The 1,127,452-nt window shown below is 43.2% G+C and overlaps 29 protein-coding genes, 1 long non-coding RNA gene and 5 pseudogenes across 96 annotated transcripts; 21 read left to right on the top strand and 14 right to left on the bottom strand.

Moving 5' to 3' along the window:
- Positions 1–15,057: 15,057 nt before the first annotated feature.
- Positions 15,058–24,993, top strand: FUS (FUS RNA binding protein). 2 transcript variants are annotated; one of them, XM_082600660.1, is made up of 15 exons: positions 15,058–15,134; positions 16,693–16,717; positions 16,810–16,964; positions 17,714–17,855; positions 18,020–18,198; positions 18,416–18,623; positions 20,221–20,255; positions 21,767–21,799; positions 22,588–22,691; positions 23,040–23,169; positions 23,415–23,516; positions 23,678–23,801; positions 24,136–24,236; positions 24,353–24,500; positions 24,793–24,993. In XM_082600660.1, exons 1-15 carry the CDS (start codon positions 15,122–15,124, stop codon positions 24,830–24,832), a joined length of 1,539 nt encoding a protein of 512 aa, XP_082456786.1. In that variant the 5' UTR covers positions 15,058–15,121; the 3' UTR covers positions 24,833–24,993. The 2 variants fall into 2 exon arrangements, with proteins under 2 accessions (XP_082456786.1, XP_082456785.1); XM_082600659.1 differs by having other exon boundaries at positions 17,711–17,855.
- Positions 24,994–31,122: 6,129 nt separating this feature from the next.
- Positions 31,123–32,614, bottom strand: LOC309816798 (apoptosis-associated speck-like protein containing a CARD). Its single transcript, XM_082644570.1, has 3 exons — positions 32,177–32,614; positions 31,893–31,949; positions 31,123–31,515 (listed from the first exon to the last, which is right to left on the bottom strand). The coding sequence occupies exons 1-3, from the start codon at positions 32,448–32,450 to the stop codon at positions 31,259–31,261; spliced, it is 588 nt and encodes a 195-aa protein (XP_082500696.1). The 5' UTR covers positions 32,451–32,614; the 3' UTR covers positions 31,123–31,258.
- Positions 32,615–40,444: 7,830 nt separating this feature from the next.
- Positions 40,445–47,274, top strand: TRIM72 (tripartite motif containing 72; the record flags this gene model as incomplete). Its single annotated transcript, XM_082644760.1, has 6 exons — positions 40,445–40,834; positions 43,516–43,611; positions 43,700–43,930; positions 44,748–44,770; positions 45,664–45,782; positions 46,697–47,274. The coding sequence occupies 6 exons, from the start codon at positions 40,445–40,447 to the stop codon at positions 47,272–47,274; spliced, it is 1,437 nt and encodes a 478-aa protein (XP_082500886.1).
- Positions 47,275–72,270: 24,996 nt separating this feature from the next.
- LOC309816737 (small ribosomal subunit protein eS26-like) lies at positions 72,271–74,860 on the bottom strand (annotated as a pseudogene). Its single transcript has 2 exons — positions 74,427–74,860; positions 72,271–72,385 (listed from the first exon to the last, which is right to left on the bottom strand). The product of its transcript is annotated as a small ribosomal subunit protein eS26-like (transcript).
- Positions 74,861–78,930: 4,070 nt separating this feature from the next.
- ITGAM (integrin subunit alpha M) lies at positions 78,931–118,173 on the top strand (the record flags this gene model as incomplete). The annotated part of the gene is made up of 30 exons (XM_082643912.1): positions 78,931–78,958; positions 81,191–81,296; positions 84,070–84,173; positions 84,479–84,549; positions 84,696–84,813; positions 90,629–90,759; positions 91,208–91,353; positions 92,137–92,290; positions 93,306–93,456; positions 94,441–94,514; positions 97,907–98,036; positions 98,307–98,449; positions 103,958–104,098; positions 104,187–104,396; positions 108,080–108,210; positions 108,759–108,922; positions 111,021–111,175; positions 111,272–111,403; positions 111,576–111,649; positions 111,882–112,023; positions 112,119–112,241; positions 113,272–113,351; positions 114,221–114,304; positions 114,650–114,725; positions 115,358–115,465; positions 115,665–115,748; positions 115,907–116,020; positions 116,106–116,207; positions 116,423–116,533; positions 117,204–118,173. The coding sequence occupies 30 exons, from the start codon at positions 78,931–78,933 to the stop codon at positions 117,273–117,275; spliced, it is 3,459 nt and encodes a 1,152-aa protein (XP_082500038.1). The 3' UTR covers positions 117,276–118,173.
- Positions 118,174–142,846: 24,673 nt separating this feature from the next.
- On the top strand, positions 142,847–159,985 carry ITGAX (integrin subunit alpha X). The gene is made up of 30 exons (XM_082643911.1): positions 142,847–142,944; positions 143,525–143,627; positions 144,102–144,205; positions 144,495–144,565; positions 144,718–144,832; positions 146,260–146,390; positions 146,522–146,667; positions 146,915–147,068; positions 147,371–147,521; positions 147,715–147,788; positions 147,951–148,080; positions 148,191–148,333; positions 148,484–148,624; positions 148,713–148,922; positions 151,113–151,243; positions 151,376–151,533; positions 151,675–151,829; positions 152,544–152,675; positions 152,764–152,837; positions 153,055–153,196; positions 156,040–156,156; positions 156,251–156,330; positions 156,421–156,504; positions 157,793–157,871; positions 157,982–158,089; positions 158,200–158,283; positions 158,487–158,600; positions 158,723–158,824; positions 159,084–159,194; positions 159,741–159,985. Exons 1-30 carry the CDS (start codon positions 142,884–142,886, stop codon positions 159,837–159,839), a joined length of 3,504 nt encoding a protein of 1,167 aa, XP_082500037.1. The 5' UTR covers positions 142,847–142,883; the 3' UTR covers positions 159,840–159,985.
- Positions 159,986–187,106: 27,121 nt separating this feature from the next.
- LOC309816429 (integrin alpha-D-like) lies at positions 187,107–216,158 on the top strand. Of its 6 annotated transcripts, none has more exons than XM_082643907.1 (30): positions 187,107–187,211; positions 191,827–191,932; positions 193,916–194,019; positions 194,155–194,225; positions 194,351–194,465; positions 197,648–197,778; positions 198,764–198,909; positions 201,595–201,748; positions 201,848–201,998; positions 202,202–202,275; positions 203,563–203,692; positions 203,803–203,945; positions 204,096–204,236; positions 204,325–204,534; positions 205,212–205,342; positions 205,462–205,619; positions 206,619–206,773; positions 207,035–207,166; positions 208,530–208,603; positions 208,839–208,980; positions 210,798–210,911; positions 211,023–211,102; positions 211,211–211,294; positions 213,889–213,967; positions 214,127–214,234; positions 214,341–214,418; positions 214,615–214,728; positions 214,851–214,952; positions 215,216–215,326; positions 215,789–216,158. In XM_082643907.1, exons 1-30 carry the CDS (start codon positions 187,109–187,111, stop codon positions 215,900–215,902), a joined length of 3,555 nt encoding a protein of 1,184 aa, XP_082500033.1. In that variant the 5' UTR covers positions 187,107–187,108; the 3' UTR covers positions 215,903–216,158. The 6 variants fall into 6 exon arrangements, with proteins under 6 accessions (XP_082500033.1, XP_082500031.1, XP_082500035.1 ...); XM_082643908.1 differs by lacking the exon at positions 187,107–187,211 and adding an exon at positions 189,962–190,048; XM_082643905.1 differs by having other exon boundaries at positions 201,595–201,998.
- Positions 216,159–217,082: 924 nt separating this feature from the next.
- Positions 217,083–224,410, bottom strand: COX6A2 (cytochrome c oxidase subunit 6A2). Of its 3 annotated transcripts, none has more exons than XM_082643916.1 (3): positions 224,169–224,410; positions 217,322–217,536; positions 217,083–217,237 (listed from the first exon to the last, which is right to left on the bottom strand). In XM_082643916.1, the coding sequence occupies exons 1-3, from the start codon at positions 224,200–224,202 to the stop codon at positions 217,154–217,156; spliced, it is 333 nt and encodes a 110-aa protein (XP_082500042.1). In that variant the 5' UTR covers positions 224,203–224,410; the 3' UTR covers positions 217,083–217,153. The 3 variants fall into 3 exon arrangements, with proteins under 3 accessions (XP_082500042.1, XP_082500043.1, XP_082500044.1); XM_082643917.1 differs by having other exon boundaries at positions 217,322–217,458; XM_082643918.1 differs by lacking the exon at positions 224,169–224,410 and adding an exon at positions 217,608–217,959 and having other exon boundaries at positions 217,322–217,458.
- Positions 224,411–231,690: 7,280 nt separating this feature from the next.
- Positions 231,691–239,034, top strand: ARMC5 (armadillo repeat containing 5). The gene is made up of 6 exons (XM_082600658.1): positions 231,691–232,675; positions 234,506–234,613; positions 234,712–235,498; positions 236,545–237,053; positions 237,724–237,856; positions 237,960–239,034. Exons 1-6 carry the CDS (start codon positions 232,201–232,203, stop codon positions 238,777–238,779), a joined length of 2,832 nt encoding a protein of 943 aa, XP_082456784.1. The 5' UTR covers positions 231,691–232,200; the 3' UTR covers positions 238,780–239,034.
- Positions 239,035–241,614: 2,580 nt separating this feature from the next.
- On the top strand, positions 241,615–247,600 carry TGFB1I1 (transforming growth factor beta 1 induced transcript 1; the record flags this gene model as incomplete). Of its 4 annotated transcripts, none has more annotated exons than XM_082645162.1 (11): positions 241,615–241,732; positions 243,118–243,218; positions 243,387–243,439; positions 243,534–243,676; positions 243,843–243,930; positions 244,047–244,152; positions 244,270–244,464; positions 245,255–245,428; positions 245,697–245,778; positions 246,078–246,226; positions 246,466–247,600. In XM_082645162.1, the coding sequence occupies 11 exons, from the start codon at positions 241,615–241,617 to the stop codon at positions 246,730–246,732; spliced, it is 1,476 nt and encodes a 491-aa protein (XP_082501288.1). In that variant the 3' UTR covers positions 246,733–247,600. The 4 variants fall into 4 exon arrangements, with proteins under 4 accessions (XP_082501288.1, XP_082501289.1, XP_082501291.1 ...); XM_082645163.1 differs by having other exon boundaries at positions 241,657–241,732; positions 243,057–243,218; XM_082645165.1 differs by lacking the exon at positions 241,615–241,732 and adding an exon at positions 241,968–242,100.
- Positions 247,601–250,367: 2,767 nt separating this feature from the next.
- On the top strand, positions 250,368–257,026 carry SLC5A2 (solute carrier family 5 member 2). Its single transcript, XM_082645181.1, has 12 exons — positions 250,368–250,546; positions 251,083–251,154; positions 251,231–251,335; positions 252,426–252,590; positions 252,901–253,006; positions 253,712–253,792; positions 253,944–254,173; positions 254,489–254,624; positions 254,858–254,965; positions 255,092–255,242; positions 255,363–255,822; positions 256,583–257,026. The coding sequence occupies exons 1-12, from the start codon at positions 250,421–250,423 to the stop codon at positions 257,012–257,014; spliced, it is 2,172 nt and encodes a 723-aa protein (XP_082501307.1). The 5' UTR covers positions 250,368–250,420; the 3' UTR covers positions 257,015–257,026.
- Positions 252,510–254,522, bottom strand: LOC309817150. 2 transcript variants are annotated; one of them, XR_014296094.1, is made up of 5 exons: positions 254,449–254,522; positions 254,140–254,319; positions 253,698–253,804; positions 252,876–252,997; positions 252,510–252,661 (listed from the first exon to the last, which is right to left on the bottom strand). It is a non-coding gene; the product is annotated as an uncharacterized lncRNA (long non-coding RNA). The 2 variants fall into 2 exon arrangements; XR_014296093.1 differs by having other exon boundaries at positions 252,510–252,997.
- On the bottom strand, positions 257,026–270,990 carry RUSF1 (RUS family member 1). Of its 4 annotated transcripts, none has more exons than XM_082645166.1 (13): positions 270,676–270,990; positions 270,352–270,466; positions 266,135–266,180; positions 264,471–264,503; positions 264,283–264,388; positions 261,947–262,048; positions 259,748–259,818; positions 259,484–259,668; positions 259,345–259,402; positions 258,893–258,963; positions 258,075–258,218; positions 257,888–257,965; positions 257,026–257,406 (listed from the first exon to the last, which is right to left on the bottom strand). In XM_082645166.1, the coding sequence occupies exons 1-13, from the start codon at positions 270,973–270,975 to the stop codon at positions 257,309–257,311; spliced, it is 1,407 nt and encodes a 468-aa protein (XP_082501292.1). In that variant the 5' UTR covers positions 270,976–270,990; the 3' UTR covers positions 257,026–257,308. The 4 variants fall into 4 exon arrangements, 3 of the variants coding, with proteins under 3 accessions (XP_082501292.1, XP_082501293.1, XP_082501294.1); XR_014296092.1 differs by lacking the exon at positions 257,026–257,406 and adding an exon at positions 258,347–258,461; XM_082645168.1 differs by lacking the exon at positions 270,352–270,466 and having other exon boundaries at positions 257,028–257,406; positions 270,676–270,800.
- On the top strand, positions 266,979–278,171 carry AHSP (alpha hemoglobin stabilizing protein). 11 transcript variants are annotated; one of them, XM_082645177.1, is made up of 4 exons: positions 271,064–271,239; positions 277,185–277,281; positions 277,485–277,563; positions 277,810–278,171. In XM_082645177.1, the coding sequence occupies exons 3-4, from the start codon at positions 277,489–277,491 to the stop codon at positions 278,011–278,013; spliced, it is 279 nt and encodes a 92-aa protein (XP_082501303.1). In that variant the 5' UTR covers positions 271,064–271,239; positions 277,185–277,281; positions 277,485–277,488; the 3' UTR covers positions 278,014–278,171. The 11 variants fall into 11 exon arrangements, with proteins under 11 accessions (XP_082501296.1, XP_082501303.1, XP_082501300.1 ...); XM_082645174.1 differs by having other exon boundaries at positions 277,133–277,281; XM_082645175.1 differs by having other exon boundaries at positions 271,064–271,322; positions 277,133–277,281.
- A 9,070-nt stretch (positions 278,172–287,241) lies between these two features.
- Positions 287,242–856,000, bottom strand: SEPTIN14 (septin 14; the record flags this gene model as incomplete). Of its 2 annotated transcripts, XM_082645135.1 has the most annotated exons (10): positions 287,242–287,270; positions 296,151–296,319; positions 302,177–302,309; positions 305,365–305,533; positions 306,817–306,913; positions 312,683–312,844; positions 316,837–317,023; positions 322,307–322,502; positions 322,887–323,007; positions 332,421–332,483. In XM_082645135.1, 10 exons carry the CDS (start codon positions 332,472–332,474, stop codon positions 287,242–287,244), a joined length of 1,317 nt encoding a protein of 438 aa, XP_082501261.1. The 2 variants fall into 2 exon arrangements, with proteins under 2 accessions (XP_082501261.1, XP_082501260.1); XM_082645134.1 differs by lacking the exons at positions 287,242–287,270; positions 332,421–332,483 and adding an exon at positions 855,839–856,000 and having other exon boundaries at positions 296,140–296,319.
- On the top strand, positions 335,055–378,975 carry LOC309817503 (small ribosomal subunit protein uS17m). Of its 7 annotated transcripts, XM_082645864.1 has the most exons (7): positions 335,297–335,415; positions 345,417–345,913; positions 346,508–346,593; positions 358,312–358,438; positions 358,766–358,858; positions 376,374–376,513; positions 378,547–378,975. In XM_082645864.1, exons 3-7 carry the CDS (start codon positions 346,510–346,512, stop codon positions 378,814–378,816), a joined length of 714 nt encoding a protein of 237 aa, XP_082501990.1. In that variant the 5' UTR covers positions 335,297–335,415; positions 345,417–345,913; positions 346,508–346,509; the 3' UTR covers positions 378,817–378,975. The 7 variants fall into 7 exon arrangements, with proteins under 7 accessions (XP_082501988.1, XP_082501987.1, XP_082501986.1 ...); XM_082645862.1 differs by lacking the exons at positions 335,297–335,415; positions 376,374–376,513; positions 378,547–378,975 and adding exons at positions 335,055–335,095; positions 362,621–364,873; XM_082645861.1 differs by lacking the exons at positions 376,374–376,513; positions 378,547–378,975 and adding an exon at positions 362,621–364,873 and having other exon boundaries at positions 335,234–335,415; positions 345,486–345,913.
- NIPSNAP2 (nipsnap homolog 2) lies at positions 382,495–410,094 on the top strand. Of its 2 annotated transcripts, XM_082643430.1 has the most exons (10): positions 382,500–382,649; positions 392,757–392,896; positions 392,979–393,024; positions 396,107–396,201; positions 396,537–396,607; positions 397,541–397,681; positions 398,542–398,573; positions 403,445–403,539; positions 407,678–407,761; positions 408,938–410,094. In XM_082643430.1, exons 1-10 carry the CDS (start codon positions 382,558–382,560, stop codon positions 409,000–409,002), a joined length of 861 nt encoding a protein of 286 aa, XP_082499556.1. In that variant the 5' UTR covers positions 382,500–382,557; the 3' UTR covers positions 409,003–410,094. The 2 variants fall into 2 exon arrangements, with proteins under 2 accessions (XP_082499557.1, XP_082499556.1); XM_082643431.1 differs by lacking the exons at positions 392,979–393,024; positions 396,537–396,607 and having other exon boundaries at positions 382,495–382,649.
- Positions 413,264–440,341, bottom strand: PSPH (phosphoserine phosphatase). Of its 2 annotated transcripts, XM_082644681.1 has the most exons (7): positions 440,070–440,341; positions 433,980–434,034; positions 418,931–419,089; positions 417,902–418,036; positions 417,287–417,432; positions 416,133–416,281; positions 413,264–413,761 (listed from the first exon to the last, which is right to left on the bottom strand). In XM_082644681.1, the coding sequence occupies exons 3-7, from the start codon at positions 419,068–419,070 to the stop codon at positions 413,654–413,656; spliced, it is 678 nt and encodes a 225-aa protein (XP_082500807.1). In that variant the 5' UTR covers positions 419,071–419,089; positions 433,980–434,034; positions 440,070–440,341; the 3' UTR covers positions 413,264–413,653. The 2 variants fall into 2 exon arrangements, with proteins under 2 accessions (XP_082500807.1, XP_082500808.1); XM_082644682.1 differs by lacking the exon at positions 433,980–434,034.
- CCT6A (chaperonin containing TCP1 subunit 6A) lies at positions 460,713–471,210 on the top strand. Its single transcript, XM_082645160.1, has 14 exons — positions 460,713–460,937; positions 461,395–461,458; positions 462,883–463,017; positions 463,877–464,050; positions 464,802–464,905; positions 465,515–465,625; positions 465,858–466,017; positions 466,105–466,187; positions 467,312–467,408; positions 468,005–468,152; positions 468,574–468,707; positions 469,255–469,357; positions 470,543–470,615; positions 470,867–471,210. Exons 1-14 carry the CDS (start codon positions 460,801–460,803, stop codon positions 470,937–470,939), a joined length of 1,596 nt encoding a protein of 531 aa, XP_082501286.1. The 5' UTR covers positions 460,713–460,800; the 3' UTR covers positions 470,940–471,210.
- SUMF2 (sulfatase modifying factor 2) lies at positions 472,310–486,480 on the top strand. The gene is given in 10 exon segments (XM_082645158.1): positions 472,310–472,344; positions 472,346–472,479; positions 476,085–476,241; positions 479,402–479,516; positions 479,950–479,994; positions 480,360–480,510; positions 481,743–481,798; positions 483,965–484,049; positions 484,230–484,374; positions 485,637–486,480. Coding segments are annotated over 10 exon segments (981 nt in total). The 5' UTR covers positions 472,310–472,336; the 3' UTR covers positions 485,722–486,480.
- Positions 486,610–497,295, bottom strand: PHKG1 (phosphorylase kinase catalytic subunit gamma 1). The gene is made up of 10 exons (XM_082645136.1): positions 494,883–497,295; positions 492,600–492,691; positions 491,948–492,126; positions 491,458–491,512; positions 488,944–489,009; positions 488,504–488,667; positions 488,033–488,123; positions 487,744–487,897; positions 487,473–487,598; positions 486,610–487,089 (listed from the first exon to the last, which is right to left on the bottom strand). The coding sequence occupies exons 2-10, from the start codon at positions 492,680–492,682 to the stop codon at positions 486,844–486,846; spliced, it is 1,164 nt and encodes a 387-aa protein (XP_082501262.1). The 5' UTR covers positions 492,683–492,691; positions 494,883–497,295; the 3' UTR covers positions 486,610–486,843.
- On the bottom strand, positions 497,376–503,307 carry CHCHD2 (coiled-coil-helix-coiled-coil-helix domain containing 2). Its single transcript, XM_082645151.1, has 4 exons — positions 503,154–503,307; positions 500,354–500,603; positions 498,916–499,066; positions 497,376–497,673 (listed from the first exon to the last, which is right to left on the bottom strand). Exons 1-4 carry the CDS (start codon positions 503,201–503,203, stop codon positions 497,663–497,665), a joined length of 462 nt encoding a protein of 153 aa, XP_082501277.1. The 5' UTR covers positions 503,204–503,307; the 3' UTR covers positions 497,376–497,662.
- Positions 507,073–509,413, bottom strand: NUPR2 (nuclear protein 2, transcriptional regulator; the record flags this gene model as incomplete). The annotated part of the gene is given in 2 exon segments (XM_082645159.1): positions 507,073–509,224; positions 509,227–509,413. Coding segments are annotated over 2 exon segments (294 nt in total). The 3' UTR covers positions 507,073–509,117.
- Positions 560,255–560,962, top strand: LOC309817210 (large ribosomal subunit protein uL22-like; annotated as a pseudogene). The gene has a single exon. The product of its transcript is annotated as a large ribosomal subunit protein uL22-like (transcript).
- Positions 566,359–624,826, top strand: VKORC1L1 (vitamin K epoxide reductase complex subunit 1 like 1). Of its 2 annotated transcripts, XM_082645149.1 has the most exons (3): positions 566,364–566,600; positions 619,387–619,496; positions 623,299–624,826. In XM_082645149.1, the coding sequence occupies exons 1-3, from the start codon at positions 566,407–566,409 to the stop codon at positions 623,523–623,525; spliced, it is 531 nt and encodes a 176-aa protein (XP_082501275.1). In that variant the 5' UTR covers positions 566,364–566,406; the 3' UTR covers positions 623,526–624,826. The 2 variants fall into 2 exon arrangements, with proteins under 2 accessions (XP_082501276.1, XP_082501275.1); XM_082645150.1 differs by lacking the exon at positions 619,387–619,496 and having other exon boundaries at positions 566,359–566,600.
- Positions 629,062–643,752, bottom strand: GUSB (glucuronidase beta). 2 transcript variants are annotated; one of them, XM_082645126.1, is made up of 12 exons: positions 643,505–643,752; positions 641,864–642,049; positions 641,386–641,567; positions 641,084–641,226; positions 640,476–640,663; positions 639,617–639,769; positions 639,201–639,379; positions 638,972–639,118; positions 636,704–636,788; positions 634,520–634,696; positions 631,274–631,409; positions 629,062–629,443 (listed from the first exon to the last, which is right to left on the bottom strand). In XM_082645126.1, the coding sequence occupies exons 1-12, from the start codon at positions 643,715–643,717 to the stop codon at positions 629,274–629,276; spliced, it is 1,959 nt and encodes a 652-aa protein (XP_082501252.1). In that variant the 5' UTR covers positions 643,718–643,752; the 3' UTR covers positions 629,062–629,273. The 2 variants fall into 2 exon arrangements, with proteins under 2 accessions (XP_082501252.1, XP_082501253.1); XM_082645127.1 differs by lacking the exons at positions 641,084–641,226; positions 641,386–641,567; positions 643,505–643,752 and having other exon boundaries at positions 641,864–642,043.
- On the top strand, positions 644,128–728,108 carry CRCP (CGRP receptor component). Of its 6 annotated transcripts, none has more exons than XM_082645152.1 (6): positions 644,128–644,167; positions 693,888–693,924; positions 699,009–699,107; positions 701,661–701,755; positions 720,952–721,009; positions 726,075–728,108. In XM_082645152.1, the coding sequence occupies exons 1-6, from the start codon at positions 644,151–644,153 to the stop codon at positions 726,222–726,224; spliced, it is 456 nt and encodes a 151-aa protein (XP_082501278.1). In that variant the 5' UTR covers positions 644,128–644,150; the 3' UTR covers positions 726,225–728,108. The 6 variants fall into 6 exon arrangements, with proteins under 6 accessions (XP_082501278.1, XP_082501281.1, XP_082501279.1 ...); XM_082645153.1 differs by lacking the exon at positions 644,128–644,167 and adding an exon at positions 685,185–685,295; XM_082645154.1 differs by lacking the exon at positions 644,128–644,167 and adding an exon at positions 693,070–693,088.
- ASL (argininosuccinate lyase) lies at positions 665,059–674,789 on the bottom strand. Of its 5 annotated transcripts, none has more exons than XM_082645131.1 (17): positions 674,641–674,789; positions 674,366–674,420; positions 671,073–671,183; positions 670,671–670,754; positions 670,353–670,409; positions 670,109–670,206; positions 668,575–668,652; positions 668,410–668,487; positions 667,961–668,013; positions 667,532–667,594; positions 667,228–667,342; positions 667,001–667,085; positions 666,829–666,888; positions 666,505–666,588; positions 665,621–665,701; positions 665,351–665,457; positions 665,059–665,264 (listed from the first exon to the last, which is right to left on the bottom strand). In XM_082645131.1, exons 2-17 carry the CDS (start codon positions 674,375–674,377, stop codon positions 665,120–665,122), a joined length of 1,311 nt encoding a protein of 436 aa, XP_082501257.1. In that variant the 5' UTR covers positions 674,378–674,420; positions 674,641–674,789; the 3' UTR covers positions 665,059–665,119. The 5 variants fall into 5 exon arrangements, with proteins under 5 accessions (XP_082501257.1, XP_082501256.1, XP_082501259.1 ...); XM_082645130.1 differs by having other exon boundaries at positions 671,073–671,267; positions 674,641–674,788; XM_082645133.1 differs by having other exon boundaries at positions 671,073–671,267; positions 674,366–674,521; positions 674,641–674,687.
- Positions 713,684–714,515, top strand: LOC309816253 (DAZ-associated protein 2-like; annotated as a pseudogene). Its single transcript has 2 exons — positions 713,684–713,946; positions 714,043–714,515. The product of its transcript is annotated as a DAZ-associated protein 2-like (transcript).
- TPST1 (tyrosylprotein sulfotransferase 1) lies at positions 763,309–899,563 on the top strand. 7 transcript variants are annotated; one of them, XM_082645139.1, is made up of 8 exons: positions 775,993–776,244; positions 801,583–801,713; positions 809,640–809,757; positions 812,972–813,917; positions 838,467–838,665; positions 893,239–893,289; positions 896,452–896,498; positions 899,005–899,563. In XM_082645139.1, exons 4-7 carry the CDS (start codon positions 813,073–813,075, stop codon positions 896,467–896,469), a joined length of 1,113 nt encoding a protein of 370 aa, XP_082501265.1. In that variant the 5' UTR covers positions 775,993–776,244; positions 801,583–801,713; positions 809,640–809,757; positions 812,972–813,072; the 3' UTR covers positions 896,470–896,498; positions 899,005–899,563. The 7 variants fall into 7 exon arrangements, with proteins under 7 accessions (XP_082501264.1, XP_082501269.1, XP_082501265.1 ...); XM_082645140.1 differs by lacking the exon at positions 801,583–801,713; XM_082645141.1 differs by lacking the exon at positions 809,640–809,757.
- Positions 782,701–784,139, bottom strand: LOC309816950 (beta-1,4-galactosyltransferase 4-like; annotated as a pseudogene). The gene has a single exon. The product of its transcript is annotated as a beta-1,4-galactosyltransferase 4-like (transcript).
- An 8,824-nt stretch (positions 899,564–908,387) lies between the features above and the next one.
- On the top strand, positions 908,388–919,117 carry KCTD7 (potassium channel tetramerization domain containing 7). 2 transcript variants are annotated; one of them, XM_082645147.1, is made up of 5 exons: positions 908,388–908,730; positions 911,148–911,317; positions 914,656–914,834; positions 915,271–915,643; positions 917,366–919,117. In XM_082645147.1, coding segments are annotated over exons 1-5 (867 nt in total). In that variant the 5' UTR covers positions 908,388–908,586; the 3' UTR covers positions 917,367–919,117. The 2 variants fall into 2 exon arrangements, with proteins under 2 accessions (XP_082501273.1, XP_082501272.1); XM_082645146.1 differs by having other exon boundaries at positions 915,271–919,117.
- A 9,604-nt stretch (positions 919,118–928,721) lies between these two features.
- On the top strand, positions 928,722–929,114 carry LOC309816920 (large ribosomal subunit protein eL31-like; the record flags this gene model as incomplete). Its single annotated transcript, XM_082644759.1, has 1 exon — positions 928,722–929,114. The coding sequence occupies exon 1, from the start codon at positions 928,743–928,745 to the stop codon at positions 929,112–929,114; it is 372 nt and encodes a 123-aa protein (XP_082500885.1). The 5' UTR covers positions 928,722–928,742.
- Positions 929,115–932,814: 3,700 nt separating this feature from the next.
- LOC309817127 (rab5 GDP/GTP exchange factor) lies at positions 932,815–1,051,322 on the top strand. 10 transcript variants are annotated; one of them, XM_082645119.1, is made up of 14 exons: positions 932,815–932,900; positions 960,292–960,477; positions 963,034–963,200; positions 976,791–976,957; positions 986,121–986,202; positions 987,095–987,227; positions 988,495–988,586; positions 993,331–993,587; positions 1,039,255–1,039,431; positions 1,043,125–1,043,410; positions 1,045,106–1,045,256; positions 1,046,331–1,046,514; positions 1,047,911–1,048,054; positions 1,048,594–1,051,322. In XM_082645119.1, the coding sequence occupies exons 2-14, from the start codon at positions 960,299–960,301 to the stop codon at positions 1,048,612–1,048,614; spliced, it is 2,040 nt and encodes a 679-aa protein (XP_082501245.1). In that variant the 5' UTR covers positions 932,815–932,900; positions 960,292–960,298; the 3' UTR covers positions 1,048,615–1,051,322. The 10 variants fall into 10 exon arrangements, with proteins under 10 accessions (XP_082501245.1, XP_082501241.1, XP_082501243.1 ...); XM_082645115.1 differs by having other exon boundaries at positions 976,788–976,957; XM_082645117.1 differs by having other exon boundaries at positions 932,815–932,905; positions 976,788–976,957.
- A 5,850-nt stretch (positions 1,051,323–1,057,172) lies between these two features.
- On the bottom strand, positions 1,057,173–1,110,289 carry LOC309816736 (chromobox protein homolog 1-like; annotated as a pseudogene). Its single transcript has 2 exons — positions 1,110,206–1,110,289; positions 1,057,173–1,057,841 (listed from the first exon to the last, which is right to left on the bottom strand). The product of its transcript is annotated as a chromobox protein homolog 1-like (transcript).
- Between the last annotated feature and the right edge of the window lie 17,163 nt (positions 1,110,290–1,127,452).

The following is a 1,127,452-nucleotide window of genomic DNA, read 5'->3' as shown; positions in this document are numbered from 1 at the left end:
CGGGGAACGAACCCGTGTGCCCTGCATTGGCAGGCGGACCCTCAACCACTGCGCCACCAGGAAAGCCCACTCCTGGACATTTTAAACTGCCTAATGGATCATTTGAAATCTGGTAAATGGATTTCATACAACTTCCTCCATCTTATAGGTATAAATGTTTTAGTCATGGTCTACACGTTTTCACACTGGACTAAAGCCTTCCCTTGTAGATAGGTTACTGCCTCTTCTGTGGCTAAAATCCTTTTAGAAAAAACTATCCCTACTTGGGGAACTCCTTTTGTGTTTCATAGTGATAAAGGAACCCATTTTACTTGCCACATACTTCAACAAGTCTGTGCTGTTTGGCCCGTTTTACAAAACTTTCACTGTACATGCCACCCTCGACCAGGGATTGAACCCACGGATGGCCTTTGGCAGTGAAAGCATGGAGTCCTAACCACTGGACTGACTGACAGGGAATTCCCTCGATCCTCTTGTTTACTTGAACACATTAATGGCATTATTAAGACTCAATTGGTAAAGTTTATAGAGACCCTCCAAATACCTTGGTCAAAAGCACTGCTGTTGGTCTTTCTAAATCTCAGATCCACCCATTTTTGGAACCCATGAATCTTATCCTTTGAGATAGTCACAGGTCATCCAATGCACTTGTCTCTTGATTCTTTTGACCCACAACTGATAAAAGGAGAGATACTCCAATATTTCAAAGGCATAATTGCTTGTATTAAAAATAGTCATGCTGGACTTCCCTGGTGGCACACTGGTTAAGAATCTGCCTGCTAATGCAGGGGACACTGGTTCGAGCCTTGGTCTGGGAAGATCCCACATGCCGCGGAGCAACTAAGCCCATGCACCACAACTACTGAGCCTGTGCTCTAGAGCCCGTGAGCCACAACTACTGAGCCCGAGTGCCATAACCACTGAAGCCCACGCGCCTAGAGCCCGTGCTCCACAAGAGAAGACACCACAATGAGAAGCCCACGCACCATAATGAAGAGTAGCCCCTGCTCTCAGCAACTAGAGAAAGCCCATGCAGCAACGAAGACCCAATGCAGCCAAAAAAGAAATAAATAAAGAGAAAGAAAAAAAAGAGAAAAGTGTTTAAAGAAATAATAATAATCATACTTTGGTAGAGCAATCTTTTCACAGTGTGCCCTTGGGAGATGAAGACCTTAAACATGACATCTTGCAACCTGGTGATTTAGTCTATTGGAAAAGACACCTTCAGAAGAACTCTCTTCAACCTCACTGGAGAGGCCCCTATCAGGTTCTGCTAACCAGCCGTTGGGTTGTCAAACTCCAAGGCATAGACCCTTGGATTCATGTGACACACCTAAAGGAAGCACTGAACCCTGACTGGACCTGCACATTATCTGGTGTCCTGAAAGTAAAGAGTTCCTAGAACTGAAAGAGACAACATCTGATAAGACAGCTTTCCCAAGATATCCAGACCAGGCCTGTTGGATGTTTGTCACCAAACTGTTGATGACGACATAATGTTTCAGATGATCTCCAATGTCTATGATCTTGATGACAGGTGGACTTGAGATTGAAAGTGACTGAGAGTTCTCCCTCCTTTCCCTCCTTGTTACCCAGATGTGACCTCAACAGGTTTCCAATCTGTGTACATTCCCTCTGACAAGAGACACTATACCCAGGAAAGGTCCTTCCTGGTGTTGTGGGACAAAAAGCTGTTGAAACTAGAAAACCTGACTCTTGATCAGTGATGCATTCAGAGAAAACAACTGGATCAAAAGGAGGAACTGTAAAAAAAAAACTTAATAAAGAGAAGCCTCAATTAAATAGAGTTGGAAGACCAGAAGGGAAGCTCCATACCCTGGGACCATAGTAGAGTCTAACAGGAAGAAGAAAATTCCTCTTCTTTCCTGGCAAGGACTCAGCCAATGAAAAGCCATATACTCTCTGTTTATTATAGCCCTCCCACCTTTCTTTTCCCCTCTATAAAAGAGTTCTCCTTCTTTTGCTATGTGGGGACTTGCATGTGGCTTGCCATGGTTGCAGACTCTGAATTACAATTCTCTACTGATCCCGAATAAATTCATCTTTGCTGGAGAAATATCTGGCAGTCTATTTGTTTTAGGTCAACACCCTGCTCTCTGAAAGCAGAGCATTCTTATGAAACTTTTCGTAAGCCAAAATGGCGTAAAGCAAAGAAGCAATTACTTCAGAATACATCTTGCTAACGGTTGCACGAAATAAATCCAGAGAAAGCACAGATGCTCCCAGACGTAGTTCAAAGCTAAGGGAGCTTGATGTTGAAATGTTGAGTGTAGTTCCCAAGGAAGGAGCTTGGTGGTGCCACTCTCGCTGCTTGGGGTGGACATAGCTTGCTCACAGCAAACACTGAACACTATTTTCACTTTTTTTTTTGGTAAAAGCAGAAACCCTCTTTGTATATCTTTCAGTTAGCAAAAACAGTTATTAAAGTAGGTCTTTCGTAAAAGTGAGTGGCATAAAGTGAACTTTCGAACAGAAGGAAAGATATACAAAGGTCATTAACTACACGTGGCTATTAATATTAAAATGCATTCAGATTAAATAGAATTTAAAATTCAGTTCTTTAGTTGCACTAACCACATTTCAAAGCCTCCATAGCCACATGGGGTTAGCGTCTGCCACACTGGACAGGACAGATACAGAACATTTCCATCATTGCAGAAAATCCCGTTGTATACCTGCTGTTCTATATTGTTTGTTCAGCTTCCAGTAGCACTTCCTCCTATCTGCTCCTCTGATCCACAGGAGTGAGGCCTTAGCTGATATTAACTCAAATTAAAAAATCATTTTCCCCTGCTTAAAAGTCTTCCGTGGCTACTCAAGTCTCTTATAATAAAACCAAACTCCTCAGTATGGCCCACAATGCCTGGGGACACAGGTCCCTGACTGCTTTTTTCAATCTCATCCTATCAGCCATTTTGAAAGGCACAACCTCACCTCCCTGGCCAGTTCTTAGTCTAGGAGAATTGATTCAAGCTGGGCCAATCAGGGTGTTAGTAGGGATGGTGGTCTGTTGGTGACCCTGACTGGCCCTGCTCTCGAACGGATTGGTATTTGTCATAGTTTTCTACAGAGGGCACCTGACCCAGTTGGTTAAAACAAGTCCCATTGCTCATTGGTAGGGAAAGAGTCTTCAGTTAGCTCCAGTCAGAGGGTCTGGCATACAAGGTCAGTCTAAAGCCACACCTGTTTATTAGCTTCAGCTGGTTGAGATGAAGTACAATATCCGGTTTTGATATCTCTTAGGCAAGTGTTACTGTAGATGCAAATCTTCCTTTTTTTTTTTTTTTTTTTTTTTTTTTTCTTTTTTTTGCGGTATGCGGGCCTCTCACTGTTGTGGCCTCTCCCGTTGCGGAGCACAGGCTCCGGACGCGCAGGCCCAGCGGCCGTGGCTCACGGGCCCAGCTGCTCCGCGGCATATGGGATCCTCCCAGACCGGGGCACGAACCCGTATCCCCTGCATCGGCAGGCGGACTCTCAACCACTGCGCCACCAGGGAGGCCCCCAAATCTTCCTTTTTAAGAGATACACCCTAAGTATATTTCCTGCCTGACTCAGTACACTATTCGTGATGCTAGTGGGAGAGCAGACCAAAACAAAAATGAGAGGGGAAGATTGTCACAGCCACTCCTCTCCTTCTTTCTTGCTAACTGGATCCCAATTTTGTTCAGCCATTGGGTGGGCAGCAATATGTCCAGCGATGTAGGACCCCTACCTCCTGCCCAGGGGGTGCATGAGGATGGGTCTCAGCCACTTGGGGGCAACACTGCTCCTCTTCACCGGTGATTGGTTCAGTTCTAACTCAGGGAAACTCTGCTGGAGCTTCTGTGAAAGACTTTCTTCCACTATTTAAAAGAAAAGTTCCGGGGACTTCCCTGGAGGTCCTGTGGTTAAGGCTCTGTGCTTCCACTGTAGGGGGCACGGGTTTGATCCCTGATCAGGGAACTAAGATCCTTCATGCCCTGCTGTGTGGCCAAAAAAGAAATAAAAAGAAAAATCTCTTCAAGGAGAAAGGATCCTCTTCCCATGGCAGGATTGTACTTCCTGGGCCCCTAGAGCCATGTGACTAGTTTTGGCCAATGAGCTCTGAGTGGAAATGCCATGTTGTTGGTTCACCAACTGGCCCCACAAACAAAGGGCAAAGAGAGGTCGAAGAAAGAAACAGACCACTCCAGACTCCAGATTGGTAGGTGGCAGGTGTAATAAGCAAGGGAACTTACATACGAGGCTTGTCTTGGGCGGCCACAGATGAGTAGATCTCCACATCTGTCAGCCAGAATCTTAGAAGTTTATATAGAGGCCTTAACTGGGTTTAGTCATGTATACTGTCCAGATGGTCTCAGCAACACCATACTCTCTCAAGGCTACCTCCTTGTAATAGCTCCCACTGTGGGAACAATGGGAAGAGAGTACATTCCAAGGACGGGGGTGGGTGTGGGTGAGGAGCCTCCAAAAGACTGGGTCCAGCTTTCTGACGTCAACTGGTGGTCACTTCCTCTCCATGACCTCCTCCAACACATGTGCAACTACCAGGCCAGAATTTTAATGCTGGGACCTTCTAGCACTGGCTTTCCGCCCTTGCCCCAGTAATGAGCAATGTTTCAGCTTGGCCCCAGAATGAGAATGATGTAGAGCAGAGCCCTCAGTCAGCCCTCAGTGGACATGAAGCATAAGCAAGACATAAACCTATGTGTGTTAAGCTCCTGAGATACTGGGGTTATTACCACAGCATGATAATTTAGCACAGCAGTTCTCAAAGTGAGGTTTGGGGACCTCTGTGTGCTCCCAAACCCTTTCGGAGGGTCTGCAAGATCAAAACTATTTTCATGATAATACTAAAAGGTTATTTGCTTTTTCACTCTCTGGAGTTTTCCAGAGACTACGTAACATGTGATGATGTTATCTCTCCGATGGCTAATGAAATGTGTTCTTGTGTGTTCTTGTGTTTTAAAAAATTATCAGTTTTAATTTCCAATACAGTAAATATAGATAGATATAACCTACATAAAGAAAAGCTTTTGGGGGTTCCTTTCTTCTTCCTTTCTTTGTTTTCATACCCATACACATTTCCCCCAAATATTTGTTTTATGACATGTATTATTACACAAAGTATACATTTAAATTATAGTGCTATGCAGAGCTTTAGCTTTCATTCATAGGGGTGTATCCTTGCCCATCCATCTGGGCTCCAAGAGTACTGATATAATTTTCAGAGGAGACGGCCAGCAGGGCTGTTGAAGCAGTGTGGGGGTTCTGCTCTGCTGCTCCCGTTCGGCTCCTTGTGCAGGTTCCAACGGTGTTCCTAGCCAGCTCATCAGACACTTATGGCCATAAGGTCCCCCAGCATGCCAACTGGAGTTCTTGCTGTTGGAATCTATTTTTATATTATCCCATTTATAAAATCACAGGCTCTCCTGTTACAGGAAGTTCCTTGTCATTTCTTTCCCGGTGTTGCTGGGGGGTACTTACATCACTGGGGTTTTTTTGTTTGTTTGTTTTTAGAGGGTTTTTTGGCTGCACTGGGTCTTCATTGTGGGCTTCTCTCTAGTTGTGGCACTTGGGTTTAGTTGCCCCACGGCATGTGGGATCTTAGTCCCCGGATTCTTAACCACTGAACCACAAGGGAAGTCCCTCATTGTGGGTATTTTTTTTAAATTTAATTAATTAATTAATTTTTGGCTGTGTTGGGTCTTCATTGCTGCGCGCGGGCTTTCTCTAGTTGTGGCGAGAGGGGGCTACTCCTCATTGTGGTGCGCGGGCTTCTCATTACAGTGGCTTCTCTTGTGTTTTTTGTTTTTGTTTTTTTTTTGTGGTACGTGGGCTTCTCACTGTTGTGGCCTCTCCCGTTGCGGAGCACAGGCTCCGGACGCGCAGGCACAGCAGCCATGGCTCATGGGCTCAGCCGCTCCGCGGCATGTGGGATCTTCCCGGACCGGGGCACGAACCCGTGTCCCCTGCATCCGCAGGCGGACTCTCAACCACTGCGCCACCAGGGAAGCTCTCAGTGGCTTCTCTTGTTGCGGAGCGGGGGCTCCAGGCTCGTGGGCTTCAGTAGCTATGGCTGAAAGGCTCCAGAGTGCAGGCTCAGTAGCTGTGGCACACAGGCTTAGTTGCTCCGCGGCATGTGGGATCTTCCTGGACCAGGGCTCGAACCCGTGTCTCCTGCATCGGCAGGCGGATTCTTAACCACTGCTCCACCAGGGAAGCCCCTCGTTGTGTTTTATTTTACCATTTCTATGTAATGATTCTCCAGTTTTCCCACACTTTTCAACATCAGAATATGTTTCAGCACATGCTTTATCTTTAGGTCTGTGCCCATTTGCCCTCTGGCCTTTTTTTTTTTTTCTTTTTGGCCACACAGCAGGGTTTGTGGGATCTTAGTTCCCCAACCAGGGATCAAACCCACGCCCCCTGGAGTGGAAGCAAGAAGTCTTAACCACTGGACCACCAGGGAGGTCCCCCTCCGGCCTCTTTTTGAAAGGTATAGTGTTTCCAGGGAACAGAGATTAAAAATTAAAGGTCCATTCCTTAGAAATTTTAGAGGCTAAAGTAAAAGTCTGAATTATTGAGAACTAATAGTTAAAGTAGGTCCTGCACAACTATTTGCTTTTTGTAATCCAGTTGACCCTTGAACATCACGGCAGGGTTAGGGCGCTGACCTTCCACTTGTAATTTATGGTCGGCTCTCTGTACACGTGGTTCCTCTGTATACGAGGTCTCTCCATATCCATGGTTCCAAAACCTGACCATTCAACCAGCCGCAGATCGTGTAGAACTACAGTATGTATTTATTGGAAAAAAGACAAAAACCAAAAACTGCTTGTAAGTGCACCTGCAGTTCAAACCTGTGTTGTTCAAGGGACAACTGTAATTAAAAACTTAGGCTAGGGCTTCCCTGGTGGCGCAGTGGTTGAGAGTCTGCCTGCCGATGCAGGGGACGCAGGTTCGTGCCCTGGTTCGGGAAGATCCCACATGCCGCGGAGCGGCTGGGCCCGTGAGCCATGGCCGCTGAGCCTGTGCGTCTGGAGCCTGTGCTCCGCAGCGGGAGTGGCCACAACAGTGAGAGGCCCACGTACCGCAAAAAAAAAAAACAAAAAAAACTTAGGCTAAAGCTGGAACAAGGGTATCCTAGATCATCCTGAAGTTTTCCTGATAAATTCCAATTACTCTGTGGTACTTGAATATATTCAAATGCTTATTACATTCTATAGGTAACACTGCTGAATAAGAGTTCTAGAAATGAATTCAAGATGACACAGGAAAACTCTCACCCAGAGAGTTTATTTGAACCATCACTGCAAATACTACTTGCTGTCTTGCACTAGTAAAAGGAAGTTCTGAAATAGACAAGCCCTGGTGAATTACAACCTCATAACTCCACTATAATTAGATACATTTTGATATGATTATCAGCAAATTTCCACACAATTTTGGTACTGGTTCAGAGGGTTTTTCCTACTGTCATAGAAAAAGTAGCAGACAATTACGTTGAGCACAGCTACATTATTTTTCCCTGTGGACAATAATAAACTATGCCTGTATCTCCAGTTTTACACTCAATGGTGGTTAGGTTTCTGGATGACGGAACGATGTGTTTCTTCTACTGCAGAGAAGAAATACATCTCCACCTAAAAATTACTAAAGCCAAATTTACCCATAATGTCTTCTTATTTCAGTAAGGACCATCAGGTAAGAAAACCCCTGAGGACTTCCCTGCTGGTGCAGTGGTTAAGAATCCTCCTGTCAATGCAGGGGACATGGGTTCGATCCCTGGTCTGGGAAGATCCCACATGCCGTGGAGCAACTAAGCCCGTGCGCCACAAAGACTGAGCCTGTGCTCTAGAGCCTGTGAGCCACAACTACTGAGCCCACGCACCACAACTACTGAAGCCTGCACGCCTAGAGCCCGTGCTCTGCAACAAGAGATGCCACCACATTTAGCAGCCTGTGCACCGCAACAAAGAGTAGCCCCAACTCGACGCAACTAGAGAAAACCCACGCACAGCAAAGAAGACCCAACACAGCTAAAAATAAATAAATTAAAAAAAAAGAAAACCCCTGAAATGAGAAGCAAATCTCTCAGTTTTACTATGCCATGTTTTTCACACTTTTTTTTTTTTTAAGCAACACTTTCCTAAGTTGTTTCATATGAAGCTTTCACTAAAAAAAGGAGTTGCGGGACTTCCCTGGTGGTGCAGTGGTTAAGAATCCGTCTGCCAACGCAGCAGACACGGACTTGAGCCCTGGTCTGGGAAGATCCCACATGCTGCGGAGCAACTAAGCCTGTGTGCCACAACTACCGAGCCCACGCACGACAACTACTGAAGCCTGCACGCCTAGAGCCCGTGCTCTGCAACAAGAGAAGCCACCACAATGAGAAGCCTGTGCACCACAAAGAAGAGTAGCCCCTGCTCGCCACAACTACAGAAAGCCTGCGTGCAGAGGAGGAGTTGCTAAGTTCTCTGGTTTCTGATCAGCTAAGAGGCAGGAGCCTTAGGGCAAAATTCTTAAAAAGAAAAAAAGCCCTCAAAAGCTGTTCAGTTGGAAGCAGAATTCATTGCAGTTTGGCTAGGCTCATCTTGGTGACCCACTAGATCTGAAGACATAGCTTGAAAAAATAATAGTGTAAAATATCTCACTGATTCGCTTTATTTCTTAAAATGTGGCCTAGAAAAATTAAAACTACGTAAGTGGATCTTAAGGCTCTAGATAGTTCCTTTGGACATTCATTAGAAACAATTTTTTATATGTGTAGTTTTCATTTTAGGCGCCCCACAAAGAAAGTAAGGAGAACTTTTCTCTTACTTGTATCTTCCTGTCGAAATATGCAAATGAATTTGAACAAAATATATTTGGCATGTTCAGGTCTTTGCATAAACAACTCAAGCATAAAGTTTTTTTCAGATTTTTTGCTTATTTCTCAGGAAGCCCCTGTATTGCTACCTTTTCTCAGCCCTCCTCTTTTTTCCTTTGTCTGTAGAGTGAGACACCCTCCCTGACAGGCAATGATGTGGAAATGCCACCAGAGCCTTTCAGGTTTCATTTTCATGAACCGGGTACCGGTATTTGGGGCTGGCCAGTTTGTTCCCCTGGGACCTCTAACCCATTTGGAAATGGATGTGCCATTATGACAGGACAGTTGTGCCCTTTGGTGTCACCATGACCACCAAACTCCTCGCCCGTCCTTTCTGTCTCCTGGCTCTGCCTCCTAGGAGGCTTTCTGCCATTCTTGCTCAGACCCAGTGAACTGTGTGGCCCTTTTCTAGCCGGTCCAAGCAGGTTTTCTCTTAGCACAGCCCAGTGAGCTGCCCAGTATTTACTTTCCCAGTTCCGTTTATCATGACAACTTCCCACAGAGACACAGAAACTGAGTTAACCACCAGCCCCCTCAGCCAGTGGCACTTCCTGTCCTGGGCGCTGCCCAAGGAAATAATAAAGCAATTATTTCTTACTTGAAGCTGTGCATCTTGAAGGACGGGTGAGAGAGAAAAGGACATTTATTCATGCAGTTGTGTTCCAGGCCCAGTTACAGGTGATTTGCAGATGGAAATATCGTTTGATATTCACCTTAGACCTACAAGGTCGCTTTCTTTTATTCTTATTTTGACTTATCGGAAATAGCAGAGTTGTCTTACACCTCAGGGCCTCTGCTTAGGTTGGTATGGGTTTTGTCCCGCAGAAAACTGGTCTCCAAGATGCAAATAGGGGCTGAGTGAAATTCAGCTCCTGCTCTATTCGCTAATCCTTGGGCCCTGCTTGGGCCGTATTGGCCTGGAGGAAGGGATGTCTTCCCAAGTCACACAAAGACACACTGCAGGCTAGAATTGCCCAGGTCTGGCCCAAAGCCCCACTCCATCCCTCTCAAAGTTCCTGAGAAGAGGGATGTTGCCTGCTCTTCCCCATGAGCCCTGTAGGCAGGGACCCAGCCACAGTGTCTGGAGGACAGGCCCTTGGTCAAGCTGGTTCCTCCTTCCTTGGTTCACGCCATTCTTGGGCTGACAGATGCCTTGTTCGTCTTGTAGACTCCCAGCTGCAAAGTCATCACGTCTATTATAGGGAAGGCTGATCCATTCCACTGCTCACTGTGAAACTAATCAAACTTCTTTGGTCCCACCCTACAACATCCTCTTACCACCTACTGCTATGGCACTCTGTAAGAGTCAATTTCTTTTTGGTCAATATACATTCATGGTAAAAAATTCAAATATAAAGGAGGATCCAGGGAAAAGTGAGTTTCCTTCATACACTCAATTCCAAGTTTCTCAGACTCCTTCCCCAGAAATAACCACTGTTACTAGTTTTTTTCTTCTTCCAGAGATATTTTATGCATAAACAAACATATATATATATATATATATATATATATATATATATATATATATATATATACATCTCAGTAACTCTCCCCCCTCACTTTAAAACCTAAATAATAGCATATTACACACATATTGTCCAGTACCTTGCTCCTTCCTCCCATTAATAATAGAGATTAGATAGTCTTTATATCTGTGCATTTAGATTCACCTCATTAAAAAAAATCTCATGGTGTCTGTACACTTAGACCTATCTAATTTTCTTAATCTCATGGTATAGCTGTATCACAGTGGTTCTCAATCTAGGGTGACTCTGTACCCCCTCCCCCTCCAGCCAGGAGACAACTTTGGTTATTACAACTGGGGGTGGTTACCAACATCCAATATGGGTAGAGGCCAGGAATGCTGCTAAATATCCTATAATACACAGAACAGTCCCCCACAGCAAAGAATTATCTGGCCTAAAATGTCAATAGTGCCGAGACCGAGAGATTTTGCTGTATAATAACTCAGTTAACCAGATCCCCTATTGATAGGCACTTAGGTGGTTTCTAATATTTTGATATATAGGCAGTGCTGCAATGACAATGGTATAAATTGGAGTTCTCAGTTGCAGACGATATAATCTATTTTAGTTTAAGCAGAAAGGGATTATAAGGTGGTGACTAAGTTTTTGAGAAGGTTAAGAGTCAAGTTTGGATGCTTCCCAGCCAATAATAGATACCAGGCGGAGGGTCCAACACCACCACAGAAAATTTCTAGTGGAAATTCCAGCGCTGTTGCCTCATGCCATTGATATTAGTGATGCTAAGGATGTTATAACCTGCACAAGAGCCACCCCTGATGGACCAGAGGCTTGGGCTGCTATGCTGGCCAGAACAGCTGAATGTACCACAAATGACTGCTGCCTCCAATCCTGCGTGATGCATCTGCTGGACAAAATTGGGCTGGAGATGATCAAGAGACAGGCGTGGAACTCAGGAGCATCACGGCTGGACCTACACATCAGGGAGCTGAAGGCACGATGTGGATGAGATTCTCCAGAGCCAATTTTTAACTTGGAGTCTTTGCTAGGGGTCTGAGAATAGCATCAGGGGGGTCACAGATCTGGACAGGAAAGAGTACATTTAAATTTTTACTAACCTCCAATTGACATTTAGCATTTTTCTCAATAGGCTGTCTATAGGCAACAAACCACAGCAGTGTCTGGGTCTTTGACACCAACAGAAATCTCAGAAATGTTCATATCACATTGCAGCTGTTGCAGGTATCTTAAAACATTTTTTACATTCCATTCTACTTCAAAATTCAGATATTATGCTATCAGGTCTGTATATTTGATCATGAAGATGTTTTTAAGAAATATTTTGATAACTGTTTTCATTTAATTGGTTTCCTTTGTATTCTTACAATGTTTGTTTTATGCATTTAAAAATATTCTAAGAAGGGATCCACAGAATTCACTAGACTCTGGCACAAAAAGAGATTAAGAACCTCTCATCTGGAACTAATCACAAACTCAACCGCCTCCAAGGGCCAGGTAGAGGCCTGAAAACCAGGACCTGCTTTGGTTTCTTACGTTTGAAGGGAAGAAATATTTTCCCTTGCTTTTAATTCCACTCTAAGAACAACTACGTTAAACACTTGGTATAAATGGCAATTGACTCTGGTTTCCATGTCAGGAATACTAGGAAGTAATGGAGACTCTGGTCAGTTGCAAGCACATGCCCCAGCAGCTTCTTGTCCCAGCTGACACTTGCCCTGCAGGAAAGTGGGCCCTGGATGGCCAGAGCCTCCAGTTTTCAAGAAAAGCCAGAAGTTTGGATTTTTCTCTATTTTTAGTGTTGGCAAATGGTTAAAAAAAATTAAAAACAACATGTAGGCTACAGACAACCTGTCTGTGGGCTGCGTTTCACACCAGACTGCAGTTGGGGCTTTTGAGTCTCGAGGAAGAAGCAAAGGAGGCTGAAGACAGAACTCTGGAGAGCACTGCTATCTGCAGGGGGAGCAGAGAAGGAGAATGCAGGGAAGGAGCTAAATGGACAGTGGGAAAGGGGGGAGGGCCCGGAGCAGGGATGCCAAGTAAGGAGACTTTTAAGGAGTGAGAGGCCCCCGTGTTTCGTGAGTCAGGAGAGGTCCACTGAGAGAGATAAGCCTGGAGAAACAGTCACTTGAGGTAGCCTTTCAGAAGTCACAGTCTGAGCCTATTACTCCCTGCCATGCTGCTGCATGAATGCCCTTCCCCACCTACGCCTTTGACTTTGCCATTCCGTCTGCCTGTTACACCGTATCCTCTGCTGCTTGGTGAACTCCTACTTATCCTGTAAGGCCTGGCTTCAATGTCACCACCTCTTTTTCCTCTTCTGTGGTTGTCTACCTGATGGATGACTTGCTCTCCCAGAAGAGTTTCCACAGTCCTTGATTCCATGTTACAGCACTTACCACATTTGATTCAAATACACTTTGGGGGCTTCCCTTGTGGCGCAGTGGTTGAGAGTCCGCCTGCCGATCCAGGGGACGCGGGTTTGTGTCCCGGTCCGGGAAGATCCCACATGCCGCGGAGCGGCTGGGCCTGTGAGCCATGGCCGCTGAGCCTGCGCGTCTGGAGCCTGTGCTCCGCAATGGGAGAGGCCACAACAGTGAGAGGCCCGTGTACCACACACACAAAAAAAAACAAACAAAAAACAAATACACTTTGGGGTTTGTGGGTCTTACCCACATCTTGCCCACTGGCTATAAGGTCCAGTGGCTCAGGGACTGGATTTTTTTATCCTCTTCTCTCTACGTCTGCCCCAGGCTTGGTACATATTATGCAGTGCTCAAGCGATGTTTGCTGAAGCACAGGGGTTAAGAGCAGGAACTCTGAGCCAGGCTGCCTGGGTTGGGAACCTGGCTTTGCCACTTTCTGTGTAGGCCTGGGCACAGCTTTTTACCTTTCCATGCCTTTTTGTTCATCTGTAAAATGTAATCCTCATGTCAACATTTTATTGTGAATAATAAAATTAAACAAGCTATACTTACAGCACTCAGAACACTGCCTGATACTTAGTAAGCCTTATCAAAGTGTTATTATAAATATGTTATATATAAATATTATTATTATTATATGTTAGCTTTGTTATTAAATTGCTTCATCTATTTTGTACACTAATGCATCCTCAGTACCCTGGACAGTCCCTGGAACACTGTAGGTACTTAATAAATATTTGTAGAATCAATGAATGAATGAGTGATGGACTTCCCTCTGTTTGCCCTCACTCCAGTGTCACACTGCCCTCCCAGTGGGAGTGGGGTGGGTGACAGGGTGTTCAAGGGCCATTAGGGCCTAAGTCACGAATTTAGTAGAAGTTTGTGGGCATAGCCCACAATTATTTCTCTAGGAAAACGTGTCTAACCTACAAAGGAAGTTCTGGAACCCACGTCACAGGTAAGCTGGGAAGGAAAATCTGCATGGCACATGTACCAGGAATAACCTCCTTTGTCTTGTTTTATTCGATACTTTCAAATTTCCTTCTCTAGGCAAGGCTGATTAGAGTGCAAGTTGCAAGTTAATTTGAATTTCACTTTTTGTCCTTGCTCTTATAGGGGGTGAAAAGGCTTCAGCACACTTTAAAGTGTTCACATAACCAACATAAGGAGTGTTTTGCAGCCACACAGACCTGGATTCAAATCAGGACCCCTGACCCTTAGCTGTTCTATAATCATGGATTGCACTCAGCCTGAGTCTCATTTTTCTTACTTGTAAAATGGAGATAGCTTTACTTTCTTCATAAGACTGTAATGGGAAAACAATTAATTGTGCATTTTGAAACCACTTCAGCTCTATACAAATATCAGTTATTATTGGATCTCCACATTGGTTCCTCGGTAGGGTTTCAGGAGAATAAAGAGTAGCCCTTTATTAATAAAAAAGGCTGGGAAATCCCTGATCTAATCTCAGTGCTCTTTGAGATCCGGAGGGTTTGGGCTTTCCATTCCAAGAGAGAGTCAAGCCAAGCTACTCACGGGCCAAGCCGTGAGGGTGTGGGTGGGCGATCAGTGCTTGACCAGACTAGGACCCAAGGGTCCGGGGTAAACTCCATGCTTTCTTTCATGGCAAACGTCACAATCTACAAACCCTGGTAAGGACTTCAGGAGACTCAAGCCTGAAAGACGATGAGTGAATACCTAGACGCAGGGAGAGGGTCGGTGGAGGAACACTAGAGCCAGAGAGGGAGGAACACTAGAGCCAGAGGAGGGAGGCTGGCGCCGGAGGGAAGATGCATTTGATGCAGTGTAAGGGGAATGGAGCGCTGGAGGTCTCCATCCTGAGCGAAAGTGAGGCCCAGTGAAAGGGGCCAGCCTGAGGAATTTCGGTTCCCGCCCCTCGACTCCCGGCTTTGACTACAGTTCCGCCCGCAACCGCCCTGGGCCCCTCGCCCCGCCCCCAGAGGGTAATTGGGCCGTACCATTATGCCATCATAGGGGTGGGGTGAATCGTGGGCTTAGTCCTGCAAAGCAAATTTAACTTCTTTGTCAGAAAAACAGAGGATTATATGTATTATTTGCAAGGTTCTTAGTTAATACGCTTCCTTTCTGCCTGCTAGGGTCCTCTATACTCCCTGAATAGTGGCAGGAGTAGGCCACGATTCCCCCTTTCCTTTCCGCAGTTGGTGCGTTCCCCCGGCATGCGTAGGCGGGGAGGCGTACATAAACCTCGACGCAGGAGGCGGGGCTGCTCAGTCCTCGAGGCGTCGGTGTTGTGGTGTTGGAATCTCGTTGATCGTCGGCCTGTGCGCGCGTGCGCGGACATGGCCTCAAACGGTATGTAAGGGCGCGAGGCGGCGGTGGCGCGCCGGCTCCAGGCCTCGTTCCCTCCCAGTCGGGCTTTTGTTTTTCGGTGGGACCTGGGCGGCGATCGCGTGTAGGGTCTTCTCGCAGCACTGGCGGGAAGCAGCGGAGAGGGGTGGAAGGGGGAGGCCGATGTCGCCATCTTGTTTCGCTCCTCTGGCGCCTGGCGTGGGGCGGGAGGTCTTCCCTTCGCAGCCCCTATCCTTGAGGTGAGGGTTGGGAGGGACACTTCTTGGTGATTGGAAACGTGAGGCATGGATGGAAATGCCCGGTCCCTGTAGCCTTTTCTCCTCCTCGTCCCCAGCCTCGCGCTCGGGCCCGCTTTGTCGCAGTGCTGCATCCGGGCATTCGGAGCGCGCACGCGCTCTGCTGGCCCCTCCCCCCTTTCTGGCGGCGCGAACCCCCCCCTCCCGCCTCGTGTCGGCCCTGCTTTTTGTCGCGAGACCCTTCGCTGGAGGCTCCGCGGCGCGCGTCCGGTTTGGGCCTCGCCCCGGGGGTCCCTCGGGAAGGGGCGGGACCGCCTTGTTCCCGCCTCGCTTGCCACGCGGGCGGGGGCGGAGGCTTGGGCGCGCTTAACGGCTGGGGGTGGTCCAACGGACTTGGGGACCCGGCCCGAGGCTTTTCCCGCCTAAATTTCCTCTCTCGGAGGTGGGAACCGAAAGGAACGGCCGCCCGAGGCCACACCTTCTCCCGGTCCTTTTGCCCTTTTCTGCGGGAGGAAGCGCCTCGTTTCCTGTACCGGCGAGACGAGTGGATCTGGCCAGTGCGTCTAACATGTGGCGTTTTAAAAGCGCTTTCTCTTCCTTCGGTTCTCCGAGTCTCCCCACAGCCCCGAGGCAGGCAAGGAGGAGATAAGAAAACGCACTCGTGGGGAGCCACAGGGCTGGGGACTTGAGTACCAGTCGACTTGCCTCCCGAGGCGACCGCTCTTTGATGGTGATCTCTGTTGTTTGGGATCAAAGAGCGCTCTTCTCTTGGTTGGCTAGCTTTGCATTAAAAGCCTCCCGTTTCCAGTCTCCAAGATTGGGCAAAGGGTGAAGAGCGGCCTCTTAGGAGACATTCTTGTTTTTCGGATTGAAAAAGTGGAGGCTACGTTCCGAACAATTATGCCTCTGGCTTGAATTAAAACCTGTTCTGCTGAAGCAGCTGTGTGACTTTAGCTTGACTCTTGGTGGTATCTTCGTCTTCGAGCGGGTGTGAGAAGGAAATGTGTGTAAATTTGTGCAGCTCCTGACATCGATTGAAGTTGCAGAAAATTGTAGCTGTTCACCAAGACTCTTGCTTTTTCCAATACTTAAGGCTTCTTGGTCTCTGTAGAAATTCGCTGTTTTTTTTTTTGCTTTTCTTTATTGTAAGAAAACTTGACTACGGTCTGCCAGATTGCTTCTCTCAACTAGGGTTTCATGTGGGAATTTATGCCTCGTTGACTTTCCTCTCTGGGGGCTCCAAAGCTAGCTTGAGTTAAGACTTTTCGCTCTAGTCTACTTTTAGGGATGGTTGAAGGTAATATAATTGTGTTTTTGTTTTTTAGACTATACTCAACAAGCAACCCAAAGGTGAGTGTCATTTCTGGGCTTCCAAAGTTTGTAAAGGGCAAGGGTGGCTAAGGTGTTTTTTTTCTGAGAGCACGGTTTGTCTTTTTCTCCAGTTATGGGGCCTACCCAACCCAGCCTGGGCAGGGCTATTCCCAGCAGAGCAGTCAGCCCTATGGACAGCAGAGTTACAGTGGCTACGGCCAGTCAGCGGACACTTCAGGCTACAGCCAGAGCAGCTATGGTAGTTCTTACGGACAGACCCAGAACAGTGAGTCTCTTTTAGTGGATCACCCCACCTCTTCCTGCTCTTTCTGAATGTTGCTTTTTTTAAACCTAAGCAGTGCTGAAATGTTTGCTTTAACCAGTCTATGACCCTTAAAGCACTTTAGCATTTGAGTCCTTTCAAACAAAAATACTTAATTGGTTTGTAATTGTTTCCTATTATTTTCTTTGACTTCTTACTTTTCCATTTATGTTGCACTTTTCCCCATTTCCCCTAAGAATGAAAGTGAAATGGGAGGGCGGAGCGGGGGGAGTATTGCCTAAAGGGAGAAAACTTTTAGGTACTTAAAGGGAGAAAATGACTTCCTTGAAGATGTTTGAAGTCAGACTGCTGTATATCACATGATACACCAGGAGGTGGAATTTGCCCTGAGGTCCTGAAGTGTAAATAATATGGGGTTGTCTTATTTGTACTGCACACTTAAAGGGCAGGTTAAAATGCTGTTAATTAATAGGGATCTCTTGGGCTGTGATTAGTGGTGGTCCTCGAGGCTGGCTTTGGTGTGGGTGGGATGAGATTGGAATTCTGAAGTTGGTAGACGTTGGAATATTAAGCTTTAAGGTAAAAGAGAAAGGTAATCTCTGACTGTGAGTTGCAAGATTTCCAAGCATCTTCAAAGAGGCTGACTTTTTTAAGTATGGGAAGCATTAGGTGGTATATAATGTTTTCTTCAACCTATTCCCTGCCTTTTCTCTTTGATCATAGTTTTTGTGACTTCCTTTTTCTTTTAGCAGGCTATGGCACACAGTCAACTCCCCAGGGATATGGCTCAACTGGTGGCTATGGCAGTAGCCAAAGTTCTCAGTCGTCTTACGGGCAGCAGTCCTCATACCCTGGCTATGGCCAGCAGCCAGCTCCTAGCAGCACCTCGGGAAGGTAAGGAGTTGTGGGGAGAGGGGAGAGGTAGATTAGGGGTGCATGAGTGAGCATGAGGACTAACGGGGGTGGCCTCTGTTGGGTACAGAGAATGGGATGTACTGAAAGTGAAAGAAGGTTTTGGACATGCTGGCATTATGATTCTGCTTTTTCCTTTTCCGTAGTTACAGTAGCAGTTCTCAGAGCAGCGGCTATGGGCAGCCCCAGAGCGGGGGCTATGGCCAACAGTCTGGCTATGGTGGACAGCAGCAAAGCTATGGACAGCAAAGCTATAATCCCCCTCAGGGCTATGGGCAGCAGAACCAGTACAACAGCAGCAGTGGAGGTGGAGGGGGTGGTGGAGGTGAGATGTGTTCAGCTTTGTCTCGTACCTGCTTTTTGTAAAGGAATTGTATCCTGCTCGACCCGTTCCCTAAAAGGGTTCTTGAAAATGTTGGGCTTTTGTTTCTTAGCTTCATTTTAATTTTTATTGTAATTTATCACCTGGTGTAGTTGAACTGCTTTATGCCACCTCGCAGTCTGTTTTGTGTTTTTTAAAGGCATCCTTTCTTTCCTGACAGGTAATTACGGCCAAGATCAGTCCTCCATGAGTGGTAGTGGTGGCGGCGGTTATGGCAATCAGGACCAGAGTGGTGGCGGCGGCTACGGGGGAGGCCAGCAAGACCGTGGGGGCCGTGGCCGGGGCGGTGGCGGTGGTTACAGCCGCAGCAGTGGTGGCTATGAACCCAGAGGTCGTGGAGGCGGCCGTGGAGGCAGAGGCGGCATGGGGTAGGTGTCTTGTGAGCCAGGGAGTAACATGAGTGAGCAGTGTGGAGGGTTGCATGAATCTCCCTTGAAGCCTAGTCCCTTAGTGCATGGTTAGTCTTATTCTAGGGATTTGTGAGGGCTTTGATTTAGGAGCATTGACTGTTTCTTCTTCATACATCCCCATTTTATTTTTGTGAGAACTTGGGAGCCTGAAGTTCTACCCACACCTCTGTATAGAGATTTGAGTACTGACACTTTTATTTCTGAAGAAAAAGAAACATGGGTGTATATGGATTGGAGTCATTGATATCCTAGGCAAGAAAAATGGAAGTAAAGGCTTCTTTGTCTGCAAGGGAAACCGATGATCCCACTCCTGGTAATAGGGAAACTTGTTACTTGTATTCCCACGTGTCCTCTGAGGAAGTTGTAAATGGTTAACCTGACTTGAGCTTCCAGGAATTGGCTACTCTCTCTCTGTATTCTGTAGTCATTTGAATCCACGAGCACTCATTTGACTGACAGTAATGATTTTGTGTGTGACTTGGTTCATGGGGCTATCTGAAGTGTGCAGACCTTTTGGACAAAATACAGTACGCTTGACAGTGGTATCCCACCTATTTGCTCCACTGTCCCCCTTCCTCTGGTTACTTGCCCAACTGGACCTTCTTTCCTCCCCTTCCCGCTGAAGTTGAAGTAAAACCTTAGATTTGATGTTAAAGCATTTGTCAAATCTGTTGGTAAATATGATTTGAAGGACCCTACTCTGTCTCCCTTGAGAGGGGAGGAATGTCAGTGTGTTACTCCTTTTTGGGGAAAAGTAGGTTTTTTAAAAAGAGTTTGTGTATGGTAAGTATTCAGAGGTGGGTGGGGGCAATCTCAAAAACCGTACAAAATAAGGAAAACTCTGTTGTGTGCGTGTGTTTAATGCAAAACTTTAAAAAGAAAAACAACTGTTAATGTGACTGTTAACTTGCTCTGCATTTTATGTGCCACAGGTATGAAAGGTGACATTGCAAAATACTCCGCTCTTCTCACAGTGTAGAAGGGGTGACCCCGGGGGTGGGGAGAGATCAAAAACAGCTCAGTAGTTAGGGTAGGGCTTAGTTAAGTTTGTCTCGCTTTAAGGGGAAATTGCCTTTGGTTTTGACTTTTTATGGAACGGGGTTGGGTCTGCTTGCTGCTTTCAAAGCAAAAAACCACAAAAATGTGTTCAGGGCTACCCCAGCCTGGTGTGAAATGTCTTCTGGGTAAATCGGGGGTAGGGTTTTTAAACCAACTACTGGGTTGTCATCCAGTCGCGACAAGAGGAAAAAACATCTGCTACGTCGGAAGAACGACCAAGGAAAATGGGTCTTTTTTTTTTCCAGAGGAAATAGATATATAACCTTTTAAAGCAAAATCCTTAAAAATTGTGTCTGAGAAATTGCACACGTGTGTGTGACATGCTCAAAGGTCAGACAAGGGGTGGTCAGGAAGGGGAATGTATTTTAGTAGCCATTTGTATTACCATTTTCCCAAAACACCTACCCATGTTTGGGGAATGTTGAACAAAATCAAAAACTGCCCTTTTGTAGCCGTTGGAAGCTTCATGTCCTTTCTTCTAACTTGTCTTCTCCAGCGGAAGTGACCGTGGTGGCTTCAATAAATTTGGTGGTAAGTGAACAGAGTTTCCAAAATTCCCAACTCCCAGCAATGCTTTGTCTGATTGTTCATTTGCAGATGTCTTAGCGTGTTTTAAGTGTCAAAGGTTTTGGAGTGTCCAGAACCACCTCCAGAAAGGGGTGGGGTAGAATGCCACCTGCTGCCAGATGTGTGCTAACCTGGAGGCAGGCAGGGGTAAGACTCAGCAGGCATCTGGTACCAATTCGGTTTGACCCAGGTTAAATAAGAGGTGTTTAAGTAGGCCTCTGACAAGAGTGTTGCCACACCCGGCACTTAGTGAGCACCGTAATGAGAAACTGGAGAGTGTGCTGGACCACGTGGGGCCCACTTGGCTTTAGGATCCTTTTGATCAGTGTGTCCGAGGTTAGTGTGTGTGAGTGAGTGTGTGTGTGTGTGTATGTATGTATGTGTATGTAAATATTTCCAAATGTTTTAATTCTGGACGAGGGATGTGAACTATTGCCCTGCCCTGAGGATGGTGAAGTTGGTATATATTTATATATTAAATACTGAATGGTGTCAATGCGATTCTACATACACGCATTTAAACTCAATTCAGGTGGGCAAATAGAAACTAGCTCTGGGAAGGAAGGTGTGGACTACTTCCAAGAAAGGTTGGGAGTATGTGTGGCTCATGGGAAATAACCAGGTCTTAAACAGCACAAACTGAATTCATGGAAAAATGGCAAATTTGAGAAGTCTCCCAGTAAGCTGGAACTTTTCTGGTTTGGTTAACTAACAAAAGGTTTCTTGATTTGTCTCAACATTTAAAGCCAAAGGCTTGGGTTCATGATTTAGGTGTCATTGAGTGTGGGTACAATATTTATGATGAATTCAGATAAACTTTGGTCAAAGATGGTCTCTGGAAAAAAAATAGAGGCTGCATTATGGAAATAAGATTTCTGGTCTGTTCCCTGGGACATGCTTAAAAAATACAATAGCTGTTATGTATGATTTTTATTTTCATGTGGTTTTGGGGGAAACAAACATGGTTTTAAGAATGGTTTCTAAAGATGAAATTAAAAATTGTTCTACAAGGGATAAGTGTCTTTGGTGTTAAAGTTTGGAGAAACTGTATGGATGCATATCACATTGCTGGTGGTGAGCCCATTTCTCTCTGGGGTGAGAGAACAGGGCCAAGCTATGAGTTGGTTTGTTAACTTCAAGGGGTCTCCCTCCTGGCCCTCCCAGTCTGTGCTGAGGACATTTCCCAGCCTGAGCTGGGGGAGGCAGCATTTTCTGAAGTGTGGCGTTGTCCCTGTGGGGACTCAAGTTACATACAGATCTTAAGAAAAGGGGCCTCTGTCTTCCCCAGACCTGCCTAGGATTTTTCTCTGGGCAGGCAACCCAGGACAGGGTTTGGAGTGAGGCTGTGAGCACTTAACCTGATATTTTGCATAAGTTTGGATTTGGTGTGTATTTTTCTCCTTGTCTTTCTCAGCCTGTTGACTAACGGCTCCTCTTTCCTTGTTTTTTTTGTTTTTTTTTTCATGTCACTTAAGGCCCTCGGGACCAAGGATCACGTCATGACTCTGGTAAGTCCAGAGGTGGCATGAAGGAATGGCTCAAGTGGTATCAGGACTTTTCCTGGATGTCCTTTGAAACTTAAAGGGATCTGAAGAACAGGGGTAGAGAAGAAGGAAAATGTGGGGAAGGGAGTTCAGGTGTAGCTATACTTAATAGTGATTTATAAATGAGCCATGTATCAGAAATACCTGATGTGGTGATTTCCTCTCCCAGCAATTTAATAGGTCCGGGAGGAACCCGAGAATTTGCATTTCTAACAAGTTTTAGGAGATGCTGATGTATCTGTGTGTGGACCATAATCCTGAACTGCTGCTTCAGTTAAAGCAGTGGCTTTTAAAAATGGGGATCGTAACCAAATTATTGAACGAAAAAGACACAGAAAGGGAAGCACTTAGTGTATTTTTTGTTTTAATTATGTTTATATACTGGATTTTAGTGTAAAATAGGTTTCTTAACTTGGGGGTCTTAACATTGACAAACAACTGGTGTACATACTGTGTGGTTGGGCAGTTAACTCCTGAGCCCTGGTTTCTTTAGTGAGTATCAACATGTTTCAAAGGGTAGTTGTAAAATTAAGTTTAAATTTGTGAAGTGGCTGGCATACTGGTACTCAGATAATAAAATAGAAGGGATGGGGATTTCTTTTGTCTGACCTAAATCAAAGTATATTGCTTGCTTTAGAATTTTTTTTCTTTGAAAGCGAAATAGCAAGTGTTAAAGTTATTAAGAGTCACTGACTTGTTTTACCTTTGCTTCTCTCTTCAAATTCATGTTTCTGTCTGCGTTTGACAAGCAGAACAGGATAATTCAGACAACAACACCATCTTCGTTCAAGGCCTGGGCGAGAATGTTACAATTGAGTCTGTAGCTGATTACTTCAAGCAGATTGGTATCATTAAGGTACTTGTGGAGCAGAGTGGGTGCTTTCTATCAGTGCTGCAGGCTTTTGGATTTCACACCTTAGTGAAAAAAAAGTCTTAATGGTTGCCTGCTTAATTTGTTGAGGAAAGAACATTAGCCTTTGCCATTTTCTAAAGGGAATCACATTTTAACACAAAAGAGGCACAATTTATAAAAAAGGGAGTGTCTAAAACTTATTTGTAGTCTATAATCTTTACTTTCATCTTTTAATATTGAAGTGAGAAACAGTTATAGTTGATGGCTTTAATTCAAGTTACATGAAATAGAAAGGTATGGTTATGATAGTGCTGTCTTAAGACTGATGTTATCTCACGTTGATTTCTTCAGACAAATAAGAAAACAGGACAGCCCATGATTAATCTGTACACAGACAGGGAAACGGGCAAGCTGAAGGGAGAGGCAACAGTATCATTTGATGACCCACCTTCTGCTAAAGCAGCTATTGACTGGTTTGATGGTATGTATGAGGAGGCTGGCAGGGGTGGGGCACAGGGCAACCAGCTTTGGGAAACGGCCTGTGTTTTGAGGATTTCTGTGAGTCTTCCAACGCTCCCTATAATGGTGTGGTCTTATTTTTTCTTACGTTTCATGAGATTGTAAACATTTATAAGAAGACGGAGTCCACTCTTGATTGTACCAAGTGTGTTTTTGGACCCACAGGTCTTAATAAAAAGTCTCCTTATACCTCCTTTATTTCTTTAGGTAAAGAATTCTCTGGGAATCCTATCAAGGTCTCATTTGCTACTCGGCGAGCAGACTTCAATCGGGGTGGTGGCAATGGTCGTGGAGGCCGAGGACGAGGAGGTGAGGAGCTACTTCTGCTGGCGTAAGAGGTGATGGGGAGAGAAGGGAGGGAGGGTGGATGGGGAGAGAAGGGAGGGAGGGTGGTAAGGGTTTACATGGGAGAGAAGGTTAGGTTAAGCAAACTTGGAAGCGGAGCAGACCTGTTATTGTGTCTACACTAGGACCCATGGGCCGTGGAGGCTATGGAGGTGGTGGCAGTGGTGGCGGTGGCCGAGGAGGATTCCCCAGTGGCGGTGGTGGCGGTGGAGGACAGCAGCGAGCTGGGGACTGGAAGTGTCCTAATCCGTGAGTGAAACTTCTTTAATTCTTTTCTCAGCCGTCTTACACGTGTGCCCTTTGGTACTATGGTAGAGCTTGTGTTTTCCGACTAATAGATATCAAAGGTACACTTTGACAGGCTTGGCCAGGAGTCACCTAGGTGACGTAGCTCTAGAGGGAAAGGTATTGGACTGGGTTCAATAGCCTGCAGTTTTTGTCTGGCTCGCTCCTGAGAAACAAGCCCTTTTGCTTTTCCGAGGCCTCATTTTCCTCACGTATCCGTAAGGTAACTGGAGTGTTCGTAATTCTAGGTCTTGTCTTACCGCCCCCCGGCCCTGACTAATTGTCTTATTTTTCTCAGTACGTGTGAGAACATGAACTTCTCTTGGAGGAATGAATGCAACCAATGTAAGGCCCCTAAACCAGATGGCCCAGGAGGGGGACCAGGAGGCTCTCATATGGGTAAGGAAGAGGCAGAGCTGGTGATAAGGAGTTGGGATCAAAAAGGAGGCTAGAGGGAAGGTAGGAAGAATTTGGGTGATGTGATATGGGGATATATCATATTTCTTTTTTCCTAGGGGGAAACTATGGAGATGATCGTCGTGGTGGCAGAGGAGGCTATGATCGGGGCGGCTACCGAGGCCGAGGCGGGGACCGTGGGGGCTTCCGAGGGGGCCGGGGTGGTGGGGACAGAGGTGGCTTTGGCCCTGGCAAGATGGACTCCAGGTAAGTAAGACTCTAAATTGAAAGTAGAACAGTTGAACAGAGGTCATGGGATTGCAAGGTTTTGGGACAGTGGTTTCATTTTGAGGGCTAGGTTGGAAAGCTGAGACTGTAACCATAGTGGGTAGGGAAGGAAGATTATGTGGGAGAGCTAATCTGTAGACTCCCATATACTCTATACCTAGGGAGATAGGAGCTATTTCTTGGGGTTGGGTAGCAGGGGCAGATAGAATTTCGGGGGTGGGGTGGGTAGAGAGGTTGGTAACTCAGACCTAATGGATACTCTTTCTTGCAGGGGTGAGCACAGACAGGATCGCAGGGAGAGGCCGTATTAGCCTGGCTCCTGAAGTTCTGGAGCAGCTTTCTTCCTGTACCCAGTGTTACCCTCATTATTTTGTAACCTTCCAACTCCTGATCACCCACGGTTTTTTTGTGTCGGACTATGTAATTGTAACCATATCTCTGGTTCCCATTAAAAACCATCATTTTAGTTAAATTTTCTTCCTCTTCCCCCTCTTCACTGTCCTGGAGTGTTGATGTCCAGGTCAAGAATGTGGGGAGTTTTCCTCTTTCAGATCAACCTGCCTTGTGGGAACTGGAATAATTTGTTTGTTCCCACTTAGCAGGAACTGGAATAAAGTGTTTGATACTTGTTTCAGGGAGAAAAGGTCAAGTGTATCCTTGAAAGTAGAGATTAAACTTTTCTGTTATGGTAAAAACTAGATGAATGAAAGGGGTAAATGAGAAACATGTGGTGTGTTGGCCCAGAATTGTCCAACCATTTGGAAGTTTTTCTTTTACCATGTTTATTCACATGCTGGTTTTAGTGAGTTTATTATTTACAGTAGTTCTGTTCTTTTTTTAAGGCCTCTTGGCTCTTCTGGCACTTTTCTGAGTGGGGCTCAAACAAATTAGGTTGCTTTGGGGGTGGTATTCAAGCTTGATCATGATTGGAGCACATAGTTATTAGCCAGTTGGGTGTTTTGCAGGAAGAAGAGTAACTGAGCACCTACTTAATGGCAGGTGTTCCGTGGCCTTGCTCACTTCATGCCCAGTGCATGGGTGATGTGGCTCTCATTTCTCAGGAAATGGTCGACCCCAGGATGGAGTCCCTGTCTTCTCACTTCATTTTCATTTCTTGGCATTTCGTTCTGAAGTCATTGTTCTGAAGGGGACAGACTCCTATCCCAAACGTTGTTTGCGTAGGCCTTAAGAGGATGCTAAATCTTAGGGAAAGAGACTTGGGAAGGAGAGGAGATGGTAAAGGGGGGAAGGTTAGCTGGGAAAGTAAGGTAGAGGCAGTTCTTTATATTTCAGGGTGACCTGCCCCATTAGTTTTCCCGAAGATGGGACTTCGGTAGGTAGGGAGACAGTGGTCTAGCTGGGTCATGTTTACATCCTGCCTATACCCAGAGGGCTAAGGTCATTGATAATTTTGAGAAAGGCAAAGGTTGGGGCCGATAAGTTGAAACCTCAGACTCCAGTGCCCGTCAACCTTACATGCCTTTCCTGACCCCAAAAATCCCCCCCCCACCTTTTTTCCAGCTCAAACTGAGTTTAGAAAACTTTCCCGTCCCTGCCAAGCAGTTCAATTTTAGTTATACAGAACTGAAAATTATAGCCAACAGCAACAGGCTTCTTTGCTGTCAGAAGCACAGCTCGTAGAGCGCCTGGGACCCTAGTGGGAAGTGCTTTTTCTCTTGGTTTAAAATTGTCAAGCATGCTGTAAGTGTTCTCTTCTTAAGAGTTGTTTCGTCTTCCAATCTCTGGTGACTTGAGACGGAAGCTGTGGCTTTGTCAAAAGGAATAGCTGCTTTATCCTCCCTACTGTGTGGAGGTGCTCTACCAAGAGTAGGTGGAGAATGGCTGAGCTTCTCCAGGCAGTGCTTTCCTTTGGCTTACTGAGCTTGGTACACTTGAGAAACCCTCAGAATTAGAGCCAAGGATATGGCATTGTTTCTCCCCCTGGTGTGTTCAACTACCTCTGCTGTTCTTGATCTGCTTTCTTGACAGTGATGCTTGGTTTGAATGGCGCTAACCATGTCTCTGAGAAGTTATACTTGTATGTGCTTCACCTGGTAGGGTTCTGGTGTTAGGGTTTGGTTGTGGTTCCTTCATCCCTACTGCTAGCGGTGAAGGAGGTTGAAGCTCTGGGTGAGACCCAGTTACTGACTGGGACTGTTAGTATTTAGTTCTTGTCCTTTAAAGGGCTTCAGTGATTGACCTTACTCTTAAGTAAAAGAAAATAGAGTCCCAAGTGTCTAGTGGGTAGATCCAGTTTGGGGTCCTTTTCCAGGAGAAAAGAATGGATGATGACAACTAGCAACAGGGAATGTTGTTGGTTCTGGTGCCAGCTTATCCATTGGCGAGAAAATAGGAGTGAGACCTCAAAGGGGTTGGACTTTGGGCCCTCTGCTGCATTCTCTTGTAAGCACTAGGCCAGTGATAACCAGTCATATTTCTCTGATGAGGATCTTAGGCTAGTCCTTAGAGATCTAAAGAATACATTATTACTGAGTTTTGGAAAATGGCCTGCAGTCTGGAAGCACTTAGGCGCTTGGCTTTTTTGAATTGGGACAGGCTAACTAGAGAGAAGTGAGGAGGGTAGGTTGTGGTGGGGAGAAGTGTGCTGTGGGTCTGTTTGCTTCCACTGATTTAGTTCTCAGGCTTTTCACCTTTTCCCCATCACATGCTGGATTTCAGTAACTTGGATATAGGGCTGAGGTTCAGTCAGTGCTGGGTCCAGCTCCTGTGAGACTCAACACATTAACATCTTTATTTAGGTATGTTGCTTCCCACTTCCAGTCTCCTGTCAGTCTTCCACCAGGGGTTTTGTAACCAGGTCTCACTCCCTCTAGTCTGTGAGAGGCTCAGCTCAGTGTGAGGTCCCATCTGCAGCCATTCCTCTCCAGTCTTTCCAGACTCCCTTTTCTGCCTTTGGGCCCTCCAATACTTAGCCTCTCTCCTTTCATCTTTAACTTTTTATTTTGAAATAATTCAGAGCTAGGAGGTTTTCACAAAAAGTATCTTGTTCACCTTCCCATGCAGACGGTAATCTTCATGGTGCTGGGCGTTTTAAGAAACGAGGAAGTAGTGTCAAGTGGATCTTGCCAGCAGGTTTGACTTTTGGGCTTGTAGAAATTGTTTGGCCCTCAATCCTATGGTGTTAGCGGTTAGAGCTTTAAGAGACCATTGAATTTAAAATTCCTAAGTATTTTTGAGGGAGGAACAGAAGTATGTCAGAGGAGTTTGGGTCTGGGAATAGTGCTCTGTGGATGGATTGTGCTCTCTCAGCTCCTTGGATTGTTTTGGGATTGTAGTGCTAGCATGAAGGGCTCCTTTAACATGAAGGATAATTGAGAGCCACCGGTGCGGGGATTGGAGACAGGGAGCTTGGACTATGGGGTCGAAGATAGGGGATTCCTTGTGTGTAGTGGGGAACTGAGCTTTAGGCCATTCCCAGTAGAGAATGCCAAGAAGGGTGGGGTGGGTATGGGAAGAAGAAACTGAAGGGAAGCAGGAGCCAGGCTTTCCAGGTAGCATTCTGCACGCGCACCTCAGGGTGGCAGTGTTGCACAATTGCACTGATTCCTTGTAGCTGTTCCGTGCAGGATCCTTAGGGCCTCACTGCAGCCTGCTTGAGGTAAGAACCTGTCAGATTTAGCTTGATGGCTGTTCTTTTTTCTCTCCCCTCTTGAATCAGAATTTGAGGGGAAGCGGGCCCATCCTGTGTATTCTTTGCCTGAGTGAAAAGGCAGATCCCTCTGAGAAGGCTTCTGCGAACTGTCACAGGCTGACTGAGGTGGCGGAGGCACATCCTCTTGCAGTGCGTAATCGCTTGGCAGTGCGGTTAGCACGTAGGTTCTAACTCGGTGTGAGGTCCTGGTGGGGTGCTGTCGCCTCTCTGGCGACGCTCTGAAGTTCTGCAGAGACTCCTTTTCTGCTTAATTCCCCCCATCATGTCTGGAAAGGGGAACTCGGTTTTGTACAAAACTGTCCATGTAGACAGTTGAAGCCAGGAGCTAAGAAAACGGTCACTTGTGGAAGGCTGGCTTCTGCATGTGGGTTTTTTTTTCTAATTAGCACAGGCCCAGCAAACATTGCCTGTTGATACGCTTTTTTTTTTTTTTTCCAGTTTTGTGATGCTTAGAGGTTTGAGCAGAAAATGTTGATTGTTTCAGACTGAGGAGCCTAAGCCATTGAGCAGCTAGGAACAGGAACATCCTGGAGATCACTGTGGACACCAGTGTGTGCTCGCTGTGGGCCAGTTGATGTTAGGTGATGAGCTGTGTCCTGTTACCCCTACTTTATAGATGGGATGCTGAGGTACAAACTGGCCTTAAGTCTCATAACTGGTGAGTGAGGTGGAGCAGGGATTTTGAATCTGTCCTTTGGCTGCAGAAGTGTGTCCCTTAACCAGTACGCTGTGGCTGGTAGAATTCTGAACCTCACCCTTCTCCCCCACTCCCCCACCAGATAAAAAGGAAAAGTAAAGCCCCCAAGAAGTCTTACAACTTAGGGGAGCTGTTTCTTAGAACGGTGTCTTTTGCCTCAGGCCGGCACTAGTTTTTGTAGCTGCTCCGTTTGAGCATCTGCTGTGCAAGGAAGTGTTATGGCTCCATCTCATGAGAAGCATTAGGTTCCTATGAAGTGCAAAAAAGAATCCTCTGTTAAGACAGTAGACATACACAGTAACTGCTGTTGTTATTTTTCACTTGAAAGGCACTGTACAGAGGTTGAAAAGATGTCTTTATGGGGATCTAATGGGAGAGTCCTGTGTGAAAATAGGTGTGTCAATGTGGTTTGCTCTACCACAGGGACAGTAGGTGAAAGTGCCACTGGAGCCCAGAGGAAGGCCCTCTCCGGGCAATGCTAGGACAGCTGGGTTTCAGGGTATCCAGAGTCGGGGGATCAGCGTGCGGTAGGGCAGGGGGTGTAAGTAGTGTTGAGATCTGGTATGTGAAGAGGAAGGTAGGAGAGGTTGGATGGGGTTTTTCAGGGTTAGGCTGGAAGCGGGGCTTAGGTGTGCCAGTATTAGAAGGGAGTCCATTTCCATCATCAGTTTTCAATACTCAGGCCCTTGAAGGTGGTTGACTAGAAGCGGGGAGATCAGGAGGCCTGCTGTGGTAAGACATGAAGGCATACGCCAGATGAGGGCAGTGAAGTTGAAAAGGAAGGTGTTTGGATGTAAGTTGGAAGACTGACTATGGGCCTTACGGGCCTTATGGAACATGCTGGTGTTTCTTGTTTTCTGGTTAGGCTGCTGCTGTTGCCATATGTCGAGATACGGGGAGAGTAAAAGGAAGACAACTTCAGTTTGGGAAATGGCAAGTTCCTTCAGAACATAAGTGAGCAAACACATCTCAGGGATTGATTAAGTCTTGGTTTATAAGATTTAAGAAGACTTGGTAGAAAAGGGCTGAGGGTAGAATGGGGAGCATCATTTATTTTATGGGGTATTTGGCTAAAGAAGATGAGCCCACGGGATCCTGAGTGAGTGGGCTGATTCCCACTTTTGGGGAAGCTCAGCTTTCCTCCTGGAGTCCTAAATGGCATTAGGAGCAGTCCCATGTACAGTGGTCATTAGCTTAGCTTTTTGGTAGCTTCCTCCTGCAGTAAACAACTTGTTTTCTCCTGTTGCTCTGGTGATCTGGTCATCAGAATAGGGAAGTGTTAGACTGTGTGGGGTGGGCGGAGGGGGATAAACACTGCATCTGTCAGTTGTGTCTAGGGAGGGTGTTCCAAGTGAAGCCTTCATACAGCTTTTTCATTCTGCGCTGGTCTGTTGTGAATGGCACACTTTGTACCCTCATATCTGGATCGCCGAGTCTGATGATCTGACTCCTAAGGATAGGATATCTGGCCTCCTTGGGGCCTGCCTGTTGCTTTGCATCCACCCCCTGCAGGCCAGAAAGAATTTGGGTGCAAAGTGTACTCAGGATGTGGTCCTAGAATCTGGTTCCCTAACAGCCTCTGGAAAGGCTCCCTAAGTGCTGTTTTGTGGAAATAAATACTCCTATTTTCTTTTGTGGGCACAATTTCATCAAGAGAGGGAACAGCTACTAGAGCTCATTTCCTGAAGTTGCTTTTGTGGTTGGCATGTTTTCTGGGCAGAGTGTAACCTATAACCTCTTGGAGCGGGTGGGAGGGAGCAGAGGGAGGAGTGACGCCTGCTGGTGTCCGTGCCAGAAGGAGCCCTAGGGACACTCGGTGGTTTGTGCTCTTTCCTGCTTAGATGGTACTCTTGTCACTTCCCCTGAAAATTGCTCTCATTTTGCAATTTTTTTTCCTATGAAAAAGCGAAAGAGAAGCTTGGCAGAGAGTCTGTTTCTAAATGCATCTGTCAAGTCTGGCCCCCCACAGTTCCAGGCCCTTTGTACATATTTCTATTTTAATTTTTAGACCTTGACCACAAGGCTAACTTGTGTTCACAGGTCTCAAGGGCAGACCCTCTGGGGGTGGCGTTAAGGGAGCCACCAAATGGTGAGTGAGGGGCCATTCCATGGTGACTTAGGCAGGAAGGATGAAGTGTTTGGGGAGCCTGCTGCCCCAGGAACAGGCAGAGACTAGAGCTTCATCTGAGCCGCTGCGGCGCTTGGATATGTAGCTCAGCTCTGCATGAGCTTCCAGGCTGGAAGTAGGAAGACCAAGTACAAGCTGGTTTTTCACATATTATGTATATTAAAAAAAACCAGACACTCCAGGTAAGTTGGCTGGGACAGCCTGGGGTTGTCTGTGGGACCGCTGCCGGGGAAGATGCCTCAGCTCTGCTCTAGGTCGACCACCAGGTAGGGCTGGGTGTCCCTCAGGGCCTGGAGGAGCAGATCCTTGCAGGTCAGGTTCCAGGCTGGAGCAAAGCTGAAGAGCTTCCTCATCTTGGTAGGATTGGTGCGCTCCGCCCGCACTGCCTGGTACTGCTCCTCTGTCAGGACCTTCCCGTAGAGGGCGTCCAGCACCCCGTCCACGTCTGTGACCCGCGCAATGAGGGCCGCCCGATGCTGCTCCACAAAGTGCAGTGCTGGGGCGGGAGGGAGAGGAGATGAGCTGGGACCAGGGTGGGTGCTGGAGCCTGGCCCTCTTGAACACTAGGTTTTCTTTAGAAATTGCCCTGAATGCAACCCTAAGCGGTGGGGCTCAAGGTGGGCATGGCATGCCACCATGGCATGCCACCAGGACTCTACCTATAGTGGGATGAGTTTAACTTTGTCTCCCTTTCTCCTCCCAACCAGGCTCAGTCCCAGGAGGTGTGTGAGTAGGTGGGTGGGAAGGGTTGGCCTAGCTTTGTGCTCTTTGGGTGCTCCTGGCCTTGGGACAAGAGATAGGCTGTGCAGGGGTACGGTGGGGCGGGGCTGGTGAGGTGCCCAGGTAGGTGAGGTTGGGCGTTGAAGGCTTTACCTGGCTTGGCTGCTGTCTGGGGAGGGGCCTTGATCCCAGCTGGCGTGGTTCCGGGGCCTGTAAGAAAATGTTAAGTGGTGTCTCCCAAGTGTTTCTGGGGACAGGGGTCTCTTGGTCCGGAAGCCAAGGTCAGTACCAGGCGCGGGAAGCCTCCCCAGCAGGAGGATTTTATTAAACGGTAGGAGAAACAGGAAGCGGAAGCTCCGGGAGAGGCGAACTTTGGGGTTGGGAGAAGGGTGTAGAGGGGATACTGGTCTGGACCTGTGTGGAGGGGGCGCACTCACCCTTGCGCAAGGTCTCCTGCAGCTGCTCCGCCACCTCCTGCATGCCGATGCTGCACAGCACGAGTACCGTGAGCTCGGCACCATATGCCTCCAGATAGTAGCTGACGAGCTTGTCGGTGAGGTCCACAGCATCCATGGGCAGCAGCGTCCCCCGTGGGATGCGTGCATAGCCTTCGCGCAGCGACACTGAAAGCAGCTTCATCTTGAACTTCTTGAACTCGTCAGCGGTCAGGTTCTCCAGCGCATCCAGGATGGCATCACGCGTGCACCCCATGGCTCCTGGGGTCCTCTGCCGCAGCCGCCGCTTCAGCTCACTCGGGCTGTCTGCCAAGCAGGAAGTCTGCTCTGGGGCGGGGCCTGGAGCTCCCTGCCTTCACTCCTGTCCCTGCCTCAGAGCTTTGCTCTTGGGTGTTAGGCTCCTGACTACTGCGTTCCTTCCCTTTCTCTCCTGGCCATCGGGGGGCGCCCAGATTGCATCCTTTGGCTGGTCTACCCAGGAGGTGGGACCCAGGAGACCCGGTGGAAAAGGGCTCGTGGGTGGTGCCTGCCTCTCCAGACTTGGACTAGGTAGCACAGATCAGGAACCTGGTTTATTGGAGCGCTAAGGCTTAGAATCGTGGAATTTTGGAACCCTGAAATCTCCATGTTTCCTTAAACCTTAGCATCCTCTCTCCCTGTCATAGAATCAGAATCATAGAATCCTAACAGCCATGTAGCTCCCCAAATTCCACGGGTAGAGAGAACTGTGTGCTTTCTCCAAGCCTCAGTTTCCTTATCTATGAAATGGGGATAATAACACTCATTCACTTAGTAAATATTCCAGCATAACATGGGCTACCTGATGGTGCCTGAAACCTTGCCAAATGCTTCCTGGGAGAGCCAGGGTTTGGTCCCGCAGGAACTGAATTTCTTGGGAAGTGATGACAAGAGACACTTGAAATGGTTGAGAAAATTCTTGACTGGAGGGAAAGTCATGGGAAGAGCTATTCTGGGGCCAGGGGGCTTGACCCAGAAGAGCAGATGAAAGGTGGCTTGGGTTGGTGTAGGTTGGAGTGGGATGCTGTGGGTTGGCGTTGGAGGCCAAGCTGTGCCCAGAATCCTTAACTTGCCCTTAACATGGCTGGGAAGGCCCTGCTGGTCTGCCCCTGTGGACCTTGCCAGCCTTGTCTTGCACCACACCCTGACCACACTCCATCTCGGGAGTTCCAACCACACTGGCCTCTCAGTTCCTCAAATGTGCCAGGCTCCTTTGCTTCTCCAAGTCTTTGCACATGCTATTCCCTCAACCTGGAGCTCTCTTCCCTCACTCTTTGCCTGACAAACTCTCAAGACTTTAGGTCTTCAGTTAAATGCTACTTCCTCTGGGAGACCAGGTTTAGAATCCCTCCAGTTCAAAACACTTGCTACTGATTTGTAGCTCTCATAGCAATTGTGACTAAATTGTAACTGAGTATGTTTAGGCACCCACCTCCCCACTAAAACATGAGCTCTGAGGGCAGGGACCTTGTCTGGTTCATTGCTGAATCTCCAGCATCAAGAGTGCCTGGGACATAGTAGGTACTCAGTGAAGATTTGCTGAATAAAGGAATGACTGAGGTTGTGTTACCTGCAACATGTGTTCAAGAGCTTCCAGCAGAGTAGCAGGGCCCTGCTCCCCATCTGTGTGCGAGTTGCTGCACACAGGCTGGGTAGTACTATGTGCCAACATCCTTACCATGGGTGGCACTTGTGGCCCAGCAGCTAGTGTTCCCTGGCTCATGGCTGTTTATTATTGTGTCTCTTCACTGGTCTTCGTCCTTGCAGAATCTCCATGTCATTTTGTGCACTGTGGCCAGAAGACTACATCTTCCTAGCCCACACATTGATGCTGTCCCTCCCCTGCTTGAAAACCTCCTGTGACCCCTCAGTGCCCCCAGAATCAAGTCTAAGCTCCTTGGCTTGGCCTTTAAGTCCCTTGCCAACTTCCTCGGCAGCACCTTCTACCCTGTGAGCCTCTGGACCTCTGCACGTGCAGCACCTGATCTCTGCTTGGCCTCTCTTCCCTCCTGGTCTGCTTGATGAGTTCCTGCCTGTCCTCCAACATGCATCAGGAGTCACTTTTTCTAAGAAATAAAAAAAATTGAGCTCCTATGTATAGGCTGTGATCCTTCACATGTGTTATTTCTAACCCTTACAACAGTCCCTTTGGGATAGGGAATAGTAGCCCTGTTGTACAAGTGAGAAGGTTGGGCTCAGAGAGGTTGAAGGACTTGCCCAAGGTCATATAGCTGAGGGATCATGCAGGTTGTCTGGTTAGCTTCTGAGTCTGGCCGCTATCTACTCTTCCCAGTTGGCTTTTCTGTCCTCTCTGTGCAAAATGAATTATTCCTTGGCCATGTCGGCTGGATGCCCCTATCATGCCTTTCTCACAGTGTTGATCACACAGTGTGTCTGGTCACTCTGCTTTCCTCACCAGGCTGAGGACCCTTTCAGGTCCACAGCACCCAGCACAGGGCTTGGCATAGATCCAGCCTTGATAAGCTTTCATGAAATGACAAAAGGTCTAGAATCATAGAAACCTGCTCTTTTCACATTTGTTGGAATCTTAGAAGCTGTGGGTGTTTTATCCATGGAATTTAAAAAGCGATTGTCTGATTCAAACCGCACCCCCCAAAAGAGCAGGGATCCCCTTGGCCATACATATGGCCATTTGACTGCATCTCTTGAATTCTTGTTTGGATGGGGTGGCCTTGGCTTTATGTAAAACCAACGTAACACATCTCAACTGAACTTTTGGGGCTGCAGGAAATTGCACCTTGGGGAGTGTGTGTCATGACTAGGAGGTCTCCTCACACCTGGCTTCATGGAAGCGGGGGAGCTGAGGATGTGTGTCGTGGTGTGACACGGTGCCCCTTCCCTTGTTCCTGCTTATCACCACCCAGGGCCCTTCCTCTTGGCCAGCTTGCCCCTGGCACCTGGCGCAGTCTCATTCTTGCTCACACACATTCAGACTGAGACACAGAAGATCTGGCTGAGATTTTTCGCCTGACGTGCCTCAGAGCACACACTAGCACTTCGGTGTGATGTCACAGGGAGCCAAGGGACAAGGGGCTGGAAGTGCAGGAGCGTCCTCTATTAGCAGTGGAAGCCTCACTCCTGCAGTGATTTCAAGCTGGAGGTCAGAGAGCACAAGTGACACCTTGTCAGGTGGACATGCTCTATTGAGCCCACTGTAGACTCTCAACTCAGAAGGAGAATCTATTTGATTCTCAAAAGATGTATTAGGGCTTCCCTGGTGGCGCAGTGGTTGAGAGTCCGCCTGCCGATGCAGGGGACACGGGTTCGTGCCCCGGTCCGGGAGGATCCCACATGCCGCGGAGCGGCTAGGCCCGTGAGCCATGGCCGCTGAGCCTGCGTGCCCGGAGCCTGTGCTCCACAGCGGGAGAGGCCACAGCAGTGAGAGGCCTGCATACCGCAAAAAAAAAAAAAAAAAAAAGATGTATTAACTATATATAAAATAGATAAACAACAAGGACCTACTGTATAGCACAGGGAACTATATTCAATATCTTGTAATAAATACCTATAATGGAAAAGAATTGGAAAAAGAATATATATATACACACACATGTATAACTGAATCGCTTTGCTGTACACCTGAAACATTGTAAATCAACTATACTTCAATAAAAAATAAAAATTTACAAATCAAAAAAAGATGTACTAAGGACCTACTAGATGCCCAACCTCATGATAAGTGATGTGGGAGACTAATAATAGTAACAACAGCTTCCATTTTTTCAAATTTACTGTTCCAGGCACTGTGCTAAGCACTTAACATGCATAATCTCAATTCTCCCAACAACCCCATGAGGTAAGTGTGTCTATCCTACCTCACAGAGGAGGAAACTGAAGTTTTCAAAAATTCCTCTGGAAGACTGCACTGGTAGTACACGAGGAAATACAGACGGAGCCACCTGGCTCCTGGGCCCAAATTCCAACCTACGTCCTCAAAGTCCCACTCTCTGTCTTCAGAAATTGACAAATTGCTTGGAGAGATAATGTATATGGAAATGTATGCCTCCTCCAGACTGTCCGAATACACCCTTAGGAGGGCAGATGTTGCAGTACTAGGAATGATAACGTTAACTTCCTCCTCTTTGCAGAGTGCTCAAGAAACTTACAAAGCACATTCAGAAGACTGTGAAATAGTGGGAAAAACCGGAGATGAGGGGTATCAGACCCACTCAGGTTTGATTCCCAGACCCTCTACCTCTTAGCTGTGTGACTCAGGGCGGTCACAGCCCTTTTCTGGGGTCTGCACTCGCCAGCCCATAGGGAATGAATGCTCTGAGAAGGACAGTGGCTTCTCTAGGGTACCCCAGGGAGGTAGACTCAGAGCCAGCTCGTTCTTGGAGACTGCAGGGCGGTTTCCCCCTGCGGAGGTGGGGAATAGGAGCCCTGGGCAACTCTCTGGGAAGCCGTGGTAATCTCTTCTCCCTGGGCCCCCCTTTTCTGGGGGAAGTACTCCGAGTTCTGAGCTTTGACTCCTTGCAGGAAAGAACCTCCGGGTCTCCCCTCGGGCCCACCTTCTTGCCCCCTGGACTAGGCCAGACCAGTTGTTGGTGGTAAGATGCTTCCTGGGTGTGATCCGACACCTCTACCCCCCCCCCCAAAAAAAGTAACTGATTGCTGGAGCCAGATTGCACCTCCTGGGGTCAGAAGACCATAGACTGCCAGGACATTGGGCAAGTCATTTAATCTCTTTATGCCTCATGGCTTCCTGTTAAGATAGGAAAAATGATGGGGTTGTTATGAGGTTATAAATGAGGTTATGAGGTTATAAATGGATTGAGAATTGTGAAGTGCTTGGAACAGGGCTGACACAGAGTAGGTGCTTTTGTCATTGTTAAAGATTCTTAGCTTCAGTTTCCTGTGAAGTGGGGATGATGTTATTGACCTTACAGGGCTGTAGGGAAGGTTCGTTGGAACAATTAGTAGTAATAATTGTAATAATATCAATATCAACATTTATTGAACATTTTCTATGGGCCTGGTATTGTTCTAAAAGCTTTCTATGAATTAGCTTGTTGAATCTTCATAACGATCCGATAGTCTCGATAATAATCCTGACATGATCCCCATTTTCCAGATGAGAAAATCAGGTTGATCAAGGTCACACGACGAGGAAAGAGCAGTCAAGATTTGAGCCTAGTGGTGGCAGTCACTGCTTCCGAAGTCCTTGGGTGCCAGCATGCTGTCCTTGCTGTTTACTTAGTATATTATCTAGTTTCATCCTCATAACAACCCTACAGGGATGGTATTATTATCCTACTTATCCTTACATTGTAGCTGAAGATGCTGCAGCCCAAAAGGGTAGGTGATTTTCTGGGGGCACCCAGCATGAGTTTGTGACACCAGCATTCAGATCCTGCATCTGCAGGGGCCCCGATCGGGGGATTTCTGGCTTCTCTTTGCATTTATCTAACACAAGGAGTTCTCACCTCCCATGGCACTTATCACTCCAGCCGTTGGGAAGCTCTCCCTTAGGACAGGCTGAAATCTGCCCCCTCTGAGTTCTGGGCCTCAGCAATACTAGTCCTCACCTCCTCCTCCCCTGGACATGGTTTTGGGCCCCTTCTTGTCCTCCACCCTGCTGTAGATGATCTATGTCCCTTTCATGGGTCAGAGGTCAGATCTGGCCCATCTACAGAAAGGGATTGAGTTGAGTGTCACCTCCCTTTCCTGGGCACCCACTCCTAGTGACCAAAACCTTCAGCCCTAGCCTGGTAGGGGTGGAAACTCCAGGTGAGATCTACATTCAGGATGTTGACTTTTTGAATGGAAATGAAGTGGCTAGTGGTTTCAGAGACCAGCTCCAGATGTGCTCTCATCCCCACCTGCCTCCTGTTTGAGGAAGTGGAACTTCTCTGGATTTCTCAGGGTTCTGGTAAAAAGCCCTACCTTCCCGAGGCTCTTCATATAACCAGAATCCTTCATATAACCAGGATTAATTGCTCTAATCCAAAAGAATGATAAAACCTCACTTATCTCTTCCCGAGAGGCCCAAATCATTACAGCCCGAACAAAGTTCCTAGGTTAAGACCCCAAGGTGCCAGGAAGCCTGGAGCAGCTCCCTCAGCTGGCCAGCATGAAACATGCAAGAACTTCAAGTGTTCAAGAAGGAATGAGCCCCAGAACTCAGAGACAAGTCATAAAAGCAGAGGTGTGCTAGGAGCTATCCGACTCCTGGGGAGATTTATTTACTTGCCAAAACGTTGGAGTAAGAAGATCTTTAAGGGGGGCTTCCCTGCTGGTCCAGTGGTTAAGACTCCACACTTCCATTGCAGGGGCCACGGGTTCGATTCCTGGTCAGGAGCTAAGATCCCTCATGCTGCAAGGCGTGGCCAAAAAAAAAAAAAAAAAAAGAAAGACTTTTAAGGAGGGAAGGGGGACAGCTGCTTCCTTCTCCTTTATAAGCAGGGAAAATAATTCTCCCTTGATTCTCACCTATGGGGTGTCTGGCTACTCTCATGGGACAATTGACCTGGCTCTTGTCGAAGCTCAGACTAACAGAGACGGAGAGTGGTCGAGGGAGAAATGAACAAATCCAGGAAAAGGCTGAGAGGCCAGAAGAGAAGGACAGAGTGAGTCTCTGTGTTTATTCATTCACTAAGTATTTACTGAGCACCTGCTGTGTGCCAAAGACTTTGTTCAAAGTTGGAGATGAGCAGTGAACAAAATTTATATTCTGGTATAAACAGACAAGAAACCAACAAGTAAAATATATCATGTGTCCGATCGTGATAAATGTTATGGAGAAAAATAAAAAGGGGAAGGGAGATGTGAGATTTAAAATCAGGGAGGTAGGAAAAGCCCCACTGAAAAAGTGACATGAGGTAAAGATCTGAGGGAGGAGGGGGAGGCAGCTACGCAATAACTGGGGTTTGAAAGAGTGTTCCAGGCAGAGGGGAGAGAAATGCAAAGGCCGAGGCGGGAGTGAGCAGAGGGAGAGGTGAGTGATGACTAGCGTGTGAGGACTTTGGTTTTTAAATTGAGATTTGAAGGATAAGCCTTGAGGCTCTCGGCTGCAGGCTCTGGATCTAGTTCATTCATTTATTCAGCTGTCCCTCTATCACCCATTTTCCAAGCACTTAGGGAGGCCCACTTTGCCCAATAGCTTGTGCTGAGCACTGGAGACACCAACAGGGAAAAGGCTCTCCCCTCAGCCCTGCAGGAAGAAAAACTTTCAGGGTTGGGGGAGGTTCTATTCTCCCGCATGTGGAAATAATACTGCTGGTGTGACTTTGGAGAGCCTTAAGCCTGGGGAATAAGTGGGTGACAAGCTGGGGAGGGGCCACGGGCAGGGAACGGGGGAGGCTGGAGAGTGCGGAGGTCGGGGTGAGGGAGAAAGGGGAGACTCCCTTCAATCATGTTTCTGTCTTTTCCGTGGTATGAGAGGCCCTGTCTCTGCTGGCTCTGAGCTCTGGCTCCAGGCTGGGCAGGGGAGAGGACAGTGGGATGGGCCAGGACAGGTGGCCTTGACATGTGATGCTTGTCCGCTGACCGCTCAGTCCTCACTTTTAGAACGGTTTCCAGAAGTGATGGAAGGGGATGGGCAGGGCAGCTAAATATAGTCCTGGGGCCAGAGCTCAGCCTGGGAGGGTCTGTCTGCTATTCAATGCGGGCCCATCACCCGTGGTGTCCCTTGTCCTCGGTCTGAGCTCGGTGCTTCCTTTTCACCTGTCTTCAGACACAGCTCTGACCCACCTACAGTTAGGCCTGACCTTGACTGGGCCTCTTGCGAGTCTCTTTTTGTCCAAGATCTCCAACCAGACCTGTGAGTCCTGCGGGTCCTGCCGGCCTGGGGATATGGGGGAGGGGAGGGCTGCGGGCCCTGGAGAGGTGAGAGGAGGGGAGGGGGGAGGGGCGCTGGAGAATCTGGGGTTGGGGCTGAGGCCTGGGGCTAAATCGGGGGAAGGACAGTGGGTAAGACCGTGTTTGCAACCCAGCCTCGTGTTTAGGAACTGGGATTGAGACCGGGTCCCTGATAGGGGCTATTTGGGGGGCCGGGGCTGAGAACCGCAGTTGAGGCTGCCTTTGGGACTGAGAGGGGGTCCCCTTCCCTCCCTTGGCCGGAACCAGAGTCCCTTCCTGTTTGAGATGAGAGGCCTCTATAGGCTGGGGCTCCTCCCTGCGGGGCTGCCAACTCGGCCTGGGGCTGCGGCTGGCCCGGGATTGTGGCTCCGCTGAGCCTCCCTGACCGACACCTCCTTACCCAGGCCCGCAATGTCGGCTGCACCCGGCCTCCTGCACCAGGAGCTGTCCTGCCCTCTGTGCCTGCAGCTGTTCGACGCGCCCGTGACAGCCGAGTGCGGCCACAGCTTCTGCCGCGCCTGCCTGGGCCGCGTGGCAGGGGAGCCGGCGGCGGACGGCACGGTGCTCTGCCCGAGCTGTCAGGCACCCACGCGGCCGCAGGCGCTCAGCACCAACCTGCAGCTGGCGCGCCTGGTGGAGGGGCTGGCGCAGGTGCCACAGGGCCACTGCGAAGAGCACCTAGACCCGCTGAGCATCTACTGCGAGCAGGACCGCGTGCTCGTGTGCGGCGTGTGCGCCTCCCTCGGTTCGCATCGCGGCCACCGCCTGCTGCCCGCCGCCGAAGCCCATGCGCGCCTCAAGGTGCGGGGGCGGGCGGCCTCCGGTGGGGGGCGGGGGCGGATAGGGTTGTTGGACGGGTCGGGGCCTGGCCGATCGGGCCTCTTGAGCTTTAGGGCCCGGGGCGCCTGGAGTTGCCGGGTACGCGGGCGGGGCGGGGCGGCTAGGGAATAGGGGGGCTGATGAGCTGAAGGCGGAGCTTGGCGGAGACCCGAGCCTTGAAGAGGCGCTCGGAGACCGGCCTCGGCGGGATAGGCGCGCCAGCTGGAGCGCGCCGGAGATGCGGGGAACTCAGCCACAGGGCGGAGTCTGCGGAGCCGGGGGCTGAGCGAGGACTGAGTCGGTGCCCGCGGCCCAGGCGCGCAGGCTCTGCTGCTGGGCACAGGCCCGGGTAAGAGGGGCGGGGCTGGCCGGGGGGGCGTGGTGCTGGGCGGGGCGGGCACACAGCTGCTGGGCGGTGGCCCCCCCGCGCCCCTGGAGCAGCCGAGCTTGTGCGGGCCTGACCGTCACCAGATGTGGCCTAATCCAAGGGGACCCGGGAGGCCAAGGCACGCCTGGGTACGCACCTCTGTGCACAGGCCCAGGCTGGCACCAAGACCCAAGTCCAGGCTGTTACTGTGATTGGAGCTGGAAGTTCCGAACGCTTCCAGAGCCCACACACAGTTGTGGGCCCCGAGGTTGGCGCTCTCCATGGAAGCCCAGCAAAGACACGCAGACATTGGCAAATGGGGACACAGGCACACGCTGGCTCAGCTGTCATACGTATGGCAAATCACACGCATGCAGCTACAGGAGGGTTTATGTATACACAGGCCCAAGGAGGTCTGTCATGAAGCATTTATAGGGTTGTTGGAAGAATAAACGACAGGTGCAGGGGCGGGAGGAGGCGGGGTCTTGGAGGCATGGAGCGGTGCTCCGTCTCCGTCTCCGCGGTGCAGAAGCTGCCACCGTGTTCTCCTCGCGCTGCTGTTTTGGGGGGTGGGGGGTGGGTAATCTTTGCCCACAAACATCAGCGTTGCAATGCACTTCTCCTTGGTCTCCAGACTCCTAGAGGGGGTAGACCCCGCCCTGAGGCTGGTATTCGAGGGCCCCAGTCTCCCCCAGGGGCCCAACTTCACCGTACCTCCGGCTTCAGACTTGCACAGTCCAGCTCGGTGCTGGCTGGTGGTCCCTAACCCAGTGCAGGAGCCTCCTCCACCCAGGAGCCCTCCCTACCCAGACTCATCTCTGCTGATAACCACAGAACTCCTATCCTTATCCATCTTTATCTGCGAAGAGAGAACAGAGTCCGTGAAATGGGACAGGGCACCAGGCAGCCCAGGAGCCTCGAGGGGGCAGGTGGGGTGGGATATAGTCTGCCAGGGTCTGTACCACCCCAACCCTAAGCCGCAGGGAGGGGCTGGCTGGAGGTCTGAAATGGGGATCCCTGGAAGGAGCCTGAAGGAGGAGCGGGGCAGGAAGCCTGGGGTGGGACTGAATACCTGGGTCCTTGGGGAGGAAGAGGGGCTGGGTCCAGAGACCATGTGCCAGACCCAAGTATGGTTGAATGGGATCTGCCGGGTGAGGGGGACACTCACAACCCCCTGAAGCCGTACTGCCTCCTCCTGCACGCCTCGGAGTAGGAGACAAGCCTGTCGGTAAGATCCACCACACACCACGTCATGGAGCACTGCTCCTCACACCTCCTAACTGCGGGATGTTCTGAAGGTCTCTGTGCAGCCCCCAGCTTCTAGGGTGGCATTGTGCTTGGTCCCCATGGCTCAGCCTTTCTGCCCATGAACCTCGGACGGCTGAGAGCCACCAGGCCCACCCTGTCCTGCAGCAGGCAGGGCTGTGGCCCTGCAGGACGTCTGGGGCAGGAGACTGACCTGGCGGCTGGCCACGGGAGCCCATTGTCCAATTCCTGTGGGGATTCATCAGCAAACAGTGCCTAGAGGGTCTCCCAGCTTCCTTTAGGGGGAGGTGGGAAGGAGGCTGCCAATTTGTCACAATCAGAGGTGAGGTGGGGATGACTGTTCCCATTCTGCAGAAGAGCAAACTGAGGTTGGAAGCCATGGAGGCATGGCTGCTTCCAGGGCCGTGCACCTCCCAGCAAACAGTGGCTTTGGCTGGAGGTATAGGAACTCCCCTACACCTGCATTTCAGGAATCACAAACTGACAGACCTAGAGTAGGAGCTGACCCACAGATATGTTTGGTTCATCCATGCAGAAGACATTTTTATTAAAATGTCTACCCCTAGAGCCCACCGGTGTGCAGGCAGGCTGATTAGGGTGTTTTGCTAAGGTTCTGCTTTTAGGTATAGGGTGAAGGCCAGGAATAGGAGGAGGCTGCATTTCTTCTTTACACATCCTCTGCTCACCGGGGAAACCTGCTGTGTGCAAAGCCCCTGCCCCCCAGTGGAGGAGACCAAACCACATTTGTGATTATCATCCTCACAAATACCTGTGCTGCGGGGTTGTCTGCTGAGGGGATGGAATCAGGGAAAGAAGGCAAGGCTAGGGAGGACTTACCTAGCCAGACAACAGGAGGGTGAAGCATTCTAGACCTCAGAACCAGTACCGGCAAGGGCTTGAGACCAGTGAGTGTGTATGGTAAGATGCCAGCCTGGCTGGAAGAGAAGCTGGCGCTGAGGCTGAGCCAGAGGGAGCAGGTTAAGTGGGGGAGGTGGGCAGCAACATCACTTCTTTATGTCTCACCCCCCAGACGCAGCTCCCACAGCAGAAGCTGCAGCTGCAGGAGGCGTGTATGCGGAAGGAGAAGAGTGTGGCCGTGCTGGAGCATCAGCTGGTGGAGGTGGAGGTGAGGGGTTCCGCACAGCAGAGCCCGGGGACTGGGGGTCTAGGCTGGGGGTTCCCAGCCAAATGTTTTTGTCTGTCTGTCCCCACAGGAGACAGTGCGTCAGTTCCGGGGGGCCGTGGGAGAGCAGCTGGGCAAGATGCGGTTGTTCCTGGCTGCACTGGAGGGCTCCTTGGACCGCGAAGCTGAACGTGTACGGGGTGAGGCAGGGGTAGCCTTGCGGCGGGAGCTGGGGAGCCTGAACTCTTACCTGGAGCAGCTGCGGCAGATGGAGAAGGTGCTGGAGGAGGTGGCAGACAAGCCACAGACTGAGTTCCTCATGGTGAGCACTGGATGGCTTTCCTCTCTGCCCCTCAGCCAGGGTTCAGGTCTCAGAGACCTCATTCCATTGTCAGGGAGGGACCCTGAGGTCCAGAGAGGGGCAGGAGCAAGCCAGGGTCACACACTGAGGAGGGGTGCACCCCAAGATGGCCATTATGGTTGTTTAAGTTGGACACTGCACGAGGACACTATATCTAAGTGGGCACCATTCATATCATAGACATTGTAGGTCTGCATATTTATTAGGACAATTTTTTTACCAGGTGGAATTAGTTTCTTGAGGAAGGGGGTACTTTATTCTTTTTTAAATTAAAAAAATTATTTGTATTTATTTTATTTTGGGCTGGGTTGGGTCTTCGTTGCTTACATGTGGGCTTTCTCTAGTTGTGGCGAGCGGGGGCTACTGTTCATTATGGTGCGCGGGCTTCTCATTGCGGTGGCTTCTCTTGTTGCTCTAGGCATGCGGGCTCAGGAGTTGTGGCTCACAGGCTCTAGAGCGCAGGCTTAGTGGTTGTGGCACACGGGCTTAGTTGCTCTGCGGCATGTGGGATCTTCCCGGACCAGGGCTTGAACCCGTGTCCCCTGCATTGGCAGGCAGATTCTTAACCACTGGGACACCAGGGAAGTCCCAGGAGGGTACTTTTTTCTAATTCACACAGAGGTAAAGGGCTAAGGGTGACCTTGAATTCTGGGTTTCTTTTGTCTTCTCTGATTCTTCCTGGTCCCACACTCAGCATTTCTGTGGTCCACCCCGCCCTCAGAAGTCTCCAGTGTCCCCACTGCCTGCTCAGCTCCATTCTCTTTTTCTCTCTTTCCAGAAATACTGCCTGGTGACCAGCAGGTGAGATCAGCCTGGCCCTGCCCCCTTTCCCACTTTGCCCTTGTCTGCCAGGGACACTGGCTGGCTCACCCTCTACTCCCATTCAGTCCATTGCGATTCCCCTGCACTTTGTGTGGATGTAGAAAAGAACCCAACCTGTCCTTCTCCTCAGGGACCTTCCAGACTGGTCCTGGAGACAGACAGGGACACAGGACACAGGAATCACTCAGTGCTGCTGTGGAGGGGAGGGGGTGGCCAGGGCAGGTTTTCCGGAGGTGTGCATTGTAGAGCTGGATGCTGAAGGAGTGAACAGGAGTTGGCTAGGTTAAAGAGTTGGTGGAAGAGCATTGCAGGCAGAGGGAACAGCAGTGCAAACTGCTAAGAGGGAGGGAAGATGAAGCTGGTGAGGCAGGAGGGGCCCAACTGTGAAGGGCGGAGGAGCTGGACCTTATCCTAACAGGAGGCTTTAAAAAAATTCTAGTAAAATATTCATAACATAAAATTTACCATTTTAACCTTTTTTTTGTTTGTTTTTGGTGCGGCTTGCGAGATCTTAGTTTCCTGACCAGGGATCGGCAGTGAAAGCACAGAATCCTAACCACAGGACCGCCAGGGAATCCCCCATTTTAACCATTTTTAGTGTCATTTTAAGTTCAGTGTCATTAAGTACATTCATATTGTTGTGTAACCATCACCGCCATCCATCTCCACAACTTTTTCATCTTCCCCAACTGAAACACCAACAGAGGAGTTTTAAGCCAGGATGTGATGCGGTGGGGCTGGTGTGGGGGGGACCCTGGAACTCCACCACAGCATGCGTCCTCCTCTCTTCTGGGTACTCCCGCTTGCCCTCCCCCCACCCCGTGCCTTCTCCAGGAAGTCCCTTCGCACACACCTCCCCCACCTCCTCCCAGGCTGCAGAAGATCCTGGCAGAGTCACCACCACCTGCCCGTCTGGACATCCAGCTGCCCGTCATCTCAGATGACTTCAAATTCCAGGTGTGGAGGAAGATGTTCCGAGCTCTCATGCCAGGTACTGGGAGGGTCTCGCTCTGGGTTTGCGTTTGTAACTGTGTGGTTGATGGGAGGCTCCGGCCACATACAGAGAGGCCTCCCAATCCCAGCTGGGGAGGTCATCCAAGAAGGGCCCACTGCCCCTTTCCCTCGGGGTTTCCCTGCACCTTCATAACCTGTGCTCAGAGAAGGATCTGAAAGGGCGTGGGGTTTTCAGGTGGGTGACTGACATGGTGAGGACACTGCTCACTGAAAGGATGTTGCTGCCGGCAGCAGGGGAGGCTGGGGCCCGGGTTTGAGCCCTGAATGATCCTTGGCCCGTCCCTGCCCCTGTTGGCCAGTGGAGATGATGATCCCTGCTAACTGGGGGCTGAGGACCTGCAGAGATGGAACCCTGCGGTCAGACACTGACTCTGGCCTGCGGCTGGGGAGGCCCAAGGGCTCAGCCTCCTCTCCCCAATAGCTAAAGCACATTGGGGTGCTGCAGGTTACAGAGCTCCAGGACACGTACACAAGGCTGGTGCAGCCCTCACTGGTGGGAATGGAGGGACCTCCATTTTATCCAAGAGAAGACTAAGGCCCAGAGACTGGATCAAGACTGAGGTCACACAGTGGGGTGAGGTAGGGACTGGCCTAGGACCAGGCTTCCTGACCATCTCCTGCTCTGGGGCCTTAGACGGCCAGTGACATGCCTTGTATAGACTTAATCCTGCCCACAACCCTGGAAGGAGGCAATTATGGCCCCGTTTTACAGCTGAACAATCTGAAGGCCTGAGAGGTGTGGTCTTTGGCCCCCACCAGTAAGCAGAGAGGGGCTCACTTCCCAGAGATGCCGGGAGGATTAGAGGAGACGAAGCTGGTCCACAGGTGGGTGGGCAGAAGGCTCGCGGGAGCCACACCCGCAGGGCCTGACCCTCCTCCCTCCGGTGGCAGCGCTGCAGGAGCTGACCTTTGACCCGAGCACGGCCCACCCAAGCCTGGTGCTGTGTGCCTCGGGCCGCCGCGTGGAGTGCTCGGAGCAGAAGGCGCCGCCGGCCGGAGAGGACCCGCGCCAGTTCGACAAAGCCGTGGCGGTAGTGGCGCACCAGCTGCTCTCCGAGGGCGAGCACTACTGGGAGGTGGAGGTGGGCGACAAGCCGCGCTGGGCGCTGGGCGTGATCGCGGCCACGGCCGGTCGCCGCGGCCGGCTGCAAGCAGTGCCCTCGCAGGGGCTCTGGCTGCTCGGGCTGCGCGAAGGCAAGATCCTGGAGGCTCACGTCGAGGCTAAGGAGCCCCGCGCCCTGCGCACCCCCGAGAGGAGGCCGACGCGCATCGGGATCTACCTGAGCTTCTGCGATGGCGTCCTCTCCTTCTACGACGCCAGCGACCCCGACGCGCTCGAGCTGCTCTTCGCCTTCCACGAGCGCCTTCCCGGGCCTGTGTACCCCTTCTTCGACGTGTGCTGGCACGACAAGGGCAAGAACACTCAGCCGCTGCTGCTCGTGGGGCCCGACGGCGGCGGCGAGGCCTGAGCCGCCTGCCGGGTTTGGGGAGGGGTGCGGGGCCCTGCCGGCCTGGAAGGAGAGACGAGTCGGTTTGCCGGGCTTGAAGGCAGGGCGGAGGGGGTTGGGGACCGGGGACTCCAAGCGTTCTGAGAACTTTGGGGTTGGCATGAACAGGGGACTGCCAGCCAGGGGTTGGGGTGGTGGTGGGAAAGGGAGATCTGAAGTCAGGTCAGTGGGGGAACTCCACTTGGGGAACCAGGAAAGCCCAAGGGTTCTGGGAAGAAACAGATTGAGGAAGCGTCAGGTGGCTTGGGGAGAATTGCATGGAGGAGCTGGAGAACTCTGTAGAGCAGCGGTCCCCAACCTTTTTGGCACCAGGGACCGGTTTCGTGGAAGACAATTTTTCCACGGATGGAGGTTGGGGGCGGGGGTGTGGGGGATGGTTCAGGCGGTAATGCCAGCGATGGGGAGCGATGGGGAGCGATGGGGAGTGCAGATGAAGCTTCGGCTGGCTTGGCCGCAGCTCACCTCCTGCTGTGCCGCCCCGGTTCCTAACAGGCCACAGACTGCCACCGGTCCGTGGCCCTGGGGGTTGGGGAGCCCTGATGTAGAGTAAGGAGCCCCTGCAGCCTCATACTCTGCTCCCCCTTGGGGGCCTCCACTGCCAGGGTCCAGACTCACTGTAGCAAGAGGCCTTCCACTTGGTGATTCCCCAACTGGAGCATGCGTCAATATCACCTTTTCAAAACACCTAACCGTTCTGGTTCAGTGCGCCAGGGCAGGTCAAAAATGTGCCTTTCTAACAAGTCCGCAGGGGGCGCTGATGCTACAGGTCACAAGCAGGATCACACCTGAAGCATCGCTGACTTAGCCATTCTTCTGTTCAGTCAGCTCTCTGTTATAGAGTCAGTTATCACATAGCTATCAGCTATGAGGCATAGAAAACCCCAAACATATTCCTCCATGAAACAGCTGTTTAAAAACTGCCAGAGGGCTTCCCTGGTGGCACAGTGGTTAAGAATCCACCTGCCAATGCAGGGGACACGGGTTCGAGCCCTGGTCCGGGAAGATCCCACATGCTGCGGAGCAACTAAGCCTGTGCGCCACAACTACTGAGCCTGCGCTCTAGAGCCTGTGAGCCAGAACTACTGAGCCCGCATGCCTAGAGCCTGTGCTCTGCCACAAGAGAAGCCACTGCAATGAGAAGCCCGCGCACCGCAACGTAGAGTAGCCCCTGCTCGCTGCAACTAGAGGAAGCCTGCGCTCAGCAACGAAGACCCAACGCAGCCAAAAATAAAAAACAAACAAATAAATAAATTAATTAAAAAAATAAAAATAAAAACTGCCAGAGCCTATGCTGGGTGAATAAACTGACTCCCAATTTTTTGCCCTTTGTCTCTGGAATATGTTCACTGAGTGTCTAGACATGGAGGAGATCCCCCAAGTTGCCAACCGAGAGAAAGAGCCTGAAGCTAGCCCTGCCCTGGGCCCTGCTATTTGTGGAGGATAGAAGCTCCCACCTCATCACACCCCCCAACCCCCAGTTGCCTCCTCAAAAGCCAACTTTTGTTTTTTAACTCAAAGCCCTGTTTCTTGGGTTTTGGAGTAACTGCTGAAGCCAAGAGTGGGAGTCCCTCCTCCCTGGAGGGAGAGGCTTTTGGGGACTCAGGCAGGTGGGACAGGTGGCTGTTGCCTCTCTCATCCTAAGGGAGGGTGAAGGCCTGCGGCCATTCATTGTCACCAGTGGGCCTGCTGCTGCTGTGTGAAAAGGCCTGGGGCCCCCTGGCAACTGTGGGAATTTTCTGGAGGTGGGGGGAGAGGAAGGTGGGCAGGGTAAGAAAGGCCTCAAGACCTGGCTGGGGGTGCACTCCTGGCTGCGTCTCACAGAGGAAGGCCTCCTGGGCCCCTGGCTCTGGGACACAGAAGAGAGGATTCATGTGAGAAGCTCTTTCATGCTAGAAAATAAAACCATAAAGTAAAGGGATTCTTTGGTTGTCAAATCCAGCAGCATGAATAAACACGATTATATTCTGACTCCTTCCTCACTGAATCTGTGTGAAGAGATGAATGACCTACTGCTAGGCAGTATCCTCTCATGGCCAGCCCAGCCTTCAGTCTTGACCCATCAAATCTTTTTAAAAACCCAAATGTGGTCATGTGATTGAGTTGCTCAAAACTTTCAAGGACTCCTAGTTTCCTGCAGGAAGAAGCCCCCAGTCTTTGGCTTGGCCGCCCACGCGCGCCGCTGGGCTTGTGGGATCTTAGTTCCCTGACCAGGGATTGAACCTGAGCCCTTGGCCGTGAAAGTGGAGTCCTAACCACTGGACCGCCAGGGAATCCCCCCTCCAGCCTCATCTTGTGCCTTGTGTACACACACGCCTACACTCTGGCCCTACTGAGCTCTTGGGGTCCCTGTACACCCCATATTATGCAAGTCTTCACTAGGAATGGCTTTTCCTTCCCCCACTCATCCTACAAGTTTCTCCAGAAACACATTTCTTAGCTTCTCTTGATCCCAGCACCTCTTTACAATGTGCAACCACTGCACTGAATCCCCATCATGGGTGCCTGGGGAGGGCTGGAGGCTCTTGGGCCCAAGAGCCTCCAGCCCTTTTCTAGGAAATGGGTGCTCTGAGACACAGATGCCAAGACAGGATGAAATGTGCAAGGATTTTTTCTGAGGGAAGACGCCTGTGAGAGAGAAAATGGGGCCGTCAGATTGTGATGCCCATCTGACCCCGAGTGAAGGAGAGAGGGAAGGTTGGGTGGATGTGTCCTTGACTGTTGTGGGGACTCCTCCAGAGAGCTGCCCCCGTGAGGGGCCCTGGGTGTCCCTGAGCCTTTGTGTCCCTGCCATGCTCGAGGGAGCAGACTGCGGGGACTGGGCACAGACGCGGGGATAGGTCTCATGGCTCTTCAGCGGCTGCCCTCAGCCATTTGCTCCACGAGTTGGAGTTACAGCGGGCCATTTTCTTTTGTTGGAATTACAGTGGGAAACTTCCTTTTCACAGCCTTCACAGGTTCTTTGTGTGCAAAGTTAGCCTGGCTTGGCTGTGTGCACTGAGAGAAATGACCCAGTGACCTTCCCCATGGCTGACTGAGTGAGAGATGGAGTCCCTGAGCCAAAGGCAGTCGTGATGGGACGAGTGTGTGGGAAACTCTGCCTGATCCTTGTTGGATGGAGGTCATCTGGTTCAGCCAGAATCTCCCTGGGGCTGGAGGAAGGGGAAATGGGAACAGAGATGTGGATCCCTCCAGCAAAGGATCAGAATCTCCTCCTTTAGTATTAATACTTCCCCTTCGTAGACACTCTGGGAACCCATCGCAACTGGCTGCAGAGAGGTTTGCTCTGCCTCCTGACTTCTGTGTGTCCAAGAACAAACTGGCACCTGCCAGGGTCATGCTACACTGTGGGCAAAAACATTTACTGAGAGCTCATTTTGTGTCAATAACATTGTATTCAATATTTCATTTATTTCATTTATCCTCATAACCCTAGGTCTCATGACAACTGACATCTCACTAGGCTGCCAGGCTCGGTTGCCTCTTCCCTGGGGTTCGAGTATCCCTGGGAACATGATGGTCTGACCCTGAAGGATGTACCACAGGTGCATGGTATGTCCTGGAGCCTCACCTTTATGCCAAGATCCTTCTTTTTCTTGATAATGGCGGTGGTGGTGGGAAAGTTGTGTTATTCAACCAATATGTAAACATTGAAAACATCATGTTCGTATCAAAAGAAACATGGAGTACAGAATTTGCACAGATTTTTGAGATTAAACAAGAGATGTACACAAAGTTTCGCACTGGTGCTGGCTGTTTGGATCTAGACTTTCAGACCCTCAAGGATATGAGTTCTTAAAATTATTCTAAAAATTAAAAAATATAAAAATAATGCATGAATATACTTAATAATATTTTACAAGGGGAAAGTTCTCTGCCCATGTTTTCAAATCCTAATTTCTTCTCTTCCTTCCTCATCAGAAATGATCCCTGTTGTCAGTTTGGTGAGTAGTTTTCCAGGATTTTCTGTACGTATATGTGTCCCACAGATAATATTGATATATAATACAGTGTTTTTCTTTCTGTATAAGTGGTGTCATACTCTATATGAGTATGACATATTATTCTACATATTCTGCAACATCCTTTTTTCAATTCAGTCATACAGTCAGGAGATCTGTCCATGTTACTATATAAAATGTACCTTCTCCTTTTTGATTGTGGTGTAGTAGTCCACTGTGTGAATGTGTCATAGCTTACTTTATCATTCCCTGATTGGTTGGTATCTGTTTCTAACCTTTGTTATTACAAACAATGCTGCAGTTAACATCTGTGGATGTGCCTCTGTGTGCACATGTGCAAGGGTTTCTTCTCTAGGGTAGGTACTGAGTAGTGGAGTTTCTGAGTCCCAGCATGAGCGTCTTAAAAATTTTAATGGTGTCACCATTAAATTATGGACTTGAAGAAACAGTGGTGGAGTGGAAGGATTGCATGGACATGAAGTGGTTAAAACTTCAAAGCTGTTGGACTTGAAGGATTACATCAGGAAACTATCTTTTATCATTGGTTTCAGCCATGCTCTGGAGGACTGTATAGCTTTTGGGTCATTCTCAGCTATCAGAACAGTCATTCTGATATCATTTTCAGGTGTGAGAATGTCCAGTCCAGCATAATTCAAAATTTCAACATCACTGTCAATTTAAAGCGACCACTTTCCACTTCAATGGAAAAGGGGGTGGGGATGAGTTTTTCACTCTCCTCTCAATCCCCTTCTTTCCCCCAAACCCTCCCCACCCTTGCTCTGCTGGCTCCTTCAAGGTTCAGGTTACTTAGAGGAAAAAGAGGCAGAGTGACATATGATTGGTGGTGGCTCTAATCTGGGACCCCTGTCATGACGGGCATCCAAATACTGCTGCTTTCATGGGAGGCGTTGTTGGGTTCTTCAGAGGTGATGTAAGCAGACACTCTTGGGCTCTCCTGTGACAACCCCTCACCTCCTACCCTGCGTCCCTGCGCCACACTCCTGCAGTGGTTACACTACTGCTGGGTCCCTTTGCCAAGGCAGGTGGGCAGCTGCCCCAGGCAGGGACCTATCACACCTTGAGCCCAGTTACTTTTGTCCGCATTCACTTGGCCTAGGGCTTCTCACCTAAAGATAAGGACGTGATCCTATCTCTCTCCTTGCCTAACCATCTTGGGCTGCTCCTGTATACTCTGTCCTCCCTTTAGAGTCCTCCAGATGGGAAGCCAGCATCAGTCTCCAAGTCCATGTAGGTCTCCAAGCCCAGGCGACATGTGTCAGGTTCTCCTAAGAACTTCTCACCAGCCTTCATCTTTCCAGTTCCTGCAGCCCAGGGCGGGAGAGATACCTCCAATCTCCGTGAAGGCTTCTTTTGGGAAACCCTGTCACTTGCTTCTGGGTGTGAGGAACCCTCTTTGGGGACAGGAGGGGAAACCCCACAGCTCTCTAGTCCATCCAGGTGGGTGATGTGGGTGGAATTTGTGGGGCTGGACCTGATCTCTCACTAGGAAGTCCCGAAAGGTATGTCTGCAGCTCTCTTTAGAATATGGGGCAGTGATCATGTACTGTCCTCAGCTTTGGGACTTTAAATAAAAATTGTCTCTCTCAGTTTATACTCCAAACAGTGCCAATATGAGAATATAGTTTCCCTAAATCTTCTCCAGCACTCAATATTAGCAAACTCAAATTCTTTTTTCTCGCAAGAGGGAAGGGATATGGGAACAGATGTATATGTATAACTGATTCACTTTGTTATAAAGCAGAAACTAATAAAAAAATTCTTTTTTCTTTTTGCCAATGTAGTAAGAAATTAATAAATAGTATCCTACTGTTCTTTTTTAAAATTTTTATTGGAGTAGAGTTGATTTACAATGCTGTTGGCTTCAGGTGTCCCACTGTTATTTTAATTTACATATTTTTCATTACATGTATTTATAGACCAGTTATTTTTCCTCTTCTAAAAATTACCTGTGCATATCACTTGCTCCTTTTTCCTAATGAGTTATAGTGGTTCTTTATAAATTCTGCGTACATATCCTTTGCCAATTACATACATATGTTGCGAGTTTTTTCTCCTAATCAGACAGTTTGTCTTTTGTTTTTGGAATTCTATGCCTTGTGGGTTCTAGAGAAAAAGTTTTTGAAAAGCTCAGGCCTGAGTGTCTTTTGCATGGGTATTTTTGTGCCCTCAGGGTACCTGAACAAGGATAGGCACTTCTCTTTAAGCTGTGAGTTCCTTCGAGCAGGAGAGGGCTTCTAACTCTTGAGCATGTGCTCTATGTATCAACACTCCCACTACTCTGCCTGATAGGAAAATTCCTTGTCCCTAAGTGGAGTTTGAACCTTAAACCCTAACTTCTTCAGAACCTCCCAGTTTCAAAGCAACCACACCTTACATAGGTAGTGCTTTAGGATTGTACCAAGCGCTTTCGAATTTATAATCTTATCTGATCCTCTTGGAGGGTTGGGGGAGAATGGAAATTATGTTTCCATCTTATTGGAGAAAAGTGTGTTTCTCATGACAACTGACTGATGGTGCCAGGCTTGGAGCCCAAGTCTGTTTCTCTCCAAATCTTGACCTTTCTTGACTTCGTCTTCCACACAGTCATTATTTAATCCTCAGCTTAAAAGAGATCTGAAGAAGTTGCTGGGGGGATATGACAGGTACCTTGAGATCCTCAGAAGGAATGCTGTGTTAGTGAAATTGAAGGTAATCATAGCCAACCTAAGTTGTTACTGATTTTCAGGCTTTTTCCTGAGAATAGAGCCTGAGCAAAGAATTTAAAAAGGCTGGGTAGAGCTGGGGGTTTCAGGAAAGGACTCAAGAGCCAGGAAACCCCCTGTTCAGTTGCCCAAGGCCTGGCTGAATGGATAGAAACAGCTTCCTCTGTGTAAATGCATGTTCTTTTCCTTCAAACCATCATAAAACTTTGTGAACCAAATAGTGTACTATATAATGTCGAAGAGTTTTTAATGAAATGGGACTTACTCACGATTTAAGTGAGAGACAACAAAGTGTCATATCAAACTATATATCCACCATGCTTGTAATTATGAGAAAAAATTTCTCTGAAACAAAGACAAAAGCAATGCCGAAACATGTCACCCATGGGATTCCTGGTGATTTAACTTTTCTTCTTTCTATTTCTCTGCCGTCTCCCCATTTTTGGCAGTGAGTGGGTGCCATCATACATGTCCACAAGATGGAGGGATGAGGACTCAGAGAGAGATGTCTCATGGGACCACACTCAAGTGTGCTGTTAGGTGGGGACCATCAGTGTTATTTTCTTTTTCAAACCAGTGAGGATACTGATGCTTAGAGGAGGTAACAAAAGTAGGAAGTGGCAAAGCTGGTTCGGTCTAACTCACAACTGGTTTACACCTCAAGCCCATGAGGTAAATTTTGTCTCTGGAAGGGATGTTCTCCAACAATAACTTGATGGTTTTACTGGAACAGTCATTCATCAGTGACTCACACACGAGAATGTTATTCTCTTTTTGATACACCTATAATCCTGCTGATTCAGTCTAGGAGAAGGTCCGCATTTGGGACTCTTAGCACCTTTCGGACACTTACTCATCTTTGTAACAGAGAAAGATATTTGTCTCAGGTTCAGACCCTATAATAAGCAAAGTCTTGCAGGAATTTAATTTTCTTTTGTATTCATTACATTTATTTTTACCATTACCTTCTATTTATAAGCAAGTAATACTGACTTCTATCTATGGTTTTGATATATAACATTAACTTTAAAAATACATGTATTGGGACTTCCCTGGTGGTGCAGTGGTTGAGAATCTGCCTGCCAATGGAGGGGACATGGGTTCGAGCCCTGGTCTGGGAAGATCCCACATGCCACGGAGTAACTAAGCCCGGGTGCCACAACTACTGAGCCTGCGCTCTAGAGCCCGTGAGCCACAACTACTGAGCCCACGTGCCACAACTACTGAAGACCGCGTGCCTAGAGCCCGTGCTCCACAACGAGAAGCCACCACAATGAGAAGCCCGCACACTGCAACGAAGAGTAGCCCCTGCTCTCCACAACTAGAGAAAGCCTGTGCATAGCAACGAAGACCCAACGCAGTCAAAAACAAAAATAAATAAATAAATGAAAAAAGAAATACATGTATTAGTATAGCATAGGAAATATAGCCAATATTTTATAATAACTATAAATGGAGTATAATCTTTAAAAATTGCTGTACTCTTGAAACTTACATGAGATTGTACATCAACTATGCCTCAATAAAAAATTGAAAAAATACATGTGTTAGAGAAAACACACACACGTGCACACACACGCTTGTATAGTCCTAGATTATCTCGGGAAAGACATACAAGAAACTGGTCCCGTGGCTCTCGGAGGTTGGGGGCAGGGCTGGGAGGGAAACTTCACTGTGTACGTTATTGAATCTTTTGAATTTTGAACAATATGAATGTATTATCTATTAAAAATATAATTTTTATTTTTAAAATAAAAACTAACATGGAAAAAGAAAATTTAAGTGAAAAAGAGAGTCTATTAAAATATGTGAAGTAAATACTACAGGTGGCAATGTGACAAATATGAAAAGGGCATGTAGCTTTTGGCAAAAATTGTAAAGATGATACGTGAATGAATGAAGTCTGGGAAACAGTCCTTAAAGGATTTGAGGTATTTTGGCAAGTTCTCTTTCAAGTGGAGGAGGCCATGTCCGTGGTGATGACCAGGCGTCAGGAGGCTGGGGGTGGGGTGGGCAGGGTGTCTCCTCTCTGGGTCTCAGTTTCCTCATCTGTAGTGGGAAGGGACTGCTCTAAAGAATTCTCTGAGATCCCATGGTCTTAGTTTGGGTTCCCCCAGAAGCAGACCTTAAGACAAAGATCCCAGGGAAAGCGGGGTTATTTATAAGGTGCAGGAACCGGCCCCCTCCAGGGTGTGGGGAAGTGAGGTAGGGAAGGTGGGCTCTGAAGCAGGTCTGCACTGTGGCGAGCGGAGCTTCCTCCCCTGAGAAGCAGTCGCCTCACCCCACCTGAGGGGGAAGATCTGGACACTAGACACGACTGGCTCTTGTCAGCCACAGGTAGACGGTGGCTCCAAGGCGGGGGGTTCATTCCTCTGCACTTCTAGCCTGCTTTCACAAGGGCAAGGTCACTTTCTGAGGCTTCAGAGAAAGCCCTCAGGTGGGGAGAAGCAGCTGCAGTGGGGGGAAGGCCTGAAGCACAGAGAGGTGTGAGGCCCAAGGGACCAGCCGCCAGCCGGTGTCAGTCACACCCTCTGACTGGCTTAGAGTCTCTGATCTCAGATGGCTTCCTGAGGTAAATATGGAGGCAGCGGGAGGGCTTCTAGAGGATTCTCAGTTCCTGGATGTGGGCAAGAGAGAAGGGAAGTGGCAGGGGGACAAGTGGAACTGACCTGGGAGGGACACAGCAGCGAAGCAGGTCCCCTGGCTGTTCCTTGGGGCTGACTCACCCCTGCTGTGAGGACCTAGTCATCCTCTCTGGCCCTGCCTGCTCCTCTGGGCCCGGGAGCAACATCCAGGCCTGGAGAAGGGAGTGTGGAGGTGGCTTCATGCACCACTAGACCTGGCACTGGATCTTCATGTACTGAAGGCAGAATGGATTTCCCAAGAATGACTAGGGGCTAGGCCCGGATGACTGGGTTTCTGGGAGGGGAAGGGAGACTGAGGGGCAGATGCTGGGTGTGGGGATGTGGGGAATGGGCTCAGCACTGGTTATCCAAGACTGAGGAAGCGGGAAAGAATGGAGGCCAGACCAGGGGTCCTGGAAGAGGGAGGGGTGGGAACAGGGAGGCGGGGCCCTGGGGGAGGTTGTGATGGGGTGAGGTTTCTCTGCTCTTCCGGGGGCGCTGGAAGCCTGTTGCCAGAGACACCTGTCATGTTTTGCCTCTCTGCCCAGTACTCAGCCAGCCTTCCTTTCTTAATAGGAGCTTCAGCAACGATTTGGCCAAATTGCTAATTTTACGGGTGAGGAAACTGAACCAGCCACAGGAATTAGTCACAGGAACTAGCAGAACAAAGACAGGAGATCTCTTTCCCCACTCCTACTTCAGAAACCTTTTTGAGACAGCACTCCCACTTTGGAAGTGTAAGATCCCCAGTAGAGAAACCATATAATTAATTAATTAATTAATTTATTTATTTTTGGCCATGCCATGTGGGTTGTGGGATCTCAGTTCTCTGACCAGGCATCAAACCCATGCCCCCTGCAATGGAAGTGCAGAGTCCTAACCACTGGACAGCCAAGGAATTCCCTGAAATCATATATTTAACAAAATATATATTTTACTTTTTTAAATTGAAGTATATTGATTTACAATATTATATTAGCTTCAGGTGTACAACATAGTGATTCAATATTTTTATAGATTTTGCTCCATTTAAAGTTATTACAAAATAATGGCTATATTTCCTTGTGCTGTACAATATACCCTTGTTGCTTATCTATTTTATACATAGTAGTTTATATTTCTTAATCCTGAACCCCTATCTTGCCCCTTCCCACTTCCCTCTCCCTGTTGGTAACCACTAGTTTGTTCTCTGTATCTGTGAGTCCCATATACTTTTCTTAAACCTCAGGTGCACAAAATCGGATTATGCATAACACTTCATTGGTCCACTATCATCAAATGGTCTATGTATATCCCTCTTGTCTTCTGTTACCTATTTATTAAAAAATCTGAGCACCTGTGAATCCAGCGCCTGACCCAACGCATGGATTATTTCTAAGAACTTCCTCACAGACAGGCTTCTGCCCTGTCCCAGCCCCAGCCTGCTTCTCAGAGGGGACCACTAGCCTGGATTTGTGTTTTCATTTTTCTGCTTTTCCTTCTTTTAATTATCACAGATGTCTTTAGTTTCATCTTACTTGCTTCTGAAGTGTATAAAAGAAGCATGAAAATATTTTGTTTTCTGGGACTGGCTTGTTTATTAAAAATTTTCTTGTTATGGAAATTTCAAACCCACAAAACAGAGAGAAGCAGAATACCATGGACCTCTATATACCCAGCAGCCACCTTCAACGATTATCAAGGTTTTGCCACACTTGCTTCATCTATCATGTTTTTCTTTCTCTTTTCCTGCAAATCTTAGACATCTTATCATTTCACTGAAGCCCTTCCTACTGCTGATATAAATTTGCAGAGCACGAAGTAAAAAGCCACCTTTTCACATTAGGAGACATAAATTTGTAAAAATAACTTGAATAAAAACTACAATTCGGGTGTCAAAAATTGTACTTGTGCATTTAATCACTTGTACGTACATCAATACTCATTTCTTAAAACTGTTGACATTTTCTTACATAACTATATTACTATTATCACACCTAACAAAAATCAACACCGATTCCTTATTACCATGTAATACCAGGGACCTGCTAATTTGACTTTACATTGTTTTACTAGGACTCATCCAGGGTGTTCCACTGGCTGTAAAATATTCTATTTATCCCTTGTATCTGTCCATTCTCTTACTGTTGGGCATTGGCTCGTTTCCAGTTTTTAGTCATTGTGACTAGTATGGGTGTGAATATTCTTTCATACATCTCCTGGCATATATGTGCTGAATTTGTTCTGAAAAATACCTAAAAGTGGAATTGCTGGGTAAGTGGAAACCTGGGTTCTCCAATTTTCACACTAACCAGCAGTGATTAGAGATTCTGTGGACCTCTCTAATACTTGGATGTCTGTACTGGGTTGTAAAGTAAAATTCAATTTTTTACTGTGTTGACATTCAGAAAAGTTTGAACAACCCTTGGTTTAAAGAGTCAAATAGTTATACAATGTTTGTTACAGAAAACCTGCCGTTCCTTTATCTTTCTCCGCTTCACCCTGCCCCTTTCCCCCCCCCCCACTGGCATTCACTTTCCTTAATTTTGGTATTCATCTTCATAACTCTAAGTAACATGCTTATAATGCTGCTTCTTAAATTTTAGGCATTATTTATTAGGCCTTCCTACTACGGAAGATTTTTTTTTTTATCTCCTTCTCTTTTTCCTCCATCCTCCCAATATAGTTAAATCTTTATTTTTGATTAAATCAATATTCTGGCTTTATATTATGATGACTATGTATATGCTATTCATGGCAGAACCATATAGTGTATTTTGATTTCTTTTTTTCTCTCTTTTTAAAAAAAATATTTATTTATTTATTTGGCTGCTCCCACACAGGATCTTCATTGTGGCCTTCAAACTCTTAGCGTGTGTGGGATCTAGTTCTCTGACCAGGGATGGAACCGGGGCCCCCTGTGCTGGGAGCGTGGAGTCAGCCACTGGACCACCAGGGAAGTCCTTCTTTTTCTCTCTTGCATAGCTTTTTGTTTTCTCTATAATGAATACTTGTCTTTTTCTCTTTCTTGGTTCTCTTTGTGGTTATCCCTAATTCAGTCGCCAGCCTCTCTGCCAGGTGTCTAAATCTGCTCTAGGTACATCCAGACACACCACGGGTTCCATCCAGTTCCTTATCTGTCCATCTTACCTCCTATCGCCCTGTCATCTGTGGCCACAGTCCCCAAGGCCATCACCCCTCCCTCTTCCTGTTATGGAGACCACACCTATCTTTTTTCTGTTTTTTTGTTTTGAACTCACTCTTCAAGCTGCAGCAGCTTGGTTTCCACATGCCGCATGCTTCTGCAGCGGCCTTTTTGTGTTTGTGCTGCTAAACCCAATGGACAATCTTCTGTTTGCATCTTTACACCTCAGCAGCCTTTCACGGGCTGACGTCTGACTTCCTCGAAGCAGTGTCCTCACTCTTGCTTATCATCTGTCTCTGCCTTGATTTTAGTTCTCCCAGAAGCAGATCCTGAGACAAGGACTCCGAGTATGAGGGAGGTGCAGGGATCACTGGCAGAGGGGTGGGGAGGGAAGGAAGCCAATAAAGAGCACATTTAAAATTTTTATTTTATTTTATTTTATTTTTTGGCTGCGCCATGCTGGCTTGCCAGATCTTAGTTCCCCGACCAGGGATCAAACCCAGGCCCTGGCAATGAAAGCACGGAGTCCTAACCACTGGACCACCAGGGAATTCCCTATTTTATTTTATTTTAATTAATTTTACCTTATTTTTTTTATTGAGGTACAGTTGATTTACAATATTATATTCGTTACAGGTGTACAACATAGTGCTTCAAAATTTTTACAGGTTATACTCCATTTATAGTCATTATAATTGGTTATTTCCCCTGTGCTGTACAATATATCCCTGTGGCTTCTTTACTTTACACATAGTAATGTATACAGTTTATACCTCGTAATCCCCTACCCTCTATTTTGCCTCTACCCCTTCCCTCTCCACAGTGGTAACCACTAGTTTGTTCTCCATATTCCTGAGTCTATTTCTTTTCTGTTATATCCACTACTTTGTTTCATTTTTTAGATTCCAGAAAAGGTACATTTTTAAAAAAATTAAGAAAAAAATTTTTTGGCTGCCATGGGTCTTTGCTGCTGCACACAAAGTTGCTGTGCAACTTTCTCTAGTTGCAGGGAACGGGGGCTACTCTTTGCTGAGGTGTGCGGGCTTCTCATTGAGGTGACTTCTCTTTGTTGCAGAGCACAGGCTCTAGGCATGCAGGCTTCAGTAGTTGTGGCACGTGGGCTCAGTAGTTGTGGCTCGTGGGCTCAGTAGTTGTGGCTTGCGGGCTCTAGAGCGCAGGCTCTGTAGTTGTGGTGCACGGGCTTAGTTGCTCCACGGCATGTGGGATCTTCCTGGACCAGGGCTTGAACCTGTGTCTCCTGAATTGGCAGGCAGATTCTTTTTTTTTTTTTTTTTTTTTTTTGCGGTACGCGGGCCTCTCACTGCTGTGGCCTCTCCCGTTGCGGATCACAGGCTCCGGACGTGCAGGCTCAGCGGCCATGGCTCACGGGCCCAGTCGCTCCGTGGCATATGGGATCTTCCCGGACCGGAGCTCGAACCCATGTCCCCTGCATCGGCAGGTAGACGCTCAACCACTGCGCCACCAGGGAAGCCCGACAGGCAGATTCTTAACCATTCTGCCACCAGGGAAGTTCCAGGTGCATTTTTTTTCATTTTTCCCCCAGTTTTTTTTTTTTTTTGCCTTATGCGGGCCTCCCACTGTTGTGGCCTCTCCCGATGCGGAGCACAGGCTCCGGATGCGCAGGCTCAGAAGCCATGGCTCACAGGCCCAGCCGCTCCGTGGCATGTGGGATCTTCCTGAACCAGGGCACGAACCTGCGTCCGCTGCATCGGCAGGCGGACTCTCAACCACTGCGCCACCAGGGAAGCCCTTTCCCCCAGTTTTATTGAGGTATAATTGATAAATAAAAATTATATATGTTTACAGGGTACAATATGGTGCTTTGATATATGTATACATTGTGAAATGATTAACCAGATTCAAGATAATTAACACATCCATCATCTCATATAGTCATCTTTTTTTTTTTTGTGGTGAGAACGTTTTAAGATCTACTCTCTTAGCAAATTTCAAGTATACAAGATCGTTTTATTAGCTGCAACTACCACACTGTACACAAAATCTCCAGCACTTAGTTATCTTGCATAATTGAAACTTTGTACAAAGGGCAGTACATTAAGCCAGTCACCTTAGTGAGTGACTGGACCTTAATCCAGAGGGAAAACTCCAGGAAATGATGAAAAACACATACCTCAGAATTATCCCACCTAAGGTGTGAGGGAGATGGGATACTAATATACTAACTTCCTAAAGTAATTGGTTGAAAGCTGCTTTGGAGATGGGGTGGGTATTGATTTTTCTGCACTTCTAGCTTATGGGGTGTGGGCCTAGCAGCCATCTGGGTTGACCTGTAGGGTCTGAGGGTGTTAGGATCTGAGGGATTTGAGGGCAGGATGCTGACAGTGTCTGCTACACTCCCCAAATAGAATGTAAGGTCCATGAGGGCAGGAGCTTCATGTGTTTTGCTTATTTCTAGATCTTCAAGGCCTGGCACATAATAGTTGCTTAATACATAGTATTTTGATGACTAAATGAATGAGTGAAGAATTCATGGATTCAATTGCAAGGGTCTAGCAAGAGACTAAGCAAACTACAGTAGTAGATACTGTGGAAGCTAAATACTTCAGGTAAACGAGCCTCATTTTGTATGGAAAAGGGAAAGCGAGGAGTACCCTGATAGTAGTTAAGAGAAACTTGAGAACAATTCAGTTTAGCAAAATCGTGGAATTCAAATGAAATGACACAAAATCACTGGGTCATTAATAATGCCACCGAGCAGCTGGATACTCAGCTTTCGAGACCCCCTTGGTTTTGTTCTGTGATATGATACATTGACTATTGCTTGAGTTGGGATCTCTATTAACTTGTAGCCCAAAGCATCCCAACAGATATAAACTCTGTTGTAAAAACTTGGTATATAATTACATGACTTTTATGTGCCTCAGTTTCTTCATCTGCAAGATGGGGATAATAATATCTCGTAGTATTTCTATGAAGATTAGATGAGTTAACACATGCAAAGCACTTAGAGCTGTGCCTGGCACAGGGCAAATGCTCATACAATGTCAATTGTTGTTAGTGTTTTATTGTTATTACTTTAAAATATAATATGTTATTATACTGTGCATTAACTATTTGTTCTAAGTTCTTACAATATTCAATTTTCAAAATTAGGCATTTTTAGTTGTATTTTTGATATTTTCTATTTTTCACATTAATGTAGCACGATCAGAGAATATGGCATGTATCGTTTCTGCCTTTTTTTTTTGCCATGCCTCAAGGCTTGTGGGATTTTATTTCCCCAACCAGGGATTGAACCCAGGCCATGGCAGTGAAAGCACCAAGTCCTAACCACTGACTGGACCACCAGGGAATTCCCCATTTCTGCCTTCATGTGGCATAAAATTGGAATGGTTTTCACAAAATGTGCTTTAGTGCTTAAAAAACTATATCCTTTTTTTTTTTTTTGCGGTACACGGGCCTCTCACTGCTGTGGCCTTTCCCGTTGCGGAGTGCAGGCTCAGCAGCCATGGCTCACGGGCCCAGCCGCTCCGCGGCATGTGGGATCTTCCCGGACCGGGGCACGAACCCGTGTCCCCTGCATCAGCAGGCAGACTCTCAACACTGCGCCACCAGGGAAGCCCTATATCCTATTTCTGAAAGTTAATCTTCCACATATATCTATTAATGCTACCTTATTAGTTGTTTTGTTCAGATCCATCACTTAAATCCTATATCTAGAACTGAATCTGAATTTGTTCTCCATTTCTACTTTCTAATGTTTCCAAGATGCACCTCTCCCTCCTGTGTTCTAACTGGACATGATTCCAGCCTTTTCTCAAATTCCAGTTTGTTTCTAGACTCAGTGCTTTACCTCTGAGACCTTTCTACTCTCTACCCTCAAAATAACCTTCATTATAAAGATTCTGGAAAAAGACACCCAGTCCATGGCTTTTCTATCCCCACTGATGGGCTCCCTTTTAAACCCCACTTCCTCTTGCTCTGTCTGTGAGCAGGAAGTGTCTGAAACCAGATGTTCCTCTTTTCTGGACACTGTCAAATCCAGCCTCCTTCCGTTCCCTGACCATGGCCTTGACACTCAGCTTTTGGCCACATGATTGCTCCAGTTTTCTGTTGCAATGGTCCTTACACTTTTCTATCAGCAGAGTAATTTTTTGAGAGTAAAAACCACTATGGAACCACCTACTATAGCTTACCTAGGCTTCATTGGCACATTTATGACCAGGAAAAGGAGTTTTTCAATGTGAACTAAGGAGCTGGGAGCGAGACCTGTCCTGCAATAATATCTTTGGTTTGTCTCTCCATTATTTCCTTCTTTGCTCCCCAGTGGAAGTCATTTTTTGTCTTGCCCAGAGCTGAACTTTCCGTTACTTATTTATTCAATTGGTATTTGCTAAGCTCCCTTAACATGGCATGTACCATGCTCAGTCCTGGGAATATAAATTTGGATAATTCAAAATTGTTGCCTTCACAGACTCACAGATATAGAGAACAAACTAGTGGTTACCAGTGGGGAGAAGGGGGAGGGGTGATATAAGAGTAGGGGAGTGGGAGGTACAAACTACTGGGTATAAGACAGGCTCTAAGGATGAATTGTGCAACACAGGGAATATAGCCAGCATTTTGTAGTGACTGTAAATGAAGTGTAACCTTTAAAGATTGTATAAAAAATAAAAATTAAAAAATTGCCTTCAATAAACAATAGTGGAAAAAATAACCTCTTAAACACTTAATGAGATCCCAATGTGAGGACTCTTAATAGAGCTGCATGGAAGACAGCCTGGGTCTGAGTAGGAAAATCAAAGCAGGCAGGAGTTTCTAAGGATGACAAAGAGAAGCAGAAGAAAGGCATTCTAGACATGTTCAATAGCAGGTTGAACTAGTTATCTAAAGCTTCATAACAAATGACCCCAGACTTAGTGGCTTAAAATAACAGTAATCATTGTTGGTGGAAATGCAAAATGTACAGTCACTTTGTAAGACAGTTTGGCAATTTCTTACAAAACTAAACATACTCTTACTGCATTAATCCAGCAACCGTGCACCTTGGTGTTCACCCAAAGGAGCTGAAAACTTACGTCCACACAAAACCCTGCACGTGGATATTTACAGCAGTTTTATTCATCATTGCCAAAACTTGGAAGCCCTGGACTGCCTTTTAGAAACTGTCTGTGTCATATATCTACTTGGATATTCTTCCACTTTGTAAAACAAAATCTCTGAATCGGTTGGGATACTTTTGGTTACAAATGAAAAATTCAACTCAAAATGACTTAAGCAATGAAAAGAATTCATTGACTCATACAGCTGGAAAGTCCAGAGGTAGAGAGGATTTCAGCTGTGGTTTGATCCAGAGTTTCACATTTTCAAGAGGGATCTGGCTCTGTTTCTGTGATGTGTTGGTTCATCCTCAGGTGGACTTTCTCCACAATAGCAAAAATGGCTCCAGTGAGTCCAAGTTTTATATTACACTGGAAAGAGCAAAAGCATCTTTTTCCTCAGATCCACTTTGATTGGTCTGGTTTAGATCACATGCCCATACTTAAATCCATCACTGAAGTCAAGGGTCTGGAATATACAAATTGGCTTAGTTTAGTCCACATGCTCCACCCTCAGAGCTGGGGGTGAAGTCAGTTTTCCCCAAATGACATGGTCCTTCAAATGGGAATTGAAAGTTGCTGAGAAGAGGGAAATTGGACGCAGGGAGGAAACTGCAAGTGTTCAACACAAAATCAAAACTGTGATGTGGTTCATCTAAACAACAGTCACTGAGCCCCAGTCAAAGATAATATTGGGCCCTGGGATAGAGCCATGAATTTGACACAATCCCAGCTCTCAAGTGAAGCAGAGTCTATTATTCCCTGAGAACATAAACTCTCTGAGGGTGGGGATTTTTTTCCTTTCTTGTTCACGTGTATATCTTTAGAGCCCAGAACAGCACCTGGCACATAATAGGCATTCAGTAAATATCTGTTGAATGGATAGTCTGGGGGAAAGATAGATGTATATGTAATTCACCATACAATATAAGGTCCATTTCTGGCTCTAGGGACTTCGAGAGGATGGGGCTGTGATCTACTCTCTTACTCTTCCTGCTTTCCTCTTCCCTCTTCTGATTGTAGCTCCTCCAGGGTGAGAGACTGGGAGGAAAGAATTGGAGAGAGAACAGAGGGCTCCTCATGTGCCTGGCTGCCTATTGGCTGTCGGAGGTGCCCCTAATCTCACTCGTGTGCGGCTGGGTCCATCTCCTGCTCGTGGTCCTCAGGATCTGAGGTTCAAGGTGTTCCTGGGGGTGATATTTAGCTTTACCATGGCCCCCTTCTCTGCTGAGGAGCCCCTTGGAGGGGGTAATGCCTGCCTTCCTCGGCCTCTCCAGGCCTACCCATTCTCTAACCCTCGTTCCTTCATTTAGAACCACTAAGTCCCGTTTCTCCCTGTTTCTTGATCTTATTTAAGCCACACAAAACTTTTCTGGAGGAAAGCTCTTATACATGCAGCCTTTCTTTGAACCCCAAGGCCTGTAAAACCCTGAATATGGAGGCCCGGAAGCTGGATGTGACAATAATGATACAGCATCAGATCAAGGATCAAGGTTACTTTGTCAAACTGGAGACGTTTCATCCAGAGGATGTTTAGTGTCGTGGCAATAATAATGTGGCAGAGAGAGCTAGTTGTCTCCTAGTATCTGTCTTCCTCTTTTTTCTTTACTAATTCAACTCCAAATTTTAGCCATGCACATGGCTACTTAGAATAAAGACTATGTTTCCCAGGTTTCTTTGCCGCTGTGTGTGGTCATGTGACTAAGTGCTGGTCAATGAGATGGGAGTGGAAATGATATGTGTAATTTTTGGGTCACACTCTTAAAGGAAAGAGTCACATCCACATTCTTTATTTTTCCTGCCAGCTGGAGGGTGGACATGGCGGTGGGCCATCTTTGATGGGCTGGATGAGAACAGTACCTTGGGATGACAGAGCACCTTGCTAGAAGGAGTCGGGCTTTCCAACACTGTGGAGCCTCTCTACCTCCCTGGACTGTCAGCAGGACAGTCTGGCTTAAGCCCCTAAGATTTTGGGTCCTATGACAGCAGCTGAACCTCACCCTCGACTAATACAAATTACCATTTGTTGGGCACATCCTATATGCCAGCCACTGTGCTAAGCTTTTCCACATACATTATTTAATTTAATCCTTACTAGTTTTTGATTGTTGTTAAGTAGTGCATCAGTTAGGGCATTCTGGGCAAAAATAACAGAAACAGACTCTAGCTAACAAGTAAAAAATGGAATTTACTGGAAGGAAATAGAGTGGCTTAAAGAATGGAAGAGAGGGTTGAAAGACACAGAGAGGACAGAAACTATGTCTTTGGAGGTCCTGTCAAGAGAGAAATAAACCAAATATTAGTTTTCTACCCTTGCATCACTGTGTGCTCAAAATTCAAATTAAATGTAGAGTCCACTTTGCCTAGCTTTGGGCAAGAGGCTACTCATTTAGTTAAGAAAAGGTAAGGCACCTTAACTTACCTTGATTTATTGCCTCACCAGGACTGTATACAATGGTGGGGAGGTAGTTGGCCAACAGGAAATTGACTGTTATTAGTAAAAGAAGGAGGGAATGAATGCTGAGTGGCCTAAAAACAACCAACGTCCACTATTGTTAAGTAACATGATTTCTAATTATATTATAAGGAAAATGAGGCTCAGAGAAGTGAGTTAACTTGCCCAAAGTCATACAGCTAGAAGAAAGCAGAGCTAGTAACTGAACCAAGGTCAACTGCCATACTCTTAACCATGATGCCATGTGGCTTCCAGTGATTGACTCTGACCAAGTACCTTTATGTTTCACTTTCCACAGAGCACTTCTGTGCCCAGTTGGCTTTCTGCTGACTGATGCTGCTTTGAAGAGGGTATAAGGATGGATCTAATGGGATCCCTTTTCCCTGTTGATTCTTGGACCTATTTGGCCACAAATTGGGGGCACGCTTTAACTTCAAGTTTAAAAAACTTGAAGTTGGGATTGTTGGAAAATCACGGACACCTGGTTGTCACTCCTACAAACTGCTTCACCCTCCACACCACCCACAGGTTGCAAGTGGTTCAGACAGCGATCAGTGGGCCTCTGGTGTATGAACACCTTCCTCTCTTCTTGTGCTTCGGGAAGAACAAACCCCTAATTGCCTGGATCCTTGAAATCCACCCACTTCTCACATATTAATCGTGAGAAGAACTGCTGTAATCCCTGCAGGGTTGATTATCTGCAAGGGATAGAGACCTGCCTGAATTTCTGCAAGAAAATGGGGGCTTGGTGTGAAGATACATGGGGCTCAGGTGTGAGGATGTGTGTTCTGGGGGACTAAGCAGCCCCAGAACCAGGCTGCTCTTCACCCCTCTCTCAGAGGCTGTGCCGCTCCCTCACATCTCTGCTCCTCTCTGTGAATAGACTCCAATTCCCTTTTTGTTACCTCTACTCCTTTGAAATTTAGTTTGCCCAAGGCATCACTTCGGCATTCTGGAAGGGGGGAGGGGGGAGAAGGGAACATCGACGGTCAAGGAGGGGCGGTGTCAGCCCTCTGTCCATCAAGGCTTTCCTTTACATCTCATTGGTCAGAATGGGCTCACATGACCATTCCTCGCTGTGAGACAGGTTGGGAAAACCTGTAAACAGCTTTTCCAGTCCCTATTGGGAGACAGACAGAATAGTGAGTGGAGGTGGAAGTCAGACCAACCTGCCCCGGGGGTGTTGAGACAAAAATTTATAAAATGGCTTGAAACTATAAAGCTTTCTGCAAACATTGGCTTCAAAATAGAATGCATGTTGTACCACCCATTTGGAGAGTCATTTGGCAGTGAGTAGGAAGGGTCCCAAAGTGTGAATCATCTTGGCCCCAGTCATTTCATCTTAAAAATTCTATCTGGGGACTTCCCTGGTGGCCCAGTGGGTAAGACTCTGCGTTCCTGATGCAGGGGGCCCAGGTTTGATCCCTGGTGGGGGAAATAGATCCCACATGCGTGCTGCAACTAAGAGTCCGCATGCCACAACTAAGAGCCCCCATGCTGCAACAAAGATCCCGTGTGCTGCAACGAAGATCCTGTGTGCCGCAACTAAGACCCAGCGCAGCCAAAATAAATATAAAATGTTTTAAAAAATTATATTTGAAGAAAAGAATTGCAAAGAGCTCTGTGTAGAAAGTTGTTTAATGAAGTATTGCCTAAAATAGTCAAACACTAAAATTTCTCAACTTAATGGAATATTTTATACCATTAGAATAAGCCCTGTAGAGCTTGCGATGAACATACACACACTACTATATATAAGATAGATAACCAACAAGGACCTACTGTATAGCACAGGGAACTCTATCAATATTCTGTGATAACCTATATGAGAAAAGAATCTAAAAAAGAATGAATATATGTATATGTATAACTGAATCACTTTGCTGTACACCTGAAACTAATACAACATTGTAAATCAACTATACCCTAATAAAATTTTAAAAATAAAGTCTTGGAAAGCTACATGAAATATTTGTGCTAAAACGTTATATGACAAAACCATAGTACAGAATCAAACCTATCCTATCATGACAAGTTTGTAAATAGTATCTGTGCAGAAAAGCTGATATATTATGGTTGCGGGACTCTGTGTTGTTTTTTCTTGTTTTCTTTAGTATTGTCATAATACTGTTTGCATAGTTCATACAATTGGGAGAAAGAAATACAATTACAGTGGCTTCCTAGGCCTGCCCCAACTTCTTAGGGGTTGAACAGTCAGATATCTTAGGACACATCAGACTCACACTCCAGAAGAACCTGCCTTGTGGGGTTGGGGAGAGGCGGTTGCCCTTTTACATGTGCCTCTATCCCCCTCACCCCAGAAGCAAAATAATCTGCTCAAAAGAGCTTCTGGTTCTTCTCCTCCCCTGACAGAAGCACAACTTCCTTCCCGTTCTATTCCAGGAGTTAGTAGTTTTCTCCTCTGTTCTGCTCAGGTCAGGTCCTGAGCTACTTCTGCTTTCAAGGATTGGAAGCAGGAGGAAGTATTTCAGGGGTGGTGGCAGTGCACGTCTGACCCTGCCTTGCGAGTGACCTCTGGCCAACCATGTTCTTAGTGTGATTTTGGTGGAAACGCCCAAGACGCCCATCAAGCCTGTGGTAGGAATTTTTCTCTGATCTGCCTGACGTTTGGCTCCCTGCTTGGACAACTGAGAGAGTAGGTGAAAAAGTCTAGAATGCTTCCAACTGAGTGACAGGCAACTCTGATGCCAATATACCATTTATGTGTCATTAGGGCCATGCCAACCATATCATGGTCAGCCCAAGACACAGTGGGTCAAATAATTATAGCTAATGTTGACTGAATATTCACTACGTGCACTCTGACATCTATTATCTCATTTAACCATCACAACAACCCCAAGGGGTGAGTACTATTATTACCATCATTTCCCAGTTGAGGACAATGGGGTCTAGAGAGTAACTTGCTCAAGGTCTCAGGCTTATAGAGCTAGGATTTTAACCCCCCAAGTCTGGCCCCAGGCATCAAAGGCTTAACCAGATTGTTGAGGATGACATTCAAGTGGAACTTTCCTTGGCAATTCAGTGTAATGGAAAAACAAAATTTTGTTGTTGGTACTTCCCAGAACCTTCTTAGGAGGATCGATCCTGTGAGGTAACTGCCTTTGAATGTGGTACATCAGGCAAATTGGAAGGGTTTAGACAGAGGTAAGTTGTCTGGCTAGGTGAGGGAAAAGAGATTTGGAGAGATGGGTCTGAGAGATTGTGTTGGGGAGAGAGGAGCCTTGATCCTGGGTGCTGCATGGGGCAACAGGAGATGGAGACTCTGCTACCTTCTTTCTCTTGAGAGCAAAGCCAGAAAAGTTTGGGAGAAGAAACACGGCAGAGAGGATTTGTAAGGCTGAGCATGGAGAGTCATTTGATAGCAAACCCACTTGTTTGAAGGAGGTGAGAGAGTGACCCATGCAAAGATCTGGGGGAAAAATACTCCAATCAGAGGGAAGAGCCGATGTGCTGGCCTTGAAGAACTGCAAGGAGGCCAGTGTGGCTGGAGTGGGGGGAACAAGGGCTCAGAGAGAAGGAGATGAGCTCAGAGAGGCAAGGGTGGAGGCTGGGACGACAGATCATGCAGGGCCTGGTAGGTTATGGCAAGACTGGCTTGGACTCTCAGCGAGGTGAGGAGACTTTGTAAGCTTTTGAGCAGAGGAATAATATATGCCTTGCGTTTTGAAAGGCTCCCTCTGGCTACGATGTTGAAAACTGACTTTGTGTTGTTGGGGGGAAATAGAGAAGCAGTGGGGCACAGACAAGGTCTAAGGCTCCATTCCAGGTGGGACAATGGTGGCTTCCACAATTTTGGTAACTGTGGAGTTGGTAAGGAAGGGTCATATTTTTGGACATATTTGAAGGCAGAGCCGTAGGATTTCCTTATGACTTTCACTCTGAGTGACTGGAAGTGTTACTGACCAGGGTTTTTGGCCTTCCCCAATCAACTGAAATTGAGAAGAGGCCAGTGAGGAACTTCAGGCAAGTTTGTATTGGGGTTCCTGCAGCTGTAGGAGGGGGCAAAAACAAGTAACAGGTTTCCTTGCTCGCTCCCTGAGGGGGGCGGGGATGAGACAGCTCCTTGTATGGGGTGAGGGTAGGGGTGTGTCTGGGGGTTGGGCTGGAGGCGTGGCCTAGATGGTTTGCCCACCCCTTAGGTGGTGTTGAGTGCAGGGGGCATGCGCAGTACCCTGTTTTAGCTCCCTTTTCTTCAGAAGTGGCAGTTGCGTTTGTGGTTTTTTTTGGTCTTTTTGTATCTTTTGTCCAGAATTTGCCCCAACAGCGCATGCATGCAGTTATAGCCCCTTACAGTTTCTTTGTATTTTGTTGCTCAAGGAGACATTTGTCCGGATGCAAGCATTATAGCACTGCAGCAAAGAGTCCCAGGCCCCAGCCTGTCTCACAAGGACACTACTGCCACTGATTGAAAGTGGGGGAATAGCACCGCCATGGTGCCCCCAGCCACCTGGCACTACCACACGTGCCACACAGGCAAAGGCTTGAACCACAGCTCGTCTGAGTTTCAGCAGAACGTCTGTGACCTTTCTGGAACAGAGGATGAGGAGCTGCTTGGGGGCCACCCCCTATTCGCCTCCTACGTCCCTTAGAAGGGTCTCAGGAGTCATGACTCATGTCCCAGGTTCTGACTGTGTATGCGGCTTTCTGCCTCACTCACTGCCCCCTGCCCCCCAAAAGAGCTCCAGATTAAAACTGCTGTGTCTCTTAGTCTAGGATATACCCTCTCTTTTTTGATACCGTCCTTTTTGATGTGTAGGATGACTATGGAAGGATTGGTTTTGCTGTCTATGTAAGTAATAAACTGTATGAACCTAACGGTGGCTCATTGTAACTTTACCAGTGGAATCAGTCGTGTCTTGGCCTAGCCTTGTCTCATGCACTTGAGGCTGAGATGGGCCCAGATGTGGGGAGCATGATTGGGAGTGATCAGGAGTTCAGGTCTAGACATACTTGGTTTGTGGAGCTTGTCAGACATGGGGCGAGCCATTGGCTATCCGAGTCTGGAGCTCAGGAGAGGTCTGGGATGGAGACAGAAACCGAGGATCATCAACATATGGGTGATGTTTATAGCCCTGAGCCCACCTAAGGACAGGAGTAGATAAAAAAAGAGGCCCAAGGACTGAGCTCTGGAATCCTCCTTACCAGGTTGGGGAGAAAAGGAGGGATTGGCCAAAGAACCTCGACGGAGAGATGGAGGTGAAGGAGAAACAGGTGAGTGAGGGTCCTTGGAAGCCAATATACAAATTAATCCCAGGAAGGAGCGGGCAAATGTGAAAAGCTGCTGCGGAATCCCTTAAGATGAAGATTGCAAACCAATTCTTGGAGTTAACCATTTATCCTTGGTGACAGTGATGAAAAGTTTTGGTGAAGTGGAGGCTGGGGTGGGGCAAAGGCTGGAATGGAATGGGTTCAAGGGAGCGTGGGAAGGGCAGACCTGGGCACAGCAAATACAGACAACTGTTCTGGAATCTGCTTTGCAAAAGGGACGCAAAAAAATGGGGCAGTGGTTGGTGGGGGAAGTGGGATCAGATAACGTTTGTTTGATTTTTCATTAAAAGAAATATATTAATTCCGGTGGGAATATCAGATTTTTGTATATACCAGTATTGGTTTTATGTATTTGGTTTTATGTATTTATTCCAGAACCAACACCTTACCTTTGCTTATCTGACTTTAAGGTAGTGCTGTGATATGGCATGTCTGGCTGTGGAATGGAGTTATGTAATAAGGTATGCTTCATAGTTTTCTAGGCTATTCTTGTGTGTTTTCTCCTCTAGGTGATTTTTAGAATCAGCTTGTCAAATTCAATAATAATCCTATTGGGTGAGGTTACACTGAATTACTGAGTAATCTGACGGAGAACTGATATCTTTATAATGTTAAGCCTTGTCCCCCATGAATATGCCATCTCTCTCTATTCTTTTATGTCCTTCAGGAAAGACTAATAGCTTAAAAAATAAATAGTTCATACATATTTCATGTTACATTTATGCTTACGTGTTTTATAGCTTTTTGGTGCTACGAATGGTGTTTTTCCTATTATATTTTCTAATCAGGAAATTAGTCTTAGCTGAACAAGAAATGGATTACATTTTTTTTTTTTTTTTTTTTTTTGCGGTACGCGGGCTTCTCACTGCTGTGGCCTCTCCCGTTGAGGAGCACAGGCTCCAGACGCGCAGGCTCAGCGGCCATGGCTCACGGGCCCAGCCTCTCCGCAGCACGTGGGATCCTCCCGGACCGGGGCACGAACCCGTGTCCCCCGCATCGGCAGGCGGACTCTCAACCACTGCGCCACCAGGGAAGCCCATGGATTACATTTTTATATGTTGATCTTGCTGAATAAGATTAGTTCTAACAAGTTATCACTTAATGGTCTTGGGTTTTCATACTTTCTGCAAATGATGACTTTTTTGCCCATTGAATCTGCCTCAAGTAGGAAATAGGGTTATGATTGGATGTTCCTGCTGCCCATCATTTTTGCCCTTGGGGAGGAAACAAAAGTTTCTTCTCTTTGAAGTGGTTTTCCACAGAGTTGGGCTGTGGGTTCTGGTTACCGTAATTTACTCAGATTCAGAAAGAAGATAATTGCACCGGGGTGATACGTAACACTGGAAACTTGCATTATACTGACTTGGGTAGAAAACAGATGGGCAATAAAAAAAAAATTGACAAATATAGGAAAGTAAAATTTCCTTCTAAAAGCTTATTTTAAACTCTTTTCAGTAAATGGAACTGGAAAATTATTTGTTCATATGGACAAAAATGAAACTGGATTCCCTGTTTCACACTGCACACAAAAAATTCAACAGTACACAAAGTAAGAAGTTAAATAACGGAAGGAAAAGAAGTATTTGAGAAGAATATATAGGTGAAAAAAAATTTTTCTAACTCTGGAGATTTATTAAAGAAGTTACAGAAAAGACTAATAATAAATTTGGCCACATGAAACAAAAGAACTTCTGCACAAGAAAGATGATAATTAGAATTAATAATAGCATCTAACTCATAGTTTGAGCACGAGTATCAGAAGAGATTATGTCTGTGAAAGGGACCTGTAAATCACTAAGCAAATGGTGGGTTTTTTTAAAAGTATAATTTCCGTTTTATTGTCTTTCCAGGGGACCGTATTTCTTCAGTCTTTAAGGACTTAGCTCCTTCCATGGGCTTTGGTGGAGGTCGTGGCGCAGCACCAGCAGGTCTCAATCGGGGTGGAGGTGTTCGGTCCTTCCGGGCTTCCCGAGAACGACTCCTGCCTACCTTGCTGTGAACGGCACAACTCACGCAGTAATGCAGTTTCACATACAGCTTGGGAAACACATAGGACAGTTCGCGCCAGGAGCTCACTCACCGTCGAAAACACTCGCTTCGGAAATGTCCCTGACGGCTGCGGCCTCTACGATGTTCCAAATGACGAACTTCTTAATGGCCTTATCCTCGGGGCACGCATCGGGCACAGCTGGTGCAGCGAATAGGCTGCACGTGGCCGCGCCCCTTTTTGGCACGACCATTATTCCTTCTTTTCCTGGTCGTCTTGGAAGCGAGGAGGCGAGAGAGCATAGTGGTTGTTTTTAACCTGACCCAGCAAAGCGCCTTATGCTCTATTTAGATTGATTTGATGTTAGGAACACTGGTTCACTCAAATTATTTCAAGTTTTGAAGATTTTGTAGTTAAGATTCCATGATAGGCATCATAAACGGATGGGTTCTTGACACCTTGGTTCCTACAAGCTTCACGCAACCTGCTCCTGCAAAGCTTGCCATGGAATTGCAGTTAGTGAGGGGTTGGTAGCTGCTACAGCGCTAAGAGCTGAAATACACAGAAATTAACCACAGGTCTTTTTTTTTTTTTTTTTTTTTTTGGTGCATTATAGACTCAGAGCTCTTAAATAGTTACATCAGAGAGATCCTTCTGGTACAATTGCTATCTAGTTGGGGAGGAAGGATTCTTGGTGCTTGCTACCCTGCCCTCTTTCCAGAATTCTCTCTCTGAGGGAGGGGCGGGGGGGATCTCTCTTATGAACCAGGCACTCTTCTGTGCACTGAAAATAGAGTGATGAGCAAGACAGACAAGAATCTCTGCTCTCTGGAGCTTATAGACTCTAGCTGGGGAGTCAGACAATAGATAGATTAATAAATATGTAATATAATTTCATGTAATAGTGAGTGCTATGAAAAAATATCTGAGTATCTGTAGCAGACACTGCAATTGCTCCATTCACGTCCCATCAGTGTTTATCATTCTCATGCAAGCTGGCCAGGTTTCCAGCTGCCAGTACCTGCCTGCCTGAGGGCTCTCTCTGGCTTCTGGAGCCTTCTCTGCCTGGGTGCAGGGCAAATTGGATGCACCAGAGAAGTAAGGCTTTCCCGGAGAGCAGCCCTCCACTGATAGCTGATGTGAGTTGTGGATAAATACCTAGCCCCCTCTCCTCTCAGGTGGATAACTCTGAGGCATGTTTTACCCTGGATTTCAGAGTTCCTCAGTGTATTGAGCTCCAATCATCCACAGCAGTAACTTGTTCCATCTCACAGCTTTTATGGGCTCACTTCTGCACCAGTGTTTCCTGGATTACCTCTCAAATAAATTACTTCCCCTTGTCTCAGTGTTCATGTACAGGGAAACCCAAGCTAAGCTTTCGTCAAGAGTAGGGGTAGGGGATAGATGGGAGCTTATAGCTAGGTGCCCACCTGTGGTTACCTGGTCAGGTGCACACCATAGGGTGGGTCATTAAGAAAGGCTCTGGGGGTTGGACAATCTTTCTGAGATATTGCCTATGCCTTTAAAGTGGGCCCTTGGCCACTGCTAAGGGCACAGAGGGGCCGTGATATCCGAGCAACTTCCTGTGGTGATCAGAGTGTGAAAGTTTTTTTTATCAAAAATAAACCCAGCTTATTTATTTATTTATTTTTGCATTCATTCTTTTTTATTAAAAAAATATTTATTTATTTATTTGGTTGCGCCGGGTCTTAGTTGCAGCACGTGGGCTCCTTAGTTGTGGCATGCGAACTCTTAGTTGCAACATGCATGTGGGATCTAGTTCCCTGACCAGGGATCGAATGCAGGCCCCCTCCATTGGGAGTGCGGAGTCTTAAGCACTGTGCCACCAAGGAAGTCCCACCAGCTTATTTATTAAAATATGTCCTCACACCCTGGTTGGTAGCTCCTCATCCTGATCCAATGGTCTTATTTCTTTTTCCTCAGCCTCCTTTCCTGCTAGCAAGAATGGGCCCTTTGTTGTTTAAATTACTTTTTGGTGTTTTCCTTTTCTTTCTGATTATAAACGTCACTCTTTTTTTTTTTTTGTATAAAAGTTTTAAGTACACAAATATATATAGAAGAAAATTTAAATCACCCTGTGGCAGATTAAAGTTGATCACAAATTCTTTGACACGCCTCCCACTGAGAGGTGATATCTTTGTCCCCCTCTCTTAGAATGTGGTCGAGCTCTGTGACTGCTTGACCACTAGAATATAGTAGAAGTGACTCTGTGACTGTTTCCAGATCAACACCTTAAGAGACTGGGAACTTTCAATTCTTATCTCTTGGAATATTTGCTCTTGAAGTCTAACCACTATGCTGTGAGTAGCCCAAGCCACATAGAGAGGCCACATGGAGGTCCTCCAGCTGTAACCGAGCTCCTGGCCTGCTGATGGCACCAACTTCCAGCCACGGGAGTGATCTGTTTTGAAAGTCCAGCTGAGCTGAGTCTTCAAGGACTCCAGCCCCAGTCACGATCTGACTGCAGCCATCTGAGATTCCCTAGTGAGAACTGCTGAGGCTAGACAATCCACAGCACCATGACACAATGAGAAGTTGCTGTTTTAGACTTGTGGTTGCCAAGGGAGAGGGGATATGGGGGAGGGATGAACTGGGAACTTGAGATCAGCAGATGCAAACTATTCTGTATATGTATAACTGAATTACTTTGTTGTACACCAGAAACTAACACAACATTGTAAATCAACTACACTTCAATAAAATAAATTAAAAAAAAAGAAGTCGCCGTTTTATTTGGAGTAGTTTGCTCTGCAGCAATAGAGTAGAACAGACCCATTGTCCTATGATCCAGCGACCACCACTATTAACATTTTGGTTTTCCTACACATATGTATTTTTAAAGAGGTAATTTTAAAACAAAATGTTCAGAATTTTAATGGAATTTTTTTCAGAACGCACACATTTCTTTGCTCTGGTTATTAAGAAAGCAGAACTAAGGGCAAGAGAAAATATGTTGGAGAGAGAATGAAAAATGATTGGCTTGGGGAATCACACTAGCAGACACACACAAGTATGGTGTCTTTTTTTTTTTTTTACGCAGGCCTCTCACTGCTGTGGCCTCTCCCGTTGTGGAGCACAGGCTCCAGATGCGCAGGCTCAGCGGCCATGGCTCACGGGCCCAGCCGCTCAGCTGCATGTGGGATCTTCCCAGACCGGGGCACGAACCCGTGTCCCCTGCATCGGCAGGCTGACTCTCAACTGCTGTGCCACCAGGGAAGGCCGCTCCTGTGTCTTTGAAAACAGCTTGTGCAGACATCTTTGACTGTACTTCTCAGATATTTCTTAGGATAAATTCTTGGAAGTGAAAATTCCAGGGCAAAAGAGTTGGAGGCTTTTTTTTTTTTTTGGCTGCGTTGGGTCTTTGTTGCTGTGTGCGGGCTTTCTCTGGTTGCAGCGAGCGGGGCCTACTCTTTGTTGCAGTGCGTGGGCTTCTCATTGCGGTGGCTTCTCTTGCTGTGGAGCACGGGCTCTAGGCCATGGGCTTCAGTAGTTGTGGAGTGCAGGCTTAGTGGCTCCGCGGCATGAGGGATCTTCCTGGACCAGGGCTCGAACCCGTGTCGCCTGCATTGTCAGGCGGCTTCTTAACCACTGCGCCACCAGGGAAGTCCTGAGGCTGTTTTTTTGTTTTTTTGTTTTTTTTAAAGCAAAATAATATGAAAAAAGCACCACGTAGAGGACTTCCCTCGTGGTGCAGTGGTTAAGAATCCCCCTGACAATGCAGGTGACATGGGTTCGAGTCCTGGCCCAGGAAGATCCCACATACTGTGGAGCCACTAAGCCCGGCGCCACAACTACTGAAGTCTGCGCACCTAGAGCCTGTGCTCCGCAACAAGAGAAGCCACCTCACTGAGAAGTCTGCGTGCCACAGTGAAGACCCAATGCAGCCAAAAATAAATACATAAATAAATAAATTTATATAAGAAAAAAGCACCGGGTTTCTCTGTACCTGAGTTGACCTTACTGATGGCCACACAGGAGGATAGCTCTAGCTGACAGGTATTCCCACTTCCCTGGGCAGGAGGGAAGGACATTTTGCAAAGCGTGCTTTCAGGGAGACATGTTCTGGGGGGCAGGTCATAAGTCTGTGCTTTGCTGTTCATAATGTTTCTAGAAGCAGGTGGGCAAACAAAGCCACCTATGGGTTAGTGACCCTGATGGTTTGGGCCGGGAGGCTGGGTAGAGGGGGCAGGTCTGGCAGGGCTGTGTGCTCACTGAGCCTCCGTCCTCTTCCTTTGAGTCTCTGACAGACCTCTACCTCCTACTTCCCTTTTCCGGTCCTTCCTGGCTTTGGTGGCTACCTTGAAGTGGCTCAGTGGTGCCTGCAGTCTCACGGCTCCTGCTCTCTCCAGCTATGACTCACAGAGTCCTTCTACTAACAGGTGTGCCAGGAGTTGGGGGGCCCTCAGAGTGAGGAGGAGGGGAGTTTTTGGGTTTGTGAGTTTGTGGAGAGAAAGGGTACAGAATATTTAGGAGTTAGGCTGGGAGAGACAAAGGGGATTGGGGGAAGGTTAAGGGATTCAAGAAGCAGAGTAGAGCTAGACCTAGATGGGATGAGCAGAGAAGCTTGGATAAATGACTCAATTCATGGTCTATGCAAGGGGGTTTGGCTGGTCCTTTCTTCACAGAGGAGGAAACTGAGACCCCGAGAGGTGAAATGACACGTCTAAGTGTGCACAGCAGGTCTTGGCTTCTCTTCTTGGAGTGTTTCTTCTTGGATTCCACCTCACCTCCTCCTATTGGTCTCCTCTTTTCCAAGGACTCAGGTGTAAATGTTTGTTGAATGACTGACTGATCAAAATGATTCAAGTTTTTTTCCTTTGTGTCTGTGTTTTGTGGACTAAGAGCCAGAGAAGGGAAAGAAATGCTTGAAAGTTGCATAGGAAGAAAATTACCTAACTGAGCCTTTAGGAACTTGATTGTTGGGCAAATCAGTGGGGTGGGAACCCAGGGAGGGGTTCAGAGAGGGGCTGAATGCACCTGTTGATGGAAATAATCAATAAACAAGAAAAGAGTTTTCTTTGAGCCAAACTGAGGACTATAACTCAGGAGACAGCCTCTCAGAGAACTCTGAGGAACTGCTCCGGAGAAACATGGTTTTCAGCACAGTTCTATATCTTGTCAGAACAAAGAACATCAAACAAGTCAGGGATATGTTCCTTTAAGGTTAAAAACAAAACAAACAACAGATCAGCATGTACACAGCCAGTCAGTATGGCCTTGGCACCTGGGAGTCTTATCATCAAAGGAGTAGCAGCGCTGGCGTCCTGGGAAGGGAGGCGTTTAATCTTTATTTTTAACATGGACGTTCTTTACTTCTGGACAATGCACCCTTTTCTTTAATTATTAAAATAGTTGTACGATGTATGTTTGAGAGGCTACACACAGGCTGTTTTACTTAGCATAAAATTCAAGCTAAATCATGTATAAGCCAGAATGACTTCCCCATAGCTCAATATGTGAAAATTTCTTCCATTACACCCTGTTGGTGGTTCTTAGGCCAGGAGTCAGCAAACTGTCCTCTGTGGGCATAAGATGAGGGCTCCACCATGTGTTTTTGTACAACCTGGAGCCATAGGTCCCAGATGAACATTTATAATCGATTCATGACAGGGAACACTAACTTTGAGTCATTTTGAACACTAACTTTGAATGGCGTGCAATGTTATTTCTCCTAAAGAATTCCAGTTGTCTCATCAGTAACTTGTATTACAAAAAAAATTGTACTCAATTATTATATTTTGAATTTCCTTCATGAAAAATTTGTAGACATGCATTTCCTCTTTTCTTATATAGGTACGTACATAATAGACTCCATTTGCCTCTTGGTCCACAAAGCCTAAAATATTTACTATCTTGCCCTTTATAGAAAAAGTGTGGCGACCTCTCTCCAGGCTGGGATGTGGGAGGCACCCATGTCCATGCTGGGTTAGGGTGAATCCCAACAGGAAGATGCTTGGGGCAGGAGGGAAGGCTGATTTCTTTTATTTTTTAAAAAAATAAATTTATTTATTTATTTATTTATTTAGGGCTGCGTCGCGTCCTCGTTGCTGCGAGCTTTCTCTAGTTGCGGCCAGCGGGGGATACTCTTTGTTGTGGTGTGCAGGCTTCTCATTGTGGTGGCGTCTCTTGTTGCGGAGCATGGGCTCTAGGCACGCGGGCTCAGTAGTTGTGGCTTGCGGGCTCTAGAGTGCAGGCTCAGTAGTTGTGGCGCATGGGCTTAGTTGCTCTGCGGCATGTGGGATCTTCCTGGACCAGGGCTTAAACCCATGTCCCCTGCATTGGCAGGTGGATTCTTAACCACTGCTCCACCAGGGAAGTCTCCAGGCTGCTTTCTTTTTTTTTTCTTTTTTTTGCGGTACACGGGCCTCTCACTGCTGTGGCCTCTCTCATTGCGGAGCACAGGCTCCGGATGCGCAGGCTCAGTGGCCATGGCTCACGGGCCCAGCCGCTCCGTGGCATGTGCGATCTTCCCAGCCCGGGGCACGAACCCGTGTCCCCTGCATCGGCAGGCAGACTCTCAACCACTGTGCCACCAGGGAAGCCCCCCAGGTTGCTTTCTTAACTGTCTCCTTCTGTCCTCCTGACTCCCGCCCTCCTTGTTTTCCCTGCAGCCTTGGCCTTATGTCACGGGTTCAACCTGGACACGGAAAAAGCAGTCATCTTCCAAAACAATGCAAGGGGCTTCGGGCAGAGTGTGGTCCAGCTTGAGGGATCCCGGTAAGGGCCACAGGGGGACTCCCTGCTCACACACTTTCCCTCCAAGACTTAACATACCTTAAAAAAAATCACAATTTCCTTGATTTGTTTTTTTTCTTAATTTATCAGAGTTCTACATTCAAAAGATACAAGAGTGTGATAGTAAGAAAGTCTCTTCCTCAAACCCTTCCCCCAATTCCCTCCCTAGCAGGGTCCTTGTTGAATGGTTTCTCATATGTTCTTTCGGAGAGATTCTACAGTGCATAAACCTCCACATCATCCTGCACACAATTTGTAGTATACATTATACTCAAACTACAACCTGCTGCCTATTTTTGTAAATACATTTTATTGACACTTGGCTACCCCTACTCCCCACCTGTCATTTATTATTATTTTTTTTATTATTTTCCAATACTTAAAAACATTTTACTGCAGTATAGTTGATTCACAATGTTGCATTAGTTTCAGATGTATAGCAAAGTGATTCAGTTATTCATATACATATATTCATTCTTTTTCAGATTCTTTTCCCATATAGGTTATTACAGAAAATTGAGTAGAGTTCCCTGTGCTATACAGTAGGTCCTTGTTGGTTATCTGTTTTATATATAGCAGTGTGTGTGTGTTAATCCCAAGCTCCTAATTTATCTCTCCCCCTCTCATTTCCCCTTTGGTAACCATAAGTTTGTTTTTGAAATCTGTGAGTCTGTTTCTGTTTCGTAAATAAGTTCATTTACATCATTTTTCTCTGTGTGACTTACTTCACTTAGTATGATGATCTCTAGTCATTTATTTTTTAGGGCAGTTTTGGAGCTATAGTAGCAGAACAGAGAGGCTGGGACAGAGACTCTATGGCCTGCAAAGCCTAAAATATTTACTTTTACAGAAATAATATTTATGGAAATAATGTTACTTTTCTAAAAGAAAGTTTGCTGGCCTCTGCTCTATACTGTCCTTTGCATTTTATTTTTTTAGAGTTTGCTGATTTTACCAAATAAATGAAAAAAGAGCTTGCTTGTTCTTTTTAATGCTTACATCATATTCCATTATTTGGAAGTACTGTAATTTACATTTATATTACATTTAAATCTATTTTTAAAATTTATTTATTTATTTATTTATTTATTTAGGCTGCGCTGGGTCTTAGTTGCGGCACACAGGATTTTCGTTGCGGCATGTTTAGTTGCGGCATGCAGGATGTGGGCTCTTAGTTGCAGCATGTGGGATCTAGTTCCCCTACCAGGGATTGAACCCGGGACCCCTGAATCGGGAGTTCAGAGTCTTACCCACTGGACCACCAGGGAAGTCCCCAAATCTCCTCTTAATGGACATTAGATTGTTTCCAAACTTTTGCTATATGAACAATGTTGGCATTTTTTACATGTGCAAGTATATTTTGGAAGTAAATTCCTAGAACTAGGATTGCTAGATCCAAGGGTACATGTGCATATGTAATTTTAATAGATTTTTCCAAATTACCCTCTATGAGGGTGGCAACAATTTGCACTCACACCAGAAGTTTATGCAAACACCTACTTCCCCACCCACTTGCCAACCCAAAGTGTTAGCAAACTTATGATCTTTGTAAATTGAACAGGTGAGAAACGGTCTCTCAATTTAGTTTTAAATTGCATTTCTTTTTTTAAAAAAAAAATTAATTAATTAATTTATGGCCATGTGGGGTCTTCTCATTGTGGTGGTCTCTGTTGCTATGGAGCACGGGCTCTAGGCACGCAGGCTTCCGTAGCTGTGGCTCGAAGCCTCTAGAGTGTAGGCTCAGTAGTTTTGGTGCACGGGCTTAGTTGCTCTGCGGCATGGGGGATCTTCCCAGACCAGGGCTCGAACCCACGTCTCCTGCGTTGGCAGGCGAATTCTTAACCACTGCGCCACCAGGGAAGCCCTGCGTTTCTTTTTTAAGGAGAGATTTATTTCCTTTTCTGTGAGCATTTTTTTTCTTATCTGTTGCCCATTTTTCTCTTGGTTTGTTTTTTTTTTCCTTACTGGTTTGTGGCAGCTCTGACTATACTGAGGAAAGTAGTCTGGGGTATGAGTTGCTCATCTCCCTCCCCCCGTTTATCGTTTGTTTTCTGACTTTGCTTTTGGTAGTTGATCAGATACAGAAATTTATTTAAAATGACTGTGGAGTTGAATGTATTCACTTTAAAATGACCTCTGGGTATTATGTCATTCTTAGAGAGGCCTTTCTCACTCCAAGATTAAACATTTTCCCATTTTTGGACTGTACATAGATTAACTCATTTAATCCTGATAATAACCTTGAGGTAGGTACTGCTATTATCCATATTTTAGAGATGAGAAAATTGAAGCACAATAAGGTAATTAATTGACTTGCCCAAGGTCACACAGGAAGTAAGGGTGGGACTAAATTTTAATTTCAGGCAGTAAAACTCCAAGGCCTCTATTCCTGTCCTCTATGCAATATTGCATCCCTGCCTGAATGGGGAAGTGATTCCAAGTTGGGAAGGTAGACTGTCTACCTTCAATGTTTGGCCTTCAGGATTTGGAAGTTCTTGAATTTACTGAAATGACCCCTGGGAATTCAAATGACTGGTTTAGGAGAATATTCACAATAAACAATCAGCGGTTAAAAAAAATTCCCATGTTTTTCTTTGCTGAATCTTCTTCCTGTTTCTGGGAGTTAGGGAATCCCTGTGAGGTTGGCTCCCCTACTTTTATTTTGGGTGGCGGAACTTCCACGGTCTCCTTCTCTCCCCAGATGTCATAGCATTCTCTTGTCCCTGTGGTGAGCTGTTCCCACCTCTCCCCCCAGGCTGGTGGTTGGAGCCCCCCAGGAGATAAAGGCTGCTAACCAGACGGGCGGCCTCTACCAGTGCGACTGCAGCATGGGCAAGTGTGAACCCATCCCCCTGCAGGGTAAGTCACTGCCCCTCGCTGGGACCTAGGGCTAGGGTTCCACCTCTGCACACATATTGACTTGCCAGACGTTGCCTTTGTCTTGGGATCTGTGATGGGGGCCCAGGGAGCCAGCTCCCTGGCCTCTGAGCTGTATGCAGGCACCCTCGGACACCCCTCTGTGTCCCTTTCCATGACCTACGTGCCTCCTTGAACCCCTCACACCTCCATGTCTCCCTGGTTGAGGTTCCTGTCCATCCCCTGTCCAGCTCTTATACAGTCCCGTCCATCCCCGAGGGTGACCATGTATATATCTGTCCCCTCAGTCCCCCCGGAGGCTGTGAACATGTCCCTGGGCCTGTCTCTGGCGTTCGCCACCAAACCTTTCCGGCTGCTGGTGAGTTGCGTTGGGTCATGGGAGTGTCCCAAGGGAAGGAATTGGGGGCCTAAGACTGCTGGGGCTGGGGTCTTGTTGGGTGGAGGTGCTGGGGTGAAAGGACAGGAAGCAGGGACAGCCCCTCCCACCTGTTCCCTGCCCCCTAGGCCTGTGGCCCCACCGTGCACCAAATCTGCAAGGAGAACACCTATGTGAACGGCTTCTGCTTCCTGTTTGAATCCAACCTACTGCTGCAATCCAGAAGGCTCCCAGAGGCCCTCAGAGGTGGGTACAGACGAGCAGCATGAGACTGGAGGGAGCTGGCAGGACTGGGCTGAGGGGCTCATAGTATGGGGGTTTATTTAAAAGTCTTGGTGCAGAAGCGTGAGGGAACTGGGTTCCAATGCAGAGAGGGGCTCTGGAGAGGTGCTAGGATCTTGCACTTTGAGGAAAGTCCTGATATAGCCACCCATCTTTGTGAGACAATGTCTCAACCATTGTCCTTAGAGTTAGTGCCTGGACTCAGCCTGGCCATAGTGCCTGACCGTAGCCTTTGAGGCTCTAGCTGGTGTGGCCCTTGTCCACCTCTCCAACTTCTTTCTCAACTCTTCTATCTTAGTCACTGTGTTCCAGCTGCCTTTCTTCTCCAAGAACCACACCAAGCTGTCCCTGCCTCAAGGGCTTTGCACTTACTATTCCTTCAGCCTGGCACGCTCTTTCCCCAGATCTCAGCTGACAACCTATTACTGTCATCTCAGCTCAAATGTTAACTCTTCAGAGAGACCTTCCCTGAGTGGCTCTTCTAATCATTTCCACCATCACGTCCTACCACATTGCCCTGCTTTGCCCTATTCATACCTATATATCCATATTTTACTTTTTTTTTTTTTGCGGTACGCGGGCCTCTCACTGTTGTGGCCTCTCCCATTGCGGAGCACAGGCTCCAGACGCGCAGGCTCAGCAGCCATGGCTCACGGGCCCAGCCACTCCACGGCATGCGGGATCTTCCCAGACTGGGGCACGAACCCGTGTCCCCTGCATCGGCAGGCGGACTCTCAACCACTGCGCCACCAGGGAAGCCCTTTACTTATTTCTTAAATGTCCTTTCTTCTGGGATGTAGGCTCTGTGATAGCCAGAGATTTTGTCGAGCTTGTTCACTTGCTGCTTGACAAATTGCCCCTGAACTTAGCAGCCAAAAACAAGAAACATTAATTATCTTACAGTTTCTGTGAATCAGGAATCTGGACACAGCCTAGTTGGGGATCTCTGTCTCATGGTCTCTCAAGAGCTTGAGGTTGTCAAACCAGGGGTGTGGTCTCATCTGAAGGCTTGACTAGGGGAAGATCCACATCCAAGCTCACTTACAAGATGGTTGGACTGAGGGCCTCAGTCCACACTGGCTGCTGGCTCCTGCTTCCCTCACTTGCTTGTCCCATGGGCTTCCCCACAGAACAGCTCACAACATGGCAGCTGGCTGCCCTCAGGGTGAGTGAACAAGGCAGTGAGAGAGTAAGAGAGTAAGAACCCAAGATGGAAGTCACAGTCTTTTATAATCTAATCTCAGAAGACTTCTGCCATATTGTATTCTTTGGGAGTGAGTCAAAAAGTCCAGCTCACAGGGAGGATGTAGAGAAAAGGGAACCCTCTTACACTGTTGGTAGGAATGTAATTTGGTACAGCTACTATGGAGAACAGTATGGAGGTTCCTTAAAAAACCAAAAATAGAGCTACCATATGATTCGGCAATCCCACTCCTGGGCATATATCTGGAAAAGACAAAAACCCTAATTCAAAAAGACACATGGACCCCTGTGTTCATAGCAGCACTATTTATAATAGCCAAGACATGGAAGCAACCTAAGTGTCCACCAACAGAAGAATGGATAAAGAAGATGTGAGATATATATATACACACACACATAAACAGAAACAACGGAATACTACTCAACCACAGAAAAGAATGAAATAATGTTATTTGCTGCAACATGGATGGACCTAGAGAATATCACACTAAGTGAAGTAAGTCAGAGAAAGATAAATATTACATGGTATTACTTATATGTGGAATCTGAAAAATAATATAAATGAACCTATATGCAAAACAAAAACAGACTTACAGACATAGAAAACAAATTTATGGTTACCAAAGAGGAAAGGGAAGTGGGAGGGATAAATTAGGAGTCTGGGATTAACAGATACACACTACTACATATAAAATAGATAAGCAACAAGGATTCACTGTATAACACAGCAGACAACATTCAATATCTTGTAATAACCTAAAATGGAAAATAATCTGAAAAATATACTTGAATCACTTTACTGTACACCAGAAACTAACACAGTATTGTCAATCAACTATACTTCAGTAAAAATAAATAAACAAAAACTCCAGCCCACAATCAAGATGAGGAGATTATGCAAGGGTGTTAACTCTATCAGGAGGTGAGAATCTTGGGGACCATCTTGGTGGCTCCTTACCCTTGTTCCCCAAACATCTGTTGATTGAAAGAGAGTTAGTGAATGAATGTTTTTATCCAGCTGATTTCTTTCTTTCTTTTTTTTTTGTGGCTGTGTTGGGTCTTCATTGCTGCACGTGGGCTTTCTCTAGTTGCAGCGAGTGGGGGCTACTCTTTGTTGCAGTGCGCGGGCTTCTCAGTGCCGTGGCTTCTCTTGTTGCGGAGCATGGGCTGTGGTTGTTGAAGCACGCAGGCTCAGTATCTGTGGCACGTGGGTTCCAGGGCGCACGGGCTTCAGTAGTTGTTGCACGCGGGCTCAGTAGTTGTGGCACATGAGCTTAGTTGCTCTGTGGCATGTGGGATCTTCTTGGACCAGGGCTCGAACCCATGTCCCCTGCATTGGCAGGAGGATTCTTAACCACTGCGCCACCAGGGAAGTCCCATATCCAGCTGATTTCTGACACCGATTTCTTCAACTGCTTGGCCATCTTTTTGCTTGTTTCCAAGTTGGTTCTGGAACCAAGGGCAGATATGTCTTCCTTTTACAGTTTTTTTTCTTTTCTCAAGTTCCTTTGAACTTCATTCTCAACCAATAACCTTCCCTCCTTCTTCACAGAATAAACCAAGGCTGCCAGGTGTAAACTCCCGCCACATCCTCCTTCTCCTTGTCCAGATTTCCTCAATGGCACCTCTCTTGGCAGCATCTCACTGGTTTTAGAGGAAGACCTGTCCTTTCCATGAGTAATTTTTCCATCTGGGCTTTTGAGGCTCTCTCGCATCACCACCTCTGGGGTTCACATCTTTAATCACTTGCTCTCTCCAGGAACCTAAATCCCACCCCCTCCTTTGAATGTAAACCTGCTCATGCTACCCATAACTTAAAAACAATCAACCACTCAAACTGATAGCAATGAAAATAACCTTCCCTTCCCCAGTCTCCTCTCCATCTCCTGCCCTCTCTCCTTCCCTTCATCACCAACCTTCTTGGAAGGGATCTCTCTCCTTGCCTCCTTTGCCCCCATGCTGTGATCCTTCGCCCTTTGACATCTGGCTCCTGCCCACCCATCATATAGACCTTGCTGTTGCCAGTGGCATCTGTGACCCTCTAAAGGCCAAATCTCTATTCTGTCCTCATGTTCTCTGACTTTTCCAATATGACCTGCAGATCACCTCTTCCTTCCCCCAGCACCTTGGCTTCAGACACCTCTCCTCTCCTCTCTTCTCTTTCTCTTACTTGTGCCCCTACTGAGGGCTTCTACGAAGCTCCAGCTCCAAGCTGTCTTCCTCGGCCTCCCCTGCCGACCTAAGGGCACCTGATTACAGCTTCTGTTCTTGCCCATGTGCTCTTCGTGTCTGACTGCATCCAATTCTGTGGCTTCAGCTCCCACCCCCACGTTTCTCTCTTCAGTCCTCACTCTTTTTTTTTTTTGCGGTATGTGGGCCTCGCGCTGTTGTGGCCTCTTCTGTTGCAGAGCACAGGCTCTGGACATGCAGGCTCAGCGGCCATGGCTCAGGGGTCCAGCCGCTCCGCGGCATGTGGGATCTTCCCGGACCGGGGCACGAACCCGTGTCCTCTGCATCGGCAGGCGGGCTCTCAACCACTGCGCCACCAGGGAAGCCCCGAGTCCTCACTCTTAAGCGTTCCAGACTCTTCTTTTTGAAAACATTTTCATTTCCTTAAAAATAGACAAAACATGCACTCGGTTCAAAGTTCAAAAGGCACTAAGTGATATACTATAAAAACCTCTCCTTCTTGGGTCTCTGAGCCTCCTCTTTCCTTCCTGAGAGGCAGCTACTGTTACCAGCGTCTCATGGCTTCTTCTGGAGGTACTCCATGTACCAATATTTACTGACATAGGCGTCTGCATACTTCACTTTGTGCCACAAAAGGTAGCGTGCTCTACACACTGGATTGTACCTTGATTCTTTGCACTTAGTGTACCTTTGAGATTTTCAAGAAAATTTCTGGCTTATCTTCCCTGTTTATTTTCTATATAAATGTTAGAATCTGTTTGTCTATTTTTTAAAAAGCCAATACTTTTTCTGGATAATTTTATCTTATTTTTTCACTGATGATACAGTAAAATTGACCTTTCTTTCCCTTGTAGTGTACAATTCCATTAATTTAAAGACATGCTTAGATTTGTGTAAAGAGCAACATGAACAGGATATGAAAGAATTCTTTTACCTACTAAAAAATCCTTTGTGCTGGGCTTCCCTGGTGGCGCAGTGGTTGAGAGTCCACCTGCCGATGCAAGGGACATGGGTTCGTGCCCCGGTCCGGGAAGATCCCACATGCCGCAGAGCGGCTGGGCCCGTGAGCCATGGCCACTGAGCCTGTGTGTCCGGAGCCTGTGCTCCACAACGGGAGAGGCCACAACAGTGAGAAGCCCGTGTACAGCAAAGAAAAAAAAAATTTGTGCTATCCCTTTCTACACTGGACCCTTGAAAAATGGCCAGTTTAAACTGCGTGGGTCCACCTATGTGTGGATTTCTTCCTCACTAAATTCATGCTGCAGTACTACTGGTTCTGAGGTTGGTTGAATCCGCAGATGCAGAATTGCGGATATGGAATTGCGGATACGAAGGGCAGACTGTGAAGTTATACACGGATTTTTAACTGCATGGAGAGTGGGGACCCCTCATCCTTGCGTTGCTCAAGGGTCAACTGTATTTATTTTTTAATATTAAAAATTTTTTTTTGCGGTACACGGGCCTCTCACTGTTGTGGCCTCTCCCGTTGCGGAGCACAGGCTCCGGACGCGCAGGCTCAGCGGCCATGGCTCTCGGGCCCAGCCGCTCCGCGGTATGTGGGATCTTCCCGGACCAGGGCATGAACCCGTGTCCCCTGCACCAGCAGGTGGACTCTCAACCACTGCGCCACCAGGGCAGCCCGGGTCAACTGTATTTAGAAAGGGACTAATTATAAAGGTGTGGCAGGGTCTAAAGAAGCTACAAGGGAAGGTCCAGGAAACCAGGGTGAACAACAGTGGAGCTATTGCCACCCTAGGCTGATGGGACAAGGAGAGGCAGAAATCCCCAGAATCTGGAAGGACAGGGAGTCATGGGAGTGGGCCTCCTTGAGAGGAGCACTGATCTGTTGAGGGACACGGTTGGCCCAAAGCAACCTTGCAGGAAGGGAGCTGAGGGACATACTCTGATCTCACCCTCTTCCCTCCCTCCAGTCTCCTGTTGAGGCTCCTAATTGGGCAAACACAGCTAGAAGCCAGAGGTTGAAAGAGCCCTGTTGACACGTCCCATGTGGGCTGAGCTCCGGGCAAAGTGGGGAATGGTAGAAAGTGGATTTGGGGCTGGGGCAGAATGGGGGGCTGGAGGGAGGACATCCAGCATACGTTTATACCCACTGTTCCTTTTTTCCCCTGTAACTTATTTCTCCCTTCGTATTTTTGGCAAATTATCTCCTATTCTTCATGAGGTAGCTCTGGTAGCACTGTTTTCCCTGACTGCCTTGAGCAGAATGAACCATATTTTTCCATACCACTCTGTCTCATGTTTTTATTTAGCTAGGCACATGGGTTGCATCTTGTTTACCTTTCATTCTCATTGCTCAGCAGAGAGCTGACATGCAAAAAATGAACCCTGAGTCTCTTGTAATCAATTCCTTTTCCTTTTTCCCCAGGGTGCCCTCAGCAAGACAGTGACATTGTTTTTTTGATTGATGGCTCTGGTAGCATTAACCCGACAGACTTTCAGCGGATGAAGAACTTTGTCTCAACTGTGATGAGTCAATTTGAAAAGTCCAAAACCTTGGTAAGGGTCAGTGGGTAGGTTAGGGAACAGCTTGCCTAAGGCTGGCAAATACGTGGCAACCAGGCTGCCACGTTCCTGTCCTGCTTCTATTAGAGATGTTGCCAACTTGCCAGTTGATCATCATTTTCTTTCATGATTTGCTTTCTTGCTCTGTCTGGAAGTGGCCTCAGCCTTCCTCCAGCCCCCTGTAAAGCAGGCAGACTAATTGGTAGGGGTTGGCGTGGGACATGAAACCCACATGTCATCTCTGGCTGAGTTCTAGTGCTGGGAAGTGGGAGCTGATGGCCGATCTCTGTCCTGGTGAGGCAGAAGGACTCACCAGGGGGCAGGGCAGAATTTGGAGGAATTTGGAGACTCGAGTGTTTCAAGATTTATGGAGAGCTTGCTGAGATGGTTAAGGGGGAGGAGGGACATCTTCTCCAGTGTGATACCAGGTGCCCGTTCCCAGTTCTCTTTGATGCAGTACTCTGAAGAATTTCAGACTCATTTCACCTTCAACGATTTCAAGAGAGACCCTTCCCCGGAATTGCTGGTGAAGCCAATAATACAGCTGTTGGGGTGGACACACACGGCCACAGCGATCCGCAAAGTTGTGTAAGCTCCTCCCTCTTTGCTTAGGATGGAAGGAGGAGGTTTTATTTTTCTTTGAGCTTTGCAGGAAGAGGGGAGGTGTTCAGACAGGGCTGGAGTAGAGGGTATTTCCGGTGGAGGGGTGAGTAAATGTGTGGAGGAGGGACTGCGCCTGGTATGGTCATGACATACAAGTCGTGAGTAAAGGTGGGATTAAGGGGGCTGGGAGGGAAGGGAAGGCTAGAGAGAGGCTAGAAAGATCAGTTGAGGCCAGGTCACCAAGGCAACTGAAAAGCCAGTGGATCCATCGAAGGTTTTAGCAGTGGGGAGACGTAACCATATTTTGTTTTAGAAAGTTCACTCTGATCTCTGTGTGCGTGTGTGTATGTGTGTGTGTGTGTGTGTGTGTGTGTGTGTGTCTGTGTAGAGGCAAGGGTGGGGATTAGGACAAAAGTGCAGGAAGATACGCTGGAGAACCATTGCCTCACATCAGGAGAGGTTTGATGAAGGCACAATTAAACTTATTAATTTTTTTTTTAATTTAGAAGGAATAATACTCACTTAAAAAAAATCAATCTATGCCAAAGTATATAATGGCAATGAAGGTTTCCTTCCCTCTACTCTTTCCCGTTCTCCTGCTACCCTTCCAGATCTTGGGGCAGCTACATCTCAGTGTTTGTCCCAGGAGAACCCAAGTGCCTCCTAGACAGAGCCCAGTTGCATCTGTAACTGCTGACGTTCCTTCCCTAGCATCAAGCGTATCTCTGTTGGCTCGAATTTGACATTTCCCTCCTCTACCCTGGACAGAAGAGAACTGTTTCACAGCAGAAATGGAGCCCGGGAGAATGCCCTTAAGATCCTGGTTGTCATCACAGATGGAGAAAAGTATGGCGATCCTTTGGACTACAAGGATGTCATCCCTGAAGCAGATAGAAAGGGGGTCATTCGCTACGTCATTGGGGTAGGAAATGTGGCTCTCCGGCCTGATGCTTCTGTAGAGGGTTCTACTTGGATACACCCTCCTTCGATTTTGCAAACATCAATAAAATCAAAGTGGGACAAGGCTCATCTCTGCTAGCCCATATGTTCACAACAGTGAACTATTGTCATAATAATGCTATGTAACAAACTATCCCAACATTCAGTGGCTTAAAACAGTAAGTGAGTCTGTGCATCAGCCGGGCAATTTTTCTGGTCCTAGCTGGACTCCCTCATGCATCTGCAGGTTGGTTGGCAGCTCTGATGATCTTGGCTGGGCTCTTTCCATTTCTGAGGGTTGCCATCGATATCTGTTTGCCGGGCTGGAACGACCAGGGTAACTTGGCTCTTCTGTTCCCTGTGTCTCATCCTCCAGTGGGCTAGCCTGGGCGTGTCCTCATGGTGAAGGCAGAGGAACAAAAGAGCAAGTGGAAATGTTGCAAGCACTTTTTCCAGCCTCTGTTTTTATCACATGTGATAATGTCCGTGGGCTAAAGCAGTACACATGGTTGAGCCCAGAGACAATGAGCAGAACGGAACACTCTGCCACGAAGAGGAGGGCAGAGCACAGCTTTGGGGAAAGGCCTTGGCTACAGGAAGGGGCAAAGGGTTGGGAACATCAGTGTCCTCAAACTACTACAGTATCTTGCATGACATAGAAAGAGGTATCATCACGGGTCTCTGGCTTGGCAAGTAGGAAACACCTTCATATGAAGGAGAAAGCCCCCCTTGCTCTGAAGAGAGGTCAGCCCCACACCAGGAGGTATGACACAGCAAATGAACCAAAGGCTGGATTTCAGCCCCAATTTCTCCCTTGACAGAATGTAGAGTGTACAACCTGCTCTACCGTACCTGACAGCTCTGTCCCAGGGGCCTTCTGGTGCATTCCTTCCTTGGACAGATATTATTTCAGATTCTTTTCCTGCAGAATTTTCTTTGCTGGAGGAGAGTGCTACCCCCAGAAAGTGTCTGATTCAGCCTCTGTTTTTTGGTAACAGGTGGGAGATGCCTTCTTCAGTAACAAATCTCGAAAAGAGCTTGATACCATCGCATCCAAGCCGTCTCGTGATCACGTGTTCCAGGTGAATAACTTTGAAGCTCTGAAGACCATTCAGAACCAGCTTCAGGAAAAGATCTTTGCGATTGAGGGTGAGCTAAGGTTTTGTAGTCCTGGAGCAGCTCCAAAGGCAGCTCCTTATCCCCAAACACGTACTTCCCTGTAGAAACAAGAACCTCCTAGCCCTTGGTACCCTGAGCCTCAGCATCAACTCCCTTCTTCTTCCATTTCCCAGCAACTCTGGCCTCTCTTGCTCAATTACTTTGAAATGGAAGGATCTAGACTTTTCTCTCTAATTTTTCAGTCTTGGCTATAGGTTGAAAAATTAGAGGGTAGGGGAGTCAAATCCCTCATGGTATTTTCCCCCAAATTTGGATGTGTTGCCAACATTTGTCTCTTTGGTTCACTGCTGTATCCCCAGTGCCTAGAATAATGCCTAGTACATAAAGGGTGTTCAATAAGTGATTGTTGAATAAAAGAATTTAAAAGTTGGGAGAAGGTTCATGTACAGTCTGGATTTATGATTTCTCTTGAAAATTTGGAAGATTAGACACCTGTAGGACCATATTCCCGCTTGGCAAAAAGTAGTTGGAGCCAAATAGCCACCACCACTTTAAAAGGGGCATATGGCTAGATAAGCAATAAACATATAAATTGTAGCCATTATCTTTTCTTTTTTCCGATTTATTCATTTATTTTTTTGGCCATGCCATGAAGCATGCGGATCTTAGTTCCCCAACCAGGGACCGAACCCGTACCCCCTGCAGTGGAAGTGCGGAGTCTTAACCACTGGACCACCAGGGAAGTCCCTGCACTATCTTGTAACAACCTATAATGGAGTATAATCTGCAAAAATACTGAATCACGATGCTGTACACCTGAAACTAACATTAATATTGTAAATTAACTATGCTTCAATAAAAAAAGGAAAGCATAACAGAGGACATATAAGAAAAACGGGGGTGCACGTGGCTTCCGTCTGAGCCTCCTTTTGTCTGGCCACCATAGCACTGAGTTTCCAACCCCCGTTCTAGGCTCCTCTACTTTCTTTAATGTAAACGTTTTTCTCCTCACAGGTACGCACACAGGAAGTACCAGCTCCTTTGAGTATGAGATGTCTCAGGAAGGCTTCAGTGCTGTCTTCACCTCCGTAAGTGGTCTTTTGTTTAACTGGGGTGGGGGCAAGATGAAGAGGGAGAAGAGCTTCAAAGGTTTGGGGGCTCATCTCTGTGACAGGTGTTTGTTGGGCGGCACCTCTTTGATGGGCAGCGGTGGTCCCTTCTCTCTTCCTTGTCAATCCTGTTCTTTTGTTTTTTTTGTATATAGTCACCTTTATTATAATTCACGAGTACATTAGAAACTGACATGGATCTCTTTATTAAGACATGTAGATTCTCATGGGCTTCTGCTTTCCACTTTTAAGAAAATCCAGTTTACTTGAGAATGGCCAAGATCTTAGTATCAGTACATCAAGTTTCCACCTCATAGGAAACTTGAAAGGGTCTCTTGGGACTCCCAGGTCACTGTACTGTCCACAGACCTGCCCACACTCAAGTGTCTTCTGGAATTCCTTCTAAATTTCAAAAGGCAACTGGGCAAGAGAACACTATTACTCTGCTGGTTTTTAAGGTGCAATTCCAGGGTTAAACATTGTGCCGAAACTTAACATTTTCAAATTGCCCAGGCTTATCTTCCAAAAATAGTGTATTACTCACTTTACTAATCTCCCTGCCCAATAAAGCCCCCCAAAGCATTGTTAACTGCACAAGTCAGGCAAGGCACCTCTTCTCTCCCCGAATCAAATTATTTGGAATCCCAAACGAATGCTAGCACCCGAAGCGCATGACAATCAATCCTATTCTTTTTTTTTTTTTTTTTTTTTTTTTTTGCGGTACGCGGGCCTCTCACTGTTGTGGCCTCTCCCATTGTGGAACACAGGTTCCGGACGCGCAGGCTCAGCGGCCATGGCTCACGGGCCCAGCCGCTCCACGGCATGTGGGATCTTCCCGGACCAGGGCACGAACCTGTGTCCCCTGCATCGGCAGGCAGACTCTCAACCACTGCGCCACCAGGGAAGCCCAATCCTGTTCTTTTTATTTTTAAAAATTGAGATATAATGGACATATAACATGATCATAGCCTCAGGTGCACAACATAGTGATTTAATATATGTATATAGCATTGCAAAATGATCACCACAATAAGTCTAGTTAACATCCATCACCTTACACAGTTACACAATTTTTTTTCTTGTGATGAGAACTTTAAGATTTATTCTCTTAGCAACTTTCAAATATACAATACACTATTATTAACTGTAGTTACCATGCTGTACATTACACCACCAGGATTTATTTATTTTATGACTGGAAGTTCGTACTTTTTTTTTTTTAACATCTTTATTGGAGTATAATTGCTTTACAATGGTGTGGTAGTTTCTGCTTTATAACAAAGTAAATCAGTCATACATATACATATATCCCCGTATCTCCCCCCTCTTGCGTCTCCCTCCCACCCTCCCTATCCCACCCCTCTAGGTGGTCACAAAGCACCAAGCTGATCTCCCTGTGCTGTGCGGCTTCTTCCCACTAGCTATCTATTTTACATTTGGTAGTGTACATATGACCATGCCACTCTCTCACTTCGTCCCAGCTTACCCTTCCCTCTCCCCGTGTCCTCAGGTCCATTCTCTACTTCTGTGTCTTTATTCCTGTCCTGCCCCTAGGTTCTTCATAACCATTAAAAAAATTTTTTTGTAGATTCCATATATATGTGTCAGCATACAGTATTTGTCTTTCTCTTTCTGACTTACTTCACTCTGTATGACAGACTCTAGGTCCATCCACCTCACTATAAACAACTCAATTTTGTTTGAAGTTTGTACTTTTTGACCACTTTCACCCATTTTGCACACCACCCACCAATGCCTTTAGCAATCACCAGTCTGTTCTCTGTATGTATAAGTTTGTTATTTTTAACTTCACATATAAGCAAGATCATGCACTGTTTGACTTTCTCCGATTTATTTCACTCAGCATAATCCTCCAGGTCCATCCATGTTGTCACAAATGGCAGGATTTCCTTCTTTTTAATTGCTGAATAATATTCCATTGTGTACATATACACCACATTTTCTTTATTTGTTCATCCATTGATGAACACTTAGGTTGCCTCCATGTCTTGGCTATTGTAAAAAATGCTGCAATTATCATGGGGTTGCATATAACTCTTCAGGTTAGTGTTTTCATTTCTTTTGGATATTTACCCAGAAGTGTAATTGCTGGATCACACTGTAGTTTTATTTTTAAAGTTTTGAGGAACCCCCATACTCTTTTCCATAGTGGCTTCACCAATTACATTTCCACCAACAGTGTACAAGGGTTCCCTTTTCTATACATCCTTAACAACACTTATTTCTTCTCTTATGATGACAGACATCTAACAGGTGTGAGGTGATACCTCATCGTGGTTTTGATTTGCATTTCCTTGATGATTAGTGATGTTGAGCACTTTTTTCATGCACCTCTTGGCCATCTGTATGTCTTCTTTGGAAAAATGTCTTTTCGGATCCTCTTCCCATTTAAAAATCAGGTTTTAAAACAAACTTTTGAGTTGTATGAGTTCTTTATATATTTTGGATATTAACCCCTTATTGGATATATGATTTGCAAATATTTTCTCCTGCTCTGTAGGTTACCTTTTCATTTTGTTGATGATTTCCTTTGCTATGTAGAAGCTTTTTAGTTGATGTAGTCCCACTGCTTATTTTGTTTTTGGTGTTAAATCTAAAAAATCATCGCCAGGACAAATGTCAAGATTACTACCTACGTTTTCTTCTTAGAGTTTTATGGTTTCATGTCTTTTTTTTTTTTTTTTTTTGTGATACGCGGGCCTCTCCCAGTGCAGAGCACAGGCTCCGGACGCGCAGGCTCAGTGGCCATGGCTCACGGGCCTAGCTGCTCCGCGGCATGTGGGATCCTCCCAGACCGGGGCATGAACCCGTGTCCCCTGCATTGGCAGGCAGACTCTCAACCACTGCACCACCAGGGAAGCCCCTGGTTTCATGTCTTATGTTCAAGTCTTTAATCCATTTTGAATTAATTTTTGTGACTAGTGTAAGATAGTGGTCCAGTTTCATTCTTTTGCATGTGGCTGTCTAATTTTCCCAACACCATTTATTGAAGAGACTGTCCTTTTGCCATTGTATATTATTCTCTCCTTTGTTGTATATTGATTTACCATATATGCATGGGTTTATTTCAGGAGTTTCTGTTCTGTTCCATCGATCTACATGTCTGTTTTTATGCCAATACCATACTGTTTTGATAACTATAGTTTTGCAATATAGTTTGAAACCAGGAAGTGTGATGCCTCCAGCTTTGTTCTTTCTCAAAATTGCTTTGATTATTTGGGGACTTTTGTGTTCCATACAAATTTTAAGATTGTTTGTTCTATTTCAGTGAAAAAAATGCCATTGGGATTTTTGATAGGGATAACACTGAAGCTCTAGATTTCTCAATCCTGTTCTACCTTCTTGCCCAGGATGGTCCCCTTTTGGGTGCTGTGGGAAGCTTTGACTGGGCTGGAGGAGCCTTTCTGCATATGTCAAAGGATAAAGTCACCTTCATCAACACAACCAGGGTAGATTCAGACATGAATGATGCTTACCTGGGTAAGTAGAGAGGGCGGGGTTACTTTAAGAAGGGGTCAGGATATGGCATAACTCAACTAGTTTAGATGTCCTTGGATCTTTCATAAGCTCTTGGGATAGGTTTAAAGACAGAAATTTCAAACCTTCATTTTAATTATGTTAACAAAGAGGAATATAGTGCAGGATCCAATTACCCCAAGCTCCCAAGCATGGGGCTGCCCCACTGCCCCTGCTCAAGGGATAGTCCTGTTGGAGGGGGCAGTGCTTTTCCTCTTAGTTCATCATCTTCAGGTTATGCTGCTGAAGCCATCTTGCGGAACCGGGTGCAAAGCCTGCTTCTGGGGGCGCCTCGATATCAGCACATCGGCCTGGTGGTGATATTCAAAAAGGATGCAGGTGCTTGGGAGAAAAACGCTGAAATCAAGGGCAGCCAGGTGAGTGCAGAGTGTGTGGGGCATGGATGTGCCAACAGAGGCACCCTGGGGGCTGAGGGCTTCTGGGATGGGCATCATCAGATCCCAAGTGTGGCAGAGCTTTGTAAAGCAAAGGGCTTTAAGCTGGAGAGTCATGGGACCCACTTTGCATTTGAGAATGTTGTGTCCTCACTTTTCTAATAACGGTAAATAACAACACTTGACCTGTACAGAGCTCTCTACAAGTCTACCTGTACACAAAGCTGGCATTTGACCAGTCCATAACCAGTATAGACATATTAGTTATTAAAATATTGAAATAATTCTATATCTGTCAATAAATAGCTATTTCCTTGAGACATCCTTCCCCCCTGCACCTGCCATACACTCTGGCCCCTCCCCCCAATACTCTTTGAACTTCCCCATGATCCAGCAACTATGAAGTCAGACAGGGAACCTCAGGGGACCTCTAGGACCCACTCCAGCTTAGCCCATGGTTGGTGCCTGAGAAGTCCCAGGAATTCAATATTTTGAATATCACCCCTGCAAAAGCTGTTTTTTAAAATCCTCAAGAAAGTATCAGCAAACAGAATCCAACAATCTATAAAAAAGATAGTACATTGTGACCAGTTGTGGTTTAACCCAGGAATGATGCAGGGCTTGTTCAACAGTGTTGAAGAAATGGACAAGCTGATTCTAAAGTTCATATGACAATGCAAGAGACCCAGAATAGCCAAAATAATCTTGAAAAAGAAGAACTAAGTTGGAGGATTCACACTTCCCAATTTTGAAACTTACTACAAAGTTACAGTAATCAAGACACGGTGGTACCAGCATAAGGATAGACCAGTGGAATAGAACTGAGAGTCTAGAAATAAACCCATACATCTATGGTCAATTGATTTTCAGAAAAGGTGCTGGGTCAACTGGATGTCCACAGGCAAAAGAATAAATTTGGACCCTTACCTCACAATGTGCAAAAATTAATTCAAAATAGATCAAAGACCTAAATGTAAGAACTAAAGCTATAAGTCTCTTAGAGGGATTCATAGGTGAATTTTTGTAACTTTAGATTTGGCAACGATTGTTTAGATATGACACTACAAGCACAAGCAACCAAAGATAAAATAGATTAGTTGGACTTCATTAAATTAAAAACTTTTGAGCAGCAAAGGACACTATCAAGAAAATGAAAAGAATGGGAGAAACTATTTACAAATCATATATCTGATAAAGGTCTAGTATTTAGAATATATGAAGAACTTTTACAATTCAACAATAAAAAGCCAACCTCATGTAAAAATGGGCAAAGGATTTGAATAGATATTTCTCCAGATAAGATATATAAATGACCAATAAGCACATGAAAAGATGTTCAACTTTATTCATCATTAGGGCAATACAAGTCAAAACCACAATAGAGATACCACTAGAATGGCTATTTAAAGAAAAAAATGAAAAATAACTCATGTTGGTGAGGATGTGGAGAAATTAGAACCCTCCTACATTGCTGGTGGGAATGTAAAATAATACAGCCCTTATGGAACACAATTTGACAGTTCCTCAAAAAGTTAAATATATATTTATCATATGACTCAGAAGTTTCACTCCTAGATATATACCCTTTTCCAGAATGAAAATAGTTGTTCAAACAAAAACTTATATGTGAATGTTCATAGCAGCATTATGCATAATAGTCAAAAGGTAGAAAGAACCTAAGTGTTCATTAACTTATGAATAGATAAACAAAATGGGGTATATCCATACAGTGGAATACTATTTAGCCATAGAAAGAGTGAAGTGTTGATACATGCTACAACATGGATAAACTTTGTAAATTTTATGCTACATGAAAATAGCCAGTCACAAAAGGACACATATTATATGATTTAATTCGTCTGAAATGTCTAGAGTAGACAAACCCACAGTCAGAAAGTAGATTAGTGGTTGCCAGGGTATGGTGGGGGGTGGATTGGGAGTGACTTCTAACAGTTACAGGGCTTCTTTCTGGGGTGATGGAAATGTTTTGGAATTAGTGGTGATGGTTACATAACATTGTGAATATACTAGAACCCACTAAATTTTATACTTTAAAACAATGAATTTTATGTAATGTAAATTTTATCTCAATTTAAAAGAGCCATTCTGAAAAAAAAATTAATGTAATTCACCATAACAACAGACTAGAGAAGAAAAACGTAATAATATTAACAGATACAGAGAAAGAATTTGACAAAATCCATTCTTTCATGATGTTTTCTTCTCAGCAAACTAGGAATTAAAGGGAACTTCCTCAACCTGAGAAAGAACATTTACAAAACATCTACAGCTAGCATCATATTTAAAAGTAAAAGAGAATTTTTTTCTCCTAAAATTGGAAACAAGGCAAGAAAATCCACTCTTACCACTCCTATACAACATCATACTGGAAGACATAGCTGGTGCAATAAGACAAGAAGAGAAAAGAAAAAAGAGCATGTGGAGTGGAAAGGAAAAAATAAAGCTGTCTCTATTTGGGGATGACATGATTGTTTGCATGGAAAATCCCAAAGAATCTACAAAAAAGCTATATAACTTATTTCAGTGAGTTCTCAGGATACAAGATCAATATGTAAAAATCAGTTGTATTTCTATACTAACAATGAACATTTGGAAATTTAAATTTAAAGAAAAAGGACCATTTATTTTTTTTTTATTTTTATTTTTTTTTTATTTTTGCGGTACGCGGGCCTCTCACTGCTGTGGCCTCCCCCGTTGCGGAGCACAGGCTCCGGACGCGCAGGCCCAGCGGCCATGGCTCACGGGCCCAGCCGCTCCGTGGCATATGGGATCCTCCCAGACCGGGGCACGAACCCGTATCCCCTGCATCGGCAGGCGGACTCTCAACCACTGCGCCACCAGGGAGGCCCAGGACCATTTATTAATACAATAGCACCAAAGACCATGAAATACTTAGGTATAAATCTAACAAAATGTGTACAACATCTTTATACTGAAAACTACAAAATGCTAATGAGAGAAATCAAAGCCCTAAATAAACGGAGAAATATACTGTATTCATGGACTGGAAGACTCAATACTGTTAAGATGTCACTTTTCCTCAAGTTGATCTATAGACTCAACACAATGCCAATCAAAATCCTATTTTATTTTGTAAAACTGACAAGCTAATTCTAAGATTTATGTGGAAAATCAAAGAAAGTAGAATATCCAAAACAGTTTTGAAAAGGATCTTATGTGAATACCATTAGGTATTTAGCGGAAGGTTCATACACTATGTGATTTTAAGGCTTTCTATAAAGTTACAGTAAGCAGGACAGCGTGGCATTGACAAAAGGATAGACATGAAGATCAGTGGAACAGAATAGGCCTGAAGTATAAGCCTGACACATATTGATTTTCAATAAAGGCACAAAGACAATTCAATGGAGAGTTCAATGGTGCTGGAACAATTGAACATCCATGGTAACAAAACAAAACAAAATCCTTACCCATATCTTGTCAATTCAACCATGTTAAGATTAATTTAAATCGATCATAGAGCTAAATGTAAAATATAAAACTACTATACTTGTAGGAGAAAACATAGGATAAAATTTTGTGACCTTGTGTTAGGCAAAGAATTCTTAGATATAACACTAAAAGCATGGTCCATAAAGAAAAAAATTGATAACTAAGATTTCAAAAAAATGGAAAGTTTTGCTCTGTTCATTAAGAGAATGAACAGATAAGCTACGGACTGGGAGAAAATATTTGCAAATTTTACTTCTTTTTAAAAAAATTACATATCTGACAAAGGATTAATCCAGAATATATAAAGGATTTCAAAACTCAAGAATAAGAAGTCAAACAATCCAATTCAAAAATAAGCAGAGTATTTGAACAGACACTTCACCAAAGAAGATATGTAAATGGCAAATAATCACATGAAAACATGTCCCATGTCATTAAATCATTACGGAAATGCAAATTAAAACCACAACGAGATTGCACACCGATTAGTATGGTTAACATAAAAAAGGAAGTAAATTGGCAATATCAAGTTCTGGTGAGGATGTATAGCAACTAAAACTCTCAGACATTGCTGTTGGAATGGAAAATGGCATGGCCTCTTTGGAAAAGTTTTCAGTATCTTACAAAGTTCAACATGCAGTTGCCATAACACTCAGATATTTACCCAGGAGAAATAAAAATAGACGTTCACTGGAAAACCTGTATATGAATGTTTCTAGTAGCTCTATTCGTAACTGCCAAAAGTTAGAAACAACCTGAATATCCCTCAACTGGGGAACGGATAAACAAACTGTGGTACATCCATACAATGGAATACTAGTCAGAAATAAAAGGGAACAGATTACTGATACATGCAAAAACTTGGATGAATCCTAAATGCTTACTCTAGTTGAAAGAAGCCAGACCCAAAAGGCTACATACTGTATGGTTCCATTTATATAACATTCTGGAAAAGGCAAAACTATAGGGTCAAAAAACAGATCAGTGGTTGTCAGGGGCTGGTGACTGAGGGAAGAGGTTGATTATAGCATAAGGAAATATTTTGGGGGTGATGAAACTGTTCTGAATCTTGACCATCGTGGCAGTTACATGAATTTATGTGTTTGTCAAAACTCATAAAACTACACTAAAAAGTCTGAATTTTTTTGTATGGAAATTATACCCCAATAAACTTGACCTAAAAACAAAAAAATCCTGTTGACTTTAGGATGAAGCTTAAATGCCTTTACTGGACCATTGGGAGGCCTCCCTCAGTGGTATGTGGGGCAGAAGTCAGACTGTAGTGAGTCATGTCTTGACGTCCTCTGCACTTTCCTTCCTAGAACTTGCCCCAGAAGTTTGAAATTTCCATATACATCTCCCTTTTATCTGTTACTATTCCCCTCCATTCCACCCTGCTGCACCTAGAGCCTTGGAAGGCACTGTCTCCACTACCCAGCCTCACGCTTAGCAAATAGCAAACCCTTGTTTATTGAATGAAAGAATGACTAAATGGATGATTCCTATGGATGAATTCTACCTATTTACATTGAACATATTTTGGTGTTTTTTTGAACATACTTTTAAAATTCTTTTTAAAGGTAGACATTATTTCTCAATATCATGCAAAAAAATTCCTGTGGCAATAGTTGTTTTTCATCTAAGCCAGTTGATTCCTTGTTAGCCAGACTGCCAAATCTGACTTACCTCCCTAAAGACTTGCAATATATTGAAAGGATATCCTGTCTGGTCTTCCAGGCTTTTCTGTCTGTATTTTCAAATCCAACTTCTTTGCTACCTTAATCATCTCCCTGGAACACCATTTGGGGTAGATCCTCACCCACTACCTGTCAACTCTATCATATACTCCTCTAACTGGCAGTACATTCAAACAAGGGTTGATCATGAAACAGAGAGGATCACATCCGCTCCAAAGGGTTTTCCTCAGCAGGCATGATTTTTCTTCACAGGGAGAAAAATCCCCGTGCTCTGCTTTAGGTGGAAAGAGGTATGTGATCTTGGCCTTATCTCTTTCAGATCGGCTCCTACTTTGGGGCCTCCCTCAGCTCCGTGGACGTGGACAGAGATGGCAGCTCCGACCTGGTCCTCATCGGGGCCCCCCATTACTATGAGCAGAGCCGGGGGGGCCAGGTGTCCGTGTGCCCCTTTCCCCGGGGGGTGAGTTGTTGATGAGACCCGGGCTGGGCGGGGTCTGGGTGTGGAGGGGTCACCTGGGATGGGACCTGACACTGTTTTTGTTCTGCAGAGGGCTAAGTGGCAGTGTGGTGCTGTCCTGCGAGGGGAGCAAGGCCACCTCTGGGCCCGCTTTGGGGCAGCTCTGACGGTGCTGGGGGATGTGAATGGGGACAGGTTGACGGATGTGGCCATCGGGGCCCCAGGAGAGCAGGAGAACCAGGGTGCTGTCTACCTGTTTCATGGAACCTCGGGACTGGGCATCAGCCCCGCCCACAGCCAGGTGAGGCCCAGTCACTGTCTTTGTTACAACTGTAGCCTCTTTGCCAATCTGTCCCTTTCTAATTCAATGTTCCGACAGCTGCCAGATCAGTTCTCCCAGTAGTCCTTTTTGGAAGCTTCAAAAATAATACATACTTCACAGAAAAGATTCATTCTTACCACAACTAGAGGAGGTGCACAGGGCCATCATCACTCCCACTTTACAGGTGAGAAGATGAAGGCTCAGAGGTGATGAATGGTGAGCTGGAAGTGTTAGGATGTAGACATTCCTTTCCTCCTAATCTCAGTCTTGGTAGGATGACCAGCAGACCTGGTTTGCCCAGGTCTGTCCGGGTTTTAGCACTGAAAGTCTCACAGCTCAGGAAGCCCTATGGTTCGTCACCCTTCCAGGACTGCATGCTTCATGGGCTTGTGACTTGTGCAGTTACACGGGGCTCCCCTCAGAACGGCACTGTGCTTAGATTAAGGCTCTGCTCTGGCCATCCTGAAACTCTTAATAACTTTTGAATAAGGAGTCCTACATTTTTTTCTCCCCACTCAGTCCTGCAAATTATGTAGCTGATCCTGATGGTTGGTCACTTGAAATGTGGGTCACCACAACTGGTTTCCTCTCTAAACTGGCTCCCTGTTTCCTGCTGGATGAAGTCCACTGTCTGGAGGGACCCCACGGTCTGGCAGTCTCCCATCACAGCCTGCCGAGGCCGTCCAGTCTGCTGGCTTCTGGTCTCTGTTTTTTTTCCAGCCTCACATTTTTTTTCTGTCCTTTCTCTCTCTGTCTCCTCATCACTCCTGCCAAATCCCTCACCCTAGAGGTTCAACCCTACTCACACATCAAAATCACCTGTAGGTCTTAAAAAACAGGTGCCTGGGCCCTGCCAGTAGGGGTTCTGATTTAATTGGTCTGGGGTCAGGGCCCCAGGCATCAGTAGGGTTTTTTCAACATTTTATTTAGAAAATTTTCAAAGTTACTGCAAAGTTGAAAGAATTGTCCAGTGGACATCCATATATTTATGAGCTAAAATCTACGATGAATATTTTACTAGATTCACTTTATCACATCTCCATCCTTGTATTCATCCTTTTTCTACCTGTCCATCAAGTTCATCGTTATTTTTTCTAATGCAATTCAAAGTAATTTGCAACACCAGTCCAACTTCACCCCTAAATACCTCAGCATGTATATCATTAACTAGAATTCAAAATATTCAAATATGTTTACTGTTATTTTTAAGATAAAATGTACAGACAGGAAAAGCACAAATCTTTAGCCAGTCAAAGAATTTTTTTTTTTTTGCGGTACGAGGGCCTCTCACTGTTGTGGCCTCTCCCGTTGCGGAGCACAGGCTCCGGACACGCAAGCCCAGTGGCCATGGCTCACGGGCCCAGCCGCTCCGCTGCATGTGGGATCTTCCCGGACCGGGGCACGAACTCGCGTCTCCTGCATCGGCAGGCGGACTCTCAACCACTGCGCCACCAGGGAAGCCCAAGAATTTTGAAAAATATAATCCGCAATCCTATCAAGATGCTGAACATAATTATCACCTTAGAAAGTTCCCTCCCGCCCCCATCCAGTCAATTTCTGACCAAACTCTCTCCCAGAGGAAGCTACTGTTCCAATTATTTTCCACCACAGATTAGTTTTGCCCATTCTAGTGTATGGAATAGTACACTACATAGGTCCTAGTATTTTTCACACGCTCTTTAGTTGCAGCCCGGGCTAAGCACTACTGCCTTACGTTCTTCCCTCTGTGTCACGGAGCCTCTTTCCACAATTGTGTGAATACTATAATGTGCCTCTTTTCATTGGCACCTGTTGTTTCTCTGTGTAAATGGGATTTGAAGGCTCTGGTTTTACTTCATTTTTATTACAAAAGCTTTACATGCTTGTACAAATTTAAAAATCTAAAGTAAACAGTACCGCAGGTTCAGACATTTGGTGTATGTGCTTGGCTTAGGAGCCAGCGGGGCGAAGCTACCGTCTGTGGGATTATGACTGAACGCCTCTAAGTCAGAATCCCGCCCAGGCGGAACGATGCGGCAGCGCCGCGGAAGCCTCGGTTGACCTCGGATAGCCGGTCCCCCGCCGGTCCCCCGCCGGCCCCGCCGGCGCGCCGCCGCCCGCGTCCCCCTGGGGCGCGGCGCGGCGCGCCCCGCTGCGCGTCGGGACCGGGGTCCGGCGCGGAGAGCCCTTCGTCCTGGGACACGCGGTGAGGCCGGAAAGGCGGCCGCTCCCTCGCCCGCCACGCACCGCACGTTCGTGGGGAACCTGGTGCTAAACCATTCGTAGACGACCTGCTTCTGGGTCGGGGTTTCGTACGTAGCAGAGCAGCTCCCTCGCTGCGATCTATTGAAAGTCAGCCCTCGACACAAGGGTTTGTAAAATAATAAGAAAAAAAGAAGAAGAAAAAAAGCCAACAGTGCAAGTCTTAACACCCTCCCCTTATCTGCACCTGGAAAGGAAAACAAGGTAAGGGGAGGGTCCACACACCCACCCTCACCCACACCTACATACCTGCTCTCACCCACCCACATCCCCCATATACCCACTCCCACCCCACAGACTTTGGAATTAAAAACAAATGCAAAAAGGGTCATGCAATACTATTGCTCTACTGTTTGCATTTTTTACTTGCTCTTTTCCTGTGACTGGGGCTAGGGTGATCAGTATGCGGACGAGCAAAACTGCCGTGGCGCCTCCCAACTACCGTTATTATATAATTTCAAAACAAAGTATCCTTCCAACAGAATACGCTAACTTTTTCTCAGAAAAATTTGCAGTGTAATGTACGTGCAGTAAACACACAAATCTCAAGTGATGAATTTTCCTATCTGTGAACTCGAGTAAGCACCACCCAGATTAAGATATAGCACATTTCCAACATCCCGCACTTCCTCATTCTTCTTTCTAGTCGATAAATTCACTTAAAAAAAATGGCAGTAAAATATCCATGACCTAAAACTCACCATCTTAACCATTTTTATGTGTACACTTCAGCAGCATTAAGTACGTGACAAAATCACTTTTAAAATTTCTTAATATATTTGGCTGTTATCCTTTCAGTGTTACTTTTGCACGTAGATTAAAGAGTCAAAATTGTTCTTAACAGCTTATTATAAAAAGCAACAATTTCCCCACCCACACTGTGATTTCCTCTTCATTTTCCCTCCCCTGAGGAAACCACTTTCAGCTCTTTCAATGATTCTCCATACTTCCCAAGGGCACAGTTATTTTGCTGCTTCTTGATTTTTGTTTTCGCATTGACTTCCCACTATGGGAGGTGACGACTGAGCTCTCTTTCAGGACCCTCTTGCCACATATTCATACGCTTCCCATCCCCCCCATTCCTTAAATTTATATGATAATTTTGGTTAGATCTATGTTCAGTGTTTGCATTTTCCTGGCCATGTAGAAGAGATTCAACTGAGTCAAATAGTATACTATATCACTTCTTTTCTGTGATACTTTTTGTTTTCCCTGGAAAACCCAGTAATTGATGGACACTTTGGGTATCATCTCAAGGTTGTGGTCTAAAGCTTAATAGTTACCCTAATTCCTTGAGAAGGTGTGGGAGATATGACTGAGTAGAGCCCAGGCAATCTCTCCTTGGGTCATCCCAGGAGACTGAGTTACACTCTTCCCTGTTCTTTCCCACCCCTTTCTCTCCTCCTCTTTTCTACCCTCAGCGGATCACAGGCTCCCAGTTCTCTCCGAGGCTCCAGTATTTTGGGCAGTCACTGAGCGGGGGCCAGGACCTCACAGCGGATGGACTGGTGGACCTGGCTGTAGGGGCTCAGGGGCACGTGCTGCTGCTCAGGTGAGAGCACACCAGGTATCTTCTTTTTCGTTTTTTTTTTAACATATGTACTTCTTTTTAATATTTTTTTTTAAAATTATTTATTTATTTATTTTGGCTGCATTAGGCCTTCGTTGCTGCTCGGGCTTCCTCTAGTTGCAGCAAGCAGGGGTTACTCTTCATTGCAGCGTGCGAGCTTCTCATGGCGGTGGCTTATCTTGTTGCGGAGCACAGGCTCAAGGCATGCGGGTTTCAGTATTTGCAGCACGCGGACTCAGTAGTTGTGGCTTGTGGGCTCTAGGCGTGCAGGCTTCAGTAGTTGTAGCACGTGAGCTCAGTAGTTGTGGCTCACAAGCTCTAGAGCGCAGGCTCAGTAGTTGTGGTGTACGGGCTTAGTTGCTCCGTGGCATGTGGGATCTTCCCAGACCAGGGCTCGAACCCGTGTTCCCTGCCTCGGCAGGCAGATTCTCAACCACTGCGCCACCAGGGAAGTCCCCCGGGTATCTTCTTTTTAAGGAGTGGCTTTGCTGTATGAAGACCCCTGAGGGCCCTCTGTTGTCCCCCCACAGGTCCCAGCCAGTGCTGAAAGTTGAGGTGACCATGGAGTTCACACCCCGGGAAGTGGCAAGGGATGTGTATGAGTGTCGTGAGCGGGTGGTGAAAGGCCAGATCGCTGGGGAGGTCAGAGTCTGCCTCCATGCCCGCAAGAACACACGGGACAGGCTGAAAGAAAGTGAGGCTGGGTGGGAAGGTCTCGAGAGGTTAAATGACTGGGGACATGCATGGGTGGCCCAGAGTAAAGTTCTCACAGGCTCCGATAGCCTTCTTCAAGCTTGGGTGGAATGAGCAGGTGGTTCCCCTGCTGGGGGGTGGGTGGGGAGCTCAGCAAACACCCCTAAAGAAGTAAGCATGTGGCACTCCTTTACACTCTCAGTTCTCCAGAGAATGAAGGGTCCCATCCCTGAGAACTAACCAGGTCTTTTTTTTTAAACTGAGAGATGACTCGTTTAAAGGGGAGGTTGAGTTGATGAAGCTAAACACAAACTCACAAAGCATTCAGATATGCATTTTATCACAACTAACTTGACTTCCTTCCTTGTCTCTATTCTCAAAGAGTGGCATTGTGCTTGGGGTGAGGAAGAGTAATGGTGGTTCTAGAGGGAAACAAGGGGAGAGGATAAAATTGGTTTCTAGCAGTAATCTTACCAGACTGAGGAGATAGCAGTCAGAGTTTGGGGCAGCCAGCATGGCTAGAAATTGAGAGAAAAGCCTTGGAGACTAGAGAATTACAGAGAAGATGTCCTAAAATCTACATAGAAATTTCCTGTAAGTCATTGGCTGACTTCTAAGCCATGCATGTCCAGATCAATACTCTTAGAAACTCAGTGGAAGACAACAACTGGAGAGCTCAAGAGTTGAACAGAGATCTAGGAAGCTGAGATTTGAGAGGGACCTTAAAAAACACCTTGCTCCTTCTACTGGGACAATGTCCATTGAAACCAGCAAACCAAGAGAAACAATAGACAATAGAAATAGACCCATAGGTGATTCAGCAATTAGAATTATCAGATAGGAATTTAAAAGATAAGTAAAATTAATATCTTCAAGAAAAAACAGGAAATGATGGAGAACTTCAAAGAAAACCTGGAATTCATGAAATAGAGTTAAATAGAAACACTAGCACTGAAAAATACACTGAATGAAACTGAGAATTCAATAGATAGATTTAATAGTGGATTAGAAGCAGAACAAACAGATATATACTACTATATATAAAATAGATAAACCGCAAGGATTTACTGTATAGCACAGGGAACTATATTCAATATCTCATATAACCTATAATGGAAAAGAATCTGAAAAAATATATGTACAACTGAATCACTTTGCTGTACACCTGAAACTAACACAATATTGTAAATCAACTATACTTATATTTTAAAAAAGTAGAACAGAGAATTAGTGAACTGGAAGGTAAGTAAATTGCAAGTATCCAGATGAACACACAGAGAGAAAAAAGGATGAAAAATAAACCATAGGAGACATATGGGGCATGGTGAAAGATCTAATAAACATGTAATTGGAATTCCAAAAGGAAGGGGGAGAGAGAGAGAGAGAGAGAGAAGCAACAGTTAAACCTAAATGGGAAAAGAATGTGAAAAAGAATAGAAACATGTATATGTATAATTGAATCACTTTGCTGTGCACCTGAAACTAACGCAACACTGTTAATCAACTGTACTCCAATATAAAATAAGAATTTAAAAAAAAAGAAATGGTGGTAAAGAATTTTCTAAAATTGATGAAAAACATCAAGATTCTCTACCAAATTAGGAACTTCCCTGACCATCTGGTTGTTAAGACTCCCTGCTTCCAATGCAGGGGGCGTGGGTTTGATCCATGGTTGGGGAACTAAAATCCCATATACCATGTGGCCAAAAAATAAATAAATAAATAAGATTCTCTACCAAATCAAAGCAAGATAACATTAGACATTGTACCATCCCAAGGCACAAACTGCTGAAGACCAAAGACAGAAAAAAAGTTAAAAGCAGCCAGAAAAAATATACTTAATTTTCCAGTATGTGACAGAATAGTTACTATTTATTGAGCAGTTACTGTGTGGCAGGCACTATGCTAAATGCTCTGTAGGCACTATTTCATTTTTACTATTGGGAAGGTCCAATTATTATCTTCAATTTAAAAATAAGGAATTGAGGCCCTGAGAGAGGTCAGCTAACATGTCCAAATTCAGATAGCTGGGCCTCCACCTCCTGCCAGTCTGACTCCAAACCCAGGCTCCTCACCACCATTCTGCCCTGGCCCTTCAGGAGAGACCCAGAGCATCATCACATATGACCTGGCTCTGGACCCAGGTTGCCCACATTCCCAGGCCATCTTTGATGAGACAAAGAACAACACTCTCAGACATATAGTGACGTTGGGGCTGAGTCAGAAATGTGAGACCCTGAAACTCCGGTTACTGGTGAGCAGAGGGTGACCATACTCCTGGGTCCTCCAAGCATGGGGTGGGCTTGGGATGCTGAGGAGGGCAGACCACCAAACCCCCACTGTCTCTCAGAATTGTGTAGAGGACTCAGTGACCCCCATTGCCCTGCACCTCAACTTCTCTCTGGTGGGGAAACCCTCGTCCTCTTCTGGGAACCTCCGGCCAGTGCTGGCTATAGATGCTCCGACACTCTTCACAGCCTCGGTGAGTCTGGGAGTTGGGGTACAGCAGAGGTGTGGAAGGGACCAGAGGCCAAGGTTGTTGAAGCTCATTTTATTTCATTTCACATAATTTTATTTCAAGATTTCATTTTATTGTTTCATTTCACATCTTTTCATGATTTCCTTTCATTTTTCTCATACTCTGTTTTTGGCAGTTTCCCTTTGAGAAGAATTGTGGCAATGACAACATTTGCCAGGATGACCTCAGCATCACCTTCAGTTTTATGAGGTGAGTTTCCTGTCCTCATTTTTACCCCCAGACCTGCACCATGACCTGCTGCTCTGTTCTTCTCCTGGCCCCCAAGGGAGCCCGGCACAGAGCAGCTGCCTCAGAGGTGTGTTTCTGTGGCTGCCTCGTGCACTGTCTCCTCTCCCCGAGCGTCCGCGCCTCCTTCCTGCCAGAGCAGACTCGCTGCAGGAAAGCCCTCAGCATCTCATGGCCTGGCTTGTTCCCACCACAGCCTGGACACCCTGGTGGTAGGTGGTTCCCGGGACTTAAACGTGACGCTGACTGTGAGAAACCAGGGCGAGGACTCCTACAGAACACAGGTCACCTTCTTCTACCCATCTGGCTTGTCCTATCGGAGGGTGTCAGGAGCCCAGGTAGCCAAACCCTTCTCAGGCTCCATCTGATTTTGCGTTCCCTGCCCCCATGGCTGGTGTTTGACATCATCACCTCTGCCTCCTTTGCCTTCCAGAACCAGCGCTCACAGCGGTCCTGGCACCTGACCTGTGAGTCTGATGTCTCCACTGAAGGGTCTGGGAACTTGAAGAGCACCAGCTGCAGCATAAACCACCCCATCTTCCCATACAACTCAGAGGTCAGGCTGCTGGCTCCTCCTCCCTTCTTCTCCACTGTCTTCCTCTGATTTATTCCCTAGTTTTTCTTCTTCTTCTTTCCTCCTCCTCCTCCTCCTCCTCTTCTTCTTCTTCTTCTTCCTCTTCTTCTTCTTTTTCTCCTTCCCCTTCTCCTCCTTCTTCTTTTGCTATTTCTCCTTCTTCTCCTTCTCCTCCTCCTTCTTCTTCGCTGCACTGCATGGCTTGTGGGATCTTAGTTTCCTCGCTAGATATTGAACCTGTGCCCTCAGCAGTGAAAATGCATGGAGTCCTAACCAATGGACCGCCAGGGAATTCCCTTCTTTTTTTTTTTTTTGCGGTACGCGGTCCCCTCACTGTTGTGGCCTCTCCCGTTGCGGAGTACAGGCTTCGGATGTGCAGGCTCAGCGGCCATGGCTCACGGGCCCAGCCGCTCCGCAGCATGTGGGATACTTCCGGACCGGGGCACGAACCCGTGTCCCCTGCATCGGCAGGCGGACTCTCAACCACTGCGCCACCCGGGAAGCCCCCCTTCTTTTTTTTTAAAGTAGATGTTTCTTTTTTTTTGAAAAACAGCTTATTGAGATAAAATTCATCTACCACACAATTCACCCACTTCAAGTATACAATCCAGTGGCTTTTGCAATGTTCACAGTGTTGTGCTTCCATCACCATGATCAATGTTATTTTATTACCCGAAGAAAAGACCCTGCTCCCCTCAGCCATCAGCCCGTGTCATCCCATCTCTCCCAGCCCTAGGCAACCAATAATCTATCTGCTGTCTTGAGATTCACCTATTCTGGATATTTCCTATAAATGGAATCATATAATAGGATTGCTTCTTCGACTGAGCATCATGCTTTCAAGGATCATCCGTGTTGCAGGATGTATTAATACTCAGATTCTTTTTACTGCTGAATAATATTCTGTTGTACGGATGTGCCACATTTTATTTACCCATTCTTTAGCTGATGGACATTTGGGTTGTTCCTTCTCTCTTACTCTTGTCACTGTCTCTTCTTTCTCCAACTCCAGATCACCATCAATATCACATTTGATGTGAACCCTGATGCTTTCTTTGGAAACAAACTACTTCTCAAGGCCAATGTGACCAGGTGCGCTATGCCTGGCCTCCTCCATTTTGAGGCCCCAGCCCCCGGCCCCCTTGCTCAGGGTGGACCATTGCCCTCTTCCCACTGGTTCTCCCTTCAGCTCATTTGTTTACTCAACAAACACCAACTGAGCACCCACGACGTGCCAGGCATGTCCCCCTGTGCTGGTGGGACAGTGATGGACAATACAGCTGTGATTCTTACCCTCACAGAGGTTATAATTTAGGGGCAAAGATAGACAGGAAAGCCGATGATTATGATACAGTATGAAATGAATGATGTCCAGTCTTCTTGGGAGATTGGTGTTCAGAGAAGACTATACATTCAGGCTGTGAGTTAGCCAAGCAAAGGCATGAATTGAGGCTGGGCATGAAGACAGTGAGAAGGAAGTGTGGACCAAGCAAAGCCCGGAGACTGCAAAGGTCAGGCTGAGTTTGAGCACAGGAGGCAGGATTGAAGGAGTTGGTTAGATATGGGCCATGTCATGAAATGATCGATGAGTGCTCTTAGGGAATTTGCAGTTTAACTTGGGAGTGACGTGATCACCTTTGCATGCTAGAAAGATCACTCTCCAGGAGTGGGGGGGATTGGGGTGGGAGTCATTTTGAATTCAGGGGACCAGTGAGAAGAAGGCACTCTTCTGCAGGCATCCATCCTGGTGAGTAGGAATGGGCCTGGGCTACACACGGGCAGCCCTGGTCTTTCCTACAATCTCTGTTTCCTCTGTTGGATTTAGAGGACAGCGTTTAGGATGTTGAGAAGACAGGACTTGGTGGTTGGTTGGTGATGGAGGGTGAGGGAGAGGAAGAAGGAGAAGGAAAGGCTGATTTTCAATTCTCAAGAGCTGACCAGAATTCTCTGTTTCCCTTCAGTGAGAACAACATAACTGGGAACAACAAAACCGAATTCCAGCTGCAGCTGCCTGTGAAATATGCTGTCTACATGGTGGTCACCAGGTACTGGCTGCTGGGGCTTTTAGTTCTGCCTTCACCACTGGGCTGGACATGGCGCATTGAGTATCTGTGTGCACGAGTCTGTGCACGTGTGCCTGTGAGTGAGTCTGAGGATATGTGTGTGCATATGTGTGTCTGTACATGCATGTGTATGTGTGTGTGTGAGGGGCCCAAACTGGCACATGCTGCAGGTCCCACCCACACTGCCCCTGCACACCATCCCGCTCGCACCCTCTCAGGGCTGCGTTACCTGCGTGCCTGTTCACCCATTTACACACTTAGCCCAAGACCCCCTCCCAGGACTCCCCTGATGTTCTGTCACCTCCTGCCCCTTCTTTCTCCCATCAGCCTTGAGGTCTCGACCAAACATCTCAGCTTCACAACCTCAGAGAAGACCAGCCACACTATAGAGCATCAGTATCAGGTGGGGAGCTGAGAAGGAGCCTGGGGAGGGAAATCGAGATGATGGGAACACAGAAAGAATGATAGGAGGGACGTCCCGGGCGGTCCAGTGGTTAAGACTTCACCTTCCAATGCAGTGGGCATGGGTTTGATCCTTGGTCGGGGAACTAGGATCCCGCATGCTGCGTGGCCAAAAAAATATGATGGGAAACATGCATGAGGTGCCTGCTTTGGGTCAGGCTCTGTTCTAAGCTTGCTGCGAATCCACACACACCACCACGTGCATCCATATGTGTATACACACATGTATGTAATTAACTCATTTTATCTTCGTAATGACCCTGTGATGGAGGTACTGTTGTCTCCCCCAGTTTATAGACGAAGAAACTGGGGCTCAGAGAGGCTAACAGAACATGCCCACAGTCTCACCCCTAGTGAGTGGAAGAGCCACTGCTTCCAACCAGCCTGTCTGGCTCTGGAATGGGTGTTTAACCCCTGTGCTCTCCTGTCTCTCAGAAAGCATCAAGAGGCAGGATGCTTGGGTCTGTGAGGCCTGATTCGGTCCTGGGCTGTCGGGAGTGGGGAGCCTGATTCTAGTTGCTGGTGGGGGCAGAAAGGCCAGAACCCTGATATCTGTCCCTCCCCCCTACACAGTTCAACAACCTGGGCGGGAGGAAGCTCCCCATCAGTGTGGTCTTCTTGGTCCCCATCCAGCTGAATCAGGTGACTGTGTGGGACCAGCTCCACGTCACCTTCTCCCAGGTAAGCACAGCTGGGCCTGAGGATTGGGCCCAACTCCTCTCTCCACAGCCCTGGTCTTTCCTAAAGTCACTTCTGTTTCCTCTGTTGGGTTTTGGAGCCATTTCTGACCCTCTCCTGGATCTTGGTTTTCTCACCTCCTGGAGGGTGGACCCAGGAGCCCTCGCTTCAATCCGGCCTCACAGTGTCCCTCTTTCCTCAGAACCTCTCCAGTAGATGCCACACCAACAAGAGTGACCCTCGTCACTCTGACTTCCTGGAGGAGCTTAAGAAGACCCCACTGCTGGTGAGACTAAGCCCAGCCTCAGCCTCAGGGCCACACGCAGAGTCCGCACTGCCCCCTCACCTGGGCCCAGTACCGGCTCTCAACTGCCGGCTGAGTGCATGGGATGTGGCCTGCATCCAGCTTTCCTGCTCACCTCTCTCCGCTCCTCCCTTCCCCAGAACTGCTCCATCGCTGTCTGCCAGAGAATCCAGTGTGACATCCCGTCCTTTGGCGTCCAGGAAGAATTCAAGGTCACCCTCAAGGGCAACCTCTCATTTGACTGGTACATCAAGGTATGTGGGCGCCTGAGGCTCGGCTGGGCACAGACGAGATCCTCCAGGGCCAATGGGTCCAACTCCCATCCTTTCTCTCCCACAGACTTTGCATAACCACCTTCAGATTGTGAGCACTGCGGAGATCTTGTTTGATGATTCGGAGTTTGCCCTGCTCCCAGGACAGGGCGCGTTTGTGAGGGCCCAGGTATCTGTCTCGGACACAGAGGGACCGCTGGAGGCAGGAGAGGACGCTGGGCTTGTGGGAGAGAGGGGGCCGGGAGGAGGAGTGAGGGCTGGGGTTGGTGGGCACAGGGGATTTAGTCATGGGGTTTGGGGAGCACACAAGGTCTGACTGGGGAACCCCCAGAAATCCAGAGTCTTTCCCCCCTGATGCCCCGCCCCCTCCTCTCCCTGCTCCAGACAGAGACCAAGGTGGAGCCTTACGAAGTACATAACCCTGTCCCGCTGATCGTGGGCAGCTCGGCTGGGGGGCTGGTGCTCCTGGCCCTCATCACCGGCGGCCTGTACAAGGTAACTCCCCCGGGGCCCTCTTCCTGCCCCTCCCCTCCCCCCACCCCCACGGCTTCTCACTCAGCAGCGCCTTCCTGGGTTCAGCTCCCAGCTGTGCCTCGGGCAGCTCAAAGAGCCTCAGTTTCTTCAGCTGTTAAAATGAGACTATAAATACCCATTCTGTGGAGCTCTTTGGGTTCATATCTCTAGAGCACTTAGAATAGTCTCTGGTACAGAGTAAACACTATATAAAGAGTACTTATTATGGGCTTCCCTGGTGGCACAGTGGTTGAGAGTCCGCCTGCCGATGCAGGGGACACAGGTTCGTGCACCGGTCCGGGAAGATCCCACATGCCGCGGAGCAGCTGGGCCCGTGAGCCATGGCTGCTGAGCCTGCACGTCCGGAGCCTGTGCTCCGCAACGGGAGAGGCCACAACAGTGAGAGGCCCGTGTACCGCAAAGAAAAAAAAAAAAAAGAGTACCTATTATTATATTTTAGATTTCTTTCCCTCTTTTCTTTCTCAATAGTGATGCCATCCCCCTCCTTGTCCCACTTTCCCCAGATCTATTCTGCACTCCACCACGTTATTCTTTGCATCTCTTGGTCCCGCCATCTCCCAGCCTGGCCTGCATGGCCTTCACTCGCCCTCCTGGCCTTCGTGCCCTTACTCCCCTGCCTCTGCCTCCACAGCTTGGCTTCTTCAAACGACAGTACAAGGACATGATAACTGAAGCTGGCCCTGAAACCGCCCCCCCACAGTAACAGCAGCTCCTTCCCCACTCCTTGCTGAGTGGCCTCCCCTGCAGCAAACAGGATGTGGTTGGACCGAAGAGCGAGTGGGTCCCCAGGCTGCTGGACGGACACATCTGTTGGGAGACCAGGGCGGTGATGTCTCACTCAGGAGCAACCTGCTTGGGTTTCCATTCCTATGTGTGTGTGTGTGTGTGTGCGTGCACATGTGCACGAGTGTGAACTGTGTGTGTGGCTCAGATCTCTCTTGCATGAGGACAAGTGCCTTCGGCACAAATCTCAGGCAGAAGGGAGTTGCTTGGGCTTCCTTGTGTGTGGGTGGAGGTGCCATTGGTTCTTCCTCGGGGACAGAGGTGATGGCAGCTCTTGTGGGCAAACACAAAGGGAAGTGCAAGAAATCCTCCCCCAGCTATAGGAAGTGAGACCTCCTTTCGTGGGTGAGCCCTCAGGCCAGCAGGAGCCCATGCAGCTGGGCCTGAGACTACCCGGACAAGCCAGCAGGAACCTGTGCAACCCATTCCACACTAGAGCTGATGTGTTCAGTGCGCAATGGTGCACCTCCCTTTATGTATTCACTTTATTATTTTAATGCTACTTTTACTTTTTGAATGGACGAACAGGTCTGTAGTATCAAAATCAAAAGACACGCAAGGGTGTGTGATGAAGTTTCCCTTCCATCCTGGTCTGCCAGCCATTTAGGTCTCTTGTAAAGGGTAGTCCAGGTTATGCGTTTGGGGGTTTCCTTCACAAAGATTCTAGGCATATGCAAACACACACAAATATACACACACACAAGCTTTTTTACTCAAATGTCAGCATGCGTTGTTTATACTGTTCTGCATCTTGCTTTTTTCATTAATATGGCTCAGACATTGTTTTATATCAAGACATAAAGTACTTTTTCATTCTTTTATATAGTGCACCATGTTCCACTGTGTGGGTGGTTCCTAACGTCCTTAACAGTCTCCCTCTGACATATTATTTCCAACTTCTCGCAATGACAAACAATGGTGAATTAATAAATTGAATATAGGTCATTTTTGCATATGTGTAAGACAATTTATAGGATACGTTCCCGGAAGTCTGAATTCTGCCAGAAGCAACCCCAAGAGAAGAATTTGAGTGAAAGAAACTTATTTAAGAGAGACTCCAGGAAATACCAGTGGGGGAGGGACGTGAGCTGGGGAGGGAAAGGCAGCCAGTAAAGGGTATATTATCAACAGAGGGACCATTATGAGCTCGTGGAGTGTAACCCCACTGGGGAGGTCTGGGACGCAAAATAGAACACACACCTTGACAAATCCCACCCGAGCAGAGAAGGAGCTGGCGCATGGATACACCAATTCCACATAGTTATTGGCTGAGGGTTGCTCTTCGTGGGGAAGGAAGTGCTAATTCCCTGGCACCTCTGGGCCGGCCCTGAATGTAGGCAGAGAGGCTCTGGTGGCCAGAGAAAGATCTACAGATGCTGCCAGTTGGAAGTCTGCCAGGTGAGCATAGCCCCTGGCAAGGCCCACAGGGGTCCGGGCAGGGTACCAACAGCATTTTCTATGAAGAGTGTGTACAGATGAAGTTTTGATAGCTGTTTCTAGGTAGCCCTCCCTCCTCTGGGGCGTTCTCCCACTGCCCATCACCCAACCTTTGCCAGTGCAGTACCCACGACTCTGCCCTTAGCACCCATCCTAATGCTCACATCAGTCCTTCTAAGTGGCCATCTCTTGCTATTTACTGATGTCTGAATTTCACTTATGAGGAAGCTGAGACTTAGAGAGATCATCTCAATTGCCTGAGGTCATACAGATAAAGAGGAGATGGAGCTGGGATTCAAACCTGTTTCTGTCTGGCTCCAAAGCTTTTCTCTTTTACTATCCCAGTGGCCTCAGAGGAATGGCCTGCAGCAAGCACGAGGGAGGTTAGCGGGGAGAGAGTGGCTGTTGTTTAGCTGTTATAATATCAGGTGAACCATATGAAATCGCTGACACGTTTGTTGACAAAAATGGCAACTGCATGCAGTTCACTGAGATACAAGAAAATCATAGCTTAGATGGACATCTGCTCCAGATGTGATAGGAAGGAAGGTAGGTGAGGGAAGTGTCCTAGGGGAGATGACCCCTGACTCAAGTAGTGGCAAGAGTCTTCCAGTCAGAGGGCAACACAGGTGGGGCTAGAAGAGTGGGCAGGATCTTGGGCATATGTGCTCTGTAAACTAGAGTGAGGAGTTTGAGTTTTATTCAAAGCACAATTAGATGTCATCAAAGGATGACTGATAAGACAATGGCCCTTTGTATCTTTGGGGGTGTTGCAACACATGTCACTTGAAATTGTTTTACACTATTTCTTCTTCTGACTTCAAAATCCATTAAAAATCCATTTTCTTCTTCCTTAAGTTGAAAGACAAAAGACCTCAAGATCTCCAGATGTCCTTAACTGACCCAGAAAGGAGAGGGCCTCTCTACCTGCAGGCACCTGGATTGGCAGTCAAGACTCAGAGTCCACATCGGGCTCTTTGCACTGGAAACTTGTGTTGAATTCAGTCAGATAGGAGCTTTATGATAGGTTAAAAAGTAAATTATTTCTAGTGACAAATTACCCTAGCATGATCACAAAGTTACTAATAAACAGGGCCATAAATCTCTGGTGAGAAGCAGATAAACTCAGGAAAGTCTGTCCTTGTTTTTACTTTTTGGGGTTCAGAATAAACAAATCTCTGCAGTCTCCACCCTTCTTTTCTTACTTAGTAATAGGTTCTTATCAGGGACACTGTGGAAGATTGTTATATTGTTATATTAATAGTTATGACCCTCGATGAATTGTGTCTCCCTGCATCCCACTCCCTTGCAATGTGGCATTGCTGCTGCTCCCATCAAGTGGTAGCGTCTTCCTCTCTACCCTCTGGAATCTGGGCTGCTCTTGTGCTTTGCTTTGACCAATAGAATGTGGTAGAAATGCTACTGTGCAAGTTCCTGGGCCTAGACCATCAGAAGCACTGCAGCTTCTGTGCTCACCCTCTCAGACTCCTGAGACCACTGTGCTGAGACCAAGCTAGCCTATTGGAGAATGAGACAACTGAGGCCCTCAGCTGACAGCCAGCACAACCGCATGCATGAGGCCATATTGGACCTTCCAGCCCAGTCCAACCATCCAACAACTGCGGCCACAGGCAAGTCCAACAAAAGAACTGCCCAGATTGTCACTTCCCAGAACTGTGAGAAATCATAAATTGTGGATGTTTCAATCCACTGTGTTTTGGAGTGGCTGGTTATGATGCAATGGATAACTAATACAGCCAAACAATGAAAGAACACTTCCCATTTTCCTTTGTGGCTAGGTGTGGCCATGTAGCTAGATTCTGGTGAACGGGATGTGGGTAGAGTGAGGGAACAACTTTGGAGTCAGGTCCTTTGAGAGAAGGAGTAGGCTCCATTTCTCCTTGCCATCTTTTCACCAGCTGGAGTGTGAATGTTCTGGTGCACCATTTTTTCTTTTTTCAATTTTCTTTTTTTTAAAACATCTTTATCGGAGTGTAATTGCTTTACAATGGTGTGTTAGTTTCTTCTTTATAACAAAGTGAATCAGCTATACATATACATATATCCCCATATCTCTTCCTTCTTGCGTCTCCCTCCCTCCCACCCCTCTAGGTGGTCACAAAGCACAAAGCTGATCTCCCTGTGCTATGTGGCTTCTTCCCACTAGCTATTGGTTTTACATTTGGTAGTGTATATATGTAAATGCCACTCTCTCACTTTGTCCCAGCTTACCCTTCCCCGTCCCCATGTCCTCAAGTCCATTCTCTAGTAGGTCTGCATCTTTATTCCCATCCTGCCCCTACGTTCTTCATGACCATTTCTTTTTTTTTTTTAGATTCCATATATATGTGTTAGCATACAGTATTTGTTTTTCTCTTTCTGACTTACTTCACTCTGTATGACAGACTCTAGATCCACCACCTCACTGCAAATAACTCAATTTCGTTTCCTTTTATGGCTGAGCAATATTCTACTGGATATATGTGCCACATCTTCTTTATCCATTCATCTGTCGATGGACACTTCGGTTGCATCCATGTCCTGGCTATCGTAAATAGAGCTGCAATGAATATTGAGGTACACGACTCTTTTTGAATTATGGTTTTCTCAGGGTATATGCCCAAGAGTGGGATTGCTGGGTCATATGGTAGTTCTATTTTTAGATTTTTAAGGACCCTCCATATTGTTCTCCATAGTGGCTGTATCAATTTACATTCCCACCAACAGTGCAAGAGGGTTCCCTTTTATCCACACCCTCTCCAGCATTTATTGTTTGTAGATTTTTTGATGATGGCCATTCTGACTGGTGTGAGGTGGTATCTCATGGTAGTTTTGATTTGCATTTTTCTAATGATTAGTGATGTTGAGCATTCTTTCATGTGTTTGTTGGCAATCTGTATATCTTCTTTGGAGAAATGTCTATTTAGGTCTTCTGCCCATTTTTGGATTGGGTTGTTTGTTTTTTTGATATTGAGCTGCTTGTAAATTTTGGAGATTAATCCTTTGTCTGTTGCTTCATTCGCAAACATTTTCTCCCGTTCTAAGGGTTGTCTTTTCGTCTTGTTTATGGTTTCCTTTGCTGTGCAAAAGCTTTGAAGTTTCATTAGGTCCCATTTGTTTATTTTTGTTTTTATTTCCATTTCTGTAGGAGGTGGGTCAAAAAGGATCTTGCTGTGATTTATGTTGTAGAGTGTTCTGCCTATGTTTTCCTCTAAGAGTTTGATAATGTCTGACCTTATATTTAGGTCTTTAATCCATTTTGAGTTTATTTTTGTGTATGGTGTTAGGGAGTGCTCTAATTTTATTCTTTTACATGTAGCTGTCCAGTTTTCCCAGCACCACTTATTGAAGAGGCTGTCTTTTCTGCATTGTAATTTCTTGCCTCCTTTATCAAAGATAAGGTGACCATATGTGTGTGGGTTTATCTCTGGGCTTTCTATCCTGTTCCTTTGATCTATATTTCTGTTTTTGTGCCAGTACTATACTGTCTTGATTACTGTAGCTTTGTAGTATAGTCTGAAGTCAGGGAGCCTGATTCCTCCAGCTCTGTTTTTCTTTCTCAAGATTGCTTTGGTTATTCGGGGTCTTTTGTGTTTCCATACAACTTGTGAAATTTTTGGTTCTAGTTCTGTGAAAAATGCCGGTGGTAGTTTGATAGGGATTGCATTGAATCTGTAGATTGCTTTGGGTAGTATAGTCATTTTCACAATGTTGATTCTTCCAATCCAAGAACATGGTATGTCTCTCCATCTGTTTGTATCATCTTTAATTTATTTCATCAGTGTCTTATAGTTTTCTGCATACAGGTCTTTTGTCTCCTTAGGTAGGTTTATTCCTAGGTATTTTATTCTTTTTGTTGCAGTGGTAAATGGGAGTGTTTTCTTAATTTCTCTTTCAGATTTTTCCTCATTAGTATATAGGAATGAAAGGAATTTCTGTGCGTTAATTTTGTATCCTGCTACTCTACTGAATTCATTGATTAGCTCTAGTAGTTTTTCTGGTAACATCTTTAGGGTTCTCTATGTATAGTATCATGTTATCAGCAAACAGTGACAGTTTTACTTCTTCCTTTCTGATTTGGATTCCTTTTATTTCTTTTTCTTCTCTGATTACTGTAGCTAAAACTTCCAAACTATGTTGAATAATAGTGGTGAGAGTGGGCAACCTTTTCATGTTCCTGATCTTAGTGGAATTGGTTTCAGTTTTTCACCATTGAGGAGAATGTTGGCTGTGTGTTTGTCATATATGGCCTTTATTATGTTGAGGTAAGTTCCCTCTATGCCTACTTTCTGGAGGGTTTTTATCATAAATGGGTGTTGAATTTTTTTGAAAGCTTTTTCTGCATCTATTGAGATAATCATATGGTTTTTATTCTTCAATTTGGTAATATGGTGTATCACATTGCTTGATTTGTGTATATCGAAGAAGCCTTGCATTCCTGGGATAAACCCCACTTGATCATGGTGTATGATCCTCTTAACGTGCTGTTGGATTCTGTTTGCTAGTAATGTGTTGAGAGTTTTTGCATGTATGTTCATCAGTAATATTGGCCTGTAGTTTTCTTTCTTTGTGACATCTTTGTTTGGTTTCGGTATAAGGGTGATGGTGGCCTCATAGAATGAGTTTGGAAGTGTTCCTCCCTCTGCTATATTTTGGAAGAGTTTGAGAAGGATAGGTGTTAGCTCTTCTCTGAATGTTTGATAGAATTCGCCTGTGAAGCCATCTTGTCCTAGGCTTCTGTTTGTTGGAAGATTTTTAATCACAGTTTCAATTTCAGTTCTTGTGATGGTCTGTTTATATTTTCTATTTCTTCCTGGTTCATTCTTGGAAGGTTGTAGTTTTCTAAAAATTTGTCCATTTCTTCCAGGTTGTCCATTTTATTGGCATATAGTTGCTTGTAATAATCTCTCATGAGCCTTTGTATTTCTGCAGTGTCAGTTGTTATTTCTCCTTTTTCATTTCTAAACCTATTGATTTGAGTCTTCTCCCTTTTTTTCTTGATGAGTCTGGCTAATGGTTTATCAATTTTGTTTCTCTTCTCAAAGAACCAGCTTTTAGTTTTATTGATCTTTGCTATTGTTTCCTTCATTTCTTTTTCATTTATTTCTGATCTGATCTTTATGATTTCTTTCCTTCTGCTAACTTTGGGGATTTTTTGTTCTTCTTTCTCTAATTGCTTTAGGTATAAAGTTAGGTTGTTTATTTGAGATGTTTCTTGAGGTAGAATTGTATTGCTATAAACTTCCCTCTTAGAACTGCTTTTGCTGCATCCCATAGGCTTTGGGTCGTCGTGTTTTCATTGTCATCTGTTTCTAGGTATTTTTTTATTTCCTCTTTGATTTATTCAGTGATCTCTTGGTTATTAAGTAGTGTATTGTTTAGCCCCCATGTGTTTGTATTTTTTACAGATTTTTTTCCTGTGATTGATATCTAGTCTCATAGCGTTGTGGTCGGAAAAGATACTTGATACAATTTCAATTTTCTTAAATTTACCAAGGCTTGACTTGTGACCCAAGATATGATCTATCCTGGAGAATGTTCCATGAGCACTTGAGAAGAAAGTGTATTCTGTTGTTTTTGGATGGAATGTCCTATAAATATCAACTAAGTCCATCTTGTTTAATGTATCATGTAAGCTTTGTGTTTCCTTATTTATTTTCATTTTGGATGATCTGTCCATTGGTGAAAGTGGGGTGTTAAAGTCCCCTACTATGATCGTGTTACTGTTGATTTCCCTTTTTATGGCTGTTAGCATTTGTCTTATGTATTGAGGTGCTCTTATGTTGGGTATAAATATTTACAATTGTTATATCTTCTTCTTGGATTGATCCCTTGATCATTATGTAGTGTCCTCCTTGTCTCTTGTAACACTCTTTATTTTAAAGTCTATTTTATCTGATATGAGCATTGCTACTCCAGCTTTCTTTTGATTTCCATTTGCATGGAATATCTTTTTCCATCCCCTCACTTTCAGTCTGTATGTGTCCCTAGGTCTGAAGTGGGTCTCTTGTAGACAGCATATATATGGATCTTGTTTTTGTATCCATTCAGCCAGTCTATATCTTTTGGTTGGAGCATTTAATCCATTTACATTTAAGGTAATTATCAATATGTATGTTCCTATTACCATTTTCTTAATTGTTTTGGGTTTGTTATTGTAGGTCTTTTCCTTCTCTTGTGTTTCCTGCCTAGAGAAGTTCCTCTAGCATTTGCTGTAAAGCTGGTTTGGTGGTGCTGAATTCTCTTAGCTTTTGCTTGTCTGTAAAGGTTTTAATCTCTCTGTCTAATCTGAATGAGATCCTTGCTGGGTAGAGTAATCTTGGTTGTAGGTTTTTCCCTTTCATTGCTTTAAATACACCCTGCCCCTCCCTTCTGGCTTTCAGAGTTTCTGCTGAAAGATCAGCTGTTAACCTTATGGGGATTCCTTTGTATGTTATTTGTTGTTTTTCCCTTGCTGCTTTTAATATTTTTTCTTCGTATTTAATTTTTGATAGTTTGATTAATATGTGTCTTGGCATGTTTCTCCTTGGATTTATCCTGTATAGGACTCTCTGTGCTTCCTGGACTTGAGTAACTATTTGCTTTCCCATATCAGGGAAGTTTTCAACTATAATCTCTTCAAATATTTTCTCAGTCCCTTTCTTTCTCTCTTCTTCTTCTGGGACCCCTATAATTCGAATGTTGGTGTGTTTAATGTTGTCCCAGAGGTCTCTGAGACTGTCCTCAATTCTGTTCATTCTTTTTCTTTATTCTTCTCTGCAGTAGTTATTTCCACTATTTTATCTTCTAGCTCACTTATCCGTTCTTCTGCCTCAGTTATTCTGCTATTGATCCCTTCTAGAGAATTTTTGATTTCATTTATTGTGTTGTTCATCATTGTTTGTTTGCTCTTTAGTTCTTCTAGGTCCTTGTTAAATGTTTGTTGCATTTTCTCCATTCTATTTCCAAGATTTTGGATCATCTTTACTATCATTATTCTGAATTCTTTTTCAGGTAGACTGCCTATTTCCTCTTCATTTGTTTGGTCTGGTGGGTTTTTACCTTGCTCCTTCATCTGCTGTGTGTTTCTCTGTCTTCTCATTTTGCTTAACTTACTGTGTTTGGAGTGTCCTTTTCGCAGGCTGCAGGTTCATAGTTCCCGTTATTTTTGGTGTCTGTCCCCAGTGGCTAAGGTTGGTTCAGTGGGTTGTGTAGGCTTCCTGGTGGATAGGACTAGTGCCTGTGCTCTGGTGGATGAGGCTGGATCTTGTCTTTCTGGTGGGCAGGTCTGCATCCGGTGGTGTGTTTTGGGGTGCCTGTGACTTTATTATGATTTTAAGCAGCCTTTCTGCTAATGGGTGGGGTTGTGTTCCTGTCTTGCTAGTTGTTTGGCATAGGGCACTGTTGTTGTTTGGCACTGTAGCTTGCTGGTCGTTGAGTGGAGCTGGGTCTTGGTGTTGAGATGGAGATCTCTGGGAAATTTTCGCTGTTTGATATTATGTGGAGCTGGGAGGTCTCTGGTGGACCATTGTCCTGAACTTGGCTCTCCCACCTCAGAGGCACAGGCCTGGTGCCCGGCCGAAGCACCAAGACCCTGTCTTCCACATGGCTCAGAAAAAAAGGGAGAAAAAAAAAGAAGGAAAGAAAATATAAAATAAAATAAAGTTATTAAAATAAGAAATAATTATTAAAAATTTTTTAAAAATTTTAGAAGTAATAAAAAAGAGAAAGAAAGAAGAGAGCAACCAAACCAAAAAACAAATCCACCAATGATAACAAGCACTAAAAACTATACTAATAAAACAAAAAACCAAATAAACGGACAGACAGAACCGTAGGACAAATGGTAAAAGCAAAGCTATACAGACAAAATCACACACAGAAGCATACACGTACACACTCACAAAAAGAGAAAAAGGAAAAAATATATATATATTGTTGCTCCCAAAGTCCACCCCCTCAATTTGGGATGATTCGTTGTCTCTTCAGGTATTCCACAGATGAGGGTACATCAAGTTGATTGTGGAGATTTAATCCGCTGCTCCTGAGGTTGCTGGGAGAGATTTCCCATTCTCTTCTTTGTTCTCACAGCTCCCGGGGTTCAGCTTTAGATTTGGCCCCCCCTCTGCGTGTAGGTCGCCCGAGGGCGTCTGTTCTTCGCTCAGACAGGACGCGGTTAAAGGAGCAGCTGATTCGGGGGCTCTGGCTCACTCAGGCCAGGGGTAGGGAGGGGTACGGATGCCGGACGAGCCTGCGGCGGCAGAGGCCGGCGTGACATTGCACTAGCCTGAAGCGTGCCATGCGTTCTCCTGGGGAAGTTGTCCCTGGATCACGGGATCCTGGCAGTGGCGGGCTGCACAGGCTCCCTGAAGGTGAGGTGTGGAGAGTGACCTGTGCTTGCACATGGGCTTCTTGGTGGCGGCAGCAGCAGCCTTAGCCTCTCATGCCCATCTCTGGGGTCCGCGCTGATAGCCGCGGCTCGCGCCCGTCTCTGGAGCTCCTTTAAGCGGTGCTCTGAATCCCCTCTCCTCGTGCACCAGGAAACAAAGAGGGAAGAAAAAGTCTCTTTCCTCTTCGGCAGCTCCAGACTTTTTCCCGGACTCCCTCCCGGCTAGCCGTGGCGCACTATCCCCCTTCAGGTTGTGTTCACGCCGCCAACCCCAGTCCTCTCCCTGGGATCTGACCTCTGAAGCGAGCCTCAGCTCCCAGCCCCCGCCCGCCCCGGCGGGGGAGCAGACAAGCCTCTTGGGCTGGTGAGCGCTGGTTGGCACCGATCCTCTGTGCGGGAATCTCTCCTCTTTGCCCTCCGCACTCCTGTTGCTGCGCTCTCCTCCATGGCCCCGAAGCTCCCCCCGTCCGCCACCCGCAGTCTCTGCTCGAGAAGGGGCTTCTAGTGTGTGGAAACCTTTCTTCCTTCACAGCTCCCTCCCACTGGTAGGTCCCGTCCCTATTCTTTTGTCTCTGTTTTTTCTTTTTTCTTTTGCCCTACCCAGGTACGTGGGGAGTTTCTTTCCTTTTGGGAGGTCTGAGGTCTTCTGCCAGAGTTCAGTAGGTGTTCTGTAGGAGTTGTTCCACATGTAGATGTATTTCTGATGTATTTGTGGGGAGGAAGGTGATTGCCACTTCCTACTCTTCTGCCATTTTCTGGTGCACCATTTTCGACCTTGCAGATGAGGACAACACCCAAGAATGCCAGAGGGAGACAGAATGAACCTGGGTTCCAACTCTGTAGAACTGCCATATTAGCCCTGGACTCCATATTCTCATACTGTCATAGGAGAGAGAAATGAACACTGATCTTGCCTGAGCCTCTGATACAGCAGCTGCCCCTGTATTGTAACTGATAGCACTACCTTCCCAAAGGTTCTGTTTTCCACTTGATCCAAGAAATTAAACTTGTGAAGGCTTCTTGAAGATGTTGCTACCCCAGTTTTAGCATTTCGGTCTAGCATTTCCTTCTCATCACAGCTCATGATATGGCTGGCACCCAACATGGAGGGGCTAGAGTATTCCCATCTATCCATCCTTGTGACAGGCCTCAGTTATGCTTTGTAGGACCTTCCTGATGAGCCCACTTGGTTTGGTCTCCAAGGATTTATCCTCAACTTCTGAGAGCACCAGGGGAGGGTCCTATCTCTTGATCCCTTCCCTCCTGGTGGCAGAATGACCTAGTAGAGAAATTAACTGATCTGTTTCCCCTGTAGATGCATGAGAAAGGTACTGGGAGGGTATTTCCCCTCCCTCTCTCTTGAGAGATGACCCAGAGATGTGTGTCCTGATGGTGTCCTTTCCCCAGGGAAAGCACAGGCTTTTGTTGTTGTTCTTGTTAAATCCTTATCTCTTAACCACTTACAGAAAAAAGAGATTTCTAACTGGCAACCCTGGGGCCAAAAACAGCCCTCAGGTTTTATTTAGCCCCCATGGTTTTATTTGTTCATTTTTAAAAATCAATAATTAAATTTAATGTTATCCATTATTTTCTATTTTACAACATTTAATCTGAAAAAAATTTTTTTATTGGGGTATAGTTATTTTACAATGCTGTGCTAGTTTCTACTGTACAGTGAAGTGGAGTTCCCTGAGCTATACAGCAGGTTCTTATTAGTTATCTATTTTATACATATATGTGTATATATGTCAATCCCAATCTCCCAATTCATCCCACTCCCTATTTTTGATTAGTTGCTGACATTAGAAAATGGAGAGGTTTCTGAGGGAAATCCTGTCTTGTTTCTCATGAAAAATGGGGGCGTTTGGCGGAATGAGGCTGCAACTTGCCATAGCCAGCCTGTTGGGTAGGACACGGCTCCCCAGCTCACTCCATATAGGACTTGTGCCTCGGAGGCCAGAGCCTATGGTATTTAAGGTGAGCTTTGAGGCCCTGTGTGTACTGGCCCCTGCCAACCTCTGCAGCTCACCTGTTCCTGCCCTTCCCTCTCAACCTCATATTTCTCAAATGCACCATATTTAGGGTGACCAGCTAGGACCTTTTGAAAATGAAAGAGAATGTGATTAGGAATTACACTGGGATTGAGGCTTAAACATGACCTGTTGGGACAGATCTGGATACACTGGTGATCCCCCTATACTCTCTCTCACATCCTGGTCTTTGCCCATGCTGTACCCTCTGACCAGACTCACTTCCTCTCCTCCTTCACTTGACTCTTGTCTTAGCTTGAGTGTCACTTCCTCCAGATCCTCCTGACTCCCTGGCTGAGAAAAGCTGCACTTCTCACATGCTGTCACAGTAACCTGTGTTTTTTCTTTTTCTTTTCTTTTCTTTTCTTTTTAACATCTTTATTGGAGTATAATTGCTTCACAATGGTGTGCTAGTTTCTGCTCTATAACAAAGTGAATCAGCTATACATATACATATATCCCCGTATCTCCTCCCTCTTGCCCTCCCACCCTCGCTATCCCACCCCTCTAGGTGGTCACAAAGCACCGAGCTGATCTCCCTGTGCTATGCGGCTGCTTCCCACTAGCTATCTATTTTACATTTGGTAGTATGTATATGTCAGTGCTACTCTCTCACTTCGTCCCAGCTTACCCTGTAACCTGTGTTTTTTCCTCTGGACACTGTACCTTCCTGGAGGTACAGGAACACCTAGGGCAATATCTGGAACACAGAACAAACAATTGCTAAATATATGTATTGAGTAAATGAATGAACAAGTGTGGATTGCCCAGCTTCCTGTTCTTGTGCTCTCTACCAGAAGACAGAGCTGTCAAAAAATCAGTTTCTCTATATACATCCCAACGCATTTCTTTAGGACCATATGGTATCTGACTATATGTGATTACTTCACATTTTCTAAATTCTGAGAGGCTGAATATACAAATGGACAGTGGGTAGACACAGAACTCTGACCCACAATCTGCAGGAACCAGCTCAAAAAACCGACCCATCATCTAGAGTAACCAGCTCAGGAAGCCAGCCTGCTACCTATAAGTCAAACTTATAGAAAGTCAGACCACTATCTCTAGCAGCTGGTCCAGGAAGCCAAACAATAACCCCTGTAATAATCGGCTCAAAATGACCAAGGTTTGATTAATAACTGACAGCTCCCCTAATTTTTGGCCCTGCTTCCAACTTAGGACCAACTGGGACAGGGATGGGAACTAACTGCATCTTCTGTACAAAGAGACCCGTTCCCTTGCCCGAGATCATCGCTGCCTTTCTTCGTTCATGCACTAGGTATTGATGGGGTGCTTCCTATGTGTCAGGTGTTGTGCTGGGTGCTGGGGATAGAGGGGCTAGAAGGACACAGTCCCTACATTGAAGAGGTCTATAGCACTCCCCCCAATCCTTGTCACATCAAGTCATTCCTTTTTTTTTTTTTCTTCTCCAAGTGTCTCCTTCTGAGACTCACCAAAGCAGAACTAATCACTTCCTGCAGGTCACTCTGCTGTCTAGTAAAACATCTATTCAAACGCATGAGAATATTTTCTCCCAGTAGGGTATGATCTCCTTGAAGGCTGGCCCCCTTTGCTGCATGTCTTGCTTCCCCAGCAGCTGGCCTACAGCCCTGGATCAGGTGAGCAGCTCCTATGTATGGGATGAATGGTTGAGTGAAATAAAGCTACCCAAGCAGCAGGGCGGGTAGAGAGGGGGGAAGTAAGATCGTCAGCATCATGGTTAAGACTCCAGCACCTTGAAACCTATCCTCACGTAGTACTAGCTGGGCAAACAGAGGCAAATGACTCAACTTCTCTGTGCCTCAATTATGCATCTGTAAAATGGGATAATAGCTGCCCCCTTCCCCTAGGGCTGTTGTGAGGATTCAATGAGCTAATAGACGTAAAGTGCACAGTGACATAAATAACCCCAGTTGAAAATCGCACAGAGGACCTAAATACACATTTTTTCAAAGAAGACATAGAGATGGACTACTGATGTATGAAAAGATATTCAACATCATTAATAATCAGAAAATGCAAATCAAAATCACAATGAGATATCACCTCACACCTGTCAGAATGGCTATTACCAAAAAGAAAACAAATAACAAGTGTTAGTGAGGATGTGGAGAAAAGGGAACCCTTGTGTCCTGTTGGTGGGAATGTAATTGGTATAGCTGTTTGGACAATGGTATGGAGGTCCCTCAAAAAATTAAAACAGAACTACTAGCTGATCCAGCAATTTCACTTCTGGGTATTTATCTGAAGAAAACAAAAACCACTAATTCAAAAAAAATACATGCATCCCTATGTTCATTGCAGCATTATTTACAATAGCCAAGATATGGAAGCAACCTCAGTGTCCATCAACAAATAAATGGATAAACATGTGGTATATATATATATATATATATATATATATATATATATATATACACACAAAGGAATACTATTCAGCCATAAAAAATAATGAAACCTTGCAATTTGTGACAACATGGGTGGACCTAGAGGGTATTATGTTAAGTGAAATAAGTCAGACAAAGACAAATACTTTGTGATTTCACTTATATGTGGAACCTAAAAAGCAAAACAAATGAACAAACATAACTCAACAGAAACAGAGTCATAGATACAGAGGATAAACATGTGGTTGCCAGAGGGGAGGGGGATGGAGGAAAGAGAGAAATAGGGAGGGAGGTTAAGAGGTTAAGAGGTGCAAATTTCCACTTGCAAAGTAAATGAGTCATGGTTATGAAATGTACAGCATGGGCAATATAATCAATAACCTTGTAATATCTTTGTACAGTGACAGATGACAACTAGACTCATCATGGTGAAATGTATAGAAATATCAAATCACTATGTTGTGTACCAGGATCTAACATAGTATTGTAGGTCAATTAGACTTCAAAAACAATTAGATAAATTCATAGAAAAAGAGATCAGATTTGTGGTTACTAGAGGCAGGGGTTGGGGGCAGGGGTACCTAGATGAAGGTGGTCAAAAGGTACAAACTTCCAGTTATAGGGATGTAATGTACAACATGATAAATATAATTAACACCATTGTATGTTATAAATGAAAGTTATTAAGAGGATAAATCCTAAGAGTTCTCATCACAAGGAAAAAACTTTTTTTTCTATTTCTTTAATGTTGTACCTATGAGAGATGATAGATGTTCGCTAACCCTATTATAGTCCTTATTTCATGATGTATGTAAGTCAAATCATTTGGTTGTATGTCTTAAACTTACACAGTGCTGTAGGTCAATCATATCTCACTAAAACTGGAAAAAAATAAAGTGCACAGTGACATAAATGTTAGGATTATCACAGCTCCTTTGTTCTGCCAGTAAGATGTTATTACACTATGCCTGCTTCTCCCTTCCATGTCCCGACCTTCCCAAGCATTGGCTAAAATTCTCCAGCGCCCTCAAATCATCCATCACACCAGAACTCCATGCCCAGGGATCCAGGAGTGTAGGGAGAACCAGATGCTTTTGGAGAGAAGCATCTTCCTGAGTACCTATGCCTGTGTGTGTTTCTACACAATAGAATTCAAATAAATTCTGTTTTGAGAAAATTTGGGGGCGAGGTAGGAAACTGTCCTTTGAAGACAGAGAAGTGAGATGTTGCTCGTAGTAGGAGGAAGGGCAGAAACTTTAGGGAAAATCCATTCAGGCCCTGTGGGTGAGCATGGGGTGGAAATACATGAGAAATCCGAGGGTTTCTGCCCACTAGATTTCTGTTCTCTTCTTTCCATGGAAAAGAAACAACCTGGGAGACAGATCCCAAATTATTCAGTTCCACTTAGTTCAGGCAAACCAGACCTGAATTAAAACAACTTTTGTCCTGGCTTCTCCACCACCCCAACCCTGCCCCAGTATGTGGCAGATCAGATGCAACCTCCTCCTGCCCCACTGTCCTTCTGGAATCCTCTTCAGCACCTCTGAGCTCAAGAACAGAGTAGAAACTTACTGAGTCAGGAATGCCAGCAGTGAGAAAGGATGACTGTTCTCCAAATCTCCCCAGAACCTCCCTCTGTCCTTGACCTCTTGCTCCAGGCTAGGGGTGCCAGGTGGACAAAACTGGATGTGGACTCCCTCTTACTAGAACACCAGAATCAGAACTAGCTGCTGGACAATCAACAGGAAGACACTGGAACTCACCAAAAAGATACCCCACATCCAAAGACAAAGGAGAAGCCACAGTGAGATGGTAGGAGGGGCACAATCACAGTAAAATCAAATCCCATAACTGCTGGGTGGGTGACTCACAGACTGGAGGACACTTATACAACAGAAGTCCACCCACTGGATTGAAGGTTCTGAGCCCCATATCAGGTTCCCAACCTGGGGGTCTGGCAACGGGAGGAGGAATTCCTAGAGAATCAGACTTTGAAGGCTAGTGGGATTTGACTGCAGGACTTCGACAGGACTGGGGGAAACACAGACTCCACTCCTGGAGGGCACACACAAAGTAGTGTGCGCATTGGGACCCAGGGGAAGGAGCAGTGACCCCAGGGGAGACTGGAACAGACCTACCTGCTAGTGTTGGAGGGTCTCCTGCAGAGGCGAGTGGTGGCTGTGGCTCACCGTGGGGACAAGGACACTGGCAGCAGAAGTTCTGGGAAGTACTCCTTGGCGTGAGCCTTCCCAGAGTCTGTCATTAGCCCCACCAAGGAGCCCAGGTAGGTTCCAGTGTTGGGTTGCCTCAGGCCAAACAACCAACAGGGAGAGAACCCAGCCCCACCCATCAGCAGTCAAGCGGATTAAAGTTTTACTGAGCTCTGCCCACCAGAGTAACAGTCAGCTCTACCCACCACCAGTCCCTCCCATCAGGAAACTTGAACAAACCTCTTACATAGCCTCATCCACCAGAGGGCAGACAGAAGCAAGAAGAAATACAATCCTGCAGCCTGTGGAACAGGAACCACATTCACAGAAAGATAGACAAGATGAAAAGGCAGAGGGATAGGTACCAGATGAAGGAACAAGATAAAACCCCAGAAAAACAACTAAAGGAAGTGGAGATAGGCAACCTTCTAGAAAAAGAATTCAAATAATGATAGTGAAGATGATCCAGGACCTTGGAAAAAGAATGGAGGCAAAGATCGAGAAGATGCAAGAAATGTTTAACAAAGACCTAGACGATTTAAAGAATAAATAAACAGAGATGAACAATACAATAACTGAAATGAAAACTACACTAGAAGGAATCAATAGCAGAATAACTGAGGCAGAAGAACGGATAAGTGACCTGGAAGACAGAATGGTGGAATTCACTGCTGTGGAACAGAATAAAGAAAAAAGAATGAAAAGAAATGAAGACAGCCTAAGAGACCTCTGGGACAACATTAAACACAACAACATTCGCATTATAGGGGTCCCAGAAGGAGAAGAGAGAGAGAAAGGACCCAAGAAAATATTTGAAGAGATTATAGTCGAAAACTTCCCTAACATAGGAAAGGAAATAGCCACCTAAGTCCAGGAAGTGCAGAAAATCCCATACAGGATAAACCCAAGGAGAAACACGCTGAGACACATAGTAATCAAATAGGCAAAAATTAAAGACAAAGAAAAATTATTGAAAGCAGCAAGGGAAAAACAACAAATAACATACAAGGGAACTCCCATAAGGTCAACAGCTGATTTCTCAGCAGAAACTCTACAAGCCAGAAGGGAGTGGCATGATATACTTAAAGTGATGAAAGGGAAGAACCTACAACCAAGATTATTTTACCCAGCAAGGATCTCATTCAGATTCAATGGAGAAATCAAAAGCTTTACAGACAAGCAAAAATTAAGAGAGTTCAGCACCACCAAACCAGCTCTACAACAAATGCTAAAGGAACTTCTCTAAGTGGGAAACACAAGAGAAGAAAAGGACTTACAAAAACAAACCCGAAACAATTAAGAAAATGGTCATAGGAACATACATACTGATAATTACCTTAAATGTGAATGGATTAAATGCTCCAACCAAAAGACACAGTCTTGCTGAATGGATACAAAAACAAGACTCATCTATACGCTGTCTACAAGAGACCCACTTCAGACCTAGGGACACATACAGACTGAAAGTGAGGGGATGGAAAAAGATATTCCATGCAGATGGAAATCAAAAGAAAGCTGGAGTAGCAATACTCATATCAGATAAAATAGACTTTAAAATAAAGAATGTTACAAGAGACAAGGAAGGACACTACATAATGATCAAGGGATCAATCCAAGAAGAAGATATAACAATTATAAATATATATGCACCCAACCTAGGAGCACCTCAATACATAAGGCAACTGCTAACAGCTATAAAATAGGAAATTGACAGTAACACAATAATAGTGGGGGACTTTAACACCTCACTTACACCAATGGACAGATCATCCAGACAGAAAATTAATGAGGAAACACAAGCTTTAAATGACATAATAGACCAGATAGATTTAATTGATATTTATAGGACATTCCATCCAAAACCAGCAGATTACACTTTCTTCTCAAGTGCGCTTGGGACATTCTCCAGGATAGATCACATCTTGGGTCAGAGATCAAGCCTCAGTAAATTTAAGAAAATTGAAATCATATAAAGCATCTTTTCTGACCACAACGCTTTGAGATTAGAAATGAATTACAAGGAAAAAAAACGTAAAAAACACAAACACGTGGAGGCTAAACACTATGTTACTAAATAACCGAGAGATCACTGAAGAAATCAAAGAGGAAATAAAAAAATACCTAGAGACATATGACAATGAAAGCACGACGATGCAAAACCTATGGGATGCAGCAAAAGCAGTTCTAAGAGGGAAGTTTATAGCTATACAAGCCTACCTCAAGAAACAAGAAAAGTCTCAAATAAACAATCTAACCTTACATCTAAAGGAACTAGAGAAAGAACAACAAACAAAACGCAAAGTGAGCAGAAGGAAAGAAATCATAAAGATCAGAGCAGAAATAAATGAAATAGAAACAAAGAAAACAATAACAAAGATCAGTAAAACTAAAAGCTGGTTCTTTGAGAAGATAAACAAAATTGATAAACCATTGGCCAGGCTCATCAAGAAAAAGAGGGAGAGGACTCAAATCAATAAAATTAGAAATGAAAAAGGAGAAGTTACAACAGATACCACAGAAATACAAAGCATCCTAAGAGACTACTACAAGCAACTCTATGCCAATAAAATGGACAACCTGGAAGAAGTGGACAAATTCTTAGAAAGGTATAAACTTCCAAGACTGAACCAGGAAGAAATAGAAAATATGAACAGACCAATCACAAGCAATGAAATTGAAGCTGTGATTAAAAATCTTCCAACAAACAAAAGTCCAGGACCGGGCTTCCCTGGTGGCACAGTGGTTGAGAATCTGCCTGCTAATGCAGGGGACATGGGTTCGAGCCCTGGTCTGGTAGGATCCCACACGCTGCGGAGCGACTGGGCCCATGAGCCACAACTGCTGAGCCTGCGCATCTGGAGCCTGTGCTCCGCAACAGGAGAGGCCACGACAGTGAGAGGCCTGCGCACCACGATGAGGAGTGGCCCCCGTTTGCCACAACTAGAGAGGGCCTTTGCACAGAAATGAAGACCCAACACAGCCAAAAATAAAAATAAATAAATTAAAAGAAGGCTCAACATTAAAAAAAAAAAAAAAAAAGTCCAGGACCAGATGGCTTCACAGGTGAATTTTATCAAACATTTAGAGAAGAGCTAACACCCATCCTTCTCAAACTCTTCCGAAAATTGCAGAGGAAGGAACACTCCCAAATTCATTCTATGAGGCCACCAAAACCAGACAAAGATACTACAAAAAAAGAAAATTACAGACCAATATCACTGATGAATATAGATGCAAAAATCCTCAACAAAATACTAGCAAACAGAATCCAACAACACATTAAAAGGATCATACACCATGATCAAGTGGGATTTATCCCAGGGATGCAAGGATTCTTCAATATATGCACATCAATCAATGTGATAAACCATATTAACAAATTGAAGAATAAAAACCATATGATCATCTCAATAGATGCAGAAAAAGGTTTTGACAAAATTCAACACCCATTTATCATAAAAACTCTCCAGAAAGTGGGCATAGAGGCAATCTACCTCAACATAATAAAGGCCATATACGACAAACCTACAGCAAACATCATTCTCAATGGTGAAAAACTGAAAGCATTTCCTCTAAGATCAGGAACAAGACAAGGATGTCCACTCTCACCACTATTATTCAACATAGTTTTGGAAGTCCTAGCCACAGCAATCAGAGAAGAAAAAGAAATAAAAGGAATACAAATTGGAAAAGAAGAAGTAAAACTGTCACTGTTTGCAGATGACATGATACTATACATAGAGAATCCTAAAAATGCCACCAGAAAATTACTAGAGCTAATCAATGAATTTGGTAAAGTTGAAGGATACAAAATTAATGCACAGAAATCTCTTGCATTCCTATACACTAATGATGAAAAATCTGAAAGAGAAATTAAGCAAACACTCCCATTTACCACTGCAACAAAAAGAATAAAATACCTAGGAATAAACTTACCTAAGGAGACAAAAGACCTGTATGCAGAAAACTATAAGACACTGATGAAAGAAATTAAAGATGATACCAACAGATGGAGAGATATACCATGTTCTTGGATTGGAAGAATCAATATTGTGAAAATGACTATACTACCCAAAGCAATCTACAGATTCAATGAAATCCTTATCAAATTACCAATGGCATTTTTTACGGAACTAGAACAAAAAGTCTTAAAATTTGTATGGAGACAAAAAAGACCCTGAATAGCCAAAACAGTCTTGAGGGAAAAAAACGGAGCTGGAGGAATCAGACTCCCTGACTTCAGACTATACTACAGAGCTACAGTAATCAGGACAATATGGTACCGACACAAAAACAGAAACATAGATCAATGGAACAAGATAGAAAGCCCAGAGATAAACCCATGCACCTATGGTCAACTAATCTATGACAAAGGAGGCAAGGATATACAATGGAGAAAAGACAGTCCCTTCAATAAGTGGTGCTGGGAAAACTGGACAGCTACATGTAAAAGAATGAAATTAGAACACTCCCTAACACCATACACAAAAATAAACTCAAAATGGATTAGAGACCTAAATGTAAGACCGGACACTATAAAACTCTTAGAGGAAAACATAGGAAAGACACTCTTTGACATAAATCACCGCAAGATCTTTTGTGATCCACCTCTTAGTGTAATGGAAATAAAAACAAAAGTAAACAAATGTGACCTAATGAAACTTCAAAGCTTTTGCACTGCAAAAGAACCATAAACAGGACAAAAAGACAACCCTCAGAATGGGAGAAAATATTTGCAAACGAATCAACAGACAAAGGATTAATCTCCAAAGTATATAAACAGCTCATGCAGCTCAATATTAAAAAAACAAACAACCCAATCCAAAAATGGGCAGAAGACCTAAATAGACATTTCTCCAAAGAAGACATACAGATGGCCAAGAAGCACATGAAAATCTGCTCAACATCACTAATTATTAGAGAAATGCAAATCAAACCTACCATGAGGTATTACCTCACACCAGTTAGAATGGGCATCATCAGAAAATCTACAGACAACAAATGCTGGAGAGGGTGTGGAGAAAAGGGAACCCTCTTGCACTGTTGGTGGGAATGTAAATTGATACAGCCACTATGGAGACAGTGTGGAGGTTCCTTAAAAAACTAAAAATAGAACTACCGTATGACCCAGCAATCCCACTACTGGGCATATACCCAGAGAAAACCATAATTCAAAAAGACACATGCACCCCAATGTTCATTGCAGCACTATTTACAACAGTCAGGTCATGGAAGCAACCTAAATACACATCAACACATGAATGGATAAAGAAGGTGTAGTACATATCAATAGAATATTACTCAGCCATAAAAAAGAACGAAATTGGGTCATTTGTAGAGACGTGGATGGATCTAGAGACTGTCATGCAGAGTGAAGTAAGTCAGAAAGAGAAAAACAAATATCGTATATTAACGCATGTATGTGGAACCCAGAAAAATTGTACAGATGAACCGGTTTGCAGGGCAGAAATTGAGACACAGATGTAGAGAACAAACATATGGATACCAAGGTGGGAAAGTGGCGGGGGGTGGCGGTGGTGGTGGTGTGATGAATTGGGCAATTGGGATTGACATGTATACACTGATGTATATAAAATTGATGACTAATAAGGACCTGCTGTATAAAAAAAATAAATAAAATTCAAAAATTAAAAAAAAAAGCTGGATGTGACTGACTCATGATCCCACTGGGCTGAGAAGATGAGTAACTGGGGTGTCCACCCCTTCCTTGCTTATATCATGCCCTTCAATTGCCATCTTTTTCTGGAAATATCAAAGTCATGATTCACTGAAATAGGTTTTAGACACCCTAAGGTCTTGGCTGGAGCCTCACTGTCCTCATCTGTAAAATGAGTGCGCTGAATTAAGAACCCATCCTGTTCTACACTTTTACGATCCAAGTTATCCTTGCCAAAGGCAAGGTGCCTTACAGTGACTTTTCTCTGAAGCATCATGGAAGTACGTTGGGCAGCTTGAGAGAAGAAATGAAGTCTTACTGGTCAAGGATTCTTATCTTGTCCATCCTCACTCATCCAGGGTGGAAACCAAGTCTAAGAAAAGAGAGCGAAGGAAAGGCCAGGTTCAAGGTCCTTCGAAGGCTGGTGGTCTCTCGACCTGTCCACAACACCAGCCCTGAGTCTCCCAGACTTCTGGTTTAAATCATTTCTGGTTGTCTTTTATCCTCTCCAGGATCTGGGCCACTTCTCCTTTCTCTTTATTGGGTTTTTCTGTCACCATTTCCTTCTTGGAATTGAACCCCTGCACCCTCGCTCTCTCCCTCTCTCAAATTTTCTTCATCGCCAAGAATTCCAGGGCCTTTATCCAGCCATGTTGTGTCTGAGGTCTCCTCAGGGCTGCTTCCCTCCGGGTGACATCGCTACTCCCATCCCTGTCCCCTCCTCCTCCCCCACTGCCCTGGCACAGCCCACTCCAGGGTCACCAATGGCCTCTGTAGCCAGATCCAGAGACTTCCTCATTTCTTACTTCACTCAGTGTCACTTGACAGCAGCCTGTGATGTTGTTCACACTCCTTCTCTACACGCTGCCTTTGCACTGTGCCCTTCTCTCTCCTTTGTGGACACTTTCTTTCCCCACCTTCTTGAGCCCCTATTCTGTGGCCATCATTGGCGTTTCCTTGGGACCCAGCCCAGGCCCATTTTTCTCCTTCCTCTTCACACTCCCATCAGGATCTCATCCAGCACTTCTGCCGATGGTTTCAGAACTCATCTCCAGCCCAGACTTTTCTCCTGAGATCCAGCCCTGCACACCCTTCAGAATGTGGAGGCTTCCCCCGTTGGGAAGCGCACTTACCTAATACAATAATCATCATAGCATAGTAAGGATAATAGCCAATAATAAAAGCTCTTAAATATTCTTTCGAGCATTTTCACACTTACAAACTCAACTGTCCCAGCAAAAATAGGAGGTGTGTTTTTTTTGTTTGTTTGTTTTTGCGGTACGCGGGCCTCTCACCTCCGCGACCTCTCCCGTCGCGGAGCACAGGCTCGGGACGCGCAGGGTCAGCGGCCATGGCTCACGGGCCTAGCCGCTCCGCAGCATGCGGAATCCTCCCGGACCGGGGCACGAACTCGTGTCTCCTGCATCGGCAGGCAGACTCCCAACCACTGCGCCACCAGGGAAGCCCAGGAGGTGTGTATTTTTATTATCACCCCATTTTGCAGAGGAGGAAACAGGCAGAGGGGTCGGAAGAGCCCACGTTTTTTTTTTAACTTTTAAAATTTTTATTTTTTAAAGTTTGTATTTTTATCAAAGTTATACATAGGCACAGTCAAATTATTTTACAAGCTTTGCTATGAAAAATATCAGGCCCTTATCCTTTCCCTCCATGGGAGCAGTGGTTTTCAATGAAAGAGCCCAAATACTTTTTTTAAAATTAAATTAAATTTATTTTTATTTTTATTATTTTAAAAAAAATTTAGTGGAGTATAGTTGATTTACAATGTTGTGTTAGTTTCTGTACAGAAAAGTGAATCTGTTATACATATACATATATCCACTCTTTAAAATTATTTTCCCATATAAGTCATTACAGAGTATTGAGAAGAGTTCCCTGTGCTATAAAATAGGTCCTTATTAGTTATCTGTTTTATATATATAGTGTGTATATGTCAATCCCAATCTCCGAATTTATCCCTCCCCACCCTCCTTTCCCCCATGGTAACCATTAGTTTGTTTTCTATATCTCTGACTCTATTTCTGTTTTGTGAATAAGTTCATTTGTACCATTTTTTTAGATCCACATATAAACGATATCATATATATAATATTTGTGTTTCTCTGTCTGACTTACTTCAGGTCCATCCATGTTGCTGAAGATGACATTATTTTGTTCTTTTTTATGAGCCCAAACTCTTAAACACCATGTTTTGGTTTCCTCAACACCAAAGTTGCCCTAGCCCACCACCCGTCCCTCCTCCAGTACCCTCCAGCTCAGGAACCATCACCACTGTCCATGCCTTAGGGACAAGTCAGCCTTCAGTTCATCCCCATGGCCACCAGCTCACCCACAGGCCCCCATCACCTCTCTCCTCAATGATCTGTCTCCAGCTAGCTCCCAAGGAAACTGTGCCCTACACAGCCCCTCTTTCTAGCTTTCTGAAACATAAAATTGAAGATCTCAGTCTTCATAATTTGCTTCTATGCTTCCCTCTGTCCTCAAGATAAAATCAACAGGCCTTAAGGGGGCTTTCTGGGCCTGGGGCCTGCTTCCCCTTCCCTCCTCCCCCACTGACCTCATCTCTTGTCACTTCCTACCTCCCACTGTCTGGTTTCTATCACTGATTTCCTAAGAGGCCCTCCTGCCTCTTCCACAGTTGGCCAACCCTTCTGAAATATGCTCCCCTCTAGTCAGTTGCCTTCAAGACTTAGATCAAGTGTCACCTCTTCAGTGAAGCCCTCCTGGAAATCCACATGCTTCCAAACTGGGTAAGATACCTTGTGACCGATGAGTACTGTCTCCTTTCACAGCAATGTCTTGCTGTTTACATATTTTTCTTCTTCACTGACCCCACGGCTGGGGCCTTGTGGCTTGTGTTTTCTCCCTCTGCTAACAGAGGGCTTGCATAATCAGCCTCAGATTAGACTTGCTGAATAAATGAAGAACAAATGAGCAAATACTCACTCTGTACCCCCTCCTAGGGTCCAGCTACTTGACTCCTGGGCCCAGAGGTTTCCAGGTCCAAAAAGGAGGGTTCCTACCAGAGTTTCTCTTTGGGCCTTGACCCCACCTTGGCATCTACCCCTTCCCCTCCCCAGGTTAACTGAAGTTTCAAGGTCAAGGGGAAACATTTGCCAGTACAATGAGGGAACCTGGAGAGGTAGGGCAGGGCAGGAGATTTGCATCCACCCGAGCCTAGGGTGGGGAGACAAAGAGAAGCAAGTCATGTCATCTCTGGACACAGAGCGTGTGGGCTGCCTGGCCCCTTTCTTTTCCTATTTTAGTTGCATTCTCCGCCCTCCACCTCTGAGTCATGCTGACAACTTCCCTCCCTACCTCCGGCCTCCTGTGACCCTCTCTGCTTACTTGCTTTCTTGGCACCTTGGTCCAGCTGTTTCCCTGGTGGCTCAGATGCTCCGATGCCCATGTCTGATCTTCCAGTCATGACCAGGACCAGGATTTTCCTCCTCCTGTCGATGGGTAAGCTGAGAGTCACGATGAAGGGGGAGGAGGGGATGGGGGTCCAGGTAGGGAGAGAGCTGAGAACGCATGCTTTGAACTCAGACATTAGGGGAGGGATCTGGAGTTATACCGGGTTTGGGATCTGGAGTTTGTGGGGGTTGAGAGGGTACTGAACCAATTTTAGGGAAGTTCAAGAGATTCTGGAAGAGAGGCCGGTTGCCTGGACAATCCAAACGTTTTTCAAGTAGGCAGAATGAGTCAATCTTATACTCTGTCCACTGCATCCATTTGTCCCCAGGTTTTCCTGGATTCTTCCTCATAGGAGCCCAGGGAGAGGGTTGGGGAAGGAGTGTCTTTAGAGCTTGGGTGTTGCTCTGTGGAAATGAAGAACTGAAATTTGCTAACAGACCAGTGGGTGAACAGCTATTTCTGGACCATCTGAAGGAGAGAAGCAGGGCTGAGCCTGGGGGTCCAGAAGACCAGGAGATGCTGGGGCATTGCACCTGGAGGGGACAGTTGCGGGGTAGGCTGGGGGCCAGGGAGATGGAGCAGAAGGGAGAACCTTCACCAAAGTGTGTCTCCTCCCCCTCCTCCCCAGCCCTGGCTTCCTCTTTCTGCTTCAACTTGGACATAGACCAGCCAACAATCTTCCATGTGAACAGCGCTGGGTTTGGATACAGCGTGGTCCAGTATGCCAACTGGTGAGGACTGTGTGGTGTCTGGCGTTTGGCTCTCAACTACTCCTCCCCTGTCCCTCCCCACATCCCTCTCTTTATTCACAAACTCTCCTCTGTCTGCCATGGCAATTCCCGCCAAGGCTATGAAGAGTTGGACTGAAAGAAGGACCATCTTGCCATCTCGAGGACCCCAGCTAACTTTATTTATTTCTTAAGCAATTATGAAGTGCCAGGCACCCTTTCGTGGGCACTGATTCCATCCTCACAGCAACCTTATGCTGTAGGAATCCATCACTCAACAAATGTTTATTGAGCATCTATTACTAAATGTCTCAGGAGCCAGGCGTACACCAGAGCATAAAAGGGACAAAAATCTCTCCCGTGTGGAATTTAAATTGTTATTAATCTCCACTTTACAGATGAGGAAACTGAGGCTCAGAGAGGCAGTCTGGCTCTGGCATCCACACTCTTAGCTGCTGTGTTCTTTTCTCCCCCTAGGCTGGTGGTTGGAGCCCCCCAGGAGATAAAGGCTGCCAATCAAACGGGCGGCCTCTACCAGTGCGACTACAGCATGGGCAAGTGTGAACCCATCCTCCTGCCGGGTGAGTCACTGCCCCCGGCTGAGACCCAAGTCCAGTCTCCCATGCTCTGGGGGCCTGTGGAGAGCACAGGATACCTACTTCTTGGCTTCAGCTCTGTCTGCAGACCCTTACCCTCAGACAGGCTTCCTGACCCACTCAGAGTCTCCCTTCTCAACACACCCCTGTACCCCCATACCTCCATCAAGACCTGAGAGCCCCCTTCACCTGTCAGACCCCTAATCTCCCAGAGATGAGGTGTTCCCTGCCTCCTCTGTCCTGAGGGTGACCATGCACACATCTGTACCTTCAGTGCCTCCAGAGGCTGTGAACATGTCCCTGGGCCTGTCCATGGTGGCCACCACCAGCCCCTTTCGGCTGCTGGTGAGTTGCCCTGGGTCATGGGAGCATCCTGAGGGAAAGAGTGGGGACCTGGGGCTGCTGGTGCTGGGGGTCTCGTGAAGGGTGAAGGTGCTGGGATGGGAGGGTGGGACAGAAGCAGGGCAACCCCTCCCACCAGGCCCCTCTGTCCACAGGCCTGTGGCCCTACCGTGCACCATGCATGCAGGGAGAACATGCACTTGACCGGGTTTTGCTTCCTGCTGGTCTCCCCGTCCCGGCAGGCCCAGAGGATCCCGGCTGCCCTGCAGGGTGAGTGTTTGGGGCCACTGAGTCCTTCAAGGTACCTATACACCTCTGGTTTGCAGTGGAGCCAGAGACACCCCAAAGTGGATAAAAAAGAGGGATCCAGAAAAAAAATTTACTGGATGGTATTGTGATTCCGAACATGGGCTGGAGGGGTCACCGCCTGCTTTTACACCTGCCCCATCATTGTCCCACCGCAGGACCTTTCCTAGGACCTTTCCCTCTCTGAGCTTCAGTTTCTTCATCTGCCTGTGGGATAATATCACACCCAACTGAGAGTAACATACAGTGATCCTCGGCCAGGGTCTGGTACAGGGCCTGGCATGTGGTGAGGGCTCAGTTAATGCCAGCTGCAAGAATTTTTAGAGTGAAGGGCGTTTATTTTCACACAATGCACCCTGCAGTATAGCCAATTAGTTCACGCAGCAGGTTGGGAAAGGGTGAGGTGGGTGCAGGCAGTCTGAGCAGTGTATATGTATGTGTGTGTACGAGTATATGTGTATGTGTGTATGTATGTGTATGTGCATGAGTGTGTGATGTATGTATACATGTATATGTGTGTGTTGTGTTATGTATGTGTGTGTGTAGTGTATGTGTATATGTGTATGTGTGTATATGTATATATGTGTGTGTGTGTGCATGTTGAGGCACAGGGCCCGGCCTCCCTGGTGCTGACAGGGAAGGGGGATGAGGATGTGGAACAGTGAGCTTTTCAGACTCCCCGCCCCTGGAACCGGGGCAGGCCGAGGCCCCTCCCTGGTTTCACATTCACACTCAGGCCGTTGGAGAGACTGACGTCTGGGGCCCTGAATGGGGTGCCCCTCCCAGCACCTCCTAGGTTCTAGATTCATCCACAGGTGCCTGGGCTACCATCAGGACACCCCTCTCTCTGATGGGAAGCCTTGGGGGCAGAAGGGGGCAGCTGGGAGCTAGATAGGAATCTCCCTGAGCAAGCCAAGCCAGGAGAGCTTCCGCTTCTGAGGACAGATTCTTCACTCACTCTGAGGACAGCATAGGACCAGTGTGCCACTGTTGCCAGGGATGACATTAAAAATATTTAACACAAGTACAGTTTGGCTCTGACCAACTGGGGGTGTACCGGGCCAGGGGCTGGAACAAGGTCCTTTTAGTGCTGGATGGTGGGCATGTTGGGGGAGAAGGTGGGGTAGGGTCAGGGGGCGGGGCACGGACAGCTGAGGAAGAAGGAGGGGCCCCCAGCCTCTCACCATCTGGATTGGAGGAATTGTTACTTTTTTATCAACCAGGTGTGAGCAGCTGAATCACAGATATGTCCTCTTTAGAGGCTTCAGGAGACCAAAGGGCCTTGCTCTAGGCAGGAATTAGGGCAGCCCCTGGGAGGGTGGGTTCTCGTGGCCAGGAGGCCTGGGCTTTGGGAGTGTCCCTCGGGGGACTGGTGCCACCTCCTTCTCCAGAGTGCCCGAGGCAGGAGCAGGATATTGCCTTCCTGATCGACGGTTCAGGCAGCATCTCCTCCACCGATTTTGCCAAAATGCTGAAATTCGTGAAGGTTATGATGAGCCAGTTCCAGAGTCCCAGCTCCCAGGTGTGCTCTCAGGGGAGGGAAGGAAAGGGTGCAGCCGCCCCATCGCCCTCCCCTCCCCAGGGGAAGCTTGTGGGAGGAACCCCAGGGTTCTGGTGCCTTGGCCCGGCCCCCAGCCCTGTGTGGTTCTCCAGTTCTCCCTGGTGCAGTTCTCCCACAAGTTCCAGGTGCACTTCACTTTCAAAGCTTTCGCAACCAGCTCAAACCCACTAAGCCTGCTGAACTCCGTACAGAAGCTGAATGGGTTCACGTACACGGCCACAGCCATCAGGAGGGTCACGTGAGTCCTGCCTCCTCCCAGGTCTTCGCCCAAAGCATCTGGGTCTTCCTTTGGGCCGCATCTGTCTCCAAGAGGAAGGGAGAGATGGGTACTGGAGTTCAGCCTGTGGTCTCCTCACCAAGCCGGGGGCCTCTGGGTGGGACGGGGGCATCACAGAGGAAGTGGCATCTCCTTGTTCTCACAAAGGCATCAGAGGCTAAGCAGCAGCTCTGTTCACTGGCCTCTGGACCCTCATCTTCTCTTACAGAGAACAGCTGTTCAGTGCCTTATATGGGGCCCGAAAAGATGCCTCCAAAATCCTCATCGTCATCACTGATGGGCGGAAAGAAAATGACCCTCTGGATTACAAGGATGTCATTCCCGGTGCTGAGGCTGCTGGCATCATCCGCTATGCAATTGGGGTAGGATGTGGGGATGCCCTCCCACTGCCTCCTCCCCTCTCATCCTCTTAAGCCACCTTCCCTTTCAAGGACAGAAACCCCAGCTCTCTCAGCTTCTACTTCAGGATGAAAACTCTGTTTCAGCCTGGGGTATCCTCATCCTTTCCCTAAGCTCCTTGATGAGGCTGTCTGTGCCTCATTTTTCTTGCCTGTACACTGGGTGTAATAATATTAACCTTGCAGGGTTATTGGAGGGTCCCAGCATCCAGCAGGCATATTATAGTTATGATTATTTTCACTGAATTGGTGTTTGCTGGGGACAGGTGGGATTGGCTTTTCAAAATATACATTCCTGGCAAGAATTAAAGGACATCGCATCGAAGCCCTCCCATGAACATATATTTAGAGTGGAGAACTTTGATGCTTTGAGAGACATTCAAAACCAACTGAAAGAGAAGATCTTTGCCATTGAGGGTAAGTCAGAGATGGCACTACTCACTTCAGAAACCCTCACCCATAAATGTTTTTCCTTCTAGAACCTGGACCCCTATGTCATGGGCCAGTCTTTCCCTTTGGGTATTAGTCTCCAACATGAGATCTTCTTAAAGCTGAGATCCTGGCAAAGCCTGTCTTTCCCATGGATCCTAGGTGTCATGCCTTTCCCCAGGTACGCAGACCATAAGCAGCGGTTCCTTCGAACTGGAGATGTCCCAGGAGGGCTTCAGTGCTGTGTTCATGCCTGTGAGTGGGGCCCCTTTCAGGCCACTGATGTAGGGTGGGGCAGAGATGGGCGGAGAGAAGGCAAGAGTGAGTATCAGGCGAGTGGGTGGAACCATTGGCAGCCATTGTTTTGGAATAGGCTATCTTCTTCTTCCCACCTGTTCTGGAATCCTTTCCTCCCAGGATGGACCAGTTCTGGGGGCTGTGGGGAGCTTCAGCTGGTCTGGAGGTGCCTTCCTGTACCCCCTAAATAGGAGCCCCACCTTCATCAACATGTCTCAGGAGCACGCGGACATGAGTGACTCTTACCTGGGTGAGGCAAGGCTGTGGTCGGAGGGCCGGGCGGGAGACGGGCTGCCTGGGAAGAGCAGGGGCCCGTGGGTGGGGAGTGGGAGCCTCTGTGCTGAGGCCTGGTCCCCTCAGGTTACTCCACAGAGCTGGCCATTTGGAAGGGGGTACACAGCCTGGTCCTGGGGGCCCCCCGCCATCAGCACACTGGGAAGGTTGTCATCTTCATCCAGGTGTCCGGGCAATGGAGGCCGAAGGCTGAAGTCACAGGGACACAGGTTGGGTGTGGAGGAGGCTCTCCAGGGGCAGAGAGGGAGATGAAGGGGATGCGGGGCCCAGCAGGGAGGGGCTGATATCTGGGGGGAGGTGGGACCTGGCCCAGAGCGGGTGCAGGGGTAGGCAGGATGACTCCACGCTCTGCCCTCCAGATCGGCTCCTACTTCGGGGCCTCCCTCAGCTCCGTGGACGTGGACAGAGATGGCAGCTCCGACCTGGTCCTCATCGGGGCCCCCCATTACTATGAGCAGAGCCGGGGGGGCCAGGTGTCCGTGTGCCCCTTTCCCCGCGGGGTGAGTGGCTGATGAGACCCGGGCTGGGTGGGGTCTGGGTGTGGAGGGGTCGCCTGGGGTGGGACCTGACACTGTTTTTGTTCTGCAGAGGGCTAAGTGGCAGTGTGGTGCTGTCCTGCGAGGGGAGCAAGGCCACCCTTGGGGCCGCTTTGGGGCAGCTCTGACGGTTCTGGGGGATGTGAACGGGGACAGGCTGACGGACGTGGCCATCGGGGCTCCGGGAGAGCAGGAGAACCGGGGTGCTGTCTACCTGTTTCATGGAACCTTGGGACTGGGGATCAGCCCCGCCCACAGCCAGGTGAGGCCCAGTCACTGTCGGTGGCCGTTGCCACAGCAACCTCCTCCAGGCTTTTCCCTGTCTTTGACACTGCTGCCTGGAAAATTCTTTTTTCCCTTATCTCTTTTGTCCAGCACTGAGCACCTAGTAGACAGCAAGCAAAATCTGTGGAATTTGAGAAATGGAAACATTGATACGTTCCCTGCTTTACATGGTGACTTGATACTTGAGTGGGTTCTCCACCCAAGCCTTTTAGTCCCCCAGTAGTTTTACACTGTACACAGGCCAGGCATTAGCAAACACATTTTAGAGATGAAATCTGGGGCATGGAGAAGATAAGTGCCTTGACTTGTCCAAGGTTTATAGTGGATCAAGAATGATGATGAGGGAGGTTCCAACCTCCTGACTCTAACCCAATGCTCCATCTCTTGGAGCCTCCCTTTGCCAGTCAGTTTAGTTCTGGTGGCCTCAGTCTGCCTGTCCACTCACCCCTTCATCTCCCTGGATGCCATGACTTTATTCTCTCCTGCCATCAGTAATCCTGCCCAATGCCCATAGGCAGGAGCCTTTCACCCAAGGGGGCAGGGTTCCCTGAGAAGGGAGGGCTGCTTCCCCTGGCAAAAGTTAAGGAAGCCCCAATTAAAAAATAAGGAAAGGATCTGAAAAGACTTTTCTTCAAAGATGATGTACAAAGGACGAATACGCACATGAAAAGATGTTCAACATCATTAGTTACCAGTCATCAGGAAATCAAAACCACTTCACATCCACTAGGATGGCTAGAATCAGACAGACAGATGACAAGTGTTGGTGAGGGTGTGGAATATCTGGCACTCTCATCCACTGCTGGTGGGAATGTAAAATGATGCAGCTACTTTGGAAAACAGCTCCTCAAAAGGTTAAACACAGAGTTACTGTATGACCTGGCAGTTCCACCCAAGAGAATTAAAAACATGACCACACCAAAAAAGTTATACGTGATTGTTTATATTAGCATTATTTATAATAACCAAAAGGTGGAAATAACCCAAATGCCCATCAACTGATGGAACAGATAAATAAAATGTGGTATACCCATACAATGGAATATTATTCAGCCATGAAAGGAACGAAACACTGACACATGCTACAATATGGATGAACCTTGAAAACACTATGCTAAGTGAAAGAAGCCAGACCCAAAGGACCACATATTGTATGATTCTATTTACACGAAATGTCCAGAATAGGTAAATCCATAACGACAGAAAGTAGATTAGTGGTTGTCAGGGGCTGGGGTGTAGAGGAAAATGAGGGGCATGGGGATGACATGGTGGTGAGATAAGTTCTCCTGCACACAAGGCTGTCTGGCTGTGTTTGTACTATTTCTACCCCCTCTTCCTTTGTAACTGGTAAATTTCTCTTTCATTTTATTATTACTACTCTCAATGTCTGCCAGTCCCATCAGTGCCCAGAGATTTAAAGGGTATATTCTTAAAGGGACTGGTCGTTACAGGAGCCATGGAAATAAAAGGGGAGGGACCCACAGGGCAGGTGGTCCAGGAGCGTAGAATCTGCATATGGGTGCAGCCCCTCCCCATCCCGACCTGGTCCCACCTTGTCTTCTGAAGAGACAGGGTGGCTACAGAGAGCAAAAGGGGGTCTTGGGCATGAGGTCAGAGAGTCTGATTTCAAGTCTGGAATTGGCCTCTTAAAGGTCCTATGGCCTTGGCACCATCTGCAATGTGGAGGGTAGGGCTGGAGCTTTGATACTCATAATAGTAAGTTACTGACTAGTGACCATACGTCAGGTGTGGTTCTAAGAACTCCGTGAATTAATTCATTTAATTCTCTGAGGTGTTATTATCCCAGCTGAGGGATGAGGAAACAGGCACAGAAAGACTGACTCCTGACCTAAGGTCCCATGGCTCATAAGTGAAGGAGCCAAAATCAAAACCCAAGACTAACTAGCTGAGTGAGTGAACAAAACTCAGGTCACCAGGCCAGTCTTTCCATCTCCACTTCTTCATTTACGTTCTAGAAACTTTCCCTTGTCTCTAGTCACCATTTTCCCATCCCCACCTCTCTCTTTAGGCACTTCTTGGAGATGTCTTTTTACCGCTCACCCCTTCGTTCTGTCTCCCATACCCCCAGCTCCCTGCTCCTCTCGTTCTTCTGTCCAACTTGTTTCCATCACCCCCCAACCTGACTTGCCTCTTCCTCTCTGGCCAGCGGATCACAGGCGCCCAGTTCTCCCCCAGCCTCCAGTATTTTGGGCAGTCGCTGAGCGGGGGTCAGGACCTCACCATGGATGGACTGGTGGACTTGGCTGTGGGGGCCTGGGGGTACGCACTGCTGCTCAGGTGAGAACAGCCTTCCCCAGACACTGCCCGGATGGTCCTGGGTCTGCCTAGGACACCAGCCTCCCTACCTGCCCTCACAGGTTGTCCTCCCAGAACCAAGGGCCTGTCCTCAGCTCAGTGTTCTGCCCGCAGGACCAGACCTGTGCTTAGGGTGTGGGCAAACATGCACATCACACCTCCAGAGATCACCAGGTCTGTGTATGAGTGCCACCAGCAGCCGGCATTTGCCCAGTCTCTGGGTGAGGCCATTGTCTGCCTTCGTGTGTCTCAAAGTCCCAAGAACCGGTTGGGTGAGTTATTTCCCCTCTGACCAGAATGCCCTGACCCTGGGAGTCTCCAAGCCCAGGACTCCTGTCTCCTACCTTGCCCCTTGCCCAGCTGGGAGGTTCCTCACTCTTTCAGCCTTTTCTATCCCCTGCTTTCCCCTACAGCTAACCTCCAAAGCGTTGTGACCTTTGACTTAACCCTTGACCCTGGCCGCCTGAGTCCTCGTGCTGTCTTCGAGGAGACAAGGACTCGGAATCTGACTCGTGTTCTAGACCTGGGGCTGACACAGCACTGCGAGCCTGTGAGGTTGCTCCTGCCGGTGAGGGGACCTCAGAGTCCTGGGAATAGAGGAAATTCTGAGGCTGGCAGGGGGCTGGGCAGGGAAAGAATGGGTGTGTTCTGGTCCTCGCTCCGCCCCAGCATGGCACACGGAATGCAGGAGGTACTTGAGGTACTTGACACATGTTGGTGGAATGAGTGAGTGAATGGATGGATGAGGTTGGCTGCATCTGCCAGAGGCTACATGGCTGGATTTCAGGAAAAAGAGTACGGCTGCTTCGGAGAGCCATGGGACGATGGGGATGGGATTCTTTTATCCAACTCCTCCTCTGAGACAGGCCCTGTCCTTGTCACCAGGGACACCGCAGTGGACAAAACAATCATGGCCAGGGGGAGCTCTGTGAGAAGATCAAAAGTGATCAGATTCCTAAATAATAGATGTCAGGTAGTGATGAAGGCTATGAAGAGAGATAAAGCTGGGGAGAGGACAGAGAGGGTGTTGGGAGGTCACCGGGAGCAGTTTGGGGAGACCCTGAGTAGAGTGAGTGAGCCTGTGGGAGGCTGCGGGAAGGATGTTCAAGACCAAGGACAACCACAGCAGGGGTTCTGCATGCAAAATCCTATGGATGAGCATTTATGGGGGGTGGATAGGTACCACTGTTACTCCATTTTATGGATGAGGAGACGGGACCCAGCTAGTAGCTGCGACGGTACTTTTCTTAACCAACTTCTCCCTCCAATGTCCGTTCGCCAGGCCTGTGTGGAGGACTCGGTGACCCCCATCATCTTGCGTCTCAACTTCTCCCTAGTGGGCAAGCCTATCTCTGGCTCTGGAAACCTCCAGCCTATGCTGGCAGTGGATGCCCAGAGATACTTCATGACCTCTGTGAGTCCTGGTGCTGGGCTCTTCCAGAGAGGGTGGAGGGCGTGGACTCCAGATTTTGGGGAAAACCCTGCTTTCCCTTCACTCTCAGCTCCCCTTTGAGAAGAACTGTGGTGCTGATCATGTCTGCCAGGACGACCTCGGCATCTCCTTTGGGGTCTCAGGGTGAGCGTCCAGCCCCTCAGACCTCCCCTGGTCCCCCAGCCCCCTTCCTGGAACTCGGAACTCCTGCCCCTGGCTCTCCCTAACATCTCTACCCAGTGCTCTGGACCCAGACATCCTGTCCCCATCTCTCCCCCGCTTTCCTACTCTGTGTTTCATCCCCACACCATTTCCAGCCTCAGTCACAGAATCACCTCCTCCCCTCTACCCCAACACCCAGCTTGAAGTCCCTGATTGTGGGGAGTAACCTGGAGCTGAACTTGGAAGTGAGAGTGTGGAATGATGGCGAGGACTCCTATGGAACCACAATCACCTTCTTCTACCCGCCGGGGCTATCTTATCGACGTGTGGCAGGGGGCCAGGTATTGTCCTCTCTGGGGAAGGAAAGGCTGATGGCGGGGGATCAGCAGAGACTCCTGTGCTGGGTTCAAGGCTCAGGCAGGGCTTCCATTGTTTAACAGCCTCTTGTAAGCCAAGAGGGCTGGGCTGATCGTGGTTTGATGGATGTGGTTGTGTTGGCTGGGGCATGCATTGGCTCATTCTGTGTTCAGCTCTGGGCTTGGCATTTTAAGAGTGACCGTTAGGAATGAGTTCCCAGGAGGCTGCTAATGTGAAGAGAGCAAGGACCCTGCCTTACATTTCTTTGTATTCCACATCATATCAATATTCCTCTTTTAAAGGAAAACATATCTCGGCCTTCAAATACTTTATTTTATTTTATTTTTTTAACATCTTTATTGGAGTATAATTGCTTTACAGTGGTGAGTTAGTTTCTGCTTTATAACAAAGTGAATCAGTTATACATATACATATATCCCCATATCTCCTCCCTCTTGCTTCTCCCTCCCACCCTCCCTATCCCAGCCCTCTAGGTGGTCACAAAGCACCGAGCTGGTCTCCCTGTGCTATGCAGCTGATTCCTGCTACCTATCTATTTTAAAATTTGTAACATATATATAAGTCCATGCCACTCTTTCACTTCGTCCCAGCTTACCCTTCCCCCTCTCTGTGTCCTCAAGTCCATTCCCTACATCTGCGTCTTTATTCCTGTCCTGCCTCTAGGTTCTTCATAAGCATTTTTTGTTTTTTTAGATTCCATATATATGTGTTAGCATACGGTATTTGTTTTTCTCTTTCTGACTTACTTCAGTCTGTATGACAGACTCTACATCCATCCACCTCACTGCAAATAACTCAATTTTGTTTCTTTTTATGGCTGAGTAATATTCCATTGTATATATGTGCCACATCTTCTTATCCATTCATCTGTTGATGGACACTTAGATTGCATCCATGTCCTAGCTATCGTAAATAGAGCTGCAATGAACATTGTGGTACACGACTCTTTTTGAATTATGGTTTTCTCAGGGTGTATGCCCAGTAGTGGGATTGCTGGGTCATATGGTAGTTCTATTTTTAGTTTTTAAGGAACCTCCATACCGTTCTCCATAGTGGCTGTATCAATTTACATTCCCACCAACAGTGCAAGAGGGTTCCCTTTTATCCACACCCTCTCCAGCATTTATTGTTTGTAGATTTTTTGATGATTCGGCCTTCAAATACTTTAAAACACTGTTCTGGGGAATTCCCTGGTGGTCCAGTGGTTAGGACTTGGTGCTCTCACTGCCGTGGCCCGGGTTCAATCCCTGGCTGGGAAACTAAGATCCCTCAAGCTGTGCAGCGTGGAAAATATAAAATAAAATTAAATAAAAAGTAAGTAAAATAAAATAAAATACTGCTCTGTAGAAAAAGGAGTTGGATTTATTGGTTACTCTAGATCAGAGCTTGGCATACTTTATCTATAAAGGGCTAGATAGTAAATATTTCAGCTTTGTGGGCCACAGAGTGTCTTCACATCTTCTCAGCTCTGCTGATGTAAGGTGAAAGCAGCCATTGACAATATGTGTATGAATGAGCATGGCTGTGTGCCAATAAAACTTTATTTATAAAAGTTGGTGCTGGGCTGTCATATAGCAATCCCTGTTCTAGAAGACAGAACTAGGACCACAGGGAGTCAAAGAGAAACAGATTTTTAACAAAAATTTTATTATGAAAAATTATGTTAAACATTTACAAAAGAAGAGGGTAGTTCAACAAACCTCCCCCAAAATTATCACCCAGATTCAACAATGATCAACATTTCACCACATTTATGTCACCTGTTTTTTTTTCCCTTTACTCAAATATTTTAAAACCAATCCCAGACATCCTGTCATCACACACCTTCCTATTTCACTGTTATGGACAGTAGGGACAACTTACGTGACCCCATAGCCATTATCACACCCAATGAAATGAATGATGCCTTGGTATTTAGACCATAATCAAATTTCCTTTATCGTCTCAAAAATATTTTTTGACTGGTTTATTTGAACGAACATCTTAACTAGGTCTGCACATAATGTTTGGTTGGTCTCCCATGTCTCTCTTAAGCTAGTCTTCCCCATGGGAGCATATTTTGATCAATGCATGAAGAAATACACTAGGAATGGCAAACTCCAGCTGTGTGAGGGGTGAACATCCTATCACTGGAGGTACTTCTAGACACATCAACCAGATGCCATGTGTGGACCATTGTTGGATAATGTGTTTAAAAATGAACTGTAATGTAACATTTTTGGAGACCATCTAGGAAGACAGAGCACGACCTGGATATTAGCTGATCTTAGGGATCAGCTTTTGTTGAGTATGATTTGTTGAGTCTTGTCTTATGTTAAAAAATACCCTTGTCTGTTGGTGATACACACTGAAGTCTTTCAAGATGAAAGTATGTGATGTTAGGAATATGCTTTAAATTGATCAGGAAAAGAAAAAAAGAAAAAGAGAGTGGAGAACAGCTGAATAAAACAAGAGTAGAAAAATGTTGGTAATTTAAGCTGTGTGATGGGGACTTGAGGTAGATTTACCTAGTCTCTCCACTTTTGAGTATATTTGAAATTTTCATAGTACAACCTTTTAAAAAGAACCATAAATAAAAAAGAAGAAAAGCAATTATACTCCAATAAAGATTTTTTTTAAAAAAGGAAGAAATGCTAATCAATCTGGGATTTCTACATTAGGAAGAAGTTTGACCAGATAGTGTTTAAAGATTTTTTTAAAGAAATATAACCTTAAGGTAGATTCCAGGAAACTGTGAGTACTTTATGGAGTCTCGTTGGAACACTAGCAAATGCTCACTGGCCTTGGTTCACCTGTGCTTCCTTAGAACCAGCTGCAGTCACGTGCCCTGCGCCTGACCTGTGACAGTGCCCCCACCGGGAGCCAGGGCACCCTCAGCACCACCTGTAGCACCAACCACCTCATCTTCCACGAGGGCGCCCAGGTGAGCCTTGCTTCTGCACCCCCTACTCCCCTACCCACCCCCCGTCCTACTCCTCGGTGACCTCCCCCCTACCCCATTCCTACCTCTTCCTCAGATCACCTTCAGGGCCACCTTTGACGTCTCCCCCATGGCCATGCTGGGAGACCGGCTGCTTCTTGCAGCCAATGTGAGCAGGTGAGCTGGGCCAGGCCCAGGGCAGTGCTACCTCCCACTCAGCTTCCTCCTCTGGGGAACTTGCCAGCTGGGATCCTCCTCCTTTTCCAGTGAAAATAACACCCCCAAGATGAGCAAGACCACCTTCCGGCTGGAACTCCCGGTGAAGTACGCCGTGTACACCATGATCAGCAGGTGCCACGCCACGACCTCCAAGGGCTCCTCCTCCATCACTCTGTGGGGCTCGGGGAATTCTCACTCTGCAGCAGCTGAACATCTGTGATATTTAAGTTTTATCACCACCTTCTCAATCGGTAGACGACACTGTTAGCAGCACTTACTAATCAATCATCGAGTGTTTATTGTGGGTTATTGATGACAATAGTAATTGTGATATTATTATCATTTAACAGAGGCTTCAGTTCTCAGAAGCCTTTCTTAAAAGCCTCAAAATCGTCCCGGGTTCCCTAAGACATACGAGATGTGACCCTGTTTTCAAGGTTCTTACAGCCTTATTGGGGAGCAAGGTTATCCTGATTCAAGGAAGAATCTCATCAGGGGCCTCCCTGTGGTTCTGTCTCCTGAGGCTACCTGAGTTTTCAAGGGGGCGAGGGGACGCTAGGGTCTCCTGTCAGGGGAGGCTTCAGCTAAACATTGAAGTGTCCATGGCATTGCGCTTAAGCCTTGGCATCTGGGCGGGACAATTCCTCACCACAAGGAACAGATTTACACTCTGCAGGGCTTTTAGAACCACCCCTCCCCTTTTTCCCAGTCTCCTTTGGGAAGGACGGGGGAAATGACCTGCTGGCTGCAGGGACTGGGGATCAGGGAAAAGCTGGATGAAAGGAAAAGGGCTTAAATGCTGCCCAAGGAGGGGTACACACGGTGTTTGACACTAAGGAGTCAAGCCAAGAGCTTGAGCAGATACCTTCAACAAATACCTTCCTAGCATCTACTATGTTCCAGGCACAGTGCTGTGGTTACTTTCCATAAATTCATTTGTCATTCAACAAAGGTTTATTGAGCCCCTATTATGTGTAATCAACACCAGACGTAAGCCCCTGCCTTTGTGAGATCCACACACTCATGGTGTGAAACAGGCCCACATGGCTTAGCTTGGGTACCTTCCCCTGCTAGTTCTACCCACGGGCCTCCTTGGATTACCTCCTTCTGCCCAGGGTTTCACACTCTCCTTCACACCTGCACACTGGGGGCTCTCAGCAGCCCAGGCACCTGCCAGCTTGGAGCTTGCTTGCTGGTGTGAGCACCGGGGTTATCACACCTGCTTGCAGGGGACCCACAAGCAGGACATGCCATGCCTAGGTGTGTGTGACTCTACACGTGTATTCTACAGTTGTGATTCTGTGGGCCGGGGCACTCTGAGCGGCCCCCAGGACAAGGCTGGGGTGTTTGAGAGCCTCCAGAGCCTCCTTAGGAGGCCCTAACGGAACTTCCCATCCGCCCACGCCTCCTCTCCCCTCAGCCATGAACAATCCACCAAGTACCTCAACTTCTCAGCCTCCGAGAAGGAGGAAAGCAGCGAGGCTCAGCACAGATACCAGGCAGGTGACGGTGACTCAGGAGCGTGGGCTGGGGCAGGGGCCCAGGAGCCAGAGATTCGGGAGGGATGTGGGGCTCAGCATGATCTTTGCCCTCACTGTCCTCCATGCAGGTGAACAACCTGGGACAGAGGGACCTGCCTGTCAGCATTGACTTCTCAGTGCCCGTGGAACTGAACCGGTTGACCGTGTGGAAGGATATGGAAGTCCTCCACCCTCAGGTACTCAAAGACTGTATGGCTTCTCCACTAATGTGCTCTCCCTGGATTCCTTGGTCCTCATGAATCCCTGATGACCCCATCACATGCTTTCTCCCTGTGCGTTTTCCTAGAACCCATCCATTCAGTGCTCTTCAGAGAGAACAGTGCCCACAGAGTCTGACTTCCTGACCCACTTTCAGAAGAAGCCTGTCCTGGTGAGAGGGCTCTGGGATGTTCCCCACTGGAAGCTACACTTCAGAGGAATTTAATTCAGGGATGCATGTTACATTAGATGGATGTCTGCTGAACAGCCTGCTTGAGCTCAGATGTGGCTGCTCCCCTCAAATCAGACAGTTGAATGCTGTCTTCTACCTTCAAACTCACCTTTCTCTGGCCTGATGCCACTTCTCTTCCCCAGGACTGCTCCATTGCTGACTGCCTGAGGTTCCACTGTGACATCCACTCCTTCGGCATCCAGGAGGAACTTGACTTCATCCTGAAAGGCAATCTCAGCTTCGGCTGGGTCAGCCAGGTGTGTCCCCTCCCAGACTCAGGTGGGGCCTGATGTATCTGTGCCCACCTCAAGCCAGGGCATTTCTCTAACCCCGAGCCCTCCCCAGAGCTAGTTCTCAGCCTTCCCCTTCTCTTTTGCAGACACTGCAGAAGAAGGTGTTGGTTGTGAGTGTAGCTGAAATCATTTTCAACAGATCCGTGTATTCCCAGCTTCCAGGACAGGAGGCATTTTTGAGAGCCCAGGTAGTGGCCATGTGGTAGGCAGTGACCAGGCTGGTCAGAGAGCTAAATCTGTGATGCTGAGTGCGGGGCTTGCAAGCCTGGAGAGAGGAAGGATGGAGGTCCCTGGGCAGGACAATTGTCCCTTAGCCTATGAATCCTTCTCTATCTCACTTCTTGGAGCAGAACCTGATGAAGAAGGGGAGGGAGTTAAAGGGGACCTGGGAGGAGTCTGGGATAGCAAGAGTCCTGATACTTTCTGATGGGGTCATCTCCACTCCAGATGGAGCTGGTGCTGGAGAAGTATGAGGTCTACAACCCCACCCCCATTATTGTGGGCAGCTCTGTGGGAGGACTGCTGCTGCTGGCTCTCATCACAGCCATACTGTACAAGGTGAGTATTTTCATCCCACTCCTGACACCGCCAGCATTTGGTCCCACACTTTCTACAGTGTAAGAAAGACTCACCACGGAGTCAGGCACACATTCTTCCTAAGTCACTGCATGTGAGAGATCCCTTCCCACCTGTGACATAACCAGTCCCCAGTTGACCCCATGTCCTTCTATATGATTCTCAAGCCTCCTCTAATCTGTCTCCATTTCTTTTTCACTCTTCTCCACCTCTTTACATGTTTCCCTTAAACACAAATTAGAACATGAGAGCACAGCCTTGGATTTGATGTTGACACCACCACTGATTCTTTCCTTGACCATTGGCATGTGCTTGGTCCATGCTCGGTCTCAGCTTCTCATTCTGAAGGTGGTTCTACCCAGCTCACAGAACTGTGGCAAAGTCTAAATGACACAATTTATATAAAGTTCCTAGTGCAGTGCTGGAACATAGGGGGGTTCCAGAAATGGTGCTTGCTCCCCCTCCCCATCATCTCTTTTCCTCTCTTCCACTGGACTTCCTGATTTTCTTCTCCTTCCTCCCCAACAGGTTGGCTTCTTCAAACGTCAGTACAAAGAAATGATGGAGGGAGCAAATGGACAGACTGCTCCAGAAAATGGGACAGGAGACCCCCAAGTTGCCCAGTAAGAAACTACCTCCTGCTCTCCTTTGGACCTGCTCTCCCCTGAGAGGTTCCCTGGCCTTCTTACTTTCACCCAAGTCAGACCTGTTGGGGAAGAACATTCCATCTGAGGGAGGCTGGCATCAGGCTGCTTTCTCTCTTTGGGAGGATGCAGTGTGTTTGCACAAAGCACCTAGCCTGGGAAGGGCCATTGGTCTTGTCAAGGCTCCAACTGGAAATCCCAGGACAGGATCCCTGACATGCCTCTCCTGAGGACTTGACTTGGAATTTCTACCTAGAAATAGATGGACAATAGCCTCAGGTTCCAGTCTCCCTTCCTCCACTAACCACCGATGGTCTTCCTAAAATACAGTTCTGAACCAGGCTCTCATCCTCATCCATCTTCAGTGGCTTCCCATTACTCGCAGTGTAACTTCTGAACTCTTCAGCTTGTGAACTAATACACAGATGTTTCTTAAAAACCCTGGGATGTATTGAATGGAACATTGTCTGCATATGGTTAGTGATTGGAGAGCACTTTGAAGTCCTCTATCAGAGATGTGCTGCCCCCAATAAGGTCATTCTTATTATTATGCCACCCATCTCAGCATAACGCTCAAAGTGGTGCCTGGTGCTGACCTGGGAGTCAACACACAGCAGGCCATTCCCTGCCCCGGAGAGATCCCACTACTGCCACAACCGAGGTGCCTGGGCCACGTGGACATTTTAGTTAGAAAAGCAGAAGGGGAGGCAGTTAATCATGTGACTTGAGGTGACATGGTCAACTGTATCCCCTTCTGTCCCAAAACTATCTCCCCCATCCATCATAGTGTCCAAAACCCTTTAGGATTTGGAAGCTTTGGGAACTCAGAAGGACCAATTTTGATGAAATTGTCTCAAGCTGGGCTCCATTTAGACTTTATGAGGATTGGGCTTTAGAGTATTATTTCTCAAAAGGTGCTCCACGAACCTCTGGCGGTCTCCAATGGTCTCCTAAGTGCTATGTTTTAGAGGGAAAAAAAAGCAGGAAACAGTTTTAAACCCACACATCTCACACATCTGAACCTGGTGACTTTCACGAAATCCTGTTATACCCTTAATAATTGTGTTCCTAAAGCTTGTCCCTGGACTCCAAGGACTTCAGGGGGCTCTTGACTAACATGCAGGCAATGGGTGCTATTTTTACATACTTTTCCTTCATGTTTTATTGCTTCCCTGCATTATATTTACATTTTTTCAGGATTGCTATCTAATTGTATTCTATCTCCAAATCAAAAAAAGGATCAATGGCTCAAAAATTATTCATTGAAGCATAAAAGTTTGATTAAATCAATAAAACATAATTGCTGCAACTTAGAATAATGTCATCAAAATCAGTACTGAACGAGTTTCTAGTGCACATTGAGTATAAGGATGCATGAACGCTGGGATGAGTGATTATGAGCCAAAAAATTAAAATCTATCTAGAAAATATACCATCTGAAAATTGGATTTTATTGGGTCAGGTATCTGTTTGTTCCTAGGCTGTTGTCCATTATGAAACTTTGTCAAATCATACCATGAAACTATCAAAGCTTTTGTGTCATTTTCAAACAAAGTATAATGACCTCTCACATAAAGCAACAGAGGTTACTTAGAATGACTGCAACATATCACTTTCCCATCTAAAATCAATTAATTTTATCATTGAAGACAGAGAAGACAGAAAAACTCCAGTGGCATAAATCAAAGTTGCTTTGATAGCAAAAGCATGTGCAAGTCACATAATTTCCAAGAAGCTTACAGAGCCAGCAGTGAGGTTAATGTCTCCACAGAAGATTGCTTTTTGCTGCAAGTAACAGGAACACACAGAGTACATAAAGGCATATAAAAGGCCTTCACACAAGAGGTCTGGTAGACCCCTGGCCACTGAGTCTCAAGATCAATTTGCCTTCACGTGGGAGGGGCAACAGTGAACCTTTCTAGTGCTCCCCAAGTCTACCTGCACAGCCCCGCCGTATGTCACGGGATGGTAGCCCGAGACCTGTTCCTGTTCTCCTTCCCCACGTTAGTAAAACGGGCCCATTGCACTGATGATAGAATATTAACATAGGAAGACTTGCCTCTGCTCAGGACACTCTGCAGACTTTGCTGGAACATGTGTGAGGGAGAGGATGGGTGGTGATCCCACAGAGAATTCAAGGCCCAGGCACTGCTGTAAAGTTCTGGGGACTCCTTTGTTGGGGTAAGGGGCACACCGTCCCAGAAGCTGTGATGGATGAGGTGCGAGCCTATCCAACCCCTAAGAATGGGAAGGAAGCACAAGTGTCTGTAGGATTTGGGGTTTGGAGGACTTGTATTCCTCACCCTGCACAGTGCCTTCGTCCCTTACACTGCCTGATAAAGGAAGGGCACGTGTGGTACTGAGGATCAGAGCAACAAGCCACCTTTGAGAAGGCAAGACACTAGTGAAGCAGGTTAAAGTTCTAGGCATCCCCCAAGCAGGACTACCATTGGAGTTAGATGCGTCTGTGACTCTGGGAGGTATGAGTTTGGCACAGTCTCAGAGACAACAGGAGGGAGTACCCCTAGGATTTTGGTCCCAGTTCTAGAAGGGTGTAGAAACCCAATAAACCTGCATATAGCACGAGCTCCTAGCTGTGCACACAGCGCTCGTCCAAGTGGAGTCTCTCGTGAAGGAACAGCAATCATGGTAAGAATCTCCCTTCCTATTGAGGGGCAGGTTGACAACATGTGTCACCGACCCACCTCTGCCTGGTGCTAACTCTCACGCTGACAAAAGGGCTCGCCCGTCTGCAGCAGAGGGACACCCTGTCCTCCAAATTCTCCTGCCCCTAATCCTGCCCCTGTGGCCTGTAAGGAGGGAGTGGGGGAGATGCCTGCTGATGCCTGGTATACAGATGGGTCTGGCTGGGGTGACCCATCTACAGGGACTGCAGTTCAGCCCAACACTGACACCATCTGGAGGGAAACAGGAATGAACCACAGCTACCAGTGGGCTGAACTCAAGAGGGGTTTGCCTGGTGATCAGTCATGAGCTCTGGCCGTTAACGCTTTGCGCTTACAGTTGGGCTGCTCTAAAGGGATTAACCTTACAGCTTAGAAAATGGGAAGCTGAGGGGCGAATGATCATAAATAAGCACTTGTGGGGTCAGGATATGTGGAAAGACATTTGGGTTTACCTGCAAGAGCCTGAGTCATGAGTCAGTCCTCACTGTCCTCCATGTCCCGGCTCAGAGGGCGCCAACACCCTTGGCAACGAGGAAGCTGATGCTGTAGCCCGGATGTGAGCCCTAACAACGAACCCTTCAGTTATGGTGCCCGAGTGGGACGGTACATTGCCAAGGATGCTGGATTGCCCTTGAAATACAGTGACTTGGCTAATGCAGTAACAGCATGTCCTGTAGGTTCTAAACAGTAACCAGGGCAACTGCCAAAGGAGTCTGGGGCCATCCACTGGAGTTTCCAACTGGTGAGGGATTGGCAAATTGAGTATATTGGCCGGCTCCCTCTGAGTGAGGGCTCTAAACATGGCTTGGTTTGTGTGGACACTGCGTCTGGTCTGACTCAAGCTTTCACCTGTTGCCGCACAAACCAGGCTGCAGTTAGGGCATCAGAGAAGCTGAGTACCATGGCCAGGTACCCTCCCTCATCGTGTAGACAGTGATGGGGGTCACATTTCAACGGTCATGAAATGCAAGACTGGGTAAAGGAACATGACATTGAATGGAGGTTCCCTCTCCCCTATAAGCCGCAGGCAGCAGCATTGGTAGAAAGGAAGAATGAAATATTAAAGCAGCAGATTAAATTACTAACAGGTAGGGGCTTCCCTGGTGGCACAGTGGTTGAGAGTCCGCCTGCCGATGCAGGGGACATGGGTTCGTGCCCCAGTCTGGGAGGATCCCACATGCCGCAGAGCGGCTGGGCCCGTGAGCCATGGCTGCTGAGCCTGCGTGTCTGGAGCCTGTGCTCCGCAACGGGAGAGGCCACAACAGTGAGAGGCCCACGTACCGCAAAAAAAAAAAAAAAAAAAAAAAAAAAGAAAATTACCATCAGGTAAAACCACCTTGGCTGAGTGGACTAAAGTACTGTCCCAGCCTTTAATACGTTTGGATGACAACCAGTAGGGTCTGTTGCCCCATTTGCCAGACTGGGGACCCCCTGCCGAGACACCCAATGCCTTAAAGGTATGGAAGTCATGAGAGACAGACATTGCCGTGGATCAACATGCTGTGCTGCTGAGAACACCAAGCCCCATCACGCCTGGAAAGGTGTTATCTACGGGAATTTGTGATGGGATGTCCCACTGGGATGGATAGATTACTTCTCCACTGAATCCCATTGTCCTGCTGTAAGCCGGACCGGTTGAAATGCGCTCTACCTGGAATGGAACATGCACCATTGAAAGAGGGGAGAAGGTGGGGTCCTGGTCCAGCATATCCCACCCCCAGTCCATCTCCTCACGCCTGACAGTCTGCCTCCCTGGAAGCGCAACCAGGTCAAGTTCCTAAAGCTGCAGCCACATTAACATCCAAGAGTCAGGCCACAGGTGTAGTTCATATAGAAGGGGAAGACCTCCCCATACAAGTTCCTACTATGTACCTGTCTTTTTGACGTTAGACTTCTGCTGCTCCTGTGGTGTCCGGTCATGGATGGGCACCTGATGGAGATACCTTTCTACGGTGGGCCCACTTGATGTCCGGCAAAGGAATCAATCCTTCTGTTGGGTATGTGGGCAGCTGCCCCTCTCATCTTGTCAGGACTAGCGTGGTGGGTATCACCACTCCAGGGAGGAGATTGGAAGTCTCTAAAGAAGTACATTAAGGAAAAACAAGCTGAGACTAGTACTCTTTTTCTCTTTTTCTTGAAGTATTGTTGATTTACAATATTGTGTTAGTTTCAGGTGTACAGCAAAATGATTCAGCTATATATATATATTTTTTCAGATTCTTTTCCATTATAGGTTATTACAAGATATTGAATATAGTTCCCTGAGCTATACAGTAAATCCTTGTTGTTTTTCTATTTTACTTATAGTGGTGTGTATCTGTTAATCCCAAACTCCTAATTTATCCCTCCCCCTCCTCTTTCCCCTTTGGTCACCAAAAGTTTGTTTTCTTTGTCTGTGAGTCTGTTTCTATTTTGTAAATAAATTCACTTGTATTTTTTTTAGATTCCATATATAAGTGATATCATATAATATTTGTAGGGCTAGAACTCTTAATTCATCTGATATCACCAATATGATCCAGAACTGTGGCCTGTGGCACCCATGATCAATAGCACTGGGTAAGAGTACTCTTTTTCTGTCAAACTACAGAGGCAGCCCATCAAACTGCTGGCAGGAAGGGTCCTAAAAATACCACCATCAGAGCCATAGGTGGCTGCACTCAGATTTGGGATGGGTTCATGTGGGGCACCCTGGGTTGTGGGCATTTGAGCATCTGGGCAACTCTATGTTGGGAACAGAAAAATCACTCTAAAAAGAATCAACCCAAGTGTACCCTGGGACATGGGATGGATATCACTGGAACTGTGTGGTCATTCTGTCACATGAAAGGATAGCGATTGGTTTGGCACTGACAGGTCACACCCCCCAGATACTTGTTAGGTGGCCCTGAACAGGACCTAGTGGTTGTGTGGCTCATATCCTTGGCCATGTGGTTGGGTTGCTGCACCCTGGGTTTTCCTGAGCCCAGGGAAGAATCCACCCACAGTAACAAGAACTGCCAACCTCTCTCTCCTCAAGGCCAGATGGGCACATTCTGTTTTCCCCTGGTACGATCATTTGGCCTCCATCTTTGTCCCCTCCACTGGCCTGAAAGACATCACAGCACACATAGAAGCCCTTACTAAGTTCACCCAGCAAGACTGTGATGACAGCCGGCAAAGCCTGTCCTTACTGAACACTGAAATGTGTCTAGTGAGAAAAGCCATCCTACAAAAGAGGATGGCCTTGGACGTTATTGCTGCCTCGCAAGGAGGCACAGGATGTTGTGTGTTCACACCTGATGAGTCAGCTAATGGACCATCTTTATTAAACCACATGAGGACACAAGTGATTGCCTTGAGTGATCCAACCCCAGCCTAGGGGCTTAATAAATCAATGATTTAGATCATGGGACTCTAGGTGGGAAAAATTGTTACTTATTTTGAGAATCATTATCTTGATCTGTGTTTTCTCTTGCATGTGCCTCTATGGCTGTTGTGGCATCTGCCTCCAGTGCAACCAGACAGCCGCCCAACAAACCACCTCCACGCTAGTGACACCCCTTGCTGACCACTCAGAACTGATTGTGGAAGAGGGGGCCGGGTGAGACTGTAACACCTGGTCATGAAGGGTGGGGTGTTGGAGGAGGTCACCAAGAGGATGTGACAGCTGGTTGACCCACGAGCTGGACCCCCTCCTCTATTCTTGTAGTGTACTCTCTGCCCACAGTTCCCACAGTGGGAGCCATTTCAACGACGCAGCCTTGAGAGAGTACAGTGTTGTTGAGACCATCCAGACAGTATACATGACTAAACCCAGTTTAAGGCCTCTGAATAAACTTTTAAGATTCTGGCGGGCAGGTGTGGAGATCTACTCATCTTGTGGCCCCCCAAGGCAAGCCTCGTACGTAAGTTCCCTTGCTTGTTATACTTGCCACCTGCCAATCTGGGGTGGTCTGCCTCTTTCTTCTGTCTCTCCTTGTCCTCCATGTACAGGGCCAGTGTCAGGTTTTAGCTCTTGAGATTGCAAACAAGTTTCTCCTCACATCTTTATGTATCAGGGAGATAAATCTTTGCCATAGATCCTCAGATGATGCCCCCTTAGATCTCACTGACCAGGATTGAGTCAAATTCCATCCCTTCTTGCAAAAATATGGATAGACTTTGAGGGTATTGGGCTTAGTAAAATAAGTCAGACAGAGAAAGACAAATACTGTATGATATCACTTATATGTGGAATCTAAAAAATAAACTAGTGAATGTAACAAAAAGGACTTACAGATATAGAGAACAAACTAGTGGTTACCCATGGGGAGAAGGAAGGGGAAGGGGCAATACAGGCGTAGGGGATTAAGAGGTACAAACTATTATGCATAAAATAAATAAGCTACGGGACTTCCCTGGTGGTCCAGTGGTTAAGAATCCGCCTTCCAATGTAGGGGACGAGGGTTCGATCCCTGGTCAGGGAACTAAGATCCCACATGCCACGGGGCAACTAAGCCCACGTGCCCCAACTACTAAGCCCGAGCGCTCTGGAGCCCGTGAGCCACAACTAGAGAGAAGTCTGTGTGTCACAACGAAGAGCCTGAAGGCTGCAATGAAAGATCCTGTGTGCTGCAACTAAGACCTGATGCAGCCAAATAAATAAATAAATATTTTAAAAATAAAATAAAATAAGCTACAAGGATGTATTGTAGCACAGGGAATATAGCCAATATTTTATAACTATAAATAGAGTATAACCTTTAAAAATTTGAATCACTATATTGCACACTTGTATCTTATATAATACTGTACATTAACTATACTTCAATTAAAAAAATTCCATCCCCTGACTACATGGGACACTGAGAAAAGGAATATCTGCCTTTTGCAGGCTTAGTGATAGATATAGCTGTGCCAGCCAGGCACAAGGTGGCATGGCTGGTGGCTATTGGGTAGGCTTCACCCCCAGTGTCTGGCAAATGTTATGCTTGAAGAATAAGCTGTGGGCAAAACTTTTATCAAAGAACACTTGCACGTGGTGTAATGTCAAAGGCATGCAGTGAAGTAGCAATGACTAACTCTTGTGTGGCCAAGAAAACATATCACTTTACACTTGGATGAACTCACTGATGTGGCAAGTCTGAATCAGCCCTGGGTTTTTTTTTTTTTAAATAAATTTATTTATTTTTGGTTGCGTTGGGTCTTTGTTGCTGCGCACGGACTTTCTCTAGTTGCAGAGAAAGGGGGCTACTCTTCGTTGCGGTGCGCGGGCTTCTCATCGCGGTGGCTTCTCTTGCTGCAGAGCACTGGCTCTAGGCACGCGGGCTTCAGTAGCTGTGGCGCACGGGCTTAGTTGCTCCACAGCATGTGGGATCTTCCCAGACCAGGGCTTGAACCCATGTTCCCTGCATTGGTAGGCGGATTCTTAACCACTGCGCCACCAGGGAAGTGCAGCCGCAAGCTTTTTGGCAGTGCATTTATGGGAGAGAAGTCCTTGATAAATTTTTGTTTATCGCTGAAAACCTGAGTAACAGAAAATGAGATTTGGTTGTTTGTAATTAAAGTTCATCCTGTGAGTGACAGAAAAAGGGGTAGGATCACTCCTGATGGAGTGCTGGCTGGAAGAGGCTGGTCTACCTACACTTGATTCGCAGAGAACGGGGCCAGTTAACAAGTCGCCTTTCAACCTTGATTCAGTGCTGAAGGAAAAAGAGAGAATTGTGAATCTGACCAAATCATGGCCACTGGGTGTTCATCTTTACAGTGCTGTGTGGAGAGATGGGTAATTATTTCATATTAAAGTAACGTCAGGGAGAAATACAGTCACTTGAGATTTTATTATTACTTTAAGTCGTGGTAAAATGCGTGTAAGGTAAATTTTACCCTCTGTTTTTAAGTGTAAAGTTCAGTACTGTCAAGTGCTTTCCCTCCTCTGTGCAGCCATCACCACCATCCGTCTCTAGAACTCTTTTCATCCTGCACAGTCAAACTTCTATACCCAACAACAACTCCCCATACCCCGCCACTCCCCAGCCTCTGGCAACCACCATTTTACTTTCTATAGCTGTGAATTTGACTACTCTAGGCACCTCCCATAAGTGGAGTCAAAACAGTGTTTGTTTTTTTGTGATTGGCTTATCTCACTTAGCATAATGTACTTGAGCTTCACCCATGTAGCCGCTGTCAGAATTTCTTTCCTTTTTAAGGCTGAATAATATTCCATTATATATATATCTCATTTTATTTATCCATCGATGGACATTTTTGGCTATTGTGAATAATACTGCTAGAAATATGGGTGTACAAATATCTCGAGATCCTGCTTTCAGTATATAGCCAGAAGTAGAATTGCTAGGTCATATGGTGATTCTGTTTTAATTATTTGAGGAACCACCATAGTGTTTCCATAGCAGTTGCACCATTTTACATATTTACCAACAGTGCCAGTGGTTCCAATTTCTCCATACCCTTGCCAACACGTGTTATTTTATGTTTTTTATGTGGGGTTCTTTTTTTTTTTTTTTTTTTTTTTTTTTTTGCTGTACACGGGCCTCTCACTGTTGTGGCCTCTCCTGTTGTGGAGCACAGGCTCCGGACGCGCAGGCTCAGCAGCCACGGCTCACGGGCCCAGCCGCTCCGCGGCATGTGGGATCTTCCCGAACTGGGGCACGAACCCATGTCCCCTGCATCGGCAGGCAGACTCTCAACCACTGCGCCACCAGGGAAGCCCTGTGGGGTTCTTTTTTAGATAATATACATCCTAAAGAGTGTGAGGTGGTATCTCATTCTGGTGTTGCTTTGCCTTTCGCTAACTATTAGTGATGTTGAGCATCTTTTCATAAGCTTGTTAGCTATTTGTATATCTTTGTATATACATGTCCTTTGTCTATTTTTAAATGGGGTTTTTCTGTTGTTGTTGATGAGTTGTAAGAGTTCTTTGTGTATTCTGGATATTCCCTCTTTATCAGATATACATTTGCAAATGTTTTCTCCCATTCTATCTTTTCACTCTGTTGACTGTGTCCTTTGATGCACAGAAGTTAATTTCGATGTGGTTCAGTTTATCTATTTTTCTCTTGTTTTTTTTTTTTTTTTTTTTTTTTTTTATTAGTTTCTGCTTTATAACAAAGTGAATCAGTCATACACATACATCTGTTCCCACATCCCTTCCCTCATGCATCTCCCTCCCTCCCACCCTCCCCATCCCACCCCTCCAGGCGGTCACAAAGCACCGAGCTGATCTCCCCGTGCCATGCGGCCGCTTCCCACCATCTATCTACCCCACGTTTGGTAGTGTATATATGTCCATGCCTCTCTTTCGCTTTGTCACAGCTTACCCTTCCCCCTCCCCATGTCCTCAAGTCCATTCTCAAGTAGGTCTGTGTCTTTATTCCCGTTTTACCCCTAGGTTCTTCATGCCATTTTTTTTTAAAATTCCGTATATGTGTGTTAGCATACGGTATTTGTCTTTCTCTTTCTGACTTACTTCACTCTGTATGACAGACTCTAGGTCTAGCCACCTCATTACAAATAGCTCAGTTTCGTTTCTTTTTATGGCTGAGTAATATTCCATTGTATATATGTGCCACATCTTCTTTATCCATTCATCCGATGATGGACACTTAGGTTGTTTCCAGCTCCGGGCTATTGTGAATAGAGCTGCAATGAACATTTTGGTACATGTCTCTTTTTGAATTATGGTTTTCTCAGGGTATATGCCTAGTAGTGGGATTGCTGGGTCATATGGTAGTTCTATTTGTAGTTTTTTAAGGAACCTCCATACTGTTCTCCATAGTGGCTGTACCAATTCACATTCCCACCAGCAGTGCAAGAGTGTTCCCTTTTCTCCACACCCTCTCCAGCATTTATTGTTTCTAGATTTCTTGATGATGGCCATTCTGACTGGTGTGAGATGATATCTCATTGTAGTTTTGATTTGCATTTCTCTGATGATTAATGATGTTGAGCATTCTTTCATGTGTTTGTTGGCAGTCTGTATATCTTCTTTGGAGAAATGCCTATTTAAGTCTTCTGCCCATTTTTGGATTGGGTTGTTTGTTTTTTTGCTATTGAGCTGCATGAGCTGTTTATAAATTTTGGAGATTAATCCTTTGTCAGTTGCTTCATTTGCAAATATTTTCTCCCATTCTGAGGGTTGTCTTTTGGTCTTGTTTATGGTTTCCTTTGCTGTGCAAAAGCTTTGAAGTTTCATTAGGTCCCATTTGTTTATCTTTGTTTTTATTTCCATTTCTCTAGGAGGTGGGTCCAAAAGGATCTTGCTGTGATTTATGTCATAGAGTGTTCTACCTATGTTTTCCTCTAAGAGTTTGATAGTTTCTGGCCTTACATTTAAGTCTTTAATCCATTTTGAGCTTATTTTTGTGTATGGTGTTAGGGAATGATCTAATCTCAGACTTTTACATGTCCTTGTCCAGTTTTCCCAGCACCACTTATTGAAGAGGCTGTCCTTTCTCCACTGTACATTCCTGCCTCCTTTATCAAAGATAAGTTGGCCATATGTGCATGGGTTTATCTCTGGGCTTTCTATCCTGATCCACTGATCTATCTTTCTGTTTTTATGCCAGTACCACACTGTCTTAATTACTGTAGCTTTGTAGTATAGTCTGAAGTCAGGGAGCCTGATTCCTCCAGCTCCGTTTTTCGTTCTCAAGATTGCTTTGGCTATTCGGGGTCTTTTGTTTTTCCAAACAAATTTTGAAATTTTTTGTTCTAGTTCTGTGAAAAATGCCAGTGGTAGTTTGATAGGGATTGCATTGAATCTGTAGATTGCTTTGGGTAGTACAGTCATTTTCACAATATTGATTCTTCCAATCCAGGAGCATGGTATATCTCTCCATCTATTTGTATCTTCTTTAATTTCTTTCATCAGTGTCTTATAATTTTCTGCATACAGGTCTTTTGTCTCCTTAGGTAGGTTTATTCCTAGATATTTTATTCTTTTTGTTGCAATGGTAAATGGGAGTGTTTTCTTGATTTCATTTTCAGATTTTTCATCATTAGTGTACAGGAATGCCAGAGATTTCTGTACATTAATTTTGTATCCTGCTACTTTACCAAATTCATTGATTAGCTCTAGTAGTTTTTCGGTAGCATCTTTAGGATTCTCTATGTACAGTATCATGTCATCTGCAAACAGTGAGAGCTTTACTTCTTCTTTTCCGATTTGGATTCCTTTTATTTCCTTTTCTTCTCTGATTGCTGTGGCTAAAACTTCCAAAACTATGTTGAATAAGAGTGGTGAGAGTGGGCAACCTTGTCTTGTTCCTGATCTTAGTGGAAATGGTTTCAGTTTTTCACCATTGAGGACAATGTTGGCTGTGGGTTTGTCATATATGGCCTTTATTATGTTGAGGAAAGATCCCTCTATGCCTACTTTCTGCAGGGTTTTTATCATAAATGGGTGTTGAATTTTGTCGAAAGCTTTCTCTGCATCTATTGAGATGATCATATGGTTTTTCTCCTTCAACTTGTTAATATGGTGTATCACATTGATTGATTTGCGTATATTGAAGAATCCTTGCATTCCTGGAATAAACCCCACTTGATCATGGTGTATGATCCTTTTAATATGCTGTTGGATTCTGTTTGCTAGTATTTTATTGAGGATTTTTGCATCTATGTTCATCAGTGATATTGGCCTGTAGTTTTCTTTCTTTGTGACATCCTTGCCTGGTTTTGGTATCAAGGTGATGGTGGCCTCGTAGAATGAGTTTGGGAGTGTTCCTTCCTCTGATATTGTTTGGAAGAGTTTGAGAAGGATAGGTGTTAGCTCTTCTCTAAATGTTTGATAGAATTCGCCTGTGAAGCCATCTGGTCCTGGGCTTTTGTTTGATGGAAGATTTTTAATCACAGTTTCAATTTCAGTGCTTGTGATTGGTCTATTCATATTTTCTATTTCTTCCTGAGTCAGTCTTGGCAGGTTGTGCATTTCTAAGAATTTGTCCATTTCTTCCAGGTTGTCCTATTTTTCTCTTGTTAATATGCTTCCAGTGTCATATCCATGAAATCATTGCAAGATCCAATTTCATGAACTTTTCATGAATCCAGTTTCCCCTATTTTTCTTGTAAGGGTTTTATAATTTAGCTCTTACGTTTAGGTCTTTGATACATTTTGAGTTAATTTTTGTGTATGGTAAGGGTATATGGTAAGGGTTCAACCTCACTCTTTTGCATGTAGAGATCCAGTTTTCCCAACTTTATGCTTCTTTTTAATCTCAAGCAACCACTGATTTTCTTTTTGTCCTTATATGTTAGTTTTGCATTTTTAAAAGATTTTCTGTAAATGGAATCATACAGGATCTGCTAATTTTTGTTAGGCTTCTTTCTCTCAGGATAATGATTTTGAGATTCACCCATATTGTTGTGGGTACCAATACTTCATTCCTTTTTATTGTAGAGTAGCATTACATTGTAATTCCATGGGATTTTTAAATGGCTAATGAGACAAAGCATTTTTATCAGACTCTGATGATGACCATAAACCCAGTTTTAAAATTTCAAGTAGTTTGTTCAAGTTTCACATGTCAGCAATATATTATTTAGTATCTTAAGTAGCTTAAACCTGTCTAAGGCCAAAATATCACAATTTTCAAGGTGAAGGAAAAGCCACTGGAATTTCTTAAGACCAAATTGTGTTACGAACTTTTGTGTTTGCCCCGACTTCAAGATGTTCTTTACTCATCAGAGAAAAACAAATAACAAATAATATAGTGGTAGGCATGATTCAAAACTACATCTTAACGCTGTAGCAGAGCACAGAGTCTGAGGAAATGCAATCAAAGACAGAGCTAGGAATCCATGTGCTACTCTTCCTAAATCCCAGCACTCAAGCTCCCCTCTTTGGAATGTTCATCAACTTAGCACCTGATGAAACTCTAAAAGTCATCTGAGAGGGACTTCCCTGGTGATCCAGTGGGTAAGACTCCACACTCCCAATGTAGGGGACCCAGGTTCAATCCCTGGTTGGGGAACTAGATCCCAAGTGTTGCAACTAAGACCCGGCACAGCCAAAATAAATAAATAAATAATAAAATAAAAATAAAAATCATCTGAGATACTTTTTCATGACTTTAGGTGTTCATGTTTTAGCTGGAAATCTAGAATTATCATGCACAGCTGTCAACACATGCAGCCATTCTATTGACCTATAGTTTCGAATTAGGATTTTCTTGTTCAATCAAAATAAATAGGAGAAAGAAGAAAAAACCCACCGGATGTGGAAATTAAGCTGTGGGGACCTGTGTTCATGCCTCTGTTACTGAGGCAAGCCCAGATCATTCTGGTGAAAGGTTGCAAAAATTTCCTCCCTCACACTGATTTGAAGAGAATATTAAATGTGTTGTTTAATTATTTTTTTCAGCCCTGGGGGCTCTTTATTGAAACAACTCACAGCACAGTATTTGAGACAGAGAGCATTGGCTGGCCGAATCCCAGGAGGCTGAGAAATTAAGGTTCCAGCACCCATCTCTGCCCTGCTGGGGAGGATTCCTCCATGAAGGCAACCAGGCCTAAGCAGCCCCGGGCTGGAGGGTGGGTGGTCCATACGTAGAGTCAATAAGAGCACTAGGGATCAGTGGCCCTGCAGCACTGCCCTAGGCTGGGCCCCCAAAGTTCGACAGCTCCACAGCTCCATGCATGGGGGGGCAGGTGCACCCTTGTTTAATTATTTTTTAAGTATAGCTTTGATGGTTCTGAGCACCCCAGTTCGAATGGTGTGTGTGCATGTGTGTGCGTGTGTGTGTGTGTGTGTGTGTGTGTGTGTGGTTTTCCATATCACCAAGCAATTCTCGGACACCAGCTGGGTGTCCTGCAATTTAACTCAATTCTGACACTACCCAGAGAGAGCATCAGATTCCACAGGTGAAGGGCTCAGTCCTACAAGTCTGCTCCTCGCCATCACTTCAGACACGGATTGCAAATCCAGGCAATCACCTGTGCGTCTGACCAGCTGGCTCTAGATTAGACGGTCCCACCATACCCCCCGCCTTAGGTTTGCTTAATTTTGCTAGGGTGGCTCACAGAATTCAGAGAAACATTTTACTCACTGGATTACTGGTTTAATATAAAAGGATGTAACTCAGCAACAGCCACATGGAAGAGAGGGCAAGGTTTGGGGAAAGGGTACAGGGTTCGACCTCTCTGAGTGCATCAGTCTACCCAAATCTCCAAGTGTTCAACCCGGATGCTCTCCAAATTCCGTCCTTTTGAATTTTTATAGAGGCTTCATTACAGGGGCATGTAGATTAAATCATTGGCCAGTGGCGATTGAACTCAATCTCCAGCCCCTCTCCCCTCTCGGTGGGGCTGAAAATTCCAACCCTGTAATCACTTGGTTCACTCTACTGGCAACCAGCTCCCATCCTTAGATGCTTTCCAAAAGTCCTCATTAACATAACAAAAGATACCTTTACCACTCACATCACTGAATTCCAAGAGTTTTAGAAGCTCTGTGCCAGGGGCCATGACCAAATATATATTTCTTATTGTAAATCATAATATCGCAGTCCAACCGCTGGTCTTCCAACATGGCTCTCTTATAGTAAAACAACCAGAAAAGTCAGAAGTACTGGTATATTACTAGAATCCCTATTAATAACTATCAGCTACTGATAATGATCCAGTCCATCGTCCTATGATACGAAAAAGCCTATCAGGATAAGGCCACTCAGGTTTTCAGGCTTCCATTTAATATTGTGAGGCTCCAAAAGCAGAAGTGGAGTCAGCAATATGTGACTTCACCCTTTCAGGCCTTTGGTATAATTGAGCTAAGAGACAACATCATCTCTTGCTCTGAGCCCCTTTGGAGGTGTTAATGTAATATTAGATTTTCCTTGTTACATAACCCATTTATTCATGCCTTTACCCGGAACTACTATTTTGCCTTCTCTCCTTTTATACCCAAACTTTTCCACCTTTGGAAGAGACATTAAGTTTGGCCACTGTGCTGGTCTAGATTGCAGGCAGCAGCACTGGTGTAGAAAATGCCTCCCCTTCAATCCACTTCTATTCAGAAAACATAAGGTCACACAGGCGCAGAACTGGTGGGCTATCTTTACCACCAGGCAATATAGTTGTATTTATTGTTAGCCCCAATTTTGTCAGATGGGGTGAAGGTATGTCCTGCCCCATCAGGCCCTTAGGAATTCCAACATAAAGGGTAAAAACACAGTCAGAGTTTCTTGCTTAGGAATCACCCCCATTTCCTGCCTTTGAAGTTGCAGCCCTGGCCTTATAACCACTGCATCAAGAAGGGGAGGAAAGAAAAAAAAGTTGAAGTGATGCAAGGAAGAGAGAATAACAGCACCTTCCCTAACCTCCCTTCCCCAAATCTGAAACCAAGCAGGATCCTGGGGGGCCTTCCCAAGTACAAAAGCCCCTCTGAGTCCCTCATTTCTTGTTTGTAGAAAGAAAGCTTTCATCTCCTAAGATTTCCCTGAGCTTCAAAGAGCAGACTCAAGCAGTTGCTAATTAGGGAAGTGAGGGAATGCAGCTACAAAGGAAAAGTAGTCAAGCAAGAAAAGTAACGATAGCTTAAACAATAGTTCAGTGATAATACAGAGTCCTAGTTCCTCCTCAAGGAACATACATAATGATCTGATACATGTCTTTGCGTTGTTCTGCAGAAACTAAGACCCTTACCCAGGTGGAGGATGCTAACTACATGCTGACTACAAGCACGTAGATCCCACACTGGCTGCAACCAGAAGGTTGATGATTAAGATTTCAGAAACATCACCCTGTTACCTCACCACCAACCAATCAGAAGAAAGTGCAGGAGCTGCACCCCTCACGCCAAGTGTTACCTTTAAAAACCCTTCCCTGAGGGGCTTCCCTGGTGGCGCAGTGGTTGGGAGTCTGCCTGCCGATGCAGGGGACACAGGTTCGTGCCCTGGTCTGGGAGGATCCCACATGCCGCGGAGCAACTGGGCCCGTGAGCCAAAATTACTGAGCCTGTGCGTCTGGAGCCTATGCTCCGCAACAAGAGAGGCCGCGATGGTGAGAGGCCTGCGCACCGCGATGAAGAGTGGCCCCCGCTCTCCACAACTAGAGAAAGCCCTCGCACAGAAACGAAGACCCAACACAGCCAAAAATAAAAATAAATAAATAAAGCAAACTGTCAACAAGTAAAAATAAACACTAAAAAAAAAAATAAAAAATAAAAACCCTTCCCTGAAAGCCACTGGGGAGCTCAGGTCTTTTGAGCATGAGCTGCCCATTCTCCTTGCTTGGTGCCCTGCAATATTCCTTCACCATAACCAGTAGACTGGCTTTGCTGTGTAGCGGGTGAGCAGACTCAAGTTCAGTTCTGTAACAGATCCACCAAAAAAACGGAGAAATCTAACTAGTGGGAACAATCTTTTAGCCCCACTCGTTTTTGTGTTGGATGTGAGTACTCACTTGTGAAGGCATGTAAGCCAGCTTTTCATGCCTTTATCCCCACCCCCACTCTGTTTTAGACAACCAATGCTTTAACTGTCAGTTCCAATTCTCTATCAAACTAGTACTCCAAGGAGGATATCTCTCTGCCCATTGTTGGACATTATAGGCTCTTGAGTGAGTTCCTTGGTCTGAAGAAATGATGGTTAGCCATCCATATTAGTATAATATCTTCTCTTCCAGTTCTTTCGTCATGCTCTAAGCATTTGCATCTACCACCAAGTAAGCAAAGCCCATTCCAGAGTCAGTGTCTATTCCTGTCAGGATCCATCTGCAGCCCCCAGGGCTACGAGAATCAGTCTAGCTGTGTTCAGGGCCTTCCCACCAGGGAATCTGCAGTCTCTAACCACCTGCAGTCTCTGTCTCTTTTGCTGGAAGACAGTACAGTTCTTATTGACATTTTGTACCTTAGAGAGTGTGATTAAAAGGAGACAATGGTTCCCAAATGGAGTAACTTTTGTTAGGTTCCCATGTCAGCAAACCAAGACTTAATACATAACTAATTACAGTTTCAATCTTCCCCAGGAATGCGACCTTTAGCCAGCAAACCTGGAATTTCCTGGGCAGCACAAGGAAGAAATCTGCTGATAAACTCCTTCCATTCCCGCTTAGAAGGAGGACCTTGCCTAAAAGAATGCTTACTTTGCTGATAATTTCCTTTTTTCTGTTCCCTCTCTGCCTTTAAAGACCTTTGCTTTTCTGCAGGTTGATGGAGCTCCTTTCTATTGCTAGATGAGATGCTGCCCAATTCATGAATCATTTTATAAAGCCAATTAGATCTTTAAAATTTACTTGTTTGGGGCTTCCCTGGTGGCGCAGTGGTTGAGGGTCCGCCTGCCGATGCAAGGGATATGTGTTCGAGCCCTGGTCTGGGAAGATCCCACATGCGGCGGAGCGGCTGGGCCCGTGAGCCATGGCCGCTGGGCCTGCACGTCCGGAGCCTGTGCTCTGCAACGGGAGAAGCCACAACAGTGAGAGGCCCGTGTACCGAAAAAAAAAAAATTTACTTGTTTGAATTTTTGTTATTGAACAGGTGCAAAAGGAACACGTCTAGATTCAGCCCATCTCTGCATTGCTGCAGTGCCCCCATGTCCCCTCATTTCTGGACCCAAGGGGCCATCTCAAGAGAGCATGTGGGGGGACTTTCCTGGCAGAGCAGTGGTTAAGAATCCACCTGCCAGTGCAGGGGATATGTGTTCGAGCCCTGGTCTGGGAAGATCCCACATGCTGCGCAGCAACTAAACCTGTGCGCCACAACTACTGAGCCTGTGCTCTAGAGCCTGCGTGCCACAACTACTGAAGCCTGCGTGCCTAGAGCCTGTGCTCTGCAACAAGAGAAGCCACCGCGATAAGAAGCCCGTGCGCTGCAACGAAGGGTAGCCCATGCTGGCCGCAACAAGAGAAAGTCCAAGCACAGCAACAAAGACCCAGTGCAGCCATAAATAAATAAATAAATTTATTTATTTAAAAAAAGAAAAAGAGAGAGCATGTGGGAATGTCTGCTTGTTAATTCCAGTCACTTTCCAAACCTGGAAGGGAGTTCTGATGGGCGTAGACATGTCCTAATTTAATGCACTCCTCCGATTTCCATAGGGTTGCGCCCCTTATGTGCATCCCTTTAATAGGTCAGGTTTCCATTAACCTCCCACCTGACCAAATGGACTGGGCATTGGCCACTGCCCATGAGTCATTAAAAACCCAAACGTAGGGGCTTTTACCACTGTTCAACTCTTCCATCACTGCTAGGAAAACAGCATGCAATTCAGCACACCAGGCTGATCTCTTTTTACCTCCTTCAATCAGATCGGTGGCCTTCCAATCAGAATGTTGTCCATTTACCTTGGAACTGCCATCTACAAACCAAGTAGCTCTTTGTCTGTCAGTGGAGAGTTGTTTATAGGGCACTGACCAAGTGACAATAGAATCTATCAACTCCTCACACAGTTCCAGAATCAGTCTTAGGGGGGAAAAGGCTCCCTGCTGGTATCTATGTCCTCCTTGCATTCTCCCCAAAATAAGACCCTATATAAGCAATTTCCATTTTACTATGGAACTCTTCTGGGCACCGCCATCTTCATTAGATTGTTTCAACTCTCTAGTCCTAAGTCCCAGTAGGCATTGCTCATAGACTTTTGCCATGTATCCCAGCCTCTGCTCCATGCAGGGCTATCTCACATAAGGTTATCACAGGGAGAATTTGTCCCCACCAACACTCCAGCTTCTATTCTACAATGTGTGAGCTCAGGGAATCTTCCTGATTCCCATTTAGCATGTCCAATTAGCATTGCTTGAAGGGCGGATTTACATGCCTTCTGTTTTACACAATACTAGGTAGGGGAAATATTCCCCTGTGAGAGTAGATGTCCACCCCCGTAATACAACCAAGTAAAAGAAATACAACCACTATAAAGACTGTTGGAACATATCAATCTTCCTACAAACTTTTACCTTACATTTCTAGCTGTAGCCTCCATTAGGACTTCATCCAGAGGTTTTGGTTTGCAATACTGGGTAGGGGAAGTGTTCCACAGCCAAAGATAATATCCATTCCCATAAAAGGAGACACAAATTCTTTATGTATAGCCTGTTTAAGCATTCCAACTTTCATAATCCTATCAATCATTACATGTTTACATTCTCTCGATCTAATTGTTGCCCATGTAGGGGCTTCACCTATAGGTGTGGCTTCTGTATCAAGGAGTCCTGGAAACTTTTCTCGACCCTCTGACCACTTTGCCCACTCTTGTGTCAAAGTATTTTGGTCACCAGTGAGGGACTGAAGCAAGGCGCTTTTGTCAGTCTTTAACCTGATTAATCTAACCACTGTCCCAAACGATGACTGGTTAGGTTTCTCATTGTAATTTCTGCATTCTGACCTTTACTTTTCTTTTTTTTTCTTTCATTATTTAGAGAATACTTTATTAGTTTCTGTAATCAAACCCATGTAGATAAGACGTTACCTATTTAATACAGTGCATTAGCCCTGTACAAATGGAAAAAATTATGTTTAATGTTTCTAGACAAATATAGCTGCTGACTTTTTCAATTTCTCCAAAATCATCTAAAAATTTCCCTCCTGCTGGGACGGGTCTCATGACTCTCCCCTTTCTGTTTCCTCTTTGTTTTGCTCCTATCAATATTTGCTTATTCACCTTATTTCTTAATAACCATTTAAAAATTTCCACTCTGTTGGGAAGTCCTTTGAGTCTCCCCTTGGCCTCTTTGCATTCTCTTGTTAATTAACTTAATGTTTTTATTACCATCTGTGAAACTGAGTTCTCCTAAAACCAAGTTCCCTTACTGAGTTCATGATTAAACCCTTTATGCAAAACTTTATTCCCCTTCTTGTCCCCTCTAACCTCAATTCTGTGTTAACTGAACACTAGCCAACCAGAGTCAGATGACTAAAATTTTGCTGTTGTCGATAAAGTCGTTAATGTACTAAAATTGCTCTTATAGATATCATCATTAATGTACAAACTCAGGTTGTTTCTTCAGGGTAAGATAAGATCACAGACTCCCAAGTCATGGACCACCTGGTCAGAGAATCGTACACCAGAGACATCTTGACTTCCAAAACTATGATTAAGAAATGTCATAAGAAATGATTAATCCCAGCCTCTTTGTTCCTCACCTTAAAAAAACCCCCAAAAACCTTTAGTTCAAAGATCAAGTTGGAGTGGATCTGAGGCTTGTCTCCCATTCCCTTTCTTGGCACCCTGCAATAAATCCTTACCCTACTGCAAATGCCTGCTGTCACAGTTTGGCTCTCTGCGCTGTGGGTACATGAGCCCTTTGCTTGGTTACATCTGTAAGACCTATGAGGGGAAGCTGAGTCAGGAAATTCGATAAAGCTTCCTGCACTGTTTTTTGGTTTTGCAACAATAGGGTTATATGGGGTGCCTTTGTGAAAGGGGACCCATTAACCACAGCATTTACCATGTCCCCTGGGTAATGGGCATATTCATCAGGTAAATATCTCAGTCATCACAAAGCCTGTCCCACATGGCTTACATATGAAGCATATCAGCTGCTTCATTTGGGGTGTTCCACTTGGCATTCATAGGGGGTGATGGGCAATCTCCCTTCTCAGGGTTAATGGATGTTTTCTCCAGTCCACCAGGCTGGCTAAGCCCTCAGGAATAACCTCGTGTGTGTCTGGATCACATATAGCCATCTGTGATTGTTCTATAGTGAGCTGTGTGTCCTGTATCAACCCAAACATGCTCTTCTACTCTGCAGCACTCAACCAGAGACCAGTCCCCAAATTAATTACTCTCACAATCCATTTTGGTAAAGTTTCCTCAGGAAGCTGATAATATCAATTCACAAAATGAAACAACTCCTTCACACTCTACTCCCTGGTTTTAATAGTTGCTTGGTTTTGCCCTTCCTTCACATTGACTACCTTCTTCATGATCAGGGATCTTAGAGGTACTTTCTGTTGTCCCTTGTCTAAAAAATTTTTTTTCAACTGAATAAATTTTATTATTTATTTATTTATTTGGCTGCACCAGGTCTTAGTTGCAGCACACAGGATCTTGTTCCCTGACCAGGGATTGAACCTGGGCCCCCAGGGTTGGGAGTGCAGAGTCTTAACCACTGGACCACCAGGGAAGTCCCTCAACTGAATAAGTTTTAAAGATCTAATTGTCTTTACTGAACCATTCATGATTTGGGCAACATCCCATCTAGCAAGTAGAGAGGAGCTCTGAGGAGCTGTACTAAAAGGAAGGCTTTTCTAGGCAGAGAGTGGATTATGTCGTCTTCCTCTGGGGGATGGGAAGGGCCCATGTGGCACTTCACTGGTGCTGACCAGAAAATTCCAGACCGACTGGTTAAAACCACACTCCTGGGAAATGTTGAAACTGCAATTAGGTTAGGTGTTAAGTCTTGGTTTGCGGATGTGGGGCTTAGCACAAGCGACTCCACTTTGGGCCTATTGTTCCTTTTTAATGATTCTCCCCTTTTGATCAGACTCTATGCTTAGCTGAAAGATGTGATAAAAATTTTAAGGCATTAGTGCCACTCTCAGCTACTGCTCTGAAGTTCTCCAATTTTTGTCAGTCCTTTGTGTAGTGTCCATAGGTCATAACAGTTTTGCTTAATCCCTGTGATATTTACAGGTCACAGCTTCAAGTTTACAATCTTTAAGTCAGTCATTCTCTTTCTTCTTTTTTAGTTGTCTCAGTCTTAGGGAGATCATTTGCTTGGTGGTTAGCAGCTGTAACCATGCATTTAAAGCTTTTGAGAGAATACAATGCACCTCGGAGAGTGTTAAGATTATAAATAAGCAGGACAATCCCCAGTGTCTGGAGTGCACTTTGGACTATGGTTCCTAAGACCCAAACCAATCAAAGTCAAATAAGTCAAAGATGACCCTGCTGAAGGAGTCATCTTTTTAAGCCAAGTGGCTTGCTCAGTGATCTTATGTAATTTAGTGTCAACTTTCCCAGAAGTGTCAATCCAGGTGCAACAGGTGGTGTTGGCCATGGAACACATACTTCATTCCTCAGCTAAAAGGTAATCAAGGGCTACCCTATTATCAAGAACAACTTTGGGGAAAAAAACCCTCTACAACTTTGGCCAGAGAGTATAAGGATTTTTGTTGGGCAGCTATTGCTATTGCAGCAGATTCTGTAATATTTTCAATAGTTAAGGAGAGGTTCCTCATTTGCACTTATGCATAACCAGGGAAGTAGAAATCTAGTAAAGGGAGATAATTTTGAATCATGAATGCCTCCTGATAATTTCCATTTGAATCTATGGCTCAGAACTGGAAACGTGACAGTTATGAAGGCCAACAAAATGTTAGGGGTATGTAGACAATTATTTTTAATTCAATTTTTAATTTTTTATGACCCTTGTTTTGTGTCCTTTTCTTTGCATAAAGCCTGGATGCAAAGTTCTCCAAGCTTGTGTTGTTAACCAGAGACAGGGAAAGGGACCAGGGGTTCTCTAGCATAATGGACAGATCAGAGTTTTTGATGACAAATCCAGCAGTCTGAAATGTTACCCCCCATTTAGCAATGGCCTGGGAGATACAGATGGGATCTTAGTTCCCCAACCAGGGATCGACCCTGCGCCCCCTGCAGTGAATGCACAGAATCTTAACTACTGGACCACCAGGGAATTCCCCGGGCCTGTTGTTCTTAACATCCTGCACAATTTTTTCCTTGAGGTATGTCTTTGAGGCTAGTGGCCGTAGCTCAGACTCACCTAAATCTGAGGTTGGTTTAGCATCAAGGCCCAACCCACACTTTCTTTTAATTTCATTTTATCTATTATGGATAATAATCATCAAGGGACTGTATGTTTAGCATGCTTATTATTTTGCATTTCCTTGTAGATTCAATAGCCAACTCCCTGGGAGTCGGGCTACTATTATTTCTAAACTTTATTTAGTAAATTTTACCTTTAGTAATAGATTGCAGCATAGTTGTAGTTTCATAGGATGAATGCCATCCAGGGATCAAGGGTTTGTCTTTCCTTGCCCTTTTACCTTTTTCTTCTTAAACCGCCTGTTGCCATGAGCCAGGGCCTTTCTAGCATACCCCACTCCTGACACCAATTAATGATGTTGAACATCCCAATTCCAAGCAATGGATTGTGTTTGAGATTTTCCCCACCACCAAGGAATTTTCTGACACCAGCTGGGTGTCCTACAGTTCAACTCAATTCCGACACTATCTATCTGGAGATAGCATCAGATCCCACAGGTTAAGGGCACAGTTCTACAAGACCGCCTCCCACCCCCACTTCAGACACCGACTGCAAGCCCAGGTTATCACCTGTGCTTCTGACTGTCTATTGATTGGAGGTTTCAACGACACCTTTCCTTTGGTTCCATTAATTTGCTCCAGCTCACAGAACTCAGAGAAACATTTTACTTACTAGATTGCCAGTTTATTATAAAAGGATAGAACTCAGAGACAGGTAGATGGAAGAGATGTAAGGTGTGGGGAAAGGACATGACTTTTCTGAAAGGGCCACTCTGCTCTCCAAACCCCATCCATTTGGGGTTTTATGGAGGCTTAATTACATAGGCATCATTTTTGAAATTAATTTTTATTGGAGTATAGTTGCTTTACAATGTTGTGTTAGTTTTTGCTGTACAGCAAAGTGAATCAGTTATACATATACATATATCCCCTCTTATTTATTTATTTATTTTCCCCCTCTTTTTTAGATTTCCTTCCCATTTAGGTCACCACAGAGCGCTGAGTAGAGTTCCCTGTGCTATACATTAGGTTCTCATTTGTTATCTATTTTATACATAGTATCAATAGTGTATATATGTCAATCCCAATCTCCCAATTCATCCCATCCCCCCTTTCCACCCTTGGTAACCATGATTGATTAAATCATGGCCATTAGTGATTGGACTCAATCTCCAGCCCTTCTCCCCCTCAAGAGGTTGAAGGGTGGGGCTGAAAGTGCCAAACCCCTAATCACGTGGTTGGCTCTCCTGGCCACCAGCCCCCATATTTGGTTGCTTTCCAAAAGTAAAACTGTCACTGTTTGCAGATGACATGATACTATACATAGAGAATCCTAAAGATGCTACCAGAAAACTAATAGAGCTAATCAATGAATTTGGTAAAGTAGCAGGATACAAAATTAATGCACAGAAATCTCTGGCATTCCTATATACTAATGATGAAAAATCTGAAAGTGAAATCAAGGAAACACTCCCATTTACCATTGCAACAAAAAGAATAAAATATCTAGGAATAAACCTACCTAAGGAGACAAAAGACCTGTATGCAGAAAATTATAAGACACTGATGAAAGAAATTAAAGATGATACAAATAGATGGAGAGATGTACCATGTTCTTGGACTGGAAGAATCAACATTGTGAATATGACTCTACTACCCAAAGCAATCTACAGATTCAATGCAATCCCTATCAAACTACCACCGGCATTTTTCACAGAACTAGAGCAAAAAATTTCGCAATTTGTATGGAAACACAAAAGACCCCGAATAGCCAAAGCAATCTTGAGAACGAAAAATGGAGCTGGAGGAATCAGGCTCCCTGACTTCAGACTATACTACAAAGCTACAGTAATCAAGACAGTATGGTACTGGCACAAAAACAGAAAGATAGATCAATGGAACAGGATAGAAAGCCCAGAGTTAAACCCACGGACATATGGTCACCTTATCTTTGATAAAGGAGGCAGGAATGTACAGTGGAGAAAGGACAGTCTCTTCAATAAGTGGTGCTGGGAAAACTGGATAGGGACATGTAAAAGTATGAGATTAGATCACTCCCTAACACCATACACAAAAATAAGCTCAAAATGGATTAAAGACCTAAATGTAAGGCCAGACACTATCAAACTCTTAGAGGAAAACATAGGCAGAACACTCTATGACATAAATCACAGCAAGATCCTTTTTGACCCACCTCCTAGAGAAATGGAAATAAAGACAAAAATAAACACATGGGACCTAATGAAACTTAAAAGCTTTTGCACAGCAAAGGAAACCATAAACAAGACCAAAAGACAACCCTCAGAATGGGAGAAAATATTTGCAAATGAAGCAACTGACAAAGGATTAATCTCCAAAATTTATAAGCAGCTCAGGCAGCTCAATAACAAAAAAACAAACAACCCAATCCAAAAATGGGCAGAAGACCTAAATAGACATTTCTCCACAGAAGATAAACAGACTGCCAACAAACACATGAAAGGATGCTCAACATCTTTACTCATTAGAGAAATGCAAATCAAAACTACAATGAGATATCATCTCACACCAGTCAGAATGGCCATCATCAAGAAATCTAGAAACAATAAATGCTGGAGAGGGTGTGGAAAAAAAGGAACACTCTTGCACTGCTGGTGGGAATGTGAATTGGTACAGGCACTATGGAGAACGGTATGGAGGTTCCTTAAAAAACTACAAATAGAACTACCATATGACCCAGCAATCCCACTACTGGGCATATACCCTGAGAAAACCATAATTCAAAAAGAGACATGTACCAAAATGTTCATAGCAGCCCTATTTACAATAGCCCGGAGATGGAAACAACCTAAGTGTCCATCATCGGATGAATGGGTAAAGAAGATGTGGCACATATATACAATGGAATATTACTCAGCCATAAAAAGAAATGAAATTGAGCTATTTGTAATGAGGTGGATGGACCTAGAGTCTGTCATACAGAGTGAAGTAAGTCAGAAAGAGAAAGACAAATACTGTATGCTGACACATATATATGGAATTTAAGAAAAAAAAATGTCATGAAGAACATAGGGGTAAAACAGGAATACAGACACAGACCTACTAGAGAATGGACTTGAGGATATGGGGAGGGGGAAGGGTAAGCTGTGACAAAGTGAAAGAGCGGTATGGACATATATACACTACCAAACGTAAGGTAGATAGCTAGTGGGAAGCAGCCGCATAGCACAGGGAGATCAGGTCGGTGCTTTGTGACCGCCTGGAGGGGTGGGATAGGGAGGGTAGGAGGGAGACGCAAAAGGGAGGGGATATGAGAACATATGTATATGTATAACTGATTAAATTTGTTATAAAGCAAAAAATAAAAAAAATAAAATAATAATAAATAAAAAATAAATTAAAAAAAAAAAAAAAAGAGGTTGAAGGGTGGGGCTGAAAGTGCCAAACCCCTAATCACGTGGTTGGCTCTCCTGGCCACCAGCCCCCATATTTAGTTGCTTTCCAAAAGTTGCCTCATTAACATAATTACCTTTATCTCTCACTATCTTGGTATCTTCAACATCCTGCCTGGCAGAAAGACACTTTCATGGCAACACGTGGTTTTCACAAATATTTGAATATCTTTTTGCCATTCGCCCTTAGTGTTCTTCAAAAATGAGTGGAAAACAAAAAACTTGTGTGGATACAAGTGATAATACAACTGAGGCAAAGTTGGAAATTTTACAGTTGCTGAAACAGCCAAAAGTTAGTTAGCCTCAAGCCTTGCTTGTGAAGAGAAGTCCGAAAGTAAAGATTACGTATAAAATGTGATATCATTCAAGAGTGTTTCTAAAAGATGAGGTGTGGTGAAGATGGAGAAAATGAAGAGAGCTTTAAATTTTTGGATTAAGGAGAATCGTCAAAAAATCATCTTTGTGGTTCCAAACACAGAGGGAAGTTCCCAGATGCACAGAACTGATGACGGGGTACTCTTTGCTACTGACCCCTTAGAACAAGAGGAAGAAAGCTATTGCTCAACTTGGCCTCGACAGTCTTTGCAGGAAGTAGGTAAGTCAGCCTCAAAGTCAGCAATCACAATCTTCAGCTGCATTCCCTACTGGGTATCACCAGATGCCCTTCTCAGAGTCTAATTTCTTCTGTCTGTTAAATGTCAGCTCAAGTAAATGAAGCTAAAATTTTTGTTTAGAAAACTATTTCATATTGTCTATGCAGGAGTCCCCGTATCTGTGGGGGATGTTTTCCAAGACCCCCAGTGGACGCCTGAAACCTCGGATGGTTCTGAGTCCTATATATGTTTTTTTTCTATACTTACATAAGTATGATAAAGTTTAAATTGTAAATTAGGCCCAGTAAGAGATTAACAACATTTCTCCCTACTATATAGATGGGACCTCATCAACCTTTTCCCCCAGAGTTTATGTGGGTCTCTTTCCTAAAACTGGACAAAATGTTAGATTTTTAATCTTTGGTAATATGATGTTACAGAGAAATTGCTTTTCTTCTGTTATTGTTCAGCTCAGTCATCTTCATATATGCTAATCCTCACTAGTCACTTGTGTTATTTCATTTGGAATATCAATGTCTTTGTTACTGGTTCTAAGAACTCATTTATGACTAAGGATGTTAACCATTTATCATGCAATGTAAATGAAATATCATATTTTATTGCCATCAAAAAAGAGAGATTAACAACAGTAACTAATAATAAAATAGAACAATCTTAACAGTTTACTGTAATAAAAGTTATGTGAATGTGGTCTCTCTCTCTCTCTCTCTCTCAGAATCTTATTATTAAAATTTAATGCCTTTTTCCCCAGTGATTAATGTTTACTGTGATGTAATTTATCCCACAAAAAATGAATGTAATCTCTTTATTGTGGCTTATACTTTTCATCTTCATGATTATTTTTGTACCATTTTAATGCTTTGTCTTAGGGTAGCAGAACTTACATTCTTTGTTTGCACTTATCAATTTCTTACCTTTAAGCTCTTCAGAGTCATTTTATTTGAAACCTAGCTTTTATAAAGAAAATATAGTTGGAAAAAAATGTAAATGCCTTTTCCATCTTAACTAAGCACTTAACACACCCTGTGGCTGTAACTTTTGCAGTTGGCGGTGCAACGGCAAAACTAACACAAATTTCTTTTTCCTTCTTCACAATTTCTTATTGTAGATCTTAGCAGCCTCAGCATACGATTTGTTTTCTTTCCTTAGTCAGTCGAGAACTTTCACCTTTTCACTTAAAGGAAGCACTTTACAGCTTCCCTTTGGCACATCTGAATTGCCAGTGTCACTGCTCTTGCATTGGGGCCATTATTAAGTAAAATAAAGGTCACTTGAACACAAGCACTGGAATACCTCAACAGTCAACCTGATAACTGAGCCGGCTACTAAGTGACTAACAGGCAAGATACACTGGACAAAGCGATGCTTCATGTCCTGCGTGGGCTGGATTAGATGGTGGGAGAGCCCGTCACGTTACTCAGAAAGGTACACAATTTAAAACATATGAATTATTTCTGAAAGTTTTTATTTCATATTTTCGTGGAAATCAAAACCAAGGGTGGGGGGGACCACTGTGCTTGACATTGAATCTACATTTTAAGTGTTTCAAATGCCTGTCACATATATATTTAACATAGTATGCCATAGTTAGGGATTTTTGTCACAAATTCTAGCTTTCTAAGTCTATTCCTTGGCTTTTATACGTTGGACCTTTTTTCATGCTTTTGAGAGACATTCATTTATGCATAACTGTGGAATATTTAAAACACACAGATATGGTTACCAAAGGGGAAAGGGGGGAAAGCGATAAATTAGGAGTTTGGGATTAACATATACACCCTACTATATATAAAGTAGATAACCAACAAGGACCTACTGTATAGCACAGGGAACTATAGCCACTATTTTGTAATAACCTATAAGGGAAAAGAATCTGAAAAAATATATGTATATGTATAACTGAATCACTTTGCTGTACACCTGAAACTAACACAACATTGTAAGTCAACTATACTTCAAACACATGCACACACACACACACACATACACAGAAAATTACAGAGAATAAATAACAACCACCCATTTATTTACCCTTCCCCGATTTAACAAGTGTTAAAATATTAAGTGTGTTGAATGTTAAATTTAACACTTTACAAGTTCCCTCCCTGCCAGAGGCCATCACTCTTCTGCTTTCTACCTTCGCAGATTAATTTCACCTGTTCATATGAAAGGACTCATATATTATGCAATCTGGTGCCTGGCGTCTTTCACTTATGACAAAGTTGAAATTCATCCATGTTCTTACCCCTATCTGTAGTCTGTTCTCTTTTATTGCTGACTGGTAAGTTCAGTGTATGAATTTACCAGCTTGGTTGTCCATTCTTTAAACAACACGCTCACCCATGCCCTGCCCCCAACAAGTGCCCTCTGAGGCGGTGGTGTGCTCCTGTCCAGGTTCATGTCTACACAGTGAGGCCTCTCCACCTCTCTGTTCTGCCCCTTCCTCTCATATGCAGCCTGACTCCTGAGGCCCCAGAGAGCTAGCAGGACCCTGGGCATCAAGTAGGTCTCAAGGGCTGGGGGAGGGTAGTCTTCTGGGATAGCCAGGCCCTGGAGAAGGAAGTCAGACCCCCGGAGGTGGTGGTGGTGGGAGAGTATGGGGGCTTTTCACCAAGGTGCCTTTGGCCTCTGGCCCCTGACTCTCTATAATTAACCAAGTACTTCCTCACTGAGCCTTCCTCCTGCCACGTCAAGCCCTGAGTCATTATTTTAACTCTCCCTGAGACTCGGAGCACCCTTCAGTGCTCTGCTGCCCGGCCCTCTTTTTCTCTGATGCGCTGCTCGGGGATGGCCTTTGGAGTTGTGCTGCTCCTGGCTGGTGAGTGGGGTTCCTCAAGGCTGGGAGAAGCCCTGTGGTGGGGTCTTGTTCAGCTCTCAGGAGGAGCTGAGGGAAGGGGAGAGGCCTGGTATCCAGTCTGGCTTGGAGGGAGGAATGGCCTGAAATCTGGGGAGGGGCGGGAGCTGAGCAAAGCTGAGGGAAGTGGGCTCATGAGTTACGCTTGGGTGGAGGATGAGCTGCTCTCCACCTTTCCCATGGCCCCCCTCCCTCCCGTGCGGGCCCTGGAGTGGGTGCTGTGAGTGAAGGGAGTCTGCCCCAGCGCCCCTGGGAGGGGAAGCCATGAGGCAGCGGAAGACTTTGGACAGCACCTCCTTGGCCCTGCATGTCCCCCAAGTCTTGATTTCAGGCAGGCTGTCCCACTGCTGCCAAGAGAACAGTCCAGAAGTTGACAACAGTATCAGGACCACATTCGTGTGTCATTTAAAAAATCACTTGGGTGTCAGTTGAAAATCAGATTTCACCCCCAAATCCTGATTTCCAGCTTTTCTTGAGAAATGAGAAGGTCTGGCTGCTCTGGGTACCTGAGCCTGGGAATGACTACCCCACTTGATTCCCTGGTGCTCATACCACCATCCCCAACTTCACTCTTTGATGTCACCTGCCCGGCTTCTGAGGCACCTGGGTCTGAGTGCCTTGGTATCCTGTTACTTGTCAGATCACAGGGGCCACTTTCAGGAACAGAATCACCCTTTGTGAGGAAGACATAGGATGTGAGGCTCCCCTGCGTGTGACTGCAGCAGGGTCCCAGCATCCTAAACATCTAGCCTCTTCCCAGAACCCCAGGGTTCAGGTGTCTGGACCCTCCCTGTCACTGCCTGGCCTGGTGCCTGACCTCCTTAAAGCTTCCCTACTCTTGGGGTTGGAGTCAACTCCTCAATCCAGAGACAGCTGGGCCTTCTAGGAGGAATGGGGAGGAATGGGGAGGGCTTTTTCCAAACCACCCCCCCCGCCGCAATTGCTTGCAGGAAAAAGCTCTTGAAATGTAGGGGGTCTTCCCTGAGGCTTTCTAGCTTAGCCTTTGGGAAGGGGGACGTTGATGAGTCAAGGTTGGTGAGAGTGAATTAGATTCCTGGCTGTGCCAGTGACTTGCTGTGCAGTTCCGGGTCAGTCATCAAATACTAAAGTCACCTGCTAAGGGCCAGGCACTGTCCCAGGCACCAAGACAAGAGAGATGTAGTAGTCCTTGCCCTCCTAGAGCCTGGCACCAGGGACGGGGACATGGAGAACACATAATGACAAATAATTAATCTCAGAATTCTAAGTCTGTTCCCCAATCTGGATCTTAGGGTCTCTGCGTAACGAGAAGATGGGGCACGACAGTTTTTAAGTGGATGACCTGGGGGCAGTCCCAATATCCCTGGTGTAATTATTAATGGTGCCCCTTCCACTCTCAGAAGATCCCAGTTTAGACAGTAAATGTACGGTCACTTTATCTTTAAAGAACATTCCTGACCTAAGCTATCAGGAGGTGACTGGCCTAATTTCAGATTGTGGATGTATTTGAAGTGTCTATGAGGGGACATTTCTCTGGATGGTTGCCCGTTGCACTGTGCTTTGACTATTTTTGACGGAGGGTGAGAGATGGGAACCACACAGAAGGCAACCAGGAAACAAAGAAGGAAAGAATGCCCTTCTCCCGGGCAGGTGGGGAACCAAGGCTATGTGGGGTGGGTATCAAGACCCCAAGCAGTCAGGGGTCCAGAGGAGAAGGGGCTTCTCTGACTGTCCCTTTCACCACCCCTTCCTGAATTCCTCAGTCCTGGCTTCTTATCATGGATTCAACTTGGATGTGGAGGAGCCCATGGTCTTCCAAGAGGATGGAGCCAGCTTTGGGCAGAGCGTGGTCCAGTTTGGCAGATCTAGGTAGGCTCCGCCCACTTCCCCAGCTCCACCCCCTTGGCCTGCAGGCAGGTGGCTGCATGTGGCAGCCCAGGAGGTTCCCTGGAGGAAGGGCAGCATGGGCGAGAAGCCTGTACATGACACCACTGACTACTGACCCCTGGCATGAGCTGGGCAAGGACAGGGTCAGCCGTGCCCAGCCTGCCCAGTCCTTAAGGGTCTGTGCTGGCCCTATGAGGATCCCCGTGCATGAAGGAGTGTGACACCAAATAGCAAATAGGAAACACCAGGACAGGCAGAGAGGGAGGCACTGCAGAAGAAAGGGGGAAAAACTTTCCAAGAACAAGAGACCCCGCATTTTTATTTTGCACTGGGACCAGCAAATTATGTACCTGCCCTGCCTCCAGAAGTGCACATTCTTGGGTCCCAGAGACAGGGACCCAAGGAGTTGAAGTCACAGTGTGATGCAAGCATAACCAGAGTCTGGGAGGCAGAAAAAGGGAGACCTCAAACCCAGGAGGGAATTCCAGGAAGACTTCACAGAGGAGGTGGCATTGGCAATGAGCCTGAGAGCACAGGACAGTTCACTTGGCCAAGAGGGAGCACACAGAAGTCACTGAGTTCTAAATGTACATCCCTCCTCCTTCCTCACCCTGCTGGCAGGCTGGGAATGTGGAAGCAAGTGCCAGGCGCCAGAGTTTTATTTTTTCTTTGTTCGTTTGTGTTGAAATATAACACAGAGACTGAAATGCACAAATCCAAAATCCAACTCAATGAATTTTTCTTATGTGTGTACCCAGGTAAACACCACCTAGATCAAGATGTAGAACCTCTCCAGGCCCCTCTCGCCTGGGTTCCCTTGGGACTCTCCTGATCACACAACACTGAACAAATCCAGAGAGAACCTCTGTCCCACTTACCATCACCACCAATTTGTGTTGGGGCCCTATGTTTTTTTTTTAAAAAATGAATATAAAACTCTTGATTGACCGCTGTTCACCAGTATTTACAGTAAAGTAAATCATATATATTGGATGATATTCTGATTGCTACAAAGTTACTGTTTTTCCTCGTTTCTGCTGAGTTGTTACCCAAATACGAGAAGAGTGAGCCCACGTCTAAGGAATGAGGTGAAGAAAAACATGCAGATAAATAGTCTAAGACTAAAAGTTTATTCACGCATTTGTGCCAGCAGGTCCCAAACGGCTACATCTCCAGCCATCTGATTCAGTTTCATCCTCAAGCCTTAGACAAACAGGAATTTCAGGTTTCCATAAAGAAATGGCTCTCTAGAAGGAATCTTTAAATGACAATTTAACAAGACTTGCTTGGCTAATTAGTTAAAGTACACTAGTATTTGTCTAGTTTCCTCATCTGAGTAGCGAGGTTGTTGGTAGTGAGAACATTTTTCCAAATTAAAAAATTCTCTCCTTTCAAGGAATTTTGCAAATAAATGGTTGCATTTATATGACTGCAGATATAGATGTGGCTTCTGATACAGCTGCTTAAAATGGTCCAATTTAAATTGTTTATCTTATATTTAAATTGTCCAATTAATTACAGAATTATCTATTTGGTTTCAAAAGCTTCGGGACATTTTTCCATTTTTTCTATTTGAGGCGACCTATTGGGTGGCTCAGAATGATGGCTCCTAGGAAAAAAATTGCACTGACCTGTGGTTAGGAAATGCTGTTTTTGTTCTGAATAGTATTATTTTGGGTGAATGTTAAAACACACACACACACACAACCCCCCAAACCATTTGTATACACAAACACACATATATTTATGTATACACACACACATACACAAACAAATAAACAAAAAGCCCAGCACGGCCTTTCAGCATACGTGGGTTAGACTCGGGCCCTGATTTTTAATAGCCTCACACGTGGCAGAAGCCAAGAGCTCCCCTCATGAAGTCTCACTTCCCCATGACACTTCTTCACCCGAAGCGCCTTGTGCCCCAACCCCTCCTGTGACTGTCTGTCCTGGTTGTGCCTCCAGACTCGTGGTGGGAGCCCCCCTGGAGGTGGTCGCAGTCAACAAAACAGGACGTTTGTACGACTGCCTGGCTGCCACCGGCTTGTGTCAGCCCATCTTGCTGAATAGTGAGTGACTCGCCCCAGGAATCAGGGCCTTCAACCCTCCTACACCAGACCGCCCCCTCCTCAGCCTCCTGCTCAGACTGTCCCCCCAAACGAGGGTGTGCCCTTGAGTGTGACCCTGTGTGTCTGACCTCTCAGCACCCCCAGAGGCCGTGAACACGTCCTTGGGCCTGTCCCTGGTGGCCTCCACCGATCTCTCCTGGCTGCTGGTGAGTGTTTCTGGGTGCCAGGAGGGTCTCAAGGGAAGAACAGGGGCCAGAGGAGGCTGGGGCTAGGCGAGAAGGAGGGGAACTGTTCTGGGGGCCCCCTCGCTCACACAGGCCTCTGTCCCCAGGCCTGCGGCCCGACCATGCACAGAGCCTGTGGGGAGAACATGTATGCAAAAGGCGTTTGCCTCCTGCTGGGCTCCCACCTGCAGATCATCCAGACAGTCCCCGCCACCCTGCCAGGTAGGGATAGCAGTTCCGTGTGGAGCACGTGCTGGCACTGCTCATGCGTGCAGAGCATGAAGCCTGGGTCTCGGCCTCTTGGGCCTCCTGTGTGCAGGCCCCTTCCCAGAGGCCTCGGCAAGCACAGGAGGGGCTGGGAGCATGGTCTGGCCTGGCAGGAGGGGTAGCTCATGGCAGGAGCCCTAAGCCAGCCAAGCAGTAATGGCTCTGATGGGGCAGGAGGGAGTCCAGCTCTTGCAGGAGGCATGAGGGCCCTACATTTGCCAACAGGTACAGGGATGCCTCCTGGTTTCCAGAGGAAGGGCCTTGGGGGGGTGAAAATGTGTGGTGAGGACGATAGATCCAAGAATCCAAGAGGGAAGCAGTCCTGGGTCATTCACTGCTGAACTGCCAGGACCCCCCCAGACTCACTCTTCCCCTTCCAAGGGGAGCAAATGACCCGGCCATGGGGAGTGTGAGGCACAGTTTTGCAGCACTGATGTCATCCACAGAGAATGGTGACTGGAGGCCCTGCCGTGGCTTCTCTCTGAAAGTCTGTCTTTACAAGTTCATCTTCTGTGTCCTTGGGCAAGTGGCTTCTTTCCCTGGGCCTTAGTTTCCTCATTGGTAAAATGGAGCTTAATAATCGAGGTGGCTATTAGGATTAAAAAATTTAATACACATAAAGTGCTTAGACTCCTTTCTGGCACATGTATGTGATCGCCATTATGACTGATTTTCTAGCTGAAGACCATGTATTCCGTCTAGGAGGAAGATACAGATAAACTGCCCCATCTTGGCATCAGAGAGAATAATGGGCCCCAAATGAGATCCAGGGACCACTCAAGGCATGATTTAGACCAGAGAAACCATGATGCCAGCCTTGGTGGGCTTTTAGCAGAAAGTAAAACAGCAGCAGAAAGAGCCCCCAGACCAAATTGTGAGAGCAGAGTCTATAGAGGGGACAGAGAGAGTGGAAAAGACTCTTGTGGGTACCATACCCCATCTGGGATGTCTGTGCAGCCAGACATTTACTAGATGGTAAATGTCTTTTCCTAGATGTTTCTGGGGCTCATGAGGTGGGATGCCTGATCAAAATGGGACACAGATGTGTAAAACTGGTCCAGACGAGGCAGGTTTAAATAGATTTGGCAGGACTGTGTGCCAGGCAGTACTGCGTACTGGGTTCCGGGTGTGCATCACCTTATAGCATCCTCTCAAGATCCCTGTGGAGGCCAGGATGATCCCCATTTTATAGAGAAAACTGAGGCTCAGAGAGGTGAGTTTCCACTTTAGGAAGTGGCGGAGCCCAGAGCTTGAGCCAACCTTGCCTGATTGGCTCAGTTCTTTTTCAGAAGGCCATTCAGCTACAGCCAGCTGCCTGCTTTGGGAAGCCCAGTGGATGCAATAAAAGAAGCAAGAAACAGAAGTAACATTGCGAGGGTGCTGGCCCCAGGCCTAGTCTGAGAGAGCATGTGAGGGTGGTTTTGTGATGCAGCTAAAAATGTGGGCCCAAGTACAAGACGTGGTGGCAGGGAACGCCAGCTGCTGGGGACAGATCAAGGGTGAGAAGGGGAGCACCTGAGGGCTTCTCAGCCTGTTGTGTCGGTGGCTGGATTTCCTGGTCTTCAAGGAAGCAGGGAGGGAAGTGATCTTCCATTTCTTCTGGGCATTGGTGATGTTGGTTGAGTAGGGGGGATGGGTGAGGAGTGAGGAGATGGGAGAAGGCATTTTTGCTTCAGTGCCCTGAGGCAGGGTACCACGGCTCAGCATCACACCTCAGAGCTGTGGTGGTCTGATCTCCCAGCACCCTGGGACCAACACAGGATGTGGGGTGCCGGTGGAGGCATCAACCGGGTTTTGCATGCAGGCCACAAGCCCCTACGTAAGTCTGGGGACAACCTGAAATGTTTTATTTGTTCATTTACGTATGATGTGTCTTTCCATTATGGTGTGGACTCCACAAGGGCAGGGACGAGATCTTTTTTAAAGCTATGGTCTTTAATCAGACTTCCCCAGAGATAGACTCTGAGGCTCACCTGGGAATGTTCTCGGGAGCAACCCTTATGAGAGTGTGAGGGAAGCAGGACTTGGCAGATGGAGAGGATGCACTGTGAGAGGCCTCAGCTGCCCCACGGAGAGCTCAGAGCATGGCCGGATATGTGTTGCCCGCAGGAGCAGGAGGTGACCTTGGGCAAGGCACCTCCCTTTTTTTTTTTTTTTTTTGTGGTAGGCGGGCCTCTCAGCGTTGTGGTCCCTCCTGCTGCAGAGCACAGGCTCCGGACGTGCAGGCTCAGTGGCCATGGCTCACGGGCCTAGCCGCTCTGCGGCATGTGGGATCTTCCCGGACCGGGGCACGAACCTGTGTCCCCTGCATCGGCAGGCGAACTCTCAACCACTGTGCCACCAGGGAAGCCCCAGCACCTCGCTTTTGAGTCGGGTGACACTTAGGGAGGAACTCTGCTGGGAGCCATCAACAGCCAACTTCCTGCAGCTGGGAATGAGCACCTCCATCCTGATGGGGGACAGGTCTTGGTGGCACACCTTAGCACCCGCTGCAGGTGTGTCCTTGGGCCTAGAACAATGCCTGGCATGTGGTGATGATGGTGATAACAGCTACCACTTATGGGGTGCCAGGCCCTGTCTTAAGTACTTTATGTACATATTCATTCTTTTTATCTTTGCAATAATCCCATGTGGTAGGCACTACTATTACCCATTTTACAGATGGGGAAAACTGAAGCCCAGTGAAGTTATGTAACTTGCCTGCATTCACCACTAAGAGGTGGGCAGAGGTGGGATTCGAGCCCAGGCATGCTGGCTCCAGGATGCACATTCTGAACCACTTCGCTAAATTGCCTTCCACTGTGCCCCACAGTATCCCTGGTGGTGTATTCAATAAATATTTGTTGACTAAATGAGTGAGGAACCCACCCGGGCCCCACCCTCTACTTCTTCCTCCCCTTTTGTAGGCCTTGTGGAAGGAGGGGAGCAACAGGGATTCTGCTGAAGGGAGAAGGGGCTTGGGCAACAGATTTGGACCTCCTCAGTGGAGGGTGTCAGAAACTGGGTGGGCCAGGGGGCCTTGGCATCCCTACGCCAAGGATGGCCCCCTGGCTCTGTGGAGCAGAAAGGGTTTCTGGATCCCAGGAAGTGGCTGGGACCTGCCCATGCATTTCTGATTCCTCCCTCTCTCTCTGCAGAGTGTCCAAATCAAGAGATAGACGTTGTTTTCCTGATTGATGGCTCTGGCAGCATTGACCGAAATGACTTTAAACGGATGAAGAACTTTGTCAGAGCTGTGATGGACCAGTTCAAGGGCACTGACACACTGGTGAAGGCTGGGCCCCTGAGGCCTGGGGATTGGGATCAGGGAGGGTCTACCTTTGGGAAGGCCAACCTGGGAGGGGGCCTGGCATCGCTGGGGGCTGGCTCAGTGGACTTGTGCCATGAGGAGGCCAGGGTCCAAGGTCAAGGTATGGTCCCAGTGCAGGGCTGATTTGAGCCCTAACCTGAGGAGGTACCCGCATCACATGTACTATGTCCCCACATGCCACAGGAAATACAATGTTTTTGCCGTTTAAATACATTGAAAGGATTATCAAATAATCTTACTGTGAAATTTGACTGAAGGTAACTTGGTCAAATGATGATTTCTTTATTATGTTTTCCATGTAACTCACAATTTCTTTATCTTATTTTATTTCCCAGTAATCAGTGTGTGTGTGTGTGTGTACATATATATATATATATATATATATATATATATATATATATATATAAATTCTTGAGAAGCAAGGAAATATAACCTACAAATTGATTTCATTATTATAAATTTTTTAAAAAAAATCTAAGTTTAACAAATATTGCGGTTGGCAAGGCTATTCTTTGTAAACTATGAAAGAAACATTATTTGGTTTTGATTTTCCAGTTTTCTTTTGGGGCCATTTATTTTGTTCTGGGTCTCAGTATATATTTGTCGGGCCTCAAAACCACATGGAACATGGTTTGTAAATACAAAATTATTCCAAAATAAAAAACTTCTTAAAAAACAACTCCTGAGGGCCTCCCTGGTGGCGCAGTGGTTGAGAGTCCGCCTGCCGATGCAGGGGATACGGGTTCGTGCCCCGGTCTGGGAGGATCCCATATGCCGCGGAGCGGCTGGGCCCGTGGGCCATGGCCGCTGGGCCTGCGCGTCCGGAGCCTGTGCTCCGCAGCGGGGGGGGCCGCGGCAGTGAGAGGCCCGCATACCACAAAAAAAAAAAAAAAAAGAAAAAAACAACTCCTGAGCCCCAGGGCCCTCTTCTTGGCCTTCACAGTTCTCGCTGATGCAATACTCAAACCTTCTGAGGACCCACTTCACCTTCAGCCAATTTCAGACCAGCCGGAGCCCTCAGAGCCTGGTGGATCCCATCGTCCAACTGAGTGGCCTGACGTTCACAGCCACAGGCATCCAGACAGTGGTGTAAGCTCCGCCCCATGCTGCCTGTGAATGACCTGCTACCTCACTGCTACCACCTGCTGGGTCTGCACAGCCCTTCTTAGAGGCTGAGGGAGGCTCTGGGGAAAGGGGCTCACAGGGGAGCGAGGGGGCTGCTGGCAGAGTCCTCCCTGGAGTGTTTCTGGTCCAATCGCTCATTGTGATCCCCTGATCTAGGGCGGGACTCCTCTGCAGCATGTTTCCCCTTTGCCTGGCTTTGGCTTGGCTGGACCCTGAGCCCACCTGGGCTTTGCTTCTCGGTTCCCATCCTGGCTCTCCGCTAGCTACCTGGGCCACCCTTGGAGTTACTGACTCTTTCTAAGTCTCAGGAAACTGTCCAATGAGGAAAAACTCACAACTTGGTTATAAGGATTAAGCGAGATAACATGAGTGAGGTGTTTCCGCACAAGAAGTGCGAGAGAAATGGTTGGGGATTTTCTCCAAAAAACGGTGCAGCTCCTCTTTACCTTCCTGGAAGGGACTCAGGAATTATTGCCAAGTGTCTTCTTTGTGCCTTTCTCTCCACTTAGCTCCCTTCATCCCTTCATCCTCTCATCCCTCATCCATTCAAGTCTCTATGTACCATGTGCCTGCCCAGCACTGGGGGCTAGGTGGTCCAGGAAGAAAATGGCTTAGGTGGTGGGACCACAGTGGAATGTGTGGTTCCCATGGGAAAACACTGGGTAGAATGTCTGGGATCCTTGACTTCCTGCACACCCTTGGGCACTAGGCCTGGGGATGGTGCTGGAGAAATATTGAAAAAGGGATGATCTGTCCAAAGGCACTCTCTTTACTTTTGGGTGGCTTTTCTGCCTTGAACACTGACCTGTTGGGACTGGACAACCAGGAAGAAAACCTCTGTCCCTTGAGTTGAAAGTCACACAGGAGGGGCATCTTTCCCAGTCCCTAAAGCTCCTCCCAGCAGTGGGCGATGGGGTGGTTCTCATCAACATCCATCCTCTCCCATCACCTCCCTGCTCCCTAGAGCCAAGCCCAGCTCTGCCACTGACTGGGTTGTTGCTGTGTTTTTGTTTTTTTTTCCTTTTAGAAGTTTCATTACAAAAAAGACAAAAAGGCAATAACACTAAGGAAAGTTTTGGAAAAAAAAAAAAGAAGCATTACCTACAGTTTCTCTAGCCAACCATCTCACAGTATTTTGGCAACAAGGAAGAATAAGTACAAATGAATAAATAAGTCCTACTCTCAAAAAGCACAGTGTCGGGCTTCCCTGGTGGCGTGGTGGTTGAGAGTCCGCCTGCCAATGCAGGGGACACGAGTTCGTGCCCCGGTCCGGGAGGATCTCACATGCCGCAGAGCGGCTGGGCCCGTGAGCCATGGCCGCTGAGCCTGCGCGTCCGGAGCCTGTGCTCTGCAATGGGAGAGGCCACAGCAGTGAGAGGCCCGCGTACCGCAAAAAAAAAAAAAAAAAAAAAAAAAAAAAGCACAGTGTCATTTCCATCCTTGTCTTTATTTAGACATATTTTATATAGTCACAATCAGGGCAGAAACTATTTTCATACTGCCATTTTTTTCCATCTGTTACATAAACCTGTTCCATGCTTCTTTACAGCTTTTATTGTTTTCCTTTGAAATGGCTGTGTAGTTTTCCACCAAGGGGCTGGGTCATGATTTGCTAAACCCCTTCCCTAACACGGGACACTTAGGTTGCTTCAGTATTATATTTGGCATGTGTATGTTATTTGGTGCATATGTGTGTGTGTGTGTGTTTATTCTGAGTTTGTAGAACTGCATGAACATATATGTTACATTTTAAATCATTTTAATCATTTAATCATATGTTTAATTTTTAATCATTTGTAATAGCTACCATAGAATTAATGCTTACCTATAGGCCAGTCACTGTTGGAAAAGCTTCACCTCATTTGACCCTCAGAATAACCTGATACTATTTGTCTCAGTTATTTACTGCTGCCTGACAAACCACTCCCAAATTTAGTGGCTTAAACAACACCCCTTTTGTTACTACTTTTCATGATCCTGGGGCTCAGCTTTTCTCAGGTGGGGTCTCTCATGTGGCTGTGGCCATGTGGCATCTGAGGCTGGACTATGAGAGCTTCATTCACATGGCTGCTGCCTTGGCAGGATTGGCTGGAAGGCTGGGCTCAGCTGGGATGGCTGGGCCTCTCTCTTCATGTGACTGCTCCATGGGGTGCCTCTAACAGGTTGACTAGACTTCTCTCATGGCGGCTCAGGGCTCCGCAAAGTGCAAAAGCTACCAAGGTTTCTTAGGCCCATAACTGGCACAGGGTCACTTCTGCTGCATGCTGCTGATTAAAGGGAGTCACAGGCCAGGTTCAATACGGGAAAGGAACCAGGTGTGGCTCACTGGGGGCCATCTTTGGAGACCAGCTATGGCACAATTATTGCTCTCATCTTGCATGGAGAGAAGCAAAGGCACAGAGAGGTGAAGTACCTTGCCTTGTTGCCTCCTGGGAATGAGGTTCTGTAGTGGATGGAACTTTAGCAACAAGGAATATGAGTACCTTTGTTCTCAGTCTCACTAATTATTGTCAGTATGTATCCATGTCTTAACATACCTGAGTCTCAGGGTGCCAGGACTCCCCAGTCTTTCCAGAGGAGCTTCTAGTGCTGCAAATGATTTCTTCCCAGAATCTCAGTAGAGTCACCCCCCCTTTTCTTCCTCGATAGGAAAGAACTATTTCACAGTAAGAATGGGGCCCGTAAAACTGCCAAGAAGATCCTCATTGTCATCACAGATGGGCAGAAATATAAAGACCCCCTGAAATACAGCGATGTCATCCCCCAGGCAGACAGAGCCAACATCATCCGCTATGCCATTGGGGTATGTCCCCTTCCTCATGGCTCCCCCAGACTCAGCCTGCACCTCCCCCAGGCAGAAGGGCTGGCGGGCTCCTCCTCCTCAGCTGCCTCTCTGCCACAGGTGGGAGATGCTTTCCAGGATCCCACTGCCAGGCAGGAGCTGAACATCATTGGCTCAGTGCCTTCGGAGGACCACGTGTTCAAGGTGGACAACTTTGTGGCACTCAGCAGCATCCAGAAGCAGCTGCAGGAGAAGATCTTTGCAGTCGAGGGTAAATGGGAAGTGACCTTGGGTCTCGGAATTGAAAGAGTCGCGATCCAGTTGTGCCCCTCAGTCCTGAAGGTTCATCCCGGCTCATAGCTCACCCAAAATTGTTCCCCAGAACCCAAGCCCCAGACCTCATTCTCCTCTTTCTGCTCTGAATCTTCATGGTTTCAAGGTCTCCGGGAGCCTGACTGACCTGTTTCCCCACAGGAACGCAGTCAAAGAAAAGTAGCTCCTTCCAGCACGAGATGTCTCAAGAAGGCTTCAGTTCCATCCTCACAACGGTGAGTGGAGTGTGTGCTTGATTAACGAGTATCAGGCACCAGCCCTGTGTTGGGAGCTGGGAACCAGAATAAACAAGAACGCAGACCTTGTCCTCAAGCTCACCACCTAGTCCAGGAGAGACACACAGGCAGTGTATGTAGGTACAGAGAACAGGATAGGGGAGGTTCCTGCTCTCCTGGATCGCATAACTAGTGGGAGGAGGTGACAAACAACAAACAAATGAAAGACTTTCAGATTGTGCTAAGCATTGGGATAGAGAAAGAGAGGTGTCAGAGGAGGCCTAAGGAGTAACAGCTGAAGCTGAATGTTGAGAAAGGGCGAGGCCTGGAAACATACGGTGACAGATTGCTCCAGGTAGAGGAAAAAGCAAGTGCAAAGGTCCTGAGTCAGGAACAAGGTTACTGCACTAGAGAGATAGAAGGGCCAGCACAGCTGGAGCAGAGTGAGCTAGGGGCAGCATGGAGAGAGGGTGGGAGAGATGGGAAAGACCAGCCCATGCAGACCAAAGAAGTGACAATATAGACACACAATTGTCTGAAAGTAGATGTGTGTTCAAAATATCCAGAGGGATTTGCTTCAGAATAACTTTGAGGGCAATTGAGGGGGACGTAGACGTGGAACAAGGTTTGTCATGAGTTAATCACTGACGCTGGGTCACGGGTTCTTATGGGTTCATTATACATTTCTTTCGACTTTTGTATATGTCCTAAATTAGCCATAATCAAAAGTTTGAAAAGGCAATAAGCATTCAGAGGAGGAAATGCCAATCGCTTCCTGAGGGAGCCAAGGAAGACCTCGCAGAGGTGGCTTAGAGGTTGACTCTTCCAGAGAGATGAGCTGCGTCCCAGAAAGAGGAGAGAGGAGTGTCCAGGCCAGAGGCTTGGTGTATTTTGGAACAGAGTGTCACTCCACAGGCTCGATTGGGAAGGATCCTAAATGCCACCCTCAGGTGCTTGGGGACAGTGAGCCACCTTGGTTTGTCAGCAGGATGGTGGCTGCACGTTTGGGTTGGAAGAAACCCAACTCTGGGGCAGTAGATGAAACAGAGGAAAGCAAGCTAGGAGGCAGGAAGGGCAGTGGGTGAGAGGCGCTGGGGTGACCGTGATGGCGGCAGTGGGGACGGACTGAGAGATGTAGGAATCAGGGACATGGAGGCTGCTGGTGAGAGCTAGGGGAGAGCAAAGAGAATTCCACATGATGGGTGGAACCATTGGCAGCCATTGCTTCGGAATAGGCTATCCTCTTCTTCTTCCCACCTGCTCAGCCCTGGAATCCTTTCCTCCCAGGATGGACCAGTCCTGGGGGCTGTGGGGAGCTTCAGCTGGTCTGGAGGTGCCTTCCTGTACCCCCCAAATAGGAGCCCCACCTTCATCAACATGTCTCAGGAGCACGCGGACATGAGTGACTCTTACCTGGGTGAGGCAAGGCTGTGGTCGGAGGGCCGGGCGGGAGACGGGCTGCCTGGGAAGAGCAGGGGCCCGTGGGTGGGGAGTGGAAGCCTCTGTGCTGAGGCCTGGTCCCCCTAGGTTACTCCACAGAGCTGGCCGTTTGGAAGGGGGTACACAGCCTGGTCCTGGGGGCCCCCCGCCATCAGCACACTGGGAAGGTTGTCATCTTCACCCAGGTGTCCGGGCAATGGAGGCCGAAGGCTGAAGTCACAGGGACACAGGTTGGGTGTGGAGGAGGCTCTCCAGGGGCAGAGAGGGAGATGAAGGGGATGCGGGGCCCAGCAGGGAGGGGCTGATATCTGGGGGGAGGCGGGACCTGGCCCAGAGCGGGTGCAGGGGTAGGCAGGATGACTCCACGCTCTGCCCTCCAGATCGGCTCCTACTTCGGGGCCTCCCTCAGCTCCGTGGACGTGGACAGAGATGGCAGCTCCGACCTGGTCCTCATCGGGGCCCCCCATTACTATGAGCAGAGCCGGGGGGGCCAGGTGTCCGTGTGCCCCTTTCCCCGCGGGGTGAGTGGCTGATGAGACCCGGGCTGGGTGGGGTCTGGGTGTGGAGGGGTCGCCTGGGGTGGGACCTGACACTGTTTTTGTTCTGCAGAGGGCTAAGTGGCAGTGTGGTGCTGTCCTGCGAGGGGAGCAAGGCCACCCTTGGGGCCGCTTTGGGGCAGCTCTGACGGTTCTGGGGGATGTGAACGGGGACAGGCTGACGGACGTGGCCATCGGGGCCCCGGGAGAGCAGGAGAACCGGGGTGCTGTCTACCTGTTTCACGGAACCTTGGGACTGGGGATCAGCCCCGCCCACAGCCAGGTGAGGCCCCTCTGCCTTCAGCCTCTTCTGTTCACCTCCTCCCCCCTGTTGTCAATTCACCTGATGCCGCCACCTGTCACTGGCCTCGGCAGTGACCATTCCCTTCCTCCTTTTAGTGGTTTAATTCCCCCAGGCCCAGCTAAGCACAAATTCTCTTTTCTCTCCTTTGACTCCAGACTTCAAACTGTGTGGGCAGCTTAGTAGTTAAGAGAGCACAGGCCCCAGGTCAAATGTCTGACCAGCCCTGTGAGCTGCGTGGCCTCAGGCAAGTGACCGATTTAGCCTCTGTGAGCCTTGGTTTCCTTCTATGAAAGGATGAGCAAATTCTATTGGCTTCTTGTAAAGATAACTCAGTGAGAGCACTAAGCATTCCATTCCTCAAATATTTATGAATGAACATACGTAATTTATGAATCAACGTGTAAACGATGAATAAATGAATCTATTATGCTCCCATCATTACGCTTTGATTTTGTCATTAACCTGCACCTCGTGGTCCTCATTGGACCAAAAGTGTTCCCCTCTCTGCCTGTGGACTGTGGGGTCCTCACTTTGCTTGCTCTCCACTCCTCCCCGCTCTTCAACTTCTCTACTCAGTGTCCTTTCCAAATCTTTCTTCTCCAACCTTTCCAATCCCCTTTCCTTGACTTGCACTTCTTTTGTCCTTCCCTGGCCAGCGGATTGCAGGCTCCCAGCTCTCCCCCAGGCTCCAATATTTCGGGCGTTCACTGAGCGGAGGTCAGGACCTCACCCAGGATGGACTGGTGGACCTGGCCATTGGGGCCCAGGGACACGCGCTGCTGCTCAGGTGACAACTCCCTTACTCCCCCCTTGCCTGCCCCTTGTGTCTGATTCACTAAGCTGCCCCCTCCCTTGTTCTCCTTCTGGGGGCCAGAGGCCCATCCTCAGCCCCTCATGCACCCTCAGGAGCTTGCCGGTGCTGAATGTGGAGGTGGCTATGAGATTCACGCCGCCGGAGGTGACAAAGTCTGTGTACCAGTGCTGGGAAGAGCTGCCCACCGCCCTGGAAGCTGGGGACGCCACAGTCTGTCTTACTATCCACAAAAGCTCACAGGACCAGCTAGGTGAGTTTCCTCCTGGTAGACCCAGACCCTCACTGTCCCCGAGAGGCCCCCAGCCCTATATCCTCAGGACGGAATGAGCTCAGGAACCCAAATCTCACCTCCATGTCCACCCAGCTATCCTCCTCCCTCTCTCTTCCCACACCCGGGCCTCTAGGTTCTGTCTCCAGGACACATCTGAGGTCTGCCCTCTCCACCGCCTTCCTCAAGGACATGGCTTCTCCTTCCCACCCACTCTGAGATGTGCCCAGGGCTATTCTTGCACGCCCCCTCCACTCTCCACAGGGAACTACAGCGATTGGTCCTAAACACTGCTTAACACCCCTCAACCACCCCCTTCTTGCATTTATAAAGACCAGAAGTTTTGCCCACAATGACCCTATGATTTGGTCCCTCTCTGCCTTTCTAGCCTCACCTTGTCCCCTTCCCCACTACGCCATACACATTTTTTTTTTTTTTTGGCCTGGCCACGTGGCTTGCAGGATCTCACTTCCCCCATCAGGGGTTGAACCCAGGCCCTCAGCAGAGAAAGTGCAGAGTCCTAACCACTGGACCTCCAGGGAACTCCTTTTTAATTAATGTGCCAACCTCCCTCTCCCTTCTGGTCTTAGCCACTATTCCCAGAGTCTGGGATTTTCCCCTCCCTGCTTTTCACCTGACTCCTGTTCATCCTCCAGGTCGGAGCTCAGACAAGGCCCATCCAGGAAAAGCATCTCTGACCCCCAGTCTGAGTTAACAAGCCCTCCTGGGTACCACTGAGGATCCCACCCTTGCATGGATCTCGCTGTGATGTTATGTCCTACGTACTGGTCTCTGTTTCTAGGCTGTGAGCTTATGAGGACAGGGACCATAATTCTCCTCCTTCCCCACATGTATCCCCAGCACCTGGTACAGTTCATGGCCCACAGAAAGTGCTCAGCAAGTCTTTATTGCATGAAACAATGAAAACAGAACATTTGCGCTTCTCTCACTTTCTGTCTTCCGTTCCCCCTTCTGCTTCAGGTGACGTCCGAAGCTCTGTCGTGTACGATCTGGCATTGGACCCAGGTCGTCTGATTTCTCGTGCCATTTTTGGTGAGACCAAGAACTGGACTTTGACCCGAAGAAAAACCCTAGGGCTGGGAGAGCACTGTGACACCATGAAGCTGCTTCTACCAGTGAGGACGTTGGGTTCTGGGAAAGGGAGAGGGAGGAAGGAGCCCAAGGCTAGCCTCTGGCATCTCCACTCCCTGCTGAGTGAGATGGGAAGGGTGGGAGCCTGCAGCTGGAGAGGGGAAAGTTGGGCCTGGGGAACCTGGCTCCACAGCGTGGATGGGGTGCTGTCTGGACAGCGGGGCATGGATGCAGTGGAGGAGAAGCTCGAGTAGTAGTAGCAAGTAAGGAGGAGAGCGAGTTCTTGAATGCCCCTTCTCCCTCAGGACTGTGTGGAGGACATGGCGAACCCCATCATCCTGCGACTCAACTTCTCCCTGGTTGGGGAGCCCATCTCCTCATCTCAGAACCTACGCCCTGTGCTGGCTGTGGACTCGCAGGACCGCTTCACTGCTTCTGTGAGTCTTCCAATGAAGTCCCGGGGATGTGCTGACTTTCACTGTGTCTCCATGTGCTTAAGAGCCTATGGTGGCTCCCAGCAACCACTTCAAATCTAAAATGCTTCCACCCAGTTCCCACAGTCCTGCCCAGCTTGGATTCCTACACACATCCCAGCTGGTTATCCACTTCACCCCAACATAAACTCTCTGGTTCTCATTCTGCAGACCCTTCCCAACTTTTCTCATTTCTATCTCTGTGCCTTTGTCCATGTCATCTTCCTTCCTTCCTTCCTTCCTTCCTTCCTTCCTTCCTCCCTTCCTTCCTTCCATCCCTTCCTTCCTTCCCTTCTTTCCTTCCCTCCCTTCCTTCCTTCCTTCCTTCCCTTCCTTCCTTCCTTCCTTCCCTTCCTTCATTCCCTTCCTTCCTTCTTTCCCTCCTTCTTTCCTTCCTTCCTTCCTTCCTTCCCTTCCTTCCTTCCCTTCCTTCCTTCCCTTCCTTCCTTCTTTCCCTCCTTCCTCCCTTCCTTCCTTCCCTTCCTTCCTTCTTTCCCTCCTTCCTTCCTCCCTTCCTTCCTTCCTTCCCTTCCTTCCTTCTTTCCCTCCTTCCTTCTTTCCTTCCCTTCCTTCCCTCCTCCCTTCCTTCCTTCTTTCCTTCCTTCCTTCCATTTTCACATTACAATTCCCTTATTCTTTCAGAGGAGGCACTGTCAAGTGATCATAGGTACCTGGAACTGCTCATAGCATTCCTAGTAAGGGCACATAATAAACAGATTAAGACACTGTTTGGCAGTTGATTTTTATATCCTTCCCGCATGCCATATTTCTTCTTTGGAAAACATTGCCTTCTCCCCACCTCAAAGATCTCCTCTAGTCCCCAAAGCCCCAGTCTGATCTCCCTCTCTTTTGAACACTACACTCAGCATCTGTCACCTCTTCTCTGGCCTCCTGTTGTGTCATGGTGATGTCATGCCAAATATCAGGTGAGTGGACTCATAGCAATCTGTGTCTACTTCTGTGGCTCCTTTGGTATTGAAGGTTCCTTGAGTGCAAGAACCATGTCTAATTCACCTGTAGTTCCCACCTTTCCTGACCCAGAACCTGTCCCATTATTGACAATCTATAATGTTTGTTGAATGGTTGTTCCAGTGTGAGTTGGATTTGACTCCTCAGCTAAGCTTTCTGTTCCTTGAAGCCAAGGATCTTGTCTTATCTTCCCCTTATATTCTAACTGCCCCTCCCTCATTACCCTACTTGCCAGTGTTTAGCACAGGTGCTGGGTGCAGGGTGGGTGCTAATACTCAGTGTCGATGAGTGCTCCTAATGAGGGGATTGGAGATGGATTAAGACATGGATGGGAAGAGAATATACTGTTTTGCTGCAGCTCCCCTTTGAGAAGAACTGTGGGCAAGATCACCTCTGTGAAGGGGACCTGAGTGTCAGCCTCAGCTTCTCAGGGTGAGTGAGCTCTATCTACTTTCATAGCCAGACACTCAAGCTTTTGGGTCTCCCATCCTCATAGGATAAGAAGTCCTTATGTTTCCCTTTGGCTCTCCTTCTAACAAAGAAATGCTTTTGATTGGAAGGTTATCAGCCTGTAGCTCGTGAGTTCCCACAGCCCTGCCCCTGCCCCTGATTCAATTCCAATCTACTTCCTTGAGTCTCTGTCCCACTCCTGTCCTTCCTCGTTCAGCCTGCAGACCCTGGTGGTGGGGAGCTCCCTGGAGCTCAATGTGACAGTGACCGTGTGGAATGAGGGTGAGGATTCCTATGGAACTGTGGTCAGCTTCTACTATCCAGCAGGGCTGTCCTATCGACGAGTGTTAAGAATCCAGGTAAACAGCTGCCTTGGGCCCTAGTGGCTGGGACCTTTCTCCTGCTCTGGGTCATAATAGATTCCTCTTAATTTCTTCTATAATGAAATATAAACACACACACACACAAGTGCATAAGGCACATGTATAGCTTAGTGACTAACTATTAAGCAAAAGTCTATGCAGTTAGCATCCAGGTCAAGAAATAAAGCACTGCTAGCACCTCCAGAAGCCCTTTCGCTATGTGCCTTTGCTCATCCTAATCTCACGCTCTTCCCAAAGGTAATCACTATTCTGACTTTGCAACGATCAGTTCCTTGTATTTCTTTATACTTTTACCACCCATAAATACACCTCTAGATAATACTGTTGGGTTTTGCCAATATTTGAACTTTATATGAATGGAGACATGTTGTATGCTCCTTTTTTCCCGCAAGTTTTAAATTATAGTTGATTTACAATCTTATATTAGTTTCAGGTGTACGACATAGGGATTCAATATTTTATACATTATACTCCATTTAAAATTATTATAAAATATCGGCTATATTCCCTGTGCTGTATAATATATCCTTGTATGTTATTTATTTTATACACAGTAGTTTGTACCTCTTAAACCACGACCTGTATCTTGCTCCTGCCCCCCTTCTTCTCCCCACTGGTAACCACTAGTTTATTCTCTAGATCTGTGAGTCTGTTTCTGTTTTGTTATATTCATTCATTTGTTTCATTTTTTAGATTCCAAATATAAGTGATAACAATGTTGTATGTTTTGTGTCTTTCTTCTTTTCTTCAATATTATGCTTGTGAAATTCATCCATGTTGTTGCTTGTGGCTATGGAATATTTTCACTGCTATTTAGAATCCCTTTGCATGACTAAATCACAATTTATTTACCCATTCGATGATCGATGGTCATTTGAGTTGTTTTGATTTTGGCCATGACTATTCTTGAACATGTATCCTGGTGCCCCTACACATAATATTTGGAAAGTATATACCACATGTGGAATTGTTGGATCATTGGCTGTGTGTATCTTCGATTTTACTAAGTAAAGCCAAACCATTTTCACCTATTTACACTTCCATCAGCAACGTATGAGAGTTCCTGTGGCTTTACATCTACCCCAACACTTGGCATTGTCAGACTTTTAAATTTTTGTTGATCTGGTGGGTGAGTAACGATATTTCTTGCAGTTTTAATTTGTATTTCTCTAATGAGGTTGAGCAACTCTTCATTTGGACTTCTTGGTTGTTTGGATTTCTTCTTTTAGGAAGTGCCTGTCCAACTCTTTTTCTTATTTTTCTACTGAGTTGTCCATTTTTTCTCATTGAGTTGTAAGATCTCTTTGCATATTCTGGTTACTCGTCCTCTTCCAGTTATATGTGTTCAAATATCTTTTCCATTCCTACTGCTTGTCTTTTCAGTCTCTTTATAGCATCTTTTAATAAATAGATGGTCTAAATTTGGTTGTGGTTGCTTTTTGTCAAAATTTTCCTTTGTATTTGTGTTTTATGTGTGTATCATGTTTAAGAAATATATCCCTACTCCAAGGTTATATATAAAGACATTCCCTTATATTATCTTCTAAAATATTTCTAATTTTGCCTTTTCACATTTGAGTCTTTAATTCAGTCAGGATTTATTCTAATGTATGGAGTGAGGTAGGGATCCAGTATTTGTTTATTTGTTTATTTTGTATGGGCCAATTTTCTCAGGACCATTTACTGAAAACTTGTCATTTCCCCTACTGCTTTGCAATGCCACCACTCTTATACATCAAGCCCATATATACATGTGGGTAAATTTTTAAAAATTCATTCTCCTCCTCTGGAAGCAACCCCATCAGCGTCCCTTGCACCTGGCATGTGAGGCAGTGCCCACTGGGAATGAGGGCCTGAGGAGCAGCAGCTGTAGCATCAACCACCCCATCTTCCAAGAGGGCACTAAGGTCAGAGCTTCCCCCAATCCTCATCACTCCTCTCCCTCGTCCTGGCCCATTTCCTTCCCTCACTCCACCATGGCCTTCCCTATCCCCAACCCTTCTTTCTTCCTCCCTCAGGCCACCTTCATAGTCACATTTGATGTCTCCTACAAGGCCACCCTGGGAGACAAGTTGCTTTTGAGGGCCAATGCAAGCAGGTGAGCCCTGGCCACATATGGCGTGTCCCTCCCTCTTCTTTTTCATGCCCCAGCCAGAAACTCCTCTCCTGGATTCCTTCCCAACCAGTCACCCCTCTCTTCCTCCAGTGAAAATAATAAGCCTACATCCAACAACACTACCTTCCAGCTGGAGCTCCCAGTGAAATATGCTGTCTACACAGTGATCAGCAGGTACTTAATCCCTGGCCCTCCCCTTGGACCTTCCTCCAAGCCTAGTACCTCCCCCTGCAGGCCAGCCTGCTCTTTTGAGGATGGGTATCTAAGCTAGCCACTCTGATTCCCCACATGGCGATTCTTGTGGCCAGCCATATATTTATACCATAGCACCATATCCCACAATTCTTGGTTCTTCTCTGACGAACTGACCTGCTGGTGGGACACACATACCTTGTCACCACTGTGTATCCTCTTCTCTCTCTCCAAGATACAGGCTTCCTTTAACATGAAGCCAATTCCAGCCTTTGTGCTAAACACGAATACGCTGAATTGAAGCTACTAGATTAAGACTGAGGCTTTTCTGAGCACTCTGAAGTGGGGAGCTTGTGCCCAACAGGATATGGTCTGTCACCACACAGAGTGAAGAGAAGGTCAGGTTTTCATAAAAGTCAGAGGAGAGCAGAGATGTGAGAAACTGTTGGGACGGTTTTTAAGAGCCCAGGGCTCAGCAGGCTACAGGAAAGGCAAGTGTAGGGCTGCTGCTCTGGGTTCTAAAGGTTGGGGAAGGGGCCAGGCTGGGAGCAGGACAAGGAGCCCCACCCACCTGGCTAAATTCCAGAGTCTTTAGAGTTGATCAAAAGCTTATAATATTGCCATGGGACAGAGTTTGCTGCTGCTGCTGCTGTGCTAATTTTTAGGGGAACTAGAGAGGGGGTTCAGGCAGTGTCATTGCCCTTCCAAATTCCATGTGTGAATTTCCCCTTCTATCCATGGGAAAACACTGAAATTTACAATAAGAGCTTACAGTCATACGACATGCCAGGCCTTGTTTTAAGCACTTTACAGGTATTTACATTTATTTAACCACTCTATTAGCTCTGTGATATTGTAAATTTATTTATTTATTTTTGGCTGTGTTGGGTCTTCGTTGCTGCACACGGGCTCCCTCTAGTTGCGGCGAGCGGGGGCTACTCTTTGTTGCAGAGCGCGGGCTTCTTATTGCGGTGGCTTCTAATGTTGCGGAGCACAGGGCCCAGGCACGCGGGCTTCAGTAGCTGTGGCACGTGGGCTCAGTAGTGGTGGCTCGCAGGCTCTAGAGCGCTGGCTCAGTAGTTGTGGTGCACGGGCTTAACTGCTCCGCGGCATGTGGGATCCTCCTGGACCAGGGCTCGAACCCGTGTCCCCTGCACTGGCAGGCGGATTCTTAACCACTGCACCACCAGGGAAGCCCCAATATAGTTATTGTTATACACCTTTTTGCCAACAAGGAAGTCCAGAGGTTTTTACCCCTGTCATTCAGCTGGTAAGTGGCAGAACAAGGAATCAAACCCAGGTGGTTTGGCTCCAGAGCTGTGCCCATGGCCATATACTACATGCTTCTCCAAGGATTGGAGAAGCTGAGTGATTTACTCAAATTTGAAAAGAGGTTTAGAACTGGAAGATTTTAAGGTGGGAAAACTGAAGCAGAGAGAGAAAGGGGTAGGATGGGGAGCAGCGAGGAAGGCTAGTATACTAAGTGGAAAAATAGATTTTAATATTCATGGCACTGTTACAAACCTCATCACAAGTCTGTTACAGGCATTATTGTTAGCATCTCCGTTTTCAAGAGGAAAGAACTACAGGGGCCCAGAGAGGTTAAGGAATTTGCCTTAAGTTACTCAGGTAGGAAGCGGTGGACCTGAGATGTGAACCCAGGTGGTCTGGCCTATATGCTTAATCACCAAGCTGACAATCACATTGGTGGGAAAACTGCGGGGCCCATGGAGTTTCTGTAGGGCTGGCCTGGCTTCTGTACACTAGTTACTGGTGAAACCTGCAGGTCCCTCTGCTTGTTTGCCTGATTCCACTGAGCCCTTAGATGTTAAACCCTGGGAAGACAGGGATTATGGCTTATTAACAGTTGAATCTCTAGAGTCAAGCACACAGCCTGGCAGATGATGAATGTTGACTAAAGGAGGCCATGGATGGATGGACGGATGGATGGATGGATGGAAAGAAAGCCACCTGCAGCCTGGGACATTTATGTCCACTCTGTGGGCTTGTGTCCACACACCATCTTTCCTCCCAATTACTTAACTGTCCCAGGAGAGCTGGATCTATTTTCTTCATTCCCATTATGGAAGGGCTTGCACCCCATCTCCAGGCCTTGGTTCCCTCAAGTCCCCTTAGGTTTATTTGCTCTGGCAGCTGCCTCTGCAAGCATTACGGGAGGCCAACCGTGTACCTAGTAGAGAAAGCAATGGGAACGGCTTTTTCCCATGGGAAATGTTCAGACATCATGAGAGGTCATGTTCAAGTTGGGACTTTAAGTGAAAATTTCCAGAAGGGGAGTGGGTAAGGACATTCCAAGCAGGAAAAAAAAGAGCTTGAGCAAAGTCATGGGGAGAGGAAAGGGCCGGGGTCTCAAGGGACAAGCTAGCAGTTCTGCGGGACGAGGGAAAAGGCCACGAAGGAGAGGAGCTGAAGCTGAGGCTGCAAAGTCACAGGGGGACCATCATCTCTCCCCTGGGTCATCTGCTGGGCCCAACAGAGGCCTCAGCAGCAGGCTGGTGTGCAACTGAGGATGGTCCCAGGTGTGTTTTTCACCAACAAGCCCTCTCTCTCTCCAGGCAGGAAGAATCCACCAAGTACTTCAAATTTTCAGCTTCTGACCAGAAGAGCAGAAAAGAAGCCGAGCATCGATATCGTGTGAGAGGCCAGGGAATATCCACGTCTGTCCCCCCAATGTGAACATAGGAAGCTGGTGGGCAAGGATGGAGAGGAGTCGAGGGCTGAAGCCAGGAAAGGGGGAGGGGGATTTGGGATGCTCCAGGGACCACAGTAATGTTTTGTCTCTATTTTCTGCAGGTGAATAACCTGAGTCAGAGAGATCTGGCCATCAGCATTCATTTCTGGGTCCCAGTCCTGCTGAAAGGTGTGGCTGTGTGGGACGTGGCTATGGTGGCCCCTTCACAGGTGCCTGCCTGCCTTCTGTCACTCTCCAGGGTCTGATCGCACAGTGCCTCACACCCTCTCACCAGTGGACTGTGGATCATTCTATGGCATTCCTCTCTCTTCCTAGAGTCTCCCCTGTGTGTCAGAGAGGGAACCTCCCCAGCAACCTGACTTCCAGACCCAGATTCCAAGCAGTCTCGTGCTGGTGAGAAAGATCCCATCACCATAGAACGAGCTAGGAGCTGGGGGATCCAGGGAAATGTACTGTTAGCTGTATCACCATGTTTACGTTCTGTGATTGTCCATCTATTCCCCACCCCAAATATGATAGATTTCATTTTCTCTTGTGGTTCCTCCTTAAGTGAAGACCCTCCTCAGTTTCATTCCTCTCCTGTCCCCAGGACTGCTCCATTGCTGACTGCCTGAGGTTCCGCTGTGACATCCCCTCCTTCCACGTCCAGGAGGAACTTGACTTTATTCTGAAGGGCAACCTCAGCTTTGGTTGGGCCAGCCAGGTGTGTCCCTTCCCAGACTCAGGTGGGGCCTGATGTGTCTGTGCTCACCTCAAGCCAGGGTGTTTCTCTAACCCCGAGCCCTCCCCAGAGCTAGTTCCCAGCCCTCCCCTTCTTTTTTGCAGACTTTGCAGAAGAAGACATTGGTCGTGAGTGTGGCTGAAATCATTTTCAACAGATCCGTGTATTCCCAGCTTCAAGGACAGGAGGCATTTTTGAGAGCCCAGGTAGTGACCATGTGGTAGGCAGTGACCAGGCTGATCAGAGGGCTCCTGATGCTAAATCTGTGATGCTGGGTGGGGGGCTTGCAAGCCTGGAGGGAGGAAGGATGGAGGTCCCTAGGCAGGCAACTGTTCCTAAGCCCATGAGTGCTTCTGTATCTCACCCCTTGGAGCAGAGCCTGATGAAGAAAGGGAGGGAGTTAAAGATTGGGAACCTGGGAGGAGTCTGGAACAGCAAGAGGCCTGATACTTTCTGATCCCCAAATCAGGTGGAGATGGTGCTAGAAGAGTATGAGGTCTATAACCCCATCCCCCTCATTGTGGGCAGCTCTGTGGGAGGACTGCTGCTGCTGGCTTTCATCACAGCTGCACTGTACAAGGTGAGTGCTTTCATCTCACTCTTGACACCACCAGCATCCAGCCCTGGCCCTCCCACAGACAGGATGGTATAGCAGGAAGAACTCAGACAGTGAAGTCAGGCAAGTCCGGGTACACATTTTGGCTCTTACTTGCTGTATAGTGTCAGGCAAGTTGCTCAACCTCTCTGAGGCTCTTTCATCATTTTCGAAATGAAATAATGCCTACATCATAGAGTGACTGAAATGAGACAAACATGAGGCCAGGGTATGCAGAATCTTTGCTTTTCTGCTATGGATGATGTGTACAGCTACTGAGCTGGGCACAGAGAAGACACTCAGTATGTGATATATGTTGTTCACATAAGTGTTCTGGCACACAAATACAAGTCAGTTTGGTTTCCTTCTTCTGTCTCAGCTTCTTCCTACTCCCAACTTCCTACCCTGCCCTCTGATCCAGATTTTCTGATTTATTTCCCCTCATAGTGTGGCTTCTTCAAACGTCAATACAAAGAAATGATGGGTGACAACACTGAAGACAGTGCCACATTCAATGGGGAGTATCTCAGCTGTGAGGCCCCCAATCAGCCTTTGTCCTAAGAATCCACTTTCCCATTTATCTCCACCCCCATGGGCTGACTTCCATGGGAATAACTTCCGTGTAGATCTGGACTGGCCTGAGCAACTTGCCAGGTGCTAAGTCATCTTCCCAAGGCATTGAAAGGTTTTTATATTTTTACATATCTACCAGAATTCTTCAGTGATGACCCACTTTTTACAGAAGCGGGCATGATGCCAGCATGAATTCTCATATGTATAATAACTGTCACATTAAATGAGGATGTTTATAACACAATTTCCTTGTATGAAAGAGCTCTAATCTAGGGACCTGAATGCTGTTCTAGTAAGGGGGGAGGGGTGGCTTGTGGGTACAGAAAATGTTCTCTCTTTCTCAGGTGACTGGGGCCTGTGAGCATCTTTTCTTAATGGTGCTGTGAGTAGTTTTAGGAGAGGAGGGCAAAATAAGCTCTCTCTCTCTCTCTCCCTGTGTGTGTGTGTGTGTGTGTGTGTGTGTGTGTGTGTGTGTGTGTTGGTCATGGGTTTCAGCTTAGGCATCAGGCTCCTTGGCAATGGCAAGTGAGCTGACTGTCCTAGGAGGTGAATGAAATGTCCAGAGCTTGTCTGAACCAACATCCCCTGTGAATGGGGTCCCCCAAAACTAGGAGAACCAGGCTTCCAGAAAGGGAGCATCTAATTTCCCCCAACTAATACAGAAGACCCATTAAAGGTGGTCATAGAGAATGACCAAAATATTCCAAATCCAGAATTAGGTCATGAAGATCTACACAGAGGGCTGTAGATCCTGTGTTTGAAATCACAATTGTCTCTAGACAGCGGGAAATCACAGAGGCCCTGAATGTGTGTCAGGAAAAGAGTGGTACCTCAGGATCTGCAGCCCTGAGTCTCCACCGGGCCTCCGACGAGCTGCCTGAATTTAAGTCACTTAATCTCTGAGAATCTCAAATTCCTCCTCTGGAGAAGGTGGAACCAAACTTAGATCTTGTTCCCAGAGTTACTGTGAGAAGTCAGTGAATGTTAAAGCCCTTTACAGCCTACAGCCCTAATTATTAATAGGTGAGAGGGGAGGGGCCCTCTCCTACCTGTCCATCGAGACTGTTCCCTCGAGTCCCTCCCAAGTCAAGGTCTCCGGAAGAGCACGTGGAGCGCCCACTGCACTTTGCGCGCGAGCCCAGCTCTAGCCATGGACGCCCCGCCCCTTGGTCCCCACGGAGCCCGCGGCCACACGCAGCTTCCACACTTTTATTGTGTCTGGGGGCATCGGCCAAGAACTCAAGGCTTTTCGTAGCCCGTGGGCAGAGGGTTGACCCGGGGATTGTGGAAAAGAGTGTGGTTGCCGTCTCCCCAGGAGTAGGGCTGTGGAGAGAGGGAGGGGGGAGTGAGGCGTCAGCCTGGGGGTCCCCCGCACCCCCTCGCTCGCGCCCGCGCGGGCCAGTGTACCTTGGTGCGGATCCGGAGGTGATGGTAGGGGATGAACTCTGGGCGCTCACGGTGGCCCGAGTGGAGCCAGGAGTTGAGGGTGCAGAGGGCCACGCTCGGGAGCGCCAGCGCGAAGGTCAGGAGGCGCCAGGTGCGGGCTGCAGCGGGGAAAGGCAGGGCTGAGAGAGAGACGGACTGGGCGGGAGGGGGCGGCGTCGCCAGGACCCTGGAACGTCCTAGAGGCAGGAGTGGGGGACAGATGGACAAGGTCAGGAAGCCGCAGGGTCAGGCCCTGGCTGCAACTCACCTCCTGTCCCTCCATGGTCTCCCTTGGCTGCACTGGCCAAGCCGCGACCCAAGGACCCCAGAGACAAAGCCATGTCGGTGAGAGAAGCTGGGGACAACGGCACCGTCCTTTCCTTCTCCTTCACTGAGGCCTCGGTTCTCCCCCCCTCTGTTCCCGCCAATCACCTGTTGAGTCTGTAATGTGGGTGGCTATTTTTAGGGGGTTTCTATATTTAAAACGAGGCCTGCCTGGCTGGAGGTCTTTCTCTCCAGACAGCTGCTGTACTGTGCCTCTTATTTTGGTAAGGGGACATTTAAAATACAATATGCCATTCTTTTTATAGTTGTGGGGCACTATTTTGTTCAATACTCTATTCCCAGTGGCTGGCACACAGTAGGCCTTTAATAAATATTTGTAGAATGAATTGTGTCCTTTTGAATCTCAGGTTTTTTCAGGTGTAAACTGTATAATAATTTGTACCTTAAATGATCTTTATGAAGTTTAGGTAAAGCAACAGAGGATTGTGCCAGCCTAGAGTCTGGCACGTAACAGGAGCTCAGTATGTGTATTGGTCACAGTTCTTTGCAAAGAGCAGAACTCCCTTTAACTAGCTTTAAAAAGATATGCAATTGTGAATCTTAGGTAGCTCGCAGGATCTCTGGTACCGCCAGAAACAAACCATTCTGTGGGCCAGCTGTGCAGAGACAGTTCACACTGCTGGACACTGAGTGCCAAAAACTTCATCAATGCTGCCATGGAAAGTGTCACCAAAATTTAATCAGTAGTCAATCTAAGAAAGACATAGGGACTTCCCTGGTGGTCCAGTGGGTAAGACTCCCCGCTCCCAATGCAGAGGGCCCAGGTTCGACCACTGGTCAGGGAACTAGATCCCGCATGCATGCTGCCACTGAGAGCCTGCATGCCACAACTAAGACCTGGAGCAGCCTAAATAAATAAATTAATAAATAGATTAATTAATTAATTTTTTAAAAAGGAAATGGAAAATATAATTGGAGGCAACCTGAGGGTTATAACCGGGGAGACAGTCTTTCAGAAAGCTCTGAGGATTGTTCCACCTGTTAGAGGTCGAGATACAGTTATGTAAGTTTTTGAGACAAAGGGTTATACATCAATGTAACCTACTGACAGTTTACATACTCCAACAAGGCATGTAGTGGGCTATTGTGACCCCTTACAGGATTGAGAAAGGAATGTTATCTCCAAGGAATTACCTTGCTGGCACCAGGAGGAAATTGCTTTTTTTTGGGGGGGTGGAGGGGAGCGAGTAGGCATTCCTGTGTCTTCTAAGGGTATCTAGTTAATGTATAAGGCAGATACACAATGCACACTAAAGGGGAGGGGGTAGTGGCTCAAAAGGGCAGAGAATTTTATGCTTAAAAATTTCCTTGTCCTGCCTTAAAAATTTTATTTCATCAAAAGCTAGATTCTTCCACCCTCATCCCCTCTTGAAAATGGATTCTTTATGAAACTTGCATCCTTCAGTCACTCTCTTCTCGATCAAAGCATCATGTGGGCACCAACTGGCAACACCTAGGTCATTGCCTGTGCCATAGCTTTGAGAAAGGCTGGGAAATCTACTTCAGGCTTCTGCCTTCAGGAGGTAGGAATTGTGTCTTGGAGAAAATGTAGGATGAGTATTCCAAAGATGCTGGACAGCCACAAACTTGACAAGTGTCTACTGCTAAGTATGTTATTTCAGTCTGAAAAATCAGACTACTTGGAGGAAAAAGAAGAAAGCATATGCAGGGCTGTGTGAACCCTAGAGGCTCTAGAAAACTGCAAGACAGGGCAGGGCTGACATCTGCCTTGTCCGTGGTTCTGTCCTCAACACCAGCACAGAACCTGGCATGAAGTGAGTGTTCTAAAAAGGTGTATTTAATGAATGTTTGGACCGTGTTACTTTGGATAACGCTATAGAAACACCTTTTCAGAACTACAGTCCAACAGGATGCCCCCAGCTTTGATCAAGAGCTGATGTACCTGATATGAATTTAATATATAAAAGAAAAATAAGTTTTATGTTTTGATACCTAATCTAAATATATGAAAGAAAAATGAGGAAGGTATATTTTCAAGAAGGGGCTCCATACCTGTTCCTCCTGATGGGTCTAAACTGGTTCTACATGTCTTTTTTCAGCTTTTTGTTTTGTTTTGTTTTTAGTAACCTTGTTGAACAGTTAAATGTTATATGGTGCTGCTAAATTATTCCCACGCCCTCACTGAGCTATAACAGAATTCTTCCTACAGTTGTTTTTTCCCAGTTGTATTTTGGAATTGCTGCTGAGAAGATGGGACCTTATTCCAGTTAAACTTACTTGGCTTCTTTGTCCACACACAGTCCCCTCAAACCCCCTCCCTACTGAATGATTATGGCTCTTGGAGAAAACAAAAATGAAGGGGGTATTTTTACCTGAAAAGGTTCTAGGTGCCCCTCTCTCCACTCACTTTTGCTGGTCATCACCAAACAATTCCTTGGGGATTCCCATCCCTTAGCCTCAGCTTGGAAGTTCCCACTAAGAGCTGGTACTTGGTCGATGGCCCGAGGGTTGCCAGCATCCTCTGCTGCTGTTGCCCTCTTGTGGCACACCTGCCCAAGTACCCCTCCTGCTGAAAATCTGATAAGCCCATATTGATAAATGTATACACTGGCATAACCACCAACACAATCAAGATAGAGAACATTTCCATCACCCCTCAAAGTTCTTTCAGGCCCCTGTGCAGTCGGCCACTCCCTCTCCCACCCAGCCCCAGATAATCACTGATATCTGCTTTCTGCCCCTATAAACTAGTTTTGCCTATTGTAAATTTTCATCTAAATGTAATTGCATATTATGTATTCTTTTGTGTCTGGCTTCTCTTGTCTAACATCATTTTGAGATTCAAAAGGAACAATTTCTCCTCTCTCCTGTCCCTCAAATCTCACAATTTACAGAAGGATTTAGGGAGGTAGTAGGCAAAGGTATGTTACTGAAATCCTTATATCCTTGGTATGGACAAGCATAATATTAAGTGATGTCTCAACATCAGTGATTAATAAATTATTTCCCTTGTGTTTTATAAAAATTATTTTAAAATTATTTGTTGGTCTTCCCAACAATGTGCTATTAGCGTAAAAAAAAATGTGGAGTTCGATGAGAACTCAAACAGCATAGAAGAGCCTCAGAGCATCCCGCATCCCGTTTCCAGGCTTGCTACCTAAGTCCTTTTTTTCTTTTTACTTATTATTCTTATCTTTTCATGTGTACACGTGTTCTCTTTTTATTTTTTATTTTTTTAATTTTTGGCTGTGAGGCTTGTGGGATCTTAATTCCCCAACCAGGGATTGAACGGGGTACCTTGGCAGTGAGAGCACGGAGTCCTAACCACCAGGGAATTCCCCTACCCAAGTCCTTGACTCCGCTGTTTCCCCCTAGCTCTGCACCTCCAACTGCACCTGTCTCTTCAGGCACCACATCCTTTTTGTTCTACTTCAGAAAGATTTCTCAACTCCATCCTCTCCTCTCTGTTGCCAGTTCTACTGCCTTAAGTGCAAATCCTTGTCATCATTTGCCTGGATTATTGCAAAAGACTCCTTATCAGCCTCCCCTGCTTCCAGTCCCTGCATTCTGGTTTATCATCCATATAATCCACCAGTGATAGTTCTCCCTTAAGCCCCAGACTCCAGCATTAAATCTGATGTCACTCCCCTGCTTCAAAGCACCTGTGCCTAAATGCCACCCACAACATGGCCTACAGAAGAGAGTTCAAATGCTTCAGCACGGACAGCAGAGCTTCTCAGCCTGGCTTTGCCCCACCTCTGCAGCTTTACTCGCCATGGCCTTTCACACCTCTGTGCTTTTGTACTTGTTTTACTTCCAACTGCCCAGAATACCCTTCCCGCTTTCCTGTCGCCTAAAGTTGTCCTACTTATCACGTGAGCCCCAGCTCCAATGAAAGCTTTCCCAAACTCTCCTATCACACTTGGTGTGGTGACTGCTGCAGCGGCATTGAGAACCATCACGAACGTCTGGTCACATGTCTGAATCCCCAGTAGACTGAGCTCCGTGAGAGCAGAGGCTCTGGCCTAGTGCCTGACACAGTAGGCACTCAATAAATGGCAACTGAATCAAGGAACCACTTCCGGCTGCTCAGGTTTGTTTATGCTAAGACTCAGATTCTTTTATCTTTGTTGCCCTCCCAAGTTACAATGTGGACACACTTGGAAAGTTAACCAAAGGGACCATGAAAGTGACCACACCCAATCTAAGTCTGCCCAGTCACTTTGCCTGCCAGTCAATGAGATCATGGTTATTTCTATAGCAATAACAGAGAAAAGCAACTAAACACAATGCTGTTTACTTGGGTCCAGTGCATTTCATCTACGCATCTGTACTAATGAGATTATCTGTTCTAAGAATTTCCGCACGTTGATTAAACCTCACGACAACTAACCAAGAGAGGGACTATCACCCCATTTTACAGATGAATAAACTGAGGCACCAAAGGGTCTTAACCTTGCCAGTGCTCATCCATACGATAAGTGGCAGAACCAGGACCCAAATGGTCTGGCTCAAGAGAGCTTCCTGCTAATTTCTCTGCTATAATGCTTATTTCATTAGGACAATTTTGAAAAAGAAACTACCTTTCCTCCATAATCCCACCGCTTCTAAGAATAATATCATCATGTTTGCATGTTTCTTCAGGCTTTGCCAACATGCCTACATATTCTGACTACTCTACAGTCATAGTTTAGCTACTGAACAAGAGAAAACTACTCCAAGCAAAAGATGAGTCTAGGGCCTCCCTGGTGGCGCAGTGGTTGGGAGTCCGCCTGCCGATGCAGGGGATGCGGGTTCGTGCCCCGGTCTGGGAGGATCCCATGTGCCGCGGAGCGGCTGGGCCCGTGAGCCATGGCCGCTGGGCCTGCGCGTCCGGAGCCTGTGCTCCGCAACGGGAGAGGCCACAGCAGTGAGAGGCCCGCGTACCGAAAAAAAAAAAAAAAAAAAAAAAAAAAAAAGATGAGTCTAATTTTGCTTTCCGAAAAGAATTTGTGCATTCTTTTTTTACTTGTGAACATTTTCTGGCTCGTTCATATTCTTTCATAAGGATATTTTAATGGCTACATCCAATTTTTATTTAAAATCCCACATTTTATTCATTTCTTTTATTATTGGAATGTCATTACTACAGAAAATGCTGTCATGAGCATGTTCAGGCCATGCACAGAGCTTATTTTTTTTGAATCTCTTGTGTAGAAATCATCCTCAGGAGTGCAGCTGATGCCCTATGTAAGAAAAGGCCTTTGGCCTTCATAAAGTAGATGCTCTTCTGAAAGTCTGAATGGCCACAGTTCAATTTGCTAGTGTCTGAGACTGAGCCAAGCCTGATGACCGTGGCCCATTCATGGTCTTGGGGGCCCTAGGAAAACCACAGCAGTTCTGGCAATGCTCTCTGAGTCAGCTGGGACACAGTCAGTGCAGTCAGCCCTTGTGACAATTGAAAGTGCCACAGGTTGCCAGAAACTTCGGCCTTGTTAGCCACCATAATCCATCACTCTCTCTGTGACTATCATAGCTCTCCCCTCCTACATTCACTGTCTAGCCTGGGCTTTCCTTACCTCTTCCTGGGATTATTGTGTTTCCTACTTGGCCTTTCTTCCAACTGCCTTACATAAGGCTGTCAGATACGTTTCTTACTGTAGGGCAGAGCTTCCTTTTTCCACAGCCTGGGACACATAGAAAATGTTAACAATGATTTGTGCAGCACACTGGGATGAAGGGTTGAGGCTACTCCCAGCTGGAGGTGCCTGGCCTAGTGCTTCTGGCCATCCCAGGCCCCACCCATCTGTCCTAGGGGTTAAAGCAGTGGTCTCAACCCTGGCTGCACACTAGAATTAACCAGAAGTTTTACAAAATTCTTTTGCCTAGGCTGTACCCCAGAGTAATAACAATAATGTACAGCCAAGGTTGAGAAACTTTGAACTAAAGGGATATCTCAGGTTATTCTCAGTAACCTCCACAGGTTACTCCTTCCTTCACTGCAGTGTTTCCCTTCTGAGCAATGGGTCCAGGGTATCAATAGACTAAGATCGAGTCCTGAACTTGGGTGTGTGCAGCTCTCAGTAGCTGGACTCAGTGTCACATGATGATAAAATTTAACTTAACCAAACCGTCTAAGCCTACATGATTGTGTCCGGGCTGGGGGTACACAGTGGCCTAGTGGAAAGCTGAGAAAGCTGAACCTGACAGAAGGCGGGTGCGCGGGGTGGGGTAGGGTGGTGAAGGCAGAACGCAGCGGACACCTTGGGAACAGTAGTAGAGGCCCGGATTTTAAGGCGGGAGAGGCTGTGGTTGCTTAAGGGAGTTAATAGAATAACTGGACTCCAAGAAGAGAATGGAGGGTGGAAAGCTGAAAAGGGCAGTGGAGGTGCTCGTCCCGCCCTTTCTACCCCGGATAACACCCGTGTGCTTTCGGGGCTCATGGGGCGCCGCATCAAAGGGGCTCGGCGGAGACGTGTGTTCAGAAACCCCAAGCTCTAGGTGGAGGCGGCGGGCCGGGCTGCTGCCCATCGCCAGCTCTTACCCACTGAGACCCCGCACCTGCGTGTCTCCTGCATGACACACCCGGGGTGCAGCCGAGACGGGGCCGGTCGCCCCCACTCTCCGGAGAGAGCCAGACCCCAGCTCCGGGAAGGCCATCCGTGGCGTGGCAGAGGGTCCAATCCCGAGAGGGCTGACCCCCGAAGGAAGGCTGAGAGAAAGCGGCAGCGGCGGCGCCTGGCTCCGCTGCGAGGGACGCAGCCAAGCCTCCACGGCTGGCAGCCTCCGCGGCGCCTTCTGGGAAATGTAGTCCCCGCAAGGGGCCGAGGCCCGAATGCGGAGGGTCCCGGGCATCCTTACTCAACTTCCGGCAGGGGGCGCTCCACGCCCCCGCCGCCCTGCTTGCTTCTCCTCCCCCAAACCCGCCCCACCTGTCCCCAGGCCCTCCCAAGATGGTCCCGAACAGGTCAGAGCAGTGAGCACACCATAAAGAGCCACCGAGGAACCACATCCCAGTCCCTAACTAGAATGTGAGAGGAAGTAGCCGGCTGGGGCGCCCGGGCGAGCGAGCCCTGGTGGAGGTGACCTGGCCTTACGTGGTGTGGTGGCACCTAAAACCTCTCGCTAAGGAAAGACCGAGAGTGAGGAGCTGGCCTCTGGCAGAGAATTTAAGGGAACGCCCCCAAACTCAGTAATCAAGAGGAGACATTGTAACGCGATATTTCAAAAAATCAAAATGAATGCAAAAAATTCATGATGAACAAAATATCAAAATATCGAAGATTTAAATAAAGACAAGCATCAACCCTGTATTTTCTCCACCCTGCCTCATTCACCTCACCCTAATCATGGCCCTGGTTCCAATAAAACTTTATTTACAAAAGCAGGTGGCTGGCACAGGTGGTAGCTTTCTGATTTAAAAGTATATATAGGGGGACTTCCCTGGTGGTCCAGTGGTAAAGAATCCACCTTGCAATGTAGGGGACAAGGGTTGGATCCCTGGTCAGGGAACTAAGATCCCGCATGCCGCGGGGCAACTAAGCTCACGTGCCTCAACTAGAGCCCGGGTGCAGCAACTACAGAGCCCATGCGCTCTAGAACCCGCGCAACACAACTACAGAAGACCTGTGCACTGCAACTAGAGAGAAGCCCGCGCACCGTAAGGAAAGATCCCGCATGCCTCAACAAAGATCCCACGTGCCACAACTAAGACCCAACGCAGCCAAAAATAAATCAAATTAAAGAAGTAAATAATAAATAAACCTTTTAAAAATATATATACGCATAGATGTATCATTTATCTTGATTGCGAGTATTTTCATGCTCCCTTAAATTTTGCACTAGAGGCTGGTGCCTCGCTCATCTAACCCTAGTGCCCCTCTGCCAAGTCCCCTCAGCTTTGGGAGCCACATATCTGCCCTGGCACCCAGAAGTGGACTACATCTGGAAAGGACCCTGATTTTGGTCTAAGTTCAGCCACCAGCTGCCTGAGTGACCTTGGGCCAGTCAGGCTCCACCTTGCCCTCTGTTGACCCCCAGAGCTGTGTCTTCCCAGAAGGGGCAACTTTTTCTTCACATGGTGTCATATAAGCTAGAGGAGACTTGGATCATAGCTGCAAACCGGGGATTAGGAAGCTGCTTCATTGCCTCTAACCTGCTTCTTGACACCCACAAGGCTGAAGATTAGACACTGCAACACTGCAACAGAAAACCCCCATGCCTCCTCTACCTTACTGGTCATCAGGAAAACAGCAGCAAGAAAGTGGCCCATTTCATTCACACCTTCTAAATCTCATGCAAGGACATCGGAAGAACCTAATATGCAAGGGAAGCTAAGAAACGTAGTGTTTAGTTTTCCAACAACTACAGTCCAGAGAGCCTCTTTAGAAGGAAGTGAGAATAGATTCTGGGTGTCAAATGACATCCCAAACTATGGGAAAGCCAAGTTTCAATGCAGGTATAAACCCGTGCTGGCAAACATGCACCCTACACATAGCAGAATCATAAACTCTTTGAGGGAAAGCTCTGCGAGGGGCCCTGAAAACCATCTTATCCTATCTGCTTATTTTACAGCTGAAGAAACTGAGGCCCAGAGAAAGGAAGTGATTGGGGAGTGGGGGTGGGCAAAGAGTGGTATGAAGACGCTGGCACGGGTGAGCTGGAAGAAGAACCTGCAGAAAACTTCTTGGTGCCCAAAGAGTTTCTAAATTTACAAAGATTGTACTGAGGTTTGAATGCATTGAGCCTAATTCAGATCCAGGAGGATGCTGGCCATTAAGAGATGTAAGCATTTTTCCAGGTCATGAAAAACAAAGAAATTGTCCTAAAATACTAAAGAATTTTTCTAGATTAAAAGAGACTAAAGAACCATGAAAACTAAATGCAATATGCGCATCTAGTTAGGATTATATCCTGGACCATAATTTTTTTCCTTATGCTATAAAGGCTATTAGTGGAATAATTGGTGAAACTGTAATAAAGTCTGTTCATTAGATGACAGTACTGGATCATTGATAATTTCCTTGTTTTTAGAAAATCCACATTAAAGTATTTAGAAAGAGAGAGAGAGAGATTGAGAGAGAGAGATGAGCATTTTGAACTGGCAGGAAATAAGAACAGAAGAAGAAATAACAGAAAGGGATCCTGAATCCCAGGGAAGAGAAGCTGCGAATCACCCAGGCAGTGTGATCAGAGCTTCCTCAAGGTGTTCTGCGCCTGCCCCATGTGGGATGCTGGGGACTCAACAGGGACAATGCAGAGTCCCTGTCCCCCTGGAATATGTCTAGGGAAGGGAGGGAGGGAGGGACTTTGGCTTGGGGCAGGGGGGATGCTGTTCCGGCATCCCCAGTGCACCTCTCAAAGCACCTGCCAGCCACTGTTGAGCTTCTGGGTGGGTGGGACTCCAGCTGCCAGCCCGTGGCTACACCCACTGCCCAGCACCAGCCTCTGTACCGCCCACCAGGCTCAGAGGAGGAACCAGGCTCCCAGGACTGGGTGAGATCAGACAGAACTGGATGGAGTCCAAGCTCATGTCCAGAAGCCAGGGCCAGCCCAGGGGAGACAGTATTACTGACGCCCCCTCCCTCCGAGCCCACCGGGGCCTTAGCGTTTATAGAGCACCTCCACACATGCTTGCTTCCCAAAATAGCCCTGCGAGGGGTGTCTGCCAGGGACTGTCTCCCTGAGGCTCACAGGGCCCAATACTCGGCCCTCTGACCAAGGCACACAGGGGTTTGCCTGGCCTTGCTGAACCCGTAAGCTCTGCCCCTACTCCCTGGCACATACGGAAAGGAGCTTCAGTATTAGAGGGTGATATCTGGGGTCAGGAAAGCAGGTCCGGTCTGTCAGCTGGGCTGGGGGCTGGGGAGGAAAATGGCTGGTGGGGGGCAGGAAGGGGTGAGGGAAAAGAGAAACTGCCTCCACTGCATGGGTCTTTCTCACCCATGAGAGGGTAGGTTGGGGATGGTCACCCCCAAACGCCTTTCTGTAGCTGTTAGGTAAGTAATTCAAATGAAACTTGCTGAGTCAGGGACACACCAGGGAGCAGTGGGGACTGGCCATGTCCGGGGCAGCCACTACTCAGCCCTGTCAACACGTTGTTGCTGGAAAGCTCCAGTGTCGCAGAATTTTCTGATCCTCTCCCCTCTCTCCTCCCCCAGGACAGCAAACTAGATTGTGATGTGAAATCTCCCAATTTAAATGTTGGTTCATGGGACTTCCCTGGCGGTCCGGTGGTTAGGACTCCGCACTTTCACTGCTGAGGGCATGGGTTCGATCCCTGACTGGGGAACCGAGATCCCACAAGACGCCGGCAAAAAAAAAAAAAAAAGTGGCTCAATAGTGTAAACACACACACACACACACACACACACACAGAGTGAAGGCCAAAGCAAACATGTTCGCTGCCTCTGGCCTAAGCACTGGCCACACACTTGGAGAGTGAGGCTGCCTCTTTCCCAGCTCAGGGCACAGTGAATGCCAGATAAACCCCTGTTGGATTAAGCCCATCCTTCCTGTTTCCAAGGACTGGCCTGCCTCCCTGCTTTGGGCAGGACCTGTCTCTACAGCTGAGAGGAGATGGGGCACATGGCTATTTACCTTAACGTGAGAAATTAGCTTCCAGTTGACTGAAAGGGATTTTGCAAACAAATCCTCCTCCCATGCCCACCTCTGCCATGTACCTAACGTCCATCTGCAGTTACAATTTTGCAGAGAACGCAATCCAGCTTTGAGGAAACTGAGGCCCCAAGGTCACCAGTAAGAGTAAACAGGACCTGATCATAACAACTATTTATTGAATGCCTACTACGGATGCACCTGGCTCAGGCCTCCAACTCAGTCACTGGCTTGTGCTATTTTGAGATGCCATTGATGGGGAATATGCCAGAACCCATCTGTTCATCACAGACCCAGCTTGAGGAGACAAGTGGCATCCATTAGATGTCACCTTCATGAAGCCTCTTAGACTTACTCCAGGTGATGCCCTTTCTCCAGTGCCAGCATCGAGCCTGAGTCCATCTCCTTCACGACACCAAACTACTCCAGAACTGGGGCTGTCTCACTCATTTCTGTAACCTTTGGGAGAAGCCAGGAAGCACGCTGGCGTGATGACTGTGGGACGACACCACCGGTGACAGGGTGACAGACTTGAGGAAGAGCAGGGAACTGAGGACTGCCGAGTCCTTTCCTTGACGAGTCCTTTCATCATCCCTATTTTACAGATGAAGAGACTGAAGCTCAGAAGAGGCAGACCTGTCCAAGGTCACGCAGTCACAAAGAGAGAAGCCTGGACACTCTGTGCTAGAAGCTGAGAGAGGAGTTACCTCACATCCCTCCCCTTTGGCCCCTCTTCCCCGTGGATACGGTTCTAGATGCACCAAGCCTGATGAGAGACAAGATTTGGGGACAGGGCACCAGATGCATGAGGCTCATGGTCCCATGGGGTGGGCATTAGGCCTCCCCCAACCTCATAAGGGCTACATTCTGTGCCTCTCCCAGGTACACAGCCAGCTACGAGGGGGAGAGCAGGGCCTCACAGCTTAGACTCTGCTCTGGGCACACATTGTGTAGTGCTTCGGGAAGCCTCCCTCTGGCTCCCATATACTATAAGTTTTACCCATAGAAACACATTTGTTTACGGAGGCAGCCCGCCCCAGCGCCCTGGAAAAATGACCATGTCCAGTCCCCAGTGTCCGGGCACAAGTGAATCTTCACATTTTCTCCTCTGTTGAGGGATCAGAGAAAAAGCCTGGGGAACCTGCGAGGGAAGAGGCTAAAGAGGAGGAAGGGGCAGATGACCAACCTCAGGCCTTCTGCCCTTGCCTAGAAATGTCACCGCCCCCCCCCCAAACTAAACAGACAGGCCTCCCGGTCCTCTGCTTTGGCCCTGGGCCCCACCAGCTTCACCCTGTAAAGACAGCTCTCTTCCAAAGGGGTCACACACCCCAGAGCTCACCTAATGGTCCCAAATTCAAACTCTGATCCTTCTGCTAGAACACAGCCTGCCTTATGGTCCCCTCTGGAGGTGAGGACCTCCCCGACCCCCTCTTCCCCTACTGCGTTCCTCACGGGGGCTTGCCTGGCGTTGAGCCCCATTCCTCTGGGCTGAGCTAACTGTTGCTCTTGGTGTGAGTAGCTCCATCACTCCCTAGGCCTGTGAAGGGACACACCTAGGCTGCCAAAGGTGTTCTGCATCTTAAAGCAGCTGGGCCAGCTCTTGCCGTCCCCAAACTCTCCCTCCAGCTGGAATCCCATCTCAAGGGCCTCAGAGAACAGGCCTAAGCCCACTTTTCTGTTCTGATTCCTCCAGCCTGGGGTTCCCTGATTCAGCCCACTAATCAGCATCCCTAGAGGAGCAGAAGTGAGGTTTGCTGAGAAATGCTGGGCCCCTCAGGCTCCTTAAGGACTGGACCAAAGTCAGAGCTGAAGTCTGGGCTGCAACTTAAGCCAGGGATATTGGCAGGGGCTGCGCCCCTGGAGCGTCCGCTGGTACTGGCCCAGGTTGGAGCTGCGGGCGAAGGCCTTGCCACGCTGCAGGCAGAGGCTTCTCACCGCTGTGCGCCACCTGGTGGATGAGCAGGTGGGAGCTCCGGCGGAAGCTCTTGCCACACTCGCCGCAAGCATAAGGCTTCCGGCCCGTGTGAGTGTGTTGGTGCCGCGGCAGATGTGAACTGTCTCCAAAACTCTTGCTGCAGCTGGGGCACTTATAGGGCTTCTCGCCTGTGTGCGAGCGTTGGTGTTTAAGGAGCTTGGCGCTGTGGGAGAAGGATTTGCCACATTCTGGGCAGGCATGGGGTCGTTCACCCATGTGAACGCGCTGGTGCTCGGTGAACTGGGTGCGCTCACTGAAACCACGACCACACTCAGGACACTTGAAGGGCCGCTCTCCACTGTGGGTGCGCTGGTGCCGTAGGCAGTCCGAGCTGTTGGTGAAGTTCTCGCCACGCTCACAGCAACTGCAGGGCTTCTCCCCAGTGTGTGATCGCTGGTGCTTGAGCAGAAAAGAGCTGCGCCCAAAGCTGTCACCACACCAGGCACAGCGGTAGGGCTTCTGGCCCCTGTGTGAGCGCTGGTACTGCGCCAGGTTGGAGCTCAGGCTGAAGCGCTTGCCGCAGTCCCCACAGCGGTAGGGCTTCTCGCCCGTGTGCGTGCGCTGGTGCTGGATCAGGTTGGAGCTAACGCTGAAAGTCTTACCACACTCAGCGCAGGTGTAAGACTTCTCACCCGTGTGCACCCGCTGGTGTTTAACCAGGTCCGAGTTGCGGCCAAAAGCCTCCCCGCACTCCAGACATTTGTGGGGCCGGAGGCCTGAGTGGGAGCGACGGTGTTGGATGAGGTTGGAGCTCATCCAAGTTTGGATGAGGCTGAAGCAATGGCCACACTCAGGACAGGGGTATGGTTTCTCTCCAGCGTGTACCCGGTGGTGCTTAACCAGATCTGAGCCAAGTCGGAAGCTTTTGCTACACTCCGGGCAGCAGTAGGGCTTGTCGCCCTCATGGCTGCTTTGGTGGTGAATGAGGTCAGGGAGGTAGGCTGCGGACAGTCCACACTCCTGGCACTCGAAGGCTCTGGGGACTGCAGGATAGTTGGTCTTGGCAGGGGCTTCCTCCTCCCCAGGGCCAGAGACTGACCTACGTAGGTACTGCAGGCCCATCATCATTTCCCGGGCGGCCGGCTGCCCCGGCCACACCAGGAAGGACCGCTTGGGTGGAACAACTCCACAATCGAGGGCGGACCTCGGGACTCCCTGGGATCCTGACGACCGGTTCCCCCGCTTCTCGGCCCCGTCGGAGTCCTCCCTTGCCGTTTCTGGAGCCACCGACTCCAGAGCGGTAAGAACGTACCATTTCTTAGATACCAACCACTGAGCTCACAAGCACAACCACCACAGCTGGGGACACTCTGGACCCAGGGATTCAGCATCGGAAACGGAAATGTCCACCAGCCCGTACAGTTCTAGGAAGTGGCAGCGAACGGTCTCGGTAGGTTTAACCCTCTCATTCACCTGGCGGAGCAAGTGCTCCCATCTGCAGCCGCTGTCAGGAACCTGATACTTTCCGCTTGGCTCGGGGTTCTCAGTCCGTCAGCGCGGACTTCGGTACCCCGGCCACCAATGGGGGTCGGCGAAGCGAGCCTGAAGGAAAAGGCTGTTGCTGCCAAGGACACGCTGGGGGCAGAGTAGACAAGTCACCTGGAGAAGCACTGTACTGAGACTCCATGATCGGATGTCTGGGTTCTCCAGAGGCACCGGCCCACCCGAGTCCCTTGAGAGAGCTTCCCATCCATCCTAAGCTAGGCGTCTTAAACTTGGCGCGGACTACATATCCCAGCATGCGCCGCACGCGCCTCTGGGGCTCGCACTACGATTAGATAACCACTACTCTCAACATGCCTTCTGCAACTGTGCAAGCCAGAGCACCGGGATCGAGAACTACAACTTCCGACTTGCATGACAACTGCGGCGGCGCTATTTAAAAAGCGTCAGAGAGGAGGTGCCTGGCCACGTCCCGCTCTTCCAGTTCCGCTCCCTAGGATGAGCTGCGAGGAGAGGGGCGGAGCCTTAGGCCTGAGCCAAGATGGCGGCTGCGAAGCTAAGCCCCGCGGACTCGCTCTCATTCTGCCTCGCGCAGCTCACGGCGGCGGCCGGGGAGGGTCTAGGTGGGGGAAAGGACACAGCTACCAACGAGACACCCTTGGGCCGTGCGCTCTTAGCCCTCCGTACGCGCCACGTCAAGGCAGCTGGGGGAATCGAGCGCTTCCGGGCACGCGGCGGGCTCCGCCCCCTTCTCGTGCTGCTAAGGCGAGCGGCTGCAGCGGGTCCCGCCCCGTCCCAGGCTGGCCCAGGCTCCGCCCCCTCGTCGGTCGAGTCAGCGGCTTCTGGCCCCGCCCCTTCTCCGGGCCCCGCCCCCTCTGCTGCGTCGTCATCGACGCCCTCGCCACCAGCGCGCCTGCGCAAGACGCTGGACTTGGCGCTCAGCATCCTAGCCAACTGCTGTACGGAAGGGGAGTGCCGGGCTGAAGTGCGCAGACTCGGAGGCATCATCCCTTTGGGTAAGTGCTCCGCCCCCATTTCCTAGAAGGATTCTACCCACACCTCTGTCTGTGTCTGGGCCTGGGCGGAGTCTTGAGTTCTTTGTGTTGTAGCCTGGAATATCGTGCTTTCTGACGGCGCAGCGCCCGCAGCTCTCATGATGTCATGACCCGTGACGTCACTGCTCTCTCTATAAATTATACCCTAGCCCTCTTAGATCAGATGCCAATTACCTGGGTATTGGTTGTGGAGCACCTCTCTCGCATCTGGGCTGGTGGAGGCCAAAGGGTTATTTGATGACTCTCAAATGATTCTTACTCTCCATTTATGTTCATAGCAGGCACTCAGTGCCTACTGTGTCCAGCCTTGTGCAGGGCTCTGAAATCCCATTTGATGAGCTGGGGGTCAGAAAGTGTAGTGGTTGAGAATGTGGGCTCTGCAGTCACCTAGACCCATCCGAGGCTAGGATTGTAAAATGGAGTAATAGCTACCTCAAAAGACTGGAATAGGGAGAAAATGAAATACAAAGATAGAACGCAGATATCTAAGTCTGGGTACTTCTAGTTATTAAAAATTAGCACAGTGAGAACAAATCCTGGGAATTCCCTGGCGTCCAGTGGTTAGGACTCGGCACTTTCACTCCTGGGGCCTGGGTTCTGATCCCTGGTCGGGGAACTAAGATTCTGCAAGCCTTGTGGCACAGCCAGAAAAAAAAAGAACAAATTCTAAGCCAATATTTTATAACTATAAATGGAGTGTAACCTTTAAAATTTGTGAATCACTGTATTGTACACCTGAAACTTATTTAATATTGTACATTAACTACACTTCAATTTTTTAAAAAAGAACAAATCCTAACAAAAGATAGCAAGCTTTTCTGTTTACCAGCTAAATTGGCGCCTTCTAGTGGCAATGTTATGAACACAGTTTACACTTCATTGCCAGCTATGAAATTATGCCTATTTTGATGAAATCTTAATTTTTTTTTTTTTTTTTTTTTTTTTGCGGTACGCGGGCCTCTCACTGTTGTGGCCTCTCCCGTTGTCGAGCACAGGCTCCACGGCCATGGCTCACGGGCCCAGCCTCTCCGCGGCACGTGGGATCCTCCCGGACCGGGGCATGAACCTGCATCCCCTGTATCAGCAGGCGGACTCTCAACCACTGCGCCACCAGGGAAGCCCAAAATCTTAATTTTTTTGATAAAATAAAACATTAATATATTTTAAATTTTCATTGACAAGAGACCTGGCACGTTAATAAGTCCTCAATAAATATAAGTTTTGTTGTTAGTGTATAACCCCTATCATTCATTCACTGTTTTGTATTTTAAATATCTCCTGAACCCATCCACTTCTTTGCCTTCTTCCATCACGTGCCCAGAGACTGTGCTGGGCTGTGCTGGTAGCTGACTTGGGTCAAGCTGTCTTCTCACTATTGCAACAGCCTCCATGTTGCTCCCCCTGCCTTATTCTTTCCCCCTGTAATCCATTCTCCCCATGGCTGCCAGATTTCATCATGTCACTTCCATTCTTAAAACCCTGTGTGGCTCCCAGTGCCCTCACATTCAAGTCCTGAGCCCTTGGCCTGATCAAGGCCCTTGATGAAGTCATAGCATAAACACTAGATCTCACCTCTGGGCCTTTGCAAAGATTACTTCGAAACCTGAAATGCCCTGTAACACTCCCATCCACCATCCTTCTAGCAAATACCTACCTGTCTAACCTTCCAGACCCCACGGTGTTAGGCCTATTCTGGAGGCCTTCCCTGACTCTCTCAGGCCATGCTCTTGAGGTGATTAATGAGAGAGACAAGAAGGGGTAGAAACCTCAAGAGGCCAAACCCTCTTGCAGTGACTATTCTTCAGTGTGTGAAGACAGACAGCATCCAGAACCGAACAGCCCGTGCTCTGGGGAACTTAGCCATGGAACCTGAGAGCTGTGGGGACATCCACTCTGCTGGTGAGCAGGCTCTGAGGGTGGAGCCACCTAGGGCTTGGGGGTGGGAGAAGGGCTTGGGTGTCTGTCCTCGCTCACCTTCTGTCTTCTTCCCTCTCTAGGTGCTGTTCCCCTGCTTGTTGAGGGCCTGACAGCCTGCCAGGACTCACAGTGCCGCCAGAGTGTGGTTCGTGCCCTCCGCAACCTGGCGGACTCACCCCAGCACCGCCTGGCCCTGGCAAAGCAGGGAGTGGTGCGCCCGCTGGCCGAGCTTCTGGCCGCTGCCCCAGACCCTGCGCTGACCTTGGCCTTAGTCCGTGCCCTCCTGGAGCTGAGTCGAGGCTGCTCCCGGGCCTGTGCTGAGCAGCTAAGTCTGGGTGGAGGACTAGGCCCACTGGTCAGCCTGGCCTCCCACCCCAAAAGAGCAGTGCGTGAGGCAGCCATCCTGATCCTTGCCAATCTGTGCGCCCAGGGCCTGGTAAGGCCTGCGCTGGGCAATGCTGGTGGTGTGGAGGTGCTACTAGGTGAACTCCAGCGGCGCCGGGGCCCCAGCGGGGCTAGCCCAGCCTCCCAGCAGCCCCTGGTGCGGGCCGTGTGTCTGCTGTGCCGGGAGGCTATCAACCGGGCCCGACTGCGGGATGCTGGTGGTTTGGAGCTGCTGATGGGCCTGCTGCGGGATCCTCGCGCCAGCGCCTGGCACCCTCGTGTTGTGGCAGCCCTCGTGGGCTTCCTCTATGACACTGGGGCCCTGGGCCGGCTGCAGGCTCTGGGACTTGTACCTCTCCTGGCTGGGCAACTATGTGGTGAGGCTGGTGATGAGGAAGAAGAGGGAAGAGAAGCTGCTTCCTGGGACTTCCCTGAGGAGAGGACTCCTGAGCGGGCAGAGGCCGGAAGCTTCCAAAGCCTCAGGTGAGTTCCCCCTTGATGCTGTGGGGTAGAGTCTTTTCACTACCCTCACTCTCCGCCCATTCTGTCTCGGTGAGACTTTTATTGACTCTGATTCCTAATTCCTTGTTCTCACTGAACATGACCACTTTCCAGTCCCCATTAAATACACCTCTTCTCCCTTGGGGCCACCTTTGACCTTGGCTCCACCCCAGCACCTCTGAACTTTGGGGCCCAGACAGGTTCCCTGGAAGGTAGTATGTGCACTGGTTCTGATGATACCTTCTGGCATCTAAGTTCTTATTCTGGTACCACCACCTACAAGCTGAGTCATCTCAGGAAAGTTAATTAACTTCTCTGAGCATCGGATTCCGTGTTAGTAGAACGAAGAATAATACATACCTACCCCATAGAGTTGTTGTAAAGATCAAATGAGGGTACTTTACACCTTACCTGGCACTAAGCAGCGCTCAGTAAACGTCAGCCTTCTGTGAACTCCTGACCTCATTTCCCACTGCTTTCCTGGTGCCCACTGTACTCTTACACACTGGCCTTCTAGCTAGTTTTTGGACCTGGCAGATAAGTACCATCTCAGGGCCTCTTTGGTTATTGTTCCCTGTGCCTAGGGCACTCTTCCTCCAAGATGCCTTGATGAGATCTCACCCTCATCAGCACCCAATTTTAAAATGTCAGCTCTCCCCTCCCGTGGCTCTTTTCTGTTCCCTTTTACTTTGCTCCATATGCATCACTTCACACCACACTAACTGCACGCTAACATACCTTGTGGTTTCTTATTTTGTTATCTGTTTCTCCTCACTAGAATATAGACTCCAGGAGGCAGGACCTTTTGCTCACTGCTTCTCCCCAGCACCTGAAACGGGGCTTAGCACACAATAGGCATCAGTAATTGCTGAATGAGCTGGGGTTTACCCCTACCTCCCTTTTTCCCTGACCCCCGCTCGGGCCCACCCTCTCTCCTGGCCTCTGTCACCTCTTTTTGCACAACCCATCTTTTGGCCCTGCCCCCTCCCCTCGGCTCTGGGTTCCATTCTCTCTTTCTCCCTCGGCAGGTCCTGGCTGATCTCCGAGGGCTATGCTGCAGGCCCGGGAGACATCTCTCCCGACTGGTCCCCAGAGCGCTGTCCGCCGCCGCCAGAGCCGGCCAGTCGGGCCAGCCCCTCCCTGGGCCCGACCTCGCTGCGGACGCCCCGCGCCCTGCGCCCACCCAGCCGCAGCCCAGCCGCCACTGCCCCCGAGGAGCCCTGGGGCCATGAGGGGCCAGCGCTGCTGCTGCTGTCGCGCTTCTCCCAGGCTCCCGACCCCAGCGGGGCGCTGGTGACCGGCCAGGCCCTGTGCGGCCTGCTGGCCTACGTGACGGGCGCGCCGGGCTCGCCGAGCCCCCGCGCGCTGCGCATCCTGGCGCGGCTCACCTGCAACCCCGCCTGCCTCGAGGCCTTCGTGCGCAGCTACGGGGCGGCGCTGCTGCGCGCCTGGCTCGTGCTCGGCGTCGCCCCCGACGACTGGCCCGCGCTGCGCGCCCGGCCCGCTCGCCGCAGCCAGCACCAGCACCGGGAGCTGGGTGGGTCTCTCTGCCCACGTGTGAGGCCACGCGCCCCTGCATGCCTTCCATGCGCCCGCCCTGCAGCTCACCCGCTGTCTCACTGCCCTCCTCCACCCACTGCCCACCGTTTGGACAACCTCAGCCCCTAGGTGGTGGCGGGGAGGGACTCCCTTCTGCTCCACTGTCCCCCACACGAAGAGTTCTTCAGCCTCTGCCTGAGCCTTGGGGCCCAGAGACCCCAGCACTGGGCTTGGCCTGAACAGCTTAGAATTGTGCCTGTCTTCGTCTCCTTACCCAGTGTCTTCTTGGTTCCGCATTGTCCGGACTCCTGCACTGTCCTTGACTACCACTGGGCCCACTGATGGTGAACCCAGGTTCAGGCACCATGTCCTCCCAGGCCCCACCACCCCTTCCAGCCCTGCCAGGGACTGCCCGGGCTTCTGTGCCCTGTTTCAGTCCTTGAGGGCCCAGACTCACTCCCTGACCATCTCACTCCCCGTTCTTGCCCTTGACCTCCAGTTCCTAGTGTCCAGACCCCGTCCCTCCAGGGCCTTCAGTCATCCCCCTCTTCCTTGCCCCGGGGTTGTTCGCCCCCGTTCCTTTCGGGGACCCAGAGGCCTGTTTTGCCCATCCCACCGCCATCTTGGATACCAGCTCCCAGCCTGACCTGCTTTGCCCACCCCGGCAGGTGAGATGCTGCTGCAGAACCTGACCGTGCAGGCCGAATCGCCCTTTGGAGTGGGTGCCCTCACTCACCTGCTGCTCTCTGGGAGCCCTGAGGACCGCGTGGCCTGCGCAGTCACCCTGCCCTTCATCTGTCGGTGAGGGAGGCGTGGGTCCCTCGCAGGGGTGGGGGGAGCAAGGTTGCTGTTCCCCAGCCCCGCCCTTTCCCACCTTCTGAAAGGTTCTCTTTTCTCCCCGAAGGAAGCCCTCTCTGTGGCGCCGGCTGCTTCTGGACCAGGGTGGCCTCCGTCTCCTCCTCTCAGCGCTCACTCGGCCAGCTCCACACCCGCTCTTCCTCTTCTTTGCCGCGGACTCCCTTTCCTGCCTCCAAGGCCTGGTGTCTCCCAGTGTGAGCCCGGCCCTCCTACCTGCGATTCCCTTGGACCTGGACCCGCCCTCCCCTTGCCTCTATGAGCCTCTGCTGGGCCCCGACCCCACGCCGGCCCCTGACCTCCACTTCCTGCTGGACTCAGGCCTCCGGCTCCCTGCCCAGCGAGCGGCCTCAGCCACCGCCTCCCCCTTTTTTCGGGCCCTGCTAGCTGGCAGCTTTGCCGAAGCCCACATGGACCTAGTGCCACTGCGGGGCCTGTCACCCAGCGCAGCCAGGCCTGTCCTGCATTACTTGCACGGCTGCCGGGGCTGCGGAGCTGCCCTGGGGCCCGTCCCTCCGCCGGGCCAGCCCCTGCTGGGCTCAGAGGCTGAGGAAGCCCTGGAAGCTGCTGGCCGTTTCCTGCTGCCTGGGCTGGAGGAGGAGCTGGAAGAAGCCGTGGGCCGCATCCACCTGGGACCCCAAGGCGGCCCAGAGTCAGTGGGTGAGGTCTTCCGCCTGGGCCGGCCCCGGCTGGCTGCCCACTGCGCTCGCTGGACCCTGGGGCCGGGGCAGTGCCCACGGAAGCGGGCCCTGGCCCTGGTGGGGCTTGTGGAGGCAGCAGGCGACGAGGCGGGGCCCCTAACTGAGGCCTTCCTGGCTGTGGTGATGGGGGTAGAATTGGGGAGCGAGGGTCCCAGCCTAGACGGTTGATGTCCCCTGGGAGGAGACCCGAGGATGAGTTGGCTGTGAGGAGTTCTCCCTCAGAGCGGCACAGGAGGAGGCCGAGCAGAAGGGGTCCCCGTCAAGGACCAACGACAGGGTGGACCGAGACCCCAGGATGATGATCTGAAGGCTCAGGAGTGAGAAGCCAAGGCGAGGCATGGGGGCCACAAGATGGAGGGCCGCCCAGGCCCCCAGGCACTTGGCCTGGCTCAGCTTTCTGGAGTTGGAATTAAACACTTCGGAGTTGGCTACCCCTGTTGTGTGGTGTCTCTGCTTACCTTCCTGTGGTAGTACCCCAACCCCTTCACCCATCAAGTAGGGTCCTGTCCCAGTTTCTGTGTCTCAATACAGGCCACCCTTGGCGTACAGGAGTTGTTTTCTAAATTTTTTATTTATTTTTGGCTGCATTTGGTCTTCGTTGATGTTCGCGGACTTTCTCTAGTTGCGGCGAGCAGGGGGCTACTCTTTGTTGTGCGCGGGCTTCTCATTGTGGTGGCTTCTCTTGTTGCGGAGCACGGGCTCTAGGCGCGCAGGCTTCAGTAGTTGTGGCACGTGGGCTCAGAAGTTGTGGCTTGCGGGCTCTAGAGTGCAGGCTCGGTAGTTGTGGCGCACGGGTCTAGTTGCTCCGCGGCATGTGGAATCTTCCCGGACCAGGGCTCAAACCCGTGTCCCCTGCATTGGCAGGCGGATTCTTAACCACTGCGCCACCAGGGAAGCCCAGGAGTTTAGTAAGTAATTATGCGCTGGTTCCTGGAGCCCTGGGATATGGTTGAGTTCCCAGGCTTCTGAGGATGTGGTTTTAGGCCCCAGGGGAAGCCTGCTTCCTGCTGAGGCTACTTCATTGCTCAGATAGCCACCCAGCTGGACACAGACGTTGATCAGGACTAAGAGGGTTGTGCTGAGGGGATGTGAGTGTGGGGATGTACATCCAAGACCTTGGCATTATGGTTTCCTCAGTTCCCTTCACCCATCGTGGGTCTTTAGTCTCTGGATCCATTTTCATCTCTTGGGCCAACTGTCCTGCCATTTTTCTGAGGGAAGACCTACTGTGTTCTTCAAGCCCCTGAGGCCCTTAGTCATGCCCAGAGGGACCTGGAGCCCTAGGCTGGCATTCAGGTGAGGAAAGGGCTTGCATTGCTTTGGTCATCCAGGCAGAGTCTCCATAATCTGGCTCCCAGATCACTGGCCACTTAGGTGGCAGCCTGACTTTGAGGACAGTGTCTGGACTGGGCCTGTCAACTAGCTTCTGGGGAGCTAAGGTTGCCCCTTGCTGCCTCTGTGCCTCAGGGAGTGTCCAGGTCTCTGTTCTCAGGCTGTGCCTTAAAACCACCCAGAGAGGGCTTCCCTGGTGGCGCAATGGTTGAGAGTCCACCTGCCGATGCAGGGGACACAGGTTCGTGACCCGGTCCGGGAAGATCCCATATGCCGCGGAGCGGCTGGGCCCGTGAGCCATGGCCACTGAGCCTGCGCGTCTGGAGCCTGTGCTCCGCAATGGGAGAGGCCACAACAGTGAGAGGCCTGCGTGCCGGAAAAAACAAAACAAAACAAAACACCCAGCTGCTTTTTTTTCCCACTAATGTATTATATAAATGTTTATGTAAGGATCTGTTCATTTCACTCTCTGGCTTTTTTTTTCTTTTTTCTTTTTCTTTCTTTCTTTTTTTTTTTTTTTTGTGACACGCGGCATGTGGGATCTGCATGCAGTATCTTAGTTCCCTGACCAGGGATCCAACCCATGCCCTCTGCAGTGGAAGCATGGAGTCCTAACCACTGGACTGCCAGGGAAGTCTGCAGAGAGCTTTTTAAAAATACTGATGCCTGGGCCCTTTCTGACTGAATTGGACTGAGGGGAGGGTGACTTGGGCATCAGTATTTTGAAAAAAGCTCCCAGGTTCTGATTTACTGCTGGGTTGAGGAACCCCCTGCCCCCATTCCAGTGCTCACATCTGGACTCAGGTCTGGGTTGAGACCCACAGTCCAGTGGCTGCAGCCACACCTGTTGGGTCTGTCCACACCTATCTCTAGAGTTTCTCGTTTCCGACTTGATTTCTCAGGGTCTCAGTCCAGGGAAGGCCTCTTGTTCCTTTGTGGCTGGAGTCTGTGTCTTGCTTTCTTCTCTATGTTCAGCAGTATCTTGAGAAAGGGCTCTTTGGGGACAGGTGTGGCTCATCTCAGTGCTGGGGACGGCTGGCTGGGGTCTGGCTGCCTGGGAGTGTTTCCCCTGAGTCTGTGTGGGGCTTGGGCCTTGGTTTCTGTTTACCTGTGTCTGTATGTCTGTTTCCAACACTATGGCTTAGAGTCTGTGGGTGGGTTCATTGTGTCTCTCTGTCCCTGAGAGATTTCTTTGCATCTAGTTTGCGTGCCCTTTGGGATCTCTCTTTATGTCATTGTCACGGTCTCTAAGGGAAGGTCTCTGAACCTGGGATCTGACTGATCCTTAGAACATCACTCCCACCTCCAACCCCAAAACTCTGTCTGGAGCAGGCTCCCAGGAACAGCCTGGGTGGGAGGGGAGCTCTGTCTAGGACTCAGTTTTGGGGTGGCGGTGGGCTTGGGGGCCTCAGTCTGTGTCTGAGGGTCTCACAGGCAGAGGATCCCCAGCTTAGTCTGCAAGAGCCACTTTCTTACTTTGGCTCTGGCCGCCGGGGGCTCCCTGCAGCTGAGGCCAAGGCTGGGGTGTGGCCGTCTCCGCAGCAAGCAAGCAGGCTGGGCCTGAGTGGGACGGGGCCCCGGGCCCTCCCTCCCTTTCAGGCCCCCACCCCGGGTTCTCCCGTTCATTGCCCCCCCCCCCAGCCCTATCCCAGCGGGTCCCGGCTTCCTTACATGGTCACGGCTGAGCCTCCAGCTCCCGGACGTCCCCCCGCCCCCCGCCCCCACCGGACACGGCCCCCGCCCTGCTCGCCCCGCGCGGTCTGCCCGCGCCCCGTCATGGAGGACCTGGGTGAGTGGGGCCCGGGTCCCCTTGTCCCCAGTCCCTCCCCACCGCCCGGACCCGCTTCCCCATCCTGGCGCCCCCTCGCACTCCCGGCATCTTTCCATCCCTGTCTCCTGTCTTCTCGCTTCTGGTCTCTGCCGGCGCCTCCTTTCCGACTCCACGTCCCCCTTCCTGCCTCTCCCTTCCTGCCTTTGCCAGACTGGCTGCTTCCTCCCTTCTTCCCTCGCTCCACTCCTCCATCACTGGCTGCGGACGGATGGGCAGGGAGGCGCAGCGCCTGTCGGCGCCTGGGCTCAGGAGCTCTGGGAAGGGAGGAGTTAAAGGCACCTTGGGTCCAGGGACTGGGAAAGTAGACGGGAAGGGAGGAGTTAAAGGCACCTTGGGTCCAGGGACTGGGAAAGTAGACGGGAAGGGAGAATATGACATCAAGTTCTGGAGAAGAAAATGGGCTTGCCCTAGGGTTTTGGGAAGGAAAGAGTTAAGGGCCCTTAAGTATGGTAGGGGTCAGGTCCTTGGGGCAGAAAGTATAATAGATGAGTGCCAAGATGCCAGGGAGAGGTTAAGTGTTCCACCAAGGCGCTCAGAGATGCAGAGTAAAGGGGCAGGGACTTCTAAATTCTGGAAGGTAATGAGTTCAAAGGGTTCGGATCTGGGGATGGAGGGTGGGGGGCAGGGGAAGGGGGCGGCGTGTGTGTGTGTGTCTGTCTGTCTGTCTGTCAGTCGGTCTTGGGGCAGGAAAGAGCACCCAGGCATCTCATCCTCCCTGTCTGTTAGAACTGGGGCTGGAAGGCTCTGCCCTTCGTGGGAGAGAACAGGTTCCAGCACCCTGCAGTAGGGGGTGCTGCTCAGCTGGGGTAACGCGCACTGGTACGGTGAAGAATAAGCCAATCAGAAAGCAGGTCCCAGCAGACTCACCAATGAGGTGCATAGGGTGGAGCCCAGTGGCGTCTGGAGGTGGGCCAGAGCTGGGAGGGGTCTCTTTAGGTGTAGGGGGTGTGGCAGAAAGAGCATCCAATCAAAAAGCTGGTGTCAGGCATACAGCCAACTGAGCAATTTGGGGTGAAGCCAAATTTGGCTCCAGTAAAAAGCCACTTTTGACTGCATTACGGAAGATTCGGAGAATAAAAGAATCAGGTAGCTGAATTTGTATATGAATCTCAGGATGAGCCATGTGGGATGTTCTGATCATAAATAGTCCTTGCTGCCCTTCCACATCTCTGCCTTGGTCTGGCTTTGTGTTTCTTCTGATACTTGACCTCTGCTCCTAATACTGGCTTCCGTCCTCCTCAAACACTGCCCACTTAGAACACTTGTTCTCTGATCTCTTAAGGCCCTGTCTCTGCCTTAACCTTGACCTCCCAACCTCTCACCCTGACGGCCTCTCCCTGCAGATGCCCTGCTCTCTGACCTGGAGACCACAACCTCTCACATGCCAAGGTCAGCGGCTCTAAAAGAGCGGCCCCCAGAGCCCCTCACGTCTCCTTTGACACAGGTGAGATCAGATGCTGGGGACTGGGGCAACCACTAGGGCCAGGTTTGGCAGGGGCAAAGGGAATCTAGGCCTGAGTGGGTACGGTACAGAACAGGCAAGTACAGTACTGTACTTTACAATACAGTAAAGTACAGGCCTATCATCCCACACATATGTCCTTCTCTATAGATGGGGTCCGGGGAATCTTCAGGAGCCTCCGGGGACAAGGATCATCTGTACAGGTGAGGGGGCTGGGTACTGGGGGATGGGGGAGCCAATTGAGACTCAGGCTTGTATTCCCCACCCATGAACCCAGTCCCCCACCCTGTTTCCCAGCACGGTATGCAAGCCTCGGTCCCCGAAGCCTGCGGCCCCTGCAGCCCCTCCATTCTCCTCTTCCTGTGGTGTCTTGGGCACGGGTCTCTGTGAGCTAGACCGGTTGCTTCAGGAACTTAATGCTACTCAGTTCAACATCACAGGTACCAGGGTTACTGGGGCAGGGCTTGATGGGATGGGGGGCAGGGCAGGGCAGACACTAAGTGGGTATAGACTTCCCAGAGTAGCAGCTAAAGGGATACAAACCTTAACTGGGAAGGAGGCTAGAGCATGGCCCCATGTCCAGTGCCCTTTCTATCCTCTCTGCAGATGAAATAATGTCTCAGTTCCCATCTAGCAAGGAGACTGCAGGGGAGCAGAAGGAAGACCAATCTGAGGACAAGAAAAGGCCCAGCCCGTGAGTTTGGCATAGTTGGCAGGGCTGGGAGAGGGGTGATCAGTCCTGGATGCCTGAGTTACAGGAGGAAGCGTTACTCTGAGGCTCTAAGCTGACACAAGTTGTGTTCTTCACAGCCCTCCTAGTCCATCCCCTGTTCTTCCAAAACCTTCGGCCACCTCAGCCACCCTGGAGCTAGATAGGCTGATGGCCTCACTCTCTGACTTCCGTGTCCAGAATCATGTGAGTCACTCAAGGAGTGAGGGGTGGGCCAGTGTGGATTTGTGGCTCTCAACCCATTTTAGACCCTCCCACATTTGCTGCCTTGCTGACTCAACTCTCCTGTCCTCTCTGCTGCAGCTTCCGGCCTCTGGGCCAACCCAGCCACCAGTGCCAAGCTCCGTGAATGAGGGCTCCCCCTCCCCACCAGGGCCCGCTGGCAAAGGCAGCCTAGACACCATGCTGGGGCTGCTTCAGTCTGACCTCAGCCGCCGAGGTGTACCCACCCAAGCCAAGGGCCTCTGTGGCTCCTGCAATAAACCCATTGCTGGGCAAGTAAGTGGAGCCCTGCGAATAAGGGAGTAGAGACCCACAGACCCATCTTTACTGAGAGTCAGTGGGTATTATTGTTGTTCATATTTTACGGATGAGGAAACTGAAGCTCCAAGTCACACAGCAAGTAAGTGGCAGAGTAAGAATTCCAATCCAATTATTATTCTGGTCCTACTGTGTGCCAGGCTCTATGCTGGCTCCTTTACAAACCCCCATCTCAATTAATCTTCACAAAAGCCTCATTGGCTCCACCCACCAGTCTGGTTCAGGAGCTCCGGTCCTTGGCTTACCGACTGAGCAGATGTTACTGGCAACAGTGCCCAGTGGTTGACCTAGTTCCTCCTGCTAGATAAAGCACCCTACTGCCATCCTAGAATTTCCAATCTCAGCAAAGCAGGGTGGCATTATGATTTTCATGGGCCCTAAGCACTTTCACCTTCATGGGCCCCTTCTTCCATTAATAAAATATATTAAAAATTGCATTTTATCACTGTGTTGGTATAAAGATGAATATATTAGTATTATATATGAAGTCATTCTTCTCCTAGCTCATTTTTTCTTCTAATTTTAAAAGAAACTACAACATTTTTGTGTGTTCCTAAAGTATGCTGGGCCCTAGGCACTGTGCTGGAAGACGGGTTGAGTCTCCATCACTTACAGACTGAGTGACTTGAACGTTAGATTCTTCATCCTGATTGCTCAGAGATAAGATTCGAAATGTGCTACCTTGACTCACTGGGCACATGGCAGCCCGAGGGCCACTCTGACCCAGGCTTCACCCCCCAACTCGCAGGTGGTGACGGCACTTGGCCGTGCTTGGCACCCTGAGCACTTCGTTTGCGGTGGCTGTTCCACAGCTCTGGGAGGCAGCAGCTTCTTCGAGAAGGATGGGGCTCCCTTCTGTCCCGAGTGCTACTTCGAGCGCTTCTCCCCACGATGTGGCCTCTGCAATCAACCCATCCGACACGTGAGCCCCGCCTCTGTCTCACCCAGGCGCCTGTGGGATGGGCCTCATCCACTTACACTTCTCCCATCCCGACGCCCACCCCAGCCCCGTCCCTCGTTCTCGTCCACGGCCCTTTAGACTTCGCCCTCTCTCTTTGATTCCCAAGTTCCTGCTTAGGTCTCCCACACCTTACACTCATACTTCAACCCACTCACCTAGGTTCAGGGCGGAAGAGGCAGGGGAGTAGAAGTTGAGGGCCACACTGAGTGTTCCCTTTTATTCCCCGCAGAAGATGGTTACTGCCTTGGGCACCCACTGGCACCCGGAGCATTTCTGCTGCGTCAGTTGCGGGGAGCCCTTCGGAGATGAGGGTGAGAGCTTGACTCCCACCTTGAAAGCCGCGGGTCCCCTCGACATCCCTCCCTGCTCTCTTTGGGCCAGCGCACTACGACCTCCGAAGTCCTCGGGGCCGCGAATTTTCCCCTGCTCTCTCCTGGCTTCAACCTGTCCCACCTGTGTGTTCCCATCCCATCCGTTTCCGCTCTGCCCCGCCCCAGACCCCATCCCTCTCCGCCTACCGCCTCCCCTGGCCCCATAGCCTCAGATCTTGTGGGGCTCCTGGTGCCACCTCGCACTCTTTTCCTTCCTCCTACTCGGTTCCCGCTCCTAGGTTTCCACGAGCGGGAGGGCCGCCCCTACTGCCGCCGAGACTTCCTGCAGCTCTTCGCCCCGCGCTGCCAGGGCTGCCAAGGCCCCATTCTGGATAACTACATCTCGGCGCTCAGCGCACTCTGGCACCCAGACTGTTTTGTCTGCAGGGTGAGTGGCTGGGGGGCGGGGCCTGGGAGGGACAGGCCAGCGCGGGGTGGGACTAGGAGCCTGGGGCGGGGCGATTATTCAGAGCAGGGTCCTGGGGAGGCGAGGCTTCGCCTTTGAGGGCGGTGCGAGGGGCTGCGGGGGGGTCTTGGGACGGGGGGACGGGTTATTCAGCTCGTAAGGCAAGTTATTTCGTCTGGAGATCGGCGCTGACCCATCCTTTCGCGGTTGCCCTTCCCCAGGAATGCTTCGCGCCCTTCTCGGGAGGCAGCTTTTTTGAGCACGAGGGCCGTCCGCTGTGCGAGAACCATTTCCACGCGCGGCGCGGGTCGCTGTGCGCCACGTGTGGCCTCCCGGTGACCGGCCGATGCGTGTCGGCCCTGGGCCGCCGCTTCCATCCGGACCACTTCACCTGCACCTTCTGCCTGCGCCCGCTCACCAAGGGCTCCTTCCAGGAGCGCGCGGGCAAGCCCTACTGCCAGCCCTGCTTCCTCAAGCTCTTCGGCTGACCGCCTGCCGGGCTCGCCCCTTTGGGAGAGCGCGGCCCCCAAAACCTCGCCCTTCCCGAAAAGACCGGGCTCTCCAGACCCCAAGGCCTTGCTCTTAGAGCGTGGGGCTCCCCCAGCCCAGCTCCGTGAGGCCCCACCCCCTGGAGGGACCGGCCCCGAAGGTGCTGTACGTTCTCCATGGGCGAGTTCAGAAAAAGCCCCGCCGATCCTAAGGCCACGCGCCCCACGAAGTGGGTCGTACACTGGCAAGCGATCCCGCGTGAGCCCTTCACTTTATTCCCAGCCTTGAGGGAGCCCCCCGACTGGAGGAGGGCCCTTGCAATTCCCACGAATCCGAGGCCAGGCCAGGATGTCCCTCTCCCCGCCCCTCACTGCTCAGTGCACTTTTTTCTACCTACATAAACACACATTCCACGTCACACAGGTGCTGTGTCTCTGCGCGGGAGTGCCTCGCCGCGACGCCCCGCCCTTATACTGGCTCCAGCCAGTGATACGTTCTAGGCCACCGCCCTGTGGCGGGAGCCGGACCTTCAGACTCAGCCCTTGCAGGCTGTCCTTCACCTGTCAGATGCGCCTGAGGCTGGAAAAGCTGGCCACCTGCGCAGCATTGTACAGATGGTGACGAGCCGGGACGGGAGCTCAAGCAGGACCCACCAAACCTTCCCGTCCCCAGCCCCCCATCCTTTAGTTCCTTATATCCTCGAAATAAGCACTTAATCTGTACCCCTCCCACTCCCTTCCACCTTGCCACCTTGGCTGGTTTCCAGATTTTTCCCCCTCCTTAAAAGACCCTCAGAGATGGGGCTCCATTCAAGTGCCAATTTATGCCCACCCTTTGGATCTGGGCATTAAATTACAGCTTCCCTCATACGGGTATTGACTCATAACAGCTCCGCTAGGCAGAGGATGACACTTGGGGTGGTCAGGGCAGTGACTGAGGGAAGCGCTGGGGGCTGTAAGAGCCAGAAGGAGGCTTCTAACTCAGATTGGAAGTCAAGGAGGGCTTCCTGGAGGAGGTGACACCTAAGCCTAGCCCCAGCAGAGAAGGGTGGGGCCAGGGGTTCTTAAGTATGGAGAAGTTCAGGCTCCATCTGAATCCCTAAACCCCAGAAGCCTTTCTAAGCCTGGTAGCTTAGACTCTGAAGTTCCCTAGGGAGGGGGCCTGGACTCCTGGGTCCTAACTACAGGGACCTTTGAGGTTGGAAACAATGGATTCTCAGAGGCCCTTCCAGCTCAAGGAGGCGCTAACAGCCAAGGAGAACATGTGTGGGCAAGAGACAAAGGTGAGGTTCTCTGTCTTGGCCTCGGGCAGAACCCCCAGATCCTTTCCTCTCTGAGGCTCCACCCCCTGGGTCTTCCTAGGCCTCCTGCTCTTCCTCTTCCACAAATTCTCCCTGGGGAATGCTGTCCATCCCTTGGCTTGTAACCACCACCAAGTCTTGAGCCATTCATTTACCAAGTGTTTACTGAGCACGTGCTGTCCTAGGCTCCATGCCAGGTGCTGGGGAGACCATAGGGAACATGTTCCTTGGCCTCACAGAGTAGTAGGGGAGACAGAGGAAAAACAAACACACAGTGACAAGCGTGATGAAGTAATGGGGACTTCCTTGATGGCCTAGGTAAAGCTGGCCCTTCCCTCTAGTTTCCACCCACAGCACCTCCCTAGTCCCTCACTTATCGCTATTGCAAATAGGTGTTTGTTTGTTGCTTGTTTATTTCTGAAATGAAGGCAAGCTCCTGGGAGTTTGTTTGTCAGATGACATGTTTGTTTTGCTGACCGTTATCTGTCCAGTGTCTAGGATGCTGTCTAGCATGTGGTAAGTGCTCCATAAATGTTTGCTAATGAAGGAAGGAATGAGGAAGGAAGGAAAGGAGCGAAGGCTAGAAGGAAAAAATAGAGAACTAAGTTAGTGAAGGTGGGGAAGGGAGTACTTGAACCAGACTGTCAGAGAAGGCCTCTGTGAATATGTACATTGAGACTTTGAAGGTTGAGGAAAGAGCCAGCCAGGCAAAGAGCCTGAGGAGAGCATCCCAGGCAGAGGAAACAGCAAATGCAAAGGCCAGATGGTAGGGAAGAGCTTGGCATATTGGAAGAAAGAAAAGAAGGCCAGTGTGGTTGATTAGAGCGAGCAAGGGAGAGAGTAGTTGGAGATGAGGTCAAAGAGGAACTACGTGCCACATCACGAAGGGCTTTGCAGGCCCCCGCGAGGGCACATAGATTTGATTTTAAGTGCCCGTAACCCCAACGTGTCCTCTGATGCTTGCCCCTGGATTTCTCCCAGGCCCTTCAAATTCATCACCCACTGAAGCAGACACTGTGGGTGCCCTGCCCATATCCACCTGGCCCATCTGGGAAGTCGTATGCAGACACTTCCCAGACACGCAGTCTCCCCAGCTGCTCCCTGAGTTTCTGTCTAAGGGTGCTCTCTGGAGGAGGGCCTGGGGTGGGTGGGGGAGGTTCCGTAACCTCCAGCCAGTTAGAGACAGGGATTGGTGAATGAATACCCCAGCTTTCTGGCCCCTTGGGGGTCAGTTCTGAGGTGAGTTCTCCACAGTGTCTCAGAGGGTCCCCACTAGGATTGTCACAGTGGTAACCTTTCAATCAACACGTGCTTTATTGGCTTTTCTCCTTTCTTTGTCTCTCTTCCCCACTCCTTACTGGGATCGGCTCCCCAATATAGTCCTTGCACCCCAATTCTCATCGTAGAGTCTGCTTTTGAAGGGACCAAAATGAAGGCATTCCTTAAATAACTCATCACATTCCCCTAAAATATTGTTCTCCGTTCCCCATCTCCAGCATGAACCCAGTTCCCATAATCAGACATCCAAGTCTGGTCAGTTTTTCTAGAAAGGCAGAGGTATGGATATTTATCCAGCCCCTCCCTTCTTGCATCCAGCCCTGTGCTGAGCAATGGGACTCCAGGGATGAATCAGATAATTTCCTGCTCTTGGGGAGTCTTTGGTCAACTGGGGAGACAGACCTGGACCCAGGCAAGGTCCATGCCATGTGCTCAGAACGGTGTCAGGAAAGTCCAAGAAGTTTTTCCCAAAGAGATTCCATGGGCTGGGCACTAAAGGCTGAGTAGGAGCTGACCATTTGAGAGGCAGGGAGGCATTCTAGGCAGAAGGCACAGGTTATACAAAAGTTTGGGGGTATGAGAATACAGGGGCTGGGTTGGGCAAGGGAACGGGAAGGAAATATGATTTCACTCTGGGTTTGGTATGGAGGAGTAAGGGGGAGGGCGGGCAGGGGTCGGGGCATCAGGCTGAGAAGCTGCTGCCTCCTCCTGGGTGTGATGGGGAGCTATGGAGCCTTCCTAAGCAGGGGAGTGACACTGTCAGATTTGGGTTTGAAAATGATCCCTCTGGCTTAATCAGAATCAGGGGGCTGGCTCAGCCGGGATCCCTAGGTCAGGGCTGAAGGGTAGGCATTTTTAGCAGGTGAAAGAAGTGATTTTGAGCCTGGAGCTCTGGGGAAGGGGTGGGGCTAAGGCCCAGGAAGGGGAGTGCCCTTGAATTTGAAAGTGTCCAGCTTCGCAGGACCAGCCTGCAGCCTCGATGAGAACTGATTCAGCTAAACAAAGCCAGGGAGGGGGGACTTGTCGGCTCATTGCCCCGGGGGTAACCATTAATCCTTCCCTGGGGGGAATCCAGGGGCTGGTGTCCTGAGGGGCAGATCCTGGGCAGAATGGAGGAACACACAGAGGCAGGCTCAGCACCAGGGCTGGGGGAACAGAGGGCCCTAATTGACAACCCTGCCGACATCCTGGTCATTGCGGCTTATTTCCTGCTGGTCATTGGTGTCGGCTTGTGGGTGAGAAGTTGGGGGATGCTGCTGGGGGCCCGCTTTTGGAGCCTGGGGGAAAAGTCTCGGACAGTCCCGATGTGTGGTAGGGGAAGGATGCCTGGATCTTTTGAGGGAGAAACCCAGGGTGGGGGGCAGGTAAGTCTTTTGCTAGCCCCAGGGTGGCCCAGCCCACACGCATGCATGCCTTGTCTGTCCACCTTTGGATTGGACTAGTTGAGGGGTTGATGGATCTTCATCGGGACAGCATTCTAAATGAGATCTCTTCTACATAATGGCTGGCTGACCAGAAACCCAAATCCAGGGGCCCCAGGAAAGTGCGGCCGAATGCAGCCACACTCAGGCTTGGGGAACCAGACCCTAGGTTAGGGTCTGGGTAGATCTGGGTGCCTGGGAGGAGGCTGGGGGTGCAGGTATGAACCGTCAGGGGAGCCATGCGCTGGTTAATCTTCAGCCTGAAACAAGGCTGAGGAATGTGTTGAGGAGGCTAATGAGGTCCAAAGATGTGCCCCAAACCCAGGCCTCTCCCCACTCCCGTCCCCCAGTCCATGTGCAGAACCAACAGAGGCACCGTTGGCGGCTACTTCCTGGCGGGACGAAGCATGGCGTGGTGGCCGGTGAGAGAGACTGGGCTATGGAGTGGGCGGAGGCCTAGGGAAGCAGCCTGGCTCACCCCAACCTCTGGCCACCCAGGTCGGGGCCTCTCTCTTCGCCAGCAACATCGGCAGTGGCCACTTCGTGGGCCTGGCAGGGACGGGCGCAGCAAGCGGCCTGGCTGTGGCTGGATTTGAGTGGAATGTGAGCGCCCCATTTTGCCAATAACCCCCACCTCCCCGTGGGAACCCCTGGAAGGGTCACACCTGGAGAGAGACTCCAGGCGGGAGAGGTGGGGATGTGAGACCAGAGGTGGGACTTCCCAGCTGTGAGGTAGGGTTGGCCTTCGAGGGAGGCTCACGCAGCCAGCTTGGAGGCAGAGGCATGTGGGAGATACCACGTTCAGGGCAGGGGTGAGCCTGGACCAGCCACACCCTCTGTGGCCTTGATTTTACTCCTCTCTGAAGTGGGATGAACAGTCTCAAGGATAGTGGAGTGCTTCTTCTGATGCCCTCTGAATCTGTGGCCTGTGAGGATCACTAGGCTAAATGAAAGCCCCTTGCAGAAGTGGGCAGGAGACGAAACTCTGGGACTGAGGCTCGCCTCGGAGGGTTGGGAAAATCAGGGCTTTGAGCTCAGGGCCTCCTGGAGGAGGAGGCCTCTGAGCTGAGCCTTGAGGGACAGAAGGTTTGGGTGGGTGGAGAGGAGAGGGAAGGCAGAGGTTGGGGGTCAGCCTGAGGGTTCTGTGCTTGGATTCAGGTGTGTGTGTTGGGGGGAGGACGAGGAGGATAGGGATCATCTTGGAGGGATGGCCAGGGGTCATGGCCTGGCAGGGCAAGAAGGGCTCTAGCTAAGGGCCCAGCAAAGTATCAAGACCTTGTCCCTGGGCCTCCCTGGTGGCGCAGTGGTTGAGAGTCCGCCTGCCGATGCAGGGGATGCGGGTTCGTGCCCCGGTCTGGGAGGATCCCATGTGCCGCGGAGCGGCTGGGCCCGTGGGCCATGGCCGCTGGGCCTGCGCGTCCGGAGCCTGTGCTCCGCAACGGGAGAGGCCACAACAGTGAGAGGCCCGCATACCGCAAAAAAAAAAAAAAAAAAAAAAAAAAGACCTTGTCCCTAATGACCAGGGCCCAGGGACATCTGCATCTGTGTCCTCTGGGCCCCTCCTGCAACCTTGCCTTGGAGTAGCACTTTTCACCAAGAGAAGAAGGTTCCTCAGACCCATCAGGGGCGAGGACGCACTCATGGCAGGATCTCCCACAGGGAGTGACCCTCAGCTGTCGCGCTGTGCCCGCAGGCGCTGTTCGTGGTGCTGCTACTTGGCTGGCTCTTCGTGCCCGTGTACCTGACCGCGGGCGTCATTACAATGCCGCAGTACCTGCGCAAGCGCTTTGGCGGCCGTCGAATCCGCCTCTACTTGTCCGTGCTCTCGCTTTTTCTGTACATCTTCACCAAGATTTCGGTGCGCACGCACGGGGAGCTGGTCGGGACCCTGGTAGGGTGGGATCACCCAGTGGAGGTCTCTGGAAAGCCCTGGATGGGGCGGGACCAAGGAGCAATGGCTGTAAGAACCGTGATGGAGGCAGGGCCTGGAAGGAATAGGCTTCTGGGGCGACAACCATAGTGAGAGGTATCTGGGAAGACCAGGGCATCAAAAAATGAGGGAACCTTTGAGGCGTGGCCATGTAGGGTCATGATCTGGGCAGGAAGTGGACCTGGGTCCCCACCCTGGCCCCTGGGTCCTGACCTGCATGCTTGCTCCTCCCACCAAGGTGGACATGTTCTCCGGGGCGGTATTCATTCAACAGGCTCTGGGCTGGAACATCTATGCCTCCGTCATCGCGCTTCTGGGCATCACCATGATCTACACTGTGACAGGTGGCAGGTGGCGGGGGCTTAGGGAAGGGAGCATGGATCTGTGGGCGGGGCCTAGGGGAGTCACCAAAGGAAAGTGGGCTGGAGAAGTTCTTAAGTGTGATGTGATCCAAGCAGGAGAAGGACCTAAATCTTTGGAAAGCAAACTACTCCCCCCCTCCACATTCCTTGGATTTGGTCTGGAGGTTCAGAGATCTGAGCCCGTCCTGGGCCTAGGCAAAAAGGAAGATTTAACAGCTCTTGAACACCTGGGAAGGGAGAGCCAACTTGGCCAGACTCCAAAGCTCACCAAACCCAGTGCAGGTTGGAGGATTCTGGGGTGGTGCCCGAGGCCTGACGCTGGAGCAGTGTGGGTGGGGCCTGGTACCAAGGCCGGCTTGAGGGGCCCATCCCTTCGAATGGGATGAGAATCGGACCTTAGAGAATCACCTCCTCCTATCACACAGAAGAGAAAACTGGGGCTGAGAAGAGGGCCTGTAGTGGAAGTCCTGCACGTGGGCACCTGGCATTAGTGGAGCCTAAAACTCAGCCCCACTGTGCTCACACAGCCCTGCCTCCTGAAGCCGGAGTGCATGAGCCCAGGGAATGGGCCATCCTTTTGAAATTTGCCCTCCAGGAAAGGGGAGCCCTTTTCCAATTCGCACAAAGACACTGTATGTACTAGTGGCAGCCTGTCTGGGCTGTCTCCACTGACCCAGGCCATTGCAGGAGGGCTGGCAGCGCTGATGTACACGGATACGGTGCAGACCTTCGTCATTCTCGCGGGTGCCTTCGTCCTCATGGGTTACGGTACGGGCTCAGCTGATGGGGGAGGGGCGCAGAGGTCACAGTTCGCAGATCTCTCCACCTGGGAGCAGGGACATCGCGCGTCTGCGGCATGTGGGTCCTAGGGAGGGCCTTGTCGCGGGCACCATGTCCCCTAACTGCTTTGCCCTCACAGCCTTCCATGAGGTGGGCGGGTATTCGGGGCTTTTCGACAAATACCTGGGGGCAATGACGGCCCTGACGGTGTCCGAGGATCCGGCGGTGGGCAACATCTCCAGCTCCTGCTATCGACCCCGGCCCGACTCCTACCATCTGCTCCGGGACCCTGTGACGGGGGACCTGCCGTGGCCTGCGCTGCTTCTGGGGCTTACCATTGTCTCAAGCTGGTACTGGTGCAGCGACCAGGTGCGGGGTCAGGGCCTGGGCGGGGAGCGAGGCTAGGGCAGAACTGGAACCGCGGTGGGCGGAGCTGAGATGGGTGGAGCCTGAACCCATCTGGGACGCCAGGTGGAAGGCGTGGTCCGAGGGAGCGGGAAGCCCGCCAGTTAGAGCTAAAACAGATGGAGCCAGATCCGAGTCAGGGTCTGCGCTTGGAGCTGAATTGCCCGCTTCGATGAGCCAGCCGCGGGGTCTGGAGTAGCGCGGCGAGTTGAGGCAAGGCGGGGGGCGGGGCGGGGTACCCGGGACTGGACGCAAGTAGTCGAACGCCTCTCGTCGCAGGTCATAGTGCAGCGCTGCCTGGCTGGGAAAAATCTGACCCACATCAAGGCGGGCTGCATCCTTTGCGGCTACTTGAAGCTGATGCCCATGTTCCTCATGGTCATGCCGGGCATGATCAGCCGCATTCTTTACCCGGGTAACGTCAGCAACCCCGCCCCGACCGAGAGTCCTGTGCTCCATGCAGCCCCTTTCCTGTGCAAGGATACAAGTGCCTGTCTCCCATTTCCATTCCCGTCCTAAGATCTGGGCCACCCAGTCCCACCTCCCACCCGGGGGTCCCATCTCTCCTCCACTGGGATTCCCCATCCCCACTTCTGGGGAAGTTCCAGACCCGGTGCCGCCCTAGCCGCGTCGTGCCCTTCCCCGCAGACGAGGTGGCGTGCGTGGTGCCAGAGGTGTGTAAGCGCGTGTGTGGCACCGAGGTGGGGTGCTCCAACATCGCCTACCCGCGGCTCGTCGTGAAGCTCATGCCCAACGGTGAGGGCGGGCCCCCGGGTTGCCCCGCTGCCCACAGGCGCCAGTGGGAGGAGTCACCCCTCGCCCAGTCCGCACCCTCCCGGGACCCCCTCGTGGGCCCAGACTCACGGCTCCGTCGGCCCGCAGGTCTGCGCGGACTCATGCTGGCGGTCATGCTGGCAGCGCTCATGTCCTCGCTGGCCTCGATCTTTAACAGCAGCAGCACGCTTTTCACCATGGACATCTACACGCGCCTGCGGCCCCGCGCGGGCGACCGCGAGTTGCTGCTAGTAGGACGGTGGGCCTGGGTTTTCCATCTCCTGCCCCACGAATCAGCCCCGGGTGGGGGCAGGGAGCACTCGGAGGGACAGGGGGAGACGGGGCCTGGCCGTCCTGACCTGATGGCCGTCCACCGCAGGCTCTGGGTGGTGTTCATCGTGGCCGTGTCGGTGGCCTGGCTTCCCGTGGTGCAGGCGGCGCAGGGCGGGCAGCTCTTTGATTACATCCAGTCGGTCTCCAGCTACCTGGCGCCGCCGGTGTCGGCCGTCTTCGTGCTGGCGCTCTTCGTGCCCCGCGTCAATGAGAAGGTGAGTGTGTGTGTTCATTGGGAGGTCGGGGCCGGACTTGGAAACCCGAGGCTGATGCGCTCTCTGGCCCCGCAGGGCGCCTTCTGGGGACTGATCGGGGGCCTGCTGATGGGTCTGGCACGCCTGGTTCCCGAGTTCTCCTTTGGCTCGGGCAGCTGCGTGCGCCCCTCGGCGTGCCCCGCGCTCCTCTGCCGCGTGCACTACCTCTACTTCGCCATCGTGCTCTTCGTCTGCTCCGGCCTCCTCACCCTCGTGGTCTCGCTGTGCACACCGCCCATCCCGCGCAAGCACGTAAGTGCGGGCCTCTGGACCCGGCACCAAACGTGGGCCGCTGCGGGCCCTCTCCAACAGCAGTCAGCCAGCCTGCTTCCCAGAACTCCCAGTGGGTAGCACCTGAATTTCTACACCAAGGCTTGGTGAGGGCAGGCTGAGAGTCCAGTCTGAAGCTTCATTTGCAAAGCAAGTACAATGTTTTTATTTAAATCACATTTATTTGAGGTGCTTTGGAGGTGGCTTGAAGAAGACTGTGGGGGAGGTTAAAGCCCCCCAGAGTCTTGGCCTGATTGGTGGCAGAGAGGGACAGAGTACGACCCTGAAAGCCCAAAAAGGGTTTGGTCTTGTGCTGTGGCAAGGCAGGTGCCCCAGGGCAGAGCTGATTTGGGGGAGGACAAAAGAGGTAGGCCCAGAAGGATGGACAGGACCCCACAGGTGGAGAAGAGGAAAGGCAGCAGGAGGGAACCCTGTGAGCAAACACCCACAGGAAGGAACACTGTTAGCAGGGCTGTAAGACTAAAGTACTACAATCTGAGTGTAGACAGGGTGATGAAGCAGAGGGCTGAGCAGGGCCAAGAGCTTTAAACACCCAGCTGAGGAGCTTGGGTTTAGCCTGAGGGCAAAGGGCAGCGATGGAAGGTCATCCTGGAGTGAGCCTGGGCGGGTGTGCAGGCTGGACAGAGGGAGGTAAAGGGAGTGCCGGTGTGGACGGGGGACCTCCAGGTTCAGGGTGGGGGAACGGCACTCCCACTTGGTCCCTGCTCCCACCCTTCCCCAGCTCCACCGCCTGGTTTTCAGTCTCCGGTACAGCAAGGAGGAGCGGGAGGACCTGGATGCTGAGGAGCTAGAAGGTCCAGCCTCAGCCCCTGTACAGAACGGGCGCCCTGAGCACGCGGTGGAGATGGAGGGTAAGGCACTGCCTGGGGAGCTGGGGTGGGGGAGCTGGGGGAGCAGACTAACTGTACGGCCGCAATTTCTCCCAGAGCCCCCGTCCCCAGCACCAGGCCTGTTCCGCCAGTGCCTGCTCTGGTTCTGTGGAATGAGCAGGGGTGGGGCAGGCAGTCCCCCACGCCCTACCCAGGAGGAGATGGCTGCCGCAGCCAGGAGACTGGAGGACATCAGTGAGGACCCAAGCTGGGCCCGCGTGGTCAACCTCAATGCCCTGCTCATGATGGCCGTGGCCACGTTCCTCTGGGGCTTTTACGCCTGAGGTCAACTGTGTCAGGCGCCATGAGCCACAGCCTTGCAGCGAGTGGGGGTGGGGAGCCTGCAGTGGTAAGAAGGGCCTGGGGCAGGAGAGTGCGGGGGAAGGCCCTGGTACCCCTTCTCTCCACTTTGTCTCTGCCTGGGGCCCAGTCCATCTGATTGGTAGTCACTTCCTTGGCCAACTGGTCACATCGCTGCCCCTAAGCAAAAATAAAGCTGCCTTTTCCAGGTCCTGCTGTGGCTAAAGTGTCCTTGCTCCAGGCTCCTGTCCTGGGACCTGGGCCTCTGGCTGGGCTGCTCACAAGAGCTTCTTTTCTGGACACAGGAGCCATGTGGCCCTCCACTCATCCACCTCTAGCTGGTGATTCTCAGTCCTCCAGCCCGCATCCTGCAGTCCTGGGGAGAGGGCATAGGGATACTGCTGGGGAGGAGACTCTGGGCTGACCCTGGGGAGGGGGAAGGAGCAGCACAGGCTGGGTGTACTGCTCAGGTTCCCCTTGCCTCTGCTGGGTCATCTCTGGCATAAAATGAGCCTAAAACCTCATCTGGTTGCAGCAAGAATTCATTGAGCAGCACATGAAAAAGGACCAGAATGGAGTAGGTGCTAAATGAAAGAGCATCATCAGTAATTTGTGAGCCTTACCCCACCCCCCGCCCACCATTCTCCAATGCCAACTGGGATTCCATAGTCTGTCAACACTGACAGCACCTCAGAGACCATCCTAACCTCCCCATTCTGCAGACAGGGAAACTGAGGTCCAGACTTGAGATCACAGAGAGAAACCCAGGTCTTCCACCCTCTAGGTGAAGGGGTGGGGATGGGGGCAGGCAGGGCCTCTGGGAGAAGGCCTAGGAACCATGAAGCAGAGGATATTACCTTTCAAGAACTTTGGAAATAGCTTGTCCAACACTCGGTGGGTCTCCCTGACGATGACGCAGCTCTCTTTCTCAGGACCTGGAGTGGGTGAAGAACCAGAAGCTCTTGGGTTCCCCAAGCCAAACAGGGTCCTTCCTCTCTCCACCCCGCTTTGAGTCAGGAGCAGCCTAGATTGTGAGGTGCTTACCAGCCCGTACTCGATTCCTCAGTCCCTCCAGCTCTCCTGGGAGGGGTCCATCTCCCTGCAGGGCTCCAAGCACCAGTCCGTGAGTGGCAGCCCTTAGAATGGTCTCAGGGCCTACCATCTGGCTCAGGACAACCTGTACCTGGTCTGGAGAGACCCAGGGACAGACTGGTACCAGGGAAGGGCCACCTCCCCAAACACTCTCAGGCCTACCAGCCTGTTTCATCCCTGTCTGGCCCAAAGGTCTTGGCCTGGCATGAAAGGTCATCTCTCACCCTTTCCTTTCCAACTTCATCTCATGTTGCTCCCCAGTGCTGCGGCCAAGTAATTTCCAAAATACAACTTCAGAGCAGCTCCCTGAGGTGGGTTTATTTTGCACGTCTTTAATGGCTAGTGAGAATAAGCAGCTTTTAACACAGGACCAGCAGACCAGTAAACGTTAGTACATGTTTCCTCAAGAGGTGACCCTGGATAGGAGAGGAAAGTGGTTCCTCAGGGATAAACAAAGGTCTTACTCTTATCTGAGTGTGCTGCAATGTACAAAGTGCTTTTACATAGTCACCTTATTTGATCCTCATAAAAACCCTGCAGCTAATAAGGCAGGTATTGTTAGCGCCATTTTACAGAGTGGTAAAGGGAACTTCACTGGGGCGTGTAGCTATAATCTGAATGCATCCAATCTTAGTCTAGAGCTCCCTTCAGGACACTAGGCAGACTCCAAACTGTCCAGCGCGTGTCCAGGGCTTGGGGCCCTGGGGCTGGAGGAATGAGAGGCTGAGCCCAGGAGGGTGTCTGAAGCTGGGGGAACGCGGCACACTTACTTTGTGACGGGTCCCAGCGAAGGAGGTAGGGTTCTTGGTGCCCCTCAACCAGCTTTTGCAGCTCAAAGACACTGAAGGAGAGAAGAGCGTGCAGTGGGAGAGGAGAAGACAAAGGCAGCAGTGACCACCCAGTCAACTGCAGAGCCACCTAACTGTTAACCCTAACTGTCCTGCACCTCCTTGCCATCCATCCCTCAGCCGTTACCCCTCCCCCGCATCAACCCTTCCTTTCTTCCTGCATCCAACAAATATAAGATCCCTTATATCTACTTCATGTTATACACCTGCTGCCCTCAAGCACCCACACTGACCCCCAAGTCTGTTCGGTGGAAATAGAGAACCAGAGAGGTGGGGCTTGGTTGGTTGGGGGAGGCCAGTGTATGATCAGAACAGGGAGCCCGTGTGGGGAGGGGGTGACCGTGGTGATGGGTGGGAGACGCTGGGCCACTCACCTGGAAGTCACACGGTGTAGGGGGACCCCCAGGGATAGAGACAGAGATGGCCAGAAACCTGTGGGAAGCTGGAGTCAGGAGGCCCAGGCAGGGGGAGACTAGGAGACATAGGAAACTTGAAACCGAGGGGCTGGCTTACCTGTCCACAGCGGCTCCATCTGATTGGCTGAAGCAGGGCCAAGTACCTCTCCCCGCTGAAGGAAGTGCTTCAGGACCAGCCAGAGCCGGCCTTCGTTCAAGGTCTCTATGACAAGGGCCCGGACTGCCCGGTAGTTGGCATAGATGTGGAGGGCAGTGAGGAAGAAGAAGCAGCCAAGGCTTAAGCTGGGGTGACAGAGTGAGGTGGTCAATGGGAGCAGAGGCCCAGCGGGGCGCCTCCTCCCCGCCCTTGGTCCCGGCTTACCTAGGGCAATCTGACACCAGGGGAAGCATCAAGAGGCTGACCAGGAGCCCTGCCAGGCTTACCAGCGTCTCCTGGAAAATGGCAGAGGGGATGGGAGCTGGAGGGCTCCCCTCCAGGCCAGAAAGAATACCCCTGAGTGCCTTTCACCTCACCCCACCCTGCCCCAGACACTCCCTACACTGATAAGGGTGCCTAGGAAATTTTTAACGCTTTTGATGAGTGAGCTGTCATTTAAGATACCAGCTGCTTCTCTGCCCAGGTAGGTGCAATGCCCTTGGAATGCCTGTGGAACATGCCTTCTTTGTTTTGCAAGAGTCAAAGTGTAGCCCTACACTCAGGCAAGTAAATGTCCACAGAGTAAAACTATGTTATTTGGTGGTTTAAAAAAAAAAAAAAGGGAATTCCCTGGCAGTCCAGTGGTTAGGACTCTGCACTTCCACTGCAGGGGGCATGGGTTCGATCCCTGGTCGGGGAACTAAGATCCTGCAAACCATGCAGCATGGCCAAAACAAACAAAAAACCCCGAAAAACAGAAAAACAAAAAAAAGGTCCATCCGCCCAGTAACCAGCAGATACTTTTGCAAAGGGGTCAAGGAACCACCCAGGAAGAAAAGCACAAGATCCAAACTTCCCTTGAGAATCAATATTATCAGACCCTCCTGATGGCCCGAGATGGCCTGACTGAGCTTACCCTAGGGGAGAAGACCCCTGGCCACCGCCCCCCAACTCATCATGAGAGAGGAGGAGTCTGGACTGGTGTCCCTGACTACGCGGTTCCCCGGGAGAGTTGGTTCTGGCACAGAGGGGGCCTGAGACTGCAGCTCTTCTTACCCAGTCGTCCTGGCAAAGGGGTGGGCCGTGGAAATAAAGGCTGTGGGTGTGACAGTAAACTGGGGATCAGGGGCCTTGGGAGCTCAGGGGCAGAGGGACCTCCCCTCCCCAGGTGGGAACAGTCATTTCCAGCAGCCACATCAAGTGGCAGCAAAGCAACATCAGCAGAAAGCAGGGGCCTGGTCTGGGGCTGAGCACGTGTCTCATTGCCCCAGTGATGTTACTGCCTCCATGAATTGAGGAAGCCCTGGGGCCTTGGAAAATGCATCTGGGGGTGGAAGGGGCTGGGGGTTGGAAAGAGGGCAGGTGAGACAGCGGGCACGGGGCTGGTTGTACTTATTTCCCCTCCCTAACAACCTGTGGAAGCGATAATGGGGAAGAACTCATCCAACCATTTCCGGGGAGAAGGGATGTGCCCAAAGGGACCCAGGGAGACTCAACCATTCGGTGCCTTTTTTCCCCTCATCTGTAGAGTGGCAACAAAGAACGCCCCTGCATGAGACCACTGTAAGGATTTAATGAGTTCATACACATGAAATAGTTGGCACATGGTCAACGTTTAAAAAACATTAGCTTGTGTTAATATTATTGAAAGGAGTTAGTCAATTTTTTAATGAAATTCTATTTAATAAAACAATATAAGAGAAGGCCAGAAAGTAGGACTGCAGAGAACAGAGGTTTCTAAATTGCTTCAGTGTCAAAGAAAACCATCACACTTGTGACCACCCTGGGCCTCACTTTCCCCATCTGTAAAAGAGAGATAATAACAGTATCCACCTTAGAGGGCTGCTGTGAGAGGTAAACAATGCAGTGCACATAGGCACTTAGCACCGGGGTACGGAGGGTGGCGATACCTGAAGGGTTCAGCCTAAGGGTGCCTCCACCTCCACGTCAGGCTCCTTTGGTCAGGTGAGGGCTGGGCCGGAAGGGCTTTGCTAAACTGCCCAGCGGAGGCCTCTGCAGTGACTCTGGCCTCCTCACATGCTAAGCACTTTCTGACTTGCCAGGCACTTTAACATGTGGGGCTTCATGGGGGAACATGCACCTCCCAGGGTGGGTCTCTGCCTAGAGAGGGCGAGGTCCAGGGCAAGGGCTCCCTCTTGGCCTCACGGGCAGCAGGCAGGGGCTGAGATGACCAGCTTGGACTTGTTGCCGCCAGAGCCTGAGCCCGAGCCCTCACACTGACTACCTATCCTAAGAGTCAGAGCAGGGAGAAGCTACATTTCCTCCCACCTGTCTCCCACCCTGCCCCGCAGGAGCACTCAGGTGCTTCTCTTCATATGCCCAAATCGTGGCTTGGTCTCATGTCTGCCCCCCGCCCCGTACATCCGCGCTCCCCCCACCATCCCTCCAATTCTGGCTGCTCACCTGGCTGCCGTCCTTGGCTGACACATCGGCCATGTTGTTTCTCCGGGCCTGATGCATGGTCAGTGCGGCCCGAGTGGCCCCACCAGCCACGCCCACAATGCACTGGGTGGGTAAAGGGAAGAGTGAAAGTCAGAGTGGCCATAACCTGCTGCAACACAGGAGTTTCTGTGGGTGAGCAAAATAAATGGCTCAAACCAGTTTAAGAAAACTAGGCCTTAGGCCACCCTGAAGCAAAACCCTGAATGCCGTCCTTGGTCTCCTGTTCTCACCCCGCATTTCCACTAGGCCCACCTCCCCTGTCTTGCTCCAGGAGAAAACTGAAGGTCTGCCTGTCACACCACCCTGTGGACCCAGCCCCAAGGAAACTCACTTTCTCCCCGCAAGGTGGAGGCCCACAGACCATTCTTAGCCCAGAACCTCCCCAGCCTCCAACTTCTGCTTTGGCTGCACCCTCCCCCTTGCAGAGCCAAGTCTGGTTTCCAACTTGGTGCTTACATTCTGCCTGCCTGGAACTAACTCCACTCTCTTCCTGCCCCAGTCAAGGCCTAGCCAAGCCTTCCAGGACAGTTCAAAACCCACACCAGTGGCCCTGACCTCCTAGGGCTCTCCCTCTGAGATGGGAGAGCTCATCGATTAGGGTCACTGACTTCGTTCATGTTTATCAAATCTCTTTTAGATGTCAGATACAGATTTAGGTGCTGTGAGGGACTTCAGTACAACCCCTGCCCTCATGAAGCTTATAAATCATCAGATAGTAAACAAATAAACTAGTTGTTACATAGGCAGTGTTTGTTTGAAGGTAAGAGGAATGTGGATCAAAATGAGGCTGGAGTTATGGGCGGGGACCTGATCACATAGAACTTACCAAGCCTTGTAAGGTCTTTATACCAAAAGCAATGGGCACAGGGAAGGGACCTGATTTGATTTCCACTCTATTAAGGACTATGGGGTTGCTCTGAGAAGGGCTGAAGAGGGGTGAGAATAGACACAGGGAGATGACCTAGGAAATAACTGTGCTTTTTCAGCAGCAAGGAATCACCAGGTGACATGGGGATGGAGGCGTGAAAGGACTGGAGAGATTTAAGAGGGCAAATAACAGACATGAATGGAGGTTTAGCTGAGGGTGACAGGTAAAGGGGGAGGAGATGAAGGCATGGATGACAACCAGGCTTCTGGTTGGTGTACCTCAGGGATGGAGGTGCTGGAACTCTGGGGAGGGGCGGGAAGGTGGGGAAGGGGAAGTTCATGGCCCTGTTCGAGTCCCTTATTCGACAGATGAAGAGACTGAGGCCCCCAAGGCGGAGCTTAGTGCAGAATTTAGGCAGAGGTCACAATCCTTGGTTTCTCTGTGGTCTCCTGCCCTGGAGGGGGAGGGGGTGCTCATGGCCTTTAGTGCCTGGGCCAGGGAAGCTCAGAGGCCTCCACCACAAAGAACTGTTCCTAAAATCCTAAATATCAGTAGTGCCCAGCAGAGAAACATAAGTGATTTTGAACAGGTAGATGGGCCTTTAAGATGGGCCTTACATATCTTCTTAAGACTCTTTACTCTGTGCCAGGTACTTAACCCTGTGGGGAAGACAGGCTGAGCTCTTTACCGAACCTTGCTAGGCCTCAGTTTCCTCATCTGGATGAGGCCAACTTGAAGGAATCATGAGGTCAGCAGCCTGGCAGAGAAGAACTTGGATTCACCCCAATTGCCCCTTCAGCCTTGCTGTCCGGTCTGTGCTCTGTCTTGCCACTGGACCTTGACCTGCACTGTTCTTTCTGCTCAGAATGCCCACGCTGTACCTCACACTCAAACTTCAGGACCCAGCCCCAGGGAAGAGCTTCCTGCATCCCTGGACCAGGCCAGATTCCCTGCTGAACCCTCCTGCAGCCCCCTACACTTCTCATCTGGAATACCTATAGCTATCACTCGATAAATATTTAACTATGTGTGGCTTTCTTTCAAAGATGGGAGGGCCTGTATTCTGTGCCGAACATGCAGTAGGCACCCTAAATATTTTACTGAAAGAATGAAAGGTAGCCAGGGAGCTGGTCCCAAGATGTTGACACTGGACCACCCTTACTCTCTTTCAGCTCAGAGCTCCCTCACCAGTCCCGTGGCTCGAGACACTGCCTTAGACTGACCCTCTGAGGCTCTGGAGGCTGTCTGGCTGGAGGAGGATCAGAATACATGGCTGAGTCCCAGAAGAAACAGCTGAACTTCTTCACTCTTCTAGAAATGCCTTGAACACTGGGCCCAGGCTGGGATCCCCTGTGGGCCCCAAGTGAGCCCGCACACAGCACCACCAGGGCAGGTATCTTGGGTACAGGGGTGCCCCAGAGGTGGGTACCTTGGCCAGGTTGCTGATGCAGATGGTCATGGTGAAACAGATGGGGAATATGGGAGCCATAATCTCGAGGAACATGGCTACATCATTGAGGATGTCGGCAAAAAGCCTGGGGGAAGGGATAAGAGGTCAGAGGTCAGAGACCTTCATACTAGAAGACTCCCCTCCCCTCAGTTCCAGCCCCTTCTCACCTCCACTGCTTGGCATTACAGTCCATTTTGCTCCTGTGGGGGAGGAGAGGTTGGTTTGCAATTTGGATTTAAGGAGAAAACACAGCCTGTGGGCAGTGCAGGCCATTCCTATGCCTTGGTAAGGTCCGAAGGGCTCAGGAAAACCCACACCCCAGCCAGACATCTGTCCCCACACCCTGTCACTGCTGCCTAAAATGCCATTAGCTGGGAGGACCTTCAGTGGTCACTCATATTTCCCCCTTACTAACCCATGAGGCACCAAAGGAAAAAACTGATTGCCTTGTGGCTGCTCCCCACCCTTGGGTCCTCCTGGGAGAGAGGCCATCCCTGGGTTCCTCTGCCAACTCCCCTCCTCTTCCTTCTGCTTCATAGAAGGTACCCAGCAAGAAGTCCACATATTCTAAAAACAATACATTTAGTGTAAACACTACCCTGCATGTTACAGACAACTAGCCCAGAGAGGGATATGACTTCCCTCGGATCAAATGGGAGTGGGGGGAAAAGGCCAAAAGAGCCAGGCTCTGACATCCAGCCTAGGATATCTCTATTACACGATGCCACAGATGGTTCCCTCCTCTGCAGGCCGAGTGACACCCTGGCCCTTGCACAAACCCCCAGGGACTACTTCTCCAAGATCCCAGTGGCAGGAGATGCTGCAGCCCCCTGCCCAGCTCAGAATTTGCAGCATTAGCCCTGACCCTTAATTTGAAATCTCCTAGAGGGAAAGGGAGCATTCTTGGACGGGGCATGGGACGCACATGGGGAACTCCTGATGGAACGAATATATGGCAAAGGCAGGACTAGAACACGTGGGCCTGGTCTTGGGCTCTGCCTGATGCCACAGAAAGACCACAGGCTTTAGGTTCAAATCCCATCTCACCAGTTACAAGCTGTGTGACTTGGTCTGCTTCACATCTGGAAAAGGTACACATTCAATCCTACTCTACACAGTTATTACAAGGATTGGAGAGGATACACAGAGAGCTGGTGAGGCCCAGTTAGGGTTAGTAATTGCAGCTGGTGTTTACTGAACACTTATTATGTGCTAAGCACTTTACATAGCTCACTGCACCTCACAACCACGACTGATGGCAGATACTAACTCACTCCTGAGGTCACCCAGTATTGACTCAAGGAGGAAGCAGGCAGCACGACACCCTCAGTCCCTTCTAGATAAATGGTGATGTGGATCCCAGGTCGGACAGGGATCCTGATGACCTACCCAAGCCCACTCCCCACTCAGCTTAGCAGAGTCCAACCAAGTATCTAAGCTGCCACAGAAGCCTCTGGAGTAAAGGTATTCCTTCTGGGCTAAGCACTGTCCCATCCAAGCTTCTCTTTTAACAAGCCAGCAGAGGATGCTCAGAGCCTGTGGCTCCCTGTGTTTTTCCATGATGGGCAGCAGAGGGGCAAATCGGTGCTTTTAAAGGCAGATCTCATCCTGGCAATGGCTCTGTGGCTTCACTGCTTGGTGACCCTGGGCAAGTCACCTGTACTGGGTACTCACTAAAGACTCCTTAGCTCTGATATACCTGCTAAATCTCCCCACCCCTGGAGACTGGTAGGAAAGAGGGGGAGCTGAAAATACAGCCAGGGCTGAGAAAGACATGACTCCTGTCTAGGGAGAGTGGCTAGAAGTCTGCAGATCGGGAAGAAAAACTCACCCCATCCACCAGGCAAAGATGATGCGGCCCAGCATGCCAGTTGAATCTGGGGGAGAGAGGCATCGGTAAGGAACAAGCAAGAGCCTTGGGGGCTGTAGGGCCTGGCAGAGCCTGGCACTGAGATGGCTTTCCACCTTGGATTGCTGCCCTTGGGAGCTCAGTCTGGTATGATAAGTTCTAGACAGACGTAGCTGCATTATGGGGTCAGAAGTGCCTAAACTTAGCAGTCCCTCAGCATGTACCCCCAGAGAACTAGGTACCCATGCACACCAAGAGACACGGACCAGAAATATTCTTTGCAGCATTGTTTATAACAGCAAAAAACTGGGAATGATGCAAATGCTCATCAACAGGAGAATGCATAAACAAATTCTAGTACATTTACTCAGGGGCATACTAGACAGCAGTGAAAATCTAATGGACCACAATTACCCACATCAGCATGGATGAATCCTAGTATTATCATCCTGCATGAAAAAGTAAGTCATGATGACTACATACAGCACAGTATACTCTTCATAAAGCTCGAAAACGACTGAGACTAAACAATATAGGGTTTGGGTATATATATCTATATGGTAAAACTATTTTTTTAAAAAGCAGGAAATTCTGTGTGGAAAGTTCAGAGGTTATTGTTGATATTCTAGCTCTTAGGTTGCGCAGTGGGTTCACAGGTGGTCATCAGAGTATAAATAAATAAAAAGGATTTGAACTGCAGGTTGGTGACAAGCGAGCTGGGAGTGTGGGGCAGAGGGAGAGGCCTCCTCAGACTAGGGAGAGTCAGAGAGGTCTCTGGAACCCACTAGACCTTCACTTGCACGACAAGTGCTTCTTGGCTACCCACTGCCGTGAGGCCTGGGGGTACCACAGTGAGCCAGAGTCATGGTTCCAGGCTCAAAAGCCAGTGTAAAAGCAGACAGCAGCCACTACGAAAAACACAGATTTAGACCAAGGGTCAGTTAACGGTGGTCTGTGGGCTTCTACGCAGTTTTTGTAAATAGTTTTACTGGAACACAGCTGTGCCATTTGTCTCCAGACTGTCTATGGCTTTTTTCATAACACAATGGCAAAATCAAGTTGCTGCAAGTGAAACTGTACAGCCTGCAAAGTGTAAAATCTTTACAGTCTGGTCCTTTACAGAAAGTTTGCCAACCACTGATTTAGACCCTACCTTACGCTGAGAGTAGTACTCATTAAGCCCAGCAGGGGGATCACAAAGAAGGACTGTTCTAGAATCAAACTGAGAAGGCCTCACACTGTGGGCACTGGGAAGGACAGGCAGAGCGGGCAGAGGACCCTTAGCTTGTTTGAGCTTGAGGGAAGGGACCCTTAAGTGGGGGACTGCAAGAAGGAGAACTAGGTTGTGGGCAGGAGGGATGAGAATGTCCCACGACATATAAAGGTGGTGACATGGGCCAGCCTTCCTCATTCTCCTCTTGCCAAGGCGGCCATCCTTGGGCATTGACCCCTTCGAGCTAGACATCTTTACCCAGCCTTGGACTTGAAGGAGACCGCTAAGCACTCTGGCAGAAACCTGAAATACCCATGTCTTTCAATCGTCACAACAATCCTACGAGCTTAAGGGCTCATCCCCTTTCGAAGATGAAGCAACTGAAGCTCGAAGATTGATAAACGAAAATGGGGCATTTTACAAGAAAATCTGGATTTACAGCTTTCCGAGAATCTGAAGACACGGCAGCACCAGGCCTGCTTCCCCTTACTGCTCCAGTTGGCTGGGGCTGAGCAGCAGCTGCCTCATTCAGAGGCGTGTGTATAACACATTTCCCATCCGGCCTGCTCAGCTTCTCTATTTCTGTCCCCTCTGTCCCTGGAAGTTATACTCCCCAGGGTGACTTTAGAAGCCTCCTCCCGCTGTCATTCACCCACACTCTTCCTTTCAAGTACTTTTAATTCTACACAAAATTTTCATTGTTCAAGATTTTTGTATTAGATCATTTTAGTGACTCTGAACATGGCAAGGTTACTTTTACTGGTTGAGAGCTCACAGAGCCAGACTATTTTTCTACCCTCCGACTGCAAAGTCTTTGCCAATCAGGTATGTATGTCCTTCACACAAGAAAGGGGCCTACTCTAGTTTTCATCGGAGACAGTCTGCAGGGCCCTTGTCAGAATCTGGAGGTTGGCAGTAGGATGCAGTGACATACATCCTCCCTATTAGCTGAAAGTCAACACTGTCCACTAGCCCAGGAAACTTAATTCCCACCTGCTCCTCTCTGCCTCACTTACAACTGGCCATGCTGTAAGATCTAAAAATTTTGAATTCTAGTAAGGGATCAACTGTCCATAAATTGTACTCGGCTCCACTCTGAAATCCTAACTGGCCAAGGAGTGGGTGGTTAAGGGTGGGATACAGGAGTCAGTGGGCCTGGGTCCAAATCCTGGCCCTGTGTGACCTTAGGCAAGTTACTAAACCTCTCTGTGCCTCAGCTTCCCTCTCTGAAAAAGGTACTTATAAAGGCATCTACCTAATATGGCTGCTGCAGAGATTAAGTTACATATTACATGTCAAAATGTCTGGCATACACTCAGCTGGCAAAATATTGGCTGCTAGTATTATTCCTATTGCTAGTTATGACCATTAACAACATGTTCTATTAAGAGATCTGTAACTAAAAGTGACCACATCAAAAAATTCCAAGGGAGTGTCTTATATAAATCTCTGCATACAAATTTCCCATGTTTGATGGAAACAAGTTTTTAATATCCTTTTAATTAAGGGGGTTTCCTTTAATATCAACAACAGGCTTTAAAGTAAGAGGATATTTTTCCACACCTTAAAATGGTCTTATTTTTTTAATAACTCACCTGAGCTGAAGACATACATAAGCAACATGTTGGTGATAAGACTAGGGTGCTTAGAAATGACATGGAACTACTGACCCAAGCTCCCACTGCATTCCAAACAATTAACCAATAGGAGAGGAATGGAAAAGATCCAAATTAAGCACAGTGTGGTGGTATGAAAATGTACTCTGGAACTAAACCTCCTGGGTTCACATCCGTGACCCTGGGCAAGTTACCGTGCTGTGCCTCAGTTTTCCCATCTATAAAATGGAGATAATGACAATACCCATCTCAGAACTATTGTGAAGACTGAGTCAGGACATTTAAAGACCGGTACACAGTAAGTACTGTTCAAGGAACTATTATTATTAAAAGAAGAGACAACTAGGACAAGAGGCACAGATCACCACCACTTCTCCACTGATATGCAGTCTCAGAGAAAGAGCTTCTTTCCAGCAGTGACTCACATGTGGACAGTATGCTCATCTTAATGGTAAGGGTATAAGCAGGAGCCTCCAGATTCTCCAAAAGGTCCACGGAGGCTCACCAGAGCTGTGGCCAGGCTGATGCTAGGTGCAGAATGAGCCTTACCTTGGGTCTGATTTAAACCGCCACTGGGAACAACAGTGAAAGACAAAGGATGGTGGAGAGAGCCATTGGCCCTCCTGATGTGGGCAGTTTCCCTTTTCTTCTCTACTTCACCGTCTAGGTAGCACGGTACCAAACTGTATCTTTTTCCCCCCGCCCCCTTTAGCGGTTTTTCAAAAAGCGGTACACATTCAACAGATAGTTACTACAGTTATTATCCATGGCATCATCTAGTATCCCAGAGAATATAAAATGCCTTTCACCCTTCCCCAAACCTCCTCTCTGCCACTCAGGACCTATTACAAAACTGTTTCTGTCTAGAATTAACTAATTTCCCACACCCAGGGCAGTTGGCAGTTTTATTCAATAACCAAACTCTTAGGCAGTCCTCCACAGATTAGGAGTAAAGGGGAGGGGACGGTTTACTTAGGGATCTGGGCTCCAGATGATTAAGGGACACTGCACAGTACATATGGGGAACGGAGTGCAGCTACCAAGGCTAGTGGGCGGGATGAGGGTGTTCCCGCCATGGGTTACTAGTCAGTCGTCAATAAAGCCAATACAAATCTTTAAAATTTACTCAGTTGAATTTTGTTTTTTAACGAGGTACAAGGCACTCTTCTAGGAAGTGGGGAGGCTTGGCTCCCGGATCTAATCAGACAGGAATGCAGAAATAAACATACTCATCAGAGCCCAGAGCTAGATACCAAAACACTGGGAGAAGGGGAAAGGAGGGGCTGGGCTTCCCAGCCGAAGGAAAAAGTGGACAGAGAAATGGCAGAGCTGAGAGGAGCGATCGGTGAGACTCCAGGGGTCCAGCTCACCTTTCACGAGCCAGGTGGCCGTGGCAGCTGAAACAGACGCTTTTGCGTTCCCTACCCCTATGCCCAGCAAGACTGCGTGGGTGGCCAGGGAACCCGAGAGGCTGGAAGCAAAGGCCTGGAGAAGAAAAGAAGTGGGGTGAGGAGTGGGCGCAGGAGCATGGAGGTCTAAGACCTGTTATCAGCTCTCCTGGGTGTGTGGCCTGGGACGTGTCACAGCTCGGCTCTGGCCTCAGTGTCCAGTCTGTAAGCGGGGAGGGAGAGGTGGCGCGCTGTCTCCCCTACCCCGGGTACATGTCGCTCCCTTCCCCAGTCGGCCGGGCTGACCTGCACGGAATCCCACAGCTGGTAGGGCAGATAGTCCGGGCTGACGCTATCGGGGAAGCCCTGAGGTAGGAAGACAGCCAGGAGCCGGGAAAGAGGTGGACTGGCCGTCCCGGGAGCCACCTTTTCGCCCCCATCTCGTCCTCCGGGTTTCGCTGTGAAGGCCCCGGAGAACCCCCACCAGCGCCGCCCCCAGGCCTCCCACTGCAGGCTCCCGTCGGCGGCGGCGCGGCAGCCCCGGGCCGTCCCGGAGCCGAACTGCTCGGAGCACAGTGGGGCCTCACTCCTGGCGACATATGCCATCCTGGATTCCTCTCTTTAGTTCCGCGGGAAGAGAAACGTGGCCGGAAGACGCGTCCTGCTCGGCTACGGCGGCTGCAGAGGGGCATTATTCCTTCGAGAAAGGGCCTCCTGCCTCCGCGTACTCTTCCATCCAGCCCAGGAACCAGATGGTTCCTTTCCGACCTCCCGGCCCCGCCTCGACCCCTCGGGGCTGGTCCCGGTCCTGGTTCTTTGTAGCATCTTGTGTGGGGCCGCGAGAGCCCTTTGGCCCGCCAAGCCCTGAAGGTACCTGCTTTGCTGTGACCCACGACTTTACAGTTATGGGGAGAAGGGAAGAGGGCGTCCCTAGGGAATCGTGTTGAGACCCGGTGCGGCCACAGAATTTTTCGCTGTGTGGCTTTGGGCAACTCAGTGTCCCTCTCTGGTCCTCAGGTGGCTTCTTTGCTGTGAGGCCAGGGCCTGTATTTTACTCCTATTCTATCCCCGGTACCCAACACATAGTAGGTGCGTAAAAGAGATAATATTTATGAATGAATGCATGCATGATGAGAAGTTGGACCAGATGATCCCTGAGGCCCTGTAAAGCTTCCCTTTTTGTTTGTTTGTGGTTTTTTGGGGTTTTGTTTTCCTTCTGGGCGTCTCTGGCCCTCCACTAGAAATTTTCTGCCCTTCAGCTTTTCCTGACCAGAAGAGTATTATTTCTGAAAGGATCCTAAGAACATTTGAGGAACAAGAAAATCAAGGGATTGTAGTGAATAGTGTCAGCAAATAGGAGAAATAGGCAAGAAGTTCTTCTGTGTTTATTGGGGGAGAGGGTCTATGAAATTGGGGGAAAAGTCTAAAGACAGTGTTTCCCTCCAAACTCACCTCTTTTTCTCTTTCCCTCTCTTCTCTCCCTTTCTCCTTCCCATCTAGTGCAATGTACTTGCCTTCAAAATAGAAATTTGCTAAAAGCGTTCTCTTTTCTTCAGAAAATAAAATATCCTGGTTCCTTAGCCCAGCATTCTTGGACCCTCACAGTTTGATTCCCTGCTTGAAACTTCTGATTCTCCCTAACTATCATCTTTCTCTTGGACCTCAGCCTGGAATGCTTTTCCACCTCACCTCACCTTACCTAAAAGCTAGACAGAGTCTCTGAGGCTGAGGTAGACCCAGGGCATTTGATTTTTTGTTTGTTTGGTTGGTTCCTGTGAGAGTGAAAAATTGAAGGGATACAAACATGTGATATTTTAAATGTTAGCTTCTGTGGGTATATTGAACTGAGACTAACCTCCAGGAATGAATTCCACCAGAGGGCCTTAGTTTGGATGCATGTTCTGTCACTTAGTATCTGTGAGACCTTGGGCAAGTTTCTCACCACTCTGTCCTTCAGTTTCCTCACCTGTAAAAGGGGAATAATACTAGTACCTACCATATAGGGTTGGGATGAGGATTAAATGAGTCATATGTGTAAAGCTCTTAAACTATGTTTGGTACATAGTACAGGCTATTTAAGTGTTGACCATTATTTGGAGTTAATGTCAAGTATTCAAATGTGAGGACCGTTGCTCCACAGGGCCCTCATGACCAGCACTACTCTATGACATATTGTCCAAACCAGGATTTTTTTTTTGGCTGCGCGGCACAGCTTGCGGGATCTTAGTTCCCGGACCAGGGCTTGATTGAACCGGGCGCCATGGCAGTGAAAGCACCGAATCCTAACCACTGGACCGCCAGGGAATTCCCCAAATCAGGATTTTTGAGAGTGTCTTTAGAGGAGGCACCGTTAGTAATCACATCGGGCTAACAGACTGGAGCCATCCTGGGCAAACTGAGAAATCCGGTCACACTATTTACCAACCCTCTAGGCTTTACTGACCATCTTTGTCCACATGGACCTCTCCCTGCTCAGAGACCATGGCAACCCTTGTTCACTGTAGAACTCATTTAACGCTTAGCATATGCTTTCTGGAGCCAGTTTGTACTTGCTTTTATTAGGTATCTAAGTCCTGTCTTCCCAAGTGGACTATAAGTGCCTGACAAGGACTCATACACTTCTCTGCAACCCCAGTGTCCAGATCAGTGGCTTGACAAAGAGATGAGGGATGCTTCCTCTTCCCCTACCCCATGAGACTTCTTGACAGCCTGCATTCAGCAGTATAGTAAGCACCAGGCAGAACACTCCAAGCTGCTCATCTCCTTGACTTTATCCTCACTGATCTCTCCACTTCCACAGCTACCCGCTTATGGTCTACTCCCTACACAGCTTAAAACTCCCCGGCTCAAAACCTCTCAGCAGCTTCCTGTTACTTTTATGGAAGAGGATTGCAATATTCTCCTCCAAACCCTTCAATGACTTTCCTTCATATTTGAAAATAAAACATGAACTTCTTGTCATGGCCCATGAAGCTCTGTAGATTGGGCCCTGCTCCATCTTTCAGACTTCACCCCTTACGGTTCATCCTCTCACTCCCCACACTAGAACATAAGCTCCCAGAGAAGGGGAACTTTGTCTTTGGCACTGATGCATTCCCAGGGCCTGGCACAAGGCAGGTGCCAAATACCTATTTGTGGAATGAATGAATTTATTTTCTCAATAACCCTCATAGGTATTATTTCACTCCTCCTTTAAACAAAGAAACTGGGGTTTGCATGTGTGAAGTGACTTCATCAAGGTGACAGAGCTGAAAAGTGGCAAAAACATTCATTCTCCTATTCATTCAACAGATATTTAGTGAGAAGCTGCTACTCTTCTAGGCCCTGAGGCAGGTGTCCAATTTGAGGCTAATGGTTTCAGAACTATACCATCTTGTTTCTTTCTTTTTAATTTTGTATTCTTGTTAAGTATTATAAAAAATAATGGAAGGATACATTCTAGCTGTAAAATAATTCAAACAATAATATAGATGGAGAAGGTCAAATTCTCCCTTGACATTTATCCCTCTTTCCATTTTTCAACAAATACCAGTCAATGCCCAGAAGTAAACATTGTTTACCATGAGAGAGAGAGAGACAGAGACAGAGAGAGAAGTATAATTTTACATTTAATCCCCTCTCCCATACTCGCAGCCTGAGGTAGCCTGCTCTAATTATAGTTCATTTAACGTTGTCTTTGAGATCTTTTCCTATCAGCACATATGTAGCTACCTCATTTATTTTAAAAGGTGCATGTCATGCCATGGTATGAATGTGCCATAGTTTATTCTATAAAGATTCCCCATATTGCTTTTTTCCTTATTACAAATAGGTATGATAAATTCCTTGTACAGGCCTTTCTGTATATTGAATATGAATATTTCTTTAAAATGAGTCCAAAGCAGAATTGTTGGGCTGAAGGGTATGTGTATTTTAATTTGAACAAGTATTGTCAAACTATCCCTCTAAAAAGCTTTACCAATTTACACTCCTACTAACAGTATATAAGAATGCTTGTCATAGTCAAGATATGTATTCCCATTATCTAAAAAATTCTCTTGGGCACCTGTGCATTTTAATGTCCACTCTTGTATTCTGATCGCAGATAACCCCTGATGTGCTTTCTGTCACTATAGATTATTTTTGCTTATTCTAGAATTTCATAGAAGTGGAATTATACTGTATATGGTCTTTCATGCTTGGCTTCTTTTGCTCAGCCTAATGATTTTGAGATTCTTCCATGTTGTCATGAGTACCATTAGTCTGTTTCTTTTTATTGCTGAGTAGTATTCCATTGTATGAATATACCACAGTTTGTATATGCACTCACTGGTTATTAGACATTTGGGTTGTTTCCAGTTTGGGGTTATTATGAATAAAGTTGCTATGAACATTTGCATTTGCATGTAAGTATTTTTGTAGACGTGTATGGACTCCACCTAGGAGTGGAATTGACAGGTCATGTGGTAAGTGTATGCTGAACTTTATGAGAAATTGCCAAATTGTTTTTTCAGACATTGTATTTTACCTTCCCACTGGCAATGTATGAGATTTCTAGTTGTCCTATATCCTTACCAACACTTAATCAGTCTTTTTAACTTGCAGTCGCTGTAGTGGGGATGTCGTGGTATCACATTATAGCTTCCATCTGCATTTTTCTGATGAGTAATAATGTTGAACATCTCTTCATGTGCTAATTGGCTATTTGTATACCTTCTTTGTGAAGTGCCAGTTCCAATCTTTTGGCCATTTAAAAAAACTGGGTTGTCTTATTATTGAACTATTAAGAGTTTGTTTTAAATTCTGTATACATTTTTTAAGGGCTTTAAATGCTTGGCTTTTAAAAATTATTTATTTATTTATTAATTTTTAAATTTATGGCTGTGTTGGGTCTTCGTTTCTGCGCAAGGGCTTTCTCTAGTTGTGGCAAGCGGGGGCCACTCTTCATCGTGGTGCGCGGGCCTCTCACTATCACGGCCTCTCTTGTTGCACACAACAGGCTCCAGACGCGCAGGCTCAGTAGCTGTGGCACACGGGCCTAGTTGCTCCACGGCATGTGGGATCTTCCCAGACCAGGGCTCAAACCCGTGTCCCCTGCATTAGCAGGCAGATTCTCAACCACTGCACCACCGGGGAAGCCCTGTATACATTTTTTTTTTGGTCAGGTTGTATTGCAATTATTTCTCCTAGTGGTAACAAATACTTTCTACCCTAAATAAATGAAAACACATTTACACAAAAATCTGTACACAAATATTTACAGCAGCTCTATTCATACTTGCCAATAACTGCAAACAATCCAGATGTCCTCCAGTGGGTCAATGAATAAACAAATGGTAGTGCATCCATACGATGCACACTTAGCAATGGAAAGGAACAACTCACTTCTACTTGAAACTTGGATGGAGCTTAAGGGCATTATTCTGAATGAAAGAAGCCAGTCTCAAAGGTTAGATGTTGTATGACTCCATCATAGGACATCCTCAAAAACACTGAACTGTAGTGATGGGGAACAGATCAGTGGTTGGCAGGATTTAGGGATGAGAGTGGGGGTGACTACAAAGGGGTAGCACGAAGGAGTTTTGGGGCAACGGAAATGTTCTGTATCCTGATTGTGGTAGTAGTTACATGAATCTACGTATTAAAATCCAAACATCGTACACCAAAAGGACGTTAATTTGCTGTGTATTAATTAAGATAATGCTATAAACAAAAAAGCAGAGCAATAAGCCATGAGTGTATAGGTGCCTGGTTTTTGAATGGAGGAAGATGTGACAGGAGATACACACATCTTGAATGCTGGTTGCTTTGTCGGGGGAGGGAGCAACAATGATCCACTTTTCAGTGTGAATTTTTATAATGTTTCACTTATTTCAGTTATTATATGGTGATTTTGAAATTTGAAAAAATCTATTAAAAATGGAAAACAGGGCTTCCCTGGTGGCGCAGTGGTTGGGAGTCCGCCTGCCGATGCAGGGGACGCGGGTTCGTGCCCCGGTCTGGGAGGATCCCACGTGCCACGGAGCAGCTGGGCCTGTGAGCCATGGCCGCTGAACCTGCGCGTCCGGGGCCTGTGCTCCGCAACGGGAGGGGCCACGGCAGTGAGAGGCCCACGTACCAAAATAAATAAACAAATAAATAAATAAAAATGGAAAACATTAGGAAAATATTTTTTAAAAAGAAAAAAAGTATTTTTGCTTTGTTAAGTACCTGATGATATGTTAGAGAATAAGACACGTGTCTCCATTCCTGTGGAACTCAGCCTAGTAGAGTCCAGTCCCCCCATCTTACAGAAGGCTCATCTGCAAAATATGACTATTATTGGAATTTGCCTAACAAGAGTTTTCATAAGAATAAATACTTATTTATTTATTTATTTTTTGGCCACGCCATGTGGCTTGCAGGATCTGTTTCCTGATCAGGGATTGAACCCAGGTCATGGCAGTGAAAGCCCTGAATCCTAACCACTAGACCACCAGGAAACTCCCAAGAATAAATACCTTAATACCTGCTTGAAACTGTGCCTGGCACAAATGATGACTGTAATGTTAGCTGCTGTTAATATATCACCTATGAATTGGGAGAATAATTGCCACCACTCGTTAGGATGATTTTAAAAGTGCCTTTCTTGTAACAGGGCATCTAACAGTTACTGTTAGTTTCGTTAGCATTTGGAGCCTGGATTCTGGGATGTAGGGGAGAGGGCATGGCTCTATCCCTGGTTTGGTTTTCTGTGTCTCCCCACTTATCTGTTCTCTTGGCTTTGCTATCTTTCTAATTTCAGGGAAGCCTCTCCCTCCTTCCCCTCCCCTGGTTGACCTATCACCCTCCCTCAGGACCTAAATGCAGGGCGTTTCCCTCTTTGGCTGACACTGGACTCCTTGTCTACATCTAGCTTGGCACAGAGGGACATCCAGACCCTGAAAAGTGTGGGTGAGACGTCTATACATAGCACTGTTGGACCTGACAGTGAGCCAACCTGGGGGAAATGTGATCTCAGAGCAGGGCAGGGTTTGAAAGGTGGTGGAGGGGAGGTGACCCTGCAGGGCCCCAGGGATGCTTAAGGGGACTGAGGAGATTGGGGGAAATACCCTGGGAGAAAAAGATACTTAAATACCATCTCTTTCTCTAATCAGGCAGATGGCCCTTCTTCAAACCAACAAGGATCTCATTGCTACAGGAATGAAGGAATTTAACATTCTGCTAAATCAGCAGGTAAGTCTGTGCTCTGTTTCAGAGGACAGGCCTGGAGCGTTGGGAGGTGGGCGAGAACAGAGCAGGGAGAATAATTTGGAGCTGGGAGGGTAATGGTTGAGTTGATGGAAACAACTGGAGACAGGTAATACAAATCAGAGAAAAGAGGATGTCAGAGTTGGTGGTTATTCCTGAATCACATGGCCGAGCGTGGTCTCCCTTGCCAAATCCTGACCTCCCCTATCCCAATCCCACCACCACCCCCAGGTCTTCTCTGATCCTGCTGTCCCTGAAGAAGACATGATGACTGTGGTGAATGACTGGGTGAACTTCTACATCAGCTATTATAGGCAGCAGATGGTGGGGGAGCAGCAAGAGCAGGACGTGGCTGTGCAGGAACTTCGGCAAGAGCTGGATACTCTGTGTGCCTCTTTCCTGGACAAATATAGGAACTTCCTGAAGTCCTTGTGAGCACCCGATCACAGGCTGCCTTCCTCCTAGCCGGGAGACTCGGGCTTGTCTGAGACCCTTAAATGCTGCCTCTGTGTTCTTCAAGGCCTCAGGCTCTGCCTTTATGGTGTTACTGCACCCTGACACCTCAATAAAGACCAGTACTTGTTTTGATGGTTTTCCTGGCTCTGTGGTTCTTCTTTGTTTTCCATCACTGCCTCGTGGAGACAGTTGGTCCCTTTTCCCTCACCCTGCTTCCTAGATATGATCTCGGAGATCTAATTCCTTAGAGCAGAGGTTTGCAGCCTTAAGTAACCCCTGGGCAGCACTAAAATAGCCTGAAGGAGGGGCCAGCCGGCAGAGCCTAAAGAATAAGTGCTGAGGGACAGGGGAAGGGCTCGTAGACAAAATGGGGGAGATAGAGGCTCTCCAGAAACTGTGGCCCTATGACATGCTGTCTAGAAGACAGTTGTTGAAATCTCCCAGTCTTGTTTATCCTTCACTAGGTGGAATCAAGAGTCCTCCCGGCTCAATTTTCCAATCCCCTGCCCTCGGCCCCAGCTTGAACAACGTTATAGGCTCTTTTAACTCTGAAGACGACCACAGAACACCTCCTGGGAGTACCGCTTGATTTAGAGTTGGAAGGGGTCTTGGGAACTATTCAGCACCACCCTTATTTTTCAGACGGGAAAACCTTGGGCTCTATCACCTCTCAGCCCCAGATCCCAGGCTTGGGAAGCGAAGATTCCTGCCAGCCGTCCCTGCCGACCCAACTTTCTCCTGTCACTCCCCGGACTAGACCCCCTTTCACTACGACCTCCAGACCCTAGGCCTCCTTATTTTAGGGCTTTAGGGTGGAACAAGGGCCGGGCCAGGCTCTCGAGCTTTTAAAAATTGAAATAAAGGTATTAGGGAGAATGAGGAAGGGTCCGCTGTCGACCCTTACCTAAAACCTCGGGGCGCGGGGCAGGAGGGGCGGGGCTCGGGGACAGGGCGCACCAATCAGATGCTGTGCTCGGCGCGCGCCGGGAGAGGGAATGCGGAGTTCTCCTGTTGACTCTCTCTACCGCGTTGGAGAGAGGATAGAGAAGGGGTGTTTTCTCATTCCCACCTACAACGAGCCTTCATTTCGGATCTGTGCACTCCCACCTGCGACTTTTGGTTTTTGGGGCCTCTGTAGTCCAGTTCAACGTCCAAAGGGAATGAGCTAGGTAACCCCAGCCATCCTTTCAAACGTGGGGTATGTGGAGGCCCCTTGCAAGAGAGTAGAGGCCTCCAGGTAACTAGGTAGCGAGCACCTCTACGGTGTGACTGGTGGCCCAGGCTGAGGCCAAGGCCCTCCCACTGCGCCCATCAGAAAGTCTCAGCCCGTTAATGGGGACCCAGGGCCTGCTCAGAGGGGATAGTAGTCAATAGCGTCACTTGTGCAAAAAGACCCAGACTGCTGTGCGTGGATAGAGAGAGAGACAGAGGTACCACATGAAAAAAATATTAGATTAACCCCATTGCTGCTGGAAGCATAGCTGAAAAGTATGGTCAGAAGCCACTTCTTTCCTTGTGTTTTTTATCCCCTGCTGCCGCCAAGAGCAAAGATTAATTTAAAGGCAAAGATGGAGTCCCTGTAAACTCACTTGTCCTCATTTACACCTTCCTTTTCTTTTCCAGTGCAGCAATTAAAAGTAAGTATAAAGCATGGTGATTTGGAGTTGCTTTGTGTGTGTCGGAATCACTGGTAAATTGTTGGCTGAGAGCAGTTCCTCCCCTTGCACTGTGAAAACACACTGAGTGCTTAAAGAGATTAGACCGAGAAATAATTTAATATCTTTTCTCTTAAAAAAAAATAAGAAGAAGAAGCCATTTTGGCTCCATTAATGAAGGTAAACTTTCTATAAATTTGGAACTATCTAGCCTTGAAGCTGTAAGCCAACCGTTTCTCAATGTCTAAATTCCATTCCAACCATTCCATTAACTGTATGAAATTGAGAAGTTGCAAAACATTTTTTAGGCCAGAAATCTGTTAAATTGCACTGCATGTTCTTGAATTCCTACCATCCAAGCATCTGGCAGTAAATCTACAAAGAAGTAAAATTTGGAATATTTTGATTTTTCAGAGTTAGTGGTATGAATTATCTGGATCTGATGGTCCATAATAATACAATTAAAATTACTGGGCCAGTGAGTACCCCAAATCCATTACTGTTCCCACAGAAAAATTAACCAGACAGGAAGAATAATGCTCCTTTTACTTTGACAGCAGTACTTGAATTCATACTAGAAATAAGATTGTAAACAAAAGGTGAAACATTACAGCCATAACCCTGCCCTTATCTCACCCTGACATTGACTCTGCCCCTAGAGCTGTGAACTTGAACCTCACCTTTAATTTCACCCTGACTTTGACACTTATCCACTCTCACTTGACCTTGATTCTGACCATGACAAACACCCTTACCCTCCCACTGACCCTGACCTTCACACTGACATTATCTCTCATTCTTACTCTTACACTGATCCTGATGCTGAACTAGACCCTGAACTTTATCTGACCCAACTTTTCACCCTGACCTTGATTCTGACTTCTACTCTGACCCTGACTGACAGACATATCCTGTCCTAGACACTGACTCTGAAGTTGACTTTGACCCTGATACACATAAGCACCCTGCCCCTAAACCTGACTCTGACCCTCATGTCTGACTTATATTCTGACCCTTAACCTCACATAGTACATAACTCTGAACCTCACCCTGACCCTGAAAGTTATAAGGACTCTCACCCTGACCCTCACCCTGAGTCTGCTCTTGATGCTAATCCTAACTGATTCTAAACCTCACCCTGACCCTGAACTACTTACTCACACTGATCCTGACTATTACACTGGCATGACACTCAACCTGACACTGACCCCAATTGTGACTTCATTATGGCCCTGCCCTACTCTGATGTTGATCCTACCCTGACCCTCACCACATCCCCGATTTTCACATTGCCATTGAATCTCTGTCACCCTGACCCTTACTTGACATTCACACTGGACTTGACTGTCACACTCATCCTCACCTGACCCTGACCTTGACCCTCAGTTTGACCTAAACACTGATTATAACCATCACTCTGACCCTGAAGTGTATACTCACTCTCATCTTGACTCTGACTCTCACTCTCATTCTGACACCACCTCTGTTCAATACCTGAATCTCACCTTGTTACTCACTCTTACCTTGTGTCTGACTGTGACACTCACCCTGACTTTGATCCTGATACTCATTTAAACACTCTATCTCATTCTCACTCTGACTCTGATTCTGTACCTGACCCTGACTCTCACTCTCATCTTTACCTTCAATTTCATCTTTACCCTGCCCCTGCCCCTAACATTGATGCTAACCCTACACCAGCACTCAACTTGACCCTCACCCTGGCCCTGAATCTCAGCCTCACCACGACTCTCATCATGACCATAAACCTGACCCTTACCTCACCCTGACCCTGACTCTTATACTCACTCTCCATTTACCCTGACTTGACCATTACCTTCTCCCTGAGCCTGACCTCACTCTGACTCTTCAGTGACCCTTACACATACCTTCACTATGCCCTTGACACTGCCTTGAATCTGAAACTTATGCTTTACCTGAACCAGACTATCACCCTGACACTACCCTTCCCTCACCCTGGCCCGGGTTGGCACCGCACCCTGATCCTGACCCTGATCCTGGTGCTGAAACTGACCTTGACCTCTTCCTGATCATGACTCTGAACATTTGCCTCACACCCCTGACTGTTCTTCCTGACTCTGACACTAACCCCGGTTCTGACCCTCACAATGACACTCAATCTGACCTTGAGCGTGACCCTTACCTTCATCAAGACCCAGGAATTAGCATTGGTGTCACCCTGAACCTGACACTGATCTTTACCTTTAAATTTACCTGATTCTGACCTCTCTCCCTTTGCCTCCTGACCAACTGTGGTGCTTCTCCATGCGGCCTGTGTGGCGTGACATGCCCCTCCTCTTGGGAACTGTCACAAACTATCTTTTCAATGATAGCTGTCTACTGATCTGTTGGCCTCCCCATATTTAAATAATAATAAAACCTACATTTAAAAACATGCTCATCCTCACCCTCTACATGACCATCTCCCCAAATAGATTCTGATGTCCTTGTTCCCCTGAGCCTTGCCTGAAATTGACCCTCAAGCTGACTTTGACCTTACCCTGAGCCTGACCCTGATGATCTTCCCACACTGAAAGCAGCCTGACCTTAATCCTGATTATGAAGCTGACCCTGCCCCAGACACTATTGTCATATTAACTCTGAACTTTTACTCACCCTCACTTTGACCCTGACCCTGAACCTAGCCTTTACTTTTACCAGAAGCCTGTTGCTCACTCCATACTTATCCTGACCCTGGTCCTCACCCTGCCCTCAGCCTTGTCTATTCCTTGATATGACCCTCACTCTGAGGCTGACCCTGAACTTAACACTTATCTTGACGTTGACCCTGACATTGACCCTCGCCATAACCCTTATCTTGACCCTCACCCTGACCATAAATTTGATTTACTTACCCTCATGCTGAATCTGACCCTAGGGTGACTTTTGACTTAGATTCTCACCCTGACACCAAACATGATACAGAGCTAATTCTGTCCCTGACACTGAGTATGACCTTTACCCTGAAGCTTACCCTAGCTCTGACACTGATGCAATGTGGTCACCAATTTTGCTTATCATCATCACCTTAACCTAGAACCTGCCCCTCATGCTGACCTTGACCATCACCCTGATGCTGACACTCAACCTGACTCTGATATCAACCTCACCTTGACCTACAACCTATCCTAATGCTAATCCCTCACTCTGACCCTTGCCCTCACTTCATTGCTAACCTTCACACTGACATTTAACCTGACTCTGACCTCATCCCAAAGTTCTCCTGAACCATGACCCTGACCCTGAACCTCATTTTCACACCCATCTTGACCCTAATTCTCACCTTGACTCTCACCCTGACACTATAACTGATGCTGAAACTCATCCTCATTCTGACCTTTACTTGATCCTCACACTCAGCTTACCATGATCCTGATCATGACTCTCAACCTTAATCTAACTCTGACCATCACCCTGACTTTGACCTTACCCTCACCCTGTCCCTGTGACTCTCATCTTAACTCCCATCCTGACTCTGACCTTCAAGCTGACCCCAACCCTTGCACAGACTATGACTCTGAACCTAACATTAACCATGACTGTGATCCTGGTGCTCAACCTGACTCTGGCCCTGGTGCTCACACAAATACTGATTCTGATTTTCACCCTCAAAATGACTCTGAACTGGTCCCACACACTGTCTCTGACCCTGATCATGACCATCACACTGACCCGGGCCCTTATGATGTTGACAATCAACCTGACCCTGACTGTGACCCTGACCCTGATCCTGAACCAAACCCTCACTCTACAATGAATCTCATCGTTATCTTGACCTTCACTTAATGCTTACCCTGACCCTGAGACTCACAGCCACCCTAATCTTGACCATGACCCTTACCCTTAGTTCTGTTCTAACACTACTCAGACCCTGATAATCATCAAGACCAAGATGTCCTTCAGCAGGTGAATGGATAAATAAACTATTATATCCATACAATGGAATATTGTTTGGTGGTTTAAAGAAAATGAGCTGTCAAACCATGAAAATACATGGCAGAACCTTAAATAGGTATTGCTAAGTGAAAAAAGCCAATCTGAAAAGGCTACATACTGCATGAGTCTAATTATGTGACATTCTGGGAAAGGTAAAACTATAGAAACAGTAAAAAGGTCCGTGGTTGTCAGGAAGGAAATGAGAGTCAAAGAGGTTAACTAGATGAAGCACAGGGGATATTTTTTTAGGGTGATAAACCTATTCTGTATGCTACTGTTATGATGAAGACATGCAGTTTTTGAAAATTCATAGAACTTTACAGCAAGAAGAGTGAAACTTAAGTATGCAAATTTAAAGAAAAATAATTTGGCTATGTTTGAAGGATCCCAGGAGGGAATGCAGAATGTGACATGAGAGTCAAACTATTACAAATGTACAAGACAACCTCACTGTAGGGATGGGGGAATGAAATGTACTAACCTAAGTGACTTTGGAAATGATGGAATTGATAAGGCTAAGCCAGAAATAACTGCACACAAACACTGTGCTTTAGCTGATAAAGTTATTTCTCACAGATGTACTAGTTAATAATTCTGATACTGCTGTACATACACATTAGAATTGAACAATGAAGTAAATAGATTGTGGATGATGGCAGCTGGGTTTCTCAATGTTGGAGTGGGAATTTAGGGATAAGCAAGGGGGGAAGTTTAGAATAATCTATGTAGTAATGGATTAGAGTTAGAAATATCAGCAGGGATAGACTTGTAGGAGTGATATCAGCATATGGCCAGTGGGGTAAGTTGCTCCTCTTTTCTCTCCCACTTTTTAAACAACTAATTAGACATCCATAACTGAACAAAAGTGCCTCTGCACGTTATATCAAGGAAGCCAGGAGGTTTCTAGCCCACCTGTGTACCTGAAAATAAACAAACAGGACCTCAGTAAGGGCTGTAGATCCAAGGGAGTCAGCAAACCTGCTCCACCTCCACTAGTCACAGCGGGGCAGGGGATGGAGGGGAGGAGAGCCTGGCGATTGCCAAACTGGGAAGAGACCAAGTGACCCTCTAGGAGAGAGAGAATTTGTGGAAGTCTAGCCTGTCTGAGGGGGATTTTAGCATGCCATTGGAACAAGGTGAGGATGAGTTTGGAGGGGAGAAGGAGAAACTTGCCAAGGTGGCCCATCTCCCCAGGTGATACTAACAAGGGACTGAGCTTTTGGCAGCAGTGGTGGTGACTCCTCCAACAGAGGAGGTGGAAAGCCATGACCCCTCCCATGGAGTTGGTGGAAAGTGGAAGTGATGAGTGACTGGTCCAGTATCCCAGTTATGCGAATTGCAACCGGAGAAACCCATTTCTCTCCAGCAGCAACCAGATTCCTGAGGAGGGACCTCCATGACTGAGGGGAGAGAGGAAAAAGAGAAAGAAAGAGATAAGAATATCAAGGGGCATTAAAGCTTCATTTCCTGCTATCTGCTTCAGGACTTCAGCAGGAAGTCTGCCCACAAACCTGCTGGAGAACCTCACTCAAGGAAACACCCACCAACTGTGGGCACTCCAAGAACCCCAAGTGCTAAACCCATACCTCTTTCTACTCTGCTGTCGCCTCCCAAGTGCATCTGCCAGAATGAGCCCTAGTTCACACAGAGGGTGCTCAGATAACAGGCCAAGGTTTGGGGTCGGGGAGGGGGGGGGAGTGCAAGGGAGAAAATACAAACTTGAGCTATAGCACCACCTTCTGGAGTACAAAAGAAAGGATTCTAATAGCCGGCCTGGTGAATTGTAAGAGCCAAAGAAGGCATAAAAGCTTACTTAGTTAAGGTTTCTGCTACTTATAATGTGAAAGCAGAAGTGTGTACCTATAAACACTATTTAAAAATCAAAGAAATATGATGGACTTAGAGATTATCATACTAAGTGAAGTAAGTCAGACAGAGAAAGACAAATATTATGATATCACTTATATGTGGAATCTAAAAAATAGTGCAAGTGAACTTATTTACAAAACAGAAACAGACTCACAGACATAGAAAACATACTTATGGTTACCCAAGGGGAAGCAGGGGGAGGGATAAATTGGTAGTATGGGATTAACAGATGCACACTACCATATATAAAATAAACAACAAAGTTTTACTGCACAGCACATACAGTATATTGAACTATATTCAGTATCTTGTAACAACCTATAATGGAAAAGAATTTTAAAAGAATATCAATATCTACATATGTATAAGCAAATCAACTTGCTATATACCTGAAACTAACAAAAAATCAAGGAAATAGGTCATCATAAAAAGAAAACGATAATTTTCCAGCAGCTGAACACAAAGGCATGGAATATTGCAATCTAACTGATCAAGAATCCAAAATCTCTGTTACAAAGACATTCAATGAGCCACAAGAAAACTCAGAAGGACAACTCAATGAACACAGGAATAAAACTAATGAACAGAAAGAGTTCTTTACAAAAGAAATGGAAATTATTAAAAACTTGGATAAATGTATTTGATAATCATTATGCCAGTGAATCTGGTAGACAGTGTGGACATGGGCTTGAAGAAGAGAATAGAATCTTAACGAGGAAAATCAAACCCTATGACCATGAGATACTAGCATTTCAAAGCCTATGTTTTCAGGGAGAGCAAATAAGTCAGTGATATACAATGAATATTGGGCATAAAAGTGAAAAAACTGTAGTCTCCGATTCTTCTGTGTTATAAAATTATATAAATTGTCTTGGTTGCCAAGTTAGTTTTTCCATAGGAGTTGTGTAACTCATGGCTATTCTTTTAGTAAAATCAAACAAAAATTAGTGTGATTGGGCTTCCCTGGTGGCGCAGTGGTTGAGAATCTGCCTGCCAATGCAGGGGACACGGGTTCGAGCCCTGGTCTGGGAGGATCCCACATGCCGCGGAGCGGCTGGACCCGTGAGCCACAACTACTGAGCCTGTGTGTCTGGAGCCTGTGCTCCGCAGCAGGAGAGGCCGCGATAGTGAGAGGCCCGCGAACCGAGATGAAGAGTGGCCCCTGCTCGCCGCAACTAGAGAAAGCCCTCGCAAAGAAACGAAGACCCAACACAGCCAAAAATAATAAATAAATAAATAAATAAAAGAAGTTAGCAAGCTTATTTAAAAAAAAAATTAGTGTGATCTACATCACTTGAGAATAAATTATTTTTAAGAAATCTAAGTAGTCCCATGAGATAAATGAGAATTGCCAAATATTTTAAGTCCAAGGTTGGGAATAAATTTGAGAGAATATGAGAATGACAGGGGAAATAACCCTGTTCATTGTCAGGGCAGAAAGCTTAATAAAGTGAGCTGTATAAATTGTAGAGAGAAGTTGAAATCAAAGAAATAGAAACTCTAGCAATAAAAAAGTAGCAAGTCCTACTTCCACACTCTGATAAAATAATTGGAAATTCTGGTTCACAGGCTTTGATCCTTGCAATCATGTGTACTTCTTCAGCCCTAGGACAATTGGTCTTTTATAGTTTCCTTCCCAAAGAGTCTTTTCAAAGCTGTTTTTATATGTCTTTGTTCTTCAAACTGTAGATGAAGGGTTTTGGCATGGACATGACCACAGTTTACATCACCAAGGCTGTTGCACTTGAATGTGAGCTGTGTGGAGAAGCAGAGCTTAAGTACATTCATAGACACATACAGTAAAATAAGGAGACAACTGAGAGGTAAGATGGACAGATGGACAAGGCTTTATGCTTTCCCTGAAATTATGAGATTCTGTGTATGGAGGAAACTCTTTTAGAATATAAATAAAGAACATCAGCCACAGGAACACCGCCCAGCAGTGCAGCTGCAAAATGTATCATCATGTTATTAAGAAAGTTGACAGAACAAGCAAGTTGGACCACTTGACTGAGCTCACAGAAAAAGTGGGGATATCCAAGTCTGCATAGAAGAACAGCCCCAACATTACCAAGCTCTGTAGCAAGGAATTCATGACACTCATGACCCAGGACACAAGAACCATCAGTCCCCAGAGCTGGGGGTTCATGGTGATGGTGTAGCATAGCGGGTGAGAGATGGTTACAAAGTGCTCATAAGCTACCACAACCAGGAGAAAGTTGTCCAATCCTGCAAACAGTAGGAAACAATATATCTTCCTGCTGCAGATTTCAAGGGTTATAACTTTGCTGTGTGTCTGGATGTTCTGCATCATCTTTGGGATCCTGGTGGAGGTGAAACAGAAATCTGCAAAGGACACATTGGAGAAGAAGGACAGGTTGGTTGGGTGTGTGGAGGTGGGAGTCTGAGCTGATGGCCAGGATGATGAGCAGATTTTCAGACACAGTGATCATGTACATGGAGAGGAAAAGCCAAAATGTGAGGGCCTGGAATTCTGGTTACTCTAAAAATCATAGAAGAAATTCTATAATTCCTGTAAGGTTCCCTGGTTCCATGTAGTGTAAGTGACTACAAGAAGTGAGAAAAACATCAGTAACATGTTTAATTTTCACCTACATTTACATTTTGCAGTCAAGAAATTGATTAATTTCAACAAATTGTCTATGGATCTTGTCCCCTCTCTAGGATTCCTTGTACCATCTCTGTTTATGAATTTTTGTCCTACTTTCAGCTTTTTCCCAAGATGTTATGTGTCTTGCAATTTTTTTTTTTTTTTTTTTTTTGTAGTACGCGGGCCTCTCACTGTTGTGGCCTCTCCCATTGCGGAGCACAGGCTCCAGACGCGCAGGCTCAGTGGCCATGGCTCACAGGCCTAGCCGCTCTGCGGCATGTGGGATCTTCCCGGACCGGGGCACGAACCCGTGTCCCCTGCATCGGCAGGCAGACTCTCAACCGCTGTGCCGCCAGGGAAGCCCGTGTCTTACAATTTTTATGTGAAATTCTTTCATGCATTTGAGGAATATTAATTGAGTGATAACTCAATTTTCCAATAACTATCTAGGCCATGAATATAGGGCACTGAAAAACAAAACTCTCTACAATCCAATGATAGAGAAAGAATATAAGGAAATAAAAAATCATGTAACATGTCAGATGGTGAGCGGCGCTGTGATGAAAAATAATCAGTCATAAAGGAGACAGTAGACAGGGAGTGTGATTTTTTTTTTACTGAGTGTTTAGGTAACACCAGCAAACAAGGTGACATTTGAGCACAGATTGCAAGGAAGACAGGGTTGGATCCAGGAAGTTATCTGAAGTGTGTGCCTAAGTGCAGGAATGGCCAGTGCAATAGCTCCAAGAAATGTGCTTGTTTCAGAAGAATCAAGGCTTCAAAGGAACCAGGTATGTCAGAGAGGTATGAGCAAGAAGGAGCACAATAGAAACAGTGTCAGAAAAATTTGAGGAACCAGGTGGTTTCCCTGCTGCTGCTGAAGCTAAGCTAGAGAAGGTCCCTCATCCGCCCCATGTTCCTCTTCCACATTATTAATTTTGTTGCAAGGACATCCTCTAAATTGATTGCCTCCTTAGTACCATCTGTTGGTTTATTTCTGGTCTCTGTAATGTAAAAGTCACCTTGGAATTATGAGGCCACGTACCCTGCCTTTAGGAATGTTCTCACTTCACAAGGTACACAAGCACCCAAACACACACATACACACACACACAGAGAGATTGGACCATGGTCTCTTAGGCTGTTGCTACCATACCTTTCCCATTCCCAGCCTCATTGATTAGGCTAGGAGTAAATACAACTCACATCAGCCACAGATATTATCTTGCCTCTAAAGAATGTAGAAATGGTACCCAGAATTCCCAATTTAAAAGCATCTTATGACAAATAAATCTGGGCTTCCATATTGGTATGGCCATTTTCTGTCATGTACTAAAATTACATAAATAAATATATATATAACAGCTTATAGTTATAATGATGGATATCATTATCATAATTATATCATTATCAATTTGATGTTTCTCAGTGGGGACAGGATGTAGAAATTCTTTTACTATCATCTTGCTGACATCACCCTAAGAAAGTCCTCTGCTTCCTCTATTGTCTGTACATTTTAAATACTTTCAGTTTATTTTATGTCATTATACTGTAATAAATTAATCAAAAGGAAAAAAATGAAATGATGCATGACGCGCCATAGGGTTTTTTTTTTACTTTTTCTTTTTTACTTTTATTTTTTTGTTTGTTTGGGTTTTTTTCTCTCTGTCACCATAGGATCTTGATCACAGGGATCTGAGTCGCATTGAATAGGTGTGTAACGTGTCTTCTAACTGGGAAAAAGGAAATTGTTATTTATGGCTATATGTAAAATGGAATTAAATGAAGGCAATTTACATTTTAAAAACTCACTTTTTTTTCTTTTGGGATTTCCCTGGTGGCACAGTGGTTAAGAATCCACCTGCCAATGCAGGGGACACGGGTTCGAGTCCTGGTCGGGGAAGATCCCCGTGCCGTGGAGCAACTAAGCCCCTCCACTACAACTACTGAGCCTGCGCTCTAGAGCCTGCAAGCTACAAGTACTGAGCCCACGTGCCACAACTACTGAAGCCCGGATGCCTAGAACCCGTGCTCCACAACAAAGAGAAGCCACTGCAATAAGAAGCCCGCGCACCACAACAAAGGGTAGTCCCAGCTCGCTGCAACTAGAGAAAGCCCACGCGAAGCAATGAAGGCCCAACGCAGCCAAAAATAAATAAATAGGACTTCCCTGGTGACGCAGTGGTTAAGAATCTGCCTGCCCAACCATATAACTGGTCCTGATCACTCAGCAACTAAGTGGCAGAGCTGACTGTGACCGCCTGGAGGGGTGGAATAGGGAGGGTGGGAGGGAGGGAGACGCAAGAGGGAAGGGATATGGGAACAGATGTATATGTATAACTGATTCACTTCGTTATAAAGCAGAAACTAAAAAAAAAAAAAAAAAAAAGTGGCAGAGCTGAGATGAGAAATCAGCCCATCTGGTTCCAGATTCTATGCTCTTAAACAGAAATACTGATGCAGAGAGTATGATTAAGGATTTATCAGTCAGCGCTCCCTGGCATGACGTGCGTGGGTAACACTTATTGATCGTTTAATCTGCATCAGGCACCGTCACATGACATTTTGTGACTTGTACCTTTCCATTGATAAATGGGATTTGCATGTACCAGGAACCTTGCATCCTCACCACAGCCCTATGAGTTATGAGGGTTACAATCCTGTTATTTTGATGCTCCCTGTTTCAGAGATAAGGAAACTGAAACACAAGAAAGTTAAGCCCAAAGGCTCTGTGATATGCAGCAGCATAAGACATGAACATCATAAGAAATGTAACAGAGGATCAACAGGGCCTGGGAGGAGAGGAAGCTCGGACTGGACCCCAGTGAAACCGCTTCCTTGGCTGTGCATTTACACTGTATCTTTAGAGGGATGGAACTGGGGGTGTGGGAGGGCTCTGTGCAGAGCTCAGTTAGAGCTGTGTGTCTATTTGTGTTTGTGCTAGTGGTTGCATCGGTGAGGTCCTTCTGTTATCTCTATATGGTCCCTTCCGGTATTGTGATCAATGTTTGGACAGGGAGAACTGGACCACTGCAGTCAGGGTTCTGTTGACCCAAGAGGCAGGCCCGATGAGCACATCACCCCCGTGATGTGTTAACGAGTCTAATATTTGTGGGCATGCCTTGTGTTTCATGTGCTGAGGTATATTGATATAATCACAAGCACACATGAACACGTAAGTGAGTATGTGGACAATACTCGGACGTGAGTGAAACGAGCACACAGACACCTAGGTTAGAGTTCCACATCTTCCATCTATGAATTAATTGTAAGACTTCGGGCAATTTTTTAATTCTCTCTGAAGCTCAGGTTTCTCCTCTGTAAAAGAATACCTCTCTCACAGGACTGCTATAGTCAATGTATTTGAAACTTTATAAATCAAAAAACTTGATTCAAGAATGTAAGTTATTATATGTATGACTGATTCACTTTGCTGTACAGCAGAAACTAACACAACATTGTAAATCAACTATACCCCAATAACAATTAAAACTTTTAAAAAAGAATATAAGTTATTCACAGGGAACTCTGCTCAATACTCATGATAACCTATATGGGAAAAGAATCTGAAAAAGAGCAGATACATGTATATATATAACTGATTCACTTTGCTGTACACCTGAAACTAACACAACATTGTAAACCAACTATACTCCAATATAAAATAAAAAATGTTTTAAAAGGATGTAAGTTATTGTATGTATATATATATATATATATATATATATATGTACAACATGCATACTATAATGGCCTCATTGAAATTTTTATCTTGTTACCTCTGTCTGTCACAAACTGCAAGTGAGATTTCTCCATCTCTCTTTGTCCGCTCCTGGAAGCATATTCATCTAGGAATGAGGTTAATGCTATGCTTTGGAGGATGTTTGCATTATTTTTGACCCTTAGGAACAGCGTGCTCTTGTGAAAAGGCATCAAATAGTACAGACGTTTGCAGCCTTGAATAGGAGATCTTCCAAACGCCGCCTCTACCGGACTGACCTGTTTGTGACCACCTAGAGGGGTGGGATAGGGAGGGTGGGAGGGAGGGAAACGCAAGAGAGAAGAGATATGGGAACATATGTATAACTGGTTCACTTTGTTATAAAGCAGAAACTAACACGCCATTGTAAAGCAATTATACTCCAATAAAGATGTTAAAAAAAAAAAAAGAATCTGCCTGCCAATGCAGGGGACACGGGTTCAAGCCCTGGTCCAGGAAGATCCCACATGCTGCGGAGCAACTAAGCCCATGAACCACAACTACTGAGTCTGCGCTCTAGAGCCCACGAGCCACAACTACTGAGCCCATGTGCCACAACAACTGAAGCACATGCCTAGAGCCTGTGCTCCACAAGAGAAGCCACCGCAATGAGAAGCCCACACACCGCAACAAAGAGCAGCCCCCGCTAGCCACAACTAGAGGAAGACCACGCACAGCAACAAAGACCCAATGCAGCCCAAAATATATTAATTAATTAATTAATTAATTAAAAAAATTGGACAGCCATATGCAAAAGAATGAACATGGACACCTACCTTACACAGTACACCAATCCCACTCAAAATGGATAAAGACTTGAATGTAAGACCTGAAACCAAAGAACTCCTAGGAGGAAACAAAGGCAATAAGCTCTTTGATATCGGTCATGGTGGTGATTTTTTGGATATGACACCAAAAGAAAGGTAACAAAAGCAAAAATAAACAAGTGGGCCAACATCAAACTAAAAAGCTTCTGCACAGCAAAGGAAACCATCAACAAAATGAAAGACATCCTACTGAATGGATGAAAATATTTGCAAATTATGTATCTGATAAAGGGCTAATGTCCAAAATACATAAAGAACTCATACAGCTCCATATTAAAAACAAAGGAAAACAAAAAACCAATCTTATTAAGAAATGGACAGAGAAACTGAATTGACAGTTTTCCAAAGAAAACATACAAATGGCCAACAAGCACATGAAAAAGTGCTCAATATCACTAATCATAAGGGAAATGCAAATCAAAATCACATTTAGATATCACTTCATGCCTGTGAAAATGTCTATCATCCCAAAGAGAAGGGATAACAAGTGTCAGTGAAGATGGAACCCTTGTGTATTGTTGCTGGGAATGGAAGTTTGTATAGCCACTATGGAAAAAAAAATATGGATGTTTCTCAAAAAATTAAAATTAGAACGACCATGTGACCCAGCAACCATACTTCTGGGTATATATTCCTATGTTAGTTGCAGCATTATTCACGATAGGCAAGATATAAATACAACTTCAGGGTATGTCAACTGATGAATGAATAAAGAAGTGTAGAATACTATTCAACCACAAGAAAGAAGGAAATCCTGCCATTTGCAACAATTTGGATGAAACTTGAGGACATTATGCTAAGTGGAATAAGTCAGACAGAGGAAGGTAAATACTTTATGATATCACTTATATGTGGAATCTAAAAACGCCAAATTCAAGAAACAGAGAATGGTGGTTACCAGAAGCCAGGGTTGGGGAAAATGGGGAATTATCAGTCAAAAGGTACAAACTGTTAGCTATAAAGTTAACAAGTTTTGTACAGTAATCTAATGTACAGCATGGTGATTATAGTTGATAATACCATATTATATACTTGAATGTTGCTAAGAAAATAGGTCTTAAATGTTCTCACCACAAAGATATGGTAAGTACCTGACAGTAAGAAGGTGTGTTAGCTAATGCTATGTTGGTAATAATTTTGCAATATATAAATGTATCAAATCAACACATTGTACATCTTAAACTTATGCAATGTTCTATGTCTATCTCAATAAAACTGGAAACAAAAGATAGATTGAACTGTATCTATTTCTAACATTGAGAATGAGATAATGAAGCCCCCTGTCACCACTTCTACTCAACGTTGTACTAAAAGTCATAGTCAATTAAGTAAGGCAAGAAAATAAAAGACATAAAATTTGGAAAAGTAAATGGCTTTCACTCAGATACCAAATAATCATGTAGCTAGGAAATCCAAATAAATCTACCAAAAAAGCTATTACAACTTATTAGTGAATTTAACAAGTGTTAGAAGGGTTACAGAATACAAGATAAATGTACAAAAATCATTGGAATGTGCATTACTAGCCATGATCAAGTAGAAACTGAAATTTAAATTAATATCAAAAAAAATCTAGCAAATAAAAACTCTAAGGAAAAGTAAAGTATACTTATAAGTTTTTAGTAATGCTGACTTATTAAAACTTTCTGTGCTATATAAATCTGGAACCTCTGTTTAACAGGAAAGTGGATCTGAAAGAGAAAAATAATTTTATTCATATAGTTAAAAGCTATATAGGAAACAAATACTATTTTATAAAACCATTATTTAATGAGCAAATGTATGCTTTATAAACTACTAAATCATAACTTGTTTTATACCTTTGGAAAAGAAGTGGAAAGAAAAACCATATAGTTTATTTAGGGTGAATCTTTCCTTTCTCTAAAAGAAACTATGGACTATCACATTATTACCTAAAGGGTCCATTCTCAAATGCAACCAATGCACTTTTACAAGGCTAACGTTATTGTTTTTTATATGTGTAACAACATTGGTGAGTCAAATTTTAATAACACTGGATTATGTTGAGAGAATGAGAAGATGAAAATCCCTTAGCTGTATAATTCACCAGCATGTGGAAAAGCAATAATAAGTTATACTAATTGTTTATCTTCTAAAAGTCAATGATCTAAATTAAGTTATCCATGCATATAATATAGCTAATGTACTATTATTGTTTTCTTTTATTCAATGAACAATTACCACCATGTGCCAGGCACTGTTCTAGGCCTAGGGATGAATTCATCAGTGAACAAAACAAAGATCCTGGTCCTTGTAGAGTTTCCATTAAAAGTTCACATAGTAGACTTCATTCTTCCCCCAAATGATAAAATCATAAGGTGACTTAATAACATATATAAAAATCATTGTGGATATACCTCTCTTTCCCTGTATTTTTCCAAAAAAAACTTTCAAGAAGTAAAGATATTATAAATCAGATTATATTTTCTCAAATATTTTGAAGCAAAATCACAATACCCTGATACCCTGAAAAAAATATGCTGCCTTTGAAATGAATGCAGTAATAAAATTACAACAGAAGAAAAATTTATTCTTTTAGGGACATGAGAAAAATTCCATGAACTATGCCAGATGTAGCTGGAGTAAATACATACAGACTCTCAACGGTAGTACTTTCGTAGAATGAGTCACGGTGAGTCAGCCACACACATAGGTGAACTGACATTGTAAATGCGGAAAATCAGGATATATAGTCAGAAGGAAAATTTTGAAATGGCAAAAAAAAGTCCACTTTATTTGATAACTTTAGTTTTAACATATACCCCAAATATGTAAGGTGTAATATTATCATCCAAATGTTACTCTTGGTTTCCCACTGTTTTCTGGCTCTCCCTAACTTTTCAAGATTTATTCCAATATTAGTTTTACAAGGTATAACATAAAAGCCTAAGAGTTCCAATCAGAAACAATATTTTATTTAATAAAAACTACCAAGAAATTATTATCAGTAGAATTTGTTAAGAAATATCAGCATAAGAATTAGCCTTTTATAACATAATATTTTATGCCAACAAATCCCCTACTTCTATTTAGATATGAAATAGTATATATACGCTTGATCCCTTGGAGCCACAGGTAGGGCTATGGTAAAAAAATTTCAACAGCTAATCACTTTTTACACTGTGCTATATAATGCTTTGATTTTCTTTCATTTTAGCAAATATTTATTGAGTGATAATTCTGTGCTACTCTTGTTCTAAACACTGAGGACAGAACATTTAACAAGATGGTCAAGGTACCTACTCCCAAGGAGTTCACATTCTAGTTGGAGAAAGTATACAATAAGCAAACAGATTTTAAAACTTAGTATAATTTTAATCAGAATTAGTGCTATGAGAAAAATCTCACCGGAAGATGGGATTGAGAGTGATAGGGCTCTATGACACACAGAATGGTAAGAGAGGATTATTTCTTACTATCTTTGTCCTTCCTTATATTGGTACACCCCTGAGTCTGCACTGTTCCAGAGGCAGCCTTCATTTTATAAAAATCTATTATTTCTTCTTCCAATTGTCTTCTCTCCTTCTCAAGTTTCATTGTCTCCTCTTGTTGGACCCTCTTAAGATGCTCAAACTTGTCCTGTAGCTGTGAAACAAATCTGCAGTTGTGACACAAAGCACGCTATGGTGGCACATCCCCAAGAACATGTTTCTTTTTTTCTGGTTACAAACATACACTAATCATCAGAGTAGCACTTGATCTTAATAACAGTTTAAAAAATTATCTCTGCTGGAGTCATATTGCTCGTAATTACATTTTCAGACCTGAGAAGCAAATGAGCATCTAGATACAATGGCAAGAAGAATGATTGCAAAGGCTGGGGATGTGGGAGTGTGGTATTTATAAATGATGACAAAATCATTGAGAAAACTTTTTACTTAAAGATGGGAGGTTGAAGGTAGAAATCAGAGAAAGCTAAACTTTATCTTAATACATAAACATTTCAAATGTTAACTACTCTGGTGAGAAACTGGAACTTTTCCTGCAAATCAGGTTCAGGGTAAGGATGTCCCCCCTCACTACTCCTTTTCAACATTGTACTGGAAGTACTTGCTAATGCAATAAAGTAAGAGAAGAAAAATAAAATGTATACAGATTGGGAAGAAAGACATAAAACTGTCATTGTTTGCAGATAACATAATCATCTATGTAGCAAATCCAAAAGAACTGACAAAAAAACTCCTGGAACTAATTAGTGATTATAGCAAGGTTGCAAGATATAAGGTTATTATATAAAAGTTAATTGCTTTCCTACATACCAGCAGTGAACAAGTGGAATTTGAAGTAAAAAATGCAATAACAATTGCATTAACCCCCCCAATGAAATACGTAGGTATAAATCTAATAAATACGTACAAGATCCATATGAAGAAAACAACAAAACCTTGATGAAAAAAATTAGAGAAGAACAAAATAAATAACTATTTCATGTTTGTGTATAGGAAGACTCAATATTGTCAAGTTGTCAGTTCTTCCCAACTTGACCTACAGATTCATTGCAATCCTAATCAAAATCCCAGCAAGTTATTTTATAGATATTGACAAACTGATTCTAAAGGTTTTATGGCAAAATAAAAGACCCAGAATAACCAACACAATATTGAAGGAGAAGAATAAACTTGAAGAACTGATGCTACCTGATTTACTGACTATAGTAACCTGACTAAAACTACAGTAATCACGATAGTGTGATATTCGTGAAAAAAATAGAAAAATAGATCAATGCAACAAAATAGAGAGCCTAGAAATAGATGCAAATATATTTAGTAAATTGATCTTTGACAAAGGAGCATAGGTAGTACAAGGAGGAAAGATAGTCTCTTCAACAACTTGTGCTGAAACAACTGAACATTCACATGAAAAAAAAAAACCTCAAAGAATCTAGACACAAACCTTCACAAAAATTAAGCTCAAATGGATTATAAGTCTAAATGAGGGAACAGAAAAAGTATTCTATGCAAATGGAAATGAAAAGACAGCTGGTGTAGCAATACTTATATCAGCCAAAATAGGCTTTAAATCAAAGACTGTAACAAAAGACAAAGAAGGACATTACATAATGATAAAGGGATCAGTTCATCAAGAAGATATAAATTGTAAATACAGATGCACCCAACATAGGAACACCCAAATACATAAAGCAACTATTAACAAACTTAAAGGAAGAAATTGACAGTAGCATAATCATATTAAGGGACTTTAACAATGCACTCACATCAATGGACAGATTATCCAGACAGAAAACCAATAAGGAAACATTGGTCTCAAATGACACACACACACACACACACACACACACACACACTTACATATATATAGAATACTCTGTCCAAGAGCAGCAGAAATATGCATTCTTTTCAAGTACACATGGAACTTTCTCTAGAATAGACACATGCAGACCACAAAAGAAGTCTCAATAAATTTAGAAGAGTGAAATCATATCAAGCCTCTTTTCTAACCACAGCACTATGAGCTAGAAATCAACTATAAGAAAAATACTGTAAAAAACACAAACATGTGGAGGCCAAACAATATGCTGCTAAACAACCAATGGGTCATGGAAGAAACAAAGAGGAAATTTAAAAATACCTGGAGATAAATGAAAACAGAAACACATTTTTCCAAAATCTGTGGGATACAGCAAAAACAGTGCTGTGAGGGAAGTTTATAGCAATACAAGCATACCTCAGGAAACAAGAAAAATATCTAGTATAAACAACTTAACATTACACATAAACAAATTAGAAAAGAAGAACTAACAAAACCCAAAGTTAGCAGAAGGAAATAAATCATAAAGGTTGAAGCAGAAATAAATGAAATAGAGGCTTAAAAAAGAGAAAAGATCAATGAAACTAAGAGCTGGTTGTTTCAAAAGATAAACAAAATAGATAAACCTTTAGCTAGACTCATAAGAAAAAAAGAGAGAGCCCAAGTAAAATCAGAAATGAAAAAAGAGAAGTTACAAATGATACCACAGAAATACAAAGGATCATAAGAGATTAATATGAAAAAATATATGCCAATAAAATGGGCAACCTAGAGGAAATGAATAAATTTCTAGAAATGTACAATTTCCCAAGACTGAATCAGGAAGAAATTAAAAATATGAACAAATTACCAGTAGTAAAATTGAATCAGTAATTTTAAAACTCCCAACAAACAAAAGTCCAGGACCAGATAATTTGACAGGTGAATTCTACTAAACATTTAAAGAAGAGATAATGCCTATCCTTCTCAAACTATTCCAAAAAGCTGAAGAGGAAGGAATACTTCTGAACTCATTCTACAAGGCCAGCATTACACTGATACCAAAACCAGACAAAGAAACCACACACAAAAAATATTACAGGCCAATATCACTAATGAACATAGATGCAAAAATCCTCAACAACATATTGGTAAATCAAATTCAACAATACATCAAAAGGATCATATACCATGATCAAGCAGGATTTATCCCAGGGATGCAAGGATGATTCAATACTCACAGATCAAACAATGTGATATATACTATATTAACAAAATTGAAGAATAAAATCATATGATCATATCAATAGATGCAGGAAAAGCTTTTGACAAAATTCCACATCAATTTATGATAACAACTCTCAACAAAGTGGGTATAGATGGAACATAATAACCTCAACATAATAAAGGCCATATATGACAAACCTACAACCAACATGGTACTCAGTTGTGAAGAGCTGAAAGTATTTCCTCTAAGATCAAGAACAAAGCAAGGATGTCCACTCCCACCACATCTATTCAACATAGTATTGGAAGTCCTAGCCAGAACAATCAGACAAGAAAAAGAAATAAAAGCCATCTAAATTAGCAAGGAAGAAGTAAAACTGTCACTGTTTGCAGAGGACATGACACTATATAGAAAATCCTAAAGATGTCACCAAAAAACTGTTAGAACTAGTAAATGAATTCAGTCAAGTTGCAGAATACAAAATTAATATACAGAAATGTGCTGCAATTCTATACACTAACAAGGAACTATCAGAAAGAGGAATTAAGAAAACAAACCCATTACAATTGCAAAAAAACAATAAAATACCTAGAAATAAATCTAACCAAGGACATAAAAGACTTGTACTTGGAAAACAATGAAAGAAATTGAAATGACACAAATAACTGGAAATATATACTGTCATCGTGGATTGAAAAAATTATTCGTATAATAACTACAATATAAAAGGCCATCTACAGATTCAATGTTATCCCTATCAAAGTACCAATGGCATTTTTCACTGAACTAGAACAAATAATTCTAAAGTTTGTATGGAAACACAAAAGACCACAAATAGCCAAAACAATCTTGAGAAAGAAGAACTAAGCTGGAGGTCTCTCCATCCCTGATTTCAAACTATATACTACATAGCTACAGCAATCAAAACATATGGTACTGGCACCAAAACACACAAACCAGTGGAACAGAAAAGAGAGACCAGAAATAAACCCACACTTAATACGGTCAACTAATCTACAACAAAGGAGGCAAGAATGTACATGAGGGAAAGACAGCCTCTTCAATAAATGATGTTGGGAAAACTGGACAGCTACATGCAAAGGAATCAAACTGGACTACTTCCTGATGCCATATACAAAAATAAACTCAAATTGGATTAAAGATATAACTGTAAGGTCTGAAACCACAAAACTCTAGAAAAAACATAGGCAGTAAGCTCTTTGACATCGGTCTTATCAATTTTTTTGGATATGTCTCCTCAGGGAAGGGAAACAAATGCAAAAATAAACAAATAGGACTGCATCAAACTGAAAAGCTTTTGCACAGTGAAGGAAGTTATTAACAAAATGAAAAGGCAGCCTATTGAACAGGAGAAGACATTTTTAAACAATATATCTAATAAGGGGTTAATAATCAAAATATATAAAGAATGCATACAACTCAACATAAAAAAAAAACCCACAAACAACCCAATTACAAAATGAGCAGAGGAACTACACAGACATTTTTCCAAAGAAGATATGGAGATGACCAACAGGTACATGAGAAAATGCTCAACATCGCTGATCATCAGGGAAATGCGAATCAAGTTCACAATTAGATATCTCTTCACACCCTTCAAAATGGCTATTATCAAAAAGATAACACTTTGGCAAGGATGTGGAGAAAAGGCAACACTTGTGCAGAATTAGTGGGAATGTAAATTGATACGGTCACTATGGAAAATAGGATGAAGCTTCCTCAAAAAATTAAAAATAGAACAACAGTACGATCCAGTAATTCCACTTCTGGGTATTTTTCTGAAGAAAACAAAAACACCAAGTTGAAAAAATATATGCACCTCTATGTTCATTGCAACATTATTTACAATAGCCAAGATATGGAAGCAACATAAGTGTCCATCAATAGATGAATGGATAAATAAGATGTGGTATATATATATATACAATGGAACATTAGCCATAAAAAAGAATGAAATTTTGCCTTTTGTGACAACATGGATGGACCTGGAGGGTATTATGCTAAGTGAAATAAGTCAGATAGAGAAAGATAAATGCCATATGATTTCACTTATACACGGAATCTAAAAAACAATTCAAATGAACAAACATAATAAAACAGAAACAGACTCATAGATACAGAGAACAAACAGGTGGTTGCCAGAGAAGAGTGGCATTAGAGGATGAGTGAAATAGGTGAAGGAGATTAACGGATACAAACTTCCAGTTATAAAATAATGTAATGGGCATGTAATGTACAGCATAAGGAATATAGTGAATAATATTGTAAAACCTTGCATGGTGACAGATGGTAACTGGGACATCATGGTGATCTTTTTGTAATGTATAAAAATATTCAGGGGTTTCCCTGGTGGCGCAGTGGTTAAGAATCTGCCTGCCAATGCAGGGGACACGGGTTTGAGCCCTGGTCCAGGAAGATCCCACACGCCGCGGAGCAACTAAGCCCATGTGCCACAACTACTGAGCCTGCGTGCCGCAACTACTGAAGCCCGTACACCTAGAGCCCGTGCTCCACAACGAGAAGCCACAACAATGGGAAGCCCACGCACCACAACAAAGAGTAGCCCCTGCTCGCTGCAACTAGAGAAAACCCGTGTGCAGCAACGAAGACCCAACACAGCCAAAAATAAAAATAATAAAATAAAATAAATTAATTTAAAAAAATCAATCACTGTTGTATACCTGAAACTGATATAATATTGTAAGTCAAATTATACTTCAGTTTAAAAAATAAAAAAAGTAAATTCTCCAAATGCTCTAGAAAAAAATAAGATTACAGATGGAAAATTTTTAAAGGCTGTATCCAAAACCTATATGGTAAATAGCTACTTTTTGAAGAATAGCAAGTATCCTCCAACAAAATCATCTAAACTCTCGAGATGAAAACCTCCAACTTAATAGGACACTTAAACTTGAATACAAATTATATCAAACTAGCAGGACTTGCCTTTTTTTCAGCTTCTTTAAATGCTTTTTCTTTCTCCTTTACTCTCTGCATAAACTTCTGTTTCAACTCTTCTTCTTCCCTCTGACATTGATCCAAGAAATCCTGCCTTTTGGCTTCATAGATCTCTTGAAAACTGAAAAGAAATTTGTGTTACTTTTATAGTAAAATGTTAATATAAATAAACATGTAAACATATATATTGTTTATTAATATAAGTAGCTCATACAACTCAACAACAAAAAAACCAAACAGGGCTTCTCTGGTGGCGTGGTTGTTGAGAGTCTGCCTGCCGATGCAGGGGACACGGGTTCGTGCCCCGGGCCGGGAGGATCCCGCATGCCGCAGAGCGGCTGGGCCTGTGGGCCATGGCCGCTGAGCCTGCGCTCCACAACGGGAGAGGCCACAGCAGTGAGAGGCCCGCGTACTGCAAAAAGGGGGGAAAAAAAAAACCAAACAACCCAATCGAAAAACAGGCAGAAGACCTAAACAGTCATTTCTCCAAAAGAAGATATACAGATGGCCAACAGGCACATGAAAAGATGCTCAGCATCCCTAATTATTAGAGAAATGCAAATCAAAACTTCAATGAGGTACCACCTCACACCGGTCAAAATACCTATCATTAAAAAAATCTACAGGGCCTCCCTGGTGGCGCAGTGGTTGAGAGTCCGCCTGCCGATACAGGGGACACGGGTTCGTGCCCTGGTCCGGAAGGATCCCACATGCCATGGAGCGGCTGGGCCTGTGAGCCATGGCTGCTGAGCCTGCGCGTCCGGAGCCTGTGCTCCGCAACGGGAGAGGCCACAACAGTGAGAGGCCCACGTACCGAAAAAAAAAAAAAAAGAAAGAAATCTACAAATAACAAAGGCTGGGGAGGGTATGGGGAAAAGCGTACCCTCCTACACTGTTGGTGGGAAAGTAAATTGGTACAGCCACTATGGAAAACAGTATGGACGTGCCTCAAAAAACTGAAAATAGTGTTGCTATATGATCCAGCAATCCCACTTCTGAGCATATATCCAGACAAAACTATAATTCAAAAGGATACATGCACCCTTGTGTTCATAACAGCACTATTCACAAGAGCCAAGACATGGAAACAACCTAAATGTTCATTAACAGAAGAATGGATAAAGAAGAGGTAGTATATATATACAATGGAATACTACTCAGCCATAAAAAATAATGAAATAATGCCATTTGCAGCAACATGGGTGGACCTAGAAATTATCATACTAAGTGAAGTAAGTCAAAAAGAGAAAGACAAATACCATATGGTATCACTTATATGTGGAATCTAAAGTATGACACAAATGAACTTATGAAATAGAAACAGACTCCCAGACATAGAGAACAGACTTGTGGTTGCCAAGGGGGAGGGGGGAGAGGAGGGATGGACTGGGAGTTTGGGATTAGCAGATGCAAACTATTATATATAGAATGGATAAACAACAGGGTCCTACTGTATAGTACAGGGAACTATATTCAGTAACCTGTGATAAACCATAATGGAAAAGAATATGAAAAAGAATATATCTATATCTATATATATATCTGAATCACTTTGCTATATAGCAGAAATTAACACAACATTGTAAATCAACTATACTTCAATAAAATACATATATATATTGTTATGTCACATATAAGGACATTTACCAATATTCTCTCATGTATAGAAATGAAAATTTCTATATCATGAGACGTAAAAAAGTGAGGTGCCATATTGAATATAAGTATAGAGAGTGTATATATAGTAAGTACTCACATTTTGAAACACTTAAATTATGTTTTGTTTCTCCTACCACTTTTTATTATATCACACTTCTTCACATCTTTTGACAACAAAATTTGGGGAAACATCTAATTTATGAGGTTCTCAAAATAATTAAAATAAGACCAGGCGTCTTTCAAAATATGATGCATTTAAGATAGCCAGTTCAATTCTGGTTGCCTTCAAAGTACTGTAACTAATATAACTGGATTTTTCTACACTGTCATCCTTCTGCAGTACAAATCCTATTCCTCCTCAATATAGCTAAGTACACCTACTCTCAAACTATTTTCACTTGACTTCCATTGAAACTGAGTCCGCCGAAAACCTAGTTCCTCTGCCAAGTTTATGATTGAGCTCTCCATCCAAAATGTTATTCCTTTTCTTGTCCAACACCTGTTCCCCACAAGACTGAGGAATATCAAAGAAAAGGGGAGATTGAAACCGAGTGGGATGTTGTGGGAACCTCCCAGGCATAAAAGCCTTTCCGTGTACCCCATTTCTTGTTTGTGGGAAAAAGGCTTTCTGCCTCCTAGACCTTCCCTGAGTTCCAAAGGGCAGATTCAAACAGTTACTGGGAGGAGAGTGAGGGAAGGCAGAAAGAAACAATAGTGCAGCATGGGGTCCTGGACCTGGTTCCTCCTGGGGCAAAGGCGGGAGTGTGTGTATGACAATCTGATACAGATCTCTTGAGTTCTTCTACAGGAACTAACGTGCCTACCCAGGTGGAGGATGATAATTTCACGCTGAGCACAAGCATGTAGACCCAGACTGGTAGGAACCAGAAGGCTGATGACTGAACATCACCCTGTTACCTCACCATCAACCAATCAGAGGAGGGTTACACACCCTACAGCCCTCCCCCACAAATTTTGCCTATAAAAACTTCTTCCCTGAAACCCATCAGAGAGTTCAGGTCTTTTGAGGATGAACCCATTCTCCTTGCAAGGTCCTTGCGATAAACCTTTCTCTGCTCCAAACTCCAATGTTTCGGTTTGTTTGGCCTCACTGTGTGTCATGCACATGAACTTGGATTCGACAACGCCATGACATTACACTGCTGCTTTTCCTCTTTCCTCCATCCAATCCTCAATATCCTTTTCAATATCCTTTGCCATCTTATACCAATTTTTACTAATATTTGCACATCTCTTTCCTGAGCTTCTGTTCCATATAAAATCTACTTTTTCTTTTGGATACACATTTCAGCACATACACATATTGGATGCATATAAACGAGCCCTTGCATTATGTTGCTCCTACTAACTCTCCATCTAAGTCTGAAGATGATGAAAAACCACAAAATTTAGGATGTGAGAAGTACAGCTATTCTCATTCCAAAATAATCATATCTCATCGTTGTAGGGGATTTCTAAGTCACCCGTCATCTTGTTTGAGCGAGATCTCCACTCACCTAACTGGCTGGTTGTCTGGACCCACATCAGTAAATCCCATTTTCTGAAGTTTGCTGCACCTATAACGTTCATAGTGCCAAGTGTGGGTTTGTTCTTTCAAGTCTTCCATGTTTGTATAAAGAAGAACATCCCGGAGCTTAACAAAGTCACAGTGATTTTCATTTTCCACTAGGCAGAAAAATAATAAAGCCACAATGCTTATTATCAATCCCTATCACTTTCTAAGTATTCTTGAATGAGCCAAGAGATCGTTCAGATTAATAGCTATAATTCTTTTAACCACGTAACTATGGTTATATGGTACATACCAATTATAGGTAGAGTTTATTTATAGACCAGGAAATTTGCTTGAAATTTATTAGCCAAAGAATAAATAGGAAACACTGAAATAACATGTAATATTAGTAGATGGCATAAACTTTCATTAATAATTATGTTAGTATTTTTCAAATGAATATGCTCAAGGTATTTTACAGAGCACTAAAAAAGAATATAATATAATTTCACTAAAGTAAATAATTTTATTAAAGTAAATCCTGCTAACATAAAGGTCTTAACAACTATGCATGATTTAGTTATTAAACTATATTTATACACCATATTTATGAGAATGAATTAGTCAATTTTCAAAATCACTCAATAAATTCACATGGCTCTCTACTGTGTTTGTCATATCCCAAAGACTGAGCACAATACTTTGTGCATTGTGTATGATATTGTAACCAAATGTAATATTCATTAAAATATGTTGTTTTTAAGTACGTTTCATAAATTTAAAAATTTGTAATATATTAACTGAAAATAACATTTGGAAACTAGTCTCCAATAATTAGTATCACAAGTATACGAATCAGACAGTAAATGACTGCTATTACACTATCCTAACTCATCATGATGCTAGATAACTAATATAAATGTCTAGGTATAATTTATCCCAAAATGAATTGTATTACTTTATTTTTAAAACGTTTTTCCATCCCTTTTTATAGTGACCACTTTAAAATGCTTTATAAATTAGGTAGCAATTAACTTATATAACATGTTTCAAGTACCAATATTTATGCTTCTGTGTTGTTCAGAGTTCTTTTGTTCAAAGAACTTCCCAACATTCTTAATGTGATGGTTTATGCATAGAGAGATAATCTGCATATGGCAGATGGGGGAAATGAGGAGGTTCTGCTCAGTTTCTGAATTTTTGCCTAAAGCACCATCCAGAAAACTCCCGTGAGAATAGATTACAATCAAAATAAGCATTATCTTAAATGAAACAGAATCTGTGCTCCTTATCAGTAACTATTAATTTGCTGTTTAGCGAGAGTTACCAATATTGACTCAAGGTAAAATATTTTGTTTTATATATTTATAGTTATATTTTATATAATTTTTATAATTATATATATATTTAAGCATAATCATTCCAGAGCAAGTCTGTGCATCTTTGTTACATTTACCTTGTAAAACTCCCCAAGGGTACTGACGTCCTCTGACCATTCTTTTTCCAACTTTCACTTCATCCATACTTCCTACTACAGCAAAAGGTAAGAGTCCCTAGAAAGTAAGTACAATTTTAATCATGTTTCCTTATACCAATATGACTTACTCTGTTAATCTTATTTCTGTTATGGAAACAACAGAGACAATAATATCATCATAAGTTTATTCAAACAAGTGATTTATCCAGCCTCAGATTTTATGACTTCACAGTAAATATGTGCAAATTAATTTCTGTAAGCACTTGTGCGAGATCATACACACAATTGAAAACTACCTACTGAGTACAGCCTAAAGCAAGGCATTGAACCGTGGGGAATACAAAGAAAACAGTTTTTGGTAGACATATATTTTTTCTCACATTACCTTTACCCTGAAACACAATAAGCAAATCACTTTTAACTCCAGTATAAAAGCTAAAAGACAAAATTAAGAAAACTCTAATAATTAGTTAATTGAAATATAACATAAAGCATATTAATAAATACTACTATATAGAAAATGGAAAAGAAAATTTAAAAAGAAAAAAAGGAATGCAAATCAGAAAGGAATAAGTAAAACTATCTGTTCTCAGATGATATTTTTAAAAATATTTTTTAATTGGGATATAATTGACATATTATATTAGTTTCTGATGTACAACATAATGATTTGGTACTTGTATATATCGTAAAATGACCACCACAGTAAGTCTAGTTAACATCCATCACCACACAGTTACAATTTTTTTTCTTGTGATGAGATCTTTTTGAATCTACTCTCTTAGCAACTTTCAAATATACAATACAGTACTATTAACTACAGTCACTATGTTGTACACCACATCCCCAGGACTTATTTATTTTATAACTGAAAGTTATACGACACAAATGTACATATCTATGAAACAGAAACAGACTCACAGACATAGAGAACAGACTTGTGGTTGCCGGGAGGTGGGGATTGGGGGAGAGAAGGAATGGGAGTTTGGGATTAGCAGATACAAACTAGTATATATAGGATGGATAAACAACAAGATCTTACTGTATAGCACAGGGAACTATATTCAATATCCTGTGATAAACCATAATGGAAAAGAACATGGAAAAGAATATTTATATATATATACAACTGAATCACTTTGCTGTACAGCAGAAATTAACACAACATTGTAGATCAACTATGTTTCAATAAAGTATAAAACAAAATAAAATAAACTATTTGGGGTTAAAAAAAAGAACGGTAACTGATTTCTGTATGTTAATCTTGTAACCTTCTACCTTGCTGAATTCATTTATCAGTTCTAGTAGTTTTTGTGTGGAGTCTTTAGGGTTTTATATATATAGTATCATGTCACCTGCATATAATGACAATTTTACCTATTCCTTACTAATTTGAATACCTTTTATTTCTTTTTCCTGTCTGATTGCTGTGGCTAGAACATCCAATACTATGTTGAATAGAAGTGGTGAAAGTGCGCATCCTTGTCTCGTTCCAGATTTTAGCAGGAAGGCTTTAGCTTCTCACTGTTGAGTAGTATATTGGCTGTGGGCCTGTCATAAATACCTTTTTTGTGTGTGGTACGCAGGCCTCTCACTGTTGTGGTCTCTCCCGCTGCGGGAGCACAGGCTCCGGACGCGCAGGCTCAGGGGCCATGGCTCATGGGCCCAGCCGCTCCGTGGCATGTGGGATCTTCCCAGACTGGGTCATAAACCTGTGTCCCCTGCATTGGCAAGCAGACTCTCAACCACTGCACCACCAGGGAAGCCCAAATAGCTTTTATTATGTTGAGATACGTTCCCTCTATACCCACTTTCATAAGGGTTTTTATCATGAATGGATGTTGAATTTTATCAAATGCTTTTTTCTGCATCTATTGAGATGATCATATGGTTTTGTATGGTGTACATGGTGTATCACATTGATTGATATGCTTATGTTGAACCATCTTTGTGACCCTGGTCATGGAAAGCTTGTTTTTTAAAAAGGTAAACAAAACTGACAAGCCTTTAGCCAGGCTGATTAAAAAAAAGAGAGAGAGAGGACCCAAATAAACAAAATAATAAGTGAAAGAGGGGAAATTACAATGAATATTACAGAAATTAAAATATCATAAGAGAATACTATGAATAATTATAAGCCAATAAATTGGACAACCTAGAAAAAATGGATAAATTCCTAGAAAAATATAATCTCCCAAAACTGAACCAGGAAGAAATATATAATCTGAACAGACCAATATTTAGTAGTGAAATTGAATCAGTAATCAGAAAACTCCTAGCAAACAAAAATCCAGGACCAGACAGCCTCATATGGGAATTCTACTAAACATATAAAGAAGAGCTAATACCTATCTTTCTCAAGCTACTCCAAAAAACTGAAGAAGAGGGAACACTCCCAAATTCATTCTATGACTCTACCATTACCCTGATACTAAAACCAAAGACACAGCAAAAAAAAAAAAAGAAAGAAAGAAAGAAAGAAAGAAAATGATAGGTACAAAAATCCTCAACAAAATATTAGGAAACCAAATTCAACAATACATAAGAAGAATCATAAACCATGATCAAGTCTGATTTATTCCAGGGATGCAAGGATGGCTCAATATCTGCAAATCAATCAGTGTGACACACCATATTAACAAATCAAAGAATAAAATCTCATCTGCATCTCAGTAACTGTAGAAAACGCATTTGACAAAATTCAACATTCATTCATGATGAAAGCTCTCATTGGTGTTGGTGTAGAGGGAACACATCTCAACATAATAGATGCCATTTATGACAAACCCACAGGTAAAATCATACTTAATGTTGAAAACTGAAAGCTTTTCCTCTAAAATCAATAACAAGACAAGGATGCCCACTGTCACCACTTCTATTTAACATAATATTGGAAGTCCTAGCCACAGCAGTCAGAGAACAAAAATAAATAAAAGGCATCCAAATTGGAAGGGAAGAAGTAAAACTGTCAGTATTTGCAGATGACATGATACTATATACAGAAAACTTTTAAGCCTCTACCAAAAAACTACTGGAACTAATAAATGAATTCAATAAAGTTGCATAAAAAGGTTAATATAGGGCTTCCCTGGTGGCTCAGTGGTTCGGAGTCCGCCTGCCGATGCAGGGGACGCGGGTTCGTGCCCCGGTCTGGGAGGATCCCACATGCTGCGGAGCAGCTGGGCCCATGAGCCATGGCCACTGGGCCTGTGCGTCTGGAGCCTGTGCTCCGCGGCGGTGAGAGGCCTGCGTACCGCAAAAAAAAAAAGGTTAATATACAGATTTCTGTTGCTTTTCTCTACACTAATAATGAACTATCAAAAGAGAAAGCAAGAAAACAATCTTGTTTAAAATCACATCAAAATGAATAAAATACCTAGAATTGGCTTAAAAGAGGAGGTGAAAGGCCTATACTCTGAAAAATATAAGACGTTGGTGAAGGAATATGAAGATGACACCAATTAGCGAAAAAAATATACCACGATCATGGGTTGGAAGAATTAATAATATTAAAATGTCCATACTACCCAAGATAACCCATAGGTTTAATGCAACCCCTATCAAAATACACATGACATTTTCCACAGAACCAGAATAAATAATAATAAAATTCTATGGTACCACAAAAGTCCTTGAATAGCCAAAGTGATCTTGAAAAAAAAGAACAAAACTGGAGGTATCACACTCCCTGACTTCAGACTATACTATAAAACTATAGTGTCAAAATAGTATGGTACTAGCACAAAGACAGACATCTTGATCAACGGAACAAAACAGAGAGCCCAGTTATAAAACTACACACATATGGCCAATTTATCTATGACAAAGGAGAGAAAAATATACAATGCTGAAAAGACACTCTCTTCAATAAGTGGTGCTGGGATAACTACATGATAAATACACAGCTACATGTAAAGGAATGAAATTAGAACCTTTTCTCATAAGATATACAAAAATAAACACAAAATTGATTAAAGACCTAAATGTAAGACCAGAAACCATAAAACTCCTAAAAGAGAACATAGAACACTCTTTGACATAAGTGGTCACAATATTTTTTTGGATCTTTCCCCTCAGGCAGAGGATACAAAAGCAAAAAAAAAATATCCGGAGCCTGTGCTCCGCAACACGAGAGGCCACAACAGTGAGAGGCCCGTGTAATGCAAAAAATAATAATAATAATAAAGCAAAAAAAATAAACAAATGGGATCTAATTTAATTTAAAACCTTTTGCACATCAGAGGAAACCATCAACAAAACGAAAAGACAACCTACTGAATTAAAAAAATATTTGCAAATGATATATCTAATAAGGGGTTAATACCTAAAATATATAAACAGCTCATACAACTCAACATCAAAAAAAAGCAAACAACCCAATTTTTAAAAAGGGCAGAAGACCTCAATAGACATTTTTTCAAAGAAGACATGCAGATGGCCAACAGGCACATGAAAAGATGCTCAACATCACTAATCATCAGGGAAATGCAAATCAAAACCACAATGAGATACCACCTCACATCCATTAATATAAACTATTATTAAAAAAAACAGAAAGTAACAAGTGTTGGTATGAATGTGGATAAATTGGAATCCTTGTACACTTTTGGTGGGAATGTAAAATAGTGCAGCCACTATGGAAAACAGTATGGTGGTTCCTCAAGAAATTAAACGTAGAATTACCATACAATCCAGCAATTCCACTTCTTGGCATTACCCAAGGGAATTGAAAGCAGGGACTCAAATAAATATTTGTACAGGTATAAAAGGGCAAATATTACATATTTCCATCTACGAGAAGTACTTTGAGTAGTCAAATTCATAGGGCTGAGGGAAAGAGTAATGGGGAATTATTGTTTATTACAGAGCTTCAGTTTTTGAAGATGAAAAGAGTTCTATGGATATAGATGATAGTAGCACAACATTGTGAACGTATAATGCCACTCAGCTGTAAGCTTTAAAAGGTTTAAGATGGTAAATTTCAGGTTATGTGTATTTTACCACAATTTTAAAACCTCTTAGAAGAAAACTTATAAGTAAATCTTTATTACCTTGGATTTGACAAAACATTCTTAGATATGACATCAAAAGCACAAGTAACAATAAAAATAAATAAACTGGACTTCATCAATATTGAAAAGTTTGTGTTTCAAAGCACACCAAAAATAAAATGGAAAGACCAACAGATTGGGAGAAATATTTGCAAATCATGTATCTCATAAGCAACTTGTATCCAGAATATATAAAGAACTCTTACAACTCAATAATAAAAAGACAAAAGCTCAATTAAAAATAGACAAAGGGTCTGAGTAAATTTTTCTCTTGGGAAGACATATTAATAGCCAATAAAAACATGAAAAGACCAAATATTATATAATTCCATTCATATGACATGTCCAGACAGAGAAATCTGAAGAGAAAGAAGTTGATTAGTGGTTTCCTAGCGTTGGTGGAGAGGAGGGCTGACAGGTAGTAGGTGAGAAAGCTGAAGAGTATGGGATTTCTTTTTGAGAAATAAAAATGTCCTAAATTTCGTTGTGGTGATGGTTGCACACATTGTGAATAGACTAAAACTCACTAAATTGTATATTCTAATGGGTGAGTCACATGGTATGTGAACTATATCTCAATAAAATGCTTTTTAAAAGAATTGATTATCAGCAAACATTTTTCAAAATCAAGAAAGTGAAACATTTTCCCACACTGGCTTTTGGGGGAAAAAAATCTTATTTATAGTATCATTGTCAGATACAAGTGACACTATATTACTAATATTGTTATTTATAAATTATACTTTCATTCCCACCTGTCAAATAGAACTGATATTCAGTAGTTAGAAGCTTACATTCATTGAGGTGTTCACGTGCGTGGTAGCTTCATCATCTGTTGGGAGCTGGTATATCTGGATGCCATTACTAATCAATTCACTCATTATCTTACACTTAAATTTCTGTAAATCTTTTTTAGAAATTGTATCTGCTTTGGCAATCAGTGGTATAATGTTCACCTATTAAGAAAGAAGCAAACAAAATCTCACCATTGAAGATTTGTTATTAATTTGTTATATTTACAGTCAAAACCTCAATCTCTGACAATAAATTTTTGTAACTAGATAATCACTGGCTGTCATGACTTCTTCACAGAATTACTTTCCAAAATCATCAGTACTTTTGAAGATTAATCTTTAATCAGAATTCAGGTTTAGAAATCTCAATTTTCTTTCTCTTTTCAAACTTTCTTACACTTCTGACACATCTGGAGTTAGCAAAATGTAAGTAGCAAAATGAAGTATGATCAATTTGATTTCATTATCAATTTGATTTCTTTTTTTTTTTTTTTTTTTTTGTGGTACGCGGGCCTCTCGCTGTTGTGGCCTCTCTCGTTGCGGAGCACAGGCTCCAGACGCGCAGGCTCAGCGGCCATGGCTCACGGGCCCAGCCGCTCCGCGGCATGTGGGACCTTCCCGGACCGGGGCACGAACCCGTGTCCCCTGCATTGGCAGGCGGACTCTCAACCACTGCGCCACCAGGGAAGCCCTCAATTTGATTTCTTATTCAACTGAGTATTAAAAAGTCAGAAGAGACCTTTCATCAAAATTATAGAACAGATCAACTTTGTCCTTCTACCTGTCATTCATTTGCATCATCTTCTCCATAAATCCATCTTAATCACTGTCCCATTTTCTAGGTAGAATCTTGTTCTACCTAGATGACCTTGCAGGTAGATCTGCTTGTGTTTTCCAAAGACCACCTAAAAATAGTAGACTTCTTTTTTTCCTATACTTTAAAAGCTGAGTGTGTATATATGTGTGTATAGCACCTTGCTAACAAAAAAGTCCATTTGTAAGTTGTAAAAAGAAATGATTTCACATTGCATATTTGAAGTTGAAATTTTATACATAAAATTTTCTTCCTAGCTCTACAATATGATCATTCCTTCTCAATGAACTTACATCTTAATAATTAAACTTTGTAGAAAATAACAATATAAAATTCCAAAATATGTTTTATTACTGTTAAAATAAATCATTACTGTTAAATCATAGCTACACAACGTTAAGTTCTGTGATCTAGTAGAAATGCATAAAAGTCAGTTTTAGGTCTATTGCTTTTGTTTTAGGTTCCTCAAAGTACTATTTTTTTTTTTTTTTTTTTTTTTTGCAGTATGCGGGCCTCTCACTGTTGTGGCCTCTCTCGTTGCGGAGCACAGGCTCCGGAAGCGCAGGCTCAGCGGCCATGGCTCACAGGCCCAGCCGCTCCGCGGTATGTGGGATCTTCCTGGACCGGGGCACGAACCAGTGTCCCCTGCATCGGCAGGCAGACTCTCAACCACTGCGCCACCAGGGAAGCCCCTCAAAGTACATTTTTTAAAAATCCTGTGAAAATCTAGGGCTTCAATATTATAACGTAGATGTTCAAAATTTTGTCTAATTTTAAAATCTTGAATAATAGCTTCCATAGTAAAAAGCAGACAACTGCTATGGTAGATTCAAGACTAACATAAATGTCTTGGGTTGTATTAGTGAGAAAGCTGGGAAAAGATATCCTCCAGTGATAGTAAATCATTAACACATGAGAAATGAAAACACTTCATGTCAATAATTCCTCAGGTGTTCATATTTAAGGAACAAAAGTCACTTATTGCAAGGAGAGCTGAGAAACCTGTAAGAGAAGACAACAGACAGACACACACCCTTGCCCAACCCTTTATGCAATGGTCTTTGCAAAAATTAGTAACTTCCAGTATCTGGAAATGACTTGATGATTACAGCTGCCCATAAAATTAAAAATAAAACTGTGTGTCCTTGAGTATTGAATATAGTACTAATCGAGAAATTGAGACAGCTCTTAATTTTAACTAGAAATCTAACTTCTTTCAACTACTTGGTGACTTAGATTAAGTACAGCATTTCTTTCCAGTTTGAACAATACGTAGCAAAGGTCAGGCCTTCTTTGTTAAAGGGAATGCAATTTTAGAACTCTTCCTCCCTTCAACTGAGTAAAGTTGAAGACAGCATGTTTTACCAGGGCTGAATGCAGAAAAGAATCTCGTGACATGACAAGTTCTTTCATATGTATATTTGCTCTCTGTTGGAAAAAAAAATCATATATATTCTGAATTTTCTCTGACAGAATCAGTAGCCAGGATCATGAAATCTTCATGTTTCACACCATCAGTGGTACCAGGTAAACGTTAATGGCATTATTTTATAGTACTCTAGAGTAAATTCTATTTCAAAGCTACAGGTAAATGACCATGATCTGAATTATGATTTAATCACAAACCCCTAAATTAAAAAAATTTTTTTTTTAAGTTTTTAAAATTTTTATTTTAGATTGGAGCATAGTTGATTAACAATGTTGTGTTTATTTCTGGTGTACAGAAAAGTGATTCACTTATACACATACATGTATCTATTCTTTTTCAAATTCTTTTCCCATTTAGGTAATTACAGAATATTGAGCAGAGTTCCCTGTGCTATACAGTAGGTCCTTGTTGGTTATCTATTTTAAATATAGCAGTGTGTACATGTCAATCCCAGACTCCCAATCTATCCCTCCTCCCAACCCTTCTCCTCTGGTAACCATAAATTCTGTTCTCTAAGTCTGTTTGTTTCTATTTTGTAAGTTCATTTGTATCAATTTTTTTTTAGATTCTGCATAGAAGTGATATCATATGATATTTGCCTTTCTCTGTCTGACTTACTTCACTTAGCATGATAAATTTTAAATTTTATTAAATTTTTTAAAACCTGTGTCTCATTTTCCTAACTGATACACATTCTATTTAAATTTCTCTGGAAAGGAAGAAAGGTTGAAATGTATCAAATGCTCTTATGGGCTGAATATGTCTCCCCCTTCTCCCTCACACATATCTTAAAGCCCTAAATCCCAGTATCTCACAAAGTATTTGGAGATAGAACCTTTAAAGAGGCGATTAAGTCAAAATAAGGCCATGAAGATAGGCCCTAATCCAAGCCCACTGGTGCCCTCATAAAAAGGGGAAACTTGGACACACAGAGACATCAGCTGTGTGTACAAAGGAAAGATCATGTGAGGACGCAGTGAGAAAGTGGCAATCTGCCACCTAAAAAGAGGTTTCAGAAAAAATGAAACTTGATGGATGGTGGGGGGTGGCCCCGTGGCGCGGGGGGATCGGTTCGGTGCTTTGTGGCCGCCTGGAGGGGTGGGATGGGGAGGGTGGGAGGGAGGGAGACGCAGGAGGGAGGGTATGTGGGAACAGATGTATATGTATGACTGATTCACTTTGTTGTAAAGCAGAGACTAATAATAAAAATTAAAAAAAGAAAAAACAAAACAACAAAAAAAATAAAGAGTAGATGCAATTCCCCTGAATGGAGTGAGAAAAGAAGAAACCCTAAACTGAGATTTCAATAATTAGGATGTGACTTTAGGGAAAAGAGACTGCAAAGAAGATGGAGAGGTAGGAAAACTAGAAGAGTGTGGCACCGTGAAAGCTGAGTGAAGTGTTTCAAAAGGGAAAGTTGATCATGTGGTCAAGAAAACTATGAATATACAGAATCCACTGTGTGCAGTTTCATTGTCTACATTAGCACGTTAGTGATTTTAATGAGATCACTTTCAGTGGAGGGGTGTGGGAGAAGCCACAATGTGGTGGCTAAGGATTGAGCAGGAAGCCAAAACTTGCCACAAGGATGGATGGCAACAGTACAAGGCGGGCTTAGAATATGGGGAAGATAAAAAAAGAAAAAATGAAACTTGGCGACACCTTGATCTTGAACTTATAGCCTCCAGAATTGTGGGAAAATTAAGTTCTGTTGTTTAAACCACTAAGTCTGTGGTATTTTGCAATGGAATCCCTAGGAAATGAACACAAATGCTTTAAAGATTAACAAAAAAAGTGATATATATACATATTACAAAATAACAAGTTCTCTGTGTGCAAATGCCTTCAAGATTTGTATTATTTCACAATAAGTATCAAATCTTGATAGGTTGAGAGATTTACCAAACGCACCTTCCTGTCAATGTTCTTCATGGTTAATAGATCAAGGGGTTTCAGAGAATGTCCTGTAGGTGAAATGAAGTAAAGGCACACGTGGATACGGGAATCATGGTAGTCAACAAAGGAACGCTTAATTTTCAATTCTTCTTGAAGATAGGACTCAAATTGAGCATCTATGTAGTCAACTATTGGCTGGTAGCTGAAAAAATGATTATTTAAACATTTAGCATAACAGATTAATATCATCTGATGTCTGCATTTTTACCATTTAATATCTAGTTAATATGTGTACTCACTAGTTTGCCACAGTGATAAAATGTGCATAACATGTCCTTACAAAGATAACAGCTACAAAGCAATAAAAAGTCCTCTTGTTTATAGAAAAGGAAAAATGACCTATCAGTTCAATGAAGTTCAAATCAGAAAACAAATTTTTTATATGTATACATATGTATAAGTGCAAAGAACCAAGAATGCTCAAGACATACTGAAAAAAAATGAAGGAGATATATTCTTCATATATCAGGTCTTACTATGTATGAAGTAAAATAATTAATACAGGATGGTATCAGCACAAGGATAAATAGACTAAAGCACTAGAGAATTTTTGGATGTGACAGAACTGCTCTATGTCACAACTAAGATGGTGGGTATAAACTCTATGCATTTTTTAAAACCTACAGAAATATACACCACAAAAATTGAGTCTTACTGTATGTAAATTTTAAAAGAGTGCCATCAGCATCATGACAGTGAATACGTCTCTCCTTTTGCCCCCTAAAAAGATGATTGCTCTCATTCTTACAACAAACAACAAGGATTTACTTGTTGTTTGCACAGGTAACTATATTCAATATCTTATAATAACCTATAATGGAAAAGAATCTGAAAAAAATATGTATATAACTGAATCACCTTGCTGTACACTTGAAACTAACACAGTATTGTAAATCAACTATACTTCAATTAAAAAAAAAGAAAAGAAAAAAGCTGGGCAAAGTGAAAAATCAATGACTTTTCTTGAATCCATCAGAGAAATAAAGTCATAGAACAAGAAACTTACTGAAAATCTAGAGGCAAAGAGAGGTGTACAGGGAAAAACAGTAACTGATCATTTGCTTACCTGAGATACATGTCAATGAAAACTATATATCCCAGTAAAAACATTAAGCTAGGAATTTTTAACTGTTAAAATCCAAGAGTGGGCTAGCCTGAGAGCATAAAACACTTCAGGAACCATATTAGGGAATCATAGAGAAGATCAGGGAAAATCCTGAGAAATTTTCCCCAAGATGCTGGCGAGGGAAAGGCCACAGCAGTCAATGCTGAAACTTCAAACAGACCTATCTTCCAAAGGAATAAGTCTTAACCTTCAGGGATAAAGGCTTCAAAACTGCAGCCTGAGGGCACTAGTAGAAAGCCACTGAAGATTAGGGAGAGGAACACAGGCAAAAAACAAAAACAAAACAAAAAACTCTACCCACAAGGGAGGCACAGAAATATGTGGTAGGCCAAACATTATATATGTAGGAGGAGAAATAATGCTTATGAAGACCACACCCTTGATAAACAGATTCTTAACAACTAGCTAACATTAAATTTTAGTTAGAAAAATAGACAATGACTGATGAAGCCCCAATGATGTGAGGTAGATACTGTTCCATGAATTATACAGAAAAGAAAAATTGGGCTGAAAGAAGTCAAGTAGATCTTGAACAAAATGGTGGACCGGGAAGCCCCAAGCTCTCACTCCTCCACAAAAAAATTAAAAAACATCCAAAAACTACTTGAATTAACTTTAACAGAGCTCTTGAAAATAGTCAAAGATTTATAGGCACCAAATAAATGCCCAATCAAGAAAAAGCCACCTTCAAATAGTAAAAAAGTTTTGTGGCATTTCTTATTTGCCCTTGTTTCACCACCTCCTTGTCATGGACGTGGTCTTGGCATTACAGAAGTGACAGCCCAAATCACAGTTTCCTCCCTCACACTGGGGGGAGCAGAGCAGACCTTATTTTCAAATTGTTTAGCACTTATGTTCTAACCAGTGGAGCTACCTGAAAGACAAATCAGAGAAGAAAATAGGGACATTACTACTGATAATACAGAAATAAAAAGGATTATTAGAGAATACAATGAACAATTATATGCCAACAAATTGGATTACCTATATGAAATGAATAAATTTCTGGAAATATACAACTGATCAAAACTGACTCATGCGGGCTTCCCTGGTAGCGCAGTGGTTAAGAATCTGCCTGCCAATGCAGGGGACATGGGTTTGAGCCCTGGTCCAGGAAGATCCCACATTCCATGGAGCAACTAAGCCCGTGCACCACAACTACTGAGCCTGCACTCTAGAGCCCGGGAGCCACAACGACTGAGCTCACGTGCTACAACTACTGAAGCCCACACACATAGAGCCTGTGCTCTGCAACAAGAGAAGCCACGGCAATGAGAAGCCCGTGCACCGCAATGAAGAGTAGCCCTCACTCGCTGCAGCTAGAGAAAGCCTGTGCACAGCAACAAAGACCCAATGCAGCCAAAAATAAATAAATAAAATAAATTTTTTTAATTAAAAAAAACCTGACTCATGAAAAAATAGAAAATCTGAATATATCTATAACTACTATAGGTATTGAATCTGTAATTTTTAAATTCTACATAAATAAAATTCCATGACAGATGGCTTTGTTGGTGAATTCTACCAAACATATAAAGAAGAATTAACAGCAAACTCCTCTAAAAATTGATGAGGAGGGACTATGTCCTGACTCATGCTATGAGGCCAGCATTATCCTGATGCCAGAGTCATACTAAAACACTAAAAGAAAAGAAAATACACCAATATACACCAATATCCCTCATGAATATTAATGCAAAAATCCCCTATTAAATATTAGCAAAGGAAATTCATCAGTACAGTAAAAGGAATATCACCACAAATAAGTGGGATTTATTCCTAAAATGCAAGGATGTTTCAACATATGAACATCAATCAATGTAATACATCACATTCATAGAATGAAAGGGAAAAAAACAGATGATCATCTCAATAATTGCAAAAAAAGACATTTGACATAAGTCAATACCATTTCATGATAGAAGAAAACACTTAATAAACTAGGAATAAAAGTAACCTTTCTCAACATGATAGAAAACTATATATGAAAACCCCACAGCTAAAATCGTACTCTATTGCAGAGTCTGAAAGACTTTCCCCTAAGATTAGGAACAAGTCAAGTATGCCTACTTGTGCCACTTCAATTCAACATAGTATTGGAGGACCCAGCAAGAGCAGTTAGGAAGAAAAAGAAATGAAATCCAAATTGGCAAAGAAGAATTATCTTTGTTCATGGATGACATGAAAGCAATTTCATTTATAGTAGCATCAAAGAGAATAAAATACTTAGGAATCAAATTAACCAGAGGTGAAAGATTTGTACACTGAAAACTATAAAACATTAATGAAAGAATTTAAAGAAGACACAAGTAAATGGAAAGAAATAGCATGTTCAAGGAGATTTAATATTGTTAAAATGTCCATAATACTCAAAGCAATCTACAGATTCAATGCTATCCCTATCAAATCCCAGTGGCTTTTTTTTAATATAGAAATAGAAAAAACAGTTCTAAAACTCATATGAAAACACAAAAGACCAGAGATTCTGAAGGTGATGAATAGAACAACTGAACTAAAAATCCACTAGAGGGATCCAAGAATGACTTGATGAGGCAGAAGAAAGAATCAGCAAACTCAGACAGGTTATTTAAAATTGCCCAGTCAGAGGAGCAAAAAGAAAAAAAAGACTGAAACAGGGTGAAGAAAGCCTTAAGAAATTATGGGACTCCATCAAGCAACAAGCAAACCAACGTGCCTATCATGAGAGTCCTAGAAGAAGAGAGAGAGAGAAATGGGCAGTAAGCTTATTTAAAGAAGTAATTGCTGAAAACTTCCCATATCTGGGAAAGGGAAATGGAAGAGAAGATTGAAGAAACTCAGAAGACCCCAAAATAAGATGAACCCTAAGAAGTAGCCACCAAGACACAATATATTCAAACTGTCAAAAGTCAAGGACAAAAAGTAAATTTTGAAAGCAGCAAATCATGTATAAGGGAGCCCCCATAAGACTATGAGCTGATTTCTCAGGATAAAATTTGCAGGCCAGAAAAGAATGGGATAATATATTCAAAGTGACAAAAAGAAAAAACACGCCAACAAAGAATATTATACCCAACATAACTGCCCTTCCAAAATGAAGGGAAAACAAAAACTTTCCCAAATAAATACTGAGGAAGTTCATCACCACTAAATCTGCCTTAAAAGAAATGCCACTAGATCTGCCTGAAAAGAAATGCTAAAGGGAGTTCTTCAAGTTGAAACAAAAGGACACTAAACAGTAACACAAAAGCACACAAGCATATGAAACTCACTGGTAAAGGTAAATATATAGACAAATAGAGAATACTGTAATACTGTAATTAAAATGGTATGTAAATCACTTTTACCTGTAGCACAAAAGTTAAAAGAAAAAGAGTATTACAAATAACTATAAATACAAAAATCTTTTAATGGATACACAACATAAAAATATGTAAAGTTTGGGGCTTCCCTGGTGGCGCAGTGGTTGAGAGTCCACCTGCCGATGCAGGGGACACAGGTTCGTGCCCCAGTCCTGGAAGATCCCACATGCCGCAGAGCGGCTGGGCCCGTGAGCCATGGCCGCTGAGCCTGCGTGTCCGGAGCCTGTGCTCCGCAACGGGAGAGGCCCCAACAGTGAGAGGCCCTCATACAGCAAAAAAAAAAAAAAGAAAAAAAATATGTAAAGTTTGATATCAAAACAAAGTGAAGGACAGGTAAAAGGGTAAAATTTTTGCATGTGATTGAAGTTGTTATCAGCTTAAAGTAGACTGTTATAACTGTAAGATGCTTTATGGAAGCCTCATAATAACCACACAGAAAATACCTATTAAAGGTAAACAAAAGAAAAAGAGAAAGGAATCAAACATATTAGTACAAAAATCAACAAAATACAAAGAAGTTAAAAAGAAAGAGGAGAAGAGAAATAAAAGAACTACAAGATAGACACAAAACATTTAACAAAATAACAATATAAGTCATTCCCTATCAATAATTACTTATATGTATTACTATATACTATATATAATAGTTACTTGAATGGAGTAAACTCTCCAATCAAAAGACATAGAGTGGTTGAATGGATTTATAAAAAAAATCCAACTGCATGCCATCTATTACAGTAGACCCATTTTATTATTTTTTAATTGAAATATAGTTGATTTACAATGTTGTGTTAATTTCTGCTGTACAGCAAAGTGACTCCATTATATATATATATGTACATGTATATATACATATATATATATATTCTAAAAGACTATTACTTTTTAATACATGGAGAAAGAAAGTAAGTTCCTTGAAATTAGAATAATTTTTAAATTAAAATAAAAAACCACTCACCTGGCTTCCTTGTTTATTTGATCACCATACCCCACTGTTTTCACAACAGTTAAATTCAATTGAATATTGCTTTCCTGAAGTTCATATGTCTGAATTTTAAGTCCAACATTTGGGTAAAAATGTGAGGATTTTTTGTCTTTCAAATTAGTATTGAACAGTGTGTCGATCAATGTTGATTTTCCAATCCCAGTTTCCCCTGTATAAACATAGATACATCATAGGGGCATAAGATGTCTGAGAAGAAGTAACACCCTGACCCTCTAGGAAGGTTTAAAGGGTCCCAAACACTTTAAAGACAACTGAACTAAATATCCTTGAAAGTATACATGCTACTCTTGACTCCCTCCATCATTACATAATATAGAAAGATAATATACACAAAGCTATATCAGATTTTGAAGAGCACTGAAACACTTAAAGAAAAAAATGTCTAAGTAACATGACTAAGAAGATACAAACCAATACAAACATGAAGACGTAGTCTTAAATTAACAGCACCAGTGTTATGCTGCTTAAGATAAGTTGAAATGAGCATTTAGGAAAATTAGGAAATAATTCATGTGAGGGGTTTGGCACTTACCCACACAGAGAATATTAAAAATGAACCCTTGTTGAACAGATTTGTTCACCAGTTGATGAGGCAAACAATCAAAACCAAAATGACCAACCATAGTTAAGCAACGGATATTATCTTCTTTTTGCTTAGAGAAAAAAACAAAAATACATTAATTAGAATAGAAAATATCATTTGAAAATATGACTATAATAATATGTCAAAGAAATGGAATTGATTATCATTTGATCATCATACCTCAGATAAGATGCAAATGAAGTAAATTTGTGAGAAGAGAAATCTTTATCCAGACACACAGATTTTTGTCATCATTTTTATAAATAGTGACTCTATCTCTGAATCACACTCAAACTATGTTTCTAAATTTAAAGTAGGAAATTAAAGAAATACCACAAGAAAGCCTAGTGTGTTACTATACAATAATAAAATATTTTTATAGAAAAAAAGGAAACAACATTCTTTCACTCTGTTTCAGTGTGGTACTATATTCAGGAAACCCAATATATGTTAATATATGTAAGGAAATCAAAGTTAATTTGAATTTTTTAAAAAGCACCTAAAAACTTAGACTCCAAATTTGTTATATGCCCGCTGAGAACTTGTGTTATATCAAATTGTTAAAGGAATCCATTGCTAATAATACCAACCTAGAAAACTAGAAATCCAACAATATTATACATAAATTTACCAACTGATTATTTTTAAAAGGTGGAAAAATAATTCAAAGAATGCTTAACAATCTACACTAATTTCACCCCTAGAAATCTCTCCCAAACAACTAGAAAATTTCACAAATGCTTTATGCAGAAAAGTGTTCACTGTAGTTATCTAACATCCAAATATATGACTCCCTGAAATAGAATATCCAAGTAAATGATAATGTATTTTTTCACGCACACAATGGGGCATTCTTAAGTCATTTTTAAAGATATTTATGAAAAATGCTTTAATAAATTGAAAAATACATGAAAATATTAAGTTAAAAAAGTAAAGTGTGAAATTGTGTGTACACTCGTAGCTTTTGGTGATAGAGTAACTTATAGCATTTTATCTTTCCTTACATCAATTAGAAACAACTGTTTGGGGAGTTCCCTGGTGGCCTAGTGGTTAGGATTCCGGGCTTTCATGCCCGTGGCCCAGGTTCAATCCCTGGTCGGGGAACTAAGATCCCTCAATCCACATGGTGCGGCCAAAAAAAAAAAAAAAAAAAAGACTGTTTGAAGGCACTGGGAGGGAAAGAAAAGGATGCAGAAACAAGAATAAATCACGCTGGAAATAAGGTTAGCATAAGAGGTGAAACTAGGTTTATCCATATATTCCCTTGAAGTGACTCCCCAGTAAATGAGAAACTTGGGAAGCAGAGCTCAAGCAGAGTGACAATCTTGAGCTGGGAAGTCTAAGGTCAGAAGTTGGGCTGCCAAAATACTGGGATATTGAGAAAGAAATGCTGGAAGAGCAAGCATTGGGGAGATCCAAATCTGCAAACTTTATTTTTATTTTTTATTTTTTTTTGCGGTACGCGGGCCTCTCACTGTGGTGGCCTCTCCCGTTGCGGAGCACAGGCTCCGGACGCGAAGGCTCAGCGGCCATGGCTCACGGGCCCAGCCGCTCCGCGGCATGTGGGATCTTCCCGGACCGGGGCACGAACCCGTGTACCCCTGCATCGGCAGGCAGATTCTCAACCACTGCGCCACCAGGGAAGCCCTCAAATCTGCAAACTTTAGAACACTTGGCTGAGTCTAACTCTGCACGTGCAGACAAGACTACAAAGAGCTCAGTGGCAATGGAGAGAAGAGTTCGCATTCCAAAAGTGCTAAGCTGGCATTTCAGCAGTGGTCCTGGGAAGACCCAAGGAGACAGAGTTTGGAGTTTACATTTCTTCCAAGATAGATAAGTTTGGTCAACACTTTAGATAAACATTTTGGACTTTTTATTTAAATTTGTAAAAGGACTTGCTATAGGATTTAGGATTATGTTCTAAGTCAAAGGGTTACTCCCAAGTCAAAGGGTATAACTAAGATAAACCCATCTTTTTTTTTTTTTTTTTTTTTCCGGTACATGGTCCTCTCACTGTTGTGGCCTTTCCCATTGTGAAGCACAGGCTCCGGACGCGCAGGCTCAGCGGCCATGGCTCACGGACCCAGCCGCTTCGCGGCATGTGGGATCTTCCCGGACCGGAGCATGAACCCGTGTCCCCTGCATCGGCAGGTGGACTCTCAACCACTGTGCCACCAGGGAAGCCCAGATAAATCCATCTTTACAAAGAGTATCATGACTCAACAGGGTCCAAATGACTTGCCAATAATCTAACTGCCTGCTAAAACAAAATTCAATACTCTTTAGAGAAATATAATAATAGAATTCAGACTTTCTACAATACCATCCACAATGCTCAATGCATAATCAAAATTACTAGATTTGAAGAAGCAGAAAAAAGTCTGTCTCATAGCCAAGGAACAACACAATCAATAGAAATACCCAAACAATGAGGATATTGGAATTGGCAGACAAATACTATAACTATTATGAACATGTATAAGAATCTACAGAAAAAATGAGTTTAGTGGATGAAGTGATAGGTAATTTTAGATACACGAAAGATGATGATCTAGGAGTCAAAGCATACCACCAAAAAAGTCATCAAATCACAAAGGAAGACAGCAAGATAACAAGTAAAGAACAAAGCAATTACAAAACAATCAGAAATAATTAACAAAATGGCAATAGTAAGTCCTTACCTATCAATAATTGTTTTAAAGGTAAGTGAATTCATTCTCCAATAAAAGATCATAGAAGGTTGAATGGATTTTAAAAAATCAAATGATATGCTGCCTACATGAGAATAACTTTAAGAACACAATAGACTGAGAGTAAAGGGATGGAGAAAGATATTTCAAGCAAATGGTTACCAAAATAAAGCAAAGGCAGCTATACCTATTTCAGACAAGATAGACTAGGTTATAATTATAAAGAGGACAACCTATCGAGAAGATGTATTTATTATAAATATGCACTCAGTACCTAAATATGTAAAGCGAATACTAGCAGAACTAAAAGGAGAAAGAAATAGCAATGCAATAGTAGCTGGGGACTTGAATACCCCACTCTCAACAATGATACATCATCCAGATGGAGAACCAATAAGGAAACAGCAGATGTGAACAATGCAATAGACTGAATGGGCCTAATAGGCATATACAGAAAGTTCCATCTAACAGCTGCCTACTACACATTTTTCTCAGGTGCACACAGAATATTTTCTAAGGTAGATCATATATTAAGCCACAAAACAAGTCTTGATTAATTCAAAATGATAGAAATAATATCAAGTATCATAATGATATGTAAGACATTTACACTGAAAACTACAAAAGAATGATAAGAGCGATTAAGATTGAACTAAATAAATGGAAATATATATTATGTTTACACATTGGAAAAACCATTAATATTAAGATGTTCTTTCACCCCATATATATTCAAATGCAATTTTAAAAGCACAGGAGAATCTGTTTAAATGGCACCTACTGGCCAAATGTTGCATATTTGAGCATCAAAATTATTAACTCTGAGATTACTGTTCTTCATATTCCAATTTCATGTTCATTTCTACATGCCTACCCCTTCCTGAATCACCCTGATATGGGACTCTTAATTGAGTTCAGTAGTAAGAGTAAAATAGGTTTACTATATCATGTTTTTAGCATAACTATTTTGAATAGTGTGGTCAAAAATATGAAATTATTAAAAATTTTTTCTTAACAAAGAAAACATAGAGTTGGTAGTCCTAAATAAGAATATGCTTCAAAGATTTTTTTAAAAACACTCTTTGCATAGAAAATAAAATTATGCTATTTCTTTTCCCATAAGCATTATAATATTATAGGCACAATGATATAAGAAAACATTTGTATTAATAGTTTCACTATGATTAGTATTAGAATTAATTTAATCCTCTTATGTTAAAATAAGGGATTAAGATCCAAACAGTTTACATGATTTACCCAAAGACAGAGTTCAATACACTTTGAGCTCTTTGAGATAGAATTTTATTCATTTTATATCATTAACTCCCAGCTCACAGTAGGCTTTCAATAGCTTTTGGTTGAATTAGTGCATGCTAAATGAAGAGTAAATGATAGGGATAGGAGCCTACCAGGGTCCTATCTGGTCTCAACCAAGAATCCAGGAATCAACCAAGAATTAATTAGTAAAAATTCCATGGGGATTTTATGTTTAAAGAGAGTGTATTTAGCAATACTAAACTGAAAATACAATCAAATAAGAAATAATAAAAATTTCAATTTGTAACTACTTGTGCTCTTAGAAGACAGTGTTTATATATGGTGGTAAATTTTGAGTTCTCTACTCAAAAGAGAACATTCTGACCCACATAATCTGAAGATTATAGGTAACAATAAAAGATTTGGACACTCTACTGTCCTCTCTGTCCTAGACTCCCCTGTGGCAGGCTTCTCTCATTTTAAAAAATGTAGCTTAGGGAGGTACCAGATCAAAGTGCTTTGTGTGTCCATAGAACAAAATATAGCCCATTTTCTTATCAGGAACAGACCAGAAACCTTGGCCTCATGAACACTGAGTTTTCACCCACAGAGCAAATATCGATAGAACAAGAAGGGGTTTCCATAGAATCATCACTATTACTTAACAAATGTCTTCTGATGGGCCAAAAGTTCTTTCTTATAATATTTACTTTTATAAAATTCCAATATAATCTATGTAGAGAACTTAAATATTTCAGATTCTACTAATTTGGAATTTGTGATCTTTCAAGTCTCGTTCTTGAATTCACCTTTGCATCATCCACAAACAAAGCACAAATAAAGCAAATTAAGAAATAAACAAGGTAGATATATAAAAATATATGAACCTACTATTAAAAGGATTATTTCACATGCATTCACATGAAACTGAAATGCAAATCATACATTATTTTAATCCCTCATGATAGCAAGAACACACAGACTACATCTAGCAAATGGGATACTGTACATAAAGTTATAGTCTGTAAATTTATAAAAGGACTCTACAAGCTCTGACAAGCCCTGATGTTTACCCTGCATTCACTGAACTTTTTTTTCCAGTGGTATGGGGAAAGGTAGCTGAATAAGAAAAGGCACTAGTCATTGTGAGCCTTTGGGACAGTCACTGGTGCCTGTTTTCTCTTCTGTAAAATGAGAACACTTGATCAGGACAGCTTAAAATTTTTTCACACTCTGATGTTCTATAAGTCAAAGAGTCTTATTTATGAAGAGCCTACAATTTCAATGAGAATAAAAGCCATGAAGAAAAAGTTAAAATATCTATTAATATCATACTAAGTACCAAAATTACAGAAAAGTCAAAAAATAATATAGGAATTTGGAAGAAGGATAGATGACTGTGGCATAGAGTAGTTAAAAATAATTTTAAAAGATGGCAGATTGGCTCTTGAAGACAGGATAAGATTTGTATGAAGGAGGGAGGTATTATGAACAAGAGGCAAAAAAAGGACCCCAACAATAGAGAGTTTTAAATATGAGGCTAAGGAATATGGATTTTATCTAAATGGTAATGGGCAGTGGCTAGAGGTCTGAGCCAGAGAATAGTAGAAGGAAGAAGCATTTCAAAAAGATGAATAAGGCACTAGCATGACAGTGGCCTGGAGAGCAAACTAGAGCCAGAAGATGAGTTGTGAAGCCCCTTCCCTTATAAAAGTGAGTGTTCTGTTGGTGGGAATGTAAATTGATACAGCCACTATGGAGAACAGTATGGAGGTTCCTTAAAAAAACTAAAAATAGAATGACCATATGATCCAGCAATCCCACTACTGGGCATATACCCAGAGAAAACCATAATTCAAAAAGACACATGCACCCCAATGTTCATTGCAGCACTATTTACAATAGCCAGGGCATGGAAGCAACCTAAATGCCCATCAACAGACGAATGGATAAAGAAGATGTGGTACATATATACAATGGAATATTACTAAGCCATAAAAAGGAACGAAATTGGGTCATTTGTAGAGACGTGGATGAATCTAGAGACTGTCATACAGAGTGAAGTAAGTCAGAAAGAGAAAAACAAATATCGTATATTAACGCATATATGTGGAACCTAGAAAAATGGTACAGATGAACCAGTTTGCAGGGCAGAAATTCAGATACAGATGTAGAGAACAAACGTATGGATACCAAGGGGGGAAAGTGGCGGGGTGGGGGTGGTGGTGTGATGAATTGGGAGATTGGGATTGACATGTATACACTAAGATGTATACAATAGATAACTAATAATAACCTGCTGTATAAAAAATTAATAAAATAAAATTCAAAAAAATAACTAAAAATAGAACTACCTTATGACTCAGCAATCCCACTACTGGGCATATACCCTGAGAAAACCATAATTCAAAGAGTCAGGTACCACAATGTTCATAGCAGCCCTATTTACAATAGCCAGGACATGGAAGCAACCTAAGTGTCCATCAACAGATGAATGGATAAAGAAGATGTGACACATATATACAATGGAATATTACTCAGCCATAAAAAGAAATGAAATTGAGCTACTTGTAATGAGGTGGATAGACCTAGAGTATGTCATACAGAGTGAAGTAAGTCAGAAAGAGAAAAATAAATACCATATGCTAATTACATATATATGGAATCTAAAAAAAAAAGGTTCTGATGAACCCCTAGGGGCAGGACAGGAATAAAGACGCAGACGTAGAGAATGGACTTGAGGACACGGGGAGGGGGAAGGGTAAACTGGGATAAAGTGAGAGAGTGGCATGGACATATATACACTACCAAATGTAAAATAGATAGCTAGTGGGAAGCAGCTGCATAGCACAGGGAATCAGCTCCGTGCTTTGTGACCACCTAGAGGGGTGGGATAGGGAGGGTGAGAGGGAGGCTCAAGAAGGAGGGGATATGGGGACATACGTATACATATAGCTGATTCACTTTGTTGTACAGCAGAAACTAACACAACATTGTAAAGCAATTATACTCCCATAAAGATGTAAAAAAAAAAAAAGAACAGAGCTATTAAAAAGAATTAGGTTGATCAGTATGGGCTGATATGAAAAGTTGTCCAAAGATTAGATTAGTTATTGCCTATAAAGAGCTAGGTTGAGAGGCCTGTTATCTCTTTCTATTGTTTGAAATTTTCTTTTAATAATGTTATTTTTAATTTCAAAAAGGAGAATAAATTAAGTTGCCAGTTGTAAAGGTTCAAAAAAAGTTTGGAAGACAACTTGCTAAATGGTTTGTAGCAAGCATTTATATATCAGATTAAAGTTCGACTAATTGGCCTTTGGGATCCGCCTATTCTAAAATTTTATGATTTTAATGTCATGTAAACAGAGGAGCATTCACCATGATTTAATGCATCAGAGGGCCCAAAGGTAATATGGGATGGGCATAAGTCTGTGGTTTAGTCACTGAGATAGGACTCTGACAGTAGTTTTGTCACCAGCAAAGCCCACTGGGGTCCCTGGGGAAAATATGATGGAATCTAGGTGATCGGATAAGGTCTAACCTCTTCTTTTGTGCTTAGTCTAATCTCACTTGCCTTAAGGGGGCCAAGCTCAGAGCCCCTACACCTAACGTGTGGGATTAGAGTTCCCAGCTCAGAACCACTGCACTCAGGACTTCCCTGGTGGCACAGTGGTTAAGAATCCACTTGCCAATGCAGGGGAACATGGGTTCAAGCCCTGGTCTGGGAAGATCCCACATGCCGTGGAGCAACTAAGGCCATGTGCCATAACTACTGAGTCTGCGCTCTAGAGCCCACAAGCCACAACTACTGAGCCGACGTGCCAAGAGTAGCCCCTGCTCGCTGCAACTCAGAGAAAGCCTGTGTGCAGCAATCAAGACCCAACGCAGCCAAAAATAAATTAATTAATTAACAACAACAAAAAGAACTGCTGCACTCAACACCTCAACTTGGCGCTCCATATGGAGAAGCGCTGTGCATGACACCTCAATTCAAGATGATGACAGTGAACCGTGTGCAGAGATGCTGCTGCACCCGGCACTGCAGTCACCCTCCAAGAACGCCGCCCCTCTCTCCGCTGCCAAGAACGCTATAAAGCGAGCCCGTCAACAGCTTGTTCAGGAGAGCGAGGACTCTAGAGCGAGAGCTCACACCTCTCCATTCTTTGATCAAAGAATAAAGCTTTCCTTTGCTTCTGAACCAAACTGGCTCTCATTCTATTGGCTCCAATAACACCAGGCAGGAGGACTCTTGTTGGAGCCCGAATCAAAAGGGTCAGTAACAATAAGATAAGGTCTAACCTTTTCTTTCACGCTAAGTCGTTTCACTTGCCTACAGGGGGCCGTGTGCAGAGGCCTGCACCTAACACCTCGGATTAAAGTTCCCAGCACAGAACCGCTGGGCCCAACACCCCAACTTGGCATACCGTGTGGAGAAGCCCTGCGAGCAACACTTCAACTCAAGATAGAGGTGGGGTGCCGTGAGCGCCCACGAGAACTCTGCCCCTCCCTCCGCAGGCTGGAACCCTACGAAGCAGCCTGCCCACAGCCTGTCCGCAGAGTGTTCACTTTAGAGCTCGAGCTCACACCTCTCCATTCTTTAATCAAAGACTAAACTTTCCTTTGCTCCTGAGCCGCACTCAGTCTCACTCCACTGGCACGAGTGACCCCAGGCAGGAGAACCCTTGTGGGGACCCGACTTGGAAGGGTCAGTAATAGTTTCAGAAAAGCAACGAAGATGAAAGTTAGATCAAATGTGATTTTTAAAGTGTGGCTGATAGAAAAATAAAGGTGGAATAAGCCATTCACTTCAGAAAAGTTACTGAGAAAGAGAAGAGAAAAAATATGATCGTTTGATGGTTCAAACGAAGATACAGAAAACCATGCATGATTGGAGGAAAACACCGAAAAAAGAGCCATTAGTTATTAAGTCATAAACAAACACTACTTAACATAGCTCAATATTCATGTATCTGTTCAGGTATCTATTTTGGTCAAAAATAGTTCTAAAACTCAGTTTTCACCCATTCAGATATGCTACTCTCTCTTTTAGGGTAAAATTGTATGTGAATTACTATGTTTTCCCTAGTACAGAGACGCATCTTAAAATGGAACTTGGTTCAATCTCCCACTCAGTAAAGTAATAAAAAAGCAGCCACCCAGCCACTTCCTAAAATAACTTCATTTAAAAGTTTTTTATTATCAGTATCTAAAGGTCCACAAACATATGCATCAAAGTAGCAATATTTTCCTCACCTACTGGGAGGTTCTGGAATTTTCATTTGTTATTCTTTGGTGTTAAATAGGAATAGTCTTTTGTACTACTAAAAATGTCTGCAGATGCAAGAAACATGCATCAGTTATTTAAACGATCATTGATATTTAACTCCAATCAGTATAAAAGTTAATTCATGTCCAAACATAACAAACATAAGCCTTTACCATCTAGGTCTATATCAGTTTATTGAGTCAATATTTTGAAGCTACACAATTTTGTTAAGGACAAAAAGGAGAATTCTCTTTGAAAGATATACTCAACTATATCTTCATCATCGGATATTTGTGTGGACATACGCATTGGTTTTTCTGCCATGTCAGACTGAAGGAGCTGAAAACAAAGAAACAAAACCCTTTAAAAGATTACTTTAAAAGGCTACATTCCTACAATATAATTTAGATCAATAAGGGAGCCTAATATAGACATCATCCCTGGTTTTGGCTTTCAGTCCACACTGTTAACCTGTTTTCAATTGTGGCTGCTTTGCTAGACAGGCTTCTATATAATAAATAATACTCAACTTATAATGTACAGTAATACATTTAATCATAAACATACAAAAAGCATCTAAAGAAAGGTAAACTCCCTTTTGAAATCAAAAGGACAAAGAGCATTGTTCTTCTTTAAAGAACTCTCTGGGCATGAGAAACGGAAACAGGGAATTTTGCTTTTCTTTTTCACTTTTTCTTTAGTGAATTATAGTTGATTTACAATAGTATATTAGTTTTAAGTGTACAACTAATAGTATATTGCTTTCAGTGATTCAATATTTTTATAAATTATACTCCATTTAAAGTTATTACAAAATAATGTCTATATTTCCCTGTGCTGTACAATATATCTCTGCTGCTTATTTATTTTATAGGTAGTTGTTTGTGGCTCTTAATCCTGTACTCCTATATCACCCCCTTTCCTTCTTAAAAAGTGCTAAAAGAACCAGGAAGACACTTATAATTACTTAACTTTCCAGAGTAGCTTATCAGGGGAGGCTCGGGTGTTAGAGTGTACTTATTGAAGGAGAATTGCGAAAGCAGAGCTTCTAAAAATCTAAATGACTCTCTTAGACAAGGAACTAAATTAATGATAGTTGTCATTTATGAAGCATTGTGCTGAGTGCTGATGTGCTTTATCTCCTTTAGTTCTCATAATAGATATGAGATACACATATTTTCATTGCCACATACTAAAAGAGAAAATTTAGAATAAAAAAAATTAAGTAACTTACTTGCTCAAGATTTCAGCTATGCGGCAGACACAGGTCTGAACTGACTCCAACGCTGGTGTTCTTTCTACTGTCCCCAGTTCTGGACCAAATATTCACTGTATTTGCAACAGTTTGGAACAAGGGAGGAGAGGTACAAGAGAGCAAGCTGTGCTGATTTCCAAGCAACACTGCCTGAGAAGGACATGCTACCCTACTTTTGAGTATAACACAAAGATACTGAGACTATGAGGCATGTTTTAAAGGGAAATATTGTATATAAGCATAACAAAGAGGAAAGCAAACAGAATTAAAGAATGGCTCTGTACCATGGTCTTTTCACTTGATATATCCTGAGGATTATTCCACTTTAGTATATAGATTTACCTCATTTTTTCCCTAATGGTAAATAGTGTTTTCTAATACAGGTAGTGTTTTGTTCTATGGTATGGTTTACTCTAGTCTAGTATATATGAAGGTTCTATATTATTTAGTAGAACAATAACGGTGGGTATCGGCAGTGATTTCCGAGCTTTAATTGCAATCCAACAGTAAACACTTAAACCACTGAAAAAGGGTTATTTCTTAACTTCTTATACTTATCTTACCTCAGAATTTGAAGTAAATTACTATAAACTTAAGAGACTTGTGTTTCAGTTAGGCAGATGAAAAAAATTCTAGCGATCTAATGTACAGCATGGTGACTACAATTAACAATACTGTATTTTATACTTGAAATTTGCTAAGAGTAGATCTTAAGCATTCTCTTCCCCTCAACACACACACACACACACACGCGCGCGCGCGCGCACACAGTGGTAACTATGTGAGGTGATGGATATGTTAGCTTGATTGTGGTAATCATTTCACAATGTATATGTATATCAAAATATCACATTATGCACCTTAAATATATACAACTTCTATTTGTCAATTATATCTCAGTAACTCTGGAAAAAAGAGAGGAATTTTTAAAAACTAAGAGTATCTCTGTGTGACTGCTGACTTTTTGGCAAGTCTGCAGAAGACGGTGTGAAAACTAGAGATACAAGTTATCTTTTTTTTTTTTTTTTTTGCCGTCCGCGGGCCTCTCACTGTTGTGGCCTCTCCCGTTGGGGAGCACAGGCTCCGGACATACAGGCTCAGCGGCCATGGCTCACGGGCCTAGCCGGTCCGCAGCACGTGGGATCTTCCCAGACTGGGGCACGAACCCGTGTCCCCTGCATTGGCAGGCGGACTTTCAACCACTGCGCCACCAGGGAAGCCCCTGAATTATTTTTTGTATGTGGTGTAAGGCTAGGGTCCAATTTTATTCTTTTGCATGTGCATATCCAGTTGTTCCAACACTATTTGTTGAAAAGTCTCTCCTTTCCCCATTGAATGCTAGCATTAACACATGAACATTTGCAACCGATTTTGGTGAATCCCAATTAAGCAAAATGTTCCCCTTAAAAGAATTCCATTAGTCTCATCAGTAGACCTGTATTATATACTATATATATTCAATCATTATTATTGTATTTTTAGTTTCGTCAATATAAAATTCGGGAGGGGGCCGGTATTTCAGGACTGAGGAGAGCGACGGCTTGTGTGGTCACCTAGAGGACCAAGCAGCGACCCACGCGGGAGCCTCTGATTGGCAGGGGCTATAAGGGGTCCTCGGCCCTCTGGGAAGGCGCAGTTCTGCGAGTTCCGGGAGCGGGAGGTCCGGGCCCCCGGGGTCAGCGCGTCCCTGGTGAGAAGCAGACCCGGGAAAGCGGGTGGGAGTTCCGAGCCCTGCATATGGGAAGCGGTCGGCCCTGGGCGCCGCCGGCGCATGCGTATCGCAGAGCCGAAGCCAGCGCGGCGCGGCCGCCATTGCTTGGAGGCTTTCGTCAGAACCCGGCTGGCGCCGGCGGCTGGTCCAGCCCCAGGGGCCCCGTCATTGGGCGTCATTGGCTCAGGCATCAGGGCCCTCATCACCCTCTCCCGCCTGGGTCCGGACGGGCGGCGGCGGCGGCGGTGTCGTCGTCAGGGGGCGGAGCCGGCCTGGGCGCCCTTTGTCTGTGGAGGCGGGTGAGTGCGGCCCCCGCGGGCGAGGGGGCAGGGCGGGCGGCAGCCCGGGGGTCCCGGGTCGCGGACGCCGCCCCTCCGGTCGACTCGGAGCCCCCCAGCGGCGCCCTTAGACTTCTTGGATACCCTGTGCCCCTTTGATAGGAAGGCCTCCGCATTCCAAGATTGCAAACCTATTTTCCTCTAATATCTTATGCAATTTATTTTGGTATAGGCGTGGGTGGGTATCATTTTTGGAAAGTTTTCCCCATCTCAAGAGTATTAAAACGTTCACCTTTATTTTCTTGTAATACTTTTAAAGGATTTTTTACATAGCTTTTTTTTTTTTTTTTTTTTTTTACATTTTAACCTACTGGGTATTAATTTTGTGATAACGTGTTAGATAGGAATATGCCTTTTTCCCCGGTGGTCTTGCCATCATCTGTTTTCCCACTGAATTGAAATGACGCTTTTATTCTATTCTACAGGCGTGTGTATACTCGGATCTGTTTCTAGACTGTTTCACGGCCCTCACAGTTTCTGCACTGATACCATTTTGTTTTAATATGTGGCAGAGCAGATCCCCCTAATTGTGTCTTTTAGCATAATGAGCTTTCTGTGTCTTTTAGTTATTTTGAATTGTGGGAAACGTAAAAGGTACAAAAGTTACCATTTTCTAAGAGACAGAGTTGACCATGGCACTTAGTAGGTGCTCTTATTAAATGGAGAATTTGTTGAAAGTCACTCTATTGCTGAAAACTTTTATATGCTTCCCTGCTGCCATCAGGATAATGTTTTAGTTTCTTAGCAGTGCCCTCAAAGCCCTTTGACATTAATATTGCATACTGCTTGACCTTCCACCCTTGCACTTTATGCTGTAGCCCTACCAAACCACCCAAACAGGACACAAAACCCTCTGGGGAAAATTCATTAATTTAATGATATCAAAATTTAAAGTTTTTGTATTTGAATAGAACAAAGGGCTAAAAATTAGAGATTTGAAGAAAATATTTGCAACATGTGTTAGAGAAAGTGCCTATAATATGTAAAGAGACTTGTTGAAAAAGAAAAGAGAAAAAAGAAAAGTGGGCAAAGGATATGCACAGGCAATTTATAGAAAATACAGGAAACCAATGAAAAAAGTGCTTGACTTAATAAGTAACCATAGAATGCAAATGAAGACAGATATTTTTCACCCAGTGGACTGGCAAAATATAAAAATATTGGTGATACAAAGTGTTGATGAAAGTGCAGGGGTGAAGGGCACCGGTTGTACAGTTGAGGAAGTATTTTGGGTGGCAATTTGACTACATTTACCAAGATGTTAAATGAGCTCACTCTGTGGTTCAGAAATTCTATTCTAAGATCTGTCCTGCAGAAATACTTGCACAGGTGCACAGGGAAGTATGTACAAAGATGTTTATTACAATATTGTTTGTAATTTGAGAAATAGGTACAGCTTAAATGTTCACTCTGGATATGGTTAAACATATTGTGATAGACCCATACAGTGGAATATTGTGCTGCTATAAAATAGAATAAGATAGTTTATTATGTAGTTTATTGTGAAGTTAACACACAAAGAAAGATCTCTAAGACATTTAGTGAATAAAGGATGTTGCAGAACATTGAATATAGTATGGTGTGCATTATGTTAAGTATGTATGTGGTTATATTATGTATGTTCATAAATACACAGAAAAGGATGCAAACCAAGTGACTGACAATGAGTTACCTCCAGGGAGGGAAGTAGAGTAGAAGAGAAGTTGGAAGGCACACATATTTTACTCTGTGTACACCCATGTTTTGCATACTCATGTTTTTATGTAGAATGTGTAAAAAAAAAAAAAAAAAAACCTTGTTAACGTGTATAACCTGTGTAAGGAAAACAAAACAAAACAAAAACCCTCACACGCACTTAGAACCTGTACAGAGAAAAAAAAACCCAGGTTTTATAAGGTAAAATTTAAAAATATTAGCTCTTTTCAGAAAGCAGCAAAAATTAGAGACAAATGATAAAGTGAAGACTATATTTGTTATCTATGTTATGACAGGGGAGTTACTGGTTACTATCTGTGTTCAGAGGCCCCCAAACCATACTGAGGTTCAGTGATGTTCTAGAAGTACTCACGGAACTCAGCAAAACTGTTATACTCCCAGTAAGATGAGTATTACAGTAAAAGGATGCAGATTAAAATCAGCAATGAAAAAAAAGCATGTAAGGCAGGGTCCAGGAGCGACCAAGTGCAAGCTTCCAGTTGTCCTCTCTCAATGGACTTGTGCAAGTAGTCCTTAATTCTCCGCACAATGATGTGTGGCCATATGTATGCAGTACTGCCAACCAGAAAAGCTCATTCAAACCTTGGTGTCCAGAGTATTCATTGGAAGTTGGTCATATAAGCATGGCTGCCCATCCATTTTGCTGACCTCCAGTCTCCAGCTCCTCCAGTGGGCAAGCTGATACCACATGGCCCAAGGTTCCCACCATAAATCCCATTGTTAGCATAAACTTTTTGACCTGTCCCAAGACCTCAGGTAAACAGAGACACTCTTAACAGACAGGATGTTTCAGGGGCTTATAGGTTATCCACCAGGAGCCAGGCCAGAGTCAAACCTTTCCTTGGAATATGCAGAGTTTGGACCATTCAGACCTGCTCATTTAATCCTTTATTGCAGACTGTGTAATAAAGGACTCTTACAAATCAATAAGAAAAAGACAATATGGTAGAAAAGTGGACAATTGACACAAAAGGGTAATTTATAAAAGAAAAAATATAAAAGTTAAAAATCCTACCTTACATGTTATCTAAGAATTGCATATTAAAGCAGCAGTTAAATACTATTTGTGTATTAGATTTAAAAAGAATAATACCTAACATTGGCTAATGGTCACTATCATATATTGCTGAATATGTAAAATGATACACCTTCCTGAACACCTTTTGCCTTCCTTTTTACCCAGCAGTTCCTCTGCTAGGAATTTATCCTAAGGAAATAGTCAGGCAAAATTATGCCAAAACTGTATGTTTGCTGTTGTCTGTAACAGCAGAGAAAGAAGGAGAGAGAGAGGCCTAAATGTCTATTAATAATAAACTTGTTAAATAAACTTTAGGTATCGCATGCAATGGAATATACTATGAACCTATTTTTTTTACAACTTTATTGGAGTATAATTGCTTCACAATGGTGTGTTAGTTTCTGCTTTATAACAAAGTGAATCAGTTATACATATACATCTGTTCCCATATCCCTTCCCTCTTGCGTCTCCCTCCCTCCCACTCTCCCTATCCCACCACTCCAGGCGGTCACAAAGCACCAATCTGATCTCCCTGTGCTATGCCGCTGCTTCCCACTAGCTGTCTACCTTACGTTTGGTAGTGTATATATGTCCATGCCTCTCTCTCGCTTTGTCACAGCTTACCCTTCCCCCTCCCCATATCCTCAAGTCCATTCTCAAGCAGGTCTGTGTCTTTATTCCTGTTTTACCCCTATGTTCTTCATGACATTTTTTCCCTTAAATTCCATATATATGTGTTAGCATACGGTATTTGTCTTTCTCTTTCTGACTTACTTCACTCTGTATGACAGACTCTAGGTCTATCCACCTCATTACAAATAGCTATGAGCCTATTTTTTTAATGAATATTTAGATTTTTGTTTTCTACCATGAAGTGATGTATACAATATTATCAATTAAAATCCAGGTTTCAAAAAAGAAATAACATGCCATATTATAATGTGCATGAGTGTGTGTGTGTGTTTGTGAAGGAAAAGCCTGAAAGGCTATATCCCGAAAAAGTAATTGGTTATCTCTGGGTGATGACATTATAGGTGATTTTTTTTCTGCTTTTCTGTATTTACTAAAATTTTCATTTTAATATTTGTCAGAAAATAAAGTGAAGGTGTTTCCACAGTAGAGAAGAGGTGTGGAGAAATATCTCTCTGGCTGCAGTGTGAAGAAAATGTTGGACTAAAGTCAAGGACCAGTTAGATGGGTGTGGCAGTAATCAAAGTGAGAGATGATACCTGAATAAAGGTAGTGGAAGTGAAGATGGAACACTCACTACGTGTTTAAGGAGGGAAATTTACCAGGATTTGACGTTTGATAGGGGAATGAGACTAAGGGAAAGAAAGAGAGGTCAGGAATGGCACTCAGGTTTCAGGTTTGGTAGCGCTATTCATTGAGACAGGGAATATGATAGAGTAAGAGTAATATGTAAAATATATAAATACTGCTAACTAAGTGCTAATATGATCTAACTGTTCACAAATATTTAATCCCTTAAGCCTCACAACAAACCCACGAGGTAGGTGGGGATGTCCAGTAAGAGTGTATGTGGTTATATAGGTCAAAAAAGATGATCAATGAAACCGTAGCAATGGGTGAAGCCACCTGAGAGTAAATAGACTACATTCAGCCCTTTGTATTTTCGGCTTCCATATTTATATATTCAACCAACTGCAGATGGAAAATATTTGGGGAAAAAATTCCAGGAAGTTCCAAATAGCAAAACTTGAATTTGCCATGTGCAGGCAACTGTTTATGTAGCATTTATACTATATTAGGTATTATAAGTAATGTCATCTAGAGATGATTTAAAGTATACAGGAGGATATGTATAGTTTATGTATAAATACTACACAGCATATTATATAAAGCATTTGAGCATCCTCAGATTTTGGTATCTGCAGTGGATTCTGGAACCAGTCCCCCAGGGATACCAGGGGACGGCTGTAAAAATAGAAGAGAATGAATACAAACACTAACAAATAAACGTAACTGTAGTACAAATGAATGACATAACCTCACTGAAGGAAGTGGCAAAGAAAAAACTGACCTAAGTAACTTTAGGAACCACTATCTTGACTGTATACTCTAAGGTTAAAGACAAAGAGAACTCTACATACATGCTGTAATCAAGCTAGTAAATGTGTTTCTCACAAGGGTATGAGTTAGTAATTCTGAAACTACTTTGTGTGTATACCAGAATTGAACAAATAAGTAAATATATTGTAGATAATGAGAGCCAACAATTTTTCACTGTTGAAGAAAGAAGTTACCAATGAGAAAAGGAAGAAGACCAAAATGAGCCCTGGGGTATCGGATTGGAATCAGAGGTGTCAGTGTGAACTCATGGTATTTAATATATAGACAAACACAATGGAAGTATGTATATGTATGGTTGATATGCATACATATATACTTCGTAGCTCAGTCTCCTGGAGGGCCTAGAAGCAATGATACACCAGTAGCAAGCAGCACACCTGGTACCCAGATTTTTGTGTCTAAACACTTTCCCAATAAATGGAACCAGGGCTCTTTGGAGAACTGGCTGATTCCAGGGATGGTCAGGGAAAATACAAGAGCCTAGAACATCTTATGGTGCCAGGAAGTGTTCAAAATAGCTGAGCTGGTCAGAATAACACAGGAGCCTCCTAATGGCCACAGCTGGAACAGTTTGTATAATAAAATAATTATGTTTTGTATTTTAACTCATAGAATAAAACAAACATCCATAAATCCATGCAGATATAAATAAATTAGAGCCAAGGAACAGCTTTTCCTTTTGGAAAAATTCCAATTAATAATTAGTAGGAAAGAGGGAAATAGAGAAATCACCATTAAGCAAACACCATATTAATAATTGTTGCAGTGGTGAAACCTGGTAAACACCACCTTAACCAGGTGATAATGGTCAATGTTATCATTCATAAGATATACCTACATCATAAGCCCATTCATATTATGCACTAAGAGAGACACAACATCACTTCTGTGTCATTCTTGCTAAAAATCTTAACTTCATTCCAACCCTGAGAAAACATCAGACAAACCCAAATTGAGGGACATTCTACAAAATAATTCATTAGTACTCTTCAAAAGTATCAAGCTCATGAAAGAAAACCTGGGGAGCTGTTACAGATTGGAGGAGACTCAGGAAAAATAAAAACTAAATGCCATGTGGGATCCTGGATCAGAAAATATTAGTGGAAAAACTGGTGAAATTTGAATAATTTGAATTAATAATATTGTTAAATTCCTGGTATTGATCATTGTACCATGGTTATGTAAAATATTAATATTAGGACAAGTAGGGTAAATGGTATTTAAGAACTGTGTACTACTTTTGCAGCTTTACTGTAAGTCTAAAATTGGTTCAAAATAGAAAGTTAAAAAATAAAAAAATAGGGCTTCCCTAGTGGCGCAGTGGTTGAGAGTCCACCTGCCGATGCAGGGGACACGGGTTCATGCTCCGGTCCGGGAAGATCCCACATGCCGCGGAGCGGCTGGGCCCGTGAGCCATGGCCACTGAGCCTGCGCGTCCGGAGCCTGTGCACCGCAACGGGAGAGGCCACAACAGTGGGAGGCCCGCGTACCGCAAAAAAGTTAAAAATTAGGGCTTCCCTGGTGGCGCAGTGGTTGAGAGTCCGCCTGCCGATGCAGGGGACACGGGTTCGTGCCCCGGTGCGGGAAGATCCCACATGCCGCGGAGCGGCTGGGCCCGTGAGCCATGGCCGCTGAGCCTGTGTGTCGTCTGGAGCCTGTGCTCCGCAACGGGAGAGGCCACAACAGTGAGAGGCCCGCGTACCAAGAAAAAAAAAAAAAAGTTAAAAATTAAAAAAAATAAAAAATAAAAAAATAGAAGAGCAAACACCAGAACCCTTTCATTTACTCATTTAGCAAATATTTGATACATATCTACTATGAATCACATACCGGGCCTTGAAATTAGAATAGTTAAGCAAGACAGAACAGATTCCTGCCTTCATAGAGGTTAACATCACACAGTAGTGAGGTATAAATAAAGATGAATAACTGTACAATAATTACAACAATAAAAAGTGCTACCTAAAGAAGGAAGGTGTGAACAAGAGGGCCTCACTTCGTCCGTGATGTCAAAATCTTACTTGATTTAAGCTGAGACCTGAAGGAAGCATAGGTATTGCTAGGGGAGGGGGTGAGGGTGGATCCCACACATGGCACATTTAAACACCTAAAAGCAGGATGCTGTGTATGAACCCTCAAAAGCAAACAGCAGAGTGGCTTGAGAGGGAACAGGAAGCAGGTCGTAGGTTTCTTTATGGCTTTGTACTCCAGCCTAAGGAAGCTGCTGAAGAATTTCAAGTGAGGGACTGATAGAGTCAGGTTCAAATCTTTTCAAGGTCCCTTCACTTCAAGTGTGGAGAGAGTGAGAGTAGATTTTGGAAAATCCTAAGGAACAACAATATGTGAATGGTAGGCAGAGGAAAAGGGATTAGAACATAGCCCACTGAAGTAAGGCAAGACACAGCTGTCAGCAGTACCAGATACCATCAGAGCTCAAGAAAGCAAGAAGTAATGAGGTCCATTGCATGAACTACAAAAGAGAGTTTGGTGTTCTTGACCATAGCAATTTCAGGGGAGTGCTGATGGCAGAACAGAAGCAAGATTACAGAGAATTGAAAAATAAATGGGTAATGAAGTAGAGACAAGTATCGACAACCCTTTGAAGAGTTGTAGCCTTGAATAAGGAAAGAATGGTAGTTGCAAAGGGGTGTAAAAGCCAGTGAAAAATTTTAATGTTGGGAGAGACATTAAATGATTTTAAATGATGATAGGAAGGAGTCAATAGAAGTGAAAGATAAAGTTGGAGATCTAGGAATGAGAAGATAGGTGCTAGATTCGTGCCTGTAGGGAGGCTGGAGAGAGGACTGATTCCAGGGAAGAAATACTTTGTAATGCAAATTCTTGGGCCAATAATATCTCCAGAGGTGCTATTTCATGAGATCTAGGATAGGACCAGTGAGTCTGCTTTTCAACAAGTACCATGATTCAAGTGATCTTCAGACCACACTTTGATAAACACTGCTCTTTTGTCTATTTTCCCTGCATCTATTAAACCATTACTCCTGCCTTCATTTTCTTCCCCATCTAGTCTAGAACCTAGGTCTCCCGATTCACAGTCTAGTGTTGTGTAAGGTAAGAAAGATTTCAGAAGTGGTTCAGTCCTAGAAGTGCGTGACTGAAGTAGAATGATGGTGAGAATCATTGGGATTGAGGGTGTGAAGGAAACGAAAGGCTCTGATAGTTGTCCTGAGTTCTTGCTTGCGTCAGAATCACTTGTGGGGCATTTAAAAAATATGTGGATGCCAGAATTCTTCTCAACAGATTCTGATTTAGTAGCTCTTGGGTAGAGCCTTGCCATATAAATATATATGCCATATATATATATATATATATATATATATATATATATATATATATATACACACATACATCTGGCCCTATATATATGCATCTGTAGTGTCATTTTAAATCTGGGCAGAGTCTAATGCACAGCCCAGATTGAGAACCATTTTGTTCTCAATTTATTACTTTCCCAGCCATCATGGTTACTTGTTTGAAAAAGACTGGCAATTCTGCAGTCTCTCTCTCTGGAAAGCTCCACCCGTTTGTTGTATGAGAAATTGCACAGTTTGTAGGTCAGGAGTGGTTCTCTTTTTTTGTTCTTTCCAATATAGGAATTAAAAAGGAAATTATGAAAAGAAGAGGATCAGATTTTTTTTAAAGGAAAAGGGAGAAAACAAATAGCAAAAAGGACTTTAGTGTATACTAGAAAGAGCCCAGGGCTGAATCAGAAGACCTAAGTGTTCTAGAACCACCTCTTTCACTTAGCTCTGTGATTAGAGCTTCATTAAGCCAAGAATTCATTAAACTCAGAATCCTTCATTAAACCAAGGAACTGAGAACTAAAGCAGCATTTCCAAAGGTGTATTTTAAGGAACCCTAGTCCCATCAGATGCCGTAAAAAGTATTCTCAGGGGACTTCCCTGGTGGCACAGTGGTTGAGACTCTGCGCTCCCAATGCAGGGGGCAGGGGTTCAATCCCTGGTCAGGGAACTAGATCCCATATGCATGCCGCAACTTAGAGTTCGCATGCCACAACTAAGGAGCCCATGGACTGCAACTAAGAAGTCCACCTGCCACAACTAAGACAGCGCAACCAAATAAAGAAGTAAATAAATATTTTTTTAAAAAGTATTCTCAAACTAGCTATATTTGTATACAATGTATAATATATTTGAAATGTTCCTCATTGCCTTGGGTTCACACATATAAAGGAGAAACCCTGTCCACTAACATGGTTAGTGTTGTTTTCATCGTTGTGAATAAATAGTTTTCAGGTGATTGGGTTTGAAACCTCAGGACATCCTTGTAGATTCTACCTGACTCTTCAGACCATAGGACCTTTTTAGAGCTTTTGCTTGGTGAAACAAGGACCTGGTTCTTAAAGTGCTTTTAAATTACTCTTGAAAGTTCTGCCTCTTAGTCAACTGGTTGTAAAATGTTATAATTGTGCCATGTCTTGGCTTGAATGGCTTCCTTATCTAACAGGGCTACTCCATTGGAACTGCAGTTTTCTCTTTTTCTTCTCAGAAATGACTTCATTCTTCATTTCTGTCAATAGTTTTTGTTTTTTTTTTTTTTTGCGGTACGCGGGCCTCTCAGTGTTGTGGCCCCTCCTGTTGCGGAGCACAGGCTCCGGAAGCAGCGGCCATGGCTCACGGGCCCAGCTGCTCCGTGGCATGTGGAATCTTCCCGGACCGGGGCACGAACCCATGTCCCCTGCATCGGCAGGCGGACTCTCAACCACTGCGCCACCAGGGAAGCCCCTGTCAATAGTTTTTGAGAAAAGTTTTTCAGGTCAACTTTTGTGAGCAGAGAACAAATGTATTCTCTCCTGATTATTAGCAGGTCAGTACATTTCACTCTGTTGTTGGTATTGGTGAAACACCTGTTTTTTCTTCTTTCTGAGGAGAAAACTCTATCTGAAAGTCTTCCTCTGGTCAAGGACCACATGTTTTCTGTTCTGAGAAGAAGGTGGGAGAGGACTGAGGCTAAGTTTGTTGTAGTTGATGCATCTGTACATCTCTGCTCTTTGTAATCTGGGAAATTCTAAAAATGCTTTTTGCTTGTTTTAAAGAATTCCACATCCTATGGTGCTCTATCTTTATGAATGAATAGTTTGTATGTCTCTTTATAGACTCCCTAGGTCCCTAGGTGACTGACACTGCTGGATTTCTTCTGCTGACTCTGGTGCATCTCATTACAGTTGCTCAGCCTGAAACTGCTCAACCAGGAGGCAAATTTGAATATCATAGTGAAGTCTGCACATGAAGGATTGATGCCTTTAGGGAGAAAAACGAATTTAATAGCCACTTTCAGGAACCTCTGCATCTCAACTCTGCATGAACAAGGCAAGATTCTGAGAGTGGCTGCTCCTGGGAAGCAGAAGTCATTCTCATGGATATCCACTGGCTCCTGACCCTCTCATGAGTTGAGGCACCTTTAATACCTGGGAGTGGCTGTTTCCTATAAGGCACTGGGACAAATCAGCCTTCAGGGGCTGACAAGGATACTGAAGCTGCTAGTACTGGTGTATCTCCTGACTGTCATGCTAGAAGTGAACAAGGCTTTGGGGACATTACAACTTAAGAACTGCAAAGAGGTGTAGTCATCCTGGTGGAGGACTGAATCCAGGTACTCAAAAAGGAAAGCGAACATTCTGAAAAATGAAAAGAGTGAAATCTCACTTCTATATTAGAAGGGTCATCTTAAAGAGAGTAGAGATGTCTGGAGTTTGAGGTTAGGGATGAGTTTATCCCCTTAAAGGGTAAGAATAGGCCCTTAATGTATGTTCTCTGCATCACCTCATCTCAGTGGTTCTCATTTCCCACTTAGAATCACTTGGAGACTTCAGAATTTAAAATGCTGTTGCCCAGGATCACCCTAGACCATTAAATCCAAATCTCTGGGAATAGGGGCTAAGCACTGGCATCGTTTTAAAATTCCCCAAGTGTGTAGCTAGGGCTGAAAACCAGTGAGCACCTTTGAGCTTCCCATATGTCACAACAAGTGGAGTTATACTACAGAGGAGAGAAAGTCCTGCATTATGTTCCTCAATGTGATAGAGGAACAAGAATGTCACAGTTAAGTCACCCAGCCTTTAGGCTTATGTCTTAGAGGGCTTCTCTCTAAACCGTTTGCCATCCTAATCCAAAACAAAAGGTCCAAGATTTAGGTTCAGCCTTAATGTCATACGTTGACAGGATTCTTCTTTTCTCTTTTTCCCAGTAATGCCTTCTCAGAATGCTGTACTTTCCCAGGAGGGAAACATGGAGAAGGAAATGAATGTTGGATCACAGGTACAGCGGTCTCAGGTAAGTTCAGTTTTACTCTCCTCTGAAATGCTATTATAGTTCTCAGAATGCGGGCACTTTTATTTTTCAATTTTCAGAAGTACTAAGCCCCCAAAATCCAGAGCACTTGAGACTCTTGTGACAGATGCTGATCTCTACAGGATGTTTCCCACTCTCCTTACATGCCCCTTTATAGCTCTTCTCTCCTTCAGCATTTTTACCAGATCATGGACTCATGTCTGAGCTAGATGTTGTAAAGGTAACACAAGAAGCCATAGGCTGTGTTTTAATCACCCTTCCCTTAAATAGCTCACTAGAATTCACACAACATTTGCCACTCTGTCTGCAAACAATGAATGATGCCCAAGTCACTGTGACTGCTTGAAGGTAACAGGACTATTAATGTACCTGAGAACATCTGCTGCCACAAGTTAATATTTATCAAGAATCTGTTGTATCTCTTCCAAAACCTGTTTAAACCAGTTGTTACAATTTGATTAAGTATGATGTAAACCTCTATGAGGTATAAATATGATAAGTTGTTTCTATGAAAACTAGTTGAATGCTTTGGAAAGACTCAGTAAATACCAGTCACCTTTTAAAATATTGCTGTCAAATTAGGTGTGAGCAAAACTGTAAAACATTGAAGGAAAATCCTAAAAATCTCAGAGGGTTCTATACCAGTATTATTTCCTAAGAGTCATTTGCTTGTTCTGATTTAATGAAACAGGAAGTGATACATTTTGGATATGGACACTCAATCATTAAAATCATTCTCATATCAAAAGATAAGGGAATAAATGTACACTTATATATTTTAAATTTAAATGTTTAAATCTTTGAGATATTGTTTATGGATCTCCACTTTAACCAGCTGGTACATACCAGATACCAGTCTCGATTGCTTCAGAAAGGAGGACTTCTGTTGTTCCATGTTGTTATGAGATAATCATTATCCACAGGTAGCAAACTCATTGGAGGAGATTTTTTAAAGCCTACATCACACAATTAATATTCAGAAAAGTGTAATGTTAGGTTCTTCTCTGAATGTCAAAGACAACAAATACAGCAGGTGCTCAGAGAGGAGAGAAGTCCAATTAAGACTGGAGTGGCGGGGGCTTCTCTGGTGGCTCAGTGGTTGAGAATCCGCCTGCCAGTTCAGGGGACATGGGTTCGAGCTCTGGTCCGGGAAGATCCCACATGCTGCGGAGCAGCTAAGCCCATGGGCCACAACAACTGAGCCTGTGCTCTAGAGCCCACGAGCCACAACTACTGAGCCCACGTGCCACAACTACTGAAGCCCACACGCCTAGAGCCTGTGCTCCCCAACAAGAGAAGCCACTGCAATGAGAAGCCCACACACCGCAACGAAGAGTAGTCCCCGCTCGCCACAACTAGAGAAAGCCCGTGCGCAGCAATGAAGACCCAACGCAGCCATAAATAAATAAATAAGACTGGAGGGGGCCAGGACTTCCCTGGTGGTCCAGTGGTAAAGAATCCGCCTTCCAATGCATGGGGCGCAGGTTCAATCCCTGGTCAGGGAACTAAGATACCACATGCCGCAGGGCAGTGAAGCCCGCACACCACAATTACTGAACCCCCGGGCACCTCAACTAGAGAGCCCACGTACTGCAAACTACAGAGCCCCTGTGCCCTGGACCCCACGTGCCACAACTAGAGGAAGAAAACCTGCACGCCACAACTAGAGAGGAGCCTGCACGCTGTAACTAGAGAGAAGCCCGCATGCCGCAATGAAGAGCCTGCGCACCACAACTAAGACCTGATGCAGCCAAAAAAATAAAAATAAATTAAAAAAAAAAGAAAAGGCAAAAGAAGAATGGAGGGGCGAGGAAAGACTTCATGAGGAAAAGAGAGTTTGAATTTGTGCTGATATCAGGTAGTATTTGGACATGAGAGAAGACAGGAAATAGAACTTGAGCAAGAGCAGGGACCATAAGGAGACCGTCTGCCGAGCTTTAGCATTTATTTGGTACATCAGTGCTTTGGGTTGCAAGGAATAGATTCATTCAGTTTACTCTTAATTGTAAGGCTCCCCACAGACAGGGATAGAAAGACATTGAGAACTAAGGTAGCGTATCTGCTTCTTGGCATTCTAGCCAGAGGAGTTTGCTTTAATTTTCCAGAACCATTTACTTTGTTCAGAAGAAAGATGATTCATTCATTCAACAAGTATTTTTTGAGCAGTTGCTATGTGCCAGAAATTGGGCATCAGAACTACATCAGTGAGCAAAACAGACATGGTCCTAAACCCAAGTTGTTTAGCAGAGACAGACATTCAGCACATATACTAAGGAATTGCAAATTGAGATGTTTATTATACATAATAAGAATAAGGCATTGTGAATATGCATTAGGGAATCAGGGAAGAACTTTCTGGGGAAGCGAAATTTAAGGTGGGATGTGAAGGAGAATATAGGAGTTATAAAAAGTAAGTAGACCATCTCTACAACCTCATAGCAACATCTGTTCACAGGTTGCAACCCAGTTGAACTGCTCTATATCTGGACACCAGGGCACTGGAAAGAATAAGAAATTTGTATCTGCTTATATTTACACGAAGAAACTCTAGAAGAATACATAAAATACTGATAATAGCGATTATCTGTGGGAATGGAGGTGGGGACCAGGTCAGTTGTACCAGGAATGTGAGACCTTTTTTGAACCGTATAAATACACCTGTTCAAAAATATTTTAGGGCTTCCCTGGTGGCGCAAGGGTTAAGAATCCGCCTGCCGATGCAGGGGACAGGGTTTCGAGCCCTGGTCCAGGAAGATCCCACATGCTGCAGAGCAACTAAGCCCATGCGCCACAACTACTGAGCCTGCACTCTAGAGCCTGCGAGCCACAACTACTGAGCCCACGTGCCACAACTACTGAAGTCTGCGTGCCTAGAGCCCATGCTCTGCAATGAGAGAAGCCACCGCAGTGAGAAGCCCGTGCACCGCAACAAAGAGTAGCCTCTGCTTGTTGCAACTAGAGAAAGACTGCGTGCTGCAACGAGGACCCAACGCAGCCATAAATAAATAAATAAATAAAATTTATTTTAAAATTTTTTTAAAATTATAAACAATGTACCAGAGAAAACTAAATTGGATATAATGAAGCTTGATGACAGCTTCTGAGGTCAATAAAAAAGCAGATTTGGGGGAAAAAAAGTAAATGGAAAAGAGCATTTTAGGCATGTGCTAAACATCATGTACAAAATCTATGGGTATATTTGAGAAATCAAAAGAAGGCCTCTGTTGTTGGAGTGGACGGAGAGGGGGACTTGGAATAAGCTTGGAGAAGTATGCAGGGGCTACGTATACAGGGCTTTATGACCATAATAAGAAGTTCACTTTTTATTCTAAGTGCAGTGGAAAGCCTTTGAGTAAATTTAAGCAAGGTAGTAACATAATAAGTAACTGAATTCTACTTTAGACATCACCCTGGTGCGTGCTAGATAGTAAGTTCATTTGTGAAAGGCAAGAAAGGAAAGGGGAGAGATCCCTTAGGAAGCTATTGCAGTATTCTAGATGATAGAAAGTAATACCTTAAAATTAGAAGATGGAGAAAAATAGGTGGACTTGAGTGCTTTGCTCTGGGAAACAGTAGAGATTAGCGAGAGGGGTAAAGACAAAGGAAAAAAAAAGATGACTTCAAAAAATGTAGCCCACGTAGAGAATGGACTTGAGGACACGGGGAGGGGGAAGGGTAAGCTGGGACGAAGTGAGAGAGTGGCATGGACATATACACACTACCAAATATAAAATAGATAGCTAGTGGGAAGCAGCCGCATAGCACAGGGAGATCAGCTCAGTGCTTTGTGACCACCTAGAGGGGTGGGATAGGGAGCGTGGGAGGGAGACGCAAGAGGGAGGAGATACGGGGATATATGTATGTGTATAGCTGATTCACTTTGTTATAAAGCAGAAACTAACACACCATTGTAAAGCAATTATACTCCAATAAAGATGTTAAAAAAAAAAAAAGATGTAGTCCAGGAAATAGCAGGGTAATGGTAGATCAGACCATGTCAGTCCTTTTCTCAAAACGCATGGCTCCTGCTTCACTCAGAGTAAAATCCAAAGTCCTTATGATGGCCTAAACAGTCCTACAGAATCTGGACCTGTTACCTCTCTGACTTCATCGTTTACTTCTCCCCCTTGCTCATTCCACTCTAGCTACCCTGGCCTCATCTTCCTTGATCATGCCACACACACTCTTGCCTTTGCACTGTTAACTTTTCAAGTCTTTTCTCCATTGTCACCTCTTCAATTATATCTTCCCTGACCACCTTATATAAAATTGCAACTGCCTCACCTCGACATTCTCAAACCCTCTTCCTCTACTCCTTTTATCTGCTAACACACTATGTAATTTACCTAGTTATCATGTTTATCTTCTACTTCCTCTGCTAGAGTTTCATAAAGGAAGAGAATTTTAGTCTCTTGTTCACTAGTATATCTCAAGCACTATAGTTGGCATGTAGGAAGCACTGAATAAATATCTGTTGAACAAATAGGAATTTAGCATATAATATAGGTCCATCTCAAACCAGTGGTGAAAAGATGGTTTATTCAATAATTGATGGTATTTCTGTGGAGCCACCTGGAAAAAGGTAAAGTTGAATCCATACCCCATACTTTACATCAGAATAGTCTTCAAATTGATCAAATATTTAAATGTGAAAAATTAAGCCATAGAAGTTACACAAGAATAAAATGGGGGAATTCCTTTATAGCGTTCACTGAGTAAAGACTTTCTAATTACAACTGAGAATCCAGAAGCCATAAAAGAAAAAATTGATGGGTTCAACTCTTTAAAAATACCCAAAAATCTGTATGAGAAAAGAAAACTGTAAGCAAAGTAAAAAGACATGTCAAATTTGGAAAAATATTTTTGCTACTCAAATTGTAGTGGGGTAATCTTTCTAATAATAATAGTAGTCTTTATAATAATAATAAAACACTCCTCTAAATCAGGTAAGAGATTAGGAGTCCAATTGAAAAACAACATAAAAAGACAATTCACAGGAAAGAAAATTCAAATGCATCTTAAACACAGGAAAAATGTTTATCTGTACTCATAAGAAGAGGAAATTTAAATTAAAACTAGAGAAAGCTTGACATTTTATCACCAAGCTTTGTATTTCCTATGGGGTTGATATTTTCCACAAGCTTGATAACATACTTTCTTGGCAAAGCTTTGGGAAAACAGACACTCTCTTACATTGCTAATGTGAGTGTGTGGCAGATTGCATTTCCAGAAAAATAACCAAATATCTGCCATCCAAAATGCTTTCTATACAATGACTTTGACATTCATCCCATCAAGAGACATCGAGGTCAGTGTTCCCTCCATTGAATCTGTGTAAGCTTGTGACCGGTAGAAGTGAAACTATGTGACTTTCAAGACAGGTCATAAGAGGCAGTAAGACTTCCACTTCATTCTCTCATGATGCTTGGTCTAAATCCAGCCACCTTGCCACAGACACACACACACACACACAAATCCAAACAGCTCATGGAGAAACCTACATGGAGAGGAACCAAGGCCCACAGACCTGGCTGAGCTCTCACCTGAGAGCCAGTACCAACTTGCCAGCCATGTGAGTGAGCCATCTTGAAAGTAGACCACAGGGCTTCCCTGGTGGCGCAGTGGTTGAGAGTCCGCCTGACGATGCAGGGGACACGGGTTCGTACCCCAGTAAGGGAGGATCCCACATGCCATGGAGTGGCTGGGCCCGTGAGCCATGGCCGCTGAGCCAGCGCGTCCGGAGCCTGTGCTCCGCAATGGGAGAGGCCACAACAGTGAGAGGCCCAATTAGCTAAAAAAAAAAAGAAAGTAGACCACAGTCAAGCCCTCCCAGCTGATGCCATGTAGATCAGAGGCAAGCTGTCCCCACTAAGTTATGCCCAGATTACAGATTTGTGAGCAAAATCAATGATAGTTGCTGTTTTAATCCCCCAAGTTTTGAGGTGGTTTATTATGCAGCGATAGATAAATAACTGATACAGGTTTTGTTACCTGGAAGTGATGTGCTACCAAAACAAACATAGAACATGTGGCATCGGCTTTGCAGCAGAGCCAGTTGAACAAAGGGCAGAAGATGGAAAGGAAAAGATTATTAGTAGAATCATAACGGCCTCAAGGAGAGTTAGTGGAGGCCTATGGGACCTTTCACAGGGCTTAAAAGATAATAAGGAAAATCTTACTATGAGCTGGAGGAAAGGGGAAGCTTGAGGAAGGAATTTTGGTCAACACTGTCACCTTCAGTAACAAGGAAAATAGGAAATGTACTTAATGGACTCAATGATTTACTTAAGGAGATTTACAGGTAGAAGATTAAAAGTGCCAACTGGCAGCTTCTGGCTGCCTAAAGTAAAATGCTAGAGGAAAAAGAAGATAAAAAAAGAACTTAAATATACAAGAACCAGACATGAAAATATGCTCAACATTGCTAATCATCAGTGAAATGCAAATCAAAACCACAATGAGATATCACCTCACACTTGTCAGAATGGCTGCCATCAAAAAGAACACAAATAACTGTTTTGGCAAGGATGTGGAGAAAAGGGAACCCTCATGCAGTGTTGGTGGGAATGTAAATTGGTGCAGCCACTGTGGAGAACAGTATGGAGCTCTCTCAAAAAACTAAAAATAGAACGACCACATGACCCAGCAATTCCACTCCTGAGTATATATCCAAAAAAATCTAAAACACTAATTTGAAAAGATACATGCACCCCAATGATCAGAGTGGCATTTACAATTACCAAGATATGGAAGCAACCTCAGTGTCCATCAACAGATGAATGGATAAAGATGTGGTGTGTGTGTGTATATATATATATATGTATATATATATATACACATATATATATACAACAAAATACTACTCAGTCATAAAAAGGAATGAAATTTTGCCATTTGCAGCAACATGGATGAACTTGGAGGGCATTATGCTAAATGACATAAGTCAGAGAAAGACAAATACTGTATGATATCACTTACACGTGTAATCTAAAAAACACAACAAACTAGTGAATAAAACAAAAAAAGCCGACTTGCAGATACAGAGAACAAACTAGTGGGGAGAGGGAAGCGGAGAGGGGCAATACAATTGGTAGGGGATTAAGAGGTACAAGCTATCATGTACAAAATAAGCTACAAGGGTATACAACACAGGGAATATAGCCAGTATTTTATAATAACTATAAATGGAGTATAACCTTTAAATTTGTGAATCACTGTACTCTGTACCTGTAACATATAATATTGTACATAAAAAATATTTCAATTTTTAAAAAAGTCTAAAAAATAAATATAAAGGAGCCAGGAATTACTGAGCTTGAAAAGAAAACTATTTGTCATTCACATCTCTCAACATGTGCCCAGCTCAGCTACATTTTAGAATTGCTATGAGTTGCTGTGTACTTGAATGGGAGTGTCTTAGTGGTTATTTCTATGCCTTTCCCACCACTTCAAGTTTGTGAAGGATAGAGGGTGGGGCCAGATAACTAGTTCTTTAGCTCACAGAAGGAAAAATAGGGAGAAAGCTTTCAAGGAACTGTACCTGAGGAACTGTGCTCAAAGATCCTCGTCTTCATGTGGACCTGATATAGGTGACAAGATCCTGGACTTCACACTGACGCTCTAACGGGATGAAACATGGGGGTCTTGAGGAAGATGAGTGTATTTTGCATGTGGGAGGGATGTGAATGTTTACATTCAGAGGGTAGACAGTAGCAGATTGTATTTCTGAAAATGGCACAATTTCTCCCATTCCATAGGCTCCTCATATACTATGATTTAAGTACTCTTTCTGTCAAGAGATGTGGGAGTGTGTTCCTTCCCCTTGGATCTGGGCAGGCCTGTGACTGTGGTGGAACTGAAGCTATGTGACTCTCTCTCTCTCTTTTTTTTTTTTTTAATTTTTATTGGAGTCTAGTTGATTTACAATGTTGTGTTAGTTTCTGCTGTACAGCAAAGTGAATCAGTTATACATACACATATATCACCTCTTTTTTTAGTGAAGCTATGTGACTCTTGAGGCTGGATGATGAAAGCTGGTTCTCTTGGGAGTTTTGCATTTGGGGTCCAGCTACCATGCCGTGAGGAAGCCCAAGCAGCCTGTGGAGAGGCCCGTATGGAGAGAACCTGAGGCCCCTGGTTGAGCTCACAGCTGACAGCCAGCACCAACTTGCCAGCCACATGAATGAGCCTCTTAAAAGTGAATCCTACAGCCCAAAGTTGAGCCGCCCCAACTGAAACAAAATGGAACAAAGATGAGCTAGTCTCACTGAGTCCTGCGCATGTTACAGATTCTGTGAGCAAAATAAATGATTGTTGTTGTTTTGAGGCACTAAATTTGGGGGTGGTTTGTTATACAGCAATAGATAATTACAGAACTGATACAACCCCTGTGGAGGTCAGTTTGACAATATATATCAAAATTGCAGATTCATATGCTCTTTTGGATTCTAGAGGTAGACTTACATGCAATTGCAGAATAATATACATAAAAGATAATTCATTACATCATGATTTGTAGTAGCAAAAGAGTAGAAGGCAGCTAAAATGTCTGTTAATAGCCTAGTTAAATAAATTGTGGAACATTCACACTGTCCCATCCAGCTATAAAAAAGAATGAGGAAAATATCTATGAATTGATGTGGAGGGATTTCCAGGATAAGCTGTTCAGTGAAAAAATATCAAAGCGCAAAAGAGTATCTGTAAAATGCTACTTTTGTGTAAGAAAGAAGAGGACATAAAAATATGCATATAGGGACTTCCCTGGTTGCGCAGTGGATAAACTCCGCACTCCCAATGCAGGGGGCCCGGGTTTGATCCCTGGTCAGGCAACTCGATCCCACATGCATGCTGCAACTAAGAGTTCACGTGCCGCAACTAAGGAGCCCACGAGCCACAACTAAGGAGCCCACCTGCTGCAACTAAGATCCGGCGCAAACAAATAAATATTTTTAAAATATGCATATAGATCTATTTGCTTGTTTGAGCAAAAAGAGACATTGGAAGGGTAAACTTGAGTCTAATGAGTTTGGTTACTTGTAGGGCTTATATGGGACTGGGGTGAAAAAGAGGGAATGGAGCGGGGTGGTATGGGAGGAGGGCTTAAAATTGAATACAAACAGAAACAAGTGAACCAAACTGTACTTCAAATTACTGATATAACCACACTGAAAAGGAGTTAACTTTTGAACCTAAATAGTTATTTATACTCTATGTCCTCAGGCTAAAAGCAAAACAGTTCTAAATAGTGAACTCTCATTTTTAGGCTTGTTTTGCACTGAGGCATGTGTTAGCAATACTGAAACCACTTTCTTTACATTCTAGGATTGAGCAAATAAGTAAATTCATTGTGCATAATAGGAGTCAGGTTTCTCATGGTCAGAGAAGGGAATTAGAGATATGAAAAGAGAGGAGGATGGAATGAACCTTGCCATGTTGGATTAGAATTAGAGGTGTCAGTGTGGACTCATGGGTTTTAATACATATAACTAAATACAGAATTGGGTATGGAGTTGTGTGTATATACATACATCATTATGTATATTCCTCTCTTTCCCAGGTGCGACCCCTGAGAGGGCCTAGAAGCAGTAATACTCCAGTAGCATTGAACACATCTAGTGCCCAGATATTGGTGTCCAAGTGCCATTCTCCATTAAAAGGAACCAGACATAGCCACTCAGTATTTGACCAACAGAGCAGAACATGACAGACTGTGACCCTGTAGATCTTCTAGTGGGAAGCAGAGCTGCTCAGTATTTGACCATTAGAAGGAATCAGGGATCCTTTGAGAAATGGCTGATTCCAGGTTTGGAGCAGGAAAAGCACAACATGAGCCTTGAAAGAACATCTTTCTATCCCCAAAAGTAGAGTACTCAAAGAATGATAGGTACATTTCAAAAGAACAAAGAAGCCAGTTTGAAGGGGCTTCTTCTGGCTAAATCTAGGACCATCTAGGAGCATTTTTAAAATAGTGATAGTAAATGATTATAACTTATAGAATAAAATAAGTAAGTAAATCCACCTCATATAAATTAATGAATAAATAGGAAGGGAAACTTCTTCAGCACAGTAGAAAGCCAACTAATAATGTACAAAGAGTGTTGGCATTAAAAAAGCACCATGAAAATTGCAGTTGGTTCAGGCAAGTATTATCAGTGAAAGCCAAAATGAGTGGGTGAAAGTTTGAGGAGGAACAAAGTAGCTCCCCCACAAGAAACTTAGTAATTACAGGATTCAATAGTAATCTTCCAGGGGAAATTACTGGTAGGTAACCACCTTAACCAAATTATCAAAGTTAACATTGCCAGTAATGGAACTAGTCAACAATGCGTACAATTCACTGAGAAGAACCCAGCATCGCTCCTGAACTATTCCTGCCATAAATGCATAGTGTGAATCTACTCATGATGAGACATTAGACAAGCCCAAATTGAGGTTTATTCTACAAAATAACTAGCCTGTGTTTTCAAAATGTCAGTGTTAGGAAATACAAAGAAGGGCTGAGGAACTGTTGCAGATTCAAGAAGGCAAAAGATACAAGACAACCAAAAATCTTGATTTTTGTTATAAAGGACATTATTAGGACATTTAGTGAAATCTGAATAAGTATATAGCTTAGACAACAGCACTGTATCGATGTTAATTTCCTGGTTTTGATCATTCTACTGTTGTTACTAAGAGGATTCCTTGTATTTAGGAAATAAACAAATTTTTTAGGGGTAAAGGGGCATCACCTCTGCAACTTATGCTTTTTTTTTAATAGATTTATTTATTTTTATTTATTTATTTTTGGCCACGTTGGGTCTTCGTTTCTGCTCGCAGGCTTTCTCTAGTTGCCGCGAGCGGGAACTACTCTTCATTGCGGTGCGCCGGCTTCTCATTGGGTGGCTTCTCTTGTTGCAGAGCACGGGCTCTATGAGCATGGGCTTTAGTAGTTGTGGCACGCAGGCTCAGTAGTTGTGGCTCACGGGCTCTAGAGCGCAGGCTCAGTTAGTTGCGGCGCACGGGCTTAGTTGCTCCGCAGCATGTGGGATCTTCCCAGAACAGGGCTCAAACCCATGTCCCCTGCATTGGCAGGTGGATTCTTAACCACTGCGCCACCAGGGAAGTCCCTCTGCAACTTACTCTTAAACAGTCCAGGAAAATTATAGAAAGAAAAAGGGAGAGGATGGGCTTTTTCTTTTACTGATCCCAACATGCATCACGTGCCTTCTACTCTCAACCTATATGCCCTTGTTGCCTTTTTTTTTTTTCTTTTTAAACACACTGGAATATTCTCTCTCCTCTTCTGTCTAAAGCTTAAAAATCTGTTAAGGATGTACACATGATCCACCAACTTGATACCTACTTTCACTATTTCAACATATCCTGAATTCTTTCAATTCTGAAATCTTAATAGCATGAATTTTCCATGTAGCTTTTTAATTGTTTAGATGATATGGAGAGTTTCCTCCGCAGCAGGTTGTAAAAAGCCTAAAAGCAAGCATTATCTCATGCATGTTTTTATACCTGTCTTGAAAGGTGATAGAAGATAGAATTGTTGCTTCTAAAATTTTGCCCTGGATTACTCAGAGCCCTGAAGACTTTCAGCACAACTGTTTAGACATCCTAACCTTTGTCTACTGCAGCACCTTTGCCTCTTCCCCTAAGGGCCCCTGTAAAAAAAAGTTTTCTGGCTGAGCAAGGATGTACTTGGTGTTTCAGGAATCACTGACATTCCAGGACGTGGCTGTGGACTTCACCAGAGAGGAGTGGGACCAGCTATACCCTGCTCAGAAGAACCTCTACCGAGACGTGATGCTGGAGAACTATAGGAACCTGGTTGCACTGGGTAAGAATGGCATCCCTGTAAGACTGGAACTCATTCTACATGGCTTTCTTTCCTTTAGTAGTGAAAACCTTCAAAGCTTTTGTGTATATAGTTCAGGCCAGGATGGAAGAATGCTAATCAGTTTTGGAGACAGAAACCTCTGTTTTTTGCTTTCCTCTCAGATAAAAGGTCCTGATTTTGAGATGGGTAGTTTTAGTTTGCTGCCTCTGAAGCCTCCCCTTTCCAAATCCAGAGGCCCTAAAGATTAAACAGGTTGGAAATGAGTTCTGAGAGAGATTTTTGTTCCCAGTTTAAAATTCTAAGATACGCATTTTTTCCCATGAATAGGGCATCAACTTTATAAGCCAGAGGTGATCACTCAGTTGGAGCAGGAGGAGCAGTGGATGATGGAGAGAGACAGCCCACCAGACACTCATCCAGGTGAGAAGCGAGCATTTATGTGTTTGCAACTCAGTGAAGGAAAATAGTCGCTTTTGAAATACTTAACTGAGTGTGTTACAAACATCTGCCTCTGGGATTTAAAGAGGCATGCTTCTTAAAAATTCAGTTCATATTTGACATTTTTCCAAAGTGGAAATGACTCTCTTTTTTTCTGATTAAACAGATAATATATACTTATTATTTAAAAAACTTACACAACACAAATTTATTTTGAAGGTGTTAGTTTGGATGTCCATAAATACCTTGATGTTGCAAATCTCCATGACGCATTTTCTTTCTCTTCTTTATTCATACATCCTCTCCGTATTCTTTAAATCTTTTTCTTCTCCATATCAAAAATCCTCTGCCATTTTTACCCATTTTTCATTCTTTTTTTTTTATTATTAAACACGTTAAACTTGTCTAAAACCCATAGCCTCAGTTCTAATTCTCTAGCTCACCTTTGTGATGTGACAAAGGTGTCCTACCAGTGTTACTAAAATTGTTTTCTTGGAGATTACCACTGACTTCCTTCCAGTCAAATCCAGTGACTAAAAAACTACAGTTATTGTCTCCTATGATTGTGTTGCATTTAACTGTGCAGACTTGACTTTATTGAAAGTCCACTCTGGCTTGTGATACACACCATTCTTGCCTCTTCTGGCCTCTCCCCTGTCTCTCTACCTGCTCCTTTAAATACCTTCTCTCCCTCCTTATTCTTCTAAAGGCATATATTCTTATGGACTTGGTGTTCACTCTGTAGTATCGTGCTTTTAAGTGGCCTTTCTATGTTCATTTTCCCATTTCTACATTTCTAGCCTCAGTATTTCACCCACTTTCTCTTCCTAGATTTTAGATTATATTTGTGTTTATGAATGTCATGCTATCACCCTTTTTTTTGGCTTCATTGGGTCTTCGTTGCTGCGCACGGGCTTTCTCTAGTTGCAGTGAGCGGGGGCTACTCTCCGTTGCGGTGCGCGGCCTTCTCATTGCGGTGGCTTCTCTTGTTGTGGAGCACGGGCTCTAGGCACGTGGGCTTCAGTAGTTGAGGTGCACGGGCTCAGTAGTTGTGGCTCACAGGCTCTAGAGCACAGGCTTCAGTAGTTGTGGTGCATGGGCTTAGTTGCTCCATGGCATGAGGGATCTTCCTGGACCAGGGCTCGAACTTGCGTCCCCTGCATTGGCAGGCGGATTCTTAACCACTGTGCCACCAGGGAAGCCCCTGTATAATGCTTGATGAGGGTGTTCATCCTTAGCAGTGCCCACCCTCCTCTTAAGAGCAGTTGCAGTCATGTCTCCTAACATAGGGGCTCGGGTTAGGTGAGGAGCTGGAGCAAAGAGACTAGAGTTTGTTTTTCAAAACTGCTTTAAAGCCCAAGATAATCATTGTCTCCATCTGGAGTCTAGACCCTGTCCCCTGGCGTCTTGCCGGGTGGCAACCCTTTGGTTGAAGATCTGATGTGCCTTGAGGGTGTCTACCATGGGGGAGCAGTACCTGTACATTTCATGCACTGTCACTCCTCCTGGTATGTTGATCAGGCTGCCCTGTTTCCAGGGATCAATGAAAGTTCTGGAAGATAGGCCTTAGGCAGTGAATGCCCTGAAATCTACTCCTAGGCTGTAGGAGCCTAGAGCACCACATTTACCTGTGGTTCCAGGAGCCAGGTCGGCAGCCTGTGGATTTTGATGCTAAGAGAACAGAAAAGACAGTGTTCTGAGCTCCAGCCAATTATTCCAACTATTTTAGAGCCAAAGTCCCTGAGCAGACAAAAGCATTTTATTTGAAAATAAAGTGGTCCAGTTGATAATTCGGTTGAAATGATAAACTGGTTTAAAATGAATCTTTTAAATCACATTTTTTCCACATATAATTTAATTCTTGACCAGAGTAAGTTTATTTTCTGACTTGGACTTTTTTTTCTTTTTAAAATTTCTATTGCATGTTCAGCCAACTAACTCTTCATGTTGTGCTGTTTGTGATAAGAATAAGCCCGAAGTAATTAAATGTGAATTGACTTTGGCACATCCATAAAATTGGATATTTTACAGTCCTTTAAAAATTATGTGGAAATGTATTTGATGACATGGAAGTGTGTTCATGATATGCAATAATGTAAGAAAGCAAAATACAAAACAGTATTATGGTATAATTCTATTTTATTTTCCCAGGACAGTTGCTGGCATAATTATTTATTAATGTTGCCTCTTTTGCTGTCAAGTGTCCTTGACCATAAGCATATGTGCCAGCTTCAAGGGGACCACTCGTACAGCTCTGTATATACCTCCCCTGTGGGTAGAAGACCAGGACTAGTGCATGATTCATGTCTGAGAAAGCTAAAGCAGCATAAGGCCTGAGAACAGCTGACTCTGACTAAGGAAATGGCTTTGATGGGTGAGCCAGGAGAAGCTGCTGAGTTAGGATCAGTCTGTGCTACCCAAGTTTTCTTGGGACAAGGTATTATGAGTGTTTTTCATGAGTCAGCCAACATGATCTTGGATCTCGTCCAATAGGGTTCATTCATGCCCTAAGGCTGGTCCCAAGGGATTACCCAAAATAGAAATATATCTATCCTAGATCATGGAAATGACTGGAGAGAGAGGGGTCTAGCTAGAACCTTCCAAGAGTCATAAAAGTTCCCAAAAGTGAGTCTGTTTTAAACATCCACCAAGCTGAGAATGTGAAGCTACCGTACAAAAACTGGCCTATCTCTTGATCTCTATTCCCTCCACACAGTTGCTACCCTCCAACTCTTGTTAGAAGGGAATTAAACAAGAGTTAGTGAGTGAAGGAAGAAGTGTGTAGGGAAATAGTTAAGGGGAGAAAGAAGCAGAGTAGAAGCAGGGAAAAGACTAGCAGGGAAGGAGTAGATGGGGGGAGAGGCAGGGAGAGAGGAGGAATATTGACTCTGTAACAGCCCAGGGAAGGGGAGAGGGATTAATTTTGAAGTTTTGAATACTGTACATGGCTGAACACTTTAATTACTGAATAGAGACTGTGTTTGCAACTTAATGTAACAGTAGGAGTATTTGTTACCTAATAATTAAAGGAAGAGCATGGGTCCTTCCCAAATCTTCATACAGAAGCAGAGGAAATAAAGTTTAAAGAAGCAGTGGGAGACTGAAATGAAATTTTGTTTTTACTACAATCCATGTGTCATGCTTGTTCAAAATATGGTTACATTTATATTTATGTGAATATAGGAGAAAGCTGGCAAGAGAGGCTCCAAACTTAACAATGATTACATTTAGGGGGTGGAATTCTTACTTTGTACATTGGATATGTTACTATAAGCAAGTATTAGTTTTATCATTTTAAACAAAAGTTTAAAAATCAGAAGAAATACTTTTAAAATAAACCAGTAGTTGGCATTATAATAGAATAATCCACAGGTGAGATTTAGAAGGTCTTGGACTTGGACCTGTCTTCTCTAAGTAGTCTTTTCTCTGTCTCCCACCTCTGAACACAGACCTTACCCTGATATTTCTTATTCTTTTTTCCATTTCCTTTCGACTATGTAAGCTCCTGATTGATCTCTTCTTTTTATGATTACCACACATATTTTAAAATTTCCACCTACTCGCTGCTTCTCGTCATCCTTCTATAGTCTTTCCCCTGTTACATGGCCATATTTCAAAACTTTTAATGCCACATTTGCCTTGTCTGCATTATTGTCAGTTTCATTTGGTAATTCACTATGCAATAATTTCTTTTACAAAACAGAGAATACTGAAAAGTGTTTATATGTTCTGAATTTCTTTTAGATGGGGAGAATAGTCCAGAAATAAAAAAATCAAACCAGAATATTTCTGATGAAAATAAAACCTGTGACATGATAATGGAGAGATTAACAGGAGACAGTTTCTGGTACTCCATCTTAGGTGGACTCTGGGATTTTGATTACCAGTTAGAATCTAACCAAGAAAACCAGCAGAGACATTTAGGACAAGTATCTTTGACCCACAAAAAGATCACACAGGAGAGAAGCCTTGAATGTAATAGATTTGGGGAAAACTATAATCTGAACTCAAACCTTGTTATGCATCAGAGAATTCCTTCAATTAAAATACCCCTTAATTCTGACACACAAGGAAATAGCATCAAGCATAATTCAGACTTGACTTACTATCAGGGAAACTATGTAAGAGAGAATCCTTATGAATATAATGAGTGTGGAAAAATCTTCAATCAACATATTCTTCTTACTACTCATATTCATACTGAGGGGAAACCCAGTGAATGTGGGAAGGCCTTCAGCCAAAACTCATCTCTTACTCAACCTCAGATAGTCCTCACAGGAGAGAAGCCCTATAAGTGTGATGAATGTGGAAAAAGATTCAGCCAGAGGATACATCTTATTCAACATCAGAGAATTCACACAGGAGAAAAACCTTTTATATGCAATGAATGTGGAAAAGCCTTCCGTCAACATTCATCCTTTACTCAACATCTGAGAATTCATACTGGAGAGAAGCCCTATAAATGTAATCAGTGTGGTAAAGCCTTTAGCCGTATCACATCCCTTACGGAACATCATAGACTTCATACTGGAGAGAAACCTTATGAATGTAGTTTTTGTGGGAAAGCCTTCAGCCAAAGGACACATCTTAATCAGCATGAGAGGACTCATACAGGAGAGAAACCTTATAAATGTAATGAATGTGAAAAAGCCTTCAGCCAGAGTGCACACCTTAATCAACATAGGAAAATCCATACTCGGAAGAAATTATGTGAATATAATAAATGTGAGAAAACCTTAAGCCACAGTCCTTCACTTACTCCTCAGCACATAACTCAGAATTTTTAGCTTTGTCCTGGTGGGGGTGGGGGTGGGGTAAGGGACTCATATGAATATACAAATGTAGGAAAATTTTGGTCAGACCTTTTCATCCCATGCAATATCATATTATTCATAGTGGGGAGAAAGGTTATAGATAAACTTTTAATGTGTAGAAGCCAAATAAATTTAGACCTTAAACTAGTAGCATATTATATTCCCAGGAGAGGTTATAAATAGTGAAAGTAATTTATTTTATAAACAAGATTATATGAGGAGTCATGTTCCAAAACTTTTCTTAATGACAAGAAATCCTGTAGGCAATAACCTATGATTATTCCCCTGTGATTTTTATAGCATAAAGTTTTTAAATTATATAAACATTGATTAATCAAGGCAATGATATCGTATAACCAGTCACATAAACTTGAAATAAACAGAAAAGAGCAATATTTCTTAAACTTCAGTCATTTGTATGCATCCTTTACAGATTTTACCATATTCAGTGTTTACTTAATATTTTCCTTTAAAGAGACTCAGAATTTTTGGCCTTGTCCTAGGAAATATTATTTATGGAAATTGTGAGTTCTGTATGCTAATTATATTCTAATTTCCATCAAAATAAATATATAACTTTGAAATTGAAAATATTCATTGGTGTACCACCTAAGTCTTCTGACCATTTTTTGAGAAGCCATGTGATGGCATGGATTATGGATGGATAACGGCAGGAGGATATGGCAGTATTATGTTATTTTTTAGGAATCCTTGCATTATTTTCATCAAACAGGTCCTAGGATCTTTAAGAAGAGTCTTGGAGGAGACTGAGGGTCATATTGATGAACTTTGAAAAGTGATTCAGAGAAGTCTACTTTTCTATCATGTTATTCTAGTTTTAAAGTTCCCTGTAGCAAACATAGATTTTTGAACTAAAATTGTCATTTCTGTTATTATTGCAGATTTGAATAGAGAGGAGGTTTATTTTATAATGACAGGGGCTTTATAAGAATCCCTACACTTCCCTGCACCACTGTGGAAGATGGAAGTAGGGTACCGTACCAGAGGATGAGTGGTGGTGCCACACTGAGGCTAAGAACCAGGGAAGAGCCTTACTGGCTTATATAAACAACTAAGGAAGTGTTACTAATTGGCTTATTAATTAATTTTATTTACTGAAATATATTTATGTACCACCTTTTTCCAAAAAGAATTTAAGGTGTTTTAATTTGATTTTTATGATTACTGCCTTGTTTGACAGAAATCACTTTTTGACATTACAAAGCATCGTAAATATAAACTGTCACAAGCCATGAATAGCTGCAACTAGGAGGCTGCTTCTGTTTCTTGGCTTTCTGTTTTTCTCTCGGTCTTCTCAGGCACAGCTGAAGAAGCCATGAGGCTAAGTAAGAATGCACTCCCCTTGCTTTCTCACCTTCCTTCTAACATATCTCCCAGCTCAAGACTTGCCATTTTTTTTTCCCTGTGAAGGACTAGATATCACAGGCCTTAAGTGAAAGCTGGAATGATTTAAATTTTTTAAAAAATTAAAGCACTAAAAACCAAGAAAGTAATGAAATGAATTCATTTCACCATGGAAATTAAACTTTTCAAAGTACATTTATGTCCCATGCATCAGTGGATGAAATAGTTAATAAAACCCCAAGTTACTGTAGTCATGGAGGATTTCTAATAGTATTTTGTGTTCAAATATCTGTGAAATGGAGATCCATTGTCAAGACAGCTAAGTTCTGGAAGTGTCTCTTCACCAAAAGGATCTACACTGAACATTTATTTAGCCTAAGGAGGCAGAGTATAGAGCACTCAGGTTTCAGGAAGAGGGAGTGAGCCGAGGCGAGGCCTCCAATAGCAGAGGTATGTATGAAAAGAAATAATGGGTAATTACCATTGGTGAAGCCTTTGATCAAAGTTTAAGTTTGCAACTGGAGTTGGGGGGAAAAACCTGAATAATCCACAAAGAGTGCTAAGGGCTTCAATACAAGGCAGTGTATCTCAGCACAGGGGAAGAAGGAGAGCAGTATGGGATTTTTCAGGAGAGGATCAGCAGAATTTGGACAATTTCAGAAAAGAGGAGTCGGGACTGAAGAAGACCAGTTGGCCATGGATTTTCAGCAATTCTTCATAAATAGGAATTATAAAATTAGAAGCCTATTATATATCCTTAGGGTCATAAGTGATTATGCTTATGTTAACTGTACAGTAAACTATGTCATTCTGGTGTGAATTCATTCTCATGTCCTTTGTTGTCTTCAACATGTTCCAAGATAAGTGAATCCTAAGTATATTTATTACATCAAAATTCAAGGAAGCCATAGGAGTAGTACTCATTCAGAAACCTGTTGTTACGATTTATTTCTGTCTAGGAGAGCAAGATATTACCCTTTTACATATATTAATTCATTTGGTCCATCCAACCAGGTGTTGTTGCCTTTCTTTTATGAAAAGAGATACTTAAGCTTAGACATAATAATAAGTGATTTATTATTCAGGGTTTCTTGGACTGAAATGTCACTAGAACATGGATCATGTTACTCCTAATCCAGTGGATACAAACAGTGCCTGGAACAGTGTGTTATAGCACTCTGAAAACATTTGATGACTATATTAAAATTAATAAAATGAGAGATCGCTGCTCAACACCAAAATTCATATGACTCTTTCTCTGAACCTCAGAGTATAAAAGGATTACCATGTTGATAGATTCTCTTATGTCCAAAGGGCTTAAGGGTTGGAGAAAAATACTCATCTGGATTTTGATTAATGTTCAATTTATTAATTTAAGGAACGAACTGACATTCTTTAAGCAGCCAACATTCCTCTAATTATTCATAGATGTGCAAATAATAAATAAAAACTTAAGAATTTCTAAAATTAGATGTCCCTATTCTTTTAAACACTGATCAGACTTAAACACATGTAAACATTTCATTAAAATCACAAACCTAGGGCTTCCCTGGTGGCGCAGTGGTTGAGAGTCCGCCTGCCGATGCAGGGGACGTGGGTTCGTGCCCCGGTCCGGGAGGATCCCACATGCCGCGGAGCGGCTGGGCCCGTGAGCCATGGCCGCTGAGCCTGCGCATCCGGAGCCTGTGCTCCGCAGCGGGAGAGGCCACAGCAGTGAGAGGCCCACGTACTGCAAAAAAAAAAAAAAAAAAATCACAAACCTAGGGCTCCCCTGGTGACACAGTGGTTAAGAATCTGCCTGCCAATGCAGGGGACATGGGTTCGAGCCCTGGTCCAGGAAGATCCCACATGCTGCAGAGCAACTAAGCCTGTGTGCCACAACTACTGAGCCTGCACTGTAGAGCCCGTGAGCCACAACTACTGAACCTGCGTGCCACAACTACTGAGGCCCACGTGCCTAGAGCCTGTGCTCCATGACAAGAGAAGCCACTGCAATGAGAAGCCTGTGCACCGCAGCAAAGAGTAGCCCCTGCTCGCCACAACTAAAGAAAGCCCACGTGCAGCAACGAAGACCCAACACAGCCAACAATGAATAAATTTTTTTTTAATTTCAAATTTTATTAAGTGCCTTAAACACATTAAGAAACAGGTAAGAAGTACCCAGATTATAAAAATAATTCTACCGAAACTAGTTATAAAAATGTTAACTCTGGGCTTCCCTGGTGGCACAGTGGTTAAGAATCCGCCTGCCAGTGCAAGGGACACAGGTTCGAGCCCTGGTCCGGGAAGATCCCACATGCCGCGGAGCAACTAAGCCTGTACTCCACAACTACTGAGCCTGCACTCTAGAGCCCGTGAGCCACAACTATTGAAGCCCGCGTGCCACAACTACTGAAGCCCACGTGCCTAGAGCCCATGCTCCGCAACAAGAGATGCCACCACAATGAGAAGCCCGCGCACCGCAACAAAGAGTAGACCCCGCTCGCTGCAACTAGAGAAAGCCCACGTGCAGCAGTGAAGACCCAACACAGCCAAAAATAATAAGATAAATAAATTTATAAAAAAATAAAGTTAACTCCATGGACTTGATGTTTTTATCCTTATTTGAATATTTTCCCAGGGTTCCAATTTTCATATGTTCCTAGGTTTACATTTTTCTACCAGGTACTATTTGTATACCCTCCTCGGGTTTTAGTAATCTTATTCAACCCAAAATAAGAATAATACTGTAACAGACAAATTAAGTTGAAATTTATGGGTTAGCAACTGTCTGATCTTTAGTTAGGCCATCCATAAAACCTAGTTGCACAGACCAAATATTCTTTGGTCTCCTTTTATAACAAAATATCACTTGTTATGTCATGGGACATTTTAAGACCTTCCTTTTATATAGATTGTAAATTTTTGACACTTGAACTTTCCCAAAACCATCTGGCCCATTGGCCTGTCATTATGGTATGGTGATCTCGCTGGCTAGCATTATTTAAAGCTTTTATGTGCATCATTAGGATAATTAATGAGGCTATCCAGCTCCTTCCAGAAGAATGCAAGTTTTGTTGTCAGTTTTCCTCTATAGAACATTTGGCTACTTCATCATTTTGCAACATGCTGCAACCAACTTTCTGCTTTTTTACTGTATGTGACCGTTAGAGGTGATTAACTGTTGAACCATCTTTCTGCTTGGTCTGAGTGACTGTCCAGTTCTTCCTATTTCTTGATATGGTTCAACATTTTCCAGGATTATCTGGCTTGCCCAACACCCCTTTGTTTCTTCTTAACTGATTAAACAGGAACAAATACATATATACACATACATGCATGTATATATACGTATATATGTACATATGCACATACTTAGCAAGAAATATATATATTACTTTTTAAGATCAGTATTGAATTATACATACCATGTTACAATCATCCTTTTATGACTTTTAACACACTTGACTTGAGCATCATTATGAACACTTGGCCTCTTATATAACAAGCAGTTCCAATTAACCATTTTTTTAAATGCTCAAATTGTGAGAATTTGGCCAGTGGAAGCTGCATTAAGCTAGCTTCTTTTAACTCTTAGCAATTTATCTGTTATCTGTAAACACTTTCTCATTTTTGGAAGTAAGGTGGTCCAAACCCATTCCAAAATTTTCACTGCTCCAAGACGTGAGTATACTGTCTTTTTTTTGGCCACACTCAGCATGTGGGATACCAGTTCCCCAGCCAAGATCGAACCTTCACCCCATGCAGTGGAAGCATGGACTCTTAACCACTAGACTGCTGGGCAACTCCCAAGATGTGAGAATAGATTCCTCCTCCCCCTCCTGCCCAAAGAGTTTTAGATTCTTTTAGTACAGAGTAGTAGAAAAGACCAAAATTGGGGCACTAGAGATGTCTGTGACCATTGAGAGTGAGCAAAAGTTCTGTTGCTACTACAGCCACTGCTATCAGGACACTTTTTAGACTTTATAGAAAACCTTCAAAACTCCACCAAAAGCTATTAGAACTAATAAATGAATTCAGTAAAGTTGCAGGATACAAGATTAATATACAGAAATCTGTTGCATTTCTGTACACTAATAATGATCTATCAGAAAGAGAAATCAAGAAAATAATCCCATTTACAATCATATCAAAAAGAATAAACTACATAGGGAATAAATTTAACCAAGGAAGTGAAATACCTATACTCTGAAAACTATAAGATACTCATGAAGGAAATTGAAGATGTTACAGATAAATGGAAAGACGCCCCGTGTTCATGGATTGGAAGAATTCATATTGTTAAAACGTCCATACTACCTGCAGAAAACTATAAGAAGACACTGATGAAAGAAATTAAAGTTGATACAAATAGATGGAGAGATATACCATGTTCTTGGATTGGAAGAATCAACATTGTGAAAATGACTATACTACCCAAAGCAATCTACAGATTCAGTGCAATGCCTATCAAACTACCACTGGCATTTTTCACAGAGCTAGAACGAAAAATTTCACAATTTGTATGGAAACACAAAAGACCCTGAAGAGCCAAAGCAATCTTGAGAAAGAAAAACGGAGCTGGAGTAATCAGGCTCCCTGACTTCAGGCAATGCTACAAAGCTACAGTAATCAAGACAGTATGGTACTGGCACAAAAACAGAAATATAGATCAATGGAACAGGATAGAAAGCCCAGAGATAAACCCACGCACATATGGTCACCTTATTTTTGATAAAGGAGGCAAGAATATACAGTGGAGAAAAGACAGCCTCTTCAATAAGTGGTGCTGGGAAAACTGGACAGCTACACATAAAAGAATGAAATTAGCACACTCCTTAACACCATACACAAAAATAAACTCAAAATGGATTAAAGACCTAAATGTAAGGCCAGAAACTATCAAACTCTTAGAGAAAAACATAGGCAAAACACTCTTTGACGTAAATCTCAGCAAGATCCTTTTTGACCCACCTCCTAGAGAAATGGAAATAAAAACAAAAATAAACAAATGGGACCTAATGAAACTTAAAAGCTTTTGTACAGCAAAGGAAACCATAAGACGAAAAGACAGTCCTCAGAATGGGAGAAAATATTTGCAAATGAGGCAACTGACAAAGGATTAATCTCCAAAATTTACAAGCAGCTCATGCAGCTCAATAACAAAAAAACAACCTAATCCAAAAATGGGCAGAAGACCTAAATAGACATTTCTCCAAAGAAGATATACAGATTGCCAACAAACACATGAAAGAATGCTCAACGTCATTAATCATTAGAGAAATGCAAATCAAAACTACAATGAGATACCATCTCACACCAGTCAGAATGGCCATCATCAAAAAATCTACAAACAATAAATGCTGGAGAGGGTGTGGAGAAAAGGGAACTCTCTTGCACTGTTGGTGGGAATGTAAATTGATACAGCTACTATGGAGAACAGTATGGAGATTCCTTAAAAAACTAAAAATAGAACTACCATACGACCCAGCAATCCCACTACTGGGCATATACCCTGAGAAAACCATATGTACCACAATATTCATTGCAGCTCTATTTACAATAGCCAGGACATGGAAGCAACCTAAGTGTCCATCGACAGATGAATGGATAAAGAAGATGTGGCACATATATAGAATGGAATATTACTCAGCCATAAAAAGAAAATTGAGTTATTTGTAGTGAGGTGGATGGACCTAGAGTCTGTCATACAGAGTGAAGTAAGTCAGAAAGAGAAAAACAAATACCATATGCTAACACATATATATGGAATCTTAAAAAAAAAATCATGAAGAACCTAGGGGAAGGACGGGAATAAAGACGCAGACCTACTAGAGAACGGACTTGAGGATACCAGGAGGGGGAAGGGTAAGCTGGGAGAAAGTGAGAGAGTGACATGGACATATATACACTACCAAATGTAAAATAGATAGCTAGTGGGAAGCAGCCGCATAGCACAGGGAGATCAGCTCAGTGCTTTGTGTCCAACTAGAGGGGTGGGATAGGGAGGGTGGTGGGGAGGGAGTCGCAAGAGGGAAGAGATATGGGATATATATATATGTATAGCTGATTCACTTTGTTATAAAGCAGAAACTAATACACCATTGTAAAGCAATTATACTCCAATAAAGATGTTAATAAATAAGTAAGTAAATAAATAAAATGTCCATTCTACCCAAAGCAATCTACAGATTTAATGCAATTCTTGTCAAAATACCCATGACATTTTTCACAGAACTAGAACAAATAATTCTAAAGTTTGTAGGGAACCCAAAAGACCCTGAATAACCAAAGCAATCTTGAGAAAATAGAACAAACCCAGAGATATCAGTCTCCCTGACTCTAGGCTACAAAGCTACAGTATGAAACAGTATGGTCCTGGCACAAAAACAAACATACTGAGAAATGGAACAGAATAGAGAGCCCAGAAATAAACCCACACGGTATAGTCAATTAATCTATGACAAATGTGGCAAGAATGTACAACGGAGAAAAGATGGTTTATTCAGGAAGTGGTGCTGGCAAAGCTGGACAGCCACATAGAAAAGAATAAAAGTAGGTAATTTTCTCACACCATAAAAGCAAATAAACTGGAAATTATTAAAGACCTAAATGTAAGACCTGAAACCATAAAACACCTAGAAGGAAATATAGGCAGAACACTCTTGGACGTAGGTCTTAGAGATATTTTTTTGGATCTGTCTCTGCAGGCAAACGAAATGAAAGCAAAAATAAACTAATGGGACAAAATTAAACTTAAAAGCTTTTGCACAGCATAGGAAACCATCAACAAAATGAAAAGGCAGGTGCCCATGGACAGATGAATGGGTACAGAAGATGTGGTGTATATATATATATATATATATATATATATATATATACACAATAGAATACTACTCAGCCTTAAAAAGAATGAAATATTGCCATTGCAGTAACATGGATGGACCCAGAGATTAACATACTAAGTGAAGTAAGACAGAAAAACAAATACCATATGATATCACTTATATGTGGAACCTAAAAAATTGATACAAATGAACTTATTTACAAAACAGAAACAGACTCACAGACATAGAAAAAAAACCTACAGTTGCTAAAGGGGAAAGAGGGAGGGGAGGAATAAATTAGCACTTTGGGATTAACATATACACACTACTATATATAAAATAGGTAATCAACAAGGACCTACTGTTTAGCACAGGGAACTCTACTCAATATCTTGTAATAACCTATAATTTAAAAGAATGTGAAAAAGAATCTGAATCACGTTGCTGTACACCAGAAACTAACACAACATTGTAAATCAACTATACTTCAATTTAAAAAATTTGACAACACATTAAAAGAATCAAAAAACATGATCAAGTGAAATTTATCCCTGGGATGCAAGAATGGCTCAACATACACAAATCAATAAATGTTATATACCACATTAATAGAATGAAAGATAAAAATCATATGATCCTCTCAATGGATGCAGAAAAAAAATTGACAATCCTGTCATGATTTTTTAAAAATCAACAAATTGGGCATAAAAGGATATCCTAAAGATATCTGCATTCCTATGTTTATTGTAGCATTATTCACAAAAGCCAAGATATGGAAATAACCTTAGTAGTGTCTGATGAATGAATAAGGAAATGTCATATATATATATATATATATATACAAAATATTATATATATTTTTACATTATATATATGTGTATATAGTATATAAATACAAAGTGCCATCTCTATATATGTATATACAAAATACCATAGACTGAGTGACTTATAAAAACAGAAATTAATTGCTTACAGTTCTGGAGGCTGGGAAATCCAAGATCAAGGTGCCAAAAGATCTGTGTTTATTAAGGGCCCACTTCCTGGTTCATAGACAGTGCCTTTTTGCTGTGACCTCACATGGTAGAAGGGAGCAAGGGAGTTTTCTTGGAGTCCTTTTGTAAAAGAGATTGAATCCCATTAATGAGGGCAAAGCCTAATCACTTCCTCAAAGCCCCATCTCCTAATACCTTCACAGTGGAGGTTAGGATTCAAGATAAGAAATTTGGAAGGACACAGACATTCATACCATAGCAGTGACCGTGAGGAGAAATGGATGAGAAGGATGGGTTGGGAGGCAGGGGGTGGAGGGGGAGAGAGAGGGAGATTGAATATGAGAATGAATAATGTGTATATGGGTTATGGGTTAGGGGACTGGATGGCTGACCAAGAAGCTTATCAAATGTGGGGAGGTTTTACTCCTTTCCAAAAGCATGTGATTCATGTCTTACACCATGGATGATTGCATGTTGTTTTCCATTTTCTAAGTGCTGACTTCTTTATAGGTTAAATTTTTGTGGGTGCAAGCAGCCGACATTGACTCTGGTTGTATAGTCTCTTCAGGACATCTCCCTCAGGATGCAGTAGCTCCAGTCACCTTCCATCCTCCAATCAGAGCACTCAAGATTCATATTCCTGGAAGGTAATTTGATTGGTTCAGCTTGGGCCTAGTGCTAAACGAAGATGGAGGACTTTGATTGGCAGACCCATTGAGGCTACAGACACAGGAATTCACAAAGGCAAATCAAGGTGTTTTTACCACAGCAGACAAACAGGACACTAAGGGGTGATAGGACTCAATCGGATCCCCCCAAATGGTATAAAGATTCCCTTAAACTGAGGACATTGAAGATACAGCAGATGCAGAAAAAAAGCCTTTTCAGAGTGTCCCTTATCTGACTAAAGGCAGAGCTTTCTTTTTTTTTCTAAAGACAATAGCTATTTTTTTAATATATATATTTTAAAATATTTATTTATTTTGGCTGTGCCAGGTCTTAGTTGAGGCATGTGGACTCCTTAGTTGAAGAAAGTGGGATCTAGTTCCCTGACCACGGATCGAACCCGGGCCCTCTGCACTGGGAGCAAGGAGTCTTACCCACCGGACCACCAGGGAAGGCCCTAAAGGCAGAGCTTTCTAAGAGTGAAGTTGCTGTAAATTCTCTCTCGGGAGATTCCAGCTAGGAAGGAGACCAACAAACCACTGGCACCAGGATGAGAAATTGTACAGACAAACATTATCACAAACTGTTATACTTTCCATTGTTCTCATAAAAGCCCATTTGCCTTTCCTAAAAGTCCACTTGTTTTCCCAGAGGCCCTTTCTCCCTCCTTCCTTTCCCCTATTAAGTTGGTATATAATCTCCTATTTCTAGTTGTCCAGGAGTCTCTTCATCTGCTCCTGCATGCATGTGTAAATAAACCTTGTCTTTTCCCCTGGTAATCTATTATCAGTTCATCCACAGCCCCACCATCAACACTCAAACCTAAGTTAGTAGAGGGAAAGTTTTCCTCCCAATGAGGGTTGGAAAAAATCAGCAGATGTTTTTTCTACCTTCGATGGTGTGAAATTATTTGATTTGCATTTAAAAAAATCATTCTGGGGGGACTTCCCTGGTGGTCCAGTGGTAAAGAATCCACCTTACAATGCAGGGGACGCAAGTTCAATCCCTGGTCAGGGAGCTAAGATCCCACGTGCCACGGGGCAACTAAGCCTGCACACCACAACTACTGAGCTCAGCACCTCAACTAGAGCCCACATGCCTGAAACTACAGAGCCTGTGTGCACTGGAGCCTGCGTGCCACAACTAGAGAGGAGAAAACCCGCACGCCACAACTAGAGAGATGCCCACGCTGCAACGAAAGATCCTGCATGCCTCAGTGAAGATCCAGCATGCCGCAACTAAGCCCCGACACAGCCAAAAATAAATTAAATAAATAAATAATAAATCTTTTTAAAAAATCACTCTGGGTATGTCATTGGTTTTATTAACAAGAGAAGTTGTAAGCTTGCTTGTAAAAGAAAGGAATTTAAGTTCATAGCTAGAGGGAAATATGATACCCCAGAAAAGTTTTTGCTCATATGAAATAATGCATATAAAGTTATTACCACTTTCATTGAAAATTAGCTCCCATTTCTGAAATTTCAAACATCTCACACTCTCCCCACCACCATCTCTCCTTTTAAATTCACTTACTAAGTGTGCCCTTGGCCTTAATTCTTTATCTGAATTCACACTTCAATCTAATGACACCACCACTTTTTTTTTTTTAACCCTCCATTAGCTCCCTCCTAGTCTAGCAATTCCCTAACAAGAGCCTAATACGTTCCCAGCCTTCCTTCTAACTGAGAAGGCGTCAGCAGCAGCCGACATATATATGTACCCACACCGGACTTCTCTCCATCTCACAGATATTGAAAATTAACACCTAAAGTCATACTAGACATAAAAATCTCCCGAACTTTATCTTAAATACAACTGCTGGGGGTGGAAACGCTTAAACATTTCAGTCTCAGCATTTGGCAGCGTCCAATGTTTCAATGTTTGATGAATGAACTAAGTTCCTTTGATTTGGAAGGCCTTGTCCAATGCCTGGGAGCCCAACAGAAAAAGAGGGAAACTAAGTGGAACGGATAAAGGAAAGGCCGAATCCCAACGCTCCAGCCGCCGTGCAGGTGAGGAAAACAGAGGTCTCCAGTTAAGCTACAGCCCGCGGCTCCTTTTAAGGGGGAGTGGGCGGAGCCCTGACTTTAACCCCGCCCAGGACTGCGGGGACTCGCGGCCAATGAGAGGGCGGTCCGGGGTGGAGCGACGCGACGCCATCACGCTCGGGCCGGCGCTCCGCAGGGCGTGCGCCGGAACAGTGGACGCTGTAGGTGACCGCCGCCGGGCTTCGCAGTAGAAGTGGGGTGGATTCCGGAGACCGAAGCGCCGCGTCGTGGGAGCCCTCCAGGCGAGTCGAGTCGAGTCGAGTCACCCGACCTCGGGGTTTTAGGGGCGAAGGGATCAATCACCCCCAACCTTCCTCAGGCTGGGCGGCATGGACTCACTATTAATTGATCTCGAAAGCAATGCCAAGTCAAGGTCTCCGGTGGAGAGGACACCACGGCCTCACCGCGTCGGCCTTTCGTGCCCCAAGTAGCCAGGCTGTGAGCGTCTGGGGAGAGGCAGCCCAGCGGGATGGAAAGCAATAGGGACGCCAGCAAAGGCCAGTGTTTATTCGCGCTGTCGGGCACCTTATAGGTTAAATCTTCAAAGTACTCCTGTGAGTAAGCCCTGTTGTTATTCCCATTTTGCAGAGGGGGAAACTGAGGCTTAGGTTAAAATTACAGCTTTGTAAACAGCATAAAGATGGGAGATTGAGTAGTTAAGGAAATAATGAAACGTTTAAGCAACTCTAAAGCGGTGATTCCAGAGGGCCAACAAAAGCTGTTTCTGAACTGGGGCAGTTCTCGTGACAAAATTCATTTGGTGAGTCACAACCATCAGAATATTGAACTTTGGAATTTGTTTACAGGTGACCAAAGACACACAATGTCAATAGTTCGTTCATCTGTCCATGCCAAATGGGTCGTGGGGAAGGTGATTGGGACAGCAATGCAAAAAACTGCTAAAGTGAGAGTGACCAGACTTGTTCTGGATCCCTATTTATTAAAGGTAAGGAACATCTCTATTTTCAGATGGCATTGATAAATCACCAACATGTTCTGGGTCCTGAGAAGAAAAACACTCCCCTGTCAGTAAAGGTGCATTGAGCATCTGCTGCACACCAGACACTGTGCTGGTCTGAGGGTGTAACAAAGTGAATTAATCATGGTTCACACTCACATTTTAGAGACACATAGAGTTAATTTCAATTCAGTCTGATAACTGCTATAGTCATTCTATGTGCAAAGTACTGCGGGAGCAGAAGACTCCTCGTTCTTCCTTCCCAGGTTGCTGAGGAGAACATTCTTGATTATATAAGACATACGAGCTGAAGCTCCAAAAGGATTTTATCCAGAGGACCAGTTGTGGGGCAGGAGGAGTTGGGGGAGTCATTCCAGCCATGATGAATAGTTTGTGGAAATTCTTTTAGCCATGTATTTACCTAAAACAAATAGACTGCTAGTTATTTCGGCAGCAAAAATGGGTTTATTCGGGATCAGCAGAGAATTGCAATTCAGGGTCTGCAACATGGTGAGCCACGTGCAAAGCCCCCACAAACGTGCGGTGACCGGGGAGGAGAGTGCTTTTACAGAGGGGAAAGGAAGTTGGGAGGGGATGGTAAACAAAGAGTCCATGACTCTTGACTGGCTGAGTTGTTGCCGGGAAAGAAGAGCATGTCTTTCTTCCTGTTGAGCTCTGCTATCATCACAGGGTGTGAGAGCTTCCCCTTCTGGTCTCCTGACTCTGTTTAATTGAGGTTTCTGTTTATTAATTCCTTACACATGAAAGGGCATGACATTCTAACTGGAGCAGCAAGTGGTTCGGCAATGTTGAGCCCAGAGCTTGGCACTAAGTAGGCGCTGTTGTTGAATGAACACGAGAAGGATTGGAGCTGGAGTGTGAAGGGTCTTTTATGTTGTGTTTTGGATTTCATCCTATAAGCAAAGGAGACAGAGATAGGGATGAGGACTGGAGGTAAGGAAATGGGTAAGGAGGTTATTGCAGATGTCTAGGATGGAAATGATAAAGAACTGAACAGTCCTGGGAGCAGTGAGGATGGAGTGGAAAAAGATTTCAGGAAAGAAGGGACAGCGTCCTTGATTTGGTAGATGCGCAAGGGAGGGAGGAGGAAGTGCCAAGGATATTTCTGCATTCAAGGTTGGGCACACTGGTGGGCACAAATGCTGTTTGTTATCTAGGATCAGAAACACAGGAGCCTTTTCAGGGTCTTGTGATGCTGGGGAGATCCCAGGCGGGAGAAAGATCTCATTGTCCTCCTAGCCCTTCGACTCTCCCTCGAAGCCTCTCAATGAAATGGTTTGATCCCAAAGCAAAAACAAAAACAAAACCACAGGAGCAAGCTGAAGAGTGAAGCATGATCATTGGCCTTAGAATCAGAGGGCCTTAGTTTGAGTACTGGCGGTTGGTTACTAGCCATGCACATTACTTAACCTCCTTGAGCTTGTTTTTCTCATCTGTTAAATGGGACTGCCTGCTGTGGCAGGGTTGTCTTGAGGAATAGGTGGTTCTAGTTCTCATCTGTGGCTTGTTTGCAATACTTTGAGTGAGGCATGAAGCTAAGTGCTTTATGAACATTATAATGTTTCATTCTCTTGATAACTTTAGAGGTGCAGGTATTGGAGCCTCATTTTATGGTGGGAAAAAATACCTGAGCTTGGAGTAATTAAGTGACTTGTCCCAAATCACACAGCTAGTGGTGAGATAGTGTGTTTTTAGGCTGGAGAGAAGGCTCTACTGGGAAGGAAGAGTTTAAATATTGTAGAAGAGAATGGTAATTGATAGAGCGAGGGTACTGCAGGAAATAAGCAGGAGAGCTCCAAACAAGATCAGTTCTGGAAAAGTCATTGCCGTTTTCCAGAAATTAAGCAGCTAATTTTTGTATTGGAAGTCTGCATAAGTATGTTATCTATTTTTTTCCCCAAGTTCCAGCTTGTTTTCTGCGCATTCCTTTTTCAGATTTTGTACTGCATTGCCAGGTCATGGATGGGAACTACTGATTTGTTTCCTCCTTCTCTCAACAGTATTTTAATAAGCGAAAAACCTACTTTGCCCACGATGCTCTCCAGCAGTGCACCGTTGGAGATATTGTGCTTCTCAAAGCTCTACCTGTCCCGAAAACAAAGCACGTGAAGCATGAACTGGCTGAGATAATTTTCAAAGTTGGACAAGTCATAGATCCAGTGACCGGAAAGCGCTGTGCAGGAACCACCTACCTGGAGAGTCCAGTCAGTCTGGAAACCACCCACCTAAGCAAAAACCTGGAAGAACTCGATCCGTCTTCAACGCAGTGAAGGAGGATTGGAAAATGGAGCCAAAAGGGAAGGATTTCTAAGTTTGCTTTATGGAAAAATTTTTATAAGTTTCCTCACAAACCGTCCAGTTTCTCTTCTGGTATTTATGAACTAGCTAAAAGTAAACGAAGTAAAGGCCTTGTTATAATTTCTCATAAAGGTTTACAGTCATGTTTCAAATTTCCTTCTCAGCAAACATACTTCCCTGTTACACTAAGTGTGCCTAGCAGTGGGCTGCATTGTTTTGTAAGCTCACTGTTTTAGAAGGTGGTTTTTTGTTTTTGTTTTCATTCAAAGGAATCTGGAATTTATCTTAGAACTTTTATTTTGGGAGAAGAAAACCTTTTGATATCATAAACAGACAAGACCACATTAAGTGTATATTTATTTTTGATACTATATATTCGAAATTAAGTTTTTCTCTGATTTAACCAATTCCAAATGGAAACAGTTAACATGCTGGGGTCAGACTTTATCAGATTAAAGTCTGTATTAATAAGAATGTTGACACGTAGAAAATAAAACTAAAATTATGTCACTTTTCTCCTGTATCCTAGGCTAGATTAAATAGGAATGAGTTCTTAAAATCTGATACACTGATGAAGTTGTAGAATTTCTCACACATGCATTTGAGTTGGAGAGTTTCAGAGTTTTATTGCTGTTCATTGATAAACTGTGATAACTTAGATTTTGACCTGATGAAACACTGAGCTATATATTTCAGTTTTCTGGCTCCCAGAAGGGACTTGGGAGTATATTTCAACCTCAACAAATACATCAGTATTTGAGTAATAACCACAGGCACTGCCCCCTCCTCAGGGCTTATAATCTCTTGGGCAGGTACACACAAGTATCTTCATGACAAACACAGAAACACGTGGGTGGGGGAGAAATTGATGTAACCTTCCAGAAAAAAATGAGAGAATGCTAGAACTGAATCTTAAAGGAAGAGTCTCCAGGTTAGTGCGTGAGGCATTTGGAAAGGGCATTCCAGGCAGAGGAAGGGGGTGTAAAGTCCTCGAAGGATGAGAGAAAGGACTGTAACCAAGGGGTTTTGGAAGCGGTGAGCACTGCTGGGACATTGAACAAGAGTGGAACTCGAGTAGAGAAATAGGCAGGAATTGTAAGTGGTGGTGGGTTGTTTAATGTTTTAAAGAGTGATATAACTAGATTCACATTTCTGTAAAGTAATAGCATCTGTGTCAGGAATAGACTGGAATGGGAAGGATTGGAGGTCGGGAGACAGTGACCTGTTCAAAGATTGGTCCTAAGACATAAACTGAGTTGGGCAGGGAAGATGAAAAGAAAATAGATGATGTTCCGAAGTAAAACTCTCAGGGAGGATGAACCGAAGGGAGGCATCTTAGACTGTCTGCCAAGGGGGTGGCTATGTGGTACCGGTTATCCTGGAGGGGACAGGACACCTGTCCAAGCCATCTCTAAAAGCTCAAATATTTTAAAGGCTTACCTATACTCTTAATGTATCATTTTTATCTTAACATAGATACTTTTCCTGAAAATCTTGGTGTAAAAATTATCCTCCAGGAAGATGCCCCATGTTTATCCTATGACATTGTAACCTAAGCCACACACCTGTGAAATAAGAGTATCTCCTTTCCCCCAGTAAAAAGCACTGGGTTAATGGAACTTCAGAGCAAAATGATAGTGGAGAAAAAAGTGCAGAATGAGTGGCCTAATACTAAACACAAAAGCCAGGTCAGCAAAGAAATGCCTTCCAAGTTAACATTTCAGGAAAATAGACTTGAAAGCATCTGTCTCCTGAAATAGAGCTGAGAAATTGGGGAATATGTAAGAAAGTCACAGTGACACCACTGGCTTGAAGAGGCTCTGCCTCCCACAGTGCAGGATGTGGACATGTCCTTTCCACCGTGGAGAGAACTCTAGCTTCCCATTTGCGTCTGTGCAGCCTCTATGGCCTCACAAAGTGTAAGCCAGTTGAGATCAGGAGCTGGCCTGATCAACAGCCTCTGGCTTCCTTTCCACCAGATGCCTCTCCCTGGTGTGGGGCAGATCCTTGTTTCCCTTCCTCCATCCACAGGATCCACTTCCGTTCTCCCTGATGGCTCCTTGCCATATTAACAGGTTGAAACATTGCCCTAGTCAGAGAAACTCCTGCACCCCTGGAGCCCCCTCCCCCTTCCTTCGCCTCCAAAGATTACCAGCTTCAGAGAACCCCTCAGTCCGCAAGCCCAGTTCCTGCCCCCAGCCCTCCCAGCAGAGACCTCCCAGCTCCCCAGTCCTGAGTGCCGTGGTCCGAACGTGGGTTGGAAAAGAATTTCCAGACACGAGGCAGAATGTAAGGAAGACAGAATTTATTAGAGGGAATGGTCGCTGCCAGAACAGGGGCCGACTTCCTAGTAGTCTGGGACAGCCGAGCCGGAACATGTGCTATTGATCAGTTTTTATAGCCAAAAAACAAAGGAATGGTCCGAGGTGAAAACTTCGTTTGCCGATTGGTCGGGCACATATACCTTCCTTCTCTAGGGTGGGAGTGGGACAGGCCAGATGCCTTTCCTTATTTGGGACAGGTCCTGTTGCCCAGGTGGGCGTCGCCCAGGTGGGCTCAGGAATTTTGTAACCATCGCAACATGGGGGGGAGGGCGAGTAAGTCTGGTAAGGGTTCCTAAGGGGTGTAACGCTGACACTTTTTCAGGTAGGGTCGTACTTTGCCCTTGAAGCACCTTTGTCCTTGGAGCGCCACACAGGATTCACACTGGCCTTGAAACGCTCCCTTTGGTGGCTGGGGAGCTCCTCCCTGTTTCTCTCCCTTTTCTAACTGTCCAGCTCACTTTCTGCGGGCCTTGTCTTGGTTGCGGTTTCATGAGTACATTTGTGGCTCTTTTATCTTGCCACAGGATACATTTCCCCCCAACAGTGCCATCCTGACCTACTCCCTTCTTTAAGCTGTTTCCTTGGCCAGGCGGAGTTGTCCTCCCTCCTTACACGAGTCAACTCTTTCCCTTGGGACTGTGCTATTGTGCCAGCTCCCCAGGGTCTATCCTCCACTTCCCAGGCACCACCGGTTACATGCTCTCCCGTCCGTGTTCCCTCCCTTCTCTCCATTTCAACACTTGACACTCCAGTCATTTCACATCCAGCCCCACCAGACTGGGACGGCTCGAGGGCGAGCATGGGGCCCAGCCCACCGGTGCTGAAATCAACGGGAACAATAGAGTTTGGAGACCACGAGAGAACCTGAGTGTGCGTCCATCCAGAATGCTTCTATTACAGCGTAATTTATTTTTGAAAAGGCAATATATTTACACGGAGCAAAATCCAAAGGGGTATTCGGGGAGCCCGCCCCCCCGCCCCCAGCTTCGCACCCCAGGTCCTGGATTCCCCTAGGAACCGTGTTACTCTCCCCTTGTGGATCTCTCCACGTGCATTCAAGCCTTGCCCTTGTTCCTTTGGCGCACCCTGTGTTACGCACCGAGCTCCTTTCGCTGGAGCTTAAAGTTTCAAAATAGGTTCTTCTCCAGCTCCCCTTTCTCGCGGCTCGCAGCTGCGGGACCTCAGCGCCAGCACGCACTGCGGACGCGACCGCAGCGGGCCCCGCTCCCCCTGGCGGCCGCGCCCCGCACTGCAGAGGTAGCACGCCCGCCCCGCCCTGCCCCGCCCCCGCCTCGGCTGGCCCGGCCGGGGGAGGGGTCGCGGCGGCGGCGGCGGCGGCGGCGGCGTCAACGGCGGCCCGGGCGGTGGGAGCTGAGGCGCCGGAGCAAGATGGCGGCGCGAGTGCTGCGCGCCGGCGGAGCGGCCTCGGCCGGCAGCTTTCTGCGGCGGGCCGGCCCCTGCAGCCTCCAGCCCGGGCTCTGGTGAGCAGCGCCGCCCTTTCCGGGAGCGGCCGGGGAGGGGCCGCCGCGGGGCGGAGGGCACGGGTCCCCGGCAAGAGTCTACGCCCCGGCCCGGCCGCGCTCCCACTGGGCAGGGCCTCCCGGACTGCGGGGCGGCGGGACCGAGGCCTCGGTCGGCGCAGCTGGGCGAGTCGGAGCCTCGGCGGGGTCGGAGTGCCTGCCCGCCGGGCCGGCCGGGCTCAAGGTCACGGTGGGAACGACGCTCGGCGCCGAAGCCACGTCCGCGCGCTGAGCCTGCCCGGCCTGCGGGACCCTGACCCGGCGCGACCCGGAGCGGTGGCAGGGCGGCGGGCGCATGCCTGAGGCCGCAGGCCCTGAAGTTGCGGCCGCCTGAGAACACTGCTTGCCCGCGCAAAGCCTCAGTGCTTGATTCCGCAAATGGCAGTTGAGATAACCCTCACCTCCTGGGTTGTTGTGAGGAAGAAATAAAATACCGCATCGTCCCCGGTGAGCCCTCAGGTGGAGGTCGGGGGAGTAGTGAAGAGGTGTCAGCCCTAAGAACAGTCGTTGACTTGCATTTAAAAGTAGATAGCGAATCAAAAAGTATGTACAGTTATCAGCACTAAGGGGACGTTGTCTTCATGTTTAAACTTTTTCTTTTTTTCTAACCTCATTGGATTAAATATTTAGTTTTCAGAATCCATCCCTGAGATAGCCATGTCCCATTTTCCAAATCGAAAAACCAAATCCCATACTAACTTACACGTCGATTTGCTTCTTCGTTTTCTTTACGTTGGGTAACTTAAATTTTCTCTTTTTGTTTGTGTTTAATTAAATAGTGAGCCTATAGAAAATACAGTTGGCACTTAAAAATGGAGGCGGGAGGGAACTACCTGTTTGTTAAACTCTTAATATGGGCCAGCTTTGTACTGATACGGCTTATTTAATGTAATCCTAGTAGCACTCTTAAGGAGTATGTAATAGGATCTGCATTTTAGAGATGAGAAGGAACCTAAAGGGCTTGAGACACGTGGCTGGAAAAGGCATTTGAACCCAAGTTTGTGAGGCTTGAGGCCCAGTGCCCTTCCTAGGACTCATGCTCAACTTGTGTTTCAAAATTTGATATTTATGTTTCCAAGTTGGTTAACAAATCACCCTCCTTTTATTTTTATTCTGTTATTAAGTATCTACTGTAGCTTTATTTTTTCACACAGGTGATAAAAGCCCATGAAATTGATATTTTCTTCTTTTCACAAAAGACAGCTGAGAATGAAGGTGTTCCCCTAAAGTGCCCAAGGTCACTTGAAGCTAATAAACTAGAGATTTGGGCCCGGGTGTGCCCGGTACCCCCACTTCCTGCTGGGGCCAAATGCTCTTGACACTGGCGTCTTTGTCTCTATACAAGGTCCCCTGTACCTACTGACAACTCACTCCTTCCTGAGCTCTAGTCTGCTTTAACTGTAGGTGTTCTTTAGGACTCAGTCTGGACCCAGCTAACTCATTGATTCTATCAGATATTGAATGTATATGATGTCGTTGAAGCCCTATGGACCTGAGCATAATAGCCATGGTCACTCTCCCCAGGAAGCCATGGCAGAGGTGAAATCCCACGTAGACTTACAGATTGAGGTAGGTGACATGGGAGAATCAGGGAACCTCCCTGCATGAGGTCATGGAAGGCCTCTCCGAGAAGGTGGCATTAAGCTGAGACCTGCAGGGTCAGTGGGCATGAAAGCCGTGAACGGGAGGAGTCAGGCATGCTGGGAAACCCGAGAAAAATCTAAGAGCAGGAGTAAAGGGAAGATGGAGAACAGGTGGCGAGCAGCAGGGGCCCGATAATTCCAGGCCTTACAAGCCATTGAGAGAGCTTGGATTTTACTCTGAGAGCCTTGGAAGACGTTTAAAGGTATACACTTTAGTGTGACATGATCTGATCTACGTTTTCAAAAGATCAGGCTGACTGAAAAGGGGACAGTCAGGATGATGGCCAACTAGGCAGATGCTGGTGCCATTTACCAAGACTCATTTGTTCCAAAGGTGAGAGTGCCCACCACGTGCCAGGTGCTGTTGGGAAGCATCAGTGAACACAGGATGCTTGCTAGTCATTCAGAGGAGGAGGAACAGGTGCAGGGTGGGGAGAGGGCGGATCCAGGGCAGTTTTGAACCCGGTGAAATTGGAGATGTCTGTGGGCTACTCGAATAGAAAGACCCAGTAGGCAGTTGGCTTATTGGACCTATATGACTCCTCCAAGGAGATGTCTGGACAGCATTTGAGAGTTGTCAGCATACAGGAATGCAAAATGTTAATAGATCCATTTGTTTCAGTATACTATATTGTATTTGATTGAAATTTTTCATAATAAAATGCTTTTTTAAACTATAGGAATGGATGAGATTGCTTGAGGAGTGTGGATAGAGAAAGAGCTGAGAAGCAGACCCTGGACTGTATGGATATTTACAGGCTGGATATAGGAAGGAGAGGCAGCAAGGGAGCTGGAAGGGGCAGCTGTGAGGTCATTATGGGTCAGTGCCTGGGGGCGGTATTTCAAAGAGGGAGAGTGGTTCAGCTGTGCCAGATGCTGCCAGAAGGTTAAGATGACGGAAGAAAACTGCACTTAACGACAGAGGTGTGGTGAGTGACTTTGCAAGAGTGGTTCCAGAGGGACGGAGGACACGTTCCCGGGAGGCTGATTTGCCAAGCACATCTTTGCTCAGTGCCAGGCCCTCTGCTCAGCTGTTTACTGAGCACTGCACCAGTGTACCCCAGGTGCTGGAAACGACCACGTACCCAGAATTTAACTCATCTTCCTCCTGCAAAGCCTCCTTGCTCCTCCTGGGCTCTCTCTCCCCAGCCGTGGAACATCTTGCATTTAGTGGTCCCGGCCAGAAACCAGGTCTTCCCCAAGCCCTTCCCCGCCTGCTCCCACCCATTGGTCAGTTGCCATATCTGTTAGTTCTGCCTCCAGCACGTCTTGACTGTGCCTCTGCATCACCACTCGGCTGGATTCCTATCAAGAGTGTAGACTTGAAGCCATTGGTGAGGGGGACAGTTAGAGAATTCCCCAGAACAAATGAGCAGGACATTTTCCTACTAGAAAGATCTCTGACATGAACCCTGACTGGATCCTAGTCCCTCTTCCTTTCCACCCCACCTCCACCAAGAAAAAATCCATAAAAAACATTTTAGGGACAATTGGGGACATTTTAAGATGGAGTGGATATTAGATATTATAGAATTATTATTTTCCTTAGATGTGATATTTATTATTAGTGACGTGGTTTGTCCTTGATCTTAGGAGATGTGTGCTGAAGTATTTAGGGATGGTGTATCATGATGTCTGCACTCTGGTTTCATATGGTTTGGTAAAAATGAAAAAGCAAAATATATATAAACAGTAAAAATTATAAAACGTTCATTTTTCATCTAGATACAGGGCATAGTGGTCTTTGTTATACTGTTCTTTCATCTCTGAAGTTTTTCAAAATGAAAGGTTGGGGAACCGCTGTCTCTAGCAGCAGTGGAGAAGACATTTACTGGGCTTGGCTGTGGGGCGGGGGAGGGGAGTCCCATGGCTCCCGCTTTAAGGCAAGACTCTTCTTAGGGTGGGCCCTTCGGCCTCCGCCCCTCCCCCTCGCCTCTGCCGTATTCACATTCCCCTGGCTCTGGCAGCTAGAGTTCTGCTTCCGAGAAAGTCCTTCCTCCTGTGGGCAGCAACCTGACAAACTGCTCCTCATCTTCCAGGCCCTCAGCTCAACAGGTGCCTCTTCAGGGGGCTGGTCCACGTCTCCCTCAGGCTGACCTAGACCCCACTCCCTCTGCCCCAGCCCACCACGCCCACCACCTGTGTCTCCACGGAGGGGCCCTTCTTCCCCTGGGCTGTGATCACGTTTGTCCGTCTGCTTCCACCAGCAAACCGAGCTCTGTGAAGTCAGGCCCAGACTTATTCCTCTTCGTAGCCTCAGCCTGGCCCAGTGCCTGGCACGTGCAGGGCACAGTCCGTGCATATTTGGTGATAGATGACCAGAGCTCCTTGCCTCATCCTGTGGTCTCTGTGTTAAATGTATTTCCCTTCTGTAATTTGCCCCGACAAACCAAAACACCATCTTCCACACCTAATCAGTATCCGTGTCTTCTCCTCTTCACCTCGGGAGTATCTTTTGAATTTAATCCATCCCCTTCATCTCTCCTGCCATCATCTTAACCCAGGACCATCCTTTGGTCCATCCAGTGAGTATCAGATGCCTTCGGTGTGCCGGTACTGCTGGGCTGGGCAGCCCGCCAGGAGCCCAGGAGCCATGCTACCTGCCTTTCTTGCTTAGTCCACCCACCACACCACTGCCGGGCTGCTTTTTACACCCGGATCTTTTCTGAAAACTTGCTAGCATTGCCCCGTCTACAGGATAAGGTCCAGCTGATAGGCTTGGTGCACGGGAGCCCAGCCCCCCCGGCCCGCTTGCCCTCCCGTGGTTCCTCTCACTGTCCTCCCACACCGTTCTCTTGCCTTCCTGAACGCTTTGCTGTTCCAGAAACATGCCACACAGCTTCACGACTCCATGCCCCAGGACACGTTGTTCCCTTTGACTGGGATTATCACTGGCTTTGTCCCCTGTCTTGCTTGTCCTCCAAGACAGAGCTAGAATGTCTCCACTGGAGTCCCTATCACTCCTTGCAGGCCAAGGCCAAGACGGTTCATCCCCTTGAGTTCCCACAGTGCATGTGAGTCCACAGTGTCTGTGACTGCTCTGGCTGTTTACTGATAGGTTTTTCGCATGACTGTGGGCAGGCTAGGCATCTGTTCATCTTTGTATCCATTGAGCCAGGCACATAATGCTTACTCTATTAGAATCTAGTGTTTTGTAGGATGTGCTGCCCCCTACCTCACCCTCTGTAAAGTGCCACCCAACACATATGTTATAAAGACAGCTGATTGCAGTGTTTATCACTCTTGGTAAAGCACCCTGGCCCAGCCCAGGTCTTATCACCCTGACAGCTGTTGGCATGGCTGCTTCTATCCCTTTCCGTGATTCAGCTTGGACAGTGAGATGGACTGGGCTCATGAAGCAGTTTTGGTCACCTGCCAGCTGAAAGATTTCAGAGTTCGACAGTCAGTTGGGGCTATGCTGCGCCACACTGTTTTTCATTTGTCAAGACAGTTGCTACCTAACTTTGACAAGTAAGCAGCACTCAGGTTCTTGTGTGTGTCCCGTGATGTTGACTACTTCTTAGGTTAATCTTTAGCTTACAAAGTGGTGTCATATCCCTTACCTCATCTTACCCATCCTAAAGTAAATCCCTTTGGTATTAAAATCTGGAACGAATGCTCACTTGGGGAGGTTTGTGTGGAGGAGGCATCCCTTATTAGTGAAAATATTTTGAACTTTACAGTTAGATCTGGGTTCATATTTTTATCTTGCTGCTTCTTAGCTCAGGTTGTGTAATAACCCCTGTGAGCCAATCCTTAAAATGCAATAATACCTAGCTTGCTAGATTGTTCCGGGGATGAAATGAGAAGACAGGAACAAACTGCCTAGTTCAGTGCCTAACAGGAAGTGTATGCTTATTAGCTTGTAATCCCCTTAAATTCTAAGGAGGAAGGGAAGAATTACTTTGGAATTTTTTTCCCTTCCAGATTTAGTCTGTCAATAATTCTTTATTATGCTCTCTTATTTTATAAAGTATTAAATGCCATAGGAATTAAATATCAATATGAGTGCACATGGTATACGCTTGTCTATGCACTTCTGGAAGGATTCATTAAGAACTATTAGTAGTGGTTGCTTTGGTGAGTATTTCTTAATGAAATTCCTTAGTGCTGATATTTTTAGAAACTTCCATTGTACCCATTTCCTAGTTCATAATTGTTATTCCTAAAAAAAAAAAAAAAAGAACTATACAAAGTCCCGTTAAAAATATCTTAAAACTGGCCTTCCCTGGTGGTGCAGTGGTTGAGAGTCTGCCTGCCGATGCAGGGGACGCAGGTTCGTGCCCTGGTTTGGGAAGATCCCACATGCCGCGGAGCGGCTGGGCCCATGAGCCATGGCCGCTGAGCCTGTGCGTCTGGAGCCTGTGCTCCGCAACGGGAGAGGCCACAACAGTGAGAGGCCCAAAAAAAATCTTAAAACTTTCTACTTTGCATATCACTAATTTTATATGCTTGACATTTCGCTTCGTGATATTATTTAAGCAAATATCCCAAAACATGGTGTGTTTAAAATACTTTAAACACGGGAATTCCCTGGTGGTCCAATGGTTAGGACTTGGTACTTTCACTGGCGAGGGCCTGGGGTTCAATCCCTGGTCAGGGAACTAAGATCCCACAAGCCACGTGGCACAGCTAAAAAAAATAAAATGAAATACTTTAAACGAATTGACAAAAATGTTTTTATTTTTATTGAAGTAAATTTTACCATGATTCATTTGGAGAATTGCCTTCTTCAGAATTAGTTTATTTATATAATCAAAGAGTGGGGACTTCCCTGGTGGCGCAGTGGTTAAGAATCCACCTGCCAATGCAGGGGACACGGATTCGAGGCCTGGTCTGGGAAGATCCCACATGCTGCGGAGCAAATAAGCCCATGCGCCACAACTACTGAGCCTGTGCTCTGAAGCCCGCGTGCCTAGAGCCCGTGCTCTGCAGCAAGAGAAGTCGCTGCAATGAGAAGCCTGTGCACCACAACGAAGAGTAGCCTCCGCTCACCACAGCTAGAGAAAGCCTGCGTGAAGCAACAAAGACCGAATGCAGCCATAAATAAATAAATAAATATGGAAAGAAAAAAAAAGTGAATTGAAAACAGAGACAAATACCATATGATTTTGGTTTCTGCTAAAGAGCTAATAGTTTTTATATATAATTTCTTTTAATTTTAAAAGTTTTTTTAAGTAGTTTTTAAAACAGTTTTTAAATCTCACCATTAATCAGGTGCTGTCCTAAGTGCTTTAAGCATATTTAGTAGAAGTTAAACATGTACTTAAAAATATACAAGAGTAGGGCTTCCCTGGTGGCACGGTGGTTGAGAGTCCGCCTGCCGATGCAGGGGACATGGGTTCATGTCCCGGTCCGGGAAGATCCCACATGCCGCAGAGCGGCTGGGCCCGTGAGCCATGGCCGCTGAGCCCGCGTGTCCAGAGCCTGTGCTCTGCAACAGGAGAGGCCACAACAGTGAGAGGCCCGCGTACCGCAAAAAAAAAAAAAAAATATATATATATATATATATATATATATATATATACACAAGAGTAAAATAAAAAAACATAGTCAATACAGATATTATATGGGGAAAGATGTGTGTCTCCTCTATTTTAACTCTCCATCCTTCCTTCAGGGATACCACCATTAACACTTTTCTTAATTCTAAGGCATTTTAACATATAATAAAAGCAAAATGGAAGAATTTCCAACTTCTTTTTACAAGTGCCGCTTAGGACTATATATTTTTGTCCTATGCACTAATAAGAAAAATTGCATGTACTGGTATTAACTTGTTATTTTGCTTATTTAACATGAGCTTGCTGCTTTTTAATCTTAAAAGATTTGAAAAAATGCTTTTCTGTTTCTTGATCATTACTGTATTTATAGAAAACATTTTATTGTTAATTTTATATTTGTATATTTTGTTTATATATTTGTAAGCTCCATCGGTCAAAAAAAATCTTTTTATCTGGTTTCTAGCTATTTGTGATAATATCCTATGAATTGGTTTTTTAAATTTAAAACAGTCATATGGAGTGAAAAGTGTTCTGTAATGTTTGTTCATTAAAGCAGCAAGTCGATTTTTTTTAAGAAAAAAAGGAAAAGGCTGCCAATGTAACCCATGAAATTTAGAGTTCTGTTTTTTCTAAAGCACCATAGTTGAATAAGAATAGGAATTTATATTCATGTGGAATCCACACGTTCATCTCGTGAGGCATTGGGGAATCTGCATGTCATGCAAGTTTTTCTTGCCTCTTGTTTAAACTCCCCTTCCTCAACACCTGGGGTCACTCTCTTTTCCTCTTATATTTGCTTTATGGTATCTGTGCCCTTAAACAGGTCTGCTAAACAGATTGAAAATGGTCTGTAGGAAATCATCTAGTGTTTACAAGAGATCCCCCCAGAAAAGGCTCACACTGGCCTGTCAGTAGCCAGACCTTGTTTTGAAGCACTGGATAAGATCTGAGTGTTTGTATTGGTCATTTGGAATCCCAGCACATTACTGCCCTTGGCATGATCTAGCAAAGGTCAGAAAAGATCATTTATGTGTACATGAATTAAAGATCAAAACAATAAAGAGTATGCCGTGATAGCCCCAGCCAGAGAGGATGGTCATCCACATAAAGGCGATCGTGCAGAAAGAATGGGCACAGACTCAAACGACTACATTCTCTATGATTCCATATATGAGACATTCTGCAAAAGGCAAACTATAGAGACATAGAACAGATCAGTGGTTGCTAGGAGTTGGGAGAAGGGTTGATTACAAAAGGAGGAATTTGAGGGAGTGAAGGGACTGTTCCCTATCTTAACCGTGGTGGTGGTTACATGGCTTTATGCATTTGTCAAAACTCACAACTGTATGTCCAAAAAAGAGTAATTTTACTGTGCATGAATTAAAGTGGAGAAGATGAAGGGACGCGATTTGTCATTTGATTATGGTTGTGTGAAGTTAGGAAGAGGGTGAGTCTCAGCCAGGCTTTAATTTTTAAAATCTTGTTCTCAGGTTATATATACCTATATACCTTACCCATAAAGGAGTTTCTAAACATGCACTTTAGATATTTTAGCTAATTTTAGGTATAAAAATAATATATGTATATGGAAAATTCTCAAAGAGTCCAGAAGGTTATACAACGAAAAGGAAAACTCTCTCCTCCCATCCCAAGCCCACTCACAGTCCCCAGATGTCCTCACTATTAGCAGTTCACTTTGTGTGTGTATTTGTGGTACTGTTCTGGGCCTGCTTTTCCATGTAACTCATCTCAGCGATACCAACATATCAGTGCGTGTAGATCTACCTCATTCCTTGTATTCATTGCATTCTATTCTGATTTTGGCTCTACCTTGATTTATTTGACCAGTCCCCATTAATGGGTTCCAAATTGCCTGTACCAGGAACAAACTGGAAACAAGGTAGTAAGGAATGCTTGCACGCATTCAGCTGTGTGCACTTGTCTAAATATAGCTGCCCGTGGGACATACTACAAGTGCAACTCAGGCCGAAAGGCCTAAGCAGTTTTAATTTTGCTATAGATAATGTCACACTGCCCTCTAGGGAGGTCACACAAATTTGCGATCCCACCAGCAAGCATATGGGAATTAAACATGCACTTAAAATTTCACGGGTAAAGTGTAGTTTGTTCCTTAAGTCAAATCTATCCTCACTTCCTGACAGCATGGATAGTAGGAGTTCAGTTATAAGATGAAAATAAGCAAATTATTTATATGTTAATGAAGTCTGTATTCTTAGGTTTTTGTGAGTTAAAAATCTTGATTCTAAGGTTAGTTTAGTTTAGGGGTAAAATCGTTTTTTTAATGAAAGAATTCATTTCACTTTCTCTGTATATTCCTTTTCACATTCTTTTGTTGTGGTAAAGTACATATAACATAAAATTTGCCATTTTTAAGTGTACAGTTCAGTGGCGTTAAGTACGTTCGCATTGTTGTACAAGCTTCACCACCATCCCTCTCCAGAGCCTTTTCATCTTCTCCAGCTGAAGCTCTGTACCCATTAAGTAGTAACTCCCCATTCTCCCCTCCCCTCTGCCCCTGGCAACCACCATTGTACTTTCTTTCTCTGTGAATTTGACTATTCTAGGTTTCCTTGTATTTTTTTTCTATGTTGAAAATTTCCTTGGAGGAAGGAAGAACACATGGTGGAACTCAACAGAGATACACATGAGAACTCTCCTAGGAGTGCCGAAGTTACTTCTCTCACACTTGGCTCCTGCGTTCAGAGTGCACGCTGGTGACATGGAAAGTGGACATGTGGTATCCCAGGTTCTAGAACAGTGCCTAGATGGTGTGCTCAAGGCGTGTTTGCTGAATGGATTGATGAATTTATGAAAACAGTGTACTACACGACACAACCTAAAGACCCTGAGATCTTCATACCTCTGATTAAACTCAGATTTTTGCATTTGTTATTCCATAGGAAATTGGCGTCTTCCAATATCAGACCTCGAGAGGACAGCTGGTTAAAATCCTTATTTGTCCGGAAAGTTGATCCAAGGAAAGATGCTCACTCTAATCTCCTAGCCAAAAAGGAAACAAGCAGTCTGTACAAATTACAGTGTGAGTCATAGGTTTGCTATCTTCATAGTTGACTTTTTTACCTTTGTCCATAAGTTTATCGTTGAATTTTCTTTTGTTTCAGTTCACAATGTTAAACCGGAATGCCTAGAAGCATACAACAAAATTTGGTGTGTATACCAAACTATCCTTTACTTGGGGAAAAATAATGATTTTAATATTTGTCAGTTGCGCTAACCCTTGATAGCAGAGCGAGATCTTTCACACCTCTTCTTAGAGCTGAACATGGAGAGGCTCTTAAGTTGAGCTCTGTTGGGCATTACCAAGGGTGTTTTGATTTTAAGCGCTCGTTCAGCTAACTCCTTACATAGGCTATCAGACTTTGGAATGTTACCAGACTCTTCAGGTTGGAAGGGACCTTGCAAGGCGGTCTAGCCCAGCTGCTCATCCAGTGCTTGAGTCCTTTCTGCAGCCCTTCCTGACGCTATGCTTAAATACATTTCATACGCTCCATTTCTGGACAGCTCTGAGTGTTAGGAGTTAGAATTCACATCCCTGGGACCTCCACTGTGTCCAGTTTTACTCCTGAGTAATATTGCCACGTGAGAGCCCTGTATGGATTTCAGTAGAGCTGCCATTTCTTCCCAGGTCTTCCATCCACCAGGATTCAGGCCCCTTCAGCAGATTCTCATATGACATGAAACCCATATATTCTTATAGAATTTGTAAACTTTAAGACCAAAGAGAATTAAGTGCATTAGTTCTTAACAGAAATAGCATTTTAATGATCAGTTGTCCACAGATATAATTTGAAAGCTTTTTTTTAACCTTTCATATCTGCTGCTTTCATGAGAAAGCAAATGATTTTGTTGCCAGAATCAGCATAACTTTCAGAAGCAAAACATCTTTTGTTGTTTTTTTTTTGGAGGTGGTTCATGAAATATAACATTAGTGTTGAGTTTCTTGCTCACCTCAGCACAGTTCTCTTTATTTTAGAAGTGCCCTAAAAACAAAAAAAATGCTTTTTTCTAATTCTCTTCTCATAAAATGAAATTTTTCTGTATGCTGATATTTCCCTGGATTATCTTTCCTGTCCTGTTTTTGTTTTTGTTTTTTTTTTCACTTCATCTCCTGTCTCAGATTCCTGGCTATCTATTCATGTTCTCACTTCAAACTCAATGTGTAGAATTACCCTGCTCTTCCAGTTTCTCCATGTGTGACACTCACCATGGTTTTATTTGACTCTTGCCTTAGTTTTACATGGTTAGCCAGTCACGAAGGGCTGTGTGTTCTTCATTTGACGTGTGTTTTGCTCCTCTTTGCTTGTTTCCCTCTCCGGGCCTGTTGAGACCCATTTCCAAGCAGCCCTTTCTGACTGCCTTCCTGGGTTTGAAGCTGCACCTGTACCTTCACCCCACCCTGCAGTCCATTACCCCAAAGTTTGTCACATTGATCTGCTTGAGTTCTGTTTTCTCCTTCATCATGTTTGTTTTTCTTTTCTCTGAAACTCTCAGCAGCTCCCTGTTTCCAGCCTGGTTTTTAGGGGCCCAGATAATGAGGTTCTTCCCAGCTCATCAAGTTCAGAGTACAAGTACTACCTACCTTACAGCCCCCATTCACCTGGGTCATCTGTGCAGGCTTCCATCTGCCACACTAGCTCCAGTGCTGGGTTGTTTACTTCCTGCTCATGTCATGTGGCAAAAAGAAAACCCAATTCCATTTCCCTGATATAATCTGTCTTTCTCCACCCCCGATTTCCATCAATCCCATGTGATTTCTGAACATTCATGGGTCATACATCAGATACATTTAATATCTGATCTCAATTTTAAAAGTAAATGCTACCCTTCAAAAAATCACGTGGGGGCTTCCCTGGTGGCGCAGTGGTTGAGAGTCCGCCTGCCGATGCAGGGGACACGGGTTCGTGCCCCAGTCTCGGAAGATCCCACATGCCACGGAGTGGCTGGGCCCGTGAGCCATGGCCGCTGAGCCTGCGTGTCCGGAGCCTGTGCTCTGCAACGGGAGAGGCCACAACAGTGAGAGGCCCGCGTACTACCAAAAAAAAAAAAAAAAAAAAAAAAATTACGTGATTTGGTCATTGTACTGGGTCTTAAAGACATTTGAGTTTTCAGTTAGACATAAGACCATTCAGAGATTTTCTCTGTTAACTAGTCATATCCACCCAGTCCTAGTGCTTCAACATCGGGTGGTGATCACTAGCTTAATATCACTCGACGTCAGCAGATAATCAGAACAGGTTCCATTTCTGACCCTTGATAGCTTTTTGCATCCATTGTTGGATCTGTATGGCACTTTTTCATCGTAATTTTTCTATTCAAAAAGTGTGCAAATTTTAGCTTTTCTCTTGGTATGATGCAGTTATGCCTCTTCCCTTTGCCTTTCCCTGTCCGTCAGAATCTGTAATGTGGGAAGGTTTCCGTGGAACCAGGCTCTGACACCTCTGTTAAATTAATACACTGCCAGGACCATGCGCGATCAATAGCGACAAACTGGGCGGTGTGTCCAGCGTGCCCAGCGTGGGATTAGGTGCGATACCTTTCAAATCCCCTCAGCTGGTTGAATTGAGTAGAAACTAATTTATGCCTCATGTCGTCTCTTTCATTGGGATTCTTCTGCCCCTTTGATGCCCTTCGGGATTGTTGGCGTCAGGGTTGCTTCCAGACTGTGTTGTGTCCCGGCTCCGTCGTCTTCCTTAAAGCCCACTCGTTCTCTGCTGCTGCTTCCTGTGCCTCCTGGGCCGCTCCTGTCATCTGCCCCATCCTCCACATGACCTTCTTCCCTTTCTTCTCCCGCGTTCTTTTTCTACTATTCCCATTTCTCTCATTCTTCCCATCTTTGGAACCAGCAAAAGTTAGCTTTCATACGCATCACCGTTCCTAAGTATATACTTCTTTTTTTTTTTTTTCCTGAAACAGCAAATAATAGACTCAGTTCCTGGAATTTTTGGACCTTTGGCTCTTCTTTATCATTTTTATCAATATACTTGAGTTACTTACCACTGTTCTAGATAGCTGGGTTATCAGTCACCTAAGCTTCTGATAAGTGGGACATGAGAGCACAACAGAATTCAGCCAGAAGGCTAATTCTGTGTGTCTTTTTATCATAAACATATTCTGAGGTCAGTTGTCAGAACACAGAGTAGATGACCTTTTCCTGTTACTGATCATGTGTTGTCCACCTGGTGTAATTTTGGTCGTTGTTTAATTAGTGTTGCTCTTTCTTCTCTTTAAGTCAAGAGGTGTTGCCAAAGATTCATGAAGATAAACATTACCCTTGTACTTTGGTGGGGACTTGGAACACGTGGTATGGCGAGCAGGATCAAGCTGGTAGGAAGCAGAAGACTTTGGAATAAACACTTGTTCCTTAAGCCTTTACTGTCATTATTTAAATGATTTTTAACATAATGCTTGTTTTTATAAGCAAAGCTTTCCAAGTCTCAGTCTAGTTTTATGGTTAAAGTAGTTTCTCCAGTAAATCACTGCAAAAACTCCTTTTTGATCATTTTTCATGTTTGAATCTATTATTGAAACTTTATGGTGTAACTTGAGCCAACACACGTTACAGTTTTGTGCTGTGTTAACACCATGCGTATCTAGAATATTTTCAAGGTAAGAGTATCATGAAACTCTAAATGTATGTTCTCGTTTAAAATATATTTCAGTTCACCTCTGGAGGTATGAAGGCGGTTATCCAGTCCTCACAGAGGTCATGAATAAACTCAGAGAAAATCAGGTAATGATTTTTGAAAAAGACTAATGATGTAGTAGATGTTAGTACAGAATTAAATGACTCTTTTCTGTCATGGTTTTGGTTAGTAAACTGTTAGTTTTCTGTAGTAAAAATTTTATTATTTGGACTCTTGAGGTTGTATTTAAACATAGAGTAACCAGTTGTAATACTACTAAAATAATAGTTCTTACTGTAAAAGTCAGTTGTACTTTGATAAGCTGGAACTTTGAAACCGGTAAGTCAGTCTGGGTTACCTGACACATATCTGCTTCAGCAACTGACAACCACATATTCTTCATTTTGGGCCGACTTTGCTATCCTCCCCCTCCCTTCACGAAGAGGTGTGTGTTAATGGAGAATATTCTACCAGCCATACATTATTAGGAAAGAAAACCTTTTGTGTAGACTCCCCGTCCATATATAAATGACTTTTTTATTTTATTTTATTTTTTTTTTGCCTCGCTGCGAGGCTTGTGGGATCTTAGTTCCCAATCAGGGATTGAACCCGCACCCTCAGCAGTAAAAGCACGGAGTCCTAACCACTGGACTGCCAGGGAATTCCCAATATAAATGGCTTTTTGATTATCTGTTATTTTGAGGTGTCCATGTCACCTGTCTCAATATGCTGTCAAACAGAAGAACCTAAAATCATAGGAAATTAAATTAGTTTACTTTGTCATTTAAATAATTAGGATGACTATGTAGTTTGATATCTAAACTTGGACACTTTTGAGAGTGAAAGGGAATACTAATAGTCATTATGCTGGTTCAACAAGATGTAAACTGGGACTGTCTCAGGCCAACTGGACCCTATTTATAATAGTATTCTATTGTGAGAGGAACATAAATGTTGCTAAAGTGGGTTTATATATAAATCTTCTAATATTTATGATATAAATATTAGAAGATTTCATGAGCACCTTTGTTCACTCAAAGGAATTTGCGGAATTCCGTAAGGCGAGAAGCAACATGCTTCTCTCGAGGAAGAATCAGCTGCTATTGGAGTTCAGTTTCTGGAATGAACCTGTCCCACGGTCAGGACCGAATATATATGAACTCAGATCTTACCAGCTCCGAGTAAGTACTGAAATAGGAGTTAACTGTCCCCTTGTTCTTCTGTGCAGAAGGACACGCACCCCTGATGCTGAGTGGACAGCAGACACTGAGCGAATGTTCTGTGATGTGTGTTTGGCTCGTTTTCTCCCCTGTCCAGTTCTTCTCTTGTTTCCTTTTTTTAAACCTTCCTTCTTTCTCCTTCTTTCTCTTTGCTAAGCTCATTTGTTTTTTATAGCCTTACACATAAGAGGAAAGACCTAACATGCAGGACCAGCTACATTATATAGCATCTATTGTCCTTGAACTAGAGCAACTAATAAGCATGTGACTATTGAATACATTATCCAGCACTGTAAGACAAAAGGGGAATAATATTTGTACGACTTTCTAGATATTTCCCTACTTAGGTGACCACTAAAAAGAAAGGCCCAGGTGGCAACATAGTTAAAGTGAAAAAGTATCAGTAGATCTTGGTGGTCTAATACTCAGTATTATACTGGAAAAAAAACAAGTGATGTCCCTGTTAGGTTTACTTAATTTGAATTATTTAAAAATTTCACAATAAAGTCTGAATAGGTACCAACAATTTAATCATCGTGGGCCTAACTATGGTTTTCATGACTATAATTGGATGACTTAATTAACTCTCACTTTGTGTGTATGTTGTCTTCTTAGATGAAGCCACAGAACATTACTTCCACTGTGGGATAGGTATGAACACAGTGAATAATACTATTTTGTTACATTTTTTTTTATCTGTTAGATCTCACATTATTAAAAGTTAATTTTTAAGTTAGTCTTGTCATTTGATGTGTTTTATACTGTTAGTTCCATATTTCTTCACAGAAGAACTAACAAACCAAATCCAAATCTCTTTTCAGCCAGGAACTATGATTGAATGGGGCAATTACTGGTGAGTATTTTACCAAATGATGAGTTTGTTAAGTCTTATAAATAGATTCTTTTAGGCCATAGTGTTACTTCTAGAAATAAAATATGGGGTTAGTGCCATGATTTGATACTAGACTGTTGTTTTGTTTGATATATTTGTATTACGAAATTTTTCAAACATTTACAAAACTAGAGAGAATAATACCACAGGTCTCCCTTCCATACCCATTACTTAGCTTCAGTAATTATCAACATGTGGCCAGTCTTGTGTAGGTCTAAATCCCCCAACCCAGAGTATTTGGAAGTAAATCTCAGACAACATAAAATTTCATCTATAAATATTTTAGTATATATCTCCAAGAGATAAGGACATTTTTTTTTTTTTTTTTGCGGTACGCGGGCCTCTCACTGTTGTGGCCTCTCCTGTTGCAGAGCACAGGCTCCGGACACGCAGGCTCAGCGGCCATGGCTCACGGGCCCAGTCGCTCCACGGCATGTGGGATCTTCCCAGACCGGGGCACGAACCCGTGTCCCCTGCATCGGCAGGTGGACTCTCAACCACTGCGCCACCAGGGAATCCCAAGGACATTTTTTTAAAGAAAAACAAAACCCCCCAAGTGTCACATGAAGTTATTTCATATTCTTCTTGGATGTTATCTTTTCTGAAATGTTGCTTTTGTCACATAAACAGAGCACCACAATGATACAATTGCTTCTTTTTTTTTCTTCTTAGTTTAGCAAAATATGAATTTTTCTTCAAACTGATCTATAGATTCAACAGAATCCCAATCAAAATCCCAGCAGGCTTTAGAAATGCAAGGGACCCAAAATAGCTAAAACAACCTTGAAAAAGAGGAACAAAGTTGCGGGACTCACGGTTCTCAATTTCAAAACTGACTGCAAAGCTAGAATAATCAAGACAGTATGGTACTGGCATACAGACAGGCATATAGATCAATGGGATAGAATTGAAAGACAATAAATAAATTCTCACGCATATGAGCAATTGGTTTTTGACAAATGTACCAAAGCAATTCAATGGGGATAGATAATCTCATCACAGGGTCCTCAGACAACTGGGTATCCTTGCAAAAAGATGAATTTAGACCCCTGCCTCACACTGTATACAAAAACTAACCGAAAATGAATTGTAGACCTAGATGTGAGAGCTAAAATACAACACTTTCAGAAGAAGACATAAGGGAAAATCTTCGTGACCTAGGGTTAGGCAAAGAGTTCTTACATAAACACCAAAATCACAATCCACAAAAGAAAAGAAATGGTAAATTATAATTCATCAAAATTAAAAGCTTTTGTAATTCAAAGGATACAGTTTTACAAATTAAAAGATGGGTCACAGACTGGGAGAAAATTTTGCAAATCACATATCTGATAAAGGACTTGTATCCTGAATATATGAAGAAATCATACAACTCAATCACAAGAAGATAAATAACCCAATTAAAAAATGGGCAAAGGACTTGAATAGACAGTTCTCCAAAGATACACAAATAGCCAAAAAACATATGAAAAGATGGTCAGCATCACTAATCATAAGATAAATGCAAATCAAAACCACAGTTACTTTCCATTCATCTCACACCGTTTAAGAAGGCCATTATCAAAAGAACAGAAAATAACAAGTGTTGGCAAGACAGAGAAATTGGAACCCTTGTGTACTGTAGGTAGGAATATAAAATGGGGCGGTCATCATGGAAAACAGTACAGAGGTTCTTCAAAACATTGAAAATAGCATTACTCTCTGACCCAGCAGCCCTACTTCTGGGTATATATTCAAAATTCAAAGCAGCATCTCAAAGAGATGTTTGCACACCCATGTTCATCACAGCATTATTCACAGTAGGTAAGAGGTGGAAGCAACCCAAATATCCATCAACAGATGAATGGATAAAAATGTGGCATATATATAATGGAATATTAATGCAGCCTTTAAAGAAGGAAATCCTGCCACTTGCAGAGTGAACCTTGAGAACATTATGCTAAGCAAAATAAGCCAGTCACGAAAGGACAAATACTGTATGATTCCACTAATACAAAGTTTCTAAAGTAGTCAAAACCGTAGACACAGAAAATGAAAAGGTGGTTGCCAGGGGCTAGGTGCAGGGGAGTTCGTGTTTAGTGAGTATAATTTCAGTTTTGCAAGATGAAAATGTTCTGGCGATCTGCTGCACAACAATGTGAATAGGCTTGGCCCTACTGGCCTGCACAGTTCAAAATGGTTGAGATAAATTTAATGTTAGGTGCTTTTTACCACAATAAAAAATAAAATCATAAATTTGAAAAAAAAATTTAATGGGCAAAGAATCTGAATAGACATTTCTTCAGAGGAGCTCTATGAATGCCTAAAAAGGACGTGAAAAGCTGCTCAACATCCTTAGTCAGTATGGAAATGCAAAGTAAAACCACAGTGAGATAGTACTTCATACCCACTAGGATGACTATAATTAAAAAGACAGAATAACGTGTTGATGAGGTTGTCAATGAATTGGTACCTTTACTCATTCCTGGTGAGAATGTAAAATGGTACAGCCACTTTGGAAAAGGAAAACAATGACTTTTTACTTACTTTCAATTTATGTATATTCTCTTTTTTTCAGTTATACAATTTCTTGCTTTGGGCTAGATAATTTCTAAGATCTACCTCCAAAAACCAGTTCTGGGGTCTTTTTTTCTCATCCTTTCTTCTAGGTCATCAAAGGCTAAATGATGCACGGTAGAATTCCTTTTCGTTCGAAAGCGACGAAATACATATTTGATTGTATACTGGTATTGTAGACGTCAGTTTATTAGGGAATTGGGGGTAGGGTTGGTGCCATAAGTGTAGTAATTTAGTTGCCCACAGAACAGGATCACCCAGTTCTGTGTTTCCGTATTACTCACTGAGACTTGCCCACCGTGGAATCCACAAGGGAGGAACTGAGGTTATTCTTCAGTTATTTTAAAAATTATTTGTAAAGCCAGTTCAGCATTCAGTTTGTATTTTGGCACGTAGGTAACTAAGGTGGTGACCTCCTCTTCACTACATGCTTCTGATTATTTCCAGGCTAAGGCAAGTTATGTTTTCTTTGCCTACTGAGAAAGTGAATGAGAAAAATTCAGAAGGAAAGGAACAGTCCTGAATATTTATCACTATCAGTGAAACTGAGGGTTTTCCCCCTTAGGGTTAGATTGCACATGAAAGTGATTTGCTTAATTTCAATAATTTACAAATCAGATTTGTAATTTTTGTGAAGACTATGATCACTTCACGCTACATGTAAGGTTAAAGAAATTAACATCGCTTGGAGGTAGCCCGTGGGGGCAATAGCCTGAGATCCCTCCTTTTCCCCTAAAGAACCTGAAAGCATGGATCACCTTCGTGGAGTTGAGCACGTGGTGAATGAGAGCCAAGATGTACAAAGTGACCTTGAGGACACTGGCTTCCTCACTCCCACCACAGGCTGCCCTTGCTCTGATTTCCACACCCCCCTTTGAGATGTTCTAATTCAGTTACTATGAAGTTTGCCTCTAAGAAGAGAATGTGCTGGTCAAGCCGGCTCACTTATCTTGTCTCTCACTTTGGATATTAGTGGATTGAATCCTTGTCCATAGTCTCCAGCTCTTTTAAATGAATTAGAATGAATCCATCTTCCCAAGTCCTGTCCACTCTGGGACCCTAATATGACTGAGACATCAGGCCAAGCCTGGGCAGTGTTGACTGGGTAACTGGGGTGTGGAGTCTCTTGAGAGAGTCTGTCTGTGACCTTCCTACATCACTTGAAGCTGCTTCCTTCATTTTCAACTTTGATTCTAGAAAACTGCTTTAAGAAAATACATACATTTTAAAAACTTGTTTAGGATTTCAAGTGCATCACTAAATATAAAAATAAAGTACTGGTGCAGACACAAAAGAAGGTGTTTAAAAAGCTGATACCTTTTGCAGCAGAGAATCTTAAAAAGCAAAGTTTAAGGCAAGTGCCAATTTTTAACCAATTTAATCACAATTTCATGTTATACACATAGACACGTGTACCCACACATGATGCATACATAATGAATGCCATTTGGTACTCATTTTCCTAACGGTTTGCTCAGGTAAGTGGGGAGAAAAGGAGGCAGCTTCAGTGTTGGCAGTGACAGTGAACTGCCAGGAAGCTCACGTCCATGGTTCTTCCATATGCTGTCTGAGGGGTCGCAGAATTCGACACCCGCCCTCGGCCGTAGATCACAGAGCTTGCGGGTTTCTCAGAGTTCACGGTGTGCATCTGCTTTGTAGGTGTGGTGCACTTCCTTCCTCTCTGTTTTAAGCCCCGTTCTCGAGGCAGGGTCCCTGTCTCCCTTGGAGTACAGTGCCTGTGGCACCGTGGGGTTCTCGGATCGAGAATTCCCTCACTTTCTCTCAGTGTGTTCTTGGAAAGCAGCTTTTTTTAAGTTGACAGGTCCTAGCCTACCCTCTGCCAGTTTTCTAGACTTTACGTTAAGAATCAGCAGTGCAACCACATATCCTCACGTTGTTGTTTTTATTTTTTATTTTTATTTATTTATTTATTTTGGCTGTGCCGGTCTTAGTTGCGGCATGTGGACTCTTTAGTTGTGGCACGCATGCAGGATCTAGTTCCCCAACCAGGGATCGAACCTGGGCCCCCTGCATTGGGAACGTGGAGTCTTACCTACTGGACCACCAGGGAAGTCCCATGTTGTTTTTATTTTAATAGTTACGAATTACTGTCCACTTTTCACAAAAATGACTGCTGTAGCTACAGAAAGGTACATCTTATGTACATTAAAATAACTTTCGAATGCATTCTGAACAACTTGCACTGAGGATGGAGGGAACTCACTGATACTTTTTAACATACCTGATTCAATATCTGAACGTTTTTTTTCTTATAGGGCTCGTGCAATTCGCTTCAGACAGGACAGTAATGAAGCAGTTGGAGGATTCTTCTCCCAGATTGGGCAGCTATATATGGTGCATCATCTTTGGGGTATGTTTTTTGCCCTTCATTTTTGTATTCCTGGGATTTCAGAGTTCATTACTAACTAACTTGTCCTAGGCAGTAAATCGTATCTCAAGTCAGGAACCTTAAACACTGCAGCTGAGCCAAATGTCCCAGATGGAACATAGGTGCTGGGCTACCTGGAACAAGAGGTCAATAGTGAAGGGTCCACAGATGTGCGGCACGTCAGTGCGCTGGTGAAAGTGAGAGTGGGGCGAGAGGTGAGGCAGCAGCCCCGGGCGAGGGGAGGTGACAGAGCTGCCCCCCGGCTCCCTCAAGGACGGTCCTGCTTTCCATGCAGAGGAGGTGCCCACACGCGCGCCCACCCCCTGCCTTGGGTCTGACTCTACTGTCCCAGAGGCCCTTCTCTTGCCTTTTCCATCCCTGCCCACTGTGGTTTGGCACCACCTTTGGTGTCTTTCAGGGCCTGACTCAGATGTTCCCCTTTGTCCCCAAGGGAATGTCGCTGTCCCCTGAGCCCCCAGAGCCCAGTACTGTGTGTGTGGTCACAGTCATGGCTGTTTGTGTCTGTCTCCCTGCTGAACAGGAACCAGGTCTCAGCAGTAGCTTGGTTCATTCTGGGCACATTTGTAAATGGTTATTAAAGAGATGAAAAGCATGACTTTTTCCAAACCTTATTAATTTGCTGAGGTGTTGGTTTGCCCTGTTTGGTCCACCAAGTGCTGCGGAGTCACGTGCCTGCTGGGTTAGCAGGAGGCTCAGAGATGGGTGACAGGTCTGCTGAGCGGGAAAGCAAACCTGAGTGACAGGCCACCAGGCCGTGCACGGTGAGTGACGCAGGGAGTTCCAGTTGGGGTCCTCCGTGTTAGGAGTGTATATCGGGATATAAAGGGATACAACGCTATGAATTGGGGGAAAAGCAATGAAAGGTGAAATACGAGCTAGACTTCAGCATCTAGATGGGACTGACAGGTAGAGGTGGGAAGGAGGGGCTGGAACAGCAATGGAGACACGGGAAATTATAAAAAGTGCTCAGGAAACTACAGATAGTGCCGACGGGCTAAACAGTAAGATACCTGCTGGGGACCTGGGTCTAAATGGGTGAGGTGAGGCAAGAAAAGTCATTTTCACATTGTGCCCCTGGAACCTTTCCCTGAAACCCTCCGTGTCTAGGGAGGAGACCCCACTCCAAGCCCCTGCCAGCCACTGCTCACCTCAGCCACACACACTGGGCTTCCCCGGCATTTAAAAGATTGAAACCTGCACCAAATGATTATAGAGGCCACCAGTAACCCTCAGCTCCCGGAATGTCAGGGGCAGTGGTGTTCCTGGGAGCTGTTTTCTAGCCAGCTGAGATTTGACCTCCTAAGGTTCAGAGTTTTCAAATGAAATAGATTTGCAAACAGATCTTTAAAAGATGTGTTCTGTGTCCCTGCCTTTCGATTATACTAAGTGTAATTTAACCTTTATGGGTTCAAGGTGGGAGTGAAGTCATTTTTATCATTATTTTTTAGTGCATGATTTGTCCAGAGGATATAAACTGAAAAGACAGACCCCTCCCCTTCCCCAGCCTGGAGGGGCCTCTGAGGGCGGCCTCTGTAGTGAGCGAGCACGGAGACGGATGGGTCAGGACCCACGTGCTTTGGCGCACAGGCAGAGGTCAGGCACATGTCTACTCTGAGGCCCTGCCCTTCTCCACCTTCCTTTTTGTCTCGAGTCTGTGTCCCCAATGTCCACTGCCCACTTCCTACTTTATAGGAAAAAGTCTTTGAGATGTGCAGAGATGAATTCTCAGTTGTCTGCCCCCAAACCTTACCCTCACTTTTCCATCTTTTTTAGAGAAAGAGAACCAACATTTATCAAGCACCTCCAGTGTGTTGGTTATTTATGCACCAGTCCCTTTAATCCTTACAGCCACACACCACAAATGAGATACCTGTGACTCACGGGTGGTGAATAAATCACCCAGGACTCACAGCTGTTCAGGAGCTGAGCCAGGCTCAGACGTCGCCAAGTCTGGCTTCAAAGCAGGTCTTCCCCCCAGCACAGCCCCCCTTCCTGTTACCCTTGCACGTGATGCCATCCCTCCCCCACCTCCTCAAGGCCTCGCTGCAGCCACGGCTCCCCCACCACCCCATCTGTGGCTTCCTTCCCTTAGTATATGAATGGGCTCAGTGCCTCCCATCTTTAAAAGCCTCCCCAAACCCAAAGGTGCATTGACAGATGAACAAAATGTGGTTTGTTCAAATTCATAGAAACAGAATGTAGAGTAAAGCGTATTGGGTTGGGAGAAGAGGGGAATGGGAAGATATTGTTCAATGGATAATGGTGGCACAACATGAATGTACTTAATGCCACTGAACTACACATTTAAAAATAGTTAAAATAGTAAATTTTGTTATGTATATTTTACCCCCCCCCATTTTTTTTTTAATTAAGAAAATTTGTAAAAGAACACAGGCCTCTCCAACCTGTGTTCCCTGCGGGGGGGGGCGGGGGGGGCGAGGGGTCACCACATGGTACCTTAGGTGTACACCCGACCCCGGTGAGGACACTGCTGCTTGTCACATGAATGTTAACTGTTTTCCTCCAGGTGGTGAGAGGTAAAAGATTTTGTTTTCCTTCTATTTTTCAGCATCTTCAATATTTTATGTAATAAATTTATGCTCCATTACTAGTGGAGGCAACTTTTGTCTTTAGATGGTCAAATTGCCAGGCCTGCAAGGTTAGGTCTTCTCATAGGGAGAAGGAAGCCCCAAAACAGAAACTAGAACTGAGGAGGGAGCCCCGGGTGATCTCTTAGTCACGACTGACACCGTGTCCAGATGCCTAGGAGGCATTTCCCTGGTCACTGGTTGGAAGGATCTGGCCTGGATTGGGAATCAGAGACCAAGGCACCTGGGTGAGATATCCGAATTGTACCCCCAAGGACTCTGACCCTTGGCCCGTGCTCTTCCCTCCACCTGGAGCGCCTTTCCCTCCCGTTCCCGCGTGTCGATGATGAAATGGCCTTTTCAACCTGAAGACCCACTTGGTCAGATCACAGCTTCCAGGCAGCTCTCCCTGGTCATCTGTGTTCTCCCTGTTGAGTCTCTTTGTTCTCCACTACCTTGAATACAGTCTCACCCAGATCACTGTAGTGCTTTATAAATGCTGAGAAAAATGGAATTTAATATTGCTTATCCGTAGTCTGACAGTGTGTGGTTACAGATTTAACATGTGTTGAGGAAGTTCACTTGGTTTGTAAAGGCACGTCTTGAATCCGCTAGACTGTGAGTCTTGAGAGCGGGTGGTTTTGCATCTCCCACGAGGCCTAACAGTTGCTTAGAATAGCCAGCTCAGTCATTCCATTTTAGTACTGAGTTCCCAAAGTATAGGCGGTCCCTGACTTACGACGGCTCAACTTAGAATTTTCCAACTTTACGATGGTGCAAAAGTGATCCACATTTAGTAGAAACTCTACTTCACATTTTGAATTTTGCTCTTTTCCCGGGTTTTCGATACATTCTCTCGTGATGCTGGGCAGTGGCAGCCGCAGCTCCCAGTCAGCTACACGATCACGAGGGTGAACAACCAATACACTTAAAACTATTCTGTTTTTTACTTTTAGTGCAGTATTCAGTAAGTTACATGAGATATTCAACACTTTATTATGAAATAGGCTCTGCGTCAGATGATTTTGCCCAACTGTAGGCTAATGTGAGTGTTCTGAGCACGTTTAAGCTAAGCTAGGCTAAGCTAGGATATTCCAGTAGGTTAGGTGTATTTTGAATGCATTTTCGACTTACAATATTTTTGGCTTACAATGGGTTTATTGGGATGTAACCCCATCATAAGTTGAGGAAGGTCTGTAGGGTCTTTGAGAAAACGAGGAGTGCAGCAGAATCAACACTTAATGGATACACAGTTGACCCTTGAACAACACAGGTTTGAACTGCTGGGGTCCACTTATATGCAGATCTTTTTCAGTAAATACACACAGTACTATATGACCTATGGTTGGTCAAATCCAACGGTACAGAACCATGGATACAGAGGGCCGGCTATGGGAGTTGAGCCCCTGTGGATTTCGGTATTCACAGCGGATCCTGGAACCAGTCTCCCACTGTACTAGTGGAATTATGTTTGGTTTAAGTCTTAATTCTTCTGTGTGGCTATTTTTAAGCTTACAAGGATCTTCAGACCAGGGAAGATATACGGAATGCAGCATGGCATAAACACGGCTGGGAAGAACTGGTATATTATACAGGTAATATCTTAATAGGCATAAAACATTTCATTCTTCTCATCTCATTGTTTTAATGTTCTTTCACCCTGAAGCTAATATGTATTTAAAAAAAAAGTAGTACGTTGCTCTAGGATCATGAATTGTAAGGTTGAGGGAATGGAGAAATAGTCATATTTTTCTTTGACAGTTACAGGACATTTTTTCAATAGAGAATATTCATTCTTTCAAGTATATATGTTGTCTGGTACAGTTCTCAGATCTTCATGTGTTGTAAATTTTACATCATTACCCTTTTGTACATTTCTGTATTCTCTGAAAATTATACAAATAAATTTTTTTCTAAGCTTTTCCTTTCTCATCAAAATTGTCCATTCCCCAAAGCATTACAATTTAATACAGCAATTAAAAAGTAATTTTGAAAATTAATTTGGTATTTAGACTTTCCATATGTACATGTGTATGCATGTGTACATGTGTATGCATGTGTACATGTGTATGCATGTGTACATGTGTACACCTATATATGTACTCTCTCTCTCTCTCTCTCTCTCTCTCTCTCTCTCTCTCTCTCTCTCTCTCTCTCTCTGAAATCCAAAACAACCAGGCTGAATACCACCCAATGACACCAATGCAGGTACCACCTATGTTGCACGTCAGGTACATTTAAGCCCATATCCTACCAGGAAGATCAACGAGTAATGTGTTCTGGAAAATAACTATTATCTTGTCTTTTAATTCAAAAGAATCATATAACTGTATGTGGCTTTGCTGTTCCTTCTTACATTTCCATCAGTTCCCAAAGATGCGTTTTACTTGGCGCTGATAGTTCTACAAGCACAGTGTATGTGTTCCTTACACAGGATACAGTCAAATTGTTTGATGTTATATAAATTTTAATTCAGTTGAAAGAACCTTCTGAGAAAGCACCATTTTTCTCACAATATGGACTTTCCTAATTTCCTACAAATGAAAGACATTTCTGACAGAATGTTGCAATATCATCTTATAGGATGTCAGCTGATCTGTCATTGGCTTGTGTATTTCTTCCCCTGAGATCAGTCCTAAATATTCCAGTACTCTATTCTGATTTCAAGCAGCATGTCTTCTGAATATTCTTAGCAACCTATTTGTTAATGTATATTTACTGCAGTCTGTTTAGAAAAGCACGAGCCTAGTAATCTTGATCTTTGTTTTCAGTCCCACTTATTCAGGAAATGGAATCCAGAATCATGATCCCACAGAAGAGTTCACCCCTCCAGTAAAGCTACGTAGAATTTCGATGTGCCTACATAAATTTATGTGACAAGTACTTGTCATAAATTAATTTGAACTGTGTATCAAGTGAAAAAGAAACACTGAAGTGTAAACTGCTGTATATAGCTTGTAAGAGACCTCTTTTCTTTAAAGTTTACAAAATCACAAGAAAGTCAACTATTACAGTTTGGCTGATTGTAGCAGTGCTCTGTAGTCCTCTGAAACATCCCTGTATTTGTCACATATACCTTACAGTACCGGGCCACCTCTCCCCACCCTCCAGGAAAAGAGGGCCCAAATTAAAATTGGAATCATCTCCAAATAAGAATCCAACCATGGGAAAAAGTTAGCCGTTTCTTTATAAAAAGGAAATCTGTTTTATAATTACAGATTTTTAGACAAATTTCTTGTATCAGGAAGAAATATAAATTTTGTCATGTTTCTGTAGCATTTTTCTGAGTCTCAGACTAGGAACAAATTATAAGTGTACCAAATACCTGCAAATGTTTTTCTTCACTCTCATTTTTAATGTCAGCATAATAAACAGTGTGTCATTACTGAGCTGGAAGTGGTTGATTGGTAATTCAGTCTCCACATTGTGTATCGTGATATCTTTATATGAGAGGAAAAAATGGCTTGAACCTGTGTATCATATGTGACTTTGAAATGAACACCTTGAATAGCACTAATTTTTATTTGTAATATTTTTCTATAACAAAACGAGTAGCACTAGGAAAAGAGGTTTTATTTTGTAAACAATCATCTGTGACCTCAGACATTCTCTGGTTAATATTTTAGTAAGCTCACAGACGATTTTTCCAAGATCATGTATGAGGGGTGGTGCATGTTGAGATTTAAATTGGCATAAAGCTGCATACTTTGTCTAGCTCTGATTTAGTTTTTTAATATAGTGTGCCAATTTTGTGACTGTAATCATGTGAAAATCCTGTTGAAATGAAAAATTATGTCTGATGCCCAGATCAAAGAATTTATGTTAAAATAAAGTGTGAATAAAAATCTCATATCAAATGTCAAGCTTTTACATGTGAATGGTTTTCTCCAAGAACATATAAAAGTCAATAAAATCCTCTTAATTTTCACATATTACATGTTTGCAATCTTTTTTTAATGACTGGTGCTGAGAATGACCCTGTCACCCTTGAAAGGTAGCTTGTCCCAGTTCAATGGGCATATGTGCGTCTACAGAGTAAAATATTAAATAGGCTCATCAGCCGCTCCTTATGGCCACTCGGTAGGTGTTATGAGGAATGGGTGTTTGGGTACCAGCGCAGGATGGCCTGATGTTTGGGGGCTGGGGCTGCCAGTGGAAGAACAGGCTGTGCTCCTTCAGGGGGTACTTACCCTCCTGGGTGTTGAGTTCCTTAACCTATAAAATGGGGAGGTTGAATCCAATAGCCTTTAAGGTCCCTTCAGCTCTGAATTTCTGTAACTGGCTCTTCATGGTGGCACAGGAAGCAGTGGGAGAGAGAGGGTATAGCAAGCTCTGGCACAGAAAACCTGCAGTTTAGCACCAGCTACTCTACTGATTAGATGCTCAGAGCATGTTTGCAGCATGTGAATGAAAACTATATGAAACTGCTTTCTAAACTACTTAAAGAAAAATGGTAGAATTACCATTAAAGGTAATCTAGCTATTCAGAACTGAAAAAAAAAATTGCTGGGAACAGGGAATTTTCACTTACAAAATTGCATGGACTTGTAAATGAAACAAACCCTGCAGAGGTCAGGAATGTTCTATCATACACTGGTGTATTCAGGTCCAGAGAAACAGAACCAATAGGATATCTAGATATAGATATATTTAGGGGGGGTGAGGAAGGAAGGACTGGGAGTTTGGGATTAGCAGAGGCAAACTATTATATATAGGATGGCTAAACAACCAGGTCCTATTGTGTAGCACAGGGAACTATATTCAACATCCTGTGACAAACCATAATGAAAAGAATATGAAAAAGAATATATATATATATATATATGTATAACTGAGTCACTCTGCTGTACAGAAGAAATTAACACAACATTGTAAATCAACTACACTTCAATAAATTTTTTTTAAGATATATTTAAGAGGAGATTTATTATAGGAATTGGCTCATGCCATTCTGGAAGCCAAGAAGTCCCACAGTCTGTTGTCTGCCAGCTGGAGAACCAAGAAACCCAATGGTAAGATTCTGTCCAAGTCCAAAGGCCTGAGAATCAGGGGGAACTGATGGTGTAACTCCCAGCCCGAGGTCAAAGGCCCAAGAACCAGATGCTCCAGTATCAGAGCAAAAGGTGGGCATCCTACCTCAAAGAGAGTGAATTTGCCCTTCCTTCACCTTTTTGTTCCATTCATGTCCCTGACGATGGGGTGATGTCCACCCACATTGGGGAGGGTAATGCGCTTTACCCAGTCTATTGAATCACATGCTAATCTCTTCCAGGAAAACCCTCACAGACACACCCAAAAATAAGGTTTTACCATCTGAGCATCCCTTAGGCCAGTCAAGTTGACACATAAAATTAACCATCACACTGGGCTCAAGAGCTTCCCCAAACTGCCTCATCCACCTGACTCCCCATCCACGGGGCATTCAATATCTCGTGAGTCCAGGATTAGAAAAGCATGAAAGAGGTTAGCACAGTTCTTGGGACATTTCAAACTCACCCCTCCGACACAACAAAGAAGAGACTGTGCCTGCTTCTTTTGTGCAGCTTGTGAGAGCTGGGCAGCCTGGGGGCCGGAGGAGGGGCTGTATAATTGGTATAAAAGGTTCTCTGTGGGTGTCATGATTCCACAGCAGATCAGACTCCTCTGAGCCAAATTCAGCACGCACCCCCCCTGTTCAGGCTGCTGCCCAGTGGAGGGCAGGCTCTGAAGGCCTGGCAGTTAGAACGGACGGCACAGCGTGGTGGCTTTTGACTCTATGACCCTCAGAATCCTTATGATCAGGTTCAGAAAACTTGGGGAGTGATCTGACCACAAGTCACACTGCTTCTTTTCACATTTTCCAAGGTGTTTTCACATGTTCCTCATGTGATTCTCATAGCCCTGAGGTCAGATATCACTGCCCTATTTTTAACAGACAGGAAGCAAGCACATAGAAGTTAACCTGCCCACCTGGCTTGCTCCAGCTTATGCACACAGGGTGGTAGCAGAGGCAGAAACAGTTTGAAGCACCGTTCACAGGCCTGGCATGCCTGGCCCTGCCCAGTTTGCACCTCTGAGAGTGCCAACACCACAAAACAGCTTCGAAGAGAGCTGCCAGCAAGCACTCACAATTATGAAACAACTGCCTTGCTGTCTGGGGTATCGGTTAAAGGTTGCCAAACTTATTTCATGGCTCTCCTACAGAAACTTTGATCTGGAAGGAAGCTTGATTCATCTGATTTGATTATTTGGCTAAATAATTATCTGACAATTTGGCCAAATTTGATTATTTGGTTAAATTATAAATTTTTCAAATAACTCCCAATGTTAAACCCTTCCGGCCTTTTCTACTTAATTATCCAATAGTATCCACTCACGGTCTGCCTCTTCCTAAACCTGTGTCTCTGTCTTCTCCCCCGCTTTCCCATCAGGGAGAGAATATAATCTCCTACTTTCAAAGCATGTTCTGAAATGTCCCTTTCAAGGCGCTACTCAGAATAAACATGAACCTGGGCTTTCAGGCCCTCCCAAGCCCTCTGTAAGAAAGAAATGGTTCATATATGTTCTGAGGAGTTATTTCTTAATCCATTTAAGGGAAAACACTGATCTTCATTTGGGGCGAGTAAAACTTGTTTTCAGTTTTCCTAGTTCATGTGATAATCAAATATCCATTTTTTAAGGTCAGTACTTTTGTTTAAGGCGCCATAGTTATCTTTTTTAAAAAATCTTTGTAACATTCCCTATACAACAAATACCAAGAGGTAGTAAAAGCACTTCCATCCCTCTGGCCCAGCGCTTCCCTCAGTGGCGGGGGCTGAGTGGTGGATTCACTGTGACAAGCACTCTGCCCTGTGCTCAGGAGGGTCTCGACTCCTTGGTTCCTTGCCCAGAGGTCGTTTCTACTCAAACACTTAAATACTTGAATTACTGGATACTGAAATACATGATAGGCAGAATTAAAAATTCTACAAATCGGGAATTTTCTGGCGGTCCAGTGGTTAGGACTCAGTGCTTTCACTGCTGAGTACCTGAGTTCAATCCCTGGTCAGGGAACTAAGATCCCATAAGCTGCGTGGTGTGGCTCAAAAGAAAAAAAAAAAAATTCTACAAATCTGCTCTGATATGTGGATAAACTTTTATTTATATATAAAGGGAAAACCAATTTCACTTAAAGCTGCCTAATCCATATTTCCAATAATGAAGGTGTTTAATTTACTATCCACCTTCAAAAGCCTTCAAATAAAATATAGCTAGGAAAATACATAAAGAATTCAAATTATAAAACTCTCCAGGTAATTAAATGGTCATAATAATTCCAGAACTACAGTTAAAAAAAAAAAAGAACCACAATGTTCTATGAGCCCTAACTATAGTTTACTTGGAAGTACAGATAATCAGTACTATTTATATATTAAGTTCTAATATGCAATTGGAAGCAAACAGTATCAAACTGTATAACTTTTAAAAAAATTAACCTGAAGTTGTTATGAACTGTATAAAAACTGATCTTATTCTTCCAGTTCTCCCAAAAGCTCTACAAAATCAGTGATGTACCATTCCGAGTTGTCCTTTACTTGTTGCCTGATCACATTTCCTCCAAATCCAATGAAAACATCCTAAGAAGAGAACAAAAGGGAAATAGTTTAAAAGAGAGAGAGAAAGATACAGCAGCAGCCTAGGGCAGTAAGTGTTGTTTAAAAGAATAAACTCTGTGCAAAGAGAGGTGAGCCCAGCCTCACCTGGGGCACCTCCCTCCCCCAGCTCCCCGGGAGCCTCCCCTCATCCTGCCCCAAGAATGAATGAGTCTGACCACCACTGCTGCAGATGCATTCAGCTGGACATTGTGGGCTTCAGGAGAACTGAAGCCCTCTTAAAACCAAGACAATTGCTTACAAAAATAAAACCACACCAGGTGGTAAACATCTGAGTTCTAAACTAGGTGGCAATCACATCCAGGCCAGACAATTTCAGAGAAAGAAGATCAAAGAGAAGCCTGTGGTGCCGTGGAAATGCCCGAGGCCTGGAATCAGGACCAGAGCAGGTATCTCCCGGCTGGGCTGGCGTCCTGGGTGAAACTGAGGGACCTCCCTCCCAGGAGGGCATGTTATTCCGGGCTGAAGGAGATGACAACCCCAGAGTATGTTAGCAGCACTCTATTTTTCACTGGTAGAATTATTTAAAGTTACATTGTTTCATTAATATCTGCTCAGTGACACCTTCTTTTAGTCAATTATCTTTTTAAATGGTATTTTCTCTTTTTCTGCCAGCCTACAGACACAATATACACTAATTTAGAAGTACAAAATTCTCTTACTTGACCTTTGTCTTCATTTTTATTTTCATACCAAACAAGGTGGGGGGGGGAATAACTAGATGCTTCCCTTCTAGTTAAATTTAGCCTCCTCCTAACTGAGCTCCCTGCCTCTGCTGCAGCCCTTTCTGCATGCCAGCACCAACTCAGCTGTCCTAACACACTGACTTGTTCCTTCTCGGTCCAGAAGCCTTCCAGGGCTTCCCAGGACCCAAAGGTAACACCGGAGTGCCTGGTACGTGGGGTCTTCTTCTCTTGCTGAAGAGAAAGCTCACTCGCGCCTAGGACCATGCTAGTACAACCTTACTGTGCTCTGCTGCTTCCCCTCCCTCTAGAAATTCCACACACACACACACCCCGCCAAGTCCTGCCAGGCCTCCACATGGAGGCTGCTAACTGTCCTTTAGGGCACAGATTCCTCTGACCACCTTCCAGGGCTACACACCTGCATGCACACCACTTTCTCTTGGTTCAGTCAGGCTGTATCATTTTCTGACTGGTAAGGTCATCTGGAATTTGTAACTTTGCTCTTTCTGGACACCGGGATTGGGGGCCCCCTGAGAGAACCCTGTATTTTATGCCTTGCTATTCAACTAGCCCGGCGTTCACTACTTAGTCGACCCCAACATCAGCTACAAATCATCTAAGAATGTGTTATCTCGAACTGACTCAAGTAGTGTTAGAAGGATCCCAAAAGATTCTTTAACCACGAATGCTTAATCATTGACAGAGAAAGATGCTATTTTTAGATCTCAGGAAACTAGGTAGTAAAACGTTCACCACTATATTTTTGGTTCAGTTTTTCTTTTTTTTTTTTTTTTTTTTTTTTTTTCCTTTTTGCGGTATGCGGGCCTCTCACTGCTGTGGCCTCTCCCGCCGCGGAGCACAGGCTCCGGACGCGCAGGCCCAGCGGCCATGGCTCACGGGCCCAGCCGCTCCGCGGCACATGGGATCCTCCCAGACTGGGGCACGAACCCGCATCCCCCGCATCGGCAGGCGGACTCTCAACCACTGCGCCACCAGGGAGGCCCCAGTTTTTCTTAAGTTAGAACAAGACAATATAGTCAAAGTCCTACGTGAAATGGACATGTGATAAGTTAAGATATTGGCTTAACTTAAGATAAGTTAAGATATTGGCTATATAGCGCTTGTTTCCTGCTAGTCTCAGAAAACAATGTTAATTCAGAATAATAAAATTCCTTAATATGGGTGTGGTATCAAACCTCCCTGAGCCTCACTTCCCTGATCAGTAAAAAGGAGAAGATAATACTTTTACCTCACAGGGCTGTTATGAGGATTAAATGAGATAACGTATGAGGAAATAGTTTATCAAAAATAAAACATTAAAATTTTGGTTATAGTAATAAGAGCTGCATTATTTGTGGAAATGAAGCCAAACCTTGTTGAGCATATACTTGGGCTAAGAGGTGGCAGCCATCCTGCAGGGACAGGGGTCTTTGAAAGTTTTAAAAGGTTTTTAAGTTCCTTATTTGCAACCCTCCTTGGGTTTGCAAAAAGTCAATTGATATATTGAGATTGAATTTGTTTTATTTATTTTGGCTTTTTATTTTAGGCTGATAAAGGTTTTTGTTTAACTCTCACAAATTGTACTGAGTTCTAAGTCAGCTGTCAACAGTAAAAGTACAAACGCAAAAAAATTAGTACACAATACATACAGCAGGAGGACAGGCTTCCATGTCTGTAGCTCCATCTCCAATCATGACTATTTTCTTAAAATGAAATTTTTCCTTTAAAAGTTTAATAACTTTTCCTTTCCCACCAGATTCGGCTGTTGGCTGCATCTCATCAAAACCTGCATATTCACCTTAAAAGAGCCATTAAAACAGTGTTAAAGATCCACAGGATTGTATCAGTAGGGCCAGCCTTTTGCATAGATGATAGCCTCACCTTCAAGTCACTCACAAAGCTAAAAACAGCCTTCAGTAAAGTGACACAGCCTGGACTTCCACACTTATTCCTCAGAATGAACAAGCTTTGCTTTTAAATTACAAATACCTCTTGTCAAGGTTACTCCTTTAGATGATAAACATCTTGGGGTAAATTAATTTTATCCTCTAAGCTTCCAGTGTCATAATTCTCAAAACTTGTTGAGGTGGCAGAACACCATGAAACAGTAATATATTAATTTAAAACATGTTGATATACAATTTCATCTAAGAGGAGATTCCAATTTATATTTGATGGATTATTTCCATTCTTACAGTAATTACCACACTTATTCTCTAATTTTTTTTAATGATTTCTATCTATAGACCCTTAAAAAGTGTTCTATTAACACATTTAATTTTTTTTAATTAATATTATTTGGTTTTAAGAATGTCAGCCATCCCTTGACATAACTGGAGACATCTTGAGATGACAGAAAACTACAGCTGTGGCTCTGTGATGGTCCAGAGAGGGGCCAGGAGGTGCCTCCAAAGGCAGCTAAAGTGCAGCCACTTGTTCACAAATTAACTCTCCTTCCTGAATCTAAATTGATTCAGATACATGAGAGCTTTCATAGAACTGAAATATGATGCATAACAAAATAAGTCATGAGGGTTACATAGGAACTAACATTTTACTAAGTACAGACATTTATATACAGATAGATGATTATATGGATACTGAAGGTAGGAGAGATGATGACCTAAGTTTATTTTGCAGGGCAAACGATACCAAGGTGCAAAAGACATCAGTAAAGTGAACCCTTTACCTCAACATTTAACTCTGATGCCACCTTGCTTGAGTTGCATTCCAATAGACATTACCTAAGATATTGAATACTAAAACAGATAAGAAGGAGAAAATGTTACTATTAAAGACTTACCATTAAAGTAGAATTTCAGCCTGTTGGCAAATACATTGGTTGATGGGATGTTGAGCTTTGAAGCAACATGCTCCACAATGCTCCTAAAGCCTCCAGATATTAGAAAAACCTGAACATTTCGCTCCTGTAGGCGACTTACTAGCTCCCTGAAAAAATAAAAACAAAAAACATATAAAATACCAAATGCTGATTAATATAAAAGAGAAAACATGAAACATGAAAAGGAAACTCAAATATATTTTTTTCTCCAAATACATTTGCCCAAGGTACATCAGACAAGGTATACTGCCTAATGAATTAATGTTTTATATATGCTTTTCTAAAAGCACTTAGAAATTAGTGGGTGGGGCTTAACTGCTTTAGGAAACCATTCCACAACTCTGTTCTGCCCATGGACCCAGAAACACAAGAAGAAGAGGAGGCTTAGGCTCCCCGTGGGGAGAGAGGGAGGGCAGACGTGGGCAGGACCAACTAGCAGACAAGACCATATACAAGTACCGAAGGAACCACAAAGAAGGGAGCTCTAAAGTAATGGTGAGATACCCTCAGGAGGACATGCCCCCAAATGCACGTGCTGATAGGGAGACAGTGTACCCAGACCGGGGAGCCCCTTACCTTATGCCGGGGGTCAGGTGTGGTGGGTGCTCTGCTATGAGCCTTTGCACCTGTTCCCTGGAGGGCTGGATCAGAGCTAAGCGCTCTGTGAGGGCAGCCTTGAAAGGCACTGCCCCGCCCATGGCTCGCCGTGTCCTAGGAGGAAGACCCAAAACTCAGGCCAGCAAAGTGCTGTCTTCGAAGTTTACACGCCTACCCTCCCCCGCTCCTCACAAGGTCCATGCATGAGGAAGGTGCCCCACCATACAACAGACGTGGTACATGGCCATGGGAGTGAGTGAGGCCTGGGATAAACTATTGAGGGTTTGCTTGAGAATCGCATTAATATTTTGAAGCCAAAATAGCCTAAGTCTATTTTGCAGAGCAAATGAGACCAAGGCGCAAAAGACATCAGTAAAGAGAGTCCTTTATCCTTTGCATCCACAAATACACCATCCAGTGAGCTAAGAAAACCACATATACTATCCACAGGTACCTGCCTTGGAAGCTGTGAGTGTTTGTAAACCAAGAAAGAAACCAAAGGCCCTGTACTCTTGCATCAAAGGAAGCTGAACATGAAATGGTCCATGACCTAGTGACTGCAGGTGGCACAGGGAGGGCAGGAGGGAGGGAGGGACTCTCACCCAGGCATCCATGGAGAGACTCTGAACCATAACTAGCTTTCTAACAAACCACTAAGGCCACACTTTCAACCATGACACAAAGCACTGGACCCCTGGAGACCCCCCAGGTCATCTTCTTTGGTTACTTATCGTCATCATTCCCCTGACCAAGCCAAGAGTATGTCATCCATATTTGTTTGTCAGAGGCAACCATATATTTTTTTGCCATAAATATTTGTATAAAGGGATGGTTGGATGATGTACACTACCAAATTCAGCTCTCAGTGATGGAGGAAAAAGCCTAGTGCCCATGTTTCATAGGCAGGGACTAAGATCAGGGAATTGTGGCTCTGGTCCTGCATGTCATCCAAAAGCCACTCTTCTTTTGCAATTATCATTTCGTAAGGTGAATAAATACTGTTCCTACATTTCTGACACAGCATCCTCAACTCCACAGAGTTTGGCCAGCTCATCAATTCCTTCTTCTCTGATGACTGTGCTGTCAACATCAAAGCACACTGCATCAGCTGAACAGAAAAGTTTCCTCAACTCTGAATGGGAGACCATCCTGGGAAGAATTTTCCTCCTACAACAGAAAAAGATAAATATAGATAAAGACATAAAATATAGTCATAAAAAGGTCTAATTTTGCCTACGACTGTCAATATATTTTAATTTGTATCAAAGTCATTGTAGCCCATATAAGCATGTCCTCATGGAATCATTCTTTTTTTTTTTTTTAACACAAATTAAGCATCTTCTAAATGTCAGGCTCTGGGGTTACAAAGATTAGCGGGACCCAAACTCTGCTCCCAAGAATTGTCTAGTGAAGGTACCAACTTATAAATATATCTGATGTTCAACCAATATTCAAGGACTTTTGACCTAACAGAGCAATAAGGCAAGGGCTACAATGGAAATGTGCATAAGATACCGTGAGCACACAGAGGAAATGTTGAACCTTGTCTATGAAACAGGGCTTCCAAGAAGTAGAGGCATTAAGCTGAATCTTGCAGAGTAAGTGGCCCTCTGAGTGGGTTCTCAAAGGGCAGGGTATCAATTTGGGGTGTGCTGGGAATTAGCAGGGAGGGAGACAGCAGCAAGGAGAGAGGGTAATGTTGGCGGAGGGAAGAGCAAGGGCAAAGGCAATGCAGCAGAAGGATGGATGACGTGCTGGAAGCTGCCCAACAGTCCAGTCCAGCTGCCAGGCAGTGCACGGGGAGTTAGTGTGGGCCGGGCTCAGGAGTTTGGATTTTAACTTCTAGCTAATGGGAAACCTTGCTTTCCACCTCAGAAGAGAAGTCAGAGCTACACACACACGTGTTAGTCTCTGGTGCAGAGGTGGTAACTGAAGTCACAGCCTGATGGAAGTCACCAGGGAGAGTGGAAAAAGGGAGAAAGAAGAGGCCTGAGGACAGAGCGCAGGAACGGGACATTCAAGTCAGGAGCCTGAGAAGGAAAATGAGAGGGAAAGGTCACGGGAAGAAACTCTGGGAGACCACAGTGCTGCAGAAGCTATGGAGGATAGTTTCAAAAGAATTTTGGGTATTTCTTTCTTTCTTTTTTTTTTTTTTTTTTAAGAAAATCACTGGACTAGAATCATGGACGTGAACTAGATCCTAGAGGTCACCCAGACCACTCACCCATCAAAGAGACTAATATGTCATGTACAACGCCACACGGACAATGCAAATCAGCATAAACAGTGGCTGAAAACAGACTCAAAGGAGTCTGGCCAACCCACTTTGTAACTGATTTCAAACCAATGCATTTGGGGCTTCCCTGGTGGTGCAGTGGTTGAGAGTCTGCCTGCCGATGCAGGGGACACGGGTTCGTGCCCCGGTCCGGGAAGATCCCACGTGCCGTGGAGCGGCTGGGCCCGTGAGCCATGGCAGCTGAGCCTGCGTGTGCAGAGCCTGTGCTCCACAACGGGAGAGGCCACAACGGTGAGAGGCCCGCGTACCACAAAAAAAAAAAGAGAAACCACGACAGTGAGAAGCCTGCGCACCGCAACAAAGAGTAGCCCCCACTCACCACAACTAGAGAAAGCCCACACAAAGCTATGAAGACCCAACACAGCCACAAATAAAAAAATAAATAAATAAATAAATAATAAATAAATAAATCCCCCCAAAAAAACCCCAATGCATTTGGCAGAATGATCTGGTTCAAAGTTGACCTGGAAAAAAAAATCTTTTAAGCCAGGGGTCAGCAAACTACAGCCAGTAGGCCAAATCCAGCCTGCCACTTATCTTTGTACAGCCTACGAAGAATGACTTTTTTACCTTTTAAGTAGCGGGAAAAAATAGAAGAATAATATTTTGTGAAACATGAAAATTACATAAAATTCAAAATTCAGTGTCCAAAATCAAGTGTTATTGGAACACAGCCATGTTCATCGTTTATGTGCCTATAGCAGCTTCCCCACTACAACAGACAAGTTGAGTAGCTGCATCAGAGACTGTACAGCCTGCAAAGTCTGGGATATTTACTATCTGGCCCTTTACCAAAAAAAATTGTTGATCCTTGTTTGACCCCTTACAAGAGAGTACTCCAAACAGGAAATGTGAGTTTCATTAGAGACCCAATAAAAATAGGCAAGGGAGGGTAAATTAATGAATCCAGTTAGATAATAGGATCTTAAACTCTGCACTAACATTATCAACCTAAATGTGAATGTCTCCATTCAACAGAAAACTATTCTTAAAAAACATGAATACTAAACACATCTGCTCCTGGTTATCAACAATTTGTTTTTTCCCCCAGCATCATGCTCTTGTTCAAGCTCATCTCTCAACTTAGAGGACTGACTTCCTAGGTTCACAGATCATCAGCTCTTTGAGGCTAAGCTCCTTTGCTGATTGGTTCTCTTCTGTTCTCTTAATGTTGCAATGGCCCATGGTCCGTCCTTGGTCTTCTCTACCTATACTCACTCCCTAGATGAATTAATTCATCCAGGCTCATGGCTTTAAATGCTGTCTCTATGACAGTAACTCCCAAATGTACACCTGCAGCTCAGTTTTCTCTCCCAAACTCTAAACTCCAACTACCTACCTGACTTCCACTCAGATGTTTGGTAAACATCCCAAACTTAACATGTCCCAAACTGAACTCCCGCTCTTCCCTCCCCCCAGAAAACTGTCATTCTTGCAGCCTTCCTTCTCTCCCTTGATGGCAACTCCATTCTTTAGTTACCCTTGACATTTCTCTTTCTCTCAAATCCCACATCCAAACTTTCAGGAAATGCTGTTGGTTCTGCCTTTAAGCTCTAACTAAAATATGACCACTTCTCACCACATCCACTGCTATCATTCTAGCTTGAGTCACCAATGTTTCTTGGCAAGATTATACCAAAAGCCTCCTAAAAGGTCCCCACCCCAGTATTTGCTCTCGACATAACAGCCAGAGAATCACTGTAAGCTATAAGCAAATCATGCTACACTTCTGGCTCAAAATCCTTCACTGGGCTTCCCTGGTGGCGCAGTGGTTGAGAGTCCGCCTACCAATCAATGCAGGGGACATGGGTTCGTGCCCCGGTCCGGGAAGATCCCACATGCCGCGGAGTGGCTGGGCCCATGAGCCATGGCCACTGAGCCTGTGTGTCCGGAGCTTGTGCTCCGCAACGGGAGAGGCCACAATGGTGAGAGGCCCGCGTACCGGAAAAAAAAAAAAAAAAAAAAAAAGCAACAAACAAAATCCTTCACTGGCTCCTCATTTTACTAAAAGTAAAAACCAAAGTTCTTATGATTACCTAGAAGGTCTGCCCCCCAACTCTGGCACCACCACCACCATGCCCTCCCCATTACTTCTCTGGCCTCATTTTCAACTCCTCTTCCCCTCGTTCACTCTGCTCCAGCCTCGCTGGTCCTCTTGCTGCTCTGCAAATACACCAGGCAAACTCCCCACTTAGGGCCTTTGCTCCAGCTGTGCCCTCAGAGGGAGGGCTCTTCACACGAATACCCACTTGGCCAATTCCCTTGGCAAGAGTTTGCCCAAATGTCAACCTGACCACCCTGTTTACCACTGTAACCAGCCCCCAACCTTACCCCCAACATTACTAACCTCCCTCACGATGCCCTACTTCTTTTTACTGTAACATCTCTCATCTTCTAACACACGATAAAGCTTATGTTTATTATGTGTTGTCTATCTGTTCCCACTAGGATGTAAATTTCACAAGAGTAGGATCTTTATCAGCTTTGTTCACTGCTGGATCCTTAAGACTGAGAACAGTATTTGGCATACAGTAGGACTCAGTAATATCTGTTGAATTAAGTGAATGAATAAAGTTTAAATGCCATCTTCACTATTAAGTCTTCCCTGATTCCCCTGAGCTGGAAAAAAATCTCTCCCCAGAACTTCCACAGTACTTCATGTAGATCTGTTTTTTTAAGATATGGAATTGATAATATTCCAACTTATCTTAAATTGAGTTATGTGCATAGCACCTCCACTCTTGGATTGCAAGCTCTTTATACTAAGATCCAAAAATTTCCAAAACACCTATTGTTTTGAACTTCTTTTGAGTAGATGCTCAATTAATTCTGAAGGTTGAATGAATGAATAAATGATAAAATTGTGAATTACATACCTACAACTAACCATTTTTTTAACTTTTTATTGTGGCAAATTTCAAATGCATACAAAAATAGAAAGTATAAATACATGAACTCCATGTATTTATCAACCTGCTTCAACAATCATAGCAAATCTTGCTTCATCAACCCCACTATAAAAGGTTCTGCACCCCAATTCCAACATTGCGGGGGTAGGGCTCCCACACTACCAAGCAATTCTCGGACACCAGCAGGGTATCCTACATTTCAACTCAATTCCAACACTATCTACCCATAGGAAAAGCATCAGATTCCACAGGTTAAGGGTTCAGTCCCACAAGACTGACCCCACTCTACCCCCAACACACACACACACACACACACACACACACACACACACACACATTTCAGATGCCAGTCACAAGTCCACAAGTCCAGATTATCACCTGTGCTTCTGACTGACCAGCTATAGATTGGAGGTTCCAACAACCCCCTCCTCGGGTTTGATTAATTTGTTAGAGTGACTCACAGAACTTTACTAGATTTATTCTAAAAGGATATAGGGGCTTCCCTGGTGGCGCAGTGGTTGAGAATCTGCCTGCCAATGCAGGGGACATGGGTTCGAGCCCTGGTCTGGGAAGATCCCACATGCCGCGGAGCAACTAGGCCCGTGAGCCACAACTACTGAGCCTGCGCATCTGGAGCCTGTGCTCCGCAACGAGAGGCCGCGACAGTGAGAGGCCCGCGCACTGCGATGAAGAGTAGCCCCCGCAACTAGAGAAAGCCCTCGCACAGAAACGAAGACCCAACACACCCAAAAATAAATAAATAAATATATTTATAAATAAATAAATAAATAAATAAATAAATAAATAATAAAAGGATATAACTCAGGAACAGCAGATGAAAGAAATGTACAGGGCAAGGTATGTGGAAAGGGGCATGGAGCTTCCATGCCCTCTCCAGGCATGCCGTTCTCCCCAAATTTCCATGCGTTCACCAACCTAGAAGTTCTTCAAACCCTGTCTTTTTTGGGTTTTATGCAGGACTCATTACAAGGGCATAATTGATTAAATCATTGGTCACTGGTGCCTAAGCTCAGCCTCCAGCCTCTCTTCCCTCCCCAGAGGTCAGGGCAGTGGGACCAAAAGTTCCAACCCTCTAATCACATGGTTGGCCCTCGTGGCCAACAGGCCCCATCCTTAGGTGGGTCCAAAAGTCACCTCATTAACATAAGAGACATCTTTATCCCTGTCATCACAGGAAATTCCAAGGGTTTTAGGAGCTCTGTGCCAGAAATGGGACAGGACCAAATATGTTTATCACAAATCACAATCTCACACCCACACACTTCCACCTTTGAGATAAATCTGATTTATCTCAAAGCAAATCATATCATTTCATACAAAAATATTTCCGCATGTATTTTTTAAAGGTAAAGACTTTTTTTTTAACATAGTCATTTGCACTTATATTTTAACTATACTGCTGTGCCTGCCTGTGTTCAGGTTTGGCTGCTGAGGACTGAAGAATCAAATCAGGTTAATCACAGCAGACCTCATGATGCCCTTGCTCATCCATTCCTCATCATTAACATATAAATTAACAAAATGTCCCTGTTATTCATTTATGCCCTTCATGATTTGAATCCTATTTCACCAATCTATTCCCCATTGCTCTTCTCCCCCCACATACACTCACATACACACACCCACACCTTATGCTCAAGGAATACAGAGGACTTCTTGTTCTTTAAACATGTCATGATTTTTTAGTTCTCTGTACCTTTGCAGATGCTGTTCCCTCTGCCTGAAATCACCTAATTACTCATGTCTAATGGGAAAATCCCTATTTATTCTTCAAGGTTCAGATGAAATTATTTTCCCTGTACTAGCTCCTTCATAAACCCCTCAGAGAATTAAGTAATCACTCCCATTCCCTTCCTAGAATGTGAGTTCCTTCAAGGTCGGGACCTTGACTGAATTATCTTTCTGTTTCCAGCACAGTGGGTGCTAAAATTAAATGTTTCATGAATTAGAGTTGAATCTAAGCAGTTACTGAGAACAGAGAATCGAGTAGATTACTATTCTCAATAAAACAATTCCAATTTAGTGTGCTATTATCCTAAAATTAAAATCCTTAACAAGCAATGATGACTATAACAGAGAAACAGAATCGATATCATATATTCTGAAGTTGGAAGGAAACTCAAAGCCATTATCTGAGGCTGGTCCCATGCCTTTCTGCAGGAACAATATTAATACATCCATTTCACAGATTAACTAATAGAGGTATAAGGAAGTTAAATGCTTTACCTAAGGTCATACAGCTCCTAAATGATGGCCAAAGAACTGAAACTTGGGTCTCAAATGCACAGAGACAACATAAAAGAGGTGGATAAATTAAGCAGAATTAGATAAGGTTAGACATTGTTAAGAACGTAACGTGGGGGCTTCCTTGGTGGCACAGTGGTTAAGAATCTGCCTGCGACATGGGTTTGACCCCCGGTCCGGGAAGATGCCACATGCCACGGAAGCAACTAAGCCTGTGTGCCACAACTACTGAGCCTGCACACCTAGAACCTGTGCTCCACAACAAGAGAAGCCACCACAATGAGAAGCCCATGCACTGCAATGATGCAACTAGAGAAACCCTGCGCGCATCAATGAAAATACAACACAGCGAAAGAAAGAAAAAAAGGGAGGGAGGGAGGGAGGGAGGGAGGAAGGAAGGAAGGAAGGAAGGAAGGAAGGAAGGAAGGAAGAAGGAAGGAAGGAAGGAAGGAAGAAAGAAAGAAAGAAAGTAACGTGGACCCAGGAAATGTCAAAGACTTTCAGCAAGAATTCAGACTGTCCTCCAAAGAAGACATACATATGGCCAACAGGCAAGTGAAAAGGTTCTCAACATCACTAATTATTAGAGAAATAGTGAAAGAAGAAAGTCTGCCCATTCTTTGGGAGACCAGCAGATAGAAACAGGTTTCATAAATTGTCAAATTCCCACCAAGCCAGCGAACTCCAAGGAGCTCCGTATCCCACTCTCTGTGCCTCAGAAACAGCCATTTGGCTCTGGTCCAGAGGGAATTAACCTAATATTACATGGTTAAGCAGGCTCACTATACAAGCCTAGAAGACAGAAGTCTATCAGCAGAGAAGCAGTGCTTAATGCAGCACAGTTCCACTGAGAATGGAGAATAAGCCACTTGTAAATGGAGAGAAAGCCAGAAACAGACAAACAAATGATGTTAGAGGACCTAAAATGAGATAAATGGAATAGGCTAAAGAACCTTATAAGAATGTACAGGAGGTGACATTCACAGATAGACAAGATGAAAAGACAGAGGGCTGTGTACCAGATGAAGGAACAAGATAAAACCCTAGAAAAACAATTAAATGAAGTGGAGATAGGCAAACTTCCAGAAAAAGAATTCAGAATAATGATAGTGAAGATGATCCAGGACCTTGGAAAAAGAATGGAGGCAAAGATCAAGAAGATGCAAGAAATGTTTAACAAAGACATAGAAGAATTAAAGAACAGACAAACAGAGATGAACAATACAATAACTGAAATGGAAACTACACTAGAAGGGATCAATAGCAGAATAACTGAGGCAGAAGAACGGATAAGTGACCCGGAAGACAGAATGGTGGAATTCACTGCTGTGGAACAGAATAAAGAATAAAGAATGAAAAGAAATGAAGACAGCCGAAGAGACCTCTGGGACAACATTAAACGCAACAACATTTGCATTATAGGGGTCCCAGAAGGAGAAGAGAAAGGACCCAAGAAAATACTTGAAGAGATTATAGTCAAAAACTTCCCTAACATGGGAAAGGAAATAGCCACCCAAGTCCAGGAAGCACAGCGAGTCCCATACAGAATAAACTGAAGGAGAAACACGCCAAGACACATAGTAATCAAATAGGCAAAAATTAAAGACAAAGAAAAATTATTGAAAGCAGCAAGGGAAAAATGACAAATAACATACAATGGAACTCCCATAAGGTTAACAGCTGATTTCTCAGCAGAAACTCTACAAGCCAGAACAGAGTGGCATGATATACTTAAACTGATGAAAGGGAAGGACCTACAACCAAGATTATTCTAACGGGCAAGGATCTCATTCAGATTCGATGGAGAAATCAAAAGCTTTACAGACAAGCAAAAGCTAAGAGAATTCAGCACCACCAAACCAGCTCTACAACAAATGCTAAAGGAACTTCTTTAAGTGGGAAACACAAGAGAAGAAAAGGACCTACAAAAACAAAACAACTAAGAAAATGGCCATAGGAACATACATATCAATAATTACCTTAAACATGAATGGATTAAATGCTCCAACCGAAAGACACAGGCTTGCTGAATGGATACAAAAACAAGACCCATATATATGTGGTATACAAGAGACCCACTTCAGACCTAGGGACACATACAGACTGAAACTGAGGGGATGGAAAAAGATATTCCATGCAAATGGAAATCAAAAGAAAGCTGGAGTAGTAATACTCATATCAGATAAAATAGACTTTAAATAAAGAATGTTACAAGAGACAAGGAAGGACACTACATAATGATCAAGAGATCAATCCAAGAAAAAGATATAACAATTATAAATATATATGCACCCAACATAGGAGCACCTCAATACATAAGGCAACCGCTAACAGCTATAAAAGAGGAAATCAACACTAACACGATAACAGTGGGGGAATTTAACACCTCACTTACACCAATGGACAGATCATACAAAATGAAAATAAATAAGGAAACAGAAGCTTTAAATGACACAATAGACCAGATAGATTTAATTGATATTTATAGGACATTCCATCCAAAAACAGCAGATTACACTTTCTTCTCAAGTGCAAACGGAACATTCTCCAGGATAGATCACATCTTGGGTCACAAATCAAGCCTCAGTAAATTTAAGAAAACTGAAATCATATCAAGCATCTTTTCTAACCACAACGCTATGAGATTAGAAATGAATTACAGGGAAAAAAACATAAAAAACACAAACACGGGGGCTTCCCTGGTGGCGCAGTGGTTGAGAGTCCACCTGCCGATGCGGGGGACACGGGTTCGTGCCCTAGTCCAGGAGGATCCCCCATGCTGCAGAGCAGCTGGGCTCGTGAGCCATGGCCACTGAGCCTGCGTGTCCGGAGCCTGTGCTCCACAATGGGAGAGGCCACAGTGGTGCGAGGCCTGCGTACCGCAAAAAAAAACCCAAAAAAGAACAAAAAAACCCCACAAACACATGGAGGCTAAACAATACGTTACTAAATAACCAAGAGATCACTGAAGAAATCAAAGAGGAAATCAAAAAATACCTAGAGACAAATGATAATGAAAGCACGACGATGCAAAACCTATGGGATGCAGCAAAAGCAGTTCTAAGAGGGAAGTTTATAGCTATACATGCCTACCTCAAGAAACAAGAAAAGTCTCAAATAAACAATCTAACCTTACATCTAAAGGAACTAGAGAAAGAAGAACAAACAAAACCCAAAGTGAGCAGAAGGAAAGAAATCATAAAGATCAGAGCAGAAATAAATGAAATAGAAACAAAGAAAACAATAGCAAAGATCAATAAAACTAAAAGCTGGTTCTTTGAGAAGATAAACAAAATTGATAAACCATTAGCCAGACTCATCAAGAAGAAGAGAGAGAGGACTCAAATCAATAAAATTAGAAATGAAAAAGGAGAAGTTACAACAGACACCATAGAAATACAAAGCATCCTAAGAGACTACTACAAGCAACTCTATGCCAATAAAATGGACAATCTGGAAGAAATGGACAAATTCTTAGAAAGGAATAACCTTCCAAGACTGAATCAGGAAGAAATAGAAAATATGAACAGACCAGTCACAAGTAATGAAACTGAAACTGTGATTAAAAATCTTTCAACAAACAAAAGTCCAGGACCAGATGGCTTCACAGGTAAATTCTATCAAATATTTAGAGAAGAGCTAACACCCATCCTTCTCAAACTCTTCCAAAAAATTGCAGAGGAAGGAACACTCCCAAACTCATTCTATGAGGCCACCATCACCCTGATATGAAAACCAGACAAAGATACTACAAAAAAAGAAAATTACAGACCAGTATCACTGATGAATAGAGATGCAAAAATCCTCAACAAAATACTAGCAAACAGAATCCAACAACACATTAAAAGGATCATACACCATGATCAAGTGGGATTTATCCCAGGGATGCAAGGATTCTTCAATATATGCACATCAATCAATGTGATACACCATATTAACAAATTGAAGAATAAAAACCATATGATCAACTCAATAGATGCAGAAAAAGCTTTTGACAAAATTCAACATCCATTTATGATAAAAACTCTCCAGAAAGTGGGCATAGACAGAACCCACCTCAACATAATAAAGGCCATATACGACAAACCCACAGCAAACATCATTCTCAATGGTGAAAAACTGAAAGCATTTCCTCTAAGATCAGGAACAAGACAAGGATGTCCACTCTCACCACTATTATTCAACATAGTTTTGGAAGTCCTAGCCATGGCAATCAGAGAAGAAAAAGAAATAAAACGAATACAAATTAGAAAAGAAGAAGTAAAACTGTCACTGTTTGCAGATGACATGATACTATACATAGAGAATCCTAAAAATGCCACCAGAAAACTACTAGAGCTAATCAATGAATTTGGTAAAGTTGAAGGATACAAAATTAATGCACAGAAATCTCTTGCATTCCTATACACTAATGATGAAAAATCTGAAAAGAGAAATTAAGGAAACACTCCCATTTACCATTGCAACAAAAAGAATAAAATACCTAGGAATAAACCTACCTAGGAAGACAAAAGACCTGTATGCAGAAAACTATAAGACACTGATGAAAGAAATTAAAGATGATACCAACAGATGGAGAGATATACCATGTTCTTGGATTGGAAGAATCAATATTGTGAAAATGACTATACTACCCAAAGCAATCTACAGATTCAATGCAATCCCTATCAAATTACTAATGGCATTTTTTATGGAACTAGAACAAAAAATCTTAAAATTTGTATGGAGACACAAAAGACCCCGAATAGCCAAAGCAGTGTCGAGGGAATAAAACGGAGCTGGAGGAATCAGACTCCCTGACTTCAGACTATACTACAAAGCTACAGTAATCAAGACAATATGGTACTGGCACAAAAAAAGAAACACAGATCAATGGAACAAGATAGAAAGCCCAGAGATAAACCCACACACCTATGGTCAACTAATCTGTGAGAAAGGAGGCAAGGATATACAATGGAGAAAACACAGTCTCTTCAATAACTGGTGCTGGGAAAACTGGACAGCTACATGTAAAAGAATGAAATTAGAACACTCCCTAACACCATACACAAAAATAAACTCAAAATGGATTAGAGACCTAAATATAAGACCGGACACTATAAAACTCTTAGAGGAAAACATAGGAAGAACACTCTATGACATAAATCATAGCAAGATCCTTTTTGAACCACCTCCTAGAGAAATGGAAATAAAAACAAAAATAAACAAATGGGACCCAATGAAACTTAAAAGCTTTTGCACAGCAAAGGAAACCATAAGCAAGACGAAAAGACAACCCTCAGAATGGGAAAAAGTATTTGCAAACAAATCAACGGACAAAGGGTTAATCTCCAAAATATATAAACACCTCATGCAGCTCAATATTAAAGAAACAAACAACCCAATCCAAAAATGGGCAGAAGACCTAAATAGACATTTCTCCAAAGAAGACATAGAGATGGCCAAGAAGCACATAAAAAGCTGCTCAACATCACTAATTATTAGAGAAATGCAAATCAAAACTACAGTGAGGTATCACCTCACACCAGTTAGAATGGGCATCATCAGAAAATCTACAAACAACAAATGCTGGACAGGGTGTGGAGAAAAGGGAACCCTCTTGCACTGTTGGTGGGAATGTAAATTGATACAGCCACTATGGAGAACAGTGTGGAGGTTCCTTAAAAATCTAAAAACAGAACTACCATATGATCCAGCAATCCCACTACTGGGCATATACTCAGAGAAAACCATAATTCAAAAAGACACATGCACCCTAATGTTCACTGCAGCACTATTTACAATAGCCAGGTCATGGAAGTAACCTAAATGCCCATCGACAGATGAATGGATAAAGAAGATGTGGTACATATATACAATGGAATATTACTCAGCCATAAAAAGGAATGAAACTGGGTCATTTGTAGAGATGTGGATGGATCTACAGACTGTCATACAGAGTGAAGTAAGTCAGAAAGAGAAAAACAAATATCGTATGTTAACGCATGTATGTGGAACCTAGAAAAATGGTACAGATGAACCAGTTTGCAGGGCAGAAATTGAGACACAGATGTAGAGAACAAACGTATGGACACCAAGAGGGGAAAGCGTGGGGGAGGTGGGGATGGTGGTGTGATGAATTGGGTGATTGGGATTGACATGTATACACTGATGTGTATAAAATTGATGACTGGGGCTTCCCTGGTGGCGCAGTGGTTGAGAGTCCACCTGCCGATGCAGGGGACACGGGTTCGTGCCCCGGTCCGGGAGGATCCCACATGCTGCGGAGTGGCTGGGCCCGTGGGCCATGGCCACTGGACCTGCGCCTCCGGAACCTGTGCTCTGCGGCGGGAGGGGCCGCAGCGGTGAGAGGCCTGCATACCGCAAAAAAAAAAAAAAAAAAAAAAATTAAAAAAAAAAAAGAAGGTACAGGAGGCAACACAAATAACGGAGAATGGGCAAGACTCCTGAGAATGACTGACAGGCTCCTGAAGCCTCAAAGATGTAAGAAGATGAAGCCAATCTACAGTGCCTCTCTGTGCCTAGCACAAGTCCTGGGAAATGCAGAATGGGCACCATCTTCAAGAGGTTCCCAGTCTTGTTGGGATGATCAGACAAATCACTATTGCTCACATTTGAAAAGCCAGCACCTTTAGCCTCTTTCCAACCACTGATATCAGCAATAGCTTCAACCAGATCATGAGCCTCAAATATGAAAGGAAATGTACATTTCCTCAAATAAAGTGAGGACTGATTTTCACAGACCCAGATGAACATTAGTCCTGACTCATGACTCAGAATTGCTGACACCTGCATCCTGGGTTGCACTGTGGTTCCAAAGACAGATTTTGGTTCCAAAGACAGGATTTTTGAGACAAACTATTGGAGGACAGAGGGAACGAAAAGTGCCCACCAAACTGAGAAGGCATCTTGAGACCGAAAAATGAGGCAGGCAGCTCTGTATAATCAATGGATCGGTTTATCATAGGTAACTTACTCAGAGGGTGGGATCTGGATTGGATGGACAACAATCCAGAAGCATTCGCAGCTGCACTTCCCACCACCAAGGGGCCACTGGGACAATTTTACAGTGCTTGGGAATAGGTGCTTGGAAACAGGGCGTGCACTCCCAAGCCAAGATTTATGAATGGGTAAGTGGTCTCGTGGGTGCCAGGAATACATCAGGGGAGGGTTTTCATCATTGTTTGGGGACTAACAGAGCATAGAGGCTACCTGGTCCTAATGATTATTAAACAATGTCTATTAACTACAAAGCCCTTGATGACAGAGAAGTGAGTCACTGCACAGTACAGTCCTGGGTAGGGTCAGCGGAAGGACAGGAGAAACTGTAAGGGTCCATGATGGTGCCAATTATACTAACAGCCATACACAAACATTACATTGAAGTTACTTGGAAGACTGATTCTTTCTTCATGCCCTCCCTAGCAGACGGAGCTGGATTATATGACCTTAACTTTGCCCACTAAATGCTTGTGCCAGGGGATATGCCCTCCACCCGTCAGCTTACATGGGTTTCAATCCCCTGCTTAGACTGCAGAACAAATTCAGCTTCCTTTAGCACTTCCCTACCCGCACTGTGAAATACTCTGTCTCCTTATTCACTTCTAGTTCCCTCTTTTTTTCATTGTCTCCACCAGGAGTGACTCATGACTCATACAAAGTCAAAATTCTCATAGCTCCAGGGGACAGAGGGGAAATCTGCTGAGTAAGTTCAGTTGCTTCAAAGTGAATTGTGTACATTAGAAAAATCGTTGCTGGAGAATGGACTCTGGATCCCTCACATCTGGCCCTTGCAAGGAAGGGGGACAGGACGGGGGTGGAAGAAATCCTGGTGGAAAGGTCTGTACTTAGACATGGCAGCTCCCAGGCCTGGTCCCGACCACTGGACCACTGCCTTCTGTGTCTCAGGACGGGACTCCTGCCCACCCGACCTCAACAGGTCCATCTTGGGGAAGCAGAGGGCCAACTGGTAAAGAAGCCACAGCTGACAACCCCTTCTTACCCCAGCTCCAAAAGTACAAAAACAAGTTTTCCTTCCTGGCCAACCTTAGGAGGTCTGGTTTTAGATAAAAGGAGAAAAACTTGCTCATCCAAACTCTCTTCCAACTTCTCCAACTAAGTATCTCGCAAGAGGCATCTAAGATCACCTTCACCAACTTCCCCTTTTGCTGGGATTGACCTCTTACCTTCACCTGTGTAAGAACAAATATAAGCTGGTACAGAGGTTGAGGAAGCCGACAGAGCAAAGCTTCCTGGGCTTAGATGGGTGTCACCTGGGGTGGCTTTGGTCTTAGGGGTGAGTCTGTTTGGGGCCCTCCAAGCAGTGAAACAATGCCCAATGGAGTCTGAGAGTTTCTGAATCAGAGGAGAGTCAAAGAGCCTTCCTGTAACTAGGACTATGTTTTCTGGTCAATGCATTATAGTATATTTTATGATAAAAAAGAACAGCTATTCTTCGGGGAACCTGAGATTTTTAAGCATGCCACATAGGTTACAGCAGACAATTTTTTTTCTTCAGTGAATATTAAACTGTTAACTGATAAATATACAACAATGACAATGAAAACAGAAGACAAATTGGACTCACGTTTCTCCAGGGCTGGATTCCTAGGAGACAATACTCTTCTCTTCCTGCTTCTTTCCTGAATAAAAACATAGCATAAAGCTCTGACTACAAATTTCTTTAAGAGAGATCTTGTGAGTTCTGCAAGAGCAAGAACCTAGAAAAAAAACAGGGACATGAACATCAAGGTCCAGACACAGGAGAAGAAACAGGAGACTGTCTAGCTTCACTGTCCCTCCTAGCAGGACCAGTACAAAGGAGGGTCAGCTGCAAAGTCTCCTAAGACTGCTTCCCCTGGGAAACCCTTCACTTCTGTCTCCTTGAAGCACGCAGAGGAGGAAACACTCTTCTGTGGCTTTAATTCTGCAAAAGCTTCGAGTATGATAGGAAATCACCTACACCTGATTAACAAGGCTCAAAGGCAAGGGAAGGAGAGAGAAAGGGGAAGAGGATCTACTGGGAAAACACAATACAAATACAGAGAAGCCAACACAGGTCCATTACAGGCTCTACAAAACGAGGAAAGTCAACAACATTCCAAGAACAGTCAGAGGGAAATCCTGCTGCCCAATAACGAGGGAACGAAGCCAACAACTTCAAATTATAATCCTCATCATTTAAACTGTAAATAGAAGTGGATAGGGACTTCCCCAGTGGCACAGTGGTTAAGAATCCACCTGCCAATGCAGGGGACATGGGTTCGAGCCCTGGTCCGGGAAGACCCCACATGCCGCGGAGCAACTAAGGCCATGCGCCACTACTACTGAGCCTGCGCTCTAGAGCCCGGGTGCCGCAACTACTGAAGCGTACACGCCTAGAGCCCGTGCTCCACAACAAGCCACCACAATGAGAAGCCCGAGCACCGCAACGAAGAGTAGCCCCCGCTTGCCACAGCTAGAGGAAGACTGCACGCAGCAACGAAAACCCAAAGCAGCAAAAAAAAAAAAAAAAAAAAAAAAGTCGATAAAGGTGCTAAATCTCAGAAGAAAAAAAGAGATAAAAAGAAATAGTTAAGAACAAGCAGCAAGAAAAAGCAGAGGTTGACAAAGGAAGGAAGCCAGAATGGAAATAAATCATTTGGAAGGTTCGAATACGGTCCTCACCGAACTCAGAAAGGGTTCGGTGTACCCTTCTCTCAGCGGAGTCACACAGGATAATACTCCCGTGAAGGAGGAAGAGTACAAAGTGTACTCAAAGCCTCGTACCTGAGCATGCAAGTCTAGCGTTTCTTTCCCACTCTGCTGAGCACGACTGGCTTCTGCAGGTGTTCTGAATCCCACTCCCCTGCAGGCCAGCGAGAGCTGCACCCTAGCGACCCTCCCCGGAAGCTGCTGTTCTTAAGGAGAACCCACTGCCGGGAATGGCATGACAAGAAAAGGAATATTTCCAATTTGCTTCTTTAATAGAGTTTATTCTTTCTCCTTTGATCCATTGGTTTAATTACAAAGGCCCGCTCTATTTCTCTTCTAATTTAGAATTCATACTTTGCTACTGGCCTTTTTTTTTTTAATTGGGCATGTATTAGATCATGTGAAAATTTAAGACGTCCCTTGTTTCACCAGCATGAAAATGACAAGACTCTGATCGTTATTATATTGAAATCCTACCTGGTAGTTTTAATAAAATATAGAAATCTTGAAATGTATATTCTTCCCTAACTTGTAGTTCAATGCCAAAATTAACTCCAAATGAATCTAAACACAAAAGCTAAAACTATAAGACTTCTAAAACACAGGAGAAAAATTGCACACCTATGGTAGGCAGCCTCTAAAATGGCCCCTAGTGGGAATTCCCTGGTGGTCCAGTGTTTAGGACTCTGTGCTTCCACTGCAGGGGGGCCTGGGTTCCATCCCTGGTCAGGGAACTAAGATCCCGCAAGCCACACAGCAAGGCCAAAAAACAAAAAATCCAAAAAACCTAGTGAACCGACTTCCTGCTATCCCAACCCATCTGTAACCCCTTACCCTTGAGAGTGAGCTGGGTATAGTGACTCTCTTCCAGTGAATAGAGTGAGGCAGAGGTGATAGGATATCACTTGCAAAATTAGACTGACACAAATGAGTGTCTGTATAACTGTGAGGTCTGAACAAGCTCTAAGGATTGTGCCAATGTCAGTTCCTTGGGATGTTGTCTTCGGGGGAAGGGACATGGGGGAAGGAGGAATGCATGAGATTTCCCTGTATATTTCTTTGCAGCCTTCTGTGAATCCATAATTATTTCTATTTAGAAAATATTATAAAAGTGGTTTTTTTATAGTGAGTTAATCTCGGGGAATTCCCTGGCAGTCCAGTGGTTAGGACTCGGCACTTTCACTGCTGGGGCCTGGGTTCAATCCCTGGTCGGTGAACTAAGATCCTGCAAGCCACACAGTGAGGTAAAAAAATAAAATAAAATAATAAAATAAAGTGAGTTAATCTCAAAAAAAAAAGAAAAAAAAAAAAAGGAATGTGGCTTCCATCTTGCCCCGGCACCCCCACTCCTTGCTCTGGGGGAAGGCAGCTACCAAGTTGGTAGCTGCCCAATGAGAGGCCCATGTGGCAGAACTGAGGGGACGTCCAGCAAACAGCCAGTGAGGAACTGAGGACCTCAGTCCAACAACCCTCAAGGAACTGAATCCTGCCAATAATCAGGTGAGTGCTCTAGGAAGCAGATCCTCCCCCAATAAAGTGTTCAGATAAGTTGACCTTGGCCAACTGCAACCTCTTAAGAGACCCTAAACCAGAACCACCCAGCTAAGCTGCTCCCAGATTTCTGACCCACAGAAAGTGAGAAAATAAATGTTTGTCATTTTAAGCTGCTGAGTTTTGGGATAATTTATTATGCAGTAATAGATACTAATAGAAAAACCTTAAGGTAGGCAAATTTTTCTCAAATAAAACCCAAATAGCATGAATAATAAAAGGAAAAAAGTGATAAATTGGACTTCATCAAAATTAAAAACTTCTGCTTTTCAAAAGACACCATTATGGCGGCGGGGGGGGGCGGGCGGAGAAAGAAAGGGAAAAAAAGGCAAGTCGCAGAATGGGAGAAAATATTCACAATACATATATTTGATAGAGGACTTGTATCTAGAATAAAGAACTCTTACAACTCAATAAAACAAACAACCCATTAAAATATAAGCAATAGATATTTCAAAAAAGATGTGCAACTAAACTCAAAAGAAGAATAACAAAAATAAAAAAGACTGACAATACCATGTATTGGTGAGGACATGGAACAACTGGAACTCTTATACATTGCCAGTGGGGATGTAAAATGGTACAACCACTTTGGAAAACAGTTGGGCAGCTCCTTACGAAATTAAACATTTACCTACCGTAAGAGTCAGCAATCCCACTCCTGCAGATTTATTCAAGTGAAATGAAAACATATTCAGGGGACTTCCCTGGTGGCGCAGTGGTTAAGAATCCACCTGCCAATGCAGGGGACATGGATTCAAGCCCTGGTCTGAGAAGATCCCACATGCCGCGGAGCAACTAAGCCCGTGAACCACAACTACCGAAGCCTGAGTGCCTAGAGTCCTGTGCTCCTCAACAAGAGAAGCCACCACAATGAGAATCCCACACACTGCAGCAAAGAGTAGCCCCCACTCACTGCAACCAGAGAAAGTCCGTGAGCAGCAAGGAAGACCCAACACAGGCAAAAATTAATTAATTAATTAAAAATATATATTAAAAAAAAAAAAGCAGCTAAGGGATGGGACTTCCCTGGTGGTCCAGTGGTGAAGATTCCACACTTCCAATGCAGGGGGCATGGGTTTGATCCATGGTCGGGGAACTAAGATACCACATGCCGTGCAGTGTGGCCAATAAATAAATAAACAAATAAATGTATGTAAAAAAAACAAAAAAACAAAAAACATATTCAAAGCAGCTTTATTCGTAATAGCCCAAAACTAGAATGACCACCAACAGATAAATGGATAAACACAGTGTGTTACATCCCTAGAATAGAACACTACTCAGCAATAAAAAGATATGAATTACTAATGATGCTATAACATGAATAAATATAGAAAACATTACACTGCCCAGAAGAAGCCAGACACAAAAGAGTACGTACAATATGATTCTGTTTATATGAAACCCTAGAAAATACAAACAAATGCTATTATGACAAAAATCAGGCCAGTAGGGCTAGGAGTGGGGGGATCTGACTGCAAAGAGGCCCTAGGAAACTTAAGGGTGATGGAAGTGTTTTATTGTGGTGGTGATTATAAGTGTGTACAACATTGTCAAAATTCATCAAAATGTACTCGTAAAATGGGTGCATATTATTGCATTAAATTATACATCAATAAAATGTTAGCTTAAAAAAAGTTATTAGGCATGTATCAAATAAACTGAAAACTTAAAACGTCCTGACTACTTTGTTTCCCAATATGAAAGTGATAGGACTATGATCATTATATTGAAAACACACCAGGCAGTTGTAATAACATACAGAAATCCTGGATTTAATTTTTCTTCCCTGATCCTCATTCCAATACCGGTCAGTCAAATATTTAAAGAGTAAACACAACGTGCAAGTCACATATAAAGAAAACATAGTACATAAGTTTAATGAATAGAAGAATTATTTATTTAATTCCCAGCTTGAAGCTCTACCTGTACAACAATGTATCTGGTAAGTACGTATTAAAATTCTAATTCTAATGGTAAAGAAGTTGATGAAGTCAGATACTGCAACTCTAAATTCTGGAGATTTTCCTACTCTTGTATTGATGACTCCCCTATGTAGGATTGCATCATTCATTCATGCTGTTTGGTAACAGGCAGCAGTGGGATAAAACAATTCAAATCAAAACTACAATGAGATATCATCTCACACCAGTCAGAATGGCCATCATCAAAAAATCTAGAAACAATAAATGCTGGAGAGGGTGTGGAAAAAAGGGAACACTCTTGCACTGCTGGTGGGAATGTGAATTGGTACAGCCACTATGGAGAATGGTATGGAGGTTCCTTAAAAAACTACAAATAGAACTACCATATGACCCAGCAATCCCACTACTGGGCATATACCCTGAGCATAATTCAAAAAGAGTCATGTACCAAAATGTTCATAGCAGCCCTATTTACAATAGCCCGGAGATGGAAACAACCTAAGTGTCCATCATCGGATGAATGGGTAAAGAAGATGTGGCACATATATACAATGGAATATTACTCAGCCATAAAAAGAAACGAAATTGAGCTATTTGTAATGAGGTGGATGGACCTAGAGTCTGTCATACAGAGTGAAGTAAGTCAGAAAGAGAAAGACAAATACTGTATGCTGACACATATATATGGAATTTAAGAAAAAAAATGTCATGAAGAACATAGGGGTAAGACAGGAATAAAGACACAGACCTACTAGAGAATGGACTTGAGGATATGGGGAGGGGGAAGGGTAAGCTGTGACAAAGCGAAAGAGAGGCATGGACATATATACACTACCAAACGTAAGGTAGATAGCTAGTGGGAAGCAGCCGCATAGCACAGGGAGATCAGCTCGGTGCTTTGTGACCGCCTGGAGGGGTGGGATAGGGAGGGTGGGAGGGAGACGCAAAAGGGAGGGGATATGGGAACATATGTATATGTGTAACTGATTAAATTTGTTATAAAGCAGAAAAAAAAATAAAATTAAACTTAAAAAAAAAAAAAAAAGCTAAATATGATCCAGCAATCCCACTCCTGGGAATATATCTGGAAAAAAACATAATTCAAAAAGATACATGCACCCCAATGTTCATAGCAGAAAAAAAATAAAAATAAAAAAAATAAAAATAAAAAAATAAAATTCTAATTCTAATGGTAAAGAAGTTGATGAAGTCAGATACTGCAACTCTAAATTCTGGAGATTTTCCTACTCTTGTACTGATGACTCCCCATGTAGGATTGCATCATTCATTCATGCTGTTTGGTAACAGGCAGCAGTGGGATAAAACAAGTGAAAACCATTCAGAAGTAAACGGATGAAAAAAAAGCCTTGGAATCCCATGAAATACTTTATCTATCCCGATTAAGGAAAATAAATGTAGAATCATAGAGGCCCTGGGTGTAGGCTAGGCAGACCGGTAATCAGAAAGTTGGGCACACGGAGAGATAAACACATGCCCAGACTTACCCGGGCGCTGCTGCTAGTTCCTGGGCCGCTGCCACCGCCTCCAGGTCTCCCGCGGCTGTAACCGTCCGACTGCAGGGGGTGCCGAGGGCTGGCTCCGACGTGGAGTCGCGGAGTTCCGAGGGAGGTGACCTGTGTAGACCCGCAGAGCCTTTAGCAAACAATCATGAGATCTGCTGATAAGTGCGGTGGCTTCTGGCCGGGTTTGCATGAGCTTTACTAAACTGGAGCCCGCAGACCTCAGCTCGGCAGGGCCGGGCAGCGAAGCCCTTGGCCCCGCCCCCGAAGGAGGGACTCCCTGAGCCCGCCCCCTCCTCCCTCCGGGGGCTCAGCGCTGGCGGACCTAGACTTGAACTCCGCGGGGGACGCTATCCCGCAAAGCCTCGGGCCACACCACCTTCACTTTGCGGAGGAGGGACAAAAGAGCTTGCGTGCTACCCAAGTGCTCCCCACCGCCACCACCACTTGGGATAAGAGTACGTGAGAGGAGCGAGGGACCTCTGCACTGATTTTGCACTTAACGAAAGCCCCTTAGGGACCTTTTTTGAAATCCACGTTTGGCTTTATGCTGTTGTAGGAATGTAGGTCCCAAGAGAACTTCAAAAACTACTTACATTCGCAAATGCAAAAAACCGTGAGTGACGAAATGAGTCTTTGCACACTTTTTTTTTTGTCATCTTATTTTCTTCTAGGTGTCACTTGCCCAGCTACTTTTATGTTGACTACAATAAATAAGAGTGATTGCCTTGCCCCCAAACATTTACTTTTGGGTACAGCTGGCTGGAGCTGGGCAGTGAGGTCCTACCCTAAAGCACAACCTGAAACCTCAGATACTGACAGTCATGTCTGCAGGCTCCTTCCAAAACTGGTCATTCAGGCAGAGGGGATGCAATTGCTGGAGCAAGACTTGCTCAGTCACAGCATCCCTGCCCTTTGCTACAGGACCCCTCAAAAAACACAATTCTATCCAGAAACAAAAGTCCTGATGCTCCGTGGTCACATGTGCCTTTGAAATTCAATGTTCTCAGATTTCATTAGTAAGAAAATGTTTGCAGGTTTGGGGCACACCCGGTTTAATTTCTCCCCAGATCTGCCAGAGGTGGTTTTGATGAAGGATGGAAAGGAGGAATTTTGATGTTTTGAAATATGAGGTAAAAGATTATACAATTAGTAGGGGAGGGCAAAATAAAGGGGTCTAAAATAACAGTCTAGTCAAGAACTTGTTTATATTTTATGATAAGTAATTTAAAAATAAGTATAATAAAAGAAACAAGATGTTAAACACCAAATATTTACTTGTATATAAGTATAAAATGGTAACTGAGAATTTATTTCAAGAGGAAAAGAAACCCAAGTACAATAAATGTGAAACAGTAAAAGAGTTCATTTTTGCTATTATTCATATTTCATAGATGTTTAATATTAAATAGATTTCAGATAAAATATACCAAATAAAATCTGTCAGCTATTTACAGTCCCTGTACCCACCTCACATTTACACCTGTATTAACACTTGTGGGTGTGAGGTGGCAGTGTTGTAGGCACTGTTTAGCTAGAACACATACCATTTAAACAACAAAAAAAAAATGTTGGCCAGAGGAAGCTAATGGGTGGTCACAGATACATATAACAATCAGGAAGTAATACATGTAACAATCAGACAAGGCATAACTATACAAACAGATTATAATATGCTTATTGCTGTTCCTCTGGAATATGTTAAATAGCACACCTAAACCAAATACAATATAGTATAATGAAGTCATAATCAAAACATTAGCAAGTTATTTTGCAAAGTTTTAATCATAACTGGCTATTAAAAAGTAATACAAGGGGGCTTCCCTGGTGGCGCAGTGGTTAAGAGTCCGCCTGACGATCCACGGGATGCAGGTTCATGCCCCGGTCCAGGAAGATCCCACATGCCACGGAGTGGCTGGGCCTGTGAGCCATGGCCGCTGAGCCTGCGTGTCCGGAGCCCGTGCTCCGCAACGGGAGAGGCCACAGCAGTGAGAGGCCCATGTACCGCAAAAAAAATATTTAAAAAAATAAAAAATAAAATAAAATAAAATAATAAAATAAAATAAAGACTGTTGGAACAGTCACTCTAGAAAACAATATAGTATTATTGAGCAACATTGAACCTGCACATTTTCTATGACCCAGCAATTCCACCTCTAGAATGCACTCAGGGGGCTTCCCCGGTGGCGCAGTGGTCGAGAGTCCGCCTGCCGATGCAGGGGACACGGGTTCGTGCCCCGGTCCGGGAAGATCCCACATGCCGCGGAGCAGCTGGGCCCGTGAGCCATGGCCGCTGAGCCTGCGTGTCCGGAGCCTGTGCTCCTCAACGGGAGAGGCCACAACAGTGAGAGGCCCGCGTACCGCAAAAAAAAAAAGAATGTACTCAGAAGAAACTCTCATACATGAGTATTGAGAGTCACATAGGAGAATATTCACAGCAGTACTGTATATATATAAATAGTCATTGACTGGAAACTTTAAAAAGATAAAATCACTTAATATCATAAATGATAACTCAAAACATAAAATTCAGAATGGTACTTACCTCTAGGGACAGAAAAGAAAATCAGACTGGAAAGAGAGTATAAATAGACTTAGTTCTTTAATGGTATTGACAGTATTCCTTTTTTTTTTTTTTTTTTTTTTTTTGCGGTACGCGGGCCTTTAGCTGTTGTGGCCTCTCCCATTACGGAGCACACGCTCCAGATGCGCAGGCTCAGCGGCCATGGCTCACGGGCCCAGCCGCTCCACGGCATGTAGGATCTTCCCGGACCGGGGCACGAACCCGCGTCCCCTGAATCGGCAGGCAGACTCTCAACCACTGCGCCACCAGGGAAGCCCTTAATTCCCATTTTTGAACAAAGAAAACTCTGTGTATGTCTATAAATGTTTGCGGTATATGATTATATGTTTATGTCTGCATATAGTTGTTAATTCTGGGGAGTAGTTAATCCTGGGGAGTAAAAGGAATGAAGAATTTACCTTTCTACTTTATTTGGTTTCGCAGATATAGAGAACAGACTTGTAGTTGCCAAGGGGGAGGGTGGATGGGGGAGGGAAGGATTGGGAGTTTGGGATTAGCAGATGCAAACTATTATATATAGGATGGATAAACAACAAGGTTCTACTGTATAGCACAGGGAACTATATTCAATATCCTGTGATAAATCATAATGGAAAAGAATGTGAAAAAGAATGTATATATGTATAACTGAATCGTGTTGCTGTACAGCAGAAATTAACACAACATTGTATATCAACTATATTTCAATAAAAGTTTTAAATATAGTTAAAGTAACTTCTCTTAGGTCATAATAGTTGCTTGGAAGAATATATTCTGATAATTTAAAAAAATGGTGTAAATCTATATCTACTGACAAAGAAGAACTTTGGGACATATTATTGAATAAAAATGCAGAATACAAAACAGCATATATAGTATGAGCTTATTCTTATAAATCTGTGTATAACTGAGAGACGTTTGGAATGTTTACTGAAATGTTGAGTAGTTGCCTCTCAATGATTTTCATTCTTCCTTGTACTCTTTTGTATGACTTGAATTTTCTACATGATTAGGCATTAATGTATTACCTTTGGCATTAGGGAAAATATACAACTATCTTTTTTTTTTTTGCAGTATGTGGGCCTCTCACTGTTGTGGCCTCTCCCGTTGTGGAGCACAGGCTCCGGACGCGCAGGCTCAATGGCCATGGCTCACGGGCCCAGCCGCTCTGCGGCATGTGGGATCTTCCCAGACTGGGGCACGAACCTGTGTCCCCTGCATCGGCAGGCGGACTCTCAACCACTGTGCCACCAGGGAAGCCCTACAGCTATCTTTATAATGGAGAAAAATGGGGAAATCTTACATTATAAAGTAATATGATTATGATATAGGTACTGCAGTTATGTATGACTGAATGTCTGCCCCCCACCCCATAAATTATATAAAGCAACAGGGAAATATAGGAAGGAAAAAAAAACATGAAAATCCCATATTCCACAATACTAGGAGGCAAACAGCAGCAGGAGACTACAAGACCTGAGTAAGGATTACCAAGAGCACTGAGATTGGGCAGAGGTTGCATGGCAAGAGACTCTTGGAGTGTTTAAGGGAAACAGCAGCAGCAGATCCCAGAAAACACCAGCAAAAATAGACTCCCAGAGGATGAGAAAATAGATTCACTGAGGATGAGAAGTTCATGCGAAAGTGAAAATGTTTGTTGTTCTAAACAATCAGAGCAGAAGTAGAGATAAAAAGAACTGAGGTTGGGTTAAAGCTATAGGGAAGGGCTTCCCTGGTGGCGCAGTGGTTGAGAGTCCGCCTGCTGATGGAGGGGACACGGGTTCGTTCCCCGGTCCGGGAAGATCCCATATGCCGCGGAGTGGCTGGGCCCGTGGGCCATGGCCACTGAGCCTGCGCGTCTGGAGCCTGTGCTCCGCAACGGGAGAAGCCACAACAGTGAGAGGCCAGCGTACCGAAAAAAAAAAAAAAGCTATAGGGAACATAGTAGAACGAGGAGGTACAGAATGTCCAAAAGAATGTCTGGGAAACTCAGATATGAAAATCTCAGAAAGTAGATAAAGAGCTCACCTAAAATGCAGGGGCTATGTTTCCTGTGTGCAATGACTAGTGATGATGTCAGAGAGCACAGGTCTGGGACAAAAGCCCTGTTTAGAACAGAGAAGCAAAGAAAGCAGGGCTACACAAAAACTACAAAAAGGGCCACATTGAATGAGACAGTCTGATTGTGGCAGCTGAAAACCTCTGCACCGTGAAGCCTGAAAACTACCTTGGTCTCTCTTGCCCTTCCTTCACAGAAGACACTTGAAAATGGTTGGAAAACACAATTCATTTAATAATGGATTAAAAAAAGAAAGAAGAAGGGTAAGCTGGGACGAAGTGAGAGAGTGGCATGGACATATATACACTACCAAATGTAAAATAGATAGCTAGTGGGAAGCAGCCGCGTAGCACAGGGAGATCAGCTCGGTGCTTTGTGACCACCTAGAGGGGTGGGATAGGGAGAGTGGGAGATGCAAGAGGGAGGGAATATGGGGATATATGTATATGTATAGCTGATTCACTTTGTGATACAGCAGAAAATAACACACCATTGTAAAGCAATTATACTCCAACAAAGACGTTAAAACAAAAAAAGAAAGAAGAAAGTGACAAACACCTTTGTTATGAGATGAACTGTGTACCCCAGAAGTTTGTATGCTGAAGTTCTAACCCCTAGTACCTCAGAATGTGACTCTATTTGGAGATAAGGTCTTTAAAGAAATGATTAATTTAAAATGAGTTCTTTAGATTGAGCCCTAAACTAATCTGACTTGGGTCCTAATAAAAAGAGAAAATTTGGACGCCAGAAACGTGAGTGTGCACAGAAAAAAAACTATGTGAGGACACAGTGAGAAGGCAGCCATCTGCAAGCCAACGAGAGTGGCCTCAGAAGAAACCAAACCTGCCGACACCTTGATCTTGGACTTCTAGGCTGCAGAGCTTTGAGGAAAAAAAATTCTATTTTTTAAGCCACCCAGTCTGTGGTATTTTGTTATGCAGTCTAATGCAACCTTTCATACAAAATTACTATTAAAATGGTAGAAAAGAGCAGCTAATCTTACCCATAGACAAAAAATACACACTAGAAAAGTAGAAAACTGTTGGCCACAGAAAAAATGAAAGCTGTGATTGAGTATACATTCTGCCTTGATATTTAAAAACACAATGGGACTTCCCTGGTGGCAGAGCAATGAAGACCTATGCAGCCAAAAATTAATTAACTAATTAATTAATTTTTTAAAAAGACAAATCATGAAGTGAGAAAAAAATATTTGCAGAACGAATTTCCCTAATATAAAAAGAAGTCCTAGAAAAAAGAACAAGACCGATAATCCATAGAAAAATGAGAGAAGATGTACAGTCAGTGCTCAGATAAAGAGAAACAAATGGCTTTAAAACATCGGAAAGAAGCTCAATTTCACTTACATGAAATGTAAATTAAAACTATACTGAGGGTTTCCCTGGTGGCGCAGTGGTTGAGAGTCCTCCTGCCGATGCAGGGGACACGGGTTCGTGCCCCAGTCCGGGAAGATCCCATGTGCTGCGGAGCGGCTGGGCCCGTGGGCCATGGCCGCTGAGCCTGCGTGTCCGGAGCCTGTGCTCCTCAGCGGGAGAGGCCACAACAGTGAGAGGCCCGTGTACCGCAAAAAAAAAAAAAAAAAAGTTAACACGAAAAAATCAGTTGTGGGCTTCCCTGGTGGCGCAGTGGTTGAGAGTCCGCCTGCCGATGCAGGGGACACGGGTTCATGCCCCGGTCCGGGAAGATCCCACATGCCGCTGAGCGGCTAGGCCCGTGAGCCATGGCCACTGAGCCTGCGCGTCCGGAGCCTGTGCTCCGCAGCGGGAGAGGCCACAGCAGTGAGAGGCCCGCGTACCGCAAAAAAAAAAAAAAAAAAAATCAGTTGTATTTCTATACATCAATAATAAACAATCTGACAAGAAATTACAAAAATAATTCCATTTACAATAGCACCAAAAAAAATAACTTAGGAATTAATTTAACCAAGGAGATGAGAGACTCATACAATAAAAAGTACAAAATATTGCTGAAGGAAATTAAAAAGGATATATCCCATATTCATGGATTGGAAGACTTAATATTGTTAAAATTGCAATACTACCCAAAGCAATCTGTAGATTCAATGCAATCTCTATCAAAATTCCAATGATATTTTTTGCAGAAATAGAAAAATCTATCCTAAAATTCATATGGAGTCTCAAGGGACCCTGTATATGTCCTAAAACAACCTTGAAGAAGAACAAAACTGGAAGACTCACACTTCCTAATTTCAAAACTTACTACAAAACTATGGTAATCAAAACAGTATGGTATTGGCATAAAGACAGACATATTGACCAATGGAATAGAATAGAGAGCTGAGAAATAAACATCTATGGTTAAATGATTTTTGACAAGGGTGCCAAGAACATTCAATGGGGTGAACAATCTTTCCAACAGATAGTGCTGGGAAAACTGGATATTCACATGAAAAAGAATGAAGCTGGACCCTGACCTAACACCTTATACAAATATTAATTCAAAATAGGTCAAGGACCTATATGTAAGACCTAAAACAATAAAACTCTTAGAATAAAAAGGACAAAAGCTTCAAAACATCTGATTTGGCAATGATTTCTTGGATATGACACCAAAGGCACACATAACAAAATAAAAAATAGACAAATTGGATTTCATGAAAATTTTAAAATGTTGTTCATCAAGAAAGAGTATCCACAGAGTAAAAAGGTAACCCACAGAATGAGAGAAAGTATTTTCAAATCATATATCTGATAAGGGATTAATATTCAGAATACACAGAGAACTCCTAAAACTCAACAACAACAAAAAACAACCCAATTCAAAAATGGTCAAAGGACTTGAATAGATATTTTTCCAAAGAAAGTATACAAATAGCAAATAAGCACATGAAAGGAGTTCAACATCACTAATCATAAGGGAAATGCAAATCAAAATTACGAGATACCCACCTCATACCCATTAGGATGGCTACTATCAAAAAACAAAAAACAACAAGTGTTGATGAGGATGTTGAGAAATTAGAACACTTGTGCACTGTTGGTGGGGATGTAAAATGGTACAGCTACTGTGGAAAACAGTATGATGGATCCTCAAAAAATTAAAATTGGAATTACTATATGACCCAGCAATTCCACTTCAGGGTATATACCCAAAAGAATTGAAAGTAGGGTCTCGAAGAGATATTTGTACACCCGTTTCATGGCAGCATTATTCACAATAGCTAAAACATGGAAACAGCGGAAGTGTTCATCAATGGATGCATGGATAAGCATAATGTGGTATATACCATCAATGAAATGTTGTCCAGCCTTAAAAAGGAAGGAAATTCTGCAATATGCTATAACACGAATGAAACTTGAGGACGTCTGCTAAGTGGAATAATTCAGTCACAAAAAGACAAATACTGTATGATTTTTGTTATGTGTGTGTGTATATATATATATATATATATATATATATATATATATATATCTTTACATATATAGGGATGTGTGTGTGTCTGTGTGTCTGTGTGGGTGTGTACAGGCATACCTTGGAGATACTGCAGACCACTCCAATAAAGTGACTATCACAACAAAGCAAGTCACACAAAATTTTTGGCTTCCCAGTGCATATAAAAGTTATGTTTACACTGTAATGTAGTCTACTAAGTGTGTGATAGCATTATTTGTTAAAAACAAGTACACACCTTAATCTAAAAATACTGCTAAAAACTGCTATCATTTGAGTCTTCAGTGAGTTGTAATCTTTTTGCTGGTGGAGCGTATTGCTGATATCTGATGACTGATCAGGTTGCTGAAGGCTGGGGTGGCTGTCACAATTTTTTAAAAATAAGGCAGTGATGGAGGCTTCCCTGGTGGCGCAGTGGTTGGGGGTCCGCCTGCCGGTGCAGGGAGCGCGGGTTCATGCCCCAGTCCAGGAGGATCCCACATGCCGCGGAGCGGCTGCGCCCGTGAGCCGTGGCCGCTGGGCCTGCGCGTCCGGAGCCTGTGCTCCTCAGCGGGAGAGACCGCGGCATTGAGAGACCCGCGTACCGCAAAAAAAAAAAAAAAAAGCCTTTAAAAATAAGGCAGTGATGAAGTTTGCTGCATCAATTGAGTATTCCCATCGTGAACGATTTCTCTGTAGCGTGCAATGCTATTTTATAGCATGTTACCCACAGTAGAACTTCTTTCAAAACTGGAATCAGTCCTCTTAAATCCTGCTGCTGCTTTATCAACTGAGTTTATGTAATATTCTAAATCCTTTGTTATTTTAACAATCTTCACAGCATCTTCACCATGCATAGGTTCCATTTCAAGAAACCACTTTCTTGGGAGTTCCCTGGTGGTCCAGTGGTTAAGACTCCTTGCTCCCAAGGCAGGGGGCCCAAGTTTGATCCCTGGTCAGGGAACTAGATCCCACATGCCACAACTAAGAGCCCACATGACATAACTAAGTGCCCACATGCCGTAACTAAAAAAAGAGCCCACATAACCCAGTGCAGCCAAAATAAATAAATAAATATTTTTTTTAAAGTAAAGAAGAAAAAAGAAACCATCTTCTTTCCTCAACCATAAGAAGCAACTCCTCATCCATTAAAGTTGTATCTGGAGGTTACAGCAATGCAGTCACACCTTCAGACTCTCACTTCTAATTCTAGCTCTCTAGTCTGCAGTTACTTCCTCCACTGAAGTCATGAACCCCTCAAAGTCATCCATGAAGGTTGAAATCAACTTCTTCCGAACTCCTATTAGTGTTGATGTTTTGACCTCTTCCCATAAAGTACAAATATTTTCTTAGCGTTCTTAATGCATCTAGAATGGTGAATCCTTTCCAGAAGGTTTTCTTCTCTTTAAAAAAAAAAATATATATATATATATATTTATTTATTTATTTGTTTGTTTATTTATTTATTTTTGGCTGTGTTGGGTCTTTGCTGCTGTGCATGGGCTTTCTCTAGTTGTGGCGAGAGGGGGCTACTCTTCATTGCGGTGTGCGGGCTTCTTATTGCGGTGGCTTCTCTTGTTGCAGAGCACGGGCTCTAGGCGCACGGGCTTCAGTAGTTTTGGCACGTGGGCTCAGTAGTTGTGGCTCACAGGCTTTAGAGCACAGGGTCAGCAGTTGTGGCGCACAGGCTTAGTTGCTCCACAGCATGTGGGATCTTCTTGCACCAGGGCTTGAACCCACGTCCCCTGCATTGGCGGGTGGATTCTTAACCACTGCACCACCAGGGAAGTCCCCAGAAGATTTTCAGTTGACTTTGCCCAAATCCATCAGAGGAATCACTGTCTATGGCAGCTATAGCCTTATGAAATGTATTTCTTAAGTCATAAGACTTGAAAGTCAAAATTTCTCCTTGATCCATGGACTGCAGAATGGATGTTGTGTTAGCAGGCATGAAAACGTTAATTCCATCAGAGCTCTTGGGTGACCAGGTATATTGTCAGTGAGTAGTAATATTTGGAAAGGAATCTTTTTCTGAGCAGTAGGTCTCAGTGGGCTTTAATTACTCAATAAACTATATTATAAACAGATGTTCTATCATCCAGGTTTTGCTGTTCCATTTATAAACCGTAGGCAGAATAGATTTTGCATAATTCTTAAGGGCCCTAGGATTTTCAGAATGGTAAATGAGCACTAGTTTCAAATTAAAGTCACCAGCTGCATTAGCCCCTAACAAGAGAGTCTGCCTGTCCTTTGAAGCTTTGAAGCCAGGCATTGACTTCTCCTCTCTAGGTATAAGAGTCCTAGACAGCATCTTCTTCCAATATAAGGCTGTTTAATCTACATTGAAAATCTGTTATTTAGTGTAGCCAGCTTCATTAATTATCTTCGCTAGATCTTCTGGATAACTTGCTGCAGCTTCTGCATCAGCACTTGTGGCTTCACCTTGCACTTTTACATTATAGAGATGGCTTCTTTCCTTAGACCTCGTGAACCAACCTCAGCTAGCTTCAAACTTTTACTCTGCAGTTTCCTTACCTCTCTCAGCCTTCAAAGAACTGAAGAGAGTTAGGGCCTTCCTGTGGATTAGGCTTTGATTTAAGGGAACGTTGTGGTTGGTTTAATCTTCTAACCAGGCCACTAAAACTTTCTCCATATCAGTAATAAGGCCGTTTTGCTTTTTTATTTGTGTGTTCACTGGAGTAGCACTTGTAATTTCCTTCAAAAACTTTTCCTTTGCATTCACAACTTGGTTAACTGGCACAGGAGGCCTAGCTTTCAGCCTGTCTCAAATTTCGACGTGCCTTCCTCACAAAGCTTAATTATTTCTAGCTTTTAACATGAGAGACATGCAACCCTTTCTTTCACGTGAACACTCAGAGGCCACTTTAGAATTATTAATTGGCCCTGTTTCAAAATTTTTGTGTCTCAGACCCCAAGGGGGGAAAGTGGTGGTGGTGGGGGCGTTATGAATTGAGAGATTGGGATTGACATGTATACACTAATATGTATAAAATGGATAACTAATAAGAACCTGCTTTATAAAAAATAAATAAAATAAAATTCAAAATTTCAAAAAAAAATCTGAAATATAAAAAAAAAAAAATTTGTGTGTCTCAGAAAATAAGGAGGCCCAAGGAGAGGGAGAGAGATGGGGAAATGGCTGGTAGATGGAGCAGTCAGAATGCCCACATTTATTAAGCTCACCATCTCATGTGGGCAGGTTTCATGGTGTCCCCAAACAATTACAGCAGTAACATCAAAGATCACTGATCACAGGTCACCATAACAAAGATAATAATAATGAAAAAATTTGAAATATTGCAAGAATTAGTAAACTGTGACACAGAGACATGAAATAAGCAAATGGTGTTAGAAAAATGGTACCAGTAGACTTTCCTCAATGCAGGGTTGTCACAAACCTTCAATTTGTAAAAAGCGGAATATTTGTGAAATGCAATAAAATGAAGCGCAATAAGACGAGGTATACCTGTACTATACACACACATACACACACACCACAGAAAGACAGAGAAAGAGAGAGAGAGAGAGGTACTTTAAGGGATTGGCTCACGTGACCGTGGAAGCTTGGTGAGTTCAAAATCTGCAGGATAGGGCAGCAGACTGGAGACCCAGGGAAGAGCTGCAGTTCAAGTCCAAAGGCAGTCAGCTGGCAAAACTCTGTCTTGCTAGGGGGATGTAAGGTTTTTGTTCTATTAAGGTCTTCAACTGATTGAATGAGGCCCACACATGTTATATAGCATAATCTGCTTTACTCAAAGTCCACTGAGTTAAATGTTAATCGTATCCAAAACACACCTTCACAGAAACAGCCAGAATAATGTTTGTCCATATATCTGTGTACTGTGGCCCAGTCAGGTTAACACATAACCATCACAAGTCCACCCCTTGTCTAGTTGGCACTCGTATGCATCTCCTCAAATTTAATAATCGAATAAAGACAATAACAAGGTCATAGTTTTGCCTAACATGATACAACTCTCCTGAATAGACAACTGAAAACACCCTAACCCTTTCCCCAGAAGAGGATGCAAAGTGCTTGGGTGATGTTTATTCTTCTTCCTGATATCCCGTAACTTAAAAACTATGCTATAACGTTAACAATAAATACTATGACAAAGTCAATAATGTTACATGACTATGTTACATGATAAAGGAATAAGAGAGAGAAGAAAACAAAGATATTTGCTCAAGACACACACACACGTATTAATAATAACATAAGGAAGAAATACTCGACAAATACAGTCCTCGTTTCTGTAACTGGTCGTGTGGTTGCTGATGGTATTTAGAACTACCTTCTTCTACTCCCATACGGTGTTCCTGTTGCCCTCAGCAAGCACTTCAGCAAGTCACAGTTCTTTATTTGTTGGAGTGGCCCAAATCTTCATGCCTGAAGGGTCCTGGGCCATTAGTAATCCTGCCTGAATTGAGTTGTTATAGTTTTCCACTGACCTTAATCACAGGCTTGGTAATACTAAGAGACACCCTGTGGGATCTCTTGTATCCCAGACATATCTGTGTTGTGGAGTAGTCGTCCAATTTCCCTGTTCGTTTGTTTTGTTGTTGTTGTTGCTGTTTTTGTCTGCACCGTGCAGCTTTCAGCACCCCAGTTCCCTGACCAGGGATTGAACATGGGCCCCCGCAGTGAAAACGCCAAGTCTTAACCACTGGGCCGCCAGGGAATTCCTCAATTTCCCTTTGGTAGTCAGGATCAATCACCCCAGTCAGCCCAGTAAAACTCTTCTTTCCCTGTTGACCCAGAAGCATGAGGAGCTCAAAGTGGCTGAGTGGCAGTATTAATTTCCAGTTCCATGGAATTATTATTGTGTCTCCTAGTAGAAGCATTTCTCCCTTTGGAACTCAGACCTGTAGGCTAGTAGAGCATAAGGTCATGAGGACAGGTAGCGAAAATCTTACTAGTGGCTCACTAGGGGTGCCACTCTCATTTCTACTCCTAGATACCTGTGAATCCTGGCTGTGGGAGAAACAGCACTGTATATTGGACATTGATTCAGAGCATATAAGCCTCCTGGAGAACTTTTTCCCAGCCCTGCAAGGGACTGCCACCTAGCTAGCCCAATAACTGAGTCTTCGAAAAGCCATTCTGCCATTCTATCAAGCTGCTTCAGGAGGGTGGGGAACATGGTAACATCAGTGAATTCCATGAGCATGGGCCCATTGCTGCACTTCCTTTGCTATCAAATGAGTTCTTTGAACAGAAGCAATGCTGTGTGGAATACCATGATGGTGGATAAGGCATTCTCTAAGTCCACGGATGGTAGTTTTGGCAGAAGCATTGTGTGCAGGGAAAGCAAATCCATATCCAGAGTGTCTATTCCAATAACAAAACGTTGCCCCTTCCATGACAGACGTACGGTACAGTGTAATCAACCTACCACCACGTAGCTGGCTGATCACCCCAGAGAATGGTGTCATATCAGGGATTGAGTGTCATATCACTCAATCTCAGTGCTCAGATTGAGCACTCAGTGGTGGGGGTAGTCAAGTTAGCCTTGGTGAATGGAAGCCCATGTTGCTGATCCCATGCATAACCTCCATCCCTGCCCCCAGGGCCACTTTATTCATAACTTCACTGGGCAATGACAGGGATGGCTGGGGAAAGAGGCTAACTGGTATCCACAGAATAAATTATTCTAGCCACTTACGAAAATCTTCCTCTGCTGAGGTCATCCTTTGGTGAGCATTCACATGGGACACAAATATCTTCACGTTGTTCACCCATTCAGAGAGGTCAATCCATGTATCTCTTTCCAAGACTTCCTTGTCACCAATTTTCTAATCATGTTTCTTTCAAGTCCCTGACCATCCAGCCAAAGCACTGGCCATAGCCCATGAACTGGCATATAATCACTCATCAGGCCTTTTCTAAGCAAAATGAAAAACCAGTTGCATTGCTTGAAGTTCTGCCCACTGGGAGGATTTCCCTTTACCATTATCCTTCAGGAATGTCCCAGAAAGGGACAGCTGTCCCCTTTTAGGTGGAGCCTGCATGCCCTGCAGAACCATCAGTAAACCAGGCCTAAGTTTTCTCATCCTCTGTCAACTGATCACAGGGAACTTCCTATGAGGCCATAGGTGCAGGCTGAGAGGGAGAAGGTAAGATAGCATGAGTTGGGGTCATGGATATTTAGGCCACTTCTTCATGTAACTTACTTGTGCCTCCAGGGCCTACTGAGACTTTAGTCTAGTTACAGCTTCAGAAGCAAAAAGGGGTGAGTCCTGAAGAGAATCACCAGTATTTTGCAAGGCAACTGCCTCAGGGGAGGCCATTAGTTTCATAGAGCAACGTAGCATAAATCTCCACAGATAGGGTTAGAGAGGCTGCTTCTACTGGCAAAGAAGATTCAACAGAATGTAGAGGCTCAATGTCCCCAGCTTCATCAGGGTATTCTCACAGGTCCCACTCCAAATTTCAGATCCCATTCCTTCCTCAATAATGCCCTCACTTTTCAATTTGCATTGTAATTCAGCCACTCACATGATAAGATTTCAGCAATCTCAGCCCTGTGGCTATAGGAGCTAAAAGTCTCTTCCAGGATAGACACAGAAGCTTTCAGGTGATTTATATATTGCTTAAGCTGGGAATTTGAATCCCTCATCTCATCCTTTTCTTCCCCCACTTTGTCCAGTGACATTAGAAGCAACCAACCAGCCAACCTCATTATATTCATTAGTTTGACAAAAATGTTCGAAGGTATCATATATATGGTTACCCAGGTCCTTGCCTCTTGTGTTTCATTAGGAGCATCCAATTGGGATATTTTGCATATTTCTATATTCATAACATGCCATGAACTATACCATTCCTATTATTCTTTATTATTAGAAACAGAATCATTAGTCTTTAAATCTAATATTAGAGAGCCAATTCCAAAAACCCCAGAACGAATTCAGAAAATTCATCCTTAAGATTCTGCTCCTTTAGAAGCCTTATCAGCACCATAATCTGTATTAGTCAAGATTCTCCTGAGAAACAGAACCAACAGAATGTGTATCTAGATATCTATCTATACATATCAATCTAGATATATAGATATACAGCCTCACAGCATATCTACTGTTAAAGTGAAGACATGTAGAGCATCATCCACGTTAAAATGAGAGAGAGATTGATTTACTTTAAGGAATTGGCTCACATGATCATAGAGGTTGGTAACCCAAAGGCTGTCTGCTAGCAGAATTTATTCTTGCTACGGGGAGATATGTCTTTGCTCTATTAAGGCCTTCGGCTGATTGGAGGAGGCCCACCCGTTATTGTAGGATACTCTGCTTTACAATAGAGTAAATTTAATGTTTAAATTTTAAATCCACCAATTTAAATGTTAATCTTATCCAAAAAAAAAAAAAAAACACCTTCACAGAAATGTCCAGAGTAATGTTTGACCTGATATCTGGGCACCATGGCCCAGCCACATTGACACATAAAATTAACCATCACAAATGGTCACCTCTGAGAGATGAGAATATGAATTTATTTTAAATTTGCTTCTGCTACTTTTTCTATAATGATTATGTATTATTTTTGTAATAAGAAAATCAAATATATTTTTTCAATAGTTAAGAAGAAGATTTGCTTTAGGAAGTCTTCTCTAAATAGCATGCACTGAGATTATACATACCATAACAGGTCTTTAGTATATTGTATATATTATGTATGTTATTGTGTGTTTGTCTCTCTACACTGGGAAGCCTTTGAAGGGGCCTTCTCTTTTCATGTGTATATTTACTCCAAGCACAGTACTCGGCAACACAGTAGACACTCAGAGAATGAATGGCCAACAACAGAAGAAACATTACCTAAAATCAATATTGTTACCCCACCTCCCCATACAAAACCTGCCCCTTTTCTGGAATTTCCTTGACCTCTTCAGACTCCTAGACTAGAAATGGTAACTATGTAGCACATGTTTCGAAATTCAATCAATTTTATGTCAGAAATGCCTCTAGCCCCTGGCCTTTTGCTATCTCCATTTCCATTGCATAAATTTGAATATTCCACCTGTTAAAACATGTATTTTACTTAAAAAGTAATTTTAAAAAAAGAGATTTTTAAAAAACTAGATTAATTCTATTACTTATTTAAAAAGAAAAACAAACATGCAAAATAGCCAGAAATTTTCTGAAAAAAGATGGATGAAGAGGATCTGGCCCTACCAAATTTTGAAACATACTGTAAAACTATAGTAAATAAAAAAATATGGTGTTGAAACTTACAACAGTATGGAACTGAATATAGTCCAAAGTAGATCCAGATACATCTGGGAATGTAGCATATGCTAATAATTACATTACACATTAATGGTGGAAAACATTAATTATTCTGGAAGAAAAATTAAATTGGATTCTGTGTGTTTTTCCCAAGCACCAATTCTCAGAAACCAACTATGTGATTCTCCACCACCAACTGGGTGTCCAGCAACTCAATCCTGACATCTGGAGTTAGGGCAACCCCCACAGTTAAGGGTTCAGACCCACAGGACCGCCTCCACTCAGACACTAGTTGCAAGTCCCAGGTCCCTAAGCTACCCACACTTCTGTCCAACTTGGCTACAGATTCGGGGTTCCCACAAAATCCCCTCCTTAGGGGAAACTGAAAATTTTTGAGACTGACCCACAACTCAGGAAATCACTTGACTTAGGTTTAGTAGCTTATTAGAAAGGATACAACTCAGGCACACCCAAATGGAAGAGGTGCACAGGACAAGGTACTGGGGGAGTGACGCAGAGCTACCATGCCCTCTGGATGTACCACCCTGCCAGGACATCAATGGGTTCACTCACACTGATTGTTCAAGCATTTTTATAACCCATCTCCAGCCCCCCTCCACTCTCCAGAGGTTGGGGGCACAGGGCTGAGACTTCCCATCCTCTAATCACATGTTTGGTCTTCCTAGTGACCAGCCCCCACCCTGAGGCTATCTAGGGTCCCTACCTTGACTCACCTCAATAGCACAGACTCAGGTATATTCTAAAGGGGACTGTAATGGATAACAAAAGACACTCCTATCTCTCAGAAGACAAATGGTTTTAGTTCTGTTCCAGGAACCACGGACAAAGACCAAATATATATTTTTATTATATCACAGATTATCTCATTCCTTACCAAAATAAAATAAATTCCAAATGAATCAAAGATTAAAATGAAACACAAAACCTTAAAAATACAAAAGAAAACATGGGAGAAATTTAAAAATATTTTTTGTGTGTAAAGCTTGTTTTAAACAGTATAGCACAAAATTCAAACACACATAAAAGAAAAAAGATACAACTGACTACCTGAAAAAAATTTTACCGTTTAATTGGGAAAAAAGGCATAAATACGAAATATAAACAACACTGGGACAAATTAATTGCAACACAGAAAACACAAAGAGCTCCCGCAAATCCATAAGAAACCAAATAGGAAAACAGAAGACGTAAATAGACAGTTCACAGAAAAAAACCTACATATAATACATATATCTTACATATAAGATATATGCTCAGCCTCACCCTCAACAAACAAAACTATAAGGGAGTTCCCTGGTGGACCAGTTGTGGACTCCACGCTTTCACTGGTGGGGGAACTAAGATCCTGCAAGCTGCATGGTGCAGCCAAAAAAACCCCCAAAACTTTCAGATACCATTTTTGACCTATAAAATTGGCAAAGATAGAAACAAAATGTTCAACATTTTGAGGATATCCTTCCTGTCCTTTATATATATAAATATTTAATATATATATATGTATTTTTTTGGTGGTGCCATGTGGGATCTTAATTCCCCGATCAGGGATCGAACCCGTGCCCCCTGCAATGGAAGCGCAGTCTTAACCACTGGACCACAAGGGAAGTAAGTCCCCTAAATATTTAGTATTTTTATGAACTCATATGTGCATATACATGATTTCATAAAAATAAGACACTGGACACTTTGTATATTTCATATTTTCATGTATATAATTCTGCATCCCGCTTTTATGGATACATAAACTGGGGGGGGCTGCAAAAATGAAAAATTATGAATTTTTTTAATATAGTCAATGTTTATATCTCTTTTAATATTTATTTGCCTGCGCCGGGTCTTAGTTGCGGCACACAGGATCCTTTAGCTGCAGCACGTTGGATCTAGTTCCCTGACCAGGGATGGAACTCGGGCCCCCTGAACTGGGAGTGTGGAGCCTTAGCCACTGGACCACCAGGGAAGTCCCCAATGTTAATATTTTGATGCATATCCTCTGTCCTTTTTTGTATAGATGCATGGGGGATGGTTAAAAAACTGAGAACATATTATACATGCTATTTAAAACATGATTTCCCCCCTTATTTATGTTATTAAAAATGTTTCATCACCTTCTGCATGGACTTTTCAACCCCTTTCTGACTGCCTTATCCTCAGTCTTCTCCCTTAGTTCATCCTCCATTCCACCTCCAGTGTTATCTTTATCACTAGTTCTTTGGGCGGATTCTCACCAAAGAATCCAGCTGTCAGGCTTAGGCCCAGACTTCTTAACTAGCAAACCAGGTCCTAACAGTCAGGACAAGCTACTTCACCAGATTTGTCTCTTGCAAATTTTATCCACCCACCTTCCGCTGGGCATGCCAGGCTCTTCCATGGTCACTCTCTGTCTGATATCACTCTCCTAGGCCCTCTTCTCCTGCAAAGTATCTATGTATCATTCAAAACTTACCTCCTCCAAGAAGCCTTCCCTGATACTCCGAGTTAATACCTTTGTGCTCAGAGCACTGCATTCATCCCTTAAATAAAACGTCCTAGGGCTTCCCTGGTGGTGCAGTGGTTGAGAGTCCGTCTGCCGATGCAGGGGACACAGGTTCGTGCCCCGGTCCAGGAAGATCCCACATGCCGCGAAGCAGCTGGGCCCGTGAGCCATGGCCGCTGAGCCTGCACGTCCGGAGCCTGTGCTCCGCAACGGGAGGGGCCTCAACAGTGAGAGGCCCACGTACCGCAAAAAAAAAAAAAAAAAAAAAAGTCCTATACTTTACTGTCATTTGTTTACAAGTTTATCTCCCTAACTAGGCTACCTGCTTCTTGAGGATTAAGGATCTCCAGAACTAATCATGCATCTCCTTCTACTGTGTAACTCAAACTTAGATGCTTTTGTGATTCTCAAATACACAAAGCCACTTAAAAGCATTATATACCACGGTGGTCGCTAGGAGAAGACTGGGAACAACCTAAATGTTAACCAGTAGGTGACTGGCTAATCAGGTCATTCTTATAAAGAATATCATGCAGCTGTTAATAAGAATGAGGAAGACTTTGTATTGATATGTGACAATCTCCAAGATACTTTAAGTGTAACACACCCAATAGTGCATATTATAAATTGCCATTTTATGTGGGGGAAATTTCTTATATTTATATATGTATTCATTTAGAAATTCAGAGAGCATCTGGGGAATTCACACTACCTAAAGGAAACTTATGTAGCTAAAGGTACATGCCAGGAGGAAGCTGAACTAGAGGCGGGAGGAAGACCTTTCACCATATACCCTTTGGCACTTACTGAATTCTGAAGAGTTTTAGTCATTACCTATAAAAATAAAATATAGGGCTTCCCTGGTGGTGCAGTGGTTGTGAGTCCGCCTGTCGATGCAGGGGACCGGTCCGGGAAGATCCCACATGCCGCGGAGCGGCTAGGCCCGTGAGCCATGGCCGCTGAGCCTGCGCGTCCAGAGCCTGTGCTCCGCAACGGGAGAGGCCACAACAGTGAGAGGCCCACGTACCGCAAAAAAAAAAATAGAATTAAAATAAATAAATAAATAAAAATACAAAACATTAGTGAATACCTGGTATCTAGGCAGGGGGCGGGAACTGGATACTAGAAAACAGTGTGGACATCTTTCAGAATAAAGGAGTCTTCTCAAAGGCTGGACACCACTGCTCAACGAAGTTTGAGTTTTCAAAACTGCCTTGAGGGCCTGAAGCCTCAGCACTGTGTCGTGTGCCCGAAGGGTGGACTGACTTGCTTTTCCTCAATTGCCATCGCACCAATCAGGCAGCTTTCTAAAGGCTTCTAGCACTTTCCACCTCGCATTATCTCTTCGTCTTCCCTACGCCTAAAACACCTAGGATACTGGGCGAGGGTCCTTATGAGATCCACTCTGTTACCCCCACAGCACCTAGAACACCGTCCAGCACACAGTACACAGTCAAGAAAACTAGTGACCGGGATGAAAGCAGCAAGGCGATAAAAAGGGCAAACGGCGCGAGTGGGGGAGGAGGCCCACCCTACACCGTGCGGCTGGAGACCTCCGGGAAAGAGCAGCCACCTCTCCCCTCACGCCCTGACGCAGGCGGCCAACAAGCCCGCTCAGCCTACGCCCTCAGGTCCGGGGTCAGAAAAACCGGGCGCTGAGCAGCGTACTGGGTCCCCGCAAGCCCTGGTTGCCGGGGGGACACGCTCCTCCCGAGCGCAATGGCGCCGCGGCAAACGCGAGGGGCGGGGCTACGTGCGGCCGCGACCCAATAAGCGGCACCGCAGATCCGAGGCCCAATGGCGGTGGCGCACGGGCACGCTGGAGGCGGGCCCGGCGCGTGCGACTTTTCCAGAAGACCCGGATAGCACCTCCCAGCCGTGCTGAACCGGCTCTGGGCTTTCCTGACGCTGGGTACCCTCATTTTCTTCTGCTGGGTTAGCTATGGCGGCCGTGAAGACCTTGAATCCCAAGGCTGAGGTGGCCCGAGCCCAGGCGGCGTTGGCGGTCAACATCAGCGCGGCCCGGGGGCTGCAGGACGTGCTGAGGACCAACTTGGGGCCTAAGGGCACCATGAAGATGTAAGGCGGGGCTGGCGGGGAGAGCTGGGCGGGCACCGCGCACCTCGTGCTGTCGCGGGCCTGCGTTGGGGACCGAGGCCTGGAGCCCCCCGCCTCCGGGCCTCTGCGTTCGCCGCGGCGGCCTTTCTTCCCCGCATTGTCCCGGGGCGGTCCTATTTCTTGCCCTGGCCGTTTCCTTTGGTGGTCGATGCCGTCTCCGCCGAGAACAAAGCTGCCCGCGTGCGCGGCGCGGCCCTCCCCCTCCCCCTCCTCCCCCACGCTTGGGACCTAAGAGACCCGGAGGACTGTTTCCCAGACGGGAAGGGGTGGGCATTGCACCATTCCTGTTAACGGAAGCAGAGAACCACCGCTTGGCCCCAACTCCTGAGGATCTGGGTAAAGCCCGATTTTTATGGGCCTCTTAATTTGGTCTCCATTGAAAAAGTCACACTGTGATTCATTTCTGCCCATTGAACAGGCTTGTTTCTGGTGCTGGAGACATCAAGCTCACTAAAGATGGAAATGTGCTGCTTCATGAAATGGTGAGAGGCTGCTAGACTAGGTCCAAAATGTCTTGGTTTTCCGTAGTACATTTGATTTGTAGGAAGACTTTTACTGTTCGTTTACAAAGTAGGAGAAAATCATATTCATTTTTCTCAACAGGTAGTTTTCCAGAAAACGGAAGAGGTAGAAAAAATGTAACCAGTACTGTTGTTGACAGGATGGTACAGTGAGGAGCCCTGGAGTCTAATAAACTTCCTTTTGAATCCCCTGCCCTTGCCATTTAAGGCCTTCGTTAAAAGGTTTTAGTTACTAAAATTCTAATAAAAACTGCGAGCAATTGACATAATCAGGGAGGTAAAATGCGCCAGGATGGTTATACTTTTTCAAATAGAACTTCTCTTTGTTATATCACACTTCTTCACCACCAACTGGAGGAGAAATAAAACTCTACCATTTTTAAAGTCCCAGTGACTAAGAATCTGAGGCTACTGAGAGGAGCAGTCATTTTACTCATCCCTAAGTTTCCAAAACCTAACAGTTCAAATCCTAGAAAAGGAAATGACTTGCCTATGTTTTGAGTTTAGAGTAAAATTTAGGGTTTTGATAATAGCATATCATGCCTTCAACATTCCAGGTGTTTGTAAATATCTTCAGTAAGGAATAGCTAACCTAGAAGGTGTAGTTTTTGTTTCGTGGCTTAAGTGGTGGCCTGTGCTAGCAGAGAACAGTAGGAGTCATAGTTAGTTTAAACTTGATGTCAGAAAAGCCGTCTCTACATGACTTTTAAATTTTCCCTAATTGAATGATAGTCTGCTTAGATTCTTAAAGCTGTGAGTGTCCCCAAAGACATAAAAGACTGGACAACTCTACAGGATTAAAGGAGTATAAGAAGACAAAAGCAATGCAGGAGCCATGTTGGAGCCTTTGTAATTAAGAATCTGTGGGTGACAAACAATGAATATTCTGTTTTTCCAAAACCTTTCCAGAGTGACTTAGCATCCACTGATGATCTTTGCTAAAGAGGCTAAGTTTTTCTTTTCTTTTTTCATTTTAATTATTTGTTCAGTGCCAAGTAAACTGGGCAGCCGGGCTTTCGTTTAGAAGGCACTTGGTTTATTCTCACAAGAACCTTAAATTTGTCATAAAGAGGCATGCATGGAGCATGGATTTGAAATTATTGCTCTTACTTGTTAGTTCTATCACCTTGAGTTAACCTTAACTGAGTCTCACATTTCCTCATCAGTAAAGTGGAGATAATCTGAGAAGGAAACAAATTTATATATGAAGGTGTTTCTGTCATCATAAACTGATAGCTAGTGGTGAGTTTTTAATCAGAGTAATATGTAGCTGTACACTTGGGCATTTTGTGCAGATAGATGAGCCCTTCACACATTTTAAGGTATATCTGGACTGTTTTCATTTTTAAGTTGTTCCACGAATTTTTTTCTTTCTCTACCTGCAGCAAATTCAACACCCAACAGCCTCCTTAATAGCCAAAGTAGCAACAGCCCAGGATGACATAACTGGTGATGGTACCACTTCCAACGTCCTAATTATTGGAGAGCTCCTGAAGCAGGCGGATCTCTACATTTCTGAAGTATACATGATTCTGTGTTTCTGTGATATTTTATTGTGTATAGGAAATAATCTTAGTTTTACTTACAAAAACTGATGTGCTAGTGGTAACTGAGGCCATATAATAGAATGCAAAGAGCATGGGGTTAAATATGGGAACAAGGGTCTGTATCCTACTCTGACACAAATTTACTATGATCCTGGATGAGTTGAAGAATCTTCCTTGGCCTGGAATGTGTTTTTTATCAAGTTGCATTGCATGTACAGTTTTTATATGCCTATAACAGATTAATAATTGTGATGTAGAAATGGAATATTCAGGATTGGGCATATTTTTAAGGAAAAAGCTAACAAAAACCTTGAATTTAAATAAGAATACTACAACTTTTTTAGCCCTCAGAAGTTCCAAGGTTAAAGCAAACCTCAGTGAGTACTAATCTGATGTTAGGAAGAATTTCCTGGGAAGAGAGAGAAAGCAGACTCTTAGTCTCCCTGTTTATTTTATTAGTAAATGGTGTGAATTAATTTCGTATCCCTATAGGAAAGATATAATGGTCCTATTGACTGCCAATTTTTATGACACAGTTTTGAGTTTTGGGTGTTATCCCTTGTGGTTTGCACAGTGAACACCCAAGTGTGCTTTATAGTTCCCTTGGCTTTGACTCTGTGCTAGAGCAATGTCTGTTCTTTTCCTCTGCATTGAAAGGAGTATTTATCCTTTTAAATGTATTCAGAAAGTCAGCACATTATGTTAATTGTGTTTAAGGGTATGGATGATCCAGAATATCCCTTCATAAATTTGCTTTATCGTGAACTATAGTTGCATCTAACTGAAGGTCTCTGTTGTTAGTGGCGGTTTTGTAATTGTATGTTTATTATAGGGTCTTCATCCCAGAATAATTACAGAAGGATTTGAAGCTGCAAAGGAAAAGGCACTTCAGTTTTTGGAACAAGTCAAAATAAGCAAAGAGATGGACAGGGAAACACTTATAGATGTGGCCAGAACATCTCTACGTACTAAAGTTCATGCTGAACTTGCTGATGTCTTAACAGAGGTATGTGTTAAATTTGGTATGTGTCTGGTACATTACACCTATACTGAAAACCCCTGGCAACTGGAAACATCAGTATTCTTACTAATTCCAGTTATAGAGTGCCATCTGAAGTCTTCACAGTACCATCCTGTGTGGAGTAAGTAGGTTCATTTTTGTGGCAGTGATAACGTGATCTGTGGCCCTAAAACTAGAAAAAATAAGTAAAGTGAGAAAATCGTAATAGCATACCTGGCCAGGTTATGAAGGTATAGTCAGAGCTTTCAGTAAAAGAGGTTTCTAAAATGGAGATTTCCTTATTAAAAAGCTGCTAGTAGTAGAGATGTCAGTGATTCTTTAGGTAATTACACATTGAGGTTTCAGAAATGTAGATGACTTCAGCCCTTTACAAATAATGCATTCTATTAGAGTGTAAAAAAAGACTTAGGGGGGCTTCCGGTGGCGCAGTGGTTGAGAGTCCGCCTGCCGATGCAGGGGACACGGGTTTGTGCCCTGGTCTGGGAAGATCCCACATGCCGCGGAGTGGCTAGGCCCGTGAACCATGGCCACTAAACCTGCGCGTCCAGAGCCTGTGCCCCGCAACGGGAGAGGCCACAACAGTGAGGCCCGCGTACCGCCAAAAAAAAAAAAAAAATCAGTTCAGAGATTTTTAAAGACGAGAAGCTGTCTGCTTTAAACTTTTCTGAAGAATAAACAACATAAGTGTCTCAACTTCTGCTAGTCAAATTCATTGAATGGTTATACTCTGTTGCAGGCTGTAGTGGACTCCATTTTAGCCATTAAAAAACAAGATGAACCTATTGACCTCTTCATGGTTGAGATCATGGAGATGAAACATAAATCTGAAACTGATACAAGGTAGGTGGTAGAATGCTATGAAATAAAAAGTGTTTACAAACGTGAAGGAGTTTATACAATACATATATTTTGCCTGTTTTTTTTTTTTTTTTGTCTTTGAATTAACGAATATTGCCTAGATGAGTATTTCATTTACTCAGTAGTATCTATTTCCTTTTGAAATGAAGTTAATGGTATGTATTTTTACATAGAATGATTCTGGAAAGTCAACTACATCAGTCATTTGGCATTTATTGAACAAAGCATATGGGAGACTTCAGGGAATTTTAAAGAAAATTATTTCAAAGACCTAGTTTGAAGCATTTTTTAAATGAGGTGATCACAGTTTAATAGCCTACCAAACTTGTGACTATTTCTCTGCAGAATCTTCTGCACAAGACAGGGTTGTTACTTTCATTTGAATGGCTTGTTTTTGTCGTGTTCTGGAATTCTGCTTTTTCACAATTGAACCTTGCTAGGTATTACCCAAAAGTCCTGTTCAAATAGCTCAAGAAATAAAGCTGATTGAAAATTATCAATACAGTCTCAATTCATTGTTTTAGTTTTGTTAGCATATGTTACACCCCATCTGGAAATCAATAAGAATATAATTTTTATGTGTTGTAACAGCTTGATCAGAGGTCTTGTTTTGGACCATGGGGCACGGCATCCTGATATGAAAAAGAGAGTAGAAGATGTGTACATCCTCACATGCAACGTGTCATTAGAATATGAAAAAACGTGAGTTTATATATAGCTCCTTAAAAATGGAAGAGAGGTGGAAGAGCTTGATATTTGGTGCAAGTCACTTTTTTGTGAGACTCAGTTTCCCCGCTGTAGGGACAATAATGCCTCAATGGGGTTTCGGAAAATTACAGGAAATAGTCTCTGAAAAACGTACCAGGGGTAGAATTGGAGCTCGGTGACTATTTGCTAAATATTTCCTCCCCTTTCTGTAACTTCCTTTTTTTAGAGAAGTGAATTCTGGCTTTTTTTACAAGAGTGCAGAGGAGAGAGAGAAACTAGTGAGAGCTGAAAGAAAATTCATTGAAGACAGAGTTAAAAAAATAATAGACCTGAAAAAGAAAGTCTGTGGTGATTCAGATAAAGGATTTGTTGTTATTAATCAAAAGGTGAGAAATTTTGTTTTATAAGCTAGTGTGTATCTATTTTTATTTTAAAGGTAAAATATTGAAACTTATTTTTTGTTGTTGTTACAGGGAATTGACCCCTTTTCCTTAGATGCTCTTGCAAAAGAAGGCATAGTAGCTCTGCGCAGAGCTAAAAGGAGAAATATGGAAAGGTACGGATAGCAGATTATCTGTGTGACGTGAATTTCACTTATTTTGCAAGTTAACTTAGATTATTGCTTTTTTTCCTCTTTTTTTTTTTTTTTTCCGGTACGTGGGCCTTTCACTGCTGTGGCCTCTCCCGTTGCGGAGCACAGGCTCCAGACGCGCAGGCTCAGCGGCCATGGCTCACGGGCCCAGCCGCTCCGCGGCATGTGGGTTCTTCCCGTACCGGGGCACGAACCCGTGTCCCCTGCATCGGCAGGCGGACTCCCAACCACTGCGCCACCAGGGAAGCCCTTTCCTCTTATTTTTGTGATTTTCTTATTTTTTATTGCGATAAAATATACATAATATAAAATTTATCATTTTATCTGTGTTTTCCAGGATCACATTTCTTTTTAAGGATAATATTCCACTGTATGGGTAGACCACATTTAGTTTCGTTTATTCATTTATCTGTCAGTGGACATTTATCTGGGTTTCTACCTTGGCTGTTGTGAATAGTGCTGCTATGATTGTTGATGTACTTGTCTTATTTTTATTTTTTTTTATTTTTTTTTTTATTTTATTTTTTTATTTTTGGTGGTACGCGGGCCTCTCACTGTTGTGACCTCTCCCGTTGTGGAGCACAGGCTCCAGACGCACAGGCTCAGCGGCCATGGCTCACGGGCCCAGCCGCTCCGCGGCATGTGGGATCTTCCTGGACAGGAGCACGAACCCGTGTCCCCTGCATCGGCAGGCGGACTCTCAACCACTGCGCCACCAGGGAAGCCCTTGTCTTATTTTTAAATGATGACCTGGACTGTACATATTTTTCCACGTCAAGAGACAGCATCAAGGGTTTCAGAGGAATACTTGCTTCCAAAGAACTCCTCGTGATAAAGAGCTCTGTGCACCTTTAGATTTCATATCAGAGGAGTAATTGCTGACTTAAGAGTGGTTTAAATGGAGAGTTAGGAGAAAAGACCAGTTTTCAGCTAGTTGGTGGTGAATGGAAAGGCTTAAGCTAAAATATATTTTAGAATATGATTTTCGCATGTAATTCTGATAAAGATTGCTTTCTAAAAATATTAATCTGTAAACATAACTGATAAAATCCCTTCTGCATCTCCCTTAAAACACTTGAATATTTCAGGCTGACTCTTGCTTGTGGTGGGGTAGCCCTAAATTCTCTTGATGACCTAAATCCTGATTGTTTGGGACATGCAGGACTTGTCTATGAATATACATTGGTAAGTGTATTTTCTTTCCAAAGTAATACTACTTTTTGGCTCATGAATTCTTCAGTAGTTAAAAATTCATTCAAACTTCGGATGATAGTTTTGCTTTGTTAATATACATTTTGATGATTTATATGTAGTAATGATAAGCCATTGATGGGAAAATCACATTTCTTTTGTGTGACTTTTTAAACGAAGTTACTAGCTGTGACAAAGTGAAAGAGCGGCATGGACATATATACACTACCAAACGTGAGGTAGATAGCTAGTGGGAAGCAGCCGCATAGCACAGGGAGGTCAGCTCGGTACTTTGTGACCGCCTGGAGGGGTGGGATAGGGAGGGTGGGAGGGAGACGCAAAAGGGAGGGGTTATGGAAACATATGTATATGTATAACTGATTAAATTTGTTATAAAAAAAAAATAAAAAAAAATAAATAAAATAAAAAAAAACACAACCAACCAAAAAAAAAAAAACGAAGTTACTTGCTTTAATGTGATCAGTGATGTGCCCTATTAATATGCTACTTATTCCTACATAAGGCCCTCTCATCTGGTCATTTTTGCACAACCGTATCCTGGTTTTTGAAAATACTGTCTCTTCACACAGGGAGAAGAGAAGTTCACCTTTATTGAGAACTGTAACAATCCTCGATCGGTCACATTATTGATCAAAGGACCAAATAAGCACACACTTACTCAAATCAAAGATGCAATAAGAGATGGCTTGAGGGCTGTTAAAAATGCTATTGATGATGGTAAGATTGTCACTGTATTTAAATTGTATTCTTTTGCTAGTCTAAAAGGCATGGCTGAATACTGTGTTCTTTTTATCAGTAGTTTACACAGCCAGACACCATGCAAAAGTAAAGTTTTACCTTTATAATGGCTATGATGGTATGCTAAGTTTTTTCATGGCATGCTATTGTTAAAAGGGGATACAAATAAATGAACTAATACTAAGAGCTTTCAGGATTTTCCATGTGCTAGTTAAATCATTCTGCTGTTTGATATGTTGCCTGTATTGCTTTCAAATGTAATATTAAAATTGCTGTGGTTAATACTGAATTCTCAAATTAATGGATTTCCTGTGTGTGTTTTAATTTATATATTTTCTTACAGTTGCCTCTACAGTTTTATTTTCTTTGTAGCTTAGCATTTCTCTCTTCCACCCAACAGGCTGTGTAGTTCCAGGTGCTGGTGCAGTGGAAGTGGCAATGGCAGAAGCCCTGATTAAATACAAGCCCAGTGTAAAGGGCAGGGCCCAACTTGGAGTTCAAGCATTTGCTGATGCATTGCTCATTATTCCCAAGGTGTGAATGCTTTAACTGTTTTCTAAACTACACCAAAATGATGCATCTGATGAAAACTTTTTGCTAATGTGGGTTTTTTCATAATGTGGATTTTGAATAAAAAGGGTTCATCAGTTTTCACCCTAACACTAGAACAGGTATTTCTTATTATCTAAACGTATTGGTTCCTCTGGAGGGGAGGCTTGTATATCTCATGTTTCAGATGGCAAGAGATAGCTGTTTTAAGAGGGTTTGCAGTGTGGGGATACAAGCTTGCTTTTTGGCTTTGTTTTAAACTAAGGTTAATACTGTGATTTTTCTATTGTATGCTTATTTGAGGGTACAGTTTATGACCAGTGTATTGCCGGGCTTGGGGTGGATTAGTGAGTTGGTTGGTAATGTGTATCTAGTCATTCTCTGAAGTGAACATAAATACTGGTCTGTTTTCACTTATTAAAGGTTTTTTGTTTTGTTTTATTTTTAACTATTAATTGGAAATACTGTTCGTTTATTACAGACGACTATCTGTTATTAGGTCCTGTCTTTTAAATAAATTTGTTTCCTTTAGGTTCTTGCTCAGAACTCTGGTTTTGACCTTCAGGAAACACTAGTTAAAGTTAAAGCAGAGCATTCAGAATCAGGTCAACTTGTGGGTGTAGACTTGAACACAGGTAAGGAAGAATGTGACTGTTTGTAGGGGGTGAACCAGATACTATAGGTGGGGTAAGACCAGGAAGGATAAAAAAAAAAACGGGAGAGAGAAGAATCTTGGAGTTGCTTTTGCTCTTTGACCCCAGTGCTATCCGGGATCTCTGGGTTCTAAAGTATGATACAAAAATGTAATGACTAGATACAGAAGTAAAGGGAATTGAGGAGACATTTGAATAATTTAGAAGAGTACAGATTTGTTGATACTGCTGAGTTGTGGTAGGTGGTTTGGGTTAATGTTGAAGGGTTTCATGTTGAGCTTGCTTTACTGTTTTTTATCAGGGGCTTTGATTAAAATGATACATTTCATGATCATACTCATGGGTGAAAAAAAGGCTGAGGATAGCAAAAATGCAGGAAGAGGGAACCAAATCTAATAAAATGAGTAAAGCCCTGATCTTAGGCCAGTGTAATCCAAATTATACAAGTACAAAGTGGAAGAGAGATAACTGGGATACATCTGTGCAGTATGTGTAAGACCTATTGTGAACAGCATCATTTACATTCAAGTTAATATAAAAGGTTTCTTTGTTTTAAATTAACTTTTATTGTAGTATAGTTGATTTATAATGTGTTACTTTCTGCTGTACGGCAAAGTGAATCAGTTATACATACACATATATCCACTCTTAGATTCTATTCCCATATAGGCCATTACAGCGTATTGAGTAGAGTTCCCTGTGCTATACAGTAGGTTACTATCTATTTTATATATATATAGTAGTGTGTATATGTCAATCCCAGTCTCCCCGTTAAGTTAATTTAAAAGGTTTCTGGAATGAGGGTAATGATAAGCTTATTTTGCCAGATTATAGTTCATATGCTATACTTTAATATGGACAAATAGGAACGTCTCCAGAAAAACAGAGATGTTCAAATATTTGATAACCAAATAGAGCATTCCTATCACTGGAAGCATTCTAAGTAGAGGTCAGCCACTCATCAAAGCTGCTGTGCACAGGAGTCATGGTCTGGAGTAGAACATTGGGCTAATTGAGGAACTTTGGCTTCTCATAGATAATACTGGAGGAAGTGAGTGACCATTGATGAGTAAAGCAGCACAAAATACTCCTACTAGTTCTTTCAGACAGTATTCTGATCTTATGACCTGCTCTATATGATTTTAAGAATACTGGGTTACTTTTCAGGTGAGCCAATGGTAGCAGCAGAAGTAGGCGTATGGGATAACTATTGTGTAAAGAAACAGCTTCTTCATTCCTGGTAAGTTTGGGAAAGCCAAAATTATAACATTTGGGGAATATTCATACTCTTTATAATTGGTATGTTTTGTTTAATTTTCTTTCCATAAGAAAAGGTAATCAGTCAAAAGTAGCAACTAAGTGAGCCTTCTATGTATGGGAAGGAAAGGGGAAACCTGACTGGATATAATTTGTGCAATTTAGTTGGAGATTGAGTTGAATTAGAGTTCATACCTCAAACCTGAGTAGTCTGATTTTTTCCCCCCTTTTCAGCACTGTGATTGCCACCAACATTCTCCTGGTTGATGAGATCATGAGAGCTGGAATGTCTTCTCTAAAAGGATGAATTGAAGCTTCCCTTGTATCATCTGAATCATGAAGATTCTACAAAGTGATCCTAAGAATATAGCTATGGAATTTTTGTCCAAGCTTCAAATGATTTTCACAGGATTTTCTTTTCCCATATAAAAAAAGGAGAGAACACTGGCATCTGTTCAGATTCTGAAGTTCTGAAATTATAATTACAATATTTTTTAAATTGCACTGTAGTGTACACATACAGGCCATACTTACCAATAAACAGGCTGTTTTGCTTTAGCTTCAGTGATATAAAAATACACGTTAGATAAGCATATATTATCTACCGTATTAAATATTCCTTGAAAAACATTTTAATGGTTTAATAATTCTTCTAATGAATGTATTTTAATTTATCTCCAATGATTCCCCATCATTAAGCATTTAAGTTTTCCATTTTTATGCCAGTTATAAATAAGACTTAAGTAACTTAAGGTTTTGAAAGCATTCCTGCTTCCTTAGTATAAATCCTTTTGAGCAGGGGTCCCCCCAACCCCTGGGCGGAGGACCAGTACTGTTCAGCGGCCTGTTAGGAACCAGGCCGCACAGCAGGTGAGCAGGGAGCAAGCAAGCAAAGCTTCATTTGCTGCTCCCCATCGCTTGCATGACTGCCTGAACTATCCCCCGCCCCCCCGAAAAACTCTTCCACGAAACCAGTCCTGGTGCCAAAAAGGTTGGGGACAGCTGCTTTTGAGTAAAAAAAAAACTTGGATAAATTGGACTTTTCATGCTTTTGAAGTAGCCTTGCTAAACTGCTTCCCAGAAATGTTACGTTGTAGTGAGTAGAAAGATGGAAATAGAGTCAAGGGAGTTGAAAGAGCTGCAAGTCTAAAGGCAAAATAGGAAAGGCAGAGGTTAAATACATGGCTGAAGGCGTAGTGACTGAGGACCAGGTGAGGTAAGAGATTTTCAGGCAAGATGGTATTTTTGCACCTCGGAACCTTGCTTAGGCTGATATCCCTTCCAAACCCTCTAGTGTCCTATTTTTCTCACCCAAATTACTGTTCTCTTCTACATGTTGCTACAAAATACAGTAGGTATATTTGAAGACCTTGAAAGGGAAGTTGTGTTGCTAAGCTTTGCGTTTTGAGGACTTCGTAGTTGCCTACAGTGAGCATACAATAAATTGGAAGTTGAAACGTTTTCTGTGATCTTGCGGTGGTACTCCAGGGCACAAAAGGGAAGGAGATCAGTCCGTCCAAATGTTCACAAGCTAAAGAAGGGGCTTCTGGGATGGCAGGGTCTTTAACCCCAACGCCGAGAAAATTGCCGCCTTTTAATTACCTGGCCCGGCAACACTGGAGCCTCGGCCCCAGGACTAATTTCTAGGTGGGGCCGCGTAGAGGAGCAGTGCGCACGCGTGCGCAGGGCACGGCCGCCGACGTGATGCGCGCGACGCGTGCGCAGCGGGCCCGCACGGTGGCGCGTCTTCTCGTGGGGCTCCAAGGGTCGTCTTCTCGGCATGGGCACCTCGTTGTCGCCGCTGCTGACTCTGCTGTCGCTCCTCTCCGGCCCGTGGCTCGAACTAGGTCAGTGTGCTGGCCTGCCCGACTGCCCCTGGCTCCGTTCGGCCCTGGAGGCAGGAGAAAAGGGGTGGGGCGCTCGGCCCCTGCGGGGAAAGGGACGATGGCCGGTCTGCCAGCGTCCTGCGCTATCTTGCAGCGGCCGGAGGTCCCTCCCAGAGGCGGTCAACTTGGCGAGGTGTATCTCACTTCTTTTTTACTTTTAACGTATTATTCTGGATTTTTTTTTTTTTTTTTTGAGGTATGCGGGCCTCTCACTGTTGTGACCTCTCCCGTTGCGGAGCGCAGGCTCAGCGGCCATGGCTGACGGGCCTAGCCGCTCCGCAGCATGTGGGATCTTCCCGGACCGGGGCACGAATCCGTGTCCCCTGCATCGGCAGGCGGACTCTCAACCACTGCGCCACCAGGGAAGCCCTATTCTGGGTTCTTTTGAGCATAAAAAAAGAATAAAACGATCCTCTCCCGTCCACCACGTACCCGTTGCCTAGTTTAAACGTTTGCCAATTTATGGCTTTAATCTTGCTTCTTTGGGACCCTTCCCACTTTCTCCTTCCCCTGGGAAATTCATTTTGGGGTGAATCGAGGCAGGATACAATTTTATTCCTCAATATTTAACTTGAATAGCCAAAAAGACAAGAAGTCACGGGAAAAAAAGTATCACTCACTTTCCCACCTAAAAAATTAATTAACCGTACTCCTTAACACCATTAAACATCCAGTTAGTGTTCAAGTTCACTTACTGTAAATGTTTTAAAATTATAGTTTACTTGTTGAATTAGTGTCTAAATAAAATTCATATATCGCTAGTGTGTGTGTGTGTGTTTTGTTTTGTTTTGGCTGTGTTGGGTCTTCATTGCTGCGCGTGGGCTTTAGTTGCCGCTAGCCGGGGGCTACTCTCTTCGTTGTAGTGTCCCGGCTTTTCATTGCGGTGGCTTGTCTTGTTGTGAAGCACGGGCTCTAGGCTCATGGCCTTCAGTAGTTGTGGCACGCAGGCTCAGTGGCTGTGGCTCAAGGGCTGTAGAGCACAGGTTTAGTAGTTGTGGCGCACGGGCTTAGTTGCTATGCGGCATGTGAGATCTTCCTAGACCAGGGATCGAACCTGTGTCCCTGCATTGGCAGGCAGATTCAAACCACTGCACCACCAGGGAAGTCTCTGTGTGTTGTTAACTCCCTTTTAATCTGAGAATTTCCTGCTTTCTTTATTCCAACCTCACCCCCCTTAAAGTGGACGAAATCATGTGTGAGTGTGTCAGAATGAGAATGAGAAAAGGGCCAAAGATGGGATACTGGGGAACGTGAAAAGATGTGGACTCTGCCTTTAGGGAAATTATAGTACTTAGACACTGTTAGGTAGAAACATAACAAAATAGTATGTCAAGCCAGAGAAGTGTCACCTTTTGGAAATAGCACTGACCTGGAAGTAAGGAGACCTGGGTTTTTCCTGTTAACTAGCTCTTTAAGTCATTTCCCTTTTGGGTTTTGGTTTCCTCCTGTCATATGAGGGGGTTGAAATAAAGATCCTTTTATTTTATTTTTTTTGCGGTACATGGGCCTCTCACTGTTGTGGCCTCTCCCGTTGCGGAGCACAGGCTCTGGACGCGCAGGCTCAGCGGCCATGGCTCACGAGCCCAGCCGCTCCGCGGCATGTGGGATCTTTCCGGACCGGGGCACGAACCCGCGTCCGCTGCATTGGCAGGCGGGCTCTCAACCACTGCGCCACCAGGGAAGCCCAAGGTCCTTTTAATTCTATGATTTTTGGAGGTATCCAAACAGCAAGTGTAAAGTAGTTCATTCAGTCATTTGATGATAATTACTGTGCACTTGTGCTAGGTGCCAGGGATACACTGGCAAAACAGATGTAGTTCTTTTCTTTCTGGAGCATATGATATAATGGTGAAAATCACTACGAATTGATAAGAGTTCAAACAAGTGAAAAGGAAGAGTCAGAGAAACGTGCGCAGTAGTATGGGTAGAAAGTTGATAGATGTATTTCAGAGTATAGTGTCTAGATTTATCTCGCTGGGACAAAAGGTTGTCGTGCAGAAGAATAGAGAGGTAAGGAAAGGAACTAAACATTTGTTGAAAACCTACTGGGACTTACCTGGTGGTCCAGTGGTTAAGACTCTGTGCTCCCAGCGACTTCCCTGGTGGCGCAGTGGTTAAGAATCCGCCTGCCAATGTAGGGGACACGGGTTCGAGCCCTGGTTTGGGAAGATCCCACATGCCGCGGAGCAATTAAGCCCGAGTGCCACAACTACTGAGCCTGTGCTCTGGAGCCTGTGAGCCACAACTACTGAGCCTGTGTGCTGCAACTACTGAAGCCCATGCACCTAGAGCCCGTGCTCTGCAACAAGAGAAGCCACCCTATGAGAAGCCCGCGCACCACAACAAAGAGTAACCCCCGCTGACCGCAACTAGAGAAAGCCCGCGCACAGCAACGAAGACCCAACGCAGCCAAAAATAATAAATAAATAAATTAAAAAAAAAAAAAGACTGTGCTCCCAATTCAGGGGGCCTGGGTTCGATCCTTGGTCAGGGAACTAGATCCCACATGTATACTGCAACTAAGAGTTTGCATGCTGCAACTAAGACCCGGCACAACCAAATAAAATTAATTAAAAAAAAAAAGAAAACCTACCATGTGCTAAACATTTCACACATTATTTTAATACAGCCAGGCATTTGAGTTAGATATTATCCCCATTTTGTACATGAAGAAATTGAAATCCAGACTAAGTAATTTGCCCAAGGTCACCCAGCAAATTAAGTGACAGAACAAGAATTTAAAACCAAATTTTTTTTTTAAGTATTTATTTATTTATTTATCTATTTATTTATTCATCCATTTTTGGCTGCGTTGGGTCTTCCTTGTTGTGCGTGGGCTTTCTCCAGTTGTGGCGAGCAGGGGCCACTCTGATGTGGTGCGCAGGCTTCTCATTGTGGTGGCTCCTCCTGCTGTGGGGCATAGGCTCTAGGCATGCAGGCTTTAGTAGTTGTGGCTCGCAGGGTCAGTAGTTGTGGCCCACAGGCTTAGTAGCTCTGCGGCATGTGGGATCCTCCTGGACCAGGGCTTGAACCCATGTCCCCTGCATTGGCAGGCAGACTCTCAACCACTGCGCCACCAGGGAAGTCCCTAAAGCCAAATTTTAAAAAAATAAATTTATTTATTTAACTTTGGCTGCGTTGGGTCTTCGTTGCTGCACGCGGTCTTTCTCTAGTTGCAACGAGCGCGGGCTATTCTTCATTGTGGTGTGCGGGCTTCTCACTGCGGTGGCTTCTCTTGTTGTGGAGCACGGGCTCTAGGCATGCGGGCTTCAGTAGTTGTGGCGCAAGGGTTCAGTAGCTGTGGCTTGCGGGCTCTAGAGTGCAGGCTCAGTAGTTGTGGCACACGGGCTTAGTTGCTCCCCGGCATGTGGGATCTTCCCGGACCAGGGCTCGAACCCATGTCCCCTGCAATGGCAAGCAGATTCTTAACCACTTCGTCACCAGGGAAGTCCTAAAGCCAAATTTTTTAAGCCTCCATTGTTTTTTGCATTATAGCATTATGAGTTACATATGATCCAAATATTGCCACTTCTTTTATATATATTCGACTCTTTTTTTCTCTGCAGGGAATGGGCAGATGACCAACATGGTCCAGCTACCAGGTGGGAGATTCCAGATGGGAACAAATTCACCAGATGGCAGAGATGGTGAAGGACCTGTCCGGGAGGTGACAGTAAAACCCTTTGCCATCGACATATTTCCTGTCACCAACAAAGACTTCAGGTACATCCAGTGTTCCTCCAGGAGAAGTAAAGGCTATTCTAATCTTCATAATATTTAAAAGGAGATTAGCTTGTTCACTACCACATATCATCTTTGCAATGGTACAGTGAGATAAGTGTTATCTACGTTTTTAAGATGAAGAATCTGAAGTCCAGGGACTTCCCTAGTGGCACAGTGATTAAGAATCTGCCTGCCAATGCAGGGGGACAGGTTCGATCCCTGGTCCGGGAAGATCCCACATGCCACGGAGCAACTAAGCCCGTGCGCCACAACTACTGAGCCTGTGCTCTAGAGCCCACGATCCACAACTACTGAAGCCCTCACACCGAGAGCCCATGCTCCGCAACAAAGAGAAGCCACTGCAATGAGAAGCCCACGCACCACAACAAAGAGTAGCCCCCGCTCACCGCAACTAGAGAAAGTCCTCGTGCAGCAATGAAGACCCAACGCAGCCAAAATTTAAAAAAAAAAAAAAAAGTATCTGAAGTCCAAAGTTTCTGTTAGTGGCAGAGCTGGGCCTGGAACTCAGATCCTCTGGCTCTTGAGCCAGTGGATTGCCCAGTGTACTGGACATAGCGCTGAGAAATATGGGCAGAAGTCAGACACTCAACAGAAACGTCTGCAACAGGGGAGAAGAAATTGGGAGAAGGGTCATAGTAGCTGAGAGTCCCTTAAATTCCCTTTACATTTACTTAGGGAAATGGCATTGTTTCCAGAATCAAACATTTTGGTTCCAGCTTAATCTAAGAAGCCATGCTGAGCTACGTCAGTGTCCCCAAGGTGATATGTTTTGGGTAGGCCAAAGTAGAAAATGATCCAGGACATATCTATAACTTACCTTCAAATGGTAGAGGAGGGAGTATATAGGGAGGAGAGGGAAAGGAAGAGGAGGGGATGGGAAGACAATAAAGCAAATGTGAGAAATGACTTAAATGTTACATTTGTGGACTTAAAACTTTTCAGGATAAAAAGTTTTGGGGAAAATTTGATTCAGGAGACACAGGCTGAAATAAGCATAAGGATTGTCAGTATACTCCTCAAGCCCTTTGACTCATTGGTTCCACCTCTAGGGATTTGTCTTGAAGAATTAAAAGTTGTCCAAAAACATTTAGCTAAAAAATGTTTAGCTATTGATACAATGCGAATACATTTACAATGTCATCTTGTAAACAAATGTTAACAATTTTAGGATCACTTAAACATATTGTATCAATATAACAGACTACTTAGCAGCCCTTAAAAAATCCTGTTGTCAAAAAGAGATAGTTCTGAAGTGTTAAGTGAAGAAAGTAAGTTACAAAATACTAAATAGGGTATGATCCCATTTTTTAGAACTATATGTATAGAATGTATATGCATTAAGAAAGACCTGGAAGATGCAACATGGCATTAGGTGACAGCTTCTGCTCATGTTTTTGTGACTTCCAAAGGAAAATAATTACAGGAAGTACCTTCTGAAAGCTATTTAAAAATCCTTGGTTGTGGGGTGAAGGGGGAGAGAATATGGACAGGTATATCTTAGTTGGTGTGATAATGGATGATTTCAGTTTTTTTCTTTTTACCTACCTCTATTTCCTTGTTTTTCTATAATATGATGTTATATATGCTTTAAAAAATATTTTTAAACAGGAAAGTTATTAAAATCAAAGGAGAAATCACTTCTGATCAGGCTTGCACCACATCATGACAACCAGAAATAGCTAGCTAGGTAGATGCATTCTTTTTTTTTTTTTTTTAATTTAATTTATTTATTTTTGACTGTGTTGGGTCTTCGTTGCTGCGTGTAGACTTTCTCTAGTTGTGGCCAGCGGGAGCTACTCTTCATTGCGTAGGCTTCTCATTGCGGTGGCTTCTCTTGTTGCGGAGCACAGGCTCTAGGTGCGCAGTTTTCAGTAGTTGTGGCTTGCGGGCTCTAGGGTGCAGGCTCAGTAGTTGTGGCGCACGGGCTTAGTTGCTCCGCGGCATGTGGGATCTTCCCGGACCAGGGCTTGAACCCGTGTCCCCTGCATTGGCAGGCGGATTCTTAACCACTGTGCCACCAGGGAAGCCCTAGATGCATTCTTTTATATTTTAAATTGACCTTTTATATTATGGAAATATAATGTCACCTCCAGTAAGCCCCGAAACTTTGCTTAGAACCCATAATCTGTCTTTGCCTCTCTGGTAAAAGAGTCTCAAACCATTCAGGTGGTCAGAGGTCGGTAAATAGCTATTGCTACCAAATCTCATCTCCTCCTCCATTCTCAATGCCCCTTTGATGGGTGAACAATGTCTTCTCATATCAGAGGTCTGGCACAGATGGAATACTCTTAGCCCAGTGAAAACAATCCATCTTACCCTGGAAATCTGCTTGCTGAAATTTGCTCAGCCATACCAAACTATATGAAAATCCATTCTAAAACCTCGGCAAGTCATTTTTGTTTGACTCAACCTCCCTCATCTGTTAGAGGGAGATAATAACCCCTGTTCTGCCTCCCTCCTGTGATTGCTGTGACATTAGGTATGTGACGAAGACCTTTCCGAAGAGAGACCCATTCCCACCCTTGAATCTCCTCAGTAGCTTTATTCATTATCTCCAAAAACTGGAGGTAACCCAGATGACCTGCAACTGGTGAATGGATAAAGAAAATATGGCCTATACATGCAATGAAATACTACTCAGCAATGAAAGGCAACAAACTGCAAAAAAAAAAAAAAAAAAGGAACAGGGATGAATCTTGGAAGCAGTATGCTAAGTGAAAGAAGCCAGACCCCCAAAACTACATACTACTGTATCATTCAATTTATGTGAATTTATATTCTGGGAAAGGCAAAACTATAGAGACAAACAACAGATCAGTGGTTGCAGAGGCATAGAGGAATTTTGGGGGGTGGTTGATGGAACTGCTCTGTATCTTGATAGTGATAGTGACTACATACTTTGTCACAACTCACAAAACTACACACCAGAAAGAGTGAATTCTGTCTGTGAACTGCACACACAGCAACAGATATTAAAAGAAAACCTGCTCAGGCTCTCAGGTGAATTCCTTGTAGTTCATGAAAATTCTGTGATGTGTGACTAATAGGATAAGGGGGTATGAGGTTTTCTGGAACAGGAGAGGGTGAGGGTGGAGCACAGAACCCCATTAGCTAAACCGTATGAAACATCTCTTTTCAGGGAGTTTGTCAGGGAGAAAAAGTACCAGACAGAGGCTGAGGTGTTTGGGTGGAGCTTTGTCTTTGAGGACCTTGTCTCTGATGAGCTTAGAAACAAAGCAACCCAGAAAATGCAGGTAAGAGAACCTAGGTTTGCAGCTGAGGGGATGGAAGTGGGACCTAGACAGAGAATCCCGTGGGGTCTGGGGTCCCCTGGGCCACAGTAGAGAATCAAACCTGAGAACCAGAGGCAGGGAGGAAGCAAGAGAGACCCACCCTGGAAGAGTCAGATGAACACACACTCCCAGGAAGTTCACCCCATGCTGGTTTCTGTATAGAGAGACTCTGTAAAGATGCAGACACACACAGGGTTCAAGATACTCCCTGGACCAGCAAGAGAACCTCTTGAGAAGCCTCCCTCCAATACGGGTGGTGAGATTTTGGACACAGCCTCACTTGGACCGCCTGAGTCTCAGCCTGAAGTCTCTGCTTTGCCTCCTGGGTGTCAGTCAGGAAGGTGCCCTCGCTGGGTCAGAGCATCTTTTTAGTCGTGTTCCTTCCTTTTTGCAGTCTCTCCTCTGGTGGCTTCCAGTGGAAAGGGCATTCTGGAGGCAGGTAAGGGTTGGTTCCTCTACTTTGTTTTCTACCCCTGCTGACTCTTGGGAGGCCTGGCTTCCCTAGACCCTTGCCCATCTAGAAATACTGAGTTTAAAAGGATGACAGAGAAGTTTCAGGGAAGCAGCCAAGCCACCCTGTTTTCTCTGCCTTAATCCTTTTACCCCTGGCCCATCCCATTTCTCCCTTGCGTCTCATGTTTAGTCCTTCATTCTGACTCTGGACCTCTCCTCACTCACCAGGCTCTCTCTTCCCACTTCCTTGCTCCATCTGTGGTAAAAGCTGAACTCAGGTACCCTAAGCCTAGCCTTCCTCAGACTTCCACGAGCTCCCAGAAGCTTGTCTCACTTCATCCTGGCTATCAGCCTGCAGGTCCCGGCTCTGGCATCCGAGAGAAACTGGAGCTCCCGGTGGTACACGTGAGCTGGAATGATGCCCGTGCCTACTGTGCTTGGCGGGGAAAACGGCTGCCCATTGAGGAAGAGTGGGAGTTTGCTGCCCGAGGGGGCTTGAAGGGTATAGAGATGCCAAGCAATTTCCCTTTATTCTTTCTCCCCATCCTGCCTTGCATGGGGGGCTTTAAAGGGTGAGACAGGTTTGTGCTCCCTAGAGCAGTGCTTCTTTTTTTAAAATTTAATTTAATTTATTTATTTTTGGCTGCACTGGGTCTTTGTTGCTGTGCACAGGTTTTCTCTAGTTGCAGCGAGTGGGGACTACTCTTCGTTGCAGTGCGTGGGTTTCTCATTACGGTGGCTTCTCTTGTTGCGGAGCATGGGCTCCAGGCGCACAGGCTTCAGTAGTTGCAGCACATGGGCTCAGTAGTTGTGGCTTGCGGGCTCTAGAGCACAGGCTCTGTAGTTGTGGCGCACGGGCTTAGTTGCTCCGTGGCACGTGGGATCTTCCCAGACCAGGGCTCGAACCCATGTCCCCTGCATTGGCAGGCAGATTCTTAACCACTGCGCCACCAGGGAAGCCCCGAGCAGTGCTTCTTACACTGTGTAGTGATGGACCAGTTGTTGGTGGTGGTATTTCTAATCCATCTCAGACCAATACTTCCATAAAATAGCATAAAAATTAGTAACTGGAAAATGGAATGAAAAAAACAGACATATATTTTTTTAATTATTGGAGAGTCTACAGACATGTTCCATTTCAATAAGTATAATCAGAACAACATAGCATAGGAAAAAGAAAAGGATTACCTATACTGTATACCTTTTCCATAGCTGTATAGGGATTAATATAACATTGCTGTTTACTTATAACTTTGTTAGTTTGCAATCCTAGCTAAACAGAAAGTTAGAGTGAAATAGCAATTTCCCATATTCAACACCTCTACACAGTCTTTGAATGAACACTGGCTATACCAATAGTCAAAGTCATTAATGTGATAAATGAGGTTGCTTGTTCATTTATCCAGTCTAAGTGTAAAGAACAAGTTTCTCAATGCTTACTCTCAATTTCTGTACTTATCCCAGCATGAGCTGGTAACAGGTAGTTTGCAGAATGGCATTGGTCAGAACCACACCTAGAATTGTCCTGTCCTGGAGCAAATCAGAAGCCAGGGCCTCCAAGTGCAATACTGTGAGTGGAAGGGAGGGGTGTGTGGGAAGTAAAAGTAAGTAATCTTACTCTTCTGTTCTCATCACTTCCTCACTTCCTTTCGGTTGCCTCGCTCTTTCTGCCTTTCCCTTCTTCCCCAACTCCTCACCTCTCCCTCCTCCGCTGTCTCCTTGCCCTCCTGGCAGGTCAGGTTTACCCCTGGGGAAACGAGTTCCAGCCAAACCGCACCAACCTGTGGCAGGTAAGACACACATTCCTCACTCCTGTCCCTTCTCAGAGTGTTGATTGAGACTGCTGTGGGCTAGACACTGTGTTAGGCTGTGGGACTCAGAGGCCTTTGTGTTCTAATGGAACTGAAAGCTGGTAAAGGGGTAAAGCAGAAGACAACGTGGTGGGGCTGTATAGTGAAGATGTGCAGCGTGTGCTGGGGGGCGTGCTGGGAGTGTGCTCTCTTGTGCTGCAGGAGCAGGGCGTGACTTCACGGTGAACATGCCGTTTGAGCTGACCGAACTGGAGTTTACCACGAGAAAAGTGGACGAAATAACATGCCTGTCAGCAGTGCATTAGGAAAGGGTGCTGTGTGTTCAGAGACATGCCAGACTCGGAGAGGCTAGCGCACAGGGAAACAGGAGGTACAGGAGATGAAGTAGGCAGTGGATTGGAGGCAGATTATGAAGGACCAGGGGTGCCAAGACGTGGTTTTAGATTTTACCCTCCAGGCAGTGGGGAGCCGACAGAGGTCTTGAAACAGGGGAGCGACAACAATGACAACAATCATTTTGATTTGGGGGATGCTGATTGTTGAAAATCTGCGTGGGATCAAATGAAGTAGAGCTGTAGGAGGTCTCTGAATCCGAGGCTGCGGCCATGGCCCGGGGATGTGAACACTTGCATGAAGTGGAAGTGAAATCGAGAGGAAGCCAGGTGGGAGACGCCTGCCTGAGGGGAGAGACAGGGTTTGGTACTCCGCCAAACATGGAGGAGTGGAAGAGAGAAGGACTCAAGCATGAATCCAAGCTTGGGCAAGAGGGTGCTGGTGTGACCATTATCCAGTATAGATAATATGCATGTTGGGGGTCAGAAGGATAGAACTTGGTCAGTTTAGGATCAGCCTAGCTTAAGCTGCCTTTGGGTCATGGATATGCTCAGTAAGAGGTTGAAAGTATGAGTTTGGAGCTTAGGACAGAGGTCTGGGTCAGAGCAACTGGTTTGGAGTCAACAGCATACACTGTAGGCAGGAATGACATCCCTCAGGGGGACTCTGCAGCATGAGGGGAGCCCAGCACCAGCATTTTAGGGTGAAGCCTTGAAAAGGGCTTGAGGGGTAGACTGACCTTTTAGATGACCTTGGGATCAGAGCTTTGCAAAAAGTCTGATCTGATTTATTCACCATGGGATCTTTGATAAATTAACTGTTTTGAGTCTCAGTTGCTAGCTTTTTTTTTGGCTGCGTTGGGTCATCGTTGCGATGTGCGGGCTTCTCATTGCGGTGGCTTCTCTTGTTGTGGTGCATGGGCTCTAGGAGTGCGGGCTTCAGTAGTTGTGGCACATGGGCTCAGTAGTTGTGGCTTGTGGGCTCTAGAGTGCAGACTCAGTAGTTGTGGCACACAGGCTTAGTTGCACTGTGGCATGTGGGATCTTCTCGGACCAGGGCTCGAACCCGTGTCTCCTGCATTGGCAGGTGGATTCTTAACCACTACACCACCAGGGAAGTCCCAGTTGCTAGCTTTTTAAAGGGAGAAAATACTTGCCTCACAACCTGGTCAGGACTAAAGACATAGATGTAGCAGCCCTAGCACATAGTTGGCGATGAGTAAATTGTAGCCCCTTCCTCTTCCCTTTCATAAGATCAGCCTCCATAGAGCAGGGGCAGCTGAACTCCAATTTCAATGAGAAGCAGAATGAACAAGTTGAACAAATTGCGTCAGCAAATACAGGTTACTTTTCCAGAATTTTGGCGGTAAAAAGCAGGAGGTGAGGAAGGCAGGGTCAGAGCAGATGAGGGAGAGTTAAGCCTGTTGGTGGTAGAAGGGAAAGCGATGGTACAGGGGAGCACAGGATGAGCGTCTCGTTCCTGAGGAGACGGGTGCAGGTCATGGAGGAGGGGAGGCAGAGCCTTTCTTCTCAAGGCACATGGGGAGGAAGTCGAGAAGGTGGGAGTGGGGCAGGCTGGTGTGGACACAGGGGAAACGACACACTTCCTAATCCAGCCAGGAGGTCATGGTGGAGGACATGAGGCAGCTGGTTTGGGAGCTCAGGGTGGGAACCTCGGGTCACTGCCCCGTGCCCTTCCCCTACCCCAGAGGATACTGCAAGATGGCCTTGGTTTAAACTCCTCTGGGCAGGTGGGAGCAGCTGCCTTGGGATGGGATGGTAAATCTTTGAGCCTAAATTTCTCCCCCCTCAGGGAAAGTTCCCCCAGGGCGACAAGGCTGAGGATGGCTTCCACGGAGTCTCCCCGGTGAACGCTTTCCCCCCACAGAACAACTACGGTAAGATTGCCCGTCGGGTTGCTGTCAGCATTCACAGCTCGGCTTCTGGGATGGTCCTGCCTGAAAGATGAGGCGGAGAGAAGCAGCACGGGGAAGCGTTAGCTCCCCAGGGCCGTCGATGGCCAGGAGGGGCGGGGGTGGCGCTCCCCAGCCTGGGCCAGACCTGCCGCTGTGCTTCAGGGCTCTCTGACCTCGTGGGCAACGTGTGGGAGTGGACAGCGTCACCATACCAGCCTGCCGACCAGGACATGCGTGTCCTCCGGGGGGCGTCCTGGATCGACACGGCGGATGGCTCTGCCAATCACCGGGCCCGGGTCACCACCAGGTGAGGGGCTCGGTAGCTGGGGGCTGAGGGTCTGGGTCCTGGTCTCCCAGAGCACAGGTGGCACCAGATCTGGCATGGCCGCCGCTGCCGTGCCTCCCCCTCCACTGGGGGCTGTGGGTACAGAAGAGGAAGCAAGCCACACTTGCCATGAAAAGCCAAGAGCCCGGGACTGCTGGTGCCTTTTCCTGCCAGCTGCCAGCACCAAGGCAGACTCTGTGTCCAGCATCTTAATTATGTGGTTTCCCCTCTTGTCCTCCGAGCTAGGCTTGCAGAGAGAGGGAAGTGGAATGGCCACATCGATAGGTCATGGCCAGGGGTCATGGAAATATTGACTCTTCCAACGAGTGTGCACATGAAAAGGCATTTTCTACAACCGTTTTGTTTTACTATCAAGAAAAACTAGGCTCAGGGAGGTCCTGGAGCCTGCTCATTTCACACAGATGGCTAGTGGTGGCACCTGAATGGTGGAGTCCCCGGCTCCCGAGTCCCCTTCTAGGACCTTCCACTTTGTTCATCTGTGGACTTATTTTGGTTAATCTCCCTGCAACTCCTCCTGCTCCTGGGTTCCAGAAGGACTGTCGAGAAGCCACTGTTCCTGTGGCCTCAGAGTGTCAAGTTTGCAGGCGTTTCTTTGATACATTGAGCCCCCTGGATTTTCCTCACCTTTTCCTTTAGGACAAAGTAGTGGAGAAAGTATTGGCCTGGGGACCAGGAAACTGGGTTTGCCACTGATTCTGTTGTGCCACTGAAGCAGTGGTTGGCCTTGGGCAAGACATTTAAATCTTTCTAGTGTCTGACTCTGGGTCTGTGAGATGGTGAACAAAACACACCTTGCAGAGCAGTAAGGGAAATGGCAAATGAAGGAATACGTGTGAAACTTCTCTGGAAAGTGTGCGGTACTGATTGGTGCTATGATAGTCTCACTTCTTGCCAGACAGGTTTTTTTCAGCTGAGTTATTCTAAACTACCGACAGTCGAAGTTATTACTTGTGGCCTTTCCTTCCTTCCAGTTCAGTCTCTCAGGACCACCCTCACTTCCTCCAGTGTCCCAAGGTCCCTTCTTACCCCTTTCACCCAGGAATGGCACACCCTCAGGCCCTACCCTCACACTAGGTTTCTTTCCAGACTGTGTATGCCCCCCCACCAGTCCCCAGGCGCCCCAGACCACAGCAGGCCCTGGGAGCTGGAGCAGGAGAGTTGGGTAAGGCCCCGGGTCCCTTTCTCAACAAATGTCTATTCTCTCTCCCCTTCTCTGGTGGCAGGATGGGCAACACTCCAGATTCAGCCTCAGACAACCTAGGCTTCCGCTGTGCTTCCAGTGCAGGCCGACTACCTGGGGAGCTGTGAGCAGCCACACAGAGATGAGGAGAGTCCCCCGTGGCACCCGTGGCACTCCCTGGCCACATGCTAAACACAGCCAAACTCGGGACTACGTCCATCCCCTCCCCCATCCTCTGTGGCAGGCATCTCTCCCCGGGACAGGAAAGGACCCTGACCTCCGCGGAGGGGCGCCACTGTCTCTTGGAGAAGGGGCCCAACTTACTGATTGTGCCCAGGAGCCGGATGTTTCTCTTAGAGGTCAAATATTGACCGTATGGGGGCCACATACTCAAAACAGTTGGGGCACAGTGCTCGGAAAGGCAGGTTGTGAAAAAATTTTAAATCTGCTCCCTCCTCCTTTCTCGCTGTCTGACCCAGGGACCTGACATTGTTTGCTCAAGGCAGAGTTTCCCCAGGTCTCCTTGTTTTCCCAGCAAGTTGCTGTAGAAGGAAAATGATTCCTTCATTTGCCTTATTTGTGGGGTTTCATGCACCTCGGAGGGAACCTAGTTTCCACCGTATGTGAAATGCGGTTCTGTGGGCTCTTTAAAGCACAGTCAGTCTTAAAAGGGTCTAGGAGAACGACGGATTTACCAGGCACAACTGTGTATCATGGGAGACACAGAGTGAATAATACTCCACAAAGACAAGCAGCAGAAGCTTCCCTTTCTATTATTAATTATGTAAGGGCTGCCCTATGCCTCTAAAAACATGGCCCCAGAGAAGAACCTGCTCCCGTGGTGTCACTGGACTTTGTGAGGTCAGTAAAATCTCCTGTGATTGCGATTCTCAGACTGTTCTTTTTCATCCTCACCCTGGGACCCTAAAGGCGGTGCATCGAGTGTCAGTAACTGTGGGCCTCCCATGAGGACAAGCGGACATGGTGGTATAGCTGGGCCGTGGAGAGGCAGGGTGCTCCTGGTTCTGGACCACAGCTGGTCCCCCACTCCGTGGGCCTGGCTCCAACTGCACTGACCACCACGTGATGCCTCCAAGAGGGGAGAGTGGCCCCAGCTCCTGGGGTCCAGGCTGGGGCCAAGTACCCCCTCTGGACAGGGGCCTGCACACGCTCTCACTCCTGTGTCCTCCATATCGGTGGCTTCTCCTCCCGGCCTGACCCCCGTCCCACCTGCCCTGCCGCCCTGCCCGTCAGTAGCCCTCCTCAGCCAGGGAGAGGAGCACGGCCTTGGGTGTGTTCTCGAAGAGCGCCGCCCGGTTCTGCTGCTGCCCCTTCTTCACCCAGTGGCCATACATCCGGAAAGCGTAGGCGTCGATGAGTCGCCGCAGGGGCCGGAGGGCATAGGGGTCTCGGATGACGATCTCCCGGGTCACGGGCTTCACCCGGCGGTACTGGTAGTAGATCCGCACGGAAGCCAGCACCGTCAGGGCGATCACCTGCGGAGGGCCTGGCCTGAGAGCTGGACCCGCCCCGCGACCTGTTTCCTTCCCGGTCCGTGACGGCAGGCCCTGAGCTTGTTTGCCACGATGGCTCGTGTGGTTTCCGTGTGGTTTCCGCTGGGCCTGTCCTAGCGTTCCCGCCTGCCCCCACCCCCATTACCCCCATTCCTGCCCGACAAGCAGGCGCAGGGCTTGAGGCTATCGGAGCCAGAAGCCAGAAGTTGAGCTGCAACCATCACAGGGCTGGGCGGGAGGAGAAGGGTGGGTGCTCTGGAAACCCCGTGGGCATAAGGAGTCCCCAAGAAGGGCACCGGGAGCTTGGACTTAAGGGGCCTGCGGCACCTGCCCCGGGGCCCTGAGTGGCAGGCGAGCTTAAGTACCTTGAACTTCCCCCGGGGGCTGAAATGACGCACTTCCTCCACTGTGTACTGCTGGAAGAAGGGATGCGCTAAGGCCTCTTCTGCCGAACAGCGGCCTTTGGGGCTCACCACCAGGAAGCGGGAGACCTGAGAGAACGAGACAGAACAGAAGACATCTATGGGGGGTCCCTCCTGGCAGGGCCTCCATCCCGTGGCATGCACGGTACACTCCCCTCTCCCCACTGTACTTGCCCCTCGCCTGACCCCCGAGCCAGGAGATCTTTCCTCTCACCAAGTCCTTCACGGTGTCCGAGTAATCATCCCATTCTGGTGAGCCAAACTGGTAGTTGCCACTCATGATCATCCTCAACATCAGCATCTGCTTGCGATGCCAGAAGGGTGGGGAGCCGGCCAGCAGCGTGTACATGATGACCCCTGTGCTCCACCTGGCACCGGGCAGTGGGGAGGAAGGCAGGAGGGCCAGCTGTAGCTCCCACCGTGCCCTCCTCCCCAGCCAGGTGCTCCTGGCCATGGGGGCATCCCTGTCCCTACGGGTCACCTCCCTCCCCCAACACACTCACATGTCCACCTCCTTCCCATAGCCAGGGTGGTCATCATCCATGGAGCACTCAATGATCTCAGGGGCCAGGTAACTGGGGGTCCCACAGACCTCTGCAGGGATAGTTTCCATCAGAAGAGGTCAGCAGAGGCACTTGGAAGAGGAAAGCCCAAAGAGACAATGGAGAAGGAACCGAAGTGGTGGCTGGGCTGGGACTCTCTGAACACGGGCTTGGCCCAGGGCCAAGGGCAGGGCCAGGGTGCTGGGTCCTGTGGCCACCTGATGGGGGACCGGCAGTGGCCTGGTCACTTCTAGCTATCCTGGCCTGGCATGCAGGCAGTGGGAACCTGGCAGCCCAGTCCGGGGAAGAAACACCCAGCCCTGAAATGGTAGGATTTTTACTTTGCGGGGGAAACCCAGGCAATCTTTGTTCCTAGGAGAGCTGAGGAGAGAGCCTGAGCCCCTGACATGGGCCAAGACCATGTTACCGGACCTCGCAGCTTCTCTCCTGGCTGCAGCTGGCAGGAAAAGCCGAAGTCCGTGAGCTTGATGTTCATGTTATCATCCAAGAGGATGTTCTCAGGTTTCAGATCCCGATGCACGATATTGAGTTTGTGCAACGTGAAGATCACCTCCAGCAGGGCTCTCATGATCTTTCTGGGGTGGGACAGGAACAGGTTACTGTCATCTGCTACTCTGCAGGGTCAGGTAACAGGCAGGGACACCAAAGCCCATAAGCCGGCTGGACTGCAAGTGAGGGAGGACTCAAGACAGGCCAGGCCTACCTTGGCTGAGTCAAGGAGGAAAGGAGGCACAAAGCCAGCGGAGCACACTGCCGACCCAGACGGGTGCATGCCACGCCTCCTCCAAGACCTCGGTGCCTAAGCAAGGGACTCAGGCCGGAAGTAGGGAGAGGGGCAAATGGACCCTCACCTGGTTTCCTTCTCACTCAGGGTGACCTTCTCATTGAGGTAATCAAAGAGTTCCCCTCTCTTCATCCTGTGGGGACAGAGGGTTTGTAGCTGGATGTGCCCCAAGGCTACCCCCTCCTTACCCTGCTCCCAGAAAACTGTTTCCCACCCTAACACCTCCAGGGGCAAAGTGGGCTGCTCCCCACAAAGGACCAGGGTCTGTGGGGAGGGGCTAGGGAAGTGAGTGGAGAGGCTGTCTCCGAAGGTTGAAAGAAGAACAAGGGAGACTGCGGGCTGGGGGATGGCACCAGTGCGAAGGTCCCCCCATGTGTGGGAGTGACAGCATGGACTGGGATCCATCAGGGTCAAAATCAGGGTTGGGAGGGGAGAGAGGGAACTTGAGCCACTGGCACAAGGCCCCAGACCCAGACCCGAAGGACAGGAGTATCCTGATGCTTCCCAGGGACAAACAGAAGCAACAGCAGCGATGGAAGAGCAGTTTTACCTATTTTAGGATTTCGTAGTATTAAGAATTGCAGTTCCATTTTCTCACTTGGGATGATCTAGAAAGAGGTTTCTGCTAGAATCATCTAGTTATACCCTGAAGGGCAATTTGGGGCAGCATTAAAAATAGCTTCCCCAAGCAACTTCTTCAAAGGTTAGAGACATTTGAGCTGCCCCCAAGGGCTCTACAGGACAGTGCCACCGAACGGAGTTGAGACAGCTAGAGCTGGGCAAGTCTGTAGGGGTCCTAGGAAAGTCTCCTTTGCTTAACTAGGAAAGGTGCATCCCGCCTGCCCCTCCAGGAAAAGCAGGGCCCAAGGGAAGAATTCTGGCCAGTATCTGAGGGAAGCAAGAAAATCCTTGAACTTAACCGGTGGGGCGGGGAGTTGAGTTCTGTTTGAGGAGCAACCCAGAAATTACAGAAGTGAGCCTTGTTTCATACACGATTGGTACTGTGTCCCTAAAAGGCAGTGTGTGCCTCCAGTTTTGATCACTTTAATTCCATTTTAAACACACTAGGAGAACTCACTAATAGCAGCAGCAGCAAAAAGATTTACCAGTCAACACTGGGACCCTGGCAAGGTCCATCAGCAGGCTCCTGCCTTCCTGGAGCTGGTGGTTGAATTGTACACACAGGCCAAGTTAAATTGTGTCTCCAAGAAAAACTTAACACGGCACGTGTTCAGTATGGCTACAAAATGAAGTGTTCCAGAAATACAAAATCTGCTTGAATGATTTTCTCAAGTAAGGCTAGTCCCTAAATTAGCAGTTATATATGGAGAAGTCAAGACAGCTCTCCAACAGAGGTGTGTGTTCTTTAGTGAGGACTCGAATGGAGCAGGGGCATGGGAGCTGGAGAGTTCCCTTCTTTGGGAACCTTTTCCAGTAACAATGGTAAGAAGTCTGAGTGCACGGTTCACAGAGCACTTTGCGTTGTTTGAATTTGATGCTTGGAGCTTGGTGAGAGGGACAGTATCGTTTTTCCTTGCCTGAGAAAACAGAAGCTCTCCCAGCTAAAAGGCCCACTGGTCCCTGAGGGCAGAGGGCCCTGTGACAAGGAGCTCATCTCAATAGCCCTGTTGGTGCACAAGCAGGGGAACGGTGACATGTTGCTGTTGATGCTCCTGCTGACGACAACGATGATGATGTCAATCTTTGAACCACATCCCAAATACAATCTCTACCACCTGTCTCCCTGGTGGGCCTCTTGCCCCCATATCGCTGGCTTCCTCCTTTCCACTCTTGCCCCCTTACAGTCAGTGGGACCCTTTATAAAAGTAAGTCAGATCACATCACCCTCCTGCTCTCAGCCCTCCAAAATTCTTACCTCCAAAATGCCTGCATAATCTGCTTTTTAGTACTGACCGAGCTTGCATCCTGCCATCGCCACAGGCTTGCTCCACTCCCCCATCCTGACTTGCTTGCCGAGCCTCAAACATGCCAAGCCCACCCGGCAGGGCCCCTGCTCTGGCCGTTCCCTCTGCTAGAGGCTCCTTCTCCAGGTCTTGGCACAGATCCCTCCCTCCCTTCATCCAGGTCTCTGCTCAGGTCACCTCCTGGAGAGCATTCCCTGCCCACTCCCTCTGACCCCTGCTCAGCTTTACATATATGTGTATTTGTATAACTCTGTGTGTGATTTATGACTCGATTGCTTTCTGTTCACACCCTGTGAAAATTAGTGCATGAAGTAGGATTGCGTATCCTCACGTCTAGAATAAGTATTGAATGACCACCATGGTCATCATCATGGTGGTTCATAATTATTAGCATTTACATTGTGCCAGTCACTGTGCCATTATTACTCCTGCAATACCGATGGGAAAGCTGATACTGACAGAAATCATCCAGCCCATAAGTGATGGACCCAGGATTTAAAACCTGGAAGCCTGACTCCAGGGGCTGATCTGCCTAAAGTGTCTGTGACCTTATTTGGCATCCACAGTTTAAGGGGCTGGCTGCTCGTCTCCAGGAAGCCCTGGATGGGGGACTACAATAGAAGCCTCTCCAATAGGCCCCAGGCCTGGGTACTTACAGATCAAACACCAAGAAGAAGAAAGTGTTGGTCTCATAAGTGTCCTTCAGCTGTACTGAAATGGAAATGGCTCGCTCGTCTCAGGCAACAGAGGAACCCAGGCGGGGGCAGTGGAGGCGCGGGGGCAAGGGGACTAAGGCCGCTGTGGCCAGACTCAGAAGCTGGAAGGGGTATCGCTATGGTGTTCAAAGGAGGCGCACCAGGGGAGGGGGCACCCAGGGACTTCACACTCCCATTCCCGCACCTGCACCCAGCCCTGCCTGCCACCCCTTCTGTGGGGCTGAAAGAGGGGGCTTAGAGCTGACTCCTGAGAGCAGTGAGGGTGGAGCCGGGAGCCTCAAGCCTCTGGGCACTGGGCTTTCAGGGCCTCGGGGTGCGGGAGACACTCTGGTGGTTCTGGCTCGCTGAACTGGGGCCACACTCCCCGGCTTGGGTTATCAGAGCACACCCATGGCAGGGCACCGCGCCGCGGCTCGGGGCCATCACTCACTGATGTTGGGGTGTCCTGAGACCTTGCGCAGGATGTCCACCTCCTTCTTCGTGGCCTCTCGCAGCTCCTGCACCTCCTCGGAGCTGAAGCTGCCCCCACCCGTGACGTCGATGATCTTCACAGCGTACTCCTGGAGTGTGGGCTTGTGGATGCAGCGCCTGACAACGCTGCTCACTCCCCTGGGGGTGCAGAGGACAGATCATCCCCGGGGCCCCTCACCCCAGATCCAGGCCACAGCAGAGATGTCCTGCCTTGTCCCCCAACTCCCTATGAGCTTTGGGGGATGGTAGGATGAAGAAGGCACAGAGAGGGCGATCTGCCTGGAGCCCAAGAGGAAGAAGCCTGCTCTGGGGCCTCCTAGCTCCTAGTTCAGTGCTCTTTCTCGGCACGGAGGAAGAAGCTGTACCCTCTCACGGCCATAAGCTTCTCTCTGACACCTGATTCCTGACCCTGCCCCCAAACTGGGGGAGCTCTTGGCTGGGAGAGGTCTCTAATCTGGGTGCTCTTATACCCGCTTCCTCCATCCTGGTGCAGGAGGGCAGGACCCCGAACTGAGAGTTTCTCCAAGTGGACAGTGCTTTCGGGATGGAAATGGGGCCAGTGTCCGGCCGGAGCCCAGGACAGAACTTCATGGGGAAGGTCCGGGCCTTACCTGCCCAGGATCTCCTTGGGATCGTAGTTCTCATAGAAGCCCTGTGCGGAATAGGAGTCTGGCGGTGTCTTGTACTGGGTCATGTTCAGCTCCTTAAAGAGGGGAACAGAAAGAAGCGGTCAGCCTTCCTTACCTGGGGGATGTGCTCTTTGAGGGCTGAAACCGTTTCTCCCTTTTTGTTTTTTGGCTGCACCGCACAGCATGCGGGATCTTAGTTCCTTCCTCTGGTAACCAGGCACCCAGCAGAACCAGGGATCGAACCCGTGCCCCCTGCACTGGAAGTGCGGAGTCTTAACTGCTGGACCGCCAGGGAAGTCCCTCTCCCTCATCTTTGTATTTCCTGGCATCGGTCTGGCCTCTTGTGAAATTCAAAATAAATGTTTATGAATTTTTTAAAAAGCTTTGGAAAGAGCCCAACTTGCTTCTCCCCACTGGCTGTAAGCTCTCGTGACCCCAGGTGACCATGTGGCTCCCGGCATGTTCTCGTTGTGAGTTGTTGCTCCCCAGTAGGAGCAACAGATGGGCAGCCAGGCCCAAGCCCAGGCTTGAGGCAGGAATCGGGCCACCAGGCTGCAAGGTTAGTTCTGACAGGGCCAGCACACGCTTGATTTTAGAAAGCACCACCAAGAAACTCTGCAAAGGACAAATTAAAGTGCTCTTTCCTTTCCTCTTTGAGGTGACGAGGCTGGTCCTGCTTTTCCTCGGCCTGCTCTCTGCACTTCTGGAAAAGGTGAGAAGCTTCATGGTTTCATTTTCAAATATGCTGCTCCCATAACCTCTCCTTATCTCCCCAACTTGTAACTGTCCTACCCAGAAAACACCCCTCCTTCTGGGACAGCCTTGCTGTGCTTCCCATTGCTGCTTCCTCGCCCATTCTACCCTTAGTTTTTGTGATCACTGTCCCTCCCTCACCCTTCCTTCCTCCCTTCCTTCCTCCCTTCCTCCCTCCTTCCTTCCTCCTTCCATACTCTGAGAAGTACTGTGCCAGGTGCTCTGAGGGATGCAGAGTTTGATGGGTGAGTCCTGGTCCCAGCCTCTGGTATCACTTGTTCTCTTATCTCTATCCCACCGTGATCATCTCTAGATCATCCCAACCATCCCTCCCCACTGTGCCCAGCGCAGGTGTGTCGCAGGTGCTGCTCCGTAGATATAAGTCAATGGCTGGAGGTGTCCCTTTGGTCCAGGTTCCTGCCAGCAGGATGGTCATGTCCTCAGAATGCCCTGTGTCCTACCTAACGATGGCCTATGAGCCCTGAGTGGTCCTGCTGCAGTGTGGGGCAGAACGGAGCCAGGACACTCAGGCCTAGACCCAGAGGAGCTGGCCGGCTTTGCTTCAGGAACATAGAGGCCACTGGGTACGGAACTCCTACCTCACACAGAGGATTTGAGAAATGGAGAAAATGCTGTACCAACAGGAAGAGGGGCAGATAGAAAATGGGCACGAGCTGCCTCTCAGCAGGGCCAAAGACACCTCTGGTCCCATTTCCACTACCCTTTCTGGGTCCAAGAAGGTCTGGCCTGTCAAAGAGGCCAATTTGCTGACCAGCCAAGCAGCAGCCCTGGCTGCCTCAGGACAGGCTGGCTGTTCCAGGAAGGCTGGTGTCCCCACTGCTGGGTGCCTGGTTACCAGAGGAAGGATTAGAATAACAACAGTCTCCTCTGCCAACAGCAGGCTCTGGAGCTGTCTCTGCTCCACCCTGTCAGCAACCCCAGCTGAGCACCGGAGTGTCTGTTCCCCATAAAAACTAGCCCAATTCCTGGTAAGCCCTTTAAAGTTCCCACGAGGGGCATCTGTTCCCCCTCCTCCCCCCACCTCCCAAAGCTGGGTAAGGAAAGGTCTCTCCCTTCCTGCAGCCCTCCCTGCACAGACGGCGTATGTGGACCCAGCCCGGGATGCCGTCCCGTCGGGGCCCGTTCCCTGGCACAACTGGCCCCACTGAGCCCCAGCAGCACTCCCGTCTCCTGGGGTGGGCAGTGGAGGTCTATCTTGCCTTATCCCCTTACTCTAGGCCTAACCTGGGGCCAACTTCGCGCCTCTGTCCACTGCCCCCGCCTGCATTCCCCATGCCTTACCGAAGATGCCTTTGGAAAGGGTCCCCAAACGGGAGTAGGTAGCCTGGTCCTTTTCGGAACATGACATCCCTCCCTGAAACTTAGAGAATCAGTGCTGCCACTCTTCTGGGCCCATGTGCCACAGAAGCAGGGAGAGGTGGGTCTGAGGGATGTGGGGGGTTCTGTCTTCCCTACACCACAGCCTCTCCCGCTCCCCACACAGCTACTCACCTCTATGTCCTCACAGGCCCTGGAATGAACGTGACAGGAATCCCAAAGGTCCAGGAGCCCCCTGGGGACAGAGGACAACAGAGGGCTGAAGCGTGTCCCGAGCCGACGCTTGTGGCCAGAACAGGATATCTTGCTGCTCTTCCTTCAGGCTTTGCTACGGAAGGCTGATGTGCCAAAAATAAATCCCAGCTGCAAAGCTGGGGTGCAGGCCAAGGCTCAGTGTGACAGTGCATTAGTCGGGGCCAAGGCTCAGCAGGGGCGACCTCTGGTGGAGGGTGAGGGAAGCTCCGGTGGCCTGGGAGCAGGCAGGACAGCACAAGATGACCCATCTTCCCTCTGGAGCTCACTCAACCTCCAGGCTTAGAGGAGATAAAGCCATCTTGCTGGGAACACGCTGGCTTCCCTAGGAGCCATTCCTGTGTGTGCTGAGAGCAGAGCCCTGGAGACACCCCAGCACACTGGCATGCCCACCCTGCAGCCCTGGGTGCTACAGGGACCCGCTCAGCTACGGTTTGTGTGGCTGCCTGACACAATGCAGACCTCAAAGGCTAGGGAACATTCCCTTCAAGACTCCATCTCTGATCTGCCTCCATTTCATCCTTAACTTCAGCCTGCAGTTTCTAATGAATGAGTTCCATGTGCCAGGAAAAGCACATGGGCTCTAACCGTGTGTGGCTTTAGGCTGTTTGGGTGAGAGTCCTCATCGGTGTGAGTCTAGCTTAAGAGGCTGACAGTTGGAAATAATGTATGCAACATGCTGGCTCACAAGTAGACCCTTTTTAAATGCTCACCCTCATTCTAAAGCTACCTGTTCTTCAAACCCCTAGTTCTTCTAATATACCAAATGAAGAAAGGTGTAATACATTGCTTCATACAGGTGCTGAGCCCACAAAAACCCATTTAATGAGCATTTTACAATGCACTTCATATGCACTCTCATTGGGCCCCCAAAACTCTGGTATTAAGCCAATTTTAGAGAGAATGTGACTTGCTCGACAAGGTGAGTAGGAGGGCCTAGGTGAACCTCAGATGTAGGCCCACGTGCTCTTTCCATTGTATCACACTCGCCACCTCTTCCATTTTGGGGAAATACTTGGCTGAACTGCTATACAGAAAGGAGTTGTAAATGACTTTGCCCCTATCCTTAAAGGCCTCCAGCTTATTGAGATGCAACATCTGGTTCCAAAGATGAAAACACTGAATTCTCCTTTTACTTACTGTCAATAAGCCTTTTCCCAATTCTAAGCTGCAGATGCCTGCTGGCTTACACTTTCAATACGTGACAAAAATCCCTTCTGACTTTAGGGCAAAAGGCCAAAACACCTGGTGGATCATTCCCCGTGACCTTCTCTGTGTAGCCATGGCTCCCACCAGAGGCAGGCCAGGTCAGCCAGACTCTTCCATTTTATTGTCAGTGGTTCATTTTCCTTTGATTCAGTGATTCAACCATATTTGGGTACCCACCATACAGCATCACGCCTTGGACATAAGGGGCATTAACCCTATGAACTAAGAGGTCCTGAACCTTTAGGAAAATGGGCAAAAGAGCCCACTGATGAACCCAGGAGGGAATATGCTGGTGGACTGGCCAGTAGTGAATTGTCTGTGGTCAGTTAGGTCCTTGAGCAAGGTAGTCTTGGCCTCTTTCAGGAAGTGAAAGATTAGGTACAGAATGGGGCACTGTAAGAACACCGCTGAAGATGAGGTAACTGAATAATTCACTTACTCAACAGCACTTCACTCACCTTGCAGTTAACAGAGAGGAAAAAAAAAAATCAGATAATGGAAACTCTGAAAGGTGTATTTGAAAGTAGGAAAACTGCAGAGCACAATGGAGACTGGAGGTCAACCCCCAGAAGTAAATGAAATTTTGAGCTGTGAGGGATGGAGCTGGGTTCATTAAAAAAAAAAAAAAAAAGATGCACCCCAAATTGAGTCCAACATGGACTTAAGACAGCTTGGAGAGGGCAACTTGAGTCTTTCAGGAAGAGGAAGCTACAATGCCTTAAGTAGAATAAAAACATCTGCAGGGAAACTGCCTATATTAAGAGAATGAATTTTCATCTCCAACCAATAAATTGGATAATCTAGGTTAACAATGATGTGTAGTGCTGAGCTGGCCACAGGGAGCCCACACGTGTAATGGGTCTCCTCCCACATTTCCTTTATCATTCACCTGATTGCAACAGTTAGTATTTTAGTTTCGTTACTGCTCAGTTTACTGAGCATTGGCTCCAAACGCCTGTAGCACCTGGCATCTTTTTAATGAGCAGCACGCTTGCTAGGGAGCTACTCCTCACATAACTATTTCTCTACCAAAGCTCCTCAGGAAGCTCTGCCAGATCCTCCAGGTGGCCACTACTTTAATATCCAGAGACTACAGACTAGATACACTTAAAGATATGTAGAGACAACTGTGTTCTTCTGCAAAATGCATTCTGTTCAGCATGTGTATACCATGAGAGATTTATAACCTTATACTTAAGAGACACATTTGGAAATAAAATCACTTTATTCTAATTAATTCACAAACAAAAGCATGTTTAAGAGGCCACACAAACATCCGCCTAGCCCCAAACTCAATATCATCTCAGTGAGCTTCTATACGGTGAGAACACCCTCTTCCACTGCAATCCTGAAGCACAAAAGCTATTAATGACTGAGGAGCGGTTTAACTGGTGGCTTCACACTTTATATCTTCACTATCAATTATACTTTTAATGCTAAATCAACGTGGTCATGAGAGATGATTTTTCATGCCTTCAACTGGAACTTCTTGATTAAGCTAACCCTGCAAACAAAAAAGGTTTGTTAGAAGAGCACTAGCTACATATTCTCAACAAAACCGAAGTCCTCCAAATTATGAAAGCAGGGATGAAGCCCAAGGTTATTAGTTTCTTTCATAAGCTGTTTAAGGCATCCTGCAACCAATTAAACTTCAACTCTAGACTTTGAAGCAGAAATATAGTTACTTTGGTATTAGACGTAGCTTCATCAAAGACTTCTGATAAACTTGGCCATGCAATCTCTTAATTCCACAGTTCGACCACCTATAAGGATTAACTTCTCCCCATCCCTATTTCCTACATAAATGAAGGTGGGAACTTTGAGAACCACTAGCCCAGACCAGGGTTTTAAAACGTTTTTCCGTAAAGAATCAGGTAAATACTTTTCGCTTTGTGGGCCATATAGTCTCTGTCACAACTGCTCAACTCTTCCTTTGCCATGGAAAGCAGCCATACACAATACCTAAATGAATATGAGATGGCTGTGTTTCAATAAAATTACTTACAGAAACAGGTGTCAGGATGGCTTTGGTAAAGGGACCATAGGTGGTCAACCTCTGGCCTAGATCAATTCAGTATAAGAAGCCTGAAAAATGACTCTGTATATATTAAATATACTCTGTGACTCCATGAGAATCAACTATAGACTTATCCACAAAAACCCTTTCTAAGTTGCTAAATAAAATCTTCAGAACTATAAATAAATAAATTAAAATGCAGGCGGGAAAATGAAAATAATCATTTTTAATAGATGGTGAACTCTTAGATTGATAGGAGGAAATCACACAAAAACAAGTTGACCGCCAACATTCCAGAGAACCTAAATCTCTAAGTCCCACTGAGGGATTTAATAAACTTGTCTCTCTCAAACGAGGTGTGCAGAATGACAATGCTCTATCAGATCTTGTGCTCATTCCTGGACTTTGGTGAAATCAGCACTAAGGCTATGCAATAACCACAATAAGATCTTGGCACACTAATCTATACCCGCCTAAGGAAGAATCAGATTCAGAACGTAACTGAATCTGATTCTTCCTTAAGCAGGTAAAAGCCTAAGATAATGACTAGAAAACTCTGGACCAGCTCCTTGTTAGAAGAGTTAGATTATTTTTAGAGTAATTTAAACAAAATCTCCTCTAATTTGTCAGTTTATTAAACACAGATTCCCTAAGTTTTTTAAGGTCCAGGGGTACCATTCAGTGAATTAAGCAGATGCAAGTTCAACCATGGATTGATGTATCACCTACCGTTCGCCAGTCTGCACTGTTTCAGCACCTCACTGAAACCTTCACAAAGCTTAAGGTCACCCTGGTTCTGGGCACACTCCAAAAACTGTTTCACCTCAAAAGAGCATGGGCCATTCTGCTGCTGCTGTGCCAGCTGGGTTCCCTGAGGCTCCTGCAAAGGCATAACATTCAGGACTGTTAAGAAAGGAAATCAGGGACTTCCCTGGTGGCACAGTGGTTAAGAATCTGCCTGCCAATGCAGGGGACATGGGTTCGAGCCCTGGTCCAGGAAGATCCCACATGCCGCGGAGCAACTAAGTCCGTGCGCCACAACTCCTGCACTCTAGGTCCCGTGAGCCACAACTACTGAGCCCGTGTGCCTAGGGCCCGTGCTCTGCAACAAGAAGCCACTGTAATGAGAAGCAGAGTAGCCCCCGCACAAAGCCTGCGCACAATGAAGAGGAGCCCCCACTTGCCGCAACTAGAGAAAGCCCACGCGCAGCAACGAAGACCCAACGCAGCCAAAAGTAAATAAATAAAAAGGAAATCAGACTTATACCCGAACAAAGAGCAACAGCCACTCTTTGAGGTTAACTGGGGGAACAGAACTAGAACCAGATGCAAATTAAAGTTTCTATCTAATAACATGGACAGTGAAAAAAATTAAAGGCAGAAAGAAATGAGCTTTAACAAAAATCCCAGTTGTCATCAGAAAGATTCATGAACAAAGATGCAAATAAAATGGTTATCTGGGCATCTAAAGACCAGTGGTTCAGTGATGTTTCATGGAGGAAAAAATGGGCCTACTACAAAAAAATAGATGGATGAGAGTTTTAAGCACATTAGAAATACAACAGAGTATACACCCATGCTCCTTAGAGGAGAAAATTCACATATCTCAGAAAGAAGGGCAGTGGCAAATATCAGGTAAGAGATGAGAGAGCACAGAGCCATTAAAAAGATTTCTGAACACTTAACAAAGATTGAGACTGAATTAGTTAAACGTGACCATGACTAACAAAACAAAACATACATACATGTGTATATATTTATATTCATTCATTCATTCATTCACTCATTCATTTATTTATGCCAGGCCACACAGCTTCTGGGGTCTCAGTTCCCCAACCAGGGATTGAACCCCGGGCCCACAACAGTGAAAGCGGCAAGTCTTAACCACTGGACCACCCGGGAATTCCCCAAAATATTTAAAATAAGGGGAAAGTGGCTGTTTGACAGTGCATCAGGTTGAACTGCCACAATTCTACTCCTTGAGAAGAAACACCATTTGTCCAGGACTCTCTGACGCTGGCCTAAGTAAGGTACTAACTCAACTGCTGCCAAATATGGATAAACCATTCTCCACAGGTGGAGACAGTCCCAATACATAAGGCACTTACAACTAACTAGGTTTTCTCATAAAATACACCACCGAAGAGAATGCTGCCCCAAATCTTACCTGGTAAGTGATGTCAGGCCTTGAGGGCTCAGCATTACTTCCTCCACTGAAGCCACCAGTGATAGCATGACCCAGAGTGTGGCCGACGGCAGAACCCACAGCCACGCCGGCTGCAGTGGTTGCCATCTGGGCCATGAGACCTGGCTGCCGGGGAGCAGCAGCAGGGGAGCCAACAGCAGATGGTGGAGCCACTGCTGGTGGCTGAGCTGTGGGCGCTGGCCTGGGCGCAGTTCTCATCTGAGGCGCCCGGCTGTGAAAAAAGGAACAGAAAGTATAAAGTTCCCACTCCCAACCAAGTTTGGAAATTGTCAACTTTTTTTTTTTTTTTTTTTTGTTACGCGGGCCTCTCACTGTTGTGGCCTCTCCCCTTGCGGAGCACAGGCTCCGGACGCACAGGCTCAACGTCCATGGCTCAGGGGCCCAGCCGCTCCGCGGCACGTGGGATCTTCCCAGACCGGGGCACGAACCCATGTCCCCTGCATCGGCAGGCGGACTCTCAACCACTGAGCCACCAGGGAAGCCCAACTTTTTTTTTTTTTTAAATAAATCCAACAGGATATTAAGTCGATGCTATATTCTTTTTTTAAAAAAATAATATTTATTTATTTGGCTGTGCAGGTCTTAGTTGCAGCACACGGGATCTTCGTTGCAGCATGTGGAATCTTTAGTTGCGGCATGAGGGATTTAGTTCCCTAACCAGGGACTGAACCCAGGCCCCCTGCATTGGGAGCGCGGAATCTTAACCACTGGACCATCAGGGAAGTCCCAGGAAATTGTCAACTTAAATAAACAAACAAACGAAAACCCCTTGTATATTAAAATAACCTCAGGATTTCATTTTAAATTATTAAATGCAAATACTACATACATACAAGAAAACCTTACAGAACACAATTCCCTGAACTATTTACATCATTTTCTCTTTAACCTTTTACGGTTGTAATCACCAAGTATAAACGTTTTTTTCCCTGCTTTTCTCCAACCATTTCCATGTATTCACAAAGTCTATAGTATCTTTAGAGAACACAGGTATTCCAATACGTCATAAAAATCAATATAACTGTTAATGAGACAAAAGCCTCTACCTTCCTTCGTGGAGCTGACATCCTATTGAGGGATCAAATAAATGTTAAGAAAAAAATATTGAGAGAAAGGGCAGCATGTTGTGGGATGCTGCAATTTTAGGACAGTCAAGGGAGGTCTCACTGAGCTGGTAACAACTGAATGAACACGGAAAGATAGTCATCTGGGGAAATAAACTAATCCAATTCCTTCATTTTACAGATTAGAAAACTGAAGCCCAGTAAGTGGAAGTGACTTGCCTGAACTGTTATACCTAAACTGATTTCAACTATTTCCCACCTGTAGAACATTTGGATGCCTTCAAAATTTCACTCATCTGTCCAATGTTGCTCCAAAAATCTTTCACACAGATTATACCAACTCTGTATTTTTATTTATTATTTATTTATTTTTAAATTTTTTTTTGCGGTACTCGGGCCTCTCACTGTTGTGGCCTCTCCCGCTGCGGAGCACAGGCTCCGGACGCGCAGGCTCAGCGGCCATGGCTCACGGGCCCAGCTGCTCCGCGGCATGTGGGATCTTCCCGGACCGGGGCACGAACTCGTGTCCCCTGCATCGGCAGGCAGACTCTCAACCACTGCGCCACCAGGGAAGCCCTCAACTCTGTATTTTTAGATTGTGGTTTCCCTTCCTTTGGATACCGTCTTTCCATTACGTGAACTCCTTCCCTACGCTCCTAGCACGTAGTTTGAACACAATTCACTTCAGTCTAGAGAAGCAACGTGGTCCTCTGCTAAATGTCCTGAATGTGTCACCAGAAAACTCAGGTCTGAAACCTGGCTTCTCTACTTATTGGTGGCATGACCTTGGACAAGTCACTTATTCTGAGTCTCCAGTTTCCTTATTCCTGTAAAACAGGAAAACATCTACCTCTGAGGCTATCAGGAGGTGCAATGAGCAGTACATTTTACAAGTATTTTATCAACTAGAAAACGTCATGTACACATGAGGCCTTAGTGACTGTGTCCCCTACTGGGCCGAGCCCTTAGAATGCTCACTGCTCCTGGAAGGTGCTCAAAGATTATTTACTGAATTGAAATACGATCGTATTCACTTACACTTTTTTTTCCTTGCTATTTTTTTTAAAAAATGTATTTATTTAATTTACTTATTTTTGGCTGCATTGGATCTCCGTTGCTGCGCGTGGGCTTTCTCTAGTTGCCGCGAGGTGGGGCTACTCTGCATTGTGGTGCGCGGGCTTCTCATTACGATGGCTTCTCTTGTTGTGGAGCATGGGCTCTAGGCACAAGGGCTTCAGTGGTTGTGGCGTGCGGGCTTCAGAAGTTGTGGCGCACAGGCCCAGTAGCTCCGCGGCACATGGGATCCTCCCGGACCAGGGCTCGAACCCGCGTCCCCAGCAATGGCAGGCGGATTCTTAACCACTGCGCCACCAGGGAAGCTTTTCTTGCTATTTTAGACGTTTCAGCCAGATTACACTTAGGAATGTCCATTTCTTTCTAGAAGTGGCCTGTTTTAACTTAAAATGGACTCTAAGTATTTTAAGTAATAATTCATGGACATTCCAAATTAGCAAGTTTGCCACTAACAGGAAAATTAGCCAAAGCCCTACAACCAGCTTGCGGCGACCGGATGCGGGCCCACGCCGCCCCAGCCTTCGGCCGCCCCAGTCCCCCGCCGCCCCGCCGCCCCGAGGCCCAGCGCAACCTCCCTCTGCGTCACGGCGCCGGCAGGGCCCCAAACCTCGCGGTGACCTCACCTGGCCGGAGGGGCTACGCGGGAAGTGCGGCTTCGGCTTCCACGAGGCATCTTAAATGCGTGGCGAAGCAGGGTCTACAAGCACGAGACTCGCAGGAGACCCTAGCTGCTTCTGCGACGAGCGAGAGCGGAAGTCGGAAGGCGGGGCTGGACTCAGCGCGCGGCCAATCACAGCACAGGCAGAGGCCTTCCTTTCGCCGACGTCTCCGCGGGTCTGAAGGTCACAGGAAGAGCAGGACGTCACGACGGCGCCTTGTCGTGCACGGTTTACGTCAGGAGCTCGGCGCCAGGACTGTTTAGAAAACCGGAAGTAGCCGTGGTTGTCGTGCAGACCTTGTCCTCCAAGCCTAGCGCGAGTCACAACCGCTAGCTGTTTGCTTCCTAGGGCACAAGAACCGTCGCTACTACCTTCAAACGTTTGCCTTATTAACATGGTAGGTCGGCTCCAATCTTGAGAGAGTGAGTCAGAGCTCTGGCGTGATTGTCTCTGGACCTTGGGCCAGTTACTTAACCTTTCTCACCATTAAGTTACTCATTTGGGTAAATATTTTTTGAGGCACAATGTGGGCACATAATAAGACGGAAAACTTTAGGGATCGACAGAGCTGAGTTGGTTCTACTTGTATTTTGTCCGTGGATCCAGTCAACAAAAGTTATATTCAGACAGTAATAATGCCTTACATTTATGTATTTCATACATTTTCAAACCCCTTTCATATATTATAGAATTTGTGCCCGTAATTGGTATGGTATTCGTTCACTGATAATTAAGTGAGATGTTCTGAATGATCTCCAAGTGCTAGCTAGGTTCTGGAGACAGAGCAGGAAATAAGACTACCTCCAAGGAGTTTAAATTCAGGGAGGCAAGACACAAACACCTACATAAATTAGATGGTGGTGATATGAAGTGAAAACAGGGTAAGGGTGGTAGGGAGTTAGGGGTTGGAGAGGGCATGAGTCTTTGAAGAGGAAGTATTTGAATGGAGTTCTTGAGGAAGTGCGGAAGCAAGCCTCGTGTTTATCAAGGGTACGAGCATTCCTGGCAAAGGGAATGGCAATTGCAAAGGCCCCAAGGATCTGTGCTTCAGTGATACTTGGTGTGAAATGCTTTTAACAGTACATTTTAGCGCCTCTGCAGTAGGGGACAAGTTAACTAGTGGCATTTCATGGGGGGCTTCATGGGAAAGCCCTTGGGGGTGGGGTGGGATTTATGGAGGAGAGAAAGCAGAGGTAGAACCTCCATTTCTGCTTGGATGCCAATCAGAAATTTCCCCCTTCCACCAGAGGTAGCAGAGTTTAACACAGCCTTTCCAGCAACAGCAGAATGTTTGTGGAACTGAGGGGTAAATAATGCAAAAAACCTTTGTGAAAAACAAAGTTTTATTTTCACAGAACTTTTTAAAGAAATGAAAGGTTTACAAGTGATAAGCCTTTGTATTCGCCTTTGGATAATTCATAAAAAGAGATGGGAGAAAGGAACTTTATTTATAAAGGACATTCTGGCACCAGAAGAGCTTAGAGTGAGCAGAGCTTTGGACAGACAGGCATGCAGACCAGAACAGAGACAATTTTAATCATACTTAGCTAAGTCATTAATTCCTAAATTGAAGAGAGAAAATTAGATGTTTGTACAGGTTATTTTGTGATAGTAAAAGATTAAACAATCTAAATTCCTGTCAGCAGAATACAGGTAAAAAAAATTATGGCACATTCACACAATATGCAGCTATAAAAAAGAAAGAAGTTTTTCTGTGTATTGATATGATTTCCAAGATAAACTGTCAAGAGAAAAAAGGCAAGCGGCAGAATTGAGTATAGGGTGCTATTTGTGAAATGGAGAGAAAAGCCCATAGTGTCCGTGCATTAAATATCTTTAGCTGATAACACTGGTTGCCTTCAGGCAGTGGCATAGGGGTGAGACTTTTACTGATAACATTTTCTATCTCTTGGATTTTGAAACAGTTAATGTATTACCTCTATTCAAAAGAAAAGAACATGTAAAAAGTTAAATGAATAGCAAAAAAGTGGGAATTGAAAATAAATAGAATTCTACCTATCATTTGCAGTTTGGCGGGTTAGGTGTGCTGAAGTTCACACTTTAGTAAAATTTATATACCAACTTATTCCGTAGTGATCACAGTCATTCTCAGCAAATGCAATTACAGTGATCAAAATTTGAGCAACGAACTCTTGCAGGCATTGTTACAGATATTTGATACAGATATTTGGCTGAGTGGACTTTTGATGATTGCAATAAAAATTCTACTGAAATTAGGTGGTAAATATCAGAAGTTTTAAAACTGTACAAACTCTGTTCCAGAAATTCCATGTCTAAGAATTTGAGAAAGTCATGAATGTGAAAGAAATTAGTCATAAGGATGTTGATTTAACAAAATGTATAAAATAGGGAAAATGTGAAATAACCTAAGTGTCCTGCAATATACAATTAGTTAAATAAGTTATAATACATACATACAATGAAATGCTATGCAGCCATTTAAAATGTTGTGAAAGAATATCTGAAGTGAGAAGTATCTTCACAAAATACCAAGTGAAAGAGCAGGTTACCAAGTAGTATACATAGTATGTTTGTATCTTGAGAAAGTTCTTTTATATTTTAAAGGCTGTAATTATATACATCCCAGTAGTGATGTTATCCATTGGATAGTGATTTCTTTCTTCCTTCCTTTTTTTTTTGGCTTGTCTATATTTTCCAATATGTCTATAGTGAACACACAATAATTAAACCTACATTGGTGGTTTAAAATATGTCCTCAAATTCCTTGACACTCCCTTCAAAAGGTGGAGCCTAATTCGTCTCCAGCCTCCTGAAAGACCCTGAGTTAGAATCATCCAGCTAAGCCACTCCCAAATTCTTGACCCACAGAAACTGAGATAGTAATTTGTTACACAGCAATAGGTAACTAATACACGTAACTTCTACAGTGAGCATATTTAAATTTTAAAAGCTCTAGTATCTAAAATGAGCAAAATCTAGTTAGAACATCTTAGTGTTGCTTTAACATAGCTGATGTCTGTCTGGGTATGCTGTACTTTACAGCAGGAATTGTGTAGGAACTGAGATGTTGAAGACATTAAGGTCCATACACTGTAAATGTAGTTTTTTCTTTGGATAACTCAGACATAGTTATATGATTATAGTGCCTTGCACATATCAGACAAAAAAAGAATGAATGAATGAATTAAACTGTTGATCTAAAAGTACAGAATACTATAAAACAAATGGTTAAGTGGTGTTTATATGAAGTTCTAAAGGATTTTAAAGGAATGGACATTCAGTGTGGATGAATGCTTCAGGGAGAAAGTGGCACTTGGTGCCACTTTCACTTAGGTGAAGTTAGTTTTAGAAAAATTAAAATTGTAAAGGGCACACTGAGTAGCACAGCACAGATTCAAAGGAAGAAGCAGAATTGAATATGGTGAATTTAGAGGACAGAAGACGTGTGTCACGAACCAGTGTGTTTTTGGGAGTTGTGAGAAACAAACTTAAGAAAATCCAATAGATGGGGACTTGCCTGGTGGTCCAGTGCCTTCCAATGCAGGGGACGCGAGTTCCATCCCTGGTCAGGGAACTAAGATCCCACATGCTGCGAGGCAGCTAAGCCCGCGTGGCACAACTAGAGAGAGAAAACCCATATGCCACAACTAGAGAGAAGCCTGCGCGCTGCAACGAAAGATCCCATGTACCACAGCTAAGACGCGACACAGCCAAAAAAAAAAAAAAAAAAAGCAATAGATGATTTGCAGCACAATATAAGGCATCTAAGCTTTTTGGCCTGCAAGTTTAGAGCAGCACTGAGGGTCTTTATATTATTAAAATGGTCTTCTGAAGATTAATCTGGACATGTCTGAGATATAGCAGAGGGAGACTAGGGGTAAGGAAAAAAATCCTGAAGGCTAAGACAGTGGTGATGGAAACATTATTATTAATTATTTGAGTGCCTATTGTATACCAGGCACTGAGAGCTTTACGTGCGTTATTTCATTTATGCCTCACACAAGAACTCTTGAAATAGGTACTGTATCATCCCTATTTTACAGGTAAGGAAACAGATGCTTAGAGTTTAAGCAACTTGCCCAAGTCCATACAGGTGTTTGACTCCAAAGTGAAGACTCCTACCATACCACACTGCCTGAATGTTGGAGACATTTTAAAATAATTAATGAAGTGAGTGAAAGAATTTAAGACTTCCCTGGCAGTCCAGTGGTTAAGACTCCACACTCCCAATGCAGGGGGCAAGGGTTCCATCCCTGGTTGGGGTACCAAGATCTTGCATGCCGCATGGTGCGGCCAAAAAAAAAAAGACTTCGTGACTAGAGAGGAAGGAGAAGAGGGATCATGTTTTGTAAACTTAAAAATAATTACCATTTATTGAGCACCGGTTATGTGCCAAGCCCTTAAGGGTGTCACACATTTTATATATTTTGTTTATAATCCTGTTTAGCGAGGTAATCCAATACTATTCCCATTTTACAAATGCAAAACCTGAAGCACGGTGGAACTTGAAAGAAGCTACCACTCAGAAGTTTGCTGAATGCCAGACTGATGAACACCCATAGCTAGGATTAAAATTCAAGTTGCTCCTTCCAGAACACACCACCCTTCTCCCCCAACAAAGGACTCACCGCTGGGCGCAGAGACCTGATGGAATGCAGAGTGAAGAGAAAGAAAAGGGACCCTGCCATACTCCGCATAATTTTAAAACCTTAACCCTAGTTCTTGGACATGGAGTTTGTGGGTGGTTCTGAACCACAGAAGGATGTCTACAGTTGAGGAAAACTGTGATGCTGGGAAGAGTGAATGTTTCTGAGTATCTGTTATGCCAGGTTTTCTAATTAGCTGTATGACCTCTGGAAAGTTACTTGAGTTCTGTGCCTCAGAATCCCGTCCGTAAAATGGAGATAGTATTCGCTTCAAAGGATTGCTGTGGGGTCAGCAGCGCAGAGAACCTAGCATACAGCATTACAATTTAAAATATTCTTATTCTGGCAAATAAATATTAAGCCTGCACAGTAGTATATGACACTTGGGTTGAAATCTTGACAGATTCCTATATTTGTTCTGCCCACATTCATCTTTATGACCTCTTCTTTGCAGATAAGAACTCAAATATTTGTGGACTTGAAACAAGTTACCACAGCAACTTAAAAAAAACAAAACACCAGAAGAGTTAAAATGCCATTCTTGCTGCTCTTTTAATTAAAAACCCTAAACAGTCATACCCACTTGGATGTTACTTAATTAACAATCAGTAAGGAAAAGATACTGAACTTAAGCGGTGTCGAAAAGAAGTTCTATTGACCAACAGGGACTGTTACCCTTAGGACCAGAGTTACAGCTGGAGTCAGAGAAGATATTTTTATCAGGTCTTTTGTGTATGGGTATCCTGTTGAAAACCAGACAAAACCAAAAATCAATTATTCTCTTTAGTCCGTGCATAAACAATTATTCTCTTTAGTCCGTGCATAAACACTAGAAGTAAATCCATTACTTGTTTGTTGGTTTTTTTTTGCGATACGCGGACCTCTCACTGTTGTGGCCTCTCCCGCTGCGGAGCACAGGTTCCGGACGCGCAGGCTCAGCGGCCATGGCTCACGGGCCCAGCCGCTCCGCGGCATGTGGGATCTTCCCTGACTGGGGCACGAACCCGAGTCTCCTGAATCGGCAGGCGGACTCTCAACCACTGCGCCACCAGGGAAGCCCCCTTACTTGTATTTTTAGAAAGATATTTTCTGCGTTTCCTAGCCCCTTCTACCCAACTGAAAAATTCCAAAAGGTAGAATTTTAACTGCCGCCGGGATATAGGCTGGGAGTTTAGGGGGCCCAGCTAATGAATAGTTACGCGGGGCAGCCTCAGGAGGGGGCGACTGTGCCCCGTTCGAGTCGCAGGGGGCGGACCGGAGCGTTACCAGGGCGCTCGCGCGGGCCCGCACGCACCAGCGCTCAGGCGAGACGGGTGCGCGGCCGGGGCTGCAGCTGGCGCTGGCGACGCTTGCGCTGGCCGTTGATGAGCTTCTGCGCGATCCTGCGCTCGTGGCCGCCGGGCACCGCCAGTTGGTGCGCAGTTCCCGCTCGCGCCGCGTCCGGCCCTTGCTGCGCCCGGCCCCGCAGGCCGGGAAGTCGCGCAGGTAGTAGTAATCCGGAGAGTCATAGAGCTCCTCCTCGGAGCCAACCAGCGGCCACAATTCGGGTGGCGGCGGCTGGGCCTGACCCTGGACACCGGGAAAGGCCGGGTCCATCGCGCCTGGCTTCCCGGGCGCGCGAGTTTCTGGAAGCCTTCCTCAAGCACTTCGATTGGCTCCGCCGAAGGGGGCGGGGCCTAGGGCTGACGTCACAGAGCCGGGAAGGTACTCAGCGCGAGGGCTCTGCGATCTGGCACCTGGAACCATGATCCCTTCCTCCATCCCGGCCTGTGCGCCGCCGGAGCGAGAAGGGTATTTGGCAAAATATGACCAAACACTTGTTTATGTCGGTCAAAAATGGGAAATTATCCAAGTATCAAGTGTGAGGGAGCTGTGCATTCCTCCGGCGGACTTTTATCAGCACTGAACATTTTGTTAGGCTATTTGATGACAGGAGTAAGTGCTCAATAAATGATGCAAAGTGAAAAATGAGCTTCTGAAGTAATATCTCTGGCATCCCAGTAATATATTTTAAAAACATGTCTGGAGTGAAAGGAAATGCGCTGGAATGCTAAAAGTATTTCTGGCTGGTAGGGACATACACACATTAGTTCTTTTTCCTTTCCACAGTCCACGTGTTTGATGAGGGGTACGAATTAACTGTATTAAGCGAGCGAGCGATTAAGAAGGGAAAGTCACCCTGTCTGGTGCAAGGTCGGGAACCGCGTGCAATTTCGGATTATCAGCAGGTGCCCAAGCCCTGAGGCCAGGGGACGCTAAAATTGTGGTAGCTTGATGCGCCGGCAGTTTTGGGGTGAGGGCCGAGAGTTGGGAGCGGCCGCGCAGGGGAACCAGCGAGAGCCCAGCGTCCCACCCGCCAGCCCCGGGTGCGCCCGGCCCCGCGGGTGTTGGGAGAAGGATGCTCCCCAAGAGCTGCAGAGGAGAGAGGAATCAGGCCGAGTGCCCTGCGCTCAGAAAAGACCAGGCCTACCTCCTCGCCGAGGGCAGCTGCACAGCTGAGCAGGAGTCATTAACACCCTGCGGCACCCGAGGCTCTGCGGTGACTCCCCGGTCTAATTACCTAATTACTGTCTCCGTAAACGCTGCTCTCAGGGAGTTATTGCGAAGAATGCCTTTGTTTTGGTTTGGTTTAACTAGCGCAGATAATTCTCTTCCCACGAAAATTGCATCTATCCCCTCGGGGATTTTCTTTTTAATAGATCGAAAATAATTCAATACTTAAAAAAGTCCTTTTCAAGTATTTGATCTTGCTGAGTTTCTGTCTGTGACCAAGTTGCCAATTTGAGTTTTTTTTCTGCTCTCTGAAGTATCCCTGGTGGGGCGTGGCCTACATACCACGCTCTGAGGGCAATTTTGTTAGTTCCTTAAATGAGCAAATCCCAAGAGAGAGTTTTTAATAAAACGCAGAGAGGATTTTCTCTTCCACCCACGTGTCTTACACCTGCTACTGGGAAAGAGAGAAGCTAATATTTATCCCTCTACCACTCTCCCACACATCATCTCTTTTTAAAACTCTCTTTAGAATTTGTTATGAAAATATTCAGACCTCAGAAGTGAAAATAGAACGAAGAACTCCCGTATCCCATCACACGGATTCAACAATTATCAAGATCCTGTCAGGTTTGTTTACCCCTTTCTGTTTCGCTCTGCTGCAGACCTTATGTCATTTTACTCCTATATATGTCAATATACAGCTCTAAAAAACTAGACTTTTTTCTTGCATAACCTCAATGCCATTTTCATACTTGACAAAGTCAACTTGGCCCTCTTATCATCTAAAACCCAGTCCAGAATCAAATTTCTCTGATTGTCTAAAAGACAATAGAAAACATACAACTCAGAATACATACAGAATCTACACATGAAATTTTCTTGTATGGTGTTTAAGTCCCTTATAATCTAGGGTGGGCCCCTGCCCTTTTCATTTTTCCCTGTCATGACTTGCTGCAAAAACTGGGTCAGTTGTCCTGTAAAATGCCCCACTTTGTGGATTTTTCTGTTTCCTTGTCGTGTCATTTAACTTCTTCCTCTCTCTCCCATATTGTGTAAATGGAGGTTGGCTCTAGAGGCTAGGAGGTGATGTGTGTTGATATCACACCAGGAGACCCGCAATAGCTCATGGTCCCAATTTTAGTGATCAATAGGCTAGGTGGTGACAGCCTGCCCCTGCAATTGTATAGTTCCACATTAAGCTTTTATCTAATAGTTTCAACCATAGTTCATTGCTTTATTTGCTGTTGTGTTCATTTGCTGTTATCTCATTAGGGGCTGTGAAATGGTAATTTTCTAATTCAATCCTTTCTTCCACATTTGTTAGCTAGAATTCTTTCCCTCATGAATTTAGACTCTTTGGTTATCCTGATATACCTTTTTTCTTCCAGTTTTATTGGTATATAGTTGATGTACAGCACTGTATAAGGTGTACAGCAAAATGATTTGACTTAATACATCATGAAATGAGGACCACAGTAAATTTGGTGAACATCCATCATCTTATATAGATACAAAATTGAATAGAAAAACATTTTTTTCCTAGTGATGAGAACTCAGGATTTGCTCTGTTAACTTTTGTATATCACATACAGCAGTGTTAATTATATTTATCATGTTGTATGTTACATCTCGTACTTACTTGTCTTAGAGCTGGAAGTTTGTATCTTTTGACTACTTTCATCCGATTCCCCCTCCCCCCCATACCACTCTCCCACACATTACCACTAGACCTGTCCTACAAGAAATGCTACAGGGATTCCTTCAGGTTGAAATGAAAGGATGCGCGACAGTAACTTGTAGCCAGATATAGACATAAAGATCCCTGTTAAAGGTAAATACATGGGCACATATAAAAACCCATTGTTGGGGCTTCCCTGGTGGCGCAGTTGTTGAGAATCCACCTGCCAGTACAGGGGACACAGGTTCGATCCCTGGTCCGGGAAGATCCCACATGCTGCGGAGCAACTAAGCTTGTGCGCCACAACTGCTGAGCCTGCGTGCTGCAACTAGTGAAGCCCGTGCGCCTAGAGCCTGTGCTCCACAACGAGAGAAGCCACCACAATGAGAAATCCACGCACTGCAACGAAGAGTAGCCCCCACTCACTGCAACTAGAGAAAGCCCACGCACAGCAAGGAAGACCCAACACAGCCAAAAATAAATAAATAAATAAAACCTATTGTTATAAGTTTTTTTGTAACCCCACTTTTAATTTTTCACAGGATTTAAGAGACAAATGCTACAGTAATCAAAACGTGTAGTACTGGAATAAGGCAGACATATACACCAATGGAACAGAATAGAGAACCCAGAAATAAGCTCTTGCATATATGATCAAATGCTTTTCAACATTTGGTTCTGGGTAAACTGGATATCCATATGCAAAAGAATGAAATTTGACCTTTACCTTACATCCAATACAAAAATTAACTCAAAGTGAATCAAAGACCTAAAGATAAGCTCTAAATCTATAAAACTCTTAGAAGCAAACATAGTGGAAAAGCTTTATGACATTGGATTTGGCAATGATTTCTTGGATATGACACCAAAAGCACAGACAACAAAAGAAAAAATAGATAAATTAGACTTCATCAAACTTGAAAACTTTTGTGCATCAAAGAACACTATGGGGCTTCCCTGGTGGCGCAGTGGTTGAGAGTCCGCCTGCCGATGCAGGGGACACGGGTTCGTGCCCCGGTCCGGGAAGATCCCACATGCCGTGGAGCGGCTAGGCCTGTGAGCCATGGCCACTGAGCCTGCGCGTCCAGAGCCTGTGCTCCACAATGGGAGAGACCACAACAGTGAGAGGCCCGCGTACCGAAAAAATAAAAAATAAAATTAAAAAAAAAAAAAAAAAAAAAAAAAAAAAGAACACTATGAAGAGAGTGAAAAAGCAACTTATGGGATGAAAGAAAGTATTTGCAAATCATTTATCTGATAAGGTTTTAATATCCAGAATATATGAAGAATTCCTACAGCTCAACAACAGCCAAAAAACAACCCAGTTTAAAAATGGGCAACAGGGCTTCCCTGGTGGCGCAGTGGTTGAGAGTCCGCCTGCCGATGCGGGGGACACGGGTTCGTGCCCCGGTCTGGGAGGATCCCGCATGCTGCGGAGCGGCTGGGCCCGTGAGCCATGGCTGCTGAGCCTGCGCGTCTGGAGCCTGTGCTCCGCAACAGGAGAGGCCACAACAGTGAGAGGCCCTCGTACCGCAAAAAAAAAAAAAAAAAAAAAGGGCAACAGACTTGAATATACATTTCTCCTTTCCTAACCTTCCTTGCCATATTGATTTCTAGCCCCCTGTGGTACTCCAGCAGCTATGATAAACAATATGGGGTCTGTGCCAGTTACCAACTTAATTGCCTTTTGGCTCCAAATTCACCCTTCATTGCTTGCTGTGCAAAAATTAGAGCTGGACCATTTAAGTATTTTTTTCTTTACCAGTTGGCACAATGTTAGGCTTTGTCAGGTGAGGGCTCCAGAGAGTAATTGCAGGAGGAAGGGGTTTCCCTTCTCATTCTAATGTACTCTTTGAGCAGGCTCCTGCAGCACGCATGGGTTCCTTAGTGCTCAGCTCCTGCAGTGCAGATGGCTTCCCCAGCACCAGGGTTCTGCAGCTCATGTAGCTCTTCCAGAGCCCCGCTCCTGCAGTGACAGTGGCCAGCACCACCCAGCCAGTAGTTTTCCCCTGAATCCTCCCATCCTTGGTTGCCTTTGTGTCAGGGTGCCTCCACTGAGATACCTCTCCAAGAATGACTTTCCTTGACACCCTAGAAGGTAGGTTTCTGGCAAGTTCTGGAGGGCAAATTTCCAGCAACTACCATTGCTGTGTAAAGCTCAGCTTCTCTGTACACCGGTCCCAAATCTCAGACACAGAGTTTTGGGTAAAGTAGAAAAGGATAGATTTATTACTTTGCCAGGCAAAGGGGGACTCCTGCCTGGAAAAACTATGTGTCCCAACCGGGAGGATTTGATGAGGGGTTTTACAACAATGGTTCAAAGGTGGGGTCTCTGACAAGATTAAAGTGTGCTGAGGCTTGCACTCTCTTAATCTCATCTCAGATGGTGGGTCTCCTAATCTTGATGAGCTTCTGTGGTCCCTTTCATCTCACCTCAGCTGGTTTCTTGGCTGCTCCTCCCTTGATTAGCAACTGTTCCAAATCTGCCCTTTGGAACTCCGGGAAGGTCATGGAGACTGGAGTCTTGCCTATAAGAAACTGGGGACAAAAGGGCCTCTATACTTTGGAGCCTCACAGGGCCTCACTCGGTTTCACCATTGGCCCAGCATTTAGCGACTTCTGTGCCATCCAGTTACACACAGCTGTGTAACTCTCCAACAAGGTCTGGATCTCAGCCCTGGTCCTCTACCTCAGCTTAGGGGGTGATGGATGCACCTTATATATGCCGATCCTATATTCTTTAGAGTTCTCTTTACTTTTTGGCTAACAGCCAATCCCACTTTACTCAAATCCCCTATTATAGTTAACACTTACATGTATTAAAATTTCACTGTTCAAACTGCTGTGTGGCTTCCATCTCCCAATTTGACCCTGAGTGATACAGGGTCTCTGCCCAACACAACAAGGAAGAAGGACACCCAGTCTGTCACCATTATACAGTATGGTGTGCTATACCAGTGGTGGGACTGAGTATTGGGGATAGTGGGTAAGAAGATGCCTAGAGGGTCCATGAAGACTGAGAGAATTAAGATGAAAGGATGAGAAGGGGATCAGGGCACTCCAAGTTCATCATTAACACCTCCTCTTGTCTTCCCACCATCACTAAATCTCTGAGTTATATCAATTCTATCTCCCAAGTCTGGTCCATGCTTTCCACCCCACTGCCGCATCTCAGGCCAGGCCATCATCGTCTCTGGCTGGTTTATTTTGAGGGCCATCTAATTATCCTCTTTGCTTCCACCCCTTGTTCAGCCTGTTCTCCACAATGAAGCCAGAAAGATTCTTCTAAAAGACAAGTGTGAGTCCTTGATTAAAAACTGTTGGTCGCGCCCTTTGCCCCTAGGAAAAAATCTGACTCATTTGGCCACAAGGTTTGGAAAGATCTGGCCTCTGCTCACCTTTTCAGTTTCATCTTGTGCCACCCCTCCCTGTATTCTTACTCTCCAGCCACTTGGAATGTTAGTTTCCTTAGGAACCTTTATTAGTACCGTTCCGTCTTCCAGGAAACCCTCTCCCAGGAAACCCTCTCCCTACCACCACCTTCACCCGTTCACTCTCATCTTTGCTATCTTAACTCATCCTTAGCCTCGGCTAAGATATCTACTCCTCGGAGGAGACTTCTCAAACCTATCTTCCTCTGATCTGGCTAGGCGCCCCTTGTGTATATTTCAGTCAAACCCGGTACTTTTCTCATAATGCCTATCACAGTCTGGTAACTGTCTGTTAACATGTATATCCCCTCACTACCATGACATGAAATTCATACTTCGTGGCAAGAAAAGAAAAATTTAAACATAAAAACTTTTCTCTGCCCTTTGGCCTCCTCTCTCCCCTCTACTGTGCATTGTGTATCTGCATTATGCATCAACCAAACCTCCCCATAGGCAGAAATACCTGCTCAGCCATAAAGAGCAACATTCTCCTAGCACCAACAAGACAACTCCTTAAAAGATAACATTCCTTCCTGATTTTGTAAGGGGTCACGATGACCCACTACTTTGCACTCACAGATCTGGATTGTGTAAACTGTCAATAATACCTCACTTCATGTACAGCCCCTTGTCTCAAAAAAATTTACATAACTGTGCTTTGACTTCTAATGGGCGGAACAGTTCTTGGAGCTTTCTGAGAGGCTCTTCTCAGATTATAATCCTCCATTTGGCTTGAATAAAATTTTCCATTTCTTAGATGGACTGATTAATTTTTCGTCGACACTACACTACAAGCTCCATGAGGACTGAAACTCTTGTTCAGCCTTGTTTCCTAAGCATCTGTTAATATTATAGTGCATGGTACGTATTAGGTGCTCAATAAAAGTTGGAGGGAAAAGAATGAACCAGCAAAGATGACAGGGAGAATGTGTGAAAGTATGTCATGTAAGCAGAGTGTAGGGATATGGGTAAGAGTGGCTGGACCTGAAGGGCTCTGTAATTTATACTGAGCAATTTTTACTATAAAATATAAATCAAACACCCCACTTTGGCCGCTGGTGATTGAACTGGGCTTCCTGTTCATACATGTGGTTTTACCAGCACAGTTTTAAGAACCTTTGAATGTGTATGCCTTTCAGTTTGCCACAATTCCCACTGGTCCCCACATTACATGGGCCTCCTTTCCTCATTGAAGCTGGCTGCCTGCCTCACTGAGATCTGTGTTTGCTATCCCTGCAGATGGATGGGAGGTAATTTAAAGAGGGAGAGGATTTAAAGAGGGGGATTTAAGATACGAGTTTTAGAAAGATAAATCCACCCTCAGTGGCGGTGTGCTTTGAGGATTCCTCGGGAGAAGTGAATTTGTTTCATTCAAAGAGCCCTGGGAATAAAGGTAGACTCAAAATCAGAGGCATCGAGCACATTTTGAACAGCTCACGTCTTCAGACTGCTAAGTTGGCCATTGCCGGGCTGGGTCCATCCTCTCCTGTTTGCTTTCTGAAACACAAACTGCCCTGATGAAACCTGAAGTCAGAGCTGCAACATTGACCCAGCAGCCTGCCATATTGCAAGGCCTCATGCCAGGAGCTGTGGGGGGATATAAAATGTAAGGGGAGGCTGGAATATAGCATCTCCTAGGGGATATGGCAGCCGTGGCCACACAGTGCCCCACAGAGACGGGGTTGGTGCTGTTAGGGAAAACTGGATTTGCTTCTTGGTAGGTGTGGAGCCAAAAGTCACAATCAAGCCAAAGAGCAGGAGGAGGATTTATTACTTGCAGCAAGTAAAGAGAACACTGGAGATCTTTCCCAAAGCAGTGTGTCTCCCCAAACAGCAAAACTGGGGAGGTTTTAAGCTAAGGGTGTATACATATTCATGAGGGGGCTTGGGCTGTCCACAGAGTTCAAGCTTTAGTTGATTGAAGTATCAAGGGTCAGAAAAGGTCAACATCATCATCCCTTAGGTTTCAGTTGATCTGGTAGTTGAGTCCCTGGGGGGGGTTTAAATTCTGCAAAACACCTCAAGAAAGTGCTTCAGGCTAGTCTTTACCATTGAAACAGAACTTAGAGTCTTTACAACTGATTTGTTACCTTTGCTATTGTTACTTCTCTTGGTTGATAACAGTTTATTCTTTTGTTCCCTTTCTCCTACAGTTTCCCTACATTTACATCTTGAAATATTGTGTTACACTTGTTATAACTGATGAACCATATTGATACATTATTATTAACTAAAGTCCAAAATTTTATGTTAGGGGTCACTTTTTATGTAGTACATTGTATGTGTTTTGACAAATGTGTCCATCATTACTGTATCATAGAGAAAAGTTTCGTTGCCTTAAAAATCCTCTGTATTCCACTCTTTGTCCTTCGCTCCCTTCCCCCAACCTCTGACAAAACTAAAACTCCCGGAAAATAACATAGGTGAAAAATCTTGGTAACTTTGGGCTTGGTGATGACTTTTCAGTTACAACACCAAAAGCATGATTCACGAAAGAAAAAATTGATAAGTTGGACTTTATTAAACTTAAAACTTAGAGACTTCTATAGTGATCCAGTGGTAAAGAATCTGTCCTGCAACGCAGGGGATGTGGGTTCGATCCCTGGTCAGGGAATAAGATCCCACATGCCACAGGGCAACTAAACCTGCGCGCCACAACTACTGAGCCTGCGTGCCTCAACTAGAGAGCCCGTGTGCTGCCAACTACAGAGCCCACATGCTCTGAAGCCCGCGCGCCACAACTAGAGAAGAGAAACCCCCGCACGCCACAACTAGAGAGAAGCCTACGTGCCATAGCGAAGAGCCCGTGTGAGGCAACAAAGATCCTGTGTGCCACAACTAAGACCCGACACAGCCAAAAATAAAAATAAATAATTAAATAAAAGATAAATTAAAAAAAAAAAAGGCTCCGTGCTCCCAATGCGGGGGCCTGTGTTCGATCCCTGGTCAGGGAACTAGATCCTGCATGCATGCCGCCACTAAAAGATCCCGTGTACAGGGAACTCTACTCAGTGCTCTGGGGTGACCTAAATAAGAAAGAAATCCAAAAAAGGGGATATATGTATACACATAGCTGATTCTCTTTGCTGTACAGTATAAACTAACACAATATTGTAAAGCAACTATAGTCCAATACCAATTTAAAAAATAAAAAAATTTAAAAAACAGAAAAATAAAAGATCCTGCGTGCTGCAACTAAGACCTGGTGCAGCCAAACAAACAAACAAATAAATAAAATATTTAAAAAAATAAAATGAAATGAAACACTTGGACTTCCCTGGTGGTCCAGTGGGTAAGACTCTGTGCTCCCAATGCAGAGGGCCTAGGTTCAGTCCCTGGTCGGGGAACTAGCTACTGCACGCACACCGCAACTAAGACCGTGTGCCACAGCTAAGACCCGGTGCAGCCAAAATAAATAAATAAATAATAAATAAGTAAATAAAATAAAATAACTTAAAAAAGCCATGCATTAAAAAAATAATAATAAATTGAAAACTTAAGCTCTGTGAAAGACACAGTTAACAGAATGAAAAAATAAGTCACAGACTGGGAGAAAATCTTTGCAAAACACATATTTGATAAAGGAGTGGTATCAAAAATATATTAAAAAACTCTTTCAAACTCAACAATAAGAAAACTAACTTCCTGACTAAAAGTGGGCAAAAGATCTGAACAAACGCCTCACCGAAGAAGATATACAGATGGCAAATATGCATATGAAAATATGCTCAACATCATATGTCATTAGGGAATTGCAAATTAAAACAGTGAGATACCACTACACACCTATTAGAATGGCTGAATTTCAAAGCACTGACAACACCAAACATTGGTGAGGATGTGGAGCAACAGGAACTCTCATTCGTTGCTGCTGGGAATGTAAAATTGTACAGTCATTTTGAAAGATAGTATGGCAGTTTCCTACAAAACTAATTGTAATTTTTAAGTTGGAAATCAAATATATAGCTTGTTTGAGGTAAATAGTACCACAAGCAGATTTTCTTTAAGAGCCAAACAAATCTTTAAAAGCAAGTATCAATATAAGACAAAGCTTCTGGTATAGGATCAGTAGTAAAAAATAATGATGTATGAGTACTTGGATAATAAACCCACTTTGCAATAGCACAACTTTAGGTATATATTGTGGATTCTCTATAGTTTAGAATTCTGAAATATACAACAACAGGCTGACTGTCCCTAAAGAAAACTATTTTTAAAAAGGCATAACTTAGGTGTTCTTGTATTTGACCAACTCCATCTAAGTTTAGATGTGTTGAAGGACGTAGGTTAGTGGTTTTCAAAGTGTGAGCAAAGGGGACCCATGAGGTAAAAACCATTTTAACAACACTACTAAAGACATTATCTGCCTCTCACTCTTGTTCTCTCATTAGTGTAGAATGGAATTTTCCAGAGGCTACATGAAGTGTGATATCACAACAGATTGAATGTTGATATGAGAATCCAGCTGTCTTTTATTAATCCAGACATTCAGGGGATATGCAAAAATGTAAAATGAGTCCACTTTTCTCACTAATGTGTTTTTTTTTTTTTTTGGAAAGTATAATTATTTAAAAAATACTTATGTCAACCTGTAATGGTTTTGTTATTATTTTATAATGAACAAATATTTTAAAATTCTGTCTTAATTTCTAATATGGAAACTTTTAATATATATAACTCATACAAACAAAAAGTCTTAGAGATCTTCATAAAATTTTAAAATGTAAAGGGATGCTGAACCCCCAAAATTTGAGAACCAGTAATTTAGCAAGCCATGTGCAACTTGCTACTTGATGTATTTAAAAAAAATAAGGTATAGGATAGTGATAGTGAGATAAGGAAGAAAAACATAGGGCTCCCCTGGTGGCACAGTGGGTAAGAATCTACCTGCTAACACAGGGGACACAGGTTCGAGCCCTGGTCCGGGAAGATCCCACATGCCGTGGAACAATTACGCCCATGTAGCACAACTACTGAGCCTGTGCTCTAGGGCCCGTGAGCTACAACTACTGAGCCCACATGCCACAACTACTGAACCCTGCGCTCCTAGAGCCCGTGCTCTGCAACAAGAGAAGCCAGCAAAATGAGAAGTCCATGCACCACAATGAAGAGTAGCCCCTGCTCGCCACAACTAGAGAAAGCCCGCGCACAGCAATGAAGACCAAATGCAGCCAAAAATTAAAATTAAAAGAAAAAAAGAAAGAAAAACACAGAGTAGTAAGTCCTAATGACTACTCATGCATATTCTTTTGACAACAAGAAAAAAAAAGGCAAATAATTTTGCACAGGAACTTTAACATATTCTGTACAGTGGTCTCACTTTGCTGACATCATTTATACAAATTCTTCAGTTTTTACTTGACTATTCTTATCAATATCTGCTTCCATGATCATTTAATCAACCTCCTCATGTGTTAACTTTTCTTGAAGGTGTTTTATCATGTGATGTAGTTATGTCGCACCAACACAGACAGTGTCATCCTTATTAAACACAAGGCATGTTTCTCTAATTTCTTTTTTATGCTTTTCATTTTTCTTGTCATCATTGTCAGAAAGTCCAGAAAGTCAATTGTACTATTTCCATCGCCATTTGTTTCATTAATTTATCCTGAAATTTTGCTTCTAGGGAATTTTACCCAAGAGGCCTCATTACAGTCTCCATTTTTTTGATGTTCGTCACCATCCTTGTTAAATAGTGGAAAGCTTCTTTCAGTTCTGCGCTCTGTTTTCCCTTCAGCTGGTCAACCATGCTGCCAGTGCCACTTGTCTTCAAGTGACAGTCACACAAACGTTCAGTTCATTAGCTCCACTCAGACTCTCTGAAATACTATTACTTCTTAATGTTTATATGTTTATACATATTTTAAGTAAAACTTACATGGGAAAAGCTTATGTGTGCATTTGCTATTTTTTAAATTTTATTTATTTATTTATTTTAATTGACGTATAGTTGATTTACAATGTTGTGTTAGTTTCTGGTGTACCGCAAAACGATTCCCTCCCCCACCTCATCCTCTCTCTTGGCAACCAGAAGTCCATTTTCTATGCCTATGAATCTGTTTCTGTTTCATAAATAAGTTCATTTGTATCATTTTTTTAGATTCCACATATAAGTGATATCATATGGTATTTGTCTTTCTCTTTTTGTTGTTTTTTTAAAAATATTTTATTTTATTTTTTTGGCTGCATCGGGTCTTCGTTGAGGTGTGCGGGCTTCTTTCTAGTTGTGGTACGTAGGCTCCAGGGCACGTGGGCTCTGTAGTTTGCGGCACATGAGCTCTCTTGTTGAGGTGTGCAAGCTCAGTAGTTGTGGCTCACGGGCTTAGCTTCCCTGTGGCACGTGGGATTTTAATTCCCCGATCAGGGATTGAACCTTGGTCGCCTGCATTGGAACGCGATTCTTTACCACTGGACCACCAGGGAAGTCCCTTTGTCTTTTTGACTTACTTCACTTAGTGTGATAATCTCTAGGTCCATCCATGTTGCTGCAAATGTCAATATTTCATTCTTTTTTATGGCTGAGTACTATTCCAATGTGTGTGTGTGTGTGTGTGTGTGTGTGTGTGTGTGTATCACATCTTCTTTATCCATTCATCTGTCGATGGACATTTAGATTGCTTCCATGCCTGGGACTTCCCTGGTAGTCCAGTGTGTAAGACCCCAGGCTTCTAATGCAGGGGGCCCAGATTCGATCCCTGGTGGGGGAACTAGATCCTGCACGCATGCCGCAACTAAGACCCGGGGCAGCCAAAATTAAAAAAATAAATAAGTAAATAGATTGCTTCGATGTCTTTGCTATCATAAATAGTGCTGCTATGAACATAAGGGTGCATGTATCTTTTTGAATTATAGTTTTGTCGGGATATATTCCCAGGAGTGGGATTGCTGGATCATATAGCAACTCTATTTTTAGTTTTTTGAGGAACCTCCGTACTGTTTTCCATAGTGGCTGCACCAATTTACATTCCTGCCAATAGTGTGAGAGGGTTCCCATTCACTGGGTTTTGCAAATTCTTTGGTTTATTTGATAAATGCATGTGTCCATTGGTAACCACCCAATGAGAAAGAAAAGTCATTTGTTACAGTCAGGAGCTGGTTTTGCACTATCAGGCTTTGGCATTCTCTTGTTTTTTATTGCTGAGTACAAGTCTGCTGTATGAATATACCATACTTGGCTTTTCCATTCACCTGTTTGTGGTCATTGGGTTGTTTCCAATCTTTAGCTGTTAAGAATAAAAATGGTATGAATAAAAAGACTTTGTACATGTATATTTTGTGAACATATATTTTCATTACTCTTCTAGAAAATATCTAGCTGTGAAATTGCTGGGTCATATGGTAGGTGACATTTAGCTTTATGACTAGCTGCCAGATTTTCCAAAGTGTTTTACCATCTTACATTTTCCAACAATGTGTGAACGTTTCAGCTGCTCTTCTTCCTTGCCAACCAGGGTAGGTGTTGTCATTGTTTTCAATGTTAGCCATTCTAGTGGTTAGAAAATGGTACCTTGTGGGTTTAATTTGAATTTCCTTTTCAGAAAACATCATCCATCATATTAACTGAATGCTGCTCATTTGAATTTTACTGTTTTTTAAATATACTTTATATTTATATTACTGTACAATTACATTTAATTTTCTAACTTGCTTTGGTTTTATCCTTGTACAAGGAGCTATAAGAATAAGGCATTTATTTTATTTTTTAGAATAAGGCATTTATATCTACTTTTCTGTTTGTACATATTTAAGTAACATCATAATAAAAATAATATAGGTCAACATTTGAGGCTCATAATTTTTCCTTTACAAGATGTAAGTGCATTGCTCAAGTCTGAACCACTAAGCCAGCCCACACATTTCTGCCATTCAAATCTTTGTCCACTTTTCTTTTTTATAAACATTTTTTTTTTTTTTTTTTTTTTTTTTTTTTTTTTTTTTTTGCTGTACGCGGGCCTCTCACTGCTGTGGCCTCTCCCGTTGCGGAGCACAGGCTCCGGACACACAGGCTCCGCGGCCATGGCTCGCGGGCCCAGCCGCTCCGCGGCATGTGGGATCTTCCGGGACCGGGGCACGAACCCGTGTCCCCTGCATCGGCAGGCGGACTCTCAACCACTGCGCCACCAGGGAAGCCCCACTTTTCTTTTTTAAAAATGTATTTTATTTTATTATTATTTTTTAGAAGTCAGGTTTTTTTTTAATTTAAATTTTTATTTTTTACATTTATTTTTGGCTGCATTGGGTCTTCATTGCTCTGCGCGGGCTTCCTCTAGTTGCGGCGATTGGGGGCTACTCTTCCTTGCGGTGCGTGGGCTTCTCTTTGTGGTGGCTTCTCTTGTTGCGGATCAGGAGCTCTAGGTGCACGGGCTTCAGTAAATAAATAAAGTAAATAAATAAATTTTTTTTAAAAAGAGGCACATTTAAAAAAGAAAAGTTTGGGGGGTTGGGTGGGAGGGAGGTCACTTCATACTTTCCACTTTAATACATCATGGACACCTATGCTTATATCTACTGATCTACCTTAATCTTTCTCATGGTCACGTCGTGTTTCATTATATGGATAGATTACAGTTTTCTAACCAGTTCCTGTAGGCTTTTAGATTCCTTCTCACATTTGCTATGAGCTCTTTACATCATTAAAAAATGAAAATATCTCACATTTGCTGGTAACATTTTCCTCTCTAAATTTTCCCATAAGCCTTTGAATGTTGTTAACTTTTCACACACCATTTAAAACTTTTAAGAACTTATAGTGTCTGTGTGTTCCTTCTTTTTCTTCATGGTGTCTTCTGCTCTACTCTGGGCTTCACCATATAGGAAGAAAGACTGAGGAGGCAACATGGCTCCTGCGTGCTGGGCGTGGGAGGGTCACCCCTTCAGCTCTAACATCTCCTCCAGTGCCCACCCTAGGAAGGTGATATTCAGTGTTCTGGAATCAGTTCCCCCACCCCCCCTTTTTTTTTTTTTTTTTTTGCTTTATTATCCCCTGACATAACTTTAACAGCTCCCTCCCTATCTGCTTCAAAATCTGTCTCTTTAGCACCAGACTCTTCCCCAGATGCCTTCTACTCCTATCCAGATAGATGCCTTGTATCTCCAAGGCAACAGCTCTCCAGCCAGACTCATTATACGCACCCACAAAAACTGATTCCCTTTTTCTCAAGACCTCCTAGTCTTTCACCATCCATATCAAACCAGTCATCACAAACTTTGTTGATTCTACCTTCTAAGAATCTCTGGATGCTTTCTCTTCAAGCCCACTGTTACTGTCTGGGTTATGGCAACTGAAATTGTTAAGTCCTGTGTGCGATAATTATTTAAATCTTAGTACAACAACAACAAAACCCAAAAAACAAAACATAACAGAAAAATCTTAGTACAGTTGACCCTTGAACAACATGGGTTTGAACTGCACAAGTCCACTTATATGTAGATTTTTTTCTCACTGCATAAATATATACAGTAGTACAGGATGAGCAATTGGTTGAATCCAGATGCAGAACCACAGAGGGCCAAGGGCTGACTATAAAGTTATTGGAGGATTTTTCACTGGGCAGTTGGGTGCCCCTAACCCCAGTGTTGTTCAAGGGTCAACTGTAAATAGAAATGATCTAATTTCCTCCCTTCCTCTCTGTTCCTCTCCCTCCCTCCTTTCTTCTTCTTTGTCTCCCCATCCAATCCATCATCCATGCTGCCCCCCAAAGTTCTCTCTCCAAAAGGCAGATTTGGTTGTTACTCCAAAACTGTAAGATAATAAACTTGTGTTGTTTCAAGTCACTAAGTTTATGGTAATTTGTTACATCAGCAATTGGAAATTAATAGTGGGGGTGGGCATAGACAGCAGTATTAAGTAGAGTGGTCAGGGTTGGCCTCATTAAAGTAAAAATTAAGCAAAGTCTTGAAGGAAGTGAAGGAGCTGGCTAATGGTCTACCTGGGGGAAGAGCATTTCAGGTAAAAGGAACAGAATGAAGGCCCTAAGAGGGAACTGTCTGGTGTGTCTGAGGCTTAGGAAGGAGTCCAGTGGAGCAGAGAGAGTGAGGGAGAGAGAAGTGGGGGAAGAGGCCAGAGAGTTGACAAGCTGGGGTCCATGCAGATCATGTGAGCCCTTGGAGGTCATTGCCAGGATTTGGCTTTTACTCTGACTAATATGGAAATCAGGAAAGGGTTCTGAGCAGAGAGGTGAGACAGTCTGTCTCCTGATTTAAAAGGACCCTCTGGCTGCTCTGAGTTGAGAAGACTCCAGGAAGATTTGGGTAGAAGCAGGGAGGCCAAGCTATAGCAACATGTGTGTGGGAGATGATAGTGGCTCTGACCAGGGTCATAGCAGTGGTGAGAAGTGGTCAGATCCTGAATATATTTTGAAGATCATCGGCGGGATTTCCTGACAGACTGGATATGGGGTGTCAAGGTTGAGTTTTATTTTTGTGGAATTCTTTTTTTTTGTAACCTTCAATATTCTCCTTTTATTAAAATGAAAATATTTTATTTTTAATATCAGAATAACTTAGATAGCTATAATTAATGTACTACACTGTAGTTCATTCTCATTCTAACTTCTTTATATACATAGAACAGTGAGACTCTTACCCAAGGTTGTAGCTCACCTCTACTTCCTCACAGACTTTTTTTTTTTAACATCTTTATTGGAGTATAATTGCTTTACAATGGTGTGTTAGTTTCTGCTTTATAACAATGTGAATCAGTCATACATATACATATATCCCCATATCTCTTCCCTCTTGCGTTTCCCTCCCTCCCACCCTCCCTATCCCACCCCTCTAGGTGGTCACAAAGCACCGAGCTGATCTCCCTGTGCTATGCGGCTGCTTCCCACTATCTATCTATTTTACATTTGGTAGTGTATAAATGTCCATGCCACTCTCTTACTTTGTCCCAGCTTACCCTTCCCCCTCCCTGTGTCCTCAAGTCCACTTTCTAGTAGGTCTGCGTCTTTATTCCTGTCTTGCCCCTAGGTTCTTCATGACCATTTTTTTTTTTTTAGATTCCATATATATGTGTTAGCATATGGTATTTGTTTTTCTCTCTCTGACTTACTTCACTCTGTAGGACAGATTCTAGGTCCATCCACCGCACTACAAATAACTCTATTTCATTTCTTTTTATGGCTGAGTAATATTCCATTGTATATATGTGCCACATCTTCTTTATCTATTCATCTGTCAATGGACACTTAGGTTGCTTCCATGTCCTGGCTATTGTAAATAGAGCTGCAATGAACATTGTGGTACATGACTCTTTTTGAGTTATGGTTTCTGAAACTTCTCTAGTAATAAACTATAGAAATGATCCCTGAAAGTATAGTCTTTATTTTTGTGGAATTCTTAAATGATTTTAAAAAATAATACTGCCTTTTCCAATCCTACCAAGAATGGGGAGCTAGATTAAAGAAATCTCAAGTCAGACCAGTCCTTCTTTGACTATACAGCCCTTATAACACCCCAACCGTACAATCAGGTTTTTGTTACTAAGGATTAGGAGAGACCCCTGCACAGTTGGTGCCTGTTGTTGTTGTTTTTCATCTATTAATCAAACTTACTTTATCATCCTTTAAAAATTTTTATTTTATTGAAGTATAGTTGATATACAACACTATGTTAATTTCTGCTCTACAACAAAGTGATTCGGTTATACATATATATACATTCTTTTTCATATTCTTTTCCATTATGCTTTATCACAGGATAATGAGTATAGTTCCCTGTGCTATACAGTAGGACCTTGTTGTTTATCCATTCTCTATGTAATAGTTTGCTTCTGCTAATCCCAAACTCCTACTCTATCCTTCCCTCACTCCCCCTCCCCCTTGGCAACTACAGTCTGTTTTCTATGTCTGGGAGTCTGTTTCTGTTTCGCAGATAGGTTCATGTGTGTCATATTTTAGATTCCACATCTTTATCATTCTTGATAGTCTTATATACATGCGGTTTTGGGAATTCTTTGAACAGCTTGTAACATCGTATTGGTTCCCTCATTAATTAATTTTTCCCTAATCAGTTTTGATAAATGAGGAAATAAAATTATGTTGTTTGCATACTTTATCCAAGATTGGAGTCATATTGGCTACATCAAATCAGTGCTCGAGCAAATGTGAAATTAGAGCTTTTTTAGCCTGGAACATTCTGGGTGCTGTTATTAAAGAAGATGCCATTTTATTTATTTATTTATTTGTTTGTTTATTTATTTTTTCAAACAGTGAAGAGAGTTAACCGAATTTTGGCTGCATTTATTGATACATAGTGTTTATTTTTATTTATTTTTTTAAATTTTATTTATTTATTTTTGTCTGCGTTGGACTTTGTTGCTGTGCGCAGGCTTTCTCTAGTTGCGGTGAACAGGGCTGCTCTTCCTTGCGGTGTGTGGGCTTCTCATTGCGGTGGCTTCTCTTGTTGAGAACACGGGCTCTAGGCACGCGGGCTTCAGTAGTTGTGGCATGTGGGCTCAGCAGTTGTGGCACATGGGCTTAGTTGCTCTGCAGCATGTGGGATCTTCCCTGATCAGGGCTGGAACCTGTGTCCACTGCATCGGCAGGTGGATTCTTAAGCACTGCATCACTAGGGAAGTCCCTCACTGTACTTCTATCAAAGAAGTTTATTTAAGTCTCTCCTCTTCTGAACATCCATAGATTTTATTCTCACAGACCATATCTATTGTGGCATCAGGCAGAGCGGTTACAAAATCCCTGTAACATCAATTTCATTGTCCGAAACCCAGAAAAATACATACTATTTGAGCATCATGGGAATATCACAGTACAGTCCCAAGATGATTTCAGCACACATTGTATTTATTTATTTATTTATTTAGGCTGCACCAGGTCTTAGTTGCGGCACATGAGATCTTCGTTGCCGCATGCAGGATCTTCGTTGCCGCATGCAGGATCTTCGTTGTAGCATGCGAACTCTTAGGTGCGGCATGTGGGATCTAGTTCCCTGACCAGCGATCGAACCCAGGCCCCCTGTATTGGGAGCATGGGGTCTTAGCCACTGGACCACCAGGGAAGTCCCTCAGCCCACTTTTTTAAAGCATGTTTAGTACAATATTTTAGTAGAACTGAGATGTTTGGAGAGTCCCTTGGAGATTTGTGATAAGAGAATGTGACCCATATCACTCAGGTTATTCAACCTAATCACTAAATGATTAATAATTCAAGTCCTTTCTATACCTCTGGTATATAGGTGATTTTGAACGTGGCAGATCCTTAGGGTAGAGGGTGAAGAGTGGAGACTGAAAGCTTTGTCTTTGCTGTAAACGAGCCTGCCAGACAGATGACCTGGGGAAGGCCATTTCATCTCTTTGAGCTACAGTTTCTCATTTGGGATCAGAGTTAAATATCACTAAGGGGCTTCCCTGGTGGCGCAGTGGTTAAGAATCCTCCTGCCAACGCAGGGGACATGGGTTCGAGCCCTGGTCCAGGAAGATCCCACATGCCGCGGAGGAACTAGGCCCGTGCGCCACAGCTACTGAGCCTGCGCTCTAGAGCCTGCAAGCCACAACTACTGAAGCCCGCATGCCACAACTACTGAAGCCTGCGCTTGTAGAGCCTGTGCTCCACAACAAGAGAAGCCATCGCAATGAGAAGCCCTCGCACTGCAACGAAGAGTAGTCTCCGCTCGCCGCGACTAGAGAAAGCCTGTGCACAGCAAGGAAGACCCAACGCAGCCAATAAATAAATAAAAATAAATAAATAAATATCACTGAAGTTCTTTCCAACGTAGAGAGAGTAGTATTTTCTACCCAAAGACCTGGATTTTAGTTTTTAAGCTTTGCCATTTATTAGCTGTGTGACCTTGGGCAAATTACAAAACCTGTTTGAACCTCTGACTTCTCACCTGAAAAATGGGGATACTCATAATTTGCAAGTTGTTCCAAGCACCAAATAAACTGATATATGGGGTAATACTGTCTAATAAACCATAAAGGAACACTAATGCAGAGGTATCAATTTTTATTTTTAAGAGTAGCTGGTCATAAAGGAAAACAAAATAAAACACAGTTTTGAGTTGTGTTCTTGGTTTCTTCAGGATTTGCAAAAAACGGAAAAATTGTAAATGTGCTTACTGGGCCTTTATAGCAACAAGCACCTAGTTTGAAATACAGTATTAATGGCTTATAATATATAGACCGGTGCCCTCTGGGAATGCTTGGTCGTGGTGAAGAGAACCTATCAGCTCTGATATGGAGGTGCATGGAGCCCAGCATCAGGGAGCAGCTGGGTTATAGGTCTCCAGCAGGACACAAAACACAGCACATCAGGTGGCCATGAAACACTTTGATTCTTGGGACCTTTTTTTTTTTTAACTTATTTATTTTATTTGTTTTTGGCTGCATTGGGTCTTCATTGCCGCGCGGGCTTTCTCTGTTTGTGATGAGCGGGGCTACTCTTCATTGTAGTGTGTGGGCTTCTCATTGCAGTGGCTTGTCTTGTTGTGGAGCACGCGCTCTAGGCGCACGGGCTTCATTAGTTGTGGCACGCGGGCTCAGTAGTTGTGGTGTGCGGGCTTTAGAGCGCAGGCTCAGTAGTTGTGGCACATGGGCTTAGTTGCTTCCACAGCATGTGGGATCTTCCCAGACCAGGGATCGAACCCATGTCCCCTGCATTGGCAGGCGGATCCTTAACCAGAGCGCCACCAGGGTAGTCCATGTGGCCTATCTTTAAAGCCAGCAATGGCTGGTCGAGTTTTTCTCCTGATGCCATCCCTCTGGTTCTGCCTCTCTCTTCTGCATTTAAAGGATCCTTGTAATTACACCTGGACCACCTAGATAAGATTTTCCACCAAAGTAATCTTCTTTTAAGGTCAGCTGATTAGCAAACTTAATTCCATCTGCACCCTTAATTTGCCCTTCCTGTGTAACATAACATAGTTACATGGGAACTAGGACATGGATGTCTTGGGTGGGGGGCATTATTTTGCCTCCCACAGTGACGATTTTGTCACTGTGCTAACAAGACCAAGTGCTGAGCACTGGGAAGTTAAGCATGAATAACTCATGCTCCCTAATCTCCACTCATTCATGTGGGGAGCACCTCACCTAGGTTTGGCAAATCAGAGTGGGCTTCCAGGAAGAGGTGATGTCAAAGCTGACAAGCGTCAGATGAGCAGGAGCAGGAGCAGAAACAAGGCCAGTTGAGAGTAGGGGGTTAAGCAGAATGTTCTGAGCAGAGGGGCATAACACACTCCAGAACTCCCTGAAGAGAGAGCATGGGGGATTTGGGGGGCAGAAAAGATTCAGGAGGGCTAGACAGCAGGTAAAATGGAGAGGGGAAAACAGTGATGCTGCGAGGTAGGACAGAGCAGGGACCGTTAAGGAGTTTGGACTTTATCCCAAAGGCAAGGTATTTAAATGGGGGAGCGACACGATCAGATTCATGGGGTAGAGGCATCACTCTGGCTGCTGTGTAGAGAAGGCACTGAGAGGAGCGGACAGCTCAGTGGGAGAGCTGGAGAGGCCCGGGGAGAGGCAGCAGAAATGGAGAAGATGGGTGGATGGATGTAGGAGATGCTGAGGAGACAGAATCATCAGGGGTGGTGAATGGAGTTAAAGGGAATGCCTGAGTTTCTGTTTGAGCAACAGGTGCTTCTGTTTGTGCTTTTCACAGAGACAGAAATGCAGAAATAGGGTCACATTGTGGTGGCGGGGGTGGGGGTGGGGCGGGGTGGTGGTTGTAATAAGATGCTTTTAGGACGTGTTAAATTTGGGATGCTTGTGGCCATCCTAGTGTGGATTCTAGTAGGCACATCAGTATGGAAGTCAGAGACCCAGAAGAAGAGTCTAGGATGAAGATGCCTATTTTGGTGTGATCATCAACTAGATGAAAGCCATGGGAGGGGATGGTTTCACCCAGGAAAAGGGTGCAGAGTGAAAGTCAAGAAGTCACAGGATAAGGAGCACAAACATTGGAGGGGCTGGAAAGGCAGACTCAGCCTCCTATAACTGGAGGGGCCAGCTTCCTTTCCCTTCCTTCCTTCCACCCTCCCTCTCTCCTTTTCTTCCCTTGTTTCCTTTCTTCCTCACTCCCTTCTTTGCTTCCTTCCCCTTCCTCCTTGTCATTATTCAATTCTAATTCAGTCCAAAATTAGGCTTGACGGGGCTTCCCTGGTGGCGCAGAGGTTGAGAGTCCGCCTGCCGATGCAGGGGACACGGGTTCGTGCCCCGGTCTGGGAGGATCCCACATGCTGCGGAGCGGCTAGGCCTGTGGGCCATGGCCGCTGAGCCTGCGCGTCCGGAGCCTGTGCTCCGCAACGGGAGAGGCCACAACGGTGAGAGGCCCGCGTACCGCAAAAAAAAAAAAAAACAAAATTAGGCTTGACGAGCCCAAATGAGGTGGTCACGGTGGCCTGTGTGAGGACAGCAAAGAAATGGGGTGGCAGGGACAGCCCACCGGGGTCAACTAATTGGCGACATAGAGAGGATTGAGCACATGGAGACGGATTCTGAATATATATTGAGATAGTGGGAGCCAAGCTTCTCACTGTTGGAGAAGAGAGGAAGAAATATGGTGGAAAGGGGAAAGGAGAATGGGCCCTCTGTTGTTGGCTTGGAATTGCAACTGTTTGGTGTAAATTCATGCTTTATAATGTAGAAAGATATACCTATAAAGAGAGATATAAAAGTGTATGTGGGGGGTATGCATATATTTATTCCCTGTTCCATCCACTGAAAGAGCCTGAGAGCTGTGACTCCTGATAGCAAATGAAACCAAGGCTCCTTGAGAAATTATTAATTTCAGTCAAGGCTTGGAAATGTATAAGATGGACCTGGAAAATTTTGCTGTGGAAGAAGTGTTCAAATGATGGGAACGTGTCAAAAGACACAGAAGGTGATTTGAAGGCTCTCATTTGCCAAATCTGAGATAATTTGACCACAAAAGTAAATAAAGATATTAATTGGTTAAAACCAATTGAAAAAATATATAAATTCATGAGTCTACACGGATTTAAAAAAACGAACAAATAAATGGGGAAGAGAAACTCTTCTTCATATAGTAGAATGTAAATCAACAAATGCAGAAAGAAACCAAGAGGGCCTAGAGATAGGAGAGAATTGAAGAAACAAAATGGAAACCAGAAGAATGACATGTATGGAGGAGGGTGTGGTCAACAGTGTTGATTATTACTGAGGGGAAGAGCAAGGTAAATTCTAGAAAGGGTCTTATGGCTTCGGGCCCATGGAGGTTGTTGGTGAGAATCTATTGAGCGGGTTGAGGAGGGAATGGGGAGGGAGAAAGTGGACACACTGAGCACAGACAATTCCCTGAACAAATTTCACTGTGAAGTGGAAGAAATAGAGGGGTAACCGCAGGGAAACACACTGAGTTTAGGGAGGGCTTTTCGAAATGGAAGAAACATGAGTAGTTTAAATGCTAATGAGAAGGAACTAAAAAAGAGGGACAGGTTAAAGATACAGGAAAGTGGGAAGAAAATTGGTGTGAGGTTCCAGAGAAGGCAGGAAGAGAGGAAACCCCCCAGATGGGGGATTAGCACTTTCTTTATAACATGAGGGAAGGAGGAAAGGCAGAATACAGGATAATATGTAGATTTAGGGGCAAAAAGTTGAGAGAGTTTCTGTCTGATGGCTTCCAAGTTTTTGTGAAATAGGAGATGGGGTCACTGACGGCAAGTGAGGGGCAGATGAAGAGCACAGAGAAGCATCTGGGAAACATGGGAGATAAAAAACTGGCAAACATGCAAACAACTCCTTGGAAGTATTAGGGGTCCAGTGGAGGGTTGCAGTCATCAAGTTACAGTGGCCCCAACCTATGTGGTTATGGGGTCTTTGTCCTGTCCTTCTCAGACTGGCTCTGCAAACCTGAAAGGGCCTGCTTTCTTTTCCTTCCTTCCACCCTCCCTTTCTTCTTTCATCCCTTCTTTCTTTGGCAGGTGGAAATGATGTATCATGTACCAGTTACCAACTGATGCCTCTTAGCTCCAAATCCACCCTTCATGGTCTGCTTTGCAAACGTGGAGATGGGTCCTTCTAAGTGTTTCCTTGTGAGCTGATGCAATATTAAGTATTGTCAATAGAGGGCAATAGAGATCCATTGCAGGGACACAGGGCTTTTCTTTCTGGTTCAGGTGTGCTATTCCCGGGCACCTGCGGTGCGCGGTGGTTAGCAGCACCTAACGGCCAGCAGCTTTCCGCAGCACACCCCTTGGGTGATTTTATAATGGACTGCCTCCAGTGAGACATGTCTTCATTAACGCTTAATCTAGCACCCCGAAAAGTAGATTGCCAGCAAGTTCCAGAAGGCGGCTATCTAGCACACCCCACCCACCACAACTCTACCATCCAATTACTCAGGACTGTGCCCACCCCCCCCTCCCCACCAATGTGGTCTGGATCTCAGCCCTGAGGGGCGGGGGGATCCTTCCTTAGGGATAATAGCTACTCTTTACATCTGCTATTCTTATATTCTTTAGCGTTCTCTTTATTTCTTACTAGCCAGCCCTTAGTTCCTCTGATCCTCTATTAAAATAATTCTTTATTTGCTTAATTTTTTTTTTTTTTTTCGGTACGCGGGCCTCTCACTGTTGTGGCCTCTCCCATTGTGGAGCACAGGCTCCGCGGCCATGGCTCAGGGGCCCAGCCGCTCCGCGGCATGTGGGATCTTCCCAGACCAGGACACGAACCCATGTCCCCTGCATCGGCAGGCAGACTCTCAACCACTGCACCACCAGGGAAGCCCCTATTTGCTTAATTTTTGTGTGGTTTATGTCTCCTGATTGGATCCTGACAGATACAGGATTGGTACAAGCAGTGGTACCAGGAGATAGACTTGCAAAGATGGGATTTGGGGATAGGTCTGGTCATGGCTTTGGCTTTGAGTACAGTGCTGAGCTCCTTGTCAATGGAAAATGGGATGCTGGTAATTTATCACATGAAGTGAGGTTGCAGTTAATCAAGCTATTTGTTGTTTATTGTGATGAAATGCCAACTGAAGCACATACCTTGGAGGCTAAGTGGCTGCTGCACTTGACAGTTACAACAGTAATGATGACTATGAAGACTGGTATGAGACGGATTCTTGTGAGTGTACTTAAACACTTACAGAGAGAAGAACCACAAGCTCAAGTCTTTAACTCTCAGCTTAAGTCATGGTTTGAGAACCTGAGATTGCCATGATAGCCCTCTTATTCTTATACAAGAATCTCTTATTTCTTGTATCAACAGGGCTAATATTGTTGAAAATCAAACACAAATTTAAGTATGTGGGTTGTTGAATTACAGCAAGAGTTGAGCTCACAGTCTCACCATGTTTCTCATGTGAAAGTTAGGGCATGAATTGGTAAAGAATGGGATTCTAAAACTTGGAATAGGAACGTATGTTTGGATCCAGATGAAGGTGATGATTTCTCACGGAAGCTGAGAAGCCAAAGGGGTGGATTATCCAGTTATTAATTTATTGCTTCTCAGATCCAAATCCATCCTTCATTGCCTGCTCTGCAAAAATAAAGATGGGTCCTTTAAATATGTTTTCTATGCCAGCTAGTATGATGTCCAGCTTTGTCAGCAGAGGTACTGAGGAGACATTGCAAGAGGAAGAAGTTTTCCTTCCTGCTTCTGATGTGCTCCTTTTGGCAGACCCCTGTGACGTGAGCAGCTTCTGCAGTACCCAGCTCTTGCTTCACAGGTAGCTTCCTTATCCTGGATGCTGTTTCCACTCAGTGATTCAGTTGACCCGAGAGTCAGTTGAAATTTCTGTTTCCCCTGCTGTCCCATATGTTGACCACCAGGTCAAGTGGATTCTGTTTGCTGAATATTTCTCATCCCTCCTTCCCTCTGCCCCCCACCCCTACCCCCTCTCCATGCCCACTCCCACTGCTTCTGTTCAAGCCTTGCTTGCAGGGTTTGAGTAGCTCCTAGCCTGCAGCCTCTGCCTGTATTTTCACCTCTATTAATTCACTCTCCACACTTCAGACAGAGTGATTTTACTAAAATAAAATCGGATCCTGTTGTTCCTCAGCTTAAGTTCTTCAGATGGGTTCCCGGTGCTTATAACAGTGGTCTCCAAATTTTGTTCCTACATCGCATCAGTGAAACGTTTTTGAGCATGTAACCACAATCTGTGTACATTAAGTTATATATATGTTCTGCTCTACTTAAAATTATGAATATGGGGGGAAGGATAAATTGGGAATTTGGGATTAACAGATAGACACTACTATATATGAAATAGATAAACAACAAGGACCTATTGTAGAGCACAGGGAACTATATTCAATATCTTGGAATAACCTGTAATGGAAAGGAATCCAAAAGAGAGTGTATATATATATATATATATACACACACACACACGGTTTTATATATATATATATATATATAACTAAATCGCTTTGCTGTACACCTGAAACATTGTAAATCAACTATAATTCAATAAAAAATTTAAAAATACATTCCAGTGGGTAAAAATTATGAGTATGATAAAATATATACAAAAAAGGAATGAAAATGTGCAAAGTAAAAATAAATATGAATAGAAGTTCTGGTATTTTCTTTCCACACTCAGTAGTTATTTTTGGAATCTCCTGGGGGAGTATTTGCCCATTTTGAATACCACTTATTAATTGGACAAATGAACTGCTTAGCTTGGCATGCGAAGCCTACATGATATCTTTTATTTGACAATAAAACTTGGCTTAGGGACTTCCCTGGTAGTCCAGTAGTTAAGACTTCACCTTCCAATGCAGCGGGTGTGGGTTCGATCCCTGGTGGGGGAGCTAAGAGCCCACATGCCTCAGCGCCAAAAAAACAAAACATAAAACAGAAGCAATATTGTAACAAATTCAATAAAGACTTTAAAAATGGTCCACATCAAAACAAACAAACAAACAAAAACTTGGCTTAAAAACTGCCTCTCTAGGGGATATATGTATACATATAGCTGATTCCCTTTGCTGTACAGTATGAACTAACACAGTATTGTGAAGCAGCTATACTCCAATAAAAATTTTTTAAAAAACCACCTCTCACCTGTGCCACCTTCTCTTACTTTTCCAGCTGAAGTTGGAGACTTGTGCCCGAGATCCTGTGGCCCCTTTTTTCATATTTTTACCACAGCATTTTCATTAGTGGCAACTCCAGAATCTCCACCTCAGAAGACGTAGAGGCAGAAATCTGGTTGGGGTGGTTGGTTTTGGAGGGAGCTGCAGCTACCTGATTTGTCTTACTACCAAACACGCACTTTTTGCTTAGATTGTAGGGGCTTTTGGGCTGTGCCACCCAGGCCCATGGCAGTGAAAGTGCCAAGTCCTAACCACTGGACCACCAGAGAGCTCCCATTTAGGAACTTTTTTGGCATGACTTTAGTGGAGGTGTTGAAGGTGATGAGGCTACTGTAGCACCCTGGCACCCAGCCCTTGGCACACCTGAGTTTGGTGCGAGGCTGTCAGGGTCTGTTTATAGGGGACTCATCAGGAGGAAAGAGCACCAAGGCACACATGTCTGGTTCAAGAGTGATGGGCCAGGATCAAGGGAAAGTGGTTCTGAGTTGCCTTCTCAGTCTGTTCCTTTCATCATCTTCCAGCCCACAGCCCAGAGAGAAATGCTGTTAGAGAGGCAGATGGGGCCAGACGCTGCAGGGTCTCCCAGGCCATGGTGAGCCATTCAGGGTGTGTGGTGGGACCCCACTGTAGGGTTTGGAGCCAGGGAATTATATGGCTTGATTCATGTTTTACATCCACTACTCTCTGTCTTGTGGAAACAAGATTGTAGAGGGACACGTGGAAGTAGGGTCAGATTTGTGTGGGTCCTGTGGCAGCGATGGGACCTCAAGTGGACCATGGCCCTGGCAGTCATTGCTACACGGGGCCCTCACGATGCTGGGAGACATGATTACGAGCATGCCACATCAGAGGAAGGTCCAGTGGGGTAGCCAAGAACACACGTCACACACACCCTGGGCAACTCAAGATTTTATGAGATGGAGTTCCCAGAGAGCAGATTGGGTCGGACCCAAACCATGACATTCTCTTACAACTATGATGGTGGACTCATTTTTCATCTCCAGGCTCGTGTTAGCATGGCCTGGGAAACGGGGGTGACACTTTTATTGCCATTTGCTTCTCATCTCTCATTAAGAATTTTTGATCCATATAGTGTGACTATATATAAATGTTCATTATGAAAGAGATATTTGAATACCCGGAAATTGATAAGTTTCCTCAGGCTTTTGAAACAACCCTTGTACCAAACACTAAAGAAGTACAAAGTATCATTGCTAATGAAAGTGGACAGAGGTGACGAGTCAATAGTACTTTGTACTTCAACCACCTTCCAGCAGAGCGTCTCAAAGGGCTGGATATATATCTGAACATCAGACCCTTTCACAGAGGTCAGGAGGCTCTGTGATGATGACTTCTCTTAAAACTTAAGTATGACCCTTGAAGTCACCAGCTATTTCCCCAGTCATAGAGATATTGAATAACAGCTTTGGTCAGGATATGAGTATTGCATTTGGCTTGTCATAACAGTTTTATGGCCTGGGCAGGTGGAGTATTGCAGAAGTATGTGTGTGCGAACACTCACGTGCACACAGTGGGGGTGGAGGTGGTGGTTGAACTTGATAAAACCAGGAGGAGGAAGGCTGCTAAGGGGTACATTGGCTTTGGCTTCGGGCAAAGTTCTGAATCTGCCCTTCCTAGCTGTGTGACTCTAGAAAATTAACAAATACCTGTGGGCCTCAGTTTCCTCTTTTGGAAAATGAAGATGATAATTCCTCCCTTGATGAGTTAGTTATATGTGGATTAGATGATCCAATATGTGCAAAATATCTAATACATAATAGGGGTTGACTAAATATTTCCTGTAGCACATTCTTAATAATGATTGCTTAATTTAAGAATTTTTAGAACAACTATTGTTTTTGTAAAAATAATTTGAGATTATGTAAAATTCAAGTCATATACAAAAGCACAAAGAAGAGAGTAACAAATCATAAAATTTCCTACCACCAGGAAATAACTATTTTTAACACTAGGTGATAATAATATCATACTTCTTGCTGTGCAAATAGGTAGGTTAATAGGTAGTTGGATAAATGAATGGATTAAAAATAACTTTACATATTATGTATGTATTTTAGTTGAAATACAAATGTGAACTTTAATTTTCCTTGGGACCTAATGAAACTAAAGTAAGATGAAAATTTTCTGAACTTCAGAGAAATGCTTATGTACAAGTGATATTTGTTTCTTTGAGATTCATTAAGGTTGTGAAAAAAATATCATAAAAAATACGATGATTCTTTTTAAACTGCAGTGTCTGTTTTAGCTCATATTTATTTCCCAAATTGGTACATGTTTGAGAGTTTCTGCTTAAAGCTTTTATACTTGGGATGACATCATTTTGGATGGAATATTGTTGATTCATTTTTTTTTCCAGCCCTTCCTTTGAGCTGGTAGAGGCTATGGAAAGTTCTGAGGTTAGCTGAAGTTTCTTCTCAGATGTAGGTCATGCTTTCCTGCCCAAAGTCCTGTGGAATGCTTTCTCTTTCCTTGAAGTTCAATAACTTAGCCAGGATTTTCTCTGGGCCAGTCACTCTATTAATTTTTCAAGGTATTTGATGTGCCCTTTGATTGCTGATTACCTCCTTCTATATCTCTGCATACTTTTCCTGTTTCCTTTTGTTAGGTTCTCTGCCTCTGAGTCATCAATTACAACAAAGTGTTGGATCGTCTCTTTCTAATTTCCACAATTATGATTTTTTCCAGGTGCTTTTATCTATTTCTTTTCTCCTGTGAATTCACTATGATTATCTCAAGCACATCCTTCGTTAATAATTCTGATTTTTGATCATGTTGGTTCTCTTCCTTGTGTCTAATTGATTAGATTTTCATGGTGGTGTTTTGGCCTCTCTTTGCTTTTTTTTTTTTTTTTTTGCCACTTGTGGGATCTTAGTTCCCCGACCAGGGGTCAAACCTGGGCCCTTGGCAGTGAGCGTGCAGAGTCCCAACCACTGGACCGCCAGGGAATTCCCTCTCTTTGCTTCCTTAGTTCTATAATTTCCCTTTTCATCTCATTCTGGGGTGCTATTTTCTTGTCCTTGTGCTCTTATTTCCTGATTCATCTATAGTGCAAAGCACTTGTAGGGGCATTTTCTTCCAAACAGTGTTCTAAATGCTGCAGCATCTCTAGGACTGGTCCTTTTCCCTTCTCTGCCTACATCCTCTGGCTAGGTGATGTCTTCTATCCTATGATTGAATGCCATGTAGATGCTTATGACTGGCAAAGTTATACCTTTAACCCACACCTATCTCTTGAACTCAAATTAAAATTCAGCTGATTTCTTGACATCTCCTCTTGCAATGCAATTGAGATATTGAGATGCAATATGCATCTCAAAATCCAAACGTCCTATACGAATTTCTTGGTTTTCTTCTCCCACCTCCCAGTCACTCTTCCTCCCTCAATAATCTCCATTAGAGTAAATGGCACCAATATTCACCCTGTTGCTCAAGCAAAAGGACTCACAGACATCCTTCTCCTCACACTCTATGTCCATTCCACTACCAAGCCCTATTATGTCTACCTCCCAAGTGTGCCCTAGCATTCTGCACCTCTTTCATCTCCACCCCATTGTTATTTCCTGCCTGGATATTCCACTGACTCCTAACTGGTCTCCCTTCTTCCACCGTTGCCCCCCTATAATTTAGTCTCCACTTAGGAACCAGGATGTGGTGGTTTAAAACATGTTTGCAAATTCTTTGACGCATCTGTCATCAAGATGTGGAATCCAGTTCCCCTTCCCTTGAATATAGACTTAGTCACATGCTTCTAAGAATAGAATACCCTTGCCTTCAAGGCTAGATCGTAAAAGATGATATGGTTTCCACCTGCCTCTCTCTCCTGTGATGGTTGCTCCTGGGACCCATTCCCCATTCCTTAAGTGAGCCCAGGCCACGTAGAGAGGTTACCTGTAGATGTTGCACTGGACAGCCCCAGCAGAGGTCCCAGCCAACAGCCCACTTTAACCACCAGATATCTGAGCAAGGAAGCCCTGAGATGACTCCAGCCCAGCTGTTGTTTAAAGGCAACCACATAAGAGACCTTGATCAAGAACCACCTAGTTGAGTTTAGTCAGCCCCCAGAACTGTGAGAATGATAGTGAGTGTTGTGACTGTGATTTTACATCACTAAGCTTGGGGTGGTTTGTTACACAGCAGTAGATAACTGATACACTGAGTGACTGTCAAATATAAATGATATTATGTGACTCCCCCACTTGACAGCATTGAATGTTTTAGAATTTAGTTTATTTTTTAATTTTTTTGGCCACACCACGCAGCTTGCAGGATCTTAGCTCCCGACCAGGGATTGAACCCAAGCCCTCAGCAGTGAAAGCGCAGAGTCCTAACCATTGGTCTGCCGGCGAATTCCCTCGAATTGAGTTTAAAGTAAAATCAAAACAAAATCCTAGCATGATCTGGCCCCACCTTCCATCTTTCTCTTCCCTCTTGCTCATTGTGCTCCAGCCCTGTAAGCACCAAGTGTTTCCTCTTCTCAGGACTTTTGCACATGTTCTTCCCTGCATGAAATGGACTTCCTATACCTCTCACCATGTCTGGATCTTTCTCATCTTTCAGGCCTCAGCTCAAGCATCACCTCTGCAGAGGATTTCTGTCTCACTCTGTCTAAAGGAGGAACTCATCCTCCTTCTGGTCACACCACCCTGCTTCGTTCCCTCAGCGCAGATACCACACTCAAAAATTAGCTCATTATTTGTTTATTTAAAAAAATTGTATGTCCTTCCCCCCAAATTAGAACATAAGCTCCACATGGCAGGAGTCTCATCTTGTTCATTCTCAGAACCTAGTAATTGACACATAGTAGGCACACAATAAATATCTTTAGAATGAATGTGTATCAAGGGAGGGAGATTTTGTGATTTACCTCCTTTATATGGAAATCCTAGCAAGCATTGAAATTTTCCATTTGATGGCATTTCTTAGTATTGAATCTGGACTAATTAAAAGAGAATAACCTTTTGTTGGTTGTCCTCACTTTTTTCATTTACTCATTCATTCGTTCATTCATCAAGCACAAGATTCCTTCTCCCAGAAGGTGGAGGTAAACAAACAATAAGTATTAAAGGTACAATGTAATATTAGGATGTGATACATATATGAAGAAGAATGAAGCAGGGCAAGGGGATAGAGTGTGAGTATTTTAGGGGGACTGTTTTAGATGGAAAGACCTGTCTGAGGAGGTGACTGGAGCAAAGACCCAAATGAAGTGAGAGATGGAGCCACAGGAAGATCTGAGAGTCCTCCCGCAAAGAGATGGATCAGCAAGTGCCACGACCCTGAGAAGGGTGTGTGCCTGGTGTGTTTCAGGAATAGCTGGGATGCCAGTATGGCCAAAGCAGGACAGAAAGGCAGGAGATGAGGTCACAGGGGTCACAGGGGCCAGTCAGGAAGGGTTTCTGAGACCCTAGTAAGATCTTTGGTCATTACTCTAAGAACTATGGGAGGCTGTTGAAAGGTTGTGAGCTAAGAAGTAACTGATCTTTGTTTTAAAGAACATTCCAGAAACTGGACAAGGAGGGGAGAGGGAGGAGGATAACTGGTGAGGAGCTCCTTTTCACTCCAGGCCAAGTTTTCATCAGGGCCTCGGAGAAAAGGTGGCCCAGCCCCAGGTCCCCTCACCTTCACCCTCAGTGTCTGGGGAGGCCCAGTGGGTCCAGACTGTGGAGGCTTCTCGGGAAACTGTTGGCTCCTTGAAATCAACGTCTTAATTAATTCCTTCGATACTGGTGACAATGGTCTGTCTCTCCTCAGACACCTGCTCCATCCAGTTGCAAACAGAGTGGAGTGTCTCTTAGCTCAAGAGCATGTGTTGCTCAAACAGAAATCATTGTCACAGGCTGCCTCCCAGTTGGTGTGGCTTAGTTATGAGTCAAAACAGCCTTTCGGCAGCAGCGGGCTTCTAAAGAACAAAAGTTCCCCAATAGCTCTTTTCCCAAGTTTGAAAATGACACCACACTTTGAGAGGGACAAAGACATAGGGAAGAGATTGGCCAAGAAACCAACCAGGCTTGCCTGGATCAACACAGTGTCCTTTAAAATTGGTTTTACTTCCACTATTGTCTCTGAACTTTTTTTCAGTTTCTTTGAATTTAAAATTTCCCAAATGGTATTTGAGTTGTTTTCCTTCTCAGTGAATTCGAACCTTGAGTATCCATTTTGTCATTGAACAAAGCTGATATTTTACACTTGGGAAACTGTTTTTAAATGAGTGGATTATAGAAAGGAATGGACAAACTGGCGGCCAGGTGGAGGAGGGTGTCACCGTGGCTCGTGTCCCTCTGCCCCTTGCACACCTCCTCCATCCCCTGTTCTCCCAGCATGCTTGTTAAGTGGCCTAGGGTGCAGAAGGAGGGATTAGCAAATGGAACACCCAAAAGGCATAATTCTTGGCTTCATGGAGTTCACTTACTTTTATCTAATTTTTTCACTTATAAGGTTCATTAAATGTGCACTGTCTGAGGACTTCTGAATATCTACACCAACTGTTAAACACAATGATGTTATTGGGTTCTTAAAACAAGCTTCATTTTGTAATCATGAAGACAGGGCGGGTGAGATGTCTGTCATGGGGCTGGAGACACGGGCCCTCTGCAGGCTCTTGGTCAGAGTGTATTGACTGGCTGAGTGATGGTATGTATTCTCCCAGCTTTATCTGCCAGCTCAGTGACTGGCACTGCCATGTGCCGTGACTGGCCATCTCACCCGGGCACGTGGGAGCCTTCTTGAGTTCTCTCTTTACCCATGCCATCAGATCCACTTGCTCTCCAGGTCCCATTTGGTTGTATCTCTGGACCAACTCTCTTGTCTGCCTCTTCCTCTCTGTCATCCCCACCATCATACTTTCAATCTAGCAATAATCATTTCTGGCCCAGAGCAGTGCAATAGTTCCTAGTTGGAGTCTTTTATACTCCCTCTTTTAATCAGAGATAGAACTCTCTACAAAACAGCTAAATTTAGACACTTTCTAGTATAATGACACATTGCCTTTTAAATGATCCAGGTACCATGTCTGTGTGTCTAAAATGTTTAAGCATTCTAATTACCGTATGATCCAAAAGAGGATACAATTGTACCCCCAAACACATCAAGTTGTATGAGTTAAATATGTACAGCTTTCTATATGTCAGTCATACCTCAATAAAGTGGTGGGGGGAATACAACTTTAAAGAAATGGAATACGCAGGCACTTTTCTCAAACTTTAATCGTTAACTTCGACTGTGGTCTCACTAGGCCAGAATGAAAATGATCCTTTTAACTCATTGGATTTTCTTAGACCCAAAATCTCTTGCTAATGTGTTTTACTCTCTCTCCAAGTGGAAAGTCATTTTCCATTTCCACTTTAAGTTGCTCCCTGGCATATTTAGTTAAGCTTCACTCTGGTTCACCAGAACAAAGGCATCCCTGGCTGCCCTGGAGTGAATGCTTCCATTGTCTGAGTTTATTGTGTCCAATTTCCCCGGGGAAAATTCCAGAGGTGGTAGGGGAGCAGATTGTACTAGCTCATAGCTTTCCTCCCTAACTAAATACTTGAGGAACAAGCATGGATTGAGAAGTAGGAGAGAGAAGTCAAAATAGGCTTGGAATCCTTTCTGGAGGTAAATACAGAATTGGAGGGGAGAGTAGTGAAGCAAGGGCATAGACCTGCCTGGAATTTTCTGGGGATTTCCCCACTTCTCCTTCAAACCCTCCTTCTCTTTCTAACTACCTCCCCTGTCTTTCTCTCCCCTCTTTTTTTTGGTATTCTGGGAACCATAGGGAATAAATATTAATCTTATTTCCATGGGCAATTTTTTTTTTTTTTTTTTTTTGCGGTACGCGGGCCTCTCACTGTTGTGGCCTCTCCCATTGCGGAGCACAGGCTCTGGACGCGCAGGCTCAGCGGCCATGGCTCACGGGCCCAGCAGCTCCGCGGCATGTGGAATCTTCCTGGACGGGGGCACGAACCCGTGTCCCCTGCATCGGCAGGCAGACTCTCAACCACTGCGCCACCAGGGAAGCCCTCCATGGGCAATATTTTAATGGAGGAGAGTCCAGTAAACACTATGTCTGATAAAAAATAACCTGCTCAACTCTTGAAATGTCCCCCTCTTCACCCTCCATTTTCTCCTTTCCTGATCTCTTAGCATCAGATTTCACTGAACACCTCTGGATACAACCGTCTTCCTTCCACTCTTTGGTCTTTTCAACGTGTTGTCTTGCATTCCATGTTTTTTCGATCTTGCATCTAGAGCTAAAAGTTAGGTTTCATTTGGGCTGAGGGAAAACATATAGAAAAGCAGACAAATTATTTCAACCTTCACTAACATTAGCTTCAAAATTCTTTGAGGGTCTACCCCCTTTCCCGTCTGTTCCCTGTGTGGTGGCCAGTGAAGTCTTCTAGAATAGTAACAGTTAATGCTCTCCTCTGGTTGACTATTTTTCTTTTACTTCAAGAGGAAAGTAACTTTAACCCCTCTTTTTTTTTTTTTTTTTTTAAGGGAATGAGCTCGTTTCAGAGAGAAGTGCAAGGAAAAGCACAGGGTGACACAATACCCGAAGGAGAGGCCTACAACAGGGTGCATGGGATCTAGCACACGTGAGGAATCACACTCCAAGCAGAGAAAGAACAGCAGGAGAAAAGGCCCTGTACTAGGGCGGCGTCTGGTCAGAACCTTGCCTGCTCTTGGCCTTGGCTTCTCCCTGGGGGTTCTTCCAGGCCCACAACTGTCCCCACTGACCCTCAGCCAGATCTGGACCAGCACTGTCCTCTTTTAGTGCTGTGCACCAGTACCGTGTGTGCCTGGGGCTGACCTTGACTTCACCCTGGAGTTGGGGGGCACCCTGGAGGCCCCCTGGGGATGTCACTTGGCATGGCCACCCAGCTCAGAGCACTCAGTTAGGACTGGCAGGTGCCTCCTGGGTTGGACCCCCAGGGACCTGCTGGCTGTGGTGCTGGGCAGTCATTCTGGATGGCCCAGTCCTCACTACCCTCTCCAGCCATCAGAGGGATCAGAACAGGACCTCACAATCCCTGAGGCTGGTCTGGCCACTTCTACCCCTCCTCGACGGGCCTGGTCTCTACTCACCTAACTAGGAACAACAAATGTGTTTTCAGGCCTCTGTAGAGGGAGTTGGGAGCGGGCCGAACCATCGCAGCCTTTGCCCTCCATTGCAAACAGAGTGGAGAGCCTCTTGGTGCAGGAGCTGGCGCTGCTCAAGGGTTTGCACAAACACAAAGTTGAGAAATCCTGCTTGCTGCAGCGTGTGCAAGAGGCGAAGGGAACTGGTTGTCCCTGTAGGAGGAGACACTACTGTTTTGGCTTCAGCTGTTCCTCGTTGGACCCCTTGTGGGAATGGTTGACCTAAGTGTCCCTCTTCTCTGTCTACTTGGTGAGTAATTTAGCCTCTGTGGAACCTGATTTCCTCATCTTTGAAATTAGGGATAAGACCACATGTTCCTCAAGATCCTTTTCATCTTGGCCATTCTATGAGTTAATTAGTTGATTGGTTTTCCAATAAGCACACACCCCAAAACAGTGCTGTGGTCATGAATGTAGGTATTAATGTATTCCTATAATCTTGGATTCATCCAAAATGAGGGGGAAGTACTTGAAGGAAGGGACCTTCCTCCCCTCCTTCCTCCTTTCCTTCCTTTTTTCCTTCCTTCTTGGCTTCATTGCTTTTTGATAACCTTAATTACCTTCTACAATCTTATGTCTTTTGACACTAAAGTTGACGTTTATGAACAGCCGTTTGAGCCGGGTCTTGTGGATAAGTGAGGGTCAAACATGATGCCATAACTTTGGCTATGACAGTTTCCCAGAGAGCGTGCTGTAAACTCTGAAATGCTGTATGCCAGTCACTGAGCCACAGTTCAGACATCTTGCCAAATTCAGAATTACACATGAAAAATATCCTTCGTGTGAAAGGAGTAAAGCATGAGGGCCTTCCCTTCCTTTTTTTTCCCACTGTTGTGGCCTCTCCCACTGTGGAGCACAGGCTCCGGACGCGCAGGCTCAGCGGCCATGGCTCACGGGCCCAGCCGCTCTGCGGCATGTGGGATCTTCCCGGACCAGGGCACGAACCCGTGTCCCCTTCATCGGCAGGCAGACTCTCAACCACTGAGCCACCAGGGAAGCCCCTTCCCTTTCTTTTGATCCATTTATTTTCTTGGTTCTGGAATTTTTAACTGCTGACTTTGATGACTGGTTTGGTTGTACTAGACACTCCCACTGCTGTTTTCTTTAACACTTGCTGATTTGTCCAGCTCCTTTGAGAGATCTTTGGTGTTTTATATGTCAAAATACATGGACTAATAATTGCAGAAACATTCTACATATTCCAGGTTACTTTAAAAATTAGACCAAATCTTTATTTGTAATTTACCTTTCAGCTTTTGCAAAAGCAGCTAGCCATCATTTAAAGAGAATAGAATCTTCTGACCTTTCCACCATTTTTTCAGGTTGTAAGGTGCCTGCACGGGCATGGGTGAACATCATAGGCAGATGGTTTCTCGTCCAGTATGGCTAGGAGACCATTTCTAACCATGTCATTGTGCAGATGTAGAATGAGAAGCCGCTTGTCAGGGAGCTATATTGGGAATTCAGGCATCATGTGGGTGGCGGGATTTACAGGGCCTTTTCTTTTCAACCCGAAAATTCTGCATTTCTGTGATTCTAACCCCTTCCCTACCTTCTATACACCATCTGTAGGCAGCTTCTGACATGACTCCCAATAATCCTGCCTCTTGGTATTTACTCCCTTGTGTAATAGCTTCCTCTTAAGTGTGGGTTGGACCTGTTCCCTGCATTCTAAGGAATAGAATACACAAAGATGATCGGATGTCACTTCCATGATTAGGTTACTTACAAAAGACTGGGACTTCCATCTCACTACCACTTTCTTTTAGCTGGCACTCTCTCTTGCTCTCTCTGCTTGCTTACCCTGATGAAGCAAATTGCTACCTGGGGAGGCACAGATAGTAAGGAACTGAGGTTGATCTCTGGGCAACAGTCATCAAGGAACTAAGGCTCCCAGTCCAACAACCAGTGAGGAACTGAATCTTGCCAAAACCATGTGAGGAAGCTTTGAAGCAGCCCCTTCTCCAGTCAAACCTTCAGATAAGACTGCAGCCTTGGCTGAAACCTTGACACAGCCTTGTGAGAAACCCTGAGACAGAGGACACAGCTAAGCTGTGGATTCCTGGGAACCTAGATTCCTGACTGAGAGAAACTGTGAGATAATGAGTATTGTTGTTTTATTTTTATTTATTTATTTGGCTGCACCACGAGGCATGTGGGATCTTAGTTCTCCAACAAGGGATCGAACCCATGCCCTCTGCAGTAGAAGCTCAGAGTCTTAACCACTGGACTGCCAGGGAAGTTCCAATAACTATTGTTGTTTTAAGCCACTAAAGGTTTAAGGTTTGGGGGGTAATTTGTTATGCAGCAGTAAATAACCAATACATCATTCAAGATTGTCAAAAACCGTCACTCTCTTAACATTGTTTTATTGACCAGAACTCCTTTTAGTGTATCAAGTGTTTTGCTTTTAGATTGAATTTGACTGAAATTTGCTATCAAAGGGGTTGGACTCAGTCATCTAGAAAGTTCCTTTCAGCTGTAATTTTCAGAGACACATTCTTTGCTCCAAAAAACAACCATTCATTTTTTCATCCTCATGAAATAAGAAGGCTTAAGTGGCCACAGTTGCTGGTACTGGATTAACTGGCCAGCTGTGCAGAGGGCTGCTGGTGTGAGCGGATTCAGGGGCAGGGTGTGCGGTCGTGACCCCTACAAGTTCCTTTGCAGTAGCTCCTTTACAGAACAAACTGTACTTTAGCAGTTCTGTTCCTGAACTGAACTGTCCCGTAGCATTGTTTTTTTAATTAATTAATTAATTAATTAATTAATTTTTGGCTGCGTTGGGTCTTCGTTGCTGCGCGCAGGCTTTCTCTAGTTGCGGCGAGCGGGGGCTACTCTTCATTGCAGTGCGCGGGCTTCTCACTGTGGCGGGTTCTCTTTGTTGTGGAGCACTGGCTCTAGGCACACAGTCTCCAGTAGTTGTGGCTCATGGGCTCAGTAGTTGTGGCACACAGACTTAGTTGCTCCAGCCATGTGGGATCTTCTCGGACTAGGGCTTGAACCCATGTCCCCTGCATTGACAGGCGGATTCTTAACCACTGCACCACGAGGGAAGTCCCATAGCATTGTTAAAGATACTCCTGTGACTCCTTTTTTCTTTCTTCTTCGAGAACAGGTGCCTGAGTCCTCACTTGTCTTGTTCCTTTGAGGACATTGAGGCAAAGACAGGTTAAGTGACCCACTCCTGGCCAGATCCTGGACTCCTCCCTCCCTATGGTTGGGCATCCCAACCTTGAAGTATCTTCACTGAGAAATGAACTCTAGGCTTCCCTGAGGATGGGGATGATGCTACCAGCACACCCTGAATCATCTGACTTGGACATTGCATGCTGCTACCTAAGTTCTCTAGAGTTGTATGAAAGTGATATTGTCAGCTTTAACCTATTTTCCCTCTCTCTTTTTCTGTTTTCCCTATTTTCTGGCCCTTTCTCCCTCTCTTTATACCACCTTCCTGTGTCATCTGCTACGGGTAAAGACAAACATTGTTTTAAAAAAACCCAAGTTGATATATATATATATATATATATATCAATTAAAAATTTAGGGACTTCCCTGGTGGCACAGTGGTTAAGAATCCGCCTACTAATATTAGCAGGGGACACAAGTTCGAGCGCTGGTCTGGGAAGATCCCACATGCCATGGAGCAACTAAGCCCTTGAGCCACAACTACTGAGCCCATGTGTCACAACTACTGAAGTCCGCACGCCTAGAGCCCGTGCTCTGCAACAAGAGAAGTCACCGCAATGAGAAACCCGTGTACTGCAATGAAGAGTAGCCCCAGCTCGACTCAACTAGAGAAAGCCTGCATGCAGCAACAAAGACCCAACGCAGCCAAAAATAAATAATTTTTTTAAAATGTAAACAAACAACAAATTTCAGAATTCTTTCCTTCTCAACCCCAGACATTCTAACAAGCCTTGATGGCCCCTATTTTGAGGTTACGTACTGTGGCCAGGACCTGGGCAACAGGTCTCCTGGTGGCTCGTGGAGGTGGTTGTGGACTAACAGGTTTCCTAGGGCCTGCCTCAGCCTGTGGGTAAATAGAAGGCCACGTCAATAGTTATGAACATCCCAAATGTCTCTGGGTCTTAGCCTCACCTGGATCTTCCTCCTGCCTCCTCCTGCCCTTGGAGGGAGTCTTCTAGTGTGTCTTATTGGTACTCCTGAGAACTGGCAGGTTTGTTACCCCAGGGCATCACCATGTTCATTCCCCGTGCTCTGGCCTCCTTGGTTAATGCCCACAGCCCCTTGGCAGGCCTTACGTCTTCTGAGCCAGGGCATTCTCATAGAGCTGGTGTCCCTGCTGAGGGCACTGTGCTCTGAAGCTTCTGAAGTTAAAAAATGCTAAAAGTTCCAGTATGGGTCGAGGCACTATGGGCAAGCATCACAATCAACTCTGGCTAATTTAAAAAGAAATGTATTAAAAGGATATTGGATAGTTTGCAAAATTGCTGGATGGTCAGGGAAAACATGATGGGAAGCTCTATAGGCAGCCACAAGGGCCCAGGTCCTGTCTGAGAGCTGCTCTGGTGAAGACACCCCTCCCTGATGCCCTAGCTGGACACCTGGCCTGCCCCTCCACTGGCACCAGAACCCTGTCACTGTCACCACCAGAAACTAATGCTGCCATTGCATCTACCATCCCTGACACAAGGCCTGTGGGTCTCCCCACACCCTCCTCTGTGGAAATATTGGGCTACCTGCCAGAGTTTGGGATTGTGGCAATAATTACACTGAGGCAGTGACAGCAGTGGATTGCAGCCAGTCCTGTGCGGTCCACTCATTGGCATCTCTGAGAAGTTATGGGAACCAGTGGCTGCAGGGTCTTGGCTCAGCCAACAGGGACACTAGCCATGGTGGAAGATTTACAGACAGTGACAGTGATTAGGGAAATAGAGGCCAGAGGCAGTGGTGTACTTGGACTCAGGCACTTCTGAGGACCTAGGAGGGCCATGATTGCATACTCCTGGTTCAGTGAGCAATGGAAATATTGATGATAGTACCGGTGATAATAATAGCTAGTGTTTATGAAGCATGCCAGATACTATTCTAAGTGCTTTCCATGTATTTATTCACTTAGTCCTCACTACAACACTATAAGGTAGATACTACTATTATCCTTCTTTTACAGATGAGAAAGTTAGGCTTGGATAGAGGTTGTTATGTCGCAGATTGAGATTTCCAAGGATTTCCAAAGCTGCCACCGTATTGCCTAACCCACATGTTATTCTGCAATGTGCCCTTGATCCTCCTACCTGAGCGATGATCCACCATCCTGAGCGATGATGTTTATTCCCCTCTGCTTGGATCTGGGCAGGCTTCTGACTCTCTTGTAACCTACAGAATGCAGCAGAAATGAGGCAGTGTGACTTCCAAGGCTAGGTCAGAAAAGGAGATGCCCTTTTCAACTTGTTTACTGGAACACTTATCCTGAAGCCCTGAGCTGCCATGGAAGGAGTGGCCTGAGGAAGCCATGCCGTGAGGAAGCTCAAACTTACCCACCTGGTATGACCACATAGAGAGGTCCTGAAACTACATGAAGAGGGAGAGTGAGAGATACCCAGCCAGCCCTTGCTTCTCCTTCCCCCTACTGCCCCAGTTCTAACCCCTGTCTGATTTCAACCATATGGGGAGATGCTGCACCAACCAAGCCCTTCTTAAACTCCCAACCCACAGAAACCTGGAGAAATAACAAAACGGTTGTTGCTGTTTTAAGCCACTAAGTTTTGGGATCATTCGTGAGGCAGCAACAGATAAGCAACAGTAACTTGCCCCCCTTGTTAAGTAATGGAGCTGAGATTTGAACCGTCAGTGTGGCAAATAAAAAGACAACACACGCATACCCGAAGACACTTTTTTTGAGATCTCCAGATAAACCTGGGGAGGAGAACTGATTATTGCACAATCATCTGGTGTTCCAAATTCACAAGCCTCAGTTACAATTTTAATGTAACCTTGTTTATTTGCACACATTGATGAGGTCTGGGAAATTCAAATTATACAGCAAAGTCAGACTTTTTCTTTTAAAAAATATGTCTGGCTTCTCTCTAGCGTGTGAATGACCAGTGTTGAAAGTGCTTCTCAAAGACTCGCCCTGGAGGGGAGGGGCTGGTTGAAAAATGTAGATTGCTGAGTGACCCCCAGATCTCTGAATCAGAATCTCTTGGTGGTAGGACCAGGAATCTGAATTTTTAACAACTCTTCAGGTGATTTTTGAGCACATTAGAATTTGAAAACAGCCGCTCTAGGGCCAACATCATTTAACCTGGAGAATATTCAAGGTAGGGGTACTAATTAGCCTCCCCAGGAAAGCCATGCACTCATTAACCCTCCAATCAATATTACTGCCAGAATTTGTTTGATTGTAAGGACCAACTAGAGGGTTTGACAAAAGTACACATTCCCAGGTCTCTCCTCTGCTGGGAATCAGGGAAGAAGCAAAGCCCAGGAATGTGCACTTTAAATTAGTTGTTAAGGGCTTCCCTGGTGGCGCAGTGGTTGAGAGTCCGCCTGCCGATGCAGGGGACGTGGGTTCGTTCCCTGGTCCGGGAGGATCCCACATGCCGCGGAGCGGCTAGGACCGTGCGCCATGGCCGCTGAGCCTGCGCGTCCGGAGCCTGTGCTCCGCAGTGGGAGAGGCCACAACAGTGAGAGGCCCGCGTACCCCCCCCCCCAAAAAAGAATAATAAATAAATAAATAAATAAGTTGTTAAGGGAATTCCCTGGCGGTCCAGTGTTTAGAACTATGCGATTTCGCTCCCAAGGGTGCGGGTTCAATCCCTGGTGGGGGAACTAAGATCCCATAAGCCGTGCAGTGTGGCCAAAAAAAAATTGTTAAATGTTCTTCTAAGTAACTACACAAATTTATGTGTTTCATGGAGTTATTGAAATACAGATCAGTTAAATTTTGGATAGCATTTACCCAATATGATAATTTTAGTTTTCAAATAGCAGTTTAGTCTATCACCTAGTCTATTATTTTTATTTTACCTTTTTTGTACTTCTCTTTCTTTTTCATGGAGTCAATAATTGCCTTTTTTAAGCCATCGCTTCTGGAAGAATTAAATTTCACTGAATGCTTCATTTTTCTTTTACCTGTAGAGACAAGGATTAAGATGACGATAATTAGCATTTATTGGGCACTTACTGTGTGCCAACCACCATGCATTTAATCCTCCTCAGACACTTTGAGACAGGTACTATTGCTATCTCCTTGGCCAAAAGATTGCTAGAAGAAGCTTTGTTCCTAACACACAAGCGTTCTAAAAAATATTTTCTATACCAGCAAGAAAAGATTGCCAACTAAATTATGAGAGAAGGTAAAGCCTTTTGGTAATGATTTTTGAATAATTTATTCTTGGGCTTCCTCTGAATTGTTGCGGAGTTCACAGAGTATCTTGGAAAGCCTCTAATTAGGAAGTTTTAAAATAAACAAAGGATAAACATTCATAGGAGTTGTACTTGAAGGCAACTGTTTTTTTTTTTTCGTGTGTTAGTTTCTGCTTTATAACAAAGTGAATCAGTTATACATATACATATGTTTTTAACACCTGATCCTGAAACCGAGCAAAGGGCTTATGTGCCTGCGGTGCAGAAAGCCAAACTGCCAGCGGAAGTTTGCAGCAAAGTACAGAATTACTGCAATTACAGGGCACCAAGCAAGGGAGTGGGAGACAAGCCTCAGATCCACTCCATCCTGGACTTTGAGTTTGGGGATTTTTTAAAGGGGAAGAACAAAAAGGCTGAGATTAATCATCATCTTGTGACATTTCTGTGACATTTTAAAAATTGAAGTACGTATATTTGACAATATTGTGTTAGTTTTAGGTGTACAGCAAAGCGATTCAGTTATATATATATATTTTTTCAGATTATTTTCTATTATAGGTTATTACAAGATATTGAATATAGTTCCCTGTGCTATACAGTAAATCCTTGTTACTTATCTATTTTATGTATAGTAGTTTATATCTTTTAATCCCATACTCCTAATTTATCCCTCCCTCCCTCCCTTTCCCCTTTGGGAACAATACGTTTGTTTTCTATTTCTGTGAGTCTGTTTCTTTTTGTATATAGATTCATTTGTATTATTTTTTAGATTCCACATATAAGTGATATCATATGATATTTGTCTTTGTCTGACTTACTTCACTTAGTATGATATTCTCTGTCTATCACATTGCTGCAAATGGCAGCAATTCTTTTTTATGACTGAGTAATATTCGTGTGTGTGTGTGTGTGTGTGTGTGTGTGTGTGTATCACATCTTAAACCAATCGTCTGTTGATGGGCACTTGGGTTGTTTCCATGTCTTGGCTGTAGTAAATAGTGCTGCTATGAACATTGGTGTGCATGTATCTTTTCAAATTAGAGTTTTCATTGTTTCTGGATATATGCCCAGGAATGGGATTGCTGGATCATATGGTAACTCTATTTTTAGTTTTTTAAGGAAACTCCATGCTGTTTTCCTTAGTGGCTACACCAATTTTCTGTGACATTTCTCCCTTTCTTTCTTTCTTTCTCTCTCTCTTTCTTTCTTTCTCTTTTAAGAGAAGTAAGCCTTTACTTCCTTGTTTCACAAATAAAGCTGGCTGAGTTGGTTGCTTTCTGTGACATTTCTTAATCATAGTTTTGGGAGTCAGGATGTATCTGGTGTATGATTCGCTGGCCAGGTGGTCCATGGCTTGGGTCCCGTTAACTCATCTTGCTCTGGAGAAACAACCTGAGTTTGTACATTAAGATGGTATCTATAATAACAATTTTAGCACATTAACGATATTACTGACAATAGCCATTCTTGTCATCTGACTCTGATGAGTGTTCAGTTAGCAGAGGATTGAGGTCAGAGGGGACAAGAAAGGGAATAAAGTTTTGGAGAGAGATTAATCATAGACTCCATAAGGGAACTCACTTTTAGGGGGATTGGGTTTCACTCCCACTAGGAGTTCAGCAACTTGGCAGGGGTTATTTATTGTCTTCCTTTAAACGAAAGCACGCACATCGATTAGGTCAAAAGTGTTCTCATCCTCATATAGTGTAGAAAATATATGCAAGAAGAGATAGTGTGCTGTGCAGGGAGGGCCAGGTGCAGCTTGTATTTGGCTTCACTGCTGGCTGGAGTGTGGACCATGGACAAATTAACTCATCTCTTTATGGGTGGCATATGACCCTCCTCGGATAATCTTAGAAATTCTTAGGGAGGGAACCCTGCAAAGTCAGGGCTTGCTACCGTCACATAGATTGAGTATTTAAGGTGATAGACTGCGGGTGAAAAGAGAGACATTTAGGTTAACCAAGCAGGATGAAAAATGGTCTTGAAATAGCCATGAAGATCAGGGAGATGTCCCAACCTGTATCCTGCTGGGACAATGGGGAAAACGTTGATTAGGACACAGCAGGTCTCTAGGGAGAGACTAGAAGGAAAGAAGGGTGTTTCAATTACTCTTACTTCATAATGTATAAACCCAAAACTTTAGAGGCTTAAAACAAACAAAAAATTTTTTTCATGGTTCTGGGAGTTGACTGGGTTCTGCTAGGTGGTTTGCACTTGGGTCTCTGATACTGTTGCCGTGGTGAGTCTGGAGTTATCTTAAAGGCTTCTTTAGTCCCATGTCTGGTGACTGATGTTGGCTGTCAGTTAAGACCTGCAGCTGTTGGCTCAAAGACCTAAATGCAGCCTCTCCATGTGTCCTGGGGCTCCTCACAGCATGGTGGCTGACTTCAACAAGCAAGCACCCCAAGAAGACCATGGAGGAATGGTTTACAATCTGACCTCAAAAGGCACAGAACATCATTTCTGCCACAGTCGGACTCTCAGATTTAAGGGGAAGGAACATAGCCCCAAACTCTGGATGGGAGCAGGGCCAATATCACAGTGAAGAAGAGCATGTAGGATGGGAGATCTTATTGCTGCCATCTTGGAAAATGCAATCTGCTATAATAGGGAAGAACAAAGAGCAGAGTATAGGTGCTTAAGATTTCAGAAATCTGGCCATTCAAAAGGATCACAAGGACCACTCCTGTGGGCAGCTGAAGTAGAATGGAAGCAAAGGTCATGAGAGTTGAGGAAGAAATGGAACAATGAGTCAAGAGAGTTGCATGGCCATTCACAAGGACACTGACATCCTCAGGAAAGCAGAGGACTTGAGAGAGGTGTGCTGAAGGCAGAGAGGTCAAATTCTATTATAAAGGCTTTCTTGAGTTTTTGCCTTTTGTTACCGGGTGGTGAAAAAAGTAGTCTCTGGGGGGAGAAGTTCTCTTTTATTTGGAAAAAGATATTTGCTGTGGGCTTATTATTTGTGCAAAGATACTGATAGCTAACATTTTTTCAGTGCTCATTCATTCATTCATTCAAAATGTACTTACTGGGTACCTACTCTGTGGTCAGGTCCTATTCTAGATGCTGATACAGTAGCTAACAAAGCAGACAAAGATCTCTGCCTTTGGGGGGCTTACATTCTAGTGGGAGAGACAGACATAGAAGAGATTTTTTAAAAATTAATATATATTATGTTATATGGTGGTAAATGCTAAGGAAAATGAAATCTAAATTCTCTGTGTGTATTAGCTCATAGCACAGAAGCTAAGAGCATAGATCAGGAAGCCAGCCTGCTGGAGCTTGAATCCCAGTTCTACAACTTATTAGCTGTGTGATTTTTGGCAGTTTACTTAGCCTCTCTGAGCCTCAGTTTCCTTATCTGTAAAACGTAGAAAACAATAATTCCTACATCAAAGGTTGTTGTCGGAATTAATTACAGGTAAAGATCTTGAGAACAGGACGGCAGGGGTGAGGGCCTGGTGGGGAACGTCACCAGCTTCAGGGTTCCTACTGGAGCTCTGGGACCAAGTTTAGGCTGGGTGGTCAGGGTGGCCATGCTGAGATTCATGGATCTTGGGAGGAAATGATCTCAGTGGAGCCTCAGGCTGCCCCGGCGTGGTATCTGGGATGGCAGTGAGCAGATGGAATTTCAGCAGACGTCAGCATTTAACCCTGGGTCCAGCCTACCACAGACCACAGGGATATATTGTTTTTTACATTGAGGCAGGAACAGGGAAAGACCTTGGAACTTGGTTACATTCATAGAGTAGAATGGAAGGGGAGGGTTGGTGAAGAATCCATTCATACATCTGGGAACAAACAGAGCATCCATGTCAAATTGAGAGATGCCTTCTCAGAGAGAAGCCACACGGGCTGGTGGAAAGATGGGGAACACAAACCAGATCAGCCTGGGTACTAATTGAAGCTCGACCTCTTAGAGTAATTGGGCCAGGTACCTAGCCCTCTGAGACTTACTTTTCTTCCATGGAAACTGGAGATAATGACACCTACCTTGTACAGAGCTTATGAAATTTAAATATAACGTATCAGAAGCCAACACAGTGCCTGGTATGTAGATGTGTGCTCAGTGGACGGCCTCTTCATATGGTGGGTCATCTATGTACATAGGATGTTTACTAGTCCACTCCTCATCCAGTATTATAAAAAGAGCATTTCATCTGTGCCGACAATAATGAAATGATATCAGAATCCATTATCGCTTGAAAGCAAAAATGACACATCCATCCCCTTTCAATAGGATATTCACTTTGAGTGGGATTTTCCCGAAGGACACTGGGAGGCTTGGGATGTCACAGACTCTGTTATAAAAAGATTTTTAGGGAATTCCCTGGCGGTCCATTGGTTAGGACTCTGGGCTTTCACTGCTGAGGGCGCGGGTTGGATCCCGGCTCGAGGAACTAAGACCCCACAAGCTGCGTAGTGTGGCCAAAAAAAAAAGAGATTTCTAGCCAGCGACTGCCACACCTACAGCGTCCTGCTGTATCCTTGCTGTGACCTTTCTCAAAACTTGGACAGAAAATATACAGAAAATTTGCAGTCTAACCCAGCAAAGCAAGTCTGGGGTCATGAACAAGCTTATAGAAGCCTTTTGGGATTTCTGGTTCTGGTATGATGGATTGAGCCAACACAGAAACTACAGAAATACAAATACAGAAATACGAGATAAAACCTTCTAAGAAACAAAGCTTAGGGGATTCCCTGATGGTCCACTGGTTAGGACTCTGCCGAGGGCCTGGGTTGAATTCCTGGTTGGGGAACTAAAATCCCATAAGCCGTGTGGCACGGCCAAAAATTAAAAATAAATAAATAAATAGGAGATCTTAAAAAAAAGGAAGAAAGAAGAAAAGCTTAAACACACAGCTGAGCTCAGTAGGAAGAAAGGCACATCTCCAGGTGTTGATGAAAGGGACCCTAAAACCAGCCCCGGGAATGAAGTGCTGTAGCTGCAGTGGCCCAAGGGGATGTGGCCAGGAGCTGGCTCCGGAAGTTGGGGTGATAAACTGGAGTAGAGACTCTTCCCAGCCTGAGTCTGTCCTTCCGTGAAAGAGAATGGTGCGGGGGGTGCTCTTCGGGAGCACAGGGGGAGGAGTTTCCTGAATGAGGTGGCATTTAAGCTGGTATCATTCATTCAGTCATCTATTCACCAAATAATTCTTAAACGCATGTTATTGTGCCAGGCACTACCCCAACTGCTGGGAATACAAAAGACCCAGCCACCGCCCTCACGGAATTTGCAATTGGTAGAGACAGACATTAAGTGAGCAATTACAACACGGAAGCTCTATGTACACATTTTAAAAAATAAGTTTTTTTTTCTTTTTTTTTTGTTTTGTTTTTTTGGCTGCGAGGCATGTGGGATCTAAGCTCTCCGACCAGGGGTTGAACCCGCACCCCCTGCATTGGAAGGCAAAGTCTTAATCACTGGACTGCCAGGGAAGTCCCTAAAAAATAAGTTTTATTGAGGTGCAATTCACATACCATAAAATTCACCTTTTTAGAGTGAATTCATAGAGCATATTCATAGAGTTGTGCTTCCACCAGCACTGTCTAGATCCAGACTGTTAGATTACCCCAAAAGGAAACCCCATACCCGTTAGCAATCACTCCACATTTTCCATCACCCCAGCTCCTGGCTACCAGTAATCTAGTTTCTCTCTCTAGGGACTTGCCTACTCTAGACATTTCATTTAAAAGGAGTGTTACATAAATAAGCTTCAAGGATATATTGCACAACAGGGGGAATATAGCCAATATTTTATAATAACTATAAATGGAGTATAACCTTTAAAAATTGTGAATCACTATGTTGCACACCCGTAACTTATTTAATATTGTACAGCAACTATACTTCAATTAAAAAATAAAGTAATGACATAATACGTAGCCTTTTATGTTTGGGTCTGTCTTCTTTCATTTAGTATAGTGTTTTCAAGATTCATCCATGTTATAGCATATATCAATATTTCCCTCCTTTTTTTTTTTTGCCACGCTGTGTGGCTTGCGGTATCTCAGTTCCCCAACCAGGGATTGAACTGGGGCCATGGCAGTGAAAGCCCAGAATCCTAATCACTAGGCCACCAGGGAACTCCCCATTTCATTCCTTTTTATGGCTGAATAATAATACTCCATTGTATGCATATACTACATTTTGTTTCCATTTATCAGTTGATGGGCATTTTTGACTATTATGAATAATGCTATGATGAACACTCATGAACAAGTTTTTGTGTGGACACGTTTTCAATTCTCTTGGGAATATAGCCAGGAGTGGAATTGCTGGGCCATAGAATAACTATGTTTAACATTTTGAGAAATTGCCAACCTGTTTCCTGAGGGGCTGCACCATTTTACATTGCTACCAGCAATGTATGAAGTTTCCATCTATGTACAAGTTTTTTTGTTTGTTTGTTTGTTTGTTTTGGCCACCCTGCGCGGCTTGCGGGATTTCAGTTCCCCGACCAGGGATGGAACCAGGGCCCTCAGCAGTGAAAGCTCAGAGTCCTAACCACTGGACCGCCAGAGAATTCCCTATGTACAAGATTTGAAGTTCATATTATTGGATTGGCACAAAGTGACCTCCCCGAGTTGTGCCCACCAAGCACAGAAGGCCTCAGCTGCCTCTTGGCACTACAGAAAGGTTGATGAACCACTTTATGGAGCAGAAGAGCTGCTTCTGGACAGAGACAAGGGCTGTTCCCTGTGAGCCCCCAACAGTGACAGCCTCCCCCAGCATCCTCCCACAGCAGCTTCCTCCTGCTGGGTCTGCCCACCTACCCCTTCCTGCTTCTGGGAACAGCACTTTCTTGTTTTTAGGAGAACTGGTTTTGCGTAGACCCTCTTGTAGGTCTGGGGTGTGGCTGCCATCTCCAGCACTCTTTCTTTTCTAGCTACAGGGCTCATGAGTGACCTGAGGCTGGTCGAGCTGTCTGAATTCTTCATTAGGATTTTAAAAATTGGATTTAAGGGAGGAGAGGCAGTCCCTTACAGGCAGGAGAGAACAAAGATGCAAATGGAGGAACTATGAGACCACTTTTCCTTCTATAGAGAAAAAACTGGCCTGAGAGAACAAAATTGACACATAGAGGTAGGAAGTGGACAGAGAGAGTCTTGAGGGGGTTTGAATCCCTGGCCTAGTGAGCCCGATTAGTACAATAGAAGTGGGAAAGCCTTCAAGGAGAAGGAGGTATCTAAAATGTGGGTAAGTAGGAGTTTGAAAGCTCCAAGGTGAAGGTAGTAGAATGTGTATGAGGAATTCAAAGAAGTCTCTTCAGTTGTTCAGCAAAAAACACCATTAAGAAGGAGAAAGGGCACTTTTTCCGGTAAGCGGCCTGAGGTGACCTCTAAAAATGGTGTGCTATTCACTTGACCCAGAAAACCCCACAAAATCATGCAAATCAAGAAGTTCAGATCTTTGTGTTCACTTTAAGAATATTCATGAAACTGCCCAGGCCATTAAGGGTATGCATATCCAAAAAGCCTCCAAGTATCTGAAGGATGTCACTTTAAAGAAGCAATGTGTGCCATTCCATCGTTACAATGGTGGAGTTGGTAGGTGTGCCCAGGCCAAACAGTGGGGCTGGACGCAGGGTCGGTGACCCAAAAAAGTGCTGAATTTTTACTGCACATGCTCTAAAATGCAGAGAGTAATGCTGAACTTAAGGGCTTAGATGTAGATTCTCTGGTCATTGAGAACATCCAGCTGAACAAAGCCCCCAAGATGCGGCATAGAACTTACAGAGTTCACAGTCGGATCAAACCATACATGAGCTCTCCCTGCCACATTGAGATGATCCTTACTAAAAAAACCAGATTGTTCCTAAACCAGAAGAGGATGCTGCACAGAAGAAAAAGATATCCCAGAAGAAACGGAAGAAACAGAAACTTATGACCCAGGAATAAATGCCACAAAAAAATAAAAGCAAATAAAAGTTAAAAAAAAAAAGGCAGGGGAAACAGCAAGCGAACGTATAGGAGAAGGTGGGGCTTCCCTGGTGGACTAGTGGGAAGACTGCGCTCCCAATGCAGGGTGCCCGGGTTTGATCCCTGGTTGGGGAACTAGATCCTGCATGCATGCCACAACTAAGAGTTCTCATACTGCAAGTAAAGAGTCCACATGCTGCAACTAAGTCTGCATGCCGCAATGAAGATCCTGCCTGCCACAGCTAGGACCCGGCGTAGCCTAAATAAATAAATAAATATTTTTTTAAAAAAAGCATAGAACATATCTGCAGTACACATACTGACAAAGATTTGTATCCAGAATATATAAAGACTTTCTTTCTACAAACCAATAAGAAAAAGACGACCCATTTTTTAAAGTGCGAAAAAGGCTTAAATAGGCACTTCACAAAAGAGAACATCTAAGTAGTCAAAAAGCATATGAAAGGAGCTCAGATTCGTTGGTCTTCAGGGAAAGGCAATTTTAAAACCACCACGATCCCTCTAGAGAGCCACCAGATTTTCTAAAACGGAAAGCACTGACCTTGCCAAGGATTGGTGAGGATGTGGGGTACCCAGAACTCTCATACTTTGCTAATGGGAGCTTAAATTGGTACAACCCCTTTGGAAGACTGTTTGGTAGTGTGGTGGCCCTGGTGGTACACCAGTCAGTCTCCCTTCAAGAGAGTCTGCTGCAAAGAGGCTAGCTGGCCAGTAGCCTCCAGTGGCTGGCTACACCTTTGGATCAATCACAACATTCATGCTGAGGCCATGCTCTCCCCAGGCTGCTCCCAGCCCATGACTGTGCCTGGCAGGGCTACTAGATAGGGGGCACTCCTGCCTTGATCCCTGTCAGCCTGGCTGAGACTGCAGAGCTTTCATAGTGGTCAGACCTGCTTTGTGATCTGGAGGCTCTCCATGCCTGTTCTTGTTCCCTGTCTCCTTTATCCTTCACAGGAATTGCCCCCTGTCAATCTCTTACACATCTGATTTCACTTTGGCATCTCCTCCTTGGAGGACCTAAATTGACTGAGGCAGTATAACTAATACTGTCTGACTCTAATTCCGCCCCTGGATGTATTCCCAATAGACATGACTGCATACAGCCACCAAAAGACGTTTACAGAATGTTCACAGCAGCTTTATTCAAAATAGCTAACAACTGGCCAAATGTCCATCAACAGTGGACAGACTGGATAAATAAAATTGTGGTTAGTTATATAGTGGACTATTATACAGCTGTGTACAATAATGTAGATAAACCCTCACAGACATAATGATGAGTAAAAGAAGCCAGATAATCAATAGATCTTATCAAGACAGTAAAGGAATCCAGAAGGAGGGGGCTACAGGAGAATGAGTCCACTCAGAAGTATGAAAACTACCAGAGAGTTATTTAGAGAGTCGATCTTTTTGAGGACAGTGGTAGGCAGGCTTTAAGATGATCCCAGTGAGGGCTTCCCTGGTGGTGCAGTGGTTAAGAATCCATCTGCCAATGCAGGGGACATGCGATCCCTGGTCCAGGAAGATCCCATATGCCGCGGAGCAACTAAGCCCGTGCGCCACAACTACTGAGCCTGTGCTCTAGAGCCCACGAGCCACAACTACTGAAGCCTGTGCCCTCTAGGGCCCGTGTGCCGCAATTACTGAGCCCGCATGCTGCAACTATTGAAGCCCATGTGCCTAGAACCTGTGGTCCACAACAAGATAAGCCACTGCAATAAGCCCGAGCCCTGCAATGAAGATAGCCCCCACTCGCCACAACTAGGAATGAAGACCCAATGCAACCATAAAAAAAAATTTATTAAAAAAAAAAGATGATCCCAGTGATTCCCCTTCTGGTATTCATGCCTTTGTGTAATCCCCTCCCTTTCAGTGTAGACTGGACCTAGGGACTAGCTTCTTTTTCTCCTCCAGTTTTATTGAGATATAATTGACATATAACATTGTGAAAGTTTAAGATGCACAACATGATTTGATATACATATGTAGTGAAATGATTACCACAATAAGATCAGTTAACACATCCATCACCTCACATAATTACCATTTTTTACTTTTGGCCTGGAGGGAGGGAATGAGAACGTGTAAGATTTAGCAACTTTCACATATACAATATTATTAACTATAGATACCATAGTGTACATTAGATCTCCAGAATTTATTTATCTTATAATTGGAAGTTTGTGCCCTTTGACCAACATCTCTCTGTTTCCCCCACCTGCCAGCCCCTGCCAACCACCAAACAATTCTGTTTCTATGATTTCAGCTTTTTTAGATTCCACATGTGAGATTGTATAGTACACTTGACCCTTGAACAACACAGGCTTGAACTGCACAGGTCCACTTATGTGTGGATTTTTTTCAATACACACATAGGACAGTAATACACGATCCTTGGTTGAATCTGTGGCTGTGAAACCTCGGATATGGAGGGCTGACTGTAAAGTTATATTTGGATTTTCGACTGCACGGGGGCGCTGGTGCCCCTAACCCCTGCCTTGTTCAAGGGTCAACTGTATTTGTCTTTCTCTGTCTGATTTATTTCATTTATCATAATGCCCTCAAGGTTTGTCCTTGTTGTCTCAAATGGTAGGATTTCCTTCTTTTTTGTGGCTGAATAATATTCCATTGTGGGTACATACCACATTTCCTTTATCCATTCATCCATCCATGGACACTTAGGTTGTGGACTAGCTTCTAAGTAACAGAATATGTAAAAGTGATGGGCTGTTTCTTCTGAGATTAGGTTACAAAAAAGACTGTAACTTCCATTTCCCTCACTCTCTCTTATCCCTTGCTTTAAGGGAAGCTAGCAGCTTCTTATGGAGAGGTACAAGTGGCCAGGAACTGATGGATCCAGCCAACAGCCGGAGAGGATGTGAAGCCTGTCAACTGCCCTGTGAGTGAGCTTGAAAGAGGATTCTCCAGCCTTGAGATGCCTGCAGCCCCAGCCAACATCTTGACTGCATCCTTGTGAGAGACCCTGATCCAGGGGATCCAGCTAAATAACACCCAGATTCCTGACCCACAGAAACTATGAGAAAATAAGAGATTTTTGTTGTTGTTTTAAGCTGCAAGTTTGGGGTAATTTGTTACCCAACAATACATAACTAATAGGACATCAATTACTCAAAATCACTATATAAAACTGAAATCTCTTGGCCAGCGGCAACCAGGAAAAATCTAGCAATCTCTAAGAACAGTGTGTCTCTTCTTAGAGACAGAATAACATACATGTATTTTTCTTTTAGTTTTGGCCACCAGGAAGCTCAGAGCCAAATTTATGGCTCGGTTTTAATAATTATACAATACTCTATGGCCTGCTTGTCTGTGTTCTTTTTTTTTCAATTAATTAATTTATTTATTTTTCGCTGCGTCAGGTCTTAGTTGCAGCACGCGGGATCTTTTGCTGTGGAGGGTGGGCTCTTCGCTTCATTGCAGTGCGTGCGCAAGCTTCTCTCTAGTTGTGGCATGTGGGCTTCTCTGGTTGTGGTGTGTGGGCTCCAGAGCGCTTGCACTCTGTAGTTGTGGTGTGCGGGCTTAGTTGCCCCACCGCATGTGGGATCTTAGTTCCCCCACTGGGGATGAACCAAAGTCCCTGCATTGCAAGAAGGATTCTTTTTTTGCAAGACAGATTCTTTTTTTTTTTTAAATGGTCTGAGCCATTAAGGCATTTTATTTATTCATTCATTCATTCATTCATTTTTGGCTGCGTTGGTTCTTCGTTGCTGCACGTGGGCTTTCTCTAGTTGCGGTGAGTGGGGGCTACTCTTTGTTGCTGTGCGCAGGCTTCTCACTGCTGTGACTTCCCTTGTTGTGGAGCACCGGCTCTAGGCACACAGGCTTCAGTAGTTGTGGCTCATGTGCTCTAGAGCATAGGCTCAATAGTTGTGGCGCATGGGCTTAGTTGCTCCACTGCATGTGGGATCTTCCCAGACTAGGGATTGAACCCGTGTCCCCTGCAGTGGCAGGCGGATTCTTAACCACTGTGCCACCAGCAAAGTCCCTTGTCTGTGTTCTTACTCCTGGTCTTTTATTTATTTATTTATTTATTTATTTATTTATTTATTTATTTATTTATTTATTTATTTATTTTGCGGTACGCGGGCCTCACTGTTGTGGCCTCCCCCGTTGTGGAGCACAGGCTCCGGACTCACAGGCTCAGCGGCCATGGCTCACAGGCCTAGCCACTCTGTGGCATGTGGGATCTTCCCGGACTGGGGCACGAATCCGTGTCCCCTGCATCGGCAGGCGGACTCTCAACCACTGCGCCATCAGGGAAGCCCTATTTATTTATTTTTTTATAAATTTATTTATTTTTATTTTTTGCTGTGTTGGGTCTTCATTGCTGCACGCGGGCTTTCTCTAGTTGCGGCGGGCTACTCTTTGTTGCGGTGTGAGGGCTTCTCATTGGGGTGGCTTCTCTTGTTGCAGAGCATGGGCTCTAGGCATGAGGGCTTCAGTAGTTGTGGCACGTGGGCTCAGTAGTTGTGGCTCGCGGGCTCTAGAGCGCAGGCTCAGTAGTTGTGGCGCACGGGCTTAGTTGCTCCGCAACATGTGGGATCTTCGCGGACCAGGGCTCAAACCCATGTCCCCTGCATTGGCAGGCGGATTTCCAACCACTGCGCCACCAGGGAAGCCCCTGGTCTTTTATTTTGATTTGTCTTTTTCTTCGTCCTGATTTTTTAGTTCATTTTTATACTTTACTATATTACACGAATTATTAAGCCATCTCAAATTCGGCTTACAGGGAAGCAAGGCATTCAGAAATAATGTTTTAAAAATAGTTAAGTTTGCACTTGTTGAACACGAAGTGCGTGGAGGTGGTGATGGTGAAGATCAGGTAATGTAAACGTGGCTCTGGAGCTTGGCTCTGGAGCTCTGGGAAATGGCCAAGGCTAATTTGGATTGGGTCATAATATCAAGTGATAATGACAAAAAAAAAAGGCACAAATTATGGCAATTGATTACCACCCGCAGGAGGTGGGGCCAAGGGCTTATCCAGTCACACACGGTGGTATCTTTGAAATTTATTCCTTTCACCGGGTACCCTAGGGCCCGCCCGCGCCACCCCACCCCACCCCTCCCCTCCCCTCCCCTCCCCTCCCCTCCCCTCCCCTCCCCTCCCCTCCCCTCCCCTCCCCTCCCCTCCCCGAGCCCCGCCCTTCCCTTCCCCTGGCTCCGCCCCTCCTTCGGCCCCGCCCGCTGCGCGCGCCGCACTGCCTCTGGCTCCGCCCCCCGGCCGGCCTCCCGGCCGGTTGCGCACTCCGTCCCCCATTCCGCGCCCGCGCGCGCCTTCCCCGCCCCGCCAGGATCTCTCCTTTTGGGGCGGTTGGGCCGCACGCCTGTGGGGGCGGGGCCCGGAGAAGGCGGTCGAGCCAATGGGGCGCGGCGGCGGCGGCGGCGGTGGCGGCGGCGGCGGAGGCGGTAACGGTAGCGGCGGCGGCTGGGTCGGGCCCCGACGGGCGGCGGCGGCTGAGGTGGAGGCGGAGGGAGGCGGCGGCGGCGGCGAAGGAGGCGGCGGCGGCGGAGGGGGGAAGATGGCGGCGCCCGTCCTGCTGAGAGTGTCGGTGCCGCGTTGGGAGCGGGTGGCCCGGTATGCAGTGTGCGCCGCCGGGATCCTGCTCTCCATCTACGCCTACCACGTGGAGCGGGAGAAGGAGCGGGACCCTGAGCACCGGGCCCTCTGCGACCTGGGGCCCTGGGTGAAGTGCTCTGCCGCCCTTGCCTCCAGGTAGCCCGGCTAGGGGGAGCGGGGCCGGGAGCGGCCGAGCGGGGCGAGGGCGGAGGCTGGGGGTGGGGAGCGCGCGGCGGGAGCTCGGGCCTGGGGGGCGGCGGGGATCGGGCCGCGAAGGGACCGACGGCGCCGTGAGCCTGGCCGGGAGCCTCGGCCGGGGCCGGGGGGCGGCGGCCGGGGTGGGGCGGCCCGAGTGCAGGCCGCCGAGGCTGAGGTGGCGGGGCCGCGAGACCGGCAAGGAGGGATGAGGTGGCAGAGTGCAGCCGCGAGGCCGGAGCGGACCGGGGGCAGTTGGGCAGGCTGGGGCCGGGCTCGAAGGGAGCAAGCGGGGTTCGCGGAGGGTGGGTCCCAGCCGGCTTGACAGATTTCGTGGTTCTCGCCCGGGGAGGCGAGTCGGGGGTGTGGGAGCCTGCCCGAGGGAGCCATGAGGTCAGTGTCCACCCCTCGTCTGGGGTCGCTGCTGCTGCCCAAGGCTGTACGGCCGGCGTGGGCTCGGGGTTTGCATTTCCCACTGTCTTCCCCGTGCTAGGACAGGTGTTTCCGTGGTCAGGCCTCTTTGTACTCTGTAGCGCTAATGAGAATTTGCAGACTTCTTGAGACTGACATTTGCGGGCAAACAAGAATTTGACCCTACTCTGGAAGGAGATACCTGCACTTAACATATCTGATTTCTTGGATTCCCCCTCGTATATTTAAGTGTGCCCGCGAGGGGGGAATGGCCTGAGTTTGGATCTGGTCTAAGAATAATTTGAGTAAAATACGAGTATGTCATGTGTAATGATGTTTGGGGCATTAGGGTGCCTTTTAAACGTTGTTGGTTATTATAATGGAATACCCACCGAGGTTTAAAAATACACGCATTGCTAAACTGGAGGGATTGGTTTGTTTTACTGATACTTTTAGGTTGTAGTCGATTTATCTGTTACACTTTATTTTCTGCATTAGATTTTTCTGGGCAAGTTATTTTGAAAAAAAGAGGAATTTACATCTTAAAAGTGGCTGCTCTTTTTTTTTTAATTAAGGAGGGTTCATTTTTTAAAAGTAGAAATAGTGAAAGAAATTATTTCACAATTGATAAGTTATAATTTTAATAGAGACATACTATGCCTGATATTTTGAGTTTGTTAACAGTAGTCACATTTGAATAGTTTCTTCCTCTCATATTGATCTGTAAATTACTAGGTGGACAGTAATGTATATAGCTCACTAGTTTATTTTGACCTACATATTGGTGATTACATGAACGACCTAGCACTGGAGTTTGTCTTGTTACTATTTACAAATTTCAGGCTGCTGATCTTTTCCACTTAGACAGCCTTCTTGGTGAACCACGTACTCTTTCTCATTTGCCCTTAAACCAAACTCCTGTAGGTTTTTAGTGGAAAAATAGTCATCATTATTGCTACATTAGACATAATGTGTTTAAAATGTAGATACCAGTTAACAGTTAAAATATGTCAATGTGACAAAAACTCACATTTGTTGTTGGGTATTTTGAACCAAGTTAATTGACCTAATAGACTCAGATATCCTTTGAGAACCACTGAGTGTATTTTATACAAACATTTTTATATTATTTTCACTATCCATTGGAAAGGACTTTTATACTTAAAGTACCTTGCACCCAAAGTTAGCTAACTAAATATATAATGAAAAGACTAAGCAGCAGTATATTTCAGGTATTTGAAAAAGGAATAAAAATAACTTTTGATATTAGATTAATAAGGAATTTAAGCAGAATTATTACCAATTTTAGCTTTTGGAAACACTGTAGTCTATCATAAATTTAACTAGACCTTTTAACATTTGGACTTGGAAAGAGTGCTTTATGTTATCCAGACTGTATGTTTAAGTTCTTAAAATTGGCTTTACTTTAAAAAAGAGTGTTTTTGAACCATGTAATAAGTATAGATTATAAATATTTTCAGTTATGTATCTTGCAAGGTCCAGGTTTTTGTGCTCTGATTTCTGTTTAATAAAACACCATAAGATAATATAAATAACATCAAGTGAGATTATATATAAAGTATATGTGTAAGACTAAAAATCTCTGGATCTCTTTATAGTTTTAAATGTGAATTTAATATGTTGTGGCTGACACTAATGTTTAATTGTGTAGCTGTGTACATAGAATATTTTAAATTTGATGCTCACTAAAGGAAGATAGGTAAGAAATAAGACATGCTAATAAGAGGAATAAATAGCTTATTTGCTGTGTACACAATAAAATTCAAGAAATTTAGACAGTTTGATGAACCTGTTTATAAACTGCTTGCAAAACCATATATATCAATACATATATACATTATATATATATAAACTATATATATTATATATATATGATGGAGATACAGAAATCTGGAAATTAAAGTGGCTTGAGTCTAATTTATAGATCAATTTTCTTTTGGAAGTAGGTGGACTAAACATAATTAACAGTTTTTATTTTGTCAAAGTGAAAAAGGCTTTAAATAAAAGCAGATTATTGGAGACCTCAATTAGTAGTTCTTTTTATTTGACTTAACTATTGATTGCTAGTTAGTAGTAGTAGTAAAAAATGTGACTATTTTATTTATTAGAATTTTTATTATTATTATTATTTTATTATTATTTTTGGCCATGCCACAGGGGCATGTGAGATCTTAGTTTCCTGACCAGGGATCGAACCCGCGCCCCCTGCATTGGAAGCGTGGAGTCTTAACCACTGGACTGCCAGGGAAGTCCCAAAGTGTGACTATTTTAGGAACAGAAAGTTTGAGCCCAGGTTTGAGTAGAATTCAAAATAAAGGATGAGAAAATTAACCAATGAAATCCTGAGGAAAGTTCTCTGCCAGAATCCAGCGTTAACTCATGTGATTTTGGATTGCTGAAACTCACTTTATTCTCATTTCTTAATCCTTAAGAGTTCTAATCCAAATAAAGTAGAGATTAATGAGAGAATCTTGAGGCTATATGTGTGTTTTTGTGTTTTTGTGTGTGTGTGTGTGTGTCTGTAAGTCCTCTATTATTTTGGGAGGCATCATTGTCTACGGAAGTAGTTCCCAGATTTTTGGATTTCAAAAGAAGTATTTCCCCCCCAAATTGGGAGGCTGCAATAGAGGTGCCAGTTTGTTCTGCTGGCTGTAGTCAATAAAAACAGCAACAGTAACCCATACCACAATCTACTGTCACTGTCATTTCATTGTAAGTAAGGATATTTTAACTCAAATAATTAGAAAGAACTGAATCTCAGTATGAAGGATCTTTAAATTGGATCACTTAGTTTTATTAAAAAGTTTACTTTCTTCTTATTTTTCCTCATTTTTATTTAAATTACTAAAAACTTTGTTGCAAGTCTGCACCAGCCTGCCTGCTAATCCCTGTCCAGTGCACTAAGTTCAGATCCAAAGGTTCTGGGTGGACTCCTAGCTCGTCCACTTGTTAGACTGTGGCCTCGAGCTAGTCACTTATCTTCATGGAGCTACAATTGCTTCTCGGTTAAATGGGGATATTAAAACCTACTTTGCCAGATTAATGGGTAGGATTAAAGAGGATACATGGAATAAATAAATGGATGATACTTGAAATAAAGTATGTACTCCATTAGTTACAGCTGTTATTGACTGGAGGTGGTATGATTATTTTTTTGCAATATCTGATCATAAAGTAGTACAAGTTACTTGTCTTAGGTGTAGTCATTTATGTATTTTAAATGTAAATTGTTTTAGAGTACTTTATTGCTCACTCCATGGCATAGTATAAAGACTTAAAATCCATTTAAAACAATTCCAGAAGTGTGGCAAGAGACACAAAATAATGTGTAGAATATTCTTTATAGGTATTTCCTATACATTGCATTAGACCCCTTCTAAGAAGAGCTTTTATGTAAGAAAAAAATGATTTTGAAAGATGAAGAAGCTTGACAATTCAAGTCCTCAAAAAGTTGCCTTATTTCACAAAATGTTGGACTAGTACCCCTCTCATGTCTTAAAAATAGTACCATCTGTTTACTACCCCCTCTTTGAGATACATTTTTAGAATTAGAATAGAACCTAGGAATCTGTGCTGCCCCTTGCTTAGTTCAGCTAGACTCAGAGGTTAAATGACTTGTGCAAGGTAACACAGTGGCAAATTGGGACTAGAAGCCTGGCTTCCAGAGTACTTGTTTAGAGGGACCACCCCCCCACCCTCCTCCATTTTTAAAATTAAATTCTTATATAGGTAATATATTCACTGCTTCAAGTTTGAAAGATACTAAGACATATATAGTGAACCGTCCCCTTCATAACCCTGCCCCCAGACTTGTAGTTCTCCCTTTCCTTAAGCAGACATGAAACTTTACAGAGCCATTTTATGCATATACAAGCATAAATATGACCATATTAGTCTCCCCATTTTTTACACATAAAACTACCATATTCTATGTTCTGATCTGTACTTAACTCTTTGCTAGCGTTCTTTCCATCACCACCATACTTTTAAGTGCTTACATTCATATTTGGTGAATGTTAATAACTGCTACCATTATGTAAAAAACAATTTGTTCTACTGGTTAGTTTTGACCAAGATGAATTTAATAAATACAGGTTCTTATGTGACCATTGTTTCTTGGTATGGAAATTTCAGAACAGTATGGACTTCAAAGAATGTAAGGGGAATAGAGGGATATCACAAAGAGGTGAACCTGGGTTGCCATGCATTAGAGATAATTGTTAATACTTGGATAATGTTTACTGTGTACTAGGCAGTGTTCTAAATGCAGTTTATTTAATTCTCACAGCTGTCCTGTGAGGCACTTTTATCACCATTTTACAGATGAGAAAATTGAGGCACACAGAATGTAAATGAAACTTGATTTAGGTAGTACAGTGGCAGAGGCCACATTTTAACCCAGGCAATCTGGCTCTTTACCACTACTTTAAATTCCATTTGATCTGATTTTGATATAGTGATACCCATATCAGCCAAATTTTTAAAAATATGCAAACATCTATGCTTTTGTTTTGCATCTGTATGTTTGTGTTTTAGCTTTTACTTATTGGGAGCAATCTTTTTGGAAAAGCAAGGACATTACTTTGAAGGCATGGTATTCAAGAAGTAAATCCCTGGAGTGTTTGCCTTCTAAGCCTAAACGTGTGAAGATAAGGCATTTGTCACACCTAGTGAGTGAACAGGTATACCGTGGGGTGAGCTATCAGGAAGAACTAACAGAATAGCCGAGAGAAGAAAGATAAAGTGGATGTAGGTACCTGGAGGTGTAGAGGGGAGGGGAAAATGTTAGTATGAATTTGTACTGGGGTGGGGTAGTCCTTCCTGAGAGAGGTGTTGAGTCATAAGGACCTACTGCATATAGAAACAGAAGAATTGGGCCTGGGGTGTGGTGGGGTTAAATCACCAGAACCAGGATATTAAGAGGGATTCATTTCCTTGATGATTTGGAAGGATTCTAGGAAACAGCATGAGGAAAGGCAGAAAACGGTGACCATTTTGAGGGGAATAGCAAATGGTCATATTTGAATGTAATATAGATTTACCTGGGTTAGGAAAGGACTGGAATCTAGAGCTTGGCCAGAAAAATGCAAAACCAGGCATTCTTGTAAGCCACGTGTTCTTGTAAACATAGATAAAACTTAACAAGCACTGTGCCTTGGGTTTCTCTTCTGTACTGTGTTTGTACTAGATTGCACTAGACTTGTATTAGATTATCAATTTTTTAAATTCATTCTCCAGAATCCTAGTTTTGTGGTGATACAACAGGGATTTCATAAGCATTTGAGTCACATTTTTAACATTGTAAACTTTAAAACATTATAAACATTTATATTCACTCAAATGATGTCATGCTAAATTTTACATTAGAGACCGCTGATTTGTACTGCTGGGTTATCTAGGTAAAAAAAATATTCAATCTTAAAAGGTTACAGTCTATATGATTGCATTATATAACATTATTGAATTAACAAAATTATAGAGATGGAGAATAGCTTAGCTGTTGCTGGGAGTTAGGAATGGGGGAAGGGGTGGTTAAGGAGGCAGCACGAGAGAGCTTTGTGGGGAGGGAACAGTTCTGTATCTCAGCTATAGTTATTCGAAGCTACAAATGTCAAATGTGATAAAATTGCGTAGAACACACACACACACACACACACACACGAATGTAGAAGTGGTGAAATATGAGTAAACTCTGTACCAAGGTCAGTTTCCTGGTTATGATCTTACACTAGAGTTATGTAGGATATTACCATTGAAGGAAGTTAGGTGAAGGGTCCTCAGGACCTTCCTGTACATTTTTTTTCAAATTCCTGTGGTTTATAACTTTTTAAAATAAAAGTAAAAAAGCAAAAAAAAAAAAAAGTAGTGTATTTAGGGTGTTTGAGGGGAAATAAGCAAAAAGAAAAAATGAAAATTATCCATAACGCCAACAGCCAGATAACAGTCCTTATAATAGTGTTTCTTGCTTTCTTTGTGCATATACTTGAATTTTAAAAATTTTTATTGATTGGAACGATTGTAGCTTTATGCTGGTCTTCTAAAAATTCAGACCAGTCCCAATTTGCTTATGTAAAATTATATGAGCAAATTTGCTCCTTAGACAACTCTAACTGCATTGTGCAATAACATGTGACTGCCTTATGTATAATGCCTTGATGTCATGATTAGTATATATTTTAAGATTTTTATTTTTTACCAAAATATTTGTGGTTACCAAGTATTCTCATTCCTAATATTATTAGAGCTTTAACTGAGAAATGTTCTACTTGGACTTCCGGACAGGTGTAATAAAATCCTCAGATAGCATTTATGTGCTGTTTTTTAAAGAATTACAAAAACTCTTATTTGCAACTGCTACTCTCTGTGAATCAGGTTTTTCTTGATACTGGGCAATCAAACAAATTCGACTGCCCTAATCATCCATAATTTGAAGTTTGTATTCACCAGAAGAGCTTCATTGTAAATGTTATAAATTTGAGCTTTTCAAATGCACTAATACAATGTAATACTGCTTTAATCTGTTTCTCATATCATAGATCCATTTAAATTTTCATTTACAAAAAAGTTCTTTTTCTAAACAACATTTTTAAATACCCTGGATTATGATCTATAAAGTTTCTTTTGTTGTTAGCACCTGTAACTTAGGGGCATTTCAAGGATGCTGTTGTCACTGTTGTGTGGTTATTGACCTTTTAAAAACCATCATTGTGTTTGAGAAGTAAAATGGAAAATCAATGACAAAATAGGAATTAAGTGGAGTATATTCAACATCACTTTGTCTTAGGAGTTTGATTTATTTCCTCCTCTGCATTGTGCTAATAGTTACAATCACAGACTCTAGAGCAAGTGTAACTGGGTTGAAACCTTGGTTCCATAACTTGATCTCGTCGCAGTTTCCTCCTCCATAAAATGAGGATAATAATAGTGTCTAACTCAGGATTGTTGTATGAAGTGCACCAATGCACCAATACCTGTAAATGGTCTTAGCACAGCGCCAGGCACAGAAGTAAGTGCTCATAAAACTTAGCTCTTATTTTAAAATACGGTTGAGATCATACTGTACGTACTTTATATCTTTTTTCCTCATCTAACATGTCACAACTATTTTCTTATGTCATTAAAAATTCCACCAGTAATGTAAGAGAATGTCAGGTGCCCTGTACCCCTGCCAGTATTGGGCATTCTCATTTTTTAGACCTTTATCAGTTTCATGTATGAAAAATGTCATCTCATTGTTTTGACTTGCATTTCCCCCCAAGGTTTAATGTTTTTCACATTTTAGTAACTGTTTGCATTTCTTCTCCAGTCTTGCCTGTATAGATCTTAGAATTTTTATATTGATTTAGACAAATGCTTTATATACTTAAAGGATATGAATATTTTATTATATTTTTGCCAGTTTAGTTCAATTTCATTAATTTTTGCAGTACTATGGGTTTTTTGGGGGTTTTTAAATTAATTTATTTTTATATTTATTTATTTTTGGCTGTGTTGGGGGTCTTCGTTTCTGCACGAGGGCTTTCTCTAGTTGCGGCAAGCGGGGGCCACTCTTCATCGCAGTGCGCAGGCCTCTCACTGTCGTGGCCTCTCTTGTTGCGGAGCACAGGCTCCAGATGCATAGGCTCAGTAGTTGTGGCTCACGGGCCTAGTTGCTCCGCAGCATGTAGGATCTTCCCAGACCAGGGCTCAAACCTATGTCCCCTGCATTGGCAGGCAGATTCTCAACCACTGCTTCACCAGGGAAGCCAGGGTTTTTTTTAAGTATATAAAATTTAATTACTTTTCTTTGTAATTTTTTCTTATAGGTTTTAAGTTTAGAAGGGCATTTCTCATTCTGATATCAGATGAATTTATAATTTCTCTTAGTTTTGAAAAAATTAATTTCTTAATCATCTAGAATGTAGCTTATCAGGTGTTAGATGAGTCTGTAACCTAATTTTTGTACAGACATGTTTAATGGGCATTCGTATTCCTTCTGGATATTGCCTGTTCATGCCTTTGCCCATTTTTTCCCTTCAGTGCTGTCTTTTTTTCTTATTGGTTAGCAGGAATTCTTTAGATATCACAGTAGTTAATCCTTTGTTATATGTATTACAGATATTTTCTCCTAGTTTCTCACTTGTCTTTTAATTTCATTTATGGTATTTTTATTCATACAGAAGTTTAAACTTTTTATGTGGTCCCATCTTCGACTTCTTTGTAGCTTTTGAGTTTTTTTGTTTTTTCTTTAATCTTGTTTATCAAAACTCTTACCATCCCAAGTTTTTTTTTTTAAGATTTTTTTTTGATGTGGATCATTTTTAAAGTCTTTATTGAATTTGTTACAATATTTCTTCTGTTTTATGTTTTGGTTTTTTGGCTGCAAGGCATGCAGGATCCCAGCTCCCTGACCAGGGATCAAACCCTCCAGCATTGGAAGGCGAACTCCCAACCACTGAACCGCCAGGGAAGTCCCAAGATTTTCTTTTTTATAAATTTATTTATTTATTTATGGCTGTGTTGGGTCTTCCTTGCTGCACGCGGGCTTTCTCTAGTTATGGCGAGCGGGGGCTGCTCTTCGTTGCGGTGTGCGGGCTTCTCATTGTGGTGGCTTCTCTTGTTGCGGAGCACGGGCTCTAGGCACGTGGGCTTCAGTAGTGGTGGCTCGCGGGCTCTAGAGCACAGGCTCCGTAGTTGTGGTGTACGGGCTTAGTTGCTCCGCAGCATGTGGAAACTTCCCGGACCAGGGCTCGAACCCCGTGTCCCCTGCATTGGCAGGCGGATTCTTAACCACTGCGCCACCAGGGAAGTCCCCCCAAGATTTTTTTTTAAACTCTCGTATGTTATATTTGAAATTTGTTTTTTCATATTTAACTCTTTTAGTTTGTGTGGAACTTACTTTTTTGTCGGATGTGAGGTAGGGATCTAACGTACTGCTTTTTAAGTTGATAGGCTTTTGCCTAATTCCACTTATTGACTTGTCCACATTTGAAATGGTGCAAGAATTTCCTTATATATATAGGGCCTCTTTCTGGACTCTCAGTTCAGTTCCAGTGATATATTTGTGTATGTTTCTGCCGAATTCCATTACCACAGTCCCCTTTTCCCCTGTGGCTTTATATAATACAGTTTGATACCTGATAGAGCAAATATGCTCATTTTCAAATTTTTCTTGGCTATTCTCATGCATGTATTGTTTCAGGTGAATTTTAGAATTTACTTTGATGAGCTCTAAAAAAAAATCCCATTGAGATTTTGATTAGAATTGTACTGAATTTATAGATGATTTGGGAAGGAGACAACCTTCACTAAAATCTTTATATCAAGGAACAAACATATTGTGACTTTCTACTTATTCTGGAGTTGCTAATCTGATGCCATTTTAACCAAATGCCCATTGTGGTTTTGTTTTGTTTTGTATGTGATTTATGTGGTGCTAGAAATTGAGAAATTTTTTTTTTTTTTTTTTTTTTTTTTCTTTTTGCGGTATGCGGGCCTCTCACTGTTGTGGCCTCTCCCGTTGCGGAGCACAGGCTCCGGACGCGCAGGCCCAGCGGCCATGGCTCACGGGCCCAGCCGCTCCGCGGCATATGGGATCCTCCCAGACTGGGGCACGAACCCGTATCCCCTGCATCGGCAGGCGGACTCTCAACCACTGCGCCACCAGGGAGGCCCGAGAAATTTTATGATGGTATTCTGGTGGGATCCAGGAATACTAGAATTCCCTCCAGTCCACAGCCATTATTTTCAAGTCTATAGGGTCCCTAAGGGAGAGATTTATATTTGTACCGGCAATGAAAAACCAAAATACTTTGCATCTTGAGTAGGACTTGGGCGTCAAACTCTAAGACAGAAGACTGGAATGAACCCAGCTGCTTCATGTGGAGATGCTGTTTTTCTCAATTTAGTTAAGCTTCATTTGTTTCAAACTGAAACAGGCCATGGGATGGACACCCTCCATCTCCCCAGTTTTCAAACGTGGCTAGATCTTTCCCTTGTGATGTGGGCAAAGCTGCTCTAACTCATTCCTATCAGTGCTCAGGGCCTTGTAACCAGAGAGAGCCCATTTCCCCTGGCTGACTGCTGATCTGGTCTTGGCCACCTGCCTCTGGCCTTTTCTGCCCAAGTAGTAGGTTTGGCCCTGGCTGTCACTTGGAATAGAGGAAGTCCTCTCTTGAAGGCGTCTCATACCACTTCAGTCACATGGAAGAAGCAGAAGAATGAGCCCGCACGTGTGTACTGACCTTTTCCTGGTGATTCTACCCAGTAGCACACAGACCTATCAGTGCTCCCAAATCTGTCTTCTTCCTTCCTGAGAGTCAGGGAGAAGAGTGAGAGGGGCCTTAATTCCTCACTTCTAAAGATAACACAAAAACTTGCAACCATTCTCAGAAGCATTGGTTTTCTCTCTGGGTGTTGCTTCTCTCAAATCAGCCAGAGAGAGGTGGAGTAAAAACTGGCTTGCTGAGTATTGCACATAACCCATATGTTTTCTTAACTATGCATCAACCTGCAGTGAATGACTAATTACTCATGAGATGTTCTCTTCCCTTGCTTAATGGTTCATGACATGTTCTTGATTGTCCTCCCGCCACTTGCTTCCTTCTCAGTTTTCTTTACTGGTGTATCATCCTGTACCTGCCCATTAAATGCTGACATACCAGGGATCAGCTGTACACCCTCTCGTCAGTCTTCTTTCCCTAAACAATCACATCCCTGTCCATGATTTCACTTACAGATGAATCCAGAATTTATATTTCTAGTCTGGACCTCTCCTTTGAGCTCAAGATCTGCATATCTAATTGCCTGTTGGACATCTCTGCTTGGATGTCTCAAAGGAACTATTAAATTCACCATGTCCAAAGTTTAATTCATATTCTTCCCCTGAAATGCTGTTTCCTGTCTCAGTGAAAGGCATCCCACCCAAACAGTCGTGCAAGTCAGCAACCCGGGCGTTTTCCTTGGTTGCCTTTACTAACCCCCACCCCAACCCAATCAGTCCCCAGGTCCAGTTGACTTTTTTAAACCTTTTTTCTGACTTGTAACCTTTTTGGTTTTGTTCTGTTACATACAGAAAAGTCATTGATCTGTGCATCTTTTTTTGATATGGTGGTTATAAAGCATAAGCCTTGTAACCAACATTCAGGTCATTAAACAGACAATTTTCAGCGCTGCAGAAAGCCCTCCTTATGAAGTATACTTCTACTCCTTCACTAGAATAAGCTCTGCCCAGACTTTTATGATAATCACTTTCTTTTCTACCTAAGGTTGCACCCAAACTTGGTAGTTTAGTTTTGCCTGCTTTTTCAACCTTATATAAATGAACCATTCATTTTGTATTCTTTACTCTGGCTGCTTTCATTCAACATTATTTTGTGAGATTCATCTGTGTGTGATGGAGCTGTAGTTTGTCACTGCGGAATGTTCTTTTATACAAATATATCACGGTTAATTTTTTTGCTCTTTTTTTGGATGGGTATTTAAATTGTTTTTACTTTGCAGCAATTATGAATAATGCTGCTGTGAACACTTCTGTGATTCTTCAGTTTTAGTTGATAATGCCAGACTATTTTTCAAAGTGATTACACTAGTTTAGATTCCTACCAGCAGTGTATGAGAATTCCTGTTATTCCACCTCTTTGCCAAGCCTTGGAATTGTCAATCTGTTAAAGTAACCATTCTGGTTTATATGTAATGGATTTTTGTGTGTAATTTGAGGTACATGTCATATCCAATAAGTTGCAAAAATCTTCAATGTACAGCTTGAAGAATATTTTACATATGCATGTACCATATCCAGATGAAGATGTAGAACATTTCCATCACTCCAGAAAGTTCTCTCATACTCCTTTCCAGTCAGAAGCTGTTATTCTGACAAAACTGTTTTGACTTCTACCACTATAAATTTGTTTTGCCTATTCTTGAACTTCATGTAAATGGGTTTGTAACGTATGAACTCTTTTGTGTCAGGCTTCTTCTGCCCAGCATAATAATGTTTTTTGCAATTCATCCAAGTTGTCGGTTTTATTAGTTATTCTTTTTTTACTGCTTAGTCCCATTTTATGATTATCATTTTCTTATTGATTATTGTTTCTAAGTTTGGCTACTGTGAATTAAGCTGCTATGAATATTCTCATGCACATCTTTCTATATATACATACTCATTTCTCTTGACTATATATCGAGGAGTGGATTTTGGGGCATCAGGTAGGCGTTTAATTTTATTAGGAACTACAGAACAGTTTCCCAAAGTGGTTGTACTATTTAACACTCCTCTTTGGTTTTAATTTGCATTTCCCTGATTACCAGTAGGGTTGAGCAGCCTTTCATGTGTTTATTGACCATCGTCTTTTCGAAAGGCTGATTAAAGGCTTATTAAAGTCATTTGCCCATTTTTCTATCTGGTGTTCTATCTTTGTCTTATTTGTGTGTGTGTGTGTGTGTGTGTGTGTGTGTGTGTGTGTGTGTGTATTCCGATACTCATATTGCAGATATCCTCTTCCATTCTTTGGCTTGCCTTACTTTTTCATTTTCTTAATGGTATATTTGGATTAACAGAAATTCTTAATTTTAATGTAGTTAAGTATGTCAGTCTTTTCCTTTATAATTAGAACTTTTTGTATCCTGGTGATGAAGATATATTCTATATTATTTTCTGTTAGGTTTTGCCTTTCACATTTAGATCAACAATCTATGTGGAATTTTTTTTATGGTGTGAGATAGGGGTCAGTTTAATTCTTTTCCTAAATGACTGTCCAGTTACTGTTATTGTGGCACCACTTTTTAAAATGTCCATTCTCCCCTGCTCTGTAGAGTCACTTTTGTCATAAATCAGCTGATTGTATGTACAAGGATTTGTCTGGGCTCTCCTCTTCCATTTTTCTATTTTGTCTGTCCTTATGCCAAAGTGCCGTTGTCTTAAATAGTCTATTTCACTAGTTCTCCTGGGACCATGTAGGGTCCCTGAGACCCTTTAAGGGGGTCTCTGAGGTCAAAACTATTTTCGTAGTAATAATAAGATGTTATTTGCCTTATTTACTCTCATTGTCTCATGAGTCTACAATAGGTTTTCCAGAGGATGCATGACATGTGATATTGAAATAGATTGAATAAAGGAACAGATTTGAGAATCCAGCTGTCTACTATTAAACCAGATATTAAAGAGATTTACGAAAATGAAAAGCAGTGCCACTCTTCCCGCTAAATATTTTTGTTTTGGAAAACAGTTATTTTTCATAAAGTTATTTCTGTTAGCATGTAATGGGTTTCTTATTATTTTTAAATGAATAAATAAATATTTCAGAATTTTCTGCTTCAGTTTCAAATGTGAAAAAAAATAAACTCACATAAACTAAAACTCTTTAGAGTCTCAATAACTTGTAGGAGTTTAAGACCAAAAAGTTTGAGAATTACTACTCTAGTTTTATAAATCTTGATACGCAGTAGATAATTCTTGGTTATTTTGAGCCCCTTGCATTTGCATATACATTTTAGAATCAGCTTGTGAGGTTCCACAATGATAAGTTTAGTGGTAATCGAAATCTTTATACCGATGAGTCTTCCAATTCATGAGTATTTTCTCTCCATGTGTTTTGGTCTTCTTTAATTTTTTTTCAATAATGTTTTATAGATTTCTAAATAGAGGTTTTGCATATCTTCCTAACAGAATTTTTGACGAAAAAAAAGGTAATTTAACAATAGGCATAAAATAAAAATCCTCAGCATTATGTCATAGCTGGGCAATGTCTTATTTTTTAGTGCTACATAAAATAATTGTAAATCTTACATCAAAGGTATCTTTTTTAAAGTTTTTATTGGAGTATAGTTGATTTACAGTGTTGTGTTAGTTTCACATCAAAGGTATCTTGAAGTTTATAAAATATAATCTGTAAACTCAGTGTAATAACAATATCTCAAACAGGATTTTCAAAACTTGATTCTAAAGTTCATATGAAAGGACATATGTGGAATTTTTCAGAAGAATTATGAAAACCAGTGTTCATGAAGGAGGTATTAATGCTATTAAAGTCTGTGTTAAAGCTAAAGTAATTAAGAGCACCAGAGTAGACAAGTTATCACTGGACAGAGTTGAGAGTACTGAAGTGGCCTCATTTATAGAAATGTTATATATGATAAGGATGAAAACAATTCTTCAGTAAATAGTATGGGGTCACCTGAGTAGCCATTTCGGAAAAAAAGCTAGCTTGCTATCTCACTTTAAAAAAGAAAAACTTTTATTGAGATACAATTCACAAGAAAGTATGCATACTTTAAGGGACCAACTCAACAAATTTTTATGTATGTATACACAAAGTACTCACCACCTCAATCAAGATATAGACTATCTCCAACATCTCAGAATTCTCTGATATGCTCTTCCCAGTCAATACCACCTCCACCATAAATGATAACCACTATTCAGACCTCTATCCATAGATTAGTTTTGCCTGGTTTTGATCTTCAAATAAAGCGAATCATATAGTAAGTCTTCTTTTGTGTTTAGCTTCTTTTGCTTAACATTATGTCTGTGAGATTTATGTTGCATGTAGCAGTTCTTTTTTTACTGTTGTGTCGTATTATGTTGTGTTAATATGCCACAGTTTATTCTGTTGATAGAAATTTTGGTTGTTCATATTTTGGGGGGAATAAATGAATAAAACTGCTGAGAACATTCTTGTACATGTTTGTGGGGGGAGCACAAGTGCTCATTTTCTGTTGGAATTGAGTGGAAATGCTGGGTCATAGGATATGTGTATGTTTAATTTTAGTATATATGGCAGTTTTCCAGAGTGACTGTACCAGCTTATACCCATCAGCAACGTATGACAGTTCCAGTTGCCCTAAGTGTTGCAGAACCCCAGAAAACATAAAGAAAAAAAAGTTGATGAATTCACATAAAGACAGACAAAACCTTTGTGTGGCAATAACTAGCATAAAACAAGGTTGGAACTCCAAAGATAAACTGGGAAAAAAATTTGCCATTAGGAGCTAATTTTCTTTAAAAAGAAAAAAGAAAAAACAAAAAACCTGGGAGTCCTTTTAAATCAATTCAGAGAAGACCAACAACTCAGTAGACAAGTGGGACAGGACATTCAAAGACAGTTGAAAGTAAAAACAAATAATTTTAAACAGGAAATGATCCCCAGTTTCAATCATAATAAGAGAAAAGCAAATTGAAAGTATATTGAAAGCATTTTTAATATATATGATTGGCAAAGAAAAAAGTTTGATTAATGTAGCTAAGACGTAGAGAAATAGCTACTTCCATTTAGTAATGGTAGGATTCTAAACTATGGAGAGCAGACGATATCCATTAAAATTAACAATGCATGTACCTCAAGAGTAATATGGATAAATTGTGATGTATTACACAATGGAATATTACAGAGAGAAAGAATGAATGAATTACAGGACTTCCCTGGCTGTCCAGTGGTTAAGATTCCATGCTTCCAGTGCAGGGGGCGCGGGTTTGATCCCTGGTCGGGGAACTAAAATCCCACATGCCGCGTGACGCAGCAGAAAAAAAAAAAGAATGAGTGACAGTTCATACACCATATGGATGATTCTCACAAACGTAATATTGAGTGGAAGAGCCAAACACCTAAGTTCAAAACCAGACAAAATTAATCTATGGTGTTAGAAGTCAGGGTAGTGTTACCCTTGATGGAGCTCACTGAAAGGGAACACAAGAAGAGCTTTGAGGGGCTTGTAATGTCCTGTATCTTCCCAGACCTTCCCAGACCGGGGCACGAACCCATGTCCCCTGCATCGGCAGGCGGACTCTCAACCACTGCGCCACCACAGAAGCCCTGTCCTGTATCTTGATGTGGGTGCTGGTTACACGGTTGTGTTTATGTTGGGAAAATTCATCAAGTTATAAACCTAGGATTTGTGTACTTTTCTGAATGTATGCTATACATAGTCATAAAGCATATACCTTTGTTTTAGCAATTCCCTTTTATGCTTGTAAGCACACACATACATAAACATACACATTTGTATATATGGAGGTTAAATAATATGAGCATATTAACTGCTGTGTTTGTAATAGGAAAATTTTGGACAAAACCTATTTATCCATCAGTGGGGAACTGGTAAAATAACTAATGGTATAGTCATACAATGAATTAGTAGTAGCTCTTAAAAGGAGTAAGGCAGTTCTATATGAACTCCTTTAGAAATATCTATAAGATATATTAAATGAAAAGACCAATGTGCATGAACACTATATGTAGTATGCTACCATTTCCGTTTGGGTATTTTCTTTTAAGGCATGTACATACAAGCATATATAAATAGAATATCTCTAGAAGGATAGAAAAACATACTAATGCTGGCTTTCTCTGAGGAGAAGTGGGTGGCTGGGGGCAAAGTGGGAGACACTTGCTCTGCATACTGTTTTGTGACTTTTAAATTAAAAAATTTTTTAATTGTGGCAAAATCCACATAACATAAAATTTACCATCTTAACCATTTTAAGTGTGCAGTTCAGAACTTACTGTTAAGTATATTCATGTCTTTGTGCAAGCAGTCTCCAGAACCTTTTCATACCCATTAAATAACTCTTCATTTCCTCCTCACCTTGACCCCTAGCAATCACCATTCTACTTTTGTTGTTTCTATGACTTTGACTACTCTAGATACCTCATAAAAGTAGAGTCACACAGTACTTGTCTTTTTGTGACTGGCTTATTTCACCTAGCATAACGTCCTCAAAGTTCATTTAACCTATTTTGTGACCTTTGAATTCTATACCTTGTTCATTTATTACTTTTTTTTTTTTTTGTGGTACGTGGGCCCCTCACTGCTGCGGCCCCTCCCGTTGCGGAGCACAGGCTCCGGATGTGCAGGCTCAGCGGCCATGGCCCACGGGCCCAGCCGCTCCGCGGCATGTGGAATCTTCCCGGACCGGGGCATGAACCCGTGTTCCCTGAATTGGCAGGCGGACTCTCAACCACTGCGCCACCAGGGAAGCCCATTTATTACTTATTTTTAAAAGATCATTAAAATAAAAAGTTATTACCTTATTATTCAGAGCTGGCTAATTATATGGTAAAAAGTTGATAATGTGTATTATTCCCCTTAACCAAAATTTAATGCCAGTTTTGGCAGCAAAACAACTTTATGCCAACGTGCCATTTGAAGCTTTATTTCATCTGTAGGTGCCAACCAAAATGCAGGCTTATCAAGTCCCCAGGCTCTTGACCCTCAGTCTGCTCAGTAGTTTTTACCCTGGGCTTATTGTCCAACTTTGATCTTCTCAAAATCTAGTTCTTTACCCCAGGCACAGCCTGGTTCTCTGCCAAGGGCATTGCTTCCTCTTTGCAGATTTCTCCTCTATCTCTGACCTGTTTAAGAGGGTTTCTCGTTCTGCTAGCTGTTCAGTACTGCTTGAGATCATTAGTCTAGAGCCTTCTGCAGTAATCTTGTTTCCTGTGAATTGAAACTCATTGTTTCATTGGAATTGTTGACTGTGGGGATTGATGTGGAGACAAAGGAACAAGCTGAAATGACTTTGAAGTTTATGGGAGGACTTTGTACCATTAAACAGAAGAGAAAGGGACAGGCAGGCTCTAGGTGGAAGATATGTGACTGGTTTTTGAAAATTTTGGTTTGAGATGCTGGCCTATGAAATAGCAGGAGCTGTGAGCTAGACATGGGGATTTAGAAAATAAACTTCTCATAAATTTGTTGTTTATGTGTGTATGTGTGTATAGAAAATACAGAAAAATATATAGAATAAAAAGTATTCATAAAACAGATAATTATTCTTAACATTTAACTGAATTAACTCCTGGGTTTTTTTATGGTTACATACATATAAATGTATATAAATGAACTCACATTTTAAGATGTAGTTGAGATTTTACATTTTGTATTCTGCCTTTTTTTTCTTCGTGTTCTATTCATGAATGAAGAAGTCCAAGGCTAGTTACATATGGTGCTTCTGTTGTGTTAAGAGTCAGCAGCAAAAGAGGTCATAAAGGAAACTGGGGGGCTTGTTGAAATTACACATGGTGAGATCCTGCACAGATGGAGAACAAAATGTGGCAAGGACAGAACTTTGGAAACTTGCCTGTATTTGAGGATTCAAGAATAAATCATAATCAGAGAAGTAGAATTAAAAGAGTTTAGTGTCAAACTGAGAGTGGAGCAGATTCTAAGAAAAAAAAGGAGTAGTTAGCATTGTTAGATGTATTTTTTAAAAGAGGTAGAGCTGAATGAACTAAGAAAAAGGCTTTAGATAGGAAATTGTAAAATAGTTAGTTGATTTACAAAACTTATTCTGTCCAGTAATGAGGGAATCGACTGAATTTACCTTGCTACCTTAAGCAACTAGAAAACTAGGCAATGTAAGAAATAACAGTTAAGAAACATTGGATAACAGGCAGCACAGGAACTGTGATCACTGAAAGAGAAGCAAACCTTCTGAGCTCTATGGTTGCCTCAGTTTATTATCTGGAGGTGGTTTTCAGGCTGCAGAGCAGGAATGGGGAACCCAAATAGAGCCCAGTGGTCTCACTGAGTTGAGAAGACAGAGACAGGAGTTTGAAGGCAGCTATGATTTGTGGGGCAGACAAGAGAGGAGCGAGTTGCACAGAGAACTCCAGAGATATGCAGAGGTGTCCCCTTGAGTCTGGCTGAGTACTGATCTGCACATGCATGAGAGGAAACCCCCTGAGGCCAGAGAAAGAACTTCACTGGAAAATGGTAGGTGGGAACTCACACAGGTTGGGAAGAGTCTATAAGTTCTCACTTGCCAGAGCATGCACAGGGCATCAGAAAGGTATTGTCTCAGTAATAGGGCTAAATTAGCCCTAAATTAAAGGCTGCTCTGGACTCACTCTCACAAAGCACAAAAGCAAGCCTTGGAGGATCCAGCTGATTCCAAGAAACTTAACTGTACACCAGAACAAAGTCAGGCACTATTTAAAGGAATATAGCAAAATCCAGCACCCAAAGCATAAAATTCACAAGCCAATCAAAAATTACCAGGCATGCAAAGAACCAGGAAAATACGACCTATAATCAGAAAAATCAATCAGTAGAAATAGACCCAGAGATGATGGAATTAACAAACAAGGATGTTAAAGCAGCTGTTATAAATATGTTCTGACACACCACTGTAAAGCAATTATACTCCAATAAAGATGTTAAAAAATATATATATGTTCTGTATGTTCAGGCAGGTAGAGAAAATGATTAACATAATGGGGAGAGAAATGGAAGATATAAAAAAGACCTAAATATAGCTTTTAGAGATGGATATGGAATGAAAAAAATAACACTGATGGAACTGACAACAATGAGGCACAGCAGATCAGTGAACTTATGTAACAATAGAAAGTGTCTGAAATGAGAAAAAGAGAAAAATGTTGGGAAAATTAATAGATCACCAATGACTATAACAGACAGAAGTCAGGAACAAAAAACAGTCTAATGTACATATATTTGAGCCCTTTCTGGAGAGGGAAAGGGGAGGACAAAAATTACTTTTAAAAATAATGACTGGAAATTTCCAAATTTAATGAAAACTACAAACCCACAGACCCAAGAATCTCAATAAATTTCCAAGGAAAATAAATATAAAGGGAACCACACCAAGGAACATCATAGTCAAATTGCTGATGACCAGTGATAACGAGAAAAATCCCAAAAGCAGGTAGGAAAAAAAACACACACACATTATGTACAGAGTAACAAACATAAGAATGTCGGCAGATTTCTCATCAGAAATTTAGCAGATTAGAAGATGGTGAAGAGGGACTTCGCTGGTGGCACAGTGGTTAAGAATCCACCTGCCAATGCAGGGGACATGGGTTCGATCCCTGGTCCGGGAAGATCCCATATGTCGCGGAGCAGCTAAGCCGGTGCTCCACAACTACTGAGCCTGAGCTTTAGAGCCCGAGAGCCACAACTACTGAGCCGGCGTGCCACTACTACTGAACCGCGCACACCTAGAGCCTAGCCTGTGCTCCACAACAAGAGAAGCCACTGCAGTGAGAAGCCTGCGCACCGCAACCAAGAGTAGCCCCCACTGGCCACAACTGGAGAAAGCCCATGCACAGCAATGAAGACCCAACACAGCCAAAAATGAAATTTTTAAAAAATAAAAAAAGAAGATGGTGAAGAGACATCTTTAAAGTGCTTAAAAAAAAAAAAAACCCACAAAACTGACAGCCTAGTATTCCTCACCTAGGAAAATGCCTTTCAGAAATGGGAGCAAAATACTTTTTGAATAAGCTAATAATGCCAAAATCATTTGTTGCCAGCAGACCCACACAAGAAATGTTAAAGGAAGTTTTCCAGGCAGAAGGAAGATTATTTAAGATGGACATCTGGATCTTTGCAAAGGATTAAAAAGTACTGGAAGTGGTAAATGTGGGGGCAAATATACAGAAATTTATTCTTATTTTTTAATCCTTTTAAAAGACGATTGAACTGAGAGTGACTGCCAACAGGTATAGGGTTTCTTTTGGGGTGATGGAAATGTTTTGGAATTATAGAGTAGCTAAAAAAAGATGCTCTGTTTTTAAAGCAAAAATAATGACATATTATAGGTTTTACAACATGTAGAAGTAAAACATTTGACAACACAAAAGTTGGGAGGGAGGTAAATGGAAGCATACAGTTGTAAAGTTCTTACATTATACATGAAGAGGTATACCATAGGAAAGTAGAATGAGAAGTTAAATACGTATAATGTAAAGCTTAGAGCAACCACTAGAAAAATTAAACAAGTATAGCTAGTTAACTAATTGGGGAGATATAACAGAATCCTAAAAAATACTCGGTTAATCCGAAAGAAGGCAGGAATTGAGGAGAAAAGGAACAAAGCACAAATGGGACAAATAGAAAACAGCAAGATGGTAGACTTAAACCCAGCCATATTGGTCTGTCATTACATTGAGTGTAAATGTTCTTGAAAATTTTATTCTGGTTTTTTAAAAATTTGCAAAGTAAAGAAGATAAATATTTTCTCCAGTGTCACCATGATTAACATTTTTAGTGCACTTCCTTCCAGTTGATTTTTGTCTATACATATGTATGTGTATACATATGTACATGTATATATGTATATTCATACAAATGTTTATGTATACACATAAATATGTGCTTTTTTTAAGAAACAAAGTTGAGACTGTGCTCTTTGTTTTCATTTAATTTTGAATTGTAAGCATTTTGACATGTAATAAAATATTTGAAAACAGCTTTTGATATCTGCATAGTATTCCACTGGATGGCCAAAATGTGATTTGTTTCATCCTAGATTGTTTGCCGTGTAGTTTTTTTTTTTTTTCTTTTTTTGGCTGTGGTGCACGGCATGTGGGATCTTAGTTCCCCAACCAGAGATAGAACCCGCGCCTCCTGCATTGGAAGTGCAAATCTTAACTACTGGACTGCCAGGGAAGTCCTAGGTTGTTTTTTAATTTGCCATTTTAAATAATGCTGTGATGAGCACTCTCGTACAGTTTTATCTAAATCTTTACCTCCTTGGTTATTTTCTAGGCTATATTCCTGGAAGTGGAATTGTCAAATTTATCTCTAGAAAATTTTACCAATTTATGTTCCCTCTACAGCATATAGGAATGCCAATTTAACCTCATCCTTGTCCACATGTAATATTAGTTAGACATTGCCAATCAGATTTTTTTTTTATTTGTAGGTAACTTGACTTCCACTCTGAATGCTTATAGGATACTTTATCTTTGAAGTTTGAAATTCTACCAGAATGTCTTTGTATTAAATTTAGCTAGAAGACAAAATGTGGACATTTTTCCTTCTCCTTCCTTCCCTCCTTCCTTCTTTTCTTCCTTTCTCTCTTCTTCAGCAGTAGAGTTTTCATTTCTTTGGTTATTGCTTCAGCCTCATTTGTTCTAGAATGTGAACTTTTCCATGTCTGTCTTGTTCACTGTTGTCTCCTCAGTGCCTGGCTATAGTATACTAAATGCTCAATAAATTTGTAGAAGAATAAATACTGTTTTTCTTTCTACAACTCTTATTATTGGTAAGATTAATCTGTATAATTCTGACTTTTTTCTTTCATTTTATTGATCTATTTTGTCTTTGATTAGAGTTGTGGGATAATTTATCCATTTATTTTACTATGTCACTGATTTTCATTTGGTAATATTTCATCTGCCATTCACTGCTTCTATTGTTATTTCAAATTTGGCAAATCATGTTTTTCATCTTGGAAAATCTTTACATCTCTGTGAAATCTTTCCTCATCTTAGATTATTCCCACTTTGTGATGATTTACATAGGCAGAATTCTCTCAAATTCTTTTAATTAATTAATTAATTAATTTTTGGCTGCGTTGGGTCTTTGTTGCTGCACACGGGCTTTCTCTAGTTGCGTTGAGTGGGGGCTGCTCTTCATTGTGGTGTGCAGGCTTATTGCGGTGGCTTCTCTTGTTGTGGAGCATGGGCTGTAGGCACGCAGGCTCAGTAGTTGTGGCGTGTGGGCTTAGGTGCTCCACGGCATGTGGGATCTTCCTCGACCAGGGCTCGAACCCGTGTCCCCTGCATTGGCAGGTGGATTCTTAACCACTACACCACCAGGGAAGCCCCTCAAATTCTTTTAAAACATTAAGTACTCTGCATTTTATTATTTTCTCCTCAATTTATACCAGCTTTTTTTTTTTTTTTTTTTTTTTTTGCTGTACATGGGCCTCTCACTGTTGTGGCCTCTCCCGTTGTGGAGCACAGGCTCCGGACGCGCAGGCTCAGCGTCCATAGCTCACGGGGCCAGCCGCTCCGCGGCATGTGGGATCTTCCCGGACCGGGGCACGAACCCATGTCCCCTGCATCGGCAGGCGGACTCCCAACCACTGCGCCACCAGGGAAGCCCATATACCAGCTTTTTGAGACTCAGTTTTTTTATATCTTTTTGTCAGCTCTAGGGAATTTAAACTTCAATGGGAAATAAAATAAAATGGAGTGTCCATTTGTTGATTAGTTTTGTCAATTTTTCCTTTACTTCAACTGCCTCAGCACAATTTAAATGTGGTATCACAAGATTTTTAGTAGTAGAAATTTAGGCTCAAGAGTTCTTATTTGCAAATATTCCCATGTGGGAGTGTTCTAGAAAACACCTACTTTCTGAGCTATTTTTTTTTTTTTTTTTTTTTTTCTTTTTGCGGTACGCGGGCCTCTCACTGTTGTGGCCTCTCCCGTTGCGGAGCACAGGCTCCGGATGCGCAGGCCCAGCGGCCATGGCTCACGGGCCCAGCCGCTCCGCGGCATATGGGATCCTCCCAGACCGGGGCACGAACCCGTATCCCCTGCATCGGCAGGCGGACTCTCAACCACTGCGCCACCAGGGAGGCCCACTGAGCTATTTTTTGAGACCTCCAAAGGTAGAGAACTGGATCAAAGAAACAAGTAATCAAAGAAAGTTTGAATACAAACTACCTATTTTTGAGAAGACCACATATTCAGAACTTGAAAGAGTTGGAGTTATTCCTCTTCTTAATTACATACACTTTGGAATTTGACCCTGGGGACCCCGAGATGAATAAGAGTTCTGTTCTCAAGGAGTCCATCACCTTCGTCTGGCATTAGATAGAAGGGTGGTTGGTGGTGGTGTACCAGATAGTGAGGCAGATCCATAATTCTTGGTTTCCATTTTCTACTGAGAGAGGCCAGGAGAGGTTTATGCAGAGTGAAGGAGCTTTGAGATTGCATTTTGGAGTAACAGACTTGAACCTGGGATGAGTAAAAAAATTACAAATTAATGCTTAAGGGTTTTTTTTTTTCCTAGTAGTGTGAGTCCTCATGTAGGGGTAGAAAATGACAGTAATGTATTGATTCGATAAGGTGGTTTGAAGGAAAATGGGACTGAGCAACAAAGTGCTTGATAATCAAACTCAGTTTTGTGCATATAACTGCTAGAACCCTCATTACTTTTCATATTTAATGTGAAATTAATTACTAAAACCTCAAGTTAAAATGGAAGTTTAAAATGTTTTTCCTCATACCTGAAAACTATTCATGGTAGCAATATTTCTGATGGCCTCTGGCATCCTCTTTCCCAACACTGATTACTGTCTTGAAAGAATGGCTTAGATTTGCTTGCACATTACAGAATGACCCACAGAAGACCTCCTAGTGTTCAGTTTTGGTGACTGGCAGATATGCCACTCTGAATATTATTGGTTTTGTTTTTTGTTTTGTATTTTAATCATGGTGGAAAGGTCTAATATTCTCATCAATACTAGCTGGCTAATGATCTGCAGATCTCCGAACCAGGTGTTTAATTGGTTTTCAAGTTGAAATATACTTAAACTTCAGGGAGTCTGACATTAAAATCAGAACACTTTGATATTTCCAAAGACAAATTTCTTCAGTTTGTTAAACTCTAAACTAGGTAAGTTTTGTTCTTAAGGGAATATTCCTTTTTTTTTTTTTTTCCTATCAGGGACAACAGTTTCAATGGATAGGACACTGGATTAAACATGAAAATGTACTCTAGTCTGAGCTTTCATTATTTACTGTGAAAACAAGCAAGCAATATGTGAGGCCTGTTAACTCCTCCACTACCTGGGGGCCATGAGTACTCTGCATATAAATACCAACAACTGGTTAAGATGTTTTCGTAGACCCGTCAAATTTCTAGATACTTAAAAATTTAGGTTTACTTCACAAAATCTCAATAAAGATGTGTTCAGGATTTACATGAATTTACTCTGTTGACACAAACCCAGGATACAAGTTTGGATTCACTGTTTGAGGCTAGCCCAGTGTTTCTCAAACTGTGATGAAGGAAGAATGAAATTTCCAGTCCATTATGGACGGGTATATTTACAAAATGAATTATTAACAAATAGGTGAAAACAACAGACATGCTAAACACGAGCTCAAGTAGTTTAGTCATCTCACAAAATTACATTTTACTGATTAATATAATCAGTAAAATAACAGTAGAACACAAAGAGTTACAAAAACTATAAAAAAACCCCAAAACACTATGTATGTATAGTCAATTACTAGGGTGAATTTCTCTGCTATATTCTTAATGTAATTTTGTGATTGTAACTAAATAAAGTTATGCAATAGCAATTAGGTGTTCTAAACACCTAACATACACTTGAACAAACACTGGTTTATCACTATTTAAAGTTTTGATGTGACAGGCTCACTTCTTGCTTATTAACTTATCTAGGTTGGATGGAAGACAGCACTACTTTCAGGTAATAACATAGCTAAACTGTTGCTGTGCTTTGATTTAGTAAAACTCAAGTAGAGGAAACTATCTTTACTGAGTTATGCTGATGGGATTGGAAGAAGAGATACTAAAGGCAATTTCCTCAAGCTCAGTATATTCATTTAGAATTTTATTCAAAAAAGTGGTGCTGTAGTCTCAAATGTATCCTTTACCACTGAACAGTAGCCAATTCCAACAGTTTATATAGTGAATAGTTATATTATCTTTAAATGAAATAAATGGGTTTAGTTCTATTACATTTACTATCTGTGAATCTCATTTGGTTGGAAAATTAAATTTCATAATGGTCTATGACATTTATGAGGTGTATGGTGGTAATCTGTAGAAACTGTTCTTTCAAGTTTCCAATTTTTGTTTTTCCCTTTAATCTTACCCGTCACGCAAAAGCACCCGTCATTTCTTCCTTGTGAGAAAGTCTTAAGATTGTTAAAAGTACTGAAGATATTAGACAAATTGGTTATCCGATTTACATCTTTTAAAGTTGGAAGCAGCCTGTTTTTTGTCTTGTAGAAACACTGTGTTCTGTAATTCCAGTTTACCCCCTTAAAACCATTGTTTTAACATTGACATTGTTTTAACGCTTAATTCATTAGCAGTCGTTTATAAGATACTTCTTTATTATTATATAATAATGAGAATGATCTCTAACTTAATGCTTTAGCATTAACATTTTGATGATTTTTATTGTGACACTAAACATGCTGTTTAGTTCAGCTGACTTTTTTGGTACCAAGACTTTGTCAACAAAAGAAGCACTGTGTTGATTTACTTTCTGGTGCTCCTTCTTAATCTGGGGAATTTCTCCAGAATGTTTTCTTGTCTTTGCAGCTGTGCTATCAGAACATTCTTCTCTACAAAACTTCAGACAACCTTTGTTGATGATGTAATTCTTCATAGTTTTCCAGAGCGGATTGTGTTTGTTGGCTATAAAACTGAGAACGAGAGTTCTTCGTCCATATCACCATCATGTTCAAATAGCAATATCTGTGCACTTGTCAAGGGGCAATGAAAAATACTTTGCAAGTTGGTCTTCCATGTCATTAGTTTCTAAATGTGGTGAGCTGTGCTATCATTGGAAAGTGCAGATTGACCCAGTATTTCCAAGCAAATATCTTTGATGTACTTGTTCACTTGTCTCTTAAAATTGTATTTAGCACTTTAGTCTTTTTTTTAAACATTTTTTTAATTAGTTTCTGCTTTATAACAATGTGAATCAGTCATACATATACATCTGTTCCCACATCCCTTCCCTCTTGCGTCTCCCTCCCTCCCACCCTCCCTATCCCACCCCTCCAGGCGGTCACAAAGCACCGAGCTGATCTCCCTGTAGCACTTTAGTCTTGCAATCCAAAGTGCAAGGATAGGAAGCCTGTAAAACCAACATTTATCGATGAAATACTGAATATCTGCTTCCGTTAGCTTTTTTAATTCAGTGCTTTTTCTTTCAAAAAATTCATTTGTCTGTGAGCTTATTTTTGTGTACATTTTGTAAGTGAATGCTCCTTAAATTTTGATGTTTTTGTTGCTCCATCAACTAGTATATCTCTGCAGTTAACACACTGATGTTAGCACCTCACCATCAATTATGGCTACAAAACTGAACTCAGTATATAAGGGATCATACTCCTGAATGAAAGACGGCCTCTTTAGTCTTCATCTGTTTGGAATCACCTCCTTTACCCTTATTTGGTTTACTACTGCTGGTGCATTCAGAAAAGGTGTGTTTTTTCCACTAAAACAACTCTGAAAAATCCACTGAAGCTTATTTGTCCCCATGTAAATTTGGTTAAAAATAATATAAATTTCACTTCTCTCATTTAGCTAATGATATTAAATTATAAATTAAAAAGCAGGCATGATTAAGATTAAAATGTTTGTAAAATTAACTAGTTATTAAAAATGAGTACAACTGTGGGTTTTTTTGGGTTTTTTAGATGTGTATGTTTTTGTTTTTGTTTTTTTGCGGTACGCGGGCCTCTCACTGTTGTGGCCTCTCCCGTTGCGGAGCACAGGCTCTGGACGCACAGGCTCAGCGGCCATGGCTCACGGGCCCAGCCGCTCCGCGGCATGTGGGATCCTCCCGGACCAGGGCACGAACCCGTGTCCCCTGCACCGGCAGGCGGACTCTCAACCACTGCGCCACCAGGGAAGACCGATGTGTGTGTTTTTTTAAAAATAAATTTATTTATTTGTTTATTTTTGGCTGTGTTGGGTGTTTGTTGCTGCATGTGGATTTTCTCCAGTTATGGCGAGTGGGGGCTACTCTTCGTTGCGGTGCGGGGGCTTCTCATTGCAGTGGCTTCTCTTGTTGTGGAACACGGGCTCTAGGCGTGCGGGCTTCAGTAGTTGTGGCACGTGGGCTCAGTAGTTGAGGCTCGCGGGCTCTAGAGCGCAGGCTCAGTAGTTGTGGCACATGGGCTTAGTTGCTCCGCGGCATGTGGGATCTTCCTGGCCCAGGGCTCGAACCCGTGTCCCCTGCATTGGCAGGTGGATTCTTAACCACTGCACCACCAGGGAAGCCCTAAACCTGTGTTTTTTGTCAGATTTTTATATACCTTTAGGTAGTTGACAAAATAACCTTAAAATATTACGTAACTTTGTTCTACTATGCCTCACTAGCACGTCATGCCAGATGCAATTCACTATTGAATTAATAAGTTTGATAACACTTGGATCTATCTGTATGCTCTTCAACAAGACAAATCCACTAATCATGTGCTTTGATGTCATGGCAATGTCAAATGTCTGTAAAAGCTTCCAAGTGCTTAGTTTAAGTTTCTGAACCGATCTCATCACGGATCTATAACAAAGAGTTCATAGACCATCACTGGTGTGTGAGCCATGCTTACAATGGCAGTGGACTACCAACAGAGTAGTGCTTTATGTGCACTGGGACTTAAATCTATAGGAAATAATCAGTTTCACTGCATCTTTTAAAAGGAATTATTTGATACCTATTACATGACAAAACAGAGCAAATTACACACTATTGAGATATAATTCCATAATAAGATGATATTAAGGTGAAAGAATATCTTATTAGAAACAATAAGAAATACCATACTTATATTTAGTCATTATTATACTTTAATTTTCAAATATCTGACAGTGCTTTTGTGAAAAAATGTGCAGGCATCTACTGTTTTAACGGGAATTTCAGAACATTTAAAGTAGATGTGAGCTGTTCTTAAATGTTTGTGAGATGTGAATTTGCAAATGTAACTTATTAGTGATGGTGCAGCTGTACAGTATTGTTTCTTCCCCAAGAAGCCATCAAGAAAAGAACCACTGTGTGGTGTTACTTGTGGCTCTTTCCAAGATCACAGTGCTTACAGCTGACACTTTTTTTTTTTTTTTTTTTTTTTTTTGCGGTACACGGGCCTCTCACTGTTGTGGCCTCTCCCGTTGCGGAGCACAGGCTCCGGACGCACAGGCGCAGCGGCCATGGCTCATGGGCCCAGCCGCTCCATGGCATGTGGGATCTTCCTGGACCGGGGCACGAGCCCATGTCCCCTGCATCGGCAGGTGGACTCTCAACCACTGCGCCACCAGGGAAGCCCACAGCTGACACTTTTCAGTGCATACTTACCCCCGTGTTTCTGAACTAGCACTACTGGGTATCTTCTGATTTATGTAATGGATGAGAATGTGTGATGAAATGTGTAAGAGTAACCCAACATTTTGTTATGAAAATTTTCAAGCATACAGAAAAGTTTAAAGAATTTTATAGAGTGCCTGTATACCCACCACGTAGATTCTACCTTTAACATTTTACTATACTTGCATTATTACATGGCTATACAAGTATCTATACCTCTATCCAACTATCACTAAAAACTTTCTCCCAAAAACTCAGCATACATATCATTAACTAGAGTTTATTGTTTGTTTACAGTCTGTTTTCTTTTGAGCTAAAATACACATACAATGCAATACACAGATTACAAGTGTATGTTCTCTGAGTTTTACCAAGTCATGCACCTATGTAAGCCAAAACTCTTGTCAAGATATAGGGCGATTGTATTCATTTAGGGGCAGTTTTGCCTCCAAGGGGACATTTGACAATGTCTGGAGCTATTTTTGGTTGTCCAAGCTGGGCAGGGTAAGGATGGGGTAGTGCTGACATCTAGTGGGTAGATTCTAGTTACAGTTCTTTGTCTATAGTGCCACTTTTGAGAAATCTTGATGTAGAGCATTACCATAACCCTGGAAAGTTTCATCATTTCTCTGGCCAGTCAATCCCCCCCTTACCCCTCAACGTTCCAGAGATAACCACTGGTGTGGGGTTTTTTTTCTACTATAGTTTTGCTTGTTCTAGAATATCATATAAATGGGATCATACATTATATACTTCATGGCAGTCTTGTCTAAAAAAACCAAAACAAAACATTGCCTATAACTCATCAGGGGAGGCAGTTTTTTCCCTATTAACTATAAAAGAAATGTCTTGCAGGGTTTCACATAAAGGACACAGAGACATGTAGACAGTGTTTTCAGCAGCATTCCTATAGGAAACAAAGTACAGGTATTCCCTCGGTATCCACAGGGGATTGGCTCCAGGACCTGCTGTGGATACTAAAATCCACAGATGCTCAAGGCCCACAGTTGGCTCTCTCTGTATTCATGGTTCCACAGCCTCGGATTCAGCCAATCTCAGATCATGTAGTACTATATGTATTTATTGAAAAAAATCTGCATATAAGTGGACCTATGTAGTTCAAACCTGTGTTATTCAAGGGTCAATTGTAAAGGAGTTCATTCATATGACTGTTTCCTTTAGGAATTACCAAGACATAATGCCAACATGAAACTCAGTGCAAGCAACTTTACATAGAGACAGTATTGTCCAAAAGCATAGATTTCTGATGGTCCAAGTTGATTTCAAATTAAAATCCATAGATGAATGTTTGGGATGATCTTCAGACACTCCCCACAAAGGGTACTTTTTGCAGCCAGGATTTGATAAGACATGTACAGCATCCATTTCAAGGTATGTGCAGATAACATGGTGCCAGTTAAGGGGAAATCTACTAACTTTGGAGAACAAATAAGAAGAAACTTGCCTTGTCTTAATGTTGGCTATGCAGCTTTTTCCTTGAAGGTGGTATTTGAGAATATCTGAAGGCAAAGAAAGATTCTTTAAAAACCAAAACAAATAGCGTAGTTTTTTTCGCTCCAGCGGAAGCTCAGGTTCCCAAGTTAACCACCACTTTTTCATCCTTGACAGCTCTGACGACTAATAGTCATGTTTATTAGTCATTGATTGATGAATTGATTCATTTATATCAAAAGTTACTTGGTGATGTCATTTCAGTCTCATGACTTTGACTACCACCTATATGCTGACAACTCCCAAATTTCTTAAACTATAAACTCATAAATCCAATTGCCTACCTGACATCTCTACTTGGATATGTGAAAGGCAATTCAAACTTGATGTTTCTAGAACTGGATTCTCTCTCTTGTCATTTCCCTAAAGTCTTCTCTTTCACATCTCAAAAGAGCCAGCTTTCTAGCAGCTCAAGTCAAAATCCTCGTATCATCTTAGACCATTTTCATTGTCTCACACTGCACAACCAGTCTGTGAGCAAGTCCTGGTGGCTGTACCTTCAAAATTTATCCTGGGAATAACCGTTTTTCGCCGTCATCTCCACTGCCGTCATCTGCCACCATAATCTCTTTCTGGGATTATTGCAGTAATCTCATAAGTGGACTCCTTATTTCCAGCTTTCTCCCTTATAGACTGTTTTAAATAGAGTCAGAGTGATCCTTTTAAAATATAAACAGTGACTAAACCCGCAAATTAGCTTCCTGTTTCATTCAGAGTAAGAGTCAAAGTCATAATAATGGCCTAATCACCCTACATGATCTTCTGTGACCCTTGCCCTGTTGTTTTTTTTTTTTTTTTTTTTTTACTTTATCTCCTATTACCTTCTTTCATTTGCTCACTCTGTTCCATCCATACTTCCTGACTGTTCTTCAAACCTGCCAGGTGGGCATGGTTTGCTTTTTCACCTCAGGGAGGCTTTCCCTGACCCCTCTGACTTCACAATTTAAATGTAAAGTTTAAATTGCAGTTCTTTCAGTCCTAAACTCATCTCGACTTTGTTTCTGTTTATCCCCATCTGGCATAGTATATATTTTACTTGTTTGCTTGTCTCTCCTTCCATGAGAATGTAAACTCCATGAGGATATAGAATTTTGTCTATTTTGCTTATTGTATCCTGGGCATCTAAAACAGTACCAAGCATATGGTGGGCATTCAGTATTTGTGGAAATGAGTGTTGAGTCCCTACCCTATGGCATGCTGTACACTGTGCTAGACCTTGGGTAGTCAGTAGTGAGTGATCCCTCTTCTCATGGAGTATGGAGCATAGACTAGTACAGCAACACAGTAATTAGCACATAAATGTATGTACAGAATCTGAGATAAAAGCTCTCCAGGAAAGGAGATTGGTTGTATGAGAGTATAAAACCTAGGAAGCTGACAAGAGGGGGTGGGGAGGTGCTTCCCTGGTCAAGTGTCAAAAGCTGGGATCTGAAAGATGAAAGTTAAGTAGTTTCTGTAAGTGGCTTACCCTTTCTCATTTCTGAAACTGTTTTCCTCTTTTTTTAATTAAAGATGGGCCTTTATAGGCATTGATCCCTTTTATTAATCTTTGATTTGTGCCATTATACTTGCTTCCTATTTCATTGACTACTTATCTTACATTTATTAGTTTCCTCCACTTTGGGGAGGTTTAATTTGCTGTTATTTTTCTAACTTTCTGAGATTAATAATTATATCACTAATGCAGGCAGTTATGGTTATAAATTCCCTTTAAACAGTGTTAGCTAAAACCCACAACTGTTGGTAGTGATATTCTTAGTAGGTATTTTTACAGACTTTTTACGTGGTCAGTTTAATTACTGATATATTTGGATTTAAAAATAACATCTAATAATTTCTGTTTCTCCCACCAGTTGTGTTTATTTTTCTTTCTTGTCTTCTCTTGGATTAATCAAACATTTTTATTATTCCATTTCCCCACTGTGTTATCTTATTCATATACATTCATTAATATCCTTTTAGTCACTACCCTACAGATTATACCATGGATCCTTGGATTATTGAGGTCTAGTATAAATTAATAGTTTTATTACTTCTCTGTCAGTGCATGGACCTTGGAATATTCATGCTTCATCTACCACAATCCTACCTTTTATGTTGTTATTGTCATTTAATTCTACGTATCTGTGACCCCACAAGATATTAACATTGTTTTGTATAGTCCATATTCATTTAGCTCTTCCCTCATATTTCTCCTTTTTGTCTTCATTCTTCCAGTTTGCAGTGCTTCTGTCTGGGGTCATATTTCTTTTGCCTGAAGAACTGTTTTTAGTGTGGGTCTTCTAGTGAACACATTCAGTTTTTACTCATATGAGAAAGTATTTTCCCTTCATTTTCAAATGATATTTAGACTTGATATAGAATTGTAGGTTGGCAGTGTTTTGTCTTTTGTCTTCCCTTTCTGTTGGTGTTAGCTGTCAGTCTTATTGTTGCTGATTTAAGAGTAATGTGTCCTTTTATGGCCCCCAGCCCCACCCTGGCTGCTTTTTAAGATGTCTAATTTTCTTTTGTTTTCTGGAGTTTTACTATGATATTCCTGTGTGTGTTTTTCTTTAGATGTGCTGCTTGGGAATCAGCACCTCTTGAATCTATGGCTTGGTATTTGTCTTCAGTTTTGGAAAATTCTTAACCATTATCTATTTCTTCAAATACTGTTTCTGTCCTGTTTTCTCCTCTGTTTCTGGGACAACAAAATGGAAGGTTTGATCATGGGAATGGATGACTGACTTGGAGTTACTAAGTGGGTAATTGATGTGGTTGGCTGGTTCATCTGTGTGATGTTGAAGTCTCTCAAAAAGATTATGGGAGCTGGGGAGGAGAGAAAGCCCATGAACCAGGAGCCAAAGGCTTCCTTGAATATAAGGGTGTGAGAGTATGACTGTCAATGTGATTACAAGGTTGGTAGGTGGCAACAGTGAGAGTGGTAGCTGAGCTTGTATATTGAAACACAACTGCAAGGAGCAGGGAGTTTTGCAAGAGGGAAAGAGAGGTAAAGACTTGAAAGCAAAAATTAGAAGGAAGGAGCATATTGTCCTTCCTGGCTCTGACAAATGCATATGAGACAAAAACGTGTCATCATGTGAATGGGCTGTAAAGGAATTCATGTTGTCAGAGAGCTAAAGAAGGCAGAAGAGGGTTTTTTAAAAGTGAAGAGCTGACGGGTCAGTGAACAGGATTTCAGAAGATGTTACTGAGAGGTTTGGGAGGTAGGGGAGAAGAATGAGATGCTAGATTTTAATGGGAAGTACAGAGCAGTGTGAGATTCATGTGATGATGCCTGATTTAGGAAGTCTGACCTTCTGGCAGTGACAGGTAAAAGGGATGACGTGAGGCATAATGAGAAGTGTCCTGATAGTTTCGGAGATAAAGACAGCTTACCAGATTTCCTCTCCTGATTCTGAAGGCTTCCCCTTCAGGTATGGGGAAATGAGGTGGTGCCTTTCTAGAGCTTTAATGTATTGGTTCTTATGAGCTTATTGGATAGGGTGACTTAGCGAGGGCAGGCTTCCCAGTGGAGACTCAGTGGTCTAATATCTTCATTCATGGCTTACTGAGTCTGGAAATAGCTTCTCAAGGCTTTTCAGGGTTTTGAGATTTGAAACCCAAAGCGAGGCCCTTGACCATGACCAATGCACCAAGCTAAAGAGCAATTTGTGAGACCTCTGATGGCCTCACAATTGGTAGTTTTCTTTTCTTTTCTTTTTTTTGGTTAGTTTTTACCCTCTGTTAGTCTGGACAGTCTATCTTTACATTCTGTAACTGCATAACCTTTATCAATAGTGACATTATTCTGGTCAAATACAAAGATTGGCTGACTTTTTCTTTTTTTTTTTAACAGTAGGTCCTTGTTGGTTTATCTGTTTTAAATATAGCAATGTGAACATGTCAGTCCCAAACTCTCAATCTATCTCTCCCCTGCAACCTTCCCCACTGGTAACCATAAGTTCATTCTCTAAGTCTGTGAGTCTGTTTCTGTTTTGTAAGTAAGTTCATTTGTATAATATTTTTTTTTAGATTATGATATTTGTCTTTCTCTGTGGCTGACTTTTTCTTTAAAGGGCCAGATAGCAATTATTTGAGGTTTTGTGGGCCACATGATCTGTCCCAATTAACTTGACTCCCTGAGCCATCTTATTCGTGGCTGTAGTTTTTAGAACCGCACTTCTAAATCCACATTTTAGACCGATTTATAATCCCTCAGATTTTTCTTTTTGGCTGCTTATTAAACACAATTATGTGTGTGGCTCAGAGACATGAGAGCTCAAAATGTCAAAACTCAACTCCGTCCTCTATCGTTCTTCCTCCTGTGTTTGTCTCATGAATGTCCTCACCGTCTATCCAGTCATCCTGGAAACTTGGGAGTCAGTCATCCTTCCTCCATAATTCAGTACATTATCAAATCCTTTCAATTTTACTTCCTAACGATCTTTTGGATCCATCTTTAGTACTCTTACTTCTAGTTCAGACCTTCATATTTCCCCTAAATTATTACAGTAGTTTACAAATTGGTCTCACTGTTTCGAATTCTGACCCCTTGGATCAGTCTGTGCTATATACCAGTGCCACAATCCCTTGTTAACCCTCTCAGGCAGAATTAAACCTTCTTCACTTAGGAACATAGGTACTTTACAGTGTTTATTAGTTTGCATTATGTTTCTGGATGTCATTTTTCTCTCTGTTCTTTAAGACAAAGCTTCTTGAGGGTATGGACTGTGCTTCATGCATTTATATGTCCAACTTCACAGCCTTACTGCTTCAAACACCTACTGCTTTGATAAATTTGAATAAGTGAATTTTAGATTTCTGGATAAACATGGATTTTATGCATGTGTTTATCTCTACACCCTCAGGAAATTCCAAGGAAATGAGAGTAAAGGAATAAAAGAAATTGTATAAAACCACAAAGACAAAAGGAATGGGAAAGTAGACACAGCTCTAAGAACACTAGCAGCCAGGCATCTTCAGCCATATCCCTACCCCTAGCAGTAGGAGACTGGTGGATTTTTTTTTTTTTTTCCCTAGAGAAACATTTATTTTCCAAACAAAAAGAAGTACAGATACTGACATTCAGGTATGATATGATTAGCTCTCTACCTAATAACCCACCTATAGTAACATCTAATGTTGACAAAACCATACACAATAATAAAAATTCCATTCTGCTTTTAAAATCTAAATTACTTTAAAAATTAATTTAAATTTACATAAAGGAAATTTGCTATTTGGCTTCCAGTTTGTTGAGTTTAGACAGATGCAGTCAGGTAGCCACCAGTACCATCAACATCAGAACAGTTCCCCTTTTTAGTCAGCCCTCTTCCATCCCTAACCCCTGGGAAACATTGATCTGTTCTCTGTCCTTATAAGTTTTGCCTTTTCCAAAATATCATTTGAATGGAATTTTACAGTATCTAGCTTTGAGTTTGGCTTTGTTAACTTAGCATAATGTATTTGTAGTTGATCCATGTTGTTGCACGTATCAGTAGTCATTTCCTTTTATGACTGAGTGATAGTCCGTGATATGTACTAGTTTGTTCATCCATTTACCTATTGAAGGACAATTGGGTTTCCAATTTTTGGCCATTATAAAGTTATTATAAACTTCTACAATCAGATTTTTGTGTGAGCATAAGTTTTCATTTCTCTTGGGTAAACAACCAGTGGGAGTGCTGGGTCATATGATAAGTGTATGTTTAACTTCATAAGAAACTGCCAATTTGTTTTCCAAATGACTATACCATTTTGCATGACAACCAACAATGTATGAGAGTTCCATTTGTTTTGAATCCTTATGAGCACTTCGGTGTGTATGTTTTGTTTTATTCTGTTTATTTACCATTCTGGTAGGTGTGTAGTGGTATGTCATTGGAATTTTAATTTGCATTTTTCTTAATGACTGAAGATGTTGAGCATCTTTCCATGTACTTATATGTCATCTCTATATATTTGGTGAGGGCTTCCCTGGTGGCACGGTGGTTGAGAGTCCGCCTGCCGATGCAGGGGACACAGGTTCGTGCCCCGGTCCGGGAAGATCCCACATACCGCGGAGCAGCTGGGCCCGTGAGCCATGGCCGCTGAGCCTGCGCGTCCGGAGCCTGTGCTCCGCAATGGGAGAGGCCACAACAGTGAGAGGCCCGCGTACCGCAAAAAAAATAATAATAATAATAATATATATTTGGTGATGTGCTTATTGAAATCGTTTGCTTTTTTTTTTTTTTTAACCTAAGTTGGGGTTTTTTTATGGTTGAGGTTTTAGAGATCTTTATGTATTCTGGATAAAAGTCCTTTGTTTTATATGTAATGTCCAGGTATTTTCTCTCAGTCTCTGGCTTATCTTTTCGTTTTCTTAACAGTGCCTTTCATAAAGCAAATGTTTTTAAGTTTCAAAGTCCACCTTCTAATCTTCTCTATTGTGAATAGTGCTTGAGGTTTCTTTCTCCATTAAGTTGTCTTTGCACTTTTGTTAAAATCACCAATTGTATTTACTTCTGAGCTCTATATTCTGCTCTGTGATCTCTGAGTCTGTCCTTTTTCCAGTAGCACACTATCTTGATTGCTATAGCTTTAGAATATCTTGAAATTAGTGTTTTCTCCAGCTTATTCTTTTTCAAAAATGTTTTGGCTTTTCTAGTTCCTTTACCTTTTTTGGGGGGGTGGTGGCGAGCCACGTGGTTTGCAGGATCTTGGTTCCCTGACCAGGGATTAAACCCGCATCCTTGGCAGTGAAAGTGCAGAGTCCTAACTACTGGACTGCAAGGGAATTCCCTTCTTTACCTTTCTATGTAAATATTTGTCACTGTCTACCAAAAATCCCACTGGTATTTTGATTAGAATTGCATTGAATCTGCATTGCAATCTGAGCAGAGTTAGTATCCTAACAATATTGAGTCTTCCAGTCTTTCTCCATCTATGTAGGTCTTCTTTATTTTATCAACGTTTTCTAATTTTCAGCATACAGATACTACACATATGTTGTTAGATTTGTACCTATGTATTTTGTTTGTGTGTTTATGTACTATTGTAAAGGATAATTTTGAATGTTTTATTTCCAATAATTCATTTCTAGTATATAGAAATACAGTTGATTTTTGTATACTGACCTTGTATAACCTTATAAACTCACTCACCTGTTAATTCTAGGAGCTTTTTAGTAGATTCATGGTATGGAAATAAATGAAGACCACCCAAATAAGAACAAGTAGGGCACCAGCCACCATTACTTGCATTTGGCACAGACTCAAAAGGAAATCTAAAAGGAGAGTATAATAGCTTTAGAATGGAAAAAAGGGAAAGCTTCAGGTTGTCTTAATTGGATGTTGTTGGCATGGGGAAGCTGGAAGCAGGCCTAACTACAAGTAGGGCATCTTGTGTGATTGGTTAGGGGAGCATATTTGGCTTTCTCTGATTGGTCCTAAATTGGAAGTGGGGGCAAAAATTAGGGAAGCTGGCAGTTATTGATCAAGGCCTGGCTGTTTGGAGTTGATTGCTACAGAAGTTGTGGTTTGGCTTCCTGGACTGGTTGCTGCAGAGGCTGTGGGTCAGAGTTGTTTTTGGATGTGGTCTGGCTATTGTCCATTTGTATATTCAGTCTCTCACTTGGGATATTCTATATAGACAATTCTGTGGTCTTGCAAATAGAGTTTTATTTCTTCCTTTCTAATTGGTATGCCTTTATTTTCTTCCCTAATTGTACTGGCTAGGACTTCCAGTACAGTGTTGAATAGGAGTGGTGAGAGCAGACATCTTTAATTTTGTTCCTCATCTTAGGGAAAAAAAGATTTAGTCTTTCCCTATTGAATGTGATGTTAGCTGTAGGTTTTTTGTAGATGACCTTTATCAGATCAAAGAAAACCCCTCCTCTTCCTAGTTTGTTAAGCATTTAAAAACTCATGAATGGATGTTGCATTTTGTCAAATGCATTATCTGTATCTACTGAGATCATCATGTGGTTTTTTTTCTTTAGTCTGTTAATATGATGAATCACACTGATAGATTTTTGAATGTTGAACCAGCTTTGCATTCTCACAATTAATCCCCCTTGGTCATGATGTATTATCCTATATGTATATTGCTGGATTTGATTTACAATATTTTTTTGAGGAATTTTGTGTCTATTTTCATGAGTGAGATACTGTTCTGTAATTTTTTTGTTTTTGTTTGTTTCTTGTAATGTTTTTGTCTGGTTTTGATGTCAGCGTAATGCTCACCTCATAAATTGAGTTGAGAAATATTGCATCCTCTTCTGTTTTCTGGAAGAGATTATTTTCTGGAAGAGATTGTGTAGAATTGGGATTATTTCTTCCATATATAGAATTTGCCAGTGCAACCATCTAGACCTAGAGAGTTTTTGTTTTCTTGAAAGATTCTAAACTATTAATAGTGCTATTGAGATTCTCTTTTTCTTCTTCAGTGAGTTCTGGTATTTGTGAATTTCAAAGTATTTGTCCATTTCATCTAAGTTGTCAAATTTGTGGGCATAGAATTGTTTGTAGTATTCCCTTATTATCCTTTTAATGTCTGTACCTGTCTGTAATGATATCCCCTCTTTCATTTCTGATATTGATACCTTTGTCTTCTCTGTCTCTTTTTCTTTTTCTCTTTGTCAAGTGTAGCTAGAGATTTATCAGTTTTTATTGATCATTTCAAAGAACCAGCTTTTTATTTCATTTACTTTATTGTTTTTCTGTTTCAACTTCATTGATTTCTGCTCTAATCTTATTTTCCCTCCTTCCTTCTTTTTTTTTTTTTTTTTTTTTTTTTTGCAGTACGCGGGCCTCTCACTGTTGTGGCCTCTCCCCTTGCGGAGCACAGGCTCCGGACGCGCAGGCTCAGCGGCCATGGCTCGCGGGCCCAGCCGCTCCGCGGCATGTGGGATCTTCCCAGACCGGGGCATGAACCCGTGTCCCCTGTATCGGCAGGCAGACTCTCAACCACTGAGCTACCAGGGAAGCCCCTTCCTTCTTTTAATACTATAAATTTCCCTCTAAGCGCCGCTTTAGCTGCATACCACCACTTTTGATATATTATATTTTTATTCAGTCAAAATATTTTCTAATTTCCTTGAGACTTTATCTTTGACCTGTGGATTTTTTTTTTTTAAGAAGTGTGTTGTTTAATTTCCAAATAATTGGGGGCATTTTTAAGATACATTTCTGTTACTGGTTTCTAGTTTAATTTTCATTATGGTCAGAGGGTATACTTTGTATGATTTCAATTATTTAAATTTGTTAAGGTTTGTATATAATATGTTTGTGTTTTGTTTATAGTGTGGTTTATCTTGATATGTATTTGAGAAGAATATATATTCTGCTATTGTTGGGTGGAATGTTCTACAAATGTCAGATCAGGTTGGTCTGGGTATGATGTTCTTTGAGTTTATCAACTCTTTCATGTTCACTGAGTTTTCTTTTTAATTTAAATGTTTTTAATATTTCTTTTTTTTAATTTTTAAAAAATTAATTAATTTTGTCTGTGTTGAGTCTTCGTTATTGCGCGTGGGCTTTCTCTAGTGGCGAGCAGGGGCCACTCTTCCTTGTGGTGCGTGGGCTTCCTATCACGGTGGCTTCTCTTGTTGCAGAGCACGGGCTCTAGGCACATGGGCTTCAGTATTGTGGCACTCGGGCTCAGTAGTTGTGGCATGTGGGCTCTAGAGCGCAGGCTTAGTAGTTGTGGCACACGGGCTTAGCTGCTCCGCGGCATGTGGGGTCTTCCTGGAGCAGGGGTCGAACCCGTTTCCCCTGCATTGGCAGGTGGATTCTTAACCACTGTGCCACCAGGGAAGTCCCTGAGTTTTTTGTTTTTAATCTATAATGTTTGTATTTTGCTAAATTTGAGGGGTTTTAAGCCACTATTTCTTAAAAAACTTTTGTGCCTCAATCTCTTTTTCTGTCCCCTTCTGGGAATCCAGTGACATGAATGTTAGACTGTTTGGTATTGCCCTACAAGTTCCTAAGTGCCTGTTCATTTTTTTTTCTTTTTCTCTGTTCTTCAGGTTGGATAATTTCTATTGATCAATCTTTCAGCTCACTGAATCTTCCCCTTTGCCATCTTCATTCTGCTTTTGACTTCATCTAGTGAATTTTTAATTTCAGATCTTTCATTGTTACATAATTTCCATTTGGTTCCTGTTTTATAGTTATTCTTTCTCTTCTGAGAACTTCCATCTTTCCAGTCATTTTTCATTGCCTTCACCTTGTGGAACATAGATACAACTGTTTTAAATCTTTTTCTGATAACTCCAATATCTATGTCATTTTAGGATTGACATTTTTTTTTCCCCTGAGAATTGGTCACTTTTTCTTTTTTTGGTTTGTTGTACGTCATATAATTCTGGAATATATCCTCAACTCATTTGGAATGTATCTTGGATATTTTGCTTTTAGACTCTGGCTTCTGTTAAAATCTTGAGAATACTGATTTTTGTTTTAACACGCAATCAACCCAGTTAGATTAAGACTACAAGTTCTATCTCCTCTGTGGGCGATAGTTTCAATGTCACTTCCATTTTCAAAGCCTTTGCCCTCACATACCCCACTCAGTAGTCAGTCTTCAACTTGAGTGGTGTTTAGTTCTCAAAGACTTTGGTGGGCTTCTTTGGTTCTGTTCCATGCATTTGCAGCTCACGGGTGAGACTGGGACTTGTGTTAGTTGCTACACAGAATTAGGAGATCCTTTCTTTGGCTTCCTCCTTGCTGGGATTTTCTTCCTAACCTCTGGTTCCCAGCAGCCCCTTTTCCAGTTTCTCTAGCTAGAAAGACAGGTTTCTCACAGAACATTTTACTCCCCTTGCTGTCACATAGTTCCACATGACAGATTTCACCCTCAGGGTAAAGCAGTGAGAGAAAAGAACAAAAATGACAGGATTCCCCTTACTTGCTTAAGACCACAGGGGCCCCTTTTCTCATTTCTTCCAGACAGAGACAGTTTTTCTCTCAATTTGAGGTACCTGGACTGTCATCCCTGAGATGCAGTTTCAAAACCCTTGCTCACCTTTAAGCAAGGCCAGGAGGGAAAAAATAATATGAAAACAAACTGTGGTTGCCCCCCTCACACTACTCAGCTCACATGGGTCCCTTTTCTTCATCTTCTAGCCAGAAAGAGGGGCTTTTTTGGCTGTCTACTACCCCTGGGCAATTCTGAAACTTGAGCTACTCTTGCTTCAAAGGCAGAAGATAGAAGAGAGGAAAACTCCCAGAAAACTCCACAGTACTGGTTGTTCAAGTTTCAACTTCTCTCCCCTGTTCACTTACTGTGTTTAATTTTTAGAGTTCTCAGGTGGTTGGTTTTCATATTCTTTCCAATTTTCAGTTGTAATTAGTGAGAGAGAGAGGCTATGGTGGGCATAATCTATTTTGTCCAGCACTGGAATTGGCATTCATATTTTTTTATTATAAATTTATGTATTTATTGATTTATTTTTGGCTGCATTGGGTCTTCGTTGCTGCGTGCAGGCTTTCTCTAGTTGCATCGAGTGGGGAGCTACTCTTCGTTGTGGTGCACATGCTTCTCATTGCGGTGGCTTCTCTTGTTGAGGAGCACAGGCTGTAGGCGTGAGGGCTTCAGTAGTTGTGGCTCACGGGCTCTAGAGCACAGGCTCAGTAGTTGTGGTGCACGGGCTCAGTTGCTCTGCAGCATGTGGGATCTTCCCAGACCAGGGCTCGAACCTGTGTCCCCTGCATTGGCAGACAGATTCTTAACCACTGCACCACCAGGGAAGTCCCAGCATTCATATTTTTAATTCCTTGGTCTACAGATGACTTGACAGTTAAGGGTCCTCAGACATTTGAGAAAAGTCTTCAATATGAGAGACAGATACACATAGACACACACCAAGGAACTCAGAGGAAACAGAAAATGAAGCCGCCTGAAGTAAACTTAAACATAAATGGTTTTATCTCATTAAATCTAAGGAAAAAAAGTGGTTACCCATAAACAAAGCAAGATGCTATTTATGTAAAAGGAACCATCAGAGAATAAGAATCCAGTGTATGGTAGCAATAAGTTTAATAAATGAATTAAGATTGCTTGGAAGATTACATCATGTTAATCTCCTAGAAAAGGAACCAAAGGAAAGAGAGATGGCAAATAGAAGGAAAGGTAAAAGAAAATTAGAGGTTCTGTTTTACAAGTCTAGCAGTTGTCTAAATCATGATATGTGAAAATTGTCTGTACTGAAGAACACAAATTTCTACACTGAAAGAGCCTACTAAGGGCCCTTCACAATGAATGACTGAAGACCCACACCAAGGCACATCCTTTGTGAAATTTTATATCACTAGAATTAACATGCAGTTTCTTAAAGCTTCATGGAGGGACAAAAACAGGTCATATTCAAAGGTCAGAGTGGCATCGTATTTTTCAAGGACCAACTCTGGAAGTAGGATAGTGGAAGAATGTCTTTAAAAATTCTGAAGGAAAATTATTTTAATTTTTAATTATATACCCAAACAAAATGTCAGTCCAGTGTGAAGGTAGAAGAAATATATATATATATATTCTTTGACCGTGCCACACGGCTTGCAGGATCTCAGTTCCCCAGCCAGGGATTGAACCCGGGCCATGGCAGTGAAAGCCCTGAATCCTGACCACTAGGCCACCAGGGAACTCCCTAGAAAGATATTTTTAGACTTTCAACATCTCAGAAATTTTACCTCTAGTATGTGTTTTCTCAAGGAAGCTATTAGAAGATTGTTTCACCAAAACAGGTGATTAAACTAAGGGGGAAAGGAGCATGCCAAACCTAAGAAATGAAAGATTCAGTGTAGGGAAGAGATTGGAAGTCTTAGGATGACAGCTGTGCAGCAAGCCCAGAGAGCAGCCAGCCCAAATCAAGTCCTCTAGAGTGGATCAGGAAGGTCAAAGGTTACAGGGAAGATGTCTCCGGGGGAAAAATGCAATTCATAGATTTTTTTAAAATTATTTATTTATTTATTTATGGCTGCGTTGGGTCTTTGTTGCTGTGTGTGGGCTTTCTCTAGTTTCGGTGAGTGGGGGCTACTCTTCGTTGCGGTGCACGGGCTTCTCATTGCGGTGGCTTCTCATTGCGGAGCACGGGCTCTAGGCTCGCAGGCTTCAGTAGTTGTGGTGCATGGGCTCAGTAGTTGTGGCTTGTGGACTCTAGAGCGCAGGCTCAGTAGTTGTGGGGCACAGGCTTAGTTGCTTCATGGCACGTGATATCTTCCCGGACCAGGGCTCAAACCCATGTCCCCTGCGTTGGCAGGCGGATTCTTAACTACTGCACCACCAGGGAAGTCCTTACATATATTTATAAGTGAAAAGAATTTTTTTCGGCCATGCTGCACGGCATGTAGGATTGGGATCTTAGTTCCCCAACCAGAAGAGAGTATTTTTAAGTGGTATGTGTAAGCAAGCATCTCAACAAATTCTTCCTCAGAGTAAGGAAAATACCAGGGGAGCTCCTATATTCTTATTCACTTCTTCTCTTTACTAACTTTGTATTCCTGAATGTTTTAATCATGATATTAGAGCCTTGGTCGATTTTCCATGATGAAAGAGAGTGTTTGCAGTAAAATTTATCAAATGCTTTTTGTCTATTGAGATTATTATATGATTTTTTCTTTCATTCTATTAATGTGATGACACATTGATTTGCATATATTGAATCATCCTTGCGTCCCGAATGTAAATTCCTCTTGCTCATGGTGAATGGTCCTTTTAATATGCTGCTGAATTTGGTTTGCTAGTAATATTTTTTAAAATAAATCTATTTATTTATTTATTTATTTTGGCTGCGTTGGGTCTTCGTTGCTGCACGCAGGCTTTCTCTGGTTGCGGCGAGCGGGGCTACTCTTCATTGCGGTGCGCGGGCTTCTCATCGTGGTGGCTTCTCTTGTAGCGGAGCATAGGCTCTAGGCACACGGGCTTCAGTAGTTGCAGTACACGGGCTCAGTAGTTGTGGCTTGTGGGCTCTAGAGCTCAGGCTCAGTAGTTGTGGTGTACGGGCTTAGTTGCTCTGTGGCATGTGGGATCTTCCCAGACCAGGGCTCGAAACTGTGTCCCCTGAATTGGCAGGTGGATTCTTAACCACTGTGCCACCAGGGAAGTCCCTGCTAGTAATATTTTATTGACAGTTTTTGCATCTGTATTCATCAGGGTATTGGCCTGTAATTTTCTTTTCTGGTAGTGTCCTTTTTTGGCTTTGGTATCAGGATCATGCTGGCCTCATAAGATGAGTTTGGCCTCTTCAAATTTTTTGGAAGACTTTGAGAAAGATTAGCACAAAATTAACCATTTTAAAGGATACAGTGTACATTTAGGGTACTTGCAGTGTTGTGCAATCATCATCTCTCTCCAGTTCCAAAACATTTTGATTACCCCCAAAGGAGATACTGTACCGATTAAGCAATCACTTCTCATTGCCAGCTCCCCCAGCCCCTGGCAACCACAAACCTACTTTCTGTCTCTATGGATCTGTCTGTTCTGGAACTCTCGTATAAATGTGATCTTTTGTGTCTGGCATTTTTCACTTAGCATAATGTATTCAAGGTTCATCCATGTTGTAGCATGTATCAGTACTTCATTCCTTTTTATGGCTGAATAATATTCCACTGTATGGATATACTGTGTTTTGTGTATCCATTCATCAGTTAATGGGCATTGAGTTGTTTCCATCTTTTGGCTATTGTGAATAGTGCTGCTGTGAACAAGTACTTGTACTTTCTTGAATACCTCTTTTCAAATATTTGGGGTATATACCTAGGACTGGAATTGCTGAGTCATATGGTAATTCCATGTTTAACTTTTTGAGGAACCAAAAAATTGTTTTCCTCAGCAGCTGCTCCATTCTACCCACCAGCAGTATACAGGGGTTCCAGTATCTCCGCATCCTCGCCAACATTTGTTATTTTCTTTTTTTAAAAAAAAGTTATAGCCATGGAATCTATAAAAATATAATTTATTAAAAGGTATATTATTTATTTTATTGAGGTATAATTGACATATCATTTTAGGTGTACAATGCATTGATTTGATATTTGTATATAGTGCAAAATGATCACCATAATAAGTCCAGTTAACATCCATCACCATACATAGGTATACAAAATTTCTTTTCTTTTTTTTTGTTTGTTTGTTTTTGTGGTACGCGGGCCTCTCACCGTTGCGGCCTCTCCCGTTGCGGAGCACAGGCTCTGGATGCGCAGGCTCAGCGGCCATGGCTCATGGGCCCAGCCGCTCTGCGGCACGTGGGATTTTCCCGGACTGGGGCACGAACCCGTGTCCCCTGCATCGGCAGGCGGACTCTCAACCACTGTGCCACCAGGGAATCCCCAAAATTTCTTTTCTTGTGATGAGAACTTTCAAGATCCACTTACCTAGTAGCTACTTGCAAATATACAGTACAGTATTCTTAACTATAGTCACCATACTATACATTATATCCCCAGGGCTTATTCATTTTATAACTGGAAATTTGTACCTTTTGACTCTCTTTACCAGTTTTGCCCACTCCCTCCCTGAGGTAACCACCAATCTGTTCTCTATATCCATGAGCTCAGTTTTTTTGTTCATTTGTTATTTGTTGTTTTTTTAGGTCCCACATATAAGTGAGATCATACAGTATTTATCTTTTTCTGTGTGACTTATTTCATTTAGCATAATGCCCTCAAGGTCCATCCACGTTGTTGCAAATGGCAAGCTTTCATTCTTTTTTATGGCTGCATAATGTTCTATTATATATATATATAACACACACACACACACACACACACACACCCCCCACCCCCCCAGCACATTTCCTTTATCCATTCACCAATTGATGGACATTTAGGTTGTTTCCATGCCTTGGCTATTGTAAATAATGCTACAGTGAACATAATACGCATCTTTTCCAGTTAGTGTTTTTGTTTTCTTTGGATAAATACCCAGTAGTGGAATTGCTGGATCATGTGGTAGCTTTATTTTTTATTTTTTATTTTTTTGTGGTACGCGGGCCTCTCACTGTTGTGGCCTCTCCCGTTGTGGAGCACAGGCTCTGGATGCGCAGGCTCAGCGGCCATGGCTCACGGGCCCAGCCGCTCCGCGGCATGTGGGATCTTCCCGGACCAGGGCACGAACCCATGTCCCCTGCATCGGCAGGCAGACTCTCAACCACTGCGCCACCAGGGAAGCCCAGTAACTCTATTTTTAGTTGTTTGAGGAACCTCCATACTGTTTGCCATAGTGGCTGCACCAATTAACATTCCCACCAACAATGTACAAGGGTTCTCTTTTCTCCACATCCTCACCAACGCTTATTTCTTGTCTTTTTGACAGCCACTCTAACAGATATGAGGTGTTATCTCATTGTGGTTTTGATTTACATTTCCCTGATGACTAGTGATGTTGAATACCTTTTCATGTACTTGTTAGCCATCTGTGTCTTCTTTGGAAAAATGTCTATTTAGTTTCTCTGCCCATTTTTAAAATCAGATTGTTTGTTTTTTTGCTGTTGCGTTGTATGAGTTCTTTATATATTTTGGGTATTAACCCCTTATCAGATATATGACTTGCAAATATTTTCTCCTATTCAGTAGGTTGCCTTTTCATTTTGTTGATGGTTCCTTTTGCCCTGCAGCAGCTTTTTAGTTTGATGTAATCCTACTTGTTTATTTTTGTTTTTGTTGCCTTTGCTTTTGGTGTTAAATCCAAAAAATCATTGCCTAGACTAATGTCAAGGAGCTTACTGCCTATGTTTTCTTCTAGGAGTATTATGGTTTCAGTTCTTACATTCAGGTCTTTAATCCATTTTGAGTTAATTTTTGTGTATGGTGTATATAGTGGTCTAGTTTCATTCTTTTGATGTGGCTGTCCAGTTTTCCCAGCACCATTTATTGAAGAGATTATCCTTTCCCCACTTTATATTCTTGGCTCCTTTATCATAAATTTCCCCTATATATGTGGATTTATTTCTGAGCTCTCTATTCTGTTCAGTTGAGCTATGTGTCTCTTTTTATGCCACTGCCATACTGATTTGAATGCTGTAGCTTTGTAGTATAGTTGAAAATCAGACTGTGATGCCTCCAGCTTTGTTCTTCTTTCTCGACATTGCTTTGGCTCTTCGGGGTCTTTTGTGATTTCACAAAAATTTTAGGATTGTTGTTCTATTTCTACTTTATCTCACCCCAGTTTTTAAAATTTTTTCTGACCTGTGATTTGTTTTTTGTTGGGGGAGGAGAGAATTGGTCAAAAGCAGTGATTTTCAAACTTTTTGATACCAGAACCCCTTTATATCTTTAATAATTATTGAATACCCCTAAAAGGTTTTGTTTGTGTGGGTTATATCTTTGTGGGGTTTATTTATTTAAACATTTATTTATTTTAAAAATTTTTGGCCGTGTTGTGTCTTCGTTGCTGTGCGCGGGCTTTCTCTAGCTGTGGTGAGCAGGGGCTACTCTTCATTGTGGTGTGTGGGCTTCTCATTGTGGTGGCTTCTCTTTGTTGCAGAACACGGGCTTCAGTAGTTGTGGTGCATGGGCTCAGTGGTTGTGGCTAACGGGCTCTAGAGTGCAGGCTCAGTAGTTGTGGCACACGGGCTTAGTTGCTCCGCGGCATGTGGGATCTTTCCGGTCCAGGGATTGAACCCATGTCCCCTGCGTTGGCAGGCAGATTCTTCACCACTGTGCCACCAGGGAAGCCCCTATACCTTTGGTATTTACTGTATTAGAAGTTACAAACTGAGAAATTATTTAAATATGTATTCGTTCATTGAAACGTAATAAACCCATTACATGTTAACAAAATATTTTCATGAATAATAACTTTTTCCAAATACACACACACACAAAATAGTGGAAAGACTTGCCTAGTTTCTCTTATTGCAAATCTCTTTAAAGCCTGCCATAAGATAAGACTGTTGGATTCTCACATCAGCTCCTATATTCAGTCTATTGCATTATCACATGTGATGCATGCAGCCTTTGGAAAACTCCCCTATACACTTATGAGAGAATGATAATGAATGAGGCAAATAATGTCTTAGATTTATCCTCAGGGACCTAGGATACCCAAGTTGGAGAGCAATTGGTTTTAAGATTTGTTGTTTCTGGCAAAATTAGGAGTGTTTAGAAACCTTTCAACAATTTCTCATAATACCTAAGGAAGAGGTATGGGTTGTTTATGCACCCAAATACAGAATATCCAAGGAAGTTACTATTTGGGTCAAAGATGAACCTGTTTTTAGAGTCATAGATTAAAGAGAAGTTCTCATTTGCATAATCACTTCATTGATGTTATTCAATACTATACTGAAGCAAAATGAACATCTGTATAAGTAGTACTTTTTTTTTTTTAATAAATTTATTTATTTAATTTATTTATTTTTGGCTGCATTGGGTCTTCGTTGCTGCACGTGGGCTTTCTCTAGTTGTGGCGAGCGGGGGCTACTCTTTGTTGCGGTGCGCGGGCTTCTCATTGCGGTGGTTCCTCTTGTTGCGGAACGTGGGCTCTAGGCGCGCGGGTTTCAGTAGCTGCAGCACACAGGCTCAGTAGTTGTGGCTCGCGGGCTCTAGAGCGCAGGCTCAGTAGTTGTGGCGCATGGGCTTAGTTGCTCCACGGCATGTGGGATCTTCCCGGACCAGGGCTGGAACCTGTGTCCCCTGCATTGGGAGGCGGATTCTCAACAATTGAGCCACCAGGGAAGCCCTAAGTAGTACTTTAAGAAAACATTTCTTTTTGCTCCGTTGGTTCATATCCCATTTTGTTCCGTAAAGTACTTGGGGCAACTCTGGAGATAAGTAGTATAATAGAGTTTTGGATATAGGTGGGACAAGGAGAAAAAGGTTAGAAACTAAGATAAAGCCAAGCGTAAAGTTAGCACATAAAATTTATTTCATACACTTTTGTATAGCTTTTAGAAGTGCGAGAAAACTACAGTATTTTCAAATGTTCCAACTTGAAAAAAAAGATTCACTAAGGGTTTTTAATTACTTACACCATCCTTAGCAATTGTGAAGTATAGTGTCATTTATGAAAATCTGCTCTTATTCACCTTTCCTAGGAAAATAATCCTATGTAATGCCAGTCTACTTTGCTAGTGATTTCACTTGCTAACAGTTATTCCATCAGCCTTATCAAAGTTTATTAAGCGTTATTCAACTTTATTAATTGTATTTATCAAGAAATTAAGCTATTATTCTGTTTGGTTGAAAATGCTGGAATGGTAACTGCATTTTATAACTTAATGCAACATGAGAGAAAGAGCACAGCACTGCGATCCAGGAGACCAGAGATCTAGTTTTGGTTCCGAGACTGGATTCCTACAAGCCTAGGCAGCCACATGCATCTTGCTCATGGGTGGAGAGGAGTGTGGATTGCTGGAAAGTGACTAACAATTTAATTTGGGAGATGGAAGCACTCTATAGAATGTTGAGGTGTTTTTTTGTTTGTTTTTTTATGAAAGGTACTTAACATTCTCACTTCACACTCCTGGAATTACTTCACACTCCAGAATTACTGTACTACTGTACCAGGAATAGTACCAGGATTATAATTTGTATACCAGGGTTACTCAGGTGCATGTATTTGTCAAAATTATACAGTTAAGATTTGTGCACTAAATGTATGTACATTTTACCTTAAAAAAATCTAAAAATAATCATCAGGTGGTTGGGGGTAGAGGTGGAAATAAAACAAGAAAGGCACAATTTTCAAAACTGGGTGATAGGGACCTGAGGTTATTACACTGTTCTTTTCACTTTATGTATATACATTTGAAGCTTTCCATGTCAAAATGTTTGTATTTTTTTTTAAGCAACATTTGGTCTACCATATTAGAAGGTCAAAAGATAGCATTTAAAACTGATAAATCAAGAAATAGCAGTGTAAGCATATTATTTAGAAACATGGAAGTAAATAGAAGGGAAAAACAGTTAAAAGGCATCAAAGTCGTTGCCTATGGGGATCAGAGCTGACTGTGGAGAGGCCTGGAGTAGGAAATATCTCTATTTTGTTTTATAAGGCTTTTAGTGTTACTTGATTTTTAAACCTTATGCATGTATTACTTTGATAAAATGATGCAGTCATTCTATGGATTACTGCTTTGCTTTCAAGGAAAATATCCACATGATCATATGTGAATAATTAGGCATAGACCAATGCTTAGAATATAAAAATTATGTTTATGTATGATAATTCTGGCACTATGCCCAGTTATTTCCATTGCCAAAGTTGGTGATTTACATTTGAATTCCTACTTAAGATGAGTAGGGCTTCAAAGTGTGATTGCATAGTTTGTCCCTGCCCTCCTGCAGTTCGGTCTTCACACAATAGTCAAGAGTGATCATAAATAAACTTATATTACTCTCCTGTTTAAAAGCCACTGACTGCCTTCCCATTGCAGTTAGAATAGAATTCAAACTCTTCATCATGGCCTACAAACAAGGCTATAAATTATATAAATGATGGAACGGTGCCTCATTCTCTTGCCACTGTCCCTCATCAGTGTCAGCCTTGATGGTCTTTTACACACTCATAGCTCTTTCCAGGCCTTTGTACTTGCCATTCCTGAGATTGGCTGCTTCCGGATTTCATTCAGGATTTAATTCCTGAAAAAGGCCTTCCCTGACCATCTAGCTGGAGTAGCTCTTCCATGCCTTCTCCATCTAGAGCAGTGGTGCCAAGTGTGGTCCTCAGACCAGAAGCATGAGCATCACGTGGGAGCGTTTTGTTTTGTTTGGAAATGCAGTCCTCTACCCCACCACAGACCAGCTGCAGTAAAATCTGCATTTTAACAAAACTCCAAGGTGATTGCATGCAGTTTAAAATTTTCAAAAGCTCTGATCTAGAATAACCCACCTTCTCAACTTTCCTGTGTATCTGTTAATAGTGCATCCATTTCTGAAGATAAGTTAGTTATTTACTTGTCTATTACTTTTCCCTAAATGGAATATGAGCCCCACAAGGGCACTACTTTGACTTGTTCACTCAGGACAAGTCAGCACCTGACCCACTGTCTGCACTTGGAACACACTCAATGAGTATTTGATGTGTAAAAGAATATACAAATATGATCGAGATTATTTTGTGTTCCTTGACGCATATAATTGTATAATAACAATCTTCATGGTTCTCACTTGCTTGTAAAATTGGGTTTATCTCCCAACAACATCATTATGAAGAGATTTCACTCTCTTTCTTAGACACTAAAGTCGTGTGACTAGTAAGGAATCACTTATTTATCCTTATTTTCAGGTAGTTTGTCTTCAGAACCCAAGTTTAGATTTTATTGAGTAATTTGCTACAGACTGAAAACATTTTCTTTTTGGTATTTAAAAAAGCACTTTCATTCAGAGTTAAAGTTATTATCAAAGATTTTTATCCAAAGTAAATGTTAGTTTGATATTTGTATCAAATTTTATTAAATCAGAATTTAATTTTTAATAAGAAAATAAGATTCTGAAAATGTAAAGTCAAATGCAACATTTTCAGTTAAACTGCAAATAAAAACTGATGGGGCAAATAATGTATCAACTTTTTACTCTTGAGATAAGATTCTAGGAAAGACTTTAGTGTCTGATATTCTATCGTACATTTAAAGGTATGTTCCCAGGATATGTTTCCTCATGCATGTCCCGGTCAGGAAGCAACATTATGGTCTATGTACTTTGACTGAAGAAATAGGAGAGCTTACATCAGTGACTTTTAACTGGTGGTGATTTTGCCCCCAGGGGACATTTGGCAATGGCTGACGACATTTTGGGAGGCACAGCTGGCAGGGGGTGGAGGCTACGGTACTGCTGAACATCTTGTAACGCACTGAATAGCCCCCCACCACAAAGAAGCATTTAGCCCAGCATGTCAGTGGTGCTGCTGCTAAGAGACCCTGGCTTAAATAGAAAGAGCCCTTCCTCTGCAAATACTAATGCTGTCAGGAAAAGAGACTATATAGAAACGGGCAATTTAGAGATTCAGATGGGTATGTGGGCATGATATGCTCAGATAATTCTATATTTTTTAAAATAGGAAAACTCAAGTATAGCGTTACTGGTTTTCTTTATTTTACAGATGGGGTCGAGGATTTGGTCTTTTGGGTTCCATTTTTGGAAAGGATGGTGTATTAAACCAGCCAAACAGTGTCTTTGGACTTATATTTTATATACTACAGTTATTACTTGGTAAGTATTTTACAGCAATACAAAAATAAGTTTGTTATATTTCATTTAGTACTTTGTGTCTTTGCCCTGATGTGTGTCTTTATATTAAATAAAAGCATATGTTAGTGATAGAGCCACTGGTTTGTAACACATTTTGGTGTTGTGAAAACTTGGTTCACTAAGATTTTGATGAAGCTCATGCTGAACTTGGTATTTGTTGGTGTTTAATCAGGGATAGCAGCATCCCATGAAGCCTAGAAAAACAAGTCCCATTCAGGGAAATTATTACTCCAAACAGTTTGCCCTGGAAACCTTTTCCCTTATTATTTTGTATACTCTGTAGCTATTTTAAAATATTATGCATTGAGAAAACATTAATGGTATATGATATTCAGTCATAATTCCATTACCTTTACATAGCCACTATTGCCACTGTAGTTTACTTTTTTCACTTAATTTTATGTGAACTCTCTTATATTGTCTATCCTCTTAAGTGTTTTATTATTGTGAACATCAAGGCTTCAGATTTTTTAATATCCTAAATAACACTGCACTGATCAACTTTGTTTAAAGTCCCCTTCTCATACCCCCTTCCCTCTTTGAATTATTTCTGCAAAATAAATATCTAACTGTAGGATGAATGAATCAACAAACAAAGAATTTTTTTGGTATGGATTTTAATAGGTATAACCAAACTGCTTTTCCCTCAGTTGTCAGGTTTCCTCAAAGCTTCATCTACCCTCATTTTTAAAAGTTTTTTCTGTAAAATTTCTAATTCAGTAGTTACATATTAGTAGCCATTATTTTAATTTTACTGTACTTTAATTTACTTTTATTGCCAATTTAGTTATTGGGATCCTGAAAATAGTACACTTCATATTTGTTACAGACATTTTACCCATTCTTTATCCTTTTTAATGTTAGTTTCGTGAGCTTTGATTGTACAAAAGTTTTCATACTTTTAGAGTTAAATCTATCCTTTTTTGTCCTTGCATTTCAATTGTTAATATTTTATCCTGTTATCTGCCAGGTCAGGTCTTCTGTCTAGCTGCAGTAGATTTATTACAAGGCAAATTGTGTATCAATTTTTCTCAATACTCCTGTCATGTTTGCCCAATTCCATATCTGTATATCCTGCAGAAATAGGAAAATTCGCACAAGAATATTCACAGCAGTACAGTTTAAAATAGCAAAAAATTGGAAGTAGCTTAGCAAAACATAATGGTTGAATAAATTAGGTTACAAGCATACTAGAAAATACTATGTAGCCATTGAAGGGAAAAGTAGGTGTGCAAACCCTGGAAGATATAGACATAGTTTAGTAAAAAAAGCAAATTGTGGTATAATAGATGTAGGATAAATATATGTTTATATATATGCATGTAAATGCACAGAAAATGGTGTGGTGGTTGGGGGCTGGGGTTGAGACCTTCATTTTTTATTCCATTTAATTGTTTTGTTTGGATTTCCGAAGAATATCAAGTATAAGCCCATATTAAAATAACCTAAGAAAAGCTTTGACTATGTTAATTCTTGGAGATAGGGGTTGAACAAATTTCTGTTTACAATATTTAATTTGTTAATTTCATTATATACACATTTTAAATCATGTGTATCATATGCATCTTTATAAATTTATTTTAAAATTTATTTTTATTTATTTATTTTTGGCTGCGTTGGGCCTTCATTGCTGTGCGCGGGCTTTCTCTAGTTGTGGCGAGCGGGGGCCACTTTTAGTTGCGGTGCGTAGACTTCTCATTGTGGTGGCTTCTTTTGTTGGGGAGCACGGGCTCTAGGCATGCGGGCTTCAGTAGTTGTGGCTTGTGGGCTCTAGAGCGCAGGCTCAGTAGTTGTGGCGCACAGGCTTAGTTGCTCCGCGGCATGTGGGATCTTCCCGGACCAGGGCTCTAACCTGTGTCCCCTGCAGTGGCAGGTGGATTCTTAACCACTGTGCCACCAGGGAAGTCCCCATATGTATCTTTTCTATTCACATTTTATGCATTCACATGCATTTTTAGTGTCAGTGTCTTTACCACTGTGGCACATTTGAACTCCTCAAACATAGTTTTCCAGAGCACATCATCTTCACTTCCTTCTAAGTTGTTCAAGATACAGCCCTTTTTGGTTTTGTTTTGTTTTTTGTTTTCGGCTGCGCCTCTCGACTTGCGGGATCTTAGTTCCCTGACCAGGGATCAAACCCAGGTCACCGCAGTGAAAGCGCCGAGTCCTAACCACTGGACCGCCAAGGAATTCCCATCCTATCAGCTCTTTTCATCTGCACAACAGTCTTCAGAGGCAGTCATGATTATCATCACAGTTTTACAGTTAAGGAAAAGAGTTGCAGAGAGAGAGTAAATAACTCGCCCATATCATTTTGAAATTAACTTTCTTAGATAAAATTAAGGTGACAGCACTATTTTTTTTTTTTTTTTCAGTTTTTGGCCATGCGACACGGCATGTGGGACCTTAGTTAGTTCCCCAACTGGCGGTTGAACCCGCACCCCCTGCAGTGGAAGTGCAGAGTCTTAACCACTGGACTGCCAGGGAAGTCCCTGACAGCATTAATTTCTGAGGTTTTAAATGTTAGCATAGATGAGGTCAGCAAACTATGTTTTTTAGTAAAGGGCCAGATAGGAAATAATTTAGGCTTTTCTGACTGTTGCAACTGCTCAACTCTGCCACTCTAGTGCAGAAGCAGCCATGGACATTACATACATGAATAAGTGTGGCTGGGTTACGATAAATCTTTATTTACAAAAGCAGGTGGCATAAGTAATGCAACAGCATCTTAAAGAGCCTTGTTAAAGCATCATATTCTCTAGTACTGACTGGTGTTGGGGCAAGTCGGCCCCCATGGCCAAGCTGCAGCCCACAGGCAACTTCTCATTCTACTTGCAGCGGGGATTTCAGCTTCTTAATTAACCTCTTCAAACCACTACCACCTATTCTTATTTTTTCCTGTTTCTGTGATCCTTATCCATTACTTGCCGGGTAGGAGGGTATAGGTAGTTTAATATGCTCTGCTGTCTCCTCTGTCCTTGAAAATAAATGCACATGTTCTCAATACTGTTGGCTACAGGAAATTACAAAACAATACATGTGAAGATGTCAGATAGCATCAAGAATTCAGGCAAGCCTTTGTCTTGAGAACCAAGCTTAGCACACATAACTGCCTTTTTCTTGATCTGGTTTGACCTACATGTGGCCAACTGGCCAAATGCGGTTTCCGTTATGCCCCAGGGTGAGCCCTTTCTGAAATGTTTATCTTTTTTTTTTTCTTCAGCAGCATGTTGGTGTAATCATCTCTCATTATGTTTTTTGGGTTTTTTTTGTCTAAACATGGGAAAGCAAATTTTACTTTCCACAGGTGGGGATTCTACCTGTAGCGAAAAGGCCAGGGGAAGGGTCTCATCAAATGTGTCCTGCTTGGATGAGAAGGTTGGGGTCCTCATGTTATTTTATTCATTAGAGGAGGTAAGGCTGTCAGTTTTACAAATCTGCTCATTGCATAATGTGATTGAGAGACTGCATATTTTCTTTGTGTGCCTTAACTGAGGCTGGTTTATGAAATAAGTTAATATTTCATCTAGAATATTGACAGGTCAAAAATATTGCAGCTATAAAACTGGTATCCTATGTGCAGAGTCAACCTGCATAATCTTAACAAAATAGACCTGTAGTTTTTGTCCTCCAATTTCAGAATGTTTTGTTGTAAGATCAGTATTTCAACACTGCAGCAAATCACAAAATGTTACCTTTTAACTCAGAAACTCTCTCTCCAGTGTCAAGGTCTGATTGAGCCAAGTGTCTCTTTCTCTTGCAGGCCTGACAGCAAGTGCAGTTGCAGCTTTAATCCTCATGACATCCTCCATCATGTCTGTAGTGGGGTCTTTGTACCTGGCCTACATCCTGTACTTTGTGCTGAAGGAGTTTTGCATAATCTGCGTCATCACATACGTGCTAAACTTCATTCTTCTTATCATCAACTACAAACGACTAGTTTACTTGAATGAGGCCTGGAAACGGCAACTGCAGCCCAAGCAGGACTAACCACCTGACGAACTCTTAACTGACAGTCTGAAGTCCCTTTTTCCATTAAGTTTATTTTGCAGCAGTTTGGTTGTTGTTGTTGTTTTTTTTTTTTTTAATTCTTCACAACAGACACTTTCCCTAAGAATCTTAAACTGATTTTTTAAAATCCTGTAAATTAGAAGGAGCTCTAGCTATTTTCTGTGTCAATCTTCATTTTAAATATGGATACAAAAAAAAAAAAAAAAAAAAAAGAGGATACGCCGAGCCAATCAAAGACAAGCTTTAACTTTACTTTGGAGATGTTTCTGAAATAATAAATATAGCCCTAGCCTCCTTCCCTCAATTGTAAAGTGAGCAACCATTGCTAGTAATTCTCTAATGTGTATAAATTATATTTCAGCTATAACAAATGTGATCATGACATGAAAATATTTTAGAATAGATACTGTATTAAATATTGCCATGTTTACAATATGTAATGTTTTTAGCTGATGGATTTAAACATGTAGATTCAACTAGAATCCATTCATGTGATATTTGTAAATAAAGGTAGAAATATTGGATCCATCCCTGCAGAACTTACTGTACAGTTTAGTTGAAGTGTAGCAATGAAGAAATGTCAGCTCAACGTTGACTGAAGAAATAGTGAAAATAGTAAGTCCATACAGAGCATCTTGTGAAAAGCACTGAGAGCTGTGGGTCTAGCATTGACAGCAAAAATAATAGGGTGATTGGTTCCCTTTCATCTCCTTCCTCTGAAAGGAGGAAACTAAATTTGGACATTCAAGTCAAGCTTGTACCTAGTCATAAAACTGGATCAATTATAACCTTACAGAATGAGTCATGTGACCAGACTTTCAAAGTCCAAGGCCTTCAGGATACTAAAGATGGGAAAATGGGTAGATTTCTTTGGAGAAAAGCTGGAAATATTAATATGGCATTTTTAGGTAAAATCTCTTACAACAGTTGAATTTTCATGCAGATAATTTTCCTTAACATTGGTGCCAGTCAACCAAACAGTATTGACTTTGAAATCATCAGTATAAGCGCAGTCGCTCCAGAGTAGGATTGCTCTTGAGTAGCTCTGTAGTGTTTTCCCTGTTTCTTTCTACACTAATTAACCAGATGTCTAGTTTAATTTTTTAGAGTCAGATACTGGATTTGTAAACTTTAGGGCTGACATGCTGCTCAGTTTGCTTAACTGAGAGAGGAGTACTAAAGGTAGAAATATCTCAAGGTGAAATACAGTACTCTTTCTAATAACTACCCAAATGCAGAGTTTTTGAAAGTGATCTGAATAAACCCAAATGAAATAGTGACAGTATGTTTCTATGGTTAACATCTTATATCAGATTGTTAAAAAGTGCCTTCTGTCTTAAATCTCAAACCAAATATTTTGTGTGTTGAACTTGGGCAGAAGTGTCCTTCCTTCCTTTCTTAGCATGAAGTAGAAAACTTGCATTCTATAGAAAGGTTCTATATGATCATTTTATTCCTTAGATTGAGAAGTAGTAGCCATGTTTTTGCTTCTAATTCCATTCATCATTATGTTAAAAAGAGACCGGTAACTTTTGAGTGCTTTATTTGCCTTCTTTTGAAGGGAGGGGACAGGCTCTGCTCTGTAAACTGTAACGTGCAGAGTCAGCAACTGTTCAGCAGTTTCCAACTAACTGTCGTAATTGATGCAATGTATTCTTCTGGCCCAAGGCAGGTATAAAATCTGAGTTGTAATGTACTTTCAACCAGTTTAAACCAGTTTTGTAAAAGATAGCTTAATTCAGATTTCATCAAGGCTTATGTTCTCCCAAGAATGTGAATATTTCAATGCCTGTTTTATCTATGTATTGTTCTTGTTTCTATAGTTAAAGAACTCTAGAAAGCATTGATTAGATGTCTGATATTTATGGAGAAACAAGTGCTAATGCTGGAAAACCGTGCAACGAGGTCGTCTTATAGCAGTGCTTCCCGTCTACCCAGCAGTTTACTGCTTCTCTTTTCTCCGCTAGAGTGGAACTGGCTTCACGGTGAAGACTTCGTGGTATATTTAACTCTGGTCGTGCTAAACAAGTTCCTCGTGTCCCAATTTAAAATTGTTTTTCACCATATTTTGTATCAATCAGCAGGGTAGAGTTAAAGCTTGTCTTGATGTTGCGTTCTTGTGAACATCTTCAACTCTTACATGAGAGAACGTCAGTGTTCAGCCAGACTCTTCGAGTTTTTCTTTTGCTTTTCTAAGCCTTGGGGAAACCACTGTTTCAGTTGTAGAAAAATTGTTGCCACATTCCTACGACCCCAGAATTAATATCCTTCTTTTCACTGGGTGATGACCATGTGCTGCCTGAAATACCAGCGTGGTGACGCCTGTATTGCTGTAAGCAAAGGACCCGCCCCCGTCCCCCCCCGTCCCCCCTCCCCCATGCGTGTGATTTGGTATTTTTGCCCGGGAAGAATTTAGGTTTCCCTCTACATCCTCAATTACACCCCAGAAGAGGGGGAAAACCCCATGTTATAAAATCTGAGGGCTGGGCTTCCCTGGTGGCGCAGTGGTTGAGAGTCTGCCTGCCGATGCAGGGGACGCGGGTTCGTGCCCTGGTCCGGGAAGATCCCACATGCCGCGGAGCGGCTGGGCCTGTGAGCCATGGCCGCTGGGCCTGCGCGTCCGGAGCCTGTGCTTCGCAACGGGAGAGGCCACAACAGTGAGAGGCCCGCGTACCGCAAAAAAAAAAAAAAAAAAAAAAAAATCTGAGGGCTATTTTGACTATTTTAGACAGAATATTTAAACACTGCAACATTATTAGCCACCAATGTGGAAGAACAGATTAGGGAAGAAATTGAATTTCTGCTTCTTGGTTTTCGAAATGATTTGTAACAACGAAGCCTCTTATCTATTTGACAGTCCTATCATTTGAAGAAATAAGAGAAGTTGTAGTTAGATGATAAATTCTAGGGAATCTAGGTGGTTTGGAGGGTTTGGTATTTTTCATTGAAGCTAGTTGCTATCAGTGAGGGTAAACGTCTGGTGAAATAACTCAGGTTTAACTAGCCGTGTGCCAGGAATTACTTTTACTTGATGTATAGAGCCTCTCCTTAAATCCATTACTTCTAAGGATGTTGAAAGCATTGACTATTTTCTTACAAAGAGACAAAGATCTATCATTTGGTACAAGAGATCCTTGGACCTACTAGGTAGGATACAGGACCAAGACTACAGTGAAATTAAAATTGTTAGTTGGCTTTAGTTTTCTTGTATTTCATTTATTTTTAAGACTATCAGCAAAAGTGCAAAGTTGTCTTCAGTAAAGCTTGACACCAATGAATGCTGACAGATCTTGTCCTGAAAAATCAGTATTGAACAAATGCCAACAAGAAACCCACTATCATTTTTGGTAACCTATTTGGGAAGGAATACCTAATATTGTCTTTGTCCTCGTGTATTTCTCCCCAACAGGCAAGCACTGGTGAAGCATTTCTATTCAGATATTTTAGGCAGCACTTATGATTCCTAATTTGTGAGAGCTACCCTTCAATATATCAAAGGGGGCGGGGGTAGGAGTCCAGGCTACTTGGTTAAACATTTTTTTCGACAAATTAGCCCAGAAAAGGTGAAATGTTTTGTTATAAAACTATTAAGCATGGCCTAAGTATTAGGTGTATGATCTGTATAGTACGTTCCATCAAAAATATTTATTACTAGTGCTTTAAGCTCCAGAGTAAACATTCATTTAAAATGGAGTTCACTGGGCACATTTCCCCTTTAATATAGATAGACATATTCTTTATCAGAGATTTAGGACACAGTTTTGCTAACTGGTAAAAACAAATGTAAATATGTAAGAATGTTTATTTGTTGCACATAACTTTTTGGTATAAAATAAATGTAGAAGTTACCTGTGGAAGTTGTGCTGCCCTCATTCTTATACTGCAGTATTGCATTTCAAAAAAGCAGAAATTAATTCAGTCTTATAAATTATTCTTGAAATTGTTTCTTTAGCTTCATTTCTAGGTGTACTGAAATGTATTTCTACAGGTGTACTGTAGAATGTATTTCTACAGGTGTACTGAGTTGATTCTTCTCTTAAATTATATGTAACTTAGAGAAGACACAAGCAGAATTCTCAGAGATTCTAGTTCTTGGAATTCCTATTGACTTATGATGTATGTGGTTGTCAAGAATTAATGAAAAAGATGTTACTGCTTACAGTTCTGTAAGCACATAGAATGTATTAATCAGCTGTTTTCCCACTGCTTTACTTTAGCTCATCTCGAACACTCCACTGTTATAATCTTCTAAAAAGTTAACATCTGTAAGAAAGATGATTCCATTTGAAATACAATTAGCCATATTTTATTGAATAGAACAAATGTGCCCTGTATTAGAACCTTAGGACTTAAGAAATGGACCTTACCTCTAATTTGTAAAACATTTAAGTGTGTTTGTGATGTTTAATTTTTTTTTTAAATGTTTGTCAAGTAAAGAGTTTTATATATTATTCCTTGACATTAAACTGGAACACAAAACTTGATTACTCCAAGGGACTTTAGTGGCAATGAAAGAAATATGTAACCACTAGAATTCCTAACTTATTATTTGAACTGACTATACTCTCATTTCTTAAAAATGGTCTAAAGACGGCCATTAAAATGAGGTTAAATGATCTGTACTGTTTCTTTCACGGAGCTTGGAAAGGAAGGGTACAAAAGGGCATGTGCTGAGATGTGAAATTCCCTGCAAGTGAAGTGGGTCAAGCTCTGTATTAAGAATTGTTTTGTTTCATGGTCTTCTATTTGATTGGACAGTATTTTTCCAAAGCTTTCAGCTTTAAACCAAGATAGATGAACACTGAACTCTTACAAACAATGTGCCTTACTTGCCTTAATGGAGCCTGTGGAAGAGGAGGAGGAGGAAAGATTACATAAGGAAAGAGCATCCTCAGCAGCAGAGCAGGTGGCGTCACCCAGAGGTACAAAAGCCTGTCCTACTTGTCTGCAGGCCCAGTCCGTTTGAAGAGGCCTCATCACATTCACTGGAGTCAGCTGTGATGGCCCAGTGGGCTCCTACGCCCATCTATCCCTCTCAGTCCAGAAAAAACTATGGCTGAGGTTGGAAGAACGTCCCAGAAGAACTGGTAACCTCTCAGCTCCCTTCCAATTCTGACATTCCTCGACTCTTACCTTTCTTATGCTTACATGTCAGCTTAACTCTGGAAACAGGTACCTCGACCCTGTGCATTATTCCAGCATGATACTACTTTCTGTGAATTTGCTGGGACTTCGGCTCCTCTGTAGAGTCACTAGCACTTGTCTGTTACCGTCACCCACTCAAGTCAAGGCTGGCCTACAGCACAGGTGGCATCTGAGCACAGGTGGCTCTCAAGCGGCAGGGCTGTTCCTGTGGCAGCACACAGTCTGTAACCAGCGACTCTGATTGTGGCGAGTGCTGAAGTAGAGGTTTCTCAAGACTCTGTACTCGGTAAAGGCCATGAAAACAGCCTGACGCAGAAAAACAATTTCCGATGCTTCAGCAGTACCGATCATTGAATTTATGGATGGTCACTTTTAAGCCAACTCTTTATTCTCATACTACAAAAGCCTTTATTTTCACCTCTAACGTTCCCTTCTAGCAAATGACCACAAAATCCAGACCAGAAACTTCCCGGTCTGCCATGCACAGTCCAGGAAGCGCTTGCTCTGTGTCCTGTGGAAGTCGCCCCCTACTTGGGAAGGAGGGGCTGACAGAGCCCTTGTCAGCAGAGAGGTAGTTCTCGCTTAAAAAGTAAACGGGCTGTTTCCCACGCACTGTGACTTCACAGCTGACCGGTGGTACTTGGTTTCATTGGCAAGTTTCCAGTATCTCTCTCGCAACAGGAATGCTGCACTTTTCGGTTGTCTCTGACGAGTGAAGATCCCTTTTCTATTCCCTATTGGCCTCTGTGGTGCTAAAAACAAGGCAAAAGGTATTTCAGATGACTTCTGATGGGCCAAATCACAACCAGCCTGGAGCCAAGCTGGGCACTAAACAGAGAGGTCCTCATGGTTTAGAGATGCTTGGTCTGAAGTGGTATCTGATGAAGTGGCCCCTTAACAGGTTAAAGATTTAAATACCACTGCTCCCCAAAAACACTTAGCTCCCTGGTGTGTTAATTTTTCTTCTGTTAGGGAAATAATCCAAAATTATTTATCTTTTACTTGCAAAATAAGGTTTAAGACATTACGGGTACCCACCTGCCTGGTAACTGGAGTGGGGCTGAGACAAAGTTCCCCTTGGAAAGGCTTGCGCCTCTCAGAGGAGACAACTGTGCTAGTGGGAGCCAGAGTCTTGACTAGTCCCAGGCGCCTAAGAGGGAGCTACTCATAGATTTTAAAAGTCCCGCTGGGCAGACTTCCAGCTGGGTCCCCACCCCTGGTGGCAGGTCCGCCAGAGCTGGAGCTGGGAAAGGAGCAGCTACACTCCTAGCGAACCCCTCCATCTCCTAGAGAAACCACCGTTTCTGTTAAATGGAAAGCAGGTCTTTCCCACTGAAAAGCTCAAGACAACGATAATTTCTTCCACGAAAAGCAAACGCCAGGCACTGTGTCAAGCGCTTCGTCAAATGGAATCCCTGTGTCAACCTGCAAGGTGGTAGGCGTTAGCCCCACTTTACAGGCTTGTGAAAAGGTAGGTACCTTGTACACGGTCACACAGCTAATTCCTCACTACGCAAAGCAGTGCACCTAGTCACAAAACTAGGCTTCCATCCAAGTTTATTTCCAGGAGCTGTTAATCTCATTTGCCAAGCAGAGTGGAGGCTCATACTCTCTCTTTTTTTCTTCACCTCTCCCATTCGGATTTTTAATTAAACCTTAATCTTCTAGGGACTTCCCTGGTGGCACAGTGGTTAAGACTCCGTGCTCCCAATGCAGGGGGCCCGGGTGTGATGCCGGGTCAGGGAACTAGATCCCACATGCATGCTGCAACTAAGAGTTCGCATGCCACAACTAAGGAGCCAGCGAGCTGCAACAAAGGAGCCTGCCTGCCACAACTGAGACCCGGTGCAACCAAATAAATAAATAAAAATATATCAAAACAAAACAAAACTTTAACCTTCTAAAAACCTGTCTTTCCCCGTAAGTAATATAATGTAATTCCCACTACTACCAAATCCTTCCCTTCCCCCCCAGATTGCTATCCTAAGTTTATGGTATATCAAGAAGCTAGCTACCTAGAGGGATAGAAAGAAATGGAAAACTCATTTGGAACTTTTGTGAAGTAGCCCTAATTGTCCCCACTTGAGAAAGTACAGATCGTATTCACTTTGAAGGCTTTTAAACACTCCTACATTCAAAACCTTTTGACACTTAACCTGTATTTGGCAAACTTGCCTTTTATAAGTGAATAATATAAAACAGACTGAAATATCTGAAGTTTCTCGGGCTTTGTACCTTATTCTGGAATAATGAGTATATCCCACAAATAAATCCAGTACGAGGTCCACTTTTTCCTCATACTGTGGTGAAACACAGAGGTAAGCTACTAGCCATCTCTGCCTTGAGACGGTAGCCTCTCCCATTTGCTTGTTTACCATAAAATGATTTAGGCAGCCAGCAAGTGATGGCTGCTTGCTAAAAGCAACTTACTTTTCCTAGGGAATCCTCTATGTAGCCTGCATTGATTACATCAGCTTTCCCCCCTCTTGTTTCCAGGGTTCTTATAACCAAACGTCCTGAACTAAAATGCCAACCTGAAAAAAGGAGAAGCGGTACATTCCATGCACCGAACTGCCACTTACACTGGTCAGTCATAAAATCAGCAAAATTCCAGATGAGCTCTCCAACCACATATTCTTTTCGTTTCTGATCCAGAACCACGTGATACTGCTCAAGCAGGCCTTTCTGGTACTCTTCACTGAACATCAGAGGTGGATCCTGGAAGTCAAGGCAAAGAGAATTTAGGACGCAGAACAAGCAGGACTGTAAATGTTAGATAAAAATAAAGATCCACGTGATGACCAAAATAATCTGTCCTCATGGTGGGCTATAGTGACTGCAGGACTTGCTGATGCTGGTGTAGGGACACAGCCAGGGTATAACATAGCCCAGGGTAAAAAAAAAAAAAACACCTTAATTAGTGACTGGTTTTTTTTTGGCCACACTGCATGGCACGCAGGATCTTAGTTCCCTGACCAGGGATTGAACTGGGGCCCTCGGCAGTGAAAGTGCCAAGTCCTAACCACTGGACCACGAGGGAATTCCCATAAACAGAATTTAATATTTGCTTTATCTTTAACATCTCTATTCCCCAGTGCAGTCTTAAAGCTGAACTACACTAGGAGTAAAAGTATGTCTCTGGATAATAAATTTAAAACTCAAGTTTGAAGTAGCTACCAGTGCATAATTTGACAACTAGTGTGACTCAGATTTAACTCTCCTCAGATTAATCTGTATCTCTCCTGGGTAAGTAGCTGCTGTTTAGCCCATTCATCCATTCAACAAATAATTATTTAGTATCTGCTTATATGGCAGGCATTGGAGACAAAGTGACAAACTAGAAAGATAGGGTCAGGGAACTAGATCCCGTATGCCACAACTAAAAATCCCGTGTGCCGCAGCGAGGATCCCAAGTGCCGCAACTAGGACCTGGCACAGCCAAAATACATACATAAATAAATAAATTAAAATTCTATTATAGGGAAAAAAAAATGCTATTACAGGGACTTCCCTGGCAGTCCAGTGGTTAAGACGCTGTGCTTCCACTGCACCACTGCAGGGGGCACAGGTTCTATCCCTGGTCGGGGAACTAAGATCCTGTATGCCTCGTGGTACAGCCAAAAAAAATAAAAATAAAAAAATAACAGAACAATGACAACAGTGAAAGCTACTATACACCGAAGATACGACTGTACCACTGAGCCCTGTTTTGTTGCAGTTCCAAAGCAGAATTTGAGGGCAGGGCAAGATGTCAAGTTCCTTCTGTGTTTTAATGGAAATGACCCTGCCTTGTCTAACGCTAGCCACACGAGGTTATTTAAATTTAAAACTACATTAAACTACATTAGTCACGCTAGTCACGTTCCAAGTCCTCAGAAGTCACACGTGGCAGTGGCTCCCGTTCTGGACGGTGCAGGTCTAGAATATTTCCACCACAAAGGCACTATCAGAGAGTGCTGACCCAGACTCTTTCAGAATTTCCTTTTTAAAAAAAAAAATCTTTACTGAATTTGTTACAATATTGCTTCTGTTTTATGTTTTGGTTTCTTGGCCGGGAGGCATGTGGGATCTTAGCTTCTGGACCAGGGATCGAACCCACACCCCCTACATTGGAAAAGGAAGTCTTAACCACTGGACCGGCAGGGAAGTCCTTTTCAGAATTTGTTAAAAATTCAGAGTTGGTCACCTTTTCAAAGAGGGAGGACAAATGTACATACATTGTCTTTATAAGATACTTCCCCCTACATTAGCAGTCTGTCCAAGTGGCACTCTGTGTAGGCAAGATGAATTTAAGGGTGTGAACAGAATAAGAGAGTCCATTTGGGTTACTGTTCAACCTACTAAGGGTCAGCAAATGAAGAAATGTGTCAACAAGGAACCCCAGCCGTTGTGACAGGTGAGTGTCGGCTGGCTGGGGTTCAAGAATCCACATGAAAACAACCCCCACAAGACAAAACAGCCTGTCTTTGGTGAGGAAATGGACAAAACAAGGAGAAAAAGCTAGTGATTAAACCTTGCTCCAAAGACTTCCCTGGTGGTCCAGTGGTTAAGACTCCACGCTTCCAATGCAGGGGGTGTGGGTTCAATCCCTGGTCGAGGAACTAAGATCCTGCATGCCGTGCAACGCAGCCAAAAAACAAACAAACTCCCCCAAAAAACAAAATCTTGCTCCAAGATCTCACTCATTCCCTTAACAAGTATCATTTAGCACCTGCTGTGTGCCGGACCCTGCTGAGTGCTTGGGAAGCAATGATAAATAGGATTTAGTCTCCCTCCTGGAGCCCTCGGTCTGGTCAAGGAGAGAGCCAAAGAGATCATGACAGTGCACAGTGAGAAATGCTGAGACAGAGACGGAGCAGGGGGAAGAGTTTCCTCTGCCCGGGCAGGTGGGGTAAACCCCACCAAAGAGGGGCCACCTAAGCTGAGGCTCCAATGCTGAGTAACAATCCATTAGTTGGGCTTCCCTGGTGGTGCAGTGGTTAGGAATCCGCCTGCCAATGCAGGAGACACGGGTTCGAGCCCTGGTCCGGGAAGATCCCACATGCCGCGGAGCAACTAAGCCCGTGCACCACAACTACTGAGCCTGTGCTCTAAAGCCTGCGAGCCACAACTACTGAGCCCACACGCCACAACTACTGAGCCTGCATGCCTTGAGCCCATGCCCCACAACAAGAGAAGCCATCGCAATGAGAAGCATGTGCACCACAACGAAGAGTAGCCCCCCACTCGATGCAACTAGAGAAAGCCTGCGCGCAGCAATGAAGACCCAATGCAGCCAAAAATAAATAAATAAATACATACATACACAAATAAATAAATAAATAATCCCTTAAAAAAAAAAAAAAGACAGAATCCATTAGTTGATGATTATGGTGCTAAGAAGGGCATTCTAGGTAGAAGGAACAGGCCAAGCCAGAGCAGAAGCCAGTGAGCACAGTGAAAACAGGCCAGGGTCCAGGACTGAAGGCAGAGGAGGATGAAGACCTGGGAGATGGCACAGGGCAAAGGATGTTGACAGCCCTGACCACAGATTAGGGCTGCGTCCTGTGGGCCAGGAGAAGCCAGTGACGGGACTCCCAAGGTTTGGATTTGTTCCAAAGACCATTTGGGCAGCTAGTGGGAGGCTGTCTGAGGACCACTCAAGTGAGGCAGAGGCTGAGTCCAAGGCAGCCGTGTGGAGGGGTAGGTTAAGGTGAGCCTGGTGAGCTATAGGAGGTCATCAGGACAAGTGAGGGACCGGGAAGGAGGCACCTTCCTAGCCTGGGGCAGTGAATGACATCACTGTCCAAGAGAGTGAAGAAATAACTCGAATAGTCTACACTACTTACCTCGTGAAACCCTGTGATGGTTTCTGCTCCGTATTCACTCTGAATAATTGGCTTCTGGTAGGTCTTATACCAGCTCTCAAACTGGGTTGCCAGCTGCAGCTGAATCACTTCCATGTGCCCGTAGTCATGATACCAGGAGTAGTAACTGTTCACACAGATGACGTCCACGTATGGCACCTGGAAGAGTGTTAAAATGTGTTCAAGAACCAGAAGAGTGTAGGATAGTGTTCGCACTTACACTTGGGCAGGGGGGGCGGCACTTCTGGCACAGGAGGTAAGAAGGGGACACAGAAATGAGTTAGGGGACTTCCCTGGTGGCGCAGTGGCTAAGAATCCGCCTGCGAATGCAGGGGACACTGGTTTGAGCCCTGGTCCAGGAAGATCCCACGTGCTGTGGAGCAACTAAGCCCATGTGCCGCAACTACTGAGCCTGCGCTCTAGAGCCCACAAGCCACAACTACTGAGCCCACGTGCCACAACCACTGAAGCCCACGCGCCTAGAGCCCATGCTCCGCAACGAGAAGCCACTGTGATGAGAAGCCCGCGCACCACAACGAAGAGTAGCCCCCGCTTGCCACAACTAGAGAAAGCCCGCGTGCAGCAACGAAGACCCAACACAGCCAAAAATAAAATTAATTTAAAAAAAGAAATGAGTTGGATGCTCACACGTATAGGACGTGGAGTTAGAAGAGACCTGAATGGAACAAGTCTCTAACTCTGGGCTGGTGCCCCTGACCTGGCTGCAGCTGGGCTCAGGGGAGGGTGCCCAGCGCGCTGGCCCCAGTGGGAGCCCAGCGCCCATCCCAACCCGACTGTTTTCCTCTTTAGGTTGTGCTCCTGTCACTGGCTGTCCCCCTGGCCCTGGAGAAGTGTTCCCAACTAAGGGACAAAGGCAGTTTTTCTCCTCACAAAGGCTCTTGATTCACCTTCCTGAGCTAGTAACTGTGGGCCATAAAGTGGCTGGAAAATTCCCTCCTAGGAGGGTAGCCCGGATGATGGGGTGGCACTGCCTCGAACCTGAACAGGGTGGTGCTCAGTGGGCAGCAAAGCTCACTTGAACCCACACTCACCTCCAAAGTCTGCACTGTGACTGTCGTGGTCCGTCTTTCCCAAGTGACCTCGGCACCTTTCCGAACTGATGGCGGAAAGATGCAGGTGGAAAGTGGTGCCTCTGGGTGGGCACATGACCATGACCATGGCTCACACACCCCACCAGGTGAGCCTGGCAACCTTCTGGGGGGACAGGCACAGGCTCCCCTGCCCACTAGAATGGGAAGGGACACCACTTGGGCTCTGAGAAAGTCCAGGTGTGCCTGTGTCACACTGGTATTTGACCACAGTCTTCACACTCCTTCAAGGGGGTGTTGTCGAGGGATGGCACAGGAACACCAGGGCTACAAACTGTCCCATCCATGTCAAATGACAGTGCTCACAATTTATACTTGTGCATAGCGTTTTCCCATCCATTCTTTCTCCTTTACATGATTTCTCTCTCTGGAGCACTTTTAAGTACTGGCCTCAGTTCTCTAGTGGAGGAGCATCTTTTTGCTCCCATGTTTTACAGTTTCCGTGCGACTCAACACGGTTTCCAAGGGGCTGCTGCGCCCAGGGACCGTGAGGGTGGCCGTGGGGTCTGGCCGGCTGTGTGAGCCTGTTCCTTTGATTCTCAATCCCAGGGTCTGGATCTAGTCTAGTCCAGTCCAGTTCCCAAAGCTGGGTTGATGACTGGAATCACTGAGGAGTTTTTTAAAAACTCAGATTCCCACCCTGGACTTTACTAAATCAGAATCTCAGAATCCAGATATCTACACTTTCAAAAAGCTTCCCTTAGTGGTTCTGACGATCAGCCAGGTTTGAGAGACACGGGACAATGACGACTTTAGGCTCCCTTAAACCTTTTCTGAGCATATTAAACTGAGGGGCATAAAATTAAATTGAGGTGCATAAAAACTGATGAGTCTGAACTGAGAATGAATTCGACCTCCCTATGCCCAGCCTCCTTAGACTGAAGAAGCCACCCTGCCTGGCAAATCAACGGGCAGTCCTCTTTAACCTAAAGACCATCTATGGAAATGGTTGGACTGGCTGCTTGTGGTCCCTCCCAGCGGCTAATGTCAGCAAGCATCCAGGCAGGATGAGAGGACAGGCAGAGGGGAGACGTGGCATGAAGATCCCCAGGCTCACCCCCAGGTCTGCTTCATAGTTGGAGTTGGTCACAAAGGTCACGGGCCGGGAGGGGTCCAAGGCTTTGGTGTGGGCAATCAGCGTCCTGTCCACGGAGGGCAGAAGACACGGCACCGTCAGTCAGTCCAGGGAGGAATCTCACCCGCAGCCTCTCCTTCTCATCTTCCCAGCCGAAAAGACCCCCAAGACACCGCTCTCCTCCCTGCCTTCCAGTGTATTTCAGGTAAGCAAACATGTTCTTCTAGGCATCATGTTCCCTGACATCATTCTGTCCTCCTTCCTCCCTCCCCAGGTCCTAGTCCCCCACCCCTCCCAGAGGAGAGGCCATCCTCCAGGGGTGGGAGGCACAGAGCAGAGGTCCATGGGCTGGGCACTGCCAAAAGCTGGGCTCTGCATCTCTGATGAAGCTCTTGAAAGTAGGACGGGGTGTGGATTAGGATGGATATTAACTTAGCACGTAAGTCGGGGGCTGGGAGGCAGGCTGTGCGCTGGGCACTCACTAGAGACTTAAACAGCTGTGAAGCTCCATGGAGCGAAGCCACACAGGCAAATGTAACAAATTACAAGCGCTGGCGGGAATGATGAAGGGGAAGCACAGGGTTCTAAGAGACCGTAAGGCGGCACATCCCCGAGACCAGACAGTCAGCACAGCCCCTCTGAAGACACGGCATTTATGCTGAGTCCTGCTAACCAAGGGGGGGTGGCGAGAGGACGCTTCCCAACAGAGGGGCCGGTCTGTGGTCAGGGCTCGGCCTCCCCAGTGCAGGTCACCCTCACTCACTGTTTAAGCCTATTTCCCTCTTCTATTGCCTCACAGCTGGTTTTCTTTTCCTTGACACCCCCCCCCATTATAACTCTTCTCACTCGAAGGCTGTAGTTTCCACAGGCCAGAACAGTGCCCCGCAAGTCCCTAAGCCACTGTCCGAAACAGCCTGTCTGTCACCTGGGGAGCTTCAAAGCCCAGCCGAGCGCCTCCAGCCCAGGCAGCCCTACTTACATCCTGCCCCATCCCCACTGCTCCCAAATCAAGCCTCTCCTTCTCCGCACCTCCCAAAAAGGTTCACAGGAAACCTCAGGCACCTGTTCCTAGAAGCTTATCATCCTTTCACGCTCACAGAAAAAATTCCGTCCACCAGCCTGGCTCAACATCCCTGTGCCACGTGCTCTGGGGCTGTGTGTCCAGAGCTCAGCTTCACCCGGGTGGGTCCACTCCTCAGAGCCTCCATCCGGGACACTGGGATGAAGGCAGTGTCTCCCTCAGGGAGTATTTCCATGGCCTCTGCTGCCTCTACTGGAAGTGAAATAATTCCCCTCTCCAGGCTACACTACAACTGCATGATCATTAAGAAAGAGAAGGAACCAAGGAACACCCCGAGGGGAGCCAGCCCAGGGCGGGGAGATGACCCCTAAGTGAGATTTCTGTCCACAGCAATGCCTGGGGGGTGGGGGGAGCTACTGGCATTCAGTGAACGGACCATGAACTTTAGATGGCCTGGTCCCGTCCAACAATGTAACTTAGAATGGTTAGAACATGCACGTCATTTCAAACCTGTTTATAATTACATGCTTAGGTAAGCCGGCTTTATAAAGCTTAATTCCCCTTTACAGATGAACCCGAAGCATCACGAAGTGGTTTTGTGCAGTTTTAACACACACTAAATTTCTCAAGAACGGAGATACCATAAAAATCGAGGGAAGACTATACTTGGTTTTGGTTGCAACTTTACCTGGGGTGGCTCAGTGTTTTAGAAAAGGGCAGCACTGAAGAAAACGCTGCTCACGGTATCAGAGTCACCAGCTATGCTTCCCAGCCCCCGTCATCAGCTTTTGTAGCTGTACTTTCAGGGAGATGCCACATCTAGATGCAAGGTCCTGACCCCTTCACTGGATCTTCTGGGGAGTCAGGCCCATGCACTCACAGATTATTTTACAAATGACTCTCCCTTATACTATGGTTAGGCCACGTCACTATTATTTTTTCTTTCTTAATTTGAAGTTATGTGTGTAAGTAGGTTAGGTTAACTCTGGATTTCCTTTTAGGTGTGTCAAGGAGACACTGGGTTGAAATCATGATCTGGGTGGGTGGGTACTTGGTCCCCTGAACTGACCAGGTATGGATGCACCTGGGCTGGGAGCAGGTGCTGACCCTCTCACAGCCCACACCCACCCCAGGGCCCACTGCAGCTCTCCCGCAGCTGCCAGCTGAGGCTGGGCTGGGTCAGCGGGCTGAGGTCTCACCCCTGACCTAGGGAAGGCAGGGGCACTCACTTAAAGTAGTAACCAGCCGGTTTCAGGAAGGAAGCGGGCTCGTTGGCCACAGACCACATCACAACAGCCGGGTGATTCTTGTCCCTGCGGACCATCTCCTCCATCACCTCCAGGTGGTGCTGCAGAGACACGTTGCTGTAGCTCTGGCTGCGGGGCCGGGGGAGGAAAGGGAGCGGGTCACAGGGCGCCAAGCTGGGCGAGCTGGGCCGCGCGGGCGGCGGGCACTCACGCCAGCACGATGCCCACGCCGGGACTCTCGTCGATGACCACGATCCCATAGCGGTCGCAGAGCTGCATCACCTCCTCTGCGTAGGGGTAGTGGCTGGTGCGGAAGGCATTGGCGCCCAGCCAGAGAAGCAGGTTGAAGTCCTTCACCAGCAGCGGCCAGTCAAAGCCCTTCCCTCGGATCTAGGGAACAGCACAGCAGAGTGAGCCCCTGCCCCGTCCCCGTTGAAGATGCCCTTCCTTCTAGAGCTGGGCCCCTCAAGAGTCACCCTGTTAGCCCGCTATCCAGGCCAAGCACAGGCCCCATAGGGCAGTGGTTTTGAGTGGTTTGCTCTGAGCTGCCCTCAACCACTTCAAGGGACATGGAGGAAGGGATGGCGAGAAATGGCCCTCCACAGGGACTCAGGAGCCCCAACTCACGTCTGCATCCTCATGCTTGTTCACCCCGTGGAAATAGAAAGGCTTCCCGTTGATGAGGAACTGGCTCTCTGTGACAGCCACAGTGCGGATCCCCACGGGGAGGGTGTAGAAGTCAGATACAAAGCCAGCAGCTGTCTGTGCTGTCAGCTTCACCTGCAAAAGCCAAGCACTGGGCATGAGGCATTCTGGACGGCCTGAACACAATGCACCCCGCACTTCGGCAGGATGGCCCCTTGCAAACCACGGCAGCCCACCTCTGGAACGGCAGGTAGAGAGATGCAGGAAGTACAGGCATCGCCATGAACAAGAAGGAACTTTTATGCAGACCTACTAGAGAATGGACTTGAGGATACGGGGAGGGGGAAGGGTAAGCTGTGACAAAGTGAGAGAGTGGCATGGACATATATACACTACCAAACGTAAAATAGATAGCTAGTGGGAAGCAGCCGCATAGCACAGGGAGATCAGCTTGGTGCTTTGTGACCACCTAGAGGGGTTGGATAAGGAGGGTGGGAGGGAGGGAGGGAGACACAAGAGGGAAGAGATATGGGAACATATGTATATGTACAACTGATTCACTTTGTTATAAAGCAGAAACTGACACACCATTGTAAAGCAATTATACTCTAATAAAGATGTTAAAAAATAAAAAATTTAAAAAGAAAAGAAGGAACTTTTGCCCACCCTGCCCCTGGGGCCTGCTCTTCAAACTGGGCCTCCCCACCAAGGGCTGGAAAAAAGCAGGCTGGGGACTCTTCAATCCAACTGACTAGGAAGATCAGAGGACCATGCCTGCTGAAGCCAGAGCTGCTGGATGGGGGGAAAAGGCCTCCCACAGCCCAGTCCTCACCACCATTACCTCCAACGAGTACAGGTAGGCAGGGTGCTCGTGCATCAGGTATGGCCACCAGAGGTGGGCACTGGGCACCTGCAGCTGGCCCCGGCCTCCTGTCCCCTTGGCCACGACCTTGCCTTCCTCATCCAGAAGACACACTTCCAGCTTGAAGTGCTCACTGCCCTGGACGACGATCTGGTAATTCACCAGCCCTGCAGGAAACAAGACAGATCAGACAAGAGAGAAGAGAGAGGGATTTGACCTGGGGTCACACAGATGAGAGTGCCCTGAGGCCACCTTTCTGAGGAGCCCCTAGCTGACAGCCATTTATTTCTTGAGCTTAATCTGCAGCGAGGGGAGATGAAGTGAGGGCGGCACAGTGGGGAAGGGACATGGGGTTCTCCTGCATCCTGGGCTGTTATTCACCACGAGCTATGATTTGAGGCAAGCCCCACTTCCTCCCAAAGTGAAGTCAGAGCAGATGGGTGATTTCCGCAGCCCCTGCCAGCTCGGACAGGCTAGATTCCAGCTGCTGAGGTGGATGGGACAGTCTTTCTCCTAGGGGATCTTTCCAAACAGGGAACAAAGCGGCTAGGGGCCTGGCTGACGGCAGACCCTGCCAGGAGCCTCACCAGTGTCTTGGTCCACGTCGGTGGTGACAGTGATGTCATCGATGTAGGCGGTAGGCGTGGTGTAGAGTAGCACAGTCCGATGCAGTCCCGCGTAATTGAAGAAGTCAAAGTTTGTGTTCTGGACAAAGTAACCCTTGGGGTACCTAGGATGAGAGGACAGTGGCCTTGCCCTGGGTCCTTCGACCTCAGCTCACACGTCTCCCTGGCCTCCCGGAGCCAGGGCCTCACCTCTGTTAAGGCCACCCGGCCCCTGATGGGAAGACCACCGGGCAGAGCAGGGAGCGGGGCAAGGTGCTGCTCACTTGGAGGTGTCCGTCTTGTAGAGGATGGTCCCTGGCGGCAGGGTGTTGGGGGAGAGCGTGTTGTTGATGGCGATGGTAATGCGGCAGGAGGACAGGGGCCCACTCTGGACCAGCTTGCTGATGTCAGCCTCGAAGGGGAGATGGCCCCCCTCGTGCTCTGCCACATGGACCCCATTCACCCACTGCAGACACAGGGATATATGAGGAGGGGGCCCTGCCATCTCAGGCGCCCCCTCACATAGAAGTGCAGTATGGGGGGAGCGGGCGGGACGGGCTGCCAGCTGCCACCCGCCTCAGAGGTGGAGGGAGGGAGCTCTGGGGGAATAGATGAGGCCACCCTCCCCCCACCCCAGGGCACAAACCCCAGTGCGGGGCATGAGTGTGCCCCCACCCCGCGGGCACTGCAGGAGGCAGGCTGCCAGGGGACGGCTGGGAGCCAGGCACCCTACTCGCTTCGCCTGCCGCTCGCTGCACTGACCACGATGGCGTAGTAGTGGGCGCTGCCGATCCTCAGCACCACTCTTGTGCCCAGGTCTTCGGTCCATCGCTGGGGCAAGGTGGTCTCCCGTTCATACCACACCCAGCCAACAAAGCTCCGCAGCCGCCCATCCTGGCCCACGTCGTTGAAGCTGGAGGGAACTGGCATGTCCAGGCTGGGGCCCGACTAAGGAGACAAGGACTGGAATCAGGTCCAGATCACCTGGGAAGCTAAGGGGCCCTCCCCAGCAACCCCACTTACAGGAAGAAGCTGGACGAGATGACTTCTCCCAGACCCTCCCGGATTCCAGGCCACCCCACCAGCAACTGACCAATGTCTTTTACGGACTCATTTAATTTTTGCGGCTCCACGAAGCCGACCCAGTCACGCACTCAGTGGTGCACAGTAAACACCTACATGCTGTTTTAGGCGCTGGGAATGAAAGAGTGAACAAGGCCTCTGCTGCCAGGTGAGCAGCTCTACGAAGAGAGCGTGGAGCGTGGCAGGGGACTATCTTAGGGGCCAGGGAAGGCCTCTGGGGGCCAGGGCCCCTGAGATACGACCTCTGGATGTCCCGGCAGAACAAGGTGAATCTGAACCCCGCAGGGAATCCCCTGAACCTCCGCACCCTTGAACACCTCAGGGAGAAGGCAAGGCAGGAGTGGGGCAGAGAGCTCAGTGAGTCTGGAAGCAGCCTGGGGAAGAGCTTCCTGAAGACACATGTGACCTCCAAGGAAGCAGGGATTTCCTGTCCCTCACAGCTGTTTGCCCAGCTTCTGGCACAAGCCCTGCCACATAGTAAGGACTCAACAAATATTGGATGAATGGATGGATAACTTGCTGATGAGAGACCAACTGCTAGGATGCTTTGTGTCCAAGGCCTGGTGAGGCCATAAGTTCTTTCTCAGGGTAGCGGGCAGCAGGCACCAGGGTCTCCATGGAATGGGGTGAGCCTATGGCCACAACCAGGCTAGGGCAAGAAAGATCTGCAGAGACAAACCACACCCTGACTAAGAGGAAGATGATCAACTGACTGCCCCAGGGAGGGAGGAAGGCTGGCCGGGGCGCACGGGCCGCTTTGGTGAGGAAACTCTGAGTGGGGCAAGAAGGGCCTGGCACCAGCCCCGGCCCGCTCCTTTCTTCCTCCGCTGTAAAGGGCTGGGCGGCAAAGACTGAAAAAAGAGGATCTAAGTGAGGTGAGTGTCGGATGGGCACACAGGCCTGCCCCTACTCCAGTTCTCAGCCCACCCGATCCAAGTCAGAGGGGAGACCTAGAGGGGGGTCCTCGGCTGGATGCCAAGCCCCGTCCTCTACCTGAACCTTGGAACCCAAGGTCCTTCCTGCCAGGGCAGAGCTGGCCCCAAGACGTCCAAAGCCTCCCCTCCTGCCACTGCGCGGCCACCCGCCCCCAGGTCGGTGCCGGGACACTGTTCCGGCTCCGCCTCCCCCACCGACATCGGGCCCACCCATTTCCTCGTTCCCGGTCACTCTCCGGGTGGGTCGACCCCACGCCCCACAGGCCCGTCCATCTTTAACCTCCTCCTGGCTGGCAGTTCCGAGGGCTCAGGGGAAGGCTCCCCACACCTCCGACCCGGCTTCCAGAAGCTTCCCTGCCCTGGTCCCCATCCCCAGAGCCCGCACCTCCCGCAGCGGCGTCCGGTACCACTGCTGCTCGAAGCCCTGGCGCCGGTTCTGGGAGAAGTCGGCGCGGAACCTCCAGAGGCCGTCCAGCTCCTTGCGTTCCCGCGACCGGCTCTCCCGGGGGTAGAGCATCCCGCCCTGCAGCAGCGCCAGCCCGCAGCCCCAGAGCAGCGCGCCGAGCACGGCCCAGGCGCCCGCCAGCCCCCGGAGCATGGTTCCCGCGGGCCCCTGGCTGCCAGCAGCCCCGCGCCCGGTGCCGTGAGCGCGGGAGGCGGGGCCGGGGTGGAGCCTGAAGTCACGTGTCCCGCCCCCGCGCCATCTTCGTTGAAGGCGATTGCGCGGCTAGGGCTCAGCCCGCGAGGCCCGTGCCCAGAAGGCCGTTCTAGGCCCACCTTCCTGACGGAGGGCGGCGGCGGGGGAGGGCCCGCGGGGAGACCGAGATCCACCCCGGGCCCCGAAGGGCGGAGGTCGCAGGCTCCGCGCCCGCGAGGTCACTGCCGTCCTCCGCCCTCCCCCGCCCTCCCATACCCGGCTGCTCGCGCCCAGGGCGGCTGGTCCAGGGCCGCGGGCCGCAGCGAAAACCCGGAGACGGCCGGGTTACCCCCGATGCTTCAAGGAGGCCGACCTGGGACACCTCCACTCGCTTATGCTTGCGCGACACCGGTGAGCTCAGACGAAGCCCCAACATACCTAGTGACTTTCGCGCAGGCCCACCTGGCTTATAGCCTTGACCCTGGGCTTCCACCTGTGGTCCCCTGGGTCCCGAACCCCTACCCAGGGGCCCGGCGCTCCCGCTTGGCATTGCGGATCCACACATAAAGATGCAAGGAGCGGGAGTCTATGGTACCGGTAACCTGGCCTGGGTGCAATTGTTCGTACAATTACTCTATTTTTAATTTATTAATTTTTGCTCTGATTTCTTGTTCACCAAAGCAACCTTCTGGTAATGGACCTTGACGCCGTAAAAAAAGTAGTTCCCAGGGTGGTAAAAATAAATATATTGTAAGAAACGACAAGGCCTACAGGTTTTTCTTTTCCCCAAATGCTTACCATATAAACATAAGAGAAAGTAAGATGCAAAAGTATATACAGTATGATCCCAATAGTGCTAAAATTATATCCACACAGATCTAGATAGTTGTACAGTGTTATTATGGGTATTACAGATGATTTTCATTTTGTTCTTTGTATTTTCTGATTTTTTGAAAATTTTTATCATGAACATGCATTATTTTTATAATCAGAATCAAACCAATGAGCCTTTTACAACTAGCAAATGGGCAAAAATAAGTAAAGGTCGATATGCTTCTATAAATTAATAAATTGATTTTCCATTTGCGAGTCAACCTACATATATTTAGTTAGTACAAGTTGATTTTCTTCTTTTTTTTTAATTTTAATTTTTTATTTTTGTCCGCGTTGGGTTTTCATTGCTGCATGCAGGCTTTCTGTAGTTGCCCCGAGCAGGGGCTACTCTTCGTTGCGGTGCGCAGGCTTCTTATTGCGGTGGCTTCTCTTGTTGCGGAGCACGGGCTCTAGGCGCGCGCAGGCTTCAGTAGTTGCGGCGCATGGGCTCAGTAGTTGCGGTCGCAGTGCTCAGGCTCTAGGGCGAGCAGCTTCAGTAGTTGTGGCATGCGGGCTCTAGAGCACAGGCTCAGTAGTTGTGGCACACGGGCTTAGTTGCTCTGCAGCATAACTTGGTTTCTGAATGTTTGAACCTGACGACCAGACCCTGATGGGTAAAGCCCATTGGCCAGTTTCCTTCCCTACTAATTCTGCAGCCTGGTACAAACATGGATCTGGAGATGAAATTTTGGGAATTGTCAGCAGTGAGAATGGATGAGGTCACCAAAGAAATGAGTGCGGGTGGAGAACAGATTCAAACATTAGCCCCGGGCTTCCCTGGTGGCGCAGTGGTTGGGAGTCCGCCTGCCGATGCAGGGGACACGGGTTCGTGCCCCAGTCCGGGAAGATTCCACATGCCGCGGAGCGGCTGGGCCCGTGAGCCGTGGCCGCTGAGCCTGCGCGTCCGGAGCCTGTGCTCCGCAACGGGAGAGGCCACAGCAGTGAGAGGCCCACGTACCGCAAAAAAAACCCCAAAAAACAAACAAACAAACAAAAACATTAGCCCCAAGACACCCCACATTATGAGTACAGGGGATGAAGCATGGAGCATAGGGCTCAAACCAGTGTCCTCTGCGTTGGCAGGTGAATTCTTAACCACTGTGCCACCAGGGAAGCCCCTCAGAAGCTGTTTCTTTGCTAGAATACATCAACACAGCCTCTGGCACTTGATATGTGGCTAATGATGTGGTAAATGTGTTCTTTTCAATCCTCAGCAACATGACAGGATCAAAAGCAGGTCGTAATTATATGGGGCAGTGGTAGACATTCACTGTCTAGCCCTAGGCCTACGCTCTCTTTATCCTCTGTCAGTATAGTCTACAGGGACCAGGCGTTCCACACAACATCATACTGGCCCAGACCAGTATGGTCCACACCACAGGCATCTGTCACCTGGATTGTTGCCTCTTCACTGATTTCCCTTCCTCCACACTTGCCCATCCCACCAGAGCAAGCAGAGTGAGTGGTCTTTATAAAAATCATACCATGTTATCTGGTTAAACAGTGGCTTCCCAGTACACTTTGGAGTAAAATTCAGACTCCTTACCGTGGCTTTCAGGGGCCCGTGTGACCCAGCCTTGCCAGCTCTCACTCTTATTCACCATTTTGCAAACACTTGAGCCATTTTCCTGTTCCTCAAATGCTTCAAGCCCATTCCTGCTTTAGGGACTTTGCACACAATGCTCTCATAGTTTCCCCTTTTTTGTGATTCAGGCAGTGGCTTAAATGTCACCTCCTCATTGAGTTCTCCTCCTCTGCCTACTTTAAAATTCAATTATAATAGTTAACCATGGGACTTCGCTGGTGGTCCAGTGGTTGGGACTTCGCTGGTGGCCCAGTGTTTAGGACTCTACGCTTCCACTGGTTGGGGGAACTAAGATCCCACATGTCACAAGGTGCAGCCAAAAAAAAAAAAAGTTAACAATGGTAGTCGTTAGTGCTTTTCACCAAACATTTTTCTGGTCCTCCGTCTTTCTAGACACATGGTCCTTGCCCCTTTGAAGTTAGGTGTGACCATATGGTATTTTTGCCAAATGAGATTTTGATAGCAGAAATTTAAAAGCCAGTGCTGATCTGCCACATCCCTTTTTCCTGCCTTGGTGATCATGGAAGCATGTGTCCAAATTGAGCTTCCATCAGCCTGAATTCCTGAGTGACTGAGGGTGATCAGTGCTTCCCTTCCAACCTGTGATGGATGTGTGGCATGAGTGGGAAATAAACCTTTATTATTTCTACCACAAGGCATTACCTTATTCATCCTCATAACATTCTCTTAAGAAAGGCAGTGTCAAGGATCATGACCACAATTTTACAGATGGGAACACTAAGACAAATGGAGCTAGTGACTTGCCAAGATCAGAGAAAAACCTGTAGCAAAATTCGGGGTAGAACTTGTGCTTTTATAAATTCAAAATCCTTTCCTATTTCTTCTCAATGATATGTCTCAAATTTGTCTTAACTTTAGCATTACTTTATATATAAATTAGCATGTTTAGAATCATGCTAATGATTATAATCTAATTTTATTTGAGAAGTGTGCATCATGAATCTGGCAATTTCTAATCAAATAAATTATAAAATGGTAAAAAAAAAACACCTTTATTGTTTCAAACAACTAAGATTGTGGGGTTTGCTATTACAGCATAACTAGCCTGTCCAGACTTATACACTATAGAGCCAGGTACTTATCTGGGTGTTTTACATGTATTAACTCATTCACTTCTAACAACATGAAGTAGGTACTATTATTATTCCCATGTTACTAATACAGTGACTGAGAAAAGTTAAGTAAAGGGCAGAGGTAGAGTTTGAACCTGGTTAGAGATTTATGCTCTTGGTCATTCTGCTATATGGCTTCTAAAAGACGTTCAAACTCATGTTTGAACAAGGGATTGACAGAGTCATGGGTTTTATTACATATTCATACATATATAGAGAAAAGGGAACTGCCAGTTTTCATCCTTAGAGAGAATGTGAGTGTGTGTGTGTGTGTGTGTGTATCTTTTAGTAATACAAGGATGTCACTTGATATATTGATTGCTATTTTAATATCAATACCAGGACAACAATTATCAAGTATAACAACCAATTAGAATAACAATTTTTTTTTCTTTTTTTAAAATTTTTGGCCATGCCACGTGGCTTGCAGGATCTTAATTCCCCGACCAGGGATGGAACTCAGGCCCACAGCAGTGAAAGCACGGCGTCCTAACCACTGGACTGCCAGGGAATTCCCTGGAATAACAAATATTTTAGAAGTTAAAGGTTATTTTTACAAGATCTGAAAATAAGTCTGAGTGTCTTAAAAAGACCCTTCCCCACCTTGTAGAAATACTTCCAAGGACTTTTTTTTTTAATTGTTTAAAACAAACTCTCTTGACATATAGTTTACAAATAATGAAGTGCACGCGCATTCTAACTGTACAGTTTGATAAGGCTTGAGAGATGTCTACACCTGAGTACATACCAGCACTATCAAAATACAGAACAGTTCCATTACTCCAGGGAGCTCCCTCCTGACCCTTTCCAGTCTGTCTTGCCTCCACCCCTGACCCCAGGCAACTACTGACCGACATTGTGTCACCATAGAGTAGACTGGGCTTTTCTAGAGCTCCACATAAACAGAATGATACAGGGTGCTTTTCTGTGTCTGGTTTCTTTCATTCAGTATAATGTTTTTGAGATTTTCCACGTTATTGCACATGTCAATATGTCATTCCCAAGGACAGTTTTTAGTAACAGAAAATAGAACAAGTTTCGGTTCTGGGCAGAACTTTCATAACTATTCCCAATTCCATACTTTATTCAGGTAAGAGTCTTTGAACCAATTTTATGACCTGGAATGGTGTCTACCCTCTGCTGCTTGGAAACAGGAAATTCCTGAAATTCCTTTTCTCTTCCAACATTCTCAAAACTCAATACCAGCTTTCCATTAGCACCTAGAGAAAAGAAAGTTCCAGGGAGCTCCAAACCCACCCAATGGAAAGGAAAAAGGCAAAAGAGAATTCTAAGCCAGAGGAATAAGGGGCATGTAATGTTCTTCTCTGATACACCTGGTAGGGAATTCCCTGGCGGTCCAGTGATTAGGACTCCTCACTTTCACTGCTGAGGGGGCAGGTTCGATCCCTGGTCGGGGGAACTAAGATCCCACAAGCTGGCAGCACAGCCAAAAAAAAAAAAAAAGAGAGATACACCTAATAGAAGTTAGCACCTCTCCCATCACCTTCTCACCTCTCCCTGATCCACCCCTGACACTTCTCACAATCTGAAACGACTGTGCCCATTTCCTTTCCAGAATGCCGGCATAGCCAGACGCGTGCCTTGCCCAGCTCTAGCCGTGCTGACAAATGTAGCTCGGGCCCATCCTTTTTTTTTTTTTTTTTTTTGCGGTACGCGGGCCTCTCACTGTTGTGGCCTCTCCCGTTGCGGAGCACCGGCTCCAGATGCGCAGGCTCAGCGACCATGGCTCACGGGCCCAGCCGCTCCACGGCATGTGGGATCTTCCCGGACCAGGGCACGAACCCGTGTCCCCTGCATCGGCAGGCGGACTCAACCACTGCGCCACCAGGGAAGCCCAGGCCCATCCATTTTAATGGCCGGAGAGTATTACGTTGTGTGAATACACCACCACTGATTTCACCCCTTTTCCTGTTGAGCATTTAGGTTATTGCCCCTTTTCACTTTCCATCAACACATTCCTCATGTACCTCCTGACCTTGTGCTCACACGTGAGACTTTCCCCAGGTGTTTCCTAGGGATGTTGATGCTAGGCTGGAGGCTCTGTTCATCTTCCCCTTTACTATGGCTGAGCACTCTCCACGGGGGCTGTGCACACCAGTGCTTTTACTCCCAGCTACCCCATGGAAGCTGAAGAAAAACACCCAGCCACCAGCCCCTCACTGGACCCAGCGCAGGCCCCTGTGTCTCCCCTTTCACCACTTCTGCTTGTGTCTGGTTCACAAAGAGGTCTTCCTTATTTTTATCTTGACTAGATCTTTCTGGGTCTTTTCTCCTTCTGTATTTTATTTGTCTTTATTATATGTCTGAAGCATGGAGTCATGATGCTATTTGACTGTAAGTCTGTCCTAAGTGACTTTTCTATGCATCTCCCCCATCCCTGGGTGCCCTTCTACTGCTATACTTGCTCCTTGGCCCCAGAAATACCTTCCCAGGCTTGTCTTGAAGGCGGCATAGTTCTTTCTCGTCTTCTCTGGGTCATTTTTCTAAGCTTGGCTCACATGCCAGCTCTTTTGTTTCCTGATGGGGACAGGACTTCCTCCCAGGATAAGCAGCTGTCACTGCATTTGTAGTCAGGGTCCTGAACTGGAGCCCTGGCCGCCTGGCCTAAGCCAAACTGTGACTCTCCGGCAACTGATCCTCCTTTCGTAACCACAGTGAGGTGGGCCTCATGCCATAGGCGAGAGCATTCAGAGTATCACTTGGGTAAAGGTCACCTGGGGCCTCTAGGGTGTCCACTGGACTCCAACTGCTTGATAACAGTAGTATCAGCAGCCCCCCACCCCCCCCCGCCAGCAGACACTCTGCTAAGAGATTCTTACAGCTCTGAGAGACTGTTAAATGGAGTTATTCTTTCTCTGCTACAGATGAGGAAATTGAGGCTGAATTGAGAGGAGAGATGAAATGACTTGCTCAATGAAACACACCCAAAATACATTGACTTTTTTTTTTTTTTTTTTTGGCACAGCTTGCAGGATCTTAGTTCCCGGACCAGGGATTGAACCCAGGCCCTGGCAGTGAAAGCGCCAAGTCCTAACCACTGGGCCGCCAGGGAATTCCCTACATTTACCATTGTTGCTGGCACATTCACTCCTCTCCTTCCCCCAAATTGCCCTGCATCCAGAAGACTTTCTAATGTCTAGGACAGAAGATAATATTGATAGAATAAGCTCCCACTGGTGGTGAGGTGCATCAACACAAAATGTCCATGCAAAGATGTGAGGGTTCCAGCCTTGAGCATAACAAGCAAGTCACAGGACACTCAGCTGATCAGAGCACAAGTGTGAGACTTCTCTTTTTTTTTTCCAATAGATAAGTTTCATTGCATTTTAAAGATATCACAAAGAGGTCCTGGGAATCATTTGGTATCTTCTTGTTTCCATAGCAAGACAACTCTTAGATCTTATTCATCAGCCTGATGATTTGTTCCTTTTTCAGAGACATAGTTAACATCCAAAATGTTCTGATACCCTTTTTTTTTTTTTTTTTTGCAGTACGCGGGCCTCTCACTGTCGTGGCCTCTCCTGTTGTGGAGCACAGGCTCCGGACGCGCAGGCTCAGCGGCCATGGCTCACGGGCCCAGCCGCTCCGTGGCATGTGGGATTTTCCCAGACCAGGGCACGAACCCGTGTCCCCTGCATCGGCAGGCGGACTCTCAACCACTGTGCCACCAGGGAAGCCCTGATACCCTTATTTTTAACTGTGTGGCTTGCTGAATCAAAGCAGCTGAATTTGATGCAAGGTCAGTGCAAATCACTTCCTGGGCTGGAGATACTGAATAAGCAATGCCTGGCCTCATATGAGCCCTGCAGATTTTTCATCTAAGAAATTTCCAGTATCAACAAGAGACCTGCTCTCCTGAATAAAGACGTGGGTGGGGAAGTGAGCATCCACAGACGTACTCTTGTAATGGAAGCCCAGTGGAACACCCTTGATCATGTGTTGTATTGGACTTGGGACTGCATGAACTGGAGCCAGTTCCTTTCTCTTCTCCACTGTTTGTCAACCTGGAGTCCCTTCCTATTCTTTCCAAGGAGGCTGAGTTCTATACTGGTGTAGTCCCTCTGCAGGATTCCTCTGGGGCCCTTCACAATAATTGTGTGTCCTTCCACAGTGCTGTTGACATTTTCTGGAATGTCAGCAGTCTGCTTGCTGAAAATAGTCTTCATTCTCATGGTGGATTCAGCAAAGAGAGCATCTTAAAGTATTTTTTTGATTTTGTTTTTTTAAATGAATGAATGAATGTATTTATTTTGGCTGCACCACGTCTTCGTTGCGGCATGCGGACTCTTTAGTTGCTGCACTCGGGATCTTTAGTTGTGGCATGTGGACTCTTTAGTTGTGGCATGCAGACTCTTAGTTGCGGCGTGCATGTGGGATCTAGTTCCCCGACCAGGGATCGAACCTCCCGGCCCCCTGCATTGGGAGTGCAGAGTCTTACCCACTGGGCCATCAGGGAAGTCCCCTTAAGGTTTATTTTTTAAACAGATTTAAAAAATTTTTTCTTGGGGTATAGTTGATTTACAATGTTGGTTTAAACGGTGTTATTGAGATATAATTCACATATCATATAATTCATCCATTTAAAGTGTACAATTGAATGATTTTGAGTATATTCATGTATATGTATGACCATCATTATGATCAATTTCAGAATATTTTCATCACCTCAAAAAGAAACCCTGTGCCTTTTAGTTATCTATCCTTCTATCCCTCCCAGCCAGCCCTAAGCCACCACTAATCTATTTTTTGTCTCCACAGATTTGGCTAGTCTGGATGTTTTAGTAAATTATGTAATATGTGATCTTTTGCCTCTTAATGTTTTTAAATTAAATGTGTTTACACTGTAATTCTGCTTTATACCAGAATTCATCAGAAACAGTGCTTTCAGCTCTGTGATTTTACACGTTTTTCAAGATTAGCAGAACATTGCAGCAAACTCGTAAGTTATATTTTCTCCTCCCTTCTCTGAAGGAAAGCCCAGAGACTCTTTTTTAAGAGATCATTCTAGGGGAAACAAAATGAAAAGAAGGACAAATAACAACCCAGGGAATTTGGGACGTTTTGAATTTTTTTGAGGTTCTCATCATCCAGACCCCCGATCTCCAGGCCCTGCCTGCTATGGGGTCTGAGCCCACCTTTGTGGTGCAGAGGCTGGAAGGTGGGCCAGGGCTGCCTCTCCTCCCCCATGTGCAGACTACAGAGCTGCCTGCCACAGGAAGAGTGCCCAAGGACACCTCAGAGGCGGACATGCAGAGAGACAAGAGTGGAGAAGAGGTAAAAGTCCCATTGCCTGGAGGAGGGAGCACTATCAGAGCAAGGGCTGAAGACGAGGCAGTTGCCAACAGGCCCAACCAGCTCTCCAGCCTGCCTAGGGGGCCCCAGCGTACTTCAGCGGGTGGGGTGTCCTTCAAGGTCAGCCACAGGACGGACATCTCCTAAGGCGGTACATGGAAGCTCTGCTTGGGTGCTGACCCTCAGGAGGGAACTCATCAAACTGATCCTCTCCTTCTGACTTCACCTTTAGGGAAGGTCAACCAAGTCCCTGCTTCCACCATAGTCCCTTTACCCAGCAAAAATGACAGTCCTTTGTCTCAAATATTGGGCAGGAATCATATGACTCTAGGACAAGACCTGAAAGTGAGTGCCTGTGGACTTCCCTGGCGGTCCAGTGGTCAGGACTATGAACTTCCACTGCAGGGGGCGTGGGTTCGATCCCTGGTTGGGGAACTAAGATCCTGAAAAAAAGAAAGTGAGCACCTGTTGCAGTGCCAACTCGTGGTGTGAAGTAGATACTCTAAGGAGGAGGATGGCTCGGGAGACCTCAAGATCCAGATTCTACTTGGACAGTCTCAAGTGAGCCGGGGGTGGGGTGGGGAAGGAATTGTTCTGGCTGAGCTGGAGTAGAGGGATGACAGAAACAAAGGTCCAGTGCCAAATGGAGACCTGGCTTGTAGTGAGAGCGTGCGAGGGGCAAAACACACACAAAAAAAGAGATAAAATGTTAACAAGCAGATTCAGAACCGCTGAAACAGAGGGCCAACTCTAAAGTTATACGTGTGGGTTTTTGACGGGTCAGACGGTTGGTGTCCCTAACCTCCGCATTGTTCAAGGGTCAACTGTATTTGCTCTGGCTAGAACCTTCAGTACAGTGTTGAATAACAACAGTGAAAGCAGGCATCCTTGTCATGTTCCTGATCTTAAGGGGAAAGCTTTCAGTCTTTCAATATGATGTTAGCTGTGGGTTTTTCATAAATAGCCTTCATCATGTTGAGAAATATTCTCTTTATTCCTACTTTTCTGAGAGTTTTTATCATAGAAAGATGTTGGATTTGTGAAATGCCTCTTCCACACCGTTTGAGATAGTTATGCAGTTTTGTTTCCTTCATTCTGCTAATGTGATATGTTACACTGATTGAATTTCCTTTTTCTTTCTTTCTTTTTTTTTTCTTGGCTGCGCTGCGCAGATTGTGGGATTTTAGTTCCCTGACCAGAGATTGAACCCGGGCCTTCGGCAGTGGGAGTACGGAGTCCTAACCAATGGACTGCCAGGGAATTTCCAGATTTTCTTATGTTTAACCACCCTGGAATCCCTGGGACAAATCCTACTTGGTCGTGGTGAATAATTCTTTAAATATGTTATTGGATTCAATTTGCTTGATATCTTATTGAGGATTTTTGCATCTATATTCATGTGGGAAATTGGTCTGTAATCTTATTTTCTTGTGATGTCATTGTCTGGCTTTGGCATTAGGGTAATGCTGGCCTCATAGGATGAGCTGGGGACTGCTCCTTCCTCTTCAGTTTTTTGGAAGAGCTTAAGAACAGTTAGTGTTGGGCTTCCCTGGTGGCGCAGTGGTTGGGAGTCCGCCTGCCGATGCAGGGGACACGGGTTCGTGCCCTGGTCCAGAAAGATTCCCACATGCCACGGAGCGGCTGGGCCCGTGAGCCATGGCCGCTGAGCCTGCGTGTCCGAAGCCTGTGCTCCGCAACGGGAGAGGCCACAACAGTGAGAGGCCCGCATACCACACACACGCAAAAAAGAACAATTAGTGTTAACTTTTCTTTAAATGTTTGGTAGAATTCACCTGTGAAGCCATCTGGTCTAGGACTTTTCTTTGTTGGGAGGTTTTTGATTACTGATTCAATCTCTTGTTATAGGCCTGTTGGGATTTTCTGTTTCTTCTCGAGTTGGTTTAGGTAATTTTTGTGTTTCAAGGAATTCGTCCATTTCTTCTAGGTTTCTAATTTGTTGGTGTGCAATTGTTCAGAATATTCTCTTATAAACCCTTTTTGTCTCAAAAAGCTCAGTAATAATGTCCCCATTTTCACTTTTTTTTAATGACTATGTTCTTAGCTGTATTTTATTTATTTATTTATTTATTTATTTAATGACTGCGTTGGGTCATCGTTGCTGTGCGCAGGCTTTTCTCTAGTTGTGGTGACTGGGTGCTACTCTTCATTGTGGTGCGCAGCCTTCTTATTGCAGTGGCTTCTCTTGTTGTAGAGCATGGGGTCTAGGTGCCTGGGCTTCAGTAGTTGTGGCTCGTGGGCTCTAGAGCGCAGGCTCAGTAGTTGTGGTGCATGGGCTTAGTTGCTCCACGGCATGTGGGATCTTCCCGGACCAGGGCTCGAACCCGTGTCCCCTGCAGTGGCAGGCGAATTCTCAACCACTGCGCCACCAGGGAAGCCCCCCATTTTCACTTCTGATTTCAGTTATTTGCAGCTTTCTCTTTTTCCTTTCTAAGTATGTGCTATATTCTGAATGTTATGTCCACTCAAAATTCGTCTATTAAATTCTAATGCTGAATGTGATGGTATTAGGGGTTGGGGGCCTTTGGGAGGTGATTAAGTCATAAGGGCAAAGCCCTCACGAATGGGGTATGTGCCCTTATAAAAGAGGTTCCAGAGAAATCCCTGGCTCCTTACACATGAGATAATGAGAGTCTGCGACCTAGAGGAGGCCCCTCACCTAATCATGGTGGCACTTTGATCTTGGACTTCCAGTCTCTAAAACTGTGAGAAATAAGTTTCCATTGTTTATAAGCTACCCAGTCTGTGGTATTTTGTTATAGCAGCCTGACCAGACTAAGAAAGTCTAGCTAAAACTTTGTTAATATTGTTGAGCTTTTCAAAGAACCAACTTTTTTTTTTTTTTTTTTTTCTGGCTGCATTGGGTCTTGGTTGCTGCACGCGGGCTTTCTCTAGTTGCGGCGAGCGGGGGCTACTCTTTGTTGCAGTGCGTGGGCTTCTCATTGCGGTGGCTTCTCTTGTTGCGGAGGACGAGCCCTAGGCGCACAGACTTCAGTAGTTGTAGCTCACGGGCTCAGTAGTTGTGGCTTGCAGGCTCTAGAGCACAGGCTCAGTAGTTGTGGCACATGGGCTTAGTTGCTCTGCGACATGTGGGATCTTCCCCGACCAGTGCTTGAACCCGTGTCCCCTGCATTGGCAGGTAGATTCTTAACCACTGCACCACCAGGGAAGCCTGACTAGTGTCCTTATACCTTCCCACCAGCAGTGTACAAGGTCTCCAATTTCTCTACATCCTTGCCAACACTTGCTGTTTTCTGTTTTTTGATAGTAGCCATCCTAATGGGTGTGATGTGGTATCTCACTGTAGTTTTGATTTACATTTCTCTATTGATTAGTGATGGTGAGCATCTTTTCATGTGCTTATTGGCAATCTGTATGTCTTTGTAAAAATATCTATTCAACTCCTTTGCCCATTTTTTTTTAATGTATTTTGGCTTTTTTTTTTTTTTTTTTTTTTTGGCTGTGTCGGGTCTTTGTTGTGGTGTGTGGGCTCTACATCACATGCAGGCTTCTCTCTATTTGTGGCGTGAGGGCTTAGTTGCCCTGCGGCACGTGGGATCTTAGTTCCCCAACCAGGGATCAAACCTGCATCCCCTGCATTGGAAGGCGGATTCTTAACCACTGGACCACCAGGGAAGTCCCCTTTGCCCATTTTTGAATCAAGTTGTTTGTTTGTTTTAATTGTGGTTGAGTTGTAGGAGTTCTTAATATATTCTGGATATTAACTCATCAGATATATGATTTGCAAATATTTTCTCCCATATTTTCTCTGTGGGTTGCCTTTTTACTCTTTTGCTATGCCTGTTGATGCACAAAATTCTTAAAATTTCATCAAGTGCAATCTATTTTTTCCTTTGTTGCCTGTGCCTTTGGTGTCATATCCAAGAAATCATTGCTAAATCCAACGTAATGCAGTTTTTCCCCTACGTTTTCTTCTAAGAGTTTTATAGTTTTAGATTTTACATTTAGGTCATGGATCAATTTTAGTTCATTTTTGTATAAAGTGTTAGGTAAGGGTCCAACTTCATTCTTTTGCATATGGATATCCAGTTTTCCCAGCACCATTTATTGAAGACTGTCTTTTGCCCATTGAATGGTCTTGACACCCTTGTTGAAAGTCACTGGACTATATTTGCAAGTGTTTATTTCTGGACTCTATTCATTGTCCATATGTCTGTCTTTATGCCAGTGATCTTTCAACACACTGTTTTGATTACTGTAGATTTGTAGGAAGTTTTGAAATCAAAAGGCTTGAGACCTCCAACTTTGTTCATCTTTTTCAGGATTGCTTGGCTATTCAGGGTCCCATGGGATTCCATTATGAATTTTACGATGGGATTTTCTATTTCTGTTAAATATGTCATTGGGATTTTGAGAAAGATTGCATCAAACCTATAGATCACTTAGAGTCCACAAACATGGGATGTCTTTTCATTTATTTATGTCTTTAATTTCTTTCAGCAATGTTTGATAGTTTTAATGGTATAAATCTTTTGCCTCTTTGGTTAATTTTTAAATATTTTATTCTCTTTGGTGCTATTATAAATGGAATTATTTTCTTAATTTCCTTTCTGGATTGTTCATTGTTAGTATATAGAAACGCAACTGAATTTTTGTGTGTTGCTTTGTAGGTTGCTACTTTGCTGAATTTGTTTATAAGGTTTAACAGATTGTTTGTGGAATCTTTAGTGTTTTCCACATATACGATCATAACATCTGTGAACAGAGATAATTTTATTTCTTCTTTTCCAATTTGAATGACTTTTCTTTTTTTCTTGCCTGATTGCTCTGGTTAGGACTTCCAGTACTATGTTGAATAAAAGTGGCAAGAGTGAGCCATCCTTATCTTGTTCTTTATCTTAGAGGAAAAACTTTCTTTCACCATTGAGTATGATGTTTGCTGTGTATATGTTTTCATATACGGCTTTTATTATATTGAGTTAGTTTCCTTCTATTCCTAGTCTGTTGAGTATTTTTATCATGAAAGGGTGTTGAATTTTGACAAATGCTTTTTCTGCATCAATTGAGATATTCATGTGGTTTTCTTTCCCCTTCATTCTGTTAATGTGGTATAGTACACTGATTGATTTTTGTATGTTGAACCATTCTTGCATTCTAGGGGAAAGTTCCACTCGGTCATGATATATAATCCTTTTAATGTTGTTATTTTTAAAACTGTGGCATATTGTACTTTTTTTTTTTTAAAGAAAAGATTTCTTGAAGGAATGGTCAGCAGTGTCAGGAACCTCAGAGAGGTCAAGTAGGGGAAGGACTGAAGGGGATTTTGTTATTAAGAGGTTTTTTGTTAACTTGTACTTGAATGTTCTTAGCAGCACTATTCATAATAGCCAAAAAGTATAAACAATTCAAATTTCCATCAACTCATGAATGTGGTATATCCATGCAATGGAGTATTATTCAGCCATAAAGAGGAATGGAGTTCTGATACATGCTACAACATGGATGAATGAAGTGAAAGAAGCCAGGCACGAAAGGCCATATACTATGTGATTCCATTTATATGAAAGTCAAGTAGACAAGTCCACAGAGACAGGAAGTAGATTAGTAGTTTCCGGGGGTTTGGGGAAGATGTTTGGATCAGGTTGGGAGCTTGAAGAAGGTGTGAAATCTTTGGATTAGCTCCCCTCAGGAGAGGGCAGGAGAAGTTGAGCAAGAATAAGTGAAAAACTAAATGTTTGGCTGAGCTTATAAGCCCAACCTTGTACATTCAGATGGCCGCAGGAGTTCGTAAGAGATCAGGGTAACTGAGAACAAGCTGATGATTTTTCAGAATTACTGTGGGCAGTGTGGTAGCTGCTGCTGAGCCAGGGTAGGCTGGAAGGACCGTTAAGTTTTCAAGAATGGGAAGAAGTTAAATCCCACAAATATTTTAATAGACTAGTGTGCCTTCAGCACAGCATCTGGCACATGTAGAAAACACTTATTTGTTAAAAATAAAAGAATAATCAATTTTGGGGAAGGGTATCAACTTTACTGAGGTATAATTCACATACCATACAATTCACTTACATTGGTCAGTTGATTTTTTTTTTTTTTTTTTTGGCCATGCCACACAGGTTTCGGGATCTTAGAACCCCGACCAGGGATCAAACCCGGCCCTGGCAGTGAAAGTGCCCAGTCCTAATCACTGGACTGCCAGGGAATTCCTGGTCAGTTGAATTTTGACAGGGGTGCTAATACAATTCAATTGGATACAGTCATCTCTACAAATGGTAATGAGACAAATGCATTTCCACATGGAGAAGATATGAAGTTGAGACCTTTCCTCACACTATATACAAAAATTAACTCACATCCTAGTGGGTATAAAGTAATTTCTCATTTTGGCTTTGCTTTGCTGTTCCCTAATGACTAATGATATTGAACATATTTTTATGTGCTTATTGGCCATTTATATATCTTCTTTGGAGAAATGCCTATTCAGATATTTTGTCCATTTTTAATTGGGTTATTTGTCTTTTCTATTATTGAGTTTTAAAGGTTCTTTTTATATTCTGTGTATGAGACCCATATCAGGTATATGATTTACACATACCTGTTTTGTGTTTCTTTTCACTTCCTTTGTTTTTTTTTTTTTTTTTTTTTTTTGCGGTACGCGGGCCTCTCACCGTTGCGGCCTCTCCTGTTGCGGAGCCCAGGCTCCAGATGCGCAGGCTCAGCGGCCATGGCTCACGAGCCCAGCCACTCCGCGGCATGCAGGATCCTCCTGGACCAGGGCACGAACCCGCGTCCCCCGCATCGGCAGGCAGACTCAACCACTGCGCCACCAGGGAAGCCCTTTTCGCTTCCTTTGAAGGGCAAGTTTCTTGTGGGCTTCTTTTTAGCATGATGAAATGTTCTCAAATTGATTGTGGTGATGATTGCACAACTCTGTGAACATACTACAAACCATTAAACTGAACACTTTAAAATGTTGTGTTTTATGGCATGTGAATTATGGCTCAATAGAGCTGTTATAAAATAACAAATGCTGGAGAGGGTATGAGAAAAGGAAACCCTCCTACACTGTTGGTGGGAATGTAAGTTGGTGCAGCCACTACCGAAAACAGTGTGGAGTTTCCTCAGAAAACTAAAAATAGAATTACCATATGATCCAGCAATCCCACTCCTGGGCATATACCCAGACAACACTATAGTTCAAAAAAATATTTCGCAGTTGTTAAGAATCCGCCTGCCAATGCAGGGGACATGGGTTCGATCCCTGGTCCGGGAAGATCCCACATGCCACGGAGCAAATAAGCCAGTGTGCCACAACTACTGAGCCTATGCTCTAGAGCCCGTGAGCCACAACTACTGAAGCCTGTGCGCCTAGAGCCCGTGCTCGGCAACAAGAGAAGCCACCGCAATGAGAAGCCCCATGCACCACAACGAAGAGTAGCCACCGCTCACCACAACTAGAGAAAGCCCGTGTGCAGCAACGAAGACCCAACGCAGCCAAAAATTTTAAAATAAAATAAATAAATAAATTTATTTTTTTAAAAAAAAGAAAAAATCACGTGTTAAAAAAAAAAAAGTTTGGCGGCAAGGGAGCTGCTCTGCTATGTACAAAACCCTGGCCCAGAAGCAGGTCGTCTACGAATGATCTAGCACAGGTTCCCCACAAACGTGTGGTACGTGATGGGCAAGGGGGTGGCTGCCTTTCCAGCCGTGCCCTGTGTCCCTGTATGAAGGGCTCTTCACACCGGACCCCGGTCCTGTGAAGTCTACCAACTTTGTGATTGCTGAACATGTCAGTGCAATCTTGGTGCTTCAACAGGACAGTAATCACCCACTCTGGACTCCATTGGCTGCTAAATGAACAGTCATTGCTCCTCTCCCTTCTTCCTTAGTTATGGACCCTAATATATTGTTCAGAAGACAACAGGAGCAGTGAAGTGGGCCCTGCCCCAATCCCCAAGGGATGTTTAAAGATTAGTATAAGAGCCAATAAGACCACCTCATTCCCTTTTGCCAGGTACTTGCTTCCTCAGCATCCCTTGCAGCTTTGAGTATAAAATGCAAGAATAAAGACGTAAATTGAGGTAAGAACTGGTAAGCAAGAAGAAACCAGGACTTGATGATTTGGGAAATTCTCAGCCTATCTAGATTGCAAAAGAGGCTAAAATTAGGAGATTCACTGTTAGGAAAACATGCTTTAGAGAGAAAGCCTAGGGTGTGGTTGGACAAACTTTTGCTACTGCCTGGAAAGGATCAGAAGGCCAGAGTATCCTGTTAAGAGTGCTCTTTAAGAGATTAGGCACATGACTCATGGATCCCTCCAGATATTTCAGCAGAAGCCAGGAATAGAGATGGGATTATCTAAGAAAGAGGACTCTCTTGTCCAGTGAAGTGTCCTGTGACATACACAGGAGTCCCACAAAGTTCTTGAGGATGTTATATCAGCAAAAACTCTGCCAGCCAGGACTAAAAGGAACAAGAGAGGGGGAAATTAAAGAAAGCTCTAAAAGCTCTCTCAAAATATTAGGAAATATCCTAATATGCTTATATGTTACTCAGCTACAAACATGTGCTACCCTTCAAGAAAAAGGAGTGGTGACTGTGAGGACGGAGGTGCAGGTCCAGAGGTGCAGGTGCAGAGGGTAGAGCTGAGAGCCATGGAGGATTATTTCCAGGCCTTGAAACCTAATGGAGTTTGCTAGGCTGGATTTCAAAATTGCTTGGAACCAGTGACTCCTTTTCTCTTTCCATTTTCTTCCTTTTTTTTTTTAATTGAAGTATAGTTGATTTACAATATAGTGTTATCCATTTTCTTCCTTTTATTTATTTGTTTATTTATTTATATTTTTTGGCCACACCACACAACTTGTGGGATCTTAGTTCCCCAACCAGGGATCAAAACCAGGCCCATGGTAGTGAAAGTGCTGAGTCTTAACCACTGGACTGCCAGGGAATTCCCATTTTCTTCCTTTTTAAGTTGAAATGTCTATAACTGTTATACTGTACCTAAACCAGCATTTTACTTTAGAAAGTGAGTAGATAATTTATTTCTTGAATTTTTGTGTGTGAACTCATTTAATCCTCAGCACAGGTTCATGGATGGAGAGGAATTTTGCCCCAGGATGGATCATACCCAGAATCTCAGTCATACCCATTTTAGATGATGAGATATGGGACTTTTGAGCTGATGAGATTTAGATGAAATTTTGAACTTGAGTTGATGCTGTAATGAGTTGAGACTTTGGGGGACCTTGGGATCAAGTGAATGTATGTTGCATGTGGGATGGACATAAATCTTTGAGAGCCAGACAGAATGTAGTAAGCTGAATAATAATCCTTGGAACTTGTAACTATGTTACTTTATCATGATAAATAGGAACTTTGCAGACGTGATTCAGTTAAGGATATTGAGACGGGATTAGCTTGGTTTATGCAGGTGGATCCAATGTAATCACAAGGGTCCTTATAGGGAGGCAGAAAGGTCAGTCAGAAGATGTGACAATGCAAATGAACCTATCTGTGAAACAGAAATAGAATCAGGGACATAGAGAACAGACTGGTGGTTGCCAAGGGGGCAGGGGGTGGGAGAGGATTGGACTGGGAGTTTGGGATTAGCACATGCAAACTGGTATACATGGAATGGATAAACAACAAGGCCCTACTGTATAGCACAGGGAACTATATTCAGTATCCTGTGATAAACCATAATGGAAAAGAGAAAGAATGTATATATATGTATAACTGAGTCACTTTGCTGTACAGTAGTAATTAACACATTGTAATTCAACTACACATCGATAAAAAATAAATGTAAAAAAAGATGTGACAGTGGAAGCAGAGGGTCAAAGAGAGATTTGACAATTTTACATTGCTGGCCTTGAAAATGGAGGAAGGGTCGTAAGCCAAGGAATGCACGTGGCCTCTAGAAACTGGAACAGACAAGGAAACAGATTTTTCTCTAGTCTCTGGAAGAAGCATGGCCCTGCTAAGGTTTGATTTTGTCTCAATAAAACCCACTTCAGGGACTTCCCCAGTGGCGCAGTGGTTAAGAATCCGCCTGCCCGTGCAGGGGACATGGGTTTGAGCCCTGGTCCGGGAAGATCCCACATGCCACGGAGCAACTAAGCTGTGTGCCACAACTACTGAGTCTGTGCTCTAGAGCCCTCGAGCCACAACTACTGAGCCCGTGTGCTGCAGCTACTGAAGCCTGCGTGCCTAGATCCCATGCTCCGCAACAAGAGAAGCCCCCGCAATGAGAAGCCCACATGCCACAACTAGAGAAGGCCTGGGTGCAGAAACGAAGACCCAACGCAGCCAAAAATAAATTTAAAAAATTAAAAAACCCACTTCAGACTTCTGACTTCAAGAATTATAAAATAGTGTTTATGTTATTTTAAGCCATGAAGTTTGTGGTACTTTGTTACAGCAATAGGAAATCAATACAAGTTCACACTGAGCTTTGGTATAAACAGCTTCTGAGATTAAAAACACAGTAGACAAGAGGAAAGTATGTAGCCAGTCTGTAGCAGAACAGAAAGATGCAGATATGGGTAGTAGCTCAGTCATGTATGGACAGAGTCTGGGAGGAAAGCTGCACAAACTCTTGCCCTTCCTGAGATAGGACAGGCCATTCCTTCTGGTCAGGCCAGGCTCCTGAGTGGGAAGCCCAGCGAGGCTGACTGCAATTCAGTTAAGGAGGAACTTTTAACAGGATTGTCTGGAAAGAGTCCCCATTTAGACTGGGGTGTGCCCCCTCAATGGAGGCGGTAGAGATGGAGGGAGGCATTGCAGCAACTTCCTGCCTCCCTCTATTCCAGTTCTCCGTGTGCTAAATGTATTAGTTATTTTAATCCTGTCTGCTATTGGATGGCTGAGGCCCTCCTTCATTTCGGAGACTAGATTTTAGGCATTCTCTGGATTAGCACTTTTTTTTTTTTTTTTTTACTCTTAACACTTTTGTTTCTGTTTGACCCCTCTGGGTTTCTTTAATTTTTTATTTTTAAAAATTGAAGTATAGTTGATTTACAATATTGTGTTAGTTTCAGGTGTACAGCAAAGTGAGTGATTCAGTTATATATATATGTGTGTATATATATACACATATATATATGTATATATTTTTTTTCCCAGAGTCTTTTCCATTATAGGATATTACAAGTTACTGCATATAGTTCCCTGTGCTATACAATAAGTCCTTGTTGTTTATCTACAGATCAGCACTTCTGACTCTAAATGTGCACAAGAATAACCTGGTGAGTTTGTTAAGCTGCAGATTCTGAATCAGTAGGTCAGGGTAGGGGCCCAGGGAGGCTGATGTTGCTCATCTGCAGCAACTTTGTGTAACAAGGTTCTAAAGATCAGTGACTCTCAAACCTGAGCACACGTCAGCATCACCTGAAGGACCTGTTAACACAGACTGCTGGGCCCACCCAGAATGTGATTCAGTAGGTCTCAGTGGGGACTGAACATTTTTTTAACAAGTTTGAAGATGATGATGATGATAATAATCAGGAACCACACTCTGAGAACCACCACTCTAGAAGATTCTATGTGTGACCCACAGTTTTCACCCTTTTGGGAATTTGGTGTAGTGTCCCCACTGCTGGAGTTTTGGTTCTTTAGTTTACAAAGTCTTCTCATTGCTCCCACAGTCGCTCAGGAGGAGTTATTCATTCTTCTTTGTGTTTAGCTTGCTTATCTTTGTTGTTAAGAAACATCTAAAATTTATGTTTTATTAGCAGGATTTTGGTGAGATTTGTATAGACGAGGCCTCTGCATCTCTGCTGGCTCTGGGGACCACCGTTATGGAATACTTACTATGTCCTAGGCCTGGCCTCGGGGTCTTTGCAGCCTCAGTGAGACCATCCCTCCCTTGACTGCAGCACGGGCAGGCCCCTCTGGCACCACCTGTCCGTGGCCCTCACCTCACAGTTAAGTGTCTGGGAATTTGTACATTACTCTTCAGGGTGGAGGAAGCGTCTTCTTTACCTGTGTATGCAGCTCACCTAGTGCCTGGCATCACATGCTAGCCAGATGACTGACTTTACCACCAGATACACCATTCCCCTCAGAGGGTACAGGACCCTGATGGTCTGGGGAAGGGTGGGTTAAGCAAGGGGACAATGTGAGCAGGGCAGCCTAGGGAGGACACTGGAAGGAAGGGGGATGGATGGGGCCGACTGGGTTAACCCAGCCCGTCAGCTCCCACCAGGGCTCCAAGGAAGCCAGTCCCTCCAAGACACCCAAGGCAGGAAGTCACTGTGAGGCCTGCGGTTAAGGGGGTGGGGCCTGTGCAGGGTGGAGACTCTGATGCGCATCCCTCCACCCTTCCCCATCCCTGTAGCTAGCCATGCTTGTCCAGTTCCTCCACTTCCTCTATGGCCCCTAACTGCATCCCCACCGACTGAGGCAGACAGGCTGGGCAGGAAACACACACAGCCTCCTCTGGGGCCCACTTTATTTGGGAGAGGCATGGGGAGGGCTCTAGGCCTGCTGCGCCCCTAGGAGAGCTCGCACCTGGCCAATCTGCCAGTCGACACTGGAGCGCGCGGTGCCCCCCAGGGCTGCGTACTGCTCCACGCTGTGTCCGTAGTCCCACACGTGGCTCACATCTGCCGAGAACAGGGGGCTGGGGGGAAAGGAGGAGGTGGGCCGGGCTGGCCTGGCGGAAGGCAGCAGAGGGAGGGGAGGGGAGGGGAGGGGAGGGGAGCGCACCTGATGGTCTGTAGCTCCTGCAGCGACAGCTGGTTGAGGGCGACCCCTTTGGTCTCGGCCATGAACACGGCTTTCCCAGAGGCCTCGTGGGCCTGGCGGAATGGCATCTGGGGGCGCGGGGTGGGGGGAGAGCGGTGCTGACGCAGGCTTCCTGAGCTCCCTGTTCTGCTGGGGGTGCCGGCGCTCCCCCTGTGCCATGACCACCGCCACCCCCAGCCTGAGGAACATTGCTGTCCCCTCGCCCCTCCACCCTGGCTGCCCCACACTTACCCCTTTGCGGACCAGGTAGTAGGCGAGGTCAGTGGCCAGCATGTCAGGACTAAGAGCCCGTGCCATGTTCTCACGGTGAATCTGGGGACAGCAGGCCAGGCGAGTGTGAATCTGGGGGGCCCTTGGTCCTGGAGCTGCCAGCCTAAGGCCTACCCCCCCTCAGCCAGGAAGTCCCCTGCCTTGGGCAGATCCCCTCTTACCCACCCTCTTCTGCTTTCTCTGCTTGAACCATCATTTCATAATTATTGATAATTATTAGCTGTGCTACTGGAGTTGCCTCCGTATCTTTAGCATCAGAAGCAGCTGGAGGATTTATAATGAATACAGATCTCTGTGGCCTAAGCCCGAGTCTCTGATTCAGCAGGTCTGCAGGGGGGCCTAGGATTGCAGGTCTGTCAAGTGCTCAGGTGATACTGATGCTGCTGATCTCGGGAGGACACTTTGAGAACCGCTGCTTTAGAGACACATCCTGAACTATTTAGGAATGAAATGATGAGGGGGATTTGCTTAAAAACAACAGTGGAGGGGGTAGTGGGTACAGACAGCTGAAGCAAGAATGGCCATGGGTTGACTGTTGTTTAAGCCGAGTGTTGGTACGTAAGGGTTCATGATACAGCCTCTCAACTGTTGTATACTGAAATTTCCCATAGTAAATGGTTAAAGAAGAAATCTGGCCAGGCCAGCTGATGGGGCTCCTTGAGTCTAACCCACTTCCATTCTACTGCAGTGTGTCTCTTCGCTCTTCCCAGGGCAGGAACAAGCACATGCCCCCTCCCTCTGCCCCACGGCCTCTGGACCCACCCACGCTTGCCTCCTCTCAAGATCACCCTCCTGGCATCCCAGCCCTGAGTTTAGGGGCCTCGGGGAGAAGAGGCGTGTCTTGCCTGCAGTGTAGAGATGACGCCAGTGGCCACCTGGAGGACGGCGCTCATGGTGTTGGACACTTCAAACACGGCTTCCTTGTCCTCCTGGGAGGCACGTGGCAGGAGGTGAGGGCCCAGTAGCCCGGTCCCCAGTGAGGCCTCCCCACTGCCTTCCACTGGGAACACTCAGCACCTTGTACACCCCGAACCAAGGGAGAGGAGAGCACTCCCAGGGCTGGGTGCGCAGGACAGGAGGTGGCAGTTCTGTGGGGCCCCTGCCCAGATGAGCCAGGACCCCGAGAATTGGTATGCAGTGTATATGCAACTGGGTCCCCAGCCTCGCACCTGTAAGTCCTTGTTGTAGGTGCTCGGAAGTCCCTTGAGTGTCATCAGGAGCCCAGCACACTGAAGAGACAGGGAGGATCAGGAGGCTGGACCGCGGACCCTGTCCCGGACGTTCCCTCGGGACCCTCCGGGTCAGCGCAGAGGCCTTACCCCAACTCCCTGCCCTGCTTACCCGCCCAAACACTCGCCCGGCCTTGCTCCGGATCAGCTCCAGGCTGTCTGGGTTTTTCTTCTGGGGCATCAGGCTGCTTCCGGTGCTGGAGACAGAGATGCCAGGGCTGAAGGGGCTCCAGTGCCCCTTGGCTGGTCTGCTGGGCAGCTCTGCCCGGGGGTTGGGGTGAGGAGGAAAGAAGCCATGCTGGTGGGCGCAGAGCTCGGGGAGGGCAGGCGCAGCCTTACCTGTAGGCATCTGAGAGCTGCACCAAGTTGAATTCCTTGGTGCCATAGAGGATGAGATCCTCGGCCATCCTGCTGAGGTGGGTCATGCACAGCGAAGCCCAGAACAGGAACTCAGCTTGTGGGAGGAAAGGGAGAGCAGGCTGTCTGATCACCAGGCCTCGCCCCTTACCCAGCCTGGAGAAGGTCCGGTGGGCCATACGGGGGTGGCAGGAAGCTGGAGAGGAGGCAGGGTGGGGGGACAAAGGCAGCACGCACTGCAGGGGACTGGCCCTGGAGGGCGGGCGGGCTAGCGCCCAGGACTCACCCACAAAGTCTCGCTCACTGGTGGCATCCATGCTGTTGAGAGTGATGGCCCCAAAGTTCAGTTCTGGCCAATTCGGGAAGGGGAAGGCAATAGGGTTGGGCTGGAGGGCGAGGAGGGGCCTTCTCCCCACCCCCACCCCCTAACCAGGCTGCCCAGCGCCCCCCCAACGACCCCCTCTCAGGGAGGAGGAGTAGGGAGGGGCAGGAGGTTGGGAAGGTCTTTGGTACAGGTCCCAGGAGGGAGGCGGGAGCCCTGAGTCTCCCCGGTACCATGCACCTCTCCCATGGCCTCCCCTTGCCTCTCTAGCCTCACTGTCCATAGATAATAGACCAGAGTTTTACCCAGACCCCTGCCCTCTCTAAGTGTGTCTGCGAGACCTGGCAGGTGCTGAGGGTGGTCTCCTGGGAAAGGAGGGGCAGGGTGCCTCACCTGCTCGGAGCAGCTCCCGGTCCACACCCAGAGGGTTGCCTGCGATGGCCCCGCTGCAGAGATGGGAGGGGTTCTGAGTGACCGGGGCTCCCGGCAGGCAGGCCTGGCATGTACTTGCATGCACACCTGTGCTGAGCTCTGGTTGCCAGGGCTGCGGCCTGGTCGGCTTGGGTGCCAGACAGTTGTCCCCACGCGGGGGAAGCGGCACGATGTGAGCAGCTGGCTGGCTCTCTGGAGAGCTCTGGCCTGGCTGTGACACACTCATCGCCCCCATCTTAGAGACAGCTGAGGGTCCATTTGTGGTCCCCCTCCCACCGTGGCTAGGGAGGCTGATTGCCTGGCTTCTGGCGCCCTCTGCCCTTCCTGGCCCCTCCCCTTCTCTTGAAGCCCAAGGACCACGCTGAGTATGTGGCAGCAGCCCCATCCTCGGAGCGCTGGGCCTCCCTCACCTCCCCAGGGGCAGGACGTTGATCCGCTTCTGCACCTCCAGCAGCCTCTCAGAGTCTCTGGTCAGTGCCACAGCATGGCTGTGGGAAGCCAGGAGGCAGGAGGGTCAGGGCAGCCTGGGCTGGGCCCCTCCCCTCCACCACGCCCCTCCATCACTGCCCACTCACCTCAGGATCCAGTGGCTCCAGCGGATGGGCTGAGCCCTCTGCAGGTGTGTGTATCCTGGGAAGAGGATGTCACGTTCCCTATGGGGCAAGAGTAGGGGCAGGGAGCCTGAGGGGCTCAGGAGGTTCAGGCGAGGCCTGCCTGGGACCCTGGGACCCTGCAGGCCTGGGCCCCTGTAGGGAAGAGCAGGGCAGGCTCACCAAGGATCTGCCTGCACAAGGGACCAAGTGATCTCCTGGGGACAAACATGGTGTAAGGGAAGGGTTGGGAGGTGGGGCATTGTGACTGGGCCATGGCTGTGGAGCATCCAGAGGGTGAGCGTAGGACCAAGTAGAGATTACACCTTCAGCTGGGGCCTCTGCACCTTGGCAGCAGATCTGGGCAGGGGCCAGGGCAGGAGGGGAGGTGCGTGGCAGGTACCACCTGGCAGTGAGAGGCCGAGTTTGTGAGCATGAGAGGAACTCCAGAGGAGCCCAGAATAGCTGGGGGCACTTTAAAGTAGGCAGGGCAGTGGCAGAGGTGCTGTGAGTGACGGTTCTTATTTTTTTAAATAGCTTTATTGAGATATAATTCACATACAAATCACCCATTTAAAGTGTACATATAGTGTACAACCATCACCCCAAGAAAGAAACCCTGGGACCTCCCTGATGGTGCAGTGGTTAAGAATCTGCCTGCCAATGCAGGGGACATGGGTTCGATCCCTGGTCTGGGAAGATCCCACATGTCGCAGAGCAGCTAAGCCCGTGCGCCACAACTATTGAGCCCACGTGCTGCAACTACTGAAGCCCGCACGCCTAGAGTCCGTGCTCCACAACAAGCGAAGCCACAGCAGTGAGAAGCCCGCTCACTGCGTGCACCAATGAAGACCCAACGCAGACAAAAAAAAAAGGAAAGAGACCCTGTACTCATTGGCAGCCACTCCCTAACCCTCCCAACACCCACCCTGCCCCGAGGATGACAGTTTGGGGGCCCTTGTTTTCCCCCAGTGAAGTCAGTGAAACAGGGGTCACAGGGAGCTGGGGAAGAGGAGGGGTCAACCCTGTCTCTGACACCAAACAGAGACTTCTCAGCAGTCATGTCACAGAAGCCAAAGCTTGGGATGAGGCCAGCGGGAGGCAGCCCTCAGCTCTGTCCTTTGCCCGCCATGCTGTGTGGGGACGGGGGACATGGGGCACAGGCAGGCCAAGGAGTGACCCTCTGGTTGCCCCGGGGAAGCCAGCCCCTTTCCTCAGGCTTCGGGCCATCTGCCCAGTGCCTTAGCCTCTGGCCTGTGAACCCTCAAAGGGTGAGCTCCCCCTGCCTGCTGAGCGGGGCTGGCTGGGGGTCGGGGAGCTGCAAGAAACCCCCACTCCTGGCTGCTCTGCCTCCCTCAGTCCAGGAGTTCCGGGCTGCACCCCCGTACCCCAGAGCCTGGCCCCCTACCCTCATTACCCCTGCCACCTAGGTCTGGCATTCAGGCTGCCTGTCTCGGGGGAGCAGAGACCCTGGCTGCCCTCGTGCCCCTCTCTGCCACCTGGTGTTCCATGCACTCACGCCTCTGCCCGATCCACCATGGTTCTGATGAGCTCCCGGAGGAGGGCAGAGAGCGTGGAGCAGTTCTGCCGCATCCACAGCCTGAGGTCCGTGACCACCTGTTGGGAGGAGGATGTGGCACTCAGGGACCACAGATGTGCTGCCTCCCTGGGGAGCCAGGACCGCTGCTGAGCCCCAGCTCTGCTGCCTGGACCCCCCAAGGTTGGGAAGGCCCAGGGCGGGGAGCTGGGTGGGCTGGCGGCACCTGGTCATTCCGACTTCGTCCTGTGTGCAGCTTCCCTGCGGTTTCACCGATGAGCTCCTGGGGGTGGAGGGAGACACGCAGCTGGGGTCTGCCTGCTTGTGGCCCAGTGGGGTCAGCCCAGGCCACAGCCTCCCCAGCCTGTGGCCCTCCCTCCCTGCCCCGGGGTCCCCTGGTTCTGCCCGCTCTCTGCCATCTCTGCTAAGGCCTCCTGCTCTGAGGTCCCAGTGATGAAGGGAACAGAATGATGGCGCTTATGCTCAAAGTGGCCCAGAGAGGGGAGAGGCAGGGGTGGGGGGTGAGGTGGGGGGGTGGCCTCACCTTCAGACGCCGCTCATTGGCCGTATGGATGTCCTCATCATTGGGGTTTAGTTTGAAGGTGCCCTGGGCCCACTCCTCAGCTACCTGCAGCAGATAGCAGCAACACGGGGGGCAGGAGGGCGGGCATCAGCAGTTGAGTCCTGGCAGCGCTCCACCCCCGAGGAGCATCACAGGCCAAGAGCACGTTTGCTCAGGAGCCACAGGACCACAGGGGCATTAAGGGATGAAGAGAGACAGTCAGCACAGCATGTGGTTAAAGGGCACCTCTCTAGGCATATGATCACTACGAGGGGAGATGACAGGCTTGGGATGATACTGCAGCCTGTGCTTGCTCGGGGATTTGGTGAAAGCCTGGGACCACAGGGAGGGACGCTGGGTTGGGCCTGGGGGTGTGGAGAGTACCTTGTCCAGGCCCTGGAGTATCTGGTCCATCTCGGTCTTGGTGAGGAGCCCCGCCTTCTCCAGGCCCCGGCTGTAGGCCTTGCTGCCCAGCACGTCCACCTCCCAGAGGTGCTGGTCATAGGTGATGGACGAGTTGAACTTCTCCATGATGGGGTCCACTGCGCCCACAAACCGGCCACCCCACAGCTTCCCGCTCTGGCCGGGAGGGCACGAGCAATTAGTCTCCTCCCCGCTTGAGAACAGTACCTCCCACAAAGGGCCCTCAGGAGAGTTGTCAAATCTGGTGGCGGTGGGAGCCAGCGGGCAGGGTTATTCTCACTGGACAGATAAGGAAACTGAGGCTCAGAGAGGGTTAGGAACTTGCCCAGATTCACTCAGGGAGTGAACGTGGGAACTTGGCTGGACACTGAAGTTAGGTTCTTTCCCACCATGGGGCGCTGCTCCAGGGAGATGGTGGCAGGCACCCCTGAGACCACAGCAGAACTTCTGGGACCCTTCCTGCCACTGACCAAAGTGAGAAGTCACTCTGGAATCCAGCTCTGATGTACCAGGGATAATGACAATAATACTGGCTAACATATGTCGCATTCTCACTGTCTGGCAGGCACCATTATTTGCTTGTCACGCAGACAGCAACGCTGTGAACTGGGTACCAATACTATCCTGCTACAGACAGGAAAAACTGAGGCACAGAGCAGATCTGTACCTTGCCCTTGCTGAGAGCGGCAGAGCCCAGACTGCACCTCGGCAGCCGGAAGTCGAAGCCCTGCTCTAAACCCACACGCCACCAGGACCTCTCTGCTGGCTCTGCTGTTCTGAACATTTGCTACAGGGACAGGTGAGGAGGCACTTGAGGGGCCCCATCAGTCTCAAATTACCTGCATCTCCCTCCCCCAGCTTGGGGTGGGGCCTAATGTCCCAACCCCCCACTCCTCTGGAGAGCACCCCGGACACACCTGTTATCATTGGCCTTCTAGGAGGTCACTAGCTGACCCTCTGCCCCCCAGGAGCCAAGGGCAGAGGAATGGGACAGAGACACCTCTGTTTTGAAAGAGGGCATAGGTCAGGGCATGGGACAGATGGGGGAGGGAGTGCAGAACCCCTGAGGGGTAGTCCTAGTGCCCAGTGAGCCAAGGACAGGAGGGGAGTGGTCCGGGGTGGAGATGGGAATGTTACTTCGCTGGCATCTTTTCTGTGGAAGGGGTCTACAGTGGCCACTGGGGACATATGTTCTCCTCTGTCTCCCTGCAATGTCCCAGACCTCAGTTAGCCACCTGGTCATAGGGGTGTTATATTACCTCTCTAACCTTCAGGGTTGTCCCTTTATAAAATAGGAATAATAATAGCATCTATCTGATGGAGTTGTTAGATTAAGCCATTAGATTAAGCTAACTGCATACATAGCACAGGGCCTGGTACTCAGTAAGTTCTAAGTATTGCTAGGGGAGGGGCGAGGGCTGCCAGGGTCAGGGTGTGCCTTAGCTCCACTCCTCACTCCTGTGTGCACCCCCGGGACCTCCACCGTGCTCTGGCCCCAGGCTGCGAGCTGACCCCTCAGTGCCCAGCAGCCTTGGCTGCCAGAGGACTCTGCCCTGCAGATGTAGCCTCTGCCCCCACTCAGCCTTTTGAGCTGGACCTGCCCCTTACCCCCTGCTGCCCTGCCAAGCCTAGATCTCCAGCAAAGCACCACGTGGGGCCCTGGTCCTGACCACTGGGGCCAGAGGGCCAGGGCCAGCCAGTCAGGATGGGGAGGCAGGCTGCCCTTCAGCCAGGGGCCTGGCATCACCTCCCCCAGCAGGCCCCTGGACTCACTTCGTGGGTTGTATTTAACAAGTGGGGCTGCAGCCAAACCAATTAGTGCCAACCCACAGGATGGCCTGGGGAAAGCAGAGGTCTCCTGGCGCCCTGGTTTCCTGAAGGCAGTCCACTCCGCATTGGGGCCAAGCTCCTACCCTGCTGGCAGTCTTAAAAGGACCCCAGGAGGATGTTAGAGTGATGTGCCACCACCTGGGCACTGAGAGGGGGGCGAGGTGGTGGGAGAGGGCACTGCTGTGAGCCAGGGCACATCTGGGCCAGAAGGATCCCTTTGGGGCAAGGGGACAGGGACACTGATTCAGGCTGGGATAAAAGAGCAACAGCCAATTTAGAACACACGGGAAATACCGGCGTTGTCCCTCTTAGTGTCATTAGCCATGATTTATTGAGCACCTACTATTGCTTCGCCCTGTGCCAGGCATTCTCCAGATGCTCTTACACCCTCCTATGAGGTTACCCCTATTTTACAAGTGAGGAAAGACGTTCAGGGAGGTCGAGTGACTGCTTCAGAAGCCAAGTCTGTTTGGCTCCAAAGTCCCGGCCCTGTCACAGGCCCTCCACCACGACCCAGAAGCTAGCAGGGCAGACAGTCTTAACCCATTTATCAATAAAACCTGAGGCCCAGAGAGGAAGTGACTTGCCAGCTAATGGGGGCCAGGAGGGACTGGAACCCACACCTCCTGCTTCCCAGGCCCAGGGTTCCCTTCTCTGGCATCAAGCAAACAGCCCCTTTTACCTGAAGGGTTCAAAGCAATGACCTCACGATCCAGTACCTTACAGAGAAGGCAGACAGCTAACATTATCCCCATCTGCTGGGTAAGTCAACTGAGGCCCAGGGAAAGGAACCTGTGCCTCAGACTCCTGCCACTAAGTCAGAAAACCCAGGAGTCCTCTGGCTCTGAGGGAGAGAGGCCAATGAGACAGGAAGCCACCAGGTCCTGGGGTCACACGGCACGGTCCCCTACGTCCTGGCTCTTAGCACACGCAAGAAAGAGTCCTGTGGACTCTGCTACACAGGGACAGCTGCTATGGTAGGAGAGGGGCACAGGATGGGGACTGACAGGAGGACGGGGGGCGGGGGGTGGGAAGGAAGGAATGAAGAGGTGAGGGTGCTGAATGAGTGGGCCGCACCTTTCCCGCCCGGCCTAGATCACGGTCAGGTCAGGGCCACCTTCCCCAGCAGTGTGGGTTGGTGCGTTTGCCACAAAGGCTGCCTGGGGAGGGGTGAGGGACGGGGGAGAGCAGATGGTGGTGGGGACACTGGGAAGTCGGGGCAAAGCTCTCTTTAGGGCTCTGGCAGGTGCGCCAGGGGGTACCCACTGCCTGGAGCCAGCGAGGACAATGACCAGGAGGGTGGAGGGCGACAGGTCTGTCTCAGGGAGGTCGCGTGCGCAGGTCACTGTCCCGGCTGGCGCCCAGGGCGCCCCTCCCCCTCGTTTGGAGGCTTGGAGGACAGGCGTCCTCGAGGTCCCACTCACCTCCGATGCCATTCTGGGCGGTTCCTTGCCGTCCGGGAGCCTAGGTCCTCCGGGTCTGGAAGACAGGGCAGGACTGACGACCTCGTCGGCCACCGGGCGGTGTCCCCCGGGCGGGGCCAGCTCCGGGTTGGGGCACTGCCTTTGGCGGAGCGCAGCCTGTGGCGGAGGCGGACGTGGGCAGCGCCTAGCGCGCTCGCGCGGGTCCTCTGCGTCCTCCCCTCCCGTCAGTCGCGCCAGTCCCGCCCGTCCAGCCTGTCCAGCCGCCGAGCACTTACCACCGCCTGGCCGCGCAGTGAGTCTCCCCACAGTCTTGGGGCTGGACTTTTCTGGTCGGGAGAGCGTCAACAGCAGCCCAGCTCTGACCCTGCCTCCTATCGGCGGCCGCACCAATCCCAGGCAGCCCGGCCCGGTGGGCGTTGCCTCCGCCCTCCAACCCCGGCTGTGGGCGGAGCCGTCTCCGGAGCGGCTTTGGGCTGAGCGGCCCTAGGGAGGCGGCAGTGTTCAAGGCTGCAGACTTCTCCGGGCACCGGAGGGAGACCTGGGCTAGGGATAGAGGTAAAGACACTGGGCTGGGCCTCGCGGGCTCACAGGAGACACAAGGTGAAAAGCCACGCCCGATCATTCGTTCATTCAACAAACACGTACCCGCACCTCCTATGTGGTAGGTACAGAGCTAGACACTGAAGAAAAGGAAATGAGCATAAGAAATGATGCTTGCCTCAAGAAGGTCTAACAAAGCATGGATAAGGTGTGCAGGGGGCACAGAGGGCAGCGCAGAGTGAGGCGTCCATCTTGGGGTACTCAGGGAAGGGTTCCCTGACACGATTAATTAATTATTCAACAAAATAGCCTGGGTTCTGGCCTCAGGGGCCATTGAACTTCTGCCCAGGAAGTCCCACATTCTGGGGGAGATGTCCCCTGAGTTGAGTCTTGGAAGATAAAAGGGAGTTAGCTCAGAAAAAAAGGGGATTAGAACATTCCCTGCGCCGGGGTGGGGGGTGGGGGGTGGGGGTCAGCCTGGGCAAAGTCCGGGAGGCCAAAGGCCAGAAAGTGAATGGCCTGCTTGCAGAACAGGAAACCAAGAGTGGCTATAACAAAGGGTCAGGGGCTTTAGAATGGAGGTGGGGAGGAGAGGTGGGAAGTAGGTTGGGGTAAGATTGTAAAGGGCCTTGAATGTCAAACGAGAGGGTTTGGTCTTGATAGGACCTATGGTCCTCCCATAGGTCATAGGGAGCCAACAGATGTTAAAAATTGGGGGAGCCAAAATTTTTTTAGAAAGATACTTCTGGCAACAGTACTGAGGATGGAATGGAGGGGAGAAGGGACCAGTAGCTGGGATACCTCGTGGGTTGAAGGTTTTTAGCCCTCACTCAGGAGTGGAATTACTTGGAGTTCCTAGGATGCATCAGGCTGTTGCAAGCTTTCCTAAATGGTCCTCCCTGTGCCTGGAAAGCCTTCCCTCACTGTCTGTCTTGCTACTCCCACTCACCTGTCAGTATTCGAGCGAAGCATCATCAATGTTGGGAAGACTCCCTCCTGGTCCAGGTGTCCAGCTCTGGGCTCCCATGCGATCCTGGAGAAGCATCTAGCAGTCTTTCCCTGAATTGGGAGCACTGTAGTTGTGGCTTCTGGGTCTTCTTCCCCACCCAACTGTGGGCTCCTTGGAAGCAAGGCCTCATCCTCTTTATCTCTGTTACCCCCCAACCTCTCCTGTCTTCTCCCACAAAAGCCCCAGAACAGGGCTGCAGCAGGCCCCTAGGTGGGCAGGGAAGCCCTTGAGACCAGCTGTGAGCCATGTGGTCCTGACAACTGAGAGAGTGCTGTGGCAAACCCCTGGGATCTACCTGCTAGTGTCTGAGGCCTGACATCCCCTCCTGGGAGGTCAAGTGTCAAAGCCAGAGGTACTTTGCAAATATGAGGTCACATTCTTGAATACCCAGCAACATACAGGGATCAAACCCTTTGGCAAATGAACTGAGGCTGGAAAGGGTGTTGGGGAAGTGTTAAAAAATGCTCACAGTCTCACTGTTAAAAGCCTCATGAATCTGGATATGTATGGATGTGTGTGTGTGTGTGTGTGTACGTATATGTACATATATACGATGTATGTATCAGCTTTATTGAGATTTAATTGATACACAATAATATACAAATATTTAAAGTGTACAATTTGATATGTTTTGACATATGTACACCCATGGAAATACACCATAATCAAAATAGTGAATGTATCCATCATATCCAAAGTTGTCCTTTTTGCCCTCTTCATAATCTCCTCCTCCTGCCTCTCCCCATCCATCCCCAAGAAAACACTGATGTGCTTTGTAACAATAGATTAGCTTACATTTTCTATATATATATATACGTGGAATTATTATATATATGAAATTATTATATTTTTTTCATCTGTCTTTTCTCACTCAGCATAATTATTTGGAAATTTATCCATGTTAGTACATGTGTCAATAGTTCATTCCTTTTTATTGACAAATAATATTCCATTCTATGGATATACCACAATTTGTTTATCCAGCTGCCTGTTGATGGACATTTGAGTTGCTTCCAATTTGTGGTTGTTACAAATAAAACTTGTATGTGCAAGTCTTTCTATGGACATATGCTTTCACTTCCCTTGCGTAAATACCTAGTTCTCAGGCCTTTGAACTTGGACTGAATTACACCACTGGCTTTCCTGGTCCTCCAGCTTGCAGATGGCAGATTTGGGGACTTTTTGGCCTCCATATCAGCATGAGCCAATTTCTATAGATTATAGTTATAATAACGTTTAACGTCCTTCTCTGATTTATTAATCCTTCTCCTCATTATGGTTCATATTTTCTTGTCTTTTTACATACCTAGAAATTTTTGGATGCTAGAGATGAGATCTTTATCTTGTTAGGTGTTGGATATTTTTGTATTCCTATAAATCCTTTGGAGCTTTCCTCTGAGATGCAGTTAAGTTACTTGGAAACAGTTTGATTCTTTTGGGTTTTGCTTTCAATTGTCTCTTAGGTCAGAAGCAATGTGCAATCTAGAGCTAATTATTCCCCACTAATAAGGGAAGACCTTCTTGAATACTCCACCCAGTGAATTATGAGCTTTCCCAGTCTGGCTGGTAGGAATAGGCACTATTCTTTTTAATCCTTTTGGATGGTTCTTTCCCCAAACTCAGATAGTTTCCTCACATTCAGGCACTAATCAGTAATGCACCGAATACTCGCAGGGAACCCTCGGTAGATCTTCACAGTTCTCTTCTCCCTGTTACACTTTTTCATGAACTCTAAAGTCCTCTGTCTCTCTAGGCTCCACTTTTTTTTCTTAACTCAGGGGGTCTGCCAGACTCTGCCTCAGTTCTTCCTCCCTGCATCATGTCCTTGGAACTTTCTCAAAATAGTAAGCTGGATTACTATAGGGCTCACCTCTTTTGTTTCCTGTCTCCCAGGAATCACTATCTTTCATTGAAAAACTTTGTTTCATGTATTTTGCCTTTTAAAAATTATTTATTTATTTATTTAGGCTGCACTGGGTCTTAGTTACAGCATGTGAGCTTCTTAGTTGTGCCATGCGGCCTCCTAGTTGTGGCATGTGGACTCTTTAGTTGTGGCATGCATGTGGGATCTAGTTCCCTGACCAGGGATCGAATCTGGGCCTCCTGCATTGGGAGTGTAGAGTCTTACCCACTGGACCACCAGGGAAGTCCCTATTTTGCCTTTTTAATTTTGCTTTTTGGTTGCTTCACGTGTGATGGTAAATCAGATCCCAACTGACTCTATCTTGGCCAGAAGCAAAAGTCTGGTGGCAGATATTTAACACAAAAGGTAAGGGTGGCAGAGTCAAACTTACCTTGGCTTAAATTCCAACTCTGTCACTTACCGTAAAATGGGAGCGGGGTTGGTCTTTTATATCCAAATGGCTATTTGATCTTTTTCCTCAGATGTTTAAAAGACATCTAAAAGTCAACATGTTCAAAACTGAACCCCTGATCTCCCCACTCCTGCATGTGATTGTCATTTTGTGTTTCCCATGACAATAAATGCCAACACCAACCATCTAGTTGCTCAAACCAAAACGCTTGGACTCCCGTTTTTCCTCACATCCAAATCTGATCAGTCATGTAATCCTGTTGGATCTATTTCAAATTATATCCAGAATCTGTTTCTCTCACTTCCACTGCTTCTTCCTGGACTGAGCCACCATCATCTTTTCCCTTGACTATTAGTTACAACAGTCTTTCCTCTGGTGTCCCTGCTTCTACCCTTGCCCTTGGAAGGTCCCTTCTTAACACAGGAGCAGAGGATCCTTTTTTTTTTTTTTTTTTTTTTTTTTGCGGTACGCGGGCCTCTCACTGCTGTGGCCTCTCCCGCTGCGGAGCACAGGCTCCGGACGCACAGGCCCAGCGGCCATGGCTCACGGGCCCAGCCGCTCTGCGGCATGTGGGATCTTCCCAGACCGGGACACGAACCCGTGTCCCCTGCATCGGCAGGCGGACTCTCAACCACTGCGCCACCAGGGAAGCCCCAGAGGATCCTTTTAAAATTTAAGTTAGAAAAAGAGACATGTACCAAAATGTTCATAGCAGCCCTATTTACAATAGCCCGGAGATGGAAACAACCTAAGTGTCCATCATCGGATGAATGGATAAAGAAGATGTGGCACATATATACAATGGAATATTACTCAGCCATAAAAAGAAATGAAATTGAGCTATTTGTAATGAGTTGGATAGACCTAGAGTCTGTCATACAGAGTGAAGTAAGTCAGAAAGAGAAAGACAAATACTGTATGCTAACACATATATATGGAATTTAAGAAAAAAAAATGTCATGAAGAACATAGGGGTAAGACAGGAATAAAGACACAGACCTACTAGAGAATGGACTTGAGGATATGGGGAGGGGGAAGGGTAAGCTGTGACAAAGTGAAAGAGCGGCATGGACATATATACACTACCAAACGTGAGGTAGATAGCTAGTGGGAAGCAGCCGTATAGCACAGGGAGATCAGCTCGGTACTTTGTGACCGCCTGGAGGGGTGGGATAGGGAGGGTGGGAGGCAGACGCAAAAGGGAGGGGATATGGAAACATATGTATATGTATAACTGATTAAATTTGTTATAAAGCAAAAAAATTAAAAAAAAAAAAATTTAAGTTAGGTCACGGTACTTCTCTGTTCAAAACTCTGTTCCTTTGGCTCCCCATTCTGTTCAGAGTGAAAGCCAACATCCTTCCAGCGGCCTAGAACTCAGTGACCTGCCCCGCTTCCTCCTTCCTTACGTCTCTGTCCTCTCCTCCTGTGACTTTTCACTCTCTACTCCAGCCACACTGGCTCGGTGTGGTCCTCAAACATCCAGGCCTGGGGACTTCCCTGGTGGTCCAGTGGTTAAGACTCCATGCTTCCACTGCAGGGGGCACAGGTGCGATCCCTGGTCAGGAACTAAGATCCTGCAGGCCACGCAGTGAGGCAAAAAAACAAAAAAAAAGGTGTTTCTGCCATGTTTCTTTTGTTTGTTTGTTGTTTTGTAAAAATATTTATTTGTTTGGCTGTGCCGGGTCTTAGATGTGGCACTCGGGATCTTCATTGAGGCATGCGGATCTTTTCCGTTGAACTTTTTAGTTGCATCTTGCATGTGGGATCTAGTTCCCCGACCAAGGATCAAACCCGGGGCCCCTGCATTGGGAGCGCAGAGTCTGGACCACCAGGGAGGTCCCTGCCATGGGGTCTTTGTACTTCTTGCTGTTCGGTGTGTGTCATTCCCTCACCTTCTTCACGTCTCTGCTCACATGTCACCTTCTCAGAAAGTGAGGACTTTTCCTTGACTACCTTGTTTAAAGGAGCAGTTTGCTGCTCCTTCTCTCTCTCGCCTCCTTGCCTTTATTTTTCTCCACAGCACCATCACTCTCTGACATACTGTATTTGTCATCTATTTGTTTATTTGCACTTGTGTCTGCACACTAGAATGTGAGTGATTTCTGTCTGTTTTATTTTTTAATGTACTCCAGGTACCTAGAACATTGAAGGAACACAATAAGTATTTGTTAAATGAAAAAAATATATAATGAATAAATGAGTAAAAATACCTAGCTTGTATGATTTGTTGTGAGAATCTGAGTTAATAATATATGTAAAATCTCAACACTAGGTCTGGCAGCTATACAGTCGGGGCTCAATAAATGTGCTTTCATTGCCATTATTATTATTATTTTTTTTAATTTTTGGCTGCACGTGGGCTTTCTCTAGTTGCTCTAGGTGCACGGGCTTCAGTAGTTGTGGCACTCTGGCTCAGTAGTTGTGGCTCGCGGGCCCTAGAGTGCAGGCTCAGTAGTTGTGGTGCACAGGCTTAGTTGCTCTGTGGTATGTGGGATCTTCCCGGACCAGTGCTCGAACCCGTGTCCCCTGCATTGGCAGGTGGATTCTTAACCACTGCGCTACCTGGGAAGTCCCTCATTGCTATTATTGATAATAATAACTGTGCTCCCAGGAGAAGAGGGAGTCAGGGAGGAAAGGGAGAGGTTCTTACCTTATTACATCTCCTGAGCATCATCCTCAGAAATCCAAAGCTCTGACTCCTGCCAGAGGGAAAAAAAAGTTAAGGAAGAAATTTAGAGGTAGCCTGAGGCATTTCCTGTATATAAATAGCACAAGAAACAAAGCAACGATAGCTAATACTTGTTAAGCTCTACCTGTGTGCCAGGCACTATGCTAAACATATTATATAGTGATTACGTACTTAGATCCTCACAACCACCCTTTGTGGTCAATGCTATAATTACTCCCATTCTGCTGATGGGAATACTGAGTCTGGGAGAGATTAAGTGACTTGCCCCAAAACACCCAGCTAGGAAGTGGCAGAGCTGAGAATGACTACCAGTAGTCTGGCCATGAAGCCTGTGTTCTGTGCAAGCAGCAATAACATCCGTCTGAGGAGCCTTGACCATAGGCACACTTTCTGTGTCCATTCTCGTTGCCAGCTTGGGGGTCCATGACTGTTCAGACAATGGATCACACCCATTTTCAGCTGAGGGCTGAGTGCCGTACGGAATTTACCTGCCTCGGAAGAATGAAAACCTTGCCCGGCCTCTCTCCCCTAAAATTTCCACCTTGGTACAGCAAAAGAGTCTCGGAAGGGTCTAGTGCAGAATAGGGACGAATCCCTAACGTTGACAGGAGAGAGGTGAGGTTGGAGTTGGCCAGAGAACAGTGAGAACCCTGGCTCAGACACTTCCTGACTCCTCTCTGAGCTTCACTTTCCTCTCTGTGAAATGGGCTGATCATAGTGCTTAACTCTGAGGACTCCTGAGAGAAGTGAATGAGACCACGCTAACGCCATGCCTGGCATGCATCCCCATAGGGATTTTGTGAGGATTAGATGAGTGTACACATGTGAAGAGCTTAGATCAACTCTCTGGCAGCTGGTAAGCACCCAAGCACCTAGACTCTCCCTGGGTGACTTCACTTTAAAGGCTTCAATTTCTACTTATACCTTCAAAAGCTCTATCTGCTTATTTTCTTCTGAGCTCTAAACCTAAAAGCTTCAGTGTTCAACAGGACATTTCCACTTGGAGGGCACACGGGCTTTGCTCATTCTCTAGCCCTTTGTATGTATTTAATACCTCTGCCTAAAAAGCCAGCTGTTAAGGAAAAAAAAAAGTCATTTTCTAGGGTGGTGTGATTTGGGTGGCAAAGAACAGAGACTCGTTAGGCAGCCTCAAGTTAGGAAAGTTTCAGGGAGGCCCTGAGTGGGGACACACCAGGCAGGAATTTCAGCTATGGACTGGCCCAGCTTTGTTGCCTGGGTTACCTGTTGCGCAGGCTCCTTCTGGGCAGCCTTCCCTTGGGGGAGGGCCTCTCTCCTGACTACTTGGCTGCCTCCATGCCATAGGCTGGGTGGCTGCATATGGCCCCCAAAGTCTTAGGGTAGCATCCCTTGGAGAACCTGGAGCCTAGCCATTTTATCATGGGGTCCTCAAAGGCACTAGCTTCTCTTCTGTGGAAGCCCATCCCTGGCCTTGTGTGTTCCTTCCCGCACCCCACTCAAACACCCCTGGCTTTGGGACGTCTCTCCACCTCATTAGTCATTTCCTCCTCTGTTCCATAGCGTCTAAACACAGCATATCGTAGTTATTGATGTCCAGAGCTCATTCCCAACTAGGCTGTCAGGTAGGCAGGGTAGGAGGTGTGTATTATTCATATTGGTATCATCACCACCGAATGGGCCATCAGTACATGTTTGCTGAGTGAATAACACAATGGGGACTCTCCACATGAATTAGGCCAGCTGGGTCTGGGTTAGCATTTTATTTACTTGTTGATTTTTAAAGTAAATTAGTTGTTTTAAAAATATTTTTGTAGGGAGTTCCCTGGCAGTCCAGTGATGAGGACTTGGCATGTTCACTGCCGTGGCCCTGGGTTCAATCCCTGGTCAGGGAACTAAGATCCCACAATCTGTGAGGCGTGGCCAAAAAAAATTTTTCTTTTATATTGATAGTTTAAAAATAACATGTATATTGAAAAATATTTTTAAAATTCCGAATGTGTAAAATTAAATGTTAAAAATTCCCCTCACTTCTCTTCCAAGCAATCCCCACAGGCAAAGACCAGTAAAAAACATTTTAATAGCTTTATTGATATATAATTTGGATACCATAAAATTCACCCATTTAAAGTGTACAATTCAGTGTTATTTAGTGTATTCACAGGGATATGCAACCACTACCACAATCTAATTTTAGGACATTTGTTTCCCTCCAAAGAAAGTATCCATCAGCTTTCCATCACCACCCTAGCCCCTCTCCCAGCCCTAAGCAACCACTAATCCACTTCCTGTCTCTGTAGATTTTTTTGCCTATTCTTGGACATTTCATATATATGGAATCATACAATATGTATGTCTGGCTTCTTTCACTTAGCGTGTTTTTGAGGGTCATCCATGTTGTATCATGTATTAGTACTCCATTCCTTTTTATTGCCAAATAGTATTCCATTGTATTAATATTGCATATTTCATTTATCCAGACATGTCACTATTTTTTTAAAAAAATAAATTTATTTATTTTTGGCTGCATTGGGCCTTTGTTGCTATGTGCAGGCTTTCTCTAGTGGCGAGCAGGGGCTACTCTTCATTGCGGTGCACGGGCTTCTTTCTCATTGTGGTGGCTTCTCTTATGGTGGAGCATGGGCTCTAGGTGCCCAGGCTTCAGTGGTTGTGGCTTGCGGGCTCTAGAGCGCAGGCTCAGTCGTTGTGGCGCACGAGCCTAGCTGCTTTGCAGCGTGTGGGATCTTCCCAGACCAGGGCTCGAACCCGTGTTCCCTGCACTGGCAGGTGGATTTCCAACCACTGTGCCACCAGGGAAGTCCCAGTCATTAGTCACTATTAACAATAATACACCTCCTGTATTTGTTCAGATTGTCTGGGTTTGAATCTCTACTGTACAAGTTCCTAGAGGAATGACTTTTGGTAAATTATAATCTCTCCAAGCTTGGCTCAGTTTCCTCGGTAGTAAATTTGAATAACAAAGGAATCTACCTCATAGAGTATCATGGTTGTACTGTCACGGTAATTATTATTTGTTGAGCACTAAGTATGTGCCAGGCATTTTAGGTATCTAACAGATAGATCTATGATTTACACATTAGGGAACTGAGGTTAGGAGAAGTTAGGTAATCTCCCAGGGTTAAACACCCCCTAAGAAAGTGATGGAGGTAAATAGAATCACAGGCTGCCTGCAAAGCCTGCACTATTACTGTTAATATCACAGAATAGCAAAGCACTTATCAAGGGCCTTGCAAAGAGAATTTGTTTAGTAAATGATGTAACTATTAAAAAGTGGGGAAAAAAGACATCTGCCATTGTTAATTTTTGGCATATTTCCTTCCAGTCTTTAAGAAATATTTCAAACCATACCAAAATTCCAGAAAATAATAGACATCAACTTTTCACCTCTTTTTTTTTTTTTTTTAAGAACACAAAATTTAGATTAGGTGGCTCTATCTCCCATACCCTTAGGTATTTTTTTTCCCTATTCTTATTTTTCCTTAGGTTATTAGAGTCACACCACATCATTTTCCATCTTTTAAATCCTATTTTGAGCATTTCCTTAGCATATCAAGTTATGCTACATGATTTCTCATGGTCACATATATTGATATTATACTGTATGGTTCAAACATGATTTATCAATTCCTCATTGTTGGGTATTTAGGCTGTCTCCCAGCAAAATTATTACACATCGATCTTTCGTCAAGCATCTGATAATTCCCTTTAGACAAATTCCTAGAAAGGCTGGAAGGTCACAGACTGTGCTTGTCATTCAAGCTCTTTGTACTTTCCTGCCAAATAGCTCTGAAGAATGGGAAATGGGAGAAGGGAGGCGGAGATTTTTTCCCCCACTTTTTAGAACGTTTTATTCAATTATAACACACATAGAGAAAAATGCACCTAAGCGTTCAGCTCACTGAATTTTCAGAAACAGAACACACCGCGTACCCGGCACTCACGTCCTGAAATACAGCATTTCCAGCGGCCCCGGGCCGTCTCGCCCCTTGCCATTGCTACTATTCCCGGGGTGGGATTTTAATGCCGCAAAGGCCTACTAATCCGATTACGTCTTTGGAAATTTACTTTATTCATACTACTTAGATATAACTTAGACCACGAAAACGTGAGCTAAATCCTGTCTGCAAACGCTTAACAGTCTGAAGTCGAGTTGGGCGTAGAGGACTGGGCTCGGACGGCTAGAGAGGCACGCAGGGCTCGCGGCCCCGCCGGGTCCTCCAGGCTCCCGGTGTGCAGTGCGGCGATCCCGGCGTGCACCGCGGCGCGCCGAGCCGGCTACAGGGAGCTCGGCGTGGACGCTGGGTGCGGCGGCGGGGCTGTGTGGAGCTCCGCGGGTGCTGTCGGCCGGAGGCGAAGAGGCGGGATCGACATGGAAGTGTAAGTAGCTCGGGGCGCATAGCTGGGTTTGGGCCGACGCTCACAGCTGGGGACCGCTAGACCCTGGGAGCTGGGAGACATGGGCCTGGGGCGACCCCTCATCGCGGCTTGTGGGGAGGGCGACGGATCGGGAGGCGAGGGAGGAAGAGACTCTCTCTCTGTCCCTCCGAACCTTCGCCCCCACGCCCACCGCGTGCCCAGCACGCGGGGACGAGTGCCACTTGTCTCGGCTGCCTTTCATGGTGCCTGTTCCCTCCCTCATCCACTCACTAGCATTGCAGGCGTCAGGGTCGGGAGCCTGGCCCAGTGTTGGAGCGGGGACTTCGAAGGTACAAAGCCCTGGGTCCGGCCTGGAAGTACTTGGAGGAGAGATGGGTAAATGCTGGGGTAGAGCTTTGCTTAGGGGCAGTGGGCTCCTTTGGAACCGTAACTCAGAATAGGTGCTGTCCAAGTTTGATGAAAAGCATTTAGCTGTTTGTGTGTGTGTGTGTAGGGAGGGAGTAAAAGCCATTCTAACAGTTTTAACTCCACATGGTCTTTTCCGTGTCTGCTCATGGTACCGGGTGCGAATGGAAGTTTTTGTAGCTACTCTGTATGTGGATTTTTGCACGGTTGACGTTAACTTGTAGGCATACTATATTGTGTTCTCTTTGCCACCGATTATTTAATATTGATATTTTCTTTTGTGTTCTTTAGCCTGTTTAATATCTACATGTACTGTTTTTCAGACTTTTAAAAAAACACTGTATGTATATGTAACTGAAATGAAAGCTTCATGAGACAATGCTGTGTGCAGTACACTCTGATAGTCTCTTTTATTAAAATAGGGTGTAGACCCACTAAATTGATTTTGCAATCCACTAATGGGGTTTAATCTGCAATTTGAAAAACATGCATATTACTCTAGCCCAAGCCATCATTATCAATTTCTCCCTCTTTATTAAGCATTTCCTGTCAGCATACAAACCAGCTTTAATTTATCTATCTTAAAAGAAAAATCCCTTGTCTGTCCCCACATCCATGTCCTCCAGTTGCTCTCTCTCTGCTTCCTGTCACCAGAAAACTTCTTAGAAATGTTGTTTACCCCCTCATTCTCTCAATCATTCTTTTGGGCTTTCATTCTCACCAGTCTACAGAAGTGGGTCTTATGTAGGTTACCTGAGCCTTCCATCTTGTCAAATTCAGAAGTTGATTTTCTGGCCTCAACTTCCTTGATCCCTTAGCAGCAATTGATACAGAAACTCTAGACACCCTCTTGGCTTTGTGACGTGCTCTCTTGGATTTCCTCCTACATCAAGGACTACTTCTCAGTCTTCTTTCCTAGCCCCGCCTTCCTTCCTTGCTTGGCTTCTAAATGTTGAAGTATTTTAGGGCTCAGTCCTGGGACCCTTTCTCTCCACATTCCCTTGGTCATTTTACCCATCTGTATGCAAATGATTCCCCAGAATATATTTCTAGCCCTTTTCTCTTATCCATCCAGTTGCTTAAACCAGAAATCTAGCCCTCTTTCCTCACCGCTAAATCCAGTCCATCAGCCAGTCCTGTCATCTCCACATTCAGAATGTATTTTGAATGCAGCACCATCCCCACTGCTAATTTTGTAGTGCATCATCTCTGGTCCAGATTAAGCAATAGCCTTTGGTTTCCACTCTTGCCCCGCCCCCTCCATTCTGTTTTCCACACAGCAGCCAAAGTGAATTAAAATATTAATTGGATCAAATCACCCCCTGTGTAAAAACCCTTCATTGCTTTTCTATGTGCTTAGAGGATATCTGCATTCCTTAGTAGGACTACAAGACCCTATGTAACCTCACCCACTCACCAACCTTGTCTCTTGCTACTGTCCCCTCCTCCAAAGAGACACACTTTCCACTGGCAGTCAAGTAATTTCGGTAACTCTCCAAGCCCTTGCATTGCTGTTCCCTCTACCTGGTAGACTTTTCCCCCTGTCCTGCCCACTTCTTATCTTTTTGACAGCTCAGGTTGAGTGTCCTTTTTCTTTTTTTTTTTTTTTTGCGGTACGCGGGCCTCTCACCCTTGTGGCCTCTCCCGTTGCGGAGCACAGGCTCCGGATGCGCAGGCTCAGTGGCCATGGCTTACGGGCCCAGCCGCTTCACGGCATGTGGGATCTTCCCAGATCGGGGCACGAACCCGTGTCCCCTGCATCGGCAGGCGGACTCTCAACCACTGCGCCACCAGGGAAGCCCTGAGTGTCCTTTTTCAATGTTGTTTTTCCTCTTTGGTAAATCCAAAATAAGTCCTGCTTTTTGTCTCTCATAGAACCTTGGTTTACTTTTCCCTTAAATAATTACAAGTTCTGATAATAGATGTATGTTTACATGTCTAGTGTATTGTCTCCCTCTTGAGAGGGTAAGTATCATGAAGGCAGGGACCAGTGTCTGTTCCCCTAGTGCTTAGCAGCGCATCTGGCACACAGTAGCCCTTTGGCAAACACAGTCGGCCTTCCGTATTTGCCGGTTTTATAGTCGTGGGTTTCACATCCACAGACACAGAGGGCTGACTGTACTTGTTGAGTGAAGTAATATAACAATACTTCATTAATTTAATAAATTAAATTAATAAAAATTAATATAAATTATTTAGCTAGTCTCCTGATCACTGAGCATATAGATTTTCTGATTTTCCTATGTGAAATGGTTTCAATCAAGAGTTTTTTCTCCTATATAGTAATCTGTCCACTTCTCCCAAGGAGTCAGTGACTAATCAAGAATTTTGTGGCTAGCAGTTTGTGGGAAAATGAGGTTTTCTGAGGTAGGCATGTGGTTTGGGGGTGGAGGGGCCCCTGGAATGAGACTGTCTGGAGGCCTAATTCTGTTTTTTTTTGGCCCCAGCATGCGGCATGTGGGATCTTAGTTCCCAGACCAGGGATCGAACCCGTGCTCCCTGCCTTGGAAGGGCGGAGGCCTAACCGCTGGACCGCCAGGGAAATCCCTGGAGGCCTAATTCTAGTTCTAGCCTGGTCTCCAGCATGAGGTGTGACCTCTGGCAGTGTGGTCCCTAGGATCTTCAGGAGACCCCTAGGTCTCTGAGAGGGCAAGCACATTGTACCTCTGTTAGGCATTCCTAGGACCTGCAGTGAGGAGGCATGGATGGAAAACTCCCCTGAGTTTTTACTTTTTTTTCTTCAATCACTGAGTAACTACCTACTGTGTGAATGATACATATAGATAGATATATACTAGAAGTTTTTTAAAAGTAAGGAATATTTATGCTTTATTTGGTTGAATGATAGACTTTAAAAATAAAAACTTTTTGACCATCACATCGGATAAAGGGATACAAAATACTCATAGCAAAATTAAGTATTTATATATTAAGGTATTTGCTGTTTGGCTAACTTTGTCTAATGCCTTGGGACTATTTATATGCCTGGAAAACTTTGTGTTCATCCTTTTATTCTTGAACTTAGTATACATAGTTATGGAAAATGGAGTTTCTTCCACATCATCTTTTTGAGATAGTGTCAGAATTTCCTTCTTTTTACAGCTGGAAATACTGAGGTTTAGAGAAGTTAGCTAATAGGTCTTACAGCAATTCAGTAACAGGACTGGAAAGGGGATAATTTGCTAGCTCCCAAGTGAATGCTACAGTTTAAATTGTTCATTGACTTTGAAGGCTGCTCAGTTTTCTTGGACCAGAGTTTAGTTTTTCAGAACAGGACTTGACTCAGTAACATAGGTTAAACATAGGAGAATTTGAGCAATTCTGTTTGTCATTGTGTTCTTAAGAGTTAACTGTGTGGCAGTTAATAGGCACTGTTTGCTTGGGCTTTTTTGTGCATGTGTGAGCCTCTAAGGAAAGTCTGTCAGTAGATCATTTTATTCTGTTTATTCAGAATTTGATTTTCTGAAGTAGTTGTTTGTGTCCATTAAATTGACTCAGCAAGTTAAGCAGATTTTACAGGTTAAATTTCAAACAGCACGTCAGCTTCAGTCAGCTAATTCATTACTTAAGGAATTAAGTGAGTGCCTTCCTGTAAGTATAGATTCAGACAATCTTTAAAATTCACTTGGAAAATTTGCTTTAAACATCTGTAAGTAAAATCAGTACCATTCTAAGTCCTACAGAAGAGTATGAAGTAAAAAACATTGGAGGAGAATGTCCTCAATTACAAGTTATACTAATGTATTTTTTTTTAAACTTCATAGAATTCTTTAGTTTTGCATCTCCATTTTTCTCAACTTTTTACCTTGAAAAATTTCAAACCCATGGAACAGTTGCAAAAAGAGCATCTCAAGTACCTTTATATCCTTTACCTGGGGTCACCATTTGTTAACATTTTTGATATATCTGCCTTCTCTTTGTTACACATGCCTGCATTCTCTCTCCACACACACTCTTTACTGAACCAGTTCAGAGTAGTAGATATGTCATTTTATCAGTCTTAAAAAGACATTCTCCTGTGTAACTGCAATACCATCATCACACCCAGGGAACTTAGTGCTGATATTACCACTATTATTAAAATGCAACCTATATTAAAATTTCTCCAATTGTCCTAATAATGTTTTAGCTGGATTTTTTTAAAAAATTGATTCAGGATCCAATCAAGAATCATACATTGCATTTAGTTGTCAAGGTTCTTTAATCTCCTTAACTCTGAGAACAGTTTCTTAGCCTCTTTTTGTGACATTGACATCGTGACAAATGAGAGTGATATTTGAAGAATCTAGGCCAGTTGATTTGAAGAAGGTTTCTCAGGTTGGTTTTGTCTGATTATATTCTCATAACTACATTTTTTGACAGGATTGCTATAAGGGATGTTTCCTTCTCAGTGCATCACGTCATCATTATTGGTGCTGTTAAATTGGATAACTTGATTAAGTTGATGTCTGTCAAATCTCACCATATCCTGTTCTGAACAGCCTGCCACTTCGTGGTGGTTACAGTAACTTCTTCAGGATAAAAACTGCCTTCAAAAAAAATTTCCCAATACACACAGTTCATTTAGGACTCAATGAAAGGCAGATACTATACTCGTTGACATTTTACTGAATAAAGGAATGCCTAGCATATTTTGGCATTTACTCCATTAGTATTTAGCTGGGTAAAAAAATTATTTATCTTCCTAATAAAAGAATCAGTGAATAAGTCAGCTTCTGCCCCCCAGAATGCAAGGTGCTGTACTTTTTAAACATCCATTGTTCTCCGGGCCCCAAAACACAGGTTCATGAAAATATACATGAAAGAGAGTTCCTTTCCTTCTTTGTATATTGGCTCTAGAAAAGGCAGAAGATGTTCTTTGGATTCTTGCAATTAACAATATTGACTTGGGCAGTGGGGCAGTAATTTGGAAGAGACAAGGACAGATTTCCCAGGGCATGGAATAATCTACATGACAGAGGGGGACTGTGATTTGGAAATGAAGCTGTCACCATGGCACCTGGGATGGATCCACTGGCCTTGAGGAAAAATAACATGTAATTTTTCTCCACCCTGTTCCAGGAAGGGATGTTTTAGTTCCCCTGAATGTTAGGGCATGAAGGGAGTTGTAATTCAGTTTCAAGCAAAGATAGGAGGAAGCCTTGTGGGCTGACTTCCTGATTAAGTAGACAAAGATGACATGTGGTTTGATTTGTCATTTTCAATTTTATTTATTTATTTATTAATGGCTGTGTTGGGTCTTCATTGCTGTACGCAGGCTTTCTGTAGTTGAGGCGAGCGGGGGCTACTCTTTGTTGCAGTGCATTAGCTTCTCATTGCTGTGGCTTCTCTTGTTGCGGAACACGGGCTGTAGGTGTGCGGGCTTCAGTAGTTGTGGTGCACGGGCTTAGTTGTGCGGCATGTGGCATCTTCCTGGACCAGGGCTTGAACCTGTGTCTCCTGCATTGGCAGGTGGATTCTTAACCACTGTGCCACCAGGGAAGTCCTGTCATTTTCAGCTTTAAATGAGCCATATCACATACTCTAATTATGCATTATCCTTCCTGTGTTAGGTTCCATTTATTTATTTATTAAAATTTTTTAATTAATTAATTTATTTCTGACTGTGTTGGGTCTTTGTTGCTGCACGCAAGCTTTCTCTAGTTGCAGTGAGCAGGGGCTACTCTTTATTGCATTGCATGGGCTTCTCATTGCGGTGGCTTCCCTTGTTGCGGAGCACGGGCTCTAGAGGCACGGGCTTCAGTAGTTGTGGCACTCTGGCTCAGTAGTTGTGGCTCACCGGCCATAGAACGCAGGCTCAGTAGTTGTGGTGCACAGGCTTAGTTGCTCCGCGGCATGTGGGATCTTCCCAGACCAGGGCTCAAACCCGTGTCCCCTGAATTGGCAGGCAGATTCTTAACCACTGCGCCACCAGGGAAGTCTCCTAGGTTCCTTTTAAATATGGTGTTCTTTGTGACCTGAGTTCCATTGTGGTCATTTGGGCAAAGCAGCACTTTTGTGAAATCCTGGCTATTTGTTGAATGACTAGTAGCATTTGGTAAGCTTCACGTGCTGATGTGATTAAGTGCTGACATTACTGTGCTGATGACCTAAGGCCTAGGTTGAAGCCTGCGTTAACCACCTGCTTGTTTTGCTTTATTTGTTGACTGGGGAAACCACCCATCTATTTGGCTCATGTTTTTGAAATTTTGTGTCCTCATTTTCATCATATAGCCCCATTCCTAGTTTAAGAACAAACAGTAATCTTTGTTGTACGTTATGTCAAGTCCATACTCCTTCCTGAATTTTTAGGATTCTGCATTACTGGTTTCCATTTGTCCAATCCTATTTTATTTTTCACAATCCCATAGTTATTGTCCACTTCAGTTAGGCTTTCTACTGTGTGCCCTTGAGCAAGTTTTTAAATCTCTGAGCCTCAGTTTCATCATCTATAAAGAAGGAATCATAATAGCTCCTACATCACAGGGTTTTTAATGAGAATTTAAGTGAGGTGATATCTTTTAACAGTAATAGCCTTCGTTTAGGAGAACCTAATAAGTACCAAGAACTGTGTTACACTTTTAAAATTTGTTTTCCTTTCATCCTCAGAACAGCTTTATGAAGTAGGAAGAAGTGGTGGTTGTGGTGGTGGTAGCCCAGGCAGTAGTGATAATAGATGGTATTTATTGAGCACATACTGTGTTCCAGGTACTTTACATGTTTCAAATCAATCCTGTAACAGTGTTAGAAGGTTGGTACTACAGTTGCCATTTTAAATTTTTTTTTTTTTTTTTTTTTTTTGCGGTACACAGGCCTCTCACTGTTGTGGCCTCTCCCGTTGTGGAGCACAGGCTCCTGATGCGCAGGCTCAGCTGCCATGGCTCACGGGCCCAGCCACTCCGCGGCATGTGGGATCCTCCTGGACCGGGGTACGAACCCGTGTCCCCTGCATCAGCAGGCGGACTCTCAACCACTGCACCACCAGGGAAGCCCAACAGTTGCCATTTTATAGATGAGGAAATTTAAGCATAGAGAGGTTAAATAACTTGCCCAAATTCACATAGCTAATGGATGGTGGAGCTGGGTTTAGAATCCAGGCTACATTTCTAGGTACTGGTTATCTGCATTTTTTGTATTCTATGGGGATGCTTAGCGGGGGTTAATTAACTCACTGAAACTCACATACCTTATAAGTGGCAGAGCTGGAATATGAACCCAGATTTGTCTGATTTCAAAACTGTATTCTTTTAAAATTGAAGTATAGTTGATTTACAGTGTTTCAGGTATACAGCAAAGTGATTCAGCTATACATACATATATTATGTATATATGTATTCTTTTCCAGGTTCTTTTCCATTATAGATTATTACAAGATATTGACTGTAGTTCCGTGTGCTGTATACTATACAGTAGGTCAAAACTGTATTCTTAATTATTATACTGTACTGCCTGCAGATTGTTAAAAACAATAAGTGCTTTCTGATGTAATATTGTAGAATGGATCAGTTGTAATTTAATACACGTCACATTGCTGTGCTCATTCATACATGAAAGGTGACGTTTTGCCTTGATTGACCATTGCCACTGCTCAACACCTGAACTCTACTTGTTGAGTTGATAGAAAAGATGAACACCTTGGGAGTTTTGTGGGTATCTGGCAGGATTCCATATGTTGCTGGAATTTCCAGTGGTGATGTTAGTGTTAAGGATCCCATTTCTGGTGATTCAACAGGAGGACTTGGCTGCCCAAAATGTCAATAGCTGATGGAAGGCAGATGGTACTGTAGAGAGGACATGGCTGTGGGATGAGGTGGCACTCTGCTTCTCCAGTTAATTCTAGCACCCTCTGTTTATTGACATCCCCCTACTCCTGTGGTTTTGCCCCCGTGTTCTTCCTGTAACTAACTTCCCCTAGATATCTGACTTCTCAACTTCTGCCTACTTGGACCAGGGATAAGTATAGTATTTTAATCACCTACTTGGTGATGGATGTGTGATATACTGTGGCTGTTAAAAGGAGAGTTTGCTCTGAATTTGTCCATCGCCAGCTAAACCAGTAAGACTTAGGACGTTTCTCAATTTTAGGTTGTAGTCCCCAAATTTCTGAACTGTGCTACTGAATCTTGACAGAGGGATTATTTTGTAGATAATTTAATTCCCACAAAGGGACGTGAGCCCGGACTGATGATAATTTACTTTATTTTGCAGGAAGGATGCCAGTGCTGCGCTGCTCAGTAACTATGAGGTAAATAGCTTTGGACTATTGTGTTTTCCTCTCTGATCGTTTACCCTTTGCTTCTGAAGATTATTCAGTTAGTTTTGGTTAGAAATGACTGAATTCATTTAGATTTGCCACTTTAAAATAGGAGAGATGGCACCATCTGGTGGACCTTGGAATAGTCTTAGCTTGGTAAATTATATACAGTAATTCAGGGAAGCTGGGAAGCCTTTAGTTTACTGTGGGCAACCTTCTCCAAATCCCAAAGATTTTAGATCTTCATTTGGGATGCCTTCCTGTGATGGAAGCATCAGTTTTGGAACTGTTTCTGTTTGCAGAAGTTTTCCATTAAAATACTTAACGCCCTTTCCTAATTACCACTCTTTAGCTGTAAAATGCTTTTATAAGTTATTATTTTGATCCTCATAATAGTCTCATAAGTTTTAACACCTTCATTTTGGAAGTGAGAGTTTAGTGACTCACCATTACGAATAACTTAGTAGGAAGTAACAGGTTTGGAATTTGGGGGCTTGAGGATTGGGTTGCTGGGGAAAGAAAGGAAAGAAGTTGGTGAGAGGGAGGAGAGAACATTATTTTTGCCTACCTTCTATTTTGCCTGGGTGTTGTTTGGTACTAGCAAAACTATCTGATAGGTTAACTCCAGGTATAGAAAAAACCATTCATATATTCACTGTCCATTTTTCTTATGCCAGAGTCTAAACTCAGGAAGACTTATAGGAGATTTGAGTCTCCATTTTGTGATATATGTAGAAGGTAGTAGATTTAACCCAGTGGGCCATATTCTTTTCTTCCTAAAGGTTCATCTTAAATGGTTGCTGCTCATAATAGGAAGGAAATGGTTGTTGGTCAAGCCATTGGCTTTTAGGAACCTCCTTCTCCAGCTTAGACTCTGGACAAGGTGTGTAGTGTTTTATCCATTGGGAAAACATTGCATTAATTGGGTCTCATGCCCCTATTTCTGAAAGGAATGACAGGCAGGGGAGGGGTTGCTTTTTATCTAGTCACTACTGTGTTTATGATCCTATGCTTTTCTCAGTTCTCTGGTATAATCTCTAAAACAGGAGAGAGATTTCCTCCCTGACCCTTCTTAGCACTAATACACATGTGTTTCTACCTTGTGGGGAAAATTTACTTCTAAAGTTATATAGCATTTTTTCTTTCTTTCTTTTTTTTTTTTGTAAACTACTTTTATTGCTTGCTTCATAATTTTTCTTTTCCAGAAATAAAATAGATTTTCATGTTAGAGAAGCAAGATCTTTTTTTAAAAAATTATTTATTTATTTATTTTTGGCTGCGTTGGGTCTTCATTGCTGCACACGGGCTTTCTCTAGTTGCGGTAAGCGGGGGCTAATCTTTGTTGCAGTGCGTGGGCTTCTTACTGCAGTGGCTTCTCTTGTTGTGGAGCACAGGCTCTAGGCACTTGGGTTTCAGTAGTTGTGGCTCGCGGGCTCTAGAGTGCAGGCTCAGTAGTTGTGATGCACGGGCTTAGTTGCTCCGCGACGTGGGATCTTCCCGGACCAGGGCTCGAACCCATGTCCCCTGCATTGGCAGGCGGATACTTAACCACTGCTCCACCAGGGAAGCCCTAGAAGCAAGATCTTTTAAAATATATATATATATTTATTTATTTTAGGAAAATTTTTTAAAATTCAGGTACAGTCAGCATACAACATTATATTAGTTTCAAGCATACAACATAATGTTTCGATATTTGTATATATTGCAAAATGATTACCACAATAAGTCTACTTAACATCACTCACCATACATAGTTACATAATTCTTTTTTTCTTGTGTTGAGAACTTTTTAAGATTTAGTCTTTTAGCAACTTTCAAATATGCAATACAGTATTATTAACTGGTGTTGCCATGCTGTACATTATATCCCCATGACTTACTTAGTTTATAACTGGAAGTTTGTAACTTCTGACCACCTTCATCCAGTTTGCTTACTCCCCCCGCTGTCTCTGGCAACCATTTGTTCTCTGTATCTATGAGTTTGGTTTCTGGTTTCGGTTTTGGTTTTGGTTTTGTTTTAATTTTTGGCCATGATGCGTGGCATGCGGGAACTTAGTTCCCTGACCAGAGATCGAACCCACGCCCCCTACAGTGGAAGCATGGAGTCTTAACCACTGGACTGCCAGGGAAGTCCCTTTTTTATTTTCCTTTTCTTTTTTAGATTCCACGTATAAGTGATACCATGCAGTATTTGTCTTTCTCTGACTTCTTTCACTTAGCATAAAGCCCTCAAGTGCCATTCACGTTGTCACAGATGGCAAGATTTCATTCTTTTTTATGGCTGAATAATATTCCTTTGTGTATATATGCCACAGTTTCTTTATCCATTCATCTGTAAATGGACACTTTAGTTTATTTCCTTACCTTGGCTATTGTAAATAATGCTGCAGTGAACATGGGGGTGCATATATCCTTTGAAATTACTGTTTTTGTTTTCTTTGGATAGTTACCCAGAAGTGGAATGGCTGAATCATATGGTAGTTCTATTTTTAATTTTTTTATGAGCCTTCATACTGTTTTCCATAGTGGCTGCACCAATTAACATTCCCACCTATAAGTACACAATGGTTTCTTTTTCTCCACATCCTCCTCAATATTTATTTCTTGATTTTTTTTTTTTTTTTTTTTTTGCAGTACGCAGGCCTCTCACTGTTGTGGCCTCTCCCGCTGCAGAGCACAGGCTCTGGATGCGCAGGCCCAGCGGCCGTGGCTCATGGGCCCAGCCGCTCCATGGCATGTGGGATCCTCCCGGACCAGGGCACGAACCCACGTCCCCTGCATCGGCAGGTGGACTCTCAACCACTGTGCCACCAGGGAGGCCCTTCTTGACTTTTTAATAGTAGCCATTCTAACAGGTGTGAGGTGGTAATCTCATTGTGGTTTTGATTTGCATTTCCCTGATGATTAGTGATGTTGAGCATCTTTTCATGTACCTGTTGGCCATCTGTATGTATTCTTTGGAAAAATGCCCATTTTTAAATTAGATTGTTTGTTTGTTTTGCTATGGAGTTGTATGAATTTATATATTTTGGATATTAACCCCTTATCAGCTATATGATTTGCAGATATTTTCTCCCATTCAGTAGGTTGCATTTTGTTGATGATTTTCTTTGCTGCACAGCAGCTTTTTAGTTTGATGTAGTCCCACTTGTTTATTTTTGCCTTTGTTGTCTTAGCTTTTGGTGTTAAATCCAAAAAGTCATTGCCAAGACCAATGTCAGGGAGGTTACTGCCTATGTTTTCTTCTTGGAGTTTTATGGTTTCAGGTCTTACATCATCAAGTCTTTAATCCATTTTGAGTTAATTTTTGTGTATGGTGTATATAGTGGTCTAGTTTCATTCTTTTGCATGTGGCTGTCCAGTTTTCCTAACACCATTTATTGAGGAGACTATCCTTTCCCATTGTGTATTCTTGGCTCCTTTATCATAAATTAATTGACCATATATGTGTGGATTTATATCTGGGCTCTCTATTCTGTTCCGTTGATCTCTGCATCTGTTTTAGGCCAATACCATACTGTTTTGATTACTATAGCTTTGTAATGTAGTTTGAAACCAGGGAGTGTGATGCCTCCAACTTTGTTCTTCATTCTCAAGATTGCTTTGACTATTCTGGATCTTTTGTGATTCCATACAAATTTTGGGATTGTTCTATTTCTGTGAAATATGCATTTGGAATTTTGATGAGAATTGCATTGAACCTGTAGTTTGCTTTGGGTAGTATGGACATTTTAGCAATATTAGTTCTTCCAATGCGTGAACATTTATGTGTGTCTTCTTCAGTTTCTTTCATCAGTGTCTTATAGTTCCACCTTACAGGTCTTTTGCCTCCCTGGTTAAATTTATTCCTAATTTTATCTTTTTTGTTGCAATTATAATAAATAGGATTGTTTTCTTAATTTCTCTTTTAATAGTTTGTTATTAGTGTATAGAAACATAACAGATTCCTGTATGTTGATTTTGTATCCTGCATCTTTACTGAATTCATTTAATCTAACAGTTTTTTGGTGGAGTCTTCAGGGATTTCTATAAGTAATACCATGTCATCTGTAAATAGTGACAGTTTTACTTTTTCCTTTCCCATTTGGATGGCTAAATTTTATTCCTTTTCTTGCCTAATTGCCCTGGCTAGGACTTCCAATACTATGTTGAATAAAAGAGGCAAGAGTGGGCACCGTTGTCTTATTCCTGATCTTAGAGAAGCTTTTAGCTTTTCACTGTGGAGTATGATGTTAGCTCTGGGCTTATCATGTATAGCCTTTATTATGTTGAGGTATGTTTCCTCTATACCCACTTTGTTTAGAGTTTTGATCATAGATGTTGAATTTTGTCAAATGCTTTTTCTGCATCTATTGAGATGATCATATTATAGAAAAATTTACTTTCAAATACTTAGAATATTGTTTTTGAGAGCCGAGGAGATCAGTTATATGGTGTGTATTGGTAGGAAACACTTGGAATAGTTTATGTAAACAAATGAATTTGCACTATTTGACTTAGATAAAAGAGCATTTTTATTTTATTATTATTTTTTAAATTTATTTTAATTAATTAATTAATTAATTAATTAATTAGGGCTGCGTTGGGTCTTTGTTGCTTTGCGCGGGCTTTCTCTAGTTGTGGCGAGTGGGAGCTACTCTTCATTGCAGTGCACTGGCTTCTCATTGTGGTGGCTTCTCTTGTGGAGCACGGACTCTAGGCACACGGGCTTCAGTAACTGTGGCACGTGAGCTCAGTAGTTGTGGCTCATGGGCTCTAGAGCACAGGCTCAGTAGTTGTGGCGCACAGGCTTAGTTGCTCCATGGCATGTGGGATCTTCCCGGACCAGGGCTCGAACCTTTGTCCCCTGAATTGGCAGGCAGATTCTTAACCACTGTGCCACCCGGGAAGCCCAAGAGCATTTTTAAAAAGTCACATTCTTCTCAGACTTATCTGCTCTAATGCAAGAGTTTGGGGGAGGGCTTATGAGAAGAAAAGAGATATTATTCTCTTTATCTTTTAAAATCATTGACCTTGGAATAGATAAATTTCTCAAATTTATTTATGGAAATCTTTTGTATATCTCTTCCTAGGTGTTCCAGTTACTAACTGATATGAAAGAGCAGCGTAAAGAAAGTGGAAAGAATAAACACAGTTCTGGGCAACAGAACTTGAATACTATCACGTATGAAGTAAGCCTAGGTTTTTGGAAGGTCTACCCAAACTACCATTGAAGGGGGTTGGTTTATTTTGCTGATGACTGGCCACCGAATCATGAGTACCTATTATCTGATTTGAGTAGGTTTACTGTAACCCAGTTTTTATCCTGTTTATAGAAGTGGAAAGAGTTTGGCCAATTGCGAGTGTTAACCAATTGCAAAGTCAGAGGAGAGAATAATTAAAAGTCTGCCATCACTTCTAATACCAACTACAAGGCGGGGAGCCCCACGACCACCCTCAGGTTCAATAATTCACTGGAAGTACTCACGGAACTTGCTAAAAGCTATTATATTCACCGGTGCAGGTTATTACAAGGAAAAGATACAGATTAAATTTGGCCAAGGGAAGAAGCAAATGGGGCAGGTGCCAGGAGAAATACCAAATGCAGAGCTTCCATTGTTCTCTAATGTGGAGTCAGAGCACATTGCTCTTGAAATCAGTGTGTGTTAATACACACAGAATATTGCCAACCAAGGAAGCTCGGCCAAGCTTTGGCGTCCAGAATTTTTATTGGGGCTCCATTACCTAGGCATGATTGAATGATTGATTGCCTGTGTAATTCATGTTAGCCTCCAGGTCTACTGATACTGCATGACCCAAAGCCCCTACTCTAAGTCACATTGTTAAGACCGTCCAGTAGGACATAAGGCCCCCAGGCAAAGATACTCCTATTAGATATAATGTTCCAGGAGTATGGAGATTACCTCCCAGAAGCTGAGGGCAAAGTCCAAACTCTCTGTTTTAGCGAAACCAAATTCTTTATTACAGAGAAAGTGATACTTTTTATGGTAGAAAACTTAGAAAGTACAAAAAAGCATAAAGAAGAAATCAAAAGTAATTCATAATCTTAATATCTAGTTGATAGTTTGTTGCATTCTCTCCCAGTCTTATGCTTAAGCTGTTGTATTTGTTATATGATGTTTGATTTTTGTATCTGTCATTTTGTTTTTTCTTGTTATTTGCTTTCAATTTTGATTTTGTCTTTAAAGAGGTTTAGATTGAACTCTTTTTAAATTTATCTTTTCAAAGACATTTTTAAACTTGCATTAAGGTATCATAATCTCTTTTAAAGAAAATGAGGAATTTAACACTTTTGTCACCATTCCTTCCCATCTGATTTTTTTCATTTAATTGTGTGTTTAGAACCCTACAGTTCATTTATTCATTTGTGTTCTTTCACATTATATAGTTCATCTCTTTCAAAGAAGAAAAAAAAAGATGGTTGGTAATTAGTTTTATACACATTTCAAACTATCAAGCACCCTTAACTACACAGTTAATTCGTTTATGCTCACTATCACTCTATTAATTTTTTTAAATTTAATTAATTAATTTATTTTTGGCTGAATCGGGTCTTTGTTTCTGCACGTGGGCTTTCTCTAGTTGCAGCGAGTGGGGGCTACTCTTCATTGTGGTGCACGGACCTCTCATTGCGGTGGCTTATCCTGTTGTGGAGCATGGGCTCTAGGCACGCAAGCTTCAGTAGTTGTGGAGCACAGGCTCTAGAGCACAGGCTCAGTAGTTGTGGACCACGGACTTAGTTGCTCTGTGGCACGTGGGATCTTCCTTGACCAGGGATGGAACCCATGTCCCCTGCACTGGCAGGCAGATTCTTAACTACTGCACCACCAGGGAAGTCCCCACTCTATTAATTCTTAAGTTCTTGCTTTTAATTTTTGGTGCCTTAAGGAAAGTTACTTTGGTAATAAATGTGCCCTTCTCATTTCGTGATACAGAGTACATGGTATCAGTGTCTTATTACTGATGCTGTTAACTTTGATCACTTGGTTAAGGTGGTGTCTGCCTGGTTTCTTCACTGTAAAGTTACTGTTTTTCCATTTCCATATTCTGTTAATTAGCAAAGACTCACCTAGTCCAGCCCACATACCAGGGGAAGGGGAATAGGCTTCATCTCTTAAGGGAGGGATATTAAAGAATTTGAGGACACACAATAAAACTAGCACAGTAATTAATAAATATTTTGGGGAAGCTGCTTTGAGACTATGCAAATATCCTACTTCTTAAGCTTTTGCCGATTAATTTTAGTATTCATTGGTGGATCCTTCCTGCAGTAATTATTCCTATGGTGCGATTGCCTAATGGTGATTTATTTCCCTCATTCTTTCTATGTTTAATTGTTAGAATTCTTTGTAAGAAAGAGTTGTTCCTTCTAATCCATTTATTGGGTCATTTATATATGGACTTATGGCTATTTATTTATTCTTTGGGTTCCCTGTCTATAAAAAATTGATACATGATAACACAGTTGTCAGACTGAGTTTTTTCTTTAAGATCAGAAAAGCTTTATTCTAAAATTTCAGTAATCTTTTTGTTCTAGCTACTGGTTTTATTTTTGAGGAATTCCTATTATATGAAGATTGACTCTGCTGAAGGCATTTGTTTTACAAAAGATTTTTGAAGCAAAATTTTAGAATACTAAATTATAGCCATTGCCTTCTCTTTTTGTCATTTGGGGTTGTTTGTCGTATGCTTGCCTTTCCCTTTTTTTTTTTTTCTTTTTGTAGACATTAAAATACATATCAAAAACACCATGCAGGCACCAGAGTCCTGAGATTGTGAGAGAATTTCTCACAGCGGTGAAAAGCCACAAGTTAACCAAGTAAGTAAAAATAATCTTAAGTGGGAAAAGACTGACACATAATGAAAATGATAGCTTATAAAAGTCATCCTCAGCAACTGTGTATTTATATTAGGTTGGGTTTTGAATTGTAATCAGTACACAGGGCGTAGGGTCATGGTATTGTATAAATTGATTGATTGATTGATTGATTGCTGCTTTGGGTCTTTGTTGCTGTGCGTGGGCTTCTCATTGTAGTGGCTTCTCTTGTTGTGGAGCATGGGCTCTAGGCTCGCGGGCTCTAGAGCACAGGCTCAGTAGTTGTGGTGCACGGGCTTAGCTGCTCCGTGGCATGTGGGATATTCCTGGATCAGGGATCGAACCTGTGTCCCCTGCATTGGCAGGCGGATTCTCACTGCGCCACCAGGGAAGTCCCAGGGTCATGGTACTGTAGATGAAACAACTGAGACTTAGGCACTGGGATCCTTCTAGAGCCAGAAACAGAATGTAGTGGCCTTTTTAATCTCAAAAATCTTTCCCAAAAATCTTCCCATAACCCCTTCCCAGCATTCAGACTAAATTGGTTGAAAAATGGGATTCACAAATTGAAGTGCTTTTTATAAAGTTGATGAATTAAGTCATTTGACATTTGTGTTTGTTTGGGGCAAAAATGGCTTGATAATATTCTGTCTGCTCTTCTAGTGCCCATTTACTTTCTTGGTGACTTTCTTGAATAAGTTAAGTTTGTAGGAATTAAAAACATTAAGAATTAGATGAAAAGTTTCCATGAGAAGAGAACTAGCCCATGTCTTTTAGAATTTACACTAGAGCTGATAAATCCAAAAAGCTTTTGTCACTCATTGAGAATAATAATTTTCTTTTGGAGGAAACATTTGGTGTTAGTTCAGGTGCACAGTTGATACACTATCAGTAAACTAAGTGCCCTTCTCCCCTTGCCTCTCTTCTCTAAATGAACTCTGAAGACAAACATCTTTCAAATGTGTGCATATGTGTGCTTGTGTGTATGTGTACAGTTTGTTTTATTTTTGTGAGAAAATACACATAACATAAAATTTACCATCTTAACCATTTTTTTAAATTTATTTTTTTTTTTGGCTGCATTGGGTCTTTGTTGCAGTGCGCAGGCTTCTCATTGCAGTGGCTTCTCTTGTTGCGGAGCACAGGCTCTAGGCGCACGGACTTCAGTAGTTGTGACACATGGGCTCAGTAGTTGCGGCTTGCAGGCTCTAGAGCACAGGCTTAGTAGTTGAGGTGCATGGGCTTAGTTGCTCTGTGGCATGTGGCATCTTCCTGGACCAGGGCTCGAACCTGTGTCTCCTGCATTGGCAGGCGGATTCTTAACCACTGTGCCACCAGGGAAGCCCTACCATCTTAACCACTTTTTTTTTTTTTTTTTTTTTGCAGTACGCGGGCCTGTCACTGCTGTGGCCTCTCCCATTGTGGAGCACAGGCTCCGCACGCGCAGGCTCAGCGGCCATGGCTCATGGGCCCAGCCGCTCCGTGGCATGTGGGATCTTCCCGGACCAGGGCACAAACCCGTGTCCCCTGCATCGGCAGGCGGACTCTCAACCACTGCACCACCAGGGAAGCCCCTTAACCACTTTTAAGTCTACAGTTCATCTGTATTAAGTATAGTGTTCACATTGTGTGTAACCAATACCCAGATTTCTTTTTTTTTTAATTTATTTGGTTGTGCTGGGTCTTTGTTGCAGCAGGCGGGCTCCTTAGTTGCTGCTCGCAGGCTCCTTAGTTGCAGCTTACCGGCTCCTTAGTTGTGGCTCACAGGCTCCTTAGTTGCAGCATGCGAACTCTTAGTTGTGTCACGCATGTGGGATCTAGTTCCGTGACCAGGGATCGAACCTGGGCCCCTTGCATTGGGAGAGTGGAGTCTTCACCATTGTGCCACCAGGGAAGTCCCCAGAACTTTTTAAATCTTACAAAACAATCTGTATACCATTAAACAACTCCCCATTTCCTGCTCTCCCCAGCCCCTGGCACCACCACTCTGTTTTCTATTTCTGTGGATTTGACTATTCTATAGACCTAATGTAATTAGAATCATATAGTATTTGTCTTAAAAAAAAAGTCTGAATATTATTTAATATTATTATCTTTTTATTTTAACCATTTTTAAGTGTGTAATTCAGTGGCATTAGATATATTTAATTGTTTTACATCTCTGCCATCCATCCACAGGACAGTTTTTCATCATGCAAAACTAAAACTCTATACCCGTTAAACAATGACTCCCCATATTCCACATCCTCTAGCCCTGGTAACCACCAATTTGCTTTATGTCTCGTGAATTTGTCCACTTTAAGTACCTCATATGAGAATCATACAGTATTTTTTATTTTGTGACTGGCTTGTTTCATTTATTATGTCTTCAAGGTTCATTGATATTATAGTATGTGTCAGATTTTCCTTCCTTTTGAAGTCTGCATAGTATTATATTTTATGTATATATGACATTTTGTTTATTCATTTATCAACTGATGTATACCTGGGTTGTTTCCACCTTTCGGCTGTTGCACATAATGATGCTGCTATGAACATGAATGTACAAATATCTCTTTTGAGACCCAGCATTCAGTTCTTTTGAGTATATACCCAGAAGCCAAGTTTGCTGGATCTTATGATAATTCTATTTTTAATTTTTTGAGGAACTGCCATACTGTTTTCCATAGTGTCTGCTCCATTTTACATTCCCACAAACAGTGCACAAGGGTTCTAATTTCTCCACATCCTCGTCAACACTTCTTATTTTATCTTCTCCCTTTTGTTACAGTTGTTGTATTTATTACATCTATATATGTTGAAAATAGTGTTTAGCAGTGTTTTATTACTTACGTTCTATACTTCTACATATTTTAAAGAACATAAGAGGACAAAAACAGTCTTTTATATTTACCCAGAATTTTGCTATTTCTTTTGCTCTTCATTCATTCCTGTTCCATGTTTACTTTTTATCATTCAGCCTGAAGAACTTCCTCTATCGTTCTTTTAGAACAGGCCTGCTGGCTACAGTTTTCTTTCAAATGAGAATGTTATTATTTTCTTTCATTCCTGAAGGATCGTTTCACAGGGTTGAATGATCCTTTCTTTTAGCACGTTAAAGATGTTAGTTCAGTGTCTTCTGATTGCCGTGGTTTCTGACGAGAAATCTGTGGTCATGCCAATATGTAATGTATTGTTTTCCTCTGACTGTTTTCAAAACTTTTCTTTATGTTTGGTCTTTGAAGATTTGATTATGATTTTTTTTTTTTAGTTTATCTTTGCTGAGCTTCTTGATTATGTAAATTTTTGTGTCTTACCCAATTTGTGAAGTTTTGGGTCATTGTTTCTTTAAATATTTTTTTTCTGCCCCAGTGTCTTCCTCCTTTCTTTTCAGAACTCCAAAGACACAACTCTGATAATTGTTCTATAGTCCCCAAGCCTCTGTTTTTGTTGTTGTTGTTTAAAGACAAGGAAACTTTTTAATTGAGGTATGGTTGATTTACAATGTTGTGTTAGTTTCAGGTATACAGTATAGTGATTCAGTTATACATATATATATTCTTTTCCATTATAGGTTATTACAGGATACTGAATATAGTTCCCTGTGCTATATAGTGGGTCCTTGTTGTTTATCTATTTTATATATACTAGTGTGTCTGTTAATCCTAAATCCCTAATTTATCCCTCCACACCTTTCCCCTCCTTTCCCCTTTGGTAACCATAAGTTTGTCTTCTATGTCTGTGAGTCTTTTTCTGTTTTGTAAAAAAGTTCATTTGTATTTTTTTTTTAGATTCCACATATAAGTGATATCATATGATATTTGTCTTTCTCTGTCTGACTTACTTCACTTAGTATGATAATCTATTGGTCCATCCATGTTGCTGCAAATGGTATTATTTCATTCTTTTTTATGGCTGAGTAATATTCCATTGTTACACACACACACACACACACACACACACACACACACACACCACATCTTCTTTAACCATTCATCTCTTGATGGACACTTAGTCCCTTCTGGGACTCCCAAACCGTATATGTTGGTCCACTTCTTGGTGCTCCACAGACCTCTTAGGCTTTGTCCACTTTTCTTTAATCTTCTTTTTTTCTGTTCAAGTTCATCGATTCTTTGTTCTGCCTGTTCATATCTGCCTTCAAATCCCTTTAGTGTTTTTCATTTCAGTCATTGTACTTTCCAGCTCTGGAATTTCTTTTTGTTTTGTTTGTTTGTTTGTGTCTCTTATTGATATTTCCATTTTGTTTATACATTGTTTTCTTTACTTTCTCCACATCTTCCTTTAATTCTAGGAGCATCTTTTTTTTTAATTAAAAAAATTAATTAGCTAATTAATTTTTGGCTGCGTTGGGTCTGTTGCTGTGTGTGGCTTTCTTTAGTTGTTGTGAGCGGGGGCTACTCTTTGTTGTGGTACACGGGCTTCTACTTGCATTGTTTCTCTTGTTGTAGAGCATGGGCTCTAGGCACACAGGCTTCAGTAATTGTGGCTTGTGGGCTCTAGATCACAGGCTCAGTTGTTGTGGTGCACTGGCTTAGTTGCTCTGCGGCATGTGGGATCTTCCTGGACCAGGGCTCAAACCTGTGTCCCCTGCCTTGGCAGGCGGATTCTTAACCACTGCGCCACCAGGGAAGCCCCTCATTCTTGGAGCCTCTTTAAGACAGTTGTTTTAAAGCCTTTGTCTAGTAGACTGGCCATCAGGTTTTTTTTAAGTACGTTTTCTATTGATTTATTTTTTTCCTTTGAATGGGCCATACTAAACTGTTTCTTTGTTTACCTTGTGATTTCTTGTTGAAAACTGGACATTTGATCTAATAATGTTGTAACTCTGGAAATCAGATTTTCTTCCTTCCCCTAGGCTTGCTGATTTTTGTTTATTGTTTGCTATTTTTGTCTTGTAGGCTGTCTCTGTGCTACGGATCAGCTTGAGGTGTAAACCCAGGGTCTTCTCAGGTCTTTTCTGAGTGTGCCTCTTTCCCTAGGCATGCACAGTCACTCTGATTTTTCCCATATATGCAGTTATTTTTGAATGTCCCAGCCTTTAGTGTCTGAACTTTAGGGAGAAAAAAAAAAAAAAAGAAGGGTTAGGGGAAAAAAGGACACCAGCCCTTTAAATTCTAAAAGTCACTTCAGCTGGAGGGGGAGGTGCAACAACAATGGCTGCTGCCCCTTTGCTTGCACCTCTGTGATCAGAAGCTATAGTCAGTGATTAGAGCACAGATCCTTGATATTTGGAGGACAGGGTACTTTTTGCCCTCTCTAGCTTCCACAAGCTGTGTACAAGCTGCTCCAGGAACGTGGGCACAGCTGCCTGCCACTGGAGTTGGGGGATGGGTGCTGCTACTGTGCTAAGATCTAAAATTGACTAAAATTAACTGCTTTTTACCTTCCAAAACTTCCCCTGGAAGTTGCAAGCCTTCAGTAGACTTCAGAGTTTCAAAATAGTTAATATCAGACAGATTCCAGCAGTATAGTTGTTTTCTAGGTGGGGAGACAGATTCTGGTACTTCCTACTCTGGCACCTTTGCAGAATTTTTTTTTTTTTTTTAAAGACTTCATGTTTTTAGATCAGTTTTAGGTTTATAGCAACATAAGGGGAAGGTGCAGAGATTTCCCATATGTTCCACCCCCCTCACATCCATAGCATCCCTCATTATCAACATCCCCCATCAGAGTGGTAAATTTGTTATAATCAGTGAACCTACATTGACATGCCATTAACACCAAAAGTTCATAGTTTATATTAGGGTTTACTTGTGGTGGTGAACAGTTCTTTGGATTTGGACAAATTTGTAATGACGTGTGTCCACTGTTATGGTATCATACAGATTATTTTCTCTGACCTAGAAATCCTCTGTGCTCCACCTATTTATTCCTTCCTTCCCACTCACAACCCTTGGAAATCACTGATCTTTTTACTGTCTATCTAGTTTTGCCATTTTCAGAAAGTCATGTAATTGGAACCATACAATATGTAGTCCTTTCAGGATGCATTTAAAGTTCCTTCATGCCTTTTCATGGTTTCATAGCTCATTTCTTTTTAGCACTGAATAATAATCCATTGTCTGAATATACCACAGTTTAGTAATCCATTACCTACTGAAGGACATCTTGGTTGCTTCCGAGTTTTGGCATTTATCAAGAAAAGCTACTGGGCTTCCCTGGTGGTGCAGTGGTTGAGAGTCTGCCTGCCGACTCAGGGGACACGGGTTCGTGCCCCACTCCGGGAGGATCCCACGTACTGTGGAGCGGCTGGGCCTGTGAGCCATGGCCGCTGAGCCTGCGCATCTGGAGCCTGTGCTCCTCAACAGGAGAGGCCACAACAGTGAGAGGCCCACATACCGCAAAAAAAAAAAGAAAAAGAGAAGCTACTATAAACATTTGTGTGCAGGTTTTTTGTCAACATAAGTTTTCAGCTCCTTTGGGTAAATACTAAGGAGCTGGATCATATAGTAAGAGTATATTTAGTTTTGTAAGAAACCTGGACTGTCTTCCAAAATGGCTCTACCATTTTGCATCTCCACCATCAGTGAATGAGAGTTCCTGTTGCTTCACATTCTCATCAGTATTTGGTGTTGTTAATGTTCTGGATTTTGGCCATTCTAATAGGTATATAGTGGTATCTCGTTGTAATTTGCACTTCCCTGATGACATATGATGTGGAGCATCTTTCATAAGCTTATTTGCCAGCTGTGTATCTTCTTTGGTGAGGTGTCCATTCAGGTCTTTTTTTTTTTAGCGGGTGAAAAAACATGATACCTTGTTTTTATTTGTACTTCTGTACAAATGAATGAAGTTGAGCATCTCTTCCAGTGTTTAAAAGCTTTTTCTGTGAACTACCTATTAACATCCTTCATCCACTTATTTCTTTTTTTTCTTTTTTTTAAAAAATAAATTTATTTTTGGCTGCATTGGGTCTTTGTTGCTGTGCGTGGGCTTTCTCTGGTTGCAGCGAGCGGGGGCTACTCTTCGTTGCAGTGCTTGGGCTTCACATTGGGGTGGCTTCCCTTGTTGCGGAGCATGGGTTCTAGGCACGCGGGCTTCATTAGTTGTGGCACATGGGCTCAGTAGTTGTGGCTTGCAGTATCTAGAGCACAGGCTCAGTAGTTGTGGTGCATGGGCTTAGTTGCTCCGCAGCATGCGGGATCTTCCTGGACCAGGGCTCAAACCCATGTCCCCTGCGTTGGCAGGCAGATCCTTAACCACTGTGCCACCAGGGAAGTCCCTTTCATCCACTTATTTCTTGTTTGTTTGTTTCTTTTTTTTTCCAGTATAGTTGATTTACAATATGGTGTTAGTTTCAGGTGTACAGCCTAGTGATTGAGTATTTTTTGCAGATTATACTCCATTATAGGTTATGTGGCGGGAGAGGCCACAACAGTGAGAGGCCTGCATACCGCAAAAAAAAAAAAAAAAAAAAAATTGGGGTTGTTTGTTTTTTGTTTTTTTTTAGCAGTACGCGGGCCTCTCACTGTTGTGGCCTCTCCTGTTGTGGAGCACAGGCTCCGGACGCGCAGGCTCAGCGGCCGTGGCTCACGGGCCCAGCCGCTCCGTGGCATGTGGGATCCTCCCGGACCAGGGCACGAACCTGCGTCCCCTGCATTGGCAGGCGGACTCTCAACCACTGCGCCACTAGGGAAGCCCTGGTTGTTTGTTTTTTTATTGCTGAGTTTTAAGAATTCTTTCTGTGTTTTGGATAACCGTCCTTTATCACGCGTCTTTTGGAAATATTTTCTCTCAGTCTGTGGTTTATCTTGTTTTCTTGACTTTGTGTTTCATAGAGCAAATATTTTTAATTTTAATGAAGTCCAATTTATCAATTATTTCTTTTGTGGATTGTGTCTTTGGTGTTGTATCTAAAAAGTCATTACCATATGCAAGGTCATCTAGGTTTTCTGCTGTGTTATCTCCTGGGAGTTTTATAGTTTTGCATTTTACATTTAGGTCTAGTTGTCTAGATGGTTGTTGTCTAGGTGGTGGGGAGGCAGATTCCTGGTTCTTCCTACTCTGCCATCTTCCCTGAATCCTCTCTGTTCATTTTTTTCCCTCTTTGTTGTTTAAATGGGGTAATTTCTACTGAACTGTCTATACATTCGAAGACTCTTTTCTTCTGTCAACTCTATTTTGTTATTAAGCCCACATAGTGAATTTTAAATTTTCATATATTTTTCAGTTCTAAAGTTTTCATTTGTTTACTACTTATAATTTCTGCCTCTTTCCTGAGAACTTTTATTATTCCATTCATTTCAAGAATGTTTAAAAAAAAAAAAGAAGAATGTTTGTTTATATCTCATGTTGTAATAATAGCTACTTTAAAGTTTTTGTCTGATAATTCCAACATCTGGGTCATCATAGGTTTGGTATCTGTTGATTAACTTTTCCCTTGAGAATGAGTGATATTTCCCTCATTGAGATAATTTTAGATTGTATCCTGGACATTTTGAATATTATATTGTTTAGAACTCTGGATCCTGTGAAACGCCTCTGGTTAATATTGCTTTTTTTTGTTTCTTTTAGCAGGTGGTCAGTCCAGTTTACGTTCACACCTCAAGTCTGTCTTGGCTTACATGGCAAGGATTTCAATATCAGTTTAGGTTTTAAACTGTTTTTTCTGCTGCTTTGGATCTTTTTTGCATATGAGCCTGGAGTTATGTTTTAACTTGTTCACTTCTCAGTGTGTTTGCTGTGCTTGGTCTCTGCTCTTTGTTGTTTGGGGCTGTTCTACACATGAATAGCTTGGGCTAAACCTAAGATTTGTGCTGATTGGTACTCAAATTTAGGGAAATCCTCTCTTGCTCATCTCTCTGGGATTGCCCCCAGACTCTCAGGCCCACATGTGCCCCCTTTTTTAGGCCTCTGGCCACAAGTACTAGATTTCTCTCATCATTTTAGCTGCTTTTGTTTGCATTTGTTACTGGTGCCACCCTTGGGGCAAAGAAGGTAGGAAAAAAGAGGAGAGGGGGGAAAAAAGATATTCCTTGGCACTCTGGACTACAGTGGCTCCCTTCCTGGATACACCCACTGCCAGGGCTCCCTGAGGAACTGCCCTCGAGTTGTGGGCTTTACCTAGATCTCCAGATCTCTGGGGCCCCTTTTCCCAATCTTCTGGCCAGAAAGATGGAATTTCTCTTGGAGTTTCAGCTGCATGTGAAACTACTGCTGTAGGGCAGTACTGCTAAGCGCAGTCCTGAGGATCAGGGCTTATGAGAGAAAGGAGGAAAAGAAAGAAACTCACATCCATACCGCACACCAGCTAGTTCTTTTTTCTTTTTTTTTTTTTTTTTTTTTTTTTTTGCGGTACGAGGGCCTCTTACTGCTCTTACTGTTGTGGCCTCTCCCGTTGCGGAGCACAGGCTCCGGACGCACAGGCTCAGCCGCTCTGTGGCATGTGGGATCTTCCCAGACCGGGGCACGAACCCGTGTCCCCTGCACCGGCAGGCGGACTCTCAACCACTGCACCACCAGGGAAGCCCTCTTTTTTCTTTTTTTAAAAAATATTTATTTTATTTATTTATCTTTGACTGCATTGGGTCTTAGTTGGAGCACACAGAATCTTCATTGCAGCGTTCAGGCACTTTGTTGTGGCACGCGGGGTTTTCTCTAGTTGTGGCGTGTGGACTTCAGAGTGCAAGGTTTTTTGCTGCGGCACGCAGGCTCTCTAGTTGAGGCGTGTAGGCTCAGTAGTTGAGGTGCGCAGGCTTAGTTGCCCCGCGGCATGTGGGATCTTAGTTCCCCAACCAGGGACTGAACCCCACGTCCCCTGCACTGGAAGGCCGATTCTTAACCACTGGACTACCAGGGAAGTCCCACCAACTAGTTCCAGCTTTCTTCAAGTTTTGTTTCCCTTCCCAGTCCACCTACTTTTGTTTTCAGAGTCCAGGTTTTTGCTTTTGTGTTTTGTCCTGCATTTGTTGTTGTCGTAAACAACAGAAAGAGGCTTTAGTGGGTTTACTCCATCTTGTCTACAGCAGAAGTCCTAATGGTCGATTTTTAAGACCTCTTCTCAGCTGTTTGCCTGGTGTTTTGCTTCCCAATCCCTACATCTTTTCTGCTATAAATATGTAACTGGCTACTATTCAGTTGCCTTGCAAGCTGATTCATGATTGGCCATAATCTATATATATTTAAAGTAGACTGTAATATTCAGAGGTGGATTTATTTCAGTTCTCTTTTTCCATTTGTGATCCTAAATTTGAAGATTTGTAAAGTCCTTTTTGACCCTTTAATGTCTACTTTTCATTAAATGGTTGATTCCTGGGACAGATGAACATGCCAGGGTTCTTATTGACACACAGGTTATCTATGACTGTAGGAAGCAAAAGCTGCAGGCAGTGTTGTTCTGAAAACAACCAGTAGAGGGGGCCGGCAGGCTTCATTCACTGTCGCTGGGCCCGGCTCCTATGGGAGGTAGCCAACTATTGCAGCCCACTGGAATTCACTTGGCCTCAGTGCCTGGTGACTCAGGGGGCTGCTTGCCATATGCTATCAAGACCTGGATCATCTTGTGCTAGCCAGTACAGTTTAAGGAATCACATTTATAACAGAAACTGCTGTGAAGTGCTCTTTAATTCTTATTTCTGAATATCCCGATAGAGTTTTTCTCTACCATTCTCTCAGGAAGAGGAGATTCAAGATAATAGCCCTTAAGTGGTCTGGTTCTAGTAGTACAAACTGGAGCTGCATTAATTTGCTTAAAAACCTCCATTGCTAGAGTTCTTGAGGGTTTGGGAGGAACCATGTTTTATTTGACTTTACAGCTTTATTCAGCAAAATGGTAGTTTTGAGACTCAGCTTAAAATCACTTTGACACTAAGTCCTATGTCATTTTTTCCTGTAGCATGTTAATTCCCTAAGGCATTTGGTTCTCTGATCATTTAAATTTTTTGCTTGAGGTACTTTGTTCTTAAGAAGTGCAGCCTGGCTTGCAGCCCCAGGTCTCATCCTGAGATCTCCTTAAGATGTACAGCCGTGTCTGCCAGGAGTAGAAGGACTTGCCGTTGAGACCCAGGTCTGTAAATAACCCATGTGCAGCAACGAAGACCCAATGCAGCCAAAAATAAGTAAATTAATTAAAAAAAAAAAAAGTGGTCAGCATGGAGCTCCCTGCGCCCTTTAATGAGAACAGTTTTGGTGACCAGTTGCGGGGGGAGCTAAAGTGCAGTGAATTAAGTGAAGGAGAGAAAGTAGAGATGATAAAAATAAGCCTGATTATGAAGTCGGGGGGCATGTTTGTAACCCCCGCCCCCAGAGCTGGCACCTGCAGTATGTGTGGTTCTGGGACTTGACTTCAGCGGGGCTCAGCTCCTGGGGGTGCAGAGCAGAGAACTTGACTGGTTGGTTTGACTCCATGTTGGGGTTTTTCAGGGAGTAGCTGTGAATGATTTTGTCGGTAGAAGACTTATCCTTTTTGCAACTGTAGGAACATTTCCAGCATTTCAGAGCCTGGCAGGATGACTGTTCAATAAACTGAGTTCTGTTGCTTTGATTGATTTGTAGCTGAGGTGTTCATTTATTCAGCTATGTCTTTTCCTACTCTTTATTCTTTACTCATTCTGTTAGATGATGGTGGTTAAAATAAATAATTTTGTTTTGAGTGAGGATTCATATTTTCCAACTCAGCTGGTCCTTCAAAGCTGCTTGCTTATTCCTAGTCTTATTCCTAGTCTCCTCCTTACTCGATTCTCTGCAGCTTTTAGTCCTGTTAACCCTCTTCACGTCCAGACCTCTCAGATGGTGACCTCACTTTTGCTTCACTGAGAAAACTATCCAAAATGAACTCATTTCCCATCACATCTCCTTAAATTTGCTTTTTCTTTCCCCATTGCTGTGATCTCAGTGAAACATGAGCCTTTTCATGGAAACTTTGAACTTCTGTTTTTTTGAGGATCTTTCCTTTTCTCTCCTGTAATTTCAGCCTCTCTACCTGCTTGTGTTCTTAGCAGACAAATATGCTTCAGTTTCCCTTCAGAACCTGCCCTCCTCGGGCCATAATTGCTTTTTTACTTCTATCCTGTCAAGAGCTCATTTCTGTCCATGACACTGAGCTGAACCAGATCCACAGCCTCCGTGAACGGCAGGGTCAGTATCCACCACAGTCAGCCTACCCTGCACAGCCTCCTGGGAATCCGGTGTACTCTCAGACCTTGCATCTTCCTCAGGTTCCACCCTGTACTGATGCTTCACCTGCCTGCTCAGAGGTCTGCCATCCGAGCTTTGTGCACTCAGGGGCTGCCACAGTCCCCACCGTGTCAGCTGCTTTTCCTGGCATCTCATGGTATCTTCCCACGGCCTAGTCTGTGGCCGTTGGCCTTTTAGGTTGCAGAGTCCCCATGGCTTAGTATCCGGTTGGTCCCATCTCCAGCTGGTTCAACAGTGCCGGTGGGAGGAGGGTGTGATGAAGGTGCCAGATTCGGAGCTGAGGCTACTTCTGGCACGGTTCTTCCTACAGCACCGGGTATCCTCCCAGCACTGTGCAGCTTGCAGTCATGCAGGGAGCCCATGTCCTTGTAACTCAGTGGAAGAGAAACTTCTCCATGGGTGGCTCAGATGGTGACTACACCATCCAGTGAGGAACCAAGGCCACCTTTGTGCCAGGAAAGACATCACATAGGTTCTCACAATATAACTGCTTTGCTTTAGTCACATTAACCTGAAGTTACAGTTTAGACACATGTTGTTGAGGTGTCTTTCTGGTACCCAAACTTTCAATCACTTTTCAAACTTAATAAGAAACCATATATATAGTAGTAGCATTACCGCCCCGAAGCATTTTGATGTAGGGGGGTGTATCCATTTATAAAATGACTGTGAGTGGGCCTCCCTGGTGGCGCAGTGGTTGAGAGTCCGCCTGCCGATGCAGGGGATGCGGGTTCGTGCCCCGGTCTGGGAGGATCCCATATGCCGCGGAGCGGCTGGGCCCGTGAGCCATGGCCGCTGGGCCTGCGCGTCCGGAGCCTGTGCTCCGCAACGGGGGAGGCCACAGCAGTGAGAGGCCCGCGTACCACAAAAAGGAAAAAAAAAAAAAAAAAAAAAAATGACTGTGAGTGAAGCAGCCCTAGGGACCTTCCTTTAGTTTCTCTGAAGTAATACTGTACCATACTGGTCTTTACTTTTAGTAATAAAACATGAAATAAGGTTTGGAGAGAACTTTGATCTTCTGATTAAAGTTGCCAGATTATTCTGATTGGTCTTTAATCTCCTGTAAGTCTTTGATTGTTATTACTTGTTATAAATGAAACACATTGGTTGTCTGCCTTTTCCTTTCCATCCTTTGCCCTAATCCCACCCTTTACCCTAGTCTTCCATTCCCTCCCACCAGTCTCCATTGAATCAGTGGTGCAGGACAGAAAGCAGTCAGACCCATTTCCTTCTCTCCTTGCACTTCTCCCACTTGTCATCTTTTAACTAGTCTTTTACAAGGATCCTCTGAGACTCCCTCTGTGCCCTAAGCACAGACCCCTTTATTTCCACTTTGGATCTCCTTAGGCAGAAGTGGAGAGTGCCTTTGGACCCTCCTTAAAAATCATCTTTTTATACATGAACCAAACACAAATTTGCTTTGGTGCCAGAAAAACCGAACTTTTCCTGATATCAAAGCATATCAATACAAATTGTACTGAAAACAGTTTAAAATAAGAGGGGCAACAAGGAGGATGCCTTTGAAAAGCCTGATGACTTTATTTTTTTTATTTTTATTTTTTACAACTTTATTGGAGTATAATTGCTTCACAATGGTGTATTCGTTTCTGCTTTATAACAGAGGAATCAGTTATACATATACATCTGTTCCCATATCCCTTCCCTCTTGTGTCTCCCTCCCTCCCACCCTCCCTATCCCACCCCTCCAGGCGGTCACAAAGCACCGAGCTGATCTCCCTGTGCTATGCGGCTGCTTCCCACTATCTATCTACCTTACGTTTGGTAGTGTATATATGTCCATGCCTCTCTCTCGCTTTGTCACGCCTTACCCTTCCCCCTCCCCATATCCTCAAGTCCATTCTCAAGTGGGTCTGTGTCTTTATTCCTGTTTTTTTTTTTTCTTTTTTTTTTTTTTTTTTTTGCGGTATGCGGGCCTCTCACTGTTGTGGCCTCTCCCGTTGCAGAGCCTGTCCGGACGCGCAGGCTCAGCGGCCTTGGCTCACGGGTCCAGCCGCTCCACGGCATGTGGGATCCTCCCGGACCGGGGCACGAACCCGTGTCCCCTGCATCGGCAGGCAGACTCTCAACCACTGCGCCACCAGGGAAGCCCTTTATTCCTGTTTTACCCCTAGGTTCTTCATGACATTTTTTTTTTCTTAAATTCCATATATATGTGTTAGCATACGGTATTTGTCTTTCTCTTTCTGACTTACTTCACTCTGTATGACAGACACTAGGTCTATCCACCTCATTACAAATAGCTCAATTTCGTTTCTTTTTATGGCTGAGTAATATTCCATGGTATATACGTGCCAAATCTTCTTTATCCATTCATCCGATGATGGACACTTAGGTTGTTTCTATCTCCGGGCTATTGTGAATAGAGCTGCAATGAACATTTTGGTACATGTCTCTTTTTGAATTATGGTTTTCTCAGGGTATATGCCTAGTAGTGGGATTGCTGGGTCATATGGTAGTTCTATTTGTAGTTTTTTAAGGAACCTCCATACCGTTCTCCATAGTGGCTGTACCAATTCACATTCCCACCAGCAGTGCAAGAGTGTTCCTTTTTCACCACACCATCTCCAGCATTTATTGTTTCTAGATTTCTTGATGATGGCCATTCTGACTGGTGTGAGATGATATCTCATTGTAGTTTTGATTTGCATTTCTCTAATGATTAATGATGTTGAGCATTCTTTCATGTGTTTGTTGGCAGTCTGTATATCTTCTTTGGAGAAATGTCTATTTAGGTCTTCTGCCCATTTTTGGATTGGGTTGTTTGTTTTTTTGCTATTGAGCTGCATGAGCTGCTTATAAATTTTGGAGATTAATCCTTTGTCAGTTGCTTCATTTGCAAATATTTTCTCCCATTCTGAGGGTTGTCTTTTGGTCTTGTTTATGGTTTCCTTTGCTGTGCAAAAGCTTTGAAGTTTCATTAGGTCCCATTTGTTTATTTTTGTTTTTATTTCCATTTCTTTAGGAGGTGGATCAAAAAGGATCTTGCTGTGATTTATGTCATACAGTGTTCTGCCTATGTTTTCCTCTAAGAGTTTGATAGTTTCTGGCCTTACATTTAGGTCTTTAATCCATTTTGAGCTTATTTTTGTGTGTGGTGTTAGGGAGTGATCTAATCTCCTACTTTTACATGTCCCTGTCCAGTTTTCCCAGCACCACTTATTGAAGAGGCTGTCCTTTTTCCACTGTACATTCCTGCCTCCTTTATCAAAGATAAGGTGACCATATGTGCGTGGGTTTATCTCTGGGCTTTCTATCCTGTTCCATTGATCTATCTTTCTGTTTTTGTGCCAGTACCACACTGTCTTGATTACTGTAGCTTTGTAGTATAGTCTGAAGTCAGGGAGCCTGATTCCTCCAGCTCCGTTTTTCGTTCTCAAGATTGCTTTGGCTATTCGGGGTCTTTTGTTTTTCCATACAAATTTTGAAATTTTTTGTTCTAGTTCTGTGAAAAATGCCAGTGGCAGTTTGATAGGGATTGCATTGAATCTGTAGATTGCTTTGGGTAGTAGAGTCATTTTCACAATATTGATTCTTCCAATCCAGGAACATGGTATATCTCTCCATCTATTTGTAGCATCTTTAATTTCTTTCATCAGTGTCTTATAATTTTTTGCATACAGGTCTTTTGTCTCCTTAGGTAGGTTTATTCCTAGATACTTTATTCTTTTTGTTGCAATGGTAAATGGGAGTGTTTTCTTGATTTCACTTTCAGATTTTTCATCATTAGTGTACAGGAATGCCAGAGATTTCTGTGCATTAATTTTGTGTCCTGCTACTTTACCAAATTCATTGATTAGCTCTAGTAGTTTTCTGGTAGCATCTTTAGGATTCTCTATGTATAGTATCATGTCATCTGCAAACAGTGACAGCTTGAAAAGCCTGATGACTTTAGAGTCAAATTAAGGGAAGTTTTCAGATCACAAATTGGTTACAGTTTATTGTCAGAGTGCCTGATGTGGCCACTCATGGCTCCCAAGAGTTCCTAAGCTGGGTTAATGGGGTCATATTGTGAATGTCTCTCTCCAAAATGACTTGAGTCCAGTGAAATCTCACTAGGGCTAAGGATATTTCAGGATCCTTAATCTTTTGATTTTTGTTTTCTGAAATTGGATTTTATTTTATCTTATAATTTCAGTTCTAAATTTTGTGTTCTCTACATGTTATGTTTGACTGTTGTGGAAGTTCAGTGTTGTATATCTCTAGCTGCACTGTGGTGCATCTGTCTTGTAGGTTTTTTATACTAAAAATGTAGAATAAAGACTGTTTTGAAGATTTGAATAAAGTGATGATAATTGAATTACAAAGAAAAAAAAGAGGTATTTCCTCCACAGTTATTCCCCAGTCCCCACAATCCAGTTGTCACCTTAACTGTTATTCCACTGAACTATTTGCCCAGGCCACCAGTGCCCTCCTTTTTGGCAAATCCAGTGACTTCTCTACCATCAACCTACTTTCCTCTCTTCAGCATTTGACATTGTTGATAATACCCTCTGTCCTGAACTTTTCCTCTCTTAGTTTCCATCACACCACTCTCCTAAGTTTTCTTTTTCTCTTTTCACTCCTTGCTCCTTTGCTGCTTTCTCTCCTGGCCCCTTGAATTGAGGTGTTTTATGGTGTTCTGTCTGGGTCTTCATTTACTCAGCAGCTGGTCTCTGGACTACGATTTCCACTCTCATGGTTTCACATAACTCCTTGATAATAAAGCCAGCTCTGATCTTTTTCTTTAGTTCTAGACCAAACTAGAACTAAAACTAGACAAGCTGCTCGACAGAGACCTCTTCATTGTGGTTCCAAAAGTACCACAAACTCAAATTCAAATTTTCAATTAATACATTTTTTCCAAACAGGCTAAACATCTGACAGTAAGCCTTAACTCTCGCATTTCCTTCACCCCACCCCCCGACCCAACCTAGGCAGTTGTCAGGTCCTGTTGACTGTACCTGAGGGTGACCAGGAGCATTTCACAGGTCCAGACTCTCATTTCCTTTCCTGCTGCTGCTGCTGCTGCTGCTTCTGCTGCCCAGGTTCACAACTTTTGAGTATTACAGTGTCTCTGCCTCCATTTTCTCAGGTGTTCTAGACCCAGCAAGTCACTCCTTCCCTCGGTTGCTCTCCAGTGTCTACAGAGTAACATCTGGCCTCTTGGTAGTCAGGGCCCTTTGTGACCTTGTCCCAGATGACTCTTTCAACCTGTGTCCCACGGCCTCTCTAGCAGCCATTTCCTGAAACTCCATGAATTTTTGTTCTTCTGGGTGTTTACTTGTACTGTCCCTTCCCTGACCACCCATTCCTCTTATCCTTTTTGCCTAGAAAATCCTTAAGGGCCCAGTGCAAGAGTCTTCTCCTCTCTGAAGTCCAGAGTGAATGTTTGGGGGATTGTGAGGAGTGGAGTTTAACTACAGCCGCCTTTTTACTGTGACTACCGTTTACGGGGAAATTACTGTGCGGGTCGTCATCATGAACACTATGAATGGTTAAGGACATGGGCTTTCATGGCAGAGTACCAGCTCTGCCATTTACTAGCTGTGTAACCTTGGACAAAGTATTTCTTTACCATCTCAATGTCAAGTCTGAGGGTTAAATGTGCTTGCTATATGGAAGGTAAGCAGTAAATGGTAGCTGCTCCTGCTATAAATGGTAAGATTTTCATCCCTCATAATCTCCTTATGAGATCAGTAAGTACTGTTGTCATTCCTGTTTGACAGGTGGTGAAACCAAGGCTTAGGGAGAACTGGGTAACTGGTACTGCTTCCCCAAACACCTGGCTGTGGAAATGGTGGCTTACTCATCACTTTATTCCAGAATTGTTTATTGAATTGAAAGTTGAAGTTGGAGGGACTTCCCTGGTGGTGCAGTGGGTAAGACTCCGTGCTCCCAGTGCAGGGGGCCCGGCTTTGTTCCCTGGTCAGGGAACTAGATCACACATGAGTGCCGCAACTAAGAGTTCACATGCCACAACTAAGGAGCCCGCCTGCTGCAACTAAGACCTGGTGCAACTAACTAACTAACTAAATAAATAAAAAAAATATTTTTTAAAAAAAGAAAGAAAGAAAGATGAAGCTGGAGCTCCGGGGTCAGATTGAGAGAGAAATGTAGAAATTGTCACCTGCGCAAGGGTGGTAATTGAAGCCACTTTCTTTCAAGTCCTGTCATCTTTGAGAGTCCACACATTTCAACCACCCCTTCAGCAAGGAGCTGTAAATTGTGACAGATGATAACGAGTATCTTCACTGTTACTTAAATCTTCTGTTGAAATTTGCTTGTATTTGTCTTCTTTCCCCAACTGGATTGTAAGCTCTTTGAGAGCAGAAGACTGTGTCTTATACTACTGTGTATTAACTCCTGTCCCCTTAGAGTCCTTGTTTTTGTTTACTAAGATAACAGGCCAAGTCTGAATAACATTTAATCTTAATCTCAAAAAGGAATTCTCAACCATTTCTAAGTGATGACCAACCAAGATGATTTTTCAATCTTTTACTTTCTATAATTTGGATTAAGAAAGCATTATTCGGGATTCCCTGGTGGCACAGTTGTTGAGAGTCCGCCTGCCGATGCAGGGGACATGGGTTCGTGCCCCGGTCCGGGAAGATCCCACATGCTGTGGAGTGCCTGGGCCCGTGACCATGGCCGCTGAGCCTGCGCATCCGGAGCCTGTGCTCCGCAACGGGAGAAGCCACAGCAGTGAGAGGCCCGTGTACCGCAAAAAAAAAAAAAAAAAAAAAAAAAAGAAAGCATTATTCACATTTTCCAAATAAAATTTATTAAAACTACACCTGTGCTATCTGCTATCAATGCATTTCTTGTAATCCAAGCCTCTGTACCATTAGGATTCTAATACACATTTGTGCCCTTGAGTAAGAGTCACTGATATAGGACTCTCTTACTCCCATTCTTTGGTTTTACAGTTGAAGAAACTGAGGGCCACGTTCCAAGTTGTTCTTCCATTCGTTATCTGACAAAGTCTTCTCTAAACAGCTTGGTCAAGACTCAAAATCCTTTTGGGGTATGAGAGTTTTAAATGCTCTGTACTTTTCTTTTGACAGAGCTGAAAAGCTTCAGCTGTTGAATCACAGGCCAGTGACTGCTGTTGAGATCCAGCTGGTGAGTGAAGGAGGCTTGAATTTGGGTGGGTTAGTTTCTGGGTCTGAGATGTAGAAAGGGTCCTAAAGGCTGAGCTCAGACAAGCCAGGAACTGCCATTACTTGAAAAGGCTGCCAGACCACCCATTCTGTAAGTGAAAAGAAACCTCACCAGTTTGATGCTAGTTAGTATGGACTTCGGGAAAGGGAAAGACTGGAGAAAATTCAGTTCTTTCTGTCGGGTCTGAGGCTATGACTTGGCAGCTCTTTGTCTCCCCGATGTCCTACACCATTCTGGCCATTGCTTCCCTGTAGAGGTTATTGCCAACCAGGTAAAAACATTAGATTCGACATGACTCTGGTGTTTATCTCCCCCCACTCCCACCCTTTAACCTCTTCTTCCTGTATCTTCTCTTGGTTAATGGAGTGCATGTGCACTTTCCCACATGCTCGCTCTCTCTTACCCTCCTGGTCCAGTGTCCCAAGCTAGAAGCCCAGAAGTCATTCCCTTCCCTTTATCTCCTAGTTAGTCAGTCAGTCCCGGGTTCTCTTGCTTCTCCCTCCTCTTGCTCTTTCTTCTCTCCATGCTGCACTGCATTAATTCCTGTAATTGTTTCTCACCTCGGCTTGTGCACCTGTCCTCTCACCGTTCTCCCTGCCTCCAGTCCAGCCCCCTCCTGTCCATCTTCTACACCACGATCAGAGTTCACTTTCTAAAGCCACACATTTGATCATCTTGTTTCCCCGCATGAAACCATTCAGTGGAACCTCAACACGTGCAAAATCTAAACTGCAGTCATAGCATAAAGCTTTAGAATTGGGGAAGCCAGAGTAAAAGGCGGAGATGGTATAAGGAGAGTGTGAAGATGAGGCCCAGTGGTGCAGACCCAGTGGTTGCTGTACTGGCATGTGCCGTGCTTTCCTTCTGTGTACAGGGCAGAGAGCCCTGTTAAGCTTCAAATATTAGGCAGGCCATTCAACTGCGAGTAAAAGAAAAGTTTGGCTGAAGAATTAATAAAATGAGAATAAAGCAGTTTTCAAAGTCAGTTTTAGAAGTATTTAGCTCTTTGTCAAATTTCCTTCAGAAAAATGTAGAAGAAAATGGCCAAAAATACCTCTGATATTTAGAGTTGCTTAAAAACAAAACAAAACAAAAAAACCTTTTTTAAAAAGGATTATGGGGTATTTAATTTTTGACTAAAACTTTTACTGTCTCCTCAGCATTTTGTTTCTCCCCTTCAAAATGCACCCAAAATTAAATTAGAAGAACTCCTTCCATAAAGGGTACCTTTCTGGGGGAACTGGCCTTCAGGCTAAGCAGAGATCCTTTTGTTTTTTATATCCTCATTATTCTGATGCTTTCGACTATGTTGGAGATTCAGCTTAGAAAAGAGAAAAAACAAAACAGCAAGAAACTAATCCCTGTCCTTCTGGTTTAAGGATCACATGTCATGTCTCCTCCAACTTTAATCAACAACATATGTTATTCATGGCTTAATGACAGATAGAGAGAAGAGATGAGGAGGATTAGCATGACCTCATCCCAGAGCCTGTAGAAAGCTCTCATTACCTGGTAAGATTAGCTGCTATTAAGATTGCCTGCTCTATGCCAGACTTGGTGCCAGGGGCTTTGTATATGTCACCTTTAATGCCCTCACCATAGTCTTGGTTAGTGAGTGGCTGAGTGGGTCTGTCTGATTCAGAAGCCTTACTCTGTTCCTCCAAGCCATATGCTTCTATATGGTGAGGAGAAAGTTGTGTGTGGCATCCCCTCCTTTCCACAGGTAGATACACCTTGTTAAAAACTGGGTGTGTTATTTCCCAGCAGTGGGACCGTTTTTTGGCCAGATTTTTCCCAGCCTGGAATTTGGCTACAAAGGGTTAGCAAATCATTTACCAAGATTTGTAGCAGTGTCTCTTCTCACCAGAAAGGGATAAGAAATGAGGTTTTCCCTAGAGTGGAAAGTGCAAAGGACTTGAGAATTTCCCTGTGTTAACCTTACAGCCATTTATTCTCCCTGGGTCCAGAAGTAATCACAATATTCAGCATTTGTCAGGATTCACTCTTGGAGACTGAAGCTTCTTTTTTTCATTTCAACTTCAGCCATGATTTGTTGTGATCTTCAGATCCACAGCCAGCTGCCTGCTGTGTGTGAGGAAATGAGAAAGCCACCAGCTCTGTGACCTCTGCCATGCCCTGCTATATATTCATTTGGGACCATTTGTGAGTCCTCTGGCCTAAAGACAGGACCGTGAACCCCCTGACCTCGCAGGCCACCGTCCTGAACAGCATACCATCTGTGCCTATTGTAATTTAATGATTGTAAAAAGGCTTGAATTACATAGTTCCATGGCTTAAATTATGTTCTCCTTTGGTCCTTACTGTAGGTGTTACTTTTTTTTTACTTTAGAAAAACTCAAAATATATAGAGGTTGAGTGAACCGTTCTGGGTCATATAGCTAGAAGTGTCTGCTGCTGTTAGACTTTGCGTTGTTTTGAGGAAAGTAGGAGGTTAGGCTTGGCAGCTTAGAGTGAGAAGCAACCATTTTTGGAATGCAGCAGCCCAGTCTGACAGCCCTGATAACCAGTGTGATCTTCATCTATGATAAAAAATTTATCATTTATGTTGACCTGCCTACAAAAACTTTGTATTTTTACATTTCATTTGCCCTTATATTCAGAACAACTTGAACCCTTTAATGTTTGGGAATGTTGAGACGGTGCTTTGCATTTCTTTATTTGGGCTCTGTTTCTTCTGTGTTGGAAAGAAAAGGTGAGGAATAATGTAGTTATTATTTACTCTAGCGATCCAAGAGGTGTTAGTAAGTTTTTGGTTTCTGCAAGTTTCTTTTTTGTGTATATTTCATTCTGCTTAGTACAGCTCAGGTTTTCTTCCTGTGACTGGGAAAGAAAATTTCCCGACTCTGATTATCCCTGAGCGTTGTTTGCTGATAAAAGCTTCTGCTCTCGGCAAATTTGGCAAAATCAGTAAAGCTTGTCAGCCCTGTTGCTAAGAACACACCTAGCTGAAGCTGGATCTGTCAGACCCAGAGATTGGGATGCAAGAAGGTGGCCTGTCAAAATCCTCTCTGTTTGTTTTTCTAAAAAGAGCCCTCAGAGGTCATACAACCAAACTCTTTCAAACCAGTGGACTCTGATGTGCCATACAATGTCTCTAAGAGAGGAAATGATAGAAACCTCTTACTTGAGGCTGTGGTATTCTAGAAGGAGCTGGGACTCAAAGTCTCAAAAGACCTTGCACTGCTTGTTGTGAGATACAGATCACATTTCCCTTGTGATGCTGAGCCTCCATGTACTTGTCTGTAAATTGTCCTCATTTTATGTACAGCATCCTTGAGAAGAGAAGCTCTGGTGGCAGTGATTGTAGGAAAACCCCTGGTCCACTGTGGAGCACAGATAACGGAGGGAGGTTGTCACTGGTCTAACGACAGTCTAAGTCTCCTTCACCCTCTTCCCCTGAGGAAACAGTTCATCATCAACTGTGTGTGCCAGTTATTCATAAACTCGGAGACATTTTTCTCCCAAATAGAGATCATTTTTTCCTCAAGATTAAATTATCAAGTCAGATATATCCCTCTTTCCTCCTCCTTCATTCTTTGGAGGCAGTGTATGTTAGAGTATTTCCTTTTACAGACCATAATTTTACATGGCTGATTGTAAAAGTGGGCTTTTGAGGATTGTTTCTTGTTCAGTAGAGAAGTTACATGGAGCCTTTGAATCTTTAGAATGTGGTCATTTTATTTCACAGTATGATGGGAAGAAGCTCCATTGGTTCACTCTGGATCTTTACTCTAGGACACCCAGGATTATTCTCTAGTTGTGGAAACATTTTTGGACTGAGGTGAATGAAGAGACCAGTGGTTTGCCAGGACTTTGATCTTGGGCATGTCACCTGGCTTCTTTAGCTTCTGTACTGTTTGTGAAGCTAGGCAGTCAGACTGAAGTCCTTTTGAGGATTGTGAGCCAAGCTTGTCATCATGCTTTACTTAAATCTGCCAGGATTTCTTTCTGAAACTCCTTTTGGTCTTAGTTGCCAGGTTTCAGAGATTGTTATGCCACAGGGTAGGACCCTGGACACCTTTAACTGAGAAAACTATTTGTGATAGATGGCTAATGCCACCAAATGAGCGTGGTTAAGTAACTTGACCGCCTGCATACTGCTTTTACAGAGGTGGTTGATGACATCATGTTTGTATTAATTAACATATTGAGAATTAGAGGTGAGGCTACAAATTGTGGATATCATCTGTGTGTTCAGATATCCAGGACCATGTCAGAAACTGGGCTCTAAGTGGACCTTTGATGGGGCAGTGGGAGATTTGTTTCCCAGCCATCACTCATCAGACTCCTGCATTCCCAGGAGATGACCAAGGCCACGGTGTGTGGGTTAGATTGTAGGTGTAGAGATGGGCAGGTCTGGCTTGGGATTGTAGTTCTACCCTTTGCTGGGCTTGCTGTGAGGTTTAAAAGAAATAATGGGTGTGAAGTGCAAGGCGCAGTGCCAGGCACAAGAGCTCCCTGACAGGTTTTGTCAGTGGTGGTAGTAGTGAGGATTAGAAAAATATACAGGCCATTTGGCACATAGTGGGCAGTCATCAAATGAGTTGTTGATACTATTCATAAGTTACAGATGGGCTTGTTGTGATATACAAAAGTATATAAAATGTCATTTCACTCCCCAGAGGTGAGTTTTCTTTGCATAAACAGCATATTCATGTGTGTGTGTATGTGTGTGTGTATGAGTGTGCGTGTGTGTATGTGTGCATGTGTGTGTATGAGTGAGTAGAGAACTGTTAGGCTTTGCTTTTTAAGGAAAAATGCTAACCTGCAACTCGCTTTTTTCACTGACCCGTTTGGAGCGGCCACATCGGCTTACCCTGGAACTTGAGCTGGCTTCTCTCTCCCGTGGAGCCAAGATGGAAAGGACCTAGAGACCCCGGGCAGCTCAGGAGCGAGGCCCTGAGCTCTGTGCTGAGGGGCTGGGCCGGGACCAGGAACAACATGGGCAGGGCCCTGTCTGTGAGGCCCCATTGTAACTCCTGGGGGGTTTTCTTTCCTTCTGCAGATGGTGGAGGAGAGTGAAGAACGGCTGACAGAGGAGCAGATCGAAGCTCTGCTCCACACCGTCACAAGCATCCTCCCTGCGGGGCCAGAGGCCGAGCAGACGCAAAATACCAACAGTGACGTGACAATGGATGAAGAGGACCCAGCATAGAAGAGCACAACTGGCCCAAGTGTCTCGTGAAGTTGAAAGGCCCAGCAGCCATTTCCCAGACATTCAGAGGATTATTTATTTGGTTTTACCTTCTATCCCAACAGGCCTGATTTCCTGGTTAGTTGGGTAAACCACAAAAATAAGCCTTGCTCAAAAATAAGCTAAAAAGAAATCCTTGTGCCTCTGAAAGAAGAAACATGATGGATAGGCTGAGGTTGTCAGGGCAGAGAGCTAAATAGAGGAAGAGTGAGTCCAAGAGGACAATACTGTGGAACTCTCTGTGGTAAAAATATTTCTTCTGTGGCCTTTGCCATGTTTGTGGGAAGGTCCCTGTACACAGCTGGTAAAATACTTGCACTGGCTTTGATGGGCCATATCCTAATTAATTTCATCTGCTTCCCCAGGAGCTGTCCAAGCAGGCATGCAGAGCACTGCCAGGATGAGAGCTGAGTTATGAGAATCCTGTTAGATGGCTAAAAACTCCCAAAGCAGCAAATAGTTGCTCTGAGTTAAAATGAGCCACTGAACTTGGCTTACCTTAGAGGAATCTTTTCCTTGAGAACAGCAGAGATAAGAGAACGCCTGGACAACTCTTCATCAGGTTTAAAGGCCCCTTTCCTCTGCTGGCATGGGCTTTGTTTACAGCTCACTAATTAGCCTTAAATGTTAGGGCACCAGCTCACTCCAGTTGAAAAGAGGCACTCCAGACTGAATGACTGTGTCACCTGCCTTTCTGAATACCTTCAGTTTCCTGCCCTGTGACAGGCTCTGCTTGTTGAAGCCAGGTGAGCTTCATTTGCACAATGGGCAGAATGTTTGCATCTTTTAAAAAGGGCAATTCCCTGGGGTTCCAGTGGTTAGGATTCTGCACTTTCACTGCTGAGGGAGTGGGTTCAATCCCTGGTCGGGGAGCTAAGATCCCACAAGGTGCAAATTGTGGCTCGAAACAAAAAAAAACCCCAAAATGAGGAGGGTACAGTTATGTAGCTCTTTTTGTGGATGGAATATGAAGAGCTAGAGGTTAATTAATAAGAATTTGAATTTGTTGACTGTTGCATCAGTTTTTGAATTTAAAATATTATAATAATTACCATGTGAAGAACTTGTTAATATTCAGGCTTTGGAGAGTTTAGTAGCCCCAGACATGTAGTTGCCTTAGATCCTAGGAATATTGTTAAAAATTAATTTCCCATATTCACTCTGCTCCCTATTTGGGGAAGAAAATGCCCATAGACATTAATTTTTCAAATTGGTACTCGTGTTGTAAGAGATCACATTTTCAATGCTTCTGTTAATTGGATTACTTCCCACCCCTTGGAATTCCCAGGTTATTTCAGCCTTCCCACCACCCCGCCAATAGGCAGTTATGTTCATCTTAACCTTATCATCTAAAGATCAGTTGAGATCTGCTTACAGGCAACATTGAAATTAACAGGGCATTTATTTTTTATTTTATATTTTTTTAAATTAATTTTTATTGGAGTATGTTTGCTTTACAATGTTGTGTTAGCCTCCACTGCACAACAAAATGAATCAGCCATACACATACAGGGCATTTATTTTTTTATTTTTATTTTTATTTTTCATTGCAGAAAGAATTCAGTGAGAGACAAAGTGATAGGTAAGAAGTGGATTTATTTAGAGAGAAACACACTCCACAGACAGAGTATGGGTCATCTCAGAAGGTGATGAAGGCCCAGGGCATTTATTTTTAAATCTCTCTTTTGAGTATCAGGAATTTTACCAGGAGCTGTTGATTTGTCAAGGCATGCATGTGCTTGTATTATTTTTGTTTCATTTTGACCTTGAGTGTGTTAGGTGCTTTTTCTTCATGGATTTAGTGCTTAATTAGTTAATAATAAATTGTTTGCAGATGACTGCCAACTTGTGCTATTTTTATAAATCTTTGAAGAGTTTGTTTTGCCATGGATAGGAAGAAATAAAATGAAATCTGACTTAAAAGCTAACATATATATGTATTTAAAATTTTTTTTTCTTAAGTTGAATCTATTTAGATCTAAATTTTGTGTTGGATTTCAAGAAAATTTTAAGTTTCTTTATTTGGGACCTGAATTTAACCTCTGATTAAGTTTCTGATTAAGTCAGACAGGCTCTAGGAGACTTAACCTTTATAAGAAATATGGTCTTTGTAATATTCCCGTAGCATTAGTAATCAACATTTCAGAAATAAAAGGTTGTAATTTATACAAGAAACTTAACCAGGATCATATCTGGAAAGGAGAGCTGGGAGTCTATGAGACTTGCTTTTCATTTTATGTCCTTCTGTATGGCTTCAGTTTTTGACCAGATGACTGTTTTATTCTTTAAAAAGAAAAAAAAAATCTGTTTTTTCCATGTTGTCCTTGGCCTCTGTGAAAGTTATTAAATGTATAGTGGATAGTTAAGTTATGTCCCAAAGATGGAGACTGACACCCAGTCCAGTCACTCCGGGAGATGCAGCACTGAGGGGATTGATCTTTCAAGAAGGTACTGCTGAACTCGTAAAAGATGAAATTGACTCTCAGAGGTTTATCCAAATAATTTCCTTGCCTCTTTTTGCTTAAAAGTTATTGTATGACCCACTACCACCTCAGAGGACTTGCCACTTATTCAAGGCTTGTTCATAAAATAATGTGTACTGTTTTCCTAATCAGTCATTGTGTAAGCATACCAGCTCTCAAGAGCTTATAGCCTAGTGAGAGATGAGAGGATCAGTCCTCCCGTATATTCTTTGCTAAATCATTTTCTCTCCTGAAACCAATTTATTACTGCTCGTGTAAATGGATCATTTCTCAGTAAACTATAAAACAGACCACATACCCTGAAAAGGATCGTCAATCTTATTTAATTACACAGTGAACTAAGGGGATAAAAGGAAGCAAAACTGCCCAGAACTGGCCAGAAATCCTTTTACATATTTTAAAAATAAAGATATAATTCACAGGGACTTCCTTGGCCATCCAGTGGAAGCTGCACTTAGCCTTCCAATGCGGGGGGTGTGGGTTTGTTCCCTGGTCAGGGAGCTGGGGTCCCACGTGCCTTGTGGCCAAGGGGCCAAAACATAAAGCAGAAGCAATGTTGTAACAAGTTGAATAAAGACTTATAAAAGAGAAAAATGTTCCACATCAAAAAAATCTTTAAAAAAAAGATATAATTCACATACCATAAAATTGATCATTTAAAAATATACCACTCAGTGGTTTTGAGTATCATCACAAGATTATACAATCATCACTACTGCCTAATTCCAGAATGGTTTCATCACCCCTAAAAGAAGCCCCATATCCGTTAGCAGTCATTCCCAATTACCCATAGTCCCTGGCAACCAGTAGTCTACTTTCTACTTTCTGTCTGTCTGTATTTGCCTATTTTGGACAGTTCATATAAATTGAATCATATAGTATATGGCCTCTTGTATCTGACTTCTTTCATTTAGCATAATTTTTTCAAGGCTCAAATGTGTTGTACCATTCCTTTTTATGGCTGAATAATACTTCATTGAATGGATATACCACATTTTGTTTTATCAGTTCATCAGTTGATAGACATTTGGGTTGTATCTACTCTTTGGCTGTTATGAATATGCTGCTGTGAACATTCATATATAAATTTTTTGTGACTGTTTACCTTTCTTGAATATACATACCTAGGAGTGGAATTGTTGGGTCGTATGGTAACTCTGTGTTTTTAACTTTTTTTTTTTTTTTTAATTTTTTGGCCATGCCTTCTGGCATGCGGAATCTTAGTTCCCCAACCAGGGATCAAACCCATGCCCCCTGCAGTGGAAGCACAGAGTCTTAACCACTGGACCACCAGAAAAGTCCCTGTGTTTAACTTTTTGATGAACTGCCAAACTGTTTTCCATAGTACATATACCATTTCGTGTTTCCACCAACAACACAAGATGGAATCCAGGGAATTCCCGGGCGGTCCAGTGGTCAGGACTTGGCGCTTTCACTGCCATGGCCAGGTTTCAATCCCTGGTCAGGGAACTAAGGTCCCACAAGCCGCGCAGCATGGCCAAAAAAGATGGAATCCAATCTTTCGCTTGTTATTGTCCCTCTTGTTGACTATAGCCAGCCTAGTGTTTGTGAAGTGCTATCTCGTGGTTTTGATTTGTATTTCCCTAGTGGCTCCTAAGGTTGAGCATCTTTTCATGTGCTTATTGGCCACTTGTATATCTTATTTGGAAAAATGCCTATTGAAGTCCTTTGCACCTTAAAAAATTAATAGATTTGTTTTTTCAAGGAGTTTTAGGTTTACAGAGAAGTTGAGCAGAAAGTAGAGTTCCTGTATAGTCCCTTGTCCCCACCCCTCCCAACACAGTTTCCCCTATTAACATCTCGCATTAGTGTGGTGCATTTGTTACAGTTGATGAGCCAGTATTGGTACATCATTACTAAAAATCCATAGTTTACATTAGGTTCATTCTTTGTGAACCTAATGTAAGTGCAGAAAGTGCAGTAATGCATGCGTAGAATGGGTTTTGACAAATATATAATATTATATATATAATGTTATATGTGACATCATTACAGTATCATCAGAATATTTTCAATGCCCTAAAAATACCCTATGTTCCACCTATTCATCCCTCCCTCCCTTCCTCTAAATTGTTGGCAACCACTGATCTTTTCACTGTCTTCATAGTTTTGCCTTTTTCAGAATGTTGTATAGTTGGAATCATACAGTATGTAACCTTTCCAGATTGGATTTTTCACTTAGGTTACTCCATGTCATTTCATAGCATGACAGTTCATTTCTTTTTAGTATTGAATAATATTCCATTGTCTGCATCTACCAGATTGTTTATCCATTCACCTACTGAAGGAAATCTTGGTTAACGTCAAGTTTTGGCAGTTATCAAAAATAGCTGCTATAAACATTTGTGTGCAGGTTTGTGTGGACAGAAGTTTTTAACTCATTTGTGTAAATACCAAAGAGTGTGATAGTTGGATCATATGGTAAGAGTATGTTTAGCTTTATAAGAAACTGCCAAATTGTCTTCCAAAATCGCTGTACCAGTTTGCATCACCACCAGCATGAATGAGAGTTTCTTTTGTTCCACAGCCTCACCAGAATTTGGTGGTGTCAGTGTTTTGGATTTTGGTCACTCTAATAGGTTTGCGATATTATCACATTGTTGTTTTAATTTGCAGTTCCCTAAAGACGTATGTTCAGCATCTTTTCATATGTTTATTTGCCATCTCTCTGTCTTTTTTGATGAAGTGTCCCGATCTCTTGTTCATTTTTTAGTTAGGTTTTTGAGATTTAAGAGGTTTTAAAAATATATTTTGGAAACTAGTTCTTTATCAAATATGTGTTTTACAGATATTTTTCTCCCAGTCTCTGTGGCTTCTCTTTTCATTCTCTTAACAGTATCTTTCACAGGGCAGAAGTTTTAATTTTAACGAAGTCCATCCTATCCATTTTTTCTTTCATGGTTCGTGTTTTTGTTTTGTTTTTGTTTTTGGTTTTTTTTGGCCTCACTGCGTGGCATGTGGGATCTTAGTTCTCTGACCAAGGATCAAACCTGCTCCCCCTGCACTGGATTTCCATTTATCCTAGCACCATTTGTTGAAACCTGTCCCTGTTCCCCCCGCCCCAGGTATTCTCTCCCTGAAAAGAAAGTGACTAAGTTTCATCGGTCAGTTCCTGTGGACTACTGAGTTATCTGTCATCTTAGGCCCTTATTAAATGTTATGTAATCCACAGCAGCCTCTAGCCCCTTTAGACTTCACTCTACTGTTTAGAACAGGGATCAGCAAGCTTCATCTGTAAAGGGCCAGATAGTATTTTCACCTTTATGGGTCATAAACTACCATCACAACTACTTAATTCTGCTGTTACAGCATGAAAGCAGCCATGGACAATATATAGTTGAGTGGGACTGTGTTCCAGTACAACTATTTACAGAATTGGGCAGTAATCTGTAATTTGCTGATCCTTGTTTAGATGGTTCCAGAGTGGGGAGGAGAAGGGTCCCTCTCCACTGATAATCTTCCTCATGAGGTCCTCAGTGTGTTCTGTAGGACATCTGCACTCTTCCCATGGATGCTTCAAGAGCTGGCATGCTGAATCCTGGTGTAGATTCTACCCACTAGCATGATGCACAAGTCTTAAAGTGTGTTTAGTCTTGACTGTCTTACCTGCCACCCACTATGGGGCTGGCTTGAGGATTCTGTGTTCAGTCACATAAGCTATAATTTTAGGTTCAACAAAGGTTTGTTGAGCATATAGTATGTGCCAGGTTCAGTGCTATATCCTTGAGCCATAGAGTCAAACCTCAAGTTGCATATGGCTTGCAAGATAAGACAGGTTAATGCTTCCACTGTTTTCTCTTGATCCATTGTGTACCCTGTCTGTACTTAATATACCTAAAATTGTCTTTCTTTACATCATACCCTCAGCTCAAAAACTGAAAGTCTTCCTATGACATTGAGAATAAAAAATCTATATGACATGAGCAAAATGGAGAGCTAGGAAGCTCCAACCTCTTGTTCCCCAACAGAGACATTAAAAACAACCAAAAGCTAGCTAAAGTGAGCTTGTGCGAGCTCTGGAAAACAGTCAGAGGCCTACAGTAACCAAGAATGGCCAATCAAGAAAAAGCTACATTCAAAATGGTAGAAAATTTTGTGGAATCTTTGCTCACCCTTGTCCCCTCACCTCTGGGCAATCTTGCTCTGGAGGAGGCAGAAGCCCATTTCTCAGTTCCCTCCTTCAAACGGAAGGGAGCAGAGCAAACCTTATTTGCAATATTCTAACTTGTCTGGGAGCTGCCTGAAGAACTAGTCTCTGTTTCCCCTAATTGGATCTCTGCAGGGGAACTCAATAGAAAGTGACAATAATTGCTTATAAAATCAGTAGAATAAGACTCACAAGACACCTAAGACAAGACCTTGTGGGTGGAGACATACAATAGACTGACGAAGGCCCCAAGGAGAAATGAGTAAGACTCTGTGTAAGACATATAAAAGCAATTTGTATAGAGAGAAATCACAAAAGGTACACAGATCCAGGTGAGATGTATGCTAAGAACACATCTGAAGACTTAGCTTTCTACTTTGGCTGATCCTAAGGCTCACAACATATCCTAATCAGTAAACGATTTTGCTGGCATAGACCCAGTTTGCCAAGGCTAGGAGAGATGGTTGTTTTTTCAAATGCCCAATTTTCAACAACAAAAAAATTGCAAGGAGCAGGATAGCCTGGACTATTCAAAGGAAGAAAATGAAGTGCAGGAACCTTCCCTGAAGAAACATAGGTATCAGACTTACTAAATAAAGACTTTAAAACAACTGTCTGAAATAAGCTCAAAGAATTAAAGGAAGACATACAAAGAACTATAGGAAATCAGGAAAATGATATATGAGTAAAATGAGAATAGTAGCAAATTATAAAAAGGAAACATTCTGGAGCTGAAAAATACAATAACTTAATTGAAAATTTCACTGAGGGTTCAACAACAGATTTGAGAAGGCAGAAGAAAGAATCAGCACAGGAGCAAAAAGGAAAACAAACAGATCCTTAGGGACTTACGGCACATCAACAAAAGGACCAATATATATATATGCAAGTACCAGAAGAAGAGAGAAAGAGGAAGAGATTATTTGAAGAAATATTGGCCAAAAACTACCCAAACTTGTGAAGACATGCATCTACAAATCAAAGAAGTTTAAAATCCAAGTAGGATAAATCCAGAAAGACCCACACCAAGACACATTGTAATCAAACTATAGAAAAATAAAGACAATGTTGAAAGCAGCAAGAGAAAGGTGACTTATCACGTACAAGGGATCATCAATAAGATTATCAGTTAATTTCTCAGCAAAAACTTTGGAGGCCAGAAGGGAACAGGATGATGTATTTAAAGTGCTGAAAGAAAAAAAAAAGACTTTGAACTGAGAATTCTATACCTGGCAAAACTATCTCTCAAAAATGAGAGAATCACCTCACACCCATTAGAATAGCTACTGTAAAACAAAACAAACAAAATAACAAGTGTTGGGGAGGATGTAGAGATTGGAACCCTTATGTACTGTTGATGGTAATGTAAAATGGTGTAACATATGGAAAACAGTATAGCAGGACCTCAAAAAAATAAGCATAGAATTATTGTATAATCCAGCAATTCCACTTCTGGGTATATACCCAAAGAATTGAAAGCAGGATCTGAAAGACATATTTGTACACCCATGTTCATAGGAGCATTATTCTCACTATCCAGAAGGTGGAAACAAAATGAAGTGTCCATTGACAGATTAATGGATAAACAAAATGTGATCTGTACATATACTGGAATATAATTTAGCCTTAAAGGAAAACCTGACACATGCTACAGCATGGATGAAACTTGGGGATATTATGCTAAGTGAAATAAACCAGTCACAAAAGGACAGATACTTTATGGTTCCACTTAGATATCAAAATCATAAACACAAACATAGAATGGTGGTTTCCAGGGACCGGGGGGAGGAGATAATCGGTTGTTGTTTAATGGTTATAGATTTCAGTTTTGCTTGCAAGTTGAAAAGAGTTCTGGAAATTCATTGCACAACAATGTAAATGTATTTAGCGCTAATGAACTGTACACTTAAAAATGGTTGAGATAGTAAATTTTGTACTTTTCCACACACAAAAAATACTTGTTTTAAATAATTTTATTTTATTTATATTTGGCTGCGTTGGCTCTTCATTGCTGCACACGGGCTTTCTCTAGTTGTGGTGAGCAGGGTCTACTCTTCATTGTGGTGCAAGTGCTTCTCATTGCAGTGGCTTCTCGTTGCAGAGCATGGGCTCTAGGTGTGTGGGCTTCAGTAGTTGTGGCACACAGGCTCAGTAGTTGTGGCTTGTGGGCTCTAGGGTGCAGGCTCAGTAGTTGTGGTGCATGGGCCTAGTTGCTCCACGGTGTGTGGGATCTTCCCGGACCAGGGATCAAACCCTTGTCCTCTGCAGTGGCAGGCGGATTCTTAACCACTGCACCACCTGGGAAGTCCAAAAAAATACTTTTATTGAGGGAGAAATTATGAGTTTCCTAGATGAACAAAAGCTGAGGGAGTTCATTACCACTAGACCTGCCTTAAAAGAAATGCTCAAGGGAGTCCTTTAGGTTGAAATGAAAGGACTCTGAATAGTAACTCGAAGTCATATGAAGATATAAAGATCTTCAGTAAAGGTAAATACATGGACAGATATAAAAACCAGTATTATAATTTTTTTCATAACTTCATTTTTTATTCTTTCACAGGATTTAAAAGAGAAAAGCATAAAAAATTATCAATCTAGGTTAAATGGTACCCATTATATAAAGATGTAATTTGTGACATCAATAACATAAAGGGGGAGGGCAGAGTTGTAAAAGAGAATGTTTTTATATGTGATTTAAAATAAGTTTGTATCAATAAATAATAGATTGTTATAACTTTAGGATTTTATATATAATCACCAAGATAAGCACAAAGAAAATATCCAGAATATACACAAAAGGAAATGAGAAGGGAATTCAAACATGTCACAAAAAATCAACAAAACAAAAAGGAAGACAGTAATGGAAGAAATGAGAGACAAAAAGGGCATTAAACATATAGAAAGCAAATAACAAAATGGCGAAAGTTGTGTTTCCTTATCAGTAATTACTTTAGATGGATTAAACTCCCCAATCAAAAATCATAGATGGGGCTTCCCTGGTGGCACAGTGGTTGAGAATCTGCCTGCCAATGCAGGGGACACAGGTTCGAGCCCTGGTCTGGGAAGATCCCACATGCCGCGGAGCAACTAGGCCCGTGAACCACAATTACTGACCCTGCACGTCTGGAGCCTGTGCCCCCCAACAAGAGAGGCCACGATAGTGAAAGGCCCGTGGCACCGCGATGAAGAGTGGCCCCCACTTGCCACGACTAGAGAAAGCCCTTGCATGAAACGAAGACCCAACACAGCCAAAAATAAACAAACAAATAAATAAATAAAAATCCTTCAAAAAAAACCCATAGATGGGCAAAATATATTTGAAAAACGTGACCCAACTATATGCTCTCTACAAGAGACTCACTTAAGATCTAAGGACACAAATAGGTTGAAAATGAAAGGATGGAAAAAGATATTTCATGCAAATAGTAACCAAAAGAGAGTGGGAGTGAATATACTAATAAGACAAAATAGACTTTAAAAAGATTATGAGACAAAGATATCATAAAAAGTTTAATACAGCAAGAAAATACAATAGTTTAAAACATTTATGTATGTAATAAGACCACCAAAATATTTGAAATAAAAATTGACAGAATTGAAGGGAGAAATAGATAGCTCCACAATAATAGTAGGAGATTTCAATACCTCTTTCAAAAGTGCAAGAACAACCAGACAGAATCAATAAGGAAATAAAGGACCTGAACAATACTATTACCACCTGGAATTAACAGACTTACACTCTACCCAAGAACAGCAGAATACACTTTTCTCAAGTGCACATGGAACATTCTCCAGTACAGACCATACATTAGGCCACAAAACAAGTCAATACATTCAAAACTATTGAAATTACAGTTGGCCTTGAACAACATGAGCTTGAACTGTGTGGGTCCACTTATATGTAGATTTTTTCAATAAACACGTTGGAAAAATTTTTTGAGATTTGCAACAATTTGAAAAACTTGTGGATGAACTGCAAAGCCTGGAAATATTGAAAATTTTAAGAAAAAAGTATGTCATAGACATTTTTCCAAAGGAGATATACAAATGTTCCATAAGTTTGTAAAAAGATGCTGAACATTGCTAGTTGTTAGGGAAATGCAAATCAGAACCACTAAGAGATCCACATCAGTTAGGGTGGCTATTATAAAATAAAACAAAATAGCAAGTGTTGGTGAAGATATGGAGGAATTAGACTCTTTGTGCATTGTTTGTGGGAATGTAAAATGGTGCATTCACTGTGGAAAACAGTATGGTAGTTCCTCAAAACGTTAAACGTGGAGTTATTGTATGATCCAGCAATTCCACTTCTGGGTACATACCCCAGAGAATTGAAAGCAGGAACTTGAACAAATATTTGTATACCCATGTTCATAGTAGTATTATTTGCAATAACCAAAAAATAGAAAGAACCCCAACGTCTGTTGATGGATAAGTGGATAAACAACATGTGAATATATATTAAAAATCTAAGCATTTAACCATTCTAGGTCCTTCACAATCTGGTTCCCAATAAAATTTCCAACTTTATTAGTCTCCTGTACAACCCTCTGTTCCAGCCGAATGGATCAACTCATTCATTTACTGAACACGTTTTTGAGTGTCTACCATGCAAGGCAGTGAAGGTATGATGTGACTGTGTCATCCAGAGCCCCTGCCTTCAGAAAGCCTTATGTTCTAGGGGAAGAGATGCTAACTGATCGGTTTCACAATTCATTATTTCATTATAACTACAGTTGGAATTAGAAGTGAGAATGAACTAAGAGAGCCTGACCTAGTCTGGTAGAATCAGGAAAGGTTCTCTGAGAAAGGAATGTTTGGACTTGAAGGATGAGTAAAAGTTAGTGAAAGAAAGAACATTCCTTGAAAATATTCTTTGTTTTCCTATCCCTATGTTTTTGTGAATACTGTGCCATCTGCTTATACTATGTGCCTTCTTCAGGTATCCAAACTCAAGATTTGGCTCATACCCGCCATTCTCCAGAAAACCCTTCCTGAGCTCTTGCATGTTGATAATAGTATTTGCTCTTTATATCTGAAGGTCAATTTTCCTGGATACAAAGTCCTTGAGTCACATTTTCTTTTCCTTGAATTTAAAATATTCAGTTACTCTATTTTCTTCTGGCATCAAGCACTTATGTTAAAAAGTCTGACAGTATCCTCATTTTGTTTTTTGTATAAGCCACTTGCTTTTCTTTCTTTCTTTCTTTCTTTCTTTCTTTTTTTTTTTTTTTGCCTAGATGTTCAAAGGATTTTTTTTTTTTTCTCCTGAAAGTCTGGTGAATTTACTAGAATATGTCTTGGCAGTGGTTGTTTGAGTCAAGTATTCTTAGATGCATATGGTGTATATATAGTTTCAGATATTTTTTTCTTCAATTTGGGAACATTTCTGGAATTTTTTTACGTACTTTCTTGATTTTATACATATTTTATACCAAGATATATATACCTTGATTTTTTATCTATTTTCTTGATTTTTATGTTTATTCTGTTCATTTGCTTCAGTTCTCTGCTTCAGAGACTTCTATATTCTGTATTAGTTCTTTGCCTATCTTCCATATTTGTCATTTTCATTCAGATCATTTTGCTCTCTTCTATGATTTATTATTTTTTTCAATAAATTTGTTTATTTTATTTTTGACCACCCTGGGTCTTCATTGCTGCGTGTGGGCTTTCTCTAGTGTGGCGAGCGGGCTCTACTCTTCGTTGTGTTGTGCGGGCTTCTCATTGTGGTGGCTTCTCTTGTTGCAGAGCACAGGCTCTAGGCATGTGGGCTTCAGTAGTTGTGGCACATGGGCTTAGTAGTTGTGGTGCGCAGGCTCTAGAGTGCAGGCTCAGTAGTTGTGGTGCATGGGCTTAGTTGCTCCACGGCATGTGGGATCTTCCCAAAGCTGGGCTCAAACCCATGTCCCCTGCACTGACAATTCTTAACCACTGCACCACCAGTGAAGCCCTCTTCTATGATTTCTTTTAAAAATTTCCTCCTATTTTCCTTAAGACATTTTTTTTAATTGCATTTATTTGGTCTTATGTTTCTTCTAATTTAGTCTTCATTTTTTTCCCCTTCTAATTTTTACTCTGAGTAAAGTAAAACTCTTGTTTATGAGTTTTTAAACTTTATTTACTGTGGTTCATTCATGTCATGTATCATTTTCTTATTAATTTTTAGCTGGTTTTAAAATAGTAGGTTGCAATTTGAGCTGTTTCGTGTGCATGTATTTCTGGTGTGCTCTCATTAGCTTATAGAAATGTTATACACTTTTTTTTAATAATAACCTTGTATGAAATTTGACCTCAATAATTTTCTGCTGTTTATTTTTATATGAAATTAGTTTTCTGGAACTTTTAGAAGGAGTTGTGTGGTTCAGGATGGTTTTACTAACTTCACAAAGCTCCCTCTTTTGTTGTTTTCGTATAATATTCAAAAATATGGTGGTTTGCTGACTGTTCCCCTCCCACTCTTTTATTTAGACCAAGGATTGGCAAAGGCCACCTGTTTTTTTGTAAATAAGGTTTCATTAGACCACAGCCCTGCTCATTCATTTACATATGTTTATGGCTGCTCTTAGGCCAAATCTGCAAAATTGAGGAGTTGCAACATGGACCCTATAGCCTACAAGCCAAAAATATTATGGTCTAGCCCTTTAAGACCCTGATTTAGACCTCTTCTTTCTTTGTCTCTCTGTTGTCCCTGTTTTGCTCAATTTTGACTTTATCCCAGCTGTGTCTTCTCACTGTGAGGCACTGTCAAGGAAGCCAGTCAGTTTAGAGAGTTCAAAGGGACCCACACTGCTTCAGACCTTAGTACCCCTTACATTTAAAAAATTGTGGTAAAATATACATATAACATAAAATTTATCATTTTAACCATTTTTAGTTTAACAATTCAGTATATTCACAGTGTTGTGCAATCATCACCACTGTATATTTTCAGAACTTTTTTTATCACCCCAAACTAAAACTCTGTACCCATTAAACAGTAATTCCCCATTCCCCCTCTTTCTCTAGCCCCTGGTAACCTCTATTCTACTTTCTGTCTCTATGAATTTGCCTATTCTAAGTACTTAATGTCCTTCAGTGTCTGCTTTATTCCACTAAGCATAATGTTTTCAAGATCATCCATGTTGTAGTAGGTATCAGAATTTTGTTCCTTTTTATGACTGAATAATATTCCATTGTATGTATATATCACATTTTGTTGATCCACTCATTTATTAATGGACACTTCAGTTGTTTCTACCTTTGAACATTGGTGTACAAATATCTGTCTGAGTCCCTGCTTTCAATTCTTTTGAGTATATATCTAGAAATGGAATTGCTGGATTTTACAGTAATTCTATTTTTAACTTTTTTTGTTGTTTGTGTGTGTGTGTGTGTGTGTGTGTGTGTGTTTGTTTTTTTTTTTTATTGGCTGCACTGCGCTTGCAGAATCTCAGTTCCCCGACAAGGGATTGAACCCGGGCCATGGCAGGGAAAGCCTGGAATCCCAACCACTAGGCCACCCGAGAACTCCCTGTTTTTAACTTTTGAAGAACTGTCACAGTGGCTTTTCCATTTTTCCATAGTGGCAGCACCATTTTATATTCCCGCCAGCAGTGCACTTGGATTCCAGTTTCTCTACATCCTTGGCCAACATTTGTTTTTTTCAGTTTTGCTTTTGTTTTAGTAACAGCCATCCTCATGTGTATTAAGCGTCATCTCATTGTGGTTTTGATTTGCATTTCCCTAATGATTAGTGATGTTGAGTATCTTTTCATGTGCTTATTGAGCACTTGTGTTTCTTCTTTGTATATATGTCTATTTGAGTCCTTTGAATTGTATTTGTTGTTGACTTGCAGAAGTTCAGTTCTTTATGTATTTTGGGTATTAATTCCTTATCAGATATGACTTACAAATATTTACTCCCATTTGTGTGTTGTCCTTTCACTCTCTTGATAGTGTCCTTTGATTATTTTCCCTTTTAGAATTAATAAATAATTTATGGAGAGATATTTTAAGATTATGTAAATATCCTCTTCCTCATCAGACTTTCACTCACTAATTTAAGCATCTATCAGTGATTCTTTCCTGAATCAATGGCTACTATTTTTGCACACCAACCATGTTCCAGATACTGCGGTAGGTGCTTACCATGCATTATCCCTATGTCATAGATGAGGAAACTGAAGCTGAATAGGTGAAATAACAGTGTAAGGACTCCTAGCAAGCAGTAGAAATGGGAGTAGACTCAGGACTGTCTGCTCCAGAGCTAGAGCTCATGTGCTAGAGCTTGGGAAGCAAGCGTTAGCTGGAAACTTGGGGCTCCAAGCATCAGGTCTGTTGAGCTAGCCTGTTTTTGATGCTCCTTCCTTGTGTTTCCCAAACACCCGTGACCTTGAGAGGGGGAAGGACAGGCAGACTTCAGGGCTGTGGGCTGTGACGTGCTGGGTGTGTTCTGCAGTCAGGAACCAATCCCCTGATAGAGTACCAGCTACCCAGACTGACCTGCTTACAGTTTGTTGGGTCACTGTGTATCTGCAGTGTTCTGCAGGTATGGTTGAGTCAGTAGCTGGGCTCACAGAACCAGAAGCCCCAAGTTGTCCTTTCAATGATAGGGGTGGTCTTAGTAACCTGGCAGGTTCTGGGTTAAACACTCCCCCTCTTTCCTCCTCTGGGGCCTTAGCTGGGAGGAACAGAACATAGGCAGGGCGGGGTCCTGGGGCAGGGAGCCAGAGCCCTGAGTCATAGGGAAACCAAGGAGTCAGGGTGAAGGCACAGCATGTTGAGCCAGAAAACCTAGAGGAAAGCCATGGTCTGACTGCTGGGAGGAGGGAGAGGTCACCAGCTGCAGCTGAGGTCACAGGAGGGATCACAGTCAGAAATGGAGCCAAGAACAAGCTCCAGTGGGTCAGGATCACATGAGGTTGGTATAGGAGATGCTGAACCTGTGTCTGGAGATCTCCACTGTGGGAGGCTTATTCTCCAGGGCTGACAGTGGCCTAAGCCACACAAGGCCAGGTGTGTGCATTAGTCACAGGTGCCTTATTGGATCAGGCTTTGTGGTGGACATTCACCTCTCCAGCTACAATTGGGCATCTCCAATAGGCCCATACCCACCTCCACTACCTGGGATTCAGCCTCTGTATCCTATCAGCTGGGGTCACCTAGCTCAGCTCCTCATCTGCTGTGATTACTCAGTCAGACCCCAACCCTCTCTTGGATGAAAACTGCATTCTTAGCTTTACTCTCAGACACTTTCTGTGTAATGACGTTTTTTTGTTTGTTTGTTTTTGTTTTTTTAACCATCCAGAAATAATTCCAAGCTTACAAAAAGTTGCAAAAATAAAAGCAGCACAATACAAAAATATGCATTTTCCCCCAAACTATCTTAAACTGAGTTAAATACATCATGACTCTTTACACCTAAATACTATATAATTAATTACTGCTAGTGTTTTCTCCCTTACAACAAATAAGCAGTGCAGGGAGACCATGCAAATTTTCCTTAACAAAATTGCCCCCTAGATTGAGCATCGCCTGATTCTTCCCTAATCCAGTCTTTACCGCGATGGTTACGAAATGGGTTTGCTGACTCCAGCACTCCCTCCGCATCTTCCATTCTGCCCTCAAAACCCCATTTTTTCAAAAGTGCTGCCTTACTTCCTGGATGGGGTTCCAAGCCTATCTTGTACCAGGCCCTGACTCAGTCATTTCTGTGAGGAGCATGACTCCTTGTAGTGGTGAAGGTATCAGAGATCAAGTTCAGAGAACTGGGTGTCCTCATTGCTACTGTAGTGCCTTTGCTTCCTGGCTCTTTCAATGGACAGCTAGGAAATATATGCTTGTGTATGCACATGTACATACGTACACATATTTGCATATTCATACATATGTATAATATCTACATGCATATACATATTTTAGAAATCATGAATTTACACTGATACCTCCTCACAGAGTTATTTCTTGCTTTGCCCACTCCGTATTTATATGTCCCTCCCTCAGTGAGAATCCTGGCTCCCAACCGTATCAACATATTTGCTCAATCCTATATTACATCTAAAGTAGTTTATTACATCCAAGATGGTTTCTGAATTGCTTTGCCCACACCATTACAAACAGCAGACCTACCAAAAGGAGTTCAGTATTTGTTTCCAATTCTTCCCCCTCCCACCACACCCCTGCCCCCATTTGAGGGTATGTAGTTAAATACTATGTTAAGTTACTTGAATTGATTCTTCTTTTCTTTTTAGTGTGGTTATGGTGCTTATTTGATTATTTCCATTGTTTCAGTTTGCTTTCAGTTTTAACTTACCTCCTTTCCATTCTTATTTAATTTTATTTTTGAATGTGTGACATATTGCCATACTTTCAAAAGTCAACTCTATAAAAAAAGGTATGCCCAGAGGAATATCACTTCCACCTATTCTCCTCCACCCCTTGTAGGTAACCAATGACATTGTTTCCTGATTTATCCTTCTTGTGTTTTATTTCATAATGATAATCAGATATGTTTATTTTCCCCTCATTCTCAAGCAAAAGATAGCATACTATATATGTGTGATATAATAAGAAATATATTTGGTCTTTGTTCCCGGTTCCTTGCACAGAGCTCCTGAGACCCTTGAGATTTCCTGAGTGATGGGATTATCTTTAGTTACTAATAAGGAGCCCACTTTTTTGAGCACACCTGAGTTTATGCTAATGAGATGATATAGTGTGGAGCCCCTAGATAGCTTCAGGATGGGGCTGGTCACCAGAAAGACCAAGTGATTAGAAGGTTGGAACTTTCAGCCACACCCACCAACCAGCCCTCCTTCTAGCAGTTGTTCTGGCCAGAGCCCACCTGGATCACACATGAGCCAGGAGAAGAGGTCTGAACAGTTTGGGGCTCTAACTCAGCCTCTGGTTACGAGGAATGGGAGAGAACCTTACAGTCCATCAGGAACTTTCTTGGCACTGACAGTGTGGGAACAGTGGTGAAGGCTATAAACAATGTCTTGGAGAATGAGGGTTGGGGCAGCCCCATGAGGTATCTTGAGTAAAGGACAACTACGATAGGACTGTTCAGAGTGCCTGAATCCTGTCTATACTTTTGTGCAAGAACATACACACACCTCACATGCCCTTTAATACTCTCTCTGGTTTTCAGCCTCCTTTGAGTGACCTGGCCCTTGCTCTTGGAAGCCATGCTGGTGAGTGCCTAGCAGGAGTACAAGCCCTAGGCCAGATGAATCCAGGTTCTGCTGTTTACTTGTTGCAGGGCTTTGAAATTACTTAACTTCCTTGATCTCTCCATCTATGAAATGTGAATAATCAGAGTAACTACCTCCTGGGATATTAGCGGGGGTGTTATCAAATGAAATCATGTTCACAGAGGGCTAATGCATTCCTGGCAGAGTCAATGTCCAGCAAATGTTAGCTCTCTGAGCTTATGTCTTGGTTCATTTCTGGCTGTGTACCCCAAGCTCTTCTTGGCTTTCCTTTGGTCCTTAGTGTTAGCCTCATCCTTGGTGTCAGCATCCTTGAGTCCAAATGGGAATGGGGAGCAGTCAGTCCCTCAATCTGTCCTGTCCTCTGGGTCAAGGCTTAAAAAATTTTTTTTTTACTAATACTTACAGCAAAATATACAGTTTATATCAGCATATGGACATATATACATATATATGTAACTGAAACCAAAGTTTTATGAAACAGTCCTTATCTTTACTATGTGCAACGTTCTCTTATAATTTTCTCTTCTATTATATTCTAGTCTGTCCTTTTAAAAAAATATGTTGATTGTGCCTCCACGCAATCTCATGACTCACTAATGGGTTAGCACCCATAGTTTGAAAAGCATTGCTGAGAACTCTTCTGTCTCTGTCTTCAAATAGGGAATTAAAAAATGAAAAGAAGGGCTTCTCTGGTGGTGCAGTGGTTGAGAGTCCGCCTGCCAATGCAGGGGACACAGGTTCGTGCCCCGGTCCGGGAAGATCCCACATGCCGCGGAGTGGCTAGGCCTGTGAGCCATGGCCGCTGAGCCTGCGCGTCCGGAGCCTGTGTTCCGCAACGGGAGAGGCCACAACAGTGAGAGGCCTGTGTACCACGCAAAAAAAAAAAAAAAAAAAAAAAGAAAAGAAAAAAAATGAGTCAATAGAAAAATATATATATAAGAACAAAAAATATATATTTCCTCCAAGTAGATTTAATTAATTCAACAGACGTATAGTAGAGTATATAATTGTTTCACCATTACTCCTTCCCTTCCCTGTAAGGTGATTATATATACCTTCTTGCTAAGCAGTCCATTGTGAGGTTTGGCCATGTTACTTCTTATGGCTTTTGGCAAGTGAGCAGGAATGACTCATATAATGGCTGAGCAGAAACTTTAAAAGCAAAGAATTGCATAGTTTGGCTTGGTCTCTAGTGATTTTGCCCTCTGCTATGAGAACAGTATGTTTCAGATAGGTCTCTTCCTTTGGCCTGGGTCCTAGAGTGAGAAAGTACACAGATCCAAAGTGCAGCCTATCCTCAGCCCTCATGTAACATGAGAAACAAATTGTTGTTATAAGCCACTGAGGTTTGGGGTTGTTTGTTACTGCAGCAAAAGCTGACTATTCCAAGAAGCAACTTAATGAAAAAAAAAAAAAAGAAAAAACCCAAAGCATTCTTTTGAACATTTAAACAATACAAAAGTATATAAAGTAAAACATAAAGTTCCCTTTCACCAACTCCCTGCTCCTTCAGGAGTCATCATTGGTAACATCTTGGTGCATGTCCTTTCAGAGAAGGAAATTTTTGAAATGGTTCTTTTCTAATCTTAATGAGATAAAATTAGTACACGATTTTCCATATCGTGTTTTATCACCTGTTTGTTTACATATGGCTGCTTTCACACTAAAATAGCAGAGTTGAGTACTGCAATAGAGATGGTAATGCCTAACATATTTACTGTCTGGCCCTTCACAGAAGAAACGTGCTGACCCTTGACCTAAGTTTACCAAATGTTAACATTTGGCATTTTGTAACTTTTGTTTTTATTTCTTTCTTTTATATATGGATTTTTTCCCTAAACTTTTTTTTTTTTCTTTTTGCGATACGTGGGCCTCTCACTGTTGTGGCCTCTCCCGTTGCGGAGCCTGTGCTCCGGATGCACAGGCCCAGCGGCCATGGCTCACAGGCCCAGCCGCTCCGCGGCATGTGGGATCTTCCTGGAATGGGGCACGAACCCATGCCCTCTGCATCGGCAGGCGGACTCTCAACCACTGCGCCAGCAGGGAAGCCCTCCCTAAACTATTTAAAATAAAGTGTAGGTATCATGACACTTTATATATTTCCGTATGTATTTCCTGAGAATAAGTGTACTCTTATACATAACCTGTCAACTCTAATTTAAATATAATAGCCAGTTATTTTACTAGCAAAAGTGAGTTTACTTGGGAATAAAAGAGGAATTGAAATTTGGGATATGTGAACCATGGTGGACAATAGGCAAGTCCAGAGAATAAGGAAGGGAGACTTGCTTTTATAGGGAAAAGCAGGGAATTGGGAAGGGCTTGTGATAACCAAAGAGTCCATTGGAGGAAGCTGGTAGTTCAAAGTATGGAGCCTTCTCACTGGTTGGGCTACTACAGTCTCTAATTGCCTGGGTTGTCATGGGTGGAGAGAAGTTTTCTTCTTGTGCTGGATAGTAAAGTAGAGTCATCTTCCTGTTGGAGATGTAGGTATATATCTCTTCCTGTTTGGAGCAATCAATGATGCATGGTGGGGCATGAGAGCTCCCCCTACAGGCCTGTCCCAACTCCAGTTTTAGCTGAGGTTTCTTTAATTGATTCCACATTTCCCCCTTTTGATCAAAATCTTTCCTTGAAAGCATTGCTGATCAAGAGTCAGGATCTCTGCACGTAGTGGTTTGTCCCTCGGTGCCAGGAAGGATCTTCCCTGGTTGTTATGTCCCATGTGGCAGGGAAGTACACAAATCAGAAACCTCTTGAGTCTCTATTTGAGTAACAAGGAAAGGTGGTAGGAAGAACTCTCAGGCATTTCTTGTTTAAAGTCCATATTTAGTCAAGGTTTTAAGTGCTAGAAATTACCTCAAAGTGCTGAACTAGATCATCTTATTAGGCATGTCATTTTTGCAAAGGTTCAACAAGCAATAGGTACAGAACTTAACAAACAGGACCACAGATCATTATAAAATGATACTTAATTATCTATTTGATCAAAGTAACAATAAAAGATTTCAAAGACAAATAGAAAATGTTACATAGTTGTAAGGGAGACTTAGCTCTTTTAATATTGAGAAGATTCCGTTTTCTTAACTAATCAGAGACTTGATTAAGACAACATGAAGCACAGGAAATAATTTTGGTAAAACAGAAATCTCTGTTTTCTAAGCCGATTACTTAAAGGTAAGGAAAAACTTTCACAATTTTTTGTCAGGAGTAGATCAATATTCCAAGAAAATCTTGTTCTTTTAGCAAATGAAAGAAAATTGTTTTAGTTTTATATAAGTACACCACTGATTTTAAAGCTTAGTCTCAAAACCTTTATATTCTTCCCCAGCTTGACCACACATAAAGTTTCTTTTTTCAAAGATTCTTTTTCCACAAATCTTCTACAACTTACTAGTTCCATTTAGTTTTGTCCTGCCTTTCCTCTTTCCTATTCTGAAACAATCAGCCTTGTCTTAGGACAAAATTACTTTCTTTCCCTCAACAAAATTTCCATTCCTCATACCTTTTAATGACAAAAGCACATATCCTTCTTTCCTTGCATACAGAGTTATTTTCCCTTATTATTCCTAGTAACTTCACTAGAATGGTCTGTTATTGACAAATTTCTGCATACATTTCATAACTCCTAAAAGCATATTTTCCCCACAGTAAAATTTCCAAAATATGGCATGCTTACCAATAGATCCAACTACCTTTAATTCCTTTGTAAAGGAAGCCCAAAGTGAATGAACCCATTTTTAGTAATGTTTCAGTATTTTATCTTACTTGGGCATGATGTAGATATTTAATGATTACCCATCATTTAACTTAGCAAAACTGTAAGATTCCAAGTTACCAAAAAGATTTGGGGAAGCTACCTAAAAGCATTACTTATAAACCTTTATCTCATTCACATCCAATTTACTTGTTTTCAACAGTCATGTTTAGATCACTCACAAAAATTTTTATCATACCAAGTTATTTTTCTTGCTGACAAATTTTGTAACAAAGGTAACATGAACTTATCTGACCAGTAAGCTCAGGTAGAATAAAAATAGTATGCCTGCATTATTTTCAGTGTTGCTAACTCCAAAGATATGCCTATTTTAATTAAACCCCAAACTAGCTTTCATCCACCAACATTAATCTCAGATCATGTAAAGCTGAAAAGCACCTGGTCCAGTCTCTGTTATATTTTAACTCATATAAGTGCATGTTTGTTTTTAAACCAATTAAATAGAGCTCTTTTATAAATTAATTTTAGCAATACCATCTACAGGTAGAAAAGGGGGAAAAAAAGCCACACATATATACACATAGACACAAATGAAAATACAGACAGATGCGAACAGGGACCTTCTAGGTTTGTTTTAAATTTTAGCCATGTCTCAGATACAAACTCAAAAGAATAGTTAGATCCAAATTTTGTCTCTGGCATGCTGTAAGAATGCTTTTAGAGCTGTTTATGGATGGAGTCAATTTGTCTTTTAGAAGCTTCTGCATACCAATCAAAGAATGCATTTTATTGTCTCCCTAAGAGTTTGGACTTCTCTCTTTTAAGGGTGCTCCGTAAGTTGGACTTATTTAAAACAAGGTTCCCCCTTTTGAACAGGATGGGGTGACTTACCAAAAAGCTTCAACACAGACAAACAGAAAGCAACTTTTCTCCTATTATCAAAAATCTAGGGCAGTTGATATTTAAATCCTTCCTTCTAGTTGTTTATTTGCTCCAGATAACTTAGAAACAGTAACTAGGGGTTTAGCATTTGGATCCTCAGAGAGTTCGATTTTAAAGGGGCTGGTTTTCACAGAGGAAAGAGGAAAGTGGCATTGGGGGTGGGGCCAGAGCACAAGGTGGAGTCTGAGACAAAGAACCTGGGGGAGGGGAACACAAGAAGTATGAGGTTTCAGAAGTCATTTTGTTCTTTTCTCTCTCTCTCTTTTTTTTTTTTTTTTTGGCCATACTGTGCAGCATGTGGGATGTGGGATCTTAGCTCCCCAACCAGGCATCAACCCGCACCCCCCGCATTGGAAGCCCGGAGTCTTAACCACTGGAACACCAAGGAAGTCCCAGTCATTTAGTTCTTTTCTAGTTTTTCGGTTGTTTCTGCCAATTTAGAAACGGTATCTTGCAAAGAGGTAATTTTAGAGTTTTGTGTGTATTTGGAAGCTTCCAGGTACCAATAAAAATAAATATACCATTTGTTTTGTTTAATTTTAAAACCATGGACCTCCAATTTAGTCTTATAAAAAAAAATGAGTTTGGGAAGACTGAAAACTACCCCTAATGGCCACTGTAATTCTGAATTACCTTTAGTTTTCTCAGCCCACTTAGTTAAAAATGTGCATGTGGGGAGCCCATAGTTTTTAAACATGAAACCAGCTGGAGTCCCCAAAGGAGGGCTGCCCTCAGAGCATTTAGATGGCCAGGGTCTCATTTTCTTAAGTTCTCCTGGAAACCCAAGAAAGTTGCTAGAGTCCTAACCCAGATTCCAAAAGGACTAAAACAAAATCTTATATCCCAGTTAGCTTGGTCCCCAAAAGAGAACCTCACTGCCACACTTCAGAAAGCAACTGAGTACTCACCAAAGATGAAACCTTGAACCAGAAAGAACAAAACCTTTTCAGATCCCAAATGAAGTCCGAGAGCTCAAAATGCAAAAAGCGTGGAGCTTGGAAACCAAGATGAGACTCCAAACTGAAAGCAGGTGGTGACCCACGGAAGCAATGAGCATAAAGGGCTTGGTGCAGGTACCTCGTTCAGTTCTGGGAGCCATCGTCTCTCAGGTCCACCTCCTTTGGACCCCACTTCTGACACCAAATACGTCAACTTTAATAATATAATAGCCAGCTATTTTACCAGCAAAAGTGAGTTTATTTAGGGATAGCAGAGGAATTCCAATTTGGGACTTGTGAACTACAGCACACCATAGGCAAATCCAGAGAACAAGGAAGGGGAACTTGCTTTTATGGGGAAAAGGGGGGAGTTGAGAGGGTCTGTGATAACCAAAGAATCCATCGGAGGAAGCTGGGAGTCCAAAGTATGGTGGATTCTCATTGGTTGGGCTGCTAGTTTTTGATTAGCTGGGCTGTCATGGGGCAGAGAGGGGTCTTCTTCTCCCTGCTGGATAGTAGTGTAGAGGCACCTTCCGGTGGGAGGTGTAGGTGAGGTCTCTTCCTGTTTGGAGTAATTGATGATGCATGGCGGTCATGAGAGCTCTCCCTACAGGCCTGTCCCTACTCCAATTTTAGCTGAGTTTAAGAAAATTAATTTCACAAACCACATTATAATTATCACACCTGGAGCATTTAACATTGATACAATTCTACTAATATTCAGATTTCCCCAAAATTGTCCTGAAAATGTCCTTTATAGCCTTTTCCCCCTCAAGTCAGTATGTAATTAGAGATTATACAGTGCATTTAGTTATCATGTCTCTTTAGTTGCCTTTAATCTAGAACGGTTCTCAGTCTTTTTAGACTCTTGTGAAACTTTTTGACGAGTTTTTGAAGAGTCTGAGCAGCTGTTCTTCAGATTGTCAATTTGGATTTGTCTGGTTTTTGCCACTGCAGTATGAGATGCAGGTTAATCATTTTTTGGCAGAAATTCTACATAGGTGATATCGTTTTCTTATCAGGAGGCTTATGCTGTCACTTTGACTAATTATTTGTGATGTTAAGTTGTGTCACTTGTTTGCCTAGTGTCTGCCAGATTTCTCTGCTGTAAAGGTCATTTTTCCCCCTTTATAACTAGTAAGTCATCTGTGGGGAAATTCTTTGAGCTGTGGAAAAACCTATTCCCCAACAACATTTTGCCCCGTGGTTTTGGCTCCACTGATGATTCTTTCCTGAATCAATTGTTGTCATGTAGGATGTAAATGGACATCAATGTTTAAAATGGTACCCAAGTGATTTTAAAGTGTAGCAGCATTGGGAATTGCTAGACCGGTGCTTCTCAATCTGTGTTTATGAATCCCCTGGGGATCTTGTTACAATGAAAAGTTGGATTCAGCAAGACTGAAGTAGAGGTAAGACTAAGCATTTCTAACAAATTCCCAGGTGCTGCTGGTGCTACTGGTCTACATGGACCACACGTTAAATATCAAGGGTCCATCTAGACTCCAGACAATACATACAATTCATTCTGGATACATCTCTTCCCTAATTTAGTCTTTCCCAGTGTGTCATTCAAGATTCTCAGTTACATCAGAACACACTCTAGCTTGTCTGCACAGAAAAGGTATTTATCAGTCAGCATTGGGGAACTCTCAGAACCCCTTGGCACTGAGCTCCGAGGAACAGTGCCCAGACACGTTGCAGAACTGACCTAATGAGGGAACCAGTCTTCCCACTGCTGGGCACTGAGCCCATCGGCACTGATGCTAGGGATGTAAACCAACTGTGACCACTACTGCACCAGCACCAATGCCACACTGATGCCTAAAACTCAATCTCACAGCTATTGCCAGCCCTCAAGGCTAGATGTCAGTTGTCACCCTCATGAACAAACAAACAGGTTCCACACAGAGCCATCTTTCTCACGTTGTTTATTTCTAAACTAAAGTTTCACACAAGTAGGTGAGATTGCTGGAGCCTAGGTCACATGCCCATTCCTTAGCTGCAAGGGAGGCGGGGAACTCACATTTCCTGGCTTCTCTCTTGGGAGATGGGGAAGGGGCAGGATTCATAAAGCAGAAAATGCTCTGAAGAGGCAGCTCCAAAACATGACAAGTGTCCAGTACACATTACCTGAAAGAATAAACATAATAATTTTTAGAAATCTGTGAAAAATAAGAGTAATAATAGAGACATTCTCTCTTATATGGAAAATACACTGTAAAACTGTAATAATGTGTGATCCCAGATGAGAATAGATAAATATTTGGGGTATACTTGTCATATATATATGTGTATATGTAATATATGTACATATATTTATATTTATACATATGGAAAAAAGGACTTAGATCCAGGCCTTTACATCAACGTTAGCCAGAGCCAGTCACGATGACCAAGCCCAGAGTCAGTGTGGGAGGGCATCAGACAAGGGCTTGGATAGAGGGAATCCTTTGCTGCAAGAGTCTACCTCAAACATGTTCTCATCTTTTTTTTTTTTTTTTTGGCCGTGCCATGTGGCATGTGGGATCCCAACCAGAGATCGAACCCGCACCCCCTGCAGTGGAAGCGCAGAGTCTTAACCACTGGACCGCCAGGGAAGTCCCTCATCTATGATTTATTTTTTTTTTTCCTGCAGTACGCGGGCCTCTCACTGTTGTGGCCTCTTCCGTTGTGGAGCCCAGGCTCTGGACGTGCAGGCTCAGCGGCCATGGCTCATGGGCCCAGCCACTCCGCAGCACATGGGATCCTCCCGGACCGGGTTACGAACCCGTGTCCCCTGCATTGGCAGGCGGACTCTCAACCACTGCGCCACCAGGGAAGCCCCCCTCATCTATGATTTTTAAGAACTGTATGTTAATAAGGCCAGAAGGAGCTTTCAGAATGTTACTAGTGATTGTCTCTGAGTGGTAGTTGTCTTTCCATTTTAGTACTTTGCTGTGTGTTCCAAGGTGTTTGTAATAAGTATTTTTTTTTAATCTTTGGAAAAAATTAGGTTTGAAGAATGGAAAGAGAGAGAAAGAAAGAAAGAAAAAGAATGAGAAGGAAGGAAAGGTGTGAGGGAGGAAGAGAGAAAGAAAGAGAAAGGGAGAGGAAGTAAGGGAGGAAAGGAAGAAATAACTGAAATTGATTTACAGCTAGAAGGCTGGTTGCTTTCCTGGGGCTGAATTTTCCAGAAGAGCAACCTGAGAAGTGCAATACAATCTGAGTGGCATGTTTCTCTCTTCCTCCTCACCCACTCCTGTGTTGCTGGATCTGCAGAGCACCACAAATAGCATCTAGTCCGGTTCTTGTGTTCGACATCCCCTTGAACAGACTTCTGCTTTAAGCGTCTACGTATTGTGACTTTTGGCTTCGCCCAGAGCTTTGGATGGACTATTCCAATCCAAGCTGCGAGACTGGAGAACTATGCTGATGGGGGATTCCTTTGATGTGGAGCAGGATGGAGTGAGAGAAGGGGTAGCCAGGATCTCCTGATGTTTCTGTTAGAGCCTGAGCTGCTTCTTTTTTATAAATTTATTTGTTTATTTATTTTTTATTTTTGGCGGCTTTGGGTCTTCATAGCTGTCCGCAGGCTTTCTCTAGTTGTGGCGAGCAGGGGCCACTCTTCGTTGCGGTGCGCAGGCTTCTCATTGCAGTGGCTCCTCTTGTGGAGCACGGACTCTAGGCACACAGGCTTCAGTAGTTGTGGCACGTGGGCTCAGTAGTTGTGGCTCGCGGGCTCTAGAGCTCAGGCTCAGTAGTTGTGGCACATGGGCTTAGTTGCTCCGCGGCATGTGGGATCTTCCTGGACCAGGAATCGAACCCGTGTCCTCTGCATTGGCAGGCGGGTTCTTAACCTCGGCACCACCAGGGAAGCCCTGAGCCTGAGCTGCTTCTAGCTGAGGCTGGGACAAACCTTCAGAGCTGGTTTGAAGTTGGAGGTGGAGTGAGAGGGCCTGACTGTTATCCTCTGATGTCAATCAGTCCTTAGATGAGGGCTGCCTGAGGTGAGGATGTGACCTTGGGTAAGGTAGCTCTCCTCAGCTGAGGCTACTATTCTTGAAGGTGGCTGAGTCTTATCCATGGGGGTCACTCTGAGGTAATTTGTGCTTCATTCCTGAAAGGGGATCTTCATTTCTGAAGGGGGATCACAGCGTCCCCCATGAATTCACAGAGTAGTGTATTGATATGAAACTAGGCAAGAATGGGATGAGAAGACATAAGAGGAAGCAGTGGGAAAGGAGGCAGGAAATGGTGTCTTGTTTAAGTGGGGGCTCTTTTACCCACCACAGCACAGGCCCCAGGCCAGGCTCACTCACCTAGGAGAGAACCTGGCTTCACCCTTGACGCTCGTTCTGTCTATCTGTCTTCTTCCGTCTTCATCCACAGTCTAGGCCTGCAGGTTTCTCACACATTCTGCTCCGAGGGACCTGTGCTCAAGGGTCTTAGTACGTTTGGGACTCCAGGTCTGTTTAGCATCTGGCCTCCCTGGGCCACTCGGAGGTACTCCCTTGGGTACACTGCTTCATCCCGGGAACACCACCAGGGCACATTACAGACACTCTTGGCTTGCAGGACCCAGGCTGAGGACTGTGTTTTTATCTGAAGAAACACTGCCTCTCCTCATCTTGCTTCTGAAAAAAAGGAAAAAAAAAGAGAAAGAAAATATATTTTATGGGATTTTCCTTTTAAAAACAAAAGGTGCTGGGAGCCATGGAGATGTGATAGTTGGATCTCCCTCAAGAAAGAACGTGTCCTTCAGCTGCCAGGTGTGCAGGTAGCTGACAGCCTCCAGCTGTCTGCATCTCACGATCTGCCTCAGCTTTCACACTGAGGCCAGGGTCTTACTGGGCAGCCCCAGACCATGATACGTATGACAGGGACACTAGGACCTGGATATTTTTGCCCAACATACGATTCCTCTATGGGCTATCTTTGCTCCCTATCAAGAAAATGAAAAGATAACCCACAGAATGGAAGAAAATATTTGCAAATCTTATGTCTGATAAGTGGCTTGTCTGCAGAATATATAAAGAATTCTTACTGTGCAATGATAATAAAAACAAACAAACAAACAAATAATCCAATTAAAATATAGGCAAAGGGGGCTTCCCTGGTGGCGCAATGGTTGAGAGTCCGCCTGCCAATGCAGGGGACACGGGCTCGTGCCCCGGTCCAGGAGGATCCCACATGCCGTGTAGCGGCTGGGCCCATGAACCATGGCTGCTGAGCCTGCGCATCTGGGGCCTGTGCTCCACAACGGGAGAGGTCACAACAGTGAGAGGCCCGCGTACCACACACACACATAAAAAAAAAAAATATATATATATATATATATATATATATATATATATATGAAGGATCTGAATAGACTTTTCTCCAAGGAAGAAATACAAATGGCCCAAGGGCACGTGAAAAGATGTTCAACATCATTAGCCATCAGGGAAATGCAAATCAAACCCACAATGAGATACCACTTCATATGACCAAGATGGCTAATCAGAAAAACACATGAGTGTTGATGAGAATGTGGAGAAGGTGGAAACCTCAGACACTATGGGTGGCAGTGTGAAATGGTGCAGCTACGTGGAAAACAGTCTGGCAGGTCCTGAAATGACTAAACATAGGGTTACCATATGACCCAGCAATTCCACTCCTACATACATCCCCATGAGAAATGAAGACATATGTCCACACAAAAACTTGTACACAAATGTCACAGCAGCATTATTCACAATAGCTAAAAGGTAGAAACAACCCAAATGTCCATCAAGTGAGGAATGGATAAACAAAATGTAGCATACCCATACAATGAAATATTATTTGGCCATAAAAAAGAATGCAGTGCTGATACGTGCTACAACATGGATAAACCTTGAAAACATTATGCTAAGTGAAAGGAGCCAGTTACAAAAGACCATATATTATATTATTCCATTTGTATGAAATGTCTATAATAGGGAAATTTATAGAGACAGAGAGTAGATTAATGTTTGCTTAGGACTAGAGGGAGATGGAGGATGAGGGGTAATAACTAAAGGTACAGGATTTAGTTTTTGGAGGTGCTGAAGTTGTTCTAAAATCGACTGTGGTGATGGTTGCGCATATTTCTGAATATACTAAAAACCATTGAATAGTATGCTTTAAATGGGTGAATTGTATGGAATGTGAATTACATCTCTATAAAGCTGTTTTTTTTTTTTAAAGAATACAATGTGAAGAGAGCTGTGGTCACAGGGGCATACATAGAGTGCTGTGACAGCAAATCTAGAAAAAACAGAAAAAAAGCCAGACCACCCCAGGCTAGGATGGTCAAGGAAAGTGTTTCAGTGGGGCCCTGAAAACCTGGTGGGACTTAAGAAGAGGTGAGAGGATTCTCAGGGTGAAGACTGTAATCTGGGACCCAGGTGGGAAACCTGAAGTGAGGAATGGAGTCCGAGTAGTTAACTTTTGAGTAGCTAGCTTGGACATGGAATACAAAAAAGGGAAGAGAGAAAAGGGAAACGGAAAAGTTCTTATTTGAGCACTACTGCTGTGAGTTGGTTTCGGATTTGTGGAATGTTTAAAGCCAGATCTTTGAGGCTTGGGTACTTGGGTGAGTTCTCCGAGGAATCCTTTTCTTCAGTCACTAGATGTGAAGCAAACACACCTCTCCTTCTAGAAAATTCTCTCCCAAAATTGTCCTCCTTAAATCCAATTGCCAACCTTTTTAGACCTTTGACAGGGCAAAGAGTTAAGACTAAATTAACTACTTTTCAGAACCTTATAAATTCTGTGTTTGGTTTTAGCCCAGGGTTTCTCAGCCTCAGAGCCACAGACAATTTGCTTGGATAATTCTTTGCTGTGCGCACTGTCCATGCACTGTAGGATGTTTAGCAGTGTCCCTGGCCTCTGTCAGCTAGGTGGTTAACACCCTCCACTTCCAGTTGACAAGCAAAAACATCTCCAGACATTTCTCACTGCCAGATGTCCCCTGGGGGTGTTGATGACAAAATCGCCCCAGGTTAAGAACCACTGACCCAGCCCCCTTGCTACTCAAAGTGTGGACCATGGACCAGTACCATAAGTATCATCTGGGAACTTGTTAGAAATGTAAATTGTCAGGCCCCCACCCTAGACCTGCTGAATCAGAATCTGCACTTGAACAAGATGTGTGATTTGTATGCTCATTAAAATGGGAAGCCTGGTCTAGTACACCGTGGCATGCGGGATCTTAGTTCCCTGACCAGGGATCAAACCCGTGCCTCCTGCAGTGGAAGCGTGGAGTCTTAACCACTGACTGCCAGGGAAGTCCCGAAACTGACATTTTTAACATAAAAAGAAAAAAAAATATTAAGGCCATGGCCTGGCCTTACTGGCACAGTATTCTCTTGCACCGGCCCTTAACTCGGGGCTTGCATTAGAATCTCCACAACCTTTCCCAAACTAGATGGGTCTAGGCCCCAGATTTCTGATTCAGTGGGTTCAGGGCCTATGACTTTTGAGACGTCTCTCCAGGTGATGTGTTCTCAGTTAAGGTCCCTTGGGCTGACTTTACTGGGTACTTAGCTGCTTCCTTCCAAATCAACTATCCAAGTTGCAGAATCTCTTGAGAGAGAATATTTGGCTACCAAGTGAGCCCTGGCCATGTTTCAGAAGCACAGGGGAAATAGGGTCATACTTGGATTCTGGAGTGGAATCTTCTCAGGCCTCCAAACCTGGGGAACGGTTGTCTCTGGGAGTCGCTGGTTGCTGAATCCCCTTCTCTTGCCTGGAGGACCCAGGGAGCTGCTCTTTCTGTCATCACATCCTGCATTGCACACACCCCTGCTGAAACTCTGGCCACCAAGCTCAGGCATAGCATTCCTTCCAAGAATACCCAGGCTCTCTTAATTTCCTCTGTGTCCTCGGACAAGAATGGCTGGAAAAAGTGACAGGGCGGGCTTTCTTGGAAAGCAATCTGGCCTGCATCAGCATTAATGAGTAAAATGTGTCCTCATGCGGCTATTCCCCAACAGACAGCACATTCCCAAGCTATTTTAACTCATCGGTTCAGAAATCCTAGAGTCCCCATCCTCAGTCCTTGAGGTCTGGATCCTTTTTCTCCCAGAGAATCAGACCCAGACATCATTGATTAAAGGTTCTATAAGTCTCAGAGAATAGTTCCCTATCTATCATCTATCTGTGTATCTGTCATCTCTCTATCATCATCTAGATATAGATTGACAGTTGTAGAGATATTTATGTTACAGAGTGTTAAGAAATTCAACTGAGGAATTGTTAAAGATCTTATTGGCTTTATTCAATGATTCATGAATCGGGCAGCATCCCATCTAGCAGATAGAAAGGAGCTCCCAGGAGCTGTACAAAATAAAAGACTTACTGGCAGAAGGAAGGGGGTAAGGAAGTTAAACTAGCAAAAAGTGGATTGGTTTCAGCAAGGTCACCTTTCTTTAGGGGAGAGCAGGGGTCTATCAGGCAGATTACCTCACTGACCAGGTAATTCCTCATTGACTGATTTAAGATTCAATTTCCAGGAGATGCCAAAACTATAATAACTATTATTATTTTCTAATAAGTTTATAATTTGTTTATTTTTGGCTGTGTTGGGTCTTCATTGTGGTGCACAGGCTTCTCATTGTGGTGGCTTCTCTTGTTGCAGAACATGGGCTCTACGTGCGCAGGCTTCAGTAGTTGCAGCACGCGGGCTCAGTAGTTGTGGCACGCGGGCCCTAGAGCGTGCGGGCTTCAGTAGTTGTGGTGCACGGGCTCAGTAGTTTTGGTTCGCGGGCTCTAGAGCACAGGCTCAGTAGTTGTGGCACACGGGCTTAGTTGCTCCACGGCATGTGGGATCTTCCCGGACCAGGGCTCAAACCCGTGTCCCCTGCATTGGCAGGTGGATTCTTAACCACTGCACCACCAGGGAAGTCCCCAAAACTATAATTATTAAGTCTCACTTAGGTGCCATGTGGCTTAGTATAAGTGACTCCATTTTGGGCCTGTTGTCTTGTTTTTAACAAAAATAATGTAATCTTGATTTAGAAAGTTTGGAACATGATACAATTTTTACAACCCTGTTAAAGTTTAGTGGCCAGAACCTTCTTGGAGCTGTCAAAGTAACTTAGAAAATGCCAAGAATAGGCTGCCTTTTAGAATCATAGAAAACTGGACTATCTTTATTATGCTTCCCAAGGCCGTGGAAGCAGGCCATACACCATTCCAGGCCCTGTCCAAAAGAATGTATTTTCCCAGTCTACTGGGTCTTTTATTGTCCTACAAAAGTTAATTTTTTTTTCCTTCACAAATAAACATGCAATTGACTAGTTACAGTGTGGTAAACACCTGACTTGAAGCTAAAGAGTCACCAATTTTAGTTCAGCTAATCATTCCCACTTCTGTCTCAACTGGGTTAAGTTCATGAGACCTTTGTTTCTTATCACTGATCAGCACTTGTATAGTATTTTTATATCATACTCATTTGTATAGTATTTTTCTCTTCAATTAAATATTTAAATAATGACATCAGTTGCTATCCTGAGAATGATGACAACTGGTGATGCTGAAATGAGACTCTTGGCAGCTACGCAGCACCCCCAGGAGTTAGCTTGAAATCATCCAGAGTCAGATGAGAGATAAAAGTGCAAATTCAGGCTTTGAAAAGTGCATTAGGTCTGTCCGTGTATAGTGTATGAAATGTATGAATGTGTAGACTGTTTAAGTCTTGAATTTAGCAAAGTTGAGGACTGTCGGTATATATAGGACAAACCCTTTCCCTGCAGCACCGTATCTCCAAAGTTCTTCCCTCCAATCTCCTGAAAACTCAGAGCCTGACTCTCCTATCACTATAACAACCCCTGCCTCATGGTGAATAGCGTCATTATCAAGAGTGGTAGGGCTTCCCGGGTGGCGCAGTGGTTGAGAGTCCGCCTGCCGATGCAGGGGACGTGGGTTCGTGCCCCGGTCCGGGAAGATCCCACGTGCCGCAGAGCGGCTGGGCCCGTGAGCCATGGCCGCTGAGCCTGCGCATCCGGAGCCTGTGCTCCGCAACGGGAGAGGCCACAGCAGTGAGAGGCCCGCATACCGCAAAAAAAAGAGTGGCAGAAGTGGTGAAGACTTTTAGTATTTCTCTTGAAGTCCCATCTGGAGCTTGCATCTTATTTTGGGGGCTTCTTGATATCTTGACCTATGGGACACTTGCCAGTTGGGCCTATAACAGCCCTCGAGTGATCATCTGGGTGATCATAGTGACAAATATGATAATTAAATTCTAACCAAAGTTTGCCATCCACACATAAAAATAAGACAAGTGCTTAGAATAGATAAATCCTGTGTAAAAAGGAGGATAAGGGCGATCACCTCTGATTAATTATCCCAAGAGAGGCAGCAAAATTCCTGCAGGGGAAGGGAACAGAGTGCTGGCCTGTGCTAGAGAAGGTTCTCTCTAGGGGCACCAGACTGCAGTCCAAATTGTGAGCCTGTTAAGGCCAGGTGCCGAGGCTCACTTACCTGGAATCTGTTTGAGAATACCCGTTTTCAGTCTACTCAACTGCATTAGGTAGGACTCTTGGTTGTGAGTGGTAGAAACTCAAAATAGCTTAAGCCTGAAGATGAATTTATTTTAAGGAACAGTGGACCCTTGGAACCAATGGATCTCTTGGAACATGGGTGTCTTGGAACCCAGGAGCAAGAATGCAACCGGGCCTCAGAAACTATACGGAGTCGGAGACTCAAACACCACCAGCCTCTCTGTCTTGTTTCTATGCCTCTCTGAGAGCTTCACTCTTTTTTCTCAGCAATGCATCTGCCTCCAATCCTTCAGTCCAGATCATCTGAAACATGATGGTAGAGAGCTCCTAAATTTTATATTTTTACAACCTCAGACACCAACAAGAGCCTGTTTCAATTCTCTATCAGTCTCTGGTTCAAAAAATCTGGGAGAAGGCATTCATTGGATCAGCTTGAAGCAGGTGCCTTCCCTTGAGCCAATCAGCTGTGGGCAGCGGACAAGGTCACATGAAAACCTGGCAGCCTGGAAGCAGGAAGCAAGGAGCAAGGGCAGCAACTAAAAGGCAAGTAGTGCCAGCCAGTCATTCCTGTGGGGTGTCCACTGAGCCAACAATTCCACCATTTTGATGTCTTCTTTTGTATTCATTGATCTATGTCTGAGGCTGGAGAAATATGCCATGTTCATAGATTGGAAAACAATATTTTAAGGATCAGTTCTCCCCAAATTGATTTCTAGATTATACATATCCTTATCAAAATCTCAACATGTTTTTTTTCTGTTTTTGGTATTTATTTTGTTTCATTTCTAAATTATGATTTTTATTTATTTTGTAAAATTTATTTATGTATTTATTTATAATTTTTAAATGATTATATTCTATTTATTTAGGTCTTTAGTTTCTTTTTTTTTCAAAACAGACTTTTTATTCAAGTATAGTTGATTTATAATGTGTTAGTTTCAGGTGTACAGCAAAGTGATTCAGTTACACATACGTGTGTGTGTATATATATATATATATATATATATATATACACACACATATATATTCTTTTTCCAACTCTTTTCCATTATAGGTTATTACAAGATATTGAATATAATTCCCTGTGCTATACAGTAGGTCCTTGTGGGTTATCTATTTTATATACAATAGTGTATATCTGTTAATCCCAAACTCCTAATTTATCCCTCCCCCTCCCCATTTCCCCTTTGGTAACCATAAGTTTGTTTTCTATGTTTGTGAGTCTGTTTCTCAACATGCTTTTTAATAGAACTTGACAGGCTAATTCCAAATTTATATGAAAATACAAAGGGCCAAGAAGAGCCAAGATAGTGGTCTGTTCTGAAGCTCTGGTCCAGAAATGATCTACTTCTTACTCACTCAAGATGTGACTTTTTTTTTTTTTTTTTTTTGCGGTACACGGGCCTCTCACTGTTGTGGCCTCTCCCGTTGTGGAGCATAGGCTCCAGATGCGCAGGCTCAGCGGCCATGGCTCACGGGCCCAGCCGCTCCGCGGCAATGTGGGATCCTCCCGGACTGGGGCACGAACCTGCGTCCCCTGCATTGGCAGGCGGACTCTCAACCACTGTGCCACCAGGGAAGCCCAAGATGTGACTTTTAAAAAAAATGTTAGAAAGAAAGAAAAACTAGCAGCATACTACCCACAGTTTTCACTCAATAAAGGAAGGGAAGGTCAAAAGCAGGCTAGAGCTCCATAGGCACAGCCAGAAGCTTGTTCACAGGCACACAGGAAAGAAGATCCGGGGGAAAAGAAGAACAATTAAGTGAATAACGGGGAGAAACTGTGTGCTATACAGTAGGTGCTGCCTTCCTTCCATCCTCTGACTCTCATGAGAGAGTATCGCTGGTAACCCACCCTAACTGGAACATACTGGAAAGGGAATTTTGGAGTCTGTAGATCAGCCTAGCCAGCTTGCCACTTCACACGTCCCCTGCACTAGTGTGAGTGCCAGTTTTGATAGATAATGCCAGGATATAGTCATCAGTCTCACCTTATCCTGCACATCATTGCCAACGGCTGGCCCCCAGCTTCTGGCTGTGTCTCTTGTGGTCAGGCTCTTTCCCCTCCAAGTGGCCCTGTCCACCTTGTCCTTTGAGCCAACCTCAAATCTAGCATGTGTGTGTGTTCAGGCCTCTCTGGCTGTTCAAGGCCCAGCTGGTCCCTTTGCTCAGACTCCTCCATCTCACACCCCAGAACTCCGAGCTCCTCCACAGCAGTGCAGAGATTTGCTCTTTTGGGAATGGGGTTCACCCCTGCCCACAAATGTTTCACTTAATCAAGGATTTGTTGTTTTAAAAATGACTTTGCTGGTAACTTTATTTGCATTAAGGGCATTCACATTCCTCTGCTGCCTGTGGCCTAGAATTGCTGACTTCAGGCCTTCTGGGAGCCCTGGGCATGGAAAAGCCCTGCAGATTCTGCATCCATATTATGCTCATTGTGTGTGTGTGTCTGTGTGTGTGTGTGTAAATATTTTACCAGAATGTAAACAAGGTGTGGGCTTGCTGCCTTGTTCACTGCTGTGTTTCCAGTGCCTGCACAGGGCCTGGCACACGGTGGGCACTCAATAAACATGTGTCAAATGAATGAATACAGCATACACGCACATTTCTGTACAAGGACCTGGGTACAATGTGTAAACATCTCTGTGCAGATATGTTATTTTGTGCATGTGTGTGTGTGTGTGTGTGTATATGTGTGGCAGGGGGAGGACAGAAATATTTGGGTAGGCCCAAAACAGCCATCAGGGCCTATTTTAATTACTCCTAATCATCAATATAGAATTTGTTAGAGAAATATGTGGAAAACTAACGTATACATGAGAGCATACATGAATTCCTTCCATGGCAAGTTGACTGGTGGCCCCCAAAAGATATGTACTAACTCCCAGAAACTGTGAGTGTGACCTTATGTGGAAAAAGGCTCTTTGCTGATGTAAGTTAAGGATCTCACTATGAGATCATCTGGGATTATCTGCATGTCCCTAGGATCCTGCCCCAAATCCAATGACAAGTTTCCTTATAAGAGAGAGGAAGAGGAGGCCATGTGACCACAGTGGCAGAAACTGGAGGATACGGCCAAGGAAACCAAGGATTGCCAGCAGCCACTAGAAGCTGGAAGAGGCAAGGAAAGATTCTCCCCTGGAGCCTGCAGAAAGAGCCCGGCCCTGCTGACGCCTCGATTTCAGACTTCTGACCTTCAGAACTGTAAGAGAATAAATTCCTTTTGTGTTAAGTCCCCCATTTGTGGTCATTTGTTACAGCAGCCACAGAAAATGAATACACCTTCTGTCCAGCACACAAGAACTCGTGGCCAGTTTGTCCCAGGCTGTGTGTGTCCTGTGGGTGTGCACCCCTTACTTTCCACCATGACTGCCAGCCCAGGGTTGTGTACAACAGCAGAGCAGATATTTGTAAGGAGTGGAGCAAACAGGCAGGGGGCTGTGAGGGAGCCTGGCTGGGAAGGCCAGGCCAGGCCCAGAGGTCTGGAACCCTTCAGATTCACTGGGGGCCCCTGGAAATATTCTGGAAATAATGCCTCTAAGGCATTCCCCCCCCACCGCCCCGCTGAGCACTAGGGGCCACCAGGGAATAAGGAGGAAAGGATGGTCTTCCTGCTTCCTGCAAACTGGTCCCTCTCCAGCTCATGATTCTGGTGAAGGGGCCAGTACGCTTGAGGCTGCCCTGAGGTGCCTGGTGTGGTGTGACTCCACTCACACCTCAGTGAGCTGCAGCTCAGCTCCCAGCATAGCACTCAGACTGCCTGCCCTGCTGTCCACACAGTTTCCTGTCCCCAGTGCTTTTCCTTCTCTGCCCATCCCGGTTCTGTGATCTCCAGAGCCTCAGCTCCGGGCCACCGGCCAACTCCACTTTCCTTGAATGACTGGCAGGCACATCAGGGCCAGGCAAGAATCATCATCAGACAGGGAGCAGGATATTTTCACAGTCTCTGAAATGCTAAGTCATTTCAACAGATTGCTTATAATTACAAAAGGAAAAACTGTAACTTCTCAGTGGAGAAACCCGGCAGATACCACCTTAACCAGATCATCAAAGTTAACGTCACCAATAATGGGACAAACTGACCTCGTGTGTGCCTCCTGCTGCCATGTGCTGTGAAAGGCACAGCCTCACTCTCGGGGCCTTCCTGCCCCCGCCAAATGCATAACCTGAGACAGCAAAGTCAAGTCAAAGCTATTTTACAAATAACTAGTATGCCTTAAGAATGAAAAAGGGAGAAACTGTTCGATATTGTAAGAGACTAAAGTGATACAACTAAATGCAACACATAGATGATGTGAATCAAAAATGTCACCTGCCCTATCAGTAAACAAAGGATGCTGCAGCCATCAAGCCATCACATTACAGGCACCCCTGAGGGTGAGCCCTGTGGGAACTCAGGATGGGAAAGAACTGGATACTGGCCCTGGATAGCTAAGGTGCCTATCAAAGGAATGATTTCAGTGAGCCCAGACTCTTGCATCTTCCCATATATAGAAAAGCACTAAATTCATTACCTTCAAATGTCTGGTTGTTTTCTTTAATTAACATTTTTTTTTGAGTGTAGAAAGCGAGATTTATTAAGTACATTGCAAGGGAACAGCCGGCAAGACCAGGAGGGTCTGCCAACAGTAATCTTTTTTTTTTTTTTTTTTCTGGTATGCGGGCCTCTCACTGTTGTGGCCTCTCCCGTTGCGGAGCACAGGCTCTGGACGCGCAGGCTCGGCGGCCATGGCTCACGGGCCCAGCCGCTCTGCGGCATGTGGGATCTTCCCTGACCAGGGCACGAACCCCTGTCCCCTGCATCGGCAGGCGGACTCTCAACCACTGCGCCACCAGGGAAGCCCAACAGTAATCTTTTGATATGCCAGCTACTGGGTTTTTGTTGCTAAATGCCTGTATACCCTGGATCCTTCCTGACCTCTTTGGAGCCGTCCGTCAGAGCTGTCTGCAAGGCTACTCCCGGGCTTGAGTGCTCACAAAGTCCTCCGAGGGACTTTCCTGGTGGTCCAGTGGCTAAGACTCTGCTCTCCCAATGCAGGGGCCCTGGGTTCAATCCCTGGTCAGGGAACTAGATCCCACAGGCCGCAACTAAAAGATCCCGCATGCTGCAACGAAGACCCAGCACAGCCAAAAAAATAAATAAATAAATATTAAAAAGAAGAAAGTCCTCCACATAAAACATAATTCTCAACTTTTAGGTTGTACATTTTTTTCAGTAGACAATGAGAATGAAAAAAATGGTTGTGAAGGACATAATTTGGACAATTGGGGAAATTTAAATAGGGACTGTATATGTAGATAGTAAATAATATCATATCAATGTTAACTTTCCTTCATTGGATCATAGTACAAGAGAATGTCCTTATATTTAGGAGGTACCAATGAAGTATTTAGGGGTAAAGCGACACAAGACACAATGTCTGTAATTTATTCTCAAATGGTTCAATAACTAAAAATAATGATAATTATAGCTAGCTAGCTAGATGGACAGAGAGAGATATTAAAACAATTGTAGCAAATGTTAGCAACTGATGAATCAACAGTCACTTGGTAAGGGTACATATATTGGAGTTAATTGTACTATTCTCACCAATTTTTTTCTAGTTTAAAAAATTTCAAAATAAAGTAAAAAAAAACCCAACTTTGTGAACTATAGAGATGTAGAACAAAGTGAACTGTTGATTCTTCAGGGAGATGCTGTCCCATCATTCAATTTAATCCATCTCAGCAAACATTCCAAGGCCTCTTATGGGCCCATAAACAGTGTTGGGTGTTGCAGGGAAAAATCCATCCCCCATCTAAGCAGCTTCCTATCTGATGGAGGTGAGTGGGGAAAACCAGACAAATACACAAAGAACAAGAATACAAAGCAGAATGGGAGAAAGGCCTTAAGAAAAGTGTAAATTGGGACACAGGTCACAAGAGTCACAGAGATGAGACCCTTGTGAGCAGAGTTGGCATTTCAGTGTAATGTAAGGTTGGCTGAATTTGCACTGGTAGAGTTGCACTGAGTTTTCACTGGCTGGGTTGAGGAGTACAACACAAGTAGAAGGCTATGCATGAGCACAGGACCAGAGTAGAGACAGGGGCACACTGAGTGGTGAGCAAGTCTTCGTTGCCTTGAGTGCCTTTGTTAAGTATGTGTAGGAAAGGCAGTGCTTGTCTTCTCCTCTTCTTAGGTTCAGTGGCTGTAGCCTGAGAATTAAACTGACAAACAACACATTACAGGCATACCCTGTTTTTTTGTGCTTCGCTTTGTTGTGCTTCACAGATACTGTGTTTTTTTTACGAATTGAAGGTTTGTGGCAACCCTGCAAGGAGCAAGTTTATTGGCACCATTTTTCCAACAGCATTTGCTCACTTCATGTCTCTGTGTCACATTTTGCTAATTCTTGTAATATTTCAAACTTTTCATTATTATATTTGTTATGGTGATCTGCGATCTTTGATGTTACTGGTTGCTTTTTTAAAATTTGGCTGCGTTGGGTGTTCGTTGCTGCGTGTGGGCTTTTCTCTAATTGCGGCGAGCAGAGGCTACTCTTTGTTGCCGTGCACAGGCTTCTCATTGCAGTGGCTTCTCTTGTTGTAGAGTACAGTCTTTAAGCACGGGGGCTCCAGTAGTTGCGGCACGCGGGCTCAGTAGTTGTGGCACACAGGCTTAGTTGCTCCATGACATGTGGGATCTTCCCGGCCCAGGGCTCGAACCCGTGTCTCCTGTATTGGCAGGCGGATTCTTAACCACTGTGCTACCAGGGAAGTCCTGATGTTACTATTATAATTGTTTTGGGAGCCATGAACTGCACCCATGTATGATGGCAAACTTAATCAATAAATGTATGTGTTCTGACTGTTTCACCAACCAGCCATTCCCCCATCTCTCTCACTCTTCTCAAGACTCCCTATTCCCTGAGACACAGCAATATAGAAATTAGGCCAATATATAACCCTACCATGACCTCTTAGTGTTCAAGGGAAAGGAAGAGTTGCATGTCTCTCACTTTACATCAGAAACCAGAAGTGGTTAATGAGGAAGGCATGTTGAAGGCCAAGACAGGCCACAAGATAAGCCTCTTGAGCCAAACAGTTAGCCAAGTTGTGAGTGCAAAGGAAAAGTTCTTGAAAGAAACTAAAATTGCTATTCCAGTGAACACACAAATGATGAGAAAGCAAAACAGGCTTTTTGCTGATATGGAACTTCTTTTTTTTAACATCTTTATTGGAGTGTAATTGCTTTACAATGGTGTGTTAGTTTCTGTATATAACTAACAAAGTGAAACAGCTGTATAACAAACCTGTATAACAAAGTGAAACAGCTATACATATACATATATCACCATATCCCCTCCCTCTTGCGTCTCCCTCCCACCCTCCCTATCCCACCCCTCTAGGTGGACACAGAGCACCAAGCTGATCCCCCTGTGCTATGCGGCTGCTTTATGGAAGAAGTTTTACTGGTTTGGTTAGAAAATCAAATCAGCCACAACATTCCCTTAAGCCAAAGCCTAATGCAGAGCAAGGCCCTAACTCTCTTCAGTTCTGTCAAGGCTGAGAGAGGTAAGGAAGCTGCAGAAGAAAAATTTAAAGCTAGCAGAGGTTGGTTCATGAGGTTTAAGGAAAGAAGCCTACTCCATAGTATAAAAGTGCAAGGTAAAGAGCAAGTGCTGATGTAGAAGCTGCAGCAAGTTATCGAGAAGATCTAGCAAAGATCATAAACGAAGGTGGCTACACTAAACAACAGATTTTTCAATGTAGACAAAACAGCCTTCTGTTGGAAGAAGATGCCATCTGAGACTTTCATAGCTAGAGAGGAGAAGTCAACGCCTGGCTTCAAACTTCAAAGGATAGGCTGATTCTCTTGTAAGGGGCTAATGCAGCTGGTGACTTGAAGTTGAAGCCAATGCTCATTTACCATTCTGAAAATCCTAGGGCCCTTGAGAATTATGCTAAATCGACTCTGCCTATGCTCTATAAATGGAACAACAAAGCCTGGAATGACAGCACATTTGTTTACAAATACTGACTACTTTAAGCCCACTGTCGAGACCTACTGCTCAGAGAAAAAGAATTCCTTTCTAAATATTACTGCTTATTGACAATGCACCTGGTCACCCAAGAGCTCTGGTGGAAATGGACAATGAGATTGATGTTGTTTTCATGGCTGCTAACACAACATTCATTCTGCAGCCCATGGATCAAGGAATAATTTTGACTTTCAAGTCTTATGATTTATGAAATACAGCCATAGCTGCCATAGATAGTGATTCCTCTGATGGATCTGGGCAAAGGAAATTGAAAACCTTCTGGAAAGGATTCACCATTCTAGATGCCATTAAGAACATTAAGAATATTTGTGATTCATGGCAAAAGGTCAAAATATCAACGTTAACAGGAGTTTAGAAGAAGTTGATTCCAACCCTCATGGATAACTGTGAGGGGTTCAAAACTTCAGTGGAGGAAGTAACAGCAGATGTGGTGGAAATGGCAAGAGAACTAGAATTAGAAATAGAGCTTGAAGATGTGACTGAATTGCTACAATCTCATGATAAAACTTTAATGCTTGAAGAAGTGCTTCTTCTGTATGAGCAAAAAAAGTAGTTTCTTGAGATGGAATCTACTCCTGATGAAGATGCTGTGAAGACTGTTGCAACGACAACAAGTGATTTAGAATATTATATAAACTTAGTTGATAAAGCAGTGGAAGGGTTTGAGAGGATTAACTTCAATTTTGGAAGAAGTTCTACTGTGTGTAACATGCTATCAAACAGTATTGCACAGCTACAGAGAAATCATTCATGAAAGGAAGAGTCAGTCAATGCAGCAGACTTCATCGTTGTCTTATTCTTAAAAATTGTGCATTTTGAGACGCTTCACATCCTGTCTATGGAATATGTATCTCTCTAAATAAACTTACTCTCACTTAACTATGGCTCGCTCTTAAATTCTTTCCTGTGCAAAGCCAAGGACCCTCCCTTGGCGGTCCTAGGGACTCATCCCAGACCGGGGATATGACCATTCTCTCATCCCCATTCTCCTGCAACAGTTGCATGTCCCAAATTGCAGTTCTTTGCTGCTCCTTGATAAACTCATTTTGCTGATAAAAATAACTGGCTCTTTTATTGTTTTAGATTAACAAATATAAGCCGAATAAAGGCAGCTGGGACTAACTTGTTCACTGCTGTGTCCTCAGCACCTAGAACAGTGCCTGGTGCAGGACATTGGTAAATCCCAAGTGCTGGAGTCCCCCAGATCCTGCTGGGAGTAGCATGCTCTTCAAAGAAGCTGCTTGCCCTAGGAAAGGGACCTGGGAGGGTGGCAAGAAACGGGTAGCCTCTGCAGCCTCTTTAACCAGGGAGGGAAAACCAAAGCCACAGGAGAAAATGGCCCTCTTGAATTAGACCACAGGAGGTCTGAGCAAGCTCTGTCCAAGAGGCAGGACCCAGGAAAAGTCTGCACTGGTGTCATGGGTCGGCATCCGTGGGCAGAGAAGATTTGGCTGCTCCCTGGAGCACCTCCCATCTGGGCCCCTCCCCTCCCTGGAGCTTTTCTCCACTGAGGGTCAGAGACTTGCCTCAGATGGAGGCAGACCCTGTAGCTACTCCAGCCAATACTCAAAAGCACCCAGCATCTCTCTTTTGTGTAACCTAAACCCCTCATCCTGAACTTCCAACTCAGTGGTTCTGACACCTGGTAGGGGAGCAGAATTTACCTGGGAGCTTTTTTTTTTTTTTTTTTAATGTAGTGTAACGAACATACAGAATAGTGCACATGTGTGTATAGTTTGATGAATTTTCACAAAGTGACCAAACCAGGTAGTTCCCAAGTCAGGAAACAGGATATCATCAACTAGCCTCTCTGAAGTTCCCCAAGTGCCACCTTCTAGTCGCTACCCCCATCTCCTTCCCTTGGGAGTTGGGGGGATCCTTCTCCCAGAGTTTCTGCTTCATAAAACTGACCTGATGCCCAGTGTCTATTTTACAAAGCTGCACAGGTGGTTTACTTGCATAGCTAGGTTTGGCAACTACTCCTGGAAGTCATATAATCTTTGTTATAAGTGGAACCAGAGGCAGCTTTGCTCCCAGTCTTCGGCTCAGCACCAGTAGCTGTCTAGCTAGGTTTACCCGTGAAGCGGTGGGCATTTCCTGCATCTGGGGTCTGCAGAGCACGGGGGGGCAACTTCTGGACTCAGGAAGCCCAGTTGGTTGGTTCCAGCCTGGGCATGTGGCCCTCCCTCCCCGGCGGGAGTTGCACGAAGAGGTATTTTTGGAAGGTGCAGGAATTCTGTAACCATTTGGAAAATGCCTGCTCATAGGCTGGGCTGGATTCTCATTTTAAAATGATGATGTGGCTGAGCGGCCTGACCTGGCCAGTTTTCCTGGATCTAGGGGTGGGGAAAGTAAAGAGGCATGCTCATTTTTTTCTCTTTTTCTTTAAATTGTATCACCATTTTCTTTTTGTCTCAAATTCCTCTAACCCACAAGCTTCAAGAGAATTGTGAGGTGTCTCCTGCAGTTCATGGGCTCTTTGATGCTGCTTGCAGGTAAGTGTTTCATCTTGTCTCAAGTCAGCCAGGGCTCTGGGGTCACTTCAAGTCGAATGAAAGTTTAACCCTCAATTCCCCATCAAGGATCTTTGGCTCTGGAGCCCTCACCTGGAGTCTCCCTGCCCTTCCAGGCAGGACCCTGAGTGCCCTCCTACTCTCTTCCCTGTGTCTCTCTGTGCTTTGCCCTGCTACCTTCATCTTTATCGAGAGCAGCAGCTTTTGTTTTTTTTAATTAAGTATAGTTAATTTACAATGTTGAGCTAATTTCTGCTGTACAGCAAAGTGATTCAGTTACACATATATATACATTCTTTTTAATATTCTTTTCCATTATGGTTTATCACAGGATATTGACTATAGTTCCCTGTGCTGTACAGTAGGACCTTGTTGTTTATCCATTCTCTGTATAATAGTTTGCATCTGCTAACCCCCAACTCCCACTCCATTCCATCCCTTCCCCTCCCCCCTTCCCCTAGGCAACCACAAGTCTGTTCTCTATGTCTGTGCATCTCTTTCTGTTTCGTAGGTAAGTTCATTTGTGTCATAGTTTAGATTCCACATATAAGTTATATCATATGGTATTTGTCTTTCTCTTTCTGACTTACTTCACTTCGTATGATAGGTCCATCCATGTTGCTGCAAATGGCATTATTTCATTCTTTTTTATGGCTGCATAGTATTCCATTGTATATATGTACCACATCTTCTTTATCCATTCATCTGCTGATGGACATTTTGGTTGCTTCCATGTCTTGGCTATTGTGAATAGTGCTGCTATGAACACATGGATGCATGTTTCTTTTTGAATTGTAATTTTGCCTGGATATATGCCCAGAAGTGGGATTGCTGGATCATAAGGCAACTCTATTTTTAGTTTTCTGAGGAACCTCCATATTGTTTTCCATAGTGGCTGCACCAACTTACATTCCCACCAACAGTGTAGGAGTGTTCCCTTTTCTCCACACCCTCCCCAGCATTTGTTATTTGTAGACTTTTTAATGATGGCCATTCTGACCGGTGTGAGGTGGTACCTTACTGTAGTCTTGATTTGCATTTCTCTAATAATTAGCGATGTTGAGAATCTTTTCATGTGTCTGTTGGCCATCTATATGTCTTCTTTGGAGAAATGTCTATTTAGCTCTGCAGTTTTTGCTAATCATCTAAACACTCACCCATCCATTCATTCAACCAGTGCCAGGCCCTGTGCTGGGGACAGCATGGAGGGTCAGGCTGACAAACCATCTTCTGTCAACACCATTTCTGCCCTTACCCTTGACAACTCTTTGTCCCCACTTCTCCACTTCCTCCCAAGGCCATGTCCGTGCTCTCTGAAGGACCTCTGTTCCTTCCCTTGCATGGCAAAGGTAGCCTGCCCTCTCCATTATCTGCGTCCAAACCCCTTGCCCCCGACCCTCATTTCCAGCTCCCTTGGGCTGAGACAGAGAATAAAAAGGAGAGGAAGTAGACAAGTGCTCACTGACATCCCAGTGAGTACTCAGAAGCCACTGCCATCTTCTAGTTCAACCTTTGCCCGGCTTCTACTTCAGGGAGTCATCTCCCAGCAAGAAGGCCTGGCTGAGAGTAAGTGAGGACACCTTCCTGCAGTCATCTCTACAGGCATGATTCTCTTCCCCAATTTTCCATTTCTGAGATCCTCCCCATCCCTTCCACCTCCCACCTCCACAACTATCCTCTCTCCATGCCAGATCCTGGAATGGAAGGGCCATGAGTGGGGAGCTGCTGTACTTTTGTCCTTCCAGGGAATTCCCTGGCAGTCCAGTGATTAGGACTGTACGCTCTCACTGCCAGGGCCCCAGGTTTGATCCCTGGTTGGGGAACTAAGATCCTGCAACCCATTCAGCACGACCAAAAAAAAAAAGAAACCAAAGCAAAGCCAACAACCCCCCAAAATAAAAGTGCTGGAGGGCTGGGCTGCTTCTTCAGTTCTCCTCAAAGCCTGAACGTTCTTAGGTGTGTTGCACTGAGACTCTCCTTCCAGGAGGTGAGATGACTGTAGGAAGGTGTCCTCACTTACTCTCAGCCAGGCCTTCTTGCTGGGAGATGACTCCCTGAAGTAGAAGCCGGGCAAAGGTTGAACTAGAAGACGGCAGTGGCTTCTGGGTACTCACTGGGGTGTCAGTGAGCACTTGTCTACTTCCTCACTTTCCTTGGGCCTACCAGCCTGTTTGGAAGAAACAATCTCTGAGCCTTTGAACTGCCTATCAGCCAGGGGATGAAGCTGTCTAGGCCCTCAGGTGAGGTTCTCTGAGTCTGAGCTGATCACCTGGGAAGAGAAAAAGTAGATCCAGAGTGTTCAGAGTATGTGTACTCAGTATGAGACTTACTAAATGACACAGAGCAATACATATGTCACATAAACCAGATATTCATATAGGCTTGATCAGTGAGTTTTCCAGAAAATAGTTCTTTTCTTTAAAAAAATTATGTATTTATTCATTTTAAATAGGTAATCCAAGCACAGGGCACAACATTTAAAAAAGTGCCGAAGGGCCTCCCTGGTGGTGCAGTGGTTGAGAGTCTGCCTGCCGATGCAGGGGACACGGGTTCGTGCCCCGGTCTGGGAGGATCCCATATGCCGTGGAGCGGCTGGGCCCGTGAGCCATGGCTGCTGAGCCTGCACATCTGGAGCCTGTGCTCCGCAACGGGAGAGGCCACAGCAGTGAGAGGCCCGCATACCGCAAAAAAAAAAAAAAAAAAAAGTGCCGAAGAGTATATATAGTGAAAAATAAATGTCTTTCCCTCTCCTGTACCCAAGTTCTTCAGTTTCCCTCCCAGAAACAAACACTGTTGCCAGTTTACTGTGCATCCTTTTGGAGATTGTCTCTGAAAATCACAAGTGTGTGTGTGTGTGTGTGTGTGTACTTGAAAAAAATACAAATAGACATATTATATATACTGTTTTTAACATTGTTCTTTTCACTTAAGAGTATATTTTGGAGACTTTTTTCTTAACATATATGGGTTGGGGGTAGATTTGGAAAGCAGAAAAACTTGTTCCCATATGACCCTGAGCTTTGCTTCAGATCAAGCAGCTCCTTGTTTGGGGCTGTTTTTTTTACAGACAGTGTGGTCCCTGGGCCACCTGAAGCTGTCTTGCTCAGGGAGACATCCTGCCACAGGATGGGCAGGGAGTCAACCTCCCTGCCAGATTTCACTGGGATTCATGTCCCCTGTTCTTACTGAATTCCTCACATTTGGAATTTGTTCTCAGAGTTTATACGTGAGATACCAGCAGCAAGCCCCCACCTGGCTACTCAAATTTTTGTTTTCAGGTCTTGTAGGTAGGTGGAGTATTTTCTGGGTATTGTGGAGGTCATCTCAGAGCTCCATTTCTGGCTTGTGGAGAGATGATGGCAGGGGCTGTGTTTAAGGGATTAACGCTCCATGGTGCTGGCCGTGGCTTCAAGATTACTCAGGTCAGGGTGAGCTGTTTCCCTGAAGGGGTCTGGAATGCAGGAAGTGAAATGGGACACAACTCTTACTTAGAGTTAAAAGACTTGTTAAACAAACGACTTTGGGTGCAGATATATCTAGAATCACCTTGTAGAATGCTGTGTCCTTTCCCTTTCCTCTTGCTTTCTGCCTGCCGACGTTGTTCATTTTCTTTTGATGAGCTTTGTAATCCTAGTGGATCATTTCTGATGCACCAAAGCAGCTTGGGTCAAATGAGATCATCTTCTTCATTTGATTTAAATGTTCCATAGAAAAATATTGTGGTGGGTATTTCTTTAAATTTCCTCAGGTCAAATTGCTTACAAGGTTTTGCCAATTGAATAAAGAGAAAACAGTTATATATACTGAGCCCTGGTTCTTAGAGCAGCACCACAGCCTGGGGCTTTCAGAGGTTTGTTACCTTATTTGCTCTTTTTAAAAAATAACAGCTTATTGAGATATAATTCACATACCATACAATTCACCTACTTTAAGTACATAGTTCAATTTTTTTGGATATTCAGAATTGCGCAATCATCACCACAATCAATTTTAGAAGATTTTCATCAATCACTCCCCCCGCAAAAGCCCCATAGCTATTAACAATCACTTTCCATTTTCCCCCAATCTCCTCAGCCCAAGGCATCCACTAATGTACTTGCTTTTTCTGTGGATTTGCCTATTCTGGACATTTCATATAAAGGGACTCATATAATATGTGGTCTTTTGTGACTGGCTTCTTTCACCTAGCACGATATTTTCAAGATTCATCCCTGTTGTAGCATGTATCGGAACTTCGCTTCTTTTTATGGCCAAACAATATTCCATTGTGTGGATAGGCCATATTTTACTTATCCATTAATCAGTTGATGGACATCTGGGTTATTTCCACTTTATTGGCTACTATGAATAACGGTGCTATGAACATTCGTGTACAAATTTTTGTGTGGACTTCACTTGATCTTTACAGCAACTCTCTGAGGTACATATTCTACAGACCTCTTTCTATAGATAACAAAACTCATTCCAAGACGGTAGACAGGAATTGTGAATACAGCTGTTAGATTCCTGAGCCTATGCTTTTTCCAATGTACGTTCATAGAGTTGAAATAATTGCTTTGACAGAACCTCGTGTGGATATACCTGTAGGTATTGCGAACACGAATGGGTATTTCTCAGTTGTGAAATTTCAGCCCTCTCCCCAACGTCCCCCTTCTCTTTGCCCTTTTCTCCTTTCCTAGTTTTCACTTCTTTCTTTCAAGTATCAGTTCCCCGCCCCTGTGGTGGGGACAGAATCTATCACTTACTTTGGTGTGTGAATTTGATATTTATATTTTTGAGTCACCTCAATGAGATGAAAGCTCCTCTGCCAGCAGCAAGCACAGAGGTGGTTTCTGAAGCAAGGACAAGCAGAGAGAGGATTTCTTGGAAAAGCTCATTCTCCTGTCCTGTCCCAGGGTTTCAAGGCTGAAGGGCACCCACGCTGGAGGTTGGGGCTACGGTGGACAGCCACCTGCCCCCGGCTCCCCTCCAGCTAGGTCGCGCGCACCGTTGCTCGGCAACAACCCACTCACACAGGTGGCGGCCCCAGAACCCCGCGGGGAGCGCGCACACGCAGGGACGCAGGGACGCCCGGGCGGCCCCGACGTCAGACCCACTCCGCCCCTCAGCCCCTGTTAGACAGGGCGGGAGGCCGAGCCCCGCCCCCCTCGGGGTGGGGGAGGCAGCCAGCGGAACCCACGAATCAGAGAGTCCGACACATCCCCCTGCCGGGCGCCGGGCAACCAATCGCCGCACGCGTGTGATCCCGCACCCGTGCGGGAAGGCGGCTGCAGGCGCTAAGGCGGCGACTGAGGGAGTCGCTGCTGAGGCGGCCGCGGGCCCGGGTCGCGTCAGCGCATCTCCGCGCGGCCGAGCCGGGCTGGCAGCAGCTGGCGCCTGGCGGTGAGGGCGGGCTCCCGTGTGGGTGGAATGGCCCTCACCTAGGGCGGTGGGAGAAGCGGCTGAGCCGAGGATGCTGGGGAGGCGGCGCGGCGGCTCCTCACTCATTCCAGGTAAGGGGGACGCCGCGCTCGCTGCGGCTCGGGACGGAGCGCCGCCCCGGCCCCGCTGTGCTCCCGCCGCTGCTCACCTAGCTCCGAGTCCCGGCCGCCTCTGTCCTGGCATCCCTCGGCCCCAGTCGCCGCCGGCCGCCGCATCTCCCCTCTGCCCTCGGGCGGTTGTCCAGTCCCGCCCCCTCAGCGCAGAGCCCGGCGGCCCGGCCCGGCTCCGGCGCCCACCCCTTCCCCCAGCGCCAGCGTTTCCCTGTCTCTGGCTTCCCTTTGGCCCGGCTCGCCCCCGCCGTGGTCGGCCTCCCGCCCGCTCCCGCCCCCTCCCCGCCTTTCCTTCTCTCTCGCGGGGCTGGCACCGTTTCCCAGCCCCCGCGGTCCTTCGGGGCGCCTGCTGGGGATGAGACGCCCTGGCCCCCCCGGATTGGACTTTTGCCCTCAACTCTACCCGGGCTTCCCTTCCTCAGTCTCACCCCATCCTTGCCCCCTATACGGTGTCCTCCGGACATTTCACTCGCGCCCTCCCACCCCTACGCCATGTATTCCTGGGTTTTGCCCTTTTGCTCCCAGTTGCCTTCCTTTCCCAACTCGACCCTTCTCCCTTCGCTTCCATCAACCACCGTCGCTAGCACTTTTCCTTTACACTGAAACCTTCAGACCCCGCGACTCTCCTGAATGCCCGGTCTGTAGTTTTAACACCGTAGTTCGTCTTTCAGTGAGCTGCACCCATAACGTGTCAAGTGTATTGCCCAAGAGTCTGGCACACAGTAGGCCTGGTACATGGTAGGTGGTCACACGTGTTACCATCTTCCTCCTTCCAGGCCTTTTGTACTCTCCAGATGGTGATAGCAAGAGGTCCAGCATCCAAAGGGAATTGATGCGCTCCCTGAAGAGTGGTATAGGAGGTGGCGTGATGAATTAGTGAACTCCAAGTGTGATAGAGATTACATTGTCATTTATTTACTCACTGCAGTCATCCCGAAGAACTGAGTTCTGCTCTCTTTGTGCCATGTGTTGTTTTATAATAATTGGCTTTGTAAAGTATTCTTAACAATGTTTGCAATGTAATTGCCCCCTTAACCCCCCCTCCCCATCTGGTGTTTGCTGAACCTTTACTTTTTAGGGAAGAAAGAGCCCCTAACTCCTAGTTGAAATAGTATCGTGTGTAAGAAGTATTTCACGTGTTTATCTCCCAGCTGGATAGTCCAGTCTGCAGTGAATTTTCATCCTTTAAGAGCCTGCCGGGAGGAATCAGGTTCAGATTTCTTGGAATCAACTGTTGAAGGGACCAAAAATGCTTAGGAGTGGAAGTTCTGACAAGTTCTCTAAGAGTGAAAGAGGAATTAGCCACCCCCGCCCCCCTTTCTGGCTCTCAGAGGAAATGACTATAGTCGATTTTTAAAAAGAGTGCAATAAGTTTGACTTTTTAAAATTATAAAAGCAGTGTTACTGGCCTCAAGCCATTCTTGCCACATTTGCTCTGATGGTTTCCAAGCCTGGATGAATCAAACAGTCGTCTTTTTCTGCTCCTAGGTTCTCCAGAGCAGGCTGGAGGAAAGTGTGTAACAGCCGCTGGTGCTGTTCTAGACTTCTGGATCCCAACTTTACTTGCACTGTCTGGAGATGCTTTGACTTACTCCTCAGCTTCCTTTTATGTACCCACACCTAATTGCTGTCTATAGGTTTTTACCGTTCTCCTTTCCTTGTCCTACTCTTGACTTCTCCACATTGCTTATCTTGTCTCCTACTTCACAGAAGAAATTGGTGGGCATCAGCCCTGGACTCTTAAGGGTGTGTCATTTTTCTGTGTGCTTATACCTCTCTGATATCTGATCTCCTTTCCTTTTACCAGAGGAAGAAGGTGTTACTTTCTAAGGCTGACTAACATCTTTCCTATTCTATATTCTCTCTCTTTTTCTCAGCCTGCACACATGCTCAGGTTTTCACCAACCAAAACAAACAAAAACAAAACATTGCCTTGATATGCTTTCCGTCAGTTTAATGTGGTATTCCTTAGGGTTTTATTTTCTGTTCTTTTTTCTGTCCCCTAATTTCCTTGTGTGATTACACTTCCCTTCATGGCTTTAAGTAGCACCTGTATATTTTTGGTTTTTTTTTTTTTTGCGATACGCTGGCTTCTCACTGTTGTGGCCTCTCTCGTTGCGGAGCACAGGCTCCTGACGCGCAGGCTCAGCAGCCATGGCTCACGGGCCCAGCCGCTCCGCGGCATGTGGGATCTTCCCGGACCGGGGCACGAACCCGTGTCCCCTGCATCGGCAGGTGGACTCTCAACCACTGCGCCACCAGGGAAGCCCCAGATTGGGTAATTCTTAATGTTCTACTTCTAGTTTCAAGTTCGCTTCTTCTTTCTTCTGTCATATTCATTCTGCTGTTGAGCCCATCCAGTGAGGTTTTGTTTTGTTACTGTATTTTTCAGTTCTATAACTTCCATTTGATTTTTTTCTGTTTATCTTCTCTTTCTTTGATAATATTTTCTATTTTGTCATTTGTTTCAAGAATATGTCTCATTGCTCATTAAAGCATGATGACTGCTACAAAATTCTTGTCAGATAATTCCAACATCTGATTCATCTTGGTGTTATCCTATGTTAATGTCTTTATTCATTCAAGTTGTGATTTTCCTGGTTCTTGGTATGATGCGTGACTTTTGATTGTGTCCTGGACAGTTTTGATATTTTGTTAGGACATTCTGGATCCTATTTAAATCTTTTATTTTATAGGTGAGAGAGATTAAAAGTTACAAACTTCCAGTTATAAAATAAATAAATCTTGGGGGTGTAATATACAGCATAGGGAATATAGTCAATAATATTGTAATAACTTTCTATGGTGACAGATGGCAACTAGACTTATGGTAGTGATCATTTTGTAATGTATAAAAATATGGATTCACTATGTTGTACACCTGAAATTAATATAAATTGTAAGTCAGTTACACTTCAATAAAAAAATGCCTTCTATTTTAGTAGGCAGTCGCCCTAAAAAGTTTAATGCATACGGCCCAGCCAACTTTCTTTTTTTTTTTTTTTTTTTTTTTTTTGGCTGTACGCGGGCCTCTCACTGCTGTGGCCTCCCCCGTTGTGGAGCACAGGCTCCGGACGCGCAAGCCCAGCGGCCATGGCTCACGGGCCCAGCCGCTTTGCGGCATGTGGGATCTTCCCAGACCGGGGCACGAACCCGCGTCCCCTGCATCGGCAGGCGGACTCTCAACCACTGCGCCACCAGGGAAGCCCAACTTTCTTTTTTTGGTAACAGCTTTATTGAGCTATAATTCACATACCATACATTCACCCATTTAAGGTGTAAATTTTTTAGTATATTTACAGGGTTGTGCAACCCTTACTACAGTCAGTTTTAGGACATTTTCAAGAAACTGCACACTCCTTACCTGTCACCTCCAACTCTCCCACTTGTCATCCCTTCCATCCCTAGGCAACTGGTACTCTGTTTTCTCTGTATATAGATTTGCTTATTCAGGACATTTCATATAAATGTAATCATACAATATGTAGTTCTTTGCTACTGGTTTCTTTCACTTTGCATGTTTTCAAGGTTCTTCCATGTTGTAGAATGTATCAATATTTTATTTATTTTTCTTGCTGAATAATATTCTATTTTATGCATAGACCACATATATTAATCAGTTGATGGGTGTTTGGGTTGTTTGTACATTTTGGCTGTTATGACTAATGCTGCTGTGAACATCTGTGTACAAGTTTTTGCGTGGAGATGTTTCATTTCTCGGATATATACCTATGGGTGGAATTGCTGGGTCATGTGGTAACTCTACAACTCTAGGTCTAATATCTTGAGGAACTACCAGACTGTTTTCCAAAATGGCTACTCTATTTTACATTTCTATTAGCAAGAAATGAGGGTTCCAATTTTTCCACCTCGTTGCCAAGACTTGTTATTATCTGACCTTCATATTTTAGCTCTCCGAATGGGTGTGAAGTAATATCTCATTGTGGTTTTGATTGCATTTCCCTGATGACTAATGATGTTGAGCATCTTTTCATGTGCTTTCTGGCTATTTGTATATCTTTGGAGGAATCTCTGTTCCTTTTTCCATTTTTAGATTGAGTTATTTGTCCTTCTGTTATTGAGTTGTAAGATTTCTTTATATATTCTGGATACTAGACCCTTATCAGATATGATTTGCAGACACAAATCTCCTGTTCTGTAGGTGTCTTTTCACTTTCTTTCTTTCTTTTTTAAAATTTATTTATTTTATTCATTTATTTTTGGCTGTGTCGGGTCTTCGTTGCTGCGTGCGGGCCTTCTCTAGTTGCGGCAAGTGGGGGCTGCTCGTTGCGGAGCATGGGCTGTAGGCACTCAGGCTTCAGTAGTTGTGGCACAGCAGGCTCAGTAGTTGTGGCTCGTGGGCTCTAGAGTGCAGGCTCAGTAGTTGTGGCACATGGGCTTAGTTGCTCTGCGGCATGTGGGATCTTCCCAGACCAGGGCTCGAACCCATGTCCCTTGCCTTGGCAGGCGATTCTTAACCACTGTGACACCAGGGAAGCCCTCTTTTCACTTTCTTGATAGCACAAAGGTTTTAAATTTTGATTAAGTCCAATTTGTCTATTTTTTTCTTTTGTTGCTTGCGCTTTATGTTTCATATTTAAGAAACCAGTGCCTGATTCAAGGTCATGAAAGCTTACTCCTATGTTTTTTTCCAAGAGTTTTATAGTTTCAGCTCTTACATTTAGGTCTTTAATCCACTTTTGTGAATTTTGTATGTGGTATGAGATAGGGGTCCAACCTCATTTTTTGCTATAGATATTCAGTTGTCTTAGCACCATATGTTGAAAATACTATTCTTTCTCCCTTTGAATTGTCTTGGCACTCTTGTCTGGTTGGAATTTTGATAGAGATTGAATTGAACTTGTAGATCAGTTTGGGAAATATTGCCATCTTAACTGTATTATTCTTCCAATCCATGAGCATGTAATGACTTTTCACTTATTTAGATCTTCTTTAATTTACTTCAATAGTGTTTTCTAGTTTTCAGTGTACAAGTTTTGCATTTTTTGGTTAAATGTATTTCTTAATATTTTATTCTTTTGGTGCTATTGTAAGTGGAATTCTTTTCTTAATTTTGTTTTTGGATTGTTATTGATAGTATATAGAAATATAATTGAATTCTTTATATTAGTCATGTATCTTAAAACCATACCAAATTAATTTAATAGTTCTGATAGTTTTTTAGTGACTTATTAGGATTTTATATATACATGATATATAATTTCTGAAGAGAGATAGTCTTACTTCTTCCTTCCAATCTGGATTGTTTTTCTTTTCTTTTTCTTGTCTAACTGCCCTGGCTAGAATCTCCTGTATAATACTGAATAGAAATGGTGAGAGTGTACATCCTGTCTTATTCCTGATATTAGGGGGAATCGTTAAATGTGAAGTTAGCTGTGGGTTTTCTTAGATGTCCTTTTTAAAGTTGATGATGTTCTCTATTTCTAGTTTATTCATTGTGTTTATCATGAAAGAGTGTTGGATTTTGTCCAATGCTTTCTTCAGTGCCTATTTGAGATCATGTGGTTTTTGCTCTTTTGTTCTTGTGTATGACATTAATTGATTTTCATATGTTGAAACAACTTTGCATGCATGGAATACACCACATTTGGTCCTGATGTGTGATTCTCTATATATGTTGTTGGATTTGGTTTGCTGCTATTTTGTTGAGGATTTTTGCATTTATATAATAAATGTTTATTTATAGTTTTCTTGTATTGTCTTCGTCTGGTTTTGGAATCAGGAAAATTGGCTTCATGGGATGAGTTGGGAAGTGTTGCCATCTCTTCTGTATTTTGGAAGAATTTGTTAAGGGTTGGTGCTCATTCTTAATGTTTCATAGAATTCACCTGTGAAGCCATCTGGTCCTGGGCTTTTCTTTGTGGGAAGTTTTTGATTATTTATTCAATTTCTTTACTTGTTATAGCTTTATTCAAATTACTTCTTTATGAGTTGATTTTGGCAGTTTGTGTCTTCTGGGGATTTGTCCATTTCACCTAGGTTTTGTAATTTGTTACATTACAATTTTTATAGTATTCCATACAATCCCTTATAATCATTCTTATTTATGTACAGTTGGTAGTAATTTCAGTAATTTGGTCTTTAGTAATTTGGGTCTTCTCTCTTTTGTTCTTGTTCAGTCTAACTAAATGATCATCAATTCTGTTGATCTTTTCAAAGAACCGACTTTTTGTTTTGTTGATTTTCTCTATTCTTTTATTCTCTATTGTATTTATTTCACTAATTATTTCCTTCTGTCTGCTGGCTTTGGGTTTAGTTTGTTCTTCTTTTTCTAGTTTCTTAAAGTGTACAGTTTGGTTGTTGATTTGAGATCCTTTTAATTTTTAAAATTAAAAAAAATTGAATTCAGATATAATTGACATATAACATTGTGTAAGTTTAAGGTGTGTAACATGTTGACTTGAGACCTTTTTTTTTTTTTTTGCTTTTTCATATTTTACTACAGAGGTACTTCTGATGTATTATTGGTTAATATGTAATTTGTAAACTGCTACTTCATATCCTACATGTACAAAATCATTTTACAAAAATGTTCTAGAAACTAGTAGATAAAATGTTACTGGAAGGCATATCTGGGCAGGTGACACCTGCCACAGGGCAGCATCCATAGCAACGGTACAACCACCGGAGCCGCTCTCCGCCTGATGCGGTCCTTATGCCACCTCTTTGGTCCCAAATTCGCGGCATCTTCATTCTTCACCTTTCTCCCCTCTTCTTCAGCCTTCTTCTCACCTGGGACCCGCCTCTTCCCAGATGACCATGCAGGATAAATGAGTAACAGAAATATATCTTCAACCCTTTCCTGCTTGGACAAGAACAATTCTGGTTCTCTGGAACATTCGGCAATCTTTCTCCTGTGGCACTTTTTATCCCAGAAAATATGTATCACTTCAAACTTAAATATATCTCCTTCAATCAGAGTTCTCAAATAGCCTTCATGGTATCTTCTGAGTGGTCCTTTTATACTTAGTCCTTCAAGTATCTACATTACAATATTTAACCCTCATGATCAAAACAACTGTTTTACATTCCATATCACCAGGAGTTCTGCTAAGAAAATATGAAAGAGGGAGAATCAGCTCAATAATTGGCTGCAACAAGTTCTTAATGTGTGCTACTAGGGGAAGTCTCTAGGCCAAAATTATTGCAATCAAATATTCAGTTCCTCCAAATGTCACCAGAAGAGCCAGGGTCATGGGCCAGACCAGAAATCCACTGTGATGTTGACATATAAAGGATTGTAATCCACAGAGAGTAATTTATAATCACAACTGCTCAACCCATCTGTTCTCCAGACACGTGACACCTGATGTAAGAGCATCATCCGTTCTATATTCACCTCATTGCCTTGGTCTCTATTGTGGAAGATCATAGTATATTTACCCACTTCAGGCAGTGGCCGGGTTATTTTCATTCTATGAAGCTCAACCCTGAGTCTGAGGTCATCGTCTTTGCCTCCCCATCCCCAGTAGTTAGAGAATCCATTCACCTTGAAAAACTGCTCTCGGCTTAGGGCAGTAACACCCCCAAAATACCCACTGTAACGTAACCTGGTGGATGACGTAGATGCCATACTCCAGCTGCTGCCTCTGCAAGAAGGGGTGAAGGTGTTCTAGCAGGTACAGCAGGTGCTTCTCTCTGTGCCGGTGAGGGATGAGGATGGCGACCCGCTACAAAGCCCTGCATTCCTCAGGGTGATACCGGCCTCTGTGCACCTTGGGGTTTTCTGCCTGTACTTCTTCCAGAGTGAGATCTGGTTTGAAAACGAGCTTGTTCTGGCCTTCCCACACGCGGCCTCGACGAGCACCTGGGATCTTTTTTTTAAATACAAGTGTTTACAGTGATAAATTTTCTCATAGCATGGCTCTTGCTGCTTTTGTCACGTCCCGTAAGTTTTGTTTTTTATCGCAAAGTATTTTCTTTTTCTTTTTTTTGGCTGTGTTGGGTCTTAGTTGCAGCATGCAGGATCTTCATTGAGGCATTCGGGGTCTTTCGTTGTGGCACATTGGCTTCTCTCTAGTTGTGGTGCGCGGTCTTCTCTAGCAGGCTTCTCTCTAGTTGTGGCACACAGGCTCCAGGGCACGTGGGCTCTGTAGTTTTGTGGCATGCAGGCTCTCTCGTTGAGGTGCACGAGCTCAGTAGTTGTGGCACGTGGGCTTAGTTGCCCCATGGCATGTGGGATCTTAGTTCCCTGACCAGGGATTGAACCTGTGTCCCCTGCTTTGGAAGGCGGATTCTTTACCACTGGATCACCAGGGACGTCCCCCACAATATCTTCTAACTTCCTGTATGATTTTTTGGCTCATTGGTTATTTAGGGGAGTGGTGTTTATTTTCACATCTTTGTGAATTTCCTAAATTATTTTCCTGTTATTGTTTTCTAATTTCATTCCATTGTTGTTGGAGAATATACTTCATATGATTTCAATCCTTTAAATTTATGGAGACTTCTTTTATGGCCTGTTTTAGAGAATGTTACCTGTGCACTTGAAAACAATGTATATTCTGCTGTTGTTGCTTGGACTGTTTTATAGACGTTTGCTAGATTTCGTTGGTTTGTAGTGTTGTTCGAGTCTTCTGGTTCCTTGCTGATCTTTTGTGTGGTTGTGTTATCCATATTGAAAGTAGAGTATTGAAGTCTCCAACTGTTATTGTTGAATTGTCTATTTCTCCTTTCAATTCTGTCAGTTGTTGCTTCGTATATTTGGGGGTTCTGTTATTAGGTGCATATATGTTTATAATTGTTATATCTTCTTGATGGATTTGTCCTCTTGTAATTATAAAAATGTTCCTTGTCTTTAGTAACAATTTTTATCTTACAGTGCATTGTATCTGATGCTAGTATAGCTACTCCAGAGTCTTTTGGCTACTGTTTACGTGTGTGTATTTTTCTCTCCTTTTGCTTTCAGCCCGCTTAGTCTTTGAGTCTAAAGTATGTCTTGTAGAAATCATATATTTGGATTTTTTAAAATTGTTTTTTGTTTTTGTTTTGGTCCATTCTGCCAATCCTCACCTCTTGAGTGTGTAATCGATTTACATTTAATGTAATTACTGGTATATTAGGATTTATGTTTTCCATTTTGCTATTTGTTTTCTATATGTTTTATGTCTTTTTAGTTTCTCTATTCCTCCATTACTGCCTTTTTTGTATTAAATACTTTCTAGTATATGTTTTAATTAGCTTGTTATTTCTTTTATTATAATTTTCTTTATTTTCCTGGTGATTACAGTTAGTATCTTAGAGCAATCTATTTTGGATTAATACCAACTTAATTTAAATAGTATGCAAAAACTTTGTTTTAATAGAGTTCTGTTCATTTCCTCCTTCTTTGTGTTCTTGTTGTCATTCAAACTGCGTATTTTATAATAAAATCCCATCAACAGTTATATAATTATTGCTTCATGCAGTTGTCATTTAATTCATGTAGGAAAAGAGTTACGAACAAAAATGTGTTCATACTGCCTTTTGTATTTATCTGTGTAGTTTTCTTTACTAGTGCTTATTTCTTCATGTGGATTTGGGTTACTGTCTAGTGTCTTTTTATTTCATCATTAAGGACTCCCTTTATTTCTTGTACAGTAGCCCTTCCAGCGATGAATTCTTTCAGTTTTGTTTACTGGGGATATCTTTTTTTTTTTTTTTTTTTTCTTTTTGCTGTATGCGGGCCTCTCACTGTTGTGGCCTCTCCCGTTGCGGAGCACAGGCTCCGGATGCGCAGGCCCAGCGGCCATGGCTCACGGGCCCAGCCGCTCCGCGGCATATGGGATCCTCCCAGACCGGGGCACGAACCCGTATCCCCTGCATCGGCAGGCGGACTCTCAACCACTGCGCCACCAGGGAGGCCCTGGGGATATCTTAATTTCTCTTTCTTCTTTTTTTTTTTTAAGAAGCGATGGTTAGTTTTTTTTTTTTTTTTTTTTTTTCTTTTTGCGGTATGCGGGCCTCTCACTGTTGTGGCCTCTCCCGTTGCGGAGCACAGGCTCCGGATGCGCAGGCCCAGCGGCCATGGCTCACGGGCCCAGCCGCTCCGCGGCATATGGGATCCTCCCAGACCAGGGCACGAACCCGTATCCCCTGCATCGGCAGGCGGACTCTCAACCACTGCACAACCAGGGAGGCCCGATGGTTAGTTTTTAAATTATTTATTTATTTATTTATTTATTGTTTAGATTAAAATTTTTTTAAATTTTATTTATTTATTTTTTGGCTGTGTTGGATCTTTGTTACTGTGCGCGGGCTTTCTCTAGTTGTGGCAAGCGGGGGCTACTCTTCATTGCCGTGTGCAGGCTTTTCCTTGTGGTGGCTTCTCTGGCTGCGGAGTGCAGGCTCTAGGTGCATGGGCTTCAGTAGTTGTGGCATGCGGGCTCTAGAGTGCAGGCTGAGTAGTTGTGGCACACAGGCTTATTTGCTCCATGACATGTGGGATCTACCAGGACCAGGGATCGAACCCATGTCCCCTGCATTGGCAGGTGAATTCCTATCCACTGTGCCACCAGGGAAGTCCCTCTTCTTCATTTTTGAAGGATAGTTTTGCTGGATTTAGAACTCTTGATTGATAGTCTTTTTCTTCTTCTTTTAGCACTGTGAATATGTTATCCCACTGTCTCTGGCCTCTGTGGTTTTGATGAGAAGTCAGCTTTTCATCTTATTGAAGATTTTGAATGCGATGAGTCACTTTTTTCTTGGTACCTTCAATAACCTCTGTTTTTGGCTTCTGACAGTTTGATTATAATGTGTCTAGCTGTATATCTCTTTGATTTATCCTACTTGGTGTTTATCTAGTTCGTCAGTTGTTAAGATTAATGTTTTTGGAAGATGGCGGAAGAGCAAGACGTGGAGATCACCTTCCTCCCCACAGATACACCAGAAATACAGCTACACGTGGAACAACTCCTACAGAACACCTACTGTACGCTGGCAGAAGACCTCAGACCTCCCCAAAGGCAAGAAACTCCCCACGTACCTGGGTAGGGCAAAGCGGAGAGATTCCCGCACAGAGGATTGGTGCCAACCGGCACTCACCAGCCCGACAGGCTTGTCTGCTTGCCCGCCGGGGCGGGCGGTGCTGGGAGCTGAGGCTCGGGCTTCAGTCGGAGCACAGGGAAAGGACTGGGGTTGGCGGCGTGAACACAGCCTGAAGGGGCTAATGCGCCACAGCTAGCCGGGAGGGAGTCCAGGAAAAAGTTTGGACCTGCCGAAGAGGCAAGAGACTTTTTCTTCCCTCTTTGTTTCCTGGTATACAAGGAGAGGGGATTAAGAGCGCTGCTTGGAGGAGCTCCAGAGACGAGCGCGAGCTGCGGCTGAAAGCAAGGAGCCCAGAGACGGGTGAGAGACGCTGGGGCTGCTGCTGCCACCGTGAGGCCTGTGTGCGAGCGCAGGTCACTGTCCACACCCCCTTCTGGGGAGCCTGTGCAGCCCATCACTGCCGGGGTCCCGGGATCCAGGGATGGCTTCCCTGGGAGAATGCACATCGTGCCTCGGGCTGGTGCAACGTCACGCCCGCCTCTGCCGCTGCAGGCTCCACCCGCACTCCGTGCCCCTCCCTCCCCCCGGCCTGAGTGAGCCAGAGTCCCCGAAGCGGCTGCTCCTTTAAGCCTGTCCTGTCTGAGTGAAGAACAGACGCCCTCTGGCGACCTACACGGAGAGGTGGGGCCAAATCCAAAGCTGAGACCCGGGAGCTGTGAGAACAAAGAAGAGAAAGGGAAATCTCTCCCAGCAGCCTCAGAAGCAGCGGATTAAAGCTCCACAATCAACTTGATGTACCCTGCATCTGTGGAATACATGAATAGACAACAAATCATCCCAAATTGAGGAGCCAGGAGTCAGTGCTGTGCCTCTGAGGTGGGAGAGCCAACTTCAGGACACTGGTCCACAAGAGACCTCCCAGCTCCACATAATATCAAACGGTGAAAATCTTCCAGAGATCTCCATCTCAACACCAGCACCCAGCTTCACTCAACGACCAGCAAGCTACAGTGCTGGACACCCTATGCCAAACAACTAGCAAGACAGGAACACAACACCATGCATTAGCAGAGAGGCTGCCTAAAATCATAAAAAGTCCACAGACACCCCAAAATACACCACCAGATGTGGACCTGCCCACCAGAAAGACAAGATCCAGCCTCATCCACCAGAACACAGGCACTAGTCTCCTCCACCAGGAAGCCTACACAACCCACTGAACCAACCTTAGCCACTGGGGACAGACACCAAAAACAACGGGAACTACGAACCTGCAGCCTGCAAAAAGGAGACCCCAAACACAGTAAGATAAGCAAAATGAGAAGACAGAAAAACACACAGCAGGGGAAGGAGCAAGATAAAAACCCACCAGACCTAACAAATGAAGAGGAAATAGGCAGTCTACCTGAAAAAGAATTCAGAATAATGATAGTAAAGATGATCCAAGATTCTATTTCCAAGATCCAAAATCTTGGAAATAGAATACACAAAATGCAAGAAACAGTTAACAAGGACCTAGAAGAACTAAAGATGAATCAAGCATCGATTAAAAACACAATAAATGAAATGAAAAATACTCTAGATGGGATCAATAGCAGAATAACTGAGGCAGAAGAACGGATAAGTGAGGTGGAAGATAAAATAGTGGAAATAACTGATGCAGAGCAAAATAAAGAAAAAAGAATGAAAAGAACAGAGGACAGTCTCAGAGACCTCTGGGACAACATTAAATGCACCAACATTCGAATTATAGGGGTTCCAGAAGAAGAAGAGAAAAAGAAAGGGACTGAGAAAATATTTGAAGAGATTATAGTTGAAAACTTCCCTAATAAAGGAAATAGTTAACCAAGTCCAGGAGGCACAGAGAGTCCCATACAGAATAAATCCAAGGAGAAATATGCCAAGACACATATTAATCAAACTGTCAAAAATTAAACACAAAGAAATCATACTAAAAGCAGCAAGGCAAAAACAACAAATAACACACAAGGGAATCCCCATCAGGTTAACAGCTGATCTCTCAGCAGAAACTCTACAAGCCAGAAGGGAGTGGCAGGACATAATTAAAGTGATGAAGGAGAAAAACCTGCAACCAAGACTACTCTACCCAGCAAGGATCTCATTCAGATTTGGAGAAATTAAAACGTTTACAGACAAGCAAAAGCTGAGAGAGTTCAGCACCACCAAACCAGCTTTACAACAAATGCTAAAGAAACTTCTCTAGGCAAGAAACACAACAGAAGGAAAATACCTACAATAACGAACCCAAAACAATTAAGGAAATGGGAATAGGAACATACATATCAATAATTACCTTAAATGTAAATGGACTAAATGCTCCCACCAAAAGACACAAATTGGCTGAATGGATACAAAAACAAGACCCATATATATGCTGTCTACAAGAGACCCACTTCAGACCTAGAGACACATACAGATTGAAAGTAAGGGGATGGAAAAAGATATTCCATGCAAATGGAAATCAAAAGAAAGCTGGAGTAGCAATTCTCATATCAGACAAAATAGACTTTAAAATAAAGACTATTAGAAGAGACAAAGAAGGACACTACATAATGATCAAGGGATCGATCCAAGAAGAAGATATAACAATTGTAAATATTTATGCACCCAACATAGGAGCACCTCAATACATAAGGCAAATACTAACAGCCATAAAAGGGGAAATCGACAGTAACACACTCATAGTAGGGGACTTTAACACCCCACTTTCACCAGTGGACAGATCATCCAAAATGAAAATAAATAAGGAAACACAAGCTTTAAATGATGCATTAAACAAGATGGACTTAATTGATATTTATAGGACATTCCATCCAAAAACAACAGAATACACATTTTTCTCAAGTGCTCATGGAACATTCTCCAGGATAGATCATATCTTGGGTCACAAATCAAGCCTTGGTAAATTTAAGAAAATTGAAATTGTATCAAATATCTTTTCCGATCACAATGCTATGAGACTAGACATCAATTACAGGAAAAGATCTGTAAAAAATACAAACACATGGAGGCTAAACAATACACTACTCAATAACGAAGTGACCACTGAAGAAATCAAAGAGGTAATAAAAAAATACCTAGAAACAAATGACAATGGAGACACGACGACCCAAAACCTATGGGACGCAGCAAAAGCAGTCCTAAGGGGGAAGTTTATAGCAATACAATCCCACCTTAAGAAACAGGAAACATCTCAAGTAAACAACCTGATCCTGCACCTAAAGCAATTAGAGAAAGAAGATCATAAAACCCCCAAAGTTAGCAGAAGGAAAGAAATCATAAAGATCAGATCAGAAATAAATGAAAAAGAAATGAAGGAAACGATAGCAAAGATCAATAAAACTAAAAGCTGGTTCTTTGAGAAGATAAACAAAATTGATAAACCATTAGCCAGACTCATCAAGAAAAAAAGGGAGAAGACTCAAATCAATAGAATTAGAAATGAAAAAGGAGAAGTAACAACTGACACTGTAGAAATACAAAAGATCATGAGAGATTACTAAGAGCAACTCTATGCGAATAAAATGGACAACCTGGAAGAAATGGACAAACTCTTAGAAATGCACAACCTGCCAAGACTGAATCAGGAAGAAATAGAAAATATGAACAGACCAATCACAAGCACTGAAATTGAAACTGTGATAAAAAATCTTCCAACAAACAAAAGCCCAGGACCAGATGGCTTCACAGGTGAATTCTATCAAGCCTTTAGAGAAGAGCTAACACCTATCCTTCTCAAACTCTTCCAAAATATAGCAGAGGGGGGAACACTCCCAAACTCATTCTACGAGGCCACCATCACCCTGATACCAAAACCAGACAAGGATGTCACAAAGAAAGAAAACTACAGGCCAATATCACTGATGAACATAGATGCAAAAATCCTCAACAAAATACTAGCAAACAGAATCCAACAGAACATTAAAAGGATCATACACCATGATCAAGTGGGGTTTATTCCAGGAATGCAAGGATTCTTCAATATACGCAAATCAATCAATGTGATACACCATATTAACAAATTGAAGAAGAAAAACCATATGATCATCTCAATAGATGCAGAGAAAGCTTTCGACAAAATTCAACACTCATTTATGATAAAAACCCTGCAGAAAGTAGGCATAGAGGGAACTTTCCTCAACATAATAAAGGCCATATATGACAAACCCACAGCCAACATCATCCTCAATGGTGAAAAACTGAAACCATTTCCACTAAGATCAGGAACAAGACAAGGCTGCCCACTCTCACCACTCTTATTCAACGTAGTTTTGGAAGTTTTAGCCACAGCAATCAGAGAAGAAAAGGAAATAAAAGGAATCCAAATTGGAAAAGAAGAAGTAAAGCTGTCACTGTTTGCAGATGACATGATACTATACATTGAAAATCCTAAAGATGCTACCAGAAAACTACTAGAGCTAATCAATGAATTTGGTAAAGTAGCAGGATACAAAATTAATGCACAGAAATCTCTGGCATTCCTGTACACTAATGATGAAAAATCTGAAAGTGAAATCAAGAAAACACTCCCATTTACCATTGTAACAAAAAGAATAAAATATCTAGGAATAAACCTACCTAAGGAGACAAAAGACCTGTATGCAGAAAATTATAAGACACTGATGAATGAAATTAAAGATGATACAAATAGATGGAGAGATATACCATGCTCCTGGATTGGAAGAATCAATATTGTGAAAATGACTCTACTACCGAAAGCAATCTACAGATTCAATGCAATCCCTATCAAACTACCACTGGTATTTTTCACAGAACTACAACAAAAATTTTCAAAATTTGTATGGGAAAACAGAAGACCCCGAATAGCCAAAGCCATCTTGAGAACGAAAAACGGAGCTGGAGGAATCAGGCTCCCTGACTTCAGACTATACTACAAAGCTACAGTAATCAAGACAGTGTGGTACTGGCACAAAAACAGAAAGATAGATCAATGGAACAGGATAGAAAGCCCAGAGATAAACCCACACACATATGGTCTACTTATCTTTGGTAAAGGAGGCAGGAATGTACAGTGGAGAAAGGACAGCCTCTTCAATAAGTGGTGCTGGGAAAACTGGACAGAGACATGTAAAAGTATGAGATTAGATCACTCCCTAACACCACACACAAAAATAAGCTCAAAATGGATTAAAGACCTAAATGTAAGGCCAGAAACTATCAAACTCTTAGAGGAAAACATAGGCAGAACAGTCTATGACATAAATCACAGCAAGATCCTTTTGGACCCACCTCCTAGAGAAATGGAAATAAAAACAAAGATAAACAAATGGGACCTAATGAAACTTCAAAGCTTTTGCACAGCAAAGGAAACCATAAACAAGACCAAAAGACAACCCTCAGAATGGGAGAAAATATTTGCAAATGAAGCAACTGACAAAGGATTAATCTCCAAAATTTATAAGCAGCTCATGCAGCTCAATAGCAAAAAAACAAACAACCCAATCCAAAAATGGGCAGAAGACCTAAATAGACATTTCTCCAAAGAAGATATACAGACTGCCAACAAACACATGAAAGAATGCTCAACATCATTAATCATTAGAGAAATGCAAATCAAAACTACAATGAGATATCATCTCACACCAGTCAGAATGGCCATCATCAAGAAATCTAGAAACAATAAATGCTGGAGAGGGTGTGGAGAAAAGGGAACACTCTTGCACTGCTGGTGGGAATGTGAATTGGTACAGCCGATATGGAGAACAGTATGGAGGTTCCTTAAAAAACTAAAAATAGAACTACCATATGACCCAGGAATCCCACTACTAGGCATATACCCTGAGAAAACTATAATTCAAAAAGAGACATGTACCAAAATGTTCATTGCAGCTCTATTCACAATAGCCCGGAGATGGAAACAACCTAAGTGTCCATCATCGGATGAATGGATAAAGAAGATGTGGCACATATATACAATGGAACATTACTCAGCCATAAAAAGAAACAAAACTGAGCTATTTGTAATGAGGTGGATAGACCTAGAGTCTGTCATACAGAGTGAAGTAACTCAGAAAGAGAAAGACAAATACCGTATGCTAACACATATATATGGAATTTAAAAAAAAATGTCATGAAGAACCTAGGGGTAAAACAGGAATAAAGACACAGACCTACTTGAGAATGGACTTGAGGATATGGGGAGGGGGAAGGGTAAGCTGTGACAAAGCGAAAGAAAGGCATGGACATATATACAGTACCAAACGTAAGGTAGATAGATAGTGGGAAGCAGCCGCATAGCACAGGGAGATCAGCTCGGTGCTTTGTGACCGCCTGGAGGGGTGGGATAGGGAGGGTGGGAGGGAGGGAGACGCAAGAGGGAAGGGATGTGGGAACAGGTGTATATGTATGACTGATTCACTTTGTTATAAAGCAGAAACTAAAAAAAAAAAAAAAAAAAAAGAATATGATGCCTGTGCAATGGGTATCTTTTTGCCTGTTCAGACTTTGCTCTTCAAGCCTATGCTGATACTTGTTGGTTTTCCTGGATTCTATATGTCAGGATTCTCACAGTGTCAAGTACACATGTGCATACATATTTTTATTTTACTAGAATTAATAGTTCAAAGTGTAGCAAGTAATGAAACATTTTACATGCCTTTTTGTTATAAAAATTATAATAAAGTGTTTATTATAAAAAAAGATTAATGTTTTTCACTGAATTTAGGGTGTTTTCAGCCATTTATTTATGTAACTGTGATTTTTTCCTCTTTTTGTCTCCTCTGAGACTTCTGAATATTTTGGTGTGCTTGATGATATCCCACAGATCTGAGGCTGAATTCATTTTTGTTCATTCTTTCTGTTTTTCAGACTAGAAAATCGATCTCTCTTTAAGTCTGCAGGTTCTTCAGCTAGCTTAAATCTGCTGTTGAGCCCCTCTAGAGAATTTTTCATTTTAATTATTATACTTTAACTCCAGAATTCCTGCTTGGTTCTTTTTTTTATTTTTTATTTTTATTTTTTATTTATTTTTTTTTTGCGGTACGCGGGCCTCTCACTGCTGTGGCCTCTCCCGTTGCGGAGCACAGGCTCCGGACGCGCAGGCTCAGCGGCCATGGCTCACGGGCCCAGCCGCTCCGCGGCATGTGGGATCTTCCCAGACCGGGTCACGAACCCGTGTCCCCTGCATCGGCAGGCGGACTCTCAACCACTGCGCCAGCAGGGAAGCCCCGGTTCTTTTTTTTAAAGAATAAGTTTTATCTCTATTGATACTCCCTATTTGGTAAGAAATTCTCATAATTCCTTTAAATTCTTCAGACATGATCTCCTTTAGTTCTTTGAACATAGTTACAAAAGCTGATTTAAAGTCCTTGTCTAGTAAGTCCAACATCTGGGCTTCCTTAGGAGTTGTTTCTATTGACTGCCTTTTTTCCCCTGTGTTTGGGTCATACTCTCTTGTTTCTTTGTGTCTCATAGTTTTTGCTGAAAATGGACATTTTAAATAATATAATTGAGCTACTCTGAAAATCACCCTCTCTCCCAGGGATTGTTGTTGTTGCTATTTGTTTTGTTACTTTTTTGGGCTAATTCTGTAAACCCTGTACTCTTTGTCCTATGTAACCACTGAAGTCTCTGCTTGGTTTGCTTAGTGGTTAGCTAATGATTGGGCAGATTTCCTTAAATGTCTTGAACCCATAAGTCTCCCAACCTTGTTGAGGGACTCTGTGTGTGTGTGTGTGTGTGTTGTGGCTCCCTTAATGCACCAGAAGTTTACATTGTGCCTTAGCCTTTACTTCCTGCTTGTGTAGAACATCAGGGTCAGCCAGAGGTGACAGAACAGGGCCTTCCTAGGTCTTTCCTGGGCACGTGCATGCCTTCTAGATTACTAAAAATATGTTGGAGCTTTTCTAAACCCTCTACATCTCATTCCTCAGTTTTTCCTTTTAAGTTTTTGGATAAATATATTGTTTGCCCCAACTGTTATTGCCACTGCAGACAGCTATGGCATTAAAATATTGTCTCTGGTTATGTTAACAAAAGCCCTGGGGATAGAATTGTTTACATTGAGGGTGCTCTGATTCAGGTCCAATAAAGATAAGCCCTGAGAATGGAGTTTTTCCAGTGAGCTGCTAGACTGGTTAAGTAATACAATTCTTTGGAGTTGTGGTTTCAGAGGGAGCTCCTAACCTCTTCTGCTCCCTTGAGTGGCTACTGGACTACTGTTATTCACACCTATCATGTTTTCAGGTTGTTGGTTTCCCAGGCTTCCATGGAGCTGGGAGGAGGGAAATAGGACAAATTGAAATGCCATAAAGCTTGCTCTGCTTGCTGAAATTCAGCTGCTTTTCATGACTAAATGTTTCTTAGATTGTTGCAAGCCTTTGGTTTTCAGATTTCCAAAAAAGTTGATTTTGACCATTTGTGTCAGTGTTCTCATTAATTTTATGGAAGATCAGACTTTTAGAGGTCCTACTCTGCCATGCTGGATGTGTTTCCTTCAGCCTTTTCTTACATTTATGTAGTAGAAGAGTTTCATGCATTAGATTTTAGCACATTGTTTTAGGTTACTGACAACTTTGAGATAATACATTTTTGTTTTTCCAGTTTTCTTTGCTTTTGTTCCCATACACTCTGGTTAAACTGATTACTTAATACTTTCTGAATACATGCTATACTCTTCCACTTTGAGGCTTCTTATTATCTTATTTTCTCTGCTCAAAATACTCTTTCTTCCCTCAGTCCCACAGTGGGAGTCCTGCTTATCTTCTAAGATTCATTCTGATGTCATTTTCTTCATTTAGCTTTTTATGAGCCCATGGATGTGATCCTTTATTGGAAAACTTGTATTCTTTTTTTCATACCTTTTATATGATCTTATACTTTCATCATATGTGTATATATGTGTGTGTGTGTGTGTGTATAGTAGGCATACATAGTTTATTGTCTTTTTCCCCTGCTGAGTTGCTAGTTCTTTGAAGCCAAATGATGAATCATACTTACTTATGTGCTCAGTAAACGTTTGTTTAATTCAAGTGTAAGGTTTCATAGCAAGAATGCTCCACATTTTAGGTATTTTACTGGGAATTGCATTTTATTCATTTAGTTTTGAACTGAAGGAAAATGTCTACTCTGGAAAAATATAACAATACATAGTTGTACACACACTATACTATATAATCCTTGGTAAGGTGCAGGAAGATGAGACTATAAAGGCAAAATTCAATTTTTCCCATAGAGATTGTTATAATAGTGGTTTCTGATCAAAGATTTGATACCCAGATTTTTATAGAGAAGATCACAGAATTCCGGCTCTGAATAACTTTGTGTCAGAGGCATAAGTTCTCATGACAGAAGTGGGAAGTTATTTACATGTGAGAGTGACTGTGCTGAAGCAAAACTAAACTGCTGGAGGGTGGGAGGGAGGGAGATGCATGAGGGAAGGGATGTGGGAACAGATGTATATGTATGACTGATTCACTTTGTTATAAAGCAGAAACTAATAAAAAAAAAACTAAACTGCTAAAAAACACAGGAAATGTAGAGCTACTTGATATGCTAGATTTTAGCTTCCGTGTATGTCTATTATCCCTTAGGACCAGATCTATCTCTCTATTCTTAATGCTATCTAGATAAAATCATCAGGGACTTGCAGAAAGTGTGCAAAAATGCATGCTGTTCATTTATGCAAATAAAGCAGAATGCATACATGGATTTAGAGTTTTCATCTATCATTCTAATTAGATCTGAGATGATCGAAATAGGATAATTCAGAAGTCCACAGGGACTTACCTGGTGATGCAGTGGTTAGGAATCTGGCTGCCAATGCAGCGGACACGGGTTTGAGCCCTGATCTGGGAAGATCCCACATGCCGTGGAGCAACTAAGCCCATGCGCCACAACTACTGAGCCTGTGCTCTAGAGCCTGTGAGCCACAACTACTGAGCTCACGTGCCACAACTACCGAAGCCTGCACACCTAGAGCCTATGCTCCACAAGAAAGAGAAACCACTGCAATGAGAAGCCTGTGCACCATAACGAAGAGTAGCCCCTGCTCACTGCAACTAGAGAAAGCCCCCACACAGCAACAAAGACCCAACAAAGCCATAAATTAAAAAATAAATAAATAAATAAATTTATTAAAAAACAAAAGCTAGGTACATTTTTTAAACCATATGCTAATGAAAGCCTTATAACACTATCAGATTCTTAAATTCACTTCATTTGCACCATATGTTGCATACACCACTTTTTGTTCATGCCAAGTCTAATGTCTGGGAATCAACCATGGAATAGTCATCATACATTTAGAGTCAGACCTGGGTTGCCACTTGGTCGACAATTTGCCAAGTATTGATACCTTAAGTAAGTTACTTATTCTTTCTGAGCTTCACTTTTCTTATGTGTAAAATGATTCTAGGACAGAAATGTAACTTTAACTTCTGGTTTGTTGCAGTGAGTCTAAGGGAGTACAAAAAAAATAAGATTCTGATTTATTCGTTAATGAGAGTGTGAAATGATAGAGGCAGATGAAATAGACTGATCAATAAAGAAGGTGGATTAGAAGAGCAAGGGCCAGAGGGGGGAAAAACAAGTGGTGAACTTTGTACTGCAGTCTTTCTGAATATAGTCGATCCATATTTTAACACTGGAATCAGGAGGAAAGACCAGTATTCTAATTATAGGAAAGAGTTAGCTGTCTAGGATTTTAGTGAGAAAGAAAGTTTTAGTGGGGTCACTCATTGCATATTTACTGAGTGCTCAATATGCATGTAGCATTTTATGTTATATGCTATGGGGAAAACTGAAAAGGATAAGATATAGTCAGTACCTTCCAAGAACTCACAACAAATTACACTCAGAATCTAGTTACATTAACTTATAGGCAATCAAGAATCCATTAACTCATTCAAAAGTCCTTACTTTCAAGGAGTTCACAATCTACTGAAAAAAACAGACAAATTAGAAGAAATAAGATATGGGTAAGTCCAAGAGCACTAGGAAGAACAACTGTGTCATATGAGGCAGAGAGCTGTCAGGAAAGCTTCCTAGAAGAGATAGTATTGAAACCTAATATTGAAGGATGAATGGGAGTTGTGAGTAAGAGATGCTGCACGTTGTTGAAGATGAAGGCAGCTTTGAGTGAGTGTGTGTGTGTGTGTGTGTGTGTGTGTGTGTAGGGGAGTTGGTGATGAGGAGTAATACGAGGCTGAGGGGCAGGCAAGGGCTGTATCATGAAAGGCCTTATGTTATGGTAAGGATTTTTTTGAAAGAAGTACAAAGTCAGGCTTCCCTGGTGGCGCAGTGGTTGAGAGTCCATCTGCCGATGCAGGGGACACGGGTTCGTGCCCTGGTCCGGGAAGATCCCACATGCCGCGGAGTGGCTGGGCCCGTGAGCCACGGCCGCTGAGCCTGCGCATCCGGAGCCTGTGCTCCGCAACGGGAGAGGCCACAACAGTGAGAGGCCCATGTACCAAGAAGTAGAAAGTCATTGAAGGGTTTTAACTAGGGGAGTGTCATAAGTATATTTACATTTTAGATGGATCACTCTTGGGGGCTTCCCTGGTGGTGTAGTGGTTAAGAGTCCGCCTGCCAATGCAGGGGGCACGGGTTCAATCCCTGGTCCAGGAAGATCCCACGTGCCACAGAGCAGCTAAACCGGTGCTCCACAACTACTGAGCCTGAGCTCTAGAGCCCGAGAGCCACAACTACTGAGCCAACATGCCACAACTAATGAAGCCCACGCACCTAGAGCCTGTGCTCCACAACAGGAAAAGCCACTGCACTGAGGAGCCTGTGCACTGCAACGAAGAGTAGCCCCTGCTCACCGCAACTAGAGAAAGCCCGTGTGCAGCAACAAAGACCCAACGCAGCCAAAAATAAATAAATAAAATAAACTTGAAAAAAAAATATCACTCCTGAAACAGGATAGTGAATGAACTGATTAAAGGAAGTCAGAAAGTACCAGTCAGTAGGCTGTGGAGTTATCCTTGAGAATAAGATGAGGATGAGGGGCTTCCCTGGTGGCGCAGAGGTTGAGAGTCCGCCTGCCGATGCAGGGGACACGGGTTCGTGCCCCGGTCCGGGAAGATCCCACATGCTGTGGAGTGGCTGGGCCCGTGAGCCATGGCCGCTGAGCCTGCGTGTCTGGAGCCTGTGCTCCGCAACTGGAGAGGCCACAACAGTGAGAGGCCCGCGTACCGCAAAAAAATAATTTAAAAAAAAAAAAAAAAGATGAGGATGAGAATTAAAGCCATACCAGCAGAGGAAGAAAAGGGAGGAGAATTGATTCAAGAGCTATGAAGGAGGAAGAATTGACAGGACTTATACCTGTTGTGTATGGAGAGGTTAAGGGAGAAACTACATAAATGCTCCCAGATTTTTAGCTTAAGCATTTGGGAGGAAGTGGTTCATTTACCAGTAGAGGAAAATGAAGAGGAGGATTGATTTACTAGGGAAGATATGTTCCATTTGGTGTTCTTTGAATTTGACAGGCCCAGTGGAACATTCAGATAGAATTTGTCCCTTGGCCTTTGAATGGTCAGGTCTCGGGGTTTAGCATAGAAGTTTTGGTTGCAGGTAGATTTGTGAGGCATCAGAAAATAAATAGGGGGTAGCTGTAGATGAAGCAGGATGAGTATAGGAGTATGGATGAGGGAACCCAATACCATAAATTAATGTTTTGTGACTGTTTTGTGATGCTTGCTTCTGATACATATTAAATTTGTGTACATAGATGAGGCTGTTTTTTTTTTTCCTGGGCGTTCTATTTTGTGCCACCGATTACTATTAGTATCATAACAGTTAAAATATTTTTGTTAATACCTTAATATCTGTTTGGCTCTTTCCAAAGTCTTGGAAAAGCTATTTTTCCCATCTGCTATGAATTTTGTAGATTCAATTTAAAAATCCTGTTGGAATAATGACTGGGATTGCAAAATTTTGTCATGGCCTCCAGATTACTTTGGTTTTATTTGTAGTTCGTTTTTCATTTTTGATATTATTTGTTTCAGATGACTCTGTAAGCATGTTAAGGAGATTTAAGAGAGATTTCACTAGGTGCTGATTCATCTATAAATTCCTTGCTTTATATTTTATTTGATAATAATGCACCCACTGCATGAATGATGAATGGGTTTTAAGTTGTGCTTTTTTATTTTTTAAAATTTGTGCTTTAAAGGAGCTTATAGTTTAGTGGGGTAAACTAACCACGATACAGTGCATGAGCATGCAAGCCAATGTGTTTTTACCAAGTGCTTGAGGTTACAGAAGAGGGAAAAATTGATTTGGGGGGTGAGGGGGATGAGTAAAGAGCTCCGAGGAGGCGTGTGTAAAAGAGAGAAAGGGGCTTGATACAGGAGGCAGCAGCATGAGCAGAGGCCAGGTGTGTGTGAAGGTGCCTGGTTTGAATGAGGGGTGGTCCTGAAGGGGGCAGGCTTCATGGGAGGAGTGCCAAGGGGTGAAGTTGGTGGAAGAGCAGGAGCCAGTGTCTGAAGGGTGCCACAGGCCCGTGTTCTTTAAAGGTCCTTTCACATGTTATCCCCCTGATGGCCACAACAGCACTGTGAAAGCAAAGAGAACTTGCAGGCATTCTTTTATCTTTGCATTTTCTTTCCAGTCTTCTCGTAATTTCTACTCTGATTACATGTGGAAAAGAGCTTGATTATCATTATTCCTGTTTTATGAATGAGAGACTTGATGCTCAGTGATTTATCTAGTTCCATATGGCTAAGAAAAAATGGATTTGAGACTAGAGCCCACGTCTTCTGACTAATATACTAGACTGCCTTTACATTATTTCAATGCCATCTTCTTTTCTCCTTTACCTATTCTAGTTACTTTTAATTCTAAAACTTGGGAGGTTGGTGGAAAAATTGCATAATTGAATAACTGAATGAGAGTATATGATTTGAGCAAATTTATTTTTTCTTTTCTTTGTGCTCCCTCTCATGGATGATTTAAACAGACGATAAACATGAGTGAAGAATCTAGGATAGGAATGGTTAGCCTACAATGGCCCTCTGATTTATAGGTCTGAGAAGGTTAGAACTTACTAACTTAAACTTTTTATTTTGTTTTATTTCATTCAACTCTGTATTATGAAAAATTTCAAACATATGCAAAAACATAAAATTACACTGAGCCCTCAAGTACTCATCGCTCAGCTTCAACAGTTACTAACTCGTAGTCATCTAATTTCATATAAACCCTTCCTCCCCCCGCCACATCTGCCTTCAGATACTTTTGAAGTAATTCCCAGACATCATTTCATTTAATTTGAACTTTTAAAAATGTGCTTGAGTTTAACTTGTGCTCTTGTCTCTGTTTGTGTCCTAGGCATTAGGTCCAGTGCTTAGTATTTGACCAGCTCTTTTCCCTCCTGACCATGGGGTTTATTGGAAACAAAATTCCAGTACACTGCTCCTTTATGAAGATGGGCCCCAGCAGACTCCCAAAGATCGTCAGCTGTGTGTACTGTATTTTTCTTACATTTGTTGTCAGTGGTTTTAGTGCCAGCCCCCAGGGTGTGGCTAGGAAAAGATGTTCCCATGTTGGTACTCTGACCATGAGCTGACATAAGGATTGGTTTTACAACAGTGGGTTTATTTGAAGTTCTGCTGAATGCAAAGCTGTCATTCAAATTAAACCCTGGACACTTATTAATTGGCAAGTTCAAGCACACGATACAGTTATTTTTCCTTTTGCTAAAAAAGCTAGAAGCAGATAGAGAAAACAGCTATAAATTGGACTTTAGACAGAAGGCAAAGTGTCACTGGGTGTTGCCATTTGCCACGTTGGTTGGCATGGGAAGCAAGGAGCTAATGATTAATAAAGGAAAGAAAGCATTTAGGGGATTGTTACATTCCTATAATTTATCTTTTGCTGGGAAATTTACCCAGCGTCTCTTTGTACGTAGCACATGGCTACTTTCCTGACTATAAAAGCAGGGTGTAAGGAATGTGGTCATGAATGCATGTGCCTGGGCCTGTGTATATGCGCTGAGTGTTGAAAATGGTCTGCTGACTACCAACCTCTTACACCCCTATGTTTGTTCACTGACACTGTTTTTGATTAGAAATCTTTATGAAATTTACAGAGATCTAAGTATGGAAGTATAATGTCATCATTCTCTTCTTCTCTAGAGCATTATTTCTGGGAGTCTTTCATTTGGCTTGCTGGGAAAGAGCAGTCTTATTAATAGTAATTTTTCAGATATGTTTGTTGCTGTGTTTCAGTGCTTTTTCCTTCTACTGGAGACAAAAATGAGACTGAACTTTCTAGTGTTTCCTTCTAGCACAGCCTCAGCTTTGTAAACGTCCCAATTGAGAAAATATTGATACTACTTGTCTGAAAATACAGTGACGTGGACTTTAAGATATTGGAAAGAGGCTGGTGTGTGTGTGTGTATTCGTGCATGCGCATGTGGACAGTGGTCAAATATATAAGGGTAATGGTCAGACAAGCTTTTACTGTACTTTCTTCTTAAATTATAGGACTACTTTTTTCAAGAATTTGAGAAGAATCAGTATTGAGGCCTGAGTAGAGACCTCAAGCTCTACAACATCTCTCTTTCATAGACATTTTCTTCCCAGTTTGATTAGTTTACTTTTACATTTTGAAGACTCAGTGTACTCTGTGACCTGGTGCTCTGTTAAGCATGCTGTGGTAGGGGACAGAACATAGACAAGGTCTCTGAGCTTCAGGAGTTTAAAATCTTTAGGAGTAAGTAAAATATACACAGTAAAATAAAGAGTGACCTTTGAAGAGGAGGTAAGATTTAGAGAGGTGTTGAGGAGAATGTGCTACTTGGGCCTCAGTATCTATGTCTGTAAAATGAGAGCGTTGGACCAAATGACGTAAAGGTCCCTTTTAGCAGTCATGCTCTATGATTCTTCAAGTTAAGAAACATCTAAAGACAGAAAATTAGGCTTCATATACTTAGTGAAAAAGTAATGAGGGACTTCCCTGGTGGTCCAGTGGGTAAGACTCTGTGCTCCCAATGCAAGGGGCCGGGTTCAGACCCTGGTCCGTGAACTAGATTCCGCATGCATGCTGCAGGACTAAAGAGTTCGCATGCCACAACTAAGAGTCTGCATGCGGCAACTAAGAAGCTCTCATGCTGTAATGAAGATTCTGCATGCCGCAACGAAGATCCCATGTGCCGCAACTAAGACCTGGTGCAGCCTGAATGAATGAATGAATGAATGAATGAAAAGTAATGAGAATGTTTCTGGGGAAGCCAAGAATCCTCTTCTTTTCCTTTTTCGTATCCCTTACAAGGCCTTTGACCACTGTCTTACTTGCTTTCAAACATCTTGAAGGGAAGATAGAACATACTTTTTTCCCCTAAGTGTGTTGGGGGAGACAGTGTTTAATTAATTTATTTTTAAAATAAATTTATTTATTTGTTTATTTTTGGCTGTGTTGGGTCTTCATTGCTGCGTGCGGGCTTTCTCTAGTTGCGGTGAGCGGGGGCTACTCTCCATTGCAGTGCGTGGGCTTCTCCTTGTGGTGGCTTCTCATCGCAGAGCACAGGCTCTAGACGCACGGGCTTCAGTAGTTGTGGCACGTGGGCTCAGTAGCTGTGGCTCGTGGGCTCTAGAGTGCAGGCTCAGTAGTTGTGGCGCATGGGCTCAGTTACTCTGCGGCATGTGGGATCTTCCCAGACCAGGGCTCGAACCTGCGTCCCCTGCATTGGCAGCGGGATTCTTAACCCTGCGCCATCAGGGAAGTCTCAGTGTTTAATTTAAAATGCAACAGGAATAAAGGCTTGAAAAAAATTACCCCAAATTATGTTAATTGACACAGCTTTCAAGTATGATGGGATGTATGGCAGGGTTTTCTTTTTCCCTAAATTGTCCCTTAGTAAAGGGGAAGTTGCCTTCATTTGAGTCCTTATTAAACCTCTAATGTGAAGAGGTACCTTCTCAATTATTTCACTTTGAACCACACACTACTTTTTTGGGATAATGATATATTAGCCTGACTTCAATCAGTGCTGCTTTTGATGCCTATTGACAGAATCAGTAGAAAGAGACAGAGAAATTTAGTGTTGGATGCCTTAAGATAAGCCTTTTCAAGACCATTTTGAAAAATAATACCAGGCTTTGAACAGAGAAATGACGTGTTCTGACTTAAGTTTTGAAAAAAATCTCTTTGGCTGTTGAGTTGAGAATAGACTCTAGGGGGCAGGAGAAGAAGTAAAGATACCTTTCAGAAATCCTGGTGAGAGAATCTGGCAGTCCTAGTGGAAGTGTTGAGAAGTGGTGGGATTCTGACTACATTTTGAAGAAAGAGCCGGTAGAATTTTTGTCAGATTTGGATGTAGGGTATGAGAAAGAGGTAAATCAAATATGTATTAAATGTTTTGAGATCAAGCACATCTCACACCCCTTGACCTAGCAATTCCTCTTTTAAAAATTCAGAGTAGAAAATAATCATGTGTGCAAAGATGTTTGTACATGCAAGAATATTTATCACAAAAATTTAGAAACAAGTAAGTAATAATACAGAATTGGCCAAATAAACATTGGTAAAGCCTTTTCAGTAAAGTATTATGCAGTCATGAAAATGATTTACAAGTATGTTTCTGGACAAGGAAATACATTCATAATATATTTCCAATTTTTGTCTTTTTATATATTTTACTGGGAATTTGGGGTATTTTAATGGGAAGTTATCAGATACTGTTGGTTGCTACTATAGTAACTTAAAGGTCTATCATGTTAACTTTTGATTGGTGAATTCTATTTTGTATCTAATGTGTGCTTGGGGAAGTTTTCAGAGAAGTAGTTATGTTGTTTTTGTACAATTGAATTCTAAATTGTTCATGTAAGTTTTGAATGAAGTTGAGTCATTTGTCACCTATTGGATTCTGACATATGTCAGATGTTGGTAAGTTAAATGTAAAGTATGTATAGTACTAAATTTTATCAAAAAGCTTTGCAATTTCAGGGTGATTTCTTAGTGATCACTGCTTTTCTCTCATGCAATATTCATTATGCAACCCCCCAAACAAACGAACGTACTAGAAGAATCATTCCTGTATAACTGTAAAATGAAATTGACTAGAGTTAAAGAGCATTCCTCTTTGCTTCATTAAATGAGTTTTGTTTGCTTTGTTTGTATTTAAATGAATTTATATCATTTAAATGTTCATAAAATGGAAAATATGGGGATCATTTTTCTAGGATCATTTCTCTACTTTTCTCAGTAAAACCTGTTATTTACTTAATGTCTTCCTATCACCACTGAATCTATCACCACTAAATAATGTTAATCAGAAACATTAATTGGAAGATTTAGAGTCACAAGCTCTCCTCTTCTTGGTCTTCTCCTGTCATCTGTCTTCTCCTCCCCCCATGTTTCCCCTCAAATTTCTCTTGATTAAAATTTTTTTTTTGTTTTAAAAATTGTTATACAGTAAAACTGACTTTTTTCTGATGCATAGTTCTGTGAATTTTCATACATATATTGATTCATGTAACGACTACCACAATCAGGATACAGAACAGTTCCGTCATCCCAGACAACTTGTGTTATATCCCTTTATACTTAGTCCTCTGGCATCCAGTGATGTAGTTTTGTCTTTTCAAGAATATTTTATAAGTAGAATCATTTTGAGACTGGCTTCTTTCACTCAGCATAATGCCTTGAAGTTCATTCAAATTGTTGCATGTATCAAGAATTTGTTCCTTTTTACTGCTGGATAGTATTCCAGAAGTGGATGTACCACAGTTTATCCAAATTTACCCATTGAGGGACATTTGGTTTGTTTTCAGTTTTTGGTGATTATGAATAGAGCTGCTATATTCATGTGCAGGTTTTATGTGAATGTAGGTTTCATTTCTCTAGGACAAATGCTCAGGAGTGCACTTGTTGGGTTGTATGGTAAGTGTACGTTTACATTTATTAGACTCTACCAGACTTTTTAAAAAAAATTTTATTGGAATATAGTTGATTTACAATGTTGTGTTAGTCTCTGCTGTACAGCAAATTGAATCAGTTATACATATACATATATCCACTCTTTCTTAGATTCTTTTCTCATATCGGTCATCAGAATCTACCAGGCTCTGGATGTACCATTGTGCATTCCCAGCAATGTGTGAGAGCCAGTTGCTCCTCATATTTGTCAGCACTTGATACTGTCTGTCAGCATTTTTTATTTGAGCCATCCTAATAAGCGTGTAGTCGGTTTTTTTTAAAAAAGAGTATTATTGACACGTAATCCACACACCATAAATTTTCCCACAACCTGGATTTAGAACATTTTCATCACCCAAAAAAAAAAAACACATGGGCTTCCCTGGTGGCACGGTGGTTAGGAATCTGCCTGCCAGTGCAGGGGACACGGATTCGAGCCCTGGCCCAGGAGGATCCCTCATGCCGCGGAGCAGCTGGGCCCGTGCGCCACAACTACTGAGCCTGAGCTCCAGAGCCTGCAAGCCACAACTGCTGAGCCCACGTACCACAACTACTGAAGCCTGCGCACCTGGGGCCCATGCTCTGCAACAAGAGAAGCCACGACAATGAGCCCGCGCACTGCAAGGAAGAGTAGCCCCTGCTCACTGCAACTAGAGAAAGCCTGTGCACGGCAATGAAGACCCAACACAGCAAACATAAATGAATGAATGAATGAATGAATGAATGGATAAATAAATTTATTAAACAAACAAACAAAAAACACGGTATGGGCTTCCCTGGTGGCGCAGTGGTAAAGAATCCACCTGCCATTGCAGGGGACACGGGTTCGATCCCTGCTCCAGGAAGATCTCACATGCTGCAGAGCAACTAAGCCTGTGTGCCACAACTACTGAGCCTGCGCTCTAGAGCCCACGAGCCACTACTACTGAGCCCATGTGCTGCATCTACTGAAGCCCGCGCACTCTAGAGGCCATGCTCTGCAACAAGAGAAGCCACTGCATTGAGAAGCCTGTGCATCGCGATGAAGAGTAGCCCCCACTTGCCGCAACTAGAGAAAGCCCGCGCACAGCATCGAAGACCCAACATAGCCAAAACTAACTAAATAAAAATAAATAAATTTATTTAAAAAACCAAAAAAAACATGGTAATTGTTTCCATCTTCTCCCCTCAGCCCCAGGCAACTACTAATTTTTCTGTCTCTACAGATTTGCCTTTTCTGGACATTTCATATAAATGGGATCATACAATATGTGATCTTTTATGAGTTATTTCAGTCAATTAGCATAATATTTTTAAGGTTCATCCAAATTGTGACATGTATCAGTACTCCTTTTTATGGCTTAGTAATACTCTGTTGCATGGATATACCATATATTGTTTACTCATTTATTAGTTAGTGGGCATTTGGGTTGTTGCTTATTTTTGGCTATGAATAATGATGCCGTGAAATTTGTGTACAAGTTTTTGTGTAGACACATGTATTCAGTTCTCTTGGGTGGAACTGCTGGATCATATGGTAACTCTTAACCTTTTGAGGAACTGCCGAACTGTTTTCTAAAGTGACTGTGCCCCCGCCAGTTTACAGTTCCACACACTGACAGTATATGAGGGTTTCAGTTTCTCCACATCTTCACCGACACTTTATATTGTCTGTGGTTTTTTTGTTGCCATCTAGTGGGTTTGAAGCGGTATCTCATTTTGGTTTTGATTTGCATTTTCCTGAAGACTAACATTGTTGAGCATCTTTTCATGTGCTAATTAACTATTGTATATCTTCTTTGGAGAAGTGTCTATTTAGAGTTTTTGTCCATATTTTATTGGGTTATTTGTCCATCTTGTTGAATTGTAAGTTCTTTATATATTCTGGTTACAAGTCCCTTATTGGATATATGATTTACATATATGTTCTCCCATTTTTTTGGTTTGTCTTTCACTTTTAGGATATTGTCCTTTGAAGCACAAATATTTTAAATTTTGATGAAGTCCAATTTATCTGTTTTTTCTTTGTCTCTTGTACTTTTGGTGTTGTATCTATGAAACTGTGGCCTAACGCACAGCCACAAAGATTTACACTTCTGTTTTCTTCTAAGAATTTTATAGTTTTAGCTCTTACTTTTAGGTCTCTAGCTCATTTTGAGTAAATTTTTGTGAATAGGTATTCAACTTCATTCTTTTGCATGTGGATGTCCAGTTGTCCCAGCATCATTTGTTGAAAAGAGTGCTCTTTCCTCACTCAGTTATCTTGGCACCCTTGTCAAAAGTCAGTTGACCATAAATGTAACAGTTTATTTCTGGACTTCCATTCATCTGTATGCCTGTTTTTCTGCCAGTATTGCATTGTCTTCATTACTATCACTTTGTAGTAAGTTTTGAAATTGGGAATTGTGAATCTTCCAACATTGTTGTTTTTCAAGATAGTTTTGGCCAGAGTGAGATTGTATAAACCTAAATAGGATTAAGTAACTCACTGCTTAGAATCTTTAAATCAGTCACATCTGATTGCATCTATGGTAAAATTTTATATCCCTAACCTGACCCACAAGATTTATGAACTGACCCCTGCCCATTTTTCTAGTTTCATCTCTCACTCACTTTCTCTCTTGCTTACTGCCTTAGCCTGCTCTTTGAAAACTTTTTTTTTTTTTTTTGGCTGCACTGTGTGGCATGTGGGATCTTAGTTCCCGACTAGGGATCGAACCCGTGCCCCCTGCATTGGAAGCACAGAGTCTTAACCACTGGACTGCCAGGGAAGTCCCTGAAAGCTTTAAAATGCCTTTCTATTGCAGGGCTTTTGCGTATCCATTTACTTTTGCTTAGAACGCTCTTCTTTTCACTCTTTACCTAGTTCCTACTCATTCTTCAGATCTTTACCTGTCAATTTTTAAGAAAGGCTATTCCTATTATTATTTTTAAATAAATTTATTTAGTTTTGGCTGCCTTGGGTCTTCGTTGCTGTGCGCGGGCTTTCTCTAGTTGCTGTGAGCGGGGGCTACTCTTTGTTGTGATGCATGGGCTCCTCACTGCAGTGGCTTCTCTTGTTGCAGAGCATGGGCTCTAGGTGCACGGGCTTCAGTAGTTGTGGCACGTGGGCTCAGTAGTCATGGCATGTGGGCTCAGTATTCATGGCTTGCGGGCTCTAGAGCGCAGGCTTAGTAGTTGTGGCGCATGGGCTTAGTTGCTCCATGGCATGTGGGATCTTCCCGGACCAGGGCTTGAACCCGTGTCCCATGCATTGGCAGGCAGATTCTTAACCACTGCACCACCAGGGAAGCCCTCTATTATTTTTTAAATATTGGTTTTTCTTTTCTCACTTAGAAAGGTAACACATGTTCATCATAGCAAATTTGAAAAATAAGGAAAGGTATCTTACAAGGAAACCAGAGGATAAGCATTTAATGTTGTAGAGACATCTAATGCCAGCTTGTTTTTTGGTCCTATGGTCCTTATTTTCTTTTTCTGTTTGGAAGCCTGAAGAACTGTTTCTTTCACATTTGAAATTGAACTATATTTGAAATTTGAAATTGCCATATTTGAAATTGCCAGGATGTTTCCAGATTGGGTTTTTGTCATTGTTTTGCTTGAAAGGTAGGCCCTCACTTGAATAGACTAATATCTTTTTTTCTATTTCCAAAAGGTTTTTTTCCCTTTGTGCTTGTAATACAGTTTTAGTTTCTTTAACCAAAATGTTATTTTTCTGGGGTTTAATCTTAATTCTCCATTTTCTCTATTACTCTCTTTTCTCTCCATTGTTTTCTTTCCTTCCCACTTACTCCCTTTTAAATTAAATACTGGTGTAACATCTTAAGTGTGCCTTCTACATCATGGATACAGTTTTCTGCATAGATATTTCAATGCTTTATTGCTACCAATTATCTTAATTAATGTTTTTTTCTTTGCAGTCTTTTCTTATCAAGCTGATCTTCTAATCTCAACCTCTTCTCACTTTGTGGTTCTTTGTTGCAGCTTTATAATAAAGTACAGTGCCTGGCACAATAATATGTCTTCAAATATGTGGCTAAAGGAATGAATACATGAGTAAACAAAAACCAGATCTTGACTGTTGTATCCTACTGAGACTCTCAAAAAATATTTCTTTGAGTGTATTCTTCAAAAAAAGAAAAACCAGCTGTACTGAGGTGTAACATATACCATAAAACTTACTCATTGTAAGGGTACAATTCAGTGATTTTTAGTAGATTTTATAGAGTTGTGCAACTATCACAACCAGTCCAGTTTTAGAACATTTTCATCACTGGAAAAAGTCCCCTCATGCCTGTTTGCCATAAGTTCCTGCTTCCACCCCATGCTTTCTGTCTCTGTAAATTTGCCAGATGTGAACATTTCATATAAATGTATGCTGATGTAGCTGCTCAGATACACACACACACACACACACACACACACACACAGTTGTTTTCATTTTTAAGCATGGCTTTCTTGTGGTTTGCCCCCTGTCTGCATAGCTTAGTGGACAGTGGTTGTGCTCAAACATATTGAGGCAATAAGACTTGTCCTCTGCCAGTGGATCTGCGTGTGGGGCAGAGGAACACGTTCAAAGTTCAGGCTGTTCTCAAATCTGCCCTGGTGTTTACTTTCCACTTGATCCTTTCGTGTCTCCTGTTTGCCTGTATGCAGCTCAGCGTTGGCCACGAGCTTGCTGATCATGACTACAGCCTCAGCCCACTAGAGCTCTTCACCCTCCTTGCTCACCAGCTGCCTGGAGCATCACTTACACTGGCAGCACAGTTGGGCATGTGTGCTACGCCCCAGTTCAAATTGAGTGATCTCCCACTGATTCCAGCAGCAAAGCCTCCAGGCCTTGTAGTTTGCCCTGCCCTGCAGAACCTCTGTACCTGCTGAGTGGGTGGATGGTGGGGGTGGGAGTAGTCTTGGGCACAAATACCACAGCTCTCACTGTTCTTACTGAACGTTGAGCAGTTTTTCAAACATAAATGCTTCTTGGGTTGCTGTATTCCTTTGGTCAATTTCCAGAGGACTGAAAGGGTGGTTTTGTCAGTTTCATTCCTCTTTATAATTTGTTTTTTTGGGGAGAAGAATTGCCTACCTTCTCATTAGTTCACAGCTAGACATCCAGCCTCTCAGAATGTATTCTTTTTCTGGTGTAGTTAGTCATTTCCCCAGGTGTACTCACTGTCAGTCAGGATATTCATATGTATATGTATGTGTATATATATATATATATATATGTATATATATATATATATATATATGACTGAGAGTTTTTAAGGAATTGGCTCATGTGATTATGGCACTGGTATTTCTGAAATCCATACAGCAGTCCGGCAGGTAAGAGTTGATGTTAGCCTAGAGTCTGAATTCCTTAGGGCAGCAGGCTAGAAACTCAGGCAGGGTTTCTGTGTTGCAGTCTTGTGGAGAATCCCTTTTTCTTCAGGAAACTTGTCTTTTCTCTTAAGGACTTCAATTGTTGGATGAGGTCCACCTGTATTTTGGAGGGTAATCTACTTTACTCAAAGTCTGTTGATTTAATTGTTAATCACTTCTAAGAAATATACCTTCACAGAGACATTTTGACTGGTGTTTGACCAAACACTGGGCACCATAGCCTAGCCAAGTTGACAGATAAAACTAAACATCACACTTCCCCTCTGAAGTTCAGGGTAAGTTTACATGTACATAGTATGTATGTTTTACATACATGCCCTTGCTTTTACATGTCTGTGTCTTTTTACATGCTCTGTGTACCCAAATCTTATCTATTCTAGATAAGGCTAGATCACAGACACACACAGTTTTCTTTGCACCCTATACACCAGCTTTCCTGAACTACTTCTTGTCACCTGATTATGCTGTGTTCTGTCATGCCATTGTGCTTTTGCACACAAGTTTCTATTGCTTAGTGTACTCCTTCCTCTTGTTTTATATACGACTTTTTTTTTTTTTTTTTTTTTTTTTTGTGGTATGCGGGCCTCTCACTGTTGTGGCCTCTCCTGTTGCGGAGCACAGGCTCCAGATGCGCAGGCTCAGCGGCCATGGCTCACAGGCCCAGCCGCTCCGTGGCACGCAGGATCTTCCCGGACCGGGGCACGAACCCATGTCCCCTGCATCGGCAGTCAGACTCTCAACCACTGCGCCACCAGGGAAGCCCTTATATACGACTTTTATAGCTTCCTGAGGTAGACTCTGTGTGCCTTTTCATTATACTACCATTGTCTCCTTTGCTTATTTCTGCTAAGACACTGATCACACTTTATTGTCATTGTATATTTGTCTGCGATGAGACTTTGTTTCCTGAGAGCAGGGGTCACTGCACTGCTGTCCTTTTCAAAGTTTATCCTCAGCCAAGCCCAAGTATCTGGACTGTAGTACCTAAATAAATAATTTGTAAGATATGAATAAACTGAATCTGTGTTAAAACTTTGGAAGTTGTATATTTCTTCTGTAATTTCTCTTTATAGTAGAATGTGGATGAAGCTTCTTGGGGATGAAGCAACTCTGAATATCAGAGATGAACCTTGGGTTAGACTCCAAACATACTTGGAAATATTAAGTATTTGCTTGACTCACTATAGAAATACTTTATTTTTCTATTCTGTGCAAGGTCTGTAGCTTCAGAATTGTTACATTAAGAAAAGCTGTTTCTGATTAGAAATATTGATTTATTTTTGCTTGTATTTATATATACTTGTATTCTAAGAGTATCAGTGTATTTAAGACTGCTTCAGCTTCTTTCTAGCTAAAATGTCATGGTGATAACTGATGATTAATTTGTAAACAATCTTAATGTAATGGTAAAATAACTTTTTCCTTTTCCTATTAGATATTGATCATCTTTCTGAAGTAGAATCTCCATGGCCTGAATGTTTTCTGAAAAACATTTGTAGCAAAATATCTGTTTAATAGCAAGATAACCACATCAAGATGGTTGGAAAACTGAAGCAGAACTTACTATTGGCATGTCTGGTGATTAGTTCTGTGACTGTATTTTACTTGGGCCAACACGCCATGGAATGCCATCACCGAATAGAAGAACGTAGCCAGCCCCTCAAATTGGAGAACACAAAGACCACTGTGCGAACTGGCCTGGACATCAAAGCCAATAAAACCTTTGCCTATCACAAAGATATGCCTTTAATATTTATTGGAGGTGTGCCTCGGAGTGGAACCACACTCATGAGGGCCATGCTAGATGCACACCCTGATATTCGCTGTGGAGAGGAAACCAGGGTCATTCCTCGAATCCTGGCTCTGAAGCAGATATGGTCACGGTCGAGTAAAGAGAAAATACGCCTGGATGAGGCTGGTGTCACCGATGAAGTGCTGGATTCTGCCATGCAGGCCTTCTTACTAGAAATCATTGTTAAGCATGGGGAGCCAGCCCCTTACTTATGTAATAAAGATCCTTTTGCCCTGAAATCCTTAACTTACCTTGCTAGGTTATTCCCCAATGCCAAATTTCTCCTGATGGTCCGAGATGGCCGGGCATCAGTACATTCAATGATTTCTCGAAAAGTTACAATCGCTGGATTTGACCTGAACAGCTATAGGGACTGTTTGACCAAGTGGAATCGTGCCATAGAGACCATGTATAACCAGTGTATGGAGGTTGGCTATAAAAAATGCATGTTAGTTCACTATGAGCAACTTGTCTTACATCCTGAACGGTGGATGAGAACACTCTTAAAGTTCCTCCAAATTCCTTGGAACCACTCAGTATTACACCATGAAGAGATGATTGGGAAAGCTGGGGGAGTATCTCTGTCAAAGTGAGTAGATGTTATGTTTTTTATTTGACCATATTCAGCTAATAAAGAAGTGTGTGTGTGTGTGTGTGTCTATATGGAATATATATATGTATATGGAAACTATAGACCTTTTCTGGAATAGAGCTTCATCAGTGAGTTTTTAAAAAATTCTCTAGCTGGTTCATTAGAGACCCTTTCATTTACTTAATTCATTTTTAAATTTATGAATTGTCCTTTATGTACTTGATGGAGGCAAACCCAATTTATAGCAGTGAAAGGACATCAGACTTTAATGTCCATCATTCAATTTTAGTGGATTCTGATATTTAATTTCTAGATATTTTTGTTAATAAGGATAGTTAACTTTTGTGTAGATTATGGTCAATATGAGGAAAAGCATCTACCATGTTGGTATGTAGTGAATTCCAGCATATAGGAAATTTTAGTGAGAGAAAAATAAAGGTTAAAATTATCTAACTCATTCCCTTCATTTTACAGGTAAGAAATCTGAGTCAGAAAGATCAAAATGATTTACTCAAATTTGAATGGCAGGGCCAGAATTAGAATCTATGCTTTGGTCTTAATGGGCTAGTGCTTTTTCCCATGGCATTTTATTACATGTCGTGCTTCTTTTGTCATCTGATGGATACATCTTCCCTTGATTTTTACAAAATTTTAGAGGATCTCTGAAATTTGGAAGCTTAATCCATAATTCATACAAGAAGTTCCTTGGATTCAAATATTTCTAAAACCATTGTATTTTTCTTCCTTTCTCATGAAGTGATGACTAGGGTGGCCTGACTTGATCTGATAACCTGACTTGATGACTTGTACCTAGAATAAGGATATAAGGATATAAAAACTACTGTTAAATTCAGGTAACATCTCCTCATGAAGAAAAGTTGGCTATGACTAAATTTTATTTTTTATCTTTCCATTTATAAAAGTAATATCCCCTGTAAGAAAAAAAGAAAAGAAAAAGCAGTGAACTTCCCTTGTGTGTCCTGCTTGCCCCTATCAAGGAATGTCTTCTTGATTTTTTTTCAAAGTATAGAACTTGTACAGTAAATATTGATTCCTCATATAGGTAATTGGAAAGGAACAGCTACCTTTCTGCAACAAGCTTTCAGTTATTGATTATAAATTATTAGGTATTGTCACTCCAGTGGCTCCAGGTTATTTTTATTGATTCAAAGAGAATTACAGCTTTAGCTAATGTCATCACAGTTTACTGTTCTTTCCAAATAATAGAGCATCACTAGTTTCTAATCACCTGTATTCCTAGGTAGCATTTTACTTTGTATGCTTGTATGTTGGCCCAGAAATTCTGATGCTAGTTCCATCTATTAATATAAAATAAGCCTATTAACACCCCCCACCATCTCTCCAAGTAGGGATTAAAGAGATATGCTCAAGTTAAATTTCTGTGGAAATCAGGAAAAGATAATTTTGCAGGGACTTCCCTGGTGGTCCAGTGGTTAAGACTCTGCGCTTCCACTGCAGAGAGCGCAGGTTTGATCCCTCGCTGGGGAACTAAGAACCTGCATGCTGCGCAGCGTGGCCAAAAAAACGAAAAAAGAAAAAAGAAAATTTTGAAAACATGCAGACCAAGGAAATTCATAGGAACTTTGAATCAGTGACTTTTAGAGGGGGAAGAGACCTTACTTAGCATGTAGTATATGGAATGCAGACCCAGTGAGGTTTTATGCTTTGTCGAGAATCACATATGGCAGAACCATGACTAGAACCTCCAATGCCTATTCCAAGACTCTTGCCACTATATGAGTTTTTTAAAATTAGGGTATAACGTATATAGTAAATCACAAATATTCAGTGTACGATTTGATGAATGTTTATATCTCTACACACTTGTGTTCTCACCATCCATATAAAGGTATAAAAAAATTACCAGCACTCAGGAGACTCCTTTATGCTCCTTCCCAGTCAGTATCCTCCTAAATCCCAAAGTAACCACTGTTCCAGTCTCTTTCACCAGAGGTGATATGAGGTTGCAGATAAAGTTCAAAAACAGTCTTGCTTGTTTTTGAACTTCATATAAATGCAGTCATGTCTATTTATTATCTTGTTCCTGGATTTTTTCATGTAACATTTAGATTCACCCAGAATATTATACATAGCAGTAGTTCATTCTTTTTCATTACTATGTGATATTCCAATATGTAAATATAACACAATTGATCCATTGTTCCATTGATGGACATTTGATGTTTCCAGTTTTGGGGAATTATGGGTAAAGTTGCTAAGCATATTCTTGTACATAACCTTTGGTTGACATAAGCTTTCATTTCTCTTGGGTGTATAAAAATGAGTAGAATTGATGGCTCATAAGATATCTCTATCTATGTATCTATATATCTTTAACAAATACTTCCAGTTTTCCAGAGTGTCTGTATCATTCATGTATGGCTGTACCATTCATGTGTGACTATACTATACATGAATGTGTTCTAGTTGCTTCAGATCTTTGCCAACACTTGGTATTGTCAGTCCTTTTAATTGTAGTGGGATGCAAGTAGCTTTTAAACTTAAAAGCAAAATAATAACATTTAAACTCCTTTTTGAAACAAAGTCTTACCCAGCATTGCAGTATAAAATAGATAAGAGCAGAGCTACTGTGGTTGAAGCAGGTCTAATCTAAACTGTACTGCCTCTTTTAAGACTGAGTCCCTGCTCTTAAAAAGAGCTAATTGGGGGATAAGGTAAAAACATACAGACTTATTCCATTAGTAAGTACCAGGTTATAAATATTACATGTTAGTTGAGAGTCATGACCATAAGGAATTCATAGCCCAGAGTCAATCATCCTGTGTGCTTTTGCCTTCCTATAAATATTTTTATTCTGGGAAAATTGTTTAAGTATTTTAATACTTATTTTAGTATTATTTAGTACAAAAATACTGAAATTATTTAGGCAGCCTTGAAGGCTTGAAGATATTACCAGATGGCTCAGGATGCAGAAATTGTTGACGACAGCAATAAGAAGGGCCTTCATGGTTCTACCTGCCTTATCTTGTTAACTATGAAGGTTAAGCTTTCTTTTGCTTTGCTTAGGAATTTTCAGTTATTTTCATTTCACCTCTTGCTTCCCTGGTCAGTTCCAGTTACAGAAGAGTAGGAGGTGTAGGGTAGTCACCTGCTAGCACGTATAAGGGTCGTCTATGAAAGAGTTTGATAGAAGAAAGCATACTTGCATTCTGGCATGGTCCAGGGAGTCTTCATTAGAGATTAGTGTATATAAGCTAAACTTTTCAAAATTGAAGGTAAAAGCAAAATATTTAATGAGTGGAGAAGGGATGAAAACAGATTGCTTTGACTGGCTGATAATTTAGCTTTAGTTCTGCATTTAGGTAAAACTGTAGGATTTTATTCTATTTTATTTTTTTATTTATTAATTTTTCTTGGCTACGCTGTGCAGCATATGGGATCTTAGTTCCCCGACCAGGAATCGAACCCACACCCCTTGCATTGGAAGCACAGGGTCTTAACCACTGGACCACCAAGGAAGTCCCTAGAATTTTAGATATACTAGTCATCCTTGATATTTTAAGGTAGTCGTTCAACTCCAGTAGTAGTTCTAGTTTCTCCAGTGACTGGCATTATAACTTTTATGTTTGAATGCTACGTTCTGTTTTAATAAATTATTCAACCATACTACTCAACTTCGTATTAAACTGAATCATAGTCTTGAATATGATAGCTCCAAAAAACAATATGTATAGAACTTGCTGATCTATTTCTTCTAAACTAATAGAGAGTAGAAAAAAATTGAGGTATTTCTACATGTCTTTTTGCCTTTATCTTTCAAGAAATGTTTGTATAAAAAGGTGGGGGTGCACATTCTAAGGAAAATATTTTATGCAAATAGGTGTATTCCAGCAGAATTCTCCAAGTGATTGAATTGGAGGAGGGTTTTGCTGATCAGTAAATGGTGTCTACTGCTGAGGCCTGCTCTGTTTGATATTTGTATTTTGCGTTTGGAGTAGGAAATAGAAGTTTGTATTTTGAGTAGGAAATAGAGGTAAAGTTTGAGACTATTTATGTAGACCTCTTCCTGCAGATTGTGGAATTTTTGTGGAGGAATTTTAGTCATCTCCATATGGAAGCATTCAGGAAGTTACTAGCGTACACAGAGTTGTTTTTGCTCTTAAGCTCATTAAGATACTATAGAATTACCTGGAACAAATAAAAATCATCAATAAGGGTAACAACAAAAAAAAGCCACCAACCATATGTATACTCAAGAATGAGTGAAATAAAAAGGTAACTTACGATCAGTAAATAAGTTTAGTAGTCAAAAGAGCAAAGCCAGAAAAACAAAATAATATAATGGTAACCCTTAACAGGAATAAGTACAAGAATCACAACTACAATTCAGAGAAGAGTTATCTACTCCTAGAGCAGAAAAAGGGTGTACAACTATTATGCACAAATAGGTTAGAATGAAAAATGTAATAATAGTGGTAAATACAAGAGAACAAATTAGAATACAATAAATGATACTCTGAAACTTAACTCATGAATGTTTGTTTAACTAATGAAGCAAAATGGGCACCTGATTTTAACAGCTCTACTAGGGAAACTGACAAAGCAGTTCGGGAATTTCAGCCTTACAGTAGCAATATTTGAAACTACCTGATGATGATACCTGGTCTGTCATTATTTTTGTCGTGTTTTTCCCGTTTTTGTTTGTTTAGTTAGCCTATTTGTGAACTTTACATAAATGAGATCATAGTCTGTGTTTTCTTCTGTCCATTTTTTTTTTTTTTTTTTTTTTTTTTTACTTAACATTATCTTGAGATTTATCTTTTTGAGGTGTATAGCTATTTTCAATTTGTTTTTATTGCCACAATACTATGATATAATAGATATAATAATAATAAATATAATTATTTATACATTTATACTGTTGATGAACATTTGGGTCATTTTTGGTTTCGAGCTATGTACATTTTTTAAGGTGTCCTCTTCAAGAGTTTCTCTAAGATACACACTTAAGCATAGGATTGCTGGGTCATGGAGGATATGCATATTCACCTTCACTAGGTAATGCCAAGTTGTTTTCCAAAGAGTTTGCAGTAGCTTACACTGCTACTATCAATGTAAAAATCCCCAGGAATCCATAACCTCACCAGCCTGGCTTTTTTTTTTAAACCTTCTTATTTAGTTTAACTGTATAGTACAGCCTGTCTTGTTGAATTTTTCTAACTGGGTAAGAGTAAATGGTAGGTACCTCACTGTAATTTCAATTTGTAATTCTCTGTTAATGAATTTGAGCACCGTACATTTTCATTGGCTATATATAGTTCTCTTTTGTGAAAGGCCTGTTCATGACTTTTGCCCATACTTCTGATGGGTAAGGTTTATCTTTTTCTTTTTGATATCGTTTATCTGATAGATATATTACAGATTGCTTCTCTCAGTAGCTTGTCTTTTAACTTTCTTTATAATCTGTTTTGATGAATGTAGATTTGCAAGTTGTTGCATTTATCAGTCTTTTCCCTTATGTTTTTTGTTTGTTTGTTTGTTTTATCTTAATCTTTATATGACATTGATTTTTTTAAATAAATTTGAAGATTTATTTATTTATTTATTTATTTATTGGCTGTGTTGGGTCTTCATTTCTGTGCAAGGGCTTTCTCTAGTTGCGGCGAGCGGGAGCCACTCTTCATTGCGGTGTGTGGGCCTCTCACTGTCGCGGCCTCCCACTGCGGAGCACAGGCTCCAGACGTGCATGCCCAGTAGCTGTGGCTCACGGGCCCAGCTGCTCCAAGGCATGTGGGATCCTCCCAGACCAGGGCCCAAACCCGTGTCCCCTGCATTGGCAGGCAGACTCCCAACCACTGCACCACCAGGGAAGCCCTGACATTGATTTTTGAACATGATAAACTGTGAAATACAAGTGGTCTTGCGATATAATCATTCATAAAATTCATGTAACAAATCAGAAACCCAAATTAATATATTCAAGTATGGAAAATTTTTTAACAATATTACTTTTTAGATTTATTTTTGGCTGCACTGGGTCTTCGTTGTTGCACGTGGGCTTTTCTCTGGTTGCAGCAAGTGGGGGCTACTCTTCTTTGCAGTGTGCGGGCTTCTCATTGTAGTGGCTTCTCTTGTTACAGAGCACAGGCTCTAGGTGTGTGGGCTCCAGTAGTTGTGGCACGCGGGCTTCAGTAGTTGTGGCTCGCAGGCCCTAGAGCGCAGGCTTAGTAGTTGTGGCACACAGGCTTATTGCTCTGTGGCATGTGGAATCTCCCTGGACCAGGGCTCGAACCTGTGTCCCCTGCAATGGGAGTCAGATTCTTAACCACTGTGCCACCAGGGAAGTCCTGGAAATTGTTAAATAGTAAAATTAACAATGTTGCCTCATATTCTTTTTCTGTTCCAGGATCCCTCCAGGATTCCATATTACATTTAGTCATCATATCTCCTTAGGTTTCTCCTGGCTATGACAGTTTCTCAGACTTTCGGTATTTTTGATGAACTAGATATTCTTTTATTTTTTTAATTTAATTTTATTTATTTTTTTATACAGCAGGTTCTTATTAGTCATCAATTTTATACACATCAGTGTATACATGTCAATCCCAATCACCCAATTCATCACACCACCATCCCCACACTCCCACGGCTTTCCCCCATTGGTGTCCATACATTTGTTCTCTACATATGTGTCTCAATTTCTGCCCTGCAAACTGGTTCATCTGTACCATTTTTCTAGGTTTCACATACATGCATTAATATACGATATTTGTTTTTCTCTTTCTGACTTACTTCACTCTGTATGACTGTCTCTAGATCCATCCACGTCTCAACAAATGACCCAATTTTGTTCCTTTTTATGGCTGAGTAATATTCCATTGTATATATGTACCACATCTTCTTTATCCATTTGTCTGTTGATGGGCACTTAGGTTGCTTCCATGACTTGGCTACTGCAAATAGTGCTGCAACAAACTTGGGGTGCATGTGTCTTTTTGAATTATGGTTTTCTCTGGATATATGCCCAGTAGTGGGATTGCTGGATCATATGGTAATTCTATTTTTAGTTTTTTAAGGAACCTCCATACTGTTCTCCATAGTGGCTGTATCAATTTACATTCCCCCTAACAGTGCAAGAGTGTTCCCTTTTCTCCACACCCTGTCCAGCATTTGTTGTTTGTAGATTTTCTGATGATACTCATTCTAACTGGTGTGAGGTGATACCTCATTGTAGTTTTGATTTTCATTTCTCTAATAATTAGTGATGTTGAGCAGCTTTTCATGTGCTTCTTGACCATCTACATGTCTTCTTTGGAGAAATGTCTGTTTAGGTCTTCTGCCCATTATTGGATTGGGTTGTTTGTTTTTTTAATATTGAGCTTCATGAGCTGTTTATATATTTTGAAGATTAATCCTTTGTCTGTTGATTCGTTTGCAAATATTTTCTCCCATTCTGAGGGTTGTCTTTACATCTTGTTTATGGTTTCCTTTGCTGTGCAAAAAGCTTTTTAGTTTCATTAGGTCCCATTTGTTTATTTTTGTTTTTATTTCCATTACGCTAGGAGGTGGATCAAAAGAGATTTTGCTGTGATTTATGTCAAAGAGTGTTCTTCCTATGTTTTCCTCTAAGAGTTTTATAGTGTCCAGTCTTACATTTAGATCTCTGATCCATTTTGAGTTTATTTTTGTGTATGGTGTTAGGGAGTGTTCTAATTTCATTCTTTCACACGTAGCTGTCCATTTTTCCCAGCACCACTTATTGAAGAGACTGTCTTTTCTCCATTGTATATCCTTGCCTCCTTTGTCATAGATTAGTTGACCATAGGTGCATGGGTTTATCTCTGGGCTTTCTATACTGTTCCATTGATCTGTGTTTCTGTTTTTAGGCCAGTACCAGATTGTCTTGATTACTGTCACTTTACAGTATAGTCTGAAGTCAGGGAGTCTGATTCCTCCAGCGCCGTTTTTTTCCCTCAAGACTGCTTTGGGTATTTGGGGTCTTTTTTGTCTCCATACAAATTTTAAGAGTTTTTGTTCTAGTTCCATAAAAAATGCCATTGGTAATTTAATAGGGATTGCATTGAATCTGTAGATTGCTTTGGGTAGTATAGTCATTTTCACAATATTGATTCTTCCAGTCCAAGACCATGGTATATCTCTCCATCTGTTGGTATCATCTTTAATTACTTTAATCAGTGTCTTACAGTTTTCTGCATACAGGTCTTTGTCTCCCTAGGTAGGTTTATTCCTAGGTATTTTATTCTTTTTGTTGCAATGTAAATGGGAGTGTTTCCTTAATTTCTCTTTCAGATTTTTCATCATTAGTGTATAGGAATGCAAGAAATTTCTGTGCATTAATTTTGTGTCCTGCAACTTTACCAAATTCATTGATTAACTCTAGTAGTGTTCTGGTGGCATCTTTAGGATTCTCTATGTATAGTATCATGTCATCTGCAAACAGTGACAGTTTTACTTCTTTTCCAATTTGTATTGCTTTTGTTTATTTTCTTCTCTGATTGCCGTGGCTAGGACTTCCAAAACTGTTGAATAATACTGGTGAGAGTGGACATCCTTGTCTTGTTCCTGATCTTAGAGGAAATGCTTTCAGTTTTTCACCATTGAGAATGATGTTGGCTGTGGGTTTGTCATATATGGCCTTTATTATGTTGAGGTAGGTTCCGTCTGTGCCCACTTTCTGGAGAGTTTTTATCATAAATGGGTGTTGAATTTTGTCAAAAGCTTTTTCTGCATCTATTGAGATGATCATATGGTTTTTATTCTTCAGTTTGTTAATATGATGTATCACATAGATTGATTTGTGTATATTGAAGAATCCTTGCATCCCTGGGATAAATCCCACTTGATCATGGTGTATGATCCTTTTAATGTGTTGTTGGATTCTGTTGGCTCGTATTTTGTTGAGGATTTTTGCATCTGTATTCATCAGTGATATTGGTCTCTAATTTTCTTTTTTTGTAGTATCTTTGTCTGGTTTTGGTCTCAGGGTGATGGTGGCCTCATAGAATGAGTTTGGGAGTGTTCCTTCCTCTGCAATTTTTTGGAAGAGTTTGAGAAGGATGGGTGTTAGCTCTTCTCTAGATGTTTGATAGAAGTCACCTGTGAAGCCATCTGGTCCTGGACTTTTGTTTGTTGGAAGATTTTAAATCACAGTTTCAATTTCATTACGTGTGATTGGTCTGTTCATATTTTCTGTTTCTTCCTGGTTCAGTTTTGGAAGGTTATACCCTTCTAAGAATTTGTCCATTTCTTCCAGGTTGTCCATTTTGCTGACGTAGAGTTGCTTGTAGTAGTCTATTAGGATGCTTTGTATTTCTGCAGTGTCTGTTGTAACTTCTCCTGTTTCACTTCTAATTTTATTGATTTGAGTCCTCTCCCTCTTTTTCTTGATGAGTCTGGCTAATGGTTTACCAGTTTTGTTTATCTTCTCAAAGGACCAGCTTTTAGTTTTATTGATCTTTGCTATTGTTTTCTTTGTTTCTATTTCATTTATTTCTGCTCTGATCTTTATGATTTCTTTCCTTCTGCTCACTTTGCGTTTTGTTTGTTCTTCTTTCTCTAGTTCCTTTAGGTGTAAGGTTAGATTGTTTATTTGAGATTTTTCTTGTTTCTTGAGGTAGGCTTGTATAGCTATAAACTTCCCTCTTAGATCTGCTTTTGCTGCATCCCATAGGTTTTGGATCGTCATGTTTTCATTGTCATTTTTCTCTAGGTATTTTTTGGTTTCCTCTTTGGTTTCTTCAGTGATCCTTTGGTTATTTAGTAATGTAGTGTTTAGCCTCCGTGTGTTTGTGTTTTTTACGTTTTTTTCCGTGTAATTCATTTCTAATCTCATAGCGTTGTGGTCAGAAAAGATGCTTGATATGATTTCAGTTTTCTTAAATTTACTGAGGCTTGCTTTGTGACCCAAGATGTGATCTATCCTGGAGAACGTTCCGTGCACACTTGAGAAGAAGGTGTAATCTGCTGTTTTGGGGTGGAATGTCCTATAAATATCAGTTAAATCTATCTGGTCTCTTGTGTCATTTAAAGCTTCTGTTTCCTTATTTGTTTTCATTTTGGATGTTCTGTCCATTGGTGTAAGTGAGGTGTTAAAGTCCCCCACTATTATTGTGTTACTGTTGATTTCCTCTTTTACAGCTGTTAGCTGTTGCCTTATGTATTAAGGTGCTCCTATGTTGGGTGCATATATATTTATAATTGTTATATCTTCTTCTTGGATTGATCCCATGATCATTACGTAGTGTCCTTCCTTGTCTCTTGTAACATTCTTTATTTTAAAGTCTATTTTATCTGATATGAGTATTGCTACTCCAGCTTTCTTTTGATTTCAATTTGCATGGAATATCTTTTTCCATCCCCTCAGTTTCAGTCTCTTTGTGTCCCTAGGTCTGAAGTGGGTGTCTTGTAGACAGCATATATATGGGTCTTGTTTTTGTATCCATTCAGCGAGCCTGTGTCTTTTGGTTGGAGCATTTAATCCATTCACATTTAAGGTAATTATCCATATGTATGTTCCTGTTACCATTTTCTTAATTGTTTTGGATTTGTTTTTGTAGGTCCTTTTCTTCTTTTGTGTTTCCCACTTAGAGAAGTTCCTTTAGCATTTGTTGTAGAGCTGGTTTGGTGGTGCTGAATTCTCTTAGCTTTTCTTTGTCTGTAAAGCTTTTGATTTCTCCATCGAATCTGAATGAGATCCTTGTTGGGTAGAGTAATCTTGGTTGTAAGTTCTTCCCTTTCATCAGTTTAAGTATATCATGCCACTCCCTTCTGGCTTGTAGAGTTTCTGCTGAGAAATCAGTTGTTAACCTTATGGGAGTTCCCTTGTATGTTATTTGTCATTTTTCCTTTGCTGCTTTCAATAATTTTTCTTTGTCTTTAATTTTTGCCAGTTTGATTACTATGTGTCTCAGCGTGTTTCTCCTTGGGTTTATCCTGTATGGGACTCTCTGCACTTCCTGGACTTGGGTGGTTATTTCCTTTCCCATGTTAGGGAATTTTTTGACTATAATCTCTTCAAATATTTTCTCTGGTCCTTTCTCTCTCTCTTCCCCTTCTGGAACCCCTATAATGCAAATGTTGTTGCGTTTAATGTTGTCCCAGAGGTCTGTTAGACTGTCTTCATTTCTTTTTATTCTTTTTTTTTTCTTTTTGGCGTTACGCGGGCCTCTCACTGTTGTGGCCTCTCCCGTTGCGGAGCACAGGCTCCGGACGCACAGGCCCAGCGGCCATGGCTCACGGGCCCAGCTGCTCCGCGGCATGTGGGATCCTCCCGGACCGGGGCACGAACCCGTGTTCCCTGCATTGGCAGGCGGACTCTCAACCACTGCGCCACCAGGGAAGCCCCATTTCTTTTTATTCTTTTTTCTTTATTCTGTTCTGTGGCAGTGAATTCCACCATTCTGTCTTCCTGGTCACTTATCCGTTCTTCTGCCTCAGTTATTCTGCTATTGATTCCTTCTAGTGTAGTTTTCATTTCAGTTACTGTATTGTTCATCTCTGTTTGTTTGTTCTATAATTCTTCTAGGTCTTTGTTTAATATTTCTTGCATCTTCTCGATCTTTGCCTCCATTCTTTTTCTGAGATCCTGGGTCATCTTCACTATCATTATTCTGAATTCTTTTTCTGGAAGGTTGCCTATCTCCACTTCATTTAGTTGTTTTTCTGGGGTTTTATCTTGTTCCTTTATCTGGTACATAGCCCTCGCCTTTTCATCTTGTCTGTCTTTCTGTGAATGTGGTTTTTGTTCCACAGGTTGCAGGATCGTAGTTCTTCTTGCTTCTTCTGTCTGCCCTCTGGTGGATGAGGCTATCTAAGAGGCTTGTGTAAGTTTCCTGATCGGAGGGACTCATGGTGGCTAGAGCTGACTGTTGCTCTGGTGGGCAGAGCTCAGTAAAACTTTAATCTGCTTGACTGCTGATGGATGGGGCCTGGTTCCCTCCCTGTTGGTTGTTTGGCCTGAGGCAACCCAACACTGGAGCCTACCTGGGCTCTTTGGTGAGGCTAATGACAGACTCTGGGAGCATTCACGCCAAGGAGTACTTCCCAGAACTTCCGCTGCCAGTGTCCTTGTCCCCAGGGTGAGCCACAGCCACCCCCTGCCTCTGCAGGAGACCCTCCAACACTAGCAGGTAGGTCTGTTTCAGTCTCCCCCGGGGTCACTGCTCCTTCCCCTGGGTCCCGATGCGCACACTACTTTGTGTGTGCCCTCCAAGAGTGGAGTCTCTGTTTTCCCCAGTCCTGTCAAAGTCCTGCAGTCAAATCCCACTAGGCTTCAAAGTCTGATTCTCTAGGAATTCCTTCTCCCGTTGCCAGACCCCTAGGTTGGGAAGCCTGACATGGGGCTCGGAACCTTCACTCCAGCAGGTGGACTTCTGTGATATAAGTGTTCTCCAGTCTGTGAGTCACCCACCCAGCAGTTATGGGATTTGATTTTACTGTGATTGTGCCCCTCCTACCGTCTCATTGTGGCTTCTCCTTTGTCTTTGGATGTGGGGTATCTTTTTTGGTGAGTTCCAGTGCCTTCCTGTCAGTGATTGTCCAGCAGCTAGTTGTGATTCTGGTGTTCTCACAAGAGGGAGTGAGAGCACATCCTTCTACTCCGCTATCTTGGTTCAGCCTCTCCCTTATGGTTTGAACTTTGTGTTTTGTAAAGAAATCTTTCTTTACCCTAAGGTCAAAAGTAGTCTTCCATATTTTTTCCTAAAACTTGAAAAATTTTCCTTGATTGATTAACATGAGTTAATCAATCTGGAATTTATTTATTTATTTATTTTGTGGTACGCGGGCCTCTCACTGCTGTGGCCTCTCCCGTTGCGGAGCACAGGCTCCGGACGCTCAGGCTCAGTGGCCATGGCTCACGGGCCCAGCCACTCCGCGGCATGTGGAATCTTCCCAGACCAGGGCACAAACCCGCGTCCCCTGCATCAGCAGGCGGACTCTCAACCACTGTGCCACCAGGGAAGCCCAGTCTGGAATTTATTGATCAATATGAAATTTATTTTTTGTGTGTGAGGGTACAGATCCATCTTTAACTTTTTTCCATATGGATGTCTGGTTCCCCAGAGCTGTTTATGGAATAGTCTCTTTTTCCCTAGCCACCTGTACTACCTGCTAGGTGAAATATTAAGTTTCCATATATGCATTTTTCTGTTAGTGAAATATAACATAGTTATACCCTATTTTAATTACTATAGTTTTTTGAAATGTCTTAATACCCAGTAGGGCAAGCCTCCTTCTTAGTTCTTCTCTAGGAATGTCTTGGCTATTTTGAGCCCTTTATTCCTCAGTTTTCTCTTTAAGCATGATTTATTAATGATTAAATTTACATTGAATTTGTAGGTAATTTTGAGAAGGATAGCTATCATTATATCAATATTAAGCCTTCCTATCCATAACACAGTATGCTTCTCCATTTATTTAGGTCTTCAACATCTTTTTTTTTTCTTTTTTTTTTTTTCTTTTTTTCCGTACGCGGGCCTCTCACTGTTGTGGCCTCTCCCGTTGCGGAGCACAGGCTCCGGATGCGCAGGCTCAGCGGCCATGGCTCACGGGCCCAGCCGCTCCGCGGCATATGGGATCCTCCCAGACCGGGGCACGAACCCGTATCCCCTGCATCGGCAGGCGGACTCTCAACCACTGCGCCACCAGGGAGGCCCCAACATCTTTTGATAATATTTGATTATGTTCTTCATAAAAGTCTTGTACTTCTTTTGATTAATTAAGTTTTGAGTACCTTTTTGCTGTTAATGTGAATAATGTGGTTTTTTTCAAATAATTTTTTGTTTGTTTTTGGCCGTACTGCACAGCTTGTGGGATCTTAGTTCCCCGACCAGGGATTGAACCCAGCCCCCCGCAGTGAAAGCTCCAAGTTCTAACCACTGGACTGCCAGGGAATTCCCGTATATAATTTGTTGTTTTTAAAGTTTCTGTTAGTTGCTCTTGTATCAAAATACAAATGACATTTGTATATATTTATGTCCTGCAGCTTTCCTAATGTTTTGTGGTTTTGTCTAGGCTAAGACTTATAATAACAAGCAACCTTGTTTTAAAGCAGTGGTTCTCAACTGGGGCCAATTTGCTCTCCTGGGGGACATTTTGCAATGTCTGGAAATATTTTTGGTTGTCACAATGGTGGGGTGGTTGCACTGCTGGCATTTAATAGGTAGAGACCAGGGATGTTGCTAAACATCCTACAATGCACAGGACAAACCCCACAACAAAGAATTTATCCAACTTAAAATGTAAATAGTGCCAAGGCTGAGAAACTTTAATATAAGTTTTTTCTTTGTTGTGAAAATTTTCAAGTACAAAAATATTCAAAAGAATAGTGTATGTATGACCACCAACAATGATCAATATAGGCCAACAGTGTTTCATTTAACTTTCTCCCTTCCCCTACTCTTGAATTATTTTAAAGCAAATCCAGGACATTATATCATTCCATCTTTTATTTTTTTTATTTTTGGCCTTGCTGCACGGCTTGCGGGATCTTAGTTCCTCAACCAGGGATTGAACCCGGGCCATTGGCAGTGAGACCACAGAGTCCTAACCACTGGACTGCCAGGGAATTCCCCATTCCATCTTTTAAAAAAATAATTAAATGAATCATTTATTTCATTAAAAGTAGACATTAACAGTTTTAAATCAGACATTTACAAAAAAAATTCTGATTGTAATCTACATTAAAATTAGTTCCTGCGAAGACATATTCAGTGAGTAAGATAGTTAAGATTTTGGTTTCTTACTGAGATAATCCTGGGTTTGAATCCCAGCTCTGCCTCTTATAAGCAGTATGAGCCTAAACAAGTCACTCTGTCACTTTGAGTCTTGGCTTATTTCTCATTTAAAAGGCTGCATTTAAGAAAAAATCTGGAGACATTCTTAGAAAGGATACAGATGAAGAAGTACGTAGGGTGAGGTCTGGAAGGGTCCCAAGACAGAAGCTTCTAGCCCCATGAAACAAGGGTGCTCCATCCTCCTGACATGTGGATATGTTCACCAACCTGGAAGCTCCTCAAAATGTAGTGACTTTAGTGTTTGCTTAAAATAGCAAACATGTATTTTATCATAGTTTCAGTGGGTTGGGAATATGGGCTTGTCTTAGCTGAGTCCCCTAGCTCAGAATCTCTTACAGGCTGCAATCAAGGCTTAACTGATAGGGGACTATTTCCCAGCTCATGTGGTTTTGGGCAGGATTCAGTTCCTCCTGGGTGTTGGATGGAGGACCTCACTTCCTTGCCATGAAGCTTTCTCTGTATGGCTAGTCACAACACAGCAGCTGACTTAATCAGAGCAAGCAAATGAGAACAGCCAGGGAAAGTGAGCAAGATGGAATTCACATCTTCTTAACCTAATCTTCAGGTGACATCCTATCACTTCTGCCATATTCATTAGAAGCAAGTCCCTAGGTCTAGCTACAGTCAAGGGGAGAAGATTACATAAAGGAATACAGGAGTTGGGAATCTTGGGTACCATTTTATTTTTAAATTAATTTATTATTATTTTTATTAATTTATTTATTTACTTATTTATTTGGTTACACTAGGTCTTAGTTGTGTTTTTACAGCTCCTTAGTTGTGGCCAGTGGGCTCCTTAGTTGCAGCTCGCCAGCTCCTTAGTTGTGGCATGTGAACTCTTAGTTGTGGCATGCATGTGGGATCTAGTTCCCTGACCCAGGGATCGAACCTGGGCCCCCTGCATTGGGAGCATGGAGTCTTAACCACTCTGCCACCAGCGAAGTCCCTCTTGGGTACCATTTTAGAAGCAGCCAATTAGTCTGCTCTCAGGCTGCCAATGACTCATACGCAAAATACATTTCCCCCCTCCCCATGTCACAAAATTCTCATCCTATTACAAGCTCAAAGTCCTTCATCTTGCCATCTAAATCAGGTCTAGTTGTGGTTGGAGCTTCTGAGTGTAGTTCCTTAAATATAGGTCCTTGAACAGAAAAGATCTGTAGCACTAAAGATACAAGTTATATCCCCACCCCACCCGCAATGCCAGTATACAGTGATGGAACAGGCATAGGGCAATAGACATTTAAAATGAAGGCAAATAGGGGGAAGAAAAAGGTGTCATTGGTTCATATCAATTCTGAAATCCATCTGGGAAAATATTAGACATTCTTTGAGCAGGTCTCAGTCAAATGTAAGTAATTTAGGAATTATTTTCCATGTCTCTCAGCTCTGCCCTTTGGGCTCTTGAGTAATCCTTCCTTTTTCATGAAAGATAGCACATATTTTGTAGCTATGTGGTTTTATCTGTCTAATTCCTGCCAGTAGAATTTTGGGAATCCAGCGTGTCTTTCCATTTTGTACTGTTTCTGTCCCTTTCAGTCCAAGTTGGCAATGTTGCTGCTGATAAACTTCTCAAAAATGTTGTGGGTCCTCTGTAAATCTCACCTGGGGTTCATTCCATTTGGATAATAATTTTACCCACAAATCTTTTTGAGATAAACCATTCTTTGCTTTGGGCTCCTGCTGAGATGGCTAAGGGACAATGTGCTTAAGCTTCCTACAGGCCTTATTAAACTGAGAGGATCTGTGAGGCACACCCTTAATTTGTTTAAAGGACTCTGTGTGACTGAATTATTGGGAGCCATTTAGGAGCAGCCTACAACAGAGGTTAATTTATCTAATTGAAGTAGTTATATGACTTTTTTCCCTCCTTTTAAGCTACTAATGTAAGTTACATTAATAGATTTTGTAATGTTGATTTAACCTTGAATTTCTGGAAAAACTCCAACTTAGTGGAGCACTAATTATCATCCGATAATTAGTGCTGGATTTGATATGCTAACTTTTGGTTTAGGATTTTTATATATATTTCATGAGTGATACTTGTAATTTTTATTATTCCTATACTCTGTGTCTGGTTCTGATAGGGATAGAGTAGGATAGTTACACAGGTAGTTTTAGAAATCCCACTAGGGGATTATAGATAGAGAAGGAGACTTAGGGAACTTCGGAAGACCACTGTGAGTTTTTGTCTTGTTTTATTTTTGAGACCACTGTAAGTTAATTGTTGAGTCCAGCAAGGTAATATCCTTAGGACCAAGGACAGGAGTGTAAGGGAAAGGTGACATTCCAAAGTAGAAGACCCTCATTATACTGAAATCTGTGATGATTTAACGTATTTTAGTATATGTTACCACCCTTCTGCTGATTTGAATAGACACCATGATAGTCCTAGTTTGACTTTATAGGGTCAAACACTCTCTTGCCTGATGAGAAGGAGGAGCTAATGATGGAAGCCTAACTTCTACTCAAAGAATGAGGAAGAAGGTGGTCCTCTCCCCCTCCCCACTTTCCTTTGACTAAAAAATGTAACCCGCTTAATTCTTGGGGCAGAGCCCCCTTGCCTGCCTGCTTGTATCCCTCGCAAGCATCCTATATTAATAAAGCTACTCCTTGCCTATCACTTTGCCTCTTGCTGAATTCCTTCTGCGCTGAGACATAAAGAACCTGAGCCTCAGTAAGTCCTGACACCAGGTTAGTGATTCTAATTAAAAGACCGTGGCTTCAAGTCCCAATCTGGGTTTTGGCTGGTTCGAGTCCCAGCCTGTGGGTTCAAGTCGCAAGCTGAGGTATGCGGTTTCAGTTTTGTTACATAGTTTTGCTGGCCTTATAAATTACTTAGAGAGTGTTCCCTCCTGTTCTGTGCATCTTTTGATTGTCTTTTCCCTCAATATTGGATCACATTTTCTTGGTTCTCTGTATCTGAGTATTTTTGGAGTTATGTTTTGAGTCTCTGAGTCCTGCTAGAATCCTCTGGTGAATGAAGATTTTTTTGTTGTGGTGGGTTATCAATCTGGTTAGTTTCTAAACCACAAGTTTGTGTCTCCTTCTGTGAACAGTGTTTCCAGTATCAGTTTAGTTTTCAGACTTTGCTATGCTGCTTTGGGTTTTTCTCATTCACAAATCATTTATGAGTTTGGAGTGTTGGTGGCAGTTTATTTCATAGTTTAATTCTCAAAGCCTTTGCTGTGCTTCCTTCAGTCTCTCCCAGGTGTGAGTTGGAAGTTGTGCTGATTCATATGCAAAATTATGGGAAATGTTCTCTGGCTCTCTCTTTTTTTTTTTTCAGTTTATTTTTTTTTCTTTTTATATAATATCTTTTAAACAAAGTTCACTTTTTTTAACATCTTTATTGGAGTATAATTGCTTTACAATGGTGTGTTAGTTTCTGCTTTATAACAGAGTGAATCAGTTATACATATACATACGTTCCGTATCTCTTCCCTCTTGCGTCTCCCTCCCTCCCACCCTCCCTATCCCACCCCTCTAGGTGTTCACAAAGCACCGAGCTGATCTCTCTGTGCTATGTGGCTGCTTCCCACTAGCTATCTGTTTTACGTTTGGTAGTGTATATATATGTCCATGCCACTTTCACTTTGTCACAGCTTACCCTTACCCTTCCCCCTTCCCATATCCTCAAGTCCATTCTCTAGTAGGCCTGTGTCTTTATTCCCATCTTGTCTGGCTCTCTCTTTCCCTTGATTTCTCCCTAACACTCCCTGACTCCCAGAGGCTACATTTCTTGTTGTTCTGGCCAGAAATATGGCTTTCACTCAGCATTTTAGCTGCCTGCACCATCACTATGCATTTCTGCGTGCTGGGTGCCACCATTAGGACAAAGAGGTGAGAGAAAACTGTCAAAAATAATGAGGAAGGGCTCCCCTGGTGGCGCAGTGGTTGAGAGACTGCCTGCCGATGCAGGGGACACGGGTTCGTGCCCCGGTCCAGGAAGATCCCACATGCCGCGGAGCGGCTGGGCCCGTGAGCCATGGCCGCTGAGCCTGTGCGTCCGGAGCCTGTGCTCTGCAATGGGAGAGGCCACAACAGTGAGAGGCCCGCGTACCGCAAAAAAATAAAAATAAAAAAAATAATGAGGATGTTTCTTATAATACTCTTTAGACTCCAGTGGTCCCTTTTCCCAATTATTTTTTGCCTAAAAGATGGGATTTTGTTCAGTTTTTGCTGCTTACATTTGTGCATAGTATGGACTTAGAATTTTTATTTATTCTAAGATTTATTTGAAAAAGTCTTTAATTTTTGGAAGATTATTTTTGTTCTATTCAGTCTGGGTTGGCAGTAATTTTCTCTTGGTACTTTGAAGGTATTATTCCACTGTCCACTAGTTGTAGTTGTTGCTGTTGAGAAATCTGCTGTCAGTCTAATTGTCAGTCCTTTTTCTATATGCCATTTAATGTTCATCTTTTGTGTTCTGTGTTTTTAAGAATCCCTGCTTCCACTGTAGGGGGCGTGGGTTCAATCTCTGGTCCAGGAACTAAGATCCCACATGCCGTGCAGCCAAAAAGAAAAGACCCTTTTTGGGACTTCCCTGGTGGTCCAGTGATTAAGGCTCTGTGCTCCCAGTGCAGGGGGCATGGGTTCAATCCCTGGTTGGAGAACTAAGATCCTGCATGCTGCATGGCATGGCCAAAAAATCAAACAAACAAAAAAACCCCACTTTGTGACATAGAAATTTGAATTCCATATGATTTTCATGTGTTTAAAATATTATTCTTTTGATTTTTTAAAAAAACATTTAAAAATGTAAAGCCATTCTTAGCTTGAAGGCCAGACAAAAACAGGCAGTAGGACTGGATTTAGCCTGTGACCCATAGATTACTAATCTTTACCTTAGCTACTTGGTAACTTACTCTGACTCATGTCACGCCCTAGGAGAGGAATGACCTAGTTCTGTCATCTGCATTGCCATAATATGGTTTCTAACCTCTGTCATCACATTTATCATGCTGCATATTAATCATATGTATGCTTATCTCTCTTACTGGACTCTGAGCTTCTTGAGAGGAAGGCCATGACCTAGTCATGTCATCTTTGCATACTTAGTATCTAACACTTGACCTGACCCATAGTGGGTGTTCAAAAAATATTTAATATGAATTTTATGCTCAATCAATATAAAATGCCATTACTGCTGCCTTAAAGAGAAACACTTGAGTGATACGCAGTATGCCTTCCCAAGTTCTTCCCCCTAAGGAGTCCATGGCAACTGCATTTGCTACTAGTGAATCTTGTGACTCAGTGGTTACATAACATAAAGCCTTTTCATTTTAGAATTCTATCTCTTTCAGAGAAGAGATGGTTGGACTTTATCTTTAAATCAATCATCATGATAAATAATGGCTTTCATTTTTCTTCTGAACCAGTGCTATATGCTGCATGCAAAAATAATACTAGCTATTGTTTACTGAGCACATACTACATTTCAGTCTCTTAGTCAACTCTAATTTTCCTTTAGACTTTTGGTAACTTCCTTACTACTATCAATTTACCTCTTTTCCTTTGTTCCCTACATCTGAAACAAAACTAAGCAATAATACTTATGCTTTTCTTCCATGCTATTGTAATGAATGAAAACACGGTCCATTCAGTCCTTCAAGTCAAATACGAATTCATCTAGACTCTTTTCTCTCCTCCCCATATCTAATTGACCACTAAGTCTGATCAATTAAAAACAAATCTATGGGGTCTTCCCTGGTGGCACAGCAGTTAAGAATCCACCTGCCAATGCAGGGGACACGGGTTCAAGCCCTGGTCCAGGAAGATCCCACATGCTGCAGAGCAACTAAGCCCGTGTGCCACAACTACTGAGCCCGCGTGCCTAGAGCCCGTGCTCCACAATAAGAGAAGCCACTGCAATAAGAAGCCCGTGTACCGCAATGAAGAGTAGCCCCTGCTCGCCACAACTACTAGAGAAAGCCCACACGCAGCAATGAAGACCCAATGTAGCCAAAAATAAATAAATTTATTTTAAAAAAATCGGTGGAGGTTTTTTCTTTCCATCTCTATGTCATTTGCTGTAGTTGGAGCATTAATCATTTCTCAATTCTTTCAATATATAGTTGAATGTCTTTACTGGTTTTTCTGACCCCAGGTTACCCCATCCTTCAATCTACTCTTCCCATAGTTTTCAACATTGAATGCAGATGAAAACAATCTAGTCTTGTCAGTCCTGTGATTAAAACCCTTCTATCATTCCCAACTTCCCAGTCACGACATATGAGACCCTATGTGTGACTTCAGTGCTTAACACAGATATGTTTCAGAATCCAAAATTTTTGGATTCTAGAAAGGTCATATGGTGTACATAACACATATTATATAACATCCTCTGTTTGTTCTGGGTCAACACTCTATAATCAAGGACATCAGTATTTCTTCATTAAAGAGTATGATAGTTTATGCCAAGAAGAATAAAGACTTTAAATAGATTCCTATCAGTTCAGGTTATGTTTTGCTGCCACATGAGTTACAGGAAAATGTTTAGTTTTTGGATTTCAGAATTTGGGACAAGAGATTGTGACCCTATAGATATCCAGTGGTCTGCTGGAGCTGGATTGCGCCAGCTACAGTGAACCCATTTTTTTGCATCTCTTCTCAACTCTGTGGTCAATGACATCATGTTGGTAGCTTGAAATCATCCATGGTGGGAGTATTTACACCATTGGTTATCAGTAAATGCTACAAATTATGACCCTTCCCTTCTCAGAGATCAGGTTGTAAAGTGTTACCGGCACAGCCCTGTATATACCTATTACATGTGTAGTATGTTATCACTGTGGCAAAACCACTTAGTCTATGCAGTATAGAACAAGAGGCCAAGGTTTTCAGGGAAGCATAGAATGTAAAAATCAAGATGTGATTTGACGTCAATAGGACAGCAGTAAGAGAAACTGGATAAAACAGGTGCTTTGGAGTCAGACAGACGTAAGTTCAAATTCTAACGCCATTATTTCCAGACTGTGTGACTTTAGATAAATCACTTATGGGTCTCAGTTAACACAGTTGAAAAAAAGGGACTGATAATATTTCTCTTAAGGTTGTTTCAAGGATTAAAGTAGATATCATATGCAAAGTACCTGACATAGACTGAACAGAAATTATTTTTTGTTTACTATAAAGCATTTTTTTCTCGAGATGTTTATCTCTGCAGATGTGACTCCCATTCTCTAATGTTCCTAGTGCACCCACAGTAAATATCACGCAGTTCAGCACTTGGATGTTCTCTAGTTACTTCATTTTTTTTTTTATAAAGTATCTTTGTTTATATACTAGATATTTTTATTTTCTTTTTATTTATTTATTTGGCTATGTCGGGTCTTAGTTGTGGCACGTGGGATCTTTCGTTGCAGTGCTGGGCTCCTCTCTAGTTGTGGTGCACAGGCTCTCTAGTTGTGGCGCATGGGTTCCAGAGCACGCGGGCTCAGTAGTTGCGTTGCGTGGGCTTAGTTGCCCCACAGCATGTGGGATCTTAGTTCCCTGACCAGGGATCGAACCCACATCCCCTGCACTGGAAGGTGGATTCTGAACCACTGGACCACCAGGGAAGTCCCTAGTTATTTCATCTTGTGGCAGTTGATCTCCTTATTAATATATGATCCTTGACCTCTTGCGCATGTTTGTATAAACTAAATTTGTAGGGTTTTTTTTCCCCATGAAAAGCTTTTACTCATTAGTTTAATAAACATTTATTGGGCATCTATTATATGTTAATATGCTAGATACTGGTGATTGTGAAATTAATAAAACATAGACCTTCCTTATAGTCTGGTGGAAGGATAGGTAGTTGGGCAAGGAAGCCAACTACTTAAATGAAGGGAAATTAGGAGGCTTTTGTAGTAATCTGGGTGAGAAATGATGGTGACATGAACTAAGTTTAGTGGCAGTAAGACTGGAGGAGAGATTTTCCTACTCAAAGATAGGGTCTCTAGAACTGGATAACTTGGGAGTGATCTTGCTTTCTCCCTGTCCCATCTGAGATCTCTGGTTTTGCCTTGTAGATAGGTGGTGGTGACATTTATCAAGATAAAATGTATATGAAGAGGAGTAGATTTTGAGCAGAAGTTGATGGGTTCAGTTTTGGACCATCTTAGTTTTTGGGTGTGTGCAGGGTATATGGATATAATTCATTCACCATATAATTCATCATACAAACTTTAACATTTGTGGGTGTGAGTGGGATGTGATGTTCGTAATTAAGCTGGGGGCAATCGGTATAAACTGGACCTGTCCTGGACAAACCAGGATGTTCTTTATTAAAGAAAGAGTGGGGTCTACTCTTTGCTGTGGTGTGCGTGCTTCTCATTGTGGTGGCTTCTCTTGCTTTGGAGTACAGGCTCTAGGCGTGTGGGCTTCAGTAGTTGTGGCATGGCGGGCTCAGTAGTTGTGGCTCACAGGCTCTAGAGCACAGGCTCAGTAGTTGTGGCACACGGGCTTAGTTGCTCTGCGGCATGTGGGATCTTTCCAGACCAGGGATCAAGCCTGTGTTCCCTGCATTGGCAGGCGGATTCTTAACCACTGCGCCACCAGGGAAGTCCTCTCTTGTGTATTTTTTAAGGAGTGGAGCCCCTTTGAGGGATTCTTCATCAAATAATTGTTATCTGCAGCGAGAGATCAAAAACTTAAAAGAAAAAGATCTTTTTAACCTTTTATTAGAATACTGTTTGAATGACTTCTAATGTATTATGATATAAAACTCTCTTAGGCACTTTTGTTTGATAGTCATTTGGCCAAAATCTGCTAGTTCAGATACAATTTCAATCTAGATGTCATTCTAGATTATATTTTACCCTAAGATTATGAGTTATTTCGTCAGATATAGTGTCACTATAAGCTTAAAGTAAATTTCTAGGTCAAGAGGTAGAACACATTTATTTTGTAATATCGAAAGTCATAAATAGCACTCCTTTTTCTTCCTTAGAAAATAGGGTTCTTTAGGAAATCAACAGAAAAATAGGACAAATGAATATTTTGCAGTCAGTGGATTATGGTTGACTATTTCCCCCCCAATATTTTATTATGAAAAATTTCAAACATACAAAGAACTGAAAGAATTATACCCACTAGCTACAATTAACATTTTGCTATATTTGCTTTATCACATAATGTGTCCATCTTTCTGTTCCTGTAGTCATCATTCATCAAGCCATCTTATTTACTTGTGGTTTTTATTTTTATGTATTTCAAGTAAGTTGACCAGCTGTTTTTCTAAGCAGTCTTATCTTTGTTATGTTTTTCTGAACGTTGTAATTAAAGTGTCAATACATTCTGTGCAGATGTTTTCACCTGACCGTTTTTCCTATTTCTAGGAATCTGAGGTTGCCAATAATTGCTGTCAGATTGAGAACATTAAAAAAAAAAGTCTAGTAAGTAATGTCAAGCCTGGAAAATGCACTCTTTCTCAATAGCTTTTATAATCTGGAGACTTGTAATTTTTAAAGTCATCAAAAATAATTTCCAGGGGCTTCCCTGGTGGCGCAGTGGTTGAGAGTCCGCCTGCTGATGCAGGGGACACGGGTTCGTGCCCCAGTCCGGGGAGATCCCACATGCCACGGAGCGGCTGGGCCCGTGAGCCATGGCCGCTGAGCCTGCGCGTCCGGAGCCTGTGCTCTGCAACGGGAGAGGCCACAGCAGTGAGAGGCCTGCGTACCGCAAAAAAAAAAAAAAAAAAAAAATTTCCAGTACTGTTTTCAGTATTCTAAATACATGTTTATTCACATTATATTGTTTTCAGAGTGGAGAGATCTACAGACCAAGTCATCAAGCCAGTCAATGTGGGAGCTCTATCAAAATGGGTTGGGAAGATACCTGCAGATGTTTTACAAGACATGGCAGTGATTGCACCCATGCTTGCCAAACTTGGATATGACCCGTATGCCAATCCACCTAACTATGGAAAACCTGATCCCAAAATCCTTGAAAACACTAGAAGGGTAAGTGAGATTTTTAAAGTGAATTGAGAAAACTGGGTATGGAACGTGGGTCCCAAAAAGTTTTGTTCCTTGCTTTTTTATGATCAGAAAATTATTTTAAATTAGAAAAATCCTATTTGTAAAATGCTTTATCATCAGAAATCTTCCACTGCATTTTAAGGATAACTGTGGCTCTTTCCAGGGACTATGGGGACAGTTCTTTAATCTCTTTTTCCCAATTTCTAAGAATGGTGCTTACTGTTGGGGAGATTTAGTCTCATAGCTGATTATCATAAATTTGCATAAACACCAGATTTATTAGTGACCTCACTTCTAGTTTCTTTTTACTTTAAATCTAATGGCTACTTTACTTTTAAACCTTTGTTTAGATGAGGCATGATTTCTTGATACTTGAAAACTAAACATTGGCTACATGAGAAGAATTATTACATAGGTACAATAAACAACCCTCTGATTGAGAGAAAGTTACTATTAAAGTGTAGTTACAACTACTTCTTTTATAAGTTATTCTCACATCTTTATAATATTTGAGAAAAGCTGAAAACTCAAAAAATGTGAATATATACCTTACCTATATAATCTATTTCAAATCATACCTTAATGTATTTTTTATTGTGGTAAAATTTAAATAACAAAATTTACCATTTTAACAAGTTATAAGTGTACAGTCCAGTACATTCGTATTGTTGTAGAACTGTCACCACCATCCATCTCCAGGACTTTTTTCATCTTTCCAAACTGAAACTACGTAATCATTACCCATTCCCCCTTCCTCCAGCCCCTGGCAACCACAATTCTACTTTCTGTCTATAGATGTGGTATTTTTTGAAACTACAGTTTAAATAAGACAACCATGTTAGCGTAAGTTCACTGATAGGCTGTTGGATTTCAAGATTAAAATTCCTTTCCTTTCTCTGGTATTTTTTTTTAATGTCAGTTTCCTCTCCTCCCCACAACCTTATATCATCTCTTTATTCTGTTCTTCTGTCGATACCTTTAATCGAAAAACAAATTTATATTTCATGAGGCTGATTTCCATCTGGATTTTTTACACTTAGATATTACTTTTGTTTTCTTTTTTCAAGTTATTAGTGGCTATATATGAAGAGCTATTTTCTTAAAACCATCACATATGGAGGCAGATTTTTTTTTAATTTTTAAAATAATCTTTATCCTTTTTATATTTTTCATACGTACAAGCATTATTATAAAAATATAAACTTAGGGGCTTCCCTAGTGGCGCAGTGGTTGAGAGTCCGCCTGCAGATGCATGGGACATGGGTTCATGCTCCGGTTTGGGAAGATCCCGCATGCTGCAGAGCGGCTGGGCCTGTGAGCCATGGCAGCTGAGCCTGCGCATCCGGAGCCTGTGCTCCGCAACGGGAGAGGCCACAACAGTGAGAGGCCCGCGTACCGCAAAAAAAAAAATAAATAAAAAATAATTTAAAAAAATATAAACTTAGTTTATAAAACTTATAAAATTAAAAAGATAAGAGAATAAAATTCACCTATAATGTTACCACCCAGACAAATACCATTTTTAGCATTTTGATGGATTTCTCTTTCTTCTTTGCATTTTGTTAAACAAAGGTAAGAATACTTGTCTTACATCTCACTTTTGCACACACACAATCTTGTATTCAGCCCTTTCCACTTAATATTCATGAGCATTTTCTCATTGTGCACGTGCTTTTTAAACATAATTTTTCATGGTTGTATAAATAAATCATTTTATGAGCCACCTTAAATCCTTTATGAAACACAGTAGTAAGTGAATGAATGAATGAATGAACAAACAAATAAAATGTTTCCCTAGTATATGTTCTATAATTTATCTTACCATTTTTCTTTTGCTGTTTACAATTTTCTGTTTGACAAATAGTGCTACAGTGAACATCTTTGCACATACTACATTTTAGTGGGGGGTTTTTTAGGGCTAGACTAATGAAAGTGGAATTAAACCACATCAAAATATCTGAAATTTTTTAAGGTGCATGATATATGTTGATAAATTTTTTTTTATTCTTTTGAACTACCAGCATAATATAGGTAATTTTATTTTAGAGTTTTTCTAATTTTAATAGGTTTCATTGATTAATATAATTGAACATTTTCCAGTTATTACCTATATGTATATATTCTTTTACGAGACATTTAAGTTTGAAAAAAGCTTTATATGTGTTAAAGTTTTGTGAATTACCTTCTGCTAAAGATGAAGTATACAGTGCATTATCATAGTCCTTTTTAATCTCTTGGTAATTGGTAATTCATAGCTTTCTCCTTTGTACAATACTGAAATGGTTTTTATAAACCAAGGTACATGTGTAAGTGATATTTAGAGGTTCCCCAAGTAGTAGACATTATAGTTTTCCTACATGTGAGTTGACCAGCTAGATTATTCTTGGCTTGCTTGAGTGGTTAAGTAGGGAAGAATGCTGTGGTTTGAATCCTTGTGACTAGAGAATTTGTTTCATACACATTTGTGGCTTTTGAAAGAGTTTCAAAATGCACACTGGAAAAAACCTCCCCACCATCTTTTTCTACGTCTAAAGTGACAAATATTGAGACTCCCTGCTTCCACTGCAGGGGGTGCGGGTTCGATCCCTGGTTGGGGGAACTAGGATCCTGCATGTCACACGGTGGGGCCAAAAAAAAAAAATAGTGGTGATAATTACACAATATTGTGAATGTACTAATTGCCAATGAATTGTATACTTTAAAATGGTTAAAATGGTGAATTTTATGTTTTATGAATTTTACCACAATTTGTTTATTAGAACTAATAAATGAATTAAGTAATGTTGCAGGATATAAAATCAAAAAAAAAATAAAGTGACAAATAATTTTGAGGAAAAAAAGATAAAGTGTGAACTATAATTGCACTTTTGAGCACTTTGTGATAATGCATACAAGCTGACATCCTTGTTTTGTGGGGTTGGACTATATATTTTCAGAGCTTTTTGCCTATAAAAACTCAGGTGCTAATATATCCAGTTGATGATCATGAAGTTTCATAAAGTAATGCTTAAAAAGTGATCTTCGATTGTCAGCTGTGACATGAGATGGACTCCAGAGAAAGAAGGTGGCTGCCGAGATTGTGCCCTTTATTTATGGGATGGGAGTGGGGAAGAAATTCACGTTTTGGCTGGGAATATAGAATCTAAATCTCTAGGCCTAAAAATTCTAGTTTTCATACAATTTTGAGTAATCTAGAAGTACTGGTGTCTGAGTCATTGTATTTTGGGGACATGTTGCCCAATTTTGAATAGAAAATCATGTGCTTCATGGTTGCTGTGACTCAGATGGTGAATTGGAAATGAAATGCTAACATATTCCACACCCTTTCCCACCATGGTCTCTAATCCCACAATTGTAGCACATTTTAGTAAGGAGTGCCCTCTAGGTTACATTCTAGCCATCTCCCTCCGCCATAGGTTTTTTTTTTTTTTTTTTGCAGTACGCGGGCCTCTCACCGCTCTGGCCTCTCCCGCTGCGGAGCACAGGCTCCGGACGCACAGGCCCAGCGGCCACGGCTCACGGGCCCAGCCGCTCCGCGGCATGTGGGATCCTCCCAGACCGGGGCACGAACCCGCATCCCCTGCATCAGCAGGCGGACTCTCAACCACTGTGCCACCAGGGAAGCCCACGCCATAGGTTTTCAATCATTTTAGAGTTATAGACCTTTGAGAATCTGATGAAATTTATGGATCCCTATCTGAGAAATGTGGACACATACATACACAGAATTTTACCCACAATTTCAGTGGATTCATAGATGCCCCTAAAGCGTATCAGATTAAAGACTTCTGTTTTATAGTCTCCTTAAGCTCATCCACTCATGTGATTTTGATTACAACCTATTTGCTGATGATCATAAATCTTTATCTCCTACTGGGTCTCTTTCCTGAGCCCTAGGCTCATTTTTTCCCAACTGCTTTCTGTATCTCTCCACTTGGATATTCACAAAGACCTCAAACTCAATGTCCAAATGAACTTATTGTCCAAAGTTGTTCCCTGATAGGCAGAAGCTAGATGGATTGTTCACTAAACTGAGCAAGAATCTAGAATAGGGGTGGGATGAGGCTGTGTTTATCTATATTTGCATTGTCTGTGAGTCAGTGAGCAGGTATGAGGAGCAGAGTCCTCAGGACACGTGGGTCAAGCCAAAAAACAGTTCAAAGACCTGGTTACTAAACCTGGAGAGTGAGCTGAAAAGCAGATCCAAGTGTGAATGGAATATCCAGTTGAAAACCAGACTAGACAGTACTAAAGAAGAGCAAATAGTCAAATGGAAAAGCACGTATCAGTGTGCAGAACCCACAGAGCAAACAAGAAGGAACTTGAATATTAATTAAGTGAGCTGGGAGGGGGAGTTGGGTTATATCCCTGAACCAAACAGTAAGAAGCTGCAGCAGTTAGAATTGATGTTCTTGCATTAAAGGGAGAGCCTGTAATGCACACCTGTGTTTTCTAGTTCCTGTACCCATCAGAAACTGCTTCTCCCTGTTTTTCCTGTCTCCATGCGTAGCATTCCTATTTGTCTGGTCACCAAAGTTAGTTAGGATTAACTAGCTTTGCAGATCACATGTAATTAATTGGTCACCAAGTCCCCTTGACTCTGCATTTGCAAATATCTTGATTCAATCCTATTTCAGATACCTTAATTCAGTTTCTCCTCATTTTTTACATGAATTATGGTTTATTCCCCTTTGTGTGTGTGAGTGTGTTCAGTCATTCTTCTGCTACATTTTAAAAATATTCAATGAAAGTTATTTTTTAACAGTTCAGATCTGAATGTATTATATCTGAATGGATCATTCCCTTGCATAAACCTTGAATAGCTCCACTAGTACTATAGGATAGAGCCCAGACTTCTTAGAATGGCATGTACTTTTCAGGTCTTCGGAGATTTTCTGGTGATCTTTTTATTGTTTGTTTCTAGGTTAATTCCTTTACCATTAGAGAACTACTCAGTGTGGTTTCAGTCCTTTGAAATATATTGAAAATTGCCTTATAGCCAGCATATGTTCTCACATGTCACTCGAGAGGATGTGTATTCTGCAGCTGTTGCAGAATTCTATAAATATCAATTAAGTCATGTTGTTTCACAGTGTTGCTTAAATCTTCTAATTCTTATTGATAGGGGATGTCTAATTTTATCAATTTTGGAAAAGGATTATTTTTTATTTCTGTTAATTTTGCTTCATGTGTTTTGAATCAGTATTATTAGGAGCAAACCCTTTTATATATTCTTGAGGAATTAACTCATAATTATGAAGTGTCTCTCATCATCTCTGATGTTTCTCTCTGGAAGTCTAGTTTGTCTGATGTAAACATAGCCACTTCGTTGTTTTTATGCATACAGTGTACATGGTATATTTTTTCCATCCTGTTACTCTTAATCTGTCTTTAATATTTAAAGTATGTTGCTTATAAGTGGATATAGCTGGTCTTGTTTGTTAAACTCATAATCTTTGACTTTAAATGGACTAGTTAATCTACTTACATGTAACTCACCTGTTTGGGTTTAAATCTACCACCTTGCTGTTTTTTTTCTATTTGAATGTCTGTCTTTGTCCCTTTCTTTCTTTTTTCCTGCCTTCTTTTGCATCAGTCTAGTTTGTTTAAGTATTTCATTTTATCTCCGCTATTGGCTCTTAGCTCCCCTTGATAGCTATACCTCTTTTTTTATTTGTTTGTTTATGGTAGTTGCTCTCTGACAAGAGCTGCAAACTTTTCTGTGGGCCACAAATGGTCTTTTTCATCTTTTCTGAAGACTCAGATTTTCATCTGGAATCATTTCTTTTTACCCTGATGAAATTCTTTTAGTATTTCTTATAGTAAGGGTATGCTGGCTATTAATTCTCTCAGCTTTTGTTTATCTGAAGATGTCATTATTTCTCCATTATATGAGAATATTTTGCTGAATATAGAGTTCTAGGTTGACAGGTTTCTGGGTTTCGTTTGTTTGTTTTACTTTCAGCGCTCAGAATATGTTATTTTATTGGCTTTCATTGTTTTTATGGGAAGTCAACTAAAATTCTTACGAGTGGAATAGTTTTGGGGGGTTTTTTGGGGGGGCTGCTAATAAGACTTTTCTCTTATCTCCAGTTTTTGGCAGTTTGACTAAAATACGCCAAATTCACTGATTGTCTCTTTTGCCATCTCTAGTCTGGGCCTCAGGTTTGATTTGTTTTTAATTAACTTATCTTTGAATTCATTGCTCCTTTCTTCTTCTGTGTCTGGTCTGCCATTAATCCCATCCAGTGACTTCATTTCAGGTAGTTTATTTTTCAGTTCTAGAATTTCCGTTTCTCTGCTGGCATCCTCCATCTCTCCACCCATTCTGTTCATCTTTTCCTCCAAATTCTTATTTATTTATTCATTTATTTATTTTTGACTGTGTTGGGTCTTCGTTGCAGTGCGTGGGCTTTTCATTGCGGTATCTTCTCTTGTTGTGGCTCGTGGGCCCTAGAGCACAGGCTCAGTAGTTGTGGCGCATGGGTTTACTTGCTCTGTGGCATGTGGGATCTTCCCAGACCAGGGATCGAACCTGTGTCCCCTGCATTGGCAGGTGGATTCTTAACCACTGTGCCACCAGGGAAGTCCCTAAATTCTTTTAACATATTTATAATAATTATTTTAAAGTTCTTATACATGGGTCTCTCTTTTGGCCTTTTTTCTTAATTATGAGTTATACTTATTTGCTTCTTCACATGTCTTAGAAGTTTTGATTTCATACTGTACCTTTTGTATAAAAGAAGAGTAGAGAGTAACCTAGGTAATATTTTTGCTTTATTTTTCCCAGAGAGGGCATATTCTTTTTTCTGTCAGGCAGCTAGGGTAATTGGCTGATCATTCAAATTTCAGTGTGTCAGACCTAGCTGTGGCTAAGCAACAGTTTTAATTAGTTTACTTCTGGATTTAAATGAGATTATGGAGATTTGACCTTTAGCCCAACCCACAGTTTCCTGTGTGCTATAGATAAAAGGTTGATTTCTTTGACTTTTTAAAAATAACAGCTGGCAGGGAGTTGGGTTGAAGCTTAAATTAATTTATTTCACCTCTGGATTGCAACTGCAGCAGGGCCCTGGAAGCTAAGGACCACAGAAGACTGGGCGATCTCGGACTTCCCTGGTGGTGCAGTGCTTAAGAATCCGCCTGCCAATGCAGGGGACACAGGTTCAAGCCCTGGTCCGAGAAGATCCCACATGCTGTGGAGCAACTAGGCCCGTGCGCCACCACTACTGAAGCCCGCGTGCCCTAGAGCCCATGCTCCACAACAAAAGAAGCCACTGCAATGAGAAGCCTGTGCACCGCAACAAAGAGTAGCCCCCACTTGCCACAACTAGAGAGAGCCCATGCACAGCAATGAAGACCCAATGCAGCCAAAAATAAATAAATTAATTAATTTATTTTAAAAAAAAGATTGGGCGATCTCTCCTTTCTAGCTCTGCTCCCACTGTTACTTACTTAACAAAAGGCCCTTGGGGTACAATTGTTAGACCAAGAGATTTATTTTTACACCTGGGGCTCTTCTAGATTTGGATCCATCATACCAGTCCACACTGCCACTAAAAGTTCAGCTTCTTTTTGTCTCATCAGCAAAATCTTTCACCTCGGTAGGCCTGCTTTTCTCTCTACCTATATGCAGACTAGGCAGTTGATTCAAGGTAGAACGGGGCTCTTTGCTCACCTTTGAAGAACTCATCCTTCTCTGGAATTGGGTTCATTTAGACTTCTTTGCATCCACTGTTTTTTGATGGCTCTAAAGAATAGTATGAAGTTTACTTTATCTGGTGTTTTCTGATTGTTCGAATCAGAGACCTCCTGCTTCATAACCGTAATGGAACTCAGAATAGCATTAAGATTCTTTGTCTTCTGCTTCCAACCTTCCTTTTCAACCTTATCTCGTTTTATCCTTCTAATCACACCCCACTACCTGCCTTTCATTCTTTTGGCACATTTGTATACCTCTGTACCTTTGCACTTACTCTTCTTCCTGCCTTGATTATCTTGCTTCTCTTCTTCATTTTACAACTTTGTCCTTTAAGACTCAGCTCAAATGACACCTCTTCTGTGCCACAGATCCTTCTACTATACTTTGTGCCTGCCTTTACTCTTGCAGTTATCACACTATATTATGATTGTTTATATTATATGCTGCTTCTTTCATACTAAGGACTTTTCAAAGGCGAGGACCACATATGCATTTTGTATCCTGAGCACCAAACTTAATACTTGAGAATTAGTAGGTATTTAATAAAATGATTTTTATTAGCAAAATAAATCTTAGACATAGGAATAAGAATATTTCTTCAACCAAAAATACTATATCCTGATATGAAGCTCTTGTAGACAATATTTGAAGTTATGGCCCAGTTCATAGGTATTCTAACTTATGTGAGAAATGCTCCATCACCCAGAAGTGAGCTCCAGTGGCTATGGCAGTACTTTATTACTGTATCAGTCTGCATTCGGTTGGGGAAAGAGAGCTACTGTAAGTATTATAGGAGTGAGGGGTTTAATATGTTAATTATGGCTTACACAGATGTGGGAGAACTGGAGAACTGAGGGTCTCGAAAATTTTTATCATACACTGGACATTTTATATAAAAGAAGAATAGAGAATGAACTGATAAATCTGTCATAGAAAGATTAGGAAAATAGGCATTAATTAATTAATTAATTTAAGCCTGAGGTGGGTGGAAAGCCAGAGTTTGCAGAGAAGCTCTTGAAACTGCATCTAGCTGTCAAAGTGGGACCTCAGTAAGGGAGCCTAAGGAAGGACCTGTGAGGCATGCCATGGGGATGAAGTGGGAGCTTTAGGAGAGGTCTGTAGAAGCACTGCATGTCTTGAGAATAATGGCTTCTGCTTCATTTCCATTTTATAAATCTCTTCCATAAAAGAGAAAATCATATTTTCTCTTACTGGCAGCCTTTTACTCAGAACCACACAGGGAAGGGAATTATGGGAGACTTAATTTTCTGCCTTAGACAAAAGTAGTTGGTGGTACCAGTTGACCACGGACAGTCCAGCACAGTTCATCTCTTTGCCAGCCTGACATACATACATTCCCATTTTAACCCTATTTAACTTCCAAACAAAGATAATGACATTGTACTTCCACCTTACATGATGCAATGATCACTTACAAAACTAAAAACATATTAACCATCTCCCCAAAAGAGGGGACTCTGTGTTTCACATTGCACTTTATTCATTTCTGGGTGATATTTATTTACTCCCCTAGCTGAGTCACATTCCATCTTTGATATCCTGAAACCTAAATACTGAGATATAGAGTCAGCCCTAAGTAACACACCTTATGTTAGAGCATATGGGAATGGGAAAGGGAGGGGAAAAAAAAGAAATAGTTAATCTATTCAAGTATATTCATAAGAAGCAGGAAGAATATCTGTAACACTATTGTAGTCCTCATTTCTGCACCTGCCACATGATCATGGATGGTATTTGTAATTTCTTTCTTTCTCTAGCTATTTCGTATTCCATTTGCCCTCACTAACCATGTTGGTTGTATGGTGACCCAAACCTTCATTCTAAAAGGGTGTGTGCCAATAATGGTCATGCCTATATTGTTTCCTGTAATTTTCCATTAACTTTCCATTGTAAACAACTGTAATAGAGGATCTTCTGGGTTCTAGGAAATGTCTTTCCTTCCTCCATTGTGTATTTTATTTATTTATTTTAATTTATTTTATTTTTGGCTGCCTTGGATCTTCGCCACTGCACGTGGGCCCTCTCTAGCTGCGGTGAGCAGGGGCCACTCCTTGCTGCAGTGCGCAGGCCTCTCACTGTGGTGGCTTCTCTTGTTGCGGAGCACAGGCTCTAGGTGCATGGGCTTCAATAGTTGCGGCACGCAGGCTCAGTAGTTGTGGCGTACGGGCTTAGTTGCTCCGCAGGATGTGGGATCTTCCCAGACCAGGGATCAAACCCATGTCCCCTGCATTGGCAGACAGATTCTCAACTACTGCGCCACCAGGGAATCCCCCCTCCATTGTGTATTTTAAATCCCGTTTCCTAAGACTATACTTTCAGGGATCAACCAAGATTACTCTACCCAGCAAGGATCTCACTCAGATTTGACAGAGAAATTAAAACCTTTACAGACAAGCAAAAACTAAGAGAACTCAGCACAACCAAACCACCTTTAAAACAAATGCTACAGGAACTTCTCTAGGCAGGAAACACAAGAGAAGGAAAAGACCTACAATAACAAACCCAAAACAATTAAGAAAATGGTAATAGGAACATACATATCGATAATTACCTTAAATGTAAATGGATTAAATGCTCCAACCAAAAGACGTAGACTGGCTGAATGGATACAAAAACAAGACCCATATATATGCTGTCTACAAGAGACCCACTTCAGACCTTGGGACACATACAGACTGAAAGTGAGGGGATGGAAAAAGATATTCCATGCAAATGGAAGTCAAAAGAAAGCTGGAGTAGCAATTCTCATATCAGACAAAATAGACTTTAAAACAAAGACTATTATAAGAGACAAAGAAGGACACTACATAATGATCAAGGAATCAATCCAAGAAGAAGATATGACAATTGTAAATATTTATGCACCCAACATAGGAGCACCTCAATACATAAGGCAAATACTAACAGCCATAAAAGGGGAAATCGACAGTAATACAATCATAGTAGGGGACTTTAACACCCCACTTTCACCAATGGACAGATCATCCAAAATGATAATAAATAAGGAAACACAAGCTTTAAATGATATAATAAACAAGATGGACTTAATTGATATTTATAGGACCTTCCATCCAAAAACAACAGAATACACATTCTTCTCAAGTGCTCATGGAACATTCTCCAGGATCATATCTTGGGTCACAAATCAAGCCTTGGTAAATTTAAGAAAATTGACATCGTGTCAGGTATCTTTTCCAACCACAACACTATGAGACTAGATATCAATTACAGGAAAAATATCTGTAAAAATACAAACACATGGAGGCTAAACAATACACTACTTAATAACCAAGAGATCACTGAAGAAATCAAAGAGGAAATAAAAAAATACCTAGAAGCAGATGACAATGAAAACACAACGACCCAAAACCTATGGGATGCAGCAAAAGCAGTTCTAAGAGGGAAGTTTATAGCAATACAATCCTACCTTAAGAAACAAGAAACATCTCAAATAAACAACCTAACCTTACACCTAAAGCAATTAGAGAAAGAAGGACAAAAAACCCCCAAAGTTAGCAGAAGGAAAGAAATCATAAAGATCAGATCAGAAATAAATGAAAAAGAAATGAAGGAAATGATAGCAAAGATCAATAAAACTAAAATTTGGTTCTTTGAGAAGATAAACAAAATTGATAAACCATCAGCCAGACTCATCAAGAAAAAAAGGGAAAAGACTCAAATCAATAGAATTAGAAATGAAAAAAGTAACAACTGACACTGCAGAAATACAAAGGATCATGAGAGATTACTACAGGCAACTATATACCAATAAAATGGACAACCTGGAAGAAATGGACAAATTCTTAGAAATGCACAACCTTCCAAGACTGAACCAGGAAGAAATAGCAAATATGAACAGACCAATCACAAGCACTGAAATTGAAACTGTGATTAAAAATCTTCCAACAAACAAAAGCCCAGGGCCAGATGGCTTCACAGGCAAATTCTATCAAACATTTAGAGAAGAGCTAAGACCTATCCTGAAACTCTTCCAAAATATAGCAGAGGGAGGAACACTCCCAAACTCATTCTATGAGGCCACCAACACCCTGATACCAAAACCAGACAAAGACGTCACAAAGAAAACTACAGGCCAGTATCACTGATGAACATAGGTGCAAAAATCTTCAACAAAATACTAGCAAACAGAATCCAACAGCACATTAAAAGGATCATACACCATGATCAAGTGGGGTTTATCCCAGGAATGCAAGGATTCTTCAATATATGCAGATCAAACCATGTGATACACCATATTACCAAATTGAAGGAGAAAAACAATATGATCATCTCGATAGATGCAGAGAAAGCTTTTAACAAAATTCAACACCCATTTATGATAAAAAAAACCCTCCAGAAAGTAGACATAGAGGGAACTTTCCTCTACATAATAAAGGACATATATGACAAACCCACAGCCAACATCATCCTCAATGGTGAAAAACTGAAACCATTTCCACTAAGATCAGGAACAAGACAAGAAATTGTTAGTTATTCCCAGGTACTCAAGCTTAATACATTGCATCCAAAATCTCTGTATCCATATCAATAAATTTGGATTAATCCAACATTACATTTCTTCTGCTCTGGTCTTAGGATTTCTACTACACTTTACCTAGGTTTTGCAGATACAGAAAGGCAAAATCTTGAAGTTCTTGTGGTGTGTACAGAACCTCTTCTTGGGTCAGACTTAGTGTTCATCTCTCTGGGGCCTGCTGAGATTTAAGTCTAGTTCTAAGTTTAGAAGCAATAAGAGGTGGTGGGTGGGTCATTGTTCTCCTGCTAGGTGACTACCTCAAGAGAGATCATGAAAGGTTCTTTCGGCGAGAGGATGCCAACTTTTTCAGACCGAGAGCAAAGACTGCCTATATTGGCAAGGAAGGTAGGATGACCAACTATCTTGGTTTGCCCAGGACTGAGGGGTTTCCTGGGGTACAGGACTTGCAGTGCTAGAACTGGGATAGTCTTGGGCAAACTGGGAAGGTTGGTCAACTAGTAGATATGTTGTATTGTTCTGTTGTCAACTTGGTTAACTCTGGGAACTGCCCTTCCCAGAATTCTCTTCTTTGTATGGTTCTAGGCAAGAGCTTGTCCATAGAAGAAATTGTGTGATACTGAGAGGTGGAAGTAAAGCGATGGCCATTTCTTCCTGGAGGTTTTGCAGGCAGATGCAGTGATAGACACAGAGGAGCCTGGTGTTGTTGTGCTTGTCCTTGCTCTTTTCCATTCCAGATCCAGCTCTTCCACCTGATTGCTGGCCCTCCTGACTAACAGGTGCTCCAGGTCCACCACCATTCCGTTGGCAGCTGACCCACAGAGGTGGTGTGCTACCCAAAGGCAATAGCTCCCTGTGGACTTATCCACAAGCTCTCTTAATAATCATAGTGGTTTTACTGCCCTGCCTAAATCCTGACTGATATATAAGGCTCAGCAGAATTTGAACATTTAAGATGCTCAGCTTTATCAGAATCTTCCCAAACAGCTTCATCCTAATATTCAGGATCTCATTCTTTCAGTCAATGCCTTAACATTAATATGATACCTTACATGGCTGTAAATTCAATTAGCATTGTTATTCAACCATATGCAGGCTCACACTTTGGGCTTGGTTTTCAGAAATATTGATTCAGTGGCTGTAAGTGATACGGACATTCAGGGCATCCATTATTTGAAGTCCTGTTCTAGTTGTCTATGAAAATCATCTCTAACTCTGCCCTTGCCACAGCTATGGGAGACATCCTAGTTCACTTCCAGGAAAAATTCCCTCTTTTGACTACATTACTGTAATTGAGCTTCTGGGCTATAGTAGGAGTATTCCAACTAACACTATCCTGGATGAATTTGAAGTGTGATGAATCTTTAGCTATTCCTCATTTCCTTTATTTCTTGTACTCAAATATTAGCTGTTTTAGTTAAAGGAATACTTATCCCATTCTCCTAAGATTTTCATAGACCTTCAAAGTAACAACTGTAGAATTTAACTCAGTTCCTTAACTTGGCATTTTTTTCAAGTATTTTGCTTTGGTTTTGAAAGCACGCAGAATTGTTTCCTTTAGGCATTCTATAAAGAATATAGGGACTTCCCTGGTGGCGCAGTGCTTAACAATCTGCCTGCCAATACTGGAGACATGGGTTCGAGCCGTGGTCTGGGAAGATCCCACATGCTGTGGAGCAACTAAGCCCGTGCGCCACAACTACCGAGCCTGTGCTCTAGAACCCATGAGCCACCACTACTGAGCCAGCATGCTACAACTACTGAAGCCTGCAACAAGAGAAGCCACTGCAATGAGAAGTCCACACACCACAGCGAAGAGTAGCCCCCGCTCGCCACAGCTAGAGAAAGCCCACGTGCAGCAGTGAAGACCCAACACAGCCAAAGATAAATAAATTTATTTTTTTTAAATATATAAGAAGGTTCAAAGTAGTACATTTTACTGTCTCTTAGAATAACTCAGTCTCTGTTTGAGTATATCATTTTAAGTCTTTGATTATTAAATAAGTAATTACTAAATAATTGCTCTGGGCATAATACCTTCTAGTTGCTTCAAGAGAAGCAAAGACCTGGTTTTTATCCAGAGGGAATATATAGGTAGTTGGAGAGAAAAGATGACATAGAAAAAAATGAAGTAATGATAAGACAACAGAAAATTTTCCACTGTGTTTTAAAAGATAAAAACTGGTTTTAGAAATGCAGGAATTTGTCCACAGGGTCAGACTAAAAGTCTGAAATTACCCCGAGGGAATAGCCACAGCAAGATTGTGCCCTTTGTATCATTTTTCAGAGTCAAATCTTTCTCATCTCCTCTGTCACCATTTTGGCACTGTCATTCATAAATGTATCCCAGTAATTTGTGTTTTCTGCCAGAAGTCCTCTTGGAGGTAATGAGCTTCATGCACTCATATATGCTGTGTAAAAGCAGGTTTTCTTTGTCTTCTGCTTACCTAGATCAGATGTCAAAGGTGCCCCTTTGTTATGTGTACAAGCACTTATTCCTTGCTGTGTCATACATTTTAATTGTCTTCTTTAGCAGCTGTGATCCCATGTGAAGGCTTATGGGGAATCCAATCTCTTAAACAAATGAAGAAGGTTGCAGGGTTCCTCTCATCTTTCTCTTTCTGTCTTCTTTAGTTAGATTACCTTTTGAAAGTGAGAGAACACAGCTAAGAGATTTGGCTGGGTAGCTGTTGACACAGTTTCCTTTGGAATATTAAAGAGGGAAATCCCTTCTCTTTATGTCAATAAATATTCTGAATGTTCATAAATGATTGTACTAAACAATAATACCCAGTGCCTAGAAAACCCAGTGTCTGTAAATGAGAATATAATAAACCAGAATAATTAGAAGTAATTTTTTACCCTGTGGTCTTATTCAGGGAAAACATGGGAGAAAACACAGTTCTAGGTTAACTTGGTATCAGATTACTAGTGTCTGAAAGAGCTTCTTCCGATTACCTTTTAAAAAAATTCCATAGGGCCTCCCTGGTGGCGCAGTGGTTGAGAGTCCGCCTGCCGATGCAGGGGATACGGGTTCGTGCCCCGGTCTGGGAGGATCCCACATGCCGAGGAGCGGCTGGGCCCGTGAGCCATGGCCGCTGGGCCTGCGCATCCGGAGCCTGTGCTCCGCAACGGGAGAGGCCACAACAGTGAGAGGCCCGCATACCGCAAAAAGAAAAAAAAAAAAAAAAAAATTCCATAAAGATCCCTAATAAAAAGGAACGTCACTGTAAAATAAAGATATGAAAAAAACTCTATGTTAAAGAATGGGGGGCTTCCCTGGTGGCGCAGTGGTTGAGAGTCTGCCTGCCGATGCAGGGGACACGGGTTCGTGCCCCGGTCCAGGAAGATCTCCCATGCTGCAGAGCGGCTGGGCCCCTGAGCCATGGCCACTGAGCCTGCACGTCCAGAGCCTGTGCTCCACAACGGGAGAGGCCACAAGAGTGAGAGACCCGCGCACCGCAAAAAAAAAAAAAAAAAAAAAAAAAGAATGGGGAAATTTTCTAGTAAGTTTATCAGTGACTGTATTGAAGACCACATTCATAGTACTTCCTTAAACCCAAGATTACTGATGGCCACAAAGAAGGCAGAACAAGGCTTTGACTCACCTTTACTATTCATCCCTAACTCCATAATGTAGGGGTTCCCTGACTAGAAAAGCAGGAAGTCAGAGCTGTTAGCTGGTCTGCTAAAAATCCCAACCCTGTCATCTCCCCTCATTTTTTATCCACTCTGTCTTCTATATCCACTCATAAGCCAGAGCTCCAAGTAAACAACATATTTGGGGAAGAAGGAGCATATGGTAAGGGGCAGAATTTGACCCCAAAAATCAAATTAATGACATAGAAAGCATACTTGGGATGACCATCCAGAACTCACAGTGAAAGGACAGAGGAGGAAATGATAGGTAAGAGAAAATTATAGATATTAAGGAAATAAAATTGAGATTTAACCAGTGAATAATAGAAATCTCCAAAGGAGAAACCAGAAGAAATGGAACAGAAGCATTAATCAAATGTATTATTGTAGAAAAGTTTCCAGGGTTGGAAATGACCTGAAGAATAAAAGCGTTCACCGTATTCTAAAGAACATTATGAAAAAAATGTCTGAATCTTGACATGTTTTGGTGGTATTTACAAATTTCAGGGATCCTGGAAAAAAAACAACAACCCTGTATGTATCGAGGCATAAGAAAATAGGTTACCTACAAAGGAACAAAAATTATGCTGGCTGCAGAATTCTCTTCTATGGTACTAAACAGAAAATGATGGAGTGGTAGTTCTTAACCTGCGTGTACTTTATGGTGTCTTTGAATCCCCTGAAATAATATCCAGACTTATGTGTGTTGATACAAGTTGCTATTCCTGGAAATAGAATTCATATCTTTTTCTTTTAATTTTTAAATTTTATTTATTTTTTTAGACAGCAGGTTCTTATGGTCATCAATTTTATACACATCAGTGTATATATGTCAATCCCAATTGCCCAATTCAACACACCACCATCCCCACCCCCCAACAGCTTTCCCCCGTTGGTGTCCATACATTTGTTCTCTACATCTGTGTCTCAACTTCTGCCCTGCAAACCAGTTCATCTGTACCATTTTTCTACGTTCCACAACATGCGTTAATATACCATATATGTTTTTCTCCTTCTGACTTACTTCACGCTGTATGACAGCCTCTAGATCCATCCACGTCTCAACAAATGACCCAATTTTGTTCCTTTTTATGGCTGAGTAATATTCCATTGTATATATGTACCACAACTTCTTTATCCATTCGTGTTGATGGGCATTTAGGTTGCTTCCATGACCTGGCTATTGTAAATAGTGCTGCAATGAACATTGGGGTGCATGTGTCTTTTTGAACTATGGTTTTCTCTGGGTATATGCCCAGTAGTGGGATTGCTGGATCATATGGTAATTCTATTTTTAGTTTTTTAAGGAACCTCCATACTGTTCTCCATAGTGGCTGTATCAGTTTACATTCCCACCAACAGTGCAAGAGTGTTCCCTTTTCTCCACACCCTGTCCAGCATTTGTTGTTTGTAGATTTTCTGATGATGCCCATTCTAACTGGTGTGAGGTGATACCTCATGTAGTCTTGATTTGCATTTCTCTAATAATTAGTGATGTTGAGCAGCTTTTCGTGTGCTTCTTGGCCACCTGTATGTGTTCTTTGGAGAAATGTCTATTTAGGTCTTCTGCCCATTTTTGGATTGGGTTGTTTGTTTCTTTACTATTGAGCTGCATGAGCTGTTTATATATTTTGGAGGTTGATAGGTTTGCAAATATTTTCTCCCATTCTGAGGGTTGTCTTTTCATCTTGTTTATGGTTTCCTTTGCTGTGCAAAAGCTTTTAAGTTTCATTAGGTCCCATTTTTTTATTTTTGTTTTTATTTCCATTACGCTAGGAGGTGGATCAAAAGAGATTTTGCTGTGATTTATGTCAAAGAGTGTTCTTCCTATGTTTTCCTCTAAGAGTTTTATAGTGTCTGGTCTTACACTTAGGTCTCTAATCCATTTTGAGTTTATTTTTGTGTATGGTGTTAGAGAATGTTCTAATTTCATTCTTTTACAAGTAGCTGTCCAGTTTTCCCAGCACCACTTATTGAAGAGACTGTGTTTTCTCCATTGTATATCCTTGCCTCCTTTGTCATAGGTTAGTTGACCATAGGTGCCTGGGTTTATCTCTGGCCTTTCTATCCTGTTGCATTGATCTATGTTTCTGTTTTTGGGCCAGTACCAGATTGTCTTAATTACTGTCGCTTTATAGTATAGTATGAAGCCAGGGAGTCTGATTCCTCCAGCTCCATTTTTTTCCCTCAAGACTGCTTTGGCTGTTTGGGGTCTTTTTTGTCTCCATACAAGTTTTAAGAGTTTTTGTTCTAGTTCCATAAAAAATGCCATTGGTAATTTGATAGGGATTACATTGAATCTGTAGATTGCTTTGGGTAGTATAGTCATTTTCACAATATTGATTCTTCCAATCCAAGAACATGGTATATCTCTCCATCTGTTGGTATCATCTTTTTTTTTTTTTTTTTTTTTTTTTTTTTTTTTTTTTTTTGCGGTATGCAGGCCTCTCACTGTTGTGGCCTCTCCCATTTCGGAGCACAGGCTCCGGACGCGCAGGCTCAGCGGCCATGGCTCACGGGCCCAGCCGCTCCTCGGCATGTGGGATCCTCCCGGACCGGGGCACAAACCCACGTCCCCTGCATCGGCAGGCGGACTCTCAACCATTGCGCCACCAGGGAAGCCCCTGGTATCATCTTTAATTTCTTTCATCAGTGTAGTTTTCTGTATACAGGTCTTTTGTCTCCCTAGGTAGGTTTATTCCTAGGTATTTTATTCTTTTTGTTGCAGTGGTAAATGGGAGTGTTTCCTTAATTTCTCTTTCAGATTTTTCATCATTAGTGTATAGGAATGCAAGAGGTTTCTGTGTATTAATTCTGTATCCAGCAACTTTACCAAATTCATTGATCAGCTCTAGTAGTTTTCTGGTGGCATTTTTAGGATTCTCTATTTATAGTATCATGTCATCTGCAAACAGTGACAGTTTTACTTCTTCTTTTCCAGTTTGTATTCCTTTTATTTCTTTTTCTTCTCTGATTGCCATGGCTAGGACGTCCAAAACTATGTTGAATAATAGTGGTGAGAGTGGACATCCTTGTCTTGTTCCTGATCTTAGAGGAAATGCTTTCAGTTTTTCACCATTGAGAATGATGTTTGCTGTGGGTTTGTTGTATATGGCCTTTATTATGTTGAGGTAGGTTCCCTCTCTGTCCACTTGCTGGAGAGTTTTTATCATAAATGGGTGTTGAATTTTGTCAAAAGCTTTTTCTGCATCTATTGAGTTGATCAAATGGTTTTTATTCTTCAATTTGTTAATATGATGTATCACATTGATTGATTTGCATATATTGAAGAATCCTCGCATCCCTGGGTTAAATCCTACTTGATCATGGTGTATGATCCTTTTAATGTGTTGTTGGATTCTGTTGGCTCGTATTTTGTTGAGGATTTTTGCATCTATATTCTTCAGTGATATTGGTCTCTAATTTTCTTTTTTTGTAGTATCTTTGTCTGGTTTTGGTCTCAGGGTGATGGTGGCCTCATAGAATGAGTTTGGGAGTGTTCCTTCCTCTGCAATTTTTTGGAAGAGTTTGAGAAGGATGGGTGTTAGCTCTTTAAATGTTTGATAGAATTCACCTGTGAAGCCATCTGGTCCTGGACTTTTGTTTGTTGGAAGATTTTAAATCACAGTTTCAATTTCATTACTTGTGATTGGTCTGTTCATATTTTCTATTTCTTCCTGGTTCAGTCTTGGAAGGTTATACCTTTCTAAGAATTTGTCCATTTCTTCCAGGTTGTCCAATTTAGTGGCATAGAGTTGCTTGTAGTAGTCTCTTAGTATGCTTTGTATTTCTGCAGTGTCTGTTGTAACTTCTCCTTTTTCATTTCTAATTTTATTGATTTGAGTCCTCTCCCTCTTTTTCTTGATGAGTCTGGCTAATGGTTTATCAATTTTGTTTTTCTTCTCAAAGAACCAGCTTTTAGTTTTATTGATCTTTGCTATTGTTTTCTTTGTTTCTATTTCATTTATTTCTGCTCTGATCTTTATGATTTCTTTCCTTCTGCTCACTTTGCATTTTGTTTGTTCTTCTTTCTCTAGTTCCTTTAGGTGTAAGGTTAGATTGTTTATTTGAGATTTTTCTTGTCTCTTGAGGTAGGCTTGTATAGCTATAAACTTCCCTCTTAGAACTGCTTTTGCTGTATCCCATAGGTTTTGGATCATCATGTTTTCACTGTCATTTTTCTCTAGGTATTTTTTGATTTCCTCTTTGGTTTCTTCAGTGATCCCTTGGTTATTTAGTAATGTAGTGTTTAGCCTCCATGTGTTCGTGTTTTTTACGTTTTTTTCCATGTAATTCATTTCTAATCTCATAGCGTTGTGGTCAGAAAAGATGCTTGATATGATTTCAGTTTTCTTAAATTTACTGAGGCTTGATTTGTGACCCAAGATGTGATCTATCCTGGAGAATGTTCTGTGCACACTTGAGAAGAAAGTGTAATCTGCTGTTTTGGGATGGAATGTCCTATAAATATCAATTAAATTTATCTGGTCTATTGTGTCATTTAAAGCTTGTGTTTCCTTATTAATTTTCTGTTTGGATGTTCTGTCCATTGGTGTAAGTGAGGGGTTAAAGTCCCCCACTATTATTGTGTTACTCTAGATTTCCTCCTTTATAGCTGTTAGCAGTTGCCTTATGTATTGAGGTGCTCCTATGTTGGTTGCACATATATTTATAATTGTTATATCTTCTTTTTGGATTGATCCCATGATCATTATGTAGTGTCCTTCCTTGTCTCTTGTAACATTCTTTATTTTAAAGTCTATTTTATCTGATATGAGTATTGCTACTCCAGCTTTCTTTTGACTTCCATGTGCATGGAATATCTTTTTCCATCCCCTCACTTTCAGTCTGTATGTGTCCCTAGGTCTGAAGTGGGTGTCTTGTAGACAGCATATATATGGGTCTTGTTTTTGTATCCATTCAGGAAGCCTGTGTCTTTTGGTTGGAGCATTTAATCCATTCACATTTAAGGTAATTATCGATATATATGTTCCTATGACCATTTTCTCAATTGTTTTGGGTTTGTTTTTGTAGGTCCTTTTCTTCTCTTGTGTTTCCCACTTAGAGAAGTTCCTTTAACATTTGTTGTAGAGCTGGTTTGGTGGTGCTGAATTCTCTTAGCTTTTGCTTGTCTGTAAAGCTTTTGATATCATTATTCTGAATTCTTTTTCTGGAAAGTGCCTATCTCCACTTCGTTTAGGTGTTTTACTGGGGTTTTATCTTGTTCCTTTTTCTGGTACATAGCCCTCTGCCTTTTCATCTTGTCTGTCTTTCTGTGAATGTGGTTTTTGTTCCACAGGTTGCAGGATTGTAGTTACTCTTGCTTCTGCTGTCTGCCCTCTGGTGGATGAGGCTATCTAAGAGGCTTGTGTAAGTTTCCTGATCGGAGGGACTCATGGTGGGTAGAGCTGACTGTTGCTCTGGTGGGCAGAGCTCAGTAAAACTTTAATCTGCTTGACTGCTGATGGGTGGGGCTGGGTTCCCTCCCTGTTGGTTGTTTGGCCTGAGGCAGCCCAACACTGGAACCTATCTGGGCTCTTTGGTGGGGCTAATGACTGACTCTGGGAGGGCTCACACCAAGGCGTACTTCCCAGAACTTCTGCTGCCAGTGTCCGTGTCCCCATGGTGAGCCACAGCCACCCCCTGCCTCTGCAGGAGACCCTCCAACACTAGCAGGTAGGTCTGTTTCAGTCTCCCCCCGGGTCACTGCTCCTTCCCCTGGGTCCCGATGCGCACACTACTTTGTGTGTGCCCTCCAAGAATGGAGTCTGTTTTCCCCAGTCCTGTCAAAGTCCTGCAGTCAAATCCCACTAGCCTTCAAAGTCTGATTCTCTAGGAATTCCTCCTCCCATTACCGGACCCCTAGGTTGGGAAGCCTGATGTGGGGCTCGGAACGTTCACTCCAGCGGGTGGACTTCTGTGGTATAAGTGTTCTCCAGTCTGTGAGTTACCCACCCAGCGGTTATGGGATTTGATTTTACTGTGATTGTGCCCCTCCTTATGTCTCTTTGTGGCTTCTCCTTTTTCTTTGGATGTGGGGTATATTTTTTGGTGAGTTCCAGTGTCTTCCTGTCAGTGATTGTTCAGCAGCTAGTTGTGATTCTGGTGTTCTCACAAGAGGGAGTGAGAGCACATCATTCTACTCCGCCATCTTGGTTCCTCCTCCCAGAATTCATATTTTTCATCATATTTTTGAAAATAATTTCCATTACCAGTCTTCATTTCATTTGAAAATATGAATTCTTATAATATTTTGAACATTTCCACTATTATATTTGTTGTGATCTGTGATCAATTATATTTGATGTTACTATTATGATTGTTTTGGGCACCTCAAACCATGCCCATGTAAGACAGTGAACGTAATTGATAAATGTTGTGCACGTTCAACTGGCATTTCCCCCATCTCTCTCCCTCTTCTCGGTCCTCCCTGTTCCCTGAGACATAGCAGTATTGAAATTAGGCTAATTTATATCCCTACAATGGCCTCTAAGCATTCAAGTGAAAGGAAAAGTTGCGCATCTCTTACCTTACATCAGAAGCTAGAAATGATTAAGCTTGGTGAAGAGAGCAGGTAGAAAGCTGAGATGGGCTGAAAACTAGGCTTCCTGCACCAATGGTTAGCCACGTTGTGAATGCAAAGAAAAAGTTGTTGAAGGAAATTAAAAGTGCTACTCCAGTGAACACACAAATGATAAGAAAGCAAAGCAGCCTTATTGCTGATATGGAGAAAGTTTTACTGGTCTGGTTAGAAGATCAAACCAGCCACAACATTCCCTTAAGCTAAAACCTAATCCAGAGCAAGACCCTAACTCTTCAATTTTGTGAAGGCTGAGAGAGGTGAGGAAGCTGCAGAAGAAAAGTTTGAAGTTAGCAGAGGTTGGTTCACGAGGTCTAAGGAAAGAAGCCTACTCCATAATATAAAAGTGCAAGGTGAAGCACCAAGTGCTGATGCAGAAACTACAGCAAGTTATCCAGAAGATCTAACAAAGATAATTAATGAAGGTGGCTACACTAAGCAACAGATTTTCATTGTAGACAGAGCTGCCTTATACTGGAAGAAGATGCCATTTAGGACCCTCATAGCTAAAGAGGAGACGTCAATGCCTGGCTTCAAAGCTTCAAAAGAAGGCCGATTCTCTTGTAAGGGGCTAATGCAGCTGTTGACCTGAAGTTGAAGCCAGTGCTCATTTACCATTCTGAAAATTCTAAGGCCCTTGAGAATTATGCTAAATCTATTCTGCCTAGGATTTATAAGTGGAGCAACAAAGCCTGGATGAAAGCACATTTATTTACAAATACTGAATATTTTAGCCCACTTTTGAGACCTACTGCTCAGAAAAAAGATTCTTTTCCAAATATTACTGCTCATTGACAATGCACTTGGTCACCCAAGAGCTCTGACGGAAATGGACAATGAGATTAATGTCATTTTCATGCCTGCTAACACAACATTCATTCTGCAGCCCATGGGTCAAGGAGTAATTTTGACTTTCAAGTATTATTATTTAAGTAATACATTTCATAATGCTTTATCTTAGACAGAAAATGGTTCCTCTGATGGATCTGGGCAAAGGAAATTGAAAACCTCCTGGAAAGGATTCACCATTCTAGACTCCATTAAGAACATTCATTGGGGCTTCCCTGGTGGCGCAGTGGTTGAGAGTCCGCCTGCCGATGCAAGGAACACGGGTTCGTGCCCCGGTCTGGGAAGATCCCACATGCTGCGGAGCGGTTGGGCCCGTGGGCCATGGCTGCTGGGCCTGCGAGTCCGGAGCCTGTGCTCAGCAATGGGAGAGGCCACAATGGTGGGGGGCCCGCGTACCACAAAAAAAAAAAAAAAAAAAGAACATTCATTGATTCATGGGATGAGATCAAAATATCAACATTAACAGGAGTTTGGAAGAAGGTGATTCCAACCCTCATGGATGACTTTGAGGGGTTCAAGACTTCAGTGGAAGAAGTAACTGTATATGTGGTGGAAATAGCAAGAGTACTAGAATTAGAGGTGGAGCCTGAAGATGTGACTGAATTGCTGCAATCTCATGATGAAACTTTATTTATGAGGAATTGCTTCTTCTGGATGAGCAAAAAAAGTGGTTTCTTAAGATGGAAACTACTGGGCTTCCCTGGTGGCGCAGTGGTTGAGAGTCCGCCTGCCGATGCAGGGGACACGGGTTCGTGCCCCGGTCTGGGAAGATCCCACATGCCGCGGAGCGGCTATGCCCGTGACCCATGCTCGCTGAGCCTGCTCGTCCAGAGCCTGTGCTCTGCAACGGGAGAGGCCACAACAGTGAGAGGCCCGCGTACTGAGCAAAAAAAAAAAAGATGGAAACTACTCCTGGTAAAGATGCCATGAAGACTGTTGAAATGACAGCAAAGGATTTAGAATATCACATAAACTTAGTTGATAAAGCAGCAGTAGGGTTTGATTGACTCCAATTTTGAAAGAAGTGCTACTGTGGGTAAAATCCTATCAAACAGTATTGCGCGGCTACAGAGAAATCATTCATGAAAGGAAGAGTCAGTCAGTGCAGCAGACTTCATCATTGACCTATTCTTAACAACTGCCGCAGCCACCCCAGCCTTCAGTAACCACCACCCTGACCGGTCAGCAGCCCTCAACATCAAGCCAAGACCCTCCACCAGCAAAAAAATTACGACTCACTGAAGGCTCAGATGATGGTTAGCATTTTTTAGCAATAAGGCATTTTAAAATTAAGGTATGTACATTATTTTTAGACATAATGCTATTACACATTTAATGGACTACAATGTAATGTAAACATTAGTTTTGTATGCACTGGGAAGCCAAAAAATGTGTGTGACACACTTTATTGCAATACTTGCTTTATTGCAGTTGTCTAGAACCAAACCCACAATATCTCCAAGGTAAGCCTGTGTTATATTCTGTTGTTGTTGAATCTGCATAGCTGACATTGATAGAAGTTCAACATTGCTTTTTTCAAGTACTCATTTTTGGGACTTGAAATCTTGAATAAGCATTAATGGGCTTCATGTGAATTCTTCATATATTTTTCACTTAATGTATTTTGCATTTCAGCAAGTGACACATTCTCCTAGATAGTGATTTGACAGGCAAGAGAGCATACAAAGACTTCATCTTGTAGCGAAAACCTATTGATCATGTTTTATAATTGAAGGAAGATTGTGCAGACTATTGCCAGTTCCTTTCTGTTTTTCTACCATTTTTCAACCCAGAGATGCTTCTTTTTCCTTCCAAGGAGATAGTAACGGTACCCCAGAAGCCTGCCCCTCCAAATTATTTCCTCTTCCTCTTTCCTTCTTTCCACAGATAACTTCTGTCCTGAATTCTGCCATCATGGATTTAATTTTGCTTGTTTTTAAATTTCATATAAATGGAATCACACAGTATATTTTCAGGAAAGAAAAAAAGCAGTCTCTGACATCTAAGAACTGATCTGACACAACTAGGCCATGGTTTATTAGGAACTGGCTTGGTCAGATAGTTGGACTTCCTTGTCCACCCCGTCTCTGCCTTTAAAAGCCTTCCATTTTGTACAGCTCCTTGGAGCTCCTCTCTGCTTGCTAGATGGAGTGCTACCTGATTTATAAATTGTTAAATGAAGCCAATTAGATCTTCAGTAAAAAAGCAAATAGTTAAAAAAAGAAAGAAAGAAAAAGAAACTGGCTTGGTGCTCACCACTAGGACATGTTGGTCTCTTATTGGGTATAAATGATCTCACAGAACACCAACACAAGACAAGATTACTCTTTAACCATGATGAACTGAGAAAAGACAAGGCCACTTTATAATTTTGTTTGAGCACAGAAAATATCAAGGTCACTGTGCAAACCACAAAATACCCAATACCCACCTCTTGTTTAATATGAGTTGATTGCTGCTTCTTACAAGTAGCTTTAGTCTCACTTCTAGTCTTTCTTCCGTTTAGATAAGATTTATTACGATACCCAGTTATAGAATCAGCCCTGCTTGCTGACAGCACCCAGTCTAGAGCAAACCCCTGTTTCCTTGGACTCTTCCCAAAATCACCTAACCAAAACCTGAATCATGAAAGTCCTTTCTAATACTCTTTTACTGAGACATCCCCCATTTCCCATGTTGTGTGTCTTCCCTTGATTAAATGAGTAATGAATTCACCATGTTCAACTACAGCTATATTTTAGGTAGTCTTCAGCTGGAGGGTATTGACAGTATTCTTTTGTGCCTGGTTTCTTTCCTTTAACATTCGTGAGTTTCATGTTGTTGCATTTCACAGTAGTTCATTTTTGTTATTTAATGTGATACTATAGTTACACAACTATTTGTACATTTGAGTTGTTTATAGTTTTAGGGATGTTTTAATGTTGGTATACAATATCCTTGTACATGTGTTTTGATGAAAATGAGTATGCATTTTTGTTGAAAATATGCCTGAGATTTACATTAGGAGTTCCCAAGACCACTCACAGTAATCCAAAATTCTTATGCTTACAGTTGCAGTTGATTATAGCAAAAGGATATAAAGTAAAATCTACAAAGCGAAAAGGCATATGGGGGAAACTCTGGAGGAAACCATGTACTGTCTTTCAAATGTCCCTCACAGTGGAGTCACACAGGATTTCCTTCATTCACCCAGCAACATGTGTGACAACACATGTGAATGTTGCCAACCAGGGAGCTCACCAGAGCTTTTGAATCCAGGGTTTTTAATTGGGGGTTGGTCATGTAGACATGTAGACCCCCCCAGAGAAAAAACAGATGTTCACCGTAAATAAATTACTAACATAAACTATCTGCTGAAACTGGTACAGGCTGGCCCAAGGCCTCAGACATGCAAAAACATTCTTATAGACAGAACATTCCAAGCTCAGATCCCAGGAGCCAGCCAAGAACCAGTCCTGAAAATAGGCCTTTCTTGGGAATGTGCAACATTTGAGCAAGGTTAAGCCTGCTGAGTTATTCTTTTTCTTTACAGAATCAATGTATGGAGGGCATTTGTACGTGCAAATTTAGGAGATAATGCTAAAGAGTTTCCCAGAGTGATTATACTCTATCACTAGCAGGTGTATGAGAATTTCAGTTACTCTACATTGTCAATATTTGTTGGTCAATCTTTTAAAATTTTAGTCTCGGCCTCCCTGGTGGCGCAGTGGTTGAGAGTCCGCCTGCCGATGCAGGGGATACGGGTTCGTGCCCCGGTCTGGGAGGATCCCATATGCCGCGGAGCGGCTGGGCCCGTGAGCCATGGCCGCTGGGCCTGCGCGTCCGGAGCCTGTGCTCCGCAACGGGAGAGGCCGCAGCAGTGAGAGGCCCGCATACCGCAAAAAGAAAAAAAAAAAAAAAATTTTAGTCTTTCTTGTAGGAGCGTAGTGATGTTTTATGATGGTTAAGATTTGTATTCCTTAATTACTAATGAGAGCTAACACTTTATGTTATTTGCCACTAAACTATGTTATAAAATGCCATTTCAAGTCTCTTACCCAATTTTCTACTGAATCATTTGCTCTTTCCTTAATGATTTTTTAGAAATTCTCTACATATTTTGATGTGTGGGGTTTATATGTATTTCACATATCCTTCTCCCACTTATCTGCCTTGCCTTTCTCTCCATTAAGGCTGTCTTTTCAAGAATAGAAGTTCCTGGGACTTCCCTGGCGATCCAGTGGTTAAGACTCCATGCTCCCAATGCAGGGGGCACGGGTTCGATCCCCGGTCAGGGAACTAAGGTCTGCCTGCTGCATGGCACTGCCAAAAACAAACAAACAAACAAACAAAGAATAGAAGTTCCTATGCTCAAGCTAATGATTGATTGCAGGTATCTCTGAGTATAGATCCCTTGTACTGAGATGTCTCTGGAAAGAATGAGATGAAGATTTATTACTTTTTTTGGTCTGCTCAGCATCTTTAAGCTTTGGAAATGGGCTGTCAGTCATGTAGCCCTGCCTTTCCTGTCATGGGGATGAGGGGATGAGGGGAATGAGGGGAGCAGGGAGTGGCTGGACTTGGGCTGGCCAATCAGATTACTCAATATCCCTGGGCTTAGTGAATTGTCTGGGAGATCATATGAACCAAGGGGGCCAGAGTATTTTCATAGATTGATATAGATGCTGAGGGAAAGGGATTCTCTTTCTTCTTACTGGGATTGGAAGCCAAAAGATGATGTAAACCTAGAGCTAATGAAGGCATCTTTCCCACCATTTGGAGAGAGCCTGTCTAAGGATGAAGTCATTGTGATGATAAATTTGAGGACACTTTATAGCATGAGGGAAACATATCCTTTATTGTTTCCTTTGATTTGGGTCTCTACTATTTACTATCTGTGTATTTTGACTAATATAATACCAATTACGGAAATTTCTCCTGGTGCTAAAACTGATATTCCCTCTGAAAAGTGTTCAGCTGCTAATCAGAAACTAATGTGATTTAAAAAAAACAACAACACCTGTTTCTAATTTTTAAAAAGTTTCTAATTTTAATGCCTAGTTTAGTATCCTTTTCTTTATGTTTAGTGGTTTTGTTATACCATTTAATAAATCTTTTTCATAATCCAAGGCCATGAAGATATTCTCCTATGTTATCTATAAAAGCTTTATTGCTTTACTTTTCTCATGTCGATCTGTAGTCTACCTGGAATTGATTTTTTTATTGTGGTAAAAAATGCATAGCATAAAATTTACAATCTTAAGTATTTTTAACTGTGCAGTTCAGTAATATTAAGTATATTGACATTGTTGTGAAACAGATATCCAGAATTTTTTAATCCTGCAACATAAACTTTCTACCCATTAAACAACTCCCCATTCCTCCTGTCCCCTCAGCCCCTGACAGCCACTTTCTATCTCGAATTTGACTCTACTCTAGGTACCTAATAAAAGTGGAATCATACAGTATTTGTCTTTCTATGACTGGTTTATTTCATGTAGCATAATGTCCTCAAGGTTCATCCATGTTGTAGCATATGACAGGATTTCCTTCCTTTTTAAAACTGAATGATACTCATTTATATTTATATACCATATTTTGTTAATTCATTCATCCATTGATGGACATCTCGGTTGCTTCTACCTTGTGAATAGTGTTGCTATGAACATGGGTGTGCAAGTATCTCTTTGAGACCCTGCTTTCAATTATTTTGGATATATACCCAGAGGTGGGATTGCTGGATTATATGGTAATCTTATTTTTAATTTTTTGAGGAACTGACATGCTGTTTTCCATAGCAGATGTACCATTTTACAATTGTACCAACAGTGCACAAGGGTTCTAATTTTTATACATCCTTGTCAACACTTGTTATTTTCTGTTTTTTTTTTTTTTTTTTTTTGCGGTACGCAGGCCTCTCACTGTTGTGGCCTCTGCCGTTGCGGAGCACAGGCTCCAGACGCGCAGGATCAGCGGCCATGGCTCACGGGCCCAGCCGCTCCGCGGCATGTGGGATCTTCCCGGATTGGGGTACGAACCCGCATCCCCTGCATTGGCGGGCAGACTCCCAACCACTGCGCCACCAGGGAAGCCCTGTTTTTTTTTTTTTAATAATAGTAATCCTAATGGGATTACTAATAGGTGTGAGTGGTATCTCATTGTGGTTTTGATATGCATTTCTCTGATGATTAGTGATGTTGGGCATCTTTCCATATGTTTGTTGTCCATTTGTATCTATTCAAATGTCTGTTTAAATCCACTGCTCATTTTTTAATTGGGTTGCGTTTTTGTTGTTGTTGAGTTCTTTGTATGTTCTGGATACCAAACCCTTATCAGATGTATGATTGCAGATATTTTTCCCATTCTGTAGGTTTTCTTTTCATTCTCTTGATAATGTCTTTTGATGGGCAAAAAAATTTTTGGGGGGGGCCAAGCTGTGTGGTTTGTGGGATTTTAGTTCCCCGACCAGGGATTGAACCCAGGCCTCCTGCAATGGAAGCGTGGAGTTCCAACCACTGGACCACCAGGGAATTCCTGAAAATTTTAATTTTTACGCAGTGTACTTTATCTGTTTTGTTTTCTTTTGCTGCTTTTGATGTCAAATCTAAGACTCTGTTGCCACTTCTGAAGTTAGTTTTTTCCTAATAGTTTTATACTTTTAGTTCTTATGGTTAGGTTTTTTAAATCTATTTTGAGCTAATTTTCATATATGGAATGCCATTGGGTTACCAGCTTCATTTTTTTGCATATCTGGTTGGACCAGCACCATTTGTTGAGGAGATTATTCTTTCCCCATTGAATAGTTTTGGCACCCTTGTGAAAAATCAACTGGCCATAGATGTTTCAGTTTATTTCTGGAACTGAAGTTCCATTCCACTGGTCTGTATGTCTACCCATGTACCAGTACCAGTGTTTTGATTATTATAGCTTTGGAGTGAGTTTTGAAGACTCTGTGAGTTCTTGAACTTTTTCTTTTTCAATGTTGTTTTGGCTCTTTAGGACTCCTTGCAATTCTGTATGAATTGGATGATTGATTCTTCCATATCCTCAAAAAAAAAAGCTATTGTAATTTTGATAGGGATTACATTAAATCTGTAGATCACTTTGGGGAGTATTACCATCTTAATAATATTAAGTCTTCTGATCTATGAACGTAGAATGTTGTTTCATGTAATTATGTCTTCTTTAATTTCTTTCATCAGTGTTTGGTTGTTTTTATTGGGAATTACTAACATTACACCTTGAGGAACTGGGAAAAGAATAGAAAACTAAACACAAAGCCAGCAGAAGGAAGGAAATAATAAAGATTAGGGCAGAAATTAATGAAATAGACAATAGAAAAACAATAGAATCAATGAAACAAAAAGTTGGTTATTTAGGATGATTAACAGAATTGACAAACCTTTTGCTAGATTACCTTTTTTTTTTTTTTTTTTTTGCGGTACGTGGGCCTCTGTGGCCTCTTCCGTTGCAGAGCACAGGCTCCGGACACCCAGGCTCAGAGACCATAGCTCACGGGCCCAGCCGCTCCACGGCATGTGGGATCTTCCTGGACTGGGGCACAAACCCATGTCCCCTGCACCGGCAGGCGGACTCTCAACCACCACACCACCAGGGAAGCCCAGTCTTCTTTTTTTTATATTTAAGATGTGTCTCTTGTAAGCAGCATATCCAGTCTGACATTTTCTTTTATTTGAATTGGTTTTGTTTTCATTTAATTTAAATTAATACTTATTTGATTTTAATCTGCCATTTTTCTATTTCCTCTGTTTTGTTTTTTTTTGTTTTTTTTTTTTGCGGTACGCAGGCCTCTCACTGTTGTGGCCTTTCCCGTTGCGGAGCACAGGCTCCGGACGCGCAGGCTCAGCAGCCATGGCTCACGGGCCCAGCCGCTCTGCATCATGTGAGATCTTCCCGGACCGGGGCACAAACCCGTGTCCCCTGCATCGGCAGGCGGACTCTCAACCACTGCGCCACCAGGGAAGCCCTAGTTCCTCTGTATTTATGCTGCCTGTTATATGTTCCTTTTTCTCTCCTTTTTGGACACCTTTTGGGTTGACGAATTCTTTTTAATTTCATTTTTAGTTCCATTAGCTTATAAATTATACATTTTTTTACTGTTTTTTTTTTCAGGGTTACCCTAGAGATTAAACATACCTTTTGGCTAATTAAATCATAATTTAAGTAGTATTTTACTACTTTCCTATTTAAGGACCTTGGCACACTTTAGTATTTTAATATCCCCTCCCACCTTTTGTGCAAATTTTGTTTTATATTTTAATATATATAGGTGTACCTCGTTTTATTGTGCTTTTGCAAATACTGTCTTTTTAATAAATTGAAGGTTTGTGCCAACCCTGCAGCTAGCAAGTCTATCAGCACCATTTTTCCAACAGCATTTGCTCAGTTCATGTCTCTGTGTCACATTTTGGTAATTCTTGCAATATTTCAAACCCTCCACCAGCAAAAAGATTGTGACTTGCTGAAGGCTCATATGATGGTTAGGATCTTTAAGCAATAAAATATTTTTTAATTAAAGTATGTACATTGTTTTTTTTAGACATAATGCTGTTGCACACTTAGGAGATTACAGTATAGTATGCACATAACTTTTAAATCACTAGGAAACCAAAAAATTTCTGTGACTTGTTTTATTGCAATATTTGCTTTATTTTGGTGGTCTGGAACTGAACCTGCAGTATGTCTGAGATATGCCTCTGTGTGTATGTGCTTCCATAATATATCTTTATTTTTGCATTATCAAGTCCATATTCTTTTCTTGTTTTGTTTTGTATTTGTTTCTTCTTTTTTGGCATCCTGCGTGGCTTGTGGGATCTTAGTTCCCCGACCAGGGATTGAACCCGCACCCTCAGCAGTGAAAGTGCGGAATCCTAACCACTGGACCATCAGGGAATTCCCAATATTCTTTTAACTTTATCCACGTATTTACCCTTTCTACTGCATCTTCCTGAAACTTTCTGCTTCCATCTGTGATCATTTTCCTTCTTCCCAAAGAACCCCCTTTACTTTTTTCTTTTCTGTGAGTCAGTTGATGACAAATTCTTCCTGTTTTTGTTTGTTTGAAAATATCTTTTCTTTATCTTTTTACTTGAAAAGCATACTTAACATTAATTCTAGAATTACAGATGTTTATTTTCTTTCAGTAGTTGAAGTTATTTCATTGTATCTAACTTCCATCTTGTCTCTTAACAGTTCTGGGTAATTCTCAGCTATCATATCTTTAGATATTGCTCCTGCCCTACTTGCTCTTTTCTTCTAACATTGAAATAACACATATGTTAGAACTTTTCAACATAATTTATGTTTCTTATGTTCTTTTATTTTCCTTCTTTTTGACTTTCTGTGCTTCAGCTTAGATATTTTCTTCTAACCTATCTTCTAGTTCATTAATTTTCTACTCAATCATATGTAATATCTATGAAACCCCTCCACTGAGTTCCTAGATTATTCTTCTTCTTTTTTTTTTTTTTTTTTGACTACACCTCATGGCATGTGGGATCTTAGTTCCCTGACCAGGGATCAAACCCATGCCACCTGCAGTGGAAGCATGGAGTCTTAACCACTGGATTGCCAGGGAATCCCCTAGCTTCATTTTTTAAAATATTTTTTATAGGATTTTCATCTAGTTCCTTTTCATAGTTTCTAGTTGTCTGCTGAAATTCTCAATCATACTCTGAGTTTCTTAAACATCTTTTTTTTTTTTTTTTTTTTTTTGTGGTACGCGGGCCTCTCACCGTTGTGGCCTCTCCCATTGCGGAGCATAGGCTCCAGACGCACAGGCTCAGCGGCCATGGCTCATGGGCCCTGCCACTCCGCGGTATGTGGGATCTTTCTGGACTGGGGCATGAACCCGTGTCCCCTGCATCGTCAGGCGGACTCTCAACCACTGCACCACCAGGGAAGCCCCAAACCTCTTAATTATAGTTATTAAATTAAATATCTGTGTTTGAGTACTCCATTACTTGGGTCTTCTGTGGGTCTGTTTCTTTTGCCTATTTTTCTTCTTGGTATCGAGTTACATCACTCTTCTCCTGTATGTGTATATTTTTTAAAAACTGGACATATTTATTTGAAAAACTATACAGCCAATTTGAAATCTTGGATGGTGTCTTCCTTTAGAGAGGATTTATTTATGTTTCTGGTAGGCAGTTAGGCTAAGGGTACTAACACTTTGAGATCACTTTAATCCAGTGTGGAAATATTTGAAGCTGTGCTGAAGTCTCTATAAAGGTTTGTCTGTTTCCAGTTTATCTTTAGTGTGTAGTCCTTTGGAGTCCCAACCAAAAGCCTGGGGTATTTGCTTCTGTTTTAGGGGGTCCTACATTTCAATTTTCATCCGTTCCCACTTCAAAGTCATAAGTCTGTCAGAAGTTTTGCTCAGCTTCTCATCCTGTCAGCCACCAATTTCAGAATGAGTATCCTTCTTGAGGGGTAAAAGAGCCTCAAGAGCCAGGACTACCTTTCTAGGTTTTCCTTCTTTCCCAGTCTTCGCCTTGCAATTTCTTACTAACCTTACTGAGTCTCTAGTACCTTAAGACAGCTTGTTGTTTGTTAGTTGTCCTGCCTTTCTGGTTGTTCTTAGTGTAAGGATAACTAAAAACATCTTGGTCTACCATTGTTGGAAAGGGAAGTACATTCTTGATAGTCTGGTAGTGTTTATTTTGGGGAATGGTAAAATGGTGGTTGATTTATTTTAATTTCACTTTTATTTTGAAATAACACCAAACTAAACGAAAGTTTCAAGGACAGCACAGAGAGCTTTTTGTTTTCCTGAACCCTATAAGAGTAGTAGGTTGCTGACTCAATGCCCCCATCACTTCTGTATACTTTAGTTTGTATTTCCTATAAACAGGACATTCACTTATAAAGCCACAATACAACCATCATAACTGATAGATTAACACTGACATTGTGTTTACTCCTGTCAATCATCAGACGCCATGTCAGAGTCATGTTGCATGTAGTTATTATGTCTCTTCAGTCTCTTTCTCTTTGGAAGAGTTCCTTAGTCTTCTCTTGACTTTTGTAATACTGACACTTTTAGAGTATAGGCTGGTTATTTTGTAGAAATTCCCTCAGTTTGCATTTGTCTGATGTTTCTTAATTCTATTCGGGTTATTCATTTTTGGCAGGAATGTCTCAGAAATGATGCTGTGTTCTACTCATTGCATCTTATCAGGTGGCACACAGTTTCAGTTTGCCTAATACTGATGATAATCAATTTGATAATTTATTAATATTTATGGTAATTTGATTGCCAGAATTATTCTCTGTGGTGACTCTTTTTCTTTACAATTAATTAGTATTTTTTGAGGAGGTTCTTTGAGACTATGTAAATATCCTTTTCTTCAACAAACTTTCAAAGTATTTATTTATATCAGTATGAACTCACAGTGTCCTATTTTACTCAAAGAGTTAACACCATTATTTTGATGCTCAAGTTGTCCAAAATCTGTTTGGTGGTATTTGCTGGCCTCTGTGTCCTTTAGACTTGGCCCCATCTGCCTTTGAACACTTTCTTACTTTCTGGCATCCCCAGATGTTCTCGGCTTATTTGGTAGTTTGTCTTAGCCCTGGTTCTGTTGTCTGGAGAATAGTATTATGAACAAAGATCAGGGTGCTAAGTGTGCTCATGGCAGGTGGGGTATTACTAACCCTAGACTCTCTCACTGGGCAGAGCTAGAGAGTACACACACACACATATTTTACATCTGTATTTATTTCTGTGTCTGTCTATATATGTTGCAAACTTTAAATTTATACCCATACTTTAATTCCAGTACAACATCAGAGTTCTTTCTAGCTTTCTTTTAATATTTGTGTCCTTAATAATAATGCCCTTGACTAGTAGTGAGAAACCTGGCTCCCACTATCTTTAATATACTTGCTATTTTGCTCAGTCTCTACATATGTAATAAATTTCTCATCTCTGCTGCCCCTTTACCTGTGGAAATGCTCTACTCACTCCTCTCTGGCTCTGATATACTGTACTATGTTGGGCTACCCCTCTGTGACCTGTCACCCCACCCAGGCTCTGACTCCTTGCCAGTATACTCCCTCACATGGATTCACACTCAGAATCCATCACTTTGTGCCAGATTGTTTCTGTGACCCTGCTTGAAAGATCTCTTTACTCTGCTGGGATTACGACGTCCCACACTCCTACATGAATGCCTTCCTAATTCTGCCCTTATATTGCTGCTTTCCTCACTCCACTTGAGTCAGTATACTTTTAAAATAAAGACCTAAAAACTGTGTTTGTTATGGCTACTCTGTTAGTTGCATTTCACTCTCTTGGGAAGGTGTGTCTTATGGACCAGATTGTGGTCTATCTTGGTAAATTTTACATGTGAGCTTGAGAAGTGTATTCTGCTGTTGTTAGATGAAGTAGTCTTTAGATGTCAATTTATATCCAATTGATCAATGATGTTGAGTTCAACTATGTCCTTACTGATTTTCTGCCTACTAGATCTGTCCATTTCTGATAGAGTGGTGTGAAGTCTCCAACTATGATAGTGGATTCATCTATTTCTCCTTGCAGTTTTATCAGTTTTTGCCTCATGTAGTTTAATGCTCTGTTGATAGGCACGTGCATATTAAGGATTGCTATGTCTTCCTGGAGAATTGACTCCTTTCTCATTATGTGTTGCCCTTTTTTTTATCCCTAATAACTTCCCTTGCTTTGAAGTCTACTCTGTCTGAAATTAATATAGCTACTCATGCTTTCTTTTGATTAGTGTTAGCGTAGTATATTTTTCTCCGTCCATTTACTTTAATTTATATGTGCCGTTATTAAGCGGGTTTCTGCTGTAGAAGTAGCCAATATGCTTAACATCATTAGCCATTAGAGAGATACAAACCCAAACCACAATCAGGGGAATTCCCTGGCGGTCCAGTGGTTGGGACTCTGTGCTTTCACTGCTAAGGGCCCGGATTCAATCCCTGATCAGGGAACTAAGACCCCACATGCTGTGCAGCGCAGCCAAAAAAACACCCCCCAGAAACCCCTGCACAATCAGATATTACTTCATGCACACTAGGATGTCTATAATAAAAATATACAGAAAACAGTATGGTAGTTCCTCAAAATACTAAAATATGATCCAGCAATTCCACTTGTGAGTATAAACACAAAAGAAATGAAAGCAGGGACTCAGATAATTTTACACCAATGTTCATAGCATTATTCACAATAGCCAAAAAGTGGAAACAGCAACCCATTGTCCATCAATCGATGAATAGATAAACAAAATGTAGTATATACATACAGTGGAATGAAATTCCTTAAAATGGAATGAAGTTCTGATACATGCTACCACATCGATGAACCTTGGAGGCATTATGCTAAGTGAAATAGCCAGATACAAAAAGACAAATGTTATATGATACTACTCATTTTAGTTGCCTGGAATAGTCAAATATATAAAGACAGAAAGTAGAACAGTGATTATCAGGAGCTGGTGGAAGGAGGGAATTAGAAGTTATTATTTAATGAATGCAGACTTTCAGTAAGGGATGAAAAACAAGTTCTGGAAATGGATAATGGTGGTGGTTGCACAACAGTGTCAATGCGCTTAATGCCACTGAACTGTACACTTGAATATGGTTAAAATGTACTTAACATGTATTTTATGTTAAGTATATTTTACCACAATAAAAACAGAAGAAAAAATATAATAATATGTTTCCAAGGATGTGGAGAAATTAGAACCCTAATACAATGCCGGTGGGAACGTAAAATGGTGCAATCACTTTGGAAAACAGTCTGTAGTTCCTCAAAAAGTTAAACATCAAATGGACAAAGGCCTTGAATAGATATACAGATGGCCAATAAGCATATGAAAAGATGCTGGTCTTATATTCTTTTATTAGATGGTCAGTCAGGTGTGTCTACAAGAATCAGAGGAGAGACTCGGGAATACAAAGTTTCTGGTACTCACAGGTCCTAGAGAGAGGAGCCCATGCAGGGCTACATGAGAAAGCCGCCAGGGTGGTCAGGAGGCAGAAGACAGGAACAAGGGGAAGGTTTAAGTCAGAAACTTAATTGAGATTTCCAAAGGAATGGCAAGACAGGGCAGGGTGAACAGTTTAAGACTGGCTATTTTAAGTGATTTTGGTGGGATATGGTCTATAGGGATGGTCCCTACTAACCTGGTACTTGACTTGGGATGATTAAGGCAAAGGAGTATTGTCTACTGTGGTATAGGGGCCAGATAGAGGAGGTTTGGCCCTGGATTATTGGTTAATTTGTGTAAAAAAAATATCCTTCAGGTGAGGCCCTTTTCTATCTCTAAGAATTGGCTAGTCCTGGAGGGGCAGCCTCTAACTAGAAAGGTTTTGTTTTGTTTTGCTTTTTAATGATGGCAAAACCTCATAGTATACAATACAGTGCTCAGTATCACTAGTCATTAGGGAAATGCAAAGCAAAATCACAGTGAGATACCTCTTCACGCCCAGTGGTATAGCTACTATTTTAAAAAGCAAGGAAAGGAAATTACAAGTGTTTGTGAGGATGTGGAGAAATTGGAACCCCCATGCATTGCTGCTGGGAATGTAAACCGATGCAGCCACTTTCTGACAGCTCCTCAAAAAGTTAAACATAGAATTACCACATGACCCAGCATTCTGCTTCTAGGTATATACCCAAAAGGATTGAAAGCAAGGACTCAAACAGATTTTTGTACACCTGTGTTCATGGCAGCATTATTCACAATAGCCAAATGGTGGAAAAAACCCAAATGTCCATTGATGGATGAATGGATAAACAGGTGATATCCACACAATGAAATATTGTTCAGCCTTAAAGAAGAATGAAATTCTGATACATGCTTCAACTTGGATGAAAATTGAAAACATTACACTAAGTGAAATAAGCCAGACACAAAAGGATAAATAGTGTATAATACTCTTACTTATGTGAGATGCACAGAATAGGCAAATTCATAGAAAAAAATCAGATTATCAGGGGCTGGGCCATGATTTTATTTCTATAAAGTTCAAAGTTACTCTTATTGGAGGAGAGAGATACTTTTTGACTAGAAGGGGGCACAAGAGAGGCTGCTGGGTCATATTCTATTTCTCAATCTATGTTTATTCTGTAAAATTTCATTGAGCAGTTCAGCCACAATTTGCACATTTTCCTTTATATGTTATACTTTAAGTTGTACTTAAAATCAGGAGGGGAAAAGATATCTGAATTTCAGTTTTTAAATGCCAGAGTAAAAGATAGCCGTTTTCTTCTTATCTTGGAAATCATCTAAACACAATAACCATAACAAGAAATAGAGACATAAATTCTATGTTTGACACTTGGAGAAATCCACAGCCCCAAACACAAGACACTGAGGAAGAGTAGACAAGTGCAGTGAAGAGAAAACAAAAATGAGAGGGACTTGTTGAGAGAAAACATTAAGGAATGATCAACAAATGCAGTGAAGGTCAGGGAAAGGTGAGGGGGACACCCAGTGTAGATGCTTTTAGGCAAGAACACAGGTTTCTACAGAATTGGCAAGCACTGAGGGCAAAACCAACAGTCTTTTTTTTTTTAACTGGTGCTGGAAACCAATTTATTTAACCTAAAAAGTCAGGGACAGAAGTGACAGTGTCTGTGGGTAAAATCAACAGTCTGTAACAAGAACAGTATACAGCCAAGTTCCAATAGCTTCCCTAGACAGGGTTTGGCATGAAATATCACAAAACAGGGAAGATGGGGACTAAACACAGACCATTTAAGCCATATTTATATAATGCTGTTGTGAAGTAGGTTGAAGGAGAGTTTTAGCAATGAAAGCAGCTTTGCAGTGTGGATCTTTGTTAGTTGTAGAGAAGTAAAGGTAAAAAACCCAATTCTCACACACAATCTGTATCATAAAGAGAATTCCTACTAACCTGGAATGTAGCCCTGGTCCTTCCCCAATGTGAACCTCTTATAAGTATTTGACATATGAACAACTCTTCTCTTTCAAAAATGAATAAGGCAAAAAGGGATCAGCACCAGATGAAAATTTGACCAAGCATATAGCCCTGAATTTTAAAAAAATAATGAAAAAAATCACCTTTAAAAATTATCATAATCATTATTAATTATTTGGAAGGAGATATGAAGCAGGGCATGTATGTGTTATTTGCAGTTTTGATACAAGAGACAAGATTTGTCTCCTACCGAGACTTATGAGGTGAGGCATTTCCTAAACGTAGGAAGGGGATTCAAATCCTGGGCAGCCACAAAGAGTAAAACTACTGCTATGTGGAGATGTACAGCGGGAGAAATACATGCACACACAGGGTTTGGTCTCCTTTTCACTGATTTCAACACTTACCAGTCTCTGTTAAGTAAATCAGATTTTACTTTCTGCTTTAAGGAAACTTTGAACACTTTCTTTCTGCCCCAACACTGATTTTGAGCTCTTCAATCTAGTTTAACTAAATATCTTAACAGAGTGAAGTTGTGACATACTTCCTTGTTCTTAGCCTCCCCTTTTCTTTACAGGCCTGCTTCTCTACACAGAATATGATTGTTCTAGCCTTGCTTTCCTTTTCTCATCGTGTCCATTTTATTTATTTGTTTGTTTGTTTGTTTGTTTGTTTATGGCTGCATTGAGTCTTCATTGTGGTACGCGGGCTACTCATTGCGATGGCTTCTCTTGTTACGGAGCACGGGCTCTAGGTGCGCGGGCTTCAGTAGTTGTGGCATGCAGCCTCAGTAGTTGTGGTGCACGGGCTTAGTTGCTCTGCGGCATGGATATTCCCGGATGAGGGCTTGCACCCATGTCCCCTGCATTGGCAGGCGGATTCTTAACCACTACGCTACCAGAGAAACCCCCCATTTTTAAAAAGGAAAATAAGACAAAGCACTTGTATCTGCAGCATGCTTTTTTTTTTTTTTTGGCTACTTGGCACCAATTGGTTCCTTCATGAATATTTCCAAGTGCAATTAAGCAAAAGGGAACACTTTTTCAAAAAGCTATGTAATTTCTTATCAAAAAATAATTTAAAATTCTTGAATTCTTTTACTTCCAACAGTAGAACTGAATAGAATGAATAACAGTATTCTATAAGGTAATGTATCTGTAGCCCTGAAGGGTCAGCAGGTTCAAATCAGGGAGGGCCAGATGGAGTTGCTTCTTCTGCTTTTCTGCTCAATGTATACTATAAGTTGGCCTCAGAAACTGTTCTCAGTCCATCATCTGTAAAAATGGAGACCACTATGAAAGGATCTCTTCATTTATTTCTTTTTTTATCCAACTGTCTATTCATCTCTGGATCCAGGATATACAGATGATTAGGGTTTATCCTTCTCCTTAAGAAGTATGCTGAAATAGATCTGTAATTAACTATAATTCAACTTGATAACTGCCATAAAAGTAGGGTATTTGGAATGCCATGTGGATACAGAAATGGCACTACTGGATTCTCATGTTTAAAGGATAACTAAAAGTTCCCTAGTTTGAGAAAAGAAGGAAAAAGCACCCCAGTGAAGGAAATTGATGAAATTATTATTGACTGTACTTGTATGTATGAACTATCCTTCATTGTTTCTGCAACCTATGTTCATTATGTTTACCTTTGAATAGAAATGACTTAGCATTCTTGCCTGATAAGTGTCCCATAGTAAAATGATGCAATTTCTTAATCATTCTGCATGCTAAACTTTTCTCCCCAGGAAATCGAAGTCCTAATGCTATAATTGCTATATTTATACTGCTTTCTGTAGAGGTTCAAATAGTTACTACATGTTCACAATTCAATTTACGTTCCAATCCATCGTGTCCAACTTCACCCAAAAGTCAATACACTTTTTTTAAAAAACATTATTGGAGCAGATCATGCTTCTGAGCTGATGAATATTTTTTCTTCTTGATATAGGGAGTATAGTATTAATAACATTTGTCCATTGTTTCTAGCACAAGATTATTGAATGCTTCAGGAGCCCAGTCTGAGACTTGCAAAGCTGCCAAAATATTTTAAGACAAATGAGAATATGTAAACATACATGTTATCCGCTGTTTCATATTTGTGTTTTAGAGATAATGAGTCTCTAGTGGGCCACAAGAGCCCAGTGGGATTAAAGACGTAAATTTCAAAATCTAGATTCCTTCCTACATTATCATATCTGGCTGGAGTTGTGTTTTCTCTGCATGTGAAACTATCAAGTTATTGTTTCTCAAGGGGGAATGCTTTGTCTATTAATAAAAATAATGAATTGCATAACAAATAACAGCAGGCCAAGCATGGACCAATAATGAAAGTTTGTCATGAACTGAGGATTATGAATAATTCAATTCTGTGCACTTGAGCACACTTGGAAAGAGGATGGCAAGAAGGAAGAGGGAAGGGAGGGAAGGAAGGGAGAGAGGGAGGGAGGGAAGGAGGGAAGAGAAGGAGGGAGGAAGAGAGGAAGGATTAACTATATTATAGAGTTTACAGTGAGTTTACAGAAAGGAGGAATAAATTAGATCTGAGCTTACAGTGAAAATTGAATTTACAACCAGGGGTTATGAGACTAATCTTTTAACCCTTGGAGAGCGAGAGCGAGAGAGCGCGCGTGCACGCACGGGAGAGAGAGAGAGAGAGACAGACAAAGTGTGTGTGTGTGTGTGTGTGTACACATATATGTATATGTACCTACACTTTGAGCAAAACAATTTATACGTACACATATACACTTCAAAGAAAACAATGAGCAAAAACAACACCTTAAAGTCTGCAGTGCGCATCGTATGGTCATTAGTATGTATTTCTGGAGATTGTTTAAAATTCTCTTATTTTGAAAGAATGTTTTGAGTTAAATCAGCAATTGGTACTTCACAGCCTACAGGCCAAATTTGGTCTGCCACTTGTTTTATAAATAAAGTTTTAGTAGAACACACTACACTCATTTATTTACATATTGTCTATGTCTGCTTTCACACTACACAAGCAGATTTGAATAGTTGGGAAAGTAACTGTAGCCCACAAAGCATAAAATATTTACTCTCTGGCCTTTTACAGAGTAGGATGCCAACCCCTGAGTTTAATCCTCAATTTCAGCCCCTTCACAAATTATATATTTCTTATAATCTAATGAACTTTCTAAGGCTAATATATTTGTTCTGTTGAAAATTGTTTCGATCTCTGATTTTTTCCCAACTTTTTCATACTTATAGAAAAATTTGGAAAACATCTGTATACCTGTAACAGATTCATTAGTTAAAATTTTGCCATATTTGCTTCATCTCTCTATGTACATGTATACACACAGGATTTCTTTGTTTTGTTTTGGGTTTTTTGCTGTTGAATTATTTGAAAGTTGCAGGTATTATGCTCCTTCAGCACACATCTCTAAGAATAAGAGCATTTCCTACATAAGTCATTGTTTTAAAATTTAAAGATATATGTACGGACTTTATGTGTAAGAACTATTTTATTTCTACAGCATTTTATTCAACCCTGTGTTCCTATTTATAAATGGGAATTCCAAGTATAGTAATTATTTATCTATTGATTATAACCTGAATAATGGTCCCCTAAAGATTTCCATGTCCTAATCCCTGGAATCTGTAAACATGTTCATTATCTTATATGGCAAAATGGACTTTGTAGATGTAAGTAAGGAATCTTAAATGAAGAGATTATCCTGTATTACCTGGGTGGTCCCAGTGTAATCACAAGGGTCCTTATAAGAGGGAGGCAGGAGAGTTAAAAGGCAGAGAAGGTGATATGACATTGGAAGCAAAATCAGTGAAAGAAATGTGACAGCGCTAAGCTTTTAGCATCGAAGATGGCGAGGCTAAGAATTTTCAAACTCATTTCAAAACCAGCAACTCATGGCTACTTTTTTTTTTTTTAAACAATGTTTCCCTCAATATCTCTCTTCTCTTGCATACTTTACTATAATTATCGAGAAGAAACCTAGTGATACCTTCAGTACTTTGCGTGGAAGTTTCCTTAGCTGGACCATCCAGTTTGTTTGGTTCATTTTCTACTTTCTGTATAACTGCAGGTGACAGGGTTGGTAAACTTTCTGTTACTGTGTTATAAGATCCCCCTGCCTCTAGTGTCTAATCAGGTGTCCCTACATTCCTTAAAACCTGCACAGGTGGCCTCCTCAAAGTCTAAAATCTACTGTCAATTCATGTCCATTTAGGCTTTTACTGCTGCTCTCCTTAAAGTCCCTCTAGCTACCTCCTCCTGCCCAGTTCCAAAACTTCTGCCACATTTTAGGTGTTTGTTACGTTATCACCCCGCTTATGACACCAAAATCTGTATTAGTTATTTACTTAGCCATAGCAAATTGCCCTAAAATTTAGGGTAATTAGCTTAAAACAACAAATGTATTATCTCACAGCTTCTGTAGATTAGGAATCCAGGTGCAGTTTATCTAGATACCTTGGGTCAAGGTCTTTCATGAGGGTGTGGTCAAACCATGCGCCAGGACTGCAGTCATCTCAAGGTTCAATTGGGAGAGGATCCCTTTCCAAACTCCCTCCTGTGAGTGTGGGCAGGCCTCAGGTCCTTGCTGGCCGTTGGCTGGAGGTATCAGTTCTTTTGCCACTTGGGCCTCTCTATAAGGCAGTTCACAGCATGCACCTGGCTTCCTTCCAATCAAATAAGCAAGAAAGAGTACCCAAGAAAGAAGAAACCCTTTTGTGACCTAATCTCAGAAATAACATCCCATCACTTTTGCCATATTCTAGTTGTTAGAAGCAAGTCACTAGATCCAGCTCACACTTAAAGGAAGGGGATTACACATGTCATGAATACCAGAAGCAGGGATCATGGGGGCTCAATCTCAGGGAATGTGGCCACAAACACTTTTAGCATGAAAATAATTTAGAAAAAGTTTAATATTCTCCGTAGATCAAGCCAGGTTCAGAATTAGGCCTCATAACATGTCTGACACTTTCTCGTGTAAATTGTAGAAGCTTGACTGTCTGAAACCCTTGGGGAACCCGTCATTCTAGAAAGTCAAGTTTCTGGACAGATTTGTCCCATTTAAGACCAAACCTTAATATTTTGGTGTAGAATTCCTCTGCATTTTGATCACATATTTCTTTACCTTCTTAAATAAATACTTGATCATAATTTAAATTTTCATTTCATCCAAAGGAAATTACTGTATGTGTTATAAAGAGAAAAATGCGCATCTTCTCTTTATATAGGATATAGAACTGTTGGTCCCTTTCTTAAAGAACTCAAGGCTTCCTGTCTGCCTTTTATAATTACTGTGTCTTCCTTTGTTTCATTTGTCACTTCTCAGTTATCAGTACTTGCCCATTGCCTTCCTGTTTGCCGTATCTGATTGCTACAGGTTGAGACCAGATAACTTACGATGGTTAAAACTGTGTAAAGGAAAAGGGACCTAATGGAGGACTGGATCTGCAGTCTGCAAGTGTGTTAACGACACCCATTTTAGCTGCTTGGAGACTTTTGTTTACACCTTAATTGTAAACTATTACTACAGGTGAGGCTGTGGTAACAGGTGAAGTGGTACTGGGCATAGTTGGTCAGTTTTTGATTAATCTTGTAAGAAAGCTGAAAGTGGCCTGAGGACAAGTAAAAAGAATGATGCATTGCTTGCTTCAGCCAGTATTCAGAACCCCTTCTTTCTTGGGTTTTTGAAACTCCACAGGCGGCTTAGATAAATTCTCCTCCCTTCTCTAGCTCTGTAGTCTAGGTAATTCCACAATTGAAGGCTTCGCTTATAACAGAGTTAATTATACCTCACTCCAGAAATTTGAATCTGACTTTAGTCTATAAACCAAAACAACAAATACAATTTACTTTTCTATTTGAGTTATTTCTTTTGAAATGGTATACGTCACCAGCCAAAGCCTCTCAAACAGAAGCGTGCTATCACTGTCACAAGTAAAAGCTATAAGGCAGGGTTAAATACGCGGAGCTCACTTTTTTTTTTTTTTTTTTGCCGTACGCGGGCCTCTCACTGTTGTGGCCTCTCCCGTTGTGGAGCACAGGCTCCGGACGCGCAGGCTTAGCAGCCATGGCTCACGGGCCCAGCCGCTCCACGGCATGTGGGATCCTCCCAGACCGGGCCACGAACCCGCGTCCCCTGCATCGGCAGGAGGACTCTCAACCACTGCGCCGCCAGGGAAGCCCTCACATTTTTATATGCATTTCTTTTAGACCTTGTTTAGTGTTTTGCTCTGTGAGAAGATCAAGAGCAGTGTGGTAATCTTTATAAGTTGTTAGACACAGACCAGGAGGCCTGCTAGAGGGGGCAAGGGTGGAACTGAGAAAGTATTCCTTGTGGTATTCAGGCTTTGAGAAACTTCTTTCAGAATCGCAAAATGTTAGAGCTTAGAAGGGAGTGGTTAAAAAAAAAACCTTAGTTCTTTTCCCTCAGCTCCAGTGTCTTGCACATAGTTAACAATACAGCTAAAGGTTATGGGAAGTGCACATCTCTCCTTCTTATCTTTTTTCTCTGCATAACATAGAATTCCTTTTCCAGTAGTAATGTGTTCCTTTACTTAGCAGTCTTATAAATAGTGGTTTCCAGTTTCTGCAAAGCTTCCAGCCACACGTTACTCACATGGACCTCAGAGAACATACATACTATGAGTACACCCTCACCACATGTTTCTTTAAAACTAAATACTATTGGGTCCTTTAATTTTAGCACCTGTTCTCCTTTTCTATCTCCAGCTTTGCAGAGACCACCAAACTAGAGACCCCAAACCTGTTTGTCACCACTAAAACATAATATATGAAGATGGAAAGCTGTTGTAGGAATAGTAAATGACTTAGCAGAGTGGAAGATAGCTGAATTTATATGCCTGAAAAAGGGGGATGCAAGCAAGCAGAGGAACAAGAAACAAGCCAGTTCACCCTGAACCCTACAAAAGTTCAGGGATTTGGAAACATCAGGTATTAGGGGAGGGGGATGAGGTCTGATACTAAAAAGAGAGAGATCAAAAGTCTGTATAGAGCAGTTAGACTTCCAGATCACCACCCTTCCCCTCCCCTTGCAGAAGAAGTACATCATTCTCTTTGAGGGAAAATAGGGACATTAGGAATAGAGTTAGGGCTCCAAATTGAAAACCAGAGCATTAACTGAAAGTCTGCTTTGTGAAAAAATAAATTATCATTAGATGATGCCTCAATCCTCTACCTCTACCCAGCTGAATGCTGGTACCAAGGTAAGAGATTGTGGTGCTTTCTCTACGTTCTTAACTACCCCCCCAAAAAAGCCTACAAACATGATACATGGAGAACCTTGACCAAAAAAAAAGCTGGCTGAGGAAGTATACCTGCAATTAGACTCAACTCTCATAAACGGAGTTCTGCTTCATAGCCAAGACTCACAGGACGTTTGTAGAACATCTCTAACATGAAAGAGACTAAAAGAGAGATAAAAAAGAACCTCAGAGGAAACAAAATGTAAAGAGCAAAAGAAACATAAATGAACTATAATTAACGTTCTTAAAAAGTAGAACAGGGACTTCCCTGGTGGCTCAGTGGTTAAGAATCCTCCTGCCAATGCAGGGGACACGGGTTCGAGCCCTATTCCGGGAAGATCCCAGATGCCATGGAGCAGCTAAGCCCATTCACCACAACGACTGAGCCTGTGCTGTAGAGCCCGCGAGCCACAACTACTGAGCCCACCTGCTGCAACTCCTGAAGCCCACGTGCCTAGAGCCCATGCTCCGCAACAAGAGAAGCCACTGCAATGAAAAGCCTGCGCGCCACAACAAAGAGTAGCCCCCGCTCGACACAACCAGAGAAAACCCGCACACAGCAACGAAGACCCAATGCAGCCATAAATAAATAAATAAATTTATTTATTAACAAAAAAAAATGTAGAACAAAAAGACCAAGAGATGACTTGGAGAGGAAAAAAAATTAGAGGCTTAATTCAAGTCGTCTAACATTTGACTAATCGGAGTCCAAGGAAAATAGAGAAAATGATGAGTGGGAAATTAATCAAAGTAATAATTTAAGGATATTCCCAAGAACAGAAGGACATGCATCTCCAGTACCGATGAGTGAAGAAAATGAGCCTCAAGGCACCTTATCATGAAATTATAGAACCACCAGGGATAAAGAGAAAATTCTTAAATTTTGCAGAGTGAAAAGAAAGGTCACATACAAAGGACCAGGAATTAGAATGATATCAGCCTTGTCAACAGAAACATGGGAAAATAGAAGGCAATGGAGCAATGCCATAATTTCAGAGGGAAAATTGCTATTTTCTAGAATTATATAACCAGATGAACTTTCAGCTAGGTGTTAGGATAAGATAAAGACATTTTCAGACATGCAAAAAGACAAATACTATATATTATCACTTATATGTGGAACCAAAAAAAATAAAGCAAGCTAGAGAATATAACGAAAAGAAACAGACTCACAGATATGGAAAACAAACTAGTGCTTACCAGTGGGGAGAGGGAAGGGGGGCAGGTCAAGATAGAGGTAAGGGATTAAAAGGTACAAACTACTGTTGTAAAATAAATAAATTACAAAGATACATTGTACACCACAGGGAATATAGCCAACATTTTATAATAACTATAAACGGAGTATAATTTTTTTAAATTATGAATCACTATGTTGTACACCTGAAACTTATATAATATTGTAAATCAACTATACCTCAATTTTTTTTTTTTTTTTTGGATAGGAAAGTAGGATTTATTGGTGGGCATGAGTAAGGTGGGGACAGCACCAAGGCTGTCATGCAGGCAGGGCCCGCCATTTGTCCAGGGGCCACGATTAGGGATGTATTTGACTCCACAGCCTTCTGGGATGAGCTGCTTTTCTGCACCATGTTTTCAAATTCATCTGCATTAAACTTAGTGAATCCCCACTTGGAGATGTGGATCTTCTGGCAGCCTGGGAACTTGAACTTGGCCCTGCAGAGGGCCTCAAGCACATGCTCCTTGTTCTTCAGCTTGGTGCAGATGGACATTATGACTTAGCCTATGTGGACCCTGGCCACTGTGCCCTGGGGCTTTCCAAAGGCACCGCGCATACCTGTCTGGAGACTAGAGTGGGGACAGCATGCCAGTCATTAATGTCCACTGGAAAGGGCTGTCTCCAAGGTCCCTTAGGGCAACCCATACAGGCAACAGGCTGCATACACTACTGAGGAGGCTGCTGTTTGCAGCCATTGTGCACCGGGCCCCCATGGGGAGATACCTCAATTTTTTAAAAAAAGAAAGAAAGGGGAAACGGGGAAAATGGGCAAAAGATCTGAATAGACACTCCTTGCTGAAGGAAAATATACCAATGGCAACTAAGCATATGAAAAGGTGCTCAACATTGTATGTCATTTGGAAAATGCAAATTAAAACAACGAGATACCGCTACACACCTAGCAGAATGGCCAAAATTCAAAACACTGACACCACCGTATCATTGTGAGGATGTGGAGTAACATAAACCTCATACATTGCTGGTGGGAGTGCAAAATGTACAGCCACTTGGAAGACAGCTTGGCAGTTTCTTATAAAATTAAACATACACTTACCTTGTAATCCAGCAGTCACATTCCTTGGTATTTACCCAAATGAGTTGAAAACTTATGTTCACACAAAGCCTGTACACAGATGTTTACAGCAGCTTTGTTCATAATTGCTAGAACTTGTAATTTGTAAGCCACCAAGATGTTCTTCAGTAGGTGAACGGGTAAATAAACATCCAGGCAATGGAACATTATTCAATGATTAAAAGAAGTGAGTTATCAAGTTGCAAAAAGACATAGAGGAACCTTAAGTGCATATTACTAAGTGAAAGAAGCCAATCAAAAGGCTGCATACTGTATGATTCCAACTCTATGGAGATAGTAAAAAGATTGGGGGAAGGTAGGGAGGGCTAAATAGATGGAGCACAGGGGATTTTTATGCTAGTGGAACTATTCCGTGTGCTACTGTAATGGTGGATACGTGTGTCAAAACCTGTAGAAAGTACAACACAGAGTGAACCCTAGTGCAAACTAAAACTTCAGTTAATAACAGTATATCTATACTGGTTTGTTAGTTGTAACAAATGTACCACAGTAACGCAGGATGTTAATAATTGGGGAGAACTGTAGGAGAGGGAGAGGAAGTATATGGGGACTGTGCTTTCAACTCAATTTTTCTGTAAACCTAAATCTGCTCTACAAATAAAGTCTATTAATTTAAAAAGTATATGAGGCAATTATTAACTCTAGCTAAAACAGCACAAATTGTATAAGAAAATGTAACTCTGATATTTATATTGTCATAATAATGAAAACTTACAGAATGTGGCTTTAAACAAAAATTATTGTGTAATTTTTGAGAGACTAGAGGAAGGGAAGTATTACAACCTAATATCCTCATCTGTCATAATAGAAAGTCTGTGTAACAGAAGTGACCATCTGAACGTGTTCTTATGCAAAGGCGTTTCCTCCCCTGTGTACCCAAGCCCATCTCCCTGTTTCCTATATTATCACATTTTGCATTCCAGCAGAATCTTTCCCATCAACAAACAAATATGCCTTTAATTCTTCTATCTTAACACACACACACACACACACACATGCACGCACACGCATACACACACACCCTACACTTATGCCAGGTGCCCCGCCACTGCCATTCCATTTCTTTGCTTCCCTTTACTTAAAAGCTTGTTTTCTGTACTCCTGTCTCCAGTTCCACTCCCTCTATTTTTTCTTACATTCACTCCATTCAGAATTTCACAACTACCATTCTACTTAATTAGCTCTTGTCAAGGTCACAGTGACCTTCACCTTGCTTAGCCAATGGTCAGTTGTCATATTGTCTCCCAGCCTCTTTTTTTTTTTTTTTTTTTTTGCGGTACGCAGGCCTCTCACTGTTGTGGCCTTTCCCGTTGCGGAGCACAGGCTCCGGACACACAGGCTCAGCGGCCATGGCTCATGGGCCCAGCCGCTCCGTGGCATGTGGGATCTTCCCGGACCGGGGCACAAACCCGTGTCCCCTGCATCGGCAGGCGGACTCTCAACCACTGCGCCACCAGGGAAGCCCCCCAGCCTCTTTTGATACAATTGATTACTCCCTCCTTGATATGTTTCCTTCACCTGGCTTCTAGACACCACTTTTTAAATTTTTCCTTCTGTGTCATTGGTGGCCTCTTCTCAGTCTTCTTTGCTGATTCTTCCTTTTCTCCCTGACCTCTTAATGTTAGAATGCCCCCATAGCTCAGTCTTAAGTCCTCTGCTCTTCTCTCTCTACCCTGAGCACCTGGGTTATCTCATCAGGTATCAAGTTTTAAATACCATCTATAAGTTGATGATTCTCAAATTTATAGATCCCAGCCCAGACCTCTTCCATGAGCCCTAGATTTGTATATCTAACTGGTTACTTGACATTTTCATTTATTGTCTAATAGACATCTGAAGCTTAACATTTCTGAAATTGAACCCCTGAAAATCTGCTATATCCAGAACCTTTCCCAACTGAGTTGATGGCAACTTCATATTTCCAGTTGGTAGTTGCTTAGGCCAAAAACCTTGGAGTCATCCTTGACTCCCCTTTGCTCTCTCACATTCCACATCCAGTCTGTTAGTAAATCTAGACATGATTAGGAAAAAAAAATCCACAAACGTACCACTTCTCACCACCTCCACTGCTGCCTCCTTGTCATCCTGTCTTGTCTGGATTACTGCTGTTGCCTCCGCACTTCTGTCCTTGGCCCTTTACAGTCTAAACAGAGCAACTAGGATGACCCTTTTAAAGTCTAAGCCCCATCATGGTACTTAGTAGCCTCCCATTTCACTACACTGGACGAATTAATTTCTCTGTGCCTCAGTTGCTTCATCTGTAAAAAGAGGATAATACCTCCCTCAGGAGATTGTGGGATTCGATAAGGTGATACATGTGAAACGCATGCTCAACACTACCGTGATCCAGGGAAAATAATAAAGTTTAGCTGCTGTTCGTATTATTTTTATTACCAATGCACCCTCTAAATCAGAAGCCTACTTTTGTTTCCTTGTTGTTCTTCAGTGCTTGAGGTGGGAGGGCTCTGTGGGAGCATTTGGATTCTGACTGCCTAGCTCATTTCTGTCTAGCAAAATCCTCAGTTCATTAGTACCAGAGATTAGTATGTCCAGAAACACTGTTCCTTTAGCCAGAGGAAATTCCACTCCTAACTCTGCTGTTTTTATTAAGTGATGCCGTACTTGGTTTCCTGCACTAAATAGGAACTGCTTTGTCAGTAGAAAGTGTTCTTTTTGTCAGTACTGTAGTTCCTAACTTTTGAAGCATTTTTTCCCTAAAGGATAATGAGAGGAGACAGCTTCCCACTTATTTTTTGACTGAGCCTTTTGTCTGATGTCTTATCCTGAACCCCGCCCCCCCCCCGCCGCCCTTTTTTTAATTACATTTGTAACACCACATATTTAAGGTTTTGGGTTTTTTCCCCCTTTCATATAAACCTTACTTCTCTGGAACTGTTGATTTCTGGAAGACACTTATAATATTTAATGTTCCCACTCATATTTTCTGTGATGCCTTACAACAAACCAAAAAGAGAAGGGAAAATTTAACAGTCAGATATGCTAATAGTAGTAAAATGCAAAGAGCATGGTATAATGGGAGAGTGCTGAGCCAGGGCCTTCTGAGCCTCACTCTGCCACTAACTAGCTGTGTGACCCCGTGGGCTTGCGTTGAACCTTCTGCTTGAATTCTAGCAGAAGAGGCTAGCTAAGAGAGAGGAGAGTTGGTTTCTGAGAGAATGTGAGGAATATAAGAAAAGTTTCTTAGGGACCAAACCCACTAACACTGGAAGAGGCACTGGGGCAAACAAACTTGTTCTGGTTCGGTAAAGGAGCCAAGGCACAAGACCCTAGGCCTGAGCAGCTTATGTTTAGAGGCTTGGAGGATGGAGGTTGAGACTCAGTTCTCTGAATAGAGGGAGAAGGAAAGACACTTGAGAACCTGGTAAAAAGCAAAAACAAAAAACCTCTTCTAATGGCTTGAGCCCCTGCTTTGGATATAGTGTCTGCTTGTCCCACAGATAGTGGAGACAGGCACAGTGGAAGTCAGTGTTAACATGATACACACACACTTCCTACATCAGAAAGCTGGAACACTAATACAGTGTTATATGTCAATTATATCTCAGTAAAACTGAGGGGAAAGGAAGAAAGCTGGAACAATCTCTGGACTGTGGTGCTGGGGTAAAGCAAACAGGATTCTGACATGCAGATTCTTCAGGGAGCAGTTAGGCCAGCCCTCCAGTGACCTGGGACTCTTTGAGGCTATGAAAGTTTCGAGGCACTCCTAGCAGCTGCATTGTTGTTATCCTGCACTCACCTCAGCTTCCAGTGTGATGCATATCTAAAGAAATATCTTATGCATAAGACTCTTCTCTCTGCTTTAATTTAGCCTTCCTAGAACTGTAGCAGAGAACCTAAAGAATAGACCAGGTTTTAGAAATTGCAGAGAAAGAGACAGGAAAACAGTACATTCATTCTCTCAATCTCAGAAGGAATACTGCTACTTTTAGAAGTGGATCAGTCATCTTATAACCAAGTAAAAATCCTTTAGGTTTGTAGGCTTTAGTATTCACCATTTAGAAGATTTCTTTGTGCTCTGAGGGGCTACCCAATGACTCTCTTCCCAATGACAATCCATAGTTCCTTCCTGTAGTTTCTCGAGTCCAGCAGTTATCAAACTGTAGCTGATGGAGACCTTCTTCACTCTTGATTGACATGAATAGTTCCCAGTTTTTTTCTGTTGTTGACAGTGTTGAAACAAACATCTTTGCACTTAAAGTGTGTGTGTATGTGTGTGTGAAAGAGAGAGCAAGACAGAGCGAGTGTGGTAAATTCCTAAGCTACTAGCTTGTTTTGTTATTGAAGTGTAACATACATAGAGAAAAGTATCCAAGTCATAGCTCAATAAATGATCACAAAATGAACACATCTTTATCATTGCTACCCATATCAAGACAGAAAATTACCAGCACGCTGGAAGCCTCTCTCATCCCCCTCCCAATCACCACCACCCTGCCCCTCCCCAGGATAAACAGTATCCCGATTTCTAACATCAGAGTTGCTTTGCCTATTTTTGAGCTTTAAAAGTTTTAAATGGAGACATGTGTCAATAGTATATTATTTTTGGAGATCTGGCTTGTTTCTCCTCATCATTTTGTGTAGGGATTCATCTACATTGTTGGTTTAGTAGTAGCTCATTTTTAAAATTGCAGTACGGTATATCATTATATACATAAACACATTTATTTATTCGTTCTAGCTGTACTGCTCTGCAGTGCCACCTTTGTCATAAACCAGTTATCTCTAAATGGGGGTCTGTTTCTGGACTTTTAATTTTGTTTCATTAATCTATTTGTCTATCCTCGTGCCAAAACCTTACCGTCTTGATTATAGCTGCGTTTTTTGTATGTATAGGTGTATAATATTCTATTATGATAGAATAAGTCCTTCCACTTTGTTCTTTTTAAGATTACCTTGATTATTCTTGGCCCTATGCATTTCCATAAAACTTTTACAATCTTCTTGAAATTACCCCTACCCCTACCCCTACCCCAAAAAAGCATGCTAAAATTTTTATTGGAAATCCTTTGAGGAGAATGGACAGCTTTACTATGTTGAATGTTACAATCCCTGAAAGTGGTATGTCTCTCTATTTATTGGGTCTTTAATTTCTCTCAATAATATTTTATAGTTTTCTATGTAAAGATCTTACACATCTTTTAAAAAACTATTTCCTAATTATTGCTGCTATTAGAAACATAATTTTATATGTTGAAAAGAGTAAGTTTTTAATTATAAGATTTTACAAGGTTAAAAGTATATATCATTTTAAGAACCACCTAATATTCAAATTATTATGGGAATATTGGGTACATTAAGAGAAGTAAAGCTGAATTAAATCCAGAGTTGTAAGGTTGGAGATGTCAGAAGGAAATCAGGAGGAACCTATTCCTAAATTATGTGAATTCTGTGTTGGTTGCTGGAAAGAGAAGGCCTGGGCTTGCTTTCTCTCTCAGCTAAAGTGATTGGAACTTGGAATGTTAGGATGCTTTTCTTTCTTCTTCAGAGACTCTACGCCCTCTCCCAGGCAGCTCACAAGTTGGGAGCACCCAGGCAAAAGTAGAGCAGGTGGGGTCAGAGTGAATAGGGATTTCACTCAGTCCTCAACTCAGGCTGCTTCTGAACTGACGGGCTTCCCTCCTGTTCTGAAACTTGCCAAGAATGAAGCAGTGAACCCATCCACTATCAGTCCTTGCAAGCCTCCCAAAGTGATGATGACAGTACCTGTTTCCTTAAACTCATACTTGGCTTTGTTTTTCCAGGTCTATAAAGGAGAATTTCAGCTACCTGAATTTCTTAAAGGAAAAGCTCAGGTACTGTGTCTGCTTCCTCCTCTTGATTTACAATAGATGGGCTCTTGCATTGAAGTAATCTTTTCAAAGAGATAATGCTATGTGCTGGTGGTAGAAAGACTGGCTTCTGCAGGGATATCAGCTCGGTGCTTTGTGACCACCTAGAGGGGTGGGATAAGGAGGGTGGGAGGGAGACACCAGAGGGTTGAGGTTGCTCACAAGCCACACAGTATTCCACATATAAGGAGCCTGCCTTGGTGAATCTGCTCCAGGCTTCTGATACCTAACTTGAAATAAAAATGTATAGCCACCCTTTGTTCTTATTACATGTACATCCATGGCCTTTTCATTTTTCTCATTTGGAGCCTAGAAGACTTGTGAATACATTATACGCACAGCCATTGGCCCTCAACTGCTAAGTCCCCCAAGTTGGGAATGGATGGTATGAGTTTGAAGTTTATAACTTTTACTTTTTAAAAAATTAATTAAAACAGATTCAGAGTTCTCCTTGTAATGTCACACTGTCACTTATTTGGATTCCAATATTGTTTCTTGAGTTGAAGAGAAATAGGTGACGTTACAGCCGACAGGCCTAGAGTAGCCCAGAGTGTCCTGCGTGAGCACATCACCTGCCATTCCTATGTAGTAGTGGGAAGAAATCAATGACTACAGCCTGAGTCCAGCAGAAGACTTCCCTGTCCAGCATGGTGATAATACATGTTGCCTCCAGGCTGCTGCTATCAGTGATTAGCTTGTTAATAGGAAATGAAGACCCAGCACTGAACTCAGTTTCTAAAAGTGTTCCAGATCTGGGTTGTTGAGGGGAACCTCGCAGATTGTGTGAAGTCGTGTTGCCTAAAGCAAGCCTAGAGTACATGGGCTTCTCTGTAAGAGCAGCTGTGTCTCACACCAGGATTCAAAGCTCTGTCTTCTCAGTTCCTTGTCTCATAAAAACCATCAGTAACTGATACATATTACTTGCGTATTTTAAACTACTTTCATGGTATATGCTTATTAACATATATTTAATTTTAATCCATCCATTCATTCATTTATTCAGCAAATGTCTACTGAATTACTTTTATGTGTGAGAAATTGAAATAAGGCCTCAAGAGTCAGAGAAAAAAAAAAGATCTTCTCAAAGGAACACCTTATCTATCCAAAAGACTCTGATCAACTTTTGCAGACAAAAGGGCACAGGGGCCCTGAGCCTTGGCTGGGCAAGATGTGCCAGAAGCCTGGATGGATTCGTGAACAAGTTGTCACTCACTTACAGGCTATGGTAACTGGAGCCAGAGAATAATCCAAGAGGCAGAGTCTTGAAGAAATGTCAAATCCAAAGGCTGTTTTGCATAGTAAGTCTGAAGGAGTCAAGAAAGGGAATTTGAGACTAAAACTAAAGGGACACCCCTGCTTCACAGCATACATAAAAATCATTTCCAGGTTGATTATAGGCCTAAATGTGAAAGGCAAAATAATAAAGTTTCTAGGAGGCAATAAAGGACCTTAAGAGGGAGGGATTTCTTAAGTGAGTTATAAAAAATACTGATCATTAACTTTATTTTATTTATTTATTTAAACATCTTTATTGGAGTATAATTGCTTTACAATGGTGTGTTAGTTTCTGCTTTATAACAAAGTGAATCAGCTATACATATACATATATCCCCATATCTCCTCCCTCTTGTGCCTCCACCTTCCCTATCCCACCCCTCTAGGTGGTCACAAAGCACTGAGCTGATCTCCCTGTGTTATGCGGCTGCTTCCCACTAGCTATCTGTTTTACATTTGGTAGTGTACATATGTCCATGCCACTCTCTTACTTCGTCCCAGCTTACCCTTCCCCCTCCCCATGTCCTCAAGTCCATTCTCTACATCTGCATCATTATTCCTGTCCTGCCCCTAGGTTCTTCATAACCATTTTTTAATTTTTAGATTCCATATATGTGTGTTAGCATGTGGTATTTGTTTTTCTCTTTCTGACTTACTTCACTCTGTATGACAGACTCTGGGTCCATCCACTGCACTACAAATAACTCAATTTTGTTTCTTTTTATGGATCATTAATTTTAAAATGGATAATTTGGACTACATTAAAATTGAGAACTTTTACTTATTAGAAAGCATCATAAAGACAGTAAAAAAGGACACCTTAAGGGGGGAAATTTTTGAAACAAAAGATTCATCAGTATAGAGAATTCCTACAAATAAATAAGGAAAAGGTAACAAAAAATTGGGCAAAAGACTTAATATAGGCACTTCAAGCCCCGTTCTGGTTAGTTTCATTTAATGTATCACACACATACTAGAAAAAAGCCTATAAAAGGCTTTGATTTAACGTCTAATACATGAGAAAACTGAAGCCCACAGAACTCTCAGGATTACATTTAGCTAGAATTCTGACAGAACTCAGGAAAGTGCTATACTTAAGATTATAGTCTTGGGAATTCCCTGGCGTCCCGTGGTTAGGACTCTGCACTTCCACTGGCTGGGGGCCCGGATTCGATCCCTGGTGGGGGAACTAAGATCCCGCAAGCCACACAGTGTGGCCAAAAGAAAAAATTATAGTTTTGTTATAAAGGAAACAATTCAAGACAAACCAAATGAAGAGACACATAGGACAAGGTCTGAGAGAGTCTCAGACTCAGAGTTTCTGTGCCCATTCCCTGTGGAATCAGTGTACTTCTCCCTCAGAGCATATCAGCGCGTTCACCAACCAGGGCGCTCCACTGAACTTCGGCATCCAGAGTTTTTACTGAAGTCTAAGTACATAGGCATGATTGATTGACTCATTGGCATGGAATTGAACTCAATCCCCAGTCATCGTCCCCTTCCCAGAAGCTGGGCTGGCTCAGAGCCCCAACCTTCAAATCACAGGTTGGTCTTCCTGGTGACCAGCCCTCATCCTGAGTCATCTCATCTCTTAGCAGAAACTCAGATATGATCTAAGGGGCTCATGAATAACAAAGACACTCCTGTTACCTGGAAAATTCCAAGGATTTAGAGTCTCCCTACCAGGAACGAGAGCCAAAGGCCAGTCATCTTCTTTATTATACGACAGTCACAGACGGAATTCATTAGAAAGTCTCTGATCACAGCCTGCAAGCTACACCTGATATTTTGACAAGAGCAGTCACTTCTCATGCTAACCAACGTTAAAACATCTTTTGCTTCCTTCCACAGACTGAGCAAGTGGAATAGCAGAGCCAAGAACCTCTTGCATACTTGAGGTGAGGTTGGGGACATTGCTGGGTCTTTGGGTTTCACTGCTTAGGCTCTCAGGAGGCAGCGCGGCAGGTGGAGGGCTCAGCCCTGGGGTCAGTTCACCTGCTTTGGAATTTCGGCTATGTGTGGCATTGAGCAAGTTACTTAACTTCTCTGTGTCTTAGTTTCTGCATCTGTAAAATGAGGACGGTGTTAATAAGAGAGTGGTAGAATTAACCATGATAATGTCTGCCAGAAGCCTGGCACATAGTAAGCACTCAAACAGTGTTAGTTATTATTTTCATTATGAGGAGGGGTTTAAAATGATAAAATATTTTAGCTGAAAGAAACCTGAAGACCATCAACCTCAACCACCTGTTTACTGATAAGGAAACTGATCCTAGAGAGAGGATTTGTCAAGGTCACATCATAGGTCGGAAAAACCCAAGGCTAAAGAGCACCGTCTCCTGACATCCAGCCAGGGATTCTTTCACCACCCTGTACTGCTTCCTCTGTATGCTGGATGTGCAGATGTTTTTGCGCTAATATTTTCAGGAGTTGCCTGGTTGGTTTTTCAACCTTGCTGATGTTAATGCATTATGATGTCTTAATGTTTGTAACCTATGTTGTCTCATTGTAGTTAAAGGCTACAGTGTGGAACAGGACTTACCGGCCCTTTCTGTCTGTAATCATCAGGTGCATGTCCAGGGATACCAGCCAATTAGTGGCAAAGCTGGTTTCTGAACCTAGACCTCCTGACATGGCTGCTCAGACCTCACACCCCTATCCCATACTTTTTTAAGATTCTGTTTTGCTCTGAATATTTTGGTTATGCCTTAGATCATTTGGAACTTGAAAAGCTTTCTTTAAAATATGATTTTTCCTGGGAATTCCCTAGCAGCCAAGGGGTTAGGGCTCCGTGCTTCCACTACAGGGGGCAGGGTTTGATCCCTGGTCGAGGAAGTAAGGTTCCGCAGCCGTGCAGTGTGGGGAAAAAAATAAATAAAGTAAAATAAAATAAAATACTAAAATAAATAAAATGTAAAAATAAAACCTATTATAAAAAAGTAAAAAATCTGTTTTTTTCTTATAGTTTTGCTGTTTTTTGTTTTTGTTGTTGTTTTTGTTTTTTGGGTTTTTTTTTTTTTTTTTTGCCATATGCGGGCCTCTCACTGTTGTGGCCTCTCCCGTTGCGGAGCACAGGCTCCGGACGCGCAGGCTCAGCAGCCATGGCTCACGGGCCCAGCCGCTCCGCGGCATGTGGGATCTTCTCGGACCGGGGCACGAACCCGTGTCCCCTGCATTGGCAGGCAGACTGTCAACCACTGCGCCACCAGGGAAGCCCTGTTTGCTGTTTTATTTTTATTTTATATAATAACCATGTATTGAGTGTGTACTCCATACCAGGTGTAAAATACCAAGCATCATATATATATATATAGTATATAAATGATATAGGGTACATTATATGGTATCTGTAATAAATGTATATATTATTCATATATATACATATATGAATGATTTCATTCAAGTTTCAAACCGCTCTGGCAAGTAGGTGATATTATTCCTCTTCTACTGTTGAGAAAATTGAGATTGAATAATTTGATTTGAATAAGAGGTTTTTATGACTTGCTGTGTGCTAATAGATTATAGATAGAAAAAGCACATGAATGCTGCTATGCCATGTTAAAATCATGGATGGCAGTGAGTTAATAATATTCATAGGTTTTAGGAATTATGATTGCCTTTTTTGCTAAGAAGCAAATGCTAAATGTAGACTTCAACTCGATGGGCATACAGGTATAACAGCCGTTATCAGGCCTTGGATAATGTTGTTTATTCAAAAATACTTTCAAAAGTATAGATAAATTCCCTCCTGGAAACATGCATACAGGGATTCATTACTGACCAGCTGTTTTACAAGACAGAATGCAGTGTCAGTTGACTCCAGCCTTGAGTGGCCTCCACAGCAGCATTTCATCCTTGTTTGCTTATCGAGGCTTGTAGGTGCCCACGTACAATGAGAGAAGGACTCGGGAGAAGCTAGGAAGACATCAAAGCATCTCAAGACAAATCGTAGTCTTTCTCTTGCCTTTTGGATCCCTTTGGCATATGAACGACAGTCACTGTGTTTCCTAAAGCTTCCTTTAAAGAATCTCAATATCCACTTTTTCATACTGAGTCAGCATGTTCGACCCCTGGACATTTGACGTCCCTGTCAGTGCCCCTGCAGTAGCTTCAATTGCAGATGACAGTTGCAGTCATTTAGAAATGGGCAGGAACAGCGCTTGCTTTGGCTGCCATCCTTTTGTGTTGCACATCGAAGCTACTGGCAGGCATCTGAAAGCATCCCAGACTGAGGGAGAGTGTGCCTCTCTGGTGGTCCTTCTGAGGCAGCTGTTCTCATAATGGTCCATCCCCCTAACTGTCGGCCTGGCTTGTGCCAGGCCCACAGCTGGAAAGGAGGCGGTGTTGTGCAGGGGAGAACAAGCTGACTGCATACCTGTAACACATTCTGTTTGTTTGCCCTAGGGAAGACTGCTGCCTTTTCAGCAGCAGAGAAGTTTCTAGGACTGGCTGTCCCCTGCTGAGATCAGTGGAGTATATGTACCATGACCCGAATCTCCTTCTCATTTGCCAGTCTCCTCCCACTGAGAGGGTGGGATGTCAGCACACATTCCGACCCTCCTGAGTGACCTGCTTCTTCCCGAGTACAGCGCTCTTGATCCTGATTACGTGCATGGCCCTGTGGAGAAGGAGCCCAGAGAGGATGTGTGCTTTCTCTTAAAACTGCTCTGATCCTCATCTTTTCTTACCAGATTCCAAACTTTGTTTTCAAGGGGAGGGTTTAAAGATGGGATTCTTAAGCAAAATTGCGTAGTTTCATCTTGGAATAGGTTGTCTGTACATGTTCTAATGTTTTGTAGAACACTTGTACCTGTTTAAATGTATTGATGTGGATAATATTAAATATCTTAATTATTTAAATAATTCATTGTATTGTTTCTGAGAAGTTGAGGAATTACCACATACATTTACAACTTGATGACTTTTGTATTTTATTTTTCAAAATAAAAGCTTTAAATGTGAAGCACTGGTAGTTTACATGTTTTCATTACTGTGATTTCTGAGAAGCAGTAAGATCTATCAGATAATGATCTGATAAACCACAGTTTCTTCAGTTGCTGTATTTTAGATATTCCCCTCTATACATCATAATTTCTTAGTGAACTTTTTGCTATAATTTATTTCAGAGAGACCTGCTACCATCCTTTTGTCTCAGAATCCTGTTCTTCTGTTTCCTTCTCAATTCTCTGGTCTCCATAAATTCTAATTCCTCAGAAAGACTCTCCCTGATCCCCTTCCTGCCTGCCTTATTCACAATATCACCGTATCACACTTTGCAGTTTTTAATGTTTCTTAACTTCTTAAATTGTCTATCTCTTATACTAGATGGTAAGTTCCTGGAAGACAGAGACTATGTCTTGTCTTGTACATTTTTGTACCCCTGACACCTAGCAGAATGTCTGGCACATTGTAAGAACCTAGTAAAATATTTGGTAAATGATTAATCCTCCCAGACAGAAACTTCTAACATATCATTTTCAGATGAAGAAACAGAGGCTCAGCCAGGTCAAGCCACGTACACAAGGCCTCTCAGCGAGTGCCACAGTGGTGACCTGGTATCTAAGCCTGACTCTAGTATCCTTCTTTCCGCTCCGCCCCCCTAGCCGTGTTCCCTTCAACTGAAAATGAATACTGCTGCCACGTCAATCCTGTGTTCAGCACTGTGTCTTAAGGCACTCTTTTGTTCAAAAACCTTCTTTGATTCTCAGATGCCTCACACATTACATCTAAACTGTTCTGTCTCTGCAGTATAGCCTCACCACCCCCTTGTGAACAGTACACCTCTTCCCTGTCTCCTTACACTCTGCTTTCTGCTGCTTCCACATGCCCAGAAACCTAATCCCTCACCCCTCTCCCTGGGAAATCCCAGCCCTGTTAAGGGCTCAGCTGTCTTAAGTCCCATTTCTTGTTACTGCTCTAGTTACTGCTTCAGCCTCCAGATAGCAATAAAATCAGCTTCAGCATAACATAATTTGGTTTTGGTTTTGGTTTTTTGCTCATTTCCTGTGTTAGTTTTATATTACCAGCATTGTAGGGAGGAGGTCACATATCCCTCTAGAGCCTATCAGAATGGGAGGCGAGGACATTTCTAAACTATAACCCAGCCTGACTCCAATACTCGCCCCTAGGTGAACATAAGGATTTTTATTCCCTGCGCCTGCCCACCCCTGGAGACTCCACTGTCATGAGCGGGAATGTATTGGAATAGGAAAAGGGCAGAGAACCACCGCACAAAAACGGCTGACTCAGGAAAGAAGAAACCACTGCACAACTGGCCCGGAGAAGCAGATGCTGTGATATCTCCCTCCCTGTTGACATTCCCTCCTTCACAAAGTCTTCTTTCTAGTCTGAGCACATTTCTCTTGAGCCCTGCGAAGCAAAGCATTTCTGTTCCATGTGACATCTTAGAACACCTGTAGGAAGATGACTATATTTGTGAGATGTTGTGATTTGATGGAATCAAATGGAATTCCTGTCAAACAAATGAAAGATGCCTGGAGTAAAATTTAAAAATTGGTAACTGGGGGACTTCCCTGGTGGTCCAGTGGTTAAGAATCCGCCTTCCAATGCAGGGGACGCGGGTTCAATTCCTGGTTGAGGAACTAAGATCCCACGTGCCGCGGGGCAACTAAGCCCGCGCACCACAACTACTGAGCCCGTGCAGTCTGGAGCCCACGCGCCACAAGGAAGGGCCCACGCACCGCAGATCCCAAGTGCCGCAACTAAGACCCAATGCAGCCAAAAATAAATATTTTTTAAAAATTAAATAAAAATTGGTAACTGGGTAAGGGACCAGGGTAGATGTGTTGCCTGTGAAGATCAGAGAGCTTCCCAGGGCCAGCACAGCCATGGCTACAGCCAGCGGGTGAGCCTGTGGAGCCAGGGAGAGGCTGGTGTCCTCAGTGGCTGCAGGAGGAGGCTGGAGAGAGCATCATCCATGAAGAATCAGAGAATTTTTAAATGAGAGAAAAAAATCTTAGTAATCACTTAGCCACATAATCATTCTAGAAACATTTATCAACAGCTTCTCATTGTCTAGATCCTGTGCCTGAGTTTACATGTTTAAACTCATTTAATTCTCAAAATCACCGTCTGAGGTAGGTACTGTCACTATCTGCATTTTATAGACATTGGCTTGGGAGGCAGTACCAGCTTTCTAGACCAGCTAGTAAGTGACGGGATCAGAATACAAATACAGGCAACCTGGCTCCAGAGCCTACACCCTTAACCACCACTCTACCTCTCAGTAATCATCTTTATACTAGAATTGAAACTTGTCATTAGCATGACAAGTGACATTAAATAGTGACAACTATTTAAATACCTCCCTTGTACTTAGTAATTTGCTAGGTATAATTGTTGTGCTAAGAAGTATAGGCAGATTGCTGCCCTTGGGAATTTATGGTCTTGGTGAAAATGAAGAAAAATGTACACAAACAATTATTTCAAGCTTACCTAACAAAACCTATAGTATTACCTACGACAACCTGGCTAGTAGGTGATGGGTAAGTAATAGTCTAGGCAGGACCCAATTCAGTGTTGCCCCAAAATTGGTTTTTCTAGGGAGCTACTGATCCTGGGGGCTGTCTGAGCTTTTCTCTGGCAAGGTCAGTATTTTCAACATTGAGTTCCCTTTCCCGATTGTTTGTCACTATCCAATAGTCTTCTGCAGAGAATTTAGGACTTTGCATAAAGCAGAGCAGTCACTTTGTTATTCTGAGCAAAAGATCATTTTTATTCATTTTGGGTTTAAGTCCTAACAAAGCTCATCATTTGAGGGTTTTTTTTGCGGGGGGTGGGTGATTCTGGCTAGGCAGAAAAATAAATGACTTTGATTCTGCCTTTGGAGTTTGCTGATTATTACTGAACATCCAAAATTGCATCATTCTTCACAATAAAACCACTATTTTTGTTGTTATATGCTGTAGAAATGGCTGTGGCCTTGCCCTGAGAATGAAAGCCTTAAATGCCCTCTGTTGGTCAAACATGGAATAACTGCTGAACGTATGAAAAAGTGTTAAAAGTTGCAAGAATTAGGGAAATATAATTAGGGAAATTAGGGAAATATATCACAAAGGTATGCAAAGCTTTCTCTACAAAGATGTCCGTTGCAATGAAGTTTATAGAAACAAAAAACTGGAAAAAAAACTAACAAAAGGGGGGGCTTAGTTACATGAATTATTGTACATCCACGTAACAGAATACTCTTCAGCTAATACAATATTGTAGAAAAAGATTTCATAACAGGAAAAATGTTCATGTTACATTAGGTGAAAAATTGAAATCACAAAGCTGTTTAGTGTGCTCCCAGGACATGTGCCAGTGTCCCTTGTTATCTCTTCATGGTGGAGTTTTGGGGATTCTTATTTTCTTTGTGCTTAACTCTGTTTTCTAGATGTGCTACGATCAGCATGAATTACTTTAAGTAAAAAAGTGAAAAACAATGAGAGTTTTTTAAAAGAGAGAAATCGAGATTGAACCGGCCTAATCTTAGAGATAAAATCGGGGGTCTAGAGTAGTGCTGTGACTTACCCAAGGCTACCCATCTAGTGAGACTTAACGTGGACTTTCAGTTCATTTATTTTCTGGTAAGTCTCATTTAGCTACTTCTTTTGATGAAAAATTAGTAATGTTAATAATCTGAAGACTTGGCTATTGGTTGTTCTTCACAGATGAGTAAATGAGACTTGAATTAGAGCTGAAGCTGTGCTGAGATCTATTGAAAGTCAACCCTCGACACAAAGGTTTGTTAAAAAAAAAAAGACGAAATATAAAAAAAAAAAGAGATGAAGCTGAGTATTAGCTATTAGGACATTTAGATGGAGCACATTTGAAAAGATCACAATGCACTTAGAATTGATCTAGTTCTCTTGTGTAGGGTTTGGTAAACTACAGCCATTGGGTCAAATCTGACCACACCATTTATGTCTTACAACAATTTATGACATAACCTATGACATCACTTATGTCTTGTCTATGGCAGCTTTTCCTCAACAGCAGCAGAGTTGAGTAGAGACAAAGTCTGTGGCCTGCTAAGCTAAAAATATTTACTCTCTGGCCCTTTACAAAAAACTTTTCAGGGACTTCCCTGGCAGTTCAGTGGTTAAGACTCCGCGCTTCCACTGGAGGGGTCATGGGTTCAATATCCAGTCGGGGAACTAAGATCCCACATACCACGCAGCATGGCCTTAAAAAAAGAAAAAAAAAAAAAAACGTTTTCAGACCCCTACTCTTATAGATTATTTTAATTCTATATTGCCTCAGGATATTTTAATGTTTTACCAAAGGACTCTTAGCTGGCAGTTCCAAACAAATGTCAGAACAAATATTAGCAGCTAGGAAGCCCCCAAATGGCAAGTTGTTTTTCTCTGATACTCTTTTACTGCCTCAGAGAAGCAGGCCACTCCCAGCCTCAAATCCAAGGCAGTTTCTAAGTGGGTGTGGGTAACTGGGGGAAGAAAGGCTGTGGAATGGTGGAGAGGCCCCAAGAGATGAGGACATTAAGAGATAGGGTACTTCTTGTCAGGGTACAGGGGATTATATTTCCAGCTAAATTCTTTTTCCACTTGATGGAATCATATTGAATAATAGATATTTAAACTGTGAAGCGCTTAAACCTGAACTGATAGACCAGTGGAAATGCCACACAAATGGGCCATGGGGATGGGAGGGAAAATTGGGGATGTGGCTCCAAGATACTCACCCAGCCTCCAGTGGGGTTTGACCATAATGCTTCCAGAGGTGACTGGAACAAGAGCTCCATTAGAGACACAAGGGATGAGAGAGTAATAGGCAGCAGTTGGTAGGACAACTGTGGACGCTGAAACCACATAAATAAAACACTATTTTCATCGAATTCTGGATGTTAGTTATTTTTTTTTATTAATTTTTATTGGAGTATAGTTGATTTACAGTGTTGTGTTAGTTTGTGCTGTTGGATGTGAGTTATTTTTGCATCTATATTTTATGTTATTTGTTTTTATTATAATTAATAAATGAAAATACAAAACAACATTCATCAAAAGCTTACCTATAAAGAGCTTGGGGTGAGAGCACTTTGGGGCCCATATCATCTTGCACAGTGAAAACATCCATGGTTACCAGTGTGTACTCCAAACCAAAGAGCCCCCCCCCCGCAAATGTTCTGCTCTGAATAACACCCCTAGGATCTCTTACAACTTGAGGGGAGCCCCTTCCCACCAGCCCAGCATGATGGCATCCTGGAATTCCCTACCTCTATGATACCAGTAACAATCCATGCCCTTATATACTAATAATACCAATAAAATACATGAAAAAAAATCTACATAGAGAGGTAACTCTTTGAATGTGATCACAGCACAATTTTCTTTCATGTATTCATCTATTGAGTTGCTACTATATGCCAGGCATTGTGCTGGACCTTGGAGGTTGATTACAGAGAGTAATGAGACAGTAAAATGGATGCCCCACCCTGCTTTCTGACACCCAGGAAGGCAAAGACCAACATGGGACCTCTGCTACAGCCACAGCAAAAAGGAAATGTTTTTAACACTTCCATATCCAAACTGGTCCACCGAAAGAGCAAGAAGCCTGGCCTCCAACTCAGTGTTCACTTTCCCCCTCCAAATCTCAAGTGCAGGGATCTGCTATCTGCTTGGTGAAGTTAGGTCACCTGTGGAACCAGGATACAAGGTACCATGGAACAAGCAGCTTTTAGATTTCAAGGTTCTAGCATTCAGTGAGGCACACTGGGGGGTGGGGGTGGGGACAGGGGTTCAGAAAAGAGATGTGAGAGGCAATCTGAACGTCGGCCACATTTACCCCATGCACTGTGCGAAGAGAAGTCCAGGAGACAAAACAGCAGTGGTTAACGAATGGGGGTGTGTCAGAGGCTGGGGGAGAGCCGAACTGGGTTGAGAGCAAGTGGGCCCTTAGCCAAGCTTCCGTGCCTTGGGAAGCTGCTGGCAAACAACCTCCTCCTCAAGGCTGGGAGAGAAAGGAAAGGCGAGTCCTCCAACTGGAAGGAAAAGAAGATGGATGCTTTTGTTACCGTTTTCATTTCCTTTATTGTTGTTAAATTGTTCAATAAATTAGAATCGGAGAGAAAATTCAGTAGCTGAATCAGCACTTTGTTAATCTGTTGCCATTCAAAAGGTCTTTTCTTTGGTGAGGCATGGAGAACAGAATCCAATTGACTAATCTCAGGACTCCATGCCTGTAGGACTATTTTTTTGGTTGGCTCCTGGAGGAAAAGTAATCCCAGGGCTGTAAGTGCTTGTGTTCTGAGAGCAGCCCACACCTCTGCGCGGCCATGTGCTACCCATCGCCCCCGCAGAGGCTCACTGACCCTTCCCTGCAGCCCTCAATCGAACTGGCCTGGAAGTCATTTCACTGCAGGGTGGGGATGGCCACTGCCAGCAAACTGCCCTGCTCCAACCCCTGCCTACTCAGTCAGCAAGTCCTCATTCCAGGCGGCTGCCCTTGGACTTCTCCCCACCGTGTAAACAGAACCAACTGGGAAACTATATTCCTGAAGGAAATCCTCAGCCGAAGAGGAAGATGAAAACTCCAACACATTCAGTAACGTAACCGTGATTGCACATGGATTTTCCTACCTCCTGAGCCTCTGGGGCTCCTGTCCCATTCTCTTTATACAGCCTTGCTTTAAGGTGTAGGAATAACTGTCACTCTGATAGCCCTTAGCTCTCTGGTTTCCTCATATGGATTCCTAGAGGAGGAGAGGCCATCTGGCAGAGTAAATGGAAGTAAGCTGGTAAATGTAAGTAAGCAGGGTAAATGGAAGGAAGCTGGTCCAGGTAACTCCTTGTTGTGTTACTTAATGAACCAACCCAGAATCTACTCAGACTTCTTGTTATGTAAGATAATAAAATTCTCCTATTATTTAAGCCACTTTTGATTGTAGTTTCTATTACAGCTGAAACATCCGAAGGATGGAAAGGGGAAATTTTGTTATAGATATTGTTGAGAAAGGCTGGAGCAGGTAGTGATAGCTAAGAGATGGCCTCAGGGGGCCTTCTTTAGGGCAATGCCATTCAAAATGTGATTCAAGGACTTGCAGCATCAGAATTACCTAGAGTGGGACTTCCCTGGTGGTGCAGTGGATAAGACTCCGTGCTCCCAATGCAGGGAGCCCAGGTTGGATACCTGGTCAGGGAACTAGATTCCACACGCATGCCGCAACTACGAGTTTGCGTGCTACAACTAAGGCGCCCGCCTGCCGCAACTAAGGGGCCACGTGCTGCAACTAAGACCTGGCACAACCAAATAAATAAATATTAAAAAAAAAAAAAAGAATTACCTGGGAGTTTGTTAGGAATGCAAATTCAAGGGCTTCATCCCAGATGGACTAAATCAGATTCTCTGGAGGTAGGGCTGGGAATCTGTATTTTAACAAGTTCTCCCTTCAGTGCTTTTGATGCAAGTATATTTGGAGAAAACACTGACCTAGGAGACTCCTACAGCTGGGAGTGTGATTGGTCCAAAGAGGAAGTGCTGTGCCTCTTGCTCACGGCTGACCTCCCTGAAGCTGTTCTAATCTTCTAGGCCTCAGTTTCCTTTTCTGTCACAACAATGTGAGATTCAAATGAGGAACTGGGTGTAAAAATGGTTTGAAGAGCTAAAACCTTGACCCCCTAGGAGAGTCTCTGAGCTGACCCTGTCATACCAGGGAACACAGCATCCAAGGCTGCAGACAGATGTGTTGGACCAGGCTGGACTCTGCCTCAGCAGCCTGTGAGCTTCTTTGGACAGGGCCTGTTTCCATCTGTGTCTCCAGGTGCCCAGCAGAAGAACTGACACATAGAGGGTGGAGAGTCACTGTCATTCTTTTTTTTTTTTTTTTTTTAGATGTTGGGGGTAGGAGTTTATTAATTTAATTTATTTATTTTTGCTGTGTTGCATCTTCGTTTCTGTGCGAGGGCTTTCTCTAGTTGTGGCAAGCGGGGGCCACTCTTCATCGCGGTGCGCAGGCCTCTCACTATGGCGGCCTCTTGCTGCAGAGCACAGGCTCCAGACGCACAGGCTCAGTAGTTGTGGCTCACGGGCCCAGCTGCTCCGTGGCATGTGGGATCTTCCCAGACCAAGGCTCGAACCCGTGTCTCCTGCATTAGCAGGCAGATTCTCAACCACTGCGCCACCAGGGAAGCCCCACTGTCATTCTTAATTGAACTCAACTGCCCCTATTTTGAGTTTTCTTTTTCGGACTGCTGCTTGATTCAATCAGGAAAGACTGGAGACCCAGGTTTTACCCTTGTGGTTAGAGGAGAGCCAGCCCCTGTCGCAGTGCTGCCCTTCCTCTCCTACAACCCCAGTGACCTCAGCCGTCCTCCCTCACAATCCTTCAGGAAAGGATGCTCAGGCTCTCCATTGAGGCGACCTCGTCCTCCCAGATTTCCCTGGCCTTCGACGCCCAGGGATGCCCAGGACCCGTTGCCCTGGAAACGAATGAACGATTAAGTCACGAGCCCTCTCTCGTCTCAGGTTTCTAGGTGTTGACCTGGACGCGGGAGCCACTCCCCAAGCCTATAAGAAGGCCTGGCTTAGAGGAGGTGGCCTCGCGCGCACCCAGCGCGCCGAGCCAGTGTTAGCGGGTGGAGAGGGTGCGCCTGCTGGCCAGAGGGCCAATCAGAGCAGGGCAGTCCAGCAGGTCCGGCTCCCGGTGGCCACTTAGACGCTGGCTGAAAGCGCTGCCTGCTCTGCGACTGGGCGAGCTTCCTGCCAATCAGGGGAGGAGGCCAGCGGGGGTTCGGCCAATAGCGGGAGGCGACCGGGTCAGGCCGGTCGCCCTGCGGTCGTCAGGGTGGTCGGCGAGACCGTCGGCACTGAGGGAGCGACGGCCTTCCGGCCTGCGCGCGCTGCGCTCTCCGCCCCTCCGGCCCCGCCCGTCGGCCGCGCCGCGTCATGCCAGGCGCTGCTGGGTGCTAGTGCCCGGGCCGCCGCCCTCCCGCCCGCCTGAAACCGCGCCCACTGCCCAGAGCCAGAGGGATGGTGGTAGTCACGGGGCGGGAGCCAGACAGCCGTCGCCCGGACGGTGCCATGTCCAGCTCCGACGCCGAAGACGACTTTCTGGAGCCGGCCACCCCGACAGCCACGCAGGCGGGGCACGCACTGCCTCTCCTGCCGCAGGAGGTACCTGGACCGAGGGCGTGCGGGGGCGCGGGAAGGGGCGCGGGGCGAGGAGCCGGTGCCAGGCAGAGCTGACCTTGGGATGTGAGCAACGCTGCAGAGCTGAGGCAGGGGTGGGGGTCGGGCCGAGGGCGGCGGCAGAGGAGCCGTGCTTCCCTGCCCACCCCGCTCCCACCCACCCCCCGACCCCGACCCCGACCCCCGAAATGCACCAGGTGTGTCTGCCCCAGGCGGCACCTGGCCCTCCCATCCCCCTCCTTCCAGCATTCACTGCCTGCAGGGTTGGTACTCCCATCCCTATGTCCCACGTTACCTACTGGAGGAGGGAGGGTAGGCCGTGGGAAGGGGCCCTTGGAGCCCCAAGAGATGATAGTGTCTCCTAGAGAATCCAAGGGGAGGCCTCAGTGGTTGCCCAAACCCAGTCTCCAGCTGCCCAGAGAGTGGGGTTAGGGGCTGTGTGCAGATAAGACGCAGGCCAGTTAATAGATGTGGCCTCACTCACCTGACAACTCCATGGCTTTCCCTCCTAGCTGCTGTGCTGTGATGCACAGTGGCTTCCACTGGTCTTACTTAATGCATGTGACACTATCATACGAACACCTGAAATGACCCTCAAGAGAAGGGAAAGGAGGGAAGGTGGGGCTCTGCTGGGCAGTGAAGACAGGCTAGGAGGTAGGGGCTAAGGTAGTGGCAGACATGACCTGTGGAGTCCTAGGTGAAGGGACTGAGACCCAGAGGGGCACGATGGGGCTGGGTGAGGCTCTCGGGAAACTGTAGTGTCCTCTTGGGTTACGAGCCAGTACTCTAAACATCGTGGGGCAGTTGTGAAAATGGGCAAAGCTCCAGAAGGACTCTTTGTAATTGGAAAAAAAAAAAAAAAAAAGGAACCGTTGGAGGCCCAGGGTGCCATTTTTTGTGCACTGTCACTGGGGAGACGGTGTGGCTTGAGGAAAAAAGCACAGGACCCAGAGACTATAGGCCAGCACTCCAGTGCCAGCTCTTTCACAAATTACATGGCTCCATGTGAGTAATGTAAAGTATTATTATCTCCAAATAATATTGGGGTCCTTGGTATGCACATAAAATAGTTTTAGAGGAACTAGCTATAGAATAAGCAGAAGGCATTTCCCATCCTCTGGGTGCAGAAGAGTAACAGCACCTACATTCACAGAACTGTAAGTGCCTGTCGGTTTCATTCATCCATTCAGTGCATTTTTGGAGCTTTACTATGAGCCAGGCACTGCACAAGACACTGGGCAACTTCGATGTAATGTATTTGTATCCTACTTTATTTCACAAAGGATTTGAAAGTCGGGAAGAAGGACTGTCTAGATAAATACACTAGACTTTCACAGAGCCAGAGAGATGTCGTAATATTGAAAAGTATGCACTGGGATAAAATTTTAGTTAATCTGGAGGAGGTTTGTGGGAAAACTAGGGAGAACTGGCCTCATTTCTTTCAAAACCACAAACAGTGAAAGAGATTTAAAAAAATAAATAAAGGTCCTGAGCATTTTAGGGAGACCCTAGAGCTTCTCAGGGCAAATGTAGGTACCATCGTTCCCTGCCCTTGCCTCCAGAACCGTAGCTGGACTGGGCACTAATCTCCCTGCACAGATTAAGGAGAGAAGTGGAGAGGTACAGAGGATGAGGAGTGGATGCCTGACATTATTCAACAAACATCTGTGGGCCCTGCTCTGGGTGGCCTCGGGATAGGTGAACAAGATGCTGTTCCTGCCCTCGGGAAACTTGGGCAATAATAACCACCAATAGCACAAAGCGCCCGTTGTGCAGAGCTCTATTATACAGGAGAATGTGGATACAGTGAAGGCACAATGGTGGGAGTGTTCAGTTAACCCTATCTTGGGGCAGGCAAAGGACAACAGAGCAGAAATGCTCATGGAGTAGGGGACCTTGAATAGAAGCTCTTAGAATGAGTGGATGCTGCTAACCAATATGGCGCCTTGGTGTGAATTAGCAAAAGGGTGCACAGCTGGGCTGGCAGACCCCGCTCACGCAGGTGCCCTTGTGCAGTGAACAGCGCACACTGCCAGATGGGGCCATTGCATTTGCTGGATGGACAGAGGGAGGGTAGCAGGAGCACTGGGGACGGAGAAGACAGCATGAGCAAGGGCACAAAGGTGGAGAGTTCACGAAGTGGAAGGAGGACAGTAAAGGCTTTGAACTCTAGAGCAGAGATTGTAGGACTGCGGTGGAGAGACCTGATTTAAGAGCTGTGGGAGGATGGGGAGGACTTGGTAATTGACAATTGCAGGGGAAGGGAGGAGAGAGAAGCGGTCAGAAAGATGCCTGGGTTTTGGCCTCGGGTGGCGCTCATCAGACCCAGGAAGGCGGCAGACGGGGCAGCCCCGGCTTGCCTCCCCACTGTGGGGCTGAAAGTGCTGGTGATTCCTCCCCAGTTCCCTGAGGTTGTCCCCCTTAACATCGGAGGGGCTCACTTCACCACACGCCTGTCCACCCTGCGGCGCTACGAGGACACCATGCTGGCGGCCATGTTCAGCGGGCGGCACTACATCCCCACGGATGCCGAGGGCCGCTACTTCATTGATCGGGATGGTGCGCACTTCGGGTACGTTCCTCCCTCTGCCGTCAACTGCAGGGTCCTAGCAAGTGAGCGGCCCGGGCTTGGGCATGGGACTTTAATGTCTTCCATAACACCTAGAAGAGGAGATAACCTGCTGGTGGAATTTAATAAATGTGCATATTGAATTGGATCAGAATTCTTAGTTTCTTTCCCAGAGGAGGCAAGGACAGCCGGAGAAATCCCGGGTAACACACATTGGCTGGATGTGATGAAACTGATTCTCTGCTATGCAAATTAATACTGGGAAGTTGTCATCCCTGTGGAATAGGTGTGCCTGCACCGAGAGGCAGGGGAGTTCCAACACAGCTTCTGGGAGAAGACCCTCAGATCCAGATTCTGGGGCTCGGCATCGCTGTTAGGGAGAAACATGGGGTGTGGCATTGGTTCCCAAACTTCTTTCAATAGTTTAAAACAAATAAATAGGACAAAAAAAGGTGAGGGAAGGGCCAACATAGGGTTACCATTCTGTAATTTTGCCAAGTCTTTAAAAAAAAAACCATCTTCAGGGACTTCCCTGGCGGTTCAGTGGTTAATACTCCATGCTTCCACTGCAGAGGGCACAGGTTCAATTCCTGGTGGGGGAACTAAGATCCTGCGTGCCGCACCGTGCAGCCAAAAAAAAACCCCCCAAAAATGAAACAACAAAAACACACAAAAAACCCCACTTTCAATTGTTACTGTCATTTTAACAGTAAAACATGGAACAACACAATCTCAAAAAAAGATAGCCCTTCCCAAGAGAGGACTTCTGACAACCGTACAGATAAACAATTTAAAGACTTTATGTTTCGGTTTCCTTGTTTGTGAAATGAGAAGTAATTATAGCTGCCTTGCAGGCCTGTCATGTGGATTAAATAAAGAGTCTTGGTGTGACCCCTGGCCAGGTCCTTTCAGAGTATGTGGCTGAAACTCTTTGCCCCATCCGTCTAACTTTGGAGATGACTGGAGAACTAACATGGTCTTTGACCTTGAACAAAAGGAGACCCTCCAACCACTACGTCTCTGTGCCGGCCTCCAAGTAGGATTGCCCACACTGGGAGAAGGGTCATTTTCATCCTCAGAAAGGAGCCTCGTCAAATAATTTGCTCTGAAGCATCTGGGTTTCCCCACTGGGCGGTCAGCTGCCTCCAGTGCTGAGAAAACAAAAGTGTCACATCGCTCTGCAGAGCTATAAAAAGATTTTTGTTTGCAGGCTGTTTGGGAGAGGAAAGTGCTTGGCCCCGGCTGGCAGCTCCCACAGCGCTCTTCACTGGGCCTTGCCCCGGGTTATGTTTTTCAGGACTCACCAAGATTTGCTTACGATCCTAGAGGACTGATTTTGGAAGGAATGACGGGGAGGGGGAACCCGGTTTGGCCCTAGGCTGATGCGCCCATACCCAGGTGGCCACAGCTGGAGAGTGGCAGGGCCAGGCAAGGGCGTGGCAGCAAGCAGGGTATTGTGGTGTTTATCCTCAGGCTGCTGGACTCCAGTGGCCTAAGATTCATCAGCAGCCTATGAAGCTGTTGAAAGATTCAGATAAAATAAAATAGGGGTTTAGGGCATTTCTCTGCGGGTAAGCTCACGAGGCTGGGCCTGGGCCTCCACCTGGGGCACTTTCCCATTGTGATCAGTGCACAGCGCCTTGGACTGGAGTCTGGACCACTGTGGGTGTGGATTTGGATTCACCCGTGTCTGCATCTGGCCTCTGGCTAGCTGTGGCTCCTTTTTTTTTTTTTTTTGCTGTACGCGGGCCTCTCACTGCTGTGGCCTCTCCCGTTGTGGAGCACAGACTCCGGACGCACAGGCTCAGCGGCCATGGCTCACGGGCCCAGCCGCTCCGCGGCATGCGGGATCTTCCCGGACCGGGGCACGAACCCGTGTCCCCTGCATTGGCAGGCGGACCCTCAACCCCTGCGCCACCAGGGAAGCCCCGCTGTGGCTCCCTTAGCAAGGGTGTTCCTTAAGCTCTCTGAGCCCCACTTTTTCCTCATTTATAAAACGGACGTAAGAAAGCACTTACCCCATGTCGTTGGAAGGATTAAATGGGATAACTCCTGAACAGTGACTGACACAGATTAATACTTGGTGAGTGTTGGCTGGTGTTGCTTCATGGTCATAGACTCACTATTGAGGTAACAGCTTGGTCTTGGGGTTTACTGATACATCCTCACAGAAAAGCCCTTCCCACACCTACCAGTGATGGGTCTGATTACTTTCAGCCCTAAAGAATCTGAAGAGAGAATTAAAAGAACTGAATTGTTATTTTAAGAAGGTGCAGTATGTGATTTTTTGTTCCCGCCTGAAGCCAGTTTGTTCAGGTGTCAGGGTTAGGCATTCCTCTTCTCTGTATAGCTACAGGATGATACTGATGGCAAGGATCTGTGGGGAGTGCAGAACTCTTCCACGTGGCTGGTGGGAATAAAATGCTACAACCACTCTGTCAAACAGGCACTTATGACCGAACAGTTCTCCTGATGTTTACCCAAGAGGAATCGGTGCCTGAGTCCACAAGAAGTTTACAAGGAATGTTTTATCACAGCTTTACTCTTATGAGACCCCAACTGGAAACAGTTCAAATGTCCATCAGTGGGAGAATGGGTAAATAGTTTATAGTGTATCCATACAACGGTATGCTACTTAGCAATAAAAGGAAGGAAACTTCTGCTACACATGATGACGTAGGGAATCAATCTCAAAAACACTAGGTTGAGGGGAAGAAGCCAGGCACAAAAGAGAACATACTGTGTGATTCCACTTACGTGCATTTCAAGAAGAGGCAGAACTAATCTTTGTTGATAGAATTAGAAGTTAGAGTGGTTGCCTCTGTAGTGATTGGCTGGGAAGAGGCACAGGGAAACTTTAATTAGATGGACATGTTCTGTATCTTGATGGTACGTGGTGGTTGTGTGGGTATATTCATACGTGAAAAAGTAATTGACCTGTACCATTAAGATGTGTACCTTTATTGGCTATTATCTGTACCTCAATTCAAAATATAATTAAGGGGCTAGATATCATATCTTCCCATTTTTCCTATATATATTTAATAATTATAATAATAATGATACAATAACAACTACTAACACTTAGTGAGGGCTTGCTCTGTGCCAGGTATTTTCTAAGCACTTTATGTATTAACTTATTTAATCTCCTCATAACATTATGGGGTACTTTTCTTATTTTTCCCCATTTTACAGAGGAGGAAGGGCACAGAGAGGTTAAGTTCACTTACCCAAGGTTACATAGCTGGCCATCTGGGTCCAGATCCTGTGCTCTAACCACTGGGTGGCACTGTCTGGATCCATTAACTCCTTCTCACCAACCCTCTTTCCTTCTTGCTCAGAGATGTGCTGAATTTCCTGCGCTCGGGGGACCTGCCGCCCCGGGAGCGCGTGCGGGCTGTGTACAAAGAGGCCCAGTACTATGCCATCGGGCCCCTCCTGGAGCAGCTGGAGAATATGCAGCCACTGAAGGGGGAGAAAGTGCGCCAGGCATTTCTGGGACTCATGCCCTATTACAAAGGTGAGGGGTTCACTGTGCGGGCAGTCGGGGTGTGAGGAGGGAGGGTAGCGAGGCATCTGTCAGTGCTGAGGTCTCCACCAGAGCAAGTGGGTCATGGCTCGCCAAGACACCTGTCCTACTCAAGATGGGAGAGGATCCTGCTTCCCTTCCTGCTGCCCTCCCAGTCCCGCAGGAAGATTCAGATGAAATAGGGACCACCTTGCCTGCAACGTCATCAAATTGCATTTCAGAAGGGTGGTACTCATCCCATCCCCTTTGTTTCCTTTTGCCCTGCAGTACCACGATTCCTGTTTAAGTTTGTGCCCTTCATGGGCCCAGAGTCCCTTCCCCTGGGATCTGTCTCTTCCCTCTTGGGTCCACCGTCACTGGGGCTCTCTCTGTGCCCCGCCCCCCCCCACCCCCGTCCCACTGATGGGTGACGTGTTCACCCCTGCAGACCATTTGGAGCGGATTGTGGAGATTGCCCGGCTGCGCGCCGTCCAGCGGAAGGCCCGCTTTGCCAAGCTCAAGGTCTGTGTCTTCAAGGAGGAGATGCCCATCACCCCCTACGAGTGTCCGCTTCTCAGCTCCCTGCGCTTTGAACGGAGCGAGAGTGACGGGCAGCTCTTTGAGCACCACTGCGAAGTGGATGTGTCTTTCGGGCCCTGGGAGGCCGTGGCTGACGTTTATGACCTGCTGCACTGCCTGGTCACGGACCTCTCAGCCCAGGGCCTCACCGTGGACCACCAGTGCATCGGGGTGTGTGACAAGCACCTCATCAACCACTACTACTGCAAGCGCCCCATCTATGAGTTCAAGATCACGTGGTGGTGAGTAGCCCTGGCAGGGAGCAGAGTCCTGTCAGGGAGGGTGTCCGTTCCCCTTGTCGGCTCTGGGAGCAAGGTCCCTGGAAGGGCTGCTCGCTGCCCCAGAACCTGCTGAGGTGAGGACGGGTCCTGAGGCACAACTCCAGGCGGACGGAGGTGCAGCCCCAGTCTCCTTGGCTGTACCTCGGGGCCAGGTTCAGGGCTGGTGGCCCACGGGGACTTGGTGCCTGTGCTCACCTGGCCTTTCCTCGAGGCACGGCAGTCTCTGCCTGAGGCTGATGGGGTCCGGCTAGCGAGGGCTTGACCAGGAAGTCCAGAGAGGTTTTGTCACTTCCTTGACCTTGCAAGAGAGTTTTTGCCCTTTTTAGAGCCACGTTACCAAACTCACGTAGGCATAACCCCTCCTCCACCCTGTTCAAGAGTCCCTTCCTTATGCTCAGTGTATCGGTATGAACGTGGAACATGATGGGGGCTTAACCCAAGGAGCCCCCCAGAGCCCCTGGCTGAAGAAGGAACATTTTCTCTCCCTCTTCCCTCAACAGTAGCCCCACGCTTTGTTTTAGGCTGTGGAAAGACTCTTTTCCTCCCAAAACATATTCTTCACCACCTTTTGGAGATGTAACCATAGTTGCCAAAGCCATGCACCAGGTTGGCCTTAGAAAAGCACAATGTTTACAGCCCTGCCTCAGGGCCTTGGCTTCTCCTACCTTCCACTAACCTTCCTTGCTTGAAGGGTTATCTTCTCACGGGGCTGGAATGCACATTTCAGGGACTCCTTTTGAAGATTCCCTAAGTCAAGCAGGCAAGATGCCTAGATCTTGTGTTATCTTTGAGGTGTAACATCCTTTCTAGAGGCGCAGAATACACCCTTGGCTGCTGTTCCATGTTAGGATCCAATTTGTGGTGAACCTCCTTGGATGGGAACCCCTGTTGCTTTTTCCTGCCAACGTTCTCCTTCTCAGAGATTGTCTGTCTTGGGGAAGGAAAGAGAGGGCCGGAGGAGAGGCGCAGCTATCGCAAGAGCTGTGGGAAGACAGCAGCAGACCTCTGTTATGTTTGCCTCTGCACAATTCAGAGAGAAAAAGATCCACCAGCTTCTGTTCCACTGCATTTCCCTCTCGCGCTGTCTGCAGCCTGGGGCAGCCAGTCGGGATGTGGGCCTGTGCCCCCGGAGGAAATGCTGTGCAGCACTGGTCACTGGAAAGGGGACATTCCCTTGCTACGTGCAGGGCTTCTCCCTGTAATCGTGATTGAACTTGACTGCTCCTGGGTGGTGTTGTAGGGAGATTTTTTTTCTGTCAGCCTCATCGGTCTCAGTCTTACAAGACCAGATTGGCAAGGAGGGTAGTGGGGGAGCTGAGGAAGAGAAGGCCAAGCCCTGGGACCTTGGCTGAATTCCTTCACGGGGCAGTGACCCCTTGGCCCCTGTATGGGAAGATTCCAGGGCATGGTCCCCCGCTCTTACACTGTATTCTTATGTGCGTGGAGCAGGCGTCCAGGCTGACATCTAAAGGGAGGGTCCAGTCAGTGGTTCAGGTTCCAAGATAACATGTTCTCTCCTTGTTCTCATCCGCAAACGGCTTGTCACTTTTCTGGAGCTGGTGTCCCTGCTTAGACCTTACCCGACAGCACGGCTCTTGCCTTGTCCTCAGAGAAGGGTCTTTCATTTAAGTTGCCCAGATCGGCAAATAGATTGAACGCTAATACAGGTTCGTTTTTTGACAGACACTGAGGCAGGCTCTTCAGGAGGGAGCCAGTGTGAGGAGAGAGCAGATGGGTAAGCCCAGTGCCCGCAGTGATCCAACCTCGGCCCCTTCTCTTGCCCTCCTCAGCCCAGAGCATCACAGCACTCGGTTATTGAGGGTCCATAAACATAAGACAGGGAGGGACTGGTTCATGCAAGCTCAAGTCAGCTCAAAATCAGGCCCTGAAGACTTGCTTGGGGCTTCAGGGACGCTGGATAGGAACGCTGTCCCTGCGCCTCTTGCTGGAGCCCCTCCGTTCCTCTGCCCCCGTGTTGTCCTCGCGGAGGTACTCTGTGCTGTCGTTGGGGGACAGGGCTGTGGCCAATAGCCCAGGCAGAGCAGGGACACCGGCAGCCAGCTTAGAGCTCCTTCTAAATGGAGTAAAAGAATTCGGTGGCCCTGTTTGGCCATTGTCTGTTGAGAAGCCAAGGCCAGGCTGCGAAGCGCTCTTGGATGTAGGGGGTTTGTGGTGATTGCCTACAAATAAAGGTCATCTCTGAGGAAGTGACTTCTCCTAGTTGGGTCCCTTTTCACCTGTCAGCGGCCAAGCCCAGAGCATAAGAAGCGTTGGGTAAGGTAGGAGGGCTCCAAAGGATGGCTGCTTCTCCCAGATTGCAAGGAAGTCTGTCTTCATGGAATTCTTGTGTGTAACGTCCTTGGGTCAAACCAAGGGGCCTGCCTTTGGAGCTTCCCTTATGTTTGACTTCAGGTACCTTTTCTCCCAGGTGATCCATTCACTTGTTGGGAAGGTGAAAGTTATAGGAAATAGGACCGCGTGGTGCAATGCTATCTGCAATTCAGTAAGAATGAAAAACTTAACTGCAACTAAGTTTGAAAAGATTGAAACAAAACCACAGTGAAACCCAGCACACCATCCCAGGTGGGGGAATTCTTTGGGTAACGCTCTAAATAGAAGACATAGAGGAATCGTCACCATCCTTATTCTACCTCTGGTGAATTCACCAGGCTGTCCAGTGCTTATCACATGGAAAGCAGTCGACTGTGCTCTGAAAATTTCTGTTCTTTCTCGCTGGGGCTTGGGATATTCTGGGAGCTGTCTGAGCCTTGTGCCTCAGGCTGCTCAGGTGATATAATCTTCCTGTTCTGGGTTGCTTATTGGAGGACTAGGAAATTGATATCTGCAAACCATAGAGTGGGGTGAGCCTCACTGTGTGATCTTGGTCTAAGCTGGATCCTGAAATGGTTAAGACAAATAACAACAACAAAACAAAAACCACTCACACTGATCATTTTGATCCCAGTTAGAATTTCAGATATCATTCTTCTGCATACCTTCTGTCTGTATTTGATTGTGCTACAAGTGATTAAGCTTTCTCGGGTACCATTTCGCTGGGGCTCTTTCATGAAGGTGGCGCCTGCCTCGTGATCCTTAAAAGAGGGAGGCTTTATTCATCAGAAGCCAGAGTGTTGGGAACTGGGGTGGGAGAGGCACTTTTTGGAATTCTGGAAGAAGCATACATGTATACATATGTTAATTGGAGGAAGGGTGGGCTGGCAGAGGGTCAGAGGAGGTGGGAACAGAGACGGGGAGGAGGGCTAGGCAGTTGCCTCTGGGAGTGGGAGGTCACGGGGTCGGTCGTCTTCCTTCTGTACAGTGTGGGCTTTGTGTACACAATATAACACTGCCTGTGTTCGTTCATTTCCTGTCTGTGAGCGCTTTGGTGCATGGAGCCTCAGTACCCTCACCTGGCATTAAAGTCAAGAATTAGAACCTGGATGCCGTGCCTTTCTTGTTCAGAGACTTACTCTCCTCCCTCCTCCGCCCTCCACGCTGCCAGAAAATATGCGTTGATTTCTGCTTAAAACATGGTATGTTTGGGGATGCCACACTAAATCAAACAGGCTCTTCCCTGAGACATGCGGCTGAACTTCCGCCCTGACTTGAAGTTAAACAGAGACGGGCCCCCTGGAGGTTCCTCTGCAGTTACCCTCACCTGGTCTCTGTCCCAGTAGGCATACTCACCTGTGCCCCCAGATTTCCGGGGTTTATAGGCAGTACTGGCCATTTGTTCATGACCCTCAACTTCCTTACTTGACCATTCTATCTTTTAGGAAGTGGGTTCACCTGATCCCTTACTGAAGACCCAGGGTTCCAGTAGCTGAAAGCCCTGTACATCTTTTCTCCTCTCCTGGCCCTACACCTCCAAGACATACTCCAGTACCTCAGTAGGGGTCCCAGGGAGGCACCAGCATGGGCAGCCTCTGCTCCTTGTTCCTACATCTCCATGATGCTGGGATTGGCTGAGGCCAGCAATCCTTATAGGTATGAGAGTTGGAATACATTGGGTTGGCCAAAAACTTCGTTCGGATTTTTCCATAAGATGGTACAAAAACCCGAACGAACTTTTTGGCCAACCTAGTAATAAACAGATTCAAAGTCCAGAGGCACCATGTGAGTGTCTGTCTGTCCGTGCAGCCACCTGGAGCGGTCATGGTGAAACTGGCAACTTGTTCCACACAATGAGGGCAGGTCAGGTTTTTCAAACACTTTGGCTTCAGAAGATGCTGCATTACATGTGCAAGATCCCAAGAGGCCAGCAGAGGAATGGCAGCTCTGGTTGTAGCTGACAGAGAAGCCGCTGCAAGCTGCAGGTAGGTGCCCATGTGCAGTGGAGGCCAGCCAAAACCCAGAGCTTCCCAGAGCGGACACAGAAAGGGACAGTCTTCTCTTACAGCGGCTGACTGGCGTGCCAGAAGAGGAAACTGAACTCCTGCTCACCCTCTTGCCAACCATGTGCCTTTACATCCCCCTCCGTTCAAAATGGAAAGTAACACAGAGACTCCTTGGGACCTTACGTCTGTCTCCATGCCTGACTTGCACTTGGAGTCATTAGTATTAGTCAGGAGGAAAAAAAACACACGGTAATTTGAATAATTTATATCTTTAATATAAATAGCTATTAATTATAAGAAGATTGGAGTAATGAGGGATTGGCTAATAAGGAGTAGAGATAACTATAAAGAATATAGGAATAGCAGATTTAAGAAGCAGCCACTAGGGCAGAGATAGAGCGTCCAAGGACGAGGACCCCTCTCCCCCCAGAGCTGATACCCAGACCTTTTTTGGAGAAGGCATGACCATGGCTCACCGAACGGTAGAGAAGTCATGGGGGAACTTGCTGGAAACCCACCCTCTGGGATGCTGGAAAAATCCGTCCCTTGGGCGGTGTCTTGCCGGAGGCCTTCCACGGCGAAACCACCCCAGGGGAGTGCCGGGGAAAGCTGCGGGCCTCTCTGTGCTGCTGACGACCCTGCATGGCAGGAGCTGGGCGCTGGAGAAGCTGAGCTGTGAGCGAGCACACCCGAACCAGAAAGGAAACATCTCCCTCCTTGCAGTGTCTCACCAATGCCCTCTGCTAACAAAGAATCATATCATGTTAGTTGGCAAAGGCAAAAAATACTCGTAAGTCCCAACCCAATTTTTGCGGAGGCAGCGAAGGATGAAGATGGGGCTAAGAGGCAGTCAATACCTGGCACATCATCTACATATGCTGATGACTCCCCAGATGTATACTCCTGTCCAGGCTTCTTGCCTCAGCCTCGAAGTATACACCCAATAACCTGCCAAAGATTGCTACTTCAATATCTGTTAGCCATCTCAAACTTAATACATCCAGATGGAATTCTTGATCTCCCCTCCCACCCCAAACATCCTCATTCCACCTCCTCCCTCTCAGGAAATGGCACCACCATGCATCCAGTCAACAAAAACCTGCATCACCTTTCACTCCCCTCCTTCACCTTCCCCTTCTCCTTGCAATCCATCACCAAGTACTTGAATACATCTTCAAGATGTATCGAGTTTTCACAGATTCACTTGTTTGACTCACCATCGTCTTTCATCCTGAGTTACTACAAAGGCCTCCTGGCTTAATTTGGCTCTCAATTACTCTGACTAACCTATTCTCCAGAATAGTCTTTTGAAACGGTTGATTAGATCCTGCACTATGCTGACTTAAAACCCTTTTCTTTTTTCTTTTTTTAATTAATTTTTATTGGAGTATAGTTGATTTATAATGTGTTAGTTTCAGGTGTACAGCAAAGTGAATTAGTCATACATATACATATATCCACTCTTTTAAAAATTCTTCTCCCATATAGGTCATTACAGAGTATTGAGTAGAGTTCCCTGTGCTATACATTAGGTCCTTATTAGTTATCTATTTTATATATAGTAGTGTGTATATGTCAGTCCCAATCTCTCAATTTATCCCTTCCCCCATGGTAACCATAAGTTTGTTTTCTACATCTGTGACTCTATTTCTGTTTTGTAAATAAGTTCAAACTCTTTGCTTTTAAAATGAAATTGGAAAGGCTTACCATGTTTGATCTGGTTCCTGCCAACCCATCCAGCCCCAACACACCACCCTACTCCTTGTTTCCCATCCTCCACCCTGGCCTTCTTTCAGTTCCTGCCTCAGCTTTTTGTGATTGACATTTCCTCTGCCTGGGATGCCCTTCCCCCTGCCCTTCTCATTTATGGCTGGCTCCTTTTCATATTTTATGTTCCAGCTCAAATGTTACATACTCAGTGGGACCTTCTCTGACCATGTCATCTAAAGCATACTCCCTCCCCTTACCATCTATCACGTCACCCTATTTCTTTATAGCCTTTATCACCAATAGTAGTTGTCTTGTTTGTTATGTCTCTATTTTCTTTCAAATAAGCCCCTCGAGGGCATAGATTTTGCCTCTGTTGTTCACACCTATATCCCAGTGCTTGGAACAGTCAGTGCCTGGAAAAGAGGTGCTCACAGTCAAGATCTGTTAAACAATCTGTCCAGTATATGGACAGGAGACCACTTGGAGCATCTTAGTATTACCATGGCCTGTGATTCAAGTCAGTGGGAAACTGCAACAAGCCAATCCAAGCAGGATTACTAATGGCCCAGACCTTTCGTGAGTGAAAGTTTGGGTCACCCCACCAGGTAAAGAGACTGAGTATGGAGATTAAGTTTGATATAAGGAGATGCATATGGGTGCCAAGTTGACAGGGGGTCGAGTTATGACAGCTAATTGTATGTGTCAACTTGGTTAGGCCACAGTGCCCAAATATTTGGTCAAACATTATTCTGGATGTTTCTGTAAGGGTGTTTTTGGATGAGATCTACATTCAAATCAGTGGACTTGGAGTAAAGCAGATTACCCTCCATAATGTGGGTGGACCTCATCCAATCAGTTGAAGGCTTGAATAGAACAAAAGGCTCCCTCAAGCACCAGGGAATTCTGACAGCCGTCTGTCTTTGGACTTCACTGCAACACCGGCTCTTCCTGGTTCATCAGCAGACTGCCTTTGAACTTGAACTGCAATTCTTTCCTGAGCCTCCAGCCTGCCAGCCTCCCCCATCAGATTTTGGACCCACCAAGCCTCCACAATCACATGACCCAATCCCTTAAAATAATTCTCTTCCTATATATACTGTATCTATCTATCTATCCCAGGATATATATATCTATATCTATATATATATATCTTTATTCTAGAAAGAGATTTATATACATCCTAGGAGAATATATATCTATAATGAAGTGCAAAGGTAGCATACCACATGTTTTGCCACCTTACTATTCTCATTTAACATTATCTTTTGGAGATCTGTTCATTTCAGTTCATGTAGAGCTGCCCCTCCCCCCTTTAAAAATTTGATAGTATCCCATTAAAAATATGTTCCACAAAACTATTTAAAAATAGTTTCTGCTGGGCTTCCCTGGTGGCGCAGTGGTTGAGAGTCCGCCTGCCGATGCAGGGGACACGGGTTCGTGCCGCGGTCCGGGAAGATCCCACATGCCGCAGAGCGGCTGGGCCCGTGAGCCATGGCCGCTGAGCCTGCGTGTCCGGAGCCTGTGCTCCACAACGGGAGAGGCCACAACAGTGATAGGCCCGTGTACCGCAAAAAAAAAAAAAAAAAAAAAAAAAAGTTTCTGCTGCCTTTTGAGATACACATGCCTCTAACTATTTAACAACAGATTAATAAGCCTTTCCCACATTTAAGCAAATACAGCCCTCAGCTCTCTTGTTCTTGATATGATAAAGACTACTTAGAAACGTTAAAAAAAAAAAAGAAAAACTAAGATGGAGGTCTTGGGTTTTTTAGCTGATTGGTTGACCACAATATGTTTCAGCGAGAGAGAATATACTCCTTTGCTTATGTGAATGGTCTGTTTTCCTTGATTTTGGATCCTATGGAAAATGGCTTAAGTTACATGGTTCCTGGATTGCTTCTCACTTGGGAACTTGGCAATTTGATGAGCCTTCCACTGTCACTAATCTGATTATCCCCCAGAGTCTATCCCTGAGGCTTTCCCCTGGGTTGCTTCATTCTTAGGCAGCCTTTATCTACTGCTGCAGAGATCGCCTTTGCCAGAAAACCAGAGAAGAGAGAGAGTCACTTTCCTGAAAGCTAGAGAAGTCCTAGAAAGGAATTATGGGCAATCCTCATGCATTTGTTGAGGCCAGGGGAATGGCAGAGCTCACATGCTTATTCTTGGAGCCAAGGGATAGGGTCATCAATGGCTGAACTCTGTGGACTAATAATGGGAGGTGCGGTTCCCCAAAAAGAAGCTAGGTAGACAAAAACCACACATCCTCTACTAGTTTTACAAAAGTGTATACTCTTTCTCTCTTCTGATAGGGACCTCTGTTTTCACTGGCAGACATTAGTCATAGCCACATTGTATGAATTTAGCACAGATCTCTAGCTGTTAATGGTTTCTTAAAGTCTTGCATTCTGCAAAAACCAACAACAAAAAAATAATATCCTCTGTGGGGTGAAGTAGAAAAAAAGGGGGAGAGGGTCAAGTTTTAACTCCTTTTCTCTTTATATATTAAATGGTTTGATATTAGTTTTTGATGAACAGGTATGTGTCCTATCATATAGCAAGTAGAAAATTTAATTCTCCTTCTCTATGATAGTGATGTGATTTTACTATTACAAACCAGGCAAGTCTCATTAAGAAAGATTTGTTTCTTTTATATAATTGCTGCAAGAAAATGTTGCAACTGACAAGGGCTTAATCTCCAAAATATACAAACAGCTCATACAACTCAACAACAAAAAATCAAACAACCAAATCAAAAATGGGCAGAAGACTTTAATAGACGTTTCTCCAAAGAAGACATACAGGTGGCCAGTAAGTACATGAAAAGATGCTCAACATCACTAATTATTAGAGAAGTGCAAATCAAAACTACAATGAGATACCACCTCACACTGGTCAGAGTGGCCATCATTAAAAAGTCTACAAATAACAAATGCTGGAGAGGGTGTGGAGAAAAGGGAACTCTCCTACACTGTTGGTGGGAATGTAACTTGGTGTGGCCACTATGGAGAATAGTATGTAGGTTCCTCAGAAAACTAAAAATAGAATTACCATATGTTCCAGCAATTCCACTCTTGGGCATATACATGGACAAAACTATAATTCAGAAAGATACATGCACCCCTATGTTCATAGCAGCACTATTCACAATAGCCAAAACATGGAAACAACCTAAATGTCCATTGACAGATGAATGGATAAAGAAGATGTGGTACATATATACAATGGAATACTACTCAGCCATAAAAAAAAGAACAAAAAATGCCATTTACAGCAACATGGATGCAACTGTTTAGAATGGATAAACAGTCCTACTGTATAGCACAGGGAACTATATAATTGCTGCAAGAAATAATGGCTCAATGTTATATAAAGTCAAAATTCCTGTCTTAGGCACACATTATTAAAATTTGAAATGATAGGACAATTTGAACATGAAAATAAATAATTATAGCAATGGGTTATAACCCATTGAATAAATAAGAATCCATGAACTCATGTTGACACAAATGAATAGATAATTACATAAAAGAGGTAGAAAGGAAAGTTCTTACAGTAAAATGTCAGCTAATAAATATAGAGAAAGAATGATGGGGTTAGAAAACCTCCATGTAGCAGCCATCATAATTATAACTGAATCATCATTAATCATCAAAGTATTTTCCTATAAATTACTAATTAATTATAAAGGTAAAAATAGTAACTTCACAGTGGAGACACCTGAAAGACTCCACCTTAATCATTAACCAAAGTTGTTAGCCAAAATGGGACAAACAGACATCATGCACATCACCTGTCTTAATGCCTTGAGGAGAATACATTATGCCGGTGATTTTTCTGCCAAAAAATGAATAACCTGAATCTAATCATGAGAAAAAGTTGGAGAAACCCAAAGTGAAGGACATTTTTAGAATGACCATCTTATACTTTACAAAAATGTCAACATTATAAAAGACAAATTGAAATGGAAGAACTATTCCAGATTAAAGAAGGCTAAAGAGACATGGCAATTAAGTGATCCTGGGTTAGATTTGCGATCAGGAAAAACAATAGCTATAAGGGGCATTTTGGGGACAATTGAGAATTGAATAAAGGCTATAGATTAAATAATAGGATTTTATCAATGTTAATTTTCCTGATTTTGATAATTTTGCTTTGGTTTTTCTCAGAGAATATCTTTATTCTTAGGAAATACACACTGAAATATGTAGGCATCAAGAAGCATGATGTTTGCAAGTTAGTCTTATTCTTTAGGAAGAAAGCGAGGTAGAGAGGGTGCAAATGATAAAGAAAATGGGGCAAATCTACAAGTTCAAGAAGCTCAAAAAACTCCACATAAGATAAAGTCATAGAGACCCACAGCAAAACACATTGTAATCAAACTGTAGAAAGCCAAAGAAAAAGAATCTTGAAAGCAGCAAGAGAGAACCAATTCGTCACATACTATGGAAGCCAGAAGGGAGTCATATGTCATATTTAAAGTGTTGAAATAAAAACCTGTCAACAAAGAATTCTGTATCTGGCAAAACTATTCAAGAATGAAGGAGAAATTAAGACATCGTTACTAGTAGACCTGCTCTGTGAGAAATGCTAAAAGGACTTCTTTGGGCTGAAGAAAAAAGGACACCGGAAGAAGCCACATGGAGAAATAAGAACACCAGTAAAGATAAATACCTAGGTAAACGTAAAAGCATTATTGTACTAAAGGTTTATAACTCCTCTCTTTTCCCCTATATGATTTAAAAGACATATATGCATAAAACATTAATTATAAACCTGTGCTGATAGGCACACAATTTATAAAGATGAAATCTGTGACAATAACAGGATAAAATGAGAGGGACATAGTTGTATTGGAAGTAGAGTATATACTGTTTTAAATAAGTTGGTATTATTCAAACTAAGTTGTTATGAGTTCAAAATGTCAATTATAATCCCAAAGGTAACCACTAAGAAAATAACAAAAAAGTACAGAAAATAAAAATGGTAGGATACAGAAAAACAATTAAATACCAAAATATGAGGTAATGGAAGAATTGAGAAAAAAATATAAGCTATATAGAAAACAAGAAGCAAAATGGCAGAAGTAAGTCATTATTTAGCAGCAATTACTTTATTTTGTTTGTTTGCTTTTTAATATAGTCAATCCTAGCAACTACTTTAAATATAAATAGATTACACTCTCCAATTTAAAGTCAAAGATTGGCAGAATGTATTTCCCAAAAAGTTACATCTATCTGCTCTCTATAAGAAATTCACCTTAGATACAAAAACACAAAGAGGCTGGAAGTAAAAGTATGGAAAAATATATTCCATGAAAACAGTAACCAAAGGAGAGTTGGGGTGTCTATATTGTTAGACAGAATAGATTTTACATTAAAAAAAAAGGTTGGACTTCCTGGGTGGCTCAGTGGTTAAGAATCTGCCTGCCAATGCAGGGGACATGGGTTCGAGCCCTGGTCAGGGAAGATCCCCCATGCCATGGAGCAACTAAGCCTGCGCGCCTAGAGCCCGTGCTCTGCAACAAGAGAAGCCACCAGAGTGAGAAGCCCGCACACCGCAACGAAGAGTAGCCCCTGCTCACCGCAACTAGAGAAAGCCCATGAGCAGCAATGAAGACCCAGTGCAGCCAAAAATTTAAAAATTAATAAGTAAATAAATTTTTTTAAAAAAAGGTTATAAGAGACAAGAAAGACATTATAGACTGAAAAAGATTTAATGTAACAAGATGGTGTAACAATTATATGCATATATACACCTAATAACCAAGCACCAAATATATATGAAACAACAACCAAAAAAGGCAGATTTAAGGGAGAAATCAACAGTTTTACAATAAGAGTTGGAGACTTCACTATCCCGCTTTCAAAAACGGATAGAACAACCAGAGATGAGATCAGTAAGGAAAGAGAGTACTTGAATGACACTATAATCCAATGAGACCTAACAGACATATATAGAATACTTCACCCAACAATAGTGGATACACATAGAACATTGTTCAGAATAGAACATATGTTGGGCCACAAAGAAAAGCCTTAGTAAATTTTGAAAGGTTGAAATCATACAAAGTATATTTCCTAATCACAATGGAATGAAACTAGAATCAGTAACAGAGGGAAACTCACAAAAATGTAGAAATTAAAAAACATGCTCTTAACCAATGGTCAAAGAAGAAATCACAAGGGAAATTAAAAAATACTTTGAGACAAATGAAAATGAAAACACAACTTACAAAACCTTTGGAATGACATGAAAGCAGTGCTCAGAAGGAAATTTGTAGCTGTAAACATCTACATTAAAAAAGAAGGATCTCAAATCAATAATGTAACTGTACACCTTAAAGGAACTAGAAAAATGAAGAGCAAATTGAACCAAAGCTAGCCGAAGGCAGAAAGTAAAGATTAGAGTAGAGATAAATGGAACAGAGAATAGGAAAACAAGAGAATATAGAAAATCAATAAAACTAAAACTTGGTTTTTTACAGATCATCAAAATTGACAAGTCTTTAGCTAGATTGACTAAGATAAAGAGAAAACAAATTGCTAAAATCAGAAATAAAAGAGGGGACATTACTACTGACTACATAAATGAAAAGGATTATGGGAATTCTATGAATATATGTGCACCAACAAATTGAATAACTAAATGTAATGAACTAATTCCTAGAAGCATAAATCCTACCAAGTCTGAATCACAAAGAAATAGAAAATCTGAATATACTTATAACTAGTAAGGAGATTGAATCAGTAGTCACAAGTTTCCCAACAAGTAAAAGCCCTGGACTTTATGGCTTTGCTGGTGAATTCTACCAAATGTTTAAAGAACTACTATCAACCCTTCTCAAATTCTTCAGAAAGAAATTGAAAGTGGAGAGAATGATTTCTAACTTATTCAGTGAGGCCAGCATTGCCCTAATACCGAGCCAGACAAAGACACTACAAGGAAACTACAGACCAATACTCCTTAAGAACATTAATATAAAAATCCTCCCTTTCCAACCCGGGACGGGCAGGATGGCTCCAGCAAAGAAGGGCGGTGAGAAGAAGGGCCGGTCCGCCATCAACAAGGTGACCAGAGAATACACCAACAACATTCACAAGTGCATCCATGGAGTGGGTTTCAAGAAGCGTGCCCCTCGGGCACTCAGAGAAATCCGGAAATTTGCCATGAAGGAGATGGGAACTCCAGATGTATGCATTGATACCAGGATCAACAAAGCTGTCTGGGCCAAAGGAATAAGGAATGTCCCATACCATATCCATGTGCGGTTGTCCGGAAAACGTAATGAAGATGAAGATTCACCAAACAAGCTCTATACGTTGGTTACCTATGTATCTGTCACCACTTTCAAAAATCTACAGACAGTTAATGTGGATGAGAACTAACTGTGCTTGTTCAATAAAGTTACAGAACCGCCCCCCCCCCAAAATTCCTCAACAAAATACTAACAAAGAATTCAGCAGCATATTAAAAAGGTTACATGCTGTGGGATATATTCCTGGAATATACAAGGATGGTTCAACATATGAAAATTGATCAAATGTTATTCACTATATTGAAAAAGCTACCTGACCTTCTCAATTTATACAGAAAAAGCTTGTGACACAATTTAATACCCTTTCATGATAAAAACACTCCAAAAAACTAGGAATATAGATATAAAAAAGCTACATATAAAAAACCCATAGCTAACATTGTACTCAGCAGTGAAAGATTAAAAGCTTATCTGCTAAAATAAGAAACAAGACAAGGATGACTGTTTTTGCCAATTCTATTCAATATAGTATTGCAAGTTCTAGTTAGAGCAACTAGGCAAGAAAAGGAAAAGCCATCCAAACTGAAAAGGAAGGAGTAAAATTATCTGTTTGAAGCTGATATGATCTTATATGTAGAAAACCCTAAGGATTCCACCCCCCCCACCACACACACAACCTGTTAGAAGCAATAGACAAATTGAGCAATGTAGTAGTACAGAATCAACACAGAAATCAGTTGCATTTCTAATAATGAACAATCCAAAGAGGAAATTAGGAAAAGAGTTCCACCTACAATATCATCAAAAAGAATAAAATACTTAGGAATTAATTAAGGAGGTGAAAGACTTGTACACTGAAAACAGCAAAACCATTGCTGAAAGAAATGAAAGAAGGTGTAAATAAATGGAAAGACATCTCATGTAAATTGGTTTGTTGTTGAATTTTAGGAGTTCTCTATATATTCTGGATAACAATCCCTTATCACAGATAGGTGATCTGCAAATATTTTTTCCTATTCTGTGAGTTGCCTTTATACTCTGTTGATTGTTGCCTTGGATGCACAAAAGTTTTTAATTTTGGTAAGTCCAATATGTATATTTTTTTCTTTTATTACCTGTGCCTTTGGTGTCATATCTAAGAAATTATTGCCAAATCCAATGTTATGAAGCTTTTCTCCCCTGTGCTTCCTTCTAAATTTTATCTCTTACATTTAGGTCTTTCATCCATTTTGAGTTAATTTTTTTTTACAGGGTGTTGGGTAAGGGTCCAACTTCACTCCTTTGCATGTAAATTTTATATTATGTATATTTTACAATTAAAAATAAAGTTATAAAATTAATACCCTTTGATGATAAAAACACCCAGTAAACCAGGAATAGCAGGGAACTTCCTCAACATGATAAAGGCCATGTATGAAAAACCCACTGGTAACATCATATCATGGTGAAAGACTGAAAGTTTTTTTCACTAAGATTGAGAACAAGACAAGGATGTGTAGTTTAAGCACTTCTATTAGTATGTTTTCATTTCTCTCCGGTAGATTCATCTTACCTAACTTTTCTGCATAATTTGACTCATCTGATCAATCCCTTGGCTTTCTCTCTCTCCTTAGCCTCCACATTACTCCTCTTTTTTAGTTTTCGTCTTTTTTTTTTCTCTTTGATGGCTCTTTTTCTTTTGACCCACTCCAGGATTTACTCTTTTATCTTCACTTTTTCCAATGGGACTGATTTTCATAATATGCAAAACAACACATAAATTGAAATAAAGAATAATACAGTGAGTAGCCATATACCTATCACCCGGCTCAAGAACTAAAACATTGCCTGCTCAGTTGACTGTACCTTTGGTGCCCCTTTCCAATAGCCTCCACTGCCACCCCTTCTCCCAGAGGGAAGTGTGGTAGTTTTGTGGTAGTTTGTTGCATTAATGGCCCCAGTGAGTCAGACTTTGTCCTCACTTTTGCTAGTCCCCTCCCACTTTGACTTTGGGGTTTGCCCCTTACTTGCTTTGCCCGTTACCTTTGGATCTCTTCTCCTTTCTCCCCTCAATTCACTGCTACAGCTACACAAGTTGGCATCAGGAGGGCCTTTGCACTTGCTGTTCCCTGTGCCTAGAACACTCTTGCCCAAATACTTGCATAATATTGTAGCATAGCTAGCTCCCTAACCCTTTGCTCTGGTCATCTTCTCAGCCAGGGCTTTCCTGTCCACCCTAAAACATCAAACTTTTTGGTTGGACTGGCTATCCCTCTCCCTTGCATTATTCTTTTCCATAGCAATGGTCACTATCCTATGTACTATTGTAAATAATTTATTGTTTAGTGGCTCCTCCACCTCTTCCCTAGAATGTAAGCTTCTCAGCTTACTTTTTTTTTTTTAATAGTCTGGTATCCTCAGCCTAGCATACATTAAGTACTGTAGGGGAGGGAAAATAATTTTCCCTCTGCTCTTCTGAGTTCTTGGCTGAAACCCTTATAATAAAAAAGTAACAAAGAGGAAAACAAATAGAGATTTGTTAACATGTATACCTCACATATACATAGGAGATACCCAGGGAAAAGGCTTAGAATGCCAACTTAAATACCATTTTCCGGTGAAGACAAACAAGGAAAGGTGTCTGTTGGGGGTGGGGGGCGGAGAGGGTGGAGACCAGTTATGGAGGTGACCAGGGAAAGAAAAATAAACAAGCTAAGAAGTTTGTTATACAGATTTAAGTCAGTGTCTTCTCCACTGATGAGTCTCTAGCGATTTATTAGAGTTGTCCTTTTCTTCCAGGTACAGAGGGGGAGACACTTTTACAAATAGCGATTTCCTTCATAAATGTACGTTTCCCTTACAAAAGGTTAACTTCTAGTTTATTTTCAGGGCTTCTCTGTGTTTACTTTCTCAGAATAAGTCTTATGTCAAAGAGGCATATTTTGGGGTGGCATATTCTGCTACCTTCCCGCGTTTAGGAATAATGTGAGGAACAAATCAATCTCCATTTTGCAAATAACGAGCAAAGACTGAGATATTAGGCAAGCTGTCCAAGATCACAGAGGCAGCATTTAGCCAACCTGGGATTCCAACCCAGGGCTCCCTCCCAGACACTGTACTATAGTATTTTCTTTTCTGTCTCTTATTTATTTATTTTCCAGTCGTGGCTGCGCTTTGTGCCATAGATGGCATCCAGAATACAGAGGCAGCTGCTGTCTCCAACATTCCTGAAACGGGAATCACGGAGAATTGGATTCCATTTATAACTCGACCATTAATACTGTGACACTGGCTAACATATTTAACTTCTGGAACTCAGTTATGCTCAGCTGTAAAACCGGCTAATAGATCAGCCAATTTCTTTAAGTCCTCTAACTCAAGAACTTTTAAAATCCTAAAATCCGTGTGAAGCGATGGGATTCATTAGTTTCTCAGGCAGCCTCATTCCCTACGGGCTGGAACCGTGCACTGGCCCAAATACCGCTCTGCCGCAGCCTTTGCCACCGCCTCCCATTCCAAGCTAAGAATGGGCAGTGTCACCCTCAGGCCACTCCTAGTGGGATCCCGGTAGCAGGGGTTGAGGAAAAGACAAGGAAACACCCGCTTCTCCGCTGGCTCCCGAACGCTCCAGGTCAGCGCCCCGGGGCCAGAGTCGAGGCCGCCTCCTTCCCTTCGCCATACGGCTTTGTCGGTGCCGTCACCCACGCCAGTCTCGCCCGACCGCTCCACCCAGGGCAGACTCGGACTAGTAACCTCATCCTCCCGGCGGCGCGCAGAGGCCCCGGAAGTGACGTCCGTGCGTGCGTGGCGTGCGCGCGCGGCGCTGGGGGCGGGGCTGCGAGAGGGAGGGCCGGCGTGAGGGCGGGTTTTGACTGGCGCTCGGACCTACTCGAGCGGCTCGGGGAGAGCGGCTGTCCGGACGTCGGTGGAGCAGCAGGTGAGGTACGGGGCGGACGGACGGGGGCCCAGGGCGACGTCGGGGCAGTGGGGCGGCGGCGCCGTACCGGTGGGGGTTACTGGGTCATTGGTCCGGGCTGTACACCCGGTTGGGGCCGTCTCGCACCGGTGCCTCCTGCCGCCCTCCGGCTCAGCCCGGGGCCCGGCGGCGCGGCCCTGGCCGGTCCCAGGCCGTCGCCGGCCCCCCTCATCCTCTGCGTGCTCGGCCTGCCCGTTTCGGGCGCTCGTCGCCAAGTTCTCCGAGGCCCGGCCCAGTTCCGACGGGCAGACGCGTATCGTTTCCTGGCCGCCTCCTGCCACCCGTCCACCCCTCGCGGGATGGCTGTGCTCCAGCCGGCTCCCTCCTCACTGTTCAGTCGGCGGAGTGCCGAGGGACACCTGTAGTGGTGACCGGGAGGGTCGTGCCCCGAGCCCCTCGGGGACCTGTCGCAGCCCGGCCTGGGCAGGGGCGCCGGGACCTCAGGGACCCGCGTCGGTCTCGGGGAGGGAAAGGTCCTGGAGGTGGGAGGATGCTGTCTTTCGCAGCGCGGGGACTAGAAGACTGGTCCTAACTTTCGCCCCGTGGTTGAGGGCGAAGTTGTGGGCCTGAGGTTAGGAGCAAAAGTCCCTGCTTCCGAATCGTCTCGGAGGAGAGCAGAGGTGATGCCCATCACGGAAGTTTAGTCGACAGGGTGGAGGGACTCAGGCGCTTTCAGAGAATAGGTCAGAGCCTGCTGGTGGTGTCTCAGCGCTGGTGACCAAGCCCTGTGGTTGGGAAATGTGTCACTGGGCGCCGGGACTCGCCTAGCAGAGAAATTAGATGTGAAAATTTTTCAGGATGAGTTCCAGCATCACCTGGGGAATAGTTTTTTTTTTTTTTTTTTTTTTTTTGGATCTGAAGAGTTTTGTTTGTTTGAGTTTAAAAAAATAGTTGTACCTGTTTTTTCAGTAAATCTAAAACTGCAAAACGACCCCCCCCAAAATCTATCAAGGTTACTAATTAAAATAGTTGTACCAAGAAAGCTTGCCGGAGTTGCAAGGAGATTTGATTTTACTTAATCCCTTTAATGATAAAGAATGTTAATTTTAAGAGTTACTGGTTCTTAGGTGGAAGATTAAGGTGTTCAAGGATTTGAATTTTTATTGACCTTCCAAGCAATCATTTTCTTTTCTCTAGAAGTTAGCCACTTTAGGAGAGAGGGACAGCGAGGATCCTCGCCATGCAGTGTGGTGAGCAGCAGAGCACAGAGAGGGGACACCCCAGGTGTCTTGAGGGACTGCAGGGCATGGAGGGTGGAGGAAGGTACCAGAGAATATTTCTGGAAGTGTCTTGAAGAATGAGTTAACATTCCGCCTAACAAGGTGGGGTGAGAATTTTAGAGGTCGTGGGAATGTGGACGTGGGGCAACTAAAGGAGAAGAGGCCAGCAACTCCCAGGAGGTGATTTTTGAAAAGTGAAAAAATGCAGACAGAGGGGGGTGGCAGATAGGGGCAGAGATGCAGGAGATTCTTGGGCGTTTCTCTGATAGTGACAGAACCAGGGAAGGGTTTTAAGGAGGGTTATTTGCCTGGTTAACATGGAATTTTATGTTATTTGCCTGCTTAACACACGGGCTGCTATGCAGCTGATGAGGATTGTGCCCCGTATAGTGCTTGATTATGTGCTAGCTTGTATTTTAATCGTTTCTGCTTGTTAAATGTTTGAATTGAATTTTATATTCATTTACTAATTGTATGAGAGTGTGTGACCCTGCTTATTTGTAAACTTCTATAAGCAGGAATTCTGCTTTTATCTCTTTGCATCTCAATCCAAGTCAGGCATTCATGAGTGTTCCATGAGGACGATGAGAAATCATTGATTTCTGATGTTGATTTTCAGTGAAAAAAAGACTTGACCAGTACTTATTTTAATATCTATGTATAGAAGAACTAAGGTCTTGTTTCATTTACTCTTCTCAATCTTTGGCTAGAGACATAGAATTTCTGTGTTGACAATGTGAGTTTAATTTTTGGCACATGTGTTTATATTGGTTGCAAAGTAAACATCTCTAGAAGAGATGACCCATCCCTAAAATATAGGACATACCTGTGTAACATAACATACCTGTCTATTCTGTGACTTAGAATAGAAATGCTATTAAGTGGCTTCTTAACCCAGCAATAAAGTTGTCACCCTAAAAAAAATGTTTCACAATAGAGGCCAAACATTTTGAAAGTCATATTAAATGTTCATTTCTGTCATAAAGCATTGTAGGAACGTAATGTATGTTTTTTCACATGACTGAAAGGCCTTGAAATACTCTAGACTATTGTTTGTTGAATAAACACTTAGGAGAAACAACAATTGACTCATCTTTATCCCACATAATATTATGTGGCTCTTATTTTATCTGTTTGTTATTTGGATAAAGCTCCTAAAATGCTTTAAGAAAAGGCTATACTTTATGGTGCTGCTTTCAAGTTACCCTGGGAGATTCCTGTTGTTGATGAAGTTACTGTTGTTGGGGTAGGCAGTGTAATATTTGTTGTGTAATAAAACAGTTTTTCAAGTCTCTGGTAGCATAGCTCACTTGTTTGTGGTCACTAGGAGGGTGAAGGACTATAATTATAATCAATTAATTAGATAAATTTGTAGTTAAAAGTTAGAAGTTATGATCAGAATGCTAAGTATGAGTTCATGATAGGGTAAAATTTTACCCACTAAGAGAATATTAAGCTTTTTGTTTTGCTCAGATGACAGCAATAAGATTACTGAAATCCCTGAAGCAGGAATGTAGCAAGAGCATTTGGGGCTTTAAATTCTGTGCTGTCTCCCAGTAAGGAATGGTTGGCAGCATCCCCTGTGCTAGGCACAGGGCAACTCAGAAGGAGCTGTACAAAAATTTTATAAATCATTTTTGAAGCTAGCCTATTCAGTTCTCATTCAGAATAAATACTCAAATGCAACTGCATTTGTGGTGATTTCGTCTGTATTTTAAAAATAAAAATGACTTGGGGGATTTTTACATGGGATATATTTACAGGTTTCTGTGTGCTCCACAGTTAAAAATACATAATGAAAGTGTTTTATTTTGGTAGTTCCTCTGTTGTTAGAATTTCCTAATTTTAAATATAATGTTTGCTACAACACTTTCTTTTTTTCTTTTGGAGCACAAGAAAGATAATGCCTCTAGAAATTGAACTCATAACATGTTTATTCATGGAAGAAAATATCTTCCTATTGTGCTATACTGTTTTTGAAGTGGAGCATACCATTTACTTATATCACCTCTTGTTCCAGAAAGGATTCATAATGACTTACAAAGATACAAACAACGTGCTTTTGGTAACAGACAGAAATAAAGGGGTGATGGATTTAGGACTGTGGGAGAAAAATTAAGATGGAAACAGAAATGAGATCTGTACACAAAGTACTTGGACTGGAGTCTTAAGTATTTGTTAGAGGGCCACAAATTTGACTCTGCTTTTTAGTAGCCAGTTCAGAAAGAAATGTAATCAGTTACATGGTTCAGTGACCATAAGATAAAAGACCAGTTTCTCCTTTGGATTCCCAAAGATGCCTTGTATTGAGAAACTCCTCAACTACATCCTTAAGTATAAATACACCATGCATTTCAGAGGGCTGTGTTGTGTTTTACTTTGTTTTTTAGTAAAATTCCTCATTGCCTCATTGTGTAGGGTGATGACATAAGATCAAAACATAATTCAACAAAAACAGTTCTGGTGTTGGCAAAATAATGTGGACTAAGCACTTAGCTCTGTAGACTGATTTAATTTAAGGATCTGTTTTACATTATCTAGATAAGTAGATGGGGATTACACATTTTTCAAGTTACCTTTCATAAATGTTTTGTTTCTCAGTGGAGCTTTTGTTATTAATTTATCAGCAGTGGTGTTTGTGTTTGTGCTTCCCAACAAGTTCCTTAAGTACATATATTTTTTGTGTTGTTGGTTAATCACAGAGCTATATTTTTAGCAGGCATGCTTTATCATGGGGGGTATGAAAATGGAGGAGACTGACAAATATTTAAGTAAAAGTCACTTCACCTCCACACTCAGATGGGCTGAAGGAATATCAGGTGAATACCAAGATTCATTTCTGGAAGGAGGTTCGGAGTGTTAGCTGCAGCACAGAGAGCATTGGCTTGAAAAGTCCAGGCATGTAATTAATTAATTAATTAATGTTAATTATTTTATTTATTTATTTTTGGCTGTGTTGGGTCTTTGTAGCTGTGCGCGAGCTTTCTCTAGTTGCGGTGAGCGGGGGCTGCTCTTCCTTGCGGTGGCTTCTCTTGTTGCGGATCATGGGCTCTAAGCGCGCAGGCTTCAGTTGTTGTGGCACATGGGCTCAGTAGTTGTGGCTCGCGGGCTCTAGAGCTCAGGCTCAGTAGCTGTGGCGCACAGGCTTAGTTGCTCTGCAGCATGTGAGATCTTCCCTGGCCAGAGCTCGAACCTGTGTCCCTTGCATTGGCAGGCGGATTCTTAACCACTGCGCTACCAGGGAAGCCCTGTAATTTATTTTTAAGAAGGGAACAGATCCGCTCATCTTAGATGTAGTGTCCAGTAAATTAATGTATCTGTATTTTGCTCAAGCTAAATAAAAAGTTGACCTTTTAAGTAATTAGTTAGAACTTATCAAGTGCTAGCATGGGCCAGGCATGTGCTAATAATAAGCTCTTTACATGCATTATCTCAATGTTGTCATCTTCGTTTATTCCCTTTCTTAAAAGAAAAATGTAAAGAAATGTGGTTCACAGCAGTAACTTGTTCCAGGTCATACAAGAGGTGATGGGGATTTGAGCTCAGGTAGTCTGACAGACTCAGTGGTCTGCACATATGACTTTATACTGCTTGAGGTGGACTAGACTGGGCCCACAGATGGGGCTAGACCATACAGTTAATAGAGGTAAACCCACTGGCCAGTATTAGAGCCCACCACTGCAGAAGGGCCTTGAACAGTTCTGAATCGTCCATCCAGAAGGTGAGCTGAGAGCTACAAGTTTAGGGCATTTGGCCCTAGTTTATAAAGCTGGGAAACATACATCTTCTAGGCATCTATCAGGGTTAGAAAAGTGGGAATATTATTTTATGTGTTTGTTTGCATCTGAAATGCATATTTTTTTCTTTCTATTTATTACAAATTTGTCTCATCAGATCAGGAAAACCACAATGATACAGTTATAAAGATAGTGTGCCATTCTGGAAAGAGAGGTCTATATTTATATTTTAGAGTAAAACTTTAGCTGGTGATCTCACTGCTGTGATTTGGGATAAATTTAGGTTATACTTCTGTAGTGACATCGCTGGGTGTATATGTTCTTAAATCTTATTCCATGTTTTATTAGGAATTGTATTGCATTAGAGTTGTACAGATAAGTAAACCATTATTTATTGTGAGTTTTCATATGAGACTATTCCAGGTTATTCCAGATTATTTTATTTTGAAGTATTGTAATATAGTTCCTACAGTATATTGTAAATTGTGACCTAGCCTACAAAACTAAAGAGTAGAGAACATCCTTATTCATCCTTAATTAGTAAACAGTGGGTGGAACTGTCCTTGCCTAAATACAGTTATGTAACATAGTGTTTCCTTAATTGCATTTCCACAGAGCTTTTGTCATTGTTAAATAGGTTCCTGAGAAATTAGGTAGGCTAGTGACCTGAGTTTTGAATAGGATATTATAAGAAGAATACAAATTAAAAATGTGAAAACAAACAAACAAAAAATAGGCTGATGAAACAGAATGTCTAAAATCCATTATAATTAGTGTCTCAGGAAGTAATATGCTTAACTTTTACTTAGCAAATTGGATTATGTATTTGTGTAAATTAATTAGCCTTTGAAGTTGGGGTTGTAGTGTGATAAGTGTGTAGATTTCATTTGTGGTCTCAAATGTTGTATAGTTATGAATGGACACATCTTAAATATCATTTATAAGGAATAATCAGGTGGCAAAGTATTTTCATACGACATGCTAGCTGCTGATACCTTTACAATGCATCATGTGATGTTACCTGCCCCAGGAAATAGAGTGGCTGATGAGAGACAAAATTGAAATTAAGTCCTTTGAATATCAACTGTATGAAGTAGACACCACTTTCTCCCAAGAGCCTACTTTCATTTTATTTTATTTTATTTTTTATTGGCGTATTTTTGATTTACAGTGTTGTGTTAGTTTCAGGTGTATAGCAAAGTGAATCAGTTATACATATACATATAACCACTCTTTTTCAGATTCTTTTCCCATACAGCCCATGACAGAGTATTGAGTAGAGTTCCCTGTGCTATACAGTAGGTCCTTATTAGTTATCTATTTTATGTATAGTAGTGTGTATATGTCAATCCCAATCCCCCAATTTATCCCTCCCCCCGGTAACCATGTGTTTGTTTTCTACATCTGTGACTCTATTTCTGTTTTGTAAATAAGTTCTTTTCAAGAGCCTACTTTTATTCTTGCACATATTTGAGAACAAATTGCAGGCAGATTTTCTTGTTGTTGTTACCCATAAGAGGTTGTAGCCTATTTCCCTAAAGAAGAATTTTTGCCTTTTCAGTATGTTGGTCTAATAACTGACCCCCCCCATATAAATATATATATATAATCTCAACTTATTTCTTACAAAATAATGCTTGAGAAATAAGTTGAGGTTCTTTTGAAGTTTAAAGTTCTTAGATTCTGACAGAAAAACTGTACAGGAGGTTGGATTTTAGTCCAATCAATTCCAGCTCCAAACACCACCAATAATGGTTATAATGGTGAGTCTGCCATTTAGGTAAATGTAATACAGAGATTTCAATTTCAGTCTTCAGTGAACGCTTCAGCTGTATTTGGAGGAGAACAATCTGAGTACTGAAAAATACTTAAAAAATTTTTTTCTTTTTCTGAGGGTTTAATTTCAGGAAGTCTAGTTTTTATAGTTATGAATTTTAGTGCTTTACCAAACTACCCAGTCTAGTAAACACTACATCACCCCAGAATATCTTCTGATCGTTATTAATGTGTATTTTTTTTTGTCTAAATCTGTCTACCTGTTATTTCTTGATTTTAAAGTTTTAATATTTTGTGTAAGCATTTCAGAACTCACCATAAGGTACAAATGGGAGTTTTATTGTATTGCAAAGAAGTCTGGTATTTAAGCTCTATGTTACTGTGTAGTTCTACCCTTCTTTGAGCTGCCATAGATTTCCTAAACAGAATTGTTTCAGCCAGTGTATTCTTCTTAGCTCCCAGTGATGACTAATTTCTAACCAGTTGGCTGACATTAGAATTTTCTTGGTGGATTAACACTGTTATCCTTAAATCATTAGTAGTGCTTTCTGCCTTAAAGTCTACTTTGTGTGATACCAGTATAGCTCTACTTGCTTTCTCTTGATAAATGTTGCATGCTATGTATACCTTTTTCCATCCTTATACTTTCCAACTTTCTTTGTCCTTGAAAGCACCATGAAGTTAGATTTAGTTTTTTTTTCTTTAGTCTGACGATTTTAGTCTTTAAATTAGAATCATTAGTCCATTTAATGTAATTGTCACTATATTTGGTATTATATCTACCATCTTCTTTTTGACTCACCTGTTTTGTTCCTTTTTTAACCTCTTTTTGGATTATTTATTATTCAATTATAATTTAATTTTTCCTCTCTAGTAACTTCTTAGTTATACATTCTTTTATTATTCTTTTGTGGTTACACTAGAGATTATAGCATACACCCTTGACTTATTATAATCTAATACAAATTATAACTTTTTTTTTTGGCTGCACTGGGTCTTCGTTGCTGTGGGGGGACTTTATCTAGTTGCAGTGAGCAGGGGCTACTGTTCCCTGTGGTGCGTGGGATTCTCATTGCCGTGTCTTCTCTTTGTTGCGGAGCACAGGCTCTAGGCACGTGGGCTTCAGTAGTTGCAGCACGTGGGCTCAGTAGTTGTGGCTCACAGGCTCTAGAGTGCAGGTTCAGTAGCTGTGGCGCACCGGCTTAGTTGCTCTGTGGCATGTGGGATCTTCCCAGGCCAGGGCTCGAGCCCGTGTCCCCTGCATTGGCAGGCAGATTCTTAACCATTGTACCACCAGGGAAGCCCCAAATTATAACTTTTATCACTTCTCCAATAATGCTAGAACTTTATTTTTTTAATTTTATTTTTTGGCCACGCCAGGAGGCATGTGGGATCTTAGTTCCCTGGCCAGCGATCGAACCCAGGCCCCCTGCATTGGAAGCGCAGTCTTAACCACTGCCCTAGAACTTTAGATACTAACTCCATTTGTCTTTTTCCTGTATTTTTGTGTTACTCTGTTTTAAACATTTTAATTCGACATATATTTGAAGACCCATAAGAAATTATTGTTTTTTAAAATAATCAATATTCATGTATATTTCCTTACATATTTACTCTTTCCATTGCTCTTTATCCCTTCCTGTATTTTTGTTTCTGTTTGGGATAGGATAATTTTCCTTTCCATGTGAAGAGTTCCCTCTGGTATTTCTTCTAATGCAAGCCTGCCAATAATGAATTATTTCATTTTTTGTTTGTCTGAAAAATATCTGTATTTTGCCTTTTTTTTTTTTTTTTTTTGTGGTATGCGGGCCTCTCACTGTTGTGGCCTGTCCCGTTGCGGAGCACAGACTCCGGACGCGCAGGCTCAGCGGCCATGGCCCCCCGGCCCAGCCACTCCGCGGCATGTGGGATCTTCCCGGACCGGGGCACGAACCCGTGTCCCCTGCATCGGCAGGCGCACTCTCAACCACTGCGGCCACCAGGGGAGCCCATCCACTGGTTACTTTTAAGAGTTTCTTATTATTTCTTTTGAGAATTTAGCTGTTAGTTTTATTGTTGCTCTTAAGAAAGTAATGTATCTTTTTTCCACTGGTTACTTTTAAGAGTTTCTTTGTTTTTGATGATCAGCAGTTTAATTATGCTATGTCTTTGTGTGGTTTTCTTTGTCTTTATTCTGCTTGGGGTTCACAGAGTTTCTTAAATTTATGGGTTGTCTTCAACAATTTGGAAAACTTCATTCTTTCCTCTTAATATTACTTCTGACCTAATTACTCTCTCCTCTCCTTTTGGGACTCCAGTTACGCACCTGGTAGACTTTTTCACAGTGTTCCTCATTCCCTTTTACATTCCCACCAGCCCTTGTATTTTCTGTTAGTTTTTATCTCTGCTTCAGTATGGATATATTTTATCGACTTGGGTTCTAGTTACTAATCCTCTCTTCTACTGTGTCTGACCTGCTCTTAAGTCTACCCTTTGAATTCTTTAAGTTAATATACTTTTCAGATCTAGAATTTCAGTTTGATTCTTATAGATTCCAATTCTCAGTTGCAGTTCTTCTTTTTATATGTTGCTTCCTCTTACTTCCCCTGTTTTTTTAAAATAGGAAATTTAAATAGCCATCATTATTTAAAAGTCTTTCTGTTAACTTCAGTGTCTGGATTATCTGAGCATCTGTTTCTATCTATTTTTTCCTTTTGGTTTTCAGTTATATGAATGCTGAGCGTTATGTATAAAATGAAGCTCCAGATGATGCTGTTCTTTTTCAGAGGAAATCCTCCCTCCCTTTTGCTAGCCAGGTAGAGTAGGGGCTCATCACCTAATCCTATTAGGGACTGAGTTGTTGGTTGAGGTTGTGTTGCCAGTTTGGTAAGGCAGTGTTTCCCTCTAGTTTGCCTTTAATGCTAGCAAGTAGCCAGGCATCCAGGGCTTCCAACTGATAGTTTCTTGAATTCACAGGGGTCCCTCCTCCTTGTATCTTCTGTTCTGTAATCTTTGTTTCCTGAGAACAATGAGATTGTTGAAAATTCTACTCTTGATTTTCAGAGGCTTTTAGTTTTGTTTTGAAGCCTTCTTTGTGCAACTGCAGAATTTGGTAAATGTCTTCAGCGGAAAGCCAGACTTTTGTTAGGCCCAGTTCTTCAACTCTCCTCTTTCACTGGGATCTTGACTCCTTGAGTCTTGCTTTTCACCTCTTCCAAAAGCTCTCATGGTTCCTCTGCTGAAGGAAAGTCTGGATTCTCGGCTTTTTGCCCCAGAATCAGCAGATGCACTTGGGGGAAAAGTGGCTGCAGAATGTCATTTTGTTTCTCTACAGTTCCCCTCTTTTTCCAGAACCTAGACCCTTCTAGTCTTGGTTGCTTCAGCTGCTTTCTCATGCCTTTAAACATTGGTTTTTTGTTGTTGTTATTGTTGTTTGTTTTTTGCGGTACGCGGGCCTCTCCCGTTGCGGAGCACAGGCTCCAGACGCGCAGGCTCAGCAGCCATGGCTCACGGGCCCAGCCGCTCCGCGGCATGTGGGATCTTCCCGGACCGGGGCACGAACCCGTGTCCCCTGCATCGGCAGGCGGACTCTCAACCACTGCGCCACCAGGGAAGCCCCTAAACATTGGTTTTTAAAATGTATCTGGCTTTCCTAATTCTCAGCAGGAGTGTTGGTCTGCCTTAAGCGTCATATTCAGAAGAGTTTCCCGCTAGGAATGAAGTTATAAGAAGAAATTAATCTTTTAGTAATTGTGGTGCTTACTTTATAGCAGTGGTTCTCAAAGAGTAGCTCCTAGCTACATCACCTGGAAACCTGTTAGAAATGCAAATTCTCAGGCCTTACCTACCCCAGACCTCCTGAATCAGCAAGTCTGGGTTGGGGCCCCATACTGTGTGTTTTAACAAGTCTTCCAGGTGACACTTACGCATGCTAAAATTTGAGAACCACGGCTTTATAAGCTAGTCATTTTGCTGTTTAAGTTTCTCTTCCTACCTCCTACGCCCCAGAGAGTATATAAGGGTGTTAAAACCAAAACTTAGCTGAATAAATTCGAAGAGCTAATTGGTTTTATCAAGTGATTCATGAATCAGGCAGCATCTCATCTGGCAAACAGAGATACTCTGAGGGGTTACACAACATGGAAGGCTTTTATAGGGAGGAGGGGGGGACAGGAAAGGAAGTCATCAGCGAGGAAAAAGTAAAAGTTCATTGGAAGCAAGTAAAAGTTCAGGTGACGCCAGCTTCTCATTGGCTGAACTATGGCATTTTTCTGTTGGCTAGGCTGGTTGCTGGGAAAGAAGGAAGTCTTTCTCTTGCTGACGTAGTAAAGTAGTGTACTTCCTGTTTGGGAGTGCAAGGTACATCTTTTCCTGTTGGAGTCAGTAACTGACCTCTTTCTCTTGGGGTAATTGATGGCTTCCTGTTCGGGGTAACTGACGATGAGGCTGATGAGTGTAGTGGTAGGGCTCGAGAGCTCCCTTTACAGGCCTTGCCGTCGCCAGTTCTAGTTGAGATTTTCTTTTTTAAATTTTCACAAGGGACAAAAGTGAAAGAAAACCGTCTCTGCAGGTACTTTGTCAGTCTTCTGAATAAATCATTTAATACATTTAGAAGATACCTATTGAGTACGCATTCTGTTCCTGGCACTGTCTTGTCTACGAACATGGAGTGGACAAGTAAGCAAGTAATTGTAATAAAACAGTATTATAATAGTTGTATTTATAAAATACTATAGAAGCCAGAGAGATGGAATTATTCTGAGGGTGGGGAAGGGGCATTTGACGTTATTTGAATAGGTGGGATTTGAAGGCACACAAACAGAAGCGTATTCTAGGCTTGTTCATACATAAGATGACCATGTAATTTATTATCGAAAACAGGCCACTTTTGAGAACCAAAGGGATGCTTTTATTACCAGAACAGCAGGCATACGCCAGGACTGTTCTCATTAACTGAGATATATGATCATCCTATTTGTAAAGAGCAAGTAATGCTGTGAATCCACAGCTCTGTCAACTGGTGGAAAACTCATTTCTTTTTTTTTTTTTTTTTTTTTTTTTGCAGTACGCGGGCCTCTCACTGTTGTGGCCTCTCCCGTTGCGGAGCACAGGCTCCGGACGCACAGGCTCAGCGGCCATGGCTCACGGGCCCAGCCGCTCCGCGGCATATGGGATCCTCCCAGACCGGGGCACGAACCCGTATCCCCTGCATCGGCAGGCGGACTCTCAACCACTGCGCCACCAGGGAGGCCCGAAAACTCATTTCTTTAAATTATTTCTAGAATTTACCACAATTCTTACTGGATGGTTTACTAGTTTTCTAGGGCTGCTGTAACAAATTACCACAAACTAGAATCTTAAAACAACAGAAATTAATTTTTTTGGAGTTCTGGAGGCTAGAAGTCTGAAATCAAGGTGTCAGCAGGGCCATGCTCTCTGAAGGCTATAGGGAAGATGATTGCTGGCAGTCCTTGGAGTTCTTGGCTTGTAGCTTCATCCTTCTAATCTCTGCTTCTGTGACCACACGGCCTCTATGTGTGTCTCTGGGTCTCTCAGGGCCTTCTTATGAGGACACTAGTCATTCAATTTAGAGCCCACCCTAATCCAGTATGACTTCATTTTAACTAATTACATCTGCAAAGACCTTATTTCCACATCAGGTCACATTTACAATATTGGGGTCCAACCTATCTTTTGGGGGGACACAATTCAACCTACAACAGATGGGATGGTTTTAGTAGCTTTTGAAAGTTTCTGCAGATGGGATGGTTTTAGTAGCTTTTGAAAGTTTCTGCAGTTTAATTTAATTTTTTGTTATGCACAAGGCACTTCTCAAAAACTTAGAATATAATACAAATATTTATTTGATTGAGCCCTCTAACAAGTCTGAATAAATACATTTTTATCCAGGCAATTGCTTTTTGTATTTCTCTTATCTCATAGATATGTGTATGTCTAGCCCAGCCACAGCAACTGGCTAAGGTTGAAATGGCTGCAGCAAAGCTAAAACTAAGCTTAAGTTTGCAGAAACAAAACCAAAACCGTTGGTCATTGAAACCACCTTATATATTGCAGTTTGCTGTTACTTTAAGTTAAGAGACATAATTTTTGGTCAGTTACTTATTGAATAAATAGACCAGTTGAGGAATTGGCTGCTTCTATGGAAGAGAGAGGGTAGAGCATGGTAGAAGTAGACTCGAGCAGCCAGGTTGTTTTGCATGTAATTTTGAGTTATTTGCCTGGGGAATGGCATGCTCCAATTGGAGTCATAATTTCACTTTGCTGAAGAGGGTGTGACATAATACAATAGAAAATTGTTGTCTAGAATTCATTCCTTAAGAATGCTGCTCTGCTGGCTCTGCTCATTCCAGCAGCATAAACTCTACATTATATTACATGGGTTTGATTATCATTTGGAATTATTTGGGCAGGCTAGCGTTTGGATACTTTGTATTGTTATATATATATATATATATATATTTTTTTTTTTTTTTTTTTTTGCGGTACACGGGCCTCTCACTGTTGTGGCCTCTCCCATTGCGGAGCACAGGCTCCGGACGCGCAGCCTCAGCGGCCATGGCTCACGGGCCTAGCCGCTCCGTGTCATGTGGGATGTTCCCGGACCGGGGCACGAACCCGCATCCCCTGCATCAGCAGGCGGACTCTCAACCACTGCACCACTAGGGAAGCCCTGTATTGTTATATTTAACATTGGAACTCTGCCACTGATTATCTGTGTGACATTCACATTCATTTTGGAGGCAATGTATTTAACGCTATGAAAGTCAGTGAAACCTGGATACAGTCTTTGATTAAAACTATAGTATCTTAACATACACAGCCAAAGGCTAAAAGATAACATAAAAAGAGCAACTATAAAAAGAAAAAAGATGTCACAGAAAAGTGAGCAAAGAACAGGAACAGTTTAATTCTTCAAAGAAAATATGCTAATGGCCAATAAATATCTATAAAGATGGTTAATTTAAGGACATGGGTATTAAAACAAGAAATGCTTCTTTTTTTGCCTTTCAGATTGGCAAAAATTAAAGACTAATAATACAGTTTTTATGAGTTTGTGGGAAAGTGGATCACTGTAGGTGGGAATGTAAATAGGTATAACCTTTTTGTGAGGCCAATTTGGTGATATAAATCCGAGTTCACAAGGCACAAACCCTCTGACATTCTATGTCTGTTCCTAGGAAGCTGTTTCCGTTTTGTGAATGGTCTGCTCATATCCTTATACTGCATACCAGAGTTTTACAAATCTTATTAGTGTAATTTCTAAATATGGTAAAACACTCTCGTCCTGTTTACTTAAAATATTCTGCCTAGTCTCTTATTTGCCTTTCTATTTTGGTTCTAAGTGGGGCCTTTTAAAAACTAGGTAGAAGTTTCAATGTACTTATTCAAATCAGTTTCCTTTCTGATTTCTCCTGCAGCCTGTGAGCTTAGATAGCCCTCACCTCTTTAGAAGTTTCATAAATACTTAATTTTAGTCCTTTCTATTTTTTCATTAGTCTTTTAAAAACTTTAACTCTTTAAGGTTCCTGTTTAAGATTCCTGTAATTAATTTGGGGGGTACCAGATTGCTGACCAGTTATCCCTGCATTGTTTATTGAAAATTCTTCCTTTCTCCTCCTTCCTCTAATAATAAATTATTTTATGTATTAGCAATTCATTTTGGGGTTAATCCATTCTGAAGTGATTTGCCAGTTCTTTTGCTAAGTTCACACAATTTTAACTAGTTTGCAGAAAATTAAAGTTCAGTAAATTTAATTTAGAGTTTGTTTTTTTTTTGTTTTTGTTTTTGTTTTTGTTTTTTTTTTGCGGGCCTCTCACCGTTGTGGCCTCTCCCATTGTGGAGCACAGGCTCTGGATGCGCAGGCCCAGCGGCCATGACTCATGGGCCCAGCCACTCCACGACACGCGGGATCCCCCCCCGGACCGGGGCACGAACCCGTGTCCCCTGCATCAGCAGGCGGCCTCTCAACCACTGCGCCACCAGGGAAGCCCAATTTAGAGTATTTTTTAAAATTCTTGCCTGTTTATTATTGCTGATAAAATATGGAATAATTTTGTCAAGTTCCAAAAAATTATTTTGGAATTTTTTTGTCATTTATAGTAAACTTAAAAATTTTGAAACATTTGCCACTTATAAAATATTTAACTTTCTCATACTGTGTCCTGGTATGTGTTGCCAACTATTTAAGCCGTCTTTATATCTCAGTATTTTTATGTAGGTGACATAATTTTCTTATTAAAATAGTAACTAGATGTTTTTACATTTCGATACTATTGGGAATGAGATCTCTATATTTCCTAATTTCTTATTGTCAGGCTATTATAAGAATTTCATAGATTTCATGTACACATATTTAGCTTGTTTCATATAAACAAATTCTTTTATGAAATTCAGTAATTTTAAAATTAATTAATTCCTCGGTGTTCATAGTGCTTTAATTTCTTCTTTCAGGCCTTCTAGATATATAGTCACATCTTCCATACTTGACAGTAAGCTCTATGAGGACTGAGACTTTATTATTACTTAAATTTGTATCCTAAGTGCCTGTCATGTAGTGTAAATCAGTATATAAATATTTGTTGAATAAATGAATGAGATCATGATGAGTAGAGAAAGCTCTATGAGAATATAGTGACTGCCTCTGGGTGATGTTTTCTTTATTTTCTACTTATGTCTCAGGTTTTTTAGAGTAACCATCTTTTACTTCTATAACTGGAAAAAAAACAAATTTAAGGGAAAAAGCTTAACTGTAAATTCTATTTGTTAACTGAGGTTCAAGGATAGTTTATCATTTTAGTAGAGTTGATTGGATGTTTTCTGTAAATCCCAGGTGCGTTGCCCAGAGGAATGATCTATGAGGACATGACATCAAACCTAAGACTAGGAAGCAGGACTCTTACAAGGAAGATAGTGGGAAGCTACTCAAATCTACAAAGTATTTTTTGTTTTTTGTTTTATGAAATGAACGTGGTTTGCATGCAGAGCCTTAAGGAAGAACATACACAACTCTGTGGGCTTTGTGCTCCTCTCGCCCTTTTTAGGGTACCTAGCCCTGAGGCAGAATTCACAGGAATCTCAGCTATCTCAGCAGTAGAGATCATTTTTATTCTGTCCTCCCTAATGTGAGTGGGCCAATTGAATTATGCAATCTTTGTGCCCAGGTTGCTCAGTAAAAGACTACTTACTGGAGTGCAGAGCTCAAATAGGAGCTGGGTGTGGCCCCTCTGACGTCCCCGCTGGGTGCAGTAGTGATGGTAGTTGCCTCTGGATTGTGGCTAGGGATAGGTCTTTCTGCCCGGGAAAGACAGAATTGAGTCTCAGAATTGATTCCCCCATGTTTCTCCCTAACTGAGGGTATGGTGTCTATATACTCTGATGTCTAATCTGGATGTGCTGACTGTACCTGCTTTGCCTCACCAAAACAGCTTCATCATCACTGCATAGCCTTTCAAATCAGGGCGTGTACTTTTATTTTGGTTGCTCACTTGCTCACTTTGTTTTCCATATTTAGGAACAGAAATGATCTGAGTGGTATGTACAACTGTCTGATACACGTTAATTCAATCATAGGTGTTTTTATTTAATAAATTTTAAGTGGAATTTTTTAAAAACACTTTTAATTTGAAATTACAGATTAACAGGAACTTGCAAAGATAATACAGAAAGGTCCTGTGTACTCTTCACCTAGTTTGCCCAATGGCTATGTCTTACGTTAACTATAGTATAATGTCAAAACCAATAAGTTGACATCTCTACAATGTGTATGATAGTTCTGTGCCATTTTATCACATATGTAGATTCCTGTAACCACCAACATAGTCAAGATACAGAACTACTGCCACTAAGATCTCCCTTATACCACCCCTTTATGATCACGTCCTGTCGTCAGACCCCAAGACTGCCCCCAGGTCTGGTAATTCACTAGAAGGGCTTGCAGAACTCATGTACTCCTGGCTGTGTTTTATTACAGTGAAAGGATATTAAACAGGATCAGTGAAGGAAAATAGTGCATTGAGCAGAATTTGGAGGATACCAAGCATGAGTTTCCAAGAGTCTTCTCCCAGTGGAGTTGACAGGGTGCATTTAATCCCTCAGCAACAAACTCTGGCAACATGTGTGAAGTGTTTTCTGTTGGGGGAGTTCACTTAAGCCTAAGATTCCAGGGTTTTTATTGGAGGCTGGTCACATAGGCACAAGCACCCTCATGATTGACCCCCCCCCCACAGAAGGAAAACAGTATTCACCATACATCACACAGTCTGCACAAACTGTCTAGACAAGTTGGTACAGTGTGGATTAAGACTCCAAGCATACAAAACACCCTTATCAGTTAGTACATAAAGATACTCCTAAGACCTCAGTTCCCAGGAGCTGGCCAGGAGTCAGCCACAGAAGCAGGGCCTTCGGAAAACGAGAATGTGCACAATTTGAGCAACTCAGGCCTGCTTGGTTAACTCTTCCTGGATATGGAGAAACAATTCTGGTCCCACAGTGGAGGTGAGGGTTGGGCAGGTTGGGGTAGGTACTGCTTTAGATAGAGTGGTCAGGGAAGGCCTTTCTGAAAGTATGACATGAAAGCTGAGACCTAAATGAGGAGAGGGAAATCAGCATATAAACAGCAAGGGTCATAGCATTTAGGCATTAGAACACTTGTGCAAAGGCCCCCGAAAGAGAGAAATTGAAAGGAGGCCTATATTAGTTTTCTGTTGTTGCCATAGCAAGTTACCACAAACTTATCAGCTTAAAACAACACCCAAAGTATTGTAAGTATTGTTAAGTCAGCACTCCTGGCCAGCTCAGCCAGCTACTCTGTTAAGGTTCTCAAGAGGTCCAAATTAAGATGTCATCCAGTCTGGGCTCTTATCTGGAGGCTATGGGGAGAATCTGCTTCCAGACATACTTAAATGTTGGCAGAATTGAGTTTAATGAAGTTATGCAACTGAGGTCTTCATTTCTTTGCTGGCTGTCAGCCAGGGGTCATTCTCAGCTTCTAGAAGCCACCCACATTTCTTACATTTTTCCACCTTCAAAGCCAACAGTGGTTCTTTGAATCTCTTTGACTTCCCATTCTGCCCTCCTCTTCTGCTTTATATTTTAAAAACAATTTTATTGAGGTATAATTCACATACCATAGAATTCACCCATTTAAAGGGCACAATTCAGGACTTCCCTGGTGGCTCAGTGGTCAAGAATCCACCTGCCAGTGCAGGGGACACGGGTTTGAGCCCTGGTCCTGGAAGATCTCACATGCCGCCGAGCAACTAAGCCTGTGCGCCACAACTACTGAGCCTGCACTCTAGAGCCTGCAAGCCACAACTACTGAGCCTGTGTGCCACAACTACTGAAGCCCGCACACCTAGAGCCTGTGCTCCTCAACAAGAGAAGTCACTGCAATGAGAAGCCGGCACACCGCAACAAAGAGTAGCCCCCACTCGCCTCAATTAGAGAAAGCCCGTGCTCAGCAACAAAGACCCAATGCAGCCAAAAATAAGTAAATGAATAAATTTATTTTTTAAAAAGGGCACAATTCAAAAGCAACCATCACCACAGCCAACTTTAGAACATTTTCATCATCTCAGAAAGGAACTCCATGCCCTTTAGATATCTTCTTATTTTGTTCTCTCCCTCTCAGTCCCAAGCAACCACTACTCTACTCCCTGTCTCTCTAGATTTCCCTGTTCTGGACCTTCATGTGAATGGGATCATATAATGTGTTGTCTTTTTATGACTGGCTTCTTTCACTTAGCATAATGTTTTCAAGGTTAGTCGTGTTGCGGCATGTGTCAGTTCTTAATTCCTCTTTATGACTGAATAATCCTTCATTGTATGAATATACTACCTTTTGTCTGTTCACCAGTTGGTGGACATTTGGGTTGTTTTCCATCTTTAGGCTGTAATGGATATTGGTGATATAAACACTCATATACAAGTTTTTATGTGGACATATGTTTTCATTTCTCTTGGAAATATACCTTGGAGTATATACTTTGGAGCAGAATGGCTGGGTAACTCTAATTAAAATCATTTGAGGGGGGCTTCCCTGGTGGCGTAGTGGTTAAGAATCCACCTGCCAATACAGGGGACACAGGTTCGAGCCCTGGTCCGGGAAGATCCCACATGCCACAGAGCAGCTATGCCCGTGCACCAGAACTACTGAGCCTGTGCTCTAGAGCCTGCGAGCCGCAACTACTGAGCCCATGTGCCACAACTACTGAAGCCCGCGTGCCTAGAGCCTGTGCTCCGCCACAAGAGAAGCCACCACAATGAGAAGCCTGTGCACTGCAGGGAAGAGTAGCCCCCGCTCGCTGCAACTAGAGAAAGCCCATGCACAGCAACGAAGACCCAATGCAGCCAAAAATATTAAAAAAAAAAAATCATTTGAGGAACCATCAGATGGTTTCCAAAAGCATCTGCACCATTTTACATTCCCATCAGCAATGTATGAGTGTTTCAATTTCTCCACATCTTTGTCAACACTTGTTATTATCTGACTTTTTTTTTTTGGCTGTGTTGGGTCTTCGTTGCTGCATGTGGGCTTTCTCTAGTCGCGAGCGGGGGCTACACTTTGAGGCAGTGCACGGGCTTCTCACTGTGGTGGCTTGTCTTGTTGCAGAGCACGGGCTCTAGGCGCGCAGGCTTCAGTAGTTGTGGCGCGTGGGCTCAGTAGTTGTGGCTCGTGGGCTCTAGAGCGCAAGCTCAGTAGTTGTGGCACACAGGCTTAGTTGCTCCGTGGCATGTGGGATCTTCCCGGACCAGGGCTCGAACCCATGTCTCCTGCATTGGCAGGCGGATTCTTTACCACTGTGCCACCAGGGAAGTCCTATCTGACTTTTTAATACTAGCCGTCCAACTGAATGTGAAGTGGTATATCATTGTGGTTTTGATTTTTATTTCCCTAATGACTGATGATGTCAAAAGTCATTTAACATGCTTATTGACCATTGGCATATCTTCCTTGGAGAAGTGTCTATTCAGATCTTTTACCCATTTTAGAAATTGAATTGTTTATCTTTTAAAAATATTGAGTTATAACAGTTCATTACACACTCTGTATACAAGTTCTTTATTAGATACATGATTTGCAAATATTTTCTCCTGTTCTGTGGGTTGTCTTTTCACTTTCTTGATGGGGTCCTTGGAAGCACAAAAGTTTTTAATTCTGATGAAGTACAATTTATCTGTCTTTTCTTTTGTTGTTTATGCTTTTGGTGTCATATCTAAGATTCCTTAACCAAATCCAAGATCATGAAATTTTACCTGTGTTTTTGGCCAAGAGTTTTTATAGTTTTAGCTTTTACATTTAGGTCTTTAATCCATTTTTAGTTAACTTTTATACATGGTGTGAGACAAGGGTCTGACCTTATTCTTCTGCATGTGGTGATCCCATTGTCCCAGCACGATTTGTTGAAAAGACTCTTCCGTTTGATAGTTGTGACCATAGATGTGTGGGTTTATTTCTGGACTCACAGTTCTATTCCATTGCTCCACATGTCTGTCCTTGTGCCAGTTCCACACTGTTTTGATTATCATAGGTTTGCAGTAAGTTTTGAAATTGGTAACTATAAGTGCTCCTACATTCTTTTTCAAGATTGTTTTGACTATTCTGGGCTCCTGTCCTCTTCTGCATTTAGGGTTCATGTGCTTATATTGGCCCCACCTGGAAAATCAGGATAATCTCTCTATTTTAAGGTCAACTGATTAGTAATCTTGTCTGGAAAGTCTTTTTTTGGCCATGTGAGATAACATAATCACAGGTGTAAAACAGAGTGAAGGTCATGGAGGCACAAAGCCTATGAGGCTTAGATTTGTGAAAAGGTAGGAGCAGAAGTTGGATAGAGGAGTATGAATGGAAGTTTCAGAAATATTAATTTGTCCAAAGTCACATTTCAGAGCTGGGATTTGAATGCAGATTTGACCGAACTCCATGTTCTCATGTGCACATCAAATTGGTCTTCATAGACACATAGCTATTATTTTTAAGTTTTCATCTTAACCTGTTGAGTTCTTAGTATATGCCAAGTAGTCCTCACAGCAATTCTATGTTTTTCTAACTCTCACATAGTACCTGGGCAAGTCTCTGAGTGCAGGTAATAGGCTCTACTGGAGCTGGCATAAGAAAAAAACAGTCAGGGATCAAGGGGTGTGTTTCAAAATCTGAGGGTAGGCAAGCAGCTAAACCTTAGCAAAGGATTGGAACTGAGAAATGGAAACCCCTCAGGACCTAGAGAGTATTTTTCTTCTGCCACTTTTCTCTGCTTCTTGTTGTATACCAGTCTGTTGTATCTGCAGACTGGTTTCTCAGACCACTTGTTGGAAGGTGGTCATGCCGCAACTTCTCCATCATTCAAGAAAACAGCCCAGACTTAGTCCCATTTCCAAAACTTCATTTTGGGTCAAGTGTCCACCTCTGGATCAATCAGCTATGGCCCTGCAGTGGTGGGGGAGGGGGGACTGCACCATATACAAACACGGCAGCTGACCTTTGTAGATTTGGGGAACAGTTCTCTGAGGAAAGGGAAGTTGCTGACACATGTGTTAGGTAGACTCCCTAAAATGTGTTCATTTTAGTAACAGACCTGTGCTATAGTCTTTGTAGTATAAAAAATTTTAAACTTACTGAATTGGTATAAGGAAAAAACAGATATTTCTTTTTGCCTACTCCTCTTGGAATTGAAGAAAGGGACCACAGTATATTGATGGTGAGATTAGCTCAGACTCTCAAAATAGTTTGATGGCACTCAGGACTTAGTACAAGTTTAGGCTCTTGTGATGTCCCTGCCACTTACTACCTTTTTGAACAAATCATAATTTCTCAGTCTCAGTGTCTTTATCTGTATTGTAATAGGAGAAAGTAGATGGCCTTTAAAGTTTCTTGACTTATTCTAGACTCTGGCTATATTTTGTTATTCTTCCTTTCTACCTCAGCCTCATTTACTAAATGATAAGTGCGTTAGATCTAAATCCTGTCCTTGGAGGGCTTTAATCTCATAGAGGCAATGAAGAGTATTTGTAAACGTGCAGGTCTCCCTGCCATGTCTCATTAGTTAACTCTTACAGACCCTACTGCCAGAGTGTGTTGCCATCCCTCCCCTTTCCATTCCCACTGTATTACCTCTATTATTATAACCTCTTACTGTATTTGTCTCTTGATCACTATCCCTGTCTCCTGTTCTGCACTTTTCCCCAATCCAAACTAGAAATTGCCTCTCAAATTAAAAAAAAAAAATCATACAGTAAAGTTGGATTTTGGGGGAGTATACAGTTCTGTGAATTAAAAAACATGTATAGATTTATGTAAACACCTCCATAATCAGAATACAGAACAGTTCTGTCACCTCTAAAAAAGTTCCTTGTGCTATTCCTTTATAGACACCCTCCCTCCAACCCTAATTCCTAACAAACCCTGATTATACAGTATGTAAAGTTTTTTCAAAAATATTTATTTTATTTACTTTATTTATTTATTTATTTTGGCTGCACCAGGTCTTATTTGCAGTATGTGGGATCTTCGTTGCAGCATGCGGGATCTTTAGTTGCGGCACGCGGGCTTCTTAGTTGCAGCATGCATGCGGGATCTAGTTCCCTGACCAGGGATTGAACCCGAGCCCCCTGCATTGGGAGTGTGGAGTATTACCCACTGGACCACCAGGGAAGTCCCTACAGTATGTAAACTGTTAAAACGGGCTTCATTCACTCATCATAAAGCCTTTGAGATTTCATCCAAGTTGTTGGGTATGTTTTTTTGTTGTTGTTGTCTTTGCTGAGTAGCATTCCATTGCATGGATGTACCACACAGTTTGTTTATTCATTCATCTATTGAAGGATATTTTGGTTGTTTCCATTTTTTAATGATCATAAATAATGTTATTAGAAACATTTTTGTATAGATTTTTGAGTGAACATCAGTTTTATTTCTCTGGAGGAAATAACTGGGAATAGGATTGCTGGGTTGTATGGTAAGTGTATTTAACTTTTTATGAAACTACCAGATTGTTTTCCATGGTGGTTGTACTATTTGCATCCCACTAGGAGGGTTCTAGTTGCTCTGCATCCTTGCTACCACTTGGTATTGTTCTTAATTTTAGCCATTCTAATAGGTGTGGAGTGAAATCTCATGGTGGTTTTAATTTACATTTCTCTAACGGATGATGATGTTGAACAACTTTTCATGTGCTTATTTGCCATGTTGTCAAGAACTGTGACTGACATGGGTTTTTACCCTCTTAAACGTAACAAGTTAGCCTGCCAGTTTCATGGATGCTGGCAGAAGTCACGAGACTCTGGAGTCAGAGACAAAGGACTTTATTATTCATTAGGCCATCAATAAAACAAGCTTCATCTCACATGGGCTACCCTTGCCCCCAAGTCCCATGGGGCTGGTGTCACAGCTGAGGAACCTAAGCCTAAGGAACCCAAATCCTTTATAATGGGCAGCTAACAAACCCACCTGACTTTTGACCTGGAGGGAAACATTATATCTATTTTACTTGACAGTAAACAAACTTGCCCTTTCTCTGGAGGGAGACAGTGATCTGTTCCTCCTGAGAATGTTAGATATACAAACATCCTTGAAGAGATAGTCTGTTACGAAGGCCTCTTGTACAGAAATGTTAGACACCCGTGGAGACTTGTCTCCCAATGTGTATATCTTCTTTGCATAAGTCTGTTCAAGTCTTTTGCCCATTTTTTTAATTGGGTGGTTTTTCTTTCTGTTGAGTTTTGAGAATTCTTAATATATTCTGGATGCAAGACCTTTGTCAGATATATGATTTGCGAGTATTTTCTCCCAGTCTGTAGTTTGTCTTTTCATTTTCCACGCAGTGTCATTGGAGAAGCAAAAGTTTTTAGTTTTGCTGCCAAGTTTGGGCCGCAGGTTCCAACCCTACTTCTGTGAGCTGTGGTTCCCACGTTGGTTCATTTTTCAGAGGCTTCGCAGTACTATTTTGATCTGTTTCCTGCATGTGTCAGTCTGAAACCTGTGCAGTGGTCTCTATTAGTGTGAATTTTAGTCTCTGATCCTGAATAGCATCAGACCCATGCACACATTTTCAGCTGGCTTTCTTGAGTTCTCCTGATTGATTCCTCCTGTATTTTTAAAGTTCTCTCGGGGCTCATCTTCTCTCCTCTGGGTGGAAAGCTGTGGAATTAGTTACCCCGCTCTGTCTTGTACTCCCATCACTGTCTAGGAGACTAGAGGGTGGGAAAAATGGATGGTTACCCTTCCTCCGAGTTTAGCTCCTGCAGTCTCTCATTCCAGCCGCTTCTGTGGACACCATGTGATTGCTCATGGCTCAAGAGAAGGAGGGAAAAAAAAGACAAGAAAATGGAGGGATTTTCTTATTTCCTCTCAGTGTTAGGAGTTCCCTTTCGCATTCTTTGAGCCAGAGCTAGAGGAGCTCTCTCTGTGCCCTGGTGTCCACTTCTGGGTTGGCTTGGTGATACTGGAGGGGAAAAAAGGGTAAACTCACCGAGGATTCAGTGATACACTGAATTCTGGTCTTCTTCCTTAATTCTTCTCCTCCCTTTTGCCTTTGAAAATCCTCAAAAATAGTGCTTAGCGCATGCCATCTAGGTTTTATAGCTGGACTACACCTGTGAAGTCTCTCTTCCCCACACCCTGCGGCTGCTCATGTCTGTCCTCATTTTTTTTTCTTATATTTATTTTTATCCTTGATTTCCTTCTCGGGGTCACCCATCTGCCTGCATACCTTAATGTTCAGCCGAAGATTGTTGTTTGTTCAAAGACTGAATTTGTGCACAAACATCTCTAGCCAGTAAGGCTTCCAATGTCTGGCCAACAGAGACTGTGCATACACACAGGAGATGTGAGAGAGCCAGTCGGTGGCTTGAAGTTTGAATGCATTCCTTGGTTCACACTTCGATCCATCAGCAGAGAGGAAGTTTTGTCTATCTTTATAGTTGATTTTGGTGGAGAGGATTTATTGTCCTCCTCACTTCATCATACTGGAAGACAGAACTCCACCTCTCAAGTTTTATGTCTTAAAATAGACACCTATCCTGATTTCCCCTTTTCACTGAAGCAACAATGCTGTAACCCAGACTCTTGCGTGCAGTTTTAAAAAGCCATCATAATTGAACTTCACATGTAACTGCTTCTGTTTACCTCCTACTTATACCACATCATTCATGTTCTGCATTTGCTGTCCTGTCTCTGAGTGCTTTGCAAAAGATGTTCTTCCTGTCCAGAATGTCTTCCCTCTTTTGTGTCATCGCTCCAAGACCCTCTAAGCCTCAACTCGAGGCTCTTGAAGGTCTACATCCCCCACCCTTCACTCCCTGGCCCAGGTGGTCTCTCCATGCTCCCTAAGTCAGAATGACCTCACCTTCTCCCACCGCCCCTCAGTTTCATAGCACTTTTCTCTTTTTCTTCATTGTTCATGCTGCCTGTGTTTTTGTTTATGAATTTTCACATCTAATAAAATGGAGATAATATCTACCTTGGTTTTTGTGAGAAATAATTATACTGAGTACCTGTCACAATATTAGGCATGTAGTGAGTGGTGGCAAACAGTAGGGCCTTGAATACCGTCTCAAGGAGTTTAAATTCTATTCTGATGCTTTAATTACACTTGTTTTCTTGGTGAATGTTAAATTATCTCATTTGGGACAAAGTATTCACTTTTATATCGTTGAAATGAAGTTGTCTTTTTGAGCCAAATGACATACTGTAGTAAGAACACAGAGTATTTCAAGAAGATTGTACTTTGTCCCTCAGGTTTAAAATGGTAGCAAATAAGAAGGATCTATTAGTCCCCCTTTTTTTTAATATTAAAATCCTTTTTTTTATTGTGGTAAAAAACACATAACATAAAATTTACCATCTTAACCATTTTTAAAGTGTACAGGGGCTTCCCTGGTGGTGCAGTGGTTGAGAATCTGCCTGCCAATGCAGGGGACTCGGGTTCGAGCCTTGGTCCGGGAAGATCCCACATGACACGGAGCAACTAAGCCCGTGTGCCACAACTACTGAGCCTGCACTCTAGAGCTCTCAAGTTACAGCTACTGAGCCCACGTGCCACAACTACTGAAGCCTGTGCGCCCTAGAGCCCGTGCTCCGCAACAAGAGAAGCCACCGCAGTGAGAAGCCCGCACACCGCAACGAAGAGTAGCCCCCGCTCGCCACAACTAGAGAAAGCCTGCGTGCAGCAATGAAGACCCAATGCAGCCATTAATTAATTAATTTTAAAAAAATAAAGTGTACAGTAGTGTTAACTATGTGCACTTTGTACAACAGATCTCTAGAACTTTTTTGTCTGGCAAAACTGAAACCCTATACCCATTGAACAGCAACTCCTCTTTGCCTCCCTTCCCCCAGCCCCTGGCAACCATCATTCTACTTTCTGGTTCTGAGAGTTTGACTAATTTAGATACCTCATGTAGGTGGAATAATGTCTTTGATTTGCCTTTTTGTGATTGGCTACTTGACGTAATGTTCTCAAGGTTCATCCATGTTGTAGCATGTGATAGGATTTCCTTCTTTTATAAGGTTATATAATATTCCATTGTATATACCATGTTTTCTTCATCCATTCATCCTGTGTTTATACATTCATCCTTTGATGGATATTTAGATTGCTTGGCTGTTGTGAATAATGCTGTGAATGTTGTGAATAATGCTTGAATGTTGTGAATAACAACTCTTGGCTGTTGTGAATAATGCTCAGTGAACATGAGTGTGCAGGTATGTCTTCAAGATCCTGTTTTCAGTTCTTTTGGGTGTATACCCAGAAGTGAGATTGGTGGATCATATGATAATTCTATTTCTAATTTTTTGAGGAACCACCATACTGTTTTCCCCAGTGGTTGTGCCATTTTACATTCCCACCAACTGTACACAAGAGTTCCAATTTCTCCACATCCTTGCCAACACTTGTTATTTTTGTTCTTTTTGATGATAGTCATTCTATCAGGTGTGTGGTGATATCTCCTTGTGGTTTTGATTTGCATTTACCTGATGATTAGTGACATTGAGCATCTTTTCACATGTTGGCTATTTGTACATCTTCTTTGGAGAATTGTCTATTCATGGCCTTTGCTAATTTTTAATTGGATTTTTGTTATTGTTGAGTTTTAGGAGTTCTTTACATATTCTGGATATTAACCTCTTATCAGATATATGGTTTGCAGATATTTTATCCCATTCTATAGGTTGCCTTTTCACTCTGTTGATTTCTTTCCTGTGTAGAAGTTTTTAAGTTTGATGTAGTCCCATTTGTGTATTTTTGCTCTTGATGCTTGTACTTTTGGTGTCATATCCAAGGAATTGTCTCCAAATCTAATGTTGTGAAGTTTTTCCCCTATGTTTTCTTCTAGGAGTTTTATAGTTTCATGTCTTCTGTTTAGGTCTTTAATCCAATATTAGTCCTTCTTAAAGTGTTTTTTATATTATTGGGCAGGAATAAGAAGTTTGTTCTTTAGTATGACAGTAATTTGCAATATTTAAACTTTCTTTTCCCCTCCTTCCCTCCCTCTCTCCTTTCTTCCATTATAGCTTGAAGATGATAGACTCATTTTTTTTTTCTTAATTGTTTGCTGTGAGTAGAATGATAGTGAATTCATTTTCAACAAAACTTTCTTGTTTGCTCTTTGATTAACAGGAAGAAGATGAGCCTTAAGTCTGAACGCCGAGGAATTCATGTGGATCAATCAGAGCTCCTATGCAAGAAAGGATGTGGTTATTACGGCAACCCTGCTTGGCAGGGTTTCTGCTCCAAGTGCTGGAGGGAGGAGTACCACAAAGCCAGGCAGAAGCAGATTCAGGAGGATTGGGAACTAGCAGAGCGGTAAAAGGACTTAACTAGGGGTGGTTTAACAGTGATATAACTGGATACATAGCTCTGTCATTGTCAGAATACATTTTTTTCTTCTGTTTTGATCTGTCAGCAAGTCAGTTTAATATTAAGAGAAATGAATTTTTTCCCCTCATTCAGTGTTAAATGAGTAGCTTTCAGTGATTTCTTTACTTTGTCTTTGTCTTAACTTTTAATTGTTCTGTGTTTGGGATGCGTTAGTCTTAGTTCTCTAATAAAGACAGTAAGCTCCTTGGAGTGGAAGAATGGAGATAAACATATTTTGTGGTGAAGATTAAATGAGGTTACTGCACATGACTTTCATCAAGCATTATTTTCCTCGTTCTTTTAATATATCCAGCATGGCATCTGGCACAGTGATAAGCACATAATAATAGAAACCTGTTGATTTGTATATATAATCCTTACATTATGGAAATTTAACTTTTCTTTTAAAAAATGGCATTTGTTAGTATTATGCAGAAATATGATTATGATAAAAATTAAAACATAGAATGTCTAGTGAGCATAGGAACTAATAAAATACCATGAATAATGTTAATCCTTTACCAAAGCATCCTAGAAACTGTGAAGCTTCTCAGTAAAAGAAAGACTGATCTCTGACAGCTTTTGCTAGTTTTTTTTATATTTAATCAGGTATGTTTGTTGAGTGATTACTTTGCTACCATCTGTGATGAACTCAGTATTATAAAGTACACTTGCTGCTTTCAGTGACTCCATAGTCAGTCAAAGAGAGAAAATATAGACATAGAACATTAACTATTTCTTTGGGTTTCCCATTGCATTCCTGATATTCTCTGTAGCTGATCCTATTTTAGAAAGAAAGTAGAGGCCACTAGGCATGAATTCCCTTAGCTTTCTCCCTTGTTATCAAACTGTACTAGTGTCTTTATATTAACTTCTGTTTTGTCTCAGAGAAAGATGTGTCCCTATTCCATTCTCACACCAACACCTCTACCTGTGATTTTGTTGCTGTTTCTTACTGCTTCCAATTGCAACCTTGCTTGAGATTTCCTGCAACACTTTCTCATATTTGAACAGGCATGAGAATCACCTGGAAAGCTTGTAAAAATGGTGATCACTGAACCTCACCCTCAGAATCTCGGACTCTTGTAAGTTGGGAGTGAGGCCTGAGAATTTGCATTTTAACAAGTTCCCAGGTGATGTTGATGCTGCTGTCTGGGGAATCCACTTTGAGAACCATAGTTCTATAGATAGCCTTTGAGACTTACTATAAATACCTCAAATTCAGCTGGTCCAAGGCCAGATTTCTTGCTTTTATTTACTCTAATCCCCACTCCCAGCAGTTCCTCCTAACCCTCCTCCGGTATCAATTAACGACATCACTATTTATTCAGTTGGCTAAAAAACATTAGTCATTATTAATTTCTTCTTCACCTCCCACACTGTTTACAACTAATTAAGCAAGTTCTGCTTATTCTAGCTAAGAGAAGTGTTTTGAATTTCATCCTTTCCTATTTTCCAGGTTCTTATTTCTCTCACTTAAATCTTTGTAATATATTCTTAATTATTGTCTCTGTCCCTAGTCTCTCTGCCCCTCAAGTTGTCACACAGCTACCTGCATTACCTTTAAAACACAGATCATGGGCCTCCCTGGTGGCGCAGTGGTTGAGAGTCCGCCTGCCGATGCAGGGGATACGGGTTCGTGCCCCGGTCTGGGAGGATCCCATATGCCGCGGAGCGGCTGGGCCCGTGAGCCATGGCCGCTGAGCCTGTGCGTCCGGAGCCTGTGCTCCGCAACGGGAGAGGCCACAGCAGTGAGAGGCCCGCGTACAGCAAAAAAAAATAATAATAATAAAAATAAAATAAAACACAGATCAGATAATGGTAACTTACTGGATTATAGTCTTTCTTGGTTCCCCACCACATGATGAAATCCAGGATTATAGCAGGCTTGGCAGTCAAGGTTTCTTACCATCTGGTGCCTAACTGTACATCCAGCATCATAGTCCATCACACCGTCAGTGATCTGACTACGTTGAATGAACTTGGTCCACAACAAAAGCCACATCCTTCACATTTGTAGTACCTTCTTCCTGGAATGCCCTTTTACTTGGCGGAGTCCTCTTGATCCTTCTAAGATTGGCCTAAATGTCACCATTATAAAACCTTCTTGGACTCCTTCAGCAGATTTAGTTTATTTTTTCCTATGTTCTCATAGCACTTGGGTTTTGCTCTCTACTATAGGCACTGTTACATTATGTGGTAATTATTTACTTGTCTTTTTCTCTCTTCCAACCTTGAGGTTGTCAGGGAAAAGGACTAGACTTTATTTGCTTTATGTAACACTAGTACAATTGCTGAATGAACATGATCCACGGAGAAGTCCCTTTTGAAGTTTGTAGTAGCACATAGGAGAGCTTCCTATCAGAGACCTCAGACCTGTTTGGTGTATTTAGCTTCTAGTTCTACAAATTTTAGATCCCCAGTTCATTGAGTTATTACCTTTAGATACAAGGAGAACTTGGAGAATATCAGGGTTAAACTTAACCTCTTCTTGAATTACAGACTACAGCGGGAGGAAGAAGAGGCGTTTGCCAGCAGTCAGAGCAGCCAAGGGGCCCAATCCCTCACATTTTCCAAGTTTGAAGAAAAGAAAACCAATGAGAAGACCCGCAAGGTTACCACAGTGAAGAAATTCTTCAGTGCTTCATCCAGGGTTGGATCAAAGAAGGGTAATTTTCTGATTCTCTTTTTTCTTTTGTGCCCAAAGAGATATAGAGTAGATCCACAGTGTATGTGGGCTCAGCTTACTAATTTCTGTAAACGTTCAGAGAATATCAGCGCAGACTTGAGATGTTGGGTTTGAGGTGCAGATGACGTATGAAATCTCTTTGGTTGGAGGACGTTGTGTTTTAGAGAACTTATTTACTCTATAAGAGGAATAAAGGTAATTGAAATATGTAGTTTTGTTTATAAAATTCATTCCCATCCCATCTGTTTGGATGTTTTATTTTTTGTGCCTTTAATTTTTGGATATTGGTTTATTCTCCTTTGTTTAATATCCTCACTATCCATACCTTATCAGAAATGACTGTTTCTAGGCTTAAAGTTGTCTAAAAAAGAAGTTTTCTGAGAGCTTATTAGAGAGACAGCCTGTGTGTTGAGGAAATACTATGTAGAGAACATGTAGGAAAAGGCTCACTTTTGTATGTACTTGACCTTATTCATCCTACTTCTTAAAATTCCATATTAAACAAGCAGGAAGATTCTCACTAGTGAGCAGATAGGCTAGTTGAAGTGGCCTAGCAGGAAGCAAGAAAGAATGTCTGTTGTTAGGGCTTAGTCTCTGAACCTTTATGTTGGTAATCAGAGCTATGCAGTAAATTTGAAACGGTGAGGGATACTGGGAACCAACACGGATGCTATCGGTACAGCTGTTCTCTTAGACACTCCCTTGCACCCCCTCACCCCCTGCCCCCCAACCTGGGGTAATTGTCATGAGATTTTTGGTCTGCTTAAAGCAAGGGGCATCATAATATCGCACCTTAAAAAATTAATAATAATAATAATAATACACCTTAAGATCTTTTCTGGTCTTTCGGATTTAATGACTATTGTATTTTTGTTTTATTAAAAGGAACAATTGCTTATCTAAAAACACAGCACTTCTCTTTAATAGAGGCAAACCTTTAAACAATCTTTTTGTTCACGTGATTAATTTGGAGTTGTTCTTGGTTGGCTGTCACTCAGCAGTTTTCTCTACAGTAGTAAGAAGAAATAATCAGTACCTGTTAGAGATTAAATGTATTTGATAAGAATGTATTTGGCTCATGATTTATTTATTAAAAGATAGTGTAGTAGGGTGATTAAAACCGTAAGCTTTGCAGTCACCCTGGTTTGAGTCCCAGCTTTGCAGTTTGCTAGCTGTGTGACCTTAAGCAAGCTAATCTCTTTAAGCCCTGTCTATTCTGAGGGACAGTAATACCTATCATAGGCATGTCTTGAGGATTAAATGAGCCGATGTGTGTACAGAGTTCAGCGCAGTACCTGACACACATAGTTAATCTCCAGTAAGTGTTAGCTACTTTAAAATGCCTGTTGTTTTTCTGACAAAATTATCTCTGCTGGTAAGGAGCACAAAGGTATTGATCAAAGCCATTCATTCCTATTTAGCTTAAATTCTGTTTCCTGCTTTGAGAAAGTCTCATTAACCTTATGAATTTATAGATGTATGGTGAAATGGTGTATGACAACAGATGAAATAGTAAAGAAATTGTAGAACCATCAGCTGTAACTGCCACATTTTACAGATGACAGTATGAAAGTCCATAAATGTTAACTAATTTACCCAGGGTCATTTAATGAGTTGATGTATTAGACCTCAGGTCTCCTAACTCCTGGTTAAGCTTTTTTCCATTATATCCCTTGGCCTTGAAATACGTGTTTTTATCTATAACTATATCTGTGTCTGTATCTAGATAATGAAGTTTCTATTACTGAAGTGCTTAATAGTCACATACATTCATTGACTATACTTGGCAATTAAAAAAAATCATGTCCTAAGACCTTCTGTACAGTATACGTTATATTATGGAGAGAAGATTTGTACTTTAAAAGAAAAATTTCAAGTGATTTTTATCTTAAAAACTTTTATGTGGAATAGTTCTTACCTTTTTTCTTCTCTTTAGAATGATCGATTTTTGCTTTATATTTTTTTGATCTTTAGCTGTTTTTTTGTCTGTAGAAAGCATATGGTGAGAAAGACCTCAAAGCGTTGGGGAAAAAATTGATGTGTGTGCATGAGAAAAGAGGGTGCTGCTGGATCTTTGTTTCACAGATTACGTTTGTAACTCTGCCAGGCGAACTGTGCATTTCAGGCTGATAATTTGTTTGGCCTTTGCATGTGGATAAAGTTAGCCTATACTAAATGCAGTTTTAATTTATTGACTCTAGACTACAATAAACCTTTTGTGTTCTGTATTCTTTATTTCACTTTGTTAATCCAAGATGTCCTTGCTCTTAGTATTTTACTTGCTTCTATTGGTAGCATGAAAGAAAGCTCTTAAGCCAGGGCAGGTTGGTAGTATATAGAAGACAAATAACCTTCTAAGGGATTTGAAAACTATTTTAACTTCCTGTTAGAATTGGCTGTCCCTCCAGAGGAGGTAAATGGAACAGCTTGATTGTAAAGACTCAGAGAATTTACTTTTAGTTCTTTACTCTCCAAACTAAGGTTGAGTGAGCTATAGTTTAGAGTAAATCATAGGGGGTCAGCCAAGTCGAAGTACTTGCTCATATGTTCCAAAATGCCCTTTTCTTTCGGAGCTCAAATAGACGTTGTCACCCAGAGTAGACTCTTGTGTATATCTTTTACAAACTAATCTAAAAGCAGTGCTCTAAGGAGGAATATCTTTTCTTTTTTTAGAATTAAAATACCAATCTTTCTACTCAGACCTTAGAGTCTAAATACTATTCTTCACTGAAGTGAATTAAGGTTCCTTGGAGAAATGACTGATTCTGGAACTTGAGCTGGGAAAGAAGGGCCCCTCAGAAATGTTGGGGACAGGTCAAAGGCCCAGAAGTCAGCATGAATGGGTTCCCTCTGGCCAAAGACAATAAATGGAGTGTAAATGAATAAAACAATCATTCATTACTCCGTCCAACTAATAAAATAGATAAATAATTAAATACAGAAGAGGAGAACCTTACCATAGAATCTTGACTAATAAATAGGAGTGATGGAGACAGAAAATCACCATCTTGTAGTCATCCTAATAAGAATTGATTCAGACAAGTTTCATCAGTGTGGATGCTAAGTCTGGGATGAGAGGAGGGGGTTTCCCGAGGAACAAGTTATGAACATGATCTCAAATTAACTCCCACAACTTATTATTAATTCCAAGTAGAGAAATGTCAGCTACATAAGGATGGGGGGAAATGGACATCCTGTGCCTCTAGATATGATACTTAGAGAAGAACACAACGTGAATTGTGTAATATTTAAGCTGAAAATTTATAACCTGAAATCCAGTCATGAGGAAACAGTAGAGAAACCCAAATTGAAGTGCACTGAATAAAATAAACTGGCCTGTATTCTTCAAAATTGTCAGTGTCATAAAAAAACAAAGGAAGTCTGGGGAACGTATCTAGATGAGAGGAGACTAAGTATACATGACCACTAAATGAATGTGTGACCCTCAATTTGATCCTGTGTAAAAAACAAATACTTCTGGGGCTTCCCTGGTGGTTCAGTGGTTGAGAGTCCACCTGCCGATGCAGGGGACATGGGTTCATGCCCCGGTCCGGGAAGATCCCACATGCCGTGGAGCCTCTGGGCCCGTGAGCCATGGCCACTGAGCCTGCGCGTCCAGAGCCTGTGCTCCGCAGCGGGAGAGGCCACAACAGTGAGAGGCCCGTGTACCGCAAAAAAAAACCCCCAAAACACAAAAAAAACCATACTTTTTTTCAATAACTACCGTTAGCAACAGAATATTCTTGTTGCTGAGAAATACTCATACTAAGGGGTAAAGCGCATGAAACATACAATCTAATCTGAAAAAATTTAGAAAAATAATACACACAGACATGGAACAAAATGTTAAAATTTTATAAATCTGGATAAAGGGTATAAAGGAATTCTTTGTAACATTCTTGTAGATTTTCTGTAAATTTGAAGTTATTTCAAAATAAGATTTAAAAAACAAAACAAGGGCTTCCCTGGTGGCGCAGTGGTTGAGAGTCCGCCTGCCAATGCAGGGGACATGGGTTCGTGCCCCGGTCCGGGAAGATCCTACATGCCGTGGAGTGGCTGGGCCCGTGAAACATGGCTGCTGAGCCTGCACGTCCGGAGCCTGTGCTCCGCAGTGGGAGAGGCCACAATGGTGAGAGGCCTGCGTACCGCAAAAATAAATAAATAGATAGATAGATAGATAAATAAATAAAACAAAACTATAATCCTCTTACACTCAGTGATATCCCAAGACCCAAATTTCAGATGTTAATTAAGTTGAAGCATAGTGTTAATTACATCATTTGAAGAATTACTAATGAATTGCTGCTTTAATCTTGTGGGCCTCTTTGGTACTTAGATGAAACTGAAGTAATGATTCCCCAGGTTGAATTTGGAACCAGTTTTTTAATTGTGCCTGTTTTTACAATCATTTCTCAGGTACACTCAGCTTGATTGCCTTTTCTTGTCTACTCCAAAAATTTTTTTATCTTGTAAAATCATCTTTTATAATGTTTTGAATATAATGTATTTGAAACATGATCAGTTTCTGACTTTCACTGATAAGGACGATGAGAAAATTTCTCCCTGAACCAAATATGTGGTTTCTTTTATTTTACAATACCAACTGGATATCCAGCAAGTCAGTCCTGTTCTGACCCCAACTACGCAGAGTCAGCACAGACTCCATAGGTTAAGGGCTGGACCCCACAAGACTGCCCCCACCTCAGATGCCAGTTGCAATCCCCAGGAGTGGGGACACCCGTACTTCTAACCAACCAGCTGTAAATCGGGGGTTCCCACAACCTTCTCCTTAGGTTTGATAATTTGTTAGAACTGTCTCAGGAAGACAGTTTGTTTATGCTTATGGGTTTATTAAAGAATACAACTCAGGAACAGCCAAATGGAAGGGAGATGCATAGGGCAAGATAGGGGAGGGGGGCACCAAGCTTCCATGCCATCTGGGCATTTGCTCCCAGCACCTCGACGCGTTCATCAATGTAGAAGCTCCCCAAACCTTGTCATATAAGGGTTTTTATGGAGGTTTCATTTTGTAGGCATGGCTGATCAAATCATTGGCTATTGGTGATTGAAAATATCCATCCCTGGGCCAAAAACCAAATATATATATTTTTTATTATACTACAGACTATCTGCCTTTTAGTCCATATTATATATCTATAGTCAAAACAGCTGAAAAAGTCAGAAGAACTATAATATTCTACTAAGTTGTCCTTATTCTATTTGGATAATCTGAGAAACGTGGGATTTTCAGTACATTTTTTTAACATTGAGATACAAAATATGTTTTTAGTACTAAAATGGTGTTAACCATCTTTACTACATCACGCTCTTTTTTTTTTTTTTTTTTTTTTTGCGGTACACGGGCCTCTCACTGTTGTGGCCTCTCCCGTTGCGGAGCACAGGCTCCGGACGCACAGGCTCAGCGGCCATGGCTCACGGGCCCAGCCGCTCCGCGGCATGTGGGATCTTCCCGGACCGGGGCACGAACCCGTGTTCCCTGCATCGGCAGGCGGACTCTCAACCACTGCGCCACCAGGGAAGCCCCACTCTCTATTTTGATATTGACATTTTTAGGTTGTGTTTACTCTTTCACAGCTATCCTTCAAATAGCCTTTTTGTTGAAGATTTTGCTTTTATAAATTTATTTATTTATTTTTGGCTGCATTGGGTCTTTGTTGCTGCACGTGGGCTTTCTCTAGTTGTGGCGAGAGGGGGCTACTCTTTGCACAACCGCGAGCGGTGTGTAGGCTTCTCATTGTGGTGGCTTCTCTAGGCGCATGGGCTTCTGTAGTTGTGGCACACGGACTCAGTAGTTGTGGCTCACGGGCTCTAGAGTGCAGGCTCAGTAGTTGTGGTGCACGGGCGTAGTTGCTCTGTGGCATGTGGGATCTTCCCGGACCAGGGCTTGAACCCGTGTCCCGTGCATTGGCAGGCGGATTCTTAACCACTGCGCCACCAGGGAAGCCCTCTTGAAGATTTTGCTTTTATAGGTTTACTTTATTGAAGATTTAATTTGATTTAATATGTCATCTGGCTTGCAGACAGCCTTACGTAGTAGGTGCTCAGTTGATACCCATTGCTTTTTTTGATTGATTGATTGATTGATTGATTGATTGCCGTACGTGGGCCTTTCACTGCTGTGGCCTCTCCTGTTGTGGAGCACAGGCTCCGGGCGCGCAGGCTCAGCGGCCATGGCTCACAGGCCTAGCCGCTCCACGCCATGTGGGATCTTCCCAGACCGGGGCACGAACCCGTGTCCCCCACATCGGCAGGCAGATTCTTAACCACTGCGCCACCAGGGAAGCCCTCGTTGCTTAATTTAAACAGGAATGAATATGCTGTAATGATAGGAGGGAATTATGGTGTGACTGTGAAGAACTTGGGCTTGGTCGTCAAACGGATCTGGATTCAAATCCCAGCTTTTCTTCTTAACCTGTGTATGTTTCATGTAAATGACTTAACCTCTAACCTCATTGATAATTCCACCTACCTAACAAAAAAATTTTATTGGTGTGTACATTCATTATTTCATACGGTTTCAGGAATATAACAAAATTGTTAAGGGTTGATGAGAACGTGGAGTAAAGCACAGTGTCTGCCATGTAGAAAATTGTCATTGAATGATAGCTTAAACATTATAATTCAAGAGCACATTTTGTTCTGCTGTCAAGACTTTTTAAGTTGAGTGTTTGGATTGGGAAATGGAAAACTTGATAATCATAACAGACTGGCTATACTTGAAATACAAGATTTGCTTCTGTATTAAAAACACAGGGCTATTTAGACTACTTATATTTAATGAAATTTTTGGTAAGATGGAGCTTAAACCTACCATTTTGCTCTGTTTTCTGTTTATCCCATCTGGATATAATTCTTTCTCTCCTCTTTTCTTGCCTTCTTTTTGTGTTTTGTGGGGTTTTTTTAAAATTATAAATTTATTTATTTTTGGCTGCGTTGGGTCTTCGTTGCTGCGTGCAGGCTTTCTGTAGTTGCAGAGAGTGGGGGCTACTCTTCCGTTGTGGTGCGCGGGCTTCTCATTGTGGTGGCTTCTTTTGTTGTGGATCACGGGCTCTAGGTGCGCGGGCTCAGTAGTTGTGGCTCACGGGCTCTAGGGCACAGGCTCAGTAGTTGTGGTACACGGTCTTAGTTCCTCTGCAGCATGTGGGATCTTCCCGGACCAGGGCTTGAACGCGTGTCCCCTGCATTGGCAGGCGGATTCTTAACCACTGCGCCACCAGGGAAGCCCTTAAGTAAATTTTTGAATGAGAAAATGTCTTCTATAGTTGCCCACATATTTGCTATTGCTGATACTCTTTGTTCCTGGCTAGTAGGAAAAATGAATTATTTCCTGTCATGTGTGCTCAGGAGATTGTTCTGCCCACTCCTTTACCCAGTTGTGGGTTGTTTTCTCACGTGCATGTGCAGTACTCAGTCAGAGACTCAAGGGAACCCCTCTGCAGTTATCTGGAGATTTTTCTTTGCAGCCCATCCCCTATGTGTTTTGCCACGCAAATTCTAGCAACTTGGGCCTTCTTGAGCTCTAAGTATTGTTTCCCCAATTCAGCAAGTCTGCTAGGCTCTGTTTGAGCTGCCTCTCCCTGTGCCAAGGCCTAAAAACTCTACCTGCAGTGAGCTGGGGCACTTGTAGGATTTACCATGTTTGTCCCCTTCTCTCCGGGGTTACTCTCCCCGCTGCCTGTTGGCCAGTGTCTGAAAACCATTTTTTCATATGTTTTGTCTGATTTTTCTAGTTGTTAAGGCAGTAGGGTAAACCTAATCCCTGTTGTTCCATCACGACTAGGAGTGGAATTTATCAGATTGAGTGAAAGATTAAATTCCAAGTATTAAAGAATTTTTTCTAATTGTACAGGGTGTCAAATATAATTTTAGGTTTTCCGTATTGGTAAAAAGAAGTTTCAGAAAAGATGTGCCAGTTTTTGAGTTAAATTGTGCCTTATTTGCTTAAAAAAAAAAAAAAAGGTCGTACATCCAAATGGCTCAAAAATAAAAGGTATATATGGTCCCTCACCCATCTGGTTCCCAGCCACTACCACCATCCTTCCCCCATATTCAGACAACTTTTGTTACTAGTTTGTGTATCATTCTTTTGTTTTCATTTATAAACACAATTTGTTCTTATCCCAATCCTCCTATTTTACATAAAAGCACACTACGGATACCCTGCTTTTTTAGCTTAGCAATATATTTAAGAACTCTTTCCTTATCAGTACATAAAAAGGATACTTTAAAAATTTTTTAAATTATCCTTTAAATTAAAGCTACATAATATTCCACTTTATGGATTAAGCCAAAGTTTGTTTAGTCCCTTAGTAGTGGCCATTTATGCCATCTTCAGACCTCTGCTTTTACAAGTACTAAAATGGGTAGCCTTGTACATATTTCATTTTGTACATGTGCAATTATGTCAGTGGAAAATTTCTCAGAAATGGAATTGTTGGGTCATAGGATAAATGTATTTTTAACTTTGATGGTTTTTGCCAAATTGCATTCCATTGCAGGTATGTCATTTTACATTCCTACCTCCATAGTATAAGTGCCTTTTCCCCTATATCCTCATCAACATCAAACTTCAGAGTTTTGCCGACTTGTTAATTTTTAAAATGCCGTCTAATAATAGTTTTTTTTCTTTGTCTTTTTTTTAATCTTATTGGAGTATAATTACTTTACAATGTTGTGTTAGTTTCTGCTGTACAACAATACTAGTAGGTTTAATTTGCACATTTGTTATCGTGTGTGAGATTGAGTATATTTCCTATGCTTAAGATCCATCTATGTTTCCCTTCTGTGCAGTGTTAATATTCTTCACTCATTTTTCTACTGAGCCGTTGGATTTTTCTTCCTCTATATTTATAGGAGTCCTTGTATATTAGGGAGAACAGCCCTTCATGATGTAGCTTACAAACATTTTTTCCAGTTTGTTGTCTGACTTTTGACAGCATTTTTAGCCATACATATAGTGTGTTTTTATGTGCCCTTCTTCTGTTCTTTACGTTTTCTTTTAATATGATTGAATTCTTTTAGGGCATCTACATTTTTTTTCATAACTTAAAAAAAAGTTTTTCTTTAATTTAATTTTATTTATTTATTCATTCATTCGGCTGCACCAGGTTTTAGTTGTGACACTTGGGATCTTTTAGTTGGGGCACTCGGGATCTTTTAGTTGCAGCATGCAGAATCTTCATTTGTGACATGCAGGCTCTTAGTTGCGGCATGTGGGATCTAGTTCCCTGATCGGGGATCGAACCTGAGCCCCCTGCATTGGGAGCATGGAGTTTTAACCACTGGACCACCAGGGAAGTCCCAGGGCTTCTCCATTTTGAACCATAGTTAGGAAGCACCTGATACTTTAGAAGATAGGCAGATACGTGATTTGGAAAGATAACTATAAAGTGCAGTTTTGATCTGCTAACTACTTAATGTCAGTATGCAGTTTAGAGGGGAAAAGGGGGGTTTTTTTGTTTATTTTTTCATATTCTTGTCCATTACGGTTTATTACAGGATATTGAATTTCGTTCCCTGTGCTATACATTATATCCTTGTTGTTTATTTTTATATATAATAGTTTGTATCTGCTAATCCCAAACTCCCATTTCATCCCTCCCTCACCCTCTACCCACTTTGGTAACCATAAGTTTGTTTTCCATGTCTGTGAGTCTGTTTCTGTTTGGTAAATAAGCTTATTTGTGTCATACTTTAGGTTCCACATATAAGTGATATCATATGGTATTTGTCGTACTCTTTCTGACTTACTTCACTTAGTATAATAATCTCTAGGTCCATACATGTTACTGCAAATGGCATTCTTTCTTTTTTATGGCTGAATAGTATTCCATTGTGTATATACACCACTTCTTTATCCACTCATCTGTTGATGGACATTTAGGTTGCTTCTGTCTTGGCTATTGTACATAGTGCTCCTGTGAACATTGTGGTGCATGTATCTTTTTGAATTACAGTTTTGTCTGGATATATGCCCAGGAGTGGGATTGCTGGATCATATGGCAACTCTATTTTTAGTTTTTTGAGGAACCTCCATACTGTTTTCCATAGTGGCTGCATGAATTTACATTTCCACCAACAGTATAGGAGGGTTCCCTTTTCTCCACACCCTCTCCAGCATTTGTTATTTGTAGACTTTTTAATTGAATTTTTTTTTTTTTTTTTTTTTTTGGCCACACAGTGCTGCATGCAGGATCTTAGTTCCCTGACCAGGGATTGAACCTGTGCCCCCTGCAGTGGAAGCATGGAATCCTAACCACAGGACTGCCAGGGAATTCCTGTAGACTTTTTAATGATGGCCCTTCTGACTGGTGTGAGGTGGTTCCTCATTGTACCTGTTGCATTTCTCTAATAATTAGCAATGGTGAGCATCTTTTCATGTGCCTTTTGGCCATCGTGTTTGTCTTCTTTGGAGAAATGTCTGTTTAGGTCTTTTCCCCATTTTTTGATTGGGTTGTTTGTTTTTTTGTTACTGAGTTGTATGAGCTGTTTGTATATTTTGGAAATTAAGCTCTTGTCAGTTGCTTTGTTTGCAAATATTTTCTCCCAGTCCGTAGGTTGTCATTTTGTGCCTTTTGGTTTCCTTTGCTGTGCAAAATATTATGGGTTTGATTAGGTTCCATTTGTTTATTTTTGCTTTTATTTCTATTGCCTTGGGAGACTGACCCAGGAAAACATTGGTGCGATTTATGTCAGAGAATATTTTCCCTATGTTCTATTCTAGGAGTTTTATGGTGTCATGTCTTACACTTAAGTCTTAAAGCCATTTTGAGTTTATTTTTGTGTATGGTGTGAGAACGTGTTCTAACTTCATTGATTTGCATGTGGCTGTCCAGCTTTCCCAACACCACTTGCTGAAGAGACTATCTTTTCTCCATTGTATATTCTTGCCTCCTTTGTCTTGGTTTTGTTTTGTGTGTGTGTGTGTGTATGTGTGTTTGTTTTGTTTATTTTGTGGCTGCACTGCTTGGCATGTGGGATCTTAGTTCCCTAACCAGGGATTGAACCCATGCCCCCTTCAGTGGAAGCGTGAAGTCTTAACCACTGAACCACCAGGGAAATCCCTCTTGCCTCCTTTGTCGAAGATTAATTGACTGTAGGTGTGTGGGTTTATTTCTGGGCTCTCTATTCTGTGCCATTGATCCATATGTCTGTTTTTGTGCCAGTACCACACTGTTTTGATTACTCTAGCTTTGTAGTATTGTCTGAAGTCTCAGAGGGTTATGCCCCCAGCTTTGTCCTTTTTACTTAGGATTGCTTTGGCAGTTCTGGGTCTTTTATGGTTCCATATAAATTTTAGGATTTTTGTTCTAGTTCTGTGAAAAATGTCTTGGATAATTTGATAGGGATCACATTAACTCTGTAGATTGCTTTGGGTAGTATGGCCATTTTAACAATATTAATTCTTCCAATCCAAGAGCATGGGATATCTTTCCATTTGTTTGAATTATCTTCAGTTTTCTTTATCAGTGTTTTATAGTTCTCAGCATGTAAGTCTTTTACTTCCTTGGTCAGGTTTATGCCTAAGTTTTTTTGTTTTTGTTTTTGTTTTTTTGATGTGATTTTAAAGGGTTTTTGTTTGTTTGTTTTTACTTTTCTGATATTTCATTGTTAGTGTAAAGAAATGCAACAGATTCCTTTATGTTAATCCTGTATCCTGCTACCATGCTGAATTTGTTTATCAGTTCTAGTAGTTTTTGTGTGGAGTCTTCAGGGTTTTCTGTGTATAGTATCATGTCGTCTGCATATAATGACAACTTTACCTCTTCCAATTTGGGTACCTTTTATTTCTTTTTCTTGTCTGATTTCTGTGGACAGGACCTCCAATACTATGTTGAATAGAAGTGGTAAGAATGGGCATCCTTGTCTTGTTTCAGATTTTAGCAGAAAGGCTTTCAGCATTTCACTGTCGAGTATTATGTTGGTTGTGGGTTTGTCATAAATAGCTTTATTATGTTGAGATATGTTGCCTCTATAGCCATTTTGGTAAGAGTTTTTATTGTGAATAAATGTTGAATTTTATCAAATGCTTTTTCTGTATCTGTTGAGATGATCATGTGGTTTTGTCTTTTCTTTTGTTGATGTGGTGTATCACATTGATTTGTGTACGTTGGAAAAGGGTTTTTTTGAAGTGAGAGGCGGAATCTTTAGTTTGACCTATGTAGTTAAGGTATATTTTTACATGATCTGTGTGTGTTTGTCTCACTTGAATAAACCAGTCACTCTAATAGGTGTAATGCTTTTATTATCTTAAAACTTTATTGCCACTACATCATTAAAATGTATTTCAGATACTAAAGTTCAAAAAATAAGATTGTAAGAAATTACTCTGAAACAGATGCACAGACGTAGAAACAAACTTATGGTTACCAAAGGAGAAAGGGGGTAGGGGAGGAATAAATTAGGAGTTTGGGATTAGCAGATACAAACTATTGTATATAAAGTAAACAAGGTCCTACTGTATAGCACAGGGAACTATATTCAATATCCTGTAATAAACCATAATGAAAGAATATGAAAAAGAATATATTTATATGTATATATAACTGAATCACTTTGCTGTACACAAGAAACTAACACAGCATTGTAAATCAACTATACTTCAGTTAAAAAAAAGGATATTGCTCTGAGAAAGCATGTAATAGGTTGATTTTAATACCTACAAAAGGTACTTTTTCTTCCTAACTATCTTTTTTTGTGTGTGTATAGAAAAGGATCATGGGTATATGAGATACTTTAATTCCTTTCAGGTATTGCATTAGAGAGCACAATTCAAAATCAGGAGGCTTAGAAGGTGATCAGAAACCAAGTAATATTTCATGTTTTCTGAGAGCACTTACCCTATTACAACACCCTTATCTCTGTTATGTAAAGGTCTTATTTTCCTTTCAGTATATTTATTTGAAGAGGGCAAAGAGTTGTGTGGCCAACTGATTGGACAATTTTTTTTTTTTTTTTTTTTGCTTCTCTTGCCTCTGCTCTGTCATGGTCACTGTACTACTTTGGATGCATACTTTCACTTTGAGCAGTATGACTTGAAGTTTGAATGGTGGGTAAATAATTGTTCATCTCCACATAAATAAATTAGCCTTTGCCTTTTTGGCAAATCAAGTGGATTTGGGAAGGTTGTCTAGCATAAGTAATCTATAATTTTTGTGCTTCTACTGATTGTTATTTTACATGTTGACTGGTTTTGTAAATTCATGCAGACTTTGAGAGAGTTCAAGATAGCAGTGCCATTTCAGTGTTAATGTTAACAAATATATAGATCAAAGCATGATATATTTTGGCTAAGAAGATACTGATAGAGCACCTTTATTTGAATAGGAGTATCTTTTAGATATGTAGTTTTATCTAATTGTACTTCCTACTCATAAAATAGATTTAGCTTACTTTAAGGAAAATCCAAACATTTAAACATAAAATAATTTAAATTCAAGTTTAACTTTGATTTAGCATAATTTAAATAATCTTAAATTAGATACTGAAAGTAATTCCATGCATGGCTCTTCTGTGTAGTGAAACTTACTATGTTTAATTTTCCCAGCAGAAATTCAGGAACCAAAAGCTCCCAGTCCTTCTATAAACCGGCAAACCAGCATTGAAACGGATAGAGTGTCTAAAGAGTTCATAGAATTTCTCAAGACCTTCCACAAGACAGGCCAAGAAGTCTATAAGCAGACCAAGCTGTTTTTGGAAACAATGCATTACAAAAGGGTAGGTTGAGAACCACTTAGAAACATGAGTTTTGGTTTTAGGAAAGGTCTTAGAGATGATGTAGTGCAACTTTGTCATTTTACAACTGAGAAAATAAAGACCCAGGAATGTTAAGTGACTTACCTGAGAAATGTCACTGAACCAAGTTAAACACGCCTCCCAGGCTAATACTTTTCCTCTGCAACTCAATGGTGTTTGGATCATCTTCGCATGGAACGTCTGGCATCAGAGCTACTTGGTGTTGTGTACTTTAGTAATAAGCCTTCCTAACTTGTCACCTTGTAAATAGTGTAAACTGCCAAGAGAGCCATAGTAGACCTTGAACTCTAAGTAACAATCATTAGACCAGTAGTAATCATTTTAGGTTTTTTTAGTTTTGTTTTGTATTGATTTTTAATTTTCCTCTCCTTGCTCAGGTAGAGAAGGGAAAGCTAAAATTTAAACATTGAAAGGGACCTTAGCAACTATATAATTACCGTCCCTTTATTTTACAGGTGGGGAGGTTGAGAGCCAGAGAGGATAAGTGACTTGTCCAGGGTCACTTGGATAACACCTTGTGTCTTCCACACATGTGTCTTTGACCTGTACTTTCTAACCCATAATTTCAACAATGAACCACTCTTGCCCACATGTTTTTCCTCTTCATTCCTATCATTCCTATTTTCTCCAGTCCTAGTGTATGCCCAGTGGTGAGCAACCTTTTTACCACATATGGGTCAAGTCTGGAAAATTAAGTATTTTCAGAATTGCATTAAATTTTTTTCAGCCATTTTATCTTTATCAGGAAACATTTAATATCTCTACAGAGATTTTTTTTTTAATCTCCTCATTCCTAGAAGGTATCTCTTTTGTCTGAAATTTCATTCAGCACCTACATAATCCACACACATTGCAGTATTGCAATGTAACGCTTGACTTTTCAACAACTGTTGTTTACTAAGACTCTTCAGAAGCTGAAGGGTTTATTTTTTTACCCTTTTGTCTTTTTGATTAATCTCATTAGCTACTTAATAGTCCCTTGTAGTCCCTTTTCACATTCTTTAAGAAATATTTCTATTACACACGAGACAGGCAGTGACATCATTAACACAGAATTCATTTATGTTGAACATACAGTTGTCATCAGCTACTTTTTTCTTCTTTGAAGTCACCACAGCAAGAATTTAAATTTTATTGAGAAAATGGGAAGGTGGGGGAGGGAGTGGGGTGCTAAGAAGAAGCTAAAGAAGAATTTACAAGGTTTAGTTTTTTAAACTTATTATTGTTACATATTTAGTTTACATAACTAGAATTTAAGAATCTCACTGTGAGAACCAAGCTTCAAATAGGTTTAAGAGTGGCCATGGACTCAGGGATGTATATGGTCACCAGTGAAATGAAGAATGTCTAGATTTCTTTGTCATTTGGACAAAAAACTGTATGTGCCCAGGGTAATTTTAAAACATTATATAGACCCAGCTAGATGTTCACCTTTCCCATCATAACTTGAAAACCATATTTTCTAACTTAATAAGCTCCCTGACTTGGTAAAAAAAATTTTTTTCCACAAATTTATTCATATGAAAATATTTTCAAAACACACAGACCACAGTTAAATCAAAGTAAATAAGACTCCTAGAGAAACTCTTTTGCTGCCCAAACTGTTTAAATCCTGCCCTTGCTAATTGTTGATAAATCCCTCACATACATTTTCCCCTGTTCTGAAAGTGTAGCTTGCCCCATTTTTAAAAGTATATCCTTTGTAACCCTCTGCTATCTCAAAATTTAGACCCTTTAATTTATTGGATATTGCATTAAAGCTTTTTTTTTATTATTATTATTTTTGTGTGTGTGTGGTACGCGGGCCTCTCACTGCTGTGGCCTCTCCCATTGTGGAGCACAGGCTCCAGATGCGCAGGCCCAGCGGCCATGGCTCACGGGCCCAGCTGCTCCGCGGCATGTGGGATCTTCCCGGACCGGGGCACAAACCCGTGTCCCCTGCATCGGCAGGCGGACCCTCAACCACTGTGCCACCAGGGGAGCCCCCATTAAAGCTTTCTAATAAATGAACTTTCTGGGTTTTTCAATGCTGTTTTTAAAACACGATTTCTTTATTAGTAGTAGTTCAAATATGCTCTTTTTCCTTGCGAAGGAAGCAGTCAAGCACAGTGTTAAGACCTTTTGCTGATTTCAGTGTTCTTTTCCCAGCCATTCATTCTGTAAAAGTCTGGTATTGATTATATTATATACTTAAAGTTTTTCTGATATTAATTCTCCTGAAAAACTGTTTTCTAAACCTAAATGAGGAGGAAGAAAATATAATAATTTAAAATATGGCTATATCTTCTCTTCCCCAAGATAAGTAAAAAGATAGGTGTTCTCCTATATTTTAAAATAGCTTTACAATTCTAAACCATATGTGTGTGCAAGGAGTAGTTTGCCCTGCTATGTAATTACTGTTAGGAGAGCAGAAGCATGTATTCAAAACAAAGAAGCTTTAATCAACAGAGTAGGCTTTAATTATGGTAAGAAAATCAGGGGGTTGGGGCAAGTAACCCAGAACCTAATGGTTCTGGGTTAATTTTAAAATCAGAGGCATTAAGGATGGGAAGTGAGGCAATAGGACAGTGGGAAAACATCTGAGGTGATGGAATGTGTACATCATAAGAAGGAAAACTAGGTAAAAGATTGAGTTGGTAACTATGTTAAAAGTAATGAATGAAGAAAAATAATCAAGAACATGTCATACCAAGGCAGCCTTGATGGCTCAGTGGGTGAGGCTGGTGCGATATAGTCTCCCAGCTTTGACATTGTTTCTCAGGCCCTTTCCTATTGTGCACAGCTGCAAAAAGAACAGTGGCCAGAATGGAAGAGGATGTGGGTCAAAGTGTACCAGGAGAGAGATACTCCTTCTACAGAGAAGATCCTCATGGACAGGAAGGTCAAGCTAGAAGGGCAGCTAAAAGAGACTATGGAAAAATGGTTTTTAGAGCTTTTGCAAGGACTTGTGAGAGGCTGCAGACATTTTGGAGAAGGCAACACAATGAAGAAGTAAAAGATGATAACCCTTACCTGAAGAGCCTCTATGAGGGCCTCATAAGGACTGAAGTCCACATTCAGAAGGTGTTCATGAAGCATGGCTTACTTAACTTGAACCAGTTATGGTTCAGATCTAGCCAAGTTTTGACTCTTACAGGCGTGAGGCCTCGTTCCACATGCTGGTTGAGGAGAAGGAACTGGGCACAGTGGTGCTAGTGTGGGGTACAACTGCACGGGCACACCCAAAGGCCCACCCTGCTGCGGGTGGTGAAAGAAATGTAGCAGCCTCTTGAAGAGACTTTTTTAAACTAGCTGCTATACTCCTTGAAAGCCTGGTTCACTTTACTCATCTATGAGTACTTTTGGTATTTTCCTAAACCTTGTTGGAAAACTCCAGTAACCAATGGCTAAACACACAATTGCACTAAGGAACCCTAATTCGGGAGTCTGTTCCATTGATTTTTAGAACTACATGTTTAGTAATGTCACGTATTTGCAGAAGAGGCCAACAGGACACTACTGGACCTCTAGAGTGTCATGAATAACGCTGTATCTCCTCAGACTCTGGTGACATCAGAGTGTTTTAAGTGAATGCAGCGTCTTTGGGAATTCTGCAGTTTGGCTACCTGACTGCACCAACTGCACTGATTCTTCTGCATCTCACTGTGAAATGTGAGTCATTGGAGCACTTAGCCCCCTACACATTTCGTTCATTGAAGGAAAGGCACAAGTTTAAACATTGCCGATGCTGAAAAACGATATGATGATGTTTGTACAGAGCATATTTGAGTTCATTTGTAATTTGTAACCATCTAGCTCCTGAAAGTGATGGACTACTGCCTTTTCCTTAGAGGTATGAAATGAACATATATACCACCTTCATTTTGCCAGTAATTGAATTTGACAAAAGTCAATTACTTTTGCTCTGTTTTGTTCATCTAAAGGTAGAAATGTTTCAATCTGTATTCAACTAGCTACATGACCTCAAGGTATATTCCCTGATAAGGTGGACTATCTTAAAATCTGAGGACTGCATGCTTGTCGTACTTTAAATGTTAATGTTTAATTTTAAGTTTTATTTAGGAGGAGTAAAGCCCTAATATGTTCAGTTTCCTAAAAAAAATTATTGAAGGCAGCAGAAGGTAGCAATACCAAAAAAAAATGAACATTAAAGTTAAAACCTAAATAGATCAGTTAACTGTAGTACAACAGAAAATTAATCCAGAAAACAGATCATGGAGATCCAGTTTTTTTGTTTGTTTGTTTGTTTGCGGTACGTGGGCCTCTCGCTGTTGTGGCCTCTCCTGTTGCGGAGCACAGGCTTCGGACGCGCAGGCTCAGCGGCCATGGCTCACAGGCCCAGCCGCTCCGCGGCATGTAGGATCCTCCCGGACCCGGGCACGAACCCGTGTCCCCTGCATCGGCAGGCGGACTCTCAACCACTGTGCCACCAGGGAAGCCCATAGAGATCCAGTTTTTAAAGATGAAATACACAGAAAACATAATTAAGGAAATAGTCAAAGATTTTCAAAATGGGGGTGGAAAAAAAAAAAAAAAGATTTCAGCCAGACAGTTAAGAAAGAATACAGAGAACCTCTCGGAATATTCAAAGGAACATACCCACTTGTCAAACTTTTACACTACAAAGAAAAAGTTTTTTAGGAAAAAACTAAAATGGCTTTACACAGACATTGTAGAAAAGATGATCCCAGGCATTGGCTAGAGAATGCTTAAAGAAAAGGGTTCATTTACAGTGCTAGGCTGTGTTTTTTCTTAGAAAACTATGAAAAAACCTTTAAAAGAATTTACCAGCACAAACCTGCAATCATATCACTTAGCTCCTTTGGCAAGCACTTTGAAGGATCTGAGATGTACTCTCCTTGCAGGTTAAAAGTTAGCCTGCCATAGTTTCATGGATACTGGCAGAAGACACAAGCTTCCTGGGTCAGAAAAAACAGAGGCCAGTTTATTACAGCACTAGCAGTAACCAGAGTATATCAGCGTTTGTACCAAGTTCCTACGTATCAGTTCCCACAGGGCAGTGCAAAGAAGACCAGGTAATGCCTGCACATGCAGTAAGTTATAATAGAGAGGAGGATCTTTTATAGGGCCATGAGCTTGCCTGACCTTTGCCCCAGAGAGAAACATTATTATACTAGACAGTAAACAATCTACCCTTTTCACTTAAGGGAGGCTCTACCTCTGTCTTCCAGTCCTGTCTGCTATACAGCTATCCTTGAAAAGGGTGCAGAACAAAGGCAGTCAGTGTCTCTCCTCACAAGATGTGTAGGAATAGGAGAGGTCTATGTAGAATTGTCTCCCCACATCTTCACAATATTATAAGGGGTGGAACAATAGTAAATGGCCACTTTCATTCTTTCATTCAACTAGTGTTGAGCACTATACCTGGCTCTATTGTAGGCACCAAGGATGCGGGAGTGAACAGTGCCCTCGTGGAGCCGACATTTTAGTGGAGGAGATAGACAATAAACTAATTTATAATATATAACAGTGGTAAGTCCTCCAAATAATCTAAAGCAGGAAGAGAGGACAGAGTGGCAAGGGGGTTCACATTACGAATTAAACACTACTGAAGTGTAAATCTGTGCAAGAGAAATAGAAATATAAAAAGGAGTTCTCTGAATTGTAACAAAATTAGTGATTGTGTGGAACTGGTGTAGGAATAGGTGATCCATTGCCACCTGTAAAACAAGCCATTTAGGCCTTTAAAAGGAGGTCACGGTTTCTGGTTAGAAGTAAGTACTAGTAATAATCACAAGAATGAAGTGTGTTCTTAGTGTTACGATTTGGTGCAAATGAAAGGTAGCCATGTGTAAGCTACCTAAGTAGATAATCCATTGCAGAAAGTACTGAATTTTGTGCATTCAGTCTTCCTGTTTAACCTGAATGCCCTCTGAGAATTTTAATATTTTTTATATTATTGTCTTGTACAGTGGCTGGCCAGTCTATTAACCATGTAGTAAATGTTTTTAGAATGGATAGAAATATCATTTTCCAGAAATTGGGGAAAAATAATCTTACCGGAAAATCCAAGGGAAAACAGAATACTAATAGAGGTATAAATTTAGCAACGTGGTGAGATAAATCCACAAAATTTAGTTATAGTACAAGATGCCAGAGATAAAAAGCTAAAGAGCCTAGCACATTTTTTAAAAAATAGCAATTTTTGAAGACAATAGCAATAAAAAGATTAAATATTAAATAATAACTTAATCTAATATAGAAAGTTAGAGGCTCATTCAAAGAATTAAAAGACTGTTTCTGGGGCTTCCCTGGTGGCGCAGTGGTTGAGAGTCCGCCTGCCGATGCAGGGGACACGGGTTCGTGCCCCGATCCCGGAAGATCCCACATGCCGCGGAGCGGCTGGGCCCGCGAGCCATGGCCGCGGAGCCTGTGTGTCCGGAGCCTGTGCTCCGCAACGGGAGAGGCCACAACAGTGAGAGGCCCGCGTACAGAAAAAAAAAAAAAAAAAAAAAAAAAAAAAAAAAAAAAAGACTGTTTCTGGGGCCTCCCTGGTGGCGCAGTGGTTAAGAGTCCGCCTGCCGATGCAGGGGATACGGGTTCGTGCCCCGGTCTGGGAGGATCCCATATGCCGCGGAGCGGCTGGGCCCGTGAGCCATGGCCGCTGGGCCTGCGCGTCCGGAGCCTGTGCTCCGCAACGGGGGAGGCCACAGCAGTGAGAGGCCCGCATACCGCAAAAAGAAAAAAAAAAAAAAAAAAAGAAAAAGACTGTTTCTGGATTTTATCTTGGATTTAGCTGAGGAAGTATAATATCCTGGATCTAGCTGAGGAAAACAAAAAGATAAATTTACAAATACTTTGCAGGTCAATATGAACACTTAAAATATTAAATTACAATGTTACATTGTTTATTCTAGAAAAAGAAGGACGCAGGGGTTTGTGAGGGAAGGTTTCTAAATGTAACAGACTTCAAAATATACTAAAATGAAAGTTACAACTAGATATGATTTTCATATATATATATTCAGTATGTAGAGAGAGAGAAGAGAAAGAGAGCAGTGAAATAAACTAGGGATTCCAGAAATAAATTCAGTTTCTCAGGAGCAAATTATATGAGAATTGGAAAACAAAGGGGAACAGGATTGCTTTTTACTAATTGCCGCTGAAAAAGGAAAGTTTGTATGCAGATTATTTAAGGTCTGTTTTTCATACTATGGACCTTACATGCCAGCCAAATAAGAGCTAAGCAGGAAAAAACTTAGAAGAAAGCAGATTAAGATTTGTTTCACCTACAGAGAGGAGCTAAATTCAGCTGTTGAAGAATTGTTCTTAATGACCAGAGAAAGGTTTAACGGTATTAAAAAACATTCAGGCAGTAACAAGTGTGCAGTCACGGTGGTCACAGAGCGCTCTGAGTGCTGTGAGGCCTGCGAAGTTATTTTGACCGAGGGAATGGAGGACACCTTCTTAGAGGAGGCAAGATGTGTACTGAGCCTTAAAGGAGATACTGTGGAACTTCCTTGGGCAGCTGTTGGAGGTTTGGAGAGGAGTAAAAATCATCTGGACTGGACTTCCCTGGTGGTGCAGTGGTTGAGAGTCCGCCTGCCGATGCAGGGGACATGGGCTCGTGCCCCCGTCCGGGAAGATCCTACATGCCGTGGAGCGGCTGGGACCGTGAGCCATGGCCGCTGAACCTACGTGTCCGGAGCCTGTGCTCCGCAACGGGAGAGGCCACAACAGTGAGAGGCCCACGTACCGCAAAAAAAAAAAAAAAAAAAAAAAAAAGGCGTCTGGACAGAGAATAATTTCACAGTGTTAGAGAGGCGGGAAAACTAAATGCAGATTCTCAACAATAGGTAACCTGGCAGGGTAAGTGGGGACCAGATCATAAGATAAGACGATCAGTTGAGAAGAGAAAGATAAAATGTGGGGAGAGCAGCCGAACTCCAGGTGAGATAATGAGGACCCAAACCAGGGAAGGATTGACGGGAGAGACATTGTGAAGGCAGATAGGCAAGGTTTGGTCACTGTCCCTCACCCCAAGGCATCTTTTCTAAGGTAGCCAAAGCATCAGGGTCTGCGTGCTTCATCAGGGCTTTATTGGCCCGTGTCATTGGCCTGTGCAGAGGTGGTCTGTGAGAAGCAGTCCTGTGGAATTTGTCTTGGGCCGTATTCATGCCCATCTGTGATGAAATCTATGAGAACCCTTGGAGAAATTCCTGATTTTGGTGTCAGAATTTCACCTGAAGAATTAGTTTGCTTTTACATTTTGGACACTCAGTTATGTGACTCTTTTCATCTTAGTGATGATTGCTAGAAAGTTTAGTTAGAGACAAATTTATGGGCTGACTTTTTCCTAACTTCTGTATCTTCAAGGAATACATTTTTGTGTTATCTTTCCTGGCTCTACTTTCTGTTTCTGTTTCTCTCCGTGTTTTGTTTATCATTTTCTAGGTTGTTGTGCAGAACTGTGTTTATCTTTTATATAGACTTCAGATATTCTTTGGAAGAAAGTATATGTGAATATATATATTTGTGTTACACCTATAAAATCAGTAAAACCAAATAAAAATGATAAAGCCCAGTGTTAGAGGGGCTGTGGAGAAACAAGCACACCTACGTGGCTAATGACTGTACTTGGAGTTTCTGAGGGTTATATATCTAGCAATAGATATTTAGAGCTGTAAAGTTGTCCAGACTTATTAAGCTGTTAATGCCACTTTTGAAAATGAATCACAAAGAAATAACCTAAAAGAAACAGTCTTTGCATAGTTGTTTATAGCTGCAATATATAAGTAGCAAAAAAAGGGAAAGAACCCAAGTACACAGTGGTAGAAGTGGTTAAATAAATTGGTTAACATAATGGAATATTATAAAGCCATCAGATGGTTAAGTAGATTAGATAAATCAAAATGTACATAAACATGCAAATTATCAAAATATGCATTGTACCCATATAAGAATGTGTATATACAGCAAAAAGAAGTGAGAGGTCATGGAATGTTGTAAATAATATTAATGGACAGGCTTTTCTCCCCTGCAGCATTAATTTAATTTGTAAGTACTTTTGAGATTAGTTCAAGGAGTGGGTTTTGTAAAATTTAGAGCTTTCCCCGTGTTCTTTCTTCAGCTACTAAGCAGACTCTTTGTCCCTTTGTTTCAGGATTTAAGCATTGAGGAACAGTCAGAGTGTACTCAGGATTTTTACCAGAATGTGGCTGAGAGAATGCAGACTCGTGGAAAAGGTAATACCTTGTTAGCCTGCCTTTGAGGGATTGCTGGTAGTTGCATAGGGCCTACTGCTGAGTCTCTTAGCAGTTTCCCTCTTTCTTAAAAGTCTTGGTTGGTTTGCCTGCTCTGTTCTGTAAATTACTCCGCTGACATTCAGGTAGCTGGTGTTATACTTAGCAGTGTCTTTGAATACCACCATGTATATCATTCCAAGATAATTAAGCAATTGGATAATTTCTTGAGCAATGTTTAATAATTTCATTAAGGGTAGGGACAGATTAAAACCCCTTGGGAGGCTTCTAAATGAAACCCCCATCTTGGAATTGCCATCTTGCTGAGTCATTATTCATGACCATGTATTCCTCGTGTGAGTTGGGGCAGGAAAGAAATTGAGAACCACTGGCTGTGCTTTAGGTTTTCAGGAATTCTTCTTGAATTTGACTTGCATTGATGTAGATTTTAGGGTGTACTTAGCGTACATGTATATCTGAGAAATCTGCCCTATATGTATACCTCAGAGCAACCCCTAAGGTTTCATAGGAAAGCTCAGAAAAATGAAAGGGTGAGTCTTGCCAGCATTCATCAGTCTTGGGAATTTCATGTGCTTTTCTAATGTAGCGGTAGGGAATGACCCATGCTGAGGTCTTCCCACTTGGCAGGGTGTACAACTGTTAGGTCCTGCCAAACAGCTTAAGTTAGAAGTAGGGATTCTATAAAAGGCAGCCCCAAAAGTTGAGGTAATTTTTTTAAGGGTACTTTTTAATGTAACATCTTATACTTTTGTTTCTGAGTATATTTAATGTATTTCTGGTAAATTAGTTTTCTGCTACATTGAAAGTACTGTGAAAACATACTCTTAATTTTAAATGTTCATCCTTCATTCAAATATCCATTTGGATATTTCAGTGCCTCCAGAAAGAGTTGAGAAGATAATGGATCAGATTGAAAAGTACATCATGACTCGTCTCTATAAATATGTGTTCTGTCCAGAAACTACTGATGATGAGAAGAAAGATCTTGCTATTCAAAAAAGGATCAGGTAGCTGATTGTTCTGCTTTTTCTTGTTGTATTTATTTACTACCTCCTGTTGGAAGAACACATTGCAGGAAAACAGGACACTTGAGTTTCAAACCTTCAGAGCAAGTAACAGCTTAGGTACCTGCCATCCTTAGCATATAAACTCCTTTGTGGTGTCAGAAAGGAAAGGAATGTGGTAAACTGACAGGAAGAAAAGGCTTAAGTCACCATCTTGCTTATTCATTTAAATCCAGGCAGCTTTAGATAAGAACCATGTTTGATATGTGAGACTGTTTAAATCTCCAAAATCTCCAAGGAACAGGAGGAAATTTCATTGTTTTCTCATTTCACTGCACTAACTCTCTTGTCAGGCAGGAAGCTGTGAGTATCCATATCAAGGCAGTTTGTGTCGTTTTTCCTCATTCCTACCACGGGTGCTCGTGATTTGATTCAGCCATTCCTCCAATCGCATCTTTCTGCTACCACTGGGTTGCTAACACTTCGCAAAGCACCCACTCTTCCATGGCCAGAAGAGTGAGCCCCAGTGTTCTGCATTCCAATGGCAGCAAAACACTGAGGAAAGAGGCCGTCTACGTGTGGGAACAGGGCCAAGCCCGAGCATGATGAGGAGCTTCTGGAGGAGAGGGGCCTAGGAATTGCAAATGGGGTTCCCAGACAGCGGGGCTGGTAATGGTAGCTTTGTACTTGATAGTGTCTCACCAGAAGTGAGGAGTTGATCTTGGGAAGATGGAAGACAGAGCCAGAAGTAACTAGGTGGGCTTTGGACTGAGGTGCAGGGTGAGAGTGTTAGTCAAGCAAGTGGTGAGGGTCAGCAGCAGAATCTCTGGAGCAAAGGTTCTATGTGACCAGGAACCTCAGTGATCCAGGCAGAGGTGACACAGGCTTGTTGACTTCTTACTCAGGCTCTGATGTGCCTCAGAAGTCGAGGGCAGAGCCGAAAAGGCAACAGTAAGGCCAGGGAGCAGCAGAGGCTTCTCAGATCCTCATTCAAGTATCAAGTGCTTTTCAATCATAGTATAATCTCATTTCAACTGGTAAGATTGTCTTCTGCTCTATTGTGATAAGTGCAGAAGAGAAGCCTCGATTTAGGATTCCAGTTACTTCAGCACATCAGCTGAGCTCCTAGTATGTGCGTGCGCCAAGGATCGCCTGATTAGTCAGTGGTGCCCCATCCCCATTCCCTTAACTGAGGAAATGGCAAGGTAATTGCTTACAGTCCATCCCTGGAACTTTTTTTCACTGTCTCTGTCTCTCTCTCTCTTGGTAGAGCCCTGCACTGGGTTACACCTCAGATGCTTTGTGTCCCTGTTAATGAAGAAATTCCAGAGGTGTCTGATATGGTGGTGAAAGCAATTACAGGTCAGTGAAACTGAGAGCTTTTATATTTGGATATTTTTCCCTTGAAGTTAGCATTTGGCTTTATAAATCTATACTTATTTCAGTAAGTAAAAAGACAGTGTTCCTAAAGTACTTTTAAAATGCAAACTGCCAAAGCTATGTTGGAATGTGGTAAAAGTGATTTAAGAGTGTTAGTTTTATGAATTTGAAGCATGCAGATTGGCAGGTAAACCACTTTCCCCCTTCATTTTCCATGACTTATTTCTTGAGCATTGAACTAAAGTCAAATACAGCTAGGGTAAATTTCTTAAAACTCAGTTGCATTTATATATTCAAAATAATTTTGAGAGGTGGAATTGGTGAGGTAGGGTCATCCCCAAGCTAGAATTATATATTAAAATGATGCCTCTAGGGACTTCCCTGGTGGCACAGTGGTTAAGACTCTGACCTCCCAGGTTCGATCCCTGGTCGGGGATCTAGATGCCACATGCATGCTGCAGCTAAGAGTTCGCATGCCACAACTAAGGAGCCCATGTGCTGCAACTAAGGAGCCAGTGAGCCACAACTAAGACCCAGCACAACTAAATAAATAAAATAAAATAAATAAATATATATATATATATATATATATATATTTTAAAGAAATCTAAGAAATCTTTGTCTATGACAAGATCATAAAGTTTAAAAAAAAATGATGCCTCTAATTGGTTGTTCATCAGAGATGTGCTTTGAATTACTTTTCTGGTTTGTTCAAGAAGTAAGTGAAGTGCCCTAAATCGATGTGGCTCTGACATTCTGGACAGGTCCAGGCATCTAATGAGGTTTTTGTTTCTTATTCATAGGAATAATCCAGCAGAAGTGCAACACAAAAGTTTAAAAAAAAAAAAGAAAAACAAAAAAAAAACCTCCTAATGGAGAAGACATCCAACTTGCCCAACTTCTTAATTAAGGAGAAGAGTTGGAAAGACTTGCTGCTTTAGAGATTGTTAATGAAATTCTGTTGGGAAGGAGAGCGGGCCAGCTGATGTTAGCCGTGCTGGAGGCGTGCCATTAAGTAGGCTCCGCTGGTTTTCAGAACCAGAGACTCAAGTTACAGGAAGAAATGGGGGGGTGGTGCTTAAGATACTCTCAGGGTTGGAAGGGAGGTGAGGCTGTCACAGAAACTTAGCTTCAAGGCCCCTCTAGGGACTGAATTACCTCCCAGTTAACATGATTCTTCCACTTTCTCAGGTTCTGCTTCTCGTTGTACGTCTTTGCATTTCAGCTCTCATTAAAAAATGAATTATTTTCTGTATTTCCCTGTGTAGAGTTTAATTGACCTCACTAAATACTGTCCACTTTGTTGTTCAGAGCTTTTCTTCTAGGCTACTCATGGGTCCCATGAATGACTACTTTGGGTCAAGACCCACCTCCAACCCCACCTTTTGCTCAGGGAACATCCGTAAGAGATCAAAGATGAAGCCTGAAACTTGTACTTAAGTTTTCCCCAAAAAATGGTTCTGAAGAACCTAGGGGCAGGACAGGAATAAAGACGCAGACGTAGAGAATGGACTTGAGGACACGGGGAGGGGGAAGGGTAAGCTGGGATGAAAAGAGAGAGTAGCAGTGACATGTATACACTACCAAATGTAAAATAGATAGCTAATGGGAAGCAGCTGCATAGCACAGGGAGATGAGCTCCATGCTTTGTGACCCCCTCTAGGTGGTCACAAAGCATGGAGAGTGGGAGGGAGATAGGGAGGGTGGGAGGGAGCTGCAAGAGGAAGGAGATATGGGGATATATGTACACATATAGCTGATTCACTTTGTTATACAGCAGAAAGTAACACACCATTGTAAAGCAATTATACTCCAATAAAGATGTTAAAAAAAAGAATTTGAGAGGTAGAACATTTCTCTTGAGGCATCTAAGATGGTGTTTCAAGAGATCTTTTGATAGTAAAAATAACAGACACAAAATTTTAAAAGCCTTCTTACTCTCTCGTCTTAGCCCCCTCTTCTTGCCAATCCAAGTGCAGACACATTCTGTCTCTGAGGACCAAAGTTTATATGATCACTTTCCTCCTACCCTAAACTTGTCAGCCTTAGAAAGGACAGTCTGTAACAATGGTCTTAAATATGGAGATAATCAGTGAAATTTCTCCAAATTGTCCTGTGTGCTACTAATCAGGACTGTCAGTTTTGTTTATAAATACACTGAGCTGAGGCCTTTGCCATTTCTGTTGACCTCTGTCTTCTAGTGGGTAGAACCCCCGGATGCTACTAAATATCCTGCAGTGCACAGGACAGTCCACTACAACAGAATTATCCAGCCCAGATGTCAGTAGTGCCCAGGTTGACTGACCTAGAAGTACAGCCTACTTTATTTTCAAAACCTCATTAAAGATAAGCCTGGACATCTGCTAAGATAGAGTACCCACACTCAACCCTATCTTTCATACTAATTAAAAGCCCTGAACAGAAGGTGCAAAGCAGTAACTGAGGACTCTGAAAAGTAAATAATAGCAGGTAGATTGGGAAGGGAAGGTCATTACTAGAGGAACAACTAATACAGTGGTGAGTTTCCTGTTTTGTTTACTTTTCTTTCCACATCTCCTAGTTTAGACTTTAGCACAGTGCAAATCATGGAACTGCTCATTGGGGTGGGCGATCCAAAAACAAAAAGAAACTTCTCTCAGACTAAAGGATACTTAGGAAGGGTGGTGTTCACTACAAGATGAAGAGTGTGGGAGAAATCCCTTGGGTTTTCCCCTTTATTCTCCTTCCTTTTCCTTCTGTTCTCTTCCTTTTTACACTACTGGCCCTGCTCCTTGGCAGTGGCAGCTACACGTGCATCCAGATAAAAAGTACAGATAGGCCTCGGAGATACTGCGGGTTCGGTTCCCGACCACTGCGATAAAGCAAATATCGCAATAAAGTGAGTCACACGAATTTTTTGGTTTCCTAGTGCATATAAAAGTTATGTTTACACTATACTGTAGTCTGTTCAGTGTGCAATAGCATTATGTCTTAAAAAACAATATACATACCTTAATTAAAAAATACTTTATTGCTAAAAATGCCAAAGCAGTTACTGTGATAACATCAAAGGTCACAGATCATGATAGCAAATATAATAGTAATGAAAAAGTTTGAAATATGCAAGAATTACCAAAATGTGACACAGAGACAAGAAATGAGCAAATGCTGTTGGAAAAATGGTGCTGAGAGACTTGCTTGATGCAGGTTGCCACAAACGTTCAATCTTTAAAAAGCACAATATCTGTGAAGCGCAATAACATGATGTATGCCTGTAATTCACATTTCATTCATTTTAAAACTTAAAGAATGAAGATTAATGAGAAGATGGTTAAATGTTTGAAATAGAGAATGAAAACCAACAGTAAAAGGCAGCAGGCTAAATAGGATGAAAATGGTATAAAAAATATACATTTCCCCAGATCTTTTTGGTAATAAGTTCTATTTAAATAGAAAAAGAAAAAGAAATAGACTGAGACATAGTAACAATAATTACAACCCAGAATTAAAAGATTAAAGGAACTAAACAATAAAACAAAAATTATATCATTCATACAATAGACAGGTAAGTGGGGGAATAGAAATATTAATAAGTTACAATAAGGCCTCTGCACTGTCCAGTGTTCCTGTCCCACACACATTAGTCTTCCATGGCTGGTGGTCCTGTGAGGGTTTCCCCAGGTAGCTGACCTCAGGGATGAGAGCTAAGAGCAGAAAGAACTCTTTGGCATGTACCACCATCCCACGTAAATCTGGAACTTACATTCCTGCTAATGGCAAGAAATTGGTGTCAAATTAAGCTGCCTCAGCTCTTTTCTTTCATGATGTTCTAGACTGCAACAGATGTGTCCATCTCAAAGGCACACACCTGCCCTCCTCTTGTGTTGTTCTGACAGTGCTGAGTTTGTACTTGATTATTCCTCATTGCCTCCTAGTCTTTGTGACAAAGAATGAACTTATATGAGCCCACCAGATGGACTTAGTGGTAGTTAAGGGCAGTGAAATAATTTTTTTCTGAGAGAAATAAAATATTGTTTATGAGGTTAAATGTATACCCATGCTCATCCTCTCTGCTAACCAGCAGGTTATAAGTGTCATAAAGGTGTTGTAGATATTCGTTGCTAGTGGAGATTTACATGCCGTGAGGACTGGCCACCATGGACCTCCATGTGATGGATTTCAGCCGCTTGCACTTTGATATCCAGTACAGAGATGCCTTGTATCAATATAATAGCCACATTTTTAAAAAGCATTATGCAAAAGAGGCCTTCTAAACTGAGTTTTACAATGTATTAAGAGGAAAAAAAACAGTAAAGAGACTGCTTATTTCTCTGTGGAGCTCATAAACACTTTACCATCATGATTAAAAGAATGGGCTTTAGAGTCAGATAGACTTGGCTTCAGATCCCCCCTATGTCCCTTTTTATTGTATGATCTTGGGCGAATCACTGAACCTTTCTGAACCTCAGTTCCCTTAATAATAATAGTGCACATGCATAATCTGGGGATGGAGAGAAATATGCTTGTAGAGCACAGTGAGTAGGGCCTGGCTCATTGTCATGTGTTCCTTAAGTGTGAGCTAGTATCTACTGTTGTTACAGTCTAAGTTTTTCACATACTAAGTTAACTGGAGGAGAAGCGGTTAGTGAGGGTACCTCTGTAACTTAATAGATAAAATATGATTATCCTAATGCCTCTTTGATGTAATGACTTTCTCACTGGAAGCAACATCTTTTCTCCTTTACAGATATCATTGAAATGGATTCGAAGCGTGTGCCCCGGGATAAGTTGGCCTGCATCACCAAGTGCAGCAAGCACATCTTCAATGCCATCAAGATTACCAAGAACGAGCCAGCTTCAGCTGATGACTTCTTACCCACTCTCATCTACATTGTTTTGAAGGGCAACCCCCCACGCCTTCAGTCCAATATCCAGTACATCACCCGCTTCTGCAACCCAAGCCGACTGATGACTGGAGAGGATGGCTACTATTTCACCAACCTGGTGAGTATTTGATTTCTTGGTGTTGTGGACAAGAAGCAAGAAGGTATTTATTTTAAGGATGTGACAGGTCACTCACAGGCCTGTGACACATTAGTGCTCCTGAGTTGAGGGGTCAGCATAGCTGAGGATGTTTGCTTGGTGTCACAGAGCACTTGTGACCAGGCCATGCACACATGCCACCTCCTGGGACTTGGCCATTGTGGTTCCCCTACAGGACGCATGACAGCCACATTGAGGAGTCTCTGCTGCTGCTGGGCATTTGCCTGTGGGCTACTGGGTGTAAGAGCCATTCACTTAGTTGGTTGTTTCAACCATGAGTAAGTCAGATCTTGGACTGATTACTTTATTAAAAGACTTAATATTTATTTTTTGTTTTATTTTTACAAGTTACGTCTTAAAACTGAATACTGGGCTATTTTAAGAAAGCATCAGGTTAGAGGATGTGAAATGATTTTCAGCTATTGTTTTTCTACAGTGCTAATTAACTCTAGGCAGAACAGTAGTAAAGTATGCGCATCTAAGTTATAAGGCAGAATACTTCCTTTTACTGACCGCTGGACTACTGCTTGTTTGCTTTAGGCTACATTTATTGTCAAGCCAGTGAATTTGAGCCTTGAGACACCCTGTGTTCTCTGTTTCCTGTGCTGGAAGTTGTACAGGGTGATAGGTAGGCAGGGGAGGCCAGGTTACATAAGGAAGCATTTCTGGTGAATTGTCTAAAAAAGATGGGTACTTGAATCACCTACACTCTGCAGCTTCCCACCCCCCTGACCTACAGCCTTAACTGTGTTTGCATCTTCTTTCTTCATCCTTTTCTTGCCTGACTCAGAGTCTGGCTTCTACTCCCACTGCCCCAGTGAAGCTGCTGTGGCAAAAGTAAAAAATCTGCCAGTTGGGCCTCCCTGGTGGCGCAGTGGTTGAGAGTCCGCCTGCCAATGCAGGGGATACGGGTTCGTGCCCCGGTCTGGGAGGATCCCATATGCCGCGGAGCGGCTGGGCCCGTGAGCCATGGCCGCTGGGCCTGCGCGTCCGGAGCCTGTGCTCCGCAACGGGAGAGGCCACAACAGTGAGAGGCCCGCATACCGCGAAAAAAAAAAAAAAAAAAAAATCTGCCAGTTGCCAAATCCCATGGGAACTCTCAGTTTCACATCACTTCTTTAACACTCCTTAGGACTTCTTCCTTCTGGAACTTCTCATGTGCCTTGGCTTCCACAATTCCACTCCATCTTCCTGGTTCTTCTTAGGCCTCGTGTCCTCCACTTCCCCTCAAATGCGTTATTCCCTGGGGTTCTGTCCTCTGTGCATCTCTCTCCCTAGACTGTCTCCTCTGGTTGTAATTCTGCCGGTCACCTGTACAGTGAGGACCCGCAGGTCACCTGTTTTGACCTCACACTGAGCTCCACTCCCAGCTGTTTATTGCGCCTCAGATTTCTGAAAGTGCTTTCCCATCAAATGTTTCTTTCTTTCCCAATATACACTATGTCCATTAGCGGCGGTACCGCACGTCTACTCCCCTAAGCCAGGAACGTTAGAATCGTCTAAGACGCCGCCTCTTTCCAGCTAACGGGCTGCAGTGATTCCACACACATAGTGTGAGCCCATGGGGAAGGGTCAGACGGGCACATTCTCATCAGATGAGTCTGTTGAAATAGATTTGCTAAATATTCTTTAAGGAGGTGATTCGCTTTTTTATGAATAATAAGGTAAGATCCCATGAATGAGTTTCTCAGAAGAAATTCTGAGAGCTGCCTATTTTCTCCTGTTTATAATGCATGTTTTTCTTATGAAAATAGCTTTTTTTAAAAAAAGTGTGAAAATGGTATGTGCTCCTTGTAGAAAAATTTAATTAATATAAGAAAGTATAACTGCCATGTCTGTGTCACTCAACATTTGCATTTGTTGTACTAATAATTGCTACCGTTTACTCATTGCTTACTACAGACCTGTGCGCTAAGCATGTTACATGTGTTATGTTGTTTAATTCTCACAATAAATCTGGGTGGTATTTCCCCCATTTTACAGATGCGGAAACCACAGAGAGCTAAGGTAACTTTTCTAGGGTCACACAACTCTGGGCTGTCAAAGTGACAGAGGTGGCAATTCACTCAGGCTGTCTGATTTCTAAGCTTATTCTTTTAACCATTTGATGTTAAAATATCTCTTTGAGGACCAGAGATCTGTGTGCCACACCAGTACCTGAGGACATGCTCAGTGGCTGGCCGTGCACTGGGTGGGCCTTGTGGAGCTGGCACGGCCTCAGAAGCAAAGGGCCTTAGGGGGCATGGCCCCCAGATCCTTGACCCTGGAGCTCCTGGCCACAACAGGGATTCCTCTGCCCTGCAGCATGGCAGGGAAGCAGAGAGCCTCTGACCTCAAGGAACCACACAGGAAACTCTGTGATAACCGTTGCAGAACAAATACTGAAGGTGCCTCTTCAAATATTTCACTCTGTACAAGACCCTAGAACCTGCGAACAACCCAAGGAGAGGACGGAATTTCTCAGAGACTCGATGAAGATGACAATTAGATTTAATTTTTTTTTTTTTTAAGGAAGAAACGTATTACTGCAGATGGGAGTATAAAGGAAACAACATGAGTGGCTATGAAAGTCCATGGAGGCTCAGGAGATTATTTTGTCGACTTTTGATTCTGTTTTAAATTCTCCATGATAAAAGGATTTTTAACATTCTATTTGAATATTTGTAGCTTTCCTCATACAACTATAATAAATAACATTCTCTTCTTTATATTTATAGTGTTGTGCCGTGGCTTTCATTGAGAAATTAGACGCTCAATCTTTGAATTTAAGTCAGGAAGATTTTGATCGATACATGTCTGGCCAGACTTCTCCCAGGAAGCAGGAATCTGAGAATTGGTCTCCTGATGCTTGCTTAGGTGTTAAGCAGATGTATAAGAATTTGGATCTCCTGTCTCAATTGAATGAACGGCAGGAAAGGATTATGAATGAAGCCAAGAAGCTTGAGAAAGACCTAATAGATTGGACGGATGGAATCGCAAAAGAGGTTCAAGACATTGTTGAGAAATACCCGCTTGAAATTAGGCCCCCAAATCAGTCTTTAGCTTCTATTGACTCTGAAAATGTTGAAAATGATAAACTTCCTCCACCGTTGCAGCCTCAAGTTTATGCAGGATGATGAAAATTTACATGGATAGTATTTATTTGAGCCTAAATTATAGCCAGCCCTTACTACAGTCCACTGATTGGGGTCTAGAGTATAACTTAATTGCTTATAAATATCAGAGCATTTTTAAGGGTACAGTTTGTGGGGATTGTTTTGTTCATTTTTTTTTGTTTGTTTTTCCTGTCTGGGGAGACTTAGTAAAAAAGTACTATTTATTTGAGTCACTGAATAGATTCATTTAAGACTTGTTTGAAAGTTTTGTCTGCAAATCTGTTTTTTCTCCATGATCTTCCTGCGTGCTTTCTCTGTGGCATTCAGTGTGTTTTGGATTTGGTTAAATAATTGCCTTTTAAAGGATAAAACAAATGAATGCTACAAAAATGTATGTTTAAGAAAATACAATGGTACCACTGTTCTACAGTTTGAAATAATTTTATAATTGTAAAGATAGAAGATATATTGCTAAGTAAATATGTAAAATTGTAAATATGTAAAAAAAAAAGGAATGGTGTCTGCTGTGCATGGCATTTCATCTGTTAATTTTTTTTTAGTTTAAAATGAAGTATATTGAATGTTTGCCTTTAACACCATTTTATTTTGTTTGCCCCGCTAAAATGACTCTAGAAGTATTTAGACATACTCCCCTAAAATGTTAACTCCATCGTTACAATGTGTTAGCCCTAACTTTGAGGTCCTGTACAGTCAGAGAATGTGACACTATTGAGGTTGAGGGTACTTTTTAGGTCATAGAAAGTTACTGAAGTAACTTGTCAATTGAATGCGGAACCATGCTTTCGGCACCTCTTTCCTCCTTTCATTCAGCAAATATTTACTGAGCGCTTGGTAAGGGAGGTGGCCCTGGGTCTGGGTCAGAAGACAGGACTGAATAGGTCTCTGCAGATGAGAGCTGATGGGGAATCCCTCTGAGCTTTAAAGTGCAGGGGGGCCTTTCTGCCTCCATGGTGTAATTTTGATTTTATGGACAACCCAGACACACATCATATAAGCGTCTTTCAGGATTTCTCAACCTCGGTACTATTTGGAGCCTGAGGATTTTTTTGTTTGAGTGCCGCCCCATGCATTGTAGGGTGTTTAGCGGTGTCCGTGGCCTCTACACCCACTAGATGCTAGTAGCAACCCCCCCAGTTGTGAAAAATCGTCTCCAGACATTGCCAAATGTCTCCTGGGGGACAGAATTGCCCCCAGTTAGGAACTACTGATCTACTCTGTAAGCAAAGGAGTTTTCCTCCTGGTGGGTAATATGATGTAACCAAAGAATATTGCACTGAATGCACAGTATACCGTGAACTGATAGCTTATTCAGTGAGGCTTTACAGCCCCTGGCAGCGTGGAACCTTTTCTAATCCTAATGGAACCTTTCATAACCTAAATACACCATTACGATCCTCCTTGCATTCAGTGATTTCGACAGATTCTCAGTGTACCTGTGAAATTGTAATTCCCAGGGCACCATTTTTGAACAAGATAACATCACACAAGCAGTTAAGAAAGCTTCCTTTGCTTTTCCAGTATCTTTCTAATGGTGTACCACAAATCTGTAGTGCAGTAGTTTTGGAATAAAACTGGGGTGGGTATAAAACTTTTCAGCCTTTACTTAAATTAACATATAAAATCCATCACGTTGACACATCTATTGTCCTAAAGCACTGAAGACATGAAGCAGTTAACTGAGTCAGCTGATAGCCAAGCTGACTTGGAATGTAATGAGTTACCATCAAATACAGGGAGAATCTGCTCATAGAAACCTGGGCCCAGATGGTCTTCGTAGAAAGCTTTCCTCTTTTTTCTTTTCTATGTACTTTCTAGGTGCTAATCCAGGTACCCACACTCTTAATTCTCCTGGGAATATACCGTTCTTTTAGTCATTGTACATTATGTTTGTTAAATAAAATGCATATCAGCCTCCCCAAAAAGCTGTCTTCTCGACTTCTTACCTATGTTTAAAGTAAATTGTTGAACTGGTTTTTTTGTATATATCTCATATTGGTTGAGTTCTTCATATTTGGACTCTTACATTTCTCTTAAGTCAGCATCAGTACTATGGCCAGAGTTTCTGTTTTCTCAACAAGAAAGTATTGATATTTTATGTACTATAAATATAATTAGAATAAACTTTTGGAACAGAAGTCCTTATCAATAAAGTTTCCTGATCCATTCCTCTTCCAAATAGGTTAATTCTTGGTTCTTCATCTTAGGAAAATATACATTATTAGTATTCTCATGTTATAAAGGTTTCCCTTTTAAGCCACAGCCATCATTATCATACTTAAAAATGAAACAGGCATTAAATTAATTAAAATTAAGAACAAGAGAAGGATGTTTGCTGTCACTACAATTAGCCTTTTTCTGACGCAGTCAGAAAAAGTCACTTAGTCTTCAGACAGAAATAAAGGGGGTTAATCTAATCAATATAGGGTTATTATAGCATGGTGTTTGAGGACATGGACTCCAGCTAAAAGGCTTGGATTTGGTTTTGAATTTAGACTCTGCCACTTACTTATTAGCTCTTTGGCCGTGGGCAAGCCTCTCGTGTTTCACATTCCTCATCTGTGAAATGGGGGTAGTAATGGTACCTGCTTCAAAGGGTTGTGAGGATTAAATGACTTAGAAGAGTACCTAGCAATGCTAAGTGCTCAAGTGATCGCTGTTACTTGTACATGACTTTTATATGTAGAAAACCTAAGAACTGATACTGAAACTTTATTAAATTTTACTAAGTGGTGAGATAAGAAATACTAAAATAGCGATCAAAAGTAACTAAAAGGGCTTCCCTGGTGGCGCAGTGGTTGGGAGTCTGCCTGCCGATGCGGGGGACACAGGTTCGTGCCCCAGTCTGGGAGGATCCCACATGCCGCGGAGCGGCTGGGCCCGTGAGCCATGGCCGCTGAGCCTGCGCGTCCGGAGCCTGTGCTCCGCAACGGGAGAGACCACAACAGTGAGAGGCCCGCGTACCGCAAAAAAAAAAAAAAAAAAAAAAAAGTAACTAAAAAATGACTTTTCTATATTCTCATTACTAGCCAGTTAGCAAATTATAATGGGAAAATTTTATTCACAATAGGAACAAATATAAATCACCTATAAGTAACACGAGCTTTTAGCATTTATATGAAACAAAATTACAAAATTGAGTGAGAAACAAAAGAATAAACATACACAGGGCTTGTGCCCAGAAGTTCCCTGCACTTGGACTTTAATGCTCTATCTTGGCCATTTTGGAATTCTTAATTTTATCTTTGAATTTGTGCTTTCAAGTGAAGCCTGATGGGACAGTGGAGCCTGATGGGGGCTTGGAGTCCAACTCATGCACAGTCCTGTCTCCCCCTTCTCAAACCCCAGGCTGGGTTCTTGGTCTCCCTGCTCCCACCCTGTGGACACTCTAGCCAAGACCTGGGCACTCAGGAATGGTTGGGGCTGGGTGTGCATGCCTGTGGTGTCTTGGGCCAGGGCATGAAGGTGCATCTGGCTGTTAGCTAGCTGGCCATTTGGGAGGGAGTTGGTGGTGAGGACAGACCTCTCGGCCACCCCTGATTCAGCATGCTCCTTGGAGAAAAGCCTGAATCCAGGACTGGGGAAGGAAAGAAACAACGAGAAAGTCCCAGCAAAACAAAGATACAAGGAAGAAATAAGGGGACATCCCTGGTGGCACAGTGGCTAAGACTCCGTGCTTCCAATACAGGGGGCCCGGGTTAGATCCCTGGTTGGGGAACTAGATCCCACATACATGCCGCAATTAAGAGTTCACATGCCACAACTAAGGAGCCCGCGTGCCGCAACTAAAGAGCCGGCAAGCCACAACTAAGAGCCCTGGAGCCGCAACTGAGGAGCCTGCCTGCCTCAACTAAGACCCGGCGCAAATAAATAAGTAAATAAATAAATAAAATCTTAAAAAAACCCAAACAAATGGAAATGTTAGAACCGAAAACTACAACAACTGGAATTTTTAAAAAACCCAAAACCTCACGGATGGGCTACATATCAGAAGGGAGATGACAGTGAAATGAATTTGCGAACTGAAGATAGATCAATAGAAATTACCCAATCTGCTAAACACAAAATAGACTGAAATTAAAAAGTGATAGCCTCAGGGGCCTCTGGGACAATAATGAGAGATCTAACATTCTTGTCATCGGAGTCCCAGAAGGAGAGGAGAAAACGTCTATGGCTAAAAAAATATTAAATAGTGTCTGAAAGTTTACCAAATTTGGCCAAAGGCATAAACCTATAGACTCAAGAAGCTGAGTGAACCGCAAACAAGATAACCCAAAGAAATCCATGCAAAGAAAGACACATCACAAACTTCTCCAAATTAAAGGCAAACAAATCTTAAAAGTAGCTAGCAAGGACACATTACCTATAATGGAGCAATGACTTGCATGACATTGGATTTCTCATCAGAAACCATGGTGCCTAGAAGGAAATGCTGACAATGATGTGGAGAAAGTGAATCACTCATACAATCCTGATGGAAATCTAATATAGTAAAACTACTCTGGAAAATAGTTAACTTCTTATAAACCAAACATGTAATTATCGTACAACCCACCAACTGCATTGTTGGACTTTTATCCCAGAGAAGTGAAAACTTACATTCACACAAAGGCATATACACAAATGCTCATCACGCCTTTATTCATGTTAACTCCAAACTGGAAACAATCCAAATATCCTTCAACAGATGAATGATTAAACAAAGTGTGGTACATTCATACAATGGAACACTATTCAGTAATAAAAAGAATGAACTACCGAAAAAACTGCTTGGATGGATCTCAAAGGATATATACTGAGTGGAAAAAAAAAACAATCTCAGAGGGTTACATATTGTATGAGTCCATTTATACACATAATTTTTAAAATATATAATTTAAAATGACAGTTATAGAGATGGGGAACAGATTAGTGGTTTACAGGGATTCAGAATAGGGTGAGAAGGGAGCTGAATGTTATCATAAGAGAGCAGCACAATGGATTCTTTGGTGTGGAATCGATCTGTGTCTTGTCTGCAGGGGTGATTACACAAATGTACACATGTGATAAAATTGCCTAGAGCTAAACCACAATATTAGGCAAAACTGGTGAAATCTGTAAAAAACCAGTGTATTGCAGTGTAAATTTCCTGGTTGTGGTATTGTCCCATAATTATGCAAGACGTTACCACTGGAGGAATCTATTATTTCTTACTCCTACATGTGAATCAATGATGATCTCAAAATAAAAAGTTTAATTTTTAAAATCTAAAATCACGTAGAAAAATGCTAAATGCCCATTAGGTGATGAATGGATAAACAAAAATGGTATATCCATTCAATGGAATACTATTCGGCCATTAAAAAAAGAATGAAATACTAATACATTCTACAGCATTGATAAACTTTGAAAACATTATGGTGAGGGAAAGAAGCCAGACATAAAATAGCACATATTGTATGATTCCATTTATATGAAATGTCCAGAATAGGCAAATGCATAGAGACAGAAAGGAGATTAGGTTGTCCGGGGCTGGGTGGAGGGGAGAATGGGAGTGACTGCTAAGAGATACAAGGTTTCTTTCGGGGGTGATGAAAATGATCTGGAATTAGATAGTGGTAAGGGTTTCCCACAACTTTGTGAATATACTCAAAACATTGAATTGTACACTTCAAAAGGATGAATTTTATGGTGAGTTGTGTTTTCATAAAGCTTTAAAATATCAGAATGGCAGCTATGGATCTCATTGTTAGCACCTAAAATTTTTTTCGGACAAATCCTCCAGGCTGAATTGTGGCATTAAGATTTCTGTCTTCCGCAAAAAAACAAACAAACAAAAAAAAACAGTGGGTTTTGGGCTTCCCTGGTGGCGCAGTGGTTGAGAGTCCGCCTGCCGATGCAGGGGACACGGGTTCGTGCCCCAGTCCGGGAAGATCCCACATGCCGCGGAGTGGCTGGGCCCGTGAAACATGGCTGCTGAGCCTGCGTGTCCGGAGCCTGTGCTCCGCAACGGGAGAGGCCACAACAGTGAGAGGCCCGTGTACCGCAAAAAAAAAAAAAAAAAAAAAAATTTGTCTTGACTTCAGGATACTAAAAGTTGATGTGCTTTAAGGAAAATGCACTGAGCATAATTTTAGCAGCTTTCCTTTTGTTTTCTTAAAGTTCCCCTGGTGATTTTGCTAAGATATTTATAGGAATAAATATTTGCTAAAAAAAGAAATATGTTAGCAAAGAATACAAACATAAATGGAAGTTAAATAGGCACTTTGCAGTGAAAGTGGATGCTAAAAGTTGATTTCTTTTGCTTAAATAAAAATTAAGTTATGCAGATACAAAAAATATATGTATGTATGCCAGCAGTGAACAGGTAGAATCGAGTATAAAACACACTACTATTTATAAATGTTCAAAAAAACAATTTATTAAGGTATAAATATAATAATACATGTTCTGGACATCAATGCTGAAAACTGCAAAATGCTGATGAAGAAATCAAAAAAGAGCTAAATAAATGGAGAGACATACTGTGTTCATAGATTGGAATACTCAACATAGTAAAGATAGCAATTCTCCCCAAACTTCTTTAGGTTTAATGTAATTCCTATCAAATTCTAGCAAAATTTTTTATAGATATAGATGAGCTTATTCTAAAATTCAAATGAAATGGCAAATGAACTAGAACAGCTAAAAGAAATTTGAAAAAGAAGAATAAAGTGGGAGGAATCACTCTATCCAATTTTAAGATTTGCTATATATTTATAGTAATCTAGACAGTACAATATTAGTGGATAGACACATAGATCAATGGAAAAGAATAAAGAACACAAAATGGACACATACAAGTATGACCAATTGATTTTTTCCAACTGATATTTGACAGAGGTGTAAGAGCAATTAAATGGAAGAAGGACAGACTTTCAACAAATGGTGCTGTAGCAATTGGACATCCATTGGCAAAAAAAAAAAAAAGAACTTCCACCTAAATATACGTTATAATTTCTATAATACTTTTAGAAGAAAACAGAAGAAAATCTTTGGAACCTTAGGGCGAGGCCAAGAGAATCATAATCCATAAAAGAAAAAAATTGATAAAACTTAAATCAAAATTTAAAACTTTTGCTGTATGAAAGACCCTGTTAATAGAGTTAAAGGACTAGCTAGAGACTGAAAGAAAAATATTTGCAAATTACATATTCAACAAATAACTAATATCCATGGTAAATATACAAAGAACACTCTGAACTCAACAGTTTAAAAAGAATTCAGTTAGGAAATGGGCAAAAGTCTTGAAAAGAAACTTAACCAAAGAAGATATATACAAGGCCATTCAATGGGGAAAGAACATAGTGCTGAAACCATAAAAGTCCCAGAGGAAAACATAGGGGTAAGCTTTTTGACATTGGTCTTGGTGATGATCTTTTGAATTTGGCACCAAAAGCAAAGGCAACAAAAGCAAAAATAAACAAGAGGGACTACCTCAAATGAAGAAGCGTGTACACAGCAAAGGAAACCATCAAGAAAATTAAAAGCAACCAATGGAATAGGAGAAAATATTTGTAAATCATATATTTGATAAAGAGTTAATATCCAAAATACATAAAAAGTTCATACAACTCAATTGCCAAAAAAAAAAAAAAGAACCAAACAATTCAACAACAACAACAAACATGGGCAGAGAACCTGAATAGACATTTTTCAGAAGTGGACATACAAATGGCCAAAAGATACATAAAGGTACTCAACATCATTAATCATTGGGGAAATGCAAGTCAAAACCACAATGAGCTTTCATCTCATACCTGTTAGAATGACTGTTATTAAAAAGACAAATATGGGGCCTCCCTGGTGGCGCAGTGGTTGAGAGTCCGCCTGCCGATGCAGGGGATACGGGTTCGTGCCCCGGTCTGGGAGGATCCCATATGCCGCGGAGCGGCTGGGCCCGTGAGCCATGGCCGCTGGGCCTGCGCATCCGGAGCCTGTGCTCCGCAACGGGAGAGGCCACAACAGTGAGAGGCCCGCATACTGCAAAAAGAAAAAAAAAAAAAAAAAAAAAGACAAATATGTGTTAGCAAGTATGTGTAGAAAAGGGAACCCTTGTTCACTGCTGGAGGGAATGTAAATTGGTTCAGTCACCATGGAAAATAGTATGGGGTTCCTCAAAGAATTAAAAATACAACTACTTTATGATCCAGCAATTCCACTTCTGGGTATAGATGTGAAGGAAATGAAATTAGCATCTTGAAGAGATACCTGTACTCCTGAGTTCACTGCAGCATTATTCACAATAGCTGATACATGTAAACAAGGTAAGTGGCCAACAAAGAATCAATGGATAAAGAAAATGTGGCACATATACACAATGGAATATTATTTGGTCATAAAAAGGAAATCCTGGGACTTCCCTGGCCGTGCAGTCGTTTAGACTCGCATTCCCAATGCAAGGAGCCCAGGTTCAATCCCTGGTCAGGGAACTAGATCCTGCGGGCCGCAACTAAGACCGACACAGCCACATAAATAAAATTTTTTTTAAAAAAAAAGGAAATCCTGTCATTTGCAACAACATGGATGAACCTTGAGGGTATTATACTAAGTGAAATAAGTCAGAAAGACAGATACTGTATGATCTCACTTATATTTGAATCTAAAACAGCTGAATTCATAGAAAGAGTCAGTGGGCGCCAGAGGCTGAGAGCTGGGGGAAATGGGGAGATGTCAGTCAAAGGGTACAAACTTCCAGTTATAAGATGGACTAGTTTTTAAAAATTTAAAAATAAGACTAATTTTTAAAAATTTATATAAAAATATTAAGTACAGAAGTTAAAAAATTCAGTGTTTAAAGTGTGTAGAGGGGAATGTTTTAATTAAAGAATAATTATGAAGATAGCTATCCTTGCATAATATTAAGCATAGTTCCAAATTTGTTTTAAAATCCCAAGCATTGCTAGAGAAAAAAAAGAAATACAGCAAAATCTCATCAGTAGTTACCATTGGGTTAGGGGATTACAGACGGTTTTAATTTTCCTTTTTAATGTTTTCTAAGTTTTCCTAACTTTATACAATACCATGGTTGTTTAGTCATCAGAAAACAGGAAAAAATTATTCTCAGAGTATAAAAACAAAAGCTCCAAACCACTGCATGACACAGAATTGTAATAGTACACATTAGCTCTTAAAGGGAGAAGTTTGTTTTAAAAGTGACACAGCTGTCTCTGAACAGGGTTTCCCAGGCAACCTCCCAGTGGTTGCCAATACAGAATGCCACCTCTAGGGGTGGCATCACCCTCTTGGAAGGTTCTAAGGCCTGCCTCTCTTTAAAAGAATAATGAGTTGTCTGCAGGGATAGGTATCTGGTTTAAATTTCCTCTACAGAAGTACACACCTGCTGCATGGTTTCCCTGCCAGAAGAAAATTGCTTGTTCCCTTAATAAAAAGTCAGTGAAGCTGAAAGAAATCTAGTTTCTTGGATTTGGAGTGGCAGCCGGAAGACTGGTAAGCATTCTTAAATATAGAGGAATCTCCTCTAAGCACTAAGAAGAGTCTGTCGTCAGAAATAACCTGAAATTCTGGTGGCATCTGCTCTGGGTGGTGGACAGGCGGGATGCAGGAGGAGTCTGGTCATTTTCTCCTGATTTGGAAAGTGAGGGGGTGATGTACACGGTCACTATTTCAAGTGGAAACTTTTTCTTAGTACTTTGTAAATAAGAGTGACTCATTCTGAAATGAACCCTTTCTGTGTGTTTAAGTGAACCAGTCAGCAGGGGGCTGGATGAGGTAGTCTGTGGAAGGGTCTTCCTTTAAACCATATTAATTCTCTGCCCTAAATATAGGTGGAGTCCAGGCTACATATATAGAACAGCGCTGGTGGGACTGTAAAAAGGCACATGTCCTGGACTTTGCCTTCAGCCTATTTACAATCCAGTAGAAATAGGAAGCTGTAAAAATATGAGAAGTCAAATAGCTCAAGACTTAAATGAGTGTAAGATACATCGAAAGTGACAAAGCACCAAATGTGGATATAACTGCCCAGTGGAGTAATTATAGCATCTCACATGTATTCAGCTGTTATGTACAAGGTACCCTTAAGCAAGCCTGTAAAATGTATTACTTCTTGAATGTGTCTAATAAACCTAGTCTAGCAGGAATAGTAATAGATAGCCTTAATTAGTGCTTAATACGGTGCTAGGCACTGTGCTAAGTGCTTCACCTAGAACAATACATTTAATCTTCTCAGGTACCCTGCGGGTGGGTAAGTATTACTATTACCCTGAGGCATGAAAAGGAAGCTGATGCACAGAGATGTGAGTGTCTTGCCCGAGATCACAGAGCTGAAGTGGGAAGCCAGGATTCAAATCCAGGCCTCTAGCTCCAAAGCCCCACTCTTTTTAGTTTTTTTTTTTTTTCACTTTTTATTGTGGTAACAACACTTAACGTGAGGTCTATCCTTTTAACGTGAGATTTATCCTCTGAACAATTTTTTGTTAAATTTTGTACGTGATTTTTGACTCTAGGTAGTGTTGCACAGCAGATCTCTGGAGCTTATTCTTCATCTTGCTTAACTGAAACTTTACGCCTATTGATGAATAACTCCCTATCTCCTATTTCCCCAGCCCCTGGTAACCTCCGTTTCCCATCTTCGATTTTATGAATTTGGCTCTTTTAGGTACCACCTGGAGGTAGAATCAGGCAGTACATGTCTTTTTGTGTCTGGCTTATTTCATTTAGCATAATGTCCTTAAGGTCCATCCATGTCCCATATTGCAGAACTTCCCTTTTTTGAAAAAAATCTTTTTTATTTTTAATTTATTTTATTGAAGTATAGTTGATTTACAGTGTTGTGTTAATTTCTACTATACAGCAAAGCAATTCAGTTATACATATATATACATTCTTTTTCATATTCTTTTCCATTATGGTTTATCACAGGATATTGAATATAGTTCCCTGGGCTATATAGTAGGACCTTGTAGTTTATCTGTTTTATATATAATAGCTTGCACAGAATTTCCTTATTTTTTTAAAGCTAAGTAGCATTCCATCGTTTGTATACACATTTTCTTTATTCATTCATTTGTCGGTGGACGTTTAGGTTGTTTCCACGTCTCAGCGATTGTGAATAGTGCTGCAGTGAACACGGCAGTGCAGATATCTCTTCAATATCTTGATTCTATTTTTTTAATATGTATACCCAGAAGTGCTGGATCATATGGTGGGTCTCTTTTTAATTCTTTGGAACCACCGTACTGTTCTTCATAGCAGCCACCCTGTTTTACACCTGCACAGAGTTCCCACTTCAAAGCACCATTTTATACCAACTCTCCCCAGAGAACTGAGAAGGGAGAGGATGGTAGGCATTGGTGCTTTAGACCTTGGGCTTCAGGAAGATAATGAGATTTGAAGAGATTTTATTAGAGAAAAGTTGAAGGGGAGAGAATTTTTTAAGTGGGACATGGCTGAGAGGTTCTTAGTTATTAGGCAATTAGGATTACAGCATTTCAAGCTGTAATATTTGATTCATGTTTTAAGAGAATTTGTCACTTTCAGCCATGAATTTCCAGTCGACCATGGGATGCAGCCTTGAGTTTCTCACAGCCTAAAGCAGGGGTCAGAAAATATGGCCGGCAGCCAAATCTGGCCCACCAACTGCTTTTGTAAATAAAGTTTTATTAGAACACAGCCACTCCCATTCATTCTGTTGCTTTCATGCTGCATGGCAGAGATGAACAGTTACAGGAGAGACCCCATGGCCCATAAAGCCTAAAATATTTTTTGCTAAAAAGTTTGTTGACTCTGGCCTAATGTAGTACAGTAATTGTTATTTTTCCTCCTAAATTTTTTATTTTGAAAAGTGTCAAATCTACAGAAATATTGCAAGAATACGATAATAAACAACCTACGTGCCCTTCTCCTTGATTCAATCCTTAACATTTTGCTGCATTTGAGTGCGCTCCTCTCTCTCTCCCTCCCTCCCTCCCTCTCTCCCTTCCTCTTTCCCTTTCTCCCCTGCTGCCCGATCCCCCACCATGCACATGTAATCACTCTCTGGCTACAGTATTTGAGAGTTAGGTGCAGGTATAATAATTTAATATCCCTAAATACATTAGATACATATCTCCGAAGAATAAGGACAGCCTTTTACATAACAACAGAAATTTAACCTTGAGGCAATAAACAGACCAACTCCAAATTCTCCAAATAATGTCTTTAATAGACTTTTTTTTTTAATCCAGTTTCCTGTGCAGGATTAATCACTCATTTAGCAGTCATGTCTCTAGTCTCCTTTAAACAATTGCATAGCCTTATTTGTTTGGGTTTGTTTTCCCAGCTTTATTGAGGTGTAATTGACACATAAAATTGTAAGATGTTTAACGTGTACATCAGGTTGATTCGACATACATAAACATTGTGAAAGGATTGTTTTTTGTTTTTCATGACATTGATACATTTGAAGAGTGTGGGCTTGATGTTTTACAGAATGTCCCTCATCCTGGATTTGTTTGATCATCTCCTGGTGACTAGATTCGGGTTTTAGCATTTGGGAATACCAAAGAGGGGATACACACCCATCAGGAGACTGTGATTTTTAGTGCAGGAAAACTGCCCCAACGGTGGTAGTTAAACAGGTTTGAATTGCTAAAGACCCAAAATGACAGGACTCAAAATGGCAATGCTTACAAATCTAGAGTTTATCTCAGGAAAAGGGTACAAGATAGCAACAGATATTAATGTAAGGAAAGGTATCACAGCCAAAGGCTGTCACTGTATGAGCACAGAACACCTGGGCACAGGGACCCTGTTCATGTAGAGTCCAAATGTGCACACAGATTCCCAATGTTTGCAATCATTTGAGGGGTTGGTATTCCCTTAAACAGACAGCTGCTCCATCCAGTAATACCAGCACAGACTTTTTTTTTTTTTTTTTTTTGCGGTACGCGGGCCTCTAACTGTTGTGGCCTCTCCCGTTGCAGAGCACAGGCTCCAGACGCGCAGGCTCAGCGGCCATGGCTCACGGGCCCAGCCGCTCCGCGACATGTGGGATCTTCCCAGACCGGGGCACGAACCCGTGTCCCCTGCATCGGCAGGCAGACTCTCAACCACTGCGCCACCAGGGAAGCCCCCAGCACAGACTTTTTTATACTTGACTGTTCTTTTCCTCCCTGATCCGTGACGATCTATCATTGATTTTTTTGCCCCTCCCAACAAAATCTACCTTTTCTCATGTACCGTATATTATTTCTCATGGGAGTATAGGTTAGAGTCTTTGTCTCTGTTATTTCAGGTTCCAAGCATTTTGAGGATATAACCAATCTCCTTTTCTTGGGTCATGTGCTTTGACAGATATTGGTTCCCAGTAGGAGGAATCCCTCGACAGGGCCCAGGTGTTTGCAGTGGGGAGCACTCTGGTCTGGTTTAAAATCTGTCCAATACCTGTGACTTGGATTTTAGGGAAAAAATGGTTAGCACTCAGCTGTGGGACCAAAGTCGTGGCACTCTGATAGGTTGCATTTGCCAGTAAAAATTCCATCCACTGAGATGCCTCTCCTGTAAGTGCAGAGCCTGGGCTTCTGCTACGAGAATTCCTGGCCATTGTGCCTGGGTCGCCCTGACACGGACCCAGCTGTGTTGATATGCCAGCTGTTCCCACTGTGGGAAGCTCACACACCCCTGTCCTTCCTCCTGGAATAGGATGCCTTTGAGGCAACGTGTGCTCCGAGGCCTTTTTCATCAGTCTGTTTGAATCCTCATTCAGAGTGATTTCCACCTGGCCAACTACGCCTAGCCCAGTTCCTTATATTCCCAGGGCTCTTTCAACCCTCAGACATGTGGTAGCCATTGAGCACTAATTGCTTTAGTACAGTTAGGAAATAAACATGAAACTCGAAAATGTGGAGTCCCCCCAGGGTAAGATCAATGGAGTACTCCCTCCTAAATAGACTTTGTTTTCTTCTTCCAGTTTTATTGAATTATAATTGACATATGGTGCTGTATAAGTTCAAGGTGTACAGCATACTGATTTGATGTACACACATCATGAAATGATACCACAATAAGTTTAGCAAACAGCCATCATCTGGTATAGATACAACGTTAAAGAAATAGAAAAAAGTGATTTTTTTCCTTGTGATGAGAACTCTTAGGATTTACTCTCAGCATTCATATATAACATCCAGCTGTGTTAATTATATTTATCATATTGTGCATTATATCCCTAGTACTTATTTATCTTATACCTGGAAGTTTGTACCTCTTGACCTCCTTCATCTTAATGCCCCTCCCCCAACCCTTGCCTCTGGTAGCCACAAATCTGATCCCTTTTTCTATGAGTTTGTTTTTGAAGTATAATTGACCTACGACACTATGTTAGCGCCTGGTACACAACATAGTGATTCGATGTTTCTATACATTTCAAAATGATCACCACGGTAAGTCTAGCTGTCCTCTGTCACCATACAAAGATATTACATAGTTATTGACTATATTCCTAAATACACTGTGGTTTGCATATGGCGCAGTGTTCCTCATAACCATCTGTGTGCATTTCTGGCTTTTCATTCTCAGGAAGGCAGGCCCACCAAATTATACCTAATTCTTTTCCTTTTGTCAGTGATTCAAATGTCCCAATTGCCCCTCCACTTCCTTATGTTTTTTCCATCCACAACGAGAGAGCTATTTTTACACATAATGACAGATGGGTCCTGTAGCGGATAACCTTCTACCTTTATATTTTGGTACTTTTCTTAAACCTTCATCAACACAATTAATACCCACACAAATTTTTATTTTTATTTTTGAAATATTTATTTATGTATTCGGCTGCACCAGGTCTTAGTTGCAGCACGTAGGATCTTTAGTTGCGGCATGCGAACTCTTAGTTGTGGCATGTGGGATCTAGTTCCCTGACCAGGGATCAAACCCATGCCCCCTGCATTGGGAGCACGGAGTCTTAGCCACTGGACCACCAGGGAAGTCCCAATACCCACACAATTTTTTAAATAAACTTTTTTTTAAAGGACGGTTTTAGGTTTACAGAGTGACCATGTAGTGTTCGTTCAGATCATCATTGATTGGTATACTCTGAGTTTAACCAGGGAAATGTTCCCACAGGCTGCTTCCCAACACAGATCCAGCATACTAACATACATAGAGGAGATGGGAACTCACAGGCATAGCCACACTTGTCTTGGTCCAGATGGTCACACAGTCAGGCCTCCCGCCTGTGCATCCGTTGTGAGGACACAGACCACCCCAGAAGTTCACGAGGTACCATATGCTGTCAGCTCACGTGTTTTTTTAATTTGGTGGAATGTATACATAACATAAAATTGACCATTTTCAAGTGTATAATTCAGTGGCATTAAAGTACATTCACAGTGTTGTGCAGCCATCACCACTACCCATTTCTAGAACTTGTTCATCATCCCAAGCAGAAACTCTGTACCCATCAAACAGTAACTCCTCACTCCCCACCCCCGCGGGGGCCCCTAGTGACCTCTATTCAACTCTCTGTCTTAATCAATTTGCCTATCCTAGTGGCTTCATGTAAGTGAAATCATACAGTATGTATTCTTGTGTGTCTGGCTTATTTCATTGACCATAATGTTTTCAAGGCTCATCGTGTTGTAGCACGTGTCAGCACTTCATTCCTTTTTAAGATTATATTCCATTGTATGTATATATCATTTTCTTTATTCATCCGTTGGTAGACATTTAGGTTGTTCCTGCATTTTGGCTCTTGCAGATAATGGTGTGATGAATATTGATATACAAGTATCTGTTTAATTCCTGCTTTTAATTCTTCTGGATGTGTACCTAGGAGGAGAATTGCTGGATCATACGATAATTCTATGTTTAACTTTCTGAGGCCAAACTGTGTTTCACAGCGGTTAGATCGCTTGTTGGAAGAGGTTTTGGTAAACAGGTCCTTTGCCCCAAGGGTCCTGGGAGTGAGAACTAAGAGACCATATTTATTCTCTTGCTCTAAGCTTCTCACAAGTCATCAGATTAACAGCAATTTATTCTCTCCCTCTCCCTCAGCAGCAATCTCATCTTCTTCCATATATCATTAATTTCAATCCACTTGTTTTCCCCCTCTGAAGCAGGACCCTCCGGTTTCCCACTGGGCAAGTTGTATGGGTGGCAGCAACAGGACGAAACACAGAAGGGCCTCTGCTTCTTGTCATCTCAAGGTTCTGATTGGATAAGTGCAGAGAAATACAACTATCCCATCCACTAGGCATTTCAACAGTCATCTCCAACGTGGCAGGGTGTGGGGAATGGACCATCAGTCCCATCAATCCCTTTGGAATTCCTGCAGTTAGGTCCAAATTAATAGACGTGGTATCTACTCAGGAAATATTCCAGCCTCTGGAGCCCTTAACTGTAGTTCCAGTGCAAAGACTACAGGTCTAATATTGAAAAAGAAAACTGGGTACAGCAGGGAAGACTCCTATGAAGATTTCTCTATCATGGCTCCCCCCACCCCAGTTCCACTATAAGATCATAGTGGGTAAGGGAGACACCACCACAGTGTACATTAAAAAAAAAATCACATATTCCAACTTTTAACCAGACTTCAATTTTGATCACTCTCAGTAGCATCCTCATAGCCCCCTAGATTAATTCTGTTGCCCCTAAGGGGCTCATGAGCAGGCCTAGGCAGTACTGCAGCTGCTCCTGTGCCCAATAGAATTAGAAAACTTATTCTTCCACCCCTGGTCATTTCACATGGGTAAAGGCCTTAGGAACCCCACAGGGAGTTAAGAGACCCCAGCCTTTATGTCAATCTTCTTCCTCCATCATGGCCTTGATTTTTTTTTTAATAAGAAATGTCAATTATTATTATTTTTTTTTCTTTTTGCGGTACGCGGGCCTCTCACTGCTGTGGCCTCGCCCATTGCGGAGCACAGGCTCCGGACGCGCAGGCTCAGCGGCCATGGCTCACGGGCCCAGCCGCTCCACGGCATGTGGGATCTTCCCGGACCGGGGCACGAACCCGTGTCCCCTGCATCGGCAGGTGGACTCTCAACCACTGCGCCACCAGGGAAGCCCCGTCAATTATTTTAAAATTTGAAATAATCTCGATCTTAAGGAAAATTTGCAAGTATGGGACAAAGAACTACTGCCTTTATATTAAAAGTGGGTATTTTGGAACTCAATGCTGTAGGCTCATTGGAAACTTTTTCTTTCTGAAATTTCTCTAAGCCTTGGGATTTTACATCCTAGGGGCTTTGAGGAGACAGTTGTGGGAAACTCAGATTCCCATAACATTTCTCTCAAGGTTTCAATGGCACTCTGTCAATTTCTTCCTATTTTATTTTCATTTAAACATTAACTGTCTAAGGATTTTCCCATGATTAGAGCCTGAAAACTTACTCCCTTTCTTGTTTTGATTTTCTTTCTTTTGTAAAGTCCTAATCTTTTAACTTATTTATTTTTAATTAATTAATTAATTAATTATTTTGGGCTGTGTTGGGTCTTCGTTGCTGCGCATGGGCTTTCTCTAGTTGCGGCGAGCAGGGGCTGCTCTTCATTGCGGTGCATGGGCTTCTCATTGTCGTGGCTTCTCTTGTTGCGGAGCACGGGCTCTAGGTGCGCAGGCTTCAGTAGTTGTGGCACATGGGCTCAGTAGTTGTGGCATGTGGGCTCTAGAGCGCAGGCTCAGTAGTTGGGGCGCATGGGCTTAATTGCTCCGCGGCATGTGGGATCTTCCCGGAGCAGGGCTCGAACCTGTATCCCCTGCGTTGACAGGCGGATTCTTAACCACTGCGCCACCAGGGAAGTCCAGTCCTAATCTTTTTAAAAACAGTTTTAGGGAGATACAGTTCATATACCATACAATCATCCAATTAAGGTGTACAGTTCAGTGGTTTTCAGTATATTCACAGAGTTGTGCAACCATTACCACAGTTAATTTTTTAACATTTTCATTGCCCCCAAAGGAACTCCCCTTTAGTTATCACCCTCCAGTCGCCTCCCACCTTAGGCAACTTTTAATCTAGTTTCTGTCTCCATAGATTTGCTTGTTCTGGACATTTCATGTCAATGGAATCATATAATATGTGGTCTTTTGTTACTGGCTTCTTTCACTTAATATGTTTTCAAGATTCATCTGTATTATGCCATGTATCTATACTTCCTAACCCTGTATGGGTGAATAATGTTCCATTACATGGAGATAGCACATTTTGTTTATCCATTCATCAGCTGGTAAACATTGGGCTTTTTCCACTTTTTGGCTATGATGATGCTGTTGTGAACATTTGTGTACACGTTTTTGTGTTGACAGGTTTTCCGTTCTGCTGAGTCTCTAGGAGTGGAATTGCAGGGTCAGATAGGAACTCTATGTTTAACATTTTGAGGAACTGCCAGTCTGTTTTCCAAAGTGCCTACACCATCTAACTTTTTTTTTTAATTTTGAAATTCCCTATGTGGTCATTGGGATAAAGAATTTGAGGTTGCCTCTTTTACATTCTCTTGTGGTCTCAATAGCAAAGTCATACATGGTGCTAATGCCAGTGGGATTCCTTCCATTATGGTTTTGGTCTTAGCCCAGGTGACTTGGTCTACAATTACATAGATAGCCCAATCCTGCCTGTACCTGCAGTGCTTCTGCAGCTTCAGTATGTGTGGACAAAGGGAGGAGCAGTAAAATTGTCTTTCTTTGGATATGTATGATGGACCCTTCTCTTAATCTAGTCTGTTAATCTACGGGGCTTCCCCATGAACCATCCTCACAAAGGTTTTAGCCAACAGAGAATGGGGGGTGGCCCAAATATTCCCCCTCTGGTCCGCAGTGTTCAAAGAAGAGACACTGCCCCTTGTTCTAAATTTCTCAGGAGTCGTTTCAACAAAGGTTTATCAGGATGATGTCTGTAATGATCTACAAAATGACTCCATTCCTTCCCTGAATAATCCCTTATTTCCATGGTTTCCTGCCCTCCATCGTCATCTTGCCCCACTTGAATTATCTTCTTAGTTGTCATGGGTGTCACAGGCTTCGCTTATTATCAAAAATTATAGTGCAAGCCAGAGAGGGCATAGCTCAACCCATGGAGATTCTGAACTTGCTCACATTTTGCTACTGCTCGAAGCAGCAACCACGGAACTGAATTTTTAGCCGCCCTGACGTCGGTTTGTATTTCCCTTCTGATTCATCATTCTAGCTCCTGAAGTTCAGATTCTTTCATTTCCAGATTTCACTAGAATGTTTTATTATTAATAAGTATCTCATTTCAGTCTGTGCTACTTCAAACCAAGGGTAGCTTGTTCATTTTCATCCGCTTTATCAGAGTCATCCTTTTTCTTTTTAAATAATGCCTTAGCCATATTTTGAGTAAAGAATGAGTCGGGGTTTTCAGTAAATCCTACTTCTGACACCAGCTGCAGGAATAGTGGCAATTAAGAAGGGTTTAACAGGGTTCGGTTGCTCAAAAAACTCACAGGACCCTAAATGACAATGCTACAATTTATTACAGGGAAAAAAAAAACCCAGTATAGCAACAGTATTAAAGTAAGAACATGCATCATAGCCAAAGGCTGTTTCATAGCAAGAGGTCTGGAAAGGCCAGGTCCTACTATCCGTTTCTTGTAAGAGCCAAGACAGACTCACTTTCTCTCTTAGATCCCAAACCATCAACATGTGCATGGAACACCTTGGAATAGGGAGCCCAAAGTGGAGTCCTTTAAAAAAGATCTTCCTGGTCACATAGGCATAATCCTGCTACATTCCTCAATTGCAGGGCCTCTTGTGGGGTCTCACTGAGACCAGGTGTAAATCATCAGTCTGATTATTATCAATAAATAATGCTGAAAATCTGACATAAACAATTCTGAAGCTCCTTGAACCCAAGGGTTACAAAGCAACACTATTATAATCAGTATGATGACCAGGGGTTGGGACCCTGCCTGAACTTGCACAAAACAGCTCAGCTTAGCTCTGGTCCCACCACAATTAACTCTCATAGCACATAACTTATCTTTGGGTGGCGCTTTACAGTGTACAGAACGTTTGGAGGATTTTTACCAACTTGAATAAGGTGATATTATCATCTCCACCTTAGGAATGAAGAGCATGAGGTTCAGAGTGTTTGTGACTTGCTCAAGGGTATCCAGGCAGTGAGCAGCAAAGCCAGGACTAGACCCTAAATCCCACCTCCGACCAGAGCCTCCTGCTCTCCTTTCAGCTGTGGAATACCCTCCCTCCCAGCAAGCTATCTGCTTATAGTCAGTGAGTCCCTCATCGCTATTACCAATGACATCTTTTTCTATCTGTTGGAATTCATATTTCTTCTTTTATGAAATGTTTACTGTTCTTTCACTTATTCAACAAATATTTATTGATTTATTTCATTGAGTGTAAGACATTCATTGATTCGATAACAGCTTTTCAGAAAAAAATTACATAAGTGTGCATGAAAATAGTGGAGTTAAAATTTTTTATTTCTTTTCTTTTTTAGCTTTTTTTTTTTTTTTGGCCACTCCACGTGCCTTGTAGGATCTTAGTTCCCTGACCAGGGATCGAACCTGTGCCCCCTGCAGTGGAAGGGTAGAGTCCTAACCACTGGACCACCAGGGAATTCCAAAAACTTTTAATTTCTATTTGGACTTTGTTGCACAGAATTGAGAAGACTTATTCTTAATTTATGACAGCATATATTTATCCTGACACAATGACCCACCACACTGCTCTTCACCTTCACAATCCAAGTTTAAGTTTAATCCATATTCACCAACTGATTTAAATGACCCTTGGCCACTTGCAGTTGTTCACTACTTGTATTGGCATGCTTGTCAAAGCCTCCACATAATTTGGATTTGCTTCGACAACTTTAAGGTTGAGGGTATAATCTTGAGGATAGAAATTTTATCTTTGGTTTAATTACTTTCTACTGCAAGTTAAGCAGCTTCTTTTGAAAGCCAGCTGAAAGCTATTAATACCTTTGTCAAAAATATATGTTTTGGGGCTTCCCTGGTGGTGCAGTGGTTGAGAGTCCACCTGCTGATGCAGGGGACACGGGTTCGTGCCCCGATCCGGGAAGATCCCACATGCCATGGAGCAGCTGGGCCCGTGAGCCATGGCCGCTGAGCCTGCACGTCCGGAGCCTGTGCTCCGCAACGGGAGAGGCCACAACAGTGAGAGGCCCGCGTACCGCAAAAAAAAAAAAAAAAAAAAAAAAAAAAAAAAAAAATATATATATATATATATATATATATGTTTTGGGCTACAGTCATTCTCTTTCATGACTCTTGAATGACTTCACATCGACATCTCGGTTTGACTTATTTTAGCATACTTAGCAACTTCTGCTGCCTTTGTCACGTGACAGGCCATCTTCTGGACACTCAACAACTTTCTAGCTCAATGGTGAATCAGTGTTTTTCTTCTTTTTAATTATTTTTGTTTTTAATTAATTTTTATTGGAGTATAGTTGATTTACAATGTTGTGTTAGTTCCTGCTGAACAGCAAAGTGAATCAGTTATACATTTACGTTTATCCACTCTTTTTAAAATTCTTTTCTCATGTACGTCATTACAGAGTATTGAGAAGCGTTCCCTGTGCTGTACAGCAGGTCCTTATTAGTTGTCTGGTTTTTTTGTTTGTTTTTTGGGGTTTTTTTTTGCCGTACGCGGGCCTCTCACTGTTGTGGCCTCTCCCGTTGCGGAGCACAGGCTCCGGACGTGCAGGCTCAGCGGCCATGGCTCACGGGCCCAGCCGCTCCATGGCATGTGGGATCTTCCCGGAACGGGGCACGAACCCGTGTGCCCTGCATCGGCAGGCGGACTCTCAACCACTGCGCCACCAGGGAAACCCCTATTTTATATATAGTAGTGTGTATATGTCGATCCCAATCTCCCAATTTATCCCTCCTCCTCGTTTTTCGTTTTTCTTAGCTATCTAGTAGATACAAAATTAAAATTTTAAGTTACAGGTAAAATATAAACAGTAACTTAAATTCATTAAATAGCTGTGTACCCATGAGCCTTTTTAAGATAGGGAACATTTCCATTACCTTTGAAGCGCCCTGTGTGCTCCTCCCCAATTCCATCATTTTAACACTTAACATGAAGTTTGTGCATCTTTTCTCATGGTGCTTGTCAGAGTTCTACCAATTATGTATGCATCTCTAAACAATATGTCCATGAGATTAGCATGTTTTGGAATTTTATATAATGGAATTATGCTGCAATGAATCATTTTGTGATTTGCTCCCTGAGGTTGAGCCCCCTTGTTGTGTCAGCTGTTTTCAATTATTTTCACAGCTCTTTTGTATTTGATTATTTATGAATATATTAAGTCTAGGTTTACATTTGACTGTATGGGCGTTTGTTTTTTCCCTCAGTTCTTCGTGTGTACAAATAGTGACGCTATAAACATTATTTGGTTTACTTGTGCAGATACGCAAAGTGTTTCTCCAGGGTCACACATATTCTCCAGAGATGATGTGTATCTTCAAGTTTACCGGGCAATGCCAAATTTATTTTACAAAATTATTTTAAATCATTTTACAAAATTATTTCATAATTTTGATTGTACCAAGCGATACTTTCATCAGCAGTGATTAATACAGGAGCAGAGAAACACACACACACGCACACATCTTGCACTCACACCAGACACTAAACTCGCGCACAGATTCACAGAGATCCACGTATGTGCACCAGCCACGGCCTTGTACATAATGCACACTGAGACGCACAGATCCACAAACGTGCACCACACACGCACACTCTGCACAGTAACTCTCACAACACCCCACTCACAAAGACACACAAAACGACGTCCCGCTGTCAACGCCCGCACGCACGCAGCCCACGTACACACGCTCAACCCCCCTCACGTGACCCAGCCAGGAGGCGTGGTCTCCGCCACCCGCGACTGAGGAGTCTTGTCCCGGCCGCGCCGCCGTCGGACGCCAGGTGTCGGGGGTTAAGGCGGCGTTGGCGGTGGTGTTTTTTTCTACCCGGAAACTACGACTGCCGGACCCGGACACCAACCCGTGTCGCGGCGGCGCGAGCCCGACTGGCTTCTGGTCCTCGCGTCGGCCCCGCGGAGCCGGACGCTGCCCCCGGCGCGGCGGGGAGGATGGTGCCGAGCGGCCCCGGGCCCGCCGCGCGCCGCCGCGAGTGAGCTCCGAGCGGCCGCGGGCGTCCGGCGAGCAGCTGGCCCGGCCGGGCCCGGGGCGCGCCGCTGCCCACCGGGGCGGGGTGAGCCAGGGCGGGCGGCCCGGGGTCGGGGCTCGGCCGCGGCTGACCCGTGGCCGCGAGGGGACGAGCTGGTCGGGTTTCCTCCTCAGGTCTCGGGCTCCAGCCCCTGCCCCAGCCGCCGGTGGGGGTTGGCCTGGATCTGGCCTGCGCTGTGGCCTCGGCCTGGTCGCCCGCCACTGGTGGTTGTCCACTCGCGTCCCCGGAGCCGGAGTTCCCTGGCCGCCCTCGAGATGGTGGGGCTTCCTACGTCTGGAGCAGAGGCCTGGATAATTTGGGTTTGGCACGGGGAACGTGTTGGTAGTTCGCCACTTTTGAGTTTGGGTTGTGTTTGCGTTACTCCTCCGTTTGCAAAGGATACACATCTCAGAAAGAAGATGGGAGGGAGAGACTTGCGTATGTGCCGACACTTGAAATGAAACAGTGGTATTTTTTGTGTCAAGCTTGCTAAGTTTCCAGAGGTGGGGTGGATTATCATCTTCACTCATATTTTAATAAACTAAATTGTGTGGCGTCAAGATAATCTAGCGGCACGTAGTTGTACTTCCCTTGATAGGCACCACCCGGAATAAATCTACGCCTGTTGTGCTGTTTTGAATTGTGTAAACACCATAACCGGTGGACAGCTGGTGGGGGGGCCTTTGTTGAAAAATCCGACGTCTGTAGTTTAATTCTCAACTAGCAGATGACAGCCTTGGCTGAGTGTTGAATGATGAGCTTCTTTGCTGTCTGCTTGAAAGTAGGAAAGCTCCTGAATTGCTACTTTCCTGACTCAGGTGAGCCCGCTCTGGGAGGTGGCAGGAGGCAGAGCTGCAGGGTTGGTGATGACTGTTGGTTTGTCCCTATGGCCCTCGTTTTGGTCAGCTTGGAGTCTGAGCATTTGTATCCCATGTGTAGATGAATGCCCCATCAGTGCTTGCTGGTGTGCGCGCCTTCCTGCTCCGTCATTTCATTTCAGGATTCTCGAAGGAAATGGACCTGTTGTGCAGTCATACTTCATGACTCCAAGCCTATTTACTCTCTGGGAGTAAGGAGGCAGTGGGTTGACTTCCTGGTAAAGGTCCGGGAAGAATTTCTGTGACCTAATTGAGATGGACTGGAATCAGGGCTGCCACTGGCCTCTGGGTACTAAGGTCACAGATGCTTACTGAGCGCACCTGATTTGTTGGGGCCGTAGCTGCAGCTACTGCAGGGAGGCGAGACACACCTAAGTGCAAATACAGTTTCTGCCCGCAAGGAACTTAATTAGAGAAGGCAATAGGCTGTAAGATGTGTCAGGACTTAAGTGTCATATGGACGTACCAGCTATTAAGGATTTTCTTCTGATTAGGATCAAAAAAGGCTCCATAAAGGAAGTAACTTTTGAGGTGGACCTCGAAGGATTGGGAGGATTTGGGCCATTCAGAATTAGCTGGGAAGTGAAAAAGATCCGGCCAGTAGGTGGAAGGGCACCTAGTCTAGGAACTGGGCAGTAGATGCCTAGAAGTATTGACAGAGGCAGCTGGTTAAGGGTTAAGTGCTTTCCTAAGACAGAAAACACATGCTACCCAATCTGGCTTCTGGTGGATTTCTGGGTTCTAGAGAATTGTTTTCAATTTAGAGTTTGTCTTGTTCCGTTAAACAGCCAATGACACAAAGCAGTGCTTAACTTACTTTAAAGACAATGAAAAAGAGGCTGATTGTAATTCCTGTCTGGTGTTAACAATCAGGAAATTAAATTTGCTGTCTGCAAGTTGTTTCAGTGCCTGTGTTTAGTGTGCAGGAGCACAGCTCTAGTACCATCTCTGCTACTCTGGCTGCAGCCAAGTGTTAAATGGCAGGCTCTTAGCCGTCTCCTGAGGGTTTTTAATGACATCTAGTTCACTTCACAGAGATGCTGTTTGTTTCTATTACTCAGTTGTTGAAGAACCTTTGAAGCTGTTAAAACGGGACGCCATGTAAATCGCCCTGGAACATTATGATTAGTCCTAGGACCTCCCTGGCTTCAACTCTAGCTTTTCTCTAAACGTGCTCAGGACCATGTTAACTTTTTCATGCTTCTTTGTGACTCTTCTTCCCCCTCTACCCACTGCTCTATCTCCTCCTTGTTATAGACAAGTGTTTGAGAAAGGGTGGTCCTAATAGGCATGGCAGATCTATGGGATGTTTTTGTCAAATAATATTGCCATGTAAGAGGGCTTTAGAATTAAAAAAATTTTTTTTTCACTACGACATTCCAATTAAAATGAAAAAAAGGAAATGGAGGAAAGATAGGGTTTTTGTGGAAAACCCAAATGGAATTTCCGTGTAGGATTTGTTCTGATAAACATAGAAATCCTTAAATTGTCTTTTCCATACAGAAAATAAATTTGACCAGAGGTCTACAGCTCATTCTGTGTATAATTATATACCTAAGTGTAGTCCTGGGGACTATAGAACAATGTTTGGTGGTGATAGTTTTGTAAAGGGCTGTCATTTGTCATTTGGACTTTTGTGCTGTTTGTTTAAAAATGCTGTTTTCAGAACATCTCCCAGTCTTTACACTGAGTTTGGAGGTTATAGCTTCATATTGAGCTTTTAGTGTTCGTTTAATCTTGTCATCACTCATGATTTGTTTTCTTAAGTATCTGTTAATTAAACCCCAGATCATTACATCTTAATATGGGGATACTTTTAATTTGGTTTTTAAGTAGGTCAGCAATTAAAAAAACTAAGAAAAAAGAGATAAATTACTTTCAATTTCGGGACTAAGATGAACTTATTTGTTAAAAGGAGAGAAGGAGCATGTTGGAAGTTCCCACGATTTTATATCATGATTTTGAAAATGGAGCGATGTATTAATTAGTTGTAAGTGAGTAGAAATACAGCCAAAGTCTGAATTTTGGAAATAAGTCCAAATTTCATGGAAATAAGTCCATGAAATTATTATCAGCCCATGTTGTTCCTTTTCCTTTTGTCTTTGAGTACCGTTGTTGCCTAAAATGCACGTTTAGCAACTAAAACTTTATGCTTTCTGTTATAATTTCTCTTTTGATGATTTAAACTTGTTGCGTGAAACAAGTTTTTGTAAGTCTCTCTGTACTGTGAGTTGTATTAGATTAACAAACAAGAAACCATGGGCAGGAGATTCCACTTGTCTTTGCTTTATACCCTGATGAGGGTGCTGAGGTGGGAGTTGCCTTACTGAAGAGATGGGAAATAAGGTAACCTCAGAAAAATCCATTTTAGTTGTGCTTATATTGAAGTCGGTGACTAAAATACACTATCCATGGCATGTGAATTTTTTTTTTTTTTTTTTCTATCTGGCATTGGACTCGAAACCTACTTATCAGTCCTGGTATTGTGATTGACGGCACAGCTTGGGGTCAGATGAATTAAGTCAGAGTCTTAATTACTTCCACTTCTTTGCAGTATAACCTTGTATAAAGTACTTAACCTCTTTTGACTCACTTTCCTCTTCGGTAAAATGAGGATAGTAATATCTACTTAGCAGTGCTGTGAGGATTAGAACATATGACGTACGTAAAGCACTTGGCATGGGGCCTGGCCCACAGCACATTTAAATAGTGGCTATTAAAACTGATACCCTTTTCTTAGCCCCTAAAGAGAGACGCTTCTGCTTACATCACTATTGATATTTTAATGACAAAATTGTATGGGTACTCTTCAGTGTTCGTCTCATTTGACGGGGTCGACTCGTTATTCAGACTCATCACGTTCACTGGGAGGCAGTAGAGCACTTGGTGGTTAGTGCACGGGCTCTGGAGGCCGGTCGGATGTGAATCCAGGTTCGCTTAGGACCTTGGGCAGCTCAGGTAACTTCCTTACGCCTGAATTTTCTCATCTGTAAAATGCAGATGTTGGACCATATGAAACATGTGCAGAACTCTTAGAAGAGCGTGCCTCGTTCACAGAAGTGGGCGGTTAATGTGAGACGTTGTTACTGGTAAGCACCTTCCCGGTGCCAGGCCCTGCCCGAGGTAGGAGGGTGCAGAAACGGCGTCACGGAGATGAGAGGGCACGGAAGCAGGACACATTTGGGGTTCAGTTTGGCTGAAGGAGGCCGTGGGGCTGGAGCAAAAGCTGCTGTTGAGAGACACTGCAGCCATGGGCGCAACAGGGCTGGTGACGGGTAACTGTTGGGTTGTAGGAGAGAGAGTCCAGAATGGGTGCCGGGGGTCCCTGGGTAGGAAGCTCTGTCTTTCTTTATAAGGAGGGGCTGATTTGGGGATTTTGGATGAGTTTTGGCCTTGATGGTTCAGGTGCCTGTGGGTCATCTGCGTGGAGTGTTGGGTAGGTAGATGTTTCCACCTGGAGTGAGGGGGTAGGTGAAATGGATAGGAAGCCAAGAATGAGTGTGTCCACCTTGAGCAGAGGCCCAGCGGAGCCCACGGGGAGCCCCAGCTTTTGGAGAAGAGTGAGAAGGAAGTGTGGCCAGACAAGTGAAAGGGTGGCCAGGAGAGTGAGGTTCCGGAAGCCGGAAGGTGGTGTGGTCCTTGGTGTGCAGTGCCGCAGAGGGGTACGAAAGGACCGAAACCCAGACTTTGGCTTTAGCATTGAGACCTTAGTGGAGACCTTGAAGTTCTCTTTCGACTTTGTTGCGCCGCGTTTGCCTCTTTGAGGGTTTGTTGCTCTGCGTTTGCCTCTTTGAGCGTCTTTTCCGTCTATACTCGCTGTGTGGTGGGGGAGGGAGGGTGGTTTCTCAGTGCTGGATAGTTGGGTGTTGAGATCGCCCAGGGTCTCTCTGATACCAGCCCGTGTCCTCATCTCTGCTGTGTCTTGGATAATCCGGCATCGCGTCCATTAATGTTCTTTATTAGGCTCAGGGTTTACAATCCCCAGCCTTAAAGCCCTTTGAACATCTCAAACATCACAGGATATTTGAGAAATGCTACTTTAATTTTTACATTCAAAATGGGCCTCTCTCACATCAAGGTGAGTTCCTGCTATTCTCTCTTAGCTCAAGACCAGTGTATTTCCTGCGGTGGGTATTAGAGCAAGCTTGCCTCTCTCATCCTCCCCTCTCGGTCCCCCTGTGGTGGTGGTCTGCCACTTCTCTGACTCCTAGTCTCTTCAGAACTTTGAAAAGGGCATGACTTTATAGGAGAGCTTTAAGGAATTTCTCATTTAGCCTAAGGTGGAAAATCCAGTTTAATGAGATGAATGGTGGTTTTGTTGTTCATGTGAAGTGAACTTTTTCATCTGGGTCACAAGTAGTGGTTTAGTGTATCTTAAAATAAGTTAGGAACTATTTAGGAAATATCATCTGGGAGCGTGGAATCCTCATCCTGTCCAGAGATTCTAGTTTTAAACTTAGACAGGTCACTATGTGGTACACTTTAAAGTTCGTGGGCTCTGGAGAGAGGGAGAGAGACACACGAAGGACTCATGTATCTGGCATAATGAATGTTAATTTACTTCCTTTCTAATAAAATATTATAATCAAGTTGCAAAATTATACATTTCTGCCTTCACTGGTCCCTTGGGAGGCCTTCCTCTTTTACTGGCTTCTTCTTTGCTTACAGATATGTTTGTTTCCTCACTTCTCGTGGCCCCACTGTCCCTCCTGCCTCCCATTTGAACCAGTGATGTTCCGCTGTTGCCTCTGTTTCCCCTTCCCTGTTATCATCTCCTTACTGTCCGACTTCCGCCCCCTGCCAGAGTGAGGTTTCGGAGGCCACGGGTGATCTTGCCAGGTGGAGAATTGTGATTAGGCAAGCACAGGTTCGCCTGAGTCCTTTTTTTTTTTTTTTTTTTTTTTTTTTTTGCGGTACGCGGGCCTCTCACTGTTGTGGCCTCTCCCGTTGCGGAGCACAGGCTCCGGATGCGCAGGCTCAGCGGCCATGGCTCACGGGCCCAGCCGCTCCGCGGCATGTGGGATCTTCCCGGACCGGGGCACGAACCCGTGTTCCTTGCATCGGCAGGCAGACTCTCAACCACTGCGCCACCAGGGAAGCCCTCGCCTGAGTACTTCTTATAGCACAGAGGGCCTAGGGACCCTTTCTTTGTACTCCTCACGCTTGGTCACTTTGCAGCAATATTTGGCTGATACCTCTTCCTTCTTGAAACTCTTCTCCGCTGCCTTGCAGGACGCCTCCCCGTCCTGGGCACCCTTTTGGCTCGTGGTTACCCCCACACCCCATGCCCTAGCAACCTCTGCCCTAATGGGGGCACCTACGCTTGTCTGGAGAAGCTGTGTGCACCACCTGCCCAGGGAGCGTGCAGCACTGGATTATCTGGAGGAGTCTAGTCAGTGTTCTTTCTCATTTTATTTTTGGTTTCTCACAGATCCAAGTACAAATCACTGCAAGTTAAGCTTTGCCTTTCTTTAGCACCAGGACGTATTAAAGGACTGTCCTGTTTTCTATTTATTTTTTTTCTAGGTGGGTTTAAGAAATCACTCTTTTTTTTTCTCCCCTGTATATTGTCTTTATTAATGAAGAAAAGAATAGAATTAAGATTTAATGAAGTTTTATTTGGGCCACGAGACCAGCAGGATCAATGGAAGATTATTTAGAAATTTTATTGTTAGAAATTACTGCAGGGGAAATACATATTCATGATGGAAACGTTAAAAAAAGAAAAGACATATGTAATCTCACCAGCTAGAGATAACCATCCCTGTTTACATTTGAGGATACGTTATGTCTTTTTTCCCCATGTGAGTGCTTGTGTAGCTCTCATACATTAAAAACCTGAAATAGCCTCATTTTGTGTATTTTAGGTGCTGTGTTTTTTAACAGCTACATAGTTTTCCTACTGGTGATATATTTATACTTGAACCATTTCCCTACTATTGTCGGATATCTAGTTTTCCAGTTTTTACTATTTTATACACTCCTGAGATAACTATCTTCGTTGTTAAGTCTTTGTTTTCAGCAGTGGGTGTCTTCTCAGGTGAACTTCTTAGAGGCAGAATCACAGAAGTAAGAGTGCGCTAAGTGTTAGTGCTCTTGGTAGGTATGGCCACGGTGGTCTCTAGAAAGTTTGTAATAGCCTCCCGTCCCTTTTTTAGGATCTCCTAACTTGTGGGTTGCTTGAGTTAACTCTAGGATAATCTTAGTATTGCCTTTTGCTTACTTGAATTGCAACCTGATGTTTAGTGTTGTCATTGAACTAGTCTCAGAGCTCTAGGTACTGAGTTGATGGACTTCAGTTGTGTGCTCTCACACACTTGTGAAATCGGCTTTTGGCCGTGTTCTGTGTACCTTAAATCCCTAGACTTTCCAGAGAGGCAGCTTCACAGCCCTGGTCGTTTCTTATCTTTATCCTGGTGAAAGTCTCCAATTGGAGTTGGGATGAATGAATATAGGGGATGGAAGTCGGATAGTGTGCTTTCTCTCCATCCATTTTTCTTCTCCCCATAGAGCTTGACTTGTTTTTTAATTGAAAGTGACATTTACTGTTGAGAAGATTACAGAAATTTTCTTGTAATTCTTTGCAGGAGAAATATATTTGTTTAGCCCTTGTTAATTTCATATTTGAAAACACTTGTAAATGGTGGAAAGGAATTTTAAGTTTATGAAATATTTGGACTTTTAATAGTTTTACTAAAATGAAAATGCTTTTACTTTTTAAGTGAATACAATTGGCTGCCTCTAGAACTTTCTCTAATTAAATTGGCTTATGTTGACATTGCTTGCTAATTTGTGGGTATTTATATTGAGATATATATATGTATATATATGTTTAAATTCTAGTGTGACATGGTTTTAACGACCAATATTTTTATGTAGAAGGGAATTTAATTCAGATTTTTTGCTTTTCTGAATGTTTCATAATTGTAGTCCCACTTGGTGAATAGTTCCTATTTATTTTATATATGATTCAGATTTTGTTGTCTTTCTTAATAAGTGGAACTGTAATTTACTGTTGATGTTTTTGTTTCTGAAGCCTATTAATCTTTTTTATTTTATTTTTTAATTGAAGTATAGTCGATATACAGTATTAGTGTCAGGTGTACAACATAGTGATTCAATACTTTATAGATTATACTCCATTTAAAGTTCTTATAAAATATTGGCTGTATCCCCTGTGCTGTATGTTACATCTTTGTAGCTTATTTATACATAGTGGTTTGTACCTCTTAACCTGCTACTGCTATCTTGCCCCTGCCCCCCTTCCCTCTCCCCACTGGTAACCACTAGTTTGTTCGCTATATCTGTGAGTCTGTTTCTGTTTTCTTGTATTTGTTAGCTTCATTTTTCAGGTTCCACATATAAGTGGTAACATACAGTATTTGTCTTTCTCTGTCTGACTTATTTCACTAAGCATAATACCCTCCAGGCCCATCCATGTTGTTGCAAATGGCAAGATTCATTCTTTTTTATGGCTGAGTAATATTCCATTGTATATATGGAATATCTTCTTTATTCGTTCATCTGTTGATGGACACTTAGGAAATATGTTGCTTCCATGTCCTGGCTATTGTATATAGTGCTAATATGAACATTGGGTTGCATGTATCTTTTTGAATTATTGTTTTCATTTTCTTCAGATATATACCAGAAGTGGAATTGCTGGATCATATTGGTAGTTCTATTTTTAGTTTTTTGAGGAACTTCCATACTGTTTTCCACAGTGACTACACCAATTTATATTCCCACCAACAGTGTATTAGGGTTCCGTTTTTTCCACATCCTTGTCAGCATTTTTTAAAATTATTTATTTATTTGGCTACCTCGGGTCTTAGTTGTGGCACGTGGGATCTTTCACTGTGGTGTGTTGGCTCTTTGCGGTGCGTGGGCTTTTCTCTAGTTGTGGCGCACAGGCTCCAGAGCGCGTGGGCTCAGTAGTTGTGGCATGCAGGCTCTCTAGTCGTGGCGTGCTGGCTCTAGAGCGCGTGGGCTTGGTTGCCCCGTGACATGTGGGATCTTACTTCCCCGTCTAGGGATCAGACCCGCATCCCCTGCATTGGAAGGCGGATTCTTAACCACTGGACTACCAGGGAAGTTCCCATCCTTGCCAGCATTTGTTATTTGAATCCTATTTAATGAATAGAGAGTTCCTATCGCTCAACATCCTTGCCAGTATTTGGTATTGTCAGTGTGCTGGGTTTTGGCCTTTTGAATAAGTGTGTCATGGTATCTTGTTTTGATTGGCATTTCCTGATGACGTGATTTGGGAGCACCTTTTCATATGCTTATTTGCCATCTGAAAATCTTCTTTGTTTAAGTGTCTGTTAAGCTCTTTGGCTAATTTTTAAAATGTGTTGTTTATTTTCTTATTGTTGAGTTTTAATAGTTCTTTGTATGTTTTGGAGAACAGTCCTTTTTCAGATATCTTTTGCAAATATTTGCTCCCAGTCTGTGCTTATTTTCTCATTCTCTTAACAGTGTCTTTTGTAGAGCAGAAATTCTTAATTTTAATTAAGTCCAGCTTACCACTTCCTTCTTTCATGGATGGTGCCTTTGGTGTCCTCATCTAAAAAGTCATCACCGAACTCAAGGTTTTCTCCAATGTTACCTTCTAGGAGTTGTATAGTTTTGCATTTTACATTCAGGTCTGTGATCCATTTTGAGTTCTTTTTTGTTGAGAGTGTAAGGTTGTGTCTAGATTTATTTTTTTGCATGTGGATGTCCAGTTGTTGCAGCACCATTTGTTGAAAGATTGTCTTTTGCTGCTTTGTCAAAGATGACCTGACTATATTTATGTTGGTCTGTTTCTGGGCTCTCTATTCTGTTTCTTTGATGTATCTGTCTGTTCTTTTGCCAATCAATACCACACTGTCTTGATTATTGTAGCTTTATAGTAAGTCTTGATGTCAAATACAGTCATTCCTCCCACTTTGTTCTTCTCCTTCAGTATTGACTATTCTGGTTCTTTTATCTCTCCATATAAACTTAAGAAGAAGTTTGTTGATATCCACAAAATAACATGCTGGGATTTTGACTGGGATTGTGTTGAACCTGAAGGTCAAGTTGGGAGGAACTAACATCTTGACATATTGAGTTGTTGTATCCATGAACATGAAATATCTCTCCATTTATTTAGTTCTTTGATTTTGTTCATGAGAGTTTTGTCGTTTTCCTCATATAGATCTTGTACACATTTGTTAGATTTATACTTAAGTATTTTATGGGGGAAGTGCTAATATAAATGATATTGTGTTTTTAATTTCAAATTCAACTTGTTCCTTGCTAGTATATAGGAAAGCAGTTGGCTTTTGTATATTAGCCTTGTATCCTGCAATCCTTGCTGAAATCGCTTTCTAGATTATTTTTTAGTTTAAGTCTGGATTCATTGATTCATTCATTTAATGAACTTGCATTTTTAAATCACCTATTTTGTGTCTAGATATTGATAATATAGAGATGATAAGATGTTGTACCTGCCCTTGAGAGGCTTACAGCTTGGTTGGGAAGATAGATGTATACACAGGCAACTGCAGTAAGGTGTTTCATTCTGTGTGAGAAATTTTTTGGAGTATAGTGGGGGCATAAAAGTGAAAGTGGTCACTTCTCTCTGAGGGGCTGGTGGGGGAGGGAAAAGTTTCATAGAGTAGGTAACCCTTCAGCTGAGCCTTGAAAGAGGGGAGTTGAAGTAGTAAGATGTGGTTTGTGATGGTCAGGAGGACCAGTGGACTCAGGCCTGAAGCTGTAATGTCGTCTAATATGTTCTGGGAATTGCAAGCAGTTAGTCAAACCATTGAGAAGTAGACAAGACCTAGTTTTTGGTGGACTGCCATTACAAGGAACTTGGACTTTATCCCTAGGTCATTTGGAGCTCTGAGATAATTAAGCAATAACGTGATTAGATTTGCATGTGGAAAAATCACTCTTGACAGCATGTGAAGATGGATTATTTGACTGATAGCAAGAAGATCCAATTGAGACTCTTAGCAATAGTTGCAAAAGATGACGATGAGGGCCTGAACTAAGGGGAGTAGCAGAGGAGTGTGGAAGGGAAGAGTCAGAAGTAAGCGATGTTAAAGAAATAGAATCTTGGACTACCCTGGTGACTCAGTGGTTAAGAATCCGATTGCCTGCCAATGCAGGGGACACGGGTTTGAGCTCTGGTCTGGGAAGATCCCACATGCCACGGAGCAACTAAGCCCATGTGCCACAACTACTGAGCCTGTGCTCTAGAGCCTGCGAGCCACAACTACTGAAGCCCATACACCTAGAGCCCGTGCTCCACAAGAGAAGCCACCGCAATGAGAAGCCTACGCACCACAACAAAGAGTAGCCCCTGCTCGCTGCAACTAGAGAAAGCCCACACACAGCAACGAAGACCCAACGCAGACGAAAATAAAAAATATAAATAAATAAATTTATTTTAAAAAATATATAATCTTTAGCACTTAGTAGTTACTTGGATATGGGGCAGAAGTAGTCTAGGATGTTTTCCAAAGTTCTAGATTGAGATGGGGAATACAGGAGGAAGAGTCAGATTAGGCAGGGATGCAGATTAGTTCAGTTTTGGACATGTTGTAGAATATATAAGGATGTTCAGTGGGCGCTTGGATATAGAGGTCGTAGGGCTGTAGAGACATATAGAGGACTGATACAGTGATCAGTCTCTGTCATCTTAACAAGAAGATAGGGCAAAGTGGGTAGATCTGAGATGCATTTTGGAAAGAAAATCAACAAGATTTGCTGATGGGTTAGATTGATGCTAATGGTGAGGGAAAGTAATGCAGCTAAAGAAGGAGTATGTTGAGGGAAGTTTGTATTTTGAAATGCTTCCATTAAAAAAGAACAAAAAAATCCGAGATAAGATTCCAACTGAAGAGGTTAGAAAAACCAAACTGAATTAACCCAAAGAAGGCAGATGGAGAAAAATAATTATTTTTAAATGTAGAAATTATTGAAAAAGAAAAAAAAAGAAATTATCTAGATACACTCTATAAAACCAAATACTGGCTCTTTGAAAACACAAATACAATACAGCTCTGGTAAAACTGATTACAAGGAGAGAGGAGAAAACAAACACAAAAACATCTGTAATGAAAAAGAACATGACTACAAGTAAAAATTGAACAAATCACAAGATAATACTGTGCCAGAAATCTTTAAAAAATATATAAAATGGGCAATTTCCTAGAATAATACATCTAATCAAAATTGACTTTCTAGAAATAGAAAACATAGACTTATTTTTAAAACATGAATAAGTAGTTAAGACAGCCCACCAAAATACTAAACTAGAGAAAAACTTGAGAAGTCCAGATGGTTTTTTGGTCAAGGTCTATCAAGCTTCCCAGAAATAGAAGCAAATATCTTACACACATTGTTCTAGAAAATAGATGAGTGAACACATTCAGTTAACCTTATGATACTAGAAAGACTTAGTCATACTAGTCAAGGAGTATATACAGTCAAAGAGAGAATGATAATGCCTTATAATTTTTTTTATCTCACTTGTGAATAGGTGTGGAAATGCAGAATAAAATTTAGCAAACATAAGTCAGCAATATAGTTTTAAAAGATGATTATATTGTCTATCCAAAGAATGAAAATGTGAGTCATCATGAAAAAAATTAACATAGTTCCTATTAACAAAGGAGAAAAATTGATTGTTCAGAGGTTGCAGATAAAGCATTCATTAAAGTCTAACACTTATTTATAATGAAATTATCTTTGCAAACATGAAGTAGAGGGTACTTTAACCTGGTGAGGAATTTCAGAAACATATGCCATATTTAATAGTGAAGCATTAGAAGCATTTGCTTTAAAGCCAGGAATGAGGCAAGGATTCCTATTGTTGCCACTTCTAGTCATCATTTCACTGAAGGTTCTAGTCAAAGTAGTAAGAAAAAGAAAAAACAATGAAATAAGTGTTGGAAAGAAACACTGTTATTGCTTGCAATATTTTTTAAATTTTTATTAGAGTACAGTTGATTTACAATGTTGCATTAGTTTCTGCTATACTACAGTGGTTTTTTTGTCTTTAATCTTTATTGGAGTATAATTGCTTCACAATACTGTGTTAGTTTCTCTTGTACACCACAGTGAATCAACCATATGCATACATATGTTCCCATATCCCCTCCCTCTTGAACCTCCCTCCCATCCTTCCTATCCCACCCCTCTAGGTCATCACAAAGCACCAAGCTGATCTCCCTGTGCTATGCTGCTGCTTCCCACTAGCTAACTGTTTTACATTTGGTAGTTATATATGTCGATGCTACTCTCACTTCACCCCAGCTTCCCCCTCCCACCCCATGTCCTCAAGTCCATTCTCTAGGTCTACGTCTTTATTCCTGCCCTGCAACTGGGTTCATCAGTGCCTTTTTTTTTTCTTTTTAGATTCCATGTATATGCGTTAGCATATGGTATTTTTCTCTTTCTGACTCACTTCACTCTGTATGACAGACTCTAGGTCCATCCACCTCACTACAAATAACTCATTTCTTTTTATGGCTGAGTAGTATTCCATTGTATATATGTGCCACATCTTCTTTATTCATTCATCTGTTGATAGACATTTAGGTTGGTTCCATGTCCTGGCTATTGTAAATAGTGCTGCAGTGGAACATTGTGGTACATGAGTCTTTTTGAATTATGGTTTTCTCAGGGTATATGCCCAGTAGTGGGATTGCTGGGTCATATGGTAGTTCTATTTTTAGTTTTTTAAGGAACCTCCATACTGTTCTCCATAGTGGCTGGATCAATTTACATTCCCACCAACAGTGCAAGAGGGTTCCCTTTTCACCACACCTTCTCTAGCATTTATTGTTTCTAGATTTTTTGATAATAGCCATTCTGACTGGTGTGAGGTGATACCTCACTGTAGTTTTGATTTGCATTTCTCTAATAATTAGTGATGTTGAGCATCTTTTCATGTGCCTCTTGGCCATCTGTATGTCTTCCTTGGTGAAATTTAGACATTTAGGTCTTCCGCCCATTTTTTAACTGGATTGTTTGTTTTTTTGATTTTGAGCTCCATGAGTTGTTTGTATATTTTGGAGATTAATCCTTTGTTGTTTCATTTGCAAATATTTTCTCCCATTCTGAGGGTTGTCTTTTTGTCATGTTTATGGCTTCCTTTGCTGTGCGAAAGCTTTTTAAGTGCCATTTGTTTATTTTTGTTTTTATTTCCGTTACTCTAGGAGGTGGGTCAAAAAAGATCTTGCTGTGGTTTAGGTCAAAGTGTGTTTTTCCTATGTTTTCCTGTAAGAGTTATTGAAGAGGCTGTCTTTTCTCCATTGTATGTTCTTGCCTCCTTTGTCGTAAATTAGGTGACCGTATGTGCCTGGGTTTATCTTTGGGCATTCTATCCTGTACCATTGATCTATATTTCTGTTTTTGTGCCAGTACCATACTGTCTTGATTACTGTAGTTTTGTGGTATAGTTTGAAGTCGGGGAGCCTGATTCCTCCAACTCCGTTTTTCTTTCTCAAGATTGCTTTGGCTATTTGGACTCTTTTGTGTTTCCATACGAATTGTAAAATTTTTTGTTCTAATTCTGTGAAGAATGCCCTTGGTAGTTTGATAGGGATTGTCTTGAATCTGTAGATTGCTTTGGGTAGTATAGTCATTTTCACAATATTCTTCCAGTCCAAGAACATGGTATATCTCTCCATCTGTTTATGTCATCTTTGATTTCTTTCATCAGTGTTTTATAGTTTTCTGAATAAAGTCTTTCGCCTCCTTAAGCAGGTTTATTCCTAGGTATTTTATTGTTTTTGTTGTAATGGTAAATGGGATTGTTTCCTTAATTTCTCTTTCTGATTTTGTTGTTGTTGGTGTATAGGAATGCCAGAGATTTCTGTGCATTAATTTTGTATCCTGCAACCTTACCAAATTCATTGATTAGTTCTAGTAGTTTTCTGGTGGCATCTTTAGGATCTTCTATGTGTAGTATCATGTCATCCACAAACAGTGACAGTGTAACTTCTTCTTTTCCAATTTGGATTCCTTTTATTTCTTTTTCTTCTCTGATTGCCATGGCCAGGACTTCCAAAACTATGTTGAATAATAGTGGCAAGAGTGGACATCCTTGTCTTATTCCTGATCTTAGTGGAAATGCTTTCAGTTTTTTACTATGATGCTTGCTGTGGGTTTGTCATATATGGCCTTTATTATGTTGAGGTAGGTTCCCTCTATGCCCATTTTCTGGAGAGCTTTTATAATAAATGGGTGTTCAATTTTGTCAAAAGTTTTTTCTGCATCTATTGAGATGATCATATGGTTTTTTATTCCTTAACTTGTTAATGTGGTGTATCACATTGATTGATTTGAGTATATTGAAGAATCCTTGCATACCTGGGATAAATCCCACTTGATCATGGTGTATGATCCTTTTAATGTGTTATTGGATTCTGTTTGCTAGTATTTTGTTTAGGATTTTTGCATCTTTGTTCATCAGTGATACTGGTCTATAATGTTCTTTTTTTTAATTAATTAATTTATTTTTGGCTGCATTGGGTCTTCGTTGCTGCACACGGGCTTTCTCTAGTTGTGGCGAGTGGGGGCTACTCTTCATTGCAGTGCACAGGCTTCTCATTGCGGTGGCTTCTCTTGTTGTGGAGCATAGGCTCTAGGAGCATAGGCTTCAGTAGTTGCAGCACGGGGGATCAGTAGTTGTGGCTCATGGGCTCTAGAGCGCAGGCTCAGTAGTTGTGGTGCACAAGCTTAGTTGCTCCACGGCATGTGGGATCTTCCCAGGCCAGAGCTCAAACCCATGTCACCTGTATTGGCAGGCGGATTCTAAACCACTGCACCACCAGGGAAGTCCCTATAATTTTCTTTTTTTGTGATACTTTTTCTGGTTTTGGTATCTGGGTGATGGTGACTTTGTAGAATGAATTTGGGAGTTTTTCTCCCTCTGCAGTTTTTTGGAAGAGTTTGAGAAGGATCGGTGTTAGCTCTTCTCTAAATGTTTGATAGAATTCGCCTGTGAAGCCATCTGGTCCTGGACTTTTTTGTTTGTTGGAAGATTTTTAATTATGGTTTCAATTTCATTACTTGTGATAGGTCTGTTTATATTTTCTAATTCTTCCTGTTTCAGTCTTGGAAAATTGTACCTTTCCAAGAATTTGTCCATTTCTTTGTGGTTGTCCATTTTATTGACATATAGTTGTTTGTAGTAGTCTCTTATAATCCTTTGTATTTCTGCAGTGTCAGTTGTTATTCCTCCTTTTTCATTTGTAATTTTATTGATTTGCGTCGTCTCCCTTTTTTTCTTGAGGAGTCTGGCTAATGGTTTATCAATTTTGTTTATCTTCTCAAAGAACCAGCTTTTAGTTTTATTGATCTTTGCTATTGTTTTCTTCATTTCTATTTCAGTTATTTCTGCTCTGATTTTTATGATTTCTTTCCTTCTACTGACTTTGGTTGGGTTTTCTTTGTTCTTCTTTCTCTAGTTGTTTTTAAGTGTAGGGTTATATTGTTTATTTGAGAATTCTCTTGTTTCTTTAGGTGAGATTGAATTGCTATAAACTTCCCTCTTAGAACTGCTTTTGCTGCATCCCATAGGTTTTGGGTCGTAGTGTTTTCATTGTCATTTGTTTCTATGTATTTTATTATTTCTTCTTTGATTTCTTCAGTGATCTCTTGGTTATTTAGTAGCACACTGTTTAGCCTCCATGTATTTGTGTTTTTTATACTTTTTTTCCTGTAATTGATTTCCAATCTCATAGCATTGTGGTCAGAAAAGATGCTTGATACGGTTTCAATTTTCTTAAATTTCCGAGGCTTGATTTGTGACCCAAGAGGTGATCTGTCCTGGAGAATGTTCCATGTGCACTTGAGAAGAAAGTGTATTCTGCCACTTTTGGGTGGAATGTTCTATAAATATCAATTAAATCTGTCTGGTCTGTTGTGTCATTTAAAGCTTGTGTTTCCTTATTTATTTTCTGTTTGGATGATCTATCCATTGGTGTAAGTGGGGTGTTAAAGTCCCCTACTATTATTGTGTTACTGTTGATTTCTCCTTTCTTGGTTGTTAGCATTTGCCTTATGTATTGAGGTGCTCCTGTGTTGGGTACATATATATTTATAATTGTTATATCCTCTCCTTGGATTGATCCTTTGATCATTATGTAGTGTCCCTCCTTATCTCTTGTAACAGTCTTTATTTTAAAGTCTATTTTATCAGATATGAGTATTGCTACTCCAGCTTTCATTTGATGTGCATTTGCATGGAATATCTTTTCCCATCCCTTCACACATTCAGTCTGTATGTGTCCCTATGTCTGAAGTAGGTCTTGTAGACAGCATATATATGGGTCTTATTTTTGTAGCCATTCAGCCAATCTGTGTCTTATGGTTGGGGCACTTAATCCATTTACATTCAAGGTTATTATTGATATGTATGTTCCAATTACCATTTTCTTAATTGTTTTGAGTTTGTTTTTGTAGGTCCTTTTCTTCTCTTGTGTTTCCCACTTAGAGAAGTTCCTTTAGCATATGTTGTAAAGCTGGCTTGTTGTGATGATTCACCTTTGTTGTAAAGCTTGGAGTAGTTATATATGTCATTTTTAAAAAATAGGAAAAGCCTCAGTGTCTAAAATATCAAAAAATTATTTTAAACATTAAGAAGACATAGACAAACATCCTACTGGTAAATGGCCAAAGATTCAGGCAGTTCACCTAGGAAGAATCTGAATGGCCGATAAAGAAGTAAAAAGATATTCTGTTTCAGGGAGATTTATTTATTTAAAATAATGGTGAGATAAATTTCACATGATCTTGTTGGTCCAGATGCACAAGATTGCCTTAGAACATCAAGTGTTGGCATGAATGTTGGGAAATGGAGCAAGCCTTTTCCTTGCTGGGGGAAGTGTAAACTGGTATGACTCCCTCGGAGAGTCTGACAATGCAGAGTCAAGTTGCAGACGGTCCTACTGGTGACCTCATTGTGTTAGAACCACTCTTGTGCCTGCTGTGGTGCCCTTTGTGAGTGAAACAGTGGGAAGAACCCAGCTGGGCTTCTGTGCCTGTGATAACTGTGATACAGTTGCATCCTATACAGCAGGTAAACCCAGTAGACTGAATCAACAGAGATAAATTTCAGAAACAGAATGTTGAGTCAAAGACTCCTGTGAAAACAAACAGGTACACAGCCTGGCTTGTTGCACATGGTTGCTATTGGTTCTTAGGGGCTGTTGATGCATCTTTTTCTCTCTAAAATTTAAAAGCTGGCACAGATTTTTAAAATAGTTTTAGTGTTGTAGTCTGATCATGTATATAAGAGCTCATTACATGCCAGCTACTGTTCTAGGGACCAGGAGCCAGGGCCATAGTAGTGAGCAAGACTGGCAAAATGTGTGCTCTCTTGGAGCTCACGAATGAGGGATGATAGACTATAAACAACTAGAAATTTAACTAAACAGTGTGAAGGAAGTCAAGCAGGGTCCTGGGAGGCGGGGGGCTGAGGGTGGTCAGGGAAGGCCTCTCTGAGGAGCTGACTACTGAGCATAGACCTGCATTCTAAGAAGAGCAAGCATGTGGAAATTTGGGGCTAAAGCATTCCAGGCAGAGGTAAAAAACCTGCAGATAGGACATGTTCAAAATTCCAAGAATAAAATACTTAGGAATAAGTTTAACAAAAGAAGTGCAAACATATGCTTTGATAACTACAAAATATTGAAATAAATGAAAGAGAACAGAAATAAGTGGAAAGGCATCCCAGGTTCATGGACTGGAAGATAATATTGTTAAAGTGGTGGTACTCCCCAGACTGATTTGTGGATTCAGTGTAATCCCTGTCAAAGTCACAGCTGACTTCTTTGCAGAAATTGACAGGCTGATCCTGAAAAATAGCAAGGCCAGTGTGGCCAGTGGCCGGTGAATGAGGAGGGAATGTTGGTGGAGATGTAGTCATGGAGGTTGGCGGGGCTTCTGGATCATGACACCCTGTGGGCCTTCACAGGAATCTCACGCCGGGTCCAGTGGGAAGCCTTAGGAGGGCTTTAGTCAGGAGAGTGATAAAATTCAGTATTTGTTGAGTGCCTACTTACTCTCTGCCAGTTGCTGGGATGGGCATGAGTATCGTGGTGAACAGGACAGAATGTTGAATAAATAGAATTCAGCTCTTCAGTGGTAGGAAATGAGAGCATCCTCAGTTTATTTTTGTACATGTTGGCATGTATTTGTGTTGTATTACTGACTTACTTAAACATTTTCTTAAGTAATATGGAAGTAGCAAATGTTCATTAAAGAATAATTAGAAAATTCAAGCCGAAAGAATGCCTATCTTTCAAGATCCTACCACTTGGAAATAATGACAATTAGCATTTAGTGGTTTTTGATTTCCTTCCAGTCTTTTGAATGGATTCATGATCATATAGTTCTCAAGTTCAATAATGAGTGACCTCCTCATCCCCCAAAACCATCAAAGGAAACAGAAGTGAGAGTCAGTTTTTCTTTTGACGAGTCAGTGGGTGAGTCTTCTGATTCCTTTCTTTCAGGTGGAGCTGATCAGAATAATGTTCAACATCAACCCCCTGGAGAACCTGAAGGTGTATATCAGCAGCCGGCCCCCCTTGGTGGTCTTTATGATCAGTGTAAGCGCCATGGCAATAGCTTTCCTGACCTTGGGCTATTTCTTCAAAATCAAGGAGATCAAGTCACCAGAAATGGCAGAGGTATAGTAAATTCTAAGTTCTCCTCTCAGACTGGCTGGACCTTTATAGAGTGGGAAAACACCTTTTGGCTCTCCACGTACCTTTCTTTGGTTGTGACTTTTATCCCAGTGAGAAAGAGTAATATTTATTCAGAATTTTTGGTCTTCCATCTTGCTGTGACTCACTATGTTAGGAAATAACCTAGTCAGATAGTTATTGATTTAAATAATGCTACCAGCTTTAGTTAGACTGTTTCAGCAATGAAACATGTCTTTCGGAAAGTATATTTGTAAAATGTTTGTGTCAAGAAGATCAAGAACTAACTTCTTTGCTATTCATATTAAGTTAGCTAACTACAATTTTTAAAAACTGTAAACATTTGTTATTTTAAAGCCATATATTGTCATGGAGTTTTATCGGCTGTACTGATAGCTTTTTCATTGGAGAGAGGAAATTCTAAAGAAATTAGAAAGCAGGATCTTATTTCCAAATATATTTGTCTTTTTCTTATCAAGGAAAGCGTCAGTAATCTACAAACTTGCCTTCTAGATTTTATTTTTTGGTCAATTTAAGTGAATTATTTGGGCATTGCTCTTTAATCGTTAGTCTAGGCATATAATAGTTTTTGAACAGTCATAATACAGATTTTAAAAGATGTGTGTGGGACTTCCCTAGTGGCACAGTGGTTAAGACTCTGCCTGCCAGTGCAGGGGACACAGGTTCGAGCCCTTGTCTGGGAAGATCCCACATGCCGTGGAGCAACTAAGCCTGTGTGCCACAACTACTGAGCCTGCGCTCTAGAGTTCACAAGCCACAACTATGGAGCCTGCATGCCACAACTTCTGAAGCCTGCACGTTTAGAGCCTGTGCTCCGCAACAAGAGAAGCCACCGCAGTGAGAAGTCCACACACCAAAACAAAGAGTAGCCCCGGCTCACCACAACTAGAGAAAGCCTGCATGCAGCAACAAAGACCCAATGCAGCCAAAAATCAAAAATATCATAAAATAAATTTAAAAAGTGTTTCTGCATATCAGAAAACAATACAAAGTTGATAATCTTGTTTAATAGAGGCGAATAACAATATACCTATTAATAAATTTATTTCATGTGTTAGAAATTATGCTGAATCAATGATATGGTGAATTTACTGGTGGATAAGTGTCTTTTAGGACAAATTAGTTCCCATCTTAGATTCTGTGAGTGTCTTCTCTTATACTTTTTCTTCTTGGGTGTGTTCGTTGGTGAGAGTGGACATGGGGGCGGGGATAGGGATTGCATTATTGTTGCATCGTGTGTGCCTTGTGATGAAGAGGAGAGTTTTGCTCAGTGTTATGGGGATTATGCTTCCTCTTGTGCTCTGTGGCATTCTAGATCATAGGTGATGTTAGCAAGAGGGACCACCTTCCCACATTAACTCTCTAATACAAAGTAACAAGTTTTAGCTATTTCTCCTGTGAAACCCTTCCAAAGAGTTTCTTACCAAGAAACCTACTGGCTGGCTTAATTCTCCCCCTTTTCTCACCCTGCCTGAATCTTTAAAGGTTATCGAAACAGGTTGTACCTACATTAGGGCTGAAAATGAACATGCTAGTCGCAACCAAAGTTCTTCAGCATCCTGACATTGCTCTCCCTCAAAGCTCAAGTCCATGTTGAACACGTGGCCAAGGCCAATGGTTAAGATGTAGCCTGGATAATTAGCCCTTAATCAAAATGGGGCCTGACATTGGCCTTGGCCAGCTGTTCAAAATGGACTCGAACTCTGCAGGAAAGCAGAGCTGCAAGATGCTGCAGAACTTTGATTATGATTAATTTAGTGATTTTATTTTCAAATGAGGATCCTAGGTGTATGGGGAAAGTTTGGCGCTGTGAATCAGAAAACAATTCTAAGTCTGCCTTCAACTCAGCTGGCATTGGAGAGTCCCTAATTTGCTCTGGGCCTCAGTTTCCTCATGTCTGGAATAGGAAGGGGTGAGACTAGGATGTTCATTTTCAGCCCTAATGTTCTTTAATGGTCTGCTGAGTTTGTAGGTGTCAGGGAAAATGTAATTTGAAATATCTGGTTGCCTTCTTACTAAATGCCAGATACTGATAAACTGAGGCTATAAAGGTAGACCTGACTGGTTAGGGATTACTCTGAATGGCATTTTTAATCAATGTTAGAGTTATTCAAAATGTAACTTGGGGTTTCCCTGGTGGCGCAGTGGTTAAGAATCTGCCTGCCAATGCAAGGGACACGGGTTCGAGCCCTGGCCCGGGAAGATCCCACATGCCGCGGAGCCACTAAGCCTGTGTGCCACAACTACTGAGCCTGTGCTCAAGAGCCCGCAAGCCACAACTACTGAGCCCATGTGCCACAACTACTGAGCCCATGTGCCACAACTACTGAAGCCTGCATGCCTAGAGCCCATGCTCTGCAACAAGAGAAGCCACGACAATGAGAAGCCCGCGGACCGCAACAAAGAGTAGCCCCCTCTCGCCGCAACTAGAGAAAGCCTGTGTGCAGCAACAAAGACCCAGTGCAGCCAAAAATAATAATAAATTTAAAAAAAAAAGTAACTTGGGGCTTCCCTGGTGGCGCAGTGGTTAAGAATCTGCCTGCCAATGCAGGGGACACGGGTTCGGGAAGATCCCACATGCTGCGGAGCAACTAAGCCCATGCGCCACAACTACTGAGCCTGTGCTCTGGAGCCCACGAGCCACAACTACTGAAGCCCCCGTGCCTAGAAACCATGCTCCGCAACAACAGAAGCCACCGTAATGAGAAGCCTGCGCACTTCAACGAAGAGTAGACCCCGCTCGCCGCAACTAGAGAAAGCCTGCATGCAGCAATGCTGACCCAGCGCAGCCAAAAATAAAATAAATGAAATAAATAAATTTATTTTAAAAAATGTAACTTGGTTTGTCTTCACCTTTGGCACCTTTTTGTAGATAATGTTGCTTGGGAGAAAGAAGTTGTATGTAACAGCCTTGGTTGATTTGTTATTGCTATTTTAGCCTGAGTTCATCTTTGGGTGTCTGCTAAAACTAAAAACACACCCTGGTGGGTATTTTGTTGGTGTCAGTTTTAAAACTGCTTATAATTTAAACCATCAGTACATATATTAAGAGAAGCCTGAAAACATCTTTTCTCCTCCCTTTTGAAATTGTTCCTGTTGTAAAGTGACATCCAAAGTCCATGACGAGGGGGAAAAGTACCACATGAGTGTTGGTATTTACTGCAGTTTTGCATTCCCAAGACAGAAAGCAAGGTGTAGAAAATTGACCTTATGAGAAAATATTTTAAGGCGGCCTTAATTTTTAAAAAATAACTAATTGTAACTGCTAAATGAGTTTGGATTAATACTTTCAATGTTTTACTACTTTTGTTCAAGCTTTCTTTTCAGGCTTGATTCTGAGGCTAGATCATTTCCTGTAAGTTTAATACCCTTTTTTTCTTTACATATTTTCCTGAGTAAGTTGGCTTAATCTCACAGTGTAATAACTCATGCCAATGAAATGTCTATATTTTAGATTTTGAATGTGAGAGTGGTTGAAAAACCACACTATTACGCCAGCACAAGAGGCTGAAGGCTGTGTTGCTGTATTTTGAAGGACTGGCCCTGGGGCATGGTCCCCCTGTTGTGTGACGCTGCACCGGGGGTTATGACTGTCATTGCACTGGCAGCACTTTCAGCCGGCTCAGGCTTGTTTTCCTCTCTCTCGTTTTACTGAAGGATTGGAATACTTTTCTGCTGCGGTTTAATGATTTGGACTTGTGCGTATCAGAGAATGAAACACTAAAGCACCTCACAAATGACACCACAGCTCTGGAAAGCACAGTGACCAGTGGCCAGGCCAGGATGTCCACCCAGTCCCCACAGTCCCTGGAGGATTCAGGCCCAGTGAACATCTCAGTTGCAATCACCCTAACCCTGGACCCACTCAAACCCTTTGGCGGGTACTCTCGCAACGTCACCCATCTGTACTCGACGGTTCTCGGGCATCAGATTGGACTCTCAGGTATGTGAGTGTTAGCCACTTCCCTCCAGGCTTTCTCAGGTAACAGCTGTTACAACACAGGGCACTAGAGTGTACGGTTTTACTCATCAGACTGCTTTTTATTTTTTGTGTATGTCTTCCCTTTTGTTGAGTTTGAACTAAACGAAGCCAAGAAGGGACCATTTCTACTACATCTTCACCTATTAAAGTGTTTGGTATGCAGTAGGCTCTCAATAAAAGCCCATAAGAGTAGGAGACTGGGAAAAAATTATAAGGCCTATTTCTGGTCTTAATATTTAAAAACACACATTTAAAAATTTTTGAGTTTTTGTATTTTTTAAATTTTATTGAAGTATAGTTGATTTACAATGTGTTAATTTCTGCTGTACAGCAGAGTGACTCAGTTATATATATTCTTCATATTCTCTTCCATTATGGTTTGTCATAGGATATTGAATATGGTTCCCTGTTCAGGACCTTGTTGTTTATCCATCCTGTATATAATAGTTTGCCTCTGCTAATCCCAATTTCCAATCCATCCCTCCCCCACCAGCCCACCCCTCGGCAACCACAAGTCTGCTCTCTATATCTGTGAGTCTGTTAAAAACACCAATATTTTATTCTGGCTCATCATTTTGGAGTTTTCAGTACATACTACAGATATTGCTGCTAGTCTTAAAATTTTGTGAATGCACTGCGCTAAGTACTAAGAACTAGAAAAAGCCTGGTCTCTTCCCTTTGGAATTTTGGGATATGGAAGAGACAAGCATAACATGAGTTAATATTCATCAAGCACGTAAAATAGTTCCTGGCACAAAGGAAATGCTATATAAATGCTTGTTAAATAATATTAAAAATAAACACCTATGAAACATTGAGCACTGCCCTTGGACTAGTACTAAACCCATGACAGACTGTAGGTGATTCAGGTGATTGTAGGTGATTCAGGAGAAGGTTGGAAAGTAGTAGCAGCTGGAATAATCAGGAAAGGCTTTGTGCCAGAGGATTGGGCCTTGGAAGAATCATCTTTGGTTTGGTTACCAAGAACCTTTTAAAGTCCTTGAAGGAACTTGGGAGTGCCTGCCAGCCTCCTGTTGGCTGTACCAGGTGAGAGCTGTTCCCATGTAAGGAGGTAAGGGTGACATCTGGGTTTTCCACGTAGCAAGTGGACCTTTTCCTTCCGCTGTGACGTTCGAATACCTTATTCATTTACGCTTCATCACTCACCCGTCTCATGACCTTTCTTAAGTCTGTTCAGCCCTCTGATTCTCAGTCTACTCGTATGTAAAATGGGAACAGTAACACTTCTTTGGTCATGTTCGTAGGATAGTGGTGCATTTTAAGTGAAGTAGTACATATAAAAGCAGTTTGAAAATGGTAAGAGTGCTGTACGAAAGCTGTAACAATGGTGATGACTTACCCAGCCCCAGCCTTCCCACTCAGGCATGGCCTGGGCCCTTGCGTGGCAACTCCAGGCCTTGGCTGAAAGTGACCCCTCTCCGTTTGCCATTTTGTGGCTCTACCAGGTGAGCAGGCCTCAGAGTCTGGCTCGGAACTGCTGTTATTCCTGAAACCCCACAAAAGCAGGGGTCCCACTTCAGTGGGCTGATAGGTGGTTCCTGGGTGGGTTTGATGTCAGGATTCATTCAGATTCCAGAGAATAATAAATGTATGAATTCTCGCTTTACTTAACAAAAAACCAATTTCTCTTTCCAGGCAGAGAAGCCCACGAGGAGATAAACATTACCTTTACCCTGCCCACAGCCTGGAGCTCGGACGACTGCGCCCTTCACGGCCACTGTGAGCAGGTGGTGTTCACAGCCTGCATGACCCTCACAGCCCACCCTGGTGTGTTCCCCGTCACCGTGTAAGTACTTTCCTGACCCCAGTGGATGTGCATAAGAAGCTCCATTTACCGTAAACGTGACTGGGATGCCTGAGCAAATTCTCAGGACAGCTTGCATCGTGTTACTTTGTAGAATTGTCATTACTGGGACCTGTCTATAGGATTGTTTCAGTTTAATTTGGTTTTCTAAAGGTAAAACTTCTGCATAGAAGTATCAGGGTTCGTGTTTCGACAAGGTTGTGAAAGCATCTGGTTGCTGTGTGTAAGTTTTAGGTGGCCTTTCCTGTTGGTAGAAGAAGCCACAGGAAAGATGGAATAAGAGCTGATCCTGTGACCATAATGACCTTTAAGGCTCCTGAAAGATAAAGGTTTTGTTCATCTCCATTATCCAGGAAGAGTTATTTTTTAAATTGATAGTATAAATTGAACCTTATTTTCCATGATATAGTTACTGATAGTTACTGTTTCTGAAACTTTTGCTTCATATTTTTTTTGAGCAGCTGTCAGTGTAACTGCTTTGCCTTTAAGGCTTTTCTTGCCTCTCCTTTCTCTGGAAAGGAGTAATGACCTATACATGAAATACACAAGATGTAGCCTATTTAAAAGAATCTTAGGGTGAATCCTTCTAAAATAATTATCCTGGGATTTATCTATTTTAGACATTTGGAGGTTTGTAGGACAAGTTAAGCATTATTTGCTGTTGGTTGTAATATCTGATAGAGAACTTTGTATGTAAAACTTCCAGTTGTGACTAAGAGTTTAGATAATTTGAGAAAATGGGCTTAAAAGGAGCGAGTCCTTCTCTGGCCACATCATATACGAGAGGACATGGGTTGAATTCTGAAGGCAGAAGTCTTAACACCCAGACTCCTAAGTGCCGGATGCCTATTTCTTATTCTTTATGTGTTTATTAATTTTTTTTTAAAAAATCACTGAACTAAAAATATAATGGTATTTATCTCAAGAAAATATGTTTCTTATTTCTCCCTTCCACATGTGTGGCTCTGCTTGGTGCTATGCCAGCGCCGGTGGCTAAGACACAAGTAAATGTCTCAAGGCCACTGAGCATGTGTCTTGCCCCGTCTTCTCCTGCAGACAGCCGCCGCACTGTACTCCTGACACGTACAGCAACGCCACGCTCTGGTACAAGATCTTCACAACTGCCAGAGATGCCAACACAAAATATGCTCAAGACTACAATCCCTTCTGGTGTTACAAGGGGGCCATTGGAAAAGTCTATCATGCTTTAAATCCCAAGCTTACAGTTATTGTTCCAGATGTAAGTGAGAACAGTCATGTGTGTGTGTCCAGGAACTGTTAGAGCAGGCCCTGTTTACCTCCTTGGGTTAGCTTAGCCCCTGCCATTCTAGCTGTCCAGCTGGGTTGGGAGACCAGGTGGAGTGCTGGAGACTTGGAAAAACATGCCGCCCATTGGGTTAAGAAAATTGCTTCTGTTCTTTGTTTTCCGCTTTGTTCAACAGCAGGTATTTATTGAGCACTGCTTTGTGCCTAACCTGGGGCTACAGCAGAGGCTGGGTCAGTCTTACTCATCCAGGCAGCCACTCACTGAAGCGTATTTGGTTAGTGTCAGCCTGAGCAATAAATAGTTCAGAATTCAGAAAAGCAGAAGTCAGTAGGAGGAGATGACTCTGGCTAGATATTGATGCCTGTGTAGGATTTTACTTTGCAAGGAGGAAATGGGCAGAAGGCACTGTACTCCGGACTAGTGGATGATTTGCTAGTTTAGTTTGCTGCTCAGACTTGAGCCCACTTTTAGCAGACTGCACTGAATTTTTGTAAATCCTCTTTTCTTCTGTCCGTATATGCCAGGTGGATTTTTCTTTTTGCCTGGTCCTTCTCTTTTCTTATGCCTCGTTTTTATCAAGTTGTGGACAGTGGTATACCAGGGGCCTGCAGGAGCGAGCAGTGGGGATCAGGCTGTATGGTGGGCAGGGGCCAGGCTCCAGAAGGCCCTTTGTGCCTCGCTGAGGTGTTTAGACTTTCTCCTCAGACGAGGCCATCACTGCCTGAGTTTGGGCTCTAGGGAATTTGTAGAACAGTGTGTCAGGAAGACTGGTCTGCCCAACTGATGCGTGTAAATGGGATGGCGCCTGAGGCCTGGAGCTGTGAGAAGGAACAGGAGTGGGGGCCTGGCTGGGATCTCAATAACTCAATAACGGCCTGGTGGCTGATTGCCTATGGGCCATCAAGGAGGAGTGAGCCAAGGCCGGCCTCGGCGTTTCCAGCCAGGGGCTTGTCCAGGTGGGGAAAGGCCCAAGCAGGACGCAGCCTCTCGGGAGGAGTTACGAACACAGGCTTGGGCTGTCAGCCATGCAGCCTGAGGGCTGTCAGAGCAGGAGGACATAAAGAGAAGAGCAGGGGTTAAAGACTTTGGGGCCTTGTCAGGGGAGGGGGGGCGGTTCGGGCAGAGGACTGCCTTAGCAAGGGAAGGTATGGGTGGTGTCGGGAACACCCTGTCTTCACTTAACAAGCTCCAGCTTTAATAGTTGAGCTTCACTTAACAAGCTCCAGTTTTAATAGTTTAACTGTCAATTCCCATGTGAGAATTGATAGTTGAGGCAAGTCTGGAAGTTGTGCACCCTGATTCCAGGAGCCCAGCATTAAAATCCTCAGTAACTCAGTGCAGATGTTTCTGGTTTATTCTCTTTGTTTAGGATGACCGCTCATTAATAAACTTGCACCTCATGCACACCAGTTACTTCCTCTTCGTGATGGTGATAACGATGTTTTGCTATGCGGTTATCAAGGGCAGACCCAGCAAACTGCGTCAGAGCAATCCTGAATTTTGTCCTGAGAAGGTGAGCAGTGGGTGGGGTCTGACCCAGCATTGCACCAGAAAGTCCTTATTCCATTTATTGTGGGTGATTCATTTCCTCCAGAGAAATTACTTCCTGTCTTTTTATCAGCAGTCATCTCCCCTCAGCCTCAGTTATGGTGTTGCATCTTCAACCATATACCCAGGCCTCAGCTGGGAAAAAAGTGTTCTCAGATCCCCACTGGCGAGCGGCTGACCCTGAGGGCTGCCTCCCCTCCAATTCTGCGAGCTTGAGAAGTCACCTCCCAGAATGCTCATCGGGTTTCCAGACACGTAACACTGTATCGCAGCACAGTGGTTCTGCAGGGTCAGCTGCGTCTTGCAGGAGGCTCAGATTTCTATTCATTCCCTCCTAGATGAGGTCTATTTTCTTAGGGGTTTAATAGTTGTCCCCTGACTGATAGATGTGTGCGGTGTGGCTCCCTGGGTTTGGGATAGGACCAGAACCTGGTGAGAGTGCTGGTGGGGCCGAGTTATCCAGGCTTTGCTGCGTGACTGGCTTGCCGTCTTACTCTCTTCTAGGTGGCTTTGGCTGATGCCTAATCCCACAGCTGCCATTTTCTGAGAGAGACAGAGAACCATAATCATTGCCTGCTGAACCCAGCCTGGGCCTGGACACTCTGTGAATACATTATCTTGCAATGTTGGGTTATTCCAGCCAAAGACATTTCAAGTGCCTGTAACTGATTTGTATATATTTATAAAAAATCTGTTCAGAAATTGGTCCAATGATGCACGTGCTTCGCACTGGGCGCCGCCAGAACCCTTCAGCCTCACCTGCAGACGTGGCAGGATGATCCTGAGTAGCGCCGGAGAGGATTCGTGACCTCGCTGTCGGAACAGGCCATGCTGTCTTTCCCAGGGTCCCAGAGGCGCTTCACTACTGGTGGGGTTGAGGTTTGCTTTGGTTCTTGTTTCAGCCCGATCTGTACAGAATGTTCGAAACAGTCTGCACCTTTGATATGATACTGCATTTCCAAAGCCACCCCAATCCATTTTGTGGATTTTATGTGTCTGTGGCTTAATAATTATAGTAACAACAATAATACCTTTTTCTCCATTTTGCTTGCAAGGAAACATACCTATCTTTCTAAGTTTTTTTTTCCTTTGAAGAAAAAATAGTCACATTTTAATACTACTCTAATTAAGACAGATTTGTGCTTTTATCTTGAGTAAAAAGTTAAATATTTAAAAGTCACCTACATGGTACATATTTAAGTTTCATTTTCCACGTGGACAGTGAGGAATTTGGTCTTGTTTGAGTTGAGTTGGCACAGAATGTTCCACTGTCTTTTTCTTCTCTGTTGTCCCTTCCCTCCATTATAAAAGTTAAAACAGCTTCCTCACTCAAAAGGGCTTAAAAATGAAGTACACACGGCTCTGGAGTGAAAACGAGCTGTTCTCTTCTGGAATGCAGATGACAGTATGGAAAGAGAGGGTGATGAGTCGGTCTAATAGTTATAACAGGGTTTCTTGTTTTCTTTGAAGAGGGAGTGGGTTGTCGTTCCTGGGTGTTTTTTGTTTTTTTTGCATTTATTTTTATGCAATTAACATTCTCAGAAGGAAATGGCAACCAGTAGTAGATCAGTAACATTAAGAAAACGATGCCTGTGAAATTTGAAGGAAAGCAATTCTGATTTGCCATTTATCGGAAAAACCAAAAGCATTTTTCTTTCCTATAACATTTTGATGATCTAATTCCTTTATCCCTGTTTTCCTTCCAAACCATCTTCATTTTAAAACAGTTGTGCATCTTTTCCAGCTCTTTCTTGTTACTTGTATTCTTACCATTTTTCTTTTTCTTAATAGCTTTTTGCCTTAACTCATAGTCATTAATGATTTCTGTGTTCTCCCAAGCCATGTTATAGCAGACAGGCAGTTAAAACCTTGGGCACGACTGTCAGCTCTTCTTTCTCTTAACTCCAGGTCTGTATTCTGTTCTAAATTAGAACCAGCCCTGCAGTCTGAAATATATTAGCCTAGAACATTTTATCCCAGGCTTTTTTTTTTCTTTTAATATCCAGGCATTCTTAAATGGAAAACATTTGTGGGCTTTTACTGAAGGTTGTTATTAAAATAATCATCGTAGTAACCTGATATGTTAATCCTTTTTTTCCTTTTAGTATGTTTCAAGCGCAGTAATCATACTTGTCTATCCAGTTTTTTTATGATATGAGTTGCTTACATGATGCATGGCTAACCGGTTAATTTAGTTTTCTCTTTAGAGACTTTGAGACAAGATTGAGAAAGAGCCATTTGGCTTGGCCTATTAGAAACATCAGTATCACTAAGACCAACAGATTTTAGAGGAAGCTGCTACTGAATTAATAAAATCCCAATGAAGTAGAGTTACAGTAATAGATTTAGAACTGGCAGAGTAATATAAAAGGAAGACAGGTGAAAAAAGTCAGTGTCACTGGTTTGTTCAATCCAACTTGTTGCTAACATTAATGGCCCTTGTTTTAATCACAGGGACTGGCTGGCATCTGTAGCCAGGGGAGCAGGGACACTGTTAGGCATGAGGAAAGGAAGTGCCAAAAATGCCTGGATGGTATGACTTGTCATGAGGTCAGGTCACTCACTTTAAAATCCAGCATTCTCCCACGCAGGTGATTCTCAGAGATCTTCCGGAAACCCAGCGTCAGCCAGGTGTACAAAGGGAGGAGGGGAGCCCATGGGGCCTGGGCCCACTGACCCTCAGCAAGTCCAGAGGACCTGTTACTATCTGGGCACTAGCAGACAAGGCCTCGTCCTCTGCTGTCTCTTGCTGGGGGGGCCTCAGGATGAGAAGAGTGTCACAGACAGGGCCTGTCTGCCATTCAGGGGTGACCCCGTGCAGGCACACTGGCTCATCCTCAGGCATCTTGGACCAGAGTCCAATAAAAGGTCAGCAACTTACTATTAAAATGGTTGTTTCAGATCATATTGATCTCTTTCCTTTTTCCTTTTGTCCTTTCACTGTATGACTTGAATCAGTTTTGATTCTATCTGTAAGTTTTTCTCGTCATTAGGAACCTGCCACTTCGGTTGCGTTTTCTTTGGCAGTACGTAGGGATTCAGCATCCTAGTTTTTCAACCCTCCTGCAGGCACTGTGGGGTTTCGAGGGCCAGCGAATCCATTTCACTTACCTTGCTGCATGATGGTCAGTAGCTGATCTGTTACGGCATTCACTCCCAGATTAATTTTCTGTGTTTGAAATAAGTGCACATGTGCTTTCCAGAATAAAAAATCTGAATTTGCTGTGTCTCCATTTCCTTCTGTCTGATGGGTGTTTTCTAAGGGAAGAACACATGCGGTAAGTAATTGGGGGTGTTTTGTAAGCTGTTCTGTCCAAGTGTCACCCGTCGTCAGGATGAGGGGTGGGCAGTGGTATCCTTCTGGGTCTCACCAAGCACACGGGTCTTCTTCCTGAGAGTACAAACCTCTTTTAGTGTATTGGACCAACAAGTGCTCGCAGAGCTGACCCAACTCCTGCCTGGAAGGAGGATGTAATACAGAGCACGAGGAGCATCCGCATGGGGATGGGAGTTTATTCTTGCTTATACACACGCCCTCCGTGTGCACTCAGCCCGGGTCTCCAGAAGCCGGCTCTGACTTCCCGGCACAGAGCCCCCGCATGGGCCCAGGCCTCTTTTTGCCAGGAAATGCATCCTCCGCATTTGTAACGGGCAGTCATGTTCACTAACGTGAATTTTTCCCTTTCCCAGTGGGCAGGGGCTCTGTGGCTCTTCCCTCCCTCGCTCTCCAGCAGGGGCCAGGCCGTATAGGGGCCAGCCTCTGGGTGCTCTGTGGGACAGGACAGTGCTGAGGACGGGACACCTCAACGGGCTTTTGCTTCTACCTCCTTCGCCTCGTCCTGCCGTCTCTAGTGCGTGGAACGCTGCTCCCTCCTCGGACTCGGAGGTTTGTGTGTGGTGTTTCCATCGCGATGCAGAAGCCCTTGAATAAGAGCTCGCATCTTTCTTCCCTACCATCTGTAAAATCTGACATGGACCCAGCCCACAGGTCCAGTTGGAGATGGTGCTTCTTCATATGTGCCATCATCTATCTAGGAGCTAGAGGCACAGCAGCACATAGACAAAATGCCTGCCCTCTGGTACTTCCTTCTGGTGGGGGAGACAGTCCATACACACAGAAATATATTTATAATCTCATGGCAGCCAGTGATGAGATAAAGAGGGTTACCTGGATGAGGATGATGGCTGTGACACCTCAGCTGTGGTGGTCGCAGCAGCCATCTTGAAAGAGGTGTGCTTTGAAGGCACACACAAGGGGGAATTCTGGTCTGGAGCATTCCATGCAGAGGGCAGAGACTGTACTCCTGGGGCCCTGGCTTATTACGGGGTGGAGGATGGGAGTCCTACAGGGATTTGTCTTCCCACCTGAAGACAAGATTCCTCCAGGCTGCTGACGGGGTGACCACACAGGCGTGGCAGGCCACAGGCTCTGCAGGGAGATGCTGCAGCGCCGTCTGGTCCAGGAAGGGCGTTCTCAGGACTGGAATCGGCGTGGCAGGTCCAAACCCTGGCTCCAACTCCGACGGGCCACGTAACTTTGACTGAGTGGCTTAACCTCTCTGTGCCTGTTTCCTCATCTGTAAAATAAGGATAACAGTACCCACTTGAATGCAGTGAGGATTGAGGTTTTTTCGTTTTGTTTGGGTCATTTTTGGCCACACTGTGCAGCTTGTGGCATCTTAGTTCCCTGACCAGAGATTGAACCCGGGCCCTCGACAGTGAAAGCACGGAGTCCTAACCACTGGACCTCCAGGGAATTTCCAGGAGCAGGTTAACAAGGCACTTCGAACAGTGCGTGGCGCTCTGGAAACATTTATTTTAACAGTGTGCTGTGGAGGGTGTCCAAGAGCAAGGCTAGCGGGTCACCTCTGGTTACCTTTGGTAGGTGAGAACTAACAAAGCAAAGAGATCTCTAAGCTCTAGTCTTCCGTCAACAGTGGTATTGCCTTTGCAATGGGTTCCTGTCATTTGCTGAAGTATTTGAGAACTGATGGCTGAAAAGGATGTTTATAACAAACAAATTTCATGAAATAAAAACCACCCTCACCACACATAACACGCATTGATGTTTAAAATTCTTAGTTTCTTCTATTTAATTGAAAAACCGGGCTTAACCACGAAATTGATTGCATGGCCAACTTAAAGGCAGCCTGCAATTTCAAAAGCACTGTCCTAGTGCCAGCAATAATAGTGACCAGGTCATCGACAGATGGTAGCATATGGTGAGGCAAGAGAACACGGTGTTTAGGAGCTTGGGTTTAGGATTAGGAACCGGATTGTCTGGGTTCAAATTCTGTCACTGCCAACTTTTCTCTTGGGGATCCTTGGGCAAGTTTCATTTATACTCTGCCACCATTTTTTTTCATCTGTAAAAATAAGGATTGATAATAGCGTTTACTTCCTAGGGTTCTTGTGAGGATTCAATGAATCAAAATGTGTGGAGCCTATAGAGGATAAATGCTGGTTGTAGTTGTGGAGGCCCAGAGTCAGCCTGCTTACCTAGATCCCCTCCATGCAGAGGATCTGGTGGGGGTGTAGGGGCCAGCACTTGGAGGTCAGTTGGTGGAAACAGGACCAGAGCTGAGCCCACAAGCCCTGTCTACTGTCCTATTCACACCCTCCCTACTTTGGTCCCTGGAAAAGTTAAAGGTTAATGGTGCAATTCCACCAGTGATCTGATCCATTGTACAGATTGAACTATGTGAAAGATGACATTTCTCATGACCTCTCTGATGGAAGATGTAGAGACTAGGACGTAGCCCATCTGCAGTCGTGAGCACCCATTGATAAAGTGGGTACCTTGGAATGAGGCAGGGGAGTGATGTCAGAGGATGCAGGGATCAGCCTGCTGGTTACGTATTGAGTTCTGGTCCTGCAAGCTCAGCCCCAAAGCTGCATGACACTGAGCCTTCCGTCCCCAGCAGAGCGAGGTCTGCTTTGAATGGAGAGCTTCATTTACAGAAGGCTGATTCACCCACTGGGGCTGTAGCTGGTAGGGTAGAGTCTGGATCCCAGCTGGATCCCAAGCTGTGTCCAAGGCTGAAAGGTTCAGTAATGCCTGGATATTTCTGGCAAAGTGTCGGGCAACTATAAAACAGGACAAAATTGTCTAAACCAGCCATTTCAGGGTGCTGGAAGTTGACCAAAGGCAAGTAAATAAAAAAAAAATTGAGAAGCATCTATTTATGGAAAAACTGCTGAACTTCAGGAAAAAACACTGAGTATTTTGCCTGGAGCTGCTTCCATTTCCCCCCTCATCCCCAGCTTGTAGTGCTACCAGGGTGAAGGTGTCTCTAAAAACTAGCAGCTTCATTGTTGGGCTTGATCTGGAGGGAAAGGTGAAATACCCGTGTGCAATGGCCTTGTCTGTAAACATAGCAAACTCGATAGGAAACGAATGGGGAAAGCCCACAACTTTATTAGCCTGAAGCTGCAGTCCCACTTGGGGCAGGTGGCAGACCAGTGGACTCTAGAAATTTACCAAGGAACTCCTGGAAGAGAGAACCAGAGAGCTTCCACACATCCCTGGTTGAATGGGAGGCTGTGTGCGCACACATGGGAGACCCAAGAAAGCTCAAGCTCTGTGGGGGAAAGTAAAAGCTGGGATAGGCTTGAAAACAGACTGAATTTTGAATAGGCTTCCCCACTCGCCCCCAGACCTATGAGCAAAGGGTGAAAGCCTTACTGGCTCGAGTGTTTGATCAGAACCTCAAACCAGTCATCGCTGGTCTCCCGTGCTATACAGATCCAGGGACAATCTCTCGGGAGTTTTTATTTTACAAAAAATAAAAATATAAATTAAACTGAGCAGAGACATCATGGGCTACATACCACGGAGAAGATAGTTTCCACAGATTGAGTATAGGCAATTTACTAAAAGCAAAACAATAACATCAGCCTCGGGGAAAAATCAGAATCCACAGTTGCTACAATGTATTATCTAAAGTGTCCACTTTTGGGGACTTCCCTGGTGGCGCAGTGGTGAAGACTCGTGCTCCCAAAGCAGGGGGTCCGGGTTCGATCCCTGGTCAGGGAACTAGATCCCACACGCGTGCCACAACTAAGAGTTTGCATGCTACAACTAAGGAGACTGCCTGCTGCAACTAAGACCCAGTGAGCTGCAACTAAGGAGCCCACATGCCGCAACTAAGACCAGGCGCAACCAAATAAATAAATAAATATTTAAAAAATAAACAAAACGTCCACTTTTCATCAACAAAAAAGGAAAGTAAAATTAAAGATACAGTACCATTTACAACCACTTAAAAATGCTTAGTTATGAATCTAGCAAAAGCATATATAGAACATATACACTGAAAACTATAATACACTGATAAAAGAAATCAAAGAAGACCTAAATAAATGGAGGGACATATCATGTTCATGATTGGAAGACTCAACATAGTAAAGATGTCTCTGCTTGCCAAATTAAAGGTATAATACAATTCCTATCAAAATCCTAGCAATGGTTTTTTTTAGACAGAAAAGATTATTTAATTTATAAATTTAATTTATAATTAATTTTTATAATTTTATAATTTTTTAATATTATAATTTTTAATTTATAAATTAAAATTCATAAGGAAAGCCATAGGCCCTAGGTATCTAAGGTAATCTTGGAAAAGAATAAAGAGTGAAATCACTCTACCCAAATAAGCCTTACTATATAGCTACAGTAATGAAGACAACAGAGTATTGGTAGAAGGACAGATGCATAGATCAATGAAATAGAGGAGCCCAAAAACAGACCCACACAAGTATGCTGCTGGATTTTTAAAAATATAAATCTATAATTTTATTAAGACAAAAACTGACAGTGTTGGTACGAAGTTTACATTTAAAAGTTTTCACAGAAACCTAACACATGCCTTTTACAATGGAGTTCTAGATGCAGGTCTAGACAATGTCAAGAACTGATGGATCTCATGAGTCATGACAGCATTTTGGGTTTTAGTTAATGCTTAGGATTAAAAAAAATGTTTTGTTTTAAAGTGAACCACTGCCCCAGAGTGAAAATTTAATCTTCTCCTGAGACCAGGGCTTTTGAAATCATTCAACTCTTGAAGTGCTTCAGTGAACTTGTGCTGTCAGTGACTGAACCCTGCCACCAATGGTTTCAAAGTTCAAAAAACAGAGGCTCCAAGAGCACCAGTCCTTGTCTTTCCCTACTTTCCCACCTCCTGTACCACCCTCTGCCCTTCGCCAAATACTTCAGCCAGTGGCTTGGATGGAGGAGCTGATATTTATAACTTCATGACTGGAGAAGAAAGGGTCTTCTTGTCAACTTCAAGAATCAGCACCTCTAGGACAGAATGACCTGCCTGTGTATACACTCCAATGAGACTTTTCCTCCTCAGCCAGTTTCCATCCCCCAAACTTCGTAACTGGCTTAGTCCTTAGTTGGGAACAGCATTATGCTGAGGCAGGGAACACCTTGGCTTCTAAGTTTCAGGCATTCACAGCTTATAAACAGTCTCTCACAGTCCTCATTAGGTTGCCAATGACACTTTTTGAAAGGATAAAATATTCTGGACACAGAACCAAATCATCATTAGTTGTTCTTTCCTTTGTTTCACCATTTACCTAATCAGGCCCCAGATTTTAACAAAAATGATCCTAATCCATCTCCCTTCTTTCCCACCCCATCCCTCCCACCCCAAATAATACACCAGTAATAGTCAAAAACTACATACATGCTATGCTGTAAAAATGCAGAGTTAACACTATTGTGAAGAAGGCTGTGGGTTGTGGAGATGCTCTTTGAAGATCTACAGTATCTTTTGCTCTCCCACATCCCAGCCTGCAAGTTTTGTCCTATGTAGAAGGCCCTTTGCCTTTCTCAGTAAAGTTCAGAATGGGTTGTCTTGAAACACTGACCCTCCTTCCCCTCCACTGGGATGGGTGTGCGAACTGTACAGCATGGAACGGCTTTAAAGCACTTGGGCTACTGTAGGGCACAGAAACTATACTAGCTCTTCAAAGGACATCTTCTCAAGCCACCTCTATGGTGTCAAGACAAGTAGAACTCCTTTCCCCACTCGAACCCCACGGTCAGACGTGACAAGGGCTGGTACTCAGGAGAGTTAATTCTTGTCATCTTTTTTGTCATCATCCTCCAAGGGGTAGGAATGCCACATCAGCCTTTCCTCATAGGAGGATATGACAACCTGTGGGCGCTTGACATTGGCTTCCTTGGCAGGGCCCAGGTCAGCCTCATCAGTTTTTCCATTTCCTCAGGAATATGAGTTCTCCACTGGAGTCTATAGCTCCAATAATCCACTCCAGTTCCAAACCCTGGGCAAAACCTCATGGCTTTTCTGATTCTTTGTTTTCTTTGGTTTGCTCTCCTCCCCCTTATCTTCTGAATCAGAATCAGCTTTGCGCTTGCCCCCCTCTGATTTGTCTGTCTCGTGTGCTGTTTCCTGTGACTGCAGGAACTCGGCAGTGAGGTCGGGGCAATCCAGGTTTTCTTCTGGCTCCCATGTGTCGTCCTCATCTGAGAACCCCTTCCACTTTAGGAGGTTCTCCACTTGGCCCTTTACCACTCGATGGTCAAGAACTTTTCCTACCAAGTATTCTTCTTCCGCTTCTTCTAGCACCTCTTCCACTTGCTTCTTGTTTTGTTTTTTCCCCACAGTGCCTGCCAGCTTTCTGCTATAAAGGGTGACACTGCTCAGAGCAGCGCCCACGAGCCTGAGAAGAATCAGGGCCACGCTACTGGTGCTTTTTTTCCCTTTTTTTGAGGAAAATAACTATTTAATAAGTAAACATGAAAACAATTGTTAAAAGGTCATGGCAAAGACACATGGTAAGTCATTCATAGCCATTTAGTTAAGGTTATTAGGAGTTTTAATAAGCTAGGAAAATGCTTACAATTTATTTTTTTTGAATTTCTGAATTTTATTTTATTTTATTTTTATACAGCAGGTTCTTTCTTCGTTTTTTCAGTAAAATTTTGCAATTTATATCATTCCTGTCCATTTCTTTATTTTTTGAATTTTCTTTATTTTTTACACAGCAGGTTCTTAGTAGTTATCCATTTTATACGTATTAGTGTATATATGTCAATCCCAATCTCCCAATTCATCACAGCACCACCACCTCCCTCCACCGCTTTCCTCCCTTGGTGTCCATACATTTGTTATCTACATCTGTGTCTCTATTTCTGCCCTGCAAACCGGTTCATCTGTAACATTTTTCTAGGTTCCACATATACGCATAAATATACGATATTTGTTTTTCTCTTTCTGACTTACTTCACTCTGTATGACAGTCTCTAGGTCCATCCACGTCTCTACAAATGACGCAATTTTGTTCCTTTTTATGGCTGAGTAATATTCCATTGTATATATATACCACATCTTCTTTATCCATTCATCTGTAGATGGGCACTTAGGTTGCTTCCATGACCTGGCTATTGCAAATAGTGCTGCAACGGACATTGGGGTGCATGTGTCTTTTTGAATGATGGTTTTCTCTGGGTATAGGCCCAGTAGTGGGATTGCTGGGTCATATGGTAATTCTATGTTTACTTCTTCAAGGAACCTCCATACTGTTCTCCATAGTGGCTGTATCAATTTACATTCCCACCAACAGTGCAGGAGGGTTCCCTTTTCTCCACACCTTCTCCAGCATTTATTGTTTCTAGATTTTTGGATGATGGCCATTCTGACTGGTGTGAGGTGATACCTCATTGTGGTTTTGATTTGCATTTCTCTAATGATCAGTGATGTTGAGCAGCTTTTCATGTGTTTGTTGGCCATCTGTATATCTTCTTTGAAGAAATGTCTATTGAGGTCTTCTGCCCATTTTTGGATTGGGTTGTTTTTTTAATATTGAGCTGCATGAGCTGTTTATAGATTTTGGAGATTAATCCTTTGTCCATTGATTCATTTGCAAATATTTTCTCCCATTCTGAGGGTTGTCTTCTCATCTTGTTTGTAGTTTCCTTTGCTTTGCAAAAGCTTTTAAGTTTCATTAGGCCCCATTTGTTTATTTTTGTTTTTATTTCCATTACTCTAGGAGGTGGATCAAAAAAGTTCTTGCTGTGATTTATGTCAGAGCATTCTTCCTATGTTTTCCTCTAAGAGTTTTATAGTGTCCAGTCTTACATTTAGGTCTCTAATCCATTTTGAGCTTATTTTTGTGTATGGTGTTAGGGAGTGTTCTAATTTCATTCTTTTACATGTAGCTGTGCAGTTTTCCCAGAACCACTTACTGAAGAGAGTGTCTTTTCTCCATTGTATATCCTTGCCTCCTTTGTCATAGATTAGTTGACCATAGGTGTGTGGGTTTATCTCTGGGCTTTCTATCCTGTTCCATTGATCTATATTTCTGTTTTTGTGCCAGTACCATATTGATTGTCTTGACTACTGTAGCTCTGTAGTATAGTCTGAAGTGAGGGAGTCTGATTCCTCCAGATCATTTTTTTCCCTCAAGACTGCTTTGGCTATTTGGGGTCTTTTGTGTCTCCATACAAATTTTAAGATTTTTTGTTCTAGTTCTGTAAAAAATGCCACTGGTAATTTGATAGGGATTTCATTGAATCTGTAGATTGCTTTGGGTAGTATAGTCATTTTCACAATATTGATTCTTCCAATCCAAGAACATGGTATATCTCTCCATCTGTTGGTATCATCTTTAATTTATTTCATCAGTGTCTTACAGTTTTCAGCATACAGGTCTTTTGTCTCCCTAGGTAGGTTTATTCCTAGGTATTTTATTCTTTTTGTTGCAATGGTGAATGAGATTGTTTCCTCAATTTCTCTCTATGATCATTGTTGTTAGTGTATAGGAATACAAGAGATTTCTGTGCATTAATTTTGTATCATGCAACTTTACCAAATTCATTGATTAGTGCTAGTTTTCTGGTGTCATCCTTAGGATTCTCTATGTATAGTATTATATCATCTGCAAACAGTGACAGTTTTACTTCTTCTTTTCCAATTTGTATTCCTTTTATTTCTTTTTCTTCTCTGATTGCCATGGCTAGGACTTCCAAAACTATGTTGAATAATAGTGGTGAGAGTGGACATCCTTGTCTTGTTCCTGATCTTAGAGGAAATGCTTTCAGTTTTTCACCATTGAGAATGACGTTTGCTGTAGATTTGTCGTATATGGACTTTATTATGTTGAGGTAGGTTCCCTCTATGCACAGTTTCTGGAGAGTTTTTATCATAAATGGGTGTTGAATTTTGTCAAAAGCTTTTCTGCATCTATTGAGATGATCATATGATCAATTTGTTAATATGGTGTATCACATTGAATGATTTGCATATACTGAAGAATCCTTGCATCCCTGGGATGAATCCTACTTGATCATGGTGTATGATCCTTTTAATGTGTTGTTGGATTCTGTTGGCTAGTATTTTGTTAAGGATTTTTGCATCTATATTCATCAGTGATATTGGTCTGTAATTTTCTTTTTTTGTAGTATCTTTGTCTGGTTTTGCTATCAGGGTGATGGTGGCCTCATAGAATGAGTTTGGGAGTGTTTCTTCCTCTGCAGTTTTTTGGAAGAGTTTGAGAAGGATGGGTGTTAGCTCTTCTCTAAATGTTTGATAGAATTCACCTGTAAAGCCATCTGGTCCTGGACTTTTGTTTGTTGGAAGATTTTTAATCAGTTTCAATTTCATTACTTGTGATTGGTCTGTTCATATTTTCTATTTCTTCCTGGTTCTGTCTTGGAAGGTTATACCTTTCTAAGAATTTGTGCATTTCTTCCAGGTTGTCCATTTTAGTGGCATAGAGTTGCTTGTAGTAGTCTCTTAGGATGCTTTGTATTTCTGTGGTGTCTGTTGTAACCTCTTTTTCATTTGTAATTTTATTGATTTGAGTCCTCTCCCTCTTTTTCTTGATGAGTCTGGCTAATGGTTTACCAATTTTGTTTATCTTCTCAAAGAACCAGATTTTAGTTTTATTGATATTTGCTATTGTGTTCTTTGTTTCTATTTCATTTATTTCTGCTCTGATCTTTATGATTTCTTTCCTTCTGCTAACTTTCTGTTTTGTTTGTTCTTCTTTCTCTAGTTCCTTTAGGTGAAAGGTTAGATTGTTTATTTGAGATTTTTCTTATTTCTTGAGGTAGGCCTGTATTGCTATAAACTTCCCTCTTAGAACTGCTTTTGCTACGTCCCATAGGTTTTGGATCATCGTGTTTTCACTGTCATTTGTCTCTAGGTATTTTTTGATTTCCTCTTTGATTTCTTCAGTGATCTCTTGGTTATTTAGTAACATATTGTTTAGCCTCCATGTGTTTGTGTTTTTTACATTTTTCCCCTGTAATTGATTTCTAATCTCATAGTGTTGTGGACTGAAAATATGCTTGATATGATTTCAATCTTCTTAAATTTACTGAGGCTTGCTTTGTGACCCAAGATGTGATCTACCCTGGAGAATGTTCCTTGCGCTCGAGAAGAAAGTGTAATCTGCTGTTTTGGGATGGAGTGGCCTATAAATATCAATTAAAGCTATCTGGTCTATTGTGTCATTTAAAGCTTGTGTTTCCTTATTAATTTTCTGTTTGGATGATCTGTCTATTGGTGTAAGTGAGGTGTTAAAATCCCCCACTATTATTGTGTTACTGTTGATTTCCTAATTTATATCTGTTAGCATTTGCCTTATGGATTGAGATGCTCCTATGTTGGGTACATCTCTATTTATAATTGTTATATCTTCTTCTTGGATTGATCCCTTGATCATTATGTAGTGTCCTTCCTTATCTCTTGTAACATTCTTTATTGTAAAGTCTATTTTATCTGATATGAGTATTGCTACTCCAGCTTTCTTTTGATTTCCATGTGCATGGAGTATCTTTTTCCATCCCTTCACCTTCAGTCTGTATGTGTCCCTAGGTCTGAAGTGGGTCTCTTGTAGACAGCATATATATGGGTCTTGTTTTTGTATCCATTCAGCAAGCCTGTGTCTTTTGGTTGGAACATTTAATCCATTCACGTTTAAGGTAATTATCGGTATGTATGTTCCTATTACCATTTTCTTAATTTTGCGGGGTTTGTTTTTGTAGGTCCTTTTCTTCTCTTGTGCTTCCCACTTAGAGAAGTTCCTTTAGCATTTGTTGTAGAGGTGGTTTGGTGGTGCTGAATTCTCTTAGCTTTTACTTGGCTGTAAAGATTTTGATTTCTCCATTGAATCTGAATGAGATCCTTGCTGGGTAGAATAATCTTGGTTGTAGGTTCTTCCCTTTCATCACTTTAAATATGTCATGCCACTCCCTTCTGGCTTGTAGTTTCTGCTGAGAAATCAACTGTTAGCCTTATGGGAGTTCCCTTGTATGTTATTAGTCATCTTTCCTTTGTTGCTTTCAATTTTTTTCTTTGTCTTTAATTTTTGCCAATTTGCTTACTATGTGTCTCGGCATGTCTCTTCTTAGGTTTATCCTGTATGGGACTCTCTGCACTTCCTGGACTTGGGTGGCTATTTTCTTTCCCATGTTAGGGAAGTTTTCAAATATAATCTCTTCAAATATTTTCTCATTTCCTTTCTCTCTCTCTTCTCCTTCTGGGACCCCTATAATATGAATGTTGTTGCATTTAATGTTGTCCCAGAGGTCTCTTAGGCCCTCTTCATTTCTTTTCTTTCATTTTTCTTTATTCTGTTCCGTGGCAGTGAATTCCACCATTCTGTCTTTCAGGTCACTTATCCATTCTTCTGCCTCAGTTATTCTGCTATTGATTCCTTCTAGTGTAGCTTTAATTTCAGTTATTGTATTGTTCATCTCTGTTTGTTTGTTCTTTAATTCTTCTATGTCTTTGTTAAACATTTCTTGCATCTTCTCTCTCTTTGCCTCCATTGTTTTTCCAAGGTCCTGGATCATCTTCACTATCATTATTCTGAATTCTTTTTCTGGAAGGTTGCCTATCTCCACTTCCTTTAGTTGTTTTCATAGGGTTTTATCTTGTTCCTTCACCTGGTACAAAGTCCTCCGCCTTTTCATTTTGTCTTTCTGTGAATGTAGTTTTCCATCCACAGGCTGCAGAATTGTAGTTCTTCTTGCTTCTTCTTCTGCCCTCTGCTGGATGAGGCTATCTTAGAGCCTTGTGCAAGCTTCCTGATGGGAGGGACTGGTGGTGAGTAGAGCTGGGTGTTGCTCTGGTGGGCAGAGCTCAGTAAAGCTTTAATCAGCTTGTCTGCTGATGGGTGGGGCTGGGTTCTCTCCCTATTGGTTGTTTGGCCTGAGGCGACCCAGCACTGGAGCCTACCCAGCTCTTTGGTGGGGCTAATGACAGACTCTGGGACAGCTCACACCAAGGAGTACTTCCCAGAATTTCTGCTGCCAGTGTCCTTGTCCCCACGGTGAGCCACAGCCACCCCCTGCCTCTACAGGAGACCCTCCAACACTAGCAGGTAGGTCTGGTTCAGTCTCCTATGGGGTCACTGCTCCTTCCCCTGGGTCCCGATGTGCACACTACTTTGTGTGTGCCTTCCAAGAGTGGAGTCTCTGTTTTCCCCAGTCCTGTCAAAGTCCTGCAATCAAATCCTGCTAGCCTTCAACCTCTGAATCTCCAGGAATTCCTCCTCCCGTTGCCGGATCCCCAGGTTGGGAACCCCGACTTGGAGCTCAGAACCTCCACTCCAGTGGGTGGACTTCGGTGGTATAAGTGTTCTCCAGTTTGTGAGTCACCCACCCAGCCATTATGGGATTTGATTTTATTGTGATTGCACCCCTCCTAAGCATCTCATTGCTTATTTTTCTTTGGATGTCGGGTATCTTTTTTGGTGAGTTCCAGTGTCTTCCTATAAATGATTGTTCAGCAGTTAGTTGTGATTCTGGTGCTCTCGCAAGAGGGAGTGAGGGCACGTCCTTCTCCTCTGCCATCTTGAACCAATCCCTACTGGCACTTCTTGTTGGGCTGGCTGGGGGAGTCTCCCCGTTGGAATTTTGACACAGGTGTGAAAGCAATTCAGTGAAGGAAGAATAGTCCTTTCAAAAATGGTGCTGAAGCAACTGGACATTCATAGAAAAAAAATTGTACTTTGACCTAAGTCCCATACGTTATGCAAAAATTAACTCAAAATGGATCATGTAAAACATAAAACTATAAAAGATTAGAAGAAAACATAGGAGAAGGCTTCCCTGGTGGCACAGTGGTTAAGAATATGTCTGAAAACGCAGGAGACATGGTTTCGAGCCCTGGTCCAGGATGATCCCACATGCCGTGGAGCAACTAAGCCCGTGCACCACAACTACTGAGCCTGAGCTCTAGAGCCCCCGAGCCATAACTACTGAAGCCCATGTTCCACAACTACCGAAGCCCGCACACCTAGAGCCCGTGATCCGCAACAAGAGAAGCCACCACAATGAGAAGCCCGCACACCACAATGATGAGTAGCCCCCACTTGCTGCAACTAGAGCAAGCCTGCACACAGCAACGAAGACCCAATGCAGCCATAAATAAATAAATAAATAAATAAATTTTAAAAAAACATAGGAGAATAGCTTTAGGGTCACCAGAAGCACCCTAAAGCTCCCTTTAGGGTCACCAGAATCCATAAAAGGAAAAATTGACAAATTGGACCCCATCAAAATGTAAAATTCTTGCTCTGTGAAAGACAGTTGAGAGGAAGAAGAGACAAGGCTACAGGGTTGGAGAAAATATTTGCAAGCCATATATCTAACAAAGGACCACCTCTAGAATATCTAAAGAACACTCAAAACTGAAAACAAACTAAGAAACAAAACCCCCCCAAAAAACTCACGGAATAATCCAATTAGAAAATGAGCAAAACACATGAACAGACATTTCACTGAAGAGGATTTACAGATTTCACATAAGCACATAGAAAGATGTTCAACATCTTTAGCCATTGGGGAAATGAAAATTAAAAGCACAATAAGATATCACTACACACCTATCAGAATTGCTAAAATTAAAAAATAGTGACAACATCAAATTCTAGTGAGAACACAGAGAAACTGAGTTATACATTGCTGGTGGGAATGTAAAATGGTACACCTACTCTGGAAAACAGTGTGGAATTTCTTATAAAACTAAACATGTAACTACCATACAACCCAGAAATTGTACTTCTGGGCATCTATCCCAGAGAAATGGAAATGTATGTTCACACAAACACTTGTACATGAATGTTCATAGCAGCTTTATTCATAATAACCAAAATCTGGAAATGACCCCACATGTTCTTCAATGGGTGAATGGTTAAACAAATTGTATGTCTTAATCTGTTTGGGATGCTATAACAAATTACCACAGACTAGGTGTCTTACAAACAACAGAAATTTATTTCTCAAAATTCAAGAGTGGGAAGTCCAAGATCCAGACTCCAGCAGATTTGATGTCTGATGAGAACCTGCTTCCTACTCTAGAGTTTCTTTTATAAGGGCATTAATCCCATTCCTGAGTGTTCAGCCTTCATGGACCAAAGGTCCAACCCTCTAGATACCATCACACTGGAAATTATGTTTCAACATATGAATTTTGGGGCAACAAAAATTCAGTCTATGGCATGTGGTACATTCATACCATGAGACAGAACTCAGTAAACAGAGAAATTAACTCTTAAATTTTTTTAAATTGAGGAATAGTTGATTTACAATGCTGTGTTAGTTTCTGGTGTACAGCAAAATGATTCAGTTATATACAGATATAGAAGCAAAGGCTTCAAAGCAGCTATTATAAATATGCTTAGAGAATTAAAGGAAATTATGAAAAGGATTAAAGCAAAATATATTTACAACTAAAGAGCAGGGAATCTCAACACAAACAAAAAGATATAGCAAAGAACCAAGGTGAAATTCTAGAGTTCAAAAGTGCAATAACTTTAAATGAAATATTTACTAGATGATCTTACCAACAGGCTTCAGATGGTAGAAGAAAGAGTCAGTGAACTTGAACATAGATTATAAAAATTACCCAATCCTGAAGATTCGAGAGAAAAAAATGATTGAAGAAAAATGAACAGAGCCTCAGGACCTGTGGGCAACATCAAGTGTACCAACATAGGGAAATGGTAGTCACAGAAAAAGAGGAGCTAAAAAAAGAAATAGAAAAAAACATTTGAAGAGGGCTTTGCTGGTGGTGCAGTGGTTCAGAATCCTCCTGCCAAAAGACCTGTACTCAGAAAACTATAAGACACTGATGAAAGAAATCAAAGATGACACAAACAGATGGAGAGATAGAATTCTTGGATTGGAAGAATTAGTATTGTGAAAATGACTATACTACCCAAAGCAATCTACAGACTCAATGCAATCCCAATCAAATTACCAGTGGCATTTTTTTTTTTACAGAACTATAACAAAAAATCTTAAAATTTGTATGGAGACACAAAAGACCCCAAATAGCCAAAGCAGTCTTGAGGGAAAAAAATGATCTGGAGGAATCAGACTCCCTCACTTCAGACTATACTACAGAGCTACAGTAGTCAAGACAATCAATATGGTACTGGCACAAAAACAGAAATATAGATCAATGGAACAGGATAGAAAGCCCAGAGATAAACCCACACACCTATGGTCAACTAATCTATGACAAAGGAGGCAAGGATATACAATGGAGAAAAGACACTCTCTTCAGTAAGTGGTTCTGGGAAAACTGCACAGCTACATGTAAAAGAATGAAATTAGAACACTTCCTAACACCATACACAAAAATAAGCTCAAAATGGATTAGAGACCTAAATGTAAGACTGGACACTATAAAACTCTTAGAGGAAAACATAGGAAGAATGCTCTGACATAAATCACAGCAAGAACTTTTTTGATCCACCTCCTAGAGTAATGGAAATAAAAACAAAAATAAACAAATGGGGCCTAATGAAACTTAAAAGCTTTTGCAAAGCAAAGGAAACTACAAACAAGATGAGAAGACAACCCTCAGAATGGGAGAAAATATTTGCAAATGAATCAATGGACAAAGGATTAATCTCCAAAATCTATAAACAGCTCATGCAGCTCAATATTAAAAAAACAACCCAATCCAAAAATGGGCAGAAGACCTCAATAGACATTTCTTCAAAGAAGATATACAGATGGCCAACAAACACATGAAAAGCTGCTCAACATCACTGATCATTAGAGAAATGCAAATCAAAACCACAATGAGGTATCACCTCACACCAGTCAGAATGGCCATCATCCAAAAATCTAGAAACAATAAATGCTGGAGAAGGTGTGGAGAAAAGGGAACCCTCCTGCACTGTTGGTGGGAATGTAAATTGATACAGCCACTATGGAGAACAGTATGGAGGTTCCTTGAAGAAGTAAACATAGAATTACCATATGACCCAGCAATCCCACTACTGGGCCTATACCCAGAGAAAACCATCATTCAAAAAGACACATGCACCCCAATGTCCGTTGCAGCACTATTTGCAATAGCCAGGTCATGGAAGCAACCTAAGTGCCCATCTACAGATGAATGGATAAAGAAGATGTGGTATATATATACAATGGAATATTACTCAGCCATAAAAAGGAACAAAATTGCGTCATTTGTAGAGACGTGGATGGACCTAGAGACTGTCATACAGAGTGAAGTAAGTCAGAAAGAGAAAAACAAATATTGTATATTAATGCATATATGTGGAACGTGGAAAAATGTTATAGATGAACCAGTCTGCAAGAAGAAATAGAGACACAGATGTAGAGAACAAATGTATGGACACCAAGCGGGGAAAGCCGGGGGTGGTGGTGGTGGTGGGATGAATTGGAAGATTGGGATTGACATATATACACTAATACGTATAAAATAGATAACTGATAAGAACCTGCTGTATAAAAAAATAAAATTTAAAATGTAAAAATAATTTAAAAAAAATAAAATTCAAAACCAAACAAAAGAATCCGCCTGGAAAAAGTCTGGATCTGTGGAAGAGGCAAGAGACTTTTTCTTCCCTCTTTGTTTCCTGGTGCGCGAGGAGAGGGGATTAAGAGCACTGCTTAAAGGAGCTCCAGCACGGACCCCAGAGACGGGCATGAGACACTAAGGCTGCTGCTGCCACCACCAAGAAGCCCATGTGCGAGCACAGGTCCCTCTCCACACCTCCCTTCCAGGGGGCCTGTGCAGCCCGCGACTGCCAGGGTCCCGAGATCCAGGGACAACTTCCCTGGGAGAACGCACGGCGTGCCTCAGGCTAGTGCAACGTCACGCTGGCCTCTGCCGCCGCAGGCTTGCCCTGCATCCCTACTCCTCCCTCCCCAGGCCTGAGTGAGCCAGAGCCCCTGAATCAGCGGCTCCTTTAACCCCGTCCTGTCTGAGCGAAGAACAGATGCCCTCCGGTGACCTACATGCAGAGGTGGGACCAAATCCAAAGCTGAGTCCCGGGAGCTGTGTGAAAAAAGAAGAGAAAGGGAAATCTCTCCCAGCAGCCTCAGAAGCAGCAGATTAAATCTCCACAATCAACTTGATGTACCCTGCATCTATGGAATACATGAAGAGACAACGAATCATCCCAAATTGAGGAGATGGACTTTGAGAGCAAGATTTATTATTTTTTCCCCTTTTCCTCTTTTTGTGAGTGTGTATGTGTATGCTTCTGTGTGAGATTTTTCTCTGTATAGCTTTGCTTTCACCATTTGTCCTAGGGTTCTATCCGTCCATTTTTTGTTTTTACTTAAAAAAATTTTTTCTTAATAATTATTTTTTATTTTAATAAATTTATTTTATTTTTTATTACTTTATTTTATTTTATTTTATCCTCTTTCTTTCTTCTTTCTTTCTTTCTTCTTCCTTCTTTCCTTCTTCCTTCTTTCTTTCCTTCTTCTTTCCTTCCTTCCTTCTTCTTTCCTTCTTTCTTCTTCTTTCCTTCCTTCTTCCTTCCTTCTTCCTTCCTTCCCTCTCTTTCTTTCTCTCTCCCTCTCTTTCTTTCTCTCTCCCTGTTTCTTCCTTCCTTCCTTCTTTCTTTCTTTCTTTCTTTCTTTCTTCCTTTCTTCCTTTCCTTCTCCCTTTTATTCTGAGCCATGTGGATGAAAGGCTCTTGGTGCTGCAGCCAGGAGTCAGTGCTGTGCCTCTGAGGTGGGAGAGCCAACTTCAGGACACTGGTCCACAAGAGACCTCCCACCTCCATGTAATATCAAATGGTGAAAATCTCCCCAAAATCTCCATCTCAACACCAACACCCAGCTTCACTCAACAACCAGCAAGCTACAGTGCTGGACACCCTATCAACTAGCAAGACAGGAACACAACCCCACCCATTAGCAGAGAGGCTGCCTAAAATCATAAGTTCACAGACACCCCAAAACACACCACCAGACGTGGACCTGCCCACCAGAAAGACAAGATCCAGCCTCATCCACCAGAACACAGGCACTAGTCCCCTCCACCAGGAAGCCTACTAACACTATGAACCAAACTTAGCCACAGGGGGAAGACACCCAAAACAATGGGAATGAACCTGCAGCCTGCAAAAAGGAGACCCCAAACACAGTAAGATAAGCTAAATGAGAAGACAGAAAAACACACAGTAGATGAAGTAGCAAGATAAAAACCCACCAGACCGAACAAATGAAGAAGAAATAGGCAGTCTACCTGAAAAAGAATTCAGAATAATGATAGAAAAGATGATCCAAAATCTTGGAAAAAGAGAAAATCCAAGAAACATTTAACAAGGACCTAGAAGAACTAAACATGAAACAAGCAACGATGAACAACACAATAAATGAAATGAAAAATACTCTAGAAGGGATCAATAGCAGAATAACTGAGGTAGAAGAACGGATAAGTGACCTGGAAGATAAAATAGTGAAAATAACTACTGCAGAGCAGAATAAAGAAAAAAGAATGAAAAGAACTGAGGACAGTCTCAGAGACCTCTGGGACAACATTAAATGCACCAACATTCGAATTATAGGAGTTCCAGAAGAAGAAGAGAAAAAGAAAGGGACTGAGAAAATATTTGAAGAGATTATAGTTGAAAACTCCCCTAATATGGGAAACGAAATAGTTAATCAAGTCCAGGAAGCACACAGAGTCCCATACAGGATAAATCCAAGAGGAAACACATCAAGACACATATTAATCAAACTGTCAAAAATTAAATACAAAGAAAACATATTAAAAGCAGCAAGGGAAAAACAACAAATAACACACAAGGGAATCCCCATCAGGTTAATAGCTGATCTTTCAGCAGAAACTCTGAAAGCCAGAAGGGACTGGCAGGACATATTTAAAGTGATGAAGGAGAAAAACCTACAACCAAGATTACTCTACCCAGCAAGGACCTCATTCAGATTTGATGGAGAAATTAAAACGTTTACAGACAAGCAAAAGCTGAGAGAGTTCAGCACCACCAAACCAGCTTTACAACAAATGCTAAAGGATCTTCTCTAGGCAAGAAACAAAAGAGAAGGAAAAGACCTACAATAACAAACCCAAAACAATTAAAGAAATGGGAATAGGAACATACATATCGATAATTACCTTAAATGTAAATGGATTAAATGCTCCCAGGAAAAGACACAGACTGGCTGAATGGATACAAAAACAAGACCCATATATATGCTGTCTACAAGAGACCCACTTCAGACCTAGAGACACATACAGACTGAAAGTAAGGGGATGGAAAAAGATATTCCATACAAATGGAAACCAAAAGAAATCTGGAGTAGCAATTCTCATATCAGACAAAATAGACTTTAAAATAAAGACTATTAGAAGAGACAAAGAAGGACACTACATAATGATCAAGGGATCGATCCAAGAAGAAGATATAACAATTGTAAATTTTTATGCACCCAACTTAGGAGCACCTCAATACATAAGGCAAATACTAGCAGCCATATATAAGGGGAATTCAACAGTAACACGCTCATAGTAGGGGACTTTAACACCCCACTTTCACCAATGGACAGATCATCCAAAATGAAAATAAATAAGGAAACACAAGCTTTAAATGATACATTAAACAAGATGGACTTAATTGATATTTATAGGACATTCCATCCAAAAACAACAGAATACACATTTTTCTCAAGTGCTCATGGAACATTCTCCAGGATAGATCATATCTTGGGTCACAAATCAAGCCTTGGTAAATTTAAGAAAATTGAAATTGTATCAAGTATCTTTTCCGACCACAACGCTATGAGACTAGATATCAATTACAGGAAAAGATCTGTAAAAACTACAAACACATGGAGGCTAAACAATACACTACTTAATAACGAAGTGATCACTGAAGAAATCAAAGAGGAAATCAAAAAATACCTAGAGGGGCTTCCCTGGTGGCACAGTGGTTGAGAGTCTGCCTGCCGATGCAGGGGACACGGGTTCGTGCCCTGGTCTGGTAAGATCCCACATGTCGCGGAGTGGCTGGGCCTGTGAGCCATGGCCGCTGAGCCTGTGCATCCAGAGTCCGTGCTCTGCAATGGGAGAGGCCACAACAGTGAGAGGCCCATGTATCGCAAAACAAAATAAAACCAAACAAAAAATACCTAGAAACAAATGACAATGGAGACACGATGACCCAAAACCTATGGGATGCATCAAAAGCAGTTCTAAGAGGGAAGTTTATAGCAATACAATCCTACCTTAAAAAACAGGAAACATCTTGAATAAACAACCTAACCTTGCACCTAAAGCAATTAGAGAAAGAAGAACAAAAATACCCCAAAGTTAGCAGAAGGAAATAAATCATAAATATCAGATCAGAAATAAATGAAAAAGAAATGAAGGAAACGATAGCAAAGATCAATAAAACTAAAATCTGGTTCTTTGAGAAGATAAACAAAATTGATAAACCATTAGCCAGACTCATGAAGAAAAAAAGGGAGAAGACTCAAATCAATAGAATTAGAAATGAAAAAGGAGAAGTAACAACTGACACTCCAGAAATACAAAAGATCATGAGAGATTACTACAAGCAACTCTATGCCAATAAAATGGACAACCTGGAAGAAATGGACAAATTCTTAGAAATGCAAAACCTGCCAAGACTGAATCAGGAAGAAATAGAAAATATGAATAGACCAATCACAAGCACTGAAATTGAAACTGTGATTAAAAATCTTCCAACAAACAAAAGCCCAAGACCAGATGGCTTCACAGGCGAATTCTATCAAACATTTAGAGAAGAGCTAACACCTATCCTTCTCAAACTCTTCCAAAATATAGCAGAGGGAGGAACACTCCCAAACTCATTCTACGAGGCCACCATCTCCCTGATACCAAAACCAGACAAGGATGTCACAAAGAAAGAAAACTACAGGCCAATATCACTGGTTAACATAAATGTAAAAATCCTCAACAAAATACTAGCAAACAGAATCCAACAGCACATTAAAAGGATCATACACCATTATCAAGTGGGGTTTATTCCAGGAATGCAAGGACTCTTCAATATACGCAAATCAATCAATGTGATACGCCATATTAACAAATTGAAGGAGAAAAACCATATGGTCATCTCAATAGATGCAGAGAAAGCTTTCGACAAAATTCAACACCCATTTATGATAAAAACCCTGCAGAAAGTAGGCATAGAGGGAACTTTCCTCAACATAACAAAGGCCATATATGACAAACCCACAGCCAACATCATCCTCAATGGTGAAAAACTGAAAGCATTTCCACTAAGATCAGGAACAAGATAAGGTTGCCCACTCTCACCACTCTTATTCAACATAGTTTTGGAAGTTTTAACCACGGCAATCAGAGAAGAAAAGGAAATAAAAGGAATCCAAATTGGAAAAGAAGAAGTAAAGCCGTCACTGTTTGCAGATGACATGATACTATACATAGAGAATCCTAAAGATGCTACCAGAAAACTACTAGAGCTAATCAATGAATTTGGTAAAGTAGCAGGATACAAAATTAATGCACAGAAATCTCTGGCATTCCTGTACACTAATGATGAAAAATCTGAAAGTGAAATCAAGAAAACACTCCCATTTACCACTGCAACAAAAAGAATAAAATATCTAGCAATAAACCTACCTAAGGAGACAAAAAAACCATATGCAGAAAATTATAAGACACTGGTGAAAGAAATTAAAGATTATACAAATAGATGGAGAGACAGACCATGTTCTCGGATTGGAAGAATCAACATTGTGAACTCTACTACCCAAAGCAATCTACAAATTCAATGCAATCCCTATCAAACTACCACTGGCATTTTTCACATAACTAGAATAAAAAAAATTCACAATTTGTATGGAAACACAAACGACCCTGAAGAGCCAAAGCAATCTTGAGAACGAAAAACGGAGCTGGAGAAATCAGGCTCCCTGACTTCAGACTATACTACAAAGCTACAGTAATCAAGACAGTATGGTACTGGCACAAAAACAGAAAGATAGATCAACGGAACAGGATAGAAAGTCCAGAGATAAACCCATGCACATATGGTCACCTTATCTTTGATAAAGGAGGCAGGAATGTACAGTGGAGAAAGAACAGCCTCTTCAATAAGTGGTGTTGGGAAAACTGGACAGGTACATATAAAAGTATGAGATTAGAACACTCCCTAACACTATACACTAAAATAAGCTCAAAATGGATTAAAGACCTAAATGTAAGGCCAGAAACTATCAAACTCTTAGAGGAAAACATAGGAAGAACACTCTTTGACATAAATCATAGTAAGATCCTTTTTGACCCACCTCCTAGAAAAATGGAAATAAAAACAAAAATAAATGGGACCTAATGAAACTTCAAAGCTTTTGCACAGCAATGGAAACCATAAACAAGACCAAAAGACAATCCTCAGAATGGGAGAAAATATTTGCAGATGAAGCAACTGACAAAGGATTAATCTCCAAAATTTACAAGCAGCTTATGCAGCTCAATAACAAAAAAACAAACAACCCAATCCAAAAATGGGCAGAAGACCTAAATAGACATTTCTCCAAAGAAGATATACAGACTGCCAACAAACACATGGAAGAATACTCAACATCATTTATCATTAGAGAAATGCAAATCAAAACTACACTGAGATATCATCTCACACCAGTCAGAATGGACATCATCAAAAAACCTAGAAACAATAAATGCTGGAGAGGGTGTGGAGAAAGGGGAACACTCTTGCACTGCTGGTTGGAATGTGAATTGATACAGCCACTGTGGAGAACAGTATGGAGGTTCCTTAAAAAACTACAAATAGAACTACCATATGACCCAGCAATCCCACTACTGGGCATATACCCTGAGAAAACTGTAATTCAAAAAGAGTCATGTACCAAAATGTTCATTGCAACTCTATTTACAATAGCCAGGAGATGGAAACAACCTAAGTGTCCATCATCGGATGAATGGATAAAGAAGATGTGGCACATATATACAATGGAACATTACTCAGCCATAAAAAGAAACGAAATTGAGTTATTTGTAGTGAGGTGGCTGGACCTAGAGTCTGTCATACAGAGTGAAGTAAGTGAGAAAGAGAAAGACAAATACCGTATGCTAACACATATATATGGAATCTAAGAAAAAAAATGTCATGAAGAACCCAGGGGTAAGACAGGAATAAAGACAAAGACATACTAGAAAATGGACTTGAGGATATGGGGAGGGGGAAGGGTAAGCTGTGACAGAGTGAGCGAGTGGCATGGACATATATACACTACCAAACGTAAAATATATAGCTAGTGGGAAGCAGCCGCATAGCACGGGGTGATCAGCTCGGTGCCTTGTGACCACCTAAAGGTGTGGGATAGGGAGGATGGGAGAGAGGGAGATGTGAGGGGGAAGGGATATGGGAACATATGTGTGTGTGTGACTGATTCACTTTGTTATGAAGCAGAAACTAGCACACCATTGTAAAGAAATTATACTCCAATAAAGATGTTAAAAAAAAAAAAAAAAAGAACCCACCTGCCAATGCAGGTGACACAGGTTTGAGCCCTGGTCTGGGAGGATCCCACATGCCATGGAGCAACTAAGCCTGTGCGCCACAATGACTGAGCCTGAGCTCTAGAGCCTGCAAGCCACAACTACTGAGCCCACACGCTACAACTACTGAAGCTCGCACGCCTAGGGCCTGTGCTCCACAACAAGAGAAGACACCACAATGAGAAGCCCATGCATGGCAATGAAGAGCAGCCCTCGCTTGCTGCAACTAGAGAAAGCCCGTGTGCAGCAATGAACATGCCAAGCAGCCAAAAAAAAAAAAAAAAGGTTGAAGAAATCATGGCCCCAAACTTTCAAATTTGGTAAAGATCACTAAATCTACAGATCCAAAAATATCAATGAATCCCAAGTTAAGTAAATTCAAAGGGAGCCCTACCTAAATACACTGTGAAATGCAAAGGGAAAAATCTCAAAACATCAAGAGAAAAATGACTCAGGGAAACAATGCATTTAAAAACTGAGTTCTCAGAAGCAATGGTAGAAGACAGTGGAGTGGCATATTCAAAGTGCTAAAAGAAAAACTGCCAACCAAGAATTCTATATGCAGAAAGATTATCCTTCAAAAATGAATTTTGGAGGAGATTAAGATGGTGGAGTAGGAGGATGCAAGCTCACCTACCCCCTTAAACACATCAAAAATACACATACAGTTGGAGTAATTCTCACTGAAAACAAACTGGAGACTGGCAGAAAGACTCTTATAAAACCAAGGCTGCAAGAAAGATCCACAGAGAATCAGGCAGGAAGGAAAGAAAAGTGATCAGGTTGGGATCTGCATCCCTGGAAGCAGACAGAGAAGAGGAGGAGGATTACATGGGCTTGGAGATATACCCTGGTGAGTGAGCAGTTTGAAACACATATTGAACATCCTGGGCTTGGGGTCTGACACTGGGAGGATGAGTCCCCATAACTGGTTTGAAACCAGTGGGACTGACAGCAGGGCTGTAAGAAACCTAGACTCTGCTCCTGAAGGGTACACACATAATTGCTAATTCCTATAACAAGGTAGAAGAAACAGATTAAAACTGTCTGGAACTCTGGCCAGTTTCTCTCAACTGCCCCAGTGTGTCCTAGCCTGAGCTGAGTGCCCACTCCAGCCCCTCTTACTCCATGGCACAGCTCCACACTAGGGCAAAGACTGCCACAGCTGAGGGGAATGCATAGTTGTAGGGGACAAACCCAGCTCAGACCCAACACAGCATCTAAACAGGCGAGAGCAGCCATTATTGGTGCTTGCAGAGGCAGCAGATAGGGAATGAGCAGGAACTCTGACTGGTGCAGGGACTGCTCCAGACCATGCCCTAACCCATGCTGAGCACCCACTCCAGCTTCTTTTGCCCAACACTGCTCCTCTTTTGGGAAAATGTGCCAGTGCTGGGAGGGGGGAGAGCACACACTGAGAGGGAACAGAACCATCTTGGACCTGACCCTCAGGGCTTCTGCTCCAGCAACTTGGGAGTTGACCCTGCACCCAATAGAGTGGTGCTGGTCACTAAGCAGAGGAGAAGACCCTGCTCACACCGGGCTCTAGCCATAGCCCCTCCATCTCCAGCTCCACATCCTATCAAGGTGATAGCTGCCAGCATACCTTGGGGCATGTAAGTTGTGTTCATGTCAGATACAGCTCTCCCAGAAAAGACACTGGGCACACACAAACTGTACAAGGATGCTCCCACACAAGGACACCCCTTCCAGACCAGGATAGGTAACTGTTTCACCTAATTTCATGGATACAGAAACATTTAATCAAAACAAGAAGACAGGGGCTTCCCTGGTGGTGCAGTGGTTAAGAATCTGCCTGCCAATGCAGGAGACACGGGTTCAAGCTCTGGTCTGGGAATATCCCACATGCCGCAGAGCAACTGAGCCTGTGTGCCACAACTATTAAAGCCTGCACTCTAGAGCCCGTGAACTACAACTGCTGAAGCCCACGCACCTAGAGCCCATGCTCTGCAACAAGAGAGGCCACCGCAATGAGAAGCCTGCACACCACAATGCGGAGTAGCCCCTGCTCCCCACAGCTGGAGAAAAGCCCAAGCAGCAACGAAGACCCAACGCAGCTAAAAATAAATGAATAAAATAAATACATTTATTTTTAAAAAAACAAGAAGACAGAGGAATTTGTTTCAAATGAAATAACAAGAAAAAACAACTACTGAAACAGAAATAAATAATTTACCAGAAAAAGAGTTCAAAGCATTAGTAATAAGAATGTTAACTGATGTACGGAAAAGAATAGATGAACACAGTGATAATTTTAATAAGGAACTAGAAAATATTTTTTAAAAACCCAGTCAAATCTGATGAATACAATAACTATAATGAAAAACACACTAGAAGGAATTAACAGCAGACTAGGTGATACAGAAGAATGCATAAGTGATCTATAAGATAGGATAATGAGAATCATCCAATCAGTAAAAAAGGAAAACAAATTTAAAACATGAGGACAGTTTAAGGGACCTCTGGGACAACATCAATGTACCAACATTTACATTATAGGGGTCTGAAAAGAGGAAGAGAGAGAAAGGGGTAAAAGATGTTTTTGATGAAATTATGGCTGAAAACATCCTGAAAGTGAAGAAGGAAATAGATATTCAGGTACAGGAAGCACAGAGGGTCCCGGAAAAGATGAATCCAAAGAGATCCACACCAAGACATATCATAATTAAAATGGCAAAAGTTAAAAATTCTAAAGGGATCAAGAGAAAAACAAAGAGTCATAAACAAGGGACATGCCAAATGGCTATTAGCTGATTTCTCTGCAGAAACTTTGCAGGCCAGAAGGGTGTGGCATGATACATTTAAAATGCTGAAAGGGAAAAACCTACAACACAGGATGCTCTACCCAGCAAGCTTATCATCTAGAATTGAAGAAGAGATAAAGAACTTCCCAAACAAGCAAAAACTAAAACTCAATACTAAACTGACCCTAAAAGTAATGTTAGAGGGTCTTTTCTAAGTGGAAAAGAAAAGGCTATAAGAAATAAGAATCCATAAGAAAGGGAAAATCCCACTAGTAAAGGCAAATATATAGTAAAGCCTATGGATCAACCACTTAAATAAGCTAGGATGAAGATTAAAAGACAAAATTGTAAAATCATCTATAACTACAATAAACAATTAAGGGATAAACATGAAGATGTAAAATATGATATCAAAAACAAAATGTGGGGGATGGAAGTAAAATATGTATATCTTTTAGAATGTGTTTGAACTTAAATGACTAACAGTTTAAAACAAATAGATATAGTTATAGGTCAACATATATGAACCCTATGGTAACCACAAATCTAAAACCTATGAATAGATACACAAATACTAGAGAGAAAGGATCATAAGCATACCGCTAAAGAAAACCATCAAACCACAAGGGAAGAAATTGAAAGAAGAAAAGACCCGAGAAAAACTAAAAAACCAACCACAAAACAAGTACCAAAATGCCAGTAAGTACTTACTTACCAATAATCACTTTAAATGTCAACAGACTAAATGCTCCAATCAAAAGATATAGGGTGGCGGCTGACTGGATAAAATAAAGAAACCCATCTATATGCTGCTTATAAAAGACTCAGTTCAGAGGTAAAGACACACAGACTAAAAATGAGGGGGTGGAAAAATATATTTCATGCAAATGGAAATGACAAGAAACATGGGGTAGCAATACTTATGTCAAACAAAATAGGCTTTAAAGCAAAGTCTACAACAAAAGACAAAGAAGGGCATTATATAATGATAAAGGGATCAGTACAAGAAGTGGATATAACATTCATTAACACAGATGCACCTATTATAGGAGCACCTAAATATATAAAGCAAATATTAACAAACATAAAGGGAGAAACTGACAATAATGCAATAATAGTAGGGGACTTTAACACCCCAATGACATCAAGGGACAGATCATCCAGACAGATAATCAAAAAGCAAACAGTGGCCTTAAATGACACAGACAAGTAGAACTTAATAGATGTCTACAGTATATTCCATCTAAAAACGGTAGAATACACATGCTTTAAGTGCATATGGAATGTTCTCCAGGGTAGACCACAAGCGAGACCACAAAATATGCCTCAACATATATAGGCGGATAGAAATCATATCAAATACTTTTTCTGACCACAACAGTAGAAAACTAGAAATCAATCAAGGAAGAAAAATGGGAAGAACATAAACACGAGGAGACTAGCCAACTTGCTACTAAAAAAGAGTGGGTCAATGAAGAAATCAGAGGAAATGAGAAAATACCTCAAGACAGAACAAAAAAAGGGCTTCCCTGGTGGTGCGGTGGTTAAGAATCTGGCTGCCAATGCAGGGGACATGGGTTCAATCCCTGGTCAGGGAAGATCCTACATGCTGTGGAATAACTAAGCATGTGCACCACAACTACTGAGCTCTGTGCTCTAGAGCCTGCGAGCCACAACTACTGAACCCACGTGCCACAACTACTGAAGCCGGCGCACCTAGAGCCCATGCTCTGCAACAAGAGAAGCCACCGCAATGAGAAGCCTGCATACTGCAACGAAGAGTTGCCCCCACTCGCCACAACTAGAGAAAGCCCATGCACAGCAACGAAGACCCAACACAGCCAAAAATAAATGTAACTAATTAAAAAATAAATAAAAACAGGACATTCCAAAATCTATGGGATGCAGCAAAAGCAGTTTGAAGAGGGAAGTTTATAGCTATACATGCCTATCTCAAGAAATAGAAAAAATCTCAAAGAAACAACCTAACCTACTACCTAAAGGAATAAGAGAAAGAAGAACAAAGCCCAAAGTCAGCAGAAGGAAAAAAAATAATAAAGATTAGAGAAAAAATAGAGAAAAAAATAGAAAATATCAATAAAATCAAGATCTGTATTTTTTAAAAAAGATGAACAAAATTGATACGTCTTTAGCCAGACTTATCAAGAAAAAAAGAGAGAGGACCCGAATAAACAAAGTAAGAAATAAAAGAGGAGAAATAACAACTGATACCACAGAAATACCAAAAAATAAAAGAATACTATGAACAGTTAAATGCCAACAAATTGGACAACCTAGAAGACATCAACAAATTTCTAGAAACATACAACCTGACCTGACTGAATCAGGAAGAAATATACAATCTGAGCAGGCCAATTACTAGCAATGAAACTGAATTTGTGAAGAACTCTCCTCACCCCCCCCCCCCACCAAAATAGTACAGGACTGGATGGCTTCACAGGGGAATTCTACCAAACATATAAAGAAGAGCTAATACCTCTCCTTCTCAAACTATTTCAAAATTGAAGAGGAGGGAACACTCCGAAATTCATTCCAGGCTGCCAACATTACCTTGACACCAAACCAAACAAAGACACTATAAAAAAAGGAAAACTACAGGCTGATACCTCTAATGAAATCCTCAAACACACACTAGCAATCTGAATTCAACAATATATAAAAAGGATCATACAACATGATCAAGTGGGATCTATTCCTGGGATGCAAGGATGATTCAATATCCACAAATCCATCAATGTGATACAACACATTAACAAAAGAAAGGGTAAAAAATCACACGATCCTCCATCAGAAAACTTGCACAAGCCTCTTAGATAGCCTCATCCACTAGAGGGCAGACAACAGAAGTAAGAAAAAGTACAATCTTGCAGCCTGTGGATCAAAAAACACATTCACAGAAAGATAGACAAGAGGAAAAGGCAGAGGGCTATGTACCAGATTAAGGAACAAGATAAAACCCTAGAAAAACAACTAAAGGAAGTGGAGATAGGCAAGCATCCAGAAAAAGAATTCAGAATAATGATAATGAAGATGATCCAGGACCTCAGAAAAAGAATGGAGGCAAAGATCGAGAAGATGCAAGAAATGTTTAACAAAGACCTAGAAGAATTAAAGAACAAACAAACAGAGATGAACAATACAATAAGTGAAATGAAAACTACATTAGAAGAAATCAATAGCAGAATAACTGAGGCAGAAGAACGGATAAGTGACCAGGAAGACAGAATGGTGGAATTCACTGCTACGGAACAGAATATAGAAAAAAGAATGAAAAGAAATGAAGACAGCCTAAGAGATCTCTGGGACAACAATAAATGCAACAACATTCGCATTATAGGGGTCCCAGAAGGAGAAGAGTGAGAGAAAGGACCAGAGAAAATATTTGAAGAGATTATAGTTGAAAACTTCCCTAACATGGGAAAGGAAAGAGCCACCCAAGTCCAGGAAGCACAGTGAGTCCCATACAGGATAAACCCAAGGAAAAACATGCCAAGACACATAGTAATCAAATAGGCAAAAATTAAAGACAAAGAAAAATTATTGAAAGCAGCAAGGGAAAAATGACAAATAACATACAATGGAACTCCCATAAGGTTAACAGCTCATTTCTCAGCAGAAACTCTACAAGCCAGAATGGAGTGGCATGATATACTTAAAGTGATGAAAGGGAAGGACCTACAACCAAGATTACTCTAACTGGCAAGGATCTCATTTAGATTTGACGGAGAAATTAAAACCTTTACAGACAAGCAAAAGCTGAGAGATTTCAGCACCACCAAAACAGCTTTACAACAAATGCTAAAGGAACTTCTCTAGGCAAGAAACACAACAGAAGGAATATACCTACAATAACGAACCCAAAGCAATTAAGGAAATGGGAATAGGAACATACATATCAATAATTACCTTAAATGTAAATGGACTAAATGCTCCCACCAAAAGACACAGAGTGGCTGAATGGATACAAAAACAAGACCCATATATATGCTGTCTACAAGAGACCCACTTCAGACCTAGAGACACATACAGATTGAAAGTAAGGGGATGGAAAAAGATATTCCATACAAATGGAAATCAAAAGAAAGCTGGAGTAGCAATTCTTATATCAGACAAAATAGACTTTAAAATAAAGACTATTAGAAGAGACAAAGAAGGACACTACATAATGATCAGGGATCGAACCAAGAAGAAGATATAACAATTGTAAATATTTATGCACCCAACATAGGAGCACCTCAATACATAAGGCAAATACTAACAGCCATAAAAGGGGAAATCGACAGTAACACAATCATAGTAGGAGACTTTAACACCCCACTTTCACCAATGGACAGATCATCCAAAATGATAATAAATAAGGAAACACAAGCTTTAAATGATACATTAAACAAGATGGACTTAGTTGATATTTATAGGACATTCCATCCAAAAACAACAGAATACACATTTTTCTCAAGTGCTCATGGAACATTCTCCAGGATAGATCATATCTTGGGTCACAAATCAAGCCCTGGTAAATTTAAGAAAATTGAAATTGTATCAAGTATCTTTTCCGACCACAACGCTATGAGACTAGATATCAATTACAGGAAAAGATCTGTAAAAACTACAAACACATGGAGGCTAAACAATACACTACTCAATAACGAAGTGATCACTGAAGAAATCAAAGAGGAAATTTAATAATACCTAGAAACAAATGACAATGGAGACACGACGACCCAAAACCTATGGGACGCAGCAAAAGCAGTTCTAAGGGGGAAGTTTATAGCAATACAATCCCACCTTAAGAAACAGGAAACATCTCGAGTAAACAACCTGACCCTGCACCTAAAGCAATTAGAGAAAGAAGAACAAAACCCCCCCAAAGTTAGCAGAAGGAAAGAAATCATAAAGATCAGATCAGAAATAAATGAAAAAGAAATGAAGGAAACGATAGCAAAGATCAATAAAACTAAAAGCTGGTTCTTTGAGAAGATAAACAAAATTGACAAACCATTAGCCAGACTCATCAAGAAAAGAAGGGAGAAGACTCAAATCAATAGAATTAGAAATGAAAAAGGAGAAGTAACAACTGACACTCCAGAAATACAAAAGATCATGAGAGATTACTACAAGCAACTCTATGCCAATAAAATGGACAACCTGGAAGAAATGGACAAACTCTTAGAAATGCACAACCTGCCAAGACTGAATCAGGAAGGAATAGAAAATATGAATAGACCAATCACAAGCACTGAAATTGAAACTGTGATAAAAAATCTTCCAACAAACAAAAGCCCAGGACCAGATGGCTTCACAGGCGAATTCTATCAAACATTTAGAGAAGAGCTAACACCCATCCTTCTCAAACTCTTCCAAACAATTTCAGAGGAAGGAACACTCCCAAACTCATTCTACGAGGCCACCATCACCTTGATACCAACACTAGGCAAGGATGTCACAAAGAAAGAAAACTACAGGCCAATATCACTGATAAACATAGATGCAAAAATCCTCAACAAAATACTAGCAAACAGAATCCAACAGCACATTAAAAGGATCATACACCATGATCAAGTGGGGTTTATTCCAGGAATGCAAGGATCCTTCAATATACGCAAATCAATCAATGTGATACACCATATTAACAAGGTGAAGGAGAAAAACCATATGATCATCTCAATAGATGCAGAGAAAGCTTTCGACAAAATTCAACACCCATTTATGATAAAAAACCCTGCAGAAAGTAGGCATAGAGGGAACTTTCCTCAACATAATAAAGGCCATATATGACAAACCCACAGTCAACATTGTCCTCAATGGTGAAAAACTGAAACCATTTCCACTAAGATCAGGAACAAGATAAGGTTGCCCACTCTCACCACTCTTATTCAACCTAGTTTTGGAAGTTCTAGCCACAGCAATCAGAGAAGAAAAGGAAATAAAAGGAATCCAAATTGGAAAAGAAGAAGTAAAGCTGTCACTGTTTGCAGATGACATGATACTATACATAGAGAATCCTAAAGATGCTACCAGAAAACTACTAGAGCTAATCAATGAATTTGGTAAAGTAGCAGGATACAAAATTAATGCACAGAAATCTCTGGCATTCCTATACACTAATGATGAAAAATCTGAAAATGAAATCAAGAAAACACTCCCATTTACCATTGCAACAAAAAGAATAAAATATCTAGGAATAAACCTACCTAAGGACTTCTGGGTAAGATGGCGGAAGAGTAAGACGTGGAGATCACCTTCCTCCCCACGGATACACCAGAAATACAGCTACACGTGGAACAACTCCTACAGAACACCTACTGAATGCTGGCAGAAGACCCCAGACCTCCCAAAAGGCAAGAAACTCCCCACATACCTGGGTAGGGCAAAGCGGAGAGATTCCCGCACAGAGGATCGGTGCCGAGCGGCACTCACCAGCCCGAGAGGCTTGTCTGCTCGCCCACCGAGGCAGGCGGCGCTGGAAGCTGAGGCTCGGGCTTCGGTCGGAGCACAGGGAGAGGACTGGGGCTGGCGGCGAGAACTCAGCCTGAGGGGGGCTAATGTGCCACAGCTGGCCGGCAGGGAGTCCGGGAAAACTCGAGCTGCCGAAGAGGCAAGACACTTTTTCTTCCCTCTTGGTTTCCTGGTGCGCGAGGAGAGGGGAATAAGAGCGCTGCTTAAAGGGGCTCCACAGACGGGCGCCAGTCACGACTGAAAGGGCGGAGCCCAGTGACGGGCGTGGGACGCTGGGGCTGCTGCTGCCGCTGCCGGGAGGCCTGTGTGCGAGCGCAGGTCACTGTCCACACCGCCCTGCCGGGAGCCTGTGCAGCCCGCCACTGCCGGGGTCCCGGGATCCAGGGGCGGCTTCCCTGGGAGAACGCACGGTGCGCCTCGGGCTGGTGCAACGTCACGCCGACCTCTGCCGATGCAGGCTCTCCCCGCACTCCGTGCCCCTCCCTCCCGCCCGGCCTGAGTGAGCCAGAGTCCCCGAAGAGGCTGTTCCTTTAGCCCTGTCCTGTCTGAGTGAAGAACAGACGCCCTCCGGCGACCTACACGCAGAGGCGGGGCCAAATCCAAAGCTGAGACCCAGTAGCTGTGAGAACAAAGAAGAGAAAGGGAAACCTCTCCCAGCAGCCTCAGAAGCAGCGGATTAAAGCTCCACAATCAACTTGATGTACCCTGCATCTGTGGAATACATGAATGGACAACAAATCATCCCAAATTGAGGAGCCAGGAGTCAGTGCTGTGCCTCTGAGGGGGGAGAGCCAACTTTAGGACACTGGTCCACAAGAGACCTCCCAGCTCCACATAATATCAAACGGCGAAAATCTTCCAGAGATCTCCATCTCAACACCAGCACCCAGCTTCACTCAACGACCAGCAAGCTACAGTGCTGGACACCCTATGCCAAACAACTAGCAAGACAGGAACACAACGCCACCCATTAGCAGAGAGGCTGCCTAAAATCATAAAAAGTCCGCAGACACCCCAAAACACACCACCAGACGTGGACCTGCCCACCAGAAAGACAAGATCCAGCCTCACCCACCAGAACACAGGCACTAGTCCCCTCCACCAGGAAGCCTACACAACCCACTAAACCAACCTTAGCCACTGGGGACAGACACCAAAAACAACGGGAACTACGAACCTGCAGCCTGCAAAAAGGAGACCCCAAACACAGTAACATAAGCAAAATGAGAAGACAGAAAAACACACAGCAGGAGAAGGAGCAAGATAAAAACCCACCAGACCTAACAAATGAAGAGGTAATAGGCAGTCTACCTGAAAAAGAATTCAGAATAATGATGGTAAAGATGATCCAAGATTCTATTTCCCAGATCCAAAATCTTGGAAATAGAATAGACAAAATGCAAGAAACAGTTAACAAGGACCTAGAAGAACTAAAGATGAATCAAGCATCGATTAAAAACACAATACATGAAATAAAAAATACTCTAGATGGGATCAATAGCAGAATAACTGAGGCAGAAGAACGGATAAGTGAGGTGGAAGATAAAATAGTGGAAATAACTGCTGCAGAGCAAAATAAAGAAAAAAGAATGAAAAGAACAGAGGACAGTCTCAGAGACCTCTGGGACAACGTTAAACGCACCAACATTCGAATTATAGGGGTTCCAGAAGAAGAAGAGAAAAAGAAAGGGACTGAGAAAATATTTGAAGAGATTATAGTTGAAAACTTCCCTAATATGGGAAAGGAAATAGTTAATCAAGTCCAGGAGGCACAGAGAGTCCCCTACAGAATAAATCCAAGGAGAAATACGCCAAGACACATATTAATCAAACTGTCAAAAATTAAACACAAAGAAATCATATTAAAAGCAGCAAGGCAAAAACAACAAATAACACACAAGGGAATCCCCATCAGGATAACAGCTGATCTCTCAGCAGAAACTCTACAAGCCAGAAGGGAGTGGCAGGACATAATTAAAGTGATGAAGGAGAAAAACCTGCAACCAAGATTACTCTACCCAGCAAGGATCTCATTCAGATTTGATGGAGAAATTAAAACGTTTACAGACAAGCAAAAGCTGAGAGAGTTCAGCACCACCAAACCAGGTTTACAACAAATGCTAAAGGAACTTCTCTAGGCAAGAAACACAACAGAAGGAAAAGACCTACAATAACGAACCCAAAACAAGTAAGAAAATGGTAATAGGAACATACATATTGATAATTACCTTAAATGTAAATGGACTAAATGCTCCCACCAAAAGACACAGATTGGCTGAATGGATACAAAAACAAGACCCATATATATGCTGTCTACAAGAGACCCACTTCAGACCTAGAGACACATACAGACTGAAAGTAAGGGGATGGAAAAAGATATTCCATACAAATGGAAACCAAAAGAAAACTGGAGTAGCAATTCTTATATCAGACAAAATAGACTTTAAAATAAAGACTATTAGAAGAGACAAAGAAGGACACTACATAATGATCAGGGATCGATCCAAGAAGAAGATATAACAATTGTAAATATTTATGCACCAAACATAGGAGCACCTCAATACATTACGCAAATACTAACAGCCATAAAAGGAGAAATCGACAGTAACACAATCATAGTAGGGGACTTTAACACCCCACTTTCACCAATGGACAGATCATCCAAAATGAAAATAAATAAGGAAACACAAGCTTTAAATGATACATTAAACAAGATGGACTTAATTGATATTTATAGGACATTCCATCCAAAACAACAGAATACACATTTTTCTCAAGTGCTCATGGAACATTCTCCAGGATAGATCATATCTTGGGTCACAAATCAAGCCTTGGTAAATTTAAGAAAATTGAAATTGTATCAAGTATCTTTTCTGACCACAATGCTATGAGACTAGATATCAATTACAGGAAAAGACCTGTAAAAACTACAAACACATGGAGGCTAAACAATACACTACTTAATAACGAAGTGATCACTGAAGAAATCAAAGAGGAAATTAAAAAATACCTAGAAACAAATGACAATGTAGACACGATGACCAAAAACCTATGGGATGCAGCAAAAGCAGTTCTAAGAGGGAAGTTTATAGCAATACAATCCCACCTTAAGAAACAGGAAACATCTCGAATAAACAACCTAACCTTGCACCTAAAGCAATTAGAGAAAGAAGAACAAAAACATCCCAAAGTTAGCAGAAGGAAAGAAATCATAAAAATCAGATCAGAAATAAGTGAAAAAGAAATGAAGGAAACGATAGCAAAGATCAATAAAACTAAAAGCTGGTTCTTTGAGAAGATAAACAAAATTGATAAACCATTAGCCAGACTCATCAAGAAAAAAAGGGAGAAGACTCAAATCAATAGAATTAGAAATGAAAAAGGAGAAGTAACAACTGACACTGTAGAAATACAAAAGATCATGAGAGATTACTAAGAGCAACTCTATGCCAATAAAATGGACAACCTGGAAGAAATGGACAAACTCTTAGAAATGCACAACCTGCCAAGACTGAATCAGGAAGAAATAGAAAATATGAACAGACCAATCACAAGCACTGAAATTGAAACTGTGATAAAAAATCTTCCAACAAACAAAAGCCCAGGACCAGATGGCTTCACAGGTGAATTCTATCAAGCCTTTAGAGAAGAGCTAACACCTATCCTTCTCAAACTCTTCCAAAATATAGCAGAGGGGGGAACACTCCCAAACTCATTCTACGAGGCCACCATCACCTTGATACCAAAACCAGACAAGGATGTCACAAAGAAAGAAAACTACAGGCCAATATCACTGATGAACATAGATGCAAAAATCCTCAACAAAATACTAGCAAACAGAATCCAACAGAACATTAAAAGGATCATACACCATGATCAAGTGGGGTTTATTCCAGGAATGCAAGGATTCTTCAATATACGCAAATCAATCAACGTTATACACCATATTAACAAATTGAAGGAGAAAAACCATATGATCATCTCAATAGATGCAGAGAAAACTTTCGACAAAATTCAAAACCCATTTATGATAAAAACCCCGCAGAAAGTAGGCATAGAGGGAACTTTCCTCAACATAATAAAGGCCATATATGACAAACCCACAGCCAGCATCGTCCTCAATGGTGAAAAACTGAAACCATTTCCACTAAGATCAGGAGCAAGAAAAGGTTGCCCACTCTCACCACTCTTATTCAACCTAGTTTTGGAAGTTTTAGCCACAGCAATCAGAGAAGAAAAGGAAATAAAAGGAATCCAAATCGGAAAAGAAGAAGTAAAGCTGTCACTGTTTGCAGATGACATGATACTATACATAGAGAATCCTAAAGATGCTACCAGAAAACTACTAGAGCTAATCAATGAATTTGGTAAAGTTGCAGGATACAAAATTAATGCACAGAAATCTCTGGCATTCCTGTACACTAATGATGAAAAATCTGAAAGTGAAATCAAGGAAACACTCCCATTTACCATTGCAACAAAAAGAATAAAATATCTAGGAATAAACCTACCTAAGGAGACAAAAGACCTGTATGCAGAAAATTATAAGACACTGATGAAAGAAATTAAAGATGATACAAATAGATGGAGGGATGTACCATATTCTTGGATTGGAAGAATCAACATTGTGAAAATGACTATACTACCCAAAGCAATCTACAGATTCAATGCAATCCCTATCAAACTACCACTGGCATTTTTCACAGAACTAGAGCAAAACATTTCACAATTTGTATGGAAACACAAAAGACCCCGAATAGCCAATGCAATCTTGAGAATAAAAAATGGAGCTGGAGGAATCAGGCTCCCTGACTTCAGACTATACTACAAAGCTACAGTAATCAAGACAGTATGGTACTGGCACAAAAACAGAAAGATAGATCAATGGAACAGGATAGAAAGCCCAGAGATAAACCCAAACACATATGGTCACCTTATCTTTGATAAAGGAGGCAGGAATGTACAGTGGAGAAAGGACAGTCTCTTCAATAAGTGGTGCTGGGAAAACTGGATAGGGACATGTAAAAGTATGAGATTAGATCATTCCCTAACACCATACACAAAAATAAGCTCAAAATGGATTAAAGACTTAAATGTAAGGCCAGACACAATCAAACTCTTAGAGGAAAACATAGGCAGAACACTCTATGACATAAATCACAGCAAGATCCTTTTGGACCCACCTCCTAGAGAAATGGAAATAAAGACAAATATAAACACATGGGACCTAATGAAACTTCAAAGCTTTTGCACAGCAAAGGAAACCATAAACAAGACCAAAAGAGAACCCTCAGAATGGGAGAAAATATTTGCAAATGAAGCAACTGACAAAGGATTAATCTCCAAAATTTATAAGCAGCTCAAGCAGCTCAATAACAAAAAAACAAACAACCCAATACAAAAATGGGCAGAAGACCTAAATAGACATTTCTCCAAAGAAGATATACAGATTGCCAACAAACACATGAAAGGATGCTCAACATCTTTACTCATTAGAGAAATGCAAATCAAAACTACAATGAGATATCATCTCACACCAGTCAGAATGGCCATCATCAAAAAATCTAGAAACAGTAAATGCTGGAGAGGGTGTGGAAAAAAGGGAACACTCTTGCACTGCTGGTGGGAATGTGAATTGCTACAGCCACTATGGAGAACGGTATGGAGGTTCCTTAAAAAACTACAAATAGAACTACCATATGACCCAGCAATCCCACTACTGGGCATATACCCTGAGAAAACCATAATTTTAAAAGAGACATGTACCAAAATGTTCATAGCAGCCCTATTTACAGTAGCCTGGAGATGGAAACAACCTAAGTGTCCATCATCGGATGAATGGATAAAGAAGATGTGGCACATATATACAATGGAACATTACTCAGCCATAAAAAGAAACGAAATTGAGTTATTTGTAATGAGGTGGATGGACCTAGAGTCTGTCATACAGAGTGAAGTAAGTCAGAAAGAGAAAGACAAATACTGTATGCTGACACACATATATGGAATTTAAGGGAAAAAATGTCATGAAGAACATAGGGGTAAGACAGGAATAAAGACACAGACCTACTAGAGAATGGACTTGAGGATATGGGGAGGGGGAAGGGTAAGCTGTGACAAAGTGAAAGAGCGGCATGGACATATATACACTACCAAACGTAAGGTAGATAGCTAGTAGGAAGCAGTCGTATAGCACAGGGAGATCAGCTCGGTGCTTTGTGACTGCCTGGAGGGGTGGGATAGGGAGGATGGGAGGGAGACGCAAAAGGGAGAGGATATGGGAACATATGTATATGTATAACTGATTTAATAAAAAAAAAAGAAAAAAAAAACCTACCTAAAGAGACAAAAGACCTGTATGCAGAAAATTATAAGACACTGATGAAAGAAATTAAAGATGATACAAATAGATGGAGAGATATACCATGTTCCTGGATTGGAAGAATCAATATTGTGAAAATGACTCTACTACCCAAAGCAATCTACAGATTCAATGCAATCCCTATCAAACTACCACTGGCATTTTTCACAGAACTAGAACAAAAAATTTCAAAATCTGTTTGGAAAAACAAAAGACCCCGAATAGCCAAAGCAATCTTGAGAACGAAAAACGAAGCTGGAGGAATCAGGCTCCCTGACTTCAGACTATACTACAAAGCTACAGTAATCAAGACAGTGTGGTACTGGCATAAAAACTGAAAGATAGATCAATGGAGCAGGATAGAAAGCCCAGAGATAAACCCACGCACATATGGTCAACTTATCTTTGATAAAGGAGGCAGGAATGTACAGTGGAGAAAGGACAGCCTCTTCAATAAGTGGTGCTGGGAAAACTGGACAGGGACATGTAAAAGTATGAGATTAGATCATTCCCTAACACCATACACAAAAATAAGCTCAAAATGGATTAAAGACCTAAATGTAAGGCCAGAAACTATCAAACTCTTAGAGGAAAACATAGGCAGAACACTCTATGACAAAAATCACAGCAAGATCCTTTTGGATCCACCTCCTAGAGAAATGGAAATAAAAACAAAGATAAACAAATGGGACCTAATGAAACTTCAAAGCTTTATGCACAGCAAAGGAAACCATAAACAAGACCAAAAGAGAACCCTCAGAATGGGAGAAAATATTTGCAAATGAAGCAACTGACAAAGGATTAATCTCCAAAATTTATAAACAGCTCATGCAGCTCAATAGCAAAAAAACAAACAACCCAATCCAAAAATGGGCAGAAGACTTAAATAGGCATTTCTCCAAAGAAGATATACAGACTGCCAACAAACACATGAAAGAATGCTCAACATCATTAATCATTAGAGAAATGCAAATCAAAACTACAATGAGATATCATCTCACACCAGTCAGAATGGCCATCATCAAGAAATCTAGAAACAATAAATGCTGGAGAGGGTGTGGAGAAAAGGGAACACTCTTGCACTGCTGGTGGGAATGTGAATTGGTACAGCCACTATGGAGAACAGTATGGAGATTCCTTAAAAAACTAAAAATAGAACTACCATATGACCCAGCAATCCCACTACTAGGCATATACCCTGAGAAAACCATAATTCAAAAAGAGACATGTACCAAAATGTTCACTGCAGCTCTATTCACAATAGCCCAGAGCTGGAAACAACCTAAATGTCCATCATCGGATGAATGGATAAAGAAGATGTGGCACATATATACAATGGAATATTACTCAGCCATAAAAAGAAACGAAACTGAGCTATTTGTAATGAGGTGGATAGACCTAGAGTCTGTCATACAGAGTGAAGTAAGTCAGAAAGAGAAAGACAAATACCGTATGCTAACACATATATATGGAATTAAAAAAAAATGTCATGAAGAACCTAGGGGTAAAACGGGAATAAAGACACAGACCTACTTGAGAATGGACTTGAGGATATGGGGAGGGGGAAGTGTAAGCTGTGACAAAGCGAAAGAGAGGCATGGACATGTATACACTACCAAACGTGAGGTAGATAGATAGTGGGAAGCAGCCGCAGAGCACGGGGAGATCAGCTCGGTGCTTTGTGACTGCCTGGAGGGGTGGGATGGGGAGGGTGGGAGGGAGGGAGATGCATGAGGGAAGGGATGTGGGAACGGATGTATATGTATGACTGATTCACTTTGTTATAAAGCAGAAACTAATAAAAAAAATTTTAAAAAAAAGAAATCAATTACAGGGAAAAAAACGTAAAAAACACAAACACATGGAGATTAAACAATACGTTACTAAATAACCAAGAGATCACTGAGAAAATCAAAGAGGAAATCAAAAAATACCTAGAGACAAATGACAATGAAAACACAATGATCCAAAACCTATGGGACGTAGCAAAAGCAGTTCTAAGAGGGAAGTTTATAGCAATACAGGCCTACCTCAAGAAATAAGAAAAATCTCAAATAAACAATCTAACCTTACACCTAAAGGAACTAGAGAAAGAAGAACAAACAAAACCGAAAGTTAGCAGAAGGAAAGAAATCATAAAGATCAGAGCAGAAATAAATGAAATAGAAACAAAGAAAACAATAGCAAATATCAATAAAACTAAAATCTGGTTCTTTGAGAAGATAAACAAAATTGATAAACCATTAGCCAGACTCATCAAGAAAAAGAGGGAGAGGACTCAAATCAATAAAATTACAAATGAAAAAGGAGAAGTTACAACAGACACCACAGAAATACAAAGCATCCTAAGAGATTACTACAAGCAACACTATGCCACTAAAATGGACAACCTGGAAGAAATGGACAAATTCTTAGAAAGTTATTACCTTCCAAGACAGAACCAGGAAGAAACAGAAAATAGGAACAGACTAGTCACAAGTAATGAAACTGAAACTGTGATTAAAAATCTTCCAACAAACAAAAGTCCAGAACCAGAAGGCTTCACAGGTGAATTCTATCAAACATTTAGAGAAGAGCTAACACCCATCCTTCTCAAACTCTTCCAAAAAACTGCAGAGGAAGGAACACTCCCAAACTCATTCTATGAGGCCACCATCACCCTGATACCAAAACCAGAGAAAGATGCTACAAAAGAAGAAAATTACAGACCAATATCACTGATGAATATAGATGCAAAAATCCTCAACAAAATACCAGCAAACAGAATCCAACAACATATTAAAAGGATCATACACCATGATCAAGTAGGATTCATCCCAGGGATGCAAGGATTCTTCAATATACGCAAATCATTCAGTGTGATACACCATATTAACAAACTGAAGAATAAAAACCATATATCATCTCCATAGATGCAGAAAAAGCTTTTGACAAAATTCAACACCATTTATGATAAAAACTCTCCAGAAAGTGGGCATAGAGGGAACCTACCTCAACATAATAAAGGCCAAATATGACAAACCCACAGCAAACATCATTCTCAATGGTGAAAAACTGAAAGCATTTCCTCTAGGATCAGGAACAAGACAAGGATGTCCACTCTCACCACTATTATTCAACATAGTTTTGGACGTCCTAGCCATGGCAATCAGAGAAGAAAAAGAAATAAAAGGAATACAAATTGGAAAAGAAGAAGTAAAACTGTCACTGTGTGCAGATGACATGATACTATATACATAGACAATTCTAAAGATGCCACCAGAAAACTACTAGAGCTAATCAATGAATTTGGTAAAGTTGCATGATACAAAATTAATGCACAGAAATCTCCTGCATTCCTATACATTAATGATGAAAAATCTGAAAGAGAAATTAAGGAAACACTCCCATTTACCATTGCAACAAAAAGAATAAAATACGTAGGAATAACCCTACCTAGAGAGACAAAAGACCTGTATGCAGAAAAGTGTAAGACACTGGTGAAAGAAATTAAAGATTATACCGACAGATGGAGAGACATACCATGTTCTTGGGCTGGAAGAATCAATATTGTGAAAATGACTATACTACCCAAAGCAATCTACAGATCCAATGCAATCCCTATCAAATTACCAATGGCATTTTTTAGGGAACTAGAACAAAAAATCTTAAAATTTGTATAGAGACACAAAAGACCTGGAATAGCCAAAGCAGTCTTGAAGGCAAAAAGCGGAGCTGGAGGAATCAGGCTCCCTGACTTCAGACTATACTACAAAGCTACAGTAATCAAGACAATATGGTACTGGCACAAAAACAGAAACATAGATCAATGGAACAAGATAGAAAGCCCAGAGATAAACCCTTGCACCTATGGTCAACTAATGTATGACAAAGAAGGCAAGGATATACAATGGAGAAAATGCAGTCTCCTCAGCAAGTGGTGCTGGGAAAACTGGACAGCTGCATGTAAAATAATGAAATTAGAACACTCCCTAACACCATATGCAAAAATAAACTCAAAATGGATTAGAGACCTGTATATAGGACTGGACACTATAAAACTCTTAGAGGAAAACATAGGAAGAACGCTCTTTGACATAAATCACAGCAAGATCTTTTTTGATTCAACTCCTAGAGTAATGGAAATCAAAACAAAAATAAACAAATGGGACCTAATGAAACTTCAAAGCTTTTGCACAGCAAAGGAAACCATAAACAAGACCAAAAGACAACCCTTAGAAGGGGAGAAAATATTTGCAAATGAATCAACGGACAAAGGATTAATCTCCAAAATATATAAACAGCTCATGCAGCTCAATATTAAAGGAACAAACAACCCAATCCAAAAATGGGCAGAAGACCTAAATAGACATTTCTCCAAAGAAGACGTACAGATGGCCAAGAAGCACATGAAAAGCTGCTCAACATCACTAATTATTAGAGAAATGCAAATCAAAACTACAATGAGGTATCACCTCACACCATTTAGAATGGGCATCATCAGAAAATCTACAAAGAACAAATGCTGGAGAGGGTGTGGAGAAAAGGGAACCCTCTTGCACTGTTGGTGGGAATGTAAATTGATACAGCCACTCTGGAGAACAGTATGAAGGTTCCTTAAAAAACTAAAAATAGGGCTTCACTGGTGGCGCAGAGGTTGAGAGTCTGCCTGCCGATGCAGGGGACATGGGTTCATGCCCCGGTCCGGGAAGATCCCACATGCCACAGAGCGGCTGGGCCTGTGAGCCATGGCCGCTGAGCCTGCGCGTCCGGAGCCTGTGCTCTGCAATGGGAGAGGCCACAACAGTGAGAGGCCTGCGTACCGCAAAAAAAACCCCAAAACAAACAAACAAACAAAAACTAAAAATAGAACTACCATATGATCCAGCAATCCCACTACTGGGCATATACCCAGAGAAAACCATCATTCAAAAAGACACATGCACCCCAATGTTCATTACAGCACTATTTACAATAGCCAGGTCATGGAAGCAACCTAAATGCCCTTCAACAGACAAATGGATAAAGAAGATGTGGTACATATATAGAATGTGATATTATTCAGCCATAAAAAGGAACGAAATTGGGTCATTTGTTGAGAGGTGGTTGGATCTAGAGACTGTCATATAGAGTGAAGTAAGTCAGAAATAGGAAAACAAATATCGTATATTATTGTATATATATGGAACCTAGAAATATTTTACAGGTGAACCAGTTTGCAGGGCAGAAATTGAGACACAGATGTAGAGAACAAACATATGGACACCAAGGGGGAAAGCGGTGGTGGGGTGGGGGGGGTGGCGAGCTGAATTGGGCAATTGGGATTGACATGTATACACTGATGTGTATAAAATTCATGACTAATAAGAACCTGCTGTATAAAAAAATAAGTAAAATTCAAAAATAAAATAAAAAAAGATTAATATATAGAAATCTGTTGCTTTTCTATACACTAATAATCAACTATCAGAAAGAGAAAACAAGAAAACAATTCCATTTAAAATCACATCAAACAGAATATATACCTAGGAATAAACTAACAAGGTGAAAGGCCTATACTCTGAAAACTATAAAACATTGATGAAGGAAACTGAAAGATGACATGAAATGGAAAGATGTCCTGTGATCATAGACTGGAAGAATTAATATTGTTAAAGTGTCCTTACTACCCAAAGCAATCTACAGATTTAATGCAATTCCTATCAAAATACCCATGACATTTTTCACAGGCCTAGAACAAATAATCCTAAAATTTATATGGAACCATAAAAGATCACAAATAGTCAAAGCAATCTTGAAGGAAAACAAACAAACACAGCTGGAAGTATCACTCTCTCTGACTTCAGACTGTACTGCAAACCTACAGTAATCAGAACAGTATAGTACTGGCACAAAAACAGAAACATAGATCAATGGAACATGATAGAGAGCCCAGAAATAAACCCATGCACTTATGGCCAATTTATCTATAAAAAAGGATACAAGAATACACAATGGGGGAAAGACATTCTCTTCAATATGTGGTCCTGGGAAAACTGAACAGCTACATGGAGAAAAAGACAGTTCATTCAAAAATTATACTTGGGGGCTTCCCTGGTGGTGCAGTGGTTGAGAGTCCACCTGCCAATGCAGGCAACACGGGTTCGTGCCCCAGTCTGGGAAGATCCCACATGCTGCGGAGCGGCTAGGCCTCTGAGCCATGGCTGCTGAGTCTGCGCATCTGGAGCCTGTGCTCCACAATGGGAGAGGCCACAATGGTGAGAGGCCCGCGTACCGCAAAAAAAAAAAAAAAAAATTATACTTGGAAATTTCCATACCACTCTCTCACAAATTATTAGGATAACTGGACATAAAATCAATAAGGAATAGAAGAGTTGAAAAACACTATCAAAAATTGAACCTGGGGCTTCCCTGGTGGCTCAGTGGTTGAGAGTCCGCCTGCCGATGCAGGGGACACGGGTTCGTGCCCCAGTCCGGGAAGATCCCACATGCAGCGGAGCGGCTGGGCCCGTGAGCCATGGCCACTGAGCCTGTGCGTCGAGCCTGTGCTCTGCAACGGGAGAGGCCACAACAGTGAGAGGCCCGCGTACTGAGGAAAAAAAGGAAAAAAAAAATTGAACCTGATGTTTATTCAGTTAACTCCACACAGTAGCAGCAGATTACACATTCTTTTCAAGCACACTTGGAGCATTGTCAGGATGTTACACTATAAGACTGAAATTGAAGATGACACACACAGATGGAAAAGTATAATGTGTTCATGGACTGGAATAATCAATATTGTTAAAATGATCATACCGCCCACGGCAATCTACAGATTCAATGCAATCTCTATCAAAATACCAATGGCATATTTCACAGAACTAGAATAAATAATTTTAAAATTTGTACGGAAACACAAAAGACCCCAAATAGCCAAAGCAATCTTGAGAAAGAACAGAACTGTTGGTATAACACTCCCTGACTTCAAACTATACTACAAAGCTACAGTAATCAAAACAGTAAAGTACTGGCACAAAAACAGACACACAGATCAATGGAATAGAATAGACAGCCCAGATACAAACTCACACACTTATAGCTAATTGATCTATGACAAAGGAGGCAAAAATATACAATGGGGAAAAGACAGTCTCTGCAATAAGTCATGCTGGGAAAACTGGACAGGTACATATAAATCAATGAAATTCAAACATTTTCTCACACCATATACAAAAATAAACTCAAAATGGATTAAAGACCTAAACTTAAGACTGGAAACCATAAAACTCCTAGAAGAAAATGTAGGCAGAATACTCTTTGACGTAAATCGTAGCAATATTTTTTTAGATCTGTCTCCTAAGGCAAAAGAAACAAAAGCAAAAATAAACAAATGGGACCTAACTAAACTTAAAAGCTTTTGCACAGCAAAGGAAACTCTCGACAATACAAAAAGACAGCCTACTGAATGAGAGAAAATATTTGTAAATGATACGACTGATAAGGGGTTAACGTCCAAAATATATAAACAATTTATTTAACTCAGTATCAAACAAAAAAACAACCTGATTTTAAAAATGGGCAGAAGACCTGAATAGACATTTTTCCAAAGAAGACATACAGATGGTCGACACCTGAAAATATGCTCAATATTGCTAATCACCAGAGAAATGCAAATCAAACCCACAATGAGATATCACCTCACACCCATCAGAATGGCTATCATCAAAAAGATCATAAATAAGAAATGTTGGTGAGGATGTGGGAAAAGGGAACCCTTGTACACTATTGGTAGGAATGTAAATTGGTGCAACCACTGTTGAAAGCAGTATGGAGGTTCCTGAAAAAACTAAAAATAGAACTACCATATGATCCAGCAATCCCACTGCTGGGCATATATTTGAAGAAAAGGAAAATACTAATTTGAGAAGATACATGCACCCCAATGTTCATAACACCATTATTTACAATAGCCAAGAAATAGAAGCAACCTAAGTGTCTACCAACAAATGAAGATGTAACATATATACACATACACACACACATATACACACACACAATAGGATATTACACAGCAATAAAAAAAATGAAAATTTGCCATGACAACAACATAGATGGACCTGGAGGGTATTATACTTAGTGAAATAAGTCAGACAGAGAAAGACAAATTCTGTATGTTACCAGTTATATTTGGAATCTAAAAAAACAAAACTGATGAATGAATATGAACAAACCAGAAACAGACTCACAGATACAGAGAACAAACTAGTGGTTACCAGCAGGGAGAGGGAAGGGGTTTAGAGGATTAAGAGGCACAAACTACTGTATAGAAAAAAATAAGCTACAAAGATGTAATGTACAGCACAGGGAATACAGCCAACATTTTATAAGAACTTTAAGTGGAGTATAAACTATAAATGTTCTGAATCACTATGTTGTACATCTGAAACTAATATTGTAAATCAATTATATTTCAATTTTTAAAACATGACTGAATGATGAATAAATGGAGGAGAAGGGACCAACCTTCCACACAGAAGAATTCCAAATAATATGTGTAAATTATCCCTGCCCCCTTCTGGGAGATGGAGCTTAATTCCTTTCCCCTGTGTGTGATCTGGACTGAGTGACCCACTTCCAAGGAATAGAGCTCAGAAAGGAAAAAATAATAACTTTACAGTGGAGAAACCTGGCAGATGCAATCTTAACCTACTGATTAAAGTTATATCACCATTAATGTCATGCTGTTAAGGCCCTAATATGATGCATTGAAAAGGGTACTTCACTCTGAAAATTCTTTCCAGAAACCTACAACTCCATTCTAATCATGAGAAAATATCAGAAAAATGGAAGGACATTCTATAAAATACTTAGCCAGTATTCTTCAAAAGTGTTAAGGTCCTAAAAATACAAATAGAATGAGAAACTGTCACAGATTGGAAAAGACTAAGGGGACACGATGATTAGGTGTTATGGGTACCCTGGGCTGGGTTCCGGAACAGAAAGAGACTATCAGTGGACAAACTGGTGAAACTGGAATAAATTATGTCATTTCATTAATAGTATTGTACTAATGACAACTTCTTAGTTTTGACAAATGTGCCACAGTTGTTAGATGTTAATATCAGGGGAAGCTAGGTGAAGGGTGTATAGGAGCTGTATACTGTCTTTGCAATTTTTCTGTAAAACTAAAATTATTCCAACGCAAAAAAGAAAAAGTGTTAAAGAATGAGAAACATGTCTATGGAATGATCTGGGGAAAACTCTGAGACATAAGTGAAAAAAAATCAAGTCGTAGAATGATGGGTATTGTTTGCTATTGTTTGATTGTAAATGCTGAGACCGCTTCTAGAAAGACGCCCGCCCCCCCAAAATTGGTAAGAGAGTTGCCTCAATGGGAGGGTAACTGGGTGGGATAGAGAGAGGAGTGGAAGGGAGACTTTTTGCTCTGGAGCTTTTGTACCTTTCAAATTTTATACCCTGTGCAAAAAAGTAAATTAAAAAGTGGGTAGGAATATTGCCTTTGGTCAAAAGGGCTCGTAAAGATCCTTTAAATTACCCAGGATTAAACAAAAATCAATTATAAAAATTTGGTTGAGTTCCCCCAGAGAAGCAGCTGGCCTGAATTTAGGAGCCACAACGTGTGGTTCTCTGCGCTCAGGCCGGTGGGAAGGGGCCACCCTGGGAAGCTGTGAGCCCGAGGCAAGCAGCGCTCGGCAGCTTTACACACCCTCCTGGGCGCAAGTCACGGTTCTCAGTTCTTGCTCTGCCCCTCGTCCTGGTTCGCTTTTTTTCTTCCTTAACAGCTTTGGTTGAAGTCACTTCATTTGCCACTTTCCTCGTCAGCACTTCCCCTCCCCTGCTTTTCTTTTCTTTGTAACACTGCCGTTGCATAGCTCTAACGTTATATATTTGCTTGTTCTGAATATATACTGCTACATAACAAACCATCCCAAATTTGGTGAGGCAATAGCCATTTTGCGGTGCTCACGAATTCTGTGGGTCAGAATTTGGACAGGGCACAGCAAGGATGAATTGTCTCTGTGCCACGATGTCGGGGGTGACCTCGATGGCTGGGGGCTAGGATCACGTGTCTGGATTCCTGCGCTGTGCTCATTGGAAGACGGTGCTCACCTGGGACTGAGTACAGTGCCACCATGTGGCCTTTCCACCTGGTTTGGTGCGCCCGCAAGAGGAGTCAGAAGAGCAAGTGTTCTGAGAGACATGACCTTTTATGAGCTAGTCTGTGAGGTCACTTGTGCTGTTCTCTATTGGCTGAAGCAACCCCAGGCCCACCCAGACTCAGGGCGGAGAGGCATCAACTCCACCTCTCCCTGAGAGGAGCGCCAGAGAACTGGGGCCATGTTCTAAGACCACCACCACACTCGTTTATTTTGTGTCTTCTTTCTACGACGGCAGGGACTCTCTTGGTTTTGTTTTCTACCATATCCCTTGTAGGCACACAAAGATATTTTGCTGATGAATGCTGTATAATGCTCATGTGGAGAAAGTGTCATTTCCCAAAGTGGAATGCCTCTCTGCCACTGTGTGTCGTCTTGCTGGGATGGCAAATCCAAGTCACCTGCCATTCTGCTATAGAAACCCATGTGGTCCCTTCACTGGTCACTTTCTCTCCCCTCTCCCAGCCAAGGGCTTGACATGTGATCTACATGTAGCTGGTCAGTATATCTATCATGGGACCGCACATCTCGAAGGCAGTGACACAGTGCAGAAAAACCGCTAAAGCCACTCTGGCAGTAGCTCCAAGGCAGGACTGTTGAGCAGTTCCTACTATTGACTGTCCCCCCCAAAGGTGCCAGATTCCTATTTGTTCCAAGACTATGTCTCCATCCTCCCTTGAATCCTGTTGCTTCTCCCACACAGGAAACGATGTTCAACATCACTAATTATTAGGCAGGTGCAAATCAAAACCCCAATTAGCGATCACCTCATGCCGGTTAGAATGGCTATTATCAAATAGGCAAGAAATAACAAGCGTTGGTGAGGATGTGGAGAAAAGGGAGCCCCTCCTACAGTGTTGGTGGGAACGTGATTCGGTGTTACTACTATGGAAACAGCATGGAGATTCATCAAAAAATTAAGAAAAGAACTACCATGTGATCCAGCTATCACACTTGTGGGTATTTATCCAAAGAATTCTAAAGCACTAATTTGAAAAGATATATGCACCCCTATGTTCATTGCAGCACTGTTTACAATAGTTTCAGTCACGCAAGATGAAAAAAATTATTGGGATCTGTTGTATAACAATGTGCATATAGTTAACAATACTATACAATACACTTAAAAATTAAGAGGGTAAATTTATGTTATGTGTTTTTTTACCACACAAAAAAAGAGCAGGGTGGGGCAATGTTTTAAGTAGGTATGTTTAAAAAGTAAGGAGAAGGAGGAAGAAGTCAAAGAGGAGGAGGAGGGCTTCCCTGGTGGCACAGTGGTTGAGAGTCTGCCTGCCGAGGCAGGGGACACGGGTTCATGCCCTGGTCCGGGAAGATCCCACATGCCGCGGAGCAGCTAGGCCCGTGAGCCATGGCCGCTGAGCCTGCGCGTCCGGAGCCTGTGCTCCACAACGGGAGAGGCCACAACAGTGTAAAGGCCCACGTACCGCAAAAAAAAAAAAAAAAAAAAGAGGAGGAGGAGGAGTCCTTGTCTCTGCCTATATACAGACATATGTTTAAAATTTATAAACACGCTTTCCTATCTCCTGGATGTCTTTGAACCTTTATATGCTGCTGTGCATTGGGACTCTGGGACCGGGAAATCTGTGGAAGCAACCCAAGTGTGGCATATAATACAATGAAATATCCATCATCTAAAAAGAAGGAAATTATGACATATACTACAAAGTGCATGCACCTTGAGGGCATTTTGCTAAGGAAAATATGCCAGTCCCCAAAAGACAAATACTAAATGATTCCACTTGTGTGCAGAGCTTAGAATAGTCAAAACCATAGAGGCAAAATGTAGAATGGTGGCAGAGTGACATCAGCAGCATGGCAGATTGAAACACTCCGTCTCTCCCTTTCACTCTACACCCAGTAGAACATCTACAACTCAACAAAGATACCTCTGCCCAACAAGGTTCCAGAGAATTCCACACGTCTGTACGTCTAAAGGTGGGTGGACTGGAACACATAGAGGATGTGGAACCAGGGAACCTGGAGGTGGTGTCTGCAGCCCTGGCCTTCTGGCTAGGATGGCTAAGCCCACAGCACCAGAGAATCTGGTAGCATCACGGGAGGCGGTGCACATGACTCCAGCCTTCAGGCAGCAAGGCACCTGTGGCCACAGGTAACTAGGAAGCAGTGGCAGTGGAACCTGGAACCCATTCTTCCAGCTGCTGAGGCGCCCACAACTCTGGCCCCGACTCCCATGCCCCACAGTGGTGGAACCTACAAACCTTACAACATTGGACACAGCAGAGGTGCCCCCGCTATCCTGGCTACCTCCTCACCCTCACACCCCCCCAGCAGCAGCAGAAGAGCCTGTGAATCAGGGGATCTCAGTCATGGCAAAAAGAGCTCACTATCCAAGTGCCCTAGGCAGTGATGCCAGAGTCACTGAGAGCAGCTAGGTACCTAAGACCCCAGAGGCACAAGAAGCAACAGCAAGGGCACAGGACAACACCTCTGACAGAGGCTGTGGAAAGTGCAAACTCGCAAATATGAACAGAAGCAGCTCAGGTAAGAGAAACCAAAAACTTGTGCTATAGCGCCACCTACTGAGAAACAAAAGAATGGCCTCTAAATTTTTACCGGATGATTCTTTAGAGTCAAATCAAAATGCTTTTGTGATTTCAAACGCACCAGCAGAGGGACAGCTCATCAAACACCATGAAGAACCACAGTAACACCGTGCCACAAAATGAAACTTACAATTCTCCAAAAAACCAATCTTAAACTGATGGAATATTGTGATCTAAAATTCAAAATAACTGCCAGGAATAAACTCAATAAGATACAAGAAACTCAGAAAGGCAGTGCAATGAGCTCAGAAATAACACTAATGAACAGAAGGAATACTTTACCCAGGAGAGTGAAATTCTTAAAAGAACCAAACAGAAACTTAGGAGCTGAAGAACTCAGTAAATGAGATGAAGAATGCATCAGAAAGCATTGGAAATAGAGCAGACCATATGGAAGAGAGAATTAGTGGGTTCAAAGATAGAAATCTAGAAATGATATAAGTAGAAGAGGAAAGAGAAATAAGATATTAAAAAATGAGGAAATTCTATGAGAGATATTCAATTCTTTTAGGAAGGGCAACGTTAGGGTAATGGGTGTCCCAGAAGGAGAAGAGAGGGAGAAGGGATCAGAGAGTTTATTTAAAGAAATAATAGCTGAGAACTTCCCAAACCTAGGGAAGGAACTGGATATATAAGTTCATGAAGCTAAGAGAACACCTAATAACCTCAATGCGAAAAGGCCTTTTACAAGACACATTACATTAAAATTGTCAAAATTCAATAAAAAGGATTTTCAGGGCAACCAAGGAAAAAAGAATGGTAACCTACAAAGGAACTCCTATTAGGCTATGAGCAGATTTGTCAGCAGAAACTCTGCAGGCCTGGAGGGAATGGAATGACATTCTCAGAATACTGAAAGATGAAAACAGCCACCCAAGAATACCCTATCCAGCAAAGTTATTATTCAGATGTGGAGGAGAAAGAAAGACTTTTCCAGACAAACAAAAGCTTAGAGAATTCATCAACATTAGACCTGTCTTACAAGAAACGTTAGACGAAATTCTACCAGAAACAAAAAGGCAAAACTACACAAAACATTGATTAAGGTGATAAATAAACAATCAGAAAATTGCAACTCTGTATCAGAATTGGTTTTTAAACACTATATTATAGCATAAAGGTTAAAAGGGAGGAGTAGAAAAATAACTATAGCTACTTCAGTTTGGTAACATATTCACAGAATAAAAAGGGATAATTTGAGACAAGAAAAACACAAAAGGGAAAAAGGAAAGGACAGAACTTATATAGGTAAATGAACACAAGATGTTATCAGCAGAAAAAGAACTATTTTACTTATGAGACATTTTATAAAAATCCCATGGTAGCCACAAAATATAAGTAAGAGAAGAGACACAAAGCATTAAAAAAGAAGAAACTGAGAAAACATCATAAAAAACCCACCAAACCAAAATGGCAGAGAGAAACACAATGAAAAGGCAACTGCAAAGGTGCACAGCAACCAGAAAAGATAAAATGGTAGTACTAAGTCCTTGTCTATCAATAATCGCCTGAAATGTAAATGGATTGAATTCACCAATCAAAAGACACAGAGTGGCTGGATGGATTGAAAAACAAAATGCAACTATATGCTGCCTCCAGGAGACTAACCTCAGCTCTAAAGAGAAACACAGGCTCGGGCTTCCCCAGTGGTGCAGTGATTGAGAATCTGCCTGCCAATGCAGGGAACACGGGTTCGATCCCTGGCCCGGGAAGATCCCACATGCCACGGAGCAACTAGGCTTGTGTGCCACAACTATTGAGCCTGTGCTCTAGAGCCCATGAGCCACAACTACTGAGCCCACATGCTGCAACTACTGAAGCCCACAGGCCTAGAGCCTGTGCTCCACAATGATGAAGCCACTGCAATAAGAAGCCCGCACACTGCAACAAAGAGTAGCCCTCGCTCGCCGCAACTAGAGAAAGCCCGTGTGCAGCAACGAAGACCTAACACAGCCAAAAATAAATAAATAAATAAATAAAATTTTAAAAAGAGAAACACAGGCTAAAAGCAAAGGGATGGAAGATGAAACTTCAAGGAAATGGAAGCCCAAAGAAAGTGGGTGTAGCCATACTTACATCAGACAAAATACACTTAAAGCCAAAAAAGGTAACATGAGACAAACATAGATAATATATAATGATAAAGGGGACAATTCACCAAGAAGACATAACAGTAATTAATATATATGTATCTAACATAGGGATACCAAAACATATTAAAAAGTGCTTAATAGACCTAAAGGGAGAAATTGACAGCAACACAAAAATATTAGAGGACTTTAATACCCCATTTACATCAATGGATAGATTGTCCAGACAGAAAGTCAACAAGGAACTTTCTCAAGGATAGACTATATGTTGGGACACAAAACAAGTTTCAGTAAGTTTAAGAAGATTGAAATCATACTAAGCATCTTTTCCAATCACAATGGTATGAAACTAGAAATCAACTACAAGAAGAAAGGTGGAAAAATTATAAATATGTGGAGGCTGAACAACATGCTATAAAACAACTATTGGGTCAATGAATAAATCAAAGGGGAAATAAAAAATTACCCCAATACAAATAAAATTACAACACACCAAAATCTATGGGATGCAGCAAAAGCAGTACTCAGAGGGAAATTTATAGCAGTACAGGTCTACCTCAAGAAACAAGAAAAATCTCAAATAAATAATCTAACTTTGGGCCTTCCCTGGTGGCGCAGTGGATAAGACTCCACATTCCCAGTGGAGGGGGCCTAGGTTCAATCCCTGGTCAGGGAACTAGATCCCACATGCCTGCTGCAAATAAGAGTGTGTATGCCACAACTATGGAGCCTGCGTTCCTCAACTAAGACTGGGCACAACCAAATAAATAAATAAATATTAAAAAGAAACGATCTAAACTTATACCTAAAGGACCAGAGATAAGAACAAATGAAATCCAAAGTCAGTAGACAGAAAGAAATAATAAAGATAAGAAAAGAAATAAATGAAATATACCCTGAGAAAACCATCATTCAAAAAGAGACATGTACCACAATGTTCACTGCAGCACTATTTACAATAGCAAGGACATAGAACCAACCTAAATGTCCATCAACAGATGAGTGGATAAAGAAGATGTGGCACATATATACAATGGAATATTACTCAGCCATAAAAAGAAATGAAACTGAGTTATTTGTAGTGAGGTGGATGGACCTAGAGACTGTCATGCAGAGTGAAGTAAGTCCGAAAGAGAAAAACAAATACCGTATGCTAACACATATATAGGGAATCTAAAAAAAATGGTGATGAACTGATGAACCTAGTTTCAGGGCAGGCATAATGATGTAGACATAGAGAATGGACTTGAGGACACAGGGTGGGAACGGGAAGCTGGGGTGAAGTGAGAGTAGCATCGACATATATACACTACCGAACGTAAAATAGTTTGCTAGTGAGAAGCAGTAGCATAGCACAGGGAGATCAGCTCAGTGCTTTGTGATGACCTAGGGGGGTGGGATAGGGAGGATGGGAGGGAGGCTCAAGAGGGAGGGGATATGAGGACATATGTATGCATATGGCTGATTCACTCTGGTGTACAACAGAAACTAACACAGTATTGTGAAGCAGTTATACTCCAATAAAGATCTATTAAAAAAAGAGGACTGAAATAGAAGCTAAAAAGACAATAGAAAAGATCAATGAAACTAAGAGCTATTTTTTAAAAAAAATAAACAAAATTAACAAACTTTTAGCTAGCCTCACTAAACAAGAGAGAATTCTGTAATAAATAAAATCAGAAACAAAAGAGGAGAAATAACAATGAATAGCACAGAAATATAAAGGATTATAAGAGAATATTATGAACAGTTATAAGCCAAAGAAATTGTACAACCTAGAAGAAATGGACAAATTCTTAGAATAATACAATTTCCCGAGACTGACTCATGAATAAATAGAAAATCTGAATAGACTAATCACTAGTACAAAGATTGAAACAGTAAACAAAAATCTCCCCCAAAACAAAAGTCCAGGACAAGACAGCTTCACAGGTGAATTCCAAGAAGATTTATTTAATACCTACCTTTCTCAAACTCTTCCAAAAAACTGAAGAGAAGGGAACACTTCCTAACTTATTTTATGAAGCCAAAACCAGACAAGGACAACACACAAAAAAGAAAATTACAGACCAGTATCTCTGATAGACACAGATACAAAAATCCTCAACAAAATATTAGCAAGCCAAATACAACAATACATTAAAAGGATCACACACCATAATCAAGTGGTATTTACCCCAGAGATGCAAGGATAGTTCAACACCTGCAAATCAATCAACATGATACAGCACATTAACAAAATGAAGGACAAAAACCACATGATAATCTCATATGCATCTCAGATGCAGAAGAAGCATCTGACAAGATTCAATGCCAAGTTATGATTAAAAACTCTCAATAAAGTGAGTATAGAAGGAATGTATGTCAATGTAATAAAGGCCATATGTGATAAACCCACAGCTAACTCAATGGTGAAAAACTGAAAGCTATTCCTCTAAAATCAGGAAGAAGAATAATATGCTCACTCTTGCTACTCTTACTCAACTTAGTATTGGGAAGTACTACCCACAGCAATTAGTATTAAAAAAAAAAGACATCCAAATTGGAAAAGAAGTAGTAAAACCATCACTGGTTGAGGATGACATGATTTTATATATAGAAAACCCTAAAGACTCCACCAAAAATCTATTAGAAATAATAAATACAGTAAAATCAACATATAAAAATCTACTGCACTTCTATACATTACCAATGAGCTAGAAGAAAGAGAAATTAAGAAAACAATCCCATTTACAATTGCAAAAAAGGAGATGAAAGACCTGTACACTGAAAAGTATAAGACATTATTAAAAGAAATTAAAGACACAAATAAATGGAAAGATATTTGTGTTCTTGGATTAGAAGAATTAACATTGTCTTAGGTGATAAGAACATTTATATAATCTACACATTCAGTGCATTCCCTATCAATATCCCAAGGACATTTTTCACAGAAGTAGAACAAAAAATTCTAAAATGTATGTGGAACAACAAAAAACCCTGAATAGCCAAAGCAATCCTGAAAAAAAAGAACAAAGCTGGAAGAATCACACTCCCTGATTTCAAACTGTATTACAAACACACAGGAATCAAAACAGCATGGTATTGGCAGAAAGACAGATACATAGATCAATAGAATACAGTTGAGAACCCAGAAATAAACCCATGCATATATAGACACTAATATTTGACAAAGGAGCAAAGAACATACAATGGAGAAAGGATAGTCCCTTCAATAAATGGTGTGGGGAAACCTGGACAGTCACGTGCAAAAAATAAGACTAAACCACTATCTCACACTATACACAAAAATCAACTCAAAATGGATTAAAGACTTGAATGTAAGACCTGAAACCATAAAACACCCAGAAGAAAACATAGGCAATACGCTGTGACATAGGTCTTAGCAATATCTTTTTTAGATATGTCTCCTCAGGCAAGGGAATCAAGAGCAAAAATAAACAATCAGGACTACATGAAATTAAAAAGCTCTGCACAGCAAAGGAAACCATCAACAAAATGGAAGACAACCTACGGAATGAGAGAAGATATTTGCAAATGATATATCCAATGAGGGGTTAATATCCAAAATATATAAAGAACTCATACAACTGAACAATAACAAAAAACAAACAACTTGATTAAAAAATGGGCAGGGGAGCTGATAGACATTTTCCCAGCGAAGACATACATATGGCCAACCAGGCACATGAAACGATGTTCAACATCACTATTAGGGAAATGCAAATCAAAACCCCACTGAGATACCACCTCATGCCTGTTAGAATGGCTATTATTAAAAAGTCAGGAAATAAGTATTGGTGAAGATGTGGAGAAAAGGGAATCCTTGTGCAGTGTTGGTGGGGATGTAAATTGGTGCAGCCAGTATGGAAAACAGTATGGAGATTCCTCAAAAAATTCAGAATAGAACCACCATATGATCCAGCTGTCCCACTTCTGGGTATTAGCCAAAGAATATGTGAACACTAACTTGAAAAGATACATGCACTTCTATACTCATGGAGGCCTTATTTACTATAGCCAAGATATGGTAACAATCTAAGTGCCTATCAACAGGTAAATGGATAAAGAAGATGTGGTATATATATGTGTACACACACACACAGACACAATGGAATACTACTCAGCCATAAAAAGATGAAATCTTTCCATTTGAAACAACATGGTGGAACTTGTTATTATACTAAGTGAAATAAGTCAGACAGAAAAAACAAATACTACAGGATTTCACTCATATGTGCAATATAAAAAAATAAACATAAGATAAATGAACGAACCAAACCAAACAAACATGTAGATACAGAGAACAAAATAGTGGTTGTCAGAGGGGAAGGAACACAGGGGAGGGCGAATAGGGAAAGGGGATCAACTGTATGGTGATGGGTGGAAACTAAATATTTGGTAGTGAGAACATGGTAGGGTATACAGCAGTAGAAATGTAATGTTGTACACAAGAAAGTTACATAATGTTATAAACCAGTGTTACTTCAATTTAAAAATGAATAAAAACATTCAGCAGGATAGAAAAGATCGAAGTGTATCACATGCATTCAATTCATGAAACTCCTATTTCCATTTCACTTACATGCATGTATGTGTTAGGTCATTATGTAAAATGTGCTTCTTATTGGGGTTGTGGTTTAAAAGGTTTGAAGGCACTTGCTCTGGGAGCTGCTCAAGGAGACGGCTCTGAGATAACTTAGGAAACAGAGGACAGTCCTAGGAGACCAGCCTGGCCCGCGTCTGTTTGGTTCTGTCCAGTACTCTGATTTCTGGCCCTCCGAGCAAGCCTACCTCCTGGATGGAGGATGCACCCTCAGGCCCGTTGCCTATCAGCAGAAGTCCCCCACAGGCACTAGTGTTGCGTGCAGCTTTTCTTCCTTTACTGAATGGCAACTGGCCTTCATGAGCCTGGCTTTCTCACCCAGGTGGAGCTGCTGCCTCAGAGTAAATACCTTCAGGACCACCATGTGTTGGGTGGGTCTCCTGTGCTTTGTGAAACTCAGGGACAGAGGCCCAAGGGGTCATTCCTGATGGCCAGGAAGGGGTCCAGTGCTGCAGCTAAACATCCTCCTCACCTTCCCCTCAGCCTTAATTCTACCTGTTCTTGTTTCTTAACTACCATCTCCTCCTAAAAGTCTTCATTTTCTCTCCTTATTTTCTGCACCATATTTTTGGCTTAGATTCTGTCCAGTTTCATACTTTTAAATATATCACAGGATGCCCTCTCTTTGCTAGGCATTGTTTTTTTTTTGTGGTATAAACCTTGTCTTTTCTCAGGCATCAGACTCTTGTGAGAAAGGCCTGCATGCCTTCTAAAAATTCTTCACCATGCTAAGCACTTAGTAGATGCCTAGTAAATACTCATTGAACTGAATCAAAATATAGGCTCAGATTTGTCAAATAAATAAGGATCACACCTATTTAGATTATGAGCGTGAGTGCTGGTGCAGCCACTATAGAAAACAGTATGGAGGTTCTTCAAAAAACTAAAAATAGTTGCCATATGATCCAGCAATCCCACTCCTGGGCATATATCTGGAGAAAACTATAATTCAAAAAGATACATGCACCACTATGTTCATAGCAGCACTATTCACAATAGCCGAGACATGGAAATAACCTAAATGTCCATCAACAGATGAATGAAAGAATATGTGGTACATATACAATGGAATACTACTGAGCCATAAAAAAGAATGAAATAATACCATTCGCAGCAACATGGATGGAACAGAGATTATCATACCAAGTGAAGTTAGAAAGACAAATATATATCACTTATATGTGGAATCTAAAATATGACACAAATGAACTTATCTACAAACAAACAGACTCACAAACAGAACAGACTTGTGGTTGCCAAGGTTGGGGGGGAGGGGGAGTGGGGGGGTTGGATTGGGAATTTGGGATTAGCAGGTGTGAACTATTATACACAGAATGGATAAACAACAAGGTCCTACTGTAGAGCACAGGGAACTATATTCAATGTCCTGGGATAAACCATAATGGAAAAGAATGTATATATATGAATAACTGAGTCACTTTGCTGTACAGCAGAAATTAACACAACATTGTAAATCGACTGTACTTTAATAAATTTTTTAAAACAGAGGATGAGTGCTTATTTCTCAAATTTGGGCTGAATAAAATCATGATAATGAGTAAGAATCATAATAATCACCATTCATTGATTACTAACTATGTGCCAGGACTGTGCACGTGCTTTATATGTATCATTTAATTTTGATCCTCACAACAGCCCTAGTGTGTTACAAATTATGACCATCGTTGCCATTTTGTCAGTGAGGAAACCGAAGCTTACAGAAGCTGGGAGACTTGTCCTGCGTCACATCGCTGGTAGGCGGGGTGAGCAAAGACTCCAATCCAGGCTGCGAGCCCCAAAGCTGGGGGCTCCATCATCATTTAGTGACAAGTAAAGCAAGGCAAAGAACTCAGCTGTTATAGTTATCACAATCATGATCCAATAATTTATGGACCACAAATCAGACATCACCATTTGATCCTGCACAGTTGCTTCCTAAAGGAATTACTTACCCTCAAGCTTACTTGAATTCCTCATTTGCAGAGTGGGGATGACGCTATAAACTACCTCCAAAGGGTTGCCATGGTTAAATGAGATGGTGTGCGAAGTTCTCAGGCCTGTGCCCGGCACGCAGTGGACGCTGAGAAAATAGTACCTGGTACCTGCTGTCTGTTTATTATGGGATGGCCCATCCAGCCCTGGGCCTGATTCCATGATATGCAAGTGGCCTTGATAATGACAATCACATCAAGGTAAAAATGACTACAAAAGAAGCCTTCAGGGCTTCCCTGGTGGCGCAGTGGTTGAGAGTCCGCCTGCCGATGCGGGGGACGCGGGTTTGTGCCCTGGTCCGGGAAGATCCCACGTGCCGCGGAGCGGCTGGGCCCGTGAGCCATGGCCGCTGAGCCTGCGTGTCCGGAGCCTGTGCTCCGCAACGGGAGAGGCCACAACAGCGAGAGGCCCGCCTACCGCAAAAAAAAAAAAAAAAAAAAGAGGCCTTTAGTAGAGACTTTTGTCCAAAGAAGAGAACTCCATCTTTTTTTTTTTCTGTGGTACGCGGGCCTCTCGCTGTTGTGGCCTCTCCCGTTGCGGAGCACAGGCTCCGGACACGCAGGCTCAGCGGCCATGGCTCACGGGCCCAGCCGCTCCGCGGCACGTGGGATCTTCCCGGACCGGGGCACAAACCCGCGTCCCCCGCATCGGCAGGCGGACTCTCAACCACTGCGCCACCAGGGAAACCCTATGGGGAACTTTTGCTCTCCCCAGACTTGCTTCTCTTAGAACCAAATTAGAAGACCGAGGCTCTAAAATACAACAAACTGAACGGGACGCCTGTTTCAAACGCCTGTTTCAACTGGTACCGTGAGGCTTCTAAGCATATTCGGGATACTAAAATTGCCTCTTTACAAAAGACCTTTTCTAAATTAATCATTGTGAACACACAAGTGAAGACAAAAAAACCTTTGAAGCTTCCTTTTCCCCTTCCCCGTCCTCTTTATCTCCAACCCCACCTCCTTCATACCCTCCTCTTCCTCATTCGAATTCTCTCACTGAACTTTGCTTTTTCTCCAAACCTCTCCCTACTTCTTCCTCATCTGAACCCATTAGAACCTGTCGCATTAAAATCAGACCCTCTGAAGATTCTAATGCTAAGCCCCTAATTTTCAATGCCCCCATCCCCTGGACTAAAGCTGAACTACAAGCCACAAAGATTTTCCTAAAGTAGAACTAAGGATCCCCCATATATTTGCCGAGGAATTTAATGTACCTGTTCAGACTTACCGACCAGGTTTCTCAGACTTAGACCATGGAGCTCACATGCTTGCTGGTGAAAGCCAAGCCCAAGACTGGATGAAAACGGCGCACTGGGATAGTCCTGAGAAATCTGTAGAACAGCAAATGAAAGCTCAACTCCCTGCCTTGATATAGGATCAGGCTCGGGCAAACTTAAATGATTTCACCTGGCTTTCCCAAAACCTACTGATTGAAATAAGATTCAGCCTTGCACCCAGACACACAATGAGCCTGTGCATGATTATTACAGCCAGTTCCCAATTATTTTTAAGGAAAATTCTGGCCTTTCTATGGATGTTGATTGCACTTGGGTAGCCTTCAACTCAGTTTATTAATGGGCTGAACTGGGATATTTCCCTTCTAGTTAAAAGGACCAGGATGGAATGGGAAACCATGTTCCCTCCTAATTCCCAGTGACGGGGCTCTGGGCTTTCCCCAGTCCTTCCTCTTAACCAGCTTGGAGCAGGATGAATCTCTTTCTGTCCTTGTCGATATCAGAGCTACTCTCTCAGTGCTCAATCCCACTATTACTCACATCCCTTGCCTGGGAGTACTAAAACGGTTCAAATAGTGGGGGTCTCTAATAAATTTAACATGTTCCTATCTCTAAACCTGTTCCCTTTTGTTTAGTTCCTCTAAGAGATACACTTTTCCCCTTTGTTCCTCCACCCCTACTCATTTATTAGGTGGAGATTTCTTAAAGAAATATTGTCTGGAATTTCTTCCTCCCCAAAAGGGGAGCTAATTCTAGAATTTGACAGTAGTGTTACCAAGCAAGGGCTTGCTGCCAGACATGCATAGAAGTCAATTCCATGGCACCAGCTTTTGAAAAAGAAAGCTTTATTGTGAGGTTGACCGGCAAGCAGACAGAAGGCAGGGCTCAAATCTGTCTCCTTGATCCCGGGTTAGGGGGTTAGGGGAATTTCAAACTTGGCAGAAGTTGATTGGATAGCCTCAAATCAGTACATATATGATAATCAAGGTACTTAGGCTGCTGGAAGCCAGATTTTCCTTATTTTAGGACCTCTCCCTTCTTAAAGCCCTCTGGTGGCAACATTTCTAGTCTTTGAGTTCCACAGACTGAAGATATTTGGTTCTGGGCTCATCCTGGAGACATGGGTTCCCATCTTGCACATGCACAGTGCTGTCTCTATAAAACAACTTCAGGTCTGATTAATCACCAACCTGTTTTAAGAAAGCAAAACCAGTTTAAGCCAGTCCACGTTTTATGCACTACTTCAGTAGCAATCAAAATAGCCTACAAGGTGAATCCAATGAAACTTTGGATGATATAAAGTTACCTGGATCCTCTAGTTTATTTCAATAGGTAAACAACTTGCTTCTCTGCTTCCCTTCTCAGGCCTCTTTGCAGGACAGCATCTACCTGTTAAAATTTTTAGCCTTTAAGGGACACAAAGTCTCCAAGGGAAAATTGCAGTTTGTTCAAACTCAGATTTCATAGTTGGGGCACCTGATCTCAAAACAAGGGCTACATTTAGATCCAAATAGGTTTCATGGCATTCTGAACGTCCCCAAACTCAAAACTAAGCTTGGGCTAGCTGGCTACTCTTGAAATTGGAAAAGCTTGATAAATCCCCCTGCCCTTGGCCTGTGAAATCTTTTGCTAACAGCTCTTTCTCGCTGTAATAATCTTAACACTGCCACTCTTCTTCCCTCCTCTGTGGACAATATTCCTCATGACTGATTCTGACAGATTACCTCCTGACCCCCGTGATGACTTATAGGAAACTCCTTTTGGATAACACTGACTTTTTGTGGGTTTACCAATGGTTCTTATTTAAAAGGTGAACATGGTAAGTATTATGCTGGGTATGCTTTGGAACTCTTTTGAAGCCATCAAGGCAGCACCTTTGTCCTCGGCTACGTCACCCCAATAGGCTGAACTGTACGCTCTTGCTTGAGCCTGCGTTTTGGCCGAGGGTAAAGCTGTAAATACCTCTACAGACAGTAGATATGCCTTTGGAGTAGCTTATGACTTTGGAATGCTATGGAAAGAGTGAGGCTTCCTCACTTCCAGTGGGGACCAAATTTAAAATGGCCCTTATGTTCAGGAATTATTAGATGCCATACTCTTGCCAGGGAATGTAAATTGGTGCAGCCACTACGGAGAACAGCTGGGGCACGTCCCTCACAGCCCCCCACGTTAATGACCATCATGAGGGCAGATGTTTCCCTTTAATAAACCAGTAGGTGGAGCTGTTCTGGCCTAAGGATTAACAATCACTAGCTGGGGCTGGGAGCAAGTAGGGTATAGGGGAAGCAGGGGCTGGTCAAGCAGAGGATGTACAAAGAGTAAGAGGAAAGCCTGACCAAACACATGGCGAAGTTTAGTTGTTGGTTCCTTTGATAGTAGCGTTCTTTTCAGAAATATCAGGGAGGCGGTTTCCTTCAAGCTCCAGGGAATCAAGCTTGGAATGCCCAGGGACCTTGATAATTGGCCAAAGTGGCTGGCATAATCTTGCTGGTAAAATGAGTGGCTCTTTTACTCTTTTAAGATCAACACTATTAAACCACTTCACAAAAAAGCTGAAGTTAAAAATTTTTATCTTCACAAATGAGGGTGAATGAACTTGTTGTTAGCCTATGTCTGCTACTTCACTTACTGAATGAGTGTCCTAAAAATAAAATATTAATATCCTAAGGCAGACATTTATACTAAATTCTGGACCCTGAAATGGAATCCTGCCCCCAGACCCTTATTTAACTTCACATTCTCCATCTGTGAAGGATGTATAAAAACAGGAGTACTTTTTTTTTTTTTGCCGTACGCGGGCCTCTCACTGCTGTGGCCTCTCCCGTTGCGGAGCACAGGCTCCGGACGCGCAGGCTCAGCTGCTCCGTGGGATGTGGGATCCTCCCGGGCCGGGGCACGAACCCGTGTCCCCTGCATCGGCAGGAGGACTCTCAACCACTGCGCCACCAGGGAAGCCCAAAAAACAGGAGTACTTTGTAGACAGTTAGGGAAATGAAATGATATCTGAAAAACACTCAAGACACACAATTACTATTTGCTTTGTACTAACAGAAAGTACTGAATTGCCAAAACATGCAGGGGAAATATAGCTGTATTTATTATTTTGTTTGGGCACAACTTGGTAAAGAAATTGCTCAGAATAGTTTTTCTGAACAGCTTTGGGTATACTTACTATCATTTGCTAAACCTTGGAAAAGGACTTAATTCTTTTTTTTTTTTTTTTTTTTTTTGCGGTACGCGGGCCTCTCACTGTTGTGGCCTCTCCCGCTGCAGAGCACAGGCTCTGGACGCGCAGGCTCAGCGGCCATGGCTCACGGGCCCAGCCGCTCTGCGGCATGTCGGATCTTCCCGGACCGGGGCACGAACCCGTGTCCCCTGCATCGGCAGGCGGACTCTCAACCACTGAGCCACCAGGGAAGCCCCCAAGGACTTAATTCTTATTGAAGGGAGCTGGAATCAGAAAAAGGAACTTCTGCAATGAATTTGTAAAATAATAAAGATGTCAGAGAGAAGTCTGTCATTTGATATTTGTTGGTCCTTTAAAAAGGGAAATATTTCCTATAAAGGCATTTAATGCCAAGAGGGAGGGGTTGGGAGAGAGGTGGATTGGGAGTTTGGGATTAGCAGATGCAAACTTGTATATATAGAATGGATAAACAACAATGTCCTACTGGAACTCCCTGGCGGTACAGTGGTTAGGACTCCACACTCTCACTGCTGAGGGCCCAGGTTCAATCCCTGGTTGGGGAACTAAGATACCACAAGCTGCACTGCATGGCCAAGGGGGAAAAAAAAAAGTCCCTGCTATATAGCACAGGGAATTATCTATGTTCAACATCCTTTGATAAACCATAATGGAAAAGAATATGAAAAAAGAATGTATCTATAACTGAATCACTTTGCTGTACAGCAGTAATTAACACAACATTGTAAATCAACTATATGTCAATAAAAAAAAAAGAATGTAAGAGACCCATGAGCTCTTTGGGGGTGTTATGGTATGAAGTAAAGAGAAATGGCAAATTACCTGTCAGCCCTGCCTGCCTCTCTGCCCCACACCATGGCTTTTGAGAGAGGTGCAGGAAGTAAACATGGGGTGTTAGATGTCATGGGGCAGACGGTTGGGTAATAGGTGAGTAGCTGCATACTCTGCATTTCACAGATTTTACAAGTGTGTATTGGAAATCACGATCAGTTTATGAGGAGGAGGAAAATGGACTCTATTGAGATGCAGCAATGAAATGAATGAAATGAAATGAAATGAAAACAGGCTAAGGAAATAAAGGCTCAGAATAAAGTGAATTAATTCTCTTTAAAGAAAATCTGTGTTTTGCACTACACTTTGTTTCTGCACCATTTGCTGGCTATTCCTGAAGGAGAAGGACTGATTTTAAAAACTGAAATGTGTTCTGAAATGTTAAATATCTCCCTTCTCAGAAATCTAATTTAACACAGTAACTTACCTCAAAGAGGCTTCCCTTTTTTGAACGCTCCTACACTGTTGGTGGAAATGTAAGTTGGTGCAGACACTATGGAAAACAGTTTGGAGGTTCCTCAGAAAACTAAAAACAGAATTACCATATAATCCAGCAATCCCACGCCTGGGCATATATATCCAGACAAAACTTTAATTCAAAAAGATACACGCACCCCTGTGTTCATAGCAGCACTATTCACAATAGCCAAAACATGGAAACAACCTAAATGTCCATCGACAGATGAATGGATAAAGAAGATGTGGTACATATATACAATGGAATACTACTCAGCCATAAAAAAGAATGAAATAATGCCATTTGCAGCAACACGGATGGACCTAGAGATGATCGTACTAAGTGAAGTAAGTCAGAAAGAGAAAGAAAATACCACATGATATCACTTATACGTGGAATCTAAAATATGACACAAATGAACCTATATATGAAACAGAACAGACTCACAGACATAGAGAACAGACTTGTGGTTGCCAAGGGGAGGTGGGGTGGGGAGGGATGGGCTGGGAGTTTGGGGTTAGTAGATGCCAACTATTATATATAGAATGGATAAACAACAAGGTCCTACTGTATAACACAGGGAACTATATTCAGTGTCCTGAGATAAACCATAATGGAAAAGGATATAAAAAAGAATTTATATATATGTATAATTGAGTCACTTTGCTGTACAGCAAGAACTAACACAACATTGTAAATCAACTATACTTCAATTAAAAAAAAAGATACTTCCCTTCTTCTAATTGCCTGGTAATAATTTTTGGCCAAAAGTAACATAGTGTGACCATGCAGAAACAGAATGATACAGGGCCTCTGTTTTAAAAAGGAAAATATGAGATCAGAAATACGGGTCTCCCTTTAAGAAGTGAATCATCTTTAAAATAAAAGGAAACTCTGAATAAGATCACTTTGACCCCAAAGTGCTTGTTAATTCAGATGTTGTGCTGTAAAATGGCTTAGTTTTCTGTTGATAAGAAAATGAAATTTACAAGCTCCACAGGACACACCTCAAAGCTCTTCAAGTCTTTCTAGCTTTTATCCTCTAGTTAGCATCACCTATGTGGACAGGGTACTGTGTGGATGTCTAGGCTTCTGGGCATTTCTCTGTAGAATAGAGAGTTCTTGTCACCTATTGCTCTCAAGAGCAATTTTGGAGACACTGAGTCAGATTTTTTTTTTTTTTTTTTTTTTTTTTTTTTTGCGGTACGCGGGCCTCTCACTGTTGTGGCCGCTCTCGTTGTGGAGCACAGGCTCCGGACGCGCAGGCCCAGCAGCCATGGCCCGCGGGCCCAGTCGCTCCGCAGCATGTGGGATCTTCCCAGACCAGGGCACGAACCCGTGTCCCCTGCATCGGCAGGCGGACTCTCAACCACTGCGCCACCAGGGAAGCCCAACTGAGTCAGATTTTGACATCCTGTTAGGTAATGATGTCACTTAAACCTCACCCTGTGAGACAGACTGGGTATTTTCTCCACTTTAAAGGTGAAGATATTTAATTTAATTTTTTATTGAAGTATAGTTGATTTACAATGTTGTGTTAATTTCTAGTGTACAGCAAAGTGATTCAGATATACATACATATATATATATATATATATGTATATACACATATATATACATATGCTTTTTTTTTTTTTTTGGCCGAGCCACACAGCTTGTGGGATCTTAGTTCCCCGACCAGAGACTGAACCCAGGTAGTGAAAGTGCAGACCTCCAGGGAATTCCCTACATACATATATTCTTTTCCATTATGGTTTGTTACAGGATATTGATTATACTTCCCTGTGCTATACAGTAGGACCTTGTTTATCTATTTCTTATACAGCAGTATCTTCTAATGCTAAATTCCTAATATATCCCCCCACTTCCCCTTTGGTAACCATAAGTTTGTTTTCTTTCTTTTTTTTAAATATATTTATTTATTTAGGCTGCACCAGGTCTTAGTTGTGGCACGCAGGATCTTCGTTGTGGCATGTGGGATCTTTTAGTTGTGGCATGTGAACTCTTAGTTGCAGCATGCATGCGGGATCTAGTTCCCCGACCAGGGTTCAAACCCAGGCCCCCTGTCTTGGGAGTGCAGAGTCTTACCCACTGGACCACCAGGGACGTCCCATAAGTTTGTTTTCTATACCTGTCTGTTTCTGTTTCATAAATAAGTTCATTTGTATAATTTGTTTAGATTCCACATATGATATTTGTCTTTCTCTGACTTACTTCACTTAGTATGATCATTTCTAGGTCCATTCATATTGCTTCAAATGGCATTATTTCATTCTTTTTTATGGCTGAGTAATATTCCATTGTATATATGTACCACATCTTTTTTATCCATTCATCTGTTGATGGACATTTAGGTTGCTTCATGTCTTGGCTATTGTATATAGTGCTGCTATGAACACTGGGGTGCATGTATCTTTTCCAATTATAGTCTTCTCCAGATATAAGCAGGATCATATAGTAACTCTATTTTTAGTTTTTTAAGGAACCTCCATACTGTTCTCCATAGTGGCTGCACCAATTTACATTCCCACCAACGTAGGAGGGTTCCCTTTTCAAGGTGAGAATGTTTTAAAGGTGAGGGTATTTTCTCCATTTTAAAGGTGAGAAAGCCTGTGTTAGACCCTGGGCCCTGGTGCTATGTCCTGCCCCTGAGGAAAGCAATGTCTTCTTTTTTTAATTTTTTTGCGGTACGCAGGCCTCTCACTGTTGTGGTTTCTCCCGTTGCAGAGCACAGGCTCTGGATGCGCAAGCTCAGCGGCCATGGCTCACGGGCCTAGCCGCTCTGCAGCATGTGGGATCTTCCCGGACCGGGGCACGAACCCGTGTCCTCTGCATTGGCAGGCGGACTCTCAACCACTGCGCCACCAGGGAAGCCCCAGCAATGTCTTCTTGCTCAGCCAACAGCTTGTTCTGCGGCCGTGAACATATATCAGCAAACTTCTCTGAAATAATGTTAAAAACAAGTTATTGCGCATGTGCTCCGGGATGGGTTTAGGCTTTGCATCCATTATCAGCTCCATTTTACTGATGAGGAAATAAAGGCTCAGAGAGGTGAAGTGATTTGTCAGAGGTCACACAGCTGTTAACTGGAAGAGCTGGGATTAAAGTCAGGGTTTTCTGACTCTATACTCCACATCCTTCCTTCTATTGTTTATAGAACAACGGAATTTATAAAGCTCCCCAAAAAATGTTCAGAGGGAAAGAAAGAAGAATGAATATAGGCAAAGTTCCACTGTTTTCTGAACTAGAATTCTTTTTTTTTTTTTTTGCTGCTGTTCTTTATCTTTTTCAGTCCTTGTACAAAAACTCAACAGCTTTCAACTCCAAATGATGGTGAAGACTTTGCATTTGAAAAGGGATCTATGAAGGTGGATTTGGGAAATACAAACCGGAAGAGCCTCTTTTTGGAGACTGAAAGACAGAGGTAGAGCTTTGCAAAAGTCATTGGTCATCAATGGACCTGTTAGGAGTGGTCCTCTAATGTCTTGGGACTCAAGGCAGGAAGGGTCATGAACACTAACCACGTGGTTTGATTGTTGAGTAGGTCTGGTGTAAAAGGGCCTGGATTTGAGTCCTGGAGCACAGCTGGAGTGAGGGTCCAGGTGTGCAGCCGAGGACTCCAGGTCTCCCTCTGTGTCAATCAGATGGCGGGAGGGAAGGATCCTTAGCTTCTGAAGCAAAAGAACAATGGAAAACCCATAATCCTTCCCAAACGACTTTGTGATCTGGAATGATGACACACAGAACAATGTTTTTCATACTGTAGGTCATGGTGGGCATGAAGAATGACAAAAAAAAAAAGAAAAGTAGTAAAATAGAAAATAATGGAGCATATTAGACGTTGCATGTAGTAAGGGTACTTTTTCTTGGAAAAACTTGTATCTCAATGATATACATACTCCTAAGCTGAGCCATGATGGAAAATGGAAAATGATATAAAATGGGTTGCTCCAAAAACGAGTCGGCTGCCCTGCTCGTTTGCCCTTCTGTGGTTTACAGTCGGCTAGACTATTTGGAGAAAAGCAAAACGTTCAAAGACTGATTAAAAGAGTTTAAATCTGAGATCCATGCCATGAGACTGAAGGACAAAAAAAATGGGGAAGTTGTTTCATTGGCACTGAATCCCTGGGTTGGACTCAGCCTTGGAGGGGAAGTACATGAAGAAACGTGAGGGCCAACACACTGTTCGCCCTGGGGGGAGGTGAACTGCAGTGAGAGGTAGCTGCTCTGCTCCAGCCTCCTATCTTCTGTCTTCGCTGGGAGCCTTCCACCACTCCCTGGCTCTGCTTGATTTTTGTTTGAAATTCTCCCCTGGCTTCCCTGCCAGCTGACCTAAGTAACGTTACATCATCCACGCCTCCTAGCACCTGAGGTAGGTGCAGGACCTTATCGTGGAGCAACCCACCTGCACTCCTTCCTGGGCTTTTTGCTCTTGCAACTTGCTTTGTAGGGCCAGGGTCACCTGCTAAGTTCCTGGTCACACAAGGGACAGAGTTTAAGACCTCAGGTCCCCAGAACCATGGAAGTCTCCCACCGTGTCCAAAGGTCGGGGCAGAAGGGATCCTTGAAAATGAACATTGATGAGACTAAAGATTTAATGTCACTTTAAATTTAACCGAAAAGCTTATTTAAAAAAAAAATTCTTCCATGGCGAATCATTTTATTCCATGAAGAGCTATCCCTTGCCAATTTATTTCTATTTTAAATGGAATGTTTTGATTATTTAATTTCCTTAAAATTTGGGTCCACTAGTATTCAATACACAGCAGCTTAAAATTAGTATTTTCTTATTCTTTGAAAACTTGCACCCCAAAATATGCCACTTGGGCATATTGATTATTCTGAATTATAGTTAAGAAACAGTCAGTGCAAGGACACTCTGACTTCTTTTGTTCCCCTGAACGTAGGAAATAAATCTCTCATGTGAAAGGTGTCCTTTCTGTACCAGGAGGGTGGAAGGCCTCCTTATCACCAGAGACAGGGAATTCAGCTCCCCGAAGGCTGTATAAACAAACCTTGTTATTTCACTAATTTGCTACCCCAAGCCCAAACACCTTTGTCTTGTCAATTCTTCACAAATTTATTGTTTCCTTGTCTAAAAGGTATAAAGCTGCCTGCTTTGGTCACTTACTTTGAGTCTCGTATTTTTGTACGAGTTCCCATGTATATGAAATGAAATCTGTTTTTCTCCTGTTGATCTGCCTTGTGTCAGTTTAACGATCCAAACCAGCTAAAGAACCCAGAAGAAAAAGTCTTCCTCCCATACACCTCCGAAGAAGGTAAAAGAATGGGATTAAACTGTAATACATTGTTCTACAATGTGTTTCCCTTCCTCCAACCCTTCCCCCCGCCTCCACTTTTATTATCTTGGACATTATGGAATATTATAGGTCTCTATAGGACACACAGGTAGGTACGTCTCATTTGTAAAAACTACTTAATTCTTCACAATAAGGAAGTATCGCAATTTATTAATACTTAAGTGTTATAGATGGTTATTTTCAGGTCTTCCAAAGCAGAAAACATCCCTGTATGTATATCCTTAGAATTTAGATACATTTATTTCTGGAGGATAGATACCTAAATGTAAGGTATACATATTTAAAATTTTAAAGATACCACCAGGTTGTTTTCCTAAAAGTCTGTAGCAATTTATGCTTCCATCAGTAAATGTGTGAAAGTGGTGGTCCCTCCACCCACATCCTTGTCAGTATCAGAATTTTTTACCTTTTCCTCAATATGATGGATAGAAAATTATTTTTCATTATTTTGCATTTCTCTGAGAGAAGGTGATCATCTTATTTCGCATTTATTTCTAGTGCTTGGGGTTGAGCATAAGACTTTTTTATTGGTTTGTCCTGACTTGCTTGCATTCTACCTGACTTAAATGTTCCATGTATTTTCTTTCAATCATATTTTCTCTGAACTTTCTTGAGGTATCTTTTGTCATTCGGAAATTTCCCTTTTTTGGGTTGTTAAATCCTTTAGTATTTTCCTTTATAATTTCTAGGTTTCTGTTTTCCTTAAGAAAGTCTCTTTTACTCTTAGGGTAAAATATTTTCCTATATTTTTGAACACTTTATTGTCTATATTTTCTCATGCCTTTTTTTTACACTTAGCTCTATAATTCATGTAAAATTAATTTTCTTTATGTTATGATGTAGGAGTTTGGCTCTGTTAGATAGCCAATTATGCAGATGACTTTGAGCGAATCACCCATTTTTTGCTCATCATATTGAAACATCCATAATCTACAGTTCCTACTTCTTTTGTAACACACTAGCACAAACTTAGCAGTTTAAAATACACAAACTTGTTACCTTACGGTTCTATATGTTGGAAGCCGGGTTCAGATCTAACTGGACTAAAATCACGGGGTCGGCTGTGACCGTCCTGGGAGCTCTAGGCGAGAATCCATTTCCTCACTATTTCAGGCTGTTGGTAGAATTTAGTTCCTTTCAGGTCCCCATTTCCTTGATGGCTGTCAGCTGAGGGTCCTTCCCAGCTTCTGGAAACTGCCTGCATTGTTTGGGCCGTGGTTCCGTTCCTCCATCTTCAACGCCAGCAATGGTGGGCAGAGTATCTCTCCCGCTTCAAATCTCTCCTGCCCCTTCTCCCATCCTTACTTCTCTCTGAGCCACTCGTTCTGCTTTCCTTGTCCATTTTTATTTTATTATTATTCTAAAATCTAAGTTTCCTTTATTTTATTTATTTTTATTATTTTTGGCTGCGTTGGGTCTTGCTGCACGCGGGCTTTCTCTAGTTGCGGTGAGCAGGGGCTACTCTTTGTTGCGGTGCGTGGGCTTCTCATTGCAATGGCTTCTCTTGTTGCAGAGCATGGGCTCTAGGCACGGGGGCTTCAGTAGTTGTGGCTCGCAGGCTCTAGAGTGCAGGGTCAGTAGTTGTGGCACACGGGCTCAGTAGTTGTGGCTCGTGGGCTCTAGAGCGCAGGCTCAGTAGTTGTGGCACACGGGCTCAGTAGTTGTGGCTCGCGGGCTCTAGAGCGCAGGCTCAGTAGTTGTGGCGCATGGGCTTAGTTGCTCTGCGGCATGTGGGATCTTCCCGGACTAGGGCTCGAACCCGTGTTCCCTGCATTGGCAGGCAGATTCTTAACCACTGTGCCACCAGGGAAGCCCCTTTTAACTGTTTTTTACTCAAAAGAAAAATCCCAAATGCAGTGATGATGAGCCCTTTAAAAAATAATATTCTATACTATTATGAAATCTTAATTATGGCAGCATGTTCAACACAATTATTGAACTCCCAAACAATCACCATATCTCTGAGAAAATCAGGCGGTTATCATTCAAGTTTTACACAATTATCTCTTTATACAAATTTCACTAAGAAATGCTTTATTATTCCCTTTTGTCATGCCAATGCATGTCCAAATTCTATAACCTGCAAAGTTTTAACTGTAAAACCACAAACTGTTTTACCTTGATTACATGCAAGATTCCTAGTCTTGATCCTACCTCTGCACAACAGTAATAAATAAGCTTGTGGCCCTTTTTCCTCGAAAAGTATGCCAACTATGCTTGTCTGCCACAGGAAGAGTGCCACTCAAGAAACTTTTGGCATTCAAGTGTATCACCAGATGGAAAAATCTCCTAAGATATGAATGGCACTGAGTGTAGAAGACAGCTCTGTTCCTCTCTGCAGTAAAAATGACTCTGTTCTTTTCAATTCCATAACCCATTTATCTCCATTCTCTACCAACCAAAAATATGCAGGAATTTGGTGAAACTGATGACTCTTCCTCTGGGGTGTTTGGAAGGGGGGCCCTGGGCCATTCAAGTACACTTGCTCAGAGGGTTGTAAAACTGTTCTTGGAATATCCAAGCTGATAAAGAATTAGGTCAGGATTATACTTTTAGCTCAGAAGAATTGTTGCTGCTATAAAATTACATTTAGACTCATTAGTTTTGTAGGTACCATTAATATACATGTGGAGATGAAAATCAAAGGCCTTCATCATCCCAGACATTAAATGCTGTTAGTGGCAAACTATTTATCCACAATCACCTCTAATGTGCTGCAGCAGAAATGTATTTTCAAATAATCAATACCTTGAAATTTCAGTAATTTAAGAGCAAGTACACAAAAAATTCTAAATAAGGAAATGCACTATTACCAAAATCATAGGGACCTCATGATGTGGGCTTAACGGTAGCATGCAGGTTAAAATCATGTGTGTGGCTACTGTTTATAATAATGAGTGCTGCTACCCAATTTCCCTATCACAGCCCCACAGAATATGTGCGTATGACACCCTGGGGTAAATGTGAGAGGCTGCTTGCAGGCAGAGATAAAAGCCCTCAGGACTGAGGGGATCTGTGCAGACACAAACCACCAGCGGCACAGCAGCATGCATGGGTATGAACGGTGGGAGGCTCTGGCTTAGCTGACAAAAACTCAATCAAGCTTTAAAGATGGATTTGAAAAAGTCATTACCTGTCCTCACTTCTGATGGCATGGACCCCCACCGAGAGAGTATGCATATAACACCACAGACACTTATTCCACAACTACCAGGTCCAAACCATGGAGGGATACACACAGCTGGCTAACCTGCCCTTGAGCTGCTCACAATCTAGCGTGCCAGGCAGGTGTTTAAGCAGCTCTCTATAGCACAAGGTAGGGCAAAAATCAAGCCCAACGAGGGAATTTCAAAGTGGTATGAGGTTACATAAGCTGGAACAAATAGTTGTGTATGGGTACAAGGGAAACTTCAAAGAGAAGAGCTCTGCTAATAGAGAGGTTTAATTCTGAAACGTCATTCTGACCAAATGTACACAATAAAGCTTGCGTTGAAAAAGCAAAATAGGGCTTCCCTGGTGGCGCAGTGGTTGAGAGTCTGCCTGCTGATGCAGGGGACACGGGTTCGAGCCCTGGTCTGGGAGGATCCCACATGCCGCAGAGCAACTGGGCCCGTGAGCCACGGCTACTGAGCCTGCGCATCTGGAGCCTGTGCTCCAGCAACAAGGGAGGCCTCGATAGTGAGAGGCCCGCGCGCCGCGATGAAGAGTGACCCCCCGCTTGCCGCAGCTAGAGAGAGCCCTCGCGCAGAAGTGGGGAACCAACATAGCCAAAAATAAATAAATAAATGTGGGTTAAAAAATAAATAAATAAATAAAAAAAAAGCAAAATAAACTGATAATCCTTAAGGTAATCCATTATAGCAGTGCTACTGGGAAGATAATTATGAACCCAACTTTTTAACTACTTCTGAATAATGAGATTGATATAAGGTAGACATTTTTTTATTTTCTATAGGTTCAGAAACATGACTGATTACATGTGACACTTCTTGAAGTTCCAGCGTTTTAGAAGAAGTGAGTATGAGAATGGGAAAAACTTAAGGCAATGTTATGGTAACATTTATCTTTTTCTATTCGAGATGCAGCTCTTGAACATTTTTAGTAATTATGACTTTCAACCTGAAACGTTGCTTTAACTGTTTAAGCTAGAAATAAAGTGTAAACTTCATTGGTTAAAATAATTTCCTGGGACTTCAAGTTTAGATCACTTTTGTAAAACAACAAACACATTATGTAAGTAAAATGGAATCAGTGAGGGGGTCATCTTGAAGACTGTATCAGAACAGTAGTTCAATTTCAGCATGAAAGAAAGTGTGTCTTAAGAATATTTCTTCCAACACTATGAGAAAAATGTTTGACTTCAATCAACCAATCAGGAACTGTTCAAGTCAAGAACTCTTTTTCACTTAAAAACTTCTGTGCATAAGATACATCTGTATGTTTATTTTGAGTGAAACCCTACTTTGTATTCTGGACTATCTCTT

This window comes from Mesoplodon mirus (genome assembly GCF_964341445.2).
Source record: "Mesoplodon mirus genome assembly, chromosome: 15".
NCBI classification, from domain to species: domain Eukaryota; kingdom Metazoa; phylum Chordata; class Mammalia; order Artiodactyla; family Ziphiidae; genus Mesoplodon; species Mesoplodon mirus.
Note: the sequence above shows the minus strand (reverse complement) of the source record. Positions and strands in the feature narration are given on the sequence as shown.

What these genes read in the sequence shown, in the direction of transcription:
- FUS (XM_082600659.1), top strand. An exon ending in ACTCAACAAGCAACCCAAAG is followed by an intron (nt 16,718 to 16,809) that starts GTGAGTGTCATT and finishes CTTTTTCTCCAG; the next exon opens with TTATGGGGCCTACCCAACCC. An exon ending in AGGTGGAGGGGGTGGTGGAG is followed by an intron (nt 18,199 to 18,415) that starts GTGAGATGTGTT and finishes CTTTCCTGACAG; the next exon opens with GTAATTACGGCCAAGATCAG.
- LOC309816798 (XM_082644570.1), bottom strand. Translation starts at nt 32,450, where the DNA reads ATGGGGTGCACGCGTGATGCCATCCTGGATGCGCTGGAGAACCTGACC. An exon ending in GCAGGAGACCTTGCGCAAGG is followed by an intron (nt 31,950 to 32,176) that starts GTGAGTGCGCCC and finishes ATTTTCTTACAG; the next exon opens with GCCCCGGAACCACGCCAGCT. An exon ending in CCAGACAGCAGCCAAGCCAG is followed by an intron (nt 31,516 to 31,892) that starts GTAAAGCCTTCA and finishes CTCCCGCCCCAG; the next exon opens with CACTGCACTTTGTGGAGCAG.
- ITGAX (XM_082643911.1), top strand. Translation starts at nt 142,884, where the DNA reads ATGCCCATGTCTGATCTTCCAGTCATGACCAGGACCAGGATTTTCCTC. An exon ending in TGAACCCATCCTCCTGCCGG is followed by an intron (nt 144,206 to 144,494) that starts GTGAGTCACTGC and finishes CTGTACCTTCAG; the next exon opens with TGCCTCCAGAGGCTGTGAAC. An exon ending in GATCCCGGCTGCCCTGCAGG is followed by an intron (nt 144,833 to 146,259) that starts GTGAGTGTTTGG and finishes CTCCTTCTCCAG; the next exon opens with AGTGCCCGAGGCAGGAGCAG.
- LOC309816429 (XM_082643905.1), top strand. Translation starts at nt 187,109, where the DNA reads ATGCACAGAACTGATGACGGGGTACTCTTTGCTACTGACCCCTTAGAA. An exon ending in CCGATCTCTCCTGGCTGCTG is followed by an intron (nt 194,226 to 194,350) that starts GTGAGTGTTTCT and finishes CTCTGTCCCCAG; the next exon opens with GCCTGCGGCCCGACCATGCA. An exon ending in CCATGAAGCTGCTTCTACCA is followed by an intron (nt 206,774 to 207,034) that starts GTGAGGACGTTG and finishes CTTCTCCCTCAG; the next exon opens with GACTGTGTGGAGGACATGGC.
- COX6A2 (XM_082643916.1), bottom strand. Translation starts at nt 224,202, where the DNA reads ATGCAGGAGACACGCAGGTGCGGGGTCTCAGTGG. An exon ending in CAGGTGCGGGGTCTCAGTGG is followed by an intron (nt 217,537 to 224,168) that starts GTAAGAGCTGGC and finishes TCCTGCCTCTAG; the next exon opens with GACGTTCCAGGGTCCTGGCG. An exon ending in ACCTCCGGATCCGCACCAAG is followed by an intron (nt 217,238 to 217,321) that starts GTACACTGGCCC and finishes CTCTCTCCACAG; the next exon opens with CCCTACTCCTGGGGAGACGG.
- ARMC5 (XM_082600658.1), top strand. Translation starts at nt 232,201, where the DNA reads ATGGCGGCTGCGAAGCTAAGCCCCGCGGACTCGCTCTCATTCTGCCTC. An exon ending in TGGGGACATCCACTCTGCTG is followed by an intron (nt 234,614 to 234,711) that starts GTGAGCAGGCTC and finishes TTCCCTCTCTAG; the next exon opens with GTGCTGTTCCCCTGCTTGTT. An exon ending in GGAAGCTTCCAAAGCCTCAG is followed by an intron (nt 235,499 to 236,544) that starts GTGAGTTCCCCC and finishes CTCCCTCGGCAG; the next exon opens with GTCCTGGCTGATCTCCGAGG.
- SLC5A2 (XM_082645181.1), top strand. Translation starts at nt 250,421, where the DNA reads ATGGAGGAACACACAGAGGCAGGCTCAGCACCAGGGCTGGGGGAACAG. An exon ending in TCATTGGTGTCGGCTTGTGG is followed by an intron (nt 250,547 to 251,082) that starts GTGAGAAGTTGG and finishes CCCGTCCCCCAG; the next exon opens with TCCATGTGCAGAACCAACAG. An exon ending in ACATCTTCACCAAGATTTCG is followed by an intron (nt 252,591 to 252,900) that starts GTGCGCACGCAC and finishes CCTCCCACCAAG; the next exon opens with GTGGACATGTTCTCCGGGGC.
- RUSF1 (XM_082645166.1), bottom strand. Translation starts at nt 270,975, where the DNA reads ATGGCATATGTCGCCAGGAGTGAGGCCCCACTGTGCTCCGAGCAGTTC. An exon ending in AGCTGTGGGATTCCGTGCAG is followed by an intron (nt 270,467 to 270,675) that starts GTCAGCCCGGCC and finishes TTTCTTCTCCAG; the next exon opens with GCCTTTGCTTCCAGCCTCTC. An exon ending in GCATCAGCAACCTGGCCAAG is followed by an intron (nt 262,049 to 264,282) that starts GTACCCACCTCT and finishes TTACCCACCCAG; the next exon opens with TGCATTGTGGGCGTGGCTGG.
- AHSP (XM_082645170.1), top strand. Translation starts at nt 277,489, where the DNA reads ATGGCCCTTCTTCAAACCAACAAGGATCTCATTGCTACAGGAATGAAG. An exon ending in ACATTCTGCTAAATCAGCAG is followed by an intron (nt 277,564 to 277,809) that starts GTAAGTCTGTGC and finishes CACCACCCCCAG; the next exon opens with GTCTTCTCTGATCCTGCTGT.
- LOC309817503 (XM_082645862.1), top strand. Translation starts at nt 346,510, where the DNA reads ATGCCTTCTCAGAATGCTGTACTTTCCCAGGAGGGAAACATGGAGAAG. An exon ending in CACAGGTACAGCGGTCTCAG is followed by an intron (nt 346,594 to 358,311) that starts GTAAGTTCAGTT and finishes TTGGTGTTTCAG; the next exon opens with GAATCACTGACATTCCAGGA. An exon ending in CCCACCAGACACTCATCCAG is followed by an intron (nt 358,859 to 362,620) that starts GTGAGAAGCGAG and finishes AATTTCTTTTAG; the next exon opens with ATGGGGAGAATAGTCCAGAA.
- NIPSNAP2 (XM_082643430.1), top strand. Translation starts at nt 382,558, where the DNA reads ATGGCGGCGCGAGTGCTGCGCGCCGGCGGAGCGGCCTCGGCCGGCAGC. An exon ending in AGCCTCCAGCCCGGGCTCTG is followed by an intron (nt 382,650 to 392,756) that starts GTGAGCAGCGCC and finishes GTTATTCCATAG; the next exon opens with GAAATTGGCGTCTTCCAATA. An exon ending in TCAGATCTTACCAGCTCCGA is followed by an intron (nt 397,682 to 398,541) that starts GTAAGTACTGAA and finishes ATCTCTTTTCAG; the next exon opens with CCAGGAACTATGATTGAATG.
- PSPH (XM_082644681.1), bottom strand. Translation starts at nt 419,070, where the DNA reads ATGGTCTCCCATTCAGAGTTGAGGAAACTTTTCTGTTCAGCTGATGCA. An exon ending in GAGGATGCTGTGTCAGAAAT is followed by an intron (nt 418,037 to 418,930) that starts GTAGGAACAGTA and finishes TCTTCCTCCTAG; the next exon opens with GACACGGCGAGCCATGGGCG. An exon ending in TGGAAGCCTGTCCTCCTGCT is followed by an intron (nt 413,762 to 416,132) that starts GTATGTATTGTG and finishes TTCTCTTCTTAG; the next exon opens with GATGTTTTCATTGGATTTGG.
- CCT6A (XM_082645160.1), top strand. Translation starts at nt 460,801, where the DNA reads ATGGCGGCCGTGAAGACCTTGAATCCCAAGGCTGAGGTGGCCCGAGCC. An exon ending in AAAAGGAGAAATATGGAAAG is followed by an intron (nt 466,188 to 467,311) that starts GTACGGATAGCA and finishes TGAATATTTCAG; the next exon opens with GCTGACTCTTGCTTGTGGTG. An exon ending in GGGTGTAGACTTGAACACAG is followed by an intron (nt 469,358 to 470,542) that starts GTAAGGAAGAAT and finishes GTTACTTTTCAG; the next exon opens with GTGAGCCAATGGTAGCAGCA.
- PHKG1 (XM_082645136.1), bottom strand. Translation starts at nt 492,682, where the DNA reads ATGACCCAGTACAAGACACCGCCAGACTCCTATTCCGCACAGGGCTTC. An exon ending in TTCTTCTTGGTGTTTGATCT is followed by an intron (nt 489,010 to 491,457) that starts GTAAGTACCCAG and finishes CTGTCCCCACAG; the next exon opens with GATGAAGAGAGGGGAACTCT. An exon ending in TATGGGAAGGAGGTGGACAT is followed by an intron (nt 487,898 to 488,032) that starts GTGAGTGTGTTG and finishes GCCCGGTGCCAG; the next exon opens with GTGGAGCACAGGGGTCATCA.
- CHCHD2 (XM_082645151.1), bottom strand. Translation starts at nt 503,203, where the DNA reads ATGCCTCGTGGAAGCCGAAGCCGCACTTCCCGCGTAGCCCCTCCGGCC. An exon ending in CGCGTAGCCCCTCCGGCCAG is followed by an intron (nt 500,604 to 503,153) that starts GTGAGGTCACCG and finishes CTTTTTTCACAG; the next exon opens with CCGGGCGCCTCAGATGAGAA. An exon ending in GGCCTGACATCACTTACCAG is followed by an intron (nt 499,067 to 500,353) that starts GTAAGATTTGGG and finishes ATGCCTTTGCAG; the next exon opens with GAGCCTCAGGGAACCCAGCT.
- VKORC1L1 (XM_082645149.1), top strand. Translation starts at nt 566,407, where the DNA reads ATGGCGGCGCCCGTCCTGCTGAGAGTGTCGGTGCCGCGTTGGGAGCGG. An exon ending in TCTGCCGCCCTTGCCTCCAG is followed by an intron (nt 566,601 to 619,386) that starts GTAGCCCGGCTA and finishes TTTATTTTACAG; the next exon opens with ATGGGGTCGAGGATTTGGTC. An exon ending in TATACTACAGTTATTACTTG is followed by an intron (nt 619,497 to 623,298) that starts GTAAGTATTTTA and finishes TTTCTCTTGCAG; the next exon opens with GCCTGACAGCAAGTGCAGTT.
- GUSB (XM_082645126.1), bottom strand. Translation starts at nt 643,717, where the DNA reads ATGCTCCGGGGGCTGGCGGGCGCCTGGGCCGTGCTCGGCGCGCTGCTC. An exon ending in ACAAGCATGAGGATGCAGAC is followed by an intron (nt 639,380 to 639,616) that starts GTGAGTTGGGGC and finishes GCTGTTCCCTAG; the next exon opens with ATCCGAGGGAAGGGCTTTGA. An exon ending in TGATTTTATGACTGACCAGT is followed by an intron (nt 629,444 to 631,273) that starts GTAAGTGGCAGT and finishes CCTTGTTTTTAG; the next exon opens with CACCACAGAGGCCAATAGGG.
- CRCP (XM_082645152.1), top strand. An exon ending in AAAAGCCACAAGTTAACCAA is followed by an intron (nt 701,756 to 720,951) that starts GTAAGTAAAAAT and finishes TTCTTTTGACAG; the next exon opens with AGCTGAAAAGCTTCAGCTGT. An exon ending in CTGCTGTTGAGATCCAGCTG is followed by an intron (nt 721,010 to 726,074) that starts GTGAGTGAAGGA and finishes TTCCTTCTGCAG; the next exon opens with ATGGTGGAGGAGAGTGAAGA.
- ASL (XM_082645130.1), bottom strand. An exon ending in TACTCCAGGGCCTGGACAAG is followed by an intron (nt 670,755 to 671,072) that starts GTACTCTCCACA and finishes TATCTGCTGCAG; the next exon opens with GTAGCTGAGGAGTGGGCCCA. An exon ending in AACGTCCTGCCCCTGGGGAG is followed by an intron (nt 668,014 to 668,409) that starts GTGAGGGAGGCC and finishes CCATCTCTGCAG; the next exon opens with CGGGGCCATCGCAGGCAACC.
- TPST1 (XM_082645138.1), top strand. Translation starts at nt 813,073, where the DNA reads ATGGTTGGAAAACTGAAGCAGAACTTACTATTGGCATGTCTGGTGATT. An exon ending in GGGGGAGTATCTCTGTCAAA is followed by an intron (nt 813,918 to 838,466) that starts GTGAGTAGATGT and finishes TATTGTTTTCAG; the next exon opens with AGTGGAGAGATCTACAGACC. An exon ending in TCCTTGAAAACACTAGAAGG is followed by an intron (nt 838,666 to 893,238) that starts GTAAGTGAGATT and finishes TTGTTTTTCCAG; the next exon opens with GTCTATAAAGGAGAATTTCA.
- KCTD7 (XM_082645146.1), top strand. Translation starts at nt 908,587, where the DNA reads ATGGTGGTAGTCACGGGGCGGGAGCCAGACAGCCGTCGCCCGGACGGT. An exon ending in TGCCTCTCCTGCCGCAGGAG is followed by an intron (nt 908,731 to 911,147) that starts GTACCTGGACCG and finishes ATTCCTCCCCAG; the next exon opens with TTCCCTGAGGTTGTCCCCCT. An exon ending in CGGGATGGTGCGCACTTCGG is followed by an intron (nt 911,318 to 914,655) that starts GTACGTTCCTCC and finishes CTTCTTGCTCAG; the next exon opens with AGATGTGCTGAATTTCCTGC.
- LOC309817127 (XM_082645115.1), top strand. Translation starts at nt 960,299, where the DNA reads ATGAGCCTTAAGTCTGAACGCCGAGGAATTCATGTGGATCAATCAGAG. An exon ending in GATTGGGAACTAGCAGAGCG is followed by an intron (nt 960,478 to 963,033) that starts GTAAAAGGACTT and finishes CTTGAATTACAG; the next exon opens with ACTACAGCGGGAGGAAGAAG. An exon ending in GGTGGTGAAAGCAATTACAG is followed by an intron (nt 988,587 to 993,330) that starts GTCAGTGAAACT and finishes TCTCCTTTACAG; the next exon opens with ATATCATTGAAATGGATTCG.